Source organism: Pipra filicauda, unplaced genomic scaffold (assembly GCF_003945595.2).
Source record: "Pipra filicauda isolate LSUMZ 115617 unplaced genomic scaffold, ASM394559v2 scaffold100_size2392355_pilon, whole genome shotgun sequence".
In the NCBI taxonomy this organism is placed as follows: Eukaryota; Metazoa; Chordata; class Aves; order Passeriformes; family Pipridae; genus Pipra; species Pipra filicauda.
Genome location: NW_024103441.1, coordinates 87,024 through 1,218,655, shown reverse-complemented (window position 1 = coordinate 1,218,655; position 1,131,632 = coordinate 87,024). Strand labels below are relative to the sequence as shown.

The window sequence follows — 1,131,632 nt, the reverse complement described above, 5'->3', positions numbered from 1 at the left end:
CCCGGAGCAGAGGCAAGGAGGGGCCTTCAGGGATCAAAGCCCTGGGCCCCAGCCGTGCCAGGAAGCTGTGTGCAGCTCCAGCAGGGCAGGGGTGACTGGCACTGCTGGCCCTCTGACCTAGCAGTGAGTGTCACGTGTGTCACAACACCCCACGGTGGGTGCTGTTGGGGCACAATTGCTGTTGGCAATACAGCAGGTCATGGTCACGGGCTAAGGACACACAGGGAGCACTGAGATGAAATGGGAAATGCAAGGCTTCCCCCACGTGATTCCCGTCTCCCCTGTACATCAGAGCCCAGCAGGGCCCCTCACAGCAGCACCCAGTGCTACAGGCCAGGCCCCAGCACTCTTGGGGTTGGTGGCACGAGACTGCCCAGCCCAAGCTCAGGGGGCTGCTCTGAGCAGCACCCAGGGAGGAGGAGGAGGAGGAGGAGGAGAAGGAGGAGAAGGAGGCTGCAGGTGCCTCTCAACATAAGCTGCAACCAGCTCCCCCTGACACTTGCAGAACCCAGTGGTGACGGAAGCCTCTCTACCTCTAAGGCATGAGATAAGCTCTACACAGCAAGAGGGTTTGCCTAATTAACTCCGATTGTATATGACATTGTCATGTTGATTTACTAAATATACGCGGGAAATCTCTTTATTTCACCAGCTGATTGGTGACATAATCTGGGTCTGTAAGGAGCAGCCTTGACACCAATTCCCTCTGGTTATGTTACCTGTCTTTTCCACCTGCAATCGCATCAATGAAGCCCACAAGGAACTTCAATAACTAATTTATTCATTTTGCTTCTGATTTATAGTAAAAAGGAAAGGATGTCAGGATACACTTGTCTAGAATGACAATCAAGCCCAGAACCCTTCCAAGCTCGTGCCTCCTCAAGAAGTAGAAGGCTTCACCTCAGCAGCATGTGCACGGAGCAGATCGCAATTACCAACACTTGTGTGTTCCTGCAGGCTCACACCAGCTGGGAGAAAGTTTCCAGGTAACAGAGCCTGGAAAAGTCAATTACTTTGTTCCCTCATCTGCTACAGGTATGGCCTTCCCTGACTGACACATGACATGTTCAATCATCTCCCCGTGTCCCCATTTGCCCCAGAACAGTTCTCCGTGTTCACCAGGCTGTGCCGAGGTCCTGCTTTTGCACTGTGCTGTGGTGGAAAGGGCCCCACAGACCCCTGGGGCAACTTGTATGAGCAGCAGGCGCCAGGTGAAGACTCGAGCTGATGCAAATGAATCCACGACTGCCTGTGGGTGAGTCCCCTGGAGCAGTATGGCTCAAGGAGCTTCCCCATTATCAACCCTACTTACACTGAAGTACAGATATTCAAATCTGTGTTTGCTATCTAAAGGAAATGGACTCCAAGGCAGCTCTGAGCTCATACTAAAGCTTCTCCCCTCTCGTGCAACATGGGAAATTTTCAAAAGTTTGTTTTGGCAGGAAACTGTTTCCAGTGTGTGACCATGTGCTGGAGATCAAGGCTTTCCTCCCCAGATGGAGAGCAGAGGAATAACTACTGATCCCCTCTTTGGAGGCGCCGATGGAGTCTCTCTCCACAGGAGAGCACAGTGCCTGGTGCTCTGCTGGGCAGCAGCAGTTGTGGTGAGCAGTGCCCAGCTGGGCAGTACCTGGGCTGGTCTGTGCCCCCTGCAGCTCCTGCAGAGCCTGACGTGCATTTGTCAGGGCTGACAGAGACCAGGAGCCACATTCCCTGCTCTCAGCACAGAGGTGGAACCTCTGTACCGTTCATCCTGCCCCAGCTCAGCACATCCCCATCCCAGGCCACCACAGTGGCATTTCCCATTGACTACAGCTCTGCTTGACGCTGCTTCCCAAATCTGGAGTGCTTTTTAAGGCCCAGCCCACACTGAAGCAGTTGTTCTCAGGGGCTGGCAGTGTCAGTGGCCTTACACTGGCAGAGGCATCCTGGGAGACCAAGAATGCCTCCTTCAGCAGTTCTCTGAGCTGCTCCAATTTCTGCCTGGAACAACTAAAGTTACAGACCAAACCCACTTCCTGCCACACACGGCCTGTCCCCATCAGAGCAGCTCCTGATGGCACTGAAACCAGAGCTCGTTTGGCACAGCCAGCAGGGAGCAGGGGAGCTGCTCAAAGGGATGTGCAGATCCTCTGTGTCAGGCGTGGAGCCCAGCTCAGCAGCGGGGAGAGCGGGGCACGGGGGAACACGCAACTCCATTGGAGGACAGCCTAGTTAAGAGCTGTATGTGTCAGCCCAAAGCTTAATCTGGATTGATGCAAACTGCAGAAAGTATCATTAGAGGCTGTCTGGGAAGTCACGGAGCTTCTCTGCTCCCTCCTTGTCTTCCGCAATAATAGAGATATTTCTGTTTACAAAGGTGGACTTGATCCTCAGAATTTCCTCTGTAGATCTCTAGTATTTGCATGTGTCACCCTGTTTTCCCTGGCTCATTAATCACTCCCTGTGCTTGTCAAAGTGGAGCAGTGCCTGCTGTGCTCCCACTACCTGCTCTAGGGGCCCCAGGCTGAGTGTTTCTGCTGCTCCTGTAGAGCTGCTCTGTGGCCCTTCCCGCAGCCCCTCGGTGTGCCCAGCGTGCCCCTGCAGCCCCCCCGAGCCCCTGGCAGCCTGGGCACTGTCCTGGCACAGCACAGGGCACGGGGCTGTCTTGCTGCCTACAGAGCAAAAAGCTCTCCCTAAACTCCAACCAAAACATCTCCCCCATCCCGGGGTCAGTGTGCTGTCTCCCTCACTGCCGTGCCTGACCTTCCCTGTGCTCCACCGAGCAGAGGTCCCGGTGCCTGGGGCAGGGGAACCACCCTGGGGAGTGGGAGAACTGTGGGGAGAGAGAGAGAATGTGCCAACAACATCAGGATTGCTCCTGAGCACAGACCTCGTTCCTGCAGGGACAGCCTGGCGGGGTGAGGCAGGTCCAGGTACAGCCTCAGCTCTCTGGGAGCCGGGATGTGGCTCAGGCCTGTCTGCAGCTCAGTGAGGTTTGTCTCTGCACTGTGCAGTGTCTCTGGCTGATTAGGAGCAAAGCCCATCTCCTCCTTCCTGCCTTTCCCATCAGCTGCAGCACAGGGCTTACAGGAACAGCTCCTTTTTTTCTTCTCTCCCGTTTTTAATGACCAATCTCTGTGATTGGCATGAGGAGCTGAGTCCTGCTAGGGCTGGGGAAATTCAATATTGCTAAGACCAGGACAGGAAACAGCAGTGTGTTCCTGCAGTCACAACTCCACATTAAGTAATTTGTGTATTAAACTGAAGATGACACTATAAAATGCTGAAATTAGCTTGGTCCATTCCAGCTTACAGGACAAAATGAACTTAAAGGGGTTCAGTTTGGTATTTCTGAGACACCTGTCACCTTGGGATCAAGTTTTGAAGTATCTATTTTGGCATTTTTCAAGGCTGACCTCTTAGGGTGGGGGCAGCACCAAGGGAGGCTCAGTCACAGCCTTGTACAGACTGAGGAAAGTGCTGGCAACCCCCCTGGAGAGCCCCAGGGCCATGGAACAGCTGGATCTCTGGTCCATGGGACAGTGGGATCCCTGATCCACGGGACAGTGGGATCCCTGATCCACGGGACAGTGGGATCCCTGGGACAGTGGGATCCCTGATCCACGGGACAGTGGGATCCCTGATCCATGGGACAGTGGGATCCCTGATCCACGGGACAGTGGGATCCCTGATCCATGGGACAGTGGGATCCCTGATCCACAGGACAGTGGTATCTCTGGTCCAACGCTCACCTGCTGCACTCAATGTTAACAATGAGGCTGCAAGAGCTACCACGAGGTCCCAGACAAGGAAGCTCTGCAAGATCCTCATCCTACTGAGCAAGGCAGGCATGACTGGGGCAGGAGCTGTTTCCCTGGATGCTGAAGGGAAAATTCCCATAGGCTAAGATAGTCCTTTCCATTGGAATTTATCATCAAAAGTGTCCCTTTGCTCTGTGGAGCTCGATGACAGACCTGGGGAGGGCCGGGTCCCTCTGGACGTTGCCAGACTGCCTATTTTTAGTCAAGTCAGAAGCACTCCAGCAGTGGTGCCAGTCAGGGCTGAGTGACACCTGTGTTCCCCAGGAGGGCAGCTGGGCTCCCACCCAGGAGCGGAAAAAGGGACCTGTGTCCCATCTCCAGTTGCAGGGCCGTGGGCTGAGGGCTCCCCAGCCCCACACACAGCTCCTGCACACGCTCTGCTCTGTGTCACAGCCTGGCCTGGGCTGGGCTGGGCACTGCTCCAGTGTGTCTGTGTGCACACAGGGCTCTGAGACCAGCCCAGCCTCCTGCTTTACCTCCCCACCTCAGCTGTTCACCAGTGAAAATCAAAGTTGGAAGGAAAGTCTGAAATTAAAGCTTAGTGCAAAGATGCTTTTGAAGTCTTACTGAATGTTAGAATAAACCACTGCAAACCTCTCATCGAATCCCATTGATAGCTATTGAATTTCCCAAAGGGGTCAACAACAAGTTATTGATTTGTATGCTCAGCACCTGAACGATGAAAAGAAAAAGCCAGGACCACAGAAATTCAGGAGGGCAATGACAGAATCACACTTCAACACAAAGAGTCACTGGAAAATATTTCACCTAAGGTTTTCCATATGCCAGGTCAAAAGGGGAGACACAAAGATCTGTTGTGTTTAGACGTGCAGCTGAACTGCTGTAACCCCGTGGATTGTTTCAGGTAGAAACGATCCTCCTTTTGCACAGTGTGTGATAACTTCTTTCCTACTGTCCACTAGGAAATTGCAACACATACTCACATGTCTGTGAAAGGGAGACGTAGGACAGCAGAGCAGCTCTGCCCCCCTCACCAGCTCACTGGAACAGAGGATGCTGCTTGGCCACATACCCACAGACACACACACATTGCCATTCCTATTTCATTCATCCCAAACTACGTATTTCTATTAAAAACCCCTACAAATGCAGGAAGGCAGGACATACCCCCGGTATTGAACGGCAATTAAGCAATTCGCTCTCCTCCAAAGCTCGTCTGCTGCAATCTTCATCAAGAAAATCAAGCGAACCCAAAGCAAATTAATATAGATATGCCTGCTCAAAGTAAATAATTGTTAGAGCAATCTCCCTACCGGGGAGGGTCTAATTCTCCTCTTTTCTTACTATTTACAGAGCCACTGCCAAAGAAAGGACACGTTTCATTTTCTCCACTTCAGTGGGGTGATCTAATGGACCGGAGTGGACACACTAAAGCTCCAGAGCAGGGTATAAATGGGCAACAGCCATCAGACAATGCAAGAACAAGACAAATCAACCCTTTCTAGCTTCGGGTCCTCTACATGGCCCATGGGCCTGAGCTGATGCAAGAATTAGCCAAAGAGGAAACCAAGGATTCAGTCCCTTAATGACAGGAGCTGCCTTCCCTCAGGGACAGAATGCTTCCCTGCAAGCCAGACAGAGGGACACTGGGAGGAGATGTGGTGCCAGGGGCACACAGTGAGGGGGCCTTTGTGCCATAGGTAGCAGGCGAGGGGGGTTCTCCTCATTGTGTCTTATAGGGCAGGAGTTTGAGGAGCCTGTGACACTGTCCCTGGCACAGGTGCTGGGAAGGGACAGGACTGTGTTTTCAGCTGAGGCTGTGGGTGAACAGGCCAGGGACAGCCCCACAGCACAGCCCCAGGCTGCTCTGTGCTGTCCTCCACAATAGCATTCACCACTTAGGGCAGTCCAGATTCCCCTTGACTCATCCCTGTGGGGCAGCTCTGCACTTATTTGACTGAATTCTGAGAGCATTCCCTTCCTAAGTGGTTAGGACAAGATATTTTCAAAGTCCCCTGAGTCAGCACCATCAGTCCCTCCCCAGCCTAAGCTGTCCCTCACCCACACAGGCACTCAGGCCAGCACTGCTAACAGGCTCTTCCAGGCTGGGCACCAGGAACCAGCCCGTGGCTGATGTCACCCTGGCCCCAGAAGAGCAGAGCTGCTGTCTGGAATATCTGTGATCAATGTATGGAATCAGAGAGTCTGAAACAGTCGTGCAGAGCAGAAGTGAAAGCCCCACTGTGACACAGCACCGTGTTCCCGGAACAGGCACAGGGGCAGGAGCAGATTAGTCACTGCTGTGCCCTCGTGCTCTGGCCAGCACGGAGTCACAGGGCCCAAACAATGCCACTTCCCAGGAAAAATGATTCACACTCCTCATGCACACCCCACTTCCCAGCCCAGTGTGGTTTACCCTAATGCCAGGGTATTTCTACCATTACTCCAATACTGTGTCCCTTTGAAATCCTGGGAAGACACCTGTCCTGACTTGCCAGAGGGTTCCTTCAGCACTTTCCTCCCACAGCCTTGCTTGGTTTCTCTGTCCCTGCTGTGCAAATGCCCCCACCAGCCTCTCTGCAAGGGACATGGAGAGGAGCTGCTCACTAAGTGAGAGAATAAAACCTTAGCAGACAAAGGTCCCAGGAGCAGGCAGGCAGCACATCCAGCACTGCCAGGGGGTGCTGGGAGAGGAGCCCCGAGCCCTGCAGTGCATTGGTGGCTGTCCTGCGTGTGTCCCTGTGTCTGTGTGCTGACATTCAGGCAGAACAGGAGACGTTTGCTGACCCCACTGTTTGGACTCAGGCCCAGCCTGGGCCTGCCTCCTGCCTTCTCTCTGGGTCCAGTGTCCCAGTGCAGCGCTGGGCACAGCTCTAGAAAGACAAGTGCACTTGAGAGTGTGACCCCCTGAAGGGCATTTACAGCTAATGGGGGAAGGCAGAGAGAGAATAAATACACATTTTTCAAAAGCCAGTATAAAAATGGTGTAGAATTAAGCTGGTGGAACAGAAATTCCAGCTGGAGCCCATGATCCAGGCTGAATAACTGAACAGCTGGAGGCCTTGTCCTTGAGGTGCTGGGGGTGGTTTGTTCTTCAGACAGGTATTTATTTATCACTTGCACATTTCTGGATCTATTGCAATGCCTTGTTACAGTCCTGTTACAGACTTGTTTCAAAACAATGTTCCCTCTCCTTACACCAAAATAAAATAAAATAAAAAAGACGGGTAAAATACAGAGTAGCCTCACAAGCAATTGGAGGTATGGCAGCTCCTACCCACTGGGTATAATTTTTAACAACCCAAACCAGCTCCAGAATAAAGCACAGAAAATGTCAGCCCTTTGTATGAAAGGGCTTTTGAAAGAGCCAGGCTGATCCCACTTTGCCGGAGGCATTAAGACAGCATATGTCACAGTGCTGGGAACGAGAGGAGCTGGAACGGGAGGAGCTGGCTCCAGAGTGTCACAGTGCTGGGAACGAGAGGAGCTGGAACGGGAGGAGCTGGCTCCAGAGTGTCACAGTGCTGGGAACGAGAGGAGCTCGTTCAGAGCTGGGAACAGAGGAACGAGTGCCGGGGAACTGAGCCACTGCTGCCGGTCCAGGGAGCTCCGGCTGCCACCCTGCTCCTGGTGGCAGTTTCCAGCGGGCTGGCACTTGGCACAGGCCACCTGCAAGCCAGCTCTGGGCTGTGGGAGGAACTGGGACCTGTTTGGGCTGCCCAGCTGCAGCTCGGCTCATTTGCACGAGGCAGCCTGCCACATCAGAACTGCTCCAGGGAGCACCAGGAGGCAAACCGATCTGCCGCCTCCAAACCCGAGCTGGGTGGGAGGTGCGTCCCTGCCCTGCTCCCTCGGGAGCGCAGCGCGGTGCTGCGGCAGGCAGGACACGGCAAAGGCTGTCTCCTCACCAAACCCCCCGACGTGGCCATCTCCTCCCAGGCCTGGCCCTTTATCACGTGCAGCTCCTTCTCTCTAGTCGCACGTTCCTGTTCTCCTGTCAGAACTCGACTTACCAGCAGAGATGATTGTGCTGCCCAAGCTCACACACCCCCCTGTATCCTCTTTCCTGCTCCAGCTGGAAGGTGTCTGCTCACTACCTGCAGAGAAACAGCACAATTGTCCCTCTGCAGTCAGCCATCAGCCCCTGGGAGAGCAGAGCTGTTCAGGGCTGTTTGTGTTTCAATAAAAAACTTGAAAATACAACCACAGACAAGAACAAGAGTCCTGTGCTCTCTGGAGAGAAAAACTGGTCACTCCCACATCTATGGGCCTGTTTTCTTACCAGAAAACAGTGGCCAGGTGGGATGGACAGGAATGAGTCAGACCCAGGACTGGTCATAAAGTGAGCAGGAAATGAGTATTGTCTGTGCAAAATGTGCTTATCAGAGAGCTGGAAGGAAAGTGTTCATTTTCTTAGGGAATGTTTTTAGTGGAAATGTTCCAAGTATTTCTGTTAAGAAAAAGGACTAATGCTTCATTTTTTTTTTCTCTGTTATTTTTTTCACTACAGAGAAAAGTGTTTGAACCATGCAGAGGCTGTTGTTTGAGGGATGAAATGTTCCTCTGACATTAGCCTGCAGCGAACATCCCAGGAATACCAGTTTACTGGTAGGAATGATCACAACCCGGCAAGTTCTTAGCCACCCTGAAAGAATGTTCCATAAAGGGAGTTATGAGCTCATAAACCAGCTTTTGCACCTATGCCATGAGTTACACTGCCCTGGCTTGGGAAGGGAAGTGCTACCACGTGCACTGCATGTCAAAGCAGAGCGAGGCAAACTTCAATTGTGCAGGCTGGCAGCTTCCTGTCACAAACAAACTGCAGACCAAGAGCTCCTCATTACTACCACAGTCATTTCAAAGCGTAAATGTAATTATCCTGATCTGATCAGGGACAACAGAGAAAGAGGCATAATTTGCTGACAACAGTATTTGCAATAATTAATCTCCCAGATCTTGCCTTACAGGGTCATGGACGTCTTGCAATGGGAAATGGGATGTTTAAATCGTTTGTGTCCCTCTAATCATCTGCACCAGCCGGGGTGACTCAGGGCCTCCCGCCCCAGTCTGGCGGGTCCACAGGGGACAGGGAGTGCTTGGGCTCTCCCAGCTGGGGCTCAGCAGGGTCCCCTTTCCTTCCTCTGCCCTTACAGGGAGCAGGACTCGGCAAACCAGGAGGAAAAGCCCTGCTTTCAGTTAATGGTGCTGTAGAGCCTTTACAGACATCAGTCCAGCTGGCGTTTGTCGCACTGGAGGCTGCAGCCCTGAGCTGAAATGCCACCAAACTGAGCCCCCCAGCTCTGGCCTTCCCACGGGGGGTGTCGGGAAGTTTCAGCTCTGCTGAGGAACAAGGGGGACCCCCAGAAGAGAGGGGGGTCACTGAAGCTCAGTGAGCAGACAGCGTGTCTCGAGCAGACTGGTGGGAGGGAGGAGTCAGGCACAACAGACACGGCACCACCAGGGTTTAGAGCAGCCAAGCCAGGCATTAACCTTGCCCTGCAAGGTGCCAGGAGAGCTGAAGGAGCTCAGCATCCAAAGCCTTGCTAGTCCTTGGACGTGCTGACACTGCCCACAACAAACCAGTGACGGTCAGTGGGAACAGCTGGATGCTGTGCTGAAGACACCTTCACTCCCTCACGAAATTCAGGGATGTGTCCCACATCCTCACTGTGCTCTGTCGGATAGCAAAGGGCTTCATTGCAGCCACCCAACCTGCCTCAGGAGGATGACACGAGCAGGGACACGTGTCCCCAGGTCTGCCCACGTGCTGCTGCTCCTCACGGCATCGGGCAGGTGGGTGGTGCAGCAGGAGATGGGAACCGGCTGAAGCTGCTCCGGCAGCAACACACTGAAAAATGGGCCCGAGAGAGTAATGTTTCTTTCATGGGGAAAAAAATCCTGCTCACTTGAAAGGCAGCTGAGGCAGAGATTAAAAAGGGAACCTGAAAGAGGCGAGTGGAACCAGGATGCAGCTGCATTTGGAGGCACCATTTCCAGTGCTGAGCTCTGGCCCCTGGGCCTGAGATTGCCTCACTTTGCTCCCTGGAATGAGGCCTGTCAAAACCCTCCTACCTTTGATCACCTTTTGCAGGAAAATTATGTACACATTAGATGCTCATTAACATTTATGTAAGTCATCTGCTGCAGTAGCAGCTTATCTTGTCTGCTAGTTGCCTGTGGGAAAGAAAGAAAACACACAAAAGGCCTGCACAGAAAAGCCCCAGGACCACAGCACTGCAATGGTGGCGTTGAAAAGTCCATCTGATCCCTCTGCCCCAGCCTTGCCCTGTGCTCCCACAGTAATTCCCACAGAGGCAGCTCGGGGGGAGCTGCCCAGCCCAACCCTCACCCTGCTGTACCAGGTGAAGTGGTTAACTGGATGTGCTCTGCTTTTAGAAAATGGTTCAGTGAGCACAGCTGTCACTAAACAACAGTAGCAGAGCCTGAACAAATGCATTCAGGGGAAATCAGATAATAGAGGTGGAAAGTGTCCTGTGATCCATTTAACTGTGCCTGCTCCCACGAGAGCTCCCCAGAGACTGCTGGGTTTGGTTGCCCAGCATGACTGTGCACATGCACGGGGGGCACACACTCACCCACACCAGCAGCCAGGGCAGGGCAGCGCTGTGGGACCAGCGTGGGCAGCACTGATGGGCTCTGGGAGCAGGGCTGGAGGGAGGGATGGGCACTGTGCTCTGGCCAGGACTTATCTCACCGAGCTGTTGCTTCACAGAGCCTGTTCAGCAGACGAAATCTCATCAAAGCACTGTGTGGTGTTCACACTGAGCCAGGTGAGTCTTGCAGGCTCCCCTGCTCACCTGGCTCAGACAGACTCAGAGCACTCTTCCCACCGTTGGCTTAATATTTAAGGAGCTGTTCTTACCAGGTTAAGGACACATCTTTCTTTACAGAGCAGCCGGCTCAGTTTACCCCTAATTGCACTCTAGGTAAGAGGTTAAGAGGAGAAAGGATCTTATTATCTGGGTAAGCTGAAAAAAAAATCCCCAACCAGGAGGGCCAGTGCAGCTGTTCCTGCTTCTCCAAGGGCAGGACTCTGCCTCCGGAGCCTCCCCAGAGCCTCATCCCTACCCCAGAGAATTAATTATCTGCTCCTCGTGCCTGGGCAGAGAGTGGAGAGAGATGATTCCCTTGTGTTACGAGAGGAATTGTGAGACAGACGAATTAGGGCTCGCTCAGAGTTCAAATCCAAGCCCAGCCCAGCTCAGCTCTGCACAGTGTCCAGTACCTGGCGCAGGGATCCCCCCCCAGAGAGCCAGGCTGAGGGGGAAGGGTTGCTCCTGCAAGGCAACTGCCCAGACCATTCCCATCCGTCAGAGGGCTGCAGGACAGCCCCCCTGGCACTGTCCTCTCTGCAGCCCCGGGGCCAGCAGTGCTGCCGTGAGTGCCTGAGGGGCTGCTCCCACTGCTCCCACTGCTCCCAGCACTCCCAGCTGAGATCCCTGCAGGACTCACCAAGCCAGATTGGAATGAAACACGGAGGACTCGACACGACCCATCAGGACAATTCACCCACTGGCAGACGGAGGGTTCAAGCTCAGAGAATCAGAAAAAGCAGGTTCAGAAGTGCTGAATTTCCCCAGTTGCGTTTCACTGGCGATGGGCAGCACAAGACATCTGTCACTCAGCAGTAATTTCTGCCAAAGGAGTGTGGACCCTGGTTGGGATGGGAGGGTGTCTGGGTTCATCTCCATGCAGATGTACTTGCATTTCCCATGCACCTCAGAAACCATGCTAATCTCTTCCAGGCAGGGAGATTCTGGAATGCACTCTCTGAGGGGAGCACAGTGAACTCACGGCCCGAATTGCTTTCCCATTTCCCAGGCACTCTAGTCAGTTCTGCAGCAATTTCTCCTTCTCTGTTAACAATGTAAAGCTTTGGCAGATTACCCAACTTAAAAAGTAATTTAAACTGCACTTATGAAATATTTCATGAAACATTTCTACAAACATTGCCACTTTCACTCCCCAGCCATGACAGCAGCAGTTGAAAGGAGGAGAGTGCAGTGAAACCTCTTCCTTAAACTCAGATCTCTTGAAATTTCTGCTGCTTCAAGCTGCTATTTCTATTCTGTATTCACTTAAAAGGTGTGGAAAATAGGCATATTCAATATCAAATTTTGTTGTTTTAAAACTTGTGGAAGTAAATACTTTGATCTAATCACATGTAAATTATGTGTCACTGTTAAAATATGGGACTGCATGTAAATCTCAGATACAAAAGAAGTCATCATCGTCTCCATGTAGAATGAAAAGAAATGTAGAATATTAAAATCAGGAGGTTCAACTTTATTAGCATAACAGCTTCAGTTGATATTCATGTGCACCAAAAATGCATTCACAGCAAAATAACTCAGAAAGAAGAAAAGCCCTGATTCAGCACAGTAATTTAACTCATATTTAGCTTTAAGCATGTGCTTAAGTTCAGCTGGGCTTAAGTCCAGCTGAAGAAAAGTTCTCTGATGGTCAAGACAAAGTCAATAAAAGTTGAGCAAATGATTGCAGGCTGACCAAAAAATCAGTTTGGCCTTTGTTTCAATTCAAGTGCGTTCTGTTGTTACAAAACTCTTTGACTAGGCCCAAACCAAGCCCTCTGAGGGTAATAAATTCATAATAAACACTGTCCTTGAAGGACAGAGGGCAAAAGCTTCCAAGCTGCATCAATCTTCCATTGAAAGCCAAAGAGAGAGAGGGAGCAGCTCCAGGTAACACCAGCAGTGACAGAAGCAGTGCTGCCACGCTCCAAGGGACCAGGAGCATGTTAAAAGCTGAGTAAGATAAAAATAATAGGGAGTGGTTTTCAGCCTCTGTTAAGTGGAGGAAACTTGTGCTACCCTTCAAATCACAGCACCTGGCTCCCAAATAGAGCAGGAAGGAGTCTTGGCTCACACATATGGGAGAGGCCAAGAGATGGCAGCGATGATAACAGCCCTGGGGAGGCTGTCCTGGGCTGCTGGGCTGCACTGGGCACTGCTGGGAGAAGAGAGAGAACTCTGCAGAGCCACCACTCACACTGACCCTCTGCTGACAACAACACAACTGCGCCCTAAGCTGAGAGCTCTGCAGGGCAACAGCAAGCTCTGGCTCACTGTGTGTATGTGACACCTAGAGAAGGAAAAGTACAGGGTCAGTGAAGCCAAAGGTGTTAGATTAAAAACTGCAGTTGAAGAGAATTGTTCTCAAATTGAGGAAGAAACACACCTGAATAATCCGGGCAATGGGCTGTGAGCACAGGTGCCAGCAGCAGGGCAAAACATTTTGTCCTATTCCAAAAGACTTGATGCCCCTAAAGCTCTAACCCCCCAAAAAGCCTCTGTGGTGACATGAATTCAACCATTTCCCAACAGTGTTCTTTTCCAGACACCCTCTCCCAGGGCCCCGTGCACACAGGAGGAGATCACTGCTTCCTCTCCCTGCACATTAGGTGACTTCACTCTGTTTGCTGTGAGCTTTTGCAAAAGATTCCTTTCATCAGCTGCCTTTGAGGTTCTTTGAAAAATGGAAATAATTAGGCATGTGTATTTTCATTGGCACAGAGAGGCTGAAGCCTGATCTGAAAGGCTTTGCCTCTGCAAGAAAATAATAGGTCCAATTAAATGTACTTTATTCTGTGAAGTTCAAACACTATAGCTTTGGGGGCAAGAATTATGTGCAGAACAGGGATATAGGTGTATTTAGGAGTGGGGTTAAAGGGAATCTCCTCAGGTTTACCAAACAGCAATGCTGATGATTAACGGAGAAGCAAAGGGTGCAAGTGTGACACTCCTGTCCAGAGGGAGGAGAGAAAAGCCCCATGTCCACTGGCACTCAGTCCACTGAGAACCCAGGGACTGCACTTGCATCCGTAATCATCCAGCAGCCGGCTGAAATGATGGATGTGGCTGTGATAAAACACCCCGGCCCTGAAGGGAGCTGCATCAGCCCCCTAATTATCACTCATGATTCCTTGTTCAGTTAACACTTACAAGAAGTTTCTAAAGTTTCAAAGGAATATAAATCTTATCAAAGTATTTCTAATTGCACGTAAATGACAGGTACCGTGTCGTTTAGCTTGGGCTGCAGGGAAGGGGCAGCAGAGCTCTCTGGAACCAGTGCAAAGGTCTAGTACTGCATTCAGAACTCACAGAGACATCAAACCCTCATATAAATGTTAACTGAAAGCAAAATTGCAGTTAAAAACCAGATAGGATGCTTTAAAAATAATTAAAAACATGTGAGACAAATCAACATGCTCCTCTGCTTATGGGTCTGGGCTCTCTGGGGGCTCACGCCTGCCTCTGCTGCCTGCAATGGCTTTCTGTCTGTATGCTTGGACAAAAGACACTTTATTACAGTAATTTATCACCCCATAAAAGTGGCTTTCTTGTATTGCTGAATAATTTTGAAAGAAATATGTTTTAAAAATTAAAAATGCAGTCGGTGTACGCACACTCGGGTCTGCTGGGAGACATTTCTGCAACTACTGTAACTGCCTGGGTAGTTTTAATACCTCTATCTTCTATTATTTAAAGTATGATGATATTTTTTCCTTCCCTGAGCTTTGTCAGCTATAAATAAAAGATAAGGGTTGAATTGTACAGGGTATCTGTAAGCACTTCCATTATTGATACTTAATGTTACTTGGAGGGGGTGGTGAGACCCTGGTGCTTCTCATTTGCACCTCAACCCTGAGCCCTCTGAGCAGAGCAGTAGGTGCACCTTTGAGAGGCCATTTGCTCTGTGTATTTCTATTTTTCCCTCCACGTGGCACCTTCCAGCACAAAAATGAGACCCATCCACAGATATTTAGTGAAACATTAAACAAAGATGTTTGGGGAAACTGAGAACTGCTTGATGGGACCCAGGACTAACAGGAAAGGCTTCCTGAAACAATCCCAGGACTCAGGAGATGCTCAGACAAGGTCCAGAACTGGGTCCATGATTCTGAAATAACAACATCTTGGTTTGCACTTTATTCTCTAAGACCTAGAGTGTCCTTTGCCTGCTGAATTGGAGCTGCTTTCTCCCCGGCTCCAGAACAAAAGGAGATCCTTTTCTTGGCACACTCTGGCCATCCAAGGTGTTGCCCTTGTTCTCAGCACCACATCAGTCCGTGGTTTCTCAAAAGCAGTAAATTGCAGGATGACACAAGGAAAAAAATGCATGCTGAGCTGGGATTAGTAACAAATACACTCCTCAAAGTGGTGCAGAAGCAGAAGGGTTGTGTGACCTGGGATGAGTCTGAAGGAAAAGGACTGTGTTGGTAAGGCTGCTCCTAAGGCAGAGCTGTAATTTGGTTTTACAGGTTCCAGTATCCTTGTTCCTCACTCTGCCGTCTCCAGGCTCTTCGACAGGACAAGGACCCCACACTCCACAGGAATCCTCATCCCTACAACGCCTTGGGACTTGCAAAGCAGCGGAAGCTGGGCTTGGAACAAACACATGGAAGTAATCCTGATGGTGTGAATCCTGCCCCGAGTCATTTCTTCAATGCTCTTAAGGACCATGTGGCAAATTCCAGCCACACCAAAGCTGGAGAATAACTGGGAAGTCAGTGTCAGCACTTGCCTGACAGATCCATAAACACCCTGAGCTGAGTGTCCCCTTCATGGGCTGTTTTCCATCTTGCCTCAGAACTGGCGAGGCTGCGTCACAGACCCTCTGCCAGCCGACACTAATTACAGATCTGCAACCAGTCCTGATGCCTCTTCAAACCACAAGCTGATAAAATTAGATCATTACTCACATCAGCCTCTTTGCAGACAGTTATCAGAGGGATGCAACAGTACCTCCCCGTTTCATTTTCTAAGAAGTGACTTCAAGGCCCAGAGAGTGAGACAGTGACTCACGCTCCGAGGTTTCTTCACCAGCTCTTGTTGAAGCAGAGCAAACAACGAGAAAAGCTGCTCTCTGTGCACAGAGACCTAAAAACTGCACGCACGTGGTCGCACTGCAAGAACAGCCCCACAAACCCCAGGCTGTGTGTAAGTCCACATCACTGGTTACCTTGCAAACCCAGAGGGGCTGCCAGGCAAACCTGGGGCACCGCTGAAAGCAGAAGGGGGGGAGCCTGCACCCAACCACGAGCATAAGGGACAGTCCCTGAGTTATCTCAGTGGAGTTGGGCTCCTCCTGTCCCACACACCCTTGAGCTGCCACTGCAGTGGGAAACATGCAGCACAGCCCTCCCAGAGACCCTGCAGGGTTCAGTGCTGCAGAAGTGCCTCCACAGACACTCCTTTGTTGCACTGGCAGGTTTGGGCACAGGTTCAGAGCTGCGTGTGACCAGAGCAGAGGTTCATCAGGCCAGTGTCCTACCTCCCTCAGAGTCAAAGGCAGATGGCTCAGGTGGAGTTTAAGGCCACTGTCTGTTAGGGCTGACCCAGTTCAGCTGTTCATTTAGGAATTCATCTGGGCACCGGGCTGAGCTGGGCACTTCCCACATAAGCATGGCAGCACTCCCAATCTCCCAAAGTGCCATAAACCCCCCAGTCCCACTGCTCACACTCCCCTTGCAGACAGCTGTGTGAGTCCCTGCCAAGCACTGCTGTCTTTTCAGGCATTCCCAGCCAGTCCTGCAATATCACAGATACTTTGCAGACCTGCCCTGATTATGCTTCATGTTACAGTACCAGTTTTACACAGCTTAAAAGGTATTAATAAATAATGAATTGGACTTGTTGGCCTGTTATATATATAAGCAGCATGTGTCCAAAATGGTTACCAGCGCACCAGTGGAAGTTACCATAGATAATGATAAGCTACAATTAAAAGCAACCTATTGCTCGGCTGGACTGTGTAACAGTATGTAATAAAAGATTAATCACTCATTAAAATAGCTACAAGTATTTCATTAACCTTTATGCATTATTTCTGGTGGGGCTTGTCTGCGCTGCAGTGGCTGCGGTGACAGTGAGCTCGGTGCCAGGAGCGCTGGGCAGGGCTGGAGCAGCCCTGGGGGTGCTGGAGCAGCCTGTGGGTGCAGCTCTGGAGCACCGGCGCTGTGGTGCCCGGCCCCTGTGTGTGCCCAGCCCTGGGGCGGTGCCGGCCTCGCCCAGCCCCGTGTGGTGGCAGCGCTGCAGCCAGCGGGGCACAGGGAGCACGGCAGCCCCTGTGGGCACCACACAGCCCTGCGGGACACAGCTCTGGCACGGGCAGGCTGCTCCCTGAGAAGGGCCCATTCCCAGAGCTGGCATCCCACACTGGATGGCCCTGCCTGCCCTCCTGCCTGTGCACAGTGCTCATTCCCTGTCATTCTCTGGTGACCAGCTGAACTCTCACCCCCTGGTTTCCTTCCCACAGCAGCAATCCCACGGGTCTGTTTTCCGGAGAGGAGCTCTCCAAGGAGCCCTGATGTCTGTGCTCACCTTCACTCTGTGTGAGTGTCACCCACCCTGGGAACACCCAGATTGGATTTTGCCATTTGCACCTGGGGAGCTCATTCCAAGGAATGTGTTCCCCTTCTGTTATCAGTTGGACCTGGATTTACACAGACATGTGGAAACACAGCAAAATCTTTCCTGTGAGCACATGCTATTACTCCCAGCTATTACTTACCACTGGACAAGAGAGCTTTCAGAGCTGAAGTACCTCAAGGACTGTGTTTCCTTCACAGAAGCCAGTCTGCTCCTTCAACACCTTGCTACTTGAAGCTCTCTCTGCCCGTGGCAGCCTATCATGAGCCTGCAGAAACTACATCAACTCAAAAACGATGTGTGCAACTGAAAAGTGGTTTTCAGGAATGCTTTTTAAGTGTGTAAAATAACTCAGTGGCTTGTTGAAAGCCATCAAGAGGCATGCTTGAGGAATAGTGTTTGGAGACAGCAGAAAATAGCTCTTCATTCCTAAGGACAGAAAAGTATCTTTAGTTCTCTCTTCCTCTCCTATGCAAATGTTATCCTTCAGTGGGGCTGGTCCTGGAGTGGTAAAGGACACACTCGAGAGGACGATCTCTTTGCTGTGTTCCTTACCAGCTTCCTCTGTGCAGGGGGGAGTCTGAGTTCTTCCTTAACTTCTCATCCCGCTGCGTTCAAGCCCAGCGCTACGTCCTATTTGGCTCTCCAGCCCCTGCAGCTCTCAGGCAGAATCATCTGAGCCATTGCCTGCGCTCCAACCCTCCTTTTTCTCATATTAGTGGGACCTATTCACACGTAAGGGACCCCCATTATGCTTGATCTGAAAGATATGTGACTGGTGGAAACAACACACTTTGAAACATTCACGCAGCAGTTCTGTAACCTCAGCCAGAGTTCACCAGCTGTACACAGAGAGATTCCCTAAATCACTCCACTCAAACACTGCTCAGCAGAGCCACTTCTCCTGCGCCTGGGCACAGTTCCTGCCTGGTGATGCCTTTTGCTTTTGAAGGCTGGAACTCGTCAGATATATCAAGGCTGGCAGAGGAAGAAGTATTCTGCTCACAAAGGTTTGAAATCCCCATCAGTTTGCACCTGTGCCTTTCAAGCCAAACAAAGCTCTTGTATTGCTGGATGTCACAACAACAATGGGAAGTGTTGCTGCAGCACATGGTGTCATCCCTCCTGAATCCCCCAGCAGCCAGGTCCGAGCTCCCACAGCCACGGGGACAGAGGCAGAGGTGCAAACTATGCTAGAGAGAGCCCAAAGGCTTTTCTTGCCCCGATAGGTTTTTGACATACACAATAATTCTGCTGAACTCAAAGGATAATCTGTATAAAGAAGACTCTCTTTTTTTGTTAATCTCAGGATTGCTGCTTTGCAGAACATGTTCTCTCTGCAAGACTTGTCACAGCAATGGAAACTGCCCCAGTACTGGAAAGGGGAAAGGTTATGGAAGATTCAGCAGGTAGCAATGATTCCTTAAAACTTTTCTTTGGTGTGTGTCTCCTTTGGCAATGAAAAAGGGATTCTCTGCTGTGGACTTTATAGAGAGGGTGTGGAGCACAAGGAGATTTATGAACTGTTTTCTGGAGTGCAAGTGCCTTTCAGTTCTGGTATGTACAAACTTACATCTTCTGCCCAATTTGACAAGAAAGCAGAGTTTCCCTGGATTGTCCCTGCATTTGCTCCATCCCACTTACTGCTTTCACATGCAGAAAGCATTCTTCTTCTTTTCAAAGATCCAAGGAAGGCAGGTCTCAGAAGAGAGCATTCCTGCCCAGGGTTGGAGCCCGAGCTCTGCACTTGACTCAGTTAATAAGGGGTGTCCCTGAACTCACTGTTCACGGGATGAATGGAATACTTTTCACCCTTTGTTTGCCTCTGTTCTTGGAGCCTCTGCAAACTATGAAAAGCTGAAGACTCTGGAGCCTGCCAAGAACTGTTAATATGAAATCGGAATCTTTCCTCTCTGCTCTGGCACTCACGTGTCAAACCACATCTCCCATCTGAGCTCGGGCATCACCTGAGCTCTTTCACACCAAACGGAGCAGAGCTGGGGCTCCACACACGGCTCGTACAGATCTCCCTCCTCCTTGGCAAGGACACCAGGGGCTGTTCACTGTCTGGCCCAAATTAGAGTTTCAAATGTATAAAATACTGCCTGCAAGATGAGATGAGCTCACCTGAATGGGATGGGGATTGCCAGGAAGCCAGGCTGGGAAGCAGTTGTGTGATGTGCCTTGTCCCATCCCTGACACACAGCCCTTCCCACCCCTGCTGGAACAGCCACCCTGCAGGGCAAGGAGCAGAGCAGGGCTGGACACACCAGCCTGGACAGGCTGTAACAGGAGCTGTAAAACTCTCCGTGACACCACCACAGTCTGCTCTCCTGGAGCCCTGGATGGTTTCAACATTTCTCAGACAGTATCATATCAAATTACTGAAAGTATTTTCAAAGAGGTGTTTGTTTCCCTAAATTTTGTTTCAGTTAATAAAAAGTGACAGAGTTGGAGAGAAAGCAAAGCACGTCTTCCTGGGAAGAAAAAAGGCCAGTCAACAAAAAATATGACCAACTGGAGACCAGTGCAGTCAGGATGGCTTTGAAACATCTTCAGCAGAGAATGAGGGAAGGGCACGGGGAAAGAAGGAACGAGGAGAAGGAGGGGAGAAGACAGCTCTGCAAACCTCAGGCTGCCCTCAGGGTCCTCCACTCACTGCCTTCTCCTGCAGAGGCTTCTTTAGATGTGACTGAGTGGAACAGCCAGATAGGGCCAGCACGGCACAGGAACCTCAGCACCAGCACTCCCTTCCTCAGGAACAGACATGGGCTCTGGGCCAGGAGGAAGATTTCATCTCCAAGGCTGGCATTCTGGTACCTTTTAGCAGTACTGAATAATGTTGGGTGGCAAGAGGAGAAGAGGACTACTTTATTTACCTGTAAGTGCCAGAAAACAATTTTTTGTTTCTTTCTCAGGTCAGACGTCTTTGTAGCTAATTAAAATGCTAAATTACCTCCGCCAACTGCAGAGAAAAATCACAATTTAATTACACGTGAGGAAAAAAATCAAAAATAGTTCATTTTGAGATAAACAAATGAAACCATTAAGATTTGTTGCTTTGGTGGCTTTTCATAACAGGAAATAGTAATAACACATTTCTGTCTGTAGGAACTTCCTCTGGTTCCTCTCTTGGCACTAAGGGAGCTGTAGGAAGCTGCCTGAAGCAGTCACAAAGGCTTTGCCGTGGCAGGGAGCCAGCTCGGTTCACTTTCTGTCTCCTGCTGAGGGTCCTGGGCAGCCCTGAAGGGCTGCTGGCACTGCCTGGGACAGCCAAGGAAAGCTGTGTCTGCCAGCTCTGCACACTTGACTTGGGCACACCAGGGAATTCAAAGAGGAAAAGTAATGCCCAGATTTCCTCTGCCAAGCCCTGTTTCTCCCAGGGTGATGCAGATGCTTGTGCCCCAGGACCAGAGCAGGGCAGTCTGGTCCTAGAGCAGACCTGTCCCTGCACACAAGCAGGTGCTGCACTCTGCACCCACGGCAGCCCTCCTGCAAACTCACACCCCCAGGCAGAAAACAGCCCTGGCAATAAAATGGAAGCTGAACTCATTGCAAATGATGTCCTCTGACAGCTCACATAAGGTCCCATTAAAGTGTCCACATCCCGGCCTCAAATGCCTCAAGTTCCACCCCAAGGGGCTTCCTGTGTGCCAGAGCAACAGGGAGGGCCCTGAATGGTCACTGTCAGCCCCTTTGAAGTCCTATATCTCGCTCAGACACGCTGTTAAAATATATCTTTCTAATCTGGAAAAGCAGATTTTGCCATCCTCGCCCCTTTTCAAGCTCAGAAATGTTAACAAACGCTGCAGTTCAGAGGTATGAACACGGCTGTCCTAATAATGTGTCTCTCTAGATTCTTGTCATGCTGCCCTGGTGATATTCAGCGTGATAATGAAGGCAGCAGGGAAGGAAGAACAGAGAAAATAGCAAACAACCTGGGAATAATGTGGAGTTGCCATGAAGAGTCACAGATTTACTTACTGGAATTTAGAGCAGTTTGATTTTTTCTCTGAAGTCCTGCTTGCTGTAGCAGAAGCCCGTACAGATCAGCAGAGCTGCTCAGCAGGGCTCAACACTGCAGGGGCAGCTCAGGTACCGAGGAAAAGGTTGGTCCTGGGCACTTTGTCAGCTCAAAGATGCTCTTAGCCTTCAACATCCAGGTGGAATGAGAGGGTACAAACAGCCCCGGGGCTGACATCACCTCAGAGCCTCGAGATATTCCCAGTTAAGATGCAGGAATGACCCCTCTTTTCCAGCCAGCCCTGGACAGCACCTGGGCTGCCAGTCACTGAAGAGATCGGGTCAAGAGAGCAGAGCGGGAGGACCTCAGGAGGTCATTGCAGTTGGGAGAGAGATGGGAAAGTGAGAGGGCATGGAGCAAGTGAGAGAGGGGGATCTGCTCCCAGTGGAAGGTGCAGGGATGGAAGGAGGGCCGGGAATGGCTCCATCCATCTGCTCTGGCCTTGCCCTTTGTTCTCTCACCTGCTGCCACTTGGCTGCACTCCCTGAGCACCCCTAGCATGACCCCCTGCACACCCAGCCTTGTGCTCTCTCACTGTTCCTCAGCAGACGTGCTCTGTGGGTTCACAGGGAGCAGGGCAGAGCTGCTGCAAACACACGTGCAGGGCAGAGCACAACCTGTGCAGTGAGGCCTGTTTGGAAGCAAGGAAAAGCTGATCTTCCAGGATGATTGTTCAGAGGGAGTGTGAGGTTTGGGACAACTGTCTGAGCTGCTCTTTTTGTGTCCTGGCATAAAGTAAAGTGATGGGGCGGGTCAGTCTGGCACTGGGGTTTGCACCTCAGAGGAGCTGAGGGACTGTTCTGATCAGGTCCCTTTCACACCCAGACTGAGGGTGTAGGGAACATGAGGAGCAGAACAGCCAGTTACTGCTGCTGTTAAACACACTGGGTTTAATACCCTCTTCAACCTCCAGATGCAGTGACAAGGACTGAAGTGAGATCAGCAAGGGATTCAGACTTCTCTGTTCCTCCAAAAGCGTAATGCACTGGAATGAAGTTAGCTTTTGGTTTTCTGCCAATTTATCTAAACTTTAATGATATGGTCAGGGTGGCAAAACTTCACTGTTAGCTGGGCTCAAAGCAGTAAGAGCCCTTTGCTCATTTCTGCAAACTCTGTACATACAAATTTATCAATTTGTGAGATGGATTTTTTGTCTTGGCATTTGTTTTTTATCTTTCTTAATAGACGCAATGTTTAATTCACTGTAACTAAAGACACTGGGATTTTAGAGAGTTTTCTGTCAGTTCCCATAACTCATTTTGATGGGAACCCATTGGATTTTAATGGAAACCTATTAGGTGAACATATTGTGATCATTAATGAACTTGATGTGCAATTACACGGGGAACCACCTAAAGGTAATTAAAACCTATCAAGACCACTAGGGGATAAAGAGAAAGGAAGTTACTCTTGTTTAAGACAATTAGCGTAGACAATGATCTGAAAACAAAATAAATGATCCCTGAGAAGAAAAGCTGTGTAGGTGGCTACCCTGGAAGATATAGGCCATGCAAACAAGGGTGTCTTTAGGAAACCAACAATTACTGTAGTTTGTTTTTTTCTATTGCAAGTGGTGTTTTGACAGGGAAGTTCAGCCTTTTCCTTCCAGTGGCTTAACTCTGACATTTTGCTCATCCTCTGGTTCTCTGGGTCTTGCTAATCCTCTGGTTAGCACAGACTGTCCTAACACCTCTGTGCTTGTAGACCCAGGCAGAGGGAAGCAAAGGAGTGTGAATGCCTCTTGTTTTGGAAGGATGTGCTGGGTGACACTGTGCCTGGATGGTGCTCACACCAGCTCCTGTGTGTTCAGGGTGGCTGGAGAGGCTGCCCACAGCTAACAGAGCCCAGGAATGGCAATACCCCAGCGCAGGGGTTCCAGGCGTGGCAGGGAACAGAGCTGGGCTCCACCCTTGTTCCAGGGACTCAAATGCAATGTAGATTTTCCCCTATCTAGTACTGCTCTGTCCTGTTGAAGTGCTGCTTGGTGCCAGGGACATACCCCTAACCATGAAACATCATCATCTCACAGAGCAAGCAAATTGCGGGCTCAGAAGGAGCCCCCAGACCGCTGGTCTATATCTCAAAAGCACAAGAAATCCTGTTGCTTGCTGACCACTGGACAATTAAAGGGTCTCTCACTCCATTGTTCCCGATCTGCTCTGCGTGCCTTTGGTGCAGAAACAGGGAACATAACGTAATTAGCTGGCGGGTGATGTCCACCAAATGTCATTCCTGAACACATTTGCTTTAGTCCCTATTCACCAGCATCAACAGCAAGGCTGCTTCCCCATCCACTGGCAAAGGCTTTCACCAAGATTTTAGAATTCAACAATGAACCAGGCCTGCAACTAAAACATTTATCTGGCAGTTTTCCCTCTTTAAGTCAAAGTGTTATGTTGGCACAGTGCGCTGTGGGTGGCGATTTGCCAGAGGAAAGCATGTGTTGGAAAACCTTGCTCAATATTACAGCAATCTCGTGCTCGCAAGCCTCGCACGGCTCGAGGAGGAGAGCGACTACCAGGGGGCTCGGGGCTGCCCCTCTGCCCAGGGCAGGCACCCACTGACACCCCCTCAGCCCAGGCAGGCAGAAAGGAGGTGCTGCTGGACACAGCCTGGCGTGTTCCTGCCCTGCTGAGGAGGAGTGGGAGAGGGGGCTGACTGCCATGAGCACGATCAGCTGGTCAGCAGAAGGGGGGTTTGAGGAGGACAGCACAGAAAGACGTTGTTTTATACTTTTTAAACATGGCCTCACGGGCCCTTAACTTTCTTAGGGACCTGCCCAAATGTTGGATGGCTCTGACAGGCTTTTTATATGGGGCAGATAATCCTCACTAAAGCAGAAAGAAAGACCAGAGGGAATTGTCTATAGTACAGAAAAACATATTGAGGAGGCAGCAGTAACTTAATATGCAAGAGAGGCCTGGATTCAGAAGTCAGTTGCATCATCCATTTAGCAACACTCAAACCACGGAGCAGGAGCTGGGCTGCCAAGTGAGTGCACTGGGCATTGTGCTCCTGCCAAGTTACATCCTAGAGGAGCCAAGGAATGAGCCAGGACAAAAACAAGAGGGTGAAATGGAGGAGCAGCGAGCCAAACAAAATCAGGACTCTTTTCCCCCTGTGCTCAGCTGACCAGGTGCCTGGCCAGAGACAGGAGCAGAAGAATAGGGCCTGTGGAAGCTCTGGCCATTCCCTGTGCCATCTGCTCCGTGGCAGAGGGGCAGTGGGCAGTGCAGAGCCTGCTGCCACAGCAGAGCTCAGCACCAGCAGAGCTGTTGCCCCGGCACACACAGCCAAGCCCTTCACCTCCACCATTCAGCCTCCCGGGGCACTGCTGGGCAGGAGGGCCATGAGACACAAAGGCTGCTGCTGAAAGAAGGGCTCTAACTCAGCCCTGACTTCTGGGGCTGCTGCTGGGGGTCCTGGGTGAGACAGGGGCCTCTGCTTTTTCACACAGGATGGTCTGAGCAAGCCCTCTTCCCATTGAGCTGGAGGTGTCTCCCAAAACTTTCCAATCAGAGCACAAGCAGGAACACTGTGAACAACATACCTTCTGTTCTAAGACAACTGCAATGTTGTTACCAGAACTGGCAGCTAAGTTAGACATCAAAAAGCCTTTTTCACTATTATGTACACCCATATCTCTAAGTCTTCAGACATATCCTTATTCTGCTGCCCCATTTCACCCCCTTCCTGCTCTCTCCTCCACCCCCACAGGAGCCTCCAGGCCAGGTGTTCACCAGGCTCATGGCCCAGTGGGTCCATGGATCCCATCAGACAGTGGCAAATTGCATCTGCTCCAGGTAGTCTGATTTTTCTCCCTCAGCCATTGCGAGTGACAAATAACCTTTTTCACATCAGTGTTTTTAAGATAAAGTTGTGCAACACCTCCAGGCTCTGTTTGAGACCCTGGCTGTTGTTGTGCTGGGGCCAGAGTTACTGCTGTGATCACCAGGAGTTACAGGCCCCCTTGAAAAGTGCCATTTCAGCTCTGATTTCCTCAGTTTGGATTGTGATTTCTCATTACTTTGAAAATTAAAGCAACAGGCATTCAATCCTCTCCTGTGTTCAGGCAGCTGCAACAGTGGGATTTGCTTGGAATGCCGTGGATACAGAATGTCAGTGGTTCTGGGTGCAGTCTCCCCTGCATCACAAAGCAGTGCTAAGCCAAGCCCTGCTGTAGGTGCAGCTCCAGGAAGTGACAGGCCAGCCTCTGCAGCTATCAGGGAGTGCGGTCAGAGCAGAAGCAGTTTCGTTTCCATTTGATGAGGTTTCCAAGTAAAGCCGTTCGGGGTTTTCCTGGGTCTCTCTCTGGCTGTGTGTCAAAGCACGGGCGGGTGGGATGTCCCCGAGCCGGCGGCGCTGGGCACAGCCCGCTCTCCTGAGCCGCACTGCAAACACTGGAATCTAGCACACCTCAGTGGAAGGCAGCAGAAGAGCCCCCTTGTCAGGGCTCCCGTGCTGGGAGCACTCACTGCTCCAGCTGCCAGGCAGAGCAGGAGCCTTTCACACGGAGAGCTGTTGGGAGGCAGCAGCTCTGGAAGAAAGGGTCACAGGATAAAGCTGCCGCGCAGCTGGTACTCAAAGTATCCACGTGAAAAGAGGAACACCTCACTTCCCCTGAGAAACAACCGAAAAATAAAAAAATTGTGTGGAGAGCAGGAGGGGGGAACATGTGGCTGTGATTCATACAGCAACCTTTTATTAATAAGCCTTTATAACTCTACCTGCTCCGCCCCACTGATGTCTGGAGCCGCCGTGCTTCCAAAGCACATGGGCTGTTTGCAAAAAAATAAAGATAATACAGGAATATTGTGCTCGTGCCAGTAACACAAGCCATCCTTCAAGCTGCTCCCCTCCTGTCAGAAGTGCATGCAATGTACATGCCTGAAATCCTCCTTCAGAATCCCAGCCAGTTTCCTCTTTAGCCTCCATTTGAAATGAGGCAGGAGATGGGAATAAAATCCTTTCCTTTTCTGCAGTGTTCTTGCCTTTTGTCTCCATGGTGTGGCTGGCCTTGCCCCTGCTGCAGCTGAGCACATTCTTTTGCTCCATGTTCCAGTTGGGATTTTTGACCTTTGGAAGAATATAGCAGTTCCACCACCAGCAGGTTCTCAGTTCACAGATACTACTTCCATCAGGGACACCACTCCACTCTCCTCTCCTCTTTCTCCAGACCACCAGCAAAAGCTTCAATTACCTTTTCTTGCCCCCCCCTGCAAGCCATTTAACCCTCTGCTTTGCCCTGGGCAAGCTCAGTAGCTGATCTGCCATTGCTTTTTGCCTGTGTCTCCTCACAGATCTGAAACGACACAGATCAAAGGGGCAGACCCACAGCAAAATCTGAGCTGTGAGGTGGGGTCTGGAGGGGTTTTACCTCCTTGCCTTTGTTTTGTATCTCTCTTCAACCCTGCTGCTGCTGACAGAGGCCATGAGAAGGACTTGGAAATGCCCACAGAAGTGAGGGGATAGAATGGGATCCAGGGTGTCATTTTGTATTCGTTGTTCCAATCTGACATATCTAAACATTAATGTAGTTCTGGGGTAGATTTATATGATGTTTGGTGTTTGAATTCCATTAACAGCACCATTCCAAACCTGTCACAGCCATTCTAGGCTGTCACAGACTCTTCAAACCCACTGTGTCTGTCTGTCTGCAGTCACTCAGACTAGTCCCACACTGAGTCCCTGCTTCCCAAGACACACAACTTCCCTGCACCAATATAATACAGGGATTGTACCTGTATATCACATTAGCACTGTGATAGCCTATTTTCATCCCAATCCTCACACTTACTCCTGGCTCTAAATTGTTCTTTATAAAGAGGTCTGCAGGGACCTTGTTATTTTTATTGCTGTAATAAGGCAGCTCTACAGGAGAGAAGGAAAGTGTTTAGAAAGATAGTAAAGGCCCCGAGGCTGTCTGAATGTCAGGGAAGGCCTGTTGCAGAGGCCAAGCAACTTGGGCTCTTGCCTTGGTGAACACTAATCAATTTGGCTTGCAAATTGTGTACCAGGCAATAAAATCCAAAGGGCGAAGCTGCCCAGCTCAAGGATTAACCTGCACCAGGATCCCTGGCCAAGAAAGGAGGAAAGCAGAGATATAACCCCTCCTCAGAGGGTGCTTTGGGGTTGTGCTCCTCCTTCCATCCCCAGGGAACAGGCGCCTTCAGCCACAGTGGTCTGAATCCCAGGGAAATGCTTTGAAAAAACAAGTCACCAGCAGCACATTTCTGTATTTCAAGGAATTCAGAGCCCAGGCTCATCAGGCAGGTGATGGATGGTGTTACCCAAGGCGTGGGCTCAGCAGGCACGAACGCTCAGCAGTCCTGTTAGAGCACGAGGGGTAGAGAGACAGATAGATAGACAGACAGGGAGGTAGATAAAGTGTCCTGGTGGAGCTGGAGGAGATGAAGCAGCACATTGACAGGTGAGAAGTGCCTGTCAGTAAAGAGAACCTCCACACTGACTGAAACAGCCGTCGATCCCATCAGTGCTACTGTCTAATCCCAAAGCAAGCCCTCCAACAGGCATGACAAGATCACAGCCTGGATTTAATTTCCAAATCATGCAGTAATAACAGAGAGAGATAATGCTAAAGGTAGAGCAAGTGTAAGAGACTTGCAGGGTTACAGCTGAAGCAAAAACAAACATTAGATAAATTGGGTGCCAAGAGCTGTGCCTGTCCTCGAGCAGGGATGCTCCGAGTGCTTCTGACCGCACGTCAAAACCCAGGAAATGCTGTTTCATCAGGAACAGAAGTGCTCCCTGGGAACATGGGCAGCTCAACAAAGCTTGAAATAGGAATACTTCTGAACAATTTGTTCCTACATTCTGAAGTCTATATCCCTATATACTTTATTGTTATATATCATCTCTGACACTTGGAAATTATTGCACAGAAATGCTTCAGTATTAGAGATAGGTAATGGTTTGGTAATGCTATTTTGCAGGTTTTCCCCCAACTGAAATATTTCAGATCTTTTGACCAATGTGGCATTTCAACATTGGATTTTTATCACAATTTAGGACCAAAAGAAATAATAATTCTGAAATACCAGAATTTCTTGGGGGACCAATATTTTGTTTTCCAAAAAGCCTTATTGCTGAGAAACTAAAAAGTTGGTGCCTTGGGAAGTGATTCAGTGCTGCAGCAGCATCTCAGACATGAGAGCACACTGTGCTAATAGATGAGGCTGTTGTACGATGCTAATGTGGAAAGTGGAGCTCCAGCAAACCGTTCATCTCCCTGGTGAACAGCTCAGCTCAGTAGCTCACAACTGTTTGCTTTATACGCTCCCTTGTTGTTGCCATGAGGCCAAGAACACATATTCAGTTCCCTCAGCATTCCTGCAAGACTTAATACTCATTCCAGGTTCCCTCTTGGCACAGAGAATTTGCTGGCTTGATCCAAAAGCGAAAGCCTCTTTTCTTGTCTCAATCCCGCTGCTTTCAGCGAAGTGGTAACTTGCTTTTCCAAGTGCTCTGGGACTGAAAGAAAGAGCTCCCCACTCCATACCTGTGTGACCCACAAAGGCTTGGCCTGGAAGATTTGCAGTGGGAGCCGTTCTGCCACCATTATCTCAGAGTTCCTTTTCACATCTTACAAGGCAGTGATTGATCTGCCCATTGCAATGGGTTTGACTAACATTTCATTACCTGTCCCCACTGAAAATGTTGTTTGATTTAGGTTCAAAGAGCTCATTATGTAAGGCTTTTTTTCCTCAGGAAAAAAAAATGAAATGCAGAATAAGAGTATCAAATCCTGAGCTAATTACAATTTGCCAGGGTTTGGTTGGTGTATGAGTGTGTCTGAGATTTTGCTCATTACCAGTTGTATAATATGATTTCTACTGCACGGTTAATTAGTACCCAAAAAATAACCTAAGGAATTTACACAAGCCTAGTTGGAGGACAAGAAATAAATCACTGAGGAGTAGGTCTGGGGAAAATCCCCAGTGAGGACATTTTCACTATTGATGTAAAACACTCAGAGGTTTAACTTTCAAAACAGACATTTTGGGAGAAGCTCAGAAGCATCTCAAGAAGAGCCCCTGTGCCATATTCAGACAGTTAAACTCGGTCTCATCCCACAGGCTCAGTGCTTTTATCCAGGTGACGTCAGCAATCTCCAGGAGGCCCCAGCCCAGGTGGGGCTCGGGCTGTCCATGCCTTGGCAGGAGCATGGGGGGATGTTCAGCCTGGCTGAAGGGGCTGCCTTTCCTCGCAGCTCCTGGTTTCCAAGACTCCCCTTTGTTCTTTCCAAACACCTGAAGCCGACTTAGAGAAACTTCACTTAAGCACTAGCACAGACACCTCTTCCTTCCACCACTGCAGTATCCACCCTGAGACAGTGGAAAATATCATCAATGCTTTGAAGTCAAGAGAACTAAGACAGAGCAGTTGACAGATCTGCTCCCTCACGGTCAACCAGGCTCCCTTGGGTTCTGTGCAGACACGTGAATTACCTTCCCAGCTGTGCAGTGGGACTGAGGAATAATCATCTACCTCCTAAAAGGCTTCATCTTGGCTGGTGCTGTTCACCACTGCAGGAACGAGACATCCTGGAAAGATGCCACTGCGAGTTTGAGGCAGATGGGTTTTACTACATTTTGTGGGATTGGTGGATTTGGTTTGTTCTCCAAGACCGCTGAGCTATTCTGAACTGAGGAACCTCTGCATATTCCTTCTAAACCAGTTCATTCATTCCTACTTTCTGCCCTTTTCCACTCAGATGCTTTTGCCCTTTCAAACATGTGCAGTTGTTCCACCCCCAGCCAAAAGAGAAGATAAAATTTACGATGTACACAAGTGGACTCTCGGTGAGCCTCTTCCAGCAGCTCAGCAAGAAACAAAGTCTACTGGGATGTATTAAAACCAATGATCATCCCAGACTCTTTAAAAAGGAGTTAGATACCAGTAACCCAATACTTTGCTGTAAAATGCCTTGCTCTGTCTGGGTCTGTGTTTGTCATCATATCAAAGCCTAGAAGTGGTCTCCACTTTGCCTGCATTGGGATTCTTCATTATTCACCACTCCTCCCAAATCTGATGTGATCTGCAAACTAGGAAATCTTGCCTTCTATGTCCTCAGCCAAGTCTTTCATACACTGTAACTATCAGAAAGACCAGGATCTGCCAGTGCAGTCTCCTACAGTACACGCTCCTTTATTAACTTGTCTTTCATCTTGAAAGGCTTCTATTTATGCCTCCTTTCCCCACTCTGCTCCTGTCCTCTGGCCAATTTTCAATCAGTGAGCCAATTCTTCCCCTTTCCAACTCCCCACCTTTAGACATTAACCTCCGACGCGGGACCCTGTCAAACACTGTCTGAAGATCCAAGCCTCTCCTGACTCCTGCTTAGCCTCTTGTCTATGCCGACAGGAGCGTATGTTCTAAAAAAAGAAATTTCCAAAAGTTAGCGAGGCAGAAAAGGTCCTTTCCGGAAACCATACTGGCTATCTTTGGTCAAGCTGTGCGTTTCTCAACAGGCCACCTTTCATCTATTAAAACATTTTCTAAGACTTGTCTTCACCTGAAGGGAAACGAACTTCCCTGCAAGACCCTGGTGCACATCTGGGTCGTTCCTTAAATAATGGTGGGAGGCTGTCCGCCTTCCACCTTTGAGGAATCTCCTGCAAAACACTTCAGCTCTGTGAAGTGCTGTGAAAACCTTTCCAATTTAGACCCACAGTTCCTTTAACCTCTTTAATAAGACAGCCATAGAGTAGGGGGTTTGGTACCAACCATCCACTTCACACCCTCCAGCTCCCTGAAAGCTTCGTTTTCTGTGCTCTCTTTTCCTTTGAGGAATAAAGTCTGGTTTCCACCTTTCTACTTACAACTTTGGTCCAGGCAGCTCCTCTCTGACTCAGGTGTATTCTCTATGCCAGTAGCCAAGCATGATATTTCTACTTGCCTTTTCTCTACTCCTCAACCAATAGATTAAAACAAAATTAGTTTCTGTCTTTGCAGCCAGCCCTTTTCTTCCTGCTGACATGCAGGCTCTGCCAGCTTGTTCTCACCCTGCTCAGCTCCAATGCCAAAATGTCCCCAATTACCAAAGAATCCCGTATATCCTGCTCTGTGTGTGATCATTCCCACACCACTACCAGCCCCTCAAGTCATAGCCTCTCCTGGAGGCAGCACTAAACCTGTCTCAGTGTGCCACTTTACACCCCCATTGAACCTCCTTGGTCTCCAAGGACTGTCTGGGCTCACGGTCACCTTTCTGCCACGCCATTTATGGAGACATCTGTGTGCACAGGCAGCTTCCCCTTTGCAGCCACACGAGGAGATGGATATCCTCTGTTGCTCGCAGAGCCACACAAACAGGTATTCTCCCAGGCCCCTGTGTTGTTTTGCTTGATTAGAAAGAGCTGACTCAAACACATCCCCGCTGTTGCATGGGCTAGTTCCAGCACCTCGTGGGAGTGGCTGCAGTTTGTGCTCTGTGTGATCACAGTGCCCTGGACAAAGGTGCTACGTCTGTAAAATGGAAAGGAGTAGCATCAACACTGATTTTAGGAGTTGTTCTTGGGTTTGAGTCATTGTTGAGGCTTAGTAGGGAGTAATAAAAATATCAGCCCTAAATAATTTTTATGTCCGGTGCAAAGACTGAACTGCTCACAAGCTGCCCAGTTCATCAAAAATGTACCATTGCTGGGAGAAGTAAAAATGGTTCTGCTCTATCTGCCTGACTTCGATGTTCTTCACACCAGGCAAGGCAGGGCAACTCTTCCCTTCAGCTTGAGCCGTGCCACTGTCCCTGCTTAGGTCATCCAAGGCAGAGACAGCTCCTCAGCAGAAGCCCTGCCAGTCTCCAGGATAAGGAGTGGAACAGCAGCAATTCTGCTGACAGCTGGTTCAGCAGAGGACTGAGAACCAAGCTGAAAGCTCTTCATGGCATTGTCCCAGGCAGACAATCTGGCTGACAAAGCTCTGCTCTGCAGGCTCCTGCGAGCAGCAGCTATGTCAAGAGGAAACTGCTGCTCCTCTGGGTTTTCCTGAATTCCTCTGAGTCCAAGGGCTCCCCAGCCCCAGCTGCACCCACCTGGCCAGGCATGGCCTGGGGGAAGGTCCCTTCTCTATGGGAAGGAAGTAGGTCAGGCCTCTGGCAGGTGCTTGCCTGGCTGCCTCATGTGGCCTCACCAAGCCCTTTCCACATGAGTCCAGCAAAAGTGGCAGGAAAGGCTGGGAAGGGGGGCTGGCACTGCTGGCACTGCCAGGGCTGCAGCCAGGGACAGCACAGCACCTCTCACCTGCCCAGAGTCCCGGCTGCAAGGTCAGCCACCACTCCCAGCTCCAACCCTACTGCAGCAAGCTGGCCTCGTCCTCTGGAGCACACTGCCCTCCCCCTCGGCCCCGGGATGGCCAAGGTCACATTTGTGGAGTTCCAGGCTCCACAGAGGCTTTGTTTGCTTCAGACAAGCCGGGGGGAGCAGACAAGAGAGAGTCAGTCAGTGTTATCACAACTAATGCAGCTCATTAGAATTGTTTTAAGCTCTGAAAGCAAATGAATATCTAATGAGATTTCCCCCCAGGTGTAATTAGCAATAAGCTTTACATTGCTCTAAAAATACCCTCCAATTTTTTGAAAAACTAAATGCAGATAACTGGAAGCTCTAGTTACACTTAATGAACTGAACAAAGCGCATTGAAAACTAAGAATATTTTAATTGTGTTTATTTAGCCTTCAGCAAAGGATCCAAGACATTTTCATAATCATCAAATTAATTTCCAAATGCTCCTTTGTAAGTTGTCCAGCCAGCAATGTCGATGTTGATCATATCCAGAGGACTATTTCCTGATCGGACAGTCCATTTATGAAACAATGCATTATTCAAGGCACTGCAGCCATCCCTTCACCAATTCTTCCTCCCACAGGCAGTTTGGAGTATAAAAAGAATTTATCGACGCGAGAAGAAACACTGCAGTTCTGGTTAGTGAAAATAATTATGATTAGATATCTGCCTTCTCCATATCTGCCCCAAAAAAGAATGGAGAGAAAAATATTCACTTTCTCTAAAATTGTCAAGAATTACTTAAAGTAGGTATCACCTTTCACATTCACTTCAATTGGAAGTTGATTTTGTATTACTGAGTATCCCAAATGCCCAATTTATTTTGGCAACTACCAGCCAGAGCTGTCTAAAACTCTGACCCTTGAAAGAAAAGAAGCTGTATCTTGGTACATGTATCATCTTTCCCTGGAAAAGTTTAGGATTCAATCCTGGTTTTGATCAAATCACAAAACCTCAGCGAGGTCCTGTGTCGTGGTTTCTCTGCCCCTGGTGGTTGCTGCCAGGCTTCCGAGATGCAGCACGAGGTGGCCCCATTCATGAGTTGGTTGGATACCTCCAACCTTAACCTGCAAGCAGAGCTTGTGTGAAAGAAGTAAATTCATAGAATGGGAGCTGTGTTGAGACCTTTTCTGGGAATTGTCAGTATCATTCCACCAGAAAATTCAAAATCCCCCCAAAAATCAGTGCCTCAGACCCCCCGTCTTCCCTCACAGAGAACAGGACAGCTGCTGCTTCTCAGCTTCGACCACACGTCCCTGAATAACCACGAAAGAGCAGGACACAGGAAGGGACCGTGGCAGCTCTCCTGTCTGCTTCTGCTGGTTGTGCTCCCCGAGTGGCCACTGGAGCCCAGGCTGGGGCCAGCACGGCCTGGCTGCCCGGCCCCACCAGCCCAGGTAGTCACATCCCATCCATGTCCTTTGTCTCCATCGCCGGCTTCCTCTGAAGCATCGCAAAGGAGAGTTAATTAATTCTGATCACTCCTAATAGTCTTCTAGGTCACAAATTGGTGATTCAGCTTCATTAATTTGATTTCTAACATTTCATCCTTTGCACTCTCTGCCCGATTAGCTTCTTGAAATTTAGTTTCAGTAAATGGGATGAGCAAGGCAGAAACTTCCAAAGAGATTTTCCTCACTGGCATTTGGAGGACACGCCACAGTGCAGAACCCCTGGACTTACAGCCAGGGTGCGGTCACCTCCATTCTGCAAACTTCCTGGTGATGGGTAGCATGGCCAGGCTGCAGTCTGAGCCACTTTGCAAAGCAGCATTGATCCTCCTTTCACTCAGACAGGCCTAAATCGGGAAAAGCACCAGTGCAAATTGCGCTAGAGTAAGACTAGCACAGGAGGAAAATCAGAACACAGAGTGTCCGAGAAGAACTAAGAATTAATTTTTCTGGTAGTGTTTTTAAATAAAAGCTGACATTGATTTGCAGGAGGATGTAAGCAGAGATTACATATACTGAAAAGTTCTCTAATCCTTCAGGCATCTGCACAGGCAATGTCAGAAACAAAGCACATCGTGGGAGCCACACTTTGAACACTGTGAGTCATCAAACACTGTTCCTGGGTCTCAAGGCACGTTCAGGCAGGTCATTGCTCTATGGCCCCTTAGAAAGGGAATATTTGCAGGTGGAACAACTGAATACATTATTCTGTATTTGGGATCTGGGTGGGGTTTAAAAACTAAACCACATTTTTTGAAAGGACCCAAAGATCATAATGGCTTTATTTCTGGTTTTCAGGTGAGAAGATTGTAACATGACATGTTCGTATTTGTCTCCCTGTGATAGGTTTTCATTGTATTCCACTGCACAGCATAACACTGCCAATGGGAGACCAAACCCATTGCTTCCTTGGGTAGGACCTAGTCCTCCTTCACAATGAATAAAAGCTTCAGAATACTTAAACACTCCTGCAAATCAATGCTGTACTCACAAAAATCATTATTTCATCTGAGGAGGGAAGAGGGCAGGAATAACGTCAGTCGTATTCAAACAGGAGCACATTGTTCTGTGACACTGGAAGTTTCATGAGACAGTCAGAGGAAAGCTAGAAAGTATTCTGTGGTCCAGGCAGAAAATCGTACCTTTTCTGTCCATACAGATTACAGAGGAGCAACTTCAAACCCCACAGTTCACTGTGAAGCTCAGCCCAAGCCACGGCTTTTCAGCCAGGTTTGAATCAGAGAGCTGTGTGTGGTTTTGCCACAAAACCACGAGGCAAAACAAGTTTGGGGCTATTCTACCAAGCCTAAGCTGAAGTTTATCAGAGCAGAGCAATGTGAACTCAGGTCCCACCTGGCTGCTGGGTTTCACTGCAAACACATCAGACCTCGAGCTGCTGAAGGAAACAGATCCTGAGGCCAAATGAAATCTTGGGGTGAAAATACTTTGTAGGAAATTAGTTGAAACATGCAGATGTACACCCAGAGCAGCACAACCTGAGAGAGAAAACAAACCACAGCTGTGGCTGCGAAAACCCCCTGCCCTGTTGGCAGCACAGCTTTTCACATCACAGGAGCCAATGAAAAAGTGCTCGAGTGTTCTCACTGCTCAGACATGTGCAACCTGGACCCTTCGCTGGGCTTATTGTTCCCTTGCAAAAGGCCCATTTAGAGCAAGCCCAGCAAGCCTGAGAGGGGAAGGAGGACAATGGCAATCTCTCCCATTCAGCAGCACAGGCCTAGGAAATATTTGCTACTCCAGGAGAGCAGCAGAGGCGCCTTTTCAAAGGTCCCTTTGCTGGGAGCTGAGTGACAGCTGAATCACAGTGCTGCTTTCCAAGAGCCAGACCTCAGTAGCACTGCCAAGAGTGGCCCGTTGTATTCAGAGCCCCGACACAGCTGCAGTTACTGGGAGGTCCTGCCATTGTCCTCCCCCAGCAGAAAGATGTTTCTGTCCCCCCTTCACAGACCTCCATCGCTGCCCAGTACAGGCAGGCTGAATGAAAATGTCAGCAGCGAGCACGGAGCAGATGTGAAGGGACCATGCTCTCTGACCTGGATTCACCCATCACGTGGGCCAGCGCTGCTGGATGGAGAACTGCTTTGTAAGACAACTTCAGGGGGATGGGATGCTGCCATCCCAAACCTGAGTGCAGGGCACGGATCTGACCAGCTCAGGAATGGTGCTTCAAGGCAGGCTGAGGGGAATTCTTCTGGGGAGACATCAGGGAGAGATCAGCACCATGAGAGTTTTGCAGGATCTGTGCACTCGGAGCATACTGAAAACTCTCCCCACTCTTAAATTCTGCTAATTCGTCCCTAATCCCACTCTCACATTCTGCTCAGTGCACATGGGTCACAATTAATACCCCACTTGTGAACGGTGGCTGTAGGCTTTGAGTCCAAGCTTTAGTAGAAATAAAACCAATAAAAAGCAAAAGTTTTAGAAAGCATTAATAATATAATGTCTTCTGGATGTAAGTCAAACAGTCTGTGGTATCATTCTGTCTGCAGAATAGTAAAATGAAATTTATTCAAGACAAAAAAAAAAAAAAAGTTAAAATAACTAGCACTATTTCACAGTCCAAAGTAAATAAGGTGCAGAAAAAAACCCAGAGTTGAGTAAATCAAGAGAAAAATACCACAGACATTCAAAACAAATTTTAAGCAAATTTTGTCCCCATTATGTTGGTGACACTTCTGCAGTGAATGCTAGAACTGCAATTCATTAGCCCAGTGCTCACGTCGAGATCTTAAATATTCATCGGAGGCGCATCCAAGCGCCTGAGCGCACAAAGCTCATCCCGGCCTGTCCCCGCGCAGGCGCTGCCCAGCACAGCCCGCGGGCTGCCCGGGCTGCACAGGGACACGGCGGCGGGACAGCACCGAGCGGCACCGGGGACAGCTGGGTAAGAACAGGAAAGGAAGGGGAAAACACTTGGGAGGTCTGTCAACAGGGCGAGCAGTGTGGTCCAGGGGGGATTTCACTTCATTTGGGGAACAACGGGACTCTTACGGAAGGGCCCGCGCTCCTGGGGACAGCACAGGAGAGCAGCTGCTTTGCTCGGTCAGCCAGATCAGAGACGAGCCTGCATCCGAGGGCTGGATGGGAGCCAGGTGTGCTAAACCACCACAGACATACCTAAGATGCGGGGATGGGAATCTCTCACCAGGTTTGAAATGCAGATGAGGGTCTGCAGAAAGGGCAGCAACACAAATATCTTGGAGCTGAGAAAAGCCAACTTTGAAGGGAAATGAGACAAAGTTGAAGGAAATTGGCGGGGATTCAATAAAGCCTGAGAAACTCAGGATGGAAAGAGTTTAATGCAGTCAGGAATTGCATTACAACAATTCTGCTTTACAGCATTTTTTGCATCATCAGAATTTTTTTCATGAGTCTCTCGATCCGTGGCAGAAGCTGAAAATTCCCGAGGAAAAAGCCTCATGCGCCAAAGTACTGAAAACATGGGATGCACGGGATCCCCGACTCCTCTGGGCCAAGGCAGAAGGAGCAGAGCAAGGCCAGGCCGGCGCAGCGGTGCGGGAGCCCCGGGCAGTGCGGGAGTCCCGGGCAGTGCGGGAGCCCCGGGCAGTGCGGGAGCCCCGGGCAGTGCGGGAACCCCGGGCAGTGCGGGAGCCCCGGGCAGTGCGTGCCTGGCACTGCGGGGCTGTCCGGGCTGCGGGCACGAGGAACCGCCGCGCAGGCGAAGAGCTCCCGGGCAGAAGGTCAGGGATGTGAGTGACAGGATAAAACTAGAGGGACGGAGCAACCTCTTACCCACACTTCAAAGCAAACAAAGTGCCAGTACAGACAGTACAATGGGGCCATTGAAACCAGAGAGTGATAATGGAAGAGGAGGCGGCACCATACAGCTTAAAACCAAAGCAGATTCTTCCCAGAACTCACTCCCAGAGGCATTACAAACTGAAGGGAAAAACAAGAGAGTAAAAATAGATTCAACTCTGATCCACAGTAATTGCACAACAGGGATAATATGGATCTCAGAGGTGGAGACCATGAAGTGGCAGAATTTTAGAAATTAAAACTGTGAGCACCAAGAATTACAGCAGAAGTTGATGAATCTGGAAACTATGACCTAAAATGCTGTTTCAGCTCTGGGCTGGCTGGGACCTTTCTCTAAGTCCAAGAATGGGTCCTCTAAGGATTCCTGCTGCCTTGATAAACAGAGTCCCTTGCCAGGAAGGTGGGGTATCCACAGCTTATAGAACCACTAAACCCCAAGGAGACGGAAAAACATTCTGCCCCTGGCTGCAAACAGAGCAGGTACGAAGCCTCCACCTCTGTTTGTGAAGTTTTCCTGATGAACTACAGTGCTTTCCAGCCCAGCAGGATTCTTCCATCTTTCAGTTCCAGGGGGAGCTTATACTGAACAAACGATGTGCACTCTAACTTTAAAAGCTTGCTCTTCCCATGTATCTGCCTTTGTTCAGATTTTATCTGCCTCAGAAGGCAAGGTAATTTTGACTAACACAAAGTAATTAAAATGAGAGACCCGAGTCTTAAACTACTTAACATTTGAATTTCTTCCAAGTTCCTGCCTCCTAAGTAGGTTAGCCATGGTGAGCAGGAGGCTGCAGAGAGGAGCCCGGGCAGCCCGTGGGGCTCAGGCACAGGGGGGGTGCAGAGCCCCCAGCTCTGCTCCACAGGCAGGGGTGTCCCTCTGGCTCCAGCCCAGGGACAAGTGCCACAGCCAGTGGGCCCTGGGCACGCTCTCTTCTCCCACCTCTCGCCAAGGAATTGCCAGTGTCCCCAGCCTCCCAGGGGAGGGCAGATCAGTGCCACAGAGCCCGGGCAAGTGCTGAGTGCAGCTTGTTTTGTCTGTGCGCACCAGCGGGTTGGAAAGGGGTAATCACGGCGTGCGTGGCCACTTTTATGAGCTACAAAAATAATGACTCATTCTTCCTCCCCACACCAACCATGTGATGGAGAGGAGACATATACTTTGTTTTCTCTTTCTTTGCTTTCTGGTTTCTGATCCATTAGGCTTTCATTTCATGTTTTAAAATATTCTCACAAACCCACAAAGATTAGAAATATCTTTTCTAATATGAGAGCTCAAATTGCACAAAAAGCTATTTCTTTCAGCATCTGGAAGAAAAAAAACATGCCACCAAATATTGCAGGACTTAGTCACACTACCAAGAGGACAGAATGAGCCCTCTTCCAGCAACCACAGCCTGATTGGAGCACCTTGGTCCCAAGAATAAGAACAAGTTCTGCCTCAGGAATAGTTAGGTGAAGTCAGAGAGCAAACCTTCCTTCTGCTCTCACTGCTGCCTCTACCCTTGACTCTGAGGAACAGAAGCATGTCTTTTCCTGACCAACAGTTCCCTCCCACCTCTAAGAAAATATTTCAGATATTACACACACCAGAGTCCCTATATTTAAAGAGAATCTCAAATCTCCCTGAATTTACAGCAGGAGCACAGGCCTTCTGCTGAAGAATGGAGCATTGGGTCTCTCAATGTCACACTGTATTTATATGTACCTCAGCATAGAGGCATATGTCATTTTTCTCTGATTAACACATTTCTAATGGGATCCAGACCAGTCTGATGGGGAGACAGGGCTTGGAAGGAAATGAGGTGGTTTTGATTCAAACCGTGGCTTCCATCAGAATGCTGTGGTCTGCTCAGAATGTCTGCGGACATCACTTTACGAGGCACACTCACACACACACAGAATCCCCGGGCTTCTAAACCCCAGCTTGCAGCAGGACCCAAACTAGAACCTTGTGCAGCCAGACTGCCAGAGCCCCTGCCTGCTCCCCCCAAAGATGCTGAGATGCAGCGGCTGCAGCACAGCCCACAGGCTCCTGGCAGAGCAGGCACTGCCTCTGTGCTCACACCACAACCCCCGCGCTGCCTCACAGCAGACCACGGGCATTTGTTCTTTCAGGAGGTTCTACAAGTGCCTTAGGACTAGATTCCTGAAAGCAAACCCTCAGCCTTGCTGCTGGCTTTAGGCCCCACTGCAGCCACCCTGGGGGAAATGTTTCCTTCATGCTGACTCCTGGAGCGATGCCCGATAACAAGGCAGCATCCCCTGTATTTTAGCTCTCTAGTAAATACTCCAAATGCTTCTGGCTCACAGTTCAAGCATTTGAACCAGCCTTGTCCCAGGGTAACAAGCTACCCCAGTGTATAAAGAGTAATGGTTAAGCCTTTCTATCTGAGCACATGAGAACAGTAGCAGAATGTCACCATTCTTAGCTAATTTGGCACTTCAAGCAAGAACGGGGCTTTTATCTCTTCCTTTTCATTACAACATGGTGAGACAAACATTCGGTATCAATAAGTAACTAAGCTGGCTACAGAGGACAAACAAATAACTGCAGACGGTTGTTTGGTAAGTGATGAGCCTTTTTGGGCTCGATCACCACCTGTAGGCAAGCTTTGATTTAGACATGAGATCACGGAAGAGAAAGTCAGGCACAAAGCAGCACCTCATCTCTTCAGGTACCCGGGACAGCAAACACAACTCCTGTAAACTCCAGTGGGGAATGGGGCAGAGGCAATCACTCCAACGCTGTTCTTTCTTCTACCCAAATTCTATCTGTTCTTTGCACATGTGCTCTTCCTTGTTCCCACCCAAGCACACAGACTGCACTGTGTGATGACATCAACAGTGCAAAGGCTGCTTCAAATAAGCAATTGCGTGTTACCTGTCCCTTAAGAAGGAACTGGGGAGAGGGTCTTTCTCACCTGTGTGCACACGTGAGCACACACCAGAGCATCAGCCTGAGAAGCATTTCCTTGGGGCAAGAGACTTAGGTAGTGACGGCAACGTAACAGCTTTGCTCTCACTCACAAAGCCACGTCAAACCAGAGGAAAATGGCTTGAACCATAACCTGCTGAATGTGTTCAGTGTGGGGGATTTGGTTCTGCTTCAGGGAAGTGCAGCCAGGCTGAGATGCTGCCTGGAAGGAGCCTCAGTGTGTCAGCCTTGCACAGCAGGGCTGTGTATGGAGCTGGCTCCTGTCTCTGGAGGGCTGAACCTGAACACAAATGCTTCCAAATTCCAGACTCCAGCCCGGGACCTTGTTGGCCTGACAGCTTGCTTCACCTTTAAGTGAACCTTTAAACGTCAGGCAGCCGCTCAGCCGAAGGAGAGCGGAGCCTTGAGCTGCACCAGCACAGCAGCAGGTGAAGCCAGGGAGGTGGCTGTCGGCTTTCACTGCCACTGTCGCCAGTCCAGCGAGAGCAGCAGGAGCGCCTGAACCAGCCAGGCTGAACCAACCAGGGGCTGATTCGGACTCTATTACCAAACCCAGTAGCCACTAGATGGCAAACTCACAGCCCAAACCCACACTGACCGCCGCAGCCTGCGCGGGCTCTGAAATCCAGGGTGCAAAAGGCCAGCGGGAGGGCAGGGACGCGGGGCTGGCACACAGCAGACACCACTGTGCCTTCCCCACGGTCACCGTCTCGGCGTGTTTCTGTGCCACCACTCAACTGCACAAAGACGAGCCGCAAACGTTGGGCTGCCAACTGTGCAAACCAGCTCCTGGTGCTAACGTGCAGTTCCAAACATCCCAGGCACAGCTATGGCAGAAGGGACAAAACAAGATTCCAACACATCCACTAAAAACATATTGCTTAAGCCAGAAAAAAACCTGCAGCCTGCAAATAACATGGCTAAAGGAGCCCAGATTGCAGATGATGTATTATTCATTGCTAACATCACTGTAAGCCTCCAGCCAATCTCGTTTTTTCAGTTCTGGCTGCAGGAAAGGTGGGGGCACTATGTAAATCAGCAGTATCTTGCAAATGGCTCTCACACATTAGCTTCGTGGCTCTGCAAAGCAATGAAGTGCACGGTAGCCAAAGCTCTACACGAGCCATCATCTTTGTCTAGCAAAGTGGCCATTTGTATTTTAGCTCAGCCTGTTATTGTCCTGAATCTGTTCTTGAGCAAAGATCAAAGCCAGGCTGGGTAGAGCAGTCCTCACTCATAACACGCTGATCATTTTTCTAAGTAGGAGTCCCTTCCAGGAGCTGGAGTCACAGCCATAGGCACTGCTGTGTGCAGGGTTCTGCAAAACCTCGGGGTCACACTGAGCCAAAATTTCAGCCACGATTCTGAGGGTGGCTGCCTGTCCCACATCCAGACAGGGATGGCCAAAACCGCTGTGCATCTGTAGGAGTACCAGGGCAGCAATGCTGTGGTAGTTTTACAGAAAGCTCTAAATTTCTCCATTAGCTACAAGGCAAAACACTCCTTGCTTCGAGAATAATAGAAAATAGGTAGGTTTTTATGTAATGCCCAAATGCAGAACTCAGCAGTGGTTTTACCATGCTGCTGCACAGGCCAAGACAAACTTTGAGGCACTTCCCTTGTATGACCGTAACAAAGAGCTCATCAAAACAACTTTCATTTTCACCCCAATTTCAGAAGTTCATTTTCCCCAGTAGTAGGGTTGTTCGTGCACTCAAAGTAGCAGCAGTGCTGTGTACCCAGACTCAAATACTCCTTTCAACCATAATTACTTCAGGAATGTCAGGAAAGAATAAACTCACAATCCTGGAAGCATTCCTGAAAATATTTTCCTCATCTGATGATACTATTTCCTGCCCCTTAGCAAATTCAGCCTACATGTATAAATACAGTGAATCCTGCTGAACCCTGGGTTTGAATGTGCAAAGCCTTTCACCACAAGAACTTGTTTCCCAGATTACAGTTTCATATAACTTACCAATACACTGTGAACCATCAGTGCTGAATTACAGTAACTCCACTAGATCTGGGGATCACCAAAGTCAGAGTGTACCTTGCTCATGACACACAATAACCATCTGTTCCTTGCAAGTGTGAACCTCAGCTCCAGAAAAAAACATTTTCATTGATCCACTTTGCAAGAATCCAAACTGAGGTACTCAGAGGTCCATTCATAAAGCTCATCCATACACACTGTCTCTGCTCTGCCTTTTTCAATACCATGGATTTACACTGGACAAATTTCTCCTGAAAGGGTGCTGTGCAGCCTTAACCAACAACACATTGCTCCCTTTTGCTACCCTGGTTCTGCTGTTTCCCTGTTCGCACCCACTCCTTTAAATTGCTGACACATGTCACGAGCGTGTCCGTTGTGACCAACATATTTGATCAGTATGTTGTGAACCTGAGCACTGCACTTGCCCATTTAATGAGCAATATTTTAGACATTTTCCAAACTTCCTGTCACCAGCATTAGCTAACACACGAGCGATCCAGAGAGACCCTTTTGTTCTGAGCAGCTGTGCTGTAAAACAGGCTGAGTATCTCTGCGGCCACAAACTGCTCTCCAAGGTCTCCCCATCCCCAGTCTGCCATATGTTGCCCCTATATTTTGTACAAACTCTTTCATTTCCTCTCTATCCTGTTGCATTTCAGCAGGTTTCACTAAAGCACACCCCGGCATCCCACAGCCTGGCTGTTTGTGGTGCTCTGCTCTGCTTGCAAAGGGCACAGCTTTTTGGTGTAGATCCTTACAGGGTCTGGCACGAAACCCTCGTTTTTAGGTTTCTCAGCCTTGCAACTCTTCTACGTTTAAGAAACACTTCTGTGAGCCTTGGAGCCCACTCCAGTGGAGCACTGGAGTGTCACATCCAAAGCAGTCCATGGCAAAGACAGTGCTGGGTGTCGTGATGCAATGGGGCTATCTCAGGTCAAAATCAAAGAGTCAAAGAGATTTAGACAGAGAAAACCACAAAAAATTTTGCAACCACCCACTGAGGTCAGAGAGAGACAGGGCCACTCATTGGCCAAAGCACTGGGAACAAGGCTTAGCTCGCTGTTACTCTGCTGACACACCCAAGTCATCACGACTTCCAATCTATTCTGCTGCCCCTCCATCCCATTGCTGATTGTTCCAAATACAGAGGACAATTAATCAAATGAACGTTGGCGTCACTAAAGATAAAATGCAAATACAAGATGAAGGGTTGCTAAAAATTAAATTCTGGTTAAAATACAACCCTTTGGTCCCTGTTTGGAACTCCAAGTTTCAAGAATCCCCAGCCCAGTCTAAAACTGCAACATGACAAACAGCCCAAACTGATGCTGACCGTGGCTCCACAGGGAATTCGGTGAAGGAGAGCTCCTCCCCATTCCCAGTGGGGCCCTGTGACAGAGGTGTGCACCACAGACAGGGCCGTGACACAGGCTCCTGTCAGGGACTGAGCCCTCCCATGGCTTCCCCCTGCACCCAGCAAGGACCTCTCTGCCCAGCCCCACACGCTCTGTTCCCTGCCAGTGCTGTCCCTCTTCCCCACACGCCACCTACACAAGGTGTGCAGCTCCAAGGCCAGTTACAGATGTGCACAGAAAACACCAGCCTGATTTGGAGCAGAAAGTTACTTCAGACAGTCCTCGGAACAGCAAAGGAGCTCTCTCACACCACACTCTTGGGCTGTCAAACAAGCACAGGATAACAATCCCATCCACAATGGTGGAGATAAAGGCTTGTGTCAACAGCAGATTTTTTAGAAAAGCAGAGAGAATTGTAGCTCAGAAGCAGCCACTTGGAGAGGCAGAGGCTGTGCTGTGCAGACACATCACATGCTCCTTAAGGGGGGAGTTTGTGTCCTCGACGCTTTCCTGGAGTGGCCTCGCTAATGTGACAGAGCAGCAATGCTGAGACTGAAGAAATGTTCTCAATCTCTTGAGCTCTGAACACGAAGAGGAGTCTCTTCAGTTCTTGGTTTCAACTTTGGAGGCCAAGAGAGGTGAGTACGTGTCCAGCTTTGTGTCAGAAGGATGGTGAGGTGAGAGCCCTGTGCCTGCAGGGTGTCTCAGCCCTGCCCAGGCTCTGGCTGCCCGGCAGTGCTGCCCCACAGCAGCAGCTCAGCCGGGACTGGCAGCACTGCTCTGTGTGCACCTGCACTGTGCAGCACATGCACACGCATTTCTGTCTGGACAGACCCAGCTGGCTGCACTCTGCACTAACTGGAATTCAGGAGGCACCGTCCCTGCTCCAGGAGACGCAGCTACACTGAAGGCAGGGAGCTCAGTCGAAAAGTCCCTGCGATCACAGGGGCTCCTACCCCCTCCTGCTGAGGGAACAGCACATTTTCCATTTCTCTGAACAATCTTACTGAGCTGCAAACATCAGCAGCAGTAAATTCTGCTCTCTTTTGGGAAGGAGCCAAACTGCCAATGTAAAGCACAGGATGTGATTTCCTGCCCCTCCTGGAAAAGGAAGCTACAGTCCAAAAGGTAGAGAAAGAACTATTAATCCAAGAACAACCATTTTAATGTTGATGATCACATGATGCAGCTGCAGAAATACCAATTGAATTCAAACAGAACTTGTAATGTGCTAAACATGCAGGACTTGCAATACAGAAAAGGAGATACCAGATCCGGGTGCTAAGAAGAGGAATTACTGTTCACAGGCCCTCGAGGAAAGATGCCCCCAGGACCACCGCTTTTCTGACAGAACTCTTTAATCAAAAAATACTAGAAAGCCAGAAAAAACTAATGGCAGATCCTCTACAGAGTCTCCTACAGCTCCACTTTATACTGTATCTATGAGCCGATTAGCAGCAAGGTGCTGTGCTCCTTGGGAAAGGAGCAGCTTATGGAGTGAAAAGAAAACCAATGTACAACCCCAGCAGGTTTACTTTTGCACAGGCTTTAAAAAGAGATGGAGAAATAAGCAGTGCTATTGAGTTGGTGCAGAGATGGCCTGTACAATTCCAGTAGCTATTGCCTGCTTAAGCACAATGGAATAGGATGAATAGAAGCACTAATGTGGCTGACTCACCCTCATTACCCAAGAGCCTGATATGGGGGGTCTTCTGAGGAGATCAGAAAATGTATTTGCAGATGTCTGAAGGTGTGAGTCTGTACGGATTATGCAGCCCAAGCCACAAGTGCCCATTATTTTCCATCTGTACGACTGTAAGAACTCTCCCGTGTACAACTACTTTGTTTTCAGAGTTTCTGCGACCATTTGCAAAAGACTGACAGACGTGTGTGCACAGACACACTCCCTGTGCTGTCATGGGGACTTGCCTTCTGTTCTTTCTCACTAGTTTTCCTCAGCCTAAAATAAAAGAATGTTATGTGCAAGAAAACATAACATAAGAGTGTTTATTTGCCTATGAACACCATAACCTTCATAGATCAATATTAAAACCCCTCACACTTATTTTCACTGCCTAGCTCAATTGAACTTTGCAAGTCCAGTGTATCTTGAGAGAGTGCTGAACAGCTGCAAACTAGCCAAGGGATCACATTCCCACAGATGGTATTAGAGTCCAAAGTCCTTCATGTTTGACTGTGGGATATGTACAGGTCAGATGAGAAGTTACAGTGTCTGGGAACAAAATTTCCCAATCCTTGCAGACAATGTTACTTGGTTTTACACTTCTTTGATTTAATGCCGCTCCCGTGGAAACCGTGACGTTACAGGGGTTTTCTGTAGCGGTAACTCGGGGCCAGCTGGCTCCACCACAGCCCATCTTCTCTGTACGTTCTGGTACGTCCCAGCTTGTAGCTTCTCCTTGATGGATTAGATGTAAGGTCTGGTGGTGTTTTTGGTGCTAATCTGACAGGTGTCCAAAAGCGGTAATGGCCTCCAAAACTGAAGGAATGTGGTAAACACAATGCAGAACGAGATCTGCTGCTGCTGGAGTTCTACAGCCTTCCCCAGCACCTGCAACCCACCCATCTTGTGCTGGCCTGTCCTGGACACCTGCAGTACAGAGCCCATGTGAGTGGATTTCCACTCAGGGCTCTCCCCAGGATGCAGAAAGACGGGAATCATCTAATCACATCTGTATAGAATATATCTGCACTGCAGCAGAATGGGCAATCTCAGAGCTTTCCAGTGGTATTCAGAGCATCTTTCTTCATGTGAGCTCCCAGAATTAATCACCAGGGTAAGAATTTGGCTTCCCATCCCTTTCCCCAGCTGACAGGAATTGATGGCACCAACTGCCATCACCATGAGAAATAAGTGATTCCTTCACTAGCATGGCAGACATATGCCAGCCAGGAAGAGAAGATCTGATCATCAGACTTGCTTGTTTTGGCTTTTCAATGCACAAAAGGCTGTTTTTCTCAGAATTAGGGTGACTGCGACAATCTGTTTTTAGACAGAGTTAGAACCACAAGATAAAAGAGGCAGAAATCTTCTCATCTGCATATTTATCATCAAAATGCAGCAACTGCATAATTTAAGCTTAGTGTTAAAAATATTGTATGTATATTTTAAGGTTTTCCTACTCAGGTGAAAAGGAGACATGCTTTCACTAAGGAGGTTAATTATTTCCTAATGGTGTGAAAACAACAGAAAAAAAGGAATCAAAAGGAATTTTCTTACCCTTCCCCCTACCCTGAGGCACAACAGAGGTATCTCTGTCCATATCCTTCACAGCACACAGGGAGCTGACTCAGAACAGTAGAACAGAGGCATGCACTGGTAACTGGGGTCCCACGGAGCCCCACAAGGCTCTGGGCGCTGGCACAAAGGTGCAGGTTACAGGAGATTTGTAGGGAGAGCAGAGCACCCTGTCAGCTCAGGAACCCTTCCAGCTGAGGAGGGAAGCTCTCCCCCAGGCAGGGCAGCACTGACTGCCTGGAGGGCTCTGCTGTGGGCCAGGAGGGACCGAGGGTGCTGCCCAGGGGGGTGAGCACTGCACAGCCTCCTGCAGCACTGGGACACCACAGGGCCTCCTCTGCAGCCTGGGCAGAGCACAGCTGAGCTCAGCCTGCCCTGCACCACCTCCCCACTCCAGCCCACTCCCCCTCAGGGGGAGGACAGGGTGCTCCTGGCTAGGCCAAGCTCTGCAGGGAAGGCTGAGCTGAGCGCAGGCTGTGCCTGTGGTACTGCCTGGTACCATGGTGGTTTCCTCCTCGCTGCTCCCTGTCTCTGGGCACACTTGCAGTCTCTGCACTCTGCAGAGCTGGAGTCACTGGCTGGTTGTGCACGAGATCCAGCTCTTAGCACGGGGACTTCTTCACCCAGAGGTGCCCTGGTTTATCAGCTTTCCTACTGGCTGCCTCCTTATTAGAGACAGCTCTCATGTGACCCCTGCTGCTGTCCATGCAGACATGTGACGTTCCAGACAGGACCTCACTTTCACACTAGGAAGCATCTTTTCCTCTGCAGCCCTGCCCAGGAACCCCGCGGCACGATCAGTCACTGCTCAGAAATGTCTCCGGGAGCTTGGCAGCCCCTCCAGCCCCGCAGAGCAGGCTGGCCAGCCCAGCCATCTGCTGCTCCCACAGCTGACACAGCTTTCCCATGCTCTCTGCTGGCTGCCCTGGCATCCTCACATGGCCACACCATCCACTCTGCTCTGACAGCCTCATCCCTCAGATCCCAGTCCCCTGGAACACCTGATATGCACATGTGCTTCTGTTTAAAGAGACAAGTTAGAAGGGCAGTGCATGACAACACACCACAATCTGAAGACAGCCAATCAAACCAATAAATCCCCCCTCGCTCCCCAACAGCTGTAGCCCAATTAAACTCAACAGTTCACAGGTGTTCATGTAATGACTTTAACACAAAAAAGCACTGCTCCCTTTAGGGGCCTTTAAAAAAATTTAGAGCTCTTTAAATTTTATATACCAACAACATCAAACTAAAGTAGGAAATAATAAAGAAGGAAAGGAGATAGAGCAAAGAAAATACATACAATGTCAGCATCATCAGCAGCCTAATTAAACAATAGCCAACAGGAAAATGCACATTCTGCTCACCCAGCCACGGTCCTTCTGGAGTTCTGTGCTGGATGCAGCAGCAGTCTCTGTCCACCCCTTTCAGCACGGCTGCCCCAGCCCCACTCCATTCACACAGTCCCTCTGCCCCCGGAGCAGAGCTGGGAATGAACTCCCACCAGCAGAGCTGGGGCCTGCTCTCCAGTGCTTTCCTGCCTCCTGGGGCTGCAGGGAGGCAGAGCTGTACCTCTGGAGTGAGCAGTGACCTGGCAGGGGGCCTGGCCGTGCAGCACACGTGGTGAGGCAGGAGCCCTGGGGCAGCTGACACCCTGGCTGCCCAGGCTGTCTGCACCACCTGTGTGCCCCCAGCAGGCTCTTGCTGGTGCCTCCTTGTTCTTGGGTTTCCTTACATCTGGTGGCAGTTCTGGCCACAGCATCGTTATTTGGTTTTGCAGTTTTCCCCTTGACTCCAGGTGCTCCCTCTCCTCCCTCACCTTCATCCCCCTCGCTCCCACAGACCTGCAGGCATGACCCCCAGCAATGTCAGGATCACAGTGAGGAGCTGCCACGTCTACTCAGTGCAGGAGGGATGAGGAGGCGGGAAACACTATTCTCATAAACCCAGGGAAGGCTGGAGAACAACAGACACTTCTGGGACCCTGCAGGGCCCTGAAGAGGCAAAGAGTCTGCAATGCCTCAACCTTGGGGGAAACCCAGTCCAGGGCTTGTTACTGCCCTTGCTTTGATTATGTGTTTGTAGCCCCTGACTTTCCCATGGTGCAATACTGAAGCCAAAGTGGATCCCAAGCTTCTGCTTTGAAGCAATCCTGGCTTCAGCTCTTCATTCTTATATAGAAATGTGAAGTGTTCTTATGAAAAAACATTAGTGTCCAAAAAACATTTTTAAGAGGGGCAGTGAAAAGATGCTGCTCTGTTAGAAGTCAGAATGTTCTGGGAGGGGAAATCGGTTTTACTCCATCTTACAAAAAACGAGACCCTAAGAAACTGAAATGTTTTGGGGCTTCAAAAATCAAGTTACAATGCCAGAACAGTGCAGAAGAACTCTTTTCCAGAGTCTCTAAACAGGGAAAAGACCATCTTGTTGGGCCTGTGAAGGCAGGAATTTACACAGGGGCAAACGGGCAGCCATCCTCTGTCCTCTCTGCAAAATGAGACATCCCTACAAAGGGCAGGTTCCTAAAGCAGCGTGGAGGCCTGCACAGCCACGTGTCTCACTCATGCACCTACAGCACCTCACACACCGGGCCCAACCTGGGACATTCCTCTAGGAATTACTGTAATATAAATAGTAAATAAGTATGAATAATTATGTGAGGATGATAACCAGTGATTTAGCTGTGAAAAGGCCCCAGGATGCAAGTGCTAATCTCCTGAGATACTTAGCCATCCTTTCAAGATGCATGATGATATATAAGTAGGCTAATTACAAAGGAAAATGTCTCTTGTATATAAATCTCATCTAAATTCAGAAGTGATGCAAAAAACAAACTGAGAAGATACCCAGGAAAAGTTCAATCATGTTGCTAGGAAAGGTTAGTTTTTAGAGATTTTTTTTTAAGATAACCCAGAAGATCCTTAAATACAAAAACAGTTAAACCTTAAATAGCAACTGCAAGTATCTTACCAGAAAGGCACTCCAAAATGAATAGAACTATTGAACTGAGGAAGTGTCACGGCAAAAACCACAATTTCATTTTCTTAGTTTAGTTTCAATTTATAATTCACACAAGTAGCTTAAACACGTCGATTTGAGATCAAAACAGAACTGCAGGTTACACAGCATCTGTTCTATAGGAGGGTGCTGTGTGCACTGAGATAATTTTAGATGAACGTGTTATAAACAAGATCTGCGGAACATTGCAGAGTAGCAAGTTTTGAGAGAGAGAAACATACAGTTTAAATGCATAAATTGTTTAGAATGTTTAGCATGTGGTTGTACAGCGATCAACTAAGTGATCTGTTTTCCAGAGCAGGACAGCTTGTGCAGATGAAACAGCAGCTTCCTCTGTATTTAGCGTAAGAGTCGTTCAACAACCAGAAAAACAGCCTCTTACTCTGCAAACTTGGTGATCAGCAAGCCAGAGCTTTTAGCCACTGCTTTTGCTCTTTCCCAACACCTCCCCGAGCTGTGTATCTAGAAATGGAAATTAGATGAACACTGCATATTTCTTTATAGTTCTTTTTTCTCCTATGGGAAAAAGAACATGTGTACGTGTAACACAGGAATTTCTGACAATCAATCATCAATTAATGGATACAAAAGTATTCTTCATTACAAATCCTCCTTTTGTCAAAACTAAAACCAAATTCATGATAATGGTGTGGTTTGGGTCAGAAAAAGGCATTTCATATGTGAATGTAAATGACAATGCATGAAAATGTTTCTCCTTTTAGAAAAAAAAATCCGAGATTTAAAAAACTAGTGTGAAACCCCCTACAAAACAGAAGCCAGGATCAGTTCAGTTGGTTGATAAGCCTCGTCGGGCTGCAGGGGAACGTTTGCTCAGACGTTTCCTCCTGTGTAGGTTATTTATGGTTTGCTCTCTAGCCTGACTGCAGCAGCTGACACCCTGCAAAGAATGGGAGGCAGGAGGAAAGCAGCTCCCTCAGACACACAAACCTTCAGGCATCTCTCAGCAAGCCATCAGCACAAGGCACTCCCGGAGCTGGGCAGCAGCTCTGTGGTCACCCGGGGGTGCTGCCCACAGAGCAGGTCCTGCGGGAGCAGCTGCCGGGGTGGGCTGGGTCAGCTCCACACCAGCGGTCAGGGGATCCCCTGCAGACCCGCCCAGCTCTGAGGCACTGCACGAGTTCTCACCTGAGCGACACCTCTGCTGAACTGCAACATTTGCCATCATCTCGAGCAGGTGTTTGCAGCTTGGCTGCAGCCACCACTGGCTCAGAGAGCAGGCTGGGGGGGTGAGGTGCCCATCTGCTCTTTGCACCGGCTGCTCGCAGGGCACGTGGTGACCTCCTCCCGCCGTTCTCCAGATACCAGCCAGTTCCATGCACTCATCTGCTTGCATATTGAGCCAATGCACTGTCACTCCCAAAGTTTATATTTAAAGAAGCCCTTCTGTTGAACTCGTAAATATAGCCCTGTAGAATCTGATACCATGAGAGAACCAAGGCTGGAGGTGAGAGAGAGAACGAGGAGGAGATCACAACTGAACGCGTACAAAGTTAACACCCAGCTGCACATCTGACTCTGGCACACACCGGGGGTGTTTCTTTTCAGCTCGGCTATAGTATTGGTTGCAGTGGGGTCATCCTCACATGTCCTTCTGCTTCATGTCTCTTACTAGGCAGACACACACAAATCTTCAAATTTTACAGACAGAATGAAAATTCAGACAAACATTTGTCTCCTTGACCTGTCAGCACTTACAGCAGCGCCTGACTGTCGGAAGCGTGAGAGGGCAAGTCAGAACCTCTGCAAAGGCGGGTACCTCAGGACTAATTTTGCACTCTGCTGACAACAATAACAATCAGCTCTTAGCTAATGTCACAGAGCAACAACAAAGCCTGCAGCAGCTTGTGCTGCAATTCCAGCCAAGGGCTTGTTTTGGGCTCTCTCCTGATGTGGATGGCTCTGCCAGACAGATTTCAAACAGTGCTTGAAATCTGGTTGGGGAGAGTGGCCTGGGTGGCTGGACCTGAGAAAGGACCAGAACTCAAAGAGTGCATGTTAGCAAAAATGTAATTAAGGAGCCCAGGCACTACAAAAAAAAAAAAAAAGACCAGAAAGTGTGACCATAAGAGGAGGGAGGAAAGTTGTAGCATTGAGGTAAGAAAGTTCACAAGAAGTACTACAACAAAGCTAACAACCAAGATCCTCAGACCTTTGGGACTCAGGTGTTCAAATCCAGTGGGTTGTGTCCTTAGTGCATGAAACTTTTCATTAGGCTTCAGGATGAACAACATCTAGCAGCAGACCAGATTTCATCCAACTCAGTCAGGCACAAAAAGCCTCATCAGTCATCACATGATAATCCTGATTAAACCGTCTATATATATTTAAGATACCAGTCCCATTGGTTGCACTGTAAGGAACCAAGCCAAATTGTTTTTATTTTTGTCCCAGTATCCTAAAAGCTAATCCTAAAAGCTAGTCCAGACCTCCTTTGCTCTGGCTCACTGACTTTCTTTATGGCTACTCGTTGTCTTTGACATCTATGAAATCCACTGTGCTCAGTTCCAAACTGGGCCAGGAAAAGCAGAGGGAAAAGCATCTGGAGTGAACCAGCTGGGCTGGCAAGAGTTAAAGCTGCTCTGAGTCCTGGTGACTGTGGACTGTCTCCAGCATCGATAAAACACTGCGTGCAAACATACAGTAGGCAAGCCCTGCTTTGTCCTGCTGCAATCTCTTCAATTATTTTATGTGTTGTGTATTTTACAAAGGATAAATCAGGGAACATTTCAAGAAATGTTTTCTCATTCTAAAACTTATCAAAATATTGCTGACACTGATCCATGGCTGGGAATGTCATTCCTGAATAAACATGATGTCATTCTCATTCCATTCATACTTCTCCTGGACAGCTGCTGTCAGCCTCAGTGAAGAAAAATGCCACCTCACGGGTGACAGCTGCCACTTGAGGTACTTTGTATATCAGCCTCCATAGGAGAAAAAAAAAAAGAGTCAGTCATGCACATGCTATTTAAAGTCTGTTGCATCTTGATGAGAAATGCAAAAGTTAATATGGGGCAGGTTGCTCTGTGTCAAAACTCTGGACAATGAAGAATAAGGAACTTTTCTGGTCTCACCTTCCTAAGAAGCAAGGCTCAGGCAAGGCCCCCGCTCCTGCGCTGAACTTGCTTTGAAAACAAATTCATATTCCTATAAACTGTATTGCAACAAAACGAATGAAATAATCATAGTAATCCCAGAATGGTTGGGGTTGGAAGGGACCTTAAAAACCATCTCATTCCACCCCCCTGCATGAGCAGGGACACCTTCCACTAGACCAGGCTGCTCCAAGCCCCGTCCAGCCTGGACTTGAGCACTTGCAGGGATGGGACAGCCTCAACTTCAGTTCCAGTACTGGAACTTCTTGCTTTTTCCAATACCCCAATCACATTTGCAGTTTGTTGGCACCCAGCTCTCCCGCAACTGCTCTAGGAATTGTTCTGGGCTGGGGTAGCTCTCCAGTTGCTTTCCAAGCATGGAGACAGACAATCCCTGCCCCAAAGAACAGCCTGGACTAAATCTGTTTTCTGTTCCTCCTGGCCTCCAACTTGCACTGCTGCTTCAGTGTCAAAGGGGCAGATGTATAATCTGGGAAGCTTTCCAGATGCATCTTGAGCAAAGCAAAGCATTGTGAATCACTGGTACTAAGCAGGATTGTTCCATCTGTCGCAGTACCACTGGCAGCACTCACTAGGCACTCACAGTACACACAGGATGACAAGCACCTCATGGAGGGGACACCAGTGTTCACCAGAGCCAGATTCTCAAAGAACAAATAAATAAGTTATCTTTCCTTGCACGCCGTGGTGTTTCATCACGCAGACTGTGCCCCAGCAGCACTACTCTGCCCCCAAAAAGAATGGCAACGAGCCCATGCTGGGCATGAGCTCCTTTGTAGCCATAAATGTTGCATTGATATGTTTCTTTCTAGTACTGGGCCATCACTTTAACTTTTATTACTTCTCCTATCCCATAAATGCTCTCAGGTGCTCTTGCAAGGAGTCTGAGCAGATTGCCAAACAGAGGAGAGAAGAATGACAATGACATGGCCTCTGGCTCTCCCCTGAAACAGCAGCTTTTCTGTCATCCCCTGGAAATGCTCCAGTTTCTTTACAGCTCTGGAAGCGTGGCTCAAGCAAGGTTGCCAACACATGTTCCTCTGTGTCAGACATGACTCTGATTCTGGAGCCTGTGAGGAGCCTGTCAGCTATCATTCTGCCAGGAATACTCCAGCCCTGGCTCCTCTGCTTTCAAATTCAGTCCTTGTTGGGTTGAGTAAGAGGAGCTGACAGGTATCTGAAAAAACAATACCAGCTCTTGCTTTAATTTGCATGCCCAGCATTGAAATCCTTTGTCACTAATTCAAGTGGGCAGTGGATAAAAACTAAGTAAAATATAATGATGCAATTCACATAAATGCATGAAGAGAGCATCTCTGCACCTAACCTCCCCCTTGCCAATGTTCTGGTGCAGATTTGTTGTGTCAAAGCATCAGAAATTAAGTGGATATTCAGCATGCTGGAGTCCCCTGATCAAAATGAGGTTTACTGAGTCTCCTGACAGGCTGTCCAGCTCTCCTGATTTCAGGGGAGTGGCACATTACTAATCCTTTCTTTAACCTGCTCTCCCCCAACACCTGAGCAACGCTGACCCTGCTGGGCCTGGCCCCAGCCCTGCCCCACACCAGGCTGCTCTGGCATTTGAAAGGGAGAAAGAAAACCTCCATGCAGGTTTTTTTTGTATGCTGGCTCTGCCTGGCTGTTTTGACACAGGGCTGTGCTGCTGCTGGTGCAGCTGTTCCCCACAGCCTGTGTGTGCAGCCCTGTTCCCCCTCCGTGCCCCTTCCAGCACCGCCGGCCCCTCACACCGCCAGGCAGGAGGGAAATAAGGAGCTCCAGCACCTTGCCGTGAAAGACAAAATGCAGAGCAATCACTGATACAGGACGTTCACAAAACCTTGTTTTATCAGCACTGGGGTACAGCTGAACTCTGCTCCATGTGAAAGCCCTCCCTGCCCACAGCCCTGCTCCCGCTGCCTCTCTGGCCCCACAGATCTCCATGGTCAGGTGTGACACACACCAAACCCCACTGTTCTCATCAATAAAGGGTCGTATCCCTGCCAGCCTGTGTTCCAGGAGCCTGGGCACCCCCAGCCAGGCCCCCATGGCTCCGCCTGCCCCACACAGGGACGAGCCCCCCTCCTGAGGGGAAATGGCTTCGAGCCACAAACCCCCCCACCTCTAGCCAGTCTGCCCTCCAGCCTTACCTGGTGTTGTCTTCTGGGTGATGATTCCTCACGTGGTGCCCACAGGAGTCCTGGTGCTCCACAGAGTCCCCACAGCACTGTCTGCCCTTCCCTCCACGGTGGTGGGCATTCGCCTCAGGGCACACGGGTGCTTCAGGGATGTTCCCGCCATCTCCGCCCGCCCTTCCCTCCATGGGGATGGGTGTTCATCTCAGGGCATGTCGGCTCCTTGGGGAGGTTCCTGCCATCCCCACCTGGCCTCCCCTCCATGGGGACGGGCGTTCCCCTCAGGGCACACACAGCACAGGGCTGCCGCCTCAGGGAGGTTCCCGCCATTAGTGCCCAGGCCTGGGCTCGCTGTGCTCAAGCAAATTCTGGGATTTCCTCCATTTCTGAGGATAAAACACTCCCTTTGCAGAGGCCACCAGCTCACCGAAAGCACCTTGCACCTGAGGAATGCCCCGGCTTCCTCCTGGCAGCCCCTCAGGTCCCCAGACTCTGTGGAACGCTGTGCATTGGAACATGGCGGCCTCGCACACCCGGCGCCCCCTCAGAAATGGCGCCAAAGGCGCCGCCTGCTGCAGCCGCTCTGGGAGCCTGTGGGGGGAACGGCCGCTGTCCTGGGGCTGTGGGAGCCTGTGGGGGGAACGGCCGCTGTCCTGGGGCTGTGGGGGCAATGGTCGCTGTCATGGGGCTGCCTTCGCAGTGAGACCTGCCTGTCTGAACCAGAACCCTCCTGTCTACGTGCAGAACCCCGTGGCACCTTCCCCAGGGGAGGGCCGGGGCCCTCGCGGCTGTGGGGAGGCTCAGCGGCCGTGGAGGAGCCCCTGCCCTCACGGGGCTGGAGGGGGCCCTGGATGGAGGGTGGGAGTCCCAGGGATGCTGTGGGAGGCAGAGGAGCTCCTGCCAGCGCTGGGCGAACCTCGGCACCGCCTGTGCCCCACGGGCTGTCCTGGCACCGAGTCCTGAGGAAGGGACAGGGCTCCCTCCACCAGCCGAGCAGCACAGAGCCTGCAAACCTCAACAAAGGAAAGCTCTAGAAAGCAGTTAATTAGAGTTCCAGTTCCCTTCAACGCAGACCCTGGTCCTTTGTGAGCGCAAAACGAAGCCTGAGCATTCCCACTGCTAATTATGAATAAGTTGAGGAGCTCTTTGATATTGCTGCTGTGGTTCAGGCTGGTGCCACACAGTGCAGAAAACACCCACACGAACCCACCGGTTTGTCTGCTGCAGCCTCCTGCCTCCCCTGCTCTGGTCATTTACGCTGCACAAACGGGAAAAGCTGGAGCTTTTTCTCCTGTGCCATCACACTCCAGGATTCCCTCCTTGCAGTCAGTGTGTTACAGACCCTTTCTTGCACCCTCTGGTGAGGTTAACCAAGAGTACCACCATGTACTTGTTCTGGGCACTGATTGTCCCCAAAATCCCCCGTTAGAACACCAGGAGCAGCTGTGAGATGTTCTCAGTCTGCTCCGGAGAGGTGACACTGCCCGTCTGTCCACAGACCACACTGGACTTGACCTTCCAAGCTCAGCTAATCACGGCCAGCTGCCAAGAGACCCCAACATGAGGATCCCGCTGGAGCAGTAAGGGAAGTGGAGAGCGATATCTGTGCAGGGGAATGACTGCTTCAAACAGGGACAGAATCAGAGAGCAGAAAATTAGAGCTTCAACCAGAAAGTTCAAAGAACACGGGGGAAAAGCATGAAAAATAATTTTGACACTTTGAAGTAGATCTCAATTGTTCCATTAAACTGTATTTTTAATAAAAAATAACAATAACAGCATTCCAAATATCTATTTTATAAGCTTTACTAATGTATATTTTTTTAATACATGTCAGAAATTCTTACTTGAGGCAAATGCAATATTTATAGAAAGCAAGAGACTTCAAAACAGCTCTAGAGACTTTAAGCTCTCGATTTATTCACAGATTTAGAATAACTCAGGAATACAAAATGACAAAATGTACATTTTTTATATTGTTTACTAATGTATTGTCTCTTGTCCCTGATCCGTCATTTTCCTGACTGGAGGAAACACATTCAGTTTCTTCACTCCCTTTAATGCTACACATTTCTGGAGGGAAATATTCCCACTTGGTGAAAATCTATCACAATTCTGTCTTGCAGAATATCACTCCCAGAGAATTATGTGAAGATCATTAATAAATACATTTTTGCAATGACAATCATTTCTTCTTTGGTCATGATTTGTATCTGTTATTTGCCTCAGCCTCTCCAGTTCCCAGAGAAGCTGCTGGTGAGAGCGAGGAAGAGAAGAGGCAGTGAAGCTCCAGCTGAAACCAGAATGGGGGTTTGCCAGTGGCAATAAAGGCAATGAGATGCTGGGTTTAGCTAAGCCCTGGCTGGATGTGCCACGGGGTGTGGAGAGATGCCCTCCCTGCGTGGGACAGACCCCTGCCCAGTGTGCTGGCTGGGTTCAGAAGCACTCCAAACAGGAGGAAGGGAAAAGCCCAGCAGAGCCTTGCAGCACCAGCTGAAGCTGGCTGTCCCGGGCTTTGGCAGAACAAAGTTGTGATATTCGGTAAAAAATCTCCATCAACGAAATTTCCAAGCCAAGACCACCTTTTGCTCAGAAACCATAAACACTTCTTACTTGCTGCTCCCTTTTATTTCCACACCATCCAAGTTTCAGAGTGAAAATTGCCTGATGTTCTTCTAAGAAGTAATCTGGCCTCTAATTTTGGGGTGCAAATTTATTCCACGTACTTCACTATGTGCCTGCCAGAGGACACTGGGAAGCAAAGGAATTTGTGACCCACATACACACAAATAACTGTATGTGTAGCGCAGTACAGATCTGGGCAGACACAGGGTTGTTTTTCTTTTCCAAGTCCTGGATCAAAATTAGTCAAAAAGACACGTTACCCTGGCAAAAGATAAGTCCAGAGCTCTCCCAAGTGTACTGCTGATGAATCAACAGCAGGAGCACTCAGGCAGCTCCAGGCTGTGCTGGAGACACACAGTGAACGATGCACTTCTGCTCCTCAGACTGCAGCAGCGAGGATGTGCCACCAACGGTGTGACTGGTGAGAGATGAGCAGCACACACTTCCCCGTGCGGCTGCAGAGGGCTCCTCTTCTCATTAGACTTTCCCTGATGTTTCCAACTTCTACCAAACTCTGAGATCTTTTTACTGTTATAAATAAGTGCTTTTAAAACTGATGCATTTGCAGTCACTTTAGTCTCTAGTCCCCAAAAGAGTAACTCAGAGCAGTAAACATCAGCAATTTAAATGTAAGAATAAGTGCTGAGATCTTTTTCCCCTGCTATCTCAAGTTCAAACTACAATTCCTCACACAGTGCCTTGAGTCCAGCAGTTGGGCTTTAAGTAAAATCAGAAATTGTCCGACGGCGTGTGACAAAATCATGCAAGTTGGTAGAAGCAGAGCTGGAGGGGTGGAAGAGACTGGTGAGTCAGCTTGTCACAGAAACATATTTAGAGTTTAACTGGCTGTAAAACCCAACAAGGGCTGTGTGTTCTGGGGCACCCGGCCAAAACATGCCCCGGAGCCTGCAGCTCTGTGTGACAGAAGCAGCTCTATCGTGCAAACAAACAGGGGCGAGTTCACTCCCAGCACCTGGGACACCCGGTGACCAGGCTCTCTGACTTTATTTGTCCCAACGCACACAAACCCTCTGTTTCTCACAAATGCCTGCCGTGTTCCCAGCTGCTGCAGGAGCAGTGCTGGCAGCAACTGGCTCAGGGCTGTGGGGCAGGGCTGCTCGTGCCTCGGACATGTGGGATGAGCAGGACCCGCCCGCCCCTGGGCCAGGGGAGCTCCTTTGCTCTCTGGTACTTTGTCTTAGCAGGACCTCACATTTTCACATCCTGCTCCAGTGCTCATTCACAAGGCTGACACGTATGGCTGTACCCTGTGTGGCCTCTGCTAATTCATGACAACACCAGTGACTGACAAGAGCTGGCACCTTCCCCATCAACACACGCTCTGGGCCAGCATGAGCAGCAGATCCACGGTCGAGGAATCTCTTAAAGAAAACGCTGGAGTGAGTGCCTGTGGCTGCGTCTTGCAGGCACTGTTCAAGAGACTCGGCTCCTGGGGCTGGAGTGTGTGATCTCCAGGGCGAGCCTGGCTGCTGTTAATATTAATGCACAAATATTAATGCTGCAGCAGACACAGCGGCTGCTGCATGAGGCAAAGAGGAGAGTTTGCACCAGCAAAGTCCCTGCAGCCTGTTAGTTCTCTGTGGGGCATCAGCCTGGTCTTTCCAGGTGTGCTGGATCAGCTCCACACATCTGGACACTGCAGGGCTGGCAGCTCCTCACAGCCAGACGTGTCACACACCCCTGGGAGCATCTGTGAGTGCTGCCCAGACCACACTGGGGGCTGGCCCTGACACAGCTGGAGCACACCAGGGCTCCTGCTCTCAGCAATGGCCTTTGGAAGCCACTCTCCCTGTGCTCAGTCCCAGCTCTGCCATCGAACCCTTGGCCGGGCCCTGGCAAGGGTCAGCACACAGCACTAACCATGGGTGCTTCTGTCAGACATGGGCTCAGCAGGACAGACCCCAGAATATTCACACAAGTTAATAAGCTTCAATAAAGACGGTATTGCTTAGTTGAAGGGTGCAATCATAAAAATCAAGGTTTTTTCACTATATATTTAACACAAAGTTGCAGTTCTGGTGGATGCTGCATTTAATTCCCATCCACACAGAAGAAATAGCCTTGCCAAAGTTGCACATTTTCATATTCCAAGTAGGAGTACTTTTTAGAAGGGAAAAGGCCATTGAGAGAGCAGTGATGCTGCACTCCAGCCCAGAACTGTGGCTGCTGCCCTCCCTCCCCAGTAACTCAGACCAACAAGGTCCTTCGGGGAGGGACAGGGCTGACACACTCACAGCCAGGGACAGGTCACAACCCAAACCAGAGCCCTGTCCTGACAGAGGGCTGAGAGTGTTTATTTTGGGGTGAGTTGTATTTCCAGGGAAGAGAGACAGTCACACTGAAGGTGCAGACAGAGATCAGCTGGGATGTGATGGAGCCATGCACTGGAAGTGTTAGTGGGGAAAAGAGGTCGAGCAAGAGAAGCGATATTTTTATGGTTGTGTGTGTACAGACAATCAATAATCAGACCTGTAGTGTGTTATGTGTTAGTCTCTCTGGTGTCACTGTCTGCCCCTAACAGACCAATGCTTCCTGCTCCTCCTCTCTTCCCACAGAAAGCTGTAAGTGATTTCTACACAGATGGGGAACAAATTTTGTTCCACCAACGTCTGCCACATCAAACCTGACAAATACACAAGAGATGCAAGAGTAGCTAATGCTGTGTGCTCATTGCCTTTGCACCACATCACCACTCAGGAGCACGTCGAGGGGGCCAGTCCAGAGCAAAACTATTGTTTGCAATTGCCTTTTCCTTTTGACATTTTCATTGTACGTTCTTTCAGGACTGTAAATCTCCTGCGATGTCTTTACAACACAGCTGTGAGGAGGCAACATCTAAGAGGCTGAGGAAGAAAATGTCCTGCCACCTGGGAGCAGCACTCTTCATCTCCCCAGCAACACTCAGGAGTCTTGGGCCGCTCTGGCTCTCTTCTCTTCCACTCTGATATTTTTCAGTCAATGCAGGCCTGATTCTTTTTTTGTTCTTTCCTGAATTGCAGGTAGCTTTGAAAAAACACGCATGAACCAGCCCTGCCAGGTGAAAAATAAAGGCTCCTGATTGCTATCATTATTATTATTATACCACTAGACATTTTATTAACACTAAAGTGTGACATTTCCCTCCAAAGAAAGGCCTTCTCCTGCCCTTCTGCATGGCCACTTTATTGAATCCAAACTCCGTTTCCGAGGATCCTCACCTGTTTAAACGCTGCTGTGTTTCTAAAAGCAATTTAACCTTTCATCTTTTATGGATGGATCCTTTTCTAACAAAAATCCTATAGGGCCATTTTTCTCCTCATCTCCTTGTGATCTCAGCGATATTACGTGATGTAGCTTTTGAAGAAGAAATGCCGAAACAGCAGCTCCACCACCTGCAGCTCGTGCAGCAGGAAGACGGGAAAGGCAACCTGGAAAAATCCCTTTTCAACATTTCTCTCACAAGCTCCTGGTAAGAATCCCCCAAACCGAGAATGTCTCTCGCATAGAAATGAAGGGCAAGTGCTCAGGAGGGCAGAACAGCCCGGAGATTTTGCTGTAAAACCCATCAGCTTGTTTTCCAGCCTCATCCTCTCAGTGCAGCGATGACTCGAGCACCAGCCAGCTTTAATTATTTATTTTGGGCAAGGGCTGTGTGTTGTCCAAGGTAACACCAACTCCTGGGATGGAGGAAGTCATTCTGAACACAGCCAGTGCCGAGAGGTGCAGTGCTCGGAGACAGAGCTGTTTCCAAGGCATTGTTGGATGATTTTACTGCTTGCTTGCTGCATGGCTCACATGGGACTCCTGGGTCAATAAAACAACAGACAAACTACAGACACCAGTACGTATTTTCCTCTACTAAATCCTCTAATCCAAGTTCAGTCCAGAGCACTCGGAGAAATTCAGCCTCTCTCCTTGCCAATGAGTGATTGTCCTTCCCCCTGCTCAGCCCAGACACCCTCTGGGGCTGGCAGCTCTGTCCTCACACCCAGCCCAGCTCCCCCTGAGCCCCCGGGCCAGGACACACCCCAGGGACACAGAGCCATGGGCTGCACTGGCACCACCACAGCAGGTCCCCCTCTCGTCGTGCCATCCACCTTAGACGGGCACTGAGAGGTGGGCAGAGCCCACGGGGGCTTTGGAGAGATGCCCTGCAATGCAGAGCCCTCACAGAGCCTCCTGCCCCAGCACTGCCCCTGCAGACACCTCCATGCCCTCCTGGGGCTGCCCAGCACTGCCAGGCAGCCGGTCCTGCTCCGTCCCCTCTCCCCTTCCCTGTCCCTCTGAGCATCAGGTGCCAGTTTTCAGTTTGGGAGCTTTTGCTCGAGTGAAGCTTCTCTCAGTCACACCTGTGAACATCCCCCTGCTATGGAAGCTGTTACTGTGCCTTTCCCCCGAAATGAAAGCCTGTGCAGTCTCACAGATGTGCCACCTCTAAGCTGTAGTTAAAATCTACATTTATCTGTAATTTACTTTATAAAACACATTAATAAAAATAATTAAAGCCACATAGCCAGAGCATCCGCCAGCCAAAGAGACATCATTAACATTCCCTGCACCTGAATAACAAGCAAGGAAAAACAACACGGGGATTTAGAGTTCAACTTGCAAAAGATAACACCATGCATTAGAAGCGAATGAGCCTCCCAATGGGAGCAGCAGTGGAGAATGGAAAGAAAATAAAGTAGGGCAGTGTGCCAAATTCAGGAGGTTTTAAAAAAATAAGCAGCACAGCCATCACAAAAGAATCCCCATTTCAGCCCAGCATGGGAGCAAGTATGAACTGAAACCCAACGAGGATTTCCACGTTACTGTCTTAATTTGTAAAGGCTTTGAAAAATAACACAATGCTGAGCTGGTCTTTCTTTTTTGGGAAGAGGGGAGAGGGTCAAAGGGAACTGTATTGGTTATCAAATAATGACAGAAAAAGCTATTCTCTCTGGCTCTCCTAAACTCCCAAGTGACTTGAAGGGACACAAAACACATCCAAAGAACCCTCAGACGGGCAGGCAAAGCAAGGCCTGCACCTTTCCCCGGTGCTGCTCCTGACACTGCGCCGCTGCTCCCAGAGGGACGGGGCACACCTTGACAGGGAGCTGGAGCCTGTCCTCACACAGGGACACAGCCCTGGCAGCCACAAAGCACGGCCAACAAGGGCCAACAGTGCCACTCTGGGCACGCCCCCCGGGGCTGTCACTGCTGCTCCGGGCTGGGGCAGTGTGTGCCCCTCACACCCACAGGGACCGGGCACAGAGCCCGCTTGGCCAGGCTGCTGGGGGATGCCACACTCACCTCTAACTTTTCCTTTGCCTCCTGTTTTCAGGATTTCTGCTTTTTCCCATTCTTACTCCGACAATTTTAATTGTATAAACCCAGCTTTTCACCTTTTGTTGCTCCACGGATATGGGGGAAGGCGAAATGCAGGTAGAGCACCACAAAAGCAAAAGGCAGGTGAGCTTTGAAGGAAAAGGGATCTGGGAAAGGGACAAAAAGGAGCATAGAAATGGAAGGTTGATCTCTGTTGTACTCACAGCATGGAGTAAGCCAAGCAACAGCTACTGTACCTTAACTAGGCAACTGGTAGAAAATCAAACCTTCCCTGTGATCAATAGGATAATGGTGAGAGTTTGATTAGCCTTGGAAAAATTACAATAAGGAGAGAATTTTTTCTCTCCATGGGTTGGGTGATTTCCCTGTGAAAGTTTTTACAAGAATGAGGCTGCATATAATGCGTCTTGTTAACCCAAATTACATGCACTCGAATTCCCTCTCTTTCCCCAAAGAAATCAGAGAAGAAATCAGGCGTGAAATGGCATGTGGGTGGGGCTGAGCCGAGCCAGCACCACTCTCGTAATTAAATGAGACTCGCCGAGCCCCCACTTCTCAGAGCCTTTCAGTTCTCTGGGCTCTGCTCAGAGCCCACAAACACGGGGATGTGCTGCTCGTGTCCAGAGTTTACACGCTCTGTGCAGGACCAAGGCTGTGGGCAAGGGGGAACCTCCTGCCTTTCTCCCACTCAGGGAATCCTCAGAGCAGAGCTGCCTGCTGGAAACGTGTCCTGCTTCCTTGTCAAATCCACGTTTTAGTATCTCATACAGACAGGGTTCTGTCCTGCTCACCAGAGAGCACTGGGCAGTGTGGGGTATTGCAATTTAATTTAATCGTGTTCATAGCTGCCAACTGATAATGTCACAACAGCTCCCCAGCCGTGCTGGCAGCCCTTTGTCCCGGACAGGGCTGACCCCGCACTGCTGTGTCTGGTTGGCCCTGGCCAGATGAGGGTCTCTGAGCTGTCACTGTTCCTGGGACAGCACCTGAGACTTTACAGCACGTTCTGTTCACCGTGTTTCACTGACCAGGAGGCCTGAGAGGCTCTTGAACCTTGATGTGGCTCAGTATTGCTGGGAGTTTAGAGACTGCAGGAGTTTTGCAGGAGGCCTGGTGGGCCTGGCAGAGCCTCCTGGGAGCCTCTCTATTGCTGTGACACTCCAAACTCCCTTCGTGTTTTCTCCTGTGCCTCCTGGGAGCCTCTCTATTGCTGTGACACTCCAAACTCCCTTCGTGTTTTCTCCTGTGCCTCCTGGGAGCCTCTCTATTGCTGTGACACTCCAAACTCCCTTCGTGTTTTCTCCTGTGCCACGAGGCTGCCAAAGCCACTGTGGTTTGGGGGGAGGTGACCCCAGCGTGGCTGTTCAGAGAAATGGGGCCATTCCCATGGCCAGGAGGGTCCTGCAGAGCAGAGGGGGCTGTCCCTGTTCCTCCCCCAGGGGGATGGAGTGAGGCCCTGCTCCGACCCCTTTCTGCCCTGAGCCAAGAGGGGTCAGGGGACCCCATGGCAAGGTGGATGTTTGGTTATGAAAAAGGCTGCTGTGGCTCTGCCCCTGACTTCTGCTGTGCCACAGGTTTCCCTCTGTTGGTGTAGAGACCTGTCGCTGCTTCCAGGCTGGTGCTGCTCTGCCTGGCCCTGGCTGTCCCTGGAGCCCAGTGTCTCCCCCTGGGCTCGTGTCCCTGGATTCGCTGCTGTGCTGGCTCCCTGCCTGCTGGGGCTCCCTCCTTCCCGGGCCTCCCTCTGCTCCCGGCTTTGTTCGTGGTGACGCAAGGGAAGGCTGCGGTTGCAATAACAAGCAAGCCCTGGGGGAGAACCCGGGACAACACAAGGCGCTGCCGGTGTCGCCTTCCCCGGGGAGCAGGGACGGGGACAGGGACAAAGCAGCCGGGGGCAGCGAGGCAAGCAGGTGGCACTGGGGAGGGGCAGGTGGAGGGAGACAGAGGCACACAAAAGATGAAAAGAGGGGTGTAAGGAGAATGTGAGGCTGCAAGAGATGTTCAATCTGGGCCAAAGGAGCGCCGGAGAAGGAGCCACGTTTTAGGCCTTTGCAACAATAGGTTGTGAGGAGGTCTGGTTGAGAGAGGATCAGCTCTCCTCCTTGACTGGCAGCTGCTGAATGTGTCAGCAGCTCAAAAGGAGATGTTTGCAGTACGTGCACCTCATGCTGCCTCTGCTGAGCCGCTGCCTCGGGTCAGGTGTATTTTATACACCATAAAATAGCAGAATTTCCAGCAGTTCCTGAGAGTCTCCCCTCCTCGGCAGTCATCAAAATGCACTCCTCATTCACAGGCTCCTTCTGACACTGGGAATATCTCAACCCTTAGCAACAGGTGATGACAGGGCATGACATGTTGTATCAGTGTTTCACTCTCTGGAAGATTAAGATTGGATTTCTCCCACTTCTGCATTAATATCCTGTGAGATGCACAGGGCTCAGCTTGCAAGAAGAGTATTGTGTTTCCCACACACAGATGTGTGCCTGAGCTCTGCAACAACACAACTGATATGTTGGCAATCCTTTTATGTTATTTTTTCTAGTTCAGACCTTTACTTGGGGCCAACTTAATGCAGTGCTTTGACAGTCCAGATGCCACATCGAGAACACATAAACTCATTTCTCATTCATGGCTCTGCATCAGGAGCAGAGATGGGCTTGTGGGAAACACGGGCAAAGACTTTTTTTTTTAAATCTATCATGTGCAGCCGAGTTTAGTATGGGCTGGAACCTGGGAGGGATGGTTCTGGCTGGGTTAGGCTGGTGAGGAAATTTTTGGCTCTGCCTGCAGGACCCCTGCAAGGTGACACGGGGGTTCCCCAGCTAGATCCACCTGCTCTGCCCCAGGCCAAGCCCTGCCTGGCTGGGGGCTCTCACTGGGGCTGGGGGCTGTGGGGTGGGACCTCCTGGGCCAGCCATCACCTGCTGATGCACTTTGGCTGCTCCACAGAGCCGACCAGGAGGCACCCAATAAACCCCCAGAATTAGGTGTTGGAGACCAGTGCTTTTAGTCTTGATCTGTGTCCAAAAGCAGTAAGGGGAATAAAGCAGAGGGGCTCTGTTGTTATTTAGGTATTTACTTCTTGCTCTATATCCAAATGTTCTCAGGAACTGTTAGGAAGGCTGAGCATCGGCTGAATTCCAGGTGCTGTGCCTCTGTAAGCCCCAAACAGGAGCTCTGGGAAAGATTCTGTTCAGTAGTGGGAGAATCTGGAGACAGTGTTAATCCAAAGGAATTGCTGCAGCTGGGCCACATCAGCCCATTCCTGCAAGGGAATGGAGAAGTGGGGAGGGCACTTATGGCATGTGGGACCCAAAGGGGGCAGGTTTGAGTGTTTTCCACCACGGGAGCATCCCCAGAGCTGTGACAGCCCTGCACACACACCCTGCACTCCCTGCACCAGCCTCCCTAACTGATCCATTACCTGGATCATTAACAGTCATCAGCTATGCAAATGGCAAAAGAGTAACCAGTTATTAACAGAGGGCTCTTTTATTGTTTCTAAAAATAGGCCTGTGCAGGGAGGTGTTTTCTTGTTCTCTATGCACACATAAAGAGAAACTGCAGAGCAATAAATGTTAGTATTTAAAAACACCCAACTTAAGAAGGGCTCGTTCACTATAACTTCCCTCTTTATGGAGGAATAACAAAGGATCCCTAAGCTGCTATGGTTCTGCAGAGACTATAAAATGATTGTGAGTTTAACTGAATCTTTCCTGGGTTTGAAGGTATAAGATTAGTGTCTGTCAAGGGAATTGGCTTTGTTAATACTTGAGGTTCAGTCCAGCTGCATTTTCCTCGTGTTTTATGGCATCTGGTTTTGTCACTTCCAGCAGTTCAGTAACTCCTCAAGATAAGAAACATACCCAAAATTAAACTCTGTAAAAGGAGAGATTGGCCTTACAGCTTCCTGTCCCAGGCTTTGTGGGGCTGGGGGCTCAGCCAGGCTCGTGCAGTGACACCTCTCCCTGTCAGTTATTCACAGGGAACAGCAGATCCACTGCTGGGGAAGGCCAGTCGGTGCAGGCAGCCAGCTTACAGCAGCAGAGAGCAGTCTGGGGCACAAAGGCAGCACGGGGAACAGCCTGGGTTTGTCTCCTCCGGATTTCTGACAGGACGTTTGCAGGTGTGGAAGGGAAGGTGCAGCCCTGACACTCTTCCTGCTGTGCTCAGCTTCCCACAGCCCTCCTGCACAGGCCTGTGCTTCCTCATCTGCAGGTGCCCAATATATGATCCAGCGTCTCCTTCCTGGAAAACGGAGATTCCTTCAGTACCTTCCACCCTGAATTCCTCCAGTCTGTTGTGTGGGATTGGTCTGTGTGCTGTCACACATCTGCAAACCCCTCAAAGGCTGTGCAGTAGTTCCTGGTTCCTGTGCTCCGAGGCAGCAGAGCCCAGGCCAGGTCAGGCAGCACCAGAGGAGGCTGGAGGCACACACGGGTGCTCACACCCAGCTGCTCAGGGCTGTGCTCTCACGGCCTCCCACGGGCAGTGTAAGGACTTGCACTCTGCATTTTGCTGTAGTTTGGCACTGTTCACTCAGGAACTCCAGAGCTCTCTGTCCAGGTGCCATTAGGTCACCCTGGATACCCTCCCTGTGCCGGCCACGGGGCGGCTGCAGCCCTGCCCTGGCCTCTGCTCCAGCCAACAGCACCAACAGAAAGGGCAGAAATACCTGGAGCCCTGCCAGAAACACATTCTTCCCTTTAATGCCTGGCATCACCCCCAGTATAATTGTGGAATTAAGGTGGATTATATTTTTATGCAGATCTGGTGAAAGCAGCCCAGCTTCGGGGCTGTTCTAAGGCAGCTGACAGTGATGGGACCCTCGTGTGAGGGGCAGTGACACACCTTTCACTGCCAACACTGACCCCCAGGAGCTGGAGGGGTCTTGTGGGGAGAAAGTAATTCTACAAATAGCTGCCAATGTCTTTTCTGAGACTCCTCTTTTGTGCTGGAACAGCCAGAAGGGACTCTGGAGAATCCTGTCAGTGCCAGTGGGTGTTGGTGTGCACAATCTATAATCTCTGGGACAAAACAGAGAGACAGAAAGAGAGTATGAACACAAAACATGAGTAGGAACTGCCTGCACTCAGGGAGCTGAGGAGTAAAGAATCACAGAAAAGAGCATTGTACAGCTTTTATATTAATCTAACATGGGTTCCTGAATTCTGTAGGCACAATAGGGCAGAACTGGAAAAGACATACAGAGAAAGGAAGGCCACAAATGGCCTTCATTACGTTAAAAAGCCTCTCAGAGAGTGGGTGGTTGGGCTTGTTTCTGTAGCACCAGTGACAGTGGCTGCAGTGTGACTTCTGCTGTCACTCAGTGTGACACCTCACTTCTGCTGGGTGAGGTGTTGGGAGTCAGTGCCTGGGTATGAAATGCAGAAAGTCTGGGTCTGCATTAATTAGGACTGACTGAACGAGGTGGCAGGAACACGCATGCCTGATTTCCTTCAGCATAACATCAGCTCCAAAGGCACCAGCAGCTGGCCAGGCCAGCAGCCCGTTCCAAGGACTCTCCTACGAGCCCTGCCCAGATGAAAGTGAGCACTGCAGACAGTGCTGCAGGGAAGAGCCTCTGTTCAAAGAGCAGTGCAAGCTCCTGGTATGAAACATCTCATCTCCCGAGTCCACGGGCTGCTCACACTTGTCTGCAGGCTGCTCAGAAACGGCCAGATCAGACAGGAACAAAAGGGGATGTAAAAGCTTTTGAGCTACTTCTGAGGGATCTGTGCATGTGAACTAACAAAGGCAAGTCCGTGGTCAGCAGGGTTAAATCCACCAGACACAGTCTGTGCTCCAGCAGAAAGTGTTCCAGGATCCACAACGTGAAAAACCTGGAACTCCCTGTCTGGGATAATTACAAAAGCAATGATGAAGTTTCATATGACCATTAACAAATTCTCAGATGCTCTGGGTTCAAGAGGTGAGATGTCTCCGGGGACTTGGTCCAAGCAATGATGTCTGTTCACCCTTTTATCTGTCTGTGGGTGAGAGACTGGCCTTTCAGGAATTGCTCTGCCCTACATTCCCAGAATCCTTTCCCAGACTTGGGCGAGGCTTGGCATCAGTTTCTTGCTCAACCACAGCCTGCAAAGCCATACTATGGAGTATTTCTTTTGTTAGTCTTCATTTCCAGAAGAAGGACTGCAAAAAATGACCGATGAAAGCCACGGAAATGACGTGGGAATGCAGAAGAAAGAGCTGGTGGACACAGTTTCTGTGGGCTGGAGGCTGTACCTGGAGAAGAGCTGAAACCTGTGCACACCGATCCATGGCTGCACTTCCCACGGGCCAGGGTTAAACAGGGGGGTCAGTTAGGCAAGGACCTGCTTTGAACTGCCCTTGCAGGGTGTGGCCAGCTCAGGTGGAGCTCCAGAGCACTGGGTGGGCAGAGGCACTGCCCGGCCAAGGCGTTGGGAGTGCAGGCCCTGCCACCGCTGCCAATTCACCGGGACAGTTCAGCAGGGCAGAGCTGGGAGAACATCAATAACCCTCTGGGACTCTCTGCTCCCTTCAGTCACCAAGGACAGCCAGCAAGAGCTGCCAGACCCGTGCATGGAGAGCACTGGGAGAACTGGGGGTTGAGCCCCGTGCAAGGAAGGAATCACCTCCAGCTGCCCAGGGCAGGCTTTGGACAGCACCCAGAATCCATGAGTTAGAGCTCCTGGTCATTGCTGCTCTGTATTGCACCACTGTGCCCCTGGAGAATCAAACCCCTCTTCTAGGAACATTAGATCTTCTCCCTGTTTCTGAACAGGAACAAAGGAACATTAAATTCCCAGTAATGACTGTGCCACGGATGGAGACCGGCCCGGGTAGTTTTGTGTCACTGCAAGAAGCAGACGTGGCTGTTTCTGTGGTTGCAGTGCTGCAGATCCACTGTGCCTCCCCAGCACTGATGACCCCAGGTCTGCACCACTGAGATTTATCAATTAAACAGGTCACCATGGAGTTACATCACACTGCCCAAATATTTGTATCCATCTTGGGTTGGCTGTTACTTTTTTTTTTTTTTCTGGAGCTACCGGGCTGAACTATGCAGGGGATAGAATAGGTTTCTGTCTTTAATGAAAAGCATAATTATTTCTTTTTTTTCCTAAAGGTTGTTGCAAAAATGCAACTTCCTGTTAAGTGCTGGATTTTACAATGTAATAAATTGATATAGTGGCATGTAAACAAGCTGTGTAATTCATAGGCTGAGCTGTGCCTTTACAGGGACTTTTTTTATCAAAAGAAGAACTTCCACAGCAGTGGCATTCTCTGGAAATAATGATAATTTGCACAGTGTTATGCATTAGTACATTAGTGATACTGCAGGGTCTGAATTTACTGACAGCAGGTTGCATATTATAAGTACTGTGCTTTGCTAAAAACAGAACGCCCAAAATATTTACTGACCTTAGTTGCTACAGAAATCCAGTTGTTAGGCCAGAAAGAGCTGCCAGCATCATACTAATCAGATCAGAAACCCATTAAATGCCCAGTGTACCTTTTTATCTAGTCCTTGATTAGGGAATTGTCAAATTGATAAATGCCATTCATGCCCTGGTCCAGCTCAGCTCTGGTGTTACTGGTGGAACGGTGAGAGAAGCCCCTGTTTAACTCCTGTGAAAGGCTGGGGGAGAGTACAATTGCAGCAGGAATGGCAGCAATACACATTTCTGTCTATCAGACCTGTCAGTATTCGCTGCTTGAGTGGAAATAATTTTTGGGGCTGGGTTGTCCCTCCTCAGCATGGAGAGCTGCCCTGCTGGCAGGAGTTCCTGGGGGTGTCTGCTCCTGCTTGGGGCCGATCTCGGGACACACCCGGGCACGGCTGGGACAGCTCGAGGGGCAGCTCAGCCCCAGTACAGAGGGGCAGCTCCCTACAAACCAGCCCCAAGTGCCAGCGAGCCCAGCTGCAGATCCCCCCTTTCCATGAGTGCCCTTTCACACCTGCTGCCCTTTGAGCACAGAAACCCAGGGGGTGGGTGCAGCCCCACAGTTACTCCTGCTCGTGGCACAAAGGCAAAGCCACCCGCAGGAAAAACATCTCACAGTGACTCTGTGCCAGCAGAGAGGGAGCACCTGAGCACGGGGACACGAGCTGGGGCAGCGAGATGATGTAGGAAAACCAGGGTTAAGAAGATGGAAAGACAAGAAAAGGGGAAAAAAGTCCTTCTTCAAAAGTCTGGGCTTATCTCTTCACCCTGACTTTGACGCTGTGACCCTTCCTAATGATAACTTCTGTCAAATGTCATTTTAAAGAACAGAAACAGAGTGGTGTAATTAGCCCTGGCCTGCTGAAGTTAGAAACAAAACCCCCATAATTCACCTGCTTTGGTTTGAAATCTCTCCTTCCAAGCATCACTAAGTGAGGACCATGAGCAGAGACACACAGAACTCCCCCGAGCACCTGGGTGGCTTTGCCACTGCCACACCTCAGTGTGAAGCCTGATCCTTGTTTTGATTTGTGTTTCTTTCTCCTTTTCCTTTAGATGAAGATTGTTCTTAGAGGTGCCTAAGCTTCCTTCCAACAGACAAAAAATAGCAAACAGCTATAGGAAAGTGGCCTAATTATGTGGGGGGTTTTAACAGCCAAGAGGGAAAGACAGTTTGGAAACCAAAATATCTTGGAGGTACTTTCTGCATCCATAGTATATTCAATAAATTGACTTTTGCTTCCAGGGCACTCATTTGCCTTCTTCATTAGTATAATGATCCTTGGTCTTCTCTCCCCAAACTTGGATAATTTGAATAAAAAATAAGTGTTATGAAATGTAGCCATTAATAGTGTCAATAAATTTTAAGCTGTGATTACATATCATTTGCAGCAATCCCATCCCTCTCTGTTGTAGATCAGAATATATTTATTCAGTGCTCTTAAATTCAAATGTCCTTTGTCTCTCTTTGACAAGAACAATCCAGTGTGGTGGTGACTGCCAAGGTGACTTGAAAGTGTTTCTAGTGTGCAATCCCCTTTTATATTCTGTATTATGTATGAACTCAAAGACAAAATATCTGCATTATCTTAAATAAACTAGGTAAAATGTATTTCAAAAAGTTTCTTGAGTCAAAAAGTAGCAAATCATTGTATGTATTTCCATATTTGTATAGTTTCATTATATTCTCATTCTAAGTTACTCTTAAGCCTCTTTCATATTTAAAAAATGAACTACACACCTTTCATGCAAAATGTAAAGAAGTATGTTCAACTAGTTCAAATTAGATATACAGTAAAAATACACTTCCAAAGAAATATCATTTCCATTTTTGTTCATGTTTTTAACAGAATTCCAGACTAATACATCAAATGTGGAACTGTACAAGAATGTGAAGAAACATTAGGATTGCAGTAGTAAAAAAATGTACAGCATTCAAAACCAACAAGCTCTAAACAACCAAACAATACCACAGGATTGAAACAATCATGGGGACAACATAGGCCATCGGAGCCAGAGTGAATCCTAATGCACCTACATAAAGACCCTACATAGAATATTGTCTCTTATTTATATGCAAAATCCCTGATTTGATTAGACCAGACAATTGCTCCAATTGTCTCGTATAGGTTTCAGATAAGATTAACACAAGAATATTCCCCTCCACGAGCGTCAGGTGTCTGAAAAGGCAATATTGAGAATTGATTGGAAAGGTACTCCCATCCACGTGGGTTCAGGTAGTTCAACACAAGACCACAAATAATAGCAGTACAATGGGAGAGAACCACTGGAATTGTTTTCCGCTACATTTGCCGCAACACTTCAGGATTCAGGAGTCAGCTTTGTCAAACTGTTTACAGGTTAACACACAGGGGTTTAATTATGGGCTGTAACCATTTAACAGTGGACCAAAACTGCCTTTGAAATCAAGAAAAGATCCAGCTAAGCACGTTAAAAAAAAAATAAAACCTCCAAGGTGATTGACATCGAACAAAACGTTACAAAGAGCAGAATCTCCGGGTCAGAACAGCTTTGAAAGGCAGATCTGTGCTCTGTTACAGTCCAGCAACCAGCACAATGTCCTTGTTAGACACTTGGATTACGAGGGGAAATGTCCTGGACAAACCTGTACCAGTTATTAATTCAACCCAAATGATCGTTTCTAGTGTCTCATCACTGTGCACAAACTCAAAGGGCTCTGCCAGCCCCTCGGGTTTGGTGACCAGACCTTAATCCCTCTCACAGATCTCAGCCAGTTTTCATCTTTTGAGGACTACCTTGCTTTTCCCATAGCTCACCTGTGGGGCTTTTTAAGCTGAAGTACAAAAAAGGTTAATAAATGACCTAATTATGTCAGCAATTCTATCCCACAGTCCTTATGCTCTGAAATCTCTCCCTGATCTCGACAGGAATTTGGCTTGCACAAGAATGGCAAATTTTCAGCTCAGAAAGTGGAATAAATGTGGCGCTTTTAAAACCAAAACATTGTTAGCAGAGAGTCCAGCCTGCGAAATCATCTTCAATGCCCTGAGAAGGGCAAAGAACACGAATCTTGGCACCTCTCTCGCTGTTTATTCGGAATAATCTTTTAGTAATTCCGATCCAATGGGAATGAGGGATTAGTTTGAGAGAGCTGGCCACATACACCCCAACATCTGACTGAAATAACTGATTGGAACAGGTCTGAAAAGGAACAGCCATCTGCATCATATGGACCACTCCAAACCTCTCAACCTACTGGGCAAACAGCGTGGTGTAGACTCGTTCTTATCCGTGTTTAAACTTTGCTGAGGTATTTCTTTAATTACAGAAAAGCATCCTTAAAAACAATAAGGAAAAAACTCAAAATATGAGTTATATTCTGCAGAGATTTTCGGGGAGAAGGAATTCAATTGTACTGAAAGGTCCATAATGATCAAAGGAGTAACCACTTTTATTAGTGTCAGTAGTACCATATTCTTCCTTGGCTTTTGATTCCTTCAAAGCATTACAAAAAATGTAAGGCTGTGACTTCATAAAACATCATTTTGCCTTGACTTTGCTCACCAGTGTTCTAAAATAACCTGAAATCCTTCTGCCATTTCCCCCCTGGGAAAAGACTTCCCAGTGTCCATGTCTGGGAGGGGCTGTGGGACACCCTGCTGGGGGACCCCCCTCACCTCCCCGTGACACGGGACAGGCCCCTCCTGCTCCCTCACCCTGGCTGAAGTCAGGCTTGTTCCACACAGCAAAACTCAGCAGCGTTCTTCTGTTTGAATTTCAGCATTATCTGAGAACTTCTACCTGCAACTAACATTTATTTCTCTACCATGAAGATACCCAGACTGTTGCACGAGCTGGATTTCTCACCATATACACTCCAGGAACGGGAGGAACGTGTACATCACATTTAGGGTTTTTCCTAGGCAGATATTGTGTTTGAAGTGCAGTTTTCTAACCCTTTTACACCCACTCAGCCTACCTCGACTGTGACACTAATGTTAAATGTAACTGCAGCCATTACCAAGTAGTTTCCATAAGTGGTTTTATTACTGATTAGATTTTACAAATTCTGGTATTCGAACAGACTTCGACCTTAAAATTCTAAAACAACAAAGCAACCAATGAAAGGCTTAGGACTATCCAAAGTAACAAACTCTTTAACATTTTTGCCCTGGTCATAAATATACAGAGAGAAAAAGAGAGAAGTGGACATGGAATCCAAAGAATGTAGATAAAACAGTATATAAGGCACATGGCAGTCTTTGAAAATACAGAAGCTTTAGCCAACTTAAATTAATTGCTGTTTCCCTTGCTCAGTCCACAAAACTGTACAGTTACACAAATGTTGTGTTGCAATAGATCTTCCAAGTTATTCTTCAGTCCGTACTCCATAATACCAGAACACTACACTTCCTTCTGTTTTTTTCAGGAGAGATCCTAATTGTGGTTAGTCAGTTGCTCAAAGCCTCTATTAAAATACACTTGGAATTTCAGCTAAGAATAATTTCTTTTTTAAAGAAATTATTAAGAAAGAGTCATCAGAAAAGGTTTGTAAGGGTTGTCTGTGAAGGACTTCGAGATTCGTGAACCTCAAGGCTGCCGGGCACTGATGTCAGGACAGAGGTCACAGTAGGCATCGTGGGGTTAGTCAAGTCCGTGAGAGTCGTGGGAGTGCTGGATGGACTCATGGAGGCATTGGATATTTCTGAGGCAGGGCCTGACGGGGTCCCTGCTTGCAGTGTGGAGTCTGAAGTCTTATCCACCCCTGTGTTTTCTTGACGCAAGAGGTTCCGTCTGAATTTGGCTCGAGCGTTTTGAAACCAAACCTGGAACAGTTCAACAGGACAGGGTAGCATTTAAAGAGCTGCAGCCTTTCAAAAAGCAAAAGCACATTCACAAGTTCATCAATGCTGGAATCGGGAAAGACGTTTTTACTGGTGACATGTTAGAAGAGTAGCCCTGGTCATGAGAAGCGGCCTCTGCCTGCAAAGGATTCCTGCTTCCCTCTCCTGCAATCCCTGGGAAGTGTCTGCCTGGGACAGGAGGGACTGAGCACAGAGGGTGGCAGTCTGGCTGTGCTGGCTGTGTGAAAGGATGCTTAGAAATGTGCCCTGCTGGCCCTCAGTCCCACCTGTGTGGGTGAGGAGACAACGAGCACCTGATGGATATGGACCCATGAGCTGGGGCCCCCTCACATCTCAGTCCGTCTCCCACTGTGAGCACCGGGGGCTCATCCCACAGCTCCTGCCTTCCTGCTCTCCCAGGAGCTTCCTTGTGTCTCCAGGTCTGCTGCCTCCCCCTTTTCTAAGAGGACTGGCTCTCTTCCTCACTCTTCTCTTACTCTTCTTTCTCAGATGCTTCAGCTCCCTTCTCCTATGCCAGTTTCCCTTCTCAAATGTTTTCAGTACTGGAATAATGTTGGGAAAAGAGGCTTGAATGGTATCAAAGACCCACATTGCATCAGAAACTGTCATTATCGTAGGAATTACCTCCACACAGAATTTTTTCCAAGGTTTCTACTTCTTGCATTCTTTGATTATTATCTGAGTGAAGGACAAAAGCTACAACTTCACCTTTCTCAGTTAAGTTCCAGTGTTTAGGTCCAATAATGCTTTCCACTGTCTGCAGGAGTTTTTAAAGAGAAAATATTTTCTGACCTTTTCGAAAATAGATAAAATAAAACTGTGAAACTTGCTGAAAGCACAGGACTGGGTCTAAATCTGAAAGTGTCATTAACTGCCCTGTGTTCCACACGGTATTTGTTGACAGCAGGTGATGTTCCTGCTACAAACTGGGTGCAGTGCCACTGTGCTTATTTATCCAAGGCCTCTGTCGTGGTTACATTCTTTGCCATGGACTCGGTGCTGATCCCACTGTCCTCATGCTGACCTGCTCTGGGGGTGGGACTGAGCCTTTCCATCCCAAATCCATGGGCCTCATCACCTCTGCACTCCTGGGAGCCGGGACGGGCTGAGTGCGGGATCTGCACTGGACGGGATCTCCACTGGGCTCCTCCTCTTGGCCTGCCCAGGGAGCTGCAGTGTGTGGGCTCCCGAGGACACCCAGCCCTGCAGAGGTGCTGGGCCCTGGCGCTGAGGGCCCTGCCATGGATCCGCTCCAGGCCGGAGCACCGGGAGCCATCGGACACACGGACACTGCCGGAGGAGCCCCCGGCACTGCCAGCTCGCTGCAGCCAGAGCTCGGGGACCTGCCCCGCTGGTGCACCTCAGACTGGCTTTCCTCTCCTCTAGGGATGCTCCAGCCACACACTCCTCTTCCTGAGCACTCCTACTCCTTCTCTGGAAAGCTTTCTCCCCAGTCAAGGGTCTTTAAGGTGCCACAAAGCCTCGAGCGCCAAGTGGTTAGCAATGGGAAAAAACAGCAACTGGAATATTTCTAGGATTTTTTACCTTTCAGTGAGAGATAATTTATACTTGTTCCACAAAGTAATGTGGGTTTGATCCTTTAAAATACCTTGTGGTAGTTGTATGAAGGATGACAGCTGAGCAGGTGGAACAGGAGTTTGGGGGCAGCTGCTGTTGCTGTGTGTGTGTAGCTGTGCAATAATTAAAACACAACAGGCAAACCCACTGGCCTGGTGGCACGTGCACTTACTTGTGCACAACTACACACCTATGTTCATTAAAAGTACACATATTTTTGTATGCAGCAATGCCAAATATGGGCAACATTTTCATTCCTATTCACAAAGCAATTGTCTTGTTTAAAGCATGTAAAGCAGTCGAAGGCACCAGAACTATTTTGTGTATTTACACTGTTCCTAAATGTCCAACTGCTCCTCAACCTCAGCAGGGCCAGAGGCTCTGTGGTACCTTTTGTGTTTGGGATTTGACACATGCAGGATGTAAACTGACCGAGATTCTCAGTGTTTGTGTTCCCCTCATCTCCCATTAAATACAAAAACCTGAGCTCAGCTGCCCTTACCAATGACCAGCCTTCAGGAGCCCCACGTGTGACATGGGTCATTGTCTCTTTAATAGTGGATATTCCTGCTAGACACAGAAAATATCACTAATCTTATAAGTATTATTCAAATATAGAGATTATATGACTGCTTTTACTCCCTTCCTCACTGAGATATTGTCAGGGTTAATCAGCTAATCATTATAAGGCTCTTTAAAACTGACTAATAATAAGTATTCATATTATTACTGAAAATACATCTAATTACTTGTTAATTTAAATTCTGAAAATACCTTGTCTTATGATAGAAAGGGATAACATCGTTACCACCATATTGACATTCTGGTATGTGCTTAAGATACGACACCATTCAGCAAAGGCTTCATGTTAGAGAATGGTGAAAGATGGAAACTCTTATTCCCTGGGCTGTGGGGCTGCTCCTGCTGCCCGGGCCTTCAGTCCAGCTGGACACAGCAGTGCAGGGCCCTGCACCTGGGAGGGCATTACAGACAGAACAACCCACAGACGCTGAACTGAAAGAATCCTTCCAGAAGGACCCATCTCACAGCAATTGCACAATTGGGAATCTGCTCTTCGGGACCGAGGAATAAACAAAGTCACTGGGAAGTATTTAGTGGTTTTCTGTCCAACTGTATCAGTACAAGGCTGAGCTATTTCAAATCAGACGGGAAAACACGGCCCCAAACTCCCCCTGGAAGCTCAAAGCAGCTGCAGAGCCCCAGCACTGCTGCTCCCACACTCGGCTGAGCAGGGCTGGGCTGGAGCTGGGCACTCCCCACTCGGGCACAGTCATATTTACTGAGGGGAAAACATTGCACTGTCTCTTCAGCCACCTGTGCAGCCAATTCTTTGTCTCCACCAAGTCAAATAGGAATAAAAGAACATCTCCATATGATAGGGAAGTATTGAAAATAAGCCCACTAAGTGTTACAAGGGAATTGGCTGCTGCAGTGAATTAGATCATCACCTCAGATGACTTTATTTTCTGGTTTGTAACACCTCCATTGCTGCCTCTGTTACATATTAGCTCTATGAACAGCCTCTGCTAGAAACAATTTTTTAAACACAATTTTGCTCATTCCCACAGTACCTGGAGACATTCATGTTCCCTGAATTTCACTAACTAGTAAGTGGAGACACAAAATGTAGAGGATGTGGCCCCTCAAAGCACACTATGCTCACTCATTGCACACACTGTGATTACTCTGCTGTAATTAGTGACTGCACAGTCAAAGGGGGACCCAGGGATGTTTAATGAGTGGGGACTTGGGAAAAGTCTGCAGCCCAAAGCAAACCCTCACCCAAGGGCAGTGCAGGTCCCCACACTGGGTGGGGACATTTTGGACTCGCTGGCTCCTGGAAACTGAAGCAGAGAATGCAACTGCACACAGTGATCTGTGTAAAGTTCTGAGAGCAGCTGTACTGGGGGGTGACTCAGCAGAGAATAAATGGTGCACAAGACACCCACTGGAAAAAGATGCTTCATGTTCCTAAATTGCTTTGACCGTGGATAAACATACTGCAGAGTCCTGAGGAGAGAAGAGGTACGCACCTGTAACCAGCTAACCAGAGCTCCTGGGGGCTATCCACCTCCACCTTCCCTTCCTAAACTCAGGGAAAGAAACATCAGCTCCCCAAAGAGCAGCATTTGTGCCCATTAAGTTAGTTAGCTCACAATTAGCTGGTCCCTTTAATTATGAAGGACAGCTTACACTAAAGGGCTTGTGTTCCCCAGCTGCAGTACGAGAGGTATACGAATTAAATTGCAAATATAAACCTAAACTGGAAGGAAACTAAATAGAAAGAGGTGTTAAAAACATAAATAGGCTTACTGTGATTCTAATGTGGTTGCTCAGGGACAACAGTGTGCATCACAAAGGCACTGAAGGCAGTGCACTCTGAGGAGCAGTGCTACCTTTCCAGGCCATCCCACTGCTGGACATGTGCAGCTGGTGAAATATTGTATATAAAGCAAGGACACCAGTCAGGTCTTCCAGCTCTGGTATCCCAGACCATTAAGAACATGCTCCGTTTCTCTGCTCACCTCCAAGGCCTCTCCTTGGAGGAGAGGCCTGACCTGTCCTGTGGGACTGTCTCTATGGCAAGGGCACTACAGCTGCTCCCCAAGCCCCCAGGAGCTCACTCGGTGTGTTTAGGGAGTGCACTGGTATCACAACAAGGGAATCCGTTTCTCTCGATCTGCTGCCCAGCATTTTCCATTAAAATATATTCTATTAAAGGTACCCAAAGAGCCAGGGTCCTTCATGAGCTGAACTGAGATCTGAACACACAGGAGATCCAACAGCCCACCAACACCTGCTGGGGGTCGTGGAAGGGTTCTGACTCCGGCAAGTGGGCACGTACAGCCAGGAGCCCGGGCAGCTCCAGGGAGTGGCACAGGCTGATGCTGATGGTGCTTCTTTGATCAACAGTGCCAGGGAATCACCCTGTGTTCAGTGAGGGACACAGGGGCAGTGCCAGCCTTTCTGGCTCAAAGGAATGAACAAGTGACACTGTCTCAGTGACCGTGGTGAGTTTTCCCCAGCAAAGAGCAACCCTGAAATTCATGGAGGTGAACTTCAGTGTTTGAAAAATTGCCTCTCACAGGTAAAGACGAACCAATAGGGCACAAAGGTTCTAAAACATATGAAATACACGTTTGTTTTTTCATGGCCCAAATTAATTTTAAAACAAAACGTCTGTGAGTAGAGAGTGCTCATAAACAGACAGGAAAACTCAAGTGATACCAGACAAAGTATCACCCCAAGCCATTTTTTGGAATTGCCTCCAACAGCATCATCCTCAGGGTACAATTCTCACCAACAGCTATTACCTTCCACCACTCTGCAGCTAAAGGAGCCCAGACATACAGGAGTATGTATATATTCAACTGTGACAGTAAAAGGAGTGAAACACCAAATACCAAAATGACAACTGAAGTTTGGAGGAATTGTAAGGGTCTGCTACAAAACACACACAAAAAAGAAGAACCACAAAGCACCTTAAAACTGCCAAATGTGACATGATTAAGATGGAAACAGAAGCAATGAAGAAACATAAAGAGGAATGGAAGTGTAATGGGCGTGGACTCCAATTTTGGAGACTAGAAAATACATTCTGAAAATGAAGCAGAGAAGATATCTTGGAAAAACAGATGGAAGGAAAGATCCATTAGGTGAAAAGAGAAGAGAGAGGTGGAAGTCAAAGTTGGTGTGGAGCAAGCAGAAGGAACAGAAAGATGAGACAAGAGAAAGACACTTTCTAGACTGATCTCATGTCTTAATGCACTCTGTGAAACTTGGCAGGTAATTGGGGTGTGAGTGCACAGAAAGAACTGGTATGACTGGAGTGTCCAAACTGGGAGGGTAAAACAAAGAGAAGGGTCAAACTAAGGACAGACAGATGCAGTGAATTGCTCCCCCCATGTGTGTGGATGGAGGACAAGGACAGCTGCTGGGAGAGCCACTGGGCTGTGCCCTGGTCCTGCCAGAGGACTCTGCTCCTCCACCCAAACCAGCCTCAGGAAAACAGCACCACCAACTCCAGCTCGGGGACACAGCCAAGAGAAGGATCAGTTTGGCATTGGTTGTGTGGCTGGGAGCCCACAAACCCTGATTCCTCCCTCTGCTGGGGGCCAGCACTGCAGGGCCCAGGATCTCTGCAGGGAATTCAGCTTTGCTCAGCAGCTCAGCCCCCTGCCCTCCCCTCCCCTCACACACTGCCCACGACTGTCCCGGGACGGGGCTCAGCCCTGCCTGGCTCTGGGAAGATCACAAATCCTTTTTTCTACAATTAAGATCCACTTAAAACTTTCAGCAATAGATCTTGGAATGTCATGGCTCCTATATGCCCAAAGTTATCTCTATCACCTATTTAGGTATAGGTATTTGGATAAGTGGTCATTAAAATTGACTTCTTGAATCAGAACTATAAATTAAAATGCAGCTGAACCAACTAATATTCCCCCCTTTCCTTCCCACAATAGCTCAAATGGAGTGTGTATCCATGAAGCAAGAAAAATCCAGCTTTTAGAGAACAAGTACTTTTAAAATGCCGTCTCCTTTCATTCTGAGTTATCAACTATGAATAGAAAATTAATTTTTGAAAAATTAAATTTATGTCCACTTCAGTTAAGAAAGAAAAGCTACCCTTCTTGTCCTGATAAAATAAATTCAAACTGTTGATTAATTTCTTACAAAGGTAAACATTGACAGTAATTTCTAAACTAAGAGCTCTCTATTTGCAGGGAACACACTAACTGAAATAAGTCACTTTTTCTCACAGCACACTGAAAGCTAAAACATGCACCAGAATTAAGTGACTTCGGGAAAACAAGCAGGGCCCCAAACCTTCACAACTCTCATTAAAAATTAGAACCCAAAGGATCTGGTTTAGGGAAACTGAAAAGAATTAACTCTTCTCACACTCCCTAGGATTTAACTGCAGTCCCACGGAAGGTACAAATGACTAAGAGAAGCTTGAAAATCAGCAAAATCCGTGGCATTTCAATGTCAAATTGATATTTTGATCACTTGTCCAGATAAAAGACTGCTGTCCTTACCTGAAGAACTCTTTTGGTGAGGCCGGTTTTCTGAGCCAGCTGTTTCAAGTCCTTGGCGTCGGGGTTGTGGTTGATGGCGAAGTACGACTTCATCGTCCGCAGCTGGTGGTGTTTGAAGGACGTCCTCATGCGCTTGGTTTTCTGGTTGCTGGGGTACTGCTGGTCCCTGTCCAGGTGGTCACCATCGTTCTCATTGCAGCTCAAAGCTTGGGGCAACCAGAGGGAAAGGCCTGTAAGTGTCCTGCTCCACACCCAGCACTGTTTGCAGTTCCCCTGAGGGCAGCGATGGCAGTAACACCCCGGGGCGTGTGCTGGCACCAGCCCTGCTTGCCCTCCCTCCACTTCACAGGGTCATGGTACAGCTCAGGTGGGAAAAGCCCTCTGAGGTCATTGTGTCCAACTGTTCCCCCAGTGCTGCCAAGGCCACCACTGACCCACGTCCCCAAGTGCCACATCCACAGGGCTTTCAAATCCCTCCAGGGATGGGGACTCCACCAGGGCTGGACAAGCCTTCTAGGGAAGAGATTTTTCCTAATATCCAACCTAAACCTCCCCTGGCACAGCTTGAGGCCGTTTCCTCTTGTTCTGGGGGAGCAGAGCCGAACCCCCACCTGAGAAGCGAGAATGTCCCCCCTGAGCCTCCTTTGCTCCAGGCTGAGCCCTCCCAGCTCCCTCAGCCCCTCCTGCTGCTCCAGCCCCTTCCCAGCTCCGTTCCCTTCCCTGCACACGCTCCAGCCCCTCAGTGTCTCTTGTCTGAGGTCCCAGAACTGCCCCAGCACTGGAGGTGCCTCAGCAGTGCCAGCACAGGGAGGGCACTGCCCTGGGCCTGTGGCCCCTCTGGATCATATTTCTCATCCTCTGGCTTTCCCTTGAACAACCAGCCTGCAGGGGCCCTGCCCTGCCCCTCTGTGGCTTTTAAAATGTCAGGCCTGTTTCCCTTTTCCTCCCCTCCCTCCCCACAGAGCCTTTCCTGCCCTGTCTGTGGGAGGACAGGAGCTGTCCTCGACTCGGTGAAGGGTTTAATGTGCTTGGGATCACTATAAATTGCACTGTAACACACAGAGAGCTGTGCAATGCAGTCCACTCGAATCTCAATGGAACAGACTAGTTAAAATCATAATTATTTCCTCCATCAAACTAAACCCTGTAGAGTACAAGAGAGACTATTAAATGAAACACTATAAAAGAAATAAAGTTTGTGGCTACCAAACAGCAAATTATGACTATAATCTGACTAGCTAAAGAAATAAAGCTGTTAATACAACATATTCACTGGCATGCCAAATGAAAAATATCTTTTTAATTAGTTATGTGTTTATATTTCCATTAAAAAAAAAAAAAAAGTTGTTGCAAATACAAGTTTGAATGATCACTTCTGTCATATCCTTTGGAATCAGGGAATGACACTGATGGATACACTTGCAGAAATCAACCATAAAGCCGGTGAAGAAGGTCTGCGAGCAAGGAACACTGTAAAATTATCAAGGAGTATTAAATGTTGAATGCCAAGCAAAATAATCTCGCAGACCAAAAGTAGTTTCTCATTTATTTGTGCATAAAGTAAACCATAGAAAACCTCTTAAAATAACATTAAGGACTGAGCTTAAATCCAATAAAAAAATCAGGGATATAACTGAAAATTAGCTCTGACAAACTGTCATTAATTAGCTTTTCCTGTTCCAAAATCTACAACTCCCTCCTTGTTTCCTACAAGTTTTATGTTAAAAGTAATGAAAAATCACTACTATCTCTGTTCTGCACAGCACGCAAAAAAATGAGAAAAAAATCTTTTAAAATGTGAATTGTTGGTGAGTTTCTTAAACACTCAAACAGGTTTGTTTCCAACTGTCCATTATTTATTGCTGTTTCGTTACAACTAAATATATCTCACGGACATGTCTTTATAGTGCTGTTTGAATTCCTGCTGTCCATCAGTGGGGCTCAGCCCTACTAAAAACACCCACGTTCTGAAAGGCATGCATTAAAAACAGGTTTGAAAAACGCACATAAAATGCACTCGTTCCTAAGCCAAGATGCACATGGACTCCCTAAACAGCAGGTCTGCAGCAGCTACAGTAGCTGCTTTCCAAACCTCAGCCTTTCAAAACCTTCCCCAAAGATATGGCACAGTGTGGAGCAAAACTGCAGCTCCAAGCCCCAAAGCACGTTGGTTCAGCAGACCCGCCCAGAGCGGCCGAAGGCTCCAACTTTGCTGGGTGTTTCTGCACTCCTGGGATTTAAAAACCAGCTGAAGCCAATGGCCCTGCCTACAGGAATGTGGGGGTCTGGGGGGGTGTGCGTGCATGTGCACACATTGGGATAAATCCTTTCCAGACCCCAGCAGCTTGTGCCAAATTCTGGCAACGAGAAGCATTTCTGCTCATTCTCCTGCAGCATGGAAAGCCTGGGAGCACCTGAATTTCAAAGGTGCAGGGTGCTGAAAGGAGATAGTAACGATGGAGCAGGAACGGAGCTGGGTGGGATGCAGCAAAACCTTTACTGGTTTGAGAACTGAGATCCAGCTGCCCAGCTGGAGTCATCCTGTGTTCTCCAGTCTCCTTCATAGCTACAATTCCTGATATAAAGAGTACTAGGATGAATAACATGATAATGCCCATCGAAAATTCTGTTATGGAAATGTAAAACCAAATCATGCTTGTTTTTAAAATGTCCTCGAAGAATTTTAGATACTAGTAATGGAAAAGGTCTTTGTGTGTCATCTTAAAGGTTTTCAAACCCTCCCAGAAATAACAAGGCAGAGAGGCAGGAGGAAATACATCAGAATAACTGTCTGCAGGACTGAGGTCTGTTCCTGTTAATATGCAACAAAACTAACCCTAGGGCTGCCAGCATTTGGATTTTAACATGTTCCATAGAGAATGAGATGCATTCAGAATCCAAGGGTATAAAAGTGATTCTAAACCCTCCCAGAACAGAATGAGGGTGTCAGCTTTTCATCAAGCCCCAACAGGACAATGAACAATTTACTCTTGGAATTTCTCGTAATTTTACCTCCTCATCTACTCAGTAAAAATAATATTAAACTGACAGTAACCACGTACCATTTGGGGCTAGCAAAATGTCCTTGTCTCTGATGGAAGTTACAGAACAGATTTTGGAAGTGTGAGAGGGCGTGAGCTGTTCCTTGTCTTGTGCAAGTGGTTTCACTTCCAGGCATCATCCAACATGACAGAAACAGTCCTGGCTGGTGCCAATCCCCCCCAGGATTTGGCTGTGGGGCCTGGCACCATCCTCAAAGGTCTGTTCTATTTGGTTAATGTTGTCTGCATCCCCCCCGACTCCGCAGTGTCCACGGGCGGTGCAGGCACAGACACCCAGAGCGGGCCAAGGGGGTGAGAGGAGATTTGAAGAGCTGAGGAGTTTCTGCAAAAGGCATCAGGGTGTAAAACCAACACTGTACATGCTCCTCACGCAACCCTCTGTTTTCAGGCACTGTCTTCCCTGTTCCTTTGTGGTGTCCCTGTGGATCTCCCAAAGGAATTGCTGAACTATCTGTATGTAACATTTCCATTCCATTGCAGTATCTCGGGCTCCTGCTGGGATTTCAGAAATACAATTGGTAGAATTCCAGCTCAATAGAGGAGCCTTAAACTAACGTCTCATTTCTATTTTGTGATAAAACTAGTTCTGAGTCAGTGCCAAGTCTCTTTTTTGACCCTAGAACATTTCTAAGACCCCTGTGCTTTTCCCTAGACCCCACACCCAGGCCATGGCCCTCCCACCCTGGGCTGGTGCAGCAGTGGCAGCACTTACAGCCCCCCTTAGCCCCACAGGGCCACCTGGTCACAGGATTGTGATGTGCACCAAACATTTCATTTTGATATTGGTGACCAAAATACCCTCTGCAGATAATGTGTAACACCTCCCTAAACCAAGTAACAGCAACACAGAGCAGGATGTGCTGGTCCCTTTGTGACAAAGCCTGAGGAGGAGAATTTGGGAGTACTCTCCACCCTCACATGGCCAGAGCCCCCAGTGCCTTGGGATTCAAAGCATGTGCTCAGTAGTTAGTAGGTCTCTGAGGATTTGGCACATGAAGAAGATGGGAAAGAGGAATTTCCTTCAGGGGAACTTTTGTTCTTAGTAACTTGTGTTTGACATGTTAGCTTACACCAAAAGAAAGCAAACTAATCCTGATTCTGAAAGAATGATTAAACAAGAGACACGTTTGGTGTGTGCATCAGCTCTCAATATTCAGTGGCTCAGGAACATACACCCCTTTCCTTCTGTAATCGGAGTCAAGGGGGTGTTTTAACCTCCTGTTGCCTGGAGAGGGAACTTGTGATTAACCAGACCAGGCAGGGGTGCAGCCAGATTCCTTGTTTGGTCGGAGCGTGTAGAGGACCTTGTGTTACCCATATCCTCAAAGGGACAGAAGTGAGACAGAGCCCTCAGAGTGGTACTTGGGACAGGAGCAGAGACAGTCCTTCCCCTTGGAGGAAGGAGAAGACGCTTGGAGAAGGCAGATGCCCGAACTGCTCCCCACAGAGATGCAAAGGGGTGAAGCTGTGGCTCTGGGAGCAGGAGCTCCCGCGGCTGCTCCCGAGGCACCTGGCAGTGCTCAAAGGAGGGTGCCTGTGCCAAGCCATGGAGCAACAGACACGACAGCGCTGCCTCGGCCTTGACATTTCCAGAAGTGCTGCTGGGGAGATAAAGCCTGTCTTAAGGAGCGACTATCACCCAGGCCGAGCATCACAAGGCCAGGAAGGAGGAGAGCTGGGATTAGAAGCCTCTTCCTCCGACCTTCCGCGGCAGCCTCGGACAAAGGGGCCGCGCGTCCCGCTGCCCCCCGGGGCTGCCGGAGGGCCGGGCCCCCCCGTTCGCGGAGCCCCCCGGGGGCAGCACGGCCGGGCCGGGGCTGCGGGGCGGGAGAACAAAGGGGCCGGCCAGGGGCGGCCGGGCCCGGGCCCCGCGGGAGGAGCCGCCGCCAGGGTTTTTCCCCTCAATTAAGCCAATTGAATGGCGCTGAATGGCCGGTGCGAGTGCGCGGTCAGTCCCCGAGCGCCGCGATTAACCCGGGCAGCCCCGGCCGAGCCGCGCTCCTCCCGCCCGCCCCGCCGGGGAAGGGGCTGCGGCTCCGCTCCCCGGCCCTGCCCCGGGCCCGGCCCCGCACCCGCCCGGGCACCGGGAGCGCCCCCGGGAGCCCCTCGGGCAGCGAGCGGGGCCGGAGCCCTGCCCCGGCCCGACCCCGGCCCGACCCCAACCCCTGCGCCTGCCCCAGCCCCGAGCCCAGCCCCAGCCCCCCGGGAGGGGCCACATGCGCCCGGGGACCCGAAGGGTGACCAGGGAGGGGCGGCGGGGGGAGAGAAGGGGGAGAAGCAAAGAGGAAGAGGGAAAGGGGCAAATTCTTATTTTTCCTAGGAAATCTCTGCAAGACATTCCTTTTTAGGCTGCGACTCCCGTCTGCTCGCTCTGCCCCTGGAGTCACAGGGAAGCTTCTTCTGAGCTTTTAGTCCCAAGGGAAACGAGGAGGAGAGATTCGCTCTTCAAAACTTTCCACGCTTTTCGTATTTTTGTCAGGGAAAAAAACCCAACCCACTCGTGCCACAGCCCGTTGGGAGGGTCAGCTCCAGGCGGCCCGGGGGTTCCCCGAGAGCCAGGGGCCAAAAAGCGCCGGCAGCCCCGGTGCCCACCGGCCGAGGGCTCCATCCAGCCGGGCTGTTCGGGCACCCCCTCAGCGGAGCACGAGGCGCGTTCCTGCTAGCGAAGGAACTTGTACAGATTATGGGTATTTGATCAGCTCGTCGTGCCCCAAGTTTGCGCAATACATCTGTCATTTTCCGGGATATTTTAGTGTCTTAAAGGCGGACTAGATACAAATGAATAAAACAGCGGGCTGTGGGAGGTTTGGGGTCTAATTCACAAAGGGAGTATTCAGAATTCTTTACAGGTGCTTCTGTGTTCAGCAAGCTTTCAGCCATTGATTTACTGACCTAAAAAACCCATCAAACTCCATTCCAACAAGTGAAGGAAGAAATTATGATCACAGGAACACACTAAAAAAAAAAAAAAAGGGGAGGAGGAAAGAAAGAAAAAGAAATCTTTTTGAAGTTCCAGCATCCTTCTAAGCTATTTTCCACTTGTCAGGCTCTATCCACATCTAAACCCATCAACCCCCTGCAAACGAAGTCTTGTTTAAGTAGGGGGGGGGGAAGTCAGTCCAATTCGTGTTGCAGATGAATATTTACTGCAATTTACGAGATAATTTCAGCCTCGACTCTGCCAAGTTTACGGGTCCCCCTTTTCCCACCACCTCTGGGTGTAGATTTATTTCCACAAAGTATTCTACACAAATTACCAGGAGCAGATCCCCTCAGAGGACAACACTGTGCATTTCTAGTGAGTTTCTGAGAAGGAAGTGACAAGTTCCATTAAAAATAAAAAGAGAAACTATCACATTTTTAAACGGTTTCTCTTTAAAGGCACAAAATTGAAGGCTTTGCAATAATTTACTTGTTTGTGAAATTTTACATCAGCGGGCAACCTGGTCTGATTTCCAAGATCAATGGCACTTATTACGGCATAAATTAGTCGATTATTGGTCTAGTAAATAGTTAAGCAGATAAATAGCTTAAGCAAAGAAGCCAAAGGTGACTCAAGGAAGATCTCTTAAGTTTCAGTTGCAGGCTTTAAACAAAGATTAAAAGACCAAAAAATCGGAGGGCAATTATTTTGTAAACGAATTTTTCAAAATGCAGTTAAAGGCGGTTTATTTAGGAAGTCAGGGAGCAGAAAGACTTTCACAGGCTGTGCTCCCATCCAGGACAGATGCCGCTGGTTCGGTTTACAGGTCCTTTGAATCTGAACATCTGCCCTGCACAGGGAGACAGCGGAAGGACAATTAAAAGCTAATCCCTTCGAAAAGGAGACTTTTTAAACGGGAAAGACGTATATTTGATGCACGTTTTAAAGCTGAACTGTTACCCGCGAGAACACTACATCCACCTTTCATCAACCTTCACCACTGGGACTACTACTGCTTTTTGCACTATTTCCAAATTATTCAGCAATTAGTTAAACCAATAATAGCTGGCGATTTCGTTCCCGAGGTGCGTTTGCCGGTTGGAGATGCGCCTTTTCTCCCTGCCATTTTCAGCGCAAACCACCCCATTCCGTCGCTATTGTTACTCCCTTCAGGCGCAAAACACCCGCAGCCTCCCCATCCCGGGCCGCGTCCCCCGGCGCGAAGCCCGAGCCCCTCTCACCTCCCCTGCACCTCTCGGTGCCCCGCACGCACCTTCCTCCCCCCGTTCCTCCTCCTCCTCCCCGCGGGCGGAGCGGCCGCCGGCGCAGCCCGCAGCTGTCGGGGCGCGCAGAGCTGCGGCCCCAAACCACCCGCAGCAAGCTTGGCCTTTACCGAACGCCCTCTCCGGGAAAAAGAAACACGTTGGAGGCAAATCTGCGCCCTGCGGGACGCGTCTGAGCGCGGTAGATTAGAAAGAAAACAGGCTGGAAGGAGCGGAGGAGCGCGGAGGACACTGAGGCGCAGAACGGAGGGGAGAAACGAGCTGGGTGCCCGGGGCCCGGCGGGACGGCCGAGCCCCCGGCCCGGGAGCGCCGCTCTGGGGGGAAGCCCGCCCCCGCCTCCGAGTCCTCTCGTAAAACCAACAGCTAAGAATTTTGTTCTGTCCGAGCAGTTTTTCCGGTTGCATCCAAGGAGCAGCGCAGGAAGCCCCGGGGAGGGCAGTTCTGGTGGGCATTACACGGAGAAGCGGAGCGAGAGGAAGGGGGGGAGCGGGATGGGGGGGCAGGAGACTGCTCGAATTCCTTTGCCTGTAAAATTACAGTGCTGTGGCGGCCGGGAGGTTAAACGAGGAAACACATCGGAAAGTTTGCAGCTGGATACACAGAGTCCTGGCTGCTGCCAGCTCCTCTCCCCTTCCTCCCGCTGCTGGGCTCGGCTCAGGGGCAGCGGCTGTGCCGCGGGGCAGCGAGGGGATGGAAAAGGGATGCTGCGAGTCTCCCGACTCTTCTCCCAGTCACGTCTGACAAACAAAACTCCAGCCGAGCGTGCCCCGTGTGAGCGGGCTCCGTGCTGCCCCAGACACCTGCTGCCCGCAGCCCCTGCCCGGGCACCCCCAGCCCGGCACCACGGCCACCTCCCACCCCGGGCCCTTGGGGAACGGCCACTTCCTCTCTCTCTCTCTCTCTCCTTCCAAAACTTTAGGGTGCAGGAGCTCAGCACAGGGCAGAATAATTCACCCGTCAGCAGCCTTTAAGTGTAGCCACTAAAGAAAATTCACGGCTCTCTGAAGTGCTAACTTAAAATCTCTGGTTTCCAGATTTTATTCCAGGCTACATTCCCCCTTCTCTCTCCCCCCCCTTAACCAGATGACCTTGCTTCAAAACATTTTATTTCCAGCTGAAGTGAAAAATGCTAACATATTAGCTTCTGTAATTGCAGTTTGACAGCACTTGATCTCAATAATTATGCTGCAGCTAAACTATTATTAACGGTTTAAGCTAAAATAAACGGAAATCCCCCTTTGGAAGTGAACAGAAACAAACCATTTGAACTGTTCTGGGGGAAGGTGGGGGTCTCTTACCTGCATTGTAGGCTGCCAGATCTGCTCCAGGCCCTGGGCTTTTCCTTTTCCTGGGTCTCCCCTTCTGGACAGTCCCCACGCCGTTGTAATAAGGCAGTCCCAAAGTGTTGGCAGAGCCCGCTCCCAAAGCCGGGCCCTTCCCAGCGGCTACATCCGAGTGATTGAAATGCACCTGGTACTCCCCCTGGATGAGAGTCTCGAAATGGAGGCGGCAGTACACCAGATTGTCCTTCATGCCAAAGTGATCGCCAGTGGTCAGCATCTTGTTGCAAGTGGTGCAAGTGAAGCAATTTAAGTGATATACCAAATCCCTGGCCCTCATGACCATCTCGGAGGCAGAAATCCCCAGGTGACATCTTGCACATCTCTGAACCGAAAACCTCCTGCAAAACAGAAAGGCCAGAGGAGACGGTGAGAGGCACGTTGCCACCACCCCGTCCTCGGTCGGGTGTGCCCGGAGGGCGGCCGAGGGCTGCGAGGCCCGGGGGCCGCCTGGCCCGGGGCAGCGGCACAAAGCCGGTTTGCAGAGCCCAGCCGGCGGGGCCTCGGGACGGCAGCGCGGGGACGCCCCGTCCCGTTTGCACCTCGCAGGGCAGCTCCTGCCCCGCCAGATCCCACCAGGAAGAGGCACCGACCCCCGCCCCGCGAACGTCTCGCACCCCCGGGCCGGAGGAAGCAGCGCGGGCGGGCGAGGAGCGGCTCCGCCGGCCCCGCACGGGAGGCCCCGGTACCGCGGCCGGGCTGGGGGAGCCGTGCCCGGGCCGTGCCCCCTCCCGGAACACGGCACTCCTCCTCCCCGAGAGCCTCCCTCTGCAGGGGGAGGTTTGAGGAGCCCACAGCCTGCCCCACGCGTGCCCACGGATCCCCTCCGCTGTCTCCTCGGGACGGGGTGTGCTCGGGGGGGGTCGGCGGGCAGTGCCCCCTCCCCGGCTGGTGGCCGAGGGCGAGCTGTACCTGTAGTAGTCCTCCTTGCAGTAGATGCTGCCGTCCTTGCTGAAGCAGGTGAGCTCGGACTCCAGGTTGAGTTTACATTCACAGCACTTCAGGCAGCGCATGTGCCACTGTTTATCCACAGCCAGGAGGTAATAACGGTCGGAGATTTTCCCCCCGCAGCCGGCGCACAGGGCAGCCCTGTCACTGCTGATGGAAGGCATGGTCTGCTGGGGGAAAACAATTACAGACCGTTAGCGAGAGGGAGAAACTCCTGAGAGCTGCTGGGCTCCCCCTCCCCCTGCCCGGCCGGGCCGCTGCTCTCCCTCGCAGGGGCTGCCAGAGGAGCGGGGGCTCCGCGCCCGCCGCCCCGACCGGCCCCATGCCCGGTCCCCAGGGTCCCGCCGCATCCCACCTTCCCGGGAGGAGGCGGGGAAGCGGGCGAGACAAACAGAAAACCACCCTGGGTTTTAGGGGAGGCGTCCGGACCAGACCCAGAACTTTTTTTTTTTTTCCTGCTGTATTTTCCAGTCACAAAACAAGATGCTGTTCAATAAACAGGCGCAATAATCACAGAGTAGGGCAAATCGCAGATAGTTAATTTTAAAATTTATTATTATGGATATACCGAGAGTGTCTGCATAGTTAATGCTCTGTGAGTGCGTGTATGTGGAGCGTGTCTGTGTGTGTATTTTCCTAGCTATAAAATTCCGAATGAATTACGATCAAACCCCCAGTAGTCACAGTGCTGCAGACACAGCTCTCTGCAAGCTGGTCCCAAACAACACGGATCGCGATCTGCTGTGACCCAAAGTACTAAAGGGATCAGTAAATAAAGCTGCGGAGGAGACGAGCATTACTAAATCCGAGGTGCAGAATATTTTACCGGGAAAACGAAATAGTGGGAAACGTGTTGGAAAGAAAGCGGGAAAAAACGAACAGAGCACTTTAGATTATGCTGGGATAAACTTGGAAGCAATAAAACTAAATGTAAGCCCTATATAATTTAATAGTTTAGTGTCAAATCGCAATCCAATCGAAACCCTCAAAAACCCCCCCCCCCCCCCCAAATTCATACATATCCTGTCAACTTCTACCGAAAAAGAAAGAGAGAGAAATATCGGACCCATTTGAGCACGCTTATTTATTTTAGCAGGCACCTGAAAGCAGCGTTCGGGAGAGGAGGCTCGGTGCAGCAGGGTTTGGGGCGGACCTTGCCAGACGCTGCTTTCCACTTCGGTCCCGACTTACTCTTACCCGCTTTGCACAGAAGCCCACGGCAGATCCGTTCTTGTGCAAGAGAACCCGAAACATTTCCTTACAGCTGTGCCCAACACGCGGTTTGTTTTGCTTCGGGGCGGGGGAGAAGTTGTTTGTTTGCTTTTACCTCCTCTAGAGCCTTAAATCCTCGCGCAAAGCAAAAAGCAAAGGCGGATCTCGGGGGCAATGGAAAGGGTCCGAGGCTGCGCTTCCAGCATATGCCAGACCCGTCCCTTCCATCCCCTGCTTGCGGGAATCACAAAATCCCGTCGCTGCGAGCGCTCCCGTTTGCACCGCACCGCTCCCACTAGCACAACTGCACACAGATAAAACCCTGGCACTCCACTGGTGTTAGTCACAGGAACCCACCGGGAGCTTGTTTCTTTAAGGCATTAACCGAACTCCGAGTAGAGATCATTTTATAACCAAAATAGTTTCTTGTAAAACCACTTCAAATGAAATAACGACTTTTTTTTTCTACCTTGCTTTTCCAGTAACAAAAATATTCTGAGATTCAGAAATGGCATTCAAGGATCGAGTACTCCATCCCACTATTTGTTATGTACACACGTGTGTGCATATACATTATATATAGTTAGATAAAGCTATCATGTCACAATATTTATTCCAACAAAGATCATTCGATGTTGTTTAATTGTATGGAGAAATATTAACTTTTTCAAAGAAAACCAAACCCGTTTAGATTAGAAATCACGTCCCACCCTTATAGCACAAAGGCTGTTTTCCAGCCAGTATTTCAGGATTAAATAGTCTCACTGCCACCTTTAAGCAAATTTCCACATAGCATTAAGAGAAAGAACACATACTGATGGAGTTCGAAAACCCGAGAACAGATCTTCCTTGCATATGCCCGTATCAGCTTACGAGACAGCATTTAACCAACGTGCGAGATCGTTTCACTTCAGAATTATTTCTTAACAAAAAAAAATAAAAAAAAAATTAAAAAAAGCATACGTGAATTGTTGAATCAGTTAAGACACTTCGGAAATCTCTCCCACTCTGCCAGTTTAGCGCCGGCTAGACGGATGCATCCTTTTATTATCTAAATGTATTAATATACAAGCACTGTGCAGCAGCAGACAGAAGGTAAAAAGTGGCAAAGTTATAAAAAATCGCATCCATCCGTCTCCCTGAAACATATCTTCCAGTTCTGTTTGCCATGTTTACAAACCCACATATTAAAATTATTTTTAAAAAACAATAACTTAAAGGCACTCGGGGTTGTTTTGCTTTGGGTTTTTTTTAAATAAATGCTATAAAGACTGTCTCGCTGTAGACATCCTACCTGAAAAATAACACAGAACTGGATTCTCTGCTGTTTGTGTTTCCATTCTGCAGACAAAAAATTCGCTGTGCCAAAATGTTATCGTTATAAAGCCATACTTCGCCTCTTCCTAAAAACTTTGGAAGGCCGGACAGGCTGGGGGAAGGGAAGGAGTTCTTGGACGCTACCAAAAGGCTGGTCTATCTTTCTGTTTTCTCGCAAGAGCAGGACCGTTCATTTCACCCGAGCGTTACTATTACTATGCATATTATTAATAATTAACAGTTTCATGCCTTTCCCCACGGTTTCATTTAATCTTTTGGGGTGCCTTTACGCTCAGATCTCTTCTGATTTAGCATTTTGCATACGTTTCCCCCCGACCTGTTATTTTAGGGGAAAAGCCGTATCTGTGAGGGGTTTGGTACGTTTAGGGGGGTGCCTGACTCTCCCATTCCTTCGGCTCCTACCGTTTCCGTCTCTCCCCTGTCTATAGCCGAGCTGATGGCCGGTGCTTCGCTTTTGGTTCTCCGATCCATCTCGTCGATGACCCCGTGCATCTCCGAGCCGGAAAGACTGTGGAAAAGCATCGCTGAGGAAGCAGAGGAGGAGGGCCCGAGTTGCTGCTGCTGCTGACAGTTGTCGGGGTCCCTGCAGGAGCCCAGAACTTGCATTAACCGGAGCCCTCCCCCATGCATCTAGCACGGCCGCCCCGTCTGTCCTCGGGCACCGGGCTGTTCCCCCGGCAGAGCTCTCCGGAGCGCGGCGCAGGCACTGGTCCGAGCTTTCAGGGGGACGGGGCGCAGAAAAGGCGGGCGAAGGGGCTGAGGGAGAGGGGATAACTGATGGTGTGAGCTTCGGGGCTCGGATCTAGTCTGTCGCGCGGCCCCGGCACATCCCTCTAGGAGGCTTCTTCAGTGCGGGGCTCATTGCCCCAGGTGCAGTCCCAGGCTTTATGCTCTGGCCCAGCTGGCAGAAGGCTGGGCAGGTTTACGGTTGGGAGGGATTAATAAATAATAGAAATATAAAAAAAAATTAAACCATCTTCGGTGAGAAATAAATAATAATTGAAAAAAAAAATAACGACAAGCCCCCTACATCGTACTGTGCGAAATTTAGAGGAGCAAAGCGAGGGAGAGGGAGGCTGCAGCAGGCGGAGAGCAGGCTGGTGCTGCAGGGAGGCTGGGGCGGGTGCCCACCGTACGCGCTCACAGTCCAGAGGGCTGGCAGCGGCGGCAGCTCAGGGGCAAAGTTTGCTCCTTCCCCCGCTCCTCCCCCAGCCCGGTGGAGCTCATTGGGAAAAGAAAAAGCCAAGGGGAAGGAGGGAGAGTTGGACGGGCACCAGATGGGACGAGCGCTCGCGGCCCCCCTCTCTCCTTAAAGCGGCGCGGCCCGCGGGGGCCGGGGCGGGAGCGGGGCCGGAGCGGCGGGGCCGGAGCGGCGCGTCTGCGGCGCGGGCACCGCGCGGGGCTCCGCGCCTTTTCTACAGCCCCGCTGACATCATGTCCTGCCCCGCCGCCATTGGCTGCGCCCGCCCGGGCCCGCCGCATGTGCTCGGGGCCGGGGCTGGCCCCGCGCTGGCCCCGCGCCGGCCCCGCACCGGCCCCGCCCGGCCCCGCCGGCCCCGCACTGCCGCGCCCCGCGGGCCCCGCGGCCTCGGGCCCCGCGCCCAGGTTGGCGTCGGTCACCCGGTGACCCTCGGCGAGATGTGGCACCGGGGCGTGACAAAGAGCGCGTGGGGCAGAACACAGCGAGGGACGAGGAGTGGCCAAAAGTTCGCCCCGCTCTGAGATCGTGGCGCCCCAAACATTCGTGACCAGTTGAATGCGCCCAACAACCCTCCTCATGATGAACACTCAACGTTTGAACATAATAATTTGAGTCATCCCAGTTCGTGGAGCCTTCCACAGACTCGGGCCTCACGTATCTCTCGTTTCCAAGTAGACTGTAAGAAAACCAGGCCAAGAAGGTCTCTGAACTAGAGGAGAAGCTTCAGAAAGTCTCCAGAAAAGACAAAGAGTACTCAGGGAGACTGTTCACAATGTCTAAATATTTATCCAGGAGGTGGGTAGTGAGGAAGGACTAATTAGTATTAAAGATGTCAAATATCACACTTCTAATTACGTTACAAAGGTAGCACAACGGAAGGTAAATGTGAATGCACACTGAGATCATGAGACTCGCTGCCTCATGGTGACTGGGAGCTCTTACATCACTCGGGTGGTGTGTTCTGGCAGAGCCTTTGCCTCTCACAGGTACAGTGCAGCCGGGGCTATCCTTGCTAAAACCGGAATTACTCTGTTTATAGTCAAACTTTGCTGGGTTTATGTGTTCCGTTCTTACAATAATCGAGGCTTTTCACCATCTTGCTGTTGAGATTGCTCTGAGTAGTTAAAGACATTTGCATGTCACAGAGGAGAACAAAGTGTCTCTTGTAGAAATGCATATGAAATAGCCACAAGACCCCTCAAGAAACCATACAGAATGCAAGCTAATTTCCCATCTGTGGGAACTATCCAAAGACTGTCCTAAAATCAGACCTTGGAAACAATGGAAGTTCATGTCTGAATTCAGATCAGAATTAGCACAATTAGAGGCACTGTATGGTATTTATCTCGATAAAATAATCTTTCCCTTCCTCTGTAAAGTTGTGAGACATTTCCCGCCCCTGCCCGTGCTGGGAGGTTTGGCTCCAGCGAGGCTGTGGGACATTGCCCACCGGACAGGTTATCTTCACTTGAGCAATTTGCTGTACATATCCTCACCCACGGCTCTGCACCGCACTGTCCTTAGATGTTCTAATACCAGATTAATTCCCCATCACGGAATTGATTACATACTTTTTGCAGTTAAGAAAGGTCATGGATTCGTACACTCTATCTGACACTGCTAATTATCAAAAAGATTTTAGATATTTAACAGCATTAAAATACAGTATTTTATGTTACAGAATCGCCTCAGTGGATGGAACCAATGATACCAAAAGCACATTGAAAAAGTATGGCGTGACCTCCAGTTCACAGGCTATCTCTGATTCCCTTCCTAATGGATATACAAACACAAGAAGACATCCAACCCTTGCTACCAAAACACAAGGAGAGTAACAGAATGTAAACATAAAGCTGCTAATGTACACACTGACACTTGAATGACATTTACATTGTTCAGAATAAAATCCAGGATATTCTTGAATAATGAGCAACAGAGAAATTGCTGGAGCAAAATCGTCTTCGGAATGAGACGCGGGCTCATTTGAAACGAGAGCTTTTTCATTAGAAAAATGGTGCAGCTAATAATAAAGTCTTTTAACCTGTATTTTGTTATAGGTGACAGGTGAACAAATCACAGGTCTTGAGTTTCTCTACCCTGCCTCTCTTGGTAACGTCATCTCCAGTACCATCTGCTACCTACCAGACAAACAGACCAACCACATAATGAGGTACCAGCTTCCACCCAGCTACCGTGACTAAATCAGAACAAAAGATTCAACGCCTCCTTCAACAAAGGAACACAAGTCTAAGCTGTCTTTGCTAATTGCTGGGTTTCAGGTTGTCTGTTACAGATTTTAAGTGAGCTACAAACTTCTATCAAATACTCATAGCTGTTGGATAAAGGTACTAAGAATAAAACATAAATGGAAGCAAAAGGTAAGAAAGAAGAGAAGAAAGCTTAGAAAATAAGTAACTACTTATGGTAATTTAAAGGCTGTGGAATAATATAAACATGAAAGACCAGGGGGCAGAGTGATTGATATCTCATATGTTTTCGATGCCCCTACGGTTATTAGACTGCAATATATGGGAACATACAATAAACTATGAATTAAAATGTAATTGTAGCTTCAGGCATCTTCTTCATTGTCTGCTGTGGTGTTATGTCTTCATGCACCGTGATTGACAAGGTGTAATTAATCATCTTACTCAGTTGTAAATATGGGCACCCTTCACAGTAGGCATCAGGAAGTGTGTACCAGCAAAGGAAGCAATAGTTGACGCTGAGATACCATTAAATCAAAATCAGAGCGCGTATATGTTCAGAAATGTGTGTTTGGTGTGATGCTGTTATCGTTTATTTCGAAAATACTGTACCAACAGATTTACTTGATTTGCAAGTTAACTACAACATTAACCGGTTTTATTTATTTTGTCTCTTCTTCATTTTTATAGGCAATGATGTTGTTCTCCTAAAATGTGAGACAGTTTGCTTCTCGTCAGCAAGTGGAGCTCAGCTCAGCTCCTGCTCTGCCCGAGTCGCTGCAGACAGACCAGCAGCCTCAGAGTCAGCTGCTCCATGGACTGGCCTGAAACAGGCCCGGGAATTATGGCTCCATTCATGGATCACTTCTTGCACTTCTACAGACTGAGTTGGACACTTTGGGTCATTTTAAAGTGAAAGAGAATAATGAAGTTACCTTAATAAGAAATATTGTTCTGTTTAAAAATAGGACATTTCTTGTTGCCATTGCTGTCCCTTAATTGTAAATGAACATCTTTTTAAGGATTTTTTTTCCGTATTCCAGGGCAAGAATATATTTAATATATTTTTCTGATTTGGAATGCTTGCTATCCTTATCTAGTTAGTGCAGAAATGGTGTCTGAGTCATGGGAAATTGAAGTGGTTTGTCTCAGGAAAATTTGGTGGTATGCGTGTTTTTGATGCACGTAGAGCTGCTGAATGAATAATTGGCCCCCTATTTAATGTCCTCTGCTTTAAAGCTGTCTGGTACATTTGCTGTTTAAAAAAATGTCTTTCAAAGCTGTTAAATATGTAACAAAAAGAGGTTGCTCTCCCCATTCTGACGTGAACAAAGCCATACAGTGAGGTGCCCGAGGTACTTCCAGCATGGCATTAATTACAAACACAATCATAAATGGAGATCTGCAAAGTTCTCCAGTTCCATTGCTCTGCAAAACCAGCTGATGAGTGCTTGATAAAGGCATGCAGGAAAAACATCTGCCCAGGAATTAGCTATTAAATATTAAGCCAAGTATTTTTCAGAGAGTGTGGGATCTGTTGGATCTATAATTCCACCATCCACCCCTGATGGAATAAGATCTCTGGCTGTCTCAGAAGCAAACCGAGCCTAAAACAGGAGCGCACTCTCAAGAAGATGATCGACTAAGAATGTGTTTTATTTTGATTTGAAAAACTGTCAATCACAGATAGAAAAGACCAAATAATATTATTATATAATACTAGCTAATTGTGTTTGTCTGGTAAACCAGGAAAGCGCAGGAAAGAGGAATAATACAGTTCAGAAGGAAAATATTCCGAAGGTTTTGCCCAGATGTTGTGCTGAAATTGTTTGTCACTGGAACAAGCAATCGATTTCAGAGGAAAATACATGCACGGATGTATAGATGTGAGGGAAAATAAGACGTCCAATGTCTCACATATTCCAGTTTATATAGCCACAGCTATTTAAACAATTCCAAAACTGCCTCTACGGGTGTCAAAGAGGGAGGGAAATCTTCAACCACATGATCTTCTCTCCAGAGTCCTGTTAAATCCACTGAACTTAAAACAGAACAAGAAGTGTGAAATATGGGTTTGAACATGTTATGTCAGAAATGTAAAGGTTGGAAGCCTTTTTAGTAACCGATATTAATATTGTATTAAATGTTATGAAAAGGTAGGTGTTGGGGAGAAGGGCTGGGCTCACGTGCAATTTTGTCAAGGTTTTTATCTGTGATTATGATTCCAGATGTATCTATTCCCTGAGGAGAAAAATGAAGTAAAGTTGGCATGTGACATGTGTTTTAAGGTGTTTGGCACAGTTTCCCAAAGTGATGACAAAATGTTCATTTTTATTACAGTGAATTGTAAAGAAAATATGATTCTGAAGGTCAGTAGCTGTGCATTTAAGATAACTTTGGAGTTTTATTTTGGGGAACACACATTTTTGGTGGTGTGCTTAGATATGGTTGCCTGACAGGCATCTCCCAGAGTAAATAATGTAAATAGAATCATGTTTACAAAAATATGGAGCGGTAATTACGAGAAATTTGGTGAATCTCACGCACAGAATATGGCAAAGATTGCAAAAAGGGCTCTTTTTGGATCTAGTAGCGTCGCTGCTTCTTAATGATGTTTTTTTATCGGTTTACTACAGACTAATCTTTTTGCTCTGCAGTTACAGCTCAAATAAGTGTGATAAGGTCCTTTGTAGGAACACGTTTTTCACGTAGAGGGACAGATTTTTTAAAATATCTTTTTTTAGCCAAGCTGGGGAAGGTATTCCTTGTGGTACAAAGCGTTTGCCCAAACGGCCACGAGCAGCGTGGGTGAGGCAGCCGGCTGAGGCTGCCCCGTGCCCCCTCCCTGCAGCCCCAGCTCGGTGCTGCCAGCAGGGCACCCTCCTGCAGCCCCAGCAAACACTGCCCATAAACCTTTTACAAGTTGCACATCCACCAATGGGCGAGGGCTGCCGGCCCGCCCTGATTGGGTGTCCCGGGGATTTGGTAAACACGGCTCCACAACAAACCCAAGGTTTGGGGAGGAAAGGCTCCAATGGCATTGCCTCCTCTGAATAGTCAGAGCCGGAGAATATGATTAACTCCATATTTTATAAGTAAACTCCCCCAGCCCCGGATCCATCTGCAAATATTCAGGGTGATGTGCTCAATACATTCCTTTTCTGTTCTATAACCACATTTCTTTGTGAATTTAACCACATCAGAAAGCACTTCAGATTTCTAACACAAATATTCGATGCATTTAACGTTAGGAAGCTTCCTTTATTGGAGGTGATTGGGAACATTTTGTATTTTATAGGTATATTTAAGAGGTTAGCAGTAGGGGGGACTCGTCTGTGGAAAATCTGTCTACAGCTGAAATTTTTAGATGCAGAAGTGTTGCTGAAATGTCTGATACATTCACATTCTTTTGTTAAGTAGCTTACAGGACTATCCTCTTAGCTACCAGATACCCAGCTCCTCTTTTTATTTTTTTTTTTAAGTCAAATAACATTCCTCCTTTTTTCCCCTTTATTTGTTATTTTCAGGAGTTTACACTTGTTTTGGGTTTTTTGTGTACAATTAGAAGATCTTCATTTTCATGGGCTTTTTTACTTTTTTCATCTACAATGTGGTTGTCCTTTTCAGCAGTCTTCTGCAACTTTATTTTATCTTTGGTGCATGCAGAGAAGCCTCTCATTGGCTGGTACCTTATTGATAATGATTTCCAAGTTTTCCCAGATTAATTTTCCATGGGGTAATTTTTCTCCAACACAACACAGCTCCAATTAAAGAAAAGAATGCCGAAGGTTAATGTATTTTATAACACAATTTAGAAATTAATTTTTGAAGTCCTTGTGTTTATATTTTAAATTTAGAATCTTATTTATACTTCAGTATCAGAAAAATAATGTGGTCAGTTTGAAAATTAGCAGTGGGGTATTTTCCAGCCACTGAAACGTGCCTGCCTAACGAAGGCAGAAGACTTGCTCACTAGATTTATTTTAAAGCAGTGCTGTTAGATATTCATAAATTAAAATGGCAGTTTTCAATGAGATACTTATTACTATTTTATTTGATATTTGTGAGATATCTGACCATTTAATATTTATCCTTTATTTCTCTGAGCTGATCTAATTGCACCTCTCTATTTTGCATTTATTTCTCTTTGCAAACACTACATTATTCACTCTCTCCTGTGCTTATTAAACAGTGCCACCTGCACCAAATGAAACAAAGCTTCTCCATCAATCTATCCCAGCTAAAGAACCCCGACTATATATTATAATTAATTGAAGCTCAATTGAACACTTGAGTCTGAACTAGATACAGTAACCTGAAAAAACATTAAAAAAATTAGGATGTACTTTAAAGAAATCTTTTAAATGAAAATGTTCACTCCAAACTGAGAACCTAACCTCGTACCAAGCACTCTTCATCAGCTCCGCACAGTACCTCAAGTAGCAATTAGCAGGTCCTTTAATTAATTAACTATTCCCTGTACATCACAGGGATTTTTGTGGCACTAACGTCATCCTCCATAAGTGAATACCAAATGCAGTCAATATTTTGTCACTCGGAGCCCTGCTCTGGACTACCTGAATGGCCACCGCCCGGCTGCGCGGCACCACTTCCCCGCCGGAGCAGGTAGGGAGCGGCGCGGGCTGCGCGGGGCGGCCGCCGGGGACGGGGAGCGGGGGCCACGGAGGGAGCCAGAGGGGAGGCAAAGGGGACCGGGCACGGGGAAACCTCCCGGCTGCAGCGAAGGAAAAGGACTGCACTGCCAAGCTCCCAGGGCTGGGGGCTCTGCTGCCCGGGTGCCCCCCGTGCCCTGCCCGCGCTCCCAGGGCTCGCCAAGGGCACAGGGCACCTCCCACCCAGCCGGGACACCGTGCCCGCCCCACACTTCCCAAACTTTCTGTACCTCACCGGGGCTGATTCCTTCCAAGGGCATTCTCATTGGGGAAAATATGAAGTCATTTTAAGGGAATTGCCATCTGAGGATGAGACACGAGATACGTATTGCTGGGTTGAAGATTTACAAAAGATGCAGTATGTAAATTTGTTTATATAAATATGGATAAGATATATCACAGTATGAGGCTCTGTGTGTGTGGATGAACATATGTGTGTGTATCCATCTCTCTATCTGCAGATTCAGACACAGACATATGTTATCATTTCTTAGAGGCAAATATCTGCAGAAATAATTCTTTGTGTTCAGTAGTTTTCTTTAGTGTGTGGTAAGTTCCTCTTCAGAGATTTCTGTGTTCAGGAAAGATCTTGTGAATGTAACGGACAGCATGATGAAATCAAATAAAGTATGCCTTGTATGATTTTGCAAGAATTATACATTAGCACTCTCTTTAAACATGTGTCATATTTTGAATTATGGAACCAACTTTATAGATAGTTTTAAAATAATAAATAATATATATTATGGACTTGTAGAAACAGACAGTAGAAATCTCAAGAAAGAAGAAAAAATTATTACTCAAATAATTTGAGATATTTGCCAAGTGATATTATAATTTTAAAACCCCACCACATTTAATTCGAACTCTTCATGAGGAGTAATATGTATTCAATTACTGAAAGATAGTAACTGATTCCAGTAAAATTTGCTATTTTGTAAGAGTGAGAGAAATTTCCATTTCCACCCCATGGACTCTTCTGCATCACTCTTCCTGCAACTTCAGTTAAAAAATTTTTGGCATGAGCAAAATATAAGTAAAAATATAAAGCTCAACTGCTAAGCTATGATTGTATCTCTGTTTTTGCTGTGTAAATCTGCTCTTATCAATAATTCACTATTCATGTTCTACAAAGACTCCGTCTTTACATTTTTAATTAGCACGTACAATTTTACAAAGGTAATTAGAAGAAGGGAAATACTAATCTCTGTACCTGGAGTCCCCATGTCACAATTTACTACACATTTTTTCCAGCAGCTTTGGCAAATGAATACTCTGTTTTGATACATCAATCTCAAACAAAGGTGGACTCCGAAGCAATTTTTCACTGTTCATTTCCCTGAACCTTTTGGGATATAAAGACTGGTGACCAAATACTTAACAGCCTGATCAATAGCCATTGACCGGCCCGAGCCCCTCGCACCCTAACAAGCACAGCTTGATCATGTATATTTGATCATGGAAAATTTCAAAGCACCCTCACACAGCAGAGCAAGTCTTGCCATGGCAGCTTTGTGCTATTCCTGAAGCACGTCCTTCCCGTGATTTAGCTTTGCCATTAATGGGAACTTACTGCACACACGTCTGATGAAGCTCAAGATCCCGAATTTCAGTGTTATATATCCACAGTATTTCATAGCTATGGTGAATATAAAACACCAGCCTCACATTTTAGGAGAGGAGACTCTGGATGTGCCTATGGATTCAATGGACCCCAGAGTGCAAATTTAAAAAGCCCTATCGTTATAAATCTTGCATTCCTGTTAAGTGTTGGCATGCACATTACACTGAGCTGTGTTAAGTTTATCTTAGTGGAAAAATTGCAGTAAAAACCTTTCCCTTGATATCCTTTATAAATACATGTTCACATATGTATAAAATAAAAAAATATTCAAGTTCACAGCTGTGTTAGCCCTCTGCCTTATTAATACCATGGAAAGAGATAAAGATCTAAGCAAAAAATATTTACAGTGAAAAATGTCTTTGCAGAACTTTATTATCATTTGTAAATCCACATCCAGTGTTTTTCATATAGGAATTTCAGTTTATCATTAAAATATAACACTGATGCTACATTTGTATAGCTGCCTTTTCTGCTTATAATCATAATGTTTATTCTAACTTTCTGGGTTTATTATTTTAGACAGATATCAGTTTAATTAGCTTAAGCTGTCATACTCTAATAAATACAGACGGGTTGCCTGGTTCGGGAGGAGGAAGGTGGCTGCAGATTTCAGGAGCAGAGACAGTTAATGCTTTGTACATTATCATGTAAACAGCAAAAGGACAAAAATAATTACCTGATAAACTTTCCATTTCTGACTCTCCCCTATATGCTTTCTGACCAATTTTTCTATAGAAAATCCATTCAAATTAGGCAAGTCCTCTAAATATCTGCAGCATCTGCTGGTTCAGACACCTTCCTTTATGCAGAGTACCATTTTCATATGATAATACATGTAATATGATATAGAATGACAGAATGCATGACAGTTGCCCATAATACATAGAAAGTCACTCAAAGGACAGAAGCGACATTTGGATAATTAGCATCCATTGGGCAGTCAATCATGCGAATAGAAAAAACTGCACAAAACCCACAATGGAGTTAGAAAACAAAAGGGACCCCAGCCAGTCTCAGGATTAACTGCTCTAAAGCGATCTAAATGCTTTTGTATCTAAAGAACTGAGGCTCCCAGGGCTGCCCTGTTCCCCTCTAGATACCCAGGGAACTAATTGTGGCGATCAAAGTTAAAGCATTCTCTCTTCTTTATAGACTGCTAAATACACAGAAAAATTATTTCTCCATTCGTGTTCATTAAACTATTTTAAAGTTAAAAAACTGATGCCACGTTCTTTTGCCAAGTGAAATGAGCTGGAGTATTGAGGTTGTCCTGCTTTTATGAGAATACAACAGCCCTTTTAATTTAAACTCTGTCTTTGTTTGATTAATATTGTTTTGCTGTTGTCCAGTCTGCTATCTCTTTCTTTTTGGATAACGAAGGCAATTGCCATTAAAAACTCTTGTGTGAGAAAAACCTGGAAACAGGAATAGAAATAATAATGATAATAACAAAGCCCATTAACAAAATTAAGCAGGAAAGGTCGCACAATTTCTTAGTAACTGCCACTTTATAAAATAAATAAAATATTTTGTCACTCAATATATGCAGCTCAGAATATTTCCTTTCCCCAGATTAGGTAGAAGATGAGGGCAGCATCCTTTAAAGCTCCATCTAACAGAAGAGAGAGAGAAAGAGAAGAGATACAGAGAGAGCCCCAGGATGTGGAAAGTCATGAAAATACCTACCCTGGAGACAGTATTCCCATAGGATCCTTTTCATACAAATTCCAACTTGCCTAATGCCCTTAATGAATGAAATAAAAAGAGAATTCAGAAAGGCCCATGCTGATGGCTCCTGCTGGAAAGTGTGTGGTTTAAGGCATAGCTGCAGCAGTTCTGGGAGGGCAGCGGCTCCGGTCCCCATCAGCCAGGCAGACAGGAATCACTGGGGCGAAATCTTCCCCTCACACATTTGCAATTGACTGGAAATAACACCACGACACCTTGGGATAATTGACGCCTTCTTACCTTTCGTTGTCCTTTGTAATTAATATTGGTGGATCTAGAGGTTTCTCCCAGGCACAGATAAGAGGAAGGTGGAAGGGGTGGGGAGAGAGCGCGTGTGTGCGTGAGTGTGTGCGTGAGTGTGTGCGAGAGAGACAGAGGGAGAGGGAAGGAGAGAGCAGAGAGCCTTTGGTTGTGTCTCTGCTTGGGGAATGGTGTGCTGGTGGATTCGTGGGGATGTGCACTGGGGGCTTTGCAAACCTCTGGAGTTCTAAAGGCAGACAGAAAGTGAGCGGTAGGATGAGCTGGACCTCCCCTGCCAGTCCTTACAGAGTTCCAGCAGCCGTGACCTTCAACCCCTGGCTGTGTGCGAGCCCCACCTGGAGCCCCTTGCCCGGCTGCTGTGCCAGCTCCACCCGGGAGCAGGACAGGGACAGCACAGGGAAGGAGGCAGGGAGACACTGAGATCAGAAGGGCTTTTCGCCCAGTCCAATGGGCCTCTGGTGACAAATCAATCACGGCCCCTTCAAACCAATGGTGCTGCCAGGCTGCAGCTCCCCAACCCTGCCCAGCCTCCCGGCTCCGGCTCCCCTGCGTGACACTCAGCTGATCACGGGGCTCCTCTCCGGGCAGGGCTGCTGTTCACAGCCTCACTTGGTCATTAGCAGCGTTCCTTCCCCGTCTCCCTATTGCTCTGTCTATACCTACCCTCTATTTATTTATTAAATACCGAAAACCAGTATTAGAAGGGGGATTGTGACACGCAGCAACACTTGTAAATAAGTTGGTATCTGTCTTCTTAAAAGCACCCAGATTTATTTATTTATTTTATACATTAGGAAGAGCTACCTGTTCTAATGTAATGAGGCAATGTGATCAATATAATCAGGGACAAAGAAAGGAGGCCTTGCAGGATGCTCACTGCACCTCCTCCTTCCCTTTATTTTACACGAATAAAGCTGGCTTCAGTGATTTTCTCCCACTGCACCCATACAACAGGAATTGTTCTTCAATTATCTTTTTTTGCAGACATTGGTTAAAATACAATTTTAGGTCCATTTTGAAGCTATGAGGCAGACCCTTAGCTGGAACAAATTTATATTGCTACTGAAATTCTCGAATTTTCAACACAAAATTGCTACTACATCCTAATAAGTACTTCTTTCAATACTAGCCTTATCTCAAATATCCGAAAAATGTTTTAAAGCAGTTAAAGAGAGAAACAGTAATATAAGAATAGTGCTTAAAAGTTTAGGAAGAACAAAGTACTCTTGCAGGTTTTGTGATCTTAGGAACTGCATTCTCTGTTCCCTCCTCTCTCCCTTCCTTGCCACCCCTCACCCTCACAAACCCTAATACAAAGGGGGAAAAAAATCAAAATGAGGTCTTAACAGAGCATGCACTGCTCTGTCTTAGTCCTCTCTAACCTTAATCCCCGGAACAGAATCCTCCTATAGCCAAAAAACCCCCAGAGTCCTGCACATCAAGGAGAAGGGAGCGGTCCCTCCCCATCCTGCCCACCTTTAGTGCCAACCTCGGCTCAAGGCTCCGCTGTCCCTGCAGCCAGAGAGGGCAGTGCACGTTTGTACTGCCAAATTTCCAGGCTGGCCATCCCAGAGCAGTGGCCAGGGTGGCGTGGGGCGGGCGGGAGGGCGATGGACACTGTGCAGAGCGGAGCTGGCTCTGCAGGCTCTGCAGGGAGAGCCTGGCGAGGCACAGTCACAGCTCCAGCACTGTGCGCCCGCGTGACCCCTGTCCTGCCGGCAGTGTCCCCTGTCCTGCCGGCAGCGAGCTGAGCCCAGGCAGGGCAGAGCACCCAGGCAGCAGCGTGGGTGCTCCACAGCCTGCAGCTGGAGACTGCTCGGGCTTTATCTTCAAAGCTGTCCTGTCAAAGACAAGGTCTTTTAAACATCAGAGGGATAAAGTTTCTGACTCTGAAGGGTTCGTTTTCCTCTCGGTTTTCCTCAGTCAGAAGCTAAGCCCACCCGACCCCCCTGTGAGCTGGCTCTGGGATTGCTGCCCTGCTCCTTGCCCCGTGATTTGGGGGTGCTCCTACAGAGCAATCTTGATTTGCTCACTGTTTGTTGAGTTCAGTTTTCTGTTACTTCTTTCTTCCATCTCACGTGTCTTGAGGCTTTTGCTGTGTGGCAGTGAATTGAATCTTATGAACTTAAAAGAAAATTGTGGTTGGGACCTGGAGAATATTCATCTGTTGCAGAAAATGCTGAAGTCTGAACGTGTGAGAATTGAACTAATGAGTTTTCCCCTCATTCCAGTCCCTCAGTCTCTTTTTTAGCCATACCTTAATTGCAGTGTTTTCTGACAAAATGATCTTAGCTCCTAAAATTTTAAATGTGTGTCTTCATTTCATTGCTTGTACTTCCTTCTACCAACACAACAAAAGAAATTAAGATGATTTACAAAATAATGTGCTGTTCTGTCATCTTACTGTCAATAAATAAGTACTACACCTAAATCTAGTTGATTTCTAAAATGAAAATTCATTACATTTCTGGAAACTTGAACAATCAGCTCCATGCATTTTAATTAGATTGCCTGTTTTTTCATTTATTACTAATACAGTCCTCTTAACTATGATTTATTTGTTAAACAAAGTGCCATAATCCGTCACTTATTCATCTTAATTTCAGCAAAATTAAAGTAGTCGCTGTTATATTACACCTAATTGCACTCGCAATGAAAAGAACGGAGATGTTAATCAAAATAAATTGAAGATAAACAATAAAATCATTAAATCTTTGCTGCAGTAAGTGTAACTAATCAGTTTTGACTTGAAGCGACCGAACACAAATAATGAATCTGTCAGTGAAGACGCGCTCATTAAATCCAGCCCGGCCCCGCACCCCCGGCTCCGAGGGGACAGCAGGGACACCGGGGCACCTGGGACAGCGCTCGGGGCTGGGCTGCCCACCCACTGCCCCGTGCTGAGGCCAGGATGACACGCCACAGGTACGCAGGAACTCCGGGAAGCACCGCCAGGAACACCCTTTGTTTGGTTCAGCACCAGCAGGTCAGGGAGCACAAACAGGGGGAGAGGGGAAGGAAACCCAGAAATTCAGAGAGAGGAAGCCCTTGGGTTTCAAACTTATTAGAACTATTAGTTTCACAGCAGACCAATGAAGTTGGCCTTGTGTTAAATGATATATGCTAAATAATATGTCTTGCACCAGTACAGGATGCTGATTGCAGCCCTGAGCTGTCCCCACGGGGCAGGGACAATGCCTGGATTAGCAACAGAAGCTGTTCATGGACTCATTGTCCTTCCACCATTCCCACTTCTGGCCTCCCCACCTCATTACAGGGGCCCAACTGGGCACTCCACCTATTTCCAGATATGTTGGTACCCTGGCAAGGAGTCCTGTGTCTGAGCAGCCTGGTGAGCCGAGCTAGAGCAATCAACACGTTCTACTTCAGCTTTTAAATTGTTTATTTAATGATTTCAGTTTCCCCAGTGGAGTATTTGGGAGAAATCACTGGTGAGCAGGAATTCATGTGGCAAGGAGCAATTCCTCTTAAAACAGTTTTGTGTGCTGTGCTTTTGTCTGCCCTGAGCCAGCACGGAGTGCAGGCAGAACATACAGGCAGTGGCCCTTGGCTTCAGCCACTCTGAACCAGCCCGGTATTTGCTGAACAGTCATCAGTTCCTAAATGGAAGATATTGCTTTGTATTTTTATGTTTTCCCTCCCTCTATTTTATCAATCATTTTGCTTTTTTACAAATCTCACTGTCCTTTGTCTAAGTCATTTACTTAAGCAATATAATTCAGCTTACAATGTTGATCAGCAGGAAGGATGTCTGCCTTGCTCCTGGAATCACAACATAACCAATTAACATTTCACAATGCTAATGCTTTCTACTGCATACTGAACAGTGGTCACTACAAATCATACAGGGATGTTTAACAGTTAATATGCTCTAGCTCGAGTACATCAGGGACTTACACATATTTTTATTTTTTATTATCTTTGGATAAGAATCAGACAAGATAACCCAGTGCCCTCCAAGCAGAAGGCTAATTTCAGCTCAGTTTTCTTCTTTCTTTCTCTGGGTATAGTTCATATTTGGGCCATATCAAAAGACAGTGATCATGGGACAACAAGGTTTCACAGCCCAAATCCAGGGTTGAATGACTACTGAGCAAGTCTTTTCCCCTCTATTTTTTTCATGCTAGTGAGATTTGATATCTGTGAATAATAACCTTTTAAATAAAAAGTCTGGCTGGTGGACCTTACATTTAGTTTCTGTTCTGCATCTTTCCAGCATTTATAATGTTTAACCTGGGACTTGACGTCTCTCAAGGCACTCATTTGGAATGATTTATATGGGCTTTGTTAGTTCAGTAGCAGGTGGGTAATTCCAGAAATTAAATATTACCTGTTTTTTACTGATATAACTATAAGCACTTAACAGAAGTAGTAAATATTACTATTACTAATTTCTAGAAAAGGCAATAAAAATACAGACTGAAAAGTGGCTGGCAGAACAGGAGCCAGGTAATGATAAAAAATTACCCAAAGGATGGACCTGATCCCTCATTAGTCAGAAACTCCTCCTGAGTGCAGTGAAAATCTGCCTTGCATGGAAACGGTCGAGGGCTCTGGAGCTGTGGAGTGGCCTGTGCAGAGTTAGCCTGGGAATCTCATTCCAGTGGCTTTCAGCAGGTCTCTCCAAAACCTTCCCCAGTGGGAGTGGCACTAATTGCCCCGTGTCGGGAGCTCTGCAGAGCAGCTCAGCACTGAGTGGGCCCTGGCGAGGGCAGTCCCTGTGCTGCCTGGGGGTCCCAGTGCAGGACAGGGGCTCTTCCTTCACCCCTGCTGCACCTTTCTGAGCCAGGAGGCTGCAATATTCAGGCCTCTCAGTGTACGACCTTCTGCTTGCTCCATACTTTAACTATCCTTTGTCGTCGTCTTTGTTTTGTTTTGTTTTTAATGTAAAGTGTTTTGGACGTTCTTCAAGTAAAATGCATTTTCAAACCAGAAGCATTTTCAGACCATCCCTGGTGAGGAACCTGAATGACATGCAGTATGTACACAGTGGTTAAGGAATGAACAGGGAAAGCCTGCAGAGCAGGAAAGATGGGAGGAATTGTCTTTAGTCCCATTCTGAACAGCAGATGATGGTGAGATATCTACGAAGACATTTCAAGAAGACAAAGTGAGATTTCAGTTCAAATAGAAGACAGGTTTGGAATAAATAAGTGGATCTGACAGTTGGCAACATAGGGATGATAGTGAATCTGTGTTTGACTATGAGATTACATCAAAATAAGATTGGATTGGAAGGGGGAGAAGGCAGCAAAAATATAACTTTGCTAAATACCTTCAGAGAGTTGGAGATGTGATGTCAGGATGAAGGATAAATGAAGAAATTATTAGAGATGCAACTGAAGAACCATGAAAAGACAGGGTCAGGGAAATCAAGGACAAGATGTCAAAATCTAGAACTGAGTCAACAATTCTGAACGACGAAATGTAAAGGCAGATGCCATTGGAATGGCAGCTCTCAGCTTTCACAGAGCAGTCTGGGCTGTGCATGGATCAGACTAGTGCAGGTATTCACCATCAGAGTGCTGGTCTGGGTGCAAGTACAAAGTCAATTCTGGGTTTGAACCCCCTCCCCAGATGGACACACGGCCGTGGGTTTATGCCCCTGTGCAGCACCAGCTGGGGGCCAGGCAGTGACTGCAGGGAGCAGCACACCCACATCAACTCTGACACAGGGTAGCAAGGGAGGTAACACAGGGGGGATTCTGCAGAAATACAAACATATTCGGCTGTATCAGAATGTAATTTTGAGTGTAATGATGTAACAGATTATAGTCTTGACAAAGGAATAGAATTAATTTGAGTGCCGGGACCTCTCAGTTATGGAACGTTAATTACACAAACTTGAGCAACATGTGCTTCCCTGAGAAACGCTGCACGCTCCCTTTCCCCAAATGTTTTTCAAAATATGCTTTGCTTTTTTTCAATGAACTACTGGATATACTACTGGTTTTTCCATTACCACTTTCTAACATGATTCATAAGTTACTATAATTTCCTTTAACAGAGGTAAATACCCAGTCTGATTTCACTTTGCACAAGGAATTAAAATTTAAGCGAGCAGTGTCAAGTTTTGACACTGTAAAACAGACAGTCCTCCCCTCAGACAAAATCCAAAGATCCTGAAGTCCTTCAGGAGCTTTGTGGCCCGTGATGAAGTGTGCAACAGAGAACACAAAGGTGGGAAAATTCATGTCTTTGCTGGTCACCTTATACCATCCTTAGGTTCCTTTCCAACAGTTTGTGGTTATCTTATAGATCACCACTGACTCAAAAACATCAGTCTCTTACAGGTTCACTTTACAAACCACAGAACTTTGCCACCTACTTTGCTGGTTCTGTAAACATTTCACTCTACAAGGACAGCATTATCTAATCTCTAAACTGCAACCTAACTGTGAAAAGCAGTGTCTTCTGCAGCCACCCAGGAGAACGTTGAACGCCACACTGCATCAGGAGCCCAGCTAACCCTGCAGCCTGGCCCCAGAAAGGGTGAGCCCTGGCAGAATCCCCAGGACGTTCTCCAGGGGAAACCCTTCTCAGCTGCAGGTAGGAGGGAGGTGGCTCATTCCTCCTCACCTGTGTAGTAGTTGGTGGTAGTTAGTATCCTATAACTGTATATCTCCAAGCCACCTAAGCTCCCACTCCTATGGAGAGCAAAAGGCACTCGAGGGAGGGCTGACTGCCCCAGGTTTGGGGGAGCCCAGGCCCTGGGGTGGTGTGTTTGCACTACAACTCCAAGGCAGGGCAGCGAGCCCAGGCTGCTCTGGGTCTGTCCCAGTGCACCCCTCAGCTCAGGCAGCCCAGCCCCACACCACATCAGACACGTGCCTTTATTTTCTGTTCTCCTACTTGCTTCCTCTGCGGCCATTTTTAGCTGGAAACAAGGACATTTGAAAACATTTAAGCAGCTTTGTAGATATGTTGGAAGTCGTTATACTGGGGGGCTGGAGAGCAGGTTCTTTCGGGAGGGGTCTCAATTCTGATCACATCATCCTAACCTAGGGGATGGGCAACTGTTCAAACTGGTTTTTGTTGGGTATGTACATGGACCTCTGTGCTGACATTTCCAGAACTACCCTTCACACCTTTTAGAGGATAAATGCTCTCTGCTTTACTAGAGGTACTGATTTTAATCAGATTGTCTATTCTTGGTGGTAGTTCAGAAATTTCTTCTGAAATCCCCTTAGAATTTATTTATTTACTTTCCAGTCCTAGGAGCCTATTTTTATTTAATTTATGAATTTGTTCCAGCACATCTTTTAATTCCTGTGTTTGACAAAACCTCCTCTATATTACATAACAGGAGGAAATTTGGTGTATCTATTTTCCCCTAAATTCTGTGTGGAAATGCTAATGCAAACAAGTCATTTACCTTCATTTCAGTGCCTCTGTATTCTCATTAGCTTTCTTACTTTTCTACCAAATAGCCCACTGGACTTATAAAATCTCTTGCAGACTTGCTGCTTCTTAATACTTGAGAAAATCTTGTTTTCATGTCAGGCTATCTGCTCCTCAAATCCTCTGTCATCCTTCTAATCTCCACTGTGTCTTAGCCACTGTATTTTATCCCCCTTGACTTCACAAGTTAAAATTCTACCTTCAGAAAAATACATTTTTGACTATACAAACTTGTTGAACCTTCCCATAGCCCTATGGCCCATTTTTGCTTGTCAGCTTCCTTTTTTGTTTGGGATTATGCTGCCTCCTGTTACACTGTTATGGTTGCTCAAGTAGCCTCCATGCTGAGTCTAAGGATTTTAATTTCCTCACTTCTGACTTTAGGGTCTTTTTAACTAGCTTCCTCATTTTTTGTACAATCTCTCCCCTGAGGATGTTGAAGTTAATTATATTGTGGTCACTATTACTTAGTGGTTCAACTTTACTTACTTTATAAACTAACTCCTGTGTATTACTTGAGAGGCTTTTCTTGACTTAGTTCTTTATAGCTCTGCGATTACAACAACTAACATATGTATCAAAACATTTTTAACATCCTAGCAGAACTAACTGGAAAGCCTAGAAAAAGGCAAGTGCTTCCAGGGGAATTAATAGCAAGGACCAGGAGCACTAACCCTGCTGAAATGCCACCCAGCCTTCATTAACTGTGGGACTAGAACAAATCAAACCCTTTAACGACGGCTCCATTTGGAGGCAGCAGGACAGGAGCACTCTGGTATCCCCACCTTATAATTTTAAATTATACCACAAAAGTGTCAGAACCAGATTCAAAAGAGCATTTCCAGCAGGACCTTCCCCCCATTTTAGAGAAAGGAAATGTATTTGCTGGCTTGCAACCCTGCCTGCTGCAGTTTACTATTAAAAGTGTCTCCACTGAATTGGGAATAGGTTGGCATTTCCTAGTTCATGGTATCACCTCATTATAACTTGATCTCGTACAGTTGCAGTAATTACATAAATAAAACTGGCTTTTTGCGAAGTATAAAATGAGTGACAAGGTTTAAGGAAGTGCACTTTGGTTTATGTTTGGGGTTTTTCTACCCCCCAATATGGAATGGAATCATTAGCATCAAAGATCTAATTAAAGTAACATCTAAAAATAAAGTAGCAATCTTATTTTTCTGAAACAATACCTATGGTTCCAGAAGAAAGCTCTCCTGTACTGTGAACTTGCAGTCTGCCAAGATTGCTACATGTTTTAAAAAATTAAGTAAACAACAGACACTGATAAATGACAATAAACAGACAATCCCCAAGTTGGTCAGGAAGCCCTGAATTCTTTAATAAAATGAGCAGGGCTCTTCCCCCTCCAGGTCCTGGACAGGAGGCACATCTCATCTGACCTTCTGGGACAAAAGGGGAGCACAAACCAGAGCGGACAGGCCTGGAACTTGCTCACCCTTGTATCAATCAGGGCAGCATTGCTGATGCCTCCTGACCATCAGTGGGCAATCAGTGACAGGAACTGGGGGGCCACCAGCTCCATTTGCTGGCTGTCAGTTCACAACAGCTACTGGCTGCCCAGAACCAGCTCTGGCCAGAAAGGTACGTTGGAATGTCATGGTTCAGCAATCACACGGAATTACACTCACATAAAATGAGTATAAATTACATAAGACTCAGGCCCCTACTATCTAATAATTGTTGTGCTGTTGAAGATTGTAATAATTTGCATATTTGATCAGTTTTCCACATAGCCATATGAATTAAATCTTGATTTTAACATTAGGTAGCTCAGTTTTGATATCAACACATACTTTCTCATTGTTAAAACAACCACCTTACATCACAGAAGTGCTATTTGATGTTTTCTGAATAACAATTTAAAAATAATAGCTTATGACAACATGTTGTCTGATGACAGCTTAATAAGTAGTGGGCCATCAATAGTTATCATGTTCCCCCATCCTATGGCAGAAAGGATAAGCAGATTCCCCCTTAGAAGGGCAGTGAAGCTGACACTGCCAGTGGTCTTTTGATATCTGGTGATTGTAGTGATTATATTTGAAGCCCGGCTCAAAACATGCTTTAATTTTATATAAAAAAGTTGTTGTAATTGCTACTGAAAACTCAAGAAGGACAAACCTGAAATTAGGATCCCATCAACTCTGTGAGACAAGGAAAACCCAGAGAAAATAACACAGCTTACGCCAACATTTCATACAAGATTTTATTGTTTTTATTTTTAAAAAGAGTGTAACAAAATATAAAATCATGTTTCAAATAACAAACGTGACCAAGTGAGAAATGCTGTGTTTTATAAATTCCTTGTTCTTTTGTCCATTCATTCGTTTGTTCACACCTTCCTTTCTTACTTCTTTTGTTACCTCTTTCTTTTTCCTTCCCTTCCTTTCATGCTCTCTGAGTTCACCAGCTTAAGCCAGGCACTTCTGTACAAGAGTTTAGTATCATCTGAAGTAAGTACTTCCCTCTGCTCCAACAACTTACGTCTTGCTGTTCTGGATTTCTCCTAAGTATCCTTGTTCTTCCAGGCTCATTAGTAACTTAGAGGGACTTGAATGTAGCAGTCTGATTTACATCAGTGATCTTATTCCTTTCAGCTCAGGAGGGTTGTCTTTTCTGTGACAAAGGCTATCGCACATATGAATAACTATTTTCATACTGGGCTTTTTTTTTGTCTGGCTGGAGTCACACCATCATAGATTTTGCCTCACAAACCTGCCTGTGCTTTATAGAGCAATAACGGTGCAGTCAGCACTCTGCCATCACAGCACGGGGAACAGAGAAGAGGAACTTAGGTCAGTTGCTTCTTTTTTTATTGGCACATGAAATAGTGTCTTCAACAGCTTCAGAGCAAGAACCAGCCAGGCAGTGTGTTTGTGTGGGAAGGCTGTGCTGTTCCAAGGAGCTACAGCCAGAGGATTTCTGCTGGATGCAAGGAGGGACACACAAACCACCCAGGAAAGCAAATCACTGAGTGGGTAACCCACTGTTATTACCTACCTAGTGCTAATTGAAAGCTGCTTGGGTGAAAATTTGGAGAATGAAATATGTGTGAGACATTATCAGGTAGCACAAACACAGGAGTTCTGTTAACTCTGGCAGCCTGCAGGATGGGGAGGATAAATCTGCAAAGCCAATCCCATCCAGTTAGAACTGTATCAAAACCAGTCAGGACCAGTGCTGCAGACCCTTGCTGTGCCTCAGAAAGACAGGTATTTCATGCTTTTCAGAAGATTGGAGTGCTCCACTACAGCCTTCCTCCCCTCCTTCTCTGTGTTCTTCCTTTAGTCCCCCTCCTGGTACCTTGGGTAACACGCACGGGGGTGTTCATGGGCCAGCTCGAGGTGCTTTGGGGGTTTTAGTCCCTCGGGTCTGCAGCTAATACAGAAAGCTCTACAGAGTGCTTCTGGCTTCAAACTTGGACTTGCATCATCTTCAGCAAATCAAAGTTGACCTGTGAGGAATATGGCACATGGAAGGTTTGACCTGAACATGACACAGGATGTACAGAAAAAACGTGGTCCCAAAATAGGGTTCCCTTGCAGCCAGTCACGGGTTGTTTCCAAGGACATGCAGTAGCCCTCACTAGTTGCTACCAATATTCATATTTATGGTTTTGTGTATTGATAAGAATCATTTCTTCATAAAAACCTGTTCTTTTCCAGCAGTCTCAGTTGAATAGTGATGGACATTGATACTTGGAGGCATGCAAACTATATAAGACAAACGTGCATTGCTAGAAATAGGGATGCATTTCTGCTAAAACAGAATGTAACATTTTCAGATATATTATAGTAATTGTCTGTAAGAAAAGAACTTGACAACCTATAGAAATCTTCAAAACTTCGAGTGTAAATTTTGAAAATGTCAGATAAAGTATGGTTAAAGAAAACATCTTCAATTTAAAAATGCACTTACAAAATGTATTACCATATACAGTTCTAATTTAATTTTACTTTGGTAGGTAATTGTCTCTTTATGAAGAAAATGTGAAGTTGCCATGCTGAAGGCAATAATGAAATATGGGTCTTCAAGACAAAAACTGCTGTTCTTGGCTGGAGAGTGCTCTGAGGCAAAGGTGATGGTAAAAGCTGAAGACATTTATAACAGGAAGAATTTCTGAAATGATAAAAGATTACATGATACAGGCAAACAGAGCAGGTGAGAATAAAAGTGCTTGTGGGGAAGATGCTGGCAGGAGACTATGAAAACTGTGCCTGCTTGCACCAAATATGTAACAACCAACAAAGGGTGCCCACTCTTTTACCACAATACTTCTCTAAGCACTGACCCCTTGATGCTGAATTGGCTACTTCTCTCTTATGCAAACAATGGAAATAAGTAAAGAGAAAAAAAATTCTGACAGGAAAATCACTGCACAGTTCAAGACAAAGAATAAGTAGCTGTCATGGCCATTTTGCTGGTTTCCCCATAAAATTAAATAACCAATTCTTGTTAATCATAAGATATTCTGATGGGGAAGATGTCATCTGTTGAGAGAAATGTTTGCCATATTTAGATCTCCTTTCACTAAAAAATGAAGAGGTCATTTCAGGTCAATCATCCAGGGCTCTTTTCTTTAGGGGAATGACTCTCCAGCATGGCTCATTATATTAAAGGATTTCATGGGCCTGAGTTACAGCTATTGGTATAATCACAGGTATCAGAAATAAGAATAGTTATTTCTTATTTCTTTGTGAATGGAAAATGAAAAGGTCATTCAGTGTATGGTACTTCAAACACTTGAAAGGGAAGGTATTTTACTGCTTACTTAGCTTTTTAAAGGAAGCCTACAGAGGGTGGAAGCAAGGACAGGTAGCCTGAGAGGAATGCAGAGAAATTGTCTGAAAAGCCAGGGATCAGGGTAGGAAAGCTATAGCCTTGAGAGAATTAAATCTGGCCAGAGACATCAAGGGCAACAAGGAAAACTTCTATAGGTACATCAATAAAAGGAAGAGTGGGGCAAATGTGGGTCCTCTCAGGACGGAGAGGGGGACGTGGCTGCCCAGGACACGCCCAAATCTGAGGGAAGCAGTGGCTTTCTGTGCTGGGCAAGATCATGGAACACATACTTTTGGAAACTCTGCTAAGGCACAGCAAAACCAGGGAGGCGCTTGGTGACAGCCAACAGGGAATTGTGGTCAGTGGCTGGGCTCAATGTCCAAGTGGAGACCAGTGCTCAGTCCCCCAAAAGCTGCTACTCAGAAGCAGCACTTGAGGCTGAGAAAATATATTAATTTATTGGAGGCTGGGAGAGAATTCTACGCGCATCCACATTCTTACACTCTTACTTAAACATCTGCCAGTCTCCAGTTTGGGAGACAGAATGCTTTTGATTTAACTCTTTGGTTATGTCCTTATAACTGGATTTTTTTTTCTTTCTTCTTTTTTTTGATCAGTTTTCCTATTTTATTCTGTATTTGTCATAAATCGGTTTCACCCTGTGCAACTACCTCTACAGATTATTGTTTCTCAACTTGTGATGGAAAACAAGTCACTGTAGTCCATTCCACCCATGTAAGTAGGTACACAGGCTGATTTAAACATCTCCCATGTTTCAGGGCATAAATAAATGTCTCTGAGGTTAACCAGCTATCCTAACAATGCCTGGTGAATCCCAGTTTGGGAGCATTGAGAACAGGCTTTTCTCTAAAGCAACATATGTGAACACTTCCAATGTTTGCAATGATCTGATCCGTAACTCATGAGGCTTATTGTTTGATAACCACAAGAATTACAAACTTGAGGCTGATGGAGTAATTTCTGCTTCACGTTTAGGAAATATCTTTAATAAGCTTTCCATCAGTTTATACACATTGGTAGAGATTTTCCTAATATTCAGCCACTGAGAAATTAGGAAAAACGCACATGAACATTATAATCAATATTAGTCAGGTAGCAGGATATTCTATTTCAAGGTATAACCTTTTAGATGAAGCTTTACCATTGATCTCTAAAGTGAGCATTTTCCCCCTGCCACTCCCAGTGGCTGAGCTGCAGCAGGGACAATCTCCCCAGTACACTCGGGTGACAGGATGCTCCAGAAGGGCTGTCACCGCAGGAGAGGGAACAGTAACTGTGTTCTCATGTAGATTGGCTGCTGGGGGTGTGTTACAGATGAAAATACGGGCTCAGCCACGCTCCCCAAATCCTTCCTGGAGTGCACAGTATCAGACCTCTATTTCTGTGGTATTGAACTAAGACTTTCGGGTCAATCTGGAAGCATCCTAAGGCTTTCACCAAGCTTTTAATTCCTGGATTATTTTCTTCTGGCTGAAGTTTCCCTTCTGCTTCCCTTTTGTTTGCTATTAATGCTCCATCTCTTCTGGGAGGGCGACTCAGAGTTAATCAGCTCATCTATTCTGAGGCAGTGCAGCCCAGGCCAGGCCAGCAGGCACTGCTGGAACCCTCGGCTGTCCTCGGGGGCTTCGCTGTCCCCGCTGCCCTGTCACTGGGACACAATTACCACCGACCAGCAGGCCCCCTGCAGACAGGGGCACCAGCAGCACGACGGCACAGAATGGGACCTGGGGGACCTAATGAGCTGCTTGTTTACATAAGTACACCAGGTAAAGCAGGGGAAAAAAACCACTCCACAGCTTGGAACACAAATTAGGCGGATAGAGAGGAGAACTCCCTGCACTTGAACAGGAACATCTACATCACGTTTAACATTTTTGTTTTCCCGTCGGCTTCTGCAGAGAAAATAGTTTTCACGATTTGAATAAATATTTAAATATTCAGCACCTATTTAGTTGAAATTTTGAATGAACGCTCCTATTTTATTATTGACATTTGGAGAGTACAAGCCGTGTTCTGTACTCTGCATTCTGGAATATACCTGACTTTGCTTGTTTCATATATACAAAATAAAGTGGAGTGCACATACAAATTCCATATGGAGAGTCTGCTTTATCCTTTAACTAGAATAAATTCTGGACGCTCATCCTCTTGTCACCTTTCTGGTTTCCTCTGACCTTGCATTACCAGATTTGCAAGCTCACATCTGTTTTATTAGGCACTCTTTTAAACTGGAGTTTCCACAGAATGAATTTGCAATGCTCGTGTTGCCAGACCCATTGCTGCATCTTCTGCAGCAAGGACAGAACCTTATAATTTCCATACACATTCCCATTTATTTTTATTAATCTAACTCCTCTTTATTAACTGTGAGCTTGGGGTAGGTCATCCTCTTCTTGAAACACACAACCATATTGTTTTCAGACTGATTGTCTCATGCTTATCACATAACCTATGTGCCTGTAACACTTCCTGCTCAGAAGTTCAGGCATACACCTGCACAAGATCCAGGATCAGTCACCTACAAAATAGATATTTCACCGAGACATATTTAAATGAAGTTATCAAACACTAATTTTGCAGCCATTTTTCCTGGCATTTGTTAGTTATCAGCCACTATCAGTTAGTTCATCCACCACCTCAGCTATCCAGTCCAGTTCTCAAAATCCAACTTTTATACCCTATTTTTCCCCCATGCTGGGGCGAATGCATCCTTGTTAACCACTCATTTACTCTGTGAGAGGATTTAAATTGCTCATTTGAATCACCCAGCACTTTATTCCTTAGTATGTCCGGTCTAAAAACCATCAAATATAAACCAGCCTACTACTCTTGCACACTACATTATCCACATTAAACATTCACTAGATCTGTTCATATTAATAAATCTACCAAATCCTTAAAATGCACACCAAACAGAACAGAGCAAAACTAAAACTGTGAGTCTGTGGCTTTACCTCTTAAATTTAAGGGCAATCCCTGTTCCGAAAAGGGTGATGAAATTTAAGAAACTCTCTTAGCCACTCCCAAAATGTTGTCATTTCACACTGCATCAGCACTGTATTTACCAGCTTCCCTATTTTTTTCCTCATTACTGACCATGGGGGTTTTTTTCGCTTTTGTAACCAATTTTAACGATATTTTTATGAACTTACCTTCATTTGACCATTATAGGTATAACCCCTAGTGCGCTGATTGGTTCAGTTACAATACTCATGGTCTGAACACAGTAATTTCGGTTACAAAGCTACTTCCCATGGCTGCAGGTATTGGTGTGTGACAGGGAACACCAGCCCAGACCAAACAGTAATTCCGGACAGGGCACAGGTCCATCCACACCACTGCTCCAGAACGCCGAGGGCTGACCTGACACCCAGCTCCTGTGGCAGAGCTGTGGGTGGAAGCACCTCATCCCGAGTACTCAAACCAGTGCTAGAAACACTCCTCCTCATCTGCCCAAACACCTCTTTGACTTACTGTAACTGTGAACAAATCCTCCAGGACTTTTGGCATAAATGTTTAACATGTTTTATATTTACTACTTGAACGAGGGTGGTATGATTTCTCCTACCCAGCCTCTCTGGGGAGCAAATGGGATACTAAAGTATCTCAAACGGGATATCCTCTCTCTCCTATCTTTCTAGCTGACCAGACTCCTCAGCCAAGCACTTGGCTTCCACAGTGATTTGCAGTTTAGAGGCCTTCTTAAGCCAAATTACCAGGTCTTTCATTCCTCACTGCAGATCACCCCCAACTGTAAAAAGTTAGAAATTTCTAAATTATGTTAGAAATTTTCCAAACCTTCCTGAAAACTTCTTGTAAAACATGTTTAATAAAATCGTTGGGTACCTGTTTGTTCTTGTTGGCCAACTCCAACACGAGCTCTCTGTCTGCGGTTTTTGAGTCAACACAAGCCGCGTTTCCAGCAGACTGCATTCCATCTCTCCTGCACTTTCTGAGTAGCCTCCAGTCCCCTTTATGACCTTGCTTGGGCTGGTGATCCTTTCTAGGTCTTTCCTGGTCTCCGTGCCCAGCAGTGCACAATGTTCTGTCGCAGCTCTGCGAGGGCAGCGCTCACTGCTCCTGTCTGCGCCTTTTTCCTCTGGCTCCTGCAGTCCCCGGGCACCGCATGAGAGGCGATACCTGGGCTCGGGATATGCTGGCAGGGCCTGTCCGAAGGTCTCTCACGACTCAGTCCCACTGGCGGGCAGGAAGGCGAGTCTTGCCCAGCCCCGGGTCCTCCTGGGCCGCCCTTCAGCCTCTGAGGAGCCCTGAGGGGAGCGGGCCCGTCCTGCCTAAACCTCCCTGAGGGGATCGGGGCTCCCGCCCAAATGTCCTGAGGGGAGCGGGCCCGTCCTGCCTAAACCCCCCTGAGGGGATCGGGGCTCCCGACCAAATGTCCCTGAGGGGAGCGGGCCCGTCCCGCCTAAACCTCCCTGAGGGGATCGGGGCTCCCGCCCAAATGTCCTGAGGGGAGCGCGGCCCCGGGCGGGGCGGGAGCGCCCAGCGCTGCCATCGCGGATCCCCTGCGCTCCCGCTCACAGAGCCGCTGGATGGGTCAGGCTGGAAGGGCACCCTGCGGCTCCGCTGGTCCCACCTCCCTGCTGCAGCACGGCCATGCCGGCGCACGTGGCACAGGACTGCCTCCAGACGGTTCTGGAACATCCCCAGCGAGGCAGACTCCACACCCGCTCTGGGCAATCTGTCCCAGCGCGCGGTCACTCGCACAAGGCATAAGTTCTTCCCCGCGTTCAGGCGGGACTCGCCGTGCACCACTTTGTGCCCGCCGCCCGGCACGGCGAGCAGAGCGCGGAGCCCGCGCGGGCGCTCCCTCAGCCGCGGCCCCGCCGCACTACAGCTCCCGGCAGCCCCCGCGCCGTGACTCGGCCGGGGCGCCGCGGCGCGGGCCGGGATGGAGTGAGGGGCGAGCGGCGGACAGAGCGCGGCCCTCGGCCCCCGGCCCTGCCTCGCTCCACACGGGTCTATGCGGCCCCCCGGAGACCATGGGATCCAGGATCAAGTGAGTGCCCCCCGCGGCTCTGCGGCCCCGCTCCGGGCCCTCGGCAGAGCGAGAAGGGGACTGACTTCCCCGCCCTCCCTGCGCTCCGGGAGAGGCCGCGCGGGCGGGACCCCGCCGAGCCCGCGGGCCCCGGGCAGGGCGAGGAGGGGGACGGGGAAGGGGCAGAGCGCTCCCGGCCCGCGGGGCCCCGGGACGGGCAGGACGGGCCGTGAGAGCCCGACCCCGGCGGGACCCCCGGCCCTGCCCCGGGAGGGGCGAGATCCGGCCGTGTCTCACACCCACCCCGGCACCGCCGCCCGCGGGGCCGGGCGGGGAGCGCAGCGCGGCGTTATCGCTGCGGGCCTGGCCAGGGCGGGGGTGCTGCGCTGGGAACATCTCCACGGCCGGCACCGGCGGCGTCCGGGGGCGGGGAGCGGTCCGGGGAGCTCAGAGCTCTTTGGCCGGGTCAGAGTGCGCTCGTGGAAGCACCGCGGTCTGTCCGGGAGACCTTCAGACTGCATCGGCAGAGGGGCTTGGGGGAAGGAGAAGAGTGGTGCGAGTGATGGATGTGTTGGGCCTGCAGATCCATGCTCTCAATGTTTTTTTAGTTTTCAAAAAACTGGTGGTTGATTTATTGTTAAGCCCTGTTGGTATGTTTGGTATTGTCACGTTAAAGGTCTCAGGTCATTCATATGCTATTTCCAGGAAAATTCAGTTCCTCCGAGACAGGCAAAGGTGTAATGAAGCCATCACCAAGCAGGGAGTGCTGACATCTCTGTGTGTGAAAGGGTGATAAAGGGGAGAGACCCAGTCAGGTTCTGGTTTATTCAGCAGTTTCAGCAGGTGCTGTTGAGCAATTGTTCTTCCTTCTTGAACACAGTGATCTTCAAGATTACCTGGAGCTTTAACTTTTCCCTTATTTTGTTTAACTTGAATACAGGACTAGAGGGGACATAGTTTGTGTGATGACACATCTTCATGTTCCCAAGCCCACGGGCTGGATAGACATACACGTGTGTTTGTTCAACCAGGTGTTTTAGGAACATGTAAGTGGATAATGAGTGTTTATAATGATGGCACTGAGGCAATTGGTTGGTTCCAGAAAGCCTTCCTTGGGCATACTGTGGGCATTAGCTTTGCACTTTTTTGGCATGTGTGTTCTCAGCTGTTGCTACAAAGAAATCAAAGCTTTAGAAACTAGTGAAACTCTTACAGTCAAGTACAGGTCTAAGACTGCTGGTATTTTTGGCAGCAGAGCAGGCTGTATCTCTAACCTGTGCCTTCAGATCTCGCAGTGGTCACCCTTGCTTGAATCACTTCCTGATTCAAAATGACTCCTTAGGATGACCTTATCTTAAATCTATTCAAAGGTTGATACTTACTTTAAAGGCAGAGGGGTTTTGTGTGCATACCAAATTCCTAAGCTGTGTTTACCATCTTTGGGTTTGTGATTGCTAGTTGGAATTCAGCCTTTGAGTAGACTTTGCTGAATGAGGATGCCATCAGGCAGGGGAGATGCTCCAACCAGAAACTGGTGTCAGGGAGGAGACGTAGCCATTAGAAATGTTTAGTGCAGCCAGTGGACTTTAGGACTTTTTCTGTGCAAATTCCTTCAGTGTGAACTTGTCTTTCAAGATTGCAGATAAAACCCATGTCTTTCCCAGTTACCAGGAAAACACAGGTGATAACCCCAGATAAACAGGGCTTTTCATTCTTCTTGGACTTTGTGAGAAAGCATTTTGGCCATTGAGTGATTAAGCAACTTTGCCTTGAGCTACACTTAATAAATTGCTTTTTTCCATTTTGGACAGAACACTGTGCCCAACTAGAGTAAGGGCAAAACTTCAAACCAATCTTGAAGTATATTAACAATGAGAGAGCCTGTCTGAGTAAGAGGCTTTTTTGGTTTGCTTTTCTGAGCTGGATGTTTAATCCAGCAAAGATTTTAAAGTTGGTAAGTAGCTCCCTTATTGGGGCACGTTGGGAGTGTGAATGAGAAAACTGTGTGATAATTGGGTGTGCTGAGGGGCATCTCCTTTAGGGGTGTCACCAATATGTGCTGGAGCCCCAGTAAAAAAACAGTACTCAGATCTCTTGCTTCTTGCAGTAGATTGATAACTGTGAGGGTTATTACACTCTTGGCACGGGATCCCTTGCACACACTGTGATAGACTCTGCAGGGAACCCGGGCATATCTGTCAGTGAGATTGCTGATGGGTGCATAATAATGAGTCATCTGAGTGAGAGATTGCTCAGAGAAAAGTATCAGTGGCTGCATCAGACTGAAGTGAAAGAAATCAAGGAATTGCCAGCAGTCCTGTGAGCTCTTGGCTTCTGTATAGCTGCAGGCGAGAAAGCAGGTACAGTGAGTGTTTGAGTGTTGGGTTACAGAGCTGGGTTAATCTGTGTAGGAGCCTGGCCCAGAACGTGCCAGCCAGGGAGGGAGGACACAGGATATAGGCTATAGGATAGCAGCCTCATTAACCTGCTGTATCACTGCTCCATAGCCTTTGTACTCCACCTGCCAGGACAGAAAGGATCCTTGCTTCCTTTGTTTTAAATAAGGTGTCAGTAGCAATCTGTTCAGCAGAATTCCTCGCCCTGTGACAACGCTGGGCACGGTCCTTTCCAGGGGTGCTTGTGTCTCACTGCTGACACAGGAGATACCCATGGACACCTGGGAAAGCTTTCAGATGTTTAACAGAAAGTTTGCCACATGCTAAGATGGGATATTATCTGCCTAGGGAATAGCAGGCAGAAGAAGTTAAATATATGGAAGTTAATCAAGGCTTCAGTTGCAATCTCTGAATTGAATTAGCCATTACGGATTTCTGCTAATAATTTTATTTCTGCGAGAGTTGAGCGAGTAATCTTGTTACAAGACAACTAATTACCAGGCAGTGTCAGGCTCCTCTCATGCCTCAATTTTTAAGTAGAATGATACTTTCTGTCATAAGTGCTATTACACTGGGAAAAAATGCTCCTGACAGAATTGAAATAGGCTGCAGGTATGTAAGATATGTGCTTCCATCATGCAGCTTTGGAGCAGGACTTGGTTTAATTTTATTCTGCATAAATCTCTTACAGTTTGGTAAAAACTAAAATTTTTCATAGTAAAAGGTACATAAATACTTTATTTGAAATATTATATTACTTCAACTTAAAATTGAATTTCTTATTGATTGCTTAGAAGTTATTTCTACGTCCGAGATTTGAAGTAATTCATACAAGTGACATTTATCACAGAAGCATTATTTCCTCATACAGCTCCTTCCTACATTTCTATTTACAAAGGAGTATTGCATTTCCTCCTGAAATTATCCAATTCTCAAATAAATGAGTGTGGTGGGTTGACCATCTCAGGCAGACCCAATACAATGAGGTACTTATGTATTTTTGTACATACGTGTCCTATGCTTTTTCTTTTTTATTGCATCTGTATATTCACTTGATAAGTGACTGAGGGTCTGTAAGTGATTCTGGGGAGGAAAGAAAACTCAGTGTGTGTGTTTAGGGCTCTGCTGCTGTGGAGGGTTGCAGGGGGTTGAGGTCTCAGTGCCAGGCACAGGTGGCATTAGATGTCTGCAGGTCAGTTTAATAGTCATAAAAGTGGACTGCAGAATATACACATTATGATCATGTTTATGCTGTATTTGCAAACTGTATGAAGTCTCACAGTGACTTGTTTCCTTAATTCCACTGCAAAGTTATAAACTATCCCCAGTCCAACAATGGCTTCATTCTCATACTGAGGTGTTGGTCGTTGAATGCAGCCTTTAATACCGAGTTTCTCACTTGGCAAAGCTACCTCAGTTTCACTGTTCATAGAAATCAATGGACATTTGTCAGGGAAAATTAAAATACAAAATGTAATGTCTTTTTGTCTGAAAGTTTTGGTGTAGTCTGTGCTCCTGGCAGCTGTGTGACACAGTGCTTTCACTAAGGGACTGGAACACGGGCTCTAACATAATTCTAAAAGGGTGTTTGTTATTTTAACCATTAGCTGTAAAAATATTATAAAATTCATAAACTTTTAATTAAGGAAACAGGGTGCTAAAAATAAAGACGTAGACAAGGAGGGTATGATAAGGCTGCCCAGCAGTATGTGTGGAAGGAAAAACACATTTCTGCGGCTATGGGGTATCATTCCATCCTCATCCTGTACCATGATTGTTGGAATGTGGCTAAACCCCAGTATTTGCAGCAGATTATGGGCAGCAACTCGAGTAGCACAGCGAGAATTGTGCAAGTTTGTTTTATATTGCACAATAACAGCTGACTTTGGATTTCTCATAACCTACGAATGCAGTTTTCTGAAAAAGAAAAAAATCCAACCACTTAAGACAAATCAGTTGGGAACTGGTGGCAAATTAAATTACCATTAATTGAATTGTGAACCATTGTTGCTCCTGAGAGGTGCTCTGTAAAACTGAGGAGTGTGATCCTGTGCTACTGAAAGCAGTGGGGGCTTTTCTGTCGGTTTAAATAGGTGTGGGGTTTGGCTTAGAGCCACTTGAGTTAGACTAAATGGGCCTGTGGCATGGTTAGAAATGTTTTCCTTAATCCCTTTTGCTGTTAAAGTAGGATTAAAAATAATAGAAATTCTCTGAGGAGTAAGCTGAACTCCTCAACATGTTTATCTGTTTGGTTTCAGATGTTGGGTAAGATGAGTTTAATTTTTTAGGTTACTGTTCAGTTAGGAATTCTAGCATATGTATTTGTGGGTCTTGTCATTATTTTTGTCCTTAGCTGTAAGGGAGTTACAAAATTCACAAGTTAATTATACCTCAGCAATTTTCTAATGTTAGATCGTTTGCATTAACACATAGGAGACAACATTATCACTATACAGCCATAAATTTGGAGCAGTAATTATGCAATTTTGATTCTTGACTTTAACCAGAAAGTCTAAGAATAAAGTGTCACATGTTCAGACCTGCAAAATCCTTATTTCAGTAACTTAACAATTACAGTGTAATGTGTGATTCTCTTTAATCTCATAACAAATTTCTGGAGTAGCTAAAATTGTTAGTCAGGGACTAACTCAAAATATTCTTTCTTATTTAATCACCTGCTGCCTTTGCATCCTCATTACATTGTGAAATGTAATTCCAGAGCATCACTCATGGAGTTACATTAGTAAGGACTGAAAATATACACTAACTGGCTTGTTTGTTTGTTTTGAAGTAATATCATCAACGTTTTACTTTTAGTGCTGGTGTATTTATAAATCTTGCACAGAGTATGTCTCTTTCCTCAAGCTTTATTTATGTTTTGTAGCTCAGTTTGGTGTTGGTTTTGACTATTGTATTTCCTTGCATCTGGCAAATTTCTGGATTCAAGGCCCTGGAGTCTCAGGAGGCCAAACCTTGTGCATTTGTAATATTGTCCAGCTCGGCCTTTTTTTGACAGAGATAGAACTATTTTGGCAGGTATTAAGAAGGGAACTGTCTTCCCCCCAGATACAGCCGCTTAACTTTCTCAGTGGTGTGAAATGAAATGACTTCACCTCCTCTTGGCTGCAGCTTCTTTATTTTTCCTTCTTCCTGGGCAAGTAGGTGTCATGAAGTTGAACTCCAGGGTCACAGTAATGAAAATGTGAATCTGGGTTGTTTGTTCCTTGTTGGACAATGTGACTGTTTTCAGTTTGGTGAAAAGAGTATCCAGGATTTTTTTTTTTCCTGAAAAAAATCCCTGTGTTTAGCACAAAGGTGATTTAATTTGTCATTTGGAAATAAAGGTGAGGTGAAAAGAACTTGCTTTTCTAAGTTGCACATGTGATAAAATGTACTGCTGTGGGCAAGAACTGGCCTAACCTGTCCCTCTGTGTGAGCCCCTCTCTCTGAGGTGAGATCAGGGCTGGGGTTTCCCTGGCTCTTGTTGTTCCCTGTGTGTTCCCAGAGTGCTCTGTGACTGTGCAGTGGCAAGTGCACTTAAACCACATTCTCAGTGTGCTCTGTGCTTTTCTCTCCTTTCAGACAAAACCCAGAAACTACCTTTGAGGTGTATGCAGAAGTGACCCACTCAGGAATCAGCTGCATTGGGAAAGGTACTGCTTTGCACTGTAATTCTGCCTGTTTATTGCTTGAAACTGTTGGTAAGAACCATGTTTTGGGAGATCATGAGGTATATTTAATACTATGCTTTTCTAGCTCTTAGAGATATCCTAATCACTGGTTTTGTGGAATCCTGTACAGTTAGGACTAATAAAGAGAAATTCTTGCCTCTGTCCCTGATTGTGGGCAATTTTCAAATTTCTTTGACTGTTTTGCCCTTTTTTTGTCTCTTAAAATAGAAATAACTTTCTTCATTAGGTTGAAAAAGTGCTTTTTCAGGTTGGTATTTGCTGCTCATGTAAGAAAGGGGTAGTTAAAAATAAAAAAAATGCTCTTAAAACATCTCGTGTGGAATTTATTTTTACTTCCTCTTTCTTACTTGTCTACAGAATTATTTTTATCTGCTCCCAGAATTCTTTGATCAAGTGACTTTATCTGGAAATAAGACATGGACACAGCTTGTGATTTGGTTAACTGTTTTTACCAAACATTGTTGTCCTGCCATAACTATACAAGTGTTTTTTCCTGATATGGTTTTTGACAAGTATTCCAATGTTTATGCTAGTGACTGCTGAAACCAACACCTAAGGGTATTTGTGAATTTTTGACCGTGCTCTTGTGTAACCTGAGGAACTTGATCAAATAGGCAGGGAAAGCAAAGGCTGAAATTCATTTTCCCAGAATTCAGTTCAGTCTCTAGAATGCTACAGAAAGGAGGGATGTCAGCATTAAATAGTTGTGATTAGTCAGCATATGCTGAAGTGAGATTTCTTTTGTCAGTTCTGGAGTGATCACACGGGTGCTGTAGATGTGGTGCAGTGAACCAAAGGAGACAGTTCTGATACCTCAGGGGCTGGAAAGCCCCTTCTCTCCTGCTCTGTCTGCACAGAAGTCAAGGAGCTGCAGCTCTGGCCTGTCCTGCCAGAGCCTCCCTGGGAGCTGGGACTGGAGCACAGGCCTGGCTTGTCCTCCTGCTCTGTGCCATCCCAGCTGGGCCAGGGAACTGCAGGAGCCCTGTTAATAACTGCTCTTTGTTTCTGCACATCTGACCTGGATTCTAGTGCCAGAAAATCGGAACAAATTTGACCATAAACATTACATTGTACAGTACTAGTGTCTGGGTATAATCTTCTCTTTGAAGTTTGTTTGCATCCCCCTGGAGGGATTAATTCCCTGCTGTGGGAAGGTGGGTTAAAAAGCACGGAAACTACTTTACAGGTTTTTAATTGGAGAATTTAGTATACATTTTGTTCTATAAACCAACTGATTCTGTGGGAGTTTCACTTAGTTGTGTTTTTAGGTTTGTTGGATGTACTTCTAGGTGCAAAATCTTCAGAAATTCTTTTTAGGGAGTAAAAAAAGTTCTAAAAGTTGTTTTTGCAACTCATGTATTCTGAAGTTATTCATTCTCTCTGGGTATTCTTTTAAGAGATTTTTTCCCAACCAATTATTTTTATTTTTAAGAGGTGCCCTTTATTCTCAGAAGCCTTAGATTTGTGTATCCCCAAATACTTTGTCATTTTGCTTCAAATGAAGATTGTTTGATTCTCTGCAGTGTCAACTGTACTTAACAGCTGTACCATGTCCCAGACAAATCACCATTCCAGAAATGCAGACCTAGAGACCTCCACAGAGCTTCCTTCTGCTTCTTGGCTGGCTGTTCTTTGCCCGAAACCCAGGAATAGGGATCAGGTTTTATTTTTGTGCAGTCAGGGAATGTGTGGGACATGGCCAGGAGCAGCTACTGTTAAGAAAAGCAAAATGTATAAAAGGTGTATAAGGAGCAAATTATCAGGCAAGTTTGAAAAACTATTTCTCCCCATTTAATCAATCCCCAAATTAACTAAGACGACTGTTTTTTAAGTCCATGTCTCGTGTAATAGTGCTGTTGGTACTTAAAATGCTCTTAATTCTGATATCAATCTTCTGACCTGGTCTTGAGGAGAATGAATTGCTCCAAAGCTGTAACTGTCCTGGTGTGGGGGACTGTGTGGCTTGTGGGATGATACAACTTGCTCTGTTTTGTGATTCCAAACTTGGGTAGCTGTCATGGACTAACCCCAGCTGGCAGCTCAGCCCCACGCAGCCACTCGCTCCCCCAGCCTGGTGGGATGGGGAGAGAACTGCAAGAGGGAAAGTGAGAAAGTAGCAAAGGGTGTTTGCCATGGGAGTGTGGAATATCAGCTGGAATTTAAAGCTTTAATATGTTTCCCAGTTCACTTGCATCCTGCTGAAATGGGAGGCACTGACTGGTGTTCGTAACTCCCCACGGACAGTAGTGCATTCGAGTCACGTTACTGCTCATGGAATTCACAGCCTTGCATTAAATGTTGTTTGGTTCATAACTGTTGAAATGGATGAAAACAGCATTTTCCATTTGCTGTCATATAGAATTATTTAGATTGGAAAAGACCTTTAAGATCTTTGGGTCCAACCATAACCGTGACAGTGCCAAGGCCTTGTCCCCAAGCCCTGTGTCTGCACGTCCTGTGGATCCCCAGGGGTGGGGACCCCACCACTGCCCTGGGCAGCTGGGCCAGGGCTGGCTGGGGAAGGTTCCCAGTCACCAAGACAGTCGACTGCAGAAGGAAGAAACCTGTTCTGGGCTCCAAGGAAGATGTCAATAAACTGGAACCAGTTCAGTGGGGGCCGTGAGGACGGTGAGCTGGAGCACTTCACTGTGAGGAGACGAGTGCTGGGCTGGGTCCAGAGAAGGAGGAGGCTCCAGGGAATGAAGCAGCAGCTTCCACACCTGTGAGGAGTTCTCTGGGAGGGGACATCCAGGCTCCCCACAGTGGTGCCTGGCAGCAGGACAAGGTGCAGTGACAGGCTGATTCAAGAGACGTGAACGTGTTCACCAGGAGGAGTCACGGATCAGAGCAGGGCGCTCGCAGGGTTGTGCATCCCCATCCTGGGAGCTTTTCAAGACCCAACTGCTTCACAGCCTCAACAAGCTGGTCTGACCTCACACCTGGCCCATCTTTGGCAGGAGATTGAACTGGAGACCTCCTGAGGTCCTTTCCAACCTGACTTATCCAAGGATCCTAAGGTTTGATTTCTAGAAAGGTAAACTTCAGGATCATCTGGGAGATGTTTCGTATGAGGTACAAAGAGAAGAACTTCATTGCAAGCGAAGACGTTGAAAAGGCAAACGTTGTTTTATTCCAACCCAGGCAGGACTCTGCCAAACCACGCTGAAATGTGGGAACTGAGAGAGGAAATGATCCCTGGATCAGCCTGCTGTGGTCTCGCTGTCCTTTCCCCTCTGGATTGTTTAGCAATGGTGCTCATCTCTGCTCAGCATTGTATGTTTTTGGCACGTGAAGTCTTTGGTGTGCTTTACAATTCTGGCATTCAGTTGTATCTAAGGGCTGTGTTTGTGCTTTTCTTTGTTGGGTTCACAGATCTTGGAAACTTATGGATTTTTTGTACTGAGTCACTTGAAGTAAACGGGATGTCTTTGTTTTGAGAACTGTGAAGCAAGAAAGCTGCAGCTGTGACTGGGAATGTTAAGATGAAAATTCATTATTAAAAATGTGTTTCTATAGGAGAAGGGGATACCAAACCGTTTCTTTGCCTGGTGATTGTGATTTCTGTGGCACCTGGGAGCTCCCCTTGGCTGGCTGAAGCTCAGTCAGTGTGTGTGGTTTCCCTGCTCCCACCCTCTGTACGCTGCCTGTTTGAGTTTGGTTTGTCCAGGAGCTCCTTGTTCATCCCTGCAGGCCTCCTGTGTTCCCTCTTTGCAGGATGTGCTGCTCCCGAGCCGGGAGCCTTCTCACCACAAGTGAGAAGCAGCAAACCAGAATAGAAAGAGCAGAGTCTGCGTTTTACAGTGACAGTACATGGAATTTATCCAGTGAGAAATCCGTGTTGTGTGTCAGGTGTAAGTATGTCAGGGATAGGAAGTTACAAGTCTGGTGCTTCTCACCAACTCCCACACACTTACTTTCAGGAGAAAAAAATAGTCATGGCTTGATTTTAAAAATGAAATATTCTAGGGAAAACATTGACCAATAGTGAAAGGAATTAGTTTTGATGGTCAGTCTGTGCCTTTGCTGCGTGGTCTTCTCGCACTCTCTGGAATTGTTACACATTGGGGATAATTCGAGAGTGAGAGAGAAGCTTTGTGTCAAATACTGCTCTTTTCCTGGATCTCTTTTCATATTTTTAATCTTTGTGTAAAGGAAGGAATCAAAGTGTTTTCTGACACTGTGATTTGTGTATTTGCCGTGGCATCTCATAACAGTGAAACTTCCCAGAAATGGAGGCAGTAAATTACAAAGAGCTTGTATTGTTTCTTTTACAAATGATAACTGCTTAAGCACTTGAGCACTTCTGGAAATCCAGTTCTAGCCTTTTGATATGTTGTAGGCAAGTGCATTGCAACTGTTTCCTATTTTTTTAACCTCAGCTGAAAGATTGTTTTGGCTCTTTTTGAGATGCAGAAGTAGAAAGAATCTACTAGCAGTTTTTGTTTAAATACCTTTATAAAGAAAGTGAAAACTTACTACTTGTGAAATTTTTCTTTTAACTTTCAAAGCACTTTGTGATCTTAAAACTGCTGCAGATCATTCATCAGAAATAGGATGTGACAAATTTAAGGCTCTGGCTGGACCCCAGCCAAAGATTCTCTCTTGTTAGATGGGGCTGTGAGGAGAATTGTAGTCTGACTGTCAAACTGTTCATGTAGCAAAAGAGAATTTGTTAGTCTAAAGTAACCGATCAAAATAGTCTCTGAAGTGAGAGCATTTGAAAGTAAATGCTCACAAGAGTAGGACACCCCCTGCACCCCTGTCTGGGAGGACGTACCACGCTTTTGTGTGGGGTTTTTGTGTTCTTGCCAAAGCAGACATTATAAAAGTATGTCAAATCTGTAGCTTTACCATGTAGTGTGCCAAAAGGCCTTTCTCTCCAAGGACCTCATCTTTCATCTTTTTGTGAGTGTAGCATAAATTCTTGCTGTGTGTTCAAGGAAAAAGCTGAAATGGTTTAGTACAGCTAAAGGATTTCTTTCTTGTTTTATTTTTTTAAGAACCGTGGTAAGTTAGAAGCCTAAATGCGACAGTGTGGACAAAGTGTGTGTTAGAGTTTAACAAATGTTCACTGGATTAGGAAAGGAAATGTAGTTTATGCTACTTCTTTTATGACAGAATTTAAAGGGTCTTGCTGTAAGACTCGCCATGTGCTTCTTTCTTTTCTCGAAAACATACCACTAAGTTGAAAAGGGAGATGAATCTTAGAAGGAAACTATTAACTCTGAGGTAGTTTATCATTGTTTGAGTGAAAGGATGAAATTTGCATTTGAATTGGCTCTGAGAGTAGCATGTACTACTAATCTTGTTCCTACTAGAAGCTTGTGAGTAGTTTAAGTACTTCCTTCTTTACTTTTCATGTTCTAGCCTTGGGTTGTAATAGCTCTTTCCCTCCCTCCCCCCCTTCCCAGTAGATCACAAATATATAACTTAAACTAATCGAAGTCCTTAACTCTGCTGGGAGCAGTCACCGTGTGCTCGCCCGGAGATTATTCTGCAGCTGTCACTGTGCTTTCCCTGGCAGGACTGTCACAGGTAAGAGAGCTGGCAGGTCTCTGTCTCTGCCAGGGCAATCCTGCTGCCCCTTGGCATTACCCTCTGCCACAGACTGTGGGTTGGGAGCAGGGCAGCACCTCCCGGGTAGATGGAGGATGTTCCTGAACAGAAGCAAAGTTCCTGGAGTAGGATTAAGTTAAGAGTTGGTCATTCAGAAGTTTGTAAACCTTACCCCTGCAGCTCTGAGGGCAACATTTATTTTTGAAGGTGAAAACGTTGTTGGTTCAAATCTGCCCATTCTGTGTTGAGAAATAAGTAACATGCTGAAGGTTTAGGAATGACAAAGGCAGTGCAGAATTCAGGTATCTTTCCATGAAATAAGGGCTTTCTGTTGAACATGGGCTGGAATCCCAAGTTTCCCTGTCCCATCTTTCCAGTGTTATGTTGCTACACCAAACTTCCTAAAGCAGGATTGGAAAAGAAACCAAACCTAAGTAGATAGGTGGGATTTGGGAATTCTAATTCTCCTGAGATGCTGCTTTGTTTTTCTGTTTCCATTTGATTGCTTTGCTTCTCAGTGCAAACAAGGAGGAAGATTTTAACAAAGAGCTTACTGGGACTGCAGGGTCTGGGTAAGGCAAGAGCACTGTTTGAGCTGATTTGTTGGAAGACAGTTCACAGTTTGGTTTTTACAGGATAAATGAAATACGGAACTCAATTTGATGAGAAACTCACTTGATGAAAAAAATATTAGAATCTGTCATATTGCAAGCCATGGTAAATTTTATCTAACACATTTTTAGGCATGTTCTTATCTGATGATACCCGATTTACTAACCCCCCCAAATGCTAATATGAGCTCTAACTGAATGTTCTGCTGCTGCTATAAGTTATTTTGTGGGAAGAGAGCAGTTTGGCCTTTTTGCTTCACGCTTTAAGTGCTTCTGTCTACAGTCCTGTCTATCTCACAAGTATTTACTAATCTGCACTATATTGCTATGCTGGCACTGTTTAACTAGACAGAAAAATTCGGCACAGAAAGTCTCACTCACAAGACTTTAAACTCTTTTGTTGATTTATATTTTTTTAAAGGAGCTTGACATCTTCATCAAGTTCACAGTGGGCCTGCTTTGTTTGCTTTCTCTTGAATGCTTGATAAGATTTTTCTTCTATTGTTTTGTGCAGCAAGGACAGAACTTGCCATGGCTGAGGTGGTTTTTTTGTAAATCCACAATATGGTCATTGTCTGCTGCTGAATAATTGTGACTGCTTTTTGTACAACCAGAACTAAGGCTTTGGCTGTGAACAGATTCCTTCTTAGCGTGAAAAGAGACTAATCCATGTAAATACAGCCCCAAAATAAAGCTTTACAGAAAAAGGGAAAGGCTGCTAAGCAGGAGGGCAGAGGTCAGCAATTTAACCTTTAACCTAACAAATAAGAAGCATGAAAGTTCCCGAATTGGTTTACAAAGGCAAGCTCCTGTGATCTGTCAGTTTTTCTTTTCATGATAGAGTTGGGTGAGAAAACTGACTGACAGCTAGTGCCTTTTTAACTGCAGGTTGGAATTAACTGCTAAACTGAAACTTTCTTAGGGACACTTTTTCCTAGTGATTCTAACAAATTATTTTCCTTCACCAGCTATACTTAGAGTTTTCCTCGAATTTATAGATGAATTTGAGTGGTTGTTCCTTTTAAAGAGTTCTTGAGAGACTCAATTTAAATACCCAATACTGGTGAGACATTTATATTTCAGCACTTGAAGCATTTAAGAATTTGGTGAAGGGCTTGTTGCAGTTAACTCTCTGTTAACGTGCTGCTCCAGGAGCAGGGCTGCTGTAACTGCAGAGATTGTATTTGGGATGGAGGCAGCTGCTGTTAAAGGGGGTGCGTGTGTGTGACTTTATTTAAGGGACTAATTTTAATGTCAGTTCATCCTCAGTCACCGAAATTTCCGAGGTGGTTTTGTTTTTGTTTGTCCTCCCTTAATGACAACAGGTAATCTCGTTAATGAGTGTTAACTATTGCTTAACGCTCAGTGCATCTGCAATCAGCAGTTACCCAGATACACATTTCTGCGGGGAACTCTCAATTAGAGTGTCATTCAGGTGAAAAAGAAACAAAGTCCTAATGACTTTAAAGCAGCCCCCCTGGAGATTTCAGAGCAGCGGGTTTGGGTGGGGGTTTTGCCCAGTGTTGAAGGCGCCATCCCAGGAGTGAGGGACCATCCGCAGCTGGATGATGCTTCCTGTGGGTGTTCTCCATGGAAGTCTGGGAGTTTGGAATGTGTGCCTGTCTTTGGTGTGCTGCTGTGTGCGTTGGTAATTCTCCCCGAGCACTGCAGAGTGCTCCAGAGCCCTGACAGAGCAGTGCCTGAGAGCAGCACAGCCACGGGGAGCTTGGGGAGGCAGGAGATGAACTGGATCTATTTTATTGCTGGTTCCTTCTGTTCTGGGGGGCCCCTTGCAAGGAGGGAAGGTAACCTGGCACTGCAAAGGAGGCCTGTCAGTGCCTGAGGCAGCACTGCCCTGCTTCTCTTTGCTGTGATATTTTTTTTGTCATGAACAAAAAGCAACATACTCAGGTTTTCTTGTGGGTTTTTGTTGGTTTTGTTCTGTGCTTTTTTTGGTGTGGTGTGTTTTTTGGTTTGGGTTTTGGGTTCTTTCTGAGGTTGAAATAGAGTTAGAGATGATTTGAGGTTAGATTATTATCAAATAAGGATAAAATTCATACCAGGCTTTTGTTTTACTTCAGCAATGCTTGTCAAAACCCCAAACCAAATCAAAACAAAGCCCAAACTCCACCGTTTGTGCTACCAGAGACAATTTTCATTTTGGTCCTGGGACTAGCAAGTTTTGGTAAACCATTTGTCAAAATTCCAGATGCTGACAGATTATTGGCTCTTGGGAAGATGATTTTTATATCTTTTTTAGATGGAAACAGATTTTGATACACTTTTTAATATTACTTATTTCATAGAGGAGTGGGATAGAAACCAAGGAGGTTGAACTTCAGTATTGAGGATGATAACCTTGGATGGAGGGGTGGGAAGAGAGAGCTGATAGTGAGAATCTATTGGCTGGGATGGGTTATAGTCTGGAGAGTTCTGTGTGAACTCTTCCGTGACTGGAAGAGTTGCAGAGTGATGGTTTCTGATTTGATGAAGATAGTCAAACAATAGCAGACTGTGTGGAAGTCCCTTGTGGAACATCATAACCTGGGTACAAAGTTCAAAGATGAGGAGCAGGAGTGGAGGGTCCTGTTTGCTGTGTCACAGAAGGGTCTGACCCCCATGGCATTGACTGACAGTGCAGGCACCTGGGAAGGAGTGGGGAAAAGAACTCCAGGGGTACCTTGGGTGTTGGGTTTGACCCTGGAGCCAAAAGAATTTCCATGCTTCGAATCTGTGCTGGGGTTTGAAGTGTTGGTGGAAGGAATCCCACTCCCAACTCCCATTGCATTCTACAGGTGTTAACTCAACCCCAGACTTACTTCCTTTGAAGACTCATTTAGTTTGAAACTATGTAGCTGTGAATATGAACAGTGGTACCATTACCTTTTGGTGAATTGATTCTTACATTGTTACACCTCTTCAGTAAATTACTCTTCGTTTCTGTCTGTAAGATACTTGGGAGATCCTTGAGATCTTCTGTTCCATTGTGATTAATGTCCTTCTGCACTAAAGGTCAGATTATGTTTGTCCTGTGTGGTTTAAGGCCTTTTGTATATCATAATCTTATTTGCTAAAAGTATCTGCCACTACAGTATGTCACAGATTCCATCTGTGCTGTGTAATTAAATACCTCTCATAGAGATTTTCTGCTGGAAAGAATTCCCACATTAAACCAGAAGTGTCCAGCTTAGTGTGCACCTTGGCAGTGTCCAGGAACAGGAAGAGATGTGGTGAGTAAATGGAATGATGTCACTTGCTCAGTGTTTTATTCCCTCATGACCTGCAGAGGCAAAGGAAAGCAGAATCTCCCCATTTGCCATCTCCCTTGCACGGGTGGCAAAGAGCCTGTTTTGTTCCCCTCAGAAATATTAAAAGTGGCATCCAGTAATTACAGCTTTGCATTTTGGTGCATTTCTCGATTGCTTTGCTCTGCCCTGGCCATGGGATTGGGTCTTTCACTAAATCATCTTGAAGCAATTCTGTATCCAGACCGAATCCTTAGACTACAGTGTGTATCAATCACATGGACAATTAAAATTGAGTATTGACATGTTTTTAAAATAGTCATACATCTCAATTTTGTTTATCTCAAAGTTTTAAAAACCTAATGACCTCATTGCAGCTCGGCTATAATTACCATGTTTAAACTTCTATGCATTTTTTAGTTTAAACAGCCTTTGTGTTTTTTTTAAACCAAAAGAAAATTAATGAGAAGAGACAAAGAGACATCAAAGAGGTTTTCCCTCTGATTGCAGTGTTAGAAGTTTTGCCTGAAAATAGGTTACATTTCTTCTGTTTTCAGCTGAATCCTCATTAACTTTACATTTTAATGATGTCCAGAGCAAATTATACGATTATGGGAGATGCCTTAAAGGGAAGCTTAAAGGACACCTTTTTAATGTTTATTTCTTTACTGGTGGCAGTATTTGCACCAGTGTTATAAACAGCATTAGACTGCTAGAAGTAATTCCAACACATATCAGAAATATCTTCCATTTCTGCCATGTATGTAGTGTAAGTGTCTTTATTTAATATTTAACACAAATGCAGCATGTTGGGGGATATCTTCATCTTTATAGAAGAAAAATGTAAATCAGGTCCTTTTGAAAGAGTTTACAAATTGCTGGTGCATCTCCTGCTCAGTTTAATTTATGATGATAAGGTAAAAGGGAGACATGATTTAGCAAAGTCTCTGAATTGTTTTATTTTCCTGACCCTTCAGTGGAGAAGATGATTGAAACATTAATAAAGTGACAGTTTGTATTTTTACAGTGACATAAAGCACTATTGGGGAAACTTAGTGGCATTTCAATTTATTCCATTTAAGGGAACTCAAATAGCACCAGTTTAGTGTTCTAATGTACTTCTACTAAAAATTAAGATTTCATAATGAACTTTCTAGGTGAAGAATTGTGTTATATCGAATGTGGCAACAGAACCTTGGATTTGGTGCACCTTAAACAAGATTAACTGAAGCTGGCAGTGGCTGGGATGGAATTTGAACAGTTGAGAATGAAAGACATAATTTCTGACTGGAGCTCAGTGAAAAGTTAGGCCAAAAGGTCTTGTGAGAAGTGGGGTGTTCGCTCCCCTGTGCTGACACTTGGTGTCTGTGCTCTGTGAACAGGACCTTTGGGTTTCTTGTGCTGCAAGAATATATCTTTGGGATAGATCTTTGGGAGGTGGGATTATGGCAAGGGAATGGCAAGGGGCAGGAGTGTCCCAAAGCACAGCTCTAAGGTAGGACTCCACTGCAGCTGCCGTGGTGAGGTGTGTTCATTTGAGAGCTGACAGGTTAGTCCTTCCTGCCTCCATCCCCTAACAGGAGTGAACTCCTGATTAATCTGGGACTGTGCCCAGAGATGGGGCTCTGCTTGGCATGGGGTTTTGTGAAGCTCCTGTCCTACTCTTACTCAGTATTTCAGACTGGTACTTGTAAAAGTTTTCTCTGCAGTTGCAGCAATCTGCAGTAGCAGCTGTTGGTAAATTCAACCTCCTGCTGCTCCAGCCCCTTCGTTCCTGGTGCCTTGGCTGCCCTCGTGCCAGTCCCAGGGGGGGTTGCTGTCCAGCCCCAGCTCCGTGTGCTGGGCTGGCTGGAACTGCACCTGCACGTGGGATCTGCTCAGGACATTGGGGAGAGCTGACTTTGCAAACATGGCTGTCCAAATAATCCTTTTTGTCCTGAGAATTCCACTCGAAGGGTCCTACAATTTTATGATCTGCTCTGCCACTGCAATCTATTCCTTGTGTAGCTTAAATCTTTTAGCTTTGATGACTTCTAGTGTAACTTTAGTTTGGAGGTGGTGTCACTGAAGTAGAAGAAGATTGAGAGCAATTTCCTGCCTTTTCTCACCTTTATTTTATAATTATCAGAGAATTTTTCAGTCTTTAGTTGAGATGCATAATAAAAGTACTGGTTAATGAGCTGTAGCTGACAGAAAGATGTGCACGTTATCCTCGTTTCCTTGGCATGCAGGACTTTGTATAGACTCATATTAGCACTGAAAACACGGAATGTTGTTCCTGGTAACTTGTTCCCCAAGTATGTGCAGTGAGGCTGTTTGCAGCCAGCTCTGTGTTAATGATAGTGCAGGGCTGAAGCATTCCAATCATTCATGTGCCTGTCCTCCCTTTCTCATAGGGCTCTCTTGGCTCAGGGTTTTTGCCTTATTCCTTTTGCTTTGTTGTGGTCAATTCAGTCAGTATAATAGCAGAGACACTGGCTTTTTTTTTGCTTTTTTTGCTTTAATAAAGAGTTATGTTAGAGATATACTATAACAGGGATGAGAGCTATTTATGTCCTAAGCTATTGATTTTTAATTAATGTTGCCTGGGCTCATACATGTTGGCAGAATTGCTAACAGCTTGTGGCATTTTTTAATTCACATCTTCTTTTTTGGTATTTTGACAGTGTCATTCATATCTCATGAAAAAGTACCTCGTCAGGTTAAATGTGTTAAAACACCGAGCAAAAAAAAAAAGGAGAGAATGGAACATAGGGCTGCCTAGAAACCTTGATCCATTGCCAAAGTATTTAAACAATTTAGTGTTTTGGTTTTCTAGCTCCAAGCTGCTTCTCAAATCCCTTGCTAATTAATCCAGTTAATTCTTTGTAGACTAACTGTATGCAGGGCTTTTTCTTGGGCCTCTATCACTGAGAACCCTGTTTTGTTTGAAGCAAACCTAAGCTCTGTTATAAAGGTTGTAGTAATAAAGTGAGTACTTGCAGATGTAAATACAGTGTTTTGAGCCCTTTTAAAAGGAGTTGTGTTTGTGTGGGTAACTTCTAATTTAATCTTTCATGTTTAAAAATTCAACATATATGCTTGTGTAAAAAGATGGAGAGAACTTTGTCAGTACTTTGATCACTTAAGAAAAGGCTGTGGAGCCTCTGTGGGACAATGATGGGTTGGAGTGCTGGTGCTGTGGTGCTGCAGTCAGTGAGGGGTGTTCAGTTTTCATCAAGGAAATGTTGTTCATGTCTGTGCTCCAAAATGCGTGTTTGGATATGGGGCAAATAAGGATTTATCAAGCAGGAGAGTTTTTAGAAACAACCTGTTGATAGCTGGAGTTCTTTTGGTGAGAGCACAAGAGAGCTGTGGGTTCAGACCTGGACAAAGCAGCTGGGGAGCAGAGAGCTCAGAAAGCTGGTCACACATGGACTGAGCTAAAGAACGGAGCGTGGGCTCCTCACGGGTGCTCCTGTGGGACAGAGCTGCCACAGCCCTGAGCTCACTGCAGTGTGTCAGGTGTGTTGGAACTGCTGCCCTGTCCTGCTCCCAGAGCTGGGCACGCTGTGGGAGCCGTGGGAGCTGTGGGAGCAGTGGGAGCAGTGGGAGCTGTGGGGCTCCTGCTCTGCAGCCATCCCGAGGGGAAGTGCCTGCTGGGATGTGCTGCCCCACCAGCCTGCCCAGGGATTCGGACAGGCTGCTTCTGAGGGCTTGCTGTCTGTAGGAGAGCTTTCCCTGCTCTCTCAGGGACATTTTGGTAGCTGGATATGTGCTCTCCTGTATCTTGGAAGTATCAAATATCTGAAAACATTCTTTGCTGTTTTGCGGTTAAAATTCCTTTTGATACCCTTGCCTTTTCCCCGGTAGCAGAAATGCTTTAAATTGTTTTAGTGAGATGATAGATTTCCTGTCTAGCTGCACTGAAGATCAGCAAGCTTCTCTTTATATAAAACAAATTTTCCTTCAAGCTCACAGCACTGCTTTAAATGTGTAAATTTGCTTTCTCCCAGACCCTCCTGTAGCTGCAGCATCACAGGGGCACCCAGTGAGCTCTGTGAGCAGCACTGCAGCCAGAGCTGGGCTGTCCTGCACCTGTGGGGACCCCCAGCCCTCTGGGGGTGCCTGCTGCTGGCCAGGGGAACTTCATTCCAGGAGAGAGGAGTCTTTGGGAGCCCCGGAACACTCTGGGATTTTGGTTTCCTTTCATCACATCAGCTACATGAGATGGATTTTGCCACCTTAGGACCTGTTTCCCCTCACCCCCACTAAGTTTTGATGCTGTCCAAGAAGTTCAGCTTCTGCCACCAGCACATCTGACCCCACAGGAACTTTTTGCAGGGGAGCCTGTTGGATGCTTTTGCTGTTCTTCCAAACTCTCCTCTCGGGTAGTGCTTCAGTTTGAGGCTTCCCCAGGGCCTGGGTGGTGCTGCAGCCCTGGGTGAGCTCACTGGGACCAGTCTGTGAGGTGTTTAACTGGGTGCCAGCTGCAAACAGGCTGGCACTGTCAGGGCTGGGCATCAGTGAGCTCAGGGCTCTGAACACCCCCACGGTCCCTGGCTGGAGGCTCAGGGCTCAGCACTCCCTGTGCCTGTGGGCGAGGAAGGGCTCCCTGTGTGCTGGGGGCAGTGGCACAGCTGCTCAAGAAAAGGGGGGTTGTTTTTCCTTCCTTACTACAACACTTGGAGAACTTTTGGTTGACTACAACACTTTGTTCCATGTGCTTTGTCAGTCAGTTCACATTAAACCTGGAGTGTGGTGGTCCATATAGAAAGGAGAGTATTTCTGCAGTACTTTATGGATTTGTCTGATAATCTGAAGTTATGGTTGGTGGATTTTGGAAAGAAATTAAAAAAAAGAAGTTAATCAGTTGTAAAATGTTCTCTAATACGTGGAAAATACAGGTTATTACCAAATTTAAATGGCCAAACTATCATTAAAACTAAAAGCAAAAATAGTGAAAATAAAGTAGTTTGGAAAATGTTTATAAAACTCAAAGTATTTTCTAGTAGTGAAAAGCCTGGAGGTGTTTTGGAAAATACTGTTTGTTTTCATTAGCAATTCCTTTAGGTTTTGTAATGTAGTTGATTGTTTGCCCTGGCCACGTTGTGGTTTTACACCAGTTCCTTTTAACACAGTATTGCTCAAAAGCAATATGACAGTGAGCTGCTATTCCTGGTTTTCTTCAAAACAACAACCAAATTAAAAATTATCTGGTTGACACAAGAAAGTAGAAAATGTGACATTATATGAAAATTCCTCATGAAATTAATTGAATAAGGATTTTTTTAAATGAAGGTCCTGAATATGCCAATGTTAGGTATTAATTCAGTTGGCTCTAAACTCTAACATTATCAAATATAACTTCTTTTTGCTGCTGTACAAAGTGAGCTCAAAGCCATTGTTTTGGGCTGCACGTGCTTGACCACTCAGGAGCAGCAAGCCTGGGCAGCAGGTAGGCAAACAGGAGCAATCCAAAATACATGGCTTGTAAATATTAAAGAGGTGACTGTTTCTTGTAAAACTGTCAAAGCTCTCGTTGCTTTGGTCTTATCTTGTGCAACTCGAGAGTTTGCATTCTGGAAATCTGAGTCAAACTGGCAGATTCAGACAATCCCTGCTTGTGGCTGGTGTTGTTAAACTCCAGATGATGCACTACTTTGGATTAATTAATTAGTCAGGATTAATTTTTGCCGCATGTTAGCTAGATGTGATGAAGGCCTTTTTATTTTTCTCCCTTTCTTGCCTCTGAGACTCTAGAAAAATCTCAGCTTGTGAAAGATTGCCCATGTGCCCTGTGTGGTGCTGGCACCTCCAGACTGTCACATTTTAGTCAGAGCATGAAATATTAGAGAACTGTTTCTTTCATATTTCCAGGACAAGGAGGGCTTGCCAGCTGCTGTGCAAGTGAGGGGACTGTCACCAGGCAACTCTGCTGTCTCAGGATATAAATACAAAGAGGCAGGAGAGAAACAAAGTCAGTATGCATGGCCTGAGCACTTGAAATATATCTCTATTAAATTTATAGAGTGGTGAAAAGGTTATGAGAAAAAAACATACTGATCAAACACAAATAAATAAAAAAATTATTAAAACCAAAAAAAGCCTAATTAAAGTAGGTGTTCCCATTCAACTTCTACATTTAAACCCTTTTGTATAATTATTACAGGCAGCCTGTAAAATGTTTCAAGACACTTCGTATTTCATTTTGTAAGCCAGGCTTTGTGCATTTCTTGACCATTGAAATACAATTTTACCTAATTATATTTTTTTGCAAGTTTTAGCTGCTGTATGATTTGCTGACTAGAATTATAGGGGGGGAAAAAAGAATTAAAAACATAATCCATTCAAAATTTGCTGCTTGCAGGACTCCTGGAGTTTGGCTTAGCTAGCCAGGAACACTGCATTTCTGGGTTGGTGGGAGAACAGATGGTTATGAAGAGAAATATCCCCCTAAGTGCAGAGTAAAGCAAACTCAAAAGATTCACCAAGCGTGCTTTAATGTGGGCCCGAGGTGCCACCAGAGTCATTAACCAGTGCAGGGAAAGGGGCTGAGCACCTCAAGTGAAGGTGGGAGAAACATGTCACAAACAGGACTCCAAATCACGACTCTTTTTGTCTTCTGGTTTTGATCTCTGTCCTTTTAGTTTTAGCTCTGTCCTGTGCACCTCCTTCTGATAGTTCCAGCTTTAGTTCTTTCGGTGTCAGCAGTTTAAAAATTAATCTGGACTGAAAATTTTCTGCTCTCTTTGTAAAGAAATAATTCAGAGTTTGCTGGTCACTGAAACCATCTTATGCTTTCAAATGTCTCCTTACTCTTAGAATGTTAGTTAAATGAATCTGTACCATTATACAACTGATTTTTTAGAAGCTGGAATCCTGGTATGGATGAAACAAAAGAGGTTAAATATTTAACAGAGTGTTGTTTCCCCAGTTGTATTTCATATATTGAACACTGTGCTTGCAACACAACTGTTTCACAACCTCCACTGAAAGAATTGGTAACGTTTTGATTAAACCTGGAGGGTTCAGGGGAGTAAATAATAGCAGTTCGGATGGAAGCTGGTGCCCTGTGCGAGGGTCTGGCTCAATGCTGTGTGTGTGCCAGGCTGGGCACTTCAGAGCTTGACATGACACCAAAGACCTGCTGAGGACTTGGGACGAGGAAACCAGAGCAGCCTCTTCTTGTGCTGAAGGGCAGTGAATGGTTTCCCTGGCTTCTTATCCAAGAAGGGAGTGTTGTTTCTGCTTTGCCCTTGCTGTACTTTAGTTTTTTAGCGGGATTGTGGAGTGAACGTAACCAAGACCCCTTTAGATGGGAAGTTGGCTTGGCTGCTGGAAGCTGTGAAAGTCTCATATCTGAGGCTTGCTCTGAATGGGTCACAGGGGGACCAGAAACCCTGAGGAGGGGGACCAGAAAACCAGGCAGCTCAGGTGTACAGACACAACTCTAAAGCTTGTGCCATTCTTGTGCTGTTGGAGCTGTTACCTCTCCACATCTTCATTCTGCAGAGCTGTGCATGGTTAAGTAAAAATCTGTGAGGAAGTTGTAGTTTAACCTGCTTTGCTTTGGAAGGATTTTTCAAAAATACGTATAAGACGTTGCTGAACACTGTCTAGGAAAGTTTTGCTCCTCACTGCCCCTCTGGTTCTCGAGGTGTTAATAATATAAAAGCAATTATGGAAATCATAGTGATTTGCTTAATCTCTTCTGGTTTTCTCCCTTCCTTCCTGTTTCCTATGATGTATATTTTATGTTGCCTTTGCTCTCAGTCTTTCCTGCTTTTGCATCACTTTACTGAACTCTGAATTACCAACCTTATATTTCATTTCTAGATGAAGCTGTCGGGAAAAGCGTTTTCCCGTCACCAGTGAGGTTTGTGGCGCTCTCGGGGCAGACTCTTGGAGCTGTGTGAGGAGAGGGCAGAGCTGGGCTCTGTTCTCTCTGCCCTCAGCCCGTGCCTGGGGTACAGCTCTGTCCCAGTGTGGCTGTCACTGAGCTCTGCTCGGGGGTCCCAGAGCCCTCCGGAGCTGGGCAGGGCAGGCTCTGCTTTCCTGCTGCCCTGTCCCGGGCTGGGCTGGCTCTGGAGCTGGGCTGGGCTGTCAGGGTGCCCTGCCATGGGGTGGGCTCGGGCACTGCCCCTGCTGTGCTCGCTGGGGCCTCGGGCCCTGCACTCACACACTGTGCTGCTGAGGGGCTTTGGGGGGGTGCAAGGCACTCGTGGAGAATGTTCTTTACATCTGGCTCGTTTTCTGACTGTACACTTTCAAAATAAGGGGCTCTTTAAGAAGAAAAGATTAAAAGATTGAAGTCTTAAAGCTGTGTATTAAATAAAAATGGAATTTTTTATTCCCTGCGTATTTTGTCTTGTTCTGAGGTTTCGTGTCTGCCGTCCTGGGTGTGTAGGTTTTTTCTCTCCCGCATTTTCTCCACCCACCCCCTGCCTTTTCCCCTCCTCCCCTGCTTCCCCCACTCCGGGATGGCCTCTGCTTCCCGGGCTGCAGCAGTCTGGGGGCAAGCAGGAGTGTTCGGCCGTGCTGAGTGCAGGACACCCGGGAGTTGGCAGAGGTTTGGAAAGGAGTTTGCATTGCTTTTTTGTTGTGCTGCATAAGTATGAGAATGGGTAACGGGTGTTGAAATTAAAGTTACTCTGAATTCATTCCAGTTCATTTTGGAGGGACTGCAGCTATAAGGACCTTAAAGAAGTGAATGAGGTAAATCATTTAATTAGGGAGGAAAAATGAGGTGATTTTCACTCTATTTTTCACTTTGGGATTGGTGTATCTGAATGATGTGTAGCCAGTACGGATTAAGTTGGCTGACTTTTATCAAAAGGAACAGGTCAGTTTGTGTTGGGTTTACATGGTTAACTCTGGGAAGTATTTTCTGGTAATTTTTTGAAAACTTCCCTGGTTTTATAATTTCCATACAATTCAAATAACAGACCGGTTCGAGTTGGGCTGTTTTTAGAAGTAACCAAGCATGCCTCTTTTAAAGGCAAAACTCACTTTATGATGTCAGAAAAGTTGAGAGTAAAAGAGCAGCATAGTTACACTAATATGCCATTGTAGCATGTTCCCATCCTGTCATCTGGAAAATTAAATCAGGTTCCAGCATGGATTAACATCCAGACTTGTGAGGAGGGGAAGGTAGTGTCTTAAATGCCATGAAATTGAACAATGGGATTATACAGTTCACAGCTAATTTCAATATTCGGCTGGATTTGGCTTTTTGTTGGACAAGATTGTGCAGGGAGAGGCAGCAATAGCTTTTAGAACTTGGAAACATTCACGTTTTTAATGAAATACTGACAATAATAGCCTGAATGTGGTTGAGCAATCAATACAGTGCTCTGCACAATGCACCCAGAGTGGTGTGGAATCTCTGCCCCTGGAGGGAAACGCTGAGTGTGTTGGCAGTGAGAACTGTGCTCACCCCTGTGGGATCAGGGCTTTGTGCTCCCCATTTGGAGAGAACCTATAAATGCCCGGCCAGGACTGAGATGCTGCTGAAATGGTGCAGCAAAGCCTTGCTCTGCTGTCCCTTCCAGAATAACCCCACGCTCAGTCGCCCGTTGGTCGTGGGAGAAGTGATTCCATCGCTTCCCTGGGAAGCCCCTCTTGAAATCATTGCAAAGGAAAGTGCTGCAGGAACAGCCACGGAATCCGTTCCATAGGTGGTTTTCCAAACAGCTCTCCCAGGGTGTCTGTGCTGAGGAACAAGGGCTGGGGCAGCTCCAGCTCTGTGGCCAACTGAGATCTCACGGCAGCAGCTGCTTTGTGTGGAGCTGTGTCCTCTGGGAAGAGGCTTCCAGTGATGTGTGTCAGGTTGGGAAGTGAATCTCAGGACATTTGTGTGACATGCCATTGGTTTAAAAGCCTTTCTAAACCTGAGTGTAAGCAATAGGAATAAAATCAACATTTGTCTTGGTACCAGCAGTTTAAGTTTGTGACAGATGTATTTCACTGCACTTACACCCATGTAAGAATGGGAGATTCCAGGTGGGGTGGTGTATTTTAGCTTTATTTTGGAGTGTTATTGTTTGTATTCTTACTGCTTTACACTTGTAACTTACAACTTCCAGTGCTGTATTTCACCATGTGATTAATATTAATAGATGACTGTTTGTCAGCAGTTGCTTTAGGCACAAACTGTGTGGATCTTGTCGTCTTTGTGAGCTGGAACTACCAAATCAGGTGTAATGAAAGATAAACAGGAGATACTAGGTTACCATGCCACAGGTTCAACCTGTGGCACAACCTGAGTTCTTGTTTTGGGGTGTGGGAGAAGTTTAGTTTGAGAAGCAGCTCCATAATTCCTGTGATTTTTCCTGTCTGAGGTTCACTCGCACTGTGTTTGGCCGTGGTTTGCAGGGTCTCCTGCCCTCAGCTGAGCTTTCAGAGCTCTGTAACCTTATCAGTGACTGCTCAGAGCTTTGCTGGAGTGGGGCAAGAGGCTGGGCAGCATTTCAGTCTGGCTCTTCCCTTGTTCTGGTGTCAGCAAATAGATTCCACTCTTCTGAACTTGAAAAAAGTATTTTACATGTGTTTACTTTGCATCATTTCACTCGAAAGCCTGTTAAGTACCTGGAATAACAGCGTTCCCTGTGTTTTGAGTTGCAAAGGGTTTTCTTGCTGTCTGGAGCTACAATGGAGCTGCATCTCACTGTTTGCATGTGCTGTGCAAAACAAATTACTGCGAGTTAAAGTGTTTGAAGTTCTCAAGTTACTTTAGTTTTACAGGCAGAGTTGACAGTTCTGTTCATGTCTTTCCCAAGTATTTTCACACGGGTGCTGAAGCAGTTTTCCTGATCCTAATGGTGCTGATTAAAGCTGAATCCTGAGTGCTTGGCTGGGCTACCCACCTGTATCCCTGATGGTCTGACCATTTTCTCCTGTTCAGAATGATTCAGATATCATGTCTGTTGGGATTATTGGGTACCCTGTGCTTGTCCTTTCAGGGCAGAGCCTGACCATACTGAGTAATAGCAATGTTTGGTTTGTACATCTTTATATTCCATAGTCAGATGTGTTGAGGGCCACTATTTCAATGTATGGGTTTCTGTCAATCCTCTTGGTGTAGTGAGGGTGCTCCAGCTTCCTGGAACTTCATGTCACGCCCACATAGAATGAAATGTAGTTTTACTGTGTGTGTATGTGTAGGTCAGTGCAGTTGAGAACACCTTTCTCATGCACACATAGTAAGATGTGATGAAGTTTCTTCTCCCCTTGTGTAGTGTTTTCCAAATAAAGATGCTGCAAGTTTAGTCAATATTCCCAGACCATTTAAAAGCCCAAGTGGTGGAGCTGCCACAGTTTAAATAGAAAGTACTTGTGCAAACATGAGGCCGGGAGGCTGCCAGGCACATCCCAAAGGTGGGGCCCTTCCCTGCGGGGATCAGGTCTGGCTGGGTCGGCCCCCCCTGAGGCTGGACACAACCCATATCCCTGTGTCACAGGGGCCTGGGACACCCAGGGCAGTGCCCCCCGTGGGGGGGGCATAGTTTCCTCTCTCCACTGCTCCTCACTTGCTGTGCTGAGGTGTGAAGCTGGACTGTGCCTTCATTGCTAATTGTGTGTGGAGGGTGCTCATGGCAGCACAGCTGGGCACATCTGTCTGTGTGTTTGGACACTTCATTCACCTGTGTAGAGACTGAAGAATTTTCAAACTAAGGCTTTAAAAGGTGATCCCTTGCTTTGTTTCTGCTTTGCTGTGTTTGTGTAGAAGGGTTTGCTCACACGTGTATGTGAAGTGTGATGCACTGTACATGTGACTGTCTGTGTGCCCTGGTGAAACATTAACACTCAGCACCTGATTCTCTGCAAAACGTTCAGCTGGGAGGTTTATAAAGGTCCAGGCTGTTGGATTTGTCCTGCAGAAGGAACACACCTCACAAGGAGTTGGCACCTGCTGGCAGCAGGACCAGCGATGGCCGAACGGATCCCTCAGTGACCTGCCCTGAGAACCTGGGACCCCAGGGGATGGTGCCACAGCCAGACTCCCTCCCCTGCAGCTGAGCCAGGGAGTGGCCTCGTGCAGTCCCTCTGGGGCTGTGTCACAGTGGCCTCGTGCAGTCCCTCTGGGGCTGTGTCACAGTGTCACTGCCACGGAACGGGCAGGGCTGGGCAGAGTGTCCCACACCCCGGGCGGGGGCTCTGGGGATAACCTTGGGTGTTCCAGTGCTTTACACTCTGTCTTGAACTCTTGCCTGAGTGTTTGGTTTGGTTTCTGTAATTAAAAAAGGAATAATTGTGGAATGGAATGTGGCCTTCTCCACTGTATCCCTTTGAAAAGCGCGTGGCTTTGAAGAGGTCTGTTTTAAATAGGTTGTCGTATAAATAATTTCAATCATGATATTCTGTTGTTTTATGAACATCTCTAATTAAATTTAAGATAACTTCTCAGGGAATACTACCATATTATTTATTCTGACAGCCAGAGGAATAAGGACGTTGCATCAGTCTGGAATGCTTGCTAATCTGAAGTGTTTCACACTTGTTTTCCTGATGGAGAGCTTCCAGGGCTGCCTTAATTGCCTCTTTCGAATTCTGGATAAATATTTTTGTCTTCTGGGGAGCACACCTTAACATGAAGTAATTTTGAGAGATTTGCAATCTGGTATCACTGAAAACTGTCTGTGGAGATAAACCAGTGCAGTGTCTGGAGCTGGCAGAACTGGTGTGATTTTAACCCAAATTCAGTGCCCTGGGTAACCATTTCCTGGTGACAAGCCCAGCTGGCAAATCACAGCCAGAAAGATATTGCACAAGGTAACAGCCTGGAGTTCAGTCCAGCACCAGGGCTCCCCTTATAAAATAATGTATAGATAAATATATATATTTACATATATATGTGTGTATGTACACACAGACATTTTTGATTTCACGTGTTTTGTGTGTGTTTTATGCACAGTTTTTGTCTTTCTGGAGGAGGGTAAAGGGAGAGCCTTGAAAAGTCCTTCCCTGCTCTTATCAACACAGCAGCCTCAGCTGCCCTCCTTGGATCCCCTGCCAGGGTTGCTATCATCTTCTGATCAAATATTAATGTGTGATTCTCTGCTTGCTCACTAATCCAAAGCCAATTAATATTATCTGTCAATTATTTACAGATCCTGAGGTGCGGAGGCAATTCCCAGAGGGCTACAGTGACCAGGTTTGGAATGCGTAATTAATTTTTTACATGACAAAATTTATTTCAGGGTTGTTCAACATATTATTGCTGCTCTTTTTACTGAAAGAGATAAATGCATTCTTAGAAAGAAAAAGAAGCTGTAATTAGGAGCAGAAGGATACAAACATTTTTACACTGAAGGCAGCAAAGGGAAGAATTGGGCTCTCGGAAGGTTGGTTTACAGCCCCGAGTTTACGAGGGAACATGAGAGCGGGCAGGAAAATTGATTAATAAATTTCCCTTTTTGCCTTTGGGTGCCAGAGCCGCAGTTCATTTGGCAGAGCTCTCGGCATTGTGTGAGGGTTTATGGCTCTGTTTAACGGGGCACCTGGCACTCCAGCGCATTTTTGGAATTCCTGCCTGCTCAGGCAGCCTCTGCTCCGCTCAGAGGGATGCTGTGACCCCAGATGTGTGGGTGGGACACACGGGGGTTCATCATTTAGTTGGAACACAGGTTGGGTTAGGGATTTTTCACCAGGTCTGTGGCTGACTCGAAAATGAGCAACTTCAGGTTACGTTGTGTTTTCTGTGCTCTCCTGTGTCTCCTCAGGAGTGGACTGGGCTGGGGTCGGAGCCCAGGGAGGGGGATTATTCCTGGGGTGTCTTAAGGCCACTGCAGTTCCTGTGGGTGCTGGTGGTCAGCACTGGGGTGTCAGTGCCAACTGAGCTCCTGCACCTCAATTCCTGGGAAGTGCTGAACTTATGGCATTGTATAACTGTTTAATATAACAATAACTTGTGCCTCAACGAGTCCCTGCTATTGGGTGATAACTGGTTAGGGTCAGCACAGCTGTTTTGTCTCAGTCCTTTCCCTCTAGTTATGTATTCATGCCACATGATATTGTGTGTCATTTAGACTGAAGCATTTCACAGATTGTGAGCTGTGCTGGCTCGCCAGGGCCAGGACAAACGTTTTCATGTTGGGCTATAATCACTGTGCAGGGGGACCTTGACCAGGCCTTCTGGGTGGGTTTGTAGCAGTAGCAGTAATATTTTTTCAAAGCAGCTATTGAACTGCTTTTCACTGTAGTTCATTGTTAGGACTTCCTGTGCACTTGGGTACAGCATGGAACTAACCCTTGTGGAGGACTGCAGGTCCTGCCACTGTAGGTCTGTGATTTGTTAATAAACGTGCCTGTGTTTGTGTTTACCTGAGGACTGACTTCTTTCCAGCACCCTGTGCAGTGATCAGTCAGTTGGGTGTGAGCTGATGGTCCTTCAGAGCTGGGACAGTCACTCGTGTCCATGACCAAGGTGTTACAGGACAGCCTGGTAATACAATTGACTTCATAAAATTCTTAACAGCCCCCTTTCTTCTGCTGCAAATGATTAGACTTGTATAATATTGCTATGAATATGCAAGACCGAATCAAACTCAGAGGAGCCACAGGCTCATAAAAATTCTTAAGATGTTCACCCAGTCCCAGTCAGAGTTTCCGATGGCTGATGTCAGACCCCCAAAACACACAGAGCTGTGTTTGTGTGGCTCTGGGGGTGGGTTCTTACATTGTCACGTATTTTGCACATGCAAACTTAAAGGGGAAGCAAAAGAGAGGAGGCTGAACTTCTCAGCCTCGAGTAGATTTCAGAAACGTTTTTCCTGTTGACGCACAGGAGTATTTTCTGGTCCTGGTAACTGGACATTCTGAAAGAGGAGAACATGTCCAGAGCTGACAGATCTGGATTTGAAAAATCACCTGCGAACATTTAAGTAAACCAGAGAGGAAGAGCTTCATCCATGTTTTTACTGATGAATTTAGAGCTCTGAGAAATATATAGGTTGCAAATCAGGCCAGTTAGGTTTATTTCTTAAAGCTTCTGGTTTTTTGTTTTTTTGGAAGAAAAAAATTGTCAGAGTGCCAAGTCACTGCAGCCCAAGATGCACAGTACAAACCCCTCGATTTCTCCATGTGTTTCTGTATGCAAGGGAGAGAGATGATCTGCATGGTAGTGCAGGCAAAAGTTGTTTCTAGCAATCAAACATTTATGATTTAATCCAGAAGGAATATTTGAGTTAAATCAACACAAGGTAAAGCACTTATTAGTAAGAGGAAAAAAAAAAAAAGGAAAAACACCTCAAGTTTTTTTTTATTCATCTAAACTCTCAGTGCTTGTTTTTACATACACTGTATTTCCCATGTACCAGCACATCTGATCAGAGACCCTCGCTGCTGCTAGATGTTTTATTCTGTGTGTTCTTTGTACCTTACAGTAAAAGAATCTGTCACAAATTATTGTGCCTCACTGCTTTAGAAACTGAGAAAAAAGGGAGGTTAGATTGACATCTGTGACTGAATAATGATGACCAGCCTTTTGGCTCCCCTTGAGCCACAAAGCCAGCATTGCCTTTAGAGAGGAAAAAGGAGTAAGAAGAAAGGGGAGGGATAAAAGAGAGTTACAAATCTGTGGTCCCGGAGATGTATTACTGTTGGGCCAGTTGTCTGCGTGGTATGATAATCCATTTTGATCTTCTGTCTTAATTGTCTGCTAAAGACAAATGGGCAGTAAAAGTTCATCAGTTTCATCTTTTGCTTCTCATTTAGAGACAGAATAAATGATCCATGGCTACAGAAGAAACCTTTCTTTCTGACACGGAAGTAGTGCAGACCCAACACGTTTTATTAAAATATTTCTCCCTCATTATTTCAGTCCTCTCAGCTCTGATAGATCTTACTGTTTCATGAAAAATGTAATCTGAAATGTAAATAAGGGGTTTGATACAAAGTCAGGAAGTAATGAGCAGGCCAGCCACATTGCAGGAATTTTGATTGTAATTACTGACAAAGTGAATTCTGCGTGTCCTGATTTTTTTCCCTCAAGTTGTCTTTGACACGTTCAGACCACAATGACATCTACGGTTTAAATCTGTTAAATAACTGTATAAGGGAATATTTTATAGAAAATGTCATAGACAAGGTAACTGAGGAGCCTTACTAAGGGGAGAAAATGCTAATGATTGCTCCAGGCCACTTGAAATGGGTAAAACGGGGCTCCTTTGACTGGCAGGAGGGGGCTGGAGTAATCTTGAGATACATTTTTAAAATAAGAGTGTTTTAACTTCTTGGGCTGTTTTATAATGGCTTTCAAGAACAAAATGTGTATTTATGTGTTTGTGGTTGTACCTAGCATGAAATCAGTAATTGTTGGTATTATAAGCAACAGTTTTTCAGAGCTGGCTTTTTAGCATGACATCCGAATTTAAACCAGATGAGAACTGAGTTTTTCTTTATAAAATGCAGTCACTGTAGGGAGAAGTATCCTTTTAAAAAATAGAGAAATACTTCTGTATTTTCTGGTTTGGGTTCCTGACAAAACTTTGTTAATGAAGTCAGTTTTTTTAGGTGAGATCCTGTACTACTGGAATATTGCAAACACCAAACCACGGCCAGGCTGCTTTACCCTTATCACCATGTGTATTTTGGCTGCCCACTGTTTGGAAGATTAATGCCAAGATAACCTTGGCTCTCCTGGGCCAATTAATTTAAGTACAGGGAAGTTTGCAGCAAAGATACAAACTTCTGTCAGAAACAATGTCACAGCAAATAGTTGTTGTGTAAATATATAAAAATAGAAAACAGTAAAGCAATCAGCGAGAGCTGTAGGAGGAATTGCTCAATCTTGTCAAAGGCAGGATATTTTTCAATTTTTTGTTTCGGTTTTTTTGAGTGGTGCATCATTTGGTCCCTGACTGTTTTAATCTTTATAGCTCCTCTGGAAAGGAAATCAGAAGTGCTGTGGTGATGGTTCCCGTTTGTGAGCTGCTCTCAGTGGTATGATGGCTTGTCTGTAATTTGATGAACTATTGTATGCTCAGTTAATTACTCCAGGAATGACTGAGGTATGTGTGCTTGCAAGCTGGTACTTATGCAGATTGCTACTTCTATTCTGCTGGTAATTTTTCTTTCCACTGGCACTGAAACAGAGTTTGTAACGAAACCAACAATCTTTATACATTTATAGATAAACTGTAAAACTTTTATGGCAGTCTTTATATAGAAACTAATGGTCTTTCTTGTACCAAGTCTATGAGCATTGTACAAACATTGCACACAGGGAAAAATAAAGAGCACTTTCTTTGTGTCATTGAGAGTTGTGTGATTGGAGAGGAGTTACACAAATGGAGCATAAACCCCCCGTCTTGAGAAGTCTGGGTGCTCTGAGGGGACTGAGTTGCTTGAACAGGGATGATTATAATCCAGTTGGATATTTCTGAATTGCACACAGTATCCTGAGCATAAACTCCTTGCCTTACAGGCTGCACACACTGTGTGATAAATCCTGCCTTGAGAGCAGTTTAAAATAATGGCTGTCCTTTAAGGAGCAAGTGAACAAGTTGGGTTGGAAAGGTTGAGTAATTAGTGATTTAGAAAATCTAGAAAAGTGGTCCTGGTGTTGTGAAAGCCACTTTGTATTAACCCAAGGCAGTGTAAATAGTAAATGTCTGAAGCATTTGCTCCTCAGGTGTGCAGTCTTTGGTGCTCGCAGGGTGTGCAGAGCCCTCACACTGCACTGCCACAGGGAGGCTTTGCCAGTGAAATGCAGATAAACCAGGATGGATGGGGTGGGACAGGTGTGGCCACTGCCCTGTGTCACCTGGAAGGTGAACCAGCAGCAGGAACAGCCACCTTTGGGTGCCCAGGGACAGGTGAGGAGCTCCCCCTGTGCCCCCAGGGCAGGTGGGACAGGGCTGTGCCACGGGAGCTTTCTGGAGGCAGTGGAGCCCGTGAGGACAGAATGGTGGACAGCACCAAACCGTGGGCTTTGACTACAGAGCTGAGGGCTTCCTGAAGTCAGAGTGGTTTTTTTAGACCAGATGTATTTTCTTTAATGTAGGAAAATAAAGAAAAATCCTCATTTATTCCTCATTTGCTCTTTCTTAAGCATCCTTGTCACATGGTACAAGTTGCTTTTTCATTACCTTTTCTTTAGACCAAACAGGTGAGAGGTCAGTTTTTCTTATGTATTTCTATCTGTGCCTTTTCTACGCCTCTCTAGTATAATTTAATTAGAATAAAAACTGCAGAACCAAGTGTGCTGTGTGTGTGTCTGCAGCAGGGTGTGTGTCTGCAGCAGGGTGTCTGTCCTGTTCTGGGTGCAGTGCAGGGTGTCTGTGCTCCATGGAGCTGCAAACCTTGAGAACTACAGGGCAAAGCTGATTTGCATCTCAATAGAACCTTTGCCATAGCCTGTTCATCCCAGTTGCATTTTAGAACTGAAGTTAATAACTGTAAGAAGGAGAGGTTGGTGCAGATTCCATGGTGAGAGAGCTGAGCCAGGAGCTGTGTTTGACACAGGAGCTGGCTTTGGTGAGCAGGGGTTCACACAGCACTGGAGCACTGGAGATTTCTGTCTGGTTTTGTGTGTTTATTTTACTGCTGTTTGGTGATTGGCTGCAAAACTCAGTGCAGTGGATTTGTGCAGAGCAAAATCAGTCTGTGTAAGTACCCCTGAAAAAAGTTAGTCCTGAGAGCACCTGAGGCAGTGTTGGACTCTCTGTGAAAACCGTGTCAAAAACCAGTGTCCAGCAATCAGAAAAATTCTGAATAGAAATGGAGCAGTAATTAGGTTCAAGTGTGAGGAAATGGGTGCAAGGCACTTTCTAAACAATTTCAGTTTTCTTTCATGTAAAATTCAAATCGATCTTGGGAGTTCAATAAACATAATTTGATTTTACCACAAATGGTTCAGTGCGTGCAAATAGTGCTGGATACAGTCACATGGCCTTTGTTATACAAGAGGTCAGACTGGATGATCATAATGGTCCCTTCTGGTCTTAAAAACCTGTGAATATATGAATAATTTACAACCTGTCCTGCCAACCCTCGTTCGTTGAGGTGGTCATATTAAAATCCTGTGGGACTGCTCGTGTGAGTAAAGGTTGTGGGATCAGGCCTGAAGTGAGTAATCTTTATCACTTATGTTTAAATTTATTGATAAAAGTATAAAATATTCACTGCAAGTAAAGCTGGGTTTCTTTAAAATGGGAGATGCTTTGGCAGTAATATTCTACTTGGGTTTGTTAAGCCAGGCAGTAGCAAAAGAGTTTTGGAAGTTCTCTTGTTTCATAAAGAGATAGTGCAAAGCATTTACTTTGCATGATGCCTTAATTGAGTTTTCCAAATTATTTTGCATCCATTATTCTTTGTTCTTTTTTACATTTATTTTTCAAAGGAATAGTTGCAAAATAGCCTGAAAGAGGATTTGTTGGTGATTGATAGATGGCACTAATTGGTGTTCACATACTCAAACTTTCACATGTGTCTGGACAGCAGCGTGAAGCTGGTGGCATCTTACACAGACAAGCTGGAAATTACCCTGAAGTGTTAAACCAGGGAAGTCCAAAGTTCTTTGCTTTATACTTGGAAAACTCCAGATTCTAAGTTCAGTCATCTTTGGGCATATCAGCTCCTTTTTCTTACAGTAAAAAGCACTTCCCAAGGCTAATGAATGTTTTTTTAGCTTTCAGGTTTTTGACCACATTTTTCTCTAGCATATTCTTGTATTTGGAAATCTAAAAGTTGTGAAAATACTGACAAATTTGAAGAACTGTGTCCTGTTATAACCCTCAGTTGTCTGAGGTGATCACTGACTTCACCTCATCTCTGCACAGTTTAACTGTTGGAAAAGTTCTCCTTGCCCTGGGGGCAGGAGTGTCCTCATCACATTCATCCTCTTTAATTCCCTGCTCTGGGGAACTCTCAGAAGGGTGTGGAGGGAATGCCCAGCCTGAGGAGCAGGGCCGGGCAGGGCTCACAGCTGGGCAGCTGTTGCCCCCTTTGGGATGTTGGGTGGTTCTGTCGCAGTTCCCACCGGGGGAAGGCAGTGAAGGACCTTCAGCAGTGGCAGCTTCAAAGCTCCTCCTCAGCAGCCCGTTCTCCAGCAGTGAGGAGGATCCTGCTCCCAGCAGCTGGACACCTGGGAGAAGGCAGATCCCATGGCTGTCCCTGCCTCTGGAACTGGAAAACTCCAGGATCCCTGGCTGTGTACCAGGGGCATTTTCCTTGGCAGTCTGAGTTCAGTTTTAGTAACAGTTCCAGAAGTGGGGGTGTGTTTTCCCCTAAGCCCCACTGCCCTGAGGGACTGGTTTCCTCAGTGCTCCTCAGGAATTATGCATTTGCTCAGGTGTTGGTTTGGAGCCCCAGTCTGTAGCTCATTCCTGCTCAGGGTGTCACTAACGGGGGATTTATGGTATGGAATGGCCAAGTGAATTCAGGATACACTCTAATATTGTCTTTGGTAACCAGGGCAGGAAGAAACTGAAGTCTAATGTTACTCTCTCACACTTTTTAATGCTTTGAATTTCTAGAAAAGAGCTTGTCAGTGAAATGACTCAATTTTACAGTGGTGGAATTTCTGCACTATGGAAGTGGCAGCACAGGGATTCCAAAGGGCTCCTGTGCACGAGGGTGGTGTGAAATCCTTACCTTGCCCTCTCAACCACAAAGTTCTGCTCTTGACTTTCACCTGTTTTCAACATGCAAGTTTCTGCACATCCTTTCTTTGAGAAAGGGACGGGAGTTGATATTTAATGACTTTTACTATTTGTTGAACGAAGTTGTTTGTTTGTTTCTTTTGGGTTTTGTTGGTTTGGGGGTTTTTTTTGGTTGTTTATTTATAACATCCTAGGGATTAATTTTTCCTTTAATTTAGTTTCCCATCTCTTGTGCCTGGATGCAGCAGAAGTGAATATGAGAATTTGCACCCAGCTAGAAGAGATTACATCTTTAAAAGCCAAAACCGTTTGTGGGATTTTTTTTTTGTACTCCCTGAAAACTGAATCTCCCGTTGGGGCTGAACCACAGTGCAGATTGATAGAGGTGTAAAGTGGTCACATGGGCAAGATTTGATTGCAGGATTTAATTTAGATTTGGAGCTCTGGCTCCTCTCTTTTAACATGTTATATTTGTATGACTGAATTCCTGTGATTTGCATTATCTGATTGTAGCAAAGATCAAATCTTGTTGTGTGTATGACTGAAAATCTAATTGGAACAGTGCTGTCCTAATAGTCTGCTGTGATCATAAAGTTTGTATTTGCTAACAGAGCTCATTTTCTAGCAGCCTCTGCTTTGGAGTGTTTGCTCACGTGTTTTGGAGAGGCTGGGCAGGGCTGGGGCAGCAGAGATCAGCAAAGACCTTGCCCAGTGATGCAAACAGGGCACTTCTTCCCTGCACGTCTTGTTAGCTCTCAGTGCAGACCTTTATTGGTGCTTCTTCAATAATTTGTTTAAACTATGCAGTACAGATTCCTTATTTTAGCACTAAGACTTACAAAGGCTTCTTTTAGCAGCCTTTAATTTCGTACTTATGTATGTGACATAGCCTGTGGCTGTGATCTCTGCTGTGAATCTGCAGTTGTTTTGGGATGAAAGCAGAAGGCAGCTGGAAACTCAGTAGCTACATCTAGCTGTCTACCTAGAGAAGGCCTTGATTTCAAGTTTATCTAAACAAGCTCGACTAATCCCAACTATCTGGGGGGATCCACTGTCAAAACAAGCAGCATGGCCCTAAGGCAAACACAGCCATACAGAAATGAAGGCTGGGACTCCCAATACTCCGATGGCTGCAGACTGGAGGCTTTTTTCCTGAAAAGAGAGTAGGAGAGGTACAATTTGCATAATGCCTTTTCATTGGGAACTTTTGGAAGGCTGACAGAGGTCCAGCTTATAGCGCTGCAGCCACAATACAGAGTCTATAGGAGAATCCTTGAATGACCTGACCATATTGAAAGAAAAAATGAAAGCATCCAAGTATAGCCAAGTGAGTGTGGAAAAGAGGGCTGGTGCATTGTCTAACATCTGCTCTACTTCTCGTTAGTTTTGTTCTTTGGTATTCTATGTGGACTTTGGAGAAACCTAAGACAGCCTAACATGAATCCTATAATCTTCCTTCTGAATATTTATGTAGTGTGCCAGCCTCTAAGCTGTCCTTTGCATCTTCCTACTTCCCCCTCATTTTCATGCTCTCAAATGAGGCCAACATTTCAAAAGCTAAATAAATGTTTGTGAATGTTTATAAAAGATTTGCATAAATTTGTCCTTGTTTGACAAAGATCACTTTTTTCTTATGCCAGTTCTGAAATATTTTAAAGGTTTCAGTGCTTGTCTTGACAACAAAGTCCTGCCTCAGAGAACAATGATTGCTGATTAAGTGGGTATGTGCTCGGAGCTGAATAGAGCAATGGGCTGAAAGGGCCAGCCATCTTAAGCCAGAATTATAATATTTAACAAATGTTAAACCCAAGGATATATTTAAAGCTTTGTTTTTGAGGCAGTGTACCTGTGCAGTTGACTTAGGGGGTGTGCAGGATGTGATTATCTTTTCACAGCTAATAGTTCTCACCTAATTTCTGCTAAATGTGGAAGCGAAAATACTCCTCATTTTTAGTCGCTAAATGTTTAAGATATGTTTAATTGAATCAGTGTTCTAGCTCTCTGAGACTGACACTTCTTACCTGCACCAACTGATCACTGTTTATGCACATAATTGGACCTGATTTTTTTTATGCCTGTCTGTATAATTTTTCAATTCTTTGTTATTTAAGACAATTATCCCTACAACAGTAGCAGTAGATTATTTATTTTTTAGCACGTTCACTAAAATCTATTTCTCTTAGAATAAAACCAAATCTCCAATTTGATTTTATTAAAACAGCCCCAACTGAAGGGCTGTTTTAAAGCCATTTATTGAGGAGATCTCTTTGAAAAAACGCTTAAATATTTTAGTTCGGCTTTACGGGTGTTTGGGTTTTTTTGGTTTTTTCCCCTCTCTGCTGGAGAACAGTAACAGTCGTTGCTGTTCTTTTGTTCCATTAGTTGAGAGGTTGAAGTTGTCATTAAGGGAAAAGCGGAGCTCCTTCCCTGACACAGTTTTTCTCACATCTGCCAGGCCGGTGTCCCAGGAGGAGCGAGCGGGGCCGGAATTCAGCGCGGGCCCATTATCACGGAATCCCAGAATATCTGAGCCGGGGACAGAGCCGGACCTCGGGGACGCCCCGAGCCCGCTCCGTGCGGGGCCACGGCACCTTTGAAGGGCTGGTGGCAGGAAAGCTTTGGCCTTGGGCTGTGAAATTCTAAGAAACAGAGTCACAATTAGGTTTAAAAAATTCAGGGATTTTCGAGCTTTCTCTTGAAATATGTTTTCGGTAATGCGGGGAGAGAAGTTGCCCATCTGTGCACATATTTTGTGCGTCTAAAATATTTAAATGCTAGCAGGCCTCAATATGCTTAGGAAATGTTATTTATCTCCTGTTCTTCCTGTTTCCAGCATTGGGGATACGTGTGTTGGGGTTTTGTGTTTGTTTTTAAACCCCTGCATTTTCCTGAGAACACTGGGTTGCCTTCAGTGAAATGATGTTATTTTGTACTGGCCCCATTCCCCCGATGACCATCAGACTTTGGGAGAAAAACCCTCCCCTAATTCAAGCTTTAGAATTGCTCAGAAAGAGCTGATGGATTTCCAGGACACAAAGCAAATGGATGATCTGGTGCTATAAAGTTGTACCAGTAGAATTAGAAAAGTAGGGATAAAACTAAATTCAGGTAATTTAAAGTAATTCTATTAAGCAAATTATGCCCTGATTTTTTTTTGAGTGGGGTAGAACATTCTTTTAAACAACTGATTAAAATTAATTCTTAAAATATTTTGGCCGTTGCAAAACTCAGTAATGCTCAGTAGTGCTCTGAGATGTAAAAGGATGTTATTGCAAAATCAATGCAGTGTGAAATTTGACATAAATATTTTAAACAAGCAGTGATTTTTTAAAAAAGAGTCCATGTTGTATCAGTTTTTTCCAAACTAGGGAAAGCTTTAAAACTTAGAGAAATCTTTGTTTTCTCCATCAAGGTGCAGAATCTCAGTGGTTTGGTGGGGCTGTGTGACACCAACCTCTGTGCAGGGCATTGACTTTGGAATTTGGAAATTGGATTTTATGGGCTTCTGGAGCTGAAATGCTCCTCCTGATTTCAACTACAGGTTACACAGCATTTCTTAATTGGTGAGAATGCTCTGTAATAATAACCTTGGGAAAATCTGATGTGAGGTAATATAAACTGGCACCAATAATAAATGCAAATCCAAGTTCAAACTTCCAGAACAGGAATTGGAATGATCCCTGTTTGTCACTCCAAGCTGTGGGTGAGTTACAGAGGTTGAATTTTCTGTGCCAGCATTGATTCCTTCTGTTTATATTCTACAGGTAAAATTTTGAGCAGTTGCTTTGTGAAATGTTGAAGTTATCCCATTGAGGTGGTGGTTGTTGTGCAGAAAGCTGTTCCCTTTCCTAGGAAAATGTCTGGGAGTGTCTGACCAGCCCTGCACGGCCGACAGAACTGATGCTGTTCTGCATGGTTCTGTCCCTTTGCTTTCACCACCCTTTGGGCTTTACACAGAGTTGTTGTCAGGTTTAAGTTGGTTATTTGGGCGCACTGACAACATTTTTGAATTCTTAAATCTGTTATTCCCTTGCAGTGATGATTTAATTAATTGTCGGCTTAAATGATTCAAAAAGATGAATTAAATCTAAGAGCAGTTTACAATTCTATGGGTATAAAACAGATTAATGTACAACCCAAATTTAACTGGGCAATATTTTGCTTCAATTGATGTCTTAGCACTTTTTAATGCTACATTAACATTTTTGTAGGGTTTAAATTTGTTGTTTTTCAGAGGAGGAATAAAATCACCTGTAGTTTCTCGCTGGTCAGGTCGGTATCCTGTTCCCTGTTCTTACATTCCCGGATCCCAGCAGGCTGGTTGTCCCTCTCTCCTTGTTCTCCAGTTTCTCCTCCATTCTCCATCCTTCTGTTGGCATGTGGGAACTCTCTTGGTGTCCCTCCATGGAAGAGGGAGGGTTCCATGCCTGTTTCCTGGATTCAGATGCTCTTTCAAGCTGGATAAGATGAAAACTGTGTTTCCACCCTCTCTGTTTAGTGTTACACTTTCAGCAGCCTCAGCTGTGCTTCACCTCTGCTTTAAGGCCGAGGGAATAAACGAGCATCCACCTTTTTCATCACGGAGCCACCTCCTCTCTCCATGGAAAACTCCTGCTCTTTGCTGTGCTCCCCTCTCCTGTAACACGCAGCTGTGGGGTTTGGGGCTTGCTTCCTTCCCCTCCCTCCATGATCCACAGCTCCAGGCCCAGTCTGTACTCTGGGTAGTCTTTTCCATTTCATCCAGATTTTCCTCTGGTTTCCCAATAGGCTTCCAAATACAGGTTCCCAACCTGTTGGTCTGTGTGGTGTGTTCTTTCCCTGCTCTGACTCACATCCATATTTCAGTGTCTTGCCTTAATCATTCCTTGTTTTTCACAGATCTCTGCCTGTATTTTAATTTCTTTTCTGTCCAGCTTCCTCTTACACTTCCTGTTCCCTGTGCATGTCTGGTGTCTCTTTGTAAGAGGAGATGCTTTGCAATAGCCCCTTCTCCAGCCCAGCCGTTTGCACATCATTTATCAGGGCACTTTTATTTGGCTGTAGCTGCACAGGGGATATCTGTTCCCGATGTTCATTTGAACAGGAGGAATAAAGAGTTATATTTAAGAGAATCTGAAGTTGTTCTGCTGATTTGGAAGTGGGAGCATACGGTGAAAGGTTTAAAAATAAGCAGGATTTAAGCTACAGCTTGCATATTAAATACAGCAGTGCAGATGCCCGTTTTCCAGCATTGTCGAGCTTTCCTAGGATTCCATGTCAATAGATGGTTTGGGACACAAGCCCAGTGTGTGTTGTGTGTGTTCCCAGACGCTCCCCAGCCCCTCTCCTGGGTGTGTAGGAGCTCCAGGGTGACACAAAGGGCTGAGCACGGCCTCGTTTGTTTGGGGAACTTTGCTGCAGAACCCAAACTTAATCAATGAGCTCGGGGCTGTCTGTGATAAGTTACGTACTGCTTGTATTGATTGGGGAGGATTTTAGAAGAGCCACGTGGGGTTTCTAATGTCAGCAGCACTCGGATTATGAAAGGAGCTGGAAGGCTGGCTGGGGAGCCAGGTGGTGCCTGTCCTGCAGCCCTGAGCCATCCCCCCGGGACACGGCTCTGCCCTGCCCTCAACTGCGGGCACTGCCTGCTGGGGAGGCATTGCTGCTCGTTAAACGGGACAGATCCAACTGCAGGGAAAAGGATGGGCCCAAGGACAACCTTGGGGGTCGATCCCCAAGCCTGGCAGCTGTGCCCTGGGGACCCGGCTGGGGCTCCCGGGGTTCCACACCCGTCAGCTGCCCGGCCTGCATTGTTGGGGGCTTCTCTTCTTCTTCTTGGGGGGGTTCATTTACAGGCATTTGTGTTTCTTTAAGAAAATAGGCATGAGGGAATAAAATAAGAAAATAGGCTGTTGATGCTTCCTCTGTGTTTCGTGCTGGGTAAAAAAAACATAAAAGAGATTATAAGGTGCTGACATGGAGCAATTCTGGGTTTGGGCTTGTGGTGGGTTTTGTTGGCAATCATAAAGAAATGGTGGTTTTTCTAGGTCATAAGTAACCACCCACCTAAAGAGGTCGGGTGGGAAGTTGTGTATGATGTAGGTATTGCTTATCTTTCAAACTGAGGGGTATTTAAAGAATTAAAAAGAAAAAAAGCAGCATTATATTTAGAGTAACGAGCTTGCAGCTTGAGCAAAAACGGGATAGTTCCCCAGTAATTGTACTTCTTACATCCAGAACATCAGCAGTTTTGCTAATTAAAAACTAATTCTGCATATGAGTTTTAAATTTTTTTAAAGAGTTACAATTTAAAAATAAGCCTGTGGTTAACCTGTGCCAGTCTCAATTTTTTCAGCTGTGAATCCAGGCAGATAAGTGTCGGTGTATAATGAATGGCAGATTATGTCCAATGACATTACAAAAGCCAGATAATAATGTCACTGTAAAATCTTTTTTTAGAAGAGAAGGCAGTGTAGAGTGGTACAGATCCAGTATATTCAATATATTGCCTCTTTAAGGGAAAATTTCATTTGCTGTGTTTAGTAAACTGGGAATATCAAGAAACAAGTGCAAAGTAAGTTTTAAGTCTTGCACTGCTCCAATAACACAGTGCTGATGAGATGCTGGATGTTTTATTGTGGGAATGGGTTTACTTGCAGTTACAGGAATTATGTAGATCATCAAAATAACAGAGAGAATGTATTCTGCCATTTTGAAGTGACTGATGGCTCGTTACCTTTTAACAGTTTTATTTCAGAATTTGATGCATCTACACGATTTGTTTCTAAAAAAACAGATACACAGTCATTATTTTGAGGACAATAAAAATATAGGCACTTTGCTCTCCTGCAGTTATAATTTTGATGATCATAGGATTCTTTTGAGGGTTTTTTGTTTGTTTTTTAGCGCTTTGTGCAGTGAGGTTTCAGCTGTGCTGAAGGACAACTGTGCAGGGGTTACAATTGGTCAGGGTGCAGGTTTTGTGGGTGAGCAGTTGGAGTTGTTCAGCTTGGGGAAGGCAGTGAGGTTCTGCAGTGGGGGAGCCCACTCTCATTAATGACACCTTGGCTATCAAGGCATTGTTTTGGGTCGAAATCCAGGTTTCTGCAGTTCCCTCTGAATCTACATAACTCCTGCCCAAGTTTGCCGTGCGATTCAAAGCAGGGGACGCCTTTGCTCTACACGGCTTTCTTCAATAGACCCTTTCTTGTTCTTTAAAAACAGGAGGTTGTTAAATAATCTATCAATAAACTGTCAAGAAGTCAAAGTTTCCATATCTGTTTCTGCCTGAAACCTTCAGAACTTGCCACATTTTAGTTGTCAAGAAACCTCCAAAGAAGAGAGTGAGGAGTTGAGCCTGAAACCAGGGCTAAGGCTGGGCTGTGCTGCTGTGAATTATGCAGGAGGAACATGTTCCTGCAAGGGAGTCAATATGTTTTGTGCTTCACTGAAGGGGTGATTAGATTGATGGAGTTTATTTGGGAACGGTGGCGTTTGGTTTAGAAATAAATGAAGCGAGAAGCATCTATTTAGTCATTGATGATAATTTATTGCTGCTGGTCAGAAAAGGGTTGAATTTATTAGGGGGGTTGTTGTTTGTTCAGGGTTATCCTGTTTAGCTGAAAGCAGAAATAGAATTTACACTTCAGGGCCTGAAATATTTAAGTGTGAAGGAGAATGAGCAATGAATTGGCTGTAGGAAAGATCTGCAAACTGGGAGACTTTTAATGGGGGGTTGTGGGTTGCAGAATTCAAATTTTGGATATTATAGAATGATCTAATGGATTGCTTTTGTCTATGAACACAACTGTTTTGGGACTAACATTTCTGGGTTTACCTCTTTACTGATTGTCTCTGTTTAATGTTGTAAAATTGAAAATTATTAATTTATCTGCTGATCGTGTTTTCACTTTTCATATTCATCCTTTTCTTTGCTCTCCTGCAAAGGCTCTGCTTAAAGGTTTCCCCGTTTGTGGTGCTGTTTTGCAACTTGTAGAAAATGGTTTGTGGGTTTAAAAATCTGTATTAATTTTAATACACATTATTTTAGCCAGTGTTTCAACGCTCAGATTTTCTTTTTAATAGCAGTAGGCAGCGTTAAACATTCCTGCTATGAGACCTATTGGCTTCTTCTTTTGTTATTTATCTTGCTGATGTTAGGAAGTGTTCTCTAATCCCCAGACCTCTGTTCCTAGGTAACAGTCAAAAGCTGTGCCAGCAGAAGTGGTCCTGCCAGGCCAGGCCCATGTGGTTTGGTGTTATTCACTCCGATCCATATGGTCAGGGCAGGGATTGTCCCCAGAGAGGTGTTAACACTCAACAACCCAACCTCCTCCTCCTCTTTGGAGAATTGCTGGATGGCTCCTGCTGCCTGCCCATGTGTGAATCTTGATTAATTTTTCATTTTTAATGAAGTTTGATCATGTTTATTATTTCACATGATTGACTGCCTGATACTCCTTCCATGTAATTGATAAAGCCCATATTTCTTCATCTGTCTCTTGTTTCTTCAGGGCAAAGTTGTGAAATTGTGTGATGTGGTTAATATTAGATTTATTGGTCCCAATAGATGTATAAATTATCTCTTTTTTTTTCTCTCCACAGGAAGTTCTACAGACTTTGACCAAGTTTTGTTTCCCCTTCTATGTGGACAGGTATTGTTAGCTTTTCAAACTTTACAAGAAAATAAGCTTGTCAATAAAACCCCTGTAGAAAATAAAAACCATTCCATTCATAATGCTCTGTCTGTGTGACTGGGACTCAGAGCACCTGAGTGCAAACTACAGTCCTAGAATCACTTTTTCCTGGGATTTTTATGGGCACCGTCAAAAAAAAAGAAGTTTTAAAAGTTGGATTTGTTCAGTGGCAGCACTACGAGGGCGTTTGGTGTTACTTCTGCTGAGAATGCTTGGGTAGCAATTGTCAAATGTGCATATTAATATCAAAGCTTTGTGTGCTCATGTGTTTCATTTCTTCATTGCCAAAATTTGGGTGGAGCAGTGAATTAAATGCTTTGCATTTAAAGGCCTCGTGCTCTTGCTGGAGTGCTGGTGCTTTGGGGGTGAGATCGTACAGTGAATGTCAGAAGATCTGAGAATATTTAATTGTTGTAATTTGGAAAACTCTACAAGTTCTGTAGTTTTCCTTTTACTGTGAGTTATTTTTGGTGGTTTCATGAAAGGAACGAGAATTGAAATTTTGCAAGGATGCACCAGTGCTCACATCATCCTGAGCATCACTTAATTGGGCAGAATGCCTTGCCTTTGTCAGCTGAGACACTGAATGGTTTGGGTTGAGCAAATTGACCTGGACTGTGATTAGACTGCTGGAAATGTTTGTCTCATTTTAGAATTTGGAATCACTCTTTTGCTGCTCATCTCTTTCCTCTCCTAAGGGGAGGGAGCAGGGAAATACTCATATATATTTTCCTCATGTATATGTTTCTACTAGAAATATTTATGCTTCCTGTGTGTAGATTTATTGTACCTAGGGGTTTTGTTTGTTCTGTTGTTTTTGGTTTTCCTCAGCAATATAACATTTTGAAAGATAAGAACACTGAAAACCCATATGGGGTGCAAATGAGAACATAATGAAAAGTGATTCCCATTTCTGGATCCACTTGTTTGTCTGAGTATCACAGACTGTCACTGAAAGACTGTAAGCCAACTCCTTGAACGTAAAGGAGAGATTGTAACCCATAACATACTTAATAATTTCAAATTAAGGGTGGACTTCCAGAGCTGCAGAAGGTAGAGGACACCCCAAGTGAAGGTTGTGGCAGCTCCTGCTCTTCTGGCTGTACAAGTGCCCAGTGTTGGCACTTTCATGTTGCTTCTCTTTGTGTCTGTTGAGGCCAGTGGGCAGCAATCCCCAGGGCCTTGTTGCCCATCCCTTTAGGCACTGGAGCAGGAGTTTTCTGCTCCCTTGGTGGCAGGATCAAGGCAGAGGCTCTTCCCCAGCTGCAGGAGGGCAGAGCTGCCCCTCAGTCTCACTCCTGCCAGGACGGTGTTGGTCACACAGAGCTGGAGAGGGGGCATGGAAAGACATCCCTGTTCCTCTGTCCCCTTCCCTCCAGCCCTGACTGGTGTCTGCCCAGTCAGAGAGGAGATTGATGGTGCTTCCAGCCCGTGAGGCTCTGAATGGGCCTCCTGCCCATTTGGAAGCAGAGCTGTGAGTCCCAGGGGTTGATATTCAGATCTGAGGAGGGCACTGTGCATGTTGGGAGGTTTATCCTTCCTGTGAAGAACTGGCACCGACCCTTGGGCAGGACCTGGGGGCCAGATTTGGTTTCTGCAGATCACATCCATGCAGGGCTCTTTAGGTTTGCTCTGGAGGAACTCCCCAGCTCGTCACAGTTGTTTAATAAACAAGCTTCTCCCCGCTGTAATGAAACATGGTTTCCCCCTGTTCCATAATTTTAATTGTCAGCTCAAGTGCTATTTCTCACACACACTCTGCTCTCAACCTTGTTAAAATTAAGCATATAATCCCCTTTTAAAACAGCATACTAAAATCACCATAGTAACATTACATCCAAGCTTTACAGATAAAACACACCACCGGTGAGGGATTTTTGGGTATCCCCAGCAGCTCAGTGTGGTTTATGGAAGTGGTTGCTCTGCTGACATTTAGATTTCAGGAGGATGATTGTACTTCCACTGGCTAATTTTCAGACTACTGAGATGCTTTAAACATCTGTCTTTCTGTCCATCTTCATCACTGCATGTTTTCCCTTCCTTGTTTGGAATCCACTGAAGGATTTTTCTAAGCTGGACAATGACATCTTTCCCATCTGGATCCAACTTTTACTTCAGAAAGTCTGTTTTTCTTTTGTTTCCTCCTGGCACTGAGTGTATAATCTCCCATAGAAATTGTTTATTGCATTGTATATGACATCACAGAAGAGAATATTCTGAGGCTGGTAGTTAAATGGCTTTGAATTTAATGGGATATTTGTTGCAGTTGGTAGAAGTGACTTGTAAAGCTGCACATGTCAGTGTAAGTCATTTTTCTCAGTTCTCAGTAAACCTAAAAAGCCCTAGAACATAACCTGAAATAAATGCTAATTTCACGTCATTAGAAATATTTTGGGTCATATTGAGAGAATGAACGTTGGTTTGTACCGTGTGCCCTTGGTGGAAGATGGTTGATAGTCAGTCATTTTCATTTAAAGATAAATTTAGCATTTTTAGTTTCCTCCCACACTTAAAAAAATGGAAAAAACCCCAAACCACAACCCCCCCCCCCATCCCTCATCAAACAAGGAGCACATTTAAGGTTCTAGAGGGTGCGTGCTCTCAAAGTTCATTTCTCAACAGAACTCTGCTGAAAGAGGAAATGTTACAGGTTCAATGACTTGCTGCTTGACAGAGTTAGCTCAGCACTGACTCCCTGTTGCTCTCTGTTCCAGCCATGCAGTTAACCAAGTGGGGCAGAACTTCACATTTGTGCTCACAGACATTGACAGCAAGCAGAGGTTTGGATTCTGTCGCTTGTCTTCTGGGGCCAAGAGCTGCTTCTGTATCTTAAGGTAGGTCTGTGCTTTGGCTTCTGGCTGACTCCAGGAGCAGGGTTTGGCTTTGCTGTTCCACTGCAATTATCATTTCCAGCTGTTCCAAATTGTTCTCCTATCTGGCCCTCAAAGTCACTGCTCTTCTGCACGAGTGGTGCAAAATCTCTTGCACTTGGAGTTGCTCTGCAGATAACTGTGTTTGTTTGTAGTCAACGTTCTGGAGTTGACAACGTGGAAGAGGGGCTCTGTGCAGTGATTTGATATGACACAGCACGATGGCAGCTGTTATCTTTAGCTGTCACAACTGATCTGGTTAAGACATTTCGTGGACATTTGTATATGCAAGTTTTATTAACGAAGCATCTGTTGGTAACTGAGAGAATGTCACTGATGCTCTCCACAGCCTCAGAGTTTGGATGTGTGAGCTCTGCTCTGTCCCACTGAGGGCTTTGTGAAGTTTGGCATAATAAAGACTATCAGGGGGAGTTGGGAGCAATGCATTTCACAGAAAATGGGCAAACAGGCTCTATCAGAAGAGATTTTGATGACCTCCCACAGCCATGTAGGAATACAGTCCATAACTTTTTATTTACATTTGCTGCAAGAAATGATGCCAGTAAAATCAGTGTTGATACCAATACATCAGTGCCATCAGGGACTGCTGTGCAGGGAAGGTTTCCACGGGGCATCTGATCTGCCTTGGTTTAAATGAATTTAAGAGTTGTCTGTCTTCTGCTTTCTGCTTTTCGTGTGTTCACGAGGAGTGGGAAATTTGGGAGCTGTGGCCCAGGTAGAGCCAGCTCAGAGTTCCCTGGGAACAGCCAGGGTGTGATGGGACAGTTGCTGGCTCAGTCCCAGCTGAGGCCCTTGCCCTGGAGCAGTTGTACACGTCTCTCTGGGGTCTCTGCTTTGCTCTGCATGGGCACAATCCAGTGTAAGGACAAGAGGAACCTTCTTTGTGCTGGGAGTGCTGAGTGTGGGACCATGTGTGTGTGTGACTGAATGTGCCCCTGGGAGGAACTCCAAAATACAGGTCACTTCCCAAGGGCAAGGACACCCTTCCTCCCAGGGGTGCCTTCAGCAATGCCATGGGTTTGGGGTTGATGGACACAGGTAATGTCTGTGCCCAGGTGTTTGATGTGCTGTACTTCAGCAGTGTGCTGTGGCAGGGATCTGCTCCCTGGGCCTCCACTGGAGAAGCTTCATATTTGGAGGAATGGTTGTGAGCTCACCCCGATGACTCCTTACCCAAGTGGGAGGCAGCGTGGCAGGGGTTTGCTCAGGAATTCTTGCATTCCCTCTTTTCTCTAGTGGACGTCTCAGCTGTGACTGGCTCTGGCATTCCAGCAGTGTGGAATGTCCTGCAGACAGGAGGGTGCTCCCCAGCTCCTCCTGTGGCTGCTCCCCTGCAGAGTCAGGTAGTGGTTCCCTGAGTCTCATGTGGGCAATGTCTGCTTACAGCAGGCAGCTTTTCCTGATTAATGTCAAATGAAAGGAGAAATAGAGTTTTAAAAAGACAATCTGAATGAGGGATAGTCTGAGTCCCTTCTTGCTCCCCCCTGGATCAGAGTTCTGTGCTGTCAGCCCCCTTTTGCCGAGCGAGTGTCAAGAAGAAATGAAGTTGTTCTGTTGTGGTTAAATGTCTTCTGCCTCAACTAAGAACCAAAGAAACCAACACAGTGGATGAACTGGGACTCCTCACCTCACTGCTATTGCCTCCTTCTCCTGGAAGCTGATCAGAAAAAGAAAGTTCATCACTGATGCAAGTTTATGCAAGTTTTAGAGGATAATGAAGAGTGTAAATCAGCATCACATGAACTCACTTCCTCTATTCCCAGAACTGCAGATCCCATTATTGATGTGAATCTTCTCAATGTCCTTTATGGATTAAAGGATGGTTACATGGAAAATGGATGGGGAAAAACCTGCTGAAGAATGTGAGAATGATATGAAAAGGCAAATGGGGATGAAAAGAATGTTGGTTTATTTGTTTCTAAGTTACAGATTGGATGGCAGCAAACTTCAAGTATCCCTTGCTATGAGGAATTCTTTTCACTCAGACTGCTTTCCCAAGTTCCTGCAGAGCTCTGGAAGCAGAGCTGAAAGCTGACACAGTGCTGGAAGGCCACGAGTCAAGGTCTGGCCGTGAGCTCTGGAGTGACCCAGCACTGTTTCCCGTGGATGCCGAGCACAGCGAGGCGCCTCTCGGGGTGCAGGGGCAGTGCCGTTATCCTGGGGTCAGCAGGGAGCAATTCCACGTGGCAGGGAGCTCTTTGGGCTATTTTAACCAATACTGCTCTGAAACCTGCTTTCGAGGTACTCCCGTACTTCTGTTCCTGCTGTAGTGGCCTCGCACAGATCGATGGAAGCCTCTGGTAACTTCAAACCCGCGTTTGCCGGGGGTTCTGTGGGTTCCTTCCATGTAGAACCGCTCTGCCTAATGCAGGATCTGCCTCTGCCTCCGTTTCCCTTCGCTCTCCCGGTTGTGCTGAAGGTGCGGCCGCGGGGCCCGAGCTCGGCTGACCCGGAGAGGCTGCGCTGGCGCGACCCGACCGCCAGAGGGCGCGGGGAGCACAGGTACGGCCAGGTGAGAGTGGGGGGGGAGCACAGGTACGGCCAGGTGAGAGTGGGGAGCACAGGTACGGCCAGGTGAGAGCGGGGGGGGGAGCACAGGTACGGCCAGGTGAGACTGGGGAGCACAGGTACAGCCAGGTGAGAGTGGGGGGCACAGGTACGGCCAGGTGAGAGTGGGGGGGGAGCACAGGTACGGCCAGGTAAGGATGGGGAGCACAGGTACGGCCAGGTGAGGATGAGGGAGTACAGGTGAGACACAGACACAGGTGGGTTTGGGATGTGACCCCAGGTGAGTCCCAGACCCCCCAGGGGATTGGGGTGTGACTCCAAGTGAGACACACACACACCACCCCCCGGGGGACCTGAGGGGTGACCCCAGGTGAGTGACAGACCTCCTGGGGGTTGGGATGTGACCCCAGGTGAGTGACAGACCTCCTGGGGGTTGGGATGTGACCCCAGGTGAGTGACAGACCTCCTGAGGTTTGGGGTGGGAGCCCGGGGAAGTCACAGACCCTCCATGGGTTTGGGATTTGAGCCCCAGGTGAGTCACAGACCCAGAGGCTCTCGTGGCACACCCCAGAATCTCCCGGGGAACTTGGAATTCCAGGGTGCCTTTTTCGACACGTTACAAATCTTAAAATGTGCTTTTAAATTATTCTCTCACAGCAAGGTGAGAGCTGATGTCCAGTCATCAGATTCCGAGCTTTAATTTGGGAATTAGAAAAAAATTCACAGCCAGGGATTTTTTCTTTCTAAGTCTTTATTTAAGGATTTCAGGATTTTGGCCCCCAGTGGAATAAATCCTAATGGATATGCATTAAGAGGCTGAATTTTATTGTTTCTGAGGTTTGCTTTAATCTAACTTTGCATCACATTTCACATGGGCTTTGGAGGGAGGACAGTATGGATAGTTATGGACTTAGTAAAGAGCTCTGGTCTTTTATTTCAAAAGGGAACAAAACCAAACCCAACTTTGCGTCACTTTGCTTTGGTTCACAAACTTCCTGGTCCCGTAGCCATGTGCAACTGTGATTTCAGTGTTGCTGAATTTGAAGGTTTCAGTGGGTATTCAGGGTTTGTACCAGACTGGAAATCATTCTCCTCGAGTGAAATGCAGAAACATTTGTGTGGAAATCCCTCTCGGCCAAAATAGCTGAGCTCTGCACCGCTCCTTTTCTAAGATAAAAAGAAATGAATCCATAATAGTTTGTGACAGATGGCAGAAAATGTAACTAACTGAATGTGATTCTGTATGGAGTTATTTGAGGTTTTTGGTGTGATTTGTTGTGAGTTCCTCTCCTCCCCCCTTTCCTTCCCTTTGATTGCAGTCTTTGTCCATTTATTCTTAGGACAGAATAAGATTTCTGAGCAGGGGCCTCTCTTGTGGTGCAAAGTGAGAATTGTTTTTAATTGAGCAGAAACATGTGGAAGGATCAGGAATATCTCAAGGGATTACAGAAAAATTCCAAATTTGTACTACTTACAGCTTGTGTTTAGAGCAGGGTCTGCTGGGAATAAATGTTAGTTAGTGTGACCTGTGACCTTAAAAACTGTTGACATGGATTTCAGCCAGAAACTGGCCACAGAACTCCTTTGTTAGGCTCATTCATAGCTCCTTGAAAACTCCAGTCAGTGAAAGTTGCCAGCTCAAATCTAAGGAAAGCAGAGCCCTTTTTTTCCCTTTTTTTTTTTTTTTTTTTTCCCATGCTTTGGAAACAGTGGCCGCCCCTTCACCAGCAAGGCTCCTTTAATGGGGCTGCGGGGCCGAGCCCTGATTGGAACTGACAGCTTCCTGGCCCGGCAGTGCCAACTGGCAGGGCACTGAGCCATGGCACCAACCACCCCAGCACTGCCCGGGGGCACAGAACGGGCAGCGTGGGCTGGGGGCTGCTTTGGGATGATTTCCCCTTGGCACTGGCTTGGCCAAAAGCCACAGGGGAGTGTTTACCCTTGGGGCAGAGAACACGTTTTGGCTTTAGAGTTTTGATGTTGTTGTAAAACGCTTTGAAAAACCTCATCCCCCCGCTCTGAAGGGGTTAAGCTTTCCAAAACCTCCTCCCTGGGCACTCGTTTCTGTCCAGGTTTCCCCCTTTTGGGGGTTCTGGGTGTCCCAGCTGGGTCCCTGGTGGCACTCAGTGTCTGGCTGCAGGAAGGCTCACCTGCCCTGAGCGGTGCTTTTGGAGTAAGAGGCACCATCCCACCAGTAAGTTCAGTTATTCACCATGACACTTTCTGCTGTTTCTCTGCTGTGGGGTGAGGTCCCACAGGTTCAATGTCCTTTGAACAACCTGCACTGTTAAAACACCCAAACATCCGAGTTTTGATTCGCGTGTCCCTCGAAGGCTTCATTTCCCACAAGTGTAAGGCTGATGTGTCTGGTGGAATGTCATCCATGGGATTGTTTTAAAGGAGAAAGTAGTAGGTGCAAAGGTGAAGGAACCTCACTTCTGCCAAGGACAGGGCACCATTAGCCAATCCTGACTGCTGTTTGCCAGGGATGGAGAGGACGAGGGGGGAGGAATGGGAAGCTGCTTCCCCCTCACAGCCACCCTCTTCCTCTGGAGGAATGAGATTCTTGCCATTTCCTTCATCTTTATCATCCTCTTTGAATCCTTGTGCTGGTGTTTGTAGCCTCAGCCTGGGCTTCCTACTGAACTGAATTTCACTGGATTCCACCCACTGTTCCAGAGCTGCCTTTGCTGCCTTCCTGCACACACCAGGAACATTTGGTTCATGGTAGTGAGTCAGGTTGGAGTAATTCAGCTCAACAAGAGCTTGAGCCTATAGAAATTCTGTAATAACCCATGGAAATTATTCAGTACTTAAATTAGAGAGGTTGATATACTTTGTTTTTGTTCTCAAATGTTCTGTGGCTGTTGTTTGAGAGGAGGATTTGCAGATGAATAAGGAAGGACATCCCGTTCTCAGTGGATCTGGAGGAAAGTTTGGAACATTGAAAGGCACAGATTTGTGATACATGCTTTGAACCAGTGGTAATGGGAGTGTTCTTCTGTGCAGTGTACTGGCATTGATGACAAAGAGTTGAATGTATTTAGTAGCACTCTGATATATGGGGAGGCTGAGCCTCAGAATTCTTCTTGTTAACTAAAAATTCTTACCTGATTTACAGTGGCTTCATGCTTTGTTGTTTTTCCTTTGCATATATAAAGTAAATTAATAGGAACACTGTTTTGTGCCTGCTAAGAAAGTAGTTATGCTACTTTTATTTTGGAGTGAATTGGAAGGTGGAGAAGGGAACCAGCACAAAGAGGGACAAGGAGCCAGTTGGGCACCCAGTTGCCATTAGTGACACGTGCCATGAGGGTGCACCCAAAGCACTTTTGCTCTGGCAAGCTGAGTGCAATAAATTGTGGGTGCTTTTCCTTGGTAAAGTTCCACTTAGTTCACTGCAGCCTGTGTGACATTAGTGCTTTTATACATTGATGGAATTTTAATTTAGAATTACTGTTTAAGAGAAGTTTACATATAATCCATTTCTTTTAAAGGAGAGGAAGAGAACTGATTGTGAAACGGGGCTGTCCTACAGCAGAGGAAGAATTTCTTTTGCCAGCTTAAAGTTGTAGTCATGAGTTTAGGCTGCAAGCAGTGACTGTACAGAACCCCTGGGCAGAGATAGCCATAAAAAAGAACCCAAACAAAAAAAATCCCTCCACCTTTCTCTCTATATATCTCTTTTACTTGGTTTCTTTCCTTTCCCTTTTCACTGTCAGATTTCTGTGTAGACACAGAAAATATTACTGTCTAATTAAGTAAGAAAGAAGTCCAGTCTTTATTTTCTGAGGATTTACTATAGTTGTATGTTGAATAAAATGGTAATAAGTGAAATCAATGTTTTGCTTCCATAAGTATCTATGTGATACTTTGAAGCCTTCCAAAAGATGTTTGGTAATGGCTGGAACACTTTTTGGACAGTCAGTTTGGTCCTTGAGGTGTATCGACCCTGGAATCCCTGTTCTGCTTAAAATGCTCTGGAGATGAAAGCAAATGGCAAACTGCTTCTGTTAGACATTGGCAAAGGCCACGAAATCCATGTATAAATCATGAGAAATTGGATCTCTCTGATTCAACACTGCAACAAAATAGTACCTAATAAAAATGTTGCTGTAGAGACTCTGTCTGCAGCCTTCATAGATTTTTTATTATTGCTATTTTTTAGCAGAGGCTTCAGCAGCTGCTCTGACTGTCAGTGAGAGCTGCAGACACAGATCCCTCAGGGCTCTGCATGGGCCCTGCCGAGAGGAGAGGAGAGGAGAGGAGAGGAGAGGACAGGCAGGACCTGGAGCTGGAGCCTGACCTTCCCCAGAAACTGGAGTTCCCTCCAAGCTGTAGCTGCAGCAAAGCAGGCCCCTCTCTGTGCTGGGTGACAGGAAGCTGAGCTGAGGTGGCTCAGAAAATGTGAGAACGCCCCGAGTGCGTGTGTCGGAGGGCTGGGGGTGCTGCAGGCATTCTGCCTTAACTTGACATGTTTATAAAACAGTTTACATCTCAGAAGTTGAGGGTTTTTACCCCCGCTGATTTGCCTAAACAGACACTGGCTTTTCTTTTCAGTTGCTTGTCAGAATATATGTGGAAAAGTGATGAACCCAGTGAAGAGGGAGCTTGACATCAATTAAATTTAGCTATCTGCTTTGTGTTTCTTCTTCCTGATACACTGTCTCCAGTGTAGTTTTCCCAAACTTCCTGTGGTTTTTCTTTATTGTCCTTACGAGTTTTACAAGATAGAGATGAGCTATTGCAAGCTGCAGTTCCAGGAAAAGAAGAATAGAATTTTGTATTACATCTGCTCATTTCTTGCCTTCAGTTTTCATGTCTGCCATTAACCTTTTCATAACCTCTAGAAACTTCCTTCAGAAAACCTGTAAGGCTTAGGATCTTCCCTTGCTCACGTATTTTTAAATAAGATAGTAATGATTTAAATAAGACAGTAGTGCCTCGTGGCTGCAGGAGGGGATGTGAATCTTTGCTGCAGATGAGGAATCAGAAGTTCCCCTTTGTTTCTATCATTTTTTCCTCTTACCATTCACTAGAAAGAGAAATGACTTCTGTCCATCCAGCGAGCTTGAAGTTTTGTCTGCAGACATGGCTGGCTGCACTCCAATGCTGGATGCAGAAGAGCTTAGTTGGGTAATATTAGGAAGATATTTTTTCCCACTGAGCTTCCTAGCTAAGCTGAACCTGCTCATTGATAACTGCAGCAATGAGCTGTGCAAAAGAAAAGGTATCTCCTGGGAAGTATTGATATTAGAAAGAAATATAAAAATTCAAATTCTCAGTAGCCAAATTTAAGACCCTTCCACTTGTGAATCAGAGGTTAGAAAGAATATGAATATGAATTCTTGATTTGGCTGCTGTTCAGCCATTCTTTAATTGTTCCCATACGGTGCTTGCAATTGGAGAAAAGATGTTGATTTTGAGTTTCTCTGTGAATGTGTATATACACATCATTATTCTTAGTTGGAAGTTGAAGTGTTATCCCTCAGCACTGATGTTTATTGTTTCCACGTTGATTTTGGTACCAGGGCTGAGCTGTGTCCTTGCATTAATTTTGTAGTGGGCTGAAGTTATCCCACTTCTGAGTTAGCAGCAGCCAGAAAGTACAGGGAGTTGTTTACAGAGAGCCCCATCGATTCTCCCTTTCTGTGGGAGCATTCAAGCAGCAAGACCTGCACAGTCTGTTTGGCACAGTAGCTGCTCTCAGCTGGCCCCGAGCCCTCCTGCTGTTAGTGAGGGCAGAGGATGTGCCAGAGCCGGGCTGTGCCGAGCAGAGCCTGCCTGCAAATCTGCTTGTAGTTACCCTGGGGCCTTTTGGCAGCACACTGCAGCCCATTGATTTAGTTGCAATCCTTTTTCCTTAATACTTTCCATCTGGCCAACAATGACCTATAACGACAGACACAAAACAGAGTTTGAATTATGAGCAGTGTAATAGTAAAAATGCTTCCCAGTCTCACTCTGGAACCTGCACTGATGGGTCACTGCCGCTGCACAGCCCAGGGCAGCCACCTCCACAGCACTGCTGCAACCAGGGAAGGCATTGGAGCTCTTGGGTTCCAGCTCTGTGATAGAGGAACGTGCATTGAAACTGTGACTGTGTTCCCTCCTTGCTTTTCCTTGCTTTCTGTTGGTCCTGAGCCGAGGTGCAGCACTGGCAGTGCTGCCTTCCTCACGCAGTTCCCTTGCACACACTGCCAGGGACAGCTCACCCCGGGCTTGGGAGGACAGGGAGAGGAACCTGAGGGTGAAAACACTTCAAAGCATGCAGCAGCAGGTTTGGAGAACTTCCCTTGTCATGGGTGTTCTCAACTCTCAGACCTGCAGGAGTGGATTGTTGCTCTGCAGAGTGAGCGGCTGCCAGAGCTGGGCTGTGACTCTCCCACTGCTGGACAAGCAGGATTCCTGCTCTGGTTACAGTTATCCCCAACACTTGTAGGCCTCTGTGTCTTTAAAGTTTGTATCCTTAAGAAAATCTGTGAACTTGTTTGTGCAGTTCCATGGGTTCCAACAGTCCCGGCCCTGCAATTTTTTCTATGTGCAGTTTGCCACCTTCTCCTGGGAATACTTGGGATTGTAAAAGGATTCGTGGTTTTTTTCCAAAGGTGACAGTAAATTATGCACAGACCCTTAGAGATCTTGTTGGTCATGGTATTTACAGGAAAATGAGAAATCAGTAGAAGTGGGAGAAGGCTCCAGAGTGGATTCACGTTCATGCTGACTACAGGCCTGAAAGGCCTGAGACCCAAGATACCTTCTCCTCCTCCTTCTGCATTACCAATCCAGGGAATACTAATTTCACTGACTTTTAGTGAATTTAAAGAGTAGTGAAGGTGTGTCAAAGGAAGTTTATTGCAGATTTTGCTGAAGCTTTAATCTTCACTGCAAGTCAGAACACTTCTGTAAAATATCAATGAGAAGGATCACAACAAAAAATGTCAAGTGTTAGTGATATCAGTGTATTGCTACTGGTGGAATTGGGTAAAGCTGAGAGTGCTGCATTCGGTCCAGCCTCTTCACTGGGCTTGCCTTCTGACCAGAAACCGATTTTACTTAATTAATTAGGGCTTCGTGTCGCACCTTCTTTCGTTGCGGAACAACTGTAACAGAAATAATTAAATCATGTCACTTTTTATTACCTTTGGCCCTGGCTGACTGGCTTGGAAACTTCATTTTCGAGCTAATACAAACTGAATTAGCGCATCACCTTGGGGAAAACCCCTCCCTGGCACCAAGGGCGAGGGAGGAAGCGGTTAAAGTACTAAATGGATAGATCTTCTCTTCCCAAATGGATCACTCTGGGGCTGCCGGCTGAAGGCTTACAAATGCATCTGTCAGGGGGAGCCATCCTGTCCCTGCTGACAGATGTGAACAACATTCCCAGCGAGATTACACGGCAGCTTCCTCCGGAGCCGGGCAGAGCCCTCGGGTTAGGGGAGGTAATTGGAGACCCGGGGCTGCTCAGGGAGGTGGAACTGCCGGCAAAGGCTGCTGAGGAACGGCTGAGTATTGTCCCGATGCAAACCCTGGCTCGGGCACTGCAGGCACGGGAGGGAAGGCTCCCAGTGGCTTCCGAGGGGCAGAGTTACCTGGGCTGTGCAGGAGCTGGAATGAACCCCTTCATTGTAACCCCAGGTTTGGAACAGCCTGGGGAGGGGACAGGTCTTGCTCCACACTGTGCAGGTATTTCCCCACAGCAGCTCAGCTCAGTGTGGGTTAGGGTTTATTAGTGTGTGAGAGTGCAGAGAATAAAATGATTGTGGGCAATTTCCTATTTTAATCATTTGCTTAACTGATGGTTGGACAATAAGCCTTGTAAATCAAAATTGTGCTCTCTAGCCAGTTAATGGGCCACAGAGACCTTTTCTTTAATTCCTGTGTCACATTTTCAGGAATTCTGTGTGAGGTTCATCAGTGGTGTGTCTGCAGGTGAAGAGTCGAGTGCTGTCGTTTCATGTGCTTATTCTTACACCTGAATGGAATTTCTCACTTGGTGCTTTCAGCTCTGGTTGGGTTTGAGTTTAACTTTTGTGACTTGCTACCAACTTTGCCTGTTATTATTAGGAGGCACGTGTGCCACCTCTGAGCATGTGAATATCTCTTCACTGTGGTGAAGTTCCCTCCCTGTGGAGGGAACTGTAAAACCCTTGGTTCACTTAGGTTTGTTTCTTGCCCACAGGAAACACAAGTGGTGTGGAGAACATTCCAGAAGAGGGGTACCTGTAATTGATTTCTCCTCCACTTTTTGCACTGAAACATTCTCACCCCCTGCCCCAGTGCTCTCTGGAGTTCATTTTCCAAAATGCACAGAATCACTGCTGTGTCCAGAACTCGCTCACAGGTGTCACAACACACACCTGGTGCTCAGCTCCAGCTTTGAAATGAGCAGCAAATCCCTTTAGCACAAGCACAGCTCCTCACCAGCCTTGCAGTGGGGCTCTTGAGCACACAGGTTGGGAACATTTTTCTTCCCTTCAGGAGTTTCTCTGTTCCAGGTGGTGACACAAACTGTCCCAGGGCAGTGGTTTGGAGCTCCCTGCAGCAGTGCTGGAGCACATGGCCCGTGTGCTGATAGGGAGCACTTCTGATTTATAATAAAAACTTCATCATTCTACTGAAATTCCAGCTGAAACTTAGTACTAGAGGGCATAGCTTGACAAGCACATATGATTGGAGTCAGTAATGAAAAGGAGCTGTTTCTCTGGTCAAGGAAAAAGGGTTAATTTGCATTGGGATGAAAAGGCTGTTCAGGATCTACTATTTCAACCTGTGATAGACTTAACAGCAGGCTTTGATCCCCAAATGAAATGTGATGGATTTCAACTGATGCCAGATGTCTCAAACCTAGTGGGATCTCTGATTGTCTGCCACATCTAGAATTCTCTCTTCCAGCACTTTCATGTGTGCTTTTAAACGTGGTTTGAGAAGGGAGATTCCTTGACAAGCTAAGCCTTTGGAATCCTCTCTCTGTATTGTCACTTCAGTGGGGATCTTTAGGCTCTCATGCTGTCTAGTGCATCCTGCTTTTTCAAACCAAGCCTCATGTGCCAAACTGCTCTAACTCCTTCATAACCAATTTTTTTAAGTCCAGGCAATTTAGTGCCAGTATCATCTGTAACTTTTCTCAGTTTAAGGCTGTTTTGTACCCTCTTCTTATTTGTTGTTTAGAGCATTTTACCCTGGCTAAGGAAAACCATTGGCCAATGTATTTCTGTTGGTGTTAAGGGAAACACAACTGTTGACTCTTTTACTCCAAGGATATCTTGTTGCATTTCATAAATCTTATTATAAACTGCCAAGCCCTTCAGTACGTCCAGCAACAACCAGGGCCTAAGGATACTTCTGAAATAAATTAAACACAAAATAGCCTATAAAATTAAATAAATTTCTAAAATGTCAGAGTGATTGGTGACTCACAAGATGAAAGCTTGACTGTTGAGGGTACTTAAAGCTGTGCCCACTCTAAATGGTGTTGTGCTTGTGAACTTACAGTTCCTTTGTGCAGAGCAGAGGATGGTGGTGCCTGGGCCTGTGAGCCAGAAGGTGTGGGATTCCTGCTCCCCAGGCTGAAGTGTAGTGCTGCAGGCTCTTGAAACAGGTTGGGTTTGTGTAAAATGTTTTTCAATGAAAGCCCAAGGAACAACTGTTTATTTTTCAGAGCGTGAAGTGATGTTGTTTCCCCCTTCTCCGAGGTCAGTGTGTGCCCGGTGGGTGCTGCAGGGTCCTGCACACTGCCATGCCAAGCTCCCCTCAGTTCCTTTCATTTACAGAAATTCCACAGCTGCTCTGGACCCTTGTTTTCCCCCAGGGTTTTGGAGTGAGCACAAAGGCCCTGGGAAGGGGTGCCAGCTCTGTCCCACTCAGCCCCAGCTGCCTTGGCCATGTCCCAGGGAGGTGTCAGCCCCGAGCAGACGCCCTCGGAACGGGCACCTCCAGCTGCCCGGGCACTTTGAGCTTGACTAGACCGTAGGATCATTCCATCCTCAGTGTCTCTGCTGCAGTTTCCTGGCCCTGTGTGATGCTGGGGGTCTCCAGCTCCCTCGGGCTCTCTGTGAGCCAGGGCTGCTGCAGCTCCAGGGCCACGGAGCTGTTTGGGAAGGGCTGGGCTCACAGGGGCATTTGGGGAACTTGGGGGGCTTTGTGCAAGGGACACTTGCTGTGACTGCTTAGACATGGTCACACTGTGTAGGAAAACAGGAATGGAATGTTTGAATTGACTTTTATTGTTAACAGACAGAGGCAGGTCACCCCAGTAAGCACTTGCAGTTGGCTTTTGTATGTCGAGATGCTCCGTGAGATGAGGTGTGATCCACTTCTGTGGGGTTTGATACTTCTGAAATGTGTACATGAGTCACATGCCTGAGCTACAGAACTTGAACTGAATCACGGGAGGAGAATAAACAAAGAGAAGTTTATAACAAAATTGGAGAAAATGCAAAAAGCAAAGAACTACTGTGGGAGTGAGGAAAGGCAAGGGTGCAGCTGGCTCTCTGTGGTGGCAGGGGCGCTCAGGGGGAGGTGTAAAGCAGAGACACAACTGAAATAAATAAAAAGCTAATGTTCAGAGGAGGCTGGGGAAGGTAAGGCTGGATCTCATCACCATGCACAGGTGTTGCTATGGAGATTTGGGGTGTCTGTGTGTGGTTCAGCTCTGAGTGTGAGAACGTGTCACCAGACGAGTCCAGAAGAGACAATAACGATGCTCTGAGGTCCATGAGGTGCAGGGGGGGACGTGGAACAGAGGGATGGCTGAACTGGGAATTTAGCCCATAGAAATTCCCAAAGGAGCCTAGAGATGCCTTGGTTCTTTCAACTGCATTTTGTAAAAATGCTGGAAACATTGGGTGGGGGAAGGAAAGGAAGGTGGGGAAAAAAAATGTAGTGGTGTACTACTGCAAGGAAAATAATAGCATGTGGAGAGTCATCCCTGAGCAGAGAGAAGGGACTGGTTTTAAAATATGCAGATAAGTAATTGAACTTAACTGCTAAAAATTAAGGTGGAATTTAAAAATAATTCAAAAGGGAAATTCGTATTTTTAATGAAAGGAAGAAAGAAGTGTTTTGATGATGTGTTTTTGCTATTTAAAATCACGTCTGCATAGAACCCCTGAAGAGCATCGTGACTGGCAAACATAACTTAGTTCATCGTCAGAACCCCAAATCACCATTATTAGCTTAAACCAGAACATGATTCCATGATTAGGAATAATGCTGTCTGGGAGGAGAACTGTTAGCTGCCAGGTGCAGGAGAATGGAAAGAAGCGACACTGGTTTTAAGGATGAGTTGCAGAGTTTTATCTCTAAATGCCAGAAGTCTTGGATGACTACTCCCCAAGGCTGGCTGATGTCTGAGGTATTTTCTGTGCTGGTTCTCTCAGCCCCGGGGGGGGCTGTCCCCAGAGGTGCCCCCTGAGTGCTGCAGTGTGTGGCAGTGCTGTGTGAGGGGCACTGGAAGGATTGGCCTGAATTTCCTCTTCCTCACACTTATGTCAATCAGGAGGGTGTCAGTGAAGTTAGTGATGATGAATACTATCATTCATGCAATAACCAAGGTCATTATTGACAGAACTGAGTATTCTAGGCCACTGCAGAGTATTGTACTGAGCAAAAGGTCAAGATTTGGGAGCTCCCTGAATCCAATCCTGGCTAATACAGACAGATTTTGTAAGCCTGTCACCACAGAGAAGTGTGCCCATCTGTAAAATGGAAATGACTGTTCTGTTTTGCAAGGGAGATGGCAGTTGGTTATGCTGTTATCAAAATATATATAGTATGTGTTATAAATAAATACATGTTAAAATTCCACTTCTGATCTGTGTGAATGGAAGGAGTAAAAGTTATGTGTGCTTGCAACTCAGTCTAGGAGGGGATGCTGCAGGAAATGTGTTGGTGTCAGACAAGTTGCTGAGTCACAATAATTTCAGAGGATGGGTGTGCAGAAGTGCAGCTCTGCCTGTGCACAGCCCAGGAGCTGCTCTGCTGCTCCAGGAGCTGGGACAGCTGAGGTGCTGCTTGTCTTCAGAGGTTCAGAGGAGACCAAAGGTACCACAGGGCCTTTCCAGGAGTGCTTGCTCTGCTCTTCCATGGTGTCAGCACACCAGGGACATGGAATGGTGGAGCCATCAATGTTAAAAGTTAGTTTTATAAGCAGTTGCTATGGTAATTAGCAAATCTTCGTCAATCATTTGAGAAGGTCCCCCTTGCCACTGGGCTGTGCTGGTGCTGCCCTGGGACATGGAGCTTTTCTGCTGATGAGGTTCTCAAAGGCTGGAGTGTTCCATGGGAGTTGTTCTGGTGAGTTCAGCATTCACAAGTTCTTGCACACTTGGGTTTCCTGCTGTTTCCTGCTGTTTCCTGCTGCAGGTAACACTGAAAAATCCCTCCCTTTTTAGGTTGACTTCACTGGGGATTTCCCCTTCCAGCAGAAAGTTGATTTCCTGGTTCCACACCGTGTGTTTGCCCCTCCCTGCCCTGGCATGGACATGGTATCTGTGGGATAACTGAGGGATTTGAGAGGTCCATGCTGTGCTTGGGACTCCCCTTCATCTTAATGAGCGCTCAAAAAATATCAAAAGAAATCATAATGGTGGGACTTTTGCATTCAAGGAAAGGACATGTCTTATCAAACCCTCTCTTCATTAGCAGTGCCTCAGAACTGGAGAAGAAACAGCTGGTTTTTCTGAGGAAGGCATCTTTTCAACTGGCTGCCAGTGTTGATGGTTTCTTAAAGATTTCCCCTCTGCTATTCTTAGAGTTGCTGCATGTTCTTGCCCCTTTGTGTTTGCAGGGCAGCACAGCACTGCTGTCTGAGCACTCTGCCAGCCCCTGATTGCTGTGACACACGTAACCAATGGTGTTCTGAGCTTTTGAGGGGGGCACTAAAAAGGTGATGACATGTGAGGCAGTGAATGAGGCTCTGTGCAGCCCGGGCAGGAGAGTCTGTGCAGACCCGGTGCAGCACAGGGAGCGCCTGCCTGTGCCCGGCCCTGCTTCCATCAGCCAGGGCTGGGGCACCTGGGCTGGCTCACCTGGGCTGCTTTAGCCTGGGCTGGCTCACCTAGGATGGCTCAGGCAGGACTGTCTCAGCCTGGGCTGTCCCCCCAGGGCTGTCCCCCCAGGGCAGTGTCCCCAGGGCTGTCTCCCCAGGGCAGTGTCCCCAGGGCTGTCCCCCCGGGGCTGTCCCCAGCTGTGTCATGCCCAAGGTTCCAAGCACAGGCCAGCCCAGTGCTGAGCCCGTCCCTCAGCCTGGAGAAGCCCCGTTTGCCGAGGCTTTGATTGGATTCCCAGGACTTGTGGCACTTCTGTTGCTGTCCATGTGTACACGTGTGAGGAAACTGGGAACGGGGGTGAAGCTAAAAACCAATGCATTCAGATTGCCCTTTTATTTTTGTTTACTCTTCCACCCCAGTGTGATTTATGCTCATTGGAGTCTTTGAACCTCAGGCCCGTGAGTGGAGCCCAGTTTGGGGCTGGTTTGGTGCTGCTGGCGGGGGCTGTGCGGGCGTCCCGTGCTCGGAGCTCTGGGCAACTTCACTGCAGAGCTTCCCTTCCTTTGCTTAACCTCTGACCTGTGAAAACAAGAGTTAATCAAAACTTCTGAGGTAGCTAAGAGGAAGGGGAAGTGTTTGGTTACAAATTAAATATGAGCAAGTCATAAGCCATAAATCTTCAGTAGTGCTACCAGTTGTGCTACTTAAGTTCATGCGGCACAGAAAGTTTTGGGTTATAAACTCCTCTGTTTCTTTGGAGGGGTGTTTAAAGGCTGCCTTGAGGATTTGCTTTTTGTAAGAAAAATTCACATCTTTTTTTTTTTTCCTTTTGCAGAGATCTAGAAACAAATCGAGATAACTATATTGCTTGGGTGTTTTTTTTTTTAGTTTTTTTTCAACTTTAACTGGTCACAGTTTGGTCTAATAAAAGCAGAACTGTTTCACTATTGAGTAGTCAACACATGGAATAAGTGATGAAGTAAAAGTATTGAAGGTGGCAGGATAAATTAGCTTTCTAATGTATCCAAAACTTTTGGGCTGAGGGAGATTCTGAATTGTGCCGTGGCAATGGGGGAGGTGAAAACTGAAGTGAGATTGTCTACAGAATTCCCACAATTCTGTGCTGGGTTTGTTATATCTTGTCTTGCCCCTCTCTTGAGCGAAGCCTCACAGATCCCTGTGTGTTGTGGGGTGCTGAGTTCTGCTTCAAATACCAGCTCATTTCCTCAGCTCCCAGACTGTGACACTTCTCTCCTCAAAACAAGACGTTATTCTCAAAATAGAAAAAGAAGCAGTTAGTACTGAGCTGCTAAACCATCACCTGGAAAACAAGGAAGAGTTAAAGTTACAAAAAGGACAACCTGAGGTTCATCAGAGGATACTGGTGAGGAGACAAGGGAAGGCCAAGGAGTGTGACAGCAGTGCACCCAGGCCCTGGCAGGGCAGAGCAGTGTGAGCAGCAGCCCAGCCCCTGACCCTGGGGGGGTCCCTGTGCTGCCAGGACCTGCTCCATGGTCACCCTCAGAGCCTGGGGAACCTGCTTTGCCTCTTTGCTTTGATGCACATACATCATAAACACAGGAGCAGCTTTAAAGGTTCTCGTTTCAGCTCTGTCAGTGCAGCTCTGCAGCTTCCCCACTCGCAGGCACTGCTGGCAGCAACTTGTAAATGTAGTTTTCCAGAAGGTCCCCGAGCGATTAAGAAGAACTTTAATTGTGCCTCCCTGGAAGCAGCTGTGGTTTCCCACTGCCAGGGAGCTTTCTGCCTCCTTGGTTTCCTGTCTTCTCAAACTCTTTTGATAGATGCCTTGCACGGATTTGTTTACCAGGTTCTTAATCTCTACTTAGCAGATATGTTTGGAGAGGATTTCTTGTTACCCTTGTAATGGCTTTTAACTCTGCTGAAGTTTATTTAACTAAACAGAAAGAAAGAAACTTATCTTCTACCTAATCCTTCTGGATTGTTTACAATATAATGCCAAACTTAAATGCTGTTTAAAGTGGTAATTGTCTGTCTTTCTGCTCTATTCCAATACACACTTTGTAAAGATGTTTGGAGTGTATTAATTTAAACGATAATACTGTCATATAACATGAAAAGTTAAGTTGCTTATCAGTATATTTTGATAAGCTACTTACATTTTACAGTAGCATGTGCAGGCTTCAAACAAAGGCTAATGATGGAGTGCCAGTCCCTGTGTCTGTCTCATACACAGCTTCTCACCTCATTTATCACCCAGAGCTGCCCAGGCAGAGCACGGGGCACTCCATTCCTTACAGCTGTCAGGATGGAGTCATATTTTATAAAAACTTTAGATCCTGTCTCACTATATCACAGTAGAACCCATTTGCTTCAGAAAGCAGCTGTGGTTAAAGCAGCATCAGGCAGTGCCTCACGCTGGCTTTGCATTCGCTGCAGCCCAGGGAAATCCCTCACAGGTCTGGGAAAAGGGGTTGGAATAAAGAGCCGTGCCATGAAAACAGGGCACAGAACCCTCCCAAAGCTGTAGTGGAAAGGAACATCTTCTCTGTCTTACTTTGTGCAGTGGAGATGTAATTCAAATGAAAAGGCTGTGATTTTTCTGCACGTTTCTCTTTGAATCTTGTTTCTTCTTTTCTTTTGGAAGTTGTGTACAAATGTGAAGGTGAAGTTTCTGTTTGACCAAAGTAAGGACCAGGCTAAACACAGTGAGGGGATGAGATCTGACAACAATTAAAACCTGAGATACTGGTTATACAGTTTAAAAAATCCACTTGTGTGAGGACTCAAACCCAAAATAACTGCCTGGCTTGGCTTTCCAAGGACCCTCAGCAGCTGTACAGGAGAAGAGTTATTTGACATTCAATATGTTCCAGCACTCATGGACATCAGTGCACAGAGATCTTTGGGGTTAAACCTCGTGTGGGACTGTGTGTGTTGGTGAGGGTGGGCAGCCCTGGTGCTGTGGGGCTGGGTGGTGCCCAGCAGTGGGGAAGGGTGAACTCCAAAGCTCAGCCCTCCGAGGAGAGGGATCCCTCAGCCTCCTGGCAGAGCTCTCCTCCCAGTGCAAGTCTGCTGTGGCTTTCCTGACAGATAATTATGCAGCATCACGTTGGGATGCATCTGTAGCATAAGGGCTGGTGATCCTGGATTTATTAACTGAGATTTAGCAAGTTAAATGTATGCTTTTTCTTTTTTTCTTTTTTCCAGTTACCTCCCGTGGTTTGAAGTCTTTTATAAGCTGCTCAATGTCTTGGCAGATTATTCAGCAAAAGGACAGGTATTATTCTGAAATACTGACCCTCCTTTTCCCTGCCCAATATCAGATGGGGGCGAGAGGATGAAACGAGCTGGTTGAAGAGGTGCTTCTAGGAGAGCTGACCATGTGAATTATTAATCCCTATGATGCAGTGACATAGAAGGTCATCAGCTTGGGAAGTGCCTCTGAAAAATAAATATGCATTTAAATTATTTTTGGGAAAAGATGAAGCCCAAGAGTGTGGCTGTGGCTCCACCACAATCCCTGGGTTCCTGCAGTGGCCCGTGCTGGGCTGACCCCTGCCCTGTGCTCAGCAGCCCTGCAATCCCGTGTTCTGACAGGGGCTGATCCAAGGTTATTGTCGGGTGCAGGAGGTGTAGAACTAACCCTACTAATGCCAGGTTTACCCACCTGGCATCATCTGGCCCTTCTGCCCTGGAGTTAACCCGGTTGCACCAATGCCTACTTAGCATTCCTTTTTTTTTTTCCTCCTTATTTCAGGATAGTCAAAGGAGTGAGCTCCTAGAAACATTTCATAAACTCACCATCCCTGAGCCAGGAACCTCTGTTCATCTCGGAGTGGTAAGTGAAGGGGGGAGATGGAAACTAAGGTGCTTAATATTCATTCCATGTCATAACAGAGGAATGTCAACAGCAATTCTCTGTCCTGGAGCTTGTACACAGATGTTGTTTCCCTGTGAGGACACAGAGCTGTGAAATTCCCCTTTTCACATTTGGGGCCCTCTGTTTGCCTCTCCCTAACCTCAGATGTCTCCGAAATGCTGTTCTCTGGTTGGAGGGAGGTTGTGTGTGTTGCCCATGGAGATCTCTGCCATCCCCTGTGACCTGGGGGAGGTCACAGAGCAGCACCAGGACATTTATTGCCCACACTCCTGCACAGCTCCTGGGTCCTGCAAGGGGACAGGGCTGGGGGGGAAACAGTCACATGCCTGTCACAGCAGCCTTTGCAGTATTCATTGTTTATCACATTTACTGGTTCCTTCTCCTCTTCCCCCCTCCCTGAAAAAAACTCATATGAAAAAGAATTTATTTCATTTTTATATCTTGTGAGAAAATTAAGCAAAGCACACCAACAGAACAGATTTGAGATTTTGTTGATGGGATTGCACTTTGCATTTAGTCTTTTGGGTTTTTTGTCCTCAGACTCCCTTTTGCAGCACACCCCTGTGTCCCAGGCACGGTGACATCCTGCAGAGCCTGTTGCTGCCCCTGCCTGTGGGGAGTTCACAGGGACACTCCCCCCCTCCCATCTCCTCTGCTCCTGCTCCCACAGGACTGCCTGGCAGCAGGAGCTGCCCCTGCTCCCCTCTCCTGGACAGGAGCAGTGGTGTGGCCCTGCTGGTCTCCAGCTGGCCCTGGACTGTCCCTGTCCCCTCGGGGCTCCCTCTGTGTGAGCAGCATTTCTGTTCAGAGGATGAGTGACAAGGAGCCATCTCCCAAGGCTGGGATCAGTTGGGATATTCCGGTTTTTTCATACCAGTGGTTCCAAGGAATGCTGCTGGTCTCCCCTTGTCTCAGACATTTCATGGGCGGTGAAGCAAGAAAGGATATAAAAAGGCAGCCCAGGGACTGTGAGCTGTGGTGTGTTCCTGCATTTTATTTTGGCTGTTTCTGAGCCTGTTTCGGGGTCAGGGTGAGGTTCCTCCGTGTGACACAGCTCTGTGTGCTGTTCCTGCATTGCATCTTTGCAACTAGACCAAACCAGTGACACATCAGAAGCAGAACTGGTGTTTATAGTGTCTGTGTTCAGTGTGGCTGTTGGACCCACTTGCTGTTTCAGGTTATGGACTGATCGTGAGGCACTGAATTGCAATAATCAATATTTACTCTTTTTGTAGCACTCTTACTTTACTGTGCCTGACACCAGAGAGCTTCCCAGTATACCTGAAAATGTGAGTATTTGAGAGGACCCTGCACTTTACTGCTTCTATTTAATGTCACATAGATAACACGTGTTAGTTTGGTAGTCATGGATTATATCCTGTGGAATACTGAGCTTTAGGAGCTGGCAATCTCCATGTGTGATTAAAAGCTGAATTGCATGAAGGACAAAGTACTAATGGCCATGTGGAAATGGGCAGAAACAGCAGATCTGCTGATCCTGCACTGGGACCCCTCGGGAAGGATGACCAGGGAAAACAACCTGTTTGGCTCCTGAAAATGTCACCCACGTCTGATCTCAGAGCCACTTCTCTGGAGACTGTTGGAGCCTCACGATGTCTGAGGTGTTCCAGCAGGGCTGGGCTCTCCAGCCAGGGGCTGGGGGAACACAATACTGACATTTACCTCTCCTCAGTGCTCTTTAATGTGCTCCCTCTGTGTCTCAGCCAAATTCCTGTGCCTGACATCCCAGTTTTCTTCCTGGAGCATTGTGTGGTCGGTCTGAGCATCAAATACCTCAGCTGAGGCATGAAAGAAAGGGAAGGCATCATCAAGACATTTCATCTCATTTGGGGATGATTTGTATAGCAGATAGCATTTGGGGCTGTTTGTTTCTCTTTCAAAACACTGCTGATGGCTTCTCTGTGTTGCAGACTCTTCTACTGACACGGATCCTGTCAGTGAATTTAATAGATGAGCTCTTTCTTCTGAAGTGCTTTATTTTTGTACAAATACAAATACACTGGTGTAATTCAAGAATCAGTTCCTGAATCTAAACAGCTATCAAATCCTGCCCTAATTCACAGAGTCACTGATGGGCCTTGGAGGTGCCTGGTGCTGTCAGGTGTCCTGCTGTCCCTGCCAAGGTGGGCTGGGCAGGGTCTGGGGACAGCCAGGGCCCCTCTGGGAACAGGAGAGGGACATTTCATTGGGGTGACAGACCCGTGAGCCAACATGTGTGTCTGTGTCCCTGCCCAGATCAGAAGGGGCATTGTAAGAAAGGGCTCATTGTAAGAAAGCAAAATCCTACAAATCAAGTGCACTGGTCTAACTGAAGCTGCAGTTGACTCTCTGCTATTTCTCAGGCATTTCTCATGTTTATATTTACCTAATGAATATTGTATAATTTCTTAGGAGGTTTTTATCTGGGTGTTAATGCTGCTTTCATGTGGAATTAAAACCTGGTAATACAAGGACATTAAAGGAGCCTAAGTCTTCATGTATTTTAATCAATGGACTTGTTTTATTCAAAATTCGACATCTCTTACCAGTGATTATGTTTTGAACCCCATATTTAGCAAAAGTTTCAGTAGTGCCAAACTTTGAAGTTGGATGCGATGATGAATGGAGAGCTGCAGAGAGCTCTGTTTGGAATGTTAACAAGGCTCTTGGAATTATCTGACTTGGTGTCAGATCCCTGTGTTTAATGAGTTTCATGTGAGGGACATGTAAATGCATTGTGGCTTCAGAAATGGATCGGGGACACTGCAGGAAATGCAGTGCAAGACTGAGTTTCCTGGGAGCAGCTGTTGTGTTTCAGAAGTATCAGGTAAATTAACAGGCTGAAATGGTGACGTTTTCTTGGTGATCATACTCTGGGGTATTTTTGTATCACTGAGTCCCTTTTCCTCAGTAGATGATGGTGGAAGAGAAGTCTGTGATTTTTAATCTCAAAACTCAGTGTGCATTTATTGATATTAGATAGCAAATGATCAAATGGATGATTGATCTAGGAACAAACTTCCAAAGGAGCATGAGGGAGTTTTGTGGCACTCCTGGTGAATTTTGAGGAGTGGGGATACCTGTTCCTGTATCTGGTCTGAAAACCCCACTTTTTCCTGCCCCAAGGAAGGTTTAAGTCCTAGGAAACAAAATACCCAACCATTATCCTGCAAATTGGAACGCTTTCATTTGTATTTATTTAACTCATTCATGGTTTTGTCACTTACGAGACATGTCTTTCAAAATACATGTGTAAGGCCCAATTTGAGCTTCAGAGCTGACAGCTTTCTCATAAATACGGCTCCCAGGGAACACGTGAGCTCCTCAGTACCAATACATTTCCATGCAGCCCACATGCTTCCCAGGTGTCCTTGGCAAATCTCTGAGAGCAGACAGGACTCAAACCTCACAAATCTTCCCATCTGAAGGTACATTTGTGTGTCATTCCACCGCAGTGCACTCGGTGGAGGAGCAATCGCGAGTCCAGTCCCACGTCTGCTTTCCTCTCGCAGTGGGTGCTGGTGCCTCACACACACATCCCTGTGGAGCACAGATCCTCCCCAGGCAGGATGCAGGGGCTGTGTGCTCCTTCTGCCGTGCCCCTGATTTGGGTGGCAGCAGAAGTTCAGGGCTCCTTAAAAATGGTTTTAATTCCCCCAGTGTGCAGGAGCTGTGTCGTCACGCGCCGTGTTTTGGCGTCGGGGAAGGCTGGGTGAGAGGGGGAAGAGGAGCCGTAGAGAAGACAGCTTATGTTTAGACAAAAATATCATGTTAATCAGCACAGATGGGATGAGAAATACAGAAAAAGTACATGATAGTTTAATAGGTTTTTGGCAAAACGTGTTGGCTTTTTTTTTCTCCTTTGACTGTACCTGTCTGTGGCTCCAGCTTTGCTGTAACAAAGACCTGGGTGGTTGTTTTATTGTACATATTTGAAGCCAACCATAATGAACCCAGTTTTTATCTCCCTACATCCTGGTCCCAAAGTCTCCCAAATACAATGCTTAATTTCCCTTCAGTTCTTTGTGTTTGGATGGCAAGCTGGGGAACATATTTTTGCACAGTATGAAGCATCTTGGCAGACTTCTCAGGCCAAGTATCTTGGATCTGTCAAAAGTGCTAATAGGCTTTGTTGAGCTTCTTTAAGTTTCTAAATCATATTTGCTTTTTGCTTTTCTGCACTTTTTTATTTAAGGATGATTAAGATTGCACTTGAATTCATGACTAATCTAATTTTGCTCTCACATGTGCTTTTTGTATAAGGCTGTCTTTATCATATAGCAACCCTTTCGTGTCTGTAAGAAGCTATTTGGAAACAAATTCCCTAATTCAGCATTTCTGGGTGTATTACCTTTTCCTCCACAATGCCCCTTTTCTTTAATTTCTGTGTTTTAAGAAGTGAAAATACCCTCTCCACACACAAATCCTTTTTTCTTTACCTTGCCCTGCGGAGCCCCCCGTTCTAGGCGAGCAGAACACGCTGGGATCCAGTTGCCTCTGTGGTGGCTTTCTGGTTTTGATAGTGAAGATCTCAGGATCACATTGTGCTGTTTGTTAGGAGACATCTACAGTGTTCAGTCCTGCCCCACGAGCTGTGCCCTGCAGCACGAGCACAGGGTGAGGGGATGGCCTGGGCATGGAGTGACAGTGCAGGAGTGAAATTGTGGCACAACGGAAGAGTGAAATCCGTTTGCCTTTTGGTTTTTTGGGTTATTTTTGCTAAGGACACTTGTTTTTGTGATATGGTGAATCAAAACTTCTGTTCTCTCTTCCCAGAGGAACCTGACGGAGTACTTTGTGGCAGTGGATGTGAACAACATGCTGCACCTCTACGCCAGCATGCTGTACGAGCGCCGCATCCTCATCTGCTGCAGCAAGCTCAGCACTGTGAGTAAAATGCACAAGAGTTTCTTCTAGTCACAGTAGCTTTAATTTTATTTTTTTTTTTTGCAGTCATGTATTGGAAATGATCTGATTATCTCCAGGTCCTCCTTTCAATCTCACTTATGCAGCCTCAGCTCAGTTCTGTGCCTGTCTGTGAGCATTTTACAGCGCTTCTCTTGGCCTCTGATGTCCAAATGAGAAAGGGTCTTTTGGATACAGGAATTTTTGGGGTTGTTTGGTACGTGAACGTACAAAGGCTTATGCCATAGTAAAGTCCTTTTTTCATAATTTACTTGACAGGAAAAAAAAATAGATAAATGACACTGTCAAATGGATGTCACAGTGACCTTCTCCGGAGGGAGCAGGGGAGTGGGCTGGAGTACATTGACAATCCACAGTTTTGCAGTTGTGTTTGATAAGGTTTAGTCTTAGTGCTACTTAGGCTCCATCAAGTGTCTGAGAGATGAAAGCTGCTGAATATTCTGGAGTACTCTCTTCTGAAAATGGCTGGAGATCAAAACGAGCACAGGCCTGCTCAGTTCAAAGTTTGGTGTTCTGCATTTCAAGGTTTAGCAGTCAATAAGATTGTGATTTTCCTTATAAAAGCAAATGCTCTGTGGTCGTTGTGTTTGCTCTGTAAAAGGCTATTGATTGCTGTCCTTTGTGAGTGACGAGGATGGTTTAACTAATTTTGCTTTCTAGTGCTGTGGACTGAGCACTTGAGTGGCCCTGCCTAAGACAGAGCTGCCATTTCCATCTCGTGTGGCATTAACCAGGCTCTGACTGTATGGCCATGACCTGCTTTGTGTCTGAGATTAAAACTGCTCCCTGGAATTGTCAATGCTCAAGAAGGCTGAAGTGGTGTCCATAAACCCACGTAGGGTGGTCTGTCAGCACAGGGCAGGGAAGTGAGAGAGAGTAAGGCCTCATACCCAATCTCAGAATAACTACTGCAGTGTCATTTTGAAGGGTTAGTGAAAGGAGGAGAATTAGAATAACCTCTGGGACCTATTAATAGTTATTAATGTTTACAATCAACCCCACATTTAACTGAAAGCATTTAATTATTATGAAGTTTAAAACTGTAGAAAACTTGCAAAATCTTAACTTCTATATCTGCCAAGTGTTCTGTGTCATCGCTGCTAAAATAAGGAAAAATCCGTCCAGGTAATGGAATAAAATGAAGGAGAGGTGTTTATTTCAGCAACCTGCAGAATGAAAAGAACAGCAAATGATCAGAGAGGAGGGAAGAAGAGAAGGGCTGCCCAAAGCATTTCAGAGGTTGTGTGGTTGGTTGGTTTAATCTCTCCCTTTGTGACAGAGCCTGGGAAGAGGAATTACTTACCTGTCACTTTGCCTTCCTTAATGAGCCAGTTCACAAGTGGGGCTGGGTTTTTTTTCCCTATCTTTCTGCTATTTCTCTTCCTTTTGCCTCTGTCCAAGATAAAAGCGTGTCTGGTTCTGGGGAGGGAGGGGTGTTCATACTGTGTGTTCTTAGCTTACAACTTTATATCTGCAGTGCTCCAAGCCTGGAGTGACAGTGTAAGACAGGTTTGAAGGCTGGGCCGGAGCCAGCGATTCCCTGCTCGGCGGGTTCCAGCAGTAGGAACAAGCTGCATTATTTTATTTCAAACTGTGCTCAGCGGAAGCCAAGACCTTGTAACTGGAAAGGAACCAAACCCAGAATCCTCCGAGTGCAGCAGGGTGGGTGGGGCTGGGGGGGCTGCCTCCTTTGTCTGGAGTTCTCCCTTCTCCAGCGAGGGAGTGGAAGGGACCTGTTTGCAGTTCATTTGTTTTAACTTTGGGAGACACACTTTGTGCTTAGGGCTTGAATTCAGGTAAGAGAGGGAGAGTTAAACCATCCTGGGTGGAAAGGCTTTTATGGTGGGGTGCATTCTGAGCTACAACACATCATCTCAAATTCAGATTTTGATTTTCAACATCCTTACATGCTTAAGTTGAATGAGATTTAGAATGAGGCTGTGTTTATTAGCTGTTTTATAAATCATGTGTACTGAACCCATAGAAGAATTATTGGTGTTTTCTTGGATTTTATTCTGTTTTCCTACAAAAGGAAATGCAAATAATTTCTCCAAATGTTAAAACAATTATTGCTGTTACATTTCCTTACGTATTCTGTGATCTAACTCCTCAAGAAAGGCCAGATATGAACCAAAATGCATGAACCCCCAGTGCTTGGCAGCAGCCCCCCTGCTGGTGGGAGCATGCTGCTGCAAAATGAGGCTGGAGCTCTCCTTGCATCCCGAATTCCCTTTTCCATCAGAGCTGCAGCCCTGCCACCCCCAGGGGTGTTCCCTGGCTGGAGGCAGCAGCAGGCTGTGTCCCACTGTAGGAAGGGAAGCTCTGGAAAGCCTTTGGCTTGGCCATTTCAGGGATGTTCCTGCCTGGCTCCATCACCCTGAGGGGGATTTCTTTGCCCCATTCCCTGTTATCTCTGCAGTGTCAGTGCAAAGCAAAGACTCCCTGGATGCTCTGTTGTTCCTGGGAGCTGAGCTTCCCCTGCCACTTCTCCCACATCACGGGAAGCTCTGATACATCCTCCTCCTCCCTGGTGGGGGTCTCAGGAGCCTCAAGGCTCTGAGGGTAAGGAAATGGAACAACATTGTGATGGGTTTGATTCACCACATATCCCTGGGATGCCCCAGAGCTCAGAGCTTGCCCAGCTCTGGTGCCCCAGCTCTGTCGCTGTAGGTCTGGACCTTCACACACCCCCTTTGTGACAGCCCTGCTGTTACTGCTTGACTCTTGTGTAGCTCAGATTTCTACTTTGTTCTTAGCCCCAAATAATGCCAAAGAAAAAGCTCTTCCAGCCATGCAGAAGGTGGGTCTTTGCTCAGTGTTTGTGCTGCCCCTTGGGAGGCACATCCTGCCCTGGGAGCCCGGGCAGTGTGTGTGTCAGGAGCAGGGACAGGCACCGGGAATGGCCCGTGGTGGTTCAGCATCAGTGGCTGACAAAATCCCATTGGTTTCATTTGCTCAAATAAGACTTTCAGAGTATTAAATGTCAAACTGCAAGGAGTGCCCAGTGCCTGGTGTCTCCCTTGCACAGAGATCCCCTTTCCCCAACAGCAGCAGCTGCTCCGAGCTGGGGCAGTGGAACTAATGTGATTCCAGTGCTGCATTCCCAGAGCTGTGGCAGTTGGGTGTTTCTCAGGCTGCCTCATTGGGAAGGCCTGTTCCCTGGAAAGGCCCTGCTCCCTGGAAAGGCCCTGCTCCCTGGAAAGGCCCTGCTCCCTGGATGGCAGTCCCTGACCAGGGGAGGTGTCCAGCAGACCCTGAGCCCTCCCCAGGCTAGAGCTGCAGGACAGTGGTTGGGTGTGACCTGAATTCCTGCCCTGTCCCAGGGTGGGAGGACATCTCCAGAGGGGGTGCCAGGCTCTGCTCAGAGCTCTGCAGTGCTGAGCATTGTGGCTGGTGAAGGATTCAGGAATACAGACAGAAAACTGCAGTGGGAAAGCATTCCCCCTTTTTCCTGCTGCACATTGTGGAATTAGTCAGTGCCTTTCATCTGATCTGTGAGAGAGGAGCACCTTCTCCAGTAGGAATAATGTAAAGATAAGTTGAAATATAATGGGGTAGGGATAAATCTTGAGTGTTTCATGAGTCATAAATCCAGAATAAACTCTAGATTTTGTAGCTTCTAAATGTAGTGTCCCAACATCCTAATATTTGCATCCCATATGGACCACTAAATAACCTTCACCTGCAAATAAAGAGCTTGTTTTGAGAGAGACTCAACAGGTACTTGCTGTGCCCTGTCTGCTCCCAAAGGCACAGTTTCCTTGGGATGGTGGTTCAAATCTAGTTTAAATTCTTGCATATTCTCACTTCTGGAAACTTGTTATCAGCACTGGGATGCTTTGGAGCTTTGTGGACTCTTTTGTTATGACACTTTCTTTTCAGAAATTTGTCTTTGGAGTGGAAAGTCAGGTGTGATAACATTCTCCCTTGAAGAAACTACAGCTCTTTGAGCTATATTTTTATGAAAAAACTTGAAACCTGTCACAGTGAGGACTAGAACTAGTGAATGCATAAACAGAGGCTACTGGGGAAGAGTAAATATGATCTTTGCAGAAGAAATCCATGCTCAAATCTTAAAACTCTTTGAAAATGTAGATGAAATTGAAGAATGTTGAATTCTTCCAAGTACTGAAGAAATTTTTGTGTCATAGGAGAGTTTGATCCTCTGGAAGGTAAAAAGCTGGCTGTGTTGTTCAGAGGCATAAGGGTAACACATAAAATACAGGGCTGTCTCCCACCCTCCTGCCCAGTGAGCTGCATTCAGTGGGACAGCCAGGAGCTGGTGCTGGCAGAGGCTGCACAGAGGGGCTGTGGCAGAGAACAGACCCCAAACTGTCCCTGGTTGTGACACGGAGCCTGAAGGTCCTGGACTGGCTCATCCACCCTTTCCCTCCCCAGCCAGGGGTTCCCTTTGAGAGCTCTGTAATTCACTGCTCTCTCTTAATGGAAATTAATAGTAATGAGGGTCATCTCTTCTTTTTTAAGGGTTACTCCACATCTGACTGGATTTGGATTAATGCCACGACGTGTCTGTGCTTGGTTTCCTCTCGGACACCTTCAGGCCACCACGGGGGCCTCAGTCCCTTGGGCTCTGTGCCCTCAGTGCTGTGAGCAGGTTCTCAGGGGATCCTGGGCAGGAGTGCAGGTGAAGGGACACTGCACTGCCGAGCAGGGCAGGGTGGCTGGGACTGCTGTCACCTCTGAGCCCGTGGCTTGGATGTGGCTGTTCAGATCCTCTCCTTACAGTACTTTCTCTACAGCTTTTGCTGAATTTCCTTACTGAGCATTACCACCTTCTCGTTTTAATATCCTTGGTGAATGTGACAAATATCCTGCTTATCTTCTCTTCCAAATTAATAATTATTATTTGAAATAGGGTTGAGAGCAGTAATTTCCTCTGTGAGGATTCTCCCCATGGCTTCACTGGCACTTGCCTTTGCTCTTTCAGTACTTGCCCACATCAAAACTCTTCTGCGTGTGTTTTTAACAATATAACTGAGAAATTCAATGGGTCAAATGATTAGATGAAGAGCCATTAGACAAAAACCCCTTTTAAATAATCAAGATTTAATCACTGAGTTTGGTGTGATATGTGTTTTTCAGTTTGTGTTATAATTTCAGTGCATTTTTATGATATCTAATGGATGGTAATTTCCAGGACTGGGGATTTGCCTCTACTATTCTTTCAGTCCCCTTTGAGTTTTCATTTCCACGTTTCTGTTGCTTTACAGAATACTGGGTGTTCTTTGCAGGTTTTGTTTGTTGAGTGAATCATGTTCTCAGCTGTTCACAAAGTCAGTTGGATGGGAACCACCACAAACCCCTGGTGTTCACCCCCGAGCCCCTTGTTTTTAACAGCAGCTCTGTATTTTCCAATGAAACATGTTGCTATGAAAGCAGAATGGATTCTTTACTTTGTGTCTAACTTTGCTGTGTGAGCCTTGGGCCTTGGCCTGTTTCTGATGCAGTTTTGGTGTGTTTTTCAGTTAACTGCCTGCATCCATGGCTCTGCAGCCATGCTCTACCCGATGTTCTGGCAGCACGTTTACATTCCTGTTCTGCCCCCACATCTGCTGGACTACTGCTGGTAAGGCCCCCTTTGTGTCTGTGTGTTATAGATGTGTGTGTGTACCCCTGGGACTCACAGCAGTGCTCACCTTTCTGTGGGGTGTCCTGAGGGCTCTTATGATGCAACTGTTACTCTAAAAATACAGTGTATTAAGGAGGCACCAACCCAGTAAGTACAAATATTTATGGCAAGAAGTGACTGCCTGTCAGTGTGTTGAAACAGTCTGATAGGAGGAGTGGTTGCTGTGAAATGCTGCAACTCAGATATTGTGTCATTAAACTCTGTTTTCAGCATGTCCATGTTAAATATTCCAATGTGAATTAAGGCTCCAACAGGATACATTTCTCTCATTTTCCCGCTTTCCTGAACTTCCGCTGGGGGTGGAGAAAAACCTATTTTAAAAAAAAAACTATTAAAAACCCCCCTGTTTTCCTGTGGTGATCTTTCATTATGAGTGTGTGTTTAGAACATGATATTTACCTCATTGAGGGGAATGAGTGACCTTACCTCAGGCTTCCTCAAGGAGTTAAACCTCCTTCAGAGGCTTGGGCTTGAGAGACTGGTTACCCATCCACCTGGGAAAGGGGCTGAGCCCAGAGCCCTGGGAGGGCACTGGACCCCAGGAGGGGAAGCCACAAGTCCCTGGGCCCCACTGGATGGGTTCTCTCATGGCCAGGGAAGGAGGGAGCAGGCCCTGGGAGCAGCCCCTGGCAGCAGGAAGGTTCCAGGCTGTGTGGCTGTGGGACAGGGTGTCATTGCCTGCTCACAAATACAACTGATTGCCTTCCCCAGCAAGGAGCTTTAATTGGAGAGGTGGCTGCACACTCTGTCATTGTTTGAACAAGTCAATTTAGCAACAGTTTATGTGCCATAAATATATTTCTCAAAATAGAGTCCATCTATTTTGTAACCATGTGAACTTGCAGATGTCATTTTTGCCTGGGAGGACTGAGCAATCAGCTCCCTGCTCTCTGCTTTAAGGCAATATTTCTGCTTACTGGTGTCTGCCTCTTGAGGGAAATGACCTGAGATACTTCAAAATAGAAGAGTTTAATTTAATTTTAATTGTTGCCTGGTTATTTCCTTTGCAAATATGACGTAAGAATTTTAGAGACCTGAGGTGGGAACAAAATTTAAAGCAATGAGAATTCTTCAGTTCTTATGAATACAGAATATCATGTTGATCAGTTGGCTGTGCCCTTTTACTGACTGTGCTGTGATGCTTTTGAATCTTCTCCTGCTCTTTTGAAACTCGCCGAAGGGTGGATAGACTGTGTCACTCGTGATCTCTGAAAGTTTTTGGAAAAAAGTGTATTCCACCTGTGATTATTTGCCTTTTGCTTCCCATTTCCCTCTTGAATGGATTTTCTTAAGCTTAATATTTCTGTTCCCCTGCACTGCTGCCTGACGTGCCCACCCTCAGAGCTGGAGATGCCAGAAGGTTGTGTCTCCAAAATGCTCCCAAATGCTCCCAAATCCCCCCGCTCTGTGCTGGGGCTGCTGAGTCAGTGCTGGGGGTGCAGCACCACATCCACGGCTCTGGAGTGACTTCACTCCTCTGATCCCTGCCCTGCAGATTAGCTGAGGACAGGGGGTGGGAGGGGAAGCAAGAGGAGGAGTGCTGTCCTTAATTTGATTTTTTGGTTAGGCACCATTCTTTGATATGTTTTCAGCCCGGGGAAAGATTCTGGGGGGAGGAGATTAGAAACTGGTGGTGACACTGTCACTGGATGCACAGGTTGCAGCCCGGGGGGCTCTGGGTGGCACTGCCACTGCCTGGCACACCCGAGCACTCCCTGAAGGCTCTGGGACCTGCTCTCCTGCTCTGTGCCTGTGTGTTCTCTGCATCATTCCAATTTATGCAGTCAAGTTTCTGACTGGTATCAGTCACCCCAATAAATTTGGGGTTGAATTCTGTCGCACTTCAGTGAGGATCTCAGGAGAAATCAGGAGACGGCCCTGGAGAGGGAGGTACCACTGGTGGGAGAGAGCCACCCCTTAGGTCAGTGTTTGAATATCAAGACATGGACTTAGTGAATGTGATCTCACCCATTTTCCTGGAACAAGGAAGCAAAATGGTGCAGTCCCTGTGTAGCTGTAAATAGGAATGTTTTGGAGATCCCTGGGCTTTTACATTACTTTTTCTGGTGAATTGCAGTATTTTTTAAGGCTGGGCTTTTTCACTTAAGAAGAAATGTCCCTCTGTTTCACCTGCTTCTCTTCCAATTAGCAGTTTCCCACCTCTTGGGAGCATAATTAAGAGGTCTCTCGTTTGCCTAAGGAAACGAATTAAAGAAACTGTAAAAATGTAACTGTAATAAATGGGCACTCTACAGCCATTATGTCCCCAAAATCCACATTCATGCTTGGGCAGTGCCACTTTACTGATTGGATATTTACCTCTGTAGCTCCTGTAAATAAGGCTGGTTGCCTTGGGAAGCAGCTGGGAGCAGGAACGACCCCTCTCTTTGTTCCAGGGGCTCTCGCAGCCACTTTGAGCAGCAGAGATGGGGCAGGAATTGATACTTCTGCCTTTGGCACTTAATGGCTGTGGGCTGCCAGCAAACAACCCGCAGTCATTAGGAGCTGTGGCTGTAAGAAGGCCCAGGACTGATGAAGTGTCGGGCAGAGGGAAGGCCTGGCCCGAAGGGCAGCCTTTAATCTGCCGGGGCTCCCCGAAGGATTAAAGCCTGTGCCGGATGTTTCTCCCTTTGTGCAAGGGATGTGTCTCACTGAACTTCCCTTGAAAGTCTTGCAAGTACCATCTAACCTGATAAAATATTAAAAGCTGCGTGAGTGTTCCGTGTCTCAGGACGTGAATCTCAGTGAGGAAGAACTATCTGTGTGTGCCCTGAGTGGGGAAGGGGGACACACACCACCTTCCCCTGCACAGGATGGTGACAGGGTATTTAAATAATGGCACATGATTAACTCATGGCAAAGAGAAATGGTGATAAAAGCAACTTATGAAGCCTGACATGAACCTTCAACATTTACTTCCAGGTGTGTTTCCTTTTCAGTCAGATCGATGAGAGATGACAGAAGAACAGAATCTCCCTGGTAGATTTTATTGGAAATATTTATGCTCTTTACCAGATTATATTTTATTGAGGTTATTTTTGCAGTCCCTGTAATTGTTTTATGTGCTGTACTGCCTTTACATGTAATGTCTGTCACTCCACAATTTGCATCCAAAGCTGATCCATGTATCTGGAGCCAGATCTTGTCTGTAATTCATTAAAATCCTACTGGAGGTGCCTGGTTTTAAGGTTTAGACATTCTTATTGTTCTTTTGTTGATAACCTGGAGGATTCACAAATGGGTGTGATGCAGTCAGAGCCCTTGCCCGGGCTCAGATGTTGCTGTGCTGGGTGACAGGCTCTGCACCGGAGACGTCACTGCCCAGCCGGGTTGCAGGAGTCCTGCACTCCCCCTGCTTCCTTCCATTACAGCTGCCAAGCCTCCACTAGCTGAGACATTTGCAGGCTTTAGACTTCCTGCCGAGGTTCCGACTCTGCGCTCAGGGGACGGGAGCTGCCGAGCTCCTGGAGGTTCCTAATTGGAAGCACATTGGTGTGGGTGCGGAGGAGCCGCGGCAGCAGAGCCCGTGGGATGCACTGCAGCCAAACCCGGCCTTGTTCCCCGGGGAGAAAATTCCCGGGAATTGTCTCGCTCCTGGACTGTGGCCACTGGAAATGAAGAGATGGTGTTTGCCACAAACCAAACGTGCAAAGTGACCAGCAGAGCTCTGCTCAGCTGAGTGCTCTGCGTGTCCCGGGGCAGTGTCCTGGTGTGTGCTGGGAATTCCTGTCCAAGGGCTTGGGGCTGTACTGTGCTTCTCACCCGTGGAATTCCCAAGGAATCAGAAGGTTGGGGGTCAGTCTGTGCTGTACCAGCCCCTCTGGGCTCTGTCACAAGGGGCTGCAGGGCAGGGGGTTCTCGTGCAGTTCCTGCAGGGATGTGTTCCAGTGTTCCCCAGGGAACTGGGAAGGGGCTCTGGAAGTTACGGGGGTTTAATGTCTTCAAACGGGAAAAAAAAAGGGGTCTCATATAGAATGTCTAATGCAGAGGCTGCTTCCACCTCAGTGGAGCATCCAACAGAATGGCTGTTTGAGGGGGTGTGTAAATAAACAACATAAATATTAATATGCTTATCAGTAAATATATATTTTTAAGGTATTTTCCAGGAAAAGGAGGAGCAGGAATTTTGCTGCTCTGGTGTCTCAGGGGTTTTTTTCAGCACTGCACTGCTCTTACTGAGCAGTAGGCACCAGCTCAGAGCAGCAATATGGGAGATATTTTAATCCAAGGCAGTACAGTGACATTTCTCTCATTTCTTCATCTGAAATTGAAAATGAGCTCGTTGAGCTGCTGCATCCAAAGCGAAGGGAGGCTCTATTTTAGAAGTTGTGTCTGTCTGTGTTGCTCTGTTTCGCAGGCAGGATGTGCCATATTTGCAATTAGCAGCTCTGGCACCTCCCTGATGGCTCTGATGGCTCGGTGTTGGAAGCTGGACCCAGAGCCCCAGTCCTGGGCTGGCCCCGGGCAGGGACACCGAGCGCACCAGTCTGCCTGAAACGTTCCATTCTGGTCCCCAGCAAAGGCATCACCCTGTGCTGGGGGATGAGCTGTGGCCTCAGAGCCTCTGGGGGGATCCAGGGTTTGTGTTCTGAGGGGGATGTTGCTATCAGTGTGTGTCCTGGGAACTCTGGAGTTTAGCAGAATCTTCAGAAGCAATTTTTGTGTTTTCTTTTATAAATGTAAATGTGTTGAGATTTATACTTAAAAGTGAATTGCTTAAAAATGTGCCTGAACTCATTCAAAGAATTCAAAACTTGTAGTACCAGGTGATGCATATACACTAAATTAGCCACTTGACATTGCAACAGCATTTTTGAAAGAATGCTCTTAGAAAACTCTGGGTATGTTTTTAAAATTGCAATAATACATTTTGTTTGTTTTATCTAACAAAAGACTCCACTATTAGAGGTATGTTTAGATGCTATCCTTAGGTACCTGCCTGAACTTAGGCACTTGAAAATTCTTCTGTCAAGAAAAATTAAAGTCTTACAGGCCTGAGAGGATATTGCATTGTAAAAACAGTCTTTCAAATCAGGAATAACATTTTGTTCACACATGGTTTGTTTATATATCTATGTATATATTAATTTTTAAAGCAAAATCTAGTCCAGTGTCACAGTGTTTTCCTGTAGCTAGTTTTGTAAGTCTGATGTGTGATTCTAGTGTTGTGGGAATGTAAAGCTGCTTTCTTTTCTTCTCTGCAGTGCCCCCATGCCCTACCTCATTGGGATACACTTGAGTCTGATGGAGGTAAGTCTCTCTCACCGGTTCTGAAACTGTAAGTAGTGTAATGATTTAGAGCCAACTTCCACAAGCAATGATACACTCATTCATATGCTTAAAAATGAACTGATGCTGTTAATCTGGGCGTGCTGAGGGAGTTAAGCCCACGTGGGGCTGGTGAACCTGCAGGAGCCCTGTTTGCTCCCTGGGCAGCCTCTGTGCGCGGTGACGAGCTCACCACGTGTCCCCTCCCCATCCTGGGGCTCCACTTAGTCCCTTCAGTGCCTTGCTTTGACTGAATCACGAAGGCAGAGTCGATATTAAACCACAATGTTGACAGTTACAGTTCTCTTTTAGGCTTTTGCAGACAGATTGTAATTTTTTTAATGTTCGAAAGATCTGAAAAGAAGGAACTTGCTGTTAATGTTAACACAAAGCTGGCAGAGAACCAGCCCTCACAGAAAGCTTCTCCTATAAACAATTCCCAGTACTTCATGTGACTTTTTAAAAACTCTAAAAGTGGAAATAACACATTTGCTTTTGACTGGTGAAACAGTGGATGACTTTCCTGAGCAGTATCTGGGGGACAACACAAACTGCTCCTGCAGGTCCCGTGGGAACGCTCGTCCGTGTTGCTGAGCCCCTTGCACGGGCAGCCTGAACCAGGAGTGTGTGCTCGGGGGGGAAGAGGCAGTTCCTGCCTCCTGGGGGCTCCTAAATTAGCAGGGCTGGACTGGTGGGAGCTGCACGTGCCCTGGGAAGTTATTTGACTTGTGTCCCTGTTTTAGATCCCCGGAAATTCAGCCCTTGTGTTCAGGATACAGAACAGTTTGGAAAGCTGGGTTCACATCACGTAAAGGAATGTGAATTACTGGGATAATTGTTCTTGTGTTGTGTCATTTCTCTGGAAATACTGATCAAATATTCTTGCACTGGGGCAGATATGTGTAATAATGATGCTGTGGAACTCCCCCCTTTCCCAGCATTAACGTGAAGTAATTTTAGAAGTCAGTTTTTTCATGAGAAGATTGAATGTGCAGAATGTCTTTTTTCTTTTCCTTACCATCCTGGGCACAGATGATTTTTTTTATGCCCTTTATATTGCTAAATAAAGTACAGAATTGCAGTAGGACGTGGTAGTGAGTTACCAATTATTTTAAAGGCAGCACATACATTTGTTTGCACATCATATGCTTGTGATCAGGGATGCCCCTTGGATACTGCACAGGCAGGAGCGAGGTGATATCTAGGAAGAAATGTATTTTTCATGGTGATCAAGAACCTTCCTGTCTGTGCCAGGCCATCACTGTGTGGTTATTGTGGTCCTGTGAAGGAAGGAGCAGCCCTGGCAGAGGGTGGGGTAACATCTCCATGCAGACACTGTCAGCTCTCACAGGTGCCTGTGCTCACAACGAGCCTGTGGTTGGCCTGGGAATGGATGCAGGAAAACAATGAAGAATTCCACCTCGGAGTCACTCTGTGTGATGTCTCACTCCTGCCTTGCTCCACAAACCCAGTGCCTCCTCCTTTGTCTCTGTGTTTCAGACTGCAGGGCTCTGTGGGCCTTCCAAACTCCATCTGTACAAACTCAGAAAAAGGAGTTGTTCTTGGAGAAGCCAATTTTCATCCATTTTAGTAACTTGTGAAAAAATCTGTTTAGTACTAAATCCAGTCTGGCTGCTGAATAGCCAGAGATTCTGGAACACAGACACGCTTTGGCAAAGTACAGTTATTCCAAGTGCCCTATCAAATAAATGAAATAAATAAACCAAACTGTTTGCTCTGCTCTTAGGGATAAATTGAATACAGATAGAAGTGTATCCTGCAGTAACTCTGCTTGTTCCATCAGAAAATAACATCAAACCCCACAGTGGCTCTTGGATCTGGCTGCTGGCAAGTGCTGCAGAATTTCTGTGCCCTTGGCAAAGGAGGGGTGATGTTTGGCACATGAGCTGGACAGTTCCTGGGTACCTCTCTGCCTGTTTCTGATGCTCAAGGCTCACTGTCTTTGTCCTTTCCTTCACATGTAGATATAAAATTCTGTGTTTTATTTGTTAGAATAACATCCTAGTAGCAACAGCAATTTTTTTTCTCATGATATAGCAGTTTTGTATTTTTAAAAAAATATTATCTTTTCCATATCAAAATAATTTTATAAACTAGAACTACAAACTACTGCCATTATTCAGTATTCCTTTTTTTTTAAATGCTGAAATTTCAGCAAATAGGACTTTAAAAGTGTTCTGAGTAAATCCCCGTGTTCCAGTGTCAGGATAAGGGGTTAATTCCCCAGCCTTCCATTCCAGGTGGGCCCTGTACCTGTGCAGAGCCCACGGGGGTGACTCCAGGCTTGTCTGGGCTCAGGCTCTGCCCAGCAGCTCCCACTGTAGGACTGTCCTCGTGGTGTAAATGTTGGTGGCAGCCTAAGCTTGCACAGGGAGAGCTGTGCTGTGAGGGGGAGAAGGGATTTGGGTACAGGAAAAAATCATGTTCTACCTTCAGTGTTGTTTCTGCGGGCTTTGCTGTCCCAGTGTTGGAATGGGGCCTCTGGAAGAAGCAAAAAATGTCAATGATTTTAAAGAAAATAACCCCTCTCAGCTCAGTGGGTTTTCCCAACCTGTTTTGTACCCTAAAGTTAGTTTGCAGTTTCCCGTGTTCCACGGGGGCTCTGTGGAAGGAGCAGTTGTTTTAATGGAAAATGACAAATTTTTCTTATGATTAAAATATCAAGCATATCCATTGACTGTTAAATCTAATTTGCTGTGACTGAAATGTTCTCCAGTGAGATAAGATAATCTCCTGTTATAGGTCAGAGGGCTCCAACTGATTTATGGGGGAAAACCTTGGTAGAAAATACAGAGCTGTGTTTTGTGCTCTTATTTTTCAGCTTTTCTATCATCACCTAGTTAGTCATTCTTTATAAGATTTCCATTTAGCAATCCATAAAGTGACTTCAAAGAAGGCTAAAAGTTTATAAGCTGTTGGATAAGCAAGGCTGGAGCTATCACATGAATAATGGAACATGCTTACAGAACTAATTGAATTCATATTAGGGGAAGATAAGTACTTAGCAGTGATAAATAATGAGATAGGAAAATGAACCTCTATCAAAAGAACACACCCCTCCCATAATGTTGGTTTCTCTCTCTGTACTGTAGGTTATTTTAGTCTTCAGATTCTATTAAATTGACCTTTGTGTTGGAAGTGGTGTCAAACCTGGCTGCAGCCTGTTACGTTTTGTCAGAGTAAACGATGGTTTCAGCAACTGTTTCTGTAGGAAGGTTATTAGTGGGATGGTGCTGATGGAGGAGGAATGCCCTTGACCCCGGGGACTCCCTGCTGGAATTTGGGCACATGTGGTTTTGATTGACTGTGGGGATGGTTGTGTTGGGCTGGGAGATGGGGAGCTCTGGCAGCTGAACTGTGCCAGGATCAGCCATCCCTCTTCCTGCCCCGTGTGGGCCACAAACCCAGCATTTACAGTTAAGGATTAGAAAAGCATTTCTTACCCTTTTTTTGTTAATACTCCAGTCATTCAGGGGCTTTTTCTGGGTCTCCAGAACTGCAACTCTTCCAAGGTTGTCCAGCATGAATGTGTGTGTGAAACTCCCATTGCAGCTCAGAATGGTTTCCTGACCTTTTTCCTAAGCAAAGAGGACAGCTCTGTATATCATAAAAGCTATATGAGTAGGGTTTTATTTTAACCTGGTGTCAGTAAAGATGTTCCTGTTAGGAAAGACAGGTTCCCTAAAATCCCTGCAGTGTTCCACGTGGTGGGACAGGGTGGCTGCTCTCACCTGGTGTTGATTCTCTCTCCCTTGTGCAGCCACGTGAGTGGAAAGCTGGGCCCTCTGAACCCCAAACACTCATTTGGGAAGGGCTTTTTGGCACGTTTCTCTGCTCTGGCTCAGGGAGGTGTGAGGATGCTCTGTTTGGGATCCAGTCAGAGCCCAATTAGTGTGTGTGAGGCTGAGCTAAGGAGCCCTGAGCATGAGTTCTGTCAGTCTGGGCTCAGCCCTGGCCCTGCCACGGGGTCCCCCCCCTCAGAACACACCCTGAGAATTCACTGACCACTGGGATCTGCCACTGGGGGTGTTAATTGTTAATTATATTTTTTGATTGGGGTGAGAAGTAGTAATTAGCTTTTTCCACCGTTTATTCTTAGTAAATCAATGCCTTTCTACCTGTGAGTGAAGAAGTGCAGCTTTTCCACAGGGTTTAAATGAAGGGGTTATAGATACACTTAAATCCAGGCCTTAAAACCCCAAATGCAGTTTAGTCACTCACAAATACTACCAATATCACTGTGCATGGTTTCAGGAGTACTGATAAAAATGCATTTTAAAATATGGCAGATTATTTATGGAGTTCTCCTTTATCCAGTTATTGGACAAATGGAAATAACAACTGTGTTTGAATCAGAGCTGCAGTGGGGGGTGTTGGAGGGGCAGTGCTGGGGAAGGCCAAGCCCTGCAGCTCCGGGCAGAAGGAAGGTTCTCTCTGTCCAGCCCTGGTGCTGTTTGTCACTCAGTTGGCAGCAGCTGCTGGTGATAAGGATCTGGGAATCACCTGTGCAGGCTCAGGGTGCCCGGGCGGAAGGTGGGAGATGGGCAGGGGGGTGGGAGCCCACCTGCTGTGCCCGGATCAAAGGGCCCCGGGGTCAGGGGGCACATCCCCTTACCCAGAGCTGTCTGCTGAATAGCCATTTCAGGTTGTAAATCTGAGCAGGGTTTCATTAAGTCCTTCTGGCTGCTGTTGGGGCATGAAATAATAAAATTTTATATCCGCTGCCTTTCCTGCTTCTGGCAGCCAGATTGACACTCTGTTGTCTGCAGTGTTGGGGTGTTTTCCTTAGGAAAAGAAATGGAAACTATTAACTGAGGACAGACAAGTCATTAAGCAAATGGATTTTAGGCTTCTTGTGAATCGTGCTTTTACAATAATTTCAAATCTAAGGCACAAGCAAGCTAGAATGTTAGTTTTTTGTTAACAGCGTTGCCTTTCCAAAAGAACTGGTGGAAGGTATGTTACCTCTTTACAGTTACAACATTCTTTAATATGTTGATCACTTTTGTATCTGGTTATGAAGCCTCATGATCAGCTTGGTTTGTGTTTTGGCACCAATTTGGCCATGAAGTGACACAAACCTGGTTTTTGAGGGGAGGAGGGTAGTGGTGGTGTTTGGTTGTTGTGAGTTTTTTGGTTTTGTGTTTGGGGTTTTTTTTTAATTGAACTATTCAATAAAATTGTTCACCTGAAAAGTTTACCTGGGGATTTTTTATGGTAGAAAATGCAAAACCTACCAACTGTAGCCAGTGGTGATAAATTAACATTTAGTGCGAACTGGTGCTGGTATTATTGATGAATATTGCTGGTAGCATGTGATGGGGGCGAGACAGAGGAGCACCCCTTGATACTTCTATTAGAATATAGTTTCTCTGGTTTTGTGAACTTTCACATAAAACACTTAAATGACTTCAAGTGTTTGGCTGCCTGGGAGCGGGACAGGCGCCCTGACTGTGCTTATTTACGGACCTGGTGTTTAAGGCCCCCTGGAGTTTGTTTGAAAAGTTAAGAGATTTTCACAGTAAAGGTGCCATTTCTGAAATTTAAAGTGCTCTTTTCACCAGGAGATAAGTTCTCTCTGATTAAGTCAGTAATTCTTACTAAGCCATGTTTATAGAGGCCATAAACAATGGGTTCAGCGTGCTTGTTAAACCAGCTTTCCATACCTCTCCACTCTTTTAAAAAGAGACATTTAAAATAAAAGGCAGGTGTAGATGTTAGTTTGATTTAGATGGATTTTAGATGATTAATTATGGCTACAAGTAATTGGGCAGGGATGGTTAAGAGAGGTTTGCAGGAGTGAGATGTGATGCACGTTTTCACTGACTCTCTCCTTTTGGCTCAGCACACCCCTGGTCTGTAGGAAACTCTAATGGTCACATTTCCTCTTGGTCTTTGCTTTTCCACATTTTTTTCAGCAAAATATAAACATGCTGGACACAGTCCAGTCTGTTGAACAGGTATCACTTTACTTGTAAAATTTTGTTTAGCTCCCCAGGAAGCTGTGGAATATGGATGGGGGCCGTGTGTGGCTTGTGGCTGTCCCTTCAAATTTCCAGAAAATTGTGACAACACACAAACTGTACTTGAGAAAAATGATCTACATGTTGCTGTGATTCATGGAGTCCAGTGGGATTTAATGTGAGAAATGCAGCTGAATGATGGGAATTTTTACTCAGATTCCAACCTGAGAGTACATACTGTTATTTCCCTGTCAGTTGGGCTGATGGGTCCCACGTTTAGCCAAAGAAGCGTGTGATTATTTGACAAAAGCCCTTATAACTGTCTGATAATACTTTTATCAAAGATGATAGTAAAAGGAGAGATGATAAAACCAGCTAAGGTGAACTGGTCAGTCTGCATTTCTCTAGGATGAGCCACAATTGTACCCTCAAAAAATTGCTTGTTTTCAAATGCATTGCGAGACAGATGCTATTAATCAAGTTAGTCTCTGGTGTTTTATTAAATCTGAGGGTTTGTCTCGAGGGAAATCCACTGCCTTGCTACAAATATTGAGGAGTTTTAAAGCAAGGCTGAGCTCTCTGTGGTGCAGAGGTGCAGCAGAGCAGAGTTTAGAATCAGCCCTGTTTCAGTACAGTTATTCTGGGTCCTGTGAGGGATGATCCAACCAGCAGCATTTCCAGTCCCTGCAGCATGAGCTGCATCCCCCTGAGCTGTGCTCCCTGGCTGATCCATGTGTCACAAGCCTGTTCTGTGCTCAGAAAGCCCCAAATTCAGCTGAAGGGAAGGTGCAGATTCGTCCCCAGAGTTACAAACCCCCCCGGCACGTTCACCACGCGTGTGCTGCTTCTTGGGCAGGAATCAGGAGGAGGTTTGAATTCCTCCTGTCTTGTCCTGCCAGCACTCGAGTTTGACAAGCTTCTGGCTTTGGTTAAGTACTTTGCAAGGCCTTTTTGTTGGAGGTTTTTAGACTCCTCTGAGTATAAGTGAGATTTTTAATTTTGTGAAACAGGAAGGAGCAAATCAGTTTGTCTGGTGCTTCCGGACTCCTAGAAGGAGCAAGGCTCCTGGATTGCTTTAGAGTTTATCAGATGCAGCCAACGGAGTGACCTTTGGTTCCTGAAAGGCAAAGTGCCTGGTTTGTCCTGCAGTACTGGTGCCTTTTATATGGAAAGCATTAAATGTAATATTCTTCTGCTTAAGCTGAAGAAATGTCTCATGAAGACCTAAACTTAAATGTCTACAAAGTGGTTTTTATGGTGGTTGTTTTTTTTTTAGCCCTAAGTACACAGCAGTTTGCTTTATAGACAGAGGACTGAGCCTTGAAAACTGAGGGTAATTATTTAGCTGCCTAAGGCTCAACTTTGCCATTGTTTTAGGACTTTAGTTCCTTTCTTTTAAGGGAAACAATTCCCCCCACCCCACAAAACCTTAATTAAAAATTGAGTATGTTTTTGTTCACTTTCCTCCCCAGTAACTTGCATTTGGTTGTGTGTGTAGGTATATAGGTACTTAAATGTTTATTTACAGTGTCACTGGGAAATTGCCTCAATTACCATATTCTATAATTCCACTTTATCTGATTTTGAATTTTCAAAGCTTTATTTAAAGAGACCTTAAACATGTGGGCTCAGTCAGTCAAAAAAAAAGATTCAATTCTCCTGTTAGTACAAGAAGTGTTAAGTATTTAAATGCTGCTCTGTTTGGTATCAGTGATTCATTTGCTGTTGTTTAAGCAGGGAAATCAAGTCTGACAGTGTTTAAATTTGCTTAGATCACCGATACCTTTAGACACTTACAGGTATTAATGATCCTTCTTTTGAGAAGTAGGTTCTGCTTTTCTCTTCTGTGTCCATGGACTGTTACAGATGATGTTAACCCTCAAACTAGATTAGAGACTTTTCCTTCCCTCAATTCATGGGAACGGGAGAAAAAGTTCAGACTTGCTGACCAGGATATGGTGGAATTAATTAACCTCTGGTGGTATCCATTTTACTTAAATGTAGTTGTAAACTTGTCTCTATTGGAGTTCCAAAATTCAACCTGGAATTTGGAAACCACTTCCCATCCCTAACTTACTACAACTCAACTCCTAGAAAAGACATTCTTTATTGTTATTTAAATGAATTTCTAAATATGAAAAACTGTGCTTGAAATCCTGACTCAGCTGGAGACTGCTAAATGTGCAAACAGGACACCAGAGTTAAGACAAACATTAGTAGAGGTGCTTGAAATAAATCTTTGCTTGAATAACCCCAAGCTCTCTGGTTTGAAACATTTCAGTGTGCATGGTGTTAAGAACTCCCCTCTGCCAACTGAAGGTTAATTTTTCAGCATTGTCAAATGAGTAAAACAAATGATGGCAAAGTCAGGAATGTTGGTTGTTTTTAAAATGCTTGAAGTGCTGTAATGCCATGATGTTCTGCATCAAATTTAACCAGCTCCTCATACTGACGTTGTCCTTCCCTTTTCCTGGCTCTGCTCCCATGTAGAAGGTCCGAAGCATGGCCCTGGAGGATGTGGTGATTCTGAACGTGGACACCAACACACTGGAAACGCCTTTCGATGACCTGCAGAGCCTCCCCAATGACGTGGTACGTGTGGAGAGATGGAGCCAAACTGCTGCTCCTCAGTTCTTCCCTCAGGTGTTCAGGAATGTCTGTTTGAACATTTGCAGACATGCTTTGAAGCCTCCTAATGAAAATTAGCCAGTTCTCACGGGAGCTAGAAATCCTATTATTGTTAGATAACTTTTGTTTCCAAATGAAATTGGGTGGGCTTGTTCCTGTGACTGCTTCCAGGTGAGCTTTGAAGAACTTCTTGCATTTCATATCCTGTGATATGGTGTGAAATGGATTCCTACATCTTCACTTCACGCACTGCTAGAATTCAGAATTTAATTTCTTTCTCATCTGCACTTTTTCTTGGTAAATTATTTGCTTTCTTTAATAACTTGATAGAAATGTTGCATAAACACTTGATCTTTCCCTTTAATGGGACATTTCCCTTTGATGGGACGCGAAGCCATCCCGCTTGCTGCTGGAATCATCTCCACTAAAGAAGCTGAGGGGGAAGAGCAGAGAAGTGTGTGAGAATGTAAGCTGTTTTTAGGGCAGAGGGTGAATGTTTAGGAGAACATGGCAGGGAAGATCTGGATTTCTTTTGCTCCATGGAAATACTGTGCTGGCAGGGAGATCTGAACCTTTCTATGTGCAGTTAGGAAAGAAAATTGGTATTCAGGGAGCTCAGTCTAAGGTGGTGTGTCTGAGGAGCAGCTCCAGGGATGGTGACTGCCCAGTGCCTCCTGCAGTGACCCCCCAGCATTCCCCTGGGATCCGCAGTGGGATCCATCCTGCAGGAACAGGGAGCTCAGGAGGAAGGCAAAGGGCCATCTTGATTGGGAGCAATTTGGCTTTAACCAAGCATTCAGTCTATAAAAGTTGCTTCCATGAATTTTTCTGGCTTTATATAGTTTTTCGTTTTGATTTCACTCCCAGCATCCAAATGTGCCAGCTGGTCACCGCTCGTGCCATTCTCCACAACCCGGCAATGACAGACCTGTAAATTTCATGGAATTATGTAAGAAATGTCTGGATACAGTGAGCACGGGGCCTCAAACATGGATATGATTTGTCAACAATCAAGTATTATATTAGATTTTATGAGACTTCATTAAAGGAGCTGTTGTGGGTGCACTGTAGAACATCAGAAGAGACTCCTGCAATAAACACAGAACTTCAAGCTTTGGAATGTAATAAATTTTAAGAGACTTCCTTCCTTTCATTATTTACTTTTACTTCACTTTTATAACAGTAGAGAGTTGTGTTTTATTAGTTCAAATTTCTTGATTCAGTTTTCCACAGGTCTATTTAAAAGCTCCATTTTATCTGGGAGGATGTTTAGAGCAGAGCAGAGGAAGTGCTGCCAGCAAATTCAATTAACTGGCAGGGCTCACCAGTAGCGTACGTGGGGTAGTTTTTTTCACAAGTGCCATATAAATACAGCTGGGATTAATATTTTTCACAACAAAGCTTTAACTCGAGTCGTGGTGCGCTGTGTAATTAATGTTTGGGATGAGGGTTTCTGTCGGCCCGGGCTCTCTGCATTGTTTCAGGTACCTGGATGGGGCAGTTTTCCCCTCCAGGTCTCTCCCTTCACACTGTTCCAGAGTTGGCTTTGACCACTAGAGAGCAGCTGCTCTGCTGTGCAAGAATTGAATTTCTGTCAGTTCTTTCATGCATCATGTGTTTGGAACTGTAAGTGGATCAAGTTGTTCATCTCAGCAGGGAGACTCTAAAGCCAATCCATTATACTTTTTTTTTTCCTTTCTTTTTTTTTTTTTTCCTTTCCTTTTTTCTTCCCTGGGAGGAAGGGGAGATTTTGGGAGCGTGTCTCCCCTCTGGTCTTGGTCTAAGTAGATGCATTTATGACCTGAGAAACTAAAAATGTCTTCAGGAGTTTCCTGATCATAAATGCTTGTTATGTCAAACTACTATGTCAGCTTTGCTACTTAATGTGAGCAGTGAGCAATTCATGCACTGCTGAATAGACAAAATTTACTTTGCTAAATTAAATCTATCTATATTCAGCAGTGAGGAAAAACATCTTCTGTGTGATGCATTCACCATCAGGTAATTAATCCAGTGGAAAATTTCTAAAGCCGTTTCCCCCCCTCCTTGATCAGTTTTTTAAATCAAGTGAATGAAGTCCAATGGTTCTTGTAGAGCTTCAGGTAGTGTGCTGTGCTTGAGTTTCATGACAGTGATGTTGCTACCTAAACTGTTGGTTCTTGAGAATCTAGAATGAGCTATTCTTTAATTCCTAGGATCCAAGCAAACATAGGCTACCCAAGGGTCTTTCCAGTTAGCATTTGTGTCAGAGGAGCTGCAGGGGCAGTTCCAGCAGAGTCAGATAAAGTTTCTTTGCCCCACTTGCCCCAGCAGTACCTGTTGGCTGTCAGGCTTCCTGAACTGGCCAGGAAAATCAAGGTGTGTACTACTGTGTTACTGACTCACTGTCTGAAATGTGAAAAACTGTCCCTCCTTCACCTTCTGCTTCTGATGTGTTGCTGAAAATCTGGCAGCATGAGAGCACCCCGGGAAGCAACTTTCCTTTTAAAATAGTCATTATTAAAAAAAAGAGATTTATTAAGGACTGTGATTACAATAAGTGCATCTGCTGCTGACAAGTCTCCTACACCACCGTCTGTGTTGCAACGAATAGCAAAGAGGGGGTAGTAATTTATTTCTTTTTTATGCAACCTTTATGGATTTTTCATGTATTTCCAAATAAGTGTCATCTTCTAGTCGTGGTTGTAGCCAGAGCTCCACGTTCCAAGGGCTGAAGGCCAGGCTGGCTCTGTCGGTGTGCAGTGGTTCTGTGGAGCCCTGGGGCAGGGCAGGCAGGGTGTGGGGACACTGCAGGGGCCTGGGGACATCGGTGCTGTGGCCATGCAGCTCCTGCTGTCCAGTCCCTCACCACCCACCACAGGCTGCTGTTCCTGGCTCTCACTCAGGGAAATCAGTGTCCTGCTTCCAGGACAACCAGAAGTACCAAACCACAGCCCTGTAGCCAAACCATCTTCCTAAAGGTGAATCCGTTTTTATTTCTTACACTGCATTTGCAGTAGAAGGTTTCTTGCTTTATTCATGTTGACAACTGAAAAGCCCTGGACCTAATTAAAAGAATTTCCACTAGCACCTTTACTGAACCATTTCATTCTGCTGCATTGCACAGATTGCATTCTGAAACATGGTGAGAGTTGAAATCGGACCTTTAAACCTCAACTGCCAGAAGTATAAAAATCTTCTTTAAAAACACTTTCAGGGTAGACTGCATGTATATGTGTCTGTTTGGCTAGAAATAATCCTCATTTTCAGTGGTCACAGTCTTTTAGGGTTTTTTGAGTATGACTGCCTCTTTTGGCAGGAAACAACCCTAATTCTGCTCATATCATCTTCTTTGAGTTATGTACTAATTTATTCCATAGAAAGTATGAGGGTTTTTTTTTTTTGTTGCTTTTTAGTCTCTTTAAACTTGCTGTTAACATTTTTTTTTTGTTAAAAACTATGGCATACCTATTGCAGTAATCCTGCATATGTATAAAACAGACATGCTACAGTGTTCAAGGAATTATCAAAATACCTGTCAATATTGTGCTTCTGTACCAGCCAGGGGAGCTGAAGCACAGAAAGGCTGTGACCAGCCCTCTGAACTTCTGGTTTGTTTAAAATGAAGCCTTTTCCTTCTATATAGATGGCAAGTTCTGTATCTTCACATTAATGTTTAAAGAAAACCCTTTATAACAACGTTTGAGATGGATTTAAAAGTTACTCAGAGCTCTGGACATTTTATTGCACTTTTAAGAACTACCTTTAAATGGTTTTGCATAAGTTAATATAGGAAATAAATGGATATTTCATCCCTAAAAGTTCAGACCCATTTGAACATGAAGTGTGCTGTTCAGGTTTGAAAATCTGGTGAAGCTTTTACATTTAGAGAATTACAGAGCTTGAGGGACATTATCTCAGTGAATAGGAGTGAGCTTATTTTATGGATATGAGACTAAATCTGGTATCACGTGTTGTGTTAATGTGGGTTTGTGGGCTCACTAATGCCCGGATCATTGGCATAAGCCACAGCACTCCGATTTATAAACAGTGCTGGACACGCTCTTGGTTATTTCTGTTATACTAAATAACTGTAATGAAATGCCTCCTACAGCAGAATCTGCGGAATATTTAAAAGGAAATGTCTTTGCAACTGTTTTGGTAAACACAAGTGCAAAGACAACATCTAGTTCTGAGAGGAAAACAAGCAGTGCCCAGCATGGATTCAGTATTTCACACCAGTGGAGCCAGATGAGGGGCAACTCTGCCCTCCCCGGATCCGGGACACGCAGGAGCAGCTGAGGGAGGGACGGGGCTGAGGCCCCCTGTGAGGGGCTGTGGGGGCCATGAAGGGCTCGGAGGGGGCTGTGAGGGACCATGAGGGGCTGTGAGGGGTCATGAGGGGTTATGACAGGCTGTGAGGGGCCATGAAGGGCTCTGAAGGGGCCGTGAGGGGCTCTGAGAAGCCATGAGGGGTTGTGACAGGCTCTGAGGGGCTCTGAGGGGCATGGCAGCTCTGAGGGGCCCTGAGGGGCTCTGAGAAGCCATGGCAGGCTCTGAGGGGCCCTGAGGGGCTCTGAGAAGCCATGGCAGGCTCTGAGGGGCTCTGAGAAGCCATGAAGGGCTCTGAGGGGCTCTGAGGGGCTCTGAGAAGCCATGAAGGGCTCTGAGGGGCTCTGAGAAGCCATGGCAGGCTCTGAGGGGCTCTGAGGGGCTCTGAGAAGCCATGGCAGGCTCTGAGGGGCTCTGAGGGGCGGCTGGGGCAGGCACAGCTCAGCTCTTGACAAACCACTTCAAAACAATCTGAAAACAGGCAAAACACCCCCTGGTAGGGTGAGGAAGAGTGTGAGGGGGAAGGATCGTCCGGGAGGAGCTGTTGGGACTGGTGTGGGCAGAGGGGAGGCGGGATCGGGGCAGGGAGCTGAGCTGGGAACAGGCGGCGAAGGAAGGTGCCTGAGTTTCTGTCTTTGTTTCTCGCTATCTGACTGTATATTAATTGGCAATAAATTAAATTAATTTTCCTAATTCGAGCCTTTTCCTCATGGGTCTGTATCTCCCTGTCTGAGCCCACAAGTGTGCTGTGCGTGTTTGCTCCCCGAGTGCTGCTGAGGGGCAGTGGGAGAGCGGCTGGGGAGGGAACCCCCCCAGCCTCAAATACAGCTCTCATGGGGTTATTTTCCATTAAGTCTACAAGGGAATATAGCCTTAAAAAAAACTTGGACTTGTGACGAACAAATTTTTTCAGACCTCCTGAATTTGATCTTAGCCTTGGTGGTGATGGATGGCCCAGCTATGCAGAGCGGTTTCTCTTATTAATTTGATGTTTGACTAATTTATCTGTAATTCTTTCATGGATTCTAATAAAAAATGACACAGAACTTCATGGACTACCTTTAAAACAGTACTTAGCAGCGGATTTTAAGTAGGAGGGAAGGTTCAATGAAGCTTTTATTGTCCTATTGGTTTCTGAATAGAATCCAATTGTATCTTGGAGAGGCAAAACAGCTTGAAAAGTAATGCTTTTAGAACTGAAAAATTCAACTCTGAATTCACAATGTCGCCTTTTGTCATAGCTGCTGCTGTGGTTAGCACGTTTTTCATTTAGCTGTGCCCCAATGTGTTACGCTTTGTTTGTGATAGGAGAGTGATCTAGACCTGCTGTGTGATTTCAGGTTTCTGCACTGAAGAACAGATTGAAGAAAGTCTCTACAACCACTGGAGATGGTGTGGCAAGAGCGTTTCTAAAAGCACAAGCAGCTTTCTTTGGGAGCTACAGAAACGCCCTGAAAATTGAACCTGTAAGTAGGCAATTAGTAGGAATAAGATGTAAATCTGCAGCTGTGGTGGAGGAAAGAACCTAACAATTTGAAGTGTAGCATAACCTGCTTTTACTAAGGTCAGCATGGTGGCTCTTTGGCTGCCTGGTACTGAAAACAGTGTTCAAGTCTCCAAAATGAAAGAGCTGCAGCAAGCATGATCCTTCTCACGGGGAGAAACCTGCTTATGGAAAGGTATGGGTGTTGTTTGGTTTTGAATGCAGTTAAGTTAGAAAAGAGATGGTAAAAAAGTATAAACTGATCAAAAGAGGCTAGTGCAAAGCTGACCTCTCCCTGCAAAACCCATCTCTTCATTGTGTTATTTTTAAAGGCAGTAAAAGATAAAAGTTTTTACACAATGCATGTTTAACTGTGAAACGCAAATTTGTGAAATCATGGATTTTAAGAACATAATTAGTAAAGAAATTGTGTTTTTTACAGAAATATGAAGGATGTCTGGAGTTGTAACTATTGACAGTAAATGTCTGTTAGGGAAATTCAGTCTCTTGCTCCTGGTTTAGAGCTGATCTCTTGTTTAGTGCCATTGGAGTGGGGGAAGGACTTTTTTGTGCTTGATCTTGGTTTTTATTGCTTCTCGTGAGGCACCTGTTCCTGGGTTACTGCAGGTGTCTTCACGGACTTCAATGCAACCCTGTCCTGCCAAATTAATGTATTTCCACATGTTTTGTGACACTCTGGTTTTGATACTGTGTGCTTAGGGGGGTCCTTCTAAAGTGTGTACATTTGCTGATAGACAGGGTAAATAGTGTGAAAAACATCCATGTGTAATTCATGAGATATGTCCCAGAAATATGGAAGATGAAATGTCCTAAATGCAGAGTGATCCCCAGAATACTTCCAGAATATTCTATGTTCCTCTCTCTGAAACAGGGGAAGCACACACATGTGCAAGTCCAATGCCCTGGTAAATCCCAATTCATGGCCCAGTTTGAACTGCTGTTGTTTAGACCTGTGGCTGCTTAACAAGATCTCTGTAGAGGACAAAATTTCCTTTTGTCTTAATACCTCCTTTTCTCAGCCTCAAGCATTTGGAGGCCAAAAGCATAGTGTTTCTTGAGGATGTTTCAGTTACTGAAGTGTCTTCAGTACTACAGTTTGTCTTACTTGTTATTTTTAAAGCCGGAAGGAGAAAATAGCCTGAATTTCAAACAGCCCAGTTATCACCATCAGACAAGCACCATTTCAACAATTCATATTCAGGGTTCAGAAATAACTTCTGAGGTCAGCACGGGGGGAATCGCTGCGTGTGGGAAAAAATAAATTGTCTTGGCTCGGGTGTGTGTGTGTGTCTGGGTGTAAGAGCTGGGCTGTCAGAGCGTCTCAGGTGGAACGAGGGGAGGTGTTTGGGATGGGGAGGTGTTTGGAACTGGGCCGTGTGAGGCACCCTGGCCGTGAGCCTCCTTTCTCCCTGCCGGGAGACAGCGGCTCCCTCTGTCCGCGCAGGCTTCCTTGTGCTCCCCTGCTCCTCCCTGCAGTTGCCAGGCAACTCTGGGAATATTGGTGTATGCTTTGCCTGGATGTGCATGTGTGTGTGTGTGTGTGTGTGTGTGTGTGTGTGTGTGTGAGATTAACTAGTTAAGGGATTTATGAAGGAAAATAAAAAATTTAAATTGCTGTTCTGGAAATGCCATCTGGTATTTTGAAGGCTGAATGTTAAAGATGATCGTTTGAAATGAGTTGTCAGTGGCACACCCCTAGAAAGTGCAACTTGGAGGGACAGCTAACCTGAGGAAGTAGAAGAAATGGTTTGGTTTGCTTATCATTCTATCCAAGAAAACCTGTAAACATAGCTGCACAAATATGTCATAAAATACAATTTAGTAATCAGGAAGTGGAAATTTTCAGGGATTTCTTTCCTAAGTCCTTTTGTAAATCAAAAAATTTAGCTTCTGATTATACCTTCTGGTATTAGATTTAGATAAAGAAAATTTGCAAGTGTTTCACATTCATGTGTCACCTTCACATGGGGTAAATATGGGGCATAAGCAATACCAAACATGATGTGGTTCTTTGCATTTCATGGCCTGTAACTCAAGGAATCTGACTGTTCATTTAATATCACTGATAATTAGGAAATAAATTCAAAGAAGCAGCAGCTTTTCCTCCTTTCATAAGACAGTTTAATTTCATAGGCCATCTCACTGGTGTGAGCTGACTTTTTGGGATAAATGGTGTGAATTGATTTTTCATTATTCGGTGTAGGTCCAGAATGTGTCACAGAGCAGACTTTAAATTCACATTATTATACTTGAGCACATTAAGAACTCTTATTCTGTTCAGAGGCTTTTATTCCAGAGGTAGAAGGTTGTGTAATGGACATAAACACCAGAACACTGGCGAGAAGTTTCTGTTGCCATCAACTTTCTGAGGCCTTTGGTAATTAGAAATTGTGTGGAAAAACATATCCAGGTAATACAATTTGCAAGTGTAATAATAAGATTTACTTGACAACATTCAGTGCTGTTCCCTACTGTGTTTTCTATAGCTGCATTAAGCTGGATGCTGAGTACAGCAGAGCATGTGTTGGGTGTGATGTAAGTGCAGTCACCACACACCTCTGTTGCTGTCAAGTACAGCCAAACACGGCAGCAGTGGGGTGTTTTCTGGGCTGTATTGAGGCAGATGATCTTCCTGGGAATGACTCAAATTTCCAAATTCCCATTTTCTTGCTGTTTTTGTCATCGTCTAAACCCTGCATTCCCGCAGTAGGTCACCTCCCAGAGCTGGCTGCGTGGGAAGGGGTTTGCAGTCCTGAGCCGGTGGGTGATGTTGGGAAGCCAGGCTCGGCTTTTGGGCTCGGAGCTGTGGCCGTGCACTTTCTTCTGCTGACACCTAGTGGTTCCACACATTCCGTTCGGGTTCTTTCCCAGGGTTTGTGAAGGAACAGCCCCTCACACCCGTGAGTAAAGGTGAGCTCCGGGTGGGACTGACCCAGAGCAGGGGGTGTGGGTCGGTGGTGCTGGTGCAGCCTCAGTCCTTAGATGCATCCTCTTCAGGGCAAACAGAAACTCTCAGGGGCAGGGCGATGTCCTTTTCTGCTTGTACCCTTGTCCTGTGCCTCCATGGCTGAATAACTTGCTGATTTGTGAAGGGCTGATGAAAGTACTTGTTGAACCTCACCGATGTGTTGTGGACTGCAGTTCTCACACTGCTTTGGCTGAGCTACCCGGCGTGTAGGAATGTGTGTCCTTATGCTGCTGAACTTCTGTTGTCCTGTCAAAGCCTGATAATTTATCTTTGGATTTGAAATAGAGAAGACAATGTACTACCAATCGTCATAATTGTGACTTTGATACAAATTTACTCTGAATATGATGCAATTTGAGCAATGGGGGGGAAGAAGCCATTACGAATAAGAGGAAATAATTCTTCTTTTTCAATATAACATTCAATTCAACCTAAGGAAATAATTAATGCGTTAATTATTTTATATCAATCTCTTGAATGGAACACAATAAAGTCCTTCAGCAATTCCAGATCCATGAGATCAGAGTGGGACAGAAGTCAGAAAAGTAGATGGTATTTGGTGCAGTGAAAAAGCAAATGCCAGATGAGTCTAAAAGGACATTTTGTTGGAATATGTGTGCAGTAACATAAAGAAAGTGCATGCTACACACTGGTGCATAATTCATTTTGCAAAGGCTTTGTAGCATTCAGTGCTTTATCTACTATGAAGTATGATTGTTGCCATGGTGAATTATTTTTTTAAGTTATTCAGTGGAAGAGTAAATAGTTGTTTCCAACTCCCAGTAATTGCCACATCCCAGCCCCTTCCTCTCCATAACCATCTTCTGCATAGCTTTTTTTCCCTGCATGTATATTTTAAAGGCATACACTGTAGATTCTTCCCTGTCACCAGAGCTGTGTCAATAGGTCAGAGCTTCAGGAGTGTTTGTCCACCTATGGCAAATATGAGGAAGGTGATCCCTAATGCTTAAATGACTTGTGCACACACCTGTCAAAATTAACCCCGAGCTGCTGGGGAAACAGTGAGCAGAAGCTTATTAAATGGAACTTCTTGTTTTGCTTGCAGTTTTGTTGTGTTCCTTTTAAAGTCAGTGCTGATGTAGAGCAATAGGAGTTTTCTCCCATCCATCTTTACTATTTTCTTGTTCAGGTGGTGTGAGCTCTCAAATCCATGAGACAGTCTAAGAGTGCCTAAATGACAGTCATTTCTAAGTCTCATCCTGATGACTTTACTAACAGATTGGAGTAGACAATGAGAGTGGCACTGACAGTGTGTAAAACCTGATGTTTCTGTGATAAAAACGGAGATAAAATGAATTTCTGTATATTCTGGAACTGAAACGTGAGGCGTATTTTCTACTCCGACAATTCTGTGTTTCGTGGAATTTTGAAGACCCAAGTTTTTGACAACCTCCCTTAGAAGCCACCTGTAACTATTGTTATGTTTTCCCATCTATGGGAAGTGCTCCAGAAGCCATACTAACCCGAATTCTCAGTCACTGGTTGGAAAAGATTTAGTGGGGAAAGACAGTTTTGTTTGTTTTCTGTGTGGTGTTTGTTTTCATTTCAATCCTCTTGCTGTTTCCTCTCTAAGCCTTATTGTCGCTATAGACAAGTTTCTGCTTTTGCTGTTTTAAACCTTAAAAATGCTCTTTTTCTAACAAGCATTTACTGTTCTTCAAAATGCATTTATTATTCTACGTCTAAGTCTGTTGAGATATACATATGTTAATGAAACTGAAAAGACACTCTCTTTAATCTCTTCGAGCAGTCTGGTATGTAGTAAATAGAATTGTTTTGTAATTTCCAAACTGTTATAAGATCCTGTGTTATCTAATTCCGTGTGCCACGCTGAGGGGAGGGGGGAACTCAAGGTTCTGAAGGAAAGGTAATGAAAAGTAATATTTGAGAAAGTAAATGTGACCCTCTGCTGAATGGAGCTTTTCTGCCATGAAAGGTGCAGTCAAACTTCCCTGGCCATCATACTTATTACAGTAAAAATCCAACAGAACCCTAAACAAAACAAAAAAAAGGAAACACCTCCCCCAAATCCATCATGGGAATGGTTTTGTGCTTGGGTGGAGGAACATTGCCCGGAGTCAGGGATGGGGAGCTCTGCACCTTGTCGTGCACTGGCAGCAGCAGCAGCTGCAACGTGAAGTCCCTTGGCACTGATGTGGGTGCTGGCACCCCCTGGCCTGCCCTGAGATCAGCAGTGTTTGCCTGCTGGTGCTGACAGGCAGGTTTGTGGGGTCTCTGTTTGTGGCACCCGTGACGAGGCTGAGGAGAAGTGTCTTGGGTTTCGTTGTGTAACTTTGCAGCCCCTGCAGCAGTTGTGTGTTCAGCCATCAGCCTGGATCAGGTCACTCTGCATCTTCCGTGGTGGTGCTGCAGAATAAAAGGAGCTTTGTTCCAAAGCCTCTAAATCTCCCTATTACCAGGGCAGGCTGAGCAGTGAGGAGCAGTTCGTGGTACGTCAGCTTTGCTCTGCGAGGATTTGGATATTCAATTATTTGTCTGTGCCTATCACACCTGGTTTTGGGGTTTGTTTGCTATTTTATGCGCTTGGTTTTGTTTCTCCTCAATTTGTTTCAAGCCTTTGGTTGTTTGTTTTAGCCTGACTCTTGCCTGTGTTTTTATTGCGTGGTCTCCCGATCCTTTGGTTATAATTGAGAGAGCACAGCCTCGGTGAGCAGTGAAGCACCGTGCAAATGCCTCCGTGCAGGAGAACTTGAAGATATTTCCTGAACTAATAAAACGCAGGGGACTTGGAGGGGAACAACAAGGCACATAAACAAACACCAAGCAGAAAATAACATCACCCTTGAATTCAGCTGCTGTGTAAGGCACTCAGTGACTGTGTGTTTTTTAAATGAGCTGTTGTATCTGGTATTAGAAAAAAAAAAAAACAGACAACACACACACATATAACCATTAAAAACCCCACCCAAAAGACCTTTCAGGCAGGTAGGGAAGGAGTGAACTGTACATTCTCAGTAGTGTGAGCAGCTGTACAACTGAACAGAAAGGATTGCTTCCCTTGACAGAAGATGGTAGAAGAGATTGTGCTACTAGGATTTGTAAAGTAGATTTCAGTAGCAGACAATATTGATGAAATAACGATAAAAATTAGAATATTTAATCAGGTTATGAACAAACTAAATAGACCTTCCTAATAGAAAAGTCATGCCACTTGGGGCTTCCAGTGTGCACACTGTACATTGCGTGTGAGTTGGAGTGTACAGTCTATAGTGTTACAGTACCAGTCGGGTGACAGGCAGTGAATCACAGTTACTTGGAATGGTTTGCATCGATGGTGATAGAGCTGGAACAGGGAACCCTGGGACGTGACAGGGCCAAAGGCAGAGTGACCACAGCTGACAGTTCAGTGTGGCTGCTGCCCTGGCAGCCAGCACTGGAGCCCTGCTGCACCCAGAGCTGTGCTTCCTTGGGAGGCACCCTGGGACTCTGCTCCTGCCCCAGGGCCCAGTGACATCCCCGTGTGCTGCCTGTCCCCGGGATGGGACACGGGGATGGGACCAGGGCCCTGCACTGCAGAGAACTGGGCACCTGGGCTGCCAAACAACCTTGAGTTTGGGATGGGCAGCGCCTCAGGGAAAGGGAAATTCTGGCTCATGACCACAGTGCCATATAGGCAACATTAGTCGGACACTGAGGACCACTTTTTTCTTCTTCCTGCTATTTTGGGGGACACAAAAATGTAAACTCAGCAGAGGGCTGATAAACGTGTTGTTCTTTAAAACACACGCTACTCCAGTCTGGTAAAACATCACATGAAAACATTCTGTCCTTTCTTATCTCTTTCTAATTTAATTCATTGTTTTCTGTGCCTTTCATTCAGTGAGTAGCAGCTCTGGCAATGACAGATATGCTATTGTGACTGAAATATGCATTTTGTAAGTCATAACTTTACTTGGTATTTAAATAAACTGTGTATGTACAGCGTGCAAGATTTATGCAGAGCACAGCTGGAGGTATTCTGCTCAGAATTCCTATGGTTTAAAATGTCTCTTTCAAGTTTGAAAATGTGTTGTGAAGTAGATACCATTATGATAATTGGAAGTTCAGCTTCTCTGTCTTGCTCTATTATTTTTCTTGAATACAATTAACACATCACACACACTTCACCTGGTCTCTCCTCATTTACCTCTGACACTTCCTTGATATTTATTTAGACACATGTGGTGTCTTTGCTTTGAATTCAATGGTTGGTACATTCACTAGATTTATTTTTTTAATAAACGTTTTTCTCATTTAGAGATACGCAATTAGTGTGCATTGTTAGAGAAAAGTATACATATTGATGTCAGTTTAAATCTTTTACTTATTTGTTAGATGATCAGGACATAAATTGTATGAAGATTGTAGAGAAGACTGTGATTACTCTCAAATCAAAATACCTGCTGAGAAGTTGCAGAAGCAGCTCATTTTAGTGTAGTTCTCACGAGGGAACACTACAGAGAAGGTATGCACAGAGCTGTCTAGAGAAAAATTTAAAAATATATATGAATAATACATTTAATTTGGAATTGTTATATTTTCTTTAAGGTAGCATAAAGATGAAGCACAGATTTCAGTGTTTTGTGTGAATTAAGCTTTATTCTTTCAGATTCAGTGGCAATGCTTTTATTTCTCAAAACAAAAGAAAGACCAAGTTTTGCTTCTAAAATAAAATCAAATTCTTAAACTGGGCTTAATAAAATATGATGGGCATAGTTTTTATCTTAAATAATGTATGGCACATCACATTTCAGTGATCCCCAGGGGGAAAGAATATGAAAATACCATTATATATATTTTATTTGTGGAAATCAGGTTTGAAGTTTTCCTTATTTCTTCTTTTTATCATTTTATTTTAGTTTTAGGAACACTCCTAACACTTGGAGATTTAATAAGGAATAAATCCAAAATTTGATCCAAAAAAATCCAGCCTAAGCTCGATCCCCACAATAAGGCAGGCAATTTTTCTGGATTATTTCGGTAATTTCAGCTGCACTTTGGAGTGCAGGGGGCTGTGATCTGGTACAGTTCCTGTCACTGTCCCTTCCTGTAATCGCTGTTTCCGGAGGATTTTCAGTAACTGTATTACTGGAGACGTCTGATATTTGTAAATTAGTTTAGTACAGGAAAAAAGGAAAAGGTGTCATCTCCCGAATAAGGAGTCATTTGCTTTTCCGTGAACTTGGGTTGATCAGCTGCCAGCTTTGCAGGTCCAGGACTCCAGGGCTTTCCTGGGGAAGTCTGGAGAACACCCACAGCCCTGAGTTTGTTGCTGGTTTGGTCCCCACAGTCAGGGCCGTGGTGAGAGCCCTTGTTGTGCAGCTGCATCTCTGCTGGCATGAGGAACCAGCACGAGAGGCATTTAGAGAAGGAGACCTATTTCCAGTAATGCTGAAGGAAATCAGGGTTTCTCTCGAGGTATCTTGGACTCGGACTTCCAGTTTTCAAAATGCACATTTAAAATTATCTCTATTAAAACCCCTTGGAAGAGTGTATTTTTTTTTATTTTATTTTATTTAGTGAAATCATTCTGTAATTTAATATTTCAAGTCCTGGCTAAGCTGTAAAGCTTAGGGCTGATAAACAAAGCATCTGAAGCCAAATGGCCCCTTAGCTAACCCCAATTAAAATAAAGATTTCATTGCGCTCTGTCCTGACAGAGAGGGAACATATTGTTGCCTTTAAGGGAGTTTGGTTTAGTTAATGAAAGAATTTATTTCATTTTTTTCGAATACAGAACCTAATTAAATAAGTTTCAACTTGACTTGTAGTTGAGGACATTTTAACTCCTTAAAGGTTACTCTTGTGTCCAAGTGTAGCTCTCTTTTGAATAATTCCTGATGCAGTATTTAGTTTGGTGATTTGGGTAATAAGATATTTTATAGTAGATCTCACATAACTGTTTGTTATGTGTATATCACACATACATGTTGTTCATTCTTAAAGCATAAAACTTGTTATTGGCATTACATTATTTTGACATATTACGTGAATTCTGCTTTAAATATTTCTCAGAGGCAGTGACTAATACTAGATTCTTAAAAGTCCTGTGCAAATGGAGGTGCCTTGGCTTTGCTCTGAGTACACTTCAGGAGCTGTAGATGATATGTGTACTTTGCTTACTCCTGCTGCTCAATGGAAAGGCAAACATATTGAAGGATTATTTTGGTGAAGCTCTCCAAGCAGCAGCTGAAGTCTGTATGTCCAGAACCTTTTATCTTACAGAGGATTAATGGTGAAAATGAGAGCAATTTGTAAGAATTGTATGTGTGATTAGTTTGCCTTTAAAGTTCATCCCCCGTTTGTCAACCAAGAATTTATTACACATTCTCAACTAAGAATATATGACAAATAAACAACACTTTTATCTGAAGATGCTTTCTTATTACACAAAGAACATCCTATATGTAACATTATATGTTATTTATATGTAACATTTTGTATGTTACATTTTATATGTAACTTGGCAAGGAAGTTCATGCTTGAGATCAATTTTTAGTTGTAAGAAGTGTGTAAATATTTTCCCCAAATGTATCTCTGCAGCTCTAACTCCGGGTTGTTTTGGAGCAGTGGCTCCCAATGCCTGGGGAGAACTGCTTGATGGAAAATTTAAGAACATACATATGTTGTGCCCCCTCATTTGGGGATTTGAAGCTAATGTTGGAGCATGTGCTCTCCTCCAAATGTCACTTGATCACGTTCTCCTTTACGTGGGGAGTAAACTGCAGCCCAGCTCTCTCAGAATGAGCTTCCAGCTCTCTCCAGCACAGGGCCATGGATTTCCCTACGTCAGGGTCATTCCCAGGGCTTTTCCCCACTTCTGCTTCAGGCCTGTGTGATTGTTGCCTTCAGCTGTGGAGGTAAATGATAGTCAAAGAATTTCTACCTGTAGGAAAAAATAAATAATTTTATTTATGGATAAGTAACAAAATATTTAATTGTTTAGGAGGGGCTTGCAGGGGCTTTTTAGTTGAAAAAGAGTGTTCTTTGGTGTGGGTGTGAACATGAATGAAACATGAAGGACTGGATGGTACTGGGGCCCTAAAAATCTGTTACTCGTTTGGCATATGTTACAGATCCTGAGGTAACTGAAATGCAGGGCTGTTCTTTTCTCTTCTGTGAATTTCTGTAGATCGTTGTAATTGTGTTTCAGAAATCTCAATAGTTGCCAAATGCAACCAAAAATAACACATCACATGCAGCCAGAGTTCCAGATATCCTCACTCTGCCCTAGAGCCACGTTTCCCAGCCATTATCTTGTCAGAGCTTATTGTGCTCAATTTTAATTAAACGTTAATAGCAATCTTGCAGTCAGAACTGACGGGAAAGTTTTCCAAAGACTATATATCTATACATATATATATACCCACAGGATATTCCATTATGTGTTTTTCTCATTTCTTATCTTGTCCAAACTCTGTTCTTTGTAAAAGTCTTTGGTGATGGAGAAGGTGAAACAGAAAAGGGGGCAGTGGCTTGACTGACAAGCATCGCTTTACAGCCAGGAGTCATCAGCTGCATTTTGTGTTGTTCAGGAACATCACTCCAAAACCTTACAAGGTTCTTGGGGTTTATTTGATTTTCCTTATGTGGTGTGGTGGATACACTGAGTGTCCTACAGTTAGGTTTCAACATTCAGATGCTGAATCTTTAAGTACAGAAAGGACTTTTGCAAGGCTGCAACCTGGAGTTCTTGTGTCTCTGCCTCCAAGGGGGTTGTGTTCACAAATGTTGGGCACAGCTTTTCCTGTTGGGTGGTGGATCATTGGTTCTTATTGCTGTATAGGAAGCTCTGTAGAATTAATTGGTTGTCAAATCCCTAAGAAATAACGGATTAATGTGCTTGACCACAGTGCCCTGTGGAGGAGCTGCAGTTTGCCCCCGTGCCCAGCCTCCCCGTGTACCACAATTACAGATGTGCAGCCCGGACATTTAGTGGGTTGCATTTCATTAATACGATTTAGGCAGACAACCCCAGGTTGCTGTCGGGCCGTGCTGACAGCTAATTACTGAAATGAAGGGTGTACACGGCCAAGGAACAATGGAGCATGGCTCAGAACAGGGGAACAGTGCTCACATCGTGGGATCACCCCTTGGACAGTCTCTCCTGTCCCTGCAGACCAGCTGTGGGACATGCATGGTCGTGGTGGGGAGCTAGACTTTAGGGAAACAGTGGTGGTTACCACTGATGGGGATGTGATACAGTTCTGGTTTGCCCTTCCCTCTGTTAACTCAGACACTTGTATGTACCTACCCCAGCTGCTGACCACACTTACCCCTGCTTACAGACATGGCACGTTTCCCCCAGAAAATGTCCAGTCTGGTTACTGGAGTATCAAAGATAATGGGAATGGCAGTCAATTTTGTGGCATTAGTTACAGGGAAAGCTCTCCCTGACAGTTTGAAGGAGGAGGATCAGGCATGGCCCCTCATTGTCTCTTCCAGCATAACAAACCACAGGCAACCAAATGGGGTTTGTAACAGCAAAGGTTCAGAATAGGCAGGGAGCTGTTCTGCGCAGGAGAGGGGGTAATACTGCCAAGCACTCGACCAAGTGACACTGAGGAAGCTTGTGTTGGTTTGGGGGCAGTTGGAGAGACACCTGGGAGAGGCCTGGGCTCGGGTTTGTTTGACACACAAACACCCCTTTGGCACTGAGCACTTCCTTGTGCTGGTGACACTGGAGAGCAGGGGAAGCTGAAGCACAGTGTGCTCAGTGCTGGGGAAGGGCTTAGTCAGGGCTTTTGTACAAACCTCTGTTACCCAACAGGGTTTTGGCTTTATTATTTATCTGCAGAATTATTAATATAATGTGGTGCTGGCTACAAAGCAGTTTTATCATCCAGTTGGACTGACTTGTGTATTGTAAGATAAGGTGCTAGTTATTGTTGGAGGTGTTTTTTCTGTTGATGGTGAGAGGAGTCCAGTGTGGCTTATCCTGGTGGGTGCATCCGTATCCTGGATTATAGCAAGAGCCACCCCTGAGCAGCTCAGGTTGTTTAATCTGTCTCCAAGTCCACAGGTAGCATGGACACAAAAAGTATTCTATTTATTGTTGAATTTGAACTGAATCTAAACATTTTTGATTCATATCTGCTGCTTAGTGGGAGGAAATAAAAGGACAGTAGCAGTTTGCCAGTGAAGTCTGTTCTGCCTGATCAACTCAAACATTCCCGTTGAGGTGCTGCAATGGTTTGCTATTCTTGCAATTCGTTTTACAAAACAAGTTCCAGATTGAGCTCTGCTTCCATGTATTCTCTCTCCATGGAAATTATGTCCTTTTTCTCATTTCAAATTAGGTGAAGTACAATGAAATCCTTATTTTACATATTTATTAACAAGGCTTTCATCCCTGTGGTATTGTAACTACCCTCACTACTTTATGCAAAGACATTACACTGAAAACTCACAAACCTTCAGGAAGTGTATGTGGTCACTCTTTTTCAAGCATTACTGCTCCTGTCTGTGTTATTCTTGCATGTTGCTCCACCAGCCCTTGTCTCCTGCCCTCCCTTTCCAGATGCTTTTGATGGCACTGATTATTATTATTTTTTAATTCTAAAATAAATCACATTACGGGCCTCGTGCCAAGTTCAAGTCTCATTGGATACCCATTGTTAGAAAATTGGTGAGTGAAGAAAGGATGTGACTGTGCTGTCTGGCACGTGGAGGGTTAAGGGAATTTTTAGCCTCCCAAAAAGTATTTGGTCAGGTACTCAGGTGCTGGAAATTTTCTTAGCAACATCAGTCACCTAGGAACATGATCATCTGCTGTTCTGGGGTAGAGATTACAGGGCTTAATGATTAGCTTCTATAAGCTGCAGCTGATGCCAGACTCTACCCCCTTTACACCTAATTAGCCTCATTAATGAGCTCTTCTGCTCTCCACAGAGAGGGCTTCCTCCTCGGAATAGGAGGCAAAAATACTTCACCCAGGTAGATGTGCTGAAGCCTTTAATTATTGCCCACACCTGCACGGGTTGTGTGTCTGACAGCAATCCTGCCTACCCAAAACTCGCTGTGTGCAGTGACCACAGGGCGGAGCATTAACCCTTCAGCACCTTAGGAACTGGCTCTAAGCTTTGAAAGGATTTATGGGGGGTGGAAAGATAAGCAGTGGAAAATGCAATGCTCGATAGAGTTGGAGGTGAGGGTTTGTATGTGACGAAAATTTTGCAAAAACTTTGGAGTATTTTGTTTAATCCTGAAAAATGAGCTTAAATTGCTATTGAATGTGAAGTGTTGCATTAGCAGAACTAAGCACACTGTTAGGCAAGTTTCATTCTTTAAATGAGCAGCTCCTGCATTTGGGGTGATGTAATTTTGTGCTGCTGAAATGGAAACATGGAAACATTACTTGTAGTAATCAATGGAGCAAGCAGTAACTGAGCTAATGAAGTGTTCAGGGTGACTCTGAGCTATAGCAATTATTGGTCAGTATTTACTGCATTCTAGACTTTAAACTTGTTGAAATTTGGGAACTCGTATTTTATCGTTGATGAGCTGGTGCATTTTGGTCAGCTCTGTTTCCCTTGAAGGTGCTCGTGGCAGGATGCTGAGCTAATGGGGACTGAAGCCTTAGAGCTAAACAGGAGTTTGGAGCAGAAAACATGTATTTGTGCAGCTGAAAATTACAAAGACGCTGAAAATAGGGTCTCAAAGCTGTGAGGTCACTGCAATAAGAGACATCATTTTTAACAATTCTTATGAGTGTGTAGGGAAAGTTTTACTTTATTAGTAATTAGAACAGCTTCAAACCTCCCCAGCCAAGATGGAATCGTTCACCGTGTGAATCACAGAAATTCCTGTGCATTTTTCCAAGAATGCAGCTTGAATTGACTGCCAAAATGAAGCATCAAAATGAGTGTTTTTTCAAATATTTGGGTAATGTTTTGTCAATTGTTAGTGCTCCTCACGAGCACGCCATAGATGTGACTGACGTCAGTGTGGGCTCTCTGGATGGAAGCGCTGGCAGGTTCGGCTCTGTTGCCTCGGTGAAAGCAGGAGGTTCCAGAGCAGCTGAGAAGCACTTGTACAAGGTGAAGCTGATCTCTGAGGGCACGTGGGTGTGGAGGGGGCAGAGCTGGCGAGGCTCTGCCATCTGCTCCCTGTCAGAACACGAGGCCATGCAGCCGGACCCTGCCCTGCCCTTCCAGCTCCGAGCGCTCCCGCGCTGGTCTCCACAACAGCTCCAGGGCCGGGGAGCTGCTGCTCCCAGCCAGCTGCTCCCCTGCACAGGGCTCTGATTAGGTGGCGTTTTCCCCCTCATAGGGGAGTTGGGGAATTCCACATGGTTTCCATGTTGGAAATGTGTAGCAATGGAATGGGAGTTGGAGGAGTCACGTGGCCAAACCCAACACAGTCCCACTTGCTGCAGAGCTTGGCGTCAGGGTTTGCAGGAACGCACAACAATTCCCCTTGGCTCCTTTGTCCTTCATTGAGCAAAACCTGTGGGGCAAGCGGGGAAAGGAAAAATCTGATTCTCTTTCCATCCTCACACTGGATGCAGCTTTCTGTTTGTGGACATACCAGGGAGGCACTGGGGGACTGAGGCAGATCACAGATCTTGCACTGAATGTTTGGAAGACCCAGCGTTCCCAGGCTCTCAGAGGCAGGGTTTCTATCTTTATTTCTTAAAGGATTTGAATCAAAACTGCAAGGTGTGAGGTGTTGCAGAGGATAGCCTTGTCATCTGTGCCTCTTCCTGACAAAGAGTAAAAAAATGGTGAAAGGAGAGAGAAGAGGTCTCATTTATTTTAAAAGGGAAATTCTTGCCTTTGCCTCTCTCCATCTCTGAGGAGAAGGACCTGATGGCTCAGCTGTCTCCCAGCAGTGGCTTGGCAGAACAGAACAGACTGGTGCCCTGGAACGAGCAGTACAGGACAAGTGTCCTTGGAGTGGCAGGTCCAGTTGTCCCCAGGAATGGATGCTGTGGCACCTCAAAGAGCCTAGTGACAAAAGTGAGTGATTATAACCTCACCTGTGTGATGAGGAGCCGCAGCCAGCACGGTGTGTGTGCACTCCTGCATCAGTCCTGAGCACTGAGCTTTGCCCAGAGGCCGTCCATGCCTTGGGCAGAGACACTGGAACCCTTTTGCAGTGCTCCTACCCCAGTGCCCCAGCCACCTCTCCCAGGGGATGGCACCTGCCCTAAGGTGAGTCTCTGCCAGCTGTGGTTTTTCATGGCAATAGTTGAGGCTCCCACACCAAGTCATCAAGGGGCACAGCAGGGCAGATCCACCCTCGGCAGTGGGTCCTGTGACAGCAGTGACTTGGGCAGTTATTGTAGGAAGGAGGGGGCACTGCAGGCCCTGTTCTCCCATCGTGGGCAGCAGCTGACCTACCAGAGACTGGGTGTGTGCGACTCAGGGAACAATTAAAGTTTAGTTCTGTTATATCTGTCTCATTTATAGAGATGGGGGGTTGGTACTTAGCTAAGAGAGTGGGATTTTATGACCTCCCTTTATGACTAAAGCTTCTCTCGTGTTGCTTCAGTGAAGTTAAAACCAGTTTATTCTCCTTCTACATCTATATCAGCATCTAAATATTATATGAAAATACTTTACTCTTGAAAATAGCTGTTTACTGAATGCATGTTTGGGGATCATGATACAGAGGAGTCGTATACACCTTGCACAAAACCATATTTTCATCATATTAACTTGGATGAATCATGGAAGCTTTATTGGTTTAGGTCAGTTTTGGCTTTTTACATGTATCTAAGAAATCAAAAGAAAGCAAAATATTAGCATATGTGATCTTTAGGCATGTTGATCATTCATAAATCTTGGCCAATGACTTATCACTTCTGCAGAATATTATTTCCTATTTTAACAAAATAGTTTGTGTTCTATTGAGTTTTAATAAATGAAGCAAAAATAGCAATACTTGTAGATTGTTTTTCCAAGCACACTTTATATTTTGTCGTAGTATAAAATAACTCATATAAAGAATTGCCCTGTAATTTTTCTCCTTTTCTGTACTGGCACTAATGTTCCACAATAGCTAAACTAGAAAAGGGCCCCTGGATTGGCAGCTGCTTTGCATGCTGCACGTCCCGGCCTCGCCGGGAGCACTGCTCATGGAATGATTGCAGAGCCAGGCCTGAAATTACCTTGCCAGCTAATGATAAAATCGCATGCGGGCCACAGGGGTTTTTGTGGAATAAATATAAGAGTGGAACAATATCCAGTACACATTATACCAGTAATTTAAAGCATATTCAGGACAAAGAGAGAGTTCCCAGTGCAGGCAGCATCATAGAGATTTGCTGTATCTGATAAAGATTAGGTTTCTCAGCTCATAATACCATACTATTACTTTTCTTTTGTTAGTCTTTCAACACCTACACTCCTGCATTGACACAATATCAAGTAGGAAGAGGAAGAATAGCCTTGTATTTAAGGGACTGAGCAGGGATTAAAGAAATTTCGGTTCTTTTCCCTGGCTCTGCCAGAGACTTTTGTGACCGTGTACAAGTTACTTATTATTTTCATGCCTCTATTCTTGATCTGTGAAATGGTGATTTTTTTTCTCTTTCCTCCAAGCTCTTTCTTGCTGGCTCCTTTGCACTTCATGTGCCAGGCTTGTTGCTGAAGTTCCAGCTACGGGGCTGTAGCAGTTGCTTAGGGATAGGAAGCGTCTGGCTGATGTAGGGGAGGAAATCAGGGCAGGCAGTGGCTGGAATTAGCCACAGAAACACTTGGAAAGCTGCCTGGCTCCATTACAGTGAAGTACTTCCATTATTTGTGAATGTGAATGTGTGTCATTTTCCTGATGTAAGATGAAAATGTCAGGTGTCCTGGTAAACTAACAGGCTTTGAAAGGAGAAGCAAAGCCATTGCTGTGGGGTGTAAGTTCTTCCCAGTTACACATTTTTTGCAGTTTCATCTTTCATTTGAAGTCGGTTTTGTCCAAATTTGGTCAGATTCTGTAATGGTGTTGGATATTCCCATCTGAAATAACGTGTAAACAGGTGATGTTGAACTTTCCCTGAATCCATCAGTATCTGAGCTGGTTTTCTTACAATGTTTTAATGCAAATAAATCTTATTCTGCATTTTTTCTACAGAAGTTTCATAGTAATTTTAACACGCCTAAATTCTTTTGGTCTGAAGGATTTTTGGATGTTGTGGAATTGATTACAGCTTAATGGTGCATTGCATTAGAATAATACCTGTATTACTAGAGTTCTGAAAGAAGCAGAGGCCACAGAATTCTAATTACAGTGTTAAAAAGGTTTTGATGAAGTCTGAATAGCTGCATGTCATAATTTCACATTTAGAGTTGAGTTGTGTGTTTAAATTGCTTCATCCTCGTTGGCAGCCTGCTGATAAATATTGATGATGTCCTCAGTGCTGTAGGAACAGATCTGTGTCCTTGCTGGGGACACTCTGTGTTTCTTTGGGGTTTGGTCAGGAATGTGTTTGTTGATGGGACATTTGGAAGGGATATTGATGTGATTGGCATCAGGGATTCACCTGACTCACAGCCACTCCCTTTTAGTTCTCCTTCAGTGATATTCTTACAAGTTCTTACAGGATCACCTGCTATCAGATCACATGCAGGGGAATGACAACTGTTTAGAAATACCAACTCACCAGCAACTGCAAGGGTGGAGAATTCAGAGAAATGGCCCATTTTTTTGATGCTGTATATAGGGATATTCACTCTTGCTGTGTCTCTACCAGAGGCTGTGTATTGTGGTGAGGAACGGGAAAAACTGTCTGAAATGGGGCTGGAATGGAAATGGGCACTTAGGTGAGACAGTGAGTGTTTGGGCAGTGCAGTGTGCAGGGGCAAATACACGGATTTGAAATGCTTTTTAAAATTACACTTGGCAATAGTGATTTATCAGAACTGGTTGTGTCTTTTTGAGCAGAGTCTGAATGTAGTTTTCTTTAGAAGACGTGTGGTCAAATCTGTGAGCACATGATTTCTTTGTTCCTGAGCAGCATCTTGAGAAGCTAATAAAGCTCTGGTATCATTGGCTTAATGCAGAGGGTTTCTGGATTCCCTTATGACTGAGGTGGATGCAGAGAGCTCTCCGGTGCTGAACATCCAGACTGGTTATTTGTTGTCACAGTTGCAAGCAGGACGAGCCAATGTCCCATCAGGCAGCTGCCACCCATTTCAGGTTTCCTTTGTGGAATCCTGCTGGCTGGCTGGTGATCCTCCTTCAGCTGTGATGGGCCAATCCTCCCGTGACACTGCAGTCCCAGCTCTGGAAAGGCTGTGGAGCCTTTGGTTGCTGGTGTACCTGAGACTGATACATGGATCCAGAGCAGTAGGATCATCCTCCTGGCTTGGTTTCATTGTAAGTCTGGATGGAATTAAGGCTGATGAGTCCTAGAACATCCCTGCAGGCTTTCCTTTGTCATTCACCACTTTGAGCACAGGATGTGGTTATTTGCACACCCAGTGCTCCAAGAACCCCTTGCACACCCATGGGTTTGCTGGTTCTTTGGGGTTGCTGTGGTGCAGTGACACTGGACTTACAGCTTGTACCCTGTCACATTGGCATCTTGTTCTGCACCTTTAAATTCCACCCACATCTTTTAATTCTGTGGCTGATTTGCAGAGCAGCTCTAATGGTTTGTGTGTTTATTAGAGAGGCTTTGAAGGAGCACCTACGTGTATGAAGGCATGCACACAGCAGCTCAAAATTCATTACCTGCACCACATGCTGCCCCTGATAATGCACAGAGATCATCTCTCTCTTCCACGGCACAACTTTGAGGATTGTCTAAACAAAGTCTTCAGCTTGGGGTTGTTGGGGTTGGTGATTTTTTCATTGGGTTTTTTTTTCCACATAATCAGGTTTTGTGAAACCTTTGCTCGTGCGAGGGACTCTCACTGCTGACCTAATTTGCCCCATCTTTGCCCCCTGTCTTTATTACCTGGCTGTTCTCTGCAGCACTCCCCTGCTGCCCTCCCAGCTGCACACTCCTGCAGGAGTGGGAGTACTCACATTCCCATGAGTTACCTTGGCTCCTGCCTCTTTCCAGAAGCATCCTTTGTGTTTGACTCTGTCCCCCTCCATGTCCTTCTCTCATCAGAGCTGTCTTCTCTCCCACATATTTTTAGTCCTTTATATTCACTCTGAAAGTTCCTGCCATAACCACTGAGCTGAGGAAAAGTGATTTCCTTGAAAGACGAGGGATCATGGTGAAGTTTTTCACAGTGGACTTAATCAAAATCAGGCCTTTTTCTTTCAATTTGTGTTGTGGCTTCCTAAAATATAACAGCAGGTTTCCTGAAACTCCAGAAGAGTCTGAAATAAGTCCTAGACTCCTTTTGTTTTCCACTTGCTGCCTTAAGTAGTCTTGAACATTATTTTAGAATGTAACACAATTCCAATTTAAAAATAGGTCTGGCAACAGATCAGATGTGGGCTGGAACTTCTCAGCTTTTTAAGGGGTCGTGAGATAGCAGCAGTGCCCTGATGAACTTCATTATGCCAGATGAATATAAAATATTCATACAAAGGGAGATTTGCAAAGGCATAAAAAAGACCTATTTTTTCAATGCATCTGGGAGTCTTAAATCTTAGTCTCATATTTAAAGATACTTCTCTTGTGTTAAGATGGCAGATTAAATGTGTAAATTTGTGTATTAAGAATAATTTTGTGATCCAGTCTTGAAATCTGCTGGAATGGTCTGTAATATTACATTACAGATCCAATCAAGTTGCATTGTGCACACGTTTAGAGGCTTTGCAGTGCCACGTTTTAGCCTCTGTTTGGCATTTACAGTTGGAAAGGGGATTAATGGATATTTAAGGTGTTGATGAACCAAGGCCTAAATTCTAATTGTTAGAGCCAACAAGTTTAGGAGTTGATGGGTTTATCAGAACAAGTTATTTTAATTGTTTTACATGTGAGCAAGACCATAAAATGCACAACATATCTGCAGTTCCACACGTGTCCCCTCGTGTGTGATGCCATTTGCCAGTAAAAGCAGAGCTGATTAGCTTTATAATGTACAGTTACCTCACTAAATCTGTCAGGGAATGCCTGTGGTGCAGGCTGTGTTTGTAGTGCAGTGGGCTGGGGCTGGAGCAGTGTGCCCACCCTGAGAGGTCAGCGGGGCTGGCAGCACTAATGCCCACCCTGAGAGGTCAGCGGGGCTGGCAGCACTAATGCCCACCCTGAGAGGTCAGCAGGGCTGGCAGCACTAATGCCCACCCTGAGAGGTCAGCGGGGCTGGCAGCACTAATGCCCACCCTGAGAGGTCAGCAGGGCTGGCAGCACTAATGCCCACCCCGGGAGGTCAGCAGGGCTGGCAGCACTAATGCCCACCCCGGGAGGTCAGCGGGGCTGGCAGCACTAATGCACTGGGGGCTGCACAGCTCACGCCTCACCTTGAGCATTACAGTTCCTCTGTCAGCTCGCAGCAGTTGAGCCCCAATTGTCTCTTAAGAAGTCAAAAGGTCTAATCAACCTAATGAACAAACTCAGTCCTTAGTCCTTTGGGAAGGAAGTGTGTTAGCACTCCGATGGTGCCCCAGCTGCAGCGGGGGTGTTGTGGGAGCAGAGCATGGAAATTCAGTGGCCCAGGGAAAGGTGACAGACACTCTCCTAAAGGAGTGATTTCTTCCCTCTTTGAATGAGCCCTATCCTGTGCTTAGAAACTTGCAACTGATCCTTTTCCTCGGTCATTTTAATGGCCTTGTCCTGACTTTACACAGCCAATGATAAATGAGATTGGTAATTTAAAGCTTTCCAAAATTGAATGATACCACCCTTTTAAAGGGGGTGCTTTAAGATTTCTTCCTATCTAATCTTAATTTTGAATATTCAACAGATGAAGAGTCCAAATGTATTTTAGTATGAGTATGAAAAAGCCTCCATATTAATTATACATCAGTATAATTTAGTCATTCTTTGTTACTTTCTTATTTTTAATTCAATAAATATAATTGCTTGCTCTGTTATGTATTTGTAGATGTGTGGAGGAAATTTGTGCCCTTATGGCAGATGCACAGCAGATTTCAGCATTACCATAACTCATTAAAATCGTATAAAAGTAGAGCTGCAAAACAATTTCTGTCTTCTGCCAACAAGATTGTGAAAAAGGGAAATTCCACTCATTCAATATGAGTGGAATCTTTCAGGACTGGAGAGAACAGAGTGGACATTCCTGACCTGCTCATGCTGAGTCTGCTGAGGCAGATCAGCAGAACAGACAAAATTCAGGTGACTGTGTGTCATATTTTGGGGACAGTAAGCAAAATCACCATTTTGGATGATGAAAGTTCTTCACCAGCTTTAGCAATAGTGCATAAAGCCATTGTGGTTTATTCGGATTATACACCATTCGCCCATTTCCAGTGTTTCAGTCCCGTGGCTGGAACCTGGCGATAAAGTGCAGTTCCCTCAGGGTTTGGTGGGGCCTGTTTGGGTTCCCTGTGTGTTCTGGAGGGAAGGGGTGAGGTGGGGGCAGTGGGTGGCCATGGCTCAGTCAGAGCTGTTGCAGTGTGGTGCTGTGCCCTCTGCAGGGGGAGCCCATCACGTTCTGTGAGGAGGCCTTCGTGTCCCACCGCTCCGCCGTCATGAGGCAGTTCCTGCAGAACGCCATCCAGCTCCAGCTCTTCAAGCAGGTACTGCCTCCTCTGCCCTGGTGCAGATTCTCTGACAGTCCAAGGTGGGAGTGAGGGCTGTTTCTATATTCCTTGATCTGTCAGCCACAGAAGGAAGAAAAATGGTGTAGTGCAGCACCACAGTTCTTTCCTGCTGGCTTCTCTCAAACCCAGTGCTGAGGCTTTATGTGTTGGAAGAGGTGTATGGGTTTTGCCACTGAAGGGGGCTGAGCACACCTAGACCCAACCTGTCTGCTGTAAACTTGGTACAGAAAGCACATTACTGTAAAACATGGCATTAGTGCTTGGGGGCAGCTGAAAACATGGCTGTGTAGCCACACATTGCTGGTTTGTAGGGACACAGCCCACCTTGGGCAGTGGGAAACATCTGGCCAGCTTTGGTGGTGTTCTCACTCTGTCTCGAGTCCCTGCCCTATATAAACACGGAGGTTATTGCAGCTGATGCAGGATGGAGTCTTTCTGGAAAGCTGAGGAATGGGGTGGATGATGTGTTTGTGCTCTCCTTTGGGGTGGGTGATGTTTGTGCTCTCCTTTGGGGTGGGTGATGTTTGTGCTCTCCTTTGGGGTGGGTGATGTTTGTGCTCTCCTTTGGGGTGGGTGATGTTTGTGCTCTCCTTTGGGGTGGGTGATGTTTGTGCTCTCCTTTGGGGTGGGTGATGTTTGTGCTCTCCTTTCACCTGCTGCAGTTCATCGATGGGCGCCTGGACCTGCTGAACTCCGGGGAGGGCTTCAGTGATGTGTTCGAGGAGGAGATCAACGCGGGGGAATACGCAGGTAGGAAATGGGCTGTTAAGGGAGTTTCAGACACTGCTGTTGACCCACCCTCTGTGGGCCATCAGGAGGTAATTGGTCACTGCTGTTGGTAAATAACTGAGGCTCAGTGATCCTGGTAGCCTGAAGTGTCTTAAATTGTTGTTCTTTCCTCTGTCAAGAACTTAGAATAATGTATTATAGTTTGAATAAAGCTTGTTCAGTCTTAGAAAACCTCAGCTTTACCACTTGAATAAAGTACAACTAAAAGAGTCCTTGCAGTGGAGAAAAACCCTTGGCTTTACTCAGAACCACCTCATATTTCTTAGTGATCTTTAAAAAATCCCAGTGTTCTCAAATGTCTGAGACAACACAGAAAATAGAAAAGTGTAAATCTCTCCTCGGTATTTTGTTGTTGTGTCTCCCTGAAAGAGAAGTCTGGGTGTCCTGTTCTGTCCCTGCTCCCAGAACCACTGAGTGCCAGCACTTCACGTTCTGAGCTTGTTTCCTGTTGCAGAGAGTTAATTTGTTTGTTTGTGTCTGTGATTCTCTCCAGGTAGCGACAAACTGTACCACCAGTGGCTCTCCACAGTGAGGGTAAGGACGCGATCCTTCCAGCAGACACCTCAGTTCTCGTTGGCCCATGGTGCAGCTCTGAGGGAAACATTGTCACACCGAAAAATTCTGGATAAAGCTCAATGGTGTGAAGTGTTGAATGGGGGCACCACTGTTTGGGGTGGGGTTTGCATCTCTGGTTATTGCCAAATTATAAATGTGCCAAATGTATAAATTAAAAGTGTAAATACTTTTAGAGAATAATAAGTTGTTGTAGAGGATATTAAAAGCTGCTTTCAATGCCTAAAATGTGGTGTATTGAAAAGTAAAATATTTCAGGTTTATGGGTATGAGTCAATAGAAAAGATTGTTTGGATTTTTTCTGGCAGAACTGAGTGTTGCAGCACTCCATCTACTCCTGTCCTGCTTGTGAATGGAATTATATTCCTAACACAAAGTGCTGGGCTCAGTATAATCTTGATGAGTTTGAATTACACATATTTTGTAGCAGTAATTTTTAAAAATTCCATTGTATGGTTAGGTAGGTAAATAAATATACATACATATATATATATAAAAATACATAGGATGACAGGTAATTTTTAACATTATAAGAAAGGGTAATGCCTGAGAATGAATATAAAAATTAGTGTGATTAAATTCAACAGTTTATAATTTTTGTTGAAGATTAATTGTCGTGAAGTAACAAAGGTAGTAAATCTTAAAGCTGCTTGCATCTGATTGCACATAATCAGACCTGATCTCTGGAAATATAAGTTTGCACTGAAAGTAGAAAATCTAAAATTAGCCAAGGTTTTCTTGCTTGGCTCTTGCTGTCCAGCAGTAGTCGGTGTGTGGAAGGGGTACAAAACCCTGACCAGACAAACAGATGATTCTGGCTGATGCATTACTGCCTCATTACTTTGATTATATTCACCACGTGCAATTCAGCTTTTCTAGAATTAGTGTTTATGACTGTAGTTAGGTTTCATTTTCCCTCAATTTATCCCTTTACCAACTGCTTGGATCTTAAAAAGGCAGTGTGTGTGTGATAAACAGGACTGTGGGATGAGGGAAAGGAAAATGGGAACACAGAAAAGATCTTAGCTCTTCAGCTTGCTTGTACAGGCTTTCCTGAAAGGGAATTTCCTGCCCCAGACATTTGTTAGGATACTTTTGCCTTGAACTTGTTTAGGATTTTAGTGGAGTGAGCAGGACCCCCTGAGGGTTTGTGAGAGAAGCTGTGAGAGGAGGGCTCTTGGGAGGCACTGACACCTTTTCCTCAGGGAACTGCTGGATTGAACAGAGTTGGGAGGAACCAGAGAAACACTCAGGTGTTTTTACTCGTGTCTTTTGCTTTAGTTTTGCCACTGGAATGCTCAGCTCTGCTAATAAGCACAGTTAATGCTTGGTTACTTTACAAATGGTGGATTTTGGGTCGCTGTTTGCTTTAAAGAGCTTTGATAACATTTCTTCTCTTGTTACTGTGATTATAGAAAGGAAGTGGAGCCATTTTAAACACAGTAAAGACCAAGGCTAACCCTGCCATGAAGACTGTCTATAAGTTTGTAAGTATTGAGTACTGGCTTACTACTGAGATAAGAGTCTAATTACGATTCTGGTTTAACCTTCCCAATGAGACTCAACACTTACATGCATTTTTATTGGACTCACAAAATTACTTAAAATACACATTCATCTGAATTTCAGATTGAAATGGAAAAGTCATTTTGAAATGCAAAGGAGAATGGAAACTTGTGATTTCTTTTGAAAGTATAGATGATAAATTCTATTTATTACTCAGAACTCTTTCTGGGAAATGGTGCCTGTGTGCTCTGCTAAGCAGCTCTACCATCTCATCATTGCTCTGTTGGAAATCATTGTTACCTCAGGTTTCCCTGCTTGCACTTCATCGAAAGAAGGGAATCCTCTCATTTTCCAAATTGTTTCCATCTTTTCTAAATGTCAATTAATTTTCCCCAGAGATTTCTTATACCTGCTCATTTAGACTCCAGCTTACTGAGTTATTCTTTCAATGGCAATGTTTTCAGTCCTGTTAACAAACAGCTGGTGTGTTGCTGTGCTGTCGTGTGTGGCTGCCAGCTCCACTCTGCAAGATCAAACAATGGAGAAACAACTGAGCATTTCTTATGTGCTCAATTTTAGGAAATAATGCTACATAAATCATCGAGATAACTAGCCAGACTTTGGTTTTCTCCTGCCTTCCTGCAGCCTGAGAAAGATGAGTAGGATGAGAATGGCTCTACTAAACTGGCATCCAGAGCCAAGGAGGGGGTTTGCAGGCTCACTGCTGATATTGGAGAATATGAGTTTGTAGCAAAGAAAAGTACTTAGAGGGGAACACTGAGGCTGTGGAATGCAAAAAGATGAAAGATGTGTATGGCATCAAAACAGGGAAACAAAAGTTTTGCAGCAGGGGTGGGTTTTATTTGTTTGGGGTCTTTTTAGCTTTCTGTTTGTTTTAATGTATTTTCAGTATCCTGTTATATTTTTTGTTGCCATCTTTAGTAACCGAAATCAAACTTAGTCACCACTGGAAATAGAAGGGGATTTTAACTTAAATTAATTTTTCATGCAGGCAAAAGATCATGCGAAAATGGGAATAAAAGAAGTGAAAAACCGCTTGAAGCAAAAGGTACTTGAAGTTCTTATTCCAAATGTATAAGCAGCACGTCTGAAATGCTTAGCCACTGAAAGCACGATGTGATCAATAGGAAGCTGTTTGATACAGTGTTGTTAGCACACTTCAAAATGCATTACCAGCTGTCCCGGATTTTTCCCAGTTATAAATATTCACAGACAAAAAAAAAATTGTCTTCAAATACATTAAGGCTCTGACTTCAACCCACAAAAGCCAGAAAATGCAGTGTTGTGTTTGGAGAGGGCCCACTCCTGCCCCTCGTGCTGGGGCACTGTGCCAGGGAGTGCAGGAGAGCCGGGACTCTTCCCTGACCGGGGCAGGGAACTCTGTGCTCGCCGGGGTTGTTCTTACAGGGATCAGTCAGCAAACACGGGGTCCTGTCTGTCTGCCACTGGGAAGGGGGGTCCTGTGTGTCAGGAGAGTCTCCTGCAGAGTTCAGACAGAAGGAGTTGATGAGAGTTGGGGTTCATTTCCAATTGGAATTGCCCCAGGAAAAAGTTGTTTTCCAAATCCCTGTTTGTTTGTTTGTTTGTTTGTAAAGAGCACAATTCCAAAAATGCTCAGTTGTGTTTGAAGGATGTGTTATCCAATCCTAATTGCTCCTTTTAAGCCAGAAGTTGCCACTCACCTTATGAATGGGTGGGTAATACTGTTTATTCTGTGGGTCAGAGTCCTGTGGGGAGACAGGACAGCTGACTTGCTGAGAGCATTCGGACAGTTTTATTCCATTTGCTGCATGATAGTTTGGGTGGGTTTAATCTGTGCTATCTCTGTGAATTCCCCTCTCCCTTTCTAGCCCCCCATGTTGGGGCAGGGCTGCAGGTGCCCTGCTGGCACAGCCACCAATGCCCCTGAGCCCCCCTGCTCCTGCCCGGGGATTGCTGTGCGGGCTCGAGCAGGAGTTACCTCTGGGTGCACTGCAGCTGCTACTCCTCTCAGTATTCCAGCACATTGCTGGAGAGTCTGGAGCAAGAGAAAGTTGCTTCAGATGCTTTTAATGCCATTTGATTTTATTGCACTACATTATGTGCAACCACTTTAGGTATAATTTGAGAATAATAGAAACATGAAGCAGTTTTCTTGTATATGCTTTTTTTTTTTTTTATGTCATTCCATGTGTTTCGTTTCTGGACATAACCTTCATGAATAATAAAATGTTTGGCCTTCTCCTGTGCATTTCTGAAGCAGTTGGAGCTGTGTAACACGACCAGATTTTTTCCTGTATTTTAAATGCTAATAGAACTGTGTGCTGTTGTGTGACATTTGTGTGCAGGCTGAGCAAAGCCTCATTCGGTCATTGCTTTGTTTTATTAAGGTTGTTGTCCTCCTGGTCTGTCAAGCCACTGGCTTCCTTTTAAAAAACACACAGAACATTTACAACTAAATGACCCGGTTTTGTTTCACCTTCCTTATTATGTGGTGTTCCTGTAAGTGAGGTGGTGAAACGTGATTGTTCAATGTAGGCTTTCACAAGAGCTTAAAAGATTGCTGTGAGTAGTTGGCACACACTGCTCTACCTCCCCTTCCTTCGTTATTCTGTCCTTTTCTATCCCATCCTCTTCTCCATGTGAATGCACCAGCAAGGTAACTCTAAAATTAGGGATTGCTCTCTTGAAAGTGATAAAAATAGCAAAAATTGTTTTGGTCACCCTCATTTTTAATCTAAATGTCTGTGCTGCTCCATTATGGGTCTATTATGCACAAGTCTGTTAAAGCATCCTCCCCAATTTTCATCTGAGAACATGGTATTCCTCATGTGTTTACTTACTGGCATGTGCAAGTGTTAACTGTTTGACATTCTGGCATCATTAAGTACTTCATTTTTGCCAAATCTGGGATGCTAGTCTTTCATCTTCTAAGGGTAACCTAAGGTTATTTTTAAACTGAACTTACTATCCACTGCATTTTAACATACTATTTTCCATTATTAATACAGAAAGTATGCAGGCCCCTGGTAAGGAAAAGTCAAATATAAACATCCCTTTTCCAGTTTTCACTGCCAAATCTGAGCAGCTTCTGTACAAGATAGAATTTAAAAATGCAATAAAGCTGGAGGTCTGCTTCCTCCAACTCTGCATAGCAATGGTGACCTCTTAAATATAATCAAGAGCCCATTTTGCCCTTGGTCTGCTCCAGTGTTGGGTTTGAATTGCAAATGAGAAATGCAGGATTGACCTGTTGAGAGGTCACTGTGGTGTGTGTAAGGTCCTTCTTTAATATGATAGTGGAGATTGAATGGGGCTCCATTTCCATCCCTTGTTCATTTGTGGTGCAGTATTTCAAAGCAACAGAAATCGGTTTCAGAGGATTCTTATGAGTGAGAGCAAATAATTGTTAATAGATACAGCCTGCTAGCTTTATTTTATATCTGATACAGTTCTTTTTTCTTTTTTTTTTTCCTTTTTTTTTTCTTTTTCTTCCCCCCCCCTTTTTTTTTTTTGGCAAAGGCTGCCTTTTTCCATCTCACAAATGGACCCTGATGGTCGAGTCCCGTTAGTGGCTCATTTGAAGCTTAACTACATAGAATTAGGAAGAAGGAGGAATATGAATGGTACCATCCTCAACTTTCAGCCAGGAGAATGGAACTGAGGGCTCTGGCTAAGACAATTTCTATAAATGGTTGGGCACTTGGCATTACTGTATTTGACATTATTTTAGTCATAGAGCCCTGTGTGGCTCTGGCTAAGGGCTGGTATTGTAGGAACAGCTCATGTAGAGCTTTACAGAACAACCTGCACCAGGACAGTGCCTCTCCACATTCAGAATGGGGTTTGCTCCTCTAGAGCCAGCATTTGGAGTGTTTGTAAAAGTCTTCTGGAAAAATTGCTGATGCATATTTAAACAGAATATCCCTTTCTCTGAAATTTCTCCTTTAAAATAAATAGGTAGGAAAGATCTCACCTGAATAGACAGTTGTTGGGGGAAGCACTTCTCGTGGAGGTGTCCAGGAGATCATTCTGGAGTGTGATAGATCACTATCATTCTTTTTTCTGCTAATCTGTCAAGTATCTTCTTTCCTCAGACAAAAGATGGTTTTGGTTTTAATGATATCCTTAAATTACACTTCTTTCTGTTAAAAGTCACTGAAACATTGCTAGATTTTTGTATTCCTGGAGAATTTGTTCCAGTAATGAGTAACTTTCACCTTCCATTTTTTCCCAGTTTTTGGGAGGGAGAGATCTCATGGTTTTTGTTATTATCCTGAATAACATATATGATTTAAGCTACTTCAGGAATGTCTTGCTGGCTTATACCAATCAGGTGCCAATCCCAGGTCTGCCAGTGGGCTGAAGGACTGTTGTTTCCTTTCCGATTGTAGAAGTTCCAGATGCTTTGACATTTCATAATTTTTATGCTATTGGGAGCCCTTATTCTGGGCATTTAATATCATGTTTCACTGTTTGTGTAACTCAAATATAACCCAGCTGTCCATCCCTTGGTTGGAGCCCCCGCTCTGGCCCCTCTGCAGGGCTGGGCACAGCCCCTCCCAGAGCAGGTCGGGTGCCTGGGCTTGGGCAGCTCTGGGGCTTGAGGCACGTTTCATATGGCTCCACTTGCACAGAAATGTGGGAATAAAGCTTGTGTGTGATGTCATTGCAGTCTGTGGTGCTGCCATGGGTTCTGTGAGTCCAGAACTGAGCAGACCCCTTGGTGGCTTGTTGGGAGCTGCAGGATGAGTTTGACAGACACATTTCTTGTCATTGCATTGTTTTGGGGCTCTTTGTTACTAATTCTGTGGACTTAGCTGTACTTTTTAAAGACAAGGTGCCATTGTGGAGCCAGAGGGCGGGAGGAGGAAAAAGTTTTTCTCTCCAGTTTGACCTTAGCAAGTTGTTAATTCCCCACGATCCTTATGCTCATATTGGGGAACCACTGCTCTACCAGCTGGATCTAAAGAGGGGTCTCAGCTTCTCTGTGGAGCAGACAAAGCCCCTTAGAAAGTCCATCGAGCTTTTTGTTTCATTTGACCTAAACACATTAGGTCAGTGTGTGTCCAAAGGCACCGTTTCTAATTGGCCATCAGCCCACACGGCTCATTATTGTACCTGCGCGCGCCGGGGCCGCGGCCGGGCCGGAGGTCAGCAATCAAAGCTGCCGGTGTCAGCAGCCACCCTTAGGTCGGCCTTGCCGAGCCCCAGCCTGTGCAGCCTCCTCTCGATATTTACCCGCCATTATTTCCCTGGCATTGTTGCAGAGATGTGAAGCTTTGGGCCCCACTGCGCTGCAGACTCTTTCTCAACTCACTTTCAAACTCTTTGCTCCTTGTCTGATTCCTGGTGTCTGCGGGCCTTTGTCTTGTTCAAAACCCGTGTTACGTACCCCGTGCCTGCACTTGCCAGGTCCTCTAACCTAGGCTGGTGGGTCACCTCACTTCTGGAGAAGAGGACTGATGTCAAAGCAAACACAAAAGCCTTCTGTGAGGCAGCAGTTGGTGGTGTACGCTCTCCTGGAGGCACATTCAGTCCACACAGGCTCAGAGATGAAATGAAAGCTAACTAAGCTCCGAGTTCCATCTCTCCTTGCCACTTCCACCAGTAATTGTTCTGCTATGGCTAATTCTGTGCAGTACGTAAATGGAATTACCGTGTTCATTTAGCTTTACAAAAAGCAGAATACCCTGTTCCTGGGCTTCTGTTGAATTCGTTGCTAAAATAGCAAATCTGAGCTATGGTTTTTTCCTCCACGTGCATTTCCTGGCTTTTGCGTGTTCAGGTCAGACGTTTTGTTGACTGTCCCTGTTTGCACCACTGGCACTGGGAGGAGAGAGGGGTTGTGTACAAGCTCTGATGGCCGAACTGCAATGACATGTTTTATTCTAATGATGTTTTCTTTTCTGTACTTTGGTGTTTTTTCTCCCCTGACATCCAAATTGTTAGTCAGCATTCTCCTCTAGTGTGTCCTTTGTGCACCTTGCCCTCACTCAAGAGTGTTCCTGGCCATGCTATTCACCTTTTCCTACCACGCAGGACATTGCTGAGAACGGGTGCTCGGCCGCGCCAGAGGAGTCCCTGCCCAGGACAGCACCCTCACCACTGGGGGAGAAGAAGGACCCTAAATTAAGAGAGGACAGAAGACCAATCACAGTACATTTTGGGCAGGTAGGTCTCAGTGTCAGGTCTCTTTAAATTGTGTGACTCAGCAAAACCAGTTCAGAGAAAAATCACAGTAACGAAGATGCCAATCGTTTCATTATTTCCACTTGCTGAATTATGTTATCATGGCTTTAGTTCTGCTGCATCTGTTTAAATGAGAGTCCAAAACCTGATTTTTCTGGGGTTTCTTGATTCCTTTTGTTCATACGATGATTTTGAGGAAAATAAATTCGAAGCGAATGGGGGGTGAAGCATAATTATTAAAGCAATTTTATAAACTATTTTGTGGTTCTTTCAGCTTGCAAAGAGCTACAGCCCTCAGGACTGAGGGTGTAGAATTTAAAATGTCCTCTGTTATCTTGCCAGATCATTAGTGTCAATATGGAACATCCAACTATTAAAGCATTTGAACAGTCTCTGAAAATTAAATGCGATGAACTAAGATGGAAAAATCAATTAATAGCTTGTTAGTGTACTCTGTATTCGGTATTGACAGCTGAGCTGTTCACATTAGTTACTCGTGTAATGTTTCTTTTGATATGTCTGCAAAACAGTGAGTTTGTGTGGGGTTTTTAAGAGCTAGTTATTTAGAAAATGTTGTAGTTTCTGTGATTTTCATGGAAAAACGTACAGTATTTATTATCAGTTTGCCAGTGTTCCCCTATTAAGTGTAGCCTGACTCAAAAAATAACATGATTTGTGTTTAGAGTTCTCTTTTCTTTTCCTGTATCTATTCTTTACACTGTTCTGATCAGAAAACAGGAAGGAATAGCTGATTTCTTCTAAGGAAGCAGAGTGTAATTTGCAAGCAATTGTAAAACAACATTATAAATTGGGATTTTTAGAGAAATACCTATGAATAGAAACCAGTGGCTGCACTGACTGTTCAGGCATTAGGGCTACATGAGATGATCAGTGCTCAGAGCAGTGTTGTCTGTATCATTTTAGAAATAGATTTATTTCTTTCGGAACTTTCACCACTGTGCTAAATGTAAGTTCTTGAAGACTTTTTGTAAGGCAGATTCTCTTCCAATTAAGTATTTGCAGTAGTGATTTATTTTTCCCTTACTTTCTGTGCCAATACAGTTGAGAGGAATTGGGGCTACTGGAGGAATGCAGCCATCTAGCTCCAGCAGGGACATGTTACATTTCATTTGAAGCAGTCAGAAATCAGATAATATTACAATTTATTTTCAGTTTTTCCTTTAGATTTTTATGAGGGATGGCTGGTTCAAACATTTTGGTAGATTAATGAAATATATATTTGAGTGGTAAGTGCAAATTTAAATTCATGAGGTTTCCTAACAGTCACTTTCAAATTTTTTAATGATCCCTTTCTGTGTGTCAAAAGAAACACACATCAGCTCTGCCGGCCCCTGGCTGTGGTGAGAGGCTCGCTGGCCAAATGCTTATTGCTGTCATTGCATTACGAGTGTTGGGCTCCCAAAACTGATGTGACTTAGCAGTTGTAGGGCTCTCCCCCTCCCAGCCTTTGTCCTGGCTCGGCTCTGCTCTTCCTGGTAGCCCGGTGCCAAACGAAAATGCAACCCCACTTCCATTGGAAAGGAAAAGATGTTCGGGTTTATGAAATATAGATTAAGGCTTTGGGGAGGAAAAAAAAGCAGCAGCATTTACTGGTTAAATGGGAGATGGCTTCTACCTCGTGATTAAAGGCAGCGATTTCAGTGTCACTTGTAACGCTGCCTGGAATGCAGAAGGTGGGAACAATTAAAGAGCCGCGAGCGTCGGCGCTGGGGCTGTTTGTGCGCTCGCAGCCCGGCGAGGCGCAGGATGAAAGCTGCCTGGCCATTGTCCCCGGGATGAAAGCTGCCGGGCCATTGTCCCCGCTGCCGGGCCATTGTCCCCGGGATGAAAGCTGCCGGGCCATTGTCCCCGCTGCCGGGCCATTGTCCCCGCTGCCGGGCCATTGTCCCCGCTGCCGGGCCGTGCCGGGCTGGCACGGGCGCTGGAGATGCGGCAGCGGGTCAGCCCGGCCGGCGGAGCGGGGACAGCTCCGCGCCCGCCGCGCCTCTAATTGAGACGTGCTGTCAAAGTGACAAACACATTTGCATACACTCGATTTATTTTCCTCGGAAAGGTCTGCGGGCTGCTGTTGGTTGAACATTCTTAATCAGCTCGCTGTAAGTGAGCCGGCAGCGAGCTGTCCTGTGCTGGGGGCTTCTCTTCATTACATGACAGATTAGCTAAAGGGGGATGGGCTGGGGAGCCAGCAGCAACCTTTAATTTTAACTCATTATCTCTCACCCTATAGTGAGTGGCTTTCCAGCCTTTCCAAACACAGTTGTGTGTCTGCAGTTGTGAGGCTACAAAAAATATCAGTAAAATATGTTGAAATGCCTTTGGAGGCACAGCACCTCAGCTGATGGTGCACCAAAATTTAGTGGTAATTATCTGGGTGAGATCCCCCAGCGTGTGGCTCATCCTGGCGAGTGGTGATCGGGCATCCTTGGAGAGCCTTCTTTATCATGGAATTGTTTTAAGGGTGCTCTCTGTAATACTCAGGCATTGTGGGGAAGCTCTCCTTGATGGTGAAAAGAAGGATTTTAGCCAGATAGCCTGGGGCAGTGCCATAAAGATTTAAACAAAGTGTTCTTAGTAAGACACCAGGAGACCAAGTGGGAGGGTGGGACCACAGCTTTTCTTTGGTGTGCCTTTATGTGCTTTTCGGTTTCCCCAGGGTGTTCCTTTCCTGTTGACTCTTGGATCAACCAAATACAGGGCTGTCACCACGGACTCCAGGGCAATCCAACTGTACTCAACAAGTAGCAGGAACTGTACAGACCACTCAAGGTTTAATGAGGGGGGAGAACAGGGAACAATTTTCAAGGCAAGGACAAGATTCAAATGAATAGTTTGTAGTACTGAATAGTGCTCTCTATTTTGGGGGAAAGTGAGGTTAATTGTTATGGAAGACCCAATGCTACAGAAAACATCCCTTGTGGTGCTGGGTCGGTGGTTGGACTTCATGGTCTTGAAGGTCTTTTCCAACCTTAATGATTCCATAAATGTCTTATTACTTGCTTTCTTCTAGTTTTTGTCATAAAAACTGGCCAAGATGTACTTAGAGCATCGGAGCACATGGTGCATATTCAGCTGCCAGGGCTGTCCTTGGGATCCTTCCCAGTGTGCCAGGCAGGGCAGGCACTGGGAGTGACCGTTGACAGGGCAGAGGGACACTCTAACACAGGTGATGTTTCCTCGTTTCCACACCTCGCTCCAGCTCTTTAGGTAGAGTGCACACGTCTGCCTGGGTTGTCTTTGAGCTGTTTGGAGAATAAACACAACACAGAGGCTGTGACTGTTCTGAACACGTGCCCTGTCAAACAAGCAGCTGTTGGGGCTCCTCTGGCAGGACCCACAGGATCACACAGGATGTGCCCAGTCTTCCCACCAGTCTGTGAGAGGGTGTGTGAGCACATGGGGGGAGCCCCAGGGCTTTAAAAACAAACCTACACTTAGGAACATTCTCCCTCTGGAGCCTTTCCACAGTCAGGAGCACGACTGATCTAGTAAAATTAAACCAGCAAATGATAGGCTGCCAGAAACATCACTTGTTGGGAAAGGGAATCATTTCATTAGAAGCAAGTGATCCTGCCAGTTCTGTGCAGTTCTCTAATTGTGTCTGTTATAATTGGAATGTCTTTTGTCAGCCTAGCTGTGTTTATGTTTCTGTGGCTTGTTTTTATTTACCAACAAATAGGATATTTTATTCCATTTTTACACCAAAAGGTAAAGCTTAACAACATACAAAAGACTCTTGAAGTATGTCTTTGGTGAAGAGATTCAGTCCTGTTCCACTCTTGATGCAAACTACAGAGAGTCAGTGCTCTGGGGGTAATGTAGATAACTATGAAACAAAAGGAAAGTACTCTCATGTACTAAAGCAGCTTTAGTCTAACTGTGGAAAGGCTTCTCCAGCTTCTCTTCCCACCTGATCCTGACTGCTGTTAAACTTTTGCAGGCCATAACATGGAAACTGCCATCTTCTTGGCTGTTTTGGTCCCATTTGCTGTAAATGAACGTGTTCATTTTTCCTGTTCACGATCTGCACTTGGACACACAGAGCAAACAGCTCTGCTTTGCAGGGCAGGGCTCTTCTTCCAGGAGATTAAACGGCATTAAGAGGTCAGGGGGAAGATGGAGAACAGCAGCCAGCTACATTCCAGGAATGCAGCACTGGATGGCTGAGGCCAGAGGCAGCAGAGGAGGGATTATCTCCGGGGTAAAAGGGATGAAGCAGGGAAGGGAGGAAGGCTCCCTTGCCAGACCCTGTGACTCCCTTCACACCCAGGTGCATCGGAACAATAGCAGATTCCCCTGGATCACAGCAGGCATTGTGTGGCACTGAGGTAGAAACCAAAGGGGAAAGGGGAAAACAAGTTCATTTGCTAATATTCATACAACTGTGTGCTCTGGCTGCAGAGCAGCCTCCTCTCCTGGCCACTCAGGGCTGCTCGGGCAATAGTGGGGCCTTCCTTAGGAACAGGAGCCTCCCTTCCCCTCTGCCCACAGATGAGCAGTGTGGGCTCCCTGTTGCTTTCTGTGCAGCCACGTGGAGTTTCCTCCCTCTCTCCATTTGGTTCTTTATGGATTTAGCAAAAGTATAAGCCTAGTTCTTTAAAATGTTTTTGTCTACAGAAAGCATATCTTCTACCCTCATTTCTTTCCACTCCTTTCTTTGACTGTTCCTTTCAGGAGGGAATTCAGTTGCTCGGTAAGAGTCACCTTGCAAGAAAGGCACATGGTGTGGTCCAGAAGCACTGGTCCACCTAATGTCTGCTTGAGGCCACTCAGATGTCCCATCAGGTTCCTGGGGGACAGTGTTCTTAGGCAGTGAAAACAGTGTCAGTGGACGAGACAATAATGCATTGGATTGAACTCTGCTTTGGGCAGAAATGGTGATCCTGGGGCGGGAGGGATGAACTGAAAGGCCTGCACTCCTCATGTGTGTGAATGTGTGTAAATGTGTGCCCAGGGGGCCTGGCACACTCCTCAGGAAGGTGTTCAGCACTGCAGAGCCTGCCCAGGGGCTCCTGCCTCTCCTGCTCCCTCTGCCCAGGGCTTTCTAACGAGCACCCCAGCGCTGTGTTCCCCTCAGCTGCTGCAGCCGTGCGTGGCCCCGGGGCTGTGCAGGAATTCATGCTTTGCAGCGGCCCCAGCCCTGCACCCAGAAGGTGTGTTCATCCACAGAAAAGCACATTCTAGACTATGGCTTTTCCAACTGTCTTGGTACTTCGGGCACTGCTTAAACAGGGATGTTCAGAATAAATGTACTGCCCTGGGTACACTATGTCAGCTGCTGGAACACTGGATGTGTGCAGGGAACACTCTGCTGGAGCGACCTCCCAGGGCTCTGTGACAAGGGATAGCAGCTGTAACATGTCTGCAGCTTCCTTGTTAGTCCTGTTATGCTGAGGAACCCGTAAATATCTTGTAGAGAATATCTTGGTCCATCGCTGCTGGCATGTGGAAGAAGAGTTGTGCTTTATAAATAATACATGCATATAAAATAAATACATCAGTACATGCAAGGCTAACCAAATCACCTAGATTGACAACTGAGGAGAGCTCGGAGTGTCTTATGGGTGACTTGCTTTTCTACCAATGTAGATCAGCATCCAGAAGCTTCTTATGTATTACTTATGAAGCTGATACATGCAGTTAGGCCAGAACTGTCTGAACTGACCTCTGGGCCACTGGATTAAACCCGAAGATTAAAGGGAGAGAGTATGAGAAACATGATGGTTGTACCCGCTGACCCTGCTGTGGCTGCGGGCTGGGCCAGGCTGTCGGCCCTGCCCAGAGCTGGGCTGGTGGCACAGTCACAGAGCTGGCAGTGCCATGTGCAGGCAGGGCAGCCAGGTCCCCTGGGGGTGAGGGCAGTGTCCCCCAGCCAGGCAGCCCCAGGGAGCGAGGAAGCTGAGCCAGGCAGAGAGTCATCCTGTTTAGAGAACTGATAAATGAGAGACCATCTCTTCTTTTGTCGGTTTTTATTCTGTGCAAGTATTCTGCTTGCTAGAGAGGAATAGCTGTTAGGAGATAATAAGGAATATGTCCATTTTCCAACATTTTAAATCGTGTGGGTTGCATGATCTCTTTCATTTGAATTCCAGCATCAGGCCCACAGAAAGCCAGTGTAAAGCTGACAAAATGACCAGTTAAAAAAGAAAACACGCACAAACAACGTGGCTTTTTTCTTTATATTTCATATTGCGTTGCTGGATTTTCCAGTATTTTAAATGAAAAATATATGTAGTTAGTTCCATGTTGACAATGTCCTTGAGGATTTGACAGTGAGATTTTCCAGCAGTTGCTCTTCGTTAGAATCCTGGTGGTGTTTAATAAGGCAGCCAAACTGCTGGCACCTCGGGCTCGTGTTTGTTCTCCAGGGCTCGGGGCTGCTGCAGTAAGCACATCGACCAGGGCTGATCATTACAAGGGCGTACGCCACCAGGAATAAAAATGTCACACGTTCTCCCATCTCACAGCGGTACAAAATGTCAGTCCTGTCAAACAGACATTGCAGGTAGCTCTGAGCAGTCGGTACAAATTGGGAAGCCGAATATTCCCCCAGCTTTCTGATATTCTTCATCTGAAGCAGAAGAAAAACAGTTGTTAACCTATTAGCTGTGATTTTAAACTCTGCTGAGGTAGTAGATGGATAGGCTTTAACACAGGGATAAATATATTCTGTGGGTCTGGGATTTTTTGCAATGTCTCTCCGTCCATGTATGTTGAGAAACAGAGTGAAAACAAGCCACAGCAAAATGAGCCTCATTTTGGTAGAAGTCATTTGAGATTCTCTCTCACACTCTTCTGTGTTTTATCTCTGTGAGCAGTTCTATAAAAACCCTCCTTGCTGGTTTGCTGTAATCCAGACAGAGCCTGGTTCGATGGGTTGAGGGAGTTTGCCTTCCTGGCCCTTCCATCGTGCATAATGTCACATTCAGGATTTTATTCTCTTTCTGGACAAGTGAAGGTTGTGCTGCTTTCAGGGTAAGGCCACTGTGAGATGGAGAGTCCATAGGATGTGTTCTTTCTGGTCTAGCACCAGAACATACCAGTGTGTTCCCTGAGTTATCCCTCTAGGATTGAGGCGTGGATATTGTCAGTGCAGGACTCTGCTGTTACTGCACGGTCCAGGAAAAAATCTGGTGCAAAGGATGAAGGGCAAAGAGGTGTGAGAATATTAAAGAAATAACACGAAATTATAGCCAGTCCCCAGTGGTTGCCCGAGGGGATGAGGAGAGCAGTGAAAGGGCTGCAGTGTTCTGTGTCAGAGAACGGGACTCACAGGCTGTTCTGGGTGTAGGAATGTCTTTGTTTTTTCTGTGACACCTTCTCAGAACACAGAACTGGGGGGTGTGTTTAAAGCAGTGAATCCCTTGCCCAAACAGCAGTGACTGTGGAGCAGGTTGCCAGAGGAAGGCCCAGCAAAGAGCAGGGATGTGACAGGAGGTGCCAGTGGATCAGAGCCCTGGCCTGCCATGGCCTGGGTAGCACCTGTCTGCAGCAGGACTGGGTCAGCTGCACACAACAATGGAACAACGTGTGTGAGGCTTCTTTGAACCAGAGTGACTCTGAACTAAGCGTGTTGTGTTCTGCAGGCATCTGTTTGCTGTGGGGAGAGATCCCTCCTGCACATAGCTCTGTGTGCAGTGGCTCTCAGACTGGTCTGCAGCACCTGGGCTCTGTGCCAGGGAAAGAAGAGGCTGTTGACAGGCGTCTCCTTTGGAAAATGTCAGGAGTCCTCAAACTGCAAAGTGTCAAATGATATCAGTTTAATGGTTAAGGGGGTATTTTACATTTTTTAGAAGAGCTGAGTGCACTCCCACCAATACAGGTGGGAGGAGGTCAGGGCTGATTTTCAGCTGCACAGCAGACAGAGAGGGGGAGAGGAGAACTCAGTGGACACAGTCTGAGGTTTTGTTGGTGTCACCTTTGGTGGGGTTTGCTGCTTGTTTGCGTAGGGCAGGAACTTTCCTGTCACTGGGGCTGGGAAGAGATCAGAAGTCTTGACAGGTCTTTAAACCACAGACACCATTACAAGTTAACCAATCCTACATAATATTCCTCCCATCTACATCACAGAACAGCACATGCTGCTTTGGGCATGGCCTGTTCCAGTCTCCTCAGCACACAGAGAAAAATATATCCATGGAATTCTCAAAATTCTTCCCTTTTTTTCCTGTAATTGCAGACAAAAGAAATAAGATACCATTCAGCTCTACAGCCCAGGAGTTTATGATTTAAGCCATGTGTTTTTAGAATAGCATTAGTTATCAACAATAATAATCCACAGTAGTGCACCTGTGGTTTTAGGATTTTGGCTTTAGGCATTGCTACATTTTTGCCAGACTCGTTCTACCTTCCCAATCTACAAATGTGCCTTGAAGAATGAGGCATCCCTTAAAACATGGAGATTATTTTTATCACAGGACCCAGCAGATTTCTGTTGAAGTATTTCAGAGTGTAAATTAAAAATATATGCTGTAAAGCAGACACTGTTCCTGTCATCCCAGTTTGTGAGCTGTACATATGGGAGTATGTAAAAAGCAGAGTGTGCTGTGCAGGGATCTGGATGGATAATAAAACAGCTGCCTCGTAGATTCCATCTGCTTTCTGTACTGAATCTTTTTAGGTACCAGACATTTTTCAGTGTTGTTATTTTCTCCCTTTTTTTGTTTTTAATTGAGTGTTCAGTTGAGGTCCAGCACATTGTCCCAAAGCACTGCAGATCTCTTGCAGCCTGATGTGTGTGAGCCTGGGCACATTCAGGACAGGGCATCTCTCTCCCATGTCTGATTGGCTTGAAAACATACCAGCAGCTTTTGAACCAGTCCTGCATTTCAGAAGGAAGTGGGATATTCATGTAGAAAAGCTTTGTTTTGGAAATCATTGGAAACACCCCTCACTGCTAATTGAGAAACGCTTCTGTCTACATGTACTGACAAACCAGTTTTCATCTGGCTGTGTTTTCTTTATGCATTTCTCTCTGGTTGCACTTGTTGCTGCACGTGAACCAGCACCTCTAATGTACTCACAAAGGCTCTGTTTTGAATACCACTTTAAAAAAAAATCTCAAAAGACATCCACAATTAGTTTGAGATAATGCTCTGCTCACGAGCTGTTACCTCACAGACCAAAAACGATCTTTTTGTAATGTTTTCTTTAGTATAAAAAACCTAAATAGCTGTGCTGTGAAAGTTCTCTGGGCATATAATAGCTACTTTATGAGATGTGGGATCTGTAATTTTTAAGTAGTATTTTGATAGTGTAAAAAGGAATATAAGATTTTTCTTCTTCCAGCATCTCATAGCTTAAGTCACTTGTCTGATAATTAGTAAACCAGTGCCAGATCTGCAGCCATAAAATTGGCTTTCTGCAAATTTTCTGTCCTGTTGCTTTAGAAGTATTTCGAACAAGACAATTAAGCAAATATCCAGAGGAAAAAGGTATGCTGGTAAACAGCTACTGGTGAGGAAGTGCTAATTTAGACATTTCTCCCCTTCACAGAAAACAAGAGTACACACATTTAGGACGGTACCTAGGGCAGCAATTTACCAGCTTTTAGCACTGTAGCCCTGTGCTGGTTCCTGCCCAGCCTCCTCACAGCCCAGGTAATTAAGTTGATGTTCCAACACAGCTTCACCTGCTGACCTTTCAGAAACAATGTGTTTTGCTGCATTAACAAATTAACTTCAAATCAGTGGCTCTTCCAGTAGATATGGTGTGCACAGAGTTGGAACAGGCTTGCCTGTCCCGTTGTGGTGGCAGACAGTGAGAGCAACGCTGGAAATGAAGCCCTGTTACCGAGGCTGTCGTGCCCACTGCCCCTGCCTGCTCTGCTCTGTGCTGCCCAGCACTGATCCAAGCCATCCATCCTATTGCCCTGGGAATGTGCAGTTTGGCTCACTCTTCTGTTCAGATCTCTTCAGGGCTCAGAAGTGCAATACATCCGAGGCCTCAAAACAAACTGTGTTCCTGGTAGCACTTCAGTGGGTAAGATAAATCTGAGTGTGAGTTGGATTTGCCTGTGTTGTTACAAGCACTGGGGTCACAGTTCTGAGAGTTAACACGATGCCTGTTTAGAAGTCCAAGAGACACAAAAGTTTCTACACCTTTAATCTTTTCCCAGAGCAGCATTTGTATGTGTCTTTATTGTGGAAACACATAGAATTATTTTTTGATCAGAGATGAAAGCTTAATCATGTGTGATATCTAAATCTCAGCTGGAAAAAATAATGCAGTGACAGGATAAGGATATGAAAGTATTGTCACCTGCAAAGGAGTAGTTTGTTGTAATATAAATGCATTGGGTATTTGTAGTGTATTTCTTTTCACTTACACAGAGCTAAAGGGATACTTGCACAAGTAGTTTTGAGTTCCAGGCCATGTCATCTGGGCAGTGCATTCCGACCTCGAGCCAGGACAGGAGCTGAGCACGTGCTCACCTCCAAGTGTATGGAAAGCTTAACTGGAAAGGTTTTCCCGTGCTCTTAAATGTCTGGTTTGAGGCCTTTCCCATAACCCTTCACAAGCACCGAAACCACTCTTGAGGTTTTAGTGAAAGCGTTTTTGAGTATCCTGCTCTCCCTTGGCATAAATGCAGTCCAGAACATTTGAACCTCGAGGGCCACGAATCCCCCTTGAGCATCTTTGTTGTCTCAGTAAATTTTGGCTGACTGGTCTGGAGTGCTGCTCCTGCTGCCTTTGGTGTGACAGCAGCTGTGTGCAGCCCACGTCAGCAGCAGACGTGGGGACCTGTCCTGTCGTGGCAGGTCTCAGGTCATGGGATTTGCCACTGTTTTGGAAAAATCAAATAAGGAGGTGAGTATGAAGGTGAAGGCCGTGCTGTCAGCTGCTCGTGCCGCCTGTGCCAGGAGGTGGAGTGTTCCCTGCAGGTGACTTTAATGCAGTTTCCACTTTGCCGCCGCAGCACAGACTCCGCCCGCCCCGGCCGCCGCCCCCCCGGATCCAGCGCTCGGCCCGGCCCGTGAGTAGCTGGGGTTTGTCTCCCTGCACAGCTTAACCCTGCCTGAGCTGCCTCCTCCAGCACTACTAAACCTGGCCCTGGGACTGTCCAGCTGCACAAGCCGTGTGTGAGCTGTGCTCCTGACTCTCTCTCAGCCCGGCACCCGGGGGGCTCTGCTTCTCTCTGGAGTCCTGCAGCTCTGCAGGTAATGGGGCTGCTCTGCCAGGCTCCTCTGACCTCTGCGGGGATTGCTTACCCAGAAAGCCCTGCTGGGCTGGCAGAAGTTTTTAGCCAGTGAGCTTTTGAAGACTTGCACTGAACTCAAATACGAAAGGAAGCAGAAGTCTGAAGAGAAAATATTTATTCTCTGCAAGTTATGCTTTAAATTACTTTGAGATGCTTAATTCTTCTCCATGGAACAGCTGTGTGAGTAGAGTTGAAGAAAGCAGGTGGATGTTTGGGCAGTAGGACACTGGTACCACGCTGTGGAGGACATACACTGAGTCATTCCAGTGTAAAACAGGCATGGCAGGTTGGCCAGGGGAAGGGACTCTGCCATGGAAGGACTGCACAGAAATTACTGGCAGTGCAGTACCTGTCCTGTGTTAGGCAGGGATACCTTATTTCAGCAGTTTTTGCCCCAAAACGCTCCCTGTAGGACAGTTGTTGTCTATGAACTCTGCCAGATGGCTTTAAAACTGGAGACTCTGCTGGATCTGCACCAAATTTTTATTTTTTGTAGTAGGGCAGGCAACAGGTATCAGTTTAGGAGGGGTGTTGGTTTTTGCAACAGCCTTGGAAGATATTTATGTCTAATTCAGGACTTCAGCTTCATGAATATAATTCCCCCAAATCATCTTACTTCTTGCTTCCTTACACATACACACATGTTCATAAGAAAGAGAGAGATGCAAGTTTTCAAATCTAGTCTTGCTAAAACTTGTTAAAATATGTTTTGGATGAGCAGGTAACTGTTTAACAAGTGCACTTGGGTGTGTGTTTTAACTTTTGATCTCTGGTGCATGTTCCTGTGTTACATTTCAATAGCATGTGTTTCTTCTCCTCCTTCTTAACTCTGGGTGTCCAGCTTAACAGAGTCACTTCCATGGATTTTTGCTCTGAAGATTTCTGTTTTCTGTGTTTAAAAAGGAGCACTGACTATGTTTATGTGTGTTCTGTTAAATGTGATTGCCGTGGGAGACCCCCCCAGGTTGTTCCACCGGGATCAGACGTTCCCTGTTCCGTGGGGTTCCTGTGGTGCTTCAGTGCCCTCGTGTTCCATGGCTGGCAGGTGTATGAGGGCATGTTGTGATTCCTCTGCACCAGAGCTGCTGAACAGTGGTGTTCAGATGGAGTCATTTATGACACGGGTTTATTACATTTATACATTTATTACATGCTAAGACTGTTTAATCTCCCAGCTGTAGTGCATTAATAGTCCTCCCTGTGATGTGTTTGGTTCAACTGTCTTTGCTCCCAATGTGATTGATAAAAGGTTGGAAATGTAATAATGAAAGCTCCTGTTGCATTCATCTGGCTGTGTCAATAAGTGGAACAGAAAGGCTTCATTCATCAAGAGGAAATTCAAGATAAATGTAAATGATTATAATCACTCCCAAAAATATGCTTGTACCACATATACATAAATTTGTTGTTGTTCAGAACTGTTATTTGGCTTTTAATAGTTGAAACACATTTGTGTGTGTGTAAATAATACTTTGTGCAGCTGCTTTTCCCCTCTCTCAGTCTTGGCAGCCATTCCAGAAGTGGGTACCAGCAAGTCAGTGATCCTGGCCTTGTTCACAAGCACTGAGGGAGGACACCAGGTCCCTCTGCTCTTCCAACTAGGGCCACATAAGAGCAGAATTCCTGGGAAATTCTTACTGCTGCAGGGAGGACTCCATGGGCACTGGTGCTTGCAATATGAGTCACTGCTAATAATAAAGCCAAAAACACACACCAAAGAAAGGCTAAGGAAGCAGAACAGAGATGTTCTTTGCATTCTGCTGGTTTGGAAATGAGCTGTGGTGGTATTATGAAAGAGAGAGGGTTGTTGCTTATAATTAATGGAGATCTGTTTGGTCTAACAGTGGCTGTTTGGAAACTTTATTCAATTAGAAAAAGTTAAAATATAATAATTATGCCTAATGTTGATGGGGACAGTAATAAGCACATTCAGCCCTTCTGCCCTGGGAGTTTACCTTTGTTCTTTTGGCAGTGTGCTCACGTAATTGGATTTCTTTGATACTTTTGCATTTGATAAGCATTTAACCTTGCCTGTTTTTCTATGTGAGGCTCAAAATCCAGCAAGGAATGACTTGATTCCTGGCTTTTCCTGCAGTTCCCCCTGAACAATGCCCTAAATCCCCCTTGGCACGTCACCCCGCTCTGCCCTGGACCAGTGGCCCCCAGGGCCACCCCAAACTTGCTCTGTGTCCCTGCTCCCAGCACACCCCCAGAGGTGAAAGTGTCCCCAGCCCAGTGACACCCAGCTTTGCACATCAGCTCCCAGCTCCCGTTTAATTAAACAGCTGCTTTCTCCCTCTCCTTCCCCCTTCCTCCGCCGTGCTCCCCTCTCCCCGGCCCTCCTGCCTCTCTCCCCCCTCTCCTCTCTCGTCTCTGCCTGTTTTATCAGCCCTAATGAAGCAGTATTCTTCATCGATCCTGCTGATTGCCAGCCCATTCCTTTTGTTTGTTGGCACCGAGCCATTCTGCCGCGCTCTGACAGCTCAGCTCCTCTAATTAGCTCTGTTGTTCTTTTCCCCATGTTTCACCACGTTGCAAGTTCAGTTGAAGTTGCCACAAACTTAATCCTTCCATTCCTGCCATAAATTCACATTCTTAAGCCGTCTTTATTGTAGAGAGGAGCAGCCTTGTGTGGGGACTGATCTCCAAGACCTTAACATCTGACCTTTTCATAAGCCCTTTTTCCTAAGAAATAGTGGCAATACAGCTTGGATTTCTCTATCATATCTGCTGTGCACCATTTCCTTTGAAATGAAAATTCAATGCAATAATGCTGCTGCTACCTTCTGCATGCTGGTGTGCAGGGCAGGAGCACTGCACACGATTTGATAGCTTTTTCCTGGCTGGAGAATTTGAGGTTTATGTGCCTGGGAAGAAAAATACCAAAAAAAAAAAAAAAAAAAAAAAAAAAAAAAAATTCCTCCCCCAACAAGTAATAATTAAAATGATCCGTGTTTGGGATTTGTGTCTGGTGTTGGATCAGCTGAAGTGTTTGATCAGAGGTCTCTGTGTGTGTAACAGGTTCGCCCCCCAAGGCCTCATGTTGTCAAGAGACCCAAGAGCAACATTGCAGTAGAGGGACGCAGGACGTCGGTTCCCAGCCCAGAACAGTAAGTGCTTTGCTGCCCTGGCACTCACTGAAGGAGGCATTGAAAAATACTGCAGATCAAAGTTATTTTTTAACTTAACAAAAAATGGGATTTTTAAAATTTTTGGAACATTGTAGAGGAAGTGTGAAAAAGCAAGAAACCAAAGTTTGCTTATGAGAAAATTCTGGTTTGCCAGGTCACACACAGTGGCATCAGCGTGGTCAGTGAGATTCTCAGGTGTTGGAGGTTTGTTCATCTCTGAGTTGGTTTGTTTTGCACTTTTCTTTGAAGGACATGGTCAGGCACAGCCCTGCACACCCAGCCTGCTTGCCAGGCTGTACCTGGGAGGTTCAGACCTGCCTGTTCCAGGGTGATGGCACAGAGGGCTGTGTCTGCTGGCAGAGGGCAGCACCAGGAGGGCTGTGAGGAGCTCTGTGCTGAGGGCTGGGAGGGCTTCACTGGCTGCCACAGTACCAGCAAATTCATCACCCTTTTAGCTGTGACAGTAAAGGGGTGACATTCCAAACCAGCTGTGCTGCTGCAGCCAAGTGCTCCTGGATAGAACGTGTTGGTCTCCAACATCTGTCTGGTGTGTCCAAGTAGTGTGTGCTGTTACCTTGGAGAGGCTTTTTCAGCTGGTTTCACAGATGTTACATATACCAGGACTTTTTACAGAGCACCCAGTACTGTGTGGGTGCCTGAGGAGTTAGCAATGGGCCATCAAGGGAGACCCTGAGCAGAGACTGGGTGTATTGGACTTGCCAGCACAGCCCAGGGGACAGAGCTGTGTGTGACAGACACAGGGGAGGCTGCACCGTGTGCACTTGGGAGCTGCAGTTGTTGGTTCTCTGGGGTGTGGCTGCTCACGAGCTGAAGGTCCCAGCACCAAGTTCTGCTGGGCACAGCCTGGCATTAGCTGCAGTTCTTAAGGGTCCCAATAAGGAGGTTCCACCCCTCAGCTGGGAATCTGGGGAGCTTAAGGACTGTGCCTTTTGGTTGGGTGTCCCTCACCCCCCGAGTGAAGAGCAGGGGCAGCTTTTCCCAGCCTCTCCAGGTGGGGAGATGCCCTGGCTCTTACCTGAGCCGAACGGTCTCTGTTCAGCGTTTGCCGTTTTCCAGCAGTTATGTGCCGTTTTCCAGCAGTTATGTGCCGTTTTCCAGCAGTTATGTGCCGTTTTCCAGTGGAATTTGGTTGCCCTCTGGTGGAGCAGATGCAGAGCCCGCAAGGGGCCCGTGCTGGCCCTGCTCTGAGGTGACAGGGATTTTTAAACTGAAAGCATTTCCTTACTATTTGATCTGCATGGAGGTGGAGGATAATTGAATCAGTGTCACATTTCTGTGTGTTCATCTGGAGGGTTCTGCACTTTGGGTTCCAAAGCTGCTGCCATTCCAGGGGGCTCACTGCTCACGTGCATCTTCAGTTCCTGCCACCATCAGACCGCAAATTAACAGAAACATGAATTTTAACCATACTATTTATACACCACAATATATATTTTCACTTGTGTTACCTGGTAGCGTTGGAGGTGAGGAAATTTATATCTTTAGTTACCTGAGTTAATTTTTTTAGTATGTATAAAAGGAAAGCATTGTTTTGGGAGTGTCTGTGCTCATTTTCTAATAAGTCTTCAGTTGAAGCACAGGGGGGCAGGAGCAGTGACTGCAAAGAACACCCAAGATCGTGGCTTATGTCTGTTGTTAAACCAGTGTTTAGAAGAGTCAGAATTGTCAGTGATTTTTTCTTCTATTTCAATAGAAAGTTTATTTCTTTAGAATTGTATCAATAACCCAAGGTTTGTGATGTTTGACTCTTAAAAATTCATCCTTAATCTAAAATTTATAATTTTTAAAAAGCTTTTCTAGCTCTAAGGTAACAGGAAGAGTTTGCAGATGAGAGCTCAGGAAATGCTGCATTACCAGCCAGGGCAGCCCTGACACTGGGCTGTGGCTCCTTAAACACAAATGAGCTGGTCACAGAAATAAGGTGTCGCATTTTCAGCAGCCAGGCAGATTTCTGAGAGCTCCCTTTTACACCACAGCGAGATTTCCTATTAGCTGTGGAATAGGCTCTCCAGAGTGCTCTGGGATGTCTCCCAGCTGGCTCCCAGGGCCTGTGGAGCGGGAGGAAATGGAACGGGGCAGTCAGAGGGTCGGGCTCCCAATTACCGCGTGTCAGAGGCCCTGGGGTGCTGTGACAGGTCATTATGGCCCTGCCCCAGCCCTGGGCACTGGCACAGGAGCTGCTGCATTCCCTGTGTCCAGGAGAACGGGCTGCAGGGCCGTGCTGGGCGTCCCCAGCATTTGGGATGGAGTCAGTGGTGCTGTGCTGGATGGTGCAGGCTCGTGAGGCACATTAAATTCCAGGTGTAACCAGGCTCTCAGGGCTCCCCCACACAGCATATGGGAATGGGAAGGTTTTCCATGGCCTCACTGCAAGCAAGGAGCTCTGACAGTGTTCAGGATCTGCAGAAAGGGATTCCAGGGGTAGGTCTGAGCTGTGTTCAGGTGGAAGAGTTCCCAGGTAATCCCCTCAGTCCCAAGTCTCCTATTTCATACCAGCAGGAAAAAAGCCCATGCATCCAAATCCCTCATTCTCTGCATTTCACTAAGAGGCACAGATTCCTTAATTCCCTAGAGCTCCTGTATGGCTGTTCTTTACAAAACTATACCAATAAAAAATTATTCTCCCTTAGATTTGGGGAGCCCTTTTTAGGAGGATAATGTCAAGTCCATAGACCCCTTTGTACCATAATGCCTGTCCTCAGGAAAGAGCAACACTGTAATCAAATACACAGATTTAATTTTCCCATAACTGAAACATCCTTTAAAATTATCGCAGAATTCTCCTTATTAATTCCCATATCCTGCACTCCCGTTTTCTGTACGTATTTTTTTTCTATCTCAAGTACATTTAGGTGTCAATTAAATTTGAAATATCTACATTTGTCAGCATTTCATTTTTGGCCAGCGTGATGTGCCGCTGATTTGTCCATGCATCCTGACACATGAAAAAAGCTGCCGAGATGCAGATCCCCCTCATTAAGCGGAGCCCGCCGTGGCGGCGGTGCCGGCGCCGCTCTGACACGGTATTTACGGGCGCGGGCGCTGTCAGCGCTGTCACCGCTCAGGGACACGGGGCTGTGCGGGGCGGGGACCCTGCGCTGGGCACGGGCACGGCCCTTCCCCTTATCCCTTACCCTTTTCCCTTTCCCTTCCACTTCACCTTTCCCTCTTCCCCTTTCCTTCTTCCCCTTCCCTCTCCCTTTTCCTGCATATAAATATACATATATATATATGTGGAAATTCAGTGTCACTCTGGATTTCTGGACATCACATTAGGTTTTCTGGACTCATGTTAAATGGTAGCTTACTCTCTTAAGACACAAAGACGTGTATCTGAGTTCAAAACACGAGTATTTATTAGGTGTCTTTGCTTTCTGCTTTATTTTAGGTAGAGCCTTTTATTAATGTAAATTGATTTTTTTTTTAATCATAGTCACTTTCTAAAAAAAAAAAAAAATTAAAAAATGTTCAAACCAATGGTTCCCACTGCAGTGGCCTCCCCTCCCTTCCCCTGGATACCTGTTACAGCAGGAGAGGGAAAAGCACAGCAGTGCCCCAGCTTTCATGGAGTAAGGCAGGCTGATTTAACACCATCAGCTGCAGCCACTGCCACCTGTCAGAGACCTTGTATTAATTAGCTCTGTCCTGATTGTGAATAAACATTCATTGGCAGTGGCAGTGTCCAACTTCTCCTTTTCTGAGCTAATCTTTAAGAAATGATTTTCAGTTTACCAGAGAGGAAAGAAACGTATACTGGATGTTTCATATCCATCCTTGGGCAGTTTTGATTTTATTCTAGAGTGAAGCAATTTTAGTATGAAAAACAGGTACAGGTAGGAACTGACACCTGGAGTCAGCTCCTGTGTGTGCCAGGCTAATGCCAGTGTGTCTGTGGAGCAGCAGGGAGATGTGATGGGTGTTTGCTTGCAGCCAGAGCTCCGAGCCGTGTGTCTGAAGAACAAGGAGATGCCCAACACCAGGGAATGTGGTGGGAGATGGGTTTGTGTGGCTCCCCTGCACTGTGCTGTGACTGCAGCTCACAGGGCCCTTCCCGACCCCATGGCACCCTGGCCTGTGTAGCAGAGCTGTGGTTTGTGCCCCTGTGAGCCCTGGGCAGTGCAGGCAGCCAGTTCAGGGGGGTTTGGAGCCTCCAGCTCTCGGGTTCTCTCCTCAGGAGCTGCGAGCAATTCATAACTGCCTTCTCTCTTCCTGTCCCCAGCCTGGTAAAGCCCATGCGACACTATACTGTCTTCCTCTCGGAGGACTCCTCTGATGATGAGTTTCAGCAGGAAGAGGATCCTGTCTCTGGCTTCTCTGAAAACTTTTTCTTCTCTGCTCCTTTCGAATGGTCTATCCTTTACTCTTTGGTTGTGCTCGTGCCGGCTGCCAACAGTGGGTTTTGCATTGCTCAGGGTGCCTGCTCCTGTACTGGCATTTTGGGAATGCTCCTGTGGTCTCTTTACAGTGCTTGGTGAATGTCCAGCATCTCTCCTGCTTGTTTGTTTTGTGTTGAGCAGCATGCAAAAGCATCCTCCTGCATGAACCACTGCAGCAGCCCACAGCCTACTGGAGCTCTGTGGGATGTCCCCCTGCCATTTGTCCTTTGTTCCACCATGCTGCTCGTGCTCCTGTCCAGGCCTTCTGCCACTCTTCTTTGTGCAGTGCTACTGTGATCTTGGGTTGTCCTGTGAGCCTTGTTCCAGTGGTTTTGGGTTGCCCTGTGAGCCCTGGTTCAGGGCAGTAACCAGCCTTCTCCAGTGTCACCTGTTTGATCCCAGCCTCTGGTCTGTCAGGTCCCACATCCCTGGGGACTCCCCGTGCATGTGTCCTCCCAGGGCGGTGGGTACAGTCTGACAGTTACACAGGGAGCAGGAGGTTTGTTGGGTTTGTTTGTATCCACCTTTTGAACTGGAACTTGTGGTACAGTTTAACAAATGCAGTCACTGGCTTGACCAGAACCTGCAGAAGAGGTTCCAGGGCACTGTGAGCCGCTGCCTCAGAAATCCATGTGGTGCCAGATCCAGGCAGTTCAGGAGCTGGGAGGTGGATCCCGGTCCCACTGGAGCAGCTGGAGCCTGCTGGCCACAGCTGCTTGGACCAGGCTGGAGGAGGAGGCTCCAGTGTGACAGGGGGTCTGCAGGTCCTGACATCCAGTGTGTGCTGCAGAGGGCAGGGTCAGGCTGACGGGAAGGGACGGGACTGCAGGTGGGTGGGATGGGGAGGTTCAGTAGTAAAGGGTCACAAAAATGTTCCCCTATCATGTTTGGGGTGGAGGAGGCCAGTCCTGTTTGCAGAATGTTGCTCAGGGGGTTTGCAGTGTGACTCAGTGCAGAGCACACAGGAGGTGAGACTGAAGGCACGACCAGGGTTTGAGATCCCCCTTCCCAAGGCCATGTCCCATCAGTGTCTGCCTTGTACCTGCAGTGTCACACTCCTGGGGCTGGCTGTGCCTGCTGTGTGTGCTGGGAGTGAAGTGAGCTGGGCTCTTTGGGAATTTGCATGATATAGATGCATTATGATAAAATATGGAAAGAGGAGGAGGGTTCTTCCATAGGATCTGTTTTTGCAGGTCTCACAAATATTTTCTTTTAATTGAAAGCTTGTTTAAATGCCACAGTACAACCAACTGCCAGTCAAGTGCCAATCCCCACAGCCATGTGTGGCACTTGCTGTTATTAATTGGATGCACATCGTGCTGCTGTTCTCTGTACACACCAAAATGCAAATGTGCTGGTTCATTTTTTTTGCTGAGGTTTGTGCAAGAGAAGCATCCTGCTAACTCAGCCTGGGCTAGGAATGTAAAGGAGGTGTCTCCATAATGGATTGTGCTGTTTCTTGATAAGATGACACCAGTGAAATCATTGGAACTCTGCACAGTGTTCCCAATTATTGCAGGAAAACACTGAATTATGTTGTGTGCTGAGTTGGCTCAGAGCAGGAGGCTGGAAGTGCCTGCAAACACAGGCCATGCCCGGCCTGAGGGGAGCATGGAGAGCTGGCAGCCCGTTATCCCTGCCCCCAGAGCTCCCTGCCCAGCCTGGCTGTACCTGCATGAGCACAGCTTCCCTCTGAGCACTTCCACCGGGCCTTGCCTGCCTGAACACCCCGGGTGCCAGGGCCCCTCTGCATGTCCCCCTGCCCGCGGGCACTGCCCACATCCTGCCCTGTGTGGGCTCTTGGGGCCGGATCGGGCACCAGGAGCTTTCTGTAACTCACCCAGCTCCTTAGGAATAGTGTTTATCACAAAAACATTTCAGAGATGGCCCTTTCCACCGTGGTGTCTGTCCCTGCCAGGCCCCAGCCGTACCGCGCCCTCAAGGAGTCGGACAGCGCGGATGGGGAGGAGCCGGAGCGGGGCAGCCCCGAGAGACCCCGGGAGCCGCTGCCCCCCAGCCCCCTGCTCGCCAGCACGGCCACCGACATCAACCTCCTGCAGGACATCTTCCCAAACCTGGAGGTGGAGTCCCAACCTCAGCCTCTGAGCCAAGCCAAGAGCCTGGAAGACCTGCGGGTGCCCGCGGAGGAGGCGGAGCAGCGCTGCACCTTCGACTACCAGGTCTGGGGGCTGGGGCTGCACAGCTCAGGCTGAGCCTCCCTCAGCCCGTGGGGAACCTCTTTGTGTTGTTGGGTAGATCCCAGTAGTAGTAGTAATAATAATAATAATAATAATATGTGTTCTGGGCAGTCAAAGTTACATTTCTGATGCTTTCTTGCAGAGAATGGACTTGGGTGTGTCCGAGAGGAGCAGGATTGTGCCAACCATGAAGCTGTCCCACCCCTACAACAAGCTGTGGAGTATGGGCCATGATGATATGGCCATTCCCACCAAGTATTCCCAGAGCTCACCAGAAAGGTCCCTGAGCACCCTGGGAAACGTGCCCCCAGTCACCAGGAGACCCCGGAGCAGGGACAGTGGTCTGGCTCCCTCAGAGAAGGATGAATCCAATCCTGCCATTCAAGGGAACATCACCATTCCAAGGCCACAGGGAAGAAAGACTCCGGAACTGGGGATAGTGCCACCACCACCAGCACCCCGGGCGTCCAAGCACCAGACTGCAGCGGGGTCAGGGGAGACCCTCCCCACTCCCGGCCGGGTCTCTGATCTTATCCCGGAGCCCTTTGGAGGGGGACACGTGTCCTTAGAACCTGAAATCCAGCAGTCTGGGAATTACTGCCCTCACCCATCTCAGCTGCTGTCCAGTGCTGGCAGCGCTGCCGAGATGCTCCAGCCTGTCAAGGTGCAGGCAGAAGGTGCAGGTAACGACAGTGACTTCCTGCTGGACCTGCTGGACCCGCTGCGAACGGCGGGCTGGGAGGGCCGGGCCCCACGAGGGCCCCCCAGCCTGCACAGCCCGGCCCCCACGGCTGCCTTTGGCCTGGGGGGAAGTGACTTTGTGCCTCCTCCAGCTGCACCATTTGTCCAGCCCCTGGGCTACCCTTCCCCAGCCCCACCACCTTTTCTACAGGCATCCCCTAATCCCTTCACCCAGACACTGCCAGGAGCCCTTCCAGTGTCCCTGGTCAGACCCCCGAGGGGCTCCTTCACCCCCTCCTTAGGTCACGCCTACAGCTCCAGCTTCATAACACCCGGTGGCTTCTACCCACCACAGAGACCTCAACCCAACCTGTCAACTCTGTCCATGCCAAACCTGTTCAGCCAGGCTCCAGCTGTGCCAGCAGCTGGTTCCCTGCTCCTGCAGAGCCCTTCTGCAGCCAGTTCCCTGCAGGCAGCGTGTCCCAGCGGGCCACCCAAGCCCCCAACGTTACAGGTGGGCCAGGCCAGCAAGAAGGTAGATCCCAAACAGGCTCTGGCTCTCCTGGCCAATGAACCCCCTCTGCTCCCTGCCAGGCCAGCCAAGGGCTTGGAGGCAGTGTTACTGTCCTCAAAGTCTGAGGAGACAAAAGATCCATTTGAAGATCTGTTAAAAAAGACCAAGCAGGACGTGTCACCCACGCCAGGTAAGGTGGAACAGCTCAGAAAGCGATGGGAAACCTTTGAGTGACACTCGATGGCCTTGGTGTCCCTTTGGGAGTGACAGAGGGGTTTTGGTTTTTTTGAGCCAGCATAAACCAAGCATTTCTTTTACAGAAGGCTGAGCCAGGACAGCTGCAGGACCATCACTGAGCTGCAACTCACACACGAGGGGGTTTGCCCAGAGTGCCCCGTTGTCCCCGTCCCTGCCACGGCTCCCTCCCTCCCCACCACAAACCCCGGGATTCCTGCACTGACCAAAGCGTGAAGGGAAGGGGGCTGGGTTGGGTTTTCCACACACAGCTTTTCAGGCAGTTCTACTGATGCAGGAATTACTCCTTCCCTGTGTTTTGAGTCCTTAGCACATGGCACACACTGTGCTGGGGCTCATTCCTGCCTCTGGGAATGGCCCTCAGTTTTTCTGGCACTACACATAGAAAGACAATATTATTTTGTTTCCACAGGCAAAGTGCAGCAAACAAACCTGGGTTGTGGGCTGCACTAAATTAATCCATCAGGCTCTGCTTTGTCCTGTCTTGGAACCCAGAAACTCTTTAGGTGGTGCTGTGGGATGGGGCTTTGACTCCGGGCCTTGCAGGGGCACAGTTGTCCCAAGGCCCTGCTGCCTCAGAACCACAGCACAGAGCAGCTGCTCGGGGTTTGGTCCTGTGTCTCTGTTGGGAAACTGGAAACACCAGCAATTGTTTTTTGGTTTTTGGGGTTTTTTTTTAGTTTGTTTTTGTTTAATACATCAGAAAATAGAGGCCATAAAGAGTATCCTAGTTCTTATATATGTGTATCTTAATATTATCTGTCAATAATATAAATGGCAGTATAGGAATGGAATGTAACAATATCTTACTTGATTATTACAAAGACAGGGCAGAATGGGGGGTCCCAGAGTTCCCAGCTCCCCAGGTGCAGTGGGAGGTGGTGCTGGGGGTGTCCCAGAGGGGGATCCAGGGGGGCAGCAGGACCCCCCCAGCTCTGCCCTGCAGGGCTGGGACCCCTCAGCCCCCCGGGCTGGACCCGTCGTGTGCTGCTCCCGGGACATGGAAAGGCAAAGGGAAGGACAGGGCACATCCCACGGGGTGTTGGGAGCCCTCTCTGCACCAGTGGAGTTCTGGGGAGACCCCCAGCCCCCCGTGGGGCTGTCTCTGCTCCTCCTGCCTCCCTGCAGAGGTGCTGTCCTGGGCTGGGTCTGGGACACTGGGGTGTAAACCTGTCACTCGCAGAGGGAATCGTCACCACGGAGCCTTGGCCAAAGGAAATCACCTTGGACACGTGGGGAAATCCTTGTAAAGCTTTACCTGATTTCCAGTGTATCTATTTTATTCATGTAATCTTGGAAGTTTTCTTACTCTGGGGAATGGGAATGGCTGTCTGTGCATTCGGGTCTGGGCAATACAAAAGAAAAATATTCTCAACAGCTGAAATGGCACCGGCTTGGGAGAGACCACAGAATTCCAGGGATATTCTGTTTCTGTACAGTGCTGTTCCTCTGACAAGCCATTCCCTCGGATTTGTATTTTCTTTTTGTGTTGGAAGACAGATGGGTTTAGTATTGCATAGTAAAATATTTAAAGTCTAAGATAACAGTTCCATTTTATTTTATACAGTTCAGACTATGAATGTTCTATAATTCAGTGTGGAATTTCAGAGCTCCTTTGCTGTGAGCTGGATGATCAAACTTTCTGGCTCCTGGTGGATGTGAATGGGCACTGGACAGTCAGTCCTGCCTTCACAGGCTCTGTGCTAGAACTGTTAATGTCACACAGGGATCAGACACTGAGGAAGCCCAGTACAGATGTTTAAAACCACTCAGTCCCACTGCAGTTCATGTCCCTCTCTGGTTACTTTGTCCATATTATGGATCATTTTATGCCACTGAGTTTTGGACAAGCACTTGGATCATTTTCTAAGTCAGTTTTGAGGCACTGGAGAGAATTAACATCGCACTGAAATGGCATTTATCACCCTCACTTTATTTTGCACCTCTGAGATTCTCTGAGGACAAGGAGTTTGGGACTTTCCTCATTTCTGGAATAGGGTTTGCAAGCAGGAGACTTTTGGGCTTCTTGTAATAAAGAAATCAAACTCTCCCTAGGGCAGTATCGAGGGGGTTTTGTCTTACTTAAACTCAGGAATTCCTAACAGGATTCATTCCTAATAGTGCTTGTCTGGGAGAGCAGACCAGGCTGGGAACCAGCTCTAGGTCTGACATAGAAGGATTTTTGATGTTTTCACTAAATCCAGGATAAAAAGTTTTCCTGATACTATTCATCAGAGACATTATCCTCTACTCTGTCCATGTTCCTGTCCCCACTTTGTGTTTGGTACCATTTCTCTTATTTTAGCTGCCCTTAGGAATAAGTTTATTTAAAAAAAAAAAAAAAAAAAAAGAAAACCAAACCTCTCTGGAGTTTGTGGGAAAAACAGCCACAACTCAGTGTAACCAGCTCTGGTTTTAACCAAATTTTATTGTAAATTTCTGTTGAAGGACATTCTAATTATATACAAATTATAAAATTTACAGTTACAAAAGAAATCAGGATCATGATCATTAACTACAGCAAGTCCAATTTTGTGAAAAAATATATTCAAAAATTAAATATCAAAAGAAAGTTCATTATTGAAAAAAACCCAAACCCTCCATAAATTATTTTGCAGAAATGCTCAAGACACTGACAAGAGGATTTTAACACCTTTGCTACTACTGGCTTTGGGTGCTCGAAATCCAAGCAGCTGCTTTGCTGCCCTGAGGAGCTGCTGCCTGGCACAGACAGAGCCTGGGCTGGGCTTTGTGCCCTGTCCTTGCAGTAGCTCAGTGAGCTCTGAGAACACAGGGCTGGTGTTCCCAAAACACCTGGAGGAACAGGGGTTCTTTCAGCCCCTTCTCCTGTTTTTCCTGTGGTTTGAACCCCACCTGTGGGGTGGAGCAGCAGGACCTGTCCTGGCAGGAGCCCCAGACCCTGAGCCTGCCCTGGGTCATTCCAGCTCGGGATGGGCTGGAGACACCACAGCAACCTTTGCCTCCAGCACAGGGGACCCCAGGGTGTGCCAGTGACCCCCTGCCCTGACCTGGGGACACCCTGGGACCGAGGGCAGCTCCTCTTTGTGCCCAGCCCAGCCCGGGCTCCCTCAGTGCTGCTGCCCCAGGAGGGCTCTGCTGGAGCAGTGCACAGACACTGCTGGGACACCCCCTCACCCCCTCCCCACATCCCACTGCCAGGGGGGCTGGGACAGGGCCCTGTCTCTGCTCTCAGAGGGTGCTGGGGCTCCTTGAGCAGAGCTGGAGGAAGCACAGAGCAAACCAGTCCCGTGGGCAGTGACAGCAGCATCACTGCCAGTACATAAATCCAAGCAGGACCCAGCTCCCAGCTGCAGTCAGGGCATCTCTGGCACTGCCACCTCCAGCTGCTTCCCAAACACAGCCGGGTGGGATCACCACTTGTTCTTTCAACTCCTCCTCAGTATCAGAGGGAACATGAGCTTAGAGACAAAATATCATCTCCCACTCATTCATGTTTTTCTATTTTCAAACATTTTCATTCTTCTCTCAGCAGCTGCCTCAGTGCAGAGACCTGTTCTTAGCAGACACACCTGTTCTTAAACATTCACACCTGGTCAGTAGTTCTGTGCTCTTCCCTTTGCTTGGAACTAGAAACATTTACAGTCAAAGTAAAAAAAATAAATAAACCCAAAAGTGTACCAGAATAATCAGCCTTTTCTTCTGGTGGCAACGAGCTACAGTGGGCAGGTTCCCACCCTGCTTACTAACAGTATTTTTGAGATTAGAAAGCAGACACTGTGTTCTAAAATATTCTTCATTGATAGTTGCAGTGATTATCCTGAAACACTACTGACTTCAGACCTCACCTGTGCTGCTCTGCTGCATTTCCTGCCACAGGCTCTGCCACGTGTTTTATATGAAGAAGAAAAGCACATTCAGCAGCTAAAGCAGTAACAGAGGAGAAGCCACAGAATCAAAGCCCTTCTCGGGGCAGTGGAAGGTGAATGTTGTGTCACTACAACACCAACCCTGGTTGGGTCAAAGGGCACTAGTTTGGCTCACTAAGCACCACTCCCCTGTACTGACAAGCCCAAACTGTCTGTCCACAGAGGTAGGATCTACAACTATTTCCTTCTCCCCTCCTCACCCAGCAGGTACTACTTGATGCTCAGTTGTTCTACACAGAAACATCCTCCTTTCACAAAGTTAAACTGTAACTGGCAACTCAGGCTCAGAAAGGCACTTCAGATACTCCTGTGGTTTGGTCTGGTCTCAAGGAAAGCTCCAGCAGCCCTGTCCAGCACAGTGGGATGTACAGCCAGGGAGTGCCCAGACAGGGAGGGGCAGCAGCTCTGGGAAGGATTTCCCACCACTCACTCACCTGGCTTAGCCTTGCAGAGGAGCCACAGGCACATGTTTTTTGAAACAACCATATTATTCACATTATTTCTGAATGCAGTGGTTCAATCCCCATTAACTGGACCTGCCTCACTTACTTGTAGGTGTTTTTTCTGTTGCCTGCAGGGCAGTGACAGCCCCTGTGGCTCCGACCCCCGTGCCCGCGGGAGCCCAGGGGCCCTGGCTGTGACAGCACCCGCTTCTGTCCCTGGGTCCCCTCCCACCCTCTCCTCCCCAGCCCCTCCACAAAGGGTCGTTTCCTCCCCCTGCTGCTCCTGCCCCGGGCAGTTTAACCCACCCTGTGTGTGGGCTGAGCTGCAGGAGCAGCTCGAGCAGTGATGCCCTGCGGTGGGAGCAGGCGCAGCGGGGGAGCAGCTTTGGAGCCAGGCCTGTCCTGCACACACAGAGGGGCTGCAGCAGCTCCCAGGGACTCACAGGAGACACGGCCGTGGTGACCCGGGCTCAGATGAGCCGCTCTGTCGGGGGCATCTTGATGACGTTCCACATTTCCACTCGAGCCCCGTCCTTCTCCTGCCGGCTGGGGCTGTAGGTGCCCTGCGTCGCTCTCCTCCTCTTCATGGCGATGGCCGTGGCTGCCAACACCACCAGGAGCAGGGCAGCCCCCGCCGCCCCCACGGCTCCCACCACGGAGGAGTGGCTGAGGTGAGCCCACACTCGCTGCTGTGGTAGAACAGGGAGTTACTCAGAGCTTCCCCTCACGGCCTCTCACCGCCCTCAGCCCCAGGCCCAGCACCTCCCTTGCAGCTGCACCGACAGCTCTGCAGGCCAGGAGCTCCCCCCTTCCCTGTCCCCTCCTGTCACACAGGGCCCAAGGAATGCAGGGCAGGCTGGTGACCCTTTTCCTGCTCCCCTCTCCCCTCCACACCCCCCCCCCAGAGTCCAGCACGTGGCAGCTCCAGCACTGCCCCAAGGCCCCGGAGCGCTGCCTGCACCTTCCCTGCACGGTACCGTGGGAATGTCTAACAGCACCACGTCATCCCACATGGATTTGTACAAGGACTGCTGTAATTCCTGACAATTCCCTGTAACACAGGGGCTGTCACAGGGCAGGAGGTCACAGCTGCTGTTGCTGTTGAAGACTGAGAACCTCACACACCTGAGCTGAAAGAGTTGGGAGTGTTTCTCAGCTGTTGGCAAAGGCCGAGCAGTTCCACAAACCAGCCGTGAGCCCCCTCCCCACAGCTCCTGAGCGGGGCCCAGAGCTGAGCCTGCCCAGGGCTCCTTCCTCCCTGCCTTGGGAAGCAGATTGAACGGGGCCACCCCTGCCTGGCAGTGGATGGAGCCAGAGCAACTCCAGCACCTGCCCCGTGCCCAGGGCCGGGCAGGAGGGAGGGCAGAGGCTCCCTGGGAGCCCCGGGGTGGCCGGGGCAGCTCCCTCAGGCAGCGGCTGCCTCGTATGGAACGTCCATGTCGTCGTGCCCAGGCCTTAAGGAAACTGGGATGGGGTGGATCTGCTGCTGCAATGCTGGGAAGAGCTCAAGGTCCGAGCAGACCTTGCAGGTGCATCTCCTTGTCCCGGCAGGGCCTAAATTAGCCGCTCTTCGGGTGGCACCTTTAGCACACTGTCCATCTCCAGCCGAGCTCCTGCCACCTCCTGCTGGCTCGGGCTGTAGGTCCCCTCGGACTGGCGCCTCTTCCTTGCCGTGAGAATCATGAATATGAGCCCAATGCTGAGGAGCAGCAAAGAGCCACAGGCTACAGGGACAGCTACTTCAATTAGTGGGGAGGGGAAGAGAGCACCTGGAGTCCCTTTCTGTAAAAGAAATTAATGGAGAGACAATGAAACCCCAGTGGTTACAATAACTGCAACAGCTGACCCAAACGGTCAGATTAGAGGGAAAAAGACTTTTAGAAAAGCAAAAATAAGGCACTTTTTCACACCGGGACAGCCCCTTAAGATGAAAATGCCAGTACACTCAGCATCCACACTGGGAGGCTTTAAAGGGGCCCCCTTACCAACATCAGACTAAAATACACAGGTGCCACTGGCAAAGATCTGACCAGTGTTGCCAAAAAAATATAAAGTTAATGGAGAGCAATGTAAATTTTCAGTAACCCCAAAAAATTTCCCCAAGCGGGGGAAAAAGAGTTCAATTATGCATCTAATGGCAAGGCAGAAAATTGATTTGGCTGTTAAACTGTGGAAGAGGCTTGAAGAAAACTTGCAGCAGGAAGGGGAAGATGTTAAAAAGGTCAGGACATGTATGGGAGATGGAGATGATAAAAGGCCCAAGTACTGAGAAGAGAAATGAGAATTCTTTAGATTCTGGTGGAATTAAGGATGGCATGGAAGACAACAACAAAGAACTAAAACAACTGTGGAATTTCTGTCATGAAAGAAAGTTTTAAAATTACAGTACGCCTAAAAATATGAAATATTTCTTATTGCTAACAATGTATCTGCCACCTTGCAAACCAAAACAATTCCAGCTGGATTAGTTACAGCTTCTGGATGCCATTCAGTTTGTTCTCACACAACAAAGCACAGAAGAAACATTCCCAGAGGACCTGCAAGTCCTTTTGCCCCTTCCAAATGCCTGAAGTTCTGTTTGATGCCCCGAGCCTGCCCAGACCCGAGTGCAGTGCAGGGTTAGTTCTGGCTTTGCAGAGCATGCAGGTTAGTCCAGCCCCAGCAGTGCAGCCCCTGCCTGTGCTTGTGCTGCTGCTGTGGGAGGGGGAGAGAGCAGGAGAGCTCAGCTGCCACCCTGTCCCTCCTGGCTGTCCCCAGGGCAAACAGCCCCAGTCCCCTCCCTGCCCACCATGGCCTGGCCAGAGGGGAAGGAAAGAAGTTCTACAAAAAGCAAGGTGGTGATGAACATGAATAAAGGAATCCACAAGAAGTGTCCTGGGACAGAAGGGATGGAGATGCCTGAAGGAGTCTGTGCATGCAAACTGGAAATGTCAGGGTGACCTTGGCACGTGTTACAGAGCCCTCGGGAACAGCAACAGCAGCAACCCCCGCCTGGCACGCGGCCCTTTCCATGCAGGATGGGTTAGTACATTCCCAGGTTACCAGACAAGCGGCCTGTCCATGCAACAGCTGTACAGAGAGGAAGCAAGGTGAGGGTCCCAGCCCCCTGCAGGAAGGATCCCAGCCCCCCTGGACACTGGGATCAGACACACAGGGACAGCAGGGCCGGGCCTGGGGGCAGCGGCTCAGGGACAGGACACGGCTTTGAACTCGGACCTGAACCACTTTTAGCCCCACTTCATCCCACTTCCCTGCTCCAAACACATCCATTGCTACTCGGATGATCTTTGCAACTCTCATGCAAGACCAAATGCCAACTGAAATTCCATTCTCCAGGAAATTGGGCCAACTGCAGTAGTTGGATTACTGTCCAAAGAGTTGTGAAATCTCTGGAAATGTGCAGAGACAACCCCAAAAGCCCTATGGCAGCACGTGCAGACGCTGAGAAGTGTTTGCTGCAGTTGTTTGTATGCTGGAGACCAACACACAGCAGCACTGCAGGGAAAAAACCATTTCCCAGTTCAGGATTCTCTGGTCCCAGCTGACTCCCTCCCTGTGCAGGGACAGATCCCCAGCACCCGCAGCCCACGGCCCGGGCCGGCTCCTCCCCGCTCCCGGTGTTTAAGGGCCCGGCTCCTCCCCGCTCGGTGCGCAGGGCGGTGCTTACGTTGATGTCGCAGCGCTCGCCGGTGTAGCTGGCGCTGCACACACACTCGTATCTGTTCTCCGAGTCCTGGCACGTGCCCCCGTTCTGGCACGGGTTGGGCTCACACTCGTTGATATTGATTTGACAGCTGCAAAGGAAAAGGGTGTTAGAATTGTCGCTTATATCCTTGTGCCACAGGACACAAGATCGTACAGTCTAAAAAAGCCTCCTTTACTTGAAAAGTGCCTGTTATATCTTTTTCAGGTGCTTTCTCCAGGGTTCAACAACGTGACATTTCCCCCCTTCACACCAACCCTCCTGCTGTGGTTTCTGTGGCACTGGGGCCAGCACAGGTCACCAGCACTGGTAGTGAGTTCTCACAAAGCACAAGGACTACTTGGACACAGTTCTTGCTGCAAAACCTGGTGTTGGCAGCAGGACGATCTCAGGGCTCCCTCTGCTCAAGGGAACGGCTCGTGCACACTTTAGGAGCAGCCCTTTGATGGGCACAAGGACATAGGAGAGGGTGGGGCCTGTGACCCTCCCCCGAGGAGGAGCCAGAGCTCTGGCTCCCTGCAGCCCCCCAGAGAGCAGCACTTACTTCCTGCCGGTGAAGCCGGGCCTGCAGGAGCAGTTGGCTCCCCAGCTCTCCGTGACGCACCGGCCGCCGTTCAGACACGTGAAGTTCTTGCCACACTGCTGGGGTGGGAACGGCCACCTGTGGAGAGAAGGGACAGCCTTTGGAGCAGCCAGGACTGGGGAAGGGCAGGGTGTACCGGGCTCAGGGGGCCAGGGCTGCAGAGGGGCGTAAGAACAGTCACTGGTGTTTCTAGGAAGGACTTTGACACAGGTGGAGAGGAGGAGTCTCAGAAATCTTCCTTAATATCAGAGTATTACTGGGAGCATGCCCAGAGAATATGCAGGAACTGTGTCAGTACCAGGGCTTTTTTCAGACAGTTGCCTGTTCTTGCTGATGGAAATACAATCAGGGACAGGATACTGCTGGAATGCCCGACGGCAGCACGGCCAGGCCTGGGAAGGATAATGCCAGTACCAGGTAACTGCACCAGAACACAGCAGGAACAACAGGAAATTCAGCCTGGGAGGGTCAGATAACTGAAGCTCAGCCATATGAGCATTCATCTCCATGTTCCATTTGAACCTGCACAAGTTGTTTTGTTTTTTAAATCAATACAGGAATATGGCAGAGGGGAGTCAAGTCCCAGAGAAGATGGACTTCTTGGGGAACACTAGAGGGAAGTGACAACAGACTAGAGAACTTGCCCTTTAAACAGCTCTGAAACACAGCATGGGGATAACCCACACCAGAAGGAAGGATCCTTATCCTGTACAAGGCTGAGCCCCGTCAGTGAGGATTTGGATCTGGACAGAACAGTTTAGGTGCTTTGCCTACCAGATACCGGCAATGAAAAATTTTCCCCATTTACTTTGGGGGGTCCCAAAGTAAAACCACCGTGTCTCTGGGGCTGCTGCAGCAGAGCAGCCCCGGCACAGCAGAGCAGCCCCAGCAGAGCAGCCCCAGCACTTACTCGCAGCGCGGCCCCGAGAACTGCGGGGGGCACTTGCAGGAGTAGCCGTACACCCCGTCCACGCAGGTGGCCCCGTTCAGGCACTGGTGCCGCACACAGTCATCCACGTTGATGTCACACCTCTTCCCGATGAAGCCCCGGAAGCACTCGCACTGGAAGTCTGCCACGGCATCCCTGCAGTCCCCGTGGACGCAGGGGCTGGGCTGGCAGTCGTCCAGGTTGTCCTGGCAGCGCCGCCCCCCCCAGCCCGCGCCGCAGGCGCAGCGGAAGGCGTCGAAGAGGTCGTGGCAGGTGCCCCCGTGCAGGCAGGGGCTGGAGGCACAGACGTCGGCCCCGGCACAGCCCAGCGGGACGGGGCCACCCCCGGCCTGCAGGAACTGCTCGGGCTGGGGGTACGGCCGGGGGGCCGGGAAGGGCAGGTACAGCCCCCCGATCTGCACCTGCCCCAGGCAGCCCGTGAAGTTCTCGGCCAGCACGACCAGAACGTTGTTCTTGAGGAAGTCCAAGTTCCCGGCGCTGCCCTGCAGGGTCACGTTCCCTGCCCCATCCAGCCGGAGCAGCCAGCGGGAGGAGGGCGCAGCCGGCTCCTCCATGGACACGGAGATGGAGTGCCAGGCCCCGTCCGTGACCGGCTGCGGGCTCTGGAAGGTGACACCCTCGATGCTGTTCCCACTCCTGATGGTCACAAGCAGGGAGGAGTTCCTGATGGCCACCTGCAGGGAATCCACCTCTTCCACAGCCCAGAGCAAAACAGCATCTTCATCCCTGGTCCTGAAATCCATGTGGAAGCTGCTCAGGGTCACTGATGTGTTGGTGGTAAATTCAATGGCAGAGTTACTATTAAATGTTGCATTAGCCAGACCTATAAATAAAGGGGTAGAGCATGAGGGATTTGAGACAGTTAGTGTCATGTCTGAGACAGACCAATGGCACACTCCTGGCAGGTTCCCTCCCTAAGAACCTCGTAAGCTTAGTGTGAGCAGGATTACAGCCCGAGCTGCTGCATCCCTAAAGCTCTTCCTGTTTACAGTCACACCTCTGGGAATAATATCCAGCTCTGTGTAGTAATTTTTACTCATCAGTCTCACTGCACAAAAATCCCACTATTCCCCTGAGTCAGAAGAGTGACAGAGCCAGGGTAGGTGACAGGCACAGAACCAGCTGTGCTCTGTCCCACCCGGGGTGAACCCACAGAGCCTGTGCTGCTGCAGGAGTGTGGCCCTGGGCACCACTTGTTTTTGCAGCGTGTGTTTGTATTTATTTCAACAGCACAAACAAGGAACATTGATCCTACCCAGGGAACATTCAGGGATTTTACCAACACACCAGCAGGAGAACAGAACTTACACACATATCCTGCTACAACGTCTACGCAGGTGGTGGCTTCAGGACAAGGGTCACTTTCACACCAGACTCTCTCTTCACAAAATTTCCCAGTGAAATTTGCTGGACAGCTGCAATGGAAATCATTCCAAGTGACAATGCATCTGCCACCATTCTGACATGGCTCAGACTGAAAAACAAAATGGGGGAATTTAGGGGCAGCATAATTCATCTCTAGGTCGAAGAGAATTTGGTAGAATTGTGACAACAAAGATGAGTATGAGCAGCATTTGAATTAAGAGAGAAGGGAAATGAAATAGCAACTCAACGGCAGTGAAGGAAGCACAAGGGTCTCTGCACAAGAAATTCCTGAGCCCCTGCTTCTCCCCATGCCCACCACTGACCTACAGGAGCTCCAGCAATTTGGCAAAGAAGTGCTCACAAACGAGAGACATCACATACCTTGCAGGTGTCATCGGAGATGCAGCCATTCACAAGGTTTGCAGTCTGGGTCCCGTTGAGTTCCTGTAGCACACTGTAGTTCTCAGCCTGGAAAAACTGTATCTGGTGGTTGTTGAGTTGGATGTCCTGCAAACAGCCCTTGAAGTAGCCCCCCCACAGCTCAGCAGTGTCTGGGTCCGGGTGGCCCCCAATAAACACTTCAGAACCAGCTGGCAGAGGCTGTGCCACGAGCTGTCCCAGCTCCACGTGTGTGTCCCACTGCTGAGCACCAACAGTGCCTCCTTGGAAAGACAGAGCTACCAAATGTCTCCTGCCATCAACCACATCCTCTGGAAAGGTGACAGTGTCCGCGGGTGGCACCTCCACCCTCAGCTGGCCGTCCCTCAGGTAGATGGTGAGGCCGGGGCCCGTTTGGTTCCCGATCTGCAGGAGCAAACCGTGGGGCTTCCGACTCCGCAGGAAGAAGGAGATGTTGAAGTCTGCACCAAGGCTGTCAAAAAGGGTGAAAGAGGCAAAGCTGGTGGAGTTCTCGAGGCCAAAGGTGGCTGCTGGGCGCTCTGGAAGAGAAAAGAAATGCCCATCAGCTCAGAGACAGAGGGAATGCAGCTGGCACAGGGATGTTCTGAGCTGCAGCTCCTTAGGAATGGGGGCAAATCTTTCTTCTCAATGTTTTCAACCTGTGTCAGGGTAACAATGCTCCTCCCCAAACGTCTGTGAAACTAAGTAGGTGAATGTGTCCTGGCTTTCTCTGGAGGGCAGGAATTCAAGCACCCAAGGAGCACGAGAGTCTAGCAGAGCCCTTGCCAACCCAGCAGATTTACTCAAGGACTTGTAAGCCACAGAGTTGCTCTTCAAACTTGTAAACTTGGTAACAGCAGTAACATGCTCAGAATTGAAACAAAAAACTTGAACAATACTAGTACAAGCCTTTCAGGAGCTTGTATTGAGTTACAGACACAATTTTAACTCAAAATTGCCAAAGAGCTTCCTTTAACATTTTGTGGTTTATGTATAAAGAAATACATTCCTATTCATCCTCAACTCAGAAGCTCAAGATGAACTTTTCCCAGTAAAACAACTTCCCTGGCCCTGCACTCACACAGATCTGTCACAAAGGGCAAGTCAGAGCCTCTGGCTCGACCAGGAATAACACACACCACAAAACTGCCAGTCATTCCTGCAGGAGCAGGAAAGGGATCAAGGAGAATTTTATTCATAGAGGCTTTTGCTTTAGTTTTGCCCCTGGTCAAGTAGAAAATACTGTTTGCAGAGCTGACATCAGTGCTTCTCTAGCACCTCTGGAGCTGGCATGTGTGGATGCCGTGGCACTTACCATGTGAGCAAGCTGGGCCTCCGTAAGGCCTGGCACAGTCACACCTGAAGGTCGCCCAGAGGTCCACGCAGAGCCCCCCGTGCAGGCAGGGCTGGGAGAGGCACCACTCTGTGCGGTCACAGCCCGGCCGCACCACGGACGACTCTCCCAGCGGCAGATCCGCCGGCAGCACGGCTTCTGCATCCACCTGCAGGTCTTCCAGGCAGCCCACAAAGCCCTGCTGGCTCCGTGTGTTGTTGGCCACTGAATCCTCAGCACCTCCAACACAGAGGCTGGAGAAGGCCCGTGGGCTCCGGGCAGTGCCAGGCGGGACAGGGGCGCTCTGCAGGCACACCCCTGCCTCACAAGAGTCATGCCAGAGCCTCAGCTCCATGGCGCTGTGCACCACGACCTCCACCTTGTGCCACTGGCCATCATCCACTCTGGGCCCCTGCAGGAGCAGTGGGTACCCCACATCCTCCCTCTTCAGCTCTGCGTGCAGAACACCCTCCCAGAGCTCCAGGAACAGGAACTCTGCTCCGTGGCCCCGGTAAAAGAGCACAGCGCTGGGCAGGGTGGTGCGGAAACGCAGGGACACGCTGGGCAGCCGCTCTCCTCCTGCCGCCCTCCCGCTCTCATTGCCCCCGGGCAGCTCAACGAGGAGATACCCTCTGGAAGCAAAGGAAAACGTCGTTGGTGTCGAGCACGTGGCATCAGAGAAGCCAGGCTGGCACTGGCACAGGTGGCCGTGGCTCTCGGCTTGGTAGGTGGGGATGCACAAGGCCTCGTTTTGGCAGTCGTGGGTCTGGCACCCAGTGAGCTTCACAGAGCAGTTCTTCCCTCCCCAGACAGTGCCATCCTGGCCAGGGGCACAGTGGCAGAAATAGTCAGCAATGCCATCCTCACAGACAGCTCCGTTCTTGCAGGGCCCCTCCTCACACTCATTGATGTTCACAGCACATTCCACACCTGCAGGAGAGACAGAGAGACAGGATCTCACTGCAGGCACTGAGACCATTCCCAGAGCCAGCCCAGCACAGCCCCCAGCGCTCCCAGAGCCACCAAAGAGCCCCACACTCGCTGCTCCTGGTGGGAGAGCAGGAAAACCAAACTTCTGTGTCCTCCCAGGTGCTATTTCCAGAGCTCTGGCCTGGCAGCCACAGCGCCCACAGCCTGCTGTGCTCTCCCAAGCTCAACCACCACAGGGAGTCAACATGCAGAGGGGATTAAAGGAACAGAACAGCACAGACAAGGATTTTATGCTTTTTTCTTACTAGATTTGGTATGTTGAAACTCCAGTTAACTCTATAGATCTGACTGGAGCATGTTCCAGGCACAGTGCTGCAGACAGTGTTAAAATAGGAAGTTACTGGAAAGCCTCGGATTAAAAAATTCAAATTCCAAGATGACCCACCAGTTGTAAAACTCAACAAACTGAATTCCTAATCACACAACAGACAAATCATGCTCCACAGGCACTCTGCCATGCTTGCACTAAGCTGACTTCCGTTCTGCCCAGTCCTGCAGAAGGAGGCTGGGGGAGGTCCTGCACTGCAGCTCTGCCTCCTCAAGGCACGTGGATCCCAACGAGGCCCAAGTAAATTACAGGCCATTACCCCAAATCTGGTTAATGAAGATCTGCTGTCATTTTCCTGAGCACCCCCAGACTGACAGAAGAGCCCTTCTGAAGCAGTTCACTTTATCTAGCTCATAACGTTGGTTTTCACTAATCTTCAGAGACAGTCCCACAGATAAACCAAGCATGGATTATCCCAATCTAATAGCATTACACCCGGATCCAGCCAGCAAGCACAACCAGGGCAGCAGGAAGAAAAAGAAGGAATTCACACACAAAGGAGAGGAATCAAAACACAAAGGACATTTGTAAAGAAAAGCCACTAGACAGAATGTGCATGTCAAAGAGATTACAGAGTTGGCTGGGGGAGAGAGATGAGGGGAGATGGGGCATTGGGAGCACTGGAGCTGGACCTGATGTGTGATTAAAAATAAAAATTCAGCAAAGATACAGGCTTCTTGAATATTTGCAGGGATGGTTTGTCCCCTCACAGGCAGAACTGCCCCCATGATAGTCCCTGCTGTCTGTCCAAGCTCCTCCCTTTGTCAGCCCCAGTGAGGGTGCTGGTACCAGTGAGAGCTCTGCAGAGAGGGGAGAGCTCCAAACTGTTTGTGCCAGTGTAGGGACACAACACTGTGCAGCTCTGAGAAGCACTGAAAGGGAAGTGCAAGGCTGGAGTAATTCAGCACTTCCCAGCTATGCCAGAGCTGTTCTGCAGTACATTATCCTGAGACATTGCTCTCTACTGATGTGAGCTAGAAGAGAGCTGCTCTGCAGTGCCTGTGGAAAAGCACTGAATTTGGACACTATCATCTGCCTGGAAGAAGAGCTGAGCTCAGATTCAGAGTTGCTGACACTACCCCAGCACAGCCCTTTTGCCCTGGCTGTTAATGCTGGGCTTGCTCAGCACACAGAGCCCAGGCTGTGAGCTGACCTGTAAAGCAAACAGCAGGGACTCAAGATTGCAGCACAAAGCTAAGGAAACGTGTGGGAATAAATGGAGTACACGGGACATCACTGGGCCTGGAAAAATCCCATCTTGGGAGAAGACAGAAAGACTTCAATTGCAAGTGAGACAAATCAGTAGAACTACGTGGAGTGGGTTTCTTGGAGGGCTCTCCAGACTGCAGGAGGCAAGTCTGCAGTCAGATTTAGGGGAGAGGCTGTTGAATAAGGAAAGACAGGTTTGGTACAGTCCCAACCCCTGGAGATGCTGCTGGTTCAGATCAGAGCTGCTGATATTTACCGGGGCAAGGAGGGGAAGAGAACATTGGTCTGGATAACAAAAGGAGAGATGCCGTGAATTTTTGCATTTCTGAGAGGGCTGGGAGGAGGGGAGAGGCCCGTTTTGCCATTCCACATTCCCAGCCTGCCCAGGAGCTCTCAGGTTGTGCAGCAGCAGCACCACCTGCCTGGGCTGTCCCCAGCACACCCCTGTGGGGTGAGTGCTCCACACCGGGTGGCAAATTAGCCCCCAGGGCGAGTGCACAACCCCAGGCTGGTGGCTAATTAAACACCCAGCTTTCCCATGGGATGCAGCTGCTCTGAGCTCTTAGATTATCTGTTTGAAGGGAGTGGAAAGCAGAAGCTGTACACACTGCTGCCCAACCTCATGGCCTGCAAACAGGCACAGGAGATGTTCAGCAGCAGAGGGGGCAGCTCTTCCTCGAGAGCCAAAACCACCAGCATCATCTTTGTCCCTGTCCCTGTCTGTGCCAGCACACAGCCAGCCTTCCCAGGCTAGCTCCAAACAACCCCTCCTGCATTCCTGCTCTCCTAGGAGCCAGGGCAGTGCCAGAGTTGAATTTAGTGCAGTTTTTAAAACAAACTGATAACAAAGGAGACTGTGCAAGAGTTTGAAAAATCTGGCTAACACCAATTCTTTTCCTGGAAGTCAATGTTACCCCTTGCTGAACAGTTACCTGGAGCTACAGCACTACAGGTTCCAAAAGTACAGATCATTTCCTGGATATCCATTATTCCAGTCTTCTCCAAGACATGGACAGATGTGTCTTTGCAGACACACTGGGAAGTAGATATTAAGAAGTTGTTCAAAACCAATTTGTTTCTCTAAGTATAGGATAGGCATCCCTTTTTAGGTATATTTGAAAAAATAAAAGGGGAGGGCACAACTCAGTCTGACAAAAAGCAAGTTACTCTCCCGTAGTCCCCTGTGTTCCCTCTAAATTTCTTAGCTCGAATGTTTATTGTTGTTTGAACCATCGCTAGTAAGAACAATGTTGCCAATCTGCTTCATTACATCATTAGGAGACTTTAAAATGTTTAATGAGTTCCTTATCTAGTTAAAGACTAACAATAGCAAACCAGTGGAACTTGTTATCTGAAAATCAGACAAGTGGTATTTAAAAGGCTGCTATCTGGAGACAAGGATTCCAAACATCCCAGTTAATTCCAGTGTTTGAGGGAACAGTCCCAAGCAAACTCACAGGGGCTGGGTCAGAAACCCTCAGAAGTGGCTGAGCTTTCACCGTATATTCAAATACAAATCCTTCCCCACATTCCAAGTGGTCCCGCTGTGGTGGGAACAGTTCGTAGGTGCAAGTGGGATTAAAGCCCTGAATGGAGTGATTTACTGGCCGCCATTAATCAGCAGAGGTTCATTGTATGCAGTGTAAGAATCATACACCTCAACAGATACATCAAATGTTAAAAGAATAAGCACACACAAAGGGAAATATCCTAATTTTGCTGCCAGATACCAAAAAACCTTGAAGGACAAGGTCTGTTCCTTGAGACACGGGGTTCAGCGGGGCTGCCCGGCCGGCACCGCCTCGCCTGCTCCAGGAGGCAGCTGAATTCCTAACGACCTCTCCCTGCTGCATCCTAATTAGGGACTGTATTATTATTATCGAAAGAAAAAAGGAGAGGAGGGGGAGAGGGGGCAGAGAGAGAGAATTAGCCGCAACAAACGGCCCCCGACACAATTAGATTTGCACAATTACTGCCATTTCCATGGCAACCCCTCTCTGCCCGCTCTCGTGCCCCAGGAGGTGGGGAAGGGCACGGGTCGGCAAAGGGCAAAAACTACTCCTCAAACAGGCAACCCCAAACCATGGAAGGGAAAAGGAAAGCTGCGAAGACACCTGTAAAAAGCACAGCTAAGGTTGCACGGACCTGCCCGGGGTACCCGTGTGCCTGCCCCGCTCCCGGAGCCCACAGCCTGGGAGCAGCCCGGGATGGATCCCTGGGTACTGCACGGCCCCGGCAGAGCTGCAGCCCAGGCACTGCCGAGCTGGGCCCCTGCCACAAGGACACTCCTTGCCCTGAAGTTTCCAAAACAAAACTTTAGGTCTCTTCAAAATCAAAACATTCTTCCCTTCCGATCAATCCCTGTTCCTCCTCCTGCCTCCAGCCCCCACGGAGCCCCATCCCGCGCCCTGCCCCGGGCAGGCACACAGAGCAGGACACGGAGCCCTGCCCGGAGCTGTTACCTGCGAGCAGAACAATTCCCTTCAGGATCACGCCAATCAGCGCAGATTCCATGGCCGACTCCTTGTGGACATTGGTGACAGTAAAGGGGAAAAAATGGGGGTGAATGGGGGGAGGGATCACAAAACAGGCTGGACCGACAGGGCAGGACGTGTGGAGGTGCTGCCCGTCAGACGGGAAGGGATCGGAGATGAAGCAGCGGCTGGAGCAGAGCCCTGCACTGCGCCAGGTCTAATCCAGCCCGGCCCTGACCCTCCCAGCTGGCCCCTGGCCGTGCTGACACCAGGAATGTGTGCTCCCAGCACTGCCCTGCAGTGCCCACAGCCTCGGCTCCAGAGCAAAGAGCCAAGACACAACCTCTGGCCCTCGCTGCCTCCCAGGTGAATCTGCCAAATTCCATGAACAAGGCCAAAATATGGATTTTTCTTTTTATAGGCTAAGCCAAAAAGCTGCATTTCCACCATTGTGCAATATCTAAACCACAGGAACAAGGAGAGTTCCAAATGCAGTGAACCTGGGCCCTGCTGCACATTCAGAACTGACTCAGTCGGGACCATCCCATAGTTTTCCTCCTCCCTGTGCCCTGTTCCATGGATTTGTGAGCACAGGCATTTCCACAGTGTATCACAGAGAAAAGGCTCAGGTTTTATTGACCACGATCTGTTTCTCTGCAGTCAAACTGGATGGAAGGAAATTCCCTGTGTTAAACTGACTGTACTGGTTTAGACATGGCACTGCAGAATCAAAACTCTTTTTCCTCATTAACAACCTTATCGAAGTAGCTGTTGCAGTCTCCTTTTTTTCCTCTAGGGTTCTGTTTTGGTTTTTTTTTTAAATATAGTTACTTTCATATTATAAAATTCCTGGAGGCAGAATTGTACTTCTACGTTGTAAGGACCCAGAGAAGTCTCCTGTTTCTGTAAAGAAATGTTATCTGGGAGCTTTTCCCCAAACTTGGAGTCTCTGTTAGTATCCATGTCAGGTCCAAGCAAACAAAACTCCCACATGTCAAGGTCTGGAATCTGCATTAGCAGTATCACTAAGATATTAAAAGAAAGCATTCCAACAACTCATGTAGCTATTGCAGTTCCTTAATTTCACTCAATCCAAACATGCCAGTCAATTTTAGAGATATTTTAAGTGGGAGGGATATAGTGAGTGTTTGTTTGGAGTCAAAACTCCTCAGAGAGCCACATCCGGGTCCTGTGCACGCCCAGACCTGTCCCAGCACACATTTGGAGCACTATCTCAAATAGCCACTGAGACTCTTCTGTTGTTGAGGGGAAAACAAATGGGCAGCTGTGCCCATTCAGCCACTACTGCAACAACAAAATGTAACAACTGTGCAGACTGGAAAACATTAAATCCCCTAAAAGAGACCCGTATTTTGGTCTGTACACCCACACATCTCTATTTCCACACCCACAGGCCCCCAGCACGGCCCCTGCTCTCACCTGGCCCTGCACAGCAGGCTCTGGCTGCAGCACACTCTGCTCAGAGGGGCTGATTGCCATGGAGCTGGGATCCAGCAGGGAGAAGCCGTGTGGAACGGGAGGGAAGCGGGGGAGTCTCACCCAGGGCTGCCTGGCTCCCTTCAGCTATATTTACCGAAAGGGATTTGGTTGAAGGGGGAACAGGCCTCTAATCTCTTTACTATCTTAACCTTTTAGCTGCCCTTGCTGTAGAGGCAATGTCTCTAAAACAAATCTGACATCAAGAAATACCTGCACAAAAAAAATTAAATCTATCCAAAGGTGGTGAGAAGGAAGAAGCATCTCCCATTTATTTCTTGACCCATGACCCAGGAATTCAAGCCCATTTGATCTGGGCTGGCACCCTCACAGAGTCACCATTTATAGCTGCTGCACAGAAGGTTTCTACTTCTTTAAGGAGACAAAGACACGGTGGCTGAACAAAGTCAGATGGTCAATAAGCACTCCAATTACACTGGGACACAGTCACACCACAGCACCCCAGTGCTCATCAAAGTGCTCCTGTGCCTCAGCCATGGGCAGAAAGGCTCAGAATGTGCCATGATCACAAGGTGCCACTGCCAGGGCGGGATGTGAGTGGTGGGAATGCCGTGCTCTGGGAATGTTGTGCTCTGGGAATGTCACGCTCTGGGAATGCTGTGCTCATCCCCCTCACTGGGGCTGGGCTCAGGACACTGCCTTCCTGAACACAGTTTTGGCAGGAGTGCAAATACGAGGCCATCTGGAAGTTTTTTAAAGAGTGGATGATCCAAACTCCACTTCTGTGGTTACATTCTTGCAGGTTAAAAACGTCAGTTTTTGCCCATGTCAAATGGAGGGACCTTTTCCCTGTCCTGGCCTAAACTACTGCCTAGTAAAGATGTGATGGACTGAACCTGTTCCTATGAATAAAGAATTCATTTTGTTGGACATTTTTTTCCCTAAAAGACAGACTTTTTCTAATATGCTTTTTCTCTTTACCACAGTTGACATAATTTCCAAGACCATGCAAGATTCACTCTCCTTCACACTTCATTTAGTGCCCATGCAATCTTTTGATTCATTCCATCCTCTCAGGGTACACAAATCCTCTGCTCAAGCACAGACTGTGTGCTGAACAGACTCTTCAGGACCTGTCATGTCGTTCTCTGAGGAATGAGGCACCGCTTTTGCAACAACCACATTTCAGAGAGAAGGCTCATCTCCCCGCCTGCCTCAGACAGCACTGAGGCAGTTAATTGGCAAAGAATTTCTCCTGACTTGCATTGTTATCCCAACACTCCCCAAATTCCTCAGACTGAAGGCACAAACACAGAGCAGGAACCCCTGCTGCCCCAAGAAAGCATTCTTCATCAGAGTAGCAAGTTCACTTTAATCAGCGGAGGCAGCTTAAGCCCAAGTTCATGGCAGATCTAAGCTGCCACAGAAATGTGTTTTGAAGAGAAACATTATGGGAAGCTTCACAAAGTTGTTCTGTGATCCTAATATGAAGTAATAAGCTGTTTACCCAGCATGACTGTACTGGGATTAATTGACAAAGGAGGGGAGATTAATTGCTATTATTTCCCTGTCAGCTTCACTCCTCCACACGCACTCACTGATCTCACAGGCTGCTCCTGCCTTTCGCTGTGTTAATGTGTCAGAACTACCTCAGCTGAGACAAAGTCCTTTACCAAGAGCAATATCCAGAACAGCAACCTGCTTCTAATCCCCTTCAAGTACTAATGAACTCAAATTTGATGCAACAGAATGAACTCTAGTGCTCCTTTGCCCATCATCCCATGTTTCTGTCAGCTTTTCTGCCCATGAGCACACTAAGAATTGGAATGGATTAAACAGATCTGCAGCTTGGCAAAGCACAATGAAATCCTGAGCTCTGTGAGGGTGCTGGGGCACTGGAGGAGGAAAAGAGAACAGGGCACAGATGTGAGTGGGAATTCTGACAAGAAGGATAAACTTCAAACCATCTTTCTGGACAAGATCTCAGTTCACAAGAACAGCATTGTAACTGCCCGAGAAAGCAGCGAAAAAGAGCTTAGGTAAAAGCTTCTTTTCAAAGGCCTCATCTACAAAAGCAAATTTTTCTTGGCCTGGCCTGAATTGGCAAATGAGATAGGCCAGAAAACCCCACAAAGAATTCAGCCCACTTACAGAAGGTGTTAACTAGGAGCTGATTTTAGATTCTGGGAATGAAAGTAATAGGCCTTCCCAGGAAAGAGCTGGGCAGGATTAAACCAACACAGCTCAACCACTGCAACCACAGAAGGAAAACAGAAAACTTTCCCATGCAATAAAGGCCTGAGACAGTCTCTGGAATGCTGCTACCTGCTGTTGCAAGTTAAGGGACAAGGTTTTCTTCTGGCATCAAGTTTTCCTCTTTCCCACGAGATGGCAGCCTGGTAACACTGTGGAAAGGTTGCCCTCACCTCAAATAGAGAAATACAGACCATGCTGGGGATCACCTTTCTTATAGACTACTTTGGTTTCTATTGCCCAAACAGAGTTTACATATGGAATTTCAAGATGCAGAGGACTGAGAAGGAATATTTCACACTAAGAAGAGGTTTAGTACCACCCCACAGAGCTGACGTGCAATATTCACCGTCCCCCAGGTTCTCAACCTGAAAACTGAACCCTTAGGGTCAGGCAGGGCATTTGGGTCAGAATCCAGACTCCCCATCCCCTTGTAAACAGAGAAGGCTTCCTTTGCTCACATCACAAAGACCTTTTGACCTCCTAACATAGCAGATTACTGCCTTCAGCCAAAAATGGCTGGCTCTTATCATCCAGGGGTGTTGGGGAATGGAGATGTTTTACAGATGTTTATGTGCTGGTGAGCCAATCTGCTACACCAGGAGTTCCTGACAGCTAGAATGCTAAGCACCCTTTTTTATTTTAAAGCTGCTTTTGTTCAGCAGGTCAATATGTGCATTGGAAAACCCCACAGCTCTCCCAGGGAACTTTCACTCCAGGATACAGATGTCCCAGATACTCTGATCTTAGACTATTTCATAGTTGATCTCCAGACCTAGTCCATGGCCTATCAAGTTATTTGCCCACAATCACACAGCTTTCCCGTGGCATTTGAGCCCTGACCTGCAGACATCCCACTCCCACAGTCCATGGGAGCCCTGCCCAGCTGCCCAGGCTGGAATCCTGCAGCCAGGCAGCAGTGCAGCAGCTCAGAACGAGCCAAACAGAAGGAGCTGACTGCAGTCCCCCCCTCCCCAGCATTACCTGAATAACCAGGCAGGCAGTGACAGAGGAAGCCGTTCACAAGGTCCTGGCAGAGCCCTCCATTCTGGCAGGGCTGGGATTCACACTCATCCATGTTGGTAAAGCAGGTCTCCCCTGGAAAGTGGAAACACAAAGAGGCATCTGAGGTGCACTCCTGCAGCAGGGAGGGAAAGGATCTGAATGACAATGGCAGTCATCATTTTTTGCACTTCCTTTCTGTCACTTGAAAATGCAAAAGAATTTCTTGAGCTGCAGGATGTCCCTGCAGACAGTGGCACACAGGCACCACCACTGAAACAATGGGGGAAAATGAAGTGTGGAATTATTTTCCAGTGTCAAGCACTGGCAAGGTCAGAACTTCTGCACCATTCTCATTTGTGCCATAGTGGACCAAAGACTCATTTTTGTCTCATAAAATAATAAAGTATTACTTTATTATGCTTTCCCACCAGGGAATTTCCCCAGCTGTTAAATCCAGCCTTTTACACATATCTATAATCCAGGGAAAGGGTGATATTTCAGTGGAACATCCACAAAGCTCCTAGCTCCAAGAGCACAATATCAAGAAACCCATCTCCCACTCTGATTATACAGTTGCTGTCATGAGAGCTGTCTCATCAAGGAAACGCTCCAGGGAATTAGCTTCCTCTGATGAGGAATTTCACAGATATCCCCCAGGGATGAATTCTGCCATATGCATGAGAGACTGACAAAGGGAAACCACCCTGGCACCTGCACAGCCTGAGGGCGTTCACTGAAGCACCGGGGAGTGCACAGGCTGCTGCCTCAGCCTGGAGACAGGCTTGGGCAGAGAATGACACCCAGCTCTCTGCAGTATATTCTGCACTACACTCCCACAGCGGGGAGAGCAGCGTGTTCCTGATGCATCAGGCTGCCACCCTCTCCCAAGTACCAGTGGTTTTTGTCACAGATTTGCCCCTTGCCATCTCCTCAAAGCCCACAGCAGTGTGTGGGTGGCCATTCCCTGTGCAGCTCACCTGTGAAGCCTGGCTGGCAGCGGCACAGGAACCCCGCGGCCTGGCTGGGGCTGAAGGTGCTGGGGAAGTCGGGCTGTGTCCCGTAGTAGGCTGGGTTGGAGAGCTCCAGGCACTCGCCCCCGTTGTGACAGGGCTCTGTCTCACACTCATCCACATCCTCCTCACAGTCCTGCCCCGTGTAACCTGCCAGGAGACCCGTGTCAGCACCAGGCACAGCTTCACTGCAACCCACCTCCCAAACCCCGGGGCTGCCTTTTGGGCTGGTCTGCAAAGGGCAGCAGCGCAGCCCCTCTGCCCAGCAGCCCCTCTGCCCAGCAGCCCCTCTGCCCAGCAGCCCCTCTGCCCAGCAGCCCCCCTGCCCAGCAGCCCCCCTGCCCAGCAGCCCCCCTGCCCAGCAGCCCCCCTGCCCAGCAGCCCCCTTGCCCAGCAGCCCCCCTGCCCAGCAGCCCCCCTGCCCAGCAGCCCCCCTGCCCCAGGTTGTGCAGTGTGTTCATTAACTCTGCCTCAGCACAGCAATGAAGCCCACGCTGGCCCTCCCTGTGCCCACCTGGCCAGCAGGCACAGCTGTAGTGGTTGATGCCCTCCAGGCACGTGGCACTGTTGAGGCAGGGGTTGGAGGCACACTCCAGGATGTCCAGCTCACAGTGGTCCCCCTCGAAGCCTGTGTCACTGCAGTCACAGTGGTACCTGTGGGCACCAAACACAGCAAGGCATCAGCTCTTCCTTGGACTGCAAAGCCCTGTGTGAGGAAAGGGCAAAAGGAGCTCAGCTGGCACGGCTCAAACCCAGTTGTGTTCACACCTTACCCATGGAAAAGTAAATTCAGACACACAGGTATGCTCTCAGCATTGCCTTTGCTGTTCATGCTCTGCAAATCATTTCCTTTTGTATCTGTTCCTCCCTTCTTTAAACACCCCACGAGTTCTGCTGCTGGGAGGGAGCTTCTCCCAGTAACAGCCACAAATCACTGTTAGTGCCACTGGGATGTACAAAACACTAAATCCAATTCCCCCCCAGATTTCTGCCCTGGTGTCTAACTGTCCACCCACCCCTGGTTCCTCACCTGTTCACAAGGTCCTGGCAGGTGCCGTTGTGCTGGCAGGGCTGGCTCTCACACTCATCCACGTCCACCTCACAGTGCATTCCCTGGTACCCTGGAGCACAGGTGCAGGTGTAGAACCCGATGTGGTCACTGCACAGGGCCCCGTTCTGGCAGGGCTCCGAAGCACATTCATCTATTTCAGCCTCACAGTTCACCCCTGAGTCACAAAACAGAGAAAGGGCTGGGTTAGAAATGCAGGAACGTGCATTTGTGCTGCCTGGAATTGTGAGATGGGGTCACAGGAACCATGTTATGAACCCAAACTGGCTACCAGAGTGATCTGTTCTAATTTTGCCATAGAATATTTGGGAGCTCAGGAAAAGTACGTGATTCTTACAAACTAAGGACCTTTAATTTTTATTTGCTAACAAAATAATTTTGTCTAGACTTTTGTACTTTAGTCTTCCATCAGAACTAAAACTAGTTTCCAGTATTGGCAAAGCTTTAGTCTCTCTCATTCAGGTTTGCTGAAGCAGCCAATCAGTCAGCACTTCCCAAATAACATCCATTTTCTGAGTAAGCCATAAAATCTTGATCTTGCACACAGCTCTTGTGAGGTTTATGACACCTGCTTTGGTATCTTATCACACTATATTCCACCTCTGAGTTGCCAGTGGCCTGGCATCACCTCCAAACCTTCCTCACTCCAGTGGCACCTGCCAATCCATCTAATCTGCCCTTCTTGGCAAAGGCTCCCCACAGAGTGGACATGGCCATCCTAATCCTGGTGGAATGTGGGCCCCCTAATCTGCTGCTTCAACCCCCTCCCTACCCACACTAAACTTCCTTCACCCAAATTCCAGCTGCAAGCACCAGGATCAACATGGTCTTGCCAGCCAATGGTGCTGGAACTTCTGGGTGAAGCACTAATTCACAAGGCAAAGCCTCATATTTGACATCAGAATAATCTGGAGCACAAGCTCCTCCAGCTGCCTGGGTCATTTTATCACTTCTTGGCAGGGGAATCCCACAATCCTGAACTGAGGATTCAGCCTAAAGATAAAAAAAGAACCTGACTTGCAAAGACAGAATTTTACTTGATACACAAAATCACCAGTAACCTGAAGGCCCACACAGAAACTCGGCCTTTTTTCTCCTTCATCTCTGTTAATTTTTATCAGAGGGTGAGTCAGCACCAGGGACTGCATTCCCAGTGTTGTAACTTCTCCTCATTCCACTGGTAATCAGCAGCATTCCTGCACAGCAACCCAACTCCTTAAACACTTCAGTCTGAATGGGAGGAAGGCTGAGAAAGTTCATGTGCGAGGTGGTACCAGGCAGAGTGGGCACATTCCAGCCCCTTCCACTCTGATAAGCAGGGCTGGGGGAAGGAGAGCCCCCCTGCCTCCCTCACAGATAACCCCCACGTGTGGATTCCTCCCTGAGCCACATTAGCACAGATGCATAAAACAGATACTTATGTCACATGCCAAATACACATTTGCCAGGCATGAAAGAATCAGAAATCTCCAACTAAAAGTCACTTTATTCCAAAAAACAATTACTTCCCTCGGAAAAATCCTGCTAGACAGGACAAAGAACTAGAGGGCAGGTAGGCAGAGATAAATTATACCTGTAAACAGTAATATCCATTTCCTCATGTTTATGTATATCTCCTTTAATTTCATTCTGAGAACTAATTACACTACTTTATATGTAGTACTCAAGTCTCAGACAGTCCACCCACTTCCACTCTTGGATCCATGTCTCTCAACATCCACACCATCCATGGAAATCAAAGCCTCAACTATTGCCTGGAAGCCACAACAACAAGCCACACACCATTTTTCACACACAGCACCAAACACTCCAGAAATACAAGTTGTGCAGCAGAGACGGAGTCTCACAGCTGTAAAACAACAGCATCTCAGGCTGTCACCAACACCCCAGGACACCTCAGCAGGAGGCCACTGTGGAACTGCAGGAGCAGGGAGATGTGCCCTGACCCTGGGCAGTGGGTGGGCAGTGCCTGTGTCCCTGTTCCCAGCCCCAGGCAGTGGGTGAGTGGTCCCTGTGTCCCTGGTCCTTGTGCCCCATTCCCGTCCCCAGCAGTCCCTGTGCCTCATCACCATCCCCGGCAGTCCCTGTGCCCCATGCCCATCCGTCCCTGTGCCCTCCCAGCCCCGTACCGGTGTAGCCGGGCGGGCAGCGGCACTCGTAGTGGTCCATGTGGTTGAGGCAGGTGGCGTTGTGGCGGCAGGGCCGGGACGCGCACTCGTCGATGTCGATCTCGCAGCGGTAGCCCTGGTAGCCGGGCACGCAGAAGCAGCTGTACTCGCCCGGGCCGTCCCTGCAGATCGCGCCGTTGCGGCAGGGCCCCGAGGCGCACTCGTCCACGTCGTGCTCGCAGGTGGCCCCGGTGAAGCCGGGCGGGCAGAGGCAGGAGAAGCCCCCCGTGCCCTCGATACACGTGCCGTTGTTGAGGCAGGGCTGGCTGGAGCACTGGGCGCTCTCGGGGTGGCAGCCTGCCCCGCTCGGTCCCGGTTGGCATCGACAGCTGTACCCGTTGTCTCTGTCCACGCATTCCCACCGGGGGTCAGTGCAAGGGCTGCTCTCACACTGGTCGGTGTGGTCACAGGCGGTACCTGTGGGCCCGGGCTCACACACACACGTGTACTCCAGGAGCCCCGGAGTCGGGGTGCAGCTCATGTGGGCAGGACAGTCATGTTTGGTGCAAGCATCATACAGGAGTTCACAATTTCTGCCCACGTAGGCTACAGGCTCCACGGGGCAGGTGCACTGGTAACCCTCTTCCAGATCCTGACAGCTCCCACCGTTCTCACAGGGGGATGAGGAACAGCCACTGTCATTTTCTGAGTATGAAGTTCCTGTTGAGAAAAGACTTTCTGTCAGTCAGCATTTGTAGCTCTAAAGAAAAAAGTTCTGCTGATCAGCACATACAACTCAGAGATTGCCCACCTACATTCCACACTCCAAGGGGCTGTTCCAGCCATGAGCTGAGAAGGATATTGGAGAATCAAACATTTACTGTAAATCAGACAACATAGCAGGCCTTTGTGTGGTGGCAATCAGGAATTTCTTGCCAAGTTGTGTGAGTAGGCACCTGCTTTTTTAGGAGACACTCACGAACCAACTATTTCACTTGTGCTTATTCATCCATGAGTCACTTTGAGAGCAGTGACACGCATCACCTTAAATCCATTCACAAGATTAACTTCGTGTAAAATTCCATGACCCCTTTCACTGGCAGGGCACAGCACTGGTGCCTGGAAATCCAGAGAGGCAGGATGGGCTGTGGCTCTGAATGTCCCAGAGGCTCCTTCTGGGGTTACAATTTTTTCCTCAGCTAATCCACCAGTGATTTGAAGATGCTCCCATAAATAATCCAACCCAAACTCCAAAGGGACACATTTCACACAGTCTCTGATTCCATCAAGCTGCTCAGTTTGATACCACTGGCCCTCACCTCTCCCCATGTCAGACATGCATATTCACACAGCAGGAAATCTTTAGGTGTTACAGCAAAGCAGAGCAGAGACTGATGAGATTCACTGATGGCATTTTAGATCCAAGCTCTTAGTGCCTACCGAGCCAAAACACCAGTCTAATAACTGGAAGTAATGCTGAGACCAGATTCCCCTAAATCTGGGAGCATTTGGATGTGATCAGTTAACTCACACCGAGCCACAACGCCCTGCTGTCCCCACAATGGGAGTGTTTAAAAGGCTCTTGCCCCATTAAGCAACTCCACCATCCAGAAATGCGATGGGACATGCCCACTGAACTGCAAATTTAGTTCATACAAATGAGATTACACCGGATACATGATATTAAAAAAAGACAAAAGAGTGTTCAATGTAGGTATTTCTCAATGGAGCAGAATGGAAGAATAGGAGGAATCCTCATTTCTTTTCCAAAAGAAATTCTAAATTCACTTTGTGAAACAAGGGGCAGATTGGTCAAAGGGCAGGACAGCCCAGGGGACAGGAGATAGTGGCCATGATATCAGAATTAGGATATATGTCCTGAACTCAATGACACAATAAGCACTTTGCAAGACAAAAACCAACCAAAAATAGTATAAAGGGACAAGGCAGTGCAAACAGAGAACTTCTCCCTCCACAAAGGTAGCAGTCATTAGCACCTCATCCCACTGCAGCTTTCCGAGATCAGAGGTTTTCATTCTGCTCAATTCCAGGATAAATGAGAGAGAAGCTGTGCAGTAGAGATATCCCAGCCTGATTCCTGCAGAAGTGTTAGGAAACATCCAAACTTGGAAGTAACTCTGCAAACAGCCATAGTGCAGATGTTTGAAAATGCCTGTGAAAATCGGTCTCAAAGCAGAGATGAAGCTCATGAAGGAGCAAACTGAGAAACTGCTACTGCTCCTGGGGAGACAATCCCCACTTCCCTGGCACTGGAAGTCAAGCCATCCCTAGAAGTCTTTGTGTAAGCAGCTCTTCACCCTTTCTGCTGCTTTCTCTATGTACCCAGGCAGTGAGGGGTCTGGGAGACCCCCAGAGCTGCAGGGGCAGAGCAGGCAGGTATCCCACAGCACCCCCAGCTCCCCTGGCTGTGTCACTGCTTCCTGAGGAATGTTGTTTTTCCATGCCATGCTCCCTGCTAAGGCTGTGCCAGGATCACACCCCACAGCTCGGCTCCTCAGCTGACCTTACACATTCTCTCACTGCTGCCTCATTATCCCAGCCCAATTTTGGTCATGTTTGCCTTGCTCTGGTGCACCTTCGACACCCCCAGTAGTCAGTCCGTGTCAGTGGCTTCCCATCAATCTGCTCCAGCAGCTCCTCAGCGCTTTGTACCTGAAGGTGGAGGCACCGACTTCAGGGCCTGAAAGGGATTTATTGGAGACTCGGGTTTACAAAAGCCTGCCCCTGCCCTGACCTCCCCCAAATTCCTCCCACCAAGAGACCGTAGAGTTTCTAAGTCTTCTTTTAAGAGGCCGTGCTGTGGGGGAGGGAGGGTGCTCAGGGATTTGGGCAGCCCTTTCTCTTCCCAGCATCATCTCCATGGCCCACCCCTGCCGTCCCCTCTCATGTGATGCTGGGGAGAGCTGCTGAGCACTGCACTGTCCAGCAATCCCATTATTCTGCCATCAACCCTTTTATTCTCAGATTCCCAGTCAGGCAGAAAACAAGGATGACGGAATCTGCCTGGAATCTCTGTGGCAATTAGAGAGGAAGCCCAGGAAACTATTCGCAAAAGAGCTTTCCTAGGCAGGAGCTGTGAGCCTTTGTGTGCTTAATGAGTGCCCGCCCCAGCCTGCTCTTTGCACGGCCCAGGAGCGGGGCTGGGCATGGAAAAGGAGCCCCAGTGCGGGGCACGTTGGGAAGGAGCTGCAGCACATCCACCTGCACAGACATTCCCATTTCAACAGCCCCACCAGGCACTGCAGGGAGCCAGGCTGTGTTCGACCGACTCGAGGAGGTTTCAGATGCATCAACAGCACCAGCTCCAAGACCATCACACACTCCCCTGTATCCAGGTCGCCTGTACTAATAGGGAATATTTCCCAAGGGCAACCCGTGCCCCTGTGTGAATGTATTCTAACCCTAATACTCCTTCTGTGGCAGTGCTAAACTTCTGGCTTGAGAAAGAGCACAGACGATAATATTTTAGCTTTGATTTTGTTATTTTCAACCATCAGTCCAAGGACATGCAACAATTCCTCTCAATTTTGGAAAAGATTATTATATAAATTTGAATAACACATGAATATGCACCAAATGCTAATAAGAAAAAAATGAATAAATTAGTTTTTCTTGCTGCAGATCAGACTACACTGTTTCATGAACACAGTGAAAATTGGGGCAAAGAAATCACTGAATGACAAGAGTGTATAGTTTTCCACAAAAGCAGTTGTTGCTGGATTAACAATGACATTCAGGATTTTTCCTTTATGTTTCACAAGAAAAATATGGATTAGTGATGTCTGTAAGGGAAAAAACCATTAAAAGTATATTAGAGTCATCCTATCCTGCAACCCTACTCTGAAATGAAACTGGAGGAGGCTACAGCTTCTTTGAAGAACCCGTTCCAGGCATTTAGGGGTGGATTAGGAGGAACTTCAAAGGCTAACAGAGTCCCATATAAAGCATTCATTGAGCTCTGCCAGGACAGGTCTGGTTTTACACTTTAAAGGTAGCTGACAAAGATTTTCCTAAACGATGAGGTTTGTGACCTTTTGTAACACTTTAAGGCAAACAAGCTGCATTACCAGGCTCTGTTTTAATAACTGACTTCGATAATCTTATACTTTAGACCTTCAGTGTATGATCTTATCAAAGAGAGTTGCAACAGTGAGTTTTCTGAGCACAAGAAGAGAAATCAGAAATTCATGAGAAGTTGGGTAATTACTTCACTGCCCAGAGATGCTGCTTTAGCATTACTCACTGCCTTCTGTTTGGGGGTTTGCTTTTCACAGGTTTGTTTTTCCGAAGTCTTGGGTAACTCTGGCAGAGGATGGATGCCCTCAGGCTGGGCACACACCTGACCTCGTGGAAGCTGCTCAGTGCTGCACTGATAACTACCTTAAAGGTGTCTGAATGGCCACTTAAAATTCCAACGGGGAAATGGCAGCATGGGGGTTATCAACCCAGAGATTACCTTGTTTCCACTCCGAAGGCCAAAAAAAAAATCTAAAGCAGAGGCGAGGGTACCTACTGACAATGCCCATCTCCAATCCCTGCTCATGCACGTGCCCTGCAGTGGGTGAGAAATGGAACTGTGGCATCCCCTCTGCTCAGAGTCACAGACATGGCTCCCAGGACAGTCAGGACACCAGAATTTTATTTTCTGGCCTCACAAAACCTTAGTGTGAGCTTGGGCAAGGCAGATCCAGTTGGAGTAGAAAGAGGCTTTCCTTCAGGTGTATCTCACCTGCCCTGCTCACCACAACTGAAAAAAACCCAGTGTAGAGCCAAGAGGTGAGAAGAGCAGGATCCTCAGAGCACCACAGGTCCCAACTGCACCACAGTGACAGTGAGCTCCAGGGTCTCCCAGTGCCCAGGCTGTGGGGGCTCAAAGCCCCCTGGGCAGGTCTCCCCGTGCTCCTGCTGCTCACCCAGCACATCTCCCCCTGCACACACAGCCCGAGGCCAAGGGGACGAGGGAACCCCTCCACCAGAGGGGATTCAGAGCAACACAACCACTAAATAAACTCAGAATAAAGGAATGGCAAGAGTTGGGTCTCCATGACAACAGGAAGGCATGTGCTTATATTAGTAAATCCCTGCTGACCTCTGCTGATCTTTCCCTATCCTGGTCAGTGTAAAGGATTAGTGAAAGGGTTCACACTTTGGCCTGTTCCCAGGATCCACACAACCAGGAAAGAAAACTGGACAGGCCTGGCAAGGGGCCTTCATGTTCACCCTCTCTCTTCCCAGCCCTGCTCAGTTGGGAAGGACAGTTATGGAAGGGAAAGGCAGGAGAAAATCAAATCCTTCTCTGGGAAGTACCTTCCCTGTACCTGTTCAGAGAGGGGATAAGGCCTCTTCAGGTGGCTTTACTCATCCCTAGGGCTTTACAAGCCCCATTTCCTCCCTGACACATAGAGATTAAACCCTTTCTTCTCAGACCTCAGCAAAGCACCTGCTCAGAAATCAAGGCCCTGAAACTCTCTGAGACTGCTGACGAGCTCCCGACTGCTAATAACTGATATTTCACCTCAAACACTCCGTAACCTGCATTCCCTGTCCTGGTTAACACAGCAACAAGCACTTGTGACTGCTGCTTTAACAGCAGGCTTTTCTATTGAGCCTCAGAAAATGGGATGTGGGTTGGGAAACTTTCCAAAATACCAACGTTTGATCACATCCACTATGGCCCTGAGCAGCAGCAGCTTCCCACCATCACCAGCCCTCAGCAGCTCATGGAGTAACTCCGTGACTCTGGGGCCCAGAGTCAAGTTCTTCCTGCCCATTTTTTTAAAAGGAAGAAAGGACACTCAGATATATCTGCTAAACATCATCCTTACCATCTCGGGTTATCAGCTTATCAGACCTGACAATTTATGTGGAGATAGGTGTGGCACACCGACCAAAAAAACCAAACCCTGAAAACAAAGATTAGCTAATCCAAAAGCAGTGTTGGCAACCAGCAGAATAAACAATACAGAGTGAATGGATGCCAGGGATCCCAGCAATGCCAAGAGTGTCTTTCAGAAAAGTCACTTTAAAAAAAGCCTTACTTTTCATGGCTTTGATGTCTTCTATAGAGTTCTGGGAGATTAAACACACAGGCCCAGGATCTCAGCCAACTATCACTTTGGATACTAATTTGAAGACCTCTCGTGACATCCCTGTACACAGGTCAGATGGCAGTTTTAGGCAGATATTGTGCATTCATCACTTCCCAGACAGCTTCTGACGTTGTTTTGCTTTGTTACCAACCAAATTCCAGACCACATTTGTACACTAGGCTTTTGGTGTGACAGAGCTTTTTCATGCCAGAGCTTTGTACACAGTCAACTGGCGTAAAATATTTATATGGAATTTATGAAGGCCTAGGCCTACACTTTCATTCAGACAGGCAGGAGAAGATGTGGCTCAGGTTCCACTCATGAAATATTGTGCAGAATATTTCCCCCCTCAAAGAAGGAGGATGCTGACTCCTGGCTCTCTCCCATCCAGCTTGCTCAGGGAATTACTGGAAGGTGCCAAACAGTGGGCACCAATCCACAGGGACAAGCAGTGCCAACACCATGGTCCAAGGCATTAACAGCATTAATCAGAAATATCCCTTCAGGGAATTGAACTCATTGTTAACACAGAACAGAAGCCAGCTAGCTTGTGTTCACTATCTGTTCACTGTTCTCATGCAGATTTGGAGGTGTAACTCCCATTATGAGGCTTCTAGAACTGGGACAAAGACAGGAGCTATAAATCCCTGGTTTATGACAGCACTGAATATATTGCCACAGTAACTCTTTGATGTCCTGTGCTCAGGACATCACAGTATTTTCCCTTAATAAACACTCCTCCAAGCTGACCTTCATGTTTCACACATTCTCTGATCTCTCAGCCATTTCCACAGATCAAACACTGGGACAGGGACTTTCCTGTGGATTCAGTTAACCAGACTGAGTCACAGGCTTTAATTTCCAACTCTTATTTAAATATCCTGACAATGACCAGAGCAGCTGGGAAGATTGGTTTTGTTTGTTTCCAGGGTTTGAAGTGAGCCTCAGACCCTGTGTGTTGAGCTAATCTCAAGAGCTGCATTAGAGCTGATAGCAAACTGCCAGGAAAAGGGGCTGGCTGCACATGCTCTCCCTCAACAGGCCTCCAGAGCATCTCCAGGCCAAAGGTATGTGAATTCCGAGCCTCCTGATGGCTGGAATTGTGGGAATAGAAGGAGATGACACTCCTTCTGCCCTCCAGAATTTCCTCAAGACAACAAATTAGCTGGGAGTAGTTGTGCCCATTCCACAGAGAGCAGCAAAAGTGGAGTCACCGGCAGAGCCTGCCCCTCTGCTTCTCTGGGGTTTTTTAAACCACTGGAGATGGTTTTAAAATGGTGGCTCTGGTTGCAGGATGGGCTGATGGTTACAACTTGCAACAGGTCAACTGGATATTCAGAATGTCCTCAAAAATTTTTAACAAGTAACCTGGGCACTCTGCTTCAATGACACTTAGACTCAGTCAATTGGAAATAGAAAAAAAGTAGTGATATGGTCCATAAGGGCAAGAAAAGACCTTTCTTTAGGGCCTTAAAAACCTACAAGTGCTACATAAATATCATCATTCACTCCAGTTAAAATCTGGTAGAATTCCTCTTGCAAAATAGGAAAGACTATAAAATGACCACTGCCCTGAGCTCTGCTGGCCCCAGATGTGGCATCCACCTGCACTCCAGGGGAAGGCCCCATTCCCATTGTTCCAGAGAAGAGCTTTCCCCAGGAGTGCAGGGGTCCAAGAGCACAAAGCTGGGGAACAGGGCAGGGCCCTGGCAGCCACACCCAGAGCCATCCCAGCCCTGCAAGGGGCCTTCCTCCTGCTCAACAAAGCCACCATAACTGCTTCTCACTCCAAACCAGTAGCTATGGTTACTAGATACAAAAGACAGTCCTGCTGCTTCCCTGTGGCCAGAGGAATTCCAGGCACTTGGAGCAAACACACCAGACAAAGAAGCCGGTACAAGGAAGAGAAAGAAAATGAATCAGACAAAAATCACAACATATTTTGGCTTTCATATTCAAAATCTGAGGCGGTCAGAGCAAAGAAAATCTTGGGAGGCTTCAGAGGGAAAAATGGAAATCAAAGGAAAAACTGAAAACTTTCTCCACCTCAGAAAGCACATAAACATCACCCACTAATGCAGGAAAATGCCAAGTGCCGTGTTCACCAAGAGAAGAGTTTGGTGCATGTATCTGACAGTACTTTCTGTGTGTTCTCCATATTTTACCTCCACTCCTTCATGTCATGGGTCACCCCTGTCCTGGCTCAGTGGAATCCAAACCAGACTTGTCTGTACAGGTACCTGCCTGGCAGTGCCAGAGGACAGGACAAGGAGACCAGTTCAACCCCAATCACACTTTCCAGTAAAAGGCTCGATATGTTCCTGACATGACCTTATAATCCCTAGATGACTAAAACAGATGTCTAGGCCCAGCAGATCTCCAGGCACCCATTCCAGAAGGAAAAGAGAAATCTGTTTTTCAGGGTGCATAAGAAATTGTATACAAGGGTGACAGTGGAGCCCAAAGACATGTTCTTGGCACCCTGAAAAATCCCAGTATGCTCAAGTATATTCTTTGGCTACAGAAAAAGTCTTCAATGTGGAAAAAACCCACAAAACAAAACAACCTTCCACCAGTGTAATAGTGTGTTTTGTTACCTCATCACTTCTTGCACTTTGAGGATGGATCTGCTTTCTTCAAAATTTCTAAATGGGAACACTCAGGTACTGTGATCACCCTCCACATTTTGCCCCAGATGTATCTGGCATTGCACTCCCCTGGGTACACTGCTCTTGTGCCCAGATGTATTTCTAGAGCACACAGGATGGAAGTACAGCTCTGTATTTCTTCTGTATGGGCACAACCAAAAAATTCAGACCTTTCCTTTGGAGAAAATGCTTACTATAATAGCTGAATACCTAATTACACGAATACTTAATTACTCTTAGCTCTTGTGAATAAATGCATACATCTAATGTGCACAGGGAGAAAGATGAAAGGAGACAAGAAATAAACAGAAGGAAAAACATATCTAGAATGAAATGTCTGTTTATCTTCCAGAGAAAAGTTTTCAGGCTTCAAATCTGTGAGAGGGACAATTTGTTCAGCAATCTTTGCAATACGAGGGCAGGTCACAGGTTTGATCCAAAGTTACTGCACAGTAGCTGGGTAAGAATGAGGCACAGAAGACAAAAAAACTTACCCCAGAACAAGAGGAAAAGTGGCAGCAGGAGAGCAGCATTGCACGCCCCGGAGGTAGTTTTCTTTAATTCCATGACAGCCTAAGGGTGGCTGTTCCGAGACCCTCCGGGGAGAGACAGGAGCCGGAACGCAGCAGCCCCGTGCTGTGCCCACATCACGGGCAGGGGCGGACTGTGCCCAGGCCGGGCTCTCGCTCCATGCCGGGCTGGGACCGGCACTAACCCTTACTGGGACCAGCCCTAGTCCTTACTGGGACCGGCACCAACCCAGGCTGGGACCAGCACTAACCCAGGCTGGGACCGGCACTAACCTGGGCTGGGACCGGCACTAACCTGGGCTGGGACCAGCGCTCCCCCTTATTGGGATCGGCACTAACCCTTACCGGGACCAGCCCTAACCCTTACTGGGACCAGCCCTAACCCTTACTGGGACCAGCACCAACCCCGTGGACAGAGTCCCGGCAGCGCGAGCCGCCCTCGTGCTCGGGAGCGCCGCGAAAACGCTGCCTGGATCGCACGGACGGGATCGCCCCGGGGCACCGGGACGGGGCTGGGCGGAAACAAAACTGGGGTGGGGTTTTTTCATCTGCTTTTTGAACTGCCCCTGTATAATGCAGAAACCACGCCTGGTGTCTCCCCCACGGCCGTGAGAGCACCTCAGAGCTGTCTGGACACGGGCTGTTTGCAGGATGCAGGTTCTGTATCAGCCCATATTTACAAATTCCAGAGGAGGATCGACCGCAGCTCTCTGAGAGAGGCTGCTTTGCTCAAAGAGAAATAAGACAAAAGCGCTCTGTTAACCCCAAAAAGCAGGGCCAGCCCACATTAGTCTTTACTGCTGTCTCAGCATGAGATGATGATCCCACAGGACAGATGAACTCACAACGTGTACAGGAACCCTCTTCCCAGGTAAGGAACAGTCACAGAGATCAGCACAGGTACCTGCATAACACAGGCACCAAATCACACCACCACTGCTGGATGCACGGGTTTAGTTTGAGAAGTGGAAAAAGTTATCAGTGAGCACTGTTTCCTGAGAGTAACTGGAAAAGGACAGAGTCCACACTCAGCTGAGACCTCCTAAGCACCTCTAAATCCACATCACAATTGGATTAAACCAACTGTAATGAGAATTACGTTCATTGCCTCACCCTTCACTGACAGCTAAAAATAGAAGGCAGGTAAGATGCCAGACAAATTCCTAGTTTAAACAAGAAGTATGCAAGATGGCAAGGAACTGGTGCAGCCAGAGCCAGGCTGCACATGAGGAAAACAGGAGCAATCCTACAGTGAGTAATTTGTATTCTCCAGTATCCTGCAGGGCAGCAGAGGCTGGTGGAATGTGTGCAGGGAAATGGGAAAGTTACTGCAGGGTTTTTACCTTCAGTGCAGAAGTAGAACAGCCACAGCAAGAGCCTTTTCACCACCCAAACTCTGCAGTTCAGGAACAAATGGTTCATCTCACTGTGCTGCCTTAGAATGCTCTAAAGATGATATATCATGTGTTATCAACCTTATCTGGACCACCCTGCCCCCACTTTCATCTCTGGTGTCTTCAGTTTGTTTTCTCAAGATCAGGCTCAGTATTAGTTTCTTGCCAGTCACCACAACCATCTGGAGCTCATTTGTGTCTCCTCAGACTCTCCTTTTGCTGTCAGGGGACATAACCAAACACTGACATGTGCACAGTCTTTCTGCTCAGAATATTTTTGCCTCACCTGTGTGGATTATGCTCCCAACAACTCACCTTTTCCAAATCCCAGCAAACACCTATGAATCACTGCACAATTAACACTCAACAAACCACCGTTCCTCCTCAGCTGGAGCCAGGCACTGCTGGAAGTCAACCCGAGCAACACTTCACAACACTTGGAAAACACAGCTATCCATGGGAATTTATGGCTCCTGTGACTACAGGAAGGATATGCTCAGCTGTCATAAAACAGCATCAGTGTAACAAACCCCCACAGGTGGAAGGTGCAGGTCCTCCCACAGAGCTGTGGGAGCTCTGCTGTTCCTGTGGTCTGCAACACCCCAAAGCCTGGACAGAGCCCTGACTTGGGGCACACCAGCCAGACTCAGGGAAGGCAAAACACCTACATCCAACTGCCTTATAATAATCAACCCAGTGTCTGCCTGTGAGGACATTAGAACTGAATTCTTTCAACATTCATGGTTGCAATTTTACAAGATTTGCCAGCATAAATGGCAAACCATTCCTGTGCTGGACCCCCTGGGCATACAAAAGCCAATGTGGGTATTAACCAGCTTAGTCCAATTAAAGAACCCTAATGCAACTCTGTGAAGGCCCTAATTTGCTAGGCTTGACTACATTTCCAAAGGAGCACAATTGGGTGGATTTGTTATCTAAAGCATAAGCTCCAAGTCCTTAGTCATCCTTGCTAAAGCCTTCCCCAAACTGGTCATGGTTTGTGCTACCTCCGCATCGCTGCCGGCCCACGTCACCATAATCTGCTCTTTAAAATAGTATTAAAACTAGAGGCAAAGGCCACAGCTGCTTTCCTGGTGTAACACTCATTACCAGAGACTTAAGGACAGCATAACAGCGAGGCTTCTATTCTCAGCCCGGGGCAGGAAACCTGGCAAGCCGGAAATGCATGCCATGGAAATGGGGCAGCAGTGGGCAAGCGGGATTAGGGGAAAAGCAGGAAGAGGAGAAAGTAGGTCTGGGGTGCTCAGCAGAACCTTCCTGTCTCCTTATTCTATATTGGTTTGTGTACTTGTCACGAAACAGTCCTATACACCTGTCTACAAACAGTTCAGAGGGAACCATGCAGGAAAGCACCTCAGCAAGTGTGTGCTTTGCATTCAAAGAACAATGTACACGTGCATGAGTTTCACAAGCTTTCTCCCACAGGGCTTAAAATAATCCTAATACTCCAGATTGGATACTAGAGACGTGTGACAGGCTGGGAAATATCAGTGGTAGGAATAAAGGCATTCCTACCTCCTGTCACGTGCACCTGCAGCAGCCCCAGAGGACAGAGCCTCACCTTCCCTCCTCACCTCCTTCTGGAACCCCTGAACACAGATCTACTGCACTGCACTGAACAATGCAACCCAACAGCATCAGAATCATGATTATTTCCTCCAGCTTTGTCCTCCACGGGTCATTGGGCACAACCATACACAAAAGAGTCCATACTAACAGTTGTTGCAGACTTGGGAAGCTGAGTTAGTAAAAAAAAAAACTTCCACTCAAAAACTGTGTGCAAAACCTGACTGCTTCAGTTCACTCCTGCTTTCAGTCACTGCTGAGAAGTGCCAGGCCTGCTGAAAAGTGCCTGTTTTTAAAAATGTCAGGTTTTGGAGTTTCAAGTTTCCAGACTCAAAGGCCAATTCTGTGACCTGAAAGTTCAAGTACAGTCTGGTGATCTAATGCTTGAGGGTTCCCCAGGGCCCAATCTCCAACTCGAAACTGATCCCCAAAGCCCTGAACACGCACGGTCCCCACTCTCCCATCAGGTCACCACTAGATGTCCCTTCTGCACCGCCGAAGGCAGCTCCGGCCCGTGTGAGCACAGGAGAGTTGGGAAGAGGATCCAGAGCTGTGGACACACCCCGAGGTGCTGCAGGGCCGAGCCAGCAGCCCAGGGAACACTGCAAGGCCTATTGCAACACCCCGGCGGCACAGCCCAGCAAGAGCTCGGGCTGGGAGTCAAAACTTAAGAGTTGCTGTTAAACCTTGGCAAAATCACACAAAATTTCCAGTCTTGAGACATCCTAGCTGTGCTTTTTAGACACAGTAAATTAAGTTTCCTATCATTGCTAATCAGAAGTGCTGGCAAGGAAATGATGCTGCCTGATAAATGAGAGTGCTGAGCATATGGTCTGTCCCAGGCAACGGCAGTGGAACAACAGGCCTGGCAAGGCAGAGCAGGGAGGTCCCACAACGACTTCAGCAGAGAAATGACATCTTAGCAGAACTTTCTCTAATCCTACCACCAGCAATTGCTCAGAGAATTCCCAGTTTTGCATGCAGACTGTGGGAGGTCAAAGGCTAGGATTTGAAAAGACCAAATTCAAACAGGTTTGCCTGAGGCCTGAAATCACCTCCCCTGCCTTGCAATACTGGCTGCTTGTGCAGAGATCTTCATTGCATGGGTCCTCCCCAAAAAAGAGCAAATTGTAAAGACCTTAACAGGGATATCCAATACGTGCACAGCACCTGTGCCTTCCTCTCCCACAGACAACCCACACAGGGAGCAGGTTGTGGAAAAGCCAGGGTTATCTCCCAAGGAACTCACAGAAGCCAGGCTCTGACCATGGATGTACCCTTTGATCTATGTGAGATCCCCCTGGTGTGCTGCAGGTCAGCTCCATGCCCCTTTGATTCTCCTCCCCTGCATACAGGGGAGGTGAATCCCTTCCAAGGGGCCTCTCTGGCAGATGGGAAGATGGGAATGTTGATCAGCCTACAGGAAGAAGCTGAAACAGCGTAAAAAGGGTCCCAGGCAAGGTTTTCTGCAGTAAAATGTTATAGCAGGAAGGATATGCCCAATACATTGCCAGGATCCGAGAATGTTTTGAAGACGTGCTTACCATTGCGAGGGGCCCTTTTGCTGCTGTTTTTGTCCCAGATGACCCAACATGTTTGTAAATATTGCTTGTCAGTGTGAGCTCAGGGGAGCCACTGGAGGGCAGCGCTGGGCAGTTCTCTCTCCACCAGCCCAAACCAGCGTGGAAGGGCTGAATTAGCAGCTGTTTGCTGCAAACGTCTGCACTGCTGGAGCCCTGGAGCCAGGCCGTGCCCAGGGCGCCTGCGAGGCTTCCGGGGAAGAGCCAAATGCTCAGCCAGGACCAAAGGAACCGGCAGCCAGAGCCAGAGGGAGAGAGGCTGGAGAGGCTGCCCTGCAGCGCAGCCTGGCTCAAAGGAACCTCAGCATGCAAGTTTGTATCCCGTGAAGGCCAAACACGGGGGTGGGAGAACAGGGAATGCTGGACCTGACAAACACATCCAGCTGCACCGCGTGAGCTGGGAGCTCTGAGGATGAGTTCAGCCCCAAAGTCCTGTGCCTGACATCTGTCTCTGCCATGGAAATGGCACCTCTGAACGCTGCACAAATCAGCAAGCTCTGCCTCATTTTCCTTCCAGCTGCAACCTCTGCTTTCTCTCACAGGCTTCACACACAGTCTGCTCCTAATGAGGCCTCTGGGAAAACTGGACACTCTCACCACAGTAGGTGGCAGGAAGGAAAATGGATGCAGACCGTGAATGTGCCAAATACTGAGGAATGAGTAATTTTCTCCAAGAAGCCAAGGATGTGGGGCTCACTTTTGTGCAGCTGCACCCTAATGAACACTAAATACTCCCACTACCTCCAAACCTAATCAGGTAACTAACCAGGCACGTTTGTTGGTACGAAGGCAAGGGACAACTGCACAGGAACAGTCCCATGTTCCACCTCCTGACTCAGAGCTGGGATATTGCCCAGCTCCTGTCAATCCCTTGGGTTCACCCACTCGTGCCTTTCCAGGCCGTGTTTCACACCAGTATCAGCACAACCACTGCCCCTTACAGAGGGGAGCAAACATCTCCACAGTTAACTTTTAAGCTAAAAGTATTTCACAGATGGAAGCTCCTGTGTGAGTCAATTGTTCCTGCTTCACAAAGGCCCCAGAAAAAAGGCCCTACCTAAGCTGGGTGTGCACAAGTTGTTGGATCTGCTCTCCCTGGGATGAGAGGGTCTGGCAGGGATCACCACAGCACATGCTGCCAGGTGGGCAGACCCTTCTTTTTGCTGGGATGCTGAATCCTGGTGTTTCCATCACCATCCATTTGTCAGATTGCTTAACAGACCTCTGAGAAAGACAAATACAGGTCTTCACATAAGTGTCAGCAACTTGCTCTCATGGTCTCCAAATTAATATCTTGTTTGCTTCTGCCTGCAGAACTGGACCAGAGACAAGGGCTGGACCAGAGACAAGGCCTGAGATAAGCTCTGCTGCACTTCTCTTAGGCAGTGTGGTTTATGCACATTTTCTACTTCATGTCTCACAACAGCAGGCAAACCGAGCTCCTGCTGGGCTTCTGTCAGAGGGGATATTGATCTGCCACACAAAAGCTTGAATCTCCAGCTCTGCTCACCCTGTGCTGAACGTGCACAGGAGCTCATCAATATGTCAGAAAAAAAAATCTGCCCCATGGCCTTTGGAAAAAAAGAAAAATGAAGGCTTATTATGAGGTTGTATACAAAATATTGAAGTGGATGGATCCAGAAACTTCCCAAGAACTACGGGGAAAAAAAACCTAGAAGAGTTATAATACTTTAAACCATCTGTCTAATGCCAATCCAGCCTTGCCATTCCCCAACTATATGTATCATTTCTGGAAGGAATCATAATTGACAGCTTATTGGAACACTATCCATTTTCTCCCCAAGAAATTCCCCTGCATCTAAACCAACCTTATATATCCCAGGAAGAAGGAGCATCCTGTATATTTAAAGATGTTTTCCGTGCCAAGGCCAGTGTGTCAGCATCATTTATTATGCTTGAGTGCTTTATGAGACAGAAGTCCCAAACCTGACAATGTAATTCTCATTAGCTTTGGGAGGGACTCCATATGCCAGCCTAGCTACACTCCTGGGGCAAAGGATGGACCTTTTTGCTTCCAGCTCAGCTTTAGGTCCTTCTCTATTACAGGACTGGGGGAAAATTCCCTTTGTTGTCTCTGGGACCAGAAGGGAAGCCAAAGTACAGATGGCTGAGCTTCCCACAATCACGGAGCAGCTGCAGAAACCCAGCCTCCCTCCGTGGTGGGAATCGATCTCCACATCTTTAGCTCTGCTGACCTGCACCTTCAGAGAGGCACAGGAGCTTCACCAGGGCCTGCCAGTGACTGTCAAAGAAAATCTTTGCCTGAAGATTTAACCTCCATTTGATCCTTACCCCTTTTTAATGCACGACTCTGAACCGAGGGACTTTCTGCCAGTGTCACCTCCCAGGAGGTCAGTATGGCAAACACTGGAGAAAACAGAACCCAAGAAGCAAGGAAATCTCTTTAGATATGTGTGTGTGTGTGCGTGTGCTCTGAGAAAATGACAAACCACTGTCACCTGTCCTATATGAGACTAAATGCAAATGTCTTCAATTCCATTTCTGCCTCCCTGTAGAGCTTGTTAAACACAGGTTCCCTTGGTCTCTGTATTTCCTTTGATTCAGGCCAGACAATGGAGATAAACCAGTACCCAGTATTTCTGAGACTTCACAGCTTCATTTCACTTAGAAAGGTAAAAAGTCAACTTACAGTCCTGCACGGGCTGTTACAACATTTCCTCTTTTAGCTTGCAGACTCATACAGCCATTTCCCCTAAACCTTGAATGAGCAAATGATTACATTTAATTTTATTTTGTTAGTCAGAGTTAAACTTCAGTAATCTTTGAGAGTGCACATTGCATGTCAATGATCCAGCGCCTCTTTTTATAGCAACCAACTTTTGGGAGGAATGTGAAAGCAAAAGCAACCAAAACGCACAGGAGAAAGCCAGGAATGTCAACACATTGTGTTCCCCCTTGAAACAGTTTCTTGCCATTCACTGAGAGGTTGTGACCTTCAGCCAGGAGTTTTAAACAGTGAATCCCCCTCCTGGCTATTAACTTCCACACTGATACACACTTAACTCCAAGTCCTGCTTTTCTTCCCCTGGTAACTTAACCCTACTGGCAATTTCTGTTACAACCATAGGGCTGACACTTTGTATTCCTACTATCCAGTATCCCCTGGAGTTACCACTGAAGGCACAGCCACAGTTCATCCTCGGTCCATGACTTTAAAATTCATAATGCCCCGTCACAGCAGCCATGAGGGCAGTGATTTGCTCAGTCTGCCCAGCAGACTCTTGTCTTTTCCTATTGCTTTACAGAGGTGGTGCTCCGATTACAGGCACATCCTTGTGGGCTGATGGAATCTCCCCGTTGGAGCAGAACTGGCTCCTTCAATGCAGGGACTAAATAACTTCAGGCAGTAACACACAGGAATTGCCACGGCAGCAGAGGACACAATTCACCCATCCATCTCCAGCCCAAACTGAGCTTCCAGGGGTGAAATAAGGTCATAGCAGAGTGAGGAGGGAAATGGAATCTGTGTGACAATAAGCCAGGTGTCACATCCACGCACAGAGCCCGAGCAAGGACAACACGGTCGTTCTCTGGGAGCGGGGCTGGGATGTGGGGAATTCTGAGCAGATGTTAATAGGATGAATACATACCAGTCCTACAGCCTCAGAATGATAATGCCACTGAATACCAAAAGCATATTGATCTCGTGAAGTGCACAGTCAGAGCATCTAATGGCTCTGGAGAGAGCAGGGAAACACTCCGAAGGGGAAGGGGGAAAACAAGAAAAAGAGAAGATGAGATTTAGATTGGAGAGTTTTATCAGCTAAAAAAGCCTTGGGATGTTAAACTGCTGCTACAGACACTGAGGGACCCAAGAACACACTCTCTGTGCACAGGAATGGGAGAATGAATTTACAGAACTGCTATGATTGTAACAGGTCTAAACCATTTGTGCTAGGTAGAATATTGGAACTGGGAAGAACCCAAAGAGGAAAATAAATCCTTACTGCACTGTCCTGATGGACCAGAACTGTGGGGAAAGCTACCACCAGTGAGGCAGAGAAAGCAGATACTGTTCAGAGGAAATTCAAAGGGAAATTCTTTCTATTTTAATGACCTCAGTTGTTATCAGTGATGCAGATCAGGCCTTTGTTCTGAAAGGAAGTCTCTTTGCTAACCTGCAGTGTCCCTGTCAAGTGGGAGACATTGAAAGCCCCGTTTTATACAGGGGCTGTGTAACTGGAAATTCAATTCATTCTCTGCTCTGATATCTGTTTAGTTCAGCACTACACACACCGTGGAAAGCAAAGTGTTATCCCTGCACTGCACACGAGGGCCAAGTGGTCCAGAGGAACACGTTCCCTGCTCCACGGAACAGATCCAGCGTTTTCAGCCTCTCACAAAGACATGCAGCTCTTTGAGGGAGAATGAGGTTCCAGGACAACAGGACTGCAAATTATCAGCTGGTTCAGAGGTGTTTTTCTTTTTTATGAGCTACAAATCAGCCTAAGCTACACTAACAGAGAGATCCCTGTGAAGTTCAGTCCCAGCAGTGCCACCATAGCAGCATATCAGAATTCTGTGAACTCTGGTCAACAGCATTATATATCCCTTGAACCACGAAGGACATTAAGCAAACACACTGAAGAGATGACAAGAAAAGATTCCAGCTATCCGGAGCTTCCCACTCTCTGACCACAAAACCACACTCTCGCATCAAACGGGGAATGCAACTCGAGGGACGTTTTAATCCTACACCCCTGCTCTAATTAATAATCCTACTTTATCAATATTTGATGGAGTTGTTATGGTGTCTGCTCTGACCATTACACTTTTCATAGAATGCTTTGAATTATGCTGCTCAGTAGCAATGTAAGAGCAGTGTACTCCTTTCAAGGTACTACAGACAGGAAACACGGCACCTTTCCTCGGGCAGTGCCTTTCCAGAGAGCCCTGCTCCAGGAGCAGCCTACGGGAAGGACTGGCAGCTCAGGCAACTGAGCATCAACTGCTGCAGAAAGATCTATGGACTCAGCCCTTAACGACCCCTCCCCATCGTGCCCCACTATGCCACCATCAGATGGGGAGGAAAACAAACTCATATCCTGAAAACCAAACCACAACAGAGATAATGCTGAGCACAACAGAGCACGGTCATTGTGCCCACTGGCAGAGAGACTCACAGTTAACAAGGCACAAAACCAATCGTGACATGAAGAACTCAGAGTTCTTTGCAAAGAGAAGTGCTGAAGAGAAGGATGCTAAACACAACAGCCACGCCTGTCCCTCCCCACAAACCCTTCCCTCCCTCACACAGCCCCACACAGGGAGCAGGCCCAGCCGTGCTGCTGCACTGCCACAGGTCAGGGGGCCCTGCTGCTCCCCAGCTCCTCCCAGCACAGTCCCCAGAGCGTGCTGGGCCTTCACTCTGCCCTGCAACCGCAGCCACAGAGCTCCCCCAGCAGCTGCCACGAGCAGGAGGACTCACTGAGCCACTGCCAGTGCTTCAGCTAATGGCAAGTGCTCAGGTAAAGGCAGCTCAGAAACAATTACAGCCACTACACGGAAAGGAAAACATTCCCCAATCCACACAACAGTCTTTAAGGATCCTCTTTGGGAAACAGAATGCTCAGAATTCTCCATCACCGCAGAACCATTATGATCAGTCCCTGCTGCTGAGGAACAGAGATGCAGGGCAAGGCAGTGCAAATTCATGGGCACACAGAGGGCTTTTTCTGTACCTGCCTCAGTCTCTCAGTTCCAGCACCCTGGACCTTTCACCTGCATTTCCTCAGTGCTCCCCAGCTTGTTCCTCTACAGCACAACTGCTCCCGAAGCAGGGGAGGGGCTGAAGCAAGGCACCATGTTGGCAGGCTCACATTTTCCTGTCAGACTGCACATTTTCCCAATTTCAGGCTTTTACTGCATTAGACAATGTTGGATCATAACTGCAGCTATCAGTTAATGGAGAAATACAGTGCAGGAGCAGAGAAGCAGGTGGATTCATCCTAGTTCAGGGGCTATTCATGGGACAACAGGTAGCAGTCAGAGTGCCAGCAGCAGCCAGAGAGATCACTAATTACTATGTGCCTTCTACACTTACATCTGACTCAAAGCCCAAAGTAATTAAAGACAGCCAGCAATTACAGCAGGCTTTTGGTTCAGGCCCACGGAGAACATGCTCCCAGGGAGCTCAGTCCTTCCACATGTCAGCAGGTTGTGACAGTCATTAGATTGCCAAAGGTCAGAAGAACTATGGAGAGAGGGTGTAAGTCCTGAATGACATCTGTCCAGTGAGTTGAAAACACAAGACAATGCAAGCTTTGAGGGAACTTTTATGTCATCTGTCCTGTCATTAGAGAGAAGAAAAGATGTGGTTGCATTTTACTTTTCCACAGCAACAATACAAGCACAGAACAGCAAACAGATGGAGGTGTCATAACAAAGTGTGAAACAGAAAAAAAGAATAAAGTGAGAGCCCCTCTGCTGGAGATCCTCGTGCTGTGAAATCCTGTAGTGACCTGTCAGAAGAATGCCTCAATCACTGCAGGTTGGGATAAGCACAGGTACATAACCCCAGAGCCAGGGGGGCTGACAGCCCCCAAGGGAGGGCTGGGGAGCCACAAGGCAGGTCCTGAACTGGGCAGGGCTGCAGCAGTGCCCCAGCAGACCCAGGGCGTGGGGTGGGAATCAGCCCTGGAATTACACTGCCTGCAGGAGCATTCATGCAAACTCTGAGCAGTGGAGCTCTCCAGAGGTGCCAAGTGACAAAGGGATGCTTTGGGTTCTTTGTTTCTGGGGGGGGGAAATGGGGAAAGTACAGAAGAGAAGAATATCCCATAAGTGGAAGGAACTAAATGTTATCAATATAAAATGGAAAAGGTTTAATATGGACTATCAAAGACTGTGTGTCCCCATCACAGAGGTTAGCAAAGCAAACCTAGCCTGGTTTAGCTGAGCAGTATGGATTTTGAGGGACACACTGTCTTACCTATAAAAAGAGGGTTTGGAGATGTTACAATTTAGTCTTTTTTTTGCCAGGAGATTAACATTGCTGTAAATGGTAAAATGTTCAACTAAAGAAGAGGCTCTTCCTGCCACGAGCTGTAGAAGGACATTAGCTTTCAATTCTGTTTTTGAAGAAGGTTTCAGATATTGATCTCTGCCTCATGCTCAACATAAGTTATGTTTCACAGTTCTGGTGCTCAGAGCAGAAAGCAGCAGCATTTTCCTGAATCTCTAAGCAGATCTCTTTTAACACCATGTTCTCTGAACAGATCACCCCAACACTTCTCCATCCCATAACCCAGCAGCCATAACAAACCAAAGTATTGGGCAATACTGAATTGCTCAAAGAAATCTGAGCCTTCTCTCTGTTCTTAGTTCTCCCTCAGGGCCCTGAGTGGGTTGCAATAGCACAGACAGTTGCTCTAAATAGCTTGGATCCAAACTCTGCTTGACGGTGATTAAACATATAAAATGTTACCCATCCAGTGATTGAAACACAAAGGCCCAGAGCACCTCAGCAATGCTTTCCACACAGAGCAATTACAGCCCTGGAAATACTGGAAATACCATCCTGTCATCCAGGCACAAACTACTGCTCTAAAGAGAAGGAATCCAGAACAGAAAGGAACAGTGAGAAAGTTCAAGATGCCAGACTGATTTTTTTCCCCTTTTAATTCCATGTGCAAGCCACTCTTTTTTGCAGACCTGTATGAGAAAACACATCACAGACACTCAGGTACTACACAGACACCATTCCTAGGAACTATGACAGTCTAGGCCATCCCAGGCAGAGTTTTTTCCTGCTACTGTGAGATCTGTACCCTTCAGAAGTTAGGGTTTTCTCCTTTGAAAAGGCTTTACTTTATGGAGATGTTGCTAACAGAGGAAGTGAAATCTGATACTGCAAATTAATTAGATTTTGTTACATACTTATACTTTTTCCTAGTATAATACTGACAGCTGGTTCTGAACAGCATCTTGGTAGTGGTTCTCAGGAGCTGCTGACTCACTGGGCTCTGATCCTCACTGTTCCAACAAACTACACAGGAAGGCAAAGCAAAAGCACAGACAAGGCAAAAACCATCTCTGGCTCATCAAGTAATTTAAATACATGAAAGTAAGCGTGGCTTTATAGTCCTTCAATTATGTATTGCACCTGAATTATGCATGGAGCAGAGGGCATGCAGGAACCCTGGTGGGAAGAACCAGCACTGTGCAATAGCACTTCCTCCCCAGGACCAGCCAGGAATGTGCTCCAGGACAGGTTCTCTCCAGTTCAGTGGAATTGCAGGACATGCTGCACACCCTTCTCACTGCAAGGACCTGTCTCACACACCTCAGAAATCCCACTGCCCCCTCAAAAGAGAACATTTACATTGCTGGTGTGCAAAAACTTGCTCCTACACCCTGCTGTACTTTTATTTAGGCTGAATGCTGTTCAAGAATAATGTAATCCAGAGGTACTTTAAACCTATGAAACCTAATTTATCTCATGTCAAGTGTTTAAATACAGAATACAGACAATGCCCTTCATATCAGTGGTTTTGTAATGTATGGCATTTACCTGATCTGCACTTTCACTGTTCTGATGACTATGACTGTTTTTCCTACTCTAGTTCAATATTTACACCTCCACCGTTTTTGTGAGGGACAGAAATGAATCAACTCTTATAATGTCATATAATCAGGCTGTAAGGTCCCTTGGAAACAAAAGCCAACTTTAATCATTGTATCATTAATCAACATTAATCATGATATCAAATTCTGCCACTGTTACCTACAGTGGATCTATAATGAATGAGCACATACACAAATGATGCAAGAGTACAAAGACTCTGTGTTCTGTCCTTAACTCCACTCGCTTCTTTCCATTTGCTTTTGTTTTCTATTTTCTAGCTTTCATTTTAAGCACCTAGTTGTGTATTATACATAAATAAGGACAAACTATTTAGAGAAGTGGCAGTGGATAAATGATTAATCCTGTGAGTCAGTCTGACAGGTTGGTCTGTCCTTACCCATTTCCTCAGCCAGACATCAAGAAGGGCCATCCTTCCAGCTCCCCCCTGCCTCCTCCTCAGCCTGGCTCTGTCCCGGGCACTGGGCAGACACTGAACGAGCCTCTCACCGAGCACAGACGCTGCCGGCCCCGGGTGCGTCCCACCCGTTGGCTGTGCTGGGCACTGCTGGCACTCCCGGTGTGACCGTGCCCGAGGAACGGCCGTGTTCTCGCCTTCCCCGGGCGCGGGGAGCCGGGGCCGGCACCGAGCGGCCGCTGCCACGCGGGGGCAGCGCTCGGGCCCCGGCACCGCCGCTCCCCGCTCAAGGTGACTCTGCACATGATTCCTTGCCTCCTCATTAACCACTAGACATATTTATAGACAAATTAAAGATTCAAACTTAAACATTTATTCAGCTAATCGCCTTGAGTTCTAGCAGAATAAACAGTGTCAAATCAATTCATTAGCTCGGGGGTTTGTGACAATTTAACGCGTCCTTTTTCTGTTCCCTCTCTGCGGTATCGAGTCTCACACAAGAGTTAAAAACATCAAACGCTCGCAGAGCTCTTTATAAGAAGGAGAATAAAAAGTTCTGAACCATCAACTATTTGCTTCAACTCTCAATGAACATAAAATGGATTTGCTGCAATAATCAAATTAGGCTTGCTTCTACACCCCTCTCCCAAAGACATCATGCCTAATCTTTCAGTATTTAGCTGATAATTCAATTACCAGCTTATTGAGAGCAGCTACAAACACCGTGTGTGTTACTCCCTGTGATCTGGATCACGTGAATGAACAGTGTTCCACAGGAGGTGCTCTGAACACCTGCTTTGGGGGACGTGCAGTGCAGCCCCTCACTGCCGAGGAAGCTGCAGATTTTATTCTTTAAAGATGCTACAACAGCTATGACTTAATGCAGTTCATTCCATGCATTTTTAGATCACACAAGTCTCACCAGGTGAACCAAACCCCTCTTCCCCTCTCTGCCAGGCCATTCATGAACCCCCTGTTAATGCAGCACAGCATCATTCTGCCCTCACTGTTCCAGACCTGCCTTCTGCAGTTTGGCCCATTTCCTTTATCCAGACCCTGTAGACTCTTCTGCTTTTCAAGTAATTAAGCACTTAAGCTTTGCTAATGGATTTTTATTTGCAGTTCTCACATGTTTTCACTAGCCTGGACTCATGCAGGATGGTCCCCAGCTCTAACAGAGGGATGTGGACCCCCTGGGCAGGGCTGTCCCCCTTCCTGCTGAGCACAGCAGGGCACCGCTGGGACAATGGCAGAGACTGGCACGGTGCTTAATGAGCAGCACAGACCCTGGCACGGGGACACTGGCAGCTTGGGTTTGGTTGTTGTTGGGGGTTTGTTAACCCCACATCTCCACCACCTTTCAAGTGGTAAAGCACCTGAATTAACCAGAGCCAGCTCTGAGAGAGCAGCACGTATGATTTCATGCACTTTTGCCACATGGATGCCTTTCAAGGCCAGCATGGCAAATCTTCTGCAAAGAAAGAAATCTGAGGAGATCACGCTATTCTTGCCTAGAAATCATTTTCCCTTTACAAGATCTTAATAAGAATACTCATGCCCTGTTCTAGTGAAAACAGAAGTAGAATTACAAAGTGAGAAAAGAGCAATTTCCAGGATAGGCACAACTCACAAATTGCAGGAACAGGTCACGATGGACAATCTTCTGGTGTCAGTCCTTTCCAGGTTTCAGACCTCTGCAGAAGCAAGACAGAAGATTCAACAAATTAAAATGTTTATGAATTAAAAAAAAAACCCAAACCATCCCATCCTGGGTACTTCTACTCTTCCCCTTTAAATTTTCCACAGAACAGTGTTTTTTGTAGCTGCCAATTCTGTGACCTTGCTGGAAGTGGCCAAGCCAGAGATCAATTAGTGAGCAGAGAACAGAGGAGCAGCTTTGCCTGCATTGTGCCTGTCCCCTGGGAAGAGCAGCTGTGCTTCAGGGAAGGAGCAGCATAACCCTGGAAGATTGTTATCCAGCAGGAGTGCTAACACAGGTTGGGTACTAATGCAAGATGCACAATGCAGCAGAACTGACAGGAAACTGGAACATCTCCTTTTGCCTTTGACTTGCACATTTTAAATTTTCCAATGATTTAAAAATACTTTAATGTTGCACATAAGAAAACCTTGTTACACAAATGATACCCACAACAAATACATGCTGGCTTCAAACATATAAATTATGAAGCAAGCTCTATAAACCCTCAGGAAACCCCCAGCACCCCCCATTCCATAGGATGAACCACAGAAGAATTTTGAGACGTGACTGTGTTCCACCCCAAACCACAGTGACAGGGGACTGCAGCCCCAGTGCCTGCACTTCCAGGCTCCCCAGCTAAGGGCCCTGAGTGCTGAATGCCCTCAGAACTCAGTTGTGGGGCTGTCCACCAAGGAGACACAACTGCTGACTGACATAGAGCTGTGCTGGGCTGCATGAACTCCAGCTCTTCAGTATTTAAATGAGTGCATAAATATTTCACATAGAACTTAGCCTAAAATAAGCCACCTGCCTGGTTACTACAACGCTACAGCAGCCTGTCTGCTTGCCTGAATTTGCAGGCACCTAAAATGCTGTTTGTGAGACACACTACCCCATAAGGACTCCCAGAAAAAAACTCAGGGATCAATAGTCCTTAAATAAGTAATCAGATGAGCTGAAATAATTTCAGTCATCAAAGAGCAAGCAGGATAAATAAAAAGTCATAACTCTGAACATTTGCATCTAATAGAATTTTTACATTTATTTAAGTTAACTGATAGAAAGGCTGAACACCAAAGCAGGAGGCAGAACTGCTGGTTTTGGGCACCACTGCATTCAGGAAACACCTCACCAGCTTCAGCAAGGGCAGTGTTTGATCCCAAGGGTACAGCTTGGGAGCGTTTTCCAAGTGCCATTGAATTCTGGCTGTGTGTCACAAGGTTTCTGATGAAGTTACAAAACTACTTCATTATAACCAAAATTCTCTTCATAGCAATACTTTTAGACCAGATTTCTGACCACAGTTCAAAGCAAGACAATTACAATTGTTCCCAAGAGTTCTCCACTGTCTGCTGATGAAAATTAGTCTTGGTAAAGGTTTTTAAATTATTATGACTGTACTGCCAGCTGCACTCAAACAAACTGTGATTCAAGTTCTAGGCCTAAGGGTCATCGATTGACACTCAGCCACTGCTTCCATCAAAAAAATACTGATTGCCTAGACAGAAAAAGGTATGGGAAGGAGAAATCATACAGTTCAAAAACCAAAGAGGGAAGGAACCAAAACCACTGAAAACAAAAACTTTTTGTACCAGAAACAGATTGAAAACAGAAAGAAAATTAGCATTTAGGAATGAAAAAGCCTATTCACTGTTGATGCTAAATACAACACCCGTGGAGAGAGAAGCTGGGTTTATTTTTGATAGCAGCATAAACATTAAAGATAAGCCAAAAGCATTTAGAAAATATGGGTGCAGTACAAAGGCTCATGTGATGAAAACTGTTTTGCTTTTAATCTTGACCTGGAAAACCTCTCGTGTGACAGAGCCTCTTTTCAGTGCAGTCACAGTCCTGCCTAGTTGCTCTGCCTATTAGTGATAAAAAGGCCACCCAAGTTGTTTCTACTTTGGAATGATGGCTATTTTTCAATCCTAAACTTCAAAGGAAAAAAACCCACCCTAACACATCTGTCTAAGGACCTGCAGTAAACTCCTGTCATCCCTTATCTGGTCCAATCAGGCTCTTCCCTAAACCAGTAACCCTGACAGCTGTATCACTGTTTTTCTAGAAAGGACATACATATTGACCCAAATATTTATCTACTTGCCACTGATATAAACGAAAATACTTATCTCATATTGATATGAGATCTTATATTGATATGAGATGAACATGTAACATATCCTACCCCCAGATGGGAAAACAGCTGATTTGCAGATTGGTTCAGCATGTCCAGTGACATGTAAGTGCAAACCACACCAACCACAGCCACCAGGAGGGTTAAGCACTCCCAGAATCACATCTCAAATGCGAATTAGAAAGTATAAAGGCTGAAAACAGTGAACTTCTGTGAAGTTCAGTGCAGCTTTGGATGTCTGTTCACACAGTCCAGAGGGTCTCCAGACCACGCTCATCTTTGCAATCCATGCCATCGAACTGCAATGTGGAACATGCTGCCCATGACACTGCCACCCCCCGTGCTCAGGGGCAGCACAGCCCCAGAACCTCCTTCCTGCCCCTTCTCCTGGCACAGCCTGCCCAGCAGAGATGCCCTCAACCGGCTGCAGTCCTCCATTCCCAGGGGCACAACAGGCAAAAGCACTTCCGTTCACAAGAGCAGTGCTGCATCCAGATGATGTATCGACCCCCCATGTTGATATGTCCCGTTATACCATGTTACAGACCAGGAGACTCCCCAGGACCACCTGGGGCCTCACCTTCACTAGAAACTGTAACTCAATGCTCCCTGAAGGTGGCAATATTACTTGTTGCCAGGCCTTCCTACTGTGTCAGTACCCCCATGGAGCCTGGTACTGTCCCTCAGAGCTGTGCCTCCTGCTCTGAGTTTTGTCATGGCCACCAGAAGAAAAGTTTTCCTCGTTCAGCAGCTGTGGGACGGGGTGAGAACACAAGCAGTGCACTGAGGGCAGCACAGTCTGCACGAGAGCTCAGCTGTGTCTCACTGTGCCCTGAACAGAAGCTACAAAAATGGGATTAAAGCCCCCGTGTTCACAAAGGGTTCAGGCACTGCTGACCTGCAGGCTCACTCCAGACAGCTGCCCTTGGGCTGGCTCTGCCCAAACCAAGCCAGTGTGGGATGGCTGTGAGGTGAGGGCTGCCTCACCCTACAGCAATTCACGGGCTGGCTGAAGGAACACTCTGTGCCACGGCTCTGCACAGCTGAGACACATCAAACAAAGAAGGGAAATCAGAAAATTAACAAGTAGAGCAGCACATATTGAGGCATGCACTCTCTTTTTTAACCTAGACCTTTGTTGATTTTAATAATTGATATAAAGTAACAGATGACTCACTAATTGCACTTCTAAATTGTAACCCAACCTGGAATCAATCACACATGGCATAACTTCTGTTCTTATTTGAAGCTAAATCCACCACGGTGCCTGCTGTAGCTTCTCTAATAATTGCATTAGTCATAACCTGAAAGTATTTCCCATTTCCTTGGTTCCAGTTTTGCTTGCTTTTCAAGCTCATCCTCGTCCCTATCGTTAAAAAAATCTCCAAAATGTTTCCCCATGGAGCCTCCTCTGGGGCCAGAAGAGCCCTGTGTGACATTCCATGGTGTGATTCCTCCTCTCCTAGGGTCTGATTTTCCTCTAGCACCATTTTATCTCCTTTGCTCTAGTCTAACAATCATTCAGGATTGTATCAGATATTAGCAAGCCCTGTGTAAAACTCTTGGTAACAAGTTATGTACACAAGTGACTGCCAGATTTACCCAGGTCAGCTTTTGTTTTGCAGCACTAATTCTCGATCTTTAAGTACCCTCTACACTGGATACTTGATTCTCTCATTCTATGCCCGAGATACACCTTAGAATAAAAGTGAATACATATCTTGTAAGCACTTTTCAGAATAAAACTCTTTCCCCTATCATGCCACAGATTAACCATCTAGAAGCCCTGGGCCAAACAGAAATGAAGGCAGAATGAAATGAAACCAATAACAGCTGGGATCAAATGCACACAATCCAAGGAAAATTCCAACACCTGGGAACGATGCAAAGTCAAGTAAGTTCCACTACAAATTCTCCAATTATTTGTTCATTTTAAGTCCTTGTCAAGCTTATGAGACTAATTTCCCACGCAAAGCCAGCTTTTTCTACAAAGATTTTTAAAAGACATGCTCATACAGTTATTTTTTCCAATTCAAAGTCTGTCCTCAGCTATCTGTGCACAAATCCCATTAACTTCAGCTCATGTCTAAAGGCAGAATTCCAAACCCGTGAAGAACTGGGTCACTGGACAATGGTGAGTCTCAAACAGAGATTTCTGAGTTATCACAAGGAAAAGATCCCTCTTCCCTCGGGCACTACGAGAGCATTCCCACTTGTCTGTAAACAATACCAACCACTTGAAATGTGATCGGCTGCATTTCATCCTTGCTCACTTCGGTTTCGGTTTCCCCGTTCCCACCGCTAACAGCCATTTAGTCCTTAATGTGGTACTAAGGTGCCCCCCCAGGGGCTGCCCTTGTGCAGGCAGTGCCCGCCTCGCTCCAGCTTAAAAAGGTACCTGCCAACAGATTTGGAAAGGGTCCCCCTGCTTCTCGGGGGTTATTTGGTGCCCAGGAAAACTGCTTTCATGTGCTGGTCATTTATACCAGCTCCTGACTTGCCTCTCTGCCTTTTATTTAATATTGGTAATCAAAGTTCTTTATCACATCTATCAAACACAGCACAATCTGGCATGAGGTCTACAAGCAGGAAAATCAGTCCAGGAAAAGAAGTCTGTTTTACAAAATAATTCTACATTTAATGTGTCAGTAACCATCAGTGAAATAATAGTCTTCAGCCACCACTCCTGGTCTCCACACTGACATCTCAGATCTGTTTTATTCCATTATAAACACTCTATAGTGCTTAAATCAGACCATCCTGACCTGATCTAGCCAGTAAGGAGACACGAAGAGACAGGACAAGGCACTGTGCAGTATTCAGAATTTAACTGTGAATCCCCTTTCCACACTCACACCTCTCCAGCCTCTGGGACTCCCCCATTTGTCCAAGGGATGCAGGTAACACTCAAGAATACATGATAATGACTCAACTATCTCTGTGAAAAAATCTGTAGGAAACACACATTATTTTCACCATAGTTATATATTCAAAAAAATAATTCTTTCTATAACAGTATTTTGTACCAAGAAAGAGCACAATTATTGTTAATTATTTGAACTTTCATCAAGGTGTCTCTAATTTCATGGTGCTTTTGGCACAATTCAATCCCTATCTCTTATTGACTATACTTAGAGTTATAAATTCAATTTTCTTCCTTTTTATTCCATGAAGCCTAAAGACAGATGTTAACTTTTTTCCAAACCTCAGATGTTCTTTTCCTTGTTAAATTTATATCCTTGTACTGCAGCGCCAAAGCTCTTTCAATCCCCTGTATTCTAAATTAATCCATCAATCCCCTTTCCTCTGTGTTTTTGCCCTTGGCAAATCATTAGCCCAAGGGAGAACTCAACAGAAGAATTCAAGATTTCACTCAGACCACAGCTGAAAACATCTTTCTTTTACCTCTGCCATAACTTCACTACCTGAGGTGCCATCTCTTGCAGGTTTTCCCTCCTCACTACATTTCCAGCTGTGCTGCACAGCCACTCATGTCACAGCTGCCCCTTCCCATCCCACCATCTCTCTCAGCTGCCTTCCTGGGGGCTATATTTGTGCTGTGTTTCTATTTCCTGTAACTAATTTCAAACAAAAACATTCTCATGTGAAGTCCTTGGACAAGTCCTTGATTTCTATCTATTATCTTCTGTCTCTTTTCAAGGCCCACACTGGTATTTTAAGGTCACACAGGAGATTTTGGCTAAACTCATTCGCTGCTTTGAAATTTCTCAGTTCAAGACATGAAAGCAGTAACTGATATTCCTCATATTTGTTTCTCCTTTCAATCCTCAAACACGATGAGATAAAAGTCTGTTACAAAGGCAGAGTTACTCTGACTGTTCAGAACCAGGGTGACACTTCAGCCACAGCCTTGCAAAGGAGTACACAAAACATAAGTTTAATTGGAACGAGCTGGACCTCATGCTGCATGTAAAGTTATTAATGCACACGTGCTTTTCCTCCCACTCTAATGCTGAAATCACTTTCATTTTTGAATGAAAGTTACTGTTTCACTTCAGCACCACAAATCTCCTGATCCTACAGCCTTTGGCCAAAGTTCCCTCACGGGCTGCTTCAACACAGCACGTTGTGTGCTGATTATTTTGGAACAGAGCTCCCCAGTCAGCAGTCTTTCATCTTCACAGCCTATGCAAAATCAGTTTTGAAAGGTGTAAAAAGTGATACCAAACACGACTGCCACGCACCTGAACGGTGAGAGCTGGGTTTGAAAAGGCACTTAACCTGGGAAACCTGGCAGAAATTCTCAAGTACTCGCTTGAACGCATCGGCCATTTGAGTGTGGAAGCACATGGAATGTTGAAGGGACACGAAGTTCTGTAAAGGCTCTAGGGAATGCACACCCAAAGACGAAATAACACACCAGACTCATCCCTTCCTCCTCATACCTAAAGGTTCTGCCTTGCCAGGGCTTCTCTGGAGCCTGATGGGCACCAGTGCTGGGAGCTCCTCAACTCCACAGCCACGTCCTGGGATTGGGAAGAATTATCCCAGGGAGCTGAAAGCTCTCTCGAACCCACCTGTCTTGATTTCTAGAAGAGAAAGATGGAGATCATTGAACCCCACATCCCTTGTGCAGCCCGACCCGCCCGAGTACACCCCAAAGCTGCCTCGATTTTACCCAGCTCAGACAATGGCTGAGGGTTCCACACGGAGCACAACCGCCCACATGGAAACGCTGTTCCTGGGCTCAGCTCGGGAACTCGCTCCTTCTGTGCTTTGGGTTCGACGGCGGGATGCGAAACCCACCGAGGCCGAGCGCGGTGTGAGGGGCCGCGGCCCTGCCCCCCTCACCCCGGCCCCCTCCCCCGGGCGCTGCCCCCGGCCCAGCCCGGGCCCCCTCAGCCGCCGGGCCCCCCAGCCGCCGGGCCCGGGACAGCCGGCGCTGTGGGCACCCACGGCCGAGCCGGTGCCGCCGCCCGGAGCCGCCCGCAGCCGGCCCTGCCCTCACACACCTGCCCGCCCTCTCCCTGCGCTCCCAGCGCCCGCCACGCTCGCGCTACGCCGTTTGCGCAGCGGGCGCCCTCAGGTGCGGCGGCCGCGCTGACGACACTACGGAGAGTCCGTAACACACACCGACCTCTCCGGGGGCTCTGCGCAAGCGGCGCTCCCAGGTGGGGCCCGCGGAGCGCTCGGGGCCGCGGCGGGGGCGGGAGCGCGGGGGGGAGCGGCGGGCGCGGGGGCCGCGGGCCGGGCCGGGCCGCCCTACGGCAGCGTCGCGGGGCCGGGCGGGCCGCGGGCGGGCGCTGCGCCGTTGGCGCAGTTGGCGCGGCCCGTACGCCGGCGGCGCAGGGCGCGCTCAGGTGCAGGGAAGGGGCGGGCGCCGTTGCCCGGCAGCCGCAGCCTATGGGGGCGCGGGGCGCGGTCACGTGCGCAGCCCCGCTCGGCGCTGCGGAGCCGGAGGAGCCGGACGGGGCCGCGCAGCCGGGACGGGGCCGCGCCGGGGCCGGGGGGCAGCGCCGGGGCCGCCGCCGAGCGGGGTGAGGCGGGCGGACGGCGGGGAGGGGTCGGGGCGGCGGGGCGGCCGTGCCCGGGTACCGCTCCTCCCACTGCACCGGGCACTGCGGGCAGCGGGCAAGGGCAGGACGCGGCGCGGGAGCGGGGGGCGCTGCTGCGCGCGGGGGGGCCGGGGGGGCTGCGCGGGGCCGCGCGCGGGGGCGGCGGAGGGGCGAGGGCTCGGCGGCCCCGGGCGCGGGCGGCCCCTCCGCCGGCGGCGGGCGCGTTACCGGTGCGGGGGGGGTTACCTGTACGGGGCGGGTTACCTGTGCGGGGCGCGTTACCTGTCCAGGGGCGCGCACCTGTGTGCGGGGCGCGCTACCTGTGCCGGGCGCGTTACCCGTGCAGGGGCGCGTTACCTGGGGAGGGGGGGGTTGTCACCTGTGCAGGGGCGCGTTAGCTGGGGGGGGTGTTACCTGTGCCGGGCGCGTTACCTGTGCAGGGGCGCGCGGGCGGCGGCGGGGCCGGGGCGCTGTCCCCGGGCGCTGTCCCCGGGCGGTCCCGCCGGCCCCAGGTGTGGTGGGACGGGGATGCTCCGGCACTCCCGCGGTCGGAGCATCCCTCCCGGGCTCCCGGCGTTGGGGACACCCGGCTGTGTTTTGGTTCATGGTTTGTTTGGGGTTTTTTCCTCGTTCATTCCGCGTTCGCCGTGCACTGGGGTTTGGTAATCATTAACCCGCTATTTTTTTCTGGAAGTGAGAGTGTGAAAGGGATGTCCAGGAAGTGACACGCGGGTTACTGAGCAGAGCAGAACTTGAGTTTTGAGTCAAAGTAGAAACATGCATTATCTGGCTAAATGTCTTATTATTTATTTACATGGCTCTGAAAATGGTGCCATATGATTTACAGAAAGAAGAGAGCGAACATTCCAAACAGCTCCTGCACAGGGCATGGCAGAAGAGAAAATTTGTAACATGGGGGTCCTGGATGTGTCTGAATTATTTTTTTCCTTTATCTGTGTCCTATAGTTCATTAACAGTTTTTAGAAGTTTTATCATACTTTGTCCTGGAAACTCATAAATGCTAAGTGTGGTTAAAGCAGAGACAGACTTAAGTGGGGATTCTTGTCAGGAACAGCAGGTATTTCAGATCTCCAGTTCCAAAAAATGTCTGTGAAACTGTACGTTAATTAAAATAGCTGGGCTATTTAACTTAATTTAAAATAGCTGGGTGTTCTAACAAGCATTTGAAGCCTGGCCTTGTAGGGTAAAGACAGAAAATGAAAATAGTTTCTTCCATTCATGCACAATACTTTCGAACATCCTTAGAAAGAACGGAGAAGGAAGGACTGTTTGCAAACCTTGGTCTGGTTTTCTTTGATTTTTAAAGACATGGTAACCATTTCTGAGACCCAAAGGAAGCAGCACTGGAGGCAGAGAGGAAGGAAGGAAGGAAGGAAGGAGGATGGAGCAGTTCTGTCTGTACTTGGAGGGGAGGCCATAAAAACTTTTGGAATGGGAAGGGAGGAAGGCCTGGTGGTGTCTCTGGAGAGGCTGCATTGCTCTATTCCTGCCCGTGCACAAGGCTGTGTCTCACAAAAGTGTTTTCCAAGAATTTAAACAGCCACCTCTTCAATGGGCCATCAGAAAGGTGGAAAAGCTGGGTGTGTTATTTCCTGCCAGTGCAGAGAGGAAGGAGAAATCCATGTCAGCAGACAGGGGCTGGCTGTAGCTCCTACTAAATTCCTGGTCATTTTTAGGAAGTTGGACTTGCCTCTGGAAGTTCTTGGCATGTAGCATTTTCTTCTGAAACTTTCCAATCGGTTTCCTTTGCTTCACGTTGGTGTAGAATGAAGGGAGAGCTGTGGAGAAGAGGGGATAAGGATTGCTAACAGTGAGGGTTTGATGCTTTCAGTTCGCTGTTTCTCAGAATCCCATCACGGATGGTGCCAGTCTGGTGCTGCTTTGGCATTTCTAGTTCAAACAGAATCCTTAGGCTTGCTGATTTTGTTAGTCCTGATTTTATAAAGGAGTTTTATTTGCTTGGGCTGTTCATCCAGCCTAGTTGTTATTGCTGAACTATTGGCAATATTGACATCTCTGCACTAAGGTGATGCTGATGAAGTGCCAGTTCTTGCTCCATGTGGTTGACAGGCTAAATACGGGGTGGAAATCTAGGACTTAATGCCTTGGGGAAGTGGAGAAAGATTCCATCTAGAAATACTTGTGTTGGGGGCTGGAGGAGCCCCAGGGGTAACTCTTAGGAATGGTGCAGAAGAAGTGACCAAATCCAGCCCTGTGGTTTGTCCTGACAGAATTTCAGACGTGACTGATTCCACACCAGAGGTTCAGAAGCAAGAGAACGAAGTAAGCAAATGGAAAGGTACAACAGCAGATGGCATAAGGCTGTGCCAGGCCTAAACATGAGAGAAACAGTTTAAACTCCAGTGGATATGGGGATTTTGGTGACCCTTGTTTCTGACCTGTAAGCAGCTTTTCCATGGATGTTCATTCAGTACATGATGCTTGAGGTCACAGAGCTCTCTTTTGAAGGCCCTCAAAGGCCTGTGGGTGGACTGAGATTTTTTGGGGGGTTTGAACTGTGAAATCTTGTTTGGAAATAAAAAAAAAAATTTAAAAAAACTAGTCAAAGGAGCTGCTTCATGTTGTGAAAAACCTCACTGTAGAATCATAAAAGCTGCAGTTTTTCCACGTTGCTTTGGAAGCAGCTGAACTTTGTAACTTGGCATGTAAATAGAGCTCTTTGAAGCTCCATGGCTGGAAAGAGGGGAGAGGGAAAGGCTCTGGCTGGATAACAAGCTTCTGAGTGTGTAAAAAGCCCCGGTGAGCATGTTTGAGTATTAATACAGAGAACAGGAGTTTGTCCTGGGTTGGGGTGATGCACAGACACCTACAAGGGGCCAAGGTGTGTAAGTGTGAATATGGGAACAGTAGAACTGTGGCAGTTGGTGTATTTTATAGAGTGGGCTGGGTGAGGGGAAGCACGGGGGGCAGGTGAGGGAGAGGTACCTGGGAGGTTTTGGTGGCTGAGGGTCAGTCAGCACCTCCCTGGGCTCCCTTCCAGCTCCTGGGGAGCCTGGATTTACAGTGTCTCTCCCCATGCCAACAGCAGAGCTCAGCATGGCATTTTGGGGTCTGTACCTCATTTTATGGGGTTGGGGGAGGGAGGACTGAGCTAACAACACCCACATGAGGAGCACTTGGCTGCTGTAGTGTCCTGGATTTGCTGTAACCCAGCAGTGTTGGCAAGTGAAGACTGCACTGCTGCTGAGTGTGCTGCAGGGATGAAACCAAAAGGAAAATTCCCGTTTAAAGCAACAGGAAAAACTGATACAGATTGAAAGAGCAGAAAAATTTAAGTCTCGAACCTTTCTGTGGAAAGCAGAGTTTGAGTACGTTTGTTGCACTTGCAGCGTGATTTGATAAACAGAAACTTTGTACTTGATGTTTAAGGAAGCAGAAGCCTGAGCTGCCCTACCTGATATTTGCTGATAATCTTTTGTTAAAAGCAATAATTGATACAAGCTACAAGGCCAGAGACAATATTTTTTCAGTTGTACTTCTGCCCTTCTTGGCACTTGTGTAGTTTTTCCTTCTTATGTGCAAGTTTTTCACGGAGCACTGATGACAGAGAACAGTCCCAGTTCGTGTCTGTTCCAGCTCACAGAGGGACAGTGTTCCCACTGAACTTCTCTGAAAACCTCAATTCATGTCCCTTAACAAAAAACCTGCACAGGAATCCTTATGAATTATAGGAGTGAGTAAACATGTTGCTCTTTGGATTTTTGGGCTTTATTCCGTAGCTAAATTACCTTCTGTTCCCGGTGGTCTCCCTGTAAACCACCATGGAATGGGAGAGGACAGAGAATCCTCGGGCTGTGTTGGGCTGTTGCCTTGCTCACAGTTCTCCTTTGCAAAGCCCATCCTGACATTTCCCGGGCAGAGCTGGACTGTGGCCGAGGTGCTGTGGGGGAGAACAAACCCGGGGTATGTCATTTGTTCTGCTCTTGGGGAAGGGATGTAAAGCACAGTCCTTTTCTGTCCCTCTGCTGAACCCAAGATCTCTGGGACTAATCCAAGGGGGGATTTTCTGGGCCACCTGCACATTTGCCCATTGGCTTCTCTAGGGAAGGCCAGGGATTAATTCATGTCCTTGTTTTACACTGTTGGTTTTTCTAGAACTATGCACAACTTCGTAGCTCTTGGAGTAAAATACTGTCGTAACGTGCTGGCAAATTAAAGGTGTAAATGGATGTTGAAGAGGAATAATCTGATGAAATCCATTTTAGGGGATCTCTTGGATTGTGGAAACTGAAGTGATCCTGCCACATGGGTTGATTTACATTAGTTCCCTTATGTTGTGGTTTGGCATGGTGTTTAAGAGCCTTAAGATGCTGCTGGTGATTGACATAACAAAATGTAAATTATATGCTGTTTTCCTAAGGTCTAATTTATCTGTCGTAAGGTTTGTGTACCAATAGTACTGAGCTCTTCTCACAGTAATGTTTCTCTTTCATGTAATGCCTACGTAGGGGAATTAAATTACTCTTAATTGTATGCTGAAAAAGAAAATAAACTTGGGGTATGTATGGCTATCCCAGTAAATTAAATTTTGCTGCTTCTTGTTCTTTTTGTGCATTTACTTTGACTGTATTGAAAGATTAAATGTTTGAATATCTGGTTGGGAAGAACATTCTTTCTCGTGGGTAGCCACGAGATGTCACAGAACTTGAAGAAATATTATAAACCAGAGCTGATTAAGATTTTAGACCTTAAACTCTGAAGTGAAATAGTGATTGAGGCAGAACTTGGCACTTGGCTTGGCAGTAAATTAATTCAATGGTGAGAAACTGGTGCTGCCTCACAGAAATTGCCCCCCAGTAGGAGCAGAAAAGGGCAGGTTGAGTTTAGGGCCTTTCCTTCTCTCTTTTCCCTCTGATTCTTGGGAGGGGAGACACTTTCACTGAACACATTCCTTGACTTGTCACACAGCAGCCTGGAGTGCTGGCACAGCGTCTCAAGTGTTGGGCCCTCAGGAGTCTTTAGTGTTCCCTGAGACACAGGGATGATGTTCCATGGGGAGATGTTTCTCCTGAGCTATTGGCCTGGGTTGAGAATGACCCCAAACAAAATCTTCCCTAATCCCAGTTCTCAGCTGGCAGCACCTGCCTTCTGGAAAGGCACCAAGAGCCCCCAGGTGTGTGGGAGGCCACAAATAGGCTGTGCCAAAACTGGCCCTGCACAGGCTGAGGGGGCTGAGACTGCCAGTAGGGTCTTCCTGGGCATCCAGCGCTCCGAGTGCTTCCAGTGAGAGTTTGCCAAGAAATGGCTTCACCTGGTTCCAGTGGTACTGTGGAACCAATTCACCTTTTTCAGTCTGTATTTGAAAGGGCTCCTGTAACAGTGGATTGTGGTAAGTCATGGAGGAAGCATAAAAATTTTCATTACTTACTGCAGGCTTTGTTTTTTGTTATGGTGCAGCAGCCACTGTTACCAATTTAACCCTTTCCATAAACATGATCTCTCTCCATAAAGAGTGTGTACCAGAGTCATCAAGGAAACGAGCCACCATGCTGCACTCCACTGAATTTCATTGTCTAATATTATTGAAGTAGGGGATGTTTTAAGCTTGCCAGCTGGCATATGCCTGACTAAAGGAGGTGTTTGATTTAAAAGGTCTTTTTACAGCCTGCTTAGCAAGACAGGGACCAAACACATCACCTGGAGACTGGGTGAAAGCCTATGGTTAGGACAGTACAAATAGGCCCATTCAAAAAACCAGTTACAGCTCATATTAAAAAAGAAAATCAGGAGCATTTGAGGTGCCTGCCCCATGGCTCTCAGTGTCAGCTGGTGCTGTGTTTCTGACAGAGCAGCAGCGTGATCACCTGGTGTGGGTTGGATCCATGGACTGGGCTGTGCAGGTTTTCATTAAGCACAACAACTGACACGTTATCAGTGGATCTGCTGAGTAACTGTGTGTTAACATCTGATCAGTTTTGAAGTTGAATGCACAGAACAGCTGTTTATGTGTTAATTCTCTGGCCACGTGGGGAGAGGTGGCCGTGGCCCAACCTGCCTGGCTGGTTTTTCCAGCCGAGGAGGCTCTGTGATGTTCTGGTAGGTGTGTGACTGATGCTCAGTCTGGGTGAAGACATCCATTTTCCAGTTTGAAGTAGAAAAATCAGTCATTTATTCCTGTTTTTTGATAAATTTGTGCTGAAGGGGCAGCTCTTTGCATATGGCAACTTGCTCTTTTTCTCTGCATCTGGGGGCTGTAGTTTGCTCCCTGACCCTCCATGCACTTAGTGCCTTTCTACTTTTCCTTCTCTGCTCTGCCTGATTGCTGTATGTCTAAGGTGACAATTTGGGGATATGGAAAGGACTCTGGAATAGAAAGGGCAGCTGTAGGTGCACAGCCTGTGACTTCAGGGAGTGAAATACCAGAGAATACACACAGCCACTGGAAAGCTGTGGTGTGACAGGACAAGGAGAGAACATGGATCTCCAAGCAGGCCATTTGAAGGGATTGCAAGGAATCCATAAAGCACAATATGGAAGACTATAACGTGCTTGTAGAGAAAACTGAGGAACAGAAGGTACCCATGAAAATGTGGGAAGTGTTTAGCCCCATAACACCGTATATTGTGGCAGTTGTGCACCCCAGGGCCACACCTGGACTAATTTAGAGTAAATTAGAAAGAGACATTTCAGGTTGGGCTGTACTTTACACTGGATTCCAGAAACCTGACTGGCTAATTTTTCTTTGTATATAAAGACAGGAAAGATGTGCTTAGGTGGGGTCTTCTGCTAATGGGCAACACTTTAGATGAATGTTACTTATTATGTAACTCCTCACCCTGAAAGAGAAACAAAGAGAAAGAAGAATTTGTATGGCCTCAGTTCTTGGCTTCTGCAGTTGCTTTGCTGAACAATAAGTACAGTGAGAACTGGAGATTTTTTTTTCCCTTAAGTAAACCAGGCTGAAATCCTACCTGAGAACCTATTGGAGCTGCTGCCTGGACTCTCTCCTTCACTGGAGTGAAGGAGCTTGGGCTCATCTTATTTGCTTCAAAGACCTTTGCTAAACTGAGAAATGAGATCCCAGATGTAATCTCAGGTATCTGCTGGAATTTGTAAATGCACAGATATACAGATTCAGAACATATGGATTTCTACTCCTCTTCTACTTCCAATCCCAATCTCTTCCCCTTTGCTCTTTAGCTGGTTTAGCTCAGCATGAAATGAGAGGAAAACATAAATGCTCAAGGCCTGATTTCTCCCCACCTCTGCTTTGAAGGACCTCTTTTCCATGTCAGAGACTCTTATGATTGTCATCTTTCCAGAGAGCTGAAGCTGTTTGGTGAGCAGTTATTCAGTGTCCTAATGCTTCATGATCTCTTGATTCCATGTCTGGATAATTGGACTTGGCAAACAGATTAGGGCTTCTTTGGTTACCCAGTCATGCTGTCCAAGTCTTCAGTCATACAGAGACTTAATCTGTTCCTTTAAAGTGATCAGCTGTGCCATTTGGGTGACCTTAAAGAGCAGCACCAGCCTTGAAATGCGGTGCTGCCTACAGGGGTAACGGGGATGGGGCGTCCAGGAGAACTGGGAGCATTCCTTCCAAAACTGGAAACTCCTAAAAAGCCCAGTGGGTAAAACACTTCAACACCAGGCACTGAGCAACTCTGTGATTAACCTGCAAGTATTGATTAGGGGAGCATTTGGCCCCTTTTCAGGTTCCGCCGCTGATTTACCGCACAATTTAATTTCTTTGTGTCTGACGTTCCCCTATAAAGACCTGAAATATTTCTCCATCTTAGAAAACCTGTTATTTTAAAACCAGTGATAACTGTACTCCAGTAAATATGGTGACAAGTGTTCTAGAAAAGCCAGGAAGAAAGGCAAATACTGGGAAAGGGGGGGAGACAAAACTGATAACTTCTCTGCTTCTGGTGGGTGAGGGTGAAATTGGTGACTGCCAAAAATATGAGCTCAGAGAAGTAGCTTGTTCTGCTCTGAGCCCACATCTGTACACACCTCCTCATCTCTACAGATGGCCAGGAGGCTGGAGAGAGAACACAGTTGTCTAAATTTGTGTAAGAGAAAAGAATCATGACTCCCACCTTGGAGCCGCTTAAGAACCTCCTGTAACCGGGGTATTTTCAACAATTTAAAAATTTTGGTTGACTTTTTAGTCTTAGCAGATTATGTGGAACCTGACATTGTGCATAGTTGCTAAATAAGTGACATTTTAATATTAATTTGTATTAAAAGATGGTTGTCTGGAACTGTACTGTTTATTCCTTCAAAATCAGCCTGCTAAGGAATAAATTTGATCCAGAAGTCATCTTTGCATGCTGATGCTTTAACAAGTTATAAGACACTTTTCCACTTTAGATTTCATAGTACTTCACGTTTTAGAAATAACTGTCACAATAGTGATGGTGCTATCTGAAACAATCATGATAAAAGGCACAAAGATAAAAACAAAATATGTTTGCCTTTATGTTTCTTCTCTACTACCATTAGTGTGGGAATGAGATTCTTTTCCACTATTTTCATGCAGTCTGCTTTATCTTTTGAGGGAATTCAGTCATTTTCCTTTTGTTAGCCCAGGAGATAGAGGATATTGTTTGAAGCAGGTAGCTGGGAGTCAGTATTATATAAGTAGTGAACTCTTGACCAAAAATCTGGTTTTGTGGATGTGGCCTCATGTAATAAACCAATAAAAAGAGCAGTTTAGGAAGTGCATCTTTGCCAGGTCTCTGCTCTTTGCAGAGGGGTTGAATACTGAATGTCCCTGAGCTGGGACTGTACATGTTGCTCCCCTCCACCCGGAACACTGATGAGCCTGAAACTGGAAACTTCCTGACCCTTCTAAAAACAAACAAGCAGTGTTGTTTAACTTCTTGCTGTGGGTCAGGAGCCTGAGCTTCGTGCCAAGTTTGTGTGAAACAAAGTAAAAGTGCAGAGTTAAGGAAAAACTCGTGCAAAAGGGTGTTTATGTGGAACTGATGAAGTTTACGTGGAACTGTTGAGAATCTACAGCAGATTCTTAAAAGGGTAATGAGAGATGTCCTGCCCCAAACATCCTTGAGTGAGTGACAGTTCTTAGTTGAGACACTTACCAAGTGCATAGGTGCAGTATTTTGCTCCTTAATATGGCCTCTGCACATCAGTGTTGAAGTCACCCCGTTACAAATGGCTCTGCTCTTTCTGTGCAGTTGGGTGGTAACCAGCCTCTGTTTTGGTTCCTGTTGAGATGCTTCCAAGGGTGCTTTTAGTGGTGCAGCACGAGCACAGGGCCATTGTCATAACAGCATTCCACCCTCCCTGAGGAGTTGCAGCAGCCCCACACACGGAGGGATGAGGACACTCATCCTTCCAGCACCGTGTCTACAAAACTCTCTCTCATGCCCGTGTCAAATTCCATGAAATTCTGAAGAGGAGCAAGTGTACTGAAAGGACATTAAGGGTAAAGAGGATTCAGAAGCGTTTGCAGAGGAATGGGCAAGTAGAGAGTGGAGCTCAGCTGGTTGGGATCAATGGACTGCCCAGGGAGGTGGAGGCAGTCCAGGTGAAACTGTGACAGGTTCCTTCGGAGTATCCATTTCCTGACGCTTCTGCAGTTACTGCAGGCTCGGAGTATCACTGAACTGGTGCTTCTGCAGTTGCTGTAGAAACTGTTGGCTCAGGCTGTCTCCTTGCAGCTCCTTCAGAGGAAGGGCTGCTTGGGGAGAGCCTGGCTGGCCATGGACTCACTGCTCCCTTTGCCATTTCCCTCACCCTGTGAGCTGTAATCTGTATTTTAATACAAATCCCTTGGCCAGTGTCTTTGCTTTTGCTTATAAATGTCTGAGCTGTACGTGGCACTCGCAGTAAGGAGTCCTCTTGTGCCAGAGGAACAAGGACTGGCTTTCTGTTTGTGCTGGGCACCAGTCACTTGCAGTAGTTTTAGTGCCAGTTTTAGCAGGTGCACCTTGGCTCAATGAGCTCCCTTTGCCCTCATCACACAGCACAGTAGCAAGTCTCATGCACAGCCTATAGAAAACTGAATTCTGGCAGAGAGCTGAGGAGTACAGGATTTACTGTACTTCCCCTCTTTCCTTTTCCCTGCTCTGCTTTCATTATTTGTGCTCCTCTTGTGTTGCAGTTGGTGATTGTTGTGGGTCCTTTCCAGCTGAAAATACTCTAACAAACTTTGAAAAATCTCCTGAAAAGATCTAGGATCAAAGCAGCCATCCTGAATGAACTCCCAGGACTTATAAACTGCTGTTGGATGGCTGGAGCTTAGTGTGGAGCAGACTGAAGAGACCTTGTTTGAGGGGTGTCATTGGGGTTCAGGCACGTGCACTCCTGGTCATCTGGGAGTTCCCAGTGTCTCTTCTGATTTGTAAGAAAGATGCTCTCAGACCCTCTATCCTTTCCATTTGGTTTTGGGTGTTTTAGGTGGCCATGTAGTATGTAGTGTGAAGGCTGGGGAGGTTGACGGGTTAATTTGTTTGTTTTTTAAGAGAGAGAAAGAGAGAGAGAGAGAGAGAAGAATGAACTCCCTTATCCTCCACAGCCTCTTCCTATGTCTCTTAAAGCTCTAGAAAAACCAAGTGGCAAAGGCAGCTGCCTGTGGTTTTCTTCCTTCAAAGCCAAACCATATGGTGGAATTTGGTGTGCAGAGTGAGATGCTCAGTGCTGAGGAGCTGCTTTACAGAGCAGGGCTGCAAAGCTTCCCCTTACCTTGCAGAAAGGCTTGGGTCCCTTGCTGGTGTCCTGCAATGTTCTTCTTGTCCTTCCTGGCTCCTGTTCTTCCCGAGAACAGACTGTGTGTGTTCTGCTGCCTGACAGAAGAGGGGCTCCATTGTCCTCTCTGGAAAAAAAAAACAAGGTTCCTGAGCCCACGTCAGTTTGACTTTGAAAAGAGCAGAGTGCTCAAAAAATGTGATGCCTGAAAAGAGGACACATTGTGAATTAGATTCCAGAGTTTAACCAGCCCATATTCAGATATTGAATTGCTAATTTGAATCTCATGAATGCACAGGTGATTGGTGTGAAGGTTCCCTGTGACAGTTTGCCAGGCTGACCTGTGGGAAGGGCTGTGTCCTGCAACAGAGGGGGAATAGCAAAAGCAGCCAGGAATGCAGTGTCTGCTCAAATGAAACTAATGAAGCCTGAGGAAAGGGTGGAAAGCTGAAAAGGGGGGAGAGGATGCTTGGTGTATGTAGTAAATGACAAACTGCTCTTCCAAGTCCTGCCACTGCTTTACTGGGGCATTGGGACAGTCACTCGGGGTCTCTGCTAAATGCAAAGAGTGTAACATTTACACCTACCACAGCTATTGCAGAGTGATGTTTGAAGTGGTGTGGAATTCTTGTGTGTGTACCTAAGGGCTGATTTTGGTTGTTTTGCCAATAAAAGCATGTTGGGACTTGCTACTGTAATCAAAATGGAAGAGACTGATGGAATGTCTCTGTCAGTTGTCTGAAATCATGTGTTCAAAGGCATGATGTTTTTTCCCTAAGCTTTGCAGAGTAACAGGACAGATCATGATTGGATTGCACAAGACACATGCTGGGTCAGTTTAAAGTCTGCCAAGTTGTAATTTGCAATTTCTCGAAAATTTAGAGCAGAAACATCTGAGTGCCTGCAGAAATCATCATTCTAAATTTAACTTCTGGATTTTGTCTCTGTGAAGCATGAAAGTGCCTGGTAGTATTTGTCCACTGAATTTCAGGGACAGCCTTTGCCTGTGTTGACAGTTCTGCACTGGTGGTTCTGCTGTTCTGTGAGTTCTCAATGCTTTAGAGCAAAATGCTCAATGAAAAAGTCTTAGCTAGGTTTAATTACTTTTTGTTTCCCTAAAAACAAGCAACAAGCCTTTTCCAGAATGTTCTTTCATGTTGTTTTATTTCTTTAGTGTATTTCTGCAGTCAGTTAATGATGAGCTAACTTTTAGAGGCCAGTAAGAACCTTTTCTGAACGTCCTGTTGGAGCAAGTGTAGGAGTCTGCAAATGTCACTGGGAAGGCCCAATACAGAGAGTTTTGTTTCCACAACAGAGGAGCTGTGCAAAGAGAAGAACTCATAAACCAGCAGAACCAAGTGCTCTTTCAGTGCACAAAGCATTTATGGATTTTTTTAAAGAAGAATTTTTCTCATTAACACAAAATTTTCAGGTTATAGAGTTGAATTTTGGTTGAACTGTGGAATAAGCTATATTAGTGGCATTATAACCTGACATTCTTAGGCTACTAAAAGTATAGTTTTAGACTGAAAACCAGGCAGGTTCTTTGCACTGACAAGAGAGTTCAGTGATCGTGTCCCGTTGGTGGTGGTGATGGTGTTGACATGGACACAGATTTCCATAGGCAGCTAAACAGGCAATAAAACATTTACACTCTAACCTCATTTCCTCATAACTTCTCCCTGAGGGATGAAAGGGTTTCTCTCCCCCTGCCCACCCGAGGAGAACACCCTCAGTCTGTGGCAGCTGGTTTCTGACCCCGGGTTTGGTCCTGCCCTCTGCATTGGGGCCGTGTGCTCTCCCACCCTGACAGGTTGTGGCTTCCCAGGTTCAACTTCTTTAGAGAAGCAGGAGAACCCCCATCAGTGTTGCTGTGAGGAACAGCAGCTTTCCCGTTATCAGGGGAACTGAAGTGGCCAGACACAAACTGCAGTTAATGGCCCAAAATAAACCAACCTGGATTGTTTTTCTCCAGTCTTTCCCCTGACAGTAATTTCAAGTGTTACTTTTAGCGACTCCAGTGTATGAAGGGAGCTTTGGGGAGAGAGTTGTGTTGCTGTGAATTGATCTCCCTGCCAAGCTGAGAGCTGAATGCTGCTCCTGACTGTCAGGCTGTTTGCTCCCTGGGGTCTGCCCCCGTTCCTGGGGGCTGTGCACCCCCTCACACCCCGGGGGTGTTTTCCCCTCCCCACACTCACGGAACAGCAGGGTCCTGTGGCTCATGTGTTGCCTCCAGGATGCTCATGTGGATCTTCTTTTGCTGCTCAGAGATTTGTTGCTTGATGTTGACAGGAGGGCAAGGTCTGACGCTGGGGACTCGATCCCAAGGAGATGGTGGGGAATGCAGAGGCTGAGGGAGCTTCTTTAACAAAGGAAGAGCTGGAAGTGTCTTTGCTGCTGTTCCAAGTGACACACTGGAGATTACATTATCTATAAAGAGAAATTAAACTAATTCACAGCTCTATAGGAAATGTGAAGAGGCCAAAGCAGCAAAGCTATGTCCATGATCTTCAAAATGCCATCCAGCTGGGATTGGCACATTTATTCTTCCCCCTCCCCCCCAGATTTTATTTGAAATTTGAAAGATAAGAAAAGATTAAGTGTAACTTTTCAAGTTCAGGAACACTTACTTGGCACAGTTGTGTTCTCCAAAGATACTGGAGAATACAGTGCTACAGACACCCAATTTTGCTAAATTTTTAAATTTCAATATCCTATTAAAAATAAGCAAGCAAAAAAAGTCATTACTCGGGATGTTCCTAAGGGTAAGAATGACAGATATAACTTAGACCGAGAAATTAATTTTGCAGCCTGGCTTGTGGTCTTCAAACTGAGCATTTCTACCACTGATGGTCCCTGCTGAAGTTCCTTTTTTTCCGTTCCCAACCCCGTCCTGTGCCGTGCGAACTGGAGAGAGGAATAATAGATGAGTTTTTCAAGTGAAGTTGGCAGATCTGACAGCACAGGCGTGCACTGGAGATCTGCTGAGGCAAGAGGATGCTGGACTGAGCCCATTTAAAATATTTTTAGACTCAATAGTTTTCCAGGGCAATAGGACTTTTGTTTTTAGTTATGAATTTTGTAAATCTCTAAATATGTCTGTGGCTCTTTTTCTTCGTCTTGCCCAAGCCGGGACTTCCCACTACAAAGTCTTGTCCAAGACAAATAACCTGGGTCACAAATGTGAGGCTGACAGTTCCTCCTCTGCCATCTCACACGCTGGTGTGTGCTGTGTTTTGCTTTGATGGATATTGTTGCTACCTTTCATGCCTAAATAACCTAATTCAAATCTTTTGGTAGGGTTATCGTGCCTTTGAAGTAAATAATTGTGTTGTGAGGCTGCAAATGGATGGCAGGCAGGGTGCCCTTCCCTAGAGAGACCCCCCTTCTCTGCCATCGTGGGGCTTGTGCTGTGTTTGGAGAAGGTTTCAAAAGAGCCACTTCTGTTCCCCAAGCAGCCCCAGATCGTAGTTACAGATTCTGTTTCAGACCTTTCTGTGCCATTACATGTTGTGACGTTGAATCAAACTTCAAAAAACATGGTTGGATGGGCAAGAGATGGCAAGAAAAACCACTTAAAACCTTCAGCTTTTAGTAACCCTGAACCTTTGACAACGTGTTCGTTGACAAAACAGCCAATTAGTCAGGAAGTGAAAAATTACCCTGAACTTGTTTGGGAGTCACAGTGGAACCAAAACATGGGAAAAGTCTGATGGAGAATGTGTACTGCCTGGGAGCACAAGAGCTTTTTGCACAGTACTCACAGAGTCTAGTGGTCTTCCCTTCCAAATCCTTTTAAATCCTCTCTCTTTAATTAAAAAAAAAAAGAAGTCACTGAGGCAGCAAGACAGACATACTAGAAAATGCATTTCAGTGGAGAGTCATGAATGTTTAAAGTGGCTGAAGGCAGCCGGGCACAGCAGCCAGTGTGGGTTTGCAGTACTGAAAACAGTGTCTGTATATATTGATGTTGGGGAAGAAATCTTGGGGAGAAACTTGTTTAAATTTCACTGTCGAGGGCTGCTGAAATTTTAGTCAGAGCATTTGTTCTCAAAAAGGTCTTAATGCTTTGAAACTGAAACCTCATGTAAACACTGGGGACACGTGACTCTCAAAGACCTATTTGCATTGTGTCATTTGTAAGAATTACTCAATTTGTTTTATTTACAAGCAGAGGCTTAGGATCCATGTTGCCTTTCTCTGCCGTCTCCCTAATTCCCGGGCTGTGCATTAGCCTGAGCTGCAGAGCAGGGACCAGCTGGGAGAGCCAACGTGCTTGGCTCTGCCTCATGGACTGAGGAAAAGTGCAGCCACCAAAACAAGCAGGGCCAGTGCTCCTGCAGGACAGTGTCTTCTCCAGTCTCCTTCTTTACATTTTGCTTATTGCCACCCTGGGGGCTGCCGTGACTCCCAGCCTGTCCCACGTGGTGCCCGTGGCCTCATGGAGCCGTAGAAGCCCCTGTTGGTGGCAGTGGCCCCTCGCTGGCTGTTCCCTCACCCAGCCCTGCTGGGCTGCAGCTCAGGTCCACCTGCAGTATCCCATATTCTATGGGATATGAATCACAGCAGCAAGGAAACTGGGGCACTGCAGCTATTCTGGTGGAGCCAAAGGGTGCCGGGGAAGGAATGTCCCTGTTCTTGGTCTCTTGGACGCTGTGGCTGCTTCCCATGGTGGTTGTGGAGCAGCGGGAGCCTGGCAGGTAAGGCAGTGGACACCAGTGCCAGGGATGTGGGGAGTCTCTGGGAGTCTGGGATCTGCAGAGCTTTAGTGCTGGGATGGTGAGGAGCCCAGCATGGCACTGACTGCACTGTGTGGTGGAGGAGGTAGAACTGTGATTCTCTTTTGGAGAATGTGATGTCATTTCAGGCATAGATCCAGAATTTTGCTTAAACCAGCTCTTTCTCTGGAAAAATGACATTGCAGATGGTGAGTGTCATTTCAGTGTACTGTAATCCTGTTATTAATTTAGTTAATTCTTCAACTGTAAGTGAATGTAGCCTGGGTTAGGAATTTCAAGTGATTTTGAGTGTGGATGGCAGATTATGACTGCAAAGTAGCTTCAGGATGCCATTGTCCAATTTAGCCAAGAGAGCAGGAATGCCTTTGTTAGGGTGTCACAAGCCAGAAGTGAGTTTAGCATTTCACAGATATTGAGAATCCAGTGGTGGTTTCTGCCTTGTCTCACGTGAATATTTTGCTATTCATTATTTATCTATTATCCAATCTGTGACTTTTTATTTTGTTTTTTTTCAAGACACCTGCCAAGAAATGCACTCTTTAAGATGTTTTGTTTTCTGTAGTGCTCAGATTTACAGGCAATTCAGTTTTGGATATTTCTGACTGGTTGAACAGGAAAAACATTAAACTGTTCATGTGTCAATTTGTTATTTAAGTGTCAACAGACAGTTCTTAAATCTTTCTGCACTTGGTCTGTCTCTAGTCAGCCTTGCATCCTGACACCCACACCAAGAGGTGAAGGCACCTTCAGAATGATTTCCTTGGAGACCCTCTGTAGCCTGGCAGTGCAGGGGGTTGGTGCAGGTGTCAGGGACTGAGAGGCAGGTAAAAATCTGGAGGGAGATTTATGTAAAAAATACCGCTGGTGCTCTGAAGACCACCCTGTGAGCGTGGTGGTGTATCCTCCTGTCCTCAGTAGTCTGCAGCAGGTTAAATCCCAAGGGAGAAGGATTTATATTCTTTCTAAAACTATATTCTTTCTTATACAATTCAATAGCTGCAGTTATTTCTACTAATGGTATTTCTTTCTGAGACTGGCTGGTGTGATTCTATCTAAAATAGAGCATTTTCTTCTTCAGATGATTGTGTATGTGCTCACACAGTGCCTCTGTTGTTCCTTTTTTAACCTTCCTGTTAGGCTGGTAATGATTTCCCCTTAGACCATCTTTTCTTCACCCTCTTTCCAGGAGCTAAAAATACAAGCTACACTCTGACATCCTTGTTTCTTTTTACCTTAATACATTAATCTAGATTAAGCAATTGCTTGGCTTTGATTCTTCAACTTCTTTAATTACTGTGCCAGTGTGATTTATTCTGGCTGTTTTTCTAGTCCTGACTCCCCAGTTGGAGGGGAGTCCACGTGTTCACCCCTTTTCAGTTGCATCTGTGGCCTGAGGGTCCCCCAGTTCTCCATCTGTGCCTTGGCACAGCTGGATTCTCTCCAGGAGCTCTCCCAGTCCCTTCCTCCACACTGACAATGGGCACCTGCTTCGCTCTCCTGGTGCTGTCAGAGTTGTCAGAGCTCTGGGTCCTGGAAGGTGACTTTGGTTCCTCAGTTCTGATGGTTCCAGGTTCCAGATCTGTTTATCAAGTGTGTGCCTGCCCTGGCTTTGGCACTTAAACCTGGCTGTTGGGGCTGCCTGGCAGAGGCTGCTCCCAAGAGATCTCCGAGCACAGGAGCCTTTCCTTGAGATGTTGTGAGAACTGAACAGGCAGGAGTAACCCCAGACTCAAGTATTTGTTGTATGAAGTGTAAGAGTTCGCCAGAGGAAGTACCTTTCCAGCTTTTAACTGTAGTGTTGCTTTGTAATTATTCATTTGGCTGGAAAATTCCAGCCTTCTAAAGGCTAACCCAGACACAACTTTGCCAGGAAATGCATTACATGGAAAATAATGAAGCTCCTATGAATACACAGTCTCCAGGTGAAATTGGATGCCGAGCATATTGTTGGAAGCAGTCTGAGCCTTATTAAATATGTATCCCAGTGTTAGGGCAGCACTGCTTTCCAGAGTGCTGCTGGGGCTGAGAGTGGCCAGGATTTCTCTTCCTGTGGTGGGGAAGGAGAAGTTCTTTTCAGTGCACGGGGAGCTGGGATTTTAACTGGGGAATATCTGCACAGGGAGCAGGTCAGCCCTGCTTTGCAGATTTCTCTGCCCTGTGCTCCTCTCTGAATCCTCGTGAATTGTATTTCTTATCTGTTCCCCTCGGTTTGTTGATACTTTTAACATGAGGGAAAACTATTTTGATATTTCTCTGTCAGTTATTTTGACATTAATCAACACTGCAGATCTTGTTTTGTTTGGTGTCTGGGTACATCATAAAGAGAGTTGCTGAAAGAGTTCAATTACAATATCAGCATCTCTGCCAAATGTATTGAGCTGTTCTGAAAAGCCGCTTGTCTTTTCTGACCCAGATACACAGTTTCCAACTGTGGGAGATGCTGCCAGAAAGACTCTTGGCAGAAGGCCAGCAATAAAATTATACTGCAGAAAAAACACAACATATTTTCAGCAGCACTTTGTGTGGTGTGACGAAAAATTACCTGTCTCCTGAATGCAAAGCAGAGGCTAAAATAAACTTCCAATCTGAAGTTGCGAGCCTCTCATTCTGACTTTTGAAGGTCATAAAAAAGGATATAAATTTCAGGTTTTTCTATTACTGTGTCTGATACACCTCAGGCTGTGTTAGATACTCATTGGTTTGTTATTAGCAACCTTGCTGCTCTGTTAATACAAGCTCTGCCTGCCCGTGGGGTGGTGCACACTGCACACTGGGCAGATACTGGTGTCAGGCTAGATTAGGAGGGTGGAGGGTGTTTTTAATGCTTCAGTTGAACATTGTTAGCGTGTGCCTTCTTGATGGAGCATTAAAAACCAATTTTCATGGTGTTCTACTTGGCCTGGCCAGGAGCCTGAACAGCAGCTGACTGAAGTGAGGGTTTGGAGCACTGGTGACCCCAATTCCCTCTTCTCTGTTGCACCAGTAACCCTTCCGTGCAAGGTGCTGCTCCAGGGGGATACTGGGATGCCAAGCACAGTTCATGTCTCCTTTCCAGCAGCTCATGGCTCCCTGATTCTGGTATTTCAGTCCCCGTGGAGTGCACGTACCTGTTTCTGCTGCCTTTTCACTCTGTTCACAGGCACTCCAAGGCAGCTGAGCATATTCATCACCCCTGGCTGTTTAACTGCCTGTCCCTCGGGAATGCAGCTGCAGATGCAGGAATATCTCCTACTACAAAAGCCTCATCTGAAATTCTTTTCGTTTGTCTTGTGCCAAAGCATAAACTTCCTCTGTGAAGGATGGCATGTTTAATGGAACTGTTGCTACACTGTCATGGTGTTTTAATAACATTTCTAACGTGTCAAATCCCCAGTGATTTTAAACCACGCTGCAGACTCCGCTCGGCTCCGCCGTGACCTGGTTTGGAGACAGTGACTGTTTACTCTTGTTTCACACTTCAGGGCCACATGATGCAGAGGAAAAGGGACTTTTTCAAGGTCACCAAGGTCTGGGTTGGTGCAAGGAGCTTTGGGTAGAAGTTTCCTTGCAAGTGTGGGTGGCAGCCTCTGGGTAAGACAGCCACATGTTTTAACACTGTGCTTTTTAGACTGGGCATCAGCTGTAACTTCCCTGAGGATGCAGGAACAAATAACCTGCTCTAGCCTGGTAGTGGAATGAGGCTGTTGGATTTATGGAATTGCTGCTCACTTCACATAATGCTTTCTGATGTATTTGGTGCTGAGCTATGTTGTGCTGCCTTAGTCCATATGGTTGGAGCAGATTTGATTTTGGTTTTCCTTAATTTAATTCTGCATGCTGTCAGATGTACTTTGTTCTGTATATTGTGTCTACACTTTTATAGTAAACTCCCTCCTGTTTAGTGCTTTTGTTGAAAATGTTCTCTCAAAGTCTGAACTAAATTAGGGTTTCACTCCTGTGCGTTTCTGAAATATTCGTAGGATGTTAATGACTGGGAAAACATCATATATCAGCTTCAACTCAACTTTCAGAGGTTTTTTTCCCAGCTTTCTGAATTTGATAATAAAGATCCCTTTGCAGTTCAGCTGTCTGTGCCCTGACCTCAGCCATGCCCTGCTGAGAACCAGGGCAGGTGAAACCAAACTCATAAATACCTTCATCCAACAACTTTTACTTGTCACTGAAAACTGAACCTGTCTTGAAAACAAGAGAACAGGTTATTGCCTGCTTAAGGCAGGGTATGGAGGGATGGGGATGTTTGTGCTTCATCAGTCCAGCAGCAGCTTAACCCCCATCATAGCTGTGAAACACTTATTTTTGGTCTGTTCTGGATTTTCAAACACTGAAAAGCACTGGGCACATCCCGAACTGCCCCCTGAGGAGTGTCTGTGTGCAGAGCTCGTGGTGTCTCTTGCAGACTTGCCCTCTGGACAAGAGCCTGCTCAGCACTTACTGAGCACCAGGATCTGCCCAGCCAGCTCTCTCTGCCCATCTGCTTCCAGAGCCCTGTGCGAGCTGATAAGCAACAGCTTGCAGCAGGCTGGGGAGGGAGGCCAGGCTGGTGCTGCTCCCTCAGAGACACTGCACTGGGCATGTGCTGAACTCAGCAACACGTTCCAGTGCCCTCCTCTCTGCCTGGAATGGCCAAATTACAGCTGCCAGAGAGGATAACAAACCGAAAAGGTGAAGTGTGGGAGTGGCAGGGAAGAAGAGTAGGTGAAGACAGCTGGAATTGAGTGTGGAGAGAGAATAATTTGAAATAGATGATCTAGAAACATGTCTCATAGAAGTCTCTCTAGTATTCTATCTGCTGACTCAAACTACTATTATTATTATTATTGTTATTGTTATTATTGTTAGCAAAACAAAAAGACCTTGCAAAGAGTCTGGTTGGTTCTGGAGGTGGTGAAAGGCTGTGGAGTGTGGAGAAGCTTGACTAGCTCACTGAACAAAAGTGCCAAAGCACTGATCTTTGCTCATTTTCCCTCCCAGCTGCCCCTGCCTGGCTTTCAGGATCTCTTAAGAGAAGAGGCTGGTTCTGTGAAAGAACACCCCCTTCTCTGATTGCTTCTGGGAAGCAATTTGGTGGAGTGTTAATACACCTTGGTGGGTACAGAGCTCCGTGATGAGCAGTGGGGGCAGTCGGGGTTTTCATTAGCTTGCTTTTCCCAAGTATTTTTAGTATGACTGCGCTTAACTCTCCTGGGGTTTCTTCCTTGGCAGCTGCAGCTGCTGGAGCAGGCAGGGCTCTGCACAGTGTTCTTGTCTGGCTGCTTTTTGTTGTACCCAATTCTGCACCCGAAATTCAGGGCTGTGCAATACAAACAACTACCAGACACCTGCTGGTCCTGTAAACCTGCTTAATTCCTTCCAACCTAGGCAAATAGGGAAGTAGGATTTGTTGTTGCCTTTTCCCCTGTTAAGTTCAAATCTCTACAGGATGCAACATTTTAATTATTCCGTCACGCCACAGTCTAAGCATCTCCTCAGCTTTCAAGTCATCTCACCTACCCCTCTGCTGTTGCCAAGCATGCTTTTAATCTCTAACAATGTCAGGATTCTCTGACACACAATCTGCAACATACTGCAGGTGAAGGGGGGTCGGCATACGGGAGAAAAGGAAAACGTTTGAGTGCGTGTGTCAGGCTGCACAGATTTACTGACTGGGTTTGCAATTGCTTCAAAACGTTGCTGGAGAGCTGATGCAACAGTATGTGCAGTGAAAGGAAAACAGGAATTTTCTGCAAGGACTGGAGTGTCTTGCTGTGCGGCGAGCTTATGCTTTCCTCTCTCACATTACCTGCTCTGTTTTTCTGCTCCTCTCTCACAGAGCATTTATTTGCAGCTTTCTGCTGCCAGTGCTGGAGGTTGTTTCCCAGTTTAGTACAAGAAGGCTGCTCTCACAGGATCTTTTCCATGCTGAGTGCTGGGAAAGGCAGTGTACGGGCAGCACAGGCGGTGTGGGTGATTTCAGCTGAGCTGCTCGCAGGTCTGACGTCTGCAGTTTGGGAGAATGTGCTTGTCCTTCTTTAAAAAACAACTTGCAGTTATTGCCACCTGAAGCCTTGGTTCTTGTTGTGCAGCATCTGACACAGGATCGAGGGCTGCACTGGGGATTTCAAAAGATAATTACTTTTTGATAATTAAATATGGTGTGTTTGATTGCTAACGTGCATGTGACATAAAAATAGAGACTTCTTGAGCTGGTATCACAAGGAGCATGTTTGCAGTGCTGGATTTCCTGCCCTCTTCCCAGGAACTGGAATTGCCAGGTGGCCGACAGAGCTCCCTGAGATCAGCTCTGGCACGGGACAGTCGTTCCATGTGTGGGCACAGCACAGGGAGCTGCTTTCCCCAGTCACTGCTGCTGCCTGGGGAGTAACTGGCTCACAGGCTGCTCCCATCTCAAAGCCTGTGTGCTCTGAGCAGTGCTGGACTCCATGTGCTGCATTGAGCACTTCTGGAATCCTCATGCCCTTGCTGCTGCTTTCAAGCTGTTTCTCTCTTTTTTGCAGGTGAATTAGACAAAGTGACTCCCAGAGCATCTTGGCTGTATGAACTCTTGAGCTGTCAAGGGACTGAGAGGCTTATGAAGAGGTTCTGTCAGGCAAAACAGTGCTTAGCAAAGACACCGAGGAGGAGGGAAAAGGAGAAAGGGAGGGAGAGAGAGCTGAAACACTAACAAACCATGGTAGGTATTTGTTGTCTTTCACAGGGCTGCATTAAAAGTGTTCTCTGCTGCCAGTCTTGCATGGGGCCTGATCAAACCCGAGGAAGGGGATTTTCTGACCTTGCACTAACTGAGGGATGGTGCTGCGTGCTTGGAGCAAAGCAAGTGAGGTTTGATGTATTGTCAGCCTCTTAAAACCAGAGAGTTGTCTTGTGAGCCTGCAGTACATGAATTATTAAATACAAACCAAGGGGATGCTCATAAGGTTTTCTAATAAAACTGGCATTAGCAGGCTGTAGCAAACAGCATCAGTGACCTTGAACTGGCAGATTGCATCACCAAATGCTGACATTCCCCTTCCACCTCTTCTCACAAAAGCATTATTATTCATACCTGTGTGTGACTGAACGTGGCTCTGTGCAGATGAAATGTGTTTAGCCAGATATACCTGGTGTATGTTGGTTAAGTGAGGAGTCACCTCTCATCTGCCTGGGATTGGCTCCACATTGGGAATGGCTGAGATGTGAATTTGTAAAGATGTGCCAGTGTGGAGTACTGGATGGTAAGATAAGACATGGTGGGATGAGTTGTTAAACTGCAGCTCCTGCTGTATCCATGTTACGGATAACCACAAGAGGGACCTCCTGGAAGTGTTTTGCAGCCTTCCAAAGAACAGGGGATAATACCAGCCCCCGATGGATGTACTGCTGTTCCTGCCCAAATTATCCATCTGGGTGGGAGCACAGGAGTGAGGAAGGGAATGGCATCACGCTGACCTTCAGTGGAAGGGACTCAGTGAGTGGAATAAACCAGGAAAATGTGGACAGTACCTTAACGAGGATCCAGCCCAGAGGCCTCTGAGGTCCTTTAAAGGCCCTTTGTGTTATTAGGAATGGGTACAGCTACAAACCCATGGAGTTGGGGTGAAAATGAAACCTAATTAAGGTGCTTAATGTGTAGGAGGAACAGAGGTTCTTGGTTGGTGACTCCCAGGTCTGGGAGGCTTTCAGCAGTGACTGATGTGTCTGTAGAGACCAAGACTTACTGCTGCTCTTGCCAGAGGTGTGTGCTGTGATCACAGCTGGTCTGGGGCACTACTTAGATCAAAGAAGTCTCACCCGGAGAGTGTGTGACAAACCAAAAGCTTCCTAGCACGGGCTACCCAACCACTGAAGTCCACCTTCCTCAGCAGTATCACTCAAGACTTAATTTTAATTAGCACTCTCATCTCTGTATTAATTTGAATTAAAAAAAAAAAATTATTTCAGTCTCCTTACCAGTTTCTCTCTATGCTCATCTTCATTCCTGGCTTTGTAAATCCCTGTGCAGCTGCTGAGCCTCTTGCAGCCTGTGTATTGCTGTGACTCCATCTGCAGCAGCAGCACACGTGAGGGACTGGCTCTCTGACTGCCCGTTCCAAGGTGTGTTGCTGTTGTCCCTGGCATAAAGAGAGGAGAGGTGGCTGCACTCAGCACATCCAGAATAGGCAAAAACTTTATTTGGAAAGTATTAACACCTTCTACAAAATAGGAATCTTCTCTCCTTGCCTGCCCTCCTTTCCTCCTTTCCCAGTCTGCTCCCACCCTGGGATACTCACGTTCCAAATTCCCTGCCTTGGCGTGAGGTTCCCATTTGGGATCAGGACCCTGGCTCTCCCCTTTGCTCTGAGCTATCCAGCTGCTGAAGGCTGGCACAGCCCAACACAGACTGCTGGAATTCAGAACACCTGAACTCCTGCAAGTATCCCAGGGGAGGGCAGCCCCCCTTTCTCTCAGTGCTGTTGCTCACAGTTTGTATCTCCACGAGATGTAGGTCCTTCAGCAAGATCAGAGTCCAAGTGATTTCTCACTGACTTTGAAAGGTTAATGTAAATAACCAAGCAAGTCAAAGGGAATGCAGCCAGGGGTTTTGTGTTCTCCTGCTTCAGCACTCTGTTATACTCTCAGCCAGCCAGACCATGCCCTCTTCTCCAAGAGAATCTTAGTGGGGGAGGGCAGGGAAAAGTGAGAAGAACAATGAAAGTAAGTTTTACTGCTTTAATGCTGATTTTTTTTTGCACTGGTGTTTGCTTTTTTCTTTTTAAAGTTTATTTAAATAAAGAAATTGCTGCTGCATGGTTATCCTAAGAGACATTACTACCCCTGCCAGGGAGGATTCCCATTCAGGCAGCGTCCTATTGATAATCCAGCAACATTGCTCTCTTTTCCTCCTGTTTCCCACTCCTCCACAGAGATCGATCCGATCGTTTGCTAACGATGACCGCCACGTAATGGTGAAACACTCAACCATTTATCCATCTCCAGAGGAACTTGAAGCTGTCCAGAACATGGTATCAACAGTAGAATGTGCCCTTAAGCATGTCTCTGACTGGATGGATGAAAAGAACAAGTCTACCAAGTGTGAGGGTGATGTGGAAGCCAAGGAGGAAGCTGTGGAAGGCAATGCCAAGTGAGCCTCACCCTCCCCTCCCCTCCCAGTGTGTCCCTGTGCTGCTCTCAGCGCTTCCTTTCCTCCCAAATAAGAGTCCCAGTGTTCCTTGGTTCTGCTGCATGTGAAGGTTCATAGAAGGAAGGGGATATATTTGGACTTTCTGTGGTGGGAGCAGGGAATGGCAATGAGCCCAGTGTGGGCAGCAGTTGCTCTCCATTTCTTTGTTTGTTTTACTGTGGTGTTGGGAAGTTGCATTTAGCAGACAAACCTTTCAGCAGTTTTAAGCAAATATATGTCCCTGTAACACACCAGTGCAAATCCACAGCCACGTGCTTGGGGGCTCATGCAGTTTAATACACAAAAAAAGTTTTTATAATCCAGCAGTCCAACTTTGCTAAGGCTCCATTACCTGCCAGTGCTGTTGTGGTTTAATCCCAGCCAGCAGCTCAGCCCCACACCAACACTGATTTTTGTTTTAAAAAAAGTAATCCAAGCCTGCAGTAAATGCTTTGGAGACAACTGGATGAGACAAGAGCCTGGTGATGACCTATCAGAGAAACATTTCTTGTATTTCTCTTCATGTTTTTAAGCAATTCCAATCTGCAAAACTGGTTTTTTTTGCAGTCTTTCAGTACTCAAAACTAAAGTGTCTTTACATTGCTTTGGAAGTTCTTTACTGTGGCTCTTAAAGGTTCTCCTAAACTGCATCTGGAGAATAAAATACCATTTTAATTAGCCCAAATTGTTTCATTTCCAGGGATCAAGGTGGTCGGACGTTATGTGGTGTGATGAGAATTGGCTTGGTTGCAAAGGGCTTGCTGATAAAAGATGATATGGATCTGGAGCTGGTTCTTATGTGCAAAGAAAAACCCACAAAGACCTTGTTATGTATCGTTAAAGACAATCTCCCAGCTCAAATTCAGGTGAGTTAATCTGGGGCAGTCCTGGTAGCACTGCCAAGGGTATTTGGGGAAAGGCTGCAATTTGTTCCAGGAAGACAGACAAGTGATATAAAGGAATATAGTTTGAATCTAGGACGAAATCTGGGGCGTGTGACATGTTTAATGTGGTGCCATGAAGTACTTGCTCACAAAACAGAACATCTTCCTGCTGCTGTTGCCTCCTCCTGTCTGTGCTGTCAGTGCCCTGAGGGCAATGACCCTGGTGTGTGTGACTAACCCAGCACATTCGGGCTCTCTGGGCTCAGTGTGACTGAACTGCAGCCCCAGAACCTCCCCTGCTCCAGTGGGTCACTCAGTCCCTGCTGTTGTCCCGCTGGGGCTGTTCCCACAGAAGCCCCTCTGTGCTGCTGAGGTGAGAACGTGTCGCTGCAGGTGGTCACTCGCTTTGGCTCCTGTTAATCACGAGCTCCTATTCATTTTACTTATGGCTATTTAATTCTGCTGTCGGCATGCAGCAGGCAGCACTTACAGCTTGTTTAGGGAGACTGCCTTTGTGACCGAGTTTGAGGCTGAGGAATCAGTTCAGCTTCCAGACTGACAAACACTGGTGCCAAGGAGCTGCCCAGGTATTCCACTGCAAGTGCCCCTCTCCAAACTCGACCAAACTCGATCTGCTTTTCTCCTGATCTGCTTTTCTCCCTGTGTTTTACCATTCTTGACAGCTGTTCTCACCATTTATTTGCTCACACAAAGGGCTTGTTTTAATGAGCTAATGTTGTACCTGCAGATGTGGCCCTATCCATAGCTGAAAATGCAAAGGATCTTTTGAGAAGTAAAGAGTTCATTTTACTTGTTTGAAAATGATAGGGATGTATTCAGTATTAAAGAGTAAATTTTGTTTGTAGTGAGGCATGAAATGAGGAGGGTTGAAAGTGAGAACAAAAGTTAGTGTGTGCTTCAAAAACAGTGAGATGAAACAGGAGAGTAGATGTAATTAAAAGATGTGAAGACTGAATAAATTCAAGGGACAGGCAGGTAAGATCCTGGGGGGAATTATGGTGGGGATTACAGCAAAGATGAGGCTGTGACTCATGAAGCGCTACAACTGTCTGGGCATGGAGGACAGGAGAGGTTCTGCAGAGGGATCAGGTGCTGGGGGGGAAGGAGGGTTTAGGCCCATTAGTGGACAAAAGGAGCAAGTGCAGTACAGAGACATCAGCAGCTTCTGCTTTGCTGCTTTGAAGGCTCATCCTGAGCAGATGCTCAGCCATTCTCCTCCCAACAATAAAGGAGCTGCGGGAGAGCAGATGCAGCAGGGGAAGGAGTCGGAACAGACATTAGATACATGTTCTGCCCGTATGGTCTGTGAGCCAGACTCGCACGCAGAAGGGATGGCTGCAGGACTCTGAGCCATCTGGGGCTCTCGCTGTGCTTCTGGAGGTTGAGAGAGTCCCAAAGGACTGCTCAGAGACCTGCAGAGAGATCACTGCAGAGAACTCGGATACAATGCATGTTAACGGAGCGAATGGTAAGGCAGTTGGAGTATGGGCTAGAAAAGAAATGTTTGAAATGGTTTTTAATGAGGAAGGCAAGGCCTTATTTGTTATTGCAGTGTCTTGTGGGCTTCTCACTAGCTGAGGCACACACACAGATTCTGCACTCTTCCAGCTGATTGGGAGATTCTTGAAATCTTTGTTGGTGACTTTCAGAAACTTACAGAAGAGAAGTATCTGGTGGAGGAGCATGTAAATGAGGCAGCTATTGTTATCCGTAACACAAAGGAGCCCAAGCTCACTTTGAAGGTGATACTCACGTCCCCTCTCATCCGAGATGAAGCAGAGAAGAAGGAAGGAGGTACACAGAGCGTTTTAACTTGGGTTTCAGACTGTTCTAGCTAAATGCCCTGACTGTGCAGCACAGGGTTAAATTGGGAAGCAGGCTTTTAGCTGTGCATCACATACTGACTAGACTGGCTATCGCCACCATAGATCACATTACCTGTGCCTTCAAAAGACACCAGTCACTTAATCTTCATGTAAATACGCCTAATTTTCATTGGCCAGCAATATTCCTACAGTTTTAACTTTGACATACAATTAGATCTCAGTTCTCCTTTCTTTACACTTGCGATTTAATTCTTGAGCACCTGGCGCTGCACAGTCTTGTTTGCAAACTAAGTCAGTCAAGTGGGATTGGTTCGTAGTTTCTTGAAAAACTCATAAAAATGTTTCTCTTTTTATGTAAAAACCCTCTCCTGCAAAGCTCGCCAGTGTGTCGTCCTGGCCCTCAGTTTTTATTGGTTGATGATGTGTGTGTTTCTGGCTTTAGGAATTTCCTAACTGGGATACAATTGAAGTTACGGTGCTGTGATACAGCACTTTTGCTTCTGAATTGAACATTGTACCTCATGCCCTTAGAGCAAAATAGATCTAGAAAACTGTCACTTAGTCCTTTCCATTCCTTCTCCCCTACGGCGTGATGTCCGACACAACTCCGTGCCCGTGTTGGACAGGAATTCCATGACAGGAATGTTCACTGGTAGGACCAGAGAGGTTGGAAACAAACCCAGAGCAGTAGAGAAGAGCAAACGTAGCCATACTCTGTTGTATTTTTTAAATCTTGTCAGTAATTTCTGCTTCCGCTTCCCAAACCTATCCCTAGAAACTTTGCCACTGGATGATGTCAGACCTTTGACCAACTGGCCACTCTCTGTCATGACAACTGAGGCAGCTGGGCCCGTGTGGGCTTAGGGAACTCCCTGTCGCTCTCTTCCCATTTCTAGACTTGCCACGAGTCCTTTGCTTCCTCCCTCTCCCACCTGAACTACCGACGGGCCGGGAAATGTTGGTCAGTTGCTCCTCACTCTGCTGGAGGCGATGGCAGGAAGGATCCCCTTCCAAAGACATGGAACACTTTGGCAGCAGCTGAATGCAGAAAATCTTACAGAACAGATGAATGGCAAAGATCCCCTAATTGCACTGGCTGTTTATTCTCAAATTAGTAACCACGCTCTTTACAAGGCCATTAAAAATAAACTGCATATTGCTTTAGTTGTTCAACTTCCCACAAGATGCTGAGATCAGCCCTGGAGCTGCTGCAGCTGATCCATGTTGATGGGAGAGCACAAAGTGCAGAATGAATTCTGATGGGGAACGTTTTGTGAGGTTCCCACAAGGGGATAGATACAATTTTGCACAAAGGCTTCTGCCCAAGTATTTTCTTGCAAGAAGTAATGCTGTTGCAGCAGTGACGTCCAGGGTCTTCTGAACTCAGACTGAAGGGGGATTGGAATTTTTATGCTTTCTCATACTTAATACGTAGGTGTTCTATTTTGTTTTCAGTATACTAAAATATTTTTTAAAGTTCTCTACTATTTTTTGTTAAACTTAAATTGGTTTTACCACTTCTCTTGGAGTGGTTCTGTGTGTCATTCTGTACAGCTGATGAGAGAGGGAACAGGGTCATGGATCTTGTTTTAAAGCCCAGGCTCCTTGACACTGATTCATCACAAGGGAACACTTATATTCCTTTTCAAGGTGTGTGAAGCATTGTGCAGATGTCACTGAGTAAACCAAAATGGAGGGGATACTTTTTTTCATAATGCTTCCAACCACATTTAGGTGACTTTCACTTAGATTCAGACCAAAAAAGTTTCATGTCTAATATCAAGGGAAAATAACTGGAGGAACTGGTGAAAACACCTTGATCTCCAGAGCAGTGCCATGTTTTTCCAGTACCCCTGAACAACGGCAGCCAAATGTAAATACACTTCCTATGCAGTTTTACAAACTTTTTAGTTTACCCCCTGCATTCTTTCGAATGAAGGAGCTCGAAATGCAGCTCAGCTTGCCTTTCATCTTCCCTGTAAGATGGAGCCGGGCTCCGGGCGCGGAGCCTGCGGGGCACTGACCAAGGTTTCGGTCGGTGGGATTAGCACTAATCTGTCCTCTAACCAACGGCAAGGTCAGGCCAACGGCCCTCGGTCCCAGTGCTCCCATCTGTTCTGTAGGAATGCTGTGTGTGCCTTCATGCCCTGATGTCAGAATGTATCGAAAAACATTCCTGGATTTCTCTTCAGTCCCCACCTCTTTGGAGAAGTGTTCATGTTTAAGATGTGGTGTTTGTCCTATTTGTTTTTGCTGCTCGTTAGCAAAAATAAATAGTGGCCCAGTGTGTGTGTGCATTTCGGTGTTTCTCACAAACAGCTACCCATAAAGCTCTGCTTTCTCATGTTGACTTGAGAAGCCAAGCACCTAAAATTCCTGCATTTTGCATCAGTTTAAATTTTAAACCCCTTAAGGAACTGAGTTTTTAGTCACAGCATCAAATATAAATTGGGCTTTCCAAACCAGAACCTTGTAGCTTGCAAATCAGTTGTTGTTACTGAGCGTACAGTACCAACAAAATGATGTAATCACAAACAATTGGTTTCCCAAAGTGGGGCTGAGATCCCTGTTGCTCCTGGAGCAGGACTGCCCGGCCTGTCTGCCTCTGCCACCCTTGGCCGGGCACACGTGGCCAGTGGGGCTCCCACGGGGCCAATGCCTCTGGAGGGGCAACAAGCCCCAGATTTTGACCTTCCCTCTCCAGAGAAGATGAGGCTCCTTGTACAGCTGCAAATGACTGGAGTTGGCAGCTCCTGTGTGAAGAGAATGTGTCCAGCAGTGGGGAGAGAATTCCCGAGGGATTGGTTCTGTGCTGAACAGTGGGAGCTAACGTCAGGACCTTATAACTTACTCTTTGTTAAACTCCTTGGATCACTGCCATTGTTAAAACTACAAGAGAAAAAGGAAAGCTTTGCAATCCCATTTGAAATTTCGATTGGGTCTCACTTTCCTGACTGGCAGAGCATGAAGAAACATGCCATTCTCCCGAGGGGTCCGAAGGGAGCCCGCTGCAAGCCGCTCGCCCTCTTCACTGCCTGTTCTCTTCATCTTTCTGTTTAATAGAATCTTGCACCCAAAAGTTGGCTGACTGCAACATCAGGACACTGGGACTGAACTGGCAATTGGCAAAGTCCTCCAAGATATTTGTAAATTAGACCTTGGGAAACACCCTTAATCCTGTAGAGAGAAGTATGATTCTAACTTGTTGAAGCAAATCTTAGGAGGTTTTTGGTTCCCCTGAATGACAGATGACACTTACTCTATTTGTTTTTAAGTTAAAGGAAAAATTAAATTACTTTGTCAATGGCTGCAACACACTTTAGCAAAGCCTGGTACAACACTTAGAGTCCCAGTTCATTGCAAAAAATTAATCATTTTGCAGTCAGTCACCTTTGCCATTTCTAACGTTTTAAAATAAGATTCTGATCATTCATTGACAGTACCTGTTTGATACAATACTTGAGCTTTAAGCAGATGTTTATATTGTCCCAGTGAAGCTTCCTCACAGAAATACACGGATGGATGTTCAGTAATCACGTGCCACAAAACGTCACTCCTGGAAAGAACGAAATTGCAGAGGAAATTTAAAAACAAATCTTGCGTTCCAAAGTGACCTTTTGTGCTCAAAGAAATCCAGTGCTTTGAGACTTTGCAGCCTTCATTTGGAAAAGAGACAAGAGGAGTGATTAATCCCAATCCTGGAATGCTGTTGAAGAGGGCAATAACAAACAATGCAAATATCTGCTGCGAAGTTCACAGGGGTTAGAAAATAAGCTTATAGCACTTGAGCCAGCAGCTGTGAACTGCAGCCATCACCTGTCAGACAAGATACTGGTTCTGTTCAGTTTTACACTCGTGGGGGTTTTTTTGGCTCTGGGCTCTCTTTTCCATCATAACATAAAGTGCTTTTACCAGAGCAACCCTCCCAGGGAAGGGCATCGGAGGGGAGGCAGCTTTAACATTAAAGGTGCAATTGCTCGTGCAGCCAATACTGTTCAAAGTAACCCCTGGAAATGCACTTGGAGATGTCACTAATAAGATGTCACTAATAAATTCAACTACAAACTGATGGTACTTTTTTCTCCTACCTTGTCCTGGTATTTTAAATGTCTTGCTGGACTTGGCTTATCTAGCAGAGTCTTCCATTTGAAACGGATTTTGTATTTCATTCAGTTCTTCAAGGGTGTCTAAAGACCATTATGACTAATGAAAAGAGTATATTTATTTTTAAGTCAACAGTAATGGTGTATTCAGAGAAAAATAACATATTCAAGGTTTTAGTTGAGTCATGGGTTCATTTAGTTCTTCCAGTGTGTTCTTCTCATGTCAGCTAAAACTAGTACCTTTGTAATCTGATTTCAGAGATGTGCAGAATCTGTCAGTTATACAGTTTCCAGAGAATCTAAATGCTATGAACTCCTTAGGATTAAAATAAATAAATGGGGAAGAAGGGACTGATGCATAATGTCCCTTAACACAGACTCAGATGTGACTGCTAAAGGTAGTTTGTTGCAAGCTGGATAAAAAAAAAGAAAAAAAGGGAAAAAAAAGGGGGAAAAAAGTGTAAACCTGCACAGAAAATACCAGTGTCTTGTCTCTCAAATGCATCTTTGAATCTCCTCTGTTGATTTCAGTTGCTGTTGGGCAGATTTTTACAAGAGGGCACTTCCTGTCGAATCCATTCATGATGTGGAAGTTACCAAACTCTCTCACTCTTTCATATGCTCTGGTTATATGAAAGACTAATCAAACTACAGTATTGTACTAGCATTTCCCATGTATTTCTTTTGCTGAATTATACTGGCTAGTACTGTCCATGCAATTCTATTTCAAATATATTCAGTGTTTTTCTCTGGAATTCTCAACAATTGCATGGATGTAACTTCACTTTCTATTACAATTTTTTTTATACCCCCCTGAGAATATCTTCCTCTTGTCCAAAGGAGCTTTGAAATTCTGTGCCACCTTTGTGGAATAAAAGTCACAAAGAAGGAAAAGAAGAAGAAAAAAAGCCCAATACATCCCAACAGAAAAAAAAAAAAAGGAAAAGTGCTATATAGCTATTTTCTGCCCTGAAATGTGTTCTACATTTTTAATAAGATCCCAGATTGTCTGTAGCAGTGGCCACCTTTATTATTACTATTATTTTACAAGGAGTGAATGCCTTTGCTTCTGTTGCACACGTGCACATTTACTACCTTTTAATGGCTTGTTTAAATTAAATAACACAGTGCACTTAAAGTTCTGGGAGTCTTATTATCTCATTGAGATGCTGCCGCTCTTTTTGTATTGTGACAGAAACCCCTTGGTCAAATTGTATCTGTCTCTTTTTATCCCATTTTTACCAGTAGATAATGTTGCGATGAAAGATCCTCCGGACTTATTGGACAGGCAGAAATGCCTGGAGGCCTTGGCGTCTCTGCGGCACGCCAAATGGTTTCAGGTTGGCTATTTGTTCTTACCTTGTTGTTATTGTAGCCTTACGAGGTTTAATTTGAGACACTTTTAATTTTAATGCCTCTTTAATTTCTGACTAGTCCCTCCTAGAGCAAAGGTCTAGAATTCCGACCCCAGTGCTGTACCGTGCGAGGGCAAACGTGGCAGGGAGACAGCCAGCTGGTCCAGAGTTGTCATGAGGCTACAAAAGCAATCTTGACATTTCGCTTCCTTTTTTTATATGTCTCTCTAAATTCAAGTCTTGTACTTTTATAGAAGTGTTTTTATTTTGCATGAAGCTGATTAAGCATTAAGTAATAATAATTTAAAAAAAAAAAATCTATCCCAGGACTCTGTGCATTTAAAAAGAAAAGCAAAATTGAAGGCCAGGCTTTTGCAGGTGTATTGGAATCATTTTGTTTGTTTTAGGCCAGGGCAAATGGACTAAAATCATGTGTAATTGTCCTTCGTATTCTGCGGGATTTGTGCAACAGAGTCCCCACATGGGCACCACTGAAAGGCTGGGTAAGTACAGAAAGAGCTGAAGGCCACGAGGTCAGGTCTCAGATCTCCTGAGACTTGTAGCAATGTCTGGACTGGAGAGAGCAGTGTCCTCTATGAGACTCCTCCTTAAACCCCTTACCCTTTTCTCCCTGTGTAGGGAAACGAAGGAGAGTATTCCTTCAGTCTGTCACGGGTACTGATGCCATGGAAGGACACACATTGCTGTGGGCCTCACGCAGCCCTGAGCATTTGCAAGAGAATCCCACTCATTGCCTTCAGTCCCTCTTGCTTAGCTTTCCAAAAGAACCCTGCTCCCATGACAGTGCCCCTCCTGCCAGCAGCTCTTACCCTTCCAGAGGGGCAGGTTTGCTCTCGTGCCCAGAGAGGAACACTCTGTAGGTCAGCGGTGATGGTGTTTCTCTCTGAAAACCCTCTGAGAGGCAGAGAACACTCACCTGACCTGGCCTGAGAGGCTCCTCCTTTTCAACTTCCTGGGCAGACAGCGGAGAGCAGTTGGTGTCCTCTGAAGGCAGCTCAGAGCAGGGGACAAAGCCGTGTGCCACGAACGAGGATGAGGCCTCCTCTGGGATGGGCCTGTCCATTAGACCTGTAGTGGATTAAAAATGAGTCACCTGATGTGAATGTTCTTCCCCTCTGCCCCTCCATATTTAACTGCAGTCACAGTTACCCTTGTGTCCATACTAATCGTAATTTAATGTCTTCTAGCCACTCGAGCTTATATGTGAAAAATCTATAGGTACTTGTAATAGACCTTTGGGCGCTGGGGAAGCGTTGCGACGAGTCATGGAGTGTTTGGCATCTGGAATTCTGCTTCCCGGTAAGGGGCCAAATGAACTCCAGGAACACAAGGGGTTGATCAGCCAGCTTTAAATTTAGCTCTTGCTGTAGGATTAGATGAGAAATGCCTGCCTTGAACTCTGAATCTGCTGTAGAGTGAAACTAATGGTTTCTTGTATAAAATTAAAATAAAAAAAAAGGAGGTTGCGTGGTGGTCACTGTGTGAATGAGTACTGGCCACTGCAGGAGAGGTTAATGGGGGACGAAAGGAATGTGTGTAAATTAACCCCGATCTCATTAAGAGGTTACAAATAAATAGACTATGTAGCTGTCCAAATTATTTGGATTTTTTTTATTTTTAAACCTACTGCTTTCAGTTCATGTTATCACACACGTGCAGCGTTACCCTGCTAAATTCTCTGGCCAGTACTGCAAGGATTAAAACCTCGGGGTCAGCTTGCTCTGTACGAGGTCTGACTCCCTGCTGGAGAAGGTGTGCTCCCCTCTCTGCAGCAGCCAGTGCCAGCCTTCAGCATTCCCTGTCAGCCCCTGTTTCCATACTGCTTCTCTTTCCTCCCAGTAATCCCTCTGCCTCTCTCTCCCCGCCAGGAGGGCCGGGTCTGCACGACCCCTGCGAGCGCGAGCCCACGGATGCTTTGTCTGACATGACAGTGCAGCAAAAAGAAGCCATTACACACAGTGCCCAGGTAGGACACCCTGCAGATGGACTGCAGCAGGGAGAGCGGCTCAGTTCTCCTCTGCCAGGGGAACTTATTCCATGGCAGTCCTGGCAGTTCCTGTGGGGTGCTACCCTGGCCAGGTTAACCCCAGTTCAGGAGTGCAGGAGTTCAGTGTGTGTGAGTCCCCTCAGGCAGTGGGATGCCTGTGCCCTGCTCACATCCCACCTCGGTGCCCGTGGCACAGAGCCCTGGGTGGGCTCCCCTCAGGGAGGTGCCCCTGCACCCTGTGTGCCAGGAATTAACCAGTTGCACGTTTTTGGACAGTGCCATTCTCCCCAGCTGGAGAAGCTGCCTCCTCAGAGGAGGGGGTTTGTGTCTACAGACTTATCTACAAACTTGGCCAGCTGATGTGCAGTCCTGCTGGGATGTAACCCCTGTTTCTCCTCTCCCCCTGCAGCATGCCCTCAGACTATCAGCCTTTGGGCAGATCTATAAGGTGTTGGAAATGGATCCCCTCCCATCCAATAAGTCATTTCAGAAATATTCCTGGTCAGTTACTGACAAAGAAGGTAGGTATCATTTGTTCCAAAAATCACTGATTGGGCAGTAATCTAGGGGTTAATTTAGAATGGGTGAAGTTCCTGAGTTATGTGCTGTGAATGTGAAGTAGAGGCTTTTCTTGGTGTTATATGTGGGGTGATGTTTTTTACAAATATTTCATAGTTAGGAGAAAATCTGGAATTTCTGTTCTCTAGAAATACCAAGAGAGGAGTAGGGGTACTGCTACAATATAGCTGATGAATTTCTTTAACCAGGAAGGCCTTTGGCATCCAAAGAGCAGAAGCAGTGTTTGATTCTTATGCTGGGAAGTAAAGACTGTAAACTGTCAGAAGCATATAATGAGTGTCCATAATAAGAATTACCCAAGGATTCTTCCTAGAAAACAATATACATCTAATAAGAATAAATTTCCACTTGTATTTTTTGTAAAAACAATACTAGTGAAGTTCTTGCCTTAAGAGTAACTGTGGAAAACAGCCCTGCAGGTTTGCAGGGCTTGTCTCCCACCTGGTATTGGCCACAGACATCCTGCCTGGCCTGGTGCACTGAGCAGTAAACCAATATTGGCTTCTGTGCAGCAATAAGAGAGCTGTGACTGATGGATGAGCTCTTGTCACTATAAACAAGCAAGGAACCGTGTGGGACTAATCAGACTCCTGCTGTGGAATGTTGTTTTTCTAATGGCATATCCATATTACAAGGAACTTTATACCCCAGGTACAGGCTCGTCTGCTCTGAAGAGACCCTTTGAAGACAGTGTCGGGGATGACAAGGATCCAAATAAAAAGATGAAGCGTAATCTGAGGAAAAGTAAGTGCAGCACTTCTCCATTCTGTTTTCAAAGATCTATTGTACAGGGGGAGCTGCTTTAAAAGCTTCTCTGTGTTGGTGTGGTAGAGCATGTGAAAAAGTCTTTGGAACAAAAAGATGTTGTCTCTATCACCCCGCATTTGGAATGTCAAACACATCTCTTACTGTGCATCTGAATTTCCCCTGACATGTTTTACTAACTGAATGATTTGCATTTTTAACTGGGATTACCCATCAAGTTACACTAGAATTGAAGTTGTCCAAGCAGCTGAGGGATTTTATTGATAATGTCCCTATACTGTGGGTTTTTCAAAGTACTGCACTGACTTTGCTGAGTGAAGATTGGACTCTGCATTATTACCCTTCTTGGTCTCCCAAGACCTCCCACAAAAAAAAAAATAAAATGTTTGATCTACAAAACGTTAATGTTGCATATAGGCACAGACTGGAAGTCTCTCAGCATTGCTGGGATCCAGTCCTTCTGGGGGCCATTTGCATTGTGCTACCTGGGTGCCAGCTCTGGACCTTGTTCCCCACTACCTATAAAACTTGTTACTCCTTTTATAGCAGCCAGGAAGAGTACAGCTAGCTGCAAAAGAGTTGTGTTAATATAAAAACCGGGTAATTATAGTTGCTACCCCAAATTAGACTTATTAAATAATATAGTTTATATTAAATATTATAGTTTATATTAAATGATATAATTAATCTTATTAAAGCCTTATGGCTCTCCTCAACCTCTGAGAGGCCAAGGGGTGGTTTTGCTCCTTGATACAAACAGAAGGCACTGAAATGCAAACTGTTTCATTTTTCTGTTCATCTTGTTTTGTTCATTTTCCTTCCCCCTCCTTCCCCCACCCTTTCTACTATCTTGTACTAGTACTAGATAGTAAAGCAATAGATCTCATGAATGCTCTGATGAGGCTGAACCAAATCAGGCCAGGGCTTCAGTATAAGCTGCTGTCACAGTCTGGTCCAGTCCATGCCCCAGTCTTCACAATGTCTGTAGATGTTGATGGTACGACTTATGAAGCATCAGGACCTTCTAAGAAAACAGCCAAGCTCCATGTGGCAGTGAAGGTAAGGCAGCCTCAAGTAATCTGCTAACCCCAGATCTTGGGACAGAGTATGAAATGTGGATAGAACTAGTAATATGAAACCTCAAAATCAAAAAACATTGGATGAAGCTGAGGTGCTTTCTTTGTGCTTTAAACATGGCTGGGCATGGTTCAAAGAGCATCACTGGTTTTGTGCTGTCGGGGGGCAGAACTTCCCAGGGCTCTGCAGGTCAGCTCACGTTGCAATGGACTGAATGTGGTGGTCAAGTCCTGGATGGGGGGATTCAGTTGAGTTCTGTTCTATTCCTTCCTATGTTGGTTTGGAAACAGCATGCTGGTGGCTCCCTCTTTCTCCCCTTCCTTCTGTCCATTCCTGGCTTGTGAGCACCTGGAAAGATGGAGTTGTTTCCTGGCCTCAGTGTCTGAAAGAGTACCTTTGTGTACTGGGAGGAGCAGTGGATGTAAATGATGGGTCTCCAGTCAAATTTCCACTAGGACTGTGGTCTCATTCTGGGACGAGTCAACCTGCTGTTCTTCTTGGGGGTGCTCTACATGACAGCAGTGGCAGACTGGAACACCCAGTGTGAGCATCTCCCACATGTGGTGCTTGGGGACGTGGTTCAGTGGGGGCTTGGCAGGGCTGGGGTAACCAATGGTTGGATTCGATGATCTTACAGGTCTTTTCTAACCTAAGTGGTTCTGTGAAAGAACCTCTGTTAACAGAACTTGCAGCTCTGACAGGAACAGGCCCATCTGTGTTCTGTGCTTTGTTTTGTTTTGAACAAGAATTTCCTTTTCAGAAGCTTCATCTGGCAACTTTCTGCTTTCCTTTGACTTCAGTTTTCAAAATCCCATTGTCCTATGTGCTTTCAAGTTCAAAGTGTCCAGAAGTATCTGAGGGCATGTGTTGTTCCTCCAGGAAAAGTAGCTCTCTGCATGTGTGTCCTTCCAGACCTTCTGCCTTATTCTTTTTATTTTGCCTCCCTCCCTGCAATTGTTAAAAAAAAGGCCCAAAAAACCCACTTGCCCTGAAAATCTGTGACTGCTCTGCCCTTGAACCTCTCTGCATCAGCCAGATCTGTGCTGGTGCCGACCCAGCTCCGTTTTCTCTAAATTTACACATCAAAACATCCACGATTCAAGCCAAGAGGAAATGGGTGGTGTGGTAGAGACTTGCTGTTTTTCTTTCTTTCCTTTCCTAGCAGATCCAGGCCCTGCCTTCCCACTCTTATAAGAGGGAATAATGTGACCATTTCACTTTCTAATCTGACCTCTTTAAAATGTAGAAGCCCTGAAAATGCAGCCAGATGTTCCCCGATGGCATGGGAGCTGAGCCTGGGGTTACCTGTGCAGTTCTCAGCTGAGGGTTGGAACAAAGTGATTTTTGCAGACTTTGTTCTTGGGACTAAATTTTCAGCAGGGCTTCAGGTTCTTCTCAAATTCCTTTAGCCTGGTAGCTCTGCACGGCTGGGTCAGGAAGCTGGTGAAGGGAGAGGCTGGCCTTGCTAGTGGAGCATGTTTTTGAAGGAACTGAACTCCAGAAGTACCATCTTGTACAAGGTTTTAATACTCACAAGACTGTTTGCCTTGTTTGCCCCACAGTCCATCTCCTGATCTGTCCATAGACACAGAGAGGGGAAACATCATGTGTGACTGGGCTTTTAAACAGTGTCTTTAATCTCTTATTTTACAAGGAATTCTCGAGATGCGTATGATGCTCATGAGTAATTGCTATCTTTGAGACTAAAATTCTTGTTTGTGTTGATTCCACTTTTGGAAACCTGAAATTATTTTCCCCATTGATACTGTATTCCCCACTGATATCCATTGAAATGGTTATCTCCATTTCAAATAGGAGAAAACTACCATTCTAAGCAATCTGCTTGTATTAAGTGTATGGTGGATGTTTTTTGGTGTTGTGATCAGCTTTGTATTTGTTCCTGTCCCGCTGCCTCTGTCACAGTTCATTTCCTGGGGCTTTGTTGTAGGTTTTACAAGCCATGGGGTATCCCACTGGTTTTGATGCAGATGCGGAGTGTGTGAGTTCTGATGAAAAATCAGATACTGAAGGTAAAAATGAAACTACGTCTTCAATCTCAAGCAATAATACTGGAAATTCCACAGCGGACACCTCTGCTACCCTAGAGGTGAGGATTGCCTGGAAGGTACAAGTGACAGAGAGATGTGGGCTTTGGGTTTTTGCTTTTTACTGGGTTTTTTTCCTGTTCTTGTCAAGATATTAAAACATGAATTTTTTCACTTGGGAGACACTTAATTTCCAGAGAGTGTGTTATCATGGATAACTCAAATCACATACATGTTTAGTCCACTGAGAAATTTCCAGGGAAAGGGGGTGTTTTAAACCCAACTGCCCTGTTTGTAACCGAGGCTGAGAGCATTCCATTGCAGGCTGATCCGCTGGTGTGCTGAGATCTCAGCTTTACCTTCCTTGCTCTCCAGACAGTAACAGATATTTCTGCTGAACACGTGACTCGGGGTATGAGACTCCTTCAGTCAGAGCTGGGCAGTGCCAGGCCGTAATTAGACAGAGCAGAGACGTGTGCAGGGTTGGGAAGGCCAGTCTGTCCTCTCGGTGATAAAGCCTTCCCTTTCAAGGAACTTGACACCACGGCCCCACCTTCAGCTCTGCATTCTCTCAGGGTTGTAGTTCCAAGTTCAGGTTGTGCAGGCACCAGACCGGGCCATGAGGACACTGCCCTCGCCAACAAACGGCTGTGACTTCTTTGACACCATTGTCTGTCCTCCTGCCCTTCTTCAGAGACTTCCCACGTGCTCTGCCAGCACAGCACGTCTTGCTGCAGCCAAGGCAGTGTTACCTGGGATACAGGTCTGCGCAGCTTTGGCCGCCTTTTGAAGAGATAAAGGCTCTAAAGTAACACCCTGAATGTCTCTCTAGGTAAGAACTCAGGGTCCCATACTCACAGCAAGTGGCAAAAACCCGGTGATGGAGCTCAATGAAAAGAGAAGAGGTCTCAAGTACGAGCTCATCTCTGAGACCGGGGGGAGCCACGACAAGCGCTTTGTGATGGAGGTGAGTGCAGCAGAGCTGCAGTTGGGGGGGGTTTATTACCATGGGTCAGAGCCCCTTGCTGCTGCAGTTCAGGGTATAGTGCAGGCAAGGATGTTGGTCTGTAAGGCATTGATGAAATCGAGGGGAGCCTCACGGGATTCCTGTCAAGGAAGGCTCCAGGGGATGGGCTAAATCCAGTATCCAACAGATACTGCTCCTCTCTGAATTGCACTTGTGGTTTCCAGATTCCCAGAATATGGGATACACTAGTTCCCAGGATAACCCTGGTATCCTTTACCAGCTTCATATCTAGAATGAATGGAAATTTGTCACATAAAACACAAGAGGATTTTTTCCTCCTCAGGTTCTCTGTGGGTGGCACCTCAGCCCAGTGGGTGCAGTATGGTATTCCCAGAGATCAATACCAGGCATAAACTCATGTCTCAATTTTCAGGTAGAAGTAGATGGGCAGAAGTTCAGAGGTGCAGGCCCAAACAAGAAGGTAGCAAAAGCAAGTGCTGCATTAGCAGCACTTGAAAAACTGTTTTCTGGGCCTAATGCAGCAAACAACAAGAAGAAGAAAATTCTTCCTCAGGTAAGAATTGTTACTTGCTTTTTGGACTCTGTTATCCCAGCTCTGGATTGTTTTTTGATACAGGAGGCAGCATTCTAGTAAAGTAAGGTTAACACAGGCTGCTGTTGTTGTGAGGTGGTTGTTTGTCTTTGGGGTGAAATCCTGGCCTGCTGCAGTGGGTTCAGGAGGGTAAGACAGAAGCCAAGACAGTGCTGTAGGTCGAGGAGAGGAAGCTTGTAAGGAGGTGGGAAAAGAGCAGGGAGGAGCAGCAGAGAGAGGGTCAGAAGCCAGTGGTGTTCAGTGCTGACCAAATGTGAGGTAAATAAGGGGGTGTGGGTGAGGGAACTGCTGGGCTCTGCGGTCAGTGCCCAGGCAAGGGGCCTGCTGTGTTCCTGTCAGTCACAGCCTCCAGCACAGACTGCTCCAGCCCGCGCCCAGCCAGCCTGGCACATCTGGCATGTTAAAGAGCTCTCTGAAAGGGGTCATTTAATGCAGGTGGCTTTGTATTCCAGCAACACTTTCACTCTCTGAATTGCTATTTTTTGTCACTCTGGGCAGACTAAAGGGGTTGTCAATACAGCTGTTTCTGCAGCAGTCCAGGCTGTTCGAGGCAGAGGACGAGGTGCTTTAACACGAGGGGCATTTGTCGGGGCAGCTGCTGCTACTGGATACATAACACCAGGTAAGGCACCACACTCAGAGCTGATACTTTAATTTTTGTCTGCCAGGGCATTCTTTTTCATGTGTGTCAGTCACCTGTGTAAGTGATTTCTTTAATCATCTGAGATGAAGCAGAAGGCAGAATTCATGGGGCTCTAAATAAATCAAAGAGATGGAAAGCTGGCGGTGCGTGTCCTTTAAAATGAGTGTACAACTTGAAGCTTGGTGTGCACAGAGCACAGCTATGGGCATAATGGCTTTCCTGGCTTTATTATTTTATGATTTGTCTTCTTCATAGTTCACTGCCATGGCACAATTCCCAAAACTCTCTTCCTACCTAAGAACCTCCTGGATCATGTGCTGTTTAGCATTAGGAGTGGCCTTCCCAAGAAACCCTTGTGGACATGAAGTCGGGAGGCTCCAGAGTCCCTGAGCTCCCAGAAACTTTCTAAATGAACTGCACCTGGAAGCATCTATCAGTAGCTTCTGTGGTGGCCAAAAATAAAGGAATTTCTGTTCATACTCTGGCTGATGTGGAGTCATGCATTGTTCTGATAGCAGAAACTGCTTTGGAAGTCCAAAGGCTTCTCGTTCCCATTTCACATTTAACCAAGAAAAAGTTAACAAAACGGACACTTTCTCCTTCCCCTTACTTTTCAAAGTGCATTTTCTTTGTGACTCTACAACATGCCTAAGGTTTGCAGATGACAGGGAGGGGAATCCAGACATTGTTTTCACTTGTTTTAAGAACCACAGATTTGTAAGAATGAGATGTTGAAGATGCCTTAGTCAAAGCAAATCCAGTAGCTTCCAGAAAATAACACTTACATTCCTCATGCTCAGGTTTTCAGATTACAGCATGAGCACTAATTACACCCTCCAGCAGCTCAGTGTGCCAACAGCACAGCCCTGTTGTTTGGGAGCCTTCCTTCCTGGCACAGTCAGCAGCCTGCCGTCTTCATTGTTCCTGTATGGTCATGTCATTTTAAATATTAAAAACCAGTAATTCATTTTTAATGGCTGTTAACATTGTTTTTGGAACTGTCTGTCTGCCTGAGGAGTCATTTATGAGACACTTTAACCTGCCAGGGGCATGCTTCTTGCCAGTGTGGAATTACTCCAGAAATAAGTTTAATTTCCCAGTTGCTGCAGTTAAGCTTTTATTGGCCTTGGCCTTCACAGATTATTTCTCTCCATCCTCTATTCTTGTCAGAAATCTCTTGCTTTTTGTGATGACACAAGCAATCTCAACAGAAAAAACCCCCGTAGAGCCTCCATGAACCACTGAGATGTAGTGACCAATGTTGGTGTTATCTCTGTTGCTTTTTGTCTCGCTCCAGTCACACTTTGCTCTCTGGGGGAAAACGATCCTGCTCTGTTTATGTGGAGGTGTTCAGGTGTCCTCTGGGGAACTTTGTCTGCGTGAAATGGCAGAGAAAGCAAAATTCACAGGAGCTTTACCAATGGGGATGTAGCATTTGTCACAGGCATCCAGCACTCCCCTCTTTATAATGAAAATTTAGGAAAATGACTGTTCTCTGCATAGACTGCACTTGTGTTTTAGGAAGCACATAAGCAAATACGGGATGTCTGGGTCATGCCAACTCTGTGCTCTGACAGTGCAGACTTGAGGGATTCAGCTGAAAAGAAAATGCTGAGGAAAGGAAATAGGGAATTTGATGCTGAGGCTTGAGGAAGTCCCAGAGTAGCTTGTTCTTCAGGCCACTGCACAGGATGTTGGTGCTTTCCACAGCACTTCCAGGTGTTGGTGTCTGTCTTTGCTGCAGTGCCCTGCAGGGTGCAGGTGTGCCTGACCCCTGTCTGTGTTTCCCTGCAGGCTATGGAGCACCGTATGGGTACAGCACAGCGGCGCCAGCCTACGGTAGGTACACACTGTCAGTAACACCCCGAGCCCGGGCACTACAGGGGGGGCCGTCCACGGGTGCCAGGGCCAGGAGAAACTCAGAGAGATTAAAGCTCTTAAACCATGACAAAACACTCTTATGCCATAACCTTGTGGTTCTTTTTTGGTTGGAGTAGCTTTTTGCCTCTGCTTTGCCTGGTCTGTGGAAGGACTGCTTGTTCTAATTGCCTGTTCCCTTTATACTGGAACCCAGTGGAAGTAGTTCCCTTACTTTTTACAGCCAACCCATGCTCCATTCAAAGACTACCGAAGGGCCTATTTCAGCATCTCTGACCCACATTTAGCTAAGTGGCATTACAGTAACATTGGTGAAATGTTTGTCCCCAAGTGTAAGTGGCTTGTGGACAAATCTCCCTTAATGCTGTCAACTCTGTGAAAGCTATGGGCAAATACACCCCCACAGGCTAAACCACCACTGCTTGGGACAACAGGATGGGTTTGGGTTGCTTGGACTGTTAGTGATCAGACTGAAGGCAGCCAGGACATGGTCATTTGCCACAATGCTTTTTACTATGAAACGTGTGATATTAGGCTGGCAAAGCACTGGTTTCGTGGAGATTGTAAAATGAGCTGATGACCAGAGAGCTGTGATGGAAGGGTTTTTCTTAACTTGGCTTCTCCCTCCCCACTGGCTTGTTTGACGCTGGACTAACAATGCATTCCTCTAACCGGCCCTTTTGGTTACTTTGAATGAGGTTTATGTGGCAATGGGAGCAGAGCAGTTTGGAGTCAGTGATATGTCCTGGCACACACAACTGAGCCCCCAGAACCAGTCCCAGCAGCCTGTCCCATGGCAGGGACTGCTCACAGCCTGCTGCTCAAATGGCCAGCACTTTTCAAGGCCTGCACTTTTTCCTATGGGAAACTTTGGCTTTTTAGCATTTGCAGTGCTTATTCCTCCCAAATCTGTGTCACTTGGGCAATGCCAACTCCCCTGATACTATTATAAAAGTTCAGAATATTTTGAAATGTTGATTTCATGACTTTTACAACAGTACAAGCTCTAAGAAGGGAAGAATGCTGCTGCTTTATGGAAAGTGTTTGTTTTGCCTGACTGGGACCAGCTGGTCCAATTCTGTACTGAAAGGGGATGGAGGATGGGCCCACGGGCTGCACTCAGTGTGGAATTCTCCTCTCAAAACTGGAGCAAACCTCTCCAGTTTTAGACCTGCTGACTGGCCACGTGCTCTGACAGAAGGGCAGCTGGCAGCAGGGCTGTCCCATGGAGTGTTGTCCTTTGTGGTGCATCACACAAGGAACAGCTACATGTTTCCTCAGGGAAAAATGAAAGGAAATTTAGTTTAGGGTATGGATTTTTAAAAAATCCCCTTGGTTCTTTCCAAGCAACAGTCTCAGAGGATAACCAGGATGAGTGGCATCTGCATGTCTGTATTTTTACAAGCAGTGACACACTGTGACATGTGGAATCCTTTCCCTGCTGCAGACAGGAATGCAACTGTTACCAAATTTCCTTGCAGCTTTTCTTGCTTTTTTCATTCATTCCTTCTGTTTTGTGGGATTTTTCCTCTTTTTGCCTATTTTGGGAGCTGGATTTTAAGCACTTAGCTGTGTATATGTGACATACCACTGACTTCAAAGCGTTGTGGAATTGGATGCCCCCATTTTTCACATAAAGAGTTTCTGTTCTTAATGTCTTATGATTGTGATGCGAAGTTCTGGGATAATGCTTTTTGGCTGTAAGGTAAACATGTCTCTTTGCCTTTGTAAGCTGTTGCATGTTGGGAAACTTCACTTTGATCATCTGGTGCTCTGGAATACCTGCTGTTGCTGCTTTGTGATTTCTAAATGGATACATAGGTTAAATACTAGAATTTAAATAGGCAAGATTAAAACACCAAACAAACGTTTAATTGTGCAGAAGTTTGTGAGGCCACAAGAACTCTAAAATAATCATGAAATCAGGCAGATGTTAATCTTTCCAGATTTGCCACTTCAATACAGGAGAGGGAATGCAGAATAAGGAAGCAGATGCAGAATTTACTGTAGGTGCTTGATTTTTGGCTGACCTACCTGGATGCTGATCAAAACTGCTGAACAGTTTCCCTGTGAGTTGTATTTTATGCACAGCAGTGCCTGTCTAGAATATCTGCAGTTGCAACTGGCCTGTGAAATGAACTCAGAACGAGCTAGTAGAGATTAATTACCATAAAGACCATGAAGTAGAGCTTCTGCTTTTGAGAATATCACTTCCTTTAATTTTACCAAACACCAGGACAAAACTAAAAGCAGACTTTAAGCCAACCATCTGTCTGAAATAGTGCAAAGTGGTGAAGTGTTACTGTTCACGGGACTCTGCACCCTGAAATCCCATTGACTGACTGATCTGGAAAAGGTTAATGAGAACACTACTGTAAGCTCTTATCTGACTTTCTTGGATTGCTGAACTTATTTGGAGTCCTCTCCCTTTCTTCTCTCTGTAGGTTTACCCAAGAGAATGGTTCTGTTACCAGTTATGAAATTCCCAACTTACCCCGTTCCCCACTACTCATTCTTTTAGCAAATGGCAGAAGCTAATTCCTATTGATTGAACAACACAGTACAGTACAGAATGTTAGAAGAAAAAAAAGCCTTTTTATCCTGTTTTCTTTGAACACATACTTGAGCAAAGTCATTTGTAAAGAAACATCTTTTTCCTACTTTTTGATTTTAACAAAATGCAAATTTAGTTCTCTAAAACTTGAAAAAAATGTTCTGTGAAATGTTACCTCATTTTCAAATAACTTATACCAGCCTTCTGTTATAGGGAAGAACTAGAAGCTTAAATCTTACGTTTTAAATGAAGTATCCGATTATGTAAAATTAAATTTGTGAAGGATGTATAGAATATAAAACACTGATCACAAATAAACTGTTTTGTTGTAACACAAGAGTACTGCCTGTTTCCTAATGCAGTCACACAGACTCAGTTAATGACCTGTACTTGCTGTAGGGTTATTAAATGCAGGGCATAGTTCTTTAAAAAACAAAAATAAAAATTAAAAAAAAAAAAACAAACCCACATGATAGAAACTTTACAGTTAACATTTAACTTTGTAAATATTATGGTGTGTAATAAACTTAGTAAAATCTGGGTTAAAATATTGTTTTATCTTATTTTTTATAGTTAAGCATCAGTACCTGAGTTTCCTTATAGATCAGCATACTGTAACTGTGACTTTAGACACAGTCTTAATTATCCAAGAAGACTTTTCACTCGTACACAAAATGCTGAAAAACAAACAAAACAAAGGGAATTAATCTTAGGCTGTCTCTGTAGAAGGCTGCATTCTGTGAAACAAGTATTAAACAAAGGAAGTTCCCACAGAAGGATTTGTTATGCAATTCCAGGGACACACTACTCCCGTATTGCCCAGAGAAAGGACACACTAATGTTACAATCAGGTTCTTCAGAGCTCAAAAGCTGCTTCTTTTCCTTTCTTTTCCGTTTTTACCAAAAAAAAGAGGAAAAAAAAGAAAAAAAAAATTGCACTTGTTCTTGTGGCCTTCTTCACTTTTGAGATTGTCTGCCCACCCTTGATTTTCCATCCACCATTTCTACAGAAAGCATTTTAGTTGTCAATTGTGTATTAAACCAAAGGTTCTCCTTTTCCCCCTTACATTTATAAGAATCTAAAGCAGCAACAAGGTCCCCATGAAAACTTGCTATTTAATTGTCCCAGTTCTTGTTGAGTGCTGCTGTGAAAAGTGACACACTTCAGCCATAGGCCAGTACTTTCTAAGAGTCGGTGCTCAAACCCAAAGAATCCTCTTTTCCATGAGGAGTGTGTGCACCTGTCTGAAATTCCAGGACAGGCCCCAGCTCCACGGTTGGAGTCTCCATGGATTGTGGACTGCTGTGGGCTCTGATGAGGGATTCCAGTGGTCTTTATTAAGGTATCACCCCACGAATCAGCAGCGTTGTTGGTTGCACTCTCTCCTCAGCCCTCACCCGTTGCTTTTCCATAGGTTGGCTTTAGTTCCTGCTCTTCCAAAGATTTGCCTTTATCCCCTGTTCTCTAACAGACTCTGCTGCTGAGGCAGGGGGAGCTTTGTATGTGACAAGGGTGTAAAACCAGTGCTTAAAGCAACGTAAAGTTCCTCCTCCCCCACACCCCCTTTAGAGGGAAAGAAATATTAGAAAAGCTGAATAAGGGGTGGCTTACAGAACAAGCTGCTTTCCTTGGAATTAACTGCAGCTGTTATTCTTAAGCTAAGTATTTGTGCTTAGGAATGTGTTTCCATTTCACTGGGTTTCCTTCTGCCGGAGCTCTCCCGCCCTTGGTGCTGGTGGTACTTTAATAAGACGTAGATTCCTGGCCAGGAGGGGTGAGCCTGGCGTGTCCCCCCGCGGCAGCGGGAGCAGAGCAGGGCCTGGGGGTGGACCCAAATTGAGGTGCTCAGAAATCACTGATCTGGTTTGCTGGCCTATGGATGAAAGGAAGCCATCACGGAGCAGAAAAAGCATGGCTGATCAGAGCCCATTTTTGTTAATCAAATATTCATTAAAGGAATCTTTCCTCCACACACTTCCCCCCCCCTCCCCTCCTTTTGGAGTTCCCCTAATTGGCAACTGTTTGTAGTTTCTTTTTTTTTTTTTTTCCTGAATCCCCAGCTTTGTAAAATTTCAAACAAAATATTCTGCGAACCAATTCTATACCATGAACATTCGTAAGCCAAAAACTTGTTCTTATTTCAAAGACAAGAAGGGCGCTATGCTCTTTTCCAACATGATGGCAGTCATTTCAGACGATTTATAGAAGTCATTTTTTACTTTTTGTCATTTGTTGGGAGTTACTAACCACATTGTAAACTTGCCCCCTTGCTGCATATTTTACATTTCTCTGCTTTACTGAAAATATGAATGAGCTGTCAGTTCTTTGTTTAGAAAGTGGTAACCTTGGAAGTGTTAGATGTTTCAATACCTTCAAAGAATTCAAAGTGCCCATTTTACAATGAAAATTCCACTTGCAGCTGAAAGAGCAGAGAAATTTAAATGGAGCTTTAGCCTCAGCCAGTCTCAGCAATTAACGTGAGGTTTTTGCTTCTCTGCTCTTCTCCCACTGTAGGTGGTTTTTTCATTGACAGTCCCTATTGCCAGCCTCTCAGCATCGCACCTTTTATTATTCACTTGGGCCCTCAAGATTTCTTCTCTGACTTCTAGAACCATCAGGTTGTGTGGCTCCAAATGGCATTTTGTACATGTCTTAAAAGCAAGAAAAAACGTGGCTCGTTTTGAGGTTTCTCAACTTCAGACATGGAATCTGAGCTTTTTTCCTTTTTTTCTTTTTTTTTTTTTTTTAAAGTGTTTTTCTCACTTCTTGAACTTTGCTCCATGTAACAAAAAGCAATACTTAGTCCAAGCCACAGTCCTCTCTTTGGGTACATAGCAATAGATGTGTATATACTTCTGGTTATTTCTTTACACTGAAAGGGAAAGACTGGTGTGTCGGGGGGGGAAACCAACCACCAAACCAAGGCACAATCCGGGCCGAGTGCTGCTTCAAGCAGTGACATCTGCCTGGACTTCCACTCCTGAAGTCCCTCCGGATTTTAATACTCTGCTGTATTTGCATGTCTCCTATCCAAGTTGCTACAGAGCCGTGCAATGGTCCCTCCTGAAGCAGCAGTGCTTTGTACCATTGTGCATGTCAGCAGACATGAAATGTAGCAAAAAAAGGTAGAAGAAAAAAACAGAATATATATTTTTTTCCAAAATGTAACTAAATGATATCTTCTCTCTCTCTCTTCCCCACATCATTGATATGAGGCACAAAAAGGGTAGGCCTAAACTGGAAAGTCAAGTGGATTGCTTTTGTGTCTCTTAAAAACCATCACCAAATGATAGGAAAACACAGCATTTGGGAAACATCCAGTTCAAAAAACTTTGCTGCTCTAAATTTACAGAGGTTTTTTTCCTCTTGAATATTTGTATGTTGATACTTTGAGATTGTCAATCAGCAATAATTGAAAGGTGAATGTTTTTTTAAATGGTATTGGAACATCTATATGTTGCAGCTTAAGACTTCTAAGCAGTTTTCAGCAGGTTAATTCCACTTTATTCTCATTCTCTCCGGACCTTCATAGCCATATGCACTTGTATAAAATAAGCAGAAATGTAGTGACTGTAAGCTGAGATCCTGATATAAAAGGTAAGAGATTTTATTTTCAGCTTAAAGAATATTTTTATTGCTTTTTTTCTAAGAATCTCATATATCTGTGACAATCTTGTATATGGCGTGTTTTTATTATGTCTTGTTTAACTTGGTGTTTGAAGAGGTAATACATAGGTCTGAATCCCAACTTTGTATTTCTCAAGCCCAATTCAAATACCCCCAGTTAAGAGAGAAAATATTACCTAACGCTTTTAAGAAATTGTTTGGATTTATCAACAGACTGTTCTCCTTCAAATATTTTTCTCTTGTGTAGCATAGAAAGCTGTACTGATACTGCTCTGTCAGGCACTGCATTCCCTGCATCCCTGGGGATACCTCTGGGTAGGTACCAAAGCCAGGCTCTGAAGGCCACCCCTTGGTTCTGGGGATGTGGGATGGGTGACACTAACGAACTGGTAACGAGAGAAATTATTTCCCTAAACTATTCAAGCTAAACTCCAAATTAAGAAGGAAGGACTTTGATGATATTACAGTTAAAATCTGCAGAGATCAAATTACATTAGGCCAAATTAATTCAGGAAGCAGCCAAGTTTGCTTCCCTCCCGCGGGTGCAGAGGAGGGGAGGAGGGCAGGCAGGCAGGGATTTATCTCTGCGTGAATCATTTGCTTAGCTGTGGTTTTCTACAGCTGGAAATCAGGATACAGCCATCCATAAATAATTGTTTTCAGTTCTGTACTAAATGTTTTAACACATTTTACTTGGATTAAAATGGGTTTGGATTATGACCCATTGGTGCACATGATATGTGTAGTTTTAAAATACTATTTTTTTTATTTGCCTTTTAAACCTTGCGTTATGCAAAGTTGCATAGTACAGAACTGCAGAAGTGCAGTACTTGCAGAACTTGAAGTTGCTGGAAACAACTCTTTTTATATAAAAATGCTTAAAAAATAAAAAAGCAAAAGGGAGCAAGTTGATGACGATGTAGCAGCATTTTAGGGTCTCAATTCAGTGATTAAAACATAAACCCTGTGACTGATCACAGTTTATAACAGTATCGAGCAGACTTGGTACAGACTATCTGCATCAAAATTCAAGAGCAAATATAAACTGTGTTTGATTTTAATACTGAGCCATCAGATTCACTAAATGACTGTGTGTGTAGGTTATCCATAGCTCAGGACATGTGCACAGAATTCACAGGCTGATAAAGAGCTGCTGCTCCTGTGGGCAGGAACCTGAGCTCGCAGGTGGCACCTGGGGAACTGAACTTGAGGAGCTGTTGCAGGGGCTGGCCCTGGCAGCACAAACCCCTTCACTGACACTTGCAGGACAGCTGGTGAGCCATCAGAACGTCCTTCCCGCTCAGGGGTGCAGGTTTCCATCTGTTATCTTCCAGGTACAAACTCGGGGCTGGGTCTGACATTCCCTTAAAACTGGGCTCATTTTTCATCCGGCCCGGCCCGGCAGTGCTGATCCCAGAGCAGCAGCTGATCCCAGAGCAGCAGCTGATCCCAGAGCAGCAGCTGCTGGGCCTCCTTCAGACAGGAGTTTAGATGCATTAAGGTGCATTATAATGAACTTCTCCTGAGTATTCCTTTCCTAACTGCTGTCAGCCTGACAAGCACTGTCCAGTTCAAGGACTGATAATAAACATCTTGCCGACTCTCATTTGATTTGCTTCTTCATGGACTGTGCTTGGCAGCTTAATCCATCTGTGTTTCTTTCCATCAGAATTGCTCTGACTGAATTTCCCTGTTTTTCTGCCATCATCCTTTTAACTCTTGCAATCCTAAGTACTCCACTCTCCTGCTGGTTTTTTTTTAATTCTTTGTTAGATCTTTTTTCTCTAAATTTCTCTAAAACACTGTTGTTTGTAATGCAGTACTTATGTCTGAAATGTCCCCTTGCCTGTGCTGCCTCCCTTCACAGTCAGAGAGAACCTTTTCCTGACATGTGAAACAGGGTACTTAAGACTCCTGAATCCTGGGTTCTGCAGCCACTTGGAATCAGAGATCAGACCCAAGAATGCAGGATTGCCTGGGAACCCCTCTCACTGAGCAAAATAGCCCCATGTATTGAAGGGTCACAGAGTAGGCTTGTAAGTGCCTCCTGATGCTCTGGCATTTGAGAGAGCAGCGAAATTCTATCAGTAGGTTTTAACCTAACTGAAGTATCAGGCTATTATCTGATGAGTAATTTGGGTAACATCTGCTTCATCAGTGTTGCAACAAGCATGTTTTGCCAAGGCAGACCTAGAAACTCTTTTTTGCACAATGCTTGTGGGTTTCCTCTGAAAAGCCTCCTCACAGCAGCGTGGTTCGAAGTGCCTCTGCTGCGAGGTTGGAGGTCTGCATTAGGGCTCCTTTGTACTTCTGTGTGTGCCCAGCAGCCAAACACGTGCCCCCGGGTCCCTGTGCTCTGTGCAGCTGCCAGGACCGCTGCCCATTCCGCAGCACCTTCCCAGGGAAGCACAAACGTTATTTCACAGTTTGAATTTCTGGTTCATGGAAAAGAATTCTGAAGAAGTTCCTTTCAATTAGTACATCTATAAATAGGAGACCAGGGAAAGTCTGTGCCTGTACACTACCCACCTCAACGCTAGTTTTAGCTAACCAGATGATCGTGTGTATTTTGGGAGATGGTGTCTGGCACTTAAAGGATTAAAAGAAGCTGGAGATTTACAATAAGGAACTGACCTGTTTGATCTGTTATCTGTACTGGAGGTGAATGGCACTGCTATTGACTTTGGAGTAACATCTGTGAGCTCTGGGGGTCTGCTTCAGTCCTACTTTGCCAGCAACAGGAGATTCCTCCAGCCACGTTCTAACTAGAGGAGGTTTTAGAGTAACCAGACTGGTTTGGAGGGCTTGGCTGGCTCAAAGCATGGGCTGTGATGCTTCCTGCCATCGTGTCCTCTCTCTGCCAGTGCTTGCTGTCTTCCCCAAGCACACATTCAGGACTTGGAACATGGTGACCTTATTCCTGGGCGTGGTGCCAGGTGGATGGAGGGAGGCCAGCCCATGCTCATGAAGGGAATGTGGAACACGCGGCCTCGGTTGCCCAAGCAATTTCTGTTGGACACAGTGCCCAATCCAACCCTCACAAAGGCAATTTAGTGCCTGGGTAGGTGGTTCCTAATCTGTCTAATTTGCTGTCATGTAGCCAGTGTGAGCTAATTAGATGATTCAGCAATTGTCATGGCTCCCATTTAATGTGCTGTAAATGCTGCTGCCACAACTTTCTCTGCTGTTAAATACCTTTGCTCCTGTACTCTGTCCTCCTGCCCTGCCCTTCCTGATCACCTTCTGGTATCCCAGTAAATAGATGATTCTCTCAAATGATGCAACTGTTACACAGAAGTGTCTAGATTCTTAAAAACTTTTAACCAGACTATGAAGCACTTCAAAGAAACTAGTTTTGCTACAAATATTTCAACTTATTCATGTGCCAGGGGACTATTTCTACTCATTTACAAAGATCTGAAAACTAGTCCAGGATCTCTGATCTCTGGAGACAAGGATTCTTTCTTTGAGAACACTTGCCTTCTAGTAGGAAAAAAAGATTTAAAGTGTGTCATACTCAATAGAGGACTGTGCCCTCAAGCCCCTGAAAGAACTTAATTGGGAAAAAGTGCACAAATCTAAAATTGAGGCTTTTTGCTTTCATTGAGCTACTGAGAATAATTTCCCTGACAACAAGGTCCTCAGATTATTAGGAAGTAGAAAATACAGGAGGAGGTGCACGGAGATTTTTCAGCTAGTCTAGGAAAAAAAAATCTCCTATATGTTGGCTGTTCAGCTATGGAACATCAAACTCTTGTCATTTCTTAATCTCCACAACAGCAATAAATGTGAGCAGCTTTAACGTGCCATCCCTGATCCAGTCCCAGCAATGCCCCAGGAGAGTGAGCCTGGCAGTCCCTGTCTTTTCAGTCACCAATTCCCTGAAATGAAGTGTCCCTTGCTTCATTTGTAATTCTGCATCTGCACTTCTGAGAGCCAGTCTAGAGGTGGGATTCCTGAACATCTCTCCAGATCTGTACAGATGAAGAGCAGGCAGACAAGACAGTACTTCAGTCTTTACTCAGACAAAATGGCAGGTTTCCCTCTCCTCTTGTGCTTGGTGTGCCAAGATATGCTCACTCGGTATTAGAACTTCTCGCCTTTAGCTAAATTCTCAGTAGACAGCTGCCTGTTACTCAATCAAGGGAAAACTATGTCCCAGCTTCCCTGAGTTCCAAGTCACAGAAGCAGCTTACAAAAACAGCTCCTATTTCCGGTGGCTCTGGGAAACAGCACAAGAACTCTGTGGCTGCAGATTCCTTTGGATACATGATGGGATGTGTAAACATGAAGTTCAGACTGTTGTTCTCAGTCGTGAAGCTGCCTAAGACCTCCCCTCTCTGGCATCAAAAGAATGAAAATGAGCTCTGTGCTGGGCTCACTGAGGAGCTCTGTTAGGAAGGACTGCTCTGTCTCAAAAAACAGTAACTCGGCTCCAGTGTTCAGCACACAGACCCTCTCGGGCTTCCTGCTGAATAATCTAGTGAAAAATGAGACACTTTATTGACTTGTTTAAAGCAAAGCAAAGGGACAGTGTAGTTGAATCTGCTGTCTATACAACAGGAGACAGCTTGTCTAAGGGCTCATTGGGTTCATTCCACTCTCAGAGGAAATTCTGCTCAAGTCATTGTAGAGCAATTCATGGGAGAAACTGGGCACAGAAGTCCTGGCCCTATGGACCATGGCAGCAGGTTCCCCTGCCCTTTCTTTGCAACACCATCCACATAAGCCAGTAGTGAAGTATTTGGCATTAAAAGAATTGTTACCATGAAGCTGTTTCATTACTTAACTCCAGAGTTATGTCTCCCTAGCTTTATTTGTGTCATCTAAATCCACACTTATTTATGTCCAGGTATCCTACAGCTCCTGACACATCTTCCTTCTTCCCATCCTGCTCACAATAATGGGACTGATTCACTTGTTGGTTTGTAGCTGCCGTGTGAGATAACATAAAAGCACAAGTAGGACACATCTGCCTGTTCCTCTCTCCAGGGTCTCTTAGGAGAAAGGGTGCTCTTTCTGCCAGGCCTGTCTGATGCTGTGCAGGCAAGGCAGTGCTCCACTGTGAGTGGTAGGAGTTAGGTAAGAGAAAAGGTCATCACACAGTAAGACTTAAATAAAGTGGGGATTTTCTCCAATTCCTGTGACTGCATGAAACATTCAGACCACGTGTTTTACCTTGATTTTTACGAGGAGCTGAATGTCCAAAAGTGGTGTGTGGGGATGTGCAGTTCTAAAGCAGATCTCTGAATTTAGATGTTGTTTTATCTTGTATTTGGTGCCTTAACGCTGTACAATTTAAGGTCATATATACTATACCACAGGTAGTTTAGTAGTAATACTTGAAAAGAACCCATCAAGCCTAGTCTACAGAAACTCTTGCACAGACTGAAGCCTTCTCAGGGGGAGAGTACTCTTCCATGTTTAATTAATAATCTACCAATAAATTAGAGTTGTAAGAATGTAAGAGCATATAAAAATTTTAACCACAGAGACTGAATTTATCTGATTTCTAACTTCAAAGGTTTGGGGCAATAAGATAATTAAAGCTACAGTCTCTTCTATGCTGTGTAAGTAAACAACATCAAAATGTTTTCTCACCAGCCTGAAGTGCATGTTGTGAAAACCTCTGGACTGTTATCTCTACTAGAACAAATAACACTTAATTTTAAAAGGCATTAATTGAATGTAACTGGCTGTCCTTCACTCATTAGTACAGGGGAGCTGGAATGAGTAAGAGTCGCAATTCATTTTTAACTGATTAAACTTCAGCCTCATTCCTGCCTCTTACCTGGATGTAGAAGCTCCAGCTGCCTTATGCTGCTCTGCAGTTCATGAGGTGTAGTGCAGCTCCTGCTCGAACACACCATTTCTGAACGCTTCTGGTCCTGGCAGAACGGACTGCGGCGAGACAGAGAGAAACATGGAAGTAGAACGTCTTTCTCCAGTCTCAGGTAGAGATCATAGATAGGAAGCTGGAGGGAAAGTTGCACTGCTTTTTCCAAGTCCATTAAGAGAGTCTGTGGTTTATGTCTGCTGTGGAAAACCAGCAGCTTTAGTGTTCTAAAAGCAGGGGCAGACGGTATTGCTTTTTCAATAGTTAGTAAGAAATAAGAGGTTTAAGCTATCCATACAGCTAAAAGCTGATAGTGATGTTGCTACAGGAGATTAATTTTTTTTTCTGTTCAGAAATGAGTCCAGGATTGCAGGTTTTCCAGAGGAGGAACACGAGAAATCCAATCATCAAATTCTTTTTCCTGATGCAACCCTACCCAAAATAAGGAGGCAGCTGCAGGCAGTGTATAGAGCATGCAACTGAATTTTGGGAGGGAAAGGAATAATAGTAATTTCCCCCTAAAGGAATACTAGTTAGTTATTTCTAGAGTGCCCAGAGTATTCTAGACAAGCTACCTTTACAAAAAGGAGCAAGGCAACAAGGGAGAGCAGGCACTGCTCCCACAACCACCTGTTGTAATGTACCAGGTCACCAATATTGGTGTAACTAGTTATGACAAAGTAGGTTCATCTTACCAGCAAAACGTATTTTGACATTCTATCCACTTCTGTTTTTTAAGCTAAAGGGGAGTTAATCATAGCACTCATCTGTTTCGAAGGGAGTAGAGCAGAAGGTAAGTTTTAACTTCATACTTCAAAGCTGCTATGAATAGATTAACAGTGTTCCATGGAAACAACCTGATATACTTTATTTTCTTTGTGCTCCATTTCTGCGTTCTTGGAAAAGCACAAGCTTGTGTAAGCATAATCAATACAAAGTTACTCAGGGTACTGCATCATCCCAGCAGTGGACACTAACCACATCTTAAGTCAACAGGCACATATAAATCAAGCTTAATTAAGAGGAACAGGACATCTTGGCGAGTTTTGTTTTACTGCTGGCACTGCTACAATTTACTGATCTATGCATACCAAAATGTGTGTATTGCTGCACTCCCAACAGAACTGAGGGAGTTCTGTAAGGGCGTCCTGTAAACTCACAGAGTCAGTGTAGGAGAGGCAGTATTTATTCTTCTTTCATTATTTCCACAAAGAACTGTTTCTGAGCAGATGGAAAGTGATACTGCTCAAAGGAGAGTAATGGTGGGCTGGAGAACAGCATTCAGAGCAGTACAGCTTTTGAAGAGTTAGTGATCATATGAATTTAATTATGAAAATTCTGATTTGCTGTACAGATTATTTCCTGTGTTTTCAAATTCATATCACTGCTTCCCTGCTCAAAAATAACAGGATAAAGACAAGTGTAGTTTTCTAATAACATCTATCGCATGGAAATCCACGTCCACTGGAGGAAAAGGGAGGCTGTACTGCAGAGAGCATGTTCAACTACAGAGCCATTCTCTGGGCAATGCTGCATAATTTAGGAGTGGGTAAACACGCCTTCAGGGACAACATGGCACAGAGCAGATGGTTAAAACAAAAAATATCACAGAAAAAAGCCTCAAAGCTTTGTCCAGTCATACATTCAGTGTTCCCTGCCAAAGGGACAGGTACATTCACACGCGCTTAGTGAGTTACGTGTCAGGCATCACAAAGGTCCTTAAGGACAAACATTTTGGAGCCAGTCTCCTTTTGGACAGAAAAGGGAGGAAGTTGACTCTGTCTTCCAGTTCCAAGGTGCAGTGTCTTATTTCTAATCCTAACCCTAAGTCAATATTTATTGATCCAACTGACTAAGCTTTTTAGGCCGACCAGCTCTCTGCGAAGCAATTCTGTTCTCTTGAGCCTCTGCAGGGGCCAGTAACTGGTGCTTAACTACTGCTTCCACTGCGGAATGTCACCGTCCTCCAGCTGCCCCAGAGCCAGGCTGGGACACTTGCACTTCTCAGAGAGCAACACTGCTGGGGTGGGGGCTCTCAAAAGCACTGAAGTACTACAGCAGAGCAAGTCCCAGTGGGCTGTGTGCTTTTTAAAGTCCTGTCTAGCTCTCAGTGACAAAGTTGAGCATGAAACCTGTGCTGCCAAACGTACCAGCCCCTTGCTGAGGAGGACATCGATGGGAAGCAGGCTTGGAAGTGGAGATTTTGAGGAAAGGCTGTCGTTTTCCAAATCCAGTCATAGGCTTTTTTTTTTTTAATGGTTGAGCTTTCACCCACCAAAAATCACCATCAATCAAATCAATTAAAATTGCTGCTAATTTGGGTTAAAATATCATCACCTTTGTATAACCCAAACCACCACCATCCATCCATCTAAATAATTCCTAAGCAAAGACTCCTCAGGAGGCAGAGCCCTTCTGACAGGAAATCTGGCAGTGCAGTATGATGTGACTTCTCTGATGACAATTCCTTCTCCAAGACAAGGAAAAGACAGAGGCAGTGCTTTGGGGCAGTGTTTCATGCTCAGCAAGTTTGTAGAGAGAGGGAATGCAATTCTATAAATCACTTGTACTGTATTTCTGTTTCTAGACTTGAATGAATTTCACTTTTCCTTTGTGGGTCAGCATAGTAAACGTTAAAGAAAAGATCTATTTTTCTAAATCTCTTTCACCAATAAAGGTCTGACCTGCAGCCAACAGATGGATTTATTTATCCATAGAGGATGGAGTGTTTATTTTTACACTAAGATTGGATATGGATTGAATACAAAGAAGTATGACCTTTAAACTATCTAAACCTGAAGTACTATGAATGAATTCCACAAATGAGTAATATGGTAGACAATTCAATCTTTCTTCCCAATAAATCTCTATCAAAAGAAGTTACCCAGAATTAAACTTCCAAATGAAGTACAAGAGATCCTTGTGGTCTAATTACAGACCACTTTGAAAATCCTTCAGTTTTCTCCCAATTTGTAATCAGTAAAGAACAATGATGATGGAACTATTCCTGACTATGATCTAAATAAAGAAATTTCAAATAAAGTAATTTGGCAACAACCATAGCTATTTATAGCATTAAAAATGTGATCTGAACATCCAAATCTTCTTAATTTGGAAGCAGTTGAGTGGGAAGAAAAATAACTGCACACTGAATTTTAAATTGAGCTGTCTCTACTCACTAGCCAAAAAAGCCTGCAAATGTCAAGGGAATGCTCTCTGTACATTCAGCTGCTTCCTTCCGTGCTGCTGTACCGTCCACTCGGCTTCATTTGGCTTCTGTGCCGTGGTTTGTACGCCACCACTGTTCCTGACTGTACACAACAGATCTGCACTGTAACCTCGGGTCATTTGCCACTGATTGTAACCCAGTGCTACAGACTTCTCTGTATAGAAACCAGAACCATGTCCCATTGCTTCCAATAGCTCCAATAAAGGCTTATCTCTGCAAACAGGAATCACGGCCTAATGATTGGGTTGGGGGTTTGGTTACAGAGAGGGAACTGGCTTTAAGGGATTTCTGAAGCCTGGGAAGCCAAACCACAGAGGTCCATGAACCTGAGTCTGAGTCAGGTAACAGGCTCAGCAGAAAGGGGAGACAGGCTTCTGAAGGCTGCAGTGTTAGCAGAGATGGAGATGTAAACAGAAGACACATTTATGCTGGACCAAGCAGAATGCATTCCTTCACGGAGGTGAGAGTGAACAGAGCACACAGGACTGCAACTGCGCAAGGGCTGCTGCACACAACTACCTCTGGGGTTTGCCTTGGAAGCAGTTACAGAAAAGCCCAGAGAAGGCTGTGATGAGATTAGCCAGGAAGGGAAAAAAACTGGGCAATTCCTAGTATTTAGCTAATTAGAAACACTGGATGTCTATTTTCTAAAAAGATGAACTCCCTGTACAAAGAACAAGTAAGGTTCTCTCAAACTTTTTTCTTATCCTGGAATATACAAAGTATGTCCAAGTGTCTAGAGTTACAGAACCCAGTTTTACTCTTGAAGGGAAGCTAGAGAAGACATTTAACATATACTCTTACTGTTCTTAGAAGTCTATTTTCCAGTCTTGAAATGCTGAATTAAAGTCTGAGTGCAGAGGTCATTAATAAAATTTAGAAGAGATCAAACTTAAGGATTAAAAAGTGTTGTAAGCTGACTATAACAGAGAATGCTTTTAATAAAATGAGATGTCTGAAATCCCACAGCTCAGCATACGTGATGACTGGCCCAGGACTTGGTGTGAGACTCCCTCGACAGGACAGTGTGCAGCCAGCCCGGTCTGCTGGTGTGCTGCAAACAAGTCAGTTACGCACAGAGAACTGAGAGACCAACACATCTCTTAAAATTCAGAGCTGTATCAAATATTTAGCAAGTAAGATCCACAAAGAATTGAACAGGCAGTTAAGAAAACATCATTAACACTTGGCTGAAACTGAAGTTTTACCTTCTGTATCAGCATAATGCCAACCTATGCACATGCCTACTGTCAGCAGGTTTACCAAGAGGCCATTCCGAAAGCTCCCTTGGGATTATCATCTCGGAGGTGCTGAGAAGGCCAACAGCTCTTCAGCAGCAGCCTGGCAACTGCTGGTCAGTGGAACGAGCTGGGCCCACTCCAGGAGCTGGCGGGCATTCTGTGGCCTGGCAGGAATGGAAGAGGGGCTGACAAGGGAGTGATGCCCAGGAGTCACACAATACTGGGGCTGGATTGATAAAGGAGGTTGGCACATCCTTCTTTGTTCACTGTGAAAATGCCTGACATCTCCCACAGCTATATTCCTGCCCTGCTGTAGCTAAGCTCAGTTTGCCCAGGCAGTGACAGGGTGTCTTGCTTGGGAGAACAGGGAAACTGTGAGCTGTGGCCCCTTGACCTCCCCTCACCCCTCCAAACCAACATACACCCACATCCATCTACTTTCTCTGGGTAACCTGCAGTGCCTCTCACTAGGAATCTGCACGTGAATGCACACAGTGAAATCTGCAGCAGAAAGCTCCTTCAGCATTTTCAGGCCCTCCCCAACACTGCTTGACCACTCCAACCCCATCCCTTGCTGGCACGGCACTGAAGGGATCCATGCAGAAGGAACCATCTGCTTAACAAGCAGGATGCCCAGTTTACCTTGCTGCAACCAACATCACCTTGGAAAAGTGATTACACAGGAAGCAGGAAAAAAATATTTATTGACTGATGTCTAAGTAACAAGCCAGCTTGTAACTTCCAACTGCTGCATCTATAAACCTGCCCAAAACAGCACCCCTCTTTCTGCCAGAAGTGACACCTCACTTAATCGCTCACGACATTGTGCTGACTTTGGGGGTTTGCTGCAGGATTGAGTTCCAGCAAGTCAGCTAGAAAGAGTTCTTTTCTTTCCCATTTGCTAAGCTGTAAATTATCCTTCTCTTTTGTGACCCCAATCCTTGGTACAATCAACTGAAAGTAACTGGAGCTGCCACTGCTTTCAGGGCCCTAAATTCATCTTCAGTTTGGGCTATATGTTCCAGCACAGTTATTTGCAAAGCTGTAAAAGGCCTGGGTGTATTCTTGTTACAGTTACAACAAAAGGCCCTTTCTGCTCCAGGCACCAACATGGGGCAAAAACCTAAAAAGGCCTCTGGATCTCAAAAAAAGGATCACATACCCTGCACAAATAACACTTTCCTCATCCCCTTGGTGGCATACACCAAAGGTGGCATTTCCTGCTCACAGTAAAGGCAGGCTCAGCTCTCTGCTGATTATGATTTATTCAAAGAGTTGTTTTTTTTTTTTTTTTAAATCTGGGTAACTTTGGATTACAGTAGAAGAGGGAAGGCTAAACCAGGGCAAGATGACAAACTACAGCTCAGTAAATCCAATTATGTTGCCCTGCAAAGCAGTTCCACACAAACTCCTATACTGCCAATACTGCCAATACTGCAGGTCTTGAGGTAGCCACAGGATTCCTGCATCCAGCACAAAGCAGACACGTGGACAGGGGGCTGAGCTGCACAGGTCTCTTACCCTGGGTTTAATGAACAATGTCATTTTGAGAAAGATGCTGTTACATGTTGAAAACGTGCAACTTCTTCTGTCTGTACGTTAAACTGTTCTCACTGAGATCAAATGAATGATGACTTGAATAGAATTTAGAACTTGTCAGTTATACTAATTAGTGGCCTCCTCACTCTGTCCTAACCACAGAAATGATCAGCACCTGTAAATTCTAAAGACATTCAGAGTCCAGGCTGCTGAGGAAGTGGTGGCCCCTGAAACCAGGCTATTCCTGCAGTTCTGAGGCTGGGGGTACCCAGGAGCTCTAGTTTGCTGTTCGTGTCCGCAGCAGCAGCCATGGCATCCATAATTCACAGCAGTCTGCACAGGCTCCCACAGCCCCTCTGGCTGTGGGTTTGCACTGTACCACACTAAAATCACCTCAGGGAGACGCACAGTTGTCATCACACAGAAACACCATCCTTCCCCCTCCGTGCTAGACAAGATCTTGTTCCACGAGTGATTCCCTGGGGGATTATGCAGCAGTCCTACCATGTCCTGGGTAAGCAGAGAGCTCAGATACACATTGCTCTGTAAGTCACCAGCCTTCATCCTTCTCCTCTTTCCCACCCCTTCTCTCTGGTGTGTATTAAATTACTGTAAAACCACTTCTTTAAATGAGCATAAACATTCAGGACACAGAAGGCATTAAGCTGCTTCCCTTTTTTCTTGTCAGCCAAGAACTGTGCCAAAACCACGTTGGTTTGCTGGGGTGTTCTTCAAAGAACCGGTACACCCCCCTCGCTTACACTGTGACAGCTGACAGTGGCACAGCACTGTCTCATCTCAGAGGGTCCTTCGCTACCTTTTCTCAGACACAGCAACCGAATAAAATCTGCACAGCAGTTTTCTTTTCCCTGCGGGGCATAAACTGACCAGCCAGATTAGTAAACCCCATATCAAGAGTTATTCCAGTGTCCCCTCCCTAGCAGCTTTTCTGACTGTGGCTCCAGGGCTCCCCTTTCCCCTGGATGTGACAGCTCCCTGCACGAACAGACGCTCACAGCAGGGAGTTTAAACACACAGCTTGGATGTTTTCATGGCACACGCTAACTGTGCTCGGCATGGGGAGGGCTCCTGCTCAGAGCTGGCAGCCTGCAAGTCTCTCATCACTTCTGCACCTTCTGGAGCCTCAGAGCCCACAGTGGCTGCCATTCCATCTGAAGCACAGCAGCACCTTCCTAAAAATCGCAGCTTCTGCCACACAAGCTGTTGATGAAGGTGGACCTCTGTGCCACCACAACTGACCCAGCCTGCTGCCCTCCATAAAACAACCTGCACTTGGAATCCTCATCACCTCCAGTGACCGCCATGGCCACACTTAAACCACACACCAAGGGCCTTTAAGGTGAGATCATGAGAGAGCAAGAGAACAACTAAGGTCACATCACCTCCAACTCAAGCCATTAAAGCTGATTAAAAAATACTTTTGCCCTAACATTTTAATCAACATGCACTATAAGACTTCTGTATTCTGAAAAACTTCCATTATGTGATAAACTTTCGCTATGAAGTTTGCTACACCTCATATCTCAACCAGTGTTAGTAAACCAAGAGAGGATAAGACAGACTTACCAGTACTTTAAGCCAAGTTGAAGATGTATTAGAAACACATCCCATATATTTACTGCCAACACATTTCAATTTTACTACACTTCCTCTCAGCAGATCGTTTTTGCACAAGGACATAACTTTCAGATCAGATTCACAAAATGGAACGTTCTCGTTTTGTAATTACTTCAGGAATCGCTCAGATTGTAGACTCTGGATTTGCTAAAAGGAAATGATGGTTCACACACACAGGTTTTTGCAAGTGCTGGGCATTTCTGGCTGGATGCTACTTGGCATCCTGACAGATTCTTTGTTAGTTCATTACTTGAATCAACTAACTGCTGAATGTTATTGGAATAGATTTTAGCTCCCTAAAAGCATAGAGAACATTTAATTTCACATTAAGAGTTTGTTCAATGAAGATTATTTCTGCTATTAAACACTGCTCTTTAGAAGTCTTGCAGGGTGCAGGACTTCTACAGTGCCATCTGCGGCAATTTCATCTATGCCAATCTGGGCCAAACCAAGTAGAACAATTACTCAATTAAAAATACAAGATATTTCACAAAATTGGTGAGCAAACTGCTTCTGCAGTCCTCAGGAGGAGATCAGATAAACCACATTCTTCTCCTGTTACTTCAAGAACAAAAAAGTTCTATTTAAAATAGTGTTTACCCTCTGTATTTGTATGCATTATGTGTGTAAACCTATAAACTATAGTTGTATTTTTTTCTACACTCACTAATTACTGCACAGAAATAGCATCCCTTTACACATCTGCCCAAGCATGACCTCAGTGATTCTAAGATTTACTGAAGTGGGTTTATTTTTCCTTATTTGAGCTTTCGGTACTCCCAGCATTGCAACACAACCAGCACTCAGCAGAGCCTGTACCAGGCAGGAGCCCGTGAATTCCCTTAACCAGCAGCCAGTGGTGGGACTGGCTTCTCATCAAGCAGGGTCTCCACGGGGGGAACAGCCCACGGCAGCCACTCACCACGTTACAGATCAAACAGCTCCACTTTATTAGCCCTCACAGCCCATTTCAAAGCTTTCCAGCTCGGGGGGTCCTCAGCTCAGCTCTCAGCACAGACCTGCGCCCGTGACAGGGGGACATGAACGTCACCCACCTCCTGCTGAAATGGTGCTGCTGCACGGGCAGAACCCACCAGCTTCCTCAGCCTGAGGGGCCTGAGGGCGTCTGCAAGGGGGGAAAACCAGACAAAGCAATTTAAATCCCGTGCAAATCCAGGGAAAATTTCACATCTTCTCCACAAGGGCCATTAACGCCCTCCAAGTTCTGCACAGGTTTTCCCCGAAATATCACCCATCTCCAGCAGTTAATGGTTTGATCTAAAGCTCTGCTGTTGTCTCGTGCCCTGGCGCTTTCCTGACACCCACAGAGTCTGGAAGAGCTTTGTGAGGATCCCCGCGATCCCCTCACGAGGCACCGCCCCGCCCAAAAGCCTCTGCTCTCCTCCAGCCCGGCAGCAGTGTGCCCCGCTCCGCACCTCCTTCCCGCCGGTCAGCCCATGCCTGCTCCCTGTCCGCGGCCCTCACAGCAAACAAAATGGCGCCGCGCCTCGACTCCCACGGCCCTCACAGCGAACAAAGGGTGCCGCTCCCGTGCCACCGGCTCCCATTGGCCGTTCCTGCTGCCAATCACCGCGCCAGCCTATCAGACCTCGCCTCGGGCTCGCGCGCCCCGCCCCCGGGCGGGAGGCGGAGCCGTGAGGGCGCTGAGGCGGCGGCCGCCCTGAGCCGGGCGGGGGTTCGCGAAGCCCCGGGGTTGGGGTGGTTTGTTCAGGATACACCGGCCCGAGACAGTCACACGCATGTCGCACTTCAATGTCAGCTCTGTTCCACTCACCCCCCTTCGGGAAGAACTTAGAGCACCATGAGGGAACACTTGACTTCAATGCTACACCCATAAAACGTGGCTCCTGAGCAGGGCCCTCGTGCTCGCCCGTTTGTCCTGCCATCCCTGTACTCCCTGCAACTCTGTGGACACAGTATCCTAAGAAAATGCCCTCAGCCCCGGATTCCACTGCCCTCTTCTTTGTTTTGCTGAAAACGCAGCGAAACAAACCCTCATTCCTCAAAGTCATTAGGACATGCAGCAGTAAAGTCTAGCAAAGCCCTGAAGGCTTTTGTACGCAGAGACCTTGACTGTCTTCGGTAATACAGAAGGAAAAATACCACACAATAAAAAAAATGGAGGAAAAAGGAGGAAAAAATAAAATAGAAAGCAATCCCTAGTGTGTCCAGTGGTGGCTCCTTTATTTAGTTTAGAAGGACCCTCGGTTGAGTTTGTTGGCTCACACGAGGTTCCCTGATCCATCAGGGCACCGGCACAAGCCCTGGTGATCCACCCGCAGTGTTGTCCCTGCTCCCACCCAGGGCTGGAAAACCTCCCTGGATTAAGCTCTTAACGTTCGGCATCTCCGAAGTGTCTAAAGTTAGGCTGGATGAATGCAAGCCAAGCTGTTGAACAGATGGAGTGAAATCCTCCTCTTGATAACAGGAACTTTATATCACTGCCACGGATAAGAAGGGCAGCTAAAAAAAAGTCAGGGAGGTAGTTATATAAATTTCCAGACGGCTTACCAGCAATGCTTAAAGGTAAAACTTTCTGACAGATCCTGAATATCCACTTCCAGCTGCGGACCCTGAGCAGCCAAGAAGTTCTGCAACGCAAATGAGATTGTAACACTGGATCTCCCACACTGAGCCCATCGGAACTGAGGGATACAGCACAAACACACAAAGCATTTGGAGCCTGGAGCCGGGGGCACAGGGGATTAAACCCAGTTCAGTGCTCAAACCCAGCTTAGAGGCACATGTGAGCTCAAGGGTGACTGACTACCAGCAAGTAACCATCTTATTAATGCCAAAAATGCTGCCAAACACACTCATTTCTTTTCGCTTACAGGGCTGTAAAACACTCGTGCTTCACAGCAGCTCTGACTCAATGTCCCTGATTTTTTACCTTGCCTATTCATAGTTTTGAACATCTGCAAGTTTCCTCATCTTAAAACTGACCTGCTTCCTTGTGTAATTCCATGTAATTGTGCTTCAAAAGATGCATAGCACAGGATCCATTTTTCTTGATTAGTTGTGGATATTTTAGATGGAGTGAAACACCTTGGTAATTCTGTGCATCAAAAACCTTCAGGTAGGCATGTAAAATAATCCGTAATGGCTGGAAGCTGCCTATGAAATGTTTCGGATGAAATGCTGGGAAGCAGTTATGTATGTCCCACATCCAAAATGGGGAGTATATCTGCCTGCAATTTGGAGGTAATGTTTACTTAAAGAGTGGAAGAAATCTGAACAATAAAGCAGCTTTCCCCTCCCTCTAAGTACCTCAGTTCTGGAGGAAAGTACACCCTTACACTATTTCCCAGTCCCTTTGAGGAAGACAAGTGAATGAAGTGCTCTGGGTTGTTTCTTCCTCTCCCTACTTACCTTTAAACTTTAATTAAAAGTTGTAATTACAGAGAAATTGCAGAGCTGACCTTACCAAGGGATGCCCCTCTGGGAAAGACAAAGCAGCAGAGACCACGCACAGCCACGTAAAACCATTCTCTTAAAGCAAAAGTAGGGCTGGAAAGGTGACACCACAACAGCCTCCTAGAGCAGGGCTGCTTCCCCAGTCACCTTTAGTCGTTTGGGTGACAAAAATGCATTTTTACTCCTTGTTCTCTCTGCAGAACACGGAGCTGGGGAGCTGAGCTGCCCCGTGACCCAATTAGTGCACCCTCCAGTCGTGCAGCTAAAAATCCTGGGGAGGATGACGGGAACCACACATGACCCCACGGAATGTGGTGCTGATGGTGATAAGCGGAGCTTGCCTACATCTATTTTGCAGATTCAAGCAGAATTTGGAGGGCCATGGGAAAAAAAAATGTTCTAAATTGGGCATGTTTGAGAAATACTGAGTCACAAGTCTCAAGCTGCACAAGGTCATTTTGCAGTTTCTTTTTTCAAAGCAAACCCTAGATTTTATTATATAAACCAGTGTTGGCAGCGCTCAGAACATGCAGTCTTTTTTAGCAAAGCCCTTTGCAGCATGACTATAGTTTCAGTCTTGGAGAAGCCTGCAGATGCTACTGCTTCTACTTTAAGAAGAGAATTAGTTTTATATTGCAAAATATTTAATTAACTTCCTGTTCAAATGAAATGAAACAACAAAATAGTTATACAATTTTACTAGTTTATATTTCAATTCATAAAGTATACACACTGCAACTATGCTACCACAATGTCCACGCATCTAATATTGATGGAGTTACAGTATTTTTTTTTGGTATTAAACAATAGGGATAATGTATGCAGTTAAGGAAAAAAGCTTGGACATAGCATGTTCTATCCCGTAGTTACAGAGTACATTAGCTAGCATTAGTACAGTAAACAAGAAAAAGGTAGAAATACAAAATAAACCAAATATCTTTATATACAAACCAGTGCCTCTTATTGTTACCAGCTTATACTCACACTGCACACAAAATTTATCCACTGATGCAATAGATACTTCAGCATAACACAAACCATTATAAATTAAAAAATTACAAGGTGCAAAACTCCATTCTACAGCTTTCTGGTGAGAACTCAATACAATCCAAGGAATAAGGACTCCAAGCACGTTTAGCACCTATTAGTGCAACTGCATCGAGCGTGAAGAAGGACCTACCCCCCCTCGGAACTCCCAGGGAAGAGAGGTGACAGCTAGAGATGCTCGCAGCTACACCCACGCTGTGATTTCTGCCTCATATATATCTCAGTTTATTGTTTCTTTGTCCCATTCATACCTATGTGCAAAACTAAAACCTGGAAGCTCCGGGGGAGCTCCGCAGAAGGCCCTGCTACAGCCGGGTAAAAACAAACAAACAGGAACAGAACAGAAACCGGACAAACCCCAGACAGACTCGGTTCCATGTCAGACCATCCACATCATTAGCACTCTTGAGCAGTCCTGGTGGGGGCGGGTGAACGCTGCTGATATGTGGATGAACAACACGGCACGAGTGAAACGGAAATTCGCCAAGAATTCGCATTATTCTTGTCTAGCACTTCCACAAGTCTCCCAGCCCGCGGTGGGGGATTGGTTTGGCTGCCCATGCCAAAAAAGCCCAGAGTTGCATAGAATTGATTAGTAACAGAAAGAAATGCCAAACACAGAGAGATGGATGCTACATCTACTAAAACAAAGTGGGGTTGCTCGACAGGAATGCTGAAATCATCCCCATTCATAAAGCAAAACATGTCACCTCCTACTCTCCATTTCCTACCTCTGGGGACTGCTTTCTGGCACTGATGTAGTTCTTGATAAAGTTGTCTTTTTTTGTTGCATTTTTTCCTTTTTTCCTTTTTTTTCCTTTTTTTTTTTTTTTTACTTCGTTAGTGACACTTTTCCTTTCAAATAAAATATTAAAAAAGGTTATAACTGTAAAAAAACCTATCATATGTAAACTTAACAATTAGGGTTTGGTAAGTTCTCGTACCTAGTCTGTGAAAAGCCTCCAGCCAGACGCAGAATGGAGTGTTTCTCTGAAGAGCTTCAATCTAGCTACATCACCTGTTAAATATCAGTAGTATGAACATCCCATGTCTAGCAATAAAACCTCTCCTGTGTTTCCATCCTCTTTATCACTGACCTATTGAAATCCTGACATGCTGTGTTTCTATTTTATTTACATTCTGGTCCTCTCATGTCACAGAATTAAACATCTGGCCAAGGAAGGCAACAAAAGGTGTTGTGTTAAAAGGTGTGTTTGACAGAACTGCTTTTCAACAAGTCTCTTTTCCTTGGACTCCAGTCACTGTTTTTATAGAGCTTATTGTTCTGTTGAACCACGTTTTCTTTGCAGCTTGTACTTCATTCAGGGCCAGACCCAAATGGTGCTCCAAGTCCTGCAAACACAAGAGTAATTTCATTAATTTGTTATGCATTCACAGTACAAGGATATAGGAGTCAAACTTAGAAGGCTCTAGGACATCTACAACCTCTTGGCCACTTTTAGAAGTTAAACCAGTCTTACATAAGTTAAAAGCAGCACAACAAGCCAATGAAGAGAGGGAAAAAAAAGCTTTGAAAAGCAAAACAAGACTTGTGTCCTTGCCCTTAGTGAAACATTCCCCTTTCTTCAGTACATCCAAACCCTTTAATTCTCTCCCATCTGAGGAGGAGCTACTCCCACAGGAAGTGGACTTTCTACAAACTAATTTTTACCTTTCTGTGAACAAGCAGCACTGACACACCAGTTTTAGGCTAAAAGAACAACGTTGTCATGTTTTACACAAATACCTCAAGTACCTGGAGTGCTTTCCAATCGTGTTTTAAGAAACATGTCTAACATTTGTCACATGTTAGCTCTTCATTTAACACTGATTGCGAGATAAAGGAGTGTGTGATTCAGTGCTCTGTCACAGCTTGGATCCCTTCCAAGCAGTTGCAGAGGATCAGGCAGTCAGTGCTGCACTGCAGACAGGCAGATGTCTGCAAGTTGGAGGAGCTGGTAAATACAGTTCGTGCAACTTCAATTATGTTGTCTGCACACACCGAGTTTCAGCCCCAGTGTTTGGTTAAATAGCACAGGCAGGAAATAGCAGGTTACAGTTTCAACCAACAGGCTCTGTTCCAATCCCTCCACAATTCCCACACACGTTTTTCTAGGAATGCAGACGCACTGTACAGACAACAGAACGAACCTCCAGAGCATTACCTGTATTTTACATTCCGCCTCCACAAGCTGCAGTTTGGTCTGGGCCAGCTCAAGCTCCATCTCCCTCAGCTGGTTCTTCAGCGTTTCCTTCTCCTCGTCCGTGTCCTCGTCCGACCCGTCCTTGGCAGTGCTGGCCACCTTCACCCGGCCCTCCTTGTTGAAGAACTCCCGGCAGTGCTCGCAGTCATCCACCTTTTGCTAAACAAACACCTGGGTGTGAACCAAGGGCTGGGCATGTGATCAAAGCCTCTTCCTGCCTCTGCTCCAGAGGGATCGCTCATGGGAACCTGTGGGCAGGCACAGCCAAGCAGGAACTCCTGCCACCCCCACCTCGTGGGCTCTGCAAACGCTGCTGAGTTACTTGGCTACAATAACGGGCTTTGTCCCACCCCCAGGTTACTTTAAGGTAAAAGACAGTCAGAGAATCTCTTCCAGGAAAAAAAAAGACCCCTCAGAAAAATTGACAGCTATTATTGCCCAGCATCAACATTATCCTGTAACCACTACAGCAGGACAGGGATGACACCTACTCATCTTTTCTCCCAGACCTCCCCCTTGTAATCTTCTCTTTTATCTACAGGAACTGTCTTGCAGCTACCATTTTAATAATGCAATAAATTGTGTGCTTGCTGGCAGGATTTTGCTAAGGGACTGAAACATTGGAGACTGTGCATCTCTCTGGTCTCTTACCCGTATTTTCTCAATTTCAGCTTTATTTGCTGTTTGTTGCTTTTCCAGTCGCTCACTCAGCTGGGAACAAATCTGACAAGCAAAATTATGTTACCAGACCATTTATAAATGTAAATTTCCTCCCAAATGAATGCTAAAGTACAAATAAATGCTACTGCAATATTAACATGGATAGTCTGAGGACTCTTAGAAAGCCAGGAAAATTGGGATGCTACACTAAGTTGTCCCATCGTTCGTATTCCCATTCTCTACATATTCTTCCATTCCCACGGGAAAAGGTGCAGTTTTAATGTAAGTTATTAGCAGTTTGGCCTTGCTAAAGGAGTCAGAAAAGGTTAAGAATAACATGGCTCTTTTTGTTGCCTTTGGGATAAAAGAACCGTCAAGACAGAGTAGTAAAAAACCTAATTCATTCCCTGAAACCTGTTATGGGCCCACTAAAAAGATACATGAATGTGCTCCCTTGATACCTTGTGATGGGGAGCTTGAAAACCAAAGGAAATTTTTGAAAGGAAGATGGCATCTTCTTTTTATTTCTTAGGTGCTGTTACCATTTGATTGAAAAAGGAAAGCTGGGAGAGAAGTTTTTGTGGATGAGGTGAACCTTTGATCCACAGGAGCCCATCTGAACGAGGTCAGGCTGTGGTGACTGATCAAGTACAAACACCCACATCAGGGGCAGATAGGACTGACCACCAACACCAGCACCTCAGCAAAAGAAAAGGCACAACCAACCCCAGGCTTCCCACGTCTCCTCAAATGCATGGCACAGATCACACTGATTTCCCAAAATCTCCTAAAATACCTGGGGAGGTCTTGCACTTTGATAGCAAACCACATCCCCCTGAGGTTGTACTCACCTGTTTGTAGTCACCAATAATAGAGCTGTTCTTTTTGATCTCTGACTCTGCCTTATCTAGTTCCCTACGACACATTTCCTTCAGCTGCAGGAAAGAAAAAGAAAATAAAGGGTTTATATGGCTATAGTCTGAAAAATGCCCAGGTGGTATTTCCTCCTCCTCCTTAACCTCCCTGCTCTGCTCTACACCAGGGAGCAATGGCCCAGCTCAGCTCCACAGAGGCAAGGAAAAGCTGGGCTTTGGTGGCCATCACTGACAGAACAGTGGACTGGTGAAGGGAAGGAAGCACGAGAACAGTGCTGCCAGCTGAAGTCCTGCACTGCCTCTCTGTGCAGCATCCCTGGCACAGCCTGTGACTTTGTGATTCCGAGTGAACAATTCCCACCCTGCAAAGCACCTGGCAGGGAAGTGCCAAATCCTGCTCTGCTGACGTCCTTCACACCGCAGAAGAGGGACAAACATGACTTAGAACATTAAGCCCTTCCCACACTTGTCACTTGTTATTTTTATCATTTCTGCACTGTACAGAACAGTGGAAATGGCAGAAATGCCCCCAACCTGAGCGGATTCTTCCTCCAGGCGCCTCTTTTCTTCCTCTGCATCAATCAGCTTCTGTTTGGTCATCAGCAGTTCCTTATTCAGGGCATCTGCCTTCTCCTCTGCCTGGAACACAGGGTGGGGAGGCAGCACTGAGGGGCTTCCCTGCTGTGCCTCCACCAGCACAGAGCCAAGAGTGCAGCCCTGTCAGTCTTGTCAAGGTTTGGCTCACTGTTATTAAAAACAGTACAACTTTATTCTGAAAGTTATTTTTCTAAAAGTTACCATTGCAATGGCAAAGCATCAACAAATCAAAATTAGTGAACAGCACTTACATTTCATCACTCCAAAACTTCTTGAATTCAGTGATTAGTTTTAGCAAAACTGGAGTAGGGATTGCTCCAAAGAAATCCAATAACAGAATAAAGTTGTGTTTTCTTTGTATCCAGACTGGAAGTTGACCAATACATTTTGAAGACAACCAAAGGCACAGCACAGCTCACAATGTGCAAGATCGATAAAAGACTAACAACCAGCTCAGACCTAAGTTCAATTTGCAAACATTCAACCTTGCAATGAAAACAGAATTAATGAAAAAGGCCTCTAGAAGGTTTAAAAAGCCCCCAGAATTCTATGGCACCTACCAAGGGATGTCATACATCTCTTATGTCACCCAGAAAATACTGCATGAAAAAGCTGAGCTACCAAGGCAAACATAAGAGCCAGGCCCCTCTCTCCTGCCTCCTTAAAGAAATGTCCCACCAGAAACCAACAATCCCTTTTTACTGCAGTTTTTTAAGAACAAAGATATGTTATTGAAAAATTTCAGGCTCTTTATAAACCACTAAAAACTCTGCAAAGTTAAGACACCTCTTCCTGTCTCACACACACAACACAGCACTTCCCAATAGGTGTATGGATTCTACATAAAAATAGATCAATAACTCAACTGATATATAAAATCTTCAGAAAGTAGCTGTACCGATTCCCTTCAAAGGAAGAAAATCAAAAAGTGAATTTTAGTCCCTTAAAAGTCCTGCTGATCCTTTAAAACAGATGGCAAAGGCAAAGAGAACATCTTTTCATTATAGATGGATTTTAAGCTGTTTTAAAGTTAAAGCAAACTGGGATGTGGGAGCCCAACCACAGCAGAAATATGAAGCCTATTTTCTGGTCTAGTGAAAGGATACTAAGGAAATTCTTGTATTTTCAAATGCTTTGCTTTGATCTTTTAGGTTGCAGATTTCAGACATGCCATGAAGGCATTAGAAAAGGTGTGTTAAACAATGTCCTTCGGTACTTCCCTTTCAGGACATTGGGCTGGCAGAAAGAAACTTATTTCAGGATCCAATTAAAAGAATTAATCAGGGTCCTAAAGTAGGATCAAACCTACCTATGTCCTCCCTGGGGATAACCCAAATGCTGCCAAACATCATTTACCATCTTTGAAGACAAAACTATCATATATCCAGTGAGGCATATCAAAGGTTTTGTCTGATTTTGTTCCCCTCCCAGTTCTCCATTTAAACAAAACAATGTAAAAGTGTAACTGTGTCTCATACAGGCTCAAGCAGCCACAAACAACAGTTAAAAACTGGTAGAAAAAGCTCCTTCAGGACATTTTTTGCTGGAGTCCACTCCCTGAGTGCCAGTGCTGGGCAGCCTGTAGAGCCTTCTGGAAGCCTCACTAATGAAGGGGAAAAGCCCAGGCAGGAGGAGGTGAACACACCAAAGCGTGGTGAAAACCTGCTTCCTGATTCACACACCTTAACACCAAAGAGCAGTAATTGTAATAAACCTGACAGTCATAAACCAAATCTCAGCAAGAGCAACAATCACCCACTGGCATCAACATTTAGGACAGGAACATTATTCCAACAGCAAGTTTCCAGGAGGCCGTGGGAAACCTTAAATTCTCTGAGGCAGATACACAGGAACATTTGAAAGCCTGTCAGCTCCTGCACTGTATGACTTTCAGAAGTCATTTTCCTTTGAGATTTCAGAAATGCACTTATCTTGGTACAGAACAAGAATGGCAAAACACGAGCACTTGAACTCTTCCCCTCACCTCCCCCAGCAGACACACGAAATGTGCTCCAGCCTGCCATGTGCTAGAAATGCCAGCACCTTTCTGCCTCTGCATGTCCTGTCAAAAGAGAATAAGCATATCTCCCAAAATAATAAAATAATAAAATCTCCCAAACGTGAATGTGTAAAGAAGGGAATGGGACAGGAAGCTGAAAAAAAATTCCTGTAACCCAAAGTGAACCTGACGTTTCCTCCTCAGAGCTCTCCTGACATGGAAAGAGCCCAGGAGGGGGAGTTCACACAGGCAGATTCCAACCAGCCAAATGGGAACCACAACAGCATTCTCAGAGTTGCCCGAGGTACCTGAGAGCCTGAGCCACGCCAAGCCAGACAGACTCAGCCTTTCAAGTTTATCAGGCACTTTGCAAAGCCTGTCTGCTGTGAAATCATATTCACAGAAATCCCAGGAAAAGAGAATCCAGCATCCATGTTACTGTCTCTGTGACAATTCAAAGACTTGGCATAGCTCTTGCTAGACTTTCTTTGAACATACAGAGAGAAGAAGGGGCTCAGAAGCTCTCCTTTCCCTCAGATTACTCAGAATGCTTTTCACACTCATCAGTATTTCAGCCACCAGTCCTGTGTCACAGGCCTGATCATCACTGTGCAACAAGGATGTGGAGGAAGGAATCCTGGCCCACCCAAATAAAAACTACTCCATGTATCTCCTCTCCAGTGAGAGCAGCAAGAAGGAATTAGCCCTTGTCTGCACTGGACAGCACACAGACACATCTTACGTTGTCCAGGTCCTTCCTCAGCGCGATCTTGCTGGTCACCAGCTCGTGTGCCAGGTCGTCGTTCTCCTGCTCCAGCCTCATGTTTGCCTCCTGCAGGCGCCGGTTCTCCCTCTGGGGGACAGAGACAACAGGGATCCACAAAAAGGCCTTCCCAGATGTTTGTGTGTAGAACACCAAGCCTACTGTGCTTACACACAAAAGCCAGCCTGGTATCCTGAAGTATGCAAAGACAACTCTACCTGCATGACTTTCCCTGAGGACAGAACTAGCTAATCATACTATACATATAAAATAAATACAGTATTAGCCTTGAGAAGAAACCAGGTATAAATAACTGTGCTCAGCTATGACTTGTTGAGCTACAGAAATGTTTCTGAAGCCTGCAATGGGAGGGGTATCATTCTGCCATCGATACCTTGCCAGGCGCTTCCTGCAAGTGCTGCTTTTCCTGGCTCAAAATAGAATTTGCATGCTGGAAACAGGTGAGAGAAGAGGATCTGGGAAAAACACTCTATTTTCTCCCTCCTGTTACAACTCCCAGCACAGAGACAAATACTAAACAGTTTACATAAAACTTTTCTGATTAAAATACATAAATTTATATGTCTGTGTGTGTTATTGTAGTATGTGTACACAAACATAACTTTATATGTGTAATTTCTTCCTATATTTATTTGATAAGTAAACTACTCATAAAATGATATACTTACTGTAACATACCTCATTTGAAACTAGGGAGAAGAGTAAAGGCAGGCTTGCAATCATGGAAGGCAGAGCTAGAATTAATTAGGCATTTCCTTTCTGTTCATGGGTTTTGGTGCAGTTGGCATGTTACACAAGTGCTAGAAACAGGCTCTACTGAAACACTTCTGCAACCCCAAATATAAATTCATACTATTCTTTTTTTGCACAAAGCTGGGCTCACAATAACCCCATCCTGATTAACACTGCCAGTACAGAGAAAGATTCCCTTCATGGAGCCAATTCCCCTGTTGCATCCAAACTGGTCACCAAACAAAAAGAGCTCAAAAAAAAAAGGAGGCAAAATAGGAATTTCCTGTTTGTTAAATCAGACTGGAGAAGGTAAATGTTACCTCAAATCTTTCTATAGGATCCTCCTGTTGAGCTTGCTGCTCTCTCATGGTATGATATTCCTTTTCATATTTCTTCAGCTTCTTCTGGCTAATCTAAATTAAAGCAGCCCATTAGTTCCTGCCCAGAACATCAGTAAAAGAACACAATTCACACAGGGTTATGATACCAGCTTTAGGCAACTGTTGCCTTCTACAAAACACAGCTCATGGCTTCCCCCAGCTCTGAGTGTCAAACCCTCAGAGATGGTCAGAACCTCGATTCCACTCAGTACAATGACAGCAGCATCTCTGCCTCTCATCCTTTTGTGGAACACAGGGAAGGTTTCCAGAGGCACCCAGAGCATCCTGCCCCAGCTCCCCCTTGGTGCTGCCCAGCTCTCTGCTGCTCCACACACTGCAGTGGCTCAGCAGAACAGAACCCCACGAGCCAGGTTTAATTTCTGAACTGGCCTGATGCAGAGGCTTTTTCAGCTGTAACATTTACCATCACACAGAGGTATTTGGTTTACTTTAACATGAGACTGCAAGTGCTGAAAGGGCAAGTGCAGGCTCAGCTGACATCTCTGCTGGTGTCACTCAAGCTCAGCAGAAAACAGCCCAGGCCCTGGGTTGCTGAGGTGTCTACACAAGCAACAGCTCTGAGGCATGTGAGCCCTGTCCTGCTCTGGGGTTTGGGCAGCTGGAATGCTGCCCTGGGCTCCCATGGACACCAACACCAGCAAAGGGACTCTCTCAGGCCCCAGTTTCCCCTTCTGTGAGAAGGGACAGAAAGGTGACGTTGAATTCAATATTTTTTTGTGCCTAGTGCTCAAGTCCTACAGGGCCAGGGAACACAAGGGAGGCTGTAACAGATCCTGCCCAGCACCTTTCCTGGTGTCACCTGGGCCATGTGCTGCAATGGTTCAGAACAGGGACCATGCCCAGAGCACTGTGAGCATTTCACATCCCACTCACTGTGCATCTAAATGAAATCTCTGGCATTAAAAGTTGCTACTAAACCTTTAGTATTATTTCAGTAACCCAAATAAATGGTTATGGTTTCCTGTTGAAAAAACCCTTTTCTGAGAAACAGGCTCAATTTTACATGCATAAACGACAGGGAGAATGGAAAACGTGTTTGGTTTCTCTTCTCTTCTCTCTGGTTTTATCATTAACAGCCTTCCTGGAGAGGAGCTGCAGAAACCTGGTGGCCAGGCTCCCTCTAGTGAGGGCTGACCAGAAGCACCTCCCGGCCCTTGGGACGAGGATGGCCCTTTTGGAGATGCCACCCCCTTTGCCTGGAGCAGCTCCAACCACATCACAACTGCAGGAGTTATTCTTACTAAGCACCCCAGACACCCACCCAGAGTATTAACCCTTCCCTGACAGTGACGGCAGAACCTTGAGTGGATTATCTCCCTGCTCTGCCTCTGCTCTAACACTGCCCAAGTCTTTGGGTTTCATACCCCAAATCTCCAGCTGTGTAAAGGTTAGATCTTGACAAGTCAGGCATCCAGACATGCAAGAGAGCAGGAAGGCAGACACACCACTGTATTTTCATCTTCTTTTCCAAGGGCATTAAGAGTGTTTGCCTTTTTCAGGTGAACCTGGGAAGATTTGCCACTGTCACCAATTCCAGGCACTGGAGGCCTGGAGGGATCCCTGCCCTGGGAAGGATTCTTGGTTTGCACGGTCAGAGGAAGCAGAAATGGACACTGCAGTCCCATCACAGTTTTTCAGGGGCACAGGAGGTAGCTAATATAACTCTGCTAACATTTGTTGCTCAGAGAAGCTGCAGCTGCCCCATCCCTGGAAGTGTCCAAGGCCAGGTTGGACGGGGCTTGGAGCAACCTGGGCTAGTGGAAGGTGTCTCTGCCCAGGGCAGGGATGGAATGACGTGAGCTTTAAGGTCCCTTCCAACCCAAACCACTCTGTGATTCCATGATTTGATGGCAACAATGATGAGTGACTTTAAGAATCTAGTGTTGTCTCCAGCTGATCCTTTGCTGACCTCCTTTCAGCAGAATGCTGTTCTAATCACAATGCCTTAGCCAGGCTGCTTCTCCCCTCCTATAAATTATTTATTTTGACATCAGGCCCTTTTCTGCTCAAAAAAACACTTGCAGATACAGAGCTGGAGATTTCTACTGACAGCAAAGGACTTATGTATTAAGTCAAGGAAAGCAATATGTGCAGCACTTCCATCAGATGTGATACAGAAGTGTCCAGCACCTGTGCTGAGCCCAGCAGTGCTGTCTGTGCTTTCTCCATAACCTCCCCTTTAATCCCCCCAACCCTCACAGCACTCCACAAGCTGTGGACAACCTTGCCATGTCCACTCAGAGACTGTTTGCTTGTGCCACTTCACACAGCACTGGGAATGCAGGGAATTCTGGCAGAGTGGGAAGAGGAACAAGTTGTTATTTGGGAACATAAACGATAAATGTACTTATTATCACAGAATGAGAGAATATGCTGGACCATCGAGTCCAGCTCTTAACCCTGCACAGGGCCACCCCCAGGAGTCACACCGTGTGCCTGAGGGATCTGAACCAGATGCATGTGCAACATTTAATCTGTGGCTAATGCTAAATTAGAGTCAGGAGATAAAACAGCTTTAGTCTTGATTATTCTGTAATTTCTGCACTAGTTTCATAAAAGATATGCTTGAACTCTGTGCAGAATACTGGTATCCACACTGCTACTACACCAGGATCAGGATCCCAAGCTGCCTTTGGATGTTAACATGCTGTGGAAGTTGTGTAATTCCACGCTGATGCTGCAAAGATTTCCTCTGGTGAATCTGAAGGAGAAGGGATGCTTTGAACCACACCAGTGTATCCAACTCAAAACTAATCTCTGCAACCATGTCCAATTAACCTGCATTTGCATTTGGACGAGTGAGTTGCTGGGTTACAGCTGGACACAGGAGGTGTCCCCAGAGAGGACCCCTCACCTTCATGTTGCAGGCCAGCTCCATCAGCTTCTTGGCGTTCTCCTCGGAGCGGTACCGCTTGGGCAGCTGCACCCGGAAGAACTTGAGGGCCCCCTCGAAGTCAGTCAGTAACAAATCATCCTTGGTGGTCTGCACACAGGGAGACAAACACCAGAAAAAGCCCGTTCTGTACAACTGCTGAATTTCCCAGAGACAATAAAGCAGCAAGAGTTTTGGAAAGCTCTCAAAACATCACTGCTTCTTAACCTTCTGCAAAGAGTGCTTGTTTCTATTTCTGCAACCTTCTATTCACCCCCCCAAAAAAGCACTGTCCTGCACAGGATGTGCCAGACCACAGCACGTGTAACGCAGGGAGTTGTTGGCTTCTTAAAAGAAAGCATCATATTTTTGTAACCGGCGTCTTAATTTTTTATATTCCTAATGTTTTCATGATGATTCATAAACCACAGAGTAACATTGTATACTCACTTTTAATAATCCCAGTGCAACGTTAAAGATAACACTTATTCCCTGGAAAAAAAAGGAAGACAAAACAAATTAATTTCTCAGTGTTTACAAGCCTGAGTATGAATTTATTTGGTGGGTTTTGTTGCTTGTCTAGTTTCTGTGAAAAGGAAAACCAGGATACACATGTAACCAGGTGCTCTTTTAAATCAAAGGCCCAGAGAATGACTTTGCAAACAACTGGGAAAGTGTCTTTACTGGAGAGCCATTACAGAGAGCAAAACAATTAACATAGTTTTACTATCTCCTCATTAGTCTGAAACGATGAAGGCACTGTTGTGCTCTTTATTTATTTTTAATGACTAGTTGGCCAGCTCAAGATAATTTAATTTTCATATAGCAACTTCTGCAAACACCAATTCAAATGCAACAATATATACACCAACACATCAAGTTCTCATCTTCCAAACCTGGGACAATTTGTGTCATGAAAAACAAAGTGACTCACTCCAGGACGAGTCCCACGGCATCTCCTTTGCCACTACTCCTTACAGTGCTTTATTGATATAGTCCAATTAAACACCAACAGTTCCCATAGTCAGCAGTAGCACACACCTTCTCCAGGGGTCCCTTTGATAATTGTGACACTTTGCTCATCTTATTTCAGGATTGTCTTTCTTCTTCCCACCTAATTATTCTTTCACTATTACTTTACAACGATTAAAAAAACCCTTAAAACTTCCCTATGAGCACATTTACTATTTATGAACTGAAAATGTGTTTCTAAACAAACAGAACTCATTTTCTCCATACCATCTGCTGCTTCCTATTCCACTGGCACGTGGACAAAGCAAGCAGCAGACACAGAGAAAGGGCAGGAACACTGACCAGGAGGTTTATGAATGCTGGAACCCTTCAGTGAAGGAAAAGCCACTTGACAGGAACAACTGCAGATCCAAGGAAGAATGGATGTGTAATGTCACCCAGCAAATCATTAAATAACTCAAGGATGCTTCAGTGCAAGATGGGATTTGTTCACTGATGTTAATAAGCACTGACTCTAATTACACTGCTTACCAGCACAGCACCAAATACACTGTTCTAAACATGACTGCAGACAAAATCTCCATGTAAAGAACTTTGCTCTCTAAATATATCCTGTGAAACAGAGAGAGACTTCAAGTTTCCCAGGAAAAAGAGCTCCAAGTTTGTTGCCCAGCATGAAAGTTAGCTGGGCAATTTTATACCCAATGGCCTCCATGCAATAATATTCTAGGAAAAAAATAAGTTCTCATTGTGTATAATACACTGTAACAAGAGAAGAATCCACATATTTTTAAATTAACTCTCATCCCACGAGCACCGTTTAGAGTCACCACACATAGATTCAGCAATGCTATAGGAAATAGGAGATTATAATATTTTAAATAGATAGTGACTCCTAATTTGAATCTTTGAAATGTTGAGGACTTCTTTCATTGCAGAAATATAACACTTTACATAAAAATATCACCTGCCTTGCTCTGACAAAACAGATAGTAACAAGGACATGAACATAGTGACAAACTGTCAGGAGCTGGGAGCTGTGCAAGTCTCCAGTTATAACACACCTCACACAGGAGCAAGTCAATAATATGGAAGACCATGTAGAGAGGGAATTTTGCAGTGAAGAGGGTCAGGAACCACTGGGAAGCATACATGTGTGCTTCCAGGCTGATGTCCAGGAAGTGGTTATACAGGTCAGGAATGTATTCCTGGGAATAAAACACACACACACACACAGAGTCAGTTAATTTAGACTATTCAGACTGCAGCTGAAATCCCAAATTACAGAGGAAAGTCGGGGAGAGTGACAATCAGTGCAGCAAGGCAGGGCTCTGCACCCACCATTCCTGACATGCCAAGGGGTCTCCTAAGGATGCCAAAGGCTTGTCCAGGTGTGGATGCCCACCAGGACATCGTAACTTGGCTCAGCAGACCCAGCCAGTGCTGGCTGACGCAGCAGAGCCACCTCTCCACCCCTGCTGTGAGGTGACCAGCACTGTTCCAGTCTGAGACAAGCCCCAGGGCTTTGCAGGCTCTGAGCACCCACCCCCCAGGCCCCAGCCCCACCTGCATGAGGCGCTCCAGCTGATAGAACTTGCAGTGCAAATCTTCAAAGTTCTGTTTGAAAAGTTCCCTGAGTCCATAATCGAACATGATTTTGACCAGAACACTGAATGCTTGCTCCTCAGGCATCTGGGAGAGAGGAAATCATTTAGCACAGAGCATTCAAACCTCTCCTATCAGCTCCCTTGGCTGCACCTCCCTTCTCCTCCCTCTTGCTGAAAGGATAAATTGTCACCACTTTTTAATCCGGTTTGAGGGTAAACAAGAATATTAACACACAAAATGACATTCAGTGTTGCCAAGGGCATTGCAGTCTTATTCTGTGGAATAAACCACCTCTCAATCACTCCACTAAAAATACATCTTCCAGACATCAAGACCAAAGCAGTTTCCTGGTGTCTTTGTTCCAAATCATGTCAGGTCTGAATGTTACAGATTTTGACCAGCCTAACCCTCTGTCAGCTACATAAATAAGACAGAAGCAATATTACTAGAGGATCTTAAACCGGATCTTTTCCTTATTCTTAATTTTATATTTACCTTTATCAATGACATTATTTATTTGGTGTTTATTTATTAGATGGCCCAAATAAGAGAGATCAGTAAGTGCCAATAGAAATTCCACCTATCCCAACTCAGCATTGGTTTGGGAAGGTTCAGTGTCCCTTTCCTGCCAAAAACCAAAGAAACACTCAAAGCTCATCAGTGTTTTGACATTTTTCTTGCCCTCAAAATTCAGTTTTCATATTTCCGTAGACAAGTCTGACTTTGGGTCAGTTCCTGGTTCCTGTAAAGGACAGAACATCCATTTCAAGTATTCTATTATTAATCTGCAGATGGAGTTTGTTAAAACTGAAAACTTTGCTGAAACATTCCAAACTGGGAGTGAAGGACTCGCAGAAACTTCATTTCCTTTTCTGCAACATTTGTTTTTATTATTTATTTTCCCCAACAGCCACACTCCAAAGGCTGACTTCAAAGACAATCAAAGAAAAAGAAAATTATTTGAAATTTAACTTTTTTAAATGCATACATGAATCCCAGAACCCACAACTGTTGTTAAAGGGAGAACTCTGGAATAACACATGGTTCAGTCATGACAGTGAGTCTCTCTAATGCAATGGATATTAAAAAAAATGGACATATGACAATGAAAAAGCTGAAAGAAAGCACATCTATTTCAATAAAAGTGTTCAATTCTCATATCAGGAAGTGCTGCCCTTCTCGATGATTCAGCGAGGAAATTAAGAGTTAATTGCTCGTCAAGTAAACATTGCAGATTACAGCTACGAAGAACTAAAAGGTTGTTATCATTGAACACTTGGCTTTTGTTTCACAAGAATGGAGTTTACAATCTCTTCTATATCCTCCACTGACTTTACAACACTATGGAAAGTCCTCCCCTGAAGACCAGACCTCCCCTTCCACCAAACTGCAGAGAACTCTTCCAGCTCAGCCCTCTGTGGCAGAACAGGCACCGAAGAGCAGTTGGGAGAAGGAACCTCAGAGCACAACTGGGCTTAGGAGCTCTGCAGTTCCAGCTCCCCCTTGCAACAGAAACACTGACAAAAAGCAGACGTTACTTTAAACCAGAGCAGTCTATAAATAATTTGAACAGATTTCTAATCCTCTCCTATTTCCCAAGCGTGAGTGAATCTAAAACTTTTGCTCCTGACACACGGGAACCATCAATCTCTCTCCAGCTTCTGAACACACCAGCAATTAAAGGCTATTACACTGATGAGATCACTTCTATCAACAGCAATTAAGTTTAAAAAAGCATAATACAGTTTCTTTTAAAAATATTAAAATATTATTGTATCCTTCCCTAACCTCTGAAACCAAGGAGCACAAAGACCTACAGGAAACAGCCCACAGGCAGCACAGTCTGCACTGAGACCTTATGACTGACATCCCCTCAATGCCCTACACTCATATATATATATGTATATATATACATGTATACAGGACATGGCAATCACCATCCATATTTCTGACTGATTCCAGTAAAAATACCTTCTAAAAAGCTTAAATCTGACCTTGAAACCCTGTAACAAAAACATTTACAGCGCTGTCTTAAACACAAATTCCATGTCTACTGGGGCTCGTGAGTACAGCCCTGAAGGAAGGGGTCCTGGAACAGGAACTCAGGGAATGGACACTGACTGCAGACCAGAGTCCTCACAAACACCACAGGAGGCTTTAAACCATGCACTCTTCGCTGTCTAAAATCACATTATTACTGACCAACACACAAGTGGATATGAGTCCTGCAACTCCACTAGTTCAGGAGTTTGTTCCAGGCAAAGTGGAGCAATAATTATTCTTCAGTTTGAAACAAATGAGGGCAACCCCAGCACTTACATGTAACAGCAGCACAGCAGCAAGAAACGACTGGCCTTGGCAGTAGCCAATCTCTTCATCGTAGACAGAGTAGGCCTGAAAAAAGAATCAAGACTTTACTTCTATCTGTCTCAGGCTACAAACACAAAGAAAACAGAACAAACACTGCATTGAACACAGCTCCATAAACTTTCACCTCTAAACAGGTGCCACAGGGACATTAGGAAGAGGAAGAAGACCAGGAATATAAAAGAGTGCTGGAAGCCTAAACAACTCCAGCCAACTGAATGCAGTGAGCTGTCCATTCCTGCCGAGTTCCTCCCGTTAATAAGCAGCCTCAGTGCATGTCTGTGGCCTTATAACATTTATGGGAGGTACATAGTTATCTCCAGTTACATAATTTGTCCAGCTTGATCCAGGCTGACAGGTCTGGAATCATGGGAAGTCTCTGCACCAAACACTTCAGTGTTCAGGAATCCAGAAGGGCTTTATGTCTCCTGTCTGAGTGGCACCATCACCAGCTATGGTGAGAAACCAGTGAGCCAGGGCCAGAGTCTGTCTCCATGACAGGCAATGGTAACACATCCACATTCTTTTCAGCTACCAGTCACATCTGTTGAATGCAAGTTACCAAAACCAGCCCAGAAGAATTTAAAGAATACCTTGCATATTTTGTACAGGGAGTCCTGGCCATCCCCCCCAGTATCTTTAAAATAATCATGAGCAGGGAACGTTCGATTGATGTCTCGGGTGATGGCACTGTCTTGTGGAGACTCCTGTTAGAAAAAGAACACAATATGTAAATTAAAACACATCAAAGGAATATAAATTACAAATGCTAGGACGGAGAGTTGGAAGACTGGCACTGGGTTCTGTGCACTGTTCTAAATTTAACAAAACACAGCCTACTCCACCAGAGCAGGCTGGCAGCTCCACATGACAGTCTGGATAGACTTGGTTACCTAAACACATCTGGGAAGGGTCAGGGAGGGGCAGGTCACACACACACACACACACACACACACACACACACACACACACACACACACACACACACACACACACACGTGTTCCAGGCCACTGCAGTGCAGAGCCTTCCCTGGAGACTCCTGATCCCCAGTGCTGCCCAGGCACGTTCCTTTTATCTCCCCACTGCAGGGAGTCACAGTCCACTGTAAGCAGCTGCTGTCCACAAAGCCTGTCCCTGAGGTTCAGCTCAGAAACGACTCTGCATCCCCTCCTCAGAACTTAACTACAGAAAACAGAAATCTGAGCATGAGCCCCAGAAAGTATTGCTCAGTAAAACACAATCATGAGCAGGGATTTCAGCATGAGGAAGATGGAACTTTGTTCTCCACACCACTCTGACAGCAGCAGTTTCAGATGCCTTGGACACTTGGAAAGCTGAACAGTAACAGAAAAAGTGTTTTACTCTACCCAAATAACCCACGTTTCTGTAGCAAATGGAAAAAGATTAGAAGTAAAAGATAGTAAAAAAAGTACACAATGTAATCAGTGTGAAGATCATTCAACAGAGCTTGTAGTTCTTTTCCCTCACAAAAGAATTTTGCAAACAACAAAATTACCACAGTGTGCTTCATTTTCTCTTCTGATTTTAATCCAAGGTTAATGCTCCTCTCTGGGGCTTAATACAGACATTTCATTAGGAAAGCATTACGCTGCTATTAGAATCAAGTTACCAGATTGTTTGGGAAATTATATCAAAAGTACTGTTCAGCATTCCAATTTGATAATAATTAACGTGCTGAAGAGTCTGTCTCATTAAAAGGAAATCAGAAACAAACAAAATCCAGTGCTCAATAAATTTCATATAAACATCTATCTTTTAAGTCAAAGACAAGTACACTAATGGCTGGCTGTTGGCTTCAGCATGTTTTGCAAGGAGAAAAAGACAATGCTCAGAAACAATCCTGAAAACTTTAAACATGTGAATACAGTCTTAGTGGTAACTTTCAGTTTCTGAAGAGTTTGCAAGGCTGACTTGCAGTGAATTCTCTGCAGGAGCTCAGGTGCTGCTCACTGCCAGCAGCTCTGGTACCACACAAGGGGGTTTCCCGAGTGTCACCTGTTCTGCTGCAATGGCAAAATAACCTCAAATCCACTTGCCTTTTAATCCACTTATTGAACAGCAGAGACCAGAGCATCTGGTTGGAAACTCTTAAGAGAGGCTTCTCAAACAAATCACTCATTATGGCTAAAGAGAACTAATTAGTGGCCTCTCTGGCTTTGCGTGACTTGGTCAGCACTTGACTCCTGTGTTTCAGTACAATTCCTCCAGCAATCTGTAACTCAAGTTCCTGCAGCTGAAGCACAGCTTGGGGAGAGAAAAATCAACGGAAATGATAAGGTTTAAAAAATGTTTTCCAAAAACCGTGGCTTTGAAATCTCCCCATTGGTACAAACTGCTGCAATCCAAGCATTGTGTAACCTTTTCTTTACTCCTATTTTTATACCTTGCTGTGAGAATTGGCTCAATGGGCAATTTCTCATGCTTTCAGGGGACTGGGAACTGAAGGAAACCCTTCTGAACCCACACCCTTCACAAACTGGGATTGAAAAATAGAAAGCTAAGAATGACAGGAAGAAAAAGAAAGTAGTAAAGAAAACAGAATGGAAACGAGCCATGAGAACTCAGGCGAGTGTAGTGAAGATTAAAATTCTCATGACAGTTTGCTGCTCTGAAGGAAAGCAGGAAAATGCAGATGCTCAGACTCAGAACATACCTTTCCTCCCCCTCTTTGCTGCACTTTAAAGTATTAGGGCAGTTATACCAAAACCTTCCTCTCCAGCTGATTTAAACAGAAACTACGTGAGTAATTATGGAAACCAGGACACAGTCCAGCAGGGAAAAGCCCATCTATTCTGTCAGTCTGTATAGAAAAGCACATTAGTTCCCACCTCCTAAACTTGTCACACTTAAAAGACGTTTTCCTTGTATTTTTGCCATCTTCCTGGGAGCATCCCAGGATGTGCAAACCATATCATGCAGTTACAGACTTGATCAACATCTTCACAGTGAGACTGTGTTACTTTGGAAGCTTTTTCTGTAGCTTAAGGCACAATTAGAGCCATGGAAGAGCTGGAGTTCCCAGAACCTCTTCCCAGGGCTGATCTACTTGCAGTTTTCAGTAGCTCAGGTTTATTCCTCCTAATCCCCCACATAAACCCAGGAGGATGAAGAAGCAGCAGCAAAGAATTGCTGAAGGGACAAGATCTGTGGTGATAGAAAATGGAATAAGAGATCTCTAGAGAACAGAGGGAATTGCCTGCTGGAAATGGCTCATCATCCACAGATCAACTCCTGGTGCACCAGGCTCCTGGAGAAATGGGATGGGGTATAAAACCTTCACCTAAACACAGGATGGCTTCAAAAACAGCATAAAAAGGGAAAAATGGTGAGGTCCAAACTTTAGATTCCTCCTGCCCCAACCCCCAGCACGATTCCAAATGTGGAATTCTGCTCACTGGGTGAGTTATCTGACACACCCAGCACAAACCCAAGCTGTGCCTGACTCTCACTCTTGCCACAATGGGATCCATTTCCACATTGCAATTATTCCTTAGGAAGGTTCCCCCGACTTTGCAAGAATTCTGTCACACGGGCAGAGATTACTGTGGGAAGGGTCTGGAGACTGGATCCATCAGTGGAATTTTCCTTGCTTTGCCCAGGGTCAGATCAGCACGTGGTGTGTTGCTGCAAGGCACGGCCAGGCCATCCCAGAGCCACCAAACCAGGGGCAGCTTCCAGCACATCCAACAAGCAGAAAGAGCCAAACCCCTGCAAATTTCCTGGGCAGCAGCAAGGGTAATGTTACACGATGGGGATCAGTTATTTGGAGCAGATCTGTACGTTTTAAGCACATTAAAAAATATTAAAAGGTCTTTTGATAGCTATTTTCAGTGTTGGCAGGACACTGTGTCACCTGGTCTATTTTGTGGGTTGATGGCATTCCCAAAACTACTTTCATTAGGCAATATTTACACTGACTTTTACACAAAGTGCATTTCCTGCATTTGTGTTCGCCCAGACCACTGGAGAAGGTTTTGGTAAGAGGAATTACACCTGTTACTGAGACCTTAAGGAAGTATCACAAACCCCACTTGCAGACTAATGTACTTGTTAACTTCCAACGAGGAATGCTGCCCACAGAATGGAAGAGTTACCTGGAGTCAGTACTTACTGAGAACATTTACAGATAAACAGTATTTGTGGAAAAAAACCTGAATAATTTAGACAAATTTGGAATGGTTAGACAACTGCAACTGGACACAATAGTGCATTGATACAGCATACTTTCAGGCCAAATATGGCAATATAGTGCAATTCTAAAAATAAAAGTGAATCCCTTGTGATATCCAGCCCTTTCGCTCTGTTCGTTTCCTTTTAGGGCTCCAGTTTCCCACAGGAAAATCGGAGCGCGGCGTTTGCCCACAGTGCCCTCCAGCACTATGGACACAGCACAGACAAGGCAGGCTGCAAGCTCTGCCTGCTCCTGCCACCTACACACGGGCCAGGCTGTTTAGAGCTACCAAGAGAAGAGGGAAAAGCCCCCCCCAGTCCCCAGGAACACACCTTTACCAGCACGCACACACAGAAGGCATCCGGGACAAGACGTGAAAACATGTGACGTATCATTTATTTCTTAAATGTATTTATGATCCATTCAGACCTTTCAAATAAAGTGTACAAGTGCATTTCAGAATAAAAAACTACACTCTTCACACAGCTCTGTAGAACACTACATTTCATCAAGGAACTTGAAGCAAAAACTTCCTATTAAACCACCCATGCATCCTTTGGCTACAATAATATCACTGATCAACAAGTACTGCTAGTCAATTCGGAGTTTCCCTTTAAAGAGAAGGAGCATCCTAAAATATGCCACCCCTTCCAGAGACCTCTCTTTAAAGAGAGAATATTAAATAAATTAGCTAGGCTTTTAGGCAAACAGTAAGGCTACTTAGTACTGTTGATGCATGATCCATATATTTGGAGAACAGGCAATCCTAGGCTATGTGAAATGCGTCAACAGCCCTTGAAATTGTAGTAGTATCAAGATTACATCAATCCAGAACAAATGGCAGACAAAAATGTAACCAGTGGAACAATCACTGAAAAATGTGCAGTTTCTCTTAGGATGGGAAGTGCTGATAACAGATTCAGAAAAGTGTTTATAAAATCCGCTAAGAACCACATTGACATCCTTAAAATTACATATTGTACAAAGCCCTAAACTCTGTGACTGTACAGCTACTGCCGTGTTCAATTGCTTGTTTGGAGGGACATGTACACACATATGTAAAATACACATATATACCTAGTTTAAAACAATCAATTCAACGTGGCAGTGACTGTACAGCTGCACAGTACACAAATATATATATATATATGTACATCTACAGCAAAAAGGGAACAAGCCAACAGATGTATGACACAGCTGGGGTACAGACCACCTCAAAGGGAATAATACATTTCTTTGAGTTTTAATAGCTCATAGCAAAATTACCTCTTGGAAATAGTTATGCAAAGATTTAGAATCAGATATTTACATGCTTCCGATTTATCTAGTTCCATTTAATAATTAAAAATATGCAAGTATTATTTTAAATCGGTAACATTTGTCATTTTTGGCTCAACTGTAGTTTTTCTTATTAGTCTTCGTTGAAAAATCAGCTACAGAAATGTCTATTAAAACGACGGGGTGGAAGAACCCCTCTGCCCTGTATTTTAACAACAGTTCTGAGTTGGCACAAAATAGGCAATTCTGGAGCCACAACAATAACTCTTCCTCAGCTGCCTTGTATGAAAACACCCATCTTCACCATCCCCCTTCCTGTGCAGGTACAAACCAGAGCAGACCCAGTGAGAGGAGGGACCATGGAGGAGCCCCCCAACACCCCCACGGTCCCCACTGTGTCAGAACTGAACCAGCATTAGAGACTCTTAAGGGTTGGACAGGCTCTAATTCACCTGTTTGCTTTTCTAATCTGCTTTGGTGGATGTTTTCCCGTGGTTCCTCCTAGCAGGGGTTTCACATTCACAGCTCTTTCTCATCTTTTAATACAAAACAATTTCCAGCATTAAAAGGTGCACAAGGTTCTTACAAACACACACATACACATTCTTACCTGTGATTTTATCTGTTCTTGGCCCTCTCACTGACACTCAGGGAAAAACTACCAGTTGGAACACTACTGGTGGAAGGAGCTGGACTGTCTCCCAAAACTCCTGTAACAACCCTCTGACAAAGGTCAGATCTCCACAGAATGCACCAAACAACTGGTGGCTTCTGCTGTACCAGGGACTGGGAAGGCGCAAGGAGACGGGTGGGACACAAGGAAAAATGAGCATCACAGAATCATGGAATGGTTTGGGTTGGAAGGGACCTCAAATCCCATCTCATTCCAACCCCCTGCCACGGGCAGGGACACCTTCCACTACCCCAGGTTGCTCCCAGCCCCGTCCAACCTGGCCTGGGACACTTCCAGGGACGGGGCACCTACAACCTCTCTGGGCAACAGAGAGGTTTTAAAGTGAGATCACTCCACTGTGTTTCGTTCAGCAAAGCAACCTAAAAGCACATGCACGCACAGCCTCCCATGCTCACCTGTAACTGTAAACAGCCGGTGAAAAAAACAATTAAAAAAGGTACGAATACAAGTTCGAAATCCCTGAAGAAAAGACATACCCACGAGTATTAAGAACAGTAAAAAAGCTCATCATTAGCAGTTGCAAACTCGTTTCCATCCTGTTGCATTCATTAGAGGAATACAAAATTGAATCTAGTGTTTACATGCTAGACTTACAATAGAAACTGGATTTCAAAGGTTACATATGGAGAGAAATGTATCAGCATAGGAACCTGCAAAAGACTGTGCTGTACAGCATTTCTAAAGACACAGGTCTGTCAAGACAATACACATGATTGCAAATCCTTTCAGACAGTTCAAAAGCATGGCTGGAGGTAATGCTGCTTCCTGTCCTCTGAAAGGATTAACTGCACCATTATTTTTAGTAGGTTTTAGTGACAATTTAACCTCAAGAAATACCTAACCCCTCAAAAACTGAGGTGATCAGAAACATACAGGTACCTTACAGCCCTCAGGTTTTACTTCTTTGTACACTAAACATCAATTCATTTGACAGCATCTACAGAAAACGTTTTAAAAAATGTTTTTATGAAATACTTTTAATACTCAGTAATGCTAATATTTAAAAATACTTCACAGTGTGGTACTAATGTAACTTCATAAAACGAGCAACTTGAGTCAGCTAAAGCTCAAAGCCTTACGTTATATTAAAATAGTCCAAAGATTCCACACACACACACACAGAATCACTAGCACTATAAATATACCTAAGCCACTTTAGTGCAAAGTCTGGTTTTGCTTCCCCTGACAAATCCCTCTATATTCCTGCCAACATATTAAAATGTCATCCTTTACTAATCTAATTATTGATTTTCAAGGATTCATTTACAGCTGAAATCCCAGAAGAACTTTTTTCAATTTACCATAAAAGTAATGACTTGGTTTATTAAGCATTTGATTGCTCGACTCACATGATCTCTGTAACGCTGAGAATGACTGGCACATGCACAGCAAGACTGGAGTTCATCTTTCCGAGGAGTCACTTGAATTTATTTCACCTTTTAACGAAAGGATCTCCAGTAATGACCATCAGAGAGAAGCCAAAGCTTTGAATTACAGAATTGCTATCCTCATCTTACAAATTGCTAATTAGAAAGAAGTCAGAACAGGCAGTTTGGACTCCCTGCCCCCTTTCAACCCTGTGCTCCACCTCAGGTGCCTCACACACAGGTACTGCCCAGGTGGAGCCCTCCCCGTGATCACCAACTTCAAAACGTTTGTCTGCCTCGACCCACATTCTAAACATAGTCCAATGCAATGTGCATCCACTCAGCATTTCTAAAAACTTCTCAGCAAATAAAGCTCCTGGTTATCAACCCGTGCACAGGTGTCAGTCCCACAGTGACCTGATGCCTCCTGGTCTCTCCTGGAGCGGAGCCTGCACAGCCTTTGATCAGCCCAGGGATTGTGACACTCCTCCAAAACAGCTTCAGGACAAAACAAAGATGACTCCTTAATAACAACTTCTGTTTCTCAGTTGAAATAACTACAAAGTCACCAGCTAGAGGGTCAGTTCTGTCTGCACAGATTGCTGGAGAACACCTGAGGCTGTAATTAAAGCTGGATCAGGATACAGGAACATCACTTCTGGTAACGTTTTCATTGACTGCTAAAGCTCAAGAGATGCAAATGGGATATGGGCGAGAGCCACAACCACTTCCATCTGCAGCCACCACCACAGGCCTGTAGAGCAGACACAGCCTGTGGCTTGTTTTCAACTCTGCAATGGGAGTAAGAGCTGAGAGGTGACAGAGCTCAGTATTGCGTGGAGAACCAGCAGCAAAGCTGCCTCCATAAGCAAACATTTCATTTGTCTAGAAAATGATGTCACAGGAAAAAAAAACCCTGAAAAGCCAAGTAAACAAACTATACCATCCAGATTATTTCCCTGGGGCTGGAACACCTCAGACAGACAATCATGACAGAGCCTGACGTTACCCCCCTTTACCTGAACTCAAATGAGGGGCTGATCCACCACCCCAGGCCTGCAGGGAATCCCGTTGTGGTGGGTGCAGCAGCCCCAAGGCTCAGAGGAGCTGCCTCCAGAGAGCAGCAAAGCAAAAGCAAGAAGGTTAAACTCCACATTTTAAAAAAATGTGCATTGTAAAGAAAATGACCCCAATTAAATACCCCATTGTTCTGACCAAACTCCAGTGGGTTTCCTTTCTTTGTTTCCCCTGGCGACAACTTTCAGTTTCTGTCTCTAAATACAACTGCACCTGGTCCTAAACTTATTGGATTTTAATTCCGAAGTGCTGTCCTCTTCCAAAGGCATTTTACATACATAACTTTAGTATTAAATGCCTTTATTTAACTGCAGAAATGTCTTTTGAAGTGGTATCTCTGCAATGCACAGACAGGAAGGGAAAAAACAACTGGAATTGAGACATTGACCTCTACAAGCCAGGAGGACACTTCTAGTGAAAATGGGTTGTTTTCATCATCCTAAAAGAGGGGCTGCTTGCCTTCATGGAGACAGTCTGTAAAACCTGATGGCCCAATGCTCTGACCTGACCACAGCCCCATACACACTCCAGTATTCATCTGGTAAGGAATATCAAAGAATATTAAAGTTTGGATAAACGTGGATTAAAATCCAAGGTTATCTGGAATGACACCATGGGAAGGATGTGTCATTGTATTCTGCAAAGTCACAGAAGGGAAGAAAAACATTTCTAAACCAAACAAAATAAGGGCCAAATCAGGCCAATGTTTCAGCAGGTGCTTCAAGTACTCAGAACCAAAAATGTGTTACAACGACAACAAAAGCCCTCCAAAACCACCACCTCCTCTTATTAAACTAAAATTACCCACAATGGATGAATCACGTAATCAGAAAAATGTCAAATGGGCCTTCTGTTTGTAATGTCTCAAGGCAGATTCCTGCACTCACACACTGGTTGGTTCCTAAGAAATATTTTTTAAAGTATCGACCTGAATTAGGAAAAGTTCAGCCAACTTCCAACCCTGATGTGAAGTAAGATGAGACTGAAATATTTCAGACTTCCCGACTCATGGAGTTAGATCCTTGATCATTGCAGCAGTTGGGAATATCACAACAAACAGCAAAAAAATCTGCATATTAAATTTGCACACTGAATGTTTCCATCTCGCATCACACCCAGGCCTTGGAAGTGCCTTTTTCCGAACAAACTGCTGAAATTTAGGATTCTTACACGCAAAAGCTTTCTATGAGAGGGCAGGGACAATGCCACAGGGGTGCAGTTTGGGAATTCTCGTTCTCCTGCAATTCTCTGTGCCTTAGTACTTTGTACCACTTTCTTCCTGTTAAAGACTTGTGACAAATATCCAAGACTGCCCCTTGGCACTCTGACACTGAGCCATGTCAGAATTCCAACCAGAAGAAACACTCTGAGCGATAAGAAGCTTAAAAACAAGTACAAAACCCCCAACAACAAATCAAGACTGCAGAAACTGGTAACATTTAATTAAAAAAAAAATAGCAGTAGCATAACAGCAAAACTGTTGTTTCACACAAAACATATCTGTTGAGTTTAAAAATACTGTCACTTGATTGAGATCATAAAAAAATAATATTTCACAGATATTCTCCCAGTCTATTTGGAAAATGACAAAATAATCACAACCTAAACTTCCAGTAATCCTTAAAAAGAATAAAAATAAAGTGTTCTAGATGAAGCAAATTATCACCTTCTGAGAAGTTGTGAGTATTGAAATCCTTCCCATGGCACTAAAAAAAGCCACTGAACTGCATCCTGCAAATTGAACCTTCCAGCAGCTTAATTTGAGAGCGAGGCAGATAACCCTAATAAAAAAATCAGTTTATAGTCTGAGATGGAACTTCAAAATTAGTTCATTTAATCACATCACAACACAATTTTCATGAGGCTGTAATTTGATTTCTGTACTCTCCTCAGAGTGGCATTTATCTGTGCAGTGCTCTCGAGCACCGGCACACTCGGGCACAAACGGAGCCAGGGAAGGATTAGTTTCATGTGTACAAGGAGGAAAACGAGCCAAATGCAAAGTTTGCTGCCTGACAATTCCTAGCACAGACTGTGAGGAAAAGGATCCCCCCCATGCCTCGTGTGAGCTGCATGACAAAGGGTGTTCAAGGGGCTGCTGAGCAAACAAGGTAATGTGTGGCAAAATTATTTCTTCCAGTTGGCACAGTGAACAGGAGTCACCCCCTGCAAGTCCATGAAGACAACAGACTCTAATGTTATGAATACTTAAAACATCTAATCACAAACAAACCTACATCAACATTAAATTAACTTAGAGAAAAAAAAACCTCGTAATTTAAATTATAAAAAAAAAAATCAATAAATTAACACAGACAAAAAGAGAAATACTTGAACCTAAAACTAAGCTACTGAGGCAACATTAAAAGTGTCTGTACAAACACTGGATGAAACTTGAATGCACCAATTGGCTGCAACTCCTCTCCATCCTCATCTCTTGGAGACTTCCAGATTCCGATTTTCACCTCTCCCAGAGATTATCTGAGCTGAGGAAGACTTGGAGATGAGTAAGGCAACTGAAAACAGCCTGGCTGTCAGGAATGTAGAACTGAGCCTTAGCTGCAAAGCAGCAACAGCTGCAGGCATGGATCTGCATCTGGAACAGCCACTGCGCTCCAAGCACAATTCCAGGCTCAGAGCTTCAGCTCCAGCTAAACCTCTATGCCATGATTCAGACCCCTTACCCGTTTTAAACATTTTCCAAATTCTCCAAAAATAGCACACAATGATACTCTCTATTTGTGAAAAAAACCAAAAGCAACAATCTTTGCTTCCACTTAAACCTGAAACTGCCATTTCTGGGGTTTTAGGCCCCAGCAGATTCTTCTCTTCCATTAAGTTTTAATCAAATGCTATTTCAATGATACATTGCATCACTTCAAAGACTCGGAAATGTTAGATAAGGTGAAGAGCAGAGAAAAGCTATTGGGAGTTTACCTGAGAGGCTGTTCCAAAAATACCACACACACACACTTTGATATTAGTGACTAAAGCCCTTAAATTGTTCCCCAAAGCCCACCTGTGCCATAATACCCACAAACCGCTGGAGAACAATTACCAGCTGATGTGCTGGGAGCTTATTATACCACTCAGAAATGACTCACTACACCCCTGCACTCCCCCCACGGCTGTCTGTGTCTAACCAACATTCAGACTGCGAGGGCTCTGCAGAACAAATCACCTCTGCCACGTCTGGAGGACCCGGCCCAAGCCGTGGTCCAGACTCTGCCTTACTACAGAGGAGAACAGGAGATGTCCATGGGAAGGCATCAGGGTTTACACAACCTGTGTTCTTCACATTGCAGATGAACTGAGGAGGAAGTTTATCTGGAGAGGTTTGGACTGGGGATGGAACATGTTGGGAGCAGATCAAGATACAAGTTAAATGCTTTGCCACTGGGGTCCCCAAGGGAATGGGGCAGCAGCAGCAGCGGTTCTGCCCCACCCTCCCCAGAACAGGTACACACCCCCGAGAGGAACCAAGTACATCAGCACTGAGTGCTCACAAGCACAGGCTGTGCCAGGAGTACTTCATCCTGCTCTCTCTGCCCTTCCCTGTTTCCTCACTGGCAGCCCCACGAGACTGTTCTGGTGCAAATGTGGATGGGCAGAGGGACTGCAGCAATCCTGGCATGTGATGGGCAGAGACGTGGGCTGGGATCCTCCAGGGCAAAGGGCTCCCAGCAGAGCAGAGAAGAGGGGGGTGTTTGCTGGAGGGACAGGGCAGAGCACTGAAAAGATGATCCTGATCTGCAACAACAGACAACTTGACACCATTTAAAAAAAACACAGTCTTCCCTCTGGCCAAGAGAATTACCCCAATTCTAAAATGGTCCAATTCCTTTTCCCTAACCCTTCTTCGTTCCCACTGTGACTAACAGCACACACCAGCTGTACCAGAGCAGCTCAGGGAATTCCCTGAGCTCGCAGCACCACGGAGGGATAAACAGGGGATGCACAACCTGCCCTCAGAGCAGGTGTGGTGGAGGGACAGGCAGACACAGGACAATACAACTGTAACCCACTATTACAGGAACACTCGGTTCACTTGCATTTTCCAAAATGGCATCAGTAAAAAGGATATTCTTTAGGAAAAACTCAACAATTCTGCCACACTGCCTTCTTAACAGCTTTCCAGTACTCCAAACATTTAATCTAGGCTAGCTCGAACAATGTGGTCAATGACATTTGGTTTCTCAGATATTGCCTTTGTCTGACCAGTTAGATATGCGTTTGCCAACAGGATTTAGCTCCTGCTATATTTGAACCATCTTTAATCCCATGAAGGCTAAAGAAAAATGTCTCTGATTTAGCTCTGTGCACTTATGAATAACTCAAATACTACAGTTAAATTTACAACATAGTTCCCTTAGCTGTTTAGAAGACAATTGTTTTCTTTCCTTTCCCCTTAAGTTCTAGTATGTAAAATATCAGAAGAATTTAGATTAAAAAAAAAAAAGGGACATGTTATTTTTAAAGTTGTTCTTGAGAAAATTTCCACATACAAACTCGTGGCATTTCTCCACTGGTTTGAGAATAATTTTCACATGTTGGCATCATCTTTGAGTGGCTGCCACAACTCCGGTATCATAAAGCAACACGTATTTTCTCATAGCTTATCAAAACACATTTTATTTAACTGCTAAATTTGGTCTGATCCAAGTTTTTCTTCTTACTTCACAACAAACAGGAAAACGCAGATGCCATACTCTGATCCAAACATGCATCCTACCAGGGAAACAGGGCACGGACCCAGATCAGCCCCAAGCCTACGACTGCTCAGATCACATCGCTGCACTCACGGCTCATTAAAACTGAGTTCACACTGAAATGTTCACATTGTTCACTCCTGTTCTACAAGTCCTGTCTAGGTAGCACTGAAAAACAAATTGTTTGGCCCCTTCTGTTCTGACGCTGGAACGTTGTGTCAATATACTTTGGCATATATTAAAAAAATCCCTGTAATATACCATAGACTGTGACATTTCCACTTCAGCTTTATCATTTACATGTGAAGCACGAATTTCCAAAGAACCCAGTAAAGCTGTAAGAAAGACTACATTTTGCCGAAGCTCTCAGACACCCACTCCATTCAGTCACACCAGCTGGAGAGGTAAGTGTCAAGATACAGCTTTATTCTTTAAAATGAATATGGAGGTGAAACTCCACAGCCTCCTCCACAGCAATCATTTTTTAAAGTGAAACCACAACGATATGTGCTCCTGATTCTTCTATGTCAGCAGCATTTCTCAGAAACCTTTTTGCAAATCTGGACATCTTAAAATCGTATCTAACTTATTTCGCAACTTGCGGAATCGTCCCTGCACTTCCCAGTCCAGCTGACAGGCGTCCTAGACATGACATCCATTGGAAGATCTTTTGCTCCTAGAGGTAGAGGAGTCCTTAGCTACCCTCTGTCTAGCGCACGAGGCACAGATGGCCCCCGAGAGGCGCTTCAGCCCCTTCTGAAAGACACTGTTGGAGAGACTGTAAATGACACAGTTGCAGAAACTGTTGCTAATGGCAAGCCAAGTGGTCAAGAAGGACGCGACGCGGTTACTATAGACATTGGAGCTCTCCAGCAGGAAATAGATGATGTAGGGCAACCACAGGATGTAGAAGACACTGGTGATGCGGAACAGGACCATGGCATAGCGCTTGTCCGGGCAGGGCTGTGCCTCCCCAGCCTCCCCATCCTGGGAGCTGAAGCGCACCCGCCTCTCGTTGATCTCCTTGGTGTGCTGCTGGCAGATGCGGAAGATGTTGAAGTAGGTGAAGCAGACGATGAAGGCGGCCGGGGCGTAGAGCATCACCACAATGAACAGGGTGAAATAGGGGTCGGTGTTCCAGGAATTGGCGCACCACTGGAACACATCCCCGTGGTATCCAGGCTTTCCCCAGTGAAAGGAGGGTAAGAAGACCAGGCAGGAGTAGAGCCAAATGGTCAGGATGCAGATTCGCAGCCTCCACGGGGTAACCAGCGTGTTGTAGGTCAGCGGCTTTGTGATGGCGATGTATCTGTCAATGCTAATGCAGGCCAAGGAGGCCATGGAGACGCTCTTCAGCACTGACACCACATAACCAAAGATTTGGCAAACCAAAGACTCACTCAAAACAATAGGATAGTGCAGCAGAGACAAAGAAGGCACCAGACAGCTCACGCCCACCAGGAGGTCAGCATACGCCATAGTCTGGATGAAGTAGCTGGTGGTGTGGTGGTTCAGCAGAGGTGCACAGTGAAAGACAAATATCACAATAATGTTGCCCGAAATAATCAGCACCATGAGGAACACAATAATAACCACTTCCAGGAGGCAAAAATTGATGGTCTCCAAATAGCTAATGGCCAGGAGACAGAAGGGCCGGCCACTCTGGTTGCCAACCAAAGAGGAGTTCATCTTGAGCACTGCAGTGATCGCTCTACTTCATGCTCCTGCCTGCTGCCTGCAGCCACTCCAGGCAGCTGCTGTCATTGCGGCTGGTGCTGTGCGTGCAGCAATGTCAAAACCGGAGCTCCGGTCCCCAGGGCTGCTCCAGATGCTGCTGCTGTGCATTGTCTGCAGCACAACTCCCCTTTAAATCCGGCTCCCCGCCGCTGCCGGTGCACCGGGACCCGGCGGCAGGCATGTCAGCAACTTCCCCGGCGCACGGGAGAGGGCTGATATTGGTGCCCGCCCGGGTGGGCTGCCGCGCCGAGCAGGGACGAGGGGCTGGGGGAAGAGGGAGAGGAACCTTCAGCGAGTCAGGACGAGAGTCCTCCCAAAGGCTGACAGAGAGAAGGGGAAAGTGTTTTACAGAACCGCCTCTCCCCGCCGCCCCGCTCGTTCCCCACGCCCTGCCCAGCGCTCGCCGCCGGCCCCGCTCCAGCCCCGGTCCCCTCCCCACGCCGGGCCCGGGCCCCGCCGGCGGCAGCGGTAGGCGATGCCGCCCCCGCGGAGCCCCGGCAGGCGGGCGGGGGGATGCGCGGCGGGGAGGGCGGGGGTCCAGCCCTTCTCCGCTGGCTCCATTTTGCACGGCGCTTTTGTTCGCCGCCTCTGCCGGCCCCGCCGCCGCCCCGGCCCCGCCGCCCCCGCCGCCCCCCGCCCGGCCCCGCCGCCCCGGCCCTACCTGCGGCGGGCGAACAAAAGCGCGGAGCATCCTCGGGCGGGCGGCGTGTGCTCCGGCCGCGGCGATGCGGAGCCGGGGGCGGGGAGGCGGGAGGAAGGGGAGGGAGGCGGCGGGAGCCGGGGGAGGGCGCGGCGCGGCGGGGACCCGGCGGGGAGCGGGGCCGCAGCCCCTCCGCCCCTCGTCCAGGGGAGCGGGGCAGCGCCGGCCGCAGCCCCGGCACGGCGGGGGCCGCTCACGGGGCGCCCGGAGGGCCCGGCCCACGAGCGGCGGATGGCGGTGGGAGCATCACCCGGAGCGACCCCGCCGCGCCCGGAGAACACGCGGGTCCCGGCCCTGCCCGCGCACCCCAGTACTGCAGGCACACACACACACACACCTCCGCACCCCGGCGCTGCAGGGACACACGCACCAACACACCCGAGGATGCTCCCTGCTCCTCCTCCCGGCACCTCTGCACGGCCAGCGACAACCGCCCACCGCGGGCGTGCATTCACGCGGTTCGTCGTCACTTAAGGCTTTTCCATCCCAGCCCTTTTGGGGAAATACTTATTCTGGAATAAACGTGCCCTTGCTAGGCGTGGTGTGTGTTGTTTAGGAGACACCTGACACCAAGGGCAAAGCTGAGAATGGTGTCCCACCGTTAATCCAGATGTAGCTCCAGGTAGGCAGGCACCTCCCTCCACACACATACACAACGCAAAAAGACTTGCTGTCCCTGACAGTCCCCAGGACGCCCCACACCAAACCAGAAACCAACGACATTCCAGCCAGCAAACACGTGAGAGATTCACAGCACAGCTCTTAAACTTGCGTTCACACCATGAGCTAACGCCATCACACTATTTAACCAGGAAAACCTCTTTGAAGGCAGAGAGGCATAACAAGAGATGGGTATTGTTTGTTGTTTGTCAAGAGTGTTTTATGCAGGTGACATGCTGGAAAACACGTTCCCATGGTATTTGGAAGCTCATTCTCTGCCCCGATACCAAACTGCCCCACTGGCACAGCTTAGGACAGGCCCATCGCTGTGGGAATTGATCTTCCATCGGATCAAACCAAGAGACTGGAGTGAGGCTCTTTGGCAATCCAGATCATTTAGGCACACATCAAAGTGTGCAGCTGGCATCCTGACAGGCCTAAGTCCACACACTGAATTCAACCAATGCCAACAAACCCAAGGTTTTGGTTAACCTAAGCCTAATACTGGTCATTCTGTGCAATTCCTAATGGATAATTAATTGTGGCCAAAGCAACCACGCTGCAATGCTCAGGATTGTACCTGACCTGTAAGTAGCAAAAAAACCTCCATTTTATGAAACACTTGTGTTGGTCAAAAATCTGTGCTGGACAACAGCATGACTTGGCAGATTTTTAGTTCATCTTGTGCAAAAGCCTGAAAACAAAAACTTGGGGCTTCCACCCCATCCTTACTCCAAAAAGATCCCTTTACTCTTGTCCTTCATTTTTGTCACAATTTATGGTGTTTCTACTCATGGCAACTGAAGTACTAGAACTGTAGCTAGGAAACATAAACTTTGAATTAAATTTAGGCAAGGGCATTGTGGTTTTACAAAAAACAAGCTATGATTGAATTACTGCTGGAGAAATGATCTCCTATCTTTCCAAAGCAGAGAATGATTTACATACCGATTGATTCAAATAGTATTTCTGGATCCTTAGGCACGAATAGACACATTATAAACATCCCCAGGAAAACAACATACATTGAACTTTCTATCTCAGATGTATAAAAACAAGGTAGCAATGGAAATTGTGAGCCTGACCAAAACAACATCTGGTTGCAGGAATTTTTAAACAGAAGATGCACCATGAAATCAAAACCTGCCCGATGTTCAGGTTTTTATGAGAAGTACAAGCTCAACACTCATCCAGCTGAGAGGTATTTCTGTCTGGTTTTCCCTTTAACTGCCGTTCTATTGTTTCCCCGAAGCCGAGGGCAATAACTCTGTTCACTGCTGTTGCCAACTTACTCCAGCTTGTTTAAAACACCCAAACCAGCAACACCTCAAGTTCCTCCTCTTGATCACCCCTCACCAGCAGCCCAAAGTGGCCAAGGGGGTAAGGTGCAACTGGAAGGTAACTGGGCTGGGGGTCAGCACCTGCTACCCCAGCTCTGCTCCGGGGCACAACCAGCCCACTGAGAGGAACCACTTCCAGAAAGCACTGGCTGAGGTCTGCTGGGACTGAAAACTGCTGCATTGGAGAGACTTCTCCCACTCTACACCGAGGTACAGCACAGCCTCATCTAAGGCAGTGAACAGGTACTCAAGAAATCAGTCAAAGTTACAGCGACAACTCTGGGGAAAACTACTGCTTAAAAAAGATAATTAAACTTTTATCACCACGTGATCAAAACTAATCAAACACGGGATCTTGAGGTTCAGACACACTGACAAGGCTACACCGAGATTCACAGACACGTGGTAGGATTAATTTCGGTTGATTGTACACAATCGTGGCCCTTTGTACTCCTGCAAATTAAATTTATTCTTTTTAATTTATACGAACATATGGAAATAAGATTGTGATACAAGTGGAAAATAAGTGTTAACCACCCACAGCTAAAGTTCTGTCACATTTTATGCTACTGATGACAACACATTCAGTCAAATAATGGTAGTGACATTTTAATCTATTTCTTCATTAAAAACTAGTATCATTTGCACCAAGACAGACAAGTATATTTGGTAGAACGTCTGTGTTCTGTAATCCTCTGCTCATGGAGACAAAAAAGTGGGAAGATGAGAAAGTGTGTAGCAAGACTCCTGCTGTAAGAAAGACTGGAACAAATTAATCTCTTGCCAGGCCTGGAATTTCTACCAGAAATGGTGACCCCGGGGTAACATTCCAGGATACTCCTCCTGCCACTGGACTATTATTTTTTATTTTATTTGTGCCACAAGATGTCCCTCTCACGTTGTAATTTCTTAATATAGCGTATTTATCTGGTACAACAGTTCATGGTTTTTTCCTTTCGACATTTCCTCCCACACAGACCTATATCCAAGAGCTTTTTACTTTCTCCTCAATGTTGTAAATGTCAGGTTCTTAAAACGTTGGTATTATGAAGAACTTCTCCACTGAGAGATTCAGTATTTGTACTAATCCTTTTAAAAAACCTTGTCTGAAAAGTGTCTGTTGTCTCTTTTGCTTTGTACCATGTTTACTTATCTTTTTTTAACCCACATGGCTCATTTTACACATTTTCTACTCAACAATACTTTCCATCCACCTATGACTGTCAAGAACATGGCGTATTTTTCCTGCAGGTGTCCATAAATGCCTGGAGTGAGTCTCCACATCTCTTCTCCTACCCTGCAGTGGCTGGAAGCCTGAAGATTAACAGCCATAACCACGATTGCCAAAGTCCTACCAGGAACAGATGCCTCTCCCAGGGATTGTCTAGATCGTTTTACCTAGAGCTTGCTTTCTGTCCCCAGTAGGGACATGACCTTAATTCACTGGGCTGGCTTCCATCCACACCCCCACCACGAGCACAGCAATCTGGAGTTGCTAAAAGCTTTATTATTGCACACAGATGGTGTGCAAATTCTCAAAAGTGATTCGTGGAAGCACCGCGACGGTGAAACTTCGCCATTACCGCAATAACAAAAGCGCAGAGAACAAAACCCCAGCCAGTGTTTGGCAAAGAAATAAAGAGCAAATCATTAATTAATGCTGCCATGATGACTGAATGCAAGGAGCACACCTTGATGCACGGGTTCAATGCCATTTCTAAGTCATATTCAAGAGGAGACTCAGGCACAGCCTCCACTGGTAGAACACAACAGGAGACATTTCCTTTCCACTCCCTTCAGTGGCCACATCTCAACAGTACACAAACAACTGTCCTTGCAGCAGTTAATTTGCAAAAGAAAGCAAAAACCCAGAGATTCCCTGAGCCTGCACAGGAAAGCAACCAGCAGAAGGAATCCTGGGGTGCTGCATCCAACATCCTGCACACAAAGGGAAAAAAAAATCCCTGGCAGAGGCCAGAAGGTTCTGAAGCAGCTGTCAACACAGATCCTTATTAATTTGGGACTGTGCTGCTGCGTGGGGTCACGAAAAGCCTGGCAGAAATCAAGTGCAGCTACTGGAATAGAGGTCAACATTAGGAGGGAAGGGGCACTGGATTAGGAGCACTCACACAGGCTTTCTGCATCTCCTGCTCGCACCAAAGGGCAGAGGTTTCACATCGGCTCGTTGTGCTCCTGCACCACCCCACAGCAGTTATTCTCACATAAACCACCTTCAGTGCATGGTAATGCAAATAATTGCATGCTTGACAGAGAGGAACTGGTATTAGGGACATGCAAGGCACTGTGAGGATGGTGAAGCAATGTAACATAATGGACCTTTGTCTTCACAAAATTAACAATTTTTTTCCCAGACACATTTACTCCTAAGTATTGCTGCATATTGACTGTAACTGAGCTGCTATTTTAAGAGCAGTAAGAATTAGTCACATTAGAACTCCAAAATTATCAAATTTCACGACAGGCATGAAATATCAAGAAAGGCATGAAAATAAAAATTTAAGGCCAAAGTGCAGTCCAGCATTAATTTATACTGTTGGCATATACTATATACAAAGGGTCTGCAATGTTATATTGCTGGATCCTGAATTCATGCTCTCATCAGCCTCGCAAACAGTCTTGGCATTCCCTGCCTATTCTCCTCTTTAGCACCTCCACACAGTGACTTGAAAGCTTACCCTTCTTCCACTGCCTGCAGAGTGAAGAAACCCCAGTGCCACTGGGAACCAAACAGACACTTGTGCTCTCAGACACCAACCTCTGTGCCTTCTACAGAAACAGTCCCAGCCTGTTTCCATATTTAAGTCACTGTTTTCATATTTGTCAGTTGTCACAACAAGACCAACAGCCACAGCACTGGGCTAATATGGCACTTCCAGATGAAGGCAACTTCATTTTCATTTCCTTGAGCTGACTGTGGCAGCACGCTGGTGATACTCCACAGACCTCATGTGACTAGAGCAGGGCCTGAAAATGGTCAGTCAGTACCCATTTGCTTTAATTTCTTCATTAGTTTCCATGCTGAAGGACCACTGCAGGTACAGCCAGTCCTTTTGCTGCAGAACACAGTAATGGACCAGCCTACTCTCCCTTTTACTTGGACTCTAGAGATGCTTCCAACACATGAAATCCAGGCTATTTTCTTTGTCTCAGCCAAATGAAAATGAGTGGAAAGGTTTCGCAGGTTTAAAAATGAAATGTTACACTATTCCTTTCTAGCTGACAAAGATAGTAGCAGTACATGTCACCAACTGTGCCACAAAGACATCATCCTTTCCATTCTGATACCAAAACACTGAAACAGAGAAACAAGTGATGCTGTCAACCACACACCAGGCAATTAAAATAACACAACAGGGTAACTGTGATCACTCCTTGCCACAGCACTCAACCTCCACATTATTTATATGATTTATTCACCATAAACCCCAAGTTACAGCTCTACAATGCATACACCAATATTAAGGGATTCAGATCAAGTTTCTTCTATATTCACTAACTATGTGAAAGTACTTATGGCAGAACATTTTTAGCTAATCTGATGCATTCACATCACGTAGGATCCTTCCTGCATGAATCCAGCAGAAACCAAGTTTAATTTCAGACGCCCTCCTGCCCTCAGAATTAAGGTCTTTAATTGCTCCTTGTGAATCTGTGCCATCAGAATATAGATATACAAAGGCTGATTCAGTTGTTTTGCTTTTTAAGTGGTGAATAATTAATTTCTGTTATATTTGTACTAAAGCTGCATCATTAATAATTTCTAATACAGTCCTTCCAGACTTGCATGTTTGATGAAAGCAGTAAAATCCAATGTAGTTATACAAATAATGGTCAAATCCGAAGTAACACATCAGTGTTCTGGATAACGAGTCAGTGACATTTCACTTTGTGACCCATTTGTTACTCTAGAACTTTGAGAAACACTGGATGACGTCTGTACATACAATTCTTATTTTCTTTTCCTACCTTACTGAGGTCAGCATTCAAGATGAGGAATTAAACTGCTGTCTAGGGCAAAAATGTCCAAATTCTAGTTTTTCTTCTATCAAAAAAGGGTGCAATTTCAACTAATGTCAGACTTTTAGCATAAATATTAAGACAATACAGCAAAATTCAGCTTTCATTCAGAAAAGCCAAACAAGCAAAGGAAATGAACCTCTGTCAATTATGAGAGCAATCAATAGGACACTTATTTTTTACAAACTAACTCAGAACTCGTCCGAGGGAAACAGAAGTAGGCTTATTAAAGGGAAAGCAGCCTAATGCCACAAGCAGCTCTGCCTGTTGGGGTTTTTGTTGTTGAACCCCTATATTCAGACACACTCAGGAACCCTTAGGAAGGCACACACTCCCAAAACCTCCATCTGGCCATTCTTTAAGATATGGGGGGGAAAAAAACCAGCTGCCCAAAGCTGCTGAGAAGCCTCCTACCTTGGTGATGAGGATGCGGTACTTCTCCACGAGGTGGTCGTTGTTGTGGCACCCAGCCAGCAGCTGCCACACCTCTCCCCGCAGGGCCTCGGGGACCCCGCTCCGCACCAGCGCCGACAGCGTCTTGGGCCGCACGCTCAGGTTCAGGTGCCTGGGGAAGGGGGGGAGGATGTCACTGCCACCCAGCCGGGAGCAAACACCACACCTGGCACGTGACAGCAAGTTCAAGTGGCAAGTGGCAGCCCAGATGCTGCCAGAGTAAGTGAAATTCAAGTTATGGAAAAATAAACGTGTGTATTCAGAGAAGTACTTCACGAGCTCTTTTCTTGAGTCCCATTAAATTTAAATGTAATACACATATATAACAAGAGTTCAAGAAGAAAAAGAGAAATTTAATCTAATGTAAATATATTATTTAATCATAGAAGAGATAGCTAAGTTGTTACCTATATATATATATATGTATGTAAATAAACCTTTGTAAGTATTTTCCCCTTCCCCCAATGCTGAGTAGTTGTGTTTTGCCTGAAAACCTTCTCACGCTGAGGAAAATTGTGGGAGGGGGGCTTGAACTTGGAAATTGGATTTCTGGGGGTCTCAAACCACCACACATATATAATAATACATTCAGCAAACCAAAACTCTCCATCAAATACTAGAACTGGAGGACAGAGGTCATAAAGTGTAAATTCCAACTCTAAATTACCCCAAAATGATCAGCAGCTTGCAGAGGCCTCCACTGCTCGACACCCCACACCCCAGCAGGCAGGTAACCTTTGAGGTGAGGGAGGGACAGAAGACAGACAGAGCTATAAAAACCACCTCACACGGTTATCTAACTACATCCCTGCATTAGAGCAGCTTCCACTGCACAAGCCAGTCCCAACTAAACAGCTCTTTCCAGCGAGACCGCTGACAGCTCATAAATTACAGCTCTGAAAGTTGTAAAAACTAAACCTACATATAATTTATGCACTTACAGCAAGTTAAGCTGAACAGCTCATTTGTGGCTTATACATAAAATTCCCAAAAGACACAGGCCTTAAATCAAAGAAATTAACATTTTTCTGCAGTTACTAAAAAACACATTTCTGGGTAAAATGATCAAGAGAACTGACAGACAAAGCCAGGCAAAAAACTGAACTCGTGTCACATCAATCGCATTATGTTCCTAAAAAGCTGTCATTTGATAATGTTTGTAACAGTCTAACAGTCTGTGGATGACAATGTGACACAGACTGGGACTCTTTGCTGCCTTTCTTCAGTCTACAGTGTTCTGACCCAGTAATCTAGAGACTAACTATGTGGACGTTTAAATCAGCATTTACTGCACAGAGCCCAGGACCATCATGTCCTCCTTCACTTTGCTTTCTCTAAAAGAAATCAACCATTGCAAAAATAATAATAATATAGTAGTTATATGCATATACAGTCATACCTACAGACATACATTCACAGAGCATTTATTATACCTTTGTAATATATATTTATATCAAATAATTGTTACATACAAAATAATCAACATTTTTGTAGAGGCCTCTAAAATGGCTTTGCCCTAATCTCAGATCAAAGTAAGCACAACAATAGTTCCAATGAATACAGTCATGAAGGCTGTAGACTAAAAGCCACACACTACTGGAGCCTTCCAAACTATTTTGAAATGAGAAAATTGTGTGACTCAGCAGTTATGAAATATCAGCCAAATACTTTTTAGAAATCACAAAATAACAATGCATATTTAATTGTTATACAAATCTAATTACAGAATTCTGAAAAAACTAGCATGAAACTTCCTAAACTCTGATTTTTATGATTTTCAATCCTCTTATGTTAAAAGCTGGAGGATCATTGCTTCCAAATACACATTTTTAGTTAAGAAGGAAAGCCCTTTAACACATATTAAAGTTGTTGCCAGCATTAGCACAGAAGCATTTCATATCCTCTTAGAGCTGCCAAAACATTTCCAATGGGAGTCAGGTGGCTTAATTATCTTTGAGCCCTTGGAAGAATTACAAAAAATTCAAGTAGAAAGAAACTTTCTCACAGCAGCAGATGCACAGAGCTCATCTGGTAAAGATGTTTCTCCAAGCCTAGGAGAGGGAAAAGGGCTCATGGATCATTTTACCACACCTTTCCCCTTCTTACAAATGTGTCCATTTCTATGTCCACTTTCTTACCAAATTAGTGCAAAACCAAACTGGAAGGAAAAGTGTTTATTCGAATAAGTAGTAATTGCAAAAAATAAAGTTGTTATAATTTTAATTTAAAGAGATTCCTCGCTAAGTGGTCACATCGATACTTTCCCTCATCCAAGCTGCACGACCCTACCATCCTACTCCTTAAATCTAATCCCTGCTGTCCTACTCATAAATCTAATACCACATTCGACCTTTATTTGCTGTACTCCCTTTGCCCTGCTCCTCACCAACATTAGGAAGCGAAAGGCAACAAGTAAAGCCAGAGGCAAGATGAAGCCTGTTTGAGCTCAGTCTCGTGTTCCCTGTCATCCCCCGTTCTGGGGAAAAAAATAAAACCTAACAAAAAACCTGAATTCTGCAACAATCAGCTACATTTCAGAACAGCTCAGGCTACTTCAAGATGAATAAAAGATCGCTCATCAAAGGAGGACGGTGTTGCATTAGCAATTGGACTGTCAAGAAACTCTCCTCTTGTACACTGGCATTTTCCAGGGAACAAAACAGCAGAGCTCATGTACTTCCTTCTTGGCAGGCTCTGGAGCCTTCCTTTAGATAAGGAAGAAAAACATCTTCGCTATCCAAGTCCAGATCTCCCATTTTCTTAAGCTACAGTCACTAAGATGTGACAGCTGCAAGAAAAACTGGCTGTGAACTACACTGGAATTACAAAGAGGAATGGGAGTGACTATGCAAAATAAAGACAAAGGAAGAGCTACGTTTTCTTTATACTACTTAGTTTAGGTTTTTCTTTGACAAAATCCCAGGGAACTCACAGATAAGCAGAATACTCATTTTAAGACAGAAGCACCTAAGGACACAGCATAAGTGAATTTCTATACATTAAGCATGCACCCAAAAATTCAAATACTTAAAACGCCCTGTGAAGAAATCAGAAAACAAGAAGCCAGAGAATAAGGGGTGTTGTGGGGATGAACAAAGGACTAAATCCATCCTAATCTTGTCTCAACTGGCCTCTGGAAACAACAAAAACTCCGAGAAGAAGGAGCAAACAGAACGAGAATATTCAGAACTGAAACTTGCAGAATGTGATTTTGCCACTTACCACTTGGACAGCAGCTCTCCCCACGTCTCAAGAATTTTTTCTGCGCACTCTTTGGAAACATCTCCAGAACCACTTAAGAGTGGTTCATCATTGTCTGCCAACAGAACAGAGGGGACACTTCAGCCAAGGCCACATGGAAGGCCGGCAGAAAAGTGAAAAAGCAGAAACCCAAGTCATCCCCATCTCAGCTCAGAGCTGTAGGGCCACATGTTTATATACTCAGAACTAGTCCACGTTTTGGTTTAAAAGAATTTTTCTAAAGCAGAGGAAAGGTCTTGAAAATGCATTAAGTTCCAAGCTGGGCAGGTCCTGGTACAGTTTTATCTATCACAGTTGTCCAACTCTCCTCTTCACTAAAACATGCTGCCTGCTGAGACTTCCAAATAATATCAACTTCTCATTTTTACTCTCAAATCTGTTCACAGCTGCTCAGGGAGGGGCAGAAGCTATAGGATAATCCCCAATTTTTAGCTGCCTCTTTTCACATTGTCCCAAATATATCATCACACTGGAGGCCTGGGCTGGGAAAAGCACAGACACAGAAGTGTCAGAGGAGGGAGAGGCTGCCCCAGGAATGTTGGGGTGCTGGTTATTGACTGCTCAGAGCACTCAAGCAAATAAAAACCCATCGGGAGGCCAGATTCTGATTGGAAATGATTCAACGTGTTTTATAACTGTGTTATTTACCATGTGCCCTTTCTCTCCCAGTCCACAGAGCACACAGTCTGCTTCTTACCTTCCTCTTCATCGTCCTCAGGGGGAGAAGGGATCATGGAGCCCTGGGAGCCCGACTGGGGCAGGCGCAGGGAGGGGCTGGCCGTGGTTTTCCTCCTCTCCCTCTCGGACTCGCTCTCCAGGCACACGACTTCATACAGCGTGTCCGAGTTATTCTTCCTGTCCTTCTGCTTGATCTGGGAAACAAGTTCCATTGCACTGAGAAAAGCTACACAAGTGCCACATCACTTCCTAAGGCTCTGCCTTCTCTGTCTGGAACGGAGAGCTGAGGAACAGCTTCCATCCCATTCTGCAGTGAGGAATGCTGACACAGGGGAGTGCACCACACTTAATGCACGGGGCAGGCCCGGGAGTGGTCCTGCCATAAAGGAACTGCACACAAATGCGCAGACTTTCAAAGCTATAAAAGCATCTGTGCTCCAAGAGAGGAAGGTTCCTTCATATGAAGCAACTCCACCCCCGTTTCTCCTCAATTTTCAATGCTTTCATACCTTCCTTTCCTTTAAAGGAGGACTTTTCTTTGTCAAGTGGTTCTAAAATTTTAATGCAGTTTAAGGACTTAGAACTTTTTTTTTCCCTAAATGAATAAAAATAGATAGTAGAAAAGGGAAGGTGAAGAAGAGAGGGAAATAAGATTTATAATTACACTCTACACTAAGCTCCCAGTGCTCAATTTTATCCTTTGGAGCATTAAAAATGAAAAGAAATGCATCAAAACTAAAAATGACTAAATCACTACATGTAATCTGAGCAAATAAAATCCCTCTGCTTTCACCATTTCCGAATAAAGAAACACTGCCAAAGTAAGATAAGCCAATTCTACACAGCTGTATTTTTAATAGGCTAATCATGACTCCACAGAAACAGGTTTCCCTTCCAGGCTTATCAGGCAGTACATTCTATATTTGTTGCTTCCACTATGAATTTTGATAATCTTCCATTAGTAAACACTGGAAGTTGGATAACCTGACAGTGCCTGTGGAAAAAGAGAATTGGCTGAGATAAGTCACAATGCCTGTGAATTTGGTAAGACAAAAGATACAGAATTAGCTCAGCAAGATAAGCTTCCTTTAAACTGCCAAACAGAAAAGGCACCTTTTGGAGACTGTAGAATATTTATAGCCCAACAGCCTCAAATGTTCAACATCTCCATGCTCCACCTCAAAAATATTCTAAAAAAAAGGCTGAGCTCATCCACAAAGAATTTTTCCACCTTAAATTTTGAAGGAAAGTGTCTGAAAATGCGTATTGATATTTTACATAAAAAGTAGGACATAAACAAAATAGAATCCCTGGTGAACCTCATCTTTGTTACTACCCAGATGCCATTCGTTGCTAGCACTTGAAGACAAGTGCAAAAAGAATGAAGAAAAGCCTCTTGTTTAATTGAAAACCTCTTTAAAAGAGAACACTTATCTAGTAATCAAGACTCCAACATTGCTTTTTTTTGGGCTGCACCCAAAATTACTAAACCTTGAGAGAGCACGTACATCCTCATTGTTATTTGCTTTTGTACATTCCCATTTCTTTAAACAGGACTTTAATTTCAGAACAATAATTTCTAAAAGAGGAGAACAGCAGCTACTCCAAATGTATCATCTCTTGAGTGACTTGGACCTTCAGCTTACCAGCCTTATTTTAAATTACTGCCTTGTTATTATGAATATACTGGACAGGAATAATCTTTCCCTTTTTAGTAGACAGTATAAAAAAGTAAGTTGGAAAAAAACAGTAAAATTTTTTAACAAGTTCTAGGAATGTTTTGCAGTTGCTTGGATTTTTTCCCCCAGGGCCAAATTGGGGTATGTGTGAAATCTCTGCTTCCAACCACGTGGAAGGGGAAAACAGACTTTCACCAAAAATAATTTCTTTTGGAATTTCAGATGGATGTTTGCTCATCTAAAAAGAATCTAAAAAGAAATGCTCAATTTGTATGATAAGTTTAGTAATGTATCAGATGTCACAAGGATTAGAGTAGAGACTTCTTTTCTCTTCACCTCAACTGTACACAATCACCCCACTCTACCCTTGTGTCAGCACCTCTCAGCACAGCCCCAGATAAATCCTCTGGTCCTTTGATTTCTGTGGTTTGGCTGGAAAATCCATAAGCCTCTATGGAACTTTGCAGCCTCATCAAAGCTATCAAAAAAGCTATTTCCAGCTCTTTATGGGAACTGCAGATAGCCAGCAACAATCAGCATGAGAAAGGAGAGCTGCTCTAAAATTGAAGAGCATTTATTCAGGAGCAAAATGTGGTATTATGACCATTGCATTCGTAAAGGTTTTACCAGCCACAGGGAGAAACAGCCCATTAACTGTCGATTCTGTTTCTTTAGTTTTTAAAGCATTACCTGTTTCAATTTTAAGAAAAAATTTTCAGTGGAGCTCCTCTTGCTGAAGGGCCAGAACAGCCTCTCATTAGGGGAACAAACCCTGACTTTCGTCTCCAGGATGAACCGAACGGGTTCCTGCACCTCAGTTATCACCAAATCCACTGCTGTGGTCATGAACAGCACTTTATCTGGAGAGAGAAAATTAAGTGAGAGTGCTAAAAAAAATATTTCAAATAAAATATTCCATAGCCTCTTTCCTGGTAACATGAAAGAACAAAGGAAACTTTCTTTTTTAGAATTCATTTTTCCCCTAATTTAAACATCTCAAAACCTTAGAAGTTTCAAAATAGGGAAATCAGATGACTATGCACTACCCACTAGAGAGTAAGGAAACTGAAGTCTTCAAGCCAAGAAAATGATCTTGTTAAAGAGAATAAAAGTTCTGCTTTTTCAAATCCCACTGAAGTGTATCCAAAACATTCATTAAACATTTTAAGTGCATGTCTCTGCACTCAACTGCACAGTGCAGGTCTCCTGCCATCCAGCCTAATGACACTTCAGTTCTTTTTCGGTTTTAGAAGTTACTTGAGTGTTAAGTACCACGATATTAAAGGCATTTGAGACCATCTCAGCTGTGACATTCTGAAAATTGACTGCACAGTTTGATGCTCCAAAAGGAGGCTCAGTGACCTATGAGATCTCTTCTGGTACTGAACTGCTAAATCGTGTCCTTCAGGCAGGATGACATTCAATCCAGCAGCAGATTGTGCCCAGCAGCTGACTTTTATGACTTTGCCCAGTCAATTCCCATTAACTTCCCCAACCCTTGGCATGAAACTGTGACAACAGATTGAAAAGATGATAATTCAGCTGACATCTTAAAAGAAGCAATGACAGATCTGTTTCAGGACTGGAGAGAGCAATGGAGCATCAGCTATTTTTGGATGACAGTTGGGAGTGGTTTACTTTCATTTTCACAGGTACAGGGATCCTTCTGTTTTAATTAAAAACCTGGGTTTGGAAAAATCTGAACTGACCACAGGGAACTGAGCAAAGCAGAAATCTGTAGGAGTCGTTTAGTGCAATTCCCAACGGGATTCTTAAAAAGCTCCCATGGTGCACAAAGCACCTGCATCCTGTGCCCACAGCTGCACAGCCTCCTGCTAGGACACAGTGCTTACAAGGTATGACTGAACACTGGCTTTAGTTGTCTTTTTGTTTAGATTTTTATGTGGCATTTGGCATCCTACTTTCTAAGAATACATCCCACACTGTGAAAGTCTTTTTGTGGGATTCATCTTAAGGGAAAAGAGAACTGCTCCCATGCCCTCTATGGAAGTCATTTCCCTGCCTAGGGATAACCCTGGCAACGTTCATACCTTTTGGTGTTTCTTCATTTACAAACTGGAAGTGTGGAGATTTCTGATTCCAGCTCCCGGTGATCACGTAGGATTTCCCATCAGAGCTCTTCCCCATGGACTCCTGGAAACAAGGTAAGTGTATGTATCTTTACTGAAATTATCTCTACATCATGAAGTCTCAGCCCCATAAAAGAACCACTGCACTGGCAAGGGAAGGACAAGTCCCTGTGACAGAGTCTGCAACAGATCACCTCTGAAGAACAGGCTTCCCATGCAATCCTTGGTCTCCTTGCTGATAACAAAAAGGCCAATTAGTACTAATTATTCTATAGGTACGTGGTATGAACATCTGTCTAGAGAGGTGTGCAGACCAATAGCTCCTTTGGGAGGTGGCCACAGAGCTCACAGGTGCAGGTGAGATCACAGCCAGTAACACGTTATTCAGCCATTCAGAACCAAGTCAGTGTTTTATCTAATGTTCAGCTTGTCTGCCTTCCCAAGAACCTTTTTTTCTGGGCAATCCAAAGCCTGGTAAAAAGCAAAATTATTCATGTAGTATTGAACCTTTTTGAGTACTCACTATTGTAACAAGCATGTACTGCAAAATACTGGTAAGGTTGTTGTCACTTCACACTTGTGAAGTCAGATGATCTCTATCATTATTTTATAGATAGAAAAGTGAGTCATAAGAACAAAGCACCCACTAATTCTCAGTGTTCCATTTGAAGCCTCTCAGGCCTCGATTTTTATAGTGATAAGTATGCTATAAAACTTTTCATGTTCAAAGCACAGCTCTTTAATATTCAGCACATCTAAAATAAGGCTCCATGTTTCTTTTTTCAGGCCATTAACTGAGAACAGTCATGACTGACTATAAAATTGGGCAACTCCCTTGGCCAAGCATCAGGTCATGTTCTAACTCTTCAGAGGCTCAACCCAGCTGCCCAGAGCCTCACCCTCAATACCATGACCCACAGCACCAATCCCTATCAACAAGTGTGCAGAGGTGTCTAAATCTTTTCTGCCTATTACAATCATAGCCAAAATTATTGCTGAACTTTATTAATAAGAGATCCTTACCAAATCCAAAAGGTGCATGTCACCACTCCGGACGTCCTTCCCACGGCTGAGGAGGAGGCCAAAACATCTGCAAAGCCAGGCAAAAAAAATAAACTAAAACCAACCCATTAACATTTCTTATCTGCATAATCACTGTGACACATCACAAACAGCCCATGAATCCACTGACAAATGTCAACAAACCATCAAGCATGTCTCTTGACATTCCTTTGGTTTGGGTTTTTTTTTTTCTGCACAGAATTTACCCTGCAGTACAGACAAGAATCAGATGAAGTGCAAGGCTCTGTCTTTCATGGTTTCATTTCACAAGGACTTTTGGCCCACACAGGTATATCCCACTCCATCCTCTGTCTTGCCACACTTGAGAGGTGTGGCATTAAATCACACAAATGGAGACTCCAAAGAACAACTGCCTCAGAGGAAAGAACACAAACATCAAACAGATAAAGAATTGTTTAAAAACTGATGAAATTACCTCTCAATAGCAAGCTCTTTATTAGTTGTCTGTTGGACGTAAATCACTATCTTCTTATCAATCCCCTGGCGCAGTTTGAAGCATTGCCTGTCCTTGTCTTTGGGAACTGCACTGTTATTCACCAGGAAAGTCAAAAAAACCCCATTTATCTGTATTCCTTGCATGTACCAAAGCATCAGACACTGGTAAAGACAACTTCTTACACCAACGCACTCATCCAACACCTTCCTTCCTCGCACACTGCAGCAGGTAATGTGAAAGCAATGGCAATATAACGATGTGAAAACTGAGGACACTCAGTTTTCAGAATAAAAACTGTGATTTTATACAGTGGGGGTTAGTGTTGTGAGACTCCCAACAGCATTTGAACCAAGTTTCTAAATATTGATTCCCCAAGTAATAATATAACAGCATTATCTGTTATACTGCTTGCTCTCAAGGGAGGTGACTGCTGGGGCACATGACAAGCCAAGAGTGCACCAATCTTTACTTCCCTTTCTTTTTCATTAGAGAGTATTCCCTCAACTTCCAGGTGAGTTTGAGTCTGCACAGGAAGGGTCACCCAAGGATTAGTGTCAAACTGATGGAATTTGTTATTTGAACTGAACTATCAGCACCTTTCAGAAAAGCCCAAGAACCATCAGCACCTTTTTTGGCCCCTGAGCTAAATAATTTTTCAGTTTCAACACTTGAGCAGCCTTTTGGAGTGCTGAATAAACTGGATTATTAAATGTGATTTGTTTATTTAATAAATACATCTTGAGTTGGATGTAAATCTAAGGAGAGAAGGAACTCTGGAGCTGTGGCTGGGAGCCAACATGCTCAACAAGTCAGAGTGTTTGGCAGACAAGCTGTGCTGAAATAAAGACACTTCAGCAATTACAGCACACTGTAAATGGGTACATAAAACACATAAGGGTAGCATATAGCCTTCTTTCATGAGACTTTGTTAAAAATATGCACCCTTATGCCTCCTGCAGCATTCCCACAGCCTCTGCACCTTTGAAAACCTGGCTGAAAACGTGCCCAACTCTGGATGGGAGAGCACAGTCACAACGATGCATTTTCAGCTTCAGCAGCAATTCAGCTGAACACATCTTAGAAAGATATTGCATAGAAGAGGATTTCACAGAAAAAAGCAAAACAGAAAAAGCACGTTGCAGGTAGCACCAGGTTCAGTTCAGTGGCCAAGATTAAATAGTCCAGAGGGTTATCACTGTTTTACTTCCTAAAAATGCCTGTGTCTGGGATTCATTTAAACTAGAAGAGGAAACTTTCAGAAAAGGGAGTTTAGGGACCACCTCAGGCTCACACTCTCCATTCACTCACTGTCGACAGAACCACATGTTGTACAAATGAAGAATCTGTACCTGAAATAACCCTTCCCATCGTCTTCTTTGATTTCCAGAGACACGGAGAAGGTGAAGATGTCGCTGTCGGGGGTCTGGGGGGTGGCAGTGGCCGAGAGCGGGGTCTGCTTGGCAGAGCGCCGGAAGGCAGTGGCAAAGCTGTACAGGATTCGGCTCACCTGCAGGGAACACAGCACAGGGAGCAGCTGAAACCCACCTGAACCTCCACTGGAGAACAGACTGGGAGGAAATTGTACCAAAATAATTCAGTTTTACCATCTAATTAACTGTTTCTCTGCGCTTCATAGAAGGGCAAACTATAACCCACGCACTCATATTTCATATCTGAGGCTATTATAATTAACTTAAATTGGGTAGAAGAAAGCCCAAAGTGATGAATTACATTACTTCTAAAGTGCCCGAAATGCTTCAATTTGATTTCAGTAATAAAGTTTACATGTACATAATTACCATTTGACAAAGAACTTGAACTTACAGCCTCCTGGATTTCACATCGGAAGACATGAATCCTGAAGAGTTCTGCATTGTAGTGGCTTTCAGTGAAAGCAAAGCAATCACTTTCAGGGGTCCCATCGTGCCCTCGTACACAGAAAAGGATTTTATAGATTGGATAGTTTGCTATTTCTGTGTTTGTCTGAGGATCTAAAAGTCTGTTAAAATAAAGAGAGGGGAAATAAAAGGCAAGCTTGCACCTTTGTAAGAATTATTTCAGCCACATATTAACTGGAAAGCTTTAATAATTTCATACCTACTACAGAAAGTACATCATAAAAACTATCTCCTGGTTGTCATTTACTGCAAAGCTTGAATACAATAATGATATTTAAAATGAACAGCATAAAAAAGTACAATGCAACAGACAATTCCACCAATAATTTCCCCATGGTTTTCAGGGATTAGTCTTCAAAATGTTACACTAATATTCAGCAGTGGATAGACTCATCCCTGTTAAGCCTTGTGTATCAGACATTTTCCATTCCTACAAACTACTTTCCAGGTTACTTCCAAATTGTTCACAATAACCACTCCCCCTGTGGCTTTGGGGACAGCTTGGATCAGCCCAGTATTTCATACTGAGCCTTGGACATCAAACATCTTCAGCAAACAAATGTAAAGCATCACTTGTTGCCAGATCTCTTTTAAACCCACTTTTCCCACTAACGGAAATCCCGAGTTGCTCATGTCTCCTGCCAGGTGAACCAGCAGCTTGTTTGCTCTCCAAAGGAACTGAGCTGAAGTGCCCAGCCCGGGTGAGCCCCGTACCTCACTGTGCCCTCCGAGACGTTGGGCACGGACAGCGTCACGTCCAGGGAGATCTGGCACTGGCTGCGGAGGATGGACATCATCCGCAGGGCCTCCACCTCGCTGCGCGGGGCGTTCACCGAGGCACAGCCCAGGTAGGTGAGCTTGCTGAACACCACGCTGTCCTCATCTGTCACTGGGGTGAAAGGGCTCAAGTCCTCACAGTCTAGGGCGGGACACAAAGCTCAGCGTGAGAACCAAGACGAGGCACCCGTAAGTGAAGTATCAGAGATTGACTCAGCACCAACTCAATGACAGAAGAGACCAGGGAACACGGGGAAGTCAGGTCAGAACAAAATACCACAGGAAAAGCCTGCCTGAAAGTGAGCTAGTGATGGCAGAGAGCAACTCCGTTGCCTACAGCCAGCTCACTCAGAGGGCTCCATTTAAATATAAATATACACAAGAATGCACTGATTTTCATTAAAGCAATAAGATGCAGAGAGGAGCTAAACAGACTAATATCTTATACAGCCAGGCAAGTAAGCTTAATATTTCTGCACACCTCTCAAGCTGGTATAGCAGCTGTTTTCAGAAGACAGGACAGTTCAACATATGTTAACTCTTGCCTTAGACACCCAGGCATTTACTGCACTAGGTGATTATAATGGCAGACAGGCAATGGTTGGTGGACACACCTGTACCTAAATTCTCCTCCCTTTCCTCACAAGAAAACAAGCTCATAAGATAACACCAGGCACTCCCAATTCCTTTGTTTTCTAACCTCCTTGGGATGGTTTCACTGGCAAACTCATTTCTGGTTTCTGGAGTCCTGCCACTGACACTGGGTTAATGGTGGAGGATGCTGAAGCTTCAAGGACAACAGGTTCTTCCCCATCTCCATCAGTTCTAACTTCTTCTCCATGGTCCCTGTCACTTGACTGATCTTCCATGGGTGGATCCATCAGCACGTCTTCGAGCTCCCGCCGCAGCTGCTGTTCGCTTCCATTCCCCACGATCTGAGAGCCACACACAGAGTTGGGACACGAAAAAAAAAGACTGTTCAAACAACAAAAAACACCCCTTCTGGCACAGGGTCATTTATATGGCTTTTTTTCTACCAACCAAAGCAGCAGTTAACAAACATAACCCAGTTCCAGCCGTACACACAAACTGCAGTGTGCAAGTGCTCACCAGCATGGATTACACCCTCCCTGCTTTAGCAAATCAACAAGCTCAAAGCAGGAATTTTCTAGTACTGGGAAAAGTGAGGAGATTACTTTCAAACCAGTCTTTAATCACCAACTACAAAGACCAGCTCATGACAGAGAAACTCAGAGATGCCCACAGTATGGGCCTTAATAATTCTCAGATTAGTACCAGAAGGAGACAAATAGAGTTAAGTACATTGTGTGGCTCATGGTAAGATAGCAAGGTTTCAGGGAAGAGAAGAACCTGGAACAAGATTATGCCATCATGCTGAGGAGAAGTAACAGCACTGGTTTACTTCCCAACACTCATCTGCAGCCTGACTCTGCATTCATTGAAGGCAATATGAAAGCAGGAAGCAACTTAAACAGTGTGAAATTAGGTCCTAGGCTAGAAAGAGAATGAAAACATTCACTTCAGGAAACTCTCACATATTGTATCTAAGGAAACTCTTTGTCCATTCCTCTGCAATTAACAGGGAAGTGACCAGTGCTCTACAGAGTTTAGAAGTCAAGCATGGAAATGGAGTTTACAGAGCATTTCACCAGATGCCAGCAGTGAAAGGTACTTGATGCCAACACTTCAGCTGCTGCTGGTTATTCTGTTGGCACCAGAACTCAAGCCTAAGAGCATTTCCATATCCTTACCTCTCTGTCAGATCACTGACCTAAGATGCTACACACAAGCTAATAAAATCCAAATTACCCCAAAAAGGAACAACTTAGTGACTGTTTTGCTGCAGAACCTAAACAACAACAACAAATCAAAGACATTTATGCTCTTGAAACCCTTGGTCCATTTTTTTGTATGGATTAAAATACACTCCTGTGCTCTCTGGGACCCCTGCCAGGAGCAGGACAGAGGAACTGCCTTACTCAGTTGTACACCCACAGGAGTGTTTGTGACCTGTAACTAGTTACAGGAATCCCCAGATTTCCATTTTCCTCCAAATAATTTTAGTATTCATTTACATGATTCACTGTGGAAACAATGAAGAACCTTGCACAAGCATGGGGCCATCAAAGGCATAAAGCTTTTAAGTATCAAGTTTATTATTCAGGTCTTTGCAGGCATTCATCAGACAGACGATGATGATGGAAGATGCATCATGTTACTTTAATGTATGAAGTTTATGTGTTTTGCAACAAAATATAATGAATGAATTATAATGTCCTGTCAGCCCCTTTAAAGCCAACATATTAAAAAACTTGAAGTAACTTCTAGTTTACAGCACTTGTTCTCCGTGAAACCTGAAGTTAAAATTCGTTCTGGCACAACTCTTTATCTGATTTTTGCTCACAGTCATTAAACAGACTTTGGTTTGGGAAAGGAAGGTGAAAAATTCATACCCAGTGAGAATTAAATGTTGTAATGGTATTAACATAAAACGCACAGGAAAAGTGTTCTGTTCCATTAAGAGTGATCTACTGTATTTGGTAAAATAATCAGTATGAATTATTTTGAACAGTATGAATCAGTATGAATATCTAGACACTGCCCTATAAAACATGATCTTGAAAATAAAATTTCCCAGAAATAGTAGTGACAGGTAAAACACAAATCCAAGTTGTTTATGGTGTGACAGAAAATGGCCTGTAAAAAGAAAAAAATCCATCTCATAGATATTCTAAAACCTCATCATCAAAATCTTCATTTAAAAAGCAATTTAAAATAATCTGTCCAAGAAAGCCTTCCTTGTCACCCCAGACTACCCTCAAAAAGAATTCTAGAATACACAGAAAGTACACTTTTGGACTTTAAGAGCCCTGCTGGTCTCACAGCACCAAAAATCAAGTGCAACAAACCAGTTGCCTGCAAAATGAGGCCTAAAACACAAACTAAGGCCAACTTCATGTCAGCTGAAGTCTTCTATGCAGCCATATAAATTCACTCTATCATGGGAGCAGGGTACAGGAAGATGTAAACATGTCTGAAACCTTGCTGCAACCCAGAGGCAGCACAGAGGGGGCAGCAGAACCGAGGGCACAAGGGAATAAACGAGGGGCCCCCAAGAAATGCTTCATGTAGTTCGTTTGAGATAGAGCAAAGAAACCATTGACCCCAACCATAGCTGCCTCCACTTCTCACAAAATTGAAAACTAATTTTACTTAACCTTTAACTGGGAGGTAGGAAACTTCCTCTAGAGCAACAGGGGATTTATCAGAGCTGTAATTTATTCCCCTCTCCTGACTCATGTGCTGGGCCTCTGCTGGGAGAGGTCTGGCTGCACTGGGTAGTTCAAGAACCTCTGCTCTACTCTGTGCTGCAGAAGCAAAGCTTTCCTGAACCCAGTCCAGTCCCACTGCCAGGGGGCAAAAGCAGACACAGAAACAATACTGGAAAGCAGAGACAGCTAGCAAATTGTATTTCTGGAAAACAATCACTGACAACCCCTTTTTAAACTGAACCAAGTATTTCAGCGCTGACAAAAAGCAGAAACACATTTATAAATTAAGACCAACTGAAGAAAAATATGGTCCCTGACTGTTATCAGAAGAAATATTTCTCTGTCTGGACTCGAGGAAGAAAAAAAAGAAAACAAACAAAAATTTACATTACTTCACAGCATTATTACTTAAAACTACAGCATATCAGCAAATTTGAAATGAAAGCCTTAGGCTTAATATACAAATGGCACTGCCTGTCACACTCAGCAAACATAAGCCTGAGCTTCCAGCACCATCCTCAGACTGTGCTCATTAGCAAATGAAACATCCTCAAACTGCTCTTCTAAGGAAACAGAACACCAAAAAGAGACACCTGCTCTAAGAGGAACCTGAACTCATTTCCTGCTTTTCTTAGAGGGCACATCAAAGAAAATGGGTTTGACATATACAAATTAACTTAGTTATAGGTACCAAAGCAATTGCTTCTGCCTGAAAAAAAAAATCTCGTTTGTTCCTACGAAATACATAACCTCAGTTCTCGTGTTGTACTGTTAACATTAATTTTTCATATACTACTGAAACACTTTATAGATATTGCAGTAAGAGTACTTTTAACATACCTCTGACAAGCTTCCCTACTCCACTTAGTGGCTACTAAGTGACTGTTTGCAAGCTGAGAAAAAAAATATACCAAAACCAAAGCCATTTGTTATGGCAGAACATCTTTTTTTCTTGTAGAACACCACCAAAACACCAAAATTTCTGTCCTGAAAAACAGCTAAAACGTCTTCCTGTTTCCTCTGCTAGAAGTTTTCAGCTCCTTAACCAGAAGGAAGGAGGTTAACAGGAAGGTCCCCATGTGGGAGAATTTAGACTGTGCACTGAGTGCTTGTTTAAGGTGTGAAATTCCCATTAATCACTCAGATTGCAGCCAATCCCCAACAGCACAAGCCCTCAACGCCACAATACTGAAAGGCTCCAGGTGAATCACTTTGTTCAAGGGTTGTGCTCAGTCTTGGCACCAAATTCATAAAGAAGCTTATCTTTAAGACCTGCAAAGCTCTGTGACATTCGGTGCCAAATCAGGAACACCATAACTTTACTTTACAATTGTTGATGATCAGGAGGCAGCAGCGCTCGTGTTCTTCTCTCCTCCTCAAGAGAAACAGCACACCTGCAGCCAGCACTTCAGAAACCACTCTGGAGGTACACAGTGATATCAATAGTTCCCACGTGGAGCAAGAAGTGTTGCAGACTACAGCATTTCATGTTTCCAGATTTTCTTTGGGGATAACAGGCTGGGGACTCTGGCTGACAGGGTGTGTCTCCTGGGGTCTCAGATGATGCTCTGGGGGGTAATTACATGCACAGAAGCATTCTCAAGGTAAGCACCACTATGAGACTGATCTGAATTCTTAAGTAGTGATACTGATATTGGTGCTGCTGGTATTTGCAGCATCGAGAAAGACAAGTGTGAGGCTACAGCCTTTCAGTGGGCTTCATAAACCACCAGGCTCATGGTTTAAGAAATTCTCAAATTTTTTAGACTATCCTATGATGGGAAGTGGCATCTTCTACAATAACCATAAAATATAAGTGAACATCTTTGCCTGATTAAGCAAAAGATCAGTCTTGAGACTCTAACTAACAGAATTAGCTTGGAGTCCTATGTAAAGGAGCCACTATGGTGGCATGTCTTGTCCAGGACTCAAAGGAATGTAAGGAAAACAAACAAAGCACTGGGAGGTAAAAGCAAGATGAACAAAAGTATCAAGAAATGTTCAATAAAGTCTCTGTTACAACTGCTGCTACGGAAAAGAGGAGCACCCAGCCCAACAGGCAGAACATGGGATTTCTGATCATCTTTAAAGACCGAGATGCAGCTGTAGATGTCAGTCTCTTGTGATGGTGGAATATCTCAGTCCATCTCCCATAAAGAACCCACTAACTTGACTCACTCTAGAAAGGATCCAGTTTTCAACATGTTAAAATGATGGAATTTGGAGTGATTACCTTGCTTGTGCTTAAAGACTGCTGAAATGCAAATTGGGAGGAAAGCGCCTTTAAGTAGCAAAAAAAAACCCCAAAACCAAGAAAAGTAGAGAGTGACAAGGGTCTCTTCTCAGAACAGCACTTTTACAAGTGAGAAGATGTCAGTGCCCTTCCAGTTCTCACAAGCCTTCCACACAGGCTTGTGTTCTCTGATTCATGCCAAGTTGTTAGTTATAACTACACTTCTACATGTCTTAAAGAGAACATTTCACATTGGGGAAAACTTTGAATTAACAGATTTGCTCAAATCAATGTATGCTAATACTGCTTTCTACCTGAAAGCTGTGACAAAATCACAGCTCCAAGTTCTTGCCAAGTTCTGCAAAGTGGGAAAAACCCACAGGTAGTGATGGAAAGAGTTCTTACTCAAAACCTAATTACCACCTCTGACATCAGCAATGCAGAAACTGATTCTGGCCAAACTGATTCTGGAATAAGTTCTCTCTTCTGTCAAGTTTTCCACAATAAAGAAGTCCCTCTTTAAGCTCTCTATGGTTAGTTTGATTTAGAAGAATAGGGAACAAACTCAGGTTATTGATTCTTACCTTCAGTCCTGTTTTTTCATCATCACTACCATTATTTGTAGATGGTGTTTCATCCCCTTGCCTGGAAACCAAGACAAAATCTTCACTGTTAAGAGTGGATACCGAGTCTGAAGAGACACTGATTTTTCCAACAGAAGCCTTGTCATCCATGACTTAAAAAGGAAGTTCGATTCATGAATGAGATTAAATATGTTATAAACTCCTGAAAAACAAAAATCATAAAAATACTTATATAAAACTTCATCCTAAAATGCTCAAACGCTTCTTTTCAGAAATCTGCTGGCTATTTATAAAGAGTAGCTCATCTGACAGCACGACCAAGTTCCAGCTCCTCTGTCAGTGTGCACTCCCAGTCCTGCCTTCACTTTGCTGAGCAGCACATGCTACTACAGCCCTGGTTTCCACAGCCCACAGAAGGGAAGTTAATAAATCTTTGTGCAGTATTTCACGGTTATGTCAGGCACCGCTTTCTACACATCACACAAACCAGGCCCTTGGAACATACACTACACTTGCTGACAATTAAGGCCAGGACTATAAAATCCATTTACTTTCTTCAGGTAATATCTGCCTTCACCCGTGTTCACGCAAAAACTACTTTTTATCTATCAGAGCTCACTGTGTGCTGCACTCACACACTTTTCCCCCAAAAGACAGTTTGACCTAACTCTTGATGTTTTGTGATAAGGATGCTCTAAAACCTTGGGACATACAGCATTTTATGAATCTATGCTGAATCTTCTGTACTGTAAGGAGCAATAAAAGCAAAGACTTCCAAGAAGCAGGAAGAACAGCGTAGGCTGGATCAGTACTGAGAAGCAGAGCCAACAGAGGATTTTAAAAAGCTGGAACTGGCACTGAGAGGCATTTGAAGAAAGGAACAAAAGGTGAAGTTCAGCTGCACACCTTGAACTCTACAGCACAGATTCCCAGAATCCATGGCTCAAAACAGACTGCTGTGATAAAAATGGGCGATTAAATTTCCCAGAAACCCAAATATACCCTTATCACAATGCTCGGGTCTTTAGAAACTCCTAAGCATGGCCAAGCTCAAGTGCTTTTTCAGCCTCAAGCTCTGCCTTCCAGCCTGGAAGCACCATCCCAACCTGGCTTCCAACAGCACAGCCAAACCAGGGAGAGCCCTGGCAGAGCCACGGGCACAGTTCCTCACATTCCTGGCTGAACCAGGAACAATGCACCAGGAATAGCAAAGCCTGCTTTCATTTCTCTCCATGCCCTTCTCCCCACAGACACTCATACAACATGAAGTCTGCCAGGAGGACGATTTTTTTCCCCTCTCTGGTTATTTTTAACTGATTACCAACTGAGCCACTTCATGGTCCTGAAACGACAGCCGAAGCAGAGAGTAAGAGGAAGAATGAATGTGGTTTGTCCATGAATGACAACACACTTGTGATTATTTGGTTTCATTTTCAAAAGCATCTAAGGTATTTATCGCAATCGGATTTGTCTGTCACGTATTGGCCTCATAAGCCACCAGCGTGCCTGCAGCAAATGTGGATAGAGCCTTCCCAGATCTTCGTTCGCGAAGCCTAGCCATGATGAAGGTATTTATATATCCTTTGCAAAAACATTTTAAGATGGGAATTACTGGCTGAGAAATTTAGACATTTTGAAAAGTTTTGCTCACAATAGATGTCTATGTGGTATTACTTACACGTATCTTAAAGGTAGGGCAGAGTTCTTATTTTTAAAGATGCTTTTGTTTAAAGAATTCCTATTAAAACATTTCTATAGAAGCCCCCTACTGCTCCATCTATATAATACACAGATCTCTGAAAATACCTGAGCCAAATATCTTGAAACACAGACTAAAAATAAGCTTCAAACACTAAATACCCCTTTGGCTTTACTGTTTTCATTCAAACAGAGCAAACTCATCTGCCACACTGACAGCAGGAGTAGAAGAGCAGGCTTTGATCTCAAGTAGCAGTAAATATCATCCAGGCCATCAACTTAGCACTTTATTTTGGCACAGTGTCTGTCTTGAAGTGCTAATTTCACCTATTTCCCAAGTCTTTCAATCTGACACCTTTCACCACCAGCGCCTTCAATTCAGTAACAAGCACCCCGTGCTTTCCCAGGCTCCTGTTCTGCCTGGTAAACAAACCCCACGCGGATCCCGGCACAGCTGGCCCAGCCTAACCCTCAGCAGTGTCACAACACGGAATTGCAACAGCACAAGGTCCCGACGAGCCCAGCTTTGCCATCCTTACAGTGAGCAGAAGTCTCACTGAAATTACATAAGGTAGGAGAGCCCAGGAAAGGGGACAATGGGGCAGACAGCTGTACAAAGCTTTTGTTTGTTAGTGGTGTAGCAGCAAGCAAAGCTCAATTACCCGACTGGGCTGGAATCAGCCACAGAGGTTCACTGGATTAATGCTCAAATAGGCAAGATGCAAAAGTAGTTTTAAAATTCTGCCTGAAGTAACCCAAAATTTCTATATCCCCACACTTTGCTTTGCATGGGTTTTATTTCCTCCATTCCCTGCTATCACTTTGTTCCATACAGATTATTACCACATGGATCATTTTACCTGAATCAGTGGCAGGATCCCCACCAGAAAGCCTATGAGCTCATTAAAATATGGGCCAGCCTAGAAGGGCACACATCAAAGAGCAGCAGAGCAATTAGTGTGGCTTATGATTCCTCTGGAACCAAAACCCAAGAACAAGCAGCAGCAGTGACAGTGCTCCTCAGTAACACCTGCAACTGTCAGAGACTGAAATAGTTAATGATTTATGCATTCCAGGAGTTTGCAGGCTTTGACTTTTGCCCTAAAAATGCAAGGAGATACCCCAGGTGGACAGTTGAGCCCATCCCCTCAGTGCTAAGCCCTAAAAAGGCAAGAAGATGCCTCAGGTGGACTAAGCCCTAAAAAGGCAAGAAGATGCCTCAGGTAGCCAACCGGGCCCATCCCTCCCTCCAGTGCTAAGCCCTAAAAGGCAAACAACTCCTCATGCCAGGGAGGTGCAAAAGCATGATGAGGGTATATAAACTGACTGGTTGACTTTGAGAATTTGGGTTCTCCTTCTTCCCCACCACCTGCAAATCAAGACCATCGCTCTCCAGCATCGCTGGATCCAGTGGGTGACTATGTCCATTTCTTTTATACTCTCAGCTTCTCTTCTCTCTTACTCTCATCCTGGTTTTCCTCTCCCCTAAACAGTTTCTCCCCCCCCCCAAAAGTTATCTCAATGTTGCATTGTTTTCTGACAACACTCAAACTGTTAGCATGCTTGTTGATACAGAATTGTTGAAATAAACCTTGTCAGTATATGTTTTCAAACACCGATTATTCAGTGTCGTTTCACTCTAATCCACCCCAAGGGAATTATTGATAAAAACCTGGGTTATCCCCCTCCCTTTTTCTGGGGCGGGTCGTAACAGCAACTCACCTCAGCACCAAAGCTTTCTGTTCTCAGAGAGGCAGAGGAAAGGCCCCAGCCAAGCACAGAGCTCGAGTTTTAACATTCCTCAGAAGGAGCCAAAGTCTTATCCCCTACAAGGAAACACTTTAGTTTGCTTCAACACAAATAAAATATGAGCTTTTCAATTCAGCACAGTTTAGTTCCTGACACAAAACTACACCACAATAATGCAGTATTTGCCTGAAGGTGTCTTTACACTTCCATGGGAGACAGAGTGTCTGGGTAACATGCACACGAAGAGGTGAATTTTTACCAACCTCTTTCGTTGCTCACCTGTGTAATTAAACGGGTGTTGTGGCCTCTCCTCACACAACAGGCTATTAGAAAATCTGCAAACAGAGAAAGTCAACACAGCTGGCTCTTGGGTCACTGCTTTCAATTGGATTTAAAATTCTAATTCTCAGTGCAATTCCCCTTCGCCACTGTTGTTATACAATCCCTCACTCTCTCTGTTCAAGGAAGGAACAGCAAAGACCTCATTCACATGCTAAAACCTCAAACAACTGGAAAACAAGCCTATCAAAGTTCAATTAGTTACACAGATTTATAAAATAGTTATCCTTTATTTTCCTACCCTTTCCCAAATATTTGGCACCTGACCTGGAACCTGTGACCAAAGCTTTCCTTGTAAGTACTGCCAGAATGAATTTAAAAGAGCCTAAAGCAAACAGAATATATATAAAAACAAAGAAAACCTTCCATTTAACATTACTGTAAGAGACTGAGGCTTTAATGCCACCTTGAGACACGAGTGACAAGTGAAGCAAGGCACTCCTAACTATGGCTGCTCTCACTCCATTTCTAAAGGACACCCATTTTCTGCTGTTTAGAACATCCACAGCCACGCAAAATCCAGAGGGTGATTGGAAAAATCAATGCTTTGCCCGTGAACTTCTTGAACCTTTGAGTCAACAGCACATGTAGCACCCTTAGCACTGAATTTACAGCGAAATACAACATAAAATATACTTAAGTTCTGGGTTTCCAGGGCAGAAAAGAGAATAAACATGAGAACAGGTACGCGAACTAGGGAGGAAATGAGATTTTTTTCCCCCCATTCATATCTTTCTCAGCTTTTGTACTTCAGCTGCAGTTCCTGAAGTGACTTCACAAAGTTCCAGTATATCTGATGAAGAATGCACCAGATATAGAACAATGCAGCAATATTAACTAAAGTACTGAAGAACAGTATAATTCAAGAAGCTGCCTTGAGAAGCAAAGTCAGAAAGCTTGGCATGCAAAATAAACTTATATTCTCTAGCCCCCAAAATATTAGAACATGATAAAACATTAAAAAACATGGAAAACAAGGAGGTGGCATGCAGCAAAGACATGAGGTGACTGAAATACCTAAATATAATGTATTTTCTGTTTTATTCCTCTGGCTTTACGCACAGCCTAACAATAAATCCAGTATGGTTCAATTTAAACATACAAAGATCTGCTTTCCAAGTGTTCATCATTAGCATCTTGGTGTGGGTGAACAGTGGAATTTGTGGCAGAGCTCAGAAGCTTCACAGTGCACTTTGCAGAGCTGGGCTGTGACAAAGAATCCAGCATTCTGGAGGACCTGGAGCCCTTACAGCCTTTGATTTTTTTTTTTTACCTGCACAACTCACCTAGTGCACAAATACACAGTGAGTCCTGGAAAATGCTCCAGGACAGTGCTGTGGTTACAGGTGGTCGTGCCAGGTGCGTCAGTCTGAGCAGCAGAAAGGTAAGAGCAGAAGTGACATCACACTGACACACACGTGGGGAAGGAGCTGAGGCTGCACTTTTCCTGCACGCACACACACACCCCACCTGTGTTTTATCCCAGGGAAAAAAACCAGCATACGAGAAAGATCAATCACTAGCAACCTTTTTCTTCTCACTTATCACATGGTTTGCCTGCTTAATCGTGTTTGATCTTTACCCACCTCCCCTGTGCAGCACACACTCCCAAATGCAACAAGAACTACCTGGCACTCAAAATGAAGCAGGAAAGCCAGAGGGATACTGCATGTGAAAATACGGATTTAGGATGACTAAAGAGTAATTAACAAAAAATAACAACTACAATTCTAACTTTTCTGCTCATTTTACAACATGCTGACAAGCCAGAGATGTTCCCACTAATTTCAAGAGCCAGAAAAAGATACTGTTATTTGGAGATAATACTGTGTCCAGTTTCACCCCTCTCCTCACAGATCTCAGGAAGCTGAATGAATCAGGAGAACTGTATGCAAAACCAGGCACCAGACAAGACACAAGAGTTAAGCTAATGCAATCTTTGTTAACAATCCTTAACAGGTTCATAGTTATTGCCAGCATCATTTTGCTTTCTATCTTAATTTGAACTATCTGCTCAGGGGACAAAACTGCAATTTTAGGCTCTTGTAATAAGCAAATTCTCCATCCCAAAAACGTGTGGCTGGTCCTGGGAAACCACAGTTTATAAAAGAAATGCTGACACTGCCTTAGCTGGCCCAGCACAGGAATGTCACTGGAATGAATTGACTACGAACAGTGGGTTCATCCTCACGCTGCAGCTGACGCTCCCCCAGCATCAGGCTCATCTCTGCCCTGTGGAGCTGGGACAGGCAGGACACAGCCCGGGCTGAAGGCCAGGATAAAGGCAGGGATAAAGGCAGTGCAGCCAGAGGCTACACAAACTCCAGGGATGATGCTCTATGTGCTTCTGGAGTTGCTCTCTCATTAGGATTCAAACACAAACAGGGAGTTACGCTCACCAGACAACCAGAGAGCTTTAAAATATGCTGTGAAAGAACTGAGAAAAAAGGAGCTACATTCGGTGTGTGCTACAAACACTGCCTGCACTTAGGGCTGGAAAACGAAAGGAAATCCCTATGCCAAGCTCCATTTGTTAATTTGTTTACTGTGTACACAAAAATAAGTTTGCTCAGGTCCTTGACCTTTTAATGTTAAGTAGAGGTCTTTAAAAAGAATCCAGTGTTTCCGCAAGTCAATCAGCAGTGGGCAGTCCCTGCAGGTACACGTCTTCTAAGCAGCCAAAAGACTCAGAAATAACATCAAGTTGTGCTTTAACAAAACCTCTAAGTACCACAAAACAGGGAACAGAGCTCAAGCCATATCTGTACAACAATATGTGTATGGACATATGTTATAAGAATACAGGCATGCACTACTCATTCTACAGCTTGTATTCAATCTTTTCCCTCTCCAAACCTCTCACAAGATCTTTTCCCTCTTTCCAAACCTCCCCTGAGTACTTTTGCTCCTTCTCCTCTCTCCCTCGAAATGCCTCTATCAGGCGAAACTACACAGACATAAACCACAAAGTTTACTTCCAGCAGTTCGATTTCCACTTCATTTTTGCTTATGAGTGGTTTTAACCCAACTTAGCACAGTCTGCTCATATTTCATTTTCACCCGTAACTGACACAATCAGCCCTTAAAAATTATCTTCCGGGGATGTTTTAACCAAAACAAACAAGTCCTTGACAACAGGAAGGAAAAAAAAAAATCCGAGAGAAACACCGAGGTTACAGTACATGAACCAAATAAAGATGCCTGCACGCAATAAAATGCCATATGTTGGGATCCACCTGGAAGCAACAGGCAACAACCGACCCAGCAGGGACGCGGGGAGGGGATGCGGGAGCCCGGCCGGTCCATCCGCGTCAGCCCCGCGGAGCCCGGGACCGGACGCGGGGGGAAGCCGGCGGCCCGGGGGCGCGCTCGACGGGGTCCCGAGGGCACTGACAGGGGTCGCGGCGGGTCTCCCCTGTGCCCCACCCGCAGCCGGGGAGCCGGAGAGCACGGGCCGGGCCCGGCGCCCCCCGCCTGCCCCGGGACTCGGCCCGGCCTTGCGGGACCCGGGGCGGCCGCACGGCCCCGCTCCCGCCGCCACCGCCCCGGCGGGGCGGAGGGGACGGGGGGACACCGCGCCTGGAGGGAGACACGGCCCGGGGGGGGGCGAGGAAGGGTCCGGCGGTACCGGGGCGCAGGAGGGGCCCCAGCTCCCGCACGGCGGGCAGCGCCGCGGGGGGGAGCGGAGCGGGCCGGGCGGGGGCACGGGCAGGGCGAGCCCCGCGGCAGCGCGACCGCACCTACCCCGGCCAACGCCGCCGCCGCCGCTGCCGGAGCCGGGCCTGGGCCGCCGCCGCCCCACGTGACCGCGCGGAGGGGCGGCCCCGCCGGGGCTTCCGGGCGCGGCTCTTCCGGCGGGCGGACAATGCGGTTCCGAGTCGCGGTGCTGGGCTGCGGCGGCGCCTGTAGGTCCCGGCGGGCCGGCGGGGCGAGGGCGGCGGCCGCGGAGCGCGGCTCGGAGCGGCCCGCGGCCCCCGCTGCCCCCGCGGGCCGCGCTCGGAGGGCGGCCCGGCCCGGCCGGGGGCGCGGCGGGGCGCGGGGCCGCCCGGGGGGCGCGGCGGGCGGCCGGGCCCGGCCCGGCGCTGGGGCGGCGGCTCACGGCGGGTCTCCTCCCCTCTCTAGGTCCGTAGGCGGAGGTCGGAGCGGCCGCGGGTGCCAGCGCGGGGACGCGGCCCGGCGCTACAGGTACCTGCCCCTTCTGTCTCCCCCTCCCTGCGCGGGGCCGGGCCCGGCGCGGGCATCGCGGTTGGGTATTGCTTGGGAAAGCTGCGCGGGCTCCGGCCGAGCGGGGCTGGGACACCCCTTTCCCGGTCACCGGGAAGTGCGTGTGAGCAGCCGGTGCCGCCGCAGTCGGTGAAGGCCGAGGAAGCACGTGCTTCCAGCGGGGAGCTCTGCCCGCCCGGCCGGGAGCGAACCTTGGGCTGCCACCATCCCGAGGAGGAAGGGGCTTTGGGGTTCGTTGGATGCTCTTGGAGATCAGTAGTAGTGGAAACTGAACGTGTGCCAAGGCACAAGTCACAACCTCTTAGTCTTCGGTTTCTCACGATGTGACTCTTGCAGTCTGGGGACAGGCTGAGTGGCTGCAATAGCTGTGTTTGGATAACAGCTGCAAACCGAAACAACTCTGATTAATGAGAGATGCTTCTAAAAACGTTCTTTTTTGGGTTCTTCTTTGAACCCTTGTCTTGTGTATACATGCATTTCGCTGGGCACAATGCCATTCCTGTGTGCACACCCATCTGATACTTCATGCCCTAAGAGAGCAGTATCTGCTTTTATCTGTAAACTTCAAAGCTTCCTTTCGAGCTTTATGTGGTGTTTGTAATAGTTGGGAGGTGTAAGTTTTGCTTTGTTTTGTAATTTTATCTCACCAAATCTTGCATCATTTAGTCTCCTCTGATTTCTTCACCTCCTGCAATCTCAGTGCTCTGGCAGGGTTGTGTTAACAGTGTTTCATCAAGAATCAGTGTAGTCTTATAAATTCTTAAAAGGACTGTTGAAAGACAAAATAGTGATACTTGTTTTATGGGAGATCGACTGTTCTTCATTCCCAGCACTATCAAAGAAGAACAAACTTCCTAGGGAAGTGATCTTCCAAAGAAGAAGACAAGAAATAAGACCTCCCTTATTCCTCAGGTATTGAAAACAGGGAGCCTAGAAGGGGTCATACTGAAGACTTTTTCCTGTGATCTTCAAAAAACCCAAACCAACCCCTACAGAAAACCTCGGAAGACAATCTAAACTGATGGGTGCTGTGGGTATTAAAAATCTTGCTAAAAATACATGGCTTCCCTTTAAATTCCAGACAAGTAGTGTGGAAAACATCTCAAGTCTTTAGGATACTGCTTCAGGAGAATTTCTGTCATAGCACCTCTACTTTTTATTCAGGCTTCATTAAATTAAAAACAGGTAAAAATTATTGTAAGGCAAGATATAAACTTGATTTTTTTTTTTACTTGTAACGGACTTCAGTGTGTATTTAGGAAACAACACCTGAGAAACACCCACTTTATGTTATTACTTTAAATCTTTCTAACCTGCCTTTTAGAAAACAAAAAAGTTCTTATTGTTTTTTTCTTTCTACTTTTCCTTAGGTGTGCCAAAATGTCAGAAAGATCGGATATTCTTCACTTCAAGTTTGACAACTATGGAGATTCGATGTTACAGAAAATGAACAAACTGAGGGAAGAAAACAAATTTTGTGATGTTGTGGTCCATATAGATGATGTTGAAGTTCACGGGCATAAAATTGTCTTTGCTGCTGGCTCTCCCTTTTTAAGAGATCAGTTCTTGCTGAACGACTCCAGAGATGTGAAAATCTCTATCCTGCAGAGTTCGGAAGTGGGGAGGCAGCTGCTTCTCTCCTGCTACAGTGGCATCCTGGAGTTCCCTGAGATGGAGCTGGTGAACTACCTGACTGCTGCGAGCTTCCTGCAGATGAGCCACATCGTGGAGCGGTGTACCCAGGCCCTCTGGAAGTTCATCAAACCGAAGCAGCCGCTGGAGAGCAAAGAGTGCGAACAGCAAAGTGACTCCTCGGAGCTGAAGGAGCATCAGGGAGATGACGACTCTCTGCAGCAAGACTCGCCTTGTATCCAGCCCTCAGAAGACAGCATGGACATGGAGGATAGCGATATTCAGATCATCAAGGTGGAGTCCATCGGGGAGGTGACAGAAGTTAGGAACAAGAAGGATCAGAACCAGTTTATTTCTTCTGAACAAACTGCCCTGCATTCCTCAGAGCCTCAACACTTTGTTATCAACTCCACCGTTGAAAACAGAGCAAGTGAAATAGAGCAAAACCACCTCCACAACTATGCCCTTTCCTATGCCGGCAGCGATAACATCGTTCTGGCCTCTAAAGATATGTTTGGGCCCAACAACCGAGGGATAGACAAAGGCCTCCAGTGGCACCACCAGTGTCCAAAGTGCACGAGAGTATTTCGGCATCTGGAAAACTATGCTAATCACTTAAAGATGCATAAACTATTTATGTGTCTGCTCTGTGGCAAGACATTCACTCAGAAGGGCAACCTCCACCGGCACATGAGAGTGCACGCAGGCATCAAACCATTCCAATGTAAGATCTGTGGGAAAACGTTCTCTCAGAAATGTTCCTTACAGGACCACCTCAACCTGCACAGTGGGGACAAGCCCCATAAGTGTAACTACTGTGACATGGTTTTCGCCCATAAACCCGTTTTGAGGAAACACCTTAAACAGCTGCATGGTAAAAATAGCTTTGACAATGCCAATGAGAGGAACGTGCAAGACATAACGGTGGACTTCGATTCGTTCACGTGTAGCGCTGCTACAGACAGTAAGGTCTGTCAGCAGGCTGATGCCAGCCAGGTACTGGATGCAGGGAAGCTGCCTCAGGCTGTGCTCAGTTTAAGAAACGATAGTACCTGCGTCAATTAAGCAATTAAAACCTGCCCTGTGCAGGGATCATGACTGAGAGGAGCAAACCATTGGTTTGGGTTCTTTCCCAAACTAGTAGTGTGCCCCGAAAGGCTAGGGATGGTTGGATTGCAAAACCTGGCAGGTCTTCATCCATCGTTCTTAGTCTTACTTGATATTTTCTGTGAATAGCAATCCTCCTTCAGGTTTCTGTCTGTGTCTCTACTGTGGATTATGGGGTTAATTATTTCATTTCTCTCTGATTAGGAGACTCAAGACTAACACCTTTTGAAAGACTGTTGCTGTGGGCTGCAAGTAAACCATCTGCTGTACAGTTAGAGGCCTCTCTGTGTCTGGGCAGATGGAGGAAAGAGCAAGGAGGACAAGTCTGAGAGAAGCCGATTTTTTTTTTTAAGAAAGCACTGGATAACTGAAAACACTCCATATACTTAAATTTAAACTTACCTCTTAAAATTACCTTTCTCTGATCTTATCCCTAGACTCCTACAGTTAAAATGAAGTATTTTTGTGTCACTTTTTTGCCCTTTCTAAACTTATTTCAAGAAACTTCTGCTGCCAATCGATGCTCTCTTAATAGCTCTCAGGGTTTTTAACCTCAACATGCATTATGAAAAGATGAAACCCTAAATGATTTGGCAGGGTTAGCTGATCATTGCATAGAGCTGTTCAAACTGAGGATAAACTGCAGCTCTGGAATGTGAGAGGCTGGTGCCCGGAGTGCAAGTATGACCCATTTCTTATGCTGGCATACCTGGGATTTTTAAAGGGCACTCACCAGTGCATGTACTGAGACAAGCTAAACACTTCAAAGCTAAAAATTATCATCCATCTTCCATACGTTTTGCAGCACAAACCACAACAGCTGTTGGGTTTAAAGCAAAGCTGGAGTGGAGAAATACTGCTTTTTGACACTGTGAAAAGAATCTGTTTTTAAAGCTGCAATGTATAACAACTCCATGCTTTTTTTTTTCTTGCCTTTTTTCCCCCCCCCTTAGTTCTTGTACGTCTCTCTTTGATGTCTAATAAGGGCCACATGTCAGTTAACTTGAAACAAAAATACCTGCTATAAGAACTTAAGCAACATAAAGTTTTTTGATTTTGTTGACATTTTTTGAAGTGACCTCCATAGTTCACAACCATTAGTGTTTTACAGAGCCTGGGATGAGGTATAGGTAGCACAATTTCTGTAGGTTAATATATCAGCTATTGACTGTACTCAGCAATACCTCTTGTATTACCGCCTTAAACATCCAATGTAGCGGGAATGGCATGTTCATTGGGATTCTGGGATTACACTGTATTGCTTCTCAAAAGTGCCGTGGAATTATCCGCATCCCAGTCGGGCTGAAAGCAGCTTAATGTATCTGAGGCACACCATTCCCAGTAGAACAGCACTCTTAGTACACTGAAGTGTAGCATAGACTAATAATCAAATGGCTGATCCTCGGCAGAGAACTGCTGTTTGTGTTTGGAATAAGTATTTCTTCCAATGCAGCTCTTTTCCACAGGGTTTGCCACGAGGCTGAGATTATACTTCCTACCTAAACGTAGCACTGTCGGTGTGTTTGACTGAGGGGTGGGGGTGAAAGGCTGCTATTGTGTGGTTAAAAATGCTAAACAGGTATGACCAAAGGTGTGTTGGAGCAAAAAGCGTATCTTGTATGTCATTATCAGAAGTTGGTCTTGCTCTTCAGTTCTGTGTGTGTAGAAGCCAGGATTTCCTTACACAGACAGTTCACTGATGGACGATAAAACGTGTTGATGTTGCAGAAAGTTTTCAGAAATCCACATACTTTGCAGTAGAAAAGGAAGGTGATTCTGTGAATCGGTTTTTGCAATTGAGTTCTTGAACTACTGTATTTGACTGTTACACGAACTCTTACATGGACAGCTATGAAGTAAGCAATGGAAATGGCATCAGGGCATTCATCTTTCAAGTTGTAGCAAATATATTCAGGCCTAAAGTCTAACTATATGAAACTTTTTAAAATTATTGTTCAGGTTCCTGGGGCAGAAAATAGGTTTGCACGGGAAGAACTGTTTTTCCTCTTAAAGCCACCTGCTTTCAGAATTGTTTTGAGCTAAATTCGACCGTGACAGTTGCATCTGACACTTGCATTCTGCCTTCAGGCAGAGTCTTCTGTATTGTTCAAACATTTGGATAATCTTATTCACTGTATGGAAAAAGTTACAGCACTAACGTCAAAAGGAAGATAGACATGGAGAACAGGAGCTTGCAGAGCCAGGTCAATGTCCTGGAAGGTACTAGTGAACAATCCAACCCAATACGAATATGGACGTGAAAAAGAAAATGGTCTTCTGCCAGAGAAAGGAATAAAACTGTACAAATGCTAGAAAGTGGCAGCAAAATGGACAGTATTGAAAGTTTTGTCTATCTGGGAAGTATTGGTTTTTTGTGGATTTATGAAGCTGTAATATTACTGTAAGGAAAATACAGCTTGTTGAAGTAGCTGTGGGTGATCTGAAGCTGATATGAAGAAACAAGGGGTTTCCTAAGAAACAACAAAAAAATTTTTGGGCGAGATATGTAGGTTTTTAATCCACCCTGTGCTGTGGCAATTTGAATGTCTGAGAAGGCCAAGACTGCTGGTGGTTCAGTTAAAGGCTGCTGTGGTCATTTGGAAAAAGCAGAAGTGCAGAAGACGTTGGTCAATGAAAATGGACACATCTGTTGGATGAAAAGTGACTTCTACTAAGGTCTGTGCTTTCAGCCTGGCAAAAGGGTGCAGACCAAAAGATTTATGCAGTAGATGGCTGCATGACTCCAGAAACACTGGAGATCTAAGGGCACTGGTGGTAGAGTTCATCTAAGATTTGCCCCTATATGGAAAGACAAGTGAAAAGTATAGAAGAGGTACTAGAAAAGAAAAATGTGTCTAATGCTTCTTCTCTGAATTACAGATTCAAATGGAGTGAGAATTACTATAAATGGAATACGCAGAGGCAGCTCGGTTATAGAAGATGAACTTAATTGTCCATGTATGTAAAATGTTGTCTTCATTGCAATGTCCCGAGTAGTGAAAGACTAGATCCATTGGTTGTTGCTACTGATGCTGCATATTCAGATGAGGACTATGGCAGTTATCATAATCTGTGTGTTACTGTGTAGAATACTATTTGCTGGTAAGTGGATAGTCTCACAAGTTAATGTGCTGTACAACTTCCTGCATATCCTAAAAATAACTGAAGTCTATTACAAAAATATTTTAATAACTCCTCAATATATTAGGATTTTTTTTTTATGTTGGCATTTTATTTATTTATTTTATATAGAAGAAGGAATTCTTAGAACTCTTAGGTTTGCCAGAGGTTTGGGCTCACCACTTCTCTGAGTGGTTGTAGCTTGTGTAGCACGTGTTCCTGCAGCACCCGCTGCAGCTGCACAGCCTCCTGCATAGATCAGGGACGAGTGTTTCCTTAATTTATTTTTCTTTTAGAACACAGGTTTTGCAAGTTAGTTACTGATAAAATTGAAGTGTCAGTCTTTTTCTCCTCTGGCTTTTTGGCAAAACTTAGCTGCCGCTGAACTGTTGTTGAAATAACTGAAAAATTAATTTTGTGGGGCTGATTTTGGTTCTGGAGTCGTTGGGAGGAGAAAAAGTGAGGAGGGAGAATCAAAATGTGATACCAACCGAAACTGTTGAGAGAATTCTAAAGTCACGCTAAATGTCGATTTTTAAAAAGAGGGGGAAACAGTGGTGCCTCCTGACTTGGCAAGGGGTGAGAAGGCAGGACGGAAGGACGTTTTTCCTTTGAGATTGTATAATCGATGGACTGAGCATTAGCTACCTCTTCAGTGACTGGGCAAAAGTCTTACACTACGTGTGATAACCAAAGCAGGCGGGTCGGCGGCTGCCGGGCGGTGTCCCGTGGCCGGGGAGCAGCCAGCAGCTCGTCCGGGCGGCGGTTCTCCGTTCTCCCGGCACGTCCCGGCTGGTGGCGAGGAGGAGCCCCGGCCGCCGCCCCCGGGATGCCTTACGGGGGCCGACGCGTCGCTACCTCTCCCGGCCGCGGGGCGAGGCGCGCCCCGGTGCCGGTGCGGTGTCCCCCGGCGGCAGCCGCTGTAGCAGTGCCAAGTCTTCTAATAAACGTGCTGCTAACTCTGCGTGCCGCCGCCTCTCATTTCCAGCGCGGGCACGGCGCGCCGGGGGCGGGCAGGCGGAAGGGGCGGGCGGGGAAGCGGTTCCGGGGCGCTGCGGCACCGGCGGGGATCGCGCGGGGGTGCGGGGACCGGCCGGTGAGCGGGGCGCGGCGGGCGGGCCGGGAGCCCCGGACAGCGGGCCCGGAGCCCCGGACAGCGGGTCCTGAGCCCCGGACAGCGGGCGCGGGTGGGCAGGGCCCGGGGAGACGCTCCGGCGGCGGCCGCGGGTCCCGCCATGGCGGCGGACTCGGAGGTGCTGCACTTCCAGTTCGAGCAGCAGGGCGATGCCGTGCTGCAGAAGATGAACCTCCTGCGGCAGCAGAACCTCTTCTGCGACGTGTCCATCTACATCAACGACACGGAGTTCCAGGGGCACAAGGTGATCTTCGCAGCCTGCTCCACCTTCATGCGGGACCAGTTCCTGCTCAACCAGTCCCGGCAGGTGCGGATCACCATCCTGCAGAGCGCAGAGGTGGGCAGGAAGCTGCTGCTGTCCTGCTACACGGGCGCGCTGGAAGTCAAGAAGAAGGAGCTGCTGAAGTACCTGACGGCCGCGAGTTACCTGCAGATGGTTCACATCGTGGAGAAGTGCACCGAGGCTTTGTCCAAGTACTTGGAGATCGATGCTTCCATGGAGAGCTGTGCCCAGGCTGCAGAGGGGTGCCACTCCTCAGATGCTGAACTGAGGAATGGGGATGAGGCTTTAGATAAAGACTGTGAAATAATTGAGATCTCTGAAGACAGCCCAGAGAATGAAGAATACCCGGTGAAGCAGGAGGAGGGGGATGGCCCACAGCCCATGGCACAGAGCTTGGTGTCAGAAAGGAAGGACACAAAATCCCCAGAAATATCAACAGTAGAAATCGGGTATAAGGATGATGAAATCTGTATCTTCAGAATGGATTCTGTGAGTGTAGCGAATGTAGAAAATGATCGTTTTCCTCAGCCTTGCACTTCCTCTAAAACAAATTTGTATTTCCCAGAAACCCAGCACTCTTTGATAAACTCTACAGTTGAAAGCAGAAATACAGAAATGTCAGGAAATCACTTCCAGGCTTTTGTCAGTGACAACCCAGAAGGAACTTCTAGCGGGGTAAATGGGTTCCAGAGCCTGGAGGATTCTGGCAGCTCGTGGCGGCACCAGTGTCCCAAGTGTCCGAGGGGGTTCCTGCACCTCGAGAACTATCTCAGACATCTCAAGATGCACAAACTTTTCCTGTGTTTGCAGTGCGGCAAAACGTTTACGCAGAAAAAGAATCTCAACAGACACATCCGGGGGCACATGGGGATCCGGCCCTTCCAGTGCATGGTGTGCCTGAAGACTTTCACTGCCAAGAGCACACTCCAGGACCACCTCAACATCCACAGCGGGGACAGGCCCTACAAGTGCCACTGCTGCGACATGGACTTCAAACACAAATCTGCTCTCAAAAAGCATTTGACTTCTGTTCATGGGAGGAGCAGCAGCGAAAAACCAAACCTGAACAATATTACAAAGGTTAAAATAGACTATGATTGACAGCTGGGTGGCTGTGGAGTCAGGCTCCACAGAAAGCTCCTGGCTAGTGAAATTCTAGATGCAATTCCAGCTCCAGATCCCCATGTAACAGAGAGAAGCACAAACAGGTGACTGGTGATCCAAGACAGGCCTTGGGGTAGCAAACTTGGCTGTTCACTTAAGGTTGCTGTTGCTGTCAGTGAAAAAAAAAGGTGTTTCCTAATTGAAAGTAAACTGCAAATGATGGGAAATTATTTCATGCTTCTCTTCTATTATTCTGAGCACGTTCTGATCCCCCCCAATGATGTTTTACATTCCTGGTTTCAAGGGCAGGCACCACTGACTGTCAAACTATTACTGATACTGCAATAAGCTGAAGCCTGAGCCATGGTGTTGGTGACAACAGCTGAGAGAAGGGGATGTTTGTGTTTATTCAGTCCCATCCAGTTCATGGATCATTTATGGTGAAATCATCTCCTTCCTTGCCCAAACTTTGCTAGATCTTTCAACAGAAAGAAGGCGTGTTTTCATGCCCAAGTCTGTGATGTTTAAGAAAGGATACACAACAAAAACTTCCTTACAAGGAAGCTTTCAAATCGCCTCTTGCAAATAGAGAATTGGTAAAAGAGAAGTAAACAAACAGTATTGCCTTGCAGTTCATTTGTAACTGGATAGTCCCGTGAGAAGGACTTGCTTTTAGTTTAAGTTCTGAATTTTTATAAACTTTCTTATAATAGTGCTTTTTTTCTGTCATACCAGTGTTTTGCGCCTGTATTTGAGTAATTTCAATTAAGTTTAGTCCTGTTTACTGAGTTGTAACATTTGCCCTCATTTTTTACAGATGTTAGATACATACACTCGTGAAATTCAGCTGTGTGCTGTTGCGTAACCACAGTTTTAACATTAATTTTGAAAATTAGCAACAGCTTAGACATAGGGGTCTCATACTCTGATTCTGTGACACGGTAACACAGTAAAGATGTGTGTTTGCATAGGTGTGTTTGTGCTTTGTCAAAGCTCATTTTGGTTTCATTATGATCATTGAGAGCCCTGTGATGCAGAGTCTGTATCCTGAATGTGTCTTTGACTGGTACATGTTTCTTCCACTTAATGTGATATAAATAAAGAGTTAATTCAGTTGTTAATATGAGATAATGGTACTTACAATTAGCAAAAAGCAGTAGTTCTTACTCCTCTCTGTATCACACTTTCCTTCAAGTTTCAGAAGTGCTGTTACAAGTTCTTGCTCTGAGTCCAGACATATGGCCTGAGTACTCCAGAATCTGGCTGGTTCTAAAATCCAAGATAATAGTTTTTAATGTCAGTTCCCAGGTTTCACTTTCCTCCCCTGTGTCTGTGAGTGCACCAGCCACTGTTTGGGGTTTTACTGATCAGCTGCATGAGGGACTGGGTGTGTCCAATATCTGCCATGCACTCTTCTGTTACTGCCTGTTACAGGCATGGTCAGGTGTGGGTATTTCCCTTGTGGGCACCTCCCTGTGTGCCGAAGGGGAAGCAGATGCTGATCTTTTGAGGTGCATCTTCTGTGGGAGCAGATTGCGAGTTATTTTGGTCGTGCATGTAAACATGAGAGGGAGTTGTGTTGTGTGACAGGCCACCAGCATGTTCTGTTCAGTGGCTGCAGTGTCTCAGTGACCTTTGTGAACAAACCCTGGTCTTGTGCACACGTTCACATTCAAGGTGTTTCCTCTCCCCTGTCTGTACATGTAACATGTCCTGTCATAACATAATAAACGAAATGCAAACAAGGCATTGCTTCAGAAATACATCTCCTTTCTTCTGAACCAAGTTAACAATTCTGTGCATACCTTAACACTTAGTATTTTGGCTTTGCTATGGTGAGTAAACAAGATGTGAACAGAACACGGTGTTCCAGTGACAGTCATTTAGTAACACGTTTCTCTGCCCTTCAGAGGGGTCTGTGTGACCCACTTGTGCCATGAACTCTTCCCCCTCTGGAATGGCAGCTCTGCACTGTCGCTTTGGTTAAGAAACTGTTGATCTCTCAGTGCCCAAAGGAGGAAGGTGCATTCACGGTGCTTCGGGGGGTGCTGGGATGGAGCCAGAGCCCCGGTGCTCCCCACACGGCCCTGAGCCCGCCGGCCGGAGCGGCCCCGGCCTCCGCCTCCTCGGCGAGGACAAACAACGTGCGCCAGAGCCCGCCTGCACTCCTCTCATCCTCCTGAGCGCCAGCGATAGCAAAGTTATTAATTAAAAATTAAATAGGACAACAAATAACCGGCGCTAGCGGCCGCGGAGCGGCTGAGGCGACGCTGACGGAGGCGCGCCGCTAGGCGGCGCTGGTGGCGCCGGGCGGCGCTCTTGCCACGCCCTCTCTATGTCCGCCGCTTCCCCCCTGGCGGCGGGGCCCTTCCGTTACGGGGCGCGTCTGCGCCGCCGTCTCTGTGGTAACTCCCCGTTCCTCCCTGGCCGGGCGCGGTCACGTGCGCGCGCGCGGGCTCTCGCGAGAGCGGCGCGCGGGGCGTGGCGGCGCGGCGCTGTCAGCGCGATGAGGCGGCGCCGCCGGGGCTCGCGCCGCTGCCTCCGCCGGGCCGCGCGCGCGCCCCATGGCGCCTGAGGCGGCCCCGCCCGGCCCCGACCCCGACCCCGCGCCCGCCGGCCCCGCGCCCGCCCCGCCGAACAGGTACGGACGGCACGGCAGCGGCCGGGCTGGGCTGGGCTGGGCGGCGGCGGCCGCCGCGGGGGACGCGCTGACCCGCCGGGGCCCCGCCCGCGCCCCCCCCTTCCCTCCCGCCGCGCTCCCGGTGCTTCCTCCGCCTCCTCCCGGCGCTGCGGGAGCGCGGCCGGGCCGGGCCCGCCCGCCGCGGAGCGCGGGGGTGTCGGCGGGCGGCGGGGCCCGGCAGGCCGCGGGGCCGGCCCGGGGACACCGGCAGCCATTTGGTGGCGGCCCCGAAATGACGGCGGGGGCCCGGCCCGGTGCGGGAGCGGAGCCTGGATCGGGGCCGGGCGCTGCTGGCAGCGGCCTGCGGGGGCACCGGGGCTGCGGGAGCACTCACGGCACCGACGGGCAGGGGGGCAGCTCCCGGTGCCTCCCCCCAGCCCCTCGGGGGCCGCAGCCCCGGCGGCCCGCGCTGAGCCGTCCCTGGCACGGGGAGAGCCGAGCGGTGCCGGCTGTGTTCCGGGGTGCAGGATCCCCGGAGCTGAGCTTTGGGGTAATGGTGGAAGGCAGTCGTAGGGGGGGACAGGCCCGAGGGCTGCAGGCACCGAGTCGCGTTTGAAGTGTTTTAAAAAAAACAAACAACTGAGCAGGAGAAGCGTGTGTAGGTTGTGCTGATGCTCGAGGTGTCCAGTTCAGTGCAGAAGTCAGCACAAAGCACAGCAAGGGCAGAGTGTGGTGGGAGAGTGATGAGTGCTCAGTTCAGGGTTCAGAGGGGAATGCCGTGGAGCTGGAATGAGAGAAAATAATGACAAAGTTTAGGCAGGCAACCAGGGCGATTTCTGATCCAGGCCTGGTTCACTTCCCTGCAAACTTTGCATGTTGTTTGGGTTTAATTGTAATTCCTGTAGCTTTCCCCAAGAAAATGTTTCTTATTAACTCGTGTTCCTGTCTTGTGCGAGGTTGTGGCCATTTCTCTCAAAAATATTAAATTCCAGCAGATTTTAGTGTCAGTGCTTGAGATATCCCAAAGTGAACTCCTGGTCTTGGGTGTTGATCTCATTTATTTAAGGCTTTGTTGATTTACAGTAGATAAGATACTTAAAATATTCAGAGGGTAAGAGTAGCATTTGTTAGGAGTGTTATATATTTCATTTGGTAATATTCTGTAAACCTTTAATGGGATAAATGGAAGGGGTCTCCTTGCTGACTGGACAACCATAAGGAAAGGAAAAAAATTACATCCATGGGCATATTGAGCCATTCTGTACAACCTTTAAAGAGGCTTCCCAGCTCCTATGGAGCCCTGTGTTTTCTTGTCTACGTCTCAGAATGGAAATAGCATTTCATTACAATTATTGGGAAAATGTTAGAATACAGAATTTCTCTCTTGTAAGATATATAGTTTAAGGATGGAGGTTGTGTTTTTAAAAAACAAAAAGCTTGGGGAACTGAACCATACATGGGAGTCCTTATTCTGTGAAAATATTAACTGGAGAGTCAGGAATTCTGCAGCATGTCTCTTCGTGAAGTAACTGTGTCAAAATAGATCTGCTTAAAAATAAATTCCCTTTCTCTGCATTCAGAGGGAGTTCAGCTGATTTTGGTGGCAAAGAAAATTTTTCATTTATTTGCCCTTCAGTTAGTCCTGAAAAGTCAATACTGTTACAGGAGCTGAATTGGTGTTGGGCTGGTGGCAAGGACAGACTCCCCTTTCAGTGACACCTACAACACACAAGGAAGAACCCACAGTGGCGTTACAGAAGTATTTAGGAAACTTTTCAAGTCTGTTAGCAGGATTTCTGGTGGCTTGAGCAGGGAGGAGCAGGTGTGAAGTGCTGAGGATGCACTGACTCTGGGGTTGGTTTGGAGGGAGTTACCTCTGAACTGAGTGAACTTTGGCAGTCACTGAGCAGCCACGAGCTTAAATTTATATTAGTCAACTGTACCCCTGTTCACAGGAATTATTCTTCAGCCACGTATTTTAAGGAGACAGAGGGCATCTAAGCTCGGATTTTTAACGCAGATAGCAAGTGAAGCATCCCATAGGCGTTTTGGCAAAACGTGGTCTGGATACACGTATATATTCAGATGTATATTTAGGACACAAGCAATAGGATTGAAGCTCTGTCAGGGAAGTTCAGGTTGGACATCAGGAAAAGGTTCTTCCCTCAGAGGGTGGTTGGGCACTGACCAGGCTCCCCAGGGTAGTGGGCACAGCCCCAAGGCTGCCAGAGCTCAAGGGGCATCTGGATGATGCTTTTAGTCATGTGGTTCAGTGTCAAGTACTCCTGAGAGAAGCAGAGTTAGACCTGATGATCCTTATGTGTCCCTTCCAGCTCGAGATACTCTATAATTGTAGTATGTCCCCAAAATTTCTCTTGGTAACTTTCCTGAGATTTGAATTGGGCTGTGGATACTCCCGGTAACATTAATGTGCAGTGAAAACATCGCGTTGAAATACTGTATTTAATGGTCATTAAAGATGTTATATATAGAATTTGCACTTGATACAAAGAGATTTACATGTGACAGATATTATGGAGTGTGGAAATAAGCAAGTCTGCTCTTTAAAGAGGATTTATTTTGATTTCAGGCCATCATAGCTGAACAATACAGAGCTGTTACGGGGATGGCCCTTTCTTAAGCCTTTAATGAAGCTACTTTTTAGATCTATAGATGATGGCTGTTGAAGAGACATTAATAAAATATTCTAGCCCTTCCAGCCAATACTTTCACACTGATAATTTGATTACATGGACATTTAAGTTTTTGATCCAGTCAGAATGCTTTCAGAAATACAAAACTTAGGAAAACTTGAAAAGGCTGCCTCTTTGCAGTGCAAACAGACCATTAATCTGCATAAATGAAAAACTGTAATGGAGATCACTTTAAAAAAGAAAAGGAAATGCCGTGATCTCTAGCATTAAGAGCAAGCCAATATCAAGGACTCTTTAATTCAGTGATTAAAAATCAATTGAATTCTAAGATTTAGGCTTAAATCCACAGTGAGATTGCAATTGAACCTCGGTTGTGAAAATGCCATATAATTTCGCAAGTTTTCTGAGATCTTCCTTCATCTGTAGAGAAGACTTCCCTTTGCTCAGCGCTGACAGAGTTATTCCATGTCTCATTTGTATCCAAGCTCTGCTTGTTCCTGTTCCCTTTGCCTGTGGCCCACAGGGGCCCTGAGCAGAGCAGAGCTAACGTGGAGCTGTGGGAAGGCAGCGGAGCCTCCAGCCCTTCCTCTGACAGGGGATGGAACTTGCCTGTCTCGCATTTTGGCAAATGCCCTGACTGAGCAGTGTGGGAGAGGAACAGACTGACAGAACACCCTGATCACCTAAGCTTGGTATCTTCAGGAAATCAGAATTAAACTATGTTTATCATGTCCAAAGGGGGTTGAGTAAGCACAGTGACTTAGATTAGTTGTAGAGAATACCTTGGGGTTAAGTAGCTGGAAGTTACTGTAAAATAACCTTACAACTTCCATCATCTGTAAGTGGTACAGCTGTTTGAGGAAGGTTTTGAGGTTTCACCTATCTTCCCTTCCACCCCACCTTCCAATTTCATCACATATTCTGTTCTAAAATGAGAAAGTCATGGTTACTCTGCTCCATTGCAGTCATTACTGCAATGGGAAAATACTACTGCATTAGAAACACAAAATTACTCGGCTGTACTGGTTTTTACCATTACATAATGTCTGAACTTAGGCTTGTCCATTTCTCTGTCATCTGAAGCATTGCTTCTGATAGTAATACTGTAAAACTTACTGTAACTTCACTGTGTAATGATCTTTGAAGTAGCAACTGCCATGTCTTTTCAGACTGTTTGCCTTGTGGGTTTGACCAGTTTCTGTATCAGCCATTTCTTTGGCATTTTTTTTGCAGGGTGCTTCTGCTTTGACAGGGAAGAGAAGCCCTGTGTATGTGTAGAGATAGAGAGCACTTCTGCCAGAGCGAACAGACCAAGGTTAATTGTTTTAACAGAGTGTACTGCCTGTTAAAAACAAAATCCACGGGGTTTCTAGTTTACCTTCTTCTTGCTCTCCTTGTGTTTGCTCAGTTTAGAGGGCTGGAGCAATTTGTTCTTCAAGAGGACATCCCTGAAATACATTATTTCTGACAAGGAGCAAGAGTCTATTAAACATTTGGCTTATGCTTTTTGCAGAAGTTGACATAGTAATTAGGAGATGTGAGATTGTTTTCCTAACACGATGGGGTGCAAGAATGGCAGGAGAGCTGGCAGCTCAACAGAGTATGGAGATTCCTCCCTCTATGCTGCTTGAAGTTTGGGGAGTCAAGAGCTTTTCCCAGCTGTTTGCTGATTTAATTAGATTTTTTTTCCTGTCAAGAAATCTGAAGGTCAACACATGCTTAGTAGAATCTGTCATTTGGGATGATTAAACACCCAGAGATAGGTCTTTAAAACCTGGTGGTGCACACTTGGAGAATCTGCTGTGTTCATTTCTATGCTGGTCAGGAAAACAAGTGTATTTTAAATGCTTGTAAACAGAGAAGTGCTGAGTCTCTGAAGTACCTGTGGAAACAGAGCGTGGGTACTGTAGGAGAGAGAGATCCCTGCATTTGAGATAATTAATGAGCAGTGTGGACATAGAGCCTGTTTATTAGCAGCTCGTTAGTGACATACTAGCAGTTGAGCTCTCCCTGTGCCAGCCTCTTCCTAAACTTTTCCCCATGAGTCATGGCAGTCCCACACTTCCCAGGGTGCTCTGGTTTGTGCTGTTACCTGTGTCCTGCAGTCAGATGGGCGAAGAAACAGCAATATCAGTCCTAGGTCAGCAGCAGTGTTGGTGTCTTAATGTTTCTGGTAACGCTGCACAGAGCTTTGAGGAAAGTGTTTTCTGCGAGGCTTTGCAGTTCAGTGCCTCTCTAGTCTTGCTGTTTTGATGGGGAAGCAGATGTGCTAAAGGAAATGGTGGGATTCTTTACAGAGGAATCAAAAAATCTCGCTAGGCATGTTGGCTCACTCTTTGGTTTTGCTTTTACTTGTTTTGCTTTTGAATTTCCTTGGTTAAAAGACATATGTAGCAATAGCATGCTAAAGATGACTGTGTTTGTTCATCCCTGTGAGAGCTTTGGTTGTGCTTTCCTGGGAGCTGGATGAAAATCTGATTTGTCCAATACATGTGAATATTCTGGCTTGTGTTGAAAGTTTAGCCTCAGCAGTTTGGTTTTGAAGGGACAGGTTCAGTTTTCAGTTTGGTGTGTTTTACACTTACTATGGGAATTCATCTGGGGGGAAAATCGCTGCATTCTATTGCAAAGCTCGCTGAGATAAGGACATCTTGTACAAGGATCCTGTTACTTAAAGGGCACTGAATGTTCATAGTACTAAATAGGATTTCTAAACAGATGGTCATAATTAACATAAAATACATCCACAGATAAGAGTCTATTTAATGTTCTAGTAATTATTTCAATGGTCTGATACTTTAGCATTAATTAAACCATAGCACAGCCAACAATGGAATTGCAATAAGGAGTTCCCGAATTCAAACACGGAGGGGAGATCTTGGCTTCCTCAGAACAATTACCTTTTTTCTGTCATCAGAGGAAAAAAATAGAATGCTAAACACGTAATTAAAACATTTCTCTATTTGCATTTGTAACAAGCTGCTGGGACAAGCTTGTTCCTAGCCTTGAAGTGACCTAACTGGTCTGTGGGTTGCCCAGAGAGTCACCACGGTGGCACATCGTGGCCCAGGGTGGGGCTGTGCCACACCGAGGTGGAGCTCTGGGTTTCGATGAACTCCTTAGGCCTGGCACCTTTTCCAAGAACACGAGTTATATAAGATGGCATGTCTCAGAGCAATCTCTATAAATCCATATCTTCTTTGAAATACATAAAGAATTTGTTTGGCACAGTTGCACAGAGAGATTTTTCAAGAGACTGAATAGCAAGCCAACTGAAGGTATTGCTTGCCTTATCATAGGTTTTGTCCTAAGTACCTGGGTTTTCCACACATCAGAGATTTTCTCACTGCCAGTTCATGCCCATGAAGTTGTGTGTAAGGTAGGGATGTAAAAAGCAAAACTGAGTACAGCAGTCTCTGCCCTTGAGTATTCCAATGGGTTCTTGAGAGAAGAGGGGAAAGTAACACAGGAGAATCGTAAAACTAAAAATTAATCTCTCGTTCTTTTAGAGTTTTCTTACGATTTTTAATTTATTTGTCTGTTGCAGAAAGAGAAGATATGTTTTAGAAAAAGCAAAGCTTGTTTTAGTTTGATGTCTCATTAAGTCTGGATAAGATCTGCAGAAGGAAGATGTTGTTCTACTTCAAATGAAAATAAGATTTTAACTCCACCAAAAAAAACCCCAAACCCAAACTTTAATGCCATTTATTGTGAATAGGTTCAATTTGTAGTAGTCTGCATTAATTTGGTTCATGAGCCTTTTTTGGTACAATTGTTAAACTAATGCAGAGTTGGGGTTTTTGAGTACTTCAGCATAAGGATTTGGTTTTATTCTGTGTAACACTGAAATTGTGGGCTATTTTTTTTAATTAAAAATCATTCTAAATTGCCAGAAAGCATGTTTTAAATACTCTGTTATTCACTTACAGCTGCCAAAACATAGTACAGTGAAATAATGGTCTGCTAGCCTGCTAAACAAGTGTCCAGCTTCCACAATGCCTGTGCAGGCAGCTCAGTGGACAGAATTTCTGTCCTGCCCAATCTGCTACAACGAGTTTGATGAGAATGTGCACAAACCCATCAGCTTAGGCTGCTCTCACACCGTGTGTAAGACCTGCCTGAACAAGCTCCATCGCAAGGCATGTCCTTTCGACCAGACCGCCATCAACACCGACATCGACGTGCTTCCTGTCAACTTTGCACTCCTCCAGCTGGTTGGAGCCCAGGTAGGGGTTAAGCAGCTCTTTGTGTTGCCACTTTGTGTTGTTACCATTCGTGTGCCAGTTGCAATACGTGTTGTCATCTGTTCCCCCTCGTTTTAGCCCAGAAATCGGTAAGACTTAACTTGGCGATATTTAGAAGGCCATACGTGCTCTAAAAGCAACCACACCGTTTTCAGGACAGTCTTCTCATAAAATGAAAACAGGTTCTAGTTGTAACCTGAATTCTGATTTAAAAGGGCTCTTGAACTGTGGCTGGAGGAAAATCCCTGTTGGGAAACAGACAGTTTTGTGTCCCACTTGTCATAAGAAGAGTGAACCTGCAGATTGCACTCGGTCATCATAGTCCTGCAAGAAATGTCCTTTCTACATGTCACATGTTGGAAAGTGGCTGTTTAACCAGGTTCCAGCAGTGTGTGTGTGTAATTTTTTTTAAAATATGCCTGATGATGGGGCTTTTCAGTGGCGTTTGCAGACACTGGCTAATCAGGCCAGGAATGTTCCCTGTGCTGTCTCGTAGCGGTGGCAAAACAGTGATTATATAATCAGTACTGCGCTTTATGGAGACTAAATAAGTCTGTTCCCCTTGTGCTGATTCATGTGCTTTTTCATGTTGCTTTCACTCCAGCACCTCGGTGATGCAGTAAGAAGATGCTTTTTACTTTGCTTTTTAATGCCCTATCACATGCCTTGACACAGCTATTGGTAATAACACTGTGTCAAAGTGGTTTTGTTTCTCAAGTTCACGTGTTCCTTTCATTTTTTTTGTGTCAGATCACTGCCTTGATCTTACAATATTTATTTTCTTGGTCTCCTAACTTCTTGCAATGCCTTCCAGACAATTAATGTATTATGACTAATACTCCCTCTGTTTTCCTTATCTGACCTTGTTACTCTAGTTTGAGTTTTTTCCACCAAGTTAGGCTTCCTGGTCCTTCTTTCAGAAGATTTCAGCATGCCCAAATGATGCTTAAATTGGTTTTTTTTAACTTTGCTTTATTATTTTCACGCCAGTTGATTTTTGTCTTGTGACTTCCCTCGTGTGTCTGTAGCAAATCATGCTGATCTGGTACACTGATCATCCTCTCAGACCTTGTGTTGTTCATCTTTTGAGTGCCTTTTCATTACACCTTGTTGTTTTCTCTCCTATTTCTGTTTCTAACGTGTTGAGTGCTAAAAAAAACACGTCTTTGATCCCCCCCATCCTCGTGTGGAGTGGTTTTAGTTGCTGCTCCTGCCAGGGTGGGTGCCTGGGCTGGGAGCTGTGTCCCTGCTCCGGGGCAGTGCTCACCTGCAGTGTTATGTAATTAGTGTGGCACCTTCGCAGGCACATCACACAGCTCACCCAGGTGGATGTCATTCTTCTCCCCCTCCTCCCCCTTGCATATTTTTTAGGTACCTGATCATCAGACAGTAAAGTTGAGCAATGTAGGAGAGAACAAACATTATGAAGTAGCAAAGAAATGTGTTGAGGATTTGGCACTCTACTTGAAGCCATTAAGTGGAGGAAAAGGTGAGTCTCTCCTGACAGTGGAATTTTGATGTACCTTACTTTTAATAGCATTGTGTTTTCAGCACTGATTGTAAGTGTCAGTGAGATAATCCTCTTATTTTCGTAATAAAATTTCCCTTATGACTTTGAAAGCTCATTCACACTTGTGACACTTGTTTGTGGTTTTTTTATTTTAAGTTTACAAAATACTCTATTTTATTTAATAATATTGCCTTGGGGCTAACTTTGTACTAAAGCTGAACTTTCCCCAAAGGGTGGCTTTGATGTCAGTTTAAGATTTTAATTAAAATTCTTTTTGATAATGAGTTACAGAGTTGCCCAAGAGGAGGGAAGGTGCCTGTGACTAGTATCCAAGTCCTAGAGAAAGAAATCCACTGTCAGACATTTTTGTTTGTGTTATTGTGATGAGTTTGATCAGAAGCAATAGTTGGCCTTTTCTCCCTTTTCCTGAAGGTGTTGCAAGCTTGAACCAGAGTGCACTGAGCCGTCCAATGCAGAGGAAACTTGTGACACTGGTGAACTGTCAGCTGGTGGAGGAGGAGGGTCGGGTCAGAGCCATGAGGGCAGCTCGGTCCCTGGGGGAGAGAACTGTCACAGAACTCATCCTGCAGCACCAAAATCCTCAGCAGCTTTCTGCCAATCTCTGGGCTGCTGTCAGGGCACGAGGGTGCCAGTTTCTAGGACCAGGTAAGGTACCTGTAGATCTGCAGCAGACTGTACTTAGCTGTCCCTTCACTTAACAGAAATTTTTTTTTGAAATTTCTTCAGCTGAAGATGTACAATCTTAGTTGCAGCATACTCTTAAAATTTCTAATTATCACATATCTCTGATAGAAAGTGCAAATTCATAGTTAAGAACACTACTGAAGCAAGCATAGAAACAAGAATGAAATTTTCTTTAACCTGGAAGTTGTCCTCTCTTGATTCCAGAGACTGATGATAGCGTTCCAGTACTGTTCCCATATTTAGTTTATACAATTTCATGGTGTAGCACTGATGAGTGGAAAAGGCTGCAAGACTGCACAGTGGAGAAAAATATAAAAGCTACATTACTGATGTGTTCATTACTGAAAATTAGTCTTAGCTCTTAAGTTGCTGTGCTTAGAGTGCTTCTAAATACTACTTCTAGACTAGCAATGTTCTTTAAAAGTTTCCAAAGCTTTTTTTCTTATGATTAGTGAAATAAAAAGTAATAAGGGATTCCGTTCAAGATGATTCAGTTACTCCTGCTAATCTGTTCATATATGATAGTGTTGCTGTTTTCTGGAATATATTTAACTTTCTCTCCTTTCTGTGTGTTAAAGCTATGCAAGAGGAGGCACTGAAACTTGTCTTACTGGCACTGGAAGATGGCTCTGCACTCTCAAGAAAAGTTCTGGTCCTTTTTGTTGTGCAAAGGCTGGAACCAAGATTTCCTCAGGCCTCCAAAACGAGCATTGGTCATGTTGTGCAGCTACTGTATAGAGCATCATGCTTTAAGGTAAAACACCAGGATTTGGAGTTTGTTACTGTGAACTAGTGCAGCTCCAGAGAACCCAGCCTAGGATTAGTGTCTGTCACCTGTAAAATGTTCTGTAAATTCGCTTTCTGCACATTAAAATAGTGCAGAGTGAAAAGTCAATTGTTAAAGGAGGGATCTTTTAACTATTACTACTTATTAGGTCACTAAAAGGGATGAAGATTCTTCTCTGATGCAACTGAAAGAGGAGTTCCGGAGTTACGAGGCGCTGAGGAGGGAACACGATGCCCAGATCGTTCACATTGCCATGGAAGCAGGACTTCGAATATCACCAGAACAATGGTCTTCCCTTCTTTATGGAGACTTGGCACATAAATCACACATGCAATCCATTATTGACAAGGTTTGTCAAAGGGGCGATCTTAGTGCCTTTGTAGGATTAGATTTGACTATTAAATGTTATAATAAAAATCAATTCCTTGAATTAACTTTTTGTCCTTAGTCATATCAGATATTAATTAAAACTGGATTGAAGTTTTCCCTACTGTAGCATATTCTTCCTATGAAGTCCTTTAATTCCCTTTCTGGTGTCTTATGATGAAACTGCATAGGGCAGATTCTGAGTTGAGAAATAAAATTTCTCTCCACTGATTCTCTCTATATGCCATCTGAAGACACTATATTTTGCAGTTAGGAACCAGAGTTGTGAATTTCTTTTCAAGATTTGTAGTTCACAGCTGTAAGATGCAGCACACTAATGCTCCCTTTATTTTCAGCTCCAATCTCCAGAATCTTTTGCAAAGAGTGTACAAGAATTGACAATTGTCTTGCAGCGCACGGGGGATCCTGCAAACTTAAACAGGCTGAGGCCTCATTTAGAGCTCCTGGCAAACATAGATCCAAATCCAGGTATGCAAATTCAGTTTCTTAAACTCTCCTTGTGGTATTTTTCATTATCTAGCAAAATAAAGTATTAAGACGATAACCTCCATTCCTGGTTTCAAAATTCCCATTAATTACCGTAACAAACTCTTCTTCGGGGCTCTCTGAGTTCTGTCCTAGGACTTGGTGTTGTGACGCAGTAGGAGAGTTGCCTCTTATTTGTGATACTACTGGAGTTATTGGCAGAGTGACAACCCTCCTTTTAATAATTTCAGATGCAGCCTCTCCAACATGGGAGCAGCTGGAAAATGCGATGGTCGCTGTCAAGACTGTGGTCCATGGGCTGGTGGATTTCATTCAGAATTACAGTAGAAAAGGCCATGAAACTCCACAGGTAACTATATTGGATCACTGCATTATATGTTTTAAAGCACATTTACTGAAAGATGCAACTTTAGAAAAACTACTGTTGATTTGAAATATTTATGACCTTTTCTGTGGCATAATTGATGATACTGTTATTTACTGCTTTGGGATTTTGAGAACCTAACATTTGTGAGTATGGAATGCAGCAGAGCTGGCTGTAGTGAGATAGATTTTCTGTATTTTAAGCCTATTTTTATGTGAATGTCTGATAGATTGTAAGAAGAGTGTCTTATGGTTTGTTTTTTTTCTTTAAAGCCACAACCAAATAGCAAATACAAAACCAGTATGTGCCGAGACCTTCGACAGCAAGGGGGGTGTCCAAGAGGAACAAACTGTACATTTGCTCATTCTCAGGAAGAGCTTGAAAAGTGAGTGTGGGAAACTTTTTCCTTTTTCTTTTTTTAATTCAAATCCAAGCAATCTCCATAGAATTTGAAAACAGTCTCTTCTATACATTCATTCATTTGGAAGGATTTGTGAATCCCTAACGTGACAATTCTTTGTATGAAATTAGGAATAGAAACTAATTCCAGTTTTATTTTTTATTTTACCCCATGTAAAGTAAAATTTCCTTTCCTGAAACTGAGTCTAGGCTGAGTGTCTCTCATGGATTGGCTATATCACCTATGAGAGAGAGTGTTAATTACATTTTAATTGATTAAGGCATGAACTAGTTATTGAACAGTATGCAACATCTGCATTCTTAGAGCTGTCTTCACCCAAATGCATTTTCAAAGAACAGCAGAATGGATCTTTTGAGGGGAGAGATGATTTTGGGTTACAGTTGTTGAAAATAAGTCTGTAATTTTTCTGGTATCGTTTTCTTCTCAGTCCCTTCCTTTTGCTAGTTTTACAAATATGTTACAGTTCACAGTGAGCACTTTAACTCATCTCTGTTGTGTGTTTGCACACGTGTTTGTTTACAGATACCGCTTGAGGAACAAAAAAATCAGTGCAACAGTGAGAACATTCCCCCTTCTCAACAAAGTTGGCGTAAATAGCACCGTCTCAACCTCAACGGGGAACGTCATTTCTGTCATAGGAAGCCCAGAAGCAACAGGGAAGATGGTGCCAAGTACTAATGGAATAGCTAATCTGGAAAGTGGGGTTCCCCAGCTGATCCCTCGCTGTGCAGACACCTCCCTGAGGGCTCTGGAGAACACCAAGAAGGGAGGGAAGACTGGAGCCAATGGCCAGAATGCTTCTGGGTCTCCTACAGAATCACTCTCTGAAAAGTAGGTGACTTTTTTTTCATCGAGATGATTAAACACAACACTTTGCATTCAGATTATCATGGAGTCTGTGGATGGCAAACAGCAGATTCTGAATTCTGGTCCTGGCTTGCAGTCCTTGCTGGTGCTCCCTGGCTGCAGAGTTGTGTAAGATCTTGCACTGCAGTGCAGGTATTCTGTGGGTTCAGGTGGTCACAGCCAGCATCACTTGTTTCAGTTATTGAGTACTCCTGTGCAATATGGACAAAATGGCATCTCCCTTTATCTCTTATTAAGTTGTCCTCAGCATGGTATCCCTAGTTACTACTGGGTTATTACGTAGAAATAAAACACTTAAAATTGGACATTTCCTGACACCAAGAAGGGTGTACTGCGTTCCTGGAAACCTTCTAGTTTTGGAGGTTTCACTTGAAACCGGTCAGATACATCTGGAGGAAGCACTTAGTCTCTAAACAGCTTTTCAAAGCCTTTGTCTTTACCAGAATACACTTAGAAAGGGTATGTAAACTTCTGGGTACACACCAAAACTTTTATATCCACTGCTGAGTTTTCTTAGGAGAAAGTCTAAGATGCACCATCAGTTTGGGGTATGAAAAACAAATTTCCAGAGGAAGTAACAGGGCCCAAATTTGCATGTTAAATAGGAGTGTGCATGAAGAGATGGCTGACAGAAATAAGTGAAGATCTGCTTAATGATTTCTTGGTAATCCTTTTCAGTAAAATCGGTTCTCCACCCAAGACTCCTGTAAGCCAGGCAGCAGCTACCTCAGCTGGTCCTCCTAATATTGGAACAGAAGTGAATTCTGTGCCTCCAAAATCCAGCCCGTTTGTTCCCAGAGTTCCCGTCTACCCTCCACATTCTGACAATGTTCAATATTTCCAAGATCCCAGGACTCAGCTGTCATATGAAGTTCCACAGTACCCACAGACAGGTGAGTGAGATGAGCACTGAGTCAAAATTAGCTCTGAATTTTTCTGTGGAAAAGCCTGAATGCTGAGAAATAACTTTTATCTCTGTTTTGTCAATTTATTTTTCATTTTATTTTAGTTTATTAAATATCTGAATCTTCACCTAATGGAATGTTAATCTTGTTCATTGTTGGGGATGTGAGGGACCTGCAGTTTGCTCCCAGTGTTGGTGGTGGTTTGTGTGCTGTATGTTACGCAACTTGTACCTCAGCATCCAGAACAACTTGAACCTCAAGGTGTTTCATCTGCTTTTTCCTTTGTTAGTGTTTAACTGCTTTTATTTAGATTTGCTCACCTCGTGGTCTGTCCATGAGGGTATCCACAGGCACGATTCAAAACCAGAGGCATAGATTGCTTCTACTTTGTGCTTGCTCAAATGTATTTGAAAGATTCCAGTTACCTTTTTAGATTACAGTGTGCATGTTTGTATTTAAGCAAACAATAAAGTGTTACAGCATCAAGTCATTCACAAGCTCTCAAGAGGCAGAGATGTTCAGTCCTCTCAAAAGGAAGAAGAAAGTCAAGTGTGAAATGGTTCTTTACATTTGGAATTTGGAAATGGTTTTTTTTAGTAATACAGCTTTTTATTTTAGGGAGAACTATTTTAACTCCCTATATAAAGAGGTGTTTAAGATCCTGTCTTTTCAGTGACATAGTTATTCCACAGTATATAATGGCAGATAAACTCCACCTTCCAAACTGGGTCCAGGTGGTGAAGGGGCATCTGCAAATGTGGTTGTCATACATGAAATTGTGTTTCACAGAAGCGTGGCAGGGTCAGTAACAGGTTTGCAAAGTGTGACTCCTCGTTCTCTAAAGGTGCTCATCAACACTGTTTACAGTTTTAGAAGGTGTAAAACTTCGGGTCGTTCGTGGTTGCATTAAATATGCCTTTTTCCAATTTTTAAGGGTATTATCCACCACCTCCAACAGTACCAGCTGGTGTGGCTCCCTGTGTTCCTCGCTTTGTGAGGTCCAGTAACGTTCCAGAGTCCTCCCTCCCACCTGCTTCCGTGCCATATGCCGATCATTACAGTACATTTCCCCCTCGAGATCGACTGAATTCTCCTTACCAACCTCCTCCTCCGCAGCCGTATGGACCAGTTCCTCCTGTCCCCTCTGGAATGTATGCTCCAGTTTATGACAGCAGGCGCATCTGGCGCCCACAGATGTACCCACGAGATGATATAATTAGGAGCAATTCCTTACCTCCCATGGATGTGATGCACTCGTCTGTCTATCAGACATCATTACGGGAGAGGTACAACTCTCTGGATGGGTATTACTCTGTGGCTTGTCAACCTCCAAACGAGCAGAGGACTGTGCCTTTACCAAGGGTAAGTGAGAGCCAGGAAGGAAGGGTGTGTATTGTTTTGGTTCTGAAGGTCATTACTGAGAGGTTGGTAAATAATTAGCATAGACCCGTTTATTTGGGGTTACAGTGATCAAGACATGTGACCCGGACAAAGTTCTTGTTTTGTTTTTAACCTTAATCAAATGGGCTTGTAAAACTGACCACTCTAATCTGCATTAGGACCAAAGCTCCTCTGCCTCTTTAATTCCCATGCATGTTGCCTGAATTAATTGCATATTGAAGATTTGAGTTGCCACACATGGGCTGGGCTCTCCTGTGGATTCTTGTGAAATTCTCCAAGCAATGCCAGTGGAGGGTTACAGACCCAAGGAAATCTGGGGGGCCGAGTGTGTCCCTTGCAAGTATTTGTCTTCTCCTTAGAGTGTGGTAGGACATACAGTCCCGTGTTTGTTCTTGCCAGGAGCCTTGTGGTCACTTGAAGACTGGTTATGATGAGCAGCTGAGGCGGAAGCCGGAGCAGTGGGCACAGTACCACACACAGAAAACCCCTCTGGTATCATCAACCCTTCCCATGGCAACACCATCTCCAACACCACCTTCTCCTCTCTTCAGTGTAGATTTCAGCACAGAGGTGGGAAGCCAAAGACCTTCTTTATTTTCCCTTCCTGTTTCTGAGAGGTGCCATTTAATATTTCTAGTAAAAGATTTTCCACCTGCTCTCTGTTCCTAAAATGAAATTGATCTTCTAGCAAAAGGAAAATAATATCAAATTGAATGGATCATTATTAGATATTAAGGTGATGCTAAACATGACTGCAGTAAAAAGGTCAAGAAGTAAAGTGACTCAATTCAGCCTCACTAAAGGAAATGTAATTTTATTGAGCTAGCTTTGTGAACCTCCAGGTTTTTGTGTAGGGAACAACAGTTGCTTTCCATTAAAAAGAACATTCCCTTTCATACTCCAAATGGCTTTGTGACTTGATCAGTAGCCTGAATCAAGCTGCAGGTGCTTGTCAAGTCCCAGAAAGTGCATATCCCTTACAAGTGGCAAAAGGCATTGGTAGAACATTGTGTACTTATGAGATAAGTCCTGAAAAGAAGAATGGGAACTCAAGAAATAGCAGTAGTGTGCTTTTGAAGGGAAAAAAGCAAACTTGTGGTATTTTTTCTATCTGTGTAAATTAGATGCATCCAAGAAACTAGTTTGAGAACCACTGTGCCAAGCAGTCTTAGCTGTGGTTTGCCAGTTTCATTGATGAGATTTGAGGTATTAAGACTGATTATTCAGAAAATACCATGTAAGGTAGGGGTACCTGAAGTCCCTTATGGGTGCATTCAAGATGCATCAGGGTTTAGTCCTTTTCATTCAGGTTGGAGGGTTCCCAGTCATATTTCTATCTACCAGTTGCTAACACATTAAAGGAAAATGCATGGCTTCCTCTCAATTAAATTAGTGTGGGTATTTGCCCCAAGAAACCCGCCAGTAACACAGTGGCACTGATTTCAGTCTCTCATCTTGGCAGGCCGGGCAGTTATTTGTGTGGCAAAGCTTGCCCTCTGACAGCTGCCAGAGGCACTGGTTTAAAATTTGACAAAACAGCTTATGTTGTCCCCAAATCAAGTCTTGAATACAGCTAGAACTCCTTGATTGACTTTTGAGATAATTTAATTAAATAGCAGTAAATGTCTCTTCTCATTTTAAAACTGAATTCCCTGTTTCTATTATTCATTGCTTATTTGTTCCCTTTTCTGTAGTTCTCAGAGAGTGTCAGTGATTTGAGTGGAACTAAATTTGAGGAAGACCATCTCTCTCACTATTCACCGTGGTCTTGTGGCACTATTGGCTCTTGTATAAATGCTATCGACTCAGAGCCCAAGGATGTGATTGCCAATTCCAATGCCGTGTTGATGGTAGGGGTTTTCTGCATGTTCTCTCCTTAGTGTGATGATCTTACATGCTGAAGTGTCTTCTCTTTGGTTAAACCAGCCTTTTTTTTTGTTTGTTTTTAAGTTGGTAGCTTCCATTATTAGTATTTTAAAGTAGTTTTTGCCCGTTTGGAATGTGTTTTCCCAGTTTTGTAGATAGGCAACAGTAATTGGAAAGTTATCGGCTGACTGAAGAACCCGAACAACCTCAATGAGTCCATGTTTCTCCTGTGTCCTGAATGTGTAGGATTTGGACAGTGGGGATGTTAAAAGGAGAGTGCACTTGTTTGAGACGCAGAGAAGGGCAAAGGAGGAGGATCCGATAATCCCGTTCAGCGACGGACCCATCATCTCCAAGTGGGGTGCGATCTCCAGGTCATCCCGCACAGGTTACCACACGACAGATCCCATCCAGGCCACTGCTTCCCAAGGAAGTGCTACTAAGCCCATCAGTGTGTCAGGTACAAGTGCAGGCTTTGTGACAACAATTCGTTGTTCATGTACATCATGAGCATTTCATCCTCCTCGTGCTTACTGCAGCTATGAAGATGCAGAGAGCTAAAATACCTGTATACCCCACTTAAGAACAGAGAAGATAGTGAATGGTATCCTGATTTTTTTACAGATTATGTCCCTTATGTCAATGCTGTTGACTCAAGATGGAGTGCCTATGGCTCAGATTCTGCTTCATCAGCACGTTATGCAGAACGGTACAAACTCCTCTCTGTGTTCTCTTAAAAGCATTTTCTGTAGCTTGCAGTTCTTCAAAATCCTCACTGTGTGTGTGGGGAATCTGGAATGTCTATTAATAGGCATTCTTAATTTTAAAGTAAAAGACCTTTTACCTAACCAGCATAAAGCCTTGGAAAAACTAGGTTAAAAGTTGTGTAGTCTTCAATACTTAATGCAGTTACATTGCTAGTAATTGTGCTTTATTATCCCTTGAGAGGCCTAATAAAAGTATTGGAGTGAGGTGCTGCCAAGCTGTCATGTCAAAATCTGAGTAGTTTTCTTGCCACATCTTACCCGTATATAAAATAAGGATGTTTGCTTCGTACAATGCCTTGAGGTATTGGGAGCCCCAGTGAAGATGAAGAGCACATTGTCACACAGTTTCTGCCCAAAAATCTAACAGTGATAGACTAATGAAGTTTATGGGGCCTTGATTTAGAGGACTTGTTTTTAATTCCTAGTTTTGCCTTCTTTCTCTTAAAGGGACAGGTTCATAGTTACAGATTTGTCTGGTCACAGAAAGCATTCCAGCACTGGAGATCTACTGAGTATTGAATTGCAGCAGGTAAGACAAGATGATATACCATGAGGGTTTTTAATTTAAAATAAAATTGTTTAGTAAAGTGGTTTTAAATAAGTTTTCTTAGTGTAGCCTATAGAAAATAGTACAAATGACAAAATTATCAGTTAGGGTTAAACTAGAAGGTAGTCCTGCAATGCTTAGTATGCTGCTTTAGGACTGCTAATGTGAGCTGTTCCACTGACATCAGTAAGGCCATTCTGGGGAGGAGGTGGTGGGCCTGATGCATGTCTGCAAATGCAGAACGAAATAAATGCAGTGCATTGAGGGCACACATGTTACCCATCTAGCAGGGGAACTGTGCTTGTGTCAGCTGGTTTGTTTTGCCATTTGACAACCCGTGGTTTCAGTGTAGTGGCTGGTAACTGATCCCTTTCTTTCCACAGGCCAAAAGCAATTCCTTATTACTTCAGAGAGAGGCCAATGCCCTGGCCATGCAGCAGAAGTGGAATTCTCTCGATGAAGGCAGTCGTCTTACCTTAAATCTTTTAAGCAAGGAAATTGATTTGAGGAATGGTGAGGTAAAGAAAGGGGTAATTGGGATGAACAAATCTTTGAGGGGTTGTGTATATACAGAAGTGCCTGAATTTTAACTAAGAGTTAAAACTTAGTTTTAACACTCCCAAATGTTTATAGCATGTTCTGTGCAAGTTAAGTCACTGTTGTTGCACTCAGGTATTTCCCTGAGATTGGGCAGGTGCACCTGCTGTGCTTCTGCTTCCATTTACAAAATGGGAAGAATAAGACAATAATTTTCATGCAATCATTAGGTTTTTTTCTATTTGTGTGTGTTATAGATCTAAACATTTTGCCAATGGACTCTACTGAAATTTCTACTTCAGTGTTCATTTTATCTCTCTGTTCTGGTACTTTATTGTGATTACATTTAGCCTTGTATCCTGTGTTGTCTGTGCCTGAAGCTCTATTGTGTCTAACTAGCTTGTTTGTATTGTAGAAATGTTGTGTCCTAGAAATGCATCTTCTTTTTTCACTGTAATACTCCAGTGTTGTGTGAAGCAGGTGAAAACCCAACTTGATATTTACAGAATGTATCAATTCTTGTTTTAGTCTGATTATACTGAAGACTGTGCAGACACAAAGCCAGATCGAGACATTGAATTGGAGCTGTCAGCCCTTGATACAGACGAACCTGATGGGCAAGGTGAACAAATAGAAGTGAGTACAAAAATCTGTGTGTCGCTGGGTCCTTTCATTAGTCTTTCTGTTGAAAGCAAAGCCTTTTGGGTTTAGTCCTTGTAGTGACATGAAACATTTGCCTTATTTTTAACACTTGGGGTCTTGTACTTCTCACTCAGATACCTGGTAGTTAATATTACTGAATTTAAAATGAGCTCACAGTTTGTACTACTCTTGTCATTCACAGCCATCTTGGAATAATTGACTTTTCCTTCAGTAAAATGTGGTAGGCATTCCAATAGTATGACATAAAAATAAGGAGTTTTATGACCAGACTCCCATTTCCATCAGCTTAATGTAGTGGAACATAATAGGAAAATGTAAAGCTGATGGGGGCAGAATTGATGGGCATTCCTCCTTTTCTCTTGTAGGAGATTCTGGACATACAGCTGGGGATTAGCTCCCAAGATGATCAGCTGCTCAACGGAACAACTGTAGAGAACGGGCATCTGCTCAAGCAGCACCAGAAAGAATCTATGGAACAGAAGAGACAAAGTTTAGGTGAAGACCTTGTGATTCTGTGAGTGTTAGACAAAACAGCAGTGTCTGCCAGTATTAGACAAACAGCAGCATCAGAATAGTGGAAGCATGATTGTTTAAGGATGAACTACATACCTGCTCAGACTCGGATTAGACATCTGCATTGTGTATGCTTGGTGAAGTGAGAAGAACCTGTTCAGAAATAGAATTAGGTCACAAACCTGAAAGTCACAGGCTGGTACTATTGTTTGTATGCATCGTTGTAATTGTACACACTGAAACGTGTCACAGCTGTTCAAAATACCTTTCACATTCAGTAAGCAAAAAATGCAAAATATTTTTATAGTTAACAGAAATTAAGAAAAACTTCAAAAAGGTTAAATGTCGGACTGTTTGCACAAATCTCCATGGAGAGGTAGATTTTAAAACACACTATTTTAGGTTTCTATGTTCTGTAGTCTTTAATGGGTAAAGCAGCCTTTGAAACTGAGGCAGACTACATTAACACCTCGAGCGTACCGTTCCATAGTAAGATCTTTAGCCTGTTGCTAAAAATGAGTCAATGTCAGTATTTATTTAATGCACACAATTCAGTTCCGGATACTTGTGCATGTACTTGTTTAATATTTGTGTAACTTATTTTTCTCCTCAGGGAGGAGCAGAAAACAATCCTGCCCGTAACTTCTTGCTTCAGTCAGCCGATCACAACATCTGTTAGCAATGCAAGCTGCCTGCCCATCAGCACATCAGTCAGTGTTGGCAGCCTCATTTTGAAAACTGCTCACATTATGTCTGAGGATAAAAATGACTTTTTAAAGCCTGTTGCAAATGGCAGGATGGTTAACAGCTGAAAGGCATTCATCTTTCCAGCTTGTGACCACACCATGGAAGCATTTACACTAGCTTTTTATATATATAATATATATTATATAATGTATATTTTTTTTAAAAAAAATAATATTGGGGTCATGCATTTCCTGTGGACTCTTTGATACTTCAAGCCCCTCTCGCATTAGCATTCTGAAGAAAAAAAAAAACTTACTTTACTAGGGTAAGGCGTTCACTTTCCACAAATGAATGGAATTTGGACATTGTTTTACTTAAGCTTAAAGCAGCTTTTTATGAGTTTGTAGCAATCCGGTGCGGTATCTGAGCCATTCTTGTTGAAAATGGCTTCTGTAGAAAACTAACAACTCAGTTATTTAAACTAGCAGGATCCTACGATGATACATCTAGTGAAAGGAAGACTAACTTATTTGTCTCTGTTTTGTTTCACGAGAGAAGAACTTGTGTCTTGTTGCAGCTGCTTTTTCCTTAGTTGTGGAACTTTGCATGGAGCATTGTTGGAAGGCTGAGAGGTGGAGATTTGGACTTGAGGCTTTTACAGGGTTAACACACCATTAGCTTTGCACTGTTATTTGCAGGTCTGTGGTGCAGTGCTTTGCTGCAGGTTTTGGTTTCCATTCCTCCCCCCAATTTCTGCTTTAGTGCTGTAGATACACGTACACAGGCTACTTGTCCAAGTAAAGTTATCAGAAGTAAACCAAGTGCCTAAGTCCTCCAGCTAGTGTAGTAGGTATCGATTTCCCCAAGCTATACGTGAAACAATTTGCGACGATTTTGAGAGGTTATGCACTAATGTAACAGCGATTTTGGGTTTTTTCATATTTTTTTTCTTCATTAATAGTTCTCAACTTGGAGATTATAGGATCCAGATGACTTGGCAAAAAGTATCAGGTGCTCTTGGCTTTCCTTTGAAAACCCTGTATCTAGTGTTTGCACTGACTAACAAGATGGTATTGCTGTTTTTTGTACTGTTTTGTTTTTAATTTAAACTAAATATTGGGAATTTAAGGCGGTTGTAATTACCTTTGTTAAATGTTGTTAATCATAATTTTGTATTCAGGTTTAATTTTTGCTTATTCAGTGGCAACTTATTTTCAAAGACCTTGAAAATACAATAAGATAGCATTATCTGACCTTCAGAGTACTGAAAACTATGAATCTATGCCCTGTTAAGAGGTGACTGAGAATCATGTTAGACATGTCAACTGAAAATTGGATTTCATAAATACACATGAACTAGAGCCCTGGGCATATTTTTTTGAGAAGCTTAAAAATCCAATTTTTTTTTTTTTTTAAAGCAGGACTCTCCCTCCTGATGGTCACTGTCTTCTCGTTTGTCCTCTTACTTTTCTTTGTGACAAGTTTTACATTTTTTTATGTTTTTATTAACTTCTGTGAAGTTGTTTACTCTGAAAATTGTACTGGAATATTTTAAGCCAAGCTGATCTTTCACCAGGTGTACTGCATGTAAGGGCTTTTCCTGCTAGCAAAATGCTTAAAGAGGATCATGTTACTGGTCGTCTGAGTTGTTATTTTACAAAATCACAGCTATGTGGTCGGGTAAGATTTTGATAACTGTTTTGTGCACGCTTCTGGGGGGTGGGGGTTGGCATTTCCCTGAGGGTTACTGATTAGACTAAGTAAATATTGGTGTTTGATATCTCTCCTAACGAACCTGTCCATGAAATGATTATGTTGTAAATATACCTGCAAATCCAAGGGTTAGTTTTGATATTCTGGTGTCAGTATGGAAGATCTTACACATCTATTTAATACTCCAGTGTCAAGGAATGTATGTAGAAAAGCAGTCCAGTAGTCTTTTCTTAGTTTCCTTTGGCTGTTGCTGTACCTTCTCCAGCCAGTGCCACCTCATCGTAGGGTTAGACTGACGCTTCGTTCCACTCGCAATGTGAAGTGAATGGATACAAGAACCAGACCACCTTTGCCACCTTAACTTATTTCCTATCGATGTTAACTTTAACTTAGAATGTTAGACATAAATATGATTGTTGTATATTTTATACCAAGACCATTCTGTAAATACGAATTTATATTACTTTTGAAATGCTTCTGAGATACTATTATTTGCTGTACAATGTAATTCCAAAACAGATATGCAAACAAGTATGTCTCTTTCATGGATATTTAAACAGTGAGATCTTCCATGTTGAAGGTGATGTAATTTTTTTAAAAGATTTTTAAATTTTAAATTGCTATTTTGTTACAAAAATAGAGAAAATATAAAGGTTTGAGAAGTCCTTATTTGCCCTCAGGGAAAGAGCCCTCTGTGCACCAGAACTCCACAGAACATCTTCAGCATGATCTGAGGGTGAATATATACTACATAAATTGATTGTGTATTTACCTTTAACTTTTTAATTTTAAAATTGCAGTTTTAAAAACTTGGTTGTGCTCTGCTGGAGGGGGTTGGGATAAGCTGCTTACACACATTGCCTGTTTGTCCAGTGAAATGACATAAGCCTGACATATTCCTGCCAACTTCTTGGCATATTTAAGAACAAATGTATCTCTAGACTTTTGTCTGCAGCAGGAGGTCCCGTGATAGAGCAGTTCTCTAGGGTGACCATACACTTCAAGTGGAAAGCTGGTTCTGAACTGAGGCCAGGGTTTTTTAGTTGATTTTTTTAACCTCTAGAAGGACAGGCAAAAGAATTATTTGGGGGTTTAACAGCATGCCAGCTTTGTCTTACTGTTTTAACAGTGACTGTGTGGGTTTTGCCATGAAACTAATGCCCTCCAGTGCCCTGACAGGGAGAAGAAGCTGCAGGTGGGAACACCTGGCTGTGGCTTTCTTCTCTATTGAAGTTTCAGCCCTTGACCCTTTACAAACAAGTATGTATTCATGTTGTTAGTCGTAAATCAGGTGCCTTTGGGCTGTGGAAGGGCTTATTTTCTGACACTGAGATAGAGTGACTTCCCTGTGTGTGTTAATAGCAGTGATGCCCATTTAGGTTTTGGCCTGACTTACCTGTGCTGTCAGAAAAGAAGGCCCGTAGCAGATCGGGGAGAGAGATTGGCTCTTTTGCTTTGCTTGGACAAGCATTTTGGGTTGTTTTGGTTTGGTTTAATTTTTTTTTTCCCCATTAGGGGTACAGCAGGGATTTCACATGCAAGAGAGACAGGAATTATTAGTATCTAAGTTAATTGTGTTGCCTCACTACCTGGATTCATTCCTTGGTTTGCCTCATTTCCCACATAGGTCTTAATAGAGACTAATGCTTGTGCTGGGAGAATGCTTGTGTGAGAAAGTAATTATCTGTACATTCTTAACATATACTTAGAGCAGAGTGATTGCCCTGCTACTGATATTTTGTTCCTGTAAACAGGTGACAAGAAATGAATCTTAGTGTTTATGCAGATTTTGCATTGTAGAATGTATACTAGACCCTTCAAAGGCAAGGTTAGACTCTTTGCAAAGCAAACTGGCGTTGGTTCTTGGTAGTCTAGTACAGGGACACTGAAGTTTGGCATTTGATTTAGGAAAAAAAAGTTGTACACAGCTGATTATGTTAAATAAGCTCTTAATTAAGCTCTCTGTAGAAGTCTAATTTGGAAGGTTTTAGTGCTTTGATAACTCAATTGAAATTTTAATTTCTCCTGTACTCAAGAGCTGAATGCTGTTCTTGTATAATAGTGTACTAGGCTGGATGAGGTACAAAATAATGCACAGTGGTCAGAAACAGCTGAGGAAAGAACGCTTCAAATAACTCAAATCTAAACTCAGAATAGTTCCAAACATTGGTTTTGTTTGCTTTTTTAAAGCACAAGTTGTCAAGTTGTACCTGTTGCTGTACATAAACACTGTATGCCAGCAGCTCCTTGATCATATTTGTGAACAGACTTTTCATTCATTATTAGACTGTTATTAAAGGAAGGTGTTGAATTTGAGAGTGTAACAAAATGAGAAATGATCAGATGATCTGTAGGATATAAAAGTCCATTTTTATGTTGTAGTTTAATCCCTTTATTAGGAAGTTCCCTCTCATTGAGGGACCTCTTCTGCAAGCAGAACCCAATAAATGTGCTTTTTTAAATGACCCAATTTCCCAGTATAAATGAACAGCTGACTTTGGCAGTAGTCATCCCCGTGCATCTCTTTGCTGGCAGGGGAGCAGGACAAGGGGAAAAAAAACCCCAAAACTGTCAGCGATGAGATGAAACAAATCTGAATAATCAAAGTGCCCAATGCCCAAACATAATCCTACACCCCGTTATTTACGGATGCTTGTGGAAGCTTTTAATCACTCGAGACTTTGCTGTAAAAGCTGAACTAAAGCAGAGCCTGGCTGCGTTTCTTACTGCCAAAAGCCAAGGTCATTTGCACATAGCCCCTGGATTTCTCCAGAGTAGATCTCCGTTACCCAAGGCATGGGAATGCATGCGTTTTCTTAGCTGGGCAAACAAGTACATTATACAGTAGTTGTGATACAACACACGTGGCTTTGATTTGTACTGCACATACCCACTGTACAGCCACTCCAGAGTATTGTGGTTAGCTTGCAGCATCTGCTGTCGCATTGATACTGTTTACTGCGTATTCTTTTCCCTGGAAGTTTTAAAGAAAATTTTTTTTTTCTTGTTGCATTGATTACATTTTATAAATTTGCTTAGCTGGAAAGTTTGGGAAAAGAGGCCTGTTTGTCAATTGTACAACCGATTGTGAAGCTCTAGTGTGAATATTTTTACGTCTGTATTAGACATTTTCTTTGCAAATCTATTGTTCGATTGAAATGTAAATGAAATAAAAGATGGTGTACACCCATCATGTATAAAGCAGGCACCATCGCTACGATGGATTTAATGCTCATTTTTATGGCGCATTCTCAGCTTCTATTTAAAACTATAATTTAAAGAAAAAAAAAATCTGTAAAATGAAATGGGGATATATGGGGGAGTAAATTCTATTCCGTTTATTTCGGTTTTGATTCCCACTGGTAATGTTTCCCTTCGTGTTAGAGTAGGGGGGCCCCGGCGGGGCCCGTGTGTCGCTGTAGCACTGACGTGCAGAGGTTGTAGCTTTGGCTGGGCACGGATAGAGCATCCCGGTTCGGTGTTTGAGAGACTCGATGGAAGAAGTTTGCAGTATTGACATGTATTTGCATGCACGAATAAAAATTATTTGTCCACCTTAACCGGGCCGTTTGTCTTCAGCCGGGGCCGGGGAGGGACGAGCGGGGGGTCTGGTCCCGCTGGGGCGGGGGGAGCGGTACCGGGGTGGGGGGAGTCCGGCCGTTCCCCGGATAGCGGTACCGAGAGGGTCCGGCTGGGGCCGGGGGCGTTCCCGGTACCGCGGTGGGTCCGCCCATTGCCGGGGCGGTTCCCGGGGCCGTTCCCGTTCCCGGGGCCGTTCCCGCGCCAGGGGCGGTTCCCGGGGCCGTTCCCGTTCCCGTCCCCGCCCCTTTCCCGCCGTGCCCCGCGCGGCGGCCCCGGAAGGCGGCGGGAGCGGGTGAGGCGATGGCGGGGCCGGGCCGGGCCGGGGAGAGCGGGGAGGCTCGGCCGGGGATGGGTCCGAGGGGCGGCCGGGACGGGCGGGGCTGTGCGGCCGCTTCGCTCGGGGCCCGCGGTGTCACCGGCCCCTGGCCCGGCCCCTCTGGGGTAATCCCGGTAATCCCGGGCCATCTGCCCGCTGTGATCGGCTGGAGCTGGGTTTAACTCCCGGGAGCTCTGCTGTGTCCATGGGCTGAGCGGGGTCTGTGCCACACACGCCCAGGGCTGGCTTCTGCGAGCAGGAGAGCCCTGCAGAGAAGCGTGAGCCCAAATCAGCTGATCTGGCTAATATTCCTCCTTCCAGGTCTTGATAGAAGCTTCTCTCTGAAGGACTGCAAAGGAATACAGGTCAGGACGTTTTAATTTGCTTAATTAAATTGGTGGTTTTTCAGCTCACGTAAATAATTGTTAAAATAATGCAAATAATAGTGGGCATTTAAATGTCAGTAACTGGGAATCAGGCTGGTGGAGCTGTCCAGGGAGGCTCACAAGGCTCCTGAATCTCGGTTAGAAAATTAATTCTCCATGAGTGAGAACACACGTCAGGTGTTTTCACTAGTGAGCTTCAGAGCAGTTCTGTTTGTAAAGGTTTTAATTTAAGTGAGTTTGAAATTGTGACTTAAGAATTAACCCAAGGGACTGACTCCACCAAAGGCTGTTGGATGGTGGCCTGTGAACTGTTCTGGGGCTAAAAACTGCCCTGAGGAAGTGAAGGATCATCACGATGCATTTAAGGTGGTATCTCACGCCGCGTGTTTGATCAGAGCTGCATCCTCTGGTTTGTTAATTTATTTTTTAGGACATAATGACTACTGCAGATGATAAACTGCTTGGTGAGAAGCTCCAGTACTATTACAGCAGTAGTGAGGGTGAGGATGAGGACAGTGAGAAGGAAGATAAAGAAGGGGAGAGCAACATTCCTGAAAGTGTGGGAGAGGTGGAGCTCAGCAGCGATGTTAGCACCGATGTTAGCACTGTCAACACAGGTATGATCCTATCAGTGGAATTGTTCTGTAAATGCTTTGTTTGTTGGAAATTTCATGTGTTATTCTAAAATTCATTTTTTGAAATGAAGCTCCTGGTGTTTTGCATATTTGGGTCAGAGAGTGATCGTTTCCTGGCTGTTGTCTAACCTTATTTTTAATAGCTGGTTCTTGATTGTAATGTTTGATTTCTTCTCTGAGATACCTCAGTATTTTATCTGAAGCAGTCGGGCTTTGGATAGAAAGCTGATACAAGGCTGATTTGTACAATTTGGTTGATAATAAATCATTATTTTTGTTCTGATGAAAGCCATGTTAACAATAGGGGAAGCCTTGAGGGCTCGTGGTTCTATTTCAAGAGCACAGATACTAATCTGTGGGACAATTATGAGAATAGCCTAGTTAGATAAATTTTAGTCTTCTTACTAAAAAAAAAATAGATACAAACTCAAGGACATGCAAATAGCAAATCACTTCTTCCATTTCAGTGTTCTGCACGGTTACGGAAAGTTTACAACAGGGCCACTGTTTTACTGCTGATTTATAAATTATTACTTGATTTTAAATGATGATAAATATAAGTGTGTTACCCTTTTATACAAAATGCCCACACATTTAATCTCAGGTCCCAAGGGAGTCATCAATGACTGGAGGAGGTTTAAGCAGCTGGAGACGGAGCAGCGGCAGGAGCAGCGCCGGGAGATGGAGCGGCTCATCAAGAAGTTGTCCATGACCTGCAGGTCTCACTTAGATGATGAGGCTGATAAGCAGAAGCAGAAGGAGCTTCAGGAAAAAATCAATGGAAAGGTAGCATGGCACAAAGGAATTAAAGTGCCACTTAAAATGTTTAACATTCTCGTTTGCCTGTGCTGACAAATAAGTGGTTTAGCTGCAGTACCAAAGAAGTCCAAACCCTTTTCCCAGATTTCCCTGGTGTGTTGATCAAATAAGTCAACTTCATTAGTATGGAGGGTGGTACAGCAAACCTATGAATGCTGCCTCCCCTGCCTGAAGCAAGAGCTTAGGAGCCCTCGTTGATTCCATATCTAGTAAGTGGATGTTGGGAATTTAACTTTGAGCTCCAAGGATCAAAGGCATTGGAGGTAGAGAGTGGTTTTAATCAGCTGGGCTGTGAAGTAACCCTGAGTGTTAGTCAGAGAAGTTAGTTGTTAGCAGACAGTGTTTCTGCTGTCAGGTGATGCAGATTGGCTTTGCTCTCCTGTACCTTGAGTGATGCAGATGAACAGACTGAAATGCATAAAATCCTGTTCATTGCAGTTCTAAAGACAGGATGGTGCCACCACATGTTGACTGGAAAGCTAAATGAGGAAGAAGCTCCTCTTAGGTCAGGGACAGTTTCCAAATGAGCGCTCCCAGCTCGGTGAAAGCACATGGGCACCATTAACCTGGATTAAAGTGGGAGCACAGAGCAGCCACTTGTGCTATTAGTGCAGCTTGTGGAAACTGGAATGCCCAGGGCTGAAATCACTGTTCCCACTGGACATGGTTTCTAATTAGCTCAGAATGGAGTGTAATACAGAGGGTGCTTGAGCCTTGCATGGGTTGCACTTTGCTGTCATTACAGATGAGTGACCCACATTAATCCTCTTGATTTACATTCTCATTACATAAGTGACCCACATCGTGGTGCAGATCGTTTTCACATGTCTCTGTGTGTGTTCTTAGATGACTTTACAGGAGTATAACATGATCCACAACGACGAGGACGACGAGGAGTTCCTGCAGCGCTACAGGAAGCAGAGGATGGAGGAGATGAGGCAGCAGTTGTACAGTGGGCAGCAGTTCAAGCAGGTCTTTGAGATCACCAGCGGAGAAGCATTTTTGGACACGGTGGACAAAGAGCACAAGAGCACCCTGATCATGATCCATATTTATGAAGATGATATCCCTGGCGCCGAGTCCCTGAACGGCTGCATGATCTGCCTGGCTGCCGAGTACCCCACGGTGAAATTTTGCAGAGTGAAGAGTTCCCTCATCGGGGCCAGCACCCGCTTCACCAACAATGCCCTGCCAGCCCTGCTGGTCTATAAGGCCGGGGAGCTCATTGGCAACTTCGTGCGCATCACTGACCAGCTCGGGGAAGATTTCTTTGCTGTAGACCTGGAGGCTTTTCTGCAGGAATGTGGTTTGCTGCCAGAAAAAGACCTGCTGCTCCTGACTTCTATACATAACCCTTCTGCATGTTACAGTGAGGACAGTGATCTGGAAATAGACTGAGGCGCTGACGCCGAGGGCCCGTAGGTGTAGTTGTGCTGTGGGATGTTCTGTGCTAGGGATTGTTCTCTCCCTTCCATAGCGTGGGTATGTCTTCCTCCCCCTCCTGCACTTTGACTTCTGCTTGTTAAAAATAACATGAGGAATTCCTAGCATTTTCTCATTTTCTTAATTCAGTAAAGTACAGCTGAAACAGTCTCATTTCTATGCAATTCAAATGTGTTTTACTTACCATGAAGTTTTAACACGATTCAGTAAGTTTAGGAAGTTGTGTGTTGTCATCTCCCTTCTCCAAATTTATTTTAAACGTTTTGTTCTCGGATCAGCAGTGTGTGGTCAGTGTCCCTGCAGGTTTCCTGAACCAGTTGGATCAAGATGTGGTCACCAACTCCCTAAGACAAGAACTGAGACTGCAAATAGAGGAGTTTTTAAAATTCAAGAGTTAATAACCTGGTGCTGAACTGCTACCAGTTAACAGTGCAAGGTCCCATCTGCCAATTTGCAGTCTCCTTCTTGGAAGTACCTTGTTCTAACACTTGGCCTCAAATATTTGTTCCTTTCTCGCTTACAAATAACGACATCCCCTGACTTCATCCTGAAAATTGCTTTTCAGATGGAGACAGTTCTTCTTTCTTTAACCTTCCCTGAGACTTAAATGAGAAAATCTTGCAATTACAGCTTTTAATATGTTCTTGGGTTTTAAAATACTCGTCCTTAGAGTTCACAGTAGTCACTCCATCAGAAAATGAGCTCTGGCTCTTCAGAGAGACTGTTACAAAGAGCTCCAACGTGTGTGCTGAGCAGCAGCAAGAATTTTGTTGGCAAAATGCAGAATTAGGACTTAAATAACCTCAGAATTTCATATCTCCCTAAAATTACTAAATCAGTGCTAAAGTTCATTTCTGTCTGCCTTCAGTAGTAAAAAGTAGACTGTCATTACTTAAATATAGGACCCAGTGTAATGCTGTGTTTAATGATGAAATTTACTTGCAATTTTTATGTAAAGCACTTTGGAACACCAGGAAGAAATGCAAATGTGTCTGTGGATCATTGTAGGATCTTAATAAGAATGGCTCTTGGGCTAGAAAAAGGAGAATTTGTAACTGTGTATTTGAACTGTGTTTTTAAAAGTAATACGAGCAGAAAAATAAATAATCTGTAATTAAAAATGACTGAATTGGCACAAATTGTAGCTGTTTTAAGGAAACTGGCAGAAATCCAGGTTTTTAAGTGTGCTGAGAGATTATTTCTTTTCATCTCAGAGTTGCAGAAAAAAAACCCCATGTAAGTTATATGAAATTAAATCACTGAGTGTGGGTATCAGCACACTTCAGGAAAAAGTCAGAGTAGCTGTAACGTATATCCAGGATGAGATTCAGTGAAGTCTGTTGTGCATTTCAGCATCATCATAAAACCTGGCTTGGAGAGGGGGTCTGGGGAGAGCTGACTGCTTGAGTTGCTTTGAAGTTCTATTTTTATAAAGTGATTATTTTTTTTACCCCTATGGCAGCAAAACTGTGACAGGATCAGACCCTCTCCTGCTGCTCTGTGTCCCATGGCCTGGAGCAAGGTGACTCCTGGTGAGGAACCTCCTGTGCTCAGGTATGGGAGAGGTGGTTTGCAGTGCTGATAGCAAAAAGGAGAAGAAAAAGGGTCTGAATCCAACTGCTCTTTGATCTGGAAGAATATAGGGGAGAGAAGCTGTGCTACAATCCTGCTGCTCATTTGTGAGCAAGTCATATGGGAGTGAGGGGGCTGAGCTGAGAGAAAAAGCTGCTGCTGCTTTTGCCTGTTCTTGAAGCTAAATCTTCAAGAAGTTCTATAAATAGGAGTTGGAAAAAACACTTGCCAGGTAGGTTGTGTTGCCTCTGGGAGATGTTCTGTTTTGGAAAAAGCAGCTCACGGCAGGGAGGCCGCCGGGAATGACGGGTTTCACAGGCAGCTGTAACTGTGGGAGGGGAGCGTGGGATCACCTGGGGCTGCTCACGGGTAATTGTGTTCCAGCACAAACAGAATTTGGGCACAGAGCGTGAGTGCACAAGGAATCATGGACAGCTGCTTGGCAAGGGCAGGAACGAAACCCCGGGATGAGCTTAATGTGGCATTCGATCGTGGTGCCAGCCTGGGTGCAAGATTTAGCAAAGAGAAGCTTTTACTGATCTTTTTTTGGCCTCTCATCTTTGTAAAATGTTCAAAATACACCCTTGCTGAAAGTCCACACAAGGTTCCCCGTGCAGTCACTGACCTGGCTCACAGCACAGAGAGGCCTGCTGGGGCAGACTGGGGGAGTCCAGCGACTCCCTCCAAGGGGATAAAAAGCTTTTCCATTCAGCCTTTGGACCGTTCACCCCCTGCTCAGTGAATCATCGCCTTGGAGGCCACACAGCCCCAGATGGATGTTTTCATTGTTGCTGCACGAACCCAGGCAGCCCCATCCTTCTGTCCACATCCTTCCAGGTGCTGGCAAGCTGCTGAAGACTTGTTTAAAAATTCAGAGGATGTCCTAGGAGCTGTGTTTACCCAGAGCTCACACAGAGGGTATGTGTGGCAGACCCCGGAGCACACAGGAGGATGTGGGGGCACAGGGAGCCCTTACCAGGGTTGGGTGATGCTGACAGACAACACCATGGATACAAACCACTGGCTCCTGCCTTGGATGTGGCTGCATGTTGTGATGGACAAGCTGGTGAGGATGTGAGTGATTTCTGCAAGCTGCCACGGCTGGAAAAGCAGCAAAGAAAACACAAGGGCTCAGCAGTGCTGGGCTGGGGGAAGCTCTGTGCAGGGCTGTGGGTCCCTGGGCTCCTGGAGGAGATTTCAATAGTGTATTGGGTGCTGTGCCTGGGAATGGTACATGTTAGTCATACAAAGAAACAATTTCAAAGCTTTCCCTGCCAACAGGAGGGAGATGCTTCGCTGTCCTGGATGGGGGGCACAGCTGGAAGAGGTGTCAGGTTTGCCAGTGTTGGCTCAGCTGAGTTCCCATGAAATGTTCCTCCTTGGTGGCAGAGCATCCAGGCTCCCCATGTGCCTGAGGGGCTCTCCTCACTTATCAGTTGGTCCCAAAGCAGCGCTGGCAGCCAGTGATAGCCACAAACAAACCCAGGATGTTTGTGGTCTAACTGACACCAGCCCAGCTCGTGCCTGTCTCCAGCTGGGGAGGGATGCTGGAGGCTGGAGCAGCTCGGGAAGGGTGGTCACACGCACGTCTGGCTGGAGGCACGGAGGGTGGATCCAGTGTGGGTGGGAAGGGGCTGTGTCCTCCTCTTGGCTTGGTGCTCAGCACTCCTGCACAACACGGGGGGAGCAGCAGGACTGGGGTCTCTGTGTGCCAGGACTGGGCAGGGCACAGGCAGGGCAGGGCCAGCCCAGGTGAGCACACAGCAGGTGAACCTGCCCGCTGTGCCCTCGTGGGTTGTGTCAGCCTCTCTGCCTCCCCATGTCCTGTCAGGAAACTAAAATTCAGACGGTATCCTGGTAAAACTATCTCATTTCTGAAGGGTTAAAGAGAGCAAGAAGCGAGAAGGCCTTGGCAGTCTCTACTTGCAGATGTTCCCTTGCTGTGACATCCTCCCAACACACCCCTGCCAAGGCACCAGCCCTTTAAACCTCCTGTAACATCTCCCTGTAAGCAGTTTTACTATTGCCTGGAAGAGCCTCACAACCCCCTCTCGAGGAATTTGGATCATGACAAATTTGGCTGATCAGGGTTACAAAATCAGTGTGAGGAGGGTCCAGCCGGGAGCAGCGCAGCCCCCACGACCTCATGGCACGAGGCCACCAGGGCAGGTGAGAGTCCTGCCAGGACACAGCAGGGGCTGGGGAGGAGTCCCCTCCCTCGGCTCAGCACAGGAGGAAGGTGCAGCCACCTGCTCCCTTCCAGACTGTGGCTGTTTCATGCCCACAGAACACCCGGGCAGCCAGACTGACGTGTGGATGGATTTTATGTGACAGAGATACACAAGGCTGGGTGTGAGTCCTGTGTCACCACAGAATCACAGAAACATCCTGACTTGGAAGGGACCCACAGAGATCATCAAAGTCCAACTGCTGGCCCTGCACGGGACAATCCCAGCAATCCCACCACGTGCCTGAGACCATCACCCAAACACCTGAACTGTGGCATCAGGACAGCGCAGGGCTGGGGGTGGCTGAAGGGCAGCGTGGCTCAAACCTGCAGGGGACACTTGGGCTCAGAGACCCCCACAGAAGCATCTCCTAAGGAGGGTGGTCACTCCGTTTATTCCTCATGTGCGGTCGGCAATGACCTGGCACAGCCAGAAGTGAGAGGAGTTTTTAAAATCATTTATTACTTTAAATGTCCGTTTTCCTGGAGGTGACCTGGGATCTGATGGGGATCAAGGCCAGTGACAGTGGCTGCCAGCGACACGTGGCTGGGCTGGGCGAGGGCTGATGTCTGCGTGCAGGGAGCAGGACAGCAGCAGGCTCTGTGTGCTGTGAGGATGTGTTTGCTGAGCTGTTAGTGCAGGGAAGTGGGATGATGGTGGGATGGAAGGGACTCCATCGCTGGGTGTGCACAGAGGCAGCATCTCGCTCCGAGCAGCCCCGGGTGGGCAGCCAGCAGCATGTGCCAGGGTCCAAGCCAGCGTGTTGGAGGCACAGGAGGTCTGGGAAGTCCGATCTGATGCTTCTCCCCTGGTCTCCTCCAGGAGAGACACTGCTTTGGTTCCTTCTCCTGGCTGTGTCCCAGCTGTGCCCCTGTGCTGGACAGGCTGGGGTGGATGGTCCAGAGGATGCAGGAGAAGCAGAGCAGGGCAGGTTCCTACTGCAAGCTCAGCCACTGCTGGGGCAGCAGGAACACCTACACCGTGTCCTTCCTGTCCATCGGGGAGCTCATCACGTAACCAGGTGCAGCAGAGGAGGGAGGAGTGTGAGGGCTCTGCACTCCTCTGTCCTGAATGGGGAGGCCCTGTGGAAGAGGGGCTGCTGGTGGCCTGGTGCTGGGAGGCAGCAGGGATGGAGGGTGACGAAGCACAGGGGAGTCCAGAGCATCCCCTGGGGAACCCCAAAGCTGGCTTTGTGCAAGGTATTCACTGGCAAGAGATGTGAGTCTGCTGAGGACAGCAGGGCAGCCACACTCCCGAGGCACTCCAGCTTTTCAGAGAGCTGGGAGCAGCCTCTCCTTGATGGCTAGTGTGGAGGACATCCAGGATGGGACTATCTCCTGTCCTGCTCCTGCTCGCACAGGGGTGGGCAGGTCCCTGTGTCCCCACCGTTCCCTGCAGGAAGGAACAGGATACTCAGCGCCAGGCCGGGAGCTCAGCTCAGCTGGTGCCTGGGCAAGGACAGTCCCTACCTGGGCGGGTCATCCCGGTGCTAGAGCTCTGTAGATGGTCCCCCAGCCCGAGGGCTGCCGTGTTCCACAGCATCTGGCACGTGGAATGCCACGTACGGGCACCTCTTCACGTTGAGGCACACGAGCTTCTTGAGCGACGCCGTCTTCACTATCTCAAAGCCAGTGGCTCCACCAAATGTACTGGGTTTCCAGTACTCTGGGGAGCAGATGGGATTTCCAAAAAGCCCCTTCAGGGAAAATGGAGCTCCAATCTCCACCATGCTTTCCCCAAAAATGCCATTGGGTTGAGGTTTCTCGAGCAGCAAGCCTGGATAAAACTCCAGAGCATCAATGTCTCCGTACAGCTCTTCCAGCTCTGCAGCCCTCTCTTCCTCTCCTGCCCCAAGGGAACATCAGAGTGCTTTAGCAAGGGAACCAGGCCTGGCAAGGACCAGTCATCCAGCCCACAGGAGGAAGGACCCCTGCAAACTGGGCATCAGCCCAGTCTGCCCCACTGCGAGGGCCACGCCCAGGCAAGGCTGGGATGGGCAGGAGCGGCTGCTCTGCGGGGCAAGCCCGGTGGCAGTGGGACAGCTCGTGGCCTCGTACCCACCTGTGGGCACAGGGCACCTGCCCTGCCCCAGCAAAGCCCCGGGCAGCACTGCAGCCCTACCTGTCAGCTCCTGGAAGGACTTGTAGGGCTTCATGCCAAACCTCTTCCGATACTCATTGAAGGGCTGTAGCCTCAGCTGCCGGGATTCCTTGATGACCCCAATGGCCACATGCAAGACATTGGCATTGATGGTCTGTCCCCCACCGATCTGGAGGGCAAGAACACAAGGGGGAGCACATGTGAGGCACAAGGCAGCACCAGCATCAGCTCCAGGAGAGCCACCGCGCTAAACTATCCACGTGTCATGGAGAGCAGCACATCATTGCAGCAGGAAGAAGAGGGGGAACCACTGGACAGTGCAAAAAACAGCTATAGAGCAGCTTGGGTAGGTCAGCCCTGTTCCCAGGGCAGGGAATGGTGTGGGAGAAGCCCTGGATGGACCCAGTGACCTGGGAAGAGGAGAGAGGTTACAGAGGGCTGGAGTTGCAGGGAGAACCGGGACACCGACAGAGCCTCAGCCTCAGCCGCGCTGCTTTGCACAAGAAAAGAGGGTCAGGAATGGAGACACAGCGGCTTGGAAGAAAACATCCATGCGATGGCAGCAAAGAACAGTGCCAGACAAGCTGCTCCACTCCCAGCTGCTCCGGGCCGGGAGATCGCCCCTTCCTCAGGCTCCGGGATGTCCATCAGCGGGATGTTTACTACAGAGCACCAAGAGCAGCAACCGGCGCTGCCAGGGCCAGCCTTGCCTCGGTGCTCGTGGGGAGGACTCCTGATGTGCTCATCAGGTGCTGCCCTGGGCAGACTCTGTGTGTGTCCCACTGCCAAACTGGGACGGTCGCACCGCCTCCAGGGTACCACAAGTGTCCCTGCGGGGTGTCACAGCCCGGCACTGCCAGGGAGGGGAGAGCAGGTCCTTACCCTTCCTGCTACCTGCTTGGAGAAGGACTCCACCAGTGCCTCCACACCGTAGTCCATGAGCATGGAGGTGTTGTAGAGGAACTGCTGGTAGCTGTACTCTTCCCCCTGGATGACGAAGGAGTCGGGCATCAGCCCGTGCCAGTGGTAGAGCTGGTTGAACTCCACCGCGATGCGATTCCGGTACTGGAACTGTGACCCAAACAGCAGCTCAGGGTCGAACTTGAGGCTCAGGTAGTACCCACTGAGGTGCTGGACATAGTCTTCAACGACGATCTTGATGGTCTCCCCTGGGCAGGAGCAAAAGAAGCAGCTGGTGGCAGCAGGAGCCACCAGCTCTGTACCCTGAGATGTTACCCATGTGCTATGGCAGCACATCCCAGCACCCAGCACCTCCTGGGACCCTTCTGACTATGGGCTCGTTGAGCTGGTTGGGAATTTTTCAGTGAATTAGTTCTTCAGTAGCAAAGGTCAGTGTAACAAAACTGAAAGGTTCCTGAGGGAGCTGACCTGGGTATATTTTTTAAAGGTACTGTGATGACATGGCTTTTTTATGGATTTTGGTCAGAAATTACTTTTTATGAGACACGAAAAGCAAATTTATAATGAACATTTAAAAGAAATAATTCAAAATTATGACAAAATTTTTCAAAATTAGTATTTTTGATGGACCAAACCCAATTTTTTGCTAAATGGGCCAAAGCCAATGATCTCCAGAAGGATACCGGAGGAACTTCTCAAGGCAGCCTGGCCACCACCCTCAGAGACTGGCCAAAACTGGGGCCTTGGGGCTTGCCCAGGAAGGTGGGACACAGAGCTCCGTGGTGCCCGTGCCCCGTGGCAGTGCCGTCCCTCACCGATGAGGATGAGCCGCGCCGTCTGGAAGAGCTGCTCGTCGTCCCAGGTGGGGTGTTCCCGCCTGAGCACGTCGCACACGCGGTTGTGCTCGCGCAGCCAGAGCGTCCCATACATGCACAGCCCCGGCAGCAGCCCGAACACCTCCTGCCCCATGGCCAGCTGCTGCTCCTTGGGCACGGCAGACGGGTACACCATGTGAACGGGAGCGTCGGTGACCACGGGGGGGTACACCTCCCCATCCACCACCTGGGGACACAAGAACGAGGTGGGAGAAAGGGCAGAGGGGAGAAAAACACTCTGGTGAAAGCTTGCCCAGCCAGGAGCTGCCTCCCTAAGGGCACCATGTCTGCACTTCTGCAAGAAGTGAGTGGGATGGAAACAGCTCCTCATACAGTCCCAACTGCAGAACACCTGTAACACCCCAAAGTTTGTCCCCCAGCCAGCAGCCACACGGGGTGTCAGGGCTGGGGTCTCCCAGGAGCTGCCAGAGGGACATGGGCTTCAAACAGCCCTGGGTCACAGCCCGGGGTCACGTTTCAGCCATGCTGGGTGGTACCTGGAATTTCAGTTTCCCGTCCCTGAAGAGTCGCAGCTGGTGCTGCCGCTGCAGGTTGTCCCCGTAGAGATGTCCCAGGTCCACCTGAGGAGGGAGCAGGGCATCAAGGCTGCTCCGAGAGGCACCTGTGCCCCGTCACCCTCCTCCCTCCCACATCCCCCGTGCCCCTCACCCCGTGCCCCAGCGCCTTGGTGAAGCCACGGCCCATCTTCCCAGATGTCTTGAAGAACTGGTGGGTGAAGTGCTGGGCGAAGAAGGCAAACATCATGTTGGTGCCTCGGGGATCAGCCTCGAACTTCTGCCGGAGCAGGAACCTCTCTGCCAGGAGCTGGGGATCGGGGAGCTGCTGCTTCCCTGTGAAGGATGGAGGTTGAGGGCAGATGCCCAGTGTTGGCCTGGCTGGGTACCAGTGCTGTCTGCAGGGCTGCTGGTGGTGTCTGCAGAGACACAGCCCTCTCACACAGGCTGTGACATGCCCTGAGCTGTCCCAGCAACGTTTCAGATGCCATCAAGCTCCTCCTGCCATAGGGCCAGCCTGGGCAGGACAGTGGTAGGACGTGGCACTGCCAGTGGTGCCTTGCAGATGTGTCCACGGCAGTGAAAGCTCGGCCATGGGTGGGTGGGAAACCCTCAGGGTGCCAGTTCCCCAGGCCAGGGCATACCTTTGGTGCCCATGGGTGTGGGGCAGTCGTCCGGCACGGGCGGGAGGACGCGGGTGTAGTAGCTGACGTTGGCATAGGCCTCCCAGCTGATGTAGCCGTAGTCGGAGTTGAAAGTGGGGGGGCTGGGGATGAGATTGGCACGAACTGAAAGGAGAGAGGGGGATCACCACTGTGGGGCGCGGGGCAGCACCCCACAGCCTCTGCCCTGGCCCCTGCCCACCCGCTCTGTGCTGCCAGATGCCCTCCCCTGACACCCCAAAAACCAGGAAGGTACCAGCAGCGGAGGCACGAGGGCGTCCTGGGATTTGCTCCGAGCCTTTTAAAGGCTGCAATTCCCCAGGGAAAAGGAGGGCCCGTGCTAATGCTTTAAGTGGATTTTTGGATGATAAATGAGATGACAAACCCATAGAAATGGTGAAACCAAGAGCCAGAGCCTTGCGAGTGTGTCCCTATGGCTCCCAGAGCTGGAACCTAAATATTTATGCAAAGTGATGAATGTGGGGACATGAGTAACAAAGGCCATATTTGCACAGGCTGCTTTCCATGCAGCTGCACGAGAGCCCCTTGGCCCGGGGAGTGCAGCATGCCAAGAGCTGCTCGTGTTTTCCAGCTGGCTGGTAGCCCAGCACAGGGCTGGGGACCCCCTGAGCCCCACCACTGCCTGTCCAGGCAGCCCCCCTGGGCTGAGTGACAGTGTGACAGCATGATGGAGTGACGGGGTGACAATGCCCTGGCTCTCCTGGTGAGGTGACTCCAGCCTGATGCCCACCGTGCCCACAGGAGCTGCTCAGCATCACTGCAGCTGTGCCATCCCCACCCACACCTCTGCTCGTTCATCGAGTCCTGATGAACCCCCAGACCCTCTCCAACCCCTCACCTGTCAGCACGAGCCTCATGAGTGTGTCCCTGATGAAGGTTCTGTTGATAATGTCCCAAAACCACTTGAAGTGGGTCAGGATGAAGTGGTAGAAGGCAGGACTGGGCTTCAGCAGGTTGTGGAGGCGTGTCCAGAACTCAGCTGGTGGAGACAGACCAGGCAAATCACTCACCCCACTAATGAAGCCCACTAACAGCCCCGGTCCACCCACACCATTGCTGTTGGTGAGAGCAGTGCTGTGGGCACAGTGAGCTGCCCTGGGATCCAGCGGTGCCAGATCTGGGCCACGGGGACTTACGGGAGGTGCAGTTGACCCCGTAGTATCCTGTCCTGGTGCAGTCACACTCGTACTCTGCCAGACCGACCCTCACACACACCCCTTGGTGCAGGCAGGGGAAATAGCAACAGGGGTTCACTGCAGGGAGAGAGAGACAGAGAGAGAGAGACAGAGATCACCATCCAGCCACCCTGTCACAGCATCCAGTGGCTCCCTGCTCCTCACAGAGAGACACCGCCTCGGACCCAGCCGAGCTGGGTGCAGCTCAGGAGACGAGGTGCTTTGGTGCAGCCACCTCCATGAGCCCAGCCCCCAGCTCTGGTGTCAACAACGTGCTGCAGGAGCCCAACGCTGCCTGTCACGGGGGTCTCCTGCACACCCGGGGCTGTACCTTCGTGCCTGGGGGGCTGCAGTGCCCCTAGAGCCCCAGCAGGGATAAAGCCGTGCAAACACACCCCTGTTCACCACAGCGACCATTGTCAGGGCAGGGTTTGCTTTGGCAGGCGGCCCCTCCGCCCCGAGCGGATGGAAGGGGCCTCGCCGGCCTCACTCCCGGCTCCCGCCCGGCCCTTCCTCCACCACCTTCGTGCCCGGCCTGCAGACACGAGATAAGGGCCCCTTCCCGCCCGTCCCAGGGTGGCGGGATCCCGTGGGACAGGGAGATCCCTCCGGCACAGAGCAGCTCCTGCGCTGGGGCAGCGCTCGGCACTATCCATGCCAAGCTCCTCTGATCCATCCTGGAGCAGGCAGGTCCTTGTAACTCCACCATCCACAGCTCCTTCAAGAGCAGCAAAACTCAGGGCAGAAAGAGCAACACAATCTGGGGTGGCTGGAGACCCCTCTGCCTTCCATCAGCCCAGGGAATGCTGTGGAAATTGGGATGTCCTCTGCCACAGCTGCCTCCTGAAAGCCTCACTGGTGGCATCCTCAGCCTCACTGAGGTGGGTTGGTTCCCACAGATCCAGGAGGATAAAAGTGCATAGAGCGAAGTGGCTGAGTGTGTTGTAGCACATCAGAGGTCACCAGCCCCACCAGGATACACAGCACTCGGGGACACGAGTGCCACCAACACAGTGTGCAGCTCCAGAGCCACTGGCTGTGGGAATGGGGAGGATGGGCAGCACGCCCTGAGTGCCACAAAAGACCGAGAGCCACTCCCAGTGTGCCCATCATGTCCTGGATGATGAAGGAAGGTCTCCTGGGTCCATCAGCTGCTCTGCATAGTCCCTGAGCTCACCAGGCCCCTGCCAGACCTGGTTCAGACTCTTCGGGAGTTGGGAACAGGTTCCAGCACTGGGGTGGAGGGGGTGGAGGTATGGGCATGCAGAACAGAAACCTCATTTTTTCCATAGGAAATTGAAGCTAAAAATTAACATCTTTAAAAAATAAAGCTAATTTTGTGACATTGCTCAATCTTCCAGCAGCCACATGCTCGGGGCAGGACAGGGGCTGCCTGGGAGCCCAGGGCTCAGCCAGCAGCTCTGCTGGGCTGTGCTCAGCCCTGTGGCCCCAAATCCCTCACGGCACAGGGGCCGGCTTGCAAAGACGTGCTCAGCTCCCAGCACTTCCATCAGGCTCCCTTTCATCTTGGATCTTTTCATGTCTCCAGACGGGAGGCAGCAGGCAGGATCTTATTTATCTCAGACAAATTAAGGTCAGACCACCCGTTCGGATTTTTGCAAGATGGGAATTTTTGGAAAGGGGGAGGTGTTGCAGTGCATCTGCAGCATCCTTCAGGATATTCCCATGCTGGTACCTCGCACATGGCTCTGCTGCAGACCCTGCAAACATCCCAAGGAGCAACCTCGAGCCGTGCCCCGTGCAACCCGCAGGGCTGCAGGGCTGCCGCAGGTGCCGCGGCCGCAGGGCTGGGAGGATGCGGATGCTCCAGGCCGCAGGCTCTGGCAGAGCAGGTCGTGTCCTGCCCTGTCTCTCCAGCTGATATGGGGAGTCAGGAGAAGTTCATCCTGCCGGGGATCTCCCCGGTGCGGGGCTCGATGGCAGGTCGTGCCGAGCCCTCCTCCGAGGTGGGTTTGGCCGCATGCCGGGCTTGGCCGAGCCGCCTCCTCCCACGGTTCAGCGCAGTGTCAGTGCCGCGGGGTCCCGGAGGTGGGGTGGGAACAGCATGTTCCAGCCAGAAGGGTGGGAAGGGGATGGATGGAGCGTGTCCTGGCCCGCGACAGCAACCCCCTCACGTCCTTCTGGAGCCTCCCTCCCGCAGCAGCTCCCGCCTCTCCCCACCCCAGCCAGGAATCCTGCGCCGGCCCTGCCAGGAGACTCCAGGTATGGGGAAAGCTGCTGCCAGTCTCTGTGTGGAGCACGGCCCCTCCGTGACGGCAGAGCTGGTGAACACGCTCCATCACCGCTGAAAAATGCCAGATTTCGGGGACAACATCCGCTCTGCAAACCGCAGCCAAAGCAACTTGGGGTGAATCATGGCCGGGATGGAGCCAGGCTTGCTCGATGGGACATGGCCCCGCGGCCACAGGCTCGGGGGATGATGAAAGGCTCACGCACTTGTTTTTCCTCATCCAGCAAGGTTTTTCTCAGGCCCACAAACCGCTCACAGCACACGCACCACAGCCAGATCGTCATCTGCATCCACTTCTGGCAGCACCATTAGCAGCAGGAGCAGCGTGCCAGGGCCGCAGCTGTGCACCACGTGGGCTCAGCCATCCTCCCCCTGCACCTGAGCGAGGCTGTTGGCCCTGAGGACGGGTTGGGGGCAGGCTGGAGGGGTGGCAGCCCCAGGGCTCTCGGTGTGGCAGCTGCCTCCCCTCTGCAGCCCGGGGTGACGCTCCAGGAGCCCGGCTGCAGAGGGGATGTGCTGGGAGGAGACGCAGACCATGGGCTATGCAAACAGGCATGAATCCAGAGAGGCTCTGCCAGAGATCCCCAACTGCCCTCAGACAGGAGGGTCCATGCCAGACCTGGCCTGTGGTTGGGGCTCGGGCAGATGCTGATGTTGGGGTGCTGCCCCAGCTCCTGTTTGGCAGCAGTGACGCAGCTGAATTGTGGAATGGCTGTGGAGAGGACAGTCAGGTTTACTTTGCAAAAACACTTGTACAAAACTTCACCCCTGAAGGCAAGCCAGCTGCCAAGGGCAATATCTGCAGGGAAAACTGAAAAACACCATGGGAGCAGCCTGGCTCCACTCAGCCAGAGGAAAAGTCTACAGAGAACAAACACTGTGGCTCAGAGCCAAGGTGCAGCCAGCAAGGAGTCAAGAGGAGAGCTCTGAGCAGCAAACACCAAGTGAGCAGGAGATCCCAGCCTCAGCCCAACATCCTGTTATTTGGTCTTGGAGAGTAGATCCAAGGGTTAGATTAGGGCTGTGGTCCTCCTGGCACAAGGCTGGGGAGGAGCAGAGCCCAGACACTCTACTGACAGCACCTCAGGGCACGGTGCAGTTCCCCTAATTTCTCAATCAGATATCTCCCTCCCTAATTAAGGCTTGGAAGAGAGACATCCTTTCATGTATCCCAGGTATTTTTTTTCCTCCAAGTAGTCAAATTTGCTTTGATCCTGGTGTGCAGCAGTCAGCTCCAGGGCTGCATCATTCCAGCCTGCATCTGTCCCAGCTGCTTCAGGCACGTGGGTCTCCAGTGTGTCCCTAGGCCCTTGTCCTGTGCCAAGCAGAAAACACAGGTGCTGGTCCCAGATGTCCTCAGTCCCCAGAGGGGCTTCTTGGGAAGATGAGAGCCATGCAGAGGGATGGCCAAGCGAGAGGAAGAGCCACACAGAGGCTGTCCCTTGCCTGTCCCTGCGGTCCAGCTCAGCAGATGACAGGCGGGTCCATCCCATGGGGTTACTCCTTTCAACAGATGCGCCCAATGTGCCCCTCAGTGGGGTGACTGCCACCTCCCCAGCACCGGCCCCCTCCTCCAGCACTGGCTCCTGCTGCTCCTGCTCTGCCCCTGTGCCTGAGGTTGAGAAGCCAGAGGTTTTGCAGGGTGGCTTGGCCACACTGGCATCACCGAGCCCTGCTGTCCCCAGCAGCTGGACCTGCCACCTCCTGCTGGGTGGACTCCTGGAGTCTCCTGCAGAGCTGACACGGCCTCCCCTCTGCGTGGCCATGGCCATAGGGCCTCTAAGCACTGCAGCTCTGGGTCATGTTCCCCTTTTGGACACATTTGCTGCCAAAACAGGGAAGTCTGCCCCTCTGGATCACTGCTTTTGCACAGGACCAGCTGCTCCAGCACAGAGCAGAGGGTAGACCCCAGCAGGGTGCTGGACACAGGGTCACCATCAGCACCATTTGAACACAGGCGACCAGAGTCCCTCGAGAGATGCAGCCCATGGGCCTGGGCTGGTTTTGCTGAGAACTTTCCTTTAGCAAGGAACTGTAAAATCTGAGCAGTGCCTCAAGCTCCACACTGGGATGGCGTTTTTCTCCAGGGAGGAAGATCTTTTCACAGAAGAGGAACTGGAGTCAATACCCCTGCTAAGGACCTGGGGGAATCTGCACTGTAGGGGCTGGGGATGGAGCTAATGGGATTCAAGAAAGGGTTTTGTTTAACAGCATGCTCCGTGGGTGCCTGCCACAAGCAGCATTACTCCTGGACATCCCTGAGTGCACCTGAGGTGGGCAGCCTGAGCCCAATGTGGCCATGCCAGCACGTGGTGAACTTCTGCAGCACGTGGGCATGGGAACCAAAGGATGGCTCAGGGCACCGGAGCCATCCCTGCTGCTCCCAGCCCTACATCCTCACCCCCAGCTGCAGTTTCACCTGGTGTGCGTTTGGGGACAGCAGGAAAGGCCCTGACTGGCCAGCATGCATGGATATTGTCCCCCTTTCTTTCGAGAAGCCCCGTCCCGGCAGGGGGGCTGCAGGGACCCGCCGGCTGCTGTCCCTCAGCCCCGTGGCGGGCCCGCCCCGGGGTGGCCGCGGTCTTGGCCAGGGTCCAGCCCTGTCGTGCGTCCCCGGCCGCCCCGGGCCAGCGATGTCTCCTCCGGGCCCTGCGTGTGGTCCCTGCGCGGCCGCTGCGGGAGGTGCAGGGGAAGTTTGTTCTACCCGGGCGGTTTTGCTCCCAGCCACGCGTGACGGGCCAAATCCTGCAGCTCCGGGCGCTGCGGGCACCCTGAGCCGGACGGGGGGTCCCGCCAGCCGCCCCTGCCCACCCTGCCTGCCCTCCGCTCGGGGCTCCTGCTCGCAGCCCCGCGGGCACCGGCGGGCGAGGACCAGCCCTGGGCTACGGGTGCGATCTCTCCCGGGACCCGCCGGAGCGCGGCCCCGTCCCGCAGCGCCCGCCCCGCGTCCCCGGGACGCCCAGTACTGGATCCTGCGGGACTAGATCCCCCCGTATCCCCCGGGGCCGGATCCCCCCCGGTGCGGGATGTCAACGCTCCACCGGTACGGACTTCCCTGCGCCTCCCTCCCTCCCGCCACCCCGCGTACCGGAGCCGGTGCCGGCGGCGCTCCCGGCGGCGCAGAGCAGCAGCACGGCGTGGGCGAGCAGCAGCCGCAGCCCCGCGGCCGGGGGGGCCCGGCACCCACCGCCCATGGCGAGAGGCAGCTCCGCCGCGTCCCGCCGTCGCGCCCGGCCCGGCCCCGCCGCCCCCGCCCCCGCCGCGCCGCCTCCCGCCCCCGACGGGACGGGACGGGACGGGGCCGCCTCCGACAGCCTGGCCCGCCGGGGGGCTGCGCCAACCGCCCTCCCCTCCCCTGGTTGCCGTGGCCACCCGTGCCCCCCCTAGCCGTGCCCCGAGGTCCCCCAGGAGCCCCAAGTCCCCCCATTGCCCTCCCTGAGCATCTCCATACCCGACTTCTGGTACACATGTGCCCCTGCATCTCCACGCCCTTGTTCCCACGTCCCCCTGCATCCCCATTCCCAAACCCTCATCCCTAGGTCCCCCGGGACCCCATGCTCATCCCCTGATCCCCCGGGCCCGGCTCAACTCCTCCGAGTGGCCACAAGAGGCTGCCCTGGCAGCGCCGCCCGGTCGTGCCAGGAGCCAGGCTGCCCTCAGCCGCCGCTGGCCAGAAAAGCCGAGTTTATCGGTGAAACCATCGCCGGGTGTTTCCTGCCTGGATGCTTTGTTCCCAGCGCCAGCCCCTGGCAGCAGGGACAGGATCCAGCCAGCCGAGCCCAGGCAGGCACAAGACACCCCACAGGAGTTCTGTGGGGCTGGAAGAGGTTCTGCGTGGGGCTGGGGTGGTGAGAGCATGGTGGGCTGCAGACCTCGCTGGGATGTCCCCAAGCTGGTGGCCCCCAGGGCTCAGGGCCTGTGGCTGCTGACCCTCTCTCGTCCTGCACTGCGGAAGCAGCAGAGACCCCGGCACAGGCCTGGCTGTGTGTGGGGGTTATCTCGGTTGTGCTGTCCCTCCTTGCAGAGCGGCAGGAAGCCCCGGCAGGCCGGTGGTGCGCGGTTCCCGCACGGCTCCTCCGTGGATCCCGCGTGGTTCCTGCACGGGGTTCCAACAGCAGAGAGGGAGTGTCCCCACAGGCAAGCAGCCTTTGCAGGTGTCCAAAAATGAACAAGGGCCTCAGATCCAGCATCAGCCATGACATAAACATGATCTCAGTGGGCTCTTGATGCGCTCACACAGGGTGGGGACACCTCCTGCCTTCCACTGAGGAACGTGGCTGGAAACGCAAGGCAGGTTTTGCTGTGTGTGTGCAGTTGGTGCAGTTGGTGCAGTCGGTGTGTGCTGAGGCCAGGGCTGCTCCTGCCCTCTGCCAGGCTGCCCACGGTGTCACAGCCCCACCGAGAGCAGAGTGGTTCCCCCCGTGGGCGTGCCTGTTTCTCCTCCATCCCCTCAGGCGGCACCACCAGCCTCAGCTCTGGCATGTCCTCCTCCTGTCCCACACCCAACACCCGATGCTGTCTGACCGCAGCAGGTGTGACCTGGCAGGGCCTGACCCCTCTCACCCACGGGTCAGCCCAGCAGCCCTTGGGGATGTCCCTCTCCAGCAGCGCTCCCGTGCTCACTGCCCTTCCCTCTCATCAGGTTTTAATAATCACTCTCTTGCACAATACGGGAAACAGTTGCAACAGCCGGGGCCGGCTGTCTGCTGGGGCCGCTGAGGGGCTGCCGTGGAGGGGCTGTCCCCGCGCTGCTGGGCAAGGGAGGGGGCTGCTGCCAGCTGCAGGGTGTCCTGCAGACCCCTACCACTCCTCGTGTCTCACCCCGTGCCCAGACCCCTCACTCCAGCACTCAGTGCCGCACTGGGCTGCTCAGCTCTAACCCAGCAGCTACTGAACTCCCCAGTGCCAGCCCCGGCTGCCAACAGACCTCCTGCGACTCTGTCTGAGCCGCAGCCCAGGATGTCTGACCACATGTCCCAGACTGGGAGCCAGCCCTGGGTCCCCACATGAATTGCTGTTCCCAGCCAGTGCAAGGACGGGTGGTGCTGCCTGGGCATTTTGTGAGACTGTGGTCTCACAGCCTCAGTGTGAGGCTGGAGCCACTTGGGACATGGAGGCACGTCTGGGGCCACGGGCTCAGCAACCTGGGCACTGGGTCTGGCCAGCAAACACTCTGACACCACGCTGGAGTAGTGAGGAGAGCTCCAGTGTGGTGCTGCCAAGCCCCACGTGTGCCTCACCACCACGTCCTGGGCAAAGGTGGGAGAAACCAGACAACCAGACATCGACCTGATGAACCCCCTCAGAAGGGTGAGGGAGGCTCTTGTGAGACAGTGGTACTGGCAGTGGCTTTGGGAAGAGCAAGGGCCTCCCTGGGACTGGGTGGATGCAGGGCTGAGGGATACCTCTGGGGTGTGGCCTTGCCATGGCTCCTGGGAGCACTCCTTGCTGACCAGCTGCCGATGGAATGTGGCACAGGATAGATGGGCCTGTGGCAGTGGCAGCCTGGGGTGGTCGGGTTCTGGCTGGAGGGTTTCAACCCTGAGAACCCCAAACCTTCTTTAGTGGTGGCTGGAGAAGTTCCTGATGCCCAGAGGTTTTCCCCTGTCATGCCACACTCCCAGCTGTGCCTGTGCCAGTCCCACACTGCTCTTCTGCTTTTCACAGCAGCAGCCGTGGGCTCCAGGGCTGCGGCTTTGCCCCTTTTCCTCCCGCGGCTTCCCTTCTCCTTCCGGAGGCACAGCTGGAGTTCTGCTTCCTTTTTCTGTCCCCAGTGCAGGGATGTGACCGTGACCCCACTCTGGCTCTGGCCATTTCAGGGCTCTTGGTGCTGCCCTGGGGATGTGCCAGCGTCAGAAAGGTGGGATGGGCGCGGGATTGGCCACAGCGCTTCGGCTCCGGTGTAGGGTAGGATGGGGAAGGCGATTTCGGAGCCGTGCTGGGATGCACCCGAGCCCTCCGTGACCTGTCCTGCCATGGCCCCACGTGCAGGTCCAGGCAGGGACGGCGCGGCGGAGCGGCCGGTGCTGCCGGCGCGTCCTCCCGAAGGGAGGCAGCAGAACACCGCCGATGGCAGCGCGGCGGCGGGCGCAGGGAGGCACTGGGAGGCGCTGGGAGGCACTGGGAGGCGCGAAGCACCGCTGCTCCCGAGCTGCTCTTCCTTGGGCAGTCCTCCATCTCCCCTCGGGACCCCTGAGACCCCCATCCACTGGGTTTGGAGTGATGCTGCCTCCGGAATCTGCAAAGCCACTGGAGCAGGACAGGGGGACATAAGTGACTGAGTGGGTCGATACCCCAAATCCTTTCCCCCATTTTCCCAGGGGCTCTGGAGCCATAGAGACACCTGGTGTCATGGAGATATCCCATAGGAACACCCAGTGCGTGGGAACACCCGGTGCCGTGGTCCCAAAGCCGTGAGATGGGGGCAAAGTGATAGCTCAGGGAGTCCACCCACCCTGAGCCTCATGTGTGGGGGGCAGCCAAGCAGGGGCACCCCACAAACCCCCAGTCCAGTGCTCTGGGGGTGGCTGTGCCTGGCCGTGGTGTGTCCCCCTGATCCCAGGGGATCTGCATTACCATGGAGCATCCCCGGGCTGATGACCCCATCCTTGTCCATCCCTGAGCAGCCCCTCGGTGGGATGTGGCTCAGTGGGGGAACCCTGACCATGGGCTGCAGGGGATGGGCAGAGAACACAGAAGCTGAACCCCACATTTTTCTGCTGTAAGGTTAAGAGGTGACAAGTCCCTGTAGGGAAGGTCCCTGACAGCCACAGGAACTTAGTCCAGAACAAGAGCAGAGCAGATGCTGGTGGCTGGAGACCCTGCACGAGGCATCCCTGGGCTCAGAGGGTCTGTGGGGGCGCGGGGCCAAGCGGGGCAGCAGCGGGGGCAGCCTGGGGAGCGAAACTGTCCCCAGTGGCCGAGCAGGGCAGGCGGCCCCTTCCCCAGCTCCGCCGGGCACAGCGGCGGAGGACCCAGCACTTCCTCCGGCCCGGGGAGCTGACAGACAGTTTGGGGGGCTACAAATCAGAGCTGAAAAGTCGGGGCTGGACAGGCTGTCTGGGAACTCGTAACCTGAGCCCCAGGAAAGGAGGACTCAGGAAAGCGCTTTCAGCAATCATATTCATCATCTTCAGCTCGGGCTCATTAGGCTCGCGGAGCCCGGCCCCGCCACCGCCAACGCCTCCCGCACGCAGATAGAGCCGCCGGCTCAGACAAATAAATGCTTCCAGCTTCCCGGTGGATGCGGCAGGTCAGGGAGCATCTGATGCCAATTACCCGCGGTGTAGGGTTCCCCGGCCGTGCTCGCCAGCACCGCGGCTCCTGCGCTCCGGCCCTCCCGGCCGGGGCTGCCCCGGCCACGGGCTGCTCGGCCACCTACACGTCCCCTCCAGTTTGGGGTGGCCCCATGGATCACCCTCTGCCAGAAGCCATGGGGGCAGACACGGAGGAGAGTTTTGGTCTCCCTTTGCAGCAGGAAGAATATCCCTGTGCCACCGAGCTTTGGGCTCCTCCATCCTGGGATCGGGGACTGGCTCAGGGACTGATCACCTGAGCATTTCAGGGGATGCTTGAAGGCCACCCCTCCACGTGGCTGTCCCCACCAGCACTGGGCACCAGCGTGTCACTACTGTCACTTCCTCCCAGGCTGTCCCCAGCACACGTGCTCACAGCGTGGTGTGGCAGGGACTCTCCTCCCCGCTCCCCAGTGCGAGGCAGAGGGTGAGCAGATGCCCTGGCTGGTGCAGCAGGTTTGGAGCCATCCTGGCTGAGGGTCTGGCAGAGCCCTGGGCACTAGGCAGCCCTTCACCAAGCAATGGGAAGGGTGTTGGGGCTGTGCATCACCATATGACAGCACGTGGGTGCCCTGCACACTGCTGTGCCCACTGTGTGTGGGTCCAGATATCCCTGGGGCAGCACGTCCTCATCTCAGGGGCTGAGCAAAGGGCAGCTGTGGGAGTGACCATCAGGTTCAGGTCCAAGATTACACTGGACCATGGAAATCCACAGACAGGGCTGGGAAGGGCTCCCAAGATCCAGGCCTCCATCCCGAGGGGTGATGGCAGCCAGCACAGCCATGTGGCCTCACTGATGCCCCCCTCGCCCTGCAGCTCCTGGGGACAGCTGCACATCCCCAGTCCTCAGGGCTCAGCCTGGCCTGGACATCCTTAATTGCCCAAAGGTTGCTGTCCCCAGGCCTGGGGCCACGTGTCGGAGTGACCCCGGGCAGGAACCTGACACGGACACGAGTCATTCGGGATCAACGCTGGGGGCCAGGAAATTGCAACGGACACGAACCTAAATACACTGCACGTCCCCCCAGGTAATCAGGGGCCGGGCCAGATTCCAGCTGACAGCTTAAATGCCTTAATTCCTTGGCCGCTGTGGTTCGAGGGGGTCCCGTGTGCCGTGGGCTTCTCCCAAACGGCCTCTGAGCTGGAGATTTGTCTGTAATTGGAGGCGTGTTGCATTCCCCTGAAAGTAGCCAGGTCCCGCTGGAGGGGGGCTGCGGGAAGGCAGCAATTTCCCTTATGGAATTATTTACCTGATTAGAGAGTTTATTTTATCAAAATTGCTTCAGAATGGGGCTGCTCAGTGTGTCCAGCGTGGGGAGCTCCCCGATGGGGCTGGCGACCTGGAGACAGGTAATTTGTGTGGTTAATGGGACTAATCCACCAGGCAATTACACCAATAGACTTCACGGCTGCAAAGTGCTCTGTTCCCATTAATTAAAAATCTGTTAAGAAGATTAGCACGTAAAGGCATCAAAAGAAACCCACGAGTTTCTTTCCCCACCAGCCCTCAAAGGCGAGTGTGGGAGTGCTGGATTGCTCACATTAGCACAAAAATTATTCTTTTAAAGGTAAGGGCTTCGAATCCAAAGTAACCGCTGACAGTTTCCCCTGACTTCTCTACCAAGAGGTCCTTTATCTTTAATTACAGTTTGTTTAAATTGGGCCTGATTGTTCATGTGGAGTGTTAGCTTAAATATATTTGGAACGCGTGGTTCCCCTGTGTGTGGCAGTGCAGTGAGAGGAGGGCAGCCCCCAGCTCAGCCCTGTGCCCTGGTAGATGCCCCCACTCTGGGCTGGTGCTCAGGACTGCTCAGGAGCAGATGGGGGTCCGGGGGAGTCCAAATTCAGCATCCCACGGTTGAGGTGGTCACAGCAGAGCAGGAGCAGGGATGGCAGTGCCAACATTGGTATCACCATTGGCGGGGGCTCACCCACCAAACCAGGCTCTGCAGTGGGCGCTGGGCTGGGTGGGCACTTCCCTGGTGTGGTGAGGAGCCAAGGCCTCTCCAGCAGCTTCCCTGTGGCATAAGTCCCATGCCAGCACCACTTGCACCCCGCTCCCATCCCCACGATGCTGCTGCCGGCCAGCCCGGCTCTGCTCGGCTCAGCGGCCGGGGCCGCCCCTGGGCTTTGTCCACAGCCAGACTCACAGCAAAACAAAAGCAAATTCCCCGGCAGCTGAAGGTGCCATTTTTACGGCTGGGCTGAACGAGGAAGTATTTTTTGATCTCTTAAAAATCCTGAATATTATCTGACAGTTTATCTTGTTTCTCGCATCCGTGTCTTTGCAGCAACGCCAGCTCATTTACATGTGTATTGCGCCTGCCTCCACGGGTGCTGAGGTCAATTGAAACTCAAGAAAAGAGGAGAAATTTATGCAAAACTGTTGATTGCATTTGTATGTAATGAAATCATCCAATATTCATCTGACTATAGACTCTAATCTGAAAGGAGAAGTGAAGGACATAAGAGTCACTGGAAAGCAATAATGAGCTTCTGTAGTGATTAAAAAAGCACTTGAGCTTTCTGAAAATCCAGCCAGAAATCGTGTCTAATCAACACGGAATATAGGAGGCAGAGATTACATTGATACATTTTGCAAAGCTCACTGTTGAAAATGTATGCGCGCTGTAAACTCTGACATGCCATCCAGGGTCTGTTGGATACAAATCCGGGCGGCACAATCAGCGCCCGGCTCGTCCCTGGCACAAAGCAATCTTGGTGTCTCTGCTCGATGACTCACAAGGAGCGCAATCACATCTATTTTGAAGAGCAATGTTGTTTTTTAACTATGTCGAGAGCTTCCAGCTTCCTTGGAGTTTTTCCTTCCCTTTGCCTGCGTTTTGAGTGTCCCCGCGGCCGCCCAGTCCAGGAGCTGGCAGGAGGCTGGTGCCTGCCCTGGTCCCTGTCCAGCAGCTCGGAGCAGACTGGAACATCCTGGTGGTGCCGAGCGTGGCTGTGGCAGCCTGGGGAGGCTGCAGTCTCTCCTGAGCAGGGATGTGCACAGGAATGTACCCCTTGTGCTGGGAGTGTGACCCCCCAGGGACCCCCACCCTTCCAGGCCATGGCAGCACCCACCAGGTGGGAACACAACAGTGCCTCATGTCAACAGATGCTGTTGGGAGAGGGCTCCTGGTGAGGACAGAGAGGTGTGGACAGCCCAGGGCAGAGCGTGAGGGGCCTGGCCATGGCCTTCCCTCACCCCCTGTCCTGCACCACCCACGGCATTTGTGGCCGAGGCCAAACCATGTGGTGGCCGGTGTGGCATCACTGACACAGACCCACATTACACCAGCCCAGCTGCTTTCTGGCCCATGTCCCTACCCCTCCTGGGTTATTTGGCACAGCTGGAGCTCCTTCCCACTCGCCAACAGCATCAGCTGCAGCTCCTTATCAGCTCTGGGTGCAATCCAGGCTGGAACCAAGTGAGAGGTTCCTGCTGGTGCTGCTGGAGGAGTGTTTGGAGCAGGCAGACCTTGTGCTGCAGCTCCTGGTGTTTGGAGCAGCAGGTGATTTACACTGTGAAGGGAAAGTGGGACCTGTCCAGAGCTGCCCTGTGAACGAGCTGGTGGTGAGTGCCCATCCTCTCTTCTCCTGGGTGGTGCTGCTGTGGTCCTGCGTGGTTGGAAGGTGCTGGGGCTGTGGCTGGTGCTTTTTTCTGCTTGTCCTGTAGTGCAAGGTTCCGTGGGGAGCAAGGATGGGCTGGGGGGGGCACAGCTCCCTGGGCTCAAGTGTTGCTTGCCCTGCTTTGGTGGTACCAGGGCTGAGAGCAGCATCTGTGGGTGCTGTGGCTGCTCCTTGCTGATGCAGAGCACAGGGCTGAGGTGGGGATGCAAATAAATGGGCTCCCCAGCCATTCAGGCAGCTCCATCCCCAGCCCAGTGCTGGAGCAGTTTTACCACAGGTTTTATTTCCTGTGAGGTGCAGTGAGATGCTACAGGGTGAGGAAGAGCAGTAAATATTTGGGAAATTCCTCTGTACAGTGACCCCCTGAAGCTCCAGTGCCTGCCTCCATCAGCCCATCACCACCCTTCAAGGGCCTGGAGAATGGGAAGAGGCTGGAGAAACACCCGTGGGCAGGAGCACCTGCCCTGGCTTTGTGGAGCTCCCAGCTCAGCAGCTGCTGCTCCCAGGCAGGTATCAGGAAGACCCTTCAGGGCCAGGCTGCTGCAGGGATGCTGAGGCTGCAACAATGGCAAAAGAAGCCCAGTTGATAAATGTCAAAAGAAATCCAGTAATCGGCTGAAAGCAATTTCCCGAGCCGAGGAACCGCCCTGGGCTCGCCATCTTCCTTTATTCATTTATCACGGTAAGGGCTTCGGCCAAAATACACAAAGCAGAGAAATTGTTGACATGTGGGGCCCTAGCAGAGCAAATCCTTCATCCTCCTCCCCCTCCCTGCGGCACACAAACTCACTTTTTGGGAGTTGTTTATTTAAGGAGTGCAGAGCACTCGGCGCTCTTTGAACCCGAATGCCTTGGGAGCAGGGCTGGGGGGCTGCCACCACCTTCCTGCTCCTGCCATCACCAAGGCCGTTTGCTGCCATCAGGAAATACCTGCTGGCAGCGAGGAGCTGAGCTGTGTGATGTGCTCAGGACCTTGTCCTGCTTCTACCTCCTCCAAGCCCACAGATGTGGTGCTAGTGGCTCGCACAGGTCCTCTGTAACTGGTCAGAGGGGCCAGATACCGGTTTTGGGAAGTTCCTGTGTTGGCTTTTGGTCTTCTCGGTCCTGGCTAAAGCAGCTGTGCTGACAGCACTGGTTTCAATTCTCTGCCTTGGGCACCACAGAGCCCCTGCCCACCCTGCACAGCCAGTGCTGAGCTCCCTCACCCCTTCCCAGTGGAGCAACCGCTTCCTCTGGGACACTGGAACCCAAGAGAACACACCAACCAGGAACTGGCTGTTGCAAGGATGATCATCAACATCTCATTTTGACTTTTTTTCAAGAAAAAATAAGTTCTGAGGTTTGCAGCAGGTTCCCCCTGCACGTGTTCCTAGCTCCTGCTGGGCTGGTGGTGTAGGAGCACAAAATGGGGTGTGAGGTGAGCAGGGCAGTACTTCCTCCTGCGCTTCCCCGGGAGCCCTTCCAGCCGCCTCCAGTCCTCCTTCCAGCTGTTTTCTTTCTCATTTCACCCAATTCTGTTCCCACCTGGATGAACAGCGAGCCGAGCTCCACCCTCCCTACAGCACTCGCAAGGTGGGCAATGAGAGCAGCCAAGGCACAGATCTGCTCATCCCTGAGGCTGCTGCCTCCAGGCAGGGATGATTGCTGGGGCACGTGGCCGTCCATTCCTTGCCAGGGGGCCGTGTGTCCATTGGGATGGTGTTTATCCAAGCAGTTCCTTGGTCTTTGCTGCCAGCAGCTTGTCCATCTCAGCGACAGCCTCATCTGCCATTTGCTGGATCTGTGGCAAGACAATACAAGTCAGAGTCCTGTGTGAGGGGATGCCAGAGTTTAGAGGGAAAGGAGTGACTTCAGGGCAGGGCAGAGACCTGCTGGTGCTGGCACCAGAGAAGAGAGGGCTGTTCCCTCCTGCAGCACTATCAGAACACACAGGTAACAGCAGGAGCCTTAGTACGTGCCAGGAATACACACACCCAGTAACCATCTGTTTGTTTCTCGTAAAAAGAAATAAAATGGTGGTTGTCCAAGCCCTGCCCAGGGATCAGCTCTCCTGGTAACATGGGATGGACACGGCAAGAATGTAAAAGGGATCGAAATTTGCAGGCCCTTGAGTAAGAGCAGGTAAAGGCTGGAGCACAATGGGGGGTATGCACTGGTTTCACAGGTTTAAGTTCTGCTTGCTCCCAAGGTCTAATGATGACCTTTCCTCATGAGGAAAAATTTGGGTACAAGAAAAAATTCCACTGGAGATGTTACCTCTACCAATGCAGAAAACCATCTGTCTGCTCTGGGAGAGCTGCTTCCCAACAGGATTTGGTTACAATGGCATGGCCATTTTTCCTGCTTGCACAAACACTCTGGATATCGATGTTTATTTTTGTGAGCACACAGAGAACTGTCCCAGAGCATTTGCAATGCATCTAACTTTAGCTGTTAATAAACAAACAGCTAAGAAGTAATGGCCTGCCTTCAGAGGCATCAATTCAGCAGAACACTTAGGCTTGTGCCTGAGTTTATGCCCAAGTAATTGACTTTAGTGACATCTGCTCTTAGGGAATTAGGCATGTGCTTAAGTATTTTCCTGAATTGGAGCCAAAAACTCTGGACAGAGATAATCTTGCTAGCCTTTTCATTAATAACAACTGAAACAATCCTCATTAACACCCGCTGTGTGCAGTGGCACTGGGTGAGTGGTGGTACAGGCATGGACGTGGATTGTTTTGCTCCCCAAATTCAGCTGGTTTGTGCAACAATCCCTCGTAGTGCAAAAGCTTTTGGGGAATGTTTTTTCCCCTGTGTCAGCTTACCATGGTTCATATCATAAATTTGGCTTTGAGATTGAAGTCCCCAGTCTCACAAAGCAAAAGCAAATACAACAGCCATTGACCAACTCCAAAAACAGCCCGTTCCCCCGCTGGGTTCTCAGTGATGGAGATTTGTCAGCAAGGGCTGGGACAAACACACCATTGAGCTCTGAGACACCAAGATATGGCAGAAGGGAAGAAAATTACCTGCTTTTCTAGCAGATAGATGGTATCTTCTGACACTTTGCTCTTGGACTTCTTCACCTGGCTGATGCTTTTGCTTCGCACCTTTCTCAGGGCCTCTTTGGACTTGTTGGTGGCCTGCTTGGCCAGCTTGGCCAGGTTCTCCCTGTGCTCCCTGGTGACCCTAGAAACACAGGGAGAGGAAAAACACCAAAAGAAAAACAGTGTCATGTGTGGTAAAGCCAGATTTATTTTCTGTGATGGACTTTGGGTAAATGAGTGATCCTCTCTGAATGGTGAGGCCCTGGCCAGGGACACCCAAAAGCTGCTGGTGTTAGACAGACCTTGCTCTGTTTGGAGGCCCTGTGTATCACAGAGCAGAGGGACTGAACAACTCAGGGCACGTTTTTATTCTGCTTTGGTCCACCTGGAAAAAACAGCCACCTCTGCACAGCATCCCCAGGGCAGCAAGTCTTGAGCCTAGAATGAAAAATTTCCAGCCTGGCCCTAAGCTGGGGAACTTGGACTGAATCTTACTTGGTTTATAGTTGTTGCTGCAGTGACTGAAAGTCATGCTGAAATGTTCAGACTTTCCTTATTTCCTGCTGCCAAAGCATTCTGTGGGAAAGAGGAAAAATCCAGCTCCAGACTTGAAAGATGGAACTGAAAAGTGTCATCCTGAAAAGCATAATCCTGCAAAGCTGGGAGAAAACCTTAGTTCCTGAAACTCAGATTTGTCTTCCTGCAACTGAAAAGCCTGAATTAAGGACTGGGAAGCTACAGAGTTTATCTTTCACTCAACTTTATTCCAGCTCACCATGACCAGGATTTCCCACCAAGATGACGTGAACACCTGGTTGGACAAGAGGATGCTGCTGGACGTGGTCAGCCACAGGTAACTTGGCCCACCTTCAGCTCCACCTTCCCCCTGACATGGGGCCAGTTATTGCTGTGGTGCCACAAGAAAATCCTGAATTTTCCATTCCAAACTGAAAACCGCAGGTGGTGAGAGGGTCTGACCATCAAGAAGTCTCAGGAATGGCTGGGGTGTCCCCTCAGCTCTGGTAATGCCCCAGCACCTACAGCTGATCACTGTCAACTGCTAGTGCTTAACAATAATATTTTAATAATTTTCACAGCTATTGGAGTTTCCAGGCTGCCTGGAGAGAGAAAAACCCCAGTGCTCTCGCTGAGACTTGCTAGCTCAAGGGAGATATTGCAAAATAAACATTTCACAGGAGTATTTAGAAATTGGCTGTAGCAGCCTGGGTCACCAAAACACTGGGGCTAAGACTTTTCCTGCAGAGAGCTCAGGAAATGTGGGGTGGGGGTGCCTGGGCTCTGCCCCACAGTGGGTGTGTGTTATGGGCAGGCTGTGGGGGCACAGTGGGTCAGCAGGTCCCTTCCCTGCAGGCAGGTCTCTCCCAGCAGATGTCTGCAGAGGCACTGGCCTCTTGCCAGCCATCTCTATTTCATGGTGCCAGAGGGAACAGGCTTCCCAGAACCAGTTAGAAATTACAGGAATTTGGGATGGCTAGGAAAGCTGGCAGACCCAGAGAGCAGCATCCCAGCCCTGGCACCCAGGGCACCCTGGTGCCTGTCCCCTCCCTGGGAGATGGCCAGGGAATGTCACACAGAATCAAAGAATATCCTGAGTTGGAAGGGACCCACAAGGACCATCAGTTCAACCCCTGACCCTGCCCAGGACAACCCAACGATCCCCCCTGTCCTTGAGAGCATTGTCTAAACACTCCTGGAGCTCTGGCAGCCTTGGTGCTGTGCCCACTGCCCTGGGGAGCCTGGTCAGTGCCCAACCACCCTCTGGGGGAAGAACCTTTTCCTGAGATCCAACCTAACTCATCACATGTGGCAGGAGGCTCCCGGTCAGCACAGGCTGAGGAGCGAGCAGGGATCCTTGTGATCCTCGTGGTTTCCCTGCATCCCAACATCGGTGCCTCCAGGGCTTCTCGTGTTCGACCTCCCTGGCCAGAGCTCCTGCAGCACATTTGGAACCACCAAAGCCGGCTCACAGGCAAAGGTCCCCGTGAGGTCAGATTCTCAGGCAGCTTTTGGGGGGTGGGCTGAGCAGTCAATCCTGGCTGCTCAGCTTGGAGGGGGGAGCTGGAAATCTCTCCCATCTCCTGCTGGGTGGCGGGGGAGCCGCTCAGCGCTGGGAGCCGAGCGCGGCTTTCGCGAGCTGAGCTGAGCTGAGCTGAGCCGAGGGTATCACTCGCCTGCCTGGGGCTGCCGAGCCTTGAAGGAAATGTTTTTGTTTATGCAGCGCTGCCAGATTTCCTCTGCTTCTTGGCACGGGGTCACAGCTTTCATGCCTCCTTGTCTGTCTTTATTAACACCAATTTCTTTTTATCACCGTGCAGTGCCGGGGAGTTTCTCAGTGGGTTTTATGTTCCAGCCAGACTGTGTGTAAATTCTCAGCAATGCTACCAACAATGCCAGAAGTGGACGCTTTTCCAAGCAGATGCTGTTTCTGGTTAAGGAATCCATCAACACGAGCCAGGCCCATGGTTTCTAAGGACAGTTGTTTAATCCTGCCCCTAGATGTGGGACTTTTAAGCTGCTCTTAGGTATGTTTTCTTTTCTGTCTATAAGCCAATCCCCACTAGTAATCCCTACCCCCACTAAAAGCTAAAAAAAAGTGTGAAGTGAACTTGGGGAAGGGGTGCCAGAGTGGGAAATGAGGACAAGGTCCCCATCTGTCACCTCTGATGCCCTTCCTGCAGCTCACAGAGCAGCGGGCTCAATTCCTGCTGTTCCCCCAGGGACCAGGACAAAGCCTGGTGAATGACATGTCAGGGGGGGTCACAACACACACCATCCCACGAGTAACATCTTTTTTTCTGCCTCCCCCAGCTCCAGTGGTTCAAGCCCTGCAGCCCTCGGCAGAGCAGACCCACAGCGAGCTCGACAGGGCTCGTCTCAACGCAAGACGTTTATCCGGGTAAGAGCAATTTCTGTATCTCAAACACGAGGAATTTCCTGTGAAGGAGAGGGATCAGTTAAAGCAAAGCAGGCTTAACTAAACACTCTGCATTCATAATTGCAGATAAACACAGGGTGCAGCATTTATTGCTCAATAAAAAGCAAGTGACAGACTCCTGACGATGAGCGAGTGCAGCTCGGAGCAGCCTTGGTGTGTTTTCAAGTGAGATTTTTTGTGTCCTTTCTCCCCATAATAGGTATCTTTGCATATTTCTTAAAGGGTAAAGGGAAAAAAAAGCTCACAATGAGTCATTAAACTTTCAAATGAGTCATCTGGCTTTCAGTAAAACATGTGTAAAAATATTACCGATTTACAAACAATATCCAGTGTAACACAATGGGTCCAAAAAAGATGAATCTAAAAATGAGGCAATACCATAAAAGACACAAGGTCAGGTCAAATTCGGCCAAGAGATCAACCAATACAAACGTTCCCATGGCTGGTTCCTTTTTTTATTTTTATTTTTAAACCCCTGGAGGCTACTTTTTATACAAATAAATATTGCCTATGCAGCGTTAGCCACAGAAACAGGCGAATGCCTCGGGGAGCAGAGGGATCCTGGCAGGCAGCAGAAGTAAACACCAACCACACGAGTGTATTTTTTCTGCTGAAACGGCAGTGCAAAACCTAAACTAACAGAATAAATACTGAGAAGCAAACTCCACTTTTAAATGCTCAGCTGAAACACTCTGGAGCACAGCTGGACCTGCACAAGGCAAAATACGACACACGTGTGTCCAGCTGACAGGTCAGAGTGAGAAGTGGTTTTAATGACAGGTAAGGACAATTTGGGTTTGGTTTTATTTTTAGTGCGACTTCTTTTCATGGAAGAACCAATTTCTGCAGAAATAATATTAATATCTCTTAATTTTGGATGTGTTTGCTCAGTTTCCATATCAGATGTAATTTTGGCAATTTTATTGCATCTGTCTGTCATATATCCTCTCATAAACTGTTGGAAATAATGAAAAACCTAGAAAATTTTAAAAAGCAATTCAGGGATATAGTATTAAAGAGAGGCCTCTTGCAGAATTTGATTGTTTCTGGCCCCCTCTTTGCAACAGGGGGTTTTAAAAGGCTGGAACTGTCTGCTTGTCTTTTCAGTAAGTGGATGAAACTCCCAAAGACCCAGTCATGTAACTGGAGACCAAAAGGGACTAGAGGTGCCAGTGAGGGCAGACCCACAGGACACAGCTCCCAAAAAACCTTAACTCAGGACTTCCCAGGCTCCCAGGCAGCCAGGAAGTGACCAGGAGCTGCAACCCTGACACACCAGAGGAACACTGGAGTACACCAGGCAGAGCTTCCCTGGGAAGAGAAGACTTGTTTTCGCTCTGCAGCTCCACAGAAGATGGTGACAGACCATACACATTTGTTTAAAAACACAGTATTTTGTTAAAGCTCCGGATCTGCAGTTTTGGAGTTTCCTCCCCTGCAATTCGTATTCAAGGATGACCCAAGTGCCCATTAACAATCAAACCACTGTGCAGCAACCCGGGAGCCTCAGCAATTATGAAGATAATGGTGCCCTCCTCCTCCTCTGCCTCCTCTCCTGAGGAATGGGGGAAGGGCAGGGAGCACGGGGAAAGAAAATCAGCAAATAGAATGATAATGTCATTGCCTCTCACCGACTGCAACGGAAAGCTGCAATTAGACTTCTCTGATGAAAATGCCGGGTAAAATTCCATAGAATTTTTTTAAAGGAGATCTAAAGCATAAGAAATACCTGGTTCATCTTTACCAAGAAGTCACCTGCTTGTGCAAGGGGTTTGTGCACTCCCTGCATGAGAGCTGTTTGTCTTTACCCCAGGGTGTGAGTTCATCTACAGCCACACCTGCCCAGAGTATTTGGATGTTCCATAAGGTCTGAGCACCCACAGGAACCCGTGAGCTTTCCTTGTGCCACCCAACCCTGGTGCCCATGTGACAGGCACTGTCTGTGCCAGCGAGTGGAGCTGCTGGGAGCCCGAATTTCACCTGAAAGGACCCCCATTCCCAGGCAGAGCCCAGCATGCTGCAGTCCAAAGCACACTAAGGGATCATCAGGATGGCTTCTCCTGATCACAAACTGAAGCACGGATGCAGTGGCACCTCCTGCCTTGTCCAAGGGCTGGGAGACACCTGTGATGGGTGAGGGAAGCAATGCTCATGCCTTGGCCAGGGGCAGCCTGCTTTTCCATCAGCCCCACACCAAAACTTCCATGCAGCCATCAGTTACACAATGTGTATTAGATGAGAAGAGGGAGCAGATTTTTCAGTCAAAGCTATAAATTTCCTGCCTCTCCCTTTCACCACTTCCTTTTAGTGCTCTCTGCACCAAGGTGCTACTCATCCCTAATACTACTGGTTCACTAAATTCACTCCTGCCTTACTGCTGCTCTTTGCTGGTGTAATTCTGGGAATTTAGAGCAGGGCACTAAAGAATCAGCTCCTGAGTTAAAGCAATACAGGTTCAAAAGCCTCTGGCTCTCCTGCAAAGTGCTGCAGCCAGCAAGGACCAAGATTTCTCTGCATGGGGAGGATGAAGAACAAAACCAACCACCAGCTGCCAAGATGTGATGACTTAGAGCTCAGGCACTTGGAAGAGGTTCCACCAGACACTTTCAGAGGCTCAGATTTTTTTCCAGACCTGAACTTACAGCTATTTGGAAAGCAGCTGCATCAGGATATTCAGCAGTCGTGCACGTTTACCCTCTGAAGGGCACTCACTGCAACCTACTGTGTTGTCTTGTGTGGTGATGAGCTCGGGCAGTGATACTCACTTAGGAACTGGCACCCGAATCATCGTCCCGTCCACCTCGGGGTTCAGGTTCATGCCACTCTCCCTTATAGCCTTCATAGCTGCAGCTGTGCTCTGTAAAGCAGATCAAAAGGTAAAAGGGAATTAGGAAATAATCATTCCCATATGCCAGAACTCTGTCAATAGTTGGCAATCCATCTCCATGGAACATGGAAACATTTACTTCTGTTACCAGTAAGATCAGGAAGTTACATTGGTGCAGAGAGCTTTGATCAAACCGAATGGGAAACTACGGCCGCTCGTATCGGGGTAGGGGGGCAGCAGGGGGGGAGAGGGGAAGGCAGGCAGGCAACAACAAAAGAAAACTGTTTTGTTTCTTTGAAACTATTCGAATGGTTTGAGGCAACGCAGAGTGAAACCGCAATAAATTCCCAAGGCAGAGCCTGACTGTGGCGAAGGAGATGAAAGATTCTGAGCATTTAAAAATTCCAGCTGAATGTTTCCCACTAGAAATCAGCCAGTGCCAACTCTGAAACGTTAACAAACTTAACCACTTCAGCACTACAACCTGACCACAGGACATCGGGGCGGCAGCAGATGGCTGAGAAACAGCGCCCGTGCCCAGCTCCGTGTTTATTTTACAGCTCATTACTGAGGATTAACTTCTCAAAACTCCCCTGCCACTGGCTGATGCTCTGCTCTGCTTAAAAGGTGGGGTGGCAGGTTTTCCTGGTGACTGCAAGGTGATTAAAAGGCTTCACCTCCATCCCAGGGCACGGGTTGTGCCTCTAGAGAGTGCCAGGCAGAGTTAAAGCAGAGTTTGGCCCGGAGCTCCTGTGAGGCTCTGCCAGGTCGTTTTGTTCTTGACATTGCCAAGCCCAAGGAGTTTGTGTTCCTGTGGCACTTGTGTGGTGTTTCCTACCAGGCACGATGCTATTTCTGATCCTCTTTGCCATCATTAACTTCAGCTCCAGGCTGCTGCAGTGTTTATGTCATTCAAACCGTATTTGTGAAGCTCAGCTTTTGTCATCTGAGGCACAAACTAAAGCTCTGCAGATTTGTTCAGGTCCCTGACACGTGACATCACTGAACCTAATGAATGCTCTGCTGGTGTTCTGTAAGAGACAACTGCTGTCCTCTGAAACTACAAGGGCAGAGAAAACGCAACCAAAATGATCTCAGCACACTAGGAATAAAAAGGGACGGTGGAAAGAAATGCTCAGTAAAAACTGTGTTGTTTAACACAGATATTGGAGGAGATGGAAGGAGGGGAAAATATTGTAATATTGCTCTTGCAGCCTATGAAAAAAAAAATACCTAAAAAACCAGCATCTTGTTCAGTTTTATAAATCTTGGGCAAACAGACTTTGGCCCTGCAAGCCCTTTTCTATGATTGTTTTATTTCTCACTCTTCGGGCACTTTTATTTTCTTCTCAATGTCATGAAGTACTGATGACATGCTGTAAATGATGACATCAAGTAATCGTGTCTGTAATGGTTTTAAAGAGTTCAGTCTATCACAGAACAGTTATGGTATAAGGCAACTGTACTGAGAGAAATAGTTCTAGTCCAAGTGACAAGTGGTCCTTTGGCTCAGAAAGCAAATGCAGGCAATGCTATACAGAGGATATTTAATTTCTCACATGCCCATTTCTCAGCCTGAGGTCCTGTTTGACACGGGGTAAGTCATGGAGTGCCTTCCCCGGCCCTCTCAGCGCCGGCTCTGCAGGACCTCGGCGCACTCGCTGATGAGGGGCCTCTGTTCTCCAGAGCCTTTGTACACTTTAAGAAACACTTAGGCATCAAGTGCCTTACACTGACCTCCTCTGAGACTTTGCTGACTTAATTAATAGGGGAAAGCCTTTGCAAAATAAATAGAGATAAGCCCTGGCAAACCTCCAGACGTGGGGTGAGATGAATCGCTGACCCTGCGCTGGCTCCTGGTCCCATTGCCCGGCTCTGCCTGTGGGAGCTGCAGGGCACCCCAAGGGCTTGATCCCCAGGTGGGATTTGCACTGCTGCCTCATTTAGGGGCAAGTCTAAGGCTCCTGCAGAAAATTAAGGGAACTTGTCTCTCACAGAAGATAACTTAAAGCACCTCATTTGTGTCCTGACCAGCAGACACTGCCTAAGGAGGAGCTCACCAACCTCAGCAGTGCCCAGCTCGAGCTCTGTGACACTGAGCACAGCTCAGTCCCACCAGGGAGGCTCCTCAGAAGCTCACAAGCTCCATCAGCAGCTTCTCCCATGAGCTGTCAGAGGTGTCCCCAGCCCTGGTGGTAAGTAAGCAAGTTCCAGATGATGGTGATGGTGTGTCCAGCACAAATTCCAGCTACATGGCTGGTTCTGTGCCTGGCCACGTCTTCACAAGGAACTGAATTAACACAACAGGGCAGGCACAGTGTCAGAGACATGTCTGTCACTCAGGTGAGTGTGTGTGTGGGCTCAGGACTGCTGGGTGCCATAAATACATGGCAAAGGGGGAGGGCTGGCAGGGCACAGGGAATCTTGCCTGTGACTTAGTGTTGCTCTGCAGATCCACCTGACAGGAAAGCACTCCCCAGAGCAAACCCCTTGCAGTGTGGCACTCACTGGATACAGCCCTGAGAGCAATCCCAGCATGGAACTCTCCTGTGACCCCTCACAGCTGCAGGTGAGCTGCTCTGTGAGCCAGGCAGGGCTGGGGAATCACTGTCAGCAGCAAAATACCCCTTCTGTTCTGTGTCAGCACAAAGTGACACAGCCCAGCCGGAGCTCCTAGCCCTGCCACATTTGACTGATTTTGTCTAAGTGTTCCTTTGCTCAGCATCAACCTGTTTGTTCCCCTGGTAATTATCCCTTTCCACTGCCTTCAGTCACGTGTCCTTCCTTACCTCTGGAAAACTGGTCATGTTCACTATCATGAGCTGTGGTGATTTCTGTGAGATTTGCCCCAGCTGGTTCAGTGGAAACTTCCCATCTTTGGTCACCACAGTTATGTGATCCAGGGCCCCTCAAAAGAACCAAACACAGGCACTTTCAGTATGATACAGCAGTTTGCAGCAGTGCTGAAGAAAAATGCGTCTGCAGTGTCCCACTTCCCTCCTGCTTTGCAAAATATAGATGTTACAAAGGAAAAAAAACATGTTTATTCAGACTTCAGGTGCTGTTTGTGTTCAGGCATCCCCTGTGCATTCACAAGCTAAATATTTCAAAGCTGCTCTAAAGCACAAAAACATGAAAACAAAACTCGTGTTTGTTTTTGCTACTAGAATAGGAAAACTAAGCAGGATTGTTAAGAATGAAAAGGAAATAATTATTTTTTAATCCTTAGTATTTAAAGAAAATAAAAACGTGGCTGTAAAAATCAAGAAAAATATTGTCTTTAACTTAGCAGTGCTCTCTTAAACCTCTCTTTTTTTTCCCCCAGGTCCCCAGAGGGGTGTTGTACACTGCCTAATTTAAGGTATTCAGTTTCTCCCTGAGCTACTCTTAATCTGCTCTCTAGTTTCTGCTGCAAAATGTTAACAGGCCAAAAGGCACATGGGACAGGAGGTACTTTATCAGTGGAATTAAAAAAAATACCTATGGTTAAAATAAATAGTTAAGAGACCAAGCTACGCTTTCCAACTCCATTAAAGACAGAAGTGCCCCTGCCAGAGCTGGGGTGGTGAATGATTCAAATTTGGTCATTGTTTAATGTTAAATTTTATCCCTGAAACTTGATACACTCACAAATGCGTGGGTTCAGAGCGTTATAGTAACTGTGGCTTAGTCAAATATATTCACATTTCTTCCTAAAGCACAAAATCCACTAAGTGAACGAGGCTTGTACAGGTCACTGCCCACAAAGACGCACAGCAAAAAAAAGTTTGTATATGCCAGACACCAGCCTGATGGCAATTTCCAAAAGGCTAATTTGATGGCAATTGGATTTTTCCTGCCCTACTGCACCATTAGCTGACAACCTGCTTCTCCATCACATCTGCAAACAGTTCAGTTAGAGACTTTTGACATCTCCCACTTACAAAAGCTATTTCCAGGAAGCTATTAGCCAAAATGGATTCTTCCTGGTCAAGCTCAGGGTGAAGAAAGCCTTTAGCTGGGATGTCAAGGCTGCAGCAACTGGGTGCCCCGTGAATAACTCCAGAAAAAGAAAATCAACTTTGAAAAAATCAGAGTTCTCCGTTACTGGGATTTGTACCCTTATTTACGGGCCACAGAGCACCACACAAAGAAGTTACCAACCTGGTGAGGTTCTAACACTGATGTTCCTGCTGAAATCTTCTTTCAGAGCTTCTATGACTGCCTGCATGTCCTCATTGGTTTCCTCCAAATTGATAATATCCTCAACTAGGGCAGCACTGATATTCACTTTGGCTTGGCTCTGCCCTTTACCTTTAGCTGCAGATTGCACAAAAAGAAAAAAATTAATTTCTATTTGTGACAACAGTTAGTTGCTGCATTAGAAAGTAGACTCAATTCAGAACTGAGTCTAAGATAATCCAAAGTAACTGTACTTTTTAATGATTAAAAAGCCCAGTACTTGAGCACATGTGCCAAAATATATACATATATATTATATATATGAGAGAGGGGTTGCAAAACCAGGAAAAAGCTGCTGTTTTTACCCTTTTTGGTAGCAAGCTGTCTGCTCAGCAGCACCTGATGGCCACACTGCCTGCAGCCCTCCAGGAGCAGGGCATGGCAGCCCATAGGAGCCCCTGGCAGCCCCCTGGTCAGCAGGAAGGACGAACGGTGCAGCAGGGACGGGAGAGGACGGAGCCACCTCAGTGCCAGAGCCATCATCCCAGCTCCTCTCTGACCCACCTGGAAGAGAGAAAGGCAGGGGGGCTACTGGGCCTGCTAAAAACAACCTGATTTAGGGCTTAGTGGTACTCATGGGCACAAGGTGACAGCTCAGCGACGTGGGCACTGGGTCCGGGCATCTGCAGTGGAAAGGGCTCGGTGGCTGCCAGGTATCGGTGTGGGCTCTGCACATCTGTGCAGACGGACACGGGCCTCTGGCACAAACCCCGCGGCTGCTGGAGCAGCTCGTACAGTACCGGGTGTGGGCTGAAACTTCTGCCACACGAGGTCTGACACCCCGCGGCTCCCCCGCACTCACGGGGTTTATTTATTCCGGCTGCCCGGGGCTGCGGGGCGTTCCTGCAGCCGCGCCAACACCGACGGGGCTCGGTGCCCGCGGGGCGGTGGCGGCCACCGGAGGGACGGGCCCTCGGTGCGCTCCGGCTCCCTGGACCCTGCTCCCCCCGATCCCGGCGCGGGGGTCCCGGGAATGCCGACCCCGCTCCCGCTCCCTGCACGTGCGCGCAGGACACGCCCCCTCGGGCCCCGCCCCTCCACATGACCCCGCCCCTGGGGACGCGCCCCGCCCCGCGCCTGGCCCCGCCCACGTCTGTCCCGCTCCTTGGGACGCGCCGGCCCGACCCGGCCCGGCCGCCCCCCGGGGCCCTGCGGAAGGCTGGGCTGGGAACCGAGGATCGATGGGGGAGCGGGGATCAACCGGGGGCCGATGGGCAACCGGGGGCGGCGGAGGGGAGAAGGAGGGCGGGCGCCGCCGCCTCGCTCACCGTCGCGCGGCCCTGCGCGTCCCGGCCGACGTCATCGGCGTGCGCGCGTGACGTCATAGAGCGGCGCCAAGGGCGGGGTGAGGCCTGCGCGGCCCCGCGGCGGCGGCGAGAGCGGGACGGGCCTGGCGCTCGCACCGATCCCGGACAGACCCCCGCGGCCATGGAGCCGGGCCGCCAGGCGCTACCCCTCGAGAACGCCTCCATCCTGTCCGAGGGCGCGCTGCAGGACGGGCACCGCCTCTGGATCGGCAATCTCGACCCCAAGATCACCGAGTGAGTCACCGCCCCCCGGTGCCCCCAGGGACGGGACCGTGTCCCCCCGCCAGCAGCGCAGCGCCCCGGGCCACGTGTGCGCTGCCTGGCCCTGCCCTGCCCTGCCCTGCCCAGCCCTGCAGCCCCCGGGGCTCAGCCCCAGCAGTGCCGTGCCCCGGTGCCAGCGGCTCTGCGGGGCGTGGGGCTCGTCCCCCCCGGTTTGGGTGCCCCGGGAGGCAGCACAGGCTGGTACAGCACCCCCAGCTCCTGCCTGTGCCCCCTGTAAGGGGTGACAGCCGCCCACTGGAGCGGTCCCCGAGTCCCCCGGCACTGAGGAGCAGCCCGTGGGGGGGGGATGTATCTGAAGTGTCTCCAGAGGGGCTCAGAGGCAGGTCCTTAACCCCTGCAAACAGCACCCCCCGAGGCACTGCTCGGGCTGGGAGCCCAGGGGATGAAAATATCCTTGTTCTCTAAACTGGGGAAGCGGTGGAATATCATGTTAGAGACTTTCAGGGTGACAGTGGCCAAACAACGGTAAAACAGGACACAGCCCTGGAAATCATAACCCGGAGTGGTTGGGGTTTGTTGGGAAATGAGGGTGGGCAGAGGAGATCTCATATGCCCTGGATCACACAGGGGCCTGGTTTTGTTTTGTTGGATGTGGGCTGAGCAGAGGAGAGTTTCTGAGTGACGAGGTGGGAGTGGTGTGGCTGCTGTGCTGGGTAACTGCACAAACCAAACACATGGCTCTGCAGTTTGTTTTCCCCAGGCTACAGATAATTATCTCCTGAGGAAACACAACATTTGAACAGCTAAATTGTCAAGGGAATGTAATGTGCTGTCCAATATTTGGATGGTGTGCTGAGAAATCAGTAGGTTGTATTAAAAAGAAAAAAAAGACACAAACCAAAACAATTTGGGGTTTACACACTCCTGAGAAACAAGCATTTTTGATTAACTATTGTGTGTGTCTGTCATGGAATACTTTTCCTTCCTGGTCCTTTTTGTGTGTGTGCAGGTGCTGGGGTTTTATTCTGAGTGTGGTTCATCTGAGCAGAGCAGTTCCCTAATAGCCCCTAAATGGGATCATTAATGCATTGTGCTGTTCAGCCATTCAGCTCTGGGAGGTTTCTGCATTAATTACCATTTTTATCCCACTCCCAGCTCCATTACTCTGGTTTGTCCACATTCACTGACCATGTAAAATTAGATACAGGAATTCCTGAGGGTGTTGTTTGCTGGGTCCTCAAGGATTCAGGAGCTGGTTTGGTGTGAGGGTAGGAGCAGTGGGTGTAAGTGCATTGGGCCCTTCACTTCCCAGGGTGATCCAGGTTGTTCCTCTGAATTTCAGCCAGACAAGTGATAGTTTTATATGGCAAAATTCACTGTTTTCATCACCTGGCTGAAGTGAGTTTGGTGGTTTGATTCCCCAGGGTCCTCGAACCTTGAGTGCTTCCAGGCTCCTAAATGTTTCAAGTTTGCCTGGTGATGAGTGACAGTGCTTGTTGCTTATTTCAGGCTTTATAACCCTGCTTTTGGTTTTGCTTTAAAAACGGGTTTTCTCTCCTGAAAAATGTATTATATCTCCATTTCCTTGTGAATAAAAGAGGAGGAGGTTCCTTTTAACACGTTGGCAGTGTAGAGAGAAACTGTGTGGTCCTATATGAGGTCAGTAAGTTTCTGTAAGTCATCTTGCCCTTTATGCTGAGGGTTTGCATCTCTGCTCATAGCTGCTCATCTCAGTTACCCTTGTTGAGGTTACTGCTCACATGACTGAATCACACCCCTGAAAAATAAACGGCTGTTTCCTCGTTTGCTGCTTTTATCTGTTTTTTAAGAGAGTAGCCTTTTTTATTTCTGTGCTGGGTTTGCTTAGGACTGAGTAAGGTTGGTTGAGTTGTTGGCAGAGTTTAATAAGTGGTTTTGACACTCTCAAGCAGAAATGAGTTCAGAAAGTCTTGAACCAATCCAAGGCTTCCATTTAAAGAGCAAACTGTAGCTGCAGTCAAGTGCAGGGGAGTTAAAAGGTAAGGTACACGTTGGAGCACAAGCTGCAGGAACAGGAATTTATAGATGTAGGGCTGCCCACAAATGGGGGCTACCCACAAAACCTGATGGGTTTTGGGGGGTTATTTGGGGGGTTATTGGATGACTGTGACTCAGCTGGGAGTGCTGACATACCCTGAGCACTGGGTTAGGGTGGGTCTCCTGGTGGGCATTGCTCCTTGCTGGTGATGTTTGTGGGTGACTTCTTTTATCCAGCATCCTTAAAGGACTGCCTGCCTGTGGAAGGAGATGGTATTAGGAGTCTCCTGGGAGTGTTCTTAGCAGCTGGAAGGAGGTGAGCTGACACCAGGGGACCTCACAGCTGTTTGTGACATAGGACTTCTGGTGCTGAATAATAATCCCTGTGGGGTCTGCCAGGGCAGAGTGATCCCTGCTGTGGGGTCTGCCAGGGCAGAGTGATCCCTGCTGTGGGATCTGCCAGGGCAGAGCACGAGGAGAGCAGCAGGTGGTTGGTTCTGGTTGGGTGTCCTGAGGAAGGAAACCATAGATCCCCCTCACCATCGCTGGGGGCACTGCCTGGTGCAGTGTTTGTCCCCCAGCTGCACAGCAGGGCAGGGGATGTGCTGTGGCTCAGCTCTTTGATCCCATTACCCCTTAATGCTCCCATCCCATGGGGCAAAACACGTAGTTTAGTTACGTCTCTGTGTGGCAAGTGGGGCAGAAGTGCCTCCTCTGCCCATTCCTGTTTGCAAAGCCCTCTGAGACTTCACAGCGTTTGGGACAGGCAGGGATTTCGTTTTCAGCTCTCTGGTCACACACACCTATTATCTAGTTTCCCGTAGCCTTTGAATGACCATTCATTTGCCACGGGGGGGTGAAATAGCGGGTGTTCGACTTCCTCGGGCCGCTGTGCTGCTTGTCGAGGATCCCATCTTGATGAGTCTCACCTAGAAAACAATGTGTGCACAAGTTGTTGTTGCAGCCCCCCGCCGGGTCCCAGTGGGGCAGAATTCCTCGCAATAATGGCTTTCGCATGTGGCCCGGTCCCCGCGCGGGCTCCTCGGGACAGCATTGTTCGGAGGAAGCCTTGCCTGCGTCTGAATAGCGCTGGGGGTGCCAGGAGGAAGAGAGGAGGAAAGGGAAATGGGGGAGCTGCTGGTTTGTGTCGCATCCATATCAGATGACAGGAAGTGGGGATGGAGGGTGGCCGCGGGATCTGCGGGGGGCCACGGCTGTGCCAGCACCCCCCGGCTCTGCACAGCCCACGGGGTTGCCATAGCAAAGCTTTTTGAGTGGTCTCCCTTCTTTTTTTATTAAGGCTTCGGGTTTTCCGTGGCTGGTCTTCCTTCAGTACTGAAGTCCTGGAGAACTGCTTGTCAAGTTACTGTTAATGCCCTCAATATTTCAGCAATGCAAATCATAGTCACAACCTGAAACATTTAGTTGTACAAGACCTCTGAGCTGTTCCGTGGAGAGTAGGTGACCTGCAGTTGTAGAATTGCAATTGCAAATTGCATTTGCATCCTCTTCAATCTAAATAAAATAGATGACATAAGTTGCTTCTAGACTCTTAATGAAGTTTGTTTTCAAGGAGCAACTACCACCTCGCTGCTAAGAAAGTGTTATTTGAATGCAGAGATTCTCAGAAGAAAACGAACCACGAAGAGTTCCTTTTGGCAGGACAGCTGCAGGGTTTTGTTGGTGCTAAAGAGAACACAGGGAGAATCCTCCTTGCCCTTCCCCTGCCTCTGTAATGGCCAGAAGGGGAACAGCATTCTGGTGATAGGGACTTTATTTCCATCCCGCTGAAATTCCAAGGGCTTTTTTCAGCAGTATTTTTACAGAAGCTGGGTAACCATCTCCTTTATTTTTTCCTGCTCTTTTCTGTCCCCCTTGCCTTCTGAGCACAGACTGAGGGTTCCTAGGCTTCTTGGAAGACCATGCACTTCATGTGTATTCCGAAGGATGTAGGAAGCCTCCCATAAGCAGTTCCAATGTGTGTGCTCCCGTGGGAGACAGCCCTGCCCTCCCGTGCTGCTCGTCTGTGCACACGCTGCACCTTCACCTCTTTAAAAGTGCACATCCTGAATGTCCACCGAGAGCCATCCTGTGGGATGACTCACATTCCTGGAACTTTCTTGCCTGGCTCCTGAAGCTTAACAAAGGGCTAAAGCCCTTTTCAGGCATCCTATCAGGCTTTATTAGGAAAAATGCTGTCTGCCCTTCCCATCTGGACTGTCCCTGGAGTTGCCTGGTGCACTTGGCTGGCTTGGGCCACTACTGAGCATTCGTGTCTGGACATGGGAGGTTTCATCCAGTGCCTGGTGCTCCACGGGCACTTGGTGTTATCCTGGTAGGCTTTCAGAGCACTGAGTGTTACCTTAAACACTGAAAATTGGGCTTAGACTACTTGGCTGTCTAACAAAGACTGTACAACTCTTGGGAGATGAGTCCTGACTAAGACACCCTTAATAAACAATTAAATAACTCTTAAATGCCAGGGATGGGGTCAGACAGTGAAGTAGCAACTTTCCTCCCGGGTCAGCCAGTGTTGTTAAACACTTCAGTCCCAAGGAACCAAAAAAGCTGCAAAGAACTTTCAGGATCAGATGTGGCCGAAACAACAAATGTGCTCCTTGTTTTAAATTGCTCCATGCACTAGATACTAAGCAGACAGATTTACCCTGGCTTTCCCCAGTTTTATTGGAAACAGCACACAATCCCCACTGGATGGCAGGAAGATAATTGGCTAAAAAAGTGTCTGACTTCCATGAGCCTGTCACTGAAAAGCTGTCTGAGCCAGAAGCACTGGCAGATTTAGCCTGGATGATAGTGAGGGCTGTCTGGTGCCCTTTTTTTTTTTTTTTTTAGATGTACTGGCAATTCCTGGTTTGTTCTGTTTATTCTTCTGTCTTCCTGCTTCCCCAGCTCTGCCAGGCGAGTGTGGCTGCCTGTCTGTGTGCCCTGGCCATGTCCTTGCCAGTGCACTGGTACTCCTTGGCACAGGGAAGGGATGGGACTGGCACTGCTTGTACAGGGAGTGGGAGGGCAGCAGGAATAGCAGGATCCTGAGGGACTCAGGTGCTGTGGACTGTGGGCTTGGAATGCTTGTGCTGTGACAGGAATTCAGGGGATGGAGCTTCAGGTGGTTACATCAGGGCTGGGGGGGAGGCGTGGTGGTTATGCTTCAGAGTAGGTGTGATTTAGAGAGGCAGAAGGCAAAACCCTCCCAGACCCTCAGGAGCCATTGCATAATTGCCCAAAAGCCAGCTATTAATAGATGTTCTGTGTACCCTTCAGCTGGCTCTGCTGGGAGGCAGCTTTGTGCCTCGGGGTTTTGGAGAGTCACTGATAACACCACTCAGAGCTCTGGATGCTGGAGGGGTGCTGTGCAGGGCACTCCCCTCTGCAGGGATTTGGGAATACGTGTATGACACAGCTGAACAGCTTCTGTGACCGAGTGTGAACCGTGTGTGTTGGGGGATTCCTCTTTATCTCCTCACTTTCAGTGTGATAAAGGGTGTCATGAATGTCTTCTCTCCCTTTCAGATACCACCTTCTGAAACTCCTTCAGAAGTTTGGCAAAGTAAAGCAATTTGACTTTCTCTTTCACAAGTCTGGTGCTCTGGAAGGGCAGCCAAGGGGTTACTGTTTTGTGAACTTTGAAACCAAACAGGTAAGTTGCTTTTATCTAAAGTTCTGATGGTTTCTTTCCCCTCCTTTTTTTTTCTTTAAATATTAATTTAGAGCTACAGCAGGAAGGGATAAATTCAATACCTTGTCTGCTCAAACCCATGGACTCTGACAGCTCCACTCTGTCACAGCCACTTTGTGACTGCTCTTGGAAGTAACAAATACTGATTTCCTTTCTCCTCTGTGGTCTTTCCCTGAGTCCTGCTTTCTAATGCTTCTCAGAAAGGGGCAGTTCTTTGGCCCACTTTTGCAGTGAGCTCATGGAGTTGCACTGTGGACACGATCCACACCTTGAACCAGCCTGCCAGACCACCTGAAATCCAGAACTGCTCTGGAGTCCTCCTGGTTTTAATTTTGGCTTCATGAAAGCACAAACCCCAGTTTATACAACGTGACACATCTGCAGCATCCTGGAGTGAGCTGCCCTTAGCTCTCCATTTGGGCTTTTAACTCTTACTACAAATCAAAATTTCAAGTCATGCTCCCCAGCAACATCAGAGTTGTAGTTGTTTTGTCATAATTCTGCTGGAATTGTCCAAAAGTTAGGAAGAAGAGCATGTTTGGAGGTTGCTTGTTGGCTGTATGACCTCAGTTGCTGACAAGGATGTCAGAAGACCCCTGACACTCTGGATTACCTCTAGAAAATTATTCATAGCAAGGTGGAGCAGCATTGCAACATAAATCTTCAGCTGCTGTGAGTCAGGTTTTATGGGAGTGTCCCAAAGCTGCTGAGAACAGGACTGAGTGGATCATGTCCCCAGTGCCCACGAGCAGGATCTGGAATGAGCATGGATAGGTGTTAATGAGACACATGTAATCACTGTAAAGAGCCACAGAATTTTCTCCTGTAGCATAAACCTCCCTCTGAATGCTGTATTTCCCCCATTTCCTCCCCCCAAACGAGTGGAAGGATAAAGCAGTAATGCTGCTAAGTCTCTTTACTCAGATGTTGGAGTCTTCCAAAGGTATCCTGGGCTGGGACACAACGGGTAGACTCTCTTTGCCCTCAGTGAGAGGCACTTACAGTGGGCTGGTTAACGAAGAAAAAGGTCTCTGTGCACGTGAGTCGGTTTTGACTACAGGCTTGGTTTGTTTATGGAACTGTCTTCCTGTGCAGGAAGCGGAGAAGGCGATCCAGTGTCTCAATGGGAAGCTGGCCCTTTCCAAGAAGCTGGTGGTGCGGTGGGCACACGCACAGGTCAAGGTGAGCGGCTCCTGCAGGCAAGAACTGCTTCTGCTTTGCAAAACTGAAAAACTTGAACGTTAAGGAACAATTCTTATCAGAGGTGTATCGGACTGGCAAGGCAGTTTCACTCTGTTCTGGGAAATAACTTGTGGAGTTGATGTTAACAATGTACAGCTTCTCTTCTGTACCCAAACTGTGCTGGATTAGCTGTGGGTGAGGACAGGCCCTTTAGCCTGGTGTTCTTTGTGAGGGGATTTCTGATCAGAGCAGTGTGAACACATTACTTCTATAAATGTCCATGTTTCACTCTTCCCAAACTTCGTGAGTAATTGGCTGGAAGTTTGAATCCTTCCCATTGTGGTTTTGCTCCCTTTTGGGATAGCAGAGGTGTGGAAATTCCCAATTACCGGTAACTGTGTTACTTTGTTTCACTTCTGAAAGCACTTACGTGGCAGGAGCTTTAATTAGTTTTGACTTTAAAGTAACATTTCACATCTAAGCTAAATATCCTTTTATTGCTCACTCTGTCACATAAACAATCAAGTTTTTAACTTAGTACCTTCTGGAACACCCTTGTTTTAATTTTTTTTTAATTCTCGTTTCTCCTACAGTTATTTACTATCTCATATTTGATAAAGCAGTTCATTTTTAATAAATTTCTTTGCAGATAAACCAATTTTGGGGGAGGCAGAGGGGAGCTGTTTGTTGCTCTGTTCCTTTGGGTAGTTTCCTTTTAGCACATGTTGATTATCCTACAAGCAGCTTTCTACTCTCTCCTATCAAATGTATTAGTGCATCTGTTTTGGATGCTAAAAAACCAAACCAGGTATCTTCATGGGAGGAAACCATGTTGTTTTGATTATTGACTTCAAGGGCTCTTGTCAGCACATCCAAGCTGGTGCAAATCCTGTCTCCATTTTCTGTAGCTCCTGGAGTGCCACGTGCTTCCGGATGCCTGGGGAATGATCAGGCCATAAAAGGAGTTTGAGGAGTGAGTGTCTGCTCAGCTGGAGCTGAGCTGAGCAGCTCTGGGCCTGGCTGGCCAGGCTCTGGAGAGGAACATGCCTAAATAATCACTTTGGTGCACATGGCATTTTCTAATCCCTCCGTGGAAAGATTTAACAGCACAAAACTTGGGCTTATTGTAACAAGTGTTTGTTTTAGACAAGATCAGCACAAGACAGGGAGTTTTGAGATGAGTGGCCAAGGCTCACCAGACACTGTCGGTTTGAGCAACTCTGCTGAAAACCAAACCTGACTCTGTGCCAAGCGAAATAAGGAAGCAGAACACTGCAAATAGTTCAGGAGGCCTGTTGCCCACAGAGATGACAGACTCACAAGCTGCTTTCCCCAGAAAGGAGGTGGTTCCTAACTGGTCTTTTTTATTTTTTCCCCCTTTTTTCCTCCCAGCCCCTCCTGATTCCGTGCACTCGTGTGCTTGGGTCACCTTCTGGCTCTGCACACGAAGAGCAGAGCAAGCAGAACAGTAGTTACCTTAAGATTTACCATCTTTGCTTCCTGCCTTATGTAGAGGGGAACAAGAAGTGACAGGATAAGGTTTAAGGATCCATAGTACAACGCACATAACTGGTATCAGAGTCTACATTCCCTGCTGGTACAAACCAAATATTGTGGTTGGGCTTTGTTTCTGTGCTTGGCCACTCAAATCCTTCCTAGCCAAAGCTTCACAAACCCTGAGGTGATGTTAATCCAGCTTTAAAGTGTACCTGTGGGGAAATGTTTCTTTGTTCCTGATCCCAGCTGGCTCAGTCCCTGCTCTCTTCCTTGCAGAGATACGATCACAACAAAAACGAGAAGATCCTTCCAATCAGTCTGGAGCCGTCGTCCAGCACGGAGCCGCCCCAGTCCAACCTAAGGTAGGAGGTGGGATGGGTGAGAGGTGACCCAGCTGTGGGGCTGGCAGGGAACCAACTTCTTCCATTTCAGTAAGATTAAGATTTAGAGCTGTTGGCGTTGTTTGTGCTAAAATTCTAATGTGGCAGAAGAGCTGTTTTTTGGAAGGGCAGCTGCTGTGAGGTAACTCATTTAATGTGGGACATTTTAGACTGGAAGTTTATTTTCCAACATGCAAAGCTACTTGGGCAGTGGGAAGGAAAAGAGATGAGGAGAGGAATTGGGAATGTGTAGCATTCCAGCTCCTTTGGCCAGAATATGCTTTGGACTTCATGTGGATTTCAGTGAGGGGGTTTGTGCTGGACTGATTTGTTTCAGCAAAATGCTTATGAGCAGAAATTTCTACTGTAGTGCCAGAAGATTAAAACAAAGTCACAAGTAGTATTTAACATAAAACTTATTTTATTTCTTTTTGCTGGTGTTAGGGCTGTAAGTCTTTGTCTGTGGGATGTGATAAATTCCAACCCTTGCATTTCCCTAAAGCACATAGTGCTGCTTTGCTAATTCTCAGTATGGCTGAGAGGGTGTGTGGTTTTCCTCTGTGTTGTGTCAGTGGAACCCTATAAGGAACCAGGACCAGATTAATGCATTAGCCTTCAGATAAAATGAGCTTGGAATTAAGAAGTAACAGGCTAGGAAGCAAGGAGCAGAGGGGTTTGAGTCATGCAGATTGCTAGCTGCATCAGTGGCACAAAGGGGTTGTTCTAGTGAGGATGGATGGTGCAAGAAGCCACAGCGGGGAAGGGAACATTGCTCGGTCCATATCCAACAGAGGATACTGAATAACAAAAGTCCTAGGAATTTGGGGTGTAACCTAGGATAGCTTCTCCCTTTGGGATAAACCCTGCTAATGCTGAAATAATGTTTCTTCCTGACCTAATTAGAGTCTGGGGTTTTCCCATCCCGAGCAGGCTGTAGCTGGGAGGAAGTCTGGCTTTCATTTCTGTGCTGTTCCCAGCAGCCTGCTCGGGGCTGTGCTCTGCTGCACATGCTCAGACCTCCTGAAGTGACATCATTTCACATGGAGTAGGAAGCCTTGTCGTGTTCTTGCCTCAGCGTCCTCGAGAAAGTGCTGAGTAGGTGCAGGGGCCGTTACTTTGTGGTGCTGTGATGTATCTTGGAGGAGCAAATCCGTGCTGAGGGTTGAAGTGCAGCAGTGTGGGCTCTGAGCAGTGCGTTCCTGCCTCGCTGGGGGTGCAGCAGTGGGGCTGCCTGGCCCCTCCTCGTGTGATGAGTATTTGTGTGTCAGCAAAATCTCTAGATTGCTGTAGTCTGATTTCATGCTAAAATCAAGCTCAATCTCTCTTCTGCTTTTTCTCTTTCCAGTGTCAGTGCAAAAATAAAGGCCATTGAAGCCAAGCTGAAAATGATGGCAGAAAACCCCGACGCAGAATATCCTGCAGCACCCGTTTATTCTTACTTCAAACCACCCGATAAGAAAAGGACTACTCCTTACTCCAGAGCTGCCTGGAAATCCAGAAGATGATGCTTTAGGAGGGAGTGATGGTAGCAAGAAACACTGCTTTGTATACGTGGAGTGCTCCAGTGCTTTTGTACTTTGTAGGGTGGGAAGGACACTGCCACCTGAGCAGGGCACGGCTGGCCAGCCACAGCCTGGCCCACCTGAGGGGCCGCAGCCCCTGCCAGAGCAGCTCACAGCTGAAGGCTGTTCAGAGAAGTAGGTTCCCCTCAAAGCCTCTGATGAACACGCAGACAACCTCTCGTTAGCGTGCATTCATTAGCCAGATTAGAAACAGTAACCAGCGTACGGAGCAAAGCACATCCAAAAATACTCCATTTAACTGATTACTTTTTAAGTATTTTTGAACAAAAAGTATTCCGGTTCATGTTTTAATGGAGGGGAAGCACTTGGTTTTGATTAACGTGCTGTAGTTACCATGGAAAACTTTTTCATCTCAATAAAACTCATTTTAAATAGATTTTGCAACACTTCTAGTGACTGTGCATGCAATATTTTATATGCACCAGAGCCAGTTGATTTCGCATTTTCATTTGCAGACTTCACAATGTTACTTTAGGATGTGATACCCTTAGGCTAATGACACAGCACCGGTATTTTCAGTGTCATTTAGGCTGTAGGTGTGTGCCTCTGTGTAGGAATTGGTGTATTTACACGCCACTGGTGTGCTGTGCCCTGAGCTTCAGAGTTTGTGTTCAGTGATCCCCATCAGTGGTAGCTCCTCCTGAGCCAGATGTGACAACATGAGAGTAACTGCAGCCTCTGAGACACCTGCCAAGCCTGTGACCTCAGTGTTTGCCCCCCATCCAGCCCAGCTTTGGTTTCCACTGGCTGGTAAAGGTGGTCAGCTGCCTCTTGGTGTGTTTGTGGTGAACTGGTTCTGCTGTTAGCTGGGATTACCTGCCCCAGGGGCTGAATCCACAGGTCTGAGGGATGGCTCTGGATCTGATCTGCAGCCCATTTTCTCCCTAAATATCTGCAAAATAGAAGTCTGAGGAAAAAAAAACCATTTTCCTTTGTGCACACAGTGCTGTGAGTGCGAGTGCCGGGGGGATGTCAGAGAACACGTGCTGGGGTCCAGGTGACACTGATCTCATTTTCCAGTGTGTGCTCTCCCTGCTCCCATCAGAACTCGTCGGTCACTCTGGAGTTGCTTCCCCAGTCTGGTTAATGGTGGTCTCAAACAAGAAGGGGGAGACAGTTTTTAAGGAGCCCCGGTTTGTGCTCGCAGGAGCTGCTCAGGGAGGAGCTGCAGAGCCCAGGGAGGTTTGTATTCCCTCAGCAGCACACCTCCCTCCAGGCAGAGCACGCTTCCTGCTTCCCAACCCAGCACCTGGAGCGGAGCCGTGCGTGTCTGGTGGAGTGACTGTTGAAAGATGAATTGGTCAGAAGTAGGCCTCATGCTGTTAATGTTTGCTTCCTAGTTTTTGGGTACCTGACTAAAGGGAAAAGTCATATCCTTGGGAGTTTGTACCCCTCTGAGTGTCAGGAACACCGGTTTACATTCCTCTGTGAACAGCCTGTGTTTGTCCCTGTGTGCTCCAACATTTGTAGCTCTCTGGGTCTGTATCTATATTGTTTCGAACAGCTCTCAAGTCTGTTCCCAGTAGGAATTTAGAAAATACCTGGATTCAAAGTAGGTGTGCAGTTGTGCTCCCATCAGAAACATACTTTGATATTTATTTGTATTGAAATACAATTTGTTGAAATTCTCACGGCCCTAAATAAACATTTTAAATGCATGTTTTCCTCCAGGAAAGCGAGGGTGGCACAAGCAGGAAGTGAGTGAGGGTGGTAAATGCTTGGCATCAGCCGAAGTCCACGGATAGAACCCGGGTACAATGGCATCAGTCTTTTTTATTTTAATTGTTTTTTTGCACTGCCACTGTCACTAACAGAAGTGCCTTGTCTGCAGCTCGGCCAGACTCAGACCTGGGGGAGCCTTATTGCAGGTCAGTGTTTGTGTTGGTTGTTGCTGCTGCCGCCGGCCCGGCAGGCGCTGGTGCTGCCGGCACTTCCCGGGAATGCTGCACTTCCCACGGCCCTGCAGCAAATCCAGAGAGTTCCTAACCCTGGAGCTGAGAGGAGGTAAATGCTCAGAAACGTTTTCATGAGCATCAGACCTGGGAGTTGGCATGAAAGCATCATAAAACAGGTTTGAAGGGCAGCGGGGAGCGCGGCATCGCTGCAGCCGGATCTGGAGCTGTAAGGAGGGAGCTTGGCAGCTGGTGGTGGGCAGGAAAGTGGGGCTTGGTGCCCGGCTTCCCTGAAGAGGAATTGGGCTGTTTCTTGCTTGCAGCACATAGTCCTGTCCTCTGAGGGGGTCCTTGCTTCCCCTGTATTTCCAGCAGATCCCCGGGAGTAAGGTGGGGTACCGAGGGCAATATTCACAATGTGGGCTTTTCCTCAGTATTTCTGCTATTCTTGTGCCTGTGGTGACAGTCCCTCACTTGGGATGGGTATGGAATCATACCTTCGCTATGGGAACACAGAACATTCCCAACCCCAAATTTTAGGATTCTGTATGAGCTACTGTTTGACACACTGCCACCTCATTGCTGCCTTGTACGAGCTCCAGCACTGGTGGAGGGAGCACATGGGGGTAAGAGTGGGGATGGAGTCGGTGCTGATACCCTGTGTCCACTGCTTTGCATTCCCCAGGCACTGCCCAGGCCCTGCTCCTGGTGCAAGGGGCACATTGGAGATCTGCCCGGTCTCAGCAGTGAGGGCAGGAGACCTGCTGCCTGCAGAGGCCAGGAGATGATCCCAAGGCTGGGGAATGGCTGAGGCTGGGCTGGAGTCACCCTGTTCCTGAGCCTCTTCTGACTGTGGGGCCCAGAGAGCCTGGTCTTTAATGAGCAGCACAAGTGTGAGTGGGGCTGGGTGGTGCTGGGCCGTGGTGCTGAGCCATGGCCATCACAGCCCGACCTCGCTCTGCAGTGCAAACAAACCCTGCATGGCCCTGCCTCGACCGGCTCTGCGTAGGGGGACAGACAGCTTTCGTGGCTGTGTCCATGAAAACTCCTACGTGTTTCTTCTGGAGCAGCCAGAGCTAATTGAGACCCTGCCAGCGAGAACGAGGGGTTTAAATTGTTCTTTCTCAGCATCCCGCCTCTGCACTTGTCCATGTTCCCCCCATGCTCGGCCTCTGCGGAGATGGGGACAGATGGGAGGACGAGCTGGTGGGCCTTGGGCTCTGTTTCCTGGGGGTTTCTCTGGCTTTTCTGCAACCTCGATGTTTAAACCTAATGCCTTGTATTTATTCTAAAATGGCTTTCATCTGATTTCCCTCTCGGTTAACAATTTAGCTGTCACAATCAATAACGGCGAGGATCCATCCCCGGCCGCCATCAGCTCACGTTACCGTCCTGCAATTACCCGGCGGTGGCACCGCTGCCGGGGCTTTGCTGGGGAATTATCAGGTTACTAATGAAGCCCGGGCAGCGGCGGGCGGCCAGACGCCGCGGCGGTGGGCGCGATCCCCGCCGCCGCGACCCGCGGGGGGCTGCGGGGCCGTCCCGGACCGTGCGCCCCGTCGGGGCGGGTAGCGGCGGGGCAGCACCGGGACGAGCCGGACCGGGGGTCCCCCCTGCCCTTCCCTTCCCTGCCCTGCCCTCCTCGCCGCGCCCGCGGGCGGTGCCGCCGCCGCAGGTAGCGGGGCCCGGCGGGGCGGGCGGCCCCCGGGGCGCGGCGGGGGGGGCGCCGCTTCCTGCCCGGCCCGCGGCCGCCCCCGGCGGGGGAGCGGGGCCGGCGCGGTTCCCCGCCCGGCTCCCCGCCCTTCCTGCCGCGGCCGCGGGACGCGCCGCCCGCGGGCACGGAGCGCGGCGGCGGCGGGCGGAGCGGGGCGCGCCCGCCCCATGCACCGGAGCCATGGGGGCGGGCAGCCCCGGGGCCCGGGCCGCCGCGCCCCGGCCGGCGCCCAGGCGGGCAAGGTGAGCGCTGCCGCCGCTGCCGTCGGGGCCGGGAGCGGGGCCGGAGCGGGGCCGGGGCCGGGCCGGGGCTGGGGCCGCTCGCTGCCTCCCGCGCCGGAGGGGTGGATTTTTCCATCCCGGCGTTTTCTGGGGCGTTTTGTGCTCGGCGGAGGGAGAGGGGGAAGAATTTCGATTTTTAATTACTACCATTAAAAAAATCAAATTTGCAATTCTTTGGGTGGCCTGATGGATTCCCTGATTGACAGCCGGAATTGACACTCTGGTACCTCTTATCTCGGGCATTTACGGCAATTTCTAATTGCAGGTAGTTTGGGGGGTTTTTCAGCGCCTTGGCTCGCATGGGAACCGAGCGATTACTTCAAGAGGCCCGGGTTAAGTGCAGGCAGGGGGAGAATTCAATCCACATTCAAATTGCTTCATTAAAGAGACGCAGCTTTTGTTGCAAAGGATTTAAATGGCCACTAGAAAGTTCTTATTTATTGTTTTGAGGCGGTTTATATAGGGTGCCCCGCGCTCGCCCGGCGCATGGAGCCGCAGCCTCCCTCTCCCGCTCTCTCCATCAAGGTGATGCCGCCGGAGCCGCTGCCCAAGGGGAGCGCCCGCTGTCTCGATCCGCACTCCCGCGCCATGGTAAGCGGGGCCGGGGGCTGCGGCGACTCGCCGGGACCCGCCGGGCCGGGGATGCGGGGTCGCACTGGGCCGGGGATGCCGGGAGCGGTGGGGATCCGCCGGGCCGGGGGCTGCGGGAACGCGTCGGGTCGGGAATTACGGGGTTCCCGCCGGGACCCTCCAGGCCAGTGTTGTCAGGGGTTTGTGGGTGCCCGCGGGGCCGGGGATGCCGAGAGCTTCGGGGACCCGCCGGAACGCTCCGGTTCGGGGCTGCGGGGAACGGCGGGGCCCCGGCTGACGGCCCCGCGGCGGCTCTGCCCGCAGTCTCAGCCCGACGGGGAGCCGCTGCCCGGCGCCCTGGAGAAGGAGGACGCCCGCTCAGCGCCCAGTACTCCGTCCACGCCGTCCGTCTGCTCCCCGCCATCCTCTTCCTCCTCCACGCCGTCGGCCGGCAAAAACGTCTGTTCCAGCTGCGGGCTGGAGATCCTCGACCGGTACCTGCTGAAGGTGAGCGGGGCGGGGGGCGGCGGGGGCGGCGGGGGGCGGCGGGTGGCCCTGGGTCTCAGCCTCTTCTCTGCCGCAGGTGAACAACCTCATCTGGCACGTCCGGTGCCTGGAGTGCTCCGTGTGCCGCACCTCGCTGCGCCAGCAGCACAGCTGCTACATCAAGAACAAGGAGATCTTCTGCAAGATGGACTACTTCAGGTAGGGACCGGGCCGGGGCCGCTCCGAGGGGCTCAGCCGCCGCCGGGTGCCGCGGGGCCGCGGCCGCTCCGGCACTGCTGAGGGGAAGGTTTGGAAAAGCCGCCGGGCTCCCCGGAGCAACCGGGCGGGAGACGACCCTTGGGGCACGGGAAGAGAGGCAGAAAGGGAGGTTGGGGTGCAGTTGCCCACCCTCCGGAGGGGTTCCTGCCCCCCGGCCGTGGCTGTGCGGGCCGCCCCGAGCTCCCCGTCTCGGCGGCGGGAGCGCCCGGCTCCGTGGGTGCGGCGTGGCGGGGATGGTCCCCGTGGCGGGGAAACGGGGATGGGATGGAATGGCCTCGTCCCGGCTCTTGCCGAAGGGTAAATTGGTGCTGCCGGCCTGCGGTGCCCAGCGCCTTTGGGGAGCTCCTGTCCGAGCTGCGGCCCCGCAATCGCCGGAGCGTCCGCAGCGGGAGCGCGTTACGGAACCGAAACGAACGACGGGCGGCGGCTGCGGTCCCGGGGCTCGGGCCGGACCCGCACCCCCGGAGCAGCCTGTCCCGCAGGGAGGATGTTTTGTCTGCGTCAGTCTTTCTGTTCTAAACCTTAACCTACGAATTTTCCCCTAATTTGAGTGGAACGAGGGGATTGAGTATCTTGAGCTCCTCGCCAGGGTTTAACTAAACATCGGAACCCCCGCTCTGACTTTCCCCATCCTACCAGGATGAGGGAATGCTGTTTGACCCGAGAGGAAGGGGAATGGCGGGCAGGAAATGGGAATGACCCCGGCGGGGCGCAGGGGGCTCGGAGCATCCTCCGGCCGCGGCGGAGCTCGGGGCTGCCCCGGCGGCAGCGGGCAGGGGAGTTCGGGGGGCACCTCGGAGATTCCTCCGGTGGTTTTTATTAAAGGGTCTGCAAATACCCGATTTTCCGCAGCTCAGCCCCTGCCCCCGCCGTGCTTGATGCCGTGCCGCCGGGGGTGCGGGGCTCATGGAGGCGGGTGCGGGGCTCGGAGAGCCGGGTCGGTCCCGGAGTCACGGAGCTCCGCGTCCTGTCCGATGGTGGTGATTGTTGTTATTATTATTACTAGTTATTGTTATTATTTTTAAACTGCAATTTTCGGTGATTTCACCGAAATGTCCCCCACTCCACATAGAAAGGCTCAGGGGGTCTCGTGGCCACGGTGATGTTTTGGGGCACTTTAAGCGTTTTCATTCATGTAGCACCGTTCTGGTGCCGTTGATGTGTGGTTTATTTTTGGTTTATTTTTGAAAGCGAATCTTTCCAAAGGCGGTTTTAAAGTAGCGCCGGGATCTCGAAATGACCTTCGAGCAAATGTGGCAAATAACAGCGTTAAAATTAATCTGTTTCGCGAGCCCCCCGTCTGAGCAGCCCCGGTCCCCTCGTTCGGTGGGAGCAGCCGGGCTGTGCGCGTCGGTATCGACGGGCCAAAGGGAAACAAAACGAAAATCGCGGAAGCCGCCGCAGGACGCTCCCGGTTCCTGCGGCAACCGTTCGGGGGGCGCGGGGGCTCCCAGCCCGCGCTCCGCAACTTGCCTTTTGCACTAAAAAGTGGGGATTTGGGGAGATTTTTTTTTTTTTTTTTTTTTTTTTGAGAATCTGAGCGGCGGCGCTCGGAGCCCGGCGGGTGCGGATCTGCCTCTCTCGCCCCAGCCCCGCGGGGATCGCTGCGACCCCCGGCCGAGCCCCGGGCCGGCCCCGATGCGGTGGTCGGGGGCAGCGGGCGGGGGTCGCTCCCGCGGCGGAGCCCGCCGGGCTGAGCCGCCGCCGTCGGTGCCGGTGCGTGGCTGCTCACCAGGGCAGGGGCCGGGGCAAATCTCCCCGGCTGTCCTCGGCCAGCTCGACTCGTTGGCCGCTCCCTCCTGCACCCGCCCGGCCCTGGGAACATGCCGGCCGGCATCTTGTTGATTCCGGCCAGTGGGACTCAGCGCTTGGCGCGAAAAAAACTTGACCCTTGGGATGGATTTTAAAAATTGTATTTATTGTTTGCTGTAGATGAAATGTGTGGGGGTTTTTTAAAGCAAAGCAGAAACCCCAGCCTAATGCGTGTGGTTTGGAGCCAAGGCAGATGGAAGGGGCAGAGGGATGCTCTGCACGAGCACACGGATGTTCTATCACTCCGGTGCTGGCTCTGACACTGGTGCTGTTGGGGGACGCTGAGGATGGAGGCTGACAGGCACAGGGCTGTCATGTCACAGCCCCACTGCCCACGGGGAGCATGTTTAGGCCTGCTCTGTCCTCGCTTCCCTGTCCCCGTGAGGGGCTGTGTAGAGGTGCTGGCACTGCTGTGGCTCCGCAGCCTCATGTGCATTTTTAAGCAAATACTGCTGTTTCCTGTGTCTTGTCAAATAATTATGTTTGGCATCCAAGGCTCTAGTGCTTCAAGGAGAACCAAATTAAAATTGGATCTCATTGAGCAGAACACTGTGTTCCTGGGTGATGCAGGGGCTGCTCATAGCCAAGCTCCCACAGCTCCGGTCACCCCAAGGCCTGGCATGATCCCGGTGTGATTCCTGCTGTGCCCCTCTGTGACCTTGATGGGCAGCCCACAGGCATGTGAGCATGGAGTCACTGGCCTGGCTGTGGCTCGGGTGGGCTCCATCACCTCAATCAATGCTCCAGCTTGAGCACTGCCGTGTCACAGCATGAAGATGCTCGCTGAGGCACCCGCTGCTCTGCTGGGAGATTGGGGTGATGTTTGGAAGCTGCAGCTGCCTCTGAGGGCTGTGTCTGGGGCTTCCTACAGAGTGGAACCAGGAGATATTTGGAGCTGTGAGCAGCCCTGGGGCAGGGATGGACAGCAGGGCTCAGGGAGCTGTGGCACCTGGGGACAAGTGGTGTGTGAAAGCCAGGACACACCAGAGCGTCCTCCTGCCTCTGCTCTTCCCACTCCCCAGATGATGCGGCCGCCCCTGGGGGAGGTGGGATGAGTCTCTCTGGGATGAGTCTCTCTGGGATGAGTCTCTCTGGGATGAGTCTTTCCTGGTAACGTTGTTGTCAGCTCTCATCTCCCAGGGTTAACCTTTGTGGAGAGCCATCAGCATCTGCTCACCCGACCACAAACCACGCGTGTGGGGTGTGAGTCGATGGTCTGGGAGCGGTTGGTGATGCTCCTGCCTGTGCCACAGTGCTGGGCTTGGATAAAACCTCTGGCTCTGTGTCTCTTGCTGCAGTGCAGCCCTACCACCATCCCTGTCCCTGTCCCGGCCAGGCAGGTGGCAGGGGCCATGCGGAGCCCCTTTCCTGGTGCTTCGTTCTTTGGGCTCTCGCTGCCCTGTGAGCTCAGGGCACTAATGCCGGTGTTCTGGTGGAGCTCTCCATTTGTGGCGGAGACGGGTTGGGGCAGAGTGTTCACAAGCATTTCCCTCCCTGTTCCTGTGGTGCTGGCGGCAGCAGCGGTCCCACGGTGATGGTCCCTGCGGTGGCAGTGTGGGATGACAGTGGGTGCTGTGCCTGGCCCCAGCTCAGCCTGGTTTCTGTACAGCCCAACTGCTGCAGCGGTGCTGCGGACGGGGGTTGGCCAAGAGCTGCAGGCGCAGCGTCAGCGGTTGCCGGTGCCGCAGCCTGTGCAGCCCCATGCCCATGTTGCTGCTGAGCCTCAGCCTCTCTCTGGGTGCTGTTGGTGCCATGGCTCTGTAGGGGACAGTGGCATCAGTCCCTGACTGTACTGGTTGCCCTGTTCCCACGAGCTCCCGCGCCTTTGGCAGCCCCTGTTCCGCTCCCTGGGCACTGCCACCAACCCAAGGGTCCTGCCTGGCCCCAGCAGGGACTCCATCCTGTGGGTCTGGGGCCTCCTGAGCATCTCCCCCAGACCCCAGCTGGTGTGTGATGGGGGGGTGTGACCTTTCCTGTGCAGTGCCCAGTTTTCCCCATCCCCGTGCTGTGCTCCCCCTGCACAGGCTGGGATCCGAGCAGGGAGCAGCCATCACCACGTGCCATTAGCTGGGTGCACTGCCCCTCGCTTGATACTGCTCAGCAAGTACGACTGTTTACATAGCACATTGTTCAAAGTAATTCAATTTACAGGAATGATCTTTACTTCTAAATAAAAAATTAATATGGTTCTTTTGTTTGTGCGTTTATATAAACGAGCTGGCACGAAGTCAGTTTACAATGTTCCCATCTGAAGTAAATTAGTGAAGTCTCTTAGCTAAGTCTCTGTATAATTTCAGCACAGAAATGTCCTCTTTCTTTTTTTTTTTCTTTTTTGGTCAGCTATGGTCAGGCTGAAAAATTTAGACCCTTCGTTTCCTCCCAAATAGTTTTGCAATTAGTAATTCCAGCACAGGACGGTCTTTCTACATCTTGTTGAGCCCACGGTGGGCGGCAGCTCTGCAGTGTGGGGTTGGGCACAGGCAGTGGTGGCCTGACCTGGGCTCTGTCACTGCCTGTCCACAGCACCTGGGGCCGCACTGGACAGTGAATTGAGGGGTTTGTGGTGCGGGGTCTCTCCTGTTACTCGGTGTGGTTGTTTCTTCTTGGTGTTTTGTGCCTGTGCTGAGAGATTCAGGAGCCGCTTGGGCAGGGCTGGCAGTGGCTCTACTCCCTACTGTGGTGGGGGCTGGTGAGAGCCCCTGGGGAGCCTGAGGTGGCAGTGGCAGTGCTGGGGCTGTGCTGGGAAGTGTGGTGGCTGCAGTCGGGGCTGTGTCAGAGCCAGCACCAGCTCTGCAGTGGCAGAGGACAGGCTCCTTTCTCCCCTGATGCTCTTGCTGCTGCTCATTGCATTTATTTTTTTAAGCAGCAGCAATACTGAAATGCAGAAATCAAACCAAGGCTGTGCCTGGCTCCTCCTGGCAGGCACTGGCCTGGGGGTTCAGGGCCGTGGGGGCCACATCTGCTGCTCCCTGTGAATCGCCCGCCCTTGGCCGTTGGCATGCTGGCAGGAATGGAGGTTTTCAGGAGCACACGATCACACGGTGCAGGGATCCTGGCTGTCTTGTTGTCTCTTCATTGTGCTGAGCTACCTTCCAGCATAGCTCACTCCAGCACAGTCATCATCCTCTCGCAGCGATGAGACCTCCTCGATGGAGGAAAAACCAGATGCGTGAGCCTGTATGTGTGAGGAGAACACACATGGTTTGATTTATGGCAGTGGGAGAGAACCAGCTCTGACACAGTTTCCATCCGAGTCTCACACTGGCTGTTATCAGAATGAAAAATCCCACGGGCTTGGAAGCTGATTCACGGCGCTGCGTCACCTCAGCCCCTCGGCTGCGTCTGGTGCTGCAGGGCTGTGGCGAGTCACACCCCACTGCTGCCCACACCGCTGTCCACAGCGCTGCCCACACCACTGCCCACACCACTGCCCACACCACTCCCTGGGGAATGGCACCCGTGGGACAGTTTTGTTGTGTCTCTCCATGCTGTGGGATTCGGGCTGGTTCAGGGTGAGCGACGGGGTCTGCAGCAGCTCCTGCGCCCCAGCATCACCCTGCCTGTCCTCACCCTGCCTGCCTTCACCCTGCCTGCCTTCACCCTGCCTGCCTTCACCCTGCCTGCCCTCACCTGCCTCTTCTCCCCCCCGCAGCCGGTTCGGTACGAAGTGTGCCCGCTGTGGCAGGCAGATCTACGCCAGCGACTGGGTGCGGCGAGCGCGGGGCAATGCCTACCACCTCGCCTGCTTCGCCTGCTTCTCCTGCAAGCGGCAGCTCTCCACCGGCGAGGAGTTCGGCCTGGTGGAGGAGAAGGTGCTGTGCCGGATCCACTATGACACCATGATAGAGAACCTCAAGAGAGCAGCAGAGAACGGTACGGACCCCCAGCACTGCGGTCACAGCCTCGCCCCGGGGACCATGCAGGGTGTCACTGTCCCCTCCCCTGACCCTCATCTCGGGGCGTTGGGGTCGGTCGTGTTGTTGCCAAAAAGGGGTGATGGGTGGCCATGGGGTGGCTTGAGCACAAGGCCCTGGGCTGGCAGAGTGCTCATGGGGGTGGCCAATGTGCTGGCAGCACCTGCGGCTCATGGCAGACCTGCGTGCCATGGGTGGTACCGGGGACGAGTGCCTGGTCCCGCACAGCCCGGCATGCAGCGTGTGAGGAAGCTGCTGGGACTTTGAGGCTGTGAGTCATAAATCTAGAAGGTGGGATTGGCGATTCGACAAAACCTTCCCATCATTTTCCACCCGCCCTGCCCATCCTGGGCCGTGCTGCTCCCAGCTGGATGGTGCTGTGCTGCACCATGGCTGGCCAGCCTCCAGTGTCCCAGTCGGGTCAGTGACACTGAGGTCTCACGGCACCACAGCTCCCGTCCCCTTGAGCCCAGCCCCATCCTCCTGCATGGCAATGGCCAGAGATGCTTGGAGGAACAAGTCTGTGGGGTTAGTCCAGTGTAGTGCACAGAGAAGCCGGGCAGTGCCGCGGCATGTCCTGTGTTGGAAAGTACCTCAGTGCATGGTGGGCACAGGCAGTGACACGCCATGCCCCGGCCCATGCAGCATGTGGAAACCATTAACAACCTGACGTGAAAATAACATGTTTCTGTTTACTGTGTTTGAGTAAGAGAATGAAAACAGAGTGCCCAGACAGGCTGGGAGGGTCCCGGCTCAGGACGTGGCTCACGGCATGTTGGTCCATATGGTCAGCTGCTGCGGAGGCGTGAGGGAGGCGGTGGGAACAGGGATGGAGAGGGAGATGCCACGTGGCCTGGAGGAGCAGTTTGGTGCGAGGACAGCAGGATCTGGCACCAGGGAGCCTCGCAGAGCTGTTACCCCAGCTGAGGGCTGGGATGGTGGGTTTTCTGCTGCTCGGAAGGACCTGCTGGTGTGGGCTGAGCACCACGGTGTTGGGCAGCATTGGGGCACCTGATGAGTGCCCTGTATGGGTACCTCTGTCCAAGTGTCCCCTGCTTTTGAGAAGGGGGTGGGATCACTTTGGAGAGCTGCAGTTGCTGTGAAGTTGGAGGGCCACGCTCCCCCCTCTAGCAATTACCCAGCAATTTCTTCTGCACATGAGGTTTTACATACAAGAAAAATAAACAGATGTTGCTGAAGTCAGAGTCCCATTCATCATCCGAAAAGAACAAGTCAAACTATATGAGAAAGTCCTTCAACTCAAGCCAAGACAATCACAGCCTGGTCCAGCTTGTGGAGCGAGCGCTGGGCTGTGCAGGCGCATCCTGGGAGTGGGGTGAGCGCCAGCCCTGCTCAGCCTTCCTCCCTCCTCCATCCCTCCTTGGTGCTTCACCTACACTGCTGAGAGCAGACAGGCATGGCCTGGGCTGCAGGGGGGACCCCAGTGAGGAACGAGGGACCCCAGCTCTGGCTGCCCTCCCTGTAGGCTCACCCCAACACTGTGCTTGGCAAGTGGGAGGTCAGTGTTCCCCTGGTGTGTCCCCCTTAGTGTGGCTGCTGCTCAGGGCATGGGCACCCCAAGGCTGTGGGGACAGTGTCACTCCTTCTGCTGCTCAGGGACCCAGAAGGAAGAGGAGATCAGGGTGCTGGGAGGGTTTGGAGCTGCAGAAAGGAGCAAAGAGCCCATTGAAACTCTCTGAGCAAATGAAATGACTCATGGAGGCAGCACCGGTGGAGGAAAACGGGGTCACAGGGAGCAGCACAGGGCAGGAGTGATGGATGCTGGTGAGCCCAGCAGAGACAGGGTCCCTTCCAAGCCGCTCCCTGGAGGATGTGGCCAAGTAGTGACCACGAGTCAGGGCCAGTGGGACATCAGTGCTTGCCCTCACACACCACCTTGACATCCCTCTTCCTGCTGCTGTCTTCCTGTCCCTTATTCCCTGTGGCTTCCACCACTTGCTGCATTTTTCTTAATTCAACAGTAAACACTTCAGGGGAGGTGGTGTCTCCTTCCCAGTGTGCTGAGGGGCTCAGCAGTCCAGGGCAGCTCCCAAGGGGTAGTGCTGGCTCTGCTCTTTCTGCTCCCACTTGCAGCAAAGGATGCTGTGGGTGCCCCACCCTGCCAGGCATGCTGTCCCTTGGTTGAGGGGATGCCGTGGGTGCCCCACACTGATGCCACTGGCCATGCTGTCCCCCAATTGAGCAGCTGCTGCATGTGGGGGTGCCAGGTGGGCAGGGGAGTTTCTGACCTGTGGCTCATGGGCTTCCCTCCTGCAGGCAATGGGATCACGCTGGAGGGGGCTGTGCCCTCGGAGCAGGACAGCCAGCCCAAGCCAGCCAAGAGAGCCCGCACCTCCTTCACCGCCGAGCAGCTGCAGGTAGGGGGGCTGGGCCGGGGGGGCTGGAGGGGCTGCGCCTCCCCAGCCTCATCCTGAGCCCCTCTCTCCTCTCTCCCACAGGTCATGCAGGCACAGTTTGCTCAGGACAACAACCCCGACGCACAGACGCTGCAGAAGCTGGCGGACATGACGGGGCTGAGTCGGAGGGTCATTCAGGTGAGGGGCAGCTGGGTGGGCACTGCTGGCCGAGCAGCCCCAAGCAGGGCAGGGAGGGTGCACCTAAAGGCTGGCACCAGACAGGGCTCACAGCCCCGTGGCCCCTCACTCCTGCACATCAACCCCACGACATGCAGCATCCAGCAGCTTCGTGCTGCCTCCCCAGCGTGTGGCTCACTGGCTCCTGTAGCAATGCCAGCACCATTCTCCCTCTGTCTCTCTCGTGGGTTTTCTATTTGTTTTTCCCTCCTAGGATGCAATGAAACAAACCCCCGTGCAGCCCCAATAAATCACCAGGTGGGAAAGCTGCCCATTAGCACAGTGTCCCGGAGCTCTGTGCTCTGCCCCAGCTCGGGCAGCGCCGGAGCTCCCCTGGCAGTCAGTAGCAGTCCCTGCCATGAGCAGGCAAAGTTCTCAAGCTTCAGGAGGCATTGGGATTGAGAAGGTTAAAGAAAAAGGAGGTTTGCAGCCCCAGGGGACATGGTGGCAGGGAAGTCCCCACGCCTGTGCCGGGAGGGGAGGGAAAGTGATGCTGTAGGGACTGAGAAATGTCCCCTCTGCAAATCCCAGCTCATCATCCCTGCAGACAGCCCAGCTTTGCCTCTCGGTGACATTTATACTCATCACTTTAATGTTCTGCTGACATACTTTCTGCATACAATAAAAAACACAAATGATGAAAATAAATTTGGAGCTTTCATCGGGAATTGTTTTGTCAATGACACATTTAAATTTTGTGTGTGAAAATCTGGCTCGAGCCTCCGTTACTGAGATTCTTCATTTAGCTAAAGATCAAGCAGGCTGCACACCAGGTGATTTTTTTATGTGGATATTTTTTAAAAGGCGCTTAAACAGGAAACAATTTGTCAAATGCTTATGACTGTTTCCTTCTCTGTGGTCCAGTGTGCTCAGCCTCAGAGAGCTGATCTTCACTCAGCCTTGGAGAAGGTTTTTACTCCCAGCTATCTTTCAAAAATTAAAGCATAAGAAACAAATCACCTCCTCAGCATAAAAAAACCCTTCCATTCATGTTTTATCTCTAGGATGTAATTGCGTAACTATTCCTTTAATTAGAAGCACTGAGATATGGTCAGAGGGCTCATACCTGCTGCTCACACAGACTAGGGCTTTGTCCCACCACAGTACCCTCCTTTCTCAGCTTTAATATTCTGTTGATGTGGTTTTTGAATATGGTACAAGTGTATTAAAACAATATTGTTTTCATCATCCTTAAAGTCACAACATCTCCTAATATAACCTTCTGCTTCGTCTTGTCTCCCCTTGTTCCTCTCCTTGCCAATGCTCACATGTTTCCCAACTGATCTCAGCTGTGCTTTTAGCCCAGGTGAGCTGGGGCTGCAGCTTAAGATTTAAGACCTTGAAAGGTGCTCCCATCCTTTGCAGGGGAGTTGAGCAGGGACAAAGCTCGTGCTCTAGTGGGTGTAAAATAAAGCTGTGGAAACCAGTGAAACGCTGGTGAGGGGCAGATTTCTCAGTTTTATTTCTTTTTTTTTTTAAATGCTCGGAGCAGACACCCACCCTGGGGTTGCGGTGAAGGACCACACTTCAATCCGGTTGTCTCTGAGTTGACGCAGCATTTGCTGCTTTTGTTTCAGGTTTGGTTTCAAAACTGCAGAGCCCGCCATAAAAAACACACCCCCCAGCACACGGTGCCGCCCTCGGGAGCGCCCCCGTCCCGCATCCCCTCCTCGCTCTCCGACGACATCCACTACTCGCCCTTCAGCAGCCCCGAGCGGGCCCGGATGGTGACGCTGCACGGATACATAGAAAGTAAGAGTGGAGAGTGGCCGGCGGGGCTGCGGCGCTGGGGGGGCTCGGGAGGGCTCGGGGAAGGGCAGGGGGAGCTCCCCCGGAGCAGGCGGTGGCACCACGGCACAGCACTGCCAGAAACACTCCTGTGCTGCTACTCCTCCTCCTCGTGCCTGGTGAACTCTGCCTTTGGAGTTTTCTGAAGGGCTGTTAATGTGGGAGGCTCAGATGAGAGAGGGAGGGGACAGAGGGCTGCTGCTCTTCCCCTCCATACCTCATCCTCAGAAAAGCCACTGCCTGGTTTTTACCTGGCTGATCCTTGGCCCTCCATGAGTTCTCCGTGTCATGGAGGAGAGCTGTGAGTGTGCCCTGTTGAGCTCGGTGCTCAGTGCTCTGCTTCCTTCTCCGAGCAGCAGAGTTGCTTTCCTTAACAATTCCAAGTGCTGGTGAATGATTTGTGAGTGGTGGGCAGCTTTGGTCATGCCAGGGTGGAGGCTTTGGCTCTGTGGCTCTTGTGAGGCTTCTCCTCTCCCTCACCGATGTGGGCTCCTGCTGTGCCTGATCCATGGGGCACCTCTTGCTCCATGTGTGTCCCGAGCTGCTCCCGGTGGAGGCCTGGCCGTGCCAGCTGGAGGGCCTGTGTTGTTTGTAGTAACAGAGGCTGAAGCCTCTTCTCATCCACAGGTCAGGTACAGTGTGGACAAGTGCACTGTAGACTTCCCTACACTGCTCCACCAGTGCACCTCAAAGCAGACATGGAAGGACCACTATCTAATAGGGGTGAGAAGGTAATTGTAGTCCCTGCTCCAGGCTCTGGGGCCGACCCTCCACTGTAGCAAAGATTTGTGTGTAACATCATTGCCACCAGTGTCTCCTGTCAGCATCACTGCTCCTCCATGACCTCCCATGTGTCTGTCCTTAGTCTTGGTGGCCCTCAGTTGATGTACCCACTGTTGGTCAGAATGGCATCACTTTGTTCTTCACTAAACACCCCTCCTTGTTGTGAAGTGCTGACTCCCCTCTCTGGTTTCTCCCCTTCCCGTGTGCCCTGAGCTCTGTCCTGCTCTGTACCTCTGTTGATAACAGAGCAGGGGGGACTGTCAGCATGTGCTAACTTCCCAGTTTTCCATGAGTTAACAAAAAAAATTCATTTCTTGTGGATTGCAGTATTGCTTAAAAAAAAACGACCAAACAACTGGCTGTTACAATATCTGAAGCAGGAATGTTATTTCACAATGTCTGGCCAGGGAACAATATTGCATGTTGATATTTTTCTGTGCAGTGCTTCCAGTATCCAATACATGGCTTATTGGGGGCAAGACTTCTCAAACATGCTTAGGCTTGTAAGATTTTATTCAGAGTTCCAGTTTCAGTGACTTTCCTTTGAGGAAACACTGAGCCTTTGGCAACTCTTAGTGGTTTTAGCTTTTGTCTTTACTGTTAGAAGTTCTCAGCATCTCTCTTTTCAGATCTCTCTCTACTCAGTGCAGCAGTGGCAGCTTATTGAGCTCTGTTTCAGCGAGCACAAGCAGGGGAACAGGAAAGTTACTTTTTCAATCTAAATGCTACCATTTTTTCATGATACTTGCACAGTGAGCTGGAGAGTTTTCAGAAAATATTATACAGTCCCAGTGCTGTCATTCAGAGAAGCTCCACTGCAGCAAGCAGCTCCTGATTTAAATGCAATTACTTGCTCGCAGCTGTTGCAGAATGGGGTTCTCAGGACATGGAGCTGCCCCCCAACCAGCTCCTTTTCCAAACAGTCACTTGCATGTTGAATTCCTGAAAACTGAAACAGCTTTTTTTTCCGCATCCAAAATTTTTTAAAAGCAGTGATAGCTGAGATCCTGGGAAAACACTTGTAAACGCTAAGTCTCTGTTTCCCTTCTCCCATGGGGCACCCCCCACCCTCCCCTCGGGGTGCCCAGTGCAGTGGCTGGTGAGATCTGAGTTGTGACCAGCTCAGTGGCTGCTTCCCTTGCCCAATGGCAAGGGCAGGGGCTGTATTTGCAGAGCAGTGAGGTGAAGTGGTTTGAGGGGAGCCTATGATGGTTATCGAGGGAGGGGGATAGAGTCAGGACCACTGGTATTGGTCTTTGTCTTTCTTGGTAGCTGCTGTATCACAGGACAAACTGGTTAAATCCTGGGTTTGGTGTGCTGCCCAGTTTTGTATGGTTTCACAGCTGAAGGTGTGCCCAGAGGGGCACCTTTCCTGCAGGCTGTGCTGCCACAGTCCCGTTACCTCCTGCCTGGGCTCCTCAGTGCAGTGCCTGCATCCCTGGCAGCTCCTGGGCAGACAGTGCTTCCAGAGGGGGTTTTCCTGGGGGGAAGTGGCTTCCACAGCAGAGCCCATGTCTGCCCTGTTCTCCCTGAAAGCACATTGCCACCATGAGCGCTGTCTGTCCACGAAAGCAGCTAACGCTCCCCTCCCGTTTCTCCCCCCAGGTCATCCTCTTTCAGTACTGACTGCCCGGACTCTTCCTCACCTGCCCATGGCCCTACCAGCACCACTGCCCCTCAGCCGCTGACACGGCGTCCAGCCCACGGCAACTGGCATCAGTCCCAGAGGAGAAGCTCAGATCCAGCACTCCCAGTTCTTCCCATTGACCAGCACCTCACGCCCACTCCGATTTCTCCAGCGACACTCTGTGTATGTGTGTGTTGAGTGCAGAGTTACATTTGACACTTGTTTCTTGTGGACTTGTAGAATGACCGTGAGTCTCTCCAAGGCAGTGCCAGACACAGTCAAAACTAGTGACTCTACTGTGCTTGCAAATCTTGCTCCCAAACCCATGGGAATACGAACAACCCAGAACACGCTGAGTCTCAGGGGGGTCGATGATCACCTCTGAACATAAAGGAAGGAGGAATTTACGTGGTTTGGCCTGATTCTCTTTTTGCACCAGTGAAGCGGTTCCCGGACATCCCTCCTTATTTCCACTTGCATGTGTGAAATCTGAAATGGGCTTTTTGGCTCAGCAACTCGATACATAGACAGACCTTCCTGAGCCAAACTCGCAGGTAGCCGAGACTCCACTAAGTGGAAAACATGATGCCAGCTGGAAATAGGCAGTTTTTCTTCCTCCTCAAAGTGCTTTAGAATCACATGTCCTTTGATCACTCAAAGGTAAGTAAATCTTAGTGTTTTTCCCCCCCGTTTTATAGGAGGGGAAACAGAGATGTCCTAAACGGAGAGGAACTGTGGGGGTTGGTGGCAGAGCCAGGTTTAGCACCCTGAAGTTTTTGATTGCTGACTTGTTCTTAGAACACTGAATATTTCTCTCCTCTCACAGCCATCTGCCAAATCTTCATTTTTTAATTTTTTTTTTAAAGTTTTTTACTCTTGTTCTTTATTAACAAACTACTTTATTTCCTTGGAGTCATATCGGATCACAAATGGGTGATTTCAGAGTGTACCTACACAAAACTCTCAGACTCTCCATACTCTGGGACTGGGAAATGTTCAATGGAAGGTGACCACAAAGGTGTAGAAATGTTCTGCCCTGCTGTGGACCCAAGTTCAATCAGTGGAAACAGTCAGGTAGAAACTGGAGACCAGTTAAAAAGGTGAAGACCACAGTAAGGCCAGCAGGAACGGTCACTAGCCGAGTGGACAGCGAGGTGGTGGCGTGTTCCTCTGTCTGGCAGCGTCGCTCTCATTCCCTCTGCCCTCCCGTTCTCCCTTGCTGGAGTGCAGCTCTTGGTCCTGCCAGGCCCTGGGATGAAGGTGCAGCCCGGGAGAACTGCTGCCGGCGGGCTCACGGCAACAGCAAAGGAAATGCTGAGCAGTCTGGCCCCGAATCAGGAAAAAGGCTCCAAAATGATCCTTCATTGACGGTAATAACAAAAAGTAAACAAGTGACCTCTGCCAGCCCTTCTCAGTTTGCACCGAGCCAAGAGCAGGTCTGTAACAAAACCTGTCTCCACGCAAGCACACGGGCCTGTCCTGCTGCTAAGTGTCCGTGAGGCCGCGCGTCCAAGGATGTGAAAGCCCACCACGAGCCACAGCCAGCGAGGGGAACGACCCATCCGTGCCCCAGGAGCAGGAGACGGGAACCCATCCCTTACATAACTTGTTTTTAAGTTGAACTGTGCATACACGTGTTTTCCTCTCTGGGAGATCCTGGATCCATCTCCAGCATCGGCCGGAGGGCAGCCGTCCATCCCACTGCTCTGGCCAGCCCCTGTTGCACACATGGCAAGGCTTCTCCTGACCATGTCCCTGAACTCCGTGTGACACCAGCGGCCAGGCACGCGGCTCCGGCTGACTGGGAAGGGCCTGTGGAGATGTGGATGTCTGCTGAGGTGGCCACCAAGGTCTCTGGGTTTGAGAAGTAGCTGAGTACGAGCACACGTTGATATTGGTTGGAGCAAATGCATATGTACACACACACTCTGCTCTGTGTGTGTGTGTGTGTATTGAGAGAGAGTGATGGTACTACCTCGGACAGTTAGGCCAGTATCTGTCTAATTGCAGCCAGCAGCTCTATCCCCAAGTTTTGAAAGCAGAGAGGGAATTAAGTCTAGAAAATATTATTGTCACCTCCTGACGTGCGAGCGACCATTCCCAGCGTGTGACATCCCCAGTGACAGGGCACTGCCACACGCCTGCCCTGACTGGAAGCAGCACTGCAGAGGTGTCCCCTCGGGGAGGGGACAGTCACCAGTCACAGCAATTTTTGTCCTTGCCCGTAGCAGTGAGTGAAGGACTGGTGTTCCCTTCGTTGGCTCTTGGTGAGTGTTTGTGATCACAGGTTAAGGTGGTTGCTGGGTTCATGTGCAACAGCCTTGAGATGCTGGTGGGGGTCAGGGGGGGTCACCGGGGCCGACTTTGTTCTCCATTTGTGCTCACGCATCCTAATGACCATTTAGTTGTGGAATTAGTGCCGTTATTTCATTTAAGACTGAAGGAGAGACTTCAGGCTGTAACTTGCCCTGACATCCCACAGTCCTTGAGATTTCCACAACTGTTTTGTGGAGGGAGAAGAGGGTTCGATGTGTTTCTCTTCTGTCTCGGTGGTGCAATGAAAGGAAAACTATGAAATATGTATCTGCTAAATACCAACTTGATCAAAAGAAACCCCACTTGTGAAATGTACTGTATAACCCAGGGTTTGTCACCGATCCCACGGCAGGGCCGGAGCGCAAGGCAGGGGCTGAGGGGGTGTAGGTGTTTCTCTCCAGGGACGTGGGCTCACTACAGACTGTGCTCGGGGCACTTCCCCCCATAAGTAGCCAGGAGCAGCTTTGCTAATTCAGAAATCAGGCTCTGTTTATATTAAGCCCAAATTGTTTGCAAAAACTGGAAGCAATTCAGCTTGTGCAGTTTTAGAGCTAATTATGTGTATGGAAAATACTCAACTGTACCAAGAATGTAAGAAATCTTCTAATTTATTCAATACATTGTTTCACAACATATTTCACACTGACTGTTGCCACTGAACCAAACCTTATCTCAGGTCATTTGCATTCATCTCCTGTCTGTGGATTAAAAAAAAAATAAAATTAAAGTCATTCTCATTTTCTTAGTTTATTCAGTAATTGCCAGATGGGTTCTGGTGCAGCAATGCAGACTCCACGCACTAAACTTTTCCAGTTGCTATTTACAAAGCCTTTTGCAGACAGAACCCACTGAGGACAGCCAGTGAAAGGCTCTTCACTCCAGTTTAATAAGGTAACTAATACGGCTCGGCTCTGAAGGTGGAATGGTTTAAGGTTTTATCACCAGTGATTTTTTTTTTGGCTCATGCTGGTTAACCCCAATGCCTGAGCTAAAGGTGCTTACACAACTCACTCGTTGGGATGGGAGTGGGAACCAATCCTGCACTACTATCAGTGATTTATCTGTAGGATAAATGCCAACTAAACACCAGTTTTATTTCATCTGCCAATCATTTTGTTGTAGCATGTTGCAATTCTGCATGTCTTGGCTACAATGGTTAAAAAATTTTTTCTCTGAATGAGTGGACAGTCAAGACTAATATTTATTTTAAAAAAGTAAAACTAAATTGTAAGCACTTTTTTGTAAAACCAATGTCTGTTTTGTTACATACTTTTAATGTTGTGCTTTGTAAATGTCTTATTTGTGTAATAAATAAAGTTAATGCAAGTAGAAGTGCTGGCACTTACATCCAGAAAATGATGTAATTCCATTTTATTTTATTTTTAAATACTTTCTGGCTTACTAATCAAGCAGCAACCCACCCAGTTTTCCTCTTTTATTATTTTGTTAAACTCTGGCTTCAGGAGAGTTCAACAAACGTTCGTAGTAAATGGATATAATTTCCTAGTTAGCAAACCAGTCATTAAAGAATACCTCTGGTGTACATTATTACAATGATCAATCAATATCAAAGTACTGAGCAAAAAGAGAGGAAAGGAATTCACCAGGACAGCTAACTAAAATCTGGGAAAATAATGTTGATTAAGATGGATTTGAATGACTTCAACACCGAATCTGAGGCACTCCTTTTAACAAATTGTTTTCAGGCTTAATAATGTTTATACATACTACACTGCACACCTCTCAGGAATATTATTGTGAGTACAGTCGGCTTTTTTTCCATGGCTTTTGCTCAGCATGACTGATTAAATGATTATTTCCATTTTTGTTTGTGCTGACAGAGATGACAGAAAGATTATATTCCTGTCGAGGGAAAGGGTAAGACAAATCCACGAGGACAAATTGCATTTATTGTGACTCAGATTACCTGCTTTGCTGGAATATTATTGTCTAGCAAGGTCTGGTTTATGGTTTCGGTTTGTGCTCAGCTCTTCCACCCCCAGCTTTCCGGCAGGTCCGAGTGATCCATTCGTGCTCATCATCGTCTGAAAGGGAGATAAAGAGAGCGCTAAACATCCGCGTGTCAGAGCTGCTCTCCGCAGCGCTGGGGTCCAGCTCAAACAAGCAATTTTTCCTTTGAAAAGCAAATCCGTTTTTAGCCGTTGTCGTCTCTTAGAACACTTTGTTGTTGTTGTTGTTTGTTTAAAAGATCGTGTGCAGTTGGTGTGGAAATTTGTCAAGGCAGGAGGTACTGGATCTGTGGCAAGGGCTGATTATTTGTATGTTTGAAAAGCTTAGCTTGGGTGAACTATAAGATTTGCATGTATAGATTTTATATTTTGTGTTTTGGGCAAAATATGCAGGAGAAGCGTTGAAACTATCAGAAGTTAATATAGACCTTTTTTTAAAATACTATGCCTGTGTGGCTTGTCAGTTTATGAAAAATGAAGGTAAAGAAAAATCTATAGTAAAACCCCAGGTTCTTGTCTTCCAGCTTCTCTTTCCATGCTGTTTTTGAGATGTACGTTGTGGCAGGTATCCATAAACTGATGTAGTGGCTGAGAGACACATTTTAGACCATCTTCTGTGTCCCTTGTTAGTATTCATGTCTGTCGTATTTATTTTGAGAGCATAATGACAGTGTGGAAAGAAAATAAAAGCAAAGACAATGTAGGAAAAAAATAACTGCCCAGCAAAGTTTGAATAGAAATTTTGTGTATGATTACAAAAAAATAGCCTGGTGAATGTTAAGTTGTGGCTTCTTAATTCCAGGGATTTAAACAGTCTTGTCTCCAGAAACTGTTCTGCAGCCATTTCTTTTGTGTTGGTGTAGGGGAAAGGAGATCTATGTAGTAAACCAGGAAAACCAAACTTCAAAGAGCTTTGGAAAAAAATCAAAGTATTACTTAAAACAATATCTGTATTTATTTTTATATAAGTGAAATGTATTCGAGCTGCTTCTTGTGTTTACCACTGTCTTAACAAACCCATACTAGGTGCTTGTGATGTGTGTTTCTAACCTGCCTCAGACTAGATTTTAAGAAAGAATAGATGACTGGGAGGAGGATGGAGCTGAGGGGGCTGTGACCTTGTGCTGTGACCATCCTTTGGCAGTCAGGCACAGTCCCATTTAATCACACACTGAGCACCCTGCTCGGGTAGGTCAGAAGAGATGGAGAAAAAGCATGTTGCCTGTAAGGAGTCGAATTTTCAGGGAGATCTTTTGATTGTGGAGTTGTACCTTTACATTAAAGTGACAGAGGAGCATTTGAAATGCAAAAGGTAGGAAGGTCCCGGGAACGAACTGACTGAATAATCAGTTGTGTTGTGTTAATCTAAGAAGTAAAGTATGTGACAGATTCAGTCCGTTGCACAAGTCATCAAGCTTGGGGGTTAATCTTATTGATTGTGGAGGGGTTTGAATCAAGTCAGCTTTGTCTTTCCTCTTTTTTTTTTCCTTTTTTTTTCATGCTGCCCTCCCCTTTTTCTCACTCCTGGCCGAGTGAGGCGAGCACACGCCTCCTTCGCTGCTTGTCGGGTGCTGCTCACAGGCTGCTCCCTCGGCATCCTGGCACAAGCAGGGAAGCATCCTGGTGAAAGCAGGGAAGCACGTGCCAAGCTCCTGTGCCACCCCTGACAAGCACGGATCGGAAGGGCCGCTGGCTGGAGGGAGGTTTCCCTCGGAGCCTGCTCTCCAGTTTGCTCTGCGCTCCCAGTCACCGGGGCCAGACAAAGTGCTGGTGTCCCGCTGACCCTCTCCTGGGTTCCCACTCAGGGTCACCGGCTTGCAAAGCTCGGCTTTGGTGGGGAGTGCCCACCTTTGAGCAGCACCCCAGTGACCGTGAGTGGGCTGAGGACACACCGGGGCTGCCATCGTTCCCACAGATCAGCCACAGGGCGCTTTAATGACTGGAAAATGGTCACAATTTGGGTAGAATGGCCAAGTTCAGCTCTCTCTGTTTCACTGCTCTCTTTTTTATTCTTTATACCTAGGAATCCCTAGGTCCATAACAAAATGCCCTGTTAATGGTATAAACTAGGGGAAAACAGAGGGGGGAAAATATGCTAAAAAGGGAATTAAAAAGATGAGCACTGAATCTTGCTTAAAGACCACGCAATCCTGAGAGGCAGATTCCACTGAGGGCTGCAACAGGAATGCAAATGCGGTCCTTAAGCTTTCTTAAAAACAACACCCAAGCCATAATCAGTGTGCTGGCTTTTGTTCTATGCACTAGGTGTTCCAGACAGTAACGACGTGTCACGTGAGCCCCGGCTGCAAGCAGAGATTGTCCAGCCTGGGTGGCTCTGTGATTTTAGCTGGAATTGCCTTAACTAAAAAAAAAAAAAAAAAAAACTTTTTTTTTTTTTTTTTTTTTTTTTTTTTTTTTTTATCTGAGCTTGTAATAATGGCAGGAAAAATTAAACTTTTTCTGCCCTGGTGAAGGAATAAGCAGAAGTTACCCAAGCTGTTCATCAGCAGTGGTATCTGGGTGTATGTGCCTCACCTGAGCACTAGAAGTAACCAGCCTGACTTTTGCTGGAGCCATCAATAACTCTCACTCAGCTGAGCACCCAGGGATAAGCACAAAGGCAGGCAGATGTAACTTGGCTTCATCTCACAGGTTTCCAGCCTATCCTTGGTTTGCCCAGGTTGTTTCCTTCTGCATTCTGGGTTTTCCTGGCCTCCGAGCAAAGCACACAAGGCAAGTAGCTCCAAGGATTTTACCCTCTCCAGGACTATCCCAAAATGTCTCAGTTCATGCAGTGATCTGATCCCATGCAAATTAAACCCGTGTTCATAAGCCCTGCTTAACTTGCATATAGTTTATTCAGATGTAAAACTGAATGAAGAAGTGAATTGAAACTTTGTGTATGAAAATGATTCAGTATGAAGTAAATCCCTAGAACTGCCACCCAACCCAGCGTTCTGTACAACTGCTCCTTGGTCTAGGTAAGGGGAAATGAAAGGATTGATCCAGCATAGCAAGAAGAACCACAGCCCCAGAGATGAGAATGGCTCCAGGGCTGGCTATGGGAGAGGAGGCAGGGAAATATTAGAATGTAAAGAGTTAAGCTATGGTAAAACATACTTTTGCTACACTAAAGAAGACTGGTTGATAATTACTGTAGTTTTAGGGCTATTTGAATCAGTGCAGCTGCAACCTCTTCAGTAGTAACCCCTGAAACAAGACAAACTGGGTTTATTGTACTGAACAAGTCTTAAAGCTCCTCCCTGATTGTTAGTAATTGGCAGCAATGGACTTAACAGCCTCTTGACTACCCTTTTTACACTCTACCTGACTGTGCAGCTAACAATTTAAATCACAGATGCCGATCCTTCTTTGTGGCAGCTGCTTGTTAACTACACGTTCCTCTTTTTCTGTCACTGGCTGCTTCCATAACCCTGCAACACCAGGGTTAGATTGGAGAATCACATTTCATCAATATTTAAAATGGAATTAAACCTTGAAGTTTGATTAATGCTACCGGATAGTGAGTTGTAATTACTATTTTGCAAATTGCAATTGTTTGAATATGTTAATATGATTGTCTAAGCACATCTTCACCTTCAGAAGTAATTTTCCTTTTAAAAAAGATTTGAAAAAAAATACAAACTCTTTAATCAGTGGTAAATTATCACCCTGTGCACAATTAGGTAGTATGGGGTTCTTCATGTGGTGTGCTGAATTTTGGCTCTGCATATTTATCTTTAAAAAGTTTATCCATTTTTTTAGATTTTCCTCAGTAGAATAAACACTGATGGAACAGACTTTGCTGAAACAGGACCATGTTGATGTTTGAAGGTAAAGGAAAAAAGCTTTGTCTGAGCATTTCATTGCAATCTGGTGTATCCCTGTGCAGTTAGTAAACATTAACCAATGTTTTCTTCCAAAGTCAATGAAATATAATTATTATTATCCTGGCATATTATTGAAATCTTGAAACTAAGAGAGACAGAGAGAGATTGTAATGGATGAGCTGTTGGAATATGTGTAAGTACTGACTGATTCTCTTGAATTATTTCCTTGTGTCTCATCCAAAAGTAAGATCAGTTTCTAGCACCCCCTGAATATATTTTGAATATCGTGGGTGAGATCCTCAGCCAGCCCACACTGGGACAGCTTCTCTTTTATTTTTGTGATTAATTCAGGCTGTTTTCATTAAGCAGGCAGAGGCATATGGAGCCAACCCTTGCAGGCACCTGATCTCCAGAAACAGCATCTCCCACAGTAGATGATTAACCAGGGGTGCAAGTCCTCCTGATCTCCTGTTGGACACTGTCTACACAGCCAACAGGTCAGTTTGGAGAGGGTCTCTTTAGGCAAATAAGACCCAGCTAAAGCTGTTGTTTGTAACGTGCTGCCATAAGTAGTCTGTTCCAAAATTTCTTCTTCACCTGGCAAGTTTCTGCCTTGTTTTGGGTGGCTTTAGGGAAAGCTCCAAATGCCAGCCAAGTCCAAACAGGTCTGTCAAAACCCCTGTTAGGTGTGTTCCACAGTGAGCTCAAACTGCAGCTCACCCAGATCAGTGGATTTCTGCTCAGCATCTCTCCAAAATGAAACCACTTGCCTAATTTTCAATGATCAGTCTAAAAGTAGTGGCAGAAGAGACTTCCCCAGCTACCACGCTCCAGATTTATCTCTCAGCTGGGATTAGAAACAGCTGAAAACTCAGGGTGGCCTTGCTTCAGGGTGCTTCCAAGGGATGACTTGCAAACACGCTGTAATTTAGGTGCGTTTAATCTTGCTATATTAAATGCATATTGCAAAGTTTAGAATTATTTGCTTCTAGCTATTGTGTTTCTGTGTTGCTTATGGAAAGCTCAGCTGTGAGAGACTTCTGAGGACTCTGCATGTTTAGGTGTCTGCCATGGTGCAGAGCAGAGACTGTCAGCAAGGACACTATTGTCATGTAAACTTCTAGATTTGTCCTCTTTAATGTGTTCCCAGGAAACCACCTAGAAGATGTATTGGAATTAGAACATTTAGTGGCTTACATAGGGAAAAAACTACACCTTAAAAACCTTGTCTATGTTAGGTCTTTGTAGCTGTGTGTGATCCTGGTGTCTTAAAGGCTGACCCTACACAGGAGCCCTGATGCACTCCCCAGTGCTCCCCAAAATTCAGATCCATGGCTCCCTGCCCTGCCCAAGGGCCATGATGGGCATTGTCCCTTTGTTCTCTTGCTTCTGGTAAAGTCCCTGTGAGCAAGGAGGGAAGTCGTTCCCTGGTCTGTGCCTCCCCCAGGGCAGGGAGTGCATCCCGGGGACCAGCCCTGTGGGAAGAGCAGCTTTCCATGCCCATGGATTGTCAGGCTGTGTTTACAACAGGCCATCCTCGAACAGGAGCTGAGCTTCCTCTCTGTTTGCAGAGGGCCAAGCACACGCAGCCCATTGTAAACAACAATATCACTGAATTCTTTCACATCCCTGACTCCTCCCATCACCCGCAGTGCAGTTTATCGTGTTCTTCCACGGCACAGTTCCAATCCCATGTGATAGGATCTCAGCCATGGATTCTGCCTGGCACACCCCTTCCATTTCCACTGCCCCCTCCGGGTCCCTACCACCTCTTTCCTTACTGCACCTGACCCCACCAACATCAAGGCTGGCAAGAAAATGGAAAATACCGTTTTTTCAATTAACCTTTGCTTCCACCCACAAATTCTCACCCTTCCATTTACTTTTAATTACTGTCATTCCAAAATGGCCCCCAAATGAACTTTCCATCTCTTGTAAAACTTGTTTTCACATGGACTGTATGTAAGTGCCTATAAGACTTGTGTGTAAGCTATTTAGTGGATTCACAATAGGACAGTTAGCACCCAAACAAAGGTGTTATTCTTGGCATGCCACTCTTTGGAACTGAAACTTCCACAGTTTTCAAAAAGATAAGAGCAGGAAACCACAAGGAACAATATATCTGCAAAAGCTCTAGCTACTGAAATTGCCGTAGTAACTTACATCATGATGCATATGTTAATATTATCACTGCTGGCTCCAGTCTTGAATATAAATCACGTTGGTTCATAATCTATTTTGCTGAATGGAGGATGTTTTAGATTAAAACATGTAAGCCAAATTTAATCTAAAAATATTCTCGGTTGCTCGGATGAGAAGTCTCCAAGGATCTCTGTCTGTCACCTGAGCAGACTCTGACACCGAGAAAGGCATAAGAAGTATGAATTTTGCATTCAAAATGTGCCTGATCCCAACACATTTCTATAAATAAAGATGTGAAAGGAGCATATGATGGGTAGGAGAATTGGTCCAACATTTCAAAAAAGTGTTTAGGGTAGAGTAAGAAAAAACAGAGAGAAAACCGCAACTTCCTGTAGGAGTTTGGGATCTTCATTTTAAATGGGGTAGACTCAAGTGCCTCTGCCATCTTCACTGCTCATTCATTTGCCTTGCCCCTCAGCAGTCCCTGTTTGGTACTTGCTAGGATTTGGCCTCTCCTCCTTCTAAGATTTGGCTCTTAAACTAATTTATGTAAGAATTGGAGATTATTTTGGTTCAGAGCTCTCACACTGGGACAAAACCTATCTCACTAAAAAAATAGGAAGAGGTGGATAAGTGACACTTGGAGATCAGATCAAAGAGTTATAATACAATCCCTGACCTTCTCAAGTCTTCTGTCATGGAAGCAGCGAGTCTGGAGAGCAAGTACCCAAAAACTGGAACTGTGTGAATGTGGCCGAAAAACTATGTCCTGGGACTGAATGCAAGAGAAAAAAGTGTGTGGGAGGTGGAGGAGACAAAATCAGAAGGCGAATTTGTAGGGAATTGTGTAGAGCCTTGTGGGCACAGAGAAGAAGCTGAGTGCCATGGCAGAGAGGGAAGATATTTTTTGCAGTGGTATTTTTCAGGAATAGGAAGCAAAGAGGCCAGAAAGAGGAATTAGCAGCAAAAAGGACAAGCACTCCAGCTGTTGTAAGAAAAGCAAAGGGCTACTCGCTTTCAGATGCTTTACTTGTGTAAATGGAGAGCAGTATTGGCTCTCTGCTTTACAAAGCCTGCTTTCAGAAATAAGTTTGTCAGCCAAAGTAAAGAGAAAAAGATCAATGGATTGCAATAAACGGCATTTAACATAAAAATGAGTAAAATTTACAATCCAGTTAACTTGTTAAATGTTACAAAATCAGCAAACAATAGACACGATTTGTTTTGTTCAGAGCCCAGAGGTAGAGACCAAATCCTCTAAATTAATTTCTGCAAAAGCTGGGTTTTTTTTCCAAACAGGTCTGGATCCTATTCGTTGTAGAATATACTGATTACCAACTATTTTTAAGAGCTTTACACAAACATTATTTCTTTTGTTGTGTGAAATGCAGAATCAGCCATCTGGCAAATGCCCCAGAGCTAAAATCTTTTACATGACATATAATTCAAAATGATTAAATATACAACAGAAAATAGCTATAGCATTGCACTTAAAATAGCATGAACTTTTACTGCCGATCAAAACTGATTTCTTTAGCTTAACAAGTATCCAAAGAACAATTATTTGAAGAGCTTTTAAGAGTTTCAATATGTAGGAACTAAACCTCATCTAAATTCAGTATCTTAAGTCAAATAAAAAAGAAACAAATGTACAAAAGATTAAATGGCCCTGTGTTATAAGTAGACATTTAAATCTATGGGAAGCTAAATTCATTCGAGCAAAAATACTATATTCTCTCTGAGTGTGTGTTGCTGGGGCTTCCCCCTCCATTGCTCAGGGCATCTGCCTAAAGAACTGGTACATTCTTAGGCAATGGCCCAGCCTGGGCTCAGCCTGTCCGAGCCCTCCCTGCAGCAGCACAAGGGGCAGTTCCAGAGAAGAACAGGGGGTGAAGCCCCGAGGGTGAGCCCCCAGTGCAGTCAAACCTTCTCTCCTGCACCACAGTCGACTTGAACTTGCTGTCTTTTTTTCCAGAAATACTCCAGGCCTGAAAAATTGCCAGGTCCTCATCCCACACCCAATTCTCCAGTAGTTTATGAGAAAGAGCACGCAAACATCTGCATGTGTTTGGGGTACACGAGGGTAGGTACAGAAATATTACCCTGAGCAATTATTGAGCGGTTATGGCTCTTTCTCAACTACATTTTTCAGAGAAGTCAAAGTCTGCGTTTCCCAAAAAGCACTTGGTGCAAGGCAGATCTGAGCTGCAGGACAAAAAAAAAAGAAATCTAAATGTGGGAGATTTCTCTCAAGGATTTGCATACTTGGATAAACCTGAAATGGATGAACACATCGCTGCCGACCGCCCAAAAGAAATTTTGCTTCCAAATTCTTTCAAACCAAGCGTGAGAACCTCCACCCCAAGGTAACAACGTGAGGAAACTGCAAATCTGTGTAAATCTGTGATTATTAAGGCTTAGAATTAAGATGGCTTTGCCCCCTTGCCTGGGGAGTCGGGTCAGCTTTCGTGACCAAGGAACCTCAGATGTTCTAACCCCAGACTTCTCTAAACTATAAGAAAATAATGTTCTTGAATCTTGACCTTTTCAGCTCATAATGATTCCTGAAGCAGCAGGATTTTTCCTGTTGCTTTTCACAAGACTTTCAGGCTTGTAGAAATGCTGATTGCTGGCTGGTTGGGGTCTGCAGCAACACCAAACCCCCTCCTCTTACTAAGACACTTGTCCTGCTTTTCTGGGCCTAATCCTGCTCTTAATTCAGTTCCCTGACTGAGCACTGAGTGCAAAGGCAGATTTTGTGTGTTCCTACTCTTGATTTTATATGAAGAGATGCAAATATATTTCAGGTAATATTGACTGCACCCAACACATATGAATTAAACCTGAAGATGGAATATGAAAGTAGTAGCACAAATATTCTCATATTAGAAAGAGGAAAAAACATGTTTTATATTATTTAACCTGTCCTTGGGAGAGCCACAGGAGAAACAAGGCAATTTTCATCAGAAATATCTTTGCTTTTCATCAAGAGAGGTGACCCAGGCAATCTCCTGAGATCTTTTCCATCTCAGTGTAAAAAAATCCTATTTTTGATGGTATTTTCTCTTCGAAAGCTCTGGGCTTCTCTGATAATTGAGGGTCCTAAAACCTGACTGTCACAGCTCTTCTTGTACCTCCCTGCTTTGCATTAAAAGCAACATCTTATAATTTCTACTTTTGGCTGAAAAATTGGGAAATCGTCCCATCTTTCTATTGACCAATCCTTACAAAGGTGCCAGGAGTCCCATTTCTGGGGGGAAAAAAGCAAAAGGAATACTCCTAGTGAAACAGGAGTCTGGCCCCAGTATCTATTCAAAATAAACAAGGTATCTCCTTACAAATGAGCACTCCCATTCTTATTTATGTGCTCAGTTTTGCTAACTTACTTCGCAATGCTGGAAAAAAAAAGCCTGAAGAACACATGGAGAACGAAGAGAAATCTGAGCACCCCCGAGGAAACAGAGGTTTAGGGACGGAGCAATAACTGCAGGGCTGTAATGAGAATTTGGAAGACTTTGCTAGATAAAAACGTACAACAAAACTCTTGCTGTCATTTCGTTCCCTGGGCCGATTACGTTTTCATGATGGGCCTTTGCTCTGCTGCAGCAGTGAGAGCCCTTGGAGGAAATGAGGATCAGACCTCCATGTAGGGGAAAGGCAGGGCCTGCCAAACTTATCGGGGGCTCTGCGGTGCTCGACAGCCTCTCATCTCCACAGAGAAGGGCTGGAACCAAACTCAGGAGTTTCAAATGGCGCCTGTTTTCTTCTCCTCCGGAGCGGTACCGGGATGCTGCCAGGCTGCAGGCGAGGCAGTGCCAAGGGTTCCTCGCCCTCTTCCACAAACAGCCGAGAAACAATTAGAAATTGCTTCATAATAGGGGTGAAAGGTGAGGCCTGGAGTGTTCTGCAAACCCGCTGCCAGGGCTGAGGGAGATACTGTCATTTTGGTAAACCTGTCAAGCTGTTGTAAGAACTTCCTGAATGCTTCCTACCATCTGCTTTTGATGCTTTCAAGACTTGGCTGGAAGCCTGGAGGTTTTCCTGCTCCTTCCTGCCCAACCTATAATGGAGTAGTTCTGGATCTGTTCCCTGTCATCTCAGCCTCTTCCTCAGTTTCTTCTGCTTACAGCTGGTTGTTTTTTTTTTTTTTAATTTTTTTTTTTCCTCTTTACTTCAGTGGCCTTGTGCCCTGAATCATCTCTCCTGGGGCGGGAAGAGTTCCTCTGATGTTGAACAAGTGCCGGGTGTTTCAATTGTGTTCATGTTCTTGAGAGGAAGGGTCTGGCCTACATGACACATTCCTTCTTCACACTCACATCAACAACTTTAACTTTGTGCACAGGCTCTCGCTGGAAGGGCCACACAAAGCCCATCTCCACGACTGTCAGGCCTCACGCTGGGCTGGGCTGCCGAGCCAATATTGATTGATATAATTTGTAGGGTTTGAGATAAATGTCATAAAGGACAATGAGTTCAAAGAACAGATTAAAAAACAATAAATTGAATTCCAAGGCGTTCCCCCCTGTACTAATCTGTGTAGGTTCCTGTGTTTTTGGAAAGCATGTTGCTTATCTTCCTCATCAGTAGGCCCACTGCATTCCAGTATTTTGGATCAATGCCATTTGTAATAATCTGGATCAGTTTTTATTCAACGTTTATAAAACAGGCCATGTATCATAGGGTATATTTTATAGCAGATGGTATCTCCAATTCATTTAACCCCCCCTCACTTCCCTCCTCCAATATCACAGTGCACACTTACAAAAGCTCTTGAAAGTAGAGCAGGGCAGAATTTTTTTTTTTTCTCAACAAATAGTAAATTTGCTGAAAAATGGAGTTTCCAAGCAACAAAACTGTTAAACTGTGGCATGCTGAAAATGAAATGTTCTGGTTTTGAAAAAACAGGTTTTGCAATTTGGGCATTTTGGGGGGGGGGGGAAAGCGAGGTGGGTGGTTGCTTTCAGAAATCATTTTCATTTTAAAATCCTCTACATTAAAAAGGTGATAAATACAAAGGTTAAAAAGCCAGAACACAAAGTGTTTTTTTTTCAGGTCAGATTATGTTTCTTGAGATATCCCATTGTCAGCTGTTGAGGATCTTCTCTGTTTTTTTTAATTTGAAAAGTTTCTCTTTTGGCTTGATGAGAATGAATTTTCCCCAAGGCTTTTCAGTTTGGGGACTTACCCACGGGACCCAGTATTTGCCAGAGTCTGCTCAGAACACAGCTCTCCAAAGTGAAAGTGTCCTGTTTAGGAAGGTAAGACTAAGACTGATTTTAATAAATTGGACTTGTAGAGATAAGCACATGCTTGAGCACTTTGCTGGTTCACAGCATGGAGCTTTTTAGCTTTCAGGATCAATGGTGTGCCCCTCACAACCACTCCCTTGCTTGAGATCATAACAGAAGAGACTGAAGATTTTTCTGAGATTAACATACCAAATGGTAATACAATATATTTATTTGTATCTGCTTGGGAATACTTCACTGTAATTTTGCAAAATATGATTTATACAACTCTGGGGATGCATAAATCACTGATAAAATAAATAAGTAAAAGATATTTTAGCTCGGTAATAAGAGAACCAAATCATGGAGTTGTTTATGTTTTAGCTTTAGTCCTAGGAGATAGGACAAATAAACTCATCTTACTTTACTTTGTAAAAGAAGTTAATCATACCTGCATTTCTCAGAAATGTGAATTTGTAGTCAACAACAACTCTGGTTTCAGGATTGTAGAATCCATCACCACAGTCGTAACAACCTTCTGGGATTGTTTTGGGAGGATCCAGATTTGTAAGCTGAGGAATGCCTGAAGGAAAAAAAAAGGGTTGATTTTGGTTTTTTGGGTTGTTTTTTAAATTTGAGCCTTTGATCAAGATAACTAACAAATACATCTCCGTGGCTTTTGCTATAAAAACAATGCCGTTATTTTACAATAATTTTGTAAAACATTTTTACAGTTTTGCAGACGGAGAAAACAAAAATGGAAAAATGCACACCCAAAAAGTGTGTGATAAGAAGCTGCCACTTTGATTCCCTCACTCGCAGTCCTGTGATTCAGCCCCACTGAGCTGACATTACAAATACGACCCTAAAATCCAAACTGGGGCCAGGAGAGACTCGCTGGCCTCACAGAACTACATGTCATCACTAAAATATTCTATGTATAGAGTACTGTGTGTATTATGTTACAGATTTTACCCACTTGTTTCCTTATAAATCTTTCCACCTTTTGACTACAGACAAATAGTAACATAAAAGCAAAAATATAGACGGGACACAAATGTCTGCTTTGGCATGTACTAAAAAGCTACGAGGGGTAGATGACTGAAACTTTATTTGATATCCTGGATTCTAATTGCTTCTGCTCAGCTTTCCTGTTATGAAAAGCACACTGCTTATGCAGTGAGGGTGAAATGTGTCCAAGGGTTAATCAGGGTATCAAAAGCTGTAAATAAAGCCCTGTCCCGTTGGTCATCACTCCAAGAGCCCCTGCTGTGGATGCAATGCTGCATCCCGGGCTGTGCTGGTGGAAGGTGGTGTCCACATTCTTCTGGCAGCCTCCTATGAAATTAGCCAGAGCCTTTCTGCTCCATGTTACTCATGTAGCCGAATTAATCTTTCTTAGGCAAAGTTGTTACTTTAATTCCTTCCAGACTCTCAGGATCGCAAAGTGCAATTTAGTACCTGGTGGTTTGAAACCAGAACAGATTTCTGTATAAAATCTTCTGTCGTAGCCATCGCAGTAATGCCAGTTTTTTTCTTCATATTCGAGACCATCTGCAAAAACGAATTTCCCCTGCAAAACATGTTAATAAATATGATGGATGGAGGGAACGGCAGGGCCAGGTTCCTCGGTAGAGCCCCAGCAGGGCCAGCACGGCTCAGCTCGGGTTTGGAGTGCTGGGAACTGTATCTGAGGGATGCCCAGCAGCCTCCTCACACCTCGAGGGAGCCAAAAATCGGCTTGGTTCGAAAATCCACGTATTTCACCTCCAAACCTCCCCCGCAGCGGGGCCGCTCCCGACAGCGGGGGCCCCTCGGGGTGAAGCCCCCCAGCCCGGGGTACCTGCGTGGGGATCCCGCGGTCCCAGAGCGCCCGGTATCTGATGCCGTTGGGGAAGAACAGCTCTCCCTCGCCGTGGAACATCCCGTCCCACAGCGCTCCCCGGTACTCGGTGCCCGTCGGCAGCTTGTAGAAGCCGTATCCCTCCATCCTGGAACAGACGGGGCGGGTGGGGAGGGGGGCTGTTCCCCCCCGATCCCCCCGATCCCACCTGCCCCCTGCGCCCCCCGTCGTGCCCTCTGTGTCCCCGTGCCCCTGGCCGGCCCTCCTGACCCCCCTCTGGCTTCTTTCTGGTCCCTCCGCTCCCACCTGTCCCGAATATTCCCCGTGCCCCTTCCCGATCCCCCCGACACAACCTACCCCCTCCCCGGTCCCACGCGCCCCCGCCAGGTCCCCCATGTCCCCATGATCCAGCATCCCCCTGCGCCTCTTCCCGGGGACCCCTGTCCCCACCCGGTCCTCCCGTGCTCCCCGGTCCACCCGATCCTCCCTGGACCCCCCGTGTCCTCCGATTCCCCCTGCCCCCCTCAGCTCCCCCCCGTCCTCCCTGTCCCCCATTTCCCCGATCCCTCCACCCCCCCAGCTCCCCCCGTGTCCCCCACGTCCCCCGTGTCCCCCCGTGTCCCTGTTCCCCGTTCCCACCTGCCCCTCACGACCCCTCCCAGGTACCGATCCCCCACCAGCTCCATGGCGGCCCCGGCGGCGCGTCCCGTCACCACGGCAACGGTCCCGCCGCCAAGGCCCCGCCCCCCGCGAGGCCCCGCCCTCTCGAGGCCCCGCCCCCGCGCGGCGCATGCGCGGTGCGGGCGGGCGCTGAGGGCGCTCAAGGAGAGCCGCCATGCCCGGGGTCGTCCAGGTGCCCTCGCTGGAGGAGCTCGATGTGCAGGAGGTGAGTGCGGTCCCTTCCCCGCCCTGCTCTCCCTTTGCTTCACTCCACCCCTCACGGCCGCTCTGCCCCCGCCGCAGGTGGCGGTGAGCTCGGCCGTGCTGAAGGCCGCGGCGCACCACTACGGCTCGCAGTGCGACCGGCCCAACAAGGAGTTCATGCTGTGCCGCTGGGAGGAGAAGGACCCGCGCAGGTGCCTCAAGGAGGGACGGCAGGTCAACCAGTGCGCCCTCGACTTCTTCAGGTGAGCGGGGACGCGCCGGGGCACACGGGCCTGGCGGGGCCGGGGCTGCGGGACCTGCCTGGTCCGGCTGCGGTATTGGAGCCCCTCTGCTCTGAGACAGGCTGGGAGAGCTGGGGGTGTTCACCTGGAGAAGAGAGGGCTCTAGGGTGACCCTAGTGCAGCGTTTCGCTGCCTGAAGGGGCTCCAGGAGAGCTGGAGGGGTACTTGTGACAAGGGGTACTAGTGACAGGACAAGGGGGAGTGGCTTCCCACTGCCAGAAGGCAGGGTTAGTTGGGATATTGGGAAGGAATTCCTCCCTGTGAGGGTGGGGAGGCCCTGGCACAGGTTGCCCAGAGAAGCTGTGGCTGCCCCATCCCTGGAAGTGTCCCAGGCCAGGTTGGACGGGGCTTGGAGCAACCTGGGCTACTGGAAAGTGTCCCTGCTCATGGCAGGGGTGGGACTGGATGGTCTCTAAGGTCCCTTCCAACCCAAACCATTCTGTGATTCTAATTAAAAGTGCCAGCACTATCACAGCCTTCAAAGCCTTTATTTTTGCTTCTTAAACTTTAACTCCAGGGGATAGAGGCCACTTGTTTTGTCTTGCTTATTTATACATGACTTTATCCTTTCACGTGAAGCCCTGTGGCTTCTGTTCCAGAGCAGGTGGTCTGGGTTTTTGTTGGGATCCCAGGGCAGTGGTGGGAGGTTGCTGCTGCTGCACCTTTCAGCCATGTTATGAAAGCCAGGAATCCAACCTGAACCTTGTGTTGTTTATCCTCCCTGTTCCACAGGTGAAATACTGTGAAATCTTAAGGAGATGCACCAAAAATATAGACCCAGGGCCAGTATTGCTAGTAAAGGACCTCATTTAATTAGCTCAAAGCGTGTCCACCTCAAGTCTAACAGCTGGTAATCAGAAACCTCTGTTCTAAGCATGGCTTCTTGAGCTTGAGATATCAAAATAATTTGGAAGCATTAGAGCATTGTATAATGTGAGTGAGTTGTTTGGCAAAACAAGGATCTCCTGTGGAGGAGCTGTGAACATCTGCCCAGCCAGAATACCCTCCACATATCATTAAAGTTATTGCTACCACTAGCTGTAGCTACAGTGGTAGGAATTTTACAGGTATTTGTGCCAAGTTCTGTTAAATACTTCAAGTACTGACTTCTCTGAAGATTTAAATGTTCCCGAGAACTCAGAACTGCAGAAACACTTTACCACAAGTTGAGGTTTGAGTGAGTAAGAGAGAAGAGCATTAAAACTGTGACAGGTGCTGAGGGTTTTCTGTGTGTGCCCCCTCACAGGAAGATCAAGACCCACTGTGCAGAGCCCTTCACCGAGTACTGGACGTGCATCGACTACACCAACCTGCTGGAGCTGCGGCGGTGCAGGAAGCAACAGGCAGCCTTTGACAACTGTGTGCTGGACAAGCTGGGCTGGGTGAGACCTGATCTGGGAGAGCTCTCCAAGGTAACTTCATACCTCTTTGGTCTCATAGTCAGATCCTTCTCTCCCTCCGTATGGACATCTTGTCCAGACCAGGTCTCCAACGTCTCCTGGCCAGATGGTGATTCCTCAACTCAACACTGGAAGTTTGTGGCCTAATAGAGTCCAGACTCTGTCAGCATTTTCCTGGGTTGCTTTCCTAGAAGATTTGTGCTTTTTTTAGACAGTGACACTCTTGCTTTTTGCTTTTCCTGGTGTAGAGACTCTTCCTTCAGGAGTGAAGCTCACACTCATGTGGAGCTGCTCAGTAGTTTTGAGTGAAGTGCCCCTCCCCTCACTTTTTTTAAAAGTGCTCAGGAGCTCTAATCAGCTGAACAATGTGTCCTTAGTGTTGTTTGGTACTTCTTGGTAGTTCTTCTTTAAGTTCTGACTCAGTGTGACTTTTCTGGTAAATGCTGTGGGAAGTTGTCTCATTCCTTTGTTTTCCTTTGCAGGTTACGAAGGTGAAGACAGACCGTCCTTTGCCTGAGAATCCCTATCACTCTAGACCCAGACCAGAGCCAAACCCACCCATTGAAGGGGAGCTGAAGCCTTCTCGCTTTGGCAGCAGGTTCTTTTTCTGGTCCTGGTGAAGTGGGCAGGCTGTGACTCAGGTGCAGAGATGTGTTGCTGCGCGTGTAAATTGTCCGGTGTGCGTTGGGTATAAGTAATGATTAAAGAGCCCCAAACCATCACGTGGCTGAGCAGAGTTCTTTAAACTCACCTTCACAGCAACGAGAACAATGCATTTCCCTGTTTGCACAGGGCTCTGCAGTCACACAGCCCCTGGGACCCTCTGAGCACCAGTCACGCCAGCGGGCTGGTGGTGACACAGGTTTGTCCATGACGTGTGCAGATGTAGCCCAGGTCTTTGACTGCTGTCCCCATCAATCACAAACTGGTGTGAGACTTCATTTACCTACTGAGAACATTGCCACTTGCATCAAGGAAACTCTGGGAACAAACAAGTCGTTAATGTCTTCCTTTAGTCCTGCACCTGATAATTGTGCATTTTGCCAAGGGACTCCTGCAGGGATTTGACCCGAAATCAGTCTTGGAGCACGTGTTTAGTCGGATGAGGTCAGTGCTGTTTCTGACGTAGAGATCCTTGTTGTACTTGCCAGCTGCTCGTTCCTCATGCAGCAAGGTCAGTGGCTTCCATACCTTTTATTTTTTACCAGGGCAACCCAGGCTGCTACACTGTAAAAATCACACTCTGTTTTCAGCACCTTGAAGGAAAAATTTCCTTCTAAAGGATCTTGTGTCCCACGAAGCAGACACAGATTCCCTGTAAGAAAGTGGCTTGTATTCTGTCTTGACTGAAGGCTCTGACTTGAGGGGTTTGGGGCAGATCCTTCCTGTTGTTCCATTATGATGTTCTTTTTGATAGAGGAGTCAATCAGCTTTTTAAAATACATCTTTTCTGTGATATCTGAAAGTGATATGTTTCGTAGAAATTGGATCTAGTCTCTCATTCGCCTCTACCCAATAGCAAAAACATTATTACAAGGTCAGAAAAAATCCAGTGAACTTGTTTTCCCAAAGCCACGTGCAGTTTAACTTGCTCTGGGTCAGGTTGTGTCACCTGAGCCACGGCAAAGAGCGGAACAGTGCCCTGCTCCTTGAGTAGCCTGGTGTTACTGGGATCTGGAGATTTAACATCTCCTTGTTTGAGGTAGGATTAAACTGTAATGGGTCTGTAGCTGCAGCATATGTTTCTGATCCATGGAGCTGGAGGGAAAATTGTATAACATTTATCTAAAAATAGCTCCTGCACTGTGTGGCTCGTGGGTTCTTGCTACTCTCTGCTGGGGTGCGTTGACTGAAACTCAAAGCAGGTGCTCCAAGTGTATACATGTTTGCATTTTAATGTACATATCAGGCTGTCTTAGCAGCTCCTTGTCCAAATCTGCTGGATGGTGTTGCCCCTTTGCAGTTTCTCCTCTCAGGTCACTGCCAGCGTCTCAGAGCAGCCACGTCTTGCTGAGGAAAGATAACCCCTCTGCAGAGACTGAACTCGGGACAAGCTTGGGGTCTAATTACATTCAGCTGAGTGAGTGAGATGAGGTTTGGCAGAGCAGAGGATAAATTGTTCTGGGATGTTAACACGTATCCCATCAGATCTTTGGTTGCTGACCCACTCCAACAGTTAGGCAGCCTCACAGAAAGAGGTTTTAGATATTACTTACCATGTTTCACTAATAATATACTATTGTCAACAAAATGTATGAACCTTGCACTGCTAAACATTTGCTTTTGAATAAACAGGTGTGGGCATTCCAGTAGTCAGCCTGTAATCATAATTAAAGAGTATTTTTTTCCCCGTTAAATTGCTTCTGAAAAGAAGGGTGTGCATAAATAGGGGGGCAAGCTTTTTAGACAGCCTGTTAGGAACCCCACCCTTAAGTTGGCTAATACTGTAAGCAAAAAAAAAAAAAAATAGTAGTGATTTATGCTGCAGCCTCAAAGGTTTTAGACTGTTCATCTGTTTTATGACAGCTGAATCTACAGCCTCCTGGGTCAGAGGTGGGGGATCCAGCACTGATGCACTGACTGTTAAATGTCAGAATTAACTGTCTGCTGGCCTAAAGCCCCTCTTCAGCTTGAAGCAGGACTGGGCAGGTGAAAGTACAAAAGAGATGAGCAGAGGAGGACAATGAAGTCATGAAGTCAAGTAGAATTCAGCTGCACTGTGAGCACTTCCTTCATTAACCTCGCTGAGATAATCGCTTCTAGTCTTTATCTCTTGGCTAAATCTCTACAAAAGGAAAGTGTTGCCAGAGGTTTTTAGTGGTGCTTTCGATGCAGCCTGTATGGAGCTATTTCTGCTCAAAATCCCCAAACATAGATGCCCCTTTGGAGCAGTAATGTTTTCTTGGAAACTAGAACAAGTGGATGTCAAGATGGAGTAAAGACCATAAAAGTATTTTTGAGGAATGTGTCTTGACAATTTTTTGGCAGATGGAGAGCAGACGCTACAGATTCAACACAAATGTTTCACTGGTGCTGTGAGAAGTGTTACTTGTTTTGCTGAGGGCTCTCAGCTCTGCCAAAGCTTCTAATCACGTGTCAAATTAACAAAACGTGAAGCCAAGGTCGTGGTAGAGTGCCCCCACCACGCTCCTTTCTTTCAGATTATGGGTGGGAGGAGTGAAAACCAAGTGTAATTTCTAATCTCAGTAAGGTGGGAGTGTGTGTTTTCTAGTGCAGCAGCACATTTCTGAGGAGAAAGTGTCCCTCTGAGACATCTGGAAGTTTGACATGCCCTGACCTCAAACAACTCTGCTCATATCTCAAGGAAAAACCCCTGGAGAAGGTACTGCCAGCAAAGAAAACCCATGAGTCCCACAGCAGCTCCCACTCTGCTCACAGCCATAGGTCTGAGCAAGTGCAGGGAAGGAATTGGTTTTGTTTAGTTCCCCTGCAAGTTCCACAATTCTGTTGCATGTCAAATTATGCATGTTATCACCCCTGCTGTAAAATACACTTCTGGGTGTCACTTTGGGTGGGACAAGCCTTTGAAGTATTTATAAACTGAGACTGGTGAGGGCAAAACCCCTTCATGTACTCCTTGTCCCCTGCCTTTGATTGCAGTCTGGTTCTAGAGGTGTTTCCCCACCCTATTCGTATGAAAAGAAAAACCTGCATCTTTATACCAGAGATTCATGATCTTAAAGAACCTTTTCCTTCAGAGCAAGGAAACTCCTGTAAAGCTAGAGAAGAAATGTGGAGCTCAGGATGGTACAATCCTTTCGAAGCTTGTTGTGTGCTCTTATACTGGAAGAGTTCAGAAGCCAGGATCCATCTGGGCATTAACAGGAGATTTCAGACTCCCTCTTGTGGCTGCATTGAGCTGATTTTGGGCATCTGTGGGAAGATTTTTGCCATCGTGAAAATCCAAAGGCTACTTCAATATAGAAGCTTGATTAGATCTTTTGTCTTTGCTACAAAATTCACTTGAACATTGTGGCAAGTTGATTTTTCCTACATACAAAAACTCTCGAGTATGAAGTGAGAAGAGGAAGAAAAATGGTTTGAAAACGTTCTGATCAGCTCAATCACATTTGATGTGATTTGAGGAAGCTAAGGTGGACTTGAAGTAGATGGAGGTGGTTGGGAAATCCCAGTGTACATTGTATTTGCTTCTCTGAATCCAGAAAGGAGATGGGCCTGGTGCTGCAGAGAACAGTGGTTCTGAGCTGGGGGGGGCAGTGTAGGCAGTGTGGGACAGGCAAGGATGGGGAGCTGCTTAATTGCAGTATTTACCTGTGCTTACCAAAAGCACATTATTTCTCTTTGTTAGGATCAGACACGACCACACTGAATGGTCTTAATAACATAACCCTGTGCTTCTGTTTGTGGTTTTCTGAGAAACACCTGAGATCACGTTTGTCTGTTGCAGATGCCTGAACAAAAGGATTCCAACCTGCGAGTTCCTGTGCTCTTGGCTGGGCTTGGTGAGTGCAGGTGGTGCAGGGGAGCGTTTGGTTCACGCTGTGCTCTGCAGCACAAAATGCCAAAACAGCTTCTGCAGTTCTGATAGGGTTTAAATTAATTTCTCCCTTCTCACCAGGGTAAATGAGGGCTGGGAAGAATGGCCATGCCTGTTGCTTTGTTAAGCTCAGCTTTGGCTACAATTCTGGCACCAAGAAAGGAAATAAAATACAGGGAAGGGGAGCTCCATAAAAGAGCAATGGGTCTGCTCCTAAGTTGATATGTTAAACCATACAAAAACCCTGACTCTGAGGCATTGCTCTAATATTTGTAAAATCAGCATGGCAGCTCTGTGAAGGGCTATGAGTCACCCTGAGGGTGGTTCAGCTCTTTTTAAGCAGTAGCACAGCCTTCTGCTTCCAGGCAAACAGGAGTGAGGATTTTAATGGAGCCAGAATTACCCCCTGGTTAGAGCACTGTCTGACCTCTGCTTTGTTGTCGCTGCCTCCCGGGTGCCGCTGTGCCGAGAGGGAACCCGACACATCTTTGCCCGGGAGAAAAGGGCTGGATGGATCCCACCAGCACAACCCTCTGCCCCTGCCACCCCTCCTGTCTCACCCGTGGCTCTCTCTGGGCTCTGTGTCCCGGCTCTCCCCGGCCGCTCCTGCGGGACGGGGGCTCAGGTGTGGCCCGACTTGGCTCTGGCTCTCAGGAAGGCGCTGACAGCGGGGCTGACCCGGGCCATGTGCACGCAGCGGGAGGCTCTGCCCGGCCCCAGGCGCGGCCCCAGGCGCTCGTGGCCAGCCTGAGCTCCAGGCTAAACAGAGGAAGGTGAGGGTCAGCCACGGAGAGCTCTGCCCAAGGCTCAGGAAGCACATTTTGGCAGAGGAAAGAAATACAATACCGGCAGGGAGGGAAACTCGACTTCCATCCAACCCCCTCCAAGAAGCCTTTGGCTCCCTACAGCTGCTGGAGTCTTTACTACCAGTTGCAGGGCTCTTTATTTTTACAGGCTGTCGTGTGTTTGTTTTCTGTCTCTTAACACCAGCGTGTTGCAGAGGGGACAGAGCGGGGCAGAGCAGGGGGACTGGAGGGTACAGCCCTGCCCGGGGGACAGGCAACCCAGCTTCCCTTTCCTGCCTGTCACTATCTCATTGTGTGGCCTTGGGGCATTGTCACTTCCCTGTCTGCCCTGGCTCCTCTGCCATGGGATGGTTCCACCCAACACAGATCTCTGCTTGTTTACTGTCTTTGTCCTTGGGAAGGGCCTTTGAGGAGTCTTGGGGGAAGCTCTGCCTGGCCAGGGCAGGCCCAGCCCCAAGGCCCAGCTCTGCTCTCCCTCCCCAGAGCGAGCAGCAGGAGCCACACACGGGGATGGGGCGTGGGTGGGCAGAGAGGTGGCCATCACCTGCCCTTGCCACTCAGCCCAGCACGTCTGAAGGATGTTCCTCTGCAGATTCTGCCCAGCTTGTCCTTTGTGGGTGTGCTGGTGGGCAGCTCTCTGACTGGGGAGGCACCTGGAGACCTTGCTGAGGGATGGAAGAGGAGAGGTGTCCCTCTAAGCAGTCTTGGAGGGATATTTCCCAATTCTGAACTCCTCAGGTCTCTCCTGCCTTTCAGAGATCATAAGGACACACCCTGCCTTCCCCTTTGAGCTGTTCTTTGCCTTGGTGGCTGAGAATGGTGCAGGGAGCCAGGGAGGTGGTTCCAGAAGCCAAAGTCCCCAGAATGTGTGTAGCACTCAGTCCTTGCAAACCCTGCTCTGCTCTCCATCATCACTTGCTCAGAGCCATTGTTTCTTCTAACCTGTTGTGGGAGGTTGTGTTCAGGCATGACATAATCTGAGTCTGGGACTCCCCTGGAAGAATCCTCTTGAAGATTTGCTAGTCCAGCTGAAACCATGAATGTGCCGTTCTCTAAATGATCAGTAATTAATCAGGGGAGGTTTCTGCTTTCTTGTGTTCTTTGTTAGGAAACAAACAGAGTGATTCTGGCTGCATCAGTGGTGTTTTCCTTCAGGAAGGTCTGTCAGAGGCATACTAATATGTTCATAGAGCCACTGTCCATCTCTGTTGCTAATAGCAGATAATTTGATTAAAAATATGTCACTTCCTTGCTCCTTTCTCTGTGTGTTGCCCTTCTGTGTTTGTTTCAGCTTGAACAGCAACAAGGGCCTGCAGGATTTATTTGCTGTTTATTGACATTTTCCCTTTCTGATGTGCATCCTTACCTTACCCCACAGAATTCAGCTTGTGTCAGCCACAGAGGGGTGGTTTGAGGAAAGGCAGCATTAGCTGAAAATGCCTCTTCCACTTTGTTCCCTCCCAAAACACCCACATTAACAATGCACTTAAAAATCCTGAATTTGAACATCTACTTCCCTTTTAGCTGTTATTGACCTGAAAATATGTATTGCTATCCATTCCCATCTGCATCCTACTTTTGAGAGGATGTGTCATTCCATGTCATCTGGAATAGGCCTGTAGTGCCTCATTCTGCTGTGGATGGATCTGCTCCATCCTGGTGTTCCTGCCAACCTGTTCCTGCCACCTCCTCTCCTGCTTTTCCCTGGGGTTTGCAGCTGGGGGTCACACAGGTTGGTCTCTCACCTGTAGCTTTAGCATCCATGTTTTCAGGTGAAATCCTGTTTTAAATCAAGACCCTGGAGCTGTGGAGAGCCTCGATGACTCCAAGCCCCCCCTCCCGGTGTTTGTTTTTGTTTTCATTGCAGGCCCACTGCCCCATGGATCTGGGAGGGGAGAAAGGCTGAGCCCCACCAGTGCTGCTGGAGTCCCGTGTCCACCTGTCTCCAACATTTCCAGAGCACCAGCAGCTCCCAGGCCCTGGCGCTGGGCCGAGCCCGTCGGTGGGATGTGGGTGGCTGGGCCCTGGTGGGCAGGCGAAGAGCTGTCGGAACAAAACTGAATTGAAGTGATTCTTTTCCTCTCCCTTCGGCCTGCGAGGAAATCTTTTTCCATTTACTATAAAACATGGTCCTTAATAGTGCTGAAGTGTTCTACATATTTTAAATAAACATGAGTGGATTTGAGCCCAGGAGGACATGAAAGAATGCAGCATTTGCGGGGTACCGGCCCGGCACACATGTCAGCAATTTGGCTGCCTTGTGTACTTTGGCTTTTAAAAAAGCATTTAAAAGTAAACAAATGAAGGAAAATCTGGCAGCTGGATTTCAAAGTAAATTGCTTTCAGCTGATATACCCTGTTTCCAGCTTGCTTGGGTAGTATCAAGCCATACACATCCAGCAAGAAGTGCGAGCGGCCAAGGAGAAGAGCGGGGGCGGGAGGGAGAACAAAAGCAGGGAAGTTCTGTGGATTTAATTCTTCCATTTCCTTCCTTTGCACCAAACCCTCTCTGCCTGTCAGTGCCCTCACATCAGCCAGGCAGGTTCATGCTTCAGACAGCAAACTGTGCTCCATCTTCCCTCAGGCCCTGTTCTGCCAGGCTCTGCCTCTCTTCCATCAGGCCTGGAGCAGGGATGGGATGGGATGGGATGGGAGTAGCATCCATAGGAGGGCGTTTGTTAGCAGAGCTGAACTTTACTTTCAGCTGTGACCTGCAGCTACTCCATCAAACCCTCATCCCAGCCCCACTGAGCATGATGAGAGTGCCATCCCAAGCCCAGCCCAGCGGGATGAATCCATCCATGAGGGGTTTGGGAGGCTGGGCTGCTGCTCCCCCAGGACTGCCAGCCCGGGGAGGACATCACCCCTGCAGTGGTGGAGGGAAGCGGGGCTGGGAGTGCCAGAGATAACAGAGTCATTAGAGGAGGGGGGCTGAGGGGAGGCCCCGCTCCTGCGGAAGGGCCTGGTGTGTCCCCGAAGGAGGGGACTCAGCAAATGCTGACACTTGATAGTGAGGTCCCGGGCTGGACAAAGGGGGAGGTTGCTGAGGTCATGCTGCGGCTCAGCTTTGGGCTCCTTCTGCTTTGACTTACGTTTCCTCAAGTTTATAAAACTTTCTGTGGGCTGGTTCAGTGGAAAGGGCAGAGGAAACTGGTGGGTCTGGAATCCTGGTGGGACAGGGCTGGGACAGGGCTGCTCTGAGCCCTCCATCAGCCCCACACACACGGCACTTGTGCCTGGGGCTGCGAGGTAGGGTGAGGGCAGCACCCACCGAGTGCCCCTGAGGGGCTCCCAGAGGTGACACAAGTCCTGCTGTGGCACAGGAGTGCAGGGGGAGCCCAAAGGGCCTGAGCAGAGCACAGCAGACCCGGGGTGACCACGGTGTGAGCATGGTGGGTTGTGGCCCCACGGACAGTGTGTGTAGGTGGGACCTGCTGTGCTGCCTGCATGGGGAGCTGTGGTGCTTGTCCATTCCTTTGGGAGCTGTGGCCATGCTGCAGGTGATGTCAGGCTCTCAGGGGATGCCAGGCTCTCAGGGGATGCCAGGCTTGCAGGTGATGCCACGCTGGCATCATGCTGCAGTCCTGCCCTGGTGCTGCAGTGCCCCTGGAGCACCCAGGAGCCAGGAGAGAGGCAGCCAGCAGCAGAGGGGAGCTGCACATTGCTTGGCTCCTCGCTCCTGGCTGCCAGAGCTGCTCTGCTCCTGGCCGTGTCAGTGCTGCGGGCACGGCTCCATGTGGTGCTCTGTGCAAGGCAGCAACTATTTTGTGTGCACCCCTCTAGTGTCTCTTCTCCTCCCTGTAACTCAGCACACGAGCTGCCTTTCCTGGCTTGTGACTAACCCTGGGCTCCTGGCAGTGCTGAGGTGCTGCCAGCTGGGAGCTGCGAGGCAGAACGTCTGGGTGAGCAGTGTGGGAGGCAGAAGGAGGCCAGGGCTCATCCAGTGTCCTCAGCGTGTGCTGCTGCCATGGAAGCCAGCAGGACTGGCTGTGCCCGTGCTCCAGCATGGCTCTGATCATCCCTTGGCACAGGAGGCCCCTGGCACCGCTGTCAGGGGCTGGCAGTGCCCACACACACCTGCCTGCACCACCGAGCTCACTGGCCCTTCCTTGGCTCTCATTGACATGATGGAAAGTCATTTTTTTGGTTCTCTCTTCTCTGCCACCCACCCCAGACTCGGGTGGGAAGGGGCTGCCCCTGCACCAGGGGCTCCAGGGAAGGGGCAGCACAGAGGATTTGTTCCACGTGCAGGAGTGGCCATGGGTGTGAGGTGGGAACACTGGCATGTCCTGTGGCGGGAGGGAAACAACCCCCATGAAACAATTGCTCTGGATGTCCCCGGGATAGATATGTAAATGTATATGGGCGTTGTCATGGCTACCACAGGAATCCCGGGAGAGGCAGAGCCCCTGGCCCAGCCCGGGTCAGGATTTGCATTCCTGGTGCAGCAGGACCCCACAAACCCCAGGGTGCTGGCACGGGGGCAGCCCGACTGTACCGACCCCTGTGCCACTGTCACCTCCCCAGCGTGGGCAGGGGGACAGTGCCCCAGCACCATCCACTGCTCACCATCCTGCAGCAGCAGCCCGGGCACTGCAGCCCCTCACCAAGGCGGGTGCACCCCCATCCTGGTGACAGGGTGCCCAGGGAGAGAACACCCTCCTGGGAGGGGTGTCCCTCAGGTCCCATGGTCAGGCTTTGTGGTGCAACAGCAGCAAGCTGGGTGCAACCAGGAGTCAGATGAGGATGAGGATGGGGATGCCCAACATGCCCCTGACACACCTGCCCCAGGTGCACAAACCCCCAGGATGACCCAGCCCACCTCCCACCAGGCCAAGGAGAAGGAGGCCCTTCCCAGCAGCTCGTTTTTGGCTGATTCTATAAAGCTGTGAGGGAAAAGGGGCTTCCCTTTCTTGGAGCCTGTGGAGCCTCCCTGCCTGTGGTTCTGGTGAGTGCTGTGGGTGCAGGGTTGTGGTGGGGTGGGTTGTGCCTCGCGTCTGGCTGTGTCACACACCAGTGTGGCTGTCACGAGTCCTGGCAGGAGCCCTTGTCCCTTTGTGGGCATCACAGGTGCTGTTGGCAAGTGCCTGTGCATGAGCTCTGTCCCTGGGATGTGCCAGGCAGCTGCAGCCAGAGGGAGGTTGGAACTTGCTGGTGCCCCAAGTGCTTGTAACCCTAAAGTTCCTGGTGACCTGTTGTTTGCACATCTCCTCCCCTACAAGATGGGCAGAGAGGGTTTAAAGCTCTGTAGAAGAGACTGGTTGCTCCTATAACCTGAGAAACGAGGGAAGGAGGAGATTCTGAGCCTGCTCCTGGTGTCACCTGGCTGTGGGCAGTGTTGTCAGACCCAGTCCTTCTGAGTCCCCAAACCCCTGGGCACAGGGACCCCTGGTCCCACAGCCCCTCCCTGGCCATCCTGGGCTCCCTCTGCAGTCCCAGGGCTCGGCGTGCGCGGCCAAGCTCTGTCTGCTGTTTCCTTATAATTTAAAAGCCTTCCTCACATTAATCTTTTTATTTTTATTTTGACAAATGTATGTTTCCAGGAAGTCGCTGAGGTCAAAGCAGCATCTGTTGCTCGTTATTTTGGGGGATGCAGAGGGTCTTTGTGAGGGTTTCCAAAGCAACAAGGAATTAAGTGGTTTGTAAAGCAGAGAGCAGGAATGAGGAGTGGGTTGGGGCTTCCCGAAAGGCGGCTGAAGATGCTGATGAAAATCAGATCAGCTCAGCTCTATTTTCTTGGAAACTTGATCTATTTTTCTTGTATGACTGTCAGCCTGACTCCTGTATTCCAAGTGCTTGGCCACTGCCAGCTCCACGTTTCAGCACTGGGATTAGTGTGGCCCCGGTCAGACTCACTTTCCCCGGCTCGTGCCGTGCCGGCAGGGAGGACACGGGCTCTGCGGGATGGGAGTGGAGCTTTTGGGAGTGGCAGGGAAGGTCCCCTTGTCTGGGGACGCAGGTCAGAGACCTCTGGGATGGGCACCAGACCCTGTCCTTTGCCCCAGGGATGTCCCTCGCTCCCCAAAGTCACACCATGAATGGCCCAGTGCACCCCACGGGGGGCCCGCGGCCAAAACTGCTTTTTGTTTCAAAACAAGCTGAGGAGAATCCAGTGCCAAGGCGAGGGCTGTGAGGAGCCCAGGAGATTTATCGCTGAGGAAATACTTTCTCCAGCGAGGGCTGACGGCCGCAGCAGGAACAATGGGAGATTCGCAACGTGAACAAAGCTGATTTCGTTCTTCTTTTTATCAATGCGTTTTCCTTGCGGATCCTCCCTTCCTGGAAGTGGGAGATGCAGCTTCCCCCGCGCGCCCGGCGGCGTAATCAGCAGGAATGGCCATATCCTGGCTGGGAAGCGAGCTGTGAAACGCTGTCGCCCGCGGTGATTTATGAGCCCGTGGCAGTGGCCAGCGGCGGGGCTGGCCCGGGGACAAGGTGCCAGGGCGCGTGCAATATCCACGTATTCTTTCTGCTCCTCGCCGGGTCCCCGGGGAGCCGCCGGAGGAAGTTAATGGATTAGACACACACGTTCCACTTGATTTTTATTTTTTATTGCCGTGTCTCTCCAAATGCCTTTAGCAGATGCACGAGCACAATGGGGTCGGGCGATGAGCATCCCGGCCGGGCGGGCAGCGGGGCAGCAGCCAGCCTGGAAAGGTCAATGTGGAGAGTGCTTGCGTGGGGACACGGGGACAGCCTGTCCTGGCGGGTACAGTCCTGCCCCACTGGGGCTGTGCTCAGTGCTAGTTTAGGTGACTCCAGCTCCTCCACAGCTGGTGCTGACCGACAGCGCTGAGCCATCACGGGGTCATTGGCACTGTCGGAGGCGGCCGGTGCCGAGCGGATCTCTCGGGTCTCTTGCCCTGCCTGGAGCCATAAAGTCCTTCCTGGGGGCTCACTCCTGTGGAAGTGGATCGTTCCACTCCCCAGCACACGCTCCTGCCATATTATGCAATCCTCACCCGATACTGGGAATATGAAATAATTATTCTAAGTGATCAGATTTTAATTATGCAACACAGAGGATGATTATTGTACGCCAAATTGGTGCCGAGTGCTTAGTTATGTATATGCCAAATTTAGTCTATACTATTATACCCAGTGGGTGGCCATAGACAATCAGGAAGTAATTAGTTTTGCTGGAGGTTGTTCGCCTGCCTGGTTCGCTGTGCTGTCTGGGGAGCGTCTTGCTGCGCTCCGTGAATACCGCGGGCTCCGAGTTCAATACTGTCTTTTTGTGACAAGCTAATAAGCTGTCTGCATGGCGGCCTGTAATTAGCGCTGTCGATATTCATTTGGAAACGGGGACCGCGCTGAGCGGCTCCGCTGACGGCGCTTCCCTTTGTGGAGGCTCCGGGCTGGTCCCTCCTCACCTCCGGGGAGCGGCAGCGGCAGAGGAGGGACGGGGATGCGGCGGGTGTTGGATGTGCTGGTGTGTGTGTGGGACACTCGGGTCCCCACTCAGGGAAGCACCAGCCATGGGGGTGCTGAGCCCCTGAGATCAAAACCTGCCCCACTCCCAGCCCTGTGTGATCCTGGCCCTGTCCTCCATGGAGGAGCTGCCACTGGCCCCAGGTGTGAGGTGTCCCCTGTGCCCTGTCCTGTGGGGAGATGGGAATGTGGAGGGGGCTTTGCCTGGGGTGACTGTCTCTTTCTGGAGTCGTGGGGCACTCAAGGAGCCCCAGGGATCACTGGGACGTGCTGTGTTGCTGCATGGTCTCACCTTTCCAGGCAGCCTGATCCTGGGGTCTCACATGCAGAATTCCTGAGGGGCCTGGGGCTACATGAGCTGGGAGATCACTGGGACATCACTCCCTGGGGTGCTGTTTGCAGCTGGTCAGTGTTGTGGGGGCACCAGGAACTGCCCCCTTCTGTGGGAATGGCCTGGATCTGCCGGGCAGGAATTGTCTGAAGTATGGAGCAACTTTTACCTCTGTTACACAAAGGAAACTTTCCTCCTCTTTCTGTCGGAGATGCTCACTCCATTGAGATGATTGGCATACTGGAGAGCTGAGAAACTAAATTGTTTATACACTAATGAATAGAAGCTTGATTGCAAGATCCTGTTTGGAAAATTATAGTGCTGAATTGAAGCCGTACAATTACATCCAAAATGCTGCATATTCATTTCATCTGCTTTGCATAGAGATTAACAAGCGAGCCCTAAAGCAGACTCTGAAATTAAAGCTAACACCAGATTTAGTCACAGGTTACAAACTAAATGGCATTGTTTGATGGATATGAATCTTTACCACCTGCCTGCCTGATGATTGCTAGCAGCTTAGCAGACAGCAAAGGAAAAAGTTTCTTCCCATGAAGGAAGCATAATAAGGCTCTGGGCTGGAAGTGCCCCCTCCCCACACAGGCAGCCCCCCTGGCAGATGTCTGCGGTGGGCCCAGGGAAAGGGCTCCCTGTTCCCCACTCTGTCCTGCTGGAGACTGTACCCACTCTGTGGAGGGATGGAGAGTAGCCCTGGGACCCCAGAGGTCCTGGGTCCCTCCAGTTGAGTCCCCCCTCCTGCACAGGGGGAGGATCTCAGGGTCTGTCCTAGAGCCTCAGTGCTGAATCGCACATGGGTTCCCTTCCCCGCACTGCAGGGTGAGGATGTTGAGGAGGGCAGGGGCTCTCTTGCCTGTCCTGGCTGCAGGCAGCCCCTGGGGTGTCCCAGAACCCTGGCATGCCACTGGTCCCATCCCATCCTGCATCAAGCTTTGCCACCTGCCTGCCATTTGCCTACTCCCGTCTTGTACTCACACCCTGTGTGCTGGGACCAGGATTTATTTCAGGAGCAGAAATGGGGCCTAGAAAGGGCATCCTGGTGGAAGCTGTGGCAGGTGGTGGTCAGTGCCATGCAGCCTGTGGGGATGCTGCTGGGCCTGGGACAGGAGGGGTTCACTGGAGATGGGCCCATCCCTGACTATGGAATCCCTCTGCCCTGTGGTAGCATGTGTGGGGACACAGGACCTCCCATTGTCACTGGCCCTGCCAGGGGGAACAGAAGGGGCTGCTGGGACCTGCACTGGGGTTGCAGGATGGGGAGGGTGTAGGGACTTGGCTGGCAGCTCAGGGGCTCAGCTGTCATTCCCAGCAGGGATCTTCCCTCTTTGGGAATACCTGTACAGTCTGGAGTCTGACTCCACAGCCTCAGGACTCCCTCTGCGTGGGCCCCGTGGGGCAGAGACACAGCACTGGCTCTGCAAATCCGACACCTTTATTTTTTCCTTTAAAAGTCCGTTACGGAACCGCAGTGAACGGACACGTCATCCTACGGACGGGCTGGGCTGTCACTACCGCACTACAGGACAGCCCAGCCCAGCTTTACAGCCCCCAGCCCCGTCACCAGCCCCCTCCCAGCCCTGTCACTGCCATGGCCGGCTCTGGGGTGCATGTCCTGTCACCCCTATCTCCCTGTGGGAGCAGCAGTGTCAGGGACAGGCAGCGTGGCTGCCCCGAGTCTCCATTTCTGCTTGACACTTCCCAACTCAACTCTCCAACACTTTCCCAACACCCTCTCACAACCAGCCAAGGTGGATAAGGATCCCCTTGTTCCCTCCCCAAAACCTGCCCTTCACCCAACACTCTTCCTTAGACCTTAACTCCTTCCAGGACAGTCACACTTCCCAGAACAAACCCAAACCACACTGTAACACCCTAAACCAGTGCAAGGAGCAGCCTCCTGCCTGCAGCCACCAGCAAGAGCCCATGGATGCACCCTTTCCCTTCCTTGGGGGTCACCCCCCACTGCCACAGGCTCCCAGGGCCAGCCCTGCACCCATCTGTGGCCTCATGGGGGTGGTCCCAGCCTATGTGGGCAGTGGGTGCTGGAGAGTGGGAAAAGGCACCTGTGGAGGGAGGCAGTGGTGGCTTCGCCGTGTGGGGGCACAGTGGTGGGGCTGCTGTCCCCAAAGCTGGGCTGGGCACAGCGTGGCACTGGTAGACACAGGCTGCTCTGGAGAGAACCAGCATGGTGGCAGTGGGGTGGCAGCCTGGGACCCGCCTTGGGGAGCTGGGCAGGGGAGTGACACTGGCTGTGCCACATGGCCTTGCTCAGGCTACCAAGGGCAGCAACTGGTGAACCAGAACAGCCTCGTGTGCGGGTGTTCCCAGCCCTGTGCCGTGCCCTGCCCAGGGCTTCCACCCTTCAGTTCCCAGGGATTTTCTGTTGTGGAGCATCCCTGGCTGTGTGAGCAGGGACAGGACAGTGGATGGCAGTGCGAGCTGGTGCAGACCTGGGCAGGGCTGGTCAGGTCCCATCCTTTGCGGTGGCCCCATAGGTAGTGGGGGGAGCTGTTATGTGGCATGGGGACAGCAAGGGGACCTGCCTTGCAGCCTGGGCACAGGGACCCCCAACCCCAGCATAGGGTTGTGGACGGAGCTGCCAGGGCTGCTGCCACCAGCTGCCACCCACTGCAGTCCCACTAAGAGAGGACCCTGCTGGGCCCCACGGCAGTGTCCAGCTCATCCTCGGAGAAGCTGATGTGCAAGCAGGTGTCGTCCGCAGGGGAGAAGGGCAGGGAGCTGTCCGTGGGGCTGCCCAGGGCTGCCAACTCCTTGGCCAGGGCCTCGCTGGCTGCTGGGTCACGGATGCTGGCCAAGGGGGACATTGGCCCGCTCTCTCCAGTCCTGTCCTTGCCCAGGCTGCGCTGGCACGTCCCAGCAGGGCCGGGCTCCGTGCTCGAGGCAGCGCTCCGTGCGGGAGTCCTCGCCTCAGAGTCCAAGAGGGTGAGGGAGCTGGCAGTGATGCTGGTGAGGCTGGAGATGCTGGCACTGGGCAGGCTCAGGCTGGCAGCGCTCTCAGGCTTCACCTCCACCTCCAGGCTCGGGGAGGTCTTGCTTGACCTTTTGCGTAGGATGGGCGGTGGCGGGTTGAGCTTGGGAATGGGCGGCTGGCGCCTGGGAAGGCGAAGGGAGAGAGGAGGTGATGGGCAAGTACTTACCTGCACCACTCAGGGTGTTCCCGGGCCAGCTGGCGGGATGCAGAGGTGGCACATCCTACCTGTCCTCGTCCCCTCTGTCTGCGTCATCCACCTTCTGCCGGCTGCTCCCGTTGAGCAGAGCGAAGTCACTGACCTCGGAGCCCTCCACGCGCCGGCTGAGCCCATCCTGCCCCTCCAGCACTGCCAGGCACTCATCCCCCTCCTTGCTGCCGTAGCGGTGGCTGCCCCTGTCCAGGCTGATGAGGTTGAGGTAGGAGTCCCTGGGGCCCAGGGTGGGCAGCGAGCCGGGGGCCACAGGGCTGCCCAGGATGCTGGCGGGGGTGGAGGTGGACGGCAGGTGGACGTCCAGGCTGTAGTGGTTCTTCAGGTTCAGGGAGAGGGATTGGGCCAGGGACAGGTTTTGCAAGGAGCGGTCAACTGTGAGAGATGGACAAAGGGACACATGAAAACTGGGGATCTCCAACCCAGCTGCTCCCCTAGACTGAGGGGTGCAGAAATGCCCCAAAGCCACCCAGAGCCTGCTGGGATGGTACTGGGACGACCCCAATTGCTCCCTGTGACCACAAGGCGTGTGCAGATGGTCCAGAGGGATGGAACTGGGAGCACCCCAGCACCCAAACAACCTTAGTGTGTGTGTGGGGGGTCACTGAGCTCACCCGGCTGCCGGTGCTCGTCCCGCTGCTCCTCGCGGGCCTCCAGCACCGTGAGCTGCCGCACCAGCAGCGAGACGTGCTGCAGCAGGTCGCGGTTGGTCAGCAGGAGCTGCCGCACCCGGGCCTGCGCCTCGATCCGCGCCGCCGTCTCGGCCGCCAGTTGGTCCTTCAGCAGCTGCACCTGCGGGCCGGGCCGGGGCGATGCGGGGAGGGAAGGGATGATGCGGGCCGGGCCGGGCCGGGCGGAGCATCCCCGGGAGCATCCCCGGGAGCATCCCCGGGAGCATCCCCGGGACCGGCGGAGCGGCGGCGCCACAGCGCCCCCTGCCGGCCCCGCCGCGGCACCCCCGGTGACCCCCCCGAGCTGGTCCAGCGGCACCCCCGGGTGTGTGTGTGGGGTCTGTTGTCCCTCCGCTAACGAGAAACGAGCAGGGGAGGTGCCCACCGCGGGGCTCCCTGCTCTGATGCTGGTTTGGGGGAAGAGTCACCGAGGGGGGGATGATTTCCATCCAAAAATGGGATGAAACAGGGTGAAATGGGAGCTGGGGGCTCTGCCGGACCCTGCCACGCTCCCGGAGCGGTGTGAGGTCGTGCGTGCAGCCAGCCCCGGGTCTGGGGGAGCTCAGCCGTGCTGCAAGCGGTGCTGCACGGGATGCCACAAGCAAGGCTGCGGGTTGCACTGCAAGCGATGCTGCGAGGGGAGCTGCAAACCCTGCTGTGAGCTGTGCCACAAGGAATGCTGCCAGCAGTGCTGCCAGGGCCCCAGCCTGCTCCCACCTGCCACACTGTCAGCCCAGCCTGGCCAGGCTGGAGCAGGGAGAGGAGAAGGGTTGGTGCCCCCTGAGGGGAGGGCAGGGCGCGTACCTGGGCCACAGCCACCTGCGTCTGCTGCTGCTGCTGGAGGAGCTGCTGCTGGAGCAGCTGGAGGCAGTGCTGGGAGGCCAGCGGGGTGATGGAGGCTGAGGAGCAGGGGCTGCTCGGGCTGAGCAGCTGCTGGGAGCTGGCCAGGTGTAGGGAGCAGTTCTCGGCATCCTGGGCACAAAGAAATGGGCAGGTGAGCGGATCGACCAGCTCAGGCTGGGATTTGGATTGTGGTTCCCCACAGCTCTGACCCCAGTGCAGCAGAGGGGCCCCTGCACCCCTGGCACTCAGGGGGATGTTGAGGGGGCAGCCCTGGGCTTGGTGTCAGGCTCTGCATGTTGTGTGATCCCCAGGACAGTGTGTTTTGGAGTGGCTCCTGCTCCCAGAGAGCTGGTAGGGCTGCATTGGCTATGTTTGGGGAGGGCAGGTCCCCTTGGGAGGAGACAGCAGGAAGTGACCCAAACACCCCACCACCTTTCCATGATGTGGCTGCCCAGGCTGGGCGGTATCCTGGTGCCTGGAGCATTTGCCAGTGCCTGCAGCCCTTCCTGCCCCTGCCCTCCTCTGCCTGGGCAGTGCCAGAAGGAATGCACAGGAAATCCCGGCCTTTCCAGGCACGCAAATGAATCCCATGGAGTGCATGTCAGTGCAGCTGTTTTCAGCCAGGCCCTGCAAGCCATACGATTGTGTGAGCTGAAGCGATGCCATTCAGGCCCCTGGGAAGTGCTCCCAGAGCTCTGTGGAGCAGCCACTCATTAAGGCAAAACCACTGCTCGTGCTGAATGTGCCCTGGGTACCTTTGCTGTCATGGTTGGGCCCCCTTGGGATGTTGCTCCCTGGGCTTGGGTGGTGAGGGGAGCTGGGGATTGCTGCTGAGGGAGTTGGACAAGCAACTGCTGTAAAGCAGCTCTGGGGGCACAGAAATCCACCCTGGGCTGTGTCTGAAGCCTGCTCAGCCATGCGCCTCAGCCCCACTCCTGCCTCTCGCCTCAAGCCCTGCCCCAGCACTGAGACACAGCCCTGCTGTGGGAAAACTGGGAGCTAAACAGCCTGTCCTGAGCAGGGAGCCAGAGATGGGGGGTCTGCAATGGGGTCTCCATGAAAGTGCCTCCAAATCAAGCCATGATACAATGACCCTGAGCAGAGGGACCCCAGCAGCGGCAGAGCACAAGGACTGTCCCCCAGCCCTCCCCCCCATTACCTGGCCGTTCTTATCCTTTGAGGCTTGCCCAGGTTTCAGCACGCCAAGGTCCCCCCTGGCACCTGGCAGCTCTCTGGGTCCCCTCTCAGACATACAGATGCCCTCAGTGTCGATGCCAACCTCGTCCATATCCGTGATCTTGGAGCCCTTTATCTGGTGGACTTCAAACGAGACGGACACATGAACCCAAGCCCCCCTTGCCCGTGCAGGAGCGCAGGAAGAGCCGGGGCCCCGCGCAGGGCTGGGAGCTCAGGGAAGCTCAGGGACAACAGCCAGGATTGCTCCAAGTCTTGGCATGCGGTGAAGGGGCCGGAGGGAGGGAGCAGGGCAGCCGGGGGGCTGCAGACCCTGAGCTTGCTGGACGAGGGGGCTCCACCTCCCCAGTGCCCAGTGGGCAGACAGGGCAGATTCCCCATGCCCCCTACCTGAAGGGGTCCGAAGCACATGAGGGACGTGCGACCTTGCAGTTGCCCACCCCAGAGCACCCCCACACCCACTGCTGAGGGGTGGGGGGTCTGCCCGTGCCCCAGGGGAGCCACGAGTCACCTTCCAGCGGCTGCTCCTCGGCTGACTTGTCGCTGGCCCCGTCCGCCTGCCCGTCGGCGTTGTGCAGGGCGTGCTGCAGGCTCAGCTTGTGGCACACCTCGAAGGCCTGTCCCACCGTGCGCACCACGCGCATCGCCTGGCTCTGCGGAGCAACCCCGCGCTGCTCAGCCCAGGGTGGCCACGCTGCCACCGCCACCACCCCGCCACCCACGGGGCACTCGGGAACCTGCCCCACGCTGCCGGGCCTCCTCCTGTGCCGGGGGCTCCCAGTTTCCCACTCTGGATCTCGGTGTTCCTATCCCTGTGTGGACTGCGCCGCTGCTCGGGCTGGGCAGGAGGGGACAAGCACCAGGCACGTTGTTTTGGGGGCGTCCAGCACCGGCGCTGCCTTAGTGTCTCCCCAGGGATCTGCACCCTCTAACCCAGCAGCTATTTAGGTTCCTGCATGGGAAGGAGTGAGGCCCCTCATAGACCTCTTTCCTAGGGATGGCCCGGGTGCAGCCTTGGGAGTGTCCTACCTTCTTCTTGGATTTGAAGACGTTGCACCTGAAGGAGTTGTTGGCGCCGTCCCTTGCGATGTAGCTGAAAATTTTCAGGTCTTGCGAGTCATGAGAGACGTAGAAGATTCTAAGTGGGAGAGAGACAAAGGGAATTAAACAGCCAGGGGATTTTCTGCCCTCCAGACCACCTCAGCTCCTGTGGGTACCTAGGATGGGTGGGCTCCACGGTTGGAGGAACGAGGCGGTGCTGCTGCACAGCCCCTCCTGCAATTTTGAAGGCAGGAGGCGATGGATTTAGAGAGTGTTTCAGGCTTGATGGAAAACCTTCTGGTTTCTGAGGCAGGCAAAAGCTTTTTAAAGATGCTGTGGGAAAGTGAAAAAATCTATAGTCTTAGAAAGCGTATGGCTATTTTTAGCCCCAGCAATTAACCCCTGCCCAGGCTGCAGCGTGGCAGAACCGCCTGTATGATGAGTGTCCTGCCCCTCAGGGCAGCCAGCCTGGGGACCTGACAGGTTCCCCCTGGGCAGCAGGCAGGTGGCACAGCACAAAAGCCTCTCCCAGGGATGCTGAGTGCACTCGGAGGATTTCTCTCTCTGATATTCAGGCTGACACTCTTCCCTGAGCTGCAAAACCATTTTTGAAGACTTTTTTATATGTTTGATTTAATTGGGTAAAAACGTGACAAGTGAGTTCAGCTCTGAACAGAGAAGAAACCAAAGGGATTCTTGAAATGTTCTTTTTCTTCTACTCTTTCCTGTCACTGGAATTTTTTGGGTGTTGAGCTTGCAATTGGAGCAGTTGTTGTAGATCCTGTAATAATCTTTAAAGAAAGTCAGAGGTGAGAAGTGGGCATGGATAATGCATCAGCACGTCCTCTGCTCTTTATCTCCTTGCCAAGGGCTCTGACCCCTAAAACCAGTGTTGGGGATCCCAGTCCTGTGGGTTCTGTGCTCATGATACAATTATTTATTGGCAGATCTAACAGCCTGGAGCACTCTGTGCTCTTAACTGTGTCCTCGGGCCACACTCCATCACTGGGGTTGCCTTCGCATCCCCGAGGGCTCCTGAGGCACCAGATGGGGCTTGTGGTCTCTGAAATTCCTCAAGATCCTATGGCAGGCACTATGGAAAGTAATGCTCTCTTACCACGTCCATAAGGGTTAATCCCCTGCAAGCACTTACACCTGAGAGTAAGGCCCTTCTTCAGGAGCACACAGAGAACCATGCTCTGAAGGAAAACTGTGGGAGGCCTGCCTTCAGAGGCAGAATCAGAGAGTAATCCGGGTTGAGGCACCTCTGAGGGTCACCTGGGTGACCCTGTTCAAAGCAGAGCCAGCTTCAAAGCGAGATCAGTCCATCTCGCTCTCAAAAATGTATGAAAAGGATTCCCCATCGGCAGTAACTCTGTACCCTCGTTAATTTTAGATGGTCCTTTGGAAAGCCGTGGTGGAGGTATCTCAGCAGGTGGGAGGATGGTACAATCACCCAGGGCTGACTGGGCCTCCCTGGTGTGAATCCCCCGCCACGTACCTGTACACAGGGTCGTGCATCACCACCATCTTACTCTCATCCCAGGTCCACTCCTTTCTCTGTTAGAAGAGGGCAGAAAGAAAATTACAGTAAATCAGGTAAAGGTGAAACTCCACCATGCTGATGGTAGGAAACCTGGGGAATGGTGTGTTTGACCCCAGCCAAAATCCAAGCTATAGCGTGACTAGATGAGCAGCGCCTGTTTTAACAGTATCTTGGATGGAAATGGATTTTTTTGGATCATTTATCATATCTCATCACAGCCTTCAGGGCTGAAAATGGTCCCTAAGATTAATTTATAGCATCAAATATGCAGAAGAGTTCCATGTTTTGGGGAAGAAGGCCCTGAGCTGGGGCTTAGGAGATCTGGATCCAGCTGCTCGGTGGGAAGCTCAGTTGGGCAAAGAGCTGAGGGGTGCTCAGACCAGGCATCATGGAAAAAGCTTACTGGTATTAGCAACAAAAAGAAACTGTATTTCTTTAGAGCTTGGCATTTTTTTTTAATAGAAAAAAAACAATCCTCTTCCCATGGTGTAATTTTCACTCTCTTTTTTTCAGCAAGGTTTTGTTATTAGTTGGATGGAAACTGTAGTGTTTTCTTGTGAAAATTCTGTGTGGTTTATAAGAGAAGGCCAATTTTGGTTAGAAGTGTGACTACCCTGAGCAGCAGTAACACTCAGACATGGCCATAGCCAACATCCCAGGTGCCCTGGCCCCAAGGGCCCTGGCTGGGCTGGAGAAGCCTCACCTTCTGCTTCTTGCGCAGGATCACCTTCACCCCGTCCACGGACACGATGATGCTCACCTTCTTCTTCTTAATGTTCTTGGCTTTGAATTCATACTGGTGAGAAGAAAAATCCAAGTTTAAAAGAGTACTGGGGGGTACCTGGGAGAGTGTGTGGTAGCCAGTGTCTTAGGTGAAAATGTCAGGGTTTAGTTTAATTTCAGCTGCTGAGGGAGGTAGGAATTTGTTTTATTCTACCAAGAAAAAGCATGTCAGGAAGGACATGCTGTTGTAGCTGGAATGTGGGGCAGGATCCTGGCTTTGTCAGGAGCATCCCTTGGGAGAGGACTAGTAGAGCTCAATCCTCTGGACTACATTTAATTTGGATCTGGGAAGAACTTTCCTGATGTGTTTTGGCCATGCCTGGGCCAGCAGGATTCTGCTCCCGAGGTCTGATGGGGAGGTGGCACTTCCAGCAAACACCAAGCAGTGATTTATGGCATCCCTTGTGTGTCAGTGCTGCGGTGCATGGGGAATATAAAATCACTCAGGAGCTGCAGGGAGGGCCAGATGGGCGGCAGTAACGCAATTATAGCTCAGCCATTTGCATAATCACATTAACCTCTGTGGGATCAGGATCTCTGGAGAAAAACCCAGCTCCTCACCTGCAGGTGTCTGCATCCTGAGCTCACCTCCATTTGTGTTAAAAATTAAACACTGGCTTTTAAATGTTGCTTTAACTGACAGCCAGAAGCATGGCAGAGCCCTTCCACTCTGGGGACCGGTGTTTACAGCACTCATCCTTCCTGCCCCCATTTTAGGCACTATTTTCAGTTCCAAATACAGCATTTTGATACCCCATATTTTTTGCATTCCCTATCTGAAATCCACTGCTTTGTCACGTCACTTTGGAGAACTAACGCAGCCCGTGTGATTTTTGGGTGTGGAGCACAAGGTGACGCCAAGCAGCCAAGTGCAGTCTGAAGTCTACCTAGGCCATGTAATTAGACACCTAATTAGAACTCTGGTCTCTTTATACAGTCAGTGGAGATGCAGGGAGCACTTGAGGTGTTAACAGAGTCCAGGCACTTCTTTTGGGAGGCTGAAGTTGAAGGACTGTGTGTGGCTCTGTCACCCAAGTTCTGCAGGGAAGACGCAGATCTTCCCAGCTCCTCAGCACCCATTGTAAGCCTTACAGACAGAAAATTGGGTGGCTTTCATGTGTATCAGGCCTTTGATGCTGTTCATTGAATTGTTAGCACTCTGCAAGGTTTATGGTATCAGACAGACTCTGGATTAAACCACAGCCTTTTGATCTCCCCATGAATTATTACTTTCAGACAAGCTCTTTAAAAATCTATCTATAGCGCTATTGCGTGTGAAGCTGGAACTAAATTTGCTATACACGTTTTTTATTTATGGGGAGGAGTGAGAGGAAGGGTGAGGTGGTGAGGGCATCCTGCAGACTGCCAGGGGGGCCCACAGGGATGTGCTGTGCGTGGATCTGAGGCCAGGCAGATGGGCCCACCATGGCCAGCACCTGAGAGGGCTTCTCCCACCCTCCACCCACACAGCCCCTCGTGCCCAGTGCCCCCAGCCCAGCTGCTCCCCCTCCCCTGCACTCACCAAACTGTTTCTCCTTGCCTGCTTCCGTGAATGTCAATAAACCCAGGATAGACTGTTCTGCCCGCTAGAGAGCTGTTTATCTTTCTTTATACACAAATGGCTGGGAAAATACTAGCTGAGCTTTCCAAGAAAGAGCAATGCAGTGTATTTTCCCATTGTAGCAACAGGGGTGCAATTACATTCAAACAAGGCTCTTTACTCAAAGGCTTTAAGCAAAGTCCAAGCCTGGATTTTGCAGAGATGCTTTTTCTTTCTCTCTCGGACAGAAAGGAACAATTGGGAGCAGCGGCAGCGCATCTGAGGGTGCTGCCAGGAGGGATGGCAAGGCTCTAATCCCAGGGAACTCCAGCCAGCTCCCACACAGCACCTCCCCAGCCTGGCTTCGGGACAGGTACAGGGTTCAGCTCCAGGCAGAGCTGTACAGCACTGTGAGCTGGTTGTGGCCCTTTGCCACAGCATCCTCAGTGAGGAAGGAGTTTGTTGGTTCTTCTCACTCCACGCAGCTCGTGGCCACTGCTGCATCCTCCTGGGAGCACCTGGTCAGGGCACAGGAGGGCTTGGGACCCGCTGTGGTCGGAATTAGCTCAGACCCAAAACAGTTAAAACTCAGTGGGCCCCAAAATCCTTTCTGAAGGGTGAAACCCCTCAGGCAGCAGGAGCTGTAGGATGTCCCAGCACAGGCAGCAGGAACACCAGCTGGGTGAGAGCACTGTGCTCCCAGAGCAGGGATGGGCAGAGCCCCACGTGAGCTGGGGCTGGACTCTCTCCCCACCTCTCCACAGAAGAGGCAGATGGGATACAGCGTCACTCATTTAATTGCTTCCTATCAAGCAGGAATCAGTATTTTAATGAACTGTGATTTATGTAAGGACAAAAAACCACATGGAAAAACGCACCCAAAGGCTGCAGACTTTCTCCTATAAAATGGTCATGCACAAACCAACCTCCATCCCGGCACGAGGCTCCTGGCTGACCTGGCACTGTCACCAAAGCGAAGTGTAGCCACTGATTTTTTTCTTACTATTGAATTGACGTGATTTTTTCCCCCGGATTTGTCAAGGTTACCGACAATCCAAACCCACACAGCAGCATTTATCTCTGCTGCCTTCCACAATTCAATCGCTATTCCCCTGCTGCTCGTGCTGTCCAAGGGGGGAAAGCTTTGTGGATGCTAAAGGATCTGCAGTTGCCCTTGCAGGCAGCAATTCAGCAGCCTGGCAGCTTTCTTAACTAGGGAGGCAAGATGGGAGACTTCATAAAAAAAAATGCAGGTCAAAAAAGGGCAATTAATCTCATTTATTTTAGCAGCGTCATTAATTCTATATCTTCTATGTCTGACCTGGAATACTTTCCATTTCTGCTTTTAAATCCCCATGTTCAAGTCCTTGCCTTTCATACGGTCCCAGACACTGTTGGCATGTAATATTAACTTACCCACGAGCTAAAGACTGTATGACTAGAAATGTTAATGGCGCCGTGTGATGCATATTTCATTGGATAATTCCACCCAAGCAGATATAAATTACACATGCAGTTACCAGCTTCCATCTGCTGATGAAAGTTGGGCTAATGCACATTGGAAATCATGTGCAGTTTCCAGCACTAGGAACAACCTGCATGAATACAGTTATTCAAGGAAGCAATTCTTAATGTGATTAATTACCGAAGGTATCAGGGCCTTCATTATGCAAATGAAAACTGTCATAAAATAGAGAGTTTGCAGGTCTTGGAGGCAGACTCTGCTTCCAAAAAATGCATCTTCCTCATTAACAAGGAGCACCAGCGCCAGAACATGCTCCTGGCCACGGTTCAAATGGTGTTTTAACTTGTATTAAGGGAAATCAAGGCAGAGGCTCTCCAGGTTTTTAAACAGAAGTGTGTCAATGCTCCCAATCACAGCTGGGTACAGACTTATTTGCATGCCCAAAGGAAGATGCCACAGGCTTGGAAATGGACGACTTCTTCCTGCAGCCATAAATTCTGCAGCCAGCCCTCAGCCTGCTGCCCTGCCCTCGGCCTCCCCTCGCCCCGGCCGGGCCTGGCAGGGTGCAGGATCTATGTGTCCATAAACAACCCCTCAACAATAACCAGTCCCGGCCCCTTCCCAAGCCCAGCCTGCCAGACGGACACAGGGAGCATGGCAATGAGGAGGTGGGAATGAGCTCGGCTCTGCCCCCCGACAGCGTCCCCCTGGCAGGACCCCCGTCCCTGCTCCCAGCCTGGCATCCTTCCCTCCACTGTGGTGTGTGACCTCCAGGACTATAACAGGGCCACCTTAGGAACTAAAATGATAAATCCAAGTATTTCAAGCTCAGGAATGTGATTAATTTCAAAGTGACTGACATTGTGAGGATGTGAGCTCAGCTGCTGGTTGAACGGCGGGTGCTGGGAGTGCTGCCCGTGGAACTGATGCTACAGAAAGCCCCAGAGTTCTTCTCCCAGCCAGCACAGCTTAGCTGAGCTCTGTGTGTCGCCTCAGAGCTGACAAGGAGCAGTGTCAGTTCCCACACCATTTGGACAGCAGGCTGTGGTCCAGCCTCTGATCCCTCCTTCAGCATCACATCCCACCTTCCCGGGACAGCCGCTGCGGTCACCGGTCAGCGCTGCCCTCCCCGCGGCTCCGTCTGGACACCGCTGGGTTATGGCCCTTCCTTTGTCCCTCTGGGGAAGCATGTGCCTGTCTGAATCCTCTGAACTCCCCATGCCTGTCTGAATCCTCTGAACTCCCCGTGCCTGTCGGAGCACACGCTCCTGGGGCCGTGGCCGCTGTGAATGTGGCCAGGCATAGTCTGGGGCTGTGCTGCAGTAACTGGGCAACACGGACACAAAAGCGACGCAGGAAGCGCTGCAGACCAGGAGAACACCTCCTGCCCAGTGGAAAAATGAGAATTTATGATCCTTGGAAACATAAAACTGTTCAGTGGAAAGCAGAAACCGAAGGGGGAGTACAATAGGCAAGAAGAATGCTGGCAACATACCCAAAGTCTCTTTTTCTCATTTAAATTAGTTCCTTCCACCATCCAGCAAACCCTCTGTAGATGCCGCACACTGCTGCCCACGCAGCGAGCTGAGGGGGCTGAGGAGCTATCACAGCCCTCCTGGGTTTCTGGGAGTCCCTGGAAGGGCAGCAAGGAAATGTGACCCCAGCCCATCACAGAGGATCCCTGGGCGGCCAGTGGTGCTGGCTGAGCTCGGGCAGGGGCTGTGAGGATGCTGCCCTGGCTGGTCAGGTAAAGAGAAGGAGGGGAAAGAGCTGTTTTTTATCCAGGTCTCCTTTGCCATCTGAGGAATTCTGTTTCACAGCATTCAGATGGATATGTTAATACAGGCCTTCCTCTTCATCTCCTTTCTCCTCATCTTCAATAGATCTTACCCTTGGGAGGTCTCAGACTGCCTTTAAGGCCTCATAGAGCCTTTAAGGATAACTTGATCTTTCCATCTAAAGTGAGATGGCAAAGGACGTGGCTGGAGTTCAGATATTCCTCTGAGCCAGTCCAAAGGATGTGGAGCAGACAGTGATCAGAGTTACACTTATGGGGGTGAGCAGGGCTCCTGCAGGTGATGGGAGCTGGTGGGGAGACCAGGGCTAGCAGAGGCTCTGTAATTAGTCTTTTCCACCTCTGAAAACCCGTAGACTGTTCTAGAACAAAGCTACTCCGTCTGCTTTAAAAAAGGGTGGGATAAAAGCAGCCTTTTCATTGCCTCCTCCCTATTAAAGAGATAGTGCAATGCTGCTGAGCTCCATCCTGAGAGGCACAAGCAGCCTCACAGCCCAGTACAAGGTGACATCATCTGGCCTTTGGTGCCTCTCTGACAAAAGCACCATTGTGTGACTGTCACTTCCAGGAGCTCCCTGCTGTCCCCAGGTTTAATAGGGAGCTTTCCCACACATGGCCCTTCAGTCCTTGTTTGGCCAGGGCAGGCCAACCCCAGCTCATAGGGAAGCTTATTTTCTTCCCTACCTCTATTCACTTTGCAGGAGAAAACAAATTACCTTTTCCCTCTGCAGTGCCTTGGATGATTAATTAGGTTCAGTAATGAAGTAGTGTCTTGGGACCCCACCCCAACGGAGTCCATGTTCCAGGCAGAGTGCACACGAGCATGAAAATGGTCCCTACCTGAAGGAGCTGCTAGGTTATTGCAGATAAAAAGTGCTAATTTCATTAGAAGCAGGTCAGATTCACCTGAAATAACCCTGAGAAGTGAAACTGCAGTTATACACTGTGATACCTTCAAGTAATTCTCTATTTCCCTATAAACACTGGTGTCATGAGGCCCTGAAGAGAAAGTCCTGGTTTAGTACGTTTCATATCCTAGTTGTCCTCCAGACTGATATGTAGGCCAAGAAGCAAGGTAGGAGACTGGATTGCTTTAAACCTTGCTCATCAATGTTCAAACAACAAAGCTCTAAAGAGCAGGAGCCAGGACTCTGCAGCAAGCTCAGAGCTTCATGGAAAAGCCCCAGACCCCCTGTATGGCTGTGGGAAGGTACCGGAGCATTTTGTGTGTCTGATTCTCACTCACAAAGCAAGAATGTTCATTTTCTATTTCATTCATTCAGTTGTTCTGGTTACAGCCACTCTCTGCCAAGTGACAGCTACTCAGCACCTTGCTGGCAGGGCCAGGCCAGGCCACCAGATACTGCTCCTACAAAGACATGAGCACGAGGCAACTGAGGATTTCTGTTGCTTGCTCCAAAATCCCTGTAGTATATTCGCTTCCTACCCACCCCTCCCCCTGAGCCTGACAGGCCACAGCAGGGGAGATGCTCCTGGATCACTTCAGGTATTTTGGCTAAGCTGTCCAGAGAGGAAAAAGAGAAGCTGGTGCTCTCAGAGAAGCAGGAGGGAGAGATGGGACAGGTGCTTAAAAGGGCTGCTTTGCTCTGTCTCTGGGAGTTGGTGTTTATTGCTTGCTTGGAGAGAGAATGAAAACTGAAAGCAAATTTTCTTCTTCTGTGGCTCTCCACAGGTGTGTTTGTGATGGTGTTCTTCGAGGAAGCAGAGCACTGTTCAGCCCACGAGCAGGCCATGGGAGACAGGCAGGACCCACCACGGTGAGGCTGCGGGGGCTGCAGTGCGTGGGGTGGGGGCTTAATGGGGGTCCTGGCAGGGGCTCACACTGGCACAGCACAGAGACAGGGAGAAACCCTAATCCCACAGCCATGCTGAGGCTCTGACAAAGGCAGGTGCCAGGGTTTCGGGCCTCTAAATAATGCAACACACTGTGTTTATGTAGGGATGCTATTTTAGTGCAGGTGCCCAAGTGAAGGAGGACTTGGGCACAGTGGAGGCAGCAGAGTGGAGGCAGCAGAGGCAGGCTGGGAGCCACCTGAGTGCAGGGATGGAGAGGGAATGTCGGTGCTCCCGAGGCCCAGAGCAGGCAGGTGAGGTAAAGATGGAGAAGTCTGAGGAGAGAAGGTCCCACATGTTCAACTCAAAAATCAAGTCAACCCAGCCCCTGCTCCCAGGAGGGCCAGGTGTGACCTACAGTGGTTCCCCACTCCCAGCACCTGGTGCTGCTCTGCAGCCTCCTCCTTAAAGCCTCCAGACCTTGGGATGTGAAGGAGATGATGCTGAGCATGTCCTCCCAGCGTGGATACTTATCCAAAGGAGAAGGAGGAATCCAGCTTGCTGTTGAGAATCTGGAGAAGCTACATCTGCATGACTGACACCTGCTCTGGGTAAGTGCTGCAGGGAGGGAACATCTCCTGGCTTCCAAACCTGCTATCACACCCCATCTGCATCTCGTGTGCTGTCCACCAGCTCTGTGCCTTGTGGTTTCTCCTAACCACCTACCAGGGAAATTAGCATTTTCTTTGCATATCCACAGCGGAGTCAGGAAGCTGGACTTGGCACCTTTATCTTTGAGCAAGCAAAATCCAAGCTAGAATGAAGACTTGAACTCCATTTGCATTCAGAACCAGCACTTGATTACAAACTAGACCAGAATGAAAATGGGGGATGCTGAGCTCTGTGCAGGCCAGGCTCCATGAGTCCTCTGCTAGGTGCAATCAGGCTTTGTTCTCCTTCATGGCAAAGAGTTCTTTGTTAGTTCAAGCCCTGGGTGCAGCTGAACCTTTCCACTCCTCAATGCCAGCAACTTCCATGAACAGCTTTGCTATGTGCTGGTCTGAGACGGTCAGGGACCAAAATAATCTGCTTTATTCCCAGGCAAGGAGACTTTTCCTGTGTAGCTGTTAATACTATCGATCTCCAACAGTTCCACTTGAGAAAACATTTCTTACAGAAAGCCCAGTGACTTACAGTCGACCTCCAAGCATTGCACTGAAAGCATGTGTTTGCATCTGAGAGCAGCAACAGCACAGCAATTCCAGCCAGGAACAGGCCATTGAGCTCAGAGGGGGTCGGTCCCTGTAAGGCCACAGGGACTGTGTGGGGAAGGTCTGTTAGTGAAGACTTGGCAAGCAGTGCTCTAAGATCCTGCCTCCTTAGGAAAATCAGCAGAGTCAGGTCCAGGGCTCAGATGCAACTATTAAGAGGGATTTTCTAAAGCAGACAATTCTTAATTCCCATTGACTTCAGAAAGAGTCTTGGTTGTTCTGAACAACACACAGGGCACAAATGGCTTTTGGAATCTGCCCAAGAGCTCTTGTATCATGTGCATTTCTGGAATACAGCAAAGTGAAGACAAACGGAAGGGAGCTCACCCTTCTCCTGCCAGGCTGCCCCTGGCAGTCCCAGCTGGCACTACCCAGGTGTGTACCCCTGAGCAGATTCAGGCACTGCATGGATGACACGCTGCTTCTCACCAGTTGGGCCTTGGTTAGAGATTATTGAGTGCCAATAAAACTGCAATTGCTAAAGGAAGGTCTCTGGGTTCTCCTCAAATTGTCCATGAAGCCCTGTTCAAACTTGGAAACGAGACTGCTACTGTAAGAGAAAGGAAATTCAATGCTAATTGTGTCATTTCCAAAACTCCAGAATATTAAGCAGTTCAAGGACACCATTAGCCTCAGGGGAGCTACTGAGATTACTGAATCGTGATGAGAGAAGAGCTTGGGTTTAGATAGTGGGAATTATGGAAAAAGAGGGTTTTACAGTATCAGTACTTGTTGTTACAGAGGTCTTATCATCAAAACTGTACCAGAGCATCACAGCCAGGGGCACAGGCAGAGGCAAGCAGATGGGGCCAGTACCCGGGTGTGCAACTTCTTCACAGACAGGTAAAGAAAGACGAAGAACTCATTACAGACAGCTGTAAAAGCAGACGCACAGAGTGGGAACCCACCCGAATGCACCTTTTCTCACTGCAAATACAGCTATGAAACGCTGATGTCCCCCTGCTTGGCAGTAACCACCCTCGGGGCGGATGCTTGTTCCACTTTCCTGACCCCTGCTCTGTTCCCAGTGCCATTCCCAGCGTCCATGGGCTAGCAGTGCTGTCAGCAGCAAGGTGTGAAGCTGTGGACATCAATGCACCTGCACTGCTCACATACAGGTCAGTGATTAACTCCAAAGAGTGCTCCCTGCCCCAGCTCACAGCTGCTCCTGCCACCAGCTTGGGTGCAAGGAAGCGAGACAAGCAGGAGACCAGCACTGCCCTGGGGGGCAGCAACATGGAAATAGGGAAGTGTGCCTGGGATGGAAGTTGATGCCCTGCAAATCATTAGCAGCAGGAGCACAGGCTGCAGCAGGACTGAACTGGTCCATGATGGTTTGGGATCACTGAACTTTAGTGCTCCATGTGCTGCATGTGGCTCTGTGGTAGGCACAGGGTACTCGACAGGTGGCAAACACCAGCATTTGGGCCAGTTCTCCCATGTGCCTGAAGAGTGCCTGTGTGCCTTACACCCTCCTGGAGCAGCTGTGACTGCCCTGTCCTCCATCACACTGCCTCTGATCTTAACACATCCCGCTGCTCTTCTTCATGTGACAAAAAGGATTTGATTTTTAGAAAGAAACCCCTGGAGCTCAGAGGGTTTGGTGGGATTCCTGGGGGTACGCTGGACCTGGCTGTGCAGGGAGCGGGTGATCCAGGGCCCTGGGCTGTGATGCTCCCTGGAATGCACAGGGCCACATCCTCCCTCCCAGCAGACCCACTCATGGCAGCATCTCTGCAGCAGCAGTGACAGAAGGATGGAGGAAGCGGGAAGTGACTCAGGTGTCCTGAAAACTGTCAGGCTGCTGCCAATTAGTCCAAATAACCCATCTGGCCCAGGGAAAGGACATCTAAAGAATGTTTAATCACTGCTGCAAGAAAGAAGGAAAACCATCCCGTAATGCCTTTGAAAAATCCCTGCTCTCTCATCAAAGCATCCTTCCTTCCAGGGACCCATTCGAGACTTTCATTCTGCAGGTTTAACATATAGTAATTTGGTCAAAACATGAAGTAGCTTGTCAAAGTATTATGTTAAGTGGCACTGATTCTGTTTGCCTTCAGGCCTCATTTAGTACAGAACAAAAGCAGAACCAAGAAAGCAAATGTAGGACCAAGCTATTGTTAGCAAATCTTATTTTAATAGGCTGCATTTGGCTTTGTGGTCATGGTCCCTCAGGGTCCCATCTCCTCAGAACACTGATCCATAAGGACAAAATCAAGACAACATCTACAAGAGCACCCACTGCTGTGGCACTGGGTCTGGCCTTCCTGCTGTGTCCAGCACAGACTCAACCTAAGGACCAGAAAGGCTCAGTCAAGGCATGAGGTTACACCATAGCCAAAGGCTGATTTCTTTTTTATTTTTCCCTGCATGCAGATGGATTTATCCATGGGACAGGTTTAAGTGTTTGCATCTTCATGGGCCATCCTGTTGTGTTCCTGAAACACATCCCCCTGTTCTGCTGGAAATCCCCCTGTGCACTTGTATTAGCTGTGCAAGGAGGATCTTTGCTCCACCCCACAGGCAACCCCAGCTTCTGTGCCCCTGCAGCTGTCACTCGGACTGAGGCACCTCCTCATTACCAAGCCAATCCAATATCCTTGCTACCCTCTGGTTACCATCTCAATTACATTTTTTCAGACACCAACAAAGCAGCAGCTTTGAGTCGTGGCTGAGTGTTCTCCACCACAATGTAATTTGAAAGCCATTGTATTTCATCTCTGTAATACTCTACAACCAGGAACATAATTGGTGAAAAAGCCTCTCTGTTTCAAACTAGATAAAAGCTTTGCAGAGATCTCATACTCTGATATTTTAGCTAGTGAAATTAAATGCTTCAGTAATATAATGATAATTCTGGTAAAGGCACTTTATTTTACAATTAAAAGGTACCTGCTCCATTGCCAAGATTCAGCCTTAGACAAAAAATCTGTCTTGTTCTATTTAGCACTAACATTTTAATTTAGCTTTTATCTATTTAACTGCTGCTTTTATCAGCCTTCAACTAAACTCCAATCCACCATGACTCTCATGCAAAACAGTATTAATGTGCCTCCCTGTTCCACCCCCTCGCTGGAGAAGCCATGGAGTTCTGAGCACTCTGAGGAAGGCACTAAAGGTCGCCGTTGCCTGGAGATGACACATTTCACTGACTGATCCCTCCACCCATCTGTTATCAATCATACACTGAACAGGCTGGAAGAACTGAAGCATCTCTAGTCACTGGCCACTCCTCAAAAACTGGGTCATAGCATGTGGCTAGTGAAAAAGCCCTAAGCTGTCTTTTGTTACAGTGGCCTGTATTCACAGCTTGACCAGTCTCCACTTGTTTCAGTTCAGAAGTGACAGAAGGTGACTAATTATTCTGTGGCAAGAAGTCCAGGGGTGATTTAGGGTTGGAGATGAGCAGGGTGGACATCTGCAGGAGTCTGTAAGTCAGTGGAGAAGCTCTATGACACGGTAAGACCCCCAGGTAGTGAGCAGAAGGCTGGATTCTTGTGTAATCTGAGGTGTTTTTTCCTCTCCTCCCACTCAAGATGTACGAGTAGAGCACAGTCAGTTCTCCACCACAGTCACACAACGCTGCCTAGAAACGCTGTGCATGGTGCCACTGCAAAACCAGCTCATTAAGAGCTTCTTCCCTCTGTGTTATGATAATGGGAAATGCAGATAATGGGTAAAACAAGATTGGGTTAGTCGGAAACAGGGCAGACTTGATTCTTCTAGAAAAGCAGCTTCTACATTTTGAAAGCCATTTCTTCAGTTTATGAAATGACACTTTCTGTAAGGCCAGGAAAGCAACATGTGCACAGAGCACACCTGAGCCTGCCAAGGTGACCACGGACTGGGTGACACGTGTAGAGAGGCCTAAAGAGCTGCACCTGCATCACCCACCCTTCCAAACTCAACCTTGGGCCTTCATGGCATGGGACATTATTGACATGAGTCCCGCCTGGTGTTTTGGCTAATTAGGGCTGCAGGGCAGACTGGGAAAGGGGAGTGGTTATAAACCTCAGCGGCAGGGCAGGAATCCCTTCCTGCAAGCAGGATGGGAGCAGGGTGAGGAGCAGTGTCTGAGAGGTGCTCAAGCTGAGGCCACTTGTTTTGCCTGGAGAGATGGATTCTTGCCACACCTTCTGCCAGAGGGCTCACCTCCTGCAACATCCTGTGCTGCACAAAGGTAAGGCCTGAAATGTGTCTGTTATCACTTAATGTAGGGTGGCAGCCCTGTCAGGTCCCTTATCTTCTTAAAGACCAGCAAACAGGCTGTGGGAACCAAACTCGGGGCTGTTTGCAGCGTGGAAGTAACAAGCTTTCCAGTAGAGCAGTGCACTGAATGTGGCAGTTCCAGGGCTCCCTGTCCCAGTTCAACCCACTAACCAGCCCTCGGGCATGGGAGAGGGCAAAGAACCTGCCAGGGGGGGCTGGGCTGGGGAAGGCTCCAGCGAAGGTGTAATAGGAACGAGTGCAAAATCTGCTGGATCAGGGAAATGGGCTAATGTGTGCGTGGGCACACTAGATATTCTGCAGGGCTGCTGCCTAGATTCTAATGAGAGCCTAATTAGAGGTCTAGGGGTCTCTGGCTCCACACTCAATCTCCTCCTCTTGGATGGGAGCAGGTAAGAGGCTGCCTGGTAAGGCTCAGGTAGGACCTTCAGAGCACACGGTGGGAATCCTGCCTCCTGGGAAGCCCATCCTGATCCCCATCCTTGAGCAGGAGACTCTGCTATAGCTGTAACAAATAGAGGAAAACAAACTAATGAGGCATTAGGGCTAAACTTAGCTGCAATTAACACTTAATTACCACCCTGAAAACACTTGCTGTATTTTGCCAGGGCCTGGAAAGGTAAACCCAATTAGCTTAATCTTGTGTGGTAGAAACCTTAAACTGGCTCAGATGCCTGTTGTGGATGGGACGCTGGGAGTAACTGGTATTTTTGAGACCACAGTGCCTGGAGCTGAGCAGTCTTGTGGGTGGGCTGGATAATAGGACACACCCCTGCTCAGAGCACCAGGTGCCTGGAGAAGAGAAGGGCTGTATGGCAAGGATGTCTTGGACCAAGTTATATATGTGTAGTGAGAAGGCTGTCTGCCTGGGAAAGCTGAGGGAACTGTTCTAGAACAATCTCACTAATGGGTCTGTGAAACATCTCTATCACAGTGATAAATTAAGCTGAGAGGGCTGAAGGCGGTCGCCCTGCCCTCTGCCAGCTGTCCACCTGGTTCCTTTCCTTCTGTAGCAAGAGCAGATAAATCACATCCATATTTGCTCCTGAACCATTGCAATTTACAGCCTGGCAGGGCCCTGAGTGTGAGCTGCTGTGTGAGCCAGCCCAGCTCTCAGACTGGGAGCTGCTGGAGTGCAGAGGCAGGTTCTGTGTGGCTGCCTCTGCTGCCTCTGCTTCACAAGTTTGCACTGTAGGATTGTAACTTACTCATCCTGATTTAAATTGCTGTCATGTCGCACTTCAGCACTACCAGTTGATATTTGGCAGTCACTCTGACTTGCAGTGTGGCAAGACTGCACTTCCTCACTCAAATACCATGTGGAGAAACTGCAGAGTGTTGAGGCTCTGCTTAAAGCATGGATGCAGTGAGAGTGATCAGGGTAAGAGGGAGGCTGAAGTGAGAACCCAGTTCTCACACCGAGGAGAACTCAGGCACTTCTGACATATCCCGTGTCAAGAATTATAAATGTTTGTTTCTCTGGCACACTTGCCTCTGGGGAAAAAGGCTTATTGATTAAATTAAGTGCAAGAAATGTGGAGGTAACAGAAGAAACAGTAGTCTGGATGCCTGCCTCCTGTTTGTTCATCCTGGTGTTTGGATGGGCACTGCACCAGCTGGCTGTTCCCTTATGGAATGATTAAATAATCCAACATCTGGCTCCTTTCTCAGTGTCAATACCTGCTTAGGTCCAAGCTAGACCTTCCAAACAGAACTGAAATTTCTAGGCTTCAGAGATATGTAAGTGCAAATGCCAAGGAAACTGATTCTGTGCCTTAGAGGTATTTAGATGGAGTGTCTTGGGGAATTGCTGCAGCAGGCTGTCTGTGGGGATGACAGGCTTTGACACTTACTCCCACTCTGTCCTTGTACAACTCACCACTCAAAATAGCAGCACTTCACTGGGGCTGCTCGGCTGGCTCTGAAGTGCTGGACTGAGAGGAATGTTGCCCTAGGAAGGGAACAGCTGACTTTCTGCTCTGGTCAGTGCCGGCTCTGGGGAGTGGATGCAGGATAACGTGGTGATATTAACCTTGTACTTAAAGCCTGGTCTCCCAGACTAAGATTTTTTTTTTGAGCAACCTCAGGAGCTTCAAGGAAACATTTTGTGTTTTACGAAACCCATCTTCACATTAGCTACCACTTGACTTGTGCAGGAGGAAAAACCTTGTGCATAAGCTCCCTGGAGTGCTGAGAAGGCTCAAATACCTGCAGATGAATCCACTCCAGCAGAAAGCCAGCTCCACCAGGACGCTGACAGAGCACAGGAGCAGGAGCTGTCAGACACCCAGACCTGGATGGCCTCGGGCAGCCGGAGGCAGCAGATGCTGCTCCCTGGGAGGTGGAGGAATTCCTGCCTGGGTGCTTGGAGCTGCAGGATGAATTGGACTCTGCTAAACAGACACTTGACATGTCTGTCAGAGTACAGTGTACTTATCCAAGCAGCAAACTCATTTCATCACCTCCCCTGCCAGGGCAAGAGGTAGAAGGATTAGTTTGAACTCTGATGGTATAATAACAACATGGCAGCTGTATGCAGCTAATAATCCATTGGGAGGATTAGCAAACTTAAAGTTGTCTAGCTCTGCATAATGGGAAGCTAAGAACAGCAGCTTCCCTGTTCTACCTATTGCATTTGCATTCCCTCCAGTGGAAACACAGAACATGATGAGACAAGGTTTTCCAGTCTGTTATGAAATGGGAATCTAATGTGTGACTAATGGAGTATTGCTAGCAATTCTACAAGCATCCATTCAGCCTGGAAGATGGATTTAAGCTTTACTAGGAGAGTGCATCTTAAATACCTACTGCCAAAGAGCAGGTCACGATTTCAGCAGGCTAATGCTAAAACGTGTTGTTTGAGGCTCCCTGAGAGCAATGTCCTGAACTCTGTAAGCAGAGTGCTTTCTAATGCATGGAGAATCCCACTGAACTGCTCCCCAGTTCCCTGGCATAATTCATGTGCAACTGGTAGAAGAGCCCAGCACAAAACACAGGACAAGGCTTAACATTTGGAGTTGCTACTCCCCTTATGGCCCTCTCAGGGCACTTGGAGTGCTCGGTAGCTGGAGGCTTTTCCCTGGGAAAAGCGCTTTTCATCACAGAAATGAGACATTGTAGTGGGAAGGCAGTTTTGGAGCTTGTATCAATTTACTGATGAGTAACTAGAGTAACCAGCTCTGTCGCAGCCTGGAAAAGGGAGCTGTGACTCCTCATCCTCCTCCCTGTGGCCCTCCCGGCGTGGCAGGGTGAGTAACAGCCTGGCTGTGCTGTGGGCTGGCTCCCGCCTCTCCCATGTCACAGGGCACAGGGAGCAGCACAGGGAATGTTGTGCTGGGGCTTGTACCGTGCGACTTTTCCCTTCCGCTCCAGTAGAGAATTCCAGTGGAACACTGGAGTGCACAAAGGATGAAAGCTCCAGCACGACGTGCCCCTGCCAACACTTGGCAGGGCTGCGGGACCTTACTCACGCTTGCAGTGCAAACAGGCACCACCACTCACAATAACGTGGCAGCAGAATACTCACTTCCCTCAACAGCTTCTTCCACCGATTCCTCCCAGTTGCAACTGGTGCTGCTGAGAGTCCATGGGAAAAAACTCCAGTACAGGCAAGGCCTCTGCATGCAAATGAACGCTACATAAATAAACCCCATCTTCCCTCAGTTCCTAGGTTGGGTACTCTGTGCACTAGAATTCTCTTCAAAGACCTCCCAGTTCATTCTTTATGCTCTAATTAAGGATCAGTGCCAATTAACTATCTTCAATAGAGGAGCATCTTCCGCTCAGCAGCCAGGAAGTGTCTGAATAAGATCCTGCTGTACAATGTGCACATGAAAAGGGAAGGCCCTCCCTTTTTGGAACAGGCTTCCAAGATTAAAAACCCACGACAGAATACAGGATGCCTACTTTAAGAATATTGTGTGATAAGATTAACTGATGGCATCCAGGAATGCAGAGTGGGTTTTTATATTTCTTGTAGCACTCAAGCATGCTGTTGCACTCCCAAGGCTCTGAACCACGTACCATTGTGGCAACAGCAGGTGTGAAAATGGAATGCAACACTTTCTTTTAAGTGATATTAAAATATGATTTGCTTTTTCAAGGTTTTCTGTCAAGGGTGTTATCCAGTCAAAGATCAGCAGAAGTGCAGTGTCAAATCTGATGATAAATACTGATTCAGATGAAAAACTGTCAGTAGTTATGCCAGCACCTAAAATGCCCTGGTGGTCTTCACCTACTGCCTTTGCTTCCTATAGATGTTCACCTGTTCCATAAATAACCAGGCAATTTAGACTGCTGCTGCACTGTGTTCTGAGCAAGAGCCGTGCTAATAGTCTGAGCAGGCAAAGGGAGGGGAATGTCATTTCTGAGCTTGGCTGGAGATGAATACATCAGCTCCCCAGCCAGTTACAGGCTAAGTTTAAAAAGCACTATTCTGAAGGAAAATTAGATGGTTAAACACTGGGGGGGAGGGGAGAAAATAGGATAATCCCTTCAAAGCTTTAAATGGAAGAGTCTCAAACCTGCTTCAGCTGATGTGAGACATATGAACAGCCTCAGAATTAAGACCCCTGCAAAACTTCAGCCAGACACAGCAGCTGCACTGCCTTTTGGGGGAGATGCACTTGAACTGGTTATACACGAAGCAGATGTGAGCTACCCACCCTGCTAATCACAGCTAAATCTGGTGACCATTCACAGCCTGCTCTGCAGAACAAAGGGGTAGAGGAGGAAGAGCACAGGCTTGGTGATGAGAAACAAGAACTGTAAAACTGGGAGAATGGGAAGAGCAGCAAATTATTCCACGAGCAGCAGAATCCACAAAGTCTAGTCAGATGGGATTTACATCCATCACATCTGTCAGGCCACCGATGTGTCAATATATAATAACACAGTATATTTGAAACTGTCAATGAATTTAAGTGCTTTTGTGGAGCAGATTGTGTTCAGCTTATTTTTCACACACACAAAGCTCCGTACAGGATAAGTAAATCTCTTAGGGTCAAGGAGAAGCCCCATACCTCCTCAGCACAGAAGAGGGGTTTATGTTTGAGTTTTGCTAACTGATCCCTTTGCAAAGAGTAGAGGATGGATCTATCTTAAGATGCCTTGGGAATTTCAGGAGAAGCTTGTTACAAACTCGACTGTGCTGAGATTTGAGCTGCAGATAGGAAGGGCTGGGGGGAATGCAGAACAGCACACTGTGACCAAGTCCCTCCATGGAATGTAACCCTTTATTCCACGTGGGCTCAGCTCTTTTGAACTTACCCGGATCCTCCTCATGGCTGCCACAATCTCCACACGGCTGTTGGGCCTGGGGACGTCCAAGCTGCCGATGTACTGAAAGACAGAACAGTGAGATGTCTGTTCAGCAATGCACAGGTCAGTGGTGTTTCTTCAAAACAAACAGCATCTCTCATTTATTTAGTCTCTCCTTGGCTAGACTCTCTTGACCCAGGAGACGATAGGAATATGTGTTGTGGATAATGTTATCAAAGTCAGCGAGTTCATGGATTTCTAAGGTCGGGTGTGAGGCTCTGACCTCATTTGGATTCTGGATGTGCCTTTACCAGTGCTTTGCAGAGCAATGTCTGCTGCTAATTGAGTTACAATCCTGTGGGTCTGAAAATGGGACTGTCCATCCTTTGTTCTTCCCTGCTACATCTGCTTTCAAAAGGCTCAGACCTAAAGGCATGTAAGAGTTGGAAGGTTGCAAACAGCTTTCCTGGAAAAGGCTTGTGATTCTGGCCTAAGTTTTCAGTCTGGACCATCAGACTGAAGGTGCCCCCCTGGACATCACTCTCCCTGCTTGGTTGGACCAGTTCAGCTGCCTGCAGAATCTTGGTAAGCCCAAATCTGTGTCCTACACCCCTGTTTATAACTCTGCTTAGAAGAGCTGCAGTCCTAACCACTGGTAAGGCTGGGCTGCCCTTGCTGTTGAGTGTCAGCATCTCAGTGTAGGCTCCAGTTCTAACTTGGCCCCTTACTGGGGTCTGAGATGTGGCAGATGGTGGGTGGGTTCCCAGCACCTCCACCTCTACCAGAACACTCAGAGCCTCCTGTGAGTTGGTTGCCTGTTCTCCTGTGTGGAATGGCAGTTATGTTGCAGATGCTCCAGGGGTTGTCAGGGAAGACCTGCAGGCAGCTTCCCGCTGCTCCTGTGCTGCCTGTACTCTGCCCTCGTGCTGGGTTGCAACGCTTGTGTGCCAGAGCAGAACCTGCTCGTGCACCTGTTGGCAGGAGGCAGCTGCTGCTGCGCAGGGGGACTGGTGACAGCACATGTGGCACGGAGGCACAGGAGTGCTGCCTGTGCTGCCAAGTGGAGGAGGCACAAAGCTGCCAGCTCAGGCTGGAGAATGAGGAAAATATGTGGCATCCTGGGCAATCACAATGTGTGGGGAGCAAAGGCAAAGGCCACTCAGGCTGTAAGGTGGTGTGGCTCGCTGCATGTCAGGGGCACACTGGTGAGGACAGGAAGAATGTCATCTGAGTGAGAGGGTGAGGGCCCGATGACTAATGCCAGTGTGTGCCAGGTGTGGCCCTGGCAGTCAGGGGCAGGTGCCAGACTTGGCACTGGCAGGATCCCAGTGAGGCCCATCTCTGCTGTTGGGGGGGGGGCAGAGGGCAGTTCCCAAAGCTTAGTGAGCCTCCCAGGAGCATTTGGTTCATAAGCTGCATCTGGTTTTTAGTGTGTGGTTTAGTTGAGGGGTTTTTTTTTGGAAGTTGTTTCCTTGTGGAGAGGAAAGGAGAAGGAGGAGCAGCTAATCAGGAGGCCCCTGCAAACATTCAGGGTGATAATATACATATGAACAGAGACAAAATAATACCCCAAGAGCAGCCCCATAGCTATCACTGTTACTGACACAGTTCTGGTTTTATTTCTCCACTGTAACACTTGCAGCTTGCAATGGGTTTTATCTTGTAAAATGTGTACTTAAAAGGGCTTTCAGAGATGAGCTCTCCTGGCTCAGTCTTTACTGCTCTTTCTCCTGCCTTGAAATAAACACTGCAAGCAATCTGAAAGGTCATCTGGCTTTGCTGCTGCTTCTGTAAATGCCTTTGTAAAATGGCATTTTTAAGAGCAGTTAAGTTCAGCTATAGCCTTTGGTAAACCACAGGAGAGCCAAACTCAGACCACAAGAGCTTGAGGGGAGCATCAGAGCCAGGGCTTCCCTCTGGGCTGGTGGGGAGAGCAGGGCTGTATTGCTCCAGATCTGTGGCCTCTTTGGTGTGCAGATCTCCTTCCCCGCTCTGCCATGGCTGTCAGTACAGTCACAGGTAATCCAGAGGAATTCCATGCAGCCAGCTGGCCTTTTGTCTGCCACAACAGAGCTGCAGTGGGGAACAGGCTAAATTGCTAAATTTATTGGGGCAAGAGGAGAGCTGGTGACTCCTGAGCCAGAGGAGATGGTCCCAAAGTCCCTGCTCTGGCCTTGCTGCAGAGTCTGGGTACCTGTGCTCCCACACAGAGCCACGAAGCTCATGAAACAGCACGTGAAGCTCTGCCCAAACAGCCGCCTTTCCAGAAGCAGCTCCCAGTACTGACCTCCTGAAGATTACAGGGGAAGTAAGGCAGTTTGGAATGTGGAGATTAGAGAGTGAGTGTGGTCAGTAGGATTGCCTGGTGAGGGACACCTGCAGCCAGCTGCAGCCTTGTCATTGTCAGCGTCCCAGCTGACTGATGTGGCCACAATGAGCAGCCTAATTGGAAGAGACAGACTATAGAGCAGAACCAAGAAAGCTCAGTTACTACGGCAATGCAAACCCCATCCCAGACCCACACATCCTAACAGCCTGTTATCCACTCCAGCTCTGGATGCCTGCAGCTGTCAATCTGAAGAAGCCAGTTTCACTCAGTTAAAGGTACAGTTGCTTCCCATCTTTTAAAAATCAAAATAAGGATTTTTTTTCTCTCCTTGGCACAGTGTGCAGCCCAGCAAATGTTAATTTAACTCAAGAAATCACAGATTATTTGTTTTTCTCCCCCCGAGGAAGAGAAATTTTTTAAAATACATGATTAGCTGTCTATTCAGATTCATCCCATATCCTGCTTAAATCTTACAGCTCTTTTAGTAGGAAAACCAAAAGGCACAAAATCTGTATTTCAAAGCTTTATTGGAATGTATATGCCCCTTCTTTCCAGCTCAGGAGACAGCAGGCGTGAATTCCATTTCTAATCTGTGTTAGGCCACCTGCAAAGAGGGGAAGGGAGCCTGTGAGTTGCTCCAGCAAAATGCAATTCTTCTTGTCAGCTGAATTATAAACCCGTTCCCTGTGCTGTCTACAGAATGCCAATTCCAATGGAGCCACTCTCTGAGAGTGCTGCTGTGCTGCCAGGCTGTTCCTCATAATCAATATGAAATTTCTGACGATATCAGTATTTCTTTCTGATGCCTGAAGGATGCAGACCTTGCCCGCCCTGCTTTTTGTGCAGCGAAGGGGTCAAATGGAGCAAGGCACTATTATTTAAGCAGCACACAGCAGTCTGCTGGTTTCTAAGGGAATAGGGAGCTGTTGCCCCACTGTGACAGGAGGAGGGTTCTGCCCGATGGGGGACAGGACAGGCACCCGATCGGGCAGGGACGTGCACCTGGCACAGTGTCCACGGTGCTGTCAGGAGGGGTCATCCCAGACCAGCTCCCAAACGAGGTGCACGAGGCAGCACCTAAGGATTGCACAGCTCACAAAATACTGGGAAAAGCGCAAGAACCTGTTTGATTGTGCTAATTAAATGTAAGGCTTTCAAAGCTGATGGCTGTTTTCTTTAGACTCCCTTAGACCTGGCCCAGGGGCACTTCCAGAGCTGAAGAGACAGCCCGTGGCAGGGCTGGGGGGGGCTCGGCGAGCCTGGCCTCGAGCCACGGGGCCAAGGGCCCGTGGCCTGTGGGTGCTGGACAGCACCGGATCCCGGCCCGCGGGGACCCCCAGCTCGGGGCTGGCTGCCAGAGGCAAAGAAGGGAGAGCCCGGGGGGCCGCTGCCAAAGCCCCCGATCGCGGGGGGACGCGGGGCTGTGACAGGCGGGGGGGGACCCGCTGCGCCCCCCGCCCCGGGGGCTGGGGAGGGGAGCGCGCCCGGGGCTCACCTTGGCCTGGAAGTGGATGCCGTGCTGGAAGGCCTCCTCGTTGTGCAGCGGGACGCGGGAGTCGCAGCCATCGTCCACCAGGTTGTACCGGTTCTTTACCGGCATGGCGGCGGGCGGGCGGCCGCCTCAGCCCGCGGCCGCGCCGGGCATCGCGGCCGGCAGCGCCCGCCCCGCCGAGCCCCGGGCGCCGTGCGGGGCTGCGGGCACCCGAGCCCGGCCGCGTTTTGAATGAGCGTCCGCGGGAGCGAGCGGGGCCCCGGCCCCGCCGCGGCGCCATTGGCCCGAAGTTCCCTCATGTGATGCGGGGGGCGGCGGGAGCCGCCCGGCCCTGCCCGGCCGCCCCGCCCCGGCCCCGCCGCGGGGCTCCGCGAGGCACCGGCTGCAGAAGGCAGGTAACGAGGATGGTGCCAGGCTCTTTCCTTCAGTCCCCCTCTCAGCCTTCTCTTCTCCAGACTAACCAGGCCCGGCTCCCGCAGCCTCCCCTCCTCAGAGCGATGCTCCAGTCCCCCCTCCGTCGCTCCGGTCGGTGCGGGGCACCCCGAGCGCTGCCCGGGCACTCTGGAGGGAGCAGAGCCCTGCGAATCGGGAAGGGAGGTCCGGCCTCGCAGGGGTTTGAACACACCTGAGGCACCTGGTTGAAGTTTGGTCATGGAGGGTTTGTCTCCACACGTCCAGGATGTCCTGACCAGGCAGTGCCCTTTGAACCAGAGAAGCAATGCCATGTCAGACCCTCGGAGGACACAGAATGCCAAACCCATGCTGTAAATGTACATTTTCCATGTTAGAAACTCTAAACAGGCAGATACACATTGATCTGGGATCACAGAAGCTCCTGTGTGAGTGGTCACCTAAAGCCATTATGTGTGTCCAGTGTTAATGTGACTTACAGCCCTGTTAGTAATTAGCACGTGCCCTCTCTCCGAAGCCTGACGCACAGTCATGTCCATGTCTGCTGCGTGACTCAATATACTCTGAGGATTTGTGGCACCCTGTGTGCTCAGGGTGATCTTTCCTTCCAGCTTTGTCTCGGTGGCAAGGCACTGCCAGGCACAGGTGAGCCCTCACGGATGCCACTCTGGGACACTGACACACCTGAGCGTGACATTCCTCTCAGTGGGCACCAGCATGGGGAAGGGATGAGCTTTGTGCAGAGCTGTGATGGCAGGACCCGAGTGTTTTCTTCTGGCTGTTATTACAACCACACTCCATTTACAGAAATGATCAGAAATGTGAACTGTGTAGAATCCAAAGGGTGGAGGGTTGCATGGGCTCCAGTGGATCTCATCTGGGTTTCCCCAGATTAATTTTTGAGTGATCAGTTGTAACTTTTTGTCATATAACTCCCCAGCCGGTGGTTTGAACGTTGTTGGACATCACCTTTTATGTGGCTTTCACATTAGCAAGAGAGAAAATTCTGGCCACAGGCAGACACGGCACAAGTCCCTGTCTCCATCTCAGGAGCGTAATCACCCTTAGCTTCTTGGCATTTCTGAGTACTTGTAAGTCAGTGGGAGATGGGCAAGAGCCAAAAATCCAGAAACTTATAATTAGGAGAGGGAGAAAAAGCTCCAAGAATTAATATTGGTTCACAGACTGTGACCCTACATGTTCAAGTATTTTGTGGTATTAGTAAGTCCTCCTGGCACTGGTGCAAGTTCTGTGGTCAGCCTTCTGTCTTTGCTAAGGTTTTCTGTTTCCAGACAAGCTTTTTTTCTTCCAAGTTAAAATGTTGCATTATATTGCCATTTAAATATTCACATGTTTATGCTAATCCCTCTTTTATGCAGCATAACTCAATATGGGGTTTGTCTCAGGTATGTTAATACATCAGTTGGTTTCTGTCCAAGATGCTCCTCTAGATACACATCTCGCCTGCAGATGCATGGGTTTAGTTTTTTGTTGGTGATTTTTTTGTGTGGTCTTTGTGCTGATGTTTAGTGCATACTTCGAACGTTTCATGGCGCTTTTCTTGTCTTGCATATCTCTTGATTAAAAAATATCTGTTGACCTGAATGAATAACCTAGATTTTGTGTGCAAATGCCCTTGGACTGATTGAGCAAGATGCAGGTCTTTGGTTCTCCTAAGCCCAAGGAGGAGGAGATGCCACCCAGTCAGCCTATGCTCATACTGCCTTTGATGCTAACGCCAGCAAAGCTCAACTCATAAGGGGAAAAACCTAACACAGCCACTACTGGTGAGTCTCTGCATTGATTCTGCAATACTCATTTCAGCTGAGGCGTGCATGAACCTGCCATCGTGCTGAGCTGCTCAGAGTTTCTCCTCATTACCCTCCCATTGCCACAAGAGCATTCCTGTAGACGTGGGAGCATATGGACTTTGCTCGGGATAGTTATATTTTAAAATCCGATAGAAAGTACAGGGTGAAATAACAAGAATGGTCTTTTAATTCCCGTCCTGGGGCTCTCCAGTATCCTGCAGATTACAAAATCCTTTGGGTAGGAGGAAAGAAACATCTCATGGGAATCCTGAGAAAAAGAAGGCAACTGTGATTTAAAAAAGCTTGAAGTGCCAGTCTCTGTTAGATCACAATTGAATGGAGGTGTTTAATATTCCCTGTTCATGAACTTCTGTGAACTTTTCATAGGTCTGAACTCTCCCAAGGTTAATGGTTTGGATCTGTGTTTGAGAATTGAGTTTGAAGGTTGCTAGACTTAAAAAGCTGTTAACTTTTTAATTTGTTGGTCAAAGAAAATTCTTTGACTCCATTGGAAGTAAGAAATCTGTACGCCTTTTCTTCTGGACAATAAAACTGGCAAGTATGTGGAATGAAACAGTTACACAGGACATCGTCACGGATTTAGTATAAACAAACCCTGAGTAGCATTACCCCTTCTTGACCGAGCAGTTGGCCAAACCCCATGGTGGGTGTTTGCATCACATGGAGGTACTGAGGAGTTATTCCTTTGATGTGCAAAGCACTCACAGAAAGTCCCATTTCTCTGAACACAGTAGGAGTGAAGCACCAAGACAGCTTCTTGGCTCAGAGCTGCAAGTGTTTTTGCAGGGAACAGGTTTGGATCAGCTTTCTTTCTCAGGCACCAGCTACCAAGATTTCTTTCCTCCTCTTTCTCTCACATGGGTGCACACTTCTGCCTGCACTGCCATTTACTCTGCATGTAAATCCCTCTTCTTCGTTTTTTGAAGAGACCTCAAGTGTGGTCCTGCAGAGTGTTCTTTATCAGTTGCTCAGGTGATTTACAGGGAAGGGAGCTGTTGTTCCTGTCAGATCATGTCATATTTTTCCAAACCCACCTTCACAACTCAGATAAAGTTGCTGCAGATCCACTGTATGCTTTCAGCTTTCCAAAGGAGACCTGGTCTTGATGCCAAGGAATTTTCCTCCCTTCTTCTAACCATTTTAAGCGCTTATTTCTGCACAGCAGCGCTGCAAAGATTTTAAATGATAAATAAGATGTGACATAGCAAGAACAACCAGACAGACATCCAGTAATGGCAGACAAAACCTCTGTTACAGGAAAGCACTTCCATATCATCCTTGTGAGAGCTGAGAGATCTGTGCATGCTTTACCATCCTAGGAGATCTGGGTTTGTCATGCAACTTCATCAACATTATTAATACTTACTTGTGCTGGTGCAATTTTTAGAGCAAAGTCTCTGGTGTACTAACCCGCCAGCAGACTTCCTAGAAATGCTGCTGTGGGATGAAATGTGAAGGCAAGAATAGATAAATTAGCTACTGTTGACTGAAATTGTGTGTTGTTACCCTCTGCACTGGGGATTTGAGGAAGACCAAAACTCACTAACAAAATCTTTACTTGAGTCTCTGAAGCCATCACGTGACGTGAGCTCAGCAGTGACATGTGGAACTCGTGGTTTCAGCCCCCTCAGCGTTGTCCGTGCCCTCTGCGAGCAGAGGGGCTGCTTGGTGAGATGATTATACCAGATTTGTGTTGCTCAAGAACAAACAGAAGCTTAATGTCTCAGGACTGCAGCCTTTCATGCATGGCCAGCTCCAAAGGGCTGTGCAGCAGGACTGGGGAATGAGAAATGTCACCTACAATTATGCATATTTTCGTCATCTTCTATCATGCAAATCCCCCCCACCCCAAATATGCGGCAAATGTTTTGTTTGCATATGTAGGTCAACCACAAATCTTCCGTGGTCTAACATAAACATGGGCAGCAGGGGTGATGTATATGGATTTAAACCCAGGCTGAAGCATAACTCCACCACGGACATTTTCCAGGAGGAGCTGGTTTATAGATTTATTTTCTTCTGATTTTTCATTTTGCTTTCTTATTGATTTGTGAAAAAGTACAACTGACAGAAGTTGCATTGTTGCAAAAAGAGCTACTAACTTCAGACACAGATGGATAGTTCTTCATGAGTAACTATTTTTTAATAATAGCTTGAGGAATGTGTTCTTTTTCAGAACAGTACACTAAAGTATTTCTGCAAATTTGCCTCTGGCAGGGGGCCAGTTTTATATAATATTTTAAAAAGATGGTTTGTTCTTTTTGTAAATTACATGTTACTTGGTTTTTCTTGTCTTGGCTAGAAAGAAAAGAAAAATGTAGAAAAGAGTGCAGTTACTGTCCTTACGATACTAGGGGAAAGCTAGACATTTTGATCCCAACTCAGAAACACAGAAGCTTACTAGAAGAATGCAAATTTAATATTAAAGAAAAATGTTACTTAACCTCATAAGCTTGATGTGTTCACATGCCCAACTCATGAATTCCATATACCACGGGTTGGCAGCACAGTTCACCCTCAGTATGAGCTGCTGGGATCAGCACAGTGTCATGATGGGAAACTCACACTTACTGCATCTGTAAAACTGCTTTGTGCCCAGATTCCAGCTTGGACCTGGCAGTTACCTGTGCACACAAACATCAGGTTAGCCATGTCACGGTATAATGACCCAGTAAGTGACGATTTAGGGTAAATGAGGGTGAAGCTGTTATTGAGAGATGAGTAAAATACTGTACAATCAGGCAGTATCCTTCCCCATTCCTATAAAATTAGACCTCTGTTGTATTTGACATCCTGAATTTAATGAGAGTACAGGACATTACAATTCTCCTGGATGGAATGCACATTCTTGTTCACTTATTATCATGAGACAGTACCAGTTTGTTCTTATCAACAACTCCCTCTGAGCAAGGGTCTCAGGAAACAAGCTTGTGTTTAACAGCACACCATAACTTTAATCTTCCCCTCTCCTCACAGGGGACAGATGATCTGAAGTTTTCTATTTCTCTCCAGCTGCTAGATCCAGCTTGCAGTATCCAGCAGGATACACTCTCCTGCATTACCTTGTACCTCATTACCACCCAACCTATACTTTACTCTCCACCCTGCAGTACCTGAATGCCACGTACAGCCTGACCCCACGCTGCACACTGCAGCCCATCTCTATTTATCTCAACAGGAAATGAAGGTTTTCTCCACACAGTCCAGGGTAAAGCAGGTATCTGATTTATTACAGCTTCTCGGGCAGAGAAACAACTAGTCCGTTATTAGCCTGTAAGAAATGTGGATATATCATAACTAGATATAAAAATATTTCCCCTTTGCAATCATTTTGTTTGGTATTTCCCATGCTCCAAAGCCTTGGCCCATCTTAACTCTTTCTCTGGCTTTCCTTCAGCACTGCTGACGTTGGTGAGGATAAATCTGTGTGTTAAAAAATGTTCATCTGGGAGCCTGGTAGTAAAATGGGAGACAGTCAGAGTCAGGTCACCATTTTAAATCACACTCCAACATCTTTGAATTGCTTTTCTTACAACTGAACTTTTTGTGCCTATGTTAAACATAAGCAAAACATTCCTTTTTCTTCATAATTTGTTCCTACCCATGGGAGAGGTTTGGAACTGGATGGTCTTTAATGTCCTTCCCAACCCAAACCACTTTGTGATTCTGTGATCTGGTGGTGATTGGTGAGGCCAAGGATGTGCTTTGAGTGATGAACACAGAAAAGACACCACCCAGACAGCTCGTCCTGCCAACGTTACTGGTCCCTCTGAGCTCCTGCTGGCACATGGAAACGCTCCCAAGTTTTTAATTAAAAACTGTCACAGCTATAAAAAAAAATAATGCACATCATTTAATAGCAACCTGGGAGGAACCAAGAACGAGCTACATCGCCTGAGCCTTCCTGGTCACTTCACATTGTAACTCTAGTTAATTAATTAATTAGTTTCTTTGTTGCCTGCAAGGGTAAATGGCAGAAGACAGGTCAGGCACTGAAAAAATATGGGTGTAAAAAACTTTTAACATGTTCTCAATTTCATTGCCCCATAGCTATATCGTGAGTGTTGCAGGTGAAGCTCTAGTTTGCTGTTGAAATAAGACAGTGTCTTGGTAATTAAATTTTCTTCTTTATAAACTACAGCTGACTTCTGGAAAAGGGTCCACACGTGCGGAACCACCGTTACTGGCGTGTTGTGTCTGTAAAACACCCGGGTGTGTGAGGTGAGAATGCGAGATTAATCCAGCTATTCTTAAAACCTGATTTAGCAGATAAAAGATACATTGATATCTCCTGGCCTAGGGAGTTCCACAGTCAGGAGCGTGGTCTTGACAAGACCTTTTTATTTTAACTTGCGGCCAACTGAAGTCCCAGCTTTTGCAGCATTTATTTAAATTTTACCCTCATTTAAATGGGTTCTTTGCTGCCTTGATATAGGGCAAGACTCTTAGTGACCGCTCCTTCACACAGAACCCTGATCATTCCTGCCTTTTTCCCCCCAAAGTCTCGGAATTCCCTGCATCCAGGCTGGATTTCCCAGGGCGCAGCGCCACCGCCTGCCCACTGCCCTGCGCTGCCTTAACTCCCCAAATCTGCTTTTGCTCCCTTTTGAGACGTTCTCAATTTCATTCCAACTATATCGTGAGGGATTCCTATATCATAGAATCACAGAATCCTGGAATGGTGGGAAGGGACTTAAAATAGACGATATAGTTCCAACCCCTGCCGTGGGCACGGACAACCTTCCAGCTTGCTCAGGTTGATCACAGAGCTGCTGTTAAGGTTATTAATTCCATTATTAACAGTGTAAAAGCTGTTTCCGTACTTTCTTGCAGTGCGTTTGAGTCAGGCAGTGTAAGAGCGTTTAAAATCCGGAGATGAGGGACTGTAGCAGCACTGATTGAGCTGAACCCGAATAGAGCGTGGGAACACCCTTTGTGAGAAGGCAGCACTTTGTAACGGCGGCGGGACCCCCGCCTCACATGACAGTCGCTCCACCACACGGTAAGGAGCGGATTCTGTGTCTGAGCCCCTCGGGAAAGGGTTTCGGTGGTGAACGACACTGTGGCCACAGGAGGCCGCACCCACAGCCCCCCCTGAGGCGGAGCCGCCGTGAGGGAGGAGATCCGCCCGCTTCCAACATGGCGGCCCCGCCCCGCGCCCTTCGAAATGGCCTCCCCGGGAGCGGCGGGCGGCCCTGCCCCTTTCCAAAATGGCGGAGGCGGCGTCAGCGCGTCACGGCGGCGGGGGGCGGGGCGAGCGGGTCACGGGCCGCGCCGCTGCCATGGCAACGGGCGGGGAGCGGGGGCGGGATGGAGCCGGCCGGGATGGAGCCGGCGGGGATGGGCATGGAACCAGCGGGGATGGAGCCGGAGCCGGCGGGGATGGGGACAGCGGGCATGGGGGTGGAACGGGCGGGGATGGGGACGGCGGGGATGGAGCCGGCTGGGACGGAGCCAGCCCGGGAGGCGGAGGAGCCCCCGGGGTCGCCGGCCCTGCCCGCCGAGTCCCGGCAGGCCGGGCCGCCCGGCGCTGCGGCCCCGGGGGAAGGGGCGCTGCCCGGCGCGAGCGGGCGGGAGAGGGAGCGGGGCCGGCGCGGGGCCGGCGCGGGGCAGGGCCCGGGCGGGCGGGCGGCGCGGGGCAGGGCCCGGCGGGCCCCGGGCCGGCGCGGCGGGGACGAGGGCGGCCGGCGGCCCGGGGTCACGGTGGACAGTTCCAAGGCCAAGACCTCGCTGGAGGCGCTGAAGATCAGCCTGCGGCAGCTCCGCTGGAAGGAGGTGAGCGCCCCGCGGCGGGACCGGCCCTCGGGGGGCTCCCCCTCCTGCCCCTGCTCCGGCCCGGCCTGGCGGCGCTGCTGGGGAGACTCCCCTGCCTCCCCTCGGGGTCTGCCCCGGCAAAGCCTTCCTCCCTCCTCCTCCTCCTCGCCTGCCTCCCTGAGCAGCGCTGAGCTGCTGAACCGGGGGGGCGTCCTGGCTGGGCCACCCCGACCCTGGCGTGATTTCTCACCACATGTCACGCCCGGAGCTGGTTCGATTCACGGTCGCGACCTGCCATCGCCGGGTACACGGGGCAGCACGGGGGCAGTCAGATATTGCGCTGACGGAAAGGGCAAGAAAGAAACCTGCTCCTAACGTGGAAATGTTTGGCGTGTTGTGCATGTTCGCATTTCTCCCTGCCACCCTCCCCTGGGGGTTTGGGTACGTGGAATCCCGCTCGTGGCAGCGGCAGGAGCTCTGAGCCGGCAGATCCGCTGCCTGATCCCGCGGCAAAGCCGCTGCCATCAGCTCAAAGGCGTGTCGGAGAGCGTGGTGTATGAATGAAATAGTGCTAAGCCACCGAATGAGGCACACATAACAGGCTTTAGCCTGCTAATTTACTTTATGTAGAGGAGCTATGGCTATTTTTTAATCCTGCTGCTTGAGTCGTGTTTTCTCTGTGCTGCATGAGCAGTGTCTGCCTGTGCTGAACTGGAGTCATAGCAATAGGTATGGCACAAAACAGATGCTTTGGAACTCCTTGTTTAACTCCTCAAGAGATTTTTTAGATATATCTTACTATAGGTGGTAAACTGTTCTCAAACTCTAAAGATTTTCTTTCACCGATAGCTTTACAAATGGCTTTTTAGGAGCTGAGATGGCTTCTAGGAACTTTGTGAGGAAGTTGTGTAAGAAAAAGGGTATTTGTAATCCATTTGGAAGGGGGAAGTTGGAGGGGAAGGGCAGGATAAAACCTGAGGATGATCTGTTTCTCGCGTGCAGAGCTTGCACAGAGCTGTGTGATCTCTGACCTGCACCTGCTCCACAAAGCTGCATTTGGGATCCCACTCACGAGATAATGACACTTCTGTGCACCTGGTGCATTTTAAACAAGGTTTATACAGACTTGGAGCAGACAGTATGTTCTGTGTTGTTCCTAACCTCAGAGTTAGATGCTACACATGTATTTTCTGGAGAATTCAGTGGCAGTAAATGTTACTGAGTTTATTCATAATGTCCCAAATACCTAATTCCACAAAGACACGTATGCTCCGTGCCAGGGAGTGTAATGCTTTCTCCTTCTTTGACTTGTTAAAACTTTGTTTCAAGATTTTTGTTATTTAAATCCAGTGGGAGAATTTCAAAACCTCATTGCAGGAACGCCCCAGTTCTCAACTTCTGCTTGTACAGCAAAATAGTAACAAACACACCAGAGCCTTGAAATTAAAACCTGTTACATTTACCTCTCTTAGCCCCCAGTGCACCTGTGGAGTGTCTGTCAGCAGCCTTGCTCTGTGTCCTGTGCAGGAACATACAGAGCAGGGGGACTTCACACTTAATTTCTTTGTTTTTATGGTTAAGTTTTATGTTCAGGGGGCCCAGAGCTGTTCCAGTGAGTGTTTCTGGATCACTGGTATCAGTTAGTCCTGCAGACTGTGCTGGGAACGAGCCACACTTAGTGGTAATTTGGTCTTTATAGCTTCCAGAGACTTCACTGTTTTGCATATGTCTTGCACTTGGCCTTCTGTCCTACTAATTGACTTGTTTTACAGGCTCTTGTTCCTCTCATGAATCTCTGCATTGCAATAATCAGCTTTTTCCTTCCTGCTCTGCATCCCCCAACAGCAATCGCTGCTGCCTTTGCTTCATCTCTCTGTTTTCTGTCTCACTCAATATCCTTTCTCCTCCATCTCCTTCTTCAGTCAATATTTTTCATTTAGTCTGTTGCTTCCTCTTCTGGCCACTTTGTATCTTAATAAAGAAGAGGCCTAATATGGAATTTTGTGGTGCTTGACTGCACCATCTGGGTGGCTGATAACTCATTCCTTAAGACAAGTCACTCTCAGGTCTTCCTGTATATTGCAGCTTACAAATAGGTTAATAATACGAATGTGATGTTTCCTTTTGTCAAAAAAGTATACATTGATACAAGAAAATATGTGTCAAATCATGTTTCCCCTGCCTTTTTTCCCACCCCATCCTGAAGGTGGAAAGAGGAATGAACCAGTATTAGCTCTGACTCTGAACTAGTGCTGGTTACTTTGTGGAAAACACAAAGGTGAAATTCTTCTAGGATGGGAGCAAGACAAACTCCTGCCTCCCAGCTGGCAGACTTAGTAGACACAGGCAGTCAGTCAGCAAGATCTGGTCTGGATCTGAAGAGAAAAATAAACAAAATTAAGAAGAGAAGTCCAAGGAAAACTTTATTCAAGCTGCATGTAATTTTGAAAACTGTCCCTTTCAGATGTTTAGAGAAATAGCAGTAAAATATTTGTTCAAACCACTGTCACCGACGGGCAGAGCCTCGGAGCTGGTTGCACTGTTACAGCAGGACCAGCAGAGGGAACACGGATGTTGCTTGTAGGATCCATACAGATATGCAAAAAAAGTCTTGGAAGCAGTAATGAAATGCAGAGATTTTAAATACTGATGTTTCAGTGGCTGCTATTCTGCTGTCATCCCTTGTATAATACTTTTCAAGTGACTCTTCTTCTCCTTTTCCACTTCTCTTACATTTTTTCCCATTGCTGGTTCTGTTTTGTTTCTGTTTCCTCTCTTTGCTGCTGGATGTGTTGGCTGGAATATTTTATTGGGCAGGAGACAGTATAATGTCCTTTTTAAAGTGGGCCCCTTTTCATTCATAACTTTTTCTCTCTAATGTACAGCATTTTATGGTGTCATGTATCCTTTTTTTTAGTTTTTTTTTGTTGTTTTGTTTTAAGTTGTGCATTCCAAAACCTCTGTGCTGTAGTTTCCATGACTTGCTGGAAGAGCTTGGTTTCAGTCACAGTCTGTTCCCTGCAATGTGCTCCATTTGCAGAAGTAAGACACAAATGCACCGTGTGATTACAGAATTGGCCACATGGTAGTAGTTCATTAGTGAACTGACATATGGTAAATGCCATAATAAGACACAGAAAAATTAAGAATACTCTGAACATGGCTGATATTGGTGATAGTTTATTCTGTGGCACTGATACATGAGGAAGGGGCGAAGGAGTCCAAGACAGAGCAAGTCGACCATTGAGATTCTGCTACCAGAAGCAAAAGACAGGAAAAAACCCCAATTTTCTTCTTTCAGCTGTGGGAATTTGGAGTGAATTAAATTATCAACTGTGATAGGCCTGTCTGGGGTGGACCTTTTAAAAAACATTGCAGAATTTCCATGTGTCAGTGGAGCAATTCCCATCACTACATCGGACCATCTGATCCGGCGTGACAGATTCTTTAAATGAACATGATATGCCAAATGAAATAATGGGCACAAATTGAGCTTGCATCTCGAGTTTATTCATCACTTAATAAATTATTTTTTCAGCAAGCTTTCAATTACCAGGAAAATGGAAGAAGCAGATGTCTCAGGCATCACATATCCCAGCGTTGAGCGTTCCTTGTGTCTCGCTGTTCCGGGGCTGCGTGGAGGCAAAGGGATGGCTGGAAATTTTATGCTGGGAAAGGCTGACTGGAAGACAAGTCATTTAACTTGTCATTAAACATGATGGAACAGGCTGATGTGACCCGTGAGACAGTTTAAATTATTGGCTTCTAATCCAAAGGTAGAAGTGACCTGCCTCGCAGATTTGACTATGATGGATTGTTAATGGTGTCAAAGTTGTGGAAACAGTGCCATTCTCTTTATGACTTCTTGTTTGGTTTGTTCTGACAAATATTCTCCAAATGTGAATAAAAAAAGATTTTAAAAAAGAATGGCTCCAGTCACCTTTACAACCTCTGTCCCCCTGTGGGTGGGACCATCTTGGCTTTGGCACAGGATAGTGAGGCTATTCCAGCTGCCACAGGGGAGGTGAAGATAGGAGGTTTTATATCCATCTTTCTTTTTAGCCGGTGCCTGCACCAGGAGCTGGAAATGTAGTGAAAACTCCTCTTCTACCACAGTAACATTAATTTACATCTGCCTGTCACTGCCAGAGGCACCAAAGAATCGAACTTGTTGGCTCCTCTCCAAACACTGCTCTTATGTAATAGTGTAGTGCAGAATAGGCAGAATCCTCCCCAGCTCGTTCAGAGGAGTTTGATGCCATTGTTGGATAAATCCAGATAATCTTGGTTCCTCAGGACGTTGCCATGCTGAGTTGCTGACGTGGGGCTGCAGCACTGCCACGTTCCTGTCCAGAGCTGCTCCCTCCTCATCTGCTCTGAAATGATTTCTGTGCAGTGTTTGTAGAGTGCTTTGATATCCTCCTTAGATGAAAGGTGTTATATAAATGCAAATTTCGTTCCTTTCATTTCAATTTCATTTAATAAATAAATATATTGTTCGGGTTTTAGTGGGAAGGGTGCTCTGAGACCGAAGGCTGCATCTGTATTCTGGATGTACCTGTGGGGAGAGGTTAAGGCCACTGATTGTCTTTCAGAGCCCAACAGAATTAATTTTCACTTGTACAAAAACAGATTTTGCAGGCTGAATAATAATGAAATAAGTGCAGAATCCACTGGCTCTGTTAAATTGGGTTTCTCATCCCTGCAAGTAAGGAAACAGAGAAAGGATGCATTCCTCAATTAGCATTTTAAATTAATTTTTGAAGGCTATTTACAGAGGAAGCTGAAATTTTAATTAAAGTAGCAAATAAAGTAATGCACTCAAAAGCTTTATGAGTTTCTTTTTTTCTGTCATACTGGAAAAAAAAAATCCAGTGCTTAAAGAAATGTTTTAAAGCAAGAAAAATTGCATTTGGAGTAAGGAACAAGACGTTTCTGCAAAATACTGTGGTTCTTTCAAAGAGTAAATGGTACTGGGGGATGAGAGTGGTAGATATTTAATGCAAATGTACCCTAAAAATGCTAAATATAGCTTATTTATTTGAAAAAGATATAGCCTAGTCATAGAAGTGATTCCTGTGAATATATCCCATATGGTAGTTAAATGGCATCTACATGGAGCTGCAGATAAAAAGGGATTTTTTTGGATTGATAAATGGGACTGTGTCTGAGAGAACAAGCGTGAAAAAGAAGAGAACCTTCTTTACACAAAACTAATTGGGGTTTTTTAAACCACTTTACTACTATTAGAAACTTGCTCTCAGTAATTGGCAGTGCTGCTTCTGAGCTCTTTAGACTGCTTAGAAAAAGGTTGGTCTTTTTGATAATAGAAAACAAACTATACAGTTTTCCAATTTCCAATGAAATCTTGTGTGAATGGGAAAAGAAACTGGAACACTTAATAGTGTTGAAATAATTGCCTTAGTTCTTAATAGTTGAAATATATATGCTCAACAAATGATTAATGCAACTGCAAGCTTTTATTTTAATTACAGGCTATTAGTACCAGAAAGGAATTAATACAGTATAAATTAATACTTATAACTGAATATACATAAATGAATAATGCAATTATTTCACTTAAATATCTTGCTTTGAGTATCCATTTTACATTTATTGCAGCTTGGACACCAATGTAAATGGGCTTGCTCAGAAAGTGCTTTGCAGTTTTAACTTACTGTAAATTTAGAGCAATATTCCTCCCTATAGGTGTTCCCTGAAATAAAGTACTAAAGAACAGAACTGTTTTGTGCTCATGTGAGGCTGGGAGCTCGTGGAGATGCCACGTGGTTGGGGGTGAAGGGCCTGTGGGTGCAGTCTGGGAAAGGGATGTGGAGAGGGGAGCACGGACTAGGCATTAAATGGTGAGTGTTGTAAGAGTAGGAGCTGATTCAGTAACTGCCAGCAGTGACAACTCCTCCATGGCCTCTAGTGCTTGTGTCCCTTGGTGGTTGCTTGTCATCCCTTAAACTGGGAAGGAAAAAAATCCAACCCCCAAAAAACCCCAACCCCAAAGTCAGTGTTTGCTTCCCAGCTGTGGCACTTGCTATTGCTGTGCCTTCAGGTGCCAGAATTAAGTCCTTCTTAGTGGAATTTTATTCCCTGTAATAGTATTTTAAATTACAAATGAGCCATGCCTTGGATGTGGTTCATCAGGTGGGGTTTCCCAGTACAGCTCATGCCTCTCAGTCATTTGGGTTTGGTTTCTAAAAACCTCTCCTGGTTTGTTAACTTAAGAGCCTCGACCTGATCCAAATATTCTTAGTTTTGTAACCCAAATACAGAGCTTGTTTTCTTTTGACACTCAGAAGACTATTCTTGAGTGGTTTATGCTCACTGTGAGTGTTTAGAAAAGAAAGGAACGAATGGGTATTCCCATCTTGCTTCAAAACTTGTCTCTTGTCTTCCAGTTTCCTTTTGGCCGCCGCTTGCCCTGCGATATCTATTGGCATGGGGTGTCGTTTCATGACAATAATATCTTCTCAGGTCAAGTCAACAAGTTTCCAGGTACTTGACTTCTGTTTCTGGTTTAAACAAATGCTTTAAAAACATGAATATTTGACCTATATCTGTGTTTTACTGTTTTTAATGAGAATTATCTGCTTAATCAGCTGATAGTATTTTTAGCATGTTACTGGGCTTGGTAGGTGATTTCTGCTTAGGGGGTAAGGATATGAGAATGGGTCTCTTGAACAGTTTCTGAACTGAAATTTGTTTTGGAGAGAAAGTGGTTTTGATGAGAAGAATACTTCAAACACGTGAATTTAGGAAATATTGGAGTGTCAGGCTATAATTTAAGTGAAATGTGCAATTACTGTCTGTTATCTAGTGCTGATAACAGTGCTGTATCTTTGGATTTGGTTTTGATTCAAAGTGGAAAGAATCTGTTTTGTTTCCTACTCTGTTTTATCTTGGGGAGAAGCTCGAAGCAGAATTCCTTAAATGGATTTTTTAATATTGAAGAGTTCATGTCAGTCCTCATCTTATGATGACTCTTCTACTTTTTTAAGCTCCTTTTTTTCCCATTTAATCCCTGTTGAGATCTCTCTAAATAAGAGCTAAGAGCTTAAGTATTGACTTATCTAAGCCCTTTACTTCAGATTTATTGCTGCTGTTAGTATGCTGTGAGCATAAGAACCTCAGATATCGAACTCCAGGCTTTATTTTACCTTGGCTTTCTCCTGCCTCAGGGAAGTTCCCACTCAGGTGTAGGATGCTGTTGTTTTGTGGTGGTTTCAGTCAGTGTTAGATGAATGTTACCTCTCTGTATTCTGGCTTCTACCTGCTTAACAAGTGGCTGCACAGGAGTCAAACCAGAGCCCTTCAGAACCAGACCTGGTTTCCAGGACTGTTGTGCTAACTTGATGCTGGGTTTTACTAGAAACTTTTCCATAAAAATAACACCTTAGTCATGTTCCCAATGGATACAGGATTTCAATAAATTTAAATAAATAATAATTAAAAATATATATGTGAGTTTGTTTTGCTGTTCACAAAATAACCCGTTCTTTGTGATGCAGTTACTTAAATGACTGCAAAGTAAACACAAAGTGGTTGATTATATTCAAATGGCATTTTTACACATTCCTGGAACAAGAGGCAATAAAAATAATTTTGGATTATGGCAAAGACAACAGTTAATATTTGAGTGAAGTTTTCTGTCTTTGAGCTGTATTTTTGGTAAATAATTTTTTTCTACTATGCTACAGTAACACATACGATGGGAAATGTGGCAGGGGAACGCTACAACTATTTTGTCAGATTTTAAATTTTTTAAAAGGTGTTCAGCTTTATTGGCAGCAGTGACCGGAGGGTCCCAGCAGGGTGGGTAATGATTAGCCATTTACTTCTAGGATGAGACTTGAGAGTGGATTTTTTGTCACTTCTAGACACTGTTCTTTTCCCAGGCATGATGGAGACAGTACGGAAAATCACCCTGAGTCGGGCCATGAGAACAATGCAGGACCTGTTTCCTCTTGAGTATAACTTCTACCCTCGGTCCTGGATTCTGCCAGAAGAACTTCCCCTCTTTGTGGCTGAGGTAGATTACTTTTACTCTCAGAATAGTACAACTTGTTGAATGTTGTGTCCATGTAATTCTTTAGTCTTCTACTGAGTTATTTAAAATCACACTAAGGGGCTGTGAATGACATCTTTTCCAGTTTGTCTGGGATCAGTCGTAGTCTGGACGAACTGCTTTTGTTTGTTATGTTCTGGAATAAACTTCAAAACAGTTCTGCTTCTCTGCCATTCCAGAAAAGAGGTCTGAAAGTTGAACCTGGTAGAGCCATAAGCCCTTTCCCTGCACGTTCTACTGGCCTGAGAGGGTTCCAGAGCAGCGTGGGGAGTGTGGTGCTTCACCAGCTTCTTTGGCACTGGAGTCTTTTTAGTCCATTTGGCCTGTTGTATCAAAATCCTTCAGAAGAGCATTTTGTACTGTGCCTTGTTAAATACACTCACATCTTCTCCTGTCAGACTGTTGCTGTATTTAACTATTCAGAATGTAATTAAATACCATTCTTTTTCAGCTTTTTGGAGGAAAAAAAAAAGCGATGCTGTGTGTTGGTGTTTTGTTCTGTTATTACAAATATTTTTAAAATCTTGTGTGTGTTTGTTTAACCCCTGTCTGACTCACCCAGTGCCTTGCATCTCACAGTGTGCTTTGCTTGGAAAGGTGAGGAGAAAAAGGTCTGGGCTTTAACAGACTCCTGTACTCTGTGTTACCTTTTAGATAATTACCATGTCCACCATCCAATTGAATTCATTAACATATTTTTATTATTTTTGTTTTTAATTATTTTTTTTAAAATGATATTTATTGTTTTTATTCTTTTTAACACACTCCTCAAGCATTCTGGGTCACTGCTAGGAACAGTAAAAATGAACACAATCCCGACAGCACTTCAGCCTTACTGCTGTACAAACTGTAGGACCAAGTTTAGCCACGACGGGTCAACCAGTGCAAATAATTTGGAAGTAAACTTTGAGAAGGGTGCAGTGGGGGTGTGCTGGGGAGTTTTTTGGGAGGTGCAAGGCACTGCTGACCCGGGCTGGGCCAGGAGGGCTGAGCTGCGGGCGCCACGCTCAGCCCCGTGCGCTGGCAGCAGGTGGCACTGCGAATAAACACTGCTCTGCTCCAGCACTCACTGCCGGGAAAACGAGCCGGGTTTTCTTCCAAGAGTAACAGATGTCCAGTAACACACTCCTAGGAGTTTCCTTTGCATATGTTCTTCCATCTGTGTTGGAGAAAAGCATAGTTCTTGTTATCAAACATTATATTTTATGTTGTAAGAGTTTATGTTCTACTTAACGCGAGTTCGGAGTGTAACCCCTCCAGAACAAGTTAAAATACAAACCCAAACGTTCCAAACCCACTGTGAACCATAAAAGGTTCAGAACACTTTTCACTTGCAGTTTTGCGAGTTCTCAGTAGGAGTTCTCCAGTCTTTTCTGTTGCTTATTTGTTCATATGTGGTGGTGTTTGCTTTGCAACTGAGGGACCCTAATGCTGCCAAAAACGTCAGCTCTCCGAGACTGCACTTCAGCTTGTTCACAGGCGAGAGGAGTTCAGCACTGGTGGTGTCTGCACGTTAGACGTGTCCCTGGAGGAGCTGGAATACACTGGAATATGAATTATCAAAGGTCACAAATCATGTGTCAGTGTAGCTGTAGGTCACACACGAAAAGATGGTTTGGTGCTGTTTGTAATGTAGGATTTTGTTGCAAAGGGCTGGAGTGAAAATGAACACCTGTGAGATTTTGCCTGTAATAGAAATGATTATTGAAAGAAGAAACTCCTTGAGAATTTAAGTGTTGCTCCCTCCCCAGATGTACTGCAACATTTCAAAATGATTTCTCTCTCAAATATTCTTATTGTGCCTCACTTTGGTAGTCATGATTGTGAACTTTTTCATACACAGGTATCAATAATGAAATCAAATGTTTTCAGCTTTTCCCACTTTCCCCTATGCCTAGATTCAGGTAGAAAACACTACAGGCAATATTAATCTTCTGTGCTGTGAAAGCCAGTAGTTGGTGAGAAAACTGCACTCTTGAGTTTGTGGTGGGTGAGCTTCAGATTGGAAATACCAGCAAAAAGGGAGTTCCCTTCCCATCATTTGTATTGAAATGATGATGGGTATTTTCAACAAGGGCTTAAAAGTTCATTTTACTAAGTAAATATGTATTTAGCTATTTTCAATATTCACCAATTTTTAACTTTATAAAACATTTTCTACTGACATGTCACTTTAACAGAAGATGAATTACAGATAAGCAAATCTCAGGTGCTGCAGTAGTTGCTCCTTCACTAGCAGAGAAGAATCTATTGAAACGTGTGTGCTAAGAACTTGCTTCTAATAAACCCTGAGTTCGAGTTTCTGAAAAGTAACTAACTTGGGATTCAAACCAGGACCTTGATTGTTCTCGTACTTCCTTCTTTGTGTTGTCTGTGAGGATGATGAATAGACCAGTATGATTAATTTTTAATAAGAATCTAATTTGGACAGTCTAATTTCAGCTTATTTTTGGTGGTTTAATTAGGTTTTCAGCTTTTGGATACCTCTTAGGCATAGACATGAATATTCTGGTCTTTGTGCTGTCAAATCTTATAGCCCATTATATGCATTTTTCCCAGAACACTATATTCATTCAGCCTGTGTTTCCTTATGAAAGGCAAACCCACAGATTTTCCCCAAACTCTCCTCTTGCTGTTGACTGCAAATGGTTAATATGTTTTTTAAAGATAATTTCCTTCTGTCAAGCAAAGGACACAGAAATATCTCATTTCGTATGAACTAATTTTCCTACATGAGTGAAGTTTCTAAGTCTAGACAAGCCTCCTCATAATGAGAATTTGAAAGAATGTAGTTGAGGGGATTGTGGAGAATTTGAAGACGACTTGGGAATTTCCTTGAAGATCAAGAAACCATCTGTTTTCTTCAAGACTGACTCTGGATTACTATTCCCCCTTTCCACACCAGCCTATCTTCATCTGCCACATGTAGGTTTTGATGGACAAGAAAGCCTCAATATTGTCCAGGCCGTCTAGTGCATCAAAAATGAACTAGAAAGAGATGGAGAAAATTATTTGTTTTTCATTTTAGGAGTAGAGTTAAGCATGAGATCTCTGAGACCAGTGGCTGTTACAATGCAGTGGTTTTGAAAAGCAGGTTGCTGTTGCATCTTTAGCAATAGTCCCTGGAAAGCATCATCTCCTTTGGAAAGGTGCTGCTGGAGCGGAGCAGGAGTAGCCTGAGGGGTGAACAGCAGATGTGGGCCTGGGAGGCAGATTGTTCCACCTGGTTTCATAAAGGTTCTGTGTAACTTTCTGCCCTACTAGACCACGATTGGCCCTTCACACATCCAACTAGAGTCATATCAGGGTATGTTTGGTCATGGAGGGTTCAGATTAACCAGATCTGTCTCTGCGATGCTGAGTTTAACAACGATGAACCAGAGAACTCCTCTGCTCTGCAGAGTAATGTCACATCAGGGGAAGATTATTCTATAGTGGTAAAAAGACTAGGGCATAAATCCTGCTTTCCTTCTTTGCACATCTAGGCCTGCTGATCTACTTGGACTTATTTATCCATGTGCCATTTATGTAAGCCTGACCTCCAACTGAGGCATTTTATCCCTCAAAGTGACCTATTTTGGAGAAGGATCTTTCACTGAGTCAGTGTGACACCTGTCCACGAGAAAAATCCTAGTCTGGATAATGGATCTTGAGTTCCTCCTGCAGGAGTGTGACTCTCAATGAAATAAATAACTGGATAAGGTGGAGCCAGAAGTCCTTCAGACCTTGGGAATGTCACTGCTGGCAGAGCTGGGCCTCTCATGGGGGTTGGCGGCTTAATGTCACAGCAGAGAAAATCACAATGATCTGACCATGCTCAGCCTTTTTCTGTGGGCTGATTTTTTCCTCTCACTCTGCAGGCCTGATGGTGGCAACTGATTGTTTTTTCTTTGTTAGCTTTGTGTCCTCAGGCTTCTGAAAGTCAATCTCCAGTTTTTGCTGGCAAACCGCAGGGCAAAACCAGATCTCTGCCTCGGTTCAGCACGTGCCTGGCTGGAGGGAGAGAGTAGCAGCTGCAGGTCTGGTGCCCTGAAATGTGTGGATGCAAGAAAAGAATGATCTGTGCTGTGACATCCCTCCCTCTTGAAAGGACGAGGTTTTAAGTGCTTTATTCTTCTGAATCCCACGAGAAGCTGATAAACCCATAACCTGCATCCTGTGTTTTCTTTAACTGCTTTCTTTGTTAGGGCTCCCCTTGCTTTCTCAACTTCACCTCTGCTAATTGAGGCATCTCCATCTCTGCAGTTTTGACTTTTGCTATACAAGTAATAAATTAAAGTTTATTTAGGCAGTGGGAAATACGCATGTAACAAGAAAAATCTGATACTCAGCAGGTGTGTCAGTGACCTGGTTATATCTGTACATGGCTCAACATTCCCAGTTTTACTAACACTGGGCATCTAATTGTGGAAAATATTCTCAGTGGGGGAAAAAGATATTGTCAGTGCCAAATTTTTCCTTTATTTTTCCTTCTTCTGGTACTGTTTGCATTCATACCTGAATAAATAAGGCATCTTTCCTTGTGTTGATGATTATCTTCATCAGTTATTGTTCAAAATGTAGCACAAAAGTTTAACTTTGCAGTTTCATATACTACTAAGGTGGATCTCCTGAGATATACCACGTTTCCTTCTGCAAATTGGTACAGAACAATAAAGAGAAGTTCTTGAAATCATCTATACAATGACTTGTTAAATAAAATTACTTTTTATCTGTACTAGTAATTCCCTACTCATGCTTTTTTGTTTCTCCTTGTGCTTCTCAGCACTGTTTATCTCTGCCCTTTTTGCATGGTGTTTACTACTCTGGGGGTGTGATCATGCTGTTTCTATTTATTTTTTTTTACTGGCTTTCACAGTGTCAGCCCTTCTTCCCCCCTCAATCAGTGCCTTTCAGTGCAATACTTTTCCTTCCAGGTTCGGGTGATGAAGGACAGCGATCCGTCCTGGAAGCCCACTTTTATTGTGAAGCCTGATGGAGGCTGCCAGGGGGATGGAATCTACCTCATTAAGGACCCGAGTGACATCAGGCTGACGGGAAGCATCCAGAGCCGGCCAGCCGTGGTCCAGGAGTATATTTGCAAACCACTGCTCGTGGACAAACTGAAATTTGATATTCGTCTTTATGTCTTGCTGAAATCCTTAGAACCCTTGGAGATTTATATAGCCAAAGATGGACTTTCTAGGTTTTGTACGGAGCCCTATCAAGAACCCACTTTAAAAAATTTGCACCAGGTTTTTATGCACTTAACCAACTATTCACTAAATATCCATAGTGAGAATTTCATCCATTCTGACAGTGTAAACACTGGCAGCAAGAGGACTTTTTCAAGCATTCTGTGCAGACTGTCTTCCAGAGGAGCTGATGTCAAAAAGCTCTGGTCAGATATAATTTCACTGGTGATTAAAACTATTATTGCACTGACTCCAGAACTGAAAGTTTACTATCAGTCTGACATCCCGTCAGGAAAGCCTGGGCCAACTTGCTTCCAGGTAGGTTGGAATTTCTGCCAGAAATGCAGTCATTTCTGTGCATGGATTAATTTTGTGGATGTTTAATGCCTTTTCCGAAATGTTTCTTTAGTGAAAGAAACAGTGATCAGTGAAAGAAACAGTGCTCAGTGTTGCTGATCACTGGTTGGGTGTCTGTGTGTGCACACACTGGGCAGCATTGTGGGAGCTCAGAGCTTATGTTCTCCTCACCCAAGTCAAACCTCAGTCTCCTGACCTGTGTTACCATCAGCCCTAAACATATATGGAGGATTTTCAGTGGGTGTAATTTGCCACTAACATTAATCACTCCAATTTCCATCTTCTGCATGTTAGGATTGAAGATTTGCAGCTTCCTAATGCATCTGTAATCGTGGCAATTTGAAGATCCACTTGTCACGGGTGCCAAGATTCCGTGTTGGCAGATGCAGTATTTAGGGATGGGGGTGGTGTGAAAGGAGCCATTAGTATCCAAGACAAATGGCTTCTGTAATTATTCAGCAGTATTTAGAGTTTCTTAGTTGTTTATCTCCTGCCCCTCAAATGTTTCTTCCTCAGTGTTGCCATATGGACGACCATTGCATTCTCTAGGAGAACGCTGGGAATAGAACTGAAGTAACATATTGCTTGTTATGCACAGATTTTAGGGTTTGACATTCTCCTGATGAAAAACTTGAAGCCCATGTTACTAGAAGTAAATGCAAACCCCAGCATGAGAATAGAACATGAGCAAGAGGTAAGATTTCTCAATGTGATGGTGATATTGGAATGAAACTGCTTAGGTTGGGTTTTCTGGGCTTTTTTTCCATGTTTGAAAGATGAAAGCTGTCTGCTAATATGAAACCTCCAAGGTTCTCTGTAATTTTCTGCTTTGAAATCATTGCTAATCTTATACACTGCAAATATGACTTATTGGAATAGTGAAAGCTCTCCATCATCTTTGTCATAAATGCATTTATTCATCATCCCCTGCAGTTGCTAATTGTGTTTAGGGGATTGGTAATAGTCTTTTTCATGTTTGTATACATGATATAAACAGTAACATTGGCAACAATGTTTTTTTTAATATTTCAATTTTCTAGAGAAATTTGCCCCAATTTGCTGTAACATCATCCTGAAAACCTGACAGTGTTTGTGTATCCTTGAAGAAGTGTTTTGTAATCCATCACTGCGTATTTAAAATATAGATGATGGACATGAAGTTTGAGCAATAATGTAAGCAAATAATCCTTAGTTCTGTAGTGAATAATTGTTATCCCTTTGTGATGTAAAGCTTTCTCCTGGAGTGTTTGAGAACGTCCCAAGCCCTGTTGATGAAGAAGTGAAAGTTGCTGTCATCAGAGACACTCTGCGCCTGGTGGACCCCCAGAAAAAAAAGAGGAAAGATGCCCAGTAAGTGTGTTTGATTTTCTGTGGGGTTTGCATCTGTACCTTGCAGTAAGTATAACAGTGAAATATTTTTTCCCAGTTGTATTAGTTTATCCAGGACACTGAGTTCCCACCTTGGCACTGCCCACGTGCTGCTTTCCTGCAGGAATGGTGGAAGTTTGGGAGGAGCTGAGGCTTTAGCTGAGGGAACTGGAAAGTTCCACAAGCTGATAGGAAATCAGGATGTATCAATTCCCCTGGAGTATCTTACCCTTAACTGGTGCAAACAGTTTAGTAAGTCAGATTTATTTATTTGTACTTGAGGCCTCTTTTTTTTATTCAAAACAGTCACGAGCTGTAAGTTTGTTTATTAATTTGCTTGAAAGTCACAAATTACTCTGAATGAATTGCCCCATTGGAGCGAAAAGTATTAATATTGTATTTAGAAATTGCTTCCTTGATCTGTGATAATAAACATAGTTAAATCTGTGATCTAGAAATGAGAGGAGCTGCCTGAAGCAGCTTGCACAGGAATGCCAGTGGTGGGATAAGGCTGAGAGAAATCATATCTTCTTTTTTGATAAACCACCTTATTTGAAGCAGTTTCTTGAAGACATGAAAGGGAGATTTTTTTATTATTTTTTCCCCAGAAATTCTTGCTCACAGGCCTGCCTCCATACTAGAATATCCACTTTGTTCTTCTCTTGGCACTTAGTGGGACCATGAAATATGTTATTCACGTTCTATAACGATTTCAAGTGCAGATTTGCTGTCCTTTTGTAGACTGAGTTCCACGAACAGGACATGACTGATACTACCTACAAGTTCTGTAATATTATTGTAAAATTATTATAAGATCAAACTCTTCCTTCAAAGGCAGTGCCACACATAGATTTTGCTGTGGACAGTGTACAGAACGTTTTGCAAAGCAATTTATAGCCTGTACTTAACCTCCACCCTTAAGATTACTTCAGTGCATGGAGCTGAAAAAGATCATTTTTTAACCTGTAATTATGTAACTAGTCGTGTCTTTTTTTTCTGCTGCAGTTATGTCAGGCATTCATTAACTACATATTAGATATGGAAAAAAAGGCAAATGATAATTACAAATAAATTGCTGGAGGATGCCAGTGTGTGTGGAAGGCTCATTCAACTGAGGATTCCTCTCTGATACATTTGGAGTGCTAAATAATTTATAACAGGATTAGTTGGGGATGAGATAAACCATTGGCTCTTCACAGCAAGAATTCAGCAGTGACACAGCTTTTTTTTCCAGATAATCTGGTTAACAGAGCATCTTGATGAATATTTCTGTGTCTTCACCATAAATCAGCCCTATTTCTTGCTGCAAAGGGCAATACCCTGGTAATTTTTTGTGGATATGCAGGAACTCGAGTGACAACTGGCCACCCTTCAGCTGAGATTTACTCCCTCTGCTTCCAGGTTGAACTGGGGATGGTGTGTGGAGCTTCTCCAGTAAAATTTGGCCTATTGTTAGAAAAAACCCTGAAAGAATTCCTGTTCTAACATCAGCAAAGATTGTAGACTCAAGTTTTGATGCTAATTAAGTAATGGACATTAATCTCAGTAAAGTTTTAGCAATATGTGTAACACAGAGTTTGAACACACAGGGGAAATACTGAAAAGTCTGAGCTGCATCTCAGGTAAATATTCTGCTGTGGAGATGGATTTGATTTCCTTCTAATTATCTCCCAGATTAAAATAAATGAAGCATCTAAATGAAAGTGAGTTTTAGAAGTCATCCTGAAGTACTTCATTATCAGGAAAGATTAATAGCTCAGAATTTTTTTTTTAGTTTAATTTTTCCTCATCTTCATGGAGTTTTGATATGTTTTTTCCTCCTTCTTTCCATGTGATGTATAATATTGAACGTTAAGTTGACTAAAATCAGTTTATCATTCCATACATACCTATTAATTTTTCTGACACAACTCCATTTTTTACGTGCACTGATCACTAATAATTATCTTGGCACTGCCAATAATTAGTGATTGAAAATCTGCAGTTCCAGTCAATGTACTTAAATATACATGGTGGCTGTTCCACAGTAGAACTGATCTTTTCTTAGTTTTAAGAATTTGTCCTGGCCACTGAAGTACTGAGGTGTGTGGGCCATATTTTGTGCCTACAGCAGTTCTAAACAGAACTTTTAATTCATGCTGAGAAGGGGTTTTTTATTTAATAGAGGAAATATCTTCTGTTGTAGAGTTTAGGGAAGGTTTTCTGTGGTTCTGTAAGGCAAAGAGCATAAGGAATTAAAACAGATTAAAAAGTGACGCTGTTCTCAAGCCATGCTGTGACCCAGAGGGTGAGTGGTGCCTGGCTCTTTGAAAGCCTTTCTGAAACTTAGGCAGCTGATCAACTACATATTCTATGGTTTGTTTTACATTTTTGCTCTTCTTCACAATATTCTTTTTCATTTGGAATTTTGCAGGAGTCCAAATGTAGACCTTCTTTCTGCCCTAACATGGGTTCCTAGACTAGTCCTGTTTTCCTTGGGCATCCTTAATGTGGAACTCAAGTTTCACTCATCATTAAGGAAGTAAAACATTTAATCAAATAATAAGGTACTAACTCTTTGCCTTTGTTTGTGTAGCAGTGCTGTTCTCGTGGATTTTCAGGCTGGAGCAGATCATGGCAATCATCCAGGCCAGTGACATGCTGGAACAAACACAGTTATTTGTGTGATTGAAACTTGTCTAAAGCTTGTGTAGTATTAAACTTGCTCTGGTTCACTCCTTGCAGCAGAGGTGCTGTTCACAGCCTGCTGAAGGTGGGAGAAGGCTTCACCTACAGGAAATTTGCACCGTTAAATGACTGGTCTAATGACACCAAACAACATGGAAAGTAAATCAACGTTACTTATGTAAACAGCAGTTTAATTAGGATAATCACTGATGCAAATCATTGTGTATGTTGTGCCTCCAACAGAAAATCCATTTCAAAAGGCTTCACAAACTTCTGGTTTTCTGTGCCTAATTTGGAATCTTTATGGTGGTAAAAGGTTTTAATTTCAGTGTTTGTTTAATTATTAGCAATTCATTGTTCTTCAAATTGCATTAGATTTGAGGAGCCAAAAGGAGTCTCAGTCTCTGCTGTGAGTGCTGAGCGTTCTCCACTGGATGTCAGATGCTTGACTGGTGGTATAATGGCAAACTGGGAGGATCACTTGGAGCGGGACTGCTCTGAATGTTTTAGGAAGATCATTTATATCATCAATGCTAATGACCCGCTTTCCTGTCCTGTCAAAAATATTTATGCCCTAGTTTATTAATGCTAATTAATCCAGCAATAATAAGGACTTCTTTGTATTTTGGGTACTGTTGTTTACTCTGTGTCCTAGTGTGATCTCTTGCATTTACATTCCTGGTTTCTTACATATTTCAAGACAGAAAATAAGCATTTTATTCTTTTGATAAAGAAATCACAGCCTTGTGGCACGCATGCCATTAGAAATATGAGTTGCTCATGGAATAAAATCTGCTTTTTCCTTGCTGGAGAGGATGAAGGTGCAGCCCCCTAAGTAATATAATGACTTTTATTCAGCTCTGAAGTAGTCACTGACAGAAGAAAGAATTGAAACACTTTGGAAATGGGATGTAATCTAATCTATGGCTGTTACAAAAACAATCAATTCATTGTGCCCTCCAAACTGAGTGCTTTTTGTTTATTACCTATGATGCCCTTGCTGTCTCACTGCTAGTTTATCTTTCCTTGGGTGTTACTCTCTGCCCGTGCCACTGCAGTGCCTTTTCTGTTTGAAATCAGCCTTGAAATTTATTTGTGATGTTCTGATTTTTTTTTTATTGCTTTTTAAAATATGTCAGGTACAATTCTCCTCTCTGGACTCTGTGGCTCTAGCAAATGTCAAATATGATTAACTAATTTCCTGAGCAGGAAGAACCCCAATGTGTTCGCTCTCAGATTTTTGCAAGATCAGCATACAAACACTGGCTAATGTCACTCTGTTCTGAGAGCACCCTCTAAATATTAATGTCTGTCAGACTGGCTTTTTATTTTATTCTTTTACTGTTATGTAGTTAGGGAGAAATTCAGTCAAGGTTTTGTAGAGAACTTACTATTCAAAAGGTCTTCCTCTTGCACAAAAAAGATGGTTCATTTTTTCCACTGTGTGGATTACACAACTTTCTCACTTTAAATGATTTCCTTCTCTGATAGAGGACAAAATTAATAGTTTCTGGGGGGAGAATGTCATCTGTATTTAATGAAAACATGAATTAATTTCTGGGCATTCTACTGAACAGACATTCTGACTTAAATGTGACTTATTTTACAGTGGCAGCTTCTACAGGAGATGTCACCTGCTGTGCTCGTGACCGATGGCTCTGACCTTGTCACTAAACTGCAAGAGGTCTTTACTTAAAAAGGCCTTGCAGTAAAGGATCTCTTTTGTATGTTCCAAAGACGTTTTCCAAATCCTAGAGCTGTTCTTAATTTCTTGATGTCGAGGATCAGTTTTGTACTTCCTTAAGAAAAAAAAAAAAAGTCAGGAAATCACCTGTTCAGCTGTATCCCATTTATTTTCCAGATATTTTTCTTCAGTTTCATAACCTCCCCTGATGTTTGTGTCATGTTTAATGGAAATATGAAAATACACTGTGCAGAGCTGTCTCAAGAGCATGATTATCCTAGATTTTTTTGATGATAAAGTCATTCTTGCCATTTATTACTGTGTTTATCTCACTATCCCTATTCTGAGGTTATGATTATGTGTCAGGGGTGGTTTAAGAGGGTCAGGAACTCAGTGCACAGGCCTATGGAGAGGCTGGATGGGAGGGTGCTGGTGCTGCAGCTATCACTGATCGGAAAATAATGAAGCTGGAACATATCTCAGTTTCCACTGCTGTGAGCAACTGGATTCTGTTCCTCAGGGATCCATTACTCAGGGCTGTCGGTGCCCTTTGCATTATATGGAGCGAGTTTATTGCTTATCAAAATAAGCACGTAACAAACCCAGCTGTGGCAGCATCAGTGGTTTGGTTTCCATTTGCTAATTGACTTTTGCTGGAGCTTGAGGTTGATTCCTGTATCCCTTTGCTATCCCTTGGAAATCTGCTGGGGTTTGCAGCTATTCAAATGCCTCTCGAGCACCACCTCTTCATTCCAAGCCTTATTTCTGCCCGAGAGTGAATAAACTCATATGTGTGGCTTTCTGGAGATTGATCTTTCTCCTCTGCTTCATTTTGGAGGCTGACACAATTTTTTTCTCCATCAGTCAAAATGACCCAGCATTCATATTGAGGCTCTTTCTGGCAAAGCCCTTTGCAAGCACATTGAATTAGCCCCTTTCTCTTTCCTAGAGGGCTTTCTGCTTTATTCCTTCATCAGGCGACCTGCCAGCTCCACTATCAATTCTTGTCTGTTCCATTAGCCCGGGCGGCTTTTGATGGGTTAGACATGTGAGGGAGACTTCTAAATGTGATGTTTGTCAATGTTCCTTCAGTTCACATTACTGGGATGTTAACTTTGTTTTTCTGTACTTGGAGAGTATTTATTTCTACTGCTATTTCTCATCCTGGCCTCAATTCAGTTCAGTTTTCTGAAGCAGATGTTGTGGTATCTTGATCCTTGCTCTCTGTTCTTGCTTTTCCAGTTATTTATCTGCTTTATCCTATTGATTAGGACAGGCCCAATTGGAAATTCTCAAACTCCCATGTCCCTCCATGAAGGGAAGGGAGGGATCTGGTAGTGCTTGCCTGACAGAATAGTTCTACATAAGTTTTAAGAGGCACTTAGAGGACAGTGCCACAAAAGTGTTGTAGTAGAACAACAGAAAATACAATACTGAGTGCAGAACAGAGGCAAATAATTTGAATCTGCTGTGGCAGCAGTCGTAACACACAAAAGACAATAAGTGACTCTAATCTGAAATATAATCTGAAATGTTTTAAATGACTAAAAATGGGTAATAATAATATTTCTTAAAAAATAGCTAGGATCATATCCCTAGCATAGATACAGGAGGAATCAGTAATTCACTTCAATGTTTTTCCCTATCAAACCATTACAGGAAAAGTTGATTTTGTGAAAATAACTCTGAACTAGGACACACAAGATGCAATTTCTGTTCCTGATTCAGTGGTTTACTCAGTGACCTTTAGACAGAACATTTTCCTTCTGCTCCCATTTTCCTGCTGTGAAATGAGGATGAGCCTTGTTTCTCCCATGCATTGCCAGTCCTTCTACATGGCCAGTCCTTCTAAATTCATAGTCTTCAGGATATGGCCTGTTGTTATTCTTCGTGGTATTATGAGGGCAGTTTATGTATTGTTACATAAAAATATTACAGAAAAGTTTCCATTTTCTTCTCTGGAACACTCTAGATCGGATTTCTGCACTCCTCAGGAAATATCCCTGATGGTTACTAAGGTTTTCTCCCATACAGAGTGCTTGGAGTCACTGTATTTTTCTCCACAATATCCTAATTTGGTGCACGATGTGCTGTTTGAATATTCAGTATTTAAAAAGGGTTTTTGTCAATATCAGTCTTTGATAGTGTTATTTTCATCTTCTCATTTTTACAATACTTCACTAATAAACTGGAGAACTTATGGAATATTACTGGAATGCTCACAAACACAGCATTAAATAACTTGACAACAGATTAATTTATATTTATTCCTATTTTAGCCTTCACCATTGCAAAAAGTGCTGTTATTCATAGTTCAGTTTTGCAGGCAGGTCTGTGTTTGCTCACATATTGTATTCCAAGCACTCACATCTTGAATGGACAGGCTGTATTTTAACTTGCACATAAAGAGTGAATTCAGTGAATTCTGAAGCTCTTGCAATGACCCCATATTGAGGGACAGCTGGAAGTGCTTACAATGTACTGAGCAAGTGAGCTGATGACAGGCCCAGTTCATTTAGAAATTTTAATGGACAAGAATTGATATGGGTTGCAGGATTTGAAAAGGTTTCATTTTCAGCAGTGTGGAATTAATTGGCCCAAACCTGTCGTGTGCTTGAGCAGTAATTGGTGTGCTCAGTGCCCCCGGCTCAGGGGTGAGCCCAGCTCTGGGTTTGTGTTATCAAATTGGGAATGGAGACTAGTTGTCCAATTAGACTTGAATCACAATGTTTTGAGATGCAGCTAATCTAATTACTTCTTTATTGACATCTCTTTTCTTTTTGCTCTTTAAAATCTCTCGTGAGTGATAGAGGAAGCACTGGAGATAAATTGAGGAATGTGACCTGTCACAAATATCTCCATAAAATCTGAACTTTCCAAACATTTGAATGTATCAAAACATGCTGGAGCAATTACATCTCTTAGACATTCACACCATATTACATTTTAAGTTGATCATTAAAAAGCTTTTTTGCCTTTTTTTTCCTATTACAATGATTCTTAAATAAAAAGAAAACCTTTGTGATAAAATACAGAGAAAAGGAAAAATATGTCACTTTCCTCTAGTCTTTGTAGTGCAGCCACAAGAGTTGCTGAAATCTTTGAGGTTTGCCCAAAAAGAAAAAGCTCAGGAAAGTGGGGTGGCAGCTTAGTGTCCTTCCACATGGCATGTGGGTCTAAATATATCTTATATTCAGTTATTTGATTAGAGATTGTAAGTGAGTCTTGGTGGTAACAGAAGGTGGCTCGAGGCAGATTTGGATGTGGTTTGTGTCCCTCAGCACTGTCCCAGCAGTGCTGACTGGGGCAGGAGGAGCCCTTTGACTTCCCTGAACTGCCTCCTTCCCGAACTGCCAGCGTGGATCCTGGAGCTCCTTTGGTGTCTGCACCTGCTCTGGCTGAATTCTAACAAAGGAACCTGCTTTTGTGCTGCTTTGTTTTGTTTTTTTAAACCATAAAGTCAGCAATAGTTCAAAGCCAGCCCGGGAGCTGTGCTGCATACAGATGTGTGCTGTATCCAGGCGTTGCTGGTGGGAAGCCTCAGCTGCAGCCACTGAGAATGCAGATTAAATGTGGTCAGAGATTTGCTCAAGTTGCATTGGATGTAAAACAATAGCAGTTTTGACCTCACTCATCAAGTAATTAGGTGCTTATTGAAGTGTTTGGTGGAGTCAGCTATCTGCACCTTTGGGAGGGTGAAATTACTGTGGTAGTTAAGGCCATTCACCTTTTCCTATAACCTCTGCTTGCAAAAACAATATTGTAGAGAAGTCCTTGATGTTCTTAGATGTTACTTCCACCATTCAGGGCTTCTTGTATATAGCCTTCGAGGCTGACATCTCCTCAGCCTGAAAAGGGTTAGTGGGTCTGTGTTGAACATTAGCTTAATTTTCAGATAATTTCCAGTACTTGGCTCAGGTTGTTTTGCCCCCAGTGACCAAACATCCACCAGTTCTGAAAGTGCAGTACATTTTATCATAGAATGGTCTGGATTGGAAGGCACCTTAAATATCATCTCCTTCCACCCCCCCTATAATTTCTTCTTTATTTGTCAGCACAAGAAAGTTGCTGTGGTTTGAAGTTAAAACCACTTCTTTTCTCTCTCCTAAAGTCTGGGGCAGAGGCAACATCTGCCTGTGCCTTCCCTGTCCAAAGGGGTTCACTGAATTTCCGTGTTCATACAGGAGAGGTGATTAATAGTTAGGCTGGAGTGCAGACTGTTTTTTCCTGACACTTTAATATGTTAATCATTTGAGCTGAGTTCCTTCTATCAGCAAAATCATCTTCACCTCTATGTACCCCCTGACTTGTTAACATAATCTAGTTTTTGGGTGGTATTTTACTGCAGGAGTAGTGATTCAGCTGCACTCTTCACTACAGAGCTTTTCCCTGGCTTTTGTATGTGCACAGTTTCCATTATTAACCTGCAGTTAAATGCTTCTTGAATGAAATTTGATTTTTGGGTATTACCTTAATTGCCTTGTCTAAAATGAAGGATATATGTTTATTTAATTTGACATTTTCCCCTTTTACCTTCTCAAGTGTGTTTGTGCTGTGCAGAAGCAACTCTGCCTTTAAATTAATTTTTCCAGTTGGTGTATAAACTCCAGTAACTTCTAATTTTCCGTGATCTCTCCCATACTAAACTGCTTCCCACCAGATAGTTTTCATAGCATAAGTGTCCAAGTACATACTGTAAAGAGAAAATATAGTGTATATAGTGTGCATTTATGTCTGTATATACAGCATGGCTACATGTATATAGTATAAAAATGTCTTATTTCTTACCTGCCTCCTTGCCATCTTTACAATCTCTATGTTATATGTCACTAAAACTGTGACCAACTGCGATAGTTTTGCATAAAATCTGAGGGAGGAGCCTGGAATGCTTTGTCTTGGTTTCAGTTCCATCTCCCAGTTCCCTGTGTGACTCTGGAGTCTCAGGGTGTGCTTTGTGTTCTCTCAGGGGTGGCACAACCCCTGAACAAATTGATTTAAAACAATCAGATTTCCTGCAGCCTGGAGGATGTAAGAACCAATCGATCAGCCAAGGGCAGACTAAGGTGCATCACCTCACTGTTAAAGAACCAAATCCCTCCTTGGAGTGGGGCTCCTGGGCCACTTCCCAGTGTTCAACAGATAGCAGGGAAATGGAATAAATGAATGCTCATGCCTGGATTATGTCCCTGAATACCAATGGAAAGTTCTTATGTGCAGATGCCTTCTCAGAATTAGAATTTAAAATAACGTGGATATACATGACAGCTGGAAATACCAATTTTTTTTTTCTTCAACATGAATACTGTGATTTCTTGGGACAAAATTGAAAATTATATCTTTTCCTGGCGAGATGTTTACTGCTTTTCAATACTTTTTTTTTCCCCTGTTGTAATTATAGGGTAAATGCAAGCATTTATTTTTGCTAACATTTTGTCTTAAATAGGCATGGAATGAAAAATTAACAAAAAATGGGGTTTATTTCACTGAGTTTTGCAGGAGCTTTATTATTCTCATTAGCTTCAGGCCATCAGAAAGTTAGTGCTCTCAGGTACTGCACATAATGAGTATGAATATTCAGTCATAAACACATTTGAGAGCTGTTTGCTTATTCCCCTGTTTATACTCAAATAATGGTGAGGGAGTGCAAAGCAGGTTTTTAAGGGACAGCAGAATTAAGTGCTTGGGATTTTGGCTCGGCTTATGCAGAGGCATTGAGCAGAAAAATAACATTTTCCCTCTTACAGATATCCTTCAGGTGTCAGTTCTGCAGGATCCTGGTTTTATTACATCAATCACAAGCAGCTTAAGGCTTCCAAAAACATAGTCACAGACAGATGTTGAGCCTGCCTGGGGATTAGAAATATCCTCTTCCATTAAGTATAAATTAACTTAATCACCAGGTATGAAAGATAAGCAGCATAAACATCATTCCCTGAAGCTTTCATTAAAATTAAAATTCTATTTAAAACTAGGCTTGTACTTTCTATGACTTGATCCCCCTTCAAAGAGATTATATCTGCTGTAAATTTTTACAGTGACAGAGTGACAGAAATTAATGTATTGGGGGCAGTGATGTTCTCTATAATTTAACTTCTGCTGCTAGTCATCTTTTAGCAAGAGAGATGATTGGCTTATTTTTAAGTAATAATTGGTCTCTAGTCTCTGAAAAACTGAGAAAGCAATAAAACTGCCTAGCACCCAGTTGCCACAAAATGAAAGCATAAAGCCACATGACTTAATAGCAGTGTAATCATCAGGAGTGTTATTTTGTGTATGAGAGTTCACCTGCTTTAATAGGAGGATTAAGGCTGATAAAATGCAATTGCACTGCTGCTTTCTGCTCTGTTGGATGACAGGATAAAGCTCCTTTTCTGTCCCAGCATAAGCACAAGTGCTTTCTAAGAATAATTTCCACATGGGAAGAAATATCCTGGGGTTTTAGTTCTTTTTCTGTTCTCTGGTAAGACACTTGGTGGTCTAATTTCAGTGTATTCCCAGGCTTTAAAACTGGTTTGCCTTTGCACTATCCTGTATTATTATTTTACAGGAGCATTTTTCTAAAGTAACAAAAGAAACTCTGGAGAAATAATGAGGCACATAAGTACCTTGAAAGCAAACAGTGAACACAAATAAATCTACTAGGAATAATAACAGCTCCCTCCACAAAAAATAAAGTATCAGGGACTATATTTAATGATCTTTGTTCTATTATAATTTTTTGCTACAGTGGAATGAAGTCTTTGGGTGCAGGATATGCATTGCTTATCCATTATTTCATTACAGTAATGCCATATTTTCTGCAGCACTCACAGCTGACAGGTAATAGCATAAGCATTCACTGCTTCTGTTACATTAAAAGTAATAAATACGTAGCTAATACAGACTGATATCACCATTATTCTTACTGTTGGAAGTAAAGTAAACTCAATTAATAATTAGGAAATAGCTGGGTTTTTTTCAGCACCTGAGATTCCTCAGATGCATTTCTTCTTTAATGATTTAAACTACGTGTTAGGGAAGGCTACAGAAATCTCTCAAACCAGAGCTCCAGTCTTGTCTGCATATGAAATGGAATTGTCAGTAATGTTCTCATCCATGGCTTTGTGTCCTCGGTGTGGAGCAGATCAGGATCCACGCCAAGTTCCTGCATCTTGGAAAGGCTCATTAACACCGTGCGAGGGCTGCAAACTTCCAGTCGTCTGTTTTCTGCCAAAAGCCATTTAATCTTTAATGAGAAGTGTTTATTTTTATAATAAATCCATCAATCTGAAGAGGCAGTGAACCATCCCTCTCCAAAAGGGAACTGATGGCTGTGGCAAGGAAATAACACTCCTGGGACAGGAACGGGAAGCCTGGAGGGGCGGACGCTGCGGGTGAGAGCTGCTGTGATGGCTCTGACAGGCTGCAGGGGTTTAACTTTTCCAAGAGTCTGATGAATTGTTTTGGTCTTGTTAAGCAAATGCCAAAGCTATGGAATACATTTTTAATTGATCCATGGATTCACCTAAAATGCCTTTGCCAACTCTCCCTTCCGCAGTGAACACCGTTCCAGACCTGGAAGCTGCCAGGGAAGTTCGACTGGTCGTGCTCACAGTAACATTAAAATCTAAGGGAAGAGATTTCCCCAGTTTATTTCTCTAAGTGAGATATGGGTCCTTTTCTCTCAGAGAGAGAGATTGAAATTCTGCTTTCAGCACTTTGTGCTTCCCAGAGACAGAACAGCTGCTGTGTTTTCAAAATGTATTTGGTATGATCAGAAGTTCGTTGTCTGCCAACAACATGGTGATTATCAATCCTTATGTTTAATCTGATGGATTCTGCTCTTTGAAATATGGACTCTTCCCTGGGCTTGCTTTGCCTGCCTCAAAGCATTCTCCAAGTGTTGAATAACTCTATGTAAGAGCAATAATTTTTCTAACATAACGTCAAAAATCTCTTACTCTGTAGGTTTAACATTGTTTTAATACTTTTATCTTTGTACAACTGTGTTATTATTTTGAAGGGAGGAAATACTTGTGCTATTGATGTTTTTTTACTTTGCCAGAGGGCAAAGAGGGGATGAATATTCAGTTTCTTCAATATTCAGCCACTTCACCAGTGGCCGGAACAAAACAAAAGCTGATTACTCACACAACGTGCAGGCAAACCATGAAACTGTTCTTGCTATGACATCCTGGGAGTGCTGGAAGTCTGTGTTAATAAAAATAATGGGATTAGTTCATAAAAGCAAATTCATGAATGGCTGATAATGCAGAGGCACTGCTCAGGCTTTGCCTTGGTTTCCTAAATGATTTATTTCTGTGAATGAGAACACAAACATTTCGTAGCTACACGCTCCAGGTACTAACACAGATCTGTTCCTTGGGAGGTCCATATTCTGTGGTGATAAATGGGTGGATAGATAGATTTGTCATGCAAAATATTCTTTGCTTTTAACTATGTTAACATAGTCCTTGCTTGGAGAATAGAGGCTCAGCTGAGGGAATAATTATAGCTTCAGAATCCAGAACATAATATTTTCTTTTATTAGGTAAGCAGTTGTAAGCTGATACTGAAATTGCTTAATTTATACTTCTAGCAATGCCCTAAATGTAAAATATAGCAAGTGAGCATTCTTAGAAATATTAATATTGTGATTCTTACCCCAGTTGACTGAGAATTTGAGAGTGAAATTTTATGTGCAAGTATACAAAATGCTGTGAATTTTGAAGCCCTTAATTAGTAGTTGCAAATTTGTTTGTCCCTTAGCAACTTGTATTTGCATAAAGATTAAGGCTGGTCAGAATGAAAAGGATAAAACATAGATGGGGGAAACATTAATAAATTAGTAATCATGTATAAGTAGTCTTAGATGTCATTTCCACAAGCTTTATTAAAATTTAATTTTTTTTTTTAAAGTTGCAGTTAATATTTTCTCCACAGTTGATCATTTCTAAAGAAAGATCTGTCATAAGCTGCAGAATTAGAGAAATTAATGTATTGAGGTCAGACATTAGTATGTAAATTAAGCTTTGCTTTTTTCTGGGTGGCAACAGAAGCATTACCTTATATTTGACCTTTCATTCATTTGCCTGACTCAGCTATGTCAGTCAAAACAATTAATTCTAACAAGCAGCTTTAAAGTGTGGGGCACAGCTTCCTTCTCCTCCCCTTGCCTGTTGGGAATTCCGTGAGAGAGGAGCTAATGGAGGGGACCCGGGCAGGATTCTCTCTCTGGAGCTGGGGAGTTTCTGGTCCCTCCTCCACAACCCCATTGCAGGACTTCTCCAGGGACAGTTTGCCCAGAGAAGCTGTGGCTGCCCCACCCCTGGAAGTGTCCAAGGCCAGGTTGGACGGGGCTGGAACAACCTGGTCTATGGAAGGTGTCCCTGCCCGTGGCAAGGGGTGGGACTGGATGGGCTTTAAGGTCCCTTCCATCCCAAACCATTCTGGGATTCCATGACAGATAAGATTACAAAAATGTGTACTTCTGTATTTTCCAGTTGATAATGAGTTAAAGGTAGACATGGAGATGAAAATCCCCCTCACATTTTCACTGTTGCTGGACTTGGAGCTGTATTTCTGCTCTTTGTGGCTCCTTCCTCTTGCACTCTTCACACAATCTCTCCTTCTCTGTGCTTTTTCCCCCCTCCTTTTTCTTTCCTTGTCTCTTCTGCTCTGCTCTGAGGAAGGAGCTCACGCTGGTCTTTGACTGCGTGACCCTTGGGGAGTTCTGTCATCGCCCTCACCCGTATGGTGTGGGGATGGCAGATGGCAGTGAAATGCAGGGGAAAACGTAATGGTGCATTGCAAGGAGTGTAATTTGTCTAAGGGCTGGGGCAAAAAAAAGGCTGTGCACTGATTCCTTACAAAGACATGCAGATCACAGGAAAATTCTGTATTTATAGACACTGTGCCTGGTTGTACCTACCCAGGCAGTTTGTCTTCATTAGTTGTGTTGAGACCACATCGAGGTGGGGGCGTACCAGTTGAATAATACAGAGAATAAACTTGCATTGAGGTAGTGCCTGTGGTAGCAGTGGAGAATTGTACCTGAATATAATCGGTGTAAGTCAGTGAAGGTGAGTGTGCAGAACAGGCAAGTCTGTGTATCCGTTCATAATGCAGGTGTGGACAAGCTCCTGTGCAGGTTTGCTTTGAAAAGTCTGAGTTTCAATAAAAGTGCAAAATACACCTTTCACTTGAATTCAAATTATATGGTCATATTAATTAAGCTCTAGTGCATTAGAAAAGGAAACGTAAGGAAATCTTGGAGGAGGAAGCTAAAGAATGAAAACAAATCATTAAACGTTATAAAAGCAGTAACCCGCAAAAGCAAATGAAGAAGTATATTCTTTTTTTTTTCCTTTTTTTTCACTGAATGGAAATACAAGATTTGTCAGTGAAGACTAAATTAAGTCTTCTTCTTCTGATTTAAATATTTTACAGACTTTCCCAATGTATAAGTGGAAAGGAATGAGACTTGCAGTAGCACACAAAAAAGCTACTGATACTTTTCTAATAAGAAATATGAATTTAAGAGGTGTTTCAGGTACAGATTTGTGAAGAAAGCACAGGTTTGCAGATGAGGAGCTGTTGTTCCACAAGTCCTGTTTCAATGAGTAGGGGGGATGGAGAAGTCTCCAGCCTCACTCCATGGCCAGGCAGCGCTGGGGCCAGAATTCATTCCTCTGAAGCTGATGCCTTTAACAGTCTCTTTAGTGTTTTCTATAAAAAATGAAATTTCCTCAGCTCTGTGCCTCTTAAAGTAAAGCTTTATATTTTTTAACTAAATACATTAACGATGAATGAATAATGTACAATCCAAAACACTGTGGAATTTAGAATGAGAAAGGGTTCGGGGCTTCCAGGCATCATTAAAACGAGATTATGTTCCAAGCAGCATAACCTTCTCTCCTGCTGAGGACAAGGTTTCACATTTGGTCAAGGTCTGGTTCAACTGGCTGAAGATTTGAATTTTTAGATTCATGAACAGACCTTTTAAGATTAAAAATAGAAGCCTGCGTGCTTGTTGTGTCTTGGCTGTACATCCTCTCACTCTTTTGGCAGGTGTTTGATGGCAGTGAAACCACCATCCGATCTTACATGAGCAGGAACAAAACTAATAACTTGTTACTTTAAGCTTCACTCAGCTAATGACAAAAATAACATCATTTTTCTACTTTGCTATCTGCAGCAAAGAGGGACTTTATCAAAGCACTGCCCAAGATTTGCTATTTGTTTTTAAAGATTTTTTTAGACTTTTGTCTCAAAAGCGATCACGTTTATAGACATTCAACACCAGTGGATGTAAGTGTGGATACAAAAGAAGTGGCATTAGTTTAAAATTTTGTAGCAATATTGTTCTACAACATTATAATATTGTCAGCAGAGCGGGTGCTTTGTGACCCGCAGTGTGAGGGTCCCACCCGTGCAGCGGTGACTCGGTGGCACGAGTCCCACGAGTCCCACGAGCAGCCTGCTCCAGTGGAAGGTGGGGTGGAATGGGATGAGCTGTGGTCCCTCCCAACCCAAGCCCCTCTGTGATCCTGTGCCGCAGGTGTCCGCGCTTGGAGCACGTGCCGGAATCGAGCGAGTCGCTGCCGGATGCGGTGCCGGCCGAGCGGCCGGAGCCGGACGGTCCCCGGAGCCCCGAGGCCGGACTGCCCTCCCTCTGCCTCAAGCAGGTGTTCCCCAAGTACGCCAAGCAGTTCAGTTACCTGCGGCTCGTGGACAGGGTGGCCGCGCTGTTCATCCGCTTCCTGGGGGTCAAAGGCACGACCAAGCTGGGGCCGACGGGTTTCCGGACCTTTATAAGGTTGGTTGGATGAAAGCTGGCCCTAGTATTGGTGCCCCTGTAGGTTTTGTGATGCCTTCTAACATTGCCTGTTTTACTGTAAAATAGATACATTTTTGTCATTCCGAGCTCCTGAAATACCTGACCTATGAATCCGTGTCTGGTGGGGAGTGGGGCCTTTATTTGACAGCAGATCAGTGATACTTGAGCAGGTACAATTTGCAGCCTTCGTCAACATGTCACGTTCCCAGTAAATCGGAGAAATACCATTGTGAGACAGTGACAACTGAAATTGGGTCACTTGATGTGATTGTGGCGGCTGTGGGGGCACAGCCGTGCGCCCCAGCCCGCGGGAAGGATTCCCAAATGCCAGTTCCTGATGCACTGTGCACGAAGGATTTGCATTGTGAAATTGCACCATGCAATGACAAGGAACTCAATTTATTTCTTTCACATTCTTTTCACTTAGGACAGTTTTTTCATTGTTTTTTATGGGTATATCTGTTCGAGTCATGGTCCAAATATCTCATTTTCTGTCTTTGATTGACTATGACAAAAGAAATGAGCAGCAGCAGCAGATGTACTCTTAAAACACAGATCCTGTTTCTATGCAGATGCATTTAGCATTCAGGAATGAATATAAACAATTTGGTTTATACAAATTACGATACATAGAAAATGACTGAAGGCATCTGCTCTATCCACAGACCAGCACAGGATTGCATCCAGTTCTGTATTTTCTGTTGTTTAATCCAGCCTTATTTTGGCACTTGTCAGGAACACAGAATAAATGCCAGCATTTCCTTTTAAGAATATTGAAATAAATTGTCTTATCTCAATGAAATAGGATTTGCAGTTTCTTAATGCATGTTAAATTCAACCTTTTATTATTGGCAGATATTTTGTTTATTTCCTCCCAGAGGATCTATACCAGCTATATGGCCCTTTTCTGAAGTGCTGTCATTGCTGCTCATATCAGAAGGAAGGTCACATTTCTGTGAGCTGTATCACTTTTCAGGAATAAAATGCTCCACAAGCAGGATTTCATGTGTGGGCACAAGTGTGTGGGCAAATGCTTGCACAGACTGTCCACGCAAATTCTGGCTAATCAAAATCTATCCTCCTTCAATATTTTCTTAATTCTAAAAAAATAACTAAAAGGGAAACACTGAATGTGATTCTAGTCCTTGCTTGGGTGCTGCCTGAGATTTTTGGGACTGTCTAGGCCAGACCTTGCTCTCTGTTTGAAGGGAGGTTTGTAGGGCGAGAGCCTTTTCAGTTATCCAGGTTTGGGGTGGTTTTTTTGTTTTGTTTTGTTTTTCTTTTCTGGTTAGAAGTTTTGGGCAGCTCTTTGGCATGTGCACTAGTGGCAGCCAGGCTGCCAGACATCTGGAAATCCTGGACACACATCCAGTTCCCATCTTCTGATCAGCACCGCACTGCGGACCCGCACGCAGGAGTGTCAGATCTCCACAGCCCCAGCAGCCCAGCCAGGCTGCTGCTGCTCTCCAGGCATTAGTACCACCAGGGTAAATCCCTTCTGTGTTCAGGCATGGAGAAGCAATGTTTTCCTCCACCCTTTTCAAACAGAATCAATCAGACAAATAAAAGAGTATTTCACTGTGCAAACTGCCTCGTGCAGATTTGGGGGGGGTTCACAATGGACCAATTAATTCCATTCTGTTACAGCCTCAGAGTACTGGCAGTAGCCTGGGAGAAAGCTCTGTGTAACAGTCAGGTCATATTTTTAATTGAAATATTCTGAGTTTGGGCCTGTTGTCTTTCAGATATGAGCACTTAATGAGCACTGGTCTGTTTGATATCTGCTCTGTGTGTGTTATTAGACTGAGCAGGTTACAGTGGCTCTGCAAACATGGTCTCCCAGTTGCAGAATTTTTCCTTACTCGTGAGTTTGGATGTAATCAGGATCTCTTCTTTATTTTGTCTGTTTTTAACAGGAACTGCAAACTGAGTAACAGCAATTTTTCAATGGCTGCTGTAGATATCCTATACATTGATATCACAAGGAGGTGGAACAGCATGGGAATTGACCACAAAGAATCAGGTAACACAGGTTTGTATTCCAAAACTATGGATGCTGGATTTTGGGGTTATTTTTTCCAATTTTGGTAGCTTAAGCACACTTCAGACATTCAATAAAATGGGAACAAGGCATGTGCACCTGAGGCATGAACTTCTACAGCCAATTCTTATGGTTAGTTCTGTGGCAGTTACCCTTCAGAGCAGTACTACTTTAGGTAGGTTGGGGTCACCTCAGTTCCATAGTGTAAAATACAAGTATTTGCATTTAGCAGTTCAGGGTGAGTCTGTCTTTTCTGTGGTTAGCTGATAAAATTTCACTAGCAAAAGTAGTAAGCATGGAACTGAATCTTCAGGCTTTCAGAAATTCAGAGATTTATTGACAATCTCAGTGAACCAGATGTTTTTTTAGGTTTTAAAAGACAAAGTACCCACCTGTTCCTGTTGGCTTTGTGTTTGGCACACTCCCAGCTCTAACCATGACAGTCACAATTCTGTTGTTCTAAAACAGCAGCTTCTAACTTTTTTCATGATATGCTTCACATGAGTGTCACTTCTGGGGGAGAAAGTGTGTGTGCTACCAGAGGTGGTTTCTCTGCCTGCAGCTCACCATGACTGATAAAAAAATTTACTGAGCTGGCAGCTGCTGCTTTCAGATAACTCAACAATTCTTTTGCAAGCTGTTTTACAGCCAAGATTGTAAACGACCCCAGCTGCAGCCTTGGTTGAGAGAAATTATACTTCAGAATGTAATTGTCACATTTTGAAAAGGTGCCTTTCCTGCAGCATCAGTAAGCCAACAATAAGTTAAAAACCCCAAACCTTTCAATATCTCGTCCTAAAATAATCTTCTTAAGTGTCTGTTCAAACTGGGAGAGCCAGTTGAAGCACAAAGCAGCTCTAACTGTGCCTTGTGGCTGCCATTCTGCACAACCAATTGGGGTCTGGCTTCTTAATTAAGATTTCGAGTGGGTATTACTTCGAGGTTTTAAATACAATAATTAGTGTTAATACACAGCCCCTCTTCCCCTTGGCTGTGGTAATGTGTTATTAGTGAGATGTGATGGAACAACACCTGAAGAGTCTGTACTGCAGCATGTGGCTTCTGCAGGGGACTTTTGTTTGTGAAGGGGCAGAGTTTTATTATAGCAGAGACATTTTTTGGCACTGCACACTTTCAGCTGTTTGTTTTTCATTCAGCTGAAACAAAACCACTGTTGTGGAATTGCTGGGTTTGGCTGAACAGATTGGCCTCCTCACCTTCACAAGGGTTCGTACCTGTGCAGAGGGGAAGTAATACTTCAAATGAACTCACATCTCTAGGAGGTGATACTTGGTAATGGGGTTATCTTTACAGTGCTGCAGACTGAAATGGCACACTGCTGTGAACTTTGGGTTAGGGCCATCTCTGAAAACACAGGGTTGAAAAGGCTCGATGCAGTTGCCGCCATAGACTTGCTTTTCTCTCCAACTGGATTGTTTTCCTTGGTGCTCAGCATGTTCCTGTGTGTCTGATTTGGTTTTGGTAATTGAGGCAGCAGAAATCAAGGCTGATATCACAGCAGTTTAATGGTACAATGTCTTAAGATGGGTTGTTGCTGTACTAGTTTGCCTCTGGATTCCTGAGGCTGAGGCAACTGCCTCAGTGACAGGGAATATCAGTGTCCATAGCCCAGGCTGGGCTCACCCTGCACTGAGACACTCTGTGAGCTCTTGTGTGTGACATCCAAATGCAGCCTTGCTCTTTCTGAGCATTCTGGAGGGCTGCCATTTAAATGAAAAGGTGTTAACTAGGACGACTGTAGTGTCCACACCCAGCACACACACATTTGGTCTTGCTGCCACACGGAACAGGAGGTGGAATTAGGCCTGAAGAATGCCAGGGACCGCTGCGCTCTGAACCCCCTTTTCCTTGCAGGAATGTGTCTGCAGGCCTTTGTGGAAGCTTTCTTCTGCCTGGCTCAGAAGAAGTACAAATCCCTCCCTCTGCACGAGCAGGTGCTGTCACTGATCGAGTTCTGTGAGTGTCACTTGGCTGCCCTGGACGAGAAGCGCCTGCTGTGGGGCTGGGGGGTCCCGGAGCGCCGGGGGGGCACTGGGGGGCCCTGCCAGGCCGAGGGGCTGCACCTCAGCCCAGCTGCTCCAGCCCTCCTGAACCGCACGGCCACGGCCTCCAAACTGGCAGATTATAGAACCCAGCGCAATTAGGCGGGACAGGACTGGGAGTTCCTTCCCAGCTGTGTCCCTGAACTGCTGGGGGAGACACAGGCACTGAATTCCTCCATCTGAGAGTCACAGCTGTTTATTTCAGCTGGTTTTTATTTATGGTCTTCGAAAAGTCTTCTGCAGGCTGCCATTCTCAAATAATGACCTTGGCAATGGCTGTTTCTTGACCTCTCTGTGGGTGCCCCCCCCGTGACACGCTGTGCTTTCCTCCTGAGTGCGTGGAAACCAGGCAGGAAGGGGAGGACCAAAACACCAGAGGAGAACCAACACTGTGGGATTGGCTGCACTGGTGGAGAGGCACACTCGTGTCAAAGGAATTACATTGCTTTGGGAGCACAGGACATGTCACAGAAACCAAGGAAGGAGCTGCAGTCTCAAATACCAGACTTTGGAAAACTGAAACCTGGAATTACATTTGTGGTCAGACTTCAGGCTTTGACCCTCTTCTTTCAATGGCTTGACTGTACACGCTGGAATCGATACAGATTTGGTCATTGTCTATGTACTTATTTTTTAAAGACTAACTTAAAACACTGAAATCCTATTTTGGCTTCTACTTCTTTGTACATGTCTTTGCCATGACAAGTACTGTTAGTTTTTTAAAGAAAAACTAAAGCTATTTATCCTTTTGCTTCCACAGAACTGATAAGCTCACACTTATTCACAGAAAAAAAATTTACTTCCTCAAGTCAAATTTGGTGAATCAAGTTGAGGTTTTGTCTTCAGGGACTTGGTACTGCTTCTGCAGAAAGCTCTACAGTTTAAATTCCAGTGAAACCAGTCCTGTCACTGACTTTAGCCTAAACTAACTGTATTCTAGGTTTGTTTATTTTTTGCCATTTGCATGTTTGTTACCCTGTTGGGACCTGCAATATCATCTAGAGCAGAATTTTTGTGTGTCTTTGCACTTTTTCTTCATTCTTTTCCCTTAAATAACAGTGTAAGTCTGTAAAAATTAGATCTATATTGTTTAATAGGATATTGTGTCAGAACTGCTGGGCTATACCACTGGAATTGTACAGAGGAATCTTTTATTTTTCAGGAAATGAACCATAACTTCCCATGCTCCTTAGGGGGGATAGCACAACAGAGTGGCTGGAATAACAGGACACGTATAATAAGGACAGGAATAACTGGGAACTTCAGGGCTGTTCAGTGAAACTCTTTGTGGTCTCATATTTTATTACTATTATCTATGGCTACATCTGAGTTTGATTTTCTTCCTTTGTTCTCCTCTTTAATGTTAATGACTTTGCTTATGTTTTAGTGTCCTCCATCCTGTCAGAAATGGCAGAGCTCTAAGCTGGGCACTGAGCTCTGGATTGGAGAACATTCCCTGAGTTCCAGGTTGGAATGTCCCAGTGCTGGTGCACCAGAAACGTGTCCACTCAGGAAGCACAGTGTCAGTGAGGGGGAGCCCCCCCATTTCATGTCATGGACTAAATGCACACGTGGCACTGAGTGAGTTTTTACTTCAGGGAGTGTTTTGAGTTTCTTCCCTGGTTTCAGTTTCAGCAGCATGTGTTTCTCCCAAGTGGCAATAGCAGCGTGGCAATGCAATGCAGGAGTCGGGCTGAGCCCACACATAACTCATCCCCAGCATGTGTTAATCTCAGGTGTGGGGTCCCTTCTCTTTATCTTTTCCTGTACCACCAGTAAAATAGAAGTAGATGATCTTTTTTAGTTCAATGGCCAGACTGTTTGAAATGTTATGTATTGTACATAAGAGGACAATTGTAGACTAATGCCACTGCCCTCAGCCTTGTTTGAGTTTCATAAAGATTATTGCAGTATGAAGATAAAATGCCAAACTCCAAGGTCTGGCATCTGTCAGAACAAATGAAGCTGAAAGGGTCATTTTTTTTTCGCACTTTCATTGTAATATATTTGAAGACATTCACAAGTTGAAAAATGGTTACTTCTCCTTTTGTGACATCTGACATTTGTCTTGTGATTGGCAGTGTGTTACTGGAAAATAGCTTACAGTTCCTCTCATCTGGTGATTGATGTCCTGGAAAGAGAGTCACAGAGGAGCCGGACTGGAAATGCTGCGGCCGTGAATGCCTTTCCTTGCACCTTTCAAGTAGTACAATCTGTGGCCTAAATTATCCAGGTTTTGCTATTGTATAACTTACCCTGATATCAGTGGAATAAATTAACTATTGTATACTGAACACTGATAAGATCTCTCTCTGTGCTGGAGATCTTTATACTCTCTGGATCTCGTAGAGGTTTTTATAGCCCGAGCATCCACAGGCTGATGCAGCACAGCCCATTCATCTCCCACTTCAGATATGAAGGGTCCCTTGTAGAATAGTCAAAATATTCAATTATCTGCCTCTAGTAATCCAGTGTTCATGTATTTATATAATTGGAAAATTGAATGCCATATTATTCTCAGAGAGGGGGGAGGGGATAAACCAGCAATGTTCTTTAGAGACTTAATGGCAGTCACATTTCTCTTCCCTCCTGTCTAATTCAATTTCCTCTGGATATTATTTAGCATCCAATTTCATAGAGCCTTTGAGTTACCAGTCTGTGCCCATGTAAATGGCCAGAGACACTTTATCCAGAACATGAATGCTAATGCACTGATAATCTGTTAATCCTGAGGTACCTCTCAAGCTACAGACACAATAAATGAAAGGTTGGGGTTTTAATAGCACTTTTCTATATATTCTTTTCAGAGAATATCACAGCACTCATTATTCCATTTATGACATACACGATATGGATATTGTATACCAGTGAAATCTTTCTCCTTATCAGACACTGGGTCTGGTATTCCTCTCTGGATAGAAATCAGAATAAAGCAACATCTAATGAAGATTTGAGGCAAGTGAGTCCAGAATTTCAACTCCCCTTCCCTGCAGTCTTGTGTGTAGCCCAAATGTGCTGAGCCCTTGCATTTTTTAGGTAATAGCTCTGCTCATGTCCCTGCCTTGGTGAGGGTTCCAAAAGCTTTCTCCACGGGGAGGGAGGGCATTGCTGTGCCTGGGCATGGGACCAATTTGGTCCCTTCTCCTGCTGCAGAGGTCCTGGGTGGATGAGAGATGATGTTTGGGCTCCTAAATCCTGCTGGCACCTCATCAGTGAGGTGTCTACAGCTGCCCAGCCACGCTTCACTTGTCCCGCTCTGCCCTCTGGTCGTTCCTCCGTAAGGGGAGATTGATAAAGTATTTATTTTTCTCTGGCTGTTCCCATCTGTAGTGCCTTGAGAGCATCCTCCTGCTCGCTGGGTTTGTTCCAGCAGGATGAGATTCCTCCTGCTATCCCTGCCCCAGCAGCCCAGCTCCTGCTTTTCTCTCCAATTATTTCTGCCTTACTTACCTTCGCTTCACCTTAAGCACACACACAAAAAATCATCAGCACTACCCAGATAAATCCATCTGGTCTCTGTCTCAGCCTCATTTAACCTCGCATTGAAGAGATTGTATCACATGGTATTCAGCTGGAACCTATTACCTTGCATGCCCAAGCATATCACATTGAATTACCCTGGCCCGTGGGCCTGTGGTGTTTGCTAATGGCTAATGGCTGCTTTTAACTTGCAGGTGATTTATTCGAGCATGTTTCTGTTTCGTGCAGCAGGGTGAGTTGGTGAGTTAAGCAGAGCTCAGGGAGGGACAGCAGGGGAGGCTGAAGGCAGGGTGGCTTCACACCTGCTGGGGTTTCCCAGTATTCCCATTCCTCACCACTGTCCCAGACAAAGCAAGTGGCAGGGACTGGGAGTGGCTCCTGGCTGCACAGCAAGGGATGCAGGAGGACACAGTGCTCTGAGTCTTCTACAATTCACTGCAGGTGTAGTGCAGAACTGGTATGAAATTGTGATAAAGAACAAAACCAAAAGTGTGTTATGGTGATGTGATGCAATTTTCCCTCTTCCTACACCTCATCAGTGGAAGTACAAAAGCCCTTCTGCAGGTCAGGGTCAGATACACCAGTGAACAAGCAGGAAAAAGTGGGAATGTGAGTTATGGGTGCAAACCCAGCTCCCTGATTTGTAGTTTGGAGTCTTGAGCCTCATGTTTGTCCTCTCATCAGCCCAGGTCCCCCAGCACACCTCACTCAGGGGGTGAGGGAGGACTGTGGTTTCCAGGAGGAGTAACAGTGACTGTAATAAATCAAAGTCAGTCAACTTGGGAGCTCTGTTATTCAGGCTTCATTCCTCGGAGATGTGGCAAAAAAAATCAAATGTTTGAGGTTATTTAATTATGGCTCATACCACGAGTGGGGAAATCTGATCATGTACAGGGCCTGCATCAATATTATTTACGTGATGAGGAGCTGTGCTGGCAGAAATCTTAGAGGTGTACAAGTCCTTTCCTCTCTTCCTCTCACCTGGCACCGCCAGCCCTTCCTGCAGGACATGGAAGAGTGTGGGCAGTCAATAGACATGGGTAAAATAAAGTTGTGAACAGCAGCAGGAGCTGAAATGGCAACATCAATAACAGTTTCCAGATAATGATCTAATTAGCACAAACAAGTTTCCACTAATGACTCTTGTTGTTCCAGCTCCTTCCTTTCTGCTTGCCTGTCATTATTGACTTCCCTGGCAGGGAGCGGCTGCGCTCCCGTCTCTGGGGCCGAGCCTTCGGAGGTTTGTTTACTGCCTGCCTTTGAATTCCTGCTCCAGAGGGTGTTCGCTCAGGAGCCGGGGCTGCCGTGCGTGGGATGGCTGCACACGGAGGGCGGGGGGAGGAGAATCGGTTTGGTTTGGGGTTTGTAGCTCTCTGGGCGCCCTAGGAAAGTTGTGCTCTTGCTGCATGTCCCCGTTGTGAAAACAAGGATGCTGATGTTCACCCACTGCAGTGGAGTGGGACCTGTGGAGGGCTTGGGAAGCCGTGAGGGAAAGAGAATTGTCAGCAGCAAAGATCAGAGATTATTTATTATTGGAGGAACAGTAACAAGCTGTTTCTGTCCATGCCCTCCCTGGGTATGAACCTCATCTCTGCACCTCCCTGCCGCCCTCCCACTGAAACAGAAAGGCTCTTCCGTGCTCTTAAGGCCCAGCTTAGCAAGTATTGGCTTAATGCTGTCACTTCCTTGGCTGTCAGTGGCTGCTGTTGTGGCTGTTGCTTTGTCCTCGGTTGTGTGGTGGGCAGGACCCTCACATTTGCCCCTTCTGAAGGTGCCCAGTTCTGCCATCTGTGAGCTGCCAGTTGCTGCTGTAGGACTGGCTTCAGTGGGGTGATGGAGTGGGACCATGGCTGTGCCACCTCAGCCTTGCCTGGGCAAAGGCTCTGCTGCTGCTCTCTGGTTGTGCTGCAGAAGGTGCTGCCTGGCACAGGAGCAGCCCACAGGCCAGTGACTCTCACTTACTGAACTCAGAACCAACCGTGTAAAGGTGCAGTTACTGGAACATCGTTATTGCTGATGAGTCTTGGGCTAAAACGACTCTCCAGATTCAAAAACCTCAAGCAAACACATCCATGATCCTCAGCCTCCCAGCCCCGTATTCCTGTGGTGGTTCTGGCTGCTGATCTGCCATTCCAAGTCTCACTTCTCCCAGCCTTGCCTGTCTGCTGGAGCCCCTGGGAGGGGCTCTGGATGCCAAGAGCTGTCAAGTGCCCAGGGATGTTCTGGGTGTTCTGGGTGAGGATTCAGCTCTGCTCAAATGAAGCCGGAACAGCTGCTAAGGAGGTTTTAGCAAGTCAAGGTGGTTTTGACTAATCCCTCCTTGCAGCATTTCCTGACATGCTCTGTGTTTCCAGAGATGTTTTGTTTTGTTTCTCTCAACCTTCAACATCAACAAGGTTGAGGGGGATGGCAGGGGGACAGCAAGGCCCCAAGGGAGGACTGTGGCCTGGGTGGGTTTTTGCCTTCCCCCCTTGGGCAGGTGCCTGTTCCTGGCAGGAGCAGCACAGGGTTCTCCTGTCTGGCTCAAGACTCCAGTGCCCAGCCCGGGTCCAGCTCAGGAACAGCCACAGGTGCTCTCACATCCCGACTCATTTCCATGCAGCCAGCCTGGCTCCCCCTGCTCCCGGAGGAGCTAATTAGGGTGATGTTAATGAGGCAGAGATGCTGATGCTGCCCAGGGTTTTAATGACTCTCCTCCAAGTTTTCTGCTTTTACTGGAGAGGCAGAAGGGCGGTTTGGAAGGAGCGAGGGGCAGTGGTGGGGGCTGTCAGACCCCCCCAAGCGTGTGATGGGTGCTGGAAGGGAAGGTGGTGGAGCCAGTGAAATGCTCCTGGGGAGCAGATTCCAATGATCTGTTTGGGGAGACAGGTAAGACACATTTGTGTGTGCACGTGGCGTGTGCCAGGATGCTCTAAAAGCTGGAAATGACTGAGTAGAGGTGCTGGAGCACTTATGTAAAATATCTAAATAAATCTTTAATATTTCTAATTGCAAATGTACATAAATTGCACAGCCACATCATTTCTTTGAACACCAACAACTTTCTCTGTACATTATTACATAGTTTAAAAGGAGCTGAAGGAGATTCAGCAAACACTTCCACTTTGCTTTTTTTTGTTTTTTAAACATACTTACAAAAAAAATTTGTTTTTCTTTATAAGAGGATATAAAACATAGCGACTGCTTATCAGGAACAAGTATCAGCCTAAGCAGATATACAGAGAGAGGTATATCTTAAGACACAGTGATGTATGATAAAGGAATATGTGAGGATGGAGGCTGCACTCTGGGGTACTGGTAGCTGATGCAGAGCCACATGGCATTTACAGCAATGTCACAGCTCAGGTGATCTGTAAAACTCAATGCTTGAACGTGACACCCTTTTCCCAAGCGTGGTTGTTTCTGGATGTTGTGAACACCCTCAGCACTGCCTTTGGTTTGTGAAGCCCGTGAGCTGCATGTTCTCAGCTGCTGCCCTCCCGCTCCCCCAGCTGTGAATTTCCCCACGGGAAAGGCAAAGGCAACAGTTTATCTGGGCAGGGGCAGGGCAGGGCAGGGGCTTCTGTGGCTGAGCATCCTCTGAACTGCCCTGGGGCCTCAGGACCTGCCGGGAGATGGGCACAGTCCCTCCTGTGGCCACTGAAGGGAGCTCCTGTGGCCGGGAGGCCGCGGCTCTGAGCCACACCAGTGCCAGGCCAGGCCAGGCTGGAGGCCTGGATTGCTCTGAACACAAACCTTTGGGAGGAGGTGACCCCGACAGTCACTGCGGGGGAAGGACAGAGCCCAGGGACAGCTCACGGTTTGTTCCCTTCGTGCTGCCCAGGCAGAGCTGTGTGGGAAGGACAGGGCAGGGACCTGGGGCAGCTGCTGGACACACACAGCTGCTCACAGGCTGCTCTCAGGTGTCACCCCAGGGCCACTCTCCCTGCCCTGGATCACTGGGGAAAACGAGCCCCTGGCAGATCAGATCCTGGCCCACAGCCCGTGGCTGTCCTGGCTGAACACATCAGTGGATCTGCCATCTCCTGTGACAAAATCCCCTCCTTGTCCATCACAGAACAGACCTCAGTATGTTTTCTATTGCATCTGGGAACGGACATTAGGGACAGGGGAAATCCTATGAGCTATCTAAACTTTGGGAATGATTGATTCCTTGCTGATTGCTTTCCTAGGAGAGCCTGTGACACCTCACATAGGTCCAGCAAGTCCCTTTGCCCTTTAGGAGTATTCATAGCTGCAGAACCCGTGACCTGCACCCTGCAGTAACCTATGGGGCTCCCAGGCCAGAGGGTTCTGTGTGTTCTCACAGTGCAATCAGTGCTTTACAGCTGCAAAAGCAGAAAACAAAACCAACCAGACTCAAATGACAATGTGGAGTGACACCGGACTCTTTGGATGGCGGCAGGATTTGCTTAAACTGGTGCAAAAGGGGCTGGTGACTACACTGTAGTATTAGTTGGCATGGGGAAGGACTTGGGTCCCTCCCATCTTTTGGCACTGAAGCCACAATCCCTGTCCAAAAGGAAGATACTTACAGTCTGCAGAGACTGTGGGATTCTGGTCAGTCCATTCCATCCCCCTTTACACAAACCCGCTCGGTTTTCAGGAGCCTTCACTATAGTTTGACAAAACCCCAACTCAAAACTCTTAAAACAGAATCCTTGAGGTGGGCCCAACGCAAATCTGGATCCCTGCCTTCTCTCCCTTCCCCTTCCCTCAGATCCCCACGGGAGGAGGCTGGATTCAGGACCTGGGGCTGGATCCAGATTTGCCAGCTCGAGCCCACCTTTCCAACACAGCAGTGAGATACAGCCAAATCCCGACCGAATAAGCAGCACCAGAAGTTAAATTACTATATACAACTGTTAGTGAGATAGATACGGTACAGTAAACACTGAGAACATTTACAAAAAAATATTAAGACTTGTATTAAGATAAAAACTGGAGTGTTTTTGCTTTGTTTACACTTTGCACTAGAACAGCCTCTCACTGTAGAAAGCGCAACTGGGAAGGAAATGGAGCCGAGCACAAAACCTTGGGATAGTGGTTGTTGGCTCTGGTGCTGCAGCACCTCTCGGGATCATCTCTGGTATTGCTATGCCAGGGACCAGCTCCGGGGCCACGGCAGGACCCTCTCACACACACACACACACACACACACACACACACACATCAATGTACAGCTCATAAATAACAGAAACACGAACTGAAGGAACAGAACTGAACTGAGCCTGGATCTGAACACCTGCCCCCAAACCTTTTCAGGGGAGGGTCACCTTTAGGTCCAGTTGTTGACAAGTGCAGGGGAAGGAGACAGGGAAAAACTGGGAGGAGGGGGGGGGAAACTCTACTGCAATGAGACTTTGTCCTGATTTGAATTTCTTTTCATACTGGCTTGGGAAACTAAGCAACAACTCCAGAAGGTGTTGGCACTGGAACTTTTAAGATTTTAATAACTGGCTATGGAAGGATTTAAGCGTTCCTGCTCTTTCAGCAGAACAATGTGTTCAGTAATTTGCAAGTTTGAGGTTAACCAGGAGTTTGTGACAGATCGGGGGGGGAGCAGTGCCTTGGCTCGTGGTGGAGGAGATTAAGATGGACTGTGCTCAGCTTCAGCACTAAACAATTGGTTTGTGGGTGTTTCTTTTTCCAGCTCTTACGGAGAGCACTGACTGCATCCCAAAATTACCTCCATGTATGAATGGAAATGTCGCTGGTGGGCGCCTGCCCCCGTGCCCTGTTAGTGTTTCCATTCCTCTATGTTACTTCTGTCTTGAAAAACTCCAGTCTCTCGCAACACAAATATTTAGAATTCAAAAACAATCAGCTCTAAACACACATCTCAGGGCAACAGCATTTAGAATAAGTCTTTTTGCAGGGTTCTTATCAGGTATTTGACTCTGAGACAGTGGCAGACGTGAGTGCACGTACCCAACGGTTCACAGTACCCTGTATATTCCTAACCTGTCTGGGTCTTTCTCCAGTTGTGACCTTGTCAGTTTTGTGAGGTTCTTCAAAGCCATCTGTGCTAGTCTCCAAAATTCAAAGGTGACTGTACTTGCCATAAGATCTGAGTTATGACATTGCTCTGAGGAGCTCCGTTTGGGGTCTGCTGTGTGCTGCACCCCTTGGCAGCTGCTGGCGGGGTGTGGAGACCTCAGTGCAACACTTCTGCTCCTCCTGGGCCTGGCCCAGGGCTTCCAGGGACCAGTAAAAACGTGTAGGAAAAAACCAAAACATCTTTAATTTTGCGTGTGGAAGAATGCTGTTAAGGAGCCTTACGGCTGTGGGGCAGCACGGCAATGCAGAGCTTACTGGCAAAGTGTCCTGCTCAGGCAGCCTGGGCAGTGTGAGGCTGGAGACGGTACCTAAGCAGAGCTCAGGGAACATCCTAGTCCCTGTGTACATTTACTCATGGCAGGAGGAGCTAGGCCAGGCGTTGAGCAGTGTGTGACCCTTTGTGGGAGCAAAGGCAGATGTCCTGTACACTGTACACTGTCATCCGGGTCTCAGAGAACCCTCTGGCTCTCGGTACGAGGGACCTGCTCTGAGAGTGGGACCCGTGAAGGACTAACTGCAAGAAGCACAAACCAACAAACACGCCGTGGTGGCAGCTCAGCGGCACGACCCCCGTGAAGGGGTGACCCCTCCGCTGAGCCAACGTGGCCGTGCCGGGTCTGCGCTGGGAAAGTCTAATCCTGGCTTAGGCCTGCACAGTGCTCCTGACAAGGGGGCTCTCGGTGGTGGCTGCTGTTCTTGGTGGTTACTCCCTTATGACCATGTTTTACATTCTTCAAGCCGGTTAATTTCCATGCAGTGCTCATTCCCAATTTAAAGAGGACAGTATTCCAGAAAATGGGATCTTTTTTTTTCTAATGCATACTGTGAAAGAAAAGAAATACAATTACCGATCTTCATGGTTCTTCAGGGCTTTTTTCTTGTTTCTTTGTCTGTTTTTCTCCCCAGAAATAGTAAAACTCTCCTCACAGAGCATTCCATCCCCACAACGACCCCTCGGTCAAGCAGGAAGCTGCCATTCCACGTAGCCCCTCGCTCCCCCTCTACCACAACGGGCACCAGCAAATCCAGCCCCTGTCCCTCAATCACAGCTCAGGGACCAAGCTCAGGCAACATTCACTTTATTCTGTGGCTGGAAGTGCACGTGGGACAGTGCCTGGGGCTATTGCTTACACAACTCTTCCCCTTTATTTGAGAGAGAGCAGAAGCAGTTGACAGGAATCGGGTCGCCATTCACCAGGTGCCAGCTCCTCCCTCCACTCGTGTGCCAGAGCCTTGGCCTTGCCCCGTGCCCCTGGGCTGCCCACGGACCCCGGGAGCCCCAGCAGCACCAGTCCTGCCCATCTCCACTGCCCTGCCACCGGGGTCCCCCACACAGCACCCCTCTGGCCACCGCACACCCCGACCTTCCATCTGCACTGTGCTCCCTGGGTGGGCGGAGTTAATGACACACTAATGAGCTGCGTAAATGCCCTGTGGATGCTGTAAAAGTCAGTGGCCTCACAAAAGCCACGTCGGGAAGGACTCTGGGCTCGGCTGGGGTTCACTCTGGGAGGGCTGTGCTCCGGGGGGAGGCACAGGAGGAGCGGGCTGGGCTTTGCTGCCGTCCCTCGGACGCTACATCCAGCAGCACACTCGAGCTGGGCTTACTGGGCCCCGCCTGCTGCAGGCTCTGCCCAGCTCCCTTTATTTCGCTGACTGACACGACAAGGACGTTACTCCTTGCTGGGGAGGGGTGAGGCATATCCTTTGGGCCGGTTGGGAAGGAAAAGGTTACTTCTGTTTAAACATTAAACACTGATTCAAATCCAACAAGTGACAGCGATTCTCGAATATGTGTTATTTCCTTATGCCACTCATCTCACACTCGACATTCCCGTCCCTCAAAGTGCTGGCATTGGCATCTCCCACAGCTGGGTCGGCGCCGTCCGCAGTCAGGAGCTGGTGCTCGGGCACAGCCGTTCTCTGGCGCCGCGGCTCAGGGTCCCTCCGGCCAGGCCTCCTCCCGCGGCAGCGCCCGCCGCGCGTCAGCAATTACTGCTGTTTCTGAATTCTCCATTCTCTGTAATCTGCAATTTAGTTGGGTTTGTGGGGGAGATCCCATTACGTGTCTGCATGCTGTACCTCTCTTTCAGCTGAGTAAGGGCACTCATTAGCCGTGCGTTGGCAGCGTCCAGGGAAGCGATGCGTTTCTCCTGCAAGCAAACGGGCACAGGGGACGGTCAGCGCCAGGCACGAGCCCTGTCCCCCTGGGATGTCAGGGCCTCTCCCCAGACAGTGACCCAGAGGCCTCTTGGACCAGAACACTTCTCTCTGGCAATCTTAGGTGCAGGGGTTTTAAGTGCTACGCAGCGTTTTTTGAAATCCGCTGCTCTTGGCAGGACCACAAATGTCCTTTTCCTGTGCAATGTCAGCTACATTCATTTTAGGATCCTGAAGAAAATGGAGGTAACAAAGTTCCTCTAATTATTCAGTTATACAGAAATTCATTGTACTGTTTGTTCTAACTCAGCTGTTGCCAAGATGGTAGGATTCCTTTTCTAAACCCAAGCTCTCCCAAGGTAGTTATTCCTGTCAGTGTTTAATTGATTTTGTTAGTGTAAATTAATAGTTTAAATGACTTGTAGCCTCCCAGGATGTCTTTGATGGCAACTCTCACCAATCACAGTATTGTTAGAATGGAAGCAAGAGCTTCATGTTGCAGCCTGATTGTGCTACTCGTGTTCTTTGTGACACTGATGCTCCTCTCTGTTACAAACTAAATGATTATGGATTATATTTTCAGGTTCTCTTTTCCAAGCATGGTGTTTTGCACCCATCATGTGATGCTCCTCTTCCACCGTAGCTGAGAGCAGTAACTGAGCTTCCCAATCCTACAAGCCACGACCCAAAGGCTGAAAAAACATGTTGGCTTGGCTCTGGCCAGGCTGAGTGTTCGTGTCCAGGTCCCGGAAGCATTACTGGGACATGAAGCACCAAGCAATGCTCCAGGGGGATGATATGATCCTTCCACTCACTGACTGACCTGTGGGCATGATCCTTGCCCAAACTGCCACCCCCTGTGTGTCTCCTGCCACACTCCCAGGCTGCAAAGAGCTGCACAGGTGTGAGTGCTGTGACAGTGACTCGTGTCCTGCTGAAGTCTGACCACCCTGTCCTGCATGTGCTGACTCACCCCCACGGTCTCACCACGCTGGGCTGGCACTGCTGCAGGGGGAGGCTGTGCTGGCACAGCCACCCTGAAAACTGCTGCAGCCCTGGCATGGGGGACTCACCTGTGCATCAATGATCTTCTGCTTGGAATCCACGGCAGCCTGCATTTCAGCGTGGTCCTTCTTTAACTCCTCCTCCACTGACATCAGTCTGGGAACAGACAGGAAAACGTTCCATTGGCTGGGCTCTGCTAAGCCCAGGTATTAGTCTCACACTCTACCTCCTCTTACACACAAACCAAACCTTTTCCTGGCTCTTAACTCTTCCCTGGAGCTCTCTCTAGAAGACCAGCCCAAAGCTGAAGTGACACAGCACAGAAAAGGCTGACCCATTTACAAGGGCTGAGTGAAAGCACTCAGTGGCCCTGGCTCAGGTAAAGGTGTCCCAGACAAATGTAAACACCACATCCCACTGGGTGGGAGAAAGGGAATTAGAGCTAGGAGTCAGGGATGGTGGTGAGATCCCCAGCTATATGAACAGAACAAGCCTGCCAGAGCCTCTGGGAGCTGGGGTGGGCTGCCAGCTCTCCCCTCCTGAAGTTTTGCCCTTGTCAGTCAGGAAAATGTTGCGGTTTTCCTTGTCCCAGGTAACACTGAGAGGGAAACCCACATGGGAAACCTGATTCTCCTGAGCAGGGATCAGCTCTAACACCAGCCAGGCTGCCCAGCATTACTGCCATCCCCAGCACTCCCATCTCCCTGTACCTGCTGATGATGCCCTTCATCTGGATCTCCTTATCCTCCTGCTGCCTCCGGAGCCGCTCCTCGCTCTCCTCCAGCCTGGCCTGGTACTCCAGCACCAGCTTCTGCGTGGTCTCCTCCTGGCATTTGAAGCGAGTCTCGTATTCCTCCAGCTTCTTGTTGGAGATGCGGAGCTTGTCCTGCAGCACCACCAGGTCCTGCTGGTACTGAGCACCCAGGGACAGACACAGGAGGAGAAAACACATGTGGCACGTTACCTCGTAGGGCTCTGCCCGTGCCAGGGGTTCCCCCAAACCCGCTCACGCCCCTCTCTCGTATCAGACTAGCTGCAAACCCGTGTCAGACAACCCCGCTCGCCGACACCTCCTCTTCCGTCTTCTCCGCTGCGCTAGGAGTGATCCCGGGTCCGGGGCAGGTCGCTGGCAGTGCAGAGAGTGGGCTGTTAGCAGAGTCTGGCATTTCACAGGGGAAATGCAGGTTAGAGCGAGCGAATGGCAAAGGCACCCGGCAAAGGCACCCGGCAGCCTCCTCGCGCAGGCAGGAGGAGCCGCAGCGCTGGGCTTTGGGGTTCACGCAGCAGCTCCTCACCTGCAGCACAAACTGGGGGGCTTTGGGCAGGCTGGGAGCCCAGCACGAGCTGCAGTGACACACAGGACACTGCTGGCTCTGTATCACCTCACCGAGGTGATGGCACCGCGCTGGGCACGAGCAGGGCATGGAGCACTCCTGCTTTTTGGGGCCCAGCACTTTACACAATCAGATCTCAAACCAGGATTCGATCCAAGAAGAGCCACTGCGTGAAGCCAAGACCCCACAGTTGTACTGTTCATTTGGGTGAAGCTATAAATCAGCAGCAGAATCACAGAAAGCAATTAAAAAAATTAAGAGCTTTTGAACTCGGTAAAACTGGGTTCAGCTATTGCAGCAGCACAGCATTCAGTTCAACTTGCTTTGCTAAAGGAAAATCCAGTGAGTGTGTGCCCAAAAAAACCTGCTTTAATTTCAAAAAATTATCTTTGGAAGTAGTCTTTGGAAAAGAATCTCAACTGGAATAACCTCTGAATAATTAACATGCAGCTGATAATGTGACAAGCTGCTTTTAAAGAGCCAGATATGGGAAAAAGCCTCTCATCTGAGTCCTGAAGGCTGTTAAAGCTACAAGTGTCATTCATGAACTTTCAGAAATGCACCTGGGTAAGCACTGCCATGATGGACTGGGTCGTGTCCATTATTTGAGAGTCCTCCTGGGGGTGTGTGATCCCCAGATCACCTCTAGGGAGAGGGGAGGGCAGCACTCCACTCACAGCAAAAACAACTGCTGTGCCCAAGGACTGAGAATTTAGGATGCTGATGGTCTTCCTGAACTGCCACAGTCCCACAGCAGGGCTGGCAGAGGGCAGGACCTGGAGCTCCCCCTGCCCAGGACAGAGCACTCCAGTTTTCCTTTAGCAAAGCTCTCGGTGCAGCACGGAAAGGACACGGTTTGCACATGGAACCTGGAACGATGAGGGGACACAAACGCCCGTGCAGCTGCACAGAAGCACTAAGGTCAGACAGCAGGGAGTTGCTCGAACAGGAAAGATTAAATACCTACCCTAGCCTTAAAATAGGAGCAGCGTAAGTGAGCTCAAAGGAGAGCAGCAGAGGCCTCGGAGCCCGAGGAGTCGCTCCTGTCTCTAGAACACTCCTCTCATTCTCGGTTACCATTCATGTCTTACGGTAATGGGGAGAGAGATTATGCTAATGGTGATCTTGGATGTCAGTGACTGATGGCACAGCAGAGAAGGAAAGATGCTGCATGGCAATGAGACAGCAGGGCAGGGCTCCCGCTGGACCTGGGACAGGGACTGGGATGCTGCAGTGCCACAGGGGTTTGTAACCCCACCAATGTCTGCCCTGCTCAGAGTAAGAAATGGGCTGAACCCACAAAACTCTGCCCTGCTCTTCCTGGGGCAGCTGGGAGCTGCTGCCTTGTACCTCCCAGGCCCTACAATGATGCCTTTGGCATCTCACTTGGATTTCAAGAGGTGACAGTCCCCAAATGACACAGCACAGCAGAATGAGCACAGGAAGGCTACTGGAACTAAAGCAGAGACACGTCTGTCCTGGGAGAAGAGGGTGGGGATTTGGGGAGGGTGATGTCTGCAGTGCTGAGGGACAGGAGGTGACGTGTGGCTGGTGTGAGAGGAGAGAAGCACAGTGAGGAAACATCCCAAGTGCTAACAGTGCCCAACTGCCTGCTCCCAGCAGAGCCAGGCTGGATCCTCATTTCTAACCCTTGTTTTTCACCCTGGCCTGGCCTACTCTGTCTCTTCCCAGCTTCTCCCATCCCAGGTTCGCCCAGGAAGGAGGGGAGGGAGCAGCACCCCTCTACTTCAGGGGCACAGGGCCTCTGTGGGACCAGGGACTGAGACTGAACACTCTGGAATGGGCTTCCTGGCAGATCCCCACACTGGCCTGGCCCTGATCTGTGAGCCATAAGCTCATGGCAGTGTCACTGCACTGCTGAAGTCGCCTCAGGCCCCAGTGCTGTCTCTGAGACTAAAATCTGGACTTAATTTTTAGGTCTGTGAACAGCCTTTTGACATGGAAGCTGCTTCCTGCTACATGACCCTGTTGTGAGGCAGGAGACTGCCTGTACCTTACTCCCACCTCTGTTACAGGTGTGCTTAATCCACCTTTTCAGCTTTCTTCCCTGCAGCTGGGAGGAGTTGGAATGGGGGCAGTAGGAGGCACTGGCTGGCTGCAAAGTTTGTGGCAGGGCAGCATCAGCATTTGATTGCTGGCTCCTGTTTTTCTTACTTGCTTTCATCAGAAAGTGATTCCAGGCACTGAGTGTGTGAAAACCTCCCAAACCTTCTCCAGAAGCTCCCTGTGAGGCTGAGCAGAGCATCACCCTCTCTCATGGACAGGGATCTGCACACAGCCCACCTTCTCCCCAGGGTGCTCAGGGAACAACATTCAAGGAAATCCTCTCTCTATTCAGAAACTTGTTTCAATCCAATCAGGTTTTACCTTTTCTGCTTGGCTGAGCTCGTCCTTATTCCTGAGCTTATCCCTGTGCTTGGAATCTGGGTCAATGCTTTCATCTTCTAAAAACTGCATGTTCATATTCAAAAGCCAAGCAGCAGTGCGGTCCAGGGCATTGGGGTTCACAGGAGAAGGGGCCTACAATGAAACACACAACCATGACAAAAGAAAAACCTGGAACAGAAATGGTCATGAGCCTGGAGAGAGAGAGAGAGAGAGTTTCCTTCCAAGCAGACCCTCAGCCATGCTGCTCAAACAGCAACGAACCAGGCTGGGCTGCCAGAGCAGCTGGGACTGGGGGCAGGAACAGCTCCTGTTCTGCAGCTGCACATTGGTTTGGGTCTAACAGCCTCTGAGAGGCCAAATCCTTCCCTGTGCCATCCTGCCTGCACAGGTACAGCAGAGCACAGCAACAGGATCCTGCTCCAAGTCATGGCCCAGGTGTCTGAGCAGGTCCTGCCACCTCAGAAGGACATGAGCTGCACAGGAACGGAGCGTCTGGGCGTGGTGTGTTCACTCCATGAGCAGAGAAATCACACTCTTCAGCCTGTTGCTGAGCTGTCTTTGCTTGCAGTGGAGATTCCACACAGGTAAAACAAGATCTGAAAACTGAAATGCTCCTTATGCAGGTGTCTTCTTGGAGAAGAAAGGTTTCCTTTGGGCTGAGGCTACACTTGGGGTACTGGAGAGATCTAAATGCTCAACTTCTCAGTAGTTCATCTGTAGTTTGTTCATGGAGCCAGGGGAGCCGAAGGACCAGTGCTGTTCCATGGCCAATGAGCTGGAGCCACAGCTGCTGCCTTTCAGTCCTGGCCTGGGCAGGGACTGCCAATGGCATTGCCCAAATATTTTCCAACCACATTACACAGCTGAGGAAGTCACCCTCCAGCTATTTTGCCTCCATCCTGCCTCATTATAAACTGCAGTGAACAGCTGGATGAACACATGGGACCTGGATGACTTGGTCAAGGCAATTCAAGTGAACAAATCAGAAACGTTGGGGACCTTCTCCTTCGTCCCAACCTCTGGACAGTGGAGAAACCTGGTCACTGTCAGGCAGCAGAACAGGAGGTTCTGTATCACAAGGAATGGGGACTGGTTTAATCCCCTCACTGGGGTCAGGGGCTTTCCTGTGCCATCTTCCAGTCTGGTCTTCTCTCTCCAGAATAACAAATCCAAAGTGTCAGACTCGACTCATGAACACTCATGAACATCATTTGCTACAAATCCTCATCCAGCTTGTGGCTTTCTGCTTTTCCCTACACCTCCAGCTCAGGCACTGTACCTGGGGTGGCTGCTCAGAGGGTTTGAGCCACAAAGCCGTGGCCACCCGGGATTGTTCCAGCAGCATAAAGGCCACTGTTAAAGGATGTCAGTGAACAGAGCTCAGCCCACTGTGCACAGGTCTTTCTGCCTCTTCCTTCCTTCTCTGAAGAAGTACAGAAGGACATCTGCTGTGTGGAAGTCAATTCAGTAGATGACCTTGCGGACGTAGAAGCAGCCCTTCTGGCTGGCAGCAAGGAGGTTCATGGACTTCTAAAAAAGGCCACCAGATGGGATTCCTCTGGTCTCAAACAGCATTAAATACAACCAATGAGGAGCAGTATCCAAACGGTTCCAGATGCTGCCAACGTGCAAATAAAATGTGCAGAGTGAGGGTGGCAGAGGCATTCTGAGGACTCCAGGTCTGGAGAGAAACTTTGAGAGGATCACAGGGGTGGATGGAGGAATGGTCTGCAAGGAGAACCTGGCCAGGGCTTTCCAAAGGCCACCCGGAGATCATGGATGTCTTTCTGGAAGAACTTCTGCTGTGAACAGGCCTGTGCTGCTTGCAGAGCTCTGTGCCCTCTGTCCCTAATGAGCATTGATCCGTGTTACACAAACGCTGCTGCGTGGCAATGCCAGCTCGGGGATCGATACCGAATGCATGGAACAGCTCCAGATGGGAGCACAGAACAGCCTTCTGTGGGCAGCACTGACCCAGGGCTGCCTCGTGCAGGAGAGGAGGTCACGCCAACACTGTACTGCTGGAGAGGTGCCTGAACTCTGGGTCTGGGCCGAGATGCAGCAGCTCCTGCCTGTTGTCCACGTTCTCTGGATCTGTGTTACTTTTACAGCTCTTCCTTTAGCACAGAGAGGCCCTACTGTGGTAAAGTTCTATAGGCTAGTTCTGAAATGTAGGGTGAATAAATGAGCACTGGAAAAACCGTTTGTCCGTGCCAGGGCAACCAGAGGGCCCTGGGCCTGTGACCTACTGCTTTCCATTTTAGCCCCACAAACAGCAGACTGGATTTCTGTGCAGCCCAGCACTGGGATCACTGCGGAGCTCAGCACAGCGGGAACATCGCTCTCGGCGGGGAGCACCTGCTCCTTCCTCATCGCTCCCACCTCCCAGATGCTCTCACAGGAGGGTCTCACAGAGTGTCCAGCAGCGCCACAGCCCTGCTGGGATGGGAGCAGCAGCAGGGAGGCTCTTAGGCACGGGAGATCAGGGCCTGTTCCAAGCCTGGGAGATGGCACGGGATTGACTATGGCATGGGATGAGAGCCTGGGCATGGAGAGGCAAAGCAGTGACAAGATGGTAGCGCAGGACAGCGGCTCGGCTGCCACGGCCCTCGTGCCTCTGCCACCTACCGCCTCACGGGCCAGCGTGCCCTGTGACAGAGGGACACTGGCAGCAGACACTGGGCTGTGTCCCCAGCCCTGCAGGGGCTCCATCTCAGGCCGAGCTGGGTGCCATTATCGAGGTACATCCCCACGTGTGACGCCACTGCAGGGTCGGGACCGACACAATGACTCAGAGCCACATCCCCTCCTGTGGCAGCGACCCCCACGGGCTGAGCCCCCCCGGCCCCTCAGCACCCAGAGCCCGGACAGCCCGAACTCACCTGTTTGTGCATCGTGCGCTGCTTCATCTCGGGGCTGTCGCCCTTGGAGGAGGAGGACTGCTGGCGGAGCCGGGCCCCGCTGCCGGGCCAGTCGGGCGAGGAGGACATCATGCTGCCGCTGGAGGGCCGCGGGTACTGCACCGTGTTCAGCAGGGACGGCGGGGTCCGGCCGCGGGACACGGGCGGGGGCGGCGGGGGCGGCTGGTCGATGCGGCGCTGCGGCCCCGCGCTGTTCTGCCGCGGCATCGTGGGCTGCCCGCCCTTCTCGGTGAGCGAGAGCTGCCGCCGGGCCAGCTCCCCCGGCCGGCGAGAGAAGTCCTCGGCGGCGGCGGGGCCGGCGAAGCCGTGCTTGTTGGCCGTCAGCTCCTCGCTGTTGCTGTGCGAGCTGAGCGAGCTGTGGCACTCGGAGCCCGAGTCGCCCAGGCCGCGGGGGGACAGGGGCAGCCCCGCGGCCATCTGGTACACGGGGTTCTGGAAGGACAGCGGCGCCAGCAGCTGCGGCCGGCCCGGCGCGCTCTCGCCGCTGGGCGTGGTGGGCGTCTGGCCCACCCGGCGCACGGTGGCCATGCCCGTCACGCTGTTCTGCTGAGTCCGTGTGGTCCACATGCCCTGCAACTGCCCCAGGGACGACTGACTGTCATTGAGGGAGTCGGCCGTGCCGGGCGCGTTGGCCCCACTGTCCAAGAGCCGATTGTCCTGCAAGTCCACCATGGACAAACTCTTGCTGCCATTAGACATCTGCACGTCGGGCTCATTGGCCTCTGAGTAACTGGAGCTTCGGGCAGGCGAGGGCTGGGCCCCAGCAGACCTTGTGACAAAAAACAAGTCCTTGTTTTCAGGGGTTGGAGATGGTAACCGTGTGAAATCTATCAGACTGCGGGAAAGTCAGTGCATAAGGAAGAGGAGAGGAAAACAAAACAAAAAAGAAGAGTTGTGAATGCTGCACCAGAGCAGGAAAACGAAATCACTCAGAAATCAGGGTGGCGCAGCTGTGTGGGATTGGGATCGGGGTGGGGATATGGACAGGACCCAGCCCCGGCGGGGGGACAGTGTGAAGGATGAGGATGGAGGGTGCCATGAGCCCCGGGCTGGCCTCGGAGTGGGCAGGTGAGGACAGGTGAGCGAGGGGAGTGTGTGCACGGCCAGAGTGCTGGGCAGGAGGCATCAGGGACGCGCTCCTGGCGCTCTGCCATCCCAGCTGGCTCTGCTCCGGGCCAGCCTGTGTCACCTTTCCTGCTTCCAACCATGCCACACCCATGTCCCCTGCTCTGTACCTGGGCAGCAAACTCCAGTGGGCACCCTGGCCAGGATTTGTACAGCACAGAACACCGTGGGGGCCAGATCCACACCAGGCCTCCCAGGGTCAGCAAGCGCAGCAGAGCTAAAGCCTGGCAGCTGAAGGTTATCCCCCCATTCCTGCTGCAACACACATTCATGCAATATTGATTTCTTGGGGATAGGAAGAGAGAGCTTTGCAGTAGCTTAATGCGAATATTCTGCTGATCAAAGATGGTGCATTGTAAGCAAGTATTTGGGGAGAAGCATATTGTCAGAGATCCTCCATAGCATTAGACAAATAATTGCACCTCATGCTGGGAAGCACTAGAGATGAAAGCTCTGATTAGAGGAAGTCCAGTGCCATTGCTGCCTTTCATTTCTAATTAAACTGTTAAATATTATGCAGTTTCCACTTACAAACTATTTTACTAGCACAGTCTTTCCATTTGTGTGGGCTCCATTTCATTTTCCACAAACAGAAACATCAGAGGTCTGCAACAGCCTCATTCTTCCCCGTGAATGAAGCTCCTTACTTAATCAGGGCAAAAAGTATGTAGGTGACTGTGTCTGTGAATCACTGCTCATCATTAAAAACACCCAGTTTCATAAAAACTGGACAGAGCAGTCTGGAACTCATTGTGAGGCCTCTACAGCTTGGCAACTGTTACAGAAATAGCAGGTTTGGATCTCAGTGAATTCAGCACACACCCTATGTCTTACAAAGATGGGTAAGGCCAATCCTGTACATCTCAAATGCTCCTTATTGATGATACCCACATCCTGAGGTCAGCACAAACAGACTCTCAAGTCCTCAAAAGAGAAACATTTTGCTTCTCAACAGCTGAGAGAGGGACCACCAGGTTCCTGATTTCCCAGACCACATGCCCAGTTTTGGCTCTCAAAGGGCTCAGGATGGAGTCACAGGCTGGCACTACCCCCCACTGCTTTGGCAGTGTCAGACTGAACTGCATCCAAGATCAGCTCTGTGATGGGAAATGGTCAATGGACTGGACAGCAGCACACTGCACCCCGTCCCGCCTGTCCCTGCACGAATATTCCACATTTCCCCGGCGTGTGGCCCGGCCACGGTTCATCTCTTACCCAGACAGGTCATTCTCTATCACCATTTTCTGGAGCCCTGCAGAGATGCTGTTGCCAGCGCTGGGCGTGGAGGCGCCGTGGTCGGCGGTGACCGAGACCTGCACGCAGGCCGGGTTGCTGAGCGCCGCGTTGACGTCCCTCAGGATCCGGGGCAGAGGGCCCAGCTTCGTGGCAGTGCCCTGGGCAGAGGAGAGAGCAGAATTACTACCAGCATCTTGTGCTTTTGGCTAGAGAACCGTGGGCTTTGCCAACTGCTGCACAGTCCCTTCAGTGAATCACACTGACAATATTTCCCCCATCGTTTCCACCCCCTGCCATCCCCTGGGTACCTGATCCAGCTGGGAAATGACTTCCCACAGTAGTGAGTGCAACGTGGACAGTTCCCGGCCCAGGTCGATGTAGCCCTCAAAGCCAGCTGTGTTTGAGATGGTTTCAGGATTGGAAATCTCCAGGAGAAACCTCTGCATGTTAGTCCATTCATGTTCCAGGAACTGATTCATAAAGGACATGTATTCCTCTTTGCTGCCAAACCTATCGAGAGAGCAACATGGATTTCAGCTAAATCCTGTAAAAAGAAGGGCAGTCCATAGAAAGAGCAGGTTCATATGCAGGTAAGAACCCTCCTCTGGCATCTGAACCCTTCAGAGCCTTTGGGATCCCTGGGCTGCCAGCAGGCACCCGGCACACCTCACTGATCACGGAAACAAAAGTAACCCCAGCCTGATCCAGCTGAGTCCTCATCAGTGTGGGATCTCCACAGCACAAATGGAGGTGAAAGCTAGAGAAACACAGGAGTTGTTGGTAATGGACCCTCTCTTACTGCTTGGTCAGGGCACAGCCTCCAGAAACAGGACCTGTCACTGGAAATCAAGATGCTGTCACAGCAATCACCCTCAACTGCTGGCGGTAGGAATCCCGTACTCTTCAGCAACACAGGCACAACTGCTCTGGGGCTCACCCTGGAGAGCCACCCCTGCAGCTGGGCCAGCTTGGTCTTCCTGCCACCTCCTTCTGCCCTCCAAGCACTCCACCCTCACTCGTGTGTCTTATTTTGAGCACAACAGGGAGGGCCTCGTGGTTGGGCTGTCCCAGCTGCAGTTGGTGCTGTGCCAGCGGTTCTGTGGGACAGGCCCAGTGCCACCCACAGGACAGCTCAGCTTGATCACTTTGGCTTGACTAATGTCAGCTTAGTTAAAGAGCCTTTCCTTGAGCGCTGGAAATCTGAAAGCCCTTTAGTCAGGGATTGGTCAGGTGTACAGAGAATTCCTGTCATCGAGTGTAACACACTTGTACATCTCCCGCCTGCGTCCCGTGCGCGTCCGGGCCTTCCTGACTGCGGGTGTGAGCACTAAGCCAGTCTCCAGATCTAAGAAGCTTTAGACAGAAACTGTCCATTCATGTTACAGAAAGCTCATCATTTTGTTATCAGAGCTCAGGATAAGGAGCTCAGAGCTGCAGCCAGTGAAAAGATTTTCAGAAATCTCTCGCTTTGTTTCCATCAAACCAATGGGCTTAGTTAAGAATTGATGGTGCCCCTGTTCTCTTCTCAGGCTTTCCCAGTTCAGTCAGCTGCATTTTAATAGCAGGGAAGGTCCCAGAGCTCAAAGGAGGGACAGAGCAGCTCCTGAGCTGTGCACACCACTGCTGCTGGTCGGGTCTGGTCCCACACCCACGGGACACCACAGGACAATGTCCCCGCTGCCATCCCGCTGCTCATCCCTGTGGTCAAAACAGCCTGTTTTCCTGCTCATAAAACACGTCCTGTTTTGGAAACTTTAATGATCTCCCTGACCCAACAGTCAGTCCCAGAGCGATGTGGGGGGAAAAGGCAACAGGAAGCCCACAGGCCCTTTCCAGGGAGGGAAGGAGCAGCGGGTGTGGGATCCACATGGCTCTGCCCACACACCCGGAGGTTCCTTCCCCCCTCCCGCTCCCACAGCCCGGCTTACTTGGCGAAGTTGGCGAGGTTCTGGGTGACCTTGGCGATGAGGGTCAGGGTGCGCGCGGTGCGGTCGTCGGGGTACTCTTGCAGGAGGCTGAAGAGGGACGGGGACATGATGGCCGGGCACAGGAACCGCAGGAACAGGGACGCACTGATCAGGCGCTCGCTGATGTCGGGGCGGCCCCGGTTGCTGCATTCCTGTCTCCACGAGGCAAAAACTTCTTTGAGCTCCCTTGGGAAGACGCTGAAAGGACAGAAGGGCAGGCAGTGTCTGTCAGGGTTAGAGTGTCAGGAGACTCAAACCACATGGGAAAGAGCTGCTCTGTAGAGCTGTGAGAGGGGCAGCTTCCATCAGCCCAGTGTCCTGGTTGTGCCGGGTGCCAGGACCTCGGACAACTGGGAAGGCTGGGATATGAAACAAACTGTGCACAGCAGCTTATCAGGACTCAGCTGGCTGTGCCATGAATCACCAGCAGCTCCAGGGTCTTCAGCACAGCTGGAGCTTGGAGGGAGAGCTCTGCAAATTGTAATACTCCTGTTCAAGCACCTGGATCAAATCCCAGTGTGCTTAGTACAAACACAGAGCCCCACCGGAGTTACTCCAGCCTTGTAGCTGCACAGACCTCAGCCTACCTTTCCCGGATGCCAGAATTCCCCTGGGTCCAGCAGACACTCACTGCAGCAGCCCTTATCGCTGGAGAACTGCTGCCTGTTCCTGCTCGGCCCTCCCCAGCCCCCTGCTCCCACCTTATCCTGTTCCCAGCACGTGTTATTTATTCAGCTGGATACTCCCACCTGGGAGAAGGCTGGCACTGGGTCCCACCGTGGGTCCCTGTGTCCCTGGCACACAACTCCCACCACCCCAGCCAGGAACCACCGTGCTTGTCTCACAGCCCAAGCTGATCACTGATCACTGAGCCAGGGGTACCAAAGCAGGGTGTGGGGGGGTTCAGGCTGCATTTTAGGCCATAAATCCCCTTTACAAACAGCCATTTCCAAGGATGGTGTTTCCCAGTTTTGCTGCAGGGACTATCTGGTAGAAGTGAAGCAATGCCAGCTGGCCTGTCCCCTCGGTGGGACTGACTGCCCTGGGCTGAACCAGGAAGGGGAGAAAACCATGGGAATTGCATGGCCAGAGACACCAACAGCACGAACCAGATGGGAGGCTCCAAAAGAGAGGAGCCCTCCTACCCATCCTCTGTCCCTGTGGCAGCACTCCCAGGGCTCTGGGCAAATACAGGGGCGCTCCTCCTGCTGCCAGTGCTCCACATCCTCAGGCCTCTGCTTCCCAGGGCTACGGACACTGCTCACCAACATCAACTGCCTGCTCCTTGCCACAGCCACAGAGTTCAGGACCCGTGGGGTTTGGGGTCTGTCAGAGGGGCAGGAGCCCTGCAGCCACCTGGCCATGGCCTCTGGCCCTGCAGCCGTTCTTCGAGCCCGCAGGCAGAGCCTTTCTCCAGTTCCTCTTTACCCTTCCAACATGCTGCTGACACTCCATAAAAGTGCCTGGCAAATGCTGCCATCCTGTTCAGCTTCTACTCCGTGCTGGCTTCTCGCTTTCACTCTCATGAGCTTTTACCTCGAGCTTTACAAATAACATTAGCCACCGTCTTCGGCTGGATAGATTCTCCTCTGTCTTTGGCTTGATCCACACAATTGGACAAAGCCCTTTTTCTTCACGGTATTTGCCCAGAAACAGGAGAATCCTTTAAGCAATTTAAGGCTTGAATGATCAGGACAGGTTGTGCAGTTACTGGAAAGTAAACCCCTGAAATGCAGCCCCGGCTGCACGTTCCCCATCAGGGGCTGGAGCCCATGGCAGTTTAATTGTGCCACAGCGGATGGAATTCAGCTCGCCGGCTTTATGTGACAAACGGGCCCGTAATTCATTACCCAACTTCCCAGTAACGAGCTTCCACATGCTGAAATTCTGCTTACACTGAAACTTTCCAGATGTCCAAATTATGTCATAATTATAACAATTTTCGGTTATTGTAAACCCCTTTCCTCCGCCTGCCTCTCTCCGCAGATGCGCACGCACACTCCAGACTCTATTTAAAGCAGGATCGTTGGCTGTCAGGATACCTTGGCCAATCCCAACACTCATCAGCCCAATTAATCCCCAGGAACCGCTGAGCACAAAGCACTGAGGAGGAACCACTCAGAGCAGCAGCTCAGCTGCTCCAGCCTTCCTTGGAAGAATGAACTTCCTGTGCATTCCTGGCTCTCCTTAGGTCACTTTTCAAGACTATTTTTAGAGTGACCTTTTAGTGCCGCTTTGGGTATTTTTAGGAAGACATTAATTCAAACAATTATAATCCACTGGTGACTAGAAGTGGTAAATCCCTCCTGGGAGAGCAGATAAATGCCATTCCTGAGTCAGAGTTGTTAATTGGCCCAGGATAAGGGATAGGATACCTGTAAAGAACCTGCCCTTTGTGTACCTATGGTGGATAACAGCAGCCTGAGGGAACCTCTTGCTCCTTGCTGTCTCCCTGAGCAGGATCAGGAAAAGCAATTCCCTTCCTGGCTTGCAGGAGGGCATACTCAATATCCTGGGAAATTACTTATAATAAGTTTTCTGACCTCAACACAACAGCTGGGATAGGAGAGAAAATGATAAATCCTCATTATGAAGGACTTCCTTCCTTCAATATTATCCCTAGCTGATGCTTTGCAGCAACAGTGTTGCTACTAAATATATTAATAAAAACTAAGCCCAGATTTTAAGCAGGAAGGCTGGAAATCCAGCAGTGGGACAAAAATGCTCCTTCTCTCATGATCAGGATGAGAGGCTCTGGGTTTGTTAACACAAAGCACGGAGACAATATTTTTATTTCTCCAAGTAAAGAGAGTCACAGGCCCATCTTTTCTCCCTTTCAGGTCACCTTTGCAGGCAGCAGGTTTACTGGGGCAGGGACTCCTGGCTCCCAGTTCCAGCAGGAACACCATGAGCACAGCCATACACAACAGCCAACTCCACAGCAGGATACAGCTGCCTCACTCCAACAAATCTGGGATATTCAGGCCTGTCCCAACTGGTAGCAAGAACCTTTACCCTGAGAACAAACAACTCGGAAGTGCCTCCAGCTGCATACCAGGCCCTGGGCCAAGGAGGCAACGGGCTCCCATCGGGCTCCCATCGCGCCCCGGCAGCCGCCCGGGGCTGGGAGAGACAGGGGTTAACCCAGAGGAATGTGGGATGCTGAGCCAAGCAGCAACCTGGGAGAACAGCAGCATCCTCCCAGCTCCAGCACTGCAACCAGGGAACATCTGCCCAAACAAAAGCTGCCTGTGCTGGGTCCCTGCCTGCTGCAAGATTTCAGAGCTTCACCGGATGCTCGGGGAGGTGCACCCAGACTGATTCATTCCATGGGTGGGAGACCCAGGACATGCATTTCTGCCCTTTACTTCAGAATTTCATACACATTTGGCATCAAGTACCTCTCTGAATGGGTCACATTGGCAAAGGCATTTTGTGTTCCTCGACTGCAGTGCCCTGTCCCTGTGCCCCAGTGACCCTCCAGCACCTCTGAAAACAAGGGTGACGGAGAATCCATGAAGCTGTCGCACCCCTAGAACTGACACCCCAAACTCTGGCAGAGCAGCAGCTGCTGTCTCACCTACTCCTGGACCACCAGGACGTGGGCAAGGCCCCACAGCTCCTCCTCCAAAGCTCCCGGACAAGCTGCTATGGGACAGGTCCCACCACCTGCAGACAGACTCCTGCCACCCTGCCCCGCTCCGCGCGAGCCGAGGGAGCGACGCTCCCGGGACACCCACCAGTAGGAGTTGATGATCTTGCAGAAGGCCAGCTCACAGCACATCTTCAGGTTGCCCTGGTGTTCAGGAAGGTCTGCAGACGAACACTTGCTGGGATCCACCTCACAATTTTCATCTGATTCGTACAACGCCTTGATAAATTCCCCTGGAAAACAGAGAGAGTTGGTGATGGGTTTGGAGACACGAGAGGAGCCTTCAAACAACTCTGTTCCTAAGCCCCAGTGCCCCAGCAGCTCTCTGGTACCCCATCACACTGGAAGAGAAGATGGATATGGGAGCAGGTGGTGACCCCAGAGCCCCAGTCAGCTCTCCAGCTCTCCAGGAGGGCCCAGGAGAGCCTGGCAGTGCCTTGGCAGCTCGTAACCAGCACAGCACACCCTGTACCCGGGTCCCGAGGAGCACATTCCATCCCTCTTCCCCAGCTGGCAGCTCTGCCCCCGGGGCTGGGGGATATTGCATCAGGACTCTGCTGCCAAGCACCCGCTTCCACAGCCCGACCCCCCACGCTCCAGTTCCAGAGACGCTCCCTCGGGCTAATCCAGCAGGAAGGATGCTGGCAAGCTCTCTAATTATTGGTAGCATGGCCTGCTACTGCAGACTGTGCCCTGGCACTGACAAGCCACTGTGATTCACAGGAGAAACAGGTAATTAAAGGAAAGAAACAATTTACTTGGTTTATTTTGAGCTGAACATCACACAAAATTAAATGAAAATATTTCTCTGAGATCCCCTGTGCTCCTGTTTGCTGCCTGGCTGCTCCTCACCCTTGCAGAGGCTCACACTGTGGCTGCTGTGCCAGCTCCTGCTCTCGGGCCACCCTTCACCCTGGGGTACCTGGGCACAGCCCCCACACCCAGCTGAGGGGGTGTCCCACCTCGAGAGAGGGGCTCAGTCCTCCATCCCAGCAGTGACTGGGGGCACCAGGGGATGGGACAACAGGGATGAAAAGGCACCCTTGTTTAGCTTGGGTGATGTTCTGGCAGAAAGGTTTGCTTTGGTTTTCTTCTCATTCCAGGTGGTTTGCTCCTAATTCCTGTCTGCCTTGGATTTTCCCATCCTGTTTTCTCCCCACTCCATAGTCTGCATTCCTTCCCTATTGCCAAAACAGATTTTAATTATATACTGGAGAGTCTCTCCAATGTATTTTCAGCTCTGCCAGGGAGCTCTGGAGCCACTCTGCTCACCTGCAGGTGATGCCTGCTGTTCTTACCTGGCCCCATTACCTGCTCCATGGCTCCAGGACAGTGCCACGCTGCCCTGGGGCACCTTGTGACACGCAGGGGAACCATCTCACTGATAAAAGGTCACTCACAACCAGCACCCCAACAGCGAACAAGAACCCCAGCCCCAAAAAGGGAATATTTCAAAATTCTCTGATTTCATTAATATTCCAGCTTTTGAGAAATTATATGAGATAATCTACTTACAGTCTTGCCTTCAACCAGAAGGCATTACAAGGCAGATATAAATAATATTCTTTTTGCTATTCTTGTGGGCTCTCTGTTGCTTTGCCTGAATTTGATCAATTATTTCCCTTTCCTCAATGCTGTCATTATTATTATTCTCTTAATAAACTATTTATGCTTCTTTTCTCCTTGCTAAAATAACACAAATCCACTAGCAGGAACCCAACACACTGAAAAATTAACACCTCAATAGAAACCCTGCTCATCCCACTCTGGGATGTGGATCCAACGGAGCTGCCTCTGGCTGAGCTCATTCCAAGGCAGCCTCTCCCCATCCTCGTGCTGTGCTGCCTGCACGCAGCAATTCCTTCCTGACCTGCCCAGAAGCAGAAGCTTCTAATTATTTTCATTTGCATCAAGAGAAATATTTTTGGAGCCATAAACAGAGCCAGCACTTAAAAAAACCCCCAAAAAACCACCAGGAGGGTTCCCAGCGCTGGGTGATCCGGGAGGCAGCTCATCACTGGCTTGGGAGATCTCTTCTGACTCGGGAGCGCTGCAGGAGCGTCTCTGGTGGGGGTGTAAGGGGGGAAGGATTCAATCAGCCCGTGACAGGGCCAGTGCTGAGACAGAAGACCTGGCAGGCAGCATAATGCCTTCAAACATCCATTTGTTATCTCCTCTGAGAGCAGAGGGAAGCGCCAGCTCAGCGGTCACCTTCCCCTGGGAGCAGAGAGCTCCTCACAGCCATGTCCACTCTCAGACCTGCTGCCAGGGAGACCCTCCAGCAGGTAAGTGCTGGTGCCTCTGATGGCCATCAAGGCTCAGGTGAAGGTCCCCACCCTGCAGCTTGGAGAACCTCTCTGGGCAAGACCTGCCAATGCTCTGTACGTACCTAAGGCATCTTGCAAGTATTTCTGCCCCACCAGCTTCAGGTATTCTTCGATTGCTTTGGTGGCCAGTGTGTTCTCCCTGAAAATGAGATGCTCATTCTCACCACAGCGATCAACTTCAGACATCATCAGGTCAGTCAAGAAATCCTGGAAAGCAAAGCCCATGGTGGGTCACACACAGACACGTGCTGGTCCCGCAGAGCAGCCGCCGCCCCGGCCCCGGGGGAGGTCCCACCTTCGTGAGACACCCGAGGGCGTGGAGGTGCTGCAGGTGATCCTGTGTGTGCACCTGCCTTGCTACCTGCCCAACTCCCTCACAGGGACAAGAGGAGAAATAAATCTCTGGAGAGCCCCAACTTTTGCCCCCCAGCGACTCATCCCAGACCTGCGCTGCATTTGCCCCTCCAGCAGTGGCTGGGCTCGCAGCAGCCCCACATTTTGTGGGTGAAACCTCTTCTCCCCTGTGAAACGTGGCTGTGTGTGGTGTCCAAGTGCACTGCTGCACACCAGGGCCATGCTCCGATGTCACGAGCTGTGCCCACAACTAAAGGCTGAGAATCAAGCCTGGATATGCACTGAGATGCTCCAGTGTCCTGTTTTCCCAGTATTCCTGGAGATAAACAGCACTGCAACAGAGCCCATTTTAGGCACATTTTCGGTCCGATGTGCACACAACCAAAGCCATGGGCTGTGATAATCCTCTGTGCTGCACAGCAGTGGAAGGGGCGAGCAGGAGCAGCCCCTGACAGCTGCCCCTGCATCAGTCTGGGCTCTTGGACTGCAAATTCTAGAGGAAAACCAGCATTTCAGAGAGAGCTCCGAATCTGTTTCAGTCCCAGAGTTCACTGAGCAGAGGGTCAGCAGCCAGGGCTAATGCAGGAGGAATGCCAGGTAGCTCCTAATGCTGATACATTTCTCTGCACTGCTCACGGGCAGAGCAGCTCTGCCCATGCCTGGCTCCTCCTCCTGCACCAGGTGCTGAGTGTCACCACTCACCTGGATGACAATGGAAAGAGGGGCTGGCACTGTGCAAATCACCCTCTGACAGCTTCCCCATGCAGGAGACAGAGAAATGTTGACAGACACATTCACTTCCACAACCAAGGGCACCTTCTCAAACTCCCTTTTACTAAAACAAAATAATCTGCTCAGTAACGACCTTCCACTAAGAAATTCTCCTTCATTCCTCACAGCAGTACCAGTGGTAGCCCTGGTTGCTGGCAGGGGCAGGAGGAGCACCCCAAGCTGCCACACAGTGTCCCAGGTCCTGTCCCTGCCATTCCCAAGCACAGCACAGCTCCCAGAGCACCCAACAAACCCACTGCTCCCACATTCCCACAACGCTGTGACTGGGACACACGTGCTGCCTTGACCTTCCTCCAAAAACCTCCAAAAAAGCCAAAGAAGGAGCTTTGGGCTAAATAAATGAAAAGTCACTTCCATTATTTCTCCAGTCAGAAGATGCCCTTCCTCAGATCCCGCTACGTCTGCAATGCTCCGGCAGCTGCAGAGGCAAAAATCCCTCCTGGAAGCAAAGCAGAGCCTCCCCCTGCTATTTTCTCTCATTTTGCCCCTTTTATCAGCCAAGCTGGAATGAAACTTTAAACCCTGCTCAAATCCCGTTAGCTGCTATCTGGGTAACTCTATCACCTTTATCTTCCCGGGGCTCTCCCAGGGAACGTTTCAATTCCAAGGCACCGCTCAGGCTGACACAAGGTGCTGATTCTTAATTAGCAGCCACTGACCTTGGCTTTGCTTGATTCTCTTTCCTGTCACTTTCCCAACATACTAATTACCTCAGGAACACCGAGTTTTACAGCCTCTCTCAGCCAAGTGTTTGCTTTTCCCCCTCTTGTTGGCTGAGGACTGGCTGCCCGAGTCCTGGAAACCCAGGGGCCAAGTGGTAGCCAGAGAAGATGTGAATTTGGATGATTTTAGCTGATCTAGAGAATTCACTAGAATTTAAACGAGGCAAAATTCCACGGCAGGACTCAACACAAAGCCAGAAATATCCCCTGGAAATCTCTGCTGCTGCTGTCATTCCCTACGGAGCACCTGCAGCTCAACAGCTGGGAAAGGGAACCTTTGTCTCCAAAGTGGAAAGGAAAGCTGCTGAAATCCCAGAGAGCTCCATTAGGGCACAGCACCCAAAGCTGGGCTTAGCATGGCAGAACCTGGCCTTGTAACTGTGTAGGGAAGAGGGCAGAGCCAGGACACCCAGCAGCATCCCACCGGATTCTCCCTGTCCCTGCAGCCTCCCCGGGCTGCAGGAGCCATCCTGTCGGGCTGTAGGACCTGCCCCTGGGATGTACCCGGGGTCTCAATCCCCCCAGCCAGTGTCCTTGGGTGAGCTCCTCCACAGGGACAGCTCTTGGTGGGAAAGGCGCCTCGTCCACGGGTCAGTTCCCACGACATCCTGCACTTCTGTCCCAGGGCCAAGGTCCAGACCTCATCCTCCAGTCCTGCCCTCCACACAAAAAAGCCACATCGGCTCTGGATCACACTTGTGGTATCTCTGCCTTAAGTACTCCAGCAGCCAGCACTCAGAAGACACAAATGGAATGCAAATACTTGTGGAATCCCTCCGGGGGCCTCACTCACCCACATACAAGGTCCTGAATAAAATGCAATAACTAAAGCCAATAAAACTCCCTGTTTCTGAGCAGCAGAGATCAGCAGGGGGTTGTTTTCAGTTAGGGCCCCTGGCAATGGAAGAAAATAAGATGCTTTATTTCATTACATCGGAGTCGAGAGGGGAAGGAAAAGGTCTACAGTCAAAATTAAGGGCTGTGCCAGTGTTCTTCAGGCCCGTTTCCATGTTTATTTTGAGGTTTTTTGCTTCAGACTGGACAGAGCTGAACCTGTGCGACCCCAGTCGCTGCACATATGCTGATAAAGAAGAGAATTCATAAATAAATAAATTCAGAGCAGACAGCACAAGGCTGTGCTGGTCTCCAGTGCTTTGCACACAAACCAAGCATGAGCCCACGGCAGCATGTGCTATTCCAAGGCAGCTCCTCCACAGCTCCAGACATGTGGGCAGGAGCCTGGCAGCCTGATCCCACAGCTTGCCAGTGCCAAGTGAGCCCACCCTACCACTGAGGGGTCTGTCTACACCAAATATCCCCATCCCAGGGGGTTCCAAGTGCCAGTCCCCAGGGGTGTCACTGTGCCCAGGGGTGTCACTGGCAACTCCTGCCCCTCCAGCTCCTGAGGCTGGGAGGCAGAAGGATGAAGGCAACTGGGTGCCTGGCAGGGCTGTGGTGGGAGCAGGAGAGCATTCCACAGAGCCAACAAACAACACAAGTCCTACAGGATATATCCTGTTCAAAACCAGGAAGGATTCTGCACCTCTCCCCCATCTGGAGCCCGTGGGGTGTCAGGGAGCTGAGGAGACCCTGCACACCCCGTGGGGGTCACACACCCTCCGGGCTGGGGCCGATCGTTCCCATATCGTAACTGACTGGTGGGCAGATTGACTTTGAAATAATAAGGTTCTCCAAATCACAAGCCTGATTAATAGGATTGACTTAACCTTAAGAGGATTGAATTGATAAAGGTAATAAGATTACTGCTTATTTCAAAGACTAGCTCAGAGTCCAGCTGGGCCTTTATGCAAAGGTGAAAAACACCAGGGGTCGGTAGGGCTGCAGGTTACAGGTGGAGGAGTGCTGGGACACACCTACAGGGGAGGGAAACGTGGCACTCAGTGGTGCTGAGCTGTGCAAGGAGAGCAGCAGAGGGGCAGCGAATGAGTCCTGGACAGACCACGTGAAACAGAGGACCCCAGCCCCAGTCCTAGACTGTTCCACCACACAGCTCCTCTGAGAATCTGCTCCAGACACTTCTCTGCCAGGAAATGTAGTGCTGTGCCCTCCTTCAAGCCCTGGAGCTCATCCTCAGTGCTTCTGGCATATTCTAATTTTCCTTGGGAAAAGGCAGTGAAGTGACAATGTTAACACACAGGAATCTGTCCATCACCTTGCTCAGGGAAATTAGAAAACCTCAGGGATACCACACCAACACATTGAGTGACCACTCCCTGCAAGGGCACAGGGGCTGGATCCCACACAGAAGGCTTGGGAAGAGCCAGATCCCTACACTGATCCCTACACCCACTGGTGTTCCCAGTCCTGCCAACCACCCTGACTGCTCTGCTTGGGGATGGGGAAAAACAGTAGGGATGCTCATAAAACTGATTAAAGGACTGATTAGCTCCACTATGGCTGCTATAAAATATTATCAGAGAGATAAACTCTTTGTGGGGGAAATGATAGGGCTGCTGCTGGTCCATTTGTGGCTGAACATGCACAGCATCCTCACTTCCCTGTGTCCTCAGCCTTTCCAGGATGGAGAAGGGAGCAGTGCTCCCTGCAGGGACCAACTGAGCCCTGGTGCCACCAGCCTCCAAGCCCAGCTGTGCCACATCTCCCTGTCCCTGCCTGAGCTGAGCAGTCACTTTTTGGGAGGTCCCAGAGCCCTGATCCAACCCTGGCTCTGCCGCTGGAATGTGGGGTTCCAGCAGACTCACATGGGGAGAGCAGCTACATCTGCTCTGCGGAGGCAAATCCTCACAGCACAAACAAACAGGGACACATGTTTATCCTTCACTCCATTCCCAACACCATAAATATTTATTTCCAGTGAGCAGCCGGTTTGTTAGAGCTTTATCTAATGCTGGGTTTGATCGACCAACTCTTCACACGAGAGAGGTTTTTTTACATATTTACAGCCATAAATTGAGCCCCAGAAGCTCTAAGACAGCCCTGAAACAAATCTAAGCATGGTGAACATTCTGGAAGCATCAGAAATCCATTGGGAAGGACGCAGCTTGTCTACCCACAACCACATCACAGGGCCCACATGGAGCCCTGCTAACAGCAGGGGTGAGCACTCCCAGTCACACCAACCACGGCAGCAGAAATACTCTATGACTTTGTGTCTCGTCTGTGGGTTGTAAAACACATGAAAATAGCTGGGCATCTCCACCCCCTTGCAGGGAGCACCTCACCAGCCCTCTCACGGGGAAGGGGGAAGCAGGTAACAAGTGAAGGACAGAGCTGAGAGCCCACATCTGTGTTTTAGCCAACAAACAACATCCTCCTTCCAGCCTCTCCTTGCCACAAAGCCAGGGAACACCCGTGTGTGCCGGGAGCTGATCGAGTGCTGGGTGTCTGTCAGATTTTCCAGTGGGCTGGGGCAGCTCCCTCCCTTCCTCCCTGCCTGCACTCAGAGCCTTATCAAAACCCTCTTCCCCTCCTCCTCTCCACCCACTGCCTTGGCAGATGCTCAGGGGTTCCAGGCATGCCGTTTCACACCAACCCTCGTGCAGCACTGTAGGGATGAAGCTCTTCCCTCTCCCAAACAGAGATCAAGGGAAGCAGGGACTTTGACTCCAGAGAGGACTCTGCTTTCATGCCCCACCTTTAAAGTCTATTGTGGTACAGCTACACAGCCCAGGAAGAAGCAGCTATTTAGGGAGAATATTCACCTACAGCTCTTGTCCCCTTTCCACTTGCAGCCCCAGGTGTGTCCCCCAGCAGGAGGGACTTGGGCAGTGCCTCGGGGTTTCTGCAACTTCAGATAACAAGGAACAGCTCAACATGGCAGAGTGGGGTTCTGCAGGCAAGGATGGCCCTGCATCCACCCAGGGGGCTGCACAGGGACACTGGTGGCTGTGGGTGGCACGTGGCCCCAGCACATCGCACCTCTGCTGCACGGCAGGGACCCGATCCCTCATTAAGGGATTACAACGTATTTACAGCAAATCGCTGCAGGGAGACAGGGCCCGAAACAGCCCAACACCAATTAGCTGCTAACGAGTCTTCGTGATAATCTAGCGGACATTTGTTCCTCAGTCCAACTGTAATTGCTGCTTTAGGGTCATCTACAGCAGCCAAGAGCCACAAAAACCCCTTTATCAGCAAAACACATCAGTGGTTGCCGATTGCCAGGTCTGCAGGGCAGGGGGAGCTCTGAGGGGCTCACTGGGAAGGCTCCCGGTGAGGCAGAAGGATGGGAAACTCCATCTCCAGCCCAGACAAGCTTTGGAGGGTCACGGGAGGATAAAGGCCTGGAGAAGGGGGGGGTCACTGCTCTGCTGGCCCTGCACACAGGGCCCGGGACCAGGTGCTCCCACTGCTGGGCTGGAGCTCTCCTGAGGGGCAGGGGGGTGCACCCATGTTCCCCAAGCAGAGGTGAGGGGTGCTTTCCTTTCTCATTCATTATTTTGTTACCTTACTGCTGCTTTTCCCTCTCTCTGCCTGTCCAGCTCAGGATGCACCACCTGGTTCCCATGCTCCAATAACTCCTGTTGCTCTGACAGCTCCCCAAACCCTGTGCTAATGCTGATGGCAGATGACAGGCAGGGAAAGCAGGAGCTCCATTTTAGGGGGAAAGTCATCAAGTCTGTTTACTGTTTGCTGTGTCCCCTGTGTAGAGCCTCTGGGATCTCAAGCACTGATGCAGACACATGTCTGGAAACACACTTGCTCTCTCTGGAGCCTCTCCAGTTCTGAGAAGAGGAAAAAGGCTGGAGCAGTGACAATTGCTCTCAGCCGTGCCCACACATGATCCACAGTGACTGAGATGAGGGTGACACTTGAAGACTGTTTCACCACAGACAGGTCTTTCATGACAGTGTTATTCCCACAAAACCCTGGCACTAAAGCTGCTGCAGCCACAGCAAGGGGCAGCAGAGCCCCTGGTACTGGCAGAAGGCTGTGCCCAGAAACCACGCGCTGACGGCACCCGAGCCCCGGCCCAAGGAGTGAGGAGGGACATCAATGACATCTCCTTGTGTCACCACAGAGTTATTCCACATGCCACGAATCACAGGCCTCTTGAGGACCAGGACCATGGTCCTTCCCTGCACTCCCAGGGTCCAACACTGCTGCCTGGGATCACGAGGGCTTTAACAGAGCTATTTTCTCTGCCGCTGCAACAGGAGGGCCCCAGCCCCGCAATCCTCTCAGTGAGCTTTGCCTGCCTTGAACTAGATCAGGAGGCCAAGCCACTTCTCTGTCCGACAGATGGTAACTCAACCTAATCCACGAGCCCGGTCACGGTCCCCGGCAGCAGTGGCAGCTGCTGAGGAAGCAGAGCCTTGTGATTCCCCCTCAGGTGAGGAGCTCACGTCTCCTCAGCACTGCAAGAGCTTTGGACATCTTGCTCTTCCCCAGCTCTACCCTGCAGAGTTCACAGAGATGGTAACAGAGAAAAATGCTGATGCTTTAACTCCTGCAGCCCCAGCACAGGCACTGCCTGCCATGGCTGTGCCAGGCCACCTGGGGATGGAGGATGCTCTGCAGCGGGTGGGTCACTCCATGCCCCGTGTGCTCAGCAGGGAAGGGGGTCCCAGCTCTGCTCACCCTGCCTGCACTCTCACAGATCACAACCAGGAGCAAACCCCACTCTCTGCCTCCTCCTGGCCTGCTTCTTCCCCAGACCTGCTGGAGGATTCCCAACCAGGCAGGAGGCTCAAAGTGGTCCACGAAGGCTCCACTTCCACCAGGAGCAAGTTGGTGGCATCAAACCACAACGAGCACTGCCCTGGGAGCACCCCTAGGCTTTCCCACATTGCTGCCCCCATTCCAAGAGCAGCAGGACAGACCCTGAAGACCAAGAGCTGATCCAGAGACACGTGTGCCCACACAATTTACTCAGGAATTCTCAGGAGGCTGCTCATTCCCATTCAGCTCCTGCTGTGTTCCCCAGGAACACCCTGATACCCAGCACACCCAGGCTGCTCAGCTAGGCCAGCATTGCTTACATTCCATCCCTGAAAACTGCCTCCTTGCTTACTTTCACATCTGTGCCTGTTTATCCAGTAAGAGCCTGGCCCCTGAGCCTCCAAAAGGAGAGCAAAGTGACTCACTTGGTATCTCGTGGTCCCACCGACCCCTTTGCTAATTAAGCAATTTGCGCTGCGCGTGCTACCAACTTGTGTGTAATTAGAAGAAAAACAGAGTGTAGTAACGATGCCCAGTCGGGCCTGAAGCCCAGCTGACGTGGACATCCCCCAACCCCAACACAGCACTCTGCTCCTCGTGGTCCCTGGTGGGAGGGGACGGAGGGTGGAGGGTCCTACCTTGGCCTTGCCCGTGCTCTGCAGGATGTGCACCAGCGCCGACGCCATCTCCTCCTTGTTCTTCACGCTCAGCGAGGGCTCCAGCACCGAGCACAGCACCATGTAATTGTTGGTGATGTACTCGGCGAACTCTTTGTACATCTCCATGGGAAGGATGCTCATGCTCTGGTAGCGGGATTTGATGCGGATCATGGGCCCCGGGGACTTGCCCTTCCCGGGGTTGGGGCTCACCACCGGGTACCATTTCTCGACGAACTGCCGGCCCGTGACCGAGCTGACGGGGATGTTCACCTGCCCAATGAAGTTGGTCTTGTCCTTCTTCTTCTTCTTGTCAGTCTCTTTGTATAAGTGCACCGTAATGTTTTTGAGCGACGGGAGGTTATTAAATTCAAAGTGCTCCCCCCAAAAGACATTATCAGTTTTCAATTTACAGGTAGTTCGTGCATAAAGAACGTCATCCAGGCATAATTCACACAAGTACTTTTTCTTAGCTGGCAGGTCCTTGGCTTCAATAATCCATAACTTCAACATATTCTCTACCCTTCTGCTGTTGTCCTGAAAAAAAGAAAAAAAAAAAGTAAAGAATAAAAGGTCAATTAAAAAAAACAACCACAAAGCCAAGCACAACAAAACTGGAGATATGAGTTAATTATTTCGGATGTGCTAAATGAGCGGAGGCTTAATTACATTTTATTTTAAGGAAATACTGGCTCTCAGGAATTTGCATAATAACACTACTTATGTTAATTTTCCAAAATATCACCGTGCTCTCCATGTCTGTTGGTGCCAATTAATATAAGGAAGAAGGAAGATAAAACCCCTCCAAATCATATATGTACTGTTTCCCATTCCCTGCCAAGAGGGTCTCCAAAGAAACGGAAAGAACCTCACTGATCATGACTGGCTTTTGCAAAGCAGAAGCTTTTACAGGTATCTCACAGCTCTGGAGTTCATTTGCTTTTAACAGAGCAACATAAAGGGACCTGAGTGCACACCAAGGGATGGCCTCATCCACATGGGAATGCCACCACTGCTGGTGGGGAAGAAACCATGTTTTAGGGCAGAAGTCCAGAGCACCCAAGTAAAACATTAAGAAGAATTATGGGAAGGAGAGTGAGTCCCAGGGGAGAATCATGACAATTCAGAAACAGAAATTTGCCTTGGATATCTTTTAAACAATAACAGAGCCAAGAATACCGGGGATCTTTCAGAGCTCCCTCGTGATGCTGATCTCATCCTGCAAGAACATCCAGGGGTATTTTTTGCAGGAGTGACTTGAAAGATAAAGCACTGGCGGCTGAACTGCTGCTGGGATTCTGCAAAACCTGTTTTGTTTGGAAACCCCTCACTGAAACAGCAGCCACAGCTTACTCTGCTCAGCCCAGGAGTCTGGGCAGGAACACTCCTGCTGGAAGTCCACAATGGAGTACTGTAGGTTCAGGAAGCACACACAGGAACTGCACAAGAACACTGAATTCCTGACAGAAATTTCAAGTCAGATACTGAGTTTATTGTGTATGAACTCAAACAAAGATGGAAAGAGAGCCATCAGTTACTGAATGCTTTGAGATGAAGGCACACTTCCAAATGGACTTCCACTCAACACTGCACCTCAAAGCCAGCGACATGCACAGCCTCAGCTCACATTCCCAGGACTTCTCTCACGCTGAGCATGACCACACAAACCTCACACAGCTCTCTCAGGTCAGTGTTGCCAGGGCTGCTGCCCTCAGAAAGCACTGGAGCCACTGAACTCCACATCCAGGAACACGCTGCCAGAGGCAGAGGTTCACCTCTCCCCTCTCCCCTCCACTGCTCCAGCTCTGACATTGAAGCAAACCTATTATCCTGACATTTGGCACTGTGCTGGGAACAACAAACTCCAAGACTGAGGGCTCCTTTAGAACCCACCAGGCCTGGACTGAACTTGTGTGGAATGAGTTCCCAGATCACGTCACTTCTGTCTTCTCTGCCCAGCAGAAAAAGACGTGGCTGAGCTCATCAGCTGTGGAATCCTGCACTGCTCCTGACCAATCTTTGCAGCCAACTCCAGTGCAGAGAGGGGGGAGCAGCTGTACATTTTGTTTGAGGATGTACTTAGTCTTGGTGGGCCATAAAAGCTCATGTTGAGTGTCCCTGTGTTGTAGCCAAGAGAAGGATTTGTTCCTGTAAAACTCAGAGTAGATGACTTTGCTCCTCAACTGGCTGGAGAAGGGAAAGCCACATTCTACTACTGCCTCCAAAACTCACTGTAATGGGCATTTGAGTTCCTCCCTCACTGAAGTAGACACTGTGTCAGGAACTGACTTGTGAACTCTTTAGACTACTCAGTCTTGTAACTTTGCTGGCAGCTACCTGACATCCGTCCCGGAGCTTCTGAGAGGTGAGAGTTCTATGCAAGTGGCAAGTACCATCAATAACAGAGCAACACTGAAGGTTCTTCAGGTCTGATCAATTCTTAGCAACAGCTGAAGCAGCATGTGCTGAGAAAAGAGGGGAAGGAATAATTGGCACTTGCCTGTAAATATAATTGTGGGAGAAAGCAATATGGAAAAAGGCTGACCCAGAGTTACACTTACTCACTGCAATGACAATACGTCCCCTGCTGCTCCCATGCATTGGGCTATAAAATGTAATAACGAGGAACTGAACTAGAACAGAGGCAATTCCTCACAGCCACTACCTTATTTGGGTGCACGGCACGCCGCAGGTTTTCCATCCATTTATCTCGCTCTGCTGCAGAACGACACGAGAAGCACTTACTTCCTGATGAAGTCGTCACCTACAGGGAAAGGAACAGGATTATGTCTTGACCAGCACACTGCAGACCATGATTTGGGGGGAGAGAGGGACTTAGGGAAGATGCCAGTGGATTTTATTTTTTTTTTTTTTAAGTAAACAGCTTTACCCGAGCATGAAGCAACAGCCCCTAAGGCTGGCAGAAAAACAGGACAGCTCTGTATGTTACAAAAATAATCATGGAAGCAAATTCCAATTACTTCTCCTCTTCCACACCAGAAAACACTAGATAATGGGCCTCATGCATGTGATGCTTTAAACCACCAAGTTCCACAACTGAGGGAGTGCAAATCTTTAGATGAACTAAAGATAAGTTGGAACACCGAGTGGATACCTGGCATTCCTCCAGGCCCAGCCCAAAGCCTGTGACAGTAACAACCCATTCCTTGTTTCCAGCAGAACATGAGACCCGGAAAGGCTGTTTTCCCACCTTCTCCCTTGGTGTCCTGTTGCTTCTGGAGCCTGTGCTGTGAAGAACACAGGGACAGGAACATACACCCCACTCCTGGCCATGGTATGAGCCCACACCAGCTCAGAGCCTGTCTGGGGCATTCAAGAGCTCACAGCAGCCAGTCCCCATGGCTGGGAAAGTGCTGCTGAGGTCACCTCTCATGCTTCCAGGATCACCCCAAGGGATTTTCTGCTGTATCTGTGTGGCTTTCTCTGGCCACTGGGATTTCATAGCCAGGGTTTAGGAAGCACACTCACAGCAGTGACATTTCCAGTGTTGCAAGTGCCCCTTATTCCTTATCACATCCCTGCTATCCCAAGGAAACTCAACCCTGCTGACAGTCATGGAAGCACCACTGCCTGGCAGACCAGAATCACAGGCACTAAACTTTTCTTCCTGTCCACTACAACAAAATTCTCTGACATCAAGTACTGAGCCAAGGTCTGAAAGGTCAACAGTTCCCTGCACCTTCTCCTGCACAGGCATTCCCCAAATTGCCATCTCCTCCAGTCCTGCTGGTCCTGACCTCCAGGACCGTGGTGGTCATTCCTGGTGGTCCCGGGGCCCTTTGCATTCCCAGCTTTTGTGCAGCCATATTCTCCATGCACAGCTCTGCTGGGAGGCCAAATGGACCTGGCTGGTGCTTTAAATAACTCCCCTCTGAGCTTCATTTCCGCCAGTCTCAACCTGCAGAGTTATTTCTGAGTGCTTTATCATCTCGCAGTGTTTGTGTTTACACACTGTGCACTGGGTTATCAGCTTCTGGGAGACACAATCTCCTTTAATTTCATGTATCTCCCAGAAGCCCAACCTGTTCTTACAGCAGAGCTGGCACCCGCTAAGATTTGTCATTAGCAAACCTCAATGATAAGTTGAACACATCCCTTCCTTTGAACACAGACATCTTACCAGGACAGAATGAGAAGAGGCCTGGCCTGTCTTTACATAAAAACGCAAGAAATCTTCCAAGCAAGAGGCTTTCTCCTTCAGACAGATACTCTTCCCTGTCCTTACACGCTTTTATACTCTGCCTGTAAAACAGACTCTTCTGAGCACAAGCTCTCTTCTAGTTCCAAGAACAGACTCCATATTAGCAGGCACAGCAGCGTGATCTTTCCAGCACCCTTTCATGCTTTCAAGTATTTCCAGCTTCTTCAAAGTCTCCCATTCCAAACCCACCCTGCCTCATCTCCTCACTGCTGCCGATGCCCATGTGAACCTCCATCCCTGAACGTTCCCACACGGAGTTCTGGTGGCACACAGGATGTATCACTTGCAAGACTTTGTCTATGCCATGTGATCCCCATCCCCTGCTCTGCCAGAGGCTCGGGCAGTGCTGCATCCCGATCCTTCTCCCAGGAAGAGTTCCCACATGACAGGCAGTGACACCCACGGAGCAGCGCCGCGCGGCTGCATCGCTGCTGCCCCGGTGCTGCGCTGCCTCAGTGCTGAATTACAAACATCAACATCCCAGAAGAAACACCTGGCAACAGTTTTAAGACTGGAGCAAGCACTGCTCCAGGCAGCTCCCGACCTGCTCGATCGATGGGAATTTCTGGGACTTCAGAGGAGTTCTTTTCAGACACCAACCTCACACATCAGAACTTGAGCCCTGCCTTACTCAGTGAATTCAGCTGCAGAAGACTCAAAATCATCCATGTCCAAGACCAATCCATCGAAGTCCTGACACTCCTGGTACAACCACAGTGTCCTGCAGGTGTTGGAGTCAACCTTCTGCACCCCACAGTGGGGAAAACCCTTGAGGCCACTGAGGTTCTGACCAAGGCCACGAAACTCCATCCCCACCAATCAGCTCATAATAAAGGTGGAACAGGTCAAATACACCTTTCAGTAAATGATATCATTAGTCCATTGCCTTAAAGGCCATGTCTCACCCAGCTTTCTGTTTAGCTCTTTGGCTTTGATGGAGTTTGGTGTACAAATGTGTTTGAAAATGTTCTCAGATCTAGAGGATTTGGTAGGAAACTTGGAAGCTCGTCCATGAAGGAGAATTAAGATTTCTTTGGCTGGTGTTGAAAGATGCTCTCTAAAAGACAAGTTCTCCTTGGTGACACACATGGATCCCAGAGCTGCATGGAGGACATGGAGGATCATATCCAAATAAATAACCATGTAATCCAGCTGTCCTTCTACTGAGTTTTCATTCAATATCAGTTTTTTACCAACTATCTGTTAAGCTGAATATCTAATATATTTTCTTGCCACGCTTAAGTCAACACATGAGTTATCACGGCAAAATTAATTACTCAGTTTTAAAATAATTATCAATTAATTAATCACTCAAACCCTAAAAAAACCTGTAACTGTCATATTGAAGTGAGAGAAGGGGAAAATCATGTGTCAGATATGAAGTGTGTCTTGATCAGATGGAAGCTGAAGGTCACATCTACCATGTGTGACCAAAAATGTAATTTTCCCCAGATCTGCAATCACACCCCAGCTTTGAGTTCTGACCTAAATATCATATGGCATTAATGATCTTTATGAGATATTAATTATCTTTATAAAGAGAGTATTCTGGTCTCATCAAGATTTTGGAAATGCTAGAATACTGTTAATGTACAGGATAAACTCAATTAATAAAACTCATTAATTTCTGAAATGTTACTTATTCCCACTCATTATCCCCAGTCCTCGGATGGGTGATCTCCTCAGTCAGATAAAATCTTGCCATTTTAAGAAAGTTTTAGGTACAGGGTGGGTTCCTCACTTGAAGGCATCTCCATGGAGTATCTGGAGATGACAACTGAGCTACCAAGGCTGCTTCCCTGAGTGTCCAGAGGATTCCACAAGGACAAGCTGTGGCTCAGCTGCTCTGCACCCCCTGACCTGGTGCCAAGGGGCACCAGCGCTGCCCTCCCGGCCCCGCGCCCCAAGGGCCACGCGAGCAACGTTTGCACAGCTGGATCCAATTAGTGGAGCTAAATTTAGCTGCACCACATTCTCCCTCGCTGAGGCAAGGCCAGGATGAGGCAACACAGCCTCGGCTGTACCGGAGCAACTGCAGTTTGTCCTTCTCCCAGCCGTGTCCTGGGACAGCTCAGGCACGAGCTGTGCAACGGGGCGAGCCTTTGGTCTGCTAAGACCTCAGAGAGCCCCTCGGTCCTCAGTGCCCTGCCTGGCCCAGGACCCCACAAACAGCAGGGCCAGGAATAGGCTCTGTAAGCCTGGACTCTGAGTCTCCACTCCTGGAGAAGATGCCCACTGTATATTTAGCACACGCAGCATGTGCAGTGGCACGGGATGATTTGCTGACTGGGGAGTCTTATAAGGAGAAAGAAGATGATGCTGAGTAATTTAAAAAAAAAAAAAATCAATGAAGAAAACAAGTAAATACTGACTACCGAGTACTGAGCAAGTCAGGAAAAAAGCAAGTTTCACAAAACTAAGCAGAAAAAGCTGAATGCAGCCCGTGGAAAAGCCCTGCACTGCTGCTGAGTGTCCATCCCAGCAGAGCCCAGCCGAGGGGAGCGGAGCCCAGCACGTCTTAATGCAGGTCGGTGGAGCCAAAGGAGAGGAACAATTCCCTGCACCTTCATCCACCAGCTGCCTCCCAACGAGCCACTTGGTTGTTTTCCACTGCAGATGGCTTTGGCACCTCTCGCTTTTGTCTCCGTCTGGGTGTGCTGCCAGTTCCCTCTCAAACCCGCTCTCTTCCATCTGCAGCCATGTCAGACCGTGCTGTCCTGCTTCCCGAGCCATGAGGCTGCTCTGGTGGTGTGGTGCAGGAAAAGCTGTGTCACACTGTGCCACACACAGGGGAGATCCAATGGACACCAGCCAGCTGGGGATGGAAACAGCTCCCGAGGCACTGTCCCTGCTCAGCCACCCCACTGCCAGGAGAATGGAGTTAAGGACTGTGCGAGGCTGGCACTGCCCAACAGCAGCGACCCAAAGCTGCCTGTTCCTGACAGATCTCCACAAAGAGCAGATCCACAACAGCCTCAAAGCCCAAAGGCAATGCCCCCTCTTTGTATCCACCAGTGGTACCCAAGTGCTTGGCAGACTGTGGTCAAGGCCTGGTACCACCAACGATCCCAGGAGATCTGCAAACTCATCCCAGCGCTGACCTCACTCCCGGGTTGGAAGAGGCTCTCTGGAGACACGAGGCATTGACACGATGTGCCATTTAGCTCTCACCTCGGTCCCTCCTGCTGCAGCTTGCTGGTGAGCAGCCACCAGTCACAAATCAATGTCCCCTTTGTTGCCTGGCATTCTTCCTCATTCTTCCTCCCCTCTGCAGGGTTTGCAGGACAGCAATTAACACGTTCTTTTTTTCCGTGTGACTCCTCTTTATCCAACTCACTTATAACCAAAATTCTCTTCCTCCTTACAGGTGCACGACTTGTGCAATTTCCCTCTCAGTCAGCTTCCTGCAGGTACTGTTCACATCCCTTCCTCTGCTCTTGTGCTGAACAGAATTGGTAAACAACCCTTATATTATGGATGTCACATCTATTTTCCATCTAGCTTCATTTTATCTTTCTTGAGTGGAATGTAATAGAGGCCATATAATTTACAAAACTGTTCCCCTCCTGACCCACCACACTTGTTCAATTCCTCAGAGAATGAGCAGCAGTGGAAAATTTATACCTCAGCCCACTCCAGAGTTTGTGTTTGGGGCTATATTTGTAAGACTGTTTTCGTGTTACCTGCTTTCATTTTAAGAAATGGATCTTCTAACTCATTTCTTTCAAAGTGTGCTAACTTGAGTAAAGAAAAGGTATTTCTCTCCCCAGTCTGACTCCTCTTGGACTCTGACAAGGTGTTTTTATCCAGCACTGCCCATCCAAGGACAGCCTGCAGTCACATCCTACAGCACAGTCCGAGCATGGATATACCATTTATCTGCTTTTCTATGCCCAAGCACACACAGGTTCCCTTCTCTTCACAGAAACATAAGTATCGACCACCTTATTACTGTAAGAAAACCATTTCCCTGTTCTGTGTCCAGCCACTGCCATAAGCAATAATACTTTGCCATCCACAATTCAGGACAAATGATTCCCAAGACATACTACACTGAATTATCCAACTACAGCCTGGTTTGTACGTGTCCTCCTCCCTCCTGCTAGCACAGACCTAACCACATGCCATAGCAGATGTCAAAATAATCTGAAATACTCACAGATTTTTCTATTTACCCAAACAAGCGAAGCTTCAGTTTTCTAGACAAAGTCCTCAACACTCCCACTGACAGCAGTGGGTTGGCTCTGTGACCACATCTGATGTATTTGGGAACACTGAGTAGGGATTGTCAGCACTTCCCAGTATCTGTATGAACATAAACTGCAAACGGATGCTCTGCTGGAACAGGGCCCCGAGCGGGGCAGCACCTGTGCCAGCGGGAAGCTCTGCTGCGACAGGGCTCACGAGGAGCTCGCTGCTCTGATCGTGGGGATATGATCCTCCTTGAAAAGACGGGAGCAATTTTCTGCCTACGAAACAGTCTCTGTGTGGCAATTCAGAGCAGAAACGCTGTCCAGCAGTGAGAGCCCCAGATGCCAGCACACACCTGGCCCCCCTGCCAGCCCCACCGCGCGGCAGGAGCGGCTCCCGGCACGGACCCACGGCTCCTTACCTCGAAGCAGTAGTCTTGTCCCAGGATGCTACTGTGGACTGGCTTGATGACCACCTCCTCCTCCATACTGAGATCCAGAGCCTCAACAGCACTACTGGGACTGAGCAAGGACTCGTGGGAGCGCGATTCTTTCAGCCTCGGCATTAGATGGGATCTAGAGGAAAAATGGAATGGTGTCAGTGGATGCTCTCCTTCCCACAGAAACTGTTCAGGCCATCTGTTAGCAACAACTGCAGAATATTCCTGGGACTTTTTTGCCATGAAATAACCCAGGGCCCTGAAGAACAGGGCCTGCTACACTGTCTCATTTGTAATTTCTATTACAGGCTGTATGAGCAGTAAAACAATTTTTCCCAACTCCGATGCAGCCAGGAGTCGGTTATTAGAGGTTTGTAGGCTGTGGGTCTCTGCACAGCTGAGTAAGTCTCTAAATGGCCACCACACCTGCTGAGTGAGACTTCCCAGGTGTGGTGCTTTGCAGTATGGGCACATCAGGGAGACCAGCTGGCCCCAGCACCCACTGCTGTCTCATCAGCACCACCAGGTCCTGCAGCCCCTGGTGCTGAGCTCCCCTGGTCCCAGAACCTCACCATCTCCAGCACAGGCACAGCCAGCGTTGGGATCCACACTCTGCAACCCATTACCCGAGGGCTCGTGTGCTCTCTCCCATTGTTACACACATCCCGGGATGGGGACAGGGTGGAAAATAAGGCCATGATAGCCCTATCGACTGATCTAAATGCTCTGGAGTCCCACTGGCAGCATTTAGCAGCAGGGAGCCCGCAGACAGCGAGCAGAGCACCATTTTTGAGACAGCCAATACAATCAATGGTGCTGTAACTCTTAAAGCAAAACCAGAGAGCTCAAGGGGGACAAAAAAAAAAAGAAAAGAAAGATAATTAAGTAGTCCCAGGGAAAACACAGCAAAACCAGGAAGCGGCAAGGGAAAAAATAACTTGAGAGAAAAGGGAGCAGCTGCTTTCTCTATGGCTTGCACCATGTCAGATGTTCCTATGCCAAAGCTCTGATCCTGGTAACTCTGACCTTTAAAACCCCTGACAAGCACTTTAGGGGCTTCCAAAGAGACCAAGTGGCCCTGTCTACAAAGAGAGCGTGACGCCTTCTCCAAAGGCATGGAAGGACAGCAATAAGAGGAGTTTGTGATATTCTCAGCATGGTTTTTCATGAGCAAAACAACAATGCTCCCAGTATACTCCCCGGATTGCTCTGCTCTGTGTGTTGAGTTTTGTTGTTCTCCAGAATAAAACTGACCAAAACAGAGAGAAATGTCAACAGTGCATGCAAAATTCATCGCTTCCAGTGAATGACACGCCAGGCTGAATCTAGAAAACAGCCCAAGGAGATTCTAAGATAAAGGGCAGCAGAAGATAAACAGGTGCTTCTCTAGATTTGCCATTAAGATTCAGGCCATGGATGAAGCCCCAGGTGCTAACAGAACTGCCTGCAGCTGGTTCTCTGGCTCAGCATGTTAAATGGGCAGCTCTGAGTGCCACAGGCCACCCTCCTGGCCCGCAGCACCGCAGGACACCCAGCCTGGGGACACACGGCCCGAGGGCTCCGGGACAGCGCCGTCCCCAGACACCTCCCTGCACCCACCGAGCCACCAGCCAGGACCAGCTGTGGTGGTACCTGTAGAACATCTGCAGAACAACCACCACCACATCTTTCTGAGGGGACAATCCCCAGCCCTCAGGCATTAAAAGCCCGGGGCTGGCAGAGCCCTGTGCTGGATCAGAAGCCGCAGCTTCCCAGCAAAGGCTCTCTGTGCCATTAGTGATTCTCTCAACTGCCCACTCACCCCGTATCTCTATGGTGAATAAATTGATCTTTAGGAACCCAGCACAGTCATTTCCCAGTACTTTGTGGCAATTTTACACTATTTTCACAGAAAAGGGTCCCTCTCCTTTTCCTCTGAATGGTACTGTAAATTAACTCTAATACAGGCAGACAGATCAAGTTACCTCAGAATGCTGAGTGCAGAACCAATATCCAGCAGCTCAAGAACTGACAATACCCAATGCTCACCCAGTCCAGATAAGCCCTGAATCGAGGTATTTATGGTAAATCTTATTTCCATATTTTTAGGATGAAATTAGAAAAGGTAGATAACCAAGCTGCAGTTGGTTATTTACTTGCATTCTTGTGTAGACAAATATAAATATTGATAATCTAAACCCACAGCTCAGGACTACATACTCTCACACACATACACGTACATCACTGAGCTGCACTGCTTCATGCTGGCCTAAGAATTTTTATTAAAATTAAAACAAATCAAGCCTATTTTTCATTTAAAACTACTGCAGCTGCAAGGCCACGGGTGGGAATGCAGATGTTCAACACGAAGGATTACCGGGGGGAGATTCTCAGGACATATTATGCTCTCACCAGATTCAGCAAATGTGTATTTATATCCCTCCACGCTCTGCCGGAGGCCTCTGGGAATCCTAAAATTAACGGGACTTTTTCAGGGAGGTTATTTGTCAGGTTCCTGCCTCGGCAGGACCTGCTCCCACAACATCTCTCCCACTCCTGAGCGGCCAATGGGATCCGACCCAGGTCAGCAGCAGACACATTTCTCACCAGATGCTGCCTCTGTGCGGAGGGAGCGCTGCAGGTCTCAAACCAGCCCTAAAAACCCAGCATCTGTCTCTGTATCAAGAGCTAAGTGGGGAGATGTCATTAATTAGAGACTCTCCTTGGAAATCTTGGTGGCAGGGACGAGGGATCTCTGCCAGCTCAGCCCTGGCAGTGCAGGATGAGCAGAGCCCCCTCCCAGGGCTCTGTCCCATCCCATCCCCCAGAGCTGGCCCCAACGCTACTGACTTAAGCCAGAGCAGCCCAGCACAGTCTGGGGTGGGCTACAAACGCCCTGGAGGAGGGTTACATAGCACCTGATTCAAGGGTTCTTGCATTTTAATACCTGTTCCAGCACAGAGAGCACTCCTGTCCCTCAGTGACATGGCACTTGCAGCAGGGGCCCATGTACTGGAAGACGTTTGCCAGTCCCACAGACAGGGAGAGACCATAAGCTGCTTTCCTGACTCCAAGAGCAGCATCCATAGTGACAGGGATCCCAGAGTCCCAGAGTCAGACACAGCTGGAACACCATTTGCCCACGGTGAACACACACTTCCAAGACGACAGAGGTACTTGGTTCAAATTCACGTCCCTGCCATCACTGCTCAAGACACTGCCCGTGGGGCCATCCAATCTCCTGCTCCAATAACTCGCTGTGCATTCCAGGTCCCGTCCTGGTTTACGTCAGCTGATCTAATTCCAATCCTACACCTTTGTTTTAATATGGTGGGAACGGCCAGCTGCCCAGAGCCATCTCACAGCAGGAAACCCTCTTTCCAAACAGCACATTCTGTTCTTTTTGCCAAGGGCCCTTTTTTAATCCCTTTCTACTTGCCTAAAGTTCAGTTGAAATGAAGGGGGGAGGAAAAAAAAATCTCATAAAAGACCACATTAGTTCTAAAGAGAAATAACATTACTGCTACTGGCACTGACCTGGCGAGTCCCACGGAGCAGCAGCCAGTCTCTGGCTATTAAAGAAAGAGCTTTGCTGCCCGAGAGCAATGAGAGAGGATTGTTGTGCTAAATAATAAAGTCATAAAACATTACCATGTGAAGGGATGTATCCCCTCTGTCTGCACCCTCCACAGCCAGCAGAGTATCACCAGGCTGTGACAGCACACCCAATCCAACCAGGGCCATGTGGACTGCAGGGAAGTGGACTTGGAGAAACAGGCATGGAGGGACAATCCATCCTCTCCTCATACAATTCAGTGCTGGGTTTTGAGCAATGGAGGCAGCAAACAGGGCCTCAAAGAGACAACCCTACTGGTTCTCATTTCACAGCCTCACCTGGCTGAAACCACCCAGCTGCTGCTCCTGTGGTTTTATGATGAAAACCTTCCTGGCTATTTTCGAGAGGCAGAAATAAACAGGGAACCTGGCTGGGCAGCTGCAGAGGCATGGAGCAGACACAAAATGTAACACTGAAACATGAGGAAAAAACATAAAGGGCCTTTCTCAAATCTCCTACAGTTCTGCTCTGAGAGCATGAGCAGGTTGGGGAATTCTGAAGGAAGCCCAGGCACTAAGCTGAAGATGTCCCACTAACACCAGCTGCAGAGCCAGCACTGTGAATGCCTCCCCAGTGGCACAGGGATCTGATCTCCTAAATTACAGGTTTGAGTCTGTGACACGTCTCCTGGTCAGGAAAGGTTCCCTGTGTGCAGCTTTTCAGGCTGGCAGTTCTGTTCTGTGACAGCCAGGAGCAGGTTCTGTAGGGCAGCCCTGACCCTCTCCCCGGCACACGCCCACTGCAGGGGGTCCTCGGTACCCAAATGCAGCAGCACAGACTGTCAGATCCACATGCAGCACAGACAGAATTTAAATCTGTCTCCAGCCCAGGGATTAGGGGTTTGTTATGACTGAGAACAAAGTGCACAACTCCAGTAAATTGATTTGCAACATCAGATGGGAGAAGGATTTTAGCAGCCGCAGATGGGAGTAAATCACCCTCTGCCAGCTCTGCCCTGTGCCCGCTGTCCCACCTGAGCCTCACTGCTGCTGGGTCACACTGGGAACACGCTCTGCAGAGCCCAGACTGCTCCCGTGGCTGCACTGCTTCCCACTCTCCTCCACAGCAGCTCTCCCCAGGGCTCGGCAGCAGCACCCGGGCGCCGACTTCCCGCTGACCTCAAGACCACTGCTGGGAATTCTCATCCCTCCCTCCCCTGTGCCTCATCCTGCTTCAACCTAACAAATAAATATAAAAGTGATGTTATGGGAATAGCCATGAACAACAGCACAAGAGCACTTGCATGCTTCCAGAAGATGAAGCATATTTTTTTTTCCTGTAGGAGAGGACGTGGGGATGAAGCCTCAGAACGCAGCAGCACATCCTTCTCCATGTTTTGCTACCCTGAACTTTCTCCTGCCGTTTCCTGAAGTCCAGCTGCTGATCTCTGCCTGGGAAACGCTGCTCATCGCACTCATGATGGGAACCTGGTGTTACAGGTTACCCTTACTAATGCAACACCTTCCCTGAGCAACACAAAGGACATGTAATTAAACTTATTAATGCCTGCCCTTGTTTTTAGACTGTTCTCAGTTTCAACCGGCAGCAGGATTAATTACATTCAAAAGGACTCTGTCAGCTCATACCAGATTCCAAACGTTGTTTTTGCCAGAGCAAACCTGAAGGATGATTTTAACCCATGACATTCACCTGAGCGTGGCTATTTGTTTGTTTAACAACGTGCCACTGGGAAGTTTGTCAGTACAGCCAGCAAGGGCAACGACGGCATTTGTGATAAGCTCTGACGAACTGCAAAAGCAAGGGAAGGGCAGCGGGAGCAGGATGCAAACGGTGATCAGAAACATATACCTGTGTTTCAATCATCAAAAATGTTGTTAGGGAGCCAAGGAAGCACCTTCTCTCTCTCTCCCATGAGAACAATGGCACCAACACGTCGCTTTTAACAGAAATCAACACTTATATAAGAAAATTACCTTTTCTTATTACATCAACCTAAACCAGCCTAAACAGTGCTGGATCTGAGGACATCTGATGCAAACAGCAGTGACAGATCCACCACTCCAGTTTGGAGCCCGAGCCACAGCACAGCCCTGAGAACGAGTCGTTCCCACAGCACTGGCTCTGGAGCGAGCAGGGCCCCGAAAAACACCTGGGGCACGTCCATGGCAGCAGAAGCGCAGCCGGGATGTTGTGCTGCCGTGAGCACCGAGCCAGAGCCCCAGAGCCCCCCGCTCCCTGCAGCACCCCCGGGGTGCTCCCAGCTCCGCTCCGGGCTCACAACCTCCCGCGCTGGGAAGAGGGTGGGGACGGAGGGTTTGATTTTCATCACCGAAATTTTGCGTAACACCAGCCTGGAGGCGGAATCCGGACAAGGCGGCAAAGGCGAGGCAGGATCCGTCCTGCTGGACCAAACCACACGGAAATGGAGCCGCAAGGCCCATCCCCGCACCGCGGCTGCCCAGGGATGAAACGGACGCTGAAAACAAACCGCGAGCACACGGAGCGAAGGGACGGACACCGCCGGGCCGGGCCGGGCCGGGCCGGGATGGAGCGGCTCTGCCAGCGCCGGTGCCTCCAGCGCGGCGGCCTCCGCGCCCCGGCCCCGCTCCGCGCCCTCCGCCCCGCCCGGCCCCGCCGGGGCCGCCGTGCGGGACCGGCCCGGCCGGGGCGCGGGGAGTTCGCCTGGTCCGCGCAGGAGCCGCGCACACCCCCGGGCACCCCCGCACTCACCCGCAGGGCCCGGCCCCGCCGCGCCGCCGCCGCACCGCCACCGCCGCCCCGCTCGGGCTGGGCCATACCCCGCTCCCGCCGCCGCCACCGCGGGCGGGGACCCCCGGCCCCGCCGCCCCCGGCCCCCGCTCCGGGCCGGCCCCGCCGCCGCCCCGCCCCGCCGCGGCCCATTGGCTGCGCTGTAGCTGGGCAGAGCGCCCCGGGCCCGCCGCCCCCGGAGCGCGGGGGTTCCGGGGGGCATCGCCGTGCCCCGCGAACGGGGGGTCCCGCCTCGCCCTCCCGGCAGCGCCCCGTGCCCCGCGGGGCCGCCCCCGCCGGCCGCGTCCCCGAGAGCCGCTCACCCCGCTCCGCATCCCGCCTGTCCCGCCCGCCGCCCTCATTCTGCTGTGATGAACCGGGGGGAAAACGCAGCTCTGCGGGAAGAAAGCCCGCGTCGTGCAGCCGCTGCCCCGCAGCGTCCCCCGGCCCGGCACCGGCAGCGGAGGGGAGGGACGGCGCCGCCCGCCCGCCCGTCCCTGCCCTGGGCCGCGCTCCGCATTCCTTTCCCGTTTGGGAGCCGAGTCACTGACCTTTGCAGCAGCGCGATCCACAGCAGGGAGTAGCGCCTGCAGCAGCAGCCGGCGGCCCCTGCGTGAGCCATGGTCCGCACCCCGCGCGGGGCCAGCCCGCATCGGCGCGGGGCTCAGCGCGGGGCTCCCCGGGGGGCTCCGGGGCCGGGCGGCCTCAGGGAACGCGGCGCCCGGGGCGGCAGGTGAGCGGCAGAGGAGATGGGAGGCAGCGCAGAGGAGAGGGGGAGGCTGCACGGCATGGTCCCACTGTCCCGACTGCCACCATCCTCACCCAGCCCACGCCGACACGTTCCCAGAGCCAGACTGCTGCTGTCATCCTGGCGTATTCAAATGCCTCCATTACTCATCAAGAACAAAGTAGGACTATCTAGTAAATGAAAAACCACCACATGGCACTGTCCCCTGCCTCTTACTGATGGCTGCTTCCTCTTCCACTTTTCAAAGGCTAGTGTCCATGTCTGCAGCAAGGCATTAATCCTCCAGCTCATGTGAGGCGGCTCCGGATCAGCAGAGAAAGCCGACACCTGGGCTGCAAACGCTGGTCAGCATTGGAGGGGAAAACGAGAACAGAAGTAAACATCCCCAGGTGACAGCAATACTCGGGGTTCCTCCACAGCACAGTAGAAGGAAGCAGGTCTCAGAGTGGGAGACGGGCAGGTCCTGCCCGAGGCAGCAGGTCCGAGTCTCGCCTCCTCCAGGGACTCACAAGCTGGATTCCCAGCCGGACCGTCCCTCCAGGCAGCAGCACCGTGCACGGCGGTGACAAACAAGTCAAAATTCGCAGGTTCTCTGCCCAGTTCCAACACTAACTCCCTGCACAGCCTCACCCATGTGCCTTTCCTCCTCAGCCAAGGAGGGGGCCATGACCCTCTCACCTCCAAAGGATTCAGAAAACATGAAGCAGGATTACTGCTGGGCTTCACTAACAAGGAGCTCTGCCTGTCACCTAAAGCCAGTAGAGTCCTTTCTTCCTTCCAAGGCAAACCAGTCCCCACCACACTCCGAGGACAACGGCACCAGCTCACCAGCCAGGCTGGCAGCAAAATGCCCCAGTCACTGACTGTCCCACCTTGCCTCCATAGCAGAGAACATCCAGACCCCTTCCCCTTGCAGTCTGCAAACAGTGCTCTGGATTTAGCACATTTTGCCTCATTTTTGCCTCCCCCCATTCCGCCCGCCAGTGGTTTGAAGTTTTCTCACCCTTTCCTGGCAGATGCCATGCAGAGAGACAAGCTCGCTGTCCTTGATCTGCTTTTCAGGGCTTCTATAAAGTAGGGCACCAGCATCAACCCAGCGTCAGGTTTTTGATACATTGCTGGAGTAGCCAAAAATAATAACAGGCGGCTTCAGTCAATCTTTTCCTTCTCAAATCTGCAGCAGCAGCAGCACAGGGGTCCTTTGTGTGGCAGAGTAAAAAAGATGGTGCACGCCAGACTGCAATCCTGGTCAGCAATCCAGAGCCATTCCTGCCCGGATCCGGGCTCCCCGCAGCTCCTGAGTCCTGCACGTGGGTCCTCAGCACAGAGCTCTTGCCTTGTGGGGTCCCGTCTCCCAAGCCATCCGTGTTTTGCTCTCCCTATTTCCTTTAGCACTTTATCTCCCGGGCTGCTGTGAAACACTAAGGTCAAGTTACAGTTTTACCAAGCCTTTTATCTTTCTGGCAAGGCACGAAAATGCAGAACCTGAACTTTGGAACGAGCCCTCGCACCTGCAGTGGGTGGAGAGCGGAGCAGACCCAAGGCAGTGGGAGAAGGGATAATCCAGGTTCTCTGCAGCCCAGCAATGGAACTGTCTGTTGCACGTTGGGACACTTTATTAGGAGACTCTGGAAGGAAGTGCTGAACCCAACAAACATGTGCTTTGGCCTGTGCCCCCGCAGGAAGCCAGCTATCCTGGGAACTGTGGCAGCTCCAGCTGACGTAAGGACCCAGCACGGCTCTGCTGCAGCTTCCACATGACAGCAAAGACCAGCAGGACCCAGCCAAAGAGCTCTGTCTGCTGGGAACTCCCCAGCTGAATTCCCCCTGTCCCCAACCTGAAATTCCAGACGGTTTGTGCAGGACTGGGACACGAGCCAGGCATCAGGGGATGAAGTAAGGTTTGACCTTGGAGCCCCTGCGCTCTGTGGGTCTGTTGTGCTGCACATTGATTCTCCACACTCTCACCTTGGTGAATGACAACTGTGTTTTGCCAAATGTTGGGAAGTGCCACTGCGCCCCTGCCCCATCGATCCCGCTGGGCTCGGGATGGTGTCTGTAGCACACAGCCTTCTTGGGGCTCCAGGCCTGGAATGCACAGGCCATTCCTTGCCCTCTCCCTCTCCACAGCCCCTGGACTGAATACCCTTTTGTGGCTTGGGAGCTACAGGAAAAAGACCAAACTCTACAGACCAGGGCCCTGGGGACCACTTTGTCCCCTTCCCCAGGGAGTGCCAGGCAGTGAAGGAACCACATCCCACTGACTCAGTGTTCAAACACTGCTGCAGGGAGCATTACTGCCACTGAGAAGAAACCTGTGTGTCAGAGTCTCAGCTCCTTTTATCCAAGCCAGGGCTTATCCAGCTTCCTTCCAGCAAACTCGTGCCTCATCCCTCGCCTGCACAAGGTGATGTTTCCCTGCAGAAACACCTGTTCTCTGTGTTCAGCAGGTGATAACACAGGTGTACGGCACAGCCAGAGCTCTGACTGTCACTGCAGTGCTGGCACCGTCCCTGGGCACTGTACGTGACCTCCACCCCACCCCTTCTCCATATTTGCACTCCTGTTCCTGATGGGATCCCAGCACCCACCCACCCGGCTCACTGCTCAAGAAATGGCATTTGTGAAAGGAAAGCTGCTGTGCCCGGTCACAGGGCAGGTAAACAGTTCCTTCCATGGGTTATTACAGGAAGTTTTCCATTCCCAGTTATTATTTGTGGTATTTATAGCCCTCTTTTCTTGGGTCATGTTTTCTCCTCTGGTCCCAGCCAGGCCTGGCTGACTCTGAGGAGGATGGTCACAGCTTTGCCTCCAGCAAAGCAACCTTTCCACACTCCTGCCATGTTTACCTTTTGGAGCTATTAAACCCAGATATCTCTCACTTTTTATTGACTGTGAAGCCAGCACTTTATGCTTTATGACCACGCTGTCTATCACTGGGAAACAAACAATTTTCTAATAACCTCGAAGAGTTAGCACTGGAAGGGACTGTGATTATCCAGATGTATTCTAAACTTACAGTTAAAATCAAATAACTGTTGATGTTGTAAAAGCACTTATTTTATAAAGTGTGAACAATCTCATATTCCAGCATAATTAACATTAAAATACATGGAATTGCACAGCTGGCTGGCTGCTACTGGGTTGCTTCTCAAGCAACTGGGGTGGGCACAGTCACTACTGTGGGGTTCTTGTGAAAAACTCCTCAGTGCCTGTACTGCAGCCTATGGCACTGTCAAACCAGGTCCAGATTTCTCTGCAGACATCACTAAATCGACTGTCAGGACTCCCAAAGTTCCTCCATCAAACTGCATATTCCCCCTGTCACTGCCACACAGCCCCATGTGTCACCTTCACTGCACCCATGGCTGGTTATTTTGTCCTTTGGTTCAGTCTCAGCAAAAAGGTAATTGGAGGCTGAAGGGCACAAAAATTACCCGGGCCTTGCACACTGCAGGAACAACGGCCAGAATAAACCAAGAGACTGGGAAAAGATTTCTTCACGTGCTTCATTAAAACCTGCTCCACGTCCCCCAGAGCTGAGCTGCAGCGATGGGGCAGAGTTGACTCGAGCACCTCTGAAAAATCAGGCACCGTATCAATAATGTTGCCACTGAAAGAATATTTCCTTCTGACTCCAGCCACCTTTTACACCGTGTTTCAGAGCGGCCAGACAGTGGATCTGACCGGCCAGTTTCTCTTTCTGCTTATAATTAGCTTCACTTTTCCACTCTCCTGAACAAGCATTAGACTTTCCTCTAGGAATGTAATCCCAATCACCAAGAAACCTGTCTTTACTGAGATGCCACTCATCTTTTCTGGGGGTTTTATTTAAAACAGAACATTGTCATTAGCAGCAGATTTTTCTAAACCTTTTTGTGAGGTCCCATTCCTGCAAACATCCAATATCATTCCGTGCGATTAGTCTCGCTTCAGAGACACCACTTAACATTCAACCACAATTTGAGCCAAGACATTTGCAGGAGTCAAGTTTTGAATTTCAAATCTAAACTACAGAGAGGTACCAGTGGCGAATGACTTTGAGCCTGACAAACACAAATAGATGTTTTAGCATCTAAACTACATTTTCCTGTGATTTGTCCTTCTGTCTAACAATACTGGCCCGTATAATGGCTTCAGTTTAGTAGGGAAGAGCTGACTTTGAAGGCTGAATGATGTTCTTCAACAAATTGATGTTCTTAAACAGCAACATGCAAAGAAGGAGAAGTTTATAATCAGAATAAGGTTGGGAAAGTGTTATTTTGCTGCTGCTGAACTTTCCCATAAAGAAAAAAGAAGAAGGAAAGCTCAAAGCATTTTAAAGTTTGTTTTGATTGTGTTGTTTTAATCCATAGCTGGCACCAGGATATAAAGCTAATTTCTTCCAATTGTTATCTGCCTTCGAGCCAGATAGGTTTTAGTGTCTTTCAGGGATTTAAAGCACATCCTTCTCAGGGGAGCCTTCTTCTCAGATGGAGTGAGAGGCTCACACCCATGAAGGGGGTGGTTTTTCTGTGTCTCTCAGAGCTGTGACTGTGGGTGATCAGTCCAGGCACTGCACCCACTGTCCCCTGCTCTCCCTGCCTCCGGCACCTCGAAGGAGACAGAGCCCTTGGGAAGACACAGAATATTTCTGCACTCTTGCAGCACAGGGCAAAGGGAAACTGAAAACCTGAAAGCCCCGAGGAATGCTGAAGGCAGAGCCAGAGCTGGTGCCCAGTCCCAGCCCGTTCCCTCTCTCCCTGGGCTGGCAGGAAGCTCCAAGCCCCCTTCTGCCAGCCTGGGGCTTCTCCTTCTGGGGTGCTCTCCACATCCAGATACCAACAGAGACCAGGAATACTGACACAGGGACCTCAGCACCTCCACAAACAGCCACATCCATACGAAAAATACAGGTAGGAAGAGGAAATATTCCCACTGATAACCCTTTTCAGGAATGACTCATTTGTTTCTCCTGGAGCAGTGTGAGGTACGGCTCTGCACCAAACCCGGGTCAGCCCCAGCGAGCCCCCTGGACCACCCTGGCTCTTACCATTCCAGACTCCATAACCAGGGATTAAACTTGGCAATCCTGGGGTGCACTGCATCACTTCCCCAGCTCATTTTTCTAAGTGCAAGTATCATTACTGCACACTTCATGCAATGCCAAGGGCAGCTACTTCCAGAGCTGATGTAAAAATTGTTATTAAAACTTACAAACTGTGAAAAACTCTTATTAAAAAAAAAAAAAAAAAGTCCAAATCCTGGCACTGCCCTAAATTAAATTACAGCTGTAAGCTGCCAGGGGTACCTGGATAAGCACAGAGCCAGGCGTGCGTGCAGCCCTTATCCACAGCCCACACCTGCTGCTCCCTCCTGGAAGTGCCACTAATGAACACCCTGTACAGCCCAGAGGGTTCCAGATAAGGGGAAGGTCAGAGGGACGGCTCAGGAGTGAGGACCAGGCTGAACGGGGTTCATAAATGATGACCCCACTTTAAACCTAAAATTAATTTTTTCAATAAATTAGGGCAAGTGAGCTTTCCTCCAGCTCAGACAATGCAGCTTTCCCTGGATATGGACTGCTGGCAGGAGGAGGAGGAGGAGGCACATGTGCTCAGGAATCAATGCTAATACCCTCAAAAATTCATCTCTGAAAATTGCTTCAATGGAATAGAAACGATTTCATATAAATCTCTGTATAGCAAGAGCTGATAGAGTATCACAGTGATACCTGGAGTAAGTACAGAGAGAAAAAAACAGGTTTTGTCTTTCTGTAACACAGGGTTGGCGTGGCCACTCTGCCTTTGTGTGCCTCAGTCTCCCTGCTGTGGACACGGGCTGGTGCATCGGGGAATCTGGGAAAGCTGCTGGGGTCTGCTGAGAGCTAATCGGGGTTACACGGGGTGGATGTGGCTGGATGAAAACACCAGCTATTCTACTTGAAATGAGAGTCATGGTATGGATTTCAAGATGCAGCCGGGATGGCTCTCTCCAGGGAAGGGAGGGACGGGCTCTTATCGCAGCCATGGGAGCGTGTTGGACTCGAAATGTGTTTCTGAATGCCAATGTCTGTGCAGATTGTGCCTTCTGGTACCTGCAGGACAAAGCCAGCCATGGTGGCAACAAGCTCTGCAGATCTAAATCAGACCTCTGAAGAACAAAGTCTCTCAGCCCGGCTGAATAACATATTAATTAAAAGAAGACAATGAGCAGCGTGTCAGCTTTGCTGCTGAGAATTCACCCGGGGAGCTGCAGACCTGCAGCCCCCCCTTCACTCCACCCCTGAGCTGTGCCCGTGGGGCTGCTGAGCTTCCAGGGGCTCCTGTTGGTCCTGTACCCAGCCCACACCTCTGCACAGGTCCTGGGCAGGGGACCCAGAGCCTGCCTGCCAGCCACAGGAAAAGGGGCAGCAGAGCCATCCAGTGCAGGGCAGTCCAGACCCAGTAGATCTTCCTGAACAGAAACACTTTTTCCCATCCTCTGGATGGGACGTGGATGTTCCTGAATGAGCTCTCTCCACAGATATCTCCACCCTCATCTTCTACACGTGGGAGCCAGAAGGGAGCTTGGCCCAAAGCTCCACACTGGGGAGGGGATGGAGGCAGGAACAGGGGCAAGGCTGAGCCCCAGTTCAGTAGCTGTACAGCAGAAGCAACTTCCTTTTGTAACCAAGCTATTTTAAATCAATCTAGTCAGACAGATGCAAAGCACTGAGACAGATGCACTGAAACTGGTTTGATCCTTGCCTGAACAGGATTAACTTGCTTCAGTTATTAACCAAATTAAACCCCAGCTCATCATCATTGCAAAAATGACTGTATTTTACACTCAGTTGTGTGGAATTTTTGTAGAGGCAGAACGTGGGAGGATTTTCTTTTGTCGTAGGTGTTCAGGGTCACCACAGAGCTCCCCCACAACCCGGCCTGGGCTCAGATAACTCCTTGGGGTAGATCTGTGCCTGTCTCACCTGCAGTTTTACTCCATTCCTAATGTCTAAACCAACACTTTAGGCCATTAGCCTGTACTGATCACAGGAAGAGTTAAAACTATTCAGACACACAAAGAGCCTGAGCTGATGTAAGTAGATTGAGTTAAAATAAACACAGTTGCACAGACCCCTCTTTTTCTGCAGATCCAGCCTGGGTTCAGTTCTTGCTCACAGTCCTGGCTCTGCCTTTTCCACAAAGCCACTGGCTTTGCTCTGTGCTTCCCAACTCTGCAGGGTTAAATCTGCAAAGCAGGACCCAAAAATTTTTGGTTTACTTTCTTCTGAGAAAATGCAAAATGTTTGGATCTGGAAAGTTAGGGTTTAGATTTTATTCTTGTATTTAATTTCTTAAAACACCAATTTCCACATTTTTTTCTTCCTCTGGTGGAATATTAAACCATCATCCAAGAGAGAAGAGCTGACAACCCCCTCTGCCCTGCTGCCCATCCGCTGAACTGCTGCTATTCCAGTGCACTAAACCACTTTTTCTTATCCTGACAGATGCTGAGCTTAGGTCAAATCCCTGGGAATACGTGGGGCCAGCGTATGCTCTCACAAACAAAATTGCAATCTGCTCCTGAGCTGATGAGGCTGCCCTGGATTTACACCAGCGCGGCTCACCCGGGCTCCGTGTGGAGGGTGTGTGGCCGTGGGCACACACGGGCAGCACCGGGGATGTGCCTGCTCTGATCAGAAATCAGATGAGGTGAAGAGAAAGGACAGAGTGTGATGGGCCGTGGAGTCCCCACCCAGCCCGGTGACATCCCTGTCACCGTGGGGAAGTTTAACCGGCTCAGGCTGCGCCGGCGCCGGGCTCCCCTCAGCTGTTAGAGCAGTGATTGACTCTGGTCACACAAGCTGTAAATCCATAAATCAGAACCTGCTGCACTTGGGGAGGCAGCTGACAGGCTGCGAGGTTTAAGTGACTAGAAAGATTCGACTCCTTCCCTGAGCAGGGCTGTGCTGGCCCAGGGCTGCCAGCTAAGGACTGAACTAGGGCAGGGATAAGCCAGAACGGCCCAAAAAGCAGGAGGCTGAACTCTGGGGTCCAGCTCTGCAAATCCCTGCCCAACGTCCACCGCCCTCACTCTGCTGTTCCCAACCCCTGCCACCCCTCTCCTTGATCCCTACACCTCTTTTCCTGCCCCAGACTCAATCAGATGGGCACATACAGAGAGGGCTTAGAAGGAAAAACAAGCTACAAGAGCTGCCCAAGACAAAGGTGAGACCTGCAGCATCCCAGTGAGGGGTAGGGAAGGCAGGGAGAGAGGACATGCAGCACCTCCAGGGAGCAGTAGGGCAGGGAGGCAGCAGGCTCCCACTGGTCCTGGATGGCCCAGATGCCATGGCCAGCACTGGAGCAAGGAAGATAGAGAGGAGAACAGCAGGTGGTGGCCTGGTGGGCAGTGAGGGGGCAGAGCCCGGGCACCTCCCAGCCCAGAGCCAGGCCCAGCGGGACTCACCTCGCTCCGGCAGCATGGTCCAGCTGGCTGTGCCTCCACTCCCTGCCAGCCTCCAGGAAAGAGCCTGGGTGCCTTTATATACCATTGCACTGCACCAAAACTGAAAGCGTGAAGCGAGTTTCCAAATGAGCAATGGTGCTCGGAACACAGCAAAACAAAGTCCAGGATCCCCAGGCCTCTGATGTCACCATCCTGCATGAGCAGTATAAAGCCTAAAATAGCTTCATAAAAAGCTGGGGACATTTAAAAAGTAGGTGCTGTGTGGGCCTGGATTGTACTGTCCTCTCCAGGACAGGACTGACCCCCTGCCATGTCCCACTGTCCCTGTCACAGGGCAGGGGGCAGAGTGGGATTCATCCAGGGGGCACACAGGCACAGCCAAATGCAGGTGATTCAGCTGAAGCTCCCAAACAATTCAGGTGAAAGAGGAGTTCTTTTCACCAAGAGCTGTGCCACCTCCCCATCCAGGATCCCACCTACTGCCCCCCAGACAGGTGTCCCCTGCCCAGGCTGCTGCCCAAGGGTTGTACCCCGTGGATAGGTGGGGTACCCACGTTGTACCCCAGGCAGAGGCCACATGGGGTTGCAAGGGGTGAATGGTCTTGGGGGACCTCATCCAGCACCACTTCTCCAGTGCTGCTCAGAAGCAGCAGCCTGGCCATCCCATTCCATACTGGTTTCACACCGTGAGAGGAAAAGCTTCCTTTCCTGTGCTCAGCCCCCAGCATCTCTGCTCTGCCTGGCTGGGTTTGTAGCTCCCTGGCTTCATCCTCCAGCCCAGGATAATGCTGCCAGCTCCTGAATCCCAGACACACACACACACACTCCCCCCCAGTCAGACACAGACACACTGGGGACTGGTCCCTGTGGAGCCATCACGTGCAGTGATTCACCCCGGCTCGGGCCCTGCGCATGTGTCGGCGCTGCCTTTCCATGAGGAAATCACAGCCTGTCAACAGGAATTACACCGAGGGACCCGGCTGGGGGTGAGTAACAGAGCACGTTCTGTGACTGAGTCACTGCATAACCTCCAGTCATATCTCATTTACAGGGCACAAGGGTGACAGTTCAAACTGCCGGGCTCGGAGCTGGGACAGGGACAGGGGCAGGGACAGGGACAGGGACAGGGGCAGGGACAGGGGCAGCACTGGCACAGCACTGACTTCTGAGACAGAGACTGCCAAGGCACAAAAATGTCCCGTGGTTTCTTCACTTGAGAAAAGCACAGGTGCTGAGGGTCTGGCTGGCTGATGCAGGGTAAAGCAGGGATAACACAAGAGGATCTTCCCTGGGATGAGGGATGAGTTAAATGCTCTGTGCTCTCCAACCTACGGCTCCTGCAAAATCCAGATGCACCAGCAGCTGCCACACAGAATATAGGGAATTTGGGAAAAGCTGCCAAGTGCCTTCTCTCTGAAGGGCCCACAATGCTCACATCCATGTTACAAATGATGGGATAATAACTTAGATTTTTTGTTTAAGGATTTTTTTTTTGTTTAGTTTTAGTTTTTTATAAAGAGATTAGTGTTGGAGGAAAGTTCAGGAAGCTCCAAGTCTGAACACTGTTTTTTGGGAGGAGGCAATAAAAAAACGCCTGCATTAGGTTGATGAGTGATTCCTGAGTACAGTCTTGACCTACCTTTGACATGTGGCTTCCTTTACTCCATCCTTTATACACTTTATTACCTTATGCACTTTAAGAAACAAAATTACTTTTTAATTCCTTTGCCTATAGAAGTGTGAAAGCAGCTTCTTCATAAATCCAATGAGACCCCAAGTGGAGCCAGGAAGCCACTTGAGTTGTGCACCATAAACACTTCCACGATGTGAATTAATAAGTCTCTCTGAGGATTGGGAAGTGTGCCACATGCAGCCCTTTTATCTAAGTTGTTTTTTTCCTTTATCCTTGTCTCACTCCATGACAGTTTTGAGATTTCTGGCATCCAAACTGCAGCCTGGCTTGTCAAGCTAAACATCAACAGAGCCTTTATATGTACGTGAGAAATGAGAATAGAGACAAAAATAGTTATTAACTCTGCTTTTAGAATACTGAACCAGCGAAGTGGCTGTGTGCCAGTGGAGGAAGGGGCCTGGAGCAGTTCTGATCCACATCTGTTTAACACTGTCCAGTCGCTCCAGCGGAGCCGCTCCCCGGCGCCGGATGGGAGGACTTTCCTCCTCTGCTCTGTTCTGTTCCCCAGCGACGCTGTGTTTGGGCTGTGACCACATTAGCAGGTAGCAAGGAGCACATCTGAAGTGGAAGACCTGGTGCTGCCCTGTCTGCACCCCGGGGAGGGGAGGTGGCTGCTCCTGGAGCACATCAGTGGGTTTGGCTCCTGCCGGGAGCACTCCACGCACCGGGATGGCCCCGCGGTGCAGACCCAGGCACCGTGTGGGGGGACAACACAGCTGAGAAGCACATGCCCAATCCACCCTGTGACACTGGCATGGACCCTCTCAGAGCCCTCAGCATTCCAAGTGGGAGCCACATCCCTCCCTTGGCCCTCGGAGGGCGGGAGTGCTGTGCAGGGACTCTGCTCCGCCTCACTCACATCCAGACAAACTGTTTCTCAGAGACCATCCCAGCTTGCTGCAAACACTAAAACAAGTTTGGAAACACTGGGAACACTGGACTCCATTAAAAAGAGGTGCTCCATGCCAAGGCTGAGAGAACAGGAATGTGACCCAGCGGGACTGCCTTGGCTTGCAAATGGCTCATGGACAAAGCTCACTCTTTCTCCCTTGCTTTTCACCACTGCCAAGCAGGGCCTCGCTCCCTTCATTCTGGCAAGTGTCTTAGGTAAAATGTACAAGAATTTCCCTCCATGGAGTGAATTTTAGAGGAGAAGTTGGAAAACGGTGCTGGGTGACCAGCTGGAGCTCAGCAAAGTGCTGGAGCAAAGTCCTGCAGAACTACTCTGGACGGCAGAACACCTGGCCCAGGACTGCAGGATGCTGCAGTACTTACAAGAAATTTTAATTATAAACAGGAATAATGGGCATGGCCCAGATCCTCATCCACTGTGGAGTGCTTTCCCCACACTTTGAAATAAAGCCACTAAAATCAGAGATGTTCAGCACCCATTATAAGACTGCTAAAAACTCCAGCTCCTTTGGCAATTACTATAAAATACTTGCAGGCAGTTTTTAAAGGCATTAGTGAGGTAAAATGAATAAAAGAAATACTGCTGTTGAGAGGTATGTTAACCATTTGCCTTATCATCCAGCCACTTTATTTTAATGAGGTTTGTTTTACTTCTGATATTTGCTTTGTCACACAGTGCAAGTCTCTGAGTATTTCTGGGTGAGATAAATGACTTTTGAGCAGGTGGGGCTGGGAGTGCTGTGGGCTGTGGATGCCAGCCAGGCTGGGCACACTGGAAATGCAGTTGTCACTCATGCCCTGTGTCACTGTGGGCAAGCAGAGCCTCTGCTTCCATCACACCAAAGCTCTGAGGGCTGCAGGTCAGGGGTGTTTGGAGAGAGCCACATGTCGATCCCGCGAGTGGGAGCACAGCTACAGGAGTTTTATTTATGGTGATATTAAATATGCAACAATCATTCCCCAACATCAGAGTAATAAACATCACTGCTCCATCTGATCTGGAATCAGCAAGCATGCTTCTCACATTCACAGGGAGAGACAAAATGCTAAATTATTTATGCTTTGACTATGAACAAATAGAGAGAAATAAGTGAATTCGGTACAATGCAGCAGAGCAGATTCGGGGCCGATTATTGTACATCCTTCAATCAAAACAGACTCTGTCATTACAATTGTTTCTCCTCCAAAAAAAGTGGGTTAAGGCAGTCTAATTGAGGGATCAGCAGAACAATTTCTGACAAGTTTCTTCAGATCTGACTTCCCATGTACAACCACCGCCCCTCTCAATCCCTGAGTGTTTATCAGGATACAGCACCAGCCGCAGCAATCCCATAGGAAAGCAGGAGCTGACTGACTTCCCAGGACACGAGAAGATCCAGCTGGTTGGTAGGAGCAAATATATTCCCAACTATGTTTTACAAAACTTCTAAACCAAAACAATCTGATGTGGTCATCGAGCACCAAAGCAGGAGAGAAAAACACAAAATTGGACCATTCTACCTCATATTTGCACTTCTGATCATGTGACAAACTGTTCAAAGCCAGGGTCAGTCCATCTCCAGTGATTTCTGCTCCACCCTGTTCACGACAGAGTGGAACAATCCTGCAAATGTCAGTCAGGAGTCACAGAGTTGTCACCTGGCCATAAACTGCTGCCGTCTCTGTATATGGGCACGAGTCACAGGACCTGCCCAGCCCTGGGATCAGGCTCCTGGCTCTGGCAGTGCCTCCCAGGGCAGGACAGGCATTCCTGAGCCCTGTCCCTCAGCCAGTGGCCAAAGGGGAGCCCCGAGCCCCCAGCACAGGGCTCTGGCCCCGCAGGTCTCGGGGTGTCCTGGTCATACAGGGGGACACGGTCCCCCCACCACGCTGTGCTGGGCTCAGCAAGTCACTGCAAGGACACCAAACATCTTAAATCCAGTGCTTTCATTGTACCTGCACAGGGCTCTCTTATGTTTTATTCAACACTTCCCTGCCCATACAGAAGGCTGAAAGCACCAGCACAGTAATGAACTCATTTATGGTCATTAGAGCCATTAACCAAGGAGGGCTGTGAAGGTTCAGGGCTGTTGTGCAAGGCTGGGGAGCTGCAGATCAAGGGTTCTCCCCCTCATTCCCAGCCCCAGCTGTGGGAAGCAGAGGATTCTCTGGATGTGGAGTGCATGGCCCTGCTGAGCCTCAGCCCTGCCACTGACGGATTTTAAACATCCCAGGAAGCTCAGCCATTAAGTGAATGAATCAAAGATACTCCAGAGCTGCACAGACACCTTCCTACTTTCCATATAAATGCAGGATCACTATTACACCTTCCACGCTGCCCTGAGACCTGCGGCCAGAATTAGCCCATGTTTGCCATGCCCCACTGACATTTCAAGCTTGGCAGGTATAAAAATCCACAGGGAAAGTGGTGCAACTGCAGGAGGAATGACAAGAATTCTGGGACAGCAATGCCCTCAGAGCCTGATTTTCAGCAGCCACCTCAAGCCCTCTGCTACCCACATGTGTGTGCGTGTGATAGGGAAGGGGATGAGATGGGAAAGAGGGGATGAGAGCTGTCCTTCAATTTCTCAACAGTTCCTTAACTTAAATCCTTCATTCTGAGTTTAAGTACTAAATCAGGCTCAAGGAAGGAAAAACTTAATTAATCAGAGGTAGCCAAGTTCAAAGTGCGCCTGGGGTCGGCTTTATTACTCCTTCACTTTGGAGGTGCAGGGTTTATGGATAATCCCTGTCTGCTGCAGAATGACAACTATGTGGTGCCTTGTATTATTTCCTGGCAGTAACTAAATTTGAAGGTCTCCTTTCCTTCCACTCATCTTTTTAAAGTTTAATATCGTCACAGAAATATAACCGAGGGCCATATATAGCACAAGGGTTTAAAATACCATGTACAGCCTGGTGACACCATGAACCAGCTCCACACTGTACCTTGCACACTCCCCAAGGCTTTTGATCCCAGTGAAACTGGGAATTACTGGACAAGAGCAAGGGCTGTGTGGTGCCCTGAGATAACAGGCCAAGGAAGCCCACTATCATCTGCTTGTTGAGTGTCTCCACATCCATAAATCTGCTGCTCAATGCAGGGAACCAAATCATCATAACAAACACTTGATTATCTCCATAACAAACACTTGATTATCCACATGGATAGAATCACTCAGGAATTTAACCAACACCAACAGCCATCAATTACCTGATTAAACAGCAGCAATGCTAACGCCATCAAAAGCAGAATCAGGTCTTTGTGGAGCATCCCCCGTGCCCACCTCTGCCCGGGGGATTGACCCAATTCCAGAGGGTGGAGGGATGTCACCTGCTGGGTCACCCTCACTCGGTGCTGGAGTGTGGTGACACTCAGCCTGCCCAGCCTGCCAGGAAAGGCTGAGGGGCACGAGGGCTGGGCACACTCCAGAGTGAGGACGTGAGAGGGACAAGAGCTGCTCAAGCTGCAGGACAGCACTAGTGAAACAAGTGGCTCAAAACTGTCTGTGAACAGATTCAGGCTTGAAAATCAGGAGAGGGCCTTTAACGGCTAGAGAAGTGAAATCCAAGATCAGCCTTCCAGGAGGAGGGAGAACGGGGGAGAAAACCTCAGTGATGTTAAGATGGAGAAAGTATGGTTATGAAGGATACTCCAAAATGTGGCCATCAGGAACAGAACAGGTCTGGATCTGTTGAACAAAGAGGTCCCTTCTGGTCATACGGAAAAGGGCCCGGCTGGTCTAATGATTTCCTGAGTCTAATGATTTCTCTGGCACGTACAGAGACGCACAGCCAGTTCCTGGATATCCTTCCCGGAGCTCTGGTGAAGAAGGACAAGTTGAGGCAGAGGTATCCAAGCACAACAGCTGCTCCCAACTCTCACAGCAGCCCTGGCAAGGGAGGGCAGATCAGGACGATCCGGAGGCTGCGGTCATTCCGTGTGAGGCGGGATCGGCTCCGCCTGTCCCACAGGCAGGAGTGTTCCCACTGCACAGGCACAGCCCCGTTCCCAGCAGCCCCAGCACGGAGGGCTGCATGGATGGAGGTGGCTGGTCCCCGGCCAGGACCAGGCAGGTGCACTTGGCTCCCCAAGGGCTCCCACAGTGCCCTGTGCTGGGATCCGTGCCAAGACCGGCATCTTCCAGGGAAACATTTGTTGGGCCTGGGACGGTGAGTTCCACCCCGTGCCTAAACAGTAAAGCCAGCATTTAGTTCCTTCATCCCCACGCGAAGTATCTCATTTCAATTTAATTTCACAGTTGTAATGGATTTTTCAAAAATATTCAAGAACATATTTACTTTCCAACATCTTATTTCCTTTCGCATTTGAAAAAACTTTCTATCTAATCCCTCAAGTCATCCTACAGTCTGAATAATTTCAGGTTTTTAATCAATAGCTGTCAGACTTGTCAAATTACTTTAGGGACCACAAAGCAATTTTTAAACATTCATAAACCCTCGTAGAACAGTTAAGTGCACTGAATTTTAAAAGAAAGAGGAACTGAATAACACTGATCAAATAGGATTATATTCTGGCAAATTATAAATTAGTTTTTTTATGAATCATCTCGCAGCTACTTATCTAGTGTCAGGCTTCTTCTGCTGCAGGAAGAAGTGACTGTTCACCTCTGGAGAAAGAAGCCTTTTCTTTCCTGCCCCTGACCCTCCTAAGCAGGAACAGGGTGCAATGCTTTTACTGTTGTCCTTTTTAAAAGCAACGTCATTATCCAGCCAGCTACCCTGGGGTTCTCCCCATCATCCTCCTGCCTGGGCCAGAGATGGCCAAGCTGCTGCTCTGAAGCTCTACAAATGCATCCTGGCTCCTGGCATCCTTCCCAACCCTGCCTTTGCTTCCCAGTGTGCTTCTGGCACGTGAATCTGTCTGACATGTCAGTCTAGAAACGAGGGTCGCCAAAAGTTCTCAATTTATTGGACATATGTACCAAACCACAGCTTGAACCCTTTATGGGGAGGATTTTCCACGTTGCACTAAGTCAAACCCTGAGGTGAGTGTGGGAGCCTGTGCTGCTGTTGCCTGTTCTGTGCTTGTTCTGGGAGCAGAGATAAAGAATGTCTGAAGGAGTCAAACACGTTTATCCAGAAATGACTTTACACACAACAGTCCCACGTCACCATCGCAGCATCTTTTTTAAATTTGAGGGATGTGGCCTGAATAGGGAGAAAAAAAAAGAGCTTCATAGCTACACCAAGAATGCTGGAAGACTTCCAGGAAAAAGTACAGCCCAGATCAAAGACGAGCTGAGGGATGCTCAGAAGAAAGGAACGTCTGGCTGACCACATGCAGACTAACAACCCTCCATCCTCCTCCTTCCAGCAGAACTGATTCCTCAGAACCACCCCAAACACACCTGTGCTGCTCCCGTTCCCTGGCAGGCCGTGTCCCTCCTTGTTTCAGGAAGAGCTGGGCACCAGCACGGAGCCCACCCAGAGCCTGCGAGCCCTGTCGGTGGCACTGGATGCACCACGACACCAGGGACATTCCTGGTCCTCGGCTACTGGAGACAGGCTGGGCCAGGACAGTGTTTTCCTGAGGAAGAGCTGTCAGCAGGAGGGATCACTGCTCAGGTAGGGCTGTGGGAGCAGGACACATCCTGCCTGCTCCAGGCAGGACAGGGGGGTGCTGAGGTGCTGGAGACACACACTCTTTGCTGCTGCTTCACACCCAGTACAGAGCCAGCCAGGAACCAGGGCACAGGCCTCCCAAGTCCTCCTCTGGAATGCTTTACCTTCTCCTGTGCCTTGTTTCAGTACTGCCAGTGCTCCAGCACTGCCAGCCCTGCTCCCACCCCACAGCTGGCCGAGTGGGCATTAAACACCCCCCGGCTCTGCATGTGCTGCACGTGCCCTCTGCCACAGACGTGCAATTTTGTCTGTACAGCCCCTAAACACCAAACAATGGCTGCTTTTGACCTCTACACCGGTTTCTGGTTTCCCAGAGGACTCTTGCTGTTGCCACTCCCATCAGCTGAGCTCTGACAGTGACAGGGGAGCCCTGTCCTTCCCTGGTGGTGCTGCCGACAGCAGCTGCCACACGCCTGCCCAGGCACTGATGCCCCGGGGCAGGATGTCCAGCAAACACGGATCTGGGATATCCAGCTGCCTTACTTTTGACAAAGGCTCCATGCCCAACCCGTCCCTCTGGGAGCGGACCCTGTCCTGCTTTTGGGACGGCTCGTTGCTGGGGCCCAGGTGGCCAACATCTGCCCCAGCTGCTCCCTCGGCTCCGGCCGGTGCTGGGGATGAGTCACACAAACCGCTCTGAGCAGGAGCTGGGAAAGGGCAGTGTAGGAACTGCTTGCTAGTCCAATTCAGATGGAAATGTGGGATGTCTGACTGATTCACAGTTGCTTATTTTTGTAGTTCGAGCTGAAGATGCAAAAATTTTTCTCAATGAGAACATCTCAGCAAGTTCCGATGTTTTTAAGCTTGCTTTGCTTTTCTCAGTGAGGTGCTTAGTGGGTTTGTCAAGCTCGATATCACAGACATCAAAAAACTGATAGTCTCATTCAGCTTTCTCTGTATTTAGCTTCTTTCCCTGCATTTGGCTTTTCCCCCCTGCATTTAGCTTATTGCTGTTTGCCCAGTAAACCAGAACACCAAACACACCTCAGCACACTGTGCTAACACACAACAGCTCATACAAACACATGTGCAACCACATGAGTTGTCTGTTCTAGCCCAGAACAAAACAGTCTCCAGATGTAAAAAAAACAGTAAAGAATGATCAATCTAAATCAACAGGAACAGGACACTGAGCAGAGAAGTTCAGCATAAATGATGGATCAACTTTTCCTTTCAACTGAAATGATTAACCCCCTGAATTACACTTGATAAGGATTCAAACATTCCATTACTTTGTGTTAGTAATAATAATAAAATCAAAGTGCTTTTTGTCATGAGATACCTTGCCCAGGGATTTGTTAAAGAACATTTAATTACAGGGCTATTTCATTAAATGTAAAATTTAAACTGAAGACAAGAGGCTGTGATTTGTGGAAAAAAAAGTAACAGTGAAAAAGAGGCACTTACAGGGGCCAAAAGGAGATAAACACCCTAATAGAAGCACTGAAGAGCAAATTATCATATTCAGAGAAAGAAACCTTCCTGGGACTGCCAGGACAAAAAACAGAGAGAAGAGGATTGAACAAAATACAACCAGACAAGGGGGAAAACTCTCCACAAATGGAGTAAGAAAGTTGAAACAACTACTTCAGACATGAATTTTGAGCTGACTACAGTGCCCTCGACCTGTTTCCCAATCAGCTGGGTGCATTTCCTTCCCCAGGAGGGTAAACCAGAGGCAGGAGCTGCCCACGCCACCACCCCGGTGTCCTGGATTCCCCCACTGCTCCTGGATCTGCCCTCCTGCCCCCACAGCAGAGGAAGGCTCTGGGAGAGCTGAGTGTTGGTTTTCCAACAGTTTGTCCTTATCTGTATTTGTGGAAGCATTTCAGAAACTCCACCAGGGCCTCAGGGAGCTGTGGGAGTGGGAGCTGGGAATCACTCGGGAACTGGCCGGAGCAGTTCAGCTCCTACAGTGGAGGGGTGGGAGGAGATCAAATCCCACCTCCCCTCAGTCCCAAGGTGGGTGGGAAGAGAAGAAATATCAAACAGAAAAGCTTGGATCTGTCTGAATGCATTGGGTTTCTCTTAAACCAGGCTGTACCTTCTCTTTCCAGAGCTTTTTCCTTACACCTGCCAATGCAGGTTTTTTCCTTTTAAATAGTTGGTGCTGCTTCCAAACTGTGTCTGCAACACTCCCAAAACTGACAGTTTCCCTAATATGAAAAATAAAATCCATCCTGAATTAATAATGGCCCCCAAAGCCTTTGCTGTCACGCTGGCACAGCGTTATCCCTAAATATCCCCAAGAGCCATTTCATCTGTACCTGCCGGCTCCCGGCGCCTCTCGGAGCCCAGCTGTGGGACTGGGACTGAATGGACTCCCCACCCAGCTGGGCTTCTGTGAGCACTGGTGTTAATGGACAGAAACACCCACTGCTTTCAGAGCTGGAAGTGCTTTTCACAGCTGAGTGACTCTGGGCCCCACCGGCCGGGATACGGCTGCGCTGGGAAATAAGACGGGAAAAACCTCCTGGAAGTTCTGTGCTTGTCATCGCCTGTAACAGGATGCTCTGAGGAGAGATCAGCCACCAACACGGAAAAATTAGGACATGTTTTTAAACTCCACTAAAATGCTTGATGCCCTGGGAAGATTTCTGGTGGAAAGGTGGAGAAAATGCCATATAAAGTGGTCAAATGTGTGGCCAGTCCTGCCGAGGAGCGTGTTCCAGTATGGAATACCTGCCCACACAGGGGAGCAGGACTGGGACAGGGCCTGGAGGGCCAAGACCACGTGAGTCACCCAGTACTACACCTCATTCCTCTCATCAAGCAATAAACCTGGTTTAGGAACAGAGTTCCATAGAAATACTGTGAGATCTGGCCTTAATATGCTCAGGTCTATAATTAACACCAACTTTAGTTGTGCAGGCAAAGAGGTCTCTGGGGTCCCTGATCAGGGAATAATTGTACCTAAGGCCTGGACTGATGGTGTGTTACAGCTGTTCATGTAGCAGGAGCTCAAGGCTCCAACAGTCTGGTTCAAAAGTACTTTCAGGGGATCTAAAAGGACTTTTAGGGGATCTGAAGTGCAGAGAGCAGGCACAGGGTCTCAGTGTTCCATAAGGCTGCCAGGGCAGTGGAGAGACTGGAGCATCATTTCTAACCAGCTCCTGACTAAGCAGGAGGAAGAAGCAGAGATGGAAAATACCCTGAGGTTATCAGATGGTGTTTAAAAAAAAAAGAGGTTCCATTGAGAAACTACTGCTGGGATTTGATCTGCTGCCATTCCCATTGGCATTTCTGGGAAATTTCCTCTTTATAAATAAAATATATTTTACAGTGAAATGTCTTGCTTCCAGGTTTTCTGGTGCAACCCAGTGAAGAACACTGCATAATGTCTTTGTAGAAAATAAAGCTCAATTATCTAATAGGCCTCGTAGCAACGGGGATGGAGCCCTGAGCAACAGGAACTGTGCAAATATATAAAGTGAGCAAAGCCACAGAGATTCACCATTTCAAACAAAAACTGCTACAGTCATCCAGTCACTCAATTTTGCCATCTGTGAAATGGGAATATAATCTATAGCAGCTGCCTTGAAGAGATTGTAGAATTATAGAATCCCAGGCTGGTTTGGGCTGGAAGGGACCTCAAAGCTCATCTCCTTCCACCCCCTGCCCTGGGCAGGGACACCTTCCACTAGCCCAGGTTGCTCCAAGCCCCTCTAAGCTGGCCTTGGACACTTCCAGGGATGGGGCAGCCACAGCTTCTCTGGGCAACCTGTGCCAGGGCCTCCCCACCCTCACAGGGAGGAATTTCTTCCATATATCGAACCTAAATTTCCCCTCTTTCAGTTTGAACCCAGCACTCCTTGTCATATCAGTGCCATTCCTGATAAAGAGTCCTGCTCTGATGTTAGGAGGACTTATACAAATGTAATTAGAAAATAAAAATATATATATCTGTGTTAGATGTTACTTTTCCAAGAGCATTTTCCTATAAGCTGCTGGGAGGCCCAACTGACTTCATGGCCTTTGGCAAGATGTTTCTCTGCCCTTTCATTCCTGTTTCTAGCCCAGCATCCCACACCAAGTTCCTAGTCCATCTAACACGGTATCCTGCCTCCAGCAGTAGCTAATAGGTGATGTTTCAAAGGAAGGAAATCTTGTTAACAGAGGGAAAATACAGTTCCTGACCCTTGAAGGCAGGCGGGCAGAGCCCTGAAACTTTTGATTTATTCTTCTTGCTGATGTTGGTTGCTTAGCTACAAATATTCTCCATGCTCATAAAAGCCTCTCTCCATTAGTCCTCACCGTGAGGTTTCAAGTCCAGCCACAGTTTATTTTTCTTGAAACCTAGGTGATGAAATGTCATGTTGCTGTTACATCTGCAATGTAGAATGCCCTGTTCCCTCTCCAGATCCTGGGAAACTGCTGTTAGCAGGAGCACAGGAGGATGTCAGAGGAGGAGGAGAGATGTCACCTCCAACACCAAAGATGGGCAACGGTGCCCGGCTCTGATGTAAGAGCACTCTTAAAAAAGGAAACAGAAAGGAAAAAAAAAAACCAAACTAAGAGCCAAGCCTGATGAACCAAACTGAGCCTGAAGCTCAACCAGACCTGCTGGCAGCTCAGCCCATGGAGTGTCCCAGGCAGTGCCTTGGAGTCTGCCGGGTCTGCTCGGCATCTGCTGACAGGAGACGTGCGGAGCCGGAGGCTCTCGGGGGAAACCATCCGTGGGCAAATCAGGCTGGATGGGATCAGCTGGTACAAGTCTGGCATAACAAGGGCAAAACATCTCAAACACATGACGCCGTCCCCTACAGACCTCCCTCTGCCCAGCCCCTGTGTCCTGGAGTGCCCCAGGAGGGGGTGGTGCCGCTCCCCCCTCCGCGGGGGCTCTCCCGGGGCTGCTGCAAGGAGAGAGCATTTGTGAACCTGGAGCTCCAGCTCCAGCTCCAGCCTGCACTGCCTCTGTGCCAGGGGCAGGAAAAGGCCATCAACAGGTGACATGAGTCAAGGGGAAACGGTGGTCTGGTCTCAGACAGGGAGAAATGAAATTACTGCAAAAACAATCCCCTTGCGGAGCTACCCGGCAGAGAACAAAGGGAACGGGGCTGAGTAGGAACCCAGGGACAATGGTGGCACCAGCTGTGGGGACAGGGCAGGCGACTGAACTCAGAGGTGGCTTTTTTCCTGCCTGCTGAAATCAGAGAACAATGAGTAAAACCTCTGTGGTAGGAAGGGGAAGCAGCTTAACAGGAACACACAGCCCTGGCACCCGAGTGCTTCCAGCAGATCAGCAGTACCCAGCTCCTCCCTGCCCAACTGGGAGGCAGATCTTTATGTGATCCCAAAATTACTGGATAGGAAGGAACAGACAAGCTCAGAGAACTGTGAGTGCTGTCACATTCTGATGACTAAAAGCTGGAACACTTGAACAGTGGAAAGCACCTTTTGGGCTAACAGTGCCTCATGTTCAGTGAGCAGGTAACAGAGGAATGTGCTGGAAGTCAAGGGTCTCTTTATCAAACTAATTTTTTAACTAAGAACCTTGCACCGATGCCAGGAGAGAAGCAGAAAGCTCCCAGTCAGCACTGCACTGCAATCAGCGATTAATTTGTTGCCTGATGCTTTGCTTGCTGCCCATGACAGAGCCCATAAATCCTCATTTTTATTGATGTCCTGGCCGAGGGGCCATGCTGGAAAAGGCTGGCCTGTGCTGCAGGTGTCCTGGGCAATCACCTTGCAGGATATGACAAACTGCTTAGAGGCTTTGTTAAAGCTTTTTAATCATTTTATCAGCCTAATTCTTGTTCTTATTGTCTTTGCTGTAAATCCATGGCTGCGGCTCAATTTGCATCCTGCTCTTTGTTGGGAAGTGGAGTGTGGGACCCTCCCATGGCAGCAGGGCAGGGGCTGTCACCTCTCACTGCCACAGCCCCAGCTAAACACACCTCCAGTGCCACCAGCAAGGTCCCACTCAGGCCCAGTGGAACTGGGGCCCGTCCTCCCTCTCATTCATGGCTGCTGGTGTTACCACAGGGGAGGGCATAACAGGAGGAAAATAAATTGTGGCTGTTTAAAAAAGACAGAAGTTCCCTATATAGTGAAAGGGTGGAAGAAGGAACCAGCGCTGGGGGAAGGGAGACTCTCTTGGAACAGTCTTCAGATATTGTCTGCTGGACAAGTCTTTAAAAGTATTAAAGTCTGGGACTTAACAAGGCTTAAAAACTGGGTCTTCAGCACCTAAAATTGGGACTGAACAAGTCAGTGCCTTTACGTGCTGCTACCCCAGGTGACACAACTCCAAGTTCTTTGAATATCTCTTCTCAACACAAGTGACAACTGTATCTTATTAAATCAGACATCAAATGGCAGGTCTCTGAAATGGTGCAAGGCAAAGCGAAGCAAAGCAGGGGGTGTTTCTGTACAATACCCACTGGGGCTGAGGGAGCCTCTTACATAAGAAAAGGTGTTATTTCTGCCACTTGGAGCAGAAGGAAATTCAGGGAGTTACTGAGTGCTTTCTCATCCCACTCACACCCCGGGCCAGGCCAGCCTGGCAAGTGCTGTGACAGAACAGCCACGGGGCTGGGGCTCAGGCTGGGGGCGAGTGGAGCTCCAGGGATGGGGGTCACCAGAGGGAACTGTGATGTCTCCTGAGGAACTGGGGCTCCCTTTTGTCTCCAGCACTGCAATTCCACCCACTCCACTCACATCTCCAGTTCTAATATTGGCACTAACGAGGCCACGGGAGGCGGCTCAGCCTCACAAGAGTCTCTGTTATTCTCACAAGCCCCACGGCAGCCTCTTCTCCAGCCCTGCCCAGGGACACTCCCGCTAATTGCTGTGCCGTGGGAAGGAGGATGATGCCAGCAGCTGCTGGCTGAGTCTCTCCAAAGACCATCCAGACCCAACCCTGCCTCACTGGTGCTGCTCAAAGGAAAAGGACCCAAACGATGGTTGGGAATCCAGAGGAAGCAAGGACAGTCACATCAGTTTACCTCTGAACATTAACATGACTATTAATTACCATTTGCTACATCAAGCTGTGACTCTGTGAGAACCAATACAGATGTGGCCATGACCTTGTCTCACTCCTTTCCTCACATCCATCCTCCCTGTCGTGATCCCCAGCCCTGCCCAGGGTGGATGCTCAGTGTCCCTGCTGGGCCAACTCCTCAGCTGTGACAGCTCCCAAGTCTGAGTGAAGCTTGTCTTAACACAAGAATTCACTGCTGTTGTTATATTTAGCTGTCCCCAGTTGTAGGTATCACAGAATCCCAGAATGGTTTGGGTTGGAAGGGACCTTAAAGTTCTTCTCATTCCAACCCTCTGCCATGGGCAGGGAACCTTCCACCAGGCCAGGTTGCTCATATTATTATAAATATGCTTAGTTTTCAAACTGTGACTATTATTTGCTGCATTTGTTAGCTAGTGCATGGCTAAGAGGTCTAAGAGGGATTCTGCTGCTGTTTAAGGTATTGTGAGCAATACTGGCCACCCTGCAACTTTTTGGGAAAAGGAGATGGGAGGGAGGAAGTGTGCCTGAAGCCTAATGAGGACACAAGTGCTTGCCAGGTTTTAATTTGAAATACTTTCTTTCTTTTCAACAATATCCTTTTCCTCTGGGCTCTGAAAAGAGCAGAGCTGGACAATCATACGGAAAACCAGGAGAGACCAACAATAGAGGAGGAGCGGAGAGGGGAGTGGAACCAGCCTGCCTCCTTGTACTCAGAATTAAACGTGAAAAAGAAACAAATTGCAGAAAGGATGACTAACAAAGACAGCTTTAAAAATCATTTCAGGGTTAGTCTGCTCAGGTTCACAGCAGGGACAGCAGGAAGGGACGTTTGTTTTCACATGATACGTAAGGTTTAGCCCCTCTCCCTTTCAGGTTCTCCTGGCTGAACTCCCACCACAGACCAGCCACCCACCCTGCCCAGGACTGCCTGCAAACACCCCCAGCCACGGCCAGTTCTTGCTGTGCAGTCACACAGACCTTTTACAACAGCTTTGAAACACCTCTTCATTCTGCCCGGCCGCTCCGCTCCCCACAGAGGAGGGAACCAACTCCCAGACCACTGGATCCCTTCTGCAAGAGCATCAGGGCCCAGAGTAAACACCTCTCCAGCAAACCACTTCACCATCCCATTCCTGCCTCTTCCTTCCTGTCCCCGGGAGCGCCTGGAGGAAGCACCACACGCTCCATTCCTTGGCAGATGATGGAACACAGAGTTGGCTCCAGGCACAGCTGCCTCGACCCCCACAGGAAACAGCACAAACATCTGCACCACGGAACTGCCTGACAGACCTCGGGAGAGCTGTTCCAGCAATCCAGCACCCCGAACTCCAGCCCACTGCGAGCTGCCACAGCCCCAGCAGTCCCCAGCAGCCGAAACAACGTGCTGGAAAGTCTGTTTTCTCCATATCTGCTCCCTGAACCCTTTTGAAAACGCCTTATACGAATTCAAAAGCTTTTCCAATCTGGATCATCCACTTCCAGAGCAAGTTCACAAAGGTGCAGGAAATACTTTGCCATTGCAGTGCCACTGCAATTTGGCAAATCCCAGTGAACCAGCGAAGAGAAAGGCAAGTGGAAAACTACCAGGCACTTACCCAAGCCTCCGCGGGACAGAAAAATAAGATCAGGACAGAAAATTAAGATCAGGACAGAAAACCAATGCTGAGGTCCCCAGGAAAGTCAGCTGCTCCGAGGGCAGAGCGAGTCCATCCTCTGGGCTGCCCTCCCTTGGCCGGCTCTGCCTGCACTGTGGGATTCAGGCTCTGGAACCGCTCGCAGACTCCCGGGCTGCGAGACTTCCTCTGCAGCTGATAGCGGGGTTATGAAAGTAAACTCACTATTGCCCTTTGTGAGGGGAGGAGGGGGCTGGGAAGCTCAGCCCCTTCCCTTCCTTTGTAATTCAAACCCTTCCTCGAGGCTCAGTGTTTTGGAGGAGAGGCATCTGCTCCCAGCCTTTCCCTGCTGCCGAGGAGCTCACACCGGTCCTGGCTGCGATCCAGGCTTGGAAACTGCACTCCCGGCTTACATGACAAAGCAGCTCATTCCTAATTAAACTTCACCCAGCATTTTTCTGTCTCATACATAATTAGTGCAGAGCAGCAAACATCCAGGTGAGAAGGGAGAAAGTTTGCACATGGCACAGGCTGCTCTGGCTGCACCTCCGATTAATTTTAAGGTTTCCTCTTTGATTTATTCAGTAACCACCTCCCATCGCTTCCAAAAGGTTATGTATCCACCATCCCTCCCGGGGGCACTTGGCCTGGCACCGCTGCCAAAGGCTGGGCAGTGCTGGGAGGATGGATCCTGGTTGTGTTGGAGGAGTGCACATTCCCAAACCCTCCCCGAGACACGGCGCTGCTCCCGGAGCCTGTCAGTGCAATGTCAACATGTTTCCATAGGCAGTTGCATCGGGATCGGGCAGCTCTGATCTTTATTACATCCTGGAGGCAGTTAATCTTTAAAGCTCAAACTATAACTGCTGTCAGCTTAGCTTGCAGCCTCCTTCTATTGGTATTTACAATTCACATTTTAAATTGAAAAGAAGTCCAGGCGTGCGGGAGTATGTCCACAGAGCAGACGTACAGGAATTAAAGCACATTCTCCTCAAATCTTCTTGAAATCTAAACTTTTATTATTTGCCATCCCCAGTGCTACAATAAACTCTAGTCCCCGACAGCAACATATGGATCTCATCTCCACTGTATTGCAGTATTACAGCACTCCACAGTGACCTGGTAAACAGGCTCAATCCAACAGATTTTACTTCACCCTGTCAGTGAGAAAGTTCTGGGACATTACAGAAATAAAACTAAAAAAACCACTGAATATTTTCTTCCATTTCCCGCAATTCCCTGTCCCTTTCCCAACACATCCTCCTCAAGGCAGAGGTTCTCACTCATTTCTGACAGCAGATGTTTGGATTTGCTGCTCTGGTGATGGCCACAAACAGCAGGGATGGCCAGATTATCCATCTCAGCTGTTTGCACCATTCCCTGAGCGAAGGAGAAACGGAGCCGAGAGCGTGTGCTGTGACCCAGGGCTCAAGGTGCTCCAGGACAGCCCTGAGCAAGGACTGGTGACTCTTCCAGCCGTGTTTTTACTGGGAGAAGGGAGTGGAAGGGTGGAGCTGCAGGGATGTTCTCTATCACACCCCTGTTCAGTGCCCAACCTTGTGCCAACAGCTCACAGAGACTTGGGAATAATCCCAATAATGCACTTCACTGTCACCCCAAAGCAAATGTCACCTCCCTAATCTCCCCTGGGCCATTTGCTCAGCCAGACTCAGGACATGCAGCCACAACCTGAACCACCTTCTACCTGAACTTGGGGGGTTTTGCACCCACAACCTGGAGATAGGAATGGAACAGGTTTTGCCAATGCCCACCATGAAGCGTGTGTGGTGTCTGCAGCCAAAGGCCACTTCCACACATGTCCAGTGGCTGTGTTCCCTCTGATTCAGCAGGAGCAGGATCTGACTCTGAAGCAGCTGTTGTGGGCTGACTGCAAACCTCCCTCTTCCTGGGATCCCCTCCTTGCCCACACTGAGCTGGGCTGTCAGACTGGCACGTCAGGACTCATCTTAGGGCCTTCAGGGCACCACTAGTAGGTAAACACTCAATGACACAATTAAAATGTGGACAGTGTAAGATAAGACTGGTAAAAAAGAACAGTTAACCAACCAACCAACCAACCAACCAAGCAAAAACCCCCAAATACACGTGTCCATATTGTCTAAGACACAAGGAGCTTGCTTTTCTTCTAATTACACTCGTTCAAACTAATTACTCTCATTTATTCTCCATATACATGGGCATATTAAAATAAGAATTGACCCAGCGTCAAATATTCCCTGTTTTAGGAATTATTCCAGCTGCTAGGAACACAGAAGGTCCAGGAGAGCCTGGGAGAATGTATCCACATGCTTATCTCTTCATTTCAGACCATTCATCATTCCTTGCCTGGCAGCAACAGTTAATTTACAATAACTCAATGTCAAGATGGCAGTTCAATCCTCTCGAGGATTGCCCCAGGAGAAGATTTTGTCCCAGCTCTTCTGCAGCCACTGCAGATTCAGCTGAGCCTCTTTTGAAGTCACTTAGTTTTAGAGCGTGATAGAAATTAAAGAAGAGCAAAGACTTGCTGGGCTGCAGCTCCTGCCCATCCCAACCCAGTGACTCATCTCTCCAGAGCCTTCCCTTGGGATTTCAGCAGGCACAGAAGTTAGAGACAGTGTCACAGAGCCATGGAATGGTTTGGGTTGGAAGGCACCTTAAAGACCATCCATCTCCAAGCCCCCTTGCCATGGGCAGGGGCACCTCCCACTAGGCAGAAAGGAAGAACACAACCAGCCAGGAACCCTGCAGGCCACGGAGATGATTTCCTGTGGGTTATCATTTTGTCTGGATATAAACAATCCTTGCACAGAGTAGGAAGTATTTCCAAGTTAGAATGGAGGAGAGGGAACCCCTGGGCTTACACCAAGAGACTGGACCTTTCTGAACAGGCCGTGCCAACCAGACCTGGCTCCTGACCCTTCCCAACAGCAAATCCTGACAAAACCCTCAGGAGGAACCCTCAGCCTTGACATCCCCTTCTCCCCTCTTCTGCCTCTTACATTTGTTCGGGCTCATCTTTATCTTTTCATTTTAAGGGCCCTCTTGCCACGTGTCACCGATGCTGATGGCCCTTGCCTTTTGCCAAGGACAATCCTCATCCCGCTTTTTGGGAGGCAATTATTGAGAAGCCCTCAGGTGGTGGCGGCTGCCGTGCCATCTATGGAAATCAGAAGGTGTCTAAAGAGGGTGTTTACAAGCAGAACGCTGCTAAAAGTCTGCCTTGGTTGCAGATAACAAGGCTGAGACAATGACAGATTTCCTTCCCCTGGCAGCCAAGAGCAGCTCCCCGTGATTGCCTTCGCCGTGTTTATCCAGGATGCCGGGAGAGAGCAGGCACCAAATATGCAATTAATTGGCAGTTTGCAGGAGCATATTGCCTAAAGATAAACAGAGTGGGTGATCGTGTCGGATGGAAAACGGCTGAGTGCTGCAGATGTAGTGTTGACCCAGTTTAAAAAAAAAAAAAAAAGAAGTTTTTTTTGTTCTCTTGGAAAATAATTGTACTGAAATGAATAGTTTGGGGTTTTTTTGCACAGTCCCCCTGGCCTTTGAATATTTTGTGCATGTAAGCCATTCCAGGCTCTTCCTTAATCTGGAAGTATGTAGTAAATTATGAATTTGCTGGAAACTTTTCCTGCTGACATCAGGGGAGCATTTTATCCACAGAAAATGGTTTGTACAGGAGCAGACAGGTACATTGTAACACGGTGTTAATGGCCTTTACTCTTCACAGAGGGTGTTTCGCAAGCAGGAAAAGACAAGACTGGATCTAACTGGGAATCAGGTGATGTGAAAAGGAGCAGTGCTGCCTAGGACAGACAGAGGTGTGTGGAGATGAGGTCTAGAGGGGAGAAATGGTTATTCACAGCACCATGGAATCACAGACTGGTTTGGGTTGGAAGGCACCTTAAAGCTCATCTCATTCCACCCCCAGCCATGGGCAGGGACACCTTCCACTAGCCCAGGTTGCTCCAAGCCCCATCCAACCTGGCCTTGGACACTTCCAGGGATGCAGAGGCAGCCACAGCTTCTCTGAGCAACAATTCAGGGAGGATCTGGACCAGGAACAGGGGCAGGGGAACAACTGATGCTCAGGAATTGGAGTGTGCTGTGAGTGGAAGGGACAGGCTCCAGTTTGTAAATACAGGTTTTATCAGACAAAGAGGCACAAAGATGACATGAAACCCAGAGTCAGGTAAGGAAATAAAAAGATAAGGGAGAAGACTGAATACTACAGAGGAGCTCAGGATACACAGTGTGGAAAATACACTGTGGGACCGGGAAGGGGAAAGGCAACTCAAACGTGATGCTGGACAAGCTGGAGAGACGTCAGAAGGGATATCTGTGACATGATCAGGGCAGCAGCACAAACCTGTGGATCAAGGGCAAGGCCCAAATGCTAAACAGAAGAGCTCTGGCTTTCAGGAGACAGAAGGCATTGGAAGGAAAGTGCTTGATGTAGGATTTCAGACTGAATGTTCTGCAGCCCCTGTGTACAGCAGGCAATGAAAACTGGTGCCCTCACAGGATAAAAGAACACTCTCCCTTCTCATTTTTTATATTCAGTGCTATAAAACTGAAGACTAAAGCATGTGACAGATCTCCCACTTCATTTTCCTGTGACCACCCTGACATTACCAGCACTGATCAGATCCAACAGGAAAACAAGTCATGGCCTGGCAACTCCTTTGCAGGGACAATGCACCGAGATTGGATCTGGCCTGACCAACATGACACACCAAAAACGCCTTTACAGGAATTCCTGATCCCAGGGAGAGATTGTTACAGCATGCTTTGACTTGTTGTTTTGCTGGATACTCTGCCCTCAGCCCAGGCTGTGAAGGGTGGACAGCTTCATGTGCACTCCACAGGTGAAGACTTTCCTTCTTCACCAAGGAGATTCCAGGAGAATTCTTCATGCAGGACTCAGTCCAGATTTCCTTTGAATTCCCCTGAAGGCCAGGCCTTAAGGAGGAATTGGAACACCAACACAGGAGCTTGGTGTTTCAGAAGCGTGGCAAAAATTCAGCAGCTTTTTAAAAAAATCTTTTTCTTTTAGATCAAAGTTTCTGTATTTGGGTACCTAAAATTAGCTATCAAAATAAGTGACATTTTATTCAGAGATGCAAAATTTCCATTGATTTTAATGGATTCAGCATCCCAGAAAACTAGGCCACTTATTTATGTACCTACATAAGCATTTGCATCCATAACTTGAAGGAGCCAAGTTTGTAAATGATGACCTTATGTATTAAAAATCATGAGACAACTCTGCATGCATCAGTCTGTTATTCCCTTTATTTCTGTCAGCAAGGCTCATTCAGAGGTAGATTTAAGCTGTAAAATGTGCCTTTAAAGTTTCCTGCAATAAGGTCTCCTCTATTTAGCAAAACACTTAGGCACAGCTTAATGTCTTCCCGAAGAGAAGCACTTGAGTGAATCAAGGCTAACAGCTCTCTCACAGCCCGGGCTCCAGACGAGGAGCGAATCTCTGTCTCCCCACAGAAAATTGCTGATCCTGATGGGAATGGCTCAGCAGCCTTGAAGGCTCTTTCTGCCTCATCACCTTACCCCAGGAACAGACTATAACATCAGCAGTGCTTGGGTCTGCAAAGCACAGCAAGGTAACGACACTGAAAAACTGCTTGGCAGGTGATCCAGGCCAGGCTGGACAGGGCTTGGAGCATCCTGGGATAGTGGGAGGTGTCCCTGCCCATGGCAGGGGGTGGAACAGGATGGGCTTTAAGGTGCCTTCCAACCCAAACCATTCTGTGATTCCATGATTCTGAATCTGCTGATGCAAACCAGAGGAACTCCCCAACCTGTTATTTATGCTGCAACTCCTCTGTTTTAGTCCTGTGCCACTGGAAGCCTCTCAGGGAACTGCCACTGGGCTGCTTAAGGAAAGAGCCGTATAATTTAGCTCTGATTGTTTAAAACACTTGGCAGGAAACAATAGATAAAAACTGACAGGACTTTCACAGTTAACAATGCAACCTAATGAAGTGAAATACTGCTCAGAGAAATATTGTGACAGGTGTCCATGGATTCAAATAAAGGCAAAGACGTGGTGGGGTAGATTGAGCTCTGCAGTCCCTCAGTCCTGACTTGGAAGGGAAGTCTCCAGACCTTCCTTCCCTCTGTCTGCTCTTGTGTCGGGCTGGTTTGGTTACACAGCACTGAATGCAAGTTTATGGAATTACACAAGTTTAAAAAATTCCCAGAGAGGAGCCACAAACGAGTTTCACTCCCGTCTGCCACACTGTCACATTCCCACAGCTGATTCCAGCAGGAGCTCGCCAGTGGAATGACACGGACCATGGGAGGGAAGCGACGGGGAAAACCCTGAACTTGGGCAAATGCAGAAGCAGCACTGGGCTTCCAGCAGGAGCCTTTGTGTGCAGGGGTGTTCACAGAGCTCCAGGAGCTCGGCCAGAGCCGGCACTGGCACGGAGGGCTCCGTGTCCAGCTCACTCCTAACGGCACCTGCGGGATATCGACCTCCGGGAGAAGGACTCGCTGCCACTGCACACGGCTACGGGCACGTTCCATTTCCCTTTATCTTACACACTGCAGCCCAGAGCCTGAATTATTCAGAGCAGACTCCAGTGGCAGCTCCTTGGAGCAGGGGCCACACAGACACACAGATGGCAGTTGCAGTTCTTCCCTGTGCACGGTGGATCCCAATTCCCAAGCGTGTTGGACGGGACAATCAGTGCAACTTGTTAAGCAGGCAGGAGGCAGTGAGGGGCAGCAGAGGGGGTTGGGACCCAGCCCCTCTCATCCCTGTGTCCTCAGAACACAGGATGCTGCAGGGGGGCTGCAGCCACCCTGCCCTGGCCAGGGGACAGGTCACAGGATATCTTGGTTTGATTATTTGTGATCCCATCCACTGGCTCAGCTAAAATGACTTTAGAGGCCCCAAAGAAATTAATGATCAAAAGCAGCATCAGGGTGGTTTCCCCTGTTGTGATCTTACTGAGCACAGTAAGATTGTCTCAGGGTGCTGTGAGGAGGTTCTGTGCACAGAATACCTTGATGAAATATATATATATATATATATATATATACACACTGCTGGCTGTGACACAGCCCCTGGTGACGCCTCACACAGCAATTCCACTGCCTGCCTGGCCACCCTCTGTGCTGCCAGCCTCCTTCTGCCTTGGCCACAATGGAGAGACATAAGGCTGCAGCTTTCCCAAAAAATCACGTGCAAACAGAGCATCTGGACTTCGAGGGAAGTTAAACACTAGGAACTAATTTGGTTTCCGTGGTGAAGCACTGCAAAGTTCCACTTACTCCAGGAAGAATGGGAAGTTTCCATTTTCTGGCCCCAGGTAAGAGCGTAAAGAAAATTACATCTGGCTGGGAGTGGAGACAACTTGCTTGGAGAAAAGTAAAGCAGAAAATGAAGCAGGGAAGTGCTGCAGCTCCAGCAGTGCTGCCCGAGCAACACCCAGTGTGGTGAACCCTGGCCAAATCTTTGTTATTACCTGTCCAACGTTTTTATACAAGTCAATAAAGAGCACCCTGACCTGTGGTGGGGACGTGCTCCAGCAGCTCTGAGGAAACAAACAGGCAAATCCCTCCAAAGGCAGGAGAGTGGGAATTTTGGCTGTGTGCAGAGCCAGCACAAGCCCCTGCAGAGCCCAAAGCCCACCCTAACCCACTGCTGAGCCCTCGCTCCCAAGGGCAGATCCCCTGGATCCATGGCCACACACTCCCTCTGCACAGCAGGAGTTTATCTGCTCTGCTCTGGACAAACCCAGAGAGGGAACGTTTCTAAAAGCATCTGCTCTGCTCCCTGCAGTCCCTTCCAGCATCAGGACACTGCTTTCCTCAACACTTTAAGCTAAAGCTGTTCAAGGGAATGTGAGACGTGCCAGGCTCCGGATTTCTAATGGGAGCTGACACTGCCAGCACTGGAATTCAGATGGGAAGGAGTCCTCAGACAAGGAGACTGATTAAAAAACATCACTGACACTGGCAAATAGCTTAAAGGATTTTAAACCCCCAAAACTAAATCCATCCTCAACCCAGAAATAAAACACACCAAAAAAATCTTTACTTTTGTACAAGTCAAAGTTAATTTAAAGACAAGGAAATACTCTAAAGGTCACATGGATCTTTCATATATCCGTATACCTGACAGTCAAGGCAGTGCTTCCAAATTCCACTTGAAATTAATTTCAAATTTACTGATGTTTCTGAACTCATTGAACCAGAGCTTCACAGGGAAGGGCAAATAGGGGCAGTTGGATCAGATCAAACACCGTTTTCCAGGTGGAAAGAGGGAAGAGTCCTGCTGCCTGGAGCACTGGAAGGATACCAGGAGCTCTTTGGAGCAGTTGCCCCTCTGCCCTGCCCGAGTTCTGCAGCCCAGGCACAAAAAGCTTTGGAGATGTGTCTCCACTCCCTAATTCCAGCCTCCAGAGGAGCAGTGGCTCACAGGCAGGTGTGGTTTGGGGTCCCACAGGAGAACCCCACGGCCTCACCGTTCCCTGTGGCACAAACATTCTCCCCAGGAACGTCACCAGCCCTTTTTAAACACAACTTGTACTTCATTCACAGAAGAAAACGACTCTTTGTGTGAGAAAACACGTAGCAGGGTTAAGTGTGACACTGTTGTTACCACAGCACAGCAAAGATGAAAGAAACAATAATAATAGTAACCAAAAGTTTAAAAATACCTCTATGCATACATATTTCACTACAACATAGAGATTGGGATGCTCATCTCTAAAATTGGGTGAAAAAAAGTCTTTAAAAATTGTTTTTACTATTTTAACTAAAAATACAGGAAGCTTTCTCTGCCTCTGCCTACTCAATGACCCCATTTCAAGACGTTTTTCAACGTTTTCATTACACAACAAGGGGAAAAACAGAAAGAAGGAAACAGATAAAGCCTTGGCTTTTGGCTGGTGAAAACTCAGAGCATGTCAAAGGTATAAAGTATAATTTTATGGAAGTGGGGGATGTTGTTAGCATTGAGATGAATCAGAACAAGTTCTGGAAAGCTGAGCAGGGCGAGTGACCCTGTCTTGTGGCTGGAGCCAAGGATAGAATTGTAGGAGGGAAACTCTCTGAACCAGCATGTTTGAAGCCTGCAAACAACCTGGATGTTGGGTTTGGTGAGTCACAGCTTGTGGCAGCCCAGAGAGACCTCTGTGTGTGCTGGGACTGTGATTAATCTCTCAGATACATCCCCAAAATCAGAGTTTCAAAGGCTCCTGGCTGCAGCCAAGCCCTGACAGCACTGCTGGGTCCCTGGGGAATTAATGCTTCCAAGCTGCCCCTCCTGCAGCCTGGGACAAAGCTCCCTGTGACTGAGGGGACAGGGACAGGCTGCAGAGGCACAGACACATCCCTGCTCTCATCTGCCTTGCTGTGCCCAAGGGGACTGTCCATTGCCCTGGGAATGCCAGAGGCTGTTTACTGGGAAGGAGCTCAGCAGCTGGGAGGGATCAGGGGCTCCTGAGCTCCTTCTCTGATGTGCAAAAGCAGGAGCAGCAGGGCCAGACTGTGGGTACAGAGGGAAGGTGCCACACGCCTGCTCCGAGCAGACCTTGCCCACTGTCCTGCCAGCCCAGCACCTCCAGCACCTTCCCGGTTTGCTGAACCCTTGGGATGCACAAGGAGAGGGCTGAGAGCAGCCCTGCAGTGTGGAGGTGACTGCAGTGACACGAGGGCACACAGTCAGTGGGTCAGGCTGGGGGGGATGCTGGCAGGGGCTGGCAAGAGTCAAGCTGGAGGCCCCAGGGAGCCACATGAGCCCCAGAGTCAGTGTTAACCTTCTCCCAGCGTTGCAGGCTCACAGAAGGGCCAAGGGCTGTATGTGACCAAGCTCTACTTTGATTTCCTCAGGGGAGCTCAGCAATGCCTGGGTTTTTTTTGTGTTGTTCCCAACTGAATCCCTGTCTAGTAATTTTTTTTAAGTTCATAAAAATATATCCCCATACAACAAGGAAGCCCAAAACTGCACAGAGTTAACCCCAGAGACTGCCTAATGATGTATCTTCCTGTTGGTACCTGGGGCCGAGTGCAGAGTTTTACTGCAGAACAGAATCCACCACCACCACCGTGTCCTCTGGATGTCATTAATAAATAATAAATGAAACCACTCAGAAAGAGGGAGAGAAAACCTCTCTCTGATTTTTTGGAGCACACTGAGAGGCCACGAGCAGTGACAGGCTCTAAGGAGCCAAGCTCTGGGGAGCACCAGCTTTGCAGAGTCACAGAGACAGGTTTTCCTTTTCTCCACCTCCACTTCCAGTTGTGCTCGTGGAGGTCCCTGGAGCCTCCACTGCTGGCACTGCCTCCGGCTTCACTAATGGACCTTGTTTCACTGGGACTGAAGGTGGAAGAAATCTGCTTCCCATCACTTTTCCTGTGTTTGGGCTGTGGGGAGGGTATAATTTCTTAGAGGATGAGGCAGTTTATTGGCTGGGGATATTTCTAGTGTATTTATTTTGTTGTTGTTGTGAATTTGGATTAGAGGCATCTCCTTCCTCCTGACAGTTGCTGGCAGCATGCTGTAAAAATATGATTAATTAAAGTGTGACTATGAATCCACTCAGAGGCTTAGAGTTTTCCTCCTCTTACCACTAAAGAGAGAAAGGGCCAGCTAACAAAGTTCAGTCCTTGAAGCAGATTTCTAAGTTCACTGCACTTTAGCTCAGCATGACAAGGAGCTTCAACCTTCAACATTTAAAAGCTACGAGCCCTTGGAGAGAAGAGACTTCTGCTTCTGGTCCAATCCCAAATACAGAAATAAATAAATAAGAGATAAATAACCAAGCCACACTCAGAAAGGACTTCAGCAGCACAGCAGAAATACACTGGTCACCTGGGGGACTCCTCCTTAGCCTACGTGACATTTTTACCTTTGTAGGCAGCTCAGCCACGGAATACACACAGTCCTGAGGTTTTAGATTAAAACAACACATTCTGGCTCTTGCTCTGTGAGAAGCCACTGGAAATCCTGGAAGACCTTCAAAACTGAGCAGTATAAGCACTTGAAAAAGAGAAACAACTTGACTAAATTGAAAAATCTGAATTTCCTAACATGGACTTAAAAGGTGCTACTGAATCTTTAATGACTGCGAGATAGAGCTGCCTCAATCTGAGCAGGGCTCAAGGTCTCCTTTTGAAGAAGTCAAACTTAAAAAAAAAATAAAGTAAGAAAAATGTCTGCTACATTCCAAGGTCAGAAGAGGTTCCACGAAACTCTGAATCCCTCCCGACTCCGACTTCCTCAGTGAGAGTCACTTGTGAGCCCGGAGCACCCACTTCAAACGGAGCGTAATTAACTGGGGAAGGGAGAACACGCCAGGAGAGGAAAGTCCTTCTCTGATAAGAGCTTGTGAGGGGCAAATGTGCTGCAGAGACAGAGGGAAAACGGGCTATTTATCTGTTTATCTCAAGAGCACAGCATTCTTATTCATTAAATGGTACTTTTAAGCCTGCCACGTTTTCAGGTGTTTGGTGTCCCCAGCCTGACTGGCAGCTCCGAGGGGCTTTGGTACTCACTGCTGTCTGTGGGGTCAGTTCCCAGCCCACTTTTCCAAGCTCCTACACTACTTATTTCCCATCCCCAGCATCATCTTCAATCCCCACAGCCTGCTCCTCTGCATCAATAATTCTCTGTTTTAGACAAGAACCCATAGCACCTGAAAAATAAGCTGTGAGGCAAAGCCATCAGTTCAGATGGTGCAAGACTAGGAATGCAAATGTAAAATCTAACATTTAAAGTTTGGGTGAGGGTAAAAAAAAAAATAAACTCTTTGAAAGGACAGCAATTATTAGAGATTATAAACCTGAATGCTAATTTATGTGATTTCGATTGACATTTTCTTTCTAATTCAGTTTTTATTCCTTTCCTTGCGTGCAGATAAAGTCTAGATAACAGCATTGTGATGTGCAGAAGGCTTAATCCAACAGAAACCCCTAATATGCAATTTAAGGATCTCAGGTTCATTAATAGTCCCAGGAGCATCTTCTTTAACCCAGTTTATTTTGTAGGACTGAGAGCTCGGGTATGGCAAAATCACCTTCCTACAGAAGCCTTTGGAGTGTCCCTGCCAGGCTGCTGTGGGCACAGAGCTCCTGCCAAGGGCACTCTCCATCCTCTGTTCATTTACTGGGCAGGTAAAAACTGCACAATCCAGGAGGGTCTGTTTTCCAGAGATTCCAGCACGATCTGTCCTCTCTGCAGGCATTCTGATAAGAAAATAAATACCCAAACACAATCCCTCTCATCACCCCATCGATTCACCTGCTGGCAGTTTCAGTAATAAATTACATCAATATAATTATTGTGTGTGCACACAGATGTCAAATCACAATCACTACGATCAGATGAGATGGGTCTTTCCTAGAAAAACAGTATTTATCCATATTTGGTAGAGTAGAGAAGGTGCAGCTGCCCATCCAGAACCCAAAAGAGATAAGTTTCCCACTGAGGCTTGCACCCTGTAACTGTTCCATAGACTAAATCCTGAAAAGAACTGATTTCACTCAGGGAAAAAAGGAGTTTTTTTCTAGTTCTGTGCTCTACCCAACTGCTTCCTCTTCAATAGATCCAACTGTAAGAAAGCCCAAAATTTCCTCAAACTTTGTTGCTCCCAATTTATTGGCACAAGTCAACATTTTGTGGCCGTGACCCCCCCTCTCCAGTTTTGTCCCTGAAAGGCACAGCTGAGACCGACACAGGAGAACCCAAAGTTACAAACCAAGACCCCCATATTTGCAAACAAACCCTGCACCCAGGCCAGGACATCCAAACCACAGCACCGAGACATTCCCCCCTGTCCCCCCCAGACTCCCTCTCCCCCACAAGGCTCCCTGCCCTCAGACCCAGCCTGGGATCCTCTGGTGCTCCCGGGAAGCAGAAGAGACCTGTTGGGGGATTGGCTCCTCCAGCACATCCTGCAGGTCCCTGGCAGGGATGGGATGGCAGGGATGGGGAGCTTCCACTGCTCCTCCAGGCACTGACCCGGGGCAGTGTGCAGGTGAATTCCCCATGCTGGATACCTGCAGCTTCCCACCTTGTCCCGTGTTTATCTCTCAATTATCCACCCTAAATTCTTTCACCTCCCCACTGTTGACACCTTTTAACACATGGTTATGAAATCCATCATCTGTTATCTCTCAGTGGCCTAGAAAACAGCACTGCCTGTGCTCCACACTCTGCTCAGCTTCTCCAGCACTCACCCAGACAGAGATGCTTCCCAAACTCCGAATTTGATGCTATCAGGGGCTGTGTTTAGATCACACATCAGGGCCTCGTCAGACACCATCCTAAAGAGCATCCAACAGGGCTCCATTCTACTTTGCTGCCTCCAATTTAGCTTGTTAACCATTCCCAAAAATGAGCATATTTTAATTACCGTTTTCTGAGAATTGGGATTATTTTCCTCCTAAATATATTCGTCTGATTATCTCCAGGATGAAATTCATTTGGTTAATTACCATCTTTTTAATTTGTTTAAGACTATGTTTCTGTTTCCTGTGCTGTAACACCTCCCTGCCAGCTCTGCCTGCATTTATTCAGTGTCTGACAGGGTCCCATTTCGGGGAGCAAACAGAAGGTTTCCATGAAAACACGCTCTGACCCAGGCCTTGCAGGCAGCCTGTGATCCCACCACACATCCAGCGTGAGGGAGGAACATCTTTCAAACCCCCTCAGCCTCCAATTCCACTCCCAATCCATACACGCAGTCCAACCCTCCTCCTGTCAGACACCATCTTATGTAACTCATCCCCATCTCATTATTTGCCAAATCCCAGCAGTTTTGTGCCTAATGCCTGGATTATTCCATCATTGTCTCATTACTACCCCAAAACAGAGGTAGACAAACTGCAATTTCATTATCAAGATCTCGATTCCAGTCAGTGACGTATTTACTGGAAGAACCCAGATGTAATTTTATTAGTTTTCTAAACCCTCCCAATAATAAAACATAAAACCTGCCACGGGAAATGCAAATGAGACCGAGGGAGACATCAGGAGAAATTTCAGCTATTCCTAAGCCAATGGAAACGCTGCCCAATGGGAAAGGTCATGGCACCTAACTGAATTACACACATGGAGCTGAACTGCAGGAGCACCAGGAGAGCATCCAACAGCTTGGGAAAAGCTCTCCCAGGGCTGCCTCCAGTCCGTGGTTGTGCCCCAGCACAGCCCCTGGGCCACCCCAGCCTCAGCTGCACCCACATTTCTTTTCCATGCCAACATATTTCCATCTTACTCAGAAAGCTGTTTGTCCCTTAATAGGGCACATTTTCCAACCAGCTTTGTTGTTCTGCAAATTATGGGCTATAAAGAATTAATGGTGGAATATAAATCAATTTAGTTCACTGAGAGAGTGTGTGTTTTATGTGGCAGAGGTTTTCAAAGAAAAGTAATTAGCTGATTTGGCATTTGAATCTCCAGAAAAATAAAGAAGCTATTTTTCTGCTAAGAGGATGTGTTTGAACACATAAACATATGCTGCATTTTCCGAAACTATATTAAGAAATATTATTTATTGTTTCGATGTGGCTGATTGTTGTTTCTGTTGCCTCAGGAAGATTCTTTGTGATAAAGATTTCACCACAGGGACTGCATTTTACTTTCCAAAATGCCTGACTAGAGGCTTAAAAGAACCAGAGAGGTCCAGCTCTCTCCTAGGCCGGGCCCTTTTTCCCCCAGGTAGGTCTTTCTCCCCCTTTCTCTCCCAGGTGGGTCATTCCCAGGGATGTCACACGGAGGTTCCACGACCACGGGGCTGACGTGTGACCCCGGCTCATCCCAGGAGCCTGTTCCGTGGTGGCCACGGGTTCCTCCACGGGGACTGTCCCTCTGGCCACTTCCACAAGCAGCAAATACACACCAGGGAACCAAAAATGCTCCTGTGCTGCCCGTGTGTGAGGAGCAGCCAGGCCTGCCCTGCTCTGGGAGCCTGGGGGAGCTCAGGGGGCGTGGGGACGGTGCAGAGCGATGACCCCCCTCCCGGGGACTGTTGCATAAGATGCCACTGCTCTGCCATTTGTTCCCTCCCCGGCTGCAGCGTGAGGAGCTGAAGCCAAAGGGCTGTTTTGTGCTCTGGGAGGGAATAAGCCAGTCCCACTGGTGAGTCTCATTTGCCCTCTCCGTGTCCATGTCACACAAAAATGAATTCCACCTTCCTCCCTTTGCTGAATTCCCCCCATGAACGCCCTGGGTGTGTTCAGCAGAGCCAAACCAAAGCCAGGCAGTCACACATCTGAGTTTGCTTCCCCCCTGCTCCCCACTAACAACTCATTTAACAGCAGCACAGCAATTAGAAAATCAATATTCCATTCAGACATGAATGTTTCGGCTCCAGCATCGCTTAAGGAACGTCTCTCGCAGGCTCATCTCTGCCTGGACAGAGGATAAGGCAGGAAGGGCACTCTGGAGCTGGGTGATCTGATTGATTTAAGATGATTTCTCTTAAAGCCCACACAGTATTTGCAGAATGTTTCAGGTACAGGCAGTGTGGAGATGACATTCTCCTAATAAGCAGCTCTGTGCCAGGAGTGTGTGTGTAAATCCAGCTGCAGAGAAATGCAAGCTTGCTTTCTTGTTTAATATCACACCACCCACCTGAATAAAACAGAGCCTGACACATGTCATAAGGAATTACTCCATGAATGCAAGACCCTGAGGCGCCAGAGCCCCATTTGTATTCCAGTCGTATTAACCAAAAATAAAATAAATAAGTAACAATCACATCCTCCTTGCCATGAAAGGATTTTCCAGCCATTCAAGCTCTTACTACATTGCTGCTACTCGTTCCCATCCTGGAAATGCAAGGGCAGCAAAGGGGAAGGAAAGCAGAGACAAAGTGAATCACAGTGGAGAAATTAGTGAGATTTGCTGCCTTTGAGCTTGTGCTGGAAGGCTCAGCCTGGCCCAGCTCAGCCCTCCCAGCTCAGCCCATCCCAGCTCAGCCTGACCCAGTTCAGCCTTCCCAGCTCATCCTGGCCCAGCTCAGCCCTCCCAGCTCAGTCTGGCCCAGCTCAGCCCATCCCAGCTCAGCCCTCCCAGCTCAGCCTGGCCCAGCTCAGCCCATCCCAGCTCAGCCCTCCCAGCTCAGCCCTCCCAGCTCAGCCTGGCCCAGCTCATCCTGGCCCAGCTCAGCCCATCCCAGCTCAGCCCTCCCAGCTCAGCCTGGCCCAGCTCAGCCCTCCCAGCCCTGTGCAGACACAGCGGCCCCGCCGCCTTCCCCGAATTCTATAATTAGTCTCTGATTATTCCAGCAGGATCTGCCCATCTGAGAGCCCTTTGCCTGCCGTAATTGCCAATTGTTGTGGTGGAAAACCACTCCCTGGTGGAGACGGGCCCGGGGAAAGGCACTCGGTGGGCTCGGGAAAGCCACCACCTTCCCGAGTCACTGGGGAGAGTGGGAAAGCCAAAATTCCCCAAACTCAGAGCAAACCCACCCACCTTGCCCAGAAAACTGAGGATCAGATGCATGGTTACTAAACTGAGGAACAGAAATTCCTTTAGTGGGGAACACGAGTGCTGAGAGGCGTCCAACACACACTTCCCAAACGCATCCCACATACCAATTCCTGGTTTGTTTGCCCGTGTGTGTGCTGTTGTGTAAGCCATAATTATGCAATCTCCCAATTTACCATGGAGCACGTTCCCAGCTCGTTCCAGCTGAGCAGCAGCAGCTTGTGGCCATAACAAAAAAAAAAAAAAAAAAAAGTGAGAGTTTTTTTTTCCACAAATTTGTTGACATGGAATAAAGTGACCTCTTGTATCACGGAAAAGGGCAGTGCAAAGATGAGCTCTGGGAAAAGGGGCCCCTGCTGACCAAAATTACTAGCAGTGGGCTTCTAGTTAATGCAAAATCACTCTGACCGTGGCAGGGACACGTGGAGCCTTTAAAATTGGTCTGTGACGAGGTTTCTATAAATTGGATGCCCTGACACAGAAAACTGGGAGCTCGGTGACCTCAGAAGCAGCACAACAAACAGCTCCTCAGAGCGAGGCACTGGACTGAGATCAAACACTTTCCAGGGCATTTTTTGATGGAAATGGTAGATAAAATCCCTGGGCAAAACAGCCCATCCTCAGTAATCACCACAAAGTGCTGAATTTGATGACTTTTTTCCGGTTGGGTGATTAGCCATTCCAATAATTTTTCAACGAAAAAATAACTAAGTTTTCTCAGTAGGTTTATCAGGCAGGACAAAGTGAGTCTAACTTTGAAGGTTCACAAGTGGTTGTAACCAATGGTGAGGTTACAGGAATAGCTGCAATCACTGTTTCCAACTATTCCATCTCCAGAGGTATCCAATGGGTTCTGGAGATCTGTGTATGTTAAACTCAGTCCTAGGGCTGAACACACTTAGGAGGAGTCACTTCCTCCAATGGATTTGACTGACACCCAAGTGTTTGTTCTTTATGTACCAAACACCAGGAGCACAAATCAGATTTAATCCTGTGCTCTTTATGCACTGACATTTATAGAAAGAAAAACGTGTCAGAGGAAGAAAAGCGTCCAAAAAACTACTCAGGGCTGAATGATGCTTTCTCAGCTTATCAGTGACAAGGGCTGTGGTTTCAACACATCACACAGGAGAAAATAAAAATGCCAAGATGCAGGTGATACAGCACAGGCTGTTCTGGGAACACTGACACTGCTGCAGCCTGGGACTCACTGGAGCAAGGAGCAGGAATGCCACGGGCTTGGAACAAAGTAGGATAAGGGGATGGGTGAAATCAGGGACTGTGGAATTATCACAGAGTTACAGAATGGTTTGGCTTGGAAGGGACCTTAAAACTCAACTCATTCCACCCCCTGCCATGGGCAGGGACACCTTCCACTAGCCCAGGTTGCTCCAAGCTCTGTCCAGCCAGGCCTTGGACACTTCCAGGGATCCAGGGGCAGCCACAGCTTCTCTGGGAAACCTGTGCCAGGGCCTCACCACCCTCACAAACATTAATTCCTTCCCAATATCCCATCTAACCCTGCCCTCTGGCAGTCTGAAGCCATTTCCCCTTATTCTATCACAACATACCCTTATAAAAGTCCCCCTCTTAAATGTTTAAGAGAACTTGATACTCCAAAACCTTCAGACTTACCATTGGATTAGTGGAATTATTTAGGTCAAGTCCTGTTTTGCATGTTAATTTGGAAAAATAATAAAATCTAACCTGAGTTCAGGACACCAATGCCAGGCCAGTCAGCCCAGGAAATTATTGATGAGTTTTCAAACAGGACTGAAGCAATTAAAAGCCACCATTTGGTTACCTGGACCCAGCCTGGTGACCTGAGTCCAGCTCTGAGGCAGGGAGAGGAGATCCCTGAGCTGTCAGTCAGAGCCACCTTCCCACAGAGGATTTTTTTTTTTTTTGTTACTGGAAGATTTGCCAGGGTTCCCGGGATGCAGCAACTCCCATTACACCTGAGCCCTCTCAGCACAGAACAGCCACACACTGATAATCTGGATGTCTCTGCTGCAGCTGCTGTTCCATGGGCTGCAATCCTGCTCCTCTGGGGCACCTCCATCATTATTGGCCCCATTATTTTATATCTTGTTCCTCTGTGTAATGCTGACTCCAGATCCCTTTGTTTTAACAAAAGGACGTGTTCCTTGGAAACAGGCAGGGATGAGGAGTCTCAGGGAGGGAAAAGGAGGCTGGAGAAAAGGCAGCAGGTCGTGCTGTGCCTGGGCTGAGGGAGCATCCAGGAGCCTTGGAGCCTCTGCCCCAGAGGAATCCCTGGAACCTCTGTCCTCTGTGAGCCCTGGAACCTCTGTCCCAGAGGAGGCCCTGGAGTCCCTGTTCTGTGAGAGCCCTGGAGCCTCTGTCCCAGGGGAAGCCCTGGAGCTCCTGTCCCTGCTGCTCACAGATGCCCAGAACAGGTTTGTCAGTGCAAAGAAATCGGGTGTAGAAAAGGTGTTTCTTCCAATAGAAAAGGTGTTTCTTTCCACAGCATAATAACATACATGTGCAACACATTGATTAGGGAATGCCTCAAGGAGTGATAAAAACCACGGAAAACAGGCTGAGAGGAGTCTCTTTAGCTGGAAAAGACAAGGAGAGATGACACAACAAATAATCAGCAAATAAGGCTGCTGAAATAAGGAATAAACCGCCTGTTTCTATTTACTGTCTTTTACAAAAATGGCCAACAACAGATAATAAAGATGAAAGATAAAGAACAATAGATTAAAAAACATCAGGGCTGTAAATTATGTATCAGACATCTCACCATGGCTGTGGAGCTCATTGATACGAGATGTAATTGAGACCAAAAACTTCACACGACTCAAACAGCACCATTTTTTTTTTTTTTTTAAGGCAGTGCAATGGTTTGTGCTACTCAGAAGAGAGATCCAAGCTCTTGAGTCAGGGGATAACACAGAGCTGGCACTGGGCTCCCTGGCCATCACTGCCACGAGCTCGTGTCACCCTGTTTGTCACTCCCCTGCCATCACAGCTTTGCTCTCACTGAGAGTGTGGGGAGGCTCTGCCTGTTGTGGGGGAGGTTGAGGGAGAGCCTCAACATGAGTGACTTTATCTAAGGAGGGTGAGATACCCCGTCCTGCTTTGTGCAGAGAGGGAGCTGCAGATATAAAGGCATCAAGGCAAACTTCTCTCGAGGGCACGTCAGAGCAGGAACGAGAGGGCCGCGATAATGAAAAAAAAGACAAATAATTCTTTGCCCTTTTCTTGCAGGCTTCACTCAAGGACTGGGATTGCTTTATGAATACATATCACAAGGCTGCCAACAGTCTTGAGAAGCAGCAGTGTTGTACAAAGATCATAAGCCACGTTTAAGAGATGAGAGTTAAAAAAACTCCAACACCGCAGTCAGCTGATGGTTTTTCCTATCTGCTATCTTCTGTTAGAACATGTTAAACCACAATTATTACCTGCTCTGTAGGGCTCAAATGCCCGTGTAAATGAAGCTGGGAGTAACTAGTTAAAGGAAGAAGGATTGAGGAGATTAATGTGAGCTAACTCACTTCCCTGGATGGCTCAGAGAGCTTATAACAGAACAGGGATGCAGGAAAGCAATTAAAAGAACTAACTTAAATAAATCTCTAGTGCTGAAGGTTTGCCAGCATATATTTCTAAATTCTTCTCTGATGCAACCAGGCCCCTTCCTCCAGGGATGTTCTAACAACCTCTCAGACATCAGGATAATTATTGCAAAGTGTGACCCAGACTGTGGTTACTGGTATAATCAAAAACCCCCTGAGGTTTCAACATTAGACACAGTCTCACCGGTGCAGCAGCTTCCAACTCTTTGTAACAGTGTTGTAATGACTAAACTTCAAATTCCACTCTCTGTGACAGGGCCATGGTCCTGGTGGGTTGGGGGTAACGTTGGCTGCTGAGGGGTTGCTCCCCTTGATGGGTTTTAGTTTCTGTGATGGATCTGTCCCACTGTTACCCCTATGGAGGAGTCCTGGCCAGGAGCACACTCCAGGAGTTAGAAAGGAGAGAAGACAGATAATGGGTCACAGAATCACAGAATATCCTGAATTTGGAAGGACCCACAAGGATCATCCAGTCCAACTCCTGGCCCTGCACAGACACCTCAACAATCCCACCCTGTCCCTGAGAGTGTTGTCCAAACCCTCCTGGAGCTCTGGCAGCCTTGGGGCTGTGCCCACTGCCCTGGGGAGCCTGGTCAGTGCCAACCACCCTCTGGGGGAAGAACCTTTCCCTGAGATCCAACCTCACCCTGCCCTGACACAGCTCCAGCCCTTCCCTTGGAATGGAGAGAGCCAATATCCAGTTGCTGCTCTCACTGGTGCAGTCCCTGCTCTGGCAGACCGGGCACTGCTGTTCCCTCACATTTCCCAAGCAAAACGTGCTCCCCTGATATTTCAGCTCCTCAGGCTGGCTGAGTGTTTGATCCCTTTGGGAAGCTTAAGGACTGCAGTGGATTTGCTGCTTTCTGCTGCACAGGGAACTTCCAGGGCTGGGACATAAATCCTTGCTTGGTTCTAACCCGCAATCTCCAATTTAAGCAAACGGGGAGTAAGGGAAGAAAGGAAATACTAATTGCAATCCAAATTGCTCCATCTTCCATCCACCCCCTGCCAACCCTCCTCCCTGCTCCCTAATCCATAAGGTCTGAGTGATGATCAGTGAATAATTAATTCGGGGTGAGCTGGAGAGGTTCCTGCAGAGAGCTCTGCGGGCGCAACATCCCGTTCAGGAAAGGCCTGGAGAGCACCCGGAGGTTCCTGTGGTGCCTCTGAGTGCCCAGGACCCACCAAGGCACCCCCTGCACGTGGCCCTGTGCCACCCCACTAATTACACTCTGTTGGACAAACCCTCTGTGCTCACCCACACACACACTGCACAAACAACACGTCCCTCCACGTTCACTGAGAGCACCAGGGGAAGGCCGGAAATGCCACAATCCAGGGAAATCGTGGGCAATGCTGTGGCATGATTGGAATGATTAAGGTGCCCAATTTCAGCAGGTACCAAAAGAAAGAAAAACGCTGCCTTGTGTTTTCAAACCACGTAAACACAAAAGTTGAAATAAAAGAGCTCCAAACCAGGTAAATTTTATACCTCAGTTTCCTGCACTGCTCCAGAATGGCAAAATCTAGGAGGCATCACACAGTGCAGGTGTCCCTTCCCTTCACAACAGTCCTAAGCTGAACCTCTTCATCAGGTCCTTGAATTCAAATTAACTTCTGACTGTATTTAGCAGTAGCCAGGACTAAAAGTGTGCAGATGCCACAAGGCAGCAAGAAACACTTTGTAGTGTGACTGGAGATGCCAAACACATCACACACACTCTGACACACACACACACACACTCCAGACTCTTCATGGCACTGATCCCAAAGAACTGGATGACTGAGGGAGTCTCCAAAGGATCTGTGTGCACCCTGCCCTGCTCTGTCCAGGCCTGGGGACAGTCCCAGTGCCTGTGATGGATCAGGTGATGATACAGGAGCACATCAACCCTCCTCAGGGAAATGTCACATCCCCATGGCATTGCCCTTGCTTGGTGCCCAGGAGGATCATGCCCAGGCAGAGGATAAACACCAGGCTCCAAGGTGAGCAAAGCAGCCCTGAGTCTTTCATTTCAACCCTCAGAAGCCAGGCATTGGGAAACACTTTGCTCTCAGTAAAAAAATTTAATAAATAAATGCTCCTCTCTCTCCCCCTCTGTGCCTCCACATCATGTAAAGTGCTGCTATACAGCAACAAACACATCCCTGATGGAACAAACCTCCCCACACAGCCAGGACAGCAAAGGATTAATAATTCAGGGGACATCCAGCTGAGTTATGGGAATCATTTGGGAACCACCACAGGCCCCCTCTGCAGAGGGATGGGGGGTGTGGGTAATCCCTCATGGAATGTGGGGGGTACAGGGGCAGCTTAATCCCACAGGCATCTGTAAATGTGAGCAAAGGGGACAGCCTGATGTAACACCTCTGGCTTTACAATTCCTAAGACATTTACATCCTCTGGAATGAGGGAATGCCGCCCTCCTGCACACCATCAATCACGTACAAGGCACGTCACATCCCTTTCTCATATAATTACTTATATAACACACGTGGATTAAAGCTAAATTCATATTTCTGGCTTTAATACAAATCAGTTCAGTATTTTTAAACAAATTACATTTTAATTCCAGCTAAAGTGCATTGGTTTAATTCAATTAAAATCAGTTTTTGCTTCTTTTCATCACACCTGACCTGAATTTTGTGGACGAGAACATGAGACCTTCTGTATTGTACTGAAAATTAAAATTATTATAAACACTGCCAAGCAGATCAACAAGATCATAATACCAGTGTTATGAGAAGACATCCACATGTGAACAATCCACCTGAAATCTCTCCAGCCATCATTTCAGAGGGTTCCATATCACAAGGGTTTATTACAGACTATGGTAAGAGGAAGGCGGGAGGAGCATATTTTTCCTCAGTCTGGCTTTTTAATTCCCTCCCAGCTGATGGATGAACTTGACAGAGTTATTTGGTATTCACAAGTCTTGAACATCATTATACCCAGTGCTCTGTACAACTCCCAGCCAGCAGTGAGCTCCACGCTCGGGCTGCTGCCTCCAGCTACAATCAGCGGATTTCGGTGCCCGACCACTGCCAGACAAAACGGGATAACAAGGTACACACGTCAGACATCAGCACTGAACAAAGGCCTGAAATCCTCCCCCTCCTCGCTCTGATGTTCACTTGCAACTCTTTGTCCCTCACACAGATTTTCCAATCAAGGTTTTGCAAGGTTTGCAATAAAGAACAGGGCGAAAGTTGGGTTTAAACGTTGTGTTTTAAACATCCCTTCCTTCCACAAGAGAAAGCCATTTATTGCTAGCACTAAATGCCAGTAGAAATGACAGAGTAGAGGACAGCAAAATGTGAGCCAACCTATCTCATCCTCTGAGATGGGAAATCCCATGGAAGATGGGAAATGGAAGCAGAGGTCAACTGGACACCCCTCCCTCGTGGTCAGACAGTGTGAGGGGCAGAAGCTGGGAGTACAGTTACATCCCATTAAATGCTGCTGCACACTACCAGAGAAAGGCCCTGCTTTGCCATCTTCCTGCTGCTCTGCCCCTACAGGACTTGGTTCAAACAGAAATCACCCTTTAAATAACAATTTCCCATTGAATCCACTTGCTGACCTTCCCAAGATGGTGTGATGGCAGGATCTGCTGGAAAGGGAACACGTGCTCAGGAGGCAGAGGGCTGGGAAAAGGACTGTTCCCCTCAGTGCACGAGTGATGGTTTCATGATGAGCAGTTCTCATTGTGTGCCAGAATCCCAGAATCCCAGGATGGTTTGGGTTGGAGGGGACCTTAAAGCTCACCTCGTTCCAACACCCTGCCATGGGCAGGGAAGCTTCCACAGACAGGTTGCTCAGGGCACAGTGGAAGGTGTTTAAGCCTGGGATAGAACTATCTTAGTATCTGTTGTAATCAAATGATAATTAAAACAGCCAAGAGAAGGGTCTGGAAGGCACAGAAGGCGTCCTCTGGTAGAAAAGCTGCAGTGATGGCATTTTCTTTCTCTTTTTTCCCCCTGCATTCATTGACATGAAGAGCAGTGCTAATGTAATTGCACTGAAACCCAGGCACAGGAAAACCTCACCAGGGCGAAGGCAGAGTGAATGGTCTGTTTGGAAACAAAATGTTGATGCAATGGAGAAGCAGTGCCTGCCTCTGATCTGAAGGGTGTCGAGACACCCTCGGCTGCAGCGCAGCAGAACCATCACCCTCGCTCAGGGTCGGTGCCGAGGGGACACGAGCACAGCCCTCTGCTTGTACCCCCGAGGTGTGCAGGGATGCACCACGTCAGGGCTGCCAGGCAGTGGCCAGATGAGTCAATAATATGCATTCAGCCTGGGAGAGCAGGCAAAGGAAAGCAAGCATCCTTCTATCCATTAATCAACCCGATCCTGCGCCGCGGAGACAATGCCTTCCGATCGCCGGCGCTTCCCAAACATCCCTCACGCACTAACCATCTGCAGCTGGGATACAATGCTTTGATTGCAAACGTCAAAAAGATAGAGCAGAAAATTAACTTCTCCTTATTTAGTAGGTTTAGAGAAATGTGGCTTCACGCTACACTAATTCAGTGCCCTCAGTATGAAAACTCCCCATTACGATGTCTCGTCAAATTAGAGCCGACGATCCAACGATGTCATCTCTATCCTCGCACAACACTCTATTTTGTAATTAAGCAGGACAGGGAAACAATGGCCTTGCTTATAGAGAAAAGGTCAGGGATGCAAAACATATTTTTGCAAGCTAATTGTAAGATGCATGAAGCCAATTATCCCAGCAGTGCTGCATATGCCGGAGCAGGAAGGATTTTTATCATTTTGCTCCGTGACTCCCAAGCGGAGTCAACGCGCCGGCTGTGCCCCGGGGGGCACGGGGCTGATTGTCCAGGCTCTCAGGGAAACAGGGAGCACAGAACTGGGAAGAAGGCTATGAAGGTAATTCCAGCCTCTCGGTCCTTCCCTTGACATTCTATTATGGCTTGAAGAATTTCCAGGAGTTAATACAGTCTTTACTGGGAGGTATTAGGCATGAGTGCCCTGTTCAGGGAGAAACTTGGATTGAATGTGTAGGATAAGGAGAAGTGTTTCTGTATTTCTTTGGGAATGGGGAATCATTTCCCTCAGGCAGCCTCAGATACAAAGCCACATGTATGTGCAAAAGTCAAATTAACAGGAGGAACAGTTGAGACCTTGCTGTTGCCTTGGGAGAAGCTGAGAGGCCCCACAGTGTTTTCAGTCTGTCTCTGACCCTCTCAGGGTTGTGAAATTATTTTTGTTTGATTCAATGACTCCCAAAAAACACCCTTCTCAACCCCCTCTTCTTCCCTTTGCAACATTCCCTTTTTAAAAATACCAGTTTCTAAGCTTCCTAATACCATGAGCAGAAGATGAGGAACATCACAGTTTCTGGGGAGAAACGGTGATTTCCTCCTGCATCTCTCCTTCAAAGCAGCTGATTTTCCAGCCTCCTAACACAGCCATTAATTACAGATCAGTAATTAACTTTCTGGTTCAAGAAATATTTTGCAAAGGAACTCCATTAAAAGGCTGATTTGCATATTGTAGGACAAAGTAGCCTTGGTATAAATGCAGGTACTGTGTGAGGCCAGTCTGGATTCTGAGACTGTCCTTGAACCTTTAAGCTGCTGAATTCCTTGACTGGGGGGGAGGTGGGGACAGACACTACCCGAGCACAGGTGACATTGGTACCTGCTGGATGCTCCTGACTTTGCAAGATGTTTTATTCTGCATTTCAGCCGCTCTTGACAGTGCTGAATGGTTTCCCTACACAAACTGAACAGTCATTCCTCAAAGTATCTTCATTGTAATTAAAACCAGAGCCCAGATGCTGTAGTTAGAGTGCTGTTGGTGTCGCCCTTCGTGGGGTCCCTACTCGTACAAGTGTTCCCACTCAGAAAGATTCCCTGGATAATGCCATCTAAACAAGGAGCCAGAAGAGGAAGCAGCTCTCCAGCACTTGTTCACACAGATCTAAAAGCCCTTCATGCATTCTGGGGTCTGCCAGTGCCCTAGTTCTGCAGGATGAGTCATTCCTCTTTCCAATTCCAAAGAAAATAGAGCAACTTCATCCTTCGTCATGCAGCACTCACCATATTCCCAGCAAACTTCACCAATTCCATCATGCCTAAAAATATTTGGCATATCAGGTTTGTTGGGAATAAACAAGTGATAATTAGATCTCAAAGAACTCCAAGACTAAGTTTGCTGCAGGATGCACCCAAACAAGCTCTGAGCACGTGGAAAACCCTGACAGCAGCACGGGCACTACATCAGTGCATCAGGAATGAAATGTGCTGCAGCACGTGACTTGTACAGTTCCTCTTCCCTCTGTGGGTTATAAGCAAAAATTTTGGATGGGCTAAAGACAAAAAGCAGTTTAAAGAGGAAGTCTCAGTAGTGCAAGTCTGTTATTAATGCAGGGCTGTACCCCTTCCAAGGCTGAGGCTCATTTAACAATCAACCATATGCTCAGGCTTTTGTAGTGCCAATAAAAGCTTAAATAGAATGTTATCTCCTGGAATTATAGAAAAAAAAAAAACCTTGCAAAATAATCACAAATGTTGGTAATCCAGAGTCCCTGAGCATGAAATGAATTCTAGGTGCACTGAGGCAAAGTGTGCCCAGGAACGACCAACTCAGAGATTCCAGCAGAACACGGAGTTCCCCAGAGCACCCATTTTCCACCAAGTCAGGACAGTGTGAAGGTATTTGTGCAAAATCACCTTTGCCACCACAAGCAAACAGTCCCAAATGCAGCACCACCAGTTAACAACTGGAGCAGAAGAACCTTCTCTCGGTTCCCTGGCTCTGCTCCCTGTGCCCCGTGTCCAAATCAGAAATTTTCTCCATCACAAATTTTGTTAGGAGAAATGTGGATCCAATTAAGAAAAATCCATCTGCCAAATGCTTGATTTGTGAATGATTCCAGAGGCCACTGCAAAGCCAAACATTCAGTGTTCCATGATAAAAACTTGGTGAGCTGCTGCAATAAATCAGGAGGCAGGAGACGTTGTTAGCAAAAAAGCCACTTTTTGGAACCCTTTTCAGCTCTAACAAGCAATGTGACCAGCCAGAAAATTGAAAGGAGCACTCATTTCACAATCCTCCCTTAGATCTCACATTTACATACTCCGACTGTACCAAATTAATGCATCTCTCACACAGAATGTGAGTTACACTTGCTCTGATTTTGCTTCTTTTATTCCCAATCAATAATTTTATTGCTGTTACTGTAACAGAAGTCTTAGAAAAAAAACCAGTATGCACAGGACTGGCAAAATTTGGCCAACCACATCCCTGTGAACCCCACAGTAATTTAGTGAAGAGCAAACCCTTATTCCAGCTTTTTTTTCTTCTCAGCCAACGTTAAAACCCAATGCCACGAGAAACAACCATGTTTTTTCTACAAACATAAGCTCTGCTGACTATAACCAGGGTATTTTTTTTTCAACACAACACTTTGAGCAATTCCTCAGATGTTTTTTAGGGAGAAAAAAATATTTGGCCAAGGTTTTACTAAACCAGGCTTCTCACAGTGGCTCCGAACACACACACACAGGCCGTGGTGTGAGCTGATGCCACTGAGGCATCCTGTGACTTTTCCAATGTTTACTGTTATTTCCTTGTTTTCCTCACCCTGTACAACTGTCTCACTACTCCAGGAGGTAATAATTTTCCATTTTAAATTGGCAGGATGTATTTAAATGCATGCATTAATCAAACACAGGATAAAAAGCACAGATATGTTTGTTTATATCCTCTGCTCCACACACAAGCCACATCCACCTAATTATCTGTCTGAACATGCATGTGCACAGTTCATACCTTTCACATATTCACACACATCTGCAGGAGAAACAGGACGTGCAAGGAAAGGAAAAATAAAGAAACTAAGAGGCAGGAACAGTCCCAATTCAGATACACAGAAGCCAAGTAACAGAAGCATTTATGATCTACTGTAGCTCAATATTTCAGCCTGGAGTGTTGTGACTGCATTTACTGCACTATTCATTTTTCCAATGGCATCTCCCGCAAAGATTGGACCAAAGCTCCAGAACAGAACAGTGTTATAATGGTGACTTCCATGAGCAAAGGAGTGGCTCAGGAACAATCAGCTTGGATACAAGATGGAGTCAAGAATCAAATATTTAAGAGGCAAATATTCCAATAGCAGATGCTTCTTTGAAACAGTTCTTGGATTACGAGCGAGACAAGTACAGCAGAAAATGCACGGGAGGGATCTGAGAGACTCCAGTCCTTTTCTATACATTGTTCATACACAATGGGATGGGAATGTTCAGGAAGATAAAATTATCTTTTGAAACCCAAACCTCCCTGCATGACTGGGAGGCCCAGGTGCTGCTTTTCTTTCACCTCTCTGAGAGCAACAGTCCCTCAGGCCGAGCTCTCCTGCAGAGCATTCCCGCTCACCTGACAGGTCTGACACCGCTGTGCCAGCCAGGGACCAAGAGCCTGCTGTCAAACCCCCTGTCTCACTGTCCTCCAGCTCAGGGCATGTCCGTGGACCACAGATGAAATGCTTTTTTGAGTGATACCTGCCTAACAGAAGGTGTAATCCCAGGGATGATGAAGGGATCATTCATATGCAGCTTTTCCGACTCATACAAGCAAATCCTTGAGTGTTATTCGAGGTTGCCAAATGCCACCTCTCCTCTGTGCCACCCTTGAAAATGCACTACAGCAGTCCCTGAATCTCTGTGAGGAGAAGTTGCAGTACATCTGGCTCTCCCAAAGCCCAGCCAGCTCCGGGCTCTTGTGCTGGGAGGGCAGGGAAATTACATGGCTTAATTTGGGAAAATGGCTTTGGCTGCAGGGCTGGCCAGAACAGTTAATTCCCAGGTCCTACCCTGCCAAATCACTGAATGAAACAAAACCCATCCAGGTAGAAAGAAAACGTTGCCTAATTTGCCTGTTCTCTGAGCGAGGCAGCAGCACCGTAGGCAGATTCCCGGGAGAAGCCCGGCTCCACTCGCTTCCCTCTGGAACACAGTGCCCTACTTCGAGCATTTGGGAAAACTGCAGCATGGGAATCAAACCAACTCTGTCTTCCCAGATAGTAACCCCTGAGATCTCACTCTGCACTAACCAGCACAACCCTTTCACTTGCAGAATTCAAAAGGAAAAAGCAATAGGTCGGGTAAGGAAGAATCCAGACTGTTTTTTGTCCAAATTGTTGTTTGTGGGCTTCAGAAGCTCACAGCCCCCCTCCAATGAATGAGTACGGCTAAAACAAAGTTGTCATTGCTTTTAAAAGTGAAGCATTTACTCACTGGGTCTAAAGTACAATCCTGGTATGATAAAATGTCCCTGCTAGGAACTGGTTACATCAGGGTATGGCCAATCCGGCGTCATTGTCACACAGACTTTTCCTGGCACTTCAATATCTCTGTCATTCCCCAAAATGATTCATGTAAGGGTGAAAGATCTTCCTTTTGGAAGCAAAGCACTAGTTTGTTTCCATGGCTGGTAATGGAATCTGTCTCACCCAACCACGACCTTGATCTGCATCTGAATTTACACATAAATTTCCCTCGACCGTGCCTGTCTGATGAACACACAGACAGAAACCCACACCTGCAGGAACACACAGAAACCCACTGAAGAGCTGCTACACTTTCTAACCAGCTGAAGAACAAACCCAAGGTCTCATTTCTCTTTCATTTTGCTTGCAATTTGCTCCAACACCGGCCAGCCCACGTCAAATGCTTTATCAGCCCCATCTGCACGTTCCCTGCGACGCAATCCCGGGCTGAGCTCCTGTCATGGCTCAGGCAGGAACAGCAGCTCCGGCCACACGCCGAGAATCCACGTCCATGTAACAACAACAGACAAGGGCAGTGCTGGAGGAACGTGTGTGAGGGGGGAGAGAGGGATTTGGGGAGATTATGGTTGTTCCTGCCCTGTGTTATTGTTCATTCCGTGTGTAACCCAGCTGTGCTCGGTGCAGTCCGGTGTGGGAGCATCCCTGCCCTCCCTCCCTCACCTGCAGCAGCTCTGGCTGCTGCATCTCGGTGCTATTTATACGCTGGTGCATCAAGTTAGGATTTATTGGGGAAGAGAAAGCAGAGCAGTCAGGCTGCTCTGCACCTGGTATTCAACCTGAACAGGGAGGGCTTGCACCATGTCCTCACCGACAAATTAAAACTACCCCTCCTGCGATTAAACCAAGTCTACTTCCATCAGGGATGTGGCCCCTGCTCTGAATCAGCTAAGCAAGACATTAACGAGAGCTGGAAAAATCAATCTCCTCCTTGTGTCCCACACCCCCCCCCGAAGCGTGCCCTTACCTTTCATGGTCCACACTCCTGAACCCAGGTAAGATGTGCCGGAAGCTGCTGTTCCTGTCGAGCTTCGGTTGGCTCTTTGTCCTTTTGATGGAGCCTTTAAGCCGGCGGCTGAGGAACCCCTGTGGGGTGAGACAAGAATACTGGATTACGGCAGGGCAGGGGGAAGGGGAGCGGAGCGGCGGGGCAGGGTGTCCTCCCCGGCCGCGGCAGGAGCGGTGGCGGCAGCGCTGCCTCAGCTCCCAGCCAACATCTGCTCCCGGCGCTCCCGGGGCCGGGGCGCTGCGGCGGCGCGAGACTCCCCGAAGCCTCCGTTGCCCTGGCAACCATCAGCTCACATAAAAATACTGTCTGAAAGACAAGACTAGCACATCCCATCACAGCTCCTGGCGGAGGAGAGGTTGGACCGGGGGCTCCGGCCGCCCCATCCCAGACGCCACCCACGCACCGGGAGACGGGCGAGAGCTCCGTTACCTGCTCGGAGCCCCCCGGGTTTGCAGCCATGGCTCGGGTGTCTCAGTTACATGGACAGATCTCCCCTAAAGCTTGGCCAGACCTCAGGGCTATAGGCACCACCTTTAGAGGAGAAAGAGACCCTGGCTTGAACGTACAGCTACTTCTCCTGCCTCCTCCCGCCCGGAACATAAGTCACGGCTCCTGGAGTGCTCCACAGCAAAGCCAGCGCTAAACGTTTTAATAGCAAAGCTTCTAATGTGTTATTTGCTTATTGTTAGGAGTTAATGTTCTACATAATCTGAACATTACATTTAATCTCTCTGCTAAATAAGGTAATAAAAGTATAACACTACTGTGCTGGCCGGCCTTTACAGCGTGGGAGGGTTGGCTTAGTGAGGGTCAAGCACGTTGGCCAGAGAAAGTCAGGGAGCATTTTAAAGAGAAACCAGGATTTTGGGGTGAAGCCTGAAGGAGTGTTCCTTTTACAGACCATCATACTAAAGAAATAAATCAGCTCCACACCAACACCTCAGCAAATCCCTGCAGAGCCCGAAGTTCTGCACCCGCCACTTCTCTTCCCTCATCCTCAGGAGAAGGGGAAGATATCCACTGGATTAAGCACAGATTTTGAAATGCATAAGGAAGGGAATGTGAGAAGAACAGGTGTCCTTCCACTGGGTACCATACCAGCATCCCAGAGGTGCTCACAGCACACCCTCTGCTCCAGGCAGGAGCCTCAAACGGATCCTTAGCAGCTCCCTTTTACAAATGAATACCCTTTATACGTATTGCAGGAAGATAATCACAGTCTAACTTCCATCCAGCCTGTCATTTGTTTGTGCCATTTAAACACTCCTTCCCCACCCCTCAGGATATTCATGGCTCACATTATGTCTTTCTCAAGTCAGACAATCTCCCCGGAGCTCTGCACAGCTCTTGTTGTGGAAGTGACTTTCCTGTTTGTAAGTGCACCAAGAATCTGAAGCATCTTGATAGCCAAAGGTGTCTCACATTTATTAAGTGCCACTTTGCTTACAAGCCAGGTATGTTAACAGGCATTCATGGGCACTGAATGTTTCTCTGGGAGCTGTTTGCATGACTGGAACAGCACAAGGTGCATAACACAGCCCATCGGGTTGTACATTTTGTCATCTCGCACAAAGCCAACACCTGAGCCAACAAAGGCCTTTTCAAAGGTGTTCTGGCTGTGAGAAATACCTTCAGAGGGTTTTTATAGTACAGAGGAGCACGACTGTGAAACAGTGAACTTGAGGATTTGCATTATCTAGAGCATTGTTAAGATATTTCCCTCAGTACTCAGACCCCAGCCAGCCTCCTACTCATTGTATCAACGTGCTATCAGCCTCATACTCATCATATCACCGTGCTATCAGCCTCATACTCATCATATCAACCCTTCATGCTCTCGTTCCTCTGGCTGGGTCAGGCTCTCTGCTATGGACACCAGCCAATATTTGCTGTGAAGGAAAAATCAAACCCACACAACTGGCCGGTCATGCGATATTTCCCTAAATGCCACTGGTGAGCAGGTTTTGGCCCAGAAGTGAGAGACTGGTGTCCCTTAATCACTGCCACCCCACCCACAAATATGTCCTCGAGTAATCAAGCCACTTCTTCAGTCCAGGAATAGCTCTGAGCTGTGGACAGGGAATTGCTAAGGACAAACCCAAATGCTTTCTGCAGCAAATGCTGACAGCCTCCTTCCTCCATCCTGTGCTTCACATCTTGACAACTGTTACGTGGTTCGTGCAGGATTTGGAAATTAGAATTTAGGGTTGCAGTAAGACATTACTTTCCTTCTGTTTCCCATTGTTTTTACATTCATTGCCACCAGAAGGAGAACACACTGAGCCATTTTCCATTTTCATTGCCATCTTCTTTGGGAGAATGAGATGTCAGAAATTTTAATGCTGATGAATTATGCTGCTGTAGCAATACTTTGCACTTCCACAGTGCACACCAGAGATCAGAAAGCCTAATGTGTGAATTACTACCTTCTGTAATTTTCAGATGGAGTAAGGAAAAAAGAGAGAGGAATTAATCTGTGGAAATACAAGAGAGAGAGAATCCGACCCGGGGTGTGACCGCCGAGCTTTCCTGGTGAGATCATAAGGACATCATCCATTTCTTCTCCATGTAGGACTTTAAACAACATTTGATTCTGATCTCCAGACAAACAAGGCTAATCCCAGCCTCTGAGCATTGCCTCCTCCTCTAGCCCAGCTGCATTCTTGGGAGTTCTGGTAATTAAAGCATTGCCCTTTGTATTACATGTTCTTGATACACTTTTAAGTTTCTATTGAGAGCTGTCTAGGGCAGGATTGTGTCTTCCTGTGTGTGGGCAGCATTTACCACCCGTAAAAATATCTTAGCAAAGATTAAGCTACTAACTGAGAAAGGTTTCATTCAGAAGTTAATAGTCTGTATGAAATGATAATAAACAGAAACTTGCAGAGCCCCAAATCCCTTCAGATACAGTAAATCACAAAATAGCCTTTGAAATATTACAGAGGTACAAGCCACATAAATTCATCTTTAGGTATGGAGATATTTTAGGGTCTTTAGAGGCGACCACTGTGGTCAGGAGTGTGGCCCCATGCAATCCATGGGAGCCCCCAGAGGAGTGTGGCACACACAGCTCATCAAGCCTGGTGAGAAAAAAGCAGGAATCATGGAATCACAGACTGGTTTGGGTTGGAAAGGACCTTAAAGTTCATTTAGTGCCACCCCTGTCATGGACAGGGACACCTTCCACTAGCCCAGGTTGCTCCCAACCCCATCCAAGCTGGCCTTGGATTCCAGGGATGGGGCAGCCACAGCTCCCCTGGCAGCACCCAGAGCTTGCACTGAGCAGTGATTTCACCTTTTAAGGCCTTGCTTTCCTCGCTTTGTTTCTGCTGTTTTGCCTCTGACATCTTCAACCCCGGAGTACAATCGCTCTAATCACAAGAGCTGACTGAAGTTATAATAAGACACAAAGAATGAAGGCAGAAGGAAACAAAACAAATCCTTTGGAGGAACAGCTGAATCACAACCACGGCACCTCCAGCTCAAACAGGACGACACAATTCAAAACAGCACAATTAAATCTGTTGTGATTTGGGCTCTTTTCTTACAATCTGACAAACCCAACACCCGACGCCACCGTCTCACTGTAGGTGCAGGAAGGTGCAACTCTCATTTTAATTCCTCTTCCTTATCAAATTTGGCATTTCCAATTACCCCAGAAGCTGGAAATAATCTTATATTCTAATGTTTGAATATTTTTAATATTATAATACTTTTTAAAGCATATGTGCAAACCCATCAGCACCATATGCCTTTGAGACGCAGGGACTGTGTGATTCCACACACCCTGGGGCAGCAAGAAAAAAACAACTAGAGAGAAGAGAGAAAAAGGGAGGGGGGCAAAACTGAGCAGAGTGTTAATGACAGCAAAATCCTGAGCTCCTGTTTTATTAAACAGAAAGCAATGATGCAAATCTCGTGTCTGGAACTGACTCCCACACCAATAATGTTCACTCGCAGTGAACCCACAGGATAAAGTTATAAAGGTAAAAATTCAGCACCATGGAAACACAATGGAGATGGAATTTTAAAAATGATATATCAATAAATCAAGCTGGGTGCATCACCAGCAGCTTTCTTTGGAAGAGTCCTGGCAGCTCTCCGTGTTTCCCAAGCCAGGAAAATGGGGAGCAGGGCTGGGCAAGCACATGGGGGTGAAGTGTGAGGGTCTGAGCTGGGCACTGGGAGAGCACTGGTGTGACTGGAACTGAGACACAACCCTGCCTTCTGCTCTCATCCCAAACCCACACAGAATAACCACCACAAAGACAGATCACAAGAACCAGTGAACAGATGGGGTTATTTTTATAGTTCCTCCACATCTTTTTGTTTTAGATCAAGCAAAGCTCGACTCCAGAGGACATGAGAGGACATCAGACATTTTTTCACCACTCATAATGAGGGAACTGCCATAAATAAGTTCTTGCTGGGAGCACAAATGTGTAATGCAGCTTTTCATACTGGGTGTCCATGTCTCCTGGTGTATCAGGGATAAGCTTATAGGTATGAAATTGGGAGTAAATCCTTTCCACCAGACGTGTCCTTATTCTGAGCTTTAGAATCTTAATTATTTTTTTATATTAAACTTAATTTAATCTGAAATTAGGTTTGGGGGGTTTTTTTCTGCTCTTGCACAGCGTGTGGAAATACCCTTTTATTGAGGCTCCACTGGATGGATAATTAGTACTTTCATTTGTGAACCAAGCAGAGCTGTGCCAACACTAAGCATCCTATTACAGCCATAAATTTACCAAAAAAAGGGAGTTTACCCATTTCTACAATTACCAGTGTTAGTCTTAGCTTTCAAAATAAAAGAGAAACCTGTTTTGGGCAGCATCTGATACTGTTTGTTACCAGGTAAAGACACCCAAGTGCACATTTCTGGAGAACATGACTGCAGGAAGCTACACCAGGAATGCCCAGAACAACAAAACACTGAGGGGGGAGTTTAGGAAGAAGCCCAAGAACAGCAGGAACACCCTGAGTGGTCTCCTGGCTCTAAATCAGGGAAGGAAGGGAATTTCTGTACAGCTTTGACCTCTATGGATCAAATATTTTTCATCTGTTCAGTGTAAGAGGCACGGGCTGGAAGTGTCTGCAGCCTCTCAGACACTTCAGATACCACTCACTTCTGTCAGCTCTTCTGATCTGGACTTTGGAGCTCTCAGTTGCTCTCCTACCATGCAGTTCTGCTCCTGCCAGGGCTGATGGAGGGCTCTGTTCAGGACCTGACTGAGCAGATGGCCCCTCTGGAATTCCCTTCCCCAAAATGTGCATTTCTAGGATATGTTGCCTGCACAGGGTCTGTTTTGAATTTGGGCACATGGTAGGCAGGAGAGTGTCAGCACTGAAGGTGAAGACACTCCCAAACTTAAGAGAATTTTGCAGAGTTAACCTCAGGCAATTATATTCTTGTAAGTTTATCGACCAACGAAGCCAAATTCTGTTTCCACGACAAAGCCCAGCTTGCTCTGGTCAATCAGACCCACCCAGGGAATCCCAGGGGAAGGACAAAGGAGAGCAACAGCCTCCAAAAGTCTGAGGAGCAGGAGAGATGGGAACTTCAAAGGAAAACCACACTGGCTTGTTATCTCTGGCCCTAGAAATGCACCCAGAGATGGACACGAATCCTCCCTCTGTTTAGGGGAGGTTGAACCCATGACTTTGTTCAAGTGGGTGAAAAGTCCCTCAGCTTCTCTTTCTCCATTTTACTTGATGAATCTCAGGATCATTCCCAGTCACCCTGTGAGCCCCCAGGGACGGATCACAGAATCATGGAATTGTTAAGGTTGGAAAAGACCTTTAAGATCAAGTCCAACCATCAACCCAGGCCCACCATCATGTTCACCACTAAACCTTGTCCTTAAATGCCACATCCACACATTTTTTTAACACTTCCAGGGATGTTGACTCTACCACTTCCCTGGGCACCCCGTTCCAATGCTTGACAACCCTTTCCATGAAAAAATTTTCCTGTTATCTAATCTAAACCTCTCCTGGCATCTGTAAAAGCAAGGAATCACTGCTTGCTCTGACTGATGTTTCCCTAAAACATTATTCTGTAGGGATAAGGAAATCCCCTCTATATGTAAGTGTCTTGGAATTAGGATAAAACCCAAAAAAATGACAAACCAGCTGCAAAACCACTGAGTGTCCAGTGATAACTGGCAATGGAAACTCCAGCCCTGCCACTCCACACACTGTGGCCAGACCTGTGCTCTGGCAGCTGGAGTTAAAGGGTAAACATGGAGACACAGCACTTGGGATCATGAGAGGGCCTGTCTGGGAGCCAGGCCATGAAGCAGCCCCGGAATGTGAGGAACAGCTCGTGTTGGAAGTGCTGCTTAGCAACACTGCCCTGGACTGCCAGACATTAATCAAATGTGCAGTGTCATTGGAAACACTCAGCTCAGGCCACTGGAAAAATCAGATGAAGATGCTCCCACGTCCCCCAGGTCACCAAAGGGACGGTGTGGGCCTGTCCAGGTCAGCAAAGCTGGAATTACATCAAATGAGAGGCCCTGAGGGTTAATTATGGATACGGCAAATCTTGTCCCTGTGAAAATCAGCGAATCCCAGAGTGAAGGACCAACACCAAACTCATTCAACACTTCTCATCCCTTTCCCATCTCTGGCCAATAAAGGATTGTTGCCCAAGCTCTGTTTTTGTAAGGATTTTACCTATCTTGTTGAAACTGTCTCAGTCATGGGATCTTCTCCCACTGCCCTGGAGAAAGAATTCCATGGACTGGCAGCTCTCAGAGCCATGCATCACTCAGGACATTTTCCCTGATACCCAGCTGAATGATTCTTTACAGAACTTCCCTCTGTTCCTTTTCTGCTCTTTTCTACCAGGGGAAGATCCCTCTCTCAGCCTGTGGAACACTCACTCTCAGCCAGCTCACCCTGACCAAGAGAACTGTAAAAACTTCAGGCGAGCCACGGGCTTATGAGAAAACCATGGAAACCTGAGGAAATCTCGGTCTGGAGTCTCCAGATATCACTGATGACTTGCATGGAACATGGACAGGGAACAGCTGGGACATTAATCAAGTCCAAATGAAGGAATGTCACTGCCAGGGAGAATCTGGAAGACAACCACAGTTCAACTGCCATTGTTATTCAGGGATCACCTGGATTCTTTTGTTCTCCTGCTCAAACAAACCCACACTACTCTGGATTATTTGTTCACAGCTCCATAATTATCAGACTGTCAACATTTCACATCCAAACAAGACAGATAAATATTCCTTCGGAAGGCAGAGAAGGGTAATTGAGCAATCAGGGATGAACGATGCGGAAACAGAGACACGGGGAGAATGCAGGGAACCCTGAGGAACAAAGCCAGGGATTCACCCAGGGAAAGCAGGGCTGGGAACAGCCAGGATGGCAAGGATGGCACCTGAGGAAGGATTTCAGTGGGGTGGAACAGTTTCCTTATTTAACTGGCACAGTGGAGTCACCCAACCCAGAGGACAAACTGTCCTTACACAAAATTCCTTTGTCTTTAGGGAGACAATCCTGCCAGGAGCAGAGCACCTCCAGGGCAGTGCCAGCCTCACAAAGGGGAACAGACCAGGTGACACCTTGCAGGAGATGTTTTCCAGCTCCTGAAACCAGACTTGTGGTCTTCCCAAGCCTCTGCTTCTCCTTGGATCATCAAGGAAAACCTGGGAACATCCCAACATCTACGGCCTCTAGGAGAGAGTCATTCATACTGTTATTTATGACAAAGAAAAATTAACCTTAATGGTTAAAGCAAGCTGGTCTTCATGGAAGCTTTGGAGATTGAGTTTCATCCAGCCAGGAAGGAGGGGGGAACACCAAAACCATCTGACAGCACGCCAGGGTTGTTGAGACTCCATTTGCCTTTATCATGTCATGCAGGGAAGCCCAGGATGTTTTTGGTGGGGATGAACTGTCCCTCCTCAAAGTCTCCTCCAGATCCAGCAGATCCACAGCTAAACCATTACTCAGCACTTTGAAAACAAATCCTTTCATTGTTTATTACACAGTTTTAAGTGTTTGCCTTTCAATAAGTGTAGTGGGTTTCACGTTCAGTCCCCCCCCCACTGTTGACACAGGAGATCGATTTTACAACGGAGAGCAACAGATTTCAATCAGGCAAATATTCAGATCTGGAGAGAACAAGTGCTTTTTAAATTAAAAGGGGTAATCCCCAGCTGACAGAAAATTATTCACGCTCCTATAAATTTAAACGCCAACAATACTTTTTGTAGCATAACAATGACTTAAACACTCCATATCAGCTGTGATTCATTACAGGCATCCTGCTTTCAACACAGAGTTGGGATTTAACTGAAGATAAGGTTTCTAGGACATGGTAGCAATGTCTGTTTGGATGTTTGGTGAGCCCACTGAGGCATGAAAAACAACCAAACTCTGCAAAGGTGGATGGTTTCTATCATTCCCATCAGATTCTTTATAGGGGGTATCCAAGGGAAAACACCTGCAGGTTCTTCAGATTTCAAGTCCTAGAGTGGAACTGTCCAAAAGGTCCTGCTGGCTGTGACAGGTGATTCAGTGCAAGAGCCATCCTGAGCCAGGATCTTTTGGTGCTTTTGCCATGGGCTAAAAGAGCCCAGGAGCTGCACCTTGGAACTGTTTCTGCAGGGCAGCACTTCAGCCCCAGCGGGTCACTGGCCACGGTGCTCAGTCCCTTTATACCAGCTACAAAACCTGCCCAGGAACAGCTGGGACAAACCAACCTGCCCTTCTATTTCAGGGGGAAAAAAAGGTATTTTTTCATATAAAGCAGATTAACTCCTTTCCCAGTATCAGACAGGAGAAGATGCCTTTGAAAAGACTCCAGAGGCACATCCAGGCTTCACGTGGCTCCCCAGGAGGGGGAAACCAGGGTGTGCAGGTGGAGGTGGGAGAGCAGGGAGGAAACACTGTCAGAAGAGATGCTTTGGGCAGGTCACAGAGGAAATGAGTTTGAAGGCAGAGCTGTCCAAGAGATTTGCTACACTGTCTATGCACAGATAAGCTGCAAAGCCAGGATTACTCCTCAAGTGCTCATTCCTATGCCAGCAGTCCTGCCATCCAAAGACATTGCTCCTGGTAAAACAGGTATCAGGGCTCTCCAGGATGAGCAATAAACACACAGGGGAGATGAGAAACCATCTCCATAAATCTCTTTACATTACTGTGCTCTTTTAAAGTCCACTTTTGCAATGATACAGAGCAAAGTGTTTCATGAGGGTGTTTTATCCCTGCTTTCCCTACTTTGATTTACGGCCTCGGAGCAGCACGTGCATGTCATGTTGTATCTGCTCCTCAGGCATCTTCCTGCTCACTTCCACCTGAAACCTCTGGAGCAGAGCAAATATTGGAGGAGATAACTCCATTTTCCACAATATTGATGACCAACTTTAAGTCTACAGCAAGGTATCAACATCAACCTGCTTCGTTTTCACTGACAAATCTTGTGTGCTCTTAAGTAACACATTTTCCACAAAACCAGCTGCCAGGCCAATAAATTTTAAAAAGCAGTTGGTAGATGATGTGTTTAGAATAAAAAATTATTATTATCTTTGGAATGGAGGGATTCACTGTGTAATTCTGCAGTAAAAGTTACTCACTCGAATATGAAACTCATGTTTCAGGCAGATGCTCTTTTGGCTCCAAAGACTTTCCCCACAATTCTGAAGCTCAAATTGGAACATTTGTATTCAGCAATAATTACAGCTGCAATCAAACAAAAATGTTCACTTTTGCAAAGGTTGGGGAATACCAACTGGAATTCAGATGACACATCAGTCCTGCATTTTTTCCCAGTCTGCCTCCCTGACTTCCCAGACATTGTGCAAATACTGGAGTTCATTTGTCCCAACCTGAGAGTTTAGAAAAATGGTAAAAAGGAGGAAAATTATGGTGAAAGGATAAATCTAACACACATGTGACACTTACAGGAGTTTCTCCATCCCTCAGGACACACAGATCAGAGAATTTTTGAGTAGGAAAGCTGAGAGAGGAGGAATGAAAACCAACACAGGACTACTCCCTGCTAGTTTTTTTCCACCTTTACTCCTTTCCTTTTCCTCCTAAGCTCATACCTGGCGCCTGATCTTTGGATTGAGGTGGTGAAGAAGGTGATGAGAGGCAGCAGGAAACTGCACAGGTGACAATTCTGTTTCCTAAAAGACTCACATTGAAAGATATAAACCAAAAAGAATATCCTTCGAGAACGGGAGGCAAAAATTAAGTTCCATTGCTGGTTTATCCCTCAAAATAATAAGACAAATATTGCAAGTGACAGATCCTATTTTTGGGTCTTAGCAGTGATTATTTCTTGCCTCATTATTAGCAGTGGATTTACTATCTTTAAAGCAGAATTTTGTCACCCAGCAGGAAAGTTCAATTCTAACAGGCAGATTTGAGTGTCACTCACTTATTCCTTCCCTATTTTTGACTCAGTTGCTGATTATCAAGGAAGGCTGAAGGCAGGGCCAGGGTGCTGCCCCTCAGGCCCAGCCAGGGCCACACCAGTGGGACCATGGTCTTGTTTCCTAGGAATGTATATGAAGGGATCCTCCTCCACCCCTTAATAATAGGAAAACCTGAATTACTATTTGCAAATCTTCAAACAAACTCCATTTGACAGGCAGGTACAAGGACCAGCTGGTCCAACCTTTCCTGGCAAAAGCACAGTCAGGACAAGCTGGGCCAGCCCCGTGTCCTGCTGAACCTCAGGAGTGTCCAACACTGGGGAACCCACCCCTTCTCTGAGGAGATTGTTACAGTGATGGATTGGTCTTACTGTGACAGTTTTCCCTCTTGTGTCTAATTAGCACCTCTCCAGGAATACCTTGTCCCCATCACCCCTCGTCTTTTTTGTAAAAAATCAAGTAAAAGTAACCTTGAGCTGGCTCAAGTGAAGCAAAGTGACCGTGATCACTCACTGCAGTCAGGTCAGCCTGTCACCCCACGGGAATTGCATGGCAATGATCTGGCAAGTGGCAGGAATGAAGGCAGGGACAAGGGCAGGTCGTGCTGAGCCCTGTGAATCCCTCCCGCGGAACCGCGCTCGGAATACACGGAGCCGTTCAGGAAATAAAGACATGATTAGTTCTGGAGCTCATTTCCTTGGTGCTTTGAAGAACGTTGCAGGGAAGATATGATCCACTGTAATTATGGAGGGAGATAAAGACAAGAAAGTTGCTGGCAGAGCGCCAGGCCCGGGAACACCTGAGCAGCTGAGGGAAGGCATCGCGGCTTTCCCGGCTCCCTCTCCAATTCTCCTCGATGCCTGAGCCCTGAATATCCCTGTTCCCTGGGAATAAGGGGTGTGGGGAAGGACAAACACAGCCTATTGCTTATCACAGTGCAGCGCTGAGGAGAAGTGACAGCATGGAGGAGAAAGGGAATCTTGTTTCCATGGCAACCAAAGTTTGAAAAAAGTCTCCAGGAATCGCTGTGGTGCCACCTCGTGTGCTCACACCCAGAAGTTATTGAACTGCAGCCTCCCGAGCCCACGGAATCACCACGGGAGCAGGGAATCAGACCTGCTGTTCCAAAGAGCTGCACTTGGTTTGGAACAACAGTGTCACCACCTGGAGAAACAGCCTGATGTGAGGCAGCACCAGGCTGGGGTTTGGAGGGGAAGAAGGAACCTCCCAAACATCCTCCAAATGATCCAGCTCGGCAGCCCTGCTCCCGAGGAAGGGCCATGAGCTCTTCCATGGCTGTTAAAGTTCAAAGTCAGACACCTCAGAGGGGCAAACAACACAGACAAGGTCACTTCCAGCTGGGATGGCCACCCCTGACATGATTTGCTGTCACAGCACCCTAATTATTATCAAAGTACTCAGGTGCCACGTGAACCATCTACCACAAGGAAAGTCCGAGAGATTATGGCCCAAATATGGCCTAGTTTGGCTATTAACGAGAAGTGTTTAGTCCAAGTGAGAAAAAATATGTCTCAGAAACGAATTTAACACTTGGTAGAAATGCACTGATAACTATTCAGGGTGAACTGTGGCAATGACACACATTTCTATTAATTCCACTGCAATGAATTCATTATTTCAGATAACACCTAATATCTACGAGCTAAAGCAACCCTAATTCCCAAATGGGCAAAGTCCAGAGATGAAGGGCCTCATGAAATGGGCACTCCTGCTCTACTGAAGGTCTCCAAGAGATTCAGACAATACCTTCCCCTGTTTGACTTGTTCTCTGCAAGGACAGTGTCAGTGCCACTGAAAGAGGGAGAATGGAATGTGTTTATTATCCCACCTTTCATATCTGCAGGACAATTCTTTATCTGTGACCCAGAAACAAATAAAGGGGGCACTGTCACGTTGAATATTTTAATGGCCCTCTTTGCTCTGTGCTACCAGCAACCTGAGAGTTTTCAGTGCCCGGAGGTTTAAACAAATTGAAGCTTTTGTTTGTTTATTTTCTGCCTTTCATTCACTCCCCAGCAATGAAACCAGTCAGCCCCAGTCAGCCTATCAATTAGTCCAGGCTGTTTGCATTTGGGCTTCCAGGGAAGAGATTGAAATGTTACTGATTTTTTTCTTGCAGCAGTTTTGAAATGAGCATTTCTGTTCAAATCATCCTTTGGACATGGAAGTCTCTCAAGAAATTATATGGATCCAAGGATGTTGTTGAAAAATCCAGTGAGAGTCTGAGGTTGTTCCTCTGTCTTTGTGGGGGGAATTCAAACAATTGCAACAGATAAAAATCCAACAGAGCACCTGAGTGTGCATCGAACTGTGAAATTACCACCAAAAATGCCAAACAAATACGTTTTAAAGGGCAAAGGCCACTCAGCTGACCAGTTTCAATAATTCTCACCATTTTAAATGATGCCATGAGTTGGTTTTGCTCCTTACGAGATGACCAGTAGCTCTACTGCACAGCCCCAACTGTTCCAGGTGGATTTTGAATGACGGGAAAAGGGATTTAACCATCCCATGCCTTAGTTTCCCCATTTATTTTAAGGCATTATGATAAATTGCAACCCCACAGTGCCTGCAAGCCTGAATTCATTCAGATTGGCAGAACACTTTAACAGCTCCAGATGAAAGGTGCTACACAAGTGCCAAGTACTATCACTGTAATTATCATTCAATATACACTGATCAAAAGAATGAAAAGTGAATTAGCATTTCCTATTAGCCCTACTTACTGCCTAAATGTTAAATATTCCTCCCATGGGCTCTCTCCATGAAAACACACAGGAACTGGTGGTATTTCTCATCTGGCTCCAACACTGTTTCCCCAGGAGGGGAGGGATGGAGGGATCTGGAGAGGAGGGTCAGGAAATCAGGGGAACAACATGGGTTTCTCCCACAAAAGGTTGCTCAGGGACAGGGAGCTCAGAGCTGCTTCCTCCCTCCTTCCTTTCTCTTTCCTGCACAAGGATTCTGCCCCAGTCCCAAGGATTTTGTGCCATTGGCCTCCTTGGGACCCTGAGCCCTTCTCTGAGCCTCTGGGTTTCACACAGCCCAGAGGAATGGCTCCAGTGTCCCCAGAGGCTGAGAAAGTGCAAACATCTGGAATAGCTGAAGGAAATCACTGGAATTGTGCTAATGTAGCCCCACTGCAGGGCCAAGACACTTGCTGAAGTGTTTGTTTCCCCCTTTCCCACGTGAGAACTAAACAGAATTTGACTTTATTTTCCCTGGAAGCACAAGTTTCCCTGTTTATCCACTGCCCAGGCCCTGCATAGGAAGCAAACTCTGAGTTTCTCCCCGGTCCTGAACACTTTTGGTGGTGTTGGGGCACAGAAATTCAGGGATTCGTGGCACTCCCTCTCAGAGCTAAACACGGGGCTCTGCTCTGTGTGGATCCTCCCCCTTGGGAGCTGACCCAGCTCTGTTAATTCTGCCCTACAAAGCACCACCAGGTCATGTCCCATCCCCTCCTCACCCACACCAGGGCCAGCCCTGCCCTGTCCCCGTGGAACCCTCTGCTGCCCCACCCACATCACTCTGAGAGCAATGAAAAGCAGGCCAAAACCCCCCAGAAACTACACCAGGATCACCAATACCTTGAAAGAAAAGTGGCCTCAGAGTGTGAATTAAGCTGTTGATGAGCCCTTCTGCTCTTCCTTTCTGTAGAACTGTCCTTCAGACAGCTGAGAGAGAGACCTCCCTGGAACACACTCGGTTCAAAAAGGGAAAAAATCCATACCCTGCCTTGCTGAGTCCTTTGCAGTGAAGCAGGTCAGAGCACCATGTCTTTTATCCTGTCAGGCCTGTCTCCTGCTTGATGCACATAATAAATCCACAGTGGTTTGACTGCAGCTCTGTGCTGAAATCTGACAATCCCTCCTATCTCCTTCCACGCTTCCAGCACTCCCCAACTGCAAATTCCGGGTTTACTTAAAAAAAATTTCAATATACACAAGGTCAGACTTAACAAATTAAACATATATTTACAGTTTCAGGTTCATTTTCCAGTCCCAGTGCTATACAGCACTGAGTAGGGGAAAAAGATCCCCCTTTTTAAAACAGAATTTATCTTTCATGCCTTAACCAGAATTTATCCCACGTCTCGTGAAGTACAAGCAAAAATTGAAGGACAAAAATACCCACAGATTTATGTTAATAAGATGACTTAGAAAAATCAGACAGAGGGTTCTAATTTAAATAACAAGCAATTAGAAATTTGACAATATGGGCTGCTGGCAGAGAAAGGAAGGAAGCCAGGCATGTCTGCCCTGGGAACAAGGACTGGGGAGGCCAGGAATCCACTTCCTCATTTTTACATTACAGCATCAAGGTGGAAAATCTGTAATTCTCTTGAAACTGAGGAGGATTTCAGAGGAGTAATTAGGAGTAGCTCAGCTCGTGGTTAACACCAGGGCTGGGAATTGGAAATGAAGAATTTCAGCTCAGGACACATTTCTGGGCTTTGGTGCGTGAGCAAATCAGAGTTATTTAAGTTTTCCCTCCCTCGGTTTTTGCAGCTGTGAAAGGAGGGTGGTGAGAACAAACCCCCTTTGTGGAGAGCTTGGAAATGCACCAAAAAAGATGCTTAAGGTACAAAGCCTGACTGCTGGTGCACCTGACAAAAAAGGATGTGACAGCAAGATCAGCCCTCCCAGTTGTCACTAAACAGCCCCAGTGAGACTGGAAATAACTGCAAATACTCCAAATGACCTCCTTTTCTTCCAATCCCTAAAATGCTCACAAACCCAAAGCTTCCAAGCACGTCCTGTTCCTGAAGTGGGGACTGAACTGAGATCCATTCTCCAAGACATTTACATATTTCTTGCTGCCCCTGCCTCTGGTTCTCCCGAGTCAGTTGACAGTTTGATGATAATGGCTTGATGTTTATATATCAGTGGTGATAATGTTTCTGCTCTCCTTCAATCCAGGCCCCGTGGAAGGGACACTTTAATGTGTGCAGCCACAGCCCAAAATGACAGTAATTTTCCCCTCGAGCTGCAATGGTTTGGTAAACAATTACATTTCAATTAAAGCCGGGTGATCACACCCAGGGAAGGGCCATTCCACCCTCCACATCACACAGGGGGAGAAATTCTCCAAAGTCAAATCATTATAATATAATTTACGTGACTGCTTTCAGAAAAAAAAAAGAAGAAAATTAAAATGGAAAATAGTGGACAGGCAAAAACTTGGGAAAAAAAAATCCTTCGATATCTTGTCCACAGCAGCTTGAACTTGGATCCCATTATTTAGGATTATGTTCAGTGAAGAGGAATGGCAGAAGGGCTCCTCACTTTCATCTCTCCAGGAGTTTCCATTTACTGCCATTAGTATTTAATACCTCATTTATCAAGGATTAAAGCCAGGATGGATGGAGGAATGCCACGAGAGTAGCTTAGGATGTATCACTGCACACTCAGCTGTGTGCCAGCCCAAAGAGGCAGGAAAACTGCAGGAGAACAAGGCCAGTTCCAGGCAGGAGGAGAACCAACACCTCAGAAATGTCCCATTTCTCTGTGACTATAAATGCTGCATTATTAAAGATCCTGAAAAGCAGAGGAACGACACATGGACCATGAAGGAGAGCTCCTGCTCCAAGACATCCCATCCCATGTGCAGAACCACAGACACCAAGCAGGTGATGAAGGAAATAATAATGGGAAAATGAGGAAAATCTGGGAAAATGATCCTCTTGGCTGACAATGAACCACTGGAGAGTGTGTGTCCAGCACTGGGCTTGGCCTTTGAAACTTCTCTGAGAATTGTTTCCTTCCCAATCCAATTCACACAATTCCATGGATTGTGTAGCTTAGACCTGCCACGTGTTTTGGTTTGAGGGGTTTTGTTTTTGGTAGCCAATGTGGTTTCAACCACAAGGAGCACAGAAGTGGTTTTGATGGTCCTGGTGATACCAGAACTGAGGATTAAAGGTCTGGAGACAAGAAATCCTAAATCCTATCTAGTAAAAGACAGGATACAGATGTTTCCTCAGACACAGCTCTGGGGGAGAGGCAGATAGGCATTTTCAAATCTTTTAAAAATATTCAGAGTACACTTTACATTGATTCCCTCTGGAGGGAGGGTCCTTGCACAGCCAGTGAGGTGGAGTAACAGCAAGGAATCATTCTGGTTTCTTCATCCAACCACTTGGTCCAATTTTTCTGCACAAGTTCTTTGGCAATTTGGACTTTGCTTGGCCTGGGATATTTTCCCAGAAAACCAGATAAACCTGTCTCTAACAGAAGGAGTCAATAGATGGCAGTGCTTGATGGGATGGGAGAGAGTCCTCACTCAGGGAGCCTCAGCAACCCACCCCTGCTCGTGATTCCCCTGCAAGGTGGGCACAGTGAGAGGATTTCATTAGCACTCAGCAGACTTTCTCATCCCCTGGTCCCTGTGCTGGATAAAATACCACACAGATTTTGGGTTTAGCCCACGTCACACCTCAGGCTGTTTGGATTCAATGCTCCTCTCTATTCCTTGAAAGGCAAATTCCAGCCAACCCAAGGCTTTCCCACCTCCCCTGGGCACAGAGGAGGCTCCAGCACTTCCCCTTGGTCACATTGGTGTCTCCAGCACTTGAGATCAGCAGCTGCTGCCAGTTGTCCACTGACAGTGGAGACAGCTCTGGGTCCCTGCCTAAGAAAACACTTTTACTGACATCTCATGCTAAGTCAAGCCTTGCCTTTCTTTTCCTGTCCTTATATATTGACTTTTCCTGAAGCACTCCTTAATTAGGTCTCTCTGTTCAAGGGGCAGGATGGTGATGAGCACAAAGGATTCCAACAAGGCCACTGAACTGCAAAGCTGCCTCCTGCACACAGGCTGTGAGGACAGGGAGTCTCTTCCATGAGTGTCTGTGATGCAAGAAATCCAGAATTTCCCTGCTTATGTTTAAGTTTTATACCTACACACACCAGATCTAGTTTCTACAGATGGGATGTAAAACACACTCCTGGTTCTCCACTCACAGACTAAAACCTGGGCACTGCCCTTGTTCCTCAGAGCAGGAGCAGGGACCTCTCCCAGGAGTGTTCACTTGGGTTAGTCTGGAATCCATTGCCTGCCTCAGATCCTGCAGAGCTCTGGGATCCCAGAAGTTAACTGAGGGATTTACATGGGAAATAATCATTTTACAGCATAACTGGGGCTAGGGAAGATTTTTTTCAAGTTTAAGAAGCTTAATTAAAAATTTTGTTTCAGTAGAAGGAGTAAGAACAACCAGGTCACATATTAAGATACAGGAATCTCAAGACTTGATTTCAAGGTTATATTCTATAATTCAAGAAACTACCATGAGCTCCTGTTTTCCAAAACCACAATGCCCAATTAACTGTAACTTGCCTGGCAAACTTCTGAAGGGGAAGGGAGCTCCCAAGGGATGTTCCTGAATTTCCACCCTAGTTTTGAAATGAAAGAAAGCAACTGAAGAGTTCAACACTGTCAAAACAGCTGAACCCAAGGGCTTCTGAGCTTCCCAGTCCCCTGGAGACTCAAGAGCAGAAGGATGGAGATGTCAGGGAAGAACAATCAGCTGTAAAATATGAAAAAACTTACAATCTCCAAACCTACAACAGCAGGCTCCAAAGTAATAATCCCATTCCCACTAAACTAAGGCACTAATTACTGTTCCCCGTGGCTGGAGTGGACTGACTGCTAATGTTCCTCTGCTTAATGAAGGGAGGGGAGGGAGAATGTATTTCCTAAGTCAGACATCTGCTGGAATCTGGGCAGCCCTAAGAACTGCAGTAATGAACCATTCATGTTAATGCAGTGACATTCCCGGGGCTGAGCAGCAAAGAGCTGAGGTGATGGTGGATTTTAACTGGGGGAAGACAAAGGCCATGTGTCACCTGTGTGATGACTCCCCTTGTTTAACCCACACAGAACGACAGAGCTGCTCAAAGCAACCACATCCCACGTGTGTTCCACTCCCAAGGGCTACAACCTGCTTAAAGCTGGAGTAACTTCTCTGAAAAAAAACCAAAAAAGCAGGATATGCACCATTGGAAAGGAATAAACAGCATTTTATTTCCCCTGACTAAAAGTACACTTGAAAAAACACTTCCAAATCCTCTGTCTTGTGAAGAATCCACATTTTCCCATCTTTTCTTTTGCATTTTTCATCACCAAGTAGTATGTTGTTTAAGGTCCAAAGACACTCACTTACTAAGCTAGATGGGTTCTGATAGTTGGAAGGCACAATTTATAGAACTAAAATCAACTCCTTGTCCAAGCTGCTGCTCGTGACTCATTCACCAGTGCAAATGTTCTCAGGTGAACTGGGTGTGCTCAGATTTTTTTTTTAGATTGCACCATTGTCTTTCCTTTGAAATTCTGGTTCTGCCTCCCTGGGTTTGTTGTGCAGCAGCTGAGCCTGTAAAGAAGGTGTGGCCTGCAGAGAAAACCTGTCTGGAGCAAACCACCTGCAAGGCCATTTGCCTCTTCTCTCAATAAAAATACCTGTGTGCAAGCTGATTATCCATGATTTCCTCTTGAAAACAGGACCTGCTGATTGCCTTGGCTGTGGCTCTTACTGGGAGCATCCACCTCCAGCTGTGAATATTTTATGCTTCAACTTATTTTTTTTAAATTCCTACCTAGATTTCTCTTTTACTATTCCTGAGGTTACCCTAAATGTTACCCAGAAGCACATGGTGACTTCAGCTGGTTACAGAGCCCCAGATTCTGTTGCATTAACCAGAGATGTGTCCAGGCTGAAGATACATTAGGAAAAAACACTCCCAGCTGCATCTTTGTTGCCCACTTTTAAAAATCTATTCTGATCTCACCACTGTGCTTCCATCTGCCAGCTTGGTGTACTCCTAAATTAAATCATTCCTTGGATTTGATATTACTTGTTAGATAACACAGCCCTTGGGGTAAGAATCCCTGTGATCCACTCTAGAAGTCTGCAGGAGTCAAAAAGAGGACTTACATCAGTGATAAACCCACTGTGCATGTTCCAACTAAAGGAGAAACAAAGACTTTTAACTCACTCCAGAGCTGGTCCCCAAGGATGACAGGGACTGTCTCCTAAAGCTGAGCCAGCCCAGACTCCTGAGTGGGGAGGGGAGTCCTGTGCTCAGACTCCTCACTCTGCTCCAGAACTGGGCTGCAACAGAGCCAGGGCTCAGCACCAACAGATCCCATTCCTTGGGTCCTTGTTGCTGTAAAATGGACACAGCAGTGCCCTTCCCACGGAGCAGCCAGACCCCCTGTGCCCTGTTGGATTTTGGCAGCACTGTCAGTCCTGTCAGTGGAGCTGCTCCCTTCAACTCCCAAACAATTCCCACTCTTCCCACACAGCAAATCAGGGATGAGCAGAGCACCTCAGGGCAGAGGGATGGAAAGACAGGGCAAATAGCAAATGGCTCCTCTGGGCTCCTGCTGGGAGAGGGTCCCAGGCTCTGGGGAACCACAGCTTGGCAGTGTCCTGGGAGCTGATGGCAGGTTTTTCTACAGGAGGGTTTCCCTCTGTAGGAGGATGAGGACACTCTGCAGCTGCAGGCCAGTAACTACATCTACGAGTGCACTGCACTGGCACTCACCAAGGAAACCTCTCCAGGAAGGTCTCCCAAGTGAAACAACTCACCCACAGCTGCTCCAGATAGAGCAACAAGACCTGAATGTCAACCAAGATCTATGTCACAGTTGCTAAGAGTATCTAACACCACTCCAGTTACTTAAAAGTAAGTCATCAACCAGTTTGACTGCAAGTGAAACACTGCAGCTCTTTCCTCGGGATGAGCAAGTTCCTCTCCCTGGTGGCAAAACCCCACGACACTCATTGGGATCCTGTACCACTCTCTAAGATCCTGTAGCACTCATTAGGGTCCTGTAACACTCATTAAGGTCCTGTAACACTCATTAAGGTCCTGTGGCACTGACCGTGACCCGGAAGGGCGTCGTGGCCGCGGGTTCCATGGTGGGGTTCTTGTCCGGGATCCCGCTGGGCATACTGCGCCTCTGCCCGCACCTCTCCGGGGGGGACTCTGGGGAGGGAACACAGAACAAGGACAGTCACAAACCCAGCAACACAGGAGCAGCCCAGCAATGCCAGCAGGCCCCACAAAACGTGGCTCATCTCCCTTTGAGGTGCCCTCGCAAACGAGCCAACACGGCGACCCCGAGGATCCGCTCCCGTTTCTGCCTGGAGCAATGTTCCATCAGCAAGACTTTCACCTTCAACTATTAGCATTTTTTATACAACTGTAAGCTTCAGATAATGCCTGACAGGTTGGCATTATCATTATTTCCAGTCTGCAGATGAGTAAACAGAAACTGCATTGAGCTGAGCAGGAATTATATGCAAAGTACAGATCCGTGCACTTGTGGATTTGATCCTCCTCAGGGAAGCTGCTAATGGGGTTAGAGGCACAGGATGCTTAAGTTACCTCTCTCATTCCTCCAGCAGTTTGCTTTGGAACTAGGAAAAAATTACTAAATCCTGCATTTGCTAGAGTATAAAATGAGGATAGGAATACTCACCTCCTTCCCCGGGAGCGAGGAAGGGAGGGGGCTGAAAAGGCAAAATTAATAAATATGCCCAACACTGAGGAGAAGAAGATATTTAGAAAGTTGATAGGACAAGTCAGCCACAGCATCATGAGGTGGTGTTTCCTCAGTTCACAAACCCCCCTGGAAAGCACCGTGGAACTCAGAAAAACAGATTGATTTCCCAAAGCATTCCAGAGTCCTCCTTAGCCAAGCATTTCCATGGAGGTTGGTCCCTCAGCAGGGTTCTGCCCTCACCAAAGCCTGCCAGCACCTGGGATCTGCAGGAAGCAACCAGCACTGGCAATTCCAGCCAGCAGTTCCTGAGATGTCTCTTAACTTATTCCAAAAGAGCAGGCTGTGACATTCCAGCCCCGGACGGGGTGAGGTGCTGGCTCAGTCACATCTTCCTTGGTTGCCACGTTACCTGGATGAATCCCAGACAGCCAAACCCAGCAGTTCCCTGCTTTCCCAACCTCCAGCTGAGCCTTCTAGTGCCTCAGCCACTTCCTCTGCACTTTGAATGTCGAGGAGGCCACAAAGTCCTTTGGTGTCATCTCCTCTCACATTCAGGCTCCCACCCCATTCCTTTGAGCCTCCTTTTGTTTCGGGCTGTCATAAAAAACTGCTTGATTGCAGCATTTTGAAAGTGAGCTCGAGATGACAAGGCAACTGGAGAAGCTGCTTTGCATTTTCTTAATGGCCAGAAAAAAAATCACCATTTGTTTAAAGCAATTCTCATACCTGGCTGGGAAACAGGAACTGGGATGACGTGAAAGGCAGAGACAAGAAAGGGCTTTCCCCAGAGGCACCGAGCTGTGCTCCCCACCCAAACACTGCCCAGCACTGAGGGAAAGCACTGCAAGGGTGTCACAGCCCCTCAGGGCTCGGCCAGAGCCAGGGCACAACTGTCTCACTCCGGGTGATCCCCTCGATGTGATTCCTCTCCCAGCCACAGAGGTCAGAGCTCTCCAGGGAAAGGGAGAGTGTGCCATGGCCCAGGGCTGCTCTGTACCCAGGGCTGATGGCACTGAAGTCACAAACTGTTCTCTTAACCTCTTACTTCACCATTAAAACAAACCCAACAGAGCCAGCAAACACCTCAGACCAAAACACAGAGCTGGGTTAGGACCTAAAGCCTCCTCTGAGTGTTAAACTCGTGGTTCATAAAATGTTTGGAGTCAAATCTCCCTTTTAGCTTCATTTGAGCACTGTGGGTTTCACTGCAGGAGAGACACGTTACAAAACCCTCTGTAAGGCACCAGAAATAACCAGAAGGAGGGTTGGGTGTGGGTGTTTTGGGGGGAGTGTGAGGGGAGCTGTTTGTTTTAAAGGTTAATAAAAATAGCTTACAGGTAAATTAGTAACTCCTAACCACCAGGAATGTACAGCAGAACAGTTTTACACAGGGAACAGGATGAATATAGAAAGGTTTAACTGCCCTTTTCACTTCTTCAGGGCTGGAAGCTCAGCCTCAGGGTCACCCTGCCCTGCTGTCACAGCGAGCCCACGGCCAGTGGTCACATAAACGGGTGCTGAAAGGCAATAATAAAAACTCTCTGGAGTCACTGGAGGCTGACAAAGAAATGTCTTAATTTACAGCAGAAGAGATTTAGGTTAGCCATGGGAACAGTCCTCTCTTGCCACGGACAGTTACACCCTGGGACTGATTATTCTGAGACAGAGGTTCAGGTACAACAAGCTCCCTTCCCTCCCCTCTCCTGGGTCACATGGATACCAGACATTTCCTGGAGTTCTTTCCAGACTTATTTTCTGCCATTTCTGACAAATTTGCCCACTTCTGCAAGCAAACTGTAAGAGATCAGATTCAGTGTCTGACTTCAGCTTTTTCTTCATATTTAACACTTCTTCCTCCTCTCTGGCTGGACAGGTTTTGTGGCCAAGGTCCTGCCCTGACCTCAGTTACAGACTCTTGATATTTTAATGCTTCACATTTGATAAAAACCTCAACCATTCCATGGGAACACTGCAAGGTTTCCTTAAGGAATGTCTGCCATCCGTTTGTATCCCAAGAGAAAGGATTCCATGAGGAGGAACAGTACCACAGCAGGCAGCAGGGAATGACATTCCCAGAAGCTCTTAGTTTTATCAGACAACACCCTCACTAGATAGGGAATTTCTCTGTAAGCTCCCAAAATTCCAGGATTACACCTGCACACGCCCATTCCTCCGCTCAGCATCAGCAGACACAGACACACGGTATCTCAGAACACAATCTGTCCTCCCAAAGCCCTCCACCTGATACAAACTTAAGACCTCCAAATCTTTCTTTTATGAGCCAGAGGCCTGAAAATCACTGCAGTAACAGTCTGGTAAAGGAGGATTAGAGTGCAGGAACACTGGCTCTGAAAACAGATTCCTTGGGTGCGGTGAGGAAAGCCAGAGGTGCCAATGTGCAGACAGGGATGCCCCTGGCAAGGGATGGTTTCCAGTTCTCCACCGTTTCCACCAGCCCACAACAGAACACCCAAATAAAGGCTGGGATATGCAGATGAGCAGTAAGAAGTTTCCTAATTAATGCTGGACAGCTGAACCAAGCAGGCCCACCTAAGTATGTCACCTGGCCCTTTAGAAGCTCTTAAAAACCTCAAAATTGGACTGGGAAAGGTTCAGAAGTGACTCTGAGGAGGACTGAGTCAATTCTGATGGAGATTCTTTATTCCTTGTCTAATCTTCTCCTCATTGTTACTGGTATTTTCCCTGCTTCTCTGAACTTCCCCAAGGATCACTTGGCATTTCTACTCACGCTTTACTCTCACCCTCCCTGCTGCAGAACTGTGCTCCTGTGGGCTCTCCCAATTCTTTTCCAGGAATATGTCCTAAATGTCCCCATAAGCAGCAGGTTCAGTGTCTGCACAGCCCGGGGCTGTTCTGGGCTCATCCACATCATACAACACAGGAGCAAGAAGAAACAACCACCAGGGCTTCCTGCTTTCCCAAATATTTACAGGAGGCTGCAAATGGTTTGCGTTTTCCCCCAGTGCAGAATAAGATCTTCAAAGAGAAACTTCCTGGAAATTATCAATCCCCTGAAGCCTCTTCCAGGTTATCCCACATGGCTGGGCCAGCCCAGTGTTTGCTGTGCAGGCACCAGGAGCTTTTTTAAGTAGCCAGAGTTGAAGGTATCCCACTTATCCAACAGGATACACAGCCCTGCAAACACTGCACATTAATTTAGGACCCGGGGCTTATGAGTATTTCTGAAACTGTTTCTGTACAGTAATAAACACTTTTGATTTGTTGACTAATTTGAGGTGTTGGAACTGGCAGGATAATTAATCTTTCCTCCCTGTTTTTCATGCTGTGGAATCATTACAGAGCAGCACAGGGATCCCCCCAAGGCTTCAGGACAGCAGCAGAACAGGCTGTGAGGAGCCCCTGGCACCCAAACTCCTGGTTAACCCACCCACCATCAGTGCCTTTGATTCACCTTCTCAGACACTGCTCCAGAGCCAGTTGTTACGTGTAACAAACACACAAACTAATATTAACACTGTTTACTTTGCACTTTGCAAGTGAGGTGTTTCTACATTTGCATTACCTGCTCCTGTGAATCCCAGCTAGTCCAAGAGATCACCGGGATTTCACTCTCATTACTGGGAATGAAATCCATTAACTCCTGTTTGTTCATCTCTCACACACAATTCCAGGGATGAGCCAGTGGGAGAGACGGCAAGAACAAAAGCAAAGAGAAGCAGCTGGAAGGAATAACTAACAAGCAGGCACTTCCCAGCGAGTGGACTTCCCGATCTGAAACTGCTCCAGCTCCAAACCAGAAAGGGAGGGACAACCTGAGGGAGAAGTCGGGAGGAGAAATCATCTCCCTGCACTCACCAGAAGGAAGCTGTGCTGGCGAGCAGCGCTCATGCCATGGCACTCGGAGCCAGCCAGGAGCGGGAGAAGGAGAGGTGGTGACTTCATGGGAGGCAGAGAGAGAGGGAAGTATGACTGGAATGCCAGAGCAGGCAGCGGCACCGGGACACACGGCAGGAGGGCAGGGTCCTGCTCCGGGACGCGCTGAGAAAGGAGACTCTGGAGGGCAATAAACCTTCACCGGCTCATCCGGAGGGAACGCAGAAAACTAAGAGTCCATCAGAAGCAAAGGCCGGTGCAAAGGTCCCGCGGGCAGCCCTGCAGAGGTCAGGCTGGCTCCAGAGATCCAGCGGAGCTGAGCTCCTCCCTGCCCTGCCCTGCCCTGCCCCGCCGGGCACTGCCCGGCACCTCCGGCTGCCCCAGCGCTCACCGGGGTGGAGTTTCTGTGAAACCAAAGGGAACAGGAATTACCGGTCTCCTGCTCATCCAATTACAGCCCGTGAATTAATTTTATTGCTTAATGAATTTAGGTGCTATTCCCCTAATTTCTGCATTATCTAATAACTCCTTATTACAAACTCGGCAGAGGGGAGGAGGAGGTGCGGTGACAGTGATTTAACAAGGCTCACGTAGCACTTACAAATTAAGAACAATCCCTGGAGAACACAGATTGTAGTGTCTGAGTGACTCCGGATCCTCAAGAGAGGCTACAGAAAAATCAACATTTCAGACAGCTCTAGGTGGCCACATGAGGCCAGGAGGAAAGATGGAATTTCATCTGAATCCAAAGGGGGATTTAGAAGCTGCTGTTGGAATAGAGGCACTTTTTAAAAGTGGAACAGACAACAGAAAGTAATAAATGCTGAGCTGAGCCAACTTTCCTCTTCGTGAGGCTTGAAGAGCTGTGGGAAGTGGAGATGCAAAAATGTCTGATTTCTAGTGGAATAAGAGCAGTTAAGAAGCTCAGAGGGATGATGAAAACCCTTCCTGCTCCCAGCAGCTGGACCAGGAATTCACCTGCAAGGCCACCTTTGTGGTTCAGTTACCTGGAGAACTGTTTATTGGAACATATCCCCAATGCTGATCCTGCAGCGAATTCCACTTGGTCCCTTACAGCAATGATATCACCATTATGCCACACAAAATTACTAAAAGCCAAACCTTTATCAGGCAGTAAAATAGACTTTTAAATGAAAATGGTCACGAAGCAAAAGTCTAAGGCCGGGAATGGTGCCCTCTGAACCAGCAGACTCATCTGAAAGCAAAGCCAATGAACACAGGGAGGGTGTTCCCCAGGTTAAGGAAAGCTGTGCCACCACCACTTTTTATTTCAGAATAAAATTATTTCTTTTTGCATCTCAGAATCTCTGGCTCAAACACACTTCCACAAAGCCCAGCAATCCCACTGGCTGTACCCACAACTCTTCCATGTCAGAATCATTGATTCCCTCCCCACTCATTTCATGCTCTAAGCAGAAATAGTTTCACATTTTCTCATGCTCTCACGACCTTCCCAGACAATTAAGGACACTGTTTACAGAACTACAGCTTGTAAAAGAACCTCTCCCTTATCTGACCATTTACACAGAGAACAACAACAAATATAAATTGGGGTCATTACTTGCCTTCTGTGCTACACTCTGGCATAAAATACCTGGAATTAAACAATTGGTTGTATGCCTGTAGCTGATGTTCTCCACAGTGGCTGCACCAAACAGACCCAGTTCTTCCCACTGCCTTTGACTCCAGAGTCACAAACCCTCCACGTTCAGCGTGGTGGGCAGGATGCCATCTCTGACTCAGCTGTGTCCCTGCCTAAAAGCACTAAAGGGCACGTGAAGCACCACTCAGAGCCACCCAGCCCTCTGCAGCTCCAGGAGCAGGGCTGGGACAGTTGTGTGAACTCAGAGTCCTTTTAAAAGTGGTGGCAAAACAACAACAAACAACTCCCGGAAGGTATCAGACCACATCGGTTCCCTCAGCTAAAATTTATGAGCATCTTCTCACAAAGTGGGACTAAGAACTTGGGGAAGAAGAGCTTTTTCTTTGTTAAAGAGTGATTTGAAGTGACAGTGACCTTTGGCAGTGTGCACTGTGCACTTTAATGGATCTCCCATCAGCTCCGTGTCAGGCTCCCGGATATCGTGGATTTAATATTCCTCATCCTGCTCCTGAACAAGTGCTATTAATGGCTCTTGAATACAGCACTGAAAAAAGCTCTGCTATTTTTCTGAGCACTTGATATGTATCTATTCCTCTATTTTCTCCAATATTACCCACTGAGGGGACTCTTCCCCCAGCAGAAGCTGAGGTGTGCAGGCAGCAAAGGCACTTTCTGCCCTCTCCTCTTGCCTTCCTGAGGGCTCTGCCTGCCCAGTGTCGCAGCCCCTTCTCTCCTGGAAAGCTCAGGTGGGATTTCCACCTCCCAAATGGGGAATAAGGTGTTCCTGTCCTCTCCCAGCCGCGGGTTTGGGGCTGTGGCACAGCAGCAATCCCGCTGCCTCACTAGATGGAGCTGGAGGCCCTTGGCTGCCGAGCACACCCAGCACCGCCCCAGCTCCTGCCCGGACACGGTGCTGGGGTTTCTCCCTGCAGTGGTTTATCTGGTTTATCCATAGTTAAGAGGACTTTCCCTGCTCTTTCCCTGCTGTGGAGACCCATTCCTGCACTCACACCCTCTGCCAGGGCACAGCACCCCTGGGGTGCCCCGGCCAGGAGCTGCCCCTGCTCTTGCTGACACACCCGGGGGCAAGTCCTGCCCCAGAGAAATCCCTGGGGAATATTCCTTCCCTGAGGAGACAGCTCAAGCAGAGCTGCCAAGGAAAAACTATTCTCAAAGGGAAAAAAAAAAAAAAAGGAAAGGAGAGAATAGCACAAATTATGAAGGAAAGCTGAGATAATTCTCTACATGAGGAGTCTGAAAACACCCACAGCAACTTCTCGGACTGAAGAACAGATCAGACCAATGGACAAAAGGCACAGCTGCAGGTCCCAGACCTGGTGCCAGGGAGGGAACTTAAGGCATCCAGAAAATGACCCTCCCTCTCTAAAAATAAATAGCAAATTCTGCTGATCGAGCAGCCTTTATTACAAACTCCTTTTTACTGCCTGGTATTTTTTAACTAAATATTTATATATATATATTTGGGTTTTTTATTCTTTATTTATCAGTCTCTGAAATAAAATATGTATGATATTTATCTTTCTCTGGTATGAGAGATGCACAACAAATTCCTCTTTTGCTACAGGCATATCATGAGGAGCCTTTTCTCCAGGGTAAAATTGAAATCAAGCTCAGACTTCAAAAAGGAGGAAGAAACTGAAATTCTAACGTGGTTGGGGGCCAGATTGTGGCACTGCCAATACCCTGGTTAAACTGGAAAGGAGGATAAAGTGAAGTGGAACATGAGCTTCCTGCCATGTGATGATCAAGACGAGCAATGTGGAGTGTGGAGAACAAGGAGTCAGCTCTGGGGAGATTTAAATAAGGCTCATCCATCCTGCTGAGCCTTCCTGCACAGATCCTGCACTGTCACCACGCTGCCTTCCACAGCACTTCATCCACAGGGCCTGGCTTTGTCCCTGCCATGAGGTTTGGGGCTTTCCTAACAGCTCACCTGGCCAGGTGAGCCACCAACCAGGCCAGAACAATTTATTTCAGGTGTAAACACCCTCAGTATTAATGAAAACGTCACCCAGTTTAATTCCCAGCCCATTTTTCCAGCCAGGCACAGTGGCTGTTGGAACAGGTCCGTGCTGGCAAAATGCAAATTAAATAAATAAATACTTAATTTATAAGCATGATTCATCAGAGGTTTCATCTTCTCCAGCAAAGAAACAGATGTTCCATTGATGGCACTTCATTAGAGAGATAAATGGGGTCACACACGTATCCCTGTTCACATCCATCTGCATAACAGACCAAACATTAAGGCTGGAATTTCTCTTGGTACATGTGGCTCTTCCATCAGCCTCCAGAGCCCTAATGCCCAGGGCCAATTCACCCAACCCACACTGCCTTAACATCCAGGGAACTTCAATACTACTCAGGGAAGCAGAAGGTTGGGATTTAACACTGGCTATTTAGGATACAGTTTCACTGGAAACATGGAAGAATACTGGATCTTAACTAACTGGATGGCAGCAAAATATAGTATCTGTTCTGATGATACAGTGCCAGGAGAGTCTGTAACCACTGCTCCTCCTCCAGCTGCAGTTACTGAGGGGTAGGATTAGGGATGGGGTTGGGGATGGGGTTGGGGATAGCTGGGAGGGCTTCTTCTGGCTTTCCAAACATTTACACAGGAGGCCTTAGAGCTCCCCTACCAAACACAAACAAGCCTCCTTCACTCTGATATGCATTAGATAAAGATAATGCTTATCAAATGAGTGTCCCCTCCTTGCCACTGGGATTATTTTCTGGAGGTGTCTGCCAGGATGTTGTGCCCAGGCAGGGGTGCCAGGTACAGCAGGCAACAGGCCCCGTGCCTGTGTGCCCAAAATACTGCTGGGAGTCCCTCCTTCCTCACTGCTGCTCCTCAGACACCTTCCTTCCCCCAGGAATTGCATCACAATTACAACTTGTGGAATGTACATCCTAATTTATTGTGACTGATACTCCTATTTCCTTTGGGGGTGGGTGTTTCTGCTCCTCTCACAGAAACCTGCTCTGCAAACACACAGGTGGAGCTGCACACACACACTCAGTTCTCAAGCAAAGAACCAGAGCCAAGCAGAGACAAAAACCATTAAAAAGCAGCTTTGTTGTCACTTCCCATCCTGTCTTAGAAGTGGGAGAGAGCAGGAGGATGTTCTTACCTACACCAGCACTGACATTTGCATTTTCCATCCTAAAGAACATGCCAGACAAACCTATGGATTCCTCCCTGCAGTCACTCCGAGGAGCAAATTGGCAGCTGAACAGCAGCACTGCAGAACAATTCAGCAATTTAGTGGCCAACACTCACCCTGCCTTCACCTTCATTCTCTGAAATTTGAGTTTGGTATTCACCCAAAATCCAGCTGGTCCTGGAAGTGAAGTTATGTAAATGAACACCAACTGTTCTCACTTCAAACACGCCCCAGCCCGACCAAAATGTGTTCTCGTCTAAGGGGATAAAGGTAATAATTGGTAACCTTTGACTGCTAAAAATGTAAAGGGAAAATATCTTTCATTTAAAACTTGCCCATTTGGTTACCATGGACACTGCTTAATCATGAAGGATGACTATTACTTGTTCCTATAGTAACCAAGAAGCTTAAGAAGCATCCTATAATTTAACTCCAGATGCCGAATTTTACACCAGTCCACCTATTACCACATTTGGGTACTTCAGAACAAGCCCAGGCTTGATTTCTGACTCTAAAAGAAATTCAGTGATGCAGAAGTGCTGCAAGAAATCAAAAATGTGAGCACATAATGTACAAAAGAAACTTGCACTTCAAATGAATTGGTTTCTTCAAAAGGAAACATTAACTGCTCAGCATCTGAGGATTCCTCTTTCAGTGCAAATGTTAATGAAGCAAAACTTTGGCCCTCTTTACTCCTGTCAGTGTTCTCAAAGTCCACACAATTGCAGGGCATGTTTTTCCTCCAATTGAATGCTTCAATGCTCAGTTAAAGCAAACTTTTGAAGCGATGATGAGAGGCCAGGACTCAAAAATGAACCTCCAAGAGCAGCTCAGGGTCCCAGCCTGGCTCTCAAAACCAAACCTACAATGAAAACACGCCCCTCACACAAGGAAAAAAGCAATGGGCAGGACAAACCTTCCAAATTCAGACCATGTGTTGCTCTAGACAGCCTTTTAGAGTATTTCTGCTCATTAAAAGCAGCAGAACACGTGTCTGGCACTGCTCATCACCACGAAGCTTCACCTTCAGCACCACCAAAGAAACATCCATTAGAATCTCTGCCTCCTGCAGGTCTGGGGGAAAGAGGCTTCCAGAAATGACCTGTGACTGACCCTGTTCCTCGACCCTCACCAGCTCTACAGGGATATGAATTCACAGTTCTCCAAAAGCCCTCAATTTTTACAGGATTTCCAAAGGGGCCTGAGGTTTAAAAGCCTGACCCCGAGGCTGCACAAACCAGGGACACAAGTGAGGAAGTTCTGGGGGTTGTGCACCTTTTTAAATGAGCAGATACACAGACACACAAGCAATTAGTATTTACACTGAAATATTCCCTGGAGTGTTTAAAAGGAAAGCAAACTACCCTCACTAGTGGCTGAATTGAAAAAAGCAAAAGTGATAATGCCCAAATGAGAACGTTCCCTGACCCAGCTCGTTCCCATCTCCATTGAGAGCAGAGTGAATTAAAGGATTATAGAGTGCCTTCAGAGCAATAACTTAGGGGATTAGTGGCACACCAGAAGACCTCCAAGGGAAATATAGGTTTAAAAGCTTTAAAAGGCAGTTCTGTGTCTAAATTGTTTGGACTGCCACAGCTGTAAGGAGACAAACTTACTCTAATACATGAGTGATCATGAAAAGTCTGCTGAAACCCCTCTAAGCAAGCTTTTGGAAGCAATTCCAGTTTGGACTCAGACCAGGGTTTTTAACCTCGTTCTCATTTATTACCTATGGCTTGTAGATAAAACCTCGCTCTGCATTACTTGAGAGCAAATCTGCTACTTATTTCCTTTCAGAGTAACCAGCCCCTCTTAGCAACACCGTGAGGGGAAAGGGAGGAAAGGACTGAAAACAGAGATAAAGGAAAAGATGAGCAAAAAGAGACAACAGTCAATCTTCAGGTTGTCTGGAAGCTGCTGGTACAATATCCAGAGTTCTGTCCTGGCATTAAATGAGCTGTTCCTTGGACAGTGATGTCCCAAGCCCAGCAGTACTGACAATTCCCACCACGTTATTGAGGCTGTTGCTATATTTAGTTCCCTCTGAGAGGTGCATCTGCCTGGACCATGGGACATTCAGGTACAGGACTGTGGTTATGATTATAGAGAAAGAACACGAGAGCCAAAACTCCTGAGTATTTCCTACTTTGGGGCAAAAGGAAATCTCAGAGAACAGTGTGGAGACACTGGAGTTTGGCTTTTCCTGCAGGTTATCCCTGGACACCCCACTGGGTAAATATGAAAGCATCAAACTACAGCTTCTTTCAAGTCCACCAAGTATTTGCAGTTCTTAGGAACCTGATAAAGAAAATCAAACAACTGTTCCCAGGCAGTGCTTTGGTTGTGCATGAAGACATTCCAAAGATGTTCCATTCCACAATGGACACCCAGCCCACACTAACAGCACCAGCAGACAGGTACAACACTTCCAGTTGCCCAATTTCATCAAATTCCGGGTTCTTTGGTCAAATCTGCTTCTTTTCAAGGTGTTTACCTGACCTGCAGAGCTGCCCCTGCCTCAGCCCCCACACGTGGCTGATGCCGAGCCACGGCCCTGCAGGAGCTGTGCCCACATCCCAAGTTACTCCCCACAGTTCTTTCTCTCCCTTCCCTTCCTTCCCCTGCTCCTTTCATGCCTCACTATCAAAACTCCACAGCCAGCAAGTCTCAAATCCCCTCCTCTGCACTGTGCTGCTTCAAACTGGACAGAAGTTACGAGACACGAACACCAAAGGAGGGAAATGCAAAGCTCTCCAAACACGGGATATTGTTGGGAGGAGAACAGGTGAACAGTAAATCATCTGTAGGGTGTTACCTCAGCAAATGAATTGCCTGGTCCCCCAAATCCTAAAAAGCAGCCAGCAAGATGGGAGGGGATGTCTGTCACCTCGGTGCGTTTGCAGCTCCCCATGCAAACACCAGAAGGGCCAGTGCCCCTCTTTGATTCACACTGGTGTTTCCCAGGGGGAGTTTTAAAACTTGATTCATTTTTAATCTGGTAGGAATTGACAGATTTTCACAGAATGTTCCTGCATTTCTGACCCATCTCTGGAGGAGGTGCTGCAGGTCAGGGTGGCATCCCCAAGGGCAGAGGCAGCCCAGGCTCTGCTCCCACCTCGCTCCTGCTGAAGGGTCAGTTGAACATTTGCCTCCGATAAATTCACCCTAAACTTTTGCTTATTAAAGGGATACTGAGATTTAAGCATTGTTTAACATCAAAACAATTCCAGAACTCCTCCATCACGCACCGCTTCCCAAGTCATTAAATTTTAGTCTCGATTTTTACTAGACAATGAAGCATTGAACAAACACAGCAAAGTCTCAGCTGGAGCACTGGTGCTAAAAATAGCACAGCTGCCAGTGAACATTCCCTATAAACAGCACAGCTTAAAACATTTTGCATATCTTTTCTATGGGCATCTGTCAGCCACGCTGGTAAAATTTCAATGAAAAACTGCCCAAGTTCTGTGGTGAAACAGAAAATGCCACAAAAGAGACGTGAAAAACAAGAGCAATGGTCATTAAAAAGTGCAAAGCAGGAAGGTCTCCTTTTCCTGACATTTAAAAGACACCACCCTTGGAAAAAAAAAAACAAACCAACAAACTATTGCTAATGTTTATTACAGGGCTCTTCGCTTGCCTGCTCCCAGCCCTTAAATGAAAAACAAAGTCCTGCAGAGGTGGAAAGGGAGCAATTCCACATGGCATTCCTTGTCCAACGTCACTTTTTGTTAACGTGCTGCAAACCAGGTTTTCAGCTAGGAAAGATTAGTGAGGAGTGAGTGCAATTTCAGTTGGCTTTAAATCCAATCAAACCTCCTCAGTTGTTGTGTCACTCTGGGACACGCTGGGCCAATTTCCCAAGCGAGGGCCTGAACCTCCAAGGTATTGACTATTGGGGTATAAACTGATCTCTCATTTATCACTTAAAAGGTTTTCATTTCATCAAAAAGAGAGAGAAAGACTAAATTCCAGCTGTTTTCAACAGATGTGCATCTGAATAGCTGAGAATAAACCCAGTCTGACCTCGGCCTCCCAGCTCAGCGTTTGGAGCACTGAAATTCTGGGCTTTGCTGAAGATCAGTGAGTTTTCTCTTCACAGCAGCCATCAAAGGAAAGGGAGAAGAAAGCCTGTTTAATAAAAATCCTTTTCACAGAACACCTTGAAAAGCATCTGTGATAAACAGAACTCAGAGCAAGACATTTATGTCCGAGGCTGACAGAGGCAGGAGTATCAGGAACACCAAACCTTCAAGATCAGGAACTCGGAATGTTTTCACGTTCTCAGAGCTTTGATGCCAAGTGATTGCCTGCAGAGTTTTACACAAGAAAGCCCTGAAGCCAAAGCTGCATTTGGCTCAGATTTGGGGCTGTGAATGGAGCACCCCTGAGCAGCTTCTGTCAGCAAATGGCATTTACAGAACACTTACCACTGACCCCCATTCCTTCCTTGGATCCACGAGGAGCAGCAGGGACACCCTGAATAAACCCACAGACCCCAGTGCAGCCAGAAACAGGTGTTGCTGTGACTGAAAATTTTCCTTCTCCCCTCTCTGCCTCCCAAGTACCTTCCACTCCATTAGCTGGATCACCTGGGAGCAATTACAATTCCTGCCACCATCCCTCACAGTCACACAGCTCGGAGCGAACAGATGGGCCAGGGAAGGGCTGAGGGTTCTGCAGGTGGGGTTGTTTTAACTAACTAATGTTTACCTGCAGCGTGTCCTGACTCTCTGTGGAGAGTAGAGCCAGGAGATTTCAGACACTACCATCATTCCAGCAGAGATTAACAGCGGGGTGAAGCCCGTCTTGTTTATCCACTATCAAACAGAATGATTTAAGAGTGCTGCAGGCACGATCCCATCGGCCTCCTGAGAGCAGACCTTCCTCTTCTGCTCGGATTTGCCCTCCCCATCAGTCTCACTGTTCAGATATTCCAGCCCCAGGCCTCCCAAAGGGACAGAGTGGCAAACACAGCAGAACCTGAGGAATGTGTTCAAAGCCCCAGAGAGCTCTAGAGCAGAGGATACCACCACTGAAAGAGCTGCTGTCACTGTCAGCTCAAAGTCCTGGACATTTTTCCCCATGCTACAGCAGATTGGCTCCATCTGGAGCCCCAACACAAAGCTCTCCCCTCCTTCCCTCAGATCCCTGCACAGAAAATGCAAATTCTGCTCCCTGTGCCCAGCTAAAAGCACCACAGCAGTGCTTTCCTCAGGGAGGGGCTCTCTCTGCACCTCAGGAAGCAAAAGCCATTTCCCAAAGCAGGTCCCAGCCCTCCCAGGGCTGTGCAGGCTGTAACCCCAGCCTGACTGTTCCTGCTGCCCCCAGGGCAGGACGGGCTCCGTCCCTCCCTGCCTGGGAAGGACCAGTGGCACTGGCAGAGCTCGTCAGAGGGGCACGTGTGGGTGGGTGGCATCACCACGGGGGGAGAGTGGGATGGGACAGTTTATAAAGATATGTTTTTAAACATATATTTGTGTTACATATATACCCAACTCTGGTGCATTCAGAGCCTGGTGGATACAAAGCAGAGGGGGCTGCAAGGGGGGCTCTGACTCCTGGCAAGCAGGTGAGTCCCACCACTGGCCCAGCAGCCAGGCTGGAATCACACCTGAGGCTCATGGGTGCTCCAGGCAGTCCCCATCCCAGATGGATCAGCACGGGGAATGGTTCCAGGTGGGGAGGGGGATCCTGTGCCAGCAGAGATCTCCTCCCCCTGGTAAATGTGTAACAGCAGGATCCCTGTCCCAAGCTGCTGAAGTGACACCCCTCAGAAGAGCTCAACTTCCAGGTATCCCTGCTGCTCCAGCCAGAGCCAAAGGCTTACCTGGGCCCTGGAGGATCTTGGCAAAGGGTCTGGAGACTGTAGAGCACAAAACATTGCCAAGAGGATGTCTGGGAAACACACATGTGGCAAACCAGAGCGCTGCCAATTCCTGTGAAGTGACTCCAACACTCCTGAATTTATGGCAACCTCCCACTAAGGATTTCTGATCTTTGAGTATCCCAGCCAGAGACAGCAAACCCTGCTCTGGATCAGCCTTTGAGGAGGGGACCCTCAGCTCCCTCCTTCGTCCAGACTTGTAGGGTTAAACCAAACTCCAAAATCTAGAACCTCATTCTGATTTCTCCACTCTCCACAGCCCCCAGGCCCCTACAGCCTCCTGCTCATTCATCCTCCAGTGGGATCAGAACTGTCAGGAAAGTATTCCTGCTGCTGTATTCCAGCACTTCCACCCCCCTGCCCAGCTGGCAGCGACTCCAGGCTGGCCCTGGACCTGCTGGGTGACACCACCACTGCACAACCTGCTTCCTGCATCTCTTATCAGAAACAAGGAGAAAATTCACATCCAGTTTGCAAATCCCTCTCACATCTACAGACAAGAGGAGCTCAGCGGGTGCTGAGAGGGAGGAATCCCAGAGACAAACACAAAATACTCCAGGAGAGATCAACAGCAAAGAGATTGCAGCTGGTCCAAATCCAATTTCTTATGAACATTCGGGCTGATTCCCATTTCCATCAAATCTGCCCGTGCATTCCTTGTGTTCCTGACAAACTGCAACATTAAGTTCACACCGGGTTACCCAAAGGAAACTAAACACATTTCGTTTGTCAGAGTAACTGAAATGACAGTAAAACATTTTGGGTTTGCACAGCACACAAATAAAGGGGGAAAGGGAAGAAAGGGAACTGGTGAACGTTCCACAAACACTCCATGTGACAGGCAAAACAACCAAAAAAATCATGGAAAGCAAACCACTGTCTGCTTAAAGGAAAAGCTGAAGCTCAGGGACTGATTGAGCTTCCTATTGTTTTCTCAGCAATGATTCAAAACCCTTTAAAACGTCCTGAATGCCAGGAAAAGAGGAAAGAGGACATGGCACTCAGCTAAATCTTGCAGTGCTAGAGTCAAGTTTGAAACCTCTTCGTAAATCAGAATTAACTCCAGTGAGACAAGTCCAAGCCTGGATTTGCACAGACACCTGATGCAGTGTTGCAGTTGTGCTTTTTATTCACACAGTAACAAGAAAAAATTAATTATCTTCAGTTAATAGCTCTGATTAAGCTCAAGACATGATAAATATGCCTGGATTGCCACCCTGGAGGGCAAACAGAACCCTCTCCACTCCTTCCTGAAAAAGTTCAACAGCAAAACAACTCAGAGACTCCCACTTTTTGGCTGCTTTAACGATAGGCAAAAGCACCAGTAAACAGTTATTTCACACTAGAAGAGAAAGGCAGAATAGCTTATTTTAAAAATGCAACTGGGTCAGTGGCTGCCTCCAGCAGGAGAAATGGGCTCCTGAGTGAGTGTGCCCTGCAGAAACACTCCTTGTGAACCCCACTCCTGCTGGGGAGGACAAATAGGCCCTTTTAGAGCAGGATTTTTAAAAGTGCAAAGTGATTTGGGACTACAAGTCCCACAGGTTTCTGCAATGCCTCGGGAGCACAATCTTTAGGCTCTTTGGAAAGTCTACCCCTAAACTGTTCTCAGCTTTGCAACCTCAACGCCCCTGGTGACACTCAGCTCGTGAAGAACAAGAAGTTCCAGCAATACATCTTTGCACAGGGACACCATCCCGTAATCAAGGATTTTCCAAGCTCTGTAAGCATCAATTAGGCCTCCAAACATCTCCAAAAAGCAGCTCCCTTAATTATACAAACTGCAAAAGCTGAGCCGCCGTTAATTGAAAAGCCCGGGTTAGTTCCAGCACCCGCGCTCAGCTCCTAAAAAACCCAACCCCTTCTCCCCCCCAGCACTGACCTTGTGCAAAGCTCGCCACGCTCACAGGGCACGGGGACAGTGACAAATCATCCTCCCCTACACACGGAGCTACCTGCGAGAGCAGCAGCTCGGCTGCCTTCGCCCCGGCAATTAAAGAGAACTGTGGTTGCAATTACCCCGACTAAGCCTGTTCCGGCTGCGGGATCTGCTGCGCTGTCTCTGAAGTCGTGACCTCCGGAGCAGTCGGTAGTAGTAAGACGGTCTCCCCGAACTTTTCCTGCTGTTCATGGACATTTTTGGATCTATTTTACACACACACACACATGCAGGCACAGGTTCGCTCTCCCCCTCTGGCACAGGAGCAAAACGGTTCCAGCGCTTTAATGACCTGGAGGTTGGTTCTTGGGAGTGGAAAGGGAGAGGGGGGAAGAGGAACTCTTCACTTTACACATTTAAAAAGGAAAACAACAAGGAGAAAACGTAAAAGAGAGAGAGAGGGGAGAAAAAGCACGCGGCACCGAGTGCATGTCTCAGCTGAGGGACGACTCGAAGCGAGCAAGATAAACTGCACTAACAATTCCTGCCCCCAAAAAGATAAGCCTGCTGGAGTTGGAATAGGAAGCCAGACTTGGCCTGGGCTCTTGAAACGTGAAGAATAGGCTGGAAGAAATCCTGGACTGGATCCTCTCCGCCAGACAGCGACACGTGATCCAAGTGTCCTGGAGGAAACGCCGGCTCCCTGCGCGGCCGCGGGGCCAGCCCGGCCCGGCCCGCCCCGAGCATCCGAGCCTGGAGGAGACGGAGCTCCAGGAGCCCGACCTGCAGCAGGAGGGATCTGGGAAAGGCTGCACTGGGGAAGGGTCTAATGATTTCCTGGCCATGGGACACATGTTAATAATCATCATGGAGCAAAAGCCCCGGAAAACAAAGTGAAATTTGAGAGGGGAAAACTTTAATTAGAAGTTGAATGAACAGAGCTCCAGACTCCCCTGGAGGCCCATTTCCTTTCAACATTCAAACTGAGTTATAGCACATCCCACAAATTGGAGAAAGGGCCTATTTACCATTTGGGTTCTGATGGCAGCAAAGATTCTGCCTCTGGCTCATATTGCTCAATAAAATTACATTTCAATGGGCAGAATTAACACTTTAAGCTATGGAAGAAAATAAAATAAGAAATGCGTCTTAAGCAGATAAAAAATTTCCCTCCGAGTTTACTGTTAAAAAGGTCAGATGTGGATTGTCCAGAATCCTGCACTAAACTCCTTTCCTTGCTGGCACAAAAATCAGTCCCGAGGAAGAGCAGCAGACAACATTTTGGTGGCCAAGAACTGCTTCTCCCAGGCTGGCAGGTACCAGGAAAACCTCAGCCGAGTGGGATGAGCTGCAAAACCATGTCTGCACAATAACTCTCTGTGCTGTGTCCTCGTTTTGTCATTTTTCCCAGACTTTAGTGCAGATTTATCTTTGTGGTGCCTTGTGACCAGACACAGGTTTGGCTGTGGATGAGCCCGTTCCTCAGTTCCAGGAGCTTCTGCAGAAGCTGGAAAGCTCTCCTGGACTGTCCTGTGTGGAACCTTCAACAACAAGAGGCAGAAACCACCCGAGCTCAGCACCCTTCCCATCACCACCCATCCCAATGTTAGGATTTCATAAACCTGTGCAGTCACAGAGAGCATCAAAATTCTACAAGCCCTGTATTTCCCTATTTCCACATTGAGTGGTAACCCCCTGATGTGTATCAGCTGAGAAAGGCCCTTCCAGGAGGAAAACACACGGGTCTCGATCTTCCCTGAAGTCCATGCCTGGTTTTGAGGCCACACGGAAGGAATTCGGCGCCAGCTTTCAGGCGGTGCAGGAATGAGCAATCGGGAGGGCAACGACAAGTTCAGGTCAGGGAGGCAGATCCCAGCTGGACAGCAGAGGCTCCCTGCCCCGAGAGGGGGATGCTGCCCCGGGACATTCCTCTGCTCCCAGCCCGGCTCCTCAGCCCACAGCCCACAGCAGATCCCGGCAAAGAGGAAAAGCCTTGGGTTGCTGCACATCTGCCCTCCTCTTGTCAGCCAGAATGTGGGGGTTTTTCATATTTGGGTACATAAAAAAAAACAATACAGGAACAACTATAACCGTTTTCCAGATGAGCAGAGACTCTTCCCGTGCAGCTGATTCAATTCCCAAAGGGAGCTGAGAACACCTAGAAAACAGTGATGGGAAAGGCTGAAAACACTGAGGTTTGGTTAAAGATTTGCTGTAGACAAAAAGCTGGATATTCAGGTGTCTCTCTGCAATTTTGTCTCACAATAACTGAGCTGGGGTTCTCTGAAGAGAATCTTTCACAATTGCACGTTTATCAACAGAAATGTCTTTAAAATGGCCTATCCAATTTACTTTTCCCTTTGTCATTCCCAACGGCAAAAAAAAAAAAAAAAAAAAAGGCACTGATGGAAATGAAAGTTTAAACAAAACCATTTCCAAAGCTCACTCGAATTGAAAGGGGAAAGTTCAGGTGGTTTTGCTTGGCTGGAGCCAGGTGACTCCTCCTGGGAGCACCTGGGATGCAGGAGAGGTGGGTGCTGGGGATCTCCCCAGCCTCACATGGAATGCTCAGGAGCTCCAGAGGGTGGGACTGTGGTCACTGTGCCCTCACCCACTCGAGCATTTGTCCCACATTTGGGGATCTTTGGTTTTAATCTCCCTTAGGAACATTCCTACAGGTGACCACGAAGCGGGAGAGGTTAATGAGGGACTACAAACCATCCTGCCAAGAGGAAGCAGCCGGACAGAAAAGCATCAATAAATGGCTGGGGGGGCTGTTCCAGTTTCTCCACCTTGGCTCTGTCTCTCTCACTTCAGTGAGAAGGATTTGACTTCAGAAGCTCTGGAGCAGCCAGGAACAAAATGAACAACCCACCTGGGAGGGTGTGACCGGGCTGGACCTTTGCAATGGATCCAGCACTGCTCTTTTGGCTGCTTTCTTTACTGTTTTTTTCTCTTTTTGAAAGCCACCCCCTGACACAAACACCCTGTGTACACTCTCACAGACTCTGGGTGTACTCTGGCAACACTCAGTCCCTGTGCCTAAAACAACACATCCCAGCCTGGCTGGTCCCTCCAAGCAGCAGCTGGATGAGTTTGGTCACGGGGCTCTGCTGGATCTCTGGGTGAGAGGAGCCAAACATAGCGGTGATTTTTGGGGTGTTAACTCCTCCTCCCCAACTCCAAACACAAACCTAACCCATGGAATTAAATATCTACCAAAGTGCAGTAAAACACCCAGTCTGAGACCCTGCTGGGCCTCAGAGCACTCAGCCCCCTCAGCTGCCCTGGGTGTCACCACTGCTGTCCCCCTGCCATTAAACCTGCCTAAAACCAGACTGATTTCACTCTTGTACCAAAACTCGCAGCGTGTGAATAGATTTTAAATCAATAGATTTTAATAGATTTAAATAGATTTTAAACCAAGTGCTGGGGTTCAGAGCTGCACAAACACCTCCCGAGGCACAGCTGCTGCTGGGGCTCCCCCGGGGCCACCACTCGCCTTTTATCGGGTGTTTATGGCTTTGTGCTGGGGAAATAATGACCCCACTGCCCGAGGCAGCTCCTGCCACCAAACCTCCTGCTCTCCCCAAGGGCTTCAGAGGGAAGCAGTCGTTCCTCTGAACTCCCACTGATTTTAAGGCAAGGAGCTTGAATTCCTTATTTTGAAAGGGAAAGTTTCCGTGCTCTGTTGGGGACCCCAGTCCAGCCCCAAACCCTCGGTGTGGACAGGTCTGAGGACACCCTGACCTGTTCACAGACACAAACAATGCCCTCGGAATTTAGGCTGCCTTCTGCCTCAGCAATTTCACTTCACTTTCCCAGACTTTTTTCACAAAGAACTGAAGTTTTCAAAACTTAACAAACAACAAAAAACCCCCAAAACTTAAACCAACCAGACAAGAAAAGGTTTTGGCTCAGCCAGAGAGAGGAGTGGTGGGTATTGGTTTAATTTCTAATTTGTATTTGGTCAGTGAACTGCAGGCAGAGCACCAAGAAATGGAATAAAAATCAGACTCCAACCCTGATTTCCCCATCACGTGCAACCCCACTGCCCCTGCAGGATGATTGTGTTCCTTCCAGAATTGGAGGGGAAAGGAAGAGGGGGAAATCTCTACAAAATCTCTCTTTTAAAACAGCAGAGAAACGTCCCAGTGTTCTGTCAGGGGTCCTGGACACCCTCAGGATGTGCCTGCCTGCCTTTGCCTCCACGTCCCCTGCAGTCCCCAGCTCAGCTGGAAGATTTCCAGGCTTTTTGCCTCAGGGCTCCCCGGGATACACCAGCCCATGTGCAGAGCCAGGGAGGAAGGGAATGTCCTTTGTGTGAGGATAACTTAACCTGCAGTTCAGCTCTACCCACACCAAACTCTTCAGGGACATACTTGTTTGAAGACCTCAGAAGAAGAAGACTTGTTTTGAAGACCTCCACATTTTAATGGAATCCAGTGTTATTTTAAGACTACACAGAGGCAGATTCTTCACTTACTACCTTAGGTGGAATGTAGCAGCTTCTTGAGAGCTTTGCAACAGTGTGGTTCATAGATTTGGGATCCAAATGAGAAATAAGCATTTACATTAAATTTAAGCAGAGGATCCATTGCTCTCCATTTACTGAATGGTGTCAGAGCTACCAAGACACTGTGGATTACTCTTGCTGCCTGTATGGTGAGGAAATCCAAATGTAAATGGAAAGAAGCCATTGCACATAATATAGATATTTAATGAGATTAATGAGTAGAAAAAGCAGTGCCATGCAAAAAAAAAGCAAGAGGAAGGATGTACATCTGAATAATGAAATATTAACCAAGTGTTCAGGAGGTCTCCTGGAAGTTAAATCAGGACATGAATTCCTTTAGCATCAGTGTTCCCTGTGCACAGACTCTCCTATTGTTCACTGCCATTATATCCATTATATATTGGCTATGGCAGGGCCCAGAGATGCACAAAGGGATCAGTGTCACGTTGTTTTGGGATGTGCAGAACCCCCAATTAAGAGCTGACTCCTTGTCCACAGTCCTTGTGATCCAAGGGAACGCTCAGGGTGTTGCACACACTCAGTAATTATAAGTTCCCAGTAATTACAAGTTCCCAGCCCATGTCATGAATGGAGGAGCAAAGCCCTGAGTTCAGTCAGTCCCCTGGGGCTGGGGCAGAGCCAGGAGATCCCCTGGATTCCCTGGATTCCCTGGATTCCCTGGATCCCTCTCCTTGCCCAGAGAACAAATGGAGCTTCCTCACTCACTCCCCTGAGACAATCCCCTGGGCATGAATAAGTATTAAACACAAGAATATCTTCTTTTCTCTGCAGTGCCTTTGATCCAACAGAGCATCGAGGCTTCTGCATATTTGCTTCTGCAAATACTTGTTCAGTTCAATGTACTTAAAACACACAAACTTCCTTTTTTTTTCCACTCAGGTAAAAAAAAAATCCAAGGAATGTGCCCTATGTTAAGTGGGAAAGTCAGTTGTTTGCTTCTACTAAATGATGTCCCAGTTATAAGAAATGTGAATAAAAGAGTTTGTCAAAGATCACAAATCAAAAAGGAGGTAAGAGAAATAAAAACGAGGAATTCTACCCCCAATTCCCAACAAGCTGAGTTTTGGGTCACATTTAATTCTCCAGTGGGAATTCAGCCCAGCCCCCTGGACCCCAAGCAGAGTGGAACAGGCCAACGGGAGGTGGACAAACATGGCATTTATTCCCTGTGACACAGCCGTGAGGCAGAGGGAGGGGCTCTCTGCAGGGTTGGAGGGTCTGAGAATCCAGAGGGAACTCTGGGAACGGGGAGAAAGGGCCCGGCCTCAAAGCACAACGAGCTTCCTGAGCACTTCCCAGCAGAACAATAGAGCTGAAGAACAGAAACCTTTGCAAACCAGCTCCAACGAGTGGGGGAGACCAAAATAAATCAATTAACTCACTCTATTGACATGTATTCCTAATGATGTTCCTGATGTTAAAGAACACTCGGCTCAGATAAATTTATATCCTGACTGGGAACGATGCTCATAAAATTCAGAAAGTCCAAATCTGTCTCGTGCTGTGATTTCCATAGACCTGATGGAGTAATTAAACACATGGAGTCCAACACAAATTGAAGAATAAACTTCTACCAGAGTCAAACCTCCTGTGCCCCAAACCAGCCTGCTCCTCTCTGCAGGAGGGAAAAAACCCGAGGGAAAAGTCTCCCCTGCACAGCACAAACTCCAAACCAAAAAGCAAAACCTTTTCCAAGCCCCCAGATCAAACCAAGCTCCTCAGACATCCCCGGGAGCTGCACAATAATGGGATTTCTCCCCAGATCTGTGCTAATATTAACCAGGATATTTACCACACACCACTGCAATTTCTCTCCTTGGACGTCTTTTTTTTTTTTTTTTTACTGCTGGGATCATTTTAAAAGTAGCCCTTTTGTTCAAGTGCATTTTTTTCAGGAAAATATTGCTTAGTCAATTTTTTAAATTATTGTTTAAATTGGAAATAAAAGCACTTTTACAATAGTCCAGAAAAATTGGGAAAATTGCCTTATTTACTGTGAAAAAATAAACTGAAAGATAGTCCAGGTCCTGCAAATCTCACATTGAAAACTTGAGGGGAAAAAAAAATAAACATATGATGACACCACCACAGAACAGGAAAGCTGTTGGTTATTTTCTTTAAAAAACAAAGTGTCCATATCTGGGGTTTATTTCTACCCCCTTTTTTCCAGCTCATCCCTCACTTTCCAGCAGCTCTTTGCTCCATGAGCTCAGTCTCTGTTCTTTGTGCTAAATGGAGGAGATTTGTTTGGTGCAGGAATCTTGGAATGGTTTGGGTTGGAAGGTCCTTGAAGATCACAGAACAGCCCAGGGAGGCTCAAAAGGGACCTCAAAATCTCACCTGCTCTAACCTGTTTTAGGAAAGGGAGCCCAGCTGACCTTTACTTTCCTATCTGCACATTTAAATAATCAAAACCCACGTCACCTTTGGGTTAGGAATCCAATCATTAGATGTAATGATAAATTATTGTAATAAACTACATCTCTTGCATTGCCCTCGATCAAAATATTCATATCACAAAATGAATTAACTCCTAAAAATATTTTTGTGTTTCAGCAGCACACTCGCTGTTGTGTTGCTGCAGGGAAGGAGTTGATAAAAAGTCTGGCATCGCCGACTTTCTGGGCCAAATTTATGAGTTATTATCAGCAGAAGTCTCAGCTATTTACTGTGTGTTCTCCTACAATGGCTTCGTGCTAAGAGGGCAGGGAAAAAAGATGAACCTCTCAGGAAGTGGCTGCAGGGCATCACTCTCCTTGGAAGTGGAGTGTGTTTTAACTCCAGGGGGGGAGAAGAAAAGGGATTTACACCTGAGACTCCCCCAGCAGCAGGAACAGGCACTCGGGGGGTTGAATCTCGTGACAACATCCCACTGAAAGCAGCATCTCTGCTGGCAAGTGAAATGAAAGATTAACTTGATTACACGTGCTATGTAAAGCTTACTTCCTGATTAATTAATAGATTAGGCACTTCCAATTCATGTTTAAATGCCTGATAATGATCTTGTGCTCATATAACAAATCACTGATTTATATACACACAATCTAAGCTTCATTTTTCATGTGACAGATTATTTTCTTCCTTTCCTTGCCACATAATTTGCAAACTGCACTGCAGATAGAGTTGCTCGTTTCACTTGCTTTTTTGGCATCAGATTGCTCAGCCAAGGAATATTTTGGCAAGAATGCTCTTTAGCCATCTTCCTTATCAGCCTGACATGACAGTGCAGCACAGAAAACACCCTCTGGTTTAAAAGAATTCCCCGTTAGCAAGTTGAAAACTGAAAATGCAGCTATTGTTTTTAAAGGCAGGTTTACAGAAACCGACTGGAAATCCTGCAATCAGTTTTTAAACACCATTGTGAGGGTGGTTTATTTGAATCCACGTCCTTCCTTCTGGCACAACAACACGGTGCTGCTCTGAGAGACGTGATTGTCCCAGTGCCCCGGATTGCAAAAGGTGGAAAAACCTCCTGAGAATAACAGGAATGTGAAAAACAGCCCGAGAGCAAAGCAAGGGCCGGGATGTTTTGGGGTGTGGAACCTCAGAGCACCCAACATCTGCAGTGCCTGAGCTCTGCTGAGCCCCCCCTGCAAAGTCCCACCCCTGGGTCGGCACCTCAGAAGCCCTGTGGGGACAATCTGAGGAATGACACTGAATAAAAGTATTGGAAAGCCTCTAGCAAGGCACATAGAGCCCAAAATGCTCTTCTACTGCAGTATCAGTTCAAATTGGAAGTTTTCTGCTTGTTTTCCCAGTTATTCATACAGATTTGCCACTCTCAAGAGTCTGTAGTCCACGTGTTCCCATTCCATTAATGTTGCCATTATATATTTAGAGGGAAAAATCTACTGAAAAAAACCCTCTTCCTACTGAATTTATATCCTTTTTCCTTCTAATAGACTGACTTTTACTGGATCAACAAGTCTAACTCTTTCCTCCAAGCCCTTGCAAAGGAGTATCCAACAAGAGCTTGTCTTCACATCCCAGTACATCCCTGTGGCAGCAGTTGGATGATCTGGTTTGCAGGGTTTGTACAACTCTTTAGTCAAAATGTTACATTAATGCAAAGAAGGCAGTTTTCTGTTTGGTGTTTTATCTAAAACAGTTGGGTGGCCCCGAAGCAGTCTTGGTAGGAGGCACAAAGAGTAGCTCCCAACTGACACAGCACGTGCAGGAATCATCCCCCCTTTTCCTTGTTCTCCAGCCTAAAAATGACCTGTGTTGTTGGCCCCTGTGCTGACCCTCACAAAGGTCCCTCTGATGGAAACATGGGGCCCTAAAAGAGAGCACCCAGCCAAGCAGGGCCCAGCAGTGCCCACCCTGGGGTGGTTCAGCAGCAGCACTGGACAGCCGGCCTTGGGTTTGCATTAGAGAGGGAAATGCAAACACCTGCTGCAACTCCCAGTGCAGGATTTCAGCACAAGGACGAGCTCAACGTGACTTTGATATAGAACACAACTGAGTCTGCAGCCCCTAAACAATGCCCAGATATATCTAAATATATATCTATATATATCAGGGCAGAAAGAGCCCCACCAGACTGCCCAGCTCCCAGCAGACCCGGCAGGATTCTGCTTCACAGCTCAAACTGCATAGCCAGTCTTTGCTAATCCCAGTCTAACTCGAAACTCTACTTATCTTTTCCTTTCTAAATCATCCCCAGGACAAGAGTAGAACCTCTTTTGAAATGTAAAGGCTCTATAATAAAATTTAGAAAGCACATATGGTACAAATATCAAGCGTGAACATCTCTTCCCATCTCGTACGATTCAAAGCCTGTGCAAACAGCACTTTTCCCTCGTTTTGATCATGCAGCCAAAATGAGTCATCTGTGAACAATTATGGCTCTGGCAGGGGCCTGACTGGTGGAGAATGAAAGGAAACACTTTATTATTGAAATGATCAGTATGCCAAGCTGAGAGGCGACTGCAGAGAATGTTAAGAGTCCTTTGTCCTCCTTCAGCCAAGGAAAATCAGGAGCAGTGGATGCAGCACCTCCCGCTCGGACACCTGAGCACACCTGAGCTCGGGATGGGCAGAGCAAAGCACAGGGAAGGGGGAGCTGTGGGGATGAGCAAGGGAATGCACGGCAGGAAAAGAAACACAGCCTTAAAGCAGGAGGCCTGGCTTAAGGAAGTGTTGGTTATTCCTGGCTTAGATCTCCCAGAGGAGTCGTGAAGGCGTTAAAGGAACACACAGTCAGAGGCCGCGGAGCTGAAACACGAAACTATTAAAGGACATTTGTTGGGAGTTTGGGACTGGCTGAGTTTAACAGGCTCCTCTGAAAGGAGATGAATGGAATTCCCCTCAAGGAATAAAAATAGCAACGTACCAATTTAGCAGGAACACGAATCTCCCCGTGTGCAGCCCATCTGAGCAGTGATGCTGCTGTGGCTGGGTCTGCTGCCGGGGGGCAGGTAAGGATCCCTGGAATTCTGAGGGTAGCTGGGGATGGGGGCTGCTCACTGAGGGGTGGGCAGGGCAGGGAACTGGGTATGTTACTGGGCTGAGGGACTGGGCAAATGAGACAAGATGATTTAAAAATCAGACTATGAACTACATATGAGCGAGTAATCCTTGGCCCTTTTTCCATGAGCAATGAAAGAGATGTTGGAGGAAGACTTCCTTGGGATCAATATTCCGACAGCAGGACCTCTCAGGTCCGAACATCAGCTGAAAAATACCCTTTACTGTCTGAGAAGCTGAGCTTTGACAACCTCTGGAATAGATTGTACCACCCTCACCACAGTTTGGGCAGCACAGATCCCTAAAACTAAGTGGTCTGGCAGGCCTGGGGCCCAGACTAAGCTCACAGGCTTTATACCACGTTGGAAAGCTGCTGGCTCACCAGTGTGAGGGGATTCTTGCTGGCCAAGGCTAAAATGCAACTTCCCTGTGAACCTGAGCTGGGTAGGGAACATTTCCAGACAGGGTATTTGTCTTGGCAGGTGACAGGGAGCAATCAGCCTTGGAAAAAGCCAGATCCTGCCTCCTTCAGGGTCTCACAGAGATCAGGAACCCCAGTCTTACTGCACCAGGGTAAATGCAACAGACTCCAGAATCCCTGGAAGTGCAGGGATTTTGGAGGGTCCTGTTTAGCTCTGTACAAACAGAACTCATCAGGGCAGGGACACAGAGTTCCTCCAGATCTGCTCTGGACGAGGCAGCCTGGCAAGCACTGACACACCTGAGGGGGTAAAACACCCTCCAGCAGTGCTGGAAACAGGCACCAGGAATAGGAACTTCCCCAAATGCTCGTTCTTTGCAATTCCATGAAGTAGCCCGTGGTTACCTTCCCACAGTAAGTGGCAACACTCCATGGAAGGCACCTTGTTCCAGTCAAGAGCCGTCTGGAATCTCACCTTGGCAACAACTGGAGTGCTCCTTTTGTTTGGGTCGTGTCACTCCCACACTTCATCCCATAACACACAGAGCTGTACAAACCAGCACAATCCAGGGGATTGTGGAGCTTTTCCCAGCCATGTCCGTGCTGGACCTCGCACCCTGTGCCCCTCTGTGCGATTTGTTCTGGCTTTGCTGAGCGTCCCCGGGGCACAAATGAGCCCTGAGAGTCCATCAGTGCTCCGACCATTCCCACAGAATCCTTTCAGTTTAAGCCACATAAACCAGAGGCAAGGTCAGCGGGCTCGGAGAAACCTCTGCTGCACACACGGAGCGCGGGGGGACAGGGCAGGAGGGAGGGAGGGACCCCGAGCGCTGCGGCAGCACCTCCAGCTCTGAGGGACACTGCTCTGGTCTGGGGACGGACCTGCTGCCGGTCCTGGGCTGACAGCGAGGTTTTCCCCAGCCCAGCAGATTCTTTCACAAGGGAACACTGAGAAGTGCCCGGCTCTGCTGGGCTGGGCTGGGCTGGGCTGGGCTGGGCTGGGCTCGGCTCGGCTGGGCTCGGCTCGGCTCGGCTCGGCTCCGCACGGCTCTGCTGCCGCCCGGAGGCGGGAGGGCGCCGGCTCCGCACGGGAATCACTCCCACAACACGCGTTAGGCGCTTCCCAAGAGCGGTTTTCCTCTTAAGTTTTTGGCGGAACTTACGGAACATGTTTTCTTTTTTTCCCTCCCCCCAGAAACCAGAGAGAAACCCCCCAAGCTTCTCATACCCGAATAAACTCGGCCTCAGCATTAAACATCACCGGGGAAAAGAAATACAAGGCATAAAAAATACATATCTGCTAATAGAATAAATGCACTGTGAATATACAAAAATAATAATATAACAATGTGAAATATTGTGACTATTATAATATTTACAATAAATATTGTAATAAAATAATGTAAATATATACAAATATATAATAAATACCTACTCTGCAATTCCTTTGTACAGTCATTTTCATGCCCAGATGATAAAGAATATTATTACTCAGTTGGAAACCCCGGTGAGGTTTCCAAGTGAGTTTGTTACTCGAGGCTTCAGCAATTCCAGCTTACAAAAAACCCCAACAAACCACAAATGCTTGTGTTTGGGAATAACATTTAACTGAGGAGCAGTCCAGGTGAGCCAGTGACAGGACAGCTGAGGAGTGAAGTCAGTGACAGAGCAGCAGATTTATGTATGTGTAGGCTTTCCTTTTAGTAATAACTGAGGTTTATCAGGTGGGTTCCTCACTCGTGGTGCTGCACCCAAGGGAAGATTGCCCAGATTTCACACACAAAGAGGTAAAGTGGGTTTGTTTTTTGGCTTGCACTTCATTTGGTGTTTGGTTCATGAAAAAGGAGCCTATTCTATGAGATGCTGAACAGTCTGAGGTCAAATTAGCAAACCTCTTCCACACGTGCTTAATTCCAAGAACATGACTAAAGGAAATCCAAACACCCCAGGTTTCATTGCTTCCATCTGGAAGAGCCCAGCCCTGGGCACGCTCCGAATCCTTCACCCCGAGCAGTTCCTGGCCATCACAAAGCTTTTATAGCCCTGCCTGGGAACCTCCCCAGCTTTCCCAACCTGCTTTTTTCCATGTCATACTCAAAAGCATATGTGGGTTTAATAATTGCTAATCCAATGACTGTATTACTTTATTGTGTGCAACTGAGTTAAATGTGCCAGCATCCAAGGATCCCAGAGCCCTGGGTGGAACTGGATGTCTGGAATGTGCCTCTGCTCCAGCACCACGTGGGATCCAGTCCATGCCCACTCTGGAACACGGGCTGTGCCCGTGGCTGGTGACATGTGGGATCCAGCCCATGCCCACTCTGGAACACGGGCTGTGCCCGTGGCTGGTGACATGTGGGATCCAGCCCATGCCCCCTCTGGAACACGGGCTGTGCCCGTGGCTGGAGACATGTGGGATCCAGCCCATGCCCACTCTGGAACACGGGTTGTGCCCGTGGCAGGCGCTGCCCAGGGATGGGACCCCGAGCTGGGAACTGAGGGGTGGTTTGGAGCAGAGTTTAAGGGATGTGTTTTCTCTACCAAAAAGGGATCAGAGGAGAACTGAAGAACAGGATTATTGCTGCAGTGCACTCTGAGACCTTGGTTTGGACACGAGGAGAATGGAGAGGGACTTGCTCGGTGTTTTGTGACCATCAGACGAAGCAGCTGCCACTCTCTGCCAACTCCACCATGCCATGGTGCCCATTCCCAGGGGATGTTCCCCTCTCCACTGGCAGTGGCACCGGGCTGAGCACACAGAGTGGGTTTGGCACAGCTGTCCTGTCTCCAGGGATGGTGTCACTTGGCTGTCCCCTGGGAGGGCTCTGACCCACGGGCCCAGCTCCCAAAGCCCAGAGCACTTCCAGAAGGTGCCAAAGCTGACTAAGAGCATCCCACCAGGAGAGCAGGATGTGGAGGAAGCTTCTGGCTATCTGCCAGGCCTCGCCACTCCGCTTTTTCATTTTTAGTTTCTGCTCTTTGCTGGAAAGTTTCTACTTATGCTCCCGTTGCCATGGCAACTGCATTTCTTGCCTTTCTTCTCTAGCATTAAATTTTTTATTTGATTTCCCTTCTTCCCAAGACATGACTCTCTTTTCCTTTTGTAAAAAGGAATTAAGTGTTGTCTTCTCTTTGCTTGGTGATATTTTTAAAGGAGGTTAACAGAGACTTTACTCTCAAAGTGATGCAGAATCTGTCTGGAACAGCAGCAGAGGTGATCTCCCAGGGAGGAATGTCAGGGGATTCCCCTGCAGAAAACCCATTTACTGTAATTATCTTAACAAGGTTATGACATGTGAGAGTTCCAGATACTGTTGAACCCAACATTTTTTAAAAATTGGCTGCTTGTCTTTATGAGACCAGACCTGGCCATTTTCTCTACAACTAAACATTCTATTTTTTCTTTTAAGCATTACTTGTGGCTGCTGAGCAGTCTCAGGGGAACACGTAACAGTTTCATAATTGGAGCTGCACTAGGAACGTGGCCTTCACTTCCAGACTGGAAGAGAATTCAACTCTTTTCACTGACAGTGTTCTCATCTGGCTGGGAGTGGGGGTTGGGGTGGGTGACAAGCCAAAGGGCCCCTTCCCCTGCCACAGCAGTGCCCTGCACCCCCTCACACAGAGACAAAACCCCCAGAACCAACAGAGCTTTAGCTAATTAATTTGTCTTGCCCTTGCCGTGTTGGGACTGAATCCATCTGACAACCTGAATAAATTGGAGAATGCCAAAATTCATCAGAATAGCAAATCTGGATTAGATCTCCCCATTTGGTTTTTCCAGGCTTTGGGTTCCTCATAAACACAATTTATATGCTGCAAAGCCCTGAAATAATAGAGGCTTTCATGCCAGTTCACTATGAAAGATTCCCTCCACATCTGAATTCTCCAGCACATTCAGGCCATAAAGTGACCCTCCTGTACAGCTGTAGATTACAAGGTTTCCAGTCTTTATCTCTGCCTGGTGGGATTTCACAGTAAATTCTTTCAGGACTGAATAATTAAAAGAAGCAAACCCACAGCATTTGGCTCACAAGGCAACACAAACAAATCTGTCCATGGGTGCTATCTTGTTTGCAGCACATGTGCACAGATTTACATGTAGGATTGAGGCTTAGTGCTCTGTTTGTTTGGATTTTTTCATTATTCAGTACCCCAAGCACAAGGTAAATTATATAAAAACTGAATATGGAACAACTTTAAGAGTGAGCTGCCTTTATGATCATCTTAAATCATTTTATTAACCCAATTTTGCATTTTTTTTTTAGATTATTACTACTTGGAAGAAATAAGGTAAATGGGTCAGGAGTGAGGAGTCCAATGTCCCATACTTGGTTCATGCTTCTCTCCTGCTCTCGAATTCCCTCCTCCAATGAATATCTAGGTCAGGAATTCACAGGATCTTATAAAAACCTGGCAGTGTTCAGTGTGTTTGCCAGCCAAGCTATTTTAATTGTCGGATATTAAACGTATCTGCCAAGATCCGCATCGTAAAACCCCATTACAACATCCACCGGCATAAACTCCCCGTCCACGGCTCCACTGCAGCCAGATCCCCCAGCTGGAGTCAGGCAGGAGAGAAGTTTCAGACAGCTCAGCATGGCCTCCCTGGAGCTGACAGGACTGGGGGTTCAAGGAGCTGCTTTAGGTGGAGTCCCCCAAACCGCAGCCGTGACGCGGCTTTTCTGTGGCCACGGAGGCCCCGTGTCTGCGCTGCCTCAACCCCCAGTGTGGCACTGATGGAGGCAGAGCTCCCTCAGCTCCCCCAGCTGCTGTGCTGAGCAGGGAACATCCAGCAGCCCCTGCTCATCCTCGCCTGGCTGAATGATTTGCTGGCCAGACTTCAGAGAGAGACTCAGCGAGTCCTTCCCGGCGTGCCAGGATTTGTGAGCTGCTGCTGCCGGGCTGTGATTGTGGTGAGAAACGCTCATCCATCACTGCAGCTCCCCCACCACGGCTGCAGGTACAGCAAGGAAGAGGTTTTGACCTGCTCTGCTGGAAAACACTCTGATCTTGCAGATAAAGATGCCAATGCTGTCCTGGTGACAGGCTGAGAGCCACCCGTGCCCTCCCGCCCCGAGGGGCACGACCACCCCCAGAGCAGGGGCAAGAGGAGGCTGGAATTCCAATCTGCTCATCCCCATTGCTGCACTCAGGGACACCAAGCTCTCAAAGGAATCCCAATGTTTTTGTGGATGTTGCTGGGCTGGTGGTTTGTTGGTGTCAGAACGGTGTCCACTCATCCCACTGCACTTCCCACCAAGGACAATCCTTGTTCTTTATTGCTTTTCATACCATATTAAGGAGTCCATCCTATCCAGCAAACACACCTCCTAAGGATGCAAATGCTCCCTTCAGTGGCTGCAATTCCTGTTTTAGAATCACAGAATCATGGAATGGGTTGGGTTGGAAGGGACCTTAAAGCCCATCCAGTTCCACCCCCTGCCCTGGGCAGGGACACCTCCCACTAGCCCAGGTTGCTCCAAGCCCTGTCCAGCCTGGCCTTGGACACTTCCAGGGATGGGGCAGCCACAGCTTCTCTGGGCAACCTGTGCCAGGGCTTCACCACCCTCACAGACATTGATTTCTTCCCAATATCCCATCTAACCCTGCCCTCTGGCAGTGGGAAGCCATTCTCCCTTGTCCTGTCACTCCAGGCCCTTGTCCCAAGTCCCTCTCCAGCTCTTTTGGAGCCACTTTAGGCACTGGAAGGGGCTCTAAGGTCTCCCTGGAGCCTTCTCTTCCCCAGGCTGGACAGCACCACTCTCAGCCTGTGTCCATAGCAGAGGTTCATCCCTCAACATCCATCCTAAATGATCCAGCACTGCAGTCTGACAGAGGGTGTCCCTCTCCCAGTCTCTGTTCCTGAGCTATCTGAGCCCCATGACAAAGGTTTCCTCCTCTCTGTGAAGCACAACCTGAAAATCATCATCACTTAGTCCCCAGTGGGACAACAGAATCCCTGTAGGTAAAACCAGGACTGAATGGGGATTCCTGGGAATCTCTACAATCCTTATCACCCCCATTATTGCCTCAGCCAAATTTACAAACTCTCCTCTAACAGCACTGCTGCCTTCCCACCTTCCCAATGACACTCAGACTCGAATCACTCTCATTAATTTCCTGGGGTCTAATAGAACACAATCTTAACACGATTTATTGGGACCATTAAAATTCAGAAAACATTCCGTGCTCCATAAAGCACAGCAAATGTATTTGCTGCAGTCAGGGAAACTCTGCTGCCCAGAGCTGGGCAGGAACTCGGCACAGCCCGGGTGGGAGCCGCGGGCCCCCCAAAGCACGTGTTCAGATCCTCCCTCAGGGCTGTGTTGGCAGCTGGGGGGCAGCTGAAGGGCCCCCACAGCTCCAAGGGCCTCCTACACCTGGAGAGGCACTAAAAAGACTCAGAAAATTGAAGGTTTGGAGCATTTCTGGTTGTGTGTTGTGCTCAGTGGCAGACACCACCCCGTGCTGCCGAAGGCTGGTTACCAGGAGGGGCTTGGAGAGTTCCCGTTGTAATTCTTGGGAAACCAAGGAAAACTGAAGCTTCTAAAGTTCATTAAACAGGGAACCAATCTATCAGACAAACACAACATCCACAATAAAGAGGCTTTGGGTTTCACAAGAGACAGTGTGGTGAAGAGAGAGGAGCCCTGCTCTGTCCCCCCCGCTCTGCTGCAGATGGAAGGGATGAGACGCCTGTGGGAGCTCCTGGGAAGTGCCACTGGCAGCTCAGCAGAGCTCTCAGATCCACTCAGCCTGGAATTCCGTGTCCCTGGGATGCCAAGATGGAAAATACAACAGTGCAGGGCACGCTAGAAAATGTTCCTGTTGGAGCAATGGGCCAGCAGTGCCTTTGGACACAGTTCCACTGCAGGAAGGTCCATCAGGGACCGGGAGGTCACACAGCTGCCATTCCCACCAGTTCTGCCAAAAACTGTGACCAATTTTAGAGCTGTACATTTATACAATCTCATATCTTAAGCTCCCTTAACCAAAGACAAAAATAAATGGATTTTTCACCCACCAACTCACAAGAACCCTGGTTGGAATCACTACAAATGTGTAAAAAGGCTGCAAGCATTTGGCTACACCACACTCAAGCCCTGATACATGGATTTATTGGATGAAATCACTTTATTCGAAACAGATCACCAAAGAGCCAGCTTGCAATCAGACTGCCTTGGAGAAGAGATGTCACGCCAGACATTTTTCCAGTTACTTATAAAATAATCAGTTGTTTAAAGTTATCTCTCTATGAGAGGTAATTATGAAGTGAATTTAGAATATAATTGCCCTGAACACGGATAAACTCGTGTTCTACCCTGAGTAAGCACTCCAGGCAGGTGATAAATTGCCAAAGTAATGCTACATCAGTTTAACTTCCTGCCGAGTCACCCTGTACTGCTCCAGCCCTGCACAGAATAGCCCCGGCTTTCATTACTAATAAAACACAGAATTAATTACTCAAAATAAAAGAGGCCTTGAAAATGTGCCCAGACGCTGAACCACGCTGGCTTTTGCATTCTTTCCCCCTTTTTTTTTTCCTCTTACAAAGGAACCTCAACCCCATGGCTCGTTATTCCTTTAAACTCAGCTGCACCACATGCAGGTTCCTGCCAGGTCTCTCTTATTCCCAGGTGGATGCTCACGACCAGCAGATACTCTCTGGTCATGGTACCCCCATCAAAATACTGAAGCTGATGGCTGACAGCTCTATAAATTTCATTTCTCTGACTGGATTATGAGCTCAGTTTTGGAAATTCAGTCAAGCCATGGAAATATTTTAGACTGGGATCCAAATCTTTCAAATGTCTAGCGCTGGACTGGAATCCTCCAGGGACTTCCAGGCAATTCTGCTCCAGCCCGAACAAGAAGGATTCTAGACTTGTTATTATTAACAGCTGGGAATCTTTATTTCCCTACTCTACTGTAAGAAGGATTCCAGCTTTTCCCAGAACATGCAGGTTTTTGCAGAGGAGAGCTGTGCCTGTTTTCATCTTGGCAGTTCTCCAGAAATTTGCTTCAAGATAAAACGGTCCCGCCAGGTTTGTAGGAAACTTTAGCTCATGTCCCATTTGTGTTATTCCCCAACACATGGATGCAGGGCTCTGACAGTGGGAGACCTGCATCCTCCTCCTCCTCCTCCCAAGTGACCTTGTCACGAGCGGGACAAGGAACAGGCCGTAAAACTTTAGAGAAACACAAACACACGGACGAGGTTTCCACCAATTCATAACCGGGGCGTTGAAAAGCTTCTGGGCAGATGTCCAGCCCCTCTGGCAGCTACAGCTCATGCAGGAAGAAAACATGGGAGAAAGAGGCAAATCCAAGAAGCACAAGAGGCCTCCAGCAGCCAAGCAGCTGCACAAGGAGCCCGGGATGGGCTCTGCAGGGTCAGTGTGGCCGTGGCAGCACCAGCCCAGCACGACAGGGCTGAGCACCAACCTCGACTTGGGACCTCACCCAATAAATTCCCTTCATGGCACCTCCATTCATCTTGGTGACCTTTAGTTCCCCCTTTGTCTGCTCAGAGAATCCCCCCTGCTGTGGGTGAACAGTTATGCAGAGAGGAGGGCTGGGATGGTTTCTCTGACTGTCAGAGACAGCCTGAGAGCTGCTTTCTCTACCTACCAGTGTTTCCCTGCAACACCTCACCATCTGAGAACATATTTGGTCTGCTGAGCAACTGTTGAGTCTCCAGTTCTCTGAGGCAGAGGGTGACACATAAGGCAGGCGGGATTTAGTGCGTGGGTTGGATCTCCTGAGAGCAGATTCCGACTGCAGAGGTAAAGTCTTGGCTACATTTTATAACGCCGGAGTTAATTTTGTTGCTAAGAAAAGCAAAGGCCCGATGAGGATTGGCTCCAGAGATCACCCAGTGTGTGGTCTCTGCATCTGAAGAGCTCTGCACGGCACTCACTCATGTTACATCAATTACTTGAACCGAGTTAGATTCAGAATAATATTTATAAAGCCGAGATCCACAGACCTTTTTGCAATCACCTGGGCACAATCACCTCATTCACAAGAACTGGCTATAAATTATGCTAATCAGTGAAACACTCAGAAGATGAAGAGAGGTTTCTTGTGTAATTTTAAATGGATTCCTAAAAAAAAAAAAAGGGGATATATAAAATTACAGAGCTTCAGTGCACATTCCTTTTGAAATCTCGGGTGTCAGTAATATAAAGGTTAAAGCGTCGTGATCAGGAAATTTAAAATATGTCATTTTTATGGTGGGACCCCTTCTACCTCTCCACAATAATTAAATATAACTCTGGAAGGCTCTGCTGGGCACAGATGTCATCTTAAGCACCAGTCCTGAGCGCTCAAATGAAGCCTAAATGAAGGGGCTGTAATTTTGCTCTCCAGGTGACAGCTCCATCTCTGACTCAGTCCCTCTGTTACATTTTACCACTATCTTCAAAATTAACCTCTTGCTTTGCAGTTTTTATAAAATAAAAAAAATATTAAATTACACAGTTGAGATCCAGTTTTCACTTGATGTTTTTTGGGGGGTAACTGAAAGGAATCCTTGGCTTTAGCCCCTCTCTGAGATGGGGTTCAAGGAGTGGATTACTCGGGTTAGACTGGACCTGCTGAGCACTTGGAAGCACCAGGGAGTGGAATTATCTTTGGTGAGCCTGTGGTTCCTCCTGTGACACCTGGGCTGTAAAAGCAGAATGTCCTGAGTGAAGCCCCTGCCCAGGCTGGGGTGTGTCCCCCTGGGTTAGGGGGAGCTGCAGGTGTTGCACTTGGAGCTGCATTTCCTCCTGTCCGACACCACGGGACCTTCTCTGACTCCTGAGTACCCAAACCAGCCCTGAGAGCACAGCCCAGGAGGTCACTGGATGGGAGGGGATTTCCATCTTTCAGCTCAGGCACGAGAAAGGGAACATTGCCCATGTTTTCCAACAAATCCCAGGATTTGGAGGTGAAGGGCAGGAAATCCCGCATCAGGTGCCACATCTGGCAACTCCCATTTCCAGCGGGATGCTGAGAAGGGAGGAGGATAAATGACTTCTCCAAAGCCACAGAGCCACTCCCACACCCCCAGCCACGATTAGCTGTGGGCACAGCCACTGCTTTCCTCCATCTGTCCTTGCCTTCCCTGGGATCCCAGCGGGATATCCCAGCCCGGATCCTCGCTGCCTGGCTGTCTCACAGAGCAGGGCTGCTCCATCCTTTTTGCTCAGGGCAGACTTTTCCCCCTTCCCTGCAGTTCAGAGGGTGCTCTGCACTGCCTTTGCTGTTCCCAGCACACCACCAGGTAAATGCACGGCCTTGACTTTGTCAGATGTTGTCAAGTTCAGATCCCATGAAATTAAAATCACCAAATAAAGGTTATGACTTCCAAGTTTCCAGACTTTTATACGACTCCAACATTTTGCAGCCCACCCCTGATCCCTGTAACACGGCCCCAAGGGCTTGAAAGCATTATGGAATCTCCTCGTGTGTGGATTGTTCCTCGTTTCCACGAGGTTATTTGCACAGACATTAACCAGTGCTGCTGCTTGGGACACAAAACTCCATTAAGGGGAGCGATGTGCTGTCTAAAATTAACTATGTATTTGTTTTCTCCTCAGTTTCTGCAGAACAGGAGGAGTGATGCAGATGGTTAACAGCAGTGAGATTATAGTGATAGCTGTAAAATTTGATGACTGTTATCAAAAGCATCGTATGGCTGACGAGAGCAAGTGGCAATTAAAAAAAAGAAAAAAAGAAAGGAAAGAAAAAAGATTTCCAAGCTTTACCCTGGACGGGGAGCAGGAATAGCAAAGGGGGGTTAAAGCCAGTTTCATACTGGAGGATTTATTAAAATGAGAAGATCACAATAGTTTTCAAATAAGAAGATCCTTCAAACCTTAAGAGATGCAGGTTATCTGAAGCGATTCAGAGGTGAAGGAAATCCAAGTGCTGTGCACGAGCCTGAGCCTCTGACAAAGGGGGATTTAAAGCTGGGAGTGGGAATTGCACTGCTCAGGAAGGCAAGGCTGGGATCAGCTGCACTGAGCTGAACAAATGCCCAGCAACTTGCTCCAGGATCCCTGGGCTGCCACTCCAGCCAGGTCCCTCTTTCTCCATGGCTGGAAAAACCACATTTTTATGGTGAGGGAGACCTTTAACAACATCAGCTCCACTCTCCCCCATAATAAGATTTTGTTCCACCTCTGCAGGTGAAATAATCTGACCTGTAAGAGAATGATACCCACAATCCTATCACAGACCTCTCTGTTCAGCCTCTGCTTTGGAGAATTACCTTTGCTCTTTACCCAGCTGGAAAAGCTCTTGTATTCCTGCTTCCCCTTCCCTCTTCTGAGCTGCCATGGCTGGAACTCCAGACCTTCCAAAGCTCCAGTAATTTATTGAAACCAGTTCTCCTCAGGAAGAGCTCTGGCAAGCAGGAGCTGTGCTGATGCACCCAGCAATCCACAGAGCAGATCTCCCAAGAAAATTTCCAAGAAGGAACAACTAGGGAAGGGTTGGAAGTTTCCAGTGCTCCCTGAAACATGGGAAGATCAGAAAAATTAGTTATCTTTTCTCTTCAGGTGCATATCTGTCCATTCACTATGGAAAATGAGGGATTGATTCATTGGAAATCAGGACAGATGAAAAGACAGGACACTCTGTCTGTTGGCTTGGCCTCTAGAGGACACATCCAAAGCATCTGTAAGAGATGGACACTTAACCCTTAAACATTACAGAGCTTTCAAAATATCCATGTTACATCTACTGGGATGCAAGTTTTTTACAGCAGGAGAAAGTTAATTATCCATTGGGGAACGTGTTTCTCTGTGTTGGTTTTTAATTTATATTTAATCTCTATCCTGCACCAAAATTTGTGCATCCATAATTAGCTTAAAATATTTAAGAACACTTCTTGGTGTGGGATCCATTTGCAAGGGACACGACAGTGAGCACCAGAACTGAACTGGTTTGCTGCCAAAGCATCAGGATTTTCAAAACAGCTTAAAAAAATTCTCCAAGTGGCTCTTAAGTGTCCCAAAAGGTCGAGAAGTCAGACAGAAATCTCCAAAGGCTCCTAAGAAACCAAGATGAGCTTATCAACAACCTTAGGGCATATTTATATATGGAAAACTTTGGGGCTGTATAAAAGAAATTCCTGCCATCTTTATCCATGTGGATTTATCAGTAGTTATAAAATCCCCAAGGGTTCAGAGCAGGGGGAGGCACCAGGAAAGCCTGGCAAGAGGTCAAAGAGTAAGACATCAGAACTTTGTCAAGAAATATTACCCAAAAAGACAAGTTTGGAGGAAAAAAAGGCATAGAAAGATGAAATTAGCTAAATTTTCTTTGGGAAATAATTCTGCAGAAAATCAGGCTTTGAGCATTTCAAAGCCCTCGATGTAATTGCCGTGAAGCTCTGGGTACATTTGTTCAAAACTGAATTCCCAAGATTAATTTTCAGTCCCTGTTCCAGTCCCTCCATCCTGCTCCCAGGGTGATATTCTGGGTCAGGGATCTGAGGACAATCCATCCCAGAGCAGGTGCTGTGAGAGCTTCCTGTGAGACAAGAGCAGCCACGGGCTGAAATCCCTTGGGAGGAAGGAGGGCTTCCAAAATTTCCATGAGGAAATTCAAAAACCAAACCTCCTTCTGCTGATTTTTCACTTCCACAGCTGCTCTGCAAAATGGTTTCTCACAGTCTGAAGCAGCAAGCAGGAATTCTCTGCTCTCCTGTGCTTGCCATTAGGTTGTCCCAGTTTTCCTGAAGTCCTTCTCTCCCCGTCAGTGCTTCTCCTCTCTTTAAAGCACTGGTTTCTGGGCTTCATCTGACCTACATGGAGGCAAGATATCAATTTTTTTTATCTTGATTTTCTTGTCTTATCTTGATTTTCTTGTCTTATCTTGATTTTCTTGTCTTATCTTGATTTTATCTTGGTTTTTAATATTTTGATAGTCTACTGGCAAGCACCAGGAGCAATGACATCATAGCAGGAGGCGGCATCTATTCCGAGGAGCTCAGAGCCAGCAAAAATACTCCCAAGATCACAGAAATAGTTCCTATTACATTTTAGTCCGTGGCAAAGGAATATGAGATTATATAAAAGGCAAAGCCAGCACAGATACAGGCAAAGGATGGGATAATGGTGGAGCCTCATCCCTCTGGTTCAGGTCTGCAGACTGGAGACCTCAATTCTAGGTAGGTCAGGTTTGTCGTGAGCTGAAGCTCAACTAAAAATATCCTGATTTAGGCTCCAGGCACCAACTGTGGCAGAGGGAGCCACATTCTTTGGGAACTGAGTGAGATTGAACTCCCAGAGAAAATCTGGCACCTAAGTCAGACAAGAGTGTTGTGGTGGAGGAGAAAAGGAATCCATGTGGATCCCTGAAGTCAGGCTGTAAACACAAATTAATGTTGCACTGTCAGAGTTGCCACTCGAGCAAAAAAAGTACTTTCCTATCATGAACATGAGAATTCTTCATCTTCAAGAGAAAAAAAAAAGGTCTGGTCTGCTGAGAAACCTGTTCTGAGGTTTTCCAGACTCTCAAAGCCAGGTGGATTGTGCTCTCCACAGCAAAAGGACAAATGTCCTCCAGCACTTTATTATTATTATTTTTGAGGGGACAAGGAGGGAAGGAGAGCAAAGAAAGGGAGATGGGTAAGGAGGAAGAGTGTGGAGCAAGAATGGCAAAGGACCGGGCAGGCACACAGGAGATCCAGTGCCACTGCAATCCAGGATAAAAGCTCCCTGTGCATGACCCTGGACAAGGCACTTCTAATTCAGTGTCCCTGTAAAAGAAGAGGATAAAAGCAGCACATTTAACCAGCAGGAAGTTCCCTGGATCAGAGAGGGCAAACACTGCAGTGCTGATGATCATCCCAGGGTATGAGCCACAGGCAGGCAAACCAAAAGTGCTTTAAAGGGCAAGATTGCCCAGTGCTGAGCTGGGGGAGGTTTGGGAGGGATCCAGCAGCAAATCCCTCTCTCCAGGGTTACAACCAGTCAACTCTGCCCAGGCAAGAACGTCCCTCCCAGTTACCCTGAACCAAGGAACTGGTTGATGGGGCAGAAAAAGCTGAGTAAAAAATAAATACCCTTTTGCAGCCAGCTGGGGTTTGACTGCAGTGTGCACATGGACATCCCATGGAATTACAGAGCTCGGATTCCACTGCCCCATGTGCTGTTGGTCTCTCCTGCCAAGGGCTGAGAACCCTCCTGCCAGCTCTGGGATGGGAGTGCTCCTACCTCTGGAGTTCCAAGGGCAGGATTATAATCCTTGTGCTACTTCCCTACAGTCATCAGGGCTGGGCCAGGGACAGGCTGGGAGATCTACTCCTGACAAGAGAATTCCACCAAAAAAGACCTTTGTTATTATTACCAGCAGCAATGAATGAGGAATAGTTTCTCTACGCCCAGAAATGTGGTAATTACTGGAAAATCCCTTTTTCCTGGTGCATGCACGGCCTTCCAAGGCTTTTTTAGCAGCCCTGCAATGAGAGGCACACACTTGGCTCACACCAGGCACAGTGAGACCTCAATCCATAGATCCACATACCCCGTGTTCCCAGGGAGCACAGTGGCCAATGGACTGTCCTGGGGTTGCTCCTTAGTGTGATCCAGCCATTCCTCCACAGAACCATGGAATAGCCCAAGCTGGAAGGGACCCACAAGGATCATGGGAGCCCAGCTCCTGATCCCTCCTGTGGCTGCCACACTTTCCCTGATTCAGGCTTCAGCAAAGTAAATCTTCTCCTCGTTAAAGGAGTCGCTTTTGATGATCTGGCACCTCGCCAGACAAATGACTAAGTGAAAAGATGTCTCACTGCTAATTTTTCAGTGACACTGCAGACAGCAACAGCTCTTTGCTGTACTACAGAACATTTGCTCCACAGGCCTGAGTGCAGGAAAGCACAGGAGATGTAAGACCTGCTCTTGTTTCTCTAAAATGGATTCAATCTGAAAAGTTTGGGTTGGGTCAAGTATCAGCCACATCAATACCCTGCTCCCTTAATTCCAGGTACTAAACATTTCTCTTGGAATGCACAGAAGTACATGCAGCTCACATATGTACTACACACCTACAGTCAGCACACCAGCATGAGGGAGGAAGCCAAAAATCAGATATGTACCAAAAATAAATTACAACGAACCTTCAGCAAAGTCTTAGAAATGGGCTTTGCAGATTCCTCCCTGGGACAGACTCCAGGAAATGGGATAACCTGACGCAGGAAGGAGGGCTGAGATTCTGCAAAACATCAACATTTCACGTCCTCCCTTGGCTAACTTTGCCCTGTGTAGACAGAAGAGTCTGACTGAATGTAACCTTCAGAACAAACATTATAACTCTATTATCAGAGTCACATCCAAAAGTTCAGGATGTGCTCCCAGTGGCCACAGGCAAGTGGTGCCAGGCCTGTTGCTGAGGGTGAAGGAATGGCTCCAGTTTTCTCCCCAGGGACCGAGGCTGCCCCAGCAGGTCACTGTGAGCAGGATTTCAGGGGCTCACAAACTACATCTTGTCTTCTGGAAGTGGAAATCCAGACTGCTGAAAACTAACTGTGCTTGGTCTGAGGTAACAGGCTGAGAAAGAGATCCCATAAGCAGGAAAACGAGAGTTGAGAGAGTTCTCTTCATAAAGATGCAAACCCAAAAAACAGCTGCTGTCCTGAATTACAATCACACTCACACTGCACAAAGTTTGTGTTAAGACCTATTGTAAAACGATTTCTACACAAAAGAGCAAAAGACAATCATTGTTCCAACTCTGCTCATTAAAGAAATTCAGAGACAAACCCAGCCTTTGATCCCAGGCTTTGCTACAAGGGGACTGTACATTGCAAAGGAGACACGTTCATTCCCAACAAAACAAACGCAAGTAAAAAGTCAACCCCGGAATTCCAAAGTCCTTCTCTGCTTACCTTTGGAGGAGCAGGTCAAATCTTTGGAAGCAGTTTCTCAGAGCAGCTCAGACATTCCATGTGAACTCTGGGGCTGCAGTAACCAGCTGCACAAGTCCCTGATTTCTCCCCCGGGTTGCTGCACATGCTGAACCCCGGCAGGAATCCCACGCAGGGAGAAAGAGAAAGGCAAAACAACCCCAAAATCCCACAGGGGAAGCACCTCGGCCCTTGAGCAAAGCACACAAAAAGTTCAGCAGGGAAACAGAGAGGAAATCCAGCGACAACTAAAAGTTTGGATAAGAAAGAGGGAGAGCAAACAGCTCCCCTTGCCCGCAGTCCCGGCTGAAGGTGCCTCTGGAGCAGAATCCACCGCCGGCTCCGGGAGCAGATGGTATTCACACATTATTCCCCAACAGCAGCATTCCCCAGCCCAATCAGGAGGCAGCACTCGAAAGCCAAGCGCTTCCCAGACTCTGTTACAGTTTTCAATAGCTATAGCACAAGATGAATGACTCAGAAAATGAATAAGCAGGGGAAGAAAACCTGGCTCTCTGGGCTCGGCAGAGGCGCGGGCAGGCGGGTCAGCAGCCTCGGCACCGAGCGCTGCTTTCGACCCAGTGCACCTGCTTTTTGCCCCTAAAGCCCCTCAATTTTCTGTATCTTAAATTTCTTCATCTTCTGTTAGAAGTCATGAAAATTAAATCTTCCCTTCTTCTTTTTTTTCTTCAGCCTTGAAAACAAACATTTGTAAGAGTCAAAAAAAAGGAGGAACTGTGTGTGTGCTCCTCCAGACAACTCAGAGAAACCCCTCCTGCCATCCCTTGCTGAATAAATGCATCAGTTCCTAAGATTAAGGTTTGACTTTACAGATCCTGTTGCAAACGATATAAAAAGAAGAAAGGTTCATTTCAAAGCTGTCTTTCCTAAGCAGATTAATACATCCTCTAGTTTTGCCTGAAGTTTAACAGGAAACTTTAAATTACAATAAAAGAAATGCATGTTAAGAATAAATGAACTAAAAATTACTACCAACTTTCAGGGGAAGTATAATCATTACTCAAAACCTGGCCAAACAGAGCTGGAAAACTACTTCCAAGTGCTTTGTGTAGCTCCCAGACCGGCCCATCCAGAGAGCACTTTCAAACGCAGCTCCTCAGTCAGTGCCTGGTTTTTCTGACAGCTGCAGCCCAGTAGCAAAGGATGGGCTGCTAAACAAAGCCAGTTACTCATGGAAACGTGCACAGCACCAGGATTCTCCCTGGAATACCGTCGTGCACTGCTGGGCTTTCCCAAACGCGCTGAAATGCTCCTGGGCTTTGCAGGGCAGGGGCTGCCCGGGGGTGCCGTGTGCTCCGAGCCCCTCTCTGCTCTCCCAGCCCGCTTCTCCTGCCGAGCTCTGGGAAAGCTGCAGCCTCGCTGCGGGCAGGAAAGAGGGATCACTTCAATCTCTGAAACTATCTAGGGTGAGAAACATTCTCCCGGGTCCCCCTGGACGTTTTCAGATCTTTGTCTGTGGCTGTAAATTGATCCTTTGCATTCCTGTCTGACACATGGACTGCGAAAAGCTCTTCAGGGATATTCCCCCTGCCATGAGTAATGCTCTGACAGCGGTTCTGCAAATAGAGCCAGTTGTAGAGACAATAAAATATCCTGAACTCTGCTCTAACTTTCACTCTTGTTATTTTAAGGTGTTTTTTTTTTTTTCTTCATTCTGGACCAAATAAAAGAACTCTGCATCTTACTTTCCTACTTTTGAAACACCAACTATCAGGATTTCTCCCGAGGGTTAAGGGCAGGACCCACCTCCAGGGGCATCGTTTTGCTCCATCAGCCAGGCCATGCCCACCAACGTTAAGCAAACAAACCCACACATAAAGCTCCAGCACAAAGAACAAGGGCTCGAGTTATTCCATCTGCCACAGCTGCCCACCAACCTCCAGCTACAGCCAGAGGAGCATTTAAAGGTGTCAAACAAAACTAGAGGCACCTCTAGATCCAGGAGGAAAACAAACATTTCTTGCAGCTTCATTTTGGCAGGTATTTTCTGATCCTGCATTGAGCTCCAGAGCAGCCAAAATCATTGAGTCACTGAGCGAGGCATCTCTGAGCCTGGGCCAGCAGCAGGAATGCTTGGCAGTTCAAGCTTTTCCATGTGCTGGCTCCTTGGAGATGCTCAGGGAGGAAGCACATCTCCATGGGAATATTATCCCGTGGGATAACCCCGTGTGTGCACTGAGGGATCTCCTGGGCAAGCTCGTGGGCAGACAGTGAGGAGCAGTGGAGTGGCTGGGGGGGAGCAGCCCCTCATCCCCTCAGTCCCTCACGTGTGAAGCATCAAAGGCCATCAATCTTTGTGGGCACCACCAAGGGGGAGGTGCTGGCCACCAGCTCAGTTACATCCATGGGATCCTGATATCCCTGGATTAAAGGTCTCAGAAAACCCACCTGACTCTGACTGTGCCAAAATGTGGGTCTCAGATCTCATTAACAACTGACAATTCCTTCTGTGGCTTCTCCAGTTTCTGCTGTCTGCCACCAGAATCTCATGAATTTAAAAGCTTCTGACCTATAAATACCTTGATACGTCAGATGGATGCTTTGAATTCCTCCTCATCCCTGCTCCCCTGAGATCCCTTGGCTGTGCACTCTTCCATTCCATTTAGTTACACTGGATTCACTTCCAGCCATGGCTGATGTTGGACACAGTTCTGGGAGGGACTGGTTGTGGTGGTGTCTTGTAGAGATGGATCTGGGAGGTTTCCTCACAATGCTCTGCTTTGAAGTTCCTCTCTTTTAGAAGGAATATAAAAGAGGCCTTGGACTTGCTTGACTATGAAAGGACCCTTTTCTTTATTCCAGAGCATGAAGACACTGCTGTGACTGTTCCCAGCACCTCCAAGTCTGGATGGTTACATTCCAGTCCCTGAATGTTCCTTCAGGATTCCATGTGGATGGATCTACCCTGTCGTGTGCTCATAATCCAGTGGGGTGCTCGTTTATTGATTGGCTCTACCCTCTCCTAAAGACTTCAGCAGGGAGAGAAGGGAGGCGACTGCATGGAACAGTTATCCACAATTAATTCCCAACCTGGAAATTGTAGGATGCATCCACAAACCACTGTACAGCAATCTGCTGAGTCCTTGCTCTCCTGTTCCCCTGGAGCTTTCCCACACAACTCTGCTAACAAACCACATCTAATCTACAAAAAATATTCTGTTTTCCCACTCCTTGCTTCTGTTTTGCTCTCTCCCAAGTGTGATTTTCCTGCACATTGTGGTGTCATTGGGGCCAGGATGTCACAGCTGCCCTGGAACGGCGCTGCAAGAATCCAAATTACCAGCAGCACACGAAGTTCAAGGCTGGCTGTCATCCAAGTAATTCACCTGGTTCACTGTGCATGTCAGAGACTGAAGAAAATCTGCTGTAATTATTGTCTTATTAAAGCACAATGGCTTGATTTCACTTCTTTGTGGCACAAAATGTGCATCTGTGATTCACACCTATTGTGTAGGGAACATGATTCCACCGACAGCAGCAGTTGGGATCTGGTCTACAGGGCTGTTCAAAAGGTTGTCTAATAAAAATCTTGTGCTCTTAAAGGATTAACAACTAAATCACAAAGAAATATTGTCAGGACACAGAAAAGAAATAAGCTCAGAGGTGGTTCCAGTGTTGACTAGAGCTGTATAAACCAAGATCTGAGCAATTAGAAGACACAATGAATGAATAATTCAGAGATATTTGGTACTCCAGAGTTTGTACACAAATAAAATATCTTATAAATCTTCACCAGCTTGCAGAAAGCTGCTGAGTTGTCTTTTATTCTTGTAGCTGCAAGTGGCTATGGTAGAAAAGAGAAATCTGTAGCTCTGATATGTCATCCCTCTGAAATGGGTAATTTAGGGTTATGGTTTTGGAATCAGCACATTCTTCAGCACTTTTCTTCCAAGAATTTTTCTTTTTTTGTCTTTTTTTTTGTGAAAAGAATGAAGTAAAGGCATGCCAGCACATTAAAAACAACACTTCAGAAAGTCAGAGCTGTGAGACATCACCAAATGATCTTTCTTTATATTCCTGCATTTCGGAGAATGGAAAGAAAATATTGGGGGTGGGGAGGAGAAAGTGGGTGTTCTAATGATTTTTTTAAAAATCCACATGAGAACCTGTAGCTTTATGTGAGTCTTTAACCCAGCCACACGTGAAGAAAAGTCACAGAACTTCCACCTCCTGTCCCAAACACCAAAATGGAGAGCAGCCATGTGTTCAAAGCAGCCAAAACACTGCAGCTCAATGAAGAACCACAGAGAAAAACCCAATAACCTTTGCACCCACAGGCTGGGATTTGACTCCAAAGTCTGTTCGGTCAAGACAACTATCACAGCTCAGATCTCAGCCCCAGATAAACGAGTGGTCACTCCCTGCTCCAGTCACAAGCAATAACAAATCTAAGAGGCCTCTCCATGAACAGTTGGCAGCCTAATTGGATTAGGAGAAATCAAGAAATGTGCTAAGAAATGAGACACAGCTTCCCAGCCTTGAATATTCCACCAACGTCCTGCCAGCTGATTTGTGCAGCTCGGGAAGCGAAGGGAAGGGCTGTAGGAGGCAAAAAAGAGCAACTCTCAAGTATATTATTGCCACAAATTGTCCAGAGCAGCTTTTCCTGTCACTAATGAACTACTGACTGCGCTGGCAATGGGAAGGAACAGGCTGAGTGTTGAGGCAGGTGGTTTAACACACGTGGACCCCCAGGCAGATCAAAAATTAAAGAACAGATTTCCTTCTGCTGCCAGAGAAAGGGGTTGGATTTGATATTCTTGAAGGCCAAAAGGCACTTGTACAGCAAGCCCAGGAGTTGTGGTCACTTCCCAAGGCATCAATATTTGTCTCATGAGCAGCCCAGGGAGGGGAACACAAACTGCCAGAGTGTTCCTTGCAGGGTGGACGCTCAGAGGGACCCAGGGGCTGCTTCCAGGAGGGAACATCCTCAAAGGGGCAAATCTTTCTTAACAGCACTTTGCTGGCACATTTCTGAGGACATCCTACGTCCTGGATTCGTGCACAGCGATGGAATATCAGAGGAGCAGCTGAACCCTCAGTCCTGCAGTGCTGCAGCTCCAGCAGCAGCACAGTTAAACCATTGACCTCCTGATCAATAAATGGTTCAGCCCATTTGTTTTACAATGAGGTCGTTTAAATCAAAGTAATTAAAAAACACTAAAAGGAAGATGGGGATTCACATAGTTAGGAAGGGGAAGCAGAGAAGGTTCTTCTCAGATCCTTGGTACCAGCAGTGCTTATTTATTTATCTCTCATTTCCCAGCTTATGAGCCTTCCCAGTGTCTCCCACTTATTAGAGTATTTTGTACACAGTGTGACAGAATATATTTACATGTCTGCAAGGAGGAGAACGAGAAACCTGTGTATCTTAAAACATGCATTCCAAATTTAGTGAGCCATTTTAACCTATTAGAGAGAATAAAGTTGAACTTGCATTTCCCACAGAACCAAGACACTCTCTGTGACTCCTGAAGTCCAGATCCTAACGCTGGAACGGGCAAGAACAGTGGCTTTGATGTTTGTTAACATCAGCTCAAACTGTGCGTGCACTTCTCTGATAATCCTAAAACTTCCTGCTGTAGGGAAAATAAGATTTAATTCTGTATCTTAGTTGTCTAAGAGGAGGTATAAGACATGAGAAGTAGATACCGTTCTTCTAAAAAAGAATTAATATAACTACATATGAAAGAGGATAGAAAAATGAAATGAAAAGCATGATCCTCCTCTCTTAATATTTTCGTGGAAATATCATCCTTTGAAACCCCAGAAATCTGTCCTTGATTATGTTAAATTCCATTTCCAATGGCACAGAGCCCCAAGTGAGGCAGTGCTGCCCACTTCTATCTGCCCAGTCAACTGTTCCCATAGTTTAAATGTTACTTCATTCCCTTAACCACATTCTTTCCACACAGTTTTAGGTCCCTGTGACATTAACACTGCAGTTGTGTCCCACTTGAAGCTCTAGTTGCCAGCAGAGGATCTGCTGGGGAAATACAGACCTAGTTCCTGAGCAATATCCATGTAGCAAGTGCAATACTTGGTGGATTGCAAACTGTATTCAGAATATACCCAACGCATATTAAAGAGCTGAGAATCAATTTGTTCAAAAACACACCATCTTAAGTTGTTTTCATAAACAGGAACAATTTGTTGTCCTCAGTGCAGCCAATTCTCTCCACTAACAGAGAAATAAGATATGCAATTGCAAACAACTTTCCCCCCCAATTTATGCTTTTTTGTCTGCCTTCCAACAGACCAGAGAGCAGAACATCAGCATGTGGAACGCTATAAATCCATGGAATAGCTGCAGTTTTAACCATGGACTTTAATTCCAGGGTGAATTTATGTGGTCCTTAGCTAAATATATCCTCCTAAGTAAATTACTCATGCAGTGCCTGGAGGAAAGCTCTCTGCAGATAAAGAGTCTGTTCCCAAACGCTCCGTTTGGCAGCACAGACGGCACCAAGTTCCAGCCTTTTCCCAGGGGCAAAAAGCCCCCCGGACTGACCCAGGGGAGTGCAGAGTCCCCCTTCCCCTGCACAGGCTGCCTGGGAGACAGGTCAGTTCTGCCTCATTCCTGCTGCTTCCCAGGGCACAGCTCAGCCCACTACATTTTGTCTCAGCCCCTGGAAAGAGAGGGATTTCTCAGATCATGTGAAGCACATCACCACATTCATTTCCACTTAGCCATGCAGAAGACAGTACAAACACGAGCCTATCCCTGTGCTTTAGTAGGATGGGAAACTCAGACACTCTTTCATTATCCTTTTTTCTTCCCCTCTCTTTTCTATGTTTTCTACTTCTTACCATTGGAGTTGTCCTGGTCCAAAGGATTATCTGGTTCCATTACTTCAAATAAAAGCATCCAACATGCAGTTCTCCATGCAGCAGAGGCATAAAAACACAGCAGTTGCCTAAGCTGATTCACCTGATTTATGAATTAGTGCAGCATCCATAAGAGGCTGTGTTTCTTCTTTTGTATTACATCTGGCTCCTTTTCCAACTCGATGGCTGGGTATTACAGCATGCAGGCCCTTTTCCAGCATCCTCTTAATGCATTATATTTAAAGTAGCAGCAACCTTTTTCTCCCATCCCCCAGACTAAGTTCCAGCAGTAACTAGGCTGAGCTGGCAGCGAGCGCTGCTCGTTCCGAGCAGGACCTGTGAGCGTTCTCCGAGCCGTGCTGCTGCATAAAGAGAATGATTGAGACAATCAAAAGTAAGTGGGCTTTGACACAGCACGGCTTGCACTGCAGAAAATCCCACCAAAACCAGGCAAAGGTCCTGAGGGTTTGGGGAATGCCTGGTGGAAGCCACCAGCCTGCACCCCCTCACGCACAAACACAAATTATGTCCTGTTCCCTCCTCCTCCTCCCCCCGCTCCGATCTTTTATAACCCTGGATCTCCTCCAGCAATAGTCTGCTGCTTTACTCGGTTTATAATAAACTCTGCCATTCCCTCGTGTCCCCCGGGCTGCCTCGGAAAGGAAGGAGGCTGTTTGGGGATGAATAGCTCAGCCCGTGCCTGACGGGGAGGCAGCGCCGGGCACTGGGAAGTTGCTGCAGCAGCAGCAGCCCTTGGCTGGGACCTTGTCCTGCATTTCCCTCCTCTGCCAAGCCAGGACTGCTGCTAAGCTGGCATTTAACAGCTCCTGCAAACGAGCTGGAGGACGAGCCCCGGCTTGGCTGGACTCTCCGGGTAAATGACACCGGAGTGTCTCAGCAGAGCCCGGCTCAGCTGACAGACACAGCAGGGTGGCACGACTCAGGTCACCTTCATTCTGCCCCTTGGGTCTGCCACCGCCTCCCTGAGACCTCACACAACCCATAACTCTTCTTTGTGCCTCAGTCTTCCCTAATATTGACATTGAAATATATCTTATCGTGCAGGAAAAGAGCTGAAACCTCCTAGCTCTACATGCTTTGAACTTCTTGGATAAATGATATGGCACAAGGGCTGAGGAAGAAGACTCCATCACCTGGCTCAGGAATAAAAACCTCATTTTCTCTGAAGACATGTCCACAAAACAGCATCTCATTTCTCATGAGCGCACGTCCCCGAAATAACAGAAAAATCCATCAATGTGCAACTCTAAACCAAGCTGTGCCTCCGAAAGGTAAATTCATATTGCTGTAACAGCAACCCTGAAATAATCCTTCAAATCCAGCTTTCAGGATCCATTTTACTTTGAACCTATGATTCAAATGCTCCAGTTAAGGCACTAAAACATGCCTTGTTTCAAAAGAACACTTTCCACAGAATGGAAGGCAGGAATTGCTCTAAACAGCTACAGCACGTTTAGTGCATTTGGGGTCTGTCAGGGCTGCTGCCAGAGGACTCTGAGGCAGGCAGGGCTTTCTATTTTGGGCCCCCCTGGGCAATGCTCCTGCCTCAGCAGCTCCCTGTTCCCAGAGTCCTGTGAGCAGGGTTTGGAGCTGCCTGTTGCCGCCGGGTGCTCCGGGCTGTGGGCGGACAAATGAATGGCTGGAAAACACGGAGCTCTGCGTGGAGGAATTCACAGCAGCTCGAGAGGACTCTGGTAATTGTGCCTTGCAAACACATTGCAGCACTGTTCCCGAGGATTAGGCCATATTAATAGAAGAAAGACTCATTCCCATCTATTTGTTTTAAGCAGAGCCCCCATTAAACACGGCTCTGAGATCTGTGCCCCGGTGGAAATTACAGAGCTGCAAACCCTCCGCTCCCCCCTCACCCCCACGCTCCCGATGTTCTTTACAACTTCAATACTTCTCCCACTCGCTGCCAAAACAAAAAACCTCCCTCTTTCCACGTTCCCCACAAAACCACCCACTCTGTGACTCCAGGCACATGGCACTGCCTGTTAGAGCTCCACCTGCTCCGGGTCATGTCCCGGGTTTAGGAGCCCGTGTTCGATGGGAAGGTGTGTTCACTCCTCACCCTGCAGTGTGGCAGCGATGGGGCAGGAGGGATTTAGAGAAGTCTGGGGGCTGAGGAGTCCTGAGCAGGTGTCATCTGCCTATTCTATGTCCCAGCATGTGGGGATACAAAGGCAGGCAGAGTGACTCACTGCCAGCCTCCCTCCATCCCAAGGGAATCGTGGCTGTCGAGGGAACGGAATCCACAGCTCTGGGAGGAACATCTGAGTCAGGACAAACGATATACAGAGAAACAATTTGTATTCTTCCGTGAAACAGATGCTGCACATACATAATACAGATATTTTAGAGCCAGGGAAGAATAAACACCTGTGACATCTTTCCTTGTGGAGAGTCAGAAATAGTGCAGGAATGCTGCAGAATAGCTAAGATCGAGAGATCAAGGTAGGAAAGTGAAAGGCAATACTTATTTAGACTAATGATTTTGTGTGACAACCAATTTGATTTTAATGACATCCAAATGATTTGCTGATCTGTAGTTACAGCCCTAGTAAAAATTAATCCTCAGTGTGTAAGTCAGTGATGTCAATATTTTGGCTAAGGCAGCGTTCACAGTTCCCAACAATCGTGCAATTGTTGTACCTTCTTTGTTTGAGCTCAGCTCAGGCAGGGAGGCAAAGGAGCTCATGCCATGATTTTGAAAAGCAAGGGACAGTTGGAAGACCAGGGCTTTGATCACTTGGGATTTTAATTGCTCAGGCACTGAAAGGAAAACTGCAGAAGTGAAGAGGGAAATGATTTTCAGTCAAATGGCTGAATGGGCAGAGGCTGTGCTAGACCAAATCCTAGGAAAGGAGCCAAGAGCACTGAACTAATGAGTGTGGAAAGAGAAGTGGAGCTAGAATGTTCTCTGGAATACCCATGAGGTTAAGGAGAACACAAAATGTGGAGTTTTGGAAAGCTGACTCTTCAAGGAAGGAATTTAGAAATTGTTGGAAGGAAGTGGAAATTAAATGTCTTCTGTTTCTGTCTAATCAGAGCATCTCTGCATTCCCCTCAATGGCTGGTTTGGAGACAAAAAAAGAAGGAATATCTAATTGCCTAATGGCTGTAGGATGTTTGCTTCAGCAGCTGGTATAACCAGGCTCCAGTTGTGCTCAGTGTGTCAGGCTTGACTTTGGAGGAGTTTGGAGCTACCACTTCCTAACTGCTGTGTCTCCTCCTGACAGATGGAGTCATCACTCACACTGGCATTTCTTTTACACTGTGACATGCAATTGTAAACAAGAGGACCCTTGCTTTTAGTTTGCTGTAAAACTTTGGGCACATCCCCTCATCTCTCTGCTACCAGCCACACAGACTAGCATTGAGCCTTTATCATAACTGAGTATTTCCAGGTTGAGCAATAAGTCTGGGTCTGAAGCAGTATAAATGTGGTGATAAAACTGCTCTTGGATTTATTTCAGGGCAAAGGATTTCCTTTGTTGGCCTGTTTGGACCACATTTTCCTCCTCCATGGACAGTGGCAATGATTACAGTCAGCAGAGTCCAGGGAAAGTCTGTTTTCTGTTCTACCAGGTGCCTAAAGATCTATAGGAAAAAGTAAGTGGAAATATTTTATGTGTAAACAAGCACAGCCAAGGGACATCGTGAGAACAATATTCCAGTCTTCCAAATAACATTCTGTTCATCCAGAAGAAAGTGTTGGCATAATTTTTGTGTTGTTCCTGGTAACACATCATTTTACTGTGATAAAGCCTGTCTCAGTCTGAGAATGATGCCAGTGACATCACGAGCATTAATGAGGCCTTGCTCACACCAAGCAAACGTTACCCTTGGCATGTTGTACCCAGAGACCCAGGAGCCCAGGGCACCTCCTGGCAATCATGAATGTGAGTTATAAAAGTGAGTTATAAAAATGAGTTATAAAAACTTGAAGAGCTTCAGCTATTTAAAAAGTTCTAATAGCCCTAAAATGAGTCTTTTCCAGTACAAACAGGTTAAAAAAAACCCCAAACATTCAGCAATTACATCTTAGTTGCTAACATCTTTGCAAAATGATCCTTGGGCACCTGTGCCCAGTGTGCCACCTCAGCAGTGCCCCACTGTGCGAGAAGCCCAAGCTGGAGATGGACAGATCCCTGTCTCAGCAGTCCGACTCCGTGATTTTAAAGGTCTTTTCCAACCTAATGGTTTCAAACAAGGAGACATTCTAAGGCTGTGGGCTGGATATCTGCAGGGATGAGTGGGAAGGGGGTTGGTTGCTCTCCCCCAGGAGTGGAGCGGGATCCGTTGTTGGGAGCAGGGAAGAGGCTCAGCGTGAGGCCACAGCTGCCACCTCCCAGCCCTGCTCTGGAACACAGACTCAGATGTAGGAGGGAGCAATGAATGCCTGTGAGTTGAAAAGCCAGTGAGGCACAGACCTGCTTAACAAAACCGTTTGCCAAGGTTACTGGGGGTGTTGTCAAAGCCTCCTCTTTTGTGAGGGCTGAATAACAATTCATACCCAGTAACCAGCTCTGCTGTTCCTTTGGCTTTACCTGGCAAGTTTTCAAAGTCACTGCTCATGGCTGGGGCTGTTCCCATTGAGAGGCAGCTTATCTTGCCCTGGACAGCAAGTGCAGGGATCATCCGACTCCAGAAGCTCCTGCCAAAGCCCTTTTGTGCTGCTTTGCTGCTTGAACTGAACCACAGCTCTTAGAAATGTGCCTGAATGTGACACGAGCACAAAGTGGAAATGAGGCAGCCTTGGTTACCTCATCCTGGAGGGGAGAATCCCCCTGAGAGAAAATTAACCTTTCATCTGGTAACCTCAGATACAACTGGGATCTTCAGGAAGCCCCAGTTGCAGAGCAGCCCCAGGTTCTGTCCATGCAGAACACTCCTGCCAGCCAGCACAAGTCTGGGTAAGAGAAGGCATAACCCATTTTAAGCTTCTTCCTCAAGAATCATTCCAAGGGTGATCCATCTGCTGAGGTGCCCAGTGCCACATGGAAACCTCTGCTCTCAGCTGTGTCCCCTCTGGAAGGTGCAGTAACAGGGCAGACATCCTCTGAGGAGCCTGTCTGGGGAGATGGGATTGTACACTATTAAATCAGCAGGTTTTTAGGTAGTTTTCAGCAGAAGCTGCTCTATTTACACATCTGAGTGGCAGCTTTTCGTCCAGAACTCAGCAAAGCTCCACCAAGGAGAGAAAGGATAAGCAAAAGAAAAAGGTGTCATGGTTAAATGGAGCGTGAAAGCTGGAAGAGCTGTGCTGGAGAAAGAGCCAATGGGAGAGACATTCCCTGGATATCAGTGCAGGAAGTGGCTCCTGTCACATCCTTCCCTTCCCTGGTGCTGGGAGCCTTGGGGAGTTTGGGGCACAAGGAAGTTCTCAGGTGTAGGAGCAGCTCAGTGCCCCAAACATGTCACTGACTGAACCCCCTTGGGCTGAGAAACCACTTCTGCCCTTTCTGAACAGACCGAGCCTTTTATCTCTGTTCAAATCTCTGCCACAAACTACTAAATCTTGTAATCATTAACAAAGTTCTAAAGAATAAAACAACAAAATGCTTCGGAGTTACAGGTTCTATAGTAATTACAATCAGAAAATACAACTATTGCTATGAAAGGAGTACACATTAAAACTTCTACCATGAAAAATGCCAGCAATCAATATTTTAAAGACCCAAAACATTAATACCAGCAGGACATCCTTTCAGGGTCACTAGACTATAACATTACCTCTTGCTACTGTGCACTTCAGACTGAGGAAAGTGTCTTTGGGCTTCTTTAGTAAAATCCTACTGGCAGTTTAAGGGAGGAAAATAAAACCAAACTGACTCCTGGGCAGAGCAAACAAAAGGTCTGCAGCACCCACAGGTCTGTGCCCGATTTACTGAGCTGTCTGCTTGGATTCCACCCCAGCTGACTCTACAGATTCCTCCCCATGTTCCTGCAGTTGTCTCCTAGAAACAGGAACAAGAAGCGTTTGCTGTTTTCTCAGCTCTTTTGAAAAGCTCTGCACCAGCTTTTCCTCACGTGCCAGACACGCAGGAATCCAATTTCCTCAACGGATGGAGAGCCCCAAAGAATGGATTCCTCTCTGAAACCAGGTTATGGAAAGGAAATCCAGCAGCAACAGGTGCAATGCCAATGTATCATTCATTAAAAAAGTACCAATGGAAATTATCAATGTATCATTAATAAAAAAGTACCAATGGAAAATGCAGTTCCTGGGGAAATCACAGACAGGCTCTTGAGACACGGACACAAGTTGCACCTGATGTTTCTGTGAAGGTTCAGGCTAAAATAGTAACTGTCCAAATAAACTAATGTATCCTGCTGGAAAAATAGCCCTGGTGAAGCATTTATAAATCTTTCTATACATTGAAAATTCCCTTGCCTTCCCTCTTGCAGGTAAGGGTGACTCTGTTATTTCTGCACCTTGAGGACTGGACATGAGGGACCAAGACTGTTCTTTGTTTCTCCAGCCTGGATCGAGGCACCCGGGACTTCCAGGAAATTCTGCTGCACTTGGCAAAATTCTACAAAAAGCAGAAAGGTTACAAAAAGCAAACACCAGGTTCAGATGGATCTGAGATTATTTCAAGTGACATGACCAAGGCCTTGCATTTTGTACAGAAATGGATCTGCCCAGGGTAAAACCAGTGTCACACTCAGTGTAAATGAGAGAGAAAAGTGACATCCAGACCCCCTGAAATCCTGATTTGCACAGAGCACTGCAGTATTCCCACACATCCATAGTTACAGTACTCAAATACAGCATCAAAATGTTGTTTTCTTTCCATTTTCTCTCCAGAAATACGTGAAACTTAGAAAGAAGACAAAATTCCAGACAATGTTTAGGCACATGAACAAAGCTGTTGTGTTGGGACGTGGTGTGAACCCTCCAAGGCTCTCAGTCTGCCTGCTCTGAGCCTCCTCCTCCTTCTTTTCCTTCCTCCATTTATTGTTTCCTGTCTTTTCCTCCCTCTCTCTTTTTTTTGTTTAGAGATTCAGCCAATTGTTGTCCCTCCAGATCAAGCAGCCTCTTCATTTCAATGGCTTTTTCAGGCTAAATTGCTCCATATGGTCTCTTGAGTTACATGAAATTCCCACTGCAAAATGCAAAGATTTGGAACTCACTTTTGTTTGCTGCTGTCACATGGAAAGTGAAGCTCAAGATAAATGATGGCATACTCTTTCCTCCTGTTTCTAATCTGTTTCTGATAAAAAAAAAAAGCTCATAATAACTCTTTTTTGGGGATATTACTGTCATTCTTTTTGTTGTCCAGTAACTTCTGATTTCACATTCACTTTTTCAGTTCTCTTCCCTGCTTTAGGCAGAATAAAAACATGAGAACACAGTCTCTGCTCCTTCTCCATTAGTTTTGTCTGAGCCAAGGCCTCAGAAATGGAGAAACCAGCTTTTGACCCGAGGTTTGCACAGGATTGTTGAGATATCAGTGTGGGTATGAAGTACATCCAGCAAATGGAATTTCAGATTTGGCTGGAAAATGAGAAACTTCTCCGAAATCAACAGGAAAAGGGAACAGAAGGTGAAAAGACAGAAAATAAATGCTCATCTTGGCAGGGAAAAGGAGACTGTGAGGTTCAGTCCTGCTATTCACTACTCTGATGAAGGAAAATCCTGAGTAATCAATCATCCCTCCTGCACCTCCTCTCCTGCCTCCTCCGGTATTTCTCCAGTTAGTCCATGTGAGGGTTGTCCTTTGTCTTCTTCACAGAGCATGTTGGGAATCTAGACCAGGAATCAGGAATCACACCAGCTCAGCTCATGGATCCACCACAGCCTGGCCCTCAGGGGCCAATCTCAGCTGCTTCTTCCATTCACCCCGAAACATTTCTGAACTCAGCACAGCTGAAGGTCAAATAGAACCAACATTTACTTGCAGCATTTTAGGCAATGTCTTTTTCCTTCCACACACCCTTTCCTGGTGGAACAGGCTGGTTTTATAACCAATCTCCTGCAGAGCTGATCTGCTCTAGAGACTCCAGTAAGGTGTGTACAACTTGTTCACCTTTTCCCAAACCTATTAATTTTCTGTATCAGGTCTGACTTGCTGCAGTAACTGCTTTAGATTCGGTTGCTGCTCCTATGACTGTTCGGACATGTGTGTCCTCCTTTCCCTGTGCAATATTATCCCTCTCAAATCTCCAGTCTTCCAAGAGTAACTGAAATTATTACAAGAGTTGGAAGAATTAAAAGCACTTTTTTTTTCCTCCTCCTTTTTGGCAGCCTCCTTTTATCTGATTTAGCAGCGTCCTCGTTTGCCTTCTTATTCTGACAAGGAGATACAACAAATTTCTATAATCAGTTCCCATCACTTGATAGAATAATTCCAGTGTCAGATGAAAGTGGCTGTGCCTGATGCTTGGAAATGCCCTTCAGCCTTCCCAGGGTGGGAGATCCCCTCTGTGGGTCTCTGCCATCGTCACAAAATCCTCCCTGTGTCCAATTCTCCAGCCACAACGGGCATGTCAGTGAAACAAGTCTGTCCCAGGGTTATGTAAAGTGCCCCTCAGACACTGGAGCAGGGGGTCCAAAGCTCTTTGAGCTCCCATATCAAGCACCAATTTAATTTCCCTTTCTTCATCAATTCTTCATTCTCTCGTGATGTCTTGGCAACATTTTGTTCCCTTCTACATTCATCATTAGCTTCTTTTTTTCTCTTACTTCCTTTTATATTCCTTTCCCTCCCCATCTGCTAATTTAAAAGGAAATTGCCTGGTATTCAGCAGTATCAGCCAATCTGTTTACTCTGCTCTCGTTCCAATGAGGACCATTTCTCACACTCTGAGCTCTGCCTCCCCCCTGCACACCATCATTATCCTCAAAGCCCGTATTCTCCTCCCAGTGCCACCTGGAGAGCCGACTGCCCTTCCAGAGGGACACGGCTTCCAAAACTTTGGTCTCTCTTTTGCAAAGGAAGACAAGGCAACAGAGCTCCCTGGGGGAGCAGTGAGTTGCCCAGATGTTGCCTTCTGTCCCTCCCAGGCAGTCCCAGCACAGCAGGACGTTGGCACACGTGGAAAGGAAAGGTCCTGGCACCATTCTGCCCGTTGGAAGAGCAGCATCCACCCCTCAGATGCCATCCCAGCCAGGGAGAGCATCTCTGTGCAGAACAAGCTTTTCCTTGAGAAGCAGCTTCTCGTGGTCCCAAATCCTCCACTCCCACCTCCTCAGCCCAGCTGTTCCCAGCAGTCCCTCCCTGGAGCACCTCCAGCATTCCAGTCCCACATCCCTGGTTTTGCCCACCCTGCCTTGCTCAGTATTACCCAGCTCAGGATTTCATTGCTGGAAATAACACTGATTTTGAGCTCCTGCTCCAACCCTTTAAGATACCAAGTCTCCTTTGCTCCCTCTCACAGTGCTTAATGCTGGGAGTGAAGTGTTGGAACAGCCCTTGATGGAAGTTTTGCATCCTCAGGCACAGCCAGTGCAACTGGTGTTAATGCTGCTGGAAACCAGAGAAACAACTCACAGCAAAGGCTTTGTTAAACCTGCAAATGGCAGAAATCTCCTCTCATGGTCTACTGAGACACTTTAGAGAGACCCCTCCAAAGGGGGCTCACCTCAGGAGTGATGATCCTGCTGAATTCTTTTAAATATCAGGATAAACAGAAATGGCACTGAAATATGCATCTGTTTCTATAGAGATGAGATTGGCTGCCAAAAGTGATCTCCACTCTGAAATGTCAGATGTGAATCTACAAAGTGATCAGATTTTTTCAAATTCATAATTAACTTGGCTTTAAATAGAGGAGTTTGGAGTAAATGAGAGAACTGAGATTGCACCTCATCAAATATTATAGTTTGCATTTCAGGTGGATGTTATGAAAATATCTGTGCTGATGTGAACAGAGGTGTGACATCCTCTCTCTGCCCTCAAGCTGGTCCATGGTGAGAGAGGTATTCAAGCACACAGGTAATTTTAAGCAGGTAAGCAAACAAACCTGCTCCAGAGTTGAAGCATTTTACTTAACTGGTGCTTTGATAAAAGCAAGTCTTGTCAAAGTCAGTGAAAGCTCCACAACCTCGAAATGGCAAAGACCAACTTCTCTGGGGTTAGTTAACCAAAAAACATTAGTGTATACGTATATTTAGCACTTGGGAATTAAAGTCACATTTTTGTATGATCTTGTTACTATTAATACAAATCTTTATGTGCTGAAATCTTGTGACTGAAAAGTAGATCAGAATGATTTTACTGAATATTGGAGCTTGACTTCTTCCCAAGTGCAGGAGGGATCATGCTGCTGCATTGTATGTTGCTTAGCAATATAATGTGAGAAGCAGCACCACAGTCCTTGACAGCACCATTGTCCATTGAAATGCTTGTGAAATATTACCTGGGTTACATAAAGGTAGCACACAGCCACAGAAAGGAGCATGGAGTTTCCAAAAGGACAAAGAGAAAGGAGGCTGCAGAGAACAGGCATTGCTATTCCAGAGGCAGAGAGGTCTCCCTGGCTGATCTTTCACTCCCTGAATACATGCAGCATAAATTAAAGATGGAGAAATCTGCAAAGTCTCACTCCAGCTATGCTTAGGAATGATCTGCTGGACTGGAGAGTGACTATTCCCTCCCAGTGGAACAGCTCCAAGCCCATGGAAGTGCCTCTGCATTGCTGCCTCACAAAGACCTCCTGCTTATTGTTCCCAGGTTTTGCTTTGGAGGAAAATTTTGTGCCCTCCTGTCCACCTTCCTCAGGCTGAGCAGAACACAGGCAAGAGGAGGAGAACTAAGCCAAGATGGGTTTGTTCTACAAACAGGTCACACGACAGGGCCCCATGAGTGTGACAAATGGGAATATCCCCCTTTGGAGGCCTCCCAGCACCCCTGGGTACAGGCACACCCTCTGCACTCCCTGGGCTTGCTTTTCTGTGGTGCCTTTTGCACAGACATGTCAATCTGCTCCTGCTTGATTGGTTTGGGCAGGAACAGCCTCTGCCAGGATCTGCCTTCGTGTGTGCCCTGGGATGTTGCTTTGGCCCCTCTTCCAGCCATTCCCCATATTGTGACCAGTGAGAGAGAACAGCCTGGGCAATCTGCTCTCTGACCTTCCCAGAGATCCAGGGCCTGTGCACTGAAGCACACCCAGTGCTGCTCCCTGCCCAGTGCTGGAACACTCTGACTCTTCAGCATTCCCCTGATCCTCTCTTTTCTCCTGCCTGTGTCCCCTCTGTTCACCTTTCCTGGTGCAATACTGAAATCCCACGGGAATGAGCTGCAGGGACAGAGCTGTGACCGACTCCAAGGGCGATGGATCCCTCCCAGCTGCTGCAGTGGGAGTCACAACCCCAAGGAAATGGATCCCACCAGACTGACTCCAAACTCCAGGACGTTCACCAAGTGCTGTCATCTGAGGAAGCATCAGGCTCACACTCTGACTTGCTCACACGGAACAAACCTCAGATGATGATGGTTCATAAAGACACAGGAGCATATCTGCATCTTAGCAAAGGAGTATTGAATAGACATGACAGATCCTAGGGGCCTTTCCAAGGAACAATTCAATATTCCCTTTTATAGTATTTGGCACAGCACAGAGTTTATTCAGCTTGAATTAACTAATGGATTTGAGCATTCTCTTCAACAAAGAGAAAAGATGTTGAGCTGCACTGACTGCAGGGTTACAGAATGCTCTGGACCAATCTCATAAACTGTCTGCCCACAGAACCTGTGCTGCCTTTTCTCTAAACTCCCAGGCACTTATGGCTCGTATTTCAAAATGAGAATTTCTAAAATGTGCTTAGAACACTCATTTCTGTTGGTAGATGCATCACCAATAAACTTAGGAAGTTACTTGCCTTTATTAAAAAAGGGAAGGTGGATAAAATAAAAGATGTTGTGCTGTTGGAAGAAACCATGTGAGAGAACCAAACACTTCAGGGTGGCCACTCCCTTGCAGCATGCCCACAAATCCCACTGCAGGAACACAGGGAGCAGGGATTTAGGGGAGGACCCAATGCCTGCCCAGAGAGAAGAATCTCTTACAGATTCAGCAGTATTTTCCTGACAGCCTTCCTTTGGCCTTTAAATCATTTCACATTTCTTTGAATGCCTTAATTTGATCCCCCTAACTTAGCTTTTTTAAGCTTCTGACATATTCTTGGTGTTCCAGCCCTGGCTCCCTTTTATCCCATCTGAAATGAAGATCTTTTCTGTGGCCTCTGTGCCTCTAATGGATTTTCTGGTTAAACATAAGTGAATGCATAATTCAGCCAGAAGGTCTTTCATAACAGTGCAGCTTTACAATAGATTAAAAGCAGTTAGCTTTTACTAATACAGGCCCCTTTTTGGAGCTGGTGCTTCAGAGAAGATCAGCAGAGACAGACTTCTGCCTTTATTCCTTGTTTTCATCCTGAGGAGAGGTTTGTCAAACTCACTAGAACTCAAGTTGCTTTAATTTTTTTACTTTAATTTGCAGCTGAGGACCAGCAGAGTTGGCTGGCATGATACAACTGAGCTCTTTGCACAAATAGTTTTAGCAAGGAGAATAAATAACATCCCTTTTTTTCACAGTCAATTGCTCAGAATAACTTCCAAAGGCTGCCCTTACGGTTCTGACCTTCCTGAGCACGCTGGAAGCACCCAGAAGTGGGGAACAGTTGCAGTCAAAGGGTGAAGAGCAAACCCTTTCCTGGCTTCCTCACAGCTGAGCCCTTCAGGATCAATCAGCATCATTTACTTGGCTTGTCAGTTCACAAACCCATCTGATTCCATCCTTGTGTTTCCCTCTGACTCAGCTAAGCCTTGGCACTAATTCCCTCTGGTCAGAGGGTGGAAAACACACCTAAACAACAGCTGGGGATGCATCTGCCTGCAGCTGGAAGTTCAGCAGTGACTGTGGCAGGTGAGGCTCCTCAGCATGTGCAGCTCATGCTCTCCCCAAAAGGCCTTTCCTCTCACCTGGGTTCCCTGCAGTGGCTGCAGAGCAGACCTGGAGCCAAGGGATGGAAGGGGGGCCCCCACTCGTGTCCCAAAGGCTCCTCCCCTGCACAGCAGGAGGACTCAGCACCTTCAGTGCACAGATGACCAACAAGAAGCAGGATTAAGTGATAACAGAGCACCTACACACATGCCAAGGGGACACGAGGGAACAGCTTTTCCCCAAAGACCCCCCAGTGAAGTGCAGCAGTGATGGGAACACCGCTGTGCCCTCGGGATTTGGGCAGAGGACATCGAGGCATTAAAACCTTTTCACTGGGATTATCTGAAGAAACAGTTTGGGCACCGGTGCTCGTGGCACACTGTGGTGCCACCTTTTGTTCCCCCATAGCAAAGGCTGAAACTCCCTCTTGTGGGGGATTTGGGACACAAACACCACGGCAAGAAATCCATTCCTCTCTTTTCAATCTTCCCTTTTTCCCACACTGTGTCCCCTGACCCTTCCAGACAGGCTGTGCAGGTCCATCCTTGGAGCATTTCAATACCAGACAAGACAGAGCCCTGAGCAACCTGATTTGACCTTGGAGCTGCCCCCGTTTGAACAGGAGGCTGGAAAAAGAAGTATGGGATCATATTAGGAACTTCATACTCCTCTCCTTTTCATCAGTTCCAAACGAAGTTGACATCATCATCTGTTGAAGACTTTAGGCCAATTACTACAGGAAACATGGAAATGTACTTCAGTGTCCTCATTCCCAAGACAGATGGAGAGAGGCTAAGGATGGAACAGAAGAACAAATAAATATCCAAGATCAAACTGAAGTATCTTAAGAGTCTCTCCTTCTGTCTGTGCCCCAAAGGAACCACAAACTGCAACCTCAGGTTCTGCTAAATTACCATTTTGATTCACCACAGCCGAATTCTTAAAATACCAACACGGTTCTGAGCATCAATATTTACTTTCTAAAGCCAACTAAACAATCCATCTACACAGTTTTACATCCCCAAGCCTCAAAGCACTTTGCAAAGTCAGAGGAGCACTGCAGGTCCTCAGAGGTTACAACTGTTTGCTGGCAGTTCTGAGCTGAGGCGAGTGCCTGGATCCTGGGCTTTGCTGTGGAGCTCAAATCATCCCAGGAAAGTTCAGCTCAGGCACTTTGGGCTCATCATAATGAACATTTGATGAGATGGCAGAGATGGAGGCAGAAGACACAAAGGCAAAAGAGGATTCACCACTCAGGAAATGTTCCCATTCAGAGCCTGTGTATAAGAATAAATTCAAGAAATAAAAAGAGCATTTCAGTCATTTCTTGCAATGAAGGTTTATAACATCATAAACAAGGTCCCGAGGCCGTGGTATCAAATGCTGTCCCAGTACAGCTGCACCCCTCTCTTCCTTACATTTTTAACTGGAGTCAACTGCCCGTCCTTGAATTTATTTTTAACACCCAGCAGTCATTTCAGCTGTGGGGAAAGGGCACTGTGAGTACACACAAACACACTGCAGTGGGAATGAATAAAAGAAGAAGACATCCAGATCCTTCCAGCTTGGATCCCATTCATAAATGAACTGCAGCCCTCATCCTCTGCAGTTATGTAACCCAGAGTGCAGTGGTAATTATGGGGAGTGTTTCCTCTTGGCAGATGGAGGGTTTGCAGCTTCCTCACCTTGCTCTGCTCTGCAGTTTCTGGATTGTGCCCTGACCTTCTGTTCAACTGCATTCACCCTGTCAAAGCTTCCAGGGCAATTCAGTCCCCTGATCCTGCTCCAGTGCCAATGAGCTGCATTTCTGTTCCCACATCCCACTGCTGATGCCGTCTGTTTGTCCTTCCAGCCGTGGCAGGTGGGACGTTGTGCTTGTCCTGAGTTCCCTTGGAGGATGAATTTTCCCACTCCCAAAATGAACAGCATATTTGTCCTACTGTTTAGGGGGTTCTCCCTTTTACTTTCCACATCTCTGACAGGTGAGCTGACTGCACAGGAATGACCAAGTTCAGCTGGATCTCAAATGGAAAACCACAGTTGTGAGGAGGCAGCACCCCTTTGCCTGGGATCCCAGGACACAGTTAAAAGAGGTTCAGTCCCACAGATCACTGGCTCTTCTTGGTTTGTACCATAATTAGAATACTGATTTTTAAACAGATCTTTGAATTCGTTGCATTTTTTCCATGGAATTTCACTCCATGTTTTCCATAATGCAGAGACTGAGCAGTTTCCCCCTATAATAATAATAATCCCAAACAGGTACAGCTATTTATAGAGGCTGGAGACGTCCCCTCTTCTTAAAACTCCACTTCTTGTAAGCACATCCTCAAATTGCACCAGAACTTTAATACAGATTTAAACTACCCACTGGCACAGGTCTTATTTCTAAAATATTTTTTAATTGCCAACAAGAAAATAATTTATCATTTCCAAAAGGTTCTGATTGCACCCAAGAGCAACAGAAACAGGAAGAAATCTCTGAAGTGACAAATTATTTTTTAAAAGCAACAATGAAATCCAGAGGTGGGGGGTTTGTGCACAGGGCAAATTCTTTGCTCAGCAGAACCAAAATCTTTTTTACTGCAGAGGTTGTTCCACTATAACAGAGAACATTTGGCTTGAAGCTGATGGGAAAGGTGGGTTTACAGTTTGGTATTAAAGGACAATCAGTGACTGGAGAACACAATGAGCAAGACAGCCCCTGATATGAAATGCTACTTGTCAAGCTTGACATTTTATGTCTCTATTTATATCAGTCTCGAGGAGATGGAGTTTGCTGGCTGTAAATCCCAGCCATTAAAGCAGGATGGAACCTGCTGGAAAAGTTTGTGGCTGGGTTTAATTGGGCTGTATTTATCATTAGCATTATGGTCTTTAACATTCAACCTACTGACATTATTTTTCTCCTTCAAGCCTTTCTAACTTCTCCAGTGCCATAAAGTCTTGCCAGCCGATTTTTGTTCCTGTTTTTTGGAGTTAATTCCCTGCCCCCTGCCCCCTTGGCTTCCAGAGTGAATTATAAGACATAATTTAAGTTTTAATTAAAGAATTTTATCAACGACAAGCAGAGAAACAGAACTAATATCACTGGTGAAAGGGACAAGATTTTTCTGACAAAGAGGTTCTTGTCATGCCAGCAGATATTAGGAACACCAAACTGGTTCCTAATGGGAGCACAGGAGGAAATAATTTAATTTTCAGATGGAACACTTTGGGTTTTCTCTGTACTAATTAATGTTTTCAGACTATATTCAAGTACACCTTAAAATATTTTGGAAGAAAATTAAGGAAAAAAAGAGAAACATTCAGTCATGCCCCAGAGCTCCCAAGGCCAAGGTAGAATTTTTAATCTGTGCATAACAGTAAAAGTTTCTCATTTTCATGTTTCCCTGCAATCACAGCAGAAACAAATGTTAAGCCTAATGTCCCCACCAGCAGTGAGGCTCATTAGGTACAAGTTGCACCATTTCAGCAGCAAAAACAATACATTTCTCTGTGATTTACAGAAGCCAAAACTCAGCCGACTGCTCAGGTCTCTCCCCTGTTGTGTTACAGCTCAAAAATTTGCAAATGGACGTTTAAAACACGTTTGAAAACAAATTGTGTCTGAGTGTACATCTTGTTTACAAGAACAAACCACTGAAGCTGAGTAATAAAACTTGGAGAAGTGCATTTTATAGTGGAAACACTGGCAGGACTTTAATGACTTCAGTGTAACTGGCACCTCCGGACAGACTGTTCAGCCACTGCCAGTGTGTTTTAAACCAAAGGAGAAACCCATACAGCAAGAAATAGAAACATAAATCCCTTCCAAATGCAAGATGACTTCAGCTGAGAAAGTTTGCAAGCCATTAAGACAGTCCTGTGATGAAAGGAGAGGCAGGCAGTGGGATTTCCCCCATTGTCCGTGTTGGTTCCAGTCTAACCAGAGCCAGAGGGAGCTTTAAACAACTTAATAAGGAACGAGACCTCAAGTCTTTCACAAACTGAGCAAAAATAGGAATTTAGGAAATCACTTGCAGGCTTTGAAGGAAATGCATGTTCAGCTTCTGGGTGAGGAGAGATTCACCCCACTGCTCCCTGGGGACAGGCAGCAAAACAGAACAGAAAGAGGTGCAGGATCAGGAGGGGCCAAACAATCCCTGACCTGATGGACTTCAGGAGAGAAGCAGTGAGCTGGGCACCCCCTCCCTGCAGGTCTGGGGGGCAATAACACACTGCCCCAGAGCCCTCAGCTGGAAGAGCTCATGCAAGAGAGGAATCTAAGAGTGGAACCACCCCAGAGACCCCTGTGGGTGCACTGCAGGAGCTGCTCAGCACACAGGAACAATCCAGGCAGGAAAACCTCTGCATCCAAGGGATGTGAGGCACAGGGGAACCAGGGTGGGCTGAGAGGGCTCCACTGCTCCTCTCAGCCAGATCAATTAATCCATCTCCCCATGAACTCCAGGTCTGTGGCACAGTCAGTGTGTGACCCACAGCCACAGTCCCCCAGGAACAAGGACAGACCAACCCTGAGACAGGAGAATTTCGGGAGGCACAGGGACACCATTCCTGGCTTGAACCAGGACAAGACAAAGGCCAAGGAGACGGCACAGGACCTGGAATGGAGCAGAAGATGTCAGGGACTCTTTTATGCTGCCACTGTGAAATTTTTAACTGCAGCTCTATATTGATCACCAGTAAACACAGTTATTGGAATCACAGCACAGTTCCCTCCTGCCTCGTGGTGTTCCTTGGAGATTCCTTCCTAAAGCCAGGCCCTGCCCAGAATTTGGAAGCTGATGTGAGTAAAATGCAAGGAAGGAGACCCTAACAGAAAACCAGCCACTTTTCACCAACATCCACACTGCACACAGACACAAAGCACTTGCTTCTAATTCACCCAGTTCAACTAAAAAAAATATAAATAGATACCAAAATAGCACTGAAGTCAGATTAGGATGTTTTACATATATACCAAACTGCTCTCATGTTGTAAATGAAAATAGCATCTGTTACTTAAGTAAAATAATTAACAGTAATAATCCTAAAAAAAGGTTTTCTGCTAAACAAGTTTCAAAATATAGCAAAAATCAGGCCAGTGGGGAGTCACAAAGTAACATATCTGTCACAAAACTTGTAAAAAAACCCCTTTATAGCTTCTTGGGGCTCCCTCCTGCTACTTTAGCTATGACTAATAAGAAGAGATGTACTCAATATGAAATTGTCCTGCCGAAGCAGTAGAAATAAAAGTAAAATATTTCTTTCACAAAGCACACCAGAAAGTGCTCTATGATCAGATAATCAGCTGCTCAACAAACACTGCACAGAGACAAGCAATAAAAGTCACTGACTAAAGAGTGTCTTGACAGCTCTAAAGAAGGCTTAAGTAAAAGCTTCCACAAGCAGTGCTTTATTAGAGATTTACTAAATATAGCAACAGCCACTTGAAAAGTTTATCATCATATCCAGTCATTTAAATGTAGTCATCAAATTTATCCAACCTTCTAACCAACTAGAGGGAGATAGTCAGAGGCCAGGATGGTTTAATCATCTCTATTTTCTTTCCAAACAATGTTATTGCTGGCCCTGGGGGGTAAACACTTTGTTGTAAGTCTTCTGTTCTGTTATATAATATTGCACATAATATATTTGGAATTACTGGGGCAATTTCAGCTCAGTCAGGACTTGTGGTGGTTGTACTGAGGGTGGGGATAACTCCTAAAATATCCAGAGGATTTAGATGCTGAGGAAGTCAGAAGGCAGAGTCTGAGCTCTCAGAGTAAAGCCCAGTGGTCGTTAAGGTTGGTGATTCTGTGCTCAATAAAGTCCTGGGAGTGACCTGCAGAATGGGTCTGAAATCCCTGGGAATTCCCTCTCTAACCACCTGGGACATGGGCAGGATCAACCTGACCCCTCTGGGCTCGGGGACTTGGCTCAGCTGGACTCTGCAACCACATCAGAAACCAGGGAAGGGGAAAAACGTCTCTTCTAACTTGGCAAGGTGATAATTAGTCCTTTCCAAGCCCTCTGCCAGCAATTTACCTTTCTGGAATCCTGCAGTGCCCCCCCAAATTCTGGGGAGAATGCAGACAGAAGTGAGAGGGGAATTACAAGGGCCAGAAATGCAGGATACCCCTGAGCTCATTTTTCTCTTTTGAGCTGTGAACAGTCACTGGGATAATTTCACCACCTGGCTTAAACAGCCACTCATTATTTTACATTGTTCAGCTGCTGGCACCGGCCTGGCTCTGTTTGCTTTTGTACAATGGAGACAGTAAATTTTTCTCCCATTAAACCACTGTCTTTAAAATTATATAAACTCTTCTTAATTACTCCTTTTATTTTGTGCTAGAGCTCCAAACACCTGGTGTGCTCCACTCAATCCATTTAAGGGAACAAATCAGACAAGCCAAAGGAGAAATATTTCATTTCCAGTACCAAGCACTTGTGTCAGGATGAAAAATCCTGAACTTTAGGGTTGCCTGGTAGCTGCTGTTGGAAACAGTGCTCTCTACATTATATTCCACATTTTACTTGTGCAACATTATTTCCTCATCCCCCAAAGGAAAGTAGCAGCAAACAGGGGAAACAATTCAACAAAAGATGAAGAGCCAAAGCAAGAGGAAGGAGACTGCAGGTAGCTCTGAGTTTCCTGGGGAGGTGGGGAGAAAGAAAATTCCTTAACTTGGAAACAAATTTCTACTGTTTTCCATGTTACTCTTCAATTTAAAGCATCAATCCAGAGAATTATACTCAGTGTAAAACAATCCAGGTAGTTCCTGAAGTGCAGTGTGGGTACAACACTGGCTTTAATTACCTCAGTAAAAAGCAAATAGCAGATCCCAGACACACTGAACTTTTTAAGTGCCTTCCAAAACAATCCTCATCATTCTAAATTGCTAAAAGTGGTCTTCAAATCTCAAGAAGAGTTCTGAAATTCCAAATATCCCATTTGCTTATAGGCAAACATAATTTTTTTGTGTGTAATATGTTCTTATTTCTTCATTTAATTTGCAACTGAAAGAAACATTTAAGTTAATTTAGGCTCTTTTCAAAAAGGTTTCTCTTGTATTTTGGGCTGGGTTGTTTAATAATTTACTCACATCTATGCAGGAGAAAGAGAGTAAACAAGGCTATTTTCTGCATACCTGCACTGTATTCCCAAAGTGTTCATTCCACTCCTATAACCTCCACACACACCTTCCCTCTGCTGAGATTTTACAACACATGCAGGAGGTGCAACGTGTGTAAAAGTGGAGAGTCAGGTTGTGCCTTGGCTGCAGAACCATCTGTTGCTTTGTGAGAAGCCCTGACTGTGCAGAGGGTGTGACTGCTCTGGTGTGAGAGGGCACACAGCACCTATTCTACTCAGATTGCCTCAATTCAGTGCTTGCCCTCATTACAGCACAAGTAAAAAACACATGTGTTGCTTCATTTGCTCTAGCAGTCAATATTAGAAGACAGTCAAAGATGAAGATGCCTCAGTCTCAACCAGTTACAAACATCACCATATGCTTTGTTCATAATGAAGGCATTTGTATGGCCCGTGGAAGTGGGAGGGAATTAATCACAGCCGGCACGAGGTGCCACTGACTCCTGAACCAACACTTGATTAAGTGAGAATCAGTCTCTGGCTCTGGTAGAAAGGGAGGATGAATAGCTGGTGCATAATGAATTCTAAGGCTGTGAACTGATCTGTGTTGATTAAGAAAGTGAAATCAAGTGAATAAAAGCAGGGACAGAAATAGCACGAGTGAATCCCAGCTTTGGTCTCTGACCAGCACGTTCCACCACGAATGAGCTGTTCAGTCTGGGCCTCGTCCCCACAGCCCAGGGCACAGGGGCTGCTCAGCACCAGGGAGGGACAGAACATTCCAGCTGCCACAGGGGAGGGCTGGGTGGGATATTGGGAAGGAATTCGTCCCTGTGAGGGTGGGGAGGCCCTGGCACAGGTTGCCCAGAGAAGCTGTGGCTGCCCCATCCCTGGGAGTGTCCAAGGCCAGGTTGGAGTAACCTGGGCTGGTGGAAGGTGTCCCTGCCCAGGGCAGGGGGTGGCACTGGATGAGCTTTAAAGTCCCTTCCAACCCAACCCATCCTGGGGTTCTGCACTGACCAGAGGCCAACACCAAGAGACCTTTGGGGTAGCTGGGCTCTGGGACTGCAGTGCCACGGCCCAGGAGGGCAGGGAAGACATCCAGCAGCAGGGAAGGAGGGAATCAGAAAGGGAATGAGGCAGGACTGCAAATCCCCAGAGACGGGCACAGGAAATTTCCACATCCTATGAGCAGCTCTGAGATGTTAATGCTCTGACACTCAGACCCAGCACAAATAATTAAATATTTCAACAACAACAGCAGCTGAATGGAAAGTTACACCAACCCACTGAGTGCTGAGCTGCAGCTTCTCCCCAGCAGTGTCCTAAAAATCTCATCATTAAAGGCAGTGATTAAGACAGAAATGTCACCTTACATTTATAAAGCCATTTTCATCCTGAAGCACTTCATTAACTATCTTTCCAAAGATCACTTTGCAATACTGATTTTGCTGTATTTCTCCTCTGTCTACCCAATCACAAAAAAGAGGCAGATTGTACCCTTTTTAGAATCCATCAGATAAAACCTTAAACTGGGGTTTCCATAGAAACACATCATGGGTCTCTCAGTTTCTCTATCAAACCTGTTCATAAACTTTCAGCTTTACTTAATGCTAGATTTTCAAAAACACCAGTTAGCTCTTTCATTTCATTTAAGAGTTGGACTCAATGATCTTACAGGTCTTTTCCAGCCTAAATGATTCTATGATTCTATAAAGAGACAAGGGAAGAACAGCAGCTGCCACGGACAGGGGAGCAACAGGGAAAATTGTGGGTTTTGGTCAGCTAGTAAAATCTCTGAGCGTCAGTCAAGTCCCATTTGCACTTAAAATCTCCTGTCAAAGGTTGTTATGGAAATTTGAGCCTCACAGAAACCCTGACTATGGAAAAAGCCAATGTCATGCAAATGATGAACACAGGGCTGGGACATTTCAGGAATATTCTGACACAAACGTATGACCTGTCACAGTCTATTGCCCCTGACCCCCAGCTCAGAGTCAAGTTTGTTGTGAATAACAAGTGAAGTGATACAAATGTTTTCTTAACATTTCCTTCAGTTCTCCCCTGAATCCAGCACGGTTGAATCGCTGCTGCCAGAAATATATTTGCAGTAAAATACAGAGCTTTGTTACTTAAAATACATCCTCAGAGCTTTGTTACTTCTGTCATCAGATTTAGGCTGTATTGTTTATCCTGAAATGCTTTCAGTGTCTTTCACAGTTATTCTGGTTTAAAATATAGACCTGTTAAACACAGAGTGAAACGCGCAGCACTTCAGCATCTTATTATTTTTTCAGCACTATAATCTCTTATTCTGCAACTAAATCCTTCAAGCATGCCAGTGTTCTGGAGTGCAGTGCTGCTCCTTAATTCCAGGGATGTGATAGCTACAAGTGCTAAACCCTCCAGGCTGTGGAAGTGTGAGACAAACTCGTCATTTCAGTGACACACTGCAGCAGAATTTCTTCTGAGCCCGAGTTTCTGGAGCAGCAAAGTGACATTGCACTGCTGCTTCCAGGCACCTTGATGGCTCTGCCTTGTTCTGGCACATTTGCTGGGTCTGTGTGTGTTACCTCAGGCTTTCTCTGTTTTGTCAAACACAAACGCTCTCTTTTGCCAAACCTACAGAAGCAAAGAAATCATTATATTGAAAAATCAGAAAAGAGCACTGGGCCGCCCAGATGGATCCTGGGTAAAGCAGGAATGACAAGGGAAGGCTCTGCACACACGACCAGCATGGGAAACGGGAGAAGGGCTTCTCCCACAGGACACTTATGTGGGAGCGCTGGGAAATTGGGAAATTTCAAATTGCTACATTCTTTTTAAAATTTTTTTCCCTTTTATTTTCTGTTCCCTGACATTTCCTTCTGTCTCCTGGCATTTCAGCACAAAGCCAGCAAAGCTGGTTCCTAAATCCCTCTCCCCACAGCTTCCAGCCAAAGGGGGAGAGGTGTGGTGTGGGCAGCAACACATCAGCCCAACCTGGCCCCAGGGCTGTGACAGAGACCTCAGACTGCTAAAAACTCCTGAAAACTCAGTCCTCTGCCTCTCTGAGCCATAGGAAACACTTCAGAAAGCAAGAATTGTTTCCAGTGTATTCCCTGCAAGCAAATACCATCAGCAAATACAGTTTAATTTGACTTTGATTTGTATTTGTGGACCCAAATATCCCTTAACAGAATGTAGGGGGGAATTTAAGGGAATCAGCTTTGTAGAATTTCCTAGATTTCTAAAATGCATACAGTGCTCAGAGATAGTTTGGCAGTAAAAGCATTTGCTGCAAATTTGACCAGATTTTCTTGATATTTGTCCTAATGAAAGCATTTCAGGTGAGGAAAAAAAATATGCAGATTATTTTCCATACTACTTTGTTTCAATGTCCCCATGGGGGAGACAGACTGCTGTGCCCCTGGTTTATCCTGTTAAATACATGTACAGCAGCCACAAAAACTCAGGCTTCCCTCAGGACAAGCTTTGCTCTGAGGGGAGTTTTATATGTATTCTCTAAGTGTAAACAACATAAAAATAATGAACCTCCCAGACTCAAAGCTATTTTAAACTATGTGTCTTTTAATGTGGGAGAAATGATTCTGTTTAAAGGACCCTGATTTAAGAACATTCCTATTTTGGGATTATTATCCACATATACATGTTCCACTTCCACTGAAAACAAATAGTCCCAGGATATAAAAATAGGCAACTAAATGAAATGCAGGCTTTTCTAGCGTGGGAAATGTTTGTTGAACTTGTGCTCTGGGTTTGATTACTTTTAAATGTTTAAGGAGAGACTGATTCAAAGCAGTGCTCTTCAGATTAAAGTTAAAATACATGTAGGACAGCCCTCCTGCAAATGTGTAATGGTAAGTGAAAAAGTTCTCCAGAGAATTAAAAATCCAAGGAAGTATTTAAACACACACATAGCAAGAATATAGGAGGTGTCCTGACATACTTCAAGTTAAGTTCACCCTTAAACACTCTGAGTGGCAAACAGCAATGGAAAACAATGTCAGAGTCCCTTCAAATGGACTGTAAACTGGGGAAACCCACAGTATAATAAAGGACAGTGACACACCTCGTTCCCAAACTGTCGTGTGTCATCCCTGTGGGAAGCTGGCAGCACTTCAGGAGGTCAGAAGAGCACGTGCATAACTGAAGTTTCACACAAAATTTAGTGCAATAGACCAGCTCCAAACATAATTGGGAAGCTGAACGTTCCACATCCAGCAACGTTTTAAGAATCAAAGACAGCATCAGGATTAGCCTTTGCTATTATTCCATAATCGTTAGGGATTACAATTTACCGTGCTTTAGAAAAGACTGAGGTGACAAAAATCAATGTACTTAATAAATGCTTCAAACAAGGCTGACACCTAACGGCAGCTTCGTGCACTGCTGAGGGTTTGCTGCTTCCCCCAAAAAAATCACATGATGGGAAACAACACGTGGTAAAGAAATATCCTGATTGTAGAGTATTGCCCTCTGTGTCCAAGGCTGATACACCCCACACAAATCCTCCCTCTAATTAACTGCCCACCAGACACATTGGAATTCAAGGAAATATTAAATAAACCAGGCCTCACTACAGAGCAGTAATGAGGAGTCACTGTTGCCAGGAACTTCCATATTTGAAATCAAACTGACTGCTGGAAATGATAAGGGAAATTTTTCTCTTCCTAAATCCTAGAGATTAATAAACAGATTTGCAACTCCATTGGGTTCTTCTAATTTCTTCCTTTTGTTATCGAACCAAAAACTTGGAGAGAAGATGTTCCGATATTACTTTTTAGCAAAGAGGAAAAGGGAAGGGGAAAGGAGAGCTCCCGCCCCGGGAAGGTTCCAGGAATGCCGTGTGGAAGCGCACCTGGATGGCAGCAGGTGGCAGCAGTGCCCCAGAGCAGGGCAGCGTCCGTGCCCAGCACCGCCCCGGGCTCTGTCCAAGGGCCCTGGCACACGGCCAGGGAGTAAAATCCAGGGAATGCGGGCCCGTCTAAAATTAGAGAGACACTTCCTCTTCTTTAAGCAGAAGGCCAACGGAACTGTGTGCATCCAGCACACCTCGTGTCGCTGGATAGCGCTGAAGGAAGGTTCCCAGCTCCACGGAGGACAAAGCTCTTAATTGCTCATTTTTCACTTTAATGAGAGGGCAGATGAATAGGTGCTTCCTCTTCCTTGCTGAAATAAGGTAAACCAGTGCTGCATATTTTTTAATGCTCAATTCATGTTAATTTTCAAAGCACTTGCAGAATCAGAGAATCATTATCTTAGATTTTTCCAGTGCCAAATTTGCTGTGGATGACAAGGATTCATCACAGCTTATCTCCTCTTTTCACAGAGCCTGTCCCTCCCATTTCCAGCACATCCTTCCTTCCTTATCCATGTTGATACACTCTATACAGTCTATTTGCCAGAAGACCCAGGTCAACCAACTCCTGGAATCCCACAAATTCTAATTTAACTAAAACATCAGGATATTTACTGCTCAGGGACAAAAATCAAATTGCATTGCAAGTTTCTTTGTGGTATTTGAGAACTGCATGGGGATGACAAATCGAGCCTACACAGAATGATTATTTATCAGTTCTCATTTGGCAGCTCAAAAGCTCTCTCTTCCTTTTACATGTTTGAAAAACTATGTTAAACATAGACAGCAGTTTGGGACATATTAGCATTTTTGTCCATCTTTCTTATGGATGGTTTGCACAGCAGGGAAATGGAAAGAGACACGGAATCATTTAGGTTGGAAAAGACCTGTAAAACCATCGAGTCCAAATTTCAGAGAAGCATCTCAGCCCAACCACCTCAAACATTACCTTGCTGCTGCACTGCTCCTGGTCAGGCACTTGAGCAGGACGTAGAAATGCTGCTGGTGGAACCACTTTCATCCACAGTGGTTTATCCACTGCACCTATTCCATGGATAAAGACCCCCTGTGGTTGTTTTATTTCCCAAGAGAACAGGCAAACTCACACAAGATTGTAGACACCAGGACACAAATACTGAGGAACTCCTAACATGAGAACAGTAGGTGTCAGCACTCAAATGCATTAATAGCAACTGTCCACGAACATGCTGAGTGAAGAGAATGGACAGAAGGAATTTTATAAGGTCACTCAGGGATCCTGAGGCAGATTTAGTCTTTGGTTTCATATACTGCTCATCTGGATCAGTCTGAAATCAACAGGCACAAGTGGCAGTAGGAGTTCACAGCAGCACTAGAAGGAGTGTTCATTAGGTGTCTGACTCTTTCTGGAGAAAGTATTGGCCTTTCCCTGATGCTGCTCGTATCATTGGAATGGTGTATGAACCACGACTGCAGTTAGCATTCAGTGCTCCACTCATGGCTCAATCAATCACGCTGCTCTGGTACATAATGGACAGCAGAATTCAGGCTGCCCATTTAGGCTCTTCCAAGGAAGAGTCTTACACAGAAAAAAATCAACACTGAAAATAAATGTGCGTATTTTAGCAGTCTAACACTGCTTTTGCTCACAGGCTGCAATGTGTTTTATGAAGAAGGCAGTAATTACACACTGTCAGTACAGCAGCACAACGAGAGATATGAGTCTGCACGTGTCCCTCCCTGCCTACTCATTACCAACATCCCACGGAGAAATAAAGGTTAAAGAATAGCCAGGGTTCATTTGCAGTCCTCGTAACTCACACTGGTGTAGAACTCAACCTTGGAACTCTTGTGAAATGCAACAATCTTTACAGCACCTGGTAATGTAATGGTGTGTGATGATGTGCTCTGCACCCACCTTGTCTCTGTGGGATGGACTTTGTAGGGAGGCAGCAGAGATCACAACCTTGGCATCTTCCAAAAGGGGTGAAAGCTCCAAAGTCTCCATCAGCATCCTGCAATATGAGGAAGAAAATCAATAAAACTTGAAACTTGAGATGAATTTTCGAAAAGCAGAGGTTTTTTCCCGCAGAATTCCCTTCCAATTTGCACACATACTTCAGCATGGTAACAGAAAGAAATATGGTGTGCATTAGCATATTATTCCTCAAATGGAGCAGTTAAAAGGTAGATTTTATTAGCTTGAAAGCTGCTCCTTATTCAGTTTTTCATGTGAGACCATACCTCACCCATTAAAAATTATTACTTTCATGGAATCACAGACTGGCCAGAGTTGGAAGGAACCTTAAAGTTCCTCTCATTCCAAACCCCCTACAGGGACACCTTCCACTATCCCAAATTGCTCCAAGCCCTGTCCAGCCTGGCCTTGGACACTTCCAGGGATGGGGCAGCCACAGCTTCTCTGGGCAACCTGTGCCAGGGACTCACCACCCTCATTTACTGTAAAAAACTTCTTCCTTATATCTAAACTAAATTGACCCTCATTTAGTTTAAACCCAATCTACCTTATCCTGTCGCAGCAGGCCCTGCTAAGGACTTCGTACGCCTCATTTAGACACTGGAAGGAGCTCCAAGGTTACCCTGGAGCCTTCTCTACTCCAGGCTGAACAACCCCAGCGCTCTCAGCCTTTCCTCATGGAACAGTTGGTCCACCCATACATTAAACCACACACGAGGTCAAGGCAGATGGAACCTCCCTTGTTGCTCCCCTCAGGCAGGGCTGCCGGGGCTCACTTACCTCAGGCGATGGCTCCCTGTCTTCCCCTCCTGTCTTCGCTGCTGCCCCTGCCCTGCCTGCTGCCCTTGGCCGCCTTCCAGCCACTGCCCCCAGAGCCCAGTGCTGTGGGTGGGGGTCCTGCCATGGCCATCTCCCCATCCCCTCAGGAACCGCCATCCCCTCAGGACCCCCTCACGTCCCCTCAGGGACTCTGTGACAGCCCCTTGGGGGTTTCTGCCATGGTTGCCCCTCCATCCCCTCAGGAACCCCCATCCCTTCAGGATCCCCCCATCCCCTCAGGGGGTCCTGCCATGGCTGCAGCCCCATCCCCTCAGGACCCCCCACATCCCTCAGGGACCCCCACACACCCCTTCAGGGCACCCCTGCCATGTCTGCCCATCCATCTCCTCAGGACCTCACACATCCCCTCACGGGGTCCCACCATGGCTGGCCCCCCATCTCCTCAGGGCCCCGCAACCCTTCAGGGGCCCCTCCACATCCTCTCAGCGGGTCCTACCCGCTGAGATGGCCCGCTGATGGGCCGCAGCCCCTTCCCCTCAGGACGCCACGCATCCCCTCAGGGTCCCCCCCACAGCCCCTCAGGGGGTCCCGACATGGCCGCCCCTCCATCCCCTCAGGGCCCCTCCCCAGTGCCTCAGGGGCGGTGGCGCCCCCTGGCGGCGGGGCGGGGCAGGCAGCGCGCGGCCACACCCCGAGCCCTCGGGCGGGGCGGGCGCGTGGCGGCGGCGCTGAGGGAGCGGCGAGAGAGCGGCGGCGGCTCCGAGCGGGCGCGGAGGGCACGGCGGCGGCTCCGAGGAACCGCCGAGGGGACTCCGAGCACACGCGGAGGCGGCTCCGAGAACACGCCGAGGGGGTCCCGAGTACACGCGGAGGCCATGGCAGACAGCGAATCGGGGTTCCCGCACAAGACCCGGCGGCCGGCAGGTAACGGCTGCGGGGGGGACGGGGAGGGGGCTGTCCCCAAACGGCCCCTCAGCGGCCGCTCCGAGCGCGGGGCGCCTTCGTGTCTGTCTCTACGATTTTGGTTTTTTTTTGCTCGTTTCGGTTTCAGTTATTATCCAGTGATTGTCTTATTTAGTCCTTATTTAGAAGGAAAGTTTGAAGATCCTTCAGCAGAGTTTAGCCCGCCGGGAGGAGCGAGGAGTGGTCGTGCCTTCGCCTGCCGGGCGGCCGCCGTTTCCTTCAGCCCCGGGCGCCGGGGGGTCTGACCGGCCCCGGAGCGGCCCCAGCCCGGGATAACGGGGGTCTGAGCCCCAGCCCCCGGATAACGGGGAGTACTGAGCCCGCAGACTGGGCTAACGGGGGAATGAACCCCCAGCCGCAGTTAATAGGGGGGTCTGATCCCCCATCCCCGGCTCACGGAGGGTCTGATCCCCCAGCCCCGGCTCACGGAGGGTCTGAGCCCCCAGCCCCGGCTCACGGAGGGTCTGATCCCCCAGCCCCGGCTCACGGAGGGTCTGAGCCCCCAGCCCCGGCTCACGGAGGGTCTGAGCCCCCAGCCCCGGCTCACGGAGGGTCTGAGCCCCCAGCGGCTCACCTGAGCCCCCCCGGCTCACGGAGGGTCTGAGCCCCCAGCCCCGGCTCAGGAGGGTACTGAGCCGCCCAGCCCAGCTCACGGAGGGTCTGACCCCAAGCCACGGCTTCAACGGAGGGTCTGAGCCCCCAGCCCCGGCTCACGGAGGGTCTGAGCCCCCAGCCCCGGCTCACGGAGGGTCTGAGCCCCCAGCCCCGGCTCACGGAGGGTCTGAGCCCCCAGCCCCGGCTAACGGGGTGTGATACCCGCAGGTGTTGATTCCTGGCAGTTTCGTCGCCTCTCGATCCCACAAACCGCACCCGGGGAGGTGTCGGAGCATCACCCCGGTGGCGCAGCTCGGGGTTTTTGTGATTTCCTTTCCCGTGCGGTAACTCGGATCACTGAGGGGAAGGCTACGCAGGTAGTGACGAGCAGGGTCACCATGAGTAACCCCCGGGGCGCTGCACCAGTAAATGAGAACGGGCAGAGTTTGGGGACTGGCTGCTGACAGCACCGGTGCTGCTCACTGCAGCAGAACCTTCTATAGATGCGCCCGCACCCGGGGAGGTGTCGGAGCATCACCCCGGTGGCGCAGCTCGGGGTTTTTGTGATTTCCTTTCCCGTGCGGTAACTCGGATCACTGAGGGGAAGGCTACGCAGGTAGTGACGAGCAGGGTCACCATGAGTAACCCCCGGGGCGCTGCACCAGTAAATGAGAACGGGCAGAGTTTGGGGACTGGCTGCTGACAGCACCGGTGCTGCTCACTGCAGCAGAACCTTCTATAGATGCGCCAGGAGGGAGTGGGAGAAGTCAGTTATTATTTCCTCCGGTGGGGCAGTGAAGTTGTAGTTAATTTTTAGTTCTTGGTGTCGTTATTGAAGTGGGTTTTGGCCTTGCAGTCAGTGGGTGTGAGTGGAACCCAGGTCAGGGGGGTTTGGAGATGATGCACTGAAATCACAGAACTGACTCCAGTTTCAGTCACTGGAAGCTGGGCTGTTTTCCTGTTACTTCCATTGTTCAGGCAGCGGAAAAGTCATGATTTATTTTATAGTTTTCTCGTTTGCAACCGGAGAAGGAAATATAAGATGGCTTTGTATAGGAAGCCTTTGGCTGGGTAATCTGAGTTGTTGTATAAATAACTGTAGACCTGTTAGGGCCTTGTGCCTAATGGCACATGTTAGTGCTGGTATCCTGGGAGAGGATCTGCATTTCATGCTATAACTATTTTAGTTATTAACACCCCTCCATGGACACTGGTGCCAACCTCGTCTCGGACACTCCAGGCCTTTTCCAAACATGCTGCTGAGGTGGTTTCTCCTGCAGCTCCTGTGTGATCACACTAAAGTACAGAGCAAATGGCATTAGACGTGGTTTTGGTTATTAGATGTCGTGATTTCGGCTATTTCCTGTGCGAAAGGCTCTGAGAAGCATCTGTGAAGACCTTTAGGTCTCACTGAAAGCAGCATTTTGGTTTGGAATTGTTGGCAGGGTCGGGGGCAAGGTCCTCCCTCTCCCAGTGCCCAGGAGTCTGGCAGGTGTTTGCTGTTTGACAGCGATGGGCTCCTTTGGATTGTGGAGTCTTTGCAGGAGAAAGTAAATCAGGACCGGAGGGTGAGCCACACCTCAGGCAGTAATGAGAACTTTCCTCTGCCCTCTCAGCCTCCAGCACTCAGTGTATGTTATAAATTGTTAATTCTGTTTGATGATCCAAGTGATAATTCCTTGCTAAAGTAACGGTGACTGTTCCCGTCAGCATTAAAGGCGTTGAAGGCTGATTCAATTAATTTTTTTTTATATTCTTTCTCCTTGTGGTTTATCTCTTAAAGAGGTTGCTCAATAATTTTTGCTTTTTATTGGTTGCCTTGGTTTGCACACCACAGCAGGCTATAAATCCCAGCTGTGGGCTTCCCAGCATCTTAACTCAGGAAGAAATTCCAGTGGCATGGTTGGAGATGCTGTCAGCCAACACTTAGTGTGGGGTAAAATGTATTTTTGCAGCATGTGGGGTGGGCAGGGATAGACATGACCTGCAAGAGGTGCAGTGTTACCCCTGCACCACCTCTGTCAGTCCCATTGCCCTGCTTTGCACTGGCTGCTCTCAGGATCCAGGGGCAATGAGGAATCAGGCAGGAATTGCCTATTGATGAAGTTTTCCAAGTCCCATGGGCGGGATGGTTCAATAACAGCAATAAGGAAGCTCATTCCACAGATGCCAAACATGTTTCTTGTATTTCATATGGTTTCCCACAAGACAGCTTGTATTGTGAAATACAGCCCATCATGGCACACTGGTGCCAAATAAAGCTTATTCAGTCTGGAAATTTTACATTACTCGAGGTGTGACTTGTACCTTCATGTTCAATAGGGAAGCCAATGGATAATTTTTTTTTTCCATGCTGTAGTTCTGTAGAGCAACTTCTAGAGACTAGTGAAAATGAAAGCAAAATTTGGCTTTTAATTTGACTTCTCATCTAAGCAGAATGCCCTTGGCCAGAGGAGTAGTGCTAATAGTGGCTTATTTCAAGGAATATTCAACATAAATATCCAATTTATGCACTTTCTTTCACAGGCACTCTTGGTTTTAACAATCTGAACGTTTCTGCTCTTTTCCTGCAGAGGATAGCGATGGCCTTGGTCTGTGTGGATGGATCCTGGTGATCACCTCGCTGGTTTTCACTGTTCTCACATTTCCCATATCCATCTGGATGTGCATAAAGGTAAAATTGTTCACTGCTAAGTTGGATTAAAGCTTTAAGCAATGCAGAGTGGTAATTATTGTTCTCAGTTTGAGTTACTTGTTTTCAACCCAAATTAATCCCAGTCTGCTCTTTCTTGAACTGTAGCAGGCAGTGTGTAGCAGACCCAGCTCTTCAGTGCATTCATCTTCACACCAAAAAGAAAAGTGCTGTTACAGTATTTTGTCACAATGATTCCTGCACTGACCTCTTTACCACATCTGCCCAGTTGTCATTAGCACATGAGCTAATTTGGGAGATCAGAATAATTGCAAGAACCCATAATTACTCTTGAAGGACTGATACTTTTATTTTTACCTTTTTTAAGGAGATATGCATATGTCTAAGTATGAAGTGTGGAATTATAAATATGTCAGTATGTACATAGCTTTGGCTGTGTGTGAGACATCTGAAGACACTGTGTCATCTGATCACTTTGAGCTTGATGTTTCCAGTTCCCAGGCAGGAGGAGTTATTTCCTCCTGGTTTGGCTGATGTACAGCATCAGAATTGGAGCTGGAAAAATCCCTGCTGGGTCACAAATACTGCCCTTTGTTGTGTCGTTGCCAGGATATTCCTGATGGCAGCTGCTGGTGCCTGGACCTGCTCAGGTGACATCCTGTTGATAGTCTGAAGAGTATTTCTTGTGGAATATTGTCCTGATTTTTCCTTTTGCTCTTTGACAATAAAGTTTAGGCTAAAATTCTCGAGAGCAGCCAGTTGAGAAATGTGTTACATATGAGTCTCAAGATTGTCTTAGACTGGTGTGTGATAGTTTGGAATCCATCATGTGGCTTCTGGAAACCCTGGCATGACATCCCCAATCTGTTGCAGATCATAAAGGAATACGAGCGAGCCATCATATTCCGGCTTGGACGCATCCTAAAAGGGGGAGCAAAGGGACCAGGTATGTCCTGGGGGGCAATTGCTCTCAATTAGTCATTGGCAAAGCAAGAGCTCTGGAGAGGCATTGCAGTAGCTGGTGAATGGATTTCTCAAGAATTCTGTGACTTCCAGTAAGAGGATGTGTTACAACAGCAATTGGACTCGTGGGTCCCTTCCCGCTCCGAGTGTTCTGTGATTCAGCCTTTAGATGCAGAAGGCAGCAAACTAATTATCTGTGAGCCTTGCCCAGCTCTGCTTTGGTAAATGTGTGGTGTGCAGGTGGAGTCAAAGGCACTGAATAGAAAGGGAGGAATAATGGCATCAAATGTATTTGACAAAAGAAGTTTGATCTATCAGTTAAACCCCAGTTGGTCTGAGAGCCTTGATGCCCTTCAAAACTGACAGAAGCCATCAAAGTATTTCATGGCTTTGAAAAGTTGCCTCTGTGCATTAGAAACTCTGGGACCTGCAAGAATGTTGCTTTCAGCTGTTGCTCTTGCTGCCCTGAGTGACAGAAAGGGGCAAGAGCTTCTTCCTTCATTTCACCCAGGTTTTGCAATATTCCACATTTCAATGATCAGTGAACAAAAGGAGGCTGATACTTTCTGCTTGCCAGAATTAAGCCCCACAAGTAACTCTGTGGGAGGAGCATTTTTAAAAGTAGTTGTTAGCAGTTTTGGGGTCTTTATCCCAAATGTTAAAAATCTCTAAATAAGTGATACCTGGATAACTTGAAGTTTCTCCACATGTGTTTTTGAAAGCCTTACCCTGCTTTGGAAGCCATGACAAGCATTGTGCTGCTGAGCTCCCCACAAAGAGCTGCGCAGCCTCAGTGCTTGGATTTCAGCTTATTTCAGTAGCAAGTTTCCTCCACTTTAATGACCCATTTTCACATCTTCTTGAATGGCTTTTTTGGTACAGGTTTGTTTTTTGTCCTGCCCTGCACAGACAGCTTCATCAAGGTTGATATGAGAACCATCTCTTTCGATATTCCTCCCCAGGAGGTGAGTTTGGGTCTGATAAAGCGCTGGCAGAATTTTGTGCTCTCTTTTTCCTTGTCCCCTCTCAGGATTGGGTAACATGTAGTTTAAACAGAGATTTGTTGTGCAGCTGCAATGTGTTGTGAAGAAGACACATATCCTTTGGAAATGTCATCCAGTAGAAGGGCACTGAAGGAAAACAAGTGCTGCTGCCCTCTGAGGACCAAATGAGATAATTTAATATGCCTGAGAGCTGGGAGGGAGGGCTCTGGAGCAAGGGCTGCTGGGCTTCATACAACATTCCCTAATTGCTTCTGTGAAATCTGGAAGGTTTCCAGATGCAGCAGTGATGTGTCCTGTGCCAATTTATCTAGATGTATGAACCAGCTAAAATATTGGGGTGAAACTGGTACATACATCAAATGCTATTTATAGCAACTGGAAGGAATGAGGGGTCAGCTCCCTTTGGGGCTTCTGTGCCCTGCCCTGCACAGGAACACGATGAAGGAGGTACCACACCTCATGGCATCTGATGCCTTTCAGCTTGAAGGTGCAAAAGAACAAAAAAAATTACTTTAATTTCTAGTCTGTTTTTCCTTCGACCTCTTCACTGTGCAGCAGAGTGTGGCAGAGCATTAACCCAGCTGAGCTCAGGCTGCCAACTCCAGGGGTAACAGAGGAATAGAAACCAACTGGCCCTCTAAGAAATGAGTTAGTGAACAATTGTATCTCGATGGCTACAACTGTATCCCTCATGTATCTGGCGTGTTTTTCAAGCAGAGATGGTTGATGCAGCCTGTCTGGGGCATCTGTTTCCTGTCAGATTTGCTCCTTGGCTTGTTGCACATTGTTAGTTGTGGATTGAGACAAATGGCAGCTGTCCTGGTGCACTCTGAAGGGTAATTGGGAGAAACCTAATCACTGGCAGGCAGAATGTGCCTGCAGCTGCTGATGTGCCATTAGTGAAGCCATCAGTAATCCAGTTTTTCTTTTGACTTGATTAAATTATGCTTATGGATTTAGGTTTGTGTTCTGTAGGTAGAGGCACATTTTTATGTGTTCAGCATGATTTCTGTGTGTGATGCCCATTCTTTAGCTTGTGCTGTTATGGAAAGCCTGCTGAAAGAGGTGGTTTGGGAAGGGGCAGAGCAGGTAAGTCTTGAAGGTTGAGTTATTCACACATCCCTTCCTCATCAAATAACATAATAGGAACTGTCTGACATGGAATGAGGACACCCCTTCCCATGTTCCTGCAGCATCCTGCAATTCTTTTTAACTTACCTTTAAAGTGGAATTAATATCAATGCATCTTTCTAGGGTACCCTCTTCCAAACCTTCAAATATACCTGTCTTTATCTGTGCAAGTACATCCTTCACTTAACATCCCAGTGCTTCATTCAGTGTTTCACTTGCCTCAAGCTCAGAGGATGTTCACACCTTGGATCTCCTCTGCAGCTTGTCTAGAAATCACCAGGTACTCATTTAAGTAGCAAAGGTGGCATTTCCACCAGAAGTACCTCCAAGGACAAGGGACTGCTGGATAATAACAGAGCTAATTCTGATTAAATGTGGAAGTAAAGGTGACCCCCATCAGCTGGAACACATCAGGCCACTGGGACAGACAAACCCCATTCTGTACTTCAGTGAAAGCTTCCAGTCTTCTCTGGCTTAGCTGTGGGATGGCTCTGGTTCCCTGAATTCCCTGTGCACAGACCCCCTTCTGCACCAAATGTCTCAGTGTGCACCTCAGCCCACCCTCCCTGTGGCCAGGCTGCCTCTCACACAGCTCTGCTTAAACCTTCACAAAATGCAGCACAGGGACCTACCTGGGGATGATCCATTGCCAGGTCCAGAGTCCCAGGTTAGACCTTCCCAGGTGAAGTTGTGTTTCAGGGTAAAGAATTTCTGCCTTTTTTGCCCTTTCCTGTCCCTGGTATGACTTGCTGGTATGACTGTGAATTCAAAGAAGTGAGATAAAAATAACATTATGGCAAAGCTAATGGAATGTATTGTTCACTGAGAAGTGTTCTAATCCCATATTTAGTCTCAGCTTTACAGAGCTGTACTGGAAGGTTCATGAGCACTGGGACATGTTCACATGCAGCAAATGTGCACAAGGACTTTTGTTTTCAAGACAGTGGAAAAACTAATTTACTCTGGAAAAACCAGGAGTTGGTAAAACAAAGAGGTAATGATCCGAATAATTAACCTTATATTTATTGAGTGTTCTCTGCTCTGCAGATCCTGACCAAGGACTCGGTGACGGTGAACGTGGACGGGGTGGTTTATTACCGGGTCCAGAACGCCACCCTGGCTGTGGCAAACATCACCAACGCCGACTCTGCCACCCGCCTGCTGGCACAGACCACCCTGAGGAACGTCCTGGGCACCAAGAACCTGTCTGAGATCCTCTCTGACCGGGAGGAGATTGCACAGTGCATGCAGGTACGAGCTGTGGGGATCCATCAAACGGCTGCATGAGCAGCAATCCCAGGGAGAACCTACAGGAGAGCATTTATTGTACCTCTAAGTGATAAGCCAAGGTGTGGTTTGGAGCTTTAGGCAAAGCCCTGTTCAAGATCTCTTGGGATGACACTCTCTAAAATAAAAATGAGGGACTAAAGCAGTAATGGACCAGTGGGAATGAGGGATACAGGAGAGGAGGCCTTCCCTGGGTCGTTGTGTCAGTTCTTGCTGTTGATGGAAATTATACTACAGAATTCCTTCAATACATTAATCAAGCTCTGGGCTTTTTTGTGAGCTTACAACAGTTATGCTCTTATAATTATCAAATCATAATACAAGTACTAAAGCCCTTAAAGCCCAAGAATTCTGAGATAACTCATTTGGTTTAATTGGTCATTCTTCAAATCTGGGCATTAGTTTGAGTCGGGTGTGTGGCTTAACTTACCTGTCCTGCCTTCTGCAGTCCACGCTTGATGAGGCCACAGATGATTGGGGCATTAAGGTGGAGCGTGTGGAGATCAAGGATGTGAAGCTGCCTGTGCAGCTGCAGAGGGCCATGGCTGCAGAGGCAGAGGCTGCCCGGGAGGCCAGAGCCAAGGTAAGGACACCAGCAGGGAGGTGGCCTTGGTTGGGTTTGGTTTTTACTTCATGAATAACTCCATGTGGTGATGTGGAGGATGAAGGTGCTCAGCCAGATTGTGTTAAATATTAATTTTGATGCTTAATTACTTCATAACTTCTTAATTATTATTTATTGTGCTGTTTAAAAGAATACTGTGCCCTTGCAGTAGGACTCTGTAGGAGACTGTGCACTTGCCTGTGCTGACACACACCAGTACCTTCCCTGTTAAAACAGGGCCATCTCCAACCCAGCTGTCCTTGACAAATACTCAGAAAATGTTTATATCCCAATGCAGAAAGGCCACAGTTCTGTCCCTGATGAACTGAGAACTTAAAAAAAGGAGGGAATAGAAAGGTATTTCCCCAGTAATAAGCACTCAATTCCTTCTCGCCCTTATAGACACAAAAAAATACAGCTTTAAGGAGAAAGTATTCTCAGCTGTCCAGGGGGAGTGCTGCTGCTCTTGAGAGGCAGTGCTGAAAGAAGCACAAAGGGTTTTGAAGGCAGAACAAATACTCCTGTGGCATTCTCGAGACCTGTGCTCAAAGACCCAGCTTTTGTGATCTGGCATTCTCGGGGTGGGAGGAGACCGGGAGAAGGGAGGAAACCAGGAGTAAGGGCCTGGAGAGCAAACAGGAGCCTGGTGAAACACCCCCCCAGGGCAGAGTGCTGGGCAGTGGCTCTGGTCCCACTGAGGGCTGTGCTGTGTGTCCCTGCAGGTGATCGCGGCCGAGGGGGAGATGAACGCGTCCCGCGCCCTCAAGGAGGCCGCCATGGTGATCACCGAGTCCCCTGCGGCGCTGCAGCTGCGCTACCTGCAGACCCTGACCACCATCGCCGCCGAGAAGAACTCCACCATCGTCTTCCCCCTGCCCATCAACATCCTGCAGGGCCTCCTGCGCCTCAAGGAGTAGGTGGGGCGGGAGCACCTTTGCAGCACTGCGTTCCTGGGCGGTGCAGCTCCTGCCAGTGTTGGCAAAGTGGGTTTGCTGAGGAACCCCTTTTGTTTTACTAAGTGTGTTATAAAACTTGTGCGTAGTGTTTGTGGATATGGACAATTACAATTCTTTGAAGTTGAAAGCCTCTCAGAAGGAGTACAAGCAGGTTGTGATCTTAAATAAGCTTTATCCAAACCGTCCTGGACGGGGCACCTGTAACCCAAAACCTCCCCTTTTCGAATAGTGTAGAAAAGGAGTTGTGGTAGAGATGATCCAACATTTGGAAAGAGAATTATTCCCTGCAAGGGAAGTGGAACAGCCGTGGCTGTATTCTCCTGGAGTGTAGCTGTATGTGATGGAGTCAGCAGATTGGTTCTCTGCCTTACACAAGGAAAAGATGCAGGAGTGAGAATACTGTCCTGGGGACTTGTGAAAATGAGGCTCCTGCTCTCTAATCCAGTCCCCATTCATGAGAAATAGTTGTTGGTGGAACTTTCCATCTGTTCTGCCCCCCAGGAACGGCACAAACATGCCGTGGTTATGGATACAACGTGCTTGTGGTCACTGCTGGGCTGGTGTTGTTACAGGGCTGTGTCTGTGTAGGGTTGCGCTGCTTTAAAGCACTGAAAAGGGTCTGCCTTTATCTGTTTCTCTTAAAAAGAGTTTTTAAAAGCCAAAGTACTGCGTTTTACCCGGGTCTAAAGCCTTCTTTCTGTAGAAGTCAGATGTCTGTAACTGGTGGGGCAGGGTGGTGTTTAACAGAGATGCTGCACTGTTGATACACCCGTTGGAACACGGGGGTTTTACCTGGTGGTGCTGCTCTGTGCACACCTGGAGGGGTGGTTGTGTCACTAAGGGCTTACACTTCATCCCAAAGCAGGTGAGCCTCAGCTCACACAACCCTGGCTGGCTGTTAAACTTCATGTTTTGTACCTCTTAATAGATGTAATTACAGACTGAAATGAGGAGAATTGGAGTCTGCAGGGGGGGAGGCTCTTCAGGCTGCCACCAGCACTGAGTCTGGCACCTTGAACTTCTGGGAGTTGACAACAAGACCAAAAAGCCAAGATCAATGCTGTAAGTGCCCTTCTCACACTGGGCAGCATAAACCTCACAGCTTGGGGTTTATCCCCTTTCTGCTACGCTCAGTTCTGTGTTTACAGGTGTTTTAGTACAGGCAGGGCCTGTTCAGCTGTGCCTTTGTCCCTGGCAGCAGATGCCCAAGTGCTGGTGCTTTCCTGCCTGTTTGCTGTAAAGCTTTCCTTTTCCTCTGCAGCACCAAAGCAATACACTCCTCTGTTTGTCAGTGCAGCACTTCATGTAAGCTGAGCTTAACTTTTGGGTGGGAGGGGGCAGAATCAGTTACCAAAGCTGGGCTGATCAGCACTGCTGTGCTCAGAGGGGGGTCCTTTGGGAACACGGTGACTCTGTAACTCCTGCTGGTGCTGCTGCAGGTGAATTGTTGCCCCTGTGAATTGTTGTTGACACCACGAGATGCTTTTTGCTCTCCTCTGAATAAAAGATGTGCTGTTTACTAACGAGTGACTGTCTGTAAGAGTTGAACACTGTTAATTTATCGGGGTCTTAAATGCTCGTAATTCTGGTGAGGGGAAAGAAAACAGTCCCAAACCTCCAAAAATAATTGCTTTAGTGAGAAGTCCATGTGCAAAAGATGGCACAAAGAAGGTTTTGGGTTCTAAGGTGTGTTCCTTTCGAGGAGGTTCAAAGGTGGGATTTATAGGTGCTATTTAATATTTTCTTCTTCGTAACAAACCCCACCATTTCTGTTCTTCCCATATTTCACACAAGCTTTATTGTATTAAATATAATCAAAGCAAGGAGGAGGGTCAATGACCGGTCGTGATTGTTTTCGGAAATTATTGCACAGCTACTTGGCTATTTAACATCATTCCCTCGTTAATGTGCGTCCTGGAGGAAGGAGCTCTTGGAGGCATTGAAGGCACTGACTGGCTCTGTGTCAAACCTGTTCTCAGACATCCACGTCTGCCATCGCTCTCTGCAGGGGATCCACAGCCCAGTACTCGTCATCCCAGCCCAGGAACCAGCCGGAGAAGGTGGGGGGCTCGAAGCCCTGTTTGATGATGGTCACGGGGGTCCTCTTGTCGCGGTTGGAGGGGTTGGTGTCGATGTAGCGCTTGGCTGGGGGGAGGAGGGAACCTCACTGAGTGAATCGGGGCTAAATGGCTGCTCCACTTAACCAACCAACCAACCCCCAAAAGTTTTCACCCTGTGGTCTGTAGGATGTGCATCGCCTGCCTCATGAGCAGACTGTGGGAAAGGGAGAAAGGGATAGTTCAGAGAGGAAAATGTGACATTACCAGATTTCAGTGCCTCAGTCTTTTCTTCTTCTTGAGCATCTTGCCCAATCCATACAAAGACCTAAAGAAAAAAAAATGCATATTAATTATTTCAGCAACAGTCTCTTTCTGAAGGGGTGATTTAGATGAAGTCTCAGTGACCAGAGGGTGACACAGACCCAGAACATCCCCGTGTCGGGTGTGCCTGGGGTGTTGACCCAGTGAGACCAAAGCCATCACTTGATCTAAGAAGCTTTTTGCCTGCATTTTATCTACAGAAATTGTAGATCTGTGAATGAATTCTACACTAGTTTAACACCAGGGGAAAGCAGCAGATGTTTGAACATTTTTACATAAAACATTAAAACTCAGTAAGTTGCCCTGTGGCTGATTTAAGCACAGCCTATTATAGAGCAGCACTGCTGGCTGTTGTAATTCGGGTCTTGATCTAGAGCCACTCTGTGCCTGTTCTTTGCTCCCCTTGTCACCCTGGAAACGTGAGGTACCTGATCCCACGTGTCAAGGATCATCACATCATCTGTAGCCAGGTCATCCTGAGTCAGATCTCCAGGAACTTCTTCAATCTGGAAAACAGAGGGTTAAGGTGAGCACAGGCTTCAAGCACCACTTTACCTATACAAGAGAAATAGCACAAAGGAAGAGCAGGGGTGACACTGATGGTGGGTGGCTCAGAGCAGCTGGGACTGAGGTTCTCCCAGCCTTGGCAGGGGGATGTTGAAGTAACTGATGTCAGAGACTCACCGTGAAGCGCCCGCTCTTGTTGGAGCAGGCGAAGAGCCGAGGGGGGTGGGTGTCCATCTTCTTGTCCTTGAGCCGGGGGGAGGTGCGGTACGGGGCCTTCCCACCCAGGGCTGCCCAGAAATTGTCTGCAAGAGAGAGGCTGGTGCTTCACTTGTTCATGGAAACCACAGCAGGGTTATTATGGTTTGAGTCAGGCTCCCCTGTGACCCCCTCACCTGGCTCTCTGCCCTCAGAGACCTGTACTGGGCGAGCTCCCAGGATCTTCAGCAGCTCCTGTGCTCCCGATTTCTCAGCGTTGCTGGCTCCTTGGCCAACCCACAGGTAGGCAGCAGAGGGAGTCTTCAGGACAAAGGCATCGTTGGAGTTCAGCTGACTGGCTGTAGGATCCAGCTGAAAAGAAGGATCATTGCAGGTGTCAGATGTAACCATCCTCTACCCAGAGCCCATTAGTTCAAAATAAAACCAGAACCTGTCGTTGAATAACCCACAAACAACACACTCCTGGGAGCATGTAAGGCTGTAAGATGTGTGTTCCCTGTATCCAGGTGATGAGTTAGACTTGCCACATGGGAAGAGCAAACAACTGTTTCTCTGTGATCTACAGGTGCACAGGACATGTAGTGCCTGCTCTGTCATTTTGCCAATCTATGGCCATGGCAGGAGATGCAGGAGCTCACTGGGCAGCCCCTGGCAGAGCAGTTCCCTGCTGGGACACTGCTCAGTCACTAACACCATCTCCTCTGTGTCAGCAAGGACAGGTCATCTTGAAGCTGGAAACTTGGGAAGTTACTGGAGTCACCTCCCCTGGACCTGTTCACTAGGATTTAATCTCTGTGTTGTTGCACAGGGTTTTGTGTGCATTTTCTTCCAGAGGAGTGGGACTCTGAACCTGTGTCCTGGCACAAGTTCCATGGGAATTTAGCTCTTCCTGCTTTCAGCATTGTTGTCACACAATGGGCTCAGCACAAGTCACAATGGCCCAGTCCTGTTCCATGGGTTCATGTTCCCATCAGGGCCTGTCCAAACAACACCAGAGTTCTTCCCCTTGCACGTACCTCCACAGCTCTGGTGGCTCCCGAGGTGCTGGATCGGACCTGGAAGAGCCGCGTTTCCGCGGGCGCCGTCTGCCCTCCTTCCCTCGAGGTTCCCCCCTTGTAAACAATCAAGGGCTTGCCCCCAAACATGCTCATCAGGTGAGGAGGCTCCTTCCCTTGCACCACTCGTTTCTGGAGAGAAAGAAACATGCTGTCAGTTTGGAGCAGCACGAGAGGTACCAGAAATGGCCTTTGCAGCTGGAATATCCACACGGCACCCAGCTGGGGGCAGGGCTGTAATATAGGTATTATTTATTCCCACACAGTTGGGGTTTGGTTTCTGCTGGGTTGTGTTTGTTCCTTTACCTGCACAGGGCTGCCTCCCAGCTCCTCATCCAGCTGCACTGTGAGGAAGGCAGAGGTTGCAATCTCATCCTGTGTGGAGTCAGCTCCCTGCCTGGGAGACAAGGCCAAATTCCAGCTTTATTTTCAGCCCTTCCAGACACACACACACCTTACAGAGATCCAGAGGAGTTAAGGAAAACCTGAGTTACCAAACCTTCACTCAACAGGAAGGAGACATTGGTTGTCCTGTGTTGCAGCACAGGGATTACAGGGGGAGACAAGAACCTTTGCTAGATAAGCAGCACAGATTCTGCAGGATCTCCAGCCCAGTCTCCTGTTCTTTCCAGTTTAAGAACACAGCTGTTGGCACTGGGATCAGGAGTTACACGTGCAGCCCCTGGGCAGGCTGTGTCCCTTCTAGGTTCACTCAGGGGTTCTGCCTGTGCCCTCTGCTTGTTGAGGAGCAGCAAAACCACCCCTGTGAGCCTGACTGGAAAATTCCTCCATAAGGACACGGGCTGGGAACTGTCCCAGTCACAACAGCAGAGTATCAGAAGTTCCTCACAGTGATCTCAAAAGTGTAGGAACTCTGCAAAAAGCAGCAGAGTTTGATCCAAAGAAGGGAGTAACTACTACTGGGGGGGGGAAGCTAAAAAAAACTAGCACAGGAATTCCCTCCATTGTTCCACTTCAAGTGAAACATCCCACACCTCTGAGGGAGTGTTTTGTTCGCAAGGGATACTTATCCAGGGTGAAATTTTACTCCCCAAGGCTCCTCTGTAAGTGGGGAGCAGCAGAGATCCATTTTCCAGGCAGACCTGGCATGCAGCAGAGCTCCCTCACCAGGTGTAGATGATCTGGCCCTTCCTGCCGTCGTGCTGGTAGTCGTACAGGATGATGTAGCTGTCCCCGCCGTAGAACTGCCCGTAGGTCGCGGGATTCACCGGCACCTTCTCGGAGCCTTCTATTCTCCAGATCTGGGGCGGGAGCAGCAGAGATGCCTCGTCAGTTCGAGCCCTGAGCCCTTCTCCCGCTCCCGCATCCCCAAATCCCGCATCCCCAAATCCCGCATCCCCAAATCCCGCATCCCCCAAATCCCGCATCCCCAAATCCCGCATCCCCCAAATCCCGCATCCCCCAAATCCCGCATCCCCCAAACCCCGCATCCCCAAATCCCGCATCCCCCAAACCCCGCATCCCCAAATCCCGCATCCCCCAAATCCCGCATCCCGGCGCTCGCGGGGCTGCAGCGCCCCCTGCCGGGCCAGGGCCGACAGCGCCATGGACCCGACAACGGGACGATTCCCATCCCTCTCCAGGGAAGGGAGCTCCGAGGCTTTCCGCGGGACTTCTGAACAGCCAAACCTTGGCCGGCACCTCCGGAGGGCGCTCAGCCCTTTCAGTCCCACCTCCAGCCCTGTCTGTACGGGCACAGGGTGAATGGGACAGGTGCTCCCACAGAATCACCCCCCACACGTGATGGCAACAGGTACAACAACCAGGAGGAGGAGGAATGAGGGAAACTGTGGGGTCAGAATTAACAGAATCACCACCACTTACCTGCAGGGCTCTCCAGACCCTGCTGGCATTTCTGGTGTTAAACATTGCCCCAGTGCTCACAAAAGCCCAGTGCTGAGACGGCTCTCAGGCCTCCATTTGTCCCACTGCTCTTGCAGGAATGCCACCGAGGGGCAAAGAGAAGGTTGGGAAGCTCCCCAGAGGGGTGCTGGCACTGCTGACCTGTTTCTTGCCGGAGCCATCATCCTCCATGCCGTGCTGGGCAGCCATGGCCCTGGAGCTGTGCAGAGTGGCCGCGTCGAAAGGGACCTGCTCGATCTTGGCAATGTGACCAGAAACGTGGGCCTGGCCCAGCCCCTCTGTCTGGTCCTTGTCCCGCCAGTTCTTGAAGAATTGCTTGAACAGAGGTGTCTCACCACTCTCAGGGAGGACTTGGATCTGAAATGAACGAGCCTTTAGAAGCATCTCCCCAAGGTTTATCTACCCCTTCTCTTTTGCACTCTTTGGAGAGAGGTCACGGCCAAGGTGAGGGTATCTGACACGAGAACATGAGCTGTGCTGGGGGAAATGCTGTTTAAGGGCAGGGTTAGTCCAGGAGCAGCACTGCAGTGTCTCCCTGCAGAAAAGCAGATCACCCAAACCAGGAGCTCCCTGAAAGGCCAGGAGTGGAGTCCCCAGCCCATGAGGCAGAGAAGTGTCCCCCGTGCTTGGGGTTGGTCACAGGAGGGCTGCACCTCCTTACCTGGGTATGTTTGGGGTAACCCATCTTGTCAATGAACTCAGAAGCTGTTTTCAGTGCTGCCTTCTTCTCCTCAGAGTTGGCACCTTTGCCTTTGATGAAAACAGAGAGAAAAGAGGTCAATTTTTTTTTACCCAAAGAAGAAACTGCCCCAGGAACCTTTTGCAACAGTAGAAGGGCCAGGCCTCCCACATAAATGATGCCAAACAGCAAATGACAAGTGTTTGATCTCTTTTGTGCCTTTTTTGATGGCTGAGAGAAAACACAACTGCCTTTCTACTTATGACATTAACTCTTTTCTCCCTGGTTGTCTCTGGTACCTTTCCAAACAAAGATCTTCCCATCTGTGCCATGGTCCAGGATGAAGCAGTCATCTGTGCTCAGGGCTGCCTGGGAGAAGGGGTTCTCATCTGCCACCAGGGACACTGCCATGTTCCCAGCCCCATTGGAGACCTGTGACAACACAGCACAGAGGTCACACAAGGCACTCCCTGCTCCTCCCCCAGTTCAGAACTCAGGCAGGGGAAGGGAAATACATTTGAATGCACTGGCTCTGCAGGCACTATTGTTTTCAAACAGGATACCTCTGACACAGAAACAGTATGACAAAAACATAACACTTATTCTGAAGAACTCAAGTGCTTCCAGCAAAGCAGGTACTGCTGGGACCAAAGAGAGATTGGTCCAAAGTGGTAAATATCCTTGGTGCAAAGGCAGCCAAGAGATACCTTCTAGAGCCAACCAACTGCACTTGAGGATGGAGGGCAGCTGAGAACAGGCCTCCCTGAATTGAGTGGGGTTACTAATCTGAGTTTCTGTACTGATTAAGGGGTGAAGTTCCACATTACAAACCATTCTGGCAGAGATTCACCCCATCATTACTGTCTCCCTACAGTCCAGAGTGGTGATAAGGACACCAAAAGCACATGGACACGTGGTGTGAGCAACCAAGGCCCATACACAAAGCTTGATAAAAAGCCAACAGCAGAGTGAGGCAGGAGCAGGACTGGGATCAGCTCAACTCCTCTCTGCTATTCCAGCCCCATCTAAGTGAACAAAGAGCACTCTGTTCTCTCCAGTGTTATGTCAGGACCTCGTTACCTTGTAGAGCTTGGCCAGCTTTCTGTTGGCTGTGTCGGTTTTGGTCTCATCAGAAACTCCTGGTGGCAAAGTGGGCTTTGGTCCCAGGACCTCGAGAGAGAGAGAGAAAAATCATTATCAGCCAGTCCAAGGGGACCTTCATTCCCAGATGCTCCAGTCAAGGGAACAAGTGGGAAAAAATTCCAGCCCGACAGTGTAAGTACACCCTGATGTCCCAGCGACGCAGAGAGCCGAGTCCGCACCGAGCTGTGTGATCACACCACTGACACTTCACAGGGAAAGACACCACTGAGCCTGCCCACCCATCCCACCGACCCTTCCACACAGCACCCTTCCCCCTGCAGCACAGACTGGAGCAGTGACTGACCTGGAGCATCTCCTCCCGCTCGGATCCCTCCTCGGACACGTAGACCTTGGCGCGGCCGTTGCGCTCGTTGTCCCGGATGCCCTTGGCCAGCACCGTGGCCTTGAGCCGCTCCTGCCGGTTGCTGTTGGAGCCACACCATTGGAAGATGTTCTGGGGGAAAGAGGAGAATCTGTCAGTGTGACAACCCCCTTTCTGGATGGGATGGGACTCGATGGCTGGGACTGACCGATGTCAGGCTGCTTCAGACATCACCAGAGCAGGGCAAAAAAACCCTTCCGTGACTCTGGGACAGCTCCTGCCCTTGGAAATCTGCCAGACCTGCCTTTTCCATGGTACTCACACTGCCCAGGTCCAGGATGAAACAGTCCCCTGTGTTGAAGCTGTCCCAGCTCACAGGGACCTCCGTGGCCCGCACTGTTCTCCTGCCTTTGACCTGCAGCAGCCTCTGCACAGTGACCTCGTTGGGGACCACGTGTCTGAAGCCAGAAGCAACACCACCAGCCTGAGGGAAAACACAGGGACAAGGATTCACACGGGGACTGCTGAAGAGTGTATTGCCATGTGTATAACATGTCCTGCCAACCACAGGTTATCCCAACCTCACGATTCACCTTCTCTGCTGTTAAAGAAACACTTGGAATTCCTTATCCATGCAGGCAACAGGGCTCATGTCACTTATCCTCAAGAAAAGCACAACCAAATTTAAGTGAATGAAAATAATAACAAATGAGTGGGAGATAAGCACGACAGAAAGCCCAGGAAAGTCTTAGACATGAGGAAATGTGGGCACTTTGCAAGCATTTGGCCTGATACCGCTTTCCTTGTGCCTTTGGACTCCTACAGACACAACTGCTCTTCACTGCATGTTTTCACTTCTATCCCACTTCACCGTGATGGCAGAGAAGAGAAACTCCCACTACTGTTCATCTGCTTTACCAAAACACTGCACATGCTGAGGAGGAGGGTTCAGCACAGAAACAGTCTAGGAAGGTCAAACTGCTATGCAAGTGAGGAGAAGTCAAATCTCCTGGGTGGGCGTTTCCCATCAACTCTGCTGCTTTTTTAATTCATTCCAGGTGTCCCGGGACTGTTCTTTCCTCTGCTTCTCGAAGAAAAACAAAACCTTGATTCCTAAAATTTTCTGGGGCTTTTCTTGTGTATTATTAATTCAGCCAAATCTCTCCCAGTGGGATCTGCTGTTCTCCACCCTGTTCCAACTCACTGAAAACATCTGGCTGAGAGTAGGTTTTAAGCAACTGGAAAAAGGGCACTTCTCACTCTCCTGAGACCTGGGCGGAGGGCAGGGTGCCATTTGCTGCAAACTCCATTCCCAGAGGTGCCACAAAGCCCCAGTGAACACCCACCTTGTACTTGATGCCGGATTTGAAGTAGCCCAGGAAGGTGGGGGACTCGTGGCCCTGCACCTCGCGGTGCTGCACGGCCCGGCCCTGCAGGTGGTCGTCCATCTGCACCGTGAAGATGGCGGCGGCCCCTCGCTCATCCTGGGAGCTCTCATCACCTGAAACAGGGAAAGCCAACAGCTTGGAGGATGCTGCCAAAGGGTCTGGGGTTTGCAGGATGTGGGGGAAGCCTTGACATGGCCCTCTGTGACGTTTACTGCAGCAGGCAGGTAGGACGGGAAAATCCCACTCCCTGAGTCAGGAGAGTAACACCTGACCTCCACCCTTTGGGGCAGAAAGGATTTCAGCCACCCCTTTCACCTCAGATCTTGTCCTTCCTGTGAACCTCAGCAGAACAGGGACTTACTGTGTCATCTTGATCAGGAGAAGGTATTTTTAGGAGCAGAGGTGGCCCTACTCACTACTGCAGGCACCACTGCAAATATTGAAGGTGAGCAGGGCTACACCCACCCCGAGCTGCACCTCCTGTGCTGCCAGCCGGGCTCTTTATCTCCTTGGGTGGCATTCCCTGGCCAGGGCAGGGGCCGTGGGAGGCTCAGGGGTTGCTCTGGGCTCCCCATTCCCAGGCCACTCCCCTCACTCACCCAGCCAGAAGTGCAGGTCGTACTGCAGGTTCCCGCTGCGCTGTTTGATGGTGTTCAGCACCAGGTAGGAGTCTCCTGTGAAGAAGTCTCCATACAGGTTTTTAGGCACCGGGACCAGGTCAAACTTCTCGACTCTCCAAATCTGAAGGCCGGGCTCCTTGCCAGCCTTCAGGAACTCGGCGTGTTCCACCATGGTGACAGGCTGAGGGGACAGAGGATGGGGCTCAGTGTGCAGAATACAGAGAAGGGTGTGTTTAAATTAAATTGCTTCTGACCCCTCAACTTACTGTTCCAGGCAACAAGTGCAAAGATTCCTTCTTTCTCTCGCATTGATCACTGTTAATTTTCACTTCCTGACTTACCCTTTCCTGGACTCTATTTTCTTTGTTTGTTGTCCACCTCTCTTGATTTTAATATACATATTTTCCTTATCAACCTATAACTTTTCAATATGGCACATAAGTGAAGGGCTAATTCCCTTTCCTATAAATGCTGCATGACATTCCAGACTCTCGGAAACAAACCCCTTTTAACTGCACATTGCACATCTTGCACAAACATTGTTTACAGGTTTCCTAAAACCAGTGTGATCTTACCCAGCTCTTTCTGGAAAATGCTGTGAATGTCATCAGATTTAGGTAATGAACAGGTTTCTTAAAGCTCTTCTGTTCTGGCAAGTTACTTCAGAACTTCTGTGTAACTTGTCCCTTGTAGGAATGACAGTAATTTACACAACATCCTGTCCTAAGGACATTGCAATTTTGGTTTAATATGTTTATTGCCATCCTTATGCAATATATTCACACTATGCAATATCCATTACTTTAACAAACATCATCAACACTTTTCCCTGCTATAAAAGAATTCCCTTTGGTAATTCTGGAAGGAAATGGAATGTTTCTATTGCATTGGCAGTGAAGTTTGTCCATGGATCACATCATGCCTTGGGGTGCTATCAGGTAACAAGGAAGAAAACATTCAAATATTCCATTAGAAGCATCCAGTGTTTTGACAAAGAAGACAGTTCACAGCAGCTGGTGGACAAAAGGACAATATGCCGAGCTTTCAAGGCAGAAATAAAGGATGTTACAAACTAGAAAGCAAAACAGCAAGTTAGGTACCAGTGACTCCTAAGCTGAAATCAGATCTCAAAGATGGAGAACAATGAACTTCATTGCAGTGATTCCAGTCAGCCCAACTCCGCTTCTCCCAAACTCCCACCTCAGAACCACACAGACAGAGAGTTAAAAGACAGTGGGACTCTTACAAGTACCTAAACCCCAGAAGTTTTCCAGGGTTTAACTGGGATGTTAATGACTTACCACAGCTGAGAGCACAACAGCTGCTGTAACAACATATCCCAGCCCTGCCATGGACATGGAGCTGACACAGCTCAGCTTCAGGGCCATCGTGCAGAAAACGGTGAGGAAAAGATAATTGAAGTCCTTTTTGCCCATTTCTAGGAGCAAATGGGCTTCTCCCTTCTCTGCAGAAGCTGTGGGGAGTCCCAGCTGCCTCCTCTCGCTGCTGGGGCAGATGAAGGGCAGAAGCCAATCTTTTATCAGGGACAAACACACCCACCCCCTCGGCAGTGCAGGGGCGGAACGTGTTTGTGCAACAGGGCTCTTGGAATCTCGGAGCCTCCTCAGCCACTCAGAGGCTGAATCCCAGCAGGCTCCAGCTCCAGACAATATGCTATCCATTACCAACGGCTCAGCGAGGGGCAAACGAGCCAAATATCCCGTCACGAGGCCAACGGGAGAGGAAGGAATTAAGAGACATCGGCAGCAGAGGCAACACTTTGTCAGCTGAAAGCTGGGAAGTTTGATGGGACACAGAGGAACAGCACGGCTGCTCCAGCTGGCACTGGATGCAGGGAAAGACTTTGGAGAAGACAAGCACTGAAAGGATTCATCTGAACAACCTGAGGGGGGAGGGAATACGGCCTCACCTCCCTGAACTTGTCAGAGGAGCAAGATGCAAAGTTCAGCCCCTGCTTTGCACCCGAATGTAACTTCCACACGTGCCCCTGTCAGAGTGACACTGTGGGGTTTGGGGTGGACCAATGGATTTCAGCTCCTGTGCTCACAAAAGGGTGAGCTTGGAGCTTGGAGGCAACAGAACAACAGCTCATTCAATAATTCAATCATTTCACAACCAAGTATTTCTGAGGGTGTAGCAACACCCTGTGCAGGAACACAAAGCCATCAAACCTACTCAGTCCAACGGAATTACAGCCCTGGCTGATTGTAGCATCCCAACCACCTGCCACCAATGAAGAGATCACTCCTCCAACCATCTCCCACCTCAGCAAACCCATCGGTCACGTTTTCCAAGCGTCTGCAGTGAGCAGACTGGGCAGGAAACTTTCCCTGTGGCCCTTCAGGAACGGAGCAGCCACACAAGATGTGCTGCTGCTCAATTCTGCTCTTAACAGGGGTGAATTCCTGACAGGAGGAGCTTCCCACTTCCAGAATCTCTCAGAGGATGCTTAAATAAGGGCCCAAACTCTCCAGCCACACAACAAAACTTCCACGAAGGACAGAGCAGACCCCGCTTTGTGCCTTCTCCACTCTCCAGGAGGATATTTTCTCTTTCCTCCCTCAGGAGAACACTCTGTTTCTGTCTTGTCCGTGCTGATGCATTTTGTTTGGAAATGTCACCTTGGCAATGTACCTTTAAAAGTTTCACTGGAAATTCTCAGACTGACACAGGCAATAAAAACAATGTGTTAGTCCTGATGGTATTTCTGATCTCTGGGAAGGAAGTTCAGAGTGTCAGAGGTCCGAGACCCAGTGAAAAACATGCTGGAACCCTGACTCCAAGGAAGGCAGCTGGGAAAGGCTTTGGCAGCTGCAGGGAACCCAAACCAAGATGTCTGGGTTGCATAACATTAGAAAGAGATGGGTCCCTTCCAAATGGAAAAATACTTTGGGCTTTTTATTCATAAATTAAATACCTGTATAGTGCCACAGCTGGGCAAACCTCACAGACTTTTTGAGGGTGGAAAGACCCAGGATCATCTTCTCTGTTACCATCCCTCTGTAGGATGTACTGGAATCTGCAGATATATGTATACATGATAGTTTTGAAAAACAATTTATTTAGTCTTCTAATTAACTGGGCATTTTTTAATCCAAGCTTGCATTGCCAACAAGCTGCAGAATGTAAATACAGGCAAAAGAGGGAAAGAGGGCTGCAGTGAATAAATAGTGTTCTTTTGTAAAATGAATTAATCTGAGCCATTTCTGAAGGGAATAGGTGTAAATCTACCCCAACAGCTGGTGTGGTTTATGACTGCTGGCAGCAAATGTTGCATTGTTCAGTGGAGCCCCAGAAATGTGTGTTCTGGACGTTGTACTGAGGGCATTTGCCAGCTGAGATCACCAGGGCCCTACAAGAGGGATGTCCTGATGGAGACATGGAAAACAGGCACAGTGAGAGCTGCTCTTACTAAAACTGTCCAGCTCAGTCCCAGAAAGGGTGCTGTGCAAGGCCAAGGTCTTATGCAAAGGGAAGTTATTTAAGGAAAACAAGGAAAGATCTTGGAATACAGGGTTTCGGCACAGATGGATCAGCTAAATGACACTTGGCTGTGCAGTGATAAAAACAAGAACTCGGGAGAAGAAATCCAATGATTTGAGCAACCCGGGGAAGACAACAACTTATTATGGGCTCCAGATGTGCAGTGACACAACCAGGACAGGGCTACCCAGGAATGGCTGTGCTGGAGCCTGGCTGAGGAACAATGCCAGGGGTGTCCTGCTGTGCTCCCAGCACAAACTGCAACACTGGGTACAACACGAGCCTCTGTGCCTGCCCCGCAGACCAAAGGCAGAGTTCGGAGGCTGCTCCTCCAGGGCAGTGCTCAAGGATTTCCCTGAGGCTGGAAGCTGCTGGGTTCAGAGGAAGGGCCACCAAGGCAGAGGCAAAGCTGCCACTGGCCCTGCTGTGCGTCCTCCCTGCCGTGGGGTGTGCGAGCCCTGGCTGCTGATGCTTCCCCTGCCTCTCACCTGGAGGCAATTGTTGTCTCTCCTGGTATCCAACCCAAAACACCTCCTATTTCCACCCTGCAATCAGCAACTGTCTTTGCCTCCCTCCCCAAGTCCTTCCTCTGTGCCCTGTATGTTCAGCTCTGTCTGTGCCTCCCCCTCATCTGTCGCAGCCCCCTTGTGCCCTCACAACCTTCTTGCTCCAGCAGCACTTGGGCCCTTTGTCTTTCCTCTGAATTTGTTCCTGCTGAGGAGTGCCCAGTTCTGCACTGCTCAGAGAGGGCCCAGCACAGACAGACTGAGAGAAATGTCCTGCTCCCTTCGGGAAAACCTGTGGACACAGAGCCTGGAATCTCTTACTCTACCTCATCACACTGCAAAGTCCATTAGAGGGAATAATTAATGCCTGGTTCCTCCACACCAAATATCCTCTCCCATCTTCACACCTACCACCACCTAAAGCATCTCATGATGTATCTAAACTATCTTTCTACAAAGCAACATCATCCAATACTGAAAGAAAACCTTCATTTTATTAAGTAACTGGCCACTTAGAAGAGAAAAATGAGCACAAGGGGTTTTCTTTTAGGTGGCAATTCATACCTGGATAAAAAACACACACAGAGCAAGGACTTACCTGCCCAGGGCTGCTCAGGAAAGCTTGGCTGGATTAAATGAGGCTGAGACAAGTGGTGGCAGTGAGGTCACCACGTGGCTGTGCTCATTTGCAGCTCGGGCGTCTGCTGGTGACGGGTTCAGATAATTTGTCTAAATTTGCTGCGTAAACAAAGCCCACACAGGAAGGGCTGCAGCCAACACAGTGTTACACACAGAGCTGCTGCTCACTGCTGCAACTACTCCTGCCTTTCTGCACGGCGGGAAGGGTGGCACTCGCAGAGCATTTAATGGGTGCCATCAAAATAACTCACAAATACAGACTGAATTTCTAAAGTATGGGGAGAACAGTAAATCTTAGTAGAGTCTGTACCCACCCTACAGTCATGCTGCAAAAATGCATCTGATTGTATCTTGGGGGCAAATAGCTGCATTTCCACCCAACTCACTCTCTCTGTCCCTCTATTTATTTGCCAAACGTTGCCCGGAGAATACGAACTGCTCCAAAGAAATAACAATATATGTCCTCAGGAAAAGAAAGCCTCACTTGTGTCCCAGCATTCCAGGCCTCCTATACCAAGTGCCAGAAGAAGTAAATCGCTGCTGTATTTCTGCTGCAGCAACAGGAAAACCCTAAATTCTTGTGTTTTGCAAGAGGCAAAGGGGTATAATCCTACTGGTACAATCAATCCAAGGAAATCAACAGGTTGTCCTTGCCACAGTAACACCAGAGTAAGAGCTGCATTCTCCAGATCACTGTCTGAAACAGTGACACTGGAGATATCAATTAAACAAAACCACAAATGAAGTTATTTTCTTGCTCCAGGTTTAGCTGTTTCTGCACTTTGAGCAGAATCTCCACTGCCTGACTGCCCACACAGCCATTTCCTTTTTCTCTGAGCCTCTGCAGATCCACAAAATCTCTGATGAACTTACAAAGATTGTGTGAGTGGCACCACAGGATCCTTGAAGTTCTGACAGTCAAAACTCGGGACATTTTGCTGCGGAACAGGGAGAAAGGCAGAGGGTTCAGCCCAGGATTCCCAGTGATGACAGGGCAGTGGAAAGGAAACCCTTGTCTGTCCCTGCAGCCCCCCTGCCAAAGCAGGGTAGAACATCACTGACTCTGCAGTGAACCACTGAAAAGAACTCTGGGGGCACTTCAGCTTTGTTACCAAGGGGACAGGCATTGAAAAATATCTAAACCCATAGATTAGCTCGGTTTTCAGTCTCCAGGCAGCCTTGAATTCAAACACACACAAAACTAAACCCAACCCCTTTCCTTCCATGTCCTGAAGAAGCCAGTAAACAAAGCTTATTTGGGGTAAGAAAAAAGTGGCACGGGAGAGCCTCCTCCTACCCCAGCCATGGTGACTCCACAAACTATTTCAGCTCCTATTTGAGGAGCAGCACAGTTATTCCCAGCAGCTCCATCTGAACAGGCACAGCCACAAATCTAAAAGAATTTGAGCTGAATTGCCTAACTCAGATCAACAGCCCCTGACAGGAAGCCCAGCATTAACTGTGAACTGGCAAGCAGGGGTTTTTTTTGCATTTGTTAAGTTAAAATTCCTACCAAACCACTTTGGTGAATTAGAGGCCCAGAAGATTTGAGTATTGTTCACTTTTTCCAGCTGTTTGTTTGCACTATGAGTCACATCAGCTCTATTCTGGTCTCTACCTTTTGAATAGACCCACTTAGTAAACACAGAGGGCTTGGTCGATGCACTGAGGTGAAAACTTCAACACAAAAGCCTGAGTTTCTCCTCAGCTGCAGGGCTGTAAACTGGGAAGAACATTACTTACACCTGAGAAAGCTTTGGAGGATATGAAGGTCTCCCCTCTGAACACACCCAGATTCAATCAGCTGATACAACTTCAGAGCCCTGCCTTGAGAGCATTCTGAGAGCTGAATCATGCACTTACACACAGCACAGGGAAGTCTGGATCACTGGCAACCACTGACTGCTCTCATTCAGTTGGGAGCAAAAATTAATCCTGAGTTACGCTCAAACACAAATCGTTTTGTTCAGTGCTAAAAAAATATTTTCTAGGAGTGCTTATGTAACATATAAGACATAAACCATGGTGTTAAAATGGGACTACCCCCCCCAAAATATGGCCCCTAGAGAGAGCTGGTGGGACAGCCAGAACACATGAAGGGAGGCAGTGAAGACATGCCTGTGGTCAGCTGCAGGGAAATGACACAGATGTTCTTCCTCCAGTCACCAGGCCCTGACTGTGTCCAGGGGAAATCATCTGCAGCTTTGTGCAAACCCTGTCTCCCTGGAGAACGAGCCAATACATTCCTCTGCAGCACAGAAGTCTGTTCAATCCATGATCCATAAACCGAAGGAGAGAGTAATACATTATTGCCAGAGAAGAAGGGCTGGAAACCAGGAGAGAGTCCAAAAGGGAAGCGTGGAACGAGGCCTTCGCTCCACGTGCAGCATCAGGCACAGGCAGCTGGGGGAAAGGACTTACAAGTCACTGCTACCCATGGGACAAGGACAGGAGAAGGACCTGTAAATGTTAGGGCTGAGTGTAAGAAGCACATAAATGACTTTTCTTAGGCCACAGCAGGGCAGGTCCCACAGCCCCTCACCAGCAGGACTGCACAGAACCTGCCTCCATCAGCTCCCACCCTCCACACCAGCTCCACACACAGTTCACCTTCCCACATCCAGAACCTCCCCAGGAGGCACGAAGCAACTCCAAATTAACAGAAATTAGTTCACTTCATGCACATTCAAAACCAGGGTGCTCCCTCTAGGCCAGGGCCAAGGCCCAGGACGTGGGGCTGAGGGTTCCAGGGGCTCCCCTGCTGACAGGGCACACCCAGACCTGCTGGGGGGACAAAGGCCTGCCCAGCCCTGCCCAGCACACACCAGTGCTGGAGGCTCCTGCAGGCCCCAGCAGGGACAGGACCACCCCTGGTTCCCCATTTCCCATAAAGCAGTTTCCCTCACAAACACCAACTTCCCAGTAAATCAGTGTGGAGCCAGAGGGAGTTGTCAGAGTTCCCCTTTCCACTCTCAGTTCTCTGAGCACAGGTAGGTGTGGGCACTGTGTGAGTGACTGTGGGTGAAGATCCAGAGCTGCTCCCAGGGCTGTTCCCAGCTCCAGCCCCGCCCTGGCAGCCCGGTTCCCATCCCGCCGGGCACAGCCACCAGAGGGCAATGCTGCGAACACACGCGCCAAAATTATCCCAGCAAAGTGATTAACAGAGGGGAGTCCTTAATTTTATTTCATTTTAATTCAGGTTTTGGTGTGCAGGAACCACAAGCATTCCCAGAGCCAAGAGCCTGAAAGAAGGGAAAGTCCCGATGGTGTGAGTTGCTCCCTGCAGCAGCTCCGTCCATCTTGAGAGATCCCGGGATGATTCACTTCCTCCAGTGTTTTAAAGGCACTGTTTGGAATTGTAGCTGTGTTTTTACTGCGTGTGGAAACACTCAGTAAATAACATATGTTTAAACTTCGGGTTTGGACGGTGTCCCACTGGCTGACTGTCCTAACACAGACAAACGTTGTTTCTCCCTCTCCAACTGTGCTGGGACATCAGCTGAGATCAGTCCAGCTCTCCAGGTTCTCAGTGGGAGGTGAATGAGGAACAAGAGAGGAGAAGAGAAAAGGAAGGACCAAAACCACAGTCTGTAGTTAGAAAAGAACACTTCGAAACAGGCAAAAGGAAAAAGAAAATATAAATCTTCAGAGCCCCTACAATCCAACCAGAATTTTGATCACAAAACCCTGACGACCTGGTTTGAATATCCTGACTGAGGATGCAGTTACTCACCAAGTCCCAAAGTGGGGAAAACTGAACAAACCAAAACAAAGGTCATTCTCCAGAGGAAAGTGTGAAATCCCTGGAATGCCAACCAAACCAACCACTCCCAATGCCAGCGGCACCACCAGCTGTCCTTGATCCAACCCGGCTATTCCAAACTGGCACTTCCAGACTGTCCTGCACTGCAAAGCACCCCAGGACAAAGCTGCCAGGGCTCTCTTTGCCTCCACTAATGTCAGAGCTCTACTTAACCTTACAAATGCAGCATTAGAGGATAATCAGAGATAAACACCCGCTGGGAAAGGCTGCTCCTGCCCTTCCTAACTTCTCTGACCAGGCTTTCCTTCCCTGAGCAGGTGTGAAGTGCTCAGAGCTGACATTTCATGGACACTGTCTGACCTGATTTCATCTGTGAGGGGCTTTATCAGTGCCTCATTATGCCTTCCAGTGCCCTGGATCCACACGTGGACCAGCAGAGCACAGACTCTGATGGACACAACCGGACCTGTGCTATGTGAGGGCAGCATTCCCTGCTGCCATCAGGACATTCCAGCAGTGCAGCTGGATCTGGAGGGGATGGACACAGACAGTCACCCAGCAGTGGCTGGCAGGCAGTAAGAGCCTGATGAATCTGCCCTGGCAGCTGCTGCACTTTTGCTATCAGGGTGTAGGACACCAGTGTAAATACTGGAAATCTGCCCACAACCGTGACTTCTTGGGAAGCAGGGATGAGGCAGCAGCATATCCTCTGAAATCCAGGCCTGGTGCATGCCCAGTCTGCTCAGACACCTCTACCACCAGTTCATTTACCTTTCCTCTCCTCATTTAAGCACCTGAGCGAACCTTCAGTTCAGAAACCCCTGACCACAACAGCTCCCAACTGCTCGAGTCACAAGGACAGACCCGAGGAAAACTGCCCCAGCACTTTTCCAGCCTCCCCTTTGTCTGAACCCGTGCTGTGATCAGCGGGACAGCTCTGCTGCTGTGCCCCCGGGGCTGCCTGAGCCTCCCTGCCTTTCCCACTGCCCCTGCTTTGTGGAGCCTCCTGCAGCAAAACACTTCCCCAAGTGCCAAACTGCAGCGTGCAGCTCAAGAGCTGTGCACTATCCCCACCTAGGGAGTCGGGTCTGACACAAGGAAACAGTTCCAGCACGGCTCCAGCTGAGAACTCCTGCGAGTTTAGTGCTTTTATGGGAAAAGAATTAATCATCCAGAGCATTTCTTTCCGATTCCCTCAGGCTTCTTAGTGTCTGAAGTGATTAATTAGTGATTAAGAGACAGAAAAGACACGGACTTGAACTGATGCTGTGAGAAGCAGAACAAATGACGTGACAGAGGTGCACAAAGAGCTGCACCAAAAGGAGAAAAAAAGATAATTTGAGGTTTTCTTCCTAATCCAAAACCTCAATGACCTTTGAAAGGGTGTCACTGGACAAGACACCTTTTGAGTCTGGAGTTTAAAAGGATCCAAAAGAGATTACAAGTGGTCATATAAAATAATAATATATAAAATTCTCTTTTCAGTTTGTATTTTTAGAAGGGATATCAAATACCTGGTCTGGAGAACCAGACAACCACTAATGAGCAGAAATAATACACAGCTTGTTACACACAGATCACCCATATGAGAATCTTCTGCCTTTTCAGGAAAAGCATTGGATAGTAATCAGGCAGAGCAGAGACACACTCAGAACTTGATTATCCACATGACAGTTCCCGAGTGCTGGGGAACAGAAAACAAGAGCAGCTGTTTCTCCCAGGCAGTACCTGGTTATTGTGCCCAATCTACTTCATGTCTGTGTTTAACCATGTTCTGCTTTACTGCAACCAAACTGCAAAACTCGACCATTTCAGCTCAAAATAAAAATCTTGTTTCTTTTGGTGTCAGGATTCCACAGCTAAACAGGGAAAGGGCTGGTTTGTGAAGCTGCACATTCCTGTCCAAAATCCTCTTTCACATATGTGCTACTCAGTAGCAACACTGATGTCTGAGACTGGGATTAAAATGGAAAGCTTGTATTTGTAAGTGAGCTGAGAACAGATATAAATCCAGAGTACAAAATACATCACAGGGCTATTTTAAGAATGGTTTGGTTCCCACTGGGATTCTGTAAAACACCCAACCGACAACAAAAAGTTATTTTATCTGAATTTAGGGTGGGAGAAAGCACTGGCTCATGTGGGTCAGCTGCTTCTTGTCCCGTGGGAAGGCCTGTCCCTCTCCTCTGCCACAGGAGCAGCACTCAGTGACACTGCTGACCATGTCACCAGCTCAGCAAAGGCCTGAGGCACTCACCAAATTATATAAAGCAACAGCAAAAGCAGCCCTGTAATGGAACATGTCAGGCAGCCTTTTAGCCAGAGCTGGCAGCAATCCCCCTTGGTAACATTATCAGAACCATGAAACTGGACTGTGGAATGCTGCCATCCCTGCTTTGGTGTCGAAAGGAATGAATTCACAAACGTTGGATTTGTGCCTGTGAAATCCAAGTTACATTAGCACCAGCAGCAGCATTTTTGCTTTGTCACCTTTCCACATTGAGAAGCAGCCAAAGATTGATGGCTGGTTCGGTTTCCCCAGGGTTTTCCCCATAGCACTGGAATTTCATCCAGCTGGAGAAAGCCTCCACTCTTATGAGAGCAGGAGACATTCCCCTGGGGACACGGCAGGTACTCAGCTCTCACTAAAATTGTTATCTAAACTCTCAACCAACCCCTGAAAAATCCCTCCCTGTATTTAAACATTTGACATTTCAGCAGCTCACCATCCACCCCTGTCACCAAGGAGGTGGAAATAAAATTCCTGCCCTGTCTTCTCACTGAATTCCAGTGAAATCCCTGGAGCTGGACTTCCCAGCACTCCAGCAAGTCCAGTGATGGTATGGATAGACACTGATACCCCGGGCTGGTGCCGAGGCACAGGCCAGCATTCCCATTATCCACTGCTCCAGGGATGGACAGAGCTCAGCCCAGAGCCTGGAACCCCCAAGCCCAGGCAGGGCTGTGGTGCCAACAGCAGCCATCCCATGGAGCTGACGTTAAACTGGGCTGACTTCTGCTGCTCTCTGCTCGTGGCACAGGCTAAGCTGTGATCTCCCACCTCTCTGGAGTAAAAACTATGGAATAAACTGTCTCATGGACAAGAGAAACCAGCTGCAACAGCCAAGGTTGTGCGAGACCCATTCCTCAGTACTCGGGTTTCCCTTCATTTTTCCAGATGGATGTTACACAATGTTCTGTAAAACAGTTTGAGAAACCTAAAGGAGAAGAGACATTTCAGGAACCCCCCACCCCAGGACACCCTGAGCTGAGCCATGCCATACTCCCACAAAGGAAATACAGGAAAATTTGTTTTGCTGATAAACTTGCATCATGCAGAGTTGGTAGTGGAAAATGGAAATTGTAATGATCAGTAAGAAAAATAAGAGACTTAAGGGGAAACAATGCTAGTATCATCCTTGTTAGCAAAGTCGGATTTTTTACATCCAAAAGCAAATAACATTCAAAGCAGTTTTATTCCAAGAGGATCTACTTACTAATGAGGCCTCCTTGAAACAAGTCATCCCCATAACTTTTTTTTTTTTTAACCACTCTTCCTAGGAAACATTTTAAATACGTTTTCAGTGTCCACATCTTTTCGGAATTTCTATTCAAACAGAGCTTTCAAACATTCTTCCCCCAGACAAAGAACAAAGCAAACAAACCCCCGCTGTTCCCTCGGCCGCTCGCTCTGCTTTCACCAGCGTTTGCGGGGGGCTCCTCCGGCCCCCCCCGGCCCCGCACCGACCGACGGACGGGAACGGCTCGGCGGCACAGCCCGGCGGGACCTCGCAGCAGCCGCAGGGATCGCCCCGGGACGGGATCCCGGCGCCGCGGCCGCCCCTTCCCTCCCCCGGCCCCCCCGAGCCCCCGCGTTCCCTCTAACGGAGGGGACCCCCGGCAGCCGCTCCCGGCCCTACCTGGTGCCGGCACTCGCGGGGCAGAGGCTGGGCAGGGCCGGGCAGGGCTGGGCAGGGCCGGGCACAGCCGGGCAGGGCAGGGCAGGGCAGGGCAGCCCCCGGGGCGGGACCCGGCGCGCCCCCAGCTCCGCCCTCCGCCCGCCCCCGCGGGGCGCGGCTGCGGCACCGCCGGGAGGGCACCGGGACCCCGGGCACGGGTACCCGGGCACAGAGACCCCGGGCACGGGTACCCTACAGTGCCGGTACCGCCCGTGCCCTCCCTGCTGCCAGGGGCACCTCGCCCTGCCCAGGCCCTCGGCCTGCCCGGTGGATCCGGGCTGGAGGAGAGGCTGTCCCTGCCCTCCCTCCCTCCCGGACAGCCCCGCTGGCACAGGGCTGTGAGTCAGGGCTGACCAGGGGCATCATCCCGGGAAACGGGCACCAGCGAGTTTGGGCAGCGCTCGGTGCTCCCGCCCCTGCTCCGCTCCCGCTCCTCGTGCCTCCCCGGCGCTCCCGAGGGAACAAGGCGCTGTTGAGTCCCCGGACAAAGCCGCCCTTCACCGGGGGCCGGGGGAGGCTCAGGCTCGGTGCCGTGTCCCCTGGGCGGCGGGGCCGGGTGGCTCCATCCCGGCACTGGCACAGGGCGGGAGGGGAGGCCAAAGCACAGGCTGAGGCCACAGTTTCCATGTGGCACCCGGAGCCAGGGCTGCGGGATTTGGGCTGAGGCACACACGGGGTCCGTGTCCCTTCCCACGGCCCTGGCAGGACCATAAGCAGCTTTTCCCTGAGCTCCACTTCACCCATTTCCAGCTCTAATGGCCACAGCCTCTCTTCCCGACTCAGCCTTCTCCACCCTTCTTCTACACTTTTGAGTGTCCATATGCTGAGGTTTGTTCTCTTCTCTGGGTGTCAGTAGCTTTTCCCTGGCTTTATCCCTGTCACATTGATTTTCTGTTGAGCTGGGATTTTTCTCGTGGTGTGGAAGATGCTGCAGTAACTGGCAAATATTTCCCTATTTCTTAATATATCACTCTCAGCTGTTGGGATGAGTTTGCTTCTGCCACATCCTCCCACCTCTTCACTTCCAGATAATGTTTTGATGATTTGTTACATGAATTTCCTTGTTGGTTTTTATCTGCTTTCATGCCAGTATCTGCGTGTCCACACAAACACAGGGAGCCTGTAGAACTGTCTCCTTATGTATTATAGTCGTTAATCAAACATCTCCCACGATCCAGTGTGGAATGTCCCAATAAACCCTCCGTGTGGTCTGGGAGGTGTCAGAGTCTCAGAACATCATCCTTGCAAGACTGAGCACCCCTGGGCACGGTGTGTGTAGGAGTGTGATGAACAAATTGGGATGACAGGGGTAACAGAAGTTAAAATTGTTGGTTAGATAACCCAGTTAAGCTCCTAAGAAATTCAACACAGCATTAAATTACTTATATATTAAGTACACACACAAAGACATGGACTTTCTGGCTCATGGACAGAGCACACTCATCCCTCCTGTGGTGATTGTCTTTGAAGCTCGAGAAAGGAACATGATCCTTAAAAGCAAAATAGTAACCATTTCTGTGAAACATCCCATGCAATGACACAGCTGAGAGCTCCTCATCCACTGTCCACCCTACTCAGAAACAACAGACATTTCTAAATTGTTGCATATTCTCCATAGTTTTTCCTTCATACCCCAAGTGAGTCGTGGCAAATCTAAGGCGGGCAGGGAGGCCACAGCCAGCTGTTGTTTTTCTTTGCCTTTCTCCATCATGTAATCAGAGAACTGTCTTGTGCTCTCGAGAGGAGCACTGTACCGAGACAGTGCCACCCTGCAGTGGGTGCTCACAAAAAGGGTTTCTATGCCACCAACAATGCCCTCAGTGCTGCTGGAATGGCACGGGAGTGGAACAATGCCACGGGTAATGATAAAGCCAATGGTGGGTGTTTCTCCTCTGTCGTGGCTGTAACTGAAGAAGATTGTTGTTATGCTTTTGTGTATGAGAGCATTATCATCCAGAATATTTTATCAGGGCTAAAAGCCACCTGCCATTTTGATTCCGTGGGCTGGGAGAACTGTGCCCAACCAGGGCAGTGGTAAAACCTTCATTAAATCAGGAACATCCTTTGCAAAGAGGCACCAACACTGTGCCACGGTCACACAGATTTTTATAACTTAAATTTATCTCCTTGATGTTCTGCACTGTGTTCATATCAAGCACAGGTTCTGTTTAGAGCTCCAGAGGGACAGTAGAGATAATAACTAAGGGAAATTCTACTCTTTCAAAATGTTTTTCATCCCAAATGTGAATGTTTTAGTTCTGTTCTTGATTAAAAATAGAGACATAATATAGTGCATAATATGACTTGCATTTGTAACACAATCATTACACAGCTAAACCACAGATTCTTTACCTGTCCCTCAAACATGATTAATGTCAAATGATTTAACCTTTTAAAAACACTGTGTTCAGTTTTTGGGGTTCTTCTAAGTACTGTTAAATTGTAATTTAACATGGAAATTTTAGGTCCCAGTTTCCACAACGACTGTATTCAACTGGAAATGCAGCCACAGCTGTGCTGTTGAGTGTACAAAGGTGAGCCTGGCACACTGAACCAGCCGAGGGAGTTGCTTTTCAGGAAGAAACCTCTCACTGGAGAGTGGGATGTGGAATCTAAAGTAGAACCAGGACAGTCATTGATGTCAGGAGGAGCCTTGGGAATCACTGTGAATGAGAAGGGTGTAAAGTTTTTCAGGCAAACTTGTGGCAGTTTAATGCTCTGCACTTGCAAAGTCCTGCTCTGTATTGTCCTCCGGGAAGGAAATCCCTTGGGATGGTGCCCAAATCCCTGAGGGTGATTGCTGGCAGCTCCAGGGGTCCCTCTCTGTGCAGGAGCAGCTCTCTGTGGGGCAAATCTTGCCTTGTGTAAGACTTGACTCACCCAGTCGTTCCCCACTGTCAGGATCTGGGCTCTGGGCATGTTGTCATGTCAACCAGGAAAACCACAGCACTTGCATGCCTTTGAAAAGCAGATGCTGGTATTTTGCAGACACTTCTATTGCTGCAACAGTTGGGTTTGGGCTAAAATAGAAGCTACTTGCTCATGACACGTACACTGACTGCTTGGGGAGAAGAGAACCAGGCAGCAGAGCTGAAATGTGACCTGTAAAATAAGTCAGATAAACCCAGTGAAGCTCAGATTTATCTTAAAGGGATAAAAGGGGTCACAGGGAGCACTGGCCCCATCAGCTGGGCTCGCTGCTGCATTTGAAAGTATTCCTCAATACTAGTGTGGAAATCCAGGTGGGAAAGGGGTGAACTTCCACTCTGTCCCTCCATTCCCTGCCTTCCATGAAATATTTACAGAGAGAATCCAGCTGAGCTGCATCTATGTGCACAGGAATTACCACTGGCCCAAATTTTCCACTGTTATTAATAAGTTCAATTTGAAGCACTGAGACTGTAGAAGTGCCAGTGAAAAGATGGGTTTGGGCTGCCTGCTTTACATGATGTGAAGGAACTGAAGAGATAAAGAAGGAACTAAAAAAAAAAAAAACTGACCACAGGGACATTTGTACAGACACCACAAAACTGAAATGGTAAGAGATGAAAGGAGAACTGGGCAAGTCAAGCTTAAAATACAAGTAAAGACCAGTTAGTCCCCTCAGACCAATGCAGTGTTATGTGATCAGCTCCCACAGAAGTGCATTTCAAAATAGTTCCTGAAAAATCCCATGTTTCTCCTTTCTGTCTGTGCCTACATGAACTTGAAGAAAGCCAGAAAATTGGGGTTCAGGGGAAGGAGACAGACAGACAATCAGGTCTGGATGAACCTTACTTAAGCTGCCTTTTGCTCCCTGTGTTTGTGACCTGACAGTTTAAGTTCTGGCAGTCTGGGCTCCAGATTTTCCGAACTGTTGCTAATTCCTGCACCCACATTGCCCTGGAAGTGTCAGCAGTGGTTGTTTCCTGGAGGTGTCTGTCCAACAGGGCTGGTTACAACACGTCTTCTTGCTGCTGCTCTCGGGAGAAACAGTGCTGCACGGAAAAGATGACTGGGGCTTTCTGTGCTGCTCAATCCCATGTTCTTCATCAATGCTGACATGTAATTTAATCATATTTTAAAAGTATTTTAAGGGCTGCATTCTAAAGAGGGGAGCAGATACTATAGAACATCGTGTGTAATTCATTTGAAAAGAAGAAAATCCTCAACCCTTCTATCAGCTGCATTAACTTGGAGTCTTTACTTTTCCTGGGGTTTGTGGTACAAAAATAAACCCAAGAGCAGAGCTCACATGACCAGAAAATTTGGATGCTCTTCTTCCTTCAGGAGGAGACACGTAGAGAAGGCTTTTCAAGAGCAGGCTGGGCTGACCCTGCACAAATCCCCAGAGCAGGGTGGGACCACAGGCAGGATCCCAGCTCTGGCAGTTGGGCATTGTTACCAATTTAGTGGGTTTTAATTACTGTCCTTAGGTTCTGTCCACGTGTTCAGGGTGAACAGGCTGAAGTCAGCCTTTTCTCAATAACTGCTGCAGTTTTTTTTGAGCACTCACGAGAATAAAGAATCAAAGAAATCCAGATGCTGTTACTTGATCTGTCTCACTCACATCTTTAAACTTTAAACTTTACAGGACTATTTGAGAAAAGCGTGCAAAATGATCCAAAACCAGGAGCTTTAAAGCAAATCTCTGTTGCCTTTTACCTCATCTGAGAAAGGAAGGCAGTTTTATACAAAATGTTTGGGAATTTTAGATTAAAAAGACGGATCTTACTCATATTTAGGTAATGGCTTGTAACTGTCTTTGTTGCAGGTAAGAAATAAGAGTAGCTGTATTCCAAAACTGCTGTGCAGTCCATCGCCCTTCCCAGGGGATAATTCCTGTCCTGAATTCCACCTTGCTCACCCCATCCCACTAATTCTCCCAAGGCTGAACCACGGATAGAAGAGTAATCAATGGGTTTTGTGTGGGACATTTGAGCCATTTTGAATTTTAAAACCTGTCAAGCAAACCTTACAGTGTCTGTGTTAACAGGACAGTATTTGGGGCGACACCAAGGAACCGGATTTTTTTTCCAAGGCAGTAAAACCAGACTGTAACTGTGTCAAAACAGCCAGATCATTCTCCACTTAAAAGACTCCCTCTCGTGGAAATCATTCTCACTGGCCTGTTTTGACCTATTTTTTTCTAGTAAAAGTCACTCCATATAAGGTCTTGCAAGACTTGAGAGGGTTTCTGTTGCACAGTGTCACCCGTTTTGAAGTCAGAACCCTGACAGCAGCAGACAGGAGTCCTACATCTGGAGCAGACTGCCAGCAGATTTTGTATTTTGCTACTTGGGTCTTTCCTTTTTATTAATCAGAGATTTATTTATTTTTTTTAGTAGGTAGAGAAAAGGGAAAAAAAATCGAATTGCTTTTTATCTGTGCTTTTCACCCTGTGTAAGAGGCTTCTGCCCAGGTACCAGGAAGTGTTATCAACCACCCAGGGCCTCCCTGGTGGGGGTTGAGTAATAATTAGGGTTTGGGTGATTCATGGGAAGCAGAGGATTCCCTGCATGTTGCTACACTAAGAAAATGGAATTAGTAATGTCACAGAAACAGAGATGGAAAATGCCTATGCTGGAAATGCACTTCCACAGAAATGTGTCAGTGGGGAAGCTGCAACACAAATCCTGGCCAGTGACCCACAGGAGATTTCGATATTTTCCATAATGTGTGGGACTGAAATAAAATCCTTATTGTCCCCTGGTTGTCTGTCAGGAGAGGAAATCACATTATTTGGATTCCATGTCCACGTATTTGGGCAGGAATTCAGCTGTTTTCCATCACACTTAAGCCCCAACCAACTCTCAATCCTAAAAAAAGTGGGATCCCCCCACATGCTTTAATTGAAGCTCTTGGCTTTTGTGGCACTAAAGCTGCCAAAGCATCGTGTTCCCTATAAATATAATTAATAAAATATAAATTATATACAATCTAATAAATATCCAAATAAACACTATTAATAAAATATAAATAAAATATATAAAGAAATATGATTAATAACATATAAATAAATCTAAAAATCTATTAAATGTATAAATAAATACAATCAATAAACCATAAATAAAATAAATTATATGAAATATATAAACAATATAATTAATTTAATATAAAATATATAAATTTATTAAATGTATAGATAAATATACTAAAAATATAATATATAATTACATTAATTATATAAATAATATAATTAATAAAATATATAAATACATTAAATGTGTAAATAAATATAATTAATAAAATATAAACAAACATATAAAAATAAAATATGAAAAAACATATTAAAAATAATGTCACAAGGGACGGACGCCGAGCTCTGCAGCCCCTCACTGTGGTGGAGCCCCGTACCTGCATCGCGCCGGGCTCTTCTTCCTCGCACCATTTCCTGGCGGGGCTTTACTGGGGGCCTTCCAGGAGAATCACTGATCGCTTCCTCGCTTTTTCCGTGAGGGGAAAAGCGGGTGAAAATCCGGGATTTTTCCCGGCGGGCTCCTCCCGTTCCCGGCCTGAGGCGGTGCCGCCGCCTGAGGGCGCGCGAGCGCAGGAGGCGGGGCGAGGATGGGGCGGGGGCCGAGGAAGGCCTCACGCGTGGCCCCGCCCCTCACGCCCCACCTCGGCCCCCGCCTCCGGCCCCGCCCCGCGAGGGGCAACGGCCGCTCTGATTGGCCGCGGCGCGGCGCCCTCGCACCCACTCTTTGTGCCCGTCCAGGGTGGGAGGGGAAACCCCGTGCGAGCGGCGCCGCCATCTTGGCTGCGGGGTGATGGGGGCGCAGCGGAGCCGCGTCTGAGGGGAAGCGGAGCCAGCGCGGAGCGAGGCCCCCGACCGGAGACACACACACACACACGTACACACGGAGACACACACACCGCCCCGCCGCGGGGAACGGGCACCGCGCTGCACAGCTCCCCGAGCCCCGAGCACAGGTACGGCGCGCCCGGGGAGGGGCGGGCGACCGCCCAGCCGGGCCTGAGGCGCCAGGCCCCGCGATGGGCTCCACTGGGTTCCGTTGGGCCGGGCGGGTCCTGCAGGGAGGTGAAAACTTCCCGGGGCCGCCTTGAGTCGAGGAACGGTGGGCCTGCAAGGAGCCGAGCGGCCCCGGGGCCTCAGGAGGGGAAGGGGCGGCCGGGCAGGACTAGGCCGCTCCGTCCGTGTGGCACCGCCGCCCCCCCGGTAACGCCACCCCCAAATCCGCCTGCACACGCCATATATTTACGTGTATTTATATATATGCGTCCCTTACTAGCTGTTGCAGTCGCCCGCAGGGTGTGTAGGTGTATATTATACTCTGTGTGGTCGACGTGCAGCGTTATCTGGACTTTTGATTGTTGTGTTGACCTGCGCTGTCAGGAACTTTGACAAAAAAATGACTTTGAGGGCTGAGGGAAAAGCCACTTCCCATTCGAGAAAACAATGAAAGTGCACTAGATTCGTACTCTGTTTTCTTTTGTCAAAGCTTGTTGGGGCTAAAGAGAGAAATTCTGCTGTTTCACCTGGTTGTGTGTTCCCACATGGAGTTTCTGTAACTGTGGGGAGCTTTGTCTTGAATTGAAGTTTTACTGAATGGTCCTTGCACTAAGGCCGGGCAAAGGGAGGTGTCTGCACTGGGGTCTGGCTCTGGAGGTTGTTTGGTGTGGCCTTTGCTTTCTATGGCTCTAAACAGGCTCTGTGTTTGACATATTCAAAGTTTACAGAACCCCTTTGTGAACAAGATTCACTCAGGTTCACTGTGTCCTAAACCACTTCAAACCCCAAATCACACAACTTTTTCAATAGCCAGATGTTATCCTGTGGAATGCTTTGGCCTTGGGATTGATTCCTGTCGTGGTTTGGATTCAGGGGCTCTTAGGATTTGCAAAATCTTAAATCTGAGTGGAAGGAAGAAGTTCCTATTTTCCTTTTCCATTTTACGAATTAAAAAAAAAAAGAGGAGTTATTGTGAGGGACAGCAGCTTGGAAACAAACCTGTTCTACTGGAGGTACTGGGATTTAAAATGTAAATAATATTTTAAAATGGCTTGCTCACTCTTGTGCATCTAATGGAACCTGCTTGTGGTTGGTTCTCATTTTGCTGTGTCTTCTTGAAGCACGAGGTAGATCTTAGTTCATTTTATTCTGAAATGTCTGTGACTTGTGTTTTCCAAGGTGATGACTCCAGAGGGTTGTTGGGATGACAACAAAACTCTGCTGGTGTCTGTATAAACTGTCCCAAACTTCCCTGATACCTCTGGACCTTGGTTCTCCTGCTGTGAACTGACTGTTGTGTAGGAAGAGGAAAATAAGTGGGGATATCCCAGTGGATAAGGATGGCTGAGAGGATGGACATGGGAGAAAGTGCTGGTGAGGGCAGGTGTGCCATGATCTGGGTGTGGTCAGGGAGAAATGAGGTGTGCACACAGAAAAGCAGGAAGTTTAGGAAGCAAAATGGAGTAACTTGATGGAGCAGGATGTGAAACCATGAGAAGGATAAAGCAAGCACAGTGTGGGAAGCACTGGAGAGCTGGTGGGGAGATCAGAGAGTGAAGGCAGTGTGATGTATGGCTTAAACTAAAGCCAAAATTCTCGTGTAGAAGGAGAAGTGAAGGCCTGTGAAGCCTTAGAAATCCTTCCTGGGCCCCAGGCTGGGTTAAGGTGTTTTACATGAATATATTAAATACATTTTTCCAAGAATAGCTTGGAAAGGGCCCTGCAGGGCTGGAGCTGGGGAGGCTGAGCCCCAGAGCAGGCAGGGCACGGGAGCATCCACAGAAAGAGGAACTGGACATGGGGATAATAAGGAAATGCAGAGGGATCTTGGACAGCAGATCACAGAGACCTGCTGGGCTGCTCTCTGCTCACAGATCAGCTCAGCCAAATTCACTGCCTTGTGCTCATGGGATGCCTTGATGAAATCCAAGAGGGGAAAGCTGGAGAGGATGACTCTGGAAGAGCTGAGGGGTGAGGAAGGAGCTGGCCAGCAACAAGTGATGCTGTCAGGCAGGTGTGGAGGCTGCAGCAGGCTCAGAGAGTCCTCAGGGATCAGGCTCAGCAGGGCTTTGTAAAGCCAGGCCTGCAGAAGTAAAGCAGCAGAGCAACTGTGGGGCATCACCTTCAAGAGGGCCGAGATGTTGGTGTGGGTCAGGAGCCCTGAGTGTCCTTGGGTGTGGAAGTCAGAGAACCACAGTGGAGTTTCATTGGAACAGACCTCCTGGCTTGCTGTGGACAAGAGACCTGTGGGAATGAATTGATAACAGAACTGGTATCACCTCCCAGCCTGCTGGGATTTTACAGAAGGCCACAACTGAGGCAGTGACAGACTATTCCTGAAGGAAGGTACCACTTGGACCACGTTTTGTGTGCTTGGCAAAAGTCTTCCTCAGGGGAAAAGTGCAGTTTGGAATTGATATAATTCTGCCTCTCCACAACTCCTCCCCCTCATCCATCTCAGTGTTCTCCGCTAAGTAACATCCAAGGAAATCTGCAGCTTCAACTGGGAGATCCTTTCCTCTTGCACATCCTTGAAGAATGATGGGAAGAACACCTGGGTGGCTGATGGAATACAAAATCCCAGTGGTTCCCTGGCTGCACTGCTGTGGTTTTGTGGGAAACCTGTAACAAAGGACAGTCCTGAGTTTGAAGGGGATGTTGTTTCCACAGGTGTGATCCCTGTGGATTGACCATCCATCAGCTGATGGCATTACCCACACGCAGTGTGTGATAAAACCTGTGCATTGCAGGTTCTGCTCTCTTCTCATAACACACCTGCTGCTTGCTGAGCAGAAAAATATGACATTTCTCTATGCAAATGATATCCAGGCTGGAGTTCAGACTGGATGTCCTGGAGCTGAGCTGGAAGGAACTGCCCAGGTCCCACAAAGGCTGGTGTGACTCTGATATTTACAGTTGTGGTGTTGTGATACAGAATCAGGGCAGTGTGCCTGGAACTGCCTTATCTGAGGGGATCAGATGTGCTGATGCTTGGAATAAGGCTTCAGTGAGATCTCTAAATACCTGTGGAGTGCTTGTTGATTAGAGGAGGAAATGGAGATGTACTGGCATCTCATTAAGGTCATCTTTAACTTTCTATTAAAAAATGCCTCTAAGGGAGAAGTTGATGTCTGGAAATGGATGATGGTGCCACTGCTCACTGTGAGATTCCCAGGCTTAACTGGAATATGGAAATTAATTGTGCAGGCTTTGAAATGACAGAAATCTGTGCACAGTGAGCCATGAGCCTCTGGCTGGTGGCCATCCTGGACTAATGCTCTGAACTCCTGGGAAGTGCTGCCTCTGAGAGGGGAGCCAGAGCTTGTCCTGAGCTGGCAGCCTTTCCTGGAACAGGGATGGCAGGTAGGCCAAGCTCCCAGACTGAACTTCTGCTTTCTGGTAACAGTAAATGCATGGCTGGGTAACTTTGATGTCAGCAGTGCTGGGGCTGAGCTGTGGATATTTATGTGCAGTTCTTGCCCTCCCAGAGGAAAGCCCCAACCCCTCATAGTGGGATTATTAAAATTCACGTGTCTGGAACAGGGAGAGGGCTGGGAAGTGGAGGTGGAGCTCCAGTTTCTACAGATGGGTGCTGATTTTAACAGCTATGAGCCCCTTGCTGACATGTAGCTGATATTTCAGTGTTTACTGACTCCTGGTGTGCCCTGTCCTTGTCTGGACTTCCTCCTTCCAGCTGCAGTAAATGCTGAGGTGTCAGTTCTCCAAGGCTCAATTCTCCCCAGAGCTTCTCTGTTCAGTTTGTTGCATTTATTTTTCCCCTTCAGCACAGAGTCCTTCTGGAATATCACTTTTATTCCAAGGTCTGAGTACAGTTTGAATTCCTGCTAATCCTTACTGGAATTTGAGTGTTTAGAAGTTTGTTATTTGGCCATTTTAGTATTGCTTTGGGTTTTATTTCATTTTTTCTAAAAGAAGTCATCTGTTCCCCAGAAAAGATTCCTGACCTTTAGTAATGATTTGGAGTATTTCAGAATCTTTTTTTGTAACGTGACCCTTGGAATAAATGTAATCCCAATACCCAAGTGTTGCTTTATTTTTCAGTTTAACTCCAGAAATTCTGATTAACCTTAGTATCCCTATTTCTGCAGCTTTCAGTACAGATGTGTGCCAAACACAGTGACTTCTGCAGCGACTCTGGGTCTTGAGAGAAGGTCCAGACTCCTCCTATGAGTGAATTCCTTTATGATGTTGCTGTTCATAATGTTTTTTGAAGCCATGGGGCTGTGTGCTGGGTACAAAGGGTGTGTGGTACCTCCACCTCTGGTAGAGCCTGATGTCACTGTAACCATGAGGGTGGAGTTCTAGCAATGAGATGTGGCTTGAATTCAGTCCTCCTTTCCCACCCATTTCTTAACAGAACTTGTTGCCAAGCACAGAATTTGGTTTTCTGTCCCTTTGAAGTGGTTTTGATGCACGTGTTGGAAAGCTGTGGCAGTTTCTTTTGTATTGAAATAGCACAGTTAGACTTGTTTACTTAAAGGATATAATGAAGGTGGACATATCTGAGCAAGCAAACCCAGTCTGGTAAATAAACAGAGATAAAGGCTCACTTCAGTTCAGTGTGTGATCCAACCTGCACAGAGCTCCCAGCTTGCCCATCCTTTAAAGGAGGGTCCTGCTCGCCTTCCAGTGGTGCTGCTTACAGGCTGGGATAGCAGGATGCATCCCCTTGGCATTCCTGGTGTTGTGAAGGAAGAGAGGCCACCCAGGCTTCTCCAGGACAGATTTTACAGGGGTTGGTTCCCTGTCTTGGTGCTGCTTGGTTTGGTTGGGTTTTTTATCAGCACAAGTTACAAGACACTCCTGTCCTGGGAATCAGGTCTCAGGTGCAGGTGAAGTGTCCTGTCAGAACACGTGCACTGGGTCAGAAGATGCCCAGTTTGAATGTTCCTGCACTGGGATGTGCTGGAGAAAAGAAACCATCATATGTGAGGATGTTCAGGAAACTTGAAGTACTGGATGTTTCCACAGTGACAAGTTAATTTGGAATTCCATATGGGGCTGTTACTTGTCTTTGTTTGCTGGTATTGAAAATAGTCAGTGCATGTATTGGAAGAAAATGTAACTTTGGAGGCTTGCAGGAAATAAGGCAGAGAAGCTGCTGGCCTGCTTGGTGAATTACTGTCCAAAGCTGTCTTTAGTTTACTATCTTGGAACACACTTGGTTTGCTAGAACAGCGTGTGTAGGATTGATGTGGGTGCTTTGCACACTGCCTGGGATGGAAGGCCTTGAGTGTTCCCATGTCCTGAGCCAGGCAGGAGGAAAGGAGGTGCAGAGCAGAGCCTGGCACTCAGTAAACCCTTCTTAACTGCTGCTGGAGTTGTGGAGATAAGCGTGTTTGCCTTCAATCTCTGCACTGTGGAGGCTGTTGGTGTGTGCTGGGAATGTTCCCCTTCCCTATGACTGCAGTTCACTGGGAGGGATTAATTGTGGTTCAAGAAACAGTACTTTGCTTTTCAGAGGGTCCCAGGCCCGTCAGCTTTCCCATGTTTTTATTTCCTTCCAGTCCTGGTTTCGTTTGCCATGTGAATGACACATGACTGAATGAAAATCTCTCTAGGCTCAGTGTTCCTGCAAAGAGAGCCCTGTGTTCCTGATGGCTGGCTGCCTGCCTGCAGGAGCAGGGAGGGAAGTGGGGAATTCCTGGCAGAAACCTTCCACTTGCTTAGCTGGTCACAGTGGAGTTTAACTTGAAGCCTGTGGCAAAAGCAGGCATTTCTCATCCCTTATGTTACCTGCCAGTATAGATGTAGGATCTTGGTGACTGATGTAGTAGTTGGTAAGTCAGCCTTACTCCTTGCAGATTTACACAGCTGAAGTTCTAATTCCCTCTACATTCAGGAAAGCATAGGAAAACTGTGGAATATTAGAATGACTTACCCCAACCTAATCTTGCTGCCTTTAAAAAAGAGCGACTGCTGCTGTAGCACTGCCCTGCTGACAAAGCCACAGCCCTGGAGACCAACTTCCTGACCATCTGATTTGTGGCTGCACCGCTTTCCAGCCTGGCCAAGAGCGACCCAGGGCTACTCCAGCCTTCTCAGTAATCCTCAGCTGTTTGCTGCAAGCTGCACTGTTTCCTTTGTTGCTGTTGCAAGTCTCCGAAGTGTGATGTAATAGTTCCAACTTGCTGGTTTTGTAAAACCTCTTCAGATTTTCGTGTTGGAGTCAGATTTTATTTTGAGTTCATACATCAGCTGTTTGGGGGGTGAGTGCTGCTCTGCCAAGGGCTGTGAGAGCAAGGAGGGACTGGGCTTTCCAACAGCTTTAAGCCTTTCTGGATAAAATTGAATAAGTATTCAGAGCATTTTTCTGCTTAGAGTTCAGAGCAAAAGATGTGGGAGCTTTGCTGGGTGTCTGTGGCACTAAGTCAGTGACTCTGGGGAGCTGCACAAATTTGAACTGGGAATGAAAGGGTAGCTGGGGGGAGTTGCTGATATGAACTAAACTGGATGAATGGGGTTGAGTTTGGTGACCAGGTCCCAGTTCTGACGTGTTCTGTTTTTCTGTTTTAGTGCCACAATGGCAACTGCACCTTACAACTATTCCTACATCTTTAAGTACATCATTATTGGTGAGTACCACTGGGCACAGCCCTGGTTCTGTGGGGGAGTGGGTGGGGGAGGAACCTGGGGCTGTGCCACTGCTGCTTTCAGGGGGTGCCTGTCCCACCTCAGTCCCCCCAGGTCACCACACTTGCTCTGAAGCTTCAGCAGCAGTGACAACATAAAGGGAAAAATGCCTTTGTGTGCCCCAGAACTGGAGCTGTGGGGGGGAAGGCAAGGCCCAGTGCCTGTGCTGAGTTCCCTCAGTTGCTGAGTTCCTCTTAAAAACTGGTTTGGATGGGAAAATGGGGAAGAAGTGACTGGGAGTCAGCACAACTGGGATGTTGTGTTGGTTCGGGTTTGCTCGAGCACTTTGCATCATTAATCTCAAAGGTTTCAGAATTTCTGTTGAAGGCACAAATGCTGATTGGAAACCATTGCATGAGGCTTATAAACCTCATGCAGAGAACACAATTTTTGTGTTCAAATGTTGCTTTAGCTGCAGCTTCCTTGGCTGTTTGGAGTCAGGGACTTGATTACATTCATTACTATCCTGGAAGAACTGGTCTGGCTGTTAATTGTTTAATTGCTAATGACCTTGTGTAGGTGTAAGTGATCTGCAGTGTTACTGTACAGGTTTGTGAGGCTGCTGGGAAGCCTCAGCCTCTGGAAAAATTACTTGTTGAAACATCTTGCTGTGCCTCACTCTTGGCATTGTGCAAGTGGATCAGTGGAAGTGATTTCTTGTCAGTATTTTTATAACCTTGTGAAATACAGTTGTAAAGTCAGGAATACAAATTCAGTTACTTTTGGAGTTGCTTGCAGCCCTGTACCTGTACCCAAGGCTCTGGGGCAGAAGTGACAAATTTAAGGGCTGTAGCTCCTGGGAAAGGAGTGGCTGCTTGTCTGCACCATTTGTTGTGTGGGATGAAGAAAACGTGCTTGTTCCAACAGTGATTTAACTCTTCTTTCTGTAACAGGGGACATGGGTGTAGGAAAGTCCTGTTTGCTTCATCAATTCACAGAAAAGAAGTGTGAGTATTTCAGTTCCCAGCATTTTTCCTGTCTCTCCACCCCTCTTTCCTGCCTGTTTGCTTCCATCGTGCGTGAGCTCCATTTGGGGGGTGAATCTGTCTGGACTGTACTGGGTCAGGTTTTTTGCTTTGACTTCTGCAGATGTAGAGACAAAATGTTGATGTAGCAATGGTAAAAGTCCTGCCTGTGAGGAGTGGGAAGAACAAGATCTGTTTTTACAGCTTTTTCTGGGGAATTTTGACACGGAACAAAGCGAAATCTCTTGTCTGAAATGTTATGGTTTCAGTATTGGTGTAGGTTGCTCACAAGCACCTGGAGTTTTTAGGGCTGTTCAGGAGTTCAAAAAGAAAAAAGGATTAATTTTTCTTGTTTGCAGCCTTGAGCAGCACTGCCATTGCCTATAGCTCTGTGAGTCAGGACACTTGGCCTGCCCTGGGTGATGGTGTTTCAGGCTTACTGCAGTCTGTCTCAAACATTCTTTTATATATGGTATCAGCCTTAATTAAGAATTAGCTCCTAAAGTGTGTTGCTTTGTGGTTTGCAGCAGTTGTTACCTCACTCCCTGAGTAATTCTGCAGGTATTTATCAGCACAAAGTCAGTCTGAGCTCACCATGTGCTACTTGAGGTGTGGTAGCAAGTGGGTAGGAGCTGCAGTTTAAAATACTCGTTTTTTAGTAGAAATAGGATTTTCTGACTGTTATTTTTGAATAAAATGCAGTATCAACCAATTATTTCAATGCTACTTTAGCTGTGATCAGATTCTCAGTGAGGATGTGTCTTGTTCTTGGTCTGTCAGCACCAAACCCCTCTGCTGTGACTGTCACTAACTGCAGGGAGCTTGAGGAGCTCCTCACCTTTCTTGTATTTTCTTGATCTTTCTTAAAGATGAGCTTATTAACCTGAGTTTATCAGAAGTAGAAAGATGCCTTCTGGGGTTTGATTTGTTGTGTTTAGAGCTCCTTATGAAAGTGGCATTTCCTGTGCACAGTCGTGTGGTTGCCCTGTCTGAAACAACCCAGATACTTGTTTTTGAAGATGTTACAGACTTTTGAACTGTATCTTTCTTGGTAATTCCCTAAAAGTTATCTTTTCCCACTGCATTGAAATAGTTTCTGCAAGGATAGACTGGCAATCAGCTGACTTGATACCTTCTGATATGTATGGCCAAACAGCAGCAGAGAAGGCAAGGAATTTTATAACTTTTTAAAACTAACTGCAGCTCAGGAAATACAGCATTTTATTTCTGTTTAAGTGATACGGTTTGGGAACTGTAAAATGCTTTCTTAGAGACTGCAGATCAGTAAAGATAACTGCAAACTGGTGGTAGTCACATCTTTGCAGCAAGGAAACCTTGTCCTGGAGAGATCTGATCTTTGCTCTTATTTCTCATGGCAGTTATGGCAGACTGTCCCCACACAATTGGTGTTGAATTTGGCACAAGAATAATTGAAGTTAGTGGCCAAAAAATTAAACTACAGATTTGGGATACAGCAGGACAAGAGAGATTCAGGGCTGTCACACGAAGCTACTACAGAGGAGCAGCAGGAGCTCTCATGGTCTACGACATCACCAGGTAAGGGCAGGAGCTCTGGGTGTGCTTGTCACAGCCTCGTGTGTCCTGTCTTGTCTGTGCCCTTGGCTTGTGTCTGGATGATCGGTGTCCTGTTGTGTGACAGTTCCACAATTTGTACAAATACCTGAGGAATTGTGGGGCTGCTTTCCTTGGGAAGTGTCGCTGCTGACAGGCCTGAGGATCTCGCCATTTCAGGCCGTGGCTGCCTGGCTTGAAGCTTTTTTAAAGAACTGGCTTTGTCCTTAAAAGCTGCTCCTCAGCACGTGGATTTGTGTCTCCTGGGAGGCCCTGGGCACTGCTCTCACCTGGCAGAGTGTTCCCAGCGTGGGCACAGCCCCGGGCACTGCCGCAGTGCTGGGATGATGTGTGGAGGGAGCACAGCCCTGCTGCCCTGGGCCTTCCCAGGCTGGCACTGCCCGGGAGAGGGGAGAGCTGAAGGTGCTGCTGAAGCAGTAATTCAGCAGATGCACCATGAAGTACCTCTGTTTCACACCTCTCCCTCTGGGGCTGTTCTCCATACTTGTCAAGCACCTCTTGTTTCTTCCTGCACGTGGAGGTGCATTTCCTGTTTGTGTAAGTCTTGAGTAAAACATCATCTGCAGTTTGTTACCAAAGTGCTCTTGTGCTGCTCAGTGTTCTGTGAGAATGATTGACAGGAAAGCCTTTAATGTGTTCTGTGCAGAACAACACCAAGGTTGTCTGTGTGCAGAAATGGGAATTGCTCTGGCTTTCCACACGTGTTGTAAGAGCTGCTCCAGGGGGCTAAAGTTGACTTGAAATTGTGGTCTGAGCCCAAACTGCTGCTTTGTGTGTCTGGAGGTGGGGAGAAGAGCAGGGATGGTGGATGTTTGCTTGGTGGATGCTGACTGTGCTATAGGCACTTGAATATTTTATAAAATACCCAGGCTAAAACTGTGCTCGCTTGGTTCTTTGCAGAAGAAGTACATATAATCACTTAAGCAGCTGGCTGACAGATGCAAGGAACCTCACCAATCCAAATACTGTAAGTTGGACTTTATTTAGCTGGAAAGCAGCATTTGCTGCTCCCTGAGCCAGAGGGGGGAGGCTCAGCCCCAGGCACCTGCAGTGGCTCTGCAGGAGCTGCCTGTGTTCATTCCTCGTGTCCCCCCTTGCAGTGCTTCCCTTGCTTCCCTGACTGCAGCTGCAGCAAAAGGGGCTCCTTCTAAAGGTCTTGCTGTGCCACTCACCTTTCAGGGGCTGCTTGAAGCAGTTGGAGATAAACTGTGGTGAAGTTGGACCAGCTCTAACTTCTGTTCCTCTTCTTGCTCTGTGGTAGTAACGAGGTGAATGCTCTCTTGTCTGAGGTTGGAATGTGAATTGGATCTTCGGGAAAAGCTGACCAGGTCTTCCAGAGGGATGGGGAGGAAGGTTGAAGGTTCTTCTTCTGTGTCTCTCTGACCATACCACACAACTCTTGTCCTTCAGCCTTTCCCTGAATACCTCTAAAATACTTTAGCACCAAACTGATGAGAAGACTCTGCTGTGACAAAAGAAACCTCTAAAGATTCTGTCTGGATTAGCAGATGATTAAACAAACACAAGAAGTGGCTCAGGGTCCAGCTCATGAACAAAGAGTAGCACCACTGCTTTTTAGGACCTGGTCTCCTGAGAACAGCCTAAAGCTTTGGAAGGCTGGAGATGCTGTTCCTGCCTTCCCAGAGTGGGGAATGCTAGAGCAGAGCTCTCCTGGAGGAGCATGGCCTCTGCAGATAATCTGCTCTGCATATTTTCTTCTGGTTTTTCAGTCTTATCACTAACGAGGACGGCAGTGAAAAGGCTCACGAGCTTTTCCCCAAACTAACTCTGTCTCTCCCAAACCAGGTGATAATCCTCATAGGAAACAAAGCAGACCTGGAAGCACAGAGGGATGTTACATATGAAGAAGCCAAACAATTTGCTGAAGAAAATGGTGTGTTTTTTTCTCTTGGGCTGGTACATTTCCTACGAGATAGTGCTGTTAAAGTGACTCCTGAGCACTGATAGCTGCGAGCTTACTCTTCCAGAGTCATGGAATTGTATGTACAAAGTCCTGTGCCCGAGGCAGTCTGGCCTGGTGCTCGCTGTCTTAGTTCTAGAAATCAGTTTGTGTCAGTAATGTTTAGTACTAAAATAGTGTCTTGCATGTAACTGAAGGTCACGTGTGTCTGAATGTGTCTGACTTGGGGCTGTTTGGTGTGTTGTGCATTGACTGTTAAACCTCTGTTTCTGAACAGGTTTATTGTTCCTCGAAGCAAGTGCAAAAACGTAAGTGGCTTTTACCTGCAGTAATGGTTCAGATCCCTCCGTTTAAGAGGAATATGTTGGTCCTGACCAAGAACAGCCATGGAGCTGGGTATGGGAGGGGGGTGCAAGTGCATAAGAGAGCAGACAAACGTTTCTGAGCTCCCTTGGAGGGTGAGGTGTGTTCAGCAGCTTTGACTTGAAGGTAACTGGGGAATTAGAGCTCTGGCTACATTTCAGGAAAACACTGGTTGAATCCAAATGGACCAACTGGGGTATAAGGCCTTGTCTGAGTGTGGAATGTGTACATGTGGGTCAGTGTTTCCCAGCCAGACATTCCTTCCCTCAGGTTTTTCAGGCTGTAGAGTTTGTTCTGGTCCCTTCAGTCCCTGAGCAGTTGCTGTGCCTGGGGCTGGCTGTGTCCCGGGGGAGCAAGTCTCAGGGACACCAGGAACTGGGGCTCCCACTGGCACCTGGCAGAGGGGAACTTCTGCTCTGGGGTGGCTCCCCTGTCTTTGGGCCTCTGTCAGAGCTGTCCTGTGCCCGTGGCTCGACGCCTTGGTTTATTTTTGCTGCTCAGTGGTTCATTCTCTCATTGCTGCTGCCCCTGCTGGGTGCAGTGGCCAGGAGGGACCTGCTGCCGGGTCTGTCCCATGGACGGGGTTGGAGCTGGGCCTGGGGGAGCAGCAGTGGGATCCCAGCACGGTGTCCCTGCCGTGCTGAGGGGCAGCCCCATAACTCTGCCGCTCTCTTGCAGCGGGGAGAACGTGGAGGACGCGTTCCTGGAGGCTGCCAAGAAGATCTACCAGAACATCCAAGACGGGAGCCTGGACCTGAACGCGGCCGAGTCGGGCGTACAGCACAAACCATCGGCCCCGCAGGGCGGGCGGCTAACGAGCGAACCCCAGCCCCAGAGGGAAGGCTGTGGCTGCTAGTGACCCTCCAGGGCTCCTCTGACCCTCCAGGGCTCCTCTGACCCCACACCTCTGCTCTCGGGAGCGCTGCTTTTGGCCGCTGCCCCGTCTTCTGTACATCTTACTGGGTTTAATTAAAACTCTGAGACAAGTTTAACACAGTACTAAACTGCTAAACAACTTTAGATGTAATCAGGTTATCAAAGGCAAGTAGAGTAATAAAACCTCTCCTGCATGGTAAATCTAGAAGTTTTTTTTTTCCTTGATTGTCCTTGTGATAGTGTCACCGATACATAATTTAAACTGAGCACTGATGCTGGACTCCTGATTTTACACTTTCGCAGGGCTTTTGTCTTGTATGGTTTAATTTTATGGTTCTTTGGCCTTTCTCCCCCACCTCTAACTGTTGGAGCTGTCCATAGTAAAGGATGAGTTTTTGCTGTGAAATGACTTCCGATGGTAGCGAGGGGCTCTGTAACGATGTGCTTTGTTGGAAGAATTCCCTGCGGGATGTGTTGGGGGTCGGGGTGGCGCCGGGAAGTGACCTGTTCATTCTTGTGCTCAATAGCTTTATGTCCTTTTTTTTGCCACTTCTCTCCTTTCCATTTGTTAACAGAACGTAAATATGTATAAAATTTGAAGGAACTGAGCTAACAGTTAAATACATCCTGTGTATATGATTTTATTGAAGAATCCGATGCCTGGCATTAGAACAGTGTGTAAGAAACCCCGTTTGTACAGTCTGAGCTCTCTGTGCCCACCTGCCCTGGCAGCACAGCCCGGCCCTGGCTGCAGCTCCCAGGCAGCATTCCCAGTGTCCCCAGGGATGTGGTGCTGGGGACACAGACATTAACACTAGTGGGATCTGTCTCATCTCTGCACTGGGGGTTCTCTCCCCTCTGCTTCTCGTTGCCCTTCTCGGGCTCCATCCGTGGCCGGGGCTCTCGCACACCCCCTGCTTTTGTACCTGTACCTTTGGGAATGGGCAGAGGCTGAACTGGACACTTGGAACAACATGTGCTCTCCAGGGATTTTAACTGCTGTTGTATTTTTTACCAGTCCTGTGTGAGGGGTTTTTTTAAGGGTTTTGCATCCAGCCTTGGAGTACATCCTTCCTGTGTGTGAGGGGTGTCACGTGGTGACCCTGCACGGGGGGGTGTTGCTGCACTAAGGGGGGGTTTTCTGTGGCTCCAAGTGCAGCTTTGCTTGGAAAACCACATGGTTTAAAAATGGAAGGGTAAGTGCTTAATGTCCCACCTCAGGCTCACTGCAGCGTTTCAAATACAAAGTAGCCTTAAAATCCCGCTCTAGACACTAAAACTCCACAATGTTCAGACTTGTAAGTAACCAGTGGTACCAGAGTATTGTACAGTCCTTGTTAAATAAAAGCCAAAACTGGAATGTGCAGACAGTGGGTTTGGGTAACTTGTGCGCTGTCCCTCTGTTGTGTCTGGTTAGTCCTTTTTTACCTCCTGTCCCTCAGTAGATGGGTATGTCCGAGATCTCCAGCTCCTGCATCCTGCTTCCCCCGAGGCTGCACCAGGGCTTGCCCAGGGACCACGACCTGCTGCTGGTGTGAAGTCAGTGTTGTAATGACTACAGCTTGTTGAGGTGCAATACCTGTACTCCCGGAGTCAGTTCAGTAGGTCTGATTGTTTCTGTCACAGAAAGGATCTGGTTGGACTGCTGTACTCCTCATTTGATGTAACAATGCTATTAATCTAAATATTTGTAAATAAAGTACCTGTATCTAGATAAACCTCACTGCTGTGTGTCATTTGCTGGGGGACCTCTGAGGGCTGAGAGATCCTTCTAGTGCTGGGTTTTGTGCTCAGCCTCCACTCTGGACCTGATGGTACAACCCACAGTTTGCAGGAGGAGTTTGTCCCCCTCTTCCAGAGCTGTTCTTTAGGGGGAACAGGCAGGGCCAGCAGGGCTCTGGTGTTTGTTTGTTCCCAGTGAGCTGGGAGTTGCTGCATAGAACAGGTTTATATTAATAATGTGGATGAGAAAGGGCAAGACTGAGGCTGATTCCAAAGCCTGTTCCATAGGACAGGTAGAGAGAGGGCTGGGACAGAGTCACTGTGTCATTTCCCAGGAGTTGCTTGGAATTTTGTTTCTGAAGCTATTAACTGTATTCACAAAGCCTTTGAGAGCGAAGGGTTGCTGAGAGCTCACCCCCAGCAGCCAGGAAGAGTTACAAGGCCAGAAATGCCAGTACTGGACACATTCCTGCAGTGGGAGCTGCTGCTGTCCAGGGCTGTGCTGGGTGAGGAGCTCAGTGTCCTGGAGAGCAGCTTTAAGGAAAAGAACCCACAACCACCCCCACGTAAAAGCATCGATCACAAAAGTTTATTTTAAGGAAGTACTCAAAAAAATAATTGTATTTAAAACCTCCATGTGTTTGGCAACAGGTCAAGGGACAAGTCCAGCCTTGTAACAAGGTTTCTGTAAAGTCAAAATTGGCCAAGAGCTGAGCACTTAAATAGGAGGTTGTTTTGGGCACATTTAAATACTCATTTAAAATAGTTTGTTTTTTTTTTAAAAAAACCCCAACATATACATAAACCTGTTCTTCAGTTGTACAAAACCTTCACAGCACAGTGCAGGCCCTGCAGCAGCTCCTGTGGGCAAAGGCCTTGTCAGACAGGGCTCACACAGTGAGGTAGGAGAAGTCTTCAGAGGTGGCAGCTGAGGGCCCATGGCCAAGCTGGGGATGTGCTCTGAGCTCTTCCCATGTGAAGCCACTTTTCAAGTACCAATTTTAACTTCAGCTGGTCCAAAAGAACAGTTCTGTCCTGGGCTGCTATGAACCAGCCCTAGCAGAGGTTCAGCCACTGGGCTGGACAGTTCCTGAGCCAAAAATGTGTTACTGAAAGGCCAAGGATGGCAAAGCTTAATGTTTAACTTGGTCCCTCTGTGGCCCAGGAGAGCTCCCAGCAGCTCCTGCCCAGACTCCTCCTGCAGAACACACACCCCTAAACCAGGACAGGCACCACGGCACTGGGGAGGGACAGTGGGCTGGGAACCCCCAGCTGCCCCTGTCCCTTGGCATTCCAGGCTCTCAGGGAGGCTGGGACCAGGCTGAAGTTGTGTCTCACCTCTGGCTTCACCGAGAGACTCCTTGGGAGCAGGAACGTGTTGTGGGAGATCCTGAGACACTTCCCGGCCTGCTGGGGACCCCGGCAAGGCCTGGCAGAGAGGCCTGGGAAAAGCAGTAAAGTCAGGGTAATTAATGCCTTCAATTAGCAGAGACATTAGACTTTGTAAAAACAAGAAAAAATTTGATTATAGAGAACAAAAGATTAAAAAGAAAAGAATAAAAAGCCCAAACCACTCTGAGGAAAGCTCAGCCTTTCCAAATACATCAGCTACTGCCAGAGTAAGTACAGGGTGTGATCACCCCCCTTCAGAAGCCCCTGCCCAGTGAGGAAAAAAAACCATTACACCCCCCAAAACAGAATTGCTGCCCACAGCAGCACATTACCTGAGTTCTTGTGGAATTCAGAGTGCTGTTGAGAGATCCCAGGCTGGAGCTCCTGGCCAGGAGCAGCGAGTCGGAGGCAGAGCTGAGCAGGTCGTGGAGCTCATCGAGCTGTCTCTGCAGGCTGTGCAGGCTCCCGGCCGTCTGCTGCTTCCCCCGGAGCAGCACCTCGGCCTGCTGGGCCAGGGACTGCCAGAGCTGGGCCTGGGCATGGACAGGGGGGTCACACCAGGGCACTGCCCACTGGACGGGCCTGGTTACACCAGGCAAGGCCACTTCCCACCCTATTGAAAAGGTCAAGTCAAGCCATAAGGGCTGGAATGTTCAGTCTCACACCACAGGCAGGGGGCAGTGGGTTAGGGAATTGTTTTTAAACTGGCTCTGTTTTGATGGCCTTTGCCATGTTCTAACTGAACCCCCCCACTACCTTCATGTGATTATGGGTGGCCCTGAACTCATCTGTCACATTGCTGATATACCACAGTGTGGTAGAAGTGAGGGAATCTTCTTAGAATACTCTAAAATCCAGTTAACTGCTAATTAAAATTACTCATCTTGCTCCAGCCTGCATTGCCAGGCTTTTACTGTTTTACTTTTCCCCCACCCAAAGCTCCTGTCCCTGGTCACTCCAGAGTGGATTTGGCCGAGCTGGGGGTGGATCCCACAGCCCCGGGGTGTTTGGGGGGTATGTGGAGGTGGCCCCGGGGCCGTGTGGGTGTGACAGGCACAGATGTGGCACCTTGAGCCGGTCCTCGTGCTGCTGGAGCTGCTCCCGGAGCGCCTCCCCCCGCCACTGCTCGTCCTGGGAAACAGAGGCACATGAGCACGGCAGGGACAGGGACAGGGCCCCCACACTTGGCTGCAGCACCAGCAGCAGCTGCTTTCCCAAAGCATTTTACCATTATGAAGATACTGGAGATGTTCCACTTGTCTCCCCGGGACAGTCTGTCAGCAGCAGCAGTGAAGGGCTCCCAGTCCCCAGACTCACACAACAGGCTTCCCTTTGCTTCAGAGGATGTTTCCAGATCCTCCAACGGGTACAGAGAAGAGGAGTTGGGAGATTTAAACCCCGTCCTAATTTCATCTTCAACCTCCAGGTTAAGCAATGTTGCTGCACTCTCCATTTCCCTTTGTCTCTCCTCCAGGGTTTTGACCTGCAGCACAGAACAGTCTCAGCACTGGGTTACAAACACCTCATCTGTCCAGAGGGGCTACTTTGAAAGGGTTACACCTGGACCACTACAGTCAGAGCCCCCAAAACCTCTGCCCAGCTGCAGCTCTAGTTCCAACATTAACTCTGCCAGGGAAACCCCCTGGATGGGAACAGGAAACTCCAGGACACAACTTGTTCACTTAAACCTTGCAGGGCCTTCCTGAATACTTTCCAGTTGCCAACAACATTCTTCTCTGCAGGACCCCGTTTTTAAAGGGCTTGGAAACAATTTATAAAGGATTTATTAAAGGACTAGAAGGCATCAGACAAGGTGGAATCACTTTTAATTCCAAGTGAGTCTCAAAAGCAGAAGCTGGCCCAGGCTGGCACTGACAGGTCATTAAAGGCTCCCTGAGTAGCTCTGAACATTGATAACATTTTAGTGATTTGCATAAATCATGACTGGTTATGCCAAGGAGGTGTATTTGTAATTGTGACAGAGCAGACAGGAGATTCAAACCCAGTACAAATGAACTGTCTGGGAGTGATCAACCCTCAAACCCACCTGGCTCTGGAGGTCCCTGTAGTGCTGCTGGATCTGCCCAAGGTCCTTCACGAGGCCCTTGGCTCGTTGGTGGTTCCTGAGGGCCACTTGCTCAGCTGTTGCCACATCACTCTGCAAACTGGTGTTTTCATGCCTTTGTTCCTGGGAAAATGCAGGAAGATGCCTTTTAGTGGGAGCATCCAGTGCACAAATATGAACTGAGAGAACCCAGGCAGAAACAGGATTAAACAGGAGTAACTCAGGTTCTCTGCAGCACAGCCTGGAAATACCAGAGGTTGGTTGCCTCAAGTTGTGTCTGGCCAGGGGGGTTTGTTCCTCCTATACAAAAAAATGGGTGTTCTATCATTTTGCTGTTTAAAAAAAAACCCCAAACCTTCTCCCCTCAGCCAGGACTTACCTGCAGTTTTCTTTCAAGCTCCATCCTTTGCACGTTCTGTTTTTCTTTCAGACTCAAGATTTGTTTTTCTGCTTCTCTCCTCTCTGACACCACCAGATCTTGGAGCTGCTTTAGCTCAGACTTGGAGACTTCCAGTTCCTCCTGAAGACACTGTATTTCTCTGTCTTTCTGTTGTAACTGTGATTCTCTTTCTGAGAGCTGCTGTTCTGTAATTAACATATTTTAAAACCAATCCTGATTAGCAGAGCCTGAACCATCCTGGCACATTTCACACACAGCAGACACTTTTCAAACACCAAGAAACCAAGTGAGATGAACAGAAATGTTTGTTGGTTCCATTAGACTGAGGACCCAGAGGTGGAAACAATTAATTTGGGCAATGACTTACTGCTTTTTCTGACAGTTTCTTCCAGAGCTGCACATCTGGACTCCTCCTTTTCCAGCTTCCCAAGGTTTTCCTCTGCCAGCCTGACTTTTGCTATTGTCTGCTCCAGTTTCTTGTGTTGATCTGCGAGTTCCTTTTCCAAGAGGATTCTCTCCTCTTTCACTTTAGCTGTACATTCTTCCAGCTTTTTTCCTTCGCGCTCTGAACTTTGCTTGAGGTGATGGAGAACCTGCCAGAAAACCCCCCACTCAGAGCTTGAACACCAAGGAGAACAAAAACCACCTCTAAGAAACATTACAGAAGCTAAAGCAGCATAAATTGGAAAGAGCTGGATGAGCTTTAAGGTCCCTCCCAACCCAAGCCAGGCTGTGGTTGGTTGTAAACTCTCCCCCCACACTTTTTGGCTGCCTTACTTTCCAGCTCAGGGGAAGTGAGGCAAGTCAGGGGGCTCGTTACCTCTTCCTGTTCAGCCAGTTCTGTTTCCTTCTCTTCAATCTTTTTCTGGAGCTCCTCCAATTGGTTCTCCCTCTTCCTCTGCCTCTCCTGGTGATCCTTACGCTTCCTCAAATACTCCTGGATGTCTCCTCTCAGGGCTGCCTGCTCCCTCAGCAGCTCCTCCTGCTGCCTTGTGTTGTTCTTCAAATCCTGCAACACAAACCAAACCCAGGTGAGAGGAGGAGCTGGTGAGAGAAGCAGCTCTCTGGCCAGAAGGGTTGTGTTTGAGAGCACAGAACTCACCAACCCTGGTCACCCCGAGATTTCCTTCCATGCAAACCACCCGAGTGGACTGACACAGCAGGAACCACCAGGGGAGAAACCAGGGCTGGCTGGCTGGTTGGTTTTAAAGTATCTTCTTAAAAAACAATCAAACCCACCCCAGACTCAGTTTCTGAGCTCTGCCAGGCTCTGAGGCTGAGCTGGAGTGCCCAGACAAACAGGGGATGGGCTGTGCCTGCTGTGCCTCAACCTCCTCCCCTGTGACAATAAATTTGTGTTTCACTAAAACCAACCTGTGCCACTACTTGGAGCTGCTCCCTGGAGTCACTCAGTTCTCCTTTCACTGTTTCTAGTTCTTCCTTTTTTCCTAGAAAAAAATATTTGGCAACAATAATCTTTCAATCAGCAGTCTGAAATCCCTGCACACAGAAATTCTCTCAAGTGAAGAATGAACAATAGAAACAGTTTCTAAAATTTCCATCTTTTTGACACTTTCTGCCTGGAGACATCTGAGCATGTTGGATATTTAATATCAGACACCTGAGTTAAAGTGTGTCTTTTAACACAATTTCTCTTGAAATGTATTACAGCTTAAATCCAAAAACTGATCTTTACCTTGAAGATCCTCCTGGACAGCAACAATCTCTCCATTCAGTGATTTCTTCTGCTTGCTCAGTAGCTCCACCTCCTGCTGCAGGTTCTTAACCTTCAGTTCCATTTTTTCTACATTGGACAGGGCAGTTCTGCTGCTGTCTTCAGCAGCAGTTAAGTCTCTGTAAAATGTGAATAGATATTCTTGGTTGGTTGAAAATCCTTAAAAAATGTCAGTGAAGTCTCCTCAGCCCAAGGGGGTGGTACCCAGCAGTCAGAGCAGGACAAATGTCCCGTTCCAAGACTCAACATTTGACTTTTTTAACGTTTCTTGTGGCAGTGCCAGGATATAACAAATGCTGTTGAATTCACCAGCTCCACTGCTGAGTATTTTCTCTAAGTTATTGCATTCAGGCTTAAAATAAAACCTCCCAGGACAGAAGGAGCTGCACATTCTGTATAATTGGGCACCTCAAAGTTACAGCTGTATTTTTAATTCCGACAAACAGGCACTCAAAGCACTCCCCAGCCCTTCTGAGCTTTGCAGCAAGAAAATATCCCCCCACCTTCTGGTTTGTGACAACCTCTTCTCCAGACTCCAGGAGTCTTCCTGGAGCTTTTCCTTCTCCTTAGCCAGGGCCTCGAGGTTGTTCTGCAGAGTTTGCATTTGGGAAACCAGCTGTTGGTTCTCCTGCCGGTCTTTCTCGAGGAGCTGTTCCTGCCTCTCCACTTCCCCTTGCTGGCACTGAAATAACCTCTGAACCTTCTCCAGTTTTAGCTTCTCCTGCAAAAACAAAAAACAAACAGGCATTTTGAACATGTTTCTATGATCCAGAAGGAGAACAAGTATTAATGTCCTGCAGCAGTTCAGAAACCTTGCTGGGTTGGAGGGGATTTGTGAGGAAGGTTAGGATGGAAATGAGACTCACCCTGTGCAAGTGAGGACACAAAGAGAATCCAGAGAAAAAGACTCTGGAAGCTCATGCTAAGAAAACTGTTCCCATCATCCAACAGCCACAGAAGAGCCTTCTGTCTGTCTGCCCCCTCTCCCCACCATGCACCAAAAAATCCTATTATTTTAAAGGGTCTAAGCAGACTTAAGGCTTTTCTGTGATAAGCTGAAATCAGATTAGGAACTGATTGATTTAAAAGCATCAGGACTCTGTTACCCAGAGCTTCACAGAACCACAGAACCTCTCCCAGTCCCTGTATCAGCTCCAGAGGCAACACTCACCTCCAGAATTGCCACCTGAGTCTTCTCCAGCTCATTGACCTTCTGCTCGTGCTGCAGTTTCAAACCTTGAAGTTCGTTCTTTTCAAGCTCCAGCATTTCCAGAACATGTTTCAGTTCTAGAAAGGTGAAATAAATAAAGGTTATTGGATCAGGATGAGAGAAGAGCTCTGTGTGTTTCTTTTCTATCAAAACAGCAGTGAGTAAATGCAGGGACATACCCATCTTGTGCTTGGTGATCTGCCCAAGGATTCCTTGAAGGTTTTCTTCTTCCTTTCTAATATCCTTGTTCAGGAATGAAAGCTGTGCTCTTTTCCCACTCAACTGGGCATCCAGTTCTTTCCTCTCAACATTAAGCTCTTCCAAAATTACTTTTATTTCCTGTGGAAATGTATCAGTGTTACAAGGAATGTCATTATTTGCAATCCTTTAAATAGAAGGTGTAAATATTTATAACATTATTTAATTAAGTCTGTCATCAATATTCTGCTCCATTTAATTCCATTATACTGTTTAACAAACAAAAAATACAGAATGTTTAGGTTAAGGTCTTGCTTGTTGATTATTTACAGTAATTCTGCAAAGGTTTTGATCTACAAGTCTGACCATAACACTGTCACTGCAGTGAATAACAGCCATTAAAACAAAGTCAGACAGGAAGCCCCCATGAAAAAAACCAAACCACAAAATATAATTAACCTTATACTTTGTTTTTATTTCAGAAAGGAAGCACAGAATCCTCTCAGTGCAAGTGGGGCTGGGCCCAGGCAGCTGTGTTGTGTTTGACACACACTGATCACACTGACTTGCTTCAGCAGCTGCTCATCTCAGCAACAGGAAGTCATTAATGTCATTTAGTTCTCAGGGGACCGATTCTGTCAGAATTACTGGACCTGGGGAGTTCTTAGTTGTGCATCTGGACCAAGCTTTTAGTCACACAAACCCATAAACTTGCCCGTTTATTTTTCATAACCCCATTTTTCAGTGGGTTTGGGGAGGTGGTAGAAAGCCAAACTGACTTTGTGGAAACTTCATGGAATGTTTTTGCTACTCCAGTTCTTTTTCTCGAATGAACTGGGAGCTGATTTGGAACAGACTCACCCTTATCTGGTGCAGTTTTTCGTGTGCTTCTGTCTCTCCATCCCGAAGGGCTTCCTTGAGGTCCCCTTTCTTTAGGGAAATGCAGTCCTGCAGGACATGGAGCTCTTCTGTTCTCTGGCTCACCTGCTGCTCCAGGAACAGGAGCTCTTGCTGCTGAGCAGAAATCTACAGAGTACAAGGTTAACAGAAGAATCAGCTGAAAGATTCTGGTTTTGTGGCTTCACACACGAACAAGTGACTTGAGACTCTTCTCAGCCTTCAGTTCCATCAGAACCAATAAAATTGGTAGCCCAGGGTCAGTAAGCTGAGCTTTACCTGATCTTTCAGTGTTTCCAGTTCAGTTTTCTTGGCTTGCACAAGGCTTTCTGCTTCTCTAATGATCTGGAGGTGATGGTCCTCGTTGCCTTCTGCCAGTCTAATATCTCCTTGAAGCTTCTGAAGACTGGGAGGGAGGATAAAAACATGTGTCAAAAGAGGAGAGAATATTTAAGGCAGTGACTTATTGGAGGGGGACTTCTTTATTTACTCTAATACAGTTTATGGTAAATTCTAACCCCTTACCTTTCAGAGAGCATTTCTATCTTCTGGTTCAACGACTGGAACTCGGAGTCTCTTGCAGCCACCATTTGGTTGATTTCCTTCAAAATACCTTCTTGTTCCCTCTTGTACTGTTCCAAATCCTTTGTATCTGCCTGTAATAACCTAAAAAAGGATTTTTACCTTTTTATATTAACATTTGAACAGCTCTCCCTCTCCAAAAGTACTACTTTGATACTGGAAAGCATCTAATCCTTCTCCTCATCCCCCTGGGACACAGACCCACAAGAACAGTGTACCTGAGTTGCTGAGCAGCTTTCACAAGTTTAGTGGCCATTTCCTGAGCCCTCTGCTCCAGCTCCTTTGCCTCTGACTCGGTGCAGGACAGATGCTGTTTGGCACGACTGTACTTCTGAAGAGTCTCTTTAGTCTAGAGAAAAATTGAAAACTGAGACAATACATCCCATCTTGTGATTTCCACATTCATATCCTGCAGTCAGCTGTTGGAAAGGGACCTCCTGGCTTGAGTATTCCACCTGAGCCTTCTCCCTCTCTACCACGAAGTAGAACCTTTTGTCTTGGCCAGAGCAGGAAACCTTCCTCCTCTTTGGCAGGGACTAAAACATTTTCTTTTAGCACAGGTTATCCCACGACTTACTTTAATAGAAGCATTTTAAGAGGCTTCAGGTTATCCATGTGAAAATGAACTGCTTAAACAACTAAAAACCCTCTGCCTAAAGTAACCAATGCAACACTTAAATCATTCTGCTCTCAGTTCTGGCTTTCTCACCTTCCCCCTGGTGCTCTCCAGTTCCACCTGAGCCTCTGAGAGGAGCCTGTCTGCCTCCCTGAGCTCAGCTCTGCGCTTCAGGAGAGTCTTCTCCACACACCCAATCTCCTCTGCAACGTCCTCCTGGTGCCTCAGAGACCTTTCCAACTGCAGCTCTGCCAGCAGGTTGTCAGGGTACCCGTCAATAAAGTCCCTAAAAGGTCAGGGAGGAAAAACATGGAATTAAAGTACAAAAACGCGAGAGGCCTGGAGCCTCTTGGAGTTCTAGAGCTGTGAATGAGTCAAAACTGACTTTTACTGGGCAAGAGTTCAGTTATTTCCAATGCTGACTCCCAGTGCACTCCATGCAGTCCCTCACCTGCGCCTGCTCTGCCTCTGAGCCGCTCGCCGCAGCTCTGCCACCTCACACTCCAGCTCTGCCCTTTCCTGCTCAAGTTCTTCAACATTTTGAAGCAGTTTTTCCACCTCTCTCTTGTATTTCTGCTCAGCTGCCTCTGAGCACCTCTCTTTGTATTTCTGAGACTTCAGGTGGCACACGGTGTCCTCCAGCCTCGACACTTCGCTCTCCTGCACACGGGGAACACACCAAGAAAATCAACATCCGCGTTCTGGTTCCGTCCTCCCGAGGCTCAGGAGCAGATCCAGAACCTTCCCAGCACAGGGATTTTTTTTTCTAATCCATTTGTCAGCCAGTCCCCCCCTGGTTCTTACCAACTCGTGGTGTTCAGGCACGTTGCAGTGGAGCACTCCCAGGGGAACGAGAGGGACGGTGCAGTTTGGAGGCAGAGGGCCATAAACCACCTGGGCTCCCACGGGAGGAGGGCCATGGATGATGGATCCAGGAGCAACTGCTCCTCCACTGGCTGCTGCAGGAGGGGGGCCATACACCCCTGTTCCCTGGGGGGCAGGGGCACCATCTGGAAGGGCAGTGTAAAGAACTGTGCCAGGAGGTGGCACAGAGGGAGGCTCTTCTGGAACAGGAGTTCCTGCATTTCCTTCACCATCTTCTTTTGCTCTTCTATCTTTACCTAAAAAAAAAAAAAAAATCAAAACCCAAACCACACGTTAGTTTAAATCATTTTTTCAGTAGTTTAAATCATTTTTTCAGTAGTCTTCAAATATTTTAAATTCTATAAGGTACAAAACTGTATCAAATGTTGCTGAAACTGGATAGTGAGTTCAACAGTAATAAGCATTTATACTCCCTCATGCACATCAAAACATTCACTGTGAACCCTTAGCAAGTCCATCTTTAGTGTGCTCCTGAACATCCCGAGCCTGTGGCACTGACTTACCTCTACCAGAATTTGTTTTGTATGACCTATTTCTGTCTGGGGAATAAACCCAACACCCTCCTTGGCTGGGCAAGTCTTCCCTCCCACGTGGCCTGTCCTGGACACCCCCTCTCCTGGATGGGGATGAGCCAGAGCACCCCAAACACACTCCAGAGTCCTTTGTGCTCTGGGAAGCAGGAGTTGAAGCCTAAAGAAAAAAAAAATACAGTGTGTTTTAATCTAGAAATGACAAATCATGTAAAATAGAGCATTTGTTGTAGACATTCTAATGATTTTTCAGGAGCAGGCCACACACACACTCTGCTGGCTCATTTCCAAACATAATGTTGCTTTAAAAAAAGGACCACTAAATATATTTTAACAATATTTCCTTTAAACTCAGACAAATGCTCCTTTCCAGTAAATGTCTGTCTGTAACATCCCCTTTTAACCTTTACCTAAATGAATTTGCAGCACTGCACTGCTGTCTCCAAATGTTATGTACACTGGATTCCTGTTACACACAGTAATGGGCTTTATCAGGGAACATTTGGGTGTGTTTTGTTTCAGTATTTCTCTTACCTGGCAGCCAATGTTTGTTCTGCAGTTCCTCCCAAATCCAGTAAGTTTATAATGCACTTTCCCACACCAAAAGGAAAAAAATCCATAGCAGGGTTTTTATTCCTGACCTGTGATGGTGGCAGGTAGTACCAGTATCCTCTTCTTTTCCAGGGATCTGCTGTGCTGGGGATACAATCACTGTGCTGGGACAGCACATTTCTGAGGGCTGCAAGTTCCCCCTGTAAGTTGTCAACTTCATCTTTGTTAACTGTAAATTAATCACAGTTTTAGAGGCATGCAAGACAAATAATTAAATAAACACTGCATTCAGCTTTCCCCCTCATTATTATCCTGGTAATCTGAAAAAATAATGAAAAGTTGAACTGCTGGGGGAACCAAACTAAATGTTATATTTGGTGACATATATACACTGGCCCTGGGAGGTTTGGCATTTTAAGACTGTAGAAATACAAGTTCATATCCAGGTAACTGCTGCTCGTTCTCCTCACACAGATCTCTGACAGTGTTCCAGAGCAGCATAAATGAAATTCATAGCACAACCTGTTTTCCAAATAGCTATAAAAAGTGCTGTTAACACAAACTAATGAAAATTAACACCTATCCTGTGTAGAGCTGTACAGGAAGGTGTTCTGAACACCTCATTCTCCAGATTCTCAGCTCAAACAACGAGAAATTTGGAATAGTTGTCTTTTTTGTCCCTGCCTCTCTGCAATAAGAGGAGAGAAAAGAGAATTACCTGTCCCAATATTATCCAACAACCATCTTAAACGGCCAATTTCTGCTTTTTGCTGCTCCATAACTTCATTTAATTTATCCATTTCAAACTTCTGAGGGCTTGATGCAACAGCCTTCTCTCCAGCTTTCTCCATTTCACGCTGAAACTATTTGAAATGCAAGTTTAAATCAAGGCAAAGCACTTCAGCTTAAATCAGATTGTGTTAAAACTTTTTGGCCATGCCCAATCCATCCCTATAAAAATTCTCACTCAGCAGAACACTTTGAGGGAACAGAATTGTTCTTCCCATTCCCTCATGAGACAGAGGCTCAGCCACAGCCACGGGGAGGTGATTGAGTGAACAAGGAATGATTTTGCTTAGAAGTCAGGGAGGGTTTCATTTTGTTCTTGGGCAGGTGACAGGGGAGGGAAGAGCATCATGACTTGGGAAAACTTGGGGGAAAAGGGCAGGGCAAGAACCTCTAAATGTGGCATTCTCAGAAACTCACTGATAGGTATTTTCCCGTATAACATGATACAATATAACATGAACAAACACCAGTGCAACCTACTTGCTCTTCCTTCTCTTTGAGTTGTTGTTGTAGCAATTGTATTTCTGCTTCTGCCCTGGCCAGATCCCGGGCAGCACGAGCTGCCTCAGCACAGAACTCCTCAGCTTCCTCAATCTCCTAAAATCGAGATTTTTATTGGAGCTTTAGTTTGCAGGAACACTTCAAAAGCTTCCAGAGGTGTCATTGGGAAAAGCTGACCAAAAAGAAGCATCAGCCTGTTCTGGCATTCCAGAAACTGGCAAAGTTCATGGAAAACAATGTTTCTCCTCTAACTTTGCAGTATTTGTACAGAGGATGTGTCAGCACGGAGTCAAAAATGGTTCCCAGTTTTAAAACCTGTTTCCAGTTTGTGCAAGCACAAACTTCCATAGTCCTTTCTTTGGCTTTCCTATCTTCCAGAACAATGGATTATCTATTGCTTGACTTCTCACTAATAAAAGGTTTAATCTGCCTCTCTCTCCCCTTCCCTCACAGGGCAGGAACACCTGCCCATCCCCAAATCACTCCTTCATCCTCTGCATTTCAAACTCTGGCCCAAGCAAGAGCTCCTGTGCAGCAGGACAGTGCAGAAGGAAGCTCTGAAGCTGATTTAAAGGACACCAGGACCGTTCCCACTCCGATGGCATTAACAAGCAATTAATTAGCAATGCTGATTTACCTCAGCCCTCTCCTGATTAATCCTGAGCACAGTCCCCCGAAGAGCCTTGAGCTGGTTTTTAGCAAGGCAGAGCTCTGTGGCTGCCAACTTATCTGAGGTGACAATGGCCCTCTGCAGCTCCTTCAGCTCCTTATCCAGACTCACAACCTGCAGTTGTGCCCTGGCATCTTCTATTTTTTTCTGAAAGCAGGAAAATGGTATGTTTCAAAAACTTGAAGTAAAAAGCAGCATGGAAGGAAGGCTCTCTATCCCACTATGCACAGAAAAAAAACTAAAGCAAGGACAAACCATAACATTTAAGGAAAAGGAAGATATTACATTTAACCTTTTTGTTCCTGCCTGTATCTGTTTTATCTTAGAAAGCAAAATAATTCAGAAGTTTCTGAGTCTTCTTTTTTGAGCAATGGACCTGCCCTCACTCATTCTTACCCTCTTCTCTAAATCCTCCAGTTGAGCAAGAATAGCCTCCTTCTCTTCATCTGCCTCCTGGAGCTGCTGGTCAGCAAGGCCCTGAATCTCTTCCATGCTCTTTATTTTATCATGTAAATGCTGGATTTCGTTCTCTAACTGATGGACTTTGTTCTTATTCTGCCTGTTTTCAGCTTTAACCTATAAGTGAAATAAGTTAGAATGAGTAGCCAGAAAGACTTTTTTTTTTTCTGATTTAATTAAACAAACTTTTGGCAAATGCAATCACCAGCACACTTGGTACCAAAAGAGAAGAGACAGAGAACTGCTTTGCCCCTGTAACTATAACATTTTAAGAGTGCCCAAGTTATTTTGTTAGTGATATGTACAGTGATCTTTCAAGAAGGTTAATAGCTGTAATTTTCTACTGATAATTCAATTCTTTGTTGCCTCTGAGACATATTATTGAGTCTAAATTCTAATTCACCAAATAATCAGGCAAAAATCAGAAAGCTAATAAAAAATAAAACCAATAAAAAATAAAAGACAAAGTGTGGCAAAGCTCCATCTGTAATGAAACTTGATCCCTCATCTGCAAGTTATATTTGTTAGACTAAGCTGAAATACTCTTGCTTTAGTTGTTTGATACTTGCCTGTCTATATTTCTCCTGTAATTCTTCCAGCTTTTCCTGCTGGGATACCATTTCTTCCTGCAACTGTCTCTGTCTAGCCCATGCTTTCTCTTTTTCCCTCTCAGCATCAGCAAGGATGTCATTAAATTCCCTCTGCAGCTTTGCAAGGCTTTTCCCTACAACATCAGCTGAATTTGGGCACCTGAAAGAGAAACAATCCAGGTTCTGAGACAGAAAATAACCATTTGAAATTGTGATGCCCAGTACTGAAATAATGAAGCCTGAGACAACGGTGCAAGTTTAAGACATACAACATACATTCATTCTGCCCTGGGCAGCCTCTTCCAAAGCTTGACAACCCTCTCAGTGAGGAAAATGTCCCAAATATCCAATCTAAACCTCCCCTGGCACAGCTTGAGGCTGTTTCCTCTTGCCCTGTCCCTTGTTTCCTGGGAGCACAGCCTGACCCCCCCGGCTCCCCCACTCCTGTCAGGGAGTTGTGAAGAGTGAGAAGGTCCCTCCTGAGCCTCCTTTTCTCCAGGCTGAGCCCCCCCAGCTCCCTCAGCCTCTCCTGCTGCTCCAGCCCCTTCCCTGGACATGCTCCAGCCCCTCAATGTCTTTCTTGTCCAAACTGCCCCCAGGATTCGAGGTGTGGCCTCCCCAGTGCCCAGCACAGAGGAACAATCACTGCCCCTTTCACATGCACACATCTCACACTGTCTGTACTTCTGTTTTACTCACTGAATCTCTCCAGCCCCTGACTGAAGCTTTTGCCTGAGTTCATTTATACAAGCCAAGACTTCCTCAGGGTGAATTAAGTTCCCAACTGCATGGTTTAGCTGGTCCTGAAGATCTTTAAGCTGTTCTTTCAGGAGATTGTTGTCTCCCTGAAAAAAAAAAGACCAAAAAAATCCACACAAATGTAAGTAAACAAATCCACAGATGATAAAAGCTTAAATTTTTAATACAACAAACACTTCACCTGCAGTTGTTTGAACTGAGAAAGGAGCTTGTAATTTTGTTGTTCCTTCTCTTCTGCCAGCTGTGCTTTGGTCTGAGCATTCTCTAACACCTGCCTTTCTTTTTCAAGTTCAGCCTGCAGGGCTGACAGTTCCATCTACAAACACAGAAAACCTTCAGATTAACACCCCCACTCCCAAGCCCAACCTGGCACTAAACACACAACAACAGATGCATTCCTCAAAACAGTAACAGTATAACAACACCTCCTAAAAATAAATCCAACAAAACAACCCCAACCAAACCATCTGGACCAAAGCAAAGTTATAAAGCCCAGCAGAGTGGTGCCATCTTCCATTTGGGGGCACAACTAAACCAACAACTGGAGGTGTGGTAGGGAGGGAAGTTTGGTCCCTCATCCCGGGGCAGGTTACACCTCTGGCACCACCAGAGCTCTGTCCTTACCTGGCTAAGTTGTTTCAGTCTTTCAAATTCTTCTTTTTGCTGCTTGGCTTCAGCATCCCTCTCTCTCAGCTGGGCCTCCAGCTCAGCCTCATAGGCACTGACCTTCCCTTGGGCATCTCGGAGAGACTCATTTATTTCTTGCTGCTCTTGGAGGGCCCTCTCCAGCACTGCAATTTCCTGGAATTCCAGAGTCATTTGAGAGGGATGTACACAGAGAGCCAGGATTTCTTAGGATTACAGTGCCTCTCTTCCCCTTTAACCCAGGAACTCACCAAACATTAAAACTTGAAGGGTTTAATGTTTAAGGTTGGGTCAGTGATGCTGCTCTGACTGGTCAAAAATGGACACTCAGGTTAGAAAGGTGGAGCTCAAGGTGACAGAGTGACAGAGTGATGTGTTCCTGGAATCCAGGCTCACATCAAACTCCTCAGGGTGCCAGGACAGCTCTAAATCAGGACTGACAGGACAGATCCAAGCTGGTAACACATCCCTGGCCAGTGTCCCACTCCCCACAGGGTCACCTGCAAGTCCATTTGTAGTGATGCCTGAAAGGTAAAACCTGCATTTCTGAGGCATCTCCCACCAAGTTCATATTTACTGTAACTCTCTGGCAACTGGTTTTAAAGGCCAGATTCTGTTCTCAAGGTGTGTGGGCACATCTATTAGATATTTCCATACCAAGTCCAAGGAACTGTGCTTCCCTAGTACAAATCTGCTCATCAGCCTTTTGTTTTTTCAAGGTTACTCTTAGACATCTGAATTTGGGAAGAAAGGTATTAAGCCTTACTTTTCTCATATTTTCTGCATCCATGGCAACCATTTCCAGGTTGTTTTTATCCTCCTCTAGATCTGCCAATCTTTCTAGCAAAGATTCTTTATCCTTCTGCAACTTCTTACATTCCTCATTGGCCTGTTTTGCCTGGCACTTGACACTTTGCAGGTATTCCTGCAGTCCCATGATGATACTTTCCAAGTCCCTTTTCAGGGCTTCATTTGTTGCTATCTGACCTGCAGAAATGCAAACCAAATGTGAGATCGTTAAGAAGCCACATTTCTTTACAAAACAAACAAAACTTGCTTTCTTTATCTTCTTTAAATGTTTGCCTTTTGGAGTAAGTAATAACAAGTACCTAGAACTCAAGCAGAAAATGCCTGTGCTTTCAGGATTTCCCTGACCACTGGGAGAGTTAAAAAGAAACTCTTCTTAACTCTCATTCCTCCCTCCCACCTAAGGTGACATTTGTTACCTTTACACCTAAATCAATTTTGTTTCAATTTTTAAAATCATGTCCTTTTCTGGGATAGTCACTTTTACACAGACTTAGGTGTGTAGTAAATGTATGTATAAATTTACTTCATTGACTTCAAGGCAGTTTTCAAACCTTATCCCTTACCTTAAGGAAAAAGGAAACAAGGGAAGAGCCTCACAAATGACCTTCCCCAACCCTGTACGAGTGAGGTGAACACACACAGTGTCCTTTTACATCAGTTAAGAACAGTTTTTCAACATTTTCCTACACATTCATTTGCACAAAGATGAACAAAACTGAACACTCGACTGTCATGTTTTCCTAAAAATAAATACTGTAAGAAAAAAATTCAAATTTACCATCAGTGAGCTGCTGCTCCAAGTCCTTGATTTCCTCAGTTTCCTTTGCAATCCTGGAGAGCATTTCATCCAGGCGACTCTCCAGCTGCTGGCAATGTTTGTTCATCATATCCAGCTGCTGTTCTTTACCTGCTTTCTGAGCTTTCATGTGAGCCTGGTAACGAGCAGTTGGAAAGGGAAAGCAGGACAACATCAATATAGATTTAAAAAACTCCAACCAGTGTTTTGTCTCAGCTCTGCAGTGTCCCTCTATCAGCAATAAAAGTCACACATTGTGGTGTTTGGGGTTTTATTTTCCCTCACTCCTGCCCCACAAAGAACCCCAGATAAGCAGCAATCTGTGACCAGCAGCATTGTCTGGAGTCTCCCCCTTGCCCAGGCACGGTGGATAAAGCCTGCATTTATAAATCATTCCTCATGACTGCTATCTTTCTTCCTGCCTTTACATTTTGTTCTACCATTTCCTCTCTCAGTCAAGAACAAACATGATTTCTTCCAGAACCTTTAATCCTGTCGTCCTGCATTGCCTTCAGAGCAGATGATGCTTCAGAACATGTCAGGTCAGCACTCCAAGGAAAATACTCTGAACAACCAGCAAGTCTGGCCAACTTTACAGTTAAGATTTACTTAAAGCAGAATATTTATTATTTTGTTAAAACATTTCTGGGAGATACACAGACTTTGGTCAGGACTCGATGCATTTAGTATGAATTAGCTGATTGTTTCAGCTGTATACAAAACGTGGTTGTCAACAGAATAAAGTGTTGTTTCTCACTGCTATGAAATTGCTCAGAAACGATTCAAATACCAGAAACTTGGGCAAGTACAGAATTATACTGTCACGACAAACAGCACCTTTTTGTCACTTCTCAAAAAGAATAAATCGAGCCTGCAGTACAAAATTTAAATGCAAGTTCTCAGGAAAATAGAAACCAAAACCAACTTTGAAAGTTGCTTCCATAACAAAAGTAAAATCCATATTTTCTTGCATTTTTAACGGATTAAACCGGAAGTTAATTTTTAACATCCATATCAGCGCGATTCGACTTGTCACCTTGCTAAAAACAAACCACCCCTGAGCTTTCAAAAGTGAAATATCAACAAGTAAATCCCAAACCGAGTCGCCGCTGCAGCTGCTGAATGTCACCAAGAAATGATGTTTAAAAACAACATCCGCGAACACTTACAGCTTTGCCTTTGTCCTCTCTCCCCGAGATGCCCCTTGCCGAGCGCCCCACCCCGGGCCGGGCTTCATTTGAATCCCGAGCCGGTGCCTGGGCTCGGGAAGGGATTAAGGGGCTGTGCCATGGCCGCTGCTGGGAGCGGGGCTGGAGCTGCCGCCCTGGCCCGCTCCGTCCCCGCTCCTGCTCCGTTCCCGGTCCCGGTCCCGTTCCCGGTCCCGTTCCCGGCCGCTGGCCCCGGCAGCGCTTCCTGTGTTGTGATTCGAAGCGAGGGGGGCCGCGGGAAGGGCCGGGCTCGCTCCTGCCGTGCCCCGGGAGCCTCCCCGGCCCTTCAACTACCCAGCAACCGGGCAAAAAAAGTTTTAAAATGCTCTTTTTTTCCCCTCTTTTTTTAAAGAGTGTTTGCGGGCTCTGCCGAAAACAGGAGCCAAGCGTAACAATTCTGCCATTGTTTACTCAGAAGCACCCAGCCGGCCCGAAACGCTTTCATTGGAGATAAGCTTTTTAAAAACACTAATTCAATTTCGGTTCGGTTTAAGATTTCTACAAGCACGTGCTGTTCCTGAACGCAGTTAAGGACCCAGAAATCAAAAGCCCTGCCTGCCTGAGGATAAAAACAATGAGACTGTGAAGCTCGAGCTCTCCTTGGCACAGCCCCAGCCCTGGAAGAGGTGACCTCGGAGACCTGGATTGTGTCAGCACTGCCAGGAGGGTGTGTGACAGGGAAAGGCCATCAGTCCCCCCAAAAAGGCTGGAGAAGCACTGCCAGACCCAGAGCTTTAATATCTTCAAGGCCAGGTTCCACAAAGGGATGCAGGAAGGGCTTCTCCCACAGCAGTTGTCCCCCAGGCTCTGCACAGGGTGTTTGTGCAGAGCACAAAGATTCAGTCCTTAACATGCTGGGCAGCAGCTGCCGTGGAGATGAATAGTTCAAGAGTTTTACCAAAGTTGGTTGGTTTGGAGGGGTTTTTGTTTTACCTGTGAGGAGTTGTATGTTTTTCAACTGGTAACAGTTAATGACTTTGATAAATAGAAAAGGAATATATAACTCATGAAAGGGGCACAACTGAATGCTGGTCTGTTAAAGCAGCCTTTGCTCCAGTTCTCAGTGCATAAAAACTTCAGATTTTGGTTTTACTTACATGTCTTGGATTCTCAGGATTTACAGAAGCAAGAGAACTCTGCAAGTCTTCCAGCTCTTTCTGTTTTTTCCCTATTTCTCTTTTCTGTTTCTCTATTTGTTTTTCCAGTTCTAAGGTTTCCTTCTGTAGCTCCTGCAGGATTTTTATCTTTTCATTCAACTGCTGCTCGATTGCTTCTCTGTTGGCCTGGGATATCTGGAGGCAGCATTAGGGGGTTAAGTGGGTTTAATTGGAAATACACAGCTGATCAAGACCATATTTACCAGTCAAATAAAGATCCTGGGCATTGATTTTAAGGTGAGTTAAAAGACTAAAAATACCAATAATTGATGACAGTTGAAGTAATGGAAAATACAATTTTAGCTTAATGCTGATAAATGGCTTTAAATTAATTCTTGCTGCCAATTATGGAGCCACGTTGCTTATTAACTGCACAACTAAACCTACACAGCAGGTTTCTCCAAAGCATTCTGGGGAAAGTCAATCAGCAGCACAACAACTTAAAAACAAGCTCTCTAAAGCCTCTCAGATTTTTCTGAGGCCTGACAAATGGGTTTATATATGTACAGTGGCCTCTTGAAAAGAATGGGGAGAAAAAGTTCTGTTTTCTAGATCAACAGTTCTTCAAACACTTTCCTTTGCCACTTGTGGAACAACTTACTTTTTTCTGATCCAGAGCAGCCTCCAGTTGTTGCAGTTCCTCTGTTACCTTCCAAACTCGTTGCTCTGCATCTCCAATTGCACTTTGCAGTTCTTCCAATCTTCTTTGTGCTGCAGACAAAAAAAAACAAACCAACACAAACCCCACAATCCCACAAGATACTTTATAATATTGTGTATGACATTGATACACAGTTTCTATCACCAGAAAATCAGCGTTTTCTTAACACAGTGATAATCACAGCCAATACATTCTGGTTTATCAAAAAGTGTGTCTAAAGTTCTTTTAATAAGCCTTACACAATTAAATTAATGCATCAAACATGAAACTTCCCTAGCTTTGTGTTTTCAATAACATGCAATCCTTTCCTATGGAGTTATAGTAAAATAAAAGCCATAAGAAATGGTAAGAGCTTTGACCCAAAATGCAAGCACAGTGTGTAGAAATGACAGCACTTCTTCTGTCAGCAGAATAAACCACATTTTATATGATATACATATTTTAATTTCATTTGATTAAAAAAGGATAAGATTTTACCTGAATTAATCTTTTTTTCTTTACTCTCCAGTAGCTCATCCAGAGTTTGGAGATGCAGTTCCAGCTGGGTTTTCCTCCAGAAGTCCTCTCCCTCCCTCTGCACTTTGCCCAGGTGCAGCTGCTGAGCCCTGCCAGCGATGAATCCTTCCCTCACAAACATGTTCCTCTTGTACCTGGCCTTGCCAATGTAGGGGCTCTCCCCGGGCACATCATCGACCTCAACCTCCTGAAATGCAGGAAACAGGTGGTCTTTATCCCAGAAATATGGCTGCAGACAATTCATAATAGACATTTAAACCAATTTGAAATGAGAATAACTAGAAGAAAACAGATTACACTTGACTTGCTTGGCCTTGAATATTGTTATTTTAGAACAGAATTAAAAACCATCTGACCCAACTGGGGTGTGGTGAGTTTGTTGCAAACGTGTAATGCAAGTGGATATTAACAGGAAGAACTTTATCTTTGTATTTTAGATCTACTTAGATTGTACTTAGTCCGTTACATTGTTGCACTTAAATTTTACTCAGACATAACTTAATTATAGTTAATAATTACTGATCTTCACATCTCTTGTGAGGCTGCTTTCATTCAGGCATCTCCATATTTGTTTGCAGGTATGACAGAGAGGGTGGGCTCTACTAGGAGAAAAATTCAACAGAAAAAGCATAGAAATTCTAATACCATCTAACTCAGGCTTGTGGGATTTCTCCAAGTAAAAGGGCCTCCAAAATTAAGCCAGAAGAAGGGCCTATCATTACTTTGGTTACTAAGAATGAAATGTTTGCTCATGGACTCAGCTAAAACACATACATATAGATATGTACACTAATATTCAGCACATTAAATGTCACTCACCGTCTGGCTGAAAGCTTATAACTTACGATTTTAAAATGAAATGTTTATATTTTGTAACGAATAACTTTTAATTAAGCACCGTCTATTAGAATTCTAGAAAACTTTATTTTCCAAGTTGAAAATGCAGAGGAAGGGCAACGAAAAGATCCGTTCTTTTAAAATTATTACCTCGGATGGAAAATAATTCAGTGGCTCGAATTTTGCGTCGATCTTATAAAAGGCCAGTTCCTGCTCCAGCTCATACTGCTTCTGGCAGGCTCGGGTGAGCTCCACTGTCTTCTGCTTCAGCTGAGAAACAGGGACAGAGTCAGCTGAATTCATCCAAGTGTCATCAGCACAGCCAGCTCAGCTCTACAGAGAGCAGGGCACAGCCACAGCTCGGGAACACAGCTCACAGCTCACACCACAGAGCAAGAACATCACAAGTGCAGCTTTATTAGAAGGTACAATGAGGATTAAGAGGAGACAGAAGCCCCACAATTAATAGAACACAAATGATCACATGAAAGGCCTTTGAAGTTTCTGGGCATCAAAGGTTTAAAAAGAAATCTGTTACTAACTTAGGATAAAAAAATAATTTGGCTGTGATCCTCTAGCAAAATGTAGGCCAAATAACAAATGTATTTATTGCTAGCAATGAGCATAGAAGCTATTAACACTCACGGCCTGTAAAAGAAACAAAATATCTCAATTGTCAAATGTACAAGTCTATGCATTTTATTTTAGCTTAACTTTGTAGGTTTTGATGCTATTTTTAGTAAAGGTCCATCATGTGATTTCATTTTAAATCAACTTTTCACACTGAATACCTGAGGGAGAACATGCAGCACAATTCCAACAGACAGTGGAAAGCAGGACTAATGGAGGAAAAGATAAGAACAGGAAAGGCTTAAAGAAAGATTTAAAAACCTGATAAAATGTCATGCAAAAATTAACTGTGTTTCAGAGAAAAGGAAAAAAAAAATCAAGAAAATTGTATCCAAACCCACAGTGAACACTTCATACTAATGTTGCTACGTCAGTGAAAGTGCAAATACATCCTAGAAATAAAATAACCATGCAGGCAGGAGCACAGGGGGGCTACCTTCAGTGAGGAATAAAGGCTCTGCAGAAAGGGGGCTGGGACAAACCAACACACCAGCTGAAGGAGGAGAGAAGCAAGCAAAGTTCGTCACCCCAAGGATAACAGTGGGCTCAAACTGCAAAGTATTTGCTGCTAAATCTCACTATACTGAAAACTGCATTTTAGAAACAGATTGCTGGTTAGTGGGGGTGTGCTCAGAGAATAAACAGCTGGGGAAGTGTTAACTATCAAAAGGTTGGAGGATGAAGTTTTAGAGGACAAAGTCTAACAAGATAAAAGCCATCTATTAAGTTCCCATCTGGTCACTCACAATTCATCACTCTCAAGTCAAGAGGACTTTCCTTGCATTTTATAGCTACCAATGGAAGATATTCAAATATAAGATTTTAGGGTGATGTGAATAAAATACAAGTAAACCAGTGGACACTACCCAAAATAACAATCATAACAAACATACAACTCCTATGCACATCTTGGTTTTGGAAAAGTATTCACTTTTTCCCTTGTTGCAGCAGCAGGTTAGAGCCTGACCAAGGCAGGATATTTCAGTACATCAGCAATTTAGCAGCCAGAGGACACTTAACCTTTCATCAACTGACCAAATTTGAAACAAAAATAAACAATTACTAGAGACAAACAAACAAGTTACCATAAATGACAAGAGTGATACTGACTGCTGGTTCAATATACTTACTTTTTCTACAGAAAGAACATTGAAGAACCACTGGTAAATAACCACTCTTTAGAGAGTTGAAGTCCCTGAGGTTTGTCTCAATTTTAACCATAAATCTCCAGCCATTTGAACCCTCACACTGACAACTCTGTGTCCAAGTATTTCCCTAGTGCAGGTGATTACCTTACCAGCTCATTTTTGGTGCCCAGGTCCCTTTGTAGGTCTTCAAAGCTTTGTTTCTGTTGCAAAGTCTTTTCTTTCAGTGATTTGTTGACCTCATCTTGATGGTGAAGCTGCTCGAGCACCTTGGACTGGGTCAGTTTGAGGTTCTCCATCTCCTTGACTGTGTTTTCCAACTCTCTCTCTAATTTTTCTATCTCTTCTGCAAACCAGAATGACAGAAACATTCAAATAGAAAAGTCTTCTCCTAAAACTTCAGTTTTGTGTCACTCCCTTTAGATTTAACATACTATTACCTAAATTGAACCTCTGCAGAGCTTCCTGCCTGTCAGGATTTGTCACGGGCTGCCCATCCAAGTTTTCCAGTGCTCTCAAGTGGAATATGGTGTACAAGCAGTAGTGAGGCAGATTTCCAACTGGATTATCAGCGAGGAATAGAGAGGTCAGATCTTGAAGAGGCTTTAGTTTAGCTATGTCATGGAGCTAAATCAAAGAGAAAGGGAACAATGATCAGACATCCTTCCAAGAACAATTAAACCCCCATGAGTGAACTTCTGATTATGTAGAATGTCTTATGTTAGTTTTGTATCAAAGGATCTATTTTAATGTTTATGCTAAAGAGTAACCTCTAAAACCCTACCCAAACACAGAGTACTATGACTAAAGTCACTTCCTATAATCAAATGGCTTCTTCTATTAAAGAGGGTAAATTTAATCAAGTTTGACCTTGGAAATTCAAGCCACACCAAGGCCTGTGGATATTTACAACCTCCCAAAAACTCCACTGTCTCAAACAACATCCTACAGGTTTGTATCTTCAAAACCCTGCACAAAAGGAGTTTTTCTGACCAAAAGGAAACACACTCAGCAATTATTCAGAGTAAGCCAATCAGTGTGGACACAGCAGCTCCCTCAGGGAAGGATCCTGAGCAAAGCCTGGCTGTGCCTCCCCTCACTTACTGAGGACAGTTTGTTGTGGTTCAGGTTGAGGACACGAAGGGATCTCAGCTTCTTCCCCAGCCACACAGGGATGTGCTCGATCTCATTCCCTGCCAGGTTCAGCTTTTGGAGGTTCTGCAGCTGTTCTATACCTTCGATTTTGCTGGAAATGAGAAGACAAACCAAGAACCACCACAAATTTACAGGGAAGCTGAGGCATTATGGATGAGCTACAGCAAAATCTGCCTCACCTAATCACCAAGAGATCAGTAAAAACAGTTATTTACTGCCATGGACTCGCAATTCAAGTTAAATTACACCAACTGACTTACAAGTACTAAAGTAAGATCAAAAATTACAGCATGACTTTCTGTCTCTGTGGCAAAACCTTTACGTTTACATATCTAGATTATTTTAATGTGTGGTAATTCCTTTGTTCTTTTTCTTCTGAGAACCTTATGGGAGAAAGATGAACCCAAATAAACAAGTTTTAGTTGTTTAGACTAAACAACTAAAAGAAGGATCAACTGTAAACTGACAGCATGAAGAGCTACATTTTTCAGTGTTTTATTAAAACAGTAAATAACCATTGAGGAAACCATGCTAGGTTTTAGTCTATTCAGGCATTTATCTAAAGATGTGATTATTGTTACAAAGGACAGCAGAATGTGCTCATTTATATACTATTTATTGAATATATACCAGCTGTACATAACTAAGGTCTGAAAACATGGAGCAGCAGCTAAAAGCTCCTCTGCCCTTTTCAATTCCTGTTGAGAGAGGAAGTTGTGTGAATGCCATGTGTAGAAACCTGTGTTTTGCCCACTTCCTATTCTTAACTTCTCTGCTGCAAAGTGGGTTTCATCACAGTAAAGATCATAATTCACTGGCAGAAACATTAAAAGCAATGAAAACTCATTTGCTATTGTGTGAACCATTACCCTTCAACAATTCTAACCCACTCAAACAAGGCACCAGACTCTCAAAACAGTTAAAAAGCAATTCAGTGGGTTTCCTGCCTGCCTGATCAAGCCCAGTCAGCTTCCTCTCCTAAAAGAAAAATTATATTACCTGTAAGAATAAGTACTAAAAGTTTAATTAAATTTTTAAGGCATTTAATTGGGTCATTGCACACTCTTCACTGTGGTATCTGGAAACCTGCACTTCTGGCTTGGCTTCCAAGGAAAACAAGTTTAACCACAGCACTGACAGCACTTCCCAGAACTATTTCTGCTTCCAACACCAAAGAGTTTGTGCTTTTTAAGAAGATCTCACCAAAGCCTGTTAGTCTAGAATACAACTGGTGGGAAATGCACTTTGGAGAGAACTCAAGCAGTAAAAGAACATCAGTTTTACTGTCCCTGGGCTCACCAAACCTGCCCAGGTTTCCTCTTTACCTGATCCTGTTGCAGGACAAGTTGAGCTCCCGTAACTTCAGCAGTTTATCCAACTTCTCCATCTTCTCTATCTGGTTGTTACTAAGATTTAGTATCTCTAGTTTAGAGCACTTCTCCAGATTTTCTATGTACTGAAGAACACAAAATGAATCCCTCAGCATTGCAGGGTTTTTTTAAAAAAAGAGAAAAGCAGATTTCTGTTTTTAACAACCACCTGTTCACTACAAACACCAAGTGTTCTAACATTTAATTAATCACAGTTCCACTGTTGGGTTCTAAAACCTCACTTTAGGTACAGACTTCTATAGTGCTGGAAGAGAAAAACTGGATTTTAAGTTTACAGTGGACCACTCTCATTTACATAAAAGAGAATATGCCATTAAAAAACACACCCCCAAAAAAACCTCTCCCAAAAAACCAAACCTAAACCAGCACAACCCAAAAGCTAAAACATTACACAAATTAATGGTGTTTTAGACATCACCCTAATGAATCAATTGTTTATGGTGTTCACAACCACTTAAAATAAACCTTTGCTAAAAAATAAACCAAAATTAACTTCAAACTTGGTTTAATTACCAGTTATTGTCAAAAACCTTACCTTAAACTTTTTGTCCCCATCTTTTGGGGAAGAAAGATTCAGTGAGGTTATACATGCCAAATTTTGCTGTTTTGACAGAGCCTTTATAAGGGGCTCAGTGATGTACTTAACTCCTGGGGTAACACCATTTTCACCTGAAATTAAACAGAGAAAGTACCTTTAGCAGTGAAAAGAACCTGGTGACTTTTATATTAGTCTTTAATTTCACACTGAATATTGGCAAAACATTGAAAATTATCCCCTCCCTCACCAGGGGATGAGAAGAACCAGCACATCAGGAGCATTTACAGAGAGGACTAAAAGTCTCATTATTCTCCACAGCTTTCATTATTCTCATTTCTTCATTTGAGTTCCAAAAAAAAAAAAAGATGAAAGAAAGTTTTTCAGGCTTCTTTCCAACAGACCATACATCTTTAACCACACAACTCACAGAACACTGGCTTTTTATGCTTGTGGTATGTACTTTTACACCAGCGGTTGTTCATGACACAAACCTTTATGAAACTTAAAAGCAGGTCCCACGTCTTCTGCTGGAATATCCAGGTGTTGGTACACCTGCTCCATGCTTTTGGGAGCAGCTGGAGGTGTCTGTTGGCCAAGGGGAGACGGGGATCTGGTACCTGAGCTGACAGGTGACATTGGACTCGGTGTCGGAGAAGTTGGTTTTGTACTTAATGCTTTTCTTACAGAGCCTTTCCTCATTGCCAAAAATCCCAAATACCACAGGACAAGATCTGGAAGAACAAAAATGAACATCAGTCTGTGCATAAGGATAAATATTAAAGGTTTGCACAGCAACAAAGGGGCTACAGGGAGAACGTTGTGCCAAACCCACATGGAAGCCAGTTCTCCTGAGGGTGCCAGCTCCCAGTTCTCATGGCATTGGGAAGAATGGATACACCTTTCAGGTCTGCAGATACCCTCAGCTCAGACTAACAGAGCTGGCAGAGGGTAGAAACACAGGATTGCATCCCAATTGCTTTTACAAGAGGTAGAAATCACCCACTTTGCAGCAAGAAGAGCGAAAAAAAAGGCAACAGAGAAAAACTCCGGCATTCCCAGAGTTTCCCTTTCTGCAAACAAATTATCTCGTGACTGCCTGGGAAATTCCAGAGAATGTTAACAGACACTTCCCTCAGTGAAGAAGATATTTCCCCGGGGATCAGAGTAGAAAAAGCCATGTGCAAGTTCTGTGGGACAAATCTCTTGTAGGGATCACCCCCAGGGACTGAGTTTTACTGACACCTACACACAGTGAACAAAGAGCACATTTTAAGACAGTCTTTAAGACAGAAAAGTATGATTTTACGGGAACGTGGAGGTCTGTGAGTGATCACGTTGTGTCTTGAGATTATGTCCTTCGTTGAAATGGATTTTGTTCCCTCCAAAATTGGAAAGGAAAGGTGGTCAAGGAAGAAAGCGGCAAGAAAAAGCCACTCTTTTCCATCCATTGCTTGGAGACACAACTCAAACAGGACCAGGAATGTGAGAGTCGAAGGGACAGAAAGATGCTGCGGGCGTTTCTTCCTGTTTTAGGGAGCGCGGTTGTCATTGTAACGCTGTTTCCTGAGCGCGGATCGTGGTTTGCAGTGACACCCACGGCAGAGCAGGAGGGAGGGGGGACTGGCCTGGGGGTCCCCCTTCCCCGGCGGGGCCCTGGGTGGTCCCAGTGCCCCCCATCCCCTCCCCGGTGACCCACCAAGGCCGATCCCGATCCCGCCGCGCCCCGTCTCCCCTCAGGCCGCCGCTTTGATTACCTGCGTTGACATGGTAACGCCGTGTCACCGCTCGCCGCCGCGGCGGCCAGGACGGCCCCTGGGGCGCTCCCGAAGGACGGCACCGGCTCTCAGCGCACCTCCACACCGCCTCCTCGTCCCGAGCGAGCGATCACCACCCACCCCGCCCGCCGAGTCGCGGGTGCTGCGGCTCCTTTAAGGGCGCCGCCTGAGGGGCCGCCCCGCCGCCATTTTGTCCGGCGGCCCCGGCGGGTGAGAGGGAAGGGGAGGGGCGGGGCTTTGCGGAGACCACGCCCCTCCCGCGCGCCGTTCCCGCCCCTCCGGCCCCGCCCCTTCTTCGCCGTTTCCCGCCGCGTCCCCTCAGGACGCGCCCTGAGGGGGCTTGGGGTGCTTAAAGCACAAATCGCGGTAGGAAAGTAAAACCTTGAGGAGTTTTGGGGTAATTAAAGCCCGAATCACTGTATAAACAATAAAACTTGCTCTTCTCGTCATTATTTTTTCCTTATGTACTTTTTCTGTCCCTCTCTGTATGTGTCACGTTAGCGTGTCGCTGCCGACCTGCGTAAATAGGTTTTGTGCTGTAACATTTGGAAATACTGCATTCAGCTCCGCGCGGTAGGTCTAAATCACCACCATTTCCTCAGAGGCGTGTAAATAAGTCTCTTTTAGCGCTTCTGGGCTGTGTTAGTTTGGAATCTCTACATCTAGTCGTGAAACGCAGGGCTGAAAAACCATCAGGCTGTATATGAGAAAAAACGTGTGGAAGGGGCATCATTAGATTCAAAAAACATTATTTCAGAGTATTGTTAGGCCTTCAAAGCTTTTTCCAATACGTTTTACTATTTGCATTTACAAATATACATTTGTATGCCACCCACATAAACTTACTGGCATTTAATAATAGGTATTTTGGCCATTTGCTTTATTAAGCACCTCACATTTCATAAGATTTTATCATTGCTTCCCTGCAGTTTATTACATCTGGGAGAAATCCAAGTTGGCCTTACTGTAATTTAATTTTATATCGATCAGAAATAGTTTTGTAAATGCCTTTCCCGTAAAGGTTGACCACAGTATTTGTTTAAACTTCAGCATTCTTGCACAACTTTGTTTAACTTTACATAAACCTATTTGTTGTGGTGCTGTCTTGGATATCAGACCTGCAAAGGTTTTGTCACCAAATGTTGTGGGATTTTTTTTTTGCAATTGCTTTTTTAAACAGTGCATGTTGTTGATATATTGTGCCCTAATGTTCTCATGTTACAAATTTTATTTGTAACGGAATTACTCAAAAAGTTGGCATAATGAGGAATACAAATGGCTAGAAGAAATTTGGAAGGGAAGAGTTATTTCCAAACAAAAAATTCTGATTTCAACCTATCCATGCATTATGTTTGAGAGAATTCCAAATGCATTTTGTCCTTGAGACAAAAATGGAAAACCACTTGGATTTAAATAAAAATCATTTCATGAAGGGCAAAATCTACTTTTTTGTTGGTTGCTGGGGTTTTTTCTACCTCGGAAAATGATTTGATTTAATGTAATTGTCAGAGGGTGAGGACTGCCTCAGGGTGGCTGTGGACATATTAAAAAATGGCAAGCATCTATTAAAAAATTCCTGAGTTTAGCAGTTCTGGCTTCCTTGGGAGAGGGAAATAACATTTTAATAAAAGGTGATCTGCAATTAATGATTAACTGGGAGTGAAGTGTGTCGGTGGCTCTGCTGTTCCTCCCCAGCACAGGGGGTTTAACCCAGCACCAGTAACTCCATGCTCTGCTCTTGTCACAGGCACAATGACTGTTTTGATCTATTTGATTGTTTTGCTATTTTCTGGAACAGCTTTTAGCCAAGAGAAAACGTAAGTAAAGCAAATGCAGGATTTACTGGCAATGGGACTTGATTGTTTTCTGCTCTTTTAGACAAATAGAGCCAGAATTGAAGCAGAGCCAATACAAAAGGCACCATTAGAAGAGCTTTTGGATTGTGTCTTAGGTTATCTTGTTGGCTTTAAGAACTGAATTAAAAATAGGCAAAATCCAGAAAAAATCTAATTCCATTTCCCTTGTATTGTTTTGTATTCCCTGTACAGGTATGTCCTTACAGCACCAAAGATCTTCCGAGCTGGGGCCTCTGAGAAAGTTGTACTTCAAGCTTTTGGTTATGACAAGAAATTTCCAGTCAATATTGCCCTAAAAAGCTTTCCAGATAAAACTACTGTTTATTCTTCCGGTCGGATTTCTTTAACTCCAGCCAACAAATTCCAAGATTCTGTAACTTTAACAGTAAGGAACTCAGACTTTTCTTACAGTCTTTCTATTATCACTTTTAGTGATAAGCATTAAAAAAGGTTATGACAAGTTTTCAGTTGTTTAAACTGGGAAAGGAAGCCTAAAGCCCCAATTTATTATGTCTGAAATTCAAATTACTTGGAATGAAATCAGTGAAGTTGAACACAGAATCAAACTTTTTTTTTTAGGAATATTATCCCAGTTGCATAGCTTTACAAAATAATGAGAATCAAACTAAACTACCAACCACAGCAGCAGCTTTGGTGTGGCCAGGATTTATTATGTGTATAAATAGAAGTCTGATCATTTGTACGGTTGTAACCTCATAAGTGGGCTTTGAACTTTGCTGGTTTAATTCTGGGTATAAATAAATGCAAAATTTCAAAGTATCTGTAGCAAGAATAAAACCTTGTGAGTGTTGGTATTTTTATTTCAAGATACTCAACCACAGGACAGTAACTGCTATTCAGATACTCTTCTCACCCAAAAAGTACTGTAGGAAAAAACACTTTATAATTTTCTTTAAAAACCTTTCTTTCATCTCCCCCAGCTTCAACCAACAGATTTACCAAGAACTGATAATTCAGACAAGTTTTTGTATTTGGAAGCTGTTTCTCCACATTTTACAAGAGAGAAAAAAATCCCTGTTTCCTATGAGAATGGGTTTCTCTTTATTCACACAGACAAACCAATTTATACTCCTGATCAGTCAGGTAAGTAGGGCTTATTTGTCTTGGCTGCTATTTCATTTTTAAAGTCTGTGGACTCTGCCAAGGAATGAGGATTTAAATGCTCTTTTAACAGCTATCAGCTGCTATTTCACTTTTTAATCAGCTGAATAATGTCTTGAACTATCTGGTAATATTGTAAAAATTAATCACTTCTCCCAATATCCTCTCAGTCCCTGCCCTTCTCACCCGAAATGTCTAATTCGTGGCACAAGAGATTTTTCTGGGAATATGTTCAAAATATTGGTGATTTTTTGGTTGTTCAGGGTTGGTTTTTTTTTTTTTTAATCTCTATTATGGTTTGACTTTGAGATTTCTTGCTACAATTCTTCCAGTGAAAGTCAGGGTTTACTCTCTGAATGAAGAACTGCAGCCAGCTCGGAGGGAGACTGCCCTGACTTTTGTGGTGAGTTGTAATTGCATTTAACATGAATATTCTGTAGCTCTAATAACAACTAAATGGAGTTGGATAGTGAATCAATGTTGCAATCAGTATTTAATAAAACTGTCAGATGTTTTTGCAGGCAGCCACACATCTTTTAAAAGATCTAAAAATGCACAGCTGGATAGAAGTTTTCAAGTCCCAGATCTGAAGTTGTTACAGAATAAAAAAAAAAAAAAAGGAACAAATTTATCTTTAATAGTAATACTATATGGGTTTCCTACTGTTTGTTTCATTTAATATATAAAAATAATGAGTATCTATTATATTTTTTAGCCTTGAACAATTGCCTTGATATTACAGTAATTTTTTAGCCACTTTAAGGGATGTGTTCACAGCTTTTACTTGTAGGAATCAGAGCAAAATGTCTTCTCAGAATTTCAGTCTGAGTTGTTTCTACAGATGTTTATGTTTTCATGCTGTGAAAGGGGCAAAACTCAGAAAAATAACTTCTGGCCAGGCTGCCACTGAAATCACTGATGAAGATTCTCCTGTTGATAAGAACAATTTGTAACGAATTCTTCTTTCCTCTTCCGATTTCAAGGATCCTGAAGGAGTAGAAGTGGATATTTTAGAAGAAAAAGATTTTACTGGAATAGTTTCATTTCCTGACTTCAAGATTCCTCCTAATCCTAAGTAATTTGTTTCATGCTTTTTGTGAATTATTAACAGAAAAATAGCTTTTTTAAATGATTTTCATCGAGTGGTTTGGCATGATGGGCATGACTTGAAACTTGGAGATTTCTGACCAAGAATCTCCTTAAAGAACCTTTAGTGGTAGTTTTGCTGCGCTCAATGAAAAAGGAAGATAATTAACAATTAAAGTTAGAAACAGCACCAAAGCCGTGTTGATTTCAGGGAGGGGAAATGTTCATCTTTCACACGTGTATTCCTGCAAATCACCAGGATTTTTCCAAGAACAGCAGCATAAAAAAGAAATATCCCTTCAGTTCTCCTTTCAGTCTTGAGAGGGTGCTGGAGCTTTACTGGGCTGGCAGAAGGATGCTAAAGGGGCTTGTAAAACTGGGGTTGGACTGATTTCATTTCCCAGTTCCTTCCATTGCTTTAATATAAATTTAAAATAATTATAAATATACCAAAGAGAAGCTTCTCAAAGCAGGCATTGAACACGTGCAAAGCTTTGGTGCAGAACTTTCCTCTCACAATCATTATTAACACAAAATATTGTCGAGCAGCAATATTGATTTTTGTCTTCAACATTAACTTCCCTCTTAAAAACTGTTTGATTGTTGGCATTTGGTAGGTATGGAATTTGGAAGATCAAAGCCAAATATAAGAAGGATTTTGCAACCTCAGCTGTGGCAGAATTTGAAGTTAAGGAATATGGTAAGATGTGCCCAGATTGTGAACTTTCATTTTTATGTCTTTTTAACAACCCAACCCCCTCGAAAGCACAACAATTCTTGGGTGGCTCTGCAGGAGCATCTCTGGGTACCTGTGGCTTTAGGTATCAAACACATCTAAGTGCCTTTCTTTTCCACTCCATTTTCAGCAATGCCAAGCTTTTCCATCCTCATTGAGCCAGAAAGCAACTTTATTAGTTCTGACAAATTTGAGAGCTTCAGGATTGCTGTGAAAGCAAGGTGAGGAAATCTGGCTTGGATTTCTAAATACGTTTGTAGCTCTTCTTCTTCTGCCTGAAGGGTGATTCTCCTGTGTCCAGTATTTTCCTTCTTCAAGAAGCCCTTTCATCCAAATCCTCTCTGCCCTGTTAGAGAACTAAATGACCCTTCTTAAAATCCTTCCTAAGGGGTTATTTTTCAACAGGAGTGTTTAAAGCTACACAGACATTTGTGTTCTCTCTCTTGCCTGGGAAATTCATCTTCTTCAAAACCAAATGTTTTGTTGCACCCATTAAAACTGTCTGAAAAGCATTTCTATTGTTGTTTTATTCTCAGCTATTTTTATAACAAAAAGCTTCCAAGTGCTGATGTTTTCCTTCGTTTTGGAATAATTGAAGAAAGTGAAAAAAAGATGATGCCTCAAGCAATGCATGTAACCAGGGTAAGGAGCAGCAGGTCTGCTTGGTGTAGATTTTATGTGCTTGGCTCAGGACTGATCTAATTCCACTGAAGTTTTTCCATTCAGTTTGGTGAGAATGGGCCTCAAGCCCCAGTTTGCATCCACAGCTCCTCACTGCCAACTTTCTTTGTGTTAATAAAGGGCAGAGAAATTCACTTTGAGCTGAAGCTCAGAGGCAGCATCTGAGATAATGCACTTTCAATCTGCTTTAATTCCTTCCTTGGCCAAACTGGGTGGTTGAAATTTCTATGAGATAACTGTAATGCTGTCAGAATGAACAAGAGAAATCCAATGGAGACAAACAGATCAAAATTATCTTGATTTATTGTGGGCAGTCTGTTCTCCACTACTTATCTCCTTTCCTCATTTAGTGAAGCTATCTCTGTGTTATTTCTGCCTCTTGTTGGCCCTGCATGCAAACTTTGCAATATGTGCCACAGGTGGATTAATTATCAATAATTATAGGTAATAAAGAATTCTCCTTCATTAAAACAGCAACTTTGTTTTCCTCTAAAAGTAGACACTGACCAGAAGCACATTGAATTTGCATACAGGTTATCAAAATAAAATTTTTTAATTATTGACTATACAGGCATGATTTCTGTTTCATTTCCAGATTGAAAATGGAGTTGCTGTGATCAATTTTAACAGTAAGAAAGCAGCAAGTTCCATAGGGTTCCAAAGTCTGGAAGAATTGGATGGGTCCTATTTATATATTGTGGCATCAGTGTTGGAGTCTACAGGTAAGTTGCTTTTGAATTTTTTTAAACATATCTGTAAATGTGAACAGGACTAGAAAAGAAAATTATAGGGATAACTTTCCTAATATCAGGCTTCTTTTAATATGCAGAAGTTCTTCCAAAAACTTGCAAGGAAGAGCAGCCCATCCTCACTGTAAAAATGTTGAGGGATTAAACTTCTTTTTTTGGCTCTTTGTTTTCACAAGAGTTGAGTCTTTGAATGCAAAGGCTTCACTTTCCCAGCCAGGTTGTGCTGCCCTGGGAAGGCAAGGGGAGCACAGAGTCTGGAGGATGGGAATGTTCCAAAGGACACCATGTTTTGGTAGGTGGCCTCAGTGGGGAAGTGGAATTTGCTGGAGTCAGATTTGCTGTGTCTCCCTACAAGCTGAGTCTGATTGCTACTCCTCTCTTTGTGAAGCCTGGACTTCCCTTCTTCATTAAGGTCAGTGCTCATCACCACATGAACCCCCCGAGGATAACCCTCATCCTTTTTTTGAGTATTTTCCTGTACACTTCCAATTTCCACTGACTTTGGCTGCAGAACCAGCTGAGCAGCTTGGAAGCTTCTTCTTCAAAAACGTCCCAGTTCCCCTCAGAACTGTTCTTTATTCTGCTGAACAGGTGCAGGTGAAGGACACAGTGGATGACCCTGTTAGAAATGTCCCCATAACTGTCACTGCCAAATCCCTGAGCGAGCAAATGGACGAGACCCCGCTGATCTCAGAGGGCTCCGAGTCCGGGAGACGCCAGACGAGCCTCAGGGATGGCACTGCTTTGTTTGTCGTTAATGTGCCATCAGACAGCAAAGTGTTGGAGTTTCAAGTGAGTTAAACTGTCCCGTTAATTTGTTTCTTTGAGGGTTTCGTTGTATCTTTGGGATGTACAACACAAGCAGGAAGGTTTTGCACTCGAGAGTTTGTCGGCTTGGAGGCTGTTACAAATAATCAGTCGTGAAATGCAGCTGCTATAAGGAAACGTGGCTTCTCTATTAAAGTCTTTATTAAACTACTCTGAAACTAAATAGCCTAATTGGTCATCTATTTATTTGATGATAATAATTAAACAAAAGCTCCAAATTCACGGTGTGAAAACAAATCTCTGAGAGTGATTCCCTCACTGTGTAGGGAGAGAAATCCTTCACCTTTCCTGCTCTATTTATTTGTGTACGTGCTTCTACACTGCCCTTTTATATTTGACTTGATATTGAGAGATACTTTTCTTAAAGAAATCATTGAAATCTTGGCTTAACTTTTGTTCTGTTAATCCCTCTGAACAATATATTGCAGAATGATTTTAGTATTGTCATGACTTAGGAATAATTCTGTACTTCAACTAGTCAGACATTTTGTTCTCTTCTCAGGTCAGAACTGCAGATCCACGACTTTCAGATGAAAACCAAGCAAGTAAAACCTATGAAGCCAAAGCTTATTCATCACTGAGTCAGAGTTATCTGTACATTGACTGGGCTTCAAACCACAAAACACTCGAAGTAGGGGATGTGATAAATATTAATGTTTATCCACACAGTCACTATATTGATAAAATACATCATTACAGCTATTTGGTAAGTAACAGGTATTTCTACATGAAATATGGAATTGTAATGGTCATAAATGAAAACCTCAGCATAGAACTGCTCCCTCCTGGTACAATCTGTCAGTGTTAGAGGAAAAAATTGTTGGTAAACTCATGTTTAAATTATATATTCAGTCTCCATTTCTTTTAATTCTCATCTGACATTGACTGGGATTGAGAGCAAGTAGTACCAGTCTCAAGAGCTCTTCCAGAAGTTGAACTGTGGAGGAAGGAAAAGAGGGGCAGAGCCAGCACTTTGTTTTAGGGGAAGAGGGAGAGAAATACCTTCCCTTGAACTACAGCCACTGGTCCCAAATGCATTTTTGTCAAATTTATATCTAAATGCAATTAATTCCATGTGAAAAATACATTGAATATAACATTGGACTTTGTTATTCTCCATTTTTCTTTTGCTGTAGATCACATCAAAAGGGAAGATAGTAAGCTTTGGAACTCAGGAGAGAAAGAAGGATTTGGAATATGAACCTCTAACTTTTGAGATAACCCAAGCAATGGTTCCTTCAGCACGTCTGATTGTTTACTACATAGTGACAGGAGAAGAAACTGCTGAGTTAGTGGCTGATTCAGTTTGGCTGGATGTGGAACAGAAGTGTGGGAATAGCCTCGAGGTGAGCAGCAAAGCAGGCACTGAAATTTGTGGGTTTGCTCTCATGTTATGGTCAGATTTTATCTCGGCCTTACACAAGTTCTTTAGCACTGAAATTTGTGGGCGTGCATTCACTTCTTGGTCAAGATTTTATCTTGGATTTACACAAGTTCTGAAACACTTCCTGACTTATGAAAGTGTCTGCCTTCAGGTGGGTTGATTTCGGAACAATGTGCTTTCCAAATGACCGATATTTGTTTTCAATTTATAGATTAAGCTGCAGTCAAGCAAAGAGACACTGAAGCCAGCAGAGGTTGTATCACTCACCATGAAAACACAGTCCAGTTCCTTTGTTGCTCTGTCATCTCTTGACAAGGCAATATATGGAGTCACAGGAAGAAGAAAGGGAGCAAGGGAAAAGGTGAAGTAGCAGCCATAAAGGAAAATCAAGTTGCTTTTTGTTTCTTGTTCACATCCAGTATCTAGGACGTGCCATGCATTCAGTCAGCCTGCAAACAGGCAGAGGGGCAATTCAAGCCAGAATAAAAGTTGTTGGTTAAAATCTACAGCTCAAAATTATGAGAAGAATTCATTTACAGTCTCTTGATTTCCAGTAAAAGTAAAGGGTGGTTTTAAAGGCAGATCTGAACTGTCTCATCAGTGCTGGCACTTGAATTAGCTCCAATATTGCTCCAGTGTGCTGTGAGCTCATCTTCCACACTGAGGTGGCCTTTCTGCACGTTTTCTCCCTCCTCACCTGATGTTTTGCACATTTGAGTTGGCTGATGGGGTGTTTCTGCTCAGATAATGCTCCATTTGGAAAAGAGTGACCTTGGCTGTGGGGCTGGAGGAGGAAGGAACAACATCGACGTGTTCCGAATGGCTGGGCTCACCTTCCTGACCAATGCCAATGCTGATGACTCCAATGGAGCAGGTACATTCCTTTGGATCAGGCATGGAATTGTGGGTCTTGTTCTCCCAAACATTATATTATCATTCTCAGTATTATGCTGGAACTCAATTAAAGTAACAAGAGGAAAACACGACTTGTGGATCAGTTACTGTCATTAAAATGAGAATACTTTTATGCAATTAAACTAGCAAAGAGAAAAATTTTCACTCATTTGGAATGTGATTTTATGGCATTATTTTGAAGAGGACTCTGCTGTTACAAAAGAAGTGAATGTCTTCTTCTACTTGTTTATTTATTTTTTGGACAGGTGAACCTTGCAATGAAGTGTTAAGAACCAAACGGTCTGACTTCGAGGAGAAGATACACAAAAAAGGTGTTAAAAATATTTTAAAGTATATAATTACGAAAAAAAGGTCACATCCATTAGGAATCAAGAACCTGAGTGTTTACTTAATACTTGTAATGTGCTGGAGAGAGAGAGACTGGCAAATATAGAAGATAACTTTAGAGAGGACCCTATTTATAAAGCCTTTGAGGCATTTGCTGCATTCACTGCAATTCTGCAAACAAGTCAAGATGCTTCTGGAAACAAAAATTTCATCTCAAGGCAACAAATTCTTTTACTTTTCTTTCAGCATCCCAATACAAACATTCAATCATTCGGAAATGCTGCATGGCTGGAGTCAGAGCATATCCAGTGCTGGAGACCTGCAGTGACAGAGCCCAGAGAATTCAGAGTAATGAAAGGTGCATTTCTGCATTCAAAGATTGCTGTGAATTTGCCAACAAGCTGAGGCTGGAAGAGCCAAACAAGCTCCTAACCTTGGCCAGAATGCGTGAGTATGAGAGCTTGGAGTCCCCTGTTCCATTGGAATTTGGGGGAATACAGAGGTTGGACCTTTGATAATCTATTAATCCCTCCCTGTTTCCTGTCAGGGTTATTCCAGGAAGAATTTTACCAAGAGCTTGTGGTCTTTGTAGACCCTAAAGAGGGGTTGGAGAGCAGTTCTTTATTCTGTTCAGTTCTCTGTTCTGTTCACTCGCATTTAGGACAAGCAGAACTGCAATTGGAGTGTGTTAAGAGTAAACTAAATTTGAATACTCTGCCCAGCCCCAAACAGCCAATGAGTAACATCTCAGGAGAGATCAGTGGGAGTGTGGAATTCCTTGTCTCCCACTCCTTCCCTATAACTGCTTGTTAACAAGTTAATCTGTCAGGATATTGGACAGGTATTCATGTGTGTAAATGGATGAGGTGGGATTAACACAGACTTTTGTCTGAGGGTATTCACACACCTTTTTACTTGTTTCAGGACTAACCTGAGGCAAGTGAGCAAAATACAGCATCAGAAAAGACAAAAAGATCATTTTGAAGCCGTTGGTGGCCATTGGCAGATGGTTTTGCTGCGGTTTTCTGACTTGCTTTATTTATGTCCTTCAGATTTTGAGTCTCTCTTGGAACTGGATGAGGCACAAGTTCGAAGCTACTTCCCTGAAAGCTGGTTATGGGAAGCTCACCAAGTTTCCTCCAGGTACTACTTTTCTCAAATCACCTTTATAGAAAGGAAGTGCTAAACTTGAGGTGAGCTGGGTAACCTTGGCGTGCTGAAATACAGTGTTATCCAAAAAGCCTCTTCCTGCCCTGTTTCCCTCGTGCAGGATATTCTCTGTGGGGCCAGATTGGAGTCACTTCTCCTTTCACTTTCGACCTTGCTAAATCCCACCTGCTGTGAAATCAGCTCAACCCAGGTTTATTCAAACAAAATTCCAGAATTTCTGTTCTCTAACTGTGCTCTCACAGCTCCCCTGAGCCTCTCTTAGATCCAGGAGTTGCTCTGGGCAGGTTCTGTTGTTGTGTTGATGAGCTGCTGGTGTTTCCAGGTGGCTGTTGGTAAATGGACTGACACTTTTCACACAGGTCCAAGACTCTGTCTGTCACCTTGCCTGACTCCCTGACCACCTGGGAAGTCCAAGGTATTGGCATTTCTGATAAAGGTAAGCCCTGCAAACTAATTAGTTTGGAGCTAAAGAATTAGGGAGTTTTGCAGAACCTCTCCTTTAGAACACGTATATTCTAAAATGTTCACTTTCTGGTTGATAAACTGGAAAAGAAAACATCAAAATATATACTTTAGGGAAAGGAATTAATTTCCTCTTATGAATATCAGTGGCTGGGAAAACAAAGCCTGTCTTGTGTGTGACAGTGGCCCATAATAAGTAAGAAAAATGTAAGAACAAACAGTGAGCAACTCTTCCCTGGCACAACTTTGCATTGTCCTGCCTCCAATAGCTCAGGGACTTGAGATTTTCCAACAGATTTGGTAATCCAAGCAGAAAATCTCACTTTGGGAAGAAGAAACCCAAATAATTGGTATGTCAGTAAGTGTGTGAAGAGGGGGAGGCAACAGCCTGGAACAGGAAGTAAAAACCTGGGCACTTAGAAGAAGGTTGGACAGTTTCCAAGTACACCCTGAAAAATGAGAAGTCACCACTAAAATATGTCAAGATTTTTTCCAACTTGTTCATCAGGAGGGTGGCATAAAGCACTCTGCTTTATATTTTTAATTTTCTTAGGTATATGTGTTGCTGCACCTTTGGAAATCCAAGTTGTGAAAGACATTTTCCTGAGCATTTATGTCCCTTATTCCGTGGTACGAGGAGAACAAATTGAGTTAAAAGGATCACTTTATAACCATAAAGCCTCTGCAATTAAGGTAATTTGTGTTAATGAGTTCCAGGGAAAGATTAACATAGTAAAGTAAAAAAGCATTTCCCCTGCCAGTATCCAGTATGAACAGATCCTTGGATCAGATTTTCTCCAGTCCTTATGCTTGTGTTATGTGTATTGTAAAGAGAAAATACCATTAAATTAATTAATAACATTTCAGTGGCTTTATTATGTCTCTGGTGTTGTACCTGTCACGGAGGTGAAACACTAAAATCTTCCCACCTTTCAGTTCTGTGTTAAAATAGCAGCTGGAAATGGAATCTGTACTTTTGGAGCCTCTGCAGCCTCTGGATCGAGCTGTAAATTCAGGAATCTGGGGGGTGGGTCTTCAGCCCCCCTGACATTCCGGATCCTCCCCCTGGAATTAGGACTCCACACTGTCAACTTCACCCTGCTGAGCCCCAGTAACAGTGAGATTGTGGTTAAAACTTTGCGTGTCAAGGTAAGAAAAAACAACCTAAATGTTCACAGCGGGTTTGAATTTCGTGTTGACTCGGTCACAAGAACAGAAATTAAATCAATATTAAATACTGCTTGATTTTCATATTGTCAGAATCCAAAATGTCCTTGAATTCACTGGGATGTGTGCACTGGAAAAATGCACAACTGAATATTGGAGCATAAACATTTTTAAACCTTGATTATCGGAATTGTCAGAGAGATTATATGTATAAATAGATATAACTCTGCAAGCAGGGAGAATACTTCATTCTAGGTTATTTGGTCTGTATTTTCAGCTGGTTAAGAATGCTTCACTGAAAGACACTTTTTTTGGTAATTTTTCCTAAGCTTTTATTTAAATATTTTCTTAAATTTTCTCAAGAGTTGTGGGAGATAGAACTCTGATTTAAATTTACATGGAGCAGCTGTAGAAGAGTGAAGTAAAACTCAACTACAGGAAAAGTTGTAGAAGGCAAAAATACTGTGGTTTTAAGCTGTTGTTTCAGCTGATATATTTAATTAAACAAAAATGTTTCCATTTCCCACTTCTTTCCTCTTGATGATTTCAGCCAGAGGGCATCAAGAAAGAGCTGCATGCAGGTTTCACTTTGGATCCACAGGGTGTTTATGGTGAGAATTGATCCTGTGTCCTTGGATTATTTTTTCCTATTCTTGATTTGTGATGATCAGGTTTTCCATAATGTGAAAAAATTGGAATCTCTCCTTCCTGAGATACTGTACATACATCCTTTCCCAAGGATTTCCTGCCCTTTCCTTGACTTTGAATCCATCTCAAATAGCAAGTCTTTAAAATATAGTTGGATTCATTTCTTAAAGGAAGCTTTATACATATCTTTTAGAGTGATATGACACCAAGCTTTTCTCCAGTGTGCTTGAAAACCAACCAGCAGGTGCTTTATTAATGAAAATAAAACATGTTCTCATTTAACCACAGAAACCACAGAGTTCAAGTCTAGATTTTATTTTATTTTGTAACATGTAACAAAGAAGCAAAAGAAAGGTGGAGAGCTTGCACCTGCTCTTTTTCAAAGACTAGCATTGTTTGCACGTGCATTTGGCAATATTTCTAGTTTTCATGTTCTCACAGGTATTTTTGTTGCTGACCTTAAATCTCTTGTAACCTTAAATCTGGCTATTGCAGCTGAGCATCTGTTGATTTAGATTGTGCAGTGTGACATATATATATATATATATATATATATCTGTCACATATATATAAATATATCTGTGTATATATATATCTATATATCTGTATGTATGTATATATATATATGAATGTGTATATATATTTAAAGGGATATATATGTGTATATATAGATAGATATATCTATATACATTTTCAATTACAGGTTCAATCAATAAATATATGTGTATATATAAAAAAGGATATATATGTATAGATATAGATAGATATATATACATTTTCAATTACAGGTTCAATCAATGTATGTGTCTATGTATATTTTGAATTACAGGTTCAATCAAGAGACGACAAGAATTTCGATACAGAGTCCCCCTGAATCTGGTCCCTAAAACAGAAATCGATAGAAGTGTCAGTGTAAAAGGTAAATTGACACTTTCAGTGCACTGCATATGTACTTTCTACATCTATTTCTCCTAGTTTGGATTAAATTTATGCCTGGGCTCTTTCTCCTGTGAGAAAAGGCTTTGCAAGCCACCTTTTTGTGTAGGAATTGAAGCACTTCACGCTGAACGTTTGCTTATAAGGGCTGCGCAACTGCCCTTGGGTTTCTCTTTCCTGACCCCTTATGGCACTACATTTGGGTTTTTTCTTCCCACAGGCCACCTGATGGGTGAGGTGATTGCCACAGTGCTCAGTCCCAGCGGGCTCAGGACTCTGGCTGAGCTGCCCAGGGGCAGTGCAGAGGCAGAACTCGTGAGCGTTGCCCCCGTTTTTTACGTGTTTCGCTACCTGGAGGAGTCGGACAACTGGCACTTGCTGGGGCCTGAAACCTTGACCTTGAGAACTCAGATGAGGAGGAAGATGAAAGAAGGTAGAAACATCTGCCTCTCTTGCTTCAGAGCTGGAGAGGTGCATAGGCCAGTGAGAAAGATAACACACCTGAGGGGGGAAATGTGACTCTCATGGCTTGTTTTGTGCCTGGTGCATCCCTTAGGAATTGTGAGCATCCTGTCGTTCCGAAACGCTGACCGGTCCTACAGCATGTGGAAGGGCGGGCAAGCCAGCACATGGTGAGTTGGGAGGGTTTTTTTGGTTGGAATGAATTAAAAAGGCTTATTTCCCTCCTCTGCTTTCATACTTCTGGTGAGCGTGAGAGGTGTGATAGTAGATTTAATCAGACCTTGCAGCTTTAAATAACACCTTTTGTTTCCTTCCTTTCACTTGCCAAATCTTTTATTCGTGTCCACAGCTCCCACTGTGACAACCCAGGTGGGTTTGGGATGGAATGAGTCCCTCCCCTGAAACATGGGAATAGATCCTAGTTTAGAATTCTTTCATTAACTATTGCCCATTTGTGAAGTTAAATTTGAAATTCATCTTCATTATTCCTTTGAAGCGTGGGAAGGTGTGGGATCCCCAGATCATAACTGGTGCAGATCTGTGGCTGCCCCCAGCAGTGTGGGAGTACCTGCTGATCTAAACAAATGTTTGGTCTCCTTGGCAGGCTGACAGCTTTTGCTTTAAGGATTCTTGGACAAGTTTATCAATATATCAATCTTGACCAGATTGCTGTCTGTGATTCCCTGCTGTGGCTGATTGATGACTGTCAAATGCCAGATGGGTCATTCAGTGAATTTTCCAACTACCAACCGGTGAAACTCCAGGTAGGAAAACCCAAACATTTTCTGTGCTTAGACAGTAAAAGCTGAAGTCACCAGGAGACAAAGTGTTTCAGCAATGCAGAAGAGGTTTTAGGCTGCACTTCACCAAAACACCCATTCAAGATGATTTTGCTAGGTTTGCCTTTTCCTAAATTCATTTAAGAAACAGCACAGTCTTGCAAACCTCTCTGTCTTCCCACTCAAAATAGCTGCTTGCCACTTCTTAATATTTAGAAAAGAATTATGTAGGATGATTTTACAACAAAATAGTCCTGGCTTGTCGATAAATTTATATATTTATATATTTTGGTCTCCTTTTTGTACAAATAAGCTGTTACCTTCCAAAGAGCCAATGTACTTTCAGGTTAAACTAAACTGATACTTTTTACAGGAATTTCTATTTGTTTCCTCACCTAAACTGTGAAAAGTTCTATTTATTTAATCAACTTTATTTTCTATTTAATTATTTTCATTTGATTCTTGTAGGGCACGTTACCTAGAGAAGCTAAAGAAAAATCTCTGTATCTCACAGCATTTTGTATCATTGGAATCGACAAGGCAATTAAAATATGTCCTACTCAGGTAAATGAGATTTTTATTTCTGCCAGTGGGTTCCAATTTCTTCCGTTTTCTTTAACATTTGTTCAAAGAAATCAAGAGACTTTGTTCAGTTCCAGATACTTCCTTGTTTTGCTTGTCTTTCAAAACCAGTGAAAGAACACCAAGGAGTTTCTGGGTCAGTTTATTATGAGATATATTGCAGAAAACATCACATATCCATGTTTTCTTGCCGGGGGAGATGTGATTCTTCAACTCTGACAGATGTGAGCTGTAGCCTGTTCATCTTTCCAGAAAATCCACGATGCCAAAAGCAAGGCAGGAGATTATTTGATGAGGAATGTGCAGTTTGCTCAGAGCCCCTTCACCATGGCCATCACTTCCTACGCCCTGGCTCTCGTGGACCGGGACCATCGCTCGGCGCGGGCGGCCTTCTCTGAGCTCCAGAGGGAAGCTTTTGTCATAGGTATTGTTCAGTCCTCCTGGTCTGTGCTGGGTTTTGCTCTCACACAGGCTGTTCTCTCAGTGTTTTTACACCCTGATGTGATGGCACTGCTTGGAGGGTGAGTTCCAGTGCTGCCTCCTTTGTTTGGCCGCTCTGTCGCTGTTCGTGACCAGTAAATCCCATCAGCTGTTTTACATCAGGTCTGTTTATCATCACCTTCTAGTCTAAACATCAGATTTCCCACTGCAAGGGAAGTGTGTCTTCATCTCCTGGTAGATGCAGAGTGAGTTCCTCCTTGTCCCCTTGTCCTGAGTGGGCAATGCCCACCTTGTCTTCCCAACACTTGCATTTTGAACCTTCCCGTTTTGAACACTTCCATTTGGAACCCTTTTGCATTTGGAACCCTTGTGCATTTTGAACCCTTTTTTTGGCAGTGTTTCTTACTAAGAATAAAACTGTAATAAATTCTTCCCACTTGCTACGGGCAAAAGTGGAAAAGAAATTGGTAAAAGCCTTTCCAGCCCTGTTTGAAACTATTGTGCACAGGATTAATTTTCAATATGTTTCTGTGAGGTACATTTTTAGTCATTTACACCTTGTGTATCCTGCAGAGCTGTTGCTGTGTTTCAGCCTGGAACCTTCCTTTTACCCTTGTGCAGGTGACCCTCCTATCTATAGGTTTTGGAAAGACACTTTCAAGACACAAGATCAAAATGCTCCCAGCTCTGTCACTGCCCAGATGGTTGAAACCACAGCCTATGCTTTGCTCACCACTTTGCTGAGAGGGGAGGAAAGCTATGCCAAGCCAATCATCAAATGGCTCTCTGAGGAACAAAGATACGGTGGAGGATTTTATTCAACTCAGGTGGGCTTGCAAATATTTTGTCCTTATTCTTCAAGAGCCAAAATCTGTGACATTTTGCCCCTGGATCCCTGGAAGTGTCCAAGGCCAGGTTGGATGAGCAACCTGGTCTGGTAGAAGGTGTCCCACTTGGAACAAGATAAGCTTTAAGGTCCCTTCCAACCTAAACTATTCTGAGATTCCATGATTTTATGATATAAACATTTTTAAAGGATGATATAATTAAATGATCACAGGGACAACTTCAGTGTCCCTTGTATCAAGTGACTCTGTGGCCAAGATATTCTTTGTCTCTGCTGGGTATGACTTCTTTCCATGGAGGTGTTATAAACAGAAATTTTATAAATAGAATTTAATGGATACATATTTTCTATAAATAGAATTCAATAGGAGTTAATTTTTTATAATTGATTTCTGACAGGACACAATTAATGCCCTTGAGGCCCTGACTGAATATTCCCTTCTTGTCAAACGGCTCAATCTGGACATGGATGTTAAAGTTTCCTACAAAAACAGTGGACTCTTGGACATGTTTAAACTGACAGAAGATCATTTCGTGGGAAGAGCTATGACAGTGAGTGAATAATATTGCTTTCAAAGGGAAAGTAGAATTCTTAGCAACTTGTTAAATAATTATTTGAACTTCGAAATTGCTAGTAAAGTGCTTTTTATTATAACAAGCTGGTATTAATTTGGTATAGGAAACGTTTAAGGACTTGTTTATCTGCTATATTTAATGCATTTGAATATTCCTTTAAAATTAATATCTCTGCTTGTTCCTATAAAGTATTTTTTGATAGATTATGTTTGTAGCATCAGACCTTATTGTGTATTTGAAATGTAAACAAGACAAGCAGATCATCTGACCTGAATCGCTGCTAATTGGTGCTAATCTTAATTATTAATTTATTAATAAGTCATTATTTCTCCTCAATCCTTTAGGCACCTTTGCAAGATGACATCTATGTGAGCACTGGCAGCAGCACTGGCATAGCTACAGTAAATGTGAGCATGCAACCAGGTTTTTAAATGGAATTTCTGGTTTAGTAAATACAAACAACGAAAAAGAAACTGAAATTTCCCATAAACTCTCCCACTGTTGCCCTGAAGGGATGGGTGTCATTATGGCTCTGTGTTGGATTAGGTACAAGCCATTGTATGACTTATGGCTACTGGGAGAGAAGTTGGGAAGCATCTTCCTTTCCACTGAAGGTTTTCTGTCCCATAAATCACAGAATCCTTAAGACTGGAAAAAGCTCTTAAGACCTCCAAGCCCACACTAAATAGATGATCAACTTCATTTTAATGCTCATCGATTTTACTTAATCAGCCAGACAGGGAAGACCCAAATTAGTGATCAATTTTGAGAAATAATCCTCTGTTAGTCTGGTGTTTACTCTCAGTTTATTAAGCACTGTCATATATTTAAAGCAATATTTAAAGTTTTTTGTGTGCCTAAACATTAAGCATCATGTTGCCATGAAACATTTTCCAGTCTTTCACAGCCTCTTCCAGCATCAAATTTAGACAAATCTGAGCTGTGGATACTCTTGTGTGCTCCTATTCACATTCACAAAACATCAGGAATTGTTTAGAAAATACATTTATTCTCTTAAACACGACCAGTAAGAGTGATGTGGTTTTGCTCAAGAGTTCCCTGCTTCTTTCTGTGCTGATAATTTATTTACTCTGCTTTGCTGGTATTTTTATAGTACCAGTAAAACATACTTGTTTCTACTTTTCACAGTATGATTTTTCACAGTTTTATGCCTGTTTTGAGGATTTTTTTAATGCTGCTTCTGTTCAGTCTGATTCATTTTTACCTGTGCAGGTGAGGACAGTGTATAACACAATTGGCACTTCTGAAGAGTCCTGTAACTTTGACCTGAAGATTGTTCCAAAGAGAGATGATGGTAAAGGGTTAATATAATTTTAAATGTCACTACTCAGGTCAGTGCAAGGGAGGGATAAAATCCTTGTTTTTTTAACAGTGTTTCTTATTAAGAACGAAATAAATTCTGCCACTTTCTAGGTGCAAAACTGGAAAAGAAGTTGCTAAAAGCCTTTTTAGCCCTGTTTGAAACTATTACCTTTTTGTGAATGGAACTAATATTTAATGTATCTCTGTTAGGTGCATTTTTAGTAATTTATTTTGCAGTGGGGGGAGTGAGAAGGCAGAAATATGATGGGAGTGGGAGGGGGTGACAGAGAGTTCTACAAACCAGTGAGAGTTCTAGTCCAGTTAGATCAGGGTAGAGAATCACACTCTGAGCTTTCAGTAGTAGTTTTAATAACATAAATACACACAAAATAGTTTCAATAACATAAATACATGTTAAACTACATGAAACCTTAAAACTGTGATTTCACCTGAGCTGCAAAAGAAATCAATGTTACTTGTTTGTGCCTGGACAATGAGCTCCTTTAAAAACAGCCACCAAAGCAACTTAAGGAATTATCTTTCGGTTATGAAAATGCTTTGTGGAAATTTGGGGCTACTGGAGAGCTATAAAATGGCTTTTTTGACTCTCCTTGGTATGAACAGGTCACCCAAGAAGAGAAGGGGAGCCACTGGGGCGCCTGGAGGCTTGTGCAAAGTAAGGGCAGCTCAGGGGTGGGTTTCTCAATAATTACACCTACTCTTCTGATCTTTCCTTTCTGCTTCTCCCCTTTTATGTGTGTGTGTAAACAGAATTGGAGCCAAAGGTTGTGCTTTCCTTGGGATGTCTTTCTTCAGTGTATATGTGGGCTCTCCTGGAACATAAGGATTAAGAAAAGCTTCTTCCTGGCTTCACAAATCTGAAATGCTCCATTAGGAGGTTACTGTGGTCTGAACGTTGACAGAATTTTCCTCGGGTTTTTCTGAGATCACATTCAAGTATTTTTAATTTCAGTCATGGTTAACTAATACTGGGTTTAAACTATTTTATTTTTAACCTGTTTTAGGTACAGGCCCAGTGCAAGGGAGCCCCACTTGGGGTCTGCCCACACCGTGATGGACATCGAGCTGGTCAGTGGATTGGAAGCAAATCCAGAGGATTTATCCATTGCAAGTATTAGAAAACCTTTTTTCTCTTACTGACTCTTTTTGGCCAGAACTCTAATATTTACTGTTCATCTTCTTCTGTCCCCTCCAGCTTGCAAGTGGAGTCGACCAGTTGATAGCAGACTATGAGATCAAGGACGGGCACGTCATCCTGCAGCTCAACTCTGTAGGTCACCCCTTGCCTCACTGCAAGCCCTGCTTTTGCTCTTTGCAATGATTTCGGTGCCTTTAGAGCTCCCTGATTCCTGTGCCTGTCCAACAGGTGCCAGTTGAGAAGTTCCTGTGTGTTGGGTTCCGAATCGGTGAGCTTTTCCGGGTCGGAATGCTGAGTCCTGCCACGTTCACTGTGTATGAATATCATGCCCCAGGTATGTGTTCCATGGCCTCACATCCCTCTAACTGTATTCCTCCTGCAAGACTACATTTTCCCTTCTTTCACAGCTTTTTAGTCTGTATTATTGTAAGCTCAGTTAACTTTTGACTCGAAGCTTCAGTGTTGGTTTTCTCTCTGTGTTTATTATTTCTTCTAGAGAAAAGGTGCACTATATTTTATAACCCCTATGGAGATGAAAAACTTGTGAGATTGTGCGAAGGAGACGAATGCAAATGCATGGAAGGTAAACTTGTTTTAAGATGTTTCTCCATGTCAGTTGGTGGGAAAATGCAGGGTTGTTCTTTGAACAAAACCACACTGAACATAAGGGGGAAATCCTCATAAGAGCACAGCTGGTTCCTCTCCAAATTTTACACTTTAAAATAATTAAAAAAAACCCAAATGTGCAGCGTGATCATGGAATTCTGAGTGGATTAAGTCAGGTGATTGAGGGTGTTATTTTGTATTTTAAATTATTCATAGTTCCAACATGCAATTCCATATTATGGTGTTGTCAGAGTAACCAAGCAGGTGGAGGACATGTGATGACATTCTTTTAACACTGACTTTTCCTTTCTCAATGTAGCTGAGTGTAGTAAAGTCCAAAGAAGACTTGATGAGTCAATAACTGCTGAGACCAGGAAAGAAGCTGCCTGTCAGAGGGACATTGCATATGGTAATATTTCTATATTTGTCATTATTTCATGAGCTCTGAAATGTCTGCTTGCTTACCAGGGCTGCAAAACACTTTGTTCCAATTTGATCTTGAGTGATTAAAAACTCAGTGGGGTTGACAGTGGTGTAGGGTGAGGGCAGGTGACAAACTGGAGCAGAGAAGGGCAAGTGCTGCTGAATAAAAGTCCCATCAGCAGGGTCAGGGCATCATCAGATCAGCCTGATCTGATGAGTTCTGCTAATAAACACTGAGTTTTGCTAATAAACACTGAGTTTTGCTAATAAACACTGAGTTTTCTCTTGCTTGGTACCATTTGTGTGGCTTTGGGCTCAGAGGAAGTTGTGAGAGCACGGGTAGAGCTTCCATCAAATTAGACACGGGTAGAACTTGTCAGTGTTTCCTGGCCCTGCAGTGTCAAGCCACCCTGTATTCCCAGACACTGGTGTTGTAAAGGGGCATGAAGTTCTCCTCCTGAGCAGCTGGGAGACATTCCAGATGTGTTGCAGGAAGAAGGAATAACAAAAAGCCTGGTCTGTGTCGTTCTGCAGTTTATAAAGTGAACATCTTGTCTCGCAGCGAGGAAGGGTCTTTTGTGAAGTATTCTGCAACTCTTCTGGATCTCTACAAAAGAGGTGAGAGTCCTGCTCCATGTCTCTGTTTCTGGGAGAAAGGATGCTGGGATGTTTTTAGGCACTGGCTGTCTTACCTGTGAGAAAGGCATGTGCTCGTAGCTCCTGCAGAACTGCAGCTGATACTCACTCGTTTTTCCTCAGTTTAAGCATCCAATACATCCTTAAAATGACTATAAGATAAAAATATTTAATGTGCACAAGGTTTATTTGCCACTCAGATTTAATTGGAAAGATATTTCACGAGAAACATGTTTTATGTCATCAAATTTTGCTGTTACAGAACTAGTGGCTGTGCTGGACTGGAGAACAATTTGGTGTTTTCTCTCTGAGTGACTGGAAATTCCCTTTGTGAAATTGTCCAATTCTTGTCATTCTACTTCAGGGCAGGCTTTTGCTCAAAACAATGATGAAATAACCTTTGTTAAAAAGAAGACCTGTGCAGATGTTGAACTGAGCCCAGGAGAGCAGTATTTGATCATGGGAAAAGAAGCCTTAAAGATAAGCGTTGGTTACAGTTTCAAGTAAGTTATTTACCCCCAGAATATGCAGAGATTTAATCTTAAAGTCTGAAGGGTTTGCATGTAATAATTCTTGTGGAATAGAACTGATTTAATTTTTGCAGTATTACTTCCACCAACAGAGTGCATTGTACATGATTTCACATTGGAATTTTTTTTTCTCTTTGACATTTTCCTTCCCAAATCTTAGCAGCAAATGATCATTTTCTGTTGTTTTCCTAGATTCCAGTACCCTTTGGACTCCAGCACTTGGATTGAGTGGTGGCCTTCAAACCCATCCTGTACCTTCTGTGGGCAGTTTTTAAACACAATGGATGATTTTGCTGAAGATCTCATGATCAATGGCTGCTGATTCACTTGGAGAGTTCTTGAATTAAAAAGCCAGATCAAATCTCATGTAAAAAAAAAAAATCCTCACCTGTTTGGCAATTCCTTCTTGAACTGAACATTTATTAATAGTCACCTTGAAAAATGAGCTTTGCTTGTATTTTATAGCAATGTTGTTACAACGTAGTGATGCTCAAATATGATTTTTAAGCTTGGATGGGAGAATCACATGGACTGCTGCAAAGACATTTGGAGCCAGATGAAGTGGATCAACTGTAAAAACACACATGGAAAGTACTGTCTTGTCATCAAATCCCAGGTCTTATTAAAACACAAATATTTGCAGCCACTTCATAAGCTCTTTGTGAAAGAAACTACTTTATTCCTCAGGTTTTCCTTTTGTACTCTGTTTGAATTCCTGCATTTCCATCCCTGACAGTAACTGATGCTGGTTTTGTGCTCTGCTTTCTTGTTTAAAAAAAAAAACAACCAAATTTCTTAGATCTCATGTGTACATTCCTTATTTGTATTTTCAGTCCGTGTCTGCTGTAGATAAAACAAATGTTACCTTGGCATTTGATGACTGGGTTTGACAGTTAAAAATCCTGCCTTGCCTCCAGGAAAGTGGCAGGTGAGGGGCCAAATTTCCTTCTCCCAGCTCCTGGCACAGCCCAGTCTGGTTCCCAGTAAAGCTGAGGAGGGAGTTTGACACAAAGCACAGTTGCACACTCTGTTATTTTTATTGAAGAGCTGCCCAAGAGCAGCACGGCCAAGAACTTTAAAATTACTGTTTTCCCTCTCTCTTAGGAATATCCTTGATCCAGAGCATTTAAGATGTGGAAAGGAGATAGCCAGAGATGATGCAATCTTTAATTTTGCCTCTGTGAGTATTTCACCTTTTTTTTTTTTTAATCCTACCAACTTTTCTAAGAAGCACGGGAAGATCCCAGTGTATCCAATAATAACTGGATATAAATTCAAATTGCAGGGAGAAGCACATGGAAACGCTCAGGGAGGTTGTCCAGGCAGTTGACCTGGAAACATTTCTACTTCTGAACTGGTAACTGTGTATTAGGAGACCTAATTATCCCTTTAAATGACAGGGAGCCTGTCCTATTTTCACAGGTGACTTGTGACATTTAAGTTCCATTGATTTTTACTCAGCCAGACTGCAAAAAGGCTGCATTGCTCCTGAGGACCAGGAACCTGACTTAGAAATAACATACAAAAATGCTGCATTAAGGATCAAAAATTGCTGCCACTACTTCAAAAAATTCTCTTATCTTATTTGTTTTGCCTCTATTTCTATCCAGACTTAACTCTATCACTGAGATCACTAGATGTGTGTATTTTTTATGTGCATTTTAATAGATATTTAGCCACGTGTGAGATGGCAATGTAGGAAGATTTGCCTTCCTCGTGTGCCATGGCATGATTTTCCCAGGAAAACCATGTGGGGGAAAGGTGTATCCCTGTCTTCATCTGTTTCCACATGCAAATTATGTGGGCAGATTTCCATGGGGTCTAATTAGCAGGACAAGAGAAGATGGAAATGGATTTTAGGATTCCTTGCCAGGGCTTTAGTGACTCATAGTCAGAGAGTCCTGAGGTCCTGAGCATCTCACAGGGTTAATCCCAGCAAACATGGAAATTCTTGGGATAATCACTGCTGAGGTGACTCATTCCATTATGAAATGGAAATTATTTCAGGACACACTCTGTACTTCCAAGCTCGCTGTGGATTCTGGACATCAGAGTGGGGCTTTTATATCTGAGTTGTACACAGTGTTTTCTGTCCCTGGGTTGTTTATATGTACCATGTGCAAGTCTCCAAATGTTCCAGGCTTTGAATCACCAGCCAAGAGCTTTAGTGCTTCCAGAAAAACACGAATTCCAGTGCTACACTCCTGCAGTGTTCCCAAACTCTGTGTGTGTGAGGTGACTGCTCTGCCTACATGTTAATGAACCTGCCCAGAGAGCTCTGTGCCTCAGTCCAAATCCAGCCCCCCATTTCCTGGAATACAGAAGGCTGTGCCTTGCCTGCACAGAGAATCTCTGAAAGCCAATTAAATAAGTGTGGTCATTCTACTTTTATCCCTTTTTCATGTGTTTCCCTTTGAATAAGAAAGCTCCCCAGATGCCACTGTAATGTGATTCTCCCTGAATGCTCCTGGCAGATGCATAAGACCCAAACTGGTTGAATTCCTGACATTATAACAATTCTAAGGGTTAACACTATGAGACCCTTTAGCTCTTTTAAAAATCTGTATTTCTGTGCATTCCCATTTGTGTTTTACTGGCTTTTAGATAGTTAAGTATCCCAAAAATGAGCTGATTTCTCTTTTCATTTCACTCCATCCAAGCTGGGAAGTGGCTTGAATAGCCCAAATTCCAGCCTCTTGTGCACAGTGACACATGAAGCTCACACTCTGGGCTGGGCTGAAAGCTGCTGGGCTGTGCTTAACTGCTGTGACTAATTTGGGAAGGGAGCCAAAGGGTGCCTTTCTCTGGCCATTGTTCCACTGGCAGGGAAGAAATGATTTGGTGGATATAATCTTTCAGGATGTGCCTCCAGCCCTCAGCAGCCTTACCCACACATGTGCTCTGTCACAAGGGCTTTGGAGTTAGGAATCCCCTACAATTTTATCAGAGAAATCCTAAATCCCTGTAGCAGGTTAATGGTCTTTTAATACCTCACCAGGACTGTCATCATTTTATTGGCTGACCTGAAAACAGACATTAAATACTGTGTGAAAGAGAAAAATGCTCACGTGAGGGAGGAGGATGCAAGTCCAAATTACCACATAATCTTTATGTTGTTATGATTCTGCACCTGCATCTGAAATCATCTAGAAGAGCAGAATTGTTCACTTCATCACACTGAGTCTGTTCAGTGCATTTGGGCAATGCAAAGCCAGAACATCCCACCAAAATGACTTTCTAAAGAGCAGTGAGGATGTTCAGCCTCTCTTCTTAGTCAGCAAGTGAGCTCCTGCCTCAGGTAGAGAACACAAACCCCTCAGATTGCATCCTTACTGACGTTGCTTTCGAGTTCAAAACTCTTTTTTTAATAAAAAAACTTCTGACCCCCATTTCCACAAACAAAGGGTTGTGGAATCTACTGCCAGGGTCTGTAAATCCATTTATAGCAGGGGTGTGGAAAACGTGAGTAAACACATAGTAAGGAAATCCATCTTTTTTCTTTTGAGTGAATATTATTTTGTAATTAAAAATAATCACTCTCTGAGAGCTGCCAATTTTCATCCGTCCTGAGTTGTCTGACTTGACCCTACAGGGGGTTTTATTTTCAGCCTGTGTAAATGTTCATGTTTGGGATGTCTCCCAGCAAAATGTGTTCTCAATCTCCTGCTGAATTCTTACATCAGAACACACAGAATTTTGGCACGGCCCTCAGTTATTTTCCAGTAAAACACCCACCTTATAGGAGTTACATATGCTTCCAATTTTTCAGATATTTAATAATGTTTTCATCTCTAATTAGAAGAAATATCTGGCTTTGTCTCTGTCATTCTCCTGGGAACCAAGGGTCTGGTTTTGCCAATTCCTGCATCATTACAGAATTCCAGTCCCTGGGTTAAATTTTGCTTTTCAAGTTCTGAATGAACTTGGAATTTGGGCACATGTTGAAGCAGCAACTGATTTCCTGGAAAATACTGAGCTGAATTAAACACCACAACTGTCATAAAAAGGAACATTTAAGTTCAGAAAACAATAGCAGAGAAATCTTGAGTAAAGCTTGGTGTGTTGAACCCTTTCTTTTCTACCCCAGGAAGTAGTTGTTACACACAGGGGGTTGTTTATAAAATACATTTACCCACATTCAGAGCAAGAAGTCACGAAAAGCAGATTATCCCTAAAGTGCTGTGGTTCAGGCCATAGTTCCTTTCCTTGTTTGCTACTTGACAACCAAAATAGCAATTTCTTTTACAAGTAACTAAACAAAAAGTTATATTTGAATCAGCTGAGATATTGGATTCCCCTTTCACTGTGCCAGTCTGTACCTGCTGAAAGGTGATTTACAGTTTATAGACAGAAACTCTACTGTTGGGCACAGATTGGGCATAAATGTGACTTCAGTTGCTCACTTACTACCTTGCTGAGTTCTCTGTCTCTGCCAGGCTCTGATTAGCCAGGTTTCCTTCATTATTTATAAAAGCAAAATGCCATAAAAATGTCATTTTCACTGCCTAAATCATAACATTTTCCATAAAAACCTTCTGCTGTGAGGTCCGACAGAATATTCGTGCCCAGGCTCTGACAGCCTGGTACAAATATGTCTTCATTCCCACCACTGCTGTCATTCCAAAAGTTTGGAGTCACCCATCTATGTAATACTATATTTTGTTTCTAAGCTTCTGTTTCAGTCAGGAATCTCAAAACCAAGATAGGATCAAAAACTTCTTATGGAAACAGGAGGGATCTAATTAATCTGTGATTGAATTTAATAAGATTCCGTGGATTTGTAGCAGAATTGGGGTTACAGTTAAACCTCCAGGAGTTCAAAGCACAGTGTTGTGTATCCCCCTGTCCTGCCCATCCCTGTGCCCAGTTCTGAACTGGGCTGAGTCCCTGCAGAGGATATCCCAGCCCAGAAACACTTCCCTGCCATACCCTGGGCTTTGAAACAAAATATTCACAGTAAGAAAAAGTATTAGATGTGATTTTAGGTGACCAGATTGAAGAAATGCTGGATTTCCTTCCTGTTTGTGTCTTTTCACAAGGAAACCCGAGCTCAGCTCGTGAAACCTCACCCCAATTCCGGACTTTTGCACCCCAGATCCAGCCTGTGCTTTGATTTCTTCCAGGGTTCCCTCATCCCCAAACCTGGACAGATGGGAACATCCACCTCCTGAGCACTTTGTGCCTCCCTCACTGGCTCTGGGGTTTCAACACCCAATTTTTGATTCAGGTGCTCGAGGTGGAGCTCCAAGTGTTGTTTCCTCGGCTGGATTCCAAGGATGCTGCTGGGAACGTGCTTGGGATGATGTGTTTTTGGAGTCCCATCACTGCCAAGAGACTTGGCCCCATGAGAGGGCTCTTTCTGCTGAGGGATTTAAGCACTGATGTGCTTGCCTGTGTTCAGAACACAGACCTGCTGCTCTCTATACCTGCTTTTCCCGCTTCCAACTTCCTCATTCAAAGTTTATTTTCCTTTCTCCTTCAGATTCCTCCTTAAAACCTCTTGGTTTGTGAACACTCAGGAGTTTTCTTCCCTACTGTAGCAGGGTTTTGATGGGGGGCTCTGGTCTTTCTTTACACCTGTAAAGAGTATTTAGTTTTCCCCCTGTGAACCCTTGGATAACACTTGGATCCTCGGTGTTCCCTGGGTGTGTCACCCATGAAATGCAGGTACAAGTAGACATTTGCAAGTGGTGGTGTGGAAATTATTCAGGATTATGAATCATGCTGAAAAATACTATTGGAAAGCTGAGCCTGATGCTATTAGTCATCCCACAACAGCCAAGTGAATTGTGGTCTCAGAGAGATGGAATTTAGTGCACAGTCTCCTTCTGCTTCTGTCATGTGCAAAACAACAGCTAAACATCTCTTTTTTTTTTTTTTTTATTAGCAAAATGAGCATATTCTGAAAAGGGTTAATGGACATTTACCCTCTCCCCTCAATTTTGTCATTAGTGAGAATTAATTAAGACATTATTAAAGAAACCTGATGTTTCTTTTTTTCACTAATTAGTCCCAGTCAATCACACTGAGTTTTCTGATCACTGTTTCTGTCCCCTCTGTGCAAGTGACCTGGGCTGTCAATGGAATATCCATATTTTCCCAGCTGGTTTAGAGTCAAAAGACACTGGATCTGAACTTGTTTTTTCATGTCACATCCAGGGCTTTGGAGGAGAGTTTTGGCAGCCTTCCCCTGGGCACAGAGCCCGTTCCCAGAGTTCTCTCCAAAGCATTAAGAATGGAAATAAGCAGCTAAGAATTTTCCAGTTTAGCTCAGGCCCTGTGTACATCCAGAGCAACAGAAGCACAACCACAAGTGGAGCAGAAACCCTTCACGTGGCCAGGCTGCAGCAGAGCCTGAACTGGGGAAACTGGCACAAACTGGTCCATGCTGGGCTCATACCCCTGGTATGGGGGGGAGTGACTGAGACAGGAGATCACCAGGAAGCTTCTTAGTGTAAAGAAGGTCTGCCTGGCTGCCTAAAATCAGAGGCAGGCTCAGAAATCTCCTCGTGCTTTACTCTGAAATCCTGTTGTAGGGAAACCATCAAGGCCACTGTGACACAGAGAAACTTTCATTTTCTCTCTTCCCTTCAGGGGGATTCCTTGGCTTGTCTTGTGGAAACTGCTTTAGTGAGGGACTGAAATAAGAGATGGATAGATAGATAGATAGATAGATAGATAGATAGATAGATAGATAGATAGATAGATAGATAGATAGATGATAGATAGATAGATAGAGTGAGTGAGTGAGTGAGTGAGTGAGTGAGTGAGTGAGTGAGTGAGTGAGTGAGTGAGTGAGTGAGTGAGTGAGGGAGGGAGGGAGGGAGGGAGGGAGGGAGTGTCCATTTTTGGGTGCTTTTTCCCTGACAAATGCTGAAGAAGTGCTCCAGAACATCTATTCTTTAGGGGGGAAAAAAATCCCTGGGAAGCTGAGGATAATACTATCTTACAGAGAATATGATCTGGAAAAAATCCTGAGGCAGAGCAGGGATGAAGAAAACCAAATTGATTCCTGATGTCTCTTCGAGGATTTCAGTCCAACTCTTACAAAACTTAGTGGGAAACTTTCCTTCTCTTTAAAGGGAGTTGGGCTGGTCCTCAGGGTATCCCCATAACAAAGCAGTTGCAACTGGTAGTAGACAGAGGCAGAGAGAACTAAAACATGTAAAAAGGTTTTATTAGAGGCGAGAGACTGAACTGTGGCAAAGCTGTCAGGTTTGCTGAGGATTAACAGTATATCAAATTTAATGATTCTTCTTTTTTTTCCATCTTGAATTGATGAAATCTCAGATACTCTGTTGTACTCCTATTTCATGGGTAGTTTTAGTCAGGAAAGTTATAGAACTACTTAATATCAGAGCCATGAACAGGCAGGAGTTTTGACTTGGAGCACTCAGCTCCAGTTCCTGGAGAACTGCATCTCATGGGGACTGGAGCTGCTTGGAAAGCAATTTTTCCTTCCTGTGTTTTACCAACTTTTCAGGGTTTCCTAGAACAGGTGCACATTCCCAGGTAATTTATACTAACTGAAAATCACATTTTCATAGAATGAGACACCCCTATCTCAAGCATCTCTCTGAAATGCAATTACCAGCCCTGAAAATACCATTTACACTTTGATTACCATCTTTATAACAGAGAGCATCTGAGCCTAAGTTCCATTTGAAATGCCCTGTGAAATCTGTTGTGTTAAAAATCTCAAGCCCTTCGCTTATTTTTAAAAGGTAACATTAAATATATTAATATATTCCCTTACGAGCTTTTTTCCTTGGGTATAAAAATGATCATTCCCCTTAAATAGTGACACAGGGCCCTGCAATGCTGAGCACTGGGGGAATGGCTCTACAGTCAAGTTAAGCTTCAAATTTTAATCTCTCTCAGAGCCACATCCTGTTTTCAGTTAACTGATCTCATCAAGGGGAAATCTAACAGAGGAAATCTCTCTAGTTTGGAAAGTACCTAACCTTATCTTCGGTTCCTTTGTGTAATTCAGCACCTCTGAAGGCAGAGGTGTCCTAGAATCACAGAGACTTCTGAGAAGTCTCAAAGCAGGAGAAAAGGAGTGAACTGAGAGCCCAAAGAGCTGCCCCTTCATCCCCAAACAGAACCTGACCCCTGATCTTTCTAAATTTAACATCTCACACCTCTTTATAGCCACAAAGCTGCAAAAGCCACATCCAGGAATCTTTTAAAAACTCTTTCAGAACCTCACTCACATCCTGGCAGAAACTGCCTGGGTCAGATGAACTTGCCATGAATTTTAACAACACTAACGAAAGCAAATGGTTCATTGGGGGGACTAACTGAGGCTGTCTCACACTTTTCTCAGGTGATACAGGGCCCCGATGACTCTGCACTGCAGATCTACCTCTGGATCTACATCAGACCAGCACCTACAAATAAATTTACAGCCCAGAGAAGCAGAGAGAGGGAAGTGGAAATGAAGAGCCTGTCTGTGCACACACAGCACAGGAAGGTGCCAGACTTCGAGCAAACACTCACTGATGTCCAACAACCCCTCGAACAGTCCCGGGTACCTGGAGGTGGTCACTGTTGTCAGTGCAGCTGAGAGAAGGCCCCAGAGAGCCACCTCTGCCTTTGAGTTTTAATTTTCAGCAAGAACCCGCCCTCAGTGATATTCCCCAAGTCTCCTTCAGAAGGAAAAGTGAACAGATTTGCATCTGCCACTGCTTTTCTGGCTGAATCCTCGGTCAGAACTTAGAGAAGGTGACAGCAAAGTGAGCTCTGTCAGGGGTGAGGAGGACCTTCTGCTGATAGTGAAACCTTCCTTTGTAGAATCTTTGCTGCACTCTTAGAAGGATTTGCATATGTTACTGAGCTCCCTTGAGTTATCCCGTAACTCATAGCCCTGTATGAGTTACGATCAGCATTGAAGGGGGAGGTTTCCCGTAGGTCCCAAGGAGTCAAGGCTCCCGTCCCGTATTTGGGGCAGGGGCTCCCCCGAGCAGCCAGGGCTCTGCAGGGATATTTTGGGCTGTGACCGCACCCTGGGCAGGCAGGACTTTCTGCCCGAGTGCCCGTGCCGGGTCACCATGTCAGACGGCACCTCACCCCGCGTTCAGGAACCAGCCGCCAGCTTCTCCCTTTCGGCTGTCCCGGGGGAATTCGCTCCCTGGGGCATTTCCTCGGCCACTTCCCCGTCCCCGCGGGCCGGGACTGCGCCGGAGCGGGGGAAGCCCCGCGGGTGCGGTTCGCGCTCCCCGCTCCTCCCGGCCGGGGCGAGGCAGCAGCGCCGGGATCCAACCGAGCGGCATCTCCCGTGCCCGCGGGGAGCGCCGGGCCCAGGTACGGGGAGGGATGCAGGGGAGAGGGAGGGAAGGGTGGAGGGAGGAAGGGATGGAACCCGCAGCCCCCCGCCTCCCGCCGCGGGGACCCGCCCGCTCCCCCCGGGCACACGGGCCCGGCCCCGCAGAGAGCCCCGGGAGGGCAGCGGGGGCTGCCCGGGGGTCCTGCCCGCCCTCCGCCCCGCTGAGCTCGGGTGGGGCCCCGGGGACCCCCCGCGCCGGGGCTGCGCGTTCCCGATATCCCGGGATGGCTCCCAACGGGAACCGCGGCCGGGAGAGGGGGAGGCTCGTCCTGGGCTCCCACCCCCGGTCCGCACCCCAAACCCACTCCCGGCCCCCCCAAGGCTGCGCTGCCGGCTTTCCTTTGCGGCTCTGGCAGGTTCTGCAGCTCCTGCGTTCGCTGCGGAGCTCCCGCCAAATGCCTGCAGAGGCCGCGGGGATGGGCTGAGCCAGGCCGTGGAAAACGCGGTTTGTTCCCAAAGCAGAGCCCGAACCCCAGGGCCCTACCCCTACCCCAGGCCTGGCCTGCCCCAGGCAGCCTCGATTCGTTTTTTTTCGGGTTTATTAGTCAGTGTGGCTTCTGGTAATACCGAGATAGGTTATGGTGTGTCAGTATTGTCACAGGAAAAAAACAAGCTTTGTCAAGGCGTTGTTACGATCAAACTGCACTGTGTCCCTGAGGGAAAACCTTCCTTGAACTTTCCAAGAGACACCAGAATCCCTTTTGGCTGCATTTCCAAAAACATCCCACTGCACAGCCCTTGTTACCCAAACCAAACTGGAGGTGCAGGACACCTTGGCACGTGTGGCTCCGGGTGTACCTGGGAAGAGCTCAAGTGTTAGGGATTTCTGGACTCGAGATTTCCTTTGTCATTTCACCAGTAGTTTTACGACTTCAGGAGAATCACTGTCGGCACACCAGTTGCTCAGTTTTTATACCTATGAAGTGAAATCACAAATTTTGGCTGCTGGGAAGTGAATGTGATTGGGGATTTACTCTCCAGGAAACAGCTCCGTGTGATGGAGGCCAGTGGGATTGTAACTCATCTTCCTACAACCTAAAAAACTGGAAAGGAACCCCCAACCGCTCATTTTAATACGTTGTCCATTTTCACGTTGTGCTTGAGGGAAATTTTAGATCTGTGCAGTAATTTCCTGCTGGTACCTGGTCAAACCCCACTGTGACATTTAGTCAGAGCCAGTCAAACACTTCACTGTCACTGCTCTGGGCTGGAGCTGCTTGTGGGGTTTGATGCCTGATACATCCTCTCACATCAAAGTGAGAACGTGCCTTGTTTGAGCACCTGCTTTTTTTAACTTGCCTCTGACAATATTCACCCCAGATGGCTGAGAACACGAGCAGGGGCCTGCAGGACGTGCTGGGCTCTTCTCCTGATGAAAACGAGTTTCCTGTTGGATACCCCACCACCATCTGCGAGGATGTGCCTGGGCAGAAGTACCTGTGCAGCAACTGCAACAACGTCCTGAAGAAGGCCCTGCAGACGCTGTGTGGGCACAGGTACTGCTCTGCCTGCCTCGCCTGGATCGTCCGGTACGTCCCTGGGCAGGGCATTCCATGGATCCAGGGGCTCCCGGGAGCTGGGTCATGGCACTGAGCTCAGGGACAAGGCTCCAAGAGCTCCCAGGAGCTGTCACTGAGCTCAGGGACAAGGCTTCCAGAGCTTCTCGGAGCTGTCACTGAGCTCAGGGACAAGGCTGTGGCTCCAAGAACTCCCAGGAGCTGTCACTGAGCTCAGGGACAAGGCTGTGGCTCCAAGAGCTCCCAGGAGCTGTCACTGAGCTCAGGAACAAGGCTGTGGCTCCAAGAGCTCCCAGGAGCTGTCACTGAGCTCAGGGACAAGGCTGTGGCTCCAAGAGCTCCCAGGAGCTGTCACTGAGCTCCCAGGAACTGTCACTGAGCTCCCAGGAGCTGTCACTGAGCTCCCAGGAGCTGTCACTGAGCTCAGGGACAAGGCTGTGGCTCCAAGAACTCCCAGGAGCTGTCACTGAGCTCCCAGGAGCTGTCACTGAGCTCAGGGACAAGGCTGTGGCTCCCTGGCCCACAGTCATTTTACACTCTGGGAGGACTTCCCTTGCTGGACTGCAGGATACCCCCTGCTTCCTTCTTATTCCCACCATGGAATGTGCAGGGTGGATGCTGGGCCTGGCAGGTGCCAGTTTTTCTATGATATAGTAATTCTGATTTAACCTTGGCTACTCCAAGATTTAACCTTGTTAAGTGATTTAACCTTGACTTAATCCTTCCATGAGATTTTGCAGTCCTTTGATAAGAGATGTTCAGGATTTTAACGGACATAATGTCTTATTGGTCTTGGCAAAATAGGAATTTTCTGTGTTTTAAAAGACTTTATTTTCATGTTACCTCCCTTACCTGGGGTTCTTGCATAATTCATGAGATAAATAGTTTTCCATCTTTATTCTTGTTTATGATCCAGGGGGCTCTTATTTTACTGAATCAGAGATAAATTTGTGGGCCTAGTCCTGGTCTGGAAGAACAGAAAACAGAGGTTTTTTTATGTCAGTATGTTCAGGAATTGGCCCTTTACTGAACAAGAACTATGGATTCTGAGTGGAAATCACAATCTCTGTGGGTTTATTTGTGTCAGTGCCTATCCAAGGACCTCCTAAACTACAATACACTGATGGATTGTATTTCATTCTTGTTTCTTTTTACCAGAAACAATAAAAATGCGATTTGCCAGAAATGTAAGGAGGAAGATCCCAACATTTTAAGTGAGGAAAGCCTACTGGCAGAAGAAAGGGTGAGTTGTCATTAGTCTATTATTATCATTATCTGGGCTACCCTGGAGTCATCCCTGGGCTACAGTTCAGGAAGGAATAATGTAAAATGTGATGGCAGCTAATAGTTACACATTTTAACTTAGGCTTTAGTCATTTGGATTTCCCACCCTTTGTGATTTAAAAAAAGGAATGGCAGCCTCAGGACTTTCCAAGTCCATGTTCTGCACTGTAAAATCCCACACTCTTCCATATAATTAACTTTTTATTGCCTCAAAGTACCTGGTGCTTTCCTACTTGTAATAAGATGTCTGAGCTGTTACTTATTATCCTTAGGAAGTATCCTAATGGATTTTCCAACCTCGTGGCTCCTTGTACCCTTCAAACATGGAGCTGAATGTAATGATTGATAAAAATTATGTACTGGCAAATGTTTCATCTGCAATTCAAGGGCACAGATCTGTTGTTTTTGGGTTGTTCTTCAGGCAAATTGCTGTGCTTTTCTATATCCCAAACACAAACTGGGCCATAGGGCCCAGTCCCAGGTTCTCTTTTTCCCTCCTTTCCCATTACCTGCAGGAATATCAGACACCCATTTTGTCTACACTTTTTTTAGGGAAAAATGAAACCAAATAGGCAGTAAATAAAAGTCAAAGTTTAGGAAGGGGCTGCAGCAAAATAACGAATCTGCTGTTAATGTTGAACTTGGTGACACCTCAGAAAAATTCCTCAAATTTATTGAAATATGGGCATGATTTGTAAATACTTCCCTCCTTGTGTTTGTAAACCTTCCTCCTCCCAGTTCTAGCTCTGGGATATTGTTGTTCCATGGGATATTTGCTGGAATTGCCTCCAGAGCATCCAAAAAACTCGTTCTTGTGTCAGGGCACCTCTTTTAACTGCTCAAGATGCAATATTAAAAGAGTGTGCTGTATTTCCTAATTTACATAACAATTGTACCGTTTGTCAGGGTTCACAAAATGCAAAAATCTATCTTGTGCAAAGAAAAGCAAACAAGCCCAAACCACTCCCACGTGGTTCACATTTCTTTTCTTTAATGCCTCTAAATGGAAACAGCCCCATCTGAGCAACGAGTTCTCTCTGCAGCACGTTAAGAGGTGTTAATGACCTCCATAATTAAATGCATTCATTAAGAGACCCCGTAGTCAGGCTCCTGTCAGCACATTTCTTGCATGGGACATATTTCAGGCTTCTGGGAAAAGGAATGTAAAATAAGAGCTCTGGTGGGCTGAGCATGTTTTCAGTAAGTTTAGAACACATCAAGTAGCTTATTTTTTAACAGGAAGAAATTATTTAATAATTATTTGGGGTTTTTAATTATATTGGGTTTGCTGGGTTACAGAGTCTTATGGCAGTACAGTAAATTTTAGAAAAATAAAGGATAATCAAAAGAATGGATTACTTTCTGACCAGTGTTTTTTTTCCTTACTCTGTTTGTTTTCCAGGCTTTTGGTGATGCTGCCATTAATAAAGAGATTTCTGAACTCAAAGTCCACTGTGTGACCCTGGGATGCAGTTGGTCTGGTATCATGAAAGATTTTGAAGTATGTTTAAAGACAGTTTATTTAGATTAACATAATGTCTTACTAAAAGGGGGGACAGAGAGACAATGAAAGCAGGTTCTCAGCAAACACAGATTAATGCAGCATCATTAGGATCAGTGAGAGCACTGGGATTTGTACCAACAAAATATCTAAAAACGTATCTCCATCATTCTTTTCAGACTGATCTGCCCCAGGTAAAACATTTAAATGGGCAAGATTTGGGAATCTGCCATGCAACTTAGAATAGTGAATACAAGGGGGAAAGGTGGGACCAGTATTGAGTTATTGTTAAAGAAAAGCACTTAAGAGAGACGGTTCCAGGCAGATCTCATGTTTGAATTTACCAAAAGTTGTTTGGTTTTGGCTTTTTTTTTTTAAGTTAAGAATTACCAAAAAAAGCCCCAGTAAAGCTGGTGAATTTTTCACCAGTAATCTCATAACTCTGTGCAGTGGGACTTTACCCAAAGCTTAGAAGAAATGCAGCTCAGGGCTCTGGGCTGCCAGAACAGGGGCTATTTATAGAGACATGTGAATCAGCACTTTAGTAACCAGTGGTTGCTTTATAACTTTTGACTTCCAGGAGCATCAGAGCTTGTGTGAATATGCTTTAATCCCCTGTCACACTGGTTGTGGGCACGTGGTGATGAGGAAAAAACTGGCAGATCACTTGGAAAAGGGCTGTGTCAATAATGTGATGGTGTGTCAGCAGTGCCAGCGCAGCTTGTCCAGCACTGAATACCAAGTAAGAACAGTTCTCTCTCCAATTAGGGCTTTATAGTCTTATCTTAAATAATCTATCGTACCATTTTCCCATCCTGATTTCACTGCACTCAGAGGATATTTCATTTTCCTGAGTTTGCTGATTTTTTTTTTTCCAGCTAAAATGAGCTGGATGTTGGAGGGGAAAAATGAGCTGGATATGATAACCTGCTTCCCCAAAAAGGGAAGTGCCTGTGTGCTCCCCCAGGGCTGGGGCAGCCCATGTTTCAGCTCTGGAAAGAAAACCCCAATCCCTCATTTTCAGTCTCAAAACACCTCCCAGTAGGAGGTAGGGGAGAAGCAGAAAAGCACAGACAGTGGCAGGGAAGAGATCTTGGAAGTGGATGGAATTTTATTCAAATTAAAACCACCTACAAATTTATAAGGCAGGACTGTCAGATATTATTTCTATTAGGGACAATCAGATATAATCTCCAAATTATCAGCAGTGTCAATAATAGACCAGGAGAGTCGTACTCTGAATATGCCACAAATTTCCCAGTGACTATTTAAACTTATTTACCTCATAGTTTTTATGGTGTTTGCTCAAAATAATGAATGTTGTTCCCTCCAAATGATTTAAAGAGAATAATTGCCAGCCTTGGATTTTGTCCTGGGATGGGGGCAGAGTGATCAAGACCCACCTGGCAGGAGGGCTGGGAATATTTTGAGGGTGTTAAATAGCAGTGGGCAGCTCTGCCTGTCCAAACTGTCACAAACTGATGCCTTTCCACATATTGAGCTGTGAGATTTATTCAACGAGGGAGCAACACTCTTGTAGGGTAAGGATAAGGTGCTCTGCCAAAACCTGCTCCTTGGGAAGCTTTTGCATGTGCTCCTCACACCTCACCAACTCCTACAGAGCAAGGAGAATATCTGGACCCAGGCAGCTCTTCCCAGAGCTAAATCCAGTGTGTTTTCCAGCTTAAACACCAGAAGGTGGCAACACTAAATCCCTCTCAGCTCCCTGGGAGCGCAGGCTCGGGCTGGAGGGGGAAACCTGAGCCGGGTGTGCTCCCCGAGCACCTTTCTCCTCTCAGAGCTCTGATACCGCAGCTCCGGCTCGGCCCCTCCACCTTCCTCGCTCAAGAGCTCTTTTCCTCCCACTCATTCCGGTTCGCTGCCACCTAATTAATTTTTTGGTCAGGAAACCTTGGCAACCGAGCCGGGGGGTTGGCCTGGAGATGTTGCTTTTTCTCTGCCTCCTTTGGTGTTTGTAAAATTGGAGCGTTGCTCGTTGCACGCTCTGCTTTATTAACTTCGCAGTGAAGTGGCTTGAGAATTTTGATTATTTGTGGGTATTCCATGTGTCCACAGCCCTCTGGGAGCAAATAGTAGGTTTGGGGCGCTGCTCTCCCTCTCTCCATCTCAGACACTCGGTTATGGGTCTTGTGATTTTTGCATTTCTCTATTTTCAAGACATTTCTCTCCAGCCCTTCCCCCCTCGAGATGTGAAGCCATCTCCTCAGATCAGTGACCTGAAGGAGTAAAAGAGCAGAAAGGAAGGAAATAAAGGCATATTTTGTGCAACAGCAAGATAAAGAGTGTTAAAAAACTGAGTCAGAGAGGGAGAAAATCCTGTGGCTGCATTTCTGAGAATCAAAAGAGAAACTTCAGGACTGGTATGAAGAGGAGTTTATAAAGATTAAAGCCAGTCCCCCCTGAGCAGTGTGAATGGAAAGCTGACAGTTGCTGTGTTAAATACAGATATTCCAGCTATGAGCCAATGGCAGGGGAATTACCTTACCCTTGGAGCCAGGAATGGCAGGAAGCCTCGTGTTAGTGGTCATGCATTTTGCATCAGCACATCAGGCTGGAAAATTTGGATTCCAGCCTTCAAAATGTGCATAAGCAGGATGCAAGAAGGGTCTGCACACGGAGCAAACTACATGAAGTCAGTGCAGGAAGAGTTTATATTTGAATTTGACTTTATATTTGAGTTTCCTGTTCTTGAGCTTGTTTATATTTATATATATATGTGTGTATATATTTGAATTTCCTGTTCTGCTTGTCAGTGTTGCTTCCTGTTCTGTAACACACCTGCTTGTCATTGCACATACATGTGTGTGTAAATACATGTGTGTGTGCACACAACTATGGTTTGAACTTGGCAAGACTTGTACATTGTCAATCTTGTAGCCAATATCCAGGGTGAGACCTTGTAGGCCAAGAATTAAACAATGTACTGAATTCTTTTCTTCTGGTTTTAATGACAGGAACATTCATGTGAAGACAATTTCTGTAAGGAACAAAAACATGTGCAAACAGAAACAGCATCCAAGGAAAAGGTGGGTAAAAGATGAGTGACTGCAATGCAGTTTTATTTCAATTAATGAAATTATCACTTGTTCACATTGATTAAAGAGCATCTGAGAACATCTTCAGGTACAGCAGTTGTATCTGGGTGCTCTTTACATCCCAGCAAAGCTCTGCTGCCCTCTCTTCCCTGCTCCCACGATTAACTTTAGTAAATTATCTTCTCAATCAATCGTATAAAATGGGGAAATACTTGTTGCCTTTCATATACTCAGGGAGACCCACATGAGAAAAGAGGAGCGTGCTGTAGAGCAGGGTATTTAAAGTACCTTATTTATGAGAAGTTGTGGTTTATTAAATTATGGGGTCTGTTGGATGGATACTTCATGCAAGAAACCTGCAATCAACCACCTCTTCATTGATTTACCATCAATTTTCAGAGCTGGTTGGACACTGTGGTAATGCCTTGACTTGAGTGAACCTGATTTATGGCTGCTGGGATTGTGGCCTAGGTGTTTGTAGGGAAATAAAAGAATCACTTTCAGTTGGTATTTGATTATTTTCTCTCTCTTTTTTTTTTTTTTTCCAACAGAGTCTCTCTACCCCTTCAGCCAACAAGGATGGGTGTCGCTTTTCTGAAGTGGGCTGTTCATTCAGGGTGAGTGGAATGGAAACAGAAACAGCACTTCTTTGCATTTTAGTTGCCTTGTGTCACCTTTTGTGCAGAGTTTCACGTGTTAAATATTGGCTTATCTGGGAATCTCGCAGGGACTCTGCCTGGCATCCTGTTTAATACCAAAATTGCCACCAATTGTTTTATTTTTTATGTAGCACATGTACATGGTTGGACTTGATGACCTTAAAGGTCTTTCCAGCCTTAGCAGTTCTCTGATTCTACACATGTAGCCTAAGCTGAGAGGGCTCCCTGTGCCTCCTCTGGTGCCAGCTGATGGAGCTGCACCCGCATCTTCCAGGTTTTCCACCTCTGCCTCTCCCAGGAAGCCACAGGATTGCTGGATTTGGCCCCACCCCATCCATGGGGTGGTTGTAGAGAGTGTATTGCCAGTGTGTCACCTTCTTCCAGGGAGGCAAAGAGAAGATGAAGGAGCACGAAAAATCTGCAGTTGGGGCCCACATGCTGCTGCTGCTGCAGCACATGAGGCAGCTGAAGGGGACCTTGTGCTCTGCTGCCAAGGCTGCCCACGGTGCCACCCCGCAGTCGGAGCTGAACGGGAACAGGGCGGGAAAAAGCATCTCCAGCCTGCAGATCCCAGCAGGGCTGGACATCAGTGGGGATCTGGAAGTGGACTGCCTGCCTGGATCTTCTGTTTCTGAGGATGAGTCTGTTCTGCAACAACTCATGAGGGAGAAGGTGATTTCCGAGCTGGAAAACAAGCTGCACGTGTTCGAGAACATCGTGGCAGTGCTCAACAAAGAGGTGGAGAGTTCCCACATGGAAATCATGGCCTTCCGGAGGCAGAGTGAGCTGGACCAAAACATAATCCGAGGCCTTGAGCTGAAGGTAAATAATAAGGATTGTCAATGTCTTTGTTCTGTGGACAGCAAATATTGACACGTACCAGTGGGAGGGATCAGGGCAGGGAGTGTGAGCTGGGAAGTGTTAAGTTCTGGACACATCTACGGGATCCTGGTGTTGTTTTGGATAAATTTTCAAGTGGGGATCTCTAGTATTTGTTCTCTAAATCCACATTTAGGTACCAAGATATTCCTGAGGCTTTTGAGTGTTCAGAGTTTGCCAGCATCAGACTGTGAGCAAGCAAGGCAGTTGTTTAATTGACTGCTCCTCTTACAGCAGCAGTTTGCCTGGAGGCCCAAACAACCATCTATCCGCTTGTTTTGACACAGAGCTGTCACTTAAAAAGAAATCAAAGGAGAATTTCGGAACAGGAGCACTTCAGAATGATTCAGCTGCTCCTGCAGCACAGCCTGAAGAGGGGGGTTGGCTGAGAAATGCTTTCTTTCCTCCAGATTGCAGAGCTGCACTGGTGCCTGACGCAGAAGGACGCGGGGCTGAGCAGCCTGCACAAGAGCCTGGTGTTCTCAGAGCAGGCCTCCTACGATGGCATCTTTCTGTGGAAAATAACAGACGTGGGCAGGAAGCTCCAAGACTCTGTGACTGGCAGGACAGTGGGGTTGTATTCACCAGGTAAAGCACATCACAGGTCTGTGTGTTTGCAAACCCTCGTTCCTCCGGGACGCTGCTCCTTTCTGCTCGTGCCAACAGGGCCTTTAAAGCAGCTCCTTAAACCAAGATGCTGTTTATGCAGAGACCTGTAATCCAGCTTTTCCAAGGAGTTGTGCTCTATTCTGGGCTCTCCCTCTGCAGTTTGCCCTCCACCACAGCTACTTGCAGTGTCCTTTGCTGGATCCCTCCCTCCCAAGCCACAGCTCGATGCCTGTGGCACCACAGGGCTTCCTGCTTGCAGCTATTTCCCACGTGGGAAGTAATTGGATTAGGTAAAATACCCTTGTGTGGCTAATAACAGGTAATTTTCACTGAGGCATGAGGCACTAAAAGGATTCCAACCACTGGAATTTCATTGCTTGTAACCTCCAGGGGGGACTGATTTGTCTGCTCTGCTCGCTGTGAGAGCGAAACGCGGCACACGCCACCTCTTCCCACGTGGCAGAAACGCTCATTAGGCCTCTTTGTTTCTCCAGAGGAGGCTTTGCTAATGAAAAGTTCTGATTTTCAGCTTTCTACACTGCGAAGTATGGCTACAAGGTGTGCCTGAGGGTGTACCTGAACGGGGATGGCACAGGGAAAGGGACCCACATGTCCCTGTTCTTCGTGGTCATGAAAGGAGACTACGACGCTTTGCTCCCGTGGCCTTTCAGGCACAAGGTAAGAAGGGAAACCTTTCCGTGCCTGATCCCAGCCTGAACCCACTGCTTCTCCCAGTCAGCACAAGGGGACTTTTTTCCTCTGGTTTAGTGGAAGTTGGGCTGGTTTCCCATTTTCCCCTCCGAAGGCCATCCTGGAATCCTGGGTAATAATTTGTCTCTGACTGGAGTCACTTCCAGGGAAAGCTGCTCCTGCTGATAGTCCATAATTTGCCTGGTGGGATTTTCAGACACCACAACACGGTGTTTGAGATATTCCAGATATTCCAACCTGTGTCCACCTGGGCTAAAGCCAGAGACACATTTTCTCCTGGCTCTTGCTAAACATAGATAATATCAATTTATGAGGGAATTTGCTGCCTGAAGGTGTCAGAAGGGTGAGAGTTCCACTTACAAAGGTGCCACAGATGTCTCATGTGATCCTGGTCTGATTTTTTTCTCCTAAGTGTGGTCTGATAATGGCAACAATGGTTAGAAAAGCAGTGAAACCCTGGCAGGGCCTGATCTCTGCTCTGTGTGTGGTAATAATTCCATAAGCCTTTCATATAAATAGCTTTAAATAGCTTTACTGCCTGTTAGCAGCCAAAAAAGCAGAAATCAAAGTTCTCAATCTTCACTGTATTAAAAGATTATTACATACATTTCGTATTTAAAGCTGAAGAACAGCGAGTTAATAAAAGGGGTAATGAGATGGGGAGATTCTATACTGATATTTAGGTTGTGTCTTTTCCATATTCGTGCACAGGCAACTGAGCTGTTTCTTCTGAGTCCAAACCACAATAACAGAATAAATGTAATGACTGTAACCAAACCTGGGATTTGTTTAAGCTGTCGTGAGAGAGGCAAAAAAGCCTTTGGACTGTGCAGTTCTCTACCAAGAAAGAATGCCCTGCTTGATTTAATTGAATTTTGTTTGAGGGGTGGCAAAGTTTTTAAACATTTCATCTGGGAACTGTTACAGTCCCCCTTGTTGGCACGATCTGACCTCGGCTGGAAACATTGGTCACAGTTTGCGTTCAACCATCAATGGAGCTTTTGCAGCACTTCCATCCCTGGTGTGTCCTGGTTTATTTTTTTAACTCCAGTAACCACCATTGCCACCTCCTGTTTCCCCAGGTGACATTTATGCTGCTGGACCAGAACAACAGGGAGCACGTGATCGACGCCTTCCGGCCGGATTTGGCCTCCGCGTCCTTCCAGAGGCCGGTGCACGACATGAACGTGGCCAGTGGCTGCCCCACCTTCCTGCCCCTGGCCAAGCTGCAGTCCCCCAAACACGCCTACGTGAAGGAGGACACGCTTTTCCTCAAGTGCATCATCGAAACCAATTAGCAAACCTGGAAATCTGGGAAATCACCCCCTGAAGGGCGACACGAAACGGGGACAAAAGCACCCGTCTGAGGCCTCGTGGTGGTTTCCGTGTGCACACAAAGCCCACCCGTGTCACCTGGAGATCCCCTTGTGCCAAGGGCTTCCCCCAGTGCCCATGGAATGGGCTCCTGCCCATGGGAATGTGATTATCCCACTGAAACAGCCGCTTTTCCTGGTTTGGGTGTCGGTCACAGTCACCCCCAGCCCCGCAGAGGGATTTGTGGAGAAAGCACTGCTCTGCCTCACACCTGGCCCGGCTGTGGGGGTGGTTCTGCCGGGGTTCCTGGCAGGGAGTGAGGCTCAAATCCCTTGGATTGACGGGTTTGGGGGGTGCAAGGGGGAAGCTGAGCTTTGCCATCCTCTGGCAGCACTGTGGAAGGTACAGCTCCCTTTGCAGGGGGCACAGTCCCTGGACTGCACTGCCTGGCAGCCCAGGGGGGGATTTTGGCTGTTCCCAGCAGGAACAAGGACAGGTTCCTTCCCCTGAGGCCCCCCTTGGGTGTCTCTGCCTGTGCTCATGGTGAGCTCAGGAGCCCTGGGCAGCTCTGGTGGCTCCAATCCCTGCCCCGGGGGATTCCTCCCTTCCTTTATTTTATTTAACCTCTATTTATGTGCCCTGTAAAGAGATGTTATGTTGCAGCAGCAAGGGACCAGATTACACTGTGCCTTGGGGGAATTACTCTTGGATTTCCAAAGGAGCTGTTTGACTTTCCCATTGCAGATCTGGAGCTCTGGGGGTTGGAAACCCCTGGAAACCCAGAGCTCTGCTCCAGGCAGGATAGAGATCCCTCAGTGGCTTTGGTTTGAACTGTCCAGTTACTTCCTGAACCTTCAAGGCAAGTGACTTATTGGAAATTATTGATTTTTTTTTAATTGCTTCTTTTCACGTGCTCTGATGTTTAAGTCTTTTCACACCCTAAAACAGAAGTAGCTGCAGAAATGGTTTTTCCTTTTTTTTTTTAAATAGAAGTAAGAAATTAATAATTATTTTTTTTTAATATGCAAGACCAGCTTGGGACTGTCTGGATGTGTGCAAAATCTCTCATTTCTATCTTGACAACATCCTTTAAAATAATTAGTTGTGATAAAGTATCACATTTCAAAAACACCCTCCCCATAAACAAATATTTATCAAAGCTTGTTTGGGAAGAAACTGGATAATCTTTGCCATCACAGACACATAGTCTCTCTCTATGTCTGTCTTTTCCTCCATTCCATATTTAAAATGTCTTTCAAGGACAGAAAGTTATTTTTCCAGCCCCTGTAACCACACTGGAGTAATTTGCCTAAAAATATTGTGCTTCTCGTGGCTGTATCACTTTGGCAAGTGCTGTATTTATTACAATCATTCATATTTTCTTACCATTTTATTTATTTCCTAAATAAAGTTCACTAACTTAAGAAAGGTTTGGGTGTTATTTTCCCTGTAAAACAGGGACTTGAGCAACTTGGAGATGTGATGATGGGGGTTTGTTACAGAAAAAGCTGAGCTGTGCTACAACACCTCCCTTCCTTCCTTCTTTCTGGGGGAAGGAAGGTCTCTTTGGAGCTCAGGAACTACAGCCATGCCCAGAACATCCATTCCCCTCAAACCTGCCCAGCTGGGAGAGCACTCACAGGCTCTTCATGTCTTATGCAGTTGCACAGAGCACGCAAAGAGAGCTAAATTAAAAAAAAAGATGGATATGGATCAAATCCATGCTAAACAAACAAAAAGACACGAAACCCAATGCCTGATGCTCTTCCTTCCAAAGGCACAGCTGGCACAGAGCAGCCCAATGGCAGATTGAACTGCTCTGGCTCCAATTGGAGCCACACCTCGGACCCAGTGCTGGATCAGCATCCTCGGGAAGGGCTCCAAGGAGCTCGACCTGCCCCCTGAGCCAGGGGAGCCGGAGCATTACCACGGCCCTGTGGAATGTATTGAACTGCTTTCCAAACACAGGGCTCCGCTCCCAGCCCTGGTGTTCCTGGAACCGGCTCCGGATTTTCATCCCCAAAGTCCTTCAGCCGCAAAACCTCCCTTGGTAAGGAAGTGGCTGACACTGAAAGGAGCTGAAACCGGAGCGATAGCGAGAGTGCTGCAGTGCTTCGAATCACTTCTGCTGCAGAAAGGAGCAGCCAAAGGGATTACTCTTTTTTTTGCCTGGATCAAATCAAAAGATGCAGGAAAATCAATGAGAATTCTATGGAGTTAAATCAGCACCCTTTGCTCCATGTTTAATGGCTTGGTTGGCAAAGGGTCACGATGCTCCAGGAGCTACGATGCTCTGCAATAACCAAGGACAAGGTTTGTAGGGAAAGATCATATGTTTTTAGGAAGGACTAATAAAGCTGAATAAAACCAGGCAAATTTTAGGCTTATAAGCTTCAGGACATGAACTCAAATGTTGCACACAGTGGCTTTGAGCTTGAATTGGTCGTGTTGGTCAATCAGATGCTTTTGGTGAGGAGGTGGTTGAGACTCTTGGAGCAGGAGGAAGCATTGGCCGAGAGAGAGAGGGGGAATTATGTCAACAGCCCCTGCCATTGCCATGGATGTATCCTACTGAACCAGCTGAATCTGCAGCTGGCAGTGGCACTTGTGAGCTGCCCAGCCGTGGGAGGCTCTGGAGCGGAGCCGTCCCTGCAGATCCGATCTCTGCATCAGGAGCTCAGAGGCAGCTCCGTGTTTGGGTTTCCATTCAGTATTCCTCGGCTTCGGTCTCCAAGGCTACAGGCCAACACACAACCCCTCCTCCCACTCCTGTTTTCAAAGAAAGAAAAACACTGTGAAAAGAGGCTGCAACGATTTCTGGGCAGTTTTCAAAGCCGGAGGGCAGCGCTGGGAGCTGCTCTCCCTGCACACTCCGCAGGCTCTGCTCCAGCCAGGGCTGTGATTCTCCGGCTGCTCCATCCTCATCCGAGCAGGAAAGCACCTTGTCACCTCTGCAAGAGCAGGGTGTGGAGGAGCGATTAAAAGTTTTTAAGGGAAAACTGGGAATTTTGGAGTAGTTAACTACCTGGGGCTTCATTCAAAAGCTTTTGCAAATGCAGGTTTTGTTTGGGAATTCCATAGCGGGGAAGGAGCCGGGAGTCCTGCCCTGGGAGCCCACGTTGGGCACACTCCCTGCCTGAGGAGGGTGCAGGATTGCTGGCCCTCAGCTCGGTGGATGCTGTGGCAGGAGAACCTGCAAAGAAACTAGAGTCAAATATAATTATGCAGCTTCGTTCCTGTCAGGAAACAGAGGATACGTCTCAAATTCTTTTTTTTTTTTTAATTTAAATTTTTGTTTGGAGCTTTTGCCCCAGGGCAATGTTACTGCGCTCCCTCCATTGGCAGGTGCCGGCTTTGGGGTTTTTGGGGAGGTTATTCCTGCTTACACCCCCTGGTGAACTTGGTCCAGAGTTTGATTTCCGTGTCTCACCATCCGCATTCCTGTGGGAAACGACCAACCTGCTGCAAACATCAGCGGCGGGGGCTGGGCAGGAGGGTGGTGCTCCCTGAGCCCGCGGGGACAGGCTGGGACAGGAACGGTGCCCCAGGAGCGCCACAATCCACTGGATTTGGGGCAAATCCAGCAGATCCGATGCAGCGGAACGAGAAGTGGGATTTGTCTGAGGGCAGGGCTGTGGTGCAGGGGTTATTTTAATCCCGAGGTGACTCACGCTATCCCAGTGTGACTCACGTGGAGCTGGGGCCTGGGGCTAGTTAGAGGTGTGGCACGGCACGGCACAGGATGGCACAGCATTGCACACATGGCACAATGTGGCACAGCATGACACAGTGTGGCACAGCATGGCATGGCATGGTATGTTGGACCACCTCCTTCACACCGTGCTGGGCTTTCCTTCTCACACAGACCTTTCCTTCTCACACAGAAGGAGCAGAGCAGCTGCTCAGGGAACTGTTTCCCACCCCCTTCCCAGGTGCAGCATCACGACCCCGATGTTTTATGGGAAAGTTTGATTTAAAATATTGTTTCCTAGCAGACAGACTTCTGTGTGTTGGAAAGGCAGCTCAGCAGCGTGCTGCTCATCCCTGACACCTGGGGAGATGCTCACTTGCAGTTCAAGCCTTGTTGCAGGTGTACTTGGAGCCTCAGCTCCTGGTGCTGCAGGAGCTCATCCATCACAGGCAGGAAAATCCCTCTGGACTCGGCTCGCGCTTGGCCCAGACCCTGCCCCGGGAATCAGCTCCTCTACGGCCCGAGCAGCCTGGAAAACATTGCTTTTTCAGGAGCGCTTTCCAACAAACAGCAAATCCTTCAGATTTCTTCTTGGCATCGACTGAAGCGTTTTTTTTTTTTTCAGTGATAGATTTTTTTCTGTCGAGATTCAGAGAAAGGCTGAAAGGCTGCTCCCGGTTCCAGGAATCCCGGCGAGCACAGGTCGTTCCCTGTCAGGACAATGCTGTGCAGGCACTGCCCGCGTCCCATCCCCGCCCGTCCCCCAGTCCTGGAGGCCCCGGGGGTGCCCTTTCTTGGCTGCAGCCACGAGTGAGAGGAGGGGGACGGGCGGGGAGGTCCCGCGGGTGGCGGGGGGTGCCGGTGCCTCTCCACGGGTGCGTGGCCGGCCCGAGGTGCCCCGTCCTGGCCCCGGCGGTGCCGCCTGCGGAGCACCGGGCGGGTCCGGGCGGGTCCGAACTGAGCCAAGCCAAGCCTCTTTGAGCCGAGCCGCACCGAGCCGAGCCGGGGTGCGCCCTGCCGGTCCGGTCCGTGCCGTGCCAATCTGAGCCGTGTTTGGCGGTCGGTGCCGTGTTTGGCGGTTCGTGCCGGTCCGGTCCGAGCCGTGCCTGTGCGTGCCGGTCGGTGCCAGCTCGTGCCGTGCCGAACCGTGTTTGCGGTCTGATCCGTGCGGTGCTGGTCGGTGCCGTGTTCTCCGGCCCGGCCCGTGCGGTGCCGGTCGGTGCCGCTCCGTGTGATGCCGCTCCGTGCGGTGCCGGTCCGTGCTCTCCTTGCCGGCCCGGTCCGTGCGGTGCCGGGCGGTGCCGCGGGGATGCGCTGCGCCGCGGTGGGACCGGACCCGTGGGAGGCGGCGGGGGCGGCCCCGCTAATTGCATAACCGGGACGTCAATGCCGGCGGGAGCGCGGGGTTAGCGCGGGAAGATGGCGCCCCGCGCCCGGCCCCCGCCGCGCCCCGCAGCCCCCCGGCCCCGCGCCCCGGCCGCCCGCTGAGCGCACCCCGCGGTAAGGGCGGCGGCGGGGCCGGGCGGGGGGCACCGGGCACCGGGCGGGACGGGCGCACGGACGGACGGACGGACGGGCGGGCGGGGAGGCGGGCGGGCGGACAGACGGCGCCGCGGCCGCCTTTGAATGAGCCAATGGCGGCGGGGCCGCGGCCGCCGCTCGGGGCTGCCCGCGGGGACCCCCGGCAGGTGCCGCCGGGGCACGGGGGGGACCCGCCCGGGAGCCTCCGGCCGCCGCTCGGTCCCGCTGCCCGCCCGGCACGGGGGCGGCGTGGGCGCTGCCACACGTGTCCGCGGGCAGAGCGGGGGGAGCCTCGCGGGGAGCGGGGGCAGCCCCGGGACGGGAGCGGAGCCGCCGCCGCGCTCGGAGCCGCTCCCGCGCGGGGACCCGGCGGTGCCGCTGCCCGGACGGGTCGCGGCTCGTGATGCGGCGCCGCTGCCCCGGGAGCGCGGGGCTCTGCCGGGACTGGGATCCCGCTGCCCATCCCGGGATGATCCCATCAAGGAACGGGAGGGTTCTCATGGATAGCAGGGTCCGCGCGGAGGGGGGGTCGTGTGGAGGTCCGCGGCGCGAGGCCACGCGTGCTGCCACGAGGCCACGTGTGTGGCCGTGACGGGAGCGCGAAGGGGAGAAGAGTCCCTCTCCAGTCGTTTGCGTGGTGTCTGTTGGGATCGCAGCTCTGCTCCTTCACCTCCCGCACCCCAAACCTCGTGGTGGTGTCACTGGGCCACCTGGGTGGTGCTGGCACATCCCTGCTCCTGCAGCACTCCCGGTGGTTTGGGACCCCGCAAAACTGCTTGGAATTTGTGATTTAAAAATCACAGCGAATTTAAAACTTTTGTCCCTCACGTGCCCCTTCCCAAAACTGAGCCGTGTGTCCCGGTGCTGCCCGGCCGGGTGGCTCAGTGCTGTGGGAGACGGGGCTGTCGGGGGTTAATTCCCTGATTCCCTCTTGCTCAGTAGCAAAGATTTTGGTTGCTCCCTGGATTTCACGGAAAGGACCCGTCTCATCGGCACTTGTTTTGGAGGTCCTGAGCCCCTGCTGGTGGGGCTGAAGCTGGGGCTTGGTCCTCTCAGGCAAAACTCTCAGGGATGCTGTGCCCGGCTGATGGGCTCGTTGTGTCGCATCACGAGGGCAGGTGACAGCTTGTGTGTCCCCTCCAGGTGCTGCTGATGGAGCCCGCCAAGCTCAGCCCCCTCATCCGGGATGTCTATGCGGCCTCTGGCCGCGTCCAGCAGGCTCCGGGCGCCGGCTCAGCGCGGAGGGGCAGCGGCTGCCGGGAGCTCATGGTCCGGCTGACGGAGGGGCAGTACGTGCTGTGCCGCTGGACCGACGGCCTCTACTACCTGGGCAAGATCAAGAGGGTAACGGGGGCACCCAGAGGGTAATGGGGGCACACAGAAGGTAACGGGAGCACCTGAAGTGGTGCCAGTGCCAGTCCCTGGGTCAGTTCGTGGGTCAAGGGGTTCTGGCTTAGGCTGCAACGTGCTCTTGGTCAGAGGGGCATTTTGGGTTGATGTCCTGCCCTGGGGTGTCACGCTCCAAACCTGACTTCCCACAGCCTCAAGAGACAGGAGCAGTCACCAGGGAAAACAGGGAAGTGCTGGGAATGGGAGCTGAGACACGGTCGTTCTTCCTGCTCTTTCCTGCAGGTGAGTGGCTCCAAGCAGAGCTGCCTCGTCACGTTTGAGGACAACTCCAAGTACTGGGTCCTCTGGAAGGACATCCAGCATGGTGAGTGTTGCCCCATCCTCCCTTCCCACTGCCGTGATGTGGGACCCTTCCCAGCACTGCGGGACGTGGCTGTGCCTCGTGCAGCTCCGACTCTGCCCTCCCTGTCCCACAGCCGGTGTCCCCGGGGAGGAGCCCAAGTGCAGCATCTGCCTGGGGAAGACGTCTGGCCCCAGGAACGAAATCCTCATCTGCGGGAAGTGCGGGCTGGGTGAGTGTGGGCACGTCACCCCGGGCTCTGCCCTGTCCCACCCTGGGGGGTGTGTCCAGCCCTGTGGCACTGACACCGAGCCCTCCTGCAGGGTATCACCAGCAGTGCCACATCCCGGTGGCGAGTGGCAGCGAGGGCCCGCTGGGCACGCCGTGGTTCTGCCGCCGCTGCATCTTCGCCCTGGCCGTGCGGGTGAGCGGGGCTGCCCTGGGCTGGGGGGGCACGGTGGGGCAGGGTGTGTCTGTGCTGACCCCATCCCGCTCGATCCCGCAGAAGGGGGGTGCCCTGAAGAAGGGAGCCATTGCCAGGACACTGCAAGCTGTGAAGATGGTGCTGTCCTACAACCCCGAGTTGCTGGAGTGGGACTCCCCTCACCGGACCAACCAGCAGCAGTGCTACTGCTACTGCGGGGGCCCTGGAGAGTAAGCCCCTGCCTGCCTGCCATGATTGGTTTTGTGGGGAAAAGATGAGGGTGGGGATGTTTTACCCCAAGAGAGAAGCCCCCAGCTTGCAGGGCACTGCCCTTGGCCAGCAGCTTTGCTGCCTGTGCTGCCTCTGCCATCCGGGTCTCTGCTTGCTCCAGAGGCACCGTCTGCACCCACCCCTGGGGCTTCAGGAAATACAAGTTAGGGACAGACTTCCTCTCCCTGGCTGCAGGGTCTGTGCCTGGGAGGGGGCTGGGGTGGTGGCTGCCACATGCTGCCCTCACTGTCACCTTCCTCCTGTCCCCAGGTGGTACCTGAAGATGCTGCAGTGCTACCGCTGCCGGCAGTGGTTCCACGAAGCCTGTACCCAGTGCCTCAGTGACCCCATGATGTTCGGAGACCGGTACGTCCCCTTTGGCTTTAGAGGGGGGACACATCCCCAGCTGTATCTCCCTGATCCACCTGCCACTGACATGGATGGTGGCGGGCAAGTGGCCCTGTCCTGCAGAGCCCCACTCCCGGCTGTGCTGTCACTGTTGGCACCCAGAGCACTGTCCCACCCTGACCCGTCCCCAGGCCCTGCGTGGCTGTGGCAGTGACTCCCACTCCCAGCACTCTCTCTCCCTGCTGCTTTCCAGGTTCTACGTGTTTTTCTGCTCCGTGTGTAACCAGGGACCTGAGTACATCAAGCGCCTGCCCTTGAGATGGTAAGAAACAGGCCCTGGCTCCTCTGGGATGTGCCAGGGTGGCCATGGGGCAGTGGGCTGGCTGATGAACACCCTGGAGGTGTTCAGGATCAGGCTGGATGGGCCTGAGAGCACTCTGGTCTAGTGGAAGGTGTCCCTGCCCATGGCAGGGAGTTGGAACTGGATGATCTTTAAGATCCCTTCCAACCCAAACCATTCTAGGATTCTGTATTTGGGGTTCCCCCCAGCTGCAGGCAGTGTACCCCCCCTCCCTGAAGCTCCAGGGATGCTGTCTTGGCTGTGGCATCCCCCACGATGCACCTCTGGACTGGGTTGCTTCCCCTGTGAGGTGTGGGAATGGTCCCAGGTTCCAGCAGTGGGTTTTGGGAAAACCTGGGAGCTTGAGCAGCACTGGTAGAACAGGGAATCACGGTGGGTACTGTCCTGTGGGGACAGGGTGGGCTGCTGACCCTCTGCCCCCCTTGGCTGCAGGGTGGATGTCGTCCATCTCGCCCTCTACAACCTGGGTGTGCAGAGCAAGAAGAAGTACTTTGACTTTGAGGAGATTTTGGCCTTCGTGAACCACCACTGGGATCCGCTGCAGCTCGGGAAGGTACAAACACACAGTGGCAGAGCAGAGTGTCCCAGAGGGCAGTGTCTGTGGTGGAGGGTGGGACTCCTGAGCTGGGCAGAGCCGAGGGCCTTTTCCTGGGGCTGAAGTGGGCAGGGGGTGAAGAGTGAGAACGGACATGCCCATGTGTTGGCAGTGCCACTGTGCCAGCAGCCCCATGCTACTGAGCTTGGGCACCTCTGCCAAACCCCAGCTCCTTCAGCACTTGGGATGGGTGGTTCCTGCTCCAAATGAGCTTAATCACCTTCCTCTGGGCTGGGATTGCCCTTGTTGGGGTGTCAGAGCTGACACGTTTCCCAGTTGGAGCCGAGCCGGGAGGAGCACGAACACCAAGGTGTGTTGGGAGCCTGTGCCTGCAGTGGGATGGGTCGGCTCCCTGGAGGTGCCAAACCCAGGCAGCTCTGGGCCTTGGCATCCTTCCCTGCCCAGCCTTGGGCAGGAGCTGAAACCCGGAGTTTGGATCCCCCATCTGTTTGGATTTTGTATAACCCCAGAGGGTGCCAAGCCCTCCTGACCCCCCTCTCTCACAGCTCACGGGCACCCCCGTCTCGGAGCGCGGCCCCCACCTCCTCAACGCCCTCAACAGCTACAAGAGCAGGTGAGTCCCGGGCGAGGGGACAGGCTGGGATGCAGGATACAGGATGCTCCTGTACCTCCCCCCCCCCCGGCTAAGGGCTGTTCCCTCCCCTCCAGGTTTCTGTGCGGGAAGGAGATCAAAAAGAAGAAATGCATCTTCCGCCTGCGGATCCGCGTCCCACCGAACCCCCCCACCAAGGTGCTGCCGGAGAAGGGCCCCGGCGAGGGCGAGGGCGGCTCCTGCGAGCTGAAGAAGAGGGGGAAAAGCAGATGTGTCCACAAGGACGGGTGAGTGGCCACGTGTGCCCGGGCACCCCCTGCAGCAGTGCCCCGTGCCCGCTGCCCCCTCACGCCCCTCTCTGCAGGCTCCTGCCACGGCAGCTGCAGCAGCACAAGCGGCGAGCGGCCAAGCGCAAGAGGGCCAAGTTCCTGCTGGAGGACGCCATTCCCAGCGTGAGTCCTTCCCCCCCTCCTCTGTGCAACCGTCCTGGGATTTGGCAGATGAGTGGGATCCCTGCAGCCCTGTCTTGAGGCTCCCTGCAAGATTTCCCCACTCCTGCGGGCAGGGAGAGCCCCTCTCTCTCCCCCTGGGAAGTTGGCTTGGCACGGAACACTTCCTGGGGTGGCAGGGGCACGAGCAGGAGGGTAGTGGTGCCAATGTGGAGGGCACGGGCAGCACCCCTCTGCCAGGCAGTGACGAGTGAGCTTGTTTTTGTGACACAGAGTGACTTCACCTCTGCCTGGAGCACCAACCACCACCTGGCCAGCATCTTTGACTTCACGCTGGATGAGATCCAGAGCCTGAAAAGGTCTGTGGGGCTGGGCCGGGGGTGTGGGGGGCCAGGGGTGCCGCTTGTGCCAGGCTGGGGCTGACACTGCATCCCATCCTATCCTATCCCATCCTATCCCATCCCGTCCCCAGTGCCAGCTCAGGACAGACATTCCTATCGGACGTGGACTCCACAGATGCCGCCAGCACCTCAGGCTCGGCCACCACAAGCCTCTCCTATGAGTCCAGGTGAGGGCTGTGCCCTTTGCCCCCTCTCAGAGGGGTCCCAGTGGCATGGCCAGGAGGGCGAGGGGCTGCCCTCTCCCCCCACAGCACCCTCGTGTCCTGGCACAGGGATGTCCCACGTCAGGCAGCCTTTGCTCCCTGTGTCCCAAACCAGGCAGGTGGTCCCAGAGCGGCCCTGCTTTGCTGGGTGTGCGGGGTCAGGGCCCTCAGTCCTCGCTGGGCTCCCTCAAATTCCCGGCACGGTGTGGGGCACCTTTTGGGAGCCGCCCTCACCCTGCTCTGTCCCTCCCTGGCAGCCAGAGGACCGTGGGCAGCCGCAAGCGCAAACTGGCAGCGCCAGCGTACGGCTCGGCGGGGGCGAAGCGCAGGGCAGGGGACGGGGGCGGGCGCCCGGCCCTGGGCACCCCCGAGGGCAGCGAGGCCCCGGGCGGCCCCGAGCGCCCCGACGACGGCATCGACAGCCACACCTTCGAGAGCATCAGCGAGGACGACTCGTCGCTCTCCCACCTCAAGTCCTCCATCAGCAGCTACTTCGGGGCCGCGGGCCGGCTGGTCTGCGGGGAGAAGTACCAGGTGCTGGCGCGGCGGGTGACGCTGGAGGGGAAGGTGCAGTACCTGGTGGAGTGGGAAGGCACGACCCCCTACTGAGCCCTGCCGGCCCTGAGACCTCTCCCGGAGCCAAGCCAGAGGAGATCAGGGTGATGGGGAAGCCCTGGCCTCGAGGCAGAGGAGGGTGCTGGGTCCCCGCCGGGAGCCTCTGCGGGTGGAGGCCGTGCCCACGCCGGCACCGCCAGTGGTGCTGCCCAGGAATGGAACCTGAAGCCTTGACGCTCTTTTATTTTTATTTTTTTTTTTTAATTTTAACAATTTTTAGTTTCTTGGCCAGTTTTTTTCCTGGCTGTGAGTGTGGCCCAGCCACACTCTCCTGGTGGTGGAGCCTTTGGCTGAGCCCAAGGTACCATCATGGTGGTGGTAAGAGCAGTGGGTGGCTCTGGCCCCTCCAGAAGGGTCCCCCTGGCACAGCTGGGGAAGCCACTTTGGGGGACACCCCACAACCTGCTCGCACAGATGGACGTCAAAGCCTGACTTATCCCTGCATCCCAGCCTTACAGAGCAGCCTCGAGGGGGTCCTGGTGCCAAAGCACAAAGCCCCCCCTCACCCCAGTGCTTTCACAGCCCCTCACTGTGCCTGCAGGAAACAGGGGGCGACCCTTGCGGTTTTCTGCCTCATCCTAAATCCATTCATTAAAGGAATATGAGGTGAGTAAACAGCCCACATGTAGCTTTCATGCCCACAGGGCAGGCATAGGTGGCTGCTCTCATCTCATAACCTGGACTGCCTGTGATGCTGCACCAGCTTCATTTCCCTGTTCTGACAATCGTGATCCTGGAAGAGATTGGCCAAAAGATCCTCCTTTGCCTTAAAGCCACCATGGGCACTTCACAGACTGGAGCCCGAGGCCTTTGTTCTCGCAGGAGCCTTCACCTTGAATGTGCCAAACCAGCAGACAAACCAAAAAGGCTGAAGAGGACAGTGGGGACACATGGAGGGGGTTGTGCCAGTGCCTCACTGGAGAGCAGCTGATGTTTGTGAACAGGTGGGGTTGATTTGTCTGCAGGAGACAAGGAACAGTCCCCTTCTTTAACAAAGCAATACTGCCAGGTTGGGCAGGAGCAAAGCAGTTGGCTTTTTAAAAAAGATTCTAATATCAGATATATTTGTTAGATTTTTTTTTCTTAAGATATATATATATATTTTTAATGTTGTCCTCCTCATCTCTCCCCCATCCCACCATGGCTGTCCCATGGGATGGAGGGTGGGTGATGCTGGGTGGGCTGCGTGGTCTTGCTCCATCAGCAGATCCTGTCCTGCAGCCCCATCACTGTCCATACCTGTGCTTGTGGGATCTGCTGACCAGAGGGTGAGTTGAAAAGGTTGTTTTACTGAAAAAGTACGGAAAAAAATTCTCAGTGTAGTTGGCATGAGAGGCCAGGTGGCCTTTGCAAACCAGAGGCCCAAATGTGGTCCTTAAAAGTAAACTTCTGCTGCAGCTACTGCTGAAATAACATAGTGGGATACCCGTGCTGTGGTGCAGCAGCTTCTCTGCAGCCTGGGATGTGGTTTGGGCCAGGCAGGAGCTGGTTCAGTGCCTGGAGAAGGAGCCTGAGTATCTGGCTCTGGGTCAAAGCACTGTCACTCCTTCCTCGGGGCTGCCCAGTGCCCTGTGCCCGGTGCTGTGCTTGGGGGAGAAGCTGTTGGCCCCTTGTGCAGGGACAGGTTTGGGAGAGAAGGCTCTGTGCAGCTCCCAGCCATGGGATGGTTTGGGCTGAGGGGTCAGATGTGCCTTGGGGAGCAGTGCTTGGCACCCTCAGGGTCTGCATCCCGGCTCATCCAGAGGGGAGCATCTCCGGAGGGACCCCGTCCTTTAGGGATATGTGTTGCCAGGACCACCATCCCTGGCAGGGAGGGGTCCAGCAGCTGGATCACTCCTGGTCCTGCCTTGGCTTTGTCACCAAAGGATCACTTAAAATATTTCCCTTCCTCGAGTGCCTCTGGAGCCCTGTGCCTGTGGAGCCCCTGCCAAGGGCTGTGCCAGGGCCGAGCAGGGTCATTCCTGTGGGATGTGCCAGTGGACATCACAGTCATGGCAGCACCCACAAGATGTGGCTCTGGTTCCTCTCTGTTCCCTCTCATTCCCTCCTGGCTTCTTGCAGAGAACTGAATGTGGAGCCTTTAAAAGTATTTTTGTTGCAGAGTATATTTTGCATTCGCTGTAATAGAGATTATAACGACTCTGTGCACCTTCTGATTTCTGAGTTCAGGTTGCTGCTTGTAATAACCAACTCTCGTTATACCCAAGTTGTAATTAATATGTCTGATGTTCTGATGTACAATTAAAAAGTCCTTTTTTTTTTTTTTTTTTTTTTTTTACATCACTTTTATTTTGTAGTGTGAGGATTATTGGGTTTGGGCTCTTGGGGGGATGCCCAGTGCCCACCACGGAGCTGCTGGGTCATGTTCTGTGCCAGGTGAGGTGTGTCCTCCCCTGGGAGGTGCTGCTGGGAAGCACAGGGACAGAAGGGTGGGAAGGGATGAAGGTGGGGAGTGAGGGAACGGCGGGGGACAGGGACACTCCTTGCAGGGATGAGTTTTGTAGAGAGGGGTTGCCTTCATTGGTGAGGTCCCAAATGGCCCCATCCACTTAATCTTAGCCTAAAACTGGCCCATTGCACACATAGCCCTGACAGGGCTAAACAAAGCTTAGCTTTGGGTGCCGTGCAGGTCTGGGGGGTGGTGGTGCTGCCTTCATGTGCTCTGTTTCTTTTTGCCAGACAAGGGGCCTTGCTGGTGCCCTGTTCCTTCACATTTGGCACTGCCAAGGTTCCTCCTCTCAGAGCTCAGACCATTTTTCCTCTTGGCTTCTCTTTCCTGCCCCTGTGAGCCTTCCTCCTGCTTCCTCTCATGGCTGATGGGGCCACACAAGCCCACAGGCACAGCTCCCAGTGCCTGCAGAATGCCCTGGCTTGTTTCTCCAGGGACCTGGAATGAGCCAGGTGGGAGCATCTGTCAGCACTGGTCTGGAGAGAGTCACTGCAAGCCCAGGACGGGCCTTTCCTCCTGCCCAGCTCACTGAGGACACCACACAGCAAACTGTGACCACACCTGAGCCTGCCCAGGTAAGAAACACTGCTGTTTATTCCCTTCCCAGTCACATAAATCCTCAATATTCTATAAGTTATATCCCATTAAACTATTAATGAGCATCTTTTTACAAGATTAAGCTTGGCCTGGGCAAAAAGCCACCGTTCAGGCTGGGTAAGGGATGCAGGGCTGGGGTAAGGGATGCAGGGCTGGGGCAATGTCCTGGTCCTGTTGGCACTTGGGTTCCCTGGACTGGCCATGGAAGTTGCCCAGCTCATCCCAGCTCTCCCCAGCTCATCCCAGGGCAGGGCAGGGTCACACATGTGCTGCTTGTGGCTCCTGGTAGTTCCTTGTGGCATCTGCTGGAGTTTGCTGCTTCCTTGGGCTCTGTGAGACTCCAGCAGCACGTTTCCTGACAGCAGGAGAGGGCGGGAGCCTGCACGTCGCGGGGTGCCCGGCCACATCCTGCTGCCTCGGGCTGGGGAAGCAGGAGGCAGAGCGGGGCAGGATGCTGGGAACGAGCAGGGGGGCCAGGCAGGGTTCAGGCACTGGCTGTGGGCACACATGGAACTGGAGGGGCTGCCAGGCCATGGCTTCCATAAGGAATTTGCTGCTGGCAGCATGAAAGAGCCCCCAAATGCGTCCTGACACGAGCATCTCTGTCTCCTCATCCGCAGTGGTGCAGGGAGCAGCCTTTCCCTCTTCAGCCTGCACCAGCTCTGGGCTGCTCAGTCCTCCCTGGTCAGGCCAAGGAGGGGATGTTTCCAGTGCAAACGAAATTCCCAATCCCAAACTCCTGTGTTACAGCAAACCCGAGAAGGCAGAAGCTGCCTCCTCACAGGTAGGTCCTGCCCGCCCAGGGAGACCCGCGTGGCTCAGCAGGGTCCGCCCAGTCTCCCAAAACTGAGGTGACCTTTCCAGTCAGTCCCGTGGGACGTTTTCCTCGATCCATTTGAGGTAGAGAGGGTTTCCTTGGTCAATAGGCAGGCTGATGATCTCAGGGATTTCAAAGGGATGGATGGATCTAAAGTGGAAACAGCCGCAGAGGAGCAGTGTCAGCACAGTCCCGCCCCGCTCCCGGCGCAGGAAGCCGAGCTCTCGGCTCCCAGCCGCTCATCCCAGCCCTGCCCTGCACTCCCCACGGACTTCAAAGCACCCACAGCTTCTTTTTGCCATGTGGGAATTTCTCTTTGAGTTTGGGGTTTACCACAGGCAGCAGCCCACTGCCGGGGGTCTGGCCCAAAGCTGGCTGTGCTCGCCCCTCGGGGCTTGGGGAGCGCAGGAAATCCCAAACTCGAGCAGGAGAGGACAGCCTACCTTGGACTGGATCCCCAGTGCTCCCACAGAGCCAGAGCCTCACCTGACGTAGTTGGACAATTCCCCTATTTTGGACGTCCTGGTTTTCACTATCTGTGGAGAGTAAAAACACCAAAACAGAACCCAAGGGAGATTGGAAAGGGACAGAGAGATCCTGCACCTGCAGTTCCACTGCTCCCATCCAGCACTGCCATGCCCACAGACAGGTGTTTGGGATCCCTGGGTACATTCCAAACCACGGACAGGTTGGTGCCACCCTCCCCCAACCTCCCTGCAGCCCTTTCTTGCTGGGGCCATTTGTGATGGGCGTTTTGTGAGGTAGGGAACAATCACTTACCAGCAGTATTTCAGTGGATTCTTCCAGTTCCCCTTTCCAGAAGTACCTGGATTTAAAAGAAAAGCAGCATCAGCAGATACAGCTCTGTCTGCAGCCCTGCCAGGCCCTCCAGGGTTATTTTCCCTGCTTGGTGCTTTCTTGCACGTGGCCGTTTCTTTACAAAGTGGCTCAAGAAGCATCGCTGGCCCCAAAAGTGCTGAGCACGTGACTGAGCACCCCAGATTTATGGACCAGAGACTCCTTGGCTATGCCAGCCTCCAGAGAGCTGCCCAGGGGGGATGCCAGGGCAAATTTGCTGGGATTGGGGTGTCTATGGGGGTCTGTGGGGGTGGCCCTGCCCTGAGCAGCGGCCGCGGGACGGCGCCTGCAGGGACTGTGCTTGGGAGGCTGAGCACGGCAGCATCCCGCTTTCCTCCCCTCCTTCCCTGCAGGAGAGGAGATGCACTTCTCATGAGTCAGATATGACCTTTGCAAGCACTGCCAGAAGGCCGTGGTGATTTCATCTGCGTGCCGGGCTCCTGCGCCGGGAGGACTCGGAGGCGTCGCGGTGTCTCCCGAGCAGGGCCCAGAGCAGAAACCAGCTGGAGCAGCCAGGGCTGTGCAGGAGCAACTCAGCTCGGGCTGTTGGGGCTCATGGGGAGTGAAGGACGAGGGGAAGAAGGTTATCATTGGGTTTGCCCTAATTCAGCAGCCTGTGCCTGGCTATGGGAGAGCCTGAGGGGTGCACTGTGAGGACCCCTGGGGCAGGGAGGCTGAGGTAGGATCTGCTCCCCTCTTCTGGCAGGGCCAGGGTGTTCCTATGAGGAAAAAGCTGGTTTGGGGCTTTGCTCTTTAACCCCTCTTACAAGTGCAATCCCTTTGTGTGGACAGCTGAGGGCACCTGCAGAGCAGGTTGTGTTTCAAGGTCAAAGATCCTGAAAGTGCTGCTTAAGATTGTAAAGGCCTTTTCTGGTCCCTCTTTGGGCTTCTTTTTAGAGCCTCTAATAACAGGCACTGTGTCCTCAGGACCATAAATCCTAGATTGCTGGATCTCCCTGTAGCCAAGTAACCAATAAACAAATGGTCCCCACAGGCAGTTGGAGCATCTGCACTCCTTAATAAGCCTGGAGCACGGTGAGGCTCCTCTCCCCCATCTGCACCAACAAAGACCCAGCAGCCTTGTGGAAACTGCCTCCTCTGCCCAGGGCCATGGGGTGTCCACCTCCTCCCTTCCTCCCAGGAGAGCCTGGGTTTGCCTCCTCCACAGGGGAATGTTGAGCCCAACTTACAAGGCCGAGCTCTTGGGCAGGATGTTCACCTGGGCAGCCAGCTTCTTGTCCATGATGGCCCTGGGGGAGACAGGAGGGGAGTCAGTGCCAGCCCAGCTGAGTGCCCAACCCCAGATATTCCCTCATGCTGCCCTGGACTGCCACCAGCAGTTGTGACATAAGGAGACATGGAATTTCGGGTTACTTATTACCCTGAGAAAGCTGAGGCAAAGGTGACCTTCAGCTGGAGCTGCTTCAGCTCAGGCCCTCCTGACAGTGCTCTGGGACCGTCCCTGCTGTCCCTCTGTGCCAAGAAGGAAAGTTGGGTGTCTTTCCTGGCCTGGGTGGTGCCAGGACCCTGCCCAGTGTCATCCCTGTGCCCCCCTGGCTGTGGGGACACCAGGACAGGGACTGAGCTGTGGGACCACAAGAACCGGGGCTGGGATGGACAGGAAGGGGTTTGTCTCCAGCTCATGTATTTACACTGTCAAACTGTGCCTCTTCCTCACAGAGCAGCCTCAATGTGGATCTTGTTAAATTAACAACATCAAGGTTTTTCTACCCAAAATGTCCTAGAAATCTGAAGCCCAAACAAATTCCTTCCCTCCGGCAGCCTCCGTTACTTGTGGGCTGGTTTGTTATTGCAGAGCTGCCTGGCTCTGCCAGCAGAAGTGATATTTCAGTGATTACAGAGTACTGAAGTGATCTCAGGGTGGATTTTTAGAAGAAAGGGGCAAATGATGTGTTTTGTGACCACAGCAATGCCTGGCCCTTCTCAGGGAGATGCAGCCCCAGCCCTTGCAGGGAGCTCCTTCAGAGCATTCAGTGACCTCACCTTTGGTTTTCTTTAACACTGACCTCCCCAGGAACTACTTCGTACCAAGGGCTTTGGCAATGCAACATTTAACTTCTAGAGGACCCTAAACTGCAGAGGAGACATTAGTTATCAGATATTGGAGGGCTTGATTCAACAACCTACAAAAATTAACTCTTGGTGAGGTAAAGAACTAAACTCATTCCAAGTAATTACTGCTCTAATTCAAAACTCTCTCCAGGATGTTTTTGGCTCAGAGCAAGTTAAAGTTTTTTTTATCCTTACATTCAAGGTATGGTACAACCTGGAGGAGACTACAAACAAACTCTAAGGAGCTCTTGCTGGGAGGAAAGCAGCCCTTCCCAATGATCCTACAACATCTTGCCACTCCAGAAGTTCACTGGAGAACCAGTGCCTGGACATGGATAACTCCTGGGATGGTGTTTAATGTTTACAGACAAAGGTTATGGACATGGACTGGTGGCTCAGGGGACCATGGCCAGAGAGGGGAGCGTCTGAGGAGGCTCAGGATTGTTTGCTCTCACCATGTGTGGGCAGTTCCAGGCATTTAGTGCTGGTGGAGCATCTTGAGTTAATCTTCAGACCAACAAACTGCAGCAGCACGAGCAGAGACACCCCTGCTGTGACTGTCGTGTCACACATGGCACAAATCATTTCGGTTTTGCTGCCTGCAACTTGCAAGTCGCTTTAGCACAGGAGCCTTTCAGTTTGGGTGCTCTGCCCCTGCAAACTGAGGTCCTGAACTTGGTTCTAGCGAGCTGAGCAGGAAAAAGTGGCCACCATGGGAAAGGGGAACATTATAAGAAGCTGAATGTGATCTGTGGAAAACGACTGCATAATACATGATAGCTTTGGGTTGGGCACTTAATGTGTGTTTCTTTGTCCTTGCCTCCCAATAGAATCGGAATTGAGTCAGATTAAATATTAATAAGCAGAAAAGCAAAGAAAATGATACACGCAGACCTAAGGCAGCAGTGGGGGCTGACAGGCTGATTAGGTGTGGGGTAGGCTGTGTGAGGGGCAGTGGCCACAACACACAACCCAGGGGGTCAACTGCCCCCAGCGGGCACAGGGGAGAGGTGAGAAGGTCTTCAGGTGCTGAATTCTACCTGTAGCTATTCTGCTTTCACAAAGCTTGAACCTTTTTCCCTAAAACCAGTGGAAAATTCCCTTGCAGACCGAGGCATCAGCGAGTGCTGCACTGAGCGATGCAAGGGAAGAATAAACAGCACAGGAAAAAGGTGTGTGGGAAAATGAGCATAAGGCCCTGTGTCATCCCCTACAGCCATGGCTCATCCATCCAAATTCCAGAACAAAGGAACAATCACTCCACCAGTAAAACCACAACCAAAGTACAAATATCTCAGCGATGGGGAGTGATTTATTTCCTCTCCCTTCCCTGCAAGATGAGGAACAAAGAGTGGAAAATGTTTGCAAAGCTGTTAAGATGAGGCATTTTCAGGCACTGAGGCTCTTTTCACCAGCCATGTACAGTTACTCCCTTTTTTAGATGACACGGAGCAGTGCAGACATAATTCTATTTGGATTTCTTAGTACAGTTGCAGTATTTAAGGTGACACAAAATCCCTTTCAGGAGCCTGTCAGTTCCTGAACGACTGTTTGGGAGCACTTTACTGGAGCAGGAGGGTTTTTGGCAAGCAGCAGGGGAGCAGGGAAAACAGCGCAGGAGGTGTTGCAGGAAACTTCACGGTCCATCATAAACACTTCCCCAGTCAACACAGGTTCAGGACTTTGAACAAACCATCTATTGAGTCAGGCACTGACAGATGTGTGCAAAAAACTCGGCATGCAAAATATCATGCAAAGTATCTCATATATTCAAACAGAGTGAAAAAAAAATGGAGGTAAAGCCCTCGTTCCCTGAAGTTTCTGCAGATCCTGGGTGGGACCTCACCAATGTTTGTTGTGGACCTCCTTTCATTTTTTTTTTTGTATTTGCATGGCATGTGCTTTGTCCCTCTCTACAAATACCCCTCCTGGCATTTTGTTGTCTGGTGCTCTAGAGAAGAAGAAAAACTGTGGCACATCAGAGAACAAGGGGCTGGGGCTTAGTCCATCTGAGGACACAGAGACTCAGGGCCGTGGCTTTAAAATGGGCCTTGAAAATGAGAGGCAGTGGAATAAATTGAGAATTACTTGATGTTACCGTGGCATTGACTTCAGAGGCAACTGTCAGCTCTCTTTGAGACAGAACAGCTCTTGGTAAGGGTGTTTGTGGCACAGAGAGAGTGTCAGTGAAAAGGAGCGATGCTCTGGTATCAGGGAATCATGGAATGGTTTGGATTGGAAGGGTGACCCTTCCAAGGTCACCTCATTCTACCCCCCTGCCATGGGTAGGGACACCTTCCACTAGCCCAGGTTGCTCCAAGCCCTGTCCAACCTGGCCTTGGGCACTTCCAGGGATGAGGCAGCCACAGCTTCTCTGGGCAACCTGTGCCAGGACCTCCCCACCCTCAAAATGTAAAATACGCAGGGGTGCAGAGGGACAAGGGAAAGCTTTATTCCACAAGGAGCAGACGAGCAGGGGAGACATCTCCATACCTTGCAATATCCTTGGCAATCTGCTCGTTGAGGCAGTTGATGAAGGCCATGGAGCTGGTCCCTGGGATGTAGCTGCCGGTGAGGGCGGAGTGGAGCTGCAGGGCCAGCCCCCTCAGCAGTGGGTACATCAGCACCGCCAGCGTCAGCACCTCCAGGAGACACCAGAGGGGGTGGGAAGAACCCCGGTGAGGGTGGGAGGGGAAACACTGCACTTTGGAAAACTCAGCATTTACATCGTCTGTGGCCGGAGGGACATATCCAGGCTCCTTTCCACAGTGCAGTGACCAGCTGGGATTTAGGGGAGAACATCCTCATAAAGGGATTAATTCCACTCCAAAGGGGACAATCCCATGCTGTGCCAAGAGCTTGGGGCAGGAGAGGGGCAGTTTGGAGGCTGTATCAGCCCAGAGGTGCCCAGACCTCGGCTGTGGGAGGTCACCCCTGGACTAACAGGGGTTACAGCCCCCCATCCCGGCTCAGCAGCCAGGACTGGTTTTCCACAGAAGAATAAATACACGTTTCTATGCAAAAAAAAAGGAACAAGAAGGGAATGGCTCCCACACCGAGCACATCTTTCCTGCTGAGGACACATCCTGCAGCCACCCTTCAGCCGTGTGCCAAGAGTGAGGCACATCCATCCCTCTGGGAAATGGGGGACCAGGGCCCTCTGCCTCCCTGGGGATGTGGGAAGGAGAAGAGCAGTGTGTCACATAGTGTGTCCATGGAAAACAGATTTGGGCTGGAGCTTGAGGGGGGACCAGAGCCCCAGCTTGTGCACCTGGAGAGCTCTAATCCTGCCCTGTCAGCCCAGGATGATTATTCTCCTCTGCCACAGCTGCTGTGCAGCCCACCCAGGCCATGCTACAGCCTGCAAGGGAGGGCAAGACTTCAAGACAGCTTTTAAGTTCATTTCATCCAAATTACCTGATGCTAACAGTGAAACTGGATCCTTTTGGGCCCAGAAATCCTAATGGCACATCCCAGGTCTGCAGGGCTGCACAAACAGCCCCGCTCTCCCCGTGGCCTGGCAGGGCACAGCAACAAGTGGGGTTTGCTGTGCGTTAGCTGTGATTCCTGGCAAGCCCCGTGGCTGCTGCTTGTGCTCACATGCCATAAACAGACTCATAAAAATATATCATTATCTCAGCAGGGATGCTGCTGGAGAGGGAGAGGAATCTGGAGTGCTGAGGAACAGGCAGGGATGGGGCCGTCCGGGGCTGCAGCACTCGCAGGGTCTCACAGCTGCTCTTCCCTTTGTCTTTTGTCTTGTTTTTGACACAAACAGCATCTGGCCCCGATTCAGCTACAGTGATTAAAACATGCTTATAAGACTAAGAATATATTCCTTTTCCCCTCTCATTTCCACTCTCCTTTGTCCTCTGAAAATCCTCCCATTACAGTGTCAACGTCAAATTCTTTTAAAAAAAAAAAATTGAATTAAAAATCTCTCTTGTCACCACAAAGTCAAGAGCTCTTTTCCATTTGGAAAATGACTGATGTGTTCTACTGCTTGTCTCCTCTTTTCCAGTCCGTTTGAGGAAATATTCTTTGTTATCACAAGGTTCCTTGTAATAATTTTTAGAGCTCCTTCTGTGCTCTTTTTTCCCATTAAGCCATTTAAAAAACATACAACAAATCCCAGGAGCTACTTAGAGAATTACAAGCCAAACAGGGATATGCTGGTGTACCTATTTTTCCAGATTAAAATGTAATCATGCTCCTGGCTCAGGAAAAAAAATCCAACCTGTTCGGCCTGGAGATCATTAATCTTCTTGGAAGATGTATGTGCATAAATCCCCAGGACCATTTATGATTGAATATTAGTACAAATATGAGCACTCTTTTGGGGGGGGGGATGTTTCCCTCCTTTTTATCTCTGAAAAGAAAGATAAAAGACCTCCACCCCCTTTTTTTTTTTCCCTAGAATAATTGTATTTGCTAAGGGATGGTGGAAAAGAGGAGTGAAACTTCAGGATTCCTGCCTGATAAACCAAATAAACTCGTGATTGCCAAAATATTGAACAAAACTGAAAACACCCCTGTCAAATTTTAAGCACTTCACTGAAAAGAACTGAACAGCAAAATGACAGAGAGACTCAGAGATTTCTGCAATATTTTTTTTGGCTTTGCTGAACTAAAAACAGCTTTAGAATCACCACGTTAGGATTTTCTGCCTAGTTTTGATGAGACTGTGTTAAAAAAAAACCCAACAAACAACACCACCCAAACACAACTCGTGGCAACGCTGAGTTTGCCCTGAGCTTCCTGAGAGCAAGCGGAAAAAAAAAAACTCCTTGGAAATTTGCTTTGCTCTCGGCAGAGATGGGGAGGACATTCCTCCTGCGAGATGGATCCGTGCAGAGGTTCCCTTACAAAGGTACAGGCAGGTATTTCCATGGTTGTTTGGTGCGGGTCGATGTCCCCAAAGGGTCACCCGTGTCCCCCCCATCCCCATCCCGGTGCCAGAGCCCCCCCATCCCACTTACCAGCAGCAAAGTGCCCCGGCCTGGCCGGGGCCAGCCCTGGGCAGCGGATGGCAACGGGCAGCGCTGGCTCAGCCACTCCATGTCCGTCCCCTCCGTCCCTCCACCTGCTCTGCCCGAGCTGGGAATGCTGCCTGGGCAGGCTGCCCATGCGAGCACTAACTCCTCCTCCTCCTCCTCTTCCTCCAGCCTGGTACCCGCCTGCCTGCCCGGCGAGGGGCTGGGGCAGGGACAGGGGACAGCACAGTGTTCTGTCCCCTCCTGCCACCCCGAGCCTTGGCATCCCCCTCTCTGCACCTGCCTGACCCGCGGGGCTGGGGGGATGGATTGTCCAAAAGTGGGGTCCAACCATAGCAGGGACAAACAAACCCCTGGGTGGTGTATTATCAAACTCTTGCCCCAACGTGTGCTGGGGAAATCTCTCTCTCCAGTGTTGTCCCTGGTGCTCTGAGACCTGCTGATGCCACTTGTCACTTTTGCTTTGAATTCCCCATCTATAAAACAGTTATTTTCTCAGATTTAATGTTGTCAGGGCTCTGTACTTTTCAGTTCTCCCTGTGCTGTCCCCGATGCTCTGAGACCTTTGATGCCACTTGTCACTTTTGCTTTGAATTTCTCATCCATAAACCAGTTATTTTCTCAGATTTAATGTTGCCAGAGCTCTGTACTCTTTGGATAGAAACCGTCAGGCAGCTGCCAAGTCCTGTTGTGTTGTTTGTGCCTAAAACCTCCAGCAAGGAGGAACCGAGTGCTGCTCTCTGTCTCACACCATAACTTCATTTGGTTCCTGCTGTAACTTGATTGTGTTCCTGCTGTAACTTTGCTGGGTTCCTGTCAGTTCCCATAAGCTGTAAAACATATTCCAGCCTGGATTTAGAACCTGTCCCTCTGTGGTCTGGAAGGTGCCGATGACACGTTGCCACCTTGGGGGTCTCAGGAGGTGTGAAATAGCCCCGGGCTCTGCAGGGCTTTCCTTCACTTAATTGTCCAGGGGTCGAAAAACTGACATTTTCTCAGGTGGTTTGAAAAACAAATCCCGAGTTTTTTTGCAGTGGCCGAGCTGTCCCTAGGGCTGAGAGGGTCCCGGCTCTGCCCCCCTTGCAAACCCCTCCAGATCCCCCCATCGCAGGGGTGACACCATTTGGGGGGTCTGCTCTGGGACCCGATTTTAGGAGCTCTCTAAACACAGACACACAGTATAGTTTAGAAAGAAGATATTGTTTATTCTTTTCTTTACTATTGTAGAAGTTATCTGAGGACACCAACTATGTTCCACAAAAGGTGAGAAAACGCAGGTCGAACACATCGGGGGCCAAGCCCCCCCACCCCCTCAGCGGGACCACACCCCCAGCAGGGCCACGCCCCGCCAGTCAGCAGAGCCACGCCCATCTCTGACCACGCCCGAATCAGGCGGAGCCAAGACGGGGCGTGGTGCGCCGACATTTGTTTACATTGCGGACGCGAAAGGCGCCCTTAGCAACCGCCGCGTCGTTGCTAAGGGTGGCGGAAATCTCGCGATAACCCCGCCCAACCCTTGTTCAAGGCGGGTGGAGTTCTCGCGATACTTCTGCCCGGCCGTCGCTACGGGTGGCCCGAGCTCTCGCGATGTTTCGCGGACATGGCGGAGGCGGCGGCCAAGATGGCGGAGGTGGCGGCGGCGCTCCTGGAGCGGGCGGCCCGGCGGGATGCAGAGCTCGAGGAGCTACGGGCCCTGCGGGTCGCCCTGCAGGCCGTGCCGCCCGCCGCCCTCCGCGCCCGCCTCGGCGAGCACCACCTGGGAGCGCTCTTCGCCCTCCTCAGCGCCAATGACCGGTGAGCGGCCCCGCCGCCCCCTCGCTGCTGTTCCTGTTCCTCCCCGGCTCCTTCAGGGTGGGGGTGGCACGGCTGGCACAGCCTTGCCCCCCCTTCCTCCTCACGGGCTCGGTTTCCTCTCCATCCCGCCCAGGGAACAGGTGTCCGCGTGTGTTTCCATCCTGGAGAGGCTCCTGCAGGCCCTGGACCCCCTGTACGTGATCCAGAACCTCCGGGAAGAACTCCAGAAAGGGCTTTGTCACCCCGAGGACTCCGTGAAGATCCTCACCATAGCCCAGGTACGGAAGTTCCTCCAGCTCTGTGTGGAGCCAGGCTGGGTCAGTCCTCAGCTCTTACTGCTGTTTCATGCCTTAATTTGCGATAAAAGCTCCACAGCACTGCAAGAATTATGCTCTTACACACGCACACATTTTAGGATAACCTGTGCATAAACACACTGTGCAGTGTGTTTATGATATTCAGTTATAATGTATAAAGCTGTCCTGTCAAAAGTAACTTGTAAATGAAACTTATGGCTAAAGCTTTCCTGGCCAGCACCACCAGCAGGTGCTGGAAGAATTAAAAGCAGCAACATTTTTATATTCGGGATACTTTAAGCAATATGGTGTAAGCAGCAAAGAGGGAGAGGCTGTGGCAACTTGACACTTCTTGCAGTGATTTAAAAGACCCTTTTTTTGTGGTTTGGAAACATTGTGGTTTGGAATGGGCTTCTGGAAGTTTCACGCTCAGCTAAAAGCAGCTGCTCAGGGTGTTGGCCAGTGGAATTTTGATCCCAGAATGGTGATTGTGGCTGTCTGTGGAGCTCTTCCAGTGCTTGAATGTCCTCACAGTGGAAAAAGCTCGCTTTAACGTTATTTTCTCTAATTATTTGCTCAGGTTGGGCGGATTGTTGAAGACCCAGGTGCTGTCACAGAAATTCTCAACAGCCCGGAGCTGTTACGGCAAATAATAAACTGCATCGGGGGAGAGAAGATTGCAGTGGCCAAGGAGGTGAGCTGGGCTTTGTTGTTAATTCCCCTGCACAAACCACCTTTTCCATGTGTCCAAGATGAAGAGCTTTTGCCCTTCCCTGAGGGAAAGAGAGCTCGTGGTGCTTGAAAGATGTTACGAGAAATTGCTTAGTTGTGACAGAAAATTTACCCAGAACTGTCATCTTCCAGTAGATGTTGGTGCCAAAGTGAACTTGTAAATCAGAATTTGATGCCAGACACCTGGATAACAATAACCACAACTAGCTCTCATCAACAAAAAATGAGTTGTAATTAAAATTAACGTGTAACTAGACTTAATAAGTTAATAAAGAACATAAGCCTGATAATCTTGGATTTTTTTTTTTTATTGTTTTTTTTTTAATACCAAGCTCCTGTTTTTTGCTTCCAGGCCATCAAATCCCTGTCCAGAATAGCCCAGACACAAGAAGGTCTGGAGGCTTTGTTTGTGAGCAGTTTGTTGAGTGACCTGAGAAATGTCATGGCCACGAGTGACATTGTTCGGTACCGAGTGTACGAGGTGGGGCTGCAGTTCTCTGGGGGGTCTGAGGCACAGCCTGGGCTTTATGGCTCTTAAAGCAACATTTATCACTGCCTTTGTGAACTTTCTGAAAGGAAGATTCAAATGGCTGCTGTGGTCTCTTAACCTCTGCATGTGAAGCGCTGCTGAAAGTTCTGGAGGGGGAAGAGATGAGAGAGATGCCAAGTGTGTCAGTTTAGAGGTGGATGGTTAAGAAGAAATAACACAATTTAGCCATTCTAGAGCTTAATGGGAATAGCAGAGGGAAAAGTGGCTGTGAATGGAAATAAATGTGCTGTAAGCTTGGGACTCCTTACAAACATATTTCAGGCAAACCTTTGGGTTAATGATGAAAACACCATGAAATTCTCTATTTGATATATTCTCTATTTGCTAATCAGCATTATAAGGTGTATTTGGCTGTTACTGTGAATTGTTATCATTAGAATGTTTTTATAAACCATCCTTTCTTTTTGTTTTTCTTCAGTTAATTGTGGAGATTTCTTCAGTGTCAGCAGAGTCCCTGAATTACTGTGCAAACAGTGGGTTAATATCTGAGTTAATTGGGGAGCTCACTGGAGAGGATGTGCTGGTCAGGTAAGTTGGGCTTGGTAAAACTCTGATATTCAGTCTTAAAATAACACTCTGTAAACACATTTGTGTGTGGGTTTTGTGAAACCCTTTTCAGGAAAACGCTTTATCTGCCTCTTCTTAAACCTCCTCGAGTGTAAAATACTTTATACATTAATTTGAGAGCTGAGGTGAAGCTTCCCCAGTGTGATGTGATAATTGTTTGGCTGCAGTACGAACACTTTAAATTCTTTCCTGCACCTCAAGTAAGAGCTGAGTGAGCTTGGAGGAGTGTTTGACAATTGAGGTGATTTCTGTTTTGTTTTTTTTATTTGGATTTTGTCTTACAGGTATGGGTTTGTTGGTTTGTTTTTTTTTTTTTAATCACTGAATACTTCAAAACCCCTCTAAACCAAGCCAAACGAAGTGTTTGTGTGTTCCAGAGCCACCTGTATAGAGATGGTGACCTCGCTGGCCCACACCCCCCAGGGCCGGCAGTACCTGGCTCAACAAGGAGTGATTGATAAAATCTCAAACATCATCCTTGGAGCAGAGTCTGATCCTTTCTCCAGCTTCTATTTGCCAGGTAACATCATGCACTTCTTGTTTACAGGCTTTACTGCCTGCTTTAGTTAATGAGTCGAATTGTTAAGCCTCTCTTTTGAAAGCTCATGTGAATTTTTGAATATTAGATTGGATATAGAAAGAGTTCAATATATAAAATATTGGATATCTATAAAAAATGCTGAAGGGCAAGACTGACACGTGAATAATATTCCTCATTAATAGAGGTAGTACAGGGAAGTGCTGTACCTTTTGAAGTTTGTGTTATTGTAGAATTTTTTTAGGAATGTAAAGGTTGTGAATTAAGGAACTGACAAAATTTTGGCTTTTCCTTTAGTTCTGTCTTTACACACTGTTCAGACTGATAATACAAATTTAGCAACAAAACAATCCCACATTTAGTTTTGTCATTGCTGAAGTTATTGTTTCTCCCCTCAGTGCTTTATTTTGGTCTTTGTTTTCTCAGGATTTGTGAAGTTTTTTGGGAATCTGGCAGTTGTAGACAGTCCCCAGCAGATCTGTGAGCGATACCCTGTCTTCATGGAAAAAGTCTTTGAAATGGCAGAAAGTCAGGATCCAACCATGATTGGAGTGGCTGTGGACACCCTGGGAATCCTGGGATCAAATGTGGAAGGCAAACAGGTTTTACAGAAAACTAGTTAGTACCTGTTTTCTATAATAAAACTTTCTCAGTGTGACACAAGAGTGGATTGATTTGGTGTAAAAGGAATTGGAAAATGTATTTACCTAATAAATACATTTCTAATGGGACTGAGGGGTAACTCTGTACTCCTGTACAGGTCTGACTCAATTAACTAGAAGCACTTTTCTTTTGTTTTGAAAGGAAGTAGGTTCCAAAACCTGTTGAGCAAAATAGGGCACCAGGCCAAGAATGCCCCCACGGAGCTACGGCTGCGGTGCTTGGATGCCATTTCATCTCTTCTTTACTTGCCTGTAAGTTGGTGCTTGTTTGTTCTTTTTTTCCTTTAAATCTACAAGAATGAAATTGTTATTATACCTGAGTAATTGTGAGAAGATCTTCTGAAGCCTCTGGCTTGGGTAGAAGTGGTGCTCTCTAGTATTCTGAGCCACTGATTTTACTGTTTAGAAATTCCCTTATTTATTTGCTTAAGGGTTGACTTTGTAAGAAACCAGGTGTTCTGAAATGTTTATAAAATATGAAGTCAAGACTTCATTGATAAGGGAATGAGAATAAACAGGTTAATATCCTTGTGCTTAAAGGGATGGTGGCAACTGCTCTAATCCCTGTGTGTGTGCCTTAGGTCCAGCCATCTGGGTTTAATGGTGGAGCTCTACAGGAGTGAGGAAACCATTTGAACATACACTGAAAACCTGAAAGCTTTTCCTAATCCTAATCAAACTCTTTTGGTTTTGGGTGTGATTTGTGCAGCCAGAGCAGCAGACAGAAGACCTTTTAAGGATGACAGAATCCTGGTTCACATCCCTGTCCAGCCAGCCCCTGGAACTCTTCAGGAGCATCAGCACTCAGCCATTCCCTGACCTCCACTGTGGGGCTTTACGAGTGTTCACTGTAAGTACCTTTTGCTTTTAAAGATCAGGGAGTGAATTATGTTGCCCTTCAGTCTCAGATTTATCGATTTTTTTTTAAAGTTAATGCCCCAGAATTCTTGCTGAAGCCCAGAAATGGTCAGAAATAGGCCTTTTTCCCTGTGCCCCACTTGCAATCCCCGTTTAAAGAAGGCAGCAGACATGTCATGTCTGTAATGTCTCCAGTAAATTGGAGGGGGTTAAAAAAGGCAACAGCTCTGCTCCAGGGTGCTGCCTCCATCCCAGAGGCACTGCTGTGATAATTCCCTTCAAACTTTGAAGATCAGCACTGAGCTGTGCTTGTTGTGCAGTGTTAGACCCTGCTGCTTGATTTGAGTTGTGGAACCACTGTGTGCAACGAGTATCTCATTTCATTTCTCCTGTTCCTTGGCTGTTTGCCGAAGAACCTACTGTGTAACTGCTTTTGGGGGGATTAAAATGAGATGTTTTCCATCTCCCACACCTCTTCCTGTTTTTAGGCCATTGCAAATCAACCATGGGCCCAGAAGCTGATGCTGCACAGCCCGGGGTTTGTGGAGTACGTTGTGGACAGATCTGTGGAGCCTGACAAAGCTTCCAAGGATGCTAAATACGAACTGGTGAAGGCCCTGGTAAACTCCAAAACAATTGCAGAGATCTTTGGGAATCAGTATTACCTGAGGCTCAGGGCTTACCTGCAGGAGGGCCCTTACTATGTCAAGGCAGTTTCTACCACAGCTGTGGAAGGAGCAGAATAATGTCACTGGTGTCTTGCAAAATGTGTTCCTGAAACAGGGGTTGAGGTACAATGTGTAAAGACTCTCCACACTGGGGTGTCTTTAGGTTGTCTCTTTAAAGGAATGTGAGGATATTTTGACTCTGTTTGAAATGAGTCATGAGAGCAAATTAAAGCCTATTCGATGTTTCCCCATAAATGTCACGGCAGAAGTTCCCTGTGTGCTGTCATGAGACAACCCAGGTAAGCACTTCCCAACTGCTGCACTTCCCAACTACTGACTGGGTTTGATTTTGCAGAATTTGTTGGTGGTTGGTTAAATTGTTGTCGGATTTGAAGTTTCTATCGTGTTTTCTCAGTAGGTTCCAGTTCAGTTAAAAAAGGCAAAAACCAAACACCAAAACACCTTGAGGTTTGTGACCTCAGATGCTGCCATAGTTTATCTTTTTTTTTTTTTTTAAATATTCTTTTTTTATATCTGCCCAAATTGGCACTTGCATGGAACACACTCTTTACCCTGTCAGAATCCTGTTGCTGAGAATAAGCCACACTCTGTCCACATGAGGGAGTATGAACTGGATTCTCTTCTGTTCTCAACCTGCTGGATGTGAGTCTTGCTTGAATAAATAACCCTAAATATTGTTTACATCTTATGCTGAAGATTTAAAAAACAAACCTTGTAGCCCTTCTGAAAACAAATCAATGCTGTAGTGGATCAAACCAAACTGGAGCTTTGTCTCTCTTGGCTGCAACGTGGTGTGGCAGCTCAGTTTAGTGGCTCAAAAGGAGCCTGAGCTGTAGCACTACAAAGCTACTTCAGAACCAAATCTTTAATTGTTTATACCGTTTTTTAACAGAGATGAATTTTTTTTAAGTGTTATTTAAAGAAACATATGATTTTAGTTGCCCGAGTTAAAGGGGTAAGAACATGAAACTTTTGTGTTTGAGGGTGTGAATGAACCAGGAGGGTGGAAATGTACTGGAATCTTCTTTTGAAGGTGTCAGATAACTGTGGGAGAGAATCAAGATGTGTCTTTGTCCATAAACAGAGACCACAGTGTACTTTATATCAAATATATTATTTTTGTTGAGGACATATTTGAGGAATAGCTGAGGGGGGAGCATAATGAACCATGGAATTGCTGCTTTGGGGCTTGTTTTAGTGATGTGTCAGTCAGGGATGACTCTGGCAATGCTCACCCCATGTCCCTGTGCTGCCAGGGAAGCAGGAGGATCCAGTCATGCAGGAACTCTCTCCTTGTCTGTGGGAGGTGGAGGTGCAGCTGCTGTTGCCAAAAAATGCTGCCAAGGAGTGCAAGTGGGCTCAGAGGAGCTGGGGAGGATCCCTTCATGTTTGCTAAGTGTCTGAGAGGAGTGATCTGCCCTGCTGCTCCAAGATGGACAAAAGTTGTCCTCCTCCATGACACTGCTGCTGCTTTCACCCCAAATGTGCCCCAAAACTATCTGCTGGTGAGAAATGTACCACAGTGTCTTGTTTGTAAATAGAGAACGTGGAGCTTCACGAGTCCTGCATCCAGAAAAAAAAACATCAAAGCACTGACAAGGAAATGAAAAGAATATAGAAGTCCTTACTTTGCACTTGTTTTGGGCAGTTCAACTTTGTTATTTTAGGTGGCTTTGTGTGCTGGTCGCTCTGTATGAGCCATATGCTACAAACCTCAGTAAAAGAAATCAATATATAAACCTTTTCTGCAATTCATGAGTCTCTTCCATGTGTGTTTTCAGCTGCTGCTTTTGAAGGCTACTCTGTGTGCTCAGTCTTTAGCATCTGCTTTGCATAGTACATTTGCCAAAGACAATATTTTAGAATAGGCAGAGATGCCAAACAAGGGGATTTTTTTTTATGTATGCACATATGCTTTGTTTTATTGAGCTTGGAGCTCAACATTGATCAATTGATCACACACTTCCCCCTTATTATTCACTTGCAGTTCCCTGCCCATGCTGTACATTGCCATCTGGGTTACATGCTGCTGTGTCTGATATAAATGGAAAATATAAGTGTCTCTGTCATCCCCTCTTTAAAGTAACAGGTGGAGATAATGGAGGAAAAACCAGAAATGGAATGCTGGAGAAGGAGAATTGAGGTAACACGCTAAACTTTTAGTTTAAAGAACAAAACAAACCCACACAGAAAACCCCAAACCAAAACTCAACATTTGGCCAAGGTTAACAAGCAGAATTACTTGGTATTTCAGAATTGTGGGTCCTTGGGAACACACCTCCAAGTCCTTTAATCCCAGTGGGAAGAGTAGCTGGGGCTGTCAGAGGTACATGGGTGTCTCACAGTTGTAGGACAAACCTGACCAGCTGGTCCTTCTGCTGCTGAAAGAGTGGACATGGAAGAGTTTATCTGGAGGAGGGAGGTGTGGATGGGTTTTGTGTTCTGGGACTTGTTCCTGCTTTGGGGAATTTTTCCATTTTTAATAATGTTGGTGTTACCAGTTTGCTGGTGAATCTGTTCTGACCTTGCTGCTGGTGCTGTTCTCCAGTGTGCTGCCATGTCCTGGAGCTGCCTTGTCAGTGTGTCTCTGATGCCATGACTGACAGAAATACAAGATTCTTTAACAGGCAAGTTGGATTTCTTGCCTGGAATCTCCCTGAGCCTTTTCCATGCTGGCTCAGTGTCTGTTCCTCTCCCTTTCCCTAGTGCTGTAAACCAGCCTGCTCAGAAGCAGCTCCTTCTGTGAGTGGAAAGCTTCCCCTTTGGTACAAAATTCTTTAGAAGCTGGTGATGCTTCACTTGGATAAAAAGTGGAGAAGGTGTTTTGAGGACTCAGAAGTCTGAAAAACACTGGAGACAGACAGTTTCTTGGAATACTCTTACTTTACTTATATGCATGCACTTGTAGGTACTTACATAGAGTACATCCAGTTTTGCTGCTGTCACACACTGTAGCTCTGGGAATTCATTTGCTGTTGAAGGGAGGAGACCTAACTTTGAGAGGGCATCACTACTGCTGAATGTTACAGGGTAAAGCAGCTGCCAAAAGAAAATTCAGCCTTTCTTTGCCAAAGCTAAACCTTAATTGACAAAATGAAGAACCTCATTTTTTATTCTATCCAAGTTGAACTGCTTGAACTTGTCAATGTAGGTCAGAACCCTGCAGGACACCAGGCTGTAGTAGGTTTCCAGCAAGGAACAATCTTCCCCACTGCTTGTTTCCTCCCAGGCTTTAAATAGCTCGTCCTCCTTCACGTTGGAAGAGGTGAAGATGAATTTATAGCAGCATCGATTGTAGCTGATGTGCTTCCCCCCGGAAAAGCGGGAGCTGTGCATGGGAGTGATCCCAGCTTTCTTAGCACAGATTCCCACAAAAATATCTGGGGGCACTGACAGTGGCACCTCCTTGGCAGCCACGTAAACCTTGCGGGCGACGTCCTGGGATATGACGAAGGCGCTGCCGTGGCAGAAATCCGGGTAAAACTCCTCGGGATACTGATGGGTGGGAACGAAGGCAGGGCTTTGGGGGTCCCTGTCAGGCACTCCCTGATGAACGACCCTCCCAAGGTAGATGTCCTCTAGTTGTGTTAAGCTCAGCAGGTACCCAGCCAGGCTTGGAACACCCACAAACACGTCCTCGTCTGCTTCGAGGATAAATCTCGCCCGGGGACAGAAAGTCACCGCCCACTCCACGCTCAGCAGCATCTTCTGTGTCTGTGTCTGCGGGGAATCGATGAAAGCACCTTCAATAATGTCCCTGTGCTTGTGAGCCTCTTCACTGATCTCCAGCTGGGTGCTTTCTGGAGCTGCCTTTCCTACAGCAAACAGAGTGAGGACGGTGTAACCTCTGGTGTCCGTCACGTTGCCCCACGTCTGCCTGATCGTGTCGCGCCTTGTCCTGTTTTCTGGGCTGCTGTGGACAAGGATGAGCAAAAACACCTCTTGGTCCGAGCATGTCACTGCACTGCTGACAGTGTGAGAGAGGTTGGCCTTCAGGGGATCCATGTCCAGCTTCCTGGCCCTCTCCCTGATCTCCAGAGTCTTTGCATCGGTGTAGGACAGAGGAAAGGAGTGCAGGAAATATTCCTCCAGTAAATCCGCCCCGAAGAGCAGCACGTGGAAAAGCAGGACATTAAAGAGGATGAAGCACCACTGGTGAGTCCGGAGCCTGCACAGTGTCGGCTGGGGAAGGGAAGACATGGACACTCAGTTCTCCTGCCACTCAAACAAAAAAGGCTTTCCCTCATTTTAAAATATATTTGTGCAAAGCAATCACAACTTTTAGACCGTGGTCTTTGCATTTATTAATTTGAAGCTCTTTTTCTCCTAGAAACTGAAGGAATCTACAGGAACATCCTTCACGTGGCACAGCGACATCCCAAGCTGGGAAGGACATTACCATGTTGTAATTTAGAAGTTTTGTGCATCCATGTGTGGCAATAGTAGGGAATAACTTGCTATTAGTATTTGCTGACTATTTTTAGCCTGTTGCTGAAGGCCTGAGGTGCTATAGAAGACCTGTCATGGTAATGTGTGTCCCTGAAGGAGAACTCTCCTATGGCCTCACACTGCCCTGTGGAAGCTGGCAGGGTAAGAATCCAGGGTGAATGGGGCTTGGAGCAACCTGGGCTGGTGGAAGGTGTTCCTGCCCATGGCAGGGGGTGGAACAAGATAATTTTTAGGGTCCCTTCCAACCCAAACCATTCCATGAAAGCTGTAGGAGGCTGAAGCACTTACCTGCATGGTGGTGGGAGCTGTGCCTGCAGCAGGGGCTGTGTGGGCAGTTCCTGCCTGGCAGTGGCTGTATCTGGGTCTGCAGGATCCAGTTACTGCCCCGTACCTGGAGGCTGTGGCTTCCCCTCACCTGTCTGGGAGGAGGAAAGATGATCCCAGGGGATGATCGTGTTGCAGCTGCATAAAACAAAGGGAACAAACCCCTGGCCTTGCCCTTTATTAATTTCTGACGCTTGGGGTGGGGTCTCAGCAATAAGTGAAGGCACTGCCGGGGCTCATTTGGTAGAAGGGTCCCTGGTACTGCTGGGAAGCTGTTCTTGATCTGCCATTTGCTGCTGGAGTTTGGGGTTGTGTTTTACAGCTGTGCCATTTCGTGGTGGTTCCCCAGTCCTTGGCAGGAGACCCCTGCCCTGAGCACTCTGCACCCCCTGAGCTGGAGGTTTGGGGTGTGAACTTGCTTGGGTTTGCCTTAGTGGGGGCTGTGGGGGACACCCCGAGGCTGTGGGTGCTGCTGGGCCAGGCTGTTCCCTGGACAGGCTCCTGCCTTCGGCTGTGCCGGAGTTTCCAGGAGCTTCCATGTGTTACTGTTGGCTCAGGCCTGGGCTGTGCTGGAGCTGACTGGGCTGGGGAGCTGCAGGGGACTGGAAGTGCTGGAGGGGGAAGTGCCAAAGACACCACAAACAGGATGGAGGTGTCAGCAGGGGGGAGAGTTGGGTTTGGCAGAGGGTCTGTGGAGCCTGCAGAGCTCTGAGGGGAGAGGGGCTTGTGGGTCCCCAGGGGATGGTGGCAACGGTGCTGTTTGATGGGGAACTGAGGTGGGAGGTGTCAGTCCTCATCAGCACAACTGGGAACTCCAGTCTCCATGTGGGAGCAAAGAGATCATAATTGCTTTTTGATTTTGGAAAGATTTCTCACAGGTCAGGGTGTGTTTCTGTTCCTGCATCCTTGGGTGAAAGGGAGCAAGGAGAACACAGTGTTGCTGTGGTTTGGCTTAGCTCTGACCATTCCAAACCTCCCTGAAGCATCCCTAGGGGAGCCTGGATCAGCCAAATGACCCAGGGAGATGGAGCAGAGCTTTGATTTCTGGCTTGGGGTGTCCGGGGTTAATCCCCCAGCTCTGGCTGAGCCCCTCAGCTCTCCCAGCTGTGTTGGGAAAACACAGGGAGCAAAGGAACTACAGAAGAAACCAGCTCCTCAAAATGTGGTCACAGCTCGGAAGTGCATCCTGCCCCTCTGAAAGACCCCCAAACACATCCCACTGTGCTTTAGGCTTTCCAAAAAGAGGGAAAACTCCTTTCCCAGAGCTTGTGTGTCAGCTGGGCTGCAGCTTCATCTGGAGCAGCCTCACACTCTGCAATCCTCCCAGAGGTTGTGCTTTGAAGCCTGGGGAGCTGAGCTGTCAGCACGGGAAGTGTCAGTTCAGCGTGTGCTCTGAAGGAAGAAGCCAATAAGGAAATACCTTTCATGAACAATAATACAGCACTGCCACCCCAGATGCCCATCCTGGGGAAAAAAAAAAAGTCCTCTGAAGATGTTCTGTCTCCAGCTAAACCATTTAATGAGCAAATAAATACTAGTGTATGAAACCCCTTATATTAAAAATTGTGTGTCCTTAGAATAATGATAAAATAATAATTATAAACCCCATATGTGCATCATCCCTGTTGCAATTAGGCCCAGCATGGTGCTTGCAGCACTGCTCAAGTCGTTTCTTCAGCTCTGCTTTGTGGTGGCAGCAGGAACTCTGATACCACATCTATAAGATTAACACTCCCCAACCACAGCACAGGCAGCTCTCAGATGTGGGATTTTGTTTATCCACAGAGCCTGGCTGAGTCCCACTGGGAGAAAGCTGAGGAACAGCAAGGAGAAGACTCCTGAAGGGTAAAGTAACTGATCTGGGAGTTCCAGGGAGTCTGCCTGGGGGTCATCCCTCCATCACCTTTAAACCCAGGATTCAGGGAAATGCAACCCACAGCAGCTCACGTGTGACCTTGTCTCACTTTTCAGATGGGTAAAGTGAAGCTCGTTCAGGGAAATCCTCACTCCCAGGGAGAGCCGAGAGTTTCCTGAAGAAGAGGGAATTCAGGACCCCGGAGTGGCTGAAGTCAGGTCAGTGGGGGTAGGAATGCTGTTCATACAGCTGCACTGAAACCCTGCACAATCCCGTGGGTGTAAATTAGGGAAACATCCAGGAAAAAGCAGGTTTTCCTGAGCCACAGGGCTATAATTTGCTTTATGTGAGATGTTTTCACGTTGTCCTTGAATTTTATGTCCAAACCAACCTCATTACAGGAGCAGGGATGTACCAGTAACTCTGTAGACAACCTGACCTACCCTAAAGCTATGAGTGTTCAGATTAAAGGATGGTTTGGGTTTGGGTTTTTTTTTTTTTTGAGAGGAGGGGCCCTGAACTCCTGCCATATCCAAGGATCAGAGCAGAAGTGCCAGGAGAGGGCAGTGGGAGATGCTGTGGAGCAGGAGGTGCCCGGGGCAGGCAGGGTGGGCAACGTGCTGAGAGGAGCAGCCGAACCCACAGCTTCCTAAAACATCTCCTGGCTTCCCTCCCAATGCTGGGAACATTTGGAAGGGGGAGCAGAGCCTGGCTGGTTTCAGTTCTGCTTGACTCTGCTTCGTGGGAATGTGAAGGCTTCGGATGACGCACCGTTCTCAGGAGATGGTGCAGGAGAGGGTGGATGGATGGAATTTATGGGGAAAATCCAGTGAAAACTGTTTTTTTCTCAATATAAATTTGTTCAGATATAAAAACTTGAGCTCAACCTGCCTTAGATGTCTGTGTGGTTGTTCTGTGCTGTGCCCTGTCTTTCCCTGCAGGGTGGACACTCCCTGGTTCCCCCAGTTCTCAGGCTCTTCCCAAAAGAGGGGTTGATTCCTACAGGCAGGTTTTCAAATTTTCACTCAACACTTCCTTGCTCCAGAGACAGGTCAGAACCCCCCTGTAGGCAGGCAGCTTTTCTGGCACAAACATCCCTTTCCACAAGGCATTCCCTGTGCCCTCATGGAGACACTTGTCTTATTTTAAGGCTCAGAGCCGACCAGTGTCATCCCACCAGTCCCCAGAGGGGATGCTCTGGGAACACAAAGCACTCCCAGGTCTCCACAGGGTCCCCACTATTCCAACCTGCCTTTTGCAGGGTTTCACACAGACCTGAGAGCACGAGGGGCTGCGAAGGGACTTGTCTGGTGTTTAATAACAGCATCAGTTGCAAGAAGCAGAGATGGTTGTTTCGGTCTTAGTCACCTAATGGCAATGTTTGTGCTCCAAGAGATGATTCAGCTCTTGCAGGCAGTTCTTCACCTTACGTTCTCCATGGGGTTTGGGGGATGATGGAAGAGGAGGCTTTGTAAGAGTTCCACAGAGTGTGTTTCACTTGTTTTTGATATTTAATGTCCCTTTGGGTGTTAAATATAAGTAGACACCTGAAAGCCAAGCGAAGGAACCTGAGCACTGACACACCAGACAAACAGCTCCTGGTGTGCAGATGAAGGAGTCTTTGCCTCTGATTTAATGGCTCACTCAATGACACTAAAACAATGTTTTTATAGCCAGGTTCCCCGCATTACTTTTTTTTTCTTTGCATACATCAGTCTCGGAGTTCCAGAGCTGTATGTTTTTGTATGGTATGTTTGATTATTACTTCTTGAGATCAATGACAGCTTTGACAGCTACCTACCTCTGTGTTCCTGGATAGCCACAGCCACAGCCCCCCATGTGTCTGAAAGGTCTGCTTCAGCCTTGGAGATGCTGAGTTGAACATGAGCTGTGAGTGGAGAGGGCATAAACTTGTGAAAAACGTGGAGCTGTGAGGCCACAGGGCTCCAGCTCTTGGGCTGAGCGGGTTCTCCCCACCAAGATGTCAACTGGAGAGAGAAGTTGTTTATTTTGCAGTGGCCCAGCAGCCCCCCTGTTGTTACTCATTCTCACAGTGTGCTGTGAGGGTGCTTTGCCCTTTCATTCCCTGGAGCCAGGCTCAGGCTGGATTTGTGCCTGGCAAGTCGAGATTCCCATGAAATTCCTTTGACAGGCACGACATCCACAGCAGCGCCGGGGTTTGATTACAGCCAGTCCACGCTCCGACAGTATTTACAGCTGGGAGCAGATCCTGTGTCGCTGTTCCCGACTCCCCGGCCCCTCTGTGGCTGCCGTGGTGCTGGGCAGCAGCTGAGCCATCTCTCCTGGGGCCCTCCTCACCCTGGGGCTGGTGAGGGGTCCACATGTGTCTGTGTGATGCAACCAAAAAGGCAAAGCTGCCTGAGGTCATGGAGGGAAACAGGAGCTGGAGGCAAGTGCTGGGGCTCGAGTGATGCCCCAGCCTGTCCTCTCCAGGTCCTGAGGTGCTGGATGGATCCAGCTGTGCTCCCACTGGTGCTCCAGGGCTGGGGAGGGGGCTGCAGCCCTCCCAGCCATGGCCAAGGCTCCCACTGTTCCCCATCACCCTCTGGCAGGGTGCTCGAGGTTACCAGGGAGCTCAACAGGACAAGGGCACTCTCACTAACGAGTCCCTGGAGCACACGGTGAGCTGGGCTCGGGTAATGTGCTGTGCAGAAGATGACTTTCTCTCTCTCCTGTCTCTGACTCATCCCATTTTTGCCACCCACAGATTTATTTATTGCTCTCCCAGACACAGAAACAGCAGAGTTGAGTCTCCCTGCCCTGTGACAGCCCCTCCTCGAGCAGTGATCTGCCGGAGCAGCCGGGCGGGCGTTTCCCTGCACTCATCCCTGGGGGGTCTCACACTGGGGGGTTGCCTTTCCCAGGAGCCTCCCCTGTGCTGCTCCCCCAGCCTGGCTCTGCTCTGGAGAACTCGTGCGTTCACATGGCCCTGCAAATGGCACTTGGCATCCCTGGATGTGCCCGTTCCCTGGTGCTGCTCATTCCCTGCCCAGGCGGGACACGGCCCCTGGGGATCTGTGCTCTCCTGCTCTGGGGTGTGGTGGGAATGTGAGGATGCTGAAGGGGCTCCCCAGCAGAGCTGTGGGGACTGGGGGAGTCGAGAGGAGGAGGGATGGTCCTGTAGTAGGTATGTGAAATCCTGGCTAATTGTATTTTGTGTTAATAGGGTGACTTAATTTCCCTCTTTGGGAAAGGATTTGTAGCATCGATGGCATTTGGGAAGCACTGCAGGTGGGGGCAGAGAGGACCAGCTCAGCCAGAGCTGTGCCCCCAAAATGCTGAATGGTGCCTTTGCTGAGAATGCTGCTGTGCCTTCCCCCACTTCCCCCTGGGCTTTGGGGGTGCAGGGAATCGTGCTGGAGCTGGGAGCAGTCCCCAGGACAAAGGCTCTCTTTGCTGAGGTAGGATCCCACCAAGTGGGAGAGCTTGTCCCTGTGCAGCCCCCCTGCTCCACAAAGGGGCTGGGGTGGCACCAGTGCCCTTCCAGGCCAGGGGCAGGTGGGACCAGGCCCCCCTTCATTGCTCAAGCTCCAGCACTTGGATGGGGACGTTCCCTTCTGGCTCTTTCTCGTTCATTTTTCTCTTTTCTCCCCGTCCCCACCCCCCGTAACTGTTTTAAATAATTCCTCCCCCACGCCTGTGTTATCACCCAGCATGTCAATACGCTCCGTGCCACCCACCCCCTCCTCCCGGAGCCGCACGTTAACGATTTGCACCAGATAATGTGAGGCAATTAGTGAATGAAGAATAACCTTCCCACTTAAAAGCTTGATGGGTCGGGAAGCATCACGCGGGTGGGTTGCACGGGGAGCATTAATTGCTTTTCTCTCCAATGACTCCCAGTGTAGGAGAGCCCATATGGAGAGAGACGAGGAGGAAGAGGTGCTGCGGGAGAAACAAAGTCTCTGGTCCTGGCGAGAAGCTGTAAAGCCCAGAGCCTGCGAGTGGGCACTTCCCTCTGGGGGGGGGGTTGTGGCACAGCGGGGGCTGTGGCAGCGAGCGGGCACCGTGTGATCCAAGGGCCGGGGCTGCCGGGAGCAGTGGATGGGCAGGGCGGGGTATCCCGGGGTCAGGGGGAGCTGATGGACAGAAACCACCGCTCTGGAAGCAGCTCCGGCCTGAGTGGCGTCACCTCCCCTGGGTGTGACTGAAGGGGGCTCTGGTGTTTTGGGTGATGGTGCGCAGTGGGAGCTGCTCGGATTCCAGCTGCTCACATCTGGCCCACGAGAGAGGAGGACACAATTTTGGGGCACTTTGTATTTGGCCACATCGTTACAGGTGGCACCTCCTGACTCCGGGCACGTGGGGCTGAACTTGGAGGGGAGAGAAGGCACCTTGGATCCACCCCCTTAACCCTTTCCTGGAGTCGGCCGGCTCGTTTCCAGGCGGATCCCGCTGTCCCTGGGCTGGGGCCATTCCCCAGCGGGACCGTGTTGTTGCAGCAGGGCCCCCCTGGAAGATGAACGCTCCCGGCCCGGGCGCGCAGCACGGCGCAGGAATTCCCCGCAGGCAGCGGCTCGGCCCGGCTTGTTTGCGTTTGGCACAACCCCGAGGCGCAAATATTTGTGTGGGAAGTAGAAAAGAAAACCAAAGGGGGGAAAAGAAAAAAGAAGAAAAGGAAATAGAGATAAAAGAAAAATCAAGGAAAGGAAAAGAGGAAAGGAAAACGCAGAGGGGAGGAGAGGGAAAAGGGAAAGGGAAAAAGGAAGGGGGGGAAGGAAAGGGGGAAGGGAAAAAGGAAAGGGAGAAAGGGGAAAAAGAGTAAAGAAAAAGGAAAGGGGGAAAAGGGAAGGGGGAAAGGGGAAAAAGAGAAAAAGGAAAGGGGGGAAAAGAAAGGGGAGGGAGGAAAAGGAAAGGGGAAGGGAGGAAAGGGAAAGGGGGGAAAGGAAAAGGAAAGGGGAAAAAGAAAATACAGAAAACAGAGACCCCCGGGGGTCGTGCAGAGGCCGGAGACGAGGGACGCGCCCCGGGTCAGGGGGTCACCGGCTCCCGCCCCGGCGCGGGGGTCGCGGGGCCGGGGCGGGGTCCGAGGGTGGGGCGGGCCCGGCCCCGCCCGGTGCCGCCCCCGGCCCGCCCCGCCCGGCCCCGCACCTGTTGCCGCCCGCGCCCCGCCCGGCCCCGGCATGCGGAGCGAGCCGTGATGGGCGCGGGGCACCGGCAGCGGCCCCGGGACGGCGGCGGAGGCTCTGCCCGCGGCCGGCAGCCCCCGGCCCGCGCCCCCGGCAGCGCGGGGCTCCCATGCTCTGCCCCGCCTCGCCGCGCCGGGGCCCCGCGCCGCTGCGCCCATGCCGTTCTCGGGCGAGGAGCGGAGCCTGCAGGGCATCTACAAACCGGCGGGGCCGGCGGAGGGGCGGCCGGTCTGCCCCGAGTGCTACACCAACCGCTCCTTCGTGTACGACGATGGCAGCGCACACAGGTACCGGGGGGCCGGGGTGGGGTGGGGTGGGGTGGGATGGGGGGGACTCCTGAGGGCTCTGCCTGTGCCGCCGTCGTGGGGGAGCCCCCCGTGCAGCCGGGGGAGCCCCTTCCCCTGCCGGGTGGGACGGGCAGGACCCCCCGACCCGCTTGCCCACCGCGCTCCCCGTGCCCCGAGGAAAGTTTCGGCGGCGCTTCCAGGCCTGGCTGGGGGTCCCTAAGAACGCCCCTCCGGCCACAGCACCTCGGGGATGGAGCAGTCGGGGGCTGCCTGGGTGCGAGGAAGGGGTGCTTGGAGACCCCCGAGCAGTTCCCAGTCACATCTTTCTTTGGGAGAGGGTGGATGCTGCCCTTCCGTCGAGCCGTGCTCCGGGGCGTGTGGGTCGGGCAGGGTTTGGCTGAGCCCTGAAGCCACGCCAAAGTCAAGGGATGAAAATACACGCAGGCAAACCCCTACATTTCCATAGCTGCATCACAGCCCCTGCTCAGGCTTTGGGCTGTTTTTTGTGCCAGAGTTACAATGTCCAGTCTGAGGGAGGGGCTGCGGTGTGGAGGGGAAGAGCTGCTCGAGGGCATCACAGGGACTCTGCTCCTCTTGTGCCCGGCAACAGCAGCTGCTTCTCACATGGGAACGAGTGCTCATTGCTGAAGTATCCCAGCTTTTCCTCATAAATCCTTTATATTATCATCGTTCCGATTAAATTTTCTAGTGCGGTCCTTATGACTGTCACACTCTTCAAATGTCAGCTCAAATGAGCAAGTGAAGTGTGTGTATATCAATTCATGCTTGGCAGATGAGGACCTTGGCTGGATTTGTTCCCTGGGCTGCTCAGCTGGGGTTTTCTACATTGGCATCTGCTCACTGTGATTTAGGGTAACAATCTTTTATTCCTAAAACCCTAGATGGAAAAAGAAGGAATAGTGTGTTTGGCAAGCTCTTTAACTCTCAGTACATTGCCACTGACTGGGTAATTAGCAAAGTCCTTGAATATTGGTTTTTGGGATTAAGTCCCTCATGATTGCCCCTGCTGTCCCCTTTGTCAGAGGCACAATGCCCAGTGTGTCCAAGGACTGCAGTGCCCCAGGACCCCCTGACTCCTGAGCACCCCGTTGGGTTGCCTTGGGCACGCCAGGGTGGCTGCAGAGCACAGTGCCTTCCCCAAAGCTGCCTCATTTTGCAGCTGTGCTCGCTGTGTTTGCAGAAATGACACCCTGGAGGAGGTTGTGGAGCGTGTCTGCGTGTGGGGGAAGATCAGGGATCAGGCTGGAGACGACAGCTCGCGGAGGGTTCCCACTCCAGCGTTACAGGATGATGATGAATTGCTCCTCATTACGCTCAGCCCTGCCCAGAGTCATTTATCCTCATCTAAAGCCCAACAAAATCCTTGTTCAAAGGTCCTCCTGCCTGTCTCTTTCAGTCTGAATAGAGGAGCTTTGTTTCATAATTATGATTATACAGCTTGATGTGTTTCTAACCCCCTCAGGCTCCGGGGAGGTTGAAATGCCATTGCTTTCCACGGCTTGTCTTGCCTGCCCTTCTGGAGATATTAAACAAGCTGGTTGGAGCCCTCAGGGCTCAGCATTTCCCCAGCTCCAGCTCGGAGCATCCTGGTCTCTAATGTACTTTTTCAGAGCTGTTCAGCTGAAGAAGAAGAAGCAGAAAATGATTGTAAACAGGCTAAAGAGAAAGGGCAGGAGCAGGCAGAGAAATAATCACTGTTTCCCCCATTAGATGATCCCAGGGGCCCCCTGGCTAATCTGCTGCTTGGCTTCCTCTTCTGCAGCCTGGACAGGGGGGTGCACATCAGTGTCATCACCCACACCTAACAACCTGCTGTTGCTCAGCCTCTGCCTGGTTGCCCACGGGTTTCACCTGGAAAGGGCCGTGTCTGGTGTGGGGTTTGTGTCTGAGAAGTGCACAGTCCCCAGGGCAGATCAGGGCTCAGGAGTCCTTGTGATGTCTCCTTGTTTTGTCTCCTCTCTGTGCTCCCAGGCACAGCTGTGGGTGTGATGGCAGACAAACAGACCTGTCACCAGAGGTGTGGGTGAAGGATGTGAAAAACAGACTTATGTCCGAGCAGCAAAGACGTAGAACGTGGTCACTGAACCTTCTGCTGAATGTTCAGGGGACTTCAGCTGGGCTGAAATAAATGGAAGCCTCGATTATCCCCTCACTTAGCAAATCTAGAGGTGTCTGAAAAGCTGTTAAAGAGAAATCCTGTGTTTTCAGTTGCCTGAGCATGGAGATGTGCGTGTGTAAACATCTGTGAGCTTCCTCCTGGCCCTCTTTATAAGGGGACAACAGTCCTGAAAGTCCCTTCCAGATAGAAAGCAAGGGGTTAACTGTGAAAGCACTTGAAAGTTTGTTTGGAGAGCAAATACACATTTCTGGCACCCAGAGGGTACAAATAGCCTAATTTTTACTTTCCTACCTCATGGGAAATCTGGGTAAATGTTTGTACGAGGAGCCAGGCTGTCACTTAGGAGAACATAGGATTTCCTTTGCCTTGCCCATGTAAGGGCACTCTGGGCACCAGCCGTGATGGATGAGCGGCCAGATGGAAGGACTCACACAAAAATATCCCGCACGAGTCCGGGGGCCGGCGGGAGAGGCAGGGCCGGGCCGGAGGAGCCGTGGCTTTTCCATCGGCTGCCTCCCGCTGCCATGGCTCGCTCGGGAAGGAAAAGAGGGGAGAGGGCGGCACCCGCGGTGCTGCCTGGAGCAGCTGCTTAGGAGGATCACGGGCTGGAATCACACGTATGTGGCTTTTGTCGCGTCTCTTCTGAACGTTTCTTAAAGCTCTGCCTGGGCTGCACCGCTCGGCTCAGGCTCTGTGGTGCCGTTTGTGCTGGGAGCAAACAGCTGTGCCCAGGATCCGGGTACCGTGTGCTGGGATTGGGAGTGGGACACGGAGGGGAGGTGGATCCCAGCAGCTCCAGGGCAAGCTCCTGAGAAGCTGAGGTTGGGGGCTGGAGAGCAGCAGCCAGACACCAGGGGTGTGCGTGAAGGATGTGAAAACCAGAGCATATCTGATTAGCAAAGGTGTAGGACACGTTCACTGAACCTTCAGCTGGGCTGAAATAAATGGAAGCCTCGGTTATCCCCTCCCTCAGCAGGTCTAGAGGTGTCTGAAAAGCTGTTGGAGAGAAATTCCGTCTTCTCAGTTGCCTGAGTGTGGAGATGTGTGTGTAAACATCTGAGAGCAATATTTGTAAACAACCCATGAGCACCACTGGCCTGGAAGGTCGGGATGTGCCTTTGGAATGCCAGCTGGGTTTGGCAGGGCCTTGGTTTGACAGGGGCTGTGCTACGGTGGGGTCTGTCCTCAGTCCCACCTGGCTGGGCAACCAGAAAAGGTCTTTTGGCCCTAAAAATCAACAGCAAGATTTGGAGCAGTGGCAGCAAGGTTAAAAATGCCCAGAGGCACCTTCTGCTGCTCTGGCCAAAGCCTCTGCCTGAGTCCAAAGGCAGAAAGAAAGGAAAAAGCGTTGGTTAAGTGGGATTCTTGCTCAGTGTGAGCACTGATCCAGGCCTGGGATGGCTCTCCCATGGCTTCTCCTGCTAATCTTTAGATGTATCCAAGGAACTGTCTCAGTTTAGCACAGCGATGGTCCCTGCAGTGACAGCCTGTTGTTGTCTCTCAAGTTTTCCATTTTCTGGAAATGAGTGGAAAGATGCTTCTTTGGCAGAGCTTGCACTGAACCAGACTGTGTAGCTAATTAATAACCAGTTCCTCCAGGCAGGATTACTGGCTTGGACATTTATCAGCTTCCAAAAAGTCAGCCTCGTGGATTGCAACAACTGTTACTTTGGCTGCCCATGGGGATCCTGGCCTTGCTGTTCCGGGAGGAATTGCAGTAGGGAGCCATAAAAACTACAGGGCCAAACACCCCGTGTTTTCAGAGTGTTTATGTAGCAGAGAAAAGAAGGAATTCTGCCCTTGTTTTCCTCAGACAGTTAGGAAAGGGAAGCGTGTGGCTCTGGAATGCTTCAGGAGAGCACCTGCCAGCACACCTGGGTCAGTGGGAAGAGTTTTGGGACCCCCAAAACCAAGTTTACCGAAGGCCCCCCTGACGTGCTGAGTGTCCTCCTTAGCAACTGCCCTTGGGTTCTGGCACGGCCGGGTCACCCTTCGCTGGGGAACAGCAAAATAGGTCATTGCCTGTGCTCAGGGCTCTTTCTGCTCTGCAAAAATATTTACAGCATCTATTTGAATCCTCCCAATTCTCCTCCAGCGACCTCTCCCTGACCCCCACGCCTGGTTCCCAAGTGCTGCACGCAATTTGTTTTGGAGCCTGTTAAGGTTTCTCTTGCATCCCTGCCAGGCTGGGCTGGAGTGTGGGACATCTCATTCATTCCTTCTCATGAATAAAAACAGGCCAGGAGCCACGTCTGAGCTCAGGTGCCTCTGGCCTGGTGTCCTTCCAAAGTGGCTGGTGACAGAAACTGCAAGAGGAAAGGTTTGGATCAGGTATTGGGAAGGAATTTTGGCTGTGAGGGTGGTGAGGCCCTGGCACAGGTTGCCCAGAGAAGCTGTGGCTGCCCCATCCCTGGGAGTGTCCAAGGCTGGGTTGGACAGGGCTTGGAGCAACCTGGGATAGTGGAAGGTCTTTCCCAGGGCTGTGCTGCTGCAGCCTGTCGTGGGGATCCTGGGCTGGAGGTTGTACCCAGTGGCTGTGCTTTGACCACCTGGACGGATGTCCTGGGATTCACCCACATCCTCTTGATCCTGTTGGCACTTTCTACCTCCATAGGAGGCTGTGACTTCTTTGATGCAGCTGCTCTGTGGCAAAACATGCTGCTTTCCCTTTGAGCTTGCTGCCCTGTGATCTCCCTGGGCTCCTGCAGTTCCTGTGATGTGTTTGCTCCCTGGTCCCTGCTCTGATTTTATCTGCCTTTCATCATGTCTCCTTCCAGCTAAAGACTCCTCCTGATCTGTTGGGCCTCTCCTTGTACAAACCACTTTATAACCTGTAGTTATCCCTGGTGCCCTTTTCTGTGCTCTGTCATCTCTGAAGAGGGGAGCCAGGAGCGTGTGTGACTCCATGGTGGGTTATCTGGAGTATAAAAACTTCCCCAAACATTCTGGGCTTTGCCCTCCCCTGCAGCTGTTGGCTTTGGGGCATTAGCTGTGAATTTGGCTCTTTTCTGAGTGCTCATTTGCAGACCTCCTGATGCCTGTGCAGGAAGCTGATTTCCCTCTCTCCTGTTGGATTAGTTTGGCATTTACTGATGCTAATTTTCATCTGACATTTTACCATTGGGTCGCTCAGTGCCACACGATCCTCCTGCAACTGTTGACAGTCTGGTTCTGGTTGGGCCACCCTGGATAATTTGCAGTCATCCCCATCCCTTCTGAAGCCATGAGAGCCTTGTGGGACCCCACAGATGTTTGCTTCAGTGTTCTCCTTCTGTTTGTCTCCTGTCTCCTGCTCCAGGAGACATCTCCCATCACATCCTGGCCCGGCAGGTGCGTTGACAAACCTCCCTCTCGGGGTTTATTTCTGGTAGACTTTGTATTTTCGAACAGTGTGAAAAGACTCTTCCTCCTCCCACGTCCCTCTATTATTTTCTGCTTTCAGTAGCAGGGACTGTTCTCTGTTCTGCAGGGGTCTGCAATGGGGAGAAGTTTCTTTTCCATGCTCCATCCCTCTCTGCTTGGAGCAGCCTGGGGCTGTGGCAGGGAGGATTTTCCCAGCAGTTTATTAGCAAGGATTAGCACTTTCTTGATCTTGAAGCCTTTTTTTTTTCATGTGAGCCTGGAAGCTCCTGGGCACTGACAGATGTGGTACAGGATATAACAGCTTGGGATGAGGGGCAGGATTGTGTCCTGTGGGATATCACAATCACTCCTGAGAATGAGGAATCGGGAGAGTAACGAGCTCTGCCTTGAGAGCATCTCCTTGCTCATCCTGAGAGCTGGGAGCAGATAGCTTTGCCCTGCTTGCAACTGCTCCCCTGCCAAGATGTGGGTTTTGGCTGGTTCCCAAGGTGGAGAGGGGGACACTGGTCCCAGGTAAGCTCCCTGTGGAAGGGGAAGTGCCAGGAAAAGCCAGATTGGCCAACAACAAAAGGGCAAAGGGCTTTTAAGCCTCATTTTAGGAGAGGTGAGGTTTTCTGTCTCCTGGACTGGAGGAAGGAGGGCTGCTGTGACCTGCACGAGGGTGCACTGGCTGTGATGGAGCGTTAGGATTTGTGGAGACTAAACAAAATCCTTGTGGGAAAACTATAACTTGGCTTCCTGGTGTTGCTCACAATCCCAGCTGCTGGAACAGGGACCTGTGGGACAGCTGAGGAGGAGGCTGGGCATACCTGGTGTCCGTGAGTGAGACTGGCTGTGGTGTCTGTAGGAATTGTGTTGCCCTCCTTAAGCAGGTGATGGTAGAGAGTTGGCTGTTGGCTCCAGGAGCGGAGCTGGAGGCTGTGACAGGGGGAATTGCTCTCTTTTTATTTTAATAATCTGTTTAGGTTCAAGATTTCTCACGGTTGGTTGGCATGAATCACGAGGCTGGTGTTATCCCTGTGTGCAGCAGCACCCTGTCATTAAAGGCTGGGTGGTTTCCCTGGGGAGTCTGGAGTGCAGAGCCTCCGAAATCCCCGTGGGACTGGTGGGGCCTCGCTCTGAGGGATCGTTTCTCCGGCAGTGTCAGTCCTGGTTGCTTCATTCCTTGGGCCCTGGGCTTGATTCTGCTTTTAGATGAACTTGAACGTGCTCCCAGGCCACCTCACCAACTGTGACAGGCAAAAATGGGGGATGTCCTTGCTGGGAAAGGACTGGATGCTCCGGGAAATCTGCTCCTCCCTCAGCACAGACCTCCTACAACCAAGATAAGCCTCAGTTGTAATCCATAAATAGCCCGGAGGTGGCCGAGTCAGGAGTTTCCCGGCAGGGTTGGTGACCTTGGCTGAGCTGAGGGAGTGTGGTTTGGGTTTGTCCCTTCTTCTGAGGCTGTTCAGGGATGAGATGGTGGGAGTGGGACCCTTGGGGACCTTTGCCCAAGAACGCTGGGATGGGGAGCAGAGCGGTGGCCCTAATTAGGGAAGCAGGGGTTGGTGTGTTGTGCTGTAAGTGATCATCTGAGCTGATTTGCATTCTCTTTGCATATTTACATGGCAGAATAAACTGGTTGCAGGTCACACAATCACAGAATGGTTTGGGTTTTAAGGGACCTTAAAGATCATCCAGTTCCAACCCCCTGCCATGGGCAGGGACACCTTCCATAGACCTGATTGCTCAGGTTGCTTCCACCAGACCTTCCACTGCTCCAGGCTGCTTTTTCTTTTGGTACCACTTAGGATTGCCAAGAAAAGATGAGGAGGCCCCAGCCCAGGCTTGGGGAGTAGGAAATGATCCCCTCACCTGCCAGGAGCCAAGGGTGTGTAGGATGTGCTTTCTCTCCTCGTTTCTCCTGGTGTTATTTGGGCTCTGCAGTCACCAGGGACATCAGCGTGGCTTGTCTGCCTTTGCTTCTGCTGGGACCCTCCCAGCACTGCCAGGCCTTCCAGACAGGATGCTCTGGAGGAAGGGGATGCCTGTGGCTCACTCCTCCTGGATCCCTTCCCCTTGGCAGGGCACTGATGGAAAACTGGGGGGAGCCGAGCTGCCTCTGCCACTCGTGTGCTCCCTGTGCTGCTGTGGGATGAAAGAAGAGTGAAAAGGCTTCTCAGTGGGGCTCTGCCTTCCCTGAGCTTTACCTTGGCACACAAAGCATTCATGTGCATCAGGCCAGAAGGGAACGGGGAGACGTGGGGTTGAATTGCTAATATGGGGTTGTCTAATAAGAAAAACAGCTCTGGACCTGGAAGGTACAATTTCTACTTTTATCTTCTGGAAAATAGCATTTGCCAGCAGGGGAAAGGCTTGTGGAGCTTTGCACTGACTCACTCTTCCTGTTCATTTTCCACGTGAAACACACAAAATGCTAATTTTTCTGCGAGGCCTGGGGTGTTAAATTGCCTGTGCTGGTTGAAAGCGAAGCGATGGGTGGATTTGTCACAGGGCTTGGCAGTCCTGGAGAAGTTTTGGGCAACGGCAGCTCCTGACATGGACAAGTCTGACTGTGGAGAGAGATGTTTGGTTGCAGGAGTTTAATCTGAGAGACTGAGCCCTTCGTGTACTCTGTGTGTGTGTATATTTATATATGTGTGTGTATGTGTATATATGTGTATATATATATATGTTTTACAGCTGTTGTACCCACAAAAGGTGACTTGGGCCAAAGCTGCTCAGAGTAGCTGGAGATAATGACTTGGATGTTACGATGGGCCTGTTCACATCTCTTTGAATATAAAAAGTGTTTAATCCATGGCCATTGTACAAGTAACCCCAGCTCTGTGAACGGGGCCAGCGAGTCACTGGGTGACCTCTGGGAAGGGAGAGGGGACAGTGGGATGAGGGTCTGGGGCTCTTCCTCCATCCAGCTGAGCCATAGCCAACAATGATGTTGGATGGTGCTCGCAGGGAGGTGAGTGAGGAACATGCACAGCTCCGAGCCTGAAATGAGCACCCCAGCTCTTCCTTGGGGTGTCCCTGCAGGGAGATCCTGCCCTGGCAGCTGCTGAGTTGGTGTCCAGGGAAGGGCAGTGTGTGTGTGGTGGGACCTGCCCTGCACGTGTGCCTGCCCACACGTGTGCAGACCCCCTGCCCCCCTTCCCTGCGTGCTCTGTGCCCTCTCCTCCCGCTGTGCCGTGGTGCTGTGCCAGCTCCTGCCCCTCCTTGCCAGGGGAGCAGTGCCAGGGCCTACTGCAGTCCTGTGTCCCTGTCAGGGGGGGCTGTGCTGCCTCCCAGCCCCACTCTGCAGACCAGCCCTGTGCCTCCCCACACACTGGAGCCATTAGGAGACCCCACGGGGATGTCACTCAGAGGGGAAAAAAACCCCAAAATCGAAAAGAGAGGGGAGAACAACTGTAACCTGGTAACCATAAGAACTGTGGGAGGAGAAACAAACACAAGATGATTGTATGTATTTAAATAACTGTAGAAAAAGAAAGGGCAGAGTTTCCTGTATGGCTTGGTTCCCTGGAGAGGCTCTGAGAGCCTGGTGGCAGCTGAGCTTGCCAGGGATGGATTAGGATGCAGGGCCAGACTCTGGTGGAACTCTGTGGCAGGGAGGAGAGGACATGGCACGGTCCTTGGTGTCCTGGGGCAGCGTGGCTCCAAGAACCCTCTGGAGCAGTATCCCATCCCTTGAGTGCAATCTAGGCACCATCACCCTACAGTGGGCTGGAGGCTCCTGCCCCACCAGTGCCTGTTTGTTGCTCAAAAGGCTCCGTTCTCCTCTGGCAACAGATTGTGTCGTGTGTCGCTGCCGACAGCGAGAGGAAGGTCATTCCCTGGGTCTGACTCTTGTTCCACCCTTGCTTCAGCCAGGGCTTGTCCTTTCCATGCCATGAGAGGGGACAGGAGGCCCAGCAGCAGCTGGCTGTGGTGTTGGGTTGTGTGCTGGGTACCAAAGCTCGAGGAAAAGTGGCTTTGCCTGGGGGGGGAGATGTTGACATTGGACAGGAGGTACTTGCTTTCCTGGCTGCACATCCAGACTCCCTGGCCATCCTCCTGGGGAAAGGATGGAGTTAGAACAGATGGCTGCCAGCAGGACCTTGTGCCTCTGGCTTTTTACAGCTTGGAGTGGGAGAGGAGGGGTTTGGATTGTAAGTTATGCAAGAACTTGCCCCAGAAGTAGGTTCAACTGTTCTGGTTGCACACCCCAACCCTTAGAAGGAGGAGAGGAAGAGCATTTCTGGGAGGGCCTTCAGTGAGGGGTGTCACTGAGAGCTTTGGAGCTCCCAATGGTGCCTGGCAGGTGTGGGCAGTTACCTCATGCAGGTACCAGAACATCTGAGTTTGGGATCTGTGATGACCCTGGGCGGTTTGGGATTGGTTTGTGGTGGGAAGCAGGAGGATGCTCTGCGGCTTTTGTGGCGTGCAAGAAAGAAGAAGAGGAACTTTGGTTTTGTCTTTCCTCTTCTTTGACATGTGCAGTCAAAAATAATAACAGAAATCTTGAAGTGCATTACAACAGGCTCCCAGCCTGGGGACTTTCCTCTGAGGCAAAGCTGCCTCTTTTGTGCTGGGAACCCAAACAGCCTCTGGCAGAGCTCTGGCTCAGCACAGGCAGGGGGGTGGGTTGTCTCTGGTCTCATGGTGGCATTTCCAGCCTCAGGGGACGGTGCTGTCAGCACTGAGCCTTCCCTGTGTGTCCCGGGGGGAATGAGCAAGGGAAGAACGTGGTTGTGACCAGCCCACACACACGAGAGCCGACTGAAGGGACCCGAGGCTGGAGCATCTCCGGGGCTCGGAGGGAGAGTTTGCCAGACTGGGGTGGTGACTGGTCTGCCTGTGCTTTAGTGGGAGGGGAGATCCACGGGGAGCTCTGGTGGGATCCCAGTTCCCGTGTTCCCAGTGGGGTGTCCCCTCCCTGCCTGCTGGGGAGTTGGCCAAGCTGGGGGAGAGACGGTGTCGTAGCGAGAGAGTGGAAGAGTGTTGAGGTTCCCATATGCTGAGCACAGCGTGCTTTTTTGGTGGTACAGGGTTCTGGAGGAAGGAAGGGAAGGGATGATAAAAATAAAGCTGCAGTTCTGTATTTAGCTATAAACGACTTCAGGATTATTTTTTTTTTCAGTAGTATTTGAAGACTGTGCAATAAATGAGCTTGTTCATGAATTTTTTATTTTGTACCACTACAGCTTTGAAGAAGTAGCCAGGTTACTGTGGTGTTTCTGTAGCTCAGGATCTCTGGGTGGTTGTAAATCCTCTGTGCTGATGTCAGGAGACCCGTGTGAGGTGCAGGAGCACTTTTTCTAAGACTCTGCTGTGCAACATATCTCAAAGTCACTGTGTAAGTGATAAAGGCATCTTAACAAATAAGTGAATGCAGCATTTGTCTTAGTGAAGCTTCATCCAGAATGAACAAATGTTCCAAAATGTTAAAATTCTGAATGATTTTGTATGCAAGAATAAATGAAAATACATTAAAAGTGTAGCTGCTGCTGCCAATGAGAGAAGAAACTCAGATGCAAATAGCAGAGATTGTGTTTCCAGAGATACTGGTATAATTGGATTTTACTACAGTTTCTAAACGCTAATAAAGGACAGTGGTAAATATTTGCTTTGTTTCATGAATCTGACACAGGATCTGAGGCCAGGAGAGATGAGTTCGTTGATCTGGAAAAGAATCATGTGGAGTTTAAAAGAAAAAAACCACACCCAAACCCCAAAAGGGGAGTGTTTGATATCCGAGGGGATGGTTGGGTAGAGCTGTGGGCATCCATAGCTCCCTGTGGGTCCAAGATAACGTGGACCTGCCTGCCTGGCCCCACAGTGGGAGTGTCAGACAGGGTGGTAGCTCTGTGTAAAGGTGCCCTTTCCACATGGCAGTCAGTGTGTCCATGGCTGTGCAGGAAAGGAAACAACCTGCTCCTCTGAACAGGCACTTCATAATCAGTGGAGATCACTGGGTGTGACAGTCTCCTTCAAACACAATTGTAATTGCCCACATTTGGAGTCAGGCACCTGACTCCCCACTTTAAAGTCTGATTTTAATGAGAGAGGATGGTTTTTAAAATTTACTTTTTCTCCCCCTGAAATTCCAGTTTTAGGATGCTGTCCTGGCCTCACGGCAACAAGAAACCTCAGCTGGGCTAGAATTTCTTGGAGGTGGCCTAGAAACAGTGTGCTTTTGGCCTAATTTATCATAGTTAAACTCTTAAGAGGAAAGACTTCATTGTGGCTTCTTTTTGTGTGTGCTTAATGTTAGATCCTCCTTTGCAATGTGAGCTGGAGATGGTCAGCTACCTTTGGTGTTTATATCAGTTAATCCAGAGGGAGTGCTTGAGCTGACAGGGGTTTGGCTTGATTTATCTCAAACACCAAGTTTTGGATCAATGAATACCATAGAATAACCTCCCTGATGCCCCAGGCCCTGCACAGATGCATCACTCAGCACAGAGCCTTGGCTGCACGGTGCATATGGCAGCTAAAAGGAACTGGAAAGCTCTGGGGATATGGAATTAAGTGGCAAATAACATCAGTGAGAATCATCTGAAGCGCTGAGAGCGAGCTGGGTTGTCTTCTGGGGCTGTGTTCAGCAGAAATTTTGCATGCTGATTGCTCTTCCGGAAACCCGGGAACAACAGCTGAGCAGGGCTTTGGAATCTGGTCAGCTGGGAGCTGAGTTGCAGGAGTTTGAGTTGTTAAAGGTAGAAGAAGATCTGAGGAGCCTCAGATCCCATCCCTGCAGCCCAGCAGCAAACCCCTCCACGTCTGCTCAGTTCAGCATTCAGCTGGCAGGAGCTCTTTTGCCTTGTGTGGTGCTGGAGGTAAAGCTGTGGGAAGGTGGTTGGAATGGGTTGGAGAGGCTTTGGGTGAGATACTTGGAAGTAGAACAGGCAGGAGCTGGAGCCTTGCAAGCTCTTTGCTGCCTCACACCCCGAAGTTACACGTGATGGACAAAGAATCAGCTCACTGCAGAGGCACCATGTCTCCTCTTCCAGGCTCTCCCTGACCTCCCCACTTTCCACAAAGGGTCTGTGAATTCGGTGTTCCTGTCTTGGCATGGATGAATTTCACTGGTGAGGCCAGGACAGAAGGGATCAGGAGCTGTGATCCTGACCTGTGTGACTGTGCACTGGCTTTACAGCATTGAATGGCTTTGTTGCCTTGGGGTTCTGTGAAGGGAAGTTTCAGCCTAACCCCAGTCTGCTGTAATTAGTAGCTCAAACTGACATGGGCAGAACTGTTGTACCCACGTTTTGGTTGGTAAAGGGGGTTTGAAAAAAGGAGACCAAAGAAAGCCTTTAACCCTCTGAAAGGGCAGTTTGAGAGCTGGTTGAGGTCCATCTCCTTTGTGTGTGCCAGGCAGAGCTGTCTTTGAGCCACCACCTTGGGTGTCTCCTGGGCACTGTGCTCCCCCATCCCTGGACCAGAGACATGGGCAGCCGAGGGATGGGTGACAGATCCTTCTGGCCACGGCACTTGGCAGCTGGACAGACAACTGAGTCATCAGTGTTCGTGGTTTCTCATTTAATCCTGGGGTTGTTGGGATGATTTAAGTGCCAGCAGTCCAGGGAGGAGGTTGTGCTTCTGCTTCCAGCAGGGCTGTGGAGCCATCGCCTCGTCTGCCTCCCATCCCTGCTTTTGGTCGCGGGGGGAGGCTGGGGGGTGGATCCGGGCTCGGCTGGCAGCTGTAGATTATCTTGCGAGCAGTTTTATTTCCTCCCGGCGATTGGGCTTTTCCATTGGCTCCTCTTGCTCTCCGTCGCTCGCCTGCTGAGCAGCAAATGTCCTGTGCCCGGCGCTGCCCTGCGGGGCGCTCCGCGGGACCGCGCTCCGCGCCCTGCCCACCCCGCCGGCCCCCGGCCTGAGCCCCGACCCCCCAATGCCCCCGGGGGGAGCGCTCTGCAGGGGGGGCACGGCCGCCTGCCCCGCAATGTAATCGCGGCCGGCGGTGCGGGGCGCGGTGCGTGCGGGGTGCGGGAGGCGCGGGGCCGGCCCCGGGGGAGGTGCCGGGGCGGGCGGCGGGGGCGGGCAGGGCAGGGCAGGGCTCCCCTCTCGGCCCCCCACCTACCGCTACCCCCTTGTCTCCCGCAGGCTCTCGTCGCCCGGCGGCTGCGGCGGCGGGGACGGCGGCGGGAGCCGCAAGAGCGGGGTCATTCTGGACATCGCCGCCCTGAAGATGACGGAGCTGGAGTCCGAGGTGCTGCCCCTGCCGCCCCGGTACCGCTTCCGAGATCTGCTGCTGGGGGACCAGTCCTTCCAGAGCGACGACAGGTTCGGGGCGCAGCGCGGGGACAGCGAGGGAGGGAGACACGGCCCGGGGACAGGCACTGTCCGGGGTGGGGACACGCACCCAGGATGGGGACACACACCCAGGATGGGGACACACGCCCGGGGTGGGGACACACACCCAGGATGGGGACACACGCCCGGGGATGGGGACACACACCCAGGATGGGACACACACCCGGGGTGGGGACACACGCCCGGGACCCCCGTGCGCTCCGGGGCTTTGGGGGATCCGGAGCTCTCCGCGGTGCTGCTGCCGCGGGCGCAGCCGGACCCCGCCCGGCGCGGAGCTCTCCGCGGTGCTGAGCGCGGGGCCGGCGCTGCGGGAGGGGGGCTTTGGGGTTACGGGGGGTACCCGGAGCCTGCGGGCGTTGGGAGATATTCGCAGGAACCATTGGCATGCGCGGGAGAAGGGCACCGGGATGTGAAGGGGATGGAGGGCAGGGGTGCCTTGGACAGCAGGCAGCGGGAACATCTGGGTGCTCCAGGAGGGTGGGATGTGCTGGACCTGCTGGGCAGTGGGAGTTGTGGGTGTACTGGGCCAGCAGACACTGAGCCGTGTGGGTATTCTGGGCAGGGAGTCCCATCAGGGGTTGGCAAGGAGGAAAAGGGACCAGTGTCTGGGAGATGTACGGGATGGAGTTGGTGAGGGGCTGGTGGAACTGTGCCATGTGCAGAGTTTGGGCTGAGCACATCCATTTGTTTAGGAGGTGAGGCTCCTCCAGGCTGTCTTTGCAGCAGGGTGTGCTGATGGGAGCAGAGAAATTATAAAGAGCTGCTGGGGTTGTGGTGCAACTCTCTCTTTCTTGGGCTGACCAGAGAAATGGTCTTAATGTGTTGAGCACCAAGCCTGCTCTTCCTGCCTGGCCGGCAGGGATTTATGAGCAGGTTGAGTGAACGATGGAAGGAATGCCATGAGTGGCAAGTGCATTCCATGGGCAGAGCAGTTAAATGAAGAGGAACGAGAACCTTCCCTTCAAATCTGTTCATATCATAAGTACCCAGGAGCTGCAGTGCTAATGGGGAGTCAGTGAGGTTGTTATCTTTTCCCACCAATTAATTGTGTGATGCAAACAGAGAGAGATGAAATTCTTGTTGAAAAAAACCCTTCAGTTCCTGGTGAGTTAGCCTTTGGCTAACTGTGTGTTTGGTACCTGCACCAAGGCTTTTGTGAGTCTGTGTTAAAAGGCAAATTAATTTTTTTATATGTACCAGCGTCGTCCCAAAAAAAAAAAAAAGTGAATTTGGCTTTGGAAAATGAACGTGGGATTTACAAATGTTCTGTGTAAGTGTTCCTAACTTTTATAGCTGCGGTAAAAATTGGTCTGTCTCGAAAATGAGTCTGTGATCCTGAAGGTTTTAAAGCCCAGATTTTCTTAACAGGCACTTAAACATTAATATAGTTTTATAGTATAAAGTGAGAAGTTGATATGAAATTCCTACTGGAGAAAATGTCTGGATTTCAGAGCAGTTATGCTATGGCTCATTTGGCTCTTTGAAGATTTAATAGTTTTCATTTAAGTATTTGAAAGCATCTGTAATACAGAAGCTGGGAATTGCAGATTGTGTTCATTCTGTGTTTCACTGGTTATACTCCTTAACCTTCATTTTCATCTCAATTTGGGTGTTTCTGATTCAGAGTCTCTCTTTAATTTTAATGTGGAGCTACTCTGGATTATTTTTAAATTCATTAGCCTTGTTTCTCAAGAATTCATTACCCTTATTTCTTAAGATATCTCTGTTTCGGTGGCTTTATGTGCTGCTTTCTTTAGTTGTTTGATTTCCCCTTTGCCTAGAAAATATTGATAATTTCACAGCATGTTTGGGAATGCAAATCTGTGACCCCCCCATTTGCTGTTCACTGGAGCCCTCTTGGCTTCCCTGGGAGTTGAGATGAGCTGTAGGCTTTGGGAAATGTTGCTGTTAGGCCTAAGTTTTGGTCCCAAGTCATTAATAACACCAGGATCTTATGGATGAACCAAGCTCACTGGAGTAATTATGACTAGTAAATTAGTCTGTTCCAAACCAACTGGATCAGGAGCTGATTTAGGTCATCAGAAAGAGAGAGAAAAGCAGAAAGAAAGAGAAAAGCAGAAGAGAAAAGAAAAACAGAAAGACTTTTTGGCTTTGCTGTGCTTATAAATCATAAGCAGCTCAGAGATGTGCTTTGAAGTGCTTTGTTACAGGGATGTGCTGGGGGAAATTCCCCCATGGAAACACTGTGGGAACTATGAATGGTCAAATAGAGCTCATTGGACTCACAGATGTAACACTGAGGGAAAACACCCGTAGCACTAAATATCTCATTTATTTATAAAAGCAATGCCTAAAACATTAGTGTCTCAAATATCTGCTTTTGAAAACTTCCCTGGAATGATAAAAGTGAGGAGGTTTCTGAGGTCAGCAGAGGACTAAAAGGTTGGGAGGGCTGTAGGTTTTGCTGCTTCTGGAGAATTAAAAACGCTCTGTTAGAGATGAATTAGTGCATCCTCATCACAGAGGATGCTGAGGAGACCAACACTGGGCTGAGCTGAGGGAATGAGGTAATGCTGGAGCTTGAGGAGATGAGAGCTTGTTGGAACAAGCACATAATTAGAGAGCTGTGGTATGGCAGGAGGAGGGAGCATGTCCAGATAACCTCTGGAACTGAAAGAACTAATCAGTGAATGGGAGGTGGAATAGGTAAAACAGGCTGCTCCTCATTTACCTCTGCTTTTAGAATGTGAAAGGTGAAGCCAGTCAGTCTAACTAGGCAGGGCTTGCTCTTTGGCAGGTGGGCTGAGTGACAGGAGCATTAAAATAACACTTGGATTGGGGTGTGCAGTATGCAGTAAATTGGCCAGGAAGCAAATAGGAAACGACCGACTGGAAGAGGAATGTGGGAGGTAAATGGATTTGTGGAACAGAGAGAGAAAAACCTAATGACAAGCAATTCTAGAGTTGTCAAGTGGAAGTGCTCCTTCCAGGATCATCTGACTCATTTTTGGAACTCACCACCATGGGGCACGTGGAAGGCTTTGGGCTTAGCTGGATTTAAACTCTGGGCTTGGCATTTCTGCAAGGCAGGTCTTCAGGTTATAGAAACAGGATTAACTGTCATTTCAGCTCGGAATTTCCAGAGGATAAAAATTGCTGTTCAGGGCATGAATCTGACTGATAGGGCCTGGGAGGTAATTTCCCCTTTGGGGAAGGAAGGCTCTCTTTGGGAACATTGCAGTTCCTCGGTTGTCTGGCATTAGTCCTGTCCAGTTCAGAAGTTTCTTTCCCTTTTGGAAGGTTCTGTCAATGTCAATACTGGGAGAAAAGGGGATTTGTTCTGCTCTCTTATGGCAGTATTGCATTTTCTATCTCACTGATGTTTTGTTGACTTGAGAGCAATTCAGAGCCACTGGAATTGAACAGTACAGGCAAGTTTAAGATGTTGAGTAACATCTTAAACAAAAAGAGGGTGAAGAACCGGGGACCCAAGTGCTGCTGGTGCCTGGCTGCCCTTCCACATGCCTGGCACAGGACTCCTCTGGGCATGGGAATCCTCTGTGCAGTGGAGGCTGTGCAGGAGTGAGGCCAAGGGGGCTGGAGGAAGGGAGAGGGAGCTGAGCTCACATCCCAAGGGTGCTGCGAGTCTGGGCTCCGTGAGGAAGGCAGGCTCCTGTTCTGAAGCGATACTGGAATTGCTGATTAAAGGCAGCTGAGAAAGCACATCTGCTGAATTGATAAATATTGTCTTATACCACAAGCTGTGGCATCCCTTTGATCTCTGCTGTCCTGACTACGGCAGTTTTTGATCGCCTGCATTCTCTTTTCTTGGACAGTGCTGACAGCTGGGTTGGGGCACGTATAAAAAAAGCCCATAAATAAAATTAAACTGTATCTCAGAAAAGTGTCATTAGGAGCTTATTTGTTGCCTAATTTAAATAGCCTGAACACTTTCCAGAAAATCATTGTCAGAAGCCACAGTCCTATTTACAGTACTGAGAAGTAATGGATGTCACTTTGATTAAGTGCATTTTTCTGAGGCTAATTATCAGGAAAAAATCATTTTGATGGATGAGGATGTTTGTGAAAGCTGCTTGTGCAGAAGAATTCAGCAACATCTCTATAAAAATTTTAACATCTTCTGTTTCAAATCAAAGATTTTTTTGGATGTTACATAACAAAGAAAAGAGACTTTTAACAACTGGGGCGAATTCTTTTAAGTTTCTTCTTCCGAGTTATATAGAGTCTGAAGACTCTTTGTCTGTGAACTGACATCTGGTCTTTGTCTCTTTAATTGTCACCAAGTGGTGGCTCTAAATCATAGGTCAGACTGTGCTTGGCGTGAGCAAACTGAAGTGCTGCAATCTCAGGCTTTAGGATCTCACCCTGGCGGGTTTCATGATAATATTCCCCAAGTGATTTCCTCATCAAATGCATCATTACATTAATGGAGCCGGGCAGTTTTGTCTTCCAGAGTCAGGTTCCTTCAATGTGCCTGTGGCTGAATCCCCACTTCATTGACATTTGATTTAATGGGCAATTTTCCTCATTTTATTTGGAAGATGCAGATGCTGGTTTGAAAACTGCAGGTTGTATCCAGAAGTTAGAGGCATTTATTTCTGTGAAGGTGAGGTAATGGCCAATATTTTAAGTTACTGCAGTGGCTGTTCAGGCTGTAGCATCTGTGCTAGTGAAGGTTTGTACCTGGAATTAGGAGATCCAGCTCTGATACATATGTGCCACAAAATTCCTCTGGGGAAGACTCTTCATCCCCCAGCAGTTTGATCCCTTGCTTGTGGAGCAGGATGAAGGTATTTATTGCTAATATCCGTTCCCTAAATAAGAGTGTTTAGAGCCATCTCCCAGCAGCCCTGGGTGCAGAATCTCTCAAGGGGTGACTCAGTTGTGATGTCTGAGCCCAGCTCCAGACCAAGCAATAAATAACCCTGGGGAAGGTGGTGGGACCCCAAAGTTGGGAGTGTCGCTGTGGCCGCTGGAATTGAATTGCTTCTCCTCTGCCTTTGCCACCTGGCAAAGCAGAACCAGAACAGTTATTAATTGGATTAGGCTGTTTTCCTGAGTCAACTCTTTGTCAGAAAGTTTCTGTCTGACAGAAGAAGCAGGAGTTTCCTCCTGAGGGCCCTGGGCAGGACCCTGCTCCCGCCTGGAATGATCCTTGTTCCGCGTGTGCTCCTGCTCCTGGGCCAGGGCGGGTCGGGCAGGTGACGTGTATGGGTGTAGCTCTTTCCAAAGTACATTCTGACAGCTCTGCTGTGCCAGCCAAGGCTGTGGACAAGACCAAATTCAGTCCCTAATTTAAGTTATGGGAGAAGCTGCTGGCAAGAAGTGCTGGAGATTGTGGGGGTCAGGCTGGACACGCTGTGCTCCTCCAGCACGGCTTCCTCCTGCTCCTGGAATGGAAGGCCAGGAGCATCCCAGGCCACCAGTCATCCCCATGACTCTTCTGAAGCACAGTGCTGTGGGACCAGACTAGCAGAGCTTAGAGCAGTGTAGGGAAAAGCTCCTGGGGCAGGGTGTTGGTGTTCTTAAATCTGCTGCTGGTCCCATTTGCTCCCTTCCATGGAAGGGTGACCATGAAACCTGAGCTCCAGGAAAAGCCCTGGGTCCTCTGCAGAGAGGGTTTCTCCAGCAGCTCCTCCCTCACCTTTAACAGAGTGAATATCACCATGTGTTGCCACTGGATTCCTCAGCCCAGCTCCAGATGGGATACACTGGGATGAAGAGGTTGGAGGCCTGAGACAGCTTTATAAAACTGATTTGGGTTTTCTTATGCCTGTAGATTTTTTTTCTTAATGACAGATAACATTCTTAATTGAGATTTGCTTTTCTAGCTGTTCTTAAAGGCTGCAGGGATGATTCCTGACGTGGTGCCTTAATTGCAGTGCTGTTTGGGGTTTTTGAAATGGATGTTTCCTTGTGTGTGCTGTTGGTGTGCTGGTGAATATCCATCTTGAGGCAGGTACCCCTGGACATCAGCAGGGATATTAGGAAAGTTATGAAAGTAATAGAGCAAAGAAGAAATGCAGTTCTCTTATAATTATATCTGTTATTTTATTTTAAAAAATGGTCGTTACTCTTTTCAGGCATATTGTTTTTACTGTCAGGAAGGGGCCCTTGTAGCAATAAAAGTAAGTGCACGTAGCAGGATGGTGGAATGAGCAGAGGTGTCCCTGGAGTGCTGCAGAATGTACAGCTGTGCCCTGATGAAAAGGAAGAACAACATTGATTTTCAGTTATTTAGTGCAATTTAACACTATGGGCTCAGATTTCCATCCTTCCCTGGGGTGTTTTTTTCCCATTTATTTACATTCCCTCTGGTTTCTTTTCAATTTATTGGGAGAATGGGCTTGAAAGAGAAAACAGCATTTCAGGTTATCAGAGAGTACCTGTCTGAGTGAAGGGGAGAGCACGAGCAAGGGGGGCAGAGGGTCATGTCCCTGCAGCTCCAGCAGAGACTTGCAGTGGTTGAGGATCTATTTTTTTTTTTTTTGGTTTCTCATGTGTGGAAGGACAAAGGGAAAGGGAAGGGCACAGGGAGGAGTGACAACCCTCACAACCCAGCGCTGAGCACTGGTGGGCACATTCCCAGGGGAGCCCCTGGGGGTTGGCATTGGCCTTACTCAAGGAAAACTGAACACGTTGGCAAAATGAATTGTTTTATTCCCCTCCACCAGTTGGACAGGACACACCAAAAGTCCTCATTGAAAAGAGTCCTGTGAAGGGAGTGCAGAGGGTCATGGAAAATGTTGGAGTCTTGGTTCCTGCCAAGGTTAACTGGGACAAATCTCCTTCCACGTGTTCTTGGCGTGACACTGAGACCGGGTGGGGACATTGCTGGTTGCTCCAGCTGTGCATGGCCCTGGTGCTCCTTTCTGCCTGGGGCTCCTTGGAGCTCCTGTGCTGCTTAAACCTGCTGGGAAAGAGCAGGGAACAGGACTCAGGAGAGCCAGGGGGAGAAACTTTGGTTGCAATGTAAGATCTTGGCAGAGATCTGCAGGGACGTGGGTCGCTTTAGCACCAGGGGAGTGTCGTGAGTGTGAGTCTGTGTCCACAGATCTGCTGAAGAGTGGTGGTGTTTGTCATCCCAGCAAACCCCTGTGCCTGCAGGAACCCACGGGGGTGTTGTGTTGCCTTGAGTGAGGGTGAAAGGTCAGGCTGACACCAACGCTGTCACTGCTGCTGTGGTGACAGCACGAGGAACAACTTGGCAGCTGTGGCTGTAATTGCAGAGAACGCATTAAATTTTCCTGCCATGTTTTCCCACTGCTTTATCTCTTCACAGTTGCATCTTTGTTCCCAAGGGGAATAATTTACCGCTCTTCTGAAGGTGGTGCTCGTTGCTTTTCCTCTGCACAACCTGTTCAGTGACTGACTGTGTAGGGAGTGTCAGAGCTCAGGCATCCCCCGCTCGCAGCCTCAGGGGAGTCGAGGGCTCGGCCCCTCCTGCACCCAGCCCTGTCCTAATGCCAGCCCTGCTCTGGTGTGAGCTGCTCTCTCACAGGCCCCTGTGTGGTTGTGGCCAAGGAGATCACAAGCAGAGCTTAAATATCTTGGTTAATAAGTCCCCCCATACGTTCCCCTGTAAGGCATCTCAGAGACTCCTTTAGTGGTAGACTGTGCAGCAGAGGGGTTCAGAGAGGAATAAAAGGCTGAAACTTGGATCAAAACATCTGTGTTTCTGAGAAGTTCCACTGAGAGGGCTGATACTCTGGTGTCTATTTTCAGTGCTGATTATCAAGACAGATGTGAACACCTTGCCTGTGAAGCCCTGCAGCAAGTGCAGATTTCCCTGCCATGCTGCATTTGCCTCTGCTCCACTGGCACTTGCCTGGATCTGTAGCAGAGATGTATGTATTAATTTGCAAATAAAATACCTCATGTTCCTCCTGATTGACAGCTCAGAGAGTGGGTCATACAGGCTCTTTGCACAGCTCCTACCAGCTGCCAACAGGGCTGTGCTGCCTGGGAAGGGTTGGCAGTGCAAGGGGAAGCAGCACAGGCAGCCTCCCAGTCCCCAAATCTGAAGATTTCTTCTATTATCAGCCTACTGACAATAAACAAAAAAATTATCCCCCATTCTTTCTTATCTTTCAGCTGGTTCAGAGTTCAGATTCCATTGTTACATCACACTCTATATAAAATAATGGCATTGAATTTCATCTGCTCCCTGACCTTATTTCCTCTCTTTATGTGAAGCATTTTGTTACCATTTTAGCAAATTTATGGCTGTTTTACTGCAGGGAGATGATCAAAGTCCAATCTCCTGGAGAAGGCAGGTCCCTGTGGTGACAGTCTCTGCTCTCTGTTCTGTCCCCACAACATCATTGTGGGTGTCTTAAGATCTCCCCTGCAAAGCCAGAGGGCTGGAAGGAGGTTTTCAGGGTTGCAGGTCCCCTGATAGGCTTCAGCATGGCCCCTTTAATTATTCTGGGTTATAAATAATTGATAATGAAGAAGTTTGTGGTGATAGAGTCGACATGCAGGGCCTGTGTCTTGGTGGGACAGAGAGGTTGTGGTTGCTAGCACGTTCCTAGCAGGTTGGAGTTAAAGGAAAGGCGTGTTTTCTAAACCTCTCAAACTCAGAAAACTTGTCCCTTCAAGCAGGAGGCCTGGAGTAGTGAGTGAATCACTGCTTGCAAGCATTTTAAAGAGTAGTTTTCTGTTCCAAGACTAATCAGCCATGTGGTGCAGGGACAGGAGTGCTCTGCAAGGGCCATCCATGGCTTTCTGGAAGAACTCCAGGAGCTTTGAGTTGGCTTTGCCTCTTTGGACTTGCACGGGGGCCACAGTTGCTTGGTCTTGCTTCTGCTTCCCTCGAGACAGACCATCTGGTTCTCTTCTGCTCACCCTTCTTCAAGAGACAGCCTGGAGCTGTTTGCTGACAGTCACACAGGACGTGGCAGTGGTGTTTTGTGAGTGGAAGGTGGAAAGCAAAGTTGAAGACAGACCCAGCATGTCAGGATTGTGACATCTCCAAGGCAGTGGCTCTGTGGTCAGCTCCCATGTGCTGGGTGCATTCCCTCTATTGCAGGGATGAAAGTCTCTGCTGTCAGATGGATTGGCTGTGTGTGAGGTGTGTTTTCCCTGTGTTTTTTCTATAATTTTTCCCCATGGAACGGGCAATGGAGAGGGTGCCTCTTGCTCGTGCTCTCCCTGATCCAGTGCCATTGTTGTTTTCCCTGCCTGGCTCTCTGCAGCAGTTGTGTGGGTGTGCAGAAATGTGTACCATGATGTACAAGTAGCCATGGCCACAGCCTTCAGGTTCAGAGCCGGGCCAGGGCGTGGGCGCAGCCGGAGGGAAGGAAGGAAGGAGGAATTGTGCAGGAGGACAACAGCCCACGCTGTCAGCTTGTGAGGTCAGCTGGGTAATGTAAAGAGTGACACAGCAGTGAATTCACTGGCTGAGGTGAGTGATTGGCTCAAGGGCAAAGACTGAAGTGTGGTGAGAGGGGGAACACAGAGCGAGGTGTCTCCCGGTGAAGCCAAGAGGTTCATTCACCTCTTCCCTTTGTGCTGTTGCTGTTTTGATGAACTCAAGTCTTGCCTGATGTGAGCTAAGAAATAGTGAGGGTTGGTTTTTGTACCTGGCTGTGTTTGTGCTCAGAAATAACCTGGGTTTGCTCAGTGTGGAACTGCTGCTTGTAAAGCTGGGCACTGGTGAGGTGCTGGCTGCCCCGTGGTGCCCTGTCACCATGTCACCGTGCCAGTGTGTGCAGTGTTATGCTCCAGTGGGCTCCAGCTGCAGCTCCCCTGGCACTGGAGCTGTGGTGTGAGAAGCAAGGCTAAGCCCTTGACCCTTCCCTGGGGAGCAGGGCAGCCTTTTGCCGCCCAGAGAGGGCTTTGTGCCCCCAGACGGGTGTTGGGTGTTGCATGAACTGATGGAGAAGAGCGTGTGTGTTCACTGTGGTCAGTGCAAACCTCAGGGTGTCCATCTCGGGCATGAGCTGCTTTCTCACCCCTGTGGCATCGCTGCCCTGACCCGTGTGGGGCTGCCAGTGTCAGTGCCTGGTTCTGCGTCCTGCTGTTGTGGGATTGCCGAGCTGGATTTCGTGTCTAATGCTGCCAACAGTTCCTTTGTCACAGATGATTTTTGCTCTGCCACAGCACTGTGGAGGGGCCCTCTTGAGGCCAACACGCACATCACTCCTGTCCAGCACCTCCCCAAATCCAGGCAAACTGTCATTTTATTGTTCTCTCCAGGACTCTTTGCTGTCACCTGCCATCGAGCTTTTGGTCGTAGCTTTGCATAAAACTGACTGGTGTGGGGTGTTTGCACGTGAGATGTGCTGACTGCAGGGTGCGGGGGAGCAAGGAGGAGGTATGTCCATGTCTCCTGCCTGGGCAGCTGTCCTTGTGCTCCCCCTGCCACAGCTGCTCTGCCAGGGCTGGAGACTGGGATTCTCCACCCATCCTGGGAACGTGCGAGGGTCCTGAGGAAGGCACTGTCATCCTCCTCTCTGCAGGTCCTGAAACTCTTGGAGTTAAACATGGATCTGCAGGTTGTCTCCCCCCTCTCTTCAGGTGCTGCTTGTGCTTGTTCCCGTGCTGGCCGTTCCCTGGTCCCGGTTTGCAGAGGACTGTGACGAACCTGTCACTCTGGTCTGGGGCTTGTCCCTCTCCTGCACCGCTGGGGATGGACGGGGGTGCCGTGTGCTGTCATTCTCTGCTATAACAGCAGGATTTTTAGAGAAGTTTCTCTTAAAGGTGAGGCAAAACCCCATCACAGCATCTGTGATCGACCTGGGCTGGGGATCTGCAGGATGTTCAGTTTGGGTGGGGATGTCTCTGCGTGGCGAGCCCACTCTGCTGGCTGTGTCTCCCGTGGGTCCTTTCCCAGCTCGGTTGGTCTCTGGGCTGCTCAGACCCCCCTCCCGAGCCTTGGGGCTGGTGTCTCCTCCATTCCTGAGCGCCGTGGATCGGCAGCTCTGCCGGGAGGAGCCGGGGGAGTGCTCTGGGGAGGCTGCGGAGCGGAGCCGGCCCCGCACGGCTCTGTTTGGATCGGTGGCTCTGCCGCGCTTCCCGCGGCCCACGCGGGCTCCCGGGCGGCGGGAGGGGGGCCCTGCAAATTTAGCATCTCCCTTCAGGCAGGGAGCTCTTACTTTTCGGGCTGTGGGCAGAGTCATCGAGCCGCTCTGCGTGTCTCATTCCCGTTCCCGGTAAGCCGGGGGTGACTGTCAGCAAAGTCATCGCTTCGCTCGAGCTTTGCTGCAGTGAGTTCCTGACTTCAGAGCAGGTTTATTTGGGAATCGGGCTTTCCAAATTCCAGGCGTGCTGCTCACAGCCCTCCCCGAGCCTCGGCCTCGGGTCAGTGCCCCTGTGAATCCAGCAGCCTTGGTGGGGTGTCACGGAGCAGTTGGAGCATGAAGCACCAACACCGTGGCAGGGTGGCAGGTATGTGCTGTCTCCCTGGGGGCAGGAGCTGTCAAGGAAAAGGTCTCCTCCGTCTAGGAGAGAGGAGCAGTTCTGGGGAGCAGGTGGTGAAGATGTTTAGCAAATGTCAGCTTGAGACCTTGCCATCCTGTGGGCAGAAGTGACATTGCTGAGAAATGTGTTATCCTGTCAGAGAGCAGCAAAAAATCCACCAGTTAAATGTTTACGAGCAAGGAGGGCCTTTGCCAAAAGTGGGCGTTTTTTCCACCGGGGAGACTCACGGAGCGTGAGCTCCTTGGAGCAGTGGGAATCCTGCTCTAGCACATGTAACTCTTACCACTAGGGCATGAGCATCTGGCCAAGCCACGCTGCCTTATTTCTGAATGCCTTAATCGTTCCCCGGAGCAGTTTAATTAGGAAGTGGCCTTTTCACTGCGTGGTTTGTAGGTGAGCAAAAAGCAGCTTAACCAGAAAGGGTTCCTGCAGACGGGTCTAAAACCCTGCCTAAAACTTCTCCTTTCAGTCAAGCTGTGCCTGTGATTGCATTGCAGAGACTCAGAGAAACTCGTTTGCCCGGTGTCCACACGTCGACGTGTGAAGGGTGTAATTGCATCTGGGCTGAAAGCTCCGCATGGGAGTATTGTTTGAAAAATTCCTAATTTAATAAAATGGGTGGTAATTGGCTCTCAGAAGAGAGTTTAATTGAAATAATTGGCACGGACACTAGTGTGCTAATTTGGTTTGGTATTTCTAATGCGCAGTCACGGTGTTTGTTCAAGGACAGGAGTGGGTTTTAGGTGGTGCCCATATTTCTCAGCAAGAAGTTACAGCTGCTCTCTGGAAAGGCATTTATTTGAGGAAGCTCTTTAGTCACCGTTCTTGAGCTTGGAATTTTGAAGATGGATTTGCTTCATTACAGTTTGATGCAATTACACCCACGCTGCTGAGACTGAAGGCCTTCTCTGACACTTCAGTTCCCACTTCAGATGACTTGAGATTGGTCTTTCTAGTCATCTGGAGCAGCTCCAGCTCCCTGACACAGGAACATCCCCTTCCTGAGGTGCTCACACACACATATGTGCATGAATGTGCTCACTCATGTGTCAGCAAGAAAGGGGATGTTCATATTCTCTGTCCCTCTTTTCTTCCCTGCTTGTCTGAGGTACCTCAGGATACACCAGTTCCAGGTCAGTGAGTCAGCACCATGAGGTTTTTCCATGTGGAGAAAGACTTTACAGCCCCATTCCAGCATGGAGATCTCCCAGGTCGCCATCCCAGAGCTGTTGTGCAGGGATTGCCATGAGCTGGATCTGTGGGGTCGCTGTCAGTGTGAGGTGGTGACACAAAGAGCCATTACAGCTCATCAACCTCTTCCAGGGCTGCTGTTCAACAATTTTTCCTTTTCATCTTCCTCCAAAGTGCTTTTAATGCTCGGTATTGTCACTTTGTTTGGATTCTTCCCACACAGTATCTGCACTTAGAACTGCCCAGTGCTGATGGAGAGATTTACTGCCAGCAGCTATTGTGTGAAAATGGAGAGGAAAACCAATTTCTAGTCGGCTCTCGTTAAGGTCTCTAGTGGGAAATATTTCTTTCATGCTAAGAACTTGGAAATGGTTTTAGTGCCGGATGCAGAGCTCTGTGGCTCAGAAATGTTCAGCCTCCCAGGCTTCAGCAGCACAAATGTCTCTGCCTTACAGACATGTGCAAACTGCCCTGTGCATGTCCAAGGGGGGGATTCCTTCCTGATGGAAGGACTCTCAAACCCCAGGGACTGAGCTGCTTCAGCGGGAGCAAGCGAGGGGAGCACGGATCAGGATTTTAGCAGGAGGGAGAAGGCAAAGGAGGGATGTTCCTCTCTGTTGCAGGGAATGATGAGAGACAGATGAAATGCATGGCTGGATGAGTCCCGTGCCCTTTCCCAGCGTTGTTTTGATGTCCTGGTGTGATCCCTGTTCCCTTTTGAGGGAGGAGGATTCATGGAAGGCACAGAGGGTGCTGCTGCTCCATTGTGTGTGTTAGTGAGCCCAGGAGAGCTCTGAGATCCACTCTAGGACCCGATGGCTGCTTTTCTTGAGAAACTTTGGAGAGCTGGAACAAATTATTCCAACTTTAAAGGCCTTTTTTCCCCTCTAAGCTTTTTTCCCCTCTGTTTCCCACTAGCAGATTTTAGGGAGAGAAAGAGCACAGCTGAACCTGCTGGTGCAGATATTAACATAGTCATGATAGAATTTAATTTTAATCCTGTTAGGCACCCTTAGTTATCAGGGAGTTTCTCACTTGGTTTAATGGACTCTTTTTCCACATGATGAAGCTGCAAGGTCTGACACTTGTTATGAATGTCTGTTTATTAAACCATCTCTCGTCCTAAGAGCTCCTGCTCTGCCAGAAGGAATATAAATGGAGAGGATGATGTTTGCAGTTCAGTCTTTAAGGAGACACTGTGTAAAAAATTGCAGCCTATTCCTTTTAATTTTTTTTTTTGTGTGTGTGTCTTTTTGTGAGAGATGAGAACAGGCCAAGACATTTTTTTTCCCAGTGTGCTTTTTACTGTAAATGTATGAGGCAGTCGAGACCTGGCACCCGTGAAACAGCATCTGCTGTCACACCGACTCCTGGAGAGGATATTCCCTTCCCAACAGATGAGTTGGTCATGGAAGTTAAATCAAAACCTGCTGAGACTGGATAATAACTTGACTTAAAGTCTTTTTCTGTGGCTTTAGTTCAACTCTGGCTCCTGGCTGGGCGGGCTCGGCACAAGGCAGCACAGCTGGATGGTACTTTTGGGGAGAATTTCAGGGTTTTTTTGTACAGAAGAGGCTCCTGGAGCCTCTTACATCAGGGTCATGGAGTTCCACGTGGTTATTGCCCACCTTATTTTACTCATTTATTTCAGAAGAACACCACAGGGGTAGATACATTGTGAAAGGACTCCTTGTAACTGCTGCATTTAAGGCTTTAGGGAACACTGTGCCTGTTTGTGGTGGTGGTTTGGATGGCCACAAGGAACATTCCTTTTCCTTTTAATGCCTTGGTGCTGACCCCTGCTTTTGGCTGAAGATGTAAAGAAAGAGATTGTTTGCCAGATTCCCAACAGCATCTGGGCACAGTGTGAGATGTGGTTTGGGAATTGCACATCCCCTGGGTGCAGGTGATTTGGGAATTGCACATCCCCTGAGTGCAGGTGACTTGGGAATTGCACATCCCCTGAGTGCAGGTGATTTGGGAATTGCACATCCCCTGGGTGCAGGGACTCCTGTCTCCCAGCAGAACTCTTAGCTGCAGCACAATGTTGATGGGTAAGCAGATTTTTCTCATTGAAGTTAAAATAAGAAACGTACTTGGAGATCAATGGTCTGGTACAACCCCTTGTTCTAGTCCTTCCCACACACCCTGATGAGGCTGTCACAGACTCCGTGGAGTTCATGCCTCATTTCTGCAGCACATTGTGAGTTTATCTTTATATGGGCTTGCCATTTTCTCTGTCTTATATAATGTATTACAAAAAGAATGGTGACAGAAGGGAAAAATGTCTGAGAGATGGGACCTGGCATGATCCAGCGACCCTGGGGAGGGAAGGAAATTTTATTACCGTGAGACATAATTGGCAGAGCTGATGGAGAACCCCAAAGCCAGACTTTGCCCTTTGAATGTTGATAATTTTTCATGGAATTCTGGTGGGCTTTTAAAAAAAAATGTTTGAAGAAAGTTTCTAGGAGCTGAAATTCTCCACCTCTAAAGCAGAAACTCTCAGTGCCATGTAATAAGTGAACACTGCTTCAGGTTTCCTGACTATTTTAATACTTCAGAAGCGGAGTTCCCGCAAAAATGACATGCAAAAAAAAAAAAAAAGAAGGCTTGGAGTCCTTTAAGACTGCAAAGTGGGAATCACTTTGGCATTTTGAAAGTCTCTGTGAAATTGCTTCCTGGTGAGCTCTGCCAGGGAGCCCAGGGAGGTGTTTTGCAGCAGCGAGGGAGCTGCTGTGCCTCCGGCTGATGGAGCACCACGGAGCGTCTCCAGCCGGAGCATCTCCAGCTCCTGAAGGCACTTTGCTGCTGGGCTGGGAACCAAGTGCTGGAAGGGTTCGTGAGAGGCGTCTGGGGAGGCACCAGGCACCTTTCCAGCTCTTGCTGCCTGTCACATCCCCTGGGAAAAGCTGGGGTGAGTCCCGAGGGAGCAGGGTGTCCCCTGGAGCAGAGTGTGAGTGGATGATGTGCCCCAGGAGCTGGGCTGAGTGCTGCTGTCTGTCCTGCTCCCTGTCCTACCCTTGGCCACTGGCTGAGGATGCCCAGAGCATCTCTGTCTTTTCTCAGGGTCTTGGCTCAGCCACCTGCAGAAGGAGGGCAGCAAGGGGAAGGTCCTGCCTTGCAGGGGCTCAGGCCCTTGGAGAGGCTGGAGGGACCATTAGAGAGCTGCTGTGGTAATTCCACCACATGCTGTGGGTTTGGAGCTCCTCCTGACCCACAGCTCGGGATTAGAGCTCCTCCTCCTGACCCCCAGGTTGGGTTTAGTGCTCCTCCTCCTGACCCCCAGCGTGGGCTTGATGCTCCTCCTGACCCAGTTTGGGTGCAGGACCTCTCCTGCCCCACCCCTCTGGTGAGTATTGCCGGTGGTACCCAGAGATGTTTCCAAGGCGTTTTCAGACTCCCGGGGGGAAAGTCCCGCCCAAATGCTTCAAGCAGTAAACATTTATGGTGCAAAGATCGTTGCTGCTGGGAGGCAGCGAACAGCGGCTGCTGGCAGAGGGCAGTCACGCAGCCGGCTGCTCCCTGAGCTTGAGCCCTGTGCCAGGGGGGAGCCCGGAGCCCCCCGCTCCCCACGGATGGGTTTGGGTGCTGCCCTGGCACCTCCTGTGCGCATCGCTGCCTCCCGTCCCTGCCGCTCCCGCAGTGCTCCCTCCCTGCGCGCAGCCGGGGCTGACTCATGCTCTGGGAAGCGCTGCCCGTCCCTGCCGGCACCTCCTGCCAGCTCCGCCTGGGTGAGGACCCGGCGCTGGGCTCATTAAATCTTGGGAAGCAGATAGTGACCCCGTTATGTACTCACCTGGAAAAGTGACTTGGCCGTGCCTGATTACTGTGCTCTCTGCCTGGAGACTTTTCCTGCTTCCCTTGCAGATATATATTTAGATTTTACCCCAGGGCTTTTAACTTCCTCGCTGGCTCGAGCAGCTGTGACAGGTACATGCTTACCTTCCCTTTCTCCTCCAGTCATTTTAACCTGCTTTGGGAAGAAGTGGGAAGAGATTAGGAGTCACTGTAAAGCTTCAAGGTCTCATTGCTCTGCTTGTGAGCACTTAAAATGCACCACGGAAACAGGAACCGTGTCGGAGGCACCGTGGCTTTGTGGGGATATTTGTTCAGCAGCTGCTCAAGTCTGCTCTATTTCTCTTCTCCCTGCTAAGCAGCCCCAAGTTAACATCCTGGGTTTGCAGCTTTCACGTTGGTCGCTGATGAGCCACACTTAGAGAGGTAAAAATGGCTTTGCAAAGGCTGCGATGACAGTTCTGGGATTCAGCGCCGAGGCTCTTGCGTCGCAGTTATATAAGGGCTCTTGCCAACTCCCTGGGTAGCTGGGGAGTTACTTGGTGAAGGGGACCTGCCCTCCCTCCTCTGGGCCAGCCAGGAGGGGTTTTGTTTGGGAATCCCCTCCATCCATCCGTGGGGGGACCAGCCAAGGCTCCGGCAGTGGGAGCAGCTGGGGTTGCTTGTGGCACTGGGTGGGAGGGAAACCACAGGACACTGCTGCCTGTTACTGGGCAGTTTCTGAAGTCCTGGGTCGTCTCTTCTGAGCACTGACATTTGGGAATTGTTAACATTTGAGATGTTAATGCAGGGGACACTTGGAAGAGGAGAGAAATCAAAGGCTCTTCTAGTTTGAACCCGTCCCCCTCCGGGCTTGCAGCCTGCCTGCAAGCTCTGGATGTGTTTTCTTACTTTACATAATTTTTCCATCTCTCTCCATCAACCCAGCTCTTCAAAGGCTTCCTTCTGTTTCCAGCTCTCTTGCTGCTGCTAAATACACTCTCCTCTGTGCTTTCCAAAGTGTTCCTTCTTCCCCAGAACTCCAGTGCTCTGGTTTATTGGGGAAGTCTCCCCAGCTCTGCTGAGGAGTCGCTGGGCGATGCAGGGAGCTGCTGCCTGGTGCTGTTTGGTTGTGCTGCCTGGCTCAGCTGCCAAGACTAAATAGGGGAAGGGAGGGAACAAAACACAGCCAGTGAATTTCTGCCTGTGTCATGCAAATCTTCCAGGGGCCTTGGAGTGCCTGATGTTTGCTGCAGCACTGGTTGGCAGCTGTGGGATGGTGGCAGTGGTGGCAGTGAGTATCGGTGTTCCCCTGCTCCAGGCTCTCTCCTGGTGGGTTTCTGTGGTGCTGAGCACCCTCTAGAAGTGCAGTGGGGATGGAGCAACCTCCCAATCCCACCGTGGTGGGAACCAGTCCCACAGGGCACTGAAACAGGGAAATGCTTGGAGGTGAGTCCCTTCCAAAGGTGGTTGTGGTCTCCAGTTGAAACTCCAGAACGGAGACAGGGAATTTGGTACCATTGTGATTTTGGCAGTAACACTCAGCCCAACTGCTGTCCCAGCCAGCCACTGTGATGACAGAAATCCCTGCAGTTTTGTGAACTTTTCCTGAAATGCTTTTAATGACAGTTTAATAATAACACTTAGCTCTTGGTACAGAGCTCCTCACCCCTGGAACTGAAACGCTTCGCTGCGAAGGGTAAGGACCATTATCCCCCGTGTTCACAGGGGGGGAATAGCTGGTTTTATTTGTGGGAGTAATTATAACAAGTGGAATTAATCAACTTCTCGTATAAATGGTGTTGCTTTTTAAAGACAAATGTCAGGGAGGAGTCCTAGATACAAAGGAGAACTCACAGTGGTGTCGATCCATCTGACGGCTTCTCGGGGAACTCGTCAGAGCCTGTGGTGCAAAGGCATTAACCCTGCCAAGGGAGTGTGTGGAGGGAACAGAAACCAGGCAAAGTCAAGGCAGGAGAGGGCACAGTGTGGATTTACTGGTGCCCTGGGTCTTGGTGAGTGGGCACTTCCAGGAGCTGCTGCTGCCCTAAATCCCGTGGGTGTTGGTCCCTCTGCCTGTCCCCTCTCTGGCTGCTCAGAGCTCCCAGCTCCTGACTGTCCTCTGGGTCTTGGTGTGCTCCATGTAGTACATGGAGAAATTCCACTGAAATAGTTCCTTTAGCAATAGATTCCTTTCTTGGCTGGAGGACTCAGAGAGGCTGTGACCTCTTAAAAGTTCCTGTGAAGTCACTGAGTTTTGGGCTTTTTTTTCCATCCTCTCTGTCCTGCTCTGCATCCCCCTGGTGCATCTTGGCCCTCTCCAGACTGCAGGGAAAAGGGCTGATTCCTGTGCTGAGCCCAGGGTAATAGAGGCTTGTTTTGGCTGCGGTGACAGTAATGGGCATTATGAATAATATGAATAATAATAATGGGAACACAGGTGGGGGAGTCACTGCGAGGCTTCTCGTGTGTCTCTGCCCTGCTGCTCCCAGCCCGTTACTGGTGCTGGTTGTGGAGATGCCAAGGCATGGACTGACCTCAAAGAAAGCTGAAATTCTGGGAAATCCTCCCATTATCTTTGGTACTCTGCTGCTGAGGGGTAGGGGACGGCAGGACCCACGACCCTCAGACAGGGAGGGTGTGGGAGCTTCAATGCAGGAGATGTCTGCAAGTGCTTTGAATTGCAAAGTGCTGCTGTGGCCTCAGCTGGCCCTGCCCTGCCCTGCTCTGACAGCACCAGCCCCTGGCTGGGTGGGGGATCCATGTCTCTCTCATGGGGAGCAGCCCCTGGGAAGCCCCAGGTCACCTGGATGCACCTCTCTGGGAACAGCAGGTAGGAGTCCCCATCCATCCCTGGCTTTCCTTCAGGAAGGATTTGATCCTCTGTGTCTTTTAAACCCTGATTTTCACTGCACAGCTCATCTCTGAGAAAGACCTGCTGGCTCTCCCAGCAGTGCTGGGCTCCTGCTCCCAGGCCATGGGCCAGAGAGGACCTTCCTCTCCAGGCTAATGGAAAAAAAATGGAGAGAATTTTTTTAATTGACTCGGAATCAATAGATAAAGTATTCTCTAAGCACTTTTATTAATAAATATATACATCCTCGCTGCCCAGAGAGGGTTGCCAAGCATCTCCTGTATATTCTAATATCTGCAATCTGAATTAATCAATGTATTGGTATTGTATTTGTGACTGTAAAAGGAATGAAGCTCTCTGGGTTCAACCCTTTCGTGGGCTGCAACTCCAGCTGCTGATGGATAGTCAAAAATACAGGGAGAAGGGTCTGTCTTGTTAGGAAAAGAGTTAATTTGGCCGTTCTTGAGCAGGGTGTGCTGTTCAGGGGAGCAGGTGAGGGGCTCCTGGGTGTTCAGGGTGCCCTGAGTGTGTCCATGCTCCCACCCATCCCTGTGCAGGGGAGCAGCACTGGCACCACTCCAGGATGGAAAGGCCAAAAGAAGGGGGATGGAGCATCAACGTTGCTTTTTTGCATTGTTTTCTTTTTGGCAAATTTGTTATTTCACTGAAAGAAATGACAGAGTTAAAAGTACTCTGGTGAGGAAGCAGAACCTTCGTCTTCTGTGATTTGAACTTCTCATTGGAACAGAGAATGATTAGTAAACATTAAAAAAAACCCCAAATCTTTAGATTTCTTTGAAAATATGGACATTTCCAGGCAGCTTTGTTGCAGGGGGATGTGTCTGCTGGTGTTTGAAGTGGTTTGGTGCTGGGCTGGCTGCAGGAGCCTCGGTGGGGAGCTGGGGGGGTGGTTGCAGGGCTCTGCCTGAGCCTTGGCAACCTCCAAACATTGGCAGCTCTTGAAAAGCAATTTTACAAAGTGCCTGGTGACAATGTAGGGCATCCCCTGGCGACTCCAGGGCAAAACTGATGCTTGTGCACTTCGTGAAAAACACTTCAGCAAGAGGCTGGGCCAGGGGGGGTTGTAGCATTTGTCAAAGTATTGGTTGTGCTCTGGAGTTTATTGAGCCATTAATATGTCGTGCTGTGGCATTTGTTGGGGTCTTGAAATGTAAGAAGTGTTTGTGGCAGTAGTAAATGCCATGGGATCTTGTTTTTCCTTGGTGTTATTAAATAAAGGGAGATCAGGGGTGCCCTGCCAAGGCAGCAGGAGCACGGAGCAGCCAGAGGGGCCGTGCAGGGGAAGTTGATTTTCCTAGAGCTGCTTGTCCAGTGGCTCCATAGAACCAGGGGGGTGCTGGAGGGGATAATAATGAGCCTTAATGACTTTTCAGCTCTGGCTCCCTTGAGTTAACAGTCTGTTTGTGTGAACACAGCCCCTCTTGTCGAGCAGCAGCTCTGCCATGGCTGATAAAGTCTCCCATGAGGTGCTGGTGGGGAGCTGGTTTTGTCTTCTGGCAAAATGTGCTTCCCTACCCAGGCTACTTTTTGTGGGTTTGGAATTGTCTTTGCAGAGCTGATGCCTTTCAAGGTGACTGTTGAAGATTTTTAAATACATTTAAGTGGCTTTCCTTGCAGAAGGCTTTGCACACTTAACACCCTCGGGTGGTATCTCAACAGAACAGGTTTGTTTGCCACAAGAAAATGAGGAAAACCCAACCCCTTCCTGTTTCATGAACCAGTTCTGATGGACTGGGTCATGCTTTATTAATAATAAGTTGAATATGTGCGTGAAGGGAGTTTTGGCAGTCGGGACTGAAACCAACCTGGATGAGAGGGAGAATATTTAACAATGCACTTGCTGTGGATTCAATTAGGAGCAATGAAGAATCTGCTTCTTTCTAAATCTTATTTTCAGAAATATTATTACCCCTGCAACTGCTGCTCAGCAATTCCCAGCCATCTCCCCAGCCCCCCGGCACAGCAGTGGTCTCTGCATAATGTAGACACTGAAATGAGAAATCAGCACTTTGTAATGGGCTCTCAAACTAAAATTAAACGTCGATTTCCTGGCTTGCAGTCAGATGGTTGGCATTCAGTTGGCGTGGGGAACGTTTCTGGACCAGAGGCATTCTTGCTCGGACTTTGATGTTACCGGGATTGTGTTTTGTTGATTTTTCCCTCCTGGATTCCCTGGGAGAACGTGCTGTTCAAACAAGGTGCTTGATGTGTGGCTTGCCCCTGGACTCCATGGGTGGAAGCACGGCCGAAAATGTCCCTGCAGGGCTGGCTCACCGAGCTGTGCTTCAGGGGACACTTCCAGCCACGGCTCTTTCTAGGAACAGGCTGTTTCTCAGCCAGAGTGGGTGTTCTGGGTGTACTGGATGGACTGGGCTGCCTTTGCTCCAAGTTTCTGCTTTACTCCTTCTCCCTCAGCTGCTCCTCCTGACACACCAGCACTCGGAGACTGTCGGGGAGGAGGTTTGGGAGGGGAGATGCTGCCGGGGCTGCAGATCTTGAGGTGAAGTGGGGAACACGTTGCACTGCCGAGAGAGGGATATTTTTCTGACAGAGCTGCTTCAGCAGCTCAGGGCAGAGCTGAGCTCTCTGAGTCACTCTGTGGGGTCATCCAGCCTCGCAGATGTTCCTCGGCACCGGGTGACCTCTTTTCCCCCTCGGAGGGGAATGGTTGCTCACAGCCACGGCCCCGTTTGCAGCTTCTCGTGACCTGGTGGTGGGTCATTTCCCCCTGTCTGGTTTTCCTGTCTGGGTTTGTGTTCAAGTGCTTGACAGAGAAGGTGACTTCACGGAGGGGCTCCTGCAGGCAGAGCTCCTGAAAGGGTTTTTTGATGTGCTTTTTGTCACCTTATGCAAAAGTATGACAGGAGGGTTTCCATTTTCCATTAAAATTCCCCAGGTCTTTTCCTAATCCCTCCCCTGTTCAAGCTGCTCTGTGATGGCATTAGTGCTGAGATGATAACTTAAGCATAAGCCACTTTTCACATCTAATCTCAATCCTAAAATTAATGTTCTTCTGCAATCAGGAATACAATAGAATTGTAGAATTCTCCCAAAAAGAGAGACCTGATTGCCCCCATCCCAGTGGCTCCTTCAGTCCAGGAGGATTCATCAGGCCCTGGGCTGGGCACACTCCAATCCAGAGGGCTGACAGCAGTGATTATATTTGGGGTTTGAGAACAGCACCCTGAAGTAAAGAGAGATGGAGCAATAAGTTGAAGATGAGGCTGAATCAAACCATGAAGCAGAAAGGAATGACTCGGGTAGGAAATGAATGCACTGAGCTAATGAATCACTTTGAGGCAAAACAAGAAATTAAATGTACTCTGAAAGCTGGCACATTAGCAAATGGGCTGTGGGTTTTTATCCATTTTACATTTCAAAATGCTGAAATAAAGGATGTTGTAGGATGAAATCCCATTAAGAAATAATGCCCGGAGTAGGGAAACAAGGATTTGGTTAACAGGAAACAGGGACTTTGTTTCTCTTCCCAGAGCAGCTGGGAACTGCCTTTGTGTCATGGGGCAAATCACTGTTGGGCATTGATCTCTGGGGGAGAGCAGAGCTGGTTGTGCCTGGCAGCTCCCTGGTGAGGGAGGGGAAGGGAAGGATTGGCCTTTGCTTCCCAGAGGAAGCAGGTGCAGGACGCTGGTGCCGAGTGCTCTGACAGCCTGGTGGGATTATGGAAGTGTGTGGTGTGGTTGGGACACAGAGCTGGTGCCAGAAGGGATTGTCAGGGGAGTACTTTGGATCCCAGATTTCCCATTCCAAGGCAGCTCCTGCCCTCCCCTCACAGCCAGCCTTTGCCCAGCTGCCATTCCCAGACTCTGGGAAGACCCTTCTGTGTGTCAGTATGTTGACATGTCAATTTTAAAGGAACCCCCTGGTGAAGCTGAATTATTTGCACTTGTTGCTGTGGTGATATCCTGCTGGGGTCAGTCCTTGGATTTACTCTTGGTGGGGCAGCATTGCCACCCACTGCTGGGCCGCGGGGCAGCGCTGGCGTGGGGCGTTGTCACACCGTGGAGTGGGGTTGGCATGACTCGGGGTGATGGTGGCAGGCCTTGGGGGGATGTTGACGTGCTGTGGGTGATGTGGCAGAGCTGGGGTGGTGTCGGGCCGCCGCTGTCCGTGGTGCTGAGCCCTGTGCCCCCCCCACAGCACTGCAGCACCGTCCAGGGCCACTGGAAGATGCTGTTTGTTGGGGCTGCCGTCGAGCACGAGCTGCTGTGGACTGGTGGCATCCCCAAAAGAGGGCAGGATACATCACCATTTCCCCCTCCCCCCCTTTCCAATCCCACCTGCACTGAGGGACTTGGGGGGGTATCACCTGCTCAGGTCTCCAGTGGCCACAGTGAATTCTCTTTTCTGTTTGACATCTTCAGAGGTCGATGCCAAGCATCAGCAGCAGCTTTTGTTGTCACCTGAAGAGGGAAATCTGGGTCGTCCTGGGCCAGGTAACGTGCACCTGCCTGACCAGGTGAGCAGTGCCTGAGTCCCAGCAGTGAGTTCCTCTCCTCTGGGTTCACACTGGGTGCTTTCAGGAGGGGACCTTGCTCTGCTGCTTTGTGTGTGTGAGCCAAGCCTGCTGAGTCTGTTCCCTGGCACGCAGTCCACACTCTGCTCTGTACACAGAGGAATAAGATAAAAAAGCTTCCTCCCCCTCACGTTGCTACTGAAAAACAGGGATGGGGGAAAAAAAAATAATCCTCCAGCCCCTGCCCTGCCTGTGGTGATAAGAGCAATGCAATCTTTTCTTTAACCGAGGCAGGGCAGTTTCATTATTCAGCAAACAAAGCCCTTTCAGGGATTTCTGCATTGTGGATGTTTTCTCGGTTGTTTTGCACCAAATTCGTCGCAGCAGCAAGGCCACAGAGTTTGCCTTGACTCCCCTCACTACCAAAATAAATGTACAGGGCAGGATTGTTCCACTGAGCAGCCGTGACTGGGGAGAGAGAAGAAGGAAGGAGATGGTACGTGCCGACAGCTCTAAACTGATTGCGGTGAGGATTGCTATGTATGAGAGAGTTCAGGGGGGAAACAGGAGGAAGTCACAGAGGCAGCCAAGGCTCGCAGGATGGCGAGAGCCAAGCTGAAGAATTCCCCTTCCGAGAGCAATTCCCATGTCAAAACCGTCCCGCCTGCGACGACAGAAGATGTCCATGGGGTGAGCCCCTTGTTGCCGTCTCGGAGGATGGGATCCATGGGGAGTGATGTCGGACAAAGGTATTGCAGGACTGCAGTGGTGCGTGGGGTGGGTGGGGGGGAGGCAGCACCTTTTATCTTTTAAATGAGAGGGGAAGGATTAGAGCCTCCACGGGCTGGAGGGGTGGTGGATCAAATCCTTCTCATAGAGCCACACCGGCTCCGAAGTTGTATTATGAAATAGGGAGCTGGGGCAGAAGAAAGCCAATCCTTTTAAATTTTTTATAAGTGCTTCTTGATTTTTTTATATGCCTAAAGCATGTCTGAATGGCAGCCTGAGTCCGTGGGGCTGCCACACACCACTGTTAACTTGCCTTGCACCTTCTCTGTGCAGTATAAAACCAAAGCTTAATTACACTGCTAACATCATGATCGGCGCTGTACAGTAGCCCCACGTTTGCATGGCAGGAGAGATGCTCCATCTGAGCAAGAATTTACTTGTAACTGCAATACAAAAAAAAAAAAAACAAAACTGCTGCAGGAAATGCTGCAGCCTTTCTGCAAGCTCACAGCTGAGTGTACAGCCAGGAAGGAGCTGTTTTTTCAGGAGGATGGAAATGCTTTACACTGCGCTGGGATTACAGTGTTTCAGAAGGAGCCAGGTCCCCTAGTTACGATGAGGATCCATATGTCACCAATTCAGTCCTTGTTCTGTTCATTCCATTTTCTGTTTCGTTTTTTTTCTGCCATCTATCCAACCTTTCAGCCCATCCCTGCTGCCTCCCCTCCCGGCAGGAACTGCCTCACCTGTGACTGTGTACTGTGCGTCTTCTAGGATGTGGTTTGGTGCAGATGAGCACGGTAGGAAGGCTTCTGCTCGTGGTGAATTTTACTTGTTTGGCTTCAGATTGGAATGAATTAACGCCTCAGCCTCAGTCTCCTGGCATATCTGGGGGGAGGGTGGCACCCAGCCAGGAGGAGCAGCTGTGTCCCCGCGGGGGAAGCCGGGGAGGGAGGTGTGCGTTGCGGGAGCACCGGCGCGGCCGTTCCCGGTGCCGAGCCGTGCCGGGCACATGCTTCAGTCTCCAGGTCTGGGAGGCAGAGTCCTGGTGTGTCCCTGGTGTGATGTGCCAGCTCTCCAGATGGCACCAGTGCTGGTGCTCTGGTGAGCAAACACTTGGGTCTGGTGGGTCTGACTTGGCCAGGCAAGGGCTTGCACGTGTGGGGAGCTGCAAACGGGCACCGTGTGGGTGCAGTGGGACTAAATCCCTGGAGCTGGTGTGGTCTGAGCACGTTTTGGTGAACAATCTGAGTGTGCTCCCAGTGCTGATCAGGCTGCTTGTGCTCTTCTTCTGTGTCTTGTCTCATTGCTTCAAAAAGACACCAAAGCTGGACCTGTTCTGGGGGTACCTGCACCTCTGAGGGCACGTCCTGAGCTCCACTGTGGGCAAAGTCTTTGGAGCAAACATCTCCTCTCTGTGCCATTCCAGGTGCTGGGGGTGTACCCCTCAGGGCAGGGCCAGTGGCCAAATCCAGGTGTGCTGTGACTAGAAAAATACAACTGGGGACTCCTATGAGCTCGTCCCACCCACTGCTAATCAGCTGTGATTAGAGGCGCAAGAGGGGCTTCTCCTCTCCAGCACTCAGGGGCTTGGCGGGTTCCTGCCCAGGACCAGGGAGCCAAATCTTCATCCCAGGGCTGACCCTCCTTGTCTCTTGTGGGAGCACAGCATAAGGGAGGGGTGCTGCAAGGCCTCCTTGGATCCGGGGGGGCAGCAATCCCCAAAATCACATCGCTACAGTGCTTTAGTGGATCCTTGACAAGGACCAGCGTGCGGAGCACACTGGGGTGCCTCAGGGCTGTGTGAGAGACCCGATTCCCCGAGTTTTACTGGAGTTTTAAGTGTTTGCTGCAATCCTGTTGTGAGGAGCTGATGCTGGGAGGTAGAGAAGTTGGTGGCACACTTTTGTCCTCGTGTGCCTGCGGGCAGAGCCCCGCGAGCCGCAGCTTGCGGTGCCTGGATTCCCGAGTGCCGGGCTTCCCTCCTTCCCTGTGCGCTGCTTCCCAGCGATGAGTTGGCAGTTAAGATTTGTGCACTTCTCTTCCACCGCCTGTGCAAGCAACAAAGGCAGGAAGATTGGTTTGGGAGTGATGAATAGCGTGTTTGAGGTGCTTCGTCTCCTCCAAACCCAGACACAAGCAGCGTTATCAAGTCGGCAGCGACAATTATCACTGGGAGTTGGGAGTGAATTAGCAGGTGATGGTGGAAGAAGATGTGTGTTAGAGGATGTTCTCAGGGATGCAAATGATTTCTCCAGATGATTGAAGCCAGTGAAATAATTCTCACCTACTTTATTTACCTCCTTACTCTGTCTCTTAGTCATTGCAGCACCTCAGAGCTTTTAGGAGTTCCCAGTCAAAACAGGAGGAAAGGATTTGAATTCATCTGAGGAGAAACCACTCCACAGATGTGTATTATTCTACACTTGGAAGGCAAAAAGGGGACTTCAGGACTGTCCCTGGGCATCCTGGATAAGGATTTTTTCCTGTGTGCGGGGTGGGACCAGCCCAGGCTGCCCGTGTGGGAATATCTCCCACTGAAGAGGCTTGGAGCTACTTCTGTATGTCAGGGACTGCTCTGAGATGGGGTTGGAAGCAGGGCAGCCTCTAGGCTATGCCAGGGAGGGCAGGCTAAGCTGCAGACCATCTGCCTGGGCACTGAAACTCTTCTGGCAGCCAGTGATAGTGACTGGAGAAGCCGGGAGAGGCTGGGCCTTTCCTTGCGAGACGAGTTTTTCCTGAGGCAGGTCAGTTCCCTGTGCCTTGTGTTGGGAGGGATTTGAAAGGGAAAGGTGTGATGGGGAACAAAGTCAGAGCAAAGCCCAGCTGTGCTCTGAGCTCTCCGTGGAGCGCTCTGTGTTTGGGGAGAAGCTGCTGGCGGGAGGCAGGACGTGGAAATATCTGCTTGGATCCCATTCCATGGGCCGGTGATCTCCCTGTAACACCGGAGGGGTGGGTTTAAAAACACAAACAAATGTTTTTACAAGATAACCATGTCCTGTTTGTGCAGCTCTGCTGGAAGCAGGGGAAGCTCTGGCCATTGCCTGTCCCAGGGAACAGTGGTATTCCAATGGGATTGCAAACATTCCCTTTAGGTATCTGCTTTGGACACTTCGCTCCAGGCCTTGGCAGGGCTGGGTGTCCCCCCCTCGCCTCCTTGACTTGTGTTTGTTGAGCTGCCGAAATCTGAACTGCTGAAGGTTTGGGGGAGAAAATTAGCATTGCAGAAGAGCTGGGATTGGAGAGGACCCTGGAGGGCTCTGCTCCAAACCTGCTCAAAGCTGGATGGGCTTTAAAGTTGTCCCAGCTGGCTCAGGACCAGCCCTGCTGAGTTCTGAACATCTTGCTGGAGATTTCTCAGCTTTTCTGGGTGCCGGGTGCAGGGTTTGGTCACTCCCAGGGGGAATAATTTTTCCCTCTGCATCTCATACCTGTTCCCTCCTGTCCCTTTGCTGTGTGTGTCCCAGAGGGGGCTCACTGCTCCTCACCCATCAGTTGGATCCTTCCCTCCCTTTCTCCTTCAGGCTGCACGTTCCCACCTCCCGCAGCCTTGCCTCGTCTCTCGGTTCGAGATATTTTTGGCAGGAATAAATGGGACTTTGCTTCAACCCTGTTCCAGTCAACAAGGTGGCTGGAGACTCCTCAGAGGCAAACAGCAGCATTCTGCTGGGGCAAGTTTACTGGGAGGTTTCTTGAAGGTAAAGCACTCTGGGCAGTGAGGAATTCACCCAAATGCGGCTGAAAATGGAATTTCTGGCCGGTCGATGTTTTGTTCCTGCCGGGGGCAGCCAGGTATCAACAAACAGGTCTGGCTCAGTGTGTTTTCATTGCCTGGCACTTGCACACAAGATCACAGGCAGGTCCAGTCTGGCCAGTGAAACCATTGCAGCTGCTGTGTCCTTGCAGGCAGCTCTCTGGGGGATGTTCTCTGGAGCAGGTCGGAGCAGCCTGGATACGATTCCCTGCCGAACCATCCCCGTGCTGTGCTGCTGAATCCCCTCCCAGGGGGACAATAAGTCAACAGCTAATTTATTTATTTTTAACATCTCTTTAATAACAAAAGCTTTGTTGGAAAAAGTGCTTTCAGAGCTGTATCTCTGCCCTCAGCCAGTGCCATGTGCTGGTCGGGCACCTCCGCTCCCGGCGAGGCGGCTTTGGGCAGGAGAAATGCTGTGCCAGGGACATTCCCTGGGTTGGGTTTGCTCACCCCTGCCCTGCCAATGTATGCTCCAGCCTTGGGTCTTCTGCTGCTGCTCTGCTGGCTGTGGATGAGGGTTCATACACCAGGTATTTGGGCAGTGCTGAGGCCGGGGATGTTGAGAGGGTTTGGTGATGGGAGGATTTCTGCATCTGTGCCAGACCTGGCTCCTGCACCGCTCCTCTCTGAGCTGGGACTCAGCTGCCACTTTGGGAGGGAGGGCAGGAATTGGCTTTGCTGTGGGAGCCTTTATGGGCAAGACCTGAAATGGAGCCTGGAGGGGTCCAACAGTTTTGCTTAAAAAGTGTTTCGGTCTTGATCTGCTTTCTCTCTGACTGGGCAGGGCAACCCTCCCTGGGGTGTATTTTTGGCAGGGGTGTCTCTGTCTGGGGAGCACCAAGTCCAGCTGGGGCTCACTCTGCCGTGCAGCTGTTTGCTGGCAGGGTGTTGGTGTATGATGGTTGCCCAGACTGGAGCGTAGTGTCTCCAACCCTTCCCCCAGCAGTTACCAAACCATGGGCTCGTCTCAGCTCTGGGGTCCAACCCCCCAGCCTGCCCGTGGGTCTGTGCCTGGCACTCCCATGGGAAGGTGCTCGCTGAGCATCACCTCTCCTTCCAGCCTTGAGTGTGTTTTCCTTGGCATTGTCAGGCCTGGGGGGTGGCACTTCTTACACACCATTTAACCTGGGAGTTTCTGGGCACTGCTGGGTGATGCCAAGGGTGTTTTCAGTGTAGGACCACTGCAGAAATCGGGCAGGGTGCTCAGCTGCTCTACTGTAAGGGCAGCATGGGAATGCACTCCTTGATCCTGATGAACAAGAAACAATCCCAGATCCTGCTGCCAGCACAGGGAGCTGACCGTTGGCATCCTTTGCACTAAACAGAGCTGTTCATAAACAGCAGCAGTTCCACCCCAGGCTTGAGCCTGACTTCTTCTTGTCCTTGTCCTGGAGCTGCTGGAATGGCCCCTGAGCTGCTGGAATGGCCCCCAGGCTCTGCTCATCCCCCGTTTTGTACCCACTCTTGTGCTCAGGGACAAGACCCCCATCACTGTGTCCCAGCCAGGGCCCAGCTCTCAGCTCCCTCGTGCAGTCTGGGATGTGTTTCAGGGTCTGGTCCCGTGTCTGTGGTTCCCATCCCTCACCCCCCTGTCCCTGTCTCCAGCACGCTCTGGCACAAAGTGTTTGTGCCCTGGGCACGGGGTGATGCCACCCCCTGAACTGGGTGCTGGAGGGGAACAGGCTGGGCTGGGGAAGTGCTGAGCTCTCCTCCCACGGCTGCTGGGGAGCCGCCAGCACTGCTGAGAGTGTCAGTGCCCTACATAGCACTGCCAACCAGACACCATCCCCACCCAAGGATGCCACGCTCAGCACAGCACTTGGGCTTTGGCTCTGTTTATTTTAGATCTCTCATTCCCACCAGGTCTCATCAGGGCACAGGGATTAGCATGTTCCTCCTCCAGGAGAGGCTTTCCTGCTTGCTGGAAGAGCGGGATGCCAGCCATGACCATCCCTCTGAGCGGGCATGTGGGGCCGTGCGGGACCATGACATGGGGGGGTCTCATAACCCCCTTCCAAGCTCAGGCCCAGTCCTTCCTCTACAAGGATCGAGCACTTGTCAGGACTCCAGGGACTCATTAAAAGCTCATTAGCAAAGACAGGGAGCTGTGTGTTAGAGCAGCCTCAGGATCTGAGGGCATTTTTGCCCAGTGCCCAGTCTTGGAGGAGGTTGTAGCCAGGTGGGATTGGTCTGTTCTCCCAAGTGACAATCACTAGGACAAGAGGAAACAGCCTCAAGTTGTGCCAGGGAAGATTTAGATTGGATTTGGGGCAAAATTTCTTCACCAAAAGGGTTGTCCAGGCCTGGCACAGCTGCCCAGGGCAGTGGTGGAGTCACCGTCCCTGGAGGGATTTACATGACGTGTGGTTGTGGTGCCTGGGGACATGGGATAGTGGTGGGCTTGGCAGTCTGGGTTAACAGTCAGATCTGATGATCTTGGACATCCTTTCCAACCTATGATTTTATGATTCTGGGGGAGGCACAACTTCCTGGAAGGGAACTGCAGGCAGTGCTGGACAGGGGGCTGGGAACAGCTTGTCCGGCTGCAGCGAGCGACGCTGTGGCTTTGGCACCGCGCCTGTTTGCTTCCAAACTTTCTGTATTTTAGTTGTGATAGGGGTTTTGCAGAGGAAAGCCAAGGAAAAGTACCTCTGTGATTAGGGAAGTACCTTGAGGAGGCAGCTGAGGCCAGGCTACCTCCCTGCCTGTGCGGGTGCTCTGCCTCTGGTCGTGGAAGGGCTTGTCCATGTGGCACTTTTCCAGCTGTCAGCACGTGCCTGGAGCAGTTGGTGGCTTTTCCAGGTGCCCACCAGCACACCTCCAAACTGGGTGTGCTGGGGGCTCAATCCCTTTCCTGGGGTCATCCCTGCTCCCTCCTGCAGCCGGGAAGGGGGGGCTGCCCTTCCCCTCCCCTCTCGCACGCGTTTGTGAGCAGGACGTGTGCACCTTCCTCTGCCTTTCCCCTTCCTCTTGCTCGTTCCTTCTCCCCCTCTTTACTTTCTTTTTTCATCTCCTTCCATCTGTCCTTCTCACATCAGGCTATTTTGGGCTGAGTTTCTCACTGTCAATATGGTAGGAACCGTGGTGCAGCTCATGTCTTTAGAGCATGAGCAGCACTTCAGGAAGCCTTCCCAAGCACTTACCTTGCTTGGCTCATCTTAACCCCCCCTGCCTTGACCTCATCTTGAAGGCATTTTGAGATCAGGGTGAAAAGGCATTAAATCCTTCCCATGGCCAGAGGAGAAAGCCATCAGATTTAATACCTTTTTGCCCTGGTCTCCAAACACCTCTGAGCCTTGCAAGTGGTGATTAAGCAGCCTGAAGCCAAGCGTGGTGTTGGCAGGTCATTACTTGTGTCTTTTTAACTCTCAGAGGCTTTAAGTCAAGGCATGATTTTGTTTTTTGGGGGGTTTTTTGTTTGTAAATGATGGCTGTAAATTGAATAGGAAATGCAGAACCAGGGGTGAATTTTTAATACTCTTCATTTACCAAAAATCCAGGAGACAGCAGGGAAGGCACAGGGCTGGCAGGGAGTTTGCTGGGAGGGAGCAGGGCTCTCTGTGAGCTGGGCTGAGCTGCTGCTGTGCTTTGCTGCTCTCTCCATCTGAGCATCCTCGAGCACTTGAAAGGCAGGGACAGTTTTTAGCCTCAAATTATCTGCATGAGGCAGATGAGCCAAATGCCACCTGGATCCCGCAGCGCCCTGGCAGGGCTGGGAGCAGAACCGGGGCTTGGCATGGCTGCCTTCCTCCCCTGGAGAGAAGGGGGCTGGTTCTGCTACCCAAATTCTTGGGGTACTGGAGCCCAGGGGTGCTGCTCACATCCCTGCCCAGCTCAGGGGAGCAGAACTGCTTTGCTGGGGTGTGCTGGAGCCGGAGCTGAGGAGGCAGATGAGGTGGAAGGTGGCTGCTCAGCTGAGGAGCTGCCTCCAGCATGGGTGGGCAGGTGATTGCTCTCTTTTACATAAGCAAGGTTTATTATGGCTTTTGTTCTAATAATAAATGTGCCTTTGTCTCTTCACCTTCTAATAAAACCTTTCTTTTTTGTAAGGGGCTGCAGCTTGAAAGGTGGGGGCAGACGTGTCTCTGGAGCAGCCAAGTTCCTTCCCCCTCTGCTCCTCTCCTTTCTCCCATCCTTTCCTGCTCTGCCCTTCTCTCTGGGAGGTGCTGCTTGTGCCAACCAGGAACTTGGCATTGTGATTTAATGCTTAGCAACACCAGGGCAAGGGGCCTCAGCTTTCCCTGTCTGGGTATGGCATTTGTCTCCCAGGCCCCAGACTCCAGGAGGGAGCGAAGGTCGGGCTCGCAGCCTGTGCCATGGTTATTTTCCATGGTAGGAATGAGATGAGTTGAGGTTTGTCTGCACAGGGATACCCAGGGAGGCAGATCTGGATGAAATAAAAAGGTGAATTTGAAGCAGATTATCTAAAACACATTAAAAGCCAGTGCAACCCTTCTGACGCCGTTAAATGGTTTTAGTTCTGTCTGTTGTAAATCACGGATAATAAGTTTTGGGATCTGGAAAACAGCTGTTTTCCAGATGAGATTTGGAATGATTTTTAGTTTTCTTAGAAAATTTTCCGTATTTTCTCAGCGATTGGACTGTTTATGAGAATTTGGGTGCCTGGTGGGAAGGAGGAGTCTGAGGAAGGTGTCCTGGGAATCCTGCTGGCTCATCCCAGTGCTCTGGAACCCACAGTGGTGCCAGACCTGCAGGGTCTGCAGGACCCCATCGGGCTGTGTGATTAAATGTGCTTCTGCTGTTTGGTTTTCAGGAGTGTTGTTGTGCACTGGGGAGCTGCAGCTGGAATGAGCCCCTTCCCGGCTGCCAGCTGGCACTAGATTAGGAGAAAACCAAATCATCCGCTGATTCTTTCCCCATAAACATCTCTGCGAGGCATAAAAGGCTACTGTTCAAAACCAAACACAAGTGGAGGGGCTTGAGCAGCCCCTGCTGCTAACGTGGGATAATCCAATTTGGCAGGAGGGAGGCTGAGCTGGCGAGCTCCTTCCCGCGGGCTGTGCCTGCCTCTGGTCTGCAGCTGGAGAAAATCTGGGATGGTTGTCACCAATAAATGCCAGGACTGCTCCGAGGGACAGCACAGCTGATAGACCCACCCCAGGGCTTGTTCTTGCTGTGAGAGACAACACGAGGGACCACTTGGTGTGAACTCACTGCTCCAGGAGGGTCACACAAGAAAGCTGGAGATGAGCAGGGAAGAGGGTTGAGAGGCAGGTGGGAGAGGGGCAGGAGCTGGGGGTGTTCAGCCAGAGAAGAGAAGCCTCTGGAGAGACCTTCAGTACCTAAAGGGGCTCTAAGAGAGCTGGAGAGGGACTTTGGATAAGGGCCTGGAGTGACAGGACAAGGGGGAATGGCTTCTCACTGCCAGAGGGCAGGGTTAGATGGGATACTGGGGAGAAATTCTTCCCTGGGAGGGAGGTGAGGCCCTGGCACAGGTTACCCAGAGAAGCTGTGGTTGCCCCATCCCTGGAAGTGTTCCAGGCTGGGTTGGACAGGGCTTGGAGCAATCTGGTCTAGTGGAAGGTGTCCCTGCCCATGGCAGGGGGTGGAATGAGATGAGCTTTAAAGTCTCTTCCAACCCAAACCATCCTCGGATTCCATGGTTATGCTGCTTTTAAGGGAACTGATAAGCACAAGATTTGTCCTATTTGTCCCCAGCCCCTCCTGCCCCACGGCCCCCCAAGAACTCCCCATTTAGGGTTGGGGACCTTGCAGCCTCCTGTCGTGGGAGGTGGGGCTGTGTCTAGACGGCATCACCTCACCCCACATCGAATCCCTGCTCCCTCCCGCCAGGCCCCGGCATCTCTCCCAAATGGAGCATCTCCCGTGGCTTTCCCAGATCTGAGGTGTGGGGACATTGCTGTCGGTGTCCCCCGGGGTGGTGGCTCCAGTGGGACATCCTGTGCTCCCTCTGAGCTCCCCCCTGCAGCCCTCACAGGGATCAGAGCTGAGGAGCAGCAGCAGCAAAGTAAATCACGTCGCAGGGAGGCTGCTCCGCGTGCCCGGGAGCTGAGGGATGGATCGGCTTCCTCTGGACTCGCATTTTCACTGAAATGTGGATTTATTGCTTTTATTTATTTTGCACTGTGCTGGAGTGCTGGAGTGCTGTGGCCTCATAAAGCAAAAGCAAAATACAAGAAAAATCTTTATGAGCTGCAAGTGCCCCGTTGGCTTGGATGATATTTCTCGGTTGTCCTGGCTCGTGGTAAATAAGGAGAGGAGAGAGGGCACTGCTGGAGCAGGGAAGGGCTGAGGCTCAGGCAGGTTCAGGGCACTGCTGGAGCAGGGAAGGGCTGAGGCTCAGCTAATGCTGTTGGTGATGGGGACCCAGAGCCATCCCAGGAATCTCTGGAAGAGCATCACTTTTGCAAAAGGAATTTTTCCCTTTGCAGCTCTAATTTCCCTTTGCAGCTCTGTCTGTCTGTCTGTCTGTGGGATGTACAGTACACGAGCACAGGCCCTTTGCCTCCCACCCGCTCTCATATTTCTTTATGTTCTTCTTTCTCCCCCTGCCCTCATCCCCCCCCCCCCCTTACCCTCATTATTCCTTTCTGTTATTTGATTTTATTTGATTTGATTTATTTTTTATGCTGTTTTATTTTCCCTTCTCTGCTCATCACTCGTGCTTGTAAAACCAACCTAGGAGAAACACAACACTGAGTTCCTCTAAAAGCACCCCCAGCCCCTAAAAACACCAACCTCCCAAAGCCTAATTTCTCAGCAGAGAAGGCGTGGCGCTGATTAGTGGCAGAGCAGCGATGCCGTTTGCGAGGCTCATTTAAAAAAGAAAAAAAAAAAAAAAGGCATAAAAATTGCTTTTATCCACGGAGCTGAGTCCTTAAAGGGGCCAGACATTGGCAAAGCCACCAGAGCATCACTGTGTCCCTGGTGTCCCCCCCGTGGGACCTGAACGGGGAGGTGCGGTGTGACCCGCTGGGGCGATGTCAGCGTTCCCGGCGGCGCAACCTCGGTGGTTGTGCTGGTTTCCCCCCCTCGGGTGGCTGTGCCTTCCCTCACCTGCTGTGATGCTCTCGCTCTGTAGGCCTCACGCCGAGGACTTCAGCGTGGATTCCTCCTTCTCACAGTAAGTTCTCCGCGTGTTTTCCCCGCGCCGGCGCCGCGGGAAGGGGCGAGGGCTGCGCTGGCACCGCCGGCCCCGGGGACCGTCGCTCTGCCCACAGGGAGAAGCCAACGGTGTTCTCCAGAGAGCAAAAAACCCCTTGGAATCTGGGGGGTTTGTGTGGTGTGTGTGCACTGGTGAGCAAAGTATTTTGGGCAGTACTGCTGCTGAGAACAGTGGTTGGACTTGGCTTTAAAATTAGTGATGGATTAGGGGTGGATGCTCCAAGTGTTCAAGGCCACCTTGGATGGGGCTTTGAGCAACCTGGTTCTAGTGAAGGTGTCCCTGACTTTTAAAGGTCCCTTCCAACCCGAAGCAGTCTGTGATTCCATGATTATTCTGCTTTTAAGCACAAGATTTGTTCATTACTGCTCCTGGCACCGAGGAGTTGTGTATGGGACCAGCAAACCCTTCTGAAATGATCCCCACCGTGGGGAGGATTATCTGCACCCAGGGACTGGCAGGTTTCTTGGGGGAAGGAGTGATATCCTTGGCAGCAGATTGGTGATTACCCATTAACCATGAGCTCCATGCACAGACCCTAATTAAACAATGCAGATTCATCAGCACGAGCAATTAGAGGAGCAGACTCATGAGTGTCAGCCTCCAGTGTTGCAAAACAAATAAGGCGAACGAAACACAGCGTGTTATTCCATTGCTTCTTCCCTTCTTTGGGTTTTAATCTTTTAAAATTATTATCATTACTTTATTAAGAGCAAGTGGTGCCACTGCCCAGCAGCCATGGGCAATGTCCAGACCTTGGATGGGAGACAGTGGGATGATGAGTTGAGGGATGAGCAGGTCCTTGCCCAAGACCCACGGCTGGGGGTGTGTCCTCAGTGCTGAGCGAGAGCCCTGGGACCCCACAGGGAGAGGTCTGGATCAGGTGATCCCAGAGCACATTCCAGTGCCTGAAGGGGCTCTAAGAGAGCTGGAGAGGGACTTTGACCAGGGCATGGAGTGGTAGGACAAGGGGGAATGTCTTCCCACTGACAGAAGGCAGGGTTAGATGGGATATTGGGAAGAAAATCTTCCCTGGGAGGGTGGAGAGGCCCTGGCACAGGTTTCCCAGAGAAGCTGTGGCTACCTCTGGATCCCTGGAAGTGTTCCAGGCTGGGTTGGACAGGGCTTGGAGCAATCTGGTCTAGTGGAAGGTGTCCCTGCCCATGGCAGGAAAGTGGAACAAGATGATCTTTAAGGTCCCTTCCAACCTAAACCATTCTATGATCTCCAACCCCTGAGTGTGTCACTGCTTCCTCCAGTGCTTGGTTTGGTGCCTGGAAATGAGCCCTGCAGCTGCTGAATACAGTTGGAGAGGGATTGCAGCTGCCTTCAGGGAACGAGGAATCGATAAAAATCCCATTCTCATTGCAATGTCCTCCCTAATAATAAAAAATAGTGTGTATATATATATATATATTAAAAAAAAAAAAAGAACAAAAAGTCCAGCAGGAGATTTCTTTTATATCATTACAGATTCATGAAGCCTTTCCTGGCTGGCCAGGGCCTGTGTCCCAGCTCAGTGCCCTCAGCCTGGTGCCTCCTGCCCAGCCCTTGTCCCACTGGCACACGAGTGCTTGTGTGGATGAGTTCAGGGAATTGCTCTTGTCATGGTGCAAGTTGAGTTGTCCTGAGGACTGGCCTGGGAAGCCAACCTTGGTCTTGCCAGAGTCTTTCCAGAAGTAGCTGCTTGGAGCTTGCTTTCCATCCCCTCAAAAATAAAACTGCAGCGTTGCTGCTGGAGCCAGGATGACATTACCTGCACCCAGCTGGGTTTAATTTGCTGCAGAGTGGTTGGCAATATCAATTCTTTCTCTGGGCAAAAATCACTCTCCATAATAAAACAGGAGATGGATTTTTTTTCCTGAGTTATTCCCGAGGTAAATGCACGAAATCTGGGAGAAACAAGTTTTTGAGCTTGTGGGGCATGGCATCCTGGCTCTCTGTGCAGCGTGGCTGTTGATGTGGGACTCAGTTTTGCTAATCTCTCTGGTGTGGGTCAGCATGTGCTCTGTCAGGAGCCTGGGCAACTCACCAAACTCATTCCTGGGGATGCGGGAGCTGGTGGGAATGTCTGCCTTTCCACAGGGCTGGGACAGGGCTGTGGTGGCTGTGACAGTGCCATGGTGGCTGTGATGGTGGCACGGTGGCTGTGACTGCCATGGGGACTGTGACGGTGCTGTGGTGGATGTGATGCTGGCACGGTGGCTGTGACTGTGCCATGGGGACTATCATGGTGCCTGTCAGGGGCTGCTGTGGGACCTGCTGAGCTCCTCAGCCCTGAGCACTGCCCTGATCCATTGGGATTGTCTGGGACCCTGCAGAAGGAGCGGGGAAGCAGCTTCAGTCTTGCACCTACTAAGGGATGTTGGATGAGAGTGATACACTAAAACCGGCTGGATTTCCCCTGTTTGGAATACTTGGCCTTCTGGACTATGCAACCTCTGCCACTGGTCTCCCCAGTGCTCTCATGTACCTCCCAGGCTCTGAAACTCTCTCCTGGCCCCAGCCCTTCTCCCTGAGACAGGTGTCCCCTCTCCCCTTCCCTTGTTGGCAGGGGGGCTGTGCCCCTCAAAGTGGCAGATGGAGTGATGCCCTGGATCCCCATCCCTCTCTGGTTGCTTTGTGCTTTCTTGTTTAAAAATGTGCCAGATTTATTGGGGAAGTTGCCGCAGTGAGAGGTTTCCTGGGTGTTTGGTGGTGCCCTGGAGAAGCCGAGGCGTTCATGGAGAAAGCTCCTGCCAACGGTGTCTCACGGCTCGGTGGGGAGTGGAGGGGTGTCCAGCCACCTTTGGCTCGTGGCACAGCATCAATCCTGCCCAGCTACTCCACAGGAGGGGTGAACCCACACATCCCCCTGGCCGATGAGGGACCCCCAGGGCCGTGCACCCCGTGTTTGGAGCCGTTCTCTGCACGCTTGCTGGCACAGCCCTGCCGAAACCACAGCCTTCCTCCTTTGAGTAATTGTTCAATTACTGCTTATGGAGCGTGGGGGCAGCTTGTTCCCTGTCTCTCCCCTTGGCAGGCAGCCAGGTTGTCTGTGTGCACACAGCCTGTACAGTTATTCCCACTTTCCATCTCCAAACCCTGTGCCGGGAGCAGCTCGTCGTGCTGGCGAGCCGGGAGCTCGGGTGGGAAGGGCTGGAGCTGCCCCCCCATCCTCTGCATGCCCTGGGATGGGCAGAGGGTGGCAAACACGGATCACAGAGGGGGTCAGTGTGCAAAGCTCAGTGTGGCATCTGTCTCACTGTAATTTCTGTACCCAAACATCTGTTAGCAGCAAGAAAACAGTGGGGAAAAAAGGAAAGAGCATCCCCAGGGGAATCAGGAGGGCTGGAGGTGCAGGAGATGTGCCTGGGTGGTCAGTGTGGTTGCCATCAGCAGGTACCTGAGCCTCGGGCTGGCTGGTTTGGTGGTTTGGGAAGGATTTGGGAAGGACTTGGCCTCAGCTCAGGTTCCCCTGGTGCCCGTGGGGCCCTGTTGGCACCAGATGCTCCGGAGGCTGAGCAGGACCGGAGGCAGCCTGGCCATGGCATGGTGCCCTCACAGCATCCTCGTGCCTTTTGCACAGGAGCCTCTGCTGCTCCTCGTGCCACAGGATGATGGAAGAGGAAACGCTGCAGCCCTGAGCTTCCAGCCCTGCTCCTCACCTTCCTCTGCCCCGAGCTGTGCCTGGCACAGTCTCTGGGGAGCCCCCCTGGGCCAGCAGCACAGTTCCCTAATTCCAGACTTGGCCACAGCAATGTTTCTGCTGTATTTGATCCAGGTGGATTTGCGCAGAGGATGCAGAGCTGTCCTATAGGCTGAGCCAGAGCAGGGGCTCACTTGGGACTGCACTGCCTTGGCAGAGTATTGCAGAGATTTCTAGGATTTTGCTGGTTGGTTTGTTTATTCTTTTAATCCCCCAAGAAATCTCTGAAGAGTCTCATTTGCATCCTGCTACAGGATGGGGGAAATTTCTTGAGAAATTTCCTGGGACAAGAAATTGTCCCAGGTTGGATGAGGTTTGGAGCAACCTAATCTAGTGGAAGGTGTCCCTGCCCATGGCAGGTGGTTGGAATGGGATGAGCTTTAAGGTCCCTTCCAACTCAAACCATTCTAGGATTCTGTTGGAAACAGCATTTCCCACCCAGCTGAAGTGTGAGGACAAGAAGCAAAAAACTAAGATTTTTTCTTTCCTGTCAAGGGGAATATTTATTTGAAGCCACGTTTCTCATGGCAAGAGGTGTCTTATAAAACACAGCAAAAACAACGTGGGGCACCCAAGTCCTTCAGAAAGGGGCAGTGTGGCTTGGGGCAGGTGCTGGGGCAGAGCTGGCAGTTCCTTCCCTTGACTGGCTGGTGGATTTTGGAGCTGGATTTTGGACTGGGAGGGAGAGATGTCTCAGCTTTCAGGCCAAGCCCAGCAGTTGCCACATGCCGTGGGGATCGGAGAGAGCTGCCTGTGCCCGACTGCCCATGTAAGTGCCCTGGGAATGCAGATTTTGGGGGGGCATCTCCACCCACCCCTGTCCCTGCTGCACTGCCCACATGGGGGGCTGCAGCTGGGCTGCTGTTTTTTGTATTTCCCTCTTTTTTAAGAGAACTGTGTTTGTCCCAGCTCCCTGGGGAGGGTACAGGTGCAGAGCCAGGGCTGTGCTCCTCAGTGTCTATTTTAATGCCAGTGGGGTGGGATGTGCTCGTCCTGGTCTTTCATCCTGCACTTTTCCGAACAAACTATTGTGTCTTTTTTGGGAACTCATCATCTTACAACAAATTGCCTCTAATCTTAGATTAATAAAGTACAGTAAATAACGGAGTGAGGAGAATGAACTCGCTCAGGCATTATGAAGTGCATAATAGCAGTAATTACACTTCCAAGCACAGGGTTTATAGCTAAACTTGTGCTGGGATCGTTATCCACACGGCCCCAGGGGGGTTCAGGGGGGGGAGAGAGGGGGGCAGAGGTGTGCTGTGCTGCCTCTCCCTGCCTGCAGAGTGGATCACTGCTGGTGACCCTTGGAGCTGGCTGGGCTGGGCTGGCACCACCCTGCCTGGGCAGAGGGAGGGATGCTCGCAGTGGGAAGGATGTTTGGCTGGAGGGAGGGATGTTTGACTGGCAGGAGGGATGCTTGGCCAGTGGGAAGGATGGTCCTGGTGGGATGCTTGGCCAGTGGGAAGGATGGTCTCAGTGGGAGGGATACTTGGGCAGTGGGGAGGTTGCTCCCAGTGGGGAAGTCGCTCCCAGTGGGAAGGATGCTTGACTGGCAGCAGGGGTGCTTGGCCAGTGGGATGGATGCTGGGGCAGTGGGAAGGATGCTCCCAGTGGGGGGGTGCCCAGCCATGGCAGCAGGGAGGGGGCAACTTGAACAGACCATCCTGTCTGAGCTGCAGGGAAGGCAGAGCCCTCACGGTATGTTTTGGGGTGGCAACGCAGTCAGAGTTTCGCTTGATTTTTTATTTCAAGTTAATTCTTGACAGTGAAATTAAAGGGTACGTTTTACATGATATCACCTCCTTCCCTCAGCTGGGAAGGGAGTAGGAGCTTTGATATTCTTGGATGGTGCAGCTGCCTGGTGAAAGCCATCCCTCACTCTGCCCTGGGCCAGTGGGGTGTTGGCTGCAGAGCAGGTGCCAGTGCCGGAGTGGGACCCCCATACAGCTCCAGGGGCTCAGCCCAGCTCACAGGGAGGGCAGATTATCTGCACAGGAACATGTTCTTTCTACATTCTTTTATTGCCTTATTCTTTTTCAGTGATAAACACCCCTTTCCCTCCCCTTCCTGAGACCTACTTGAGTTGCTTTCCCAGTGTTCTCCCTCCTGCAGCCATGAGGATGGATGAATACATGGGCTACTTTGTCTTGAAAAGTTAGATCTAATCATTTAGTTCTTTTATCCACCAGCAATTATATCCATCATCTCGAGGTGGGCTGCAGAGCTATAGATCAGTGAACCATCTGGCTGGAGACAGAGATTTATATTGCTGTTTGTTTCTTTGATACAGAGACGAATGTCTGGGAGAGGAATCGTGCTCCCTGAAGTCTCCGTCTCCTCAAGGCGCTTAATCCTGAGGGACTCTGATGAATGGGGTGCTCAGCGCTCTTGTCCAAGCTGAAAGCCAGTTCCCAGCATTTCCTGGGCATTTTTAATATGGAGAAGGAGCAATTAGCTTGTGTGCAGTGTTGTGAGCAGTCGTGGCAGATGATTTATACCCTGGCACTGAAAAATTATTTGCCGAGCCTGGCTTTGGAAACGATTAATTTTGACGTGTTAGAGCCGGGTTTCTGAAGGTCTGCCTTAAAGCTCTTTGCTCCTGAGGCATCGTGCTGGAGAGCCAGGGCCCGTAAATTCTCCTGCTCTCTCCCTGCAGTGGGGTCTGTCCTTGCCCACCCACCTCCTTGTTCCCTTCTCATGGTGAACAAACACCAGGTTCGGTGGAAAACCCCTCTGACCACCCTCCTGCCTCTCGGGCTGCCTGGTGTGGGGCCCAGGGTGAGGGGGCTCATAAACCCCCTTCCTAATTTGCCTCCCAACCAGCTGGGTGTTAATGCTCAGTGAATATTTGTTTATCCCTCTGTGTCAGAGTGAGGAGCAGCTGCTTCCCAATAAATCCCGACCCGGTGGCCGTGCCAGGGACACGCTTGGCCGGAGCTGGCACCACGTGTGCCCCGACAGAATAACCTGGGCAGTTTAATGACTGCCACAGGGAACTTGCTCACCCTGATCTGTGCCTTGCCTGGGAGATAGGCCTGATTAATGAGGTCTTGATGAGCTCTTCCGTGGAGTTAAAAAATGAGTAATAACAGTAGCACTTACTTAAGGGACTTGTTGAATACAGTGAACGGGGGAAGAGGCTAATTCATGGCACTTAACTCCATTATGGGCTGAACTAATAATGAGCAGACTTTGTCTTGCTCAGTCTGAAGCTGAGCAGGAGGAACTGATCCTGTTTTGCTGGCACTTGGCAGGACCAGTGTGATTTATAACCTGCCCGGGGTCACCAGTGGGTTTGCAAAGGGCTGCAGGTGTTTATAAAGTACCAGGGGAGGTGACGACAGATGAGCTGAGCTGGGGCTGGTTTTGCCCACACACCCTTCATCTGGGTGGGCTTGATCCCAGCCCCTGCTGACATCCATGGGGAGGAACCTCCAGCCTTGGTGAGGTTTTCTCCCATCCACCTGGAATGCAGGACTGGTGGGAGGGCTGTGGGTGGGGGTCAGGGGTGGAGGCAGGAGAAGCCGATGAAGGGACACTGCCCGTGGTGGTCACAGCAGTGGATGGGACATTTTTGGATTCGCCAGAAATGTGGCTCCTCACTGCTGGTTCCTGTGAAGTGCCCTGGCAGGTGACTCTTGTCCCAGTGCCTCGTCCCTGTGCCACGAGTCACCAGTGGCTCCAGATGCCAAGTGATGTTTGGAGTTGATTGTCAGCTCCTGGGTTTTTCTGGAATGACCAAATGTGGTATCTTAGCAACAAAGGGAAATTTTCTCCTTTCAGAGCTGAATTGATTTTTAACAGCTTTGATGCTGAATGTTTTTCCTACCCAGGCAGAGCCAGGGCAGTACTGGGGACGTTTCCCTTGCCAGCCCCTGCTCTGCTGCAGCTGTGGGGGTTGGAGCTGCTAGGGGAAGCTGCTAGGGGAAGCTGCTAGGGGAAGCTGCTCCAAGGCCACTACTTCTCTGAGAAGTTTTGGACACTGTAAAGTGTGTGTGGAAGGAGAAGTTTGTAGGTCTGATGTCAGCTGGTTGTGTGGGAATGAAAGCAAAGCCCTCAGCCCGAAGCAGACCTGGCCCTGTGGGTCAAACCTGCTGCTTTGACAGTCATTGATGTATTGCATATTGGTGGTACTGGTGGTACTGGTGGTTCGGTACTGTGGGAGCAGCTGGGAGCCTGGGGCTGAGTCCAGGGTTGTCTGTGGGCTGTAAAGGTGGTCCCTCAGCTGGGATGGGGGGACAGGGCTCCTGGGGGCTGCTGTTCTGCCACCCCACTGACGGGCTCCTCCGGGCGCTCTCCCCGCAGGGTGCAGGTCGAGTTCTACGTGAATGAAAACACCTTCAAGGAGCGGCTGAAGCTCTTCTTCATCAAAAACCAGCGATCCAGTGAGTGCTCTGTGCATGGAGTGTGTGTGTTCTGGGGGAAACCAAACCCTGCCCGAGCCAGTCCTGTGGGATGAGAAGCCATTGCCATCTGCTGGTGGCCGTGTCCCCGTTGTGTCCCCAGCCCGGGGCTGCTGCTGCCTCTTGGCCTTTCTGTTGGGTGTTGGCCAACTTGGTTTGGGGGTCGTGGTTGCACGAGGAGGATGGGATGCCTCCTGCCACCTTTGCTCCCTGGGAACAGCCTCAGCACAGGAATCAGCCGGACAAACTGGTTGGGAGCAGGGTGGGTGCCCGGAGCTGCCTGTGGATATCAGAGAGCAAAGGTCCCCATCAGGGAGTGAGTGTCCCCATGTGCTTCCCTGAGGCCGTGGGGACAACCAGGGCAGGCCGTGAGCTACCCACTCCTGCTCCAGCCACCCGGATTAGCCTCCACTTGACTAATGGTGTTTTTATTTTCTTTCTCCGAGATATCATTAGCTGTCTGGAGGGAGCCTGCTCGTTAATTTAGAAATTCACATTTTCTTTTTTTCTCCCTGCATCCTGTTGTCTTGTTAAAAAGCTGGAGCCCAGCACAACAGGGTGCCCACGGGGAAGTTTTTAATGAAAATGTGATGAATTTCTCACTTGTAATTTGAGTAACGACCCGATGAACTGGCTGGGGAGGGAGAGTGGATAAAGCAGCAGTTTTTGCTCTCTGTCCCTGCTCCTCCAAGCTGGTTGCAGCGTGGTGAGCTCTGGTCTGGTGCTTTTTAATGGATGCCTGCTAATGAGGGGGGCACACTCCAGCAGCTCCTCATTCGTCTCTCACATCTATTGGGGTCAGCGAGGAGCTGACTCATCGTTATTTATTTCTGTATTCGGCTCCTGTGTGTCTGGCACGGGGGAGGACACGAAGAGCCCTGGGCAAGGCATGACCAACACTCCTGTGCTGCCCTGGGGCTCCGAGGGGTCCTGTGGTGGGTGGGGCTGTGCAAAGCCTGTGGGAAGCTACAGGGGTGGTGCTGTGGGGGACTGCCCGGGGTGTGCATGGAGCACCCAGGATGCAGAGGGTGCCTGGGGTGCCCAGGGGGCTTGGGGTGCCCAGTAACGCTGCCTGCCCCATTCCATGCTCCCCTCCACCCCAGGCCTGAGGATCCGGCTCTTCAACTTCTCCCTGAAGCTGCTCACGTGCCTCCTGTACATCGTCCGTGTCCTGCTCGACAACCCCGAGGAGGGCATAGGCTGGTGAGTGCCCCTGGGCAGGCTGGGGGTGAGGGCAGTGGCAGCTGCTCACAGCAGGTGTGGAGATGGTTTTTCCTCGCTCCAGCTCTTTGAATTGGTGGTTTAGCCAATCTTCCCAGGCTGGAGGGCTTTGCTCCCTGCTCAAATCCCATGGATGGGTGTGTGGGCACTCACTAGCCCTGACCAGAGCACAGGGAGAGGATGGGGGAAGAATTCAGGTCACATTCATTTCCAAGTGCTGTCTGGCTTGGCCAGGGGGGCACCGTGGCCTTCAGACACAGGCAAGAGCTCACGACTCGAGTGCATCACCATGCAAATAGTTTCTGAACACTGATGCCCTTGAATACTTCTACATTAAATCCCATTTAAGCATTTGGGAGGGAAATACATTGTGCTGTTTAGGTCCTTGAGGTGACAGATGATTCCATACATCAGCTTTACTCCGGGTTTCAGTATAAGCCTATTTTTAATATGTCCTTGCTTTGTTTAGCTCACAAACTATTGTGCTTTTTTTTCCAAGAGCTTGGACAATTGGCAGTTTGATTTTCTCTGTGTAAAGGCTGCAGGCTACCAGTGCACCTGCACATTCCAAAAGTGCTTCCAAACCCGTGAGAACGAAGCAGGACACGGATGCTCATCCTTGAAAGGTTTAGTGCAGCTGCAGCTCAGGGAATTCCACTTTTCCTGAGGGTGTGTGACAGAATAAAGGCTGGCCAGCGGGAACACATCCCTCACAGCAAGGCAGGGAGAGCTTGGCTCAGTGCTGCTGCCTGGCAGGATGCTCTGCCTTGTCCCAGAAGCTGAAGCTCAGCAGCTTTTGCTAATTGTAACCTGGTAATTCCCAGTTCCCCGTGTTCCACGCTGTGCCAGGGAGTGCCGTACCTCAGGAATATTGGTGTTCCACAGCATCTCTGGTATGAGTTTAGCTACCTGAGGGGTTTTATTCTCCAGTAATAAGATGCTCAAGGCTGCCTGGGTGAGACAGACTCCTGTGGAAAGCCCTGGCTATGGGAATCAGTGTGTTTGGATCCATGGAAGTGTTGTCCTGATGCCTCCCCCAGCATCAGCACCCAGCGATGAGGGCACCACGTGGGCCTGGGGGGGGTCTATCCCAACATCCCTGTTCCTGACTGCTTTTCCTTGCTCTTTCTCTCCTAGCTGGGAATGTGAAAAGCAGAATTACACAGCATTTAACCAGTCCACAAACATAAACTGGTGAGTCAGAGCTGCTCCAGTGCTGGGGTCTGGCCCTGCCAGGGTGTGGGAATGCAGGGATGGAGGTGGCTGCTGCTGGCAGCTGCCTGTGGCCATTTCTTGGTTGTGGGGCTGCTCAAGGGATGTGGAGCATCATGCCAGAATCAAATCCATGGACAAAAGCCTGTGGCTGCACCCTTGGGAATGCCTTATTCCCAGTGCAGAGGCTGCTTGAGCAAACTGGGCAGTAGGGAGCACCAGTACCTGTGCTGGTCCTGCACCAGTGCCCTTGGGTTTGCATTCAGTGGGGGGTAACGACACTGGTGGCTGAGCTACAGCTTAGATCCCTTTGGGATTTTCTTTGCAGGTCACACATCTTCTGGGTGGACAGAAAAACACCGCTGTGGGCTGTGCAGGTGAGCACCCAGCCCTTGGCATGGCTGGGGGGGAGCACAGAGGAGCTGGGCTTGGAGCTCTGCCCCACCTGTGATACCCAGGGGCTCCCCTTGGCACGGGGAAGGGGGGATCTGTGAGCTCTGATGGACTGACAGAGCCCGGAGAGAGCCCCCAGAGCCTTTCCCTGTGTCCCTGCAGGTCAGCATCGCTCTCATCAGCTTTCTGGAGACCATGCTGCTCATCTATCTCAGCTACAAGGTGAGTGCCCAGGGAGGCAGGGGGTAGTGATGCACAGCCTGGCTCTGCCCCCCTGGCATGAATTCATTTCTCCTGTTTTGAGCTGCCTGAAGCTGGAGTGTCCCAGGAGGATGTTTGTCTCGGCGCTGTCTCAGCGCTGGCTCCGCCTGTTTTCCTTTCTCATTCCCCCTCGGGCTCCTGGATAAGTGTTGTGCAGAGCAGAATATCTTCCTTTTCTGCTTTCCCTTAAATTCAGACCTGTTTTACACGTGTTTTTAAGGGAGGTCAGACTGACACACACCGAGATTCCTAAGGCTGAGGAGCTCGAGCTGAACTCAGCAGCGTGACTCCTGCCTGTGCTGAGCTCTGCTGCCTCCGTGGGCACTGCTCCAAGCCAGACAGGGAGAGGAACAAGCTGACTCCTTTGGACCAAAGCCCCTTAAAAAAGCCAAAAAAAAGTGACCTTAACAAATGGCATCTTCTCAGGGACCCGGGGAGAGTTGGCAGAAGAGACTCAGACCCTGCGTCACCCCCCTGGTTTGAGTGCCAGTGATTTGTAACAGGCACTCTCACTCTCCTTCCTTGCATGAAGCGTTGTTGTCCCCCAGCAACAGTGAAAGAGAGAGGGATGTGGTGGCTGTGGAGAGGACTGGAGGGTTTGGGAATGTTTCCTGACCTCAGTGTGCCTGCCACCACCACTGCATCTCTCCCGCAGGCAAACCAGAGCATCTTCCTGGTTCCTGAAGCATATTTCCCTCATCTATAGCAGGGTCTGTGGCAGAGAGGGAGCGTTTTAATTGTCCTTTGGGAAGGTTTTAAGCTTGTTTAATTCTTATTTGTTTCTAATTCCTCAGGGGAACATCTGGGAGCAGATTTTTCGCATTTCCTTCATCCTTGAGATGATCAACACGGTGCCGTTTATTATCACGGTGAGTGTTTCCCGGTGACATTTGAGAGCAGCTCTAAGTAGAGTTAAAGTGCTGTAGTTCTGGAGGTGAAATAAAGAAAAATGGATGTCTGGCCAAGTAGCATTTAAAGCTGCCAGGAAGTTTTTCCTTCAATATTTTACAATATAATGACTTTCTCTGGAGCCTTATCCCAAAATCCATTCTCCCTTTTCAGCTACTCTGGTGCAGCCAGGGGAGCAGGGCTGTGTTTGGCCTCTGCTCAGCTTGGAGATGGATCCTTCCAGAAGGGGCTTGAATTGGCTGTTTATAGCTTTATTTTTTTAAAGAGCATGGATTTTTCTGCAAACAACTCTTGCTTTTGTAGATATTCTGGCCTCCTCTGCGGAATTTGTTCATTCCCGTGTTTCTGAACTGCTGGCTGGCCAAGTACGCCCTGGAGAACATGATTGTGAGTGACCCCTTTTGTCCAGCTCCTCAGGGATGTGGAGGGCAGTGGGATTGGAAGGGGAGCTCTTGGATACCCCCAGCTCTGGGGAGGTTTCAGTGCTCAGTGTGTGCAGCTGTGCTGGGCTGGTGAGAGGTGAGGCTTTGCCAGCTGGGAATGCCAGGCTGTGACCTGCTGCGGAGGAGCAGCAGGAGCTGCATGTTGACAGGGATGGCCAGGGATGAGGTATTTCAGCCATTCCCACGTGCCCACTCGAGCTGCCTCTCCGGGCAGCAGATCCCAGACCTGCTCATGGGAATGTGCATCCCTTTCCAAGGGCCAAATACTGGCCTGACCTTCATCTGGGGGGGCACTGCTGGAGCCAACAAGAGAACAGCTGGCACTTGGAGGAGTTTGTACCTCCAGCCTCTCTGAGCCAGGGTCAGCCCTCTCCTCTCTCCCCAGAACGACCTGCACCGAGCCATCCAAAGGACCCAGTCCGCGATGTTTAACCAGGTGCTCATTCTGATCTGCACCCTCCTGTGTCTCGTTTTCACGGGGTGAGTGTTGCTCTTCATTTCACTGAATCCCCTTCCTCATCCAGGGAGACCAGCTGTGCCCATCCCGGGGTGATGGCAGGGCTGACCCCTCCCTGCCTTGCTTCGCTCCCAGCGCCCTGAACACTGGGAGGGAGGTTCTAAACCAAACTAATTATCCTCCCTAAGTCTATGGTTTAAACAGAAACTTTTCAGCAGGCGTGTGTGAGGATGTGTTCTCAGAGGGTGATAGGAGTTTCAGAGCAGGGACAGCAGCTTCCCACAGGGACGTGGGCTCTGATGTGTGACGGCTCATTGACCAGAACCCATCACACTCGCTGGCTCTCACCACGCTCTTCCTCCCCCCCCAGCTCTGTGTAATAGGCCACTGGGGCTCCTGTTAATTAACTGGGCCTTTTACCCTGTGCTTCCAACAACAAGGCCATTCCTTTGGGGTGGGGGGTGCAGTGCTCATCACTGGCTACTTAGCTCTAAATTAGGCTTTGAATCTTCCCCTGGCTCCCTTGGCTTGGATTTGAGGCATATTACACCATTAAGTTGCTAAACGGAGAGGAAATGAAGCTTTCAGGCTCATGAGGTTTTGGCAATAAAGATGGTGCTCTGATGTGGGTGACTAATGCCATCTCGGAGCTCAGCAGTGCCCCTGGCCCGTGGCATCTCCTGCTGCTGGGGCCATGGATGTGTTTCTTGGTGAGGCTACAATTCTGGTCCAGCAAGACTGAGGTGACACTTGTGTTTAGCAGGATGACTTGGAGCTGCAGGTTTGTTGGGGTTGTGCTGCCCTGTCTCCTGGGCTGTGATGGGGCTTTCTCCCTGCAGGACCTGTGGCATCCAGCATTTAGAAAGAGCGGGTGAGAAGCTCTCCCTCTTCAAGTCCTTCTATTTCTGCATCGTCACCTTTTCCACCGTGGGCTACGGAGATGTGACACCAAAGATCTGGCCTTCCCAGCTCCTCGTCGTCATCATGATCTGCGTCGCCCTGGTCGTGCTGCCGCTCCAGGTTAGACCTGCGTGGCTGAGAAGGGACAGGCACGCAGAGCCTGCCCCGGGGCAGCCCTGCCGACGGGGACATCAGCTCTCTGCCTCCGCTTGCAGTTCGAGGAGCTCGTCTACCTGTGGATGGAGCGGCAGAAGTCGGGCGGCAACTACAGCCGGCACCGCGCCCAGACGGAGAAACACGTCGTGCTCTGTGTCAGCTCCCTCAAGATCGATCTCCTCATGGACTTCCTCAATGAGTTCTATGCCCACCCACGCCTGCAGGTGAGGACCAGGCGTGCTGTCCCACGGTGCTGGGCTCGCGGCCTCTCTGGGCTGGGGGCCCATTGACCCACACCGGCCTCTCTCTTCCAGGATTACTACGTGGTGATCCTTTGCCCAACAGAGATGGACATCCAGGTGCGGCGGGTCCTGCAGATCCCTCTGTGGTCGCAGCGAGTGATCTACCTCCAGGGCTCTGCACTGAAGGACCAGGACCTCATGAGAGCCAAGTGAGCAGCCCTGCACACCCCCGGCGAGGCCGGTCCTGCCACGCTGTTGAGCTGCCTGCAGGTCCTGGCACCCCAGAGGAGGGTCCCCAGTGAGGTCACCCCAGATGTGCAATGAGGGTGTCCCTTCTCTGGGGGCTGGGAGGGGGCTGGCAGCGCCCTGGCTGGTACAGGCAGTGCCCAGCTTTGTGGGCCAACGCAGTTCATGGGGTCACTGCTGTCTCTTTGCAGGATGGACAATGGAGAAGCCTGTTTCATCCTCAGCAGCCGGAACGAGGTGGACCGGACCGCGGCGGTGAGCCCGGACAGGGGATGGCACAGTCTGAGACAGTTCGTGTCCCAGGCAGTGGGGACTGGGGTGATGGGTGCATCTCACCTCTACCCAGCACAGGAGGGTACTGGAAGGCAGCTGGGACAAGAGGATGGGGTTGAGTGCCATGGAGAGCCTCGGGGATGGCACAGGGATGGCACAGGGACATGCAGCAGTACAGTGGTGGCTGACCCCCTGTGGGCTCACCTTTCTTCTGCTGTCCTGGTTTCCCATCAATGCTGGGTTTTGGGGCACAGTTATCCCCTGTTAGCAGTGGGTGCTGGAGGAGCCCTTACTGTACTTCTCCAGGGTGGTGGGTATTTTGCAATTCATCAGGTGTAGAAGCATCAGGGAGAATAAACCATCAGCCAAGTAGCTCTTGTTGCTCTTCTCCTTGGCCAGGACCACCAGACCATCCTGAGGGCCTGGGCTGTCAAAGACTTCGCTCCAAACTGTCCCCTCTATGTTCAGATCTTAAAGCCAGAAAACAAATTTCATGTCAAGTTTGCAGGTGAGTTGGAGGGGCTGTGCCCCAGCTGGTGATCAGCTGAAAGCCCTCCTGGATTGGCAGGAGGAGGAAACACCCCGTCCCCAACACCACCCCAAAATTACCACATCCCCAGGCACTGCCAGCCAGGGAAACCATCCGTCCCCCTCCCTGCTGTGACAGTCCCCTCTGCCTTTCAGATCACGTTGTCTGTGAAGAGGAGTGCAAATACGCCATGCTGGCACTGAACTGCGTCTGCCCTGCCACCTCCACCCTCATCACGCTGCTGGTGCACACCTCCCGTGGCCAGTGAGTGCTGCCCCTGCCCTCCCCTCTCCACCCCTCGCCTCCCCTGCTCCTGCCTGAGCATGGAGGGACGGCAACACCGAGGTCTCTGAGCCCAAGGGGACGAGATGGGGGTCTGGGGTGTGTTTGGGGTAGCACAGTGGGGTCTGGGACCCCCATCCAGGTCAGGAGCAAAAGCCATATTGTAGGGGAACCATCCCAGTGCAGATGGGCTGGGCAATGCCACCTTTCCAGAGACTGGAAAAAAAAAAATCTTTATGCTGGCACAGTCCCAGTGGCAGGAAGGTGAATTCACAGCCTGAGCATACTCAGACCCTGCAGGCTTTTTGGTGGGTGTATATCCAGCATGACTGGAAGGAGCTCTGCCAGCCTGGTAGAGCAGTGGTGTGCGTGTCCTGCGCTCCTTGGCCAGTCAGAAATGTCTGAAGTTTGGGTAAAGTACCATCAAAACAGTTATGAAACATCCTTGCCAGATGACTCTCACCCCATGCTCGGAGCTGTTTGCCAACTCGGGCTCTGAACCCTCCCTCTGCACTCTGCAGGGGCCCTCGTTAAATAAAAAGGCACTTAAAACCCGGGATGGAAACGAGCTTGTCCTCAGCAAACGCCGACAGCTCATGGTGATGTGTTGCTGTCATCTCACCACTGTCATCTCACCACTGTCATCTCACCGCTGTTGGGCTCGGTGGCAGCTTCAGAGATTATTAGTGCTCCTTTCCTGTGGCTCTGCCCCGGGATCTGGCTGGTGTGCCAGGGGTGTCCTGCCCTGGCCGGTGTGCTGGGGTCTGTGCCAACACCGGGGTGTCCTGACCTGGCACTGTGGGATGTCCCATCCCAGCACCAAGGGATCCATCCCAGCACTGCTGCTGTCGTTGCAGGGAGGGCCAGGAGTCCCCGGAGCAGTGGCAGCGGATGTACGGGCGCTGCTCGGGCAATGAGGTCTATCACATCCGCATGGGAGACAGCAAGTTCTTCATGGAGTACGAGGGGAAGAGCTTCACCTACGCCGCCTTCCACGCGCACAAGAAGTGAGGGCGGGGGGGCAACGGGCAGGGGTGGGCAGGAGATACCTGCCAGTCTGCATCCCTGGGGGTCAGGAGGGCGCTGCGGGGTCCCTTGTGCAGGGACAAAGCCCCGGAGGGGGTTTCTCTCCAGCTGTGAATTCCCACCTCGTGCTCCCGGCGCAGGTACGGCGTGTGCCTGATCGGCATCCGGAGGGAGGAGAACAAGAGCATCCTGCTGAACCCCGGCCCCCGGCACATCATGGCAGCGTCCGACACCTGCTTCTACATCAACATCACCAAGGAGGAGAACTCTGCCTTCATCTTCAAGCAGGAGGAGAAGCAGAAGAAGAAGGGCTTTGCGGGGAGGGGCAGCTACGACGGCCCGTCCCGCCTGCCCGTGCACAGCATCATCGCCAGCATGGGTGAGCCGGGGGCTCGTGGGCAGGGGGGAGCAGGAGCCTGCACACACCCCTCCATTGCCCTCCTCAAGTTTGGGTTCGTTTCCTCTCCCAGGTTTGGTTTTGTTTTGCTTCTTGCACGCTCCTTGCCCTCTCCCCCACCAGTGCCAAAAACCCCTTTGCACCCCCCGTCCCAGTCACCTCACCAGTACAGCACACACATCTCCTGGCACCCTGGGTGTCCTCAGCGAGCTCAGATATCATTATTAAACCTCACGATGTCTGTTATCATTAAGGGTGTTTGCATAAACCCCCCCAAGCCTGGATTTAGCCCCCAATTATTTCCAGGGCTGGAGGAAGAAATGCCGCTGGCCACGTCCTAAATCACGTTTATGATTCCCAACGCCAGGAAAGCGCCGTTTGCTCTGCGGCGAGCGGTGCATTTGTGCAGATGAGGAATACCATGAGTCATTACTTCCCGCTTGTATCTGGGGAGAGTGGGTTTTGGGGAGGCTGCGCCACACGAGCGCATTATATTCCAGGCAAATAATTTATGTGTTTGTACTCCTGAGCAGCAATTTGCATAGATTATCCCCCAGCAAGGCGCAGAGAGCTCTGCTGAGCACTTTTGTCACTGTTCCCGTCAAACACGGCTCCTTCACAGAGGGACCTTTGGCAAAGGGTGAAGGAAGGGGCAGAAATGATGGGAGTGCCAGCAGGGCAGTGGTGTCTGGCAAGGCCAGTGCCTGGGCTCTGCTTGGTGGGATGTGTAGTTGTGGCACTTGGGGCTGCGGTTTAGTGGTGACCTTGGCAGTGCTGGGGGAATGGTTGGAATCAGTGAGCTTAGAGGACTTTTTCAGCCTTAACAATTCTGTGTTTGTAAGACCTGGAGCTGATCAGGAGGGGTGCAGGAGGTGGATGAGGGAATTGCTGCCTGCCTGCCTCTCCCTGGGGGCTTGAGGACCACCGGGGTGACGAGGTGTCCATGGGGAGGGCAGTGTCCCAGTGAGGGGCAGACATGGTTCCTAAACTGGCTGTTGCCAACCTGGTTGGTGTCTCCCAGAGCCTACAGGGAGCTGCAGGCAGGGGTTAGGCTGGAGGGTTTTCATCTCACAGATATATCACAATGATAAAAACCATCACAGAGCCAGGTTTTGCTGTTCAGTGAGCAGCAGGTGGGCAAATGTTTTAGCTGGCAACAGAGACAGGGACAGTCCGTGGGCCGGCTGAGCTGTGCCCCCGGGGAGATGCTCCACACAGCAGTGCCCAGGTGGAGGTCACTGGTGGGGGCTTTCCCTGCACTCCCCACGCCCGTGGATGGCTGAGCATCACTTGGGCTGTCCCTCATCTCTGTGCAGGGCTCCAGGGTGCTCCCTCAGCTCTCTGCACCTCCTTAGAGTGTTTGCCGTGCTTCCCTCCCCGCCACGTCCAGGTACAGTGGCCATGGACCTGCAGAACACGGAATGTCGCCCTGCCAACAGCAGCAAACTGGCTCTGCCGGCCGAGAATGGCTCCGGGAACCGCCGGCCCAGCATCGCCCCCGTCCTGGAGCTGGCAGACTCCTCATCCCTGCTGCCCTGCGACCTGCTCAGCGACCAGTCCGAGGACGAGATGACACAGTCGGACGAGGAGGGGTCGGCAGTTGTGGAGTGAGTCACTCTCTGTTCCTTGAGCCCTTTCAGCCGGTTCATTCTGGTTGGATCCTCTTTGTTCTGGTTGGATCCAGTTCATTCTGGTTGGATCCAATTCATTCTGGTTGGATCCTCTTTGTTCTAGTTGGATCCGGTTCTCTCTGGTTCATTCCAGTTTCAGAGAGACTGGGACCGTGGTACTCTCAGTGGTGCCCGAGGGATGCTCAGGCTCAGCCCCTCTCAGTTTTTCCATGACCACATGAACAGCTGTGCCATGGACAGTCCCCATGGCCATGAGCCTTTTGGGCTGCTTTGGAGAATTCTCTGGGAATCAGCAGAGTTGCCCCAAGGCAGATGCTGCTGGGGATGGGCAGATTGTTCCATCACTCCTCTCACCTCCTCCATTCACCAGTGATGTGAAAAGGGTCCTGTTCTCCATCGCACATAAATAAAAAACACAAAACAGATATTCACCACAGCTTTTAAGGTGTTTGTTAGTTTGTGACAGCCAGGGAAGGACTTACCTTACTGCTTTCCTGTCTGGACGGTGTCACAGCCGTGAGGGGAGTTCCTGAATATCCACGAACCCTCACAAATTGGTATGGAATTCACATCCACTTTTAGCTGCTCTTTAAATGAAAATTTCTGCCTTTGATTCTATCAAAAGTACAAATGTTGATTTTTTTAAAATACCTGTTCACCAAAGCAAACTCTACAAATGGACCATGAAGTTTTTTGCTTCTTTATTTGGCTCAGCACTGTCCTCTCCTGGCCCTCACTGCCCTGTCTCCCTCCAGTGGTCCTGTCTGCTGCCTTCTCTACTTGTGCTGGGAACATAGAATGTGGGGCTTTAGCCCTGCATCTTTACAAGCTCATGGCTCTTTGCATAGCAAAAAACATTCCTAAATATTTGTATATTTGGGAAAATTTCCAGCTGCTGCAGGAGACTTTTGCAGAGCATTTGCCACCGATGTGCTTGAATCCTGGGCTGCTGCTGTTAAATGGTTTTTTTCCCAGCATCTGAGTTTTGGATATATGGACACTCTCCCCGTGCCCTCACACTGCTGGGTTTTCTCTCTGCTGCAGGTATGTGAAGGGTTACCCCCCAAACTCCCCCTACATTGGGAGCTGCCTTTTGCCTGAGAAATGGGGCTGCCTGAGGCTGGCCACCTGCTGAGTCCCCCCTGCTGCCTCCCACCCCACAGGGCTGCAAGCACAACAGCTTTGAGGATGCCAAAGCCTACGGGTTCAAGAACAAACTGATCATCGTTTCGGCAGAGACGGCGGGGAACGGGCTGTACAACTTCATCGTGCCCCTCCGGGCCTACTATCGGTCCCGCAAAGAGCTGAACCCCATCGTACTGCTGCTGGACAACAAGCAAGTACTTTTCCACGGATGTTTTCCATCGCACTGAGCCCTCCCTGTGTTCTTGTGGGCGTCTCATGCTGTGGGATGGGAGTGTGGGGCAACGGCGGTGCCACCCTCGGGTGTCTCGGCTGATGTTGGCCCTGGGGTTTGTGTCTGTCTTTGCCCCACGGGCTTGCTGAACCGCCTTGCTCTCTGTCGCTCTCCCTCCAGGCCTGAGCACCACTTTCTGGAAGCCATTTGTTGTTTCCCCATGGTTTACTACATGGAGGGCACCATCGACAAGTAGGTGTTTCCGTGCGTGGCTGTCGTGACTTACGGTGCTGCCTGAATGCGTTGGATTTATCCCAGCCCAGACTTTTGGGTCACCCCATGAGAAGCCCCAGGGTTGGCACCGGTAGAGCTGAGCCCACCCTTGGCTTCTCGGGGTGCCAGCCCCTCCCTGGTAGATGGAAGCAGGTGAAGAGCTGGTGGTGGGGAGCAGGCTGGGCTGGCTGGAGCGCTGCGTGCCGCAGCGTGCTGCTTCCCTGTGTCCTTCCCAAGGGCTCACCCTGCGCTCTTCTCTTTGGGAACTGCCCAGCCTGGACAGCTTGCTGCAGTGCGGCATCATCTACGCCGACAACTTGGTGGTGGTGGACAAGGAGAGCACCATGAGCGCTGAGGAGGACTACATGGCAGATGCAAAGACCATTGTCAACGTCCAGACCATGTTCAGGTGAGGGATGACCACTGACCACCGCTGGGGACAAGCCCGGGAAGGGTGTTGGTGGCCGGGGAGGTGGCTGTGGGCAGTGGGACACACCTGTGGTTGAGGAAACAGCTCCTAATCAGCTGTTTCTGTCCTCAAACAGGCACAGGGGTGGTTTTGGTCCTCCTCAGGCTATAAGTGCAGGGAATGATCTCACCTCTGAGTGAGCTGCAGGACAACAGGTCTCTTTCCATTGCAGGCTCTTCCCCAGCCTCAGCATTATCACGGAGCTGACCCACCCCTCCAACATGAGGTTCATGCAGTTCAGAGCAAAGGACAGCTACTCTCTTGCCCTTTCCAAACTAGAAAAGGTAAGAGAATGTTGTCCCCTGCACGGGGACCTGGGAAGTCACTGCTGGCAGTGACTGCATTTGAGCTCCCTAAAGTCCTGTGCTCTTGCCACATCCAGAAAACTCAGTCCTGTCTCACACATTTCCATGGAGAAAAAACCCTCTTTCCCCCAGTGCAAGGCTGCTGCCCTGGTTCCCTCCTGTCACACCCACCAGAAACACTACACTGGTGTCCTCCCCATTTCCATGAACCCTCTAGTTTCTGTGCAACCCGTGCTCTCATCTCTCCTTCCTCTTCCAGAGAGAGAGAGAGAACGGCTCCAACCTGGCCTTCATGTTCCGGCTGCCCTTCGCAGCCGGGAGGGTCTTCAGCATCAGCATGTTGGACACGCTGCTCTACCAGGTGAGAGCCAGGTGGGCTCTGGGTGATGCACCCCTGCAGCTCTGGCCACCCCTTTCCACCTCCCAATGAATAACTGAGCAAACCTTTTCCCTGGTTTCCCACCCAAATGTCTCCCCCAGTCGTTCGTGAAGGATTACATGATCACCATCACCCGGTTGCTGCTGGGCCTCGACACCACGCCGGGCTCTGGATACCTCTGTGCTGTAAGTGCCAAATCCCTTTGGGTTGTAACCACCAGGCCAGGTCTTTGTGGATCTGGTGGGTTCCATCACCCTGCACATGTGGGTGGGAGGTTCCCCTATTCCGGGGAGTCAGGGGGAGCAGCACTGCCAAGTCATTGTGCCCCTCCATCGTGGGGAACCTCGGCACTACCAAAAGCCTCAGAGCTGCCGAGGACCACAGCCCCTGTTCTGAAGGCTGAGGTCAGAAGTTGCTCCTGGTCTTCTCGTGGAGTCCAGCTTGCCTTTGGGATTGTCGTGGATGAGCCGGGGTGAAGCTCAGGAGCAGCCCGAGGTGTTCCTCAGTGTGTTCTCTGTGGTTCATGTTTGTCCCCTGTTGCTCAGATGAAGATCACCGAGGATGACCTGTGGATCCGGACGTACGGCCGCCTCTTCCAGAAGCTCTGCTCCTCCAGTGCGGAGATTCCCATCGGGATTTACAGGACGGAGTCGCACATGTTCGCCACCTCCGAGGTACGGGCGCGGTGGTGGCACATGCCAGGAAGGGGCTCCTGGTGGGATCCGTGAGGTCCCTCAGACCTGGTTTCAGCAGTGGTGGGAGGACGAGGGGAGGGGCAGCTCTGCCTTCCCTTCACGAGCAGCCCCATGGCGGTTTTGGGGGTGGTGTCCTGGATAAGCTGGGTCGGTGTCAGTGCCCATCTCTCCGGGCAGCGCGGGCAGGGAGGGATGTCCTTGGCAGAGCTCTGCCGTGCCACTGGGCATCCAGGAAGCAGGGGGGCACAGCAGGGCTGTCCCTTTGCCAGGCTGACTCTGCTTTCCCTTCCTTCCCCCCTGTTGCAGCCCCACGACATCAGAGCGCAGGTGAGTGCCGCTCACATCCCGCCGCGGGCACTCGGGTGCTGTGGGGCACTGCCCTGGTGTCAGTGCTGCCCTCTGGTCCCCCCTAACCAGGGGCTGATCCATGGGCAAATGCTGTCCTAGCTCTGGCCACCAAGAGCCACCACGTGCCTTGTGCCGGCTGTCAGCCCCGGCACGGCACTGCCCGTCCCCATGGCAGGGCAACGCTGGCTGAGCCTCACTCAGCACTCTGGGAAAAGTCCTCAGTGCCCTGACATGTAATTAACTGGGATAAGGAGCAAGGAAGTGAGCCAGGATCCCTCTTAAACACTGTCATTTTGCAGCTTTGTAGAAAGCAGCGACAGGGAGCCGAAAGTTGACATTTAATTAAACGCAGCCCAACTCTTTGAGAGGCCTTGAAGGGCTTTATTAATAAATTCCTGCTCACCAGTGGGATTGCTGGGTTGGAGATGTGGCAGCATTGCTGCTGTAAGAGGAAAGACAGGCAGATGAGGGCATGGCTGTGTCTCAGGCAGATATCACAGAGGTAATTGTGGAGCACTCAACAGTGCTTGTCCCAGAGAAGCTGTGGCTGCCCCACCCCTGGAAGTGTTCAGGTCCAGGTTGGACAGGGCTTGAAGCAACCTGGTCTATGGAAGGTGTCCCTGCCCATGGCAGGGTGTGGAACTGGATGATCTTTAAGGTCTCTTCCAACCCAAACCATTCCATCATTCTGTGAAATCTGCCAGCCAGGTAGTTTTTGCAGCACAGAGGTGAAGTGCCAGTAGAAGGGGGGGCTCAGAGGAAGGATCCCGTCCCACAGGGGGAGGGGGGGGAGGTCCCACCCCACCAGCCACAGGCCAAGCCATTCTTGGCTCCCCCACCCCCGTGACCTGCCGGGCTTCCAGTCACAGATCTCAATCAATGTTGAGGACTGCGAGGACACCAAGGACATCAAGGAGCACTGGGGGATCAAGACGAGCCACCACAGGAACTCGTGCTCCAGCGACCAGTCGGAGCATCCCCTGCTGAGGCGCAAGAGCATGCAGTGGGCCCGGCGGCTGAGCAGGAAGGGCAACAAGCACTCCAGCAAGACGGCCGAGTGGATCAGCCAGCAGCGCCTGAGCCTGTACCGGCGCTCCGAGCGCCAGGAGCTGTCCGAGCTCGTCAAGAACCGTATGAAGCACCTGGGCCTGCCCACCACCGGGTACGGTAAGTGCCGCCCGGCCGCGCTGCTCTGCGGTGCTGCGTCCCGTCCCGCCCGCGGGCTCCTCAGGTAACCCCCAAGCCGAGCCTAACCCGCGCCAAGCCTAACCCCCAAGCTGAGCCTAACCCCAAGCTGAGCCTAACTCCAAGCTGAGCCTAACTCCAAGCTGAGCCTAACCCCGCACCAAGCCTAACCCCATGCCAAGCCTAAACCTGAGCTTAGCCCTGCACCAAGCCTGTCCCCGCAGGCGCTCCTGGGCCTGCTCCAAGCAGCGCCTCATTCCCCAGCTTGCTTGTGCTTGTGCGGCGTTCCAGGCTGGGGTCCCGCCACGCAGACCCCCCTGCCCTGCCACCCCCCCCCCTCTGGGCTCTGGGATGGCTCCAGGCAGGAGCTGGCAGTGGCAGTGGCGCCCGCCCTCCTGCCCGCAGCAGGACCCGGTGCTCCCGCGCAGCCTCGGGGGGCGATGCCCCGCTTGCCCCCCACTTTCTGGTGGTTCAGGACACACCGACCCCAGGTCAGCAAAGCCCTTGTGCCCGAGAGAGCCCCTGTAGTGTGGCAGGGAGAGGTGAAACCCCATCAGCTGGCGCAGACCCCGGTTGTTGTAGACACTTGAATCCGTCATAAACTCTTCCGTGGAAAACCTTTCGGTAGCTGCAGGGCTGAGTTGCTTCATGGCGTGTGACACCGGTGTCTGGCTGTGACAGTGCTCAGGGTCCCTCTGTGCAGCTGCATTTCTCGTGAAGCTTCTGACCTGCCCGTCGGTGCTGCCGTCTGTGTCCCCCGGACGACTCCCCACCCCTTGGTTATGACAAAGTCTGTAGCCCACAGCTCCCTTGGTTTGTTTGCTTTGGGTTTGGTTTTGGTCTTTTTTTTTCCCTTTCTTTCTTTGAAGCCATCCTGTGCTGCTGCTTGTTTGCTCCATCCTCCGAGAGAGTCCGTCCACCCCGCGCCGGTCCCTTCCCGCACTCAGGCTGGCACTGAGCCCCAGCTGGGATGGGAGCTGGGTTTGGGACGTTTGGGGAGTGGGATCCCTCTTTTCCCATCTTGGCTTTAGGCACATGAAAGAGGAGGAGAGTATGTAAAGTGCAGTGCAGGGGGGGGTTGGAGTGGAGGGCCCAGGGGCTGGCTGTGGGTGTCACCAGCCTTCCCAGGGAGGGAGGCAGGAGACCCAGCTTGAGGTGGGATGGAGGGAGCACAGGGAATGCCAGGCAAGGGCTTGCAGTGGTGTATCCCTCTCTCCTTTTTTCCCTACGTTCCTGGTCCCTGAAGTTTCTGCTGTAGTTTCGGGGGGGCTGCCTGGCCTTGGTGAGGCTTCCCAGGGGCCACCCCACCATCAGCCCCACTGGGGTGCTCAGGGCACATCCTGGGGTTAGATCAGAGTTGGCATCCTTGTCCTGGAAAATTTCAGTGGAAGCAAACTGGGGGATCTCTGGCAGGAGAAGAGGCAGTGGGAGGGTGCAGGACCCACATCCCATCGGGTGGGACAGGACCAGGGCACTGGGGCACCCTCAGCTCCCTGGCCCCTGTGGCACCTCTGCACCCAGCGGTGCTGGGGCTGTCTGTGTGTTGTCCCCACGTGTCACTGTCAGTGTCTGGCCACCCGTGGTGTTTTGGAAGCACACGTTGCTCTGCCTTCTGCCCCTCTCCTTTTTCTTTTGCTCATGTTATCACTGCAGCGCAGGAGCTTGTCTCTGATATTGCCGAACCATGGCTTGCTGACCTCTCTCTCTCTCTCTGTTTATGTCTGTGCCTTTCCCTGTATGTTCTGTAGAGGATGTAGCAAATTTAACAGCCAGTGATGTGATGAATCGGGTAAACCTGGGATATTTGCAAGGTAATTCCCTTTCCCTGGGAGTCCCGCGTGACTCATGGCGTGCAGCGTACAACAAGATCATGCCAGCTAAGCCCAAACCTCACCCTTGCCAGTTTTCACCTTAGATCCCTGAGCTTTTCAGCACTAATTTGTTGGGTGGCATTGGAAATCAAAGGACTGGCCTGTAGTGGTGGTGCAAACTCAGGGCTTCGCTAAATCAGGGAGACAGAAACCTCAGGGACCCTTTTCTAGTTGAATTCCTACAGGGAAATCACAGCCCTCGCTGTCTCTAACAGAACCCTCCCCCCATGGCTCTGCAAGGTGGCTTTGGGCTGTGAAGCCAGTGGCAGTTTGAGGAGGGGACAAGCACAGCAGAGCTGCCTGCGCATGTCATGATGAGCTGCTGGAGCTCCTGCACCTTGGTGCATGTGGGTCAGCCCCAGGGGCAAGGCACCCCTTCAAAATCCCTTTGCACCCCTCGGTTTGCCCCCCTGGACCCCTCTCCAGCATTGGCAGGCCCTGTTTTCTGACTGGGCTCAGCACGAGGTGCCACCGGTGCTGCAGCTGCTCTGGGCACCTCGTTGGGGTCTGCAGGAGCTGAGGGGTGTTTGCATTATTTTCATCTTTACACCACAGTGTGACATGCCCTGGAGAGGCCCCTTTTTGCTGCAGCAGCCCTGAGCTTAGCAATAGTCTGACCCAGCTGTATTTTTGGCTTCACTGGGCCACGCTTAAGGTGAAACGTTGGCATTTTCCTGTAAAGTGTGTCCTTCATCAGAGAGGCAGCCCCAGCTGGGGCTCATGGAAGCCCCACTCCAGCAGAGTATATTGCCCTGGGCGCTGGGGTGATGGAGCAATATACTTGGTGTGCTCAGAGTGCCTGGCTTGGCTGCATGGGGGTCAGGAAAAGGTGCTTCCATGGAGCAGGGAAACCTGCCGCGAGCCAGGGCCCTCCCCACCTCCTGTCATGTCAAACCCCGTGTCTGCCGTGGGGTCCCAGGGTCTGTGTGCCCCCCTTGCCCCAGCATTGCCACCCCTGTCCCTGTCTCGCTGTCAGGCTGGGCACTGGGATGGCCAAGTTCCAGGGACTGGGGCCGGACACCCCGGCACAGGTCGGGGGTCCCACACAGCATCTCCCCAGCCAGCTACAGCACCTTCTGTGGCCTCAGAGGTGCCAGGGATGTGTCTGAGGAGCAAAATGAGGGTCTGGTGTCCCCCTGCAGGCACTGTTGCGTGTGGTACCTGCCTGAGGTGCCCCGGGGTTCATCTGGACACATCCTGGCAAAGGCAGCTCAGGAGGAACCTGTTTGCACCCCTGTGCTGGGTGGCTGTGGAGGCTGGAGCTGCTGTGGCTCATCCCAGAGCTGGAGAAAAGCCCCACTTCAAAGGTTTCATCCCAGTGCTGGGGCTGAAGAGCAGCTGGGCCACCCCCCCATGCCAGGGTGATGGGGCACCACTGGCACTGCTGTGGCAGGAGACTCCGGCTGTGCCCACCACGGGGCAGGGCAGCCTTTGACAGAGGGACCCCCCACCCCAGGCAGGGGCACAGCAGGGATGGGGTGGTGGGAGCAGCAGGACAGGGAGCCGGGAGCAGCCCCCCCAGCCCGAAGCTGATGCCGATCCCAGATCCTGGTCCTGCTGCCCCCAAACTGAGCTCCATTTTCTGGGATCATCAAACACCAAGGCCTTTCCAAAAGAGGCATCCCAGTGACAAGCCTTGCAGTGAGCTGGTGTCCCGCCGTGCTCCTCACGCTGCCCCGGCGTCCATCTGTCCGTCCCCTCTCCATCCTGTCCATCCACGCCCATCACCCCGTCTGGAAACCGTGTTCTCTGTCGCAGCTTCCCCCCCCTCCTGGCCGCCCGCAGCCTCGCACCCCCATCCATTTCACCATGATCTTGTTCTTGGCTATTTCGGGAAGCGCAGGGGCCCCGCCTGGCATCGTGGATGTCCGTGGGTGCAGCTCTTGGTGGCCCCGAGCCCCGGGAGGTCACTGTGGTTCAGAGCCATCCCCAAATGGCATCGACGGCTCTGAAACTCCACGGGGGCAATTTCCCTTGGGCAGGGGAAAGAAGCAATCCTGTTGCTGGATTGATGCTAAATTGAGTAATTGAAGAAGGGAGAGAGGTGGGCAGAGTGTTTTTGTGGCCCCGGGGGGGTTTGGCTGCCCTGACGCAGTCTCGGACTTGTGCTGTACCTAACGCAGCAGGACTAACCTGTTCCCTCTTTTGCACTGAACCAAGGTAAGACATCTCACTTTATTCTGGGGGGGAGTGGGGACTTTGAAGAGTTACATCTGTCAGTCCCCTGGGCCGTGTTGTGGCGGGGGAGAGGCTGGGGAGGTGTGAGGGAGGTGGCAGTGGCATTCTTGGTGCTCTCCCGCTGGCAATGCCATTGCCCACGGCTTTCCCAGTGAAGGGACCCCTTTGCTGGGGGAGCAAGGGCCAGGACAGTGTCTGTCAGCATGTCTGTTGGGGTGTCTGTCAGGGTGTCCCTCCCTCACCAGCCCTTTCCCCTCCTCTCACAGATGAGATGAACGACCACCAGAACACCCTGTCCTACGTCCTGATCAACCCTCCCCCGGACACGCGGCTGGAGCTCAACGACATCGTGTAGGTGTTGCCCCCACCCACCTGTGGGCTCCCTGTGCCCCCAGACTAACCACAGTGCCCTGGGGTAACCCCCACTGCGTTGCTTTCCATGATTTCTCATAAATACCTGCAGGTTTTGGCTCCTTCCCAGGCCATTCCCCCTCCCAGTGTTCCAGTGCCCAAACCGCTCCAGTCCCAGCAACGTGGAGCTTTTCCTTTGGCTTTTGCCACCAGGCAGCTCCAGGAGGAACACCTCCTGTTATTTATTGTGTTGCTTTATGGCATTTATTTTAACAGCTATTACTATTTAACACCTATTATTTTAACAGCTGCTGTGCTCTGCAAGCAACAGCTCCCAGCACGGCACCGTGGGGCACGTCCCGGCCTCAGGGCTGGGCCAGACCCCAATTCCGGGGTCACACAGCTCCCTCCTGGTACTGGGGAGCTGGGGGGTCCCAGAGGTGTAACCAAGCTGTGCCCTGCAGGTACCTGATCCGCTCTGACCCGCTGGCCCACGTGGCCAACGATGGCCACAGCCGCAAGAGCAGCTGCAGCAACAAGCTGGGCTCCAGCAACCCTGAAACGCGCGACGAGACCCAGCTGTGAGCGGCCCCCCCGCGCCCAGAGCCCCTGCCAGGGCCGCAGGGCTCCGGGACAGGCGGCGGAGAAGAGGATGGGGCAGCCGGGGGGGCTGGAGGAAGGCCATGCCCAGCCTGGCTCTGCGCCGTGGGAGGGACGCCCGGAGCCCCGGGAGGGGCAGGACAGCCGGACAGACCCACGGCTGGACAGAGCCACAACCGGACAGACCTATGGCCGGACAGACCTATGGCCGGACAGACCCATGGCCGGACAGACCCATGGCCGGACAGACCCCCAACCGGTGGCAACGCCCCGTGGATTTTAACTTTTTATACCGATACCGCAACTAGTGAGCGAGTCGGCGCGGGGGCCGGGGGGCCGGGGGGCCGGGGCCGAGCCCGGTGCCCCCGCGGAGCAGGGCTGGGTTTGGTGTCGCCCCACAAGGGCACGTTGGTTGCGTTGGGTGGGGCTGGTCAATGCGAGAGCAAAGCTGCACCGAAACCCTCCTCCTCCTTCCCCGGGTGTCCCCCCGGGTCCCCAAAGTTGTGCTCTTTCACCCAGCTCGTGTTCGTTGCCCTCCGCTGGGTTTCTGTGCCGGGTGTCCACGCGAGGAGCGCTCAGAGCTGTGCTGGGAAGGACCCGGGGGTGCCGTGGGATGGATGGGATGGGGCAGTGCAGCCCCCACCGGTGCCATGGCAGGGGCTGCTCTGCCTCCAGCACTTTGTGTCATCTCGCAAACCAAAACACGCCGAGCCCGGGTGACCAAAGCCGTGCCATCCCCACGGCGGTGCCTCCTGGCACACGTGCCCAGCCTGAGCCCTGGCTACAGGCACGGTGCCCCTGGGTTTGTGTCCCCTGTTGCTGCTGCTGCTGCCGGGGGGGATTTGGGGATCCTTGTCCTGGGGGTGGGATGGGGCAGAGTGCCCAGGCCCACACGTCACTGGCTGTGGTGGTTTGATGTCTCAGCTCAGCCCTTTCCCCTCCATCCAGGAGCAGTTTGGGCTCCAACCCTCCCATTTATCCCGGTCATGGCTTTTTGTCCTTCCCCTCCCTGAAGTCACAGATCAATAACACCACTAAGGCAGCGGGTTCTGCCTGTCCCCCCCTCCCCCCCATGACCCCCCAGCAGCTCCAGCCATCCCTGTTTGACTTTATCCCCCCATCCCTGTGGCTTTGCCTGCAGCAGAGGTGCATGAACGTCCAGCATCGCCCACCCGTGGGGACCCGGTGGCAGCGGAGGCACCAAATGTGTTTTCCATCTATTTTTGCACATGTGGAAAGGGTTTATTTGCCTGCCAAGCCACTGACCGAGGCAGGGTTAACTTTATATACTTTTGTGTTCGTATCTTCAAACTCCAACGTGGTTTTTTTTTTTTGTTTGTTTGTTTTTTAACAAGAAGCCTGGAAAGCACAACATGGCCGTGAAATCCCATCAGCATCCAGCTGAACGGTCTGTTGCCATTAACATCCACTGTTTGCTCCCCAGGACACCCCAACTGAATGTTTACAGGAAAAAAAAAAAAAACAAAAGAAGCCAAAACCTGCTTAAAATGACAGTTTTTAACAGTTGGGGGGAGATGCCCTGGGGCAGCCCCAGCCCACGGGGATGTGCTGCCCGTCCTGCCCGTGGTGCTGGGGGAGAACTGGGGATGCCCAGAGTAGGACCTGTGCCAAGGTAGGACGTTGAGAAGGTGTTGAGAGAGACCTGCCGTGCCTGGATGGGGGTTTGGGGGTCCGTTTTTTTATTATTTATTGTTGTTTTTTCCTGAAGTGCTGGTCAGGAGGCCCTGGGTGGTGGCACGTCCCGGGCTTGGAGAGGCACCACAGGGAAAAGCAGAGTCCAACCTTCCTGCTCCACTGAGCTCTGGGCACAAACAGAACTGTCTCTAGTGGTTTTTTAGGGGGGTTGTTTTATTGCCTTTTTTTTTCCTTTTTTTTTCAATTATTAATTTTGTATCTATTTGGTTAGGGCGGATTCCTGTTTTATTTATTTCTGCTCGTAACTTCACGTGCCAAATCTGTCACTTCAAATGGAGAAAAAAAAGGTAAAAAGTGGGAGGGGTTGAAGTACTAAAACACACGTTGGCTCTGTGTTAATGTAAAGCCTCAAGATGCTCAGATCACCCCAAAAATGCCTCGTTGAGCATTTATAGAATTAATTGCCTACATTTGAGGCAGA

The 1,131,632-nt window shown here is 47.9% G+C and overlaps 30 protein-coding genes, 3 long non-coding RNA genes and 1 other non-coding gene across 93 annotated transcripts; 20 read left to right on the top strand and 14 right to left on the bottom strand.

Annotated features, from left to right (window-relative positions):
* Positions 1-72,609: 72,609 nt before the first annotated feature.
* Positions 72,610-123,193, bottom strand: LHX2 (LIM homeobox 2). Of its 8 annotated transcripts, none has more exons than XM_027741402.2 (5): positions 122,355-123,193; positions 91,980-92,185; positions 91,026-91,408; positions 82,459-82,664; positions 72,610-75,778 (listed from the first exon to the last, which is right to left on the bottom strand). In XM_027741402.2, the coding sequence occupies exons 1-5, from the start codon at positions 122,439-122,441 to the stop codon at positions 75,491-75,493; spliced, it is 1,170 nt and encodes a 389-aa protein (XP_027597203.2). In that variant the 5' UTR covers positions 122,442-123,193; the 3' UTR covers positions 72,610-75,490. The 8 variants fall into 8 exon arrangements, with proteins under 8 accessions (XP_027597203.2, XP_039238080.1, XP_027597208.1 ...); XM_039382146.1 differs by having other exon boundaries at positions 91,980-92,182; XM_027741407.2 differs by lacking the exon at positions 122,355-123,193 and adding an exon at positions 106,239-106,352.
* Positions 123,194-123,391: 198 nt separating this feature from the next.
* DENND1A (DENN domain containing 1A) lies at positions 123,392-275,397 on the top strand. Of its 2 annotated transcripts, XM_027741335.2 has the most exons (23): positions 123,392-123,525; positions 129,483-129,553; positions 152,096-152,139; positions 168,176-168,225; positions 170,982-171,101; positions 189,848-189,917; positions 190,398-190,478; positions 191,756-191,809; positions 195,297-195,407; positions 200,933-201,033; positions 206,301-206,346; positions 214,839-214,940; positions 220,628-220,753; positions 242,279-242,380; positions 243,067-243,154; positions 243,687-243,727; positions 245,182-245,253; positions 246,285-246,341; positions 251,315-251,446; positions 265,704-265,792; positions 270,054-270,182; positions 272,129-272,390; positions 272,551-275,397. In XM_027741335.2, the coding sequence occupies exons 1-23, from the start codon at positions 123,509-123,511 to the stop codon at positions 273,835-273,837; spliced, it is 3,252 nt and encodes a 1,083-aa protein (XP_027597136.1). In that variant the 5' UTR covers positions 123,392-123,508; the 3' UTR covers positions 273,838-275,397. The 2 variants fall into 2 exon arrangements, with proteins under 2 accessions (XP_027597136.1, XP_027597138.1); XM_027741337.2 differs by lacking the exon at positions 270,054-270,182.
* Positions 275,398-278,454: 3,057 nt separating this feature from the next.
* Positions 278,455-310,138, bottom strand: CRB2 (crumbs cell polarity complex component 2). Of its 6 annotated transcripts, none has more exons than XM_027741365.2 (14): positions 309,698-310,136; positions 300,467-301,165; positions 298,299-298,494; positions 297,783-297,922; positions 297,236-297,418; positions 296,238-296,351; positions 286,524-287,471; positions 285,191-285,747; positions 284,753-284,918; positions 283,406-284,267; positions 282,457-282,573; positions 281,877-282,003; positions 279,979-279,991; positions 278,455-278,898 (listed from the first exon to the last, which is right to left on the bottom strand). In XM_027741365.2, exons 1-14 carry the CDS (start codon positions 309,768-309,770, stop codon positions 278,507-278,509), a joined length of 4,587 nt encoding a protein of 1,528 aa, XP_027597166.2. In that variant the 5' UTR covers positions 309,771-310,136; the 3' UTR covers positions 278,455-278,506. The 6 variants fall into 6 exon arrangements, with proteins under 6 accessions (XP_027597166.2, XP_027597164.2, XP_027597165.2 ...); XM_039381224.1 differs by having other exon boundaries at positions 278,827-278,898; positions 279,732-279,991; positions 309,698-310,137; XM_027741363.2 differs by lacking the exon at positions 279,979-279,991 and having other exon boundaries at positions 278,588-278,898.
* Positions 310,139-332,216: 22,078 nt separating this feature from the next.
* LOC113998543 (spermatid perinuclear RNA binding protein) lies at positions 332,217-391,485 on the top strand. 9 transcript variants are annotated; one of them, XR_005563602.1, is made up of 19 exons: positions 332,615-332,654; positions 354,607-354,782; positions 356,992-357,209; positions 357,949-358,114; positions 359,803-359,947; positions 365,328-365,422; positions 365,845-365,940; positions 366,646-366,757; positions 367,327-367,424; positions 367,855-367,966; positions 368,676-368,768; positions 369,649-369,848; positions 371,815-371,973; positions 372,744-372,878; positions 373,312-373,452; positions 373,990-374,113; positions 375,929-375,973; positions 381,082-388,148; positions 388,770-391,485. XR_005563602.1 is itself a non-coding variant. In XM_027741387.2 (19 exons), the coding sequence occupies exons 2-18, from the start codon at positions 354,780-354,782 to the stop codon at positions 382,120-382,122; spliced, it is 1,965 nt and encodes a 654-aa protein (XP_027597188.1). In that variant the 5' UTR covers positions 332,615-332,654; positions 354,607-354,779; the 3' UTR covers positions 382,123-382,164; positions 388,770-391,485. The 9 variants fall into 9 exon arrangements, 8 of the variants coding, with proteins under 8 accessions (XP_039237426.1, XP_027597188.1, XP_039237471.1 ...); XM_027741387.2 differs by having other exon boundaries at positions 382,100-382,164; XM_039381492.1 differs by lacking the exon at positions 332,615-332,654 and adding an exon at positions 332,217-332,288 and having other exon boundaries at positions 381,082-391,485.
* On the bottom strand, positions 333,455-397,199 carry LOC113998547. Of its 4 annotated transcripts, XR_005563751.1 has the most exons (11): positions 397,114-397,199; positions 387,986-388,095; positions 379,154-379,243; positions 366,375-366,526; positions 363,423-363,535; positions 356,039-356,199; positions 346,165-346,280; positions 345,572-345,803; positions 343,371-343,500; positions 336,443-336,594; positions 333,455-334,471 (listed from the first exon to the last, which is right to left on the bottom strand). It is a non-coding gene; the product is annotated as an uncharacterized LOC113998547 (long non-coding RNA). The 4 variants fall into 4 exon arrangements; XR_005563737.1 differs by having other exon boundaries at positions 333,455-336,594; XR_005563749.1 differs by lacking the exon at positions 397,114-397,199 and adding an exon at positions 396,733-396,772 and having other exon boundaries at positions 333,455-336,594.
* A 2,599-nt stretch (positions 397,200-399,798) lies between these two features.
* Positions 399,799-475,103, bottom strand: RABGAP1 (RAB GTPase activating protein 1). 4 transcript variants are annotated; one of them, XM_027741372.2, is made up of 27 exons: positions 474,688-475,103; positions 474,024-474,151; positions 456,492-456,693; positions 451,082-451,316; positions 450,319-450,523; positions 449,531-449,705; positions 449,056-449,213; positions 447,686-447,796; positions 447,211-447,277; positions 446,149-446,251; positions 444,788-444,957; positions 442,438-442,612; positions 441,702-441,795; positions 438,441-438,591; positions 416,827-416,940; positions 416,186-416,260; positions 413,825-413,950; positions 413,323-413,466; positions 411,737-411,778; positions 411,269-411,397; positions 408,334-408,426; positions 407,240-407,350; positions 404,436-404,540; positions 403,878-403,961; positions 403,018-403,089; positions 402,328-402,525; positions 399,799-401,515 (listed from the first exon to the last, which is right to left on the bottom strand). In XM_027741372.2, exons 3-27 carry the CDS (start codon positions 456,639-456,641, stop codon positions 401,393-401,395), a joined length of 3,210 nt encoding a protein of 1,069 aa, XP_027597173.1. In that variant the 5' UTR covers positions 456,642-456,693; positions 474,024-474,151; positions 474,688-475,103; the 3' UTR covers positions 399,799-401,392. The 4 variants fall into 4 exon arrangements, with proteins under 4 accessions (XP_027597173.1, XP_027597174.1, XP_027597172.1 ...); XM_027741373.2 differs by lacking the exons at positions 474,024-474,151; positions 474,688-475,103 and adding exons at positions 459,912-460,015; positions 460,218-460,261; XM_027741371.2 differs by lacking the exons at positions 474,024-474,151; positions 474,688-475,103 and adding an exon at positions 464,022-464,079.
* On the bottom strand, positions 429,459-432,532 carry GPR21 (G protein-coupled receptor 21). Of its 3 annotated transcripts, none has more exons than XM_039381862.1 (2): positions 432,326-432,532; positions 429,459-431,552 (listed from the first exon to the last, which is right to left on the bottom strand). In XM_039381862.1, exon 2 carries the CDS (start codon positions 431,238-431,240, stop codon positions 430,194-430,196), a length of 1,047 nt encoding a protein of 348 aa, XP_039237796.1. In that variant the 5' UTR covers positions 431,241-431,552; positions 432,326-432,532; the 3' UTR covers positions 429,459-430,193. The 3 variants fall into 3 exon arrangements, with proteins under 3 accessions (XP_039237796.1, XP_027597194.1, XP_039237762.1); XM_027741393.2 differs by lacking the exon at positions 432,326-432,532 and adding an exon at positions 431,950-432,313 and having other exon boundaries at positions 429,459-431,608; XM_039381828.1 differs by lacking the exon at positions 432,326-432,532 and adding an exon at positions 431,950-432,313.
* ZBTB26 (zinc finger and BTB domain containing 26) lies at positions 464,138-471,324 on the top strand. Its single transcript, XM_027741391.2, has 3 exons — positions 464,138-464,182; positions 464,400-464,462; positions 465,872-471,324. Exon 3 carries the CDS (start codon positions 465,882-465,884, stop codon positions 467,196-467,198), a length of 1,317 nt encoding a protein of 438 aa, XP_027597192.1. The 5' UTR covers positions 464,138-464,182; positions 464,400-464,462; positions 465,872-465,881; the 3' UTR covers positions 467,199-471,324.
* On the top strand, positions 471,450-474,008 carry ZBTB6 (zinc finger and BTB domain containing 6). Its single transcript, XM_027741392.2, has one exon. The coding sequence runs from the start codon at positions 471,596-471,598 to the stop codon at positions 472,877-472,879; it is 1,284 nt and encodes a 427-aa protein (XP_027597193.1). The 5' UTR covers positions 471,450-471,595; the 3' UTR covers positions 472,880-474,008.
* Positions 475,104-475,479: 376 nt separating the features above from the next.
* RC3H2 (ring finger and CCCH-type domains 2) lies at positions 475,480-501,086 on the top strand. 3 transcript variants are annotated; one of them, XM_027741310.2, is made up of 21 exons: positions 475,480-475,523; positions 482,086-482,382; positions 483,772-483,889; positions 484,343-484,576; positions 485,194-485,369; positions 485,551-485,751; positions 486,125-486,257; positions 486,506-486,624; positions 486,912-487,024; positions 487,583-487,891; positions 488,606-488,820; positions 489,767-490,194; positions 490,633-490,803; positions 491,928-492,083; positions 492,346-492,559; positions 492,724-492,808; positions 493,314-493,395; positions 493,797-493,931; positions 494,479-494,586; positions 494,979-495,127; positions 495,740-501,086. In XM_027741310.2, the coding sequence occupies exons 2-21, from the start codon at positions 482,152-482,154 to the stop codon at positions 495,936-495,938; spliced, it is 3,576 nt and encodes a 1,191-aa protein (XP_027597111.2). In that variant the 5' UTR covers positions 475,480-475,523; positions 482,086-482,151; the 3' UTR covers positions 495,939-501,086. The 3 variants fall into 3 exon arrangements, with proteins under 3 accessions (XP_027597111.2, XP_027597114.2, XP_027597112.2); XM_027741313.2 differs by having other exon boundaries at positions 494,979-495,108; positions 495,740-495,868; XM_027741311.2 differs by lacking the exon at positions 475,480-475,523 and having other exon boundaries at positions 480,874-482,382.
* On the top strand, positions 485,923-486,034 carry LOC113998575. Its single transcript, XR_003544502.1, has one exon. It is a non-coding gene; the product is annotated as a small nucleolar RNA SNORD90 (small nucleolar RNA).
* A 223-nt stretch (positions 501,087-501,309) lies between the features above and the next one.
* PDCL (phosducin like) lies at positions 501,310-504,866 on the top strand. The gene is made up of 5 exons (XM_027741412.2): positions 501,310-501,400; positions 501,746-501,789; positions 502,241-502,427; positions 503,050-503,231; positions 504,111-504,866. The coding sequence occupies exons 3-5, from the start codon at positions 502,247-502,249 to the stop codon at positions 504,660-504,662; spliced, it is 915 nt and encodes a 304-aa protein (XP_027597213.1). The 5' UTR covers positions 501,310-501,400; positions 501,746-501,789; positions 502,241-502,246; the 3' UTR covers positions 504,663-504,866.
* Positions 504,867-508,943: 4,077 nt separating this feature from the next.
* PTGS1 (prostaglandin-endoperoxide synthase 1) lies at positions 508,944-520,221 on the bottom strand. The gene is made up of 11 exons (XM_027741447.2): positions 520,116-520,221; positions 514,738-514,854; positions 514,440-514,580; positions 513,563-513,706; positions 513,073-513,254; positions 512,901-512,984; positions 512,344-512,590; positions 511,490-511,776; positions 510,629-510,776; positions 509,977-510,352; positions 508,944-509,899 (listed from the first exon to the last, which is right to left on the bottom strand). Exons 1-10 carry the CDS (start codon positions 520,219-520,221, stop codon positions 509,997-509,999), a joined length of 1,812 nt encoding a protein of 603 aa, XP_027597248.2. The 3' UTR covers positions 508,944-509,899; positions 509,977-509,996.
* A 9,307-nt stretch (positions 520,222-529,528) lies between these two features.
* MRRF (mitochondrial ribosome recycling factor) lies at positions 529,529-542,524 on the bottom strand. Of its 2 annotated transcripts, none has more exons than XM_027741351.2 (7): positions 542,251-542,524; positions 541,288-541,486; positions 540,905-541,060; positions 539,551-539,669; positions 536,700-536,791; positions 530,961-531,120; positions 529,529-529,729 (listed from the first exon to the last, which is right to left on the bottom strand). In XM_027741351.2, the coding sequence occupies exons 1-7, from the start codon at positions 542,452-542,454 to the stop codon at positions 529,652-529,654; spliced, it is 1,008 nt and encodes a 335-aa protein (XP_027597152.1). In that variant the 5' UTR covers positions 542,455-542,524; the 3' UTR covers positions 529,529-529,651. The 2 variants fall into 2 exon arrangements, with proteins under 2 accessions (XP_027597152.1, XP_039236818.1); XM_039380884.1 differs by lacking the exon at positions 542,251-542,524 and adding an exon at positions 542,155-542,163 and having other exon boundaries at positions 529,530-529,729.
* On the top strand, positions 542,098-554,524 carry RBM18 (RNA binding motif protein 18). Its single transcript, XM_027741352.2, has 5 exons — positions 542,098-542,523; positions 548,059-548,185; positions 549,320-549,406; positions 551,180-551,265; positions 552,629-554,524. Exons 1-5 carry the CDS (start codon positions 542,411-542,413, stop codon positions 552,786-552,788), a joined length of 573 nt encoding a protein of 190 aa, XP_027597153.1. The 5' UTR covers positions 542,098-542,410; the 3' UTR covers positions 552,789-554,524.
* Positions 554,525-556,639: 2,115 nt separating this feature from the next.
* On the top strand, positions 556,640-579,165 carry LHX6 (LIM homeobox 6). Of its 5 annotated transcripts, none has more exons than XR_005563356.1 (11): positions 556,640-556,714; positions 557,204-557,344; positions 557,648-557,830; positions 557,907-558,028; positions 563,553-563,773; positions 566,092-566,192; positions 566,274-566,369; positions 567,986-568,160; positions 568,824-568,919; positions 570,585-571,266; positions 577,545-579,165. XR_005563356.1 is itself a non-coding variant. In XM_027741271.2 (10 exons), the coding sequence occupies exons 1-10, from the start codon at positions 556,640-556,642 to the stop codon at positions 570,665-570,667; spliced, it is 1,293 nt and encodes a 430-aa protein (XP_027597072.1). In that variant the 3' UTR covers positions 570,668-574,269. The 5 variants fall into 5 exon arrangements, 3 of the variants coding, with proteins under 3 accessions (XP_027597072.1, XP_027597073.2, XP_039236754.1); XR_003544482.2 differs by lacking the exon at positions 577,545-579,165 and adding an exon at positions 571,520-574,269; XM_027741271.2 differs by lacking the exon at positions 577,545-579,165 and having other exon boundaries at positions 570,585-574,269.
* On the bottom strand, positions 573,513-588,645 carry MORN5 (MORN repeat containing 5). Its single transcript, XM_027741275.2, has 6 exons — positions 588,575-588,645; positions 587,936-588,083; positions 587,554-587,665; positions 586,544-586,675; positions 574,850-574,967; positions 573,513-573,620 (listed from the first exon to the last, which is right to left on the bottom strand). Exons 1-5 carry the CDS (start codon positions 588,619-588,621, stop codon positions 574,888-574,890), a joined length of 519 nt encoding a protein of 172 aa, XP_027597076.1. The 5' UTR covers positions 588,622-588,645; the 3' UTR covers positions 573,513-573,620; positions 574,850-574,887.
* Positions 588,646-588,720: 75 nt separating this feature from the next.
* On the top strand, positions 588,721-591,223 carry NDUFA8 (NADH:ubiquinone oxidoreductase subunit A8). Its single transcript, XM_027741274.2, has 4 exons — positions 588,721-588,821; positions 588,899-589,062; positions 590,348-590,513; positions 590,984-591,223. The coding sequence occupies exons 1-4, from the start codon at positions 588,771-588,773 to the stop codon at positions 591,119-591,121; spliced, it is 519 nt and encodes a 172-aa protein (XP_027597075.1). The 5' UTR covers positions 588,721-588,770; the 3' UTR covers positions 591,122-591,223.
* Positions 591,224-605,016: 13,793 nt separating this feature from the next.
* LOC113998505 (carboxyl-terminal PDZ ligand of neuronal nitric oxide synthase protein-like) lies at positions 605,017-634,379 on the bottom strand. Of its 2 annotated transcripts, XM_027741270.2 has the most exons (11): positions 634,060-634,377; positions 630,245-630,316; positions 612,805-612,897; positions 612,057-612,115; positions 610,544-610,652; positions 610,026-610,167; positions 609,480-609,640; positions 608,282-608,449; positions 607,421-607,598; positions 606,824-607,181; positions 605,017-606,720 (listed from the first exon to the last, which is right to left on the bottom strand). In XM_027741270.2, exons 1-11 carry the CDS (start codon positions 634,162-634,164, stop codon positions 606,246-606,248), a joined length of 1,920 nt encoding a protein of 639 aa, XP_027597071.1. In that variant the 5' UTR covers positions 634,165-634,377; the 3' UTR covers positions 605,017-606,245. The 2 variants fall into 2 exon arrangements, with proteins under 2 accessions (XP_027597071.1, XP_039236565.1); XM_039380631.1 differs by lacking the exon at positions 608,282-608,449 and having other exon boundaries at positions 634,060-634,379.
* A 7,338-nt stretch (positions 634,380-641,717) lies between these two features.
* Positions 641,718-680,249, top strand: TTLL11 (tubulin tyrosine ligase like 11). Its single transcript, XM_027741269.2, is given in 10 exon segments — positions 641,718-642,074; positions 648,464-648,560; positions 649,961-650,094; positions 655,047-655,622; positions 656,260-656,355; positions 656,893-657,011; positions 672,920-673,177; positions 675,115-675,230; positions 677,115-677,287; positions 677,290-680,249. Coding segments are annotated over 10 exon segments (2,025 nt in total). The 3' UTR covers positions 677,389-680,249.
* Positions 680,250-683,737: 3,488 nt separating this feature from the next.
* LOC113998503 (DAB2 interacting protein) lies at positions 683,738-885,037 on the bottom strand. Of its 11 annotated transcripts, XM_039380290.1 has the most exons (18): positions 884,856-885,036; positions 884,016-884,112; positions 807,019-807,122; positions 786,659-786,777; positions 723,980-724,133; positions 717,811-717,909; positions 715,128-715,682; positions 707,041-707,185; positions 704,740-704,884; positions 700,961-701,197; positions 699,341-699,542; positions 699,012-699,190; positions 696,633-697,506; positions 693,730-693,882; positions 690,718-690,920; positions 690,076-690,163; positions 688,925-688,995; positions 683,738-687,664 (listed from the first exon to the last, which is right to left on the bottom strand). In XM_039380290.1, the coding sequence occupies exons 1-18, from the start codon at positions 885,009-885,011 to the stop codon at positions 687,655-687,657; spliced, it is 3,591 nt and encodes a 1,196-aa protein (XP_039236224.1). In that variant the 5' UTR covers positions 885,012-885,036; the 3' UTR covers positions 683,738-687,654. The 11 variants fall into 11 exon arrangements, with proteins under 11 accessions (XP_039236224.1, XP_027597061.2, XP_027597060.2 ...); XM_027741260.2 differs by having other exon boundaries at positions 683,738-688,995; positions 696,633-697,440; XM_027741259.2 differs by having other exon boundaries at positions 683,738-688,995; positions 884,856-885,035.
* Positions 835,036-835,839, top strand: LOC120323141. Its single transcript, XR_005563328.1, has 2 exons — positions 835,036-835,252; positions 835,698-835,839. It is a non-coding gene; the product is annotated as an uncharacterized LOC120323141 (long non-coding RNA).
* A 554-nt stretch (positions 885,038-885,591) lies between the features above and the next one.
* STOM (stomatin) lies at positions 885,592-896,536 on the top strand. The gene is made up of 7 exons (XM_027741300.2): positions 885,592-885,779; positions 888,986-889,086; positions 889,939-890,011; positions 890,911-890,993; positions 893,211-893,414; positions 893,899-894,033; positions 894,777-896,536. Exons 1-7 carry the CDS (start codon positions 885,731-885,733, stop codon positions 894,969-894,971), a joined length of 840 nt encoding a protein of 279 aa, XP_027597101.1. The 5' UTR covers positions 885,592-885,730; the 3' UTR covers positions 894,972-896,536.
* Positions 896,537-896,782: 246 nt separating this feature from the next.
* On the bottom strand, positions 896,783-924,036 carry GSN (gelsolin). 4 transcript variants are annotated; one of them, XM_027741299.2, is made up of 17 exons: positions 906,507-907,592; positions 905,185-905,386; positions 904,544-904,698; positions 903,520-903,681; positions 903,180-903,329; positions 902,813-902,902; positions 902,032-902,164; positions 901,715-901,803; positions 901,195-901,410; positions 900,298-900,431; positions 899,476-899,566; positions 899,131-899,301; positions 898,291-898,465; positions 898,076-898,200; positions 897,820-897,897; positions 897,335-897,395; positions 896,783-897,155 (listed from the first exon to the last, which is right to left on the bottom strand). In XM_027741299.2, exons 1-17 carry the CDS (start codon positions 906,885-906,887, stop codon positions 896,986-896,988), a joined length of 2,583 nt encoding a protein of 860 aa, XP_027597100.2. In that variant the 5' UTR covers positions 906,888-907,592; the 3' UTR covers positions 896,783-896,985. The 4 variants fall into 4 exon arrangements, with proteins under 4 accessions (XP_027597100.2, XP_039236033.1, XP_039236089.1 ...); XM_039380099.1 differs by lacking the exon at positions 906,507-907,592 and adding an exon at positions 923,913-924,036 and having other exon boundaries at positions 896,927-897,155; XM_039380155.1 differs by lacking the exon at positions 906,507-907,592 and adding an exon at positions 917,538-917,623 and having other exon boundaries at positions 896,927-897,155.
* Positions 924,037-924,298: 262 nt separating this feature from the next.
* RAB14 (RAB14, member RAS oncogene family) lies at positions 924,299-938,623 on the top strand. The gene is made up of 8 exons (XM_027741445.2): positions 924,299-924,488; positions 931,066-931,124; positions 932,076-932,129; positions 933,527-933,704; positions 934,641-934,707; positions 935,547-935,634; positions 935,939-935,969; positions 936,703-938,623. The coding sequence occupies exons 2-8, from the start codon at positions 931,073-931,075 to the stop codon at positions 936,878-936,880; spliced, it is 648 nt and encodes a 215-aa protein (XP_027597246.1). The 5' UTR covers positions 924,299-924,488; positions 931,066-931,072; the 3' UTR covers positions 936,881-938,623.
* Positions 937,522-966,901, bottom strand: CNTRL (centriolin). Of its 6 annotated transcripts, none has more exons than XM_039379871.1 (46): positions 966,696-966,901; positions 965,433-965,672; positions 964,939-965,072; positions 964,338-964,468; positions 962,962-963,103; positions 962,298-962,484; positions 962,010-962,203; positions 961,149-961,205; positions 960,874-960,921; positions 960,233-960,352; positions 959,207-959,432; positions 958,670-958,779; positions 958,009-958,203; positions 955,686-955,839; positions 954,864-955,084; positions 954,077-954,253; positions 953,634-953,768; positions 953,393-953,538; positions 952,673-952,853; positions 952,041-952,220; positions 951,612-951,791; positions 950,954-951,070; positions 950,403-950,547; positions 949,774-949,913; positions 949,106-949,292; positions 948,522-948,838; positions 948,169-948,377; positions 947,811-948,003; positions 947,320-947,450; positions 947,045-947,185; positions 946,799-946,925; positions 946,484-946,648; positions 945,604-945,763; positions 945,386-945,501; positions 944,718-944,935; positions 944,176-944,333; positions 943,854-943,927; positions 943,300-943,488; positions 942,847-943,072; positions 942,459-942,664; positions 942,062-942,202; positions 941,243-941,497; positions 941,083-941,145; positions 940,347-940,547; positions 939,961-940,064; positions 937,522-938,832 (listed from the first exon to the last, which is right to left on the bottom strand). In XM_039379871.1, the coding sequence occupies exons 2-45, from the start codon at positions 965,638-965,640 to the stop codon at positions 939,969-939,971; spliced, it is 7,101 nt and encodes a 2,366-aa protein (XP_039235805.1). In that variant the 5' UTR covers positions 965,641-965,672; positions 966,696-966,901; the 3' UTR covers positions 937,522-938,832; positions 939,961-939,968. The 6 variants fall into 6 exon arrangements, with proteins under 6 accessions (XP_039235805.1, XP_039235790.1, XP_039235765.1 ...); XM_039379856.1 differs by lacking the exon at positions 937,522-938,832 and adding an exon at positions 939,190-939,483; XM_039379831.1 differs by lacking the exon at positions 937,522-938,832 and having other exon boundaries at positions 939,190-940,064.
* A 1,550-nt stretch (positions 966,902-968,451) lies between these two features.
* C5 (complement C5) lies at positions 968,452-989,927 on the top strand. Its single transcript, XM_027741443.2, has 41 exons — positions 968,452-968,533; positions 968,765-968,957; positions 969,514-969,676; positions 970,027-970,097; positions 970,678-970,769; positions 971,398-971,480; positions 971,647-971,737; positions 972,053-972,158; positions 972,793-972,919; positions 973,243-973,358; positions 973,538-973,738; positions 974,277-974,480; positions 974,911-975,120; positions 975,370-975,519; positions 975,903-976,032; positions 976,319-976,384; positions 976,647-976,847; positions 977,453-977,543; positions 977,930-978,006; positions 978,586-978,725; positions 978,969-979,181; positions 979,750-979,810; positions 980,677-980,766; positions 981,004-981,216; positions 981,340-981,415; positions 981,850-982,009; positions 982,493-982,588; positions 982,859-983,030; positions 983,669-983,874; positions 984,293-984,445; positions 984,814-984,876; positions 985,703-985,784; positions 986,417-986,468; positions 986,818-986,920; positions 987,009-987,083; positions 987,180-987,285; positions 987,448-987,534; positions 987,877-987,966; positions 988,515-988,598; positions 988,981-989,119; positions 989,339-989,927. The coding sequence occupies exons 1-41, from the start codon at positions 968,469-968,471 to the stop codon at positions 989,466-989,468; spliced, it is 5,028 nt and encodes a 1,675-aa protein (XP_027597244.2). The 5' UTR covers positions 968,452-968,468; the 3' UTR covers positions 989,469-989,927.
* Positions 989,928-998,288: 8,361 nt separating this feature from the next.
* On the top strand, positions 998,289-1,011,432 carry TRAF1 (TNF receptor associated factor 1). Of its 2 annotated transcripts, none has more exons than XM_027741452.2 (11): positions 998,289-998,452; positions 999,795-1,000,003; positions 1,001,150-1,001,234; positions 1,002,678-1,002,776; positions 1,003,357-1,003,518; positions 1,005,752-1,005,823; positions 1,006,384-1,006,449; positions 1,006,876-1,007,313; positions 1,007,781-1,007,958; positions 1,008,509-1,008,657; positions 1,009,773-1,011,432. In XM_027741452.2, exons 2-11 carry the CDS (start codon positions 999,795-999,797, stop codon positions 1,009,986-1,009,988), a joined length of 1,674 nt encoding a protein of 557 aa, XP_027597253.2. In that variant the 5' UTR covers positions 998,289-998,452; the 3' UTR covers positions 1,009,989-1,011,432. The 2 variants fall into 2 exon arrangements, with proteins under 2 accessions (XP_027597253.2, XP_027597254.2); XM_027741453.2 differs by having other exon boundaries at positions 998,303-998,452; positions 999,795-999,970.
* A 3,717-nt stretch (positions 1,011,433-1,015,149) lies between these two features.
* On the top strand, positions 1,015,150-1,023,388 carry PHF19 (PHD finger protein 19). Its single transcript, XM_027741357.2, has 15 exons — positions 1,015,150-1,015,195; positions 1,016,360-1,016,560; positions 1,016,849-1,016,930; positions 1,017,043-1,017,138; positions 1,017,230-1,017,330; positions 1,017,412-1,017,560; positions 1,017,871-1,017,966; positions 1,018,202-1,018,270; positions 1,018,742-1,018,862; positions 1,019,411-1,019,478; positions 1,019,574-1,019,744; positions 1,019,822-1,019,909; positions 1,020,180-1,020,265; positions 1,020,379-1,020,474; positions 1,020,768-1,023,388. The coding sequence occupies exons 2-15, from the start codon at positions 1,016,369-1,016,371 to the stop codon at positions 1,021,117-1,021,119; spliced, it is 1,767 nt and encodes a 588-aa protein (XP_027597158.1). The 5' UTR covers positions 1,015,150-1,015,195; positions 1,016,360-1,016,368; the 3' UTR covers positions 1,021,120-1,023,388.
* Positions 1,023,389-1,023,955: 567 nt separating this feature from the next.
* Positions 1,023,956-1,028,731, top strand: LOC120322944. Its single transcript, XR_005562938.1, has 3 exons — positions 1,023,956-1,024,149; positions 1,027,882-1,028,014; positions 1,028,122-1,028,731. It is a non-coding gene; the product is annotated as an uncharacterized LOC120322944 (long non-coding RNA).
* On the bottom strand, positions 1,024,151-1,033,173 carry CUTA (cutA divalent cation tolerance homolog). The gene is made up of 6 exons (XM_027741361.2): positions 1,032,899-1,033,173; positions 1,030,413-1,030,561; positions 1,027,037-1,027,096; positions 1,025,769-1,025,814; positions 1,025,475-1,025,524; positions 1,024,151-1,025,138 (listed from the first exon to the last, which is right to left on the bottom strand). Exons 1-6 carry the CDS (start codon positions 1,032,977-1,032,979, stop codon positions 1,025,036-1,025,038), a joined length of 489 nt encoding a protein of 162 aa, XP_027597162.1. The 5' UTR covers positions 1,032,980-1,033,173; the 3' UTR covers positions 1,024,151-1,025,035.
* Positions 1,033,174-1,034,514: 1,341 nt separating this feature from the next.
* Positions 1,034,515-1,041,354, top strand: PSMD5 (proteasome 26S subunit, non-ATPase 5). Of its 2 annotated transcripts, XM_027741354.1 has the most exons (11): positions 1,034,515-1,034,707; positions 1,034,841-1,034,985; positions 1,035,584-1,035,697; positions 1,036,088-1,036,216; positions 1,036,704-1,036,813; positions 1,037,230-1,037,372; positions 1,037,817-1,038,008; positions 1,038,195-1,038,304; positions 1,038,762-1,038,902; positions 1,039,399-1,039,530; positions 1,040,159-1,041,354. In XM_027741354.1, the coding sequence occupies exons 1-11, from the start codon at positions 1,034,535-1,034,537 to the stop codon at positions 1,040,243-1,040,245; spliced, it is 1,476 nt and encodes a 491-aa protein (XP_027597155.1). In that variant the 5' UTR covers positions 1,034,515-1,034,534; the 3' UTR covers positions 1,040,246-1,041,354. The 2 variants fall into 2 exon arrangements, with proteins under 2 accessions (XP_027597155.1, XP_027597154.1); XM_027741353.2 differs by having other exon boundaries at positions 1,039,399-1,041,354.
* Positions 1,041,355-1,042,460: 1,106 nt separating this feature from the next.
* Positions 1,042,461-1,043,799, bottom strand: B3GALT9 (beta-1,3-galactosyltransferase 9). The gene has a single exon (XM_039379535.1). The coding sequence runs from the start codon at positions 1,043,797-1,043,799 to the stop codon at positions 1,042,681-1,042,683; it is 1,119 nt and encodes a 372-aa protein (XP_039235469.1). The 3' UTR covers positions 1,042,461-1,042,680.
* Positions 1,043,800-1,051,439: 7,640 nt separating this feature from the next.
* Positions 1,051,440-1,129,836, top strand: KCNT1 (potassium sodium-activated channel subfamily T member 1). 3 transcript variants are annotated; one of them, XM_039379358.1, is made up of 32 exons: positions 1,051,440-1,051,664; positions 1,065,250-1,065,429; positions 1,108,809-1,108,888; positions 1,110,010-1,110,109; positions 1,111,265-1,111,321; positions 1,111,668-1,111,716; positions 1,111,895-1,111,954; positions 1,112,788-1,112,862; positions 1,113,206-1,113,289; positions 1,113,731-1,113,825; positions 1,114,642-1,114,822; positions 1,114,918-1,115,082; positions 1,115,173-1,115,309; positions 1,115,538-1,115,601; positions 1,116,019-1,116,127; positions 1,116,304-1,116,412; positions 1,117,288-1,117,437; positions 1,117,597-1,117,835; positions 1,119,244-1,119,460; positions 1,120,529-1,120,611; positions 1,120,646-1,120,820; positions 1,121,022-1,121,093; positions 1,121,389-1,121,523; positions 1,121,756-1,121,867; positions 1,122,148-1,122,249; positions 1,122,369-1,122,452; positions 1,122,813-1,122,941; positions 1,123,269-1,123,289; positions 1,124,174-1,124,477; positions 1,126,244-1,126,306; positions 1,128,811-1,128,895; positions 1,129,360-1,129,836. In XM_039379358.1, the coding sequence occupies exons 1-32, from the start codon at positions 1,051,534-1,051,536 to the stop codon at positions 1,129,478-1,129,480; spliced, it is 3,768 nt and encodes a 1,255-aa protein (XP_039235292.1). In that variant the 5' UTR covers positions 1,051,440-1,051,533; the 3' UTR covers positions 1,129,481-1,129,836. The 3 variants fall into 3 exon arrangements, with proteins under 3 accessions (XP_039235292.1, XP_039235333.1, XP_039235365.1); XM_039379399.1 differs by lacking the exons at positions 1,051,440-1,051,664; positions 1,065,250-1,065,429 and adding exons at positions 1,089,433-1,089,931; positions 1,100,732-1,100,773; XM_039379431.1 differs by lacking the exons at positions 1,051,440-1,051,664; positions 1,065,250-1,065,429; positions 1,126,244-1,126,306 and adding exons at positions 1,089,434-1,089,931; positions 1,100,732-1,100,773.
* The last annotated feature ends 1,796 nt before the right edge of the window (positions 1,129,837-1,131,632 follow it).

Excerpts from the sequence above, each read along its gene's own strand:
- LHX2 (XM_027741400.2), bottom strand. The coding sequence starts at position 95,195 with ATGCATGGGGGAGGGCTCCGGTTAATGCAAGTTCTGGGCTCCTGCAGG. Across the intron at positions 82,665-91,025 it reads TCTGGCAGCCTACAATGCAG|CTTTGAGCTGCAATGAGAAC; the intron begins GTAAGAGACCCC and ends GGTTGCCCCAAG. Across the intron at positions 75,779-82,458 it reads TCACCAAAAGAGTTCTTCAG|GTTTGGTTTCAAAACGCTCG; the intron begins GTAAGGACAGCA and ends GAACTGTTCCAG.
- DENND1A (XM_027741335.2), top strand. Across the intron at positions 168,226-170,981 it reads TTCCCCTTCTATGTGGACAG|CCATGCAGTTAACCAAGTGG; the intron begins GTATTGTTAGCT and ends TCTCTGTTCCAG. Across the intron at positions 251,447-265,703 it reads TCACAGTACATTTTGGGCAG|GTTCGCCCCCCAAGGCCTCA; the intron begins GTAGGTCTCAGT and ends TGTGTGTAACAG.
- CRB2 (XM_039381132.1), bottom strand. The coding sequence starts at position 309,770 with ATGGAATTAAAGAAAACTACCTCCGGGGCGTGCAATGCTGCTCTCCTG. Across the intron at positions 285,748-286,523 it reads AGGCCCAGCTTGCTCACATG|AGCGCCCAGCAGCCACCTTT; the intron begins GTAAGTGCCACG and ends TTTCTCTTCCAG. Across the intron at positions 284,919-285,190 it reads TCTCCGATGACACCTGCAAG|TCTGAGCCATGTCAGAATGG; the intron begins GTATGTGATGTC and ends TTTGTTTTTCAG.
- LOC113998543 (XM_039381492.1), top strand. Across the intron at positions 368,769-369,648 it reads GAAGCGTAATCTGAGGAAAA|TACTAGATAGTAAAGCAATA; the intron begins GTAAGTGCAGCA and ends ATCTTGTACTAG. Across the intron at positions 374,114-375,928 it reads TACTGGATACATAACACCAG|GCTATGGAGCACCGTATGGG; the intron begins GTAAGGCACCAC and ends GTTTCCCTGCAG.
- GPR21 (XM_039381862.1), bottom strand. The coding sequence starts at position 431,240 with ATGAACTCCTCTTTGGTTGGCAACCAGAGTGGCCGGCCCTTCTGTCTC.
- RABGAP1 (XM_027741372.2), bottom strand. The coding sequence starts at position 456,641 with ATGGATGACAAGGCTTCTGTTGGAAAAATCAGTGTCTCTTCAGACTCG. Across the intron at positions 449,214-449,530 it reads GATGTGAAATCCAGGAGGCT|GTGAGCCGAATCCTGTACAG; the intron begins GTAAGTTCAAGT and ends TGTTCCCTGCAG. Across the intron at positions 442,613-444,787 it reads TTTTCTTAAAATTGAAACAG|ATCAAGCAGAAGGACAGGAA; the intron begins GTAATGCTTTAA and ends CTTGTTTCCCAG.
- ZBTB26 (XM_027741391.2), top strand. The coding sequence starts at position 465,882 with ATGTCAGAAAGATCGGATATTCTTCACTTCAAGTTTGACAACTATGGA.
- ZBTB6 (XM_027741392.2), top strand. The coding sequence starts at position 471,596 with ATGGCGGCGGACTCGGAGGTGCTGCACTTCCAGTTCGAGCAGCAGGGC.
- RC3H2 (XM_027741310.2), top strand. The coding sequence starts at position 482,152 with ATGCCTGTGCAGGCAGCTCAGTGGACAGAATTTCTGTCCTGCCCAATC. Across the intron at positions 490,804-491,927 it reads GTGTAGATTTCAGCACAGAG|TTCTCAGAGAGTGTCAGTGA; the intron begins GTGGGAAGCCAA and ends CCTTTTCTGTAG. Across the intron at positions 492,809-493,313 it reads TCAGCACGTTATGCAGAACG|GGACAGGTTCATAGTTACAG; the intron begins GTACAAACTCCT and ends TTTCTCTTAAAG.
- PDCL (XM_027741412.2), top strand. The coding sequence starts at position 502,247 with ATGACTACTGCAGATGATAAACTGCTTGGTGAGAAGCTCCAGTACTAT. Across the intron at positions 502,428-503,049 it reads TGTTAGCACTGTCAACACAG|GTCCCAAGGGAGTCATCAAT; the intron begins GTATGATCCTAT and ends ATTTAATCTCAG. Across the intron at positions 503,232-504,110 it reads AGGAAAAAATCAATGGAAAG|ATGACTTTACAGGAGTATAA; the intron begins GTAGCATGGCAC and ends GTGTGTTCTTAG.
- PTGS1 (XM_027741447.2), bottom strand. The coding sequence starts at position 520,221 with ATGGGCGGTGGGTGCCGGGCCCCCCCGGCCGCGGGGCTGCGGCTGCTG. Across the intron at positions 512,985-513,072 it reads CCAAGGCGCTGGGGCACGGG|GTGGACCTGGGACATCTCTA; the intron begins GTGAGGGGCACG and ends CTCCCTCCTCAG. Across the intron at positions 512,591-512,900 it reads ACGGGAAACTGAAATTCCAG|GTGGTGGATGGGGAGGTGTA; the intron begins GTACCACCCAGC and ends TTGTGTCCCCAG.
- RBM18 (XM_027741352.2), top strand. The coding sequence starts at position 542,411 with ATGGAGCCGGGCCGCCAGGCGCTACCCCTCGAGAACGCCTCCATCCTG. Across the intron at positions 542,524-548,058 it reads CTCGACCCCAAGATCACCGA|ATACCACCTTCTGAAACTCC; the intron begins GTGAGTCACCGC and ends TCTCCCTTTCAG. Across the intron at positions 549,407-551,179 it reads GGGCACACGCACAGGTCAAG|AGATACGATCACAACAAAAA; the intron begins GTGAGCGGCTCC and ends TCTTCCTTGCAG.
- MRRF (XM_027741351.2), bottom strand. The coding sequence starts at position 542,454 with ATGGAGGCGTTCTCGAGGGGTAGCGCCTGGCGGCCCGGCTCCATGGCC. Across the intron at positions 541,487-542,250 it reads ACGCGCAGGGCCGCGCGACG|GTGGGTCAGAGAGGAGCTGG; the intron begins GTGAGCGAGGCG and ends TCTCTCTTCCAG. Across the intron at positions 536,792-539,550 it reads ACATGACCAGTTTTCCAGAG|AGCACAGCTGCAGCTATGAA; the intron begins GTAAGGAAGGAC and ends TCTGCTTTACAG.
- LHX6 (XM_027741271.2), top strand. The coding sequence starts at position 556,640 with ATGCACCGGAGCCATGGGGGCGGGCAGCCCCGGGGCCCGGGCCGCCGC. Across the intron at positions 563,774-566,091 it reads CAAGAGAGCAGCAGAGAACG|GCAATGGGATCACGCTGGAG; the intron begins GTACGGACCCCC and ends TCCCTCCTGCAG. Across the intron at positions 566,193-566,273 it reads TCACCGCCGAGCAGCTGCAG|GTCATGCAGGCACAGTTTGC; the intron begins GTAGGGGGGCTG and ends TCTCTCCCACAG.
- MORN5 (XM_027741275.2), bottom strand. The coding sequence starts at position 588,621 with ATGGAGCTGGTGGGGGATCGGTACCTGGGAGGGGTCGTGAGGGGCAG. Across the intron at positions 587,666-587,935 it reads ACCGCGGGATCCCCACGCAG|GGGAAATTCGTTTTTGCAGA; the intron begins GTACCCCGGGCT and ends CATGTTTTGCAG. Across the intron at positions 574,968-586,543 it reads CACATTTCTGAGAAATGCAG|ACGATGATGAGCACGAATGG; the intron begins GTATGATTAACT and ends TCTCCCTTTCAG.
- NDUFA8 (XM_027741274.2), top strand. The coding sequence starts at position 588,771 with ATGCCCGGGGTCGTCCAGGTGCCCTCGCTGGAGGAGCTCGATGTGCAG. Across the intron at positions 588,822-588,898 it reads AGGAGCTCGATGTGCAGGAG|GTGGCGGTGAGCTCGGCCGT; the intron begins GTGAGTGCGGTC and ends CCCCCGCCGCAG. Across the intron at positions 590,514-590,983 it reads ATCTGGGAGAGCTCTCCAAG|GTTACGAAGGTGAAGACAGA; the intron begins GTAACTTCATAC and ends TTTCCTTTGCAG.
- LOC113998505 (XM_027741270.2), bottom strand. The coding sequence starts at position 634,164 with ATGCCGGTAAAGAACCGGTACAACCTGGTGGACGATGGCTGCGACTCC. Across the intron at positions 612,898-630,244 it reads CAGCCATGAGGAGGATCCGG|TATGAATTCAAAGCCAAGAA; the intron begins GTAAGTTCAAAA and ends TCTTCTCACCAG. Across the intron at positions 607,599-608,281 it reads CGCAGGTGGCTGTGGCCCAG|GTGCAGCTGCTGAAGGACCA; the intron begins GTACGCGCCCTG and ends CCCGGCCCGCAG.
- LOC113998503 (XM_027741259.2), bottom strand. The coding sequence starts at position 885,011 with ATGGCGGTTCCTGAGGGGATGGGGAGATGGCCATGGCAGGACCCCCAC. Across the intron at positions 701,198-704,739 it reads AAGATCATCAACTCCTACTG|CGTCTTCCCAAGGGAGCTCA; the intron begins GTGGGTGTCCCG and ends CTGTCCTTTCAG. Across the intron at positions 699,191-699,340 it reads TCATTTCCCAGCTGGATCAG|GGCACTGCCACGAAGCTGGG; the intron begins GTACCCAGGGGA and ends TCCTCTGCCCAG.
- STOM (XM_027741300.2), top strand. The coding sequence starts at position 885,731 with ATGGCAGACAGCGAATCGGGGTTCCCGCACAAGACCCGGCGGCCGGCA. Across the intron at positions 889,087-889,938 it reads CCATCTGGATGTGCATAAAG|ATCATAAAGGAATACGAGCG; the intron begins GTAAAATTGTTC and ends AATCTGTTGCAG. Across the intron at positions 890,994-893,210 it reads TCGATATTCCTCCCCAGGAG|ATCCTGACCAAGGACTCGGT; the intron begins GTGAGTTTGGGT and ends TCTGCTCTGCAG.
- GSN (XM_027741299.2), bottom strand. The coding sequence starts at position 906,887 with ATGGATAGCATATTGTCTGGAGCTGGAGCCTGCTGGGATTCAGCCTCT. Across the intron at positions 904,699-905,184 it reads CGACCTGCACTTCTGGCTGG|GTGATGAGAGCTCCCAGGAT; the intron begins GTGAGTGAGGGG and ends TCCCTGTTTCAG. Across the intron at positions 897,156-897,334 it reads GACTGAGGCACTGAAATCTG|CCAAGCGCTACATCGACACC; the intron begins GTAATGTCACAT and ends TCCTCCCCCCAG.
- RAB14 (XM_027741445.2), top strand. The coding sequence starts at position 931,073 with ATGGCAACTGCACCTTACAACTATTCCTACATCTTTAAGTACATCATT. Across the intron at positions 933,705-934,640 it reads ATGGTCTACGACATCACCAG|AAGAAGTACATATAATCACT; the intron begins GTAAGGGCAGGA and ends GGTTCTTTGCAG. Across the intron at positions 935,635-935,938 it reads ACAATTTGCTGAAGAAAATG|GTTTATTGTTCCTCGAAGCA; the intron begins GTGTGTTTTTTT and ends GTTTCTGAACAG.
- CNTRL (XM_039379871.1), bottom strand. The coding sequence starts at position 965,640 with ATGAGGAAAGGCTCTGTAAGAAAAGCATTAAGTACAAAACCAACTTCT. Across the intron at positions 961,206-962,009 it reads TGGGCACCAAAAATGAGCTG|CTGGTGTGTTGGTTTGTCCC; the intron begins GTAAGGTAATCA and ends CTCCTCCTTCAG. Across the intron at positions 951,792-952,040 it reads TGGAGGATTTAGAGAAGAGG|AAAAAAATAGAAGATGCCAG; the intron begins GTAAGAATGAGT and ends TCCTGCTTTCAG.
- C5 (XM_027741443.2), top strand. The coding sequence starts at position 968,469 with ATGACTGTTTTGATCTATTTGATTGTTTTGCTATTTTCTGGAACAGCT. Across the intron at positions 981,217-981,339 it reads GAGGAGGAAGATGAAAGAAG|GAATTGTGAGCATCCTGTCG; the intron begins GTAGAAACATCT and ends TGCATCCCTTAG. Across the intron at positions 987,286-987,447 it reads GTATGAATATCATGCCCCAG|AGAAAAGGTGCACTATATTT; the intron begins GTATGTGTTCCA and ends TATTTCTTCTAG.
- TRAF1 (XM_027741452.2), top strand. The coding sequence starts at position 999,795 with ATGGCTGAGAACACGAGCAGGGGCCTGCAGGACGTGCTGGGCTCTTCT. Across the intron at positions 1,002,777-1,003,356 it reads GTATCATGAAAGATTTTGAA|GAGCATCAGAGCTTGTGTGA; the intron begins GTATGTTTAAAG and ends TTTGACTTCCAG. Across the intron at positions 1,005,824-1,006,383 it reads AAACAGCATCCAAGGAAAAG|AGTCTCTCTACCCCTTCAGC; the intron begins GTGGGTAAAAGA and ends TTTTTCCAACAG.
- PHF19 (XM_027741357.2), top strand. The coding sequence starts at position 1,016,369 with ATGGAGCCCGCCAAGCTCAGCCCCCTCATCCGGGATGTCTATGCGGCC. Across the intron at positions 1,016,931-1,017,042 it reads CTGGAAGGACATCCAGCATG|CCGGTGTCCCCGGGGAGGAG; the intron begins GTGAGTGTTGCC and ends CCTGTCCCACAG. Across the intron at positions 1,018,271-1,018,741 it reads AAGCGCCTGCCCTTGAGATG|GGTGGATGTCGTCCATCTCG; the intron begins GTAAGAAACAGG and ends CCTTGGCTGCAG.
- CUTA (XM_027741361.2), bottom strand. The coding sequence starts at position 1,032,979 with ATGGAGTGGCTGAGCCAGCGCTGCCCGTTGCCATCCGCTGCCCAGGGC. Across the intron at positions 1,025,815-1,027,036 it reads CTGCCCAAGAGCTCGGCCTT|GTACTTCTGGAAAGGGGAAC; the intron begins GTAAGTTGGGCT and ends TTTTAAATCCAG. Across the intron at positions 1,025,139-1,025,474 it reads GAATTGTCCAACTACGTCAG|ATCCATCCATCCCTTTGAAA; the intron begins GTGAGGCTCTGG and ends TTTCCACTTTAG.
- PSMD5 (XM_027741353.2), top strand. The coding sequence starts at position 1,034,535 with ATGGCGGAGGTGGCGGCGGCGCTCCTGGAGCGGGCGGCCCGGCGGGAT. Across the intron at positions 1,035,698-1,036,087 it reads AGATTGCAGTGGCCAAGGAG|GCCATCAAATCCCTGTCCAG; the intron begins GTGAGCTGGGCT and ends TTTTGCTTCCAG. Across the intron at positions 1,036,217-1,036,703 it reads TTCGGTACCGAGTGTACGAG|TTAATTGTGGAGATTTCTTC; the intron begins GTGGGGCTGCAG and ends GTTTTTCTTCAG.
- B3GALT9 (XM_039379535.1), bottom strand. The coding sequence starts at position 1,043,799 with ATGTCTTCCCTTCCCCAGCCGACACTGTGCAGGCTCCGGACTCACCAG.
- KCNT1 (XM_039379358.1), top strand. The coding sequence starts at position 1,051,534 with ATGCCGTTCTCGGGCGAGGAGCGGAGCCTGCAGGGCATCTACAAACCG. Across the intron at positions 1,110,110-1,111,264 it reads CCCGAGGAGGGCATAGGCTG|CTGGGAATGTGAAAAGCAGA; the intron begins GTGAGTGCCCCT and ends TTTCTCTCCTAG. Across the intron at positions 1,111,717-1,111,894 it reads CACCGCTGTGGGCTGTGCAG|GTCAGCATCGCTCTCATCAG; the intron begins GTGAGCACCCAG and ends GTGTCCCTGCAG.